The sequence below is a fragment of the Triturus cristatus genome, chromosome 3_2 (genome assembly GCF_964204655.1).
Source record: "Triturus cristatus chromosome 3_2, aTriCri1.1, whole genome shotgun sequence".
Lineage (NCBI taxonomy): Eukaryota > Metazoa > Chordata > Amphibia > Caudata > Salamandridae > Triturus > Triturus cristatus.
In genome coordinates, this window is record NC_140584.1 from 1,209,503,219 (window position 1) to 1,210,656,651 (window position 1,153,433).

The 1,153,433-nt window shown below is 49.0% G+C and overlaps 2 protein-coding genes across 4 annotated transcripts; one reads left to right on the top strand and one right to left on the bottom strand.

Moving 5' to 3' along the window:
* Positions 1-216,288: 216,288 nt before the first annotated feature.
* On the top strand, positions 216,289-912,685 carry SLC4A3 (solute carrier family 4 member 3). Of its 3 annotated transcripts, XM_085650187.1 has the most exons (23): positions 216,289-216,408; positions 271,330-271,495; positions 344,668-344,821; positions 405,380-405,654; positions 413,137-413,258; positions 439,235-439,419; positions 508,737-508,888; positions 528,572-528,752; positions 581,238-581,373; positions 601,676-601,856; positions 613,483-613,582; positions 654,953-655,137; positions 669,231-669,447; positions 679,942-680,166; positions 683,219-683,367; positions 738,294-738,488; positions 768,475-768,681; positions 782,415-782,504; positions 787,503-787,669; positions 827,453-827,706; positions 832,319-832,488; positions 834,077-834,250; positions 908,150-912,685. In XM_085650187.1, exons 2-23 carry the CDS (start codon positions 271,439-271,441, stop codon positions 908,225-908,227), a joined length of 3,654 nt encoding a protein of 1,217 aa, XP_085506313.1. In that variant the 5' UTR covers positions 216,289-216,408; positions 271,330-271,438; the 3' UTR covers positions 908,228-912,685. The 3 variants fall into 3 exon arrangements, with proteins under 3 accessions (XP_085506313.1, XP_085506315.1, XP_085506314.1); XM_085650189.1 differs by lacking the exons at positions 216,289-216,408; positions 271,330-271,495; positions 344,668-344,821; positions 405,380-405,654 and having other exon boundaries at positions 413,208-413,258; positions 439,240-439,419; XM_085650188.1 differs by lacking the exons at positions 216,289-216,408; positions 271,330-271,495; positions 344,668-344,821; ... (1 more) ...; positions 413,137-413,258; positions 439,235-439,419 and adding an exon at positions 487,017-487,340.
* A 20,610-nt stretch (positions 912,686-933,295) lies between these two features.
* On the bottom strand, positions 933,296-1,005,824 carry LOC146859467 (uncharacterized). Its single transcript, XM_085646987.1, has 3 exons — positions 1,005,729-1,005,824; positions 983,165-984,418; positions 933,296-934,180 (listed from the first exon to the last, which is right to left on the bottom strand). The coding sequence occupies exons 2-3, from the start codon at positions 984,401-984,403 to the stop codon at positions 934,022-934,024; spliced, it is 1,398 nt and encodes a 465-aa protein (XP_085503113.1). The 5' UTR covers positions 984,404-984,418; positions 1,005,729-1,005,824; the 3' UTR covers positions 933,296-934,021.
* Between the last annotated feature and the right edge of the window lie 147,609 nt (positions 1,005,825-1,153,433).

Sequence of the window (1,153,433 nt, forward strand, 5' to 3'; positions counted from 1 at the left end):
CAGCACTTTCTGCCAGGAAGGAGGCCCTGCACCCCTGGGGACATGGGGCACCCCTGGACACTGCTCCAGCACCAACCCTGGCCTGCAGACAGTGAGCACAGAGGGCCACAGCACCCTCTGCCAGGAAGGAGGCCCTGCACCCCTGGGGACATGGGGCACCCCTGGACACTGCTTCAGCCCTGGCCTGCAGACTGAACACAGCGGGCCACAGCACTCTCTGCCAGGAAGGAGACCCTGCTGACAACCTACCCCGGAGGACATGGGGCACCCCTGGAAAATACCCCAACACCAACTCTGGCCTGCAGACAGTGAGCACAGAGGGCCACAGCACCCTCTGCCAGGAATAGGAGACCCTGCACCCCTGGGGACATTGGGCACCCCTGGACACTACTCCAGCACCAGCCCTGGCATGAAGACTAAGCACAGAGGGCCACAGCACCCTCTGCCAGGAAGGAGGCCCTGCTGACAACCTATCCCGGGGGACATAGGGCACCGCTGGAAAATACCCCAGCACCAACCCTGGCCTGCAGACAGTGAGCACAGAGGGCCACAGCACCCTCTGCCAGGAAGGAGGCCCTGCACCCCTGGGGACATGGGGCACCCCTGGACACTGCTCCAGCCCTGGCCTGCAGACAGTGAGCACAGAGGGACACAGCACTCTCTGCCAGGAAGGAGGCCCTGCTGACAACCTACCCCGGAGGACATGGGGCGCCCCTGGACACTGCTCCAGCAACAGCCCTGGCCTGCAGACAGTGAGCACAGAGGGCCACAGCACCCTCTGCCAGGAAGGAGGCCCTGCACCCCTGGGGACATGGGGCACCCCTGGACACTGTTCCAGCCCTGGCCTACAGACTGAACACAGCGGGCCACAGCACTCTCTGCAAGGAAGAAGGCCCCTCTTATACCACAACGAGGACACTTAGATCCTCATCGGCTAACCTCCTTAAACTCCCCGATTTCAGGCTTAAAACCCTCGGAGGGAAGTCTGCAACGGTGTTAGGAACCAAAGCCTGGAACCTTATGCCAAACAAATTGAGGACCCTAAAATCAGAAGCACAGTTTAGGAAGGCCCTAAAAACCTGGATTTTCGGAGCATCAGATGCATTCTACCATGCCCTTATTTAGGTCCCTGTTTCATTCTGTTAAGCTAGTCCTCAATTGTTCAGCGCGAGGATGCTCCTTTCGGAGTGACAGATTGCGCTCTAAGTCCCATATTCAATTCAATTCAATGTACATGTTGAAGGGAGGGAGACTGATCAATGAACTTTGAAGCACTCCACAGATGAGTTTGCAGACTTCCAAAGAGTAGGGTGCCAGGCTGCATGCTTGTGTTCTATCCAATTAGAAAGAGCAGATCGAGCGGAGAGCGGGTCCTTGGATGGGAATTTCATGCAGACGCCTGATGAGGATGGGATCTGAGACCGTGTCACATGCTGCAGAGTGGTCCAGGAGAATGAGGGCTGCTGTGTCTCCTCTGTCATGGATCATGCTGATGCAGTTTGTGGTGGTGATGAGTAACCTCACCCCTAGTCACTCTCCCCCTATCCTCCTCTAATGCTTCCAGGCCCCCTCCTTTGCCCCTCTCGCCTTCACGGCGGTGGGTTATGAGTTGTATCACCCAGAATGAGGTCTTACAGAACACTGCTCCCCTCCTCACCACACTGTACCTCCAATCACCCTGCGTTAGCACTGGCCTTTCTGACCCTTTGGTCTACCCTCCCTTCCCCTTGGCCAGAGAGAGGTCTTTCCTGAATCCAGATTCCTCTCCTATGATCTACCCCAACACCATGGCGTCTCTAGAGAATCTAGATGACCAGCTTTACAGTTCTCCCCAGCCCCCCTGCCACCTTAATTACCCTTCCGTGTTAACCAACCCCTACCTGTAGCTCGCGGGCCTTCAACCCACGACTGCCCCCACCAGTATTCCGGCTCAGCCTACGGGTTCCCTGACACACTCTACGGAGTCTCATCTACTCTATGTACCTCTTCCGCTTTGGACATTATCTCGCTTGATACTCAACAACTTAAGGCTGACTTACAAAAGCTCATACGCATCACTACTAAACTGGCCAATGATAGATGGACTGACAGGTCTTCAAGGAGCTACAGACACAATCTTACTCCTCATACTCCCCCCTACTCCAAGCTACCTTTCCCCCCTTCTACCACTGATTGTTCTCAAATATGTGGAAATATGGATTTTTATGATCAGTTATGTCCCCTATCTTGGACCCCAACGGTTTCATGTATAAATTACAAGTACATGTATGTTTCCTCCAGTTCCAGTTATGAAGACGCAAACACATGTGCGTCCACCGTCAACATGTCCTCTTTCAGATCCGCCATGAATGGGCCGGATATTCTATTCCTAAGTATGAAAGGCCACCGGCTTTATATGGTTCATTTATCCCATTTTACAGTCCAGGCGAGTAGGCCCTGATTCTGCCATTAAGCCTTTTCCTGCCTTCTGCCTCTGAAAGCTCCAGTCTGAGCTCGCATCTGTATCCATGAACTTTGTCCTACTCCCTGCGCGGCTAACGGTGCCTGACTCGACCTGTCTGCCTGCCAAAACCTGTATTTCACCTTCAAGATTATCTGCTCTGCTCCGCTCCTCATCCAATGCATTCCTGTCTAGTAGTTTAAGTAAACATTCTTCCAGCTACCGAGCAAAGGGCCCGGCTTCTCTGTCTTTATGCAAGTAATTCATAGCCCTGTTACTATGGAAGATTTCTGCCCTCGCATCTAGTGTAGACACTTAGACGCTTGTACACGCACTCACAGTCAGTATAGTCAGTATAGAATAAGATTCTATCCTAAGAGACCTCTCTTTTTGGATAACACAGTTCTTTAAACATAGGATGTTAGATATGATTTGGGATTAGGTTGACATAACCCCAGACTTCTGTCTCCACATGTAGAGCTAAATGTCAAGTCCCCTTCACCCCCTAGTTGCACGTCAATCACACGTCATGCTGCTGCGCGCGCATCTCTGCCAAGTATTTCTGCTGACATTGCGAAATTCTTTCATGGAACCACCCATTTGTGACATCATACCTAATGACGTTCTTTAATTACGCCTAGTTACACCCATTTTAGTTACGCATGTATGTTTTTATCTCTGTTATCAACTGTTACGCCTCCTGCATCTGTTTCACTATAATGCCTCTTCTATAAATATGATTATCTGTCAATAAAGTATGGTCCTTCACTTCCTGAACCTTCGTGGTGATGGAATATGGAGTCCTCAATTCGAATTGATTTTGGAATAAAGCCCGTTCCGAACCTCTAATACCACGGATTCTGCCTCTTATTTTATTGAGCTATTCTTATTAATGTTCCGCATCAAATTAAGTTCCGGTAATTAAATTATTTACCACATATATGGCGCCCGAACAGGGACACTTTCTCATCTCACGCGCCGGAGGTGCGTTGCAGGCCCGGTCTCCTGTCACAGCTGGACGGACAACAACGCGTACCCACAGGATTTCCTGTATCTCCCTCCTGCCGAGCGGGGGTAACTGAGGCTGCGATCAACACCCAGACGAGGCGGTGAGAAGTGCGAAGTATCCCGACCAGAGCCTAGCTGAGAGAGCAAGATCCGAGGTATACAGAGGCCCACCAGTTTCCGAGGTTCCGAAGTTTCGAGTCGAGTCCAGTCTGGTCCGAGTCCAGTTCAGTTCAGTTCCGAGGCCTTCCGTTCCGAGATACCCGGTGAGTACCATTGCCGGGGAGGCGTTCTGACGTGCACATAGGTTGTGCCGGTCAAGACGGGTTTGGGTACACAAATCCGGTCTGCACTGTTTCAGCAGTGTATCTGTACTGTTTAGCAGTATATCAAGTATGTCTAATATATAATTCAGAATTACCTAGTTAGTGCCGAGTATTATGCTTAGTGACTAGTTCCCTAAATGGCCATCATTGTTGTTCATTAAATGTTAAAATGTTTTAAATACGTTCTGCATATTGTGGTGTGAATGACTGTCCATTATTGTGTTTTGTTGTATTAAGCGTGTTCAAAATTAGGTATCAGATCAGTTCTCAATATGCCGCTCTTTTCGAAATTAAGACAGATAAAAACTAGAAAAGGGGTACTCGAAGAAGCTGTTCCCATTCCTCCTAGGGACACTCCAGGGTACTTCATGTATCATAAACATGGCCTAGACGCCATATTATTTCTTGATTTATGGGTAGACTACACCAAGGAATTACCAGAAAGTCAGAAGTGGCCCGCAGCTGGGACCTGGGATGCAGATTGCATCATGAAAGTAGAGGAAGAATTATGGAAAAAGAAAGCTAGACAGTCACAGAAAGATGCCATTGAATTATGGCGTAAAGAATCATATAGACGTACAGAAAAAGCACTCAGACAGGAAGAGAAAAGTAAGGAGAATTCAAATAAAGTCCGAGAAAATCTATTAATTGAAGAAGGTACTCGAGTAAAATCAGAACAAGTAGACAGACAAAGAAATGCCCTTATGAATGGTATGTATCCTCTTCTGGCCGAAGGGTTACCTAAGGCTACTCCGGAGATACCAAAAGACTTGCCACCCCCATTGTTTCCGATAAAAGCACATCCCAAAGGGCATCCCAGAACCGCAGAAGATGTTTTCCTTTCTTCTTATTTAGACGACGCAGCTCCCGAGTGCTAATACTGCGCCACATAGACCGCCTGCCGAGGGGGTTCAACGCCAAGACCCTCCTCCGTCTGTACCTCCGCAACAACAGACTCCGACACAAGTTCCGGCAAGCACATCTGTTTCTACAGCTGTATCCACACCTATGGTTGCTATATCACGTTCAACGAATCCTTTCACATCCAGCACCCCAGGCGGTGCTACAGGAGGTACAGCAAACATTTTTTCCACGCCACCCAGAGTAAATAAACTTTCCTTTCAAGAATTAGCCCACCAACGTACGCCCAAACTAGTAACTCCCGACATGCTTAAGGAACTTCTAATAGATTGTAGATATGACCCTGTGCCCGGCAAGGAGGACGAAATGCTGCTGGCATCATTACGTATCCGACGAGCTGCAATATATTTAGGGAGGCTACCAGGAATGACTACACATTTAGAAAATATATATCACTTTGTCCAGTCAGGGCGAGATTCTGAGAGTATTAATAGAGCCATGGAATACCAGAAAGTGGAGATACAGGGGGAACTGTTACGTTTCCTCATAAATTGTGTGATCAGAAATCAAGACCGACCAGGGGTAAATCCGGAAGAAATGCAAATTCTTACCACATGGAGTCGGAATATATCAGAGGGGAGACATGATAAACGATTAAGTATAATAGCTATGTGCCGAAAAATCCGCAAAGAAGTAGAACGAATACACGAAGAAAGATTAGCAGTAGACCAGCCTGAACAAACCGAAGAGGAGGAAGAATTAGAACTGCCCACAGGACAGTTAGAAACAATGGCCTATGTAGGTAGAGGAAGATCTTGCAATAATACTAGATGCTTTACTGATCCGATACGCCCGATACGTCCAGATAATAACAGAAATTTCCAAACACCAATAATAAATATAAGGTCCCCCGAACATTCGTTCCAAGCCGCTGACAAATTACTCAGAGAACGAAGGGGTTATCATATACTCGATTCTATGGACGAACAAGAATTAGCCAGGTCAGCCGTTCACTGGGTTGACAGTCCCGGAAAATATAGTGATGATACCCTAGCACATACGTTTTTGAACCTCACCCCAGATGAACAGCGTTTAGCTGGTATCTACATGATTCAACAACTCCTTATATTATATAAAAGCCAACACTCCGATCCTGGTCCCTTACCTGATATATTGACTGAATTACTCACGAATAAATGGAGAGGTTCAGGTACTGAGTTAATTAGAGAAATACTGGAATCCAGAAAACAGTACATTCTTTTTGTATGCCCCGAACATGTCTCACTGCCCATCAAGGAAAGAACGACGTATTACATGGATAGACAGAATCCCTTACGCGAAGTACACCCGATAAAAGGTGATGACAATCAGTTTAAACGTGTGTTTGTATACACACCCATATCTAAAATAGAACTATTAGAAATGAAGAAAGTGGTAGCCAGTCATGACAAAGACCCAGCGGGTTTCCACCGTGAAATTAAAGACATGTTGCTCATGGGAGAGTATACCTATCCCGACATTATGAAAATATTGAAGGTATTAATGCCTGCGGGCATTTACGAAAAACTCAAGGAAAAGGATTGGGAGGTGGGAGACCAAAAGATAGATTGGACAGCATTAGAAAACGAAGAAAAAGCTCGAGGTCCAGGTTCAGGGCTTGGGGACAAGACCAAAATACTACCAGGTTTACTAGTACAGGTACTGCCACGTTTATTAACTACGAAAAAGGAAGACTGGGGTGCAATCTCAGCCTGTAAACAAAAGCAAGATGAGGACACTAGTGATTTCTATGCCCGATTCGAAAAATGTTTTGGTGTAAATAGTGGAATAAAAGCAAGTAGCGAATCGTATCCACATCTGTTTGTGACAAAATTAGTTGAAAATTCCTTGCCCCAAGTTAAGAATAGAGTATTGAAATTCGAGAGTACCTGGCAAGGTAACACTCCGTCACAAATGTTACAAATGCTACAGTACCATCACAATAGAATTAGAGAGGAACAAGAACATGAACAAAGACGCATGAAAGACACGAAAATGAAAATGCTAGTTTCCCAGACAGTTCCAGCTGACGGTCATAAAAAGGGTATGACACAGTCCAGTGTTTCAGCAGGTCCTGTAAAAGGGACATGCAACTATTGTAAACAGCCAGGTCATTATGTACACGATTGTCCAGTTTTAAAACATAATATCGCCATAGGTAATACAAAAGAAAGACCACGGCCACTTAGACAGGATCAGAACCAACAAGGAGCCCCGCAGCATGCACAGTCCATGCCAGCTCCGCAACAGTCTATGCCAGCTCCACCACCGCAGCCTATTGCTGCCACACAAACAACGACACAACAGATGTACCAGACCGCACAGTATGACTATCCTGATTATCAACGATACTCATGAAACAGCCTAGAGAGGGAAGTTGGCTTACCCCTTATCGAGGTCCCTGTAGATCAAGAAGGACCTTATGTACACAGTGAACTATTAGGCCAAGATAGAAATTTTTTACTTGATACAGGGGCAAGCCGAACAACCATAAAACGTAGTGAAGTTCCAGGGGCACCCCTCTCAGGCTCACAGAATATTTCCCTTGGTTTTTCAGGAAAACCTATCATTAACGAAGTATCACAGCCTCTTCCCCTTACGATTGGTCCTTTGACACGAACTACAGATTTATTGCTTACTAAATCATGTCCAGAAAACCTGTTAGGTATAAAAACATTGAAAGCTCTAGGAGCTATAATATGTTGTTCTCCGGAAGGAGTAAGATTGTTTTTACGTGATTTCAAAGGGCACTATGTGTCCCGAGACATGGATCATCGACTGCAGACTTTACCCACACATTTATGGGCACAAGGCCCTACAGATGTTGGTTGCATGAACATTACACCATATCGAGTCACACTAAAGACAGGAGTGGTACTACCACGAATGCGACAATACAAGTTACCCCCAGATGCTGTAGTGGCTTTACTGCAAATCATTGACGAGCTTATTACCCAAGGAGTGGTTGTGGAAACCGACTCCAATGTATGTAATTCCCCGATAATTCCGATTCTTAAACGAACTGATCCAAAGGCCCCGCCAGTATATCGATTGGTTATTGATCTGCGCGAATTAAATAAATGTATTGTACCACAATACCCCGTAGTCCCAGACATTTCTTCGTTACTGACAGCCATTGATTCCGAAGCAACATTCTTTACTGTAATTGATCTCAAGAATGCCTTTTTCAGCGTCCCAATAGATCCGGAAAGCCAATACTTGTTCGGATTTAGTTTAAATGGACGAAGCTTTAAATTCACACGCGCACCTCAAGGATTCACAGAAAGCCCCAGCATCTATAGCCAAGCACTGAAACGAGAACTTGACAGTATCCACATGCCAGTCAACACTGCCCTGCTTCAATATGTTGATGATCTGCTGATCACCGCTAGAAGCGAACCTGAATGTGAAAAAGCCTCACTGACGGTTTTACAATTCTTGGCCGAAAAGGGGCACAAGGTGTCCCCTTCTAAGCTGCAATTCTGTGTCCAGCGAGTTGTTTACCTTGGGCACTCGCTGTCCAAGGAGGGAAGGCAGCTTACACCCGATCGCATCCAGTTAATTGCTAACATGCCAATACCCAAGACACAAAAGGAGGTGCGGGCTTTTATAGGCCTCACTTCATATTGTAGGCAGTGGATCCCTCAGTATGCATTTCTAGCAAAACCACTCATTCAGTTGACAACACAGGAGGCAGCCACATCGACTGTTCTCCCTTGGACTCAGGAACATACACAAGCTTTTGAAAGCCTAAAGAAAGCTTTATGTCAAGCACCTGTTTTAGCAACACCATGTTACAATAAACAGTTTACACTCTTTGTTACAGAACGCGAAGGTACTGCCTTGTCAGTACTCACTCAGGAACAAGCAGGATCACACAAACCATGTGCTTATTTTTCTAGTACATTAGATCCAGTAGCTCAGGCTCTGCCTGCGTGCCTGAAATCAGTGGCAGCGACAGCTTTAGCAATCAGACAAAGCGATGCCATAGTGTTAGGACATCCATTGACAGTACAAGTACCACATGCAGTAGAGGTTCTCTTGAACCGAACGCAAACACAACACTTGACTATAACAAGACTCACCGGTTACGAATTAACATTGTTTCAGCCACACATAGAAATCAGACGTTGTAGTACATTGAATCCTGCCACACTGTTACCAGTAAACGGAACAGACCCACTAGCACATGATTGTATTGAAGTTATCACTATCACGACGAAACCCAGACAAGACTTGACGGACGTCCCATTGTCAGATCCAGACCTGACATTGTATGTAGATGGTTCATGTATGAGAACAAGTACAGGAGAGTTAGTGGCCGCTTACGCAGTCACAACAGACACTGAAGTCATTGAAACAAATTGCATAAATACCTTGTCCGCTCAAGCAGCAGAGCTCATCGCTCTGACACAAGCCTGTATCCAAGCCACAAATAAAAAAGTCAACATATACACTGATTCACGTTATGCATTCGGAGTTGTACATGACTTCGGCGTGCTGTGGCGAGAGAGAAGTTATTTAACTTCTCACGGTGCCCACATTCAGCACGGACCCCTCATTCAGGCCTTATTAGATGCAATACATCTACCCACTGCAATATCAATTATGAAATGTAAAGCTCATACGAAAGTTACTGATATTATTTCCCAAGGCAATGATCTAGCTGACAGAACAGCTAAACAGACTGCTCAAACTCACACATCTGACATGACAAAGACAATAGTTCCGACACCAACACATTGCATGATGGTTAAGGATCCCGCTCTTGACGTAATTGACATACAGACACATGCTACACCAGATGAAATAAAGAAATGGACTGAATTAGGAGGGATCCAAACGGATCAAGGATGGATGACGAAGGAAAAATCTGTATGGTTTCTTCCCGACTCAATGGTCCAAGTCATCATTAACACTATACATAGTCCACCTAGGAGAAAAAGCTATGCTAGACAGCATTCAACACATTTGGTTTAACAAACATTTACGAGCAGCAGCTAAACAAAAAGTTCGTACCTGTATGATCTGTTGTCAGTTTAACCCAGGTAAAAGCATTCCCGTAGAACAGGGTGGATTTCAGCCTCCTGAGCACCCTTTTGAAGTCCTCCAGATGGATTATATCCAGATGGAACGATGTCGAGGATTCAAATATGTTCTTGTAGTTGTCTGTGCTCTTTCCCGTTGGACAGAAGCATACCCGGTCTCAGATTACACTGCCCCGACTACTGCCAAACAGTTGGTTCGAGAATTCTTCCCACGGTACGGTTTACCACGTGTTGTCTACTCAGATAACGGCCAGCCGTTCTCATCCGAACTAATGAAACACGTTTCACTTTTGTTAGGCTATCAATGGAGATTTCACTGTGTCCGACACCCCGAGGCAGCAGGTCTCGTGGAACGACATAATCAAACTCTGAAAATTAGATTGTCCAAAATATGTAGGGAGAAAGGTGTCGATTGGGTAGTAGCCTTACCAGTCGCACTCTTTTACATGAGAATGGTAGCACACTCTCGAACAGGGCTATCCCCTTATGAGGTGATCTTTGGCAGACCACCAAATATGTGGGGGACGCCTATACCACGCAAAATAACTGATGTTGACTGTAATATGCTGACAGATTACTTGGCTTCCTTGATGTCTGCACTACAATCTTGTCGTTCACAGGTAGCTGCAGCCTTTCCCGACAACACCGAGGTGAAACCCCATGACGTAGTTCCCGGGGGCCTGGTGTTAGTGAGGAATTTTGACCGGAAGACTCAGCTGGATCCTAGGTGGAAATCGCCTCAACTTGTACTGCTCACCACGAGGACAGCCGTGAAGATCGAAGGTTGCAAAGGTTGGATACATTCAAGTCACATCAAGAAATTTCATGGACTACCGTCTGATGTAAACGATACACCTCGCGTGTCTTCACCGATTGACTCAAAGCTTCCTTTGGTTGAACCGAGTGATTAGGAACTATATAAACTAAAACTACGGTCTAACAAGTCAGACAATTTGATTGTTTAAGTCCTCTCCAAGGTGAATCGGTCGAATTTGTCTCTGACATGTATCCCCTAGACCTGAATAGAGAAAGAAACCGAAGGATGCAGTTGAAACAACATGCGTACTGTAAATCACTGCGTAGTCATTGCACAGTGACGTTATTAATTTTGTTTTTCTTAAGTCTTTTAATAATCGCTGCAAGTATATTGTTGCACATATATTATCCTATTTCTAAACATGTTTACAATGTTACTGCTGAACATTCTTTTAGTGAATTACCCCCGCATGAGTTGTCCTATAGATTTGCGCTGCGCAATAACACTTTTATTAGTATGTTACATCATTCCCATCAGGCTAGCAATGCTACAAATTGTTGGATATGTGGCCGACTCCCTCCCTATCAGAACTATAAGGGAATTCTGCCTCTCTTTCCATATCCGTTCACACACAATGGCTCCTGTGGAGCATGGTTTAGTTTAATTAATTCCCTAGATTCGAATTCCGCAGTTTATCAAGACAACTGGGTATGGGGAAACCTGAACTTAGTTTTGCTTAAAGTCTGCTACCCTAACAAGGAGGGACTTCCCAAAAGAACAGGAACTGATCTAGAAAATGAAGTATATGGATTAGGGAATTTCACGCTTAATCTCATGATCCTGAATGTTGAATCCGAAGCTGCACCAATTTTGCCCGCTATGTCAGTATTTCCAGTTAAAGGTGAATTGTGTGTAAGAAAGAATGGTTCCATACATATGGGCCATAGTAGATGCACCACTGTAATAGAGTTCAGTGATCAAGGCAAGTCTACATTTAGAGCTTCTCGCCATTCCTACTTTGTATGTGGTCAGACTGCATATACACGTTTGCCTCTAGATTGGGATGGTACCTGCTACATCGGATTCCTTTTGCCACCTGTTTTCCTAGCTCCTCCTGATTATCACAGAAATACTCATTTAGTACACAATAGAGAACGGAGAGATCTCCCAATAGTCGATTACACTGAAACAGCATGGGAAAAATACACAGATTTCAATAAAGGTCTCTTTCCCTATATAGGTACAGTTACCAATAGTAAGCTGATACGTAGATTAACCAGAACCCTTGAAGCAGTAGTGAACGAAACTATTTCCGCCTTAGGCAATTTAACAGAAGAGCAGTCTGCTATGCGGATTGTTGTGCTTCAAAATCGTCTTGTCCTTGACGTCATCCTGGCCGATAGGGGCGGAGCTTGTAGGGTCATCGGATCAAGTTGTTGCATTTTCATACCAGAAAATTCGCCATCTGTATATAAAGCCATAACTCGCCTTCATAAGATTGTAAGCCAGATACACCAGAATCCAGGCACCTGGACTTGGTCCGGTTGGTTTTGGGGTGTATTGTCAGCCTGGGGATGGAGGGTCCTATCCTTCCTAGGTATTGGCTTTCTCATATTATTCAGTTGCTGCTTATGCCTACAATGTGGACCAGCGATTTGTGGTCTGTGTGCCACATCGTGTATTCCACCACCAAGATTTCATTCATCCCGGAAGAAGAAAGAAGAACAAATGATGCTATATGAACAGATCGACGGATTGATGAAGATTGATATCTCTTAAGGGCAAGTAGGGGACAAGGAGGGAATGTGGAAATATGGATTTTTATGATCAGTTATGTCCCCTATCTTGGACCCCAACGGTTTCATGTATAAATTACAAGTACATGTATGTTTCCTCCAGTTCCAGTTATGAAGACGCAAACACATGTGCGTCCACCGTCAACATGTCCTCTTTCAGATCCGCCATGAATGGGCCGGATATTCTATTCCTAAGTATGAAAGGCCACCGGCTTTATATGGTTCATTTATCCCATTTTACAGTCCAGGCGAGTAGGCCCTGATTCTGCCATTAAGCCTTTTCCTGCCTTCTGCCTCTGAAAGCTCCAGTCTGAGCTCGCATCTGTATCCATGAACTTTGTCCTACTCCCTGCGCGGCTAACGGTGCCTGACTCGACCTGTCTGCCTGCCAAAAACTGTATTTCACCTTCAAGATTATCTGCTCTGCTCCGCTCCTCATCCAATGCATTCCTGTCTAGTAGTTTAAGTAAACATTCTTCCAGCTACCGAGCAAAGGGCCCGGCTTCTCTGTCTTTATGCAAGTAATTCATAGCCCTGTTACTATGGAAGATTTCTGCCCTCGCATCTAGTGTAGACACTTAGACGCTTGTACACGCACTCACAGTCAGTATAGTCAGTATAGAATAAGATTCTATCCTAAGAGACCTCTCTTTTTGGATAACACAGTTCTTTAAACATAGGATGTTAGATATGATTTGGGATTAGGTTGACATAACCCCAGACTTCTGTCTCCACATGTAGAGCTAAATGTCAAGTCCCCTTCACCCCCTAGTTGCACGTCAATCACACGTCATGCTGCTGCGCGCGCATCTCTTCCAAGTATTTCTGCTGACATTGCGAAATTCTTTCATGGAACCACCCATTTGTGACATCATACTTAATGACGTTCTTTAGTTACACCTAGTTACACCCATTTTAGTTACGCATGTATGTTTTTATCTCTGTTATCAACTGTTACGCCTCCTGCATCTGTTTCACTATAATGCCTCTTCTATAAATATGATTATCTGTCAATAAAGTATGGTCCTTCACTTCCTGAACCTTCGTGGTGATGGAATATGGAGTCCTCAATTCGAATTGATTTTGGAATAAAGCCCGTTCCGAACCTCTAATACCACGGATTCTGCCTCTTATTTTATTGAGCTATTCTTACTAATGTTCCGCATCAAATTAAGTTCCGGTAATTAAATTATTTACCACAATATGCATCCGCTCGTCGGAGAACCATACCATTCCCGAAGGCTCCCTCTAGACCCTCAAGATCCATGAACTCCTTCACAGGGAATGATATCGACACCCTCCTGCGCTCCTATAATCCCTCTCTCAAGGACAAGTCAGATAATCATGAACACATTCTAGCCATCCCTCCGAACCCTCTCAGAAAACCCAATCATAACACTAATGCTATAAATTTCTCCAACCTCATGCCAGTTCCCATGTCTCATCCCGCTTCCTCTTTCATCACTCCACAGCTGAAGTGCATACTTATCAATTGTAGATCAGCCGTGAAACATGCCACAGACATTGCTGAACTCTTCTTGGCTCAGGATCTGGACATACTCATACTTACGGAAATCTGGCTAAAGGACTCCTCGGGTCCGATCCTTGACATACTAGTCCCCGCGAACCATGACATCATCAGGCTGGACAGATTGGACAGACCTGATGGTGGGATCGCTTGTATATACCATAATAGTATCATTGTTAAACAATACCACATAGATGCTGTCTCCTTCTGCGAATACCTCTGCATTGACATCACCAGCAACAGCAGGCCGCTCTGCAAATTGCACATTCTCTACCATCCGCCGGGTGACAACCTCCCCTTCGTGGAAGATATCATAGAAAGTATTTCTTCCAATTAGCGACATCATTATCAACCAAATCTTCCTTGGAGACTTCAACCTGCATTGGAATGAATTGAAAGATTTGGTAGCCACCCCTCATAAAACCTTCCTGGCGGACCTCAATCTCGTTCAAGTATGTGATAGCCCTACACACACTCTTGGCTCGAACCTGGACCTTATTATAGCTAAACCCACTGCTATTCAATTGGTATCGATAGCCCCGTGTGACTGACCTGATCACTATTATATCTCCTTCCACATCATCGAATCCTGATCCAAGAAAAGATCACAAGACAAGAATCCCAGGCTTTGGAAACGATCCCTCCGAAACTCAAACATGACTGACCGGATCTCCCTCGGCAAGAACACCTGGTTACCTCCTACTGACACGTCCGAGGTATAGGACCTCACGGAACATTACAACAGCTCTTTACTGAGTATTCTAAGACTCTGTCGTTCCCTTACAACTACAAAGAAACTCCTCAAAAATTTCCAAACCTTGGTCCGACGAGAGCCTCAATTCTGAGAGACACAATCTGAGACTGGCTGAACGATCCTGGAGAGGAGCCCCATTCCCATAACACCTCCTGCTCCGGAGATCTAGGAAAAGCTCCTACAGTAAACCTATCGGAAGGGCAAAATCGAACTTCTGCAGAAGCCAACCAGATAATGCCAGAAACAGACCAAAAAAACTTTCAAACTCCAATCCAACTATCTTCCCACCCTTCCACCATCTCAGGCACCTACACTGAAGTGAAGTGTTTGCCTCGTTCTTCCAGGGAAAGACTATTAAAATTGAAAATGAGCTACGAGCTCTACTAGACAAACAGGACCCAACTCTCCTCTGCCCGACTAATCCGACTTCCCCGCCTCTACCTCATCCCCTGCCTGCTATTGTCCCCCCACTCAAAAATATCTCCTGCTGGAACCAACTCATTCCACCTCAGCCTCTACCTGACTTAGGTCTCTTACCCAAAAATAATGCTTGCTGGAGCCAATTTACTCTCTATGATGAAATCTCTATTCTCAACTAGTTTTCTTCTCTGAAACCCTCTAACCACTTCACTGACCCTCTGCCTGCTAGTCTCTTCAATGACATGATAGGGACCTTAGTCCTCCTCTAGACCAAAATAGTAAATGCCTCCCTTCGTCAAGGCGTGATTCCTGACTGTCTGAAGGCAGGTCAGATCACGCCCATACGCAAAAAACCCACAGCGGACCAAGAGGATCTTAATACCTTTTGTCCTATCACTAGCATTCCAACTCTTGCAAAGCTTCTTGAGAAATGTGTTCTTGTCCAACTTTGTAACCACATTGCCCAATTACAGCTTTTAGATCAATTCCAATCGGGTTTTCGCCAGGGACACAGTACTGAAACAGCTATTACTCAGATAGTCATTGACGCCCTAAAAATGAATGAAGCATGCCTGCTAATCCTTCTTGACTTATCTTCAGCGTTTGATCCGGTCATGCATGATAACCTCCTGGACTTACTGGAACGGAGAATGGGTCCCTCTGACCCTGTACTAAACTGGTTTGCCTCATTTCTCATCAACGGAACGCAAAGATTTAAAGTCAATCATTCCCTCTCTAACTCCTTGCCATCCACTCTTGGGGTCCCTCAGGGATCTACACGTTCTCCCATGCTTTTCAACTTGTTCATGGAGCCTCTTACGGATTTACTCAATTCATCCAACATTCACTATCACATGTATGCTGATGACACTCGACCTTGCCTGAAAATCTCCTTCTCTGACGACATCATATCACTCAACTCTACCCTTCTCAAATCTCAACACTGGCTGACTTCCCAACATCTTAAGCTCAACTCCTCCAAAACGGAATTCCTCCTGATAGCACCATCCAAACAGACAGCCATCATCGCTGAGTACCTGAACCACCAAACAGCTCTCAAACTGTACCCCATAAATCATTGACTCTGCTAGGTCTCTGGGAATTACACTTGACAAGTCATTGAGCATGCAGGAACAGATTAGCTCAGCCACCAAAGGGGCTAACTTCCACTTGAGTATTCTAAGAAAGATAAAACCCTTCCTCCCCCCAGACAACTTCAAGTCTGCGGTTCAAGCGCTAGTAATATCCAGGCTAGACTATGGCTGCACAACACTCTGTGGGCTACGCAGATACACGTTGGCTCCGCTTAGGGCTTCCCTGAACTCAGCGGCAAGGCTCATCACAGGTTCCAGAAGAAATAGCCACATCACGCCAGTACCGAAATCCTTAAACTGGCTGCCTTTAGAGGCTAGGATTCATCTCAAGATTTTGTGCATGACGCACAAGGCCCTCCACTTCGACACCCCACTGTACCTAGCCCGAAAACTGGAGCTCTCTGGTGGGAGCAGATCTTCTAGGAGTTCTAGCACTCTGCTGCTGAAACCCCAAAAATTCCAGAAAAAGAAAACCTACAATTGGGCGTTCTCTGGGATTGCCCCGAGAATCTGGAACACCTTGCCTCTGCACATCAGACTGATTTCCTCTACGGCTTCATTCAAAAAAGAACTGAAAGCCCTATGGATGAATGACCTTGTTTGACATCACCTACTGTCAGGATGGGGCCGATGCTTTTGACTATGTCTGGGATGCTGGTTTGTGCTTTACCCCTCGATTTGTCTGGTGAATTTATTTGCTATACTATCTCCTCTTGCCTGGGCATATTTTACTGCTCCGTTACTTGCCTATCACTGTTATTGTTTTTTTTTTACTTGCAACACTGTTTGTACTTCTATACTTCTGTGAAGCGCTCTGATACCCACTCGGGTCATGTCCGCACTATATAAAACTTTTAATAAATAAATAAAAATGATGAGTGCTCTTTCTGTACTATGGTATTGCCTGAAACCGGCATCGAGGAGGTGATGGTCGCTGAGGTGGTCAGTAAAAATACATTGGTTGATCAGTTTCTTTCATACCTTTGCTGGGTATGAGAGGGATGGGTCCGTAGTTGGAGAGAATGGCTGGGTCAGTGAATTGATTCTAGAGCAGAAGCGTGATGTGGCAGGTGGGCAGGAATGTGGCTTAGTCAATGGAGGCATCGAGGACGGCTGATCTGTAGTAGTCCTATGGTGAAGTTGTGCTGGGGGCACAGGGTCAGATAGAGCCGAAAGTAATGGTCTTCATGGTAATTATGGATTCAATGGATTCTGAATTCTGAGAGGTTGTTGCAAAGGCCTTGTGAGGGGCTGATGTTGCTGGAGGCTGCAGGAGGGTTGGTGAAATCTTTGATGATAGCAATGATTTTCTCGCTGCTGTTTTTATGGTGTCTGCAAGATCTTATGTGCTTTGTGTGTAGTGTCTGCTGCTGGTAGCGTCTTAGGGCGAATTTGAAGATGTGTTTATCTGTGGTGTCTTGAGTTGTTCTCCATTTGTGCTCCTGTTGTTTGCCGTGCTATTTCGTCGGCATGAGTTCCTCTGTGTACCTGCTGCCCTGAGGTCAGGCTCTTGCCATTGGGATGTGCTTGAGGGGAGTCAGTGATCCAGGTGTCAAGGTTCTTGGTGGCTTTGGGAAGGTTGCTGGTGTGCTTGCGCCGGTGCGTGTAGAGGGCTGAAGCCCAGCCCTCTTCTGTGATGCTTTTCTAGCTGTGGCAGACGATTCCGGTGGTGGTGGGTTTGCGGTGATGTGGGATAAGTATGCTGAAATTGACATGGGCATGGTCTGGTCATAGTTGCTGGCTTTTCAACTGTGATGTTGTTGATTGAGGAGAAAATCGGGTCCAATAGGTGTCAGGCAGTGTTGATATTGGGGGTTTGGCAACTTGCAGGGTGAGGCCGAGGTTTTCTAGAAGTGTCGTAGAGTTTGGGTCGGGCGGTATACTAAGTGAAAGGTAATGTCTCAGAGAAGGATGAATGTGCTGGCTTTGATGATGAGGGTTCTAACAACGTTTGTGATGTTGCTGGCGAAAGTGTGCACAACCCTGGTGGTCTGTATACGAGGGTTCTGCCCCGGGAGAAGTTGACTGTGATATGTATCTTGAACGTGAGGTGTTTCATGTTGCTGGGGGGGAGCCCGTGTAGGTGGTGCAGCTGATACTGTCTTTGAATATGATGGGGACTCTGCTTCTGGCCTTGTGCTGAAGGCCTTGCTTGGTGATCTTCTAGATGGCGGGGACGGCTGTAGCATTGTCTGGTGCAGAGGCTGGGGTCAGCATTGTTTCTCTGAGAAAGAGCAGGTCTGGCGTGTGGTTGTGCATTAGGTCCCATATCTCTGTGGTGTATTTGGTGAGTGAACACGTGTTGAGGAGCATGCATGTGTTATGTTATGTTAAAATGAATTTATAGAGCGCACGTACACCGTGAAGGTTTCATGGCGCTGTTAGTGTGGGTGATGGTTCGTCTGTGTGACTGTGGTTTGTTTGATTGTGAGCGAGTGGTGTGCTGTGTGCGGTTGGAGCGGGAGTGCTGGATGTAGGGTGTGGGAGAGTGCTTAAGAACTTGCAGGATGCGCATACGAATGCCCTCTCTGTGTTGTGTGGTGCAGTGTAGCAGCTGCGGCCAGGGTTGAGACCACAGAGGAGTGCGGTAGAGCAGCAGTGGTTAGGGAGGTGGCCAGGGTTCCTGGTGGGGGACCTGGGTCAGGCATGGACGCGTGCTGACGAGCTTGCCTTTGGCATACCAGTGGCTCATCTGCGCTGCTGCCTCCATGAAGTAGGTCCAAGTCTTGGGTGGTGGTCGCTAGAGTGGGTGGTTGATCCAGTGGCAAGTCTGGGTGGTGGTTGCTAGAGTGGGTGGTTGATCTAGTGGCAAGTCTTGGGTGGTGGTCGCTAGAGTGGGTGGTTGATCCAGTGGCAAGTCTCCAGCTGCACATTCAAGTAGATCGCTTCATAACGAGCTCATGCACCAGAAATCACATCTCACTTAAGGCGCTTAAAATTATACTGCAGGTGAACTTCACTCTTTAAACCATGCGACATGCAATGCCTGCCTGCATACAATTGAGCCAAGCAACCCTCACCTGACCTGTGGGGCTTCTAAATCCATTGTGGAGAACTCCCAATCATGTCATATTTAGCATACACCAGAGGAAAAGAATCTAGATGACCAACAGTGTCAGATGTACCTACTTCATTGTAGGCCACTACCTGAACAGAGCCTCGAGCTGCTTCCTTTCCTGGAGTACAAGGAACCCATAGCCATGCTCCTCACGGAAACCTGGCTCCAAGAGGACTCCATGCCTGACGTTTCTATGACCCTCCCGCAGGGCGATGCAACTGCTGGGTGTGACCACGAAGAGAAAGAGGAGGAGAAGCCATCACTTACAAAGAGCAGCTGAAAGGAAATGTGTCATTCTTTCCCTCCTTGAGTGTGAATGTCTGCTGTTCGTCATGGAACCTCAACCATCACAAATTAACATCGAGAATCAAAACTGCGAGACTGACAAACCTTTACTAGACCTGGCGGCGATACAACTGCTACGACTCACATTCCCCACTTATCATAAGTCAGGCCTATATTCTAATGACCACAGATGACCCTATAGATATTTACTGGTCTGACCATAAGTTGCTGGGCAAAGCAGCATGGGAGAGTATACTGACCAACCTAGAAATGGTGGGGGATGTTGCCGAAAGGTACACTAGATTTGAGGCCTGAATGCACAACGCTCTGGACAATCTAGCCTCTTTAAGACAACCATAGGCCAAACGTTCCGGAGGTCAGGAGCCATGGCTCTCAACAGAAATTAGAGAAGTAAAAAACGGATACCAAAAAATAGAAGAGCATGGATAACATGTTTTTATTAAATCTGTAAGGATAACTACAAGCGAGCAGTCAAAAAATATAATTACGCAATTAGGAAAACTAGAGTTAGCTATTTTGCAACTAAGGGGCATATTATCAAGGAACCGGGAAAATTAACGCCTAGGGCGCTTAGCGTTAATTTTTTTAACGCCCGCTATCGCTGGATAATATCGCCTGGTTATCAGGTTATTAACAACGCTAACCGCCTAGGCGATAAAAAATCCAGTGATAGCGGCATTTTCGGAGGTTATCGCTGGTAATGCAGCGCTAAAACTACAAGGATAGGGATATCCTTGCTGATAGCCCATGGTGGATTTAGCCATGTAATCCACCTCCCATTGGATTACATGGCAAAGTCTGAAAATTAGCAAACGTAAAAAAGCAGCGTTAACCGTGGTTAGCGCTGCTTTTTTTGTCTCTAACAGAGTTAGCGTGAAGCTTGATGATAGGAGAAATGTCGCTTAGCGACATTTCTCCTATTATTTTGCTCTGGAACGCCCACTTTGCATCTCATTAGAGATGCAAAGGGAAGCGTAGTGAAAAAGGGTGCTAACATGCGATTTTGCATGTTAGCACCCTGTTGTTGATAGGGCGATATTTTTATCTCCGCTTCTTTGGCTTTTAAAGCTAAAAAAAGCGGAGATAAAGCCCTTGTTAATAGGCCCCTGAGTTTGATAATGCTTCAAATTCTTATAAAGAAGAGTTCAATTTGGCGAGCAGCGTGATGAAACCAGTCAAAAGTAAAGCTGCCCCTCCATCAGCGGCTCTGATTCGCCTGGATCTCACTGCCGCATTTGACACTGTTACACATCATGTTTTGGTTCAAAGGCTGAAAGAAGCAGGCATTGCTGGGACTGAGCTAAAATAGCTTGCCTCCCTCCTTGAAAACAAACCTTTATAAGTGCGTGAAAAAGCCATTTTGTCCAAAATCCACCTCCTAGAATGTGGTGTACCCCAGGGCTCATCTCTAAGTCCCACTCTGTTTAACCTATATGTTCCGCCATTGGCAGAGATTGTGAAGACGTGTGGCTTCTCTACTATATCTTAAGCCGATGACACACAAATTGTCATCGCCCTCTCCCCCCACACCGAAAAGACCTTGAATCAACTCAACAACTGCTTGACGCTGGTGGTACACTAAGGGCCTGGTGCACAAAGATAAACGTACATGTTTGTGTCAGTTTACGTTTGTTTTGGAATTCACAAAACTGTTTTTTTTTATTCTAAGTTTACGTGTGTATAGACTCAACTGTCGGTGTAAGAACTCTGCACATAAAAAGATGCAACATGCCTATCTTTTTATGTACGGAGGTCTCCACACGACTGCAGTCTCCACACTCATAAACTTAGTATTAAAATACAGTTTTGTGAATTCCAAAACAAACGTAAACTTACACAAACTTGTAAGTTTACCTTTGTGAATTGGGTCTCGATGTCTGCAAGCTGTTTGAAATGCTAGGAAATAATCCAGCTAGTGGGTGGAGTTAAGTTTGCCAGACTTTCTCGCCACTCGGCCCAACCCTAAATCTGAGGTCAAGAATTTGGGCCTTTGGGTCGACAGCAAGCTCTCCATGGAGGTACAGGACAAGAATTTGGCCTCAAACTGTTTCAGCCCACTCAGAACACTAAGAAAACGTTTAAGATTGCTGCCTAAAGCACAAGTTACTGCTTGTGTAACAATATATCTGTAAGAGACATTAGTTAGTGATAGATCCCTTACCTTAGAATATTCCCAGGCGTCAGACTGGATCCGGAAAGTTTTGCTAGCAGTACCCCTGCGCGTCAGTAGGTGGCGTCCTGCGGCTCCGCAACCGTCGCTGGTGTCGTAAGCGCCGAGATGACATCACGGAGACTACATAGGTGCCACCCATGCGCACTGACGTCAGTTCTGTAAATGACTTTCCGCGCCAGGAACGCAGAGCCATGCAAGAAACTGACCGCTGGTGCCAAGAAACTAGGGCCCTGAAAGGGATGCCCTTAACCCTAGAAATCAGTTCGCAGAACGGGGAGGATGGGTGGGGCGGTAAGGAATCTATCACTAACTAATGTCTCTTACAGATATATCATTACACAAGTAGTAACTTGTGCATCTGAAAGAGACATGTTAGTGATAGATTCCTTACCTTAGAATAGATACCCCAGCAATACCAATCCCGGAGGTGGGTCTGCGAAAAGATTACACCAGAAAGTCACGGAGAACAGAACGGCCAAAGAAGCCGTCTCTCCGGACCTGACTGTCAAGGCAGTAATGCTTAGTAAACGTGTGCAGCAAAGCCCACGTAGCTGCCTGACAAATGTCCTGCAAGGAGACGCCGCTTCCCAAGGCAGTAGTGGCTGCAGTTGCCCTGGTCAAATGGGCACGCAGCCCCACAGGAGGCTCCTTCTTAGCCAAGGAGTAACATGCTTTGATGCACAGAACGACCCACCGCAAAATGGTCCGTTTGTGCACAGTCCGACCTTTTTTGGCGCCGACGTAGCCAACAAAGAGCTGATCATCCACCCGGAACTGCTGTGTATGCTTTAGATAGAATGCGAGCGCACGTTTTGGGTCCAGACGGTGGAGCCTCTCTTCCTCCCTCGAAGGATGCGGAAAGAAGGTAGGCAAAGTGATGGTCTGCCCGATGTGGAAGGGCGTGACCACCTTTGGCAAAAAAGAAGGACGGGTCCTTAACACCACCTTGTCCGGATGAACAGAAAGGAAAGGAGGTTTGGAAGAAAGAGCCTGGAGCTCACTCACTCTTCTGGCAGAGGTGATAGCGACCAGGAAAGCCGTCTTAAGAGTAAGAAGATGCAGAGGACAGGTATGAAGGGGCTCGAAAGGAGCGCACATCAGATAGGTCAAAACGAGATTCAAGTCCCATTGAGGCACGATGAACGGCACAGGAGGAAACATGTGCGTAATGCCTTTAAAGAAACGGTTAACAACCGGGGACTTAAAGAGAGAAGGCTGATCTGGAAGCCTCAAAAAGGCAGAGATGGCCAAAAGATATACTTTGATAGTGCCCAGAGCAGAGTCCTGCTGGGCCAAAGAAAGAAGAAACAGAAGAACTTCAGAAAGGGAATACACAGCCCTTGCTGTGCAGCATGCCACAAACTTGTTCCACTTGCAGGCGTATACCGTTTTAGTGGAGGGACGCCTGGCTGCCAGAATGACATCACAGACTTCGGGAGGAAGATCGAAAGCCGTCAACTGCCGCCGCTCAATCTCCACGCATGGAGGTGGAGGCTGGACAGGGTCGGGTGGAGGACCGTCCCCTGCTGCTGCAACAGAAGATCCTCCCGCAGAGGCAGTCAGATCTGGGGATCGATCGCCATGCTGAGTAGCTCGGGATACCAGTATCTTCGTGCCCAATCCAGAGACACATGGATGACTTGGGCCCGGTTGCGCCGAATCTTCTTCAGCACTCTGGGCAGAAGTGGTATAGGCGGAAAGGTGTACAACAGACCGCAGCTCCACTCGCGACGAAAAGCGTCGCCGAGCGAGTGCCGCCTTGGAAATTCCAATGCGCAGAACTGATGACATTGCGTGTTCTATTTGGTGGTGAATAGATCTAACCAAGGCTCTCCCCACTGCAGAAAGAGACATTGCGCCACGTCCGAGTGCAGACGCCATTCGTGATCCATCAAGCACCAGCGGCTGAGTTCATCCGCCCTGGCGTTCGGAGAACCTGCCAGGTGTTGAACCACCAAGGTAATGCCTTGATGTTCCAGCCATGTCCAGAGGCGCAGAGCCTCCTGACATAGGGTCCAGAACCCCCCCCCCCCCCACCCTGTTTGTTGCAGTACCACATGGCGGTGGTGTTGTCCGTGAACTCCTGCACCACACTACCCCGGACAGAGGGAAAGAATGCTTTCAGTGCAAGCCAGATCGCCCGAAGCTCCAAAAGGTTGATATGGAGCCGGGACTCCGCCGGAGACCAGAGTCTTCTGATCTCTGCCTCTCCCAAGTGGCCCCCATCCCAGGAGGGACGCATCCGTCACCAATGTGTGCTCCGATTGGGAAAGGGAGAGGGATCTGCCACTGACCCAATCGCGATTCATGATCCACCACTGCAATTGCCGTGCAGTGTCCTCCGAGATCTGGACATGATCGGACAGGTTGCCCTGATGCTGCGCCCACTGGAACTTCAGGTCCCACTGCAGAGCCTGCATATGCCATCTGGCATGTTGCACTAGCAGGATGCAGGAGGCCATCAGGCCCAGGAGCCGGAGGGTCATCCTGACTGAAACCCGGGACAGAGACTGAAAGATCGGAATCATAGCCTGAATATCCCGGACTCGCTGCTCGGGAGGATAAACCCGAAACAGCGTCAAATCCAGAACTGCTCCGATGAAGGGGAGTGTCTGAGAGGGACTCAGGTGCGACTTCAGCACGTTGATGGAGAACCCCAGCAAATGCAGGAGGTCGGCCGTAGTCTGAAGGTGGGTGACGACTGTCTGGGGCGAGCCCGCCTTCAACAACCAGTCGTCGAGGTAGGGGAAGACTGACACCCCTGACCTGCACAGGTGAGCTGCGACCACCGCTATCACTTTTGTGAACACCCACTTGTCCGATATGATATCGCACCAGTGGTGGAGGTGGTGGCGGATCCTGCCACCCACCGGCGTGGGGTGCTCCACAAAGCACGGATTAGGAAGGTTAGAGGTAGAAGCAGCGGGGGCGGAGGTGGACTGCCCCCCACGCTGATTCCCAGAGCCGCCCCTGCGGAAGCCGCAGCCGCGCTGAGGCTGGTTCTGCACAGGCTTGTTGAAGGAACGTGCCTGGGTGCCCCTGCCTTGGCCACGAAAGGGACGAAACCCAGGAGTGGCTGGGCTCTTAGTGGAAAGACCCAAGGACTTGGCCATGGCCCGCGAGTCCTTAAAGTGATCCAGCGCACTGTCGGCCTTATCGCCAAACAGGCGAGTGCCATTAAAGGGCATGTCCATGAGCGAGCTCTGGAAGTCAGGCAAAACCCAGTGGATCACAACCAGCCGTGGCGACGCAGTGCCACAGTCGTAGAAATCGCCCTGCCCAACGAGTCAGCGGTGTCCAAACCACACCGAATGACGAACTTAGCCGCATCCTTACCCTCAGCAACCGCCTGGAAAGGCACAGCATGGACCTCCTCAGGACACTGAGGTAACACCTGAGCAACCGTGTCCCACACTGCATGGAAACAGCGGCCCAACAAGCAGGCGGTGTTCACCGACCGCAGCCCCAAACTGGCCGACAAGAACCACCGCTTACCAAACTGCTCCAGCTTCTGAGAGTCCTTATCCAGTGGAGCCGTGGGAAAGGCACTCTGCGACATCGAGGCCTGGATGACCAGACTCTCAGGCGTGGGATGAGTGGTCAGAAACGTGGGGTCAGCAGGCGCCGGGCGTGATGCCTGGCGACATTCTTATCCACAGGGGCCCCCGTGGCCGGCCGCGACCAAGTGCCCTACAAGACGTCCGTGAGGGCGTCGTTGAAGGGAAGCAGTGGCTCCGACAAAGTCGACGCCGTCTGGAGCACCTCAGTAAGGAGGTTAGTTTTGAGGGCCACCATGGGAAGATCAAGGTTGAGGACCACAGCAGCCCGACGGAGCACCATTGTGTAGGAAGCGCCCTCCTCCATTGTAGGTGGGGGAGAGGCAAACCCTGGGTCAGAAGAGACACCGAGGTCACCGGCGTCCTCCAGATTGTCCACCCAGTCCTGCTCAGAGTCACATTGACGGGCAAGAGGGTCCTCGGACCCCTCCCAGTCATCCTCCACCTCCGTTGCAGAAGGAACCGGTCACGGCGGCAGAGCCGGAGAAGTGACATACGGCGGGTGTGTCGTCCCTACACCTCCTCGGGGGTCTTCCGCAATGATCTTGCCCTCACTCTCTGTATCTAATTCCTCACCTTCTATTTCTATGAATTCGGGCGGAATTTCTCTTGTGCTTGTACTTGGTGCTTCTCTACCAAAGATTTCTTGTTCAATTTCTCCAGTACTTTCATTTATTCCTTCTTGTATTCCCACTTGTTCTGTCTCAGATTCAGAGCTGGTATCCGAAATTTCAAGCCGTCTTCTTAGCGGTATATTCTCCTGCCCCACTACTGGGCTCAAATCCGCTTCTCCTGCTCTTGGGGTTTGTCTTGATCTTGTTTCTTCTGATTCTGATTCAGAACTGGTATCTGACACTTCCAGATGCTCTTCTTCAGACCGATTTTCAGGGCCAGGGACTTGAAGAGTGTGACTAGCATGAATCCAGTTATTTACCTTTGCACACTTCACAGCAGTCGTCGTGGTCAGAATCACTTGACGTGGTTTCCCCCAGCGTGGAATCAGACAATTTCTTATTCGGTGTACTTTTGTGCGGACCCAATCTCTCGGACTTAAGTCATGAGCTGGCTTCTTTTCAAGAGTGGTCGCATCTGGTCCAACCTGATGAAACACAGAATGAACTGCATCAGCCAGGCCTTTGCAATAATCCAAGACGAAGTCATCAGATATAGGCAGTAGTTTGTTGACAGGAATGAAAACATGTCTCATTGCCCTACCCATAACAATTTCATGGGGTTCAGGCCAGTGCTCCTATCAGGAATTGACCTAATAGTCATAAGCACCAGTGGCAAGACATCTGTCCATTTGAGACCTGTGGCCAAACACATTTTTCCCAATCTGTTCTTTATGGTGCCATTCATTTGTTCCACCACTCCAGAAGCTTCTGGTCGGTAGGCACAATGCAGTTTCTGTTGTACATTCAATGCTTCACAAATCAGTTTTATAATCTCATTCTGAAAATGCTTTCCCCTATCTGATTCAATCGTTACTGGGAAACCAAACCTAGGAATAAACTTTCTCAATAGGAGTTTCGCTACAGTAACTCCATCACTCCTTCTGGTCGGGTAAGCCTCCACCCAACGTGAAAACAGGCACACACTCACCAGTACATATCTTAGCCTTACATGGGGGCATCTCAATGAAATCAATCTGCATTCTAGTAAAAGGACCTCCCTCCCGTCCTATGGTACCCAAACTCACCACTGTTTTCCTTCCTGGATTATACTGCTGGCATATAAGGCATCTCTGACAAAGGCTCTCTGCTATAAGCCGAAACTTTGCATTATACCAGGTCTGTTTGAAAAGTCTAATCATGGCATCCCTGCCTATGTGAGCCTGCCCATGGTACATCCGTGCCATAGTAGAGATCATGCTATCAGGCAATACTGGTCTTCCATCAGGATAAACCCAAACTCTGTCTACCTCTCGTGGTGCACATCCTGATTTTATCCATTGTTTCTTTTCCTCCTCTCCTGCCTCTTCCTGCAACTGCCTCACCTCATCCCATGTACTCACAGTGTTAGTAAAAAGCAAGGACATGACTCCAATTCCTTCTCCCTGTTACGATTTAATGAATTTTGATTTTGCGCACAATATTGCGCTATGTCATTGGCAAACTCGTTTCCCGCTGACACATAGTCAGTCCCCTTGGTATGCGCTGCACATTTTATAACTGCTATGTTTAGGCAGCTGTATCGCCTCAAGTAATTTTCCAACCATCTCTGCATTTCTGATTGGAGTTCCACTCGACGTCAAGAAACCTCTTTGGGACCAAATCTGCCCAAAGTCATGCACCACTCCAAACCCATACTGACTGTCAGTGACCACAGTGACTCGCAGATTCTTTCCTAACTTGCATGCTCTAATCAGTGCAAATAACTCAGCAACTTGAGCAGATCGTGCTCCTCTCACGCAAGATGCTTCCAATACAGCCGCTACAGTACATACAGCATATGCAGCACTCAAAATCCCTTCTCCAGTACGCAGACATGACCCATCCACAAACATCACATAGTCACTCTCTTTCAGGATTCCATGATCAATCAGTCTGTCAATTACAGGCGTTACTCCTGCAATTATTTCTGGTGTCAGTTTATACTGAGGAATATTCGGGTAATTTGCTCCTTCCTTTACAATTATTTTCACAGGATCTACTCTTTTCATCAATCCAATATCTTCTCCTGTGAAATCCCATACTTCGGGTTTTACGGTTTTCTTCAACTCTTGAGGCAACTCCTCTGGATCAAATACAACAAATTCCTCAGTGATTTCAGGTTCTAAGTTTGCCATTGTCATTCTATACAGTACATCCTCATCAGGAGTTTCAAACGCTATGCCATCCGGGGTACAGAAAATAGTGCAGTTTATTTTGCACAACAAATCTCTCCCCAACAGATTTACGGGGCTATTGTCACACACGACAAATCGATGCATGTCGGTGAACTTCCCTATTTTAACCTTAACAGGATCCGTAAGATACGTTTTTATCTGTCTGTTCGAGACTCCGACTACTTGGATTGTTTCACCCGAGAGAGGAAGATTTTTTAACGTCAGCTGATCTAACAGTTGAACGAGTAGCACCAGTATCTACTAGGAAAGTGATGTTCTCTTCATTCACCTTTCCATCCACAAAAGGTCCTGTCTGGTCTACCTCTAGAGTTGCGCCAAGTATGCACTCCGCTTCCTCTCCAAGGCACCGTCAATAACTCTCTTCAGACTCACTCTCATCGCGTTGCGAAACAGCACTAGCGCGCAGTAGCTTTGTTACCTGTTTCTCGGTGTAGAAACCTGTCTCATTACTGTATCTCTGAGTATTTACGTGCTGTGGAAAAGGTGGCTTTGGCACCTGACACTGTTGGGTAACAACCTGCTGCTGTTGCGGCGGTTGGCAACTCACCTCATTCTGCACCTGTGGATTCAATGATGCATTATCACCATTAGCCCTCGGTGGCAGATTTCCAATGCCCTAGTTTTTCGCAATTATGACATGGCCACTTCTTTTTAGCTTCTTCTATGCTGACCTGTCCTTTTCCCTTTCCAATATTAGGTTTTAGTTTAACTTGGCCCATGCCATTAGCCTGTTCGATCAACTGGGCTTCTTGCTGCTCCGCTATTTTAACCTGTGCCCACATCGCCTTTTCTTTCAGTTTACGTTGTTTTGCTTCAATTTCATCACTAAAATATTTTGCATGTCGTAACACCTCATCTATCTTTTTATTCTGCCAATCTACAGTATGTTGTTTGATCATTTCACTAACCTCAGGCTCTAAACCATAAACAAATCTGTACACAAAATGACTCAGATCCTTTTCGCTTAATTTCTCATCTCCATTGTATTGCTTAAATGCTAACAACAACCTTTCATAGTAAGCATGAACAGATTCTTTAGCCTCTTGGTGAGTCCTTTCAATTTTGTACCCAGTCAGTTTCGTTTGGAGGTACTTTATTTTTCAAAAAAGTAAGTACCTGATCATATTTTTTCATTACTTCTGGATCAGGGGCTCCCGTCTTAGGGTCCCTAGGATACTCTTGCATTGGCCAATCTATTGTAATTTTACATTCCGCCCATAAATCTGCAGGTACAATTATATCAAAAAGACCATTCAGATCTATCCACAACACTTTCGACAGTTTGACAAACCTTTCCACCTGCCGATACCATTCAACTGGTTTTTCTCTTAACCTCGGGAAATCATTGGTAAATGACAAAATATCCTGTCTAGTCCAAGGAACATGTACATAACCCCCTCCTGGGATTTCCCTCATAGGACATTCGGTTACCACTGGCTCTTTTTCTCTCACCGGAAATGCTGAAAAAGCCTCATCCGTAGTTTCCTCTCTCTTTCGGAACCATCTACTCTTCCACCGATCTACATCACCCCATTTTCTTAGCAAGGCAATTAGCTCTTTAATTTGGGTCACTCTCCCTGTAGTATTCAAATTTTCAATATCCTTTTCGGAAAAATCTACCCTATACAGTTTCTGTAATGATCTTATTTTCTCAAAATCAATCCCCATTTCACTCGCTGTCTCTTCTAATTTTCCATGTAAAGTTCTCGCTCCCCAAATTATACTTTTGCAGAGGAACATTAGCTCCTCATCCTGATATGCTTTTAACTTTTCAGTTGGAATGGTTCCTACGATTAATTCTTCTAACGTTATCTTTAATTTTGCTACATCTAAAGGTTGTGGTTCTGTATCTTTTCTCTGTACACTTCTTAACCAATCACTTAATTCTTCAGAAGTGGGTCCTACAGGGGTTGTCTCGCTTCTTATTTCATCTGTATTTCTCTCCGGGGTTTCTGTTGCAGATTCCGTTGTCATAAGGGTCTTACTTGCTGGGCTTTGATTTACAGTCACATTTTTAGGAGTACTCAAACCTGATGTTCCTGCCACAATGTTCCATTCATTTCCTCCAGAACCGCTTCTTTCTGTCTCCTTTTGCCTACCACAATTGTAGGGAACTGTTAAACAATGCTCACCATCTTTCTGTTAATCAAAGACAGGCATTACCGGTCCTATAGTTACAGGTGCGGTCACTGCTTCCATATTCTTAGTTAATTCTCTAATTTTCTCAGTCAATTCCAGGGTACTTCTAGCTAACGCGGCTGAATGCTCATTTTCCAGTTCTAACGAGTAGTGGCATCTCAGACTCTTTAAATGGATTCATTTTTCCCAAATTAGGTGGCGTTGGCTCAAATTCTTCATTCCTCATAGCTTCTTTAACCAGCGCACTCGGCGTCAGTAAAGTGGAATTTGGTTGATCTGGGGGTGGATTTTTATAAAACATGTCCTCCAGCACTTCATCTTCTGATTCACTCACTCCATATCTGTAACCTTCTGACCCTGTGTTATTTCTTTTTTCTGTACATTTCCTGCCACTCGTCTCTTCAGCATTTCTCAGTGGAAACAAACCATCAGTCATATTCGCATTCCGCCATCTCCTCATTCTGTCATCCTGACTTTCCTGACCACAATGTCTACCAAACATGTAATTGTACCTTCTTCCACTCCGATGCCGTTCCCTTTCATACATCTCTTCTTCCCACTCCGTCAAAGCCTCGAATTGGGTAGGTCTGGGTTTCGGTTCTAACCTCATCATTCTTTCTCTCAAATATCGTAATACCGCCAAACTAAACGAACCACTTTCTGGAAACGCTAGTACTCCATCATCTTTGGTATACTTTGCCCAATTCCCCAACCAGATACATGTATGGTACCCATATTTCGCTACCATAAAAGATGCAGGCGATTTCGGTGGAGGAAGTGTCTGACCTTTCCTAGTCACAATCAGCTTATCCTTCTTAAATAAATTTTAAATGTTCCCAAACCATGATTTCTTCTCTTTTTCAGGTGGATCGTAGTACATCATTTTCAACTTTTCAACGTTCTTAATCACTAGGCTTTGTAAATCACTTCTTTTCTCAACTTCTCCGTATTCTGCCCAATCCCAGCGCGACTCACACTAACGCACCAATCCTGGGCGTCTACGTCACTCCTGAAGCTCTCCAATCCTAGCGCGACTCACACTAATACACCAATGCTGGGCATCTCCGTCACACCGGCAATTCTCCAATCCCAGCGCGACTCACACTAACACACCAATCAGTGAAAGCTTCGCCTATCTACAGCTGACCAATCCCTGCGCGGTCTTTCTGACGTCAGCCTTTCTCGCTACTCCTGCTTCTGCTGACCCCTCGTTTACAAAATGTTATCGTCAAACGTTTTCCTTACTCAAAATCTGTTAGTAACAACATAAAACATCTCCACTGCCTGTTTCGCTAAACCAAAGAGATAGTTTTGTCCATTCACACAAGAATTCTGTATTTCCAGTAGGCAGCACTTACCTCTACCCTACCACAGAATTATTCCTGTTTCGCCGATAAAGTAGCACTTCCCTCTACCTTACCCTTCTAACGAGCAAAAGGCAAACTGTTTCTCTGGGGATAAAACACATGTGGAGACTACAATGCTCCTGAGAATTAAGGCCAGAGTTTCACAAGAAAACCTATTGCTATTTCACTCACACACATTCATACAGAGAATGTCCCTAAAGATAACACACAACGATGTTACCACTTTGAAACCAGACAGTGCACTGTGCGACTTCACTTGCCACACATTTCCCTGCCTGCATACAGGGCAACCAACTTCCTACTTCCCAGAAGTCTTTAAAACCATTGACACCATAAAACGCAACACAACTCAACATAAAGTGTTAAGCATAAATCAATAATCACCAAACCAATGCAATAAAACCATAACTCTGCTATCAAGAAAACTGCTCCAGCGGAAAAGACAAATTTACATATTCTCCGTGTGTCACAGACTCGTCATCACACTAACGCATTCATACATTTATTCATTGGTGGGGCCCATAACACCAACACTCATACGTCTCACTCGAATCTGTGCACAAGAGAAAAAGAGCTGGACTTGTGGGTACCTTATTACCTATCAGGATTACATTTCTTTACATTATATACATTTGCGCCTATAGAAACCTGACTTTAATATTAAGGCACTCCACCACTTGGTTGACGGACCAATTAGTTGGACTGATTGATGGTGATTTAGAACCCGCTAAACACAATTAAAGCCTAGGAAACCCTTGATTAATCCTCAGTACCTAATTAAAGAACAACAAACTCATTTCTTATCAATCCAAATCTTGTTTATCTAATATTACTTTAGCATTCAGGAAATATAGAATAAAACATGATTCAATTTATTTCACAGTGACATCAAATCTTTAGAGCATAATCATCGATTTGACCTTTCATTATATTTATCAAAATCTCAAGTTGGTGACCCTCAGATCACAGGGATACAATATCCAAAATCACGACTGCACTCTCCCGCACTGACTGTCCAACCCACGGCAAAAATCAAGCATCAAATGGAAGAGCTTTCCCGAATTTCAAAATAACCCAAGGTGAACCAGGGAAATCTTCGTCAGTTCAACGCGGGCCCAACGCCATAGACGATCAGCCCAACGAACCAACCCCCTTTCGCGGATGAGGGTTTTTATACCCTTTTACCCCCTACTTTAGGTCCATGTGCAACAATGTTTGGGGTAGCCAGTGTTCTGATTGGCTAATTCAATTCAATTGGTAAGTTCTTGGAGTCTTCTCATGTTTGCCTGTTTTCCCATGAGACCGGGCATGGCAGAGAACAACTGTATATCCTTTAATGCGGGTCACAGGCGAAAGTTCCGAAGTATCAATAAGCAAGCCTCCTCGTACAGGTCCCTCATTGTCCCCTTGGTAGTTCACACTGTTCGTCATGTGGCAGTCTTCCATGCTCCTATCCTTGACAAGGAACACACTGGTTCTGGGCTGAGGTCACTTGGAGATCTCCAGAGCCATCCGATTCTGCGCAGTAGCTATCGTGCTCACATGACGGCGGCACCACAGGAGCTCCATCTTAAGTATTGCGGCCTAGCAGGCCCGAATGCCAACTTAAGCAAAAACAGACATAACAGTAATTAGAATATAAAAAATAAAGATTCTAGGGGCATATGTATGAAACTAATTTTTTATTCGCAAACGTTGCGAATCGCAAAAAACAGCGTTTGCGAATAAAAAATCGCTATTTGAGATGTATGAGACACATTCGCAGTGCAGACTAAGAAATCGCAAAAATTGCGATTTCTAAATCTGCGGAACCAAAATTCTGCGAATATCCTTGCAAATTCCTAAATAGCGATTTTCTCAGTTTGCGAAATTCGCAAACAGGGTATTGCAATCTAAGAAATCGCAAATCCATGTATGAAAAATTAGCAAATTGCGTAATTGATAAATTCGCAAATTAAGAAATCGCAATTAACACCAAGTGCATGCAGGTGGTAAACAGGTGCAAGGTACTTAAACAACCCCAAAATGCAACAAAACCTTCCACAATGGCAGCACTGTTTGTGATAGCCAGGAGGCTGCGTATTCGGGCTCTTGCACAGAGGAGAATGAGACAGGAACGTATCTTCAGGCTGCGCATCACTCTGTTCCAGCACACTGAAGAGGACATCCATGACAAGTACAGGCTGCACCCACTGACCATACTGGACCTGATTGAGGAGCTGAAACCCTACTTGGAACACCCTACACGCAGGACACAAACAATTCCCACACATGTGCAGGTCCTGTGCTCCCTGCACCTCCTGGCCTCAGGGAGCTTTCAAGGGGTCATAGCAGAGGTTGGCGGGGTGTCACAGACTGCCCTGTCGCGCTTTTTCCATGCCTTTCTAGATGTAATGCTACAGAGGCTATCACATCACATATACGTCCCAAGCACCCAACAGGCATTACAGCAAACAAAACTTGACTTCTACCAGATTGTACGTTTCCCCCACATCATTGACTGCATCGATGGGACCCATGTGGCCATCACACCCCCATCAGCAACTGAATATGTCTACAGAAACCGGAAATGCTACCATTCCCTGAATATACAGATTGTGTGCAATGCTACGTATATCATCAATGACATTGTACCCAAATACCCTGGCAGTACACATGACTCTTTCATCTTTAGACATAGGGGATACACAGACGTCTGAGTGCTGGAGAGTTTGGCGAGGGATACCTACTAGGTAAATACATGGCACACATCCATACATCCACTACATCACTGGAGGGTGGGGACATTGACTTACCTATTGTGTCTATCCCTGCAGGTGACAGTGCCTATGCAGTGCGGGACTTCGTCCTGACCCCGTACCTGGATCCAGCCAATGCAAGTGAGAGGAGCTACAACAGGACACACAGATCTACACGCTGCGTCATTGAGCGTACGTTTGGAATCCTAAAGAGCCGGTTCCGGTGCCTGCATAAAAGTGGAGGCGCACTGCAATACAGCCCGGAGACCTGCTGTAAAATCGTGGCAAGCTATGCAATGCTCCATAACATGGCTATGAGGAGAGGCACCACAACTGATGTGACCGATACAGACACATCGGATGACGATTGCCCTGCTCCCCCTGGCAGACCAGCGTCAGGAGTCGGGGCAGCTGCTGGACGCCAGAGACGGACTGAGATCACACAAAACTACATCTAGGTGAGTAATGATGACATGAGCCAAAAAAATTATTGTAATCTGTGCTGTGTTTATTCACACTTCAAAAGCATTCACTGTTGCTGTACCCAGTACATGTTATGCACACAGTGCAGGTAGTTCACAAGAAAGTGTTCAATATGCATTTCTGGGTTGCATCACCCATTGACGCAAATGTTTCACTGTACAGTTCACCTCCTCCGGTGACGGATTGGTGCTGTTTGGGAGTGCCCTCCGTGGGGTTCCTAGGTACTGCACCCTGTCTGGCACAGCGCCTTCTTGCTCCAGGCAATGTAGGTGTGATGCTACTCCTACTTGAGGTCTCCTCACTCTCGCCAGAGACCATGAGAGCGGTGCCACCTGAGTTGGCCGTCTGCATTTGCTCAACTGCACTGGTGACCTGTTCCAGCCCTCTTGCTGTGTCCTGACAGCAGTGTGACATTTCCAACTGCATGGTAATGCTGCAACATGTCAAATTGCTGGTGGTGGTGCAGAGGCGGTTCACCGCCTTTGTGTAGTTATGCAGCCGTGCGTTAGCACGTTGGGCAGCCCTGTCACTGGCGTCTTGGTTTTGCTTCAGGGTGTCACAGAGGTCACGTATGGCACCTGCCATGGCCATGATGTCCTCCCCCATGTAGCGCTGATTCCTGTTGAGTGTGCTGAGCTGCCTATTAATGGAGCGCAATGATTTATGTGGCAGGCGCTGTACCTGCAGCATGCTGTTTTCAAGACCTGCAAATACTGTGTGCTCCTCATCTGTGGCAGTGCTGCTCCTGGGCCTTGACCTGCGTGTTTCCATTGCTGCCACACTCATTCGTGGGGTTTCCTGCCTCCGCATGTGTGACACACCCTGCCTTGCCTCTCTTTGATCACTCTCCTCCCCTGTGGGCTCTATGTCATCCTCCAATGGAGGCAGTGGGGGCACATGTGTGCGCTTCCTGCGTATGATTGTTGTGTGCTCTGTGTCCTCACTTGAGTCCCCATCATCCAGCTGGTCCTCAGGATTTGCAAGGTCATCTCCCTCTGCACTGTCATCAAGTGCCCTGGATTGTGCTGTGGATGTAAAAGGGAGTACATGAGTTTGTGTCATTGCCTGCATTTTTCACTCAATAAAGTTTCTACAGTTTGTCTTGGGTAACTTCTGACACTTAGTGTCTTATTCCCTTATCACTGAACCACATGTTGCATTTGATTTCCTATGTGTCATGGACACACTGTCATACATCTTACTACAACTCCCATGATGCATTGTTGGGTGTGCTGTAAGAATTGGACCGGAGTGACATGTGTTGTGTATATTTTGCGCATTTGTGAAAGTGTGCATGGGATGGGGATCAGGGCAGATATATTTGGCATGCATCTTACCTTGGCTGCTGGATGCAGGGCCGGAGCTGTCAATGTCAGCCACACCACTGATGCTCTCAGGCAGGAGGGTGGACTCCACAAGCTCCTCGTCGGGTGTTGGCTCTGCTGATGTGGATGACCCTCCCCCGGTCTTGTTGGCCTCCTTGAGTCTGGCTGCCACCCTCTCCTTAGATCTTTGCCGCATGTCGTACCATCGCTTGCGCAATTCTTCGACAGTGCGATGAGTAACACCCACAGCATTGACTTTCTCTTGAATGTCCAGCCAAATCTTTCTTTTCCTTGATTCTGGGACTCTCAGTGCCTTTTTACCAAAGAGGAGCTCATGACTGCAAACCATCTCCTCTATGAGGACCTCCTGCTCCTTGTCAGAGAATTTGTGTTTTCTCTTCCTCTTTTCACCCTCCTTGCCCTCATGTTGCTTCTGGGACTCCATTGGGGTTTTTTCTTTGCTGTGATGACTCCTCACACTCTCCAAACAGCCTCTGACTGTGACTCAGGCAATCAGGTGCAGCAAATCACTCCCACTTCCTGGTTGTGATGTCATCAGGCTGCACCTGTATAGCAGATTCCCGCTTCTGCGATTTCTTAATTTGTGAATTTCGCTATTAAGTAATCGCAAACCATGTTTCTGAGAATTTTTTTGCGAATTTAGGTAATCGCTAAACATTAGCGATTTTTTAAATACATCCCGATTTGCGAATCTCAAACTGAAAATCGCAAAATATCGCAATTTGAGATTCGCTAAACGGGATGTTCATACATATGCCCCCTAATGTTTAATCCCACATTTATTCCAGTATATATTAGTATTTTCTAGCTTGTAGCAACATTTAAAGCAATAATACTCCCCATTCTGCAGCACTGGAAGCACAAACCATCACAAAAGCAACATAAATCACGTAGTTTTCTATTTCACCACGTTCTAAAGTTAATTCGCGTACCACAGTTAATAATTTTAATTGTTTTGCCATGCAATTAACATTTTAGTCCCATGTGTATCTCGTGTTTATCAAGGTGCAAATGTTGATTAGTCGTTCCACTCCACACTGGTTAGTACGAGTTAATGCTTAATATGGTTAAGAAATTAATTTCATGCAAAATAGAGGAGGTATACAAAATTTTGCTTTACCTGCTCCATCCATGCAATCACCAGATTGAAGTGAGGTAATACATGATGTCTAAAAGAAGATAAAATGATAAAATATGGAAGACAACCCTGGTAGCAGCAAGGTAATACAGCAATTGACAAATAACCTATTAAAATCACTATTACTAACAAGAGTGATGATCAGATCTTAATATCCGGACAGTACAGTGACTGTGTGTTCCCGACTGACTGCAAAGAGGTGCCATCCAATTATCGTGCTTGGATATCATCAGGGCAGACACATAAAACATGTGCAGGAGTTCCCTTCAAACAACATGGGCAGGAAGGAGACTCCAGCGCCGCCCATGTGCAAGTGAAGGATTTCAGAGAGAATTAACCAACCCTAAACTAAATATGCAACTTCCTGTCCAACGGGACAATGATAAGTTCCCAGAATTGCTCCTAAACATGAGTGGTCTTGAAATCCAGGAATTGCTCAGACAAAGTGGCACTGGCGGCTTTTTGGGCCTCAGTCTGCTGCATTGTTTGGGACCAATGCTGTTTCTTTAGGAGCTCGTCAGAGGGAATGTGGTTACTAGACAGAGGCTGCCGAAGGTGAGAGAGACCCAAAGAAAGCAAAAGCTTCTTGATGGTAGAAAGCCAAGCGATTGTATTAGATCTGTCTGCCTTGAGGCCTGCTTACGAGTTTGATGATGCAGGAGTGGGACCGCCCTGCCACCGCACTGACAAAACTCTGTACGCACCGCCTGCCATATAATGACTTTTTTAGGCCCTGGCGGGTAGTTCTATGAAATAGGCATCGCAATGGGAACGTCAAAGGCAGTACATGCAAGGCAGTCCATGACGTGCAGGTACTTGGGTGCATGTACACAGGGGGGGCATAATATGTGCCCCGCTGCATGCACCCATTGTCCGGAGGCAACCGGGGGCCCTGTAGGGCCCCCCTCATTGATTCCTTTCCACCACGGTTTTCATGGAGGAGGAACCTCCATGAAAACCGTGGCCGAGAGGAAACTCGTAATATGCTTGGCGAGACCACTGCGGTCCTACCAAGCATTTTGCGGCCTCAAGACCGCGGCGCCACTGCCAAAGATCCCTGGCTGTTGCAGTTGTGAAATGGCGGTCTGACCACCCTGGTTGTAATAGGGCGGTCAGAAGACCGCCTTGTCCCCAGGAGTCAGGCTGTTCGTAGACCCCTAGACTTGTGATCAGGCCCGTAATAACATCCTGCGGGGCAGCTGTGCAGCGGGGGGGGGGGGCGGGGGGGGGGGGCTCAGGAGTGGACCAGATTCTCCTTCAAAACAGTAAAGGTTGCAGCCGAGCTTCGCATTCATTGGTTTGATACCCAAGACTGATGACAAAGGGTAAAGAGGGGTATAGGAGGGAAAGAGGCCAAAGATCTTAAAAATGTGTTCTCTGATCGTATTATGTCATTAATGTTAGAAAACCCCCAGAGCTCCGTGTTACATCCCCATCATCCCCTCCCCTCTCGTCTTCCTCTCCCTTCCCCTCGCGCACTGTCCCATGCTTGGAACATGGAACCACGTACCTGCGTTGTACAACTTTGGCTCCATGCACCAGAGCCTGTGTATGGCAGTTATCACCCCTGCTGTGCTGTGTACAGATGTCCTGTGCCGCACTTCTAATAAACTGGAATGTTACTCGCCGCCCCGGAGCCTCTCGCCTTTACACTCCGTTCCATGGAGAGCCGAGTCCAGGGCATTGGCTGCATCGATCTGAAGAGTGGACACTATGGGGCAGATTTATGAGCCCCTTGCGCCACTTTTGCGTCACTTTTAACATGGGAAAAAGGACGCAAAAGTGGCGCAAGGGCCTCATAAATCTGCCCCTATGGGTTTACCAAAAGATGCGCAATGATCCTTTAAAATTACACCTACCATCTGCGTCATCAGCATAGTGTCGCCATCTCATGTCAGACACAAGCTTTACACCAAGAGGATCAGACCAATCCGCCCTCTAGCGGCATTTCGACGAATACCAGCTTCCCTTCATATGTTTTATGCTGGTTAAGTGACATGAATTGTGTTTTTGCGGCATTATTCTCTAATCCTCTATCATGGCAGAACTCAGAGGAGCCGTGTAAGAGCTTTTGAAGTCCGCTTGGGGTTTTAGCAATCAATATGGTGTCGTCCGCACAAAGGAGAACAGGGGATTTCATGTGAGCAAGAGGAGAGTCGGCAGAAGTCTAGGAAAGAAAGTGCACAATGTCATTTAAATACAATGTAAACAGAGTGGGGGCCACGGCACAGCCCTCGGGGTCCCCTTTGGAAACGGGGATCCTCTCAGAGAGCTGGCCCTGTGCTCCCCAAGGTATCTGTGTATACTTGTTTTCATGTAAATGTATCACTAGGGTCAAATGTCAGGCGGTACCCCATGTTACGAAGGATGTACCAAAGCCTGAATCTGGGCACCAGATCGAATGCAGATTTTAGGTCGACAAAGGCAACATAGAGATCTCCTCTGCTGATAAAAACTGTCTTCCAGTAACCAGAATGAAATGAAATACTCGCCCAATGGTAGACGCTGTTTCTCTGAAGCCAGCTTGGAAGAGGCTTAGTATATCGTTCTCAGCAATTCAATCGTGCATGTTTACGAGGCAGCTGAAGGCATTTTGAATGTAGTCAACTAGGTTGATAGGCCAATAGTTGGCCAGAGAGCTTCTGTCGCCCTTTTTATGATGTGTACCTCTTCAGCACGCCTCCAATAGTCTGGGATTGGAACTCTCTGTGCAATGGGGTTGGCAACAGTAAGAATATATTTAGACCAAAGCATCTGGATTGTGCATAAAAACATCAACTGGGGCACTTTCTGTTCCAGGAGCTCTGCTACTAGCACCGGTAGTCAGGGCGGCTGCGGCATCAGAAAGGTCGAACAATAGAGAAGAATCACTGAGAAGACTCACTGCAAAATGTGATCCCTCAGAGGGAACCAGGGCACCATCCTGTTATAGGGACCTATACTGCTTCGACTATTCCGTTGGTGTTGCACGGTTAGTGGGTTCAGGAACTGCAACATTATCACCTCTAGAAACCAACAACCAGAATCTGGGGGAGTCTTTAGCAGAACCAGCTTCATTTAAATCATAGTAGTCCAAGCATCCTTGAAATCTTACAGAGCAAGCATCCTTTAAATCTTACAAAGGAGCAAGCATCCTTTAAATCCTACAGAGCAAGCATCCTTGAAATCTTACAGAGCAAGCATCCTTTAAATCTTACAGAGCAAGCATCCTTTAAATCTTACAGAGGAGCAAGCATCCTATAAATCTTACAGAGCAAGTATCCTATAAATCTTAGCAGTGCAAGCATCATTTAAATCTTACAGAGCAAGCATCCTTTAAATCTTACAGTGCAAGCATCCTTTAAATCTTACAGAGCAAGCATCCATTAAATCTTAGCAGTGCAGGCATCCTTTAAATCTTAGCAGAGCAAAAGCATCCTTTAAATCTTACAGAGCAAGCATCCTTCTTACAGAGCAAGCATCCTTTAAATCTTAGCAGAGCAAGCATCCTTTAAATCTTAGCAGTGCAATCATCATTTAAATCTTACAGAGCAAGCATCCTTTTAATCTTAGCAGTGCAAGCATCCTTTAAATCTTACAGAGCAAGCATCCTTTGAATCTTAGCAGTGCAAGCATCCTTTAACTCTTACAGTGCAAGCACCCTTTAAATCTTACTGAGCAAGCATCCTTTAAATCTTACAGAGCAAGCATCCTTTAAATCTTAGCAGTGTAAGCATCATTTAAATCTTACAGAGCAAGCATCCTTTATATCTTAGCAGTGCAAGCATCCTTGAAATCTTAGCAGTGCAAGCATCCTTGAAATCTTACAGAGGAGCAAGCATCCTTTAAATCTTAGCAGTGCAAGCATCCATTAAATCTTACAGAGGAGCAAGCATCCTTTAAATCTTACAGAGCAAGCACCCTTTAAATCTTACTGAGCAAGCATCCTTTAAATCTTACAGAGCAAGCATCCTTTAAATCTTAGCAGTGCAAGCATCCATTAAATCTTACAGAGGAGCAAGCATCCTTTAAATCTTACAGAGCAAGCACCCTTTAAATCTTACAGAGCAAGCATCCTTTAAATCTTAGCAGAGCAGACATCCTTTAGATCTTACAGAGCAAGCATCCTTTAGATCTTACAGAGCAAGCATCCTTTAAATCTTACAAAGCAAGCATCCTTTAGATCTTACAGAGCAAGCATCCTTTAAATCTTACAGAGCAAGCATCCTTAAAATCCTACAGAGCAAGCATCCTTTAAATCGTACAGAGCAAGCATCCTTTAAATCTCACAGTGCAGGCATCCTTCAAATCTTAGCAGTGCAAGCACCCTTTAAATCTTACAGAGCAAGCATCCTTTATATCTTACAGAGCAAGCATCCTTTAAATCTTACAGAGCAGGCATCATTTATATCTTACAAAGCAAGCATCCTTTAAATCTTACAGTGCAAGCATCCTTTAACTCTTACAGAGCAGGCATCCTTTAGATCTTACAGAGCAGGCATCCTTTAAATCTTACCGAGCAAGCATCCTTTAAATCTTACAGTGCAAGCATCCTTTAAATCTTGCAGAGAAAGCATCCTTTAAATCTTACAGAGAAAGCATCCTTTAAATCTTAGAAGTGCAAGCATGCTTTAAATCTTAGCAGAGCAAGCATCCTTTAAATCTTACAGCGCAAGCATCCTTTAAATCTTACAGTGCAAGCATGCTTTAAATCTTACAGAGCAAGCATCCTTTAAATCTTACAGCGCAAGCATCCTATAAATCTTATAGAGCAGCAAGCATCCTTTAAATCTTACAGAGCAAGCATCCTTGAAATCTTACAGAGGAGCAAGCATCCTATAAATCTTATAGAGCAGCAAGCATCCTTTAAATCTTACAGAGCAAGCATCCTTGACATCTTACAGAGGAGCAAGCATCCTTTAAATCTTACAGAGCAAGCATCCTTGAAATCTTACAGAGGAGCAAGCATCCTTTAATTCTTACAGAGCAAGCATCGTTTAAATCTTACAGAGCAAGCATGCTTTAAATCTTACAGAGCAAGCATTCTTGAAATCTTACAGAGCAAGCACCCTTTAAACCTTTCAGAGCAAGCATTCTTTAAATCTTACAGAGCAAGCATCCTTTATATCTTAGCAGAGCAAGCATCCATTAAATCTTACAGACGAGCAAACATCCTTTAAATCTTAGCAGAGCAAGCATCCTTTAAATCTTACAGAGCAGGCATCCTTTAGATCTTATAGAGCAGGTATCCTTTATATCTCACAGAGCAAGCATCCTTTAAATCTTACAGAGGAGCAAGCATCCTTTAAATCTTACAGACCCCCATCCTTTAAATCTTACAGTGCAAGCATCCTTTAAATCTTAGCAGAACAAGCATCCTTTAAATCTTACAGAGCAAGCATCCTTTAAATCGTACAGAGCAGGCATCCTTCAAATCTTAGCAGTGCAAGCATCCTTTAAATCTTACAGAGCAAGCATCCTTTAAATCTTGGCAGTGCAAGCATTCTTGAAATCTTACAAAGCAAGCATCCTTTATATCTTACAGAGCAAGCATCCTTTAGATCTTACAGAGCAGGAATCCTTTATATCTGACAGAGTAAGCATCCTTTAAATCTTACCGAGGAGCAAGCATCCTATAAATCTTACAGAGCAAACATCCTGTAAATCTTATAGAGGAGCAAGCGTCCTTTAAATCTTACAGAGCAAGCATCCTTGAAATCTTACAGAGGAGCAGGCATCCTTTAAATCTTACAGTGCAAGCATGCTTGAAATCTTACAGAGCAAGCATGCTTTAAATCTTGGCAGTGCAAGCATCCTTTAAATCTTATCAGTGCAGGCATCCTTTAAATCTTACAGTGCAAGCATCCTTTAAATCTTACAGAGCAGACATCCTTTATATCTTACAGAGCAAGCATCCTTTAAATCTTACAGAGCAGGCATCCTTTATATCTTACAAAGCAAGCATCCTTTAAATCTTACAGTGCAAGCATCCTTTAATTCTTACAGAGCAGGCATCCTTTAGATCTTACAGAGCAGGCATCCTTTAAATCTTACCGAGCAAGCATCCTTTAAATCTTACAGTGCAAGCATCCTTTAAATCTTGCAGAGAAAGCATCCTTTAAATCTTACAGAGAAAGCATCCTTTAAATCTTAGAAGTGCAAGCATGCTTTAAATCTTAGCAGAGCAAGCATCCTTTAAATCTTACAGCGCAAGCATCCTTTAAATCTTAGCAGAACAAGCATCCTTTAAATCTTACAGAGCAAGCTTCCTTGGAATCTTAGCAGTGCAAGCACCTTTAAATCTTGCAGAGCAAGCATCCTTTAAATCTTACAGAGCAAGCATCCTTTAAATCTTACAAGTGCAAGCATGCTTTAAATATTAGCAGAGCAAGCTTCCTTGGAATCTTAGCTGTGCAAGCATCCATTAAATCTTACAGAGCAAGCATCCTTTAAATCTTACAGAACAAGCATCCTTTATATCTAAGCAGAGCAAGCATCCATTAAATTTTACAGAGCAAGCATCCTTTAAATCCTAGCAGAACAAGCATCCTTTAAATCTTACAGTGCAAGCATCCTTTAAATCTTACAGATCCCCATCCTTTAAATGTTACAGAGCCAGCATCCTTTAAATCTTACATTGCAAGCATCCTTTACATCTTACAGAACAAGCATCCTTTAAATCTTACAGAGCAAGCATCCTTGAAATCTTACAGTGCAAGCATCCTTGAAATCTTACAGAGCAAGCATCCTTTAAATCTTAGCAGTGCAGGCATCCTTTAAATCTTAGCAGTGCAAGCATCCTTTAAATCGTACAGAGAAAGCATCCTTGAAATCTTAGCAGAGCAAGCATCCATTAAATCTTATAGAGCAAGCATGCTTTATATCTTAGCAGTGCAGGCATCCTTTAAATCTTACAGTGCAAGCATCCTTTAAATCTTACAGTGCAAGCATCCTTTAAATCTTATCAGTGCAGGCATCCTTTAAATCTTACTGAGCAAGCATCCTTTAAATCTTACAGAGCAAGCATCCTTGAAATCTTAGCAGTGCAAGCATCCTTTAAATCTTAGCAGTGCAAGCATCCTTTAAATCTTACAGACCCCCATCCTTTACATCTTACAGAGCAAGCATCCTTTAAATCTTACAGTGCAAGCATCCTTTATATCTTAGCAGAGCAAGCACCCTTTAAATCTTAGCAGTGCAAGCATCCTTTAAATCTTACAGACCCCCATCATTTACATCTTACAGAGCAAGCACCCTTTAAATCTTACAGTGCAAGCACCCTTTAAATCTTACAGACCAAGCATGCTTTCAACCTTAGCAGAGCAAGCATCCTTTACATCTTACATAGCAAGCATCCTTCAAATCTCACAGAGCAGGCATCCTTTAAATCTTACAGAGCAAGCATCCTTTAAATCTTGGCAGTGCAAGCATTCTTGAAATCTTACAAAGCAAGCATCCTTTATATCTTACAGAGCACGCATCCTTTAGATCTTACAGAGCAGGAATCCTTTATACCTGACAGAGCAAGCATCCTTTAAATCTTACAGAGGAGCAAGCATCCTTTAAATCTTACCGAGGAGCAAGCATCCTATAAATCTTACAGAGCAAACATCCTTTAAATCTTATAGAGGAGCAAGCATCCTTTAAATCTTACAGAGCAAGCATCCTTGAAATCTTACAGAGGAGCAGGCATCCTTTAAATCTTACAGTGCAAGCATGCTTTAAATCTTAGCAGAACAGGCATCCTTTAAATCTTACAGAGCAAGCATCCTTGAAATCTTACAGAGCAAGCATGCTTTAAATCTTGGCAGTGCAAGCATCCTTTAAATCTTACAGTGCAAGCATCCTTTAAATCTTACAGAGCAGACATCCTTTATATCTTACAGAGCAAGCATCCTTTAAATCTTACAGAGCAGGCATCCTTTATATCTTACAAAGCAAGCATCCTTTAAATCTTACAGTGCAAGCATCCTTTAAATCTTACAGAGCAGGCATCCTTTAGATCTTACAGAGCAGGCATCCTTTAAATCTTACCGAGCAAGCATCCTTTAAATCTTACAGTGCAAGCATCCTTTAAATCTTGCAGAGAAAGCATCCTTTAAATCTTACAGAGAAAGCATCCTTTAAATCTTAGAAGTGCAAGCATGCTTTAAATCTTAGCAGAGCAAGCATCCTTTAAATCTTACAGTGCAAGCATCCTTTAAATCTTACAGTGCAAGCATGCTTTAAATCTTACAGAGCAAGCATCCTTTAAATCTTACAGCGCAAGCATCCTATAAATCTTATAGAGCAGCAAGCATCCTTTAAATCTTACAGAGCAAGCATCCTTGAAATCTTACAGAGGAGCAAGCATCTTATAAATCTTATAGAGCAGCAAGCATCCTTTAAATCTTACAGAGCAAGCATCCTTGAAATCTTACAGAGGAGCAAGCATCCTTTAAATCTTACAGAGCAAGCATCCTTGAAATCTTACAGAGGAGCAAGCATTCTTTAATTCTTACAGAGCAAGCATCCTTTAAATCTTACAGAGCAAGCATGCTTTAAATCTTACAGAGCAAGCATTCTTGAAATCTTACAGAGCAAGCACCCTTTAACCCCTTGTGTGCCCATGACGAGCTGGACTCGTCATGGGCCGTGGTTGCGCTGTGCCCATGACGAGTCCAGCTCGTCATGAACCCCGCCCGCTAATGCAACGCCCGGCACAGGGCGGGGAAAGGGCGTGGCACACAAGGGGTTAAACCTTTCAGAGCAAGCATTCTTTAAATCTTACAGAGCAAGCATCCTTTATATCTTAGCAGAGCAAGCATCCATTAAATCTTACAGAGGAGCAAACATCCTTTAAATCTTAGCAGAGCAAGCATCCTTTAAATCTTACAGAGCAGGCATCCTTTAGATCTTACAGAGCAGGTATCCTTTATATCTCACAGAGCAAGCATCCTTTAAATCTTACAGAGGAGCAAGCATCCTTTAAATCTTACAGACCCCTATCCTTTAAATCTTACAGTGCAAACATCCTTTAAATCTTAGCAGAACAAGCATCCTTTAAATCTTACAGAGCAAGCTTCCTTGGAATCTTAGCAGTGCAAGCACCTTTAAATCTTGCAGAGCAAGCATCCTTTAAATCTTACAGAGCAAGCATCCTTTAAATCTTAGAAGTGCAAGCATGCTTTAAATATTAGCAGAGCAAGCTTCCTTGGAATCTTAGCTGTGCAAGCATCCATTAAATCTTACAGAGCAAGCATCCTTTAAATCTTACAGAGCAAGCATCCTTTATATCTAAGCAGAGCAAGCATCCATTAAATTTTACAGAGCAAGCATCCTTTAAATCCTAGCAGAACAAGCATCCTTTAAATCTTACAGTGCAAGCATCCTTTAAATCTTACAGAGCAAGCATCCTTTAAATCTTACAGATCCCCATCCTTTAAATGTTACAGAGCCAGCATCCTTTAAATCTTACAGTGCAAGCATCCTTTACATCTTACAGAACAAGCATCCTTTAAATCTTACAGAGCAAGCATCCTTGAAATCTTACAGTGCAAGCATCCTTGAAATCTTACAGAGCAAGCATCCTTTAAATCTTAGCAGTGCAGGCATCCTTTAATTCTTAGCAGTGCAAGCATCCTTTAAATCGTACAGAGAAAGCATCCTTGAAATCTTAGCAGAGCAAGCATCCATTAAATCTTATAGAGCAAGCATGCTTTATATCTTAGCAGTGCAGGCATCCTTTAAATCTTACAGTGCAAGCATCCTTTAAATCTTACAGTGCAAGCATCCTTTAAATCTTATCAGTGCAGGCATCCTTTAAATCTTACTGAGCAAGCATCCTTTAAATCTTACAGAGCAAGCATCCTTGAAATCTTAGCAGTGCAAGCATCCTTTAAATCTTAGCAGTGCAAGCATCCTTTAAATCTTACAGACCCCCATCCTTTACATCTTACAGAACAAGCATCCTTTAAATCTTACAGTGCAAGCATCCTTTATCTTAGCAGAGCAAGCACCCTTTAAATCTTAGCAGTGCAAGCATCCTTTAAATCTTACAGACCCCCATCCTTTACATCTTACAGAGCAAGCACCCTTTAAATCTTACAGTGCAAGCACCCTTTAAATCTTACAGACCAAGCATGCTTTCAACCTTAGCAGAGCAAGCATGCTTTACATCTTACATAGCAAGCATCCTTCAAATCTTACAGACCCCATCCTTTACATCTTACAGACCAGGCATCGTTTAAATCTTACAGAGCAAGCATCCGTTATATCTTAGCAGAGCAAGCATCCTTTAAATCTTACAGAGCAAGCATCCTTTAAATATTACAGTGCAAGCATCCTTTATATCTTAGCAGTGCAAGCATCCTTTAAATCTCACAGAGCAGTCATCTTTTAAATCTTACAGATCAAGCATCCTTTAAATCTTACAGAGCACGCATCCTTTAGATCTCACAGAGCAAGCATCCTTTAAATCTTACAGAGCAAGCATCCTTTAAATCTTACAGAGCAAGCATCCTTTAGATCTTAGCAGAGCAAGCATCCTTTAAATCTTAGCAGAGCAAGCATCCTTTAAATCGTAGCAGTGCAAGCATCCTTTAAATCTTACAGAGGAGCAAGCATCCTTTAAATCTTACAGAACAAGCATCCTTGAAATCTTAGCAGTGCAAGCATCCTTTAAATCTTACAGTGCAAGCATCCTTTAAATCTTACAGAGCAAGCATCCTTTAAATCTTACAGACCCCCATCCTTTACATCTTACAGAGCAAGCATCCTTTAAATCTTACAGTGCAAGCATCCTTTATATCTTAGCAGAGCAAGCATCCTTTAAATCTTACAGACCCCCATCTTTTACATCTTACGGTGCAAGCATCCTTTAAATCTTACAGAGCAAGCATCCTTTATATCTTAGCAGACCAGGCATCCTTTAAATCTTACAGTGCAAGCATCCTTTATATCTTAGCAGTGCAAGCATCCTTTAAATCTCACAGAGCGGGCATCCTTTAAATCTTACAGATCAAGCATCCTTTAGATCTTAGCAGAGCAATCATCCTTTAAATCTTACAGAGGAGCAAGCATCCTTTAGATCTTACAGAGAAAGCATCCTTTAAATCTTACAGAGCAAGCATCCTTTAAATCTTACAGAGCAGGCATCCTTTAGATCTTACAGAGAAAGCATTCTTTAAATCTTACAGAGCAAGCATCCTTTAAATCTTAGCAGAGCAAGCATCCTTTAAATCTTAGCAGAGCAAGCATCCTTTAAATTGTAGCAGTGCAAGCATCCTTTAAATCTTACAGAGGAGCAAGCATCCTTTAAATCTTACAGAGCAAGCATCCTTTAAATCTCACAGAGCAACTGTAGGGAACCAGAGAAATGCTTTTTTTCAAGATTAAACACTTTCTAGTGCTCAGAAACCAATAGTGCTCCTTCTGGACATTTGTTCGCCAGTGACCGGGACAAATTCAAAGTTTGAGGCCGACCACGATTGAGCCCTGGTTGGACACACTGAGCGGGAGGCCCAGGTCAAGATTTTACCTTCATACTTAGAATTTTTTCCGGAGAATTTCTCACCAGACGTCGTGCAGCCTTCTCTAGCAATCTGGAATAAGGGAAGGTTCGCCGGATTACCTTTCTGTGACAGTCAGGTCACCCTCTTGATCTTCTTTGCAAAGGTTTACCAAACATTCCCAAACTTCTGGAACTTCTTCCTCTTGAGGGTCCAAAGTGTCCAAAACACAATCCAAGGGTCTGGAATCTCCAAGATAGTCCATGAAAGGTTGGGACCACAAGTCCCACTAATCACCTGGACAATACCCTTAAAAGTCCACTGCATACACTCCAGGCAGGGGACTCTTGGTGGAGGTGATGCAGGTGACCTTTGCTGACCTGAAGCTTGCAGGGACCCCACACTTTATTCCTCTTGAAACAAGGGGCATCCAAATGGCTGTAGTTCCAAATAATGCAGCAGGCGCAGTCAGTCAGAATGCAGGGCCTGATGGTGCAAATCAATTTTCCAGCTCACCAATTATTCTTCTTCTCTCAGTTTCAAGCAGCAGAGCTAAGAGGCATTTCCCTTCTCAGATACTTATTCAGTGCTCTCTGGGCTCACACAGGAGGATGCTCCTGTCCAATGAAGGTGCAGGGCAACGAATCTCTGACAGAATATCGAGGAGCTAAATATCGACCTACAAAAATACCGGTGACAAAATATTGACTACCAGAATATCGAATTCCTATCTCCAAACAGATAAGTAAAAAAAAATCGAATACTAAATATCGTTGTAAATAATATAGTTTGCTAAAATATGTCTTAAAAGTGATGTAAAATTAATGAAATAATAAATATAATTAAGCAAAACATACTTAAATAACCTTAAAATTAATAAATGTAAGTTAAAAAAAATGTATTTTTATTTTTTAATACATATATATTAACTTAATAATATTAAAAAACCAATCAATATTTTTAATAATTAAATGTTAAAAACTGAATTTTAAATGTAATTACATATATATAGATATAAATAAACCTATAATATAAATATAAAAACAAATTATATATAAGTTAAAACATAAAAAATTAATTAAATATTATTTTACACTATATTAAATATAACAATACTGAAAAGATTGGATAGCGTAAAAGATAAAATTACTATTTCCACTCCAACAAGTGGTATAGTAGGGAACATGTTGGATAGTGGGAGGGTAAAAATTACTATTCCCACTCTAGTGAGTGCAACACTAGGGAAAGCGTTGGATAGCAGGTGGGTAAAAATGAATATTCCCACTCCAGTGAGTGCAACAATAAGGAAAGGGTTGGATAGCTGGTGGGTAAAAATTACTATTCCCACTCCAGTGAGTGCAACAGAGGGGAAAGTGTCGGATAGCGGGAGGGTAAAAATTACTATTCCCACTTCAGTGAGTGCAACAGAGGGGAAAGTGTCGGATAGCGGGAGGGTAAAAATTACTATTCCCACTCCAGTAACTGCAACAGTAGGGCAAGTGTTGGATAGCGGGAGGGTAAAAATTACTATTCCCACTCCAGTGAGTGCAACAGTAGGGAAAGTATTGGATAGCGGGATGGTAAACATTACTAATCCCACTCCAGTGAGTGCAACAGTAGGGAAAGTGTTGGATAGCGGGTGGGTAAAAATTACTATTCCCACTCCAGTGAGTGAAACAGTAGGAAAGTGTTGGATAGCGGGAGGGTAAAAATTACCATTCCCACTCCAGTGAGTGCAACAGTAAGGAAAGTGTTGGATAGCGTAGGGGAATAATTTAATATACCCACTCCTGCAATATAATTAACATTGATAAACAATTCATATTTTTTTTTAAATTAATTTACGTCCCACCATTTTCCCCTATAAACATTACCTACAATATTGTAACATATTAATAAATTAACATAAATAATTAACAATTATTTAATTAACTAATTACAATTAACAATATAATTATTAACAATCAAATCTCAATTAATTCACACAATTAACACTATAAAATAACTTTCAAAAGTATAATATAACAAATAATAAAAATTACATTAAATAGAAATCACTTCCTACCCTACTCCCATATCAACCCTCAACCCACTGATAAAAAAGTACACAATTAACATATTTACAAATTAATTGTTAATAATTATTATCTAATTAATTACTAATTAATACAAATACACAATTAACATAATTACCAATTAATTATTATTTGTTATTAATCAATTTATAATTAAATAGTAATACATTTATTAACTTAATTAATAATATAAATTATTAACTATTACATTATTAAGCAATAACATAATTGATTACTTAATTTCAATTAAATTACTTCTCACCCTATTCCCCTATGAACCCACAACCCGCTACAGACTTAAATTACGCAAAGAATATTTAACATATTGTTAACAAATTTTAAAATAATGCTAAAAATATATATTATAATTAAATTACTTCCCACCCTATTCCCCTATAAACCCACAATCAGCTACGGAATTAAATTACACAAAAATTAATTAACATAAAATTCATTACTTTTACAAAATTCAAACATACATTACAAAAATAATACAAACTTTTAACACACATACTAACAGTTAAAACACTAAAAAAAAATCGATATTACTAACTTCGATATTGTGGAAATCGATATTTCTTACCTGCATTTCAATATTCTGCACCGCTATATTTTTGCAATTCGATATTCTGTCCATTCAAAATAAAAAACTGAATATTTTGTCCGGTCAATATTTTCTTTTCAATATTATGACTAGTTACCCAGGGCAATACCCCAGAGCACGACCATTTCGTCCAAGGTGTAGCACAATGTTCTCCCAGAAAGCACTATTTCTCAAAAATGTAATATGGCTGAAGTTTCAGCAGAGAGGCAAGAGCTGGCTAAACCAACCTCCAGCATGGCTCATCTCCATAGACACCCTCCCCCTGGAATCTACACATTCTTTCCTTACACCTGCCATCTTGCTGGGTTCAGAGGGTAGGGCTGTAAATGAAATGTGTTTCTTCTGCCTGGCCCCTCCTTCATTTGAAGGTCATGGGTTACTACCCCTCCCCCTTACTCTGGCATTTAAATGCAGCAGAATCCTCTCCCCCCAGAATTGCTCTTCACTCCAGGGCTACTTATCACCTCATCAAAGCAGCCCGGCTAATCCACCTAATTCTGACCATTCAGGACAGATCACTGGAAGGCTGAATTGTGGGTTACATACAAGAAAGTCTTATAACGTCATGTCTGATACAGGGACTCACCTCAGGCAATACACCAGGGGACGACGGCTTCTCTGCTGATTTCTACAAAGCTTTTGCCCCTAGCCTTACTCCACTGCTTACCCGTCTTTTTAACGTGTTTAAAGACACAGGGTCCCTGGCCCCCACTATGCACATGGCAGCAGTGATACCCAAACCGGGCAAGGACCTACCTCCCTATATCGCTTTTGAATGTTGATCTGAAAATATTCACAAGCATCCTCGCAGCTCGCGTGGCTCCAGACATGCAAGGCCTGGTAGACCCAGACCAATCTGGCTTCATACCGGAGCGCAGCTGCAGTGACAAGACACGGCAAATGTGTCACCTTCAAGATAAGAGCCAATGCACCCAGCAGCCCGCCCTGCTCCTGTCAGTGGATGCCGAGAAGGCTTTCGACAAAGTTAACTGCCCATATTTGCAGCAGGTATTTGTTGGACTTGGCCCTTCCTGCAGGGTCATCCCTAAACTTTTTGCCTTCCTCCTGCATTTTTTCTGACCTGTTGTTGGCTGTTTTATGACTCTGGGCACTTTACCACTGCTGTTCAGTGCTAAAGTGCATATGCTCTCCCCATTGTAAAATGTATATGTTGGTTGGATTCCATGATTGGCTTATTTGGTTTACTGTCAGACCCCAGTAAAGTGCACCAGGAGTGCCAGGGCGTGTAAATACAAATGCCGCTGGTGGGCTTGCAGCACTGGTTGTGCCACCCACAGAAGCGGCCTGGTAAAATGTGTCTAGGTCTGCCATTGCAGAACCTGCGTGCAGTCTGGTACTGTCATGCTGACTGGGCAAGTGCACCCACTTGCCAGTCCCTAAACCTTCCCTTTACTTCATATGAGTCACCCCTATGGTAGGTCCAAGGGCAGGGTGCATTGTAAGCGTAAGGTAGGACAAGCCCTGATGTGTGTGGCATGTCCTAATAGTGAATTACACCCATTTTCGTTGTTCACTATTGTAAGGCTACCTGCTCTCATAGGCCAGAATGGGCTGCTGGAATTATTACACTCTATAATCCCAACAGACTCAGTGAGCATGGTAGAAAGTCAAGTTTAGTATGCCTGAACTCATTTTATAAAATACTTCTTTCAGTAAAGTTTATTTTAATATCCTGAGTTTGTAAATGCTACTTTTAGAAAGTTAGTATTTACTTGCCTAACTATTTCAGTCCGCCTCTGCTTGAGTGTGTATGTGCTGTCTGGTTTCAGTGAGGGGCAGGGCTGGGGAATTCCAGGAGACAGGCTGGCTGCCAGGTGGTGAATAGAGAGATTACACCAGGATGGGCGGGAGGAGTACACCTTGACTCTGAATAGGGCAGTGCTGTGCCACCACAATGCTGGCTCCACCCCCTGCGGAGCGGCTGATGTCTCTGCCCTGCACCCTGAATGAAGAAGCCAGGGTCCTGTCAACAAAGTGCTCCAGATCCGGACTGAACCAGGCGCAGGCCCCCTGGCCTGGAAGAACAAAAGAACAAAAGAAATGGTGTATAAAAGAAGGAGCCCTGCTCCTAAGAAATCAGATTTGCTTTGAACCAAGAAGAATCTCTGCCTGAGGAGGAGGCACCAGGAAAGCTGTACGGAGGAAGACTGTCCCTATCCTGGGGGACTGGCCTGCAGTGGTGACCTTGCTGCCAAAGGAGAGAAGAAGAACCCTTTACTAAGACTTGCTCCATTTTTTTATTTCAAAAACCTTGTGCTTTCAAAACAATCTCCAAGGGCCTGGAAGCGAGCTTGCCCCCTGAACTGAGCCCCAGGACCATTGGGCTCATCCTGACCTTCGCCCGCCTACTTCTGGACTGTGGTGTTCCTTCCCTCGCTTGACTCTGGTGCTCTTCAGCCCCTCCTTGGGCCGTGACCGGGCTGCTTGGCCGCCCCTGCCTTGAGAGGAGCCTCGCTCGACCCGAGCCGCTCTCTCTACGCCGTGCTGGGCTGCCCCCGTCACCTCGCCTGCTGTGCACGTTCACCCCTCCCGCCGGAATCTGCGCTTTGAGCACTCCAAAAGCCTCGGACGGCCCGGATGTGGAAAATGTACCCGGCTGCCCCGCTCTGCTCACCTGCCCACCTGGACACACCACTCCCCCTGTAATCAATCAATCAATCAAAACATTTGTATAGCGCACTACTCACCCGTAGGGTCTCAAGGCGCTGGGGGGGGGGGTGCCGTTACTGCTCGAACAGCCAGGTCTTCAGCTTCTTCCTGAAGGAGAGGTGGTCCTTGGTCAGGCGTAGGATGGTCGGGAGGGAGTTCCAGGTCTTGGCGGCCAGGTAGGAGAAGGACCTCCCTCCTGTTGTCGCTCTTCGGATGCGCGGGACGGCGGCGAGGGCGTGGCTGGCTGATCGGAGGTGGCGTTTGGGAGCGTAGAAGTTGATTCGGTTGTTGAGGTAGATCGGTCCTTGGTCGTGGAGGGCTTTGTGTGCGTGGGTGAGGAGACGGAAGATGATTCTTTTGTTGACGGGGAGCCAATGCAGGTCTCTCAGGTGTCCGGAGATGTGGCAGTTGCGTGGGATGTCGAGGATGAGTCTGGCTGAGGCGTTCTGGATCCGCTGGAGTCTCTTCTGGAGCTTGGCGGTGGCACCGGCGTAGAGGGCGTTGCCGTAGTCCAGTCAGCTGGTGACGAGGGCCTGGGTGACTGTCTTCCTGGTCTCGGTGGGGATCCACCAGAAGATCTTCCGTAGCATGCGTAGGATGTTGAAGCATGTCGAGGAGACGGCGTTGACTTGCCTGGTCATGGAGAGGGAGGAGTCCAGGATGAAGCCCAGGTTGCGTGCGTGGTCCGTCGGTTTGGGTGCGGTGCCCAGGGCGGGGGGCCACCAGGAGTCGTCCCAGGCGGAGGGTGAGGGGCCCAGGATGAGGACCTCCGTCTTGTCCGAGTTCAGTTTCAGGCGGCTGGTCGTCATCCACTCGGCTACATCTTTCATCCCATCGTGCAGGTTGGCTCTGGCGGCGGCGGGGTCGTTGGTCAGGGAGAGGATCAGCTGGGTGTCATCGGCGTAGGAGATTATGTTGAGGTTGTGTTGGCGTGCGATGGCCGCGAGGGGGCTCATGTAGACGTTGAAGAGGGTGGGGCTCAGCGAGGATCCTTGAGGGACGCCGCAGATGACTTCGGTGGCCTCTGACTTGTACGGTGGTAGGCGGACTCTCTGCGTTCTTCCGTCGAGGAAGGAAATGATCCAATCCAGTGCCTTCTCCTGGATTCCGATGTTGCTGAGGCGCTGCACTAGGGTGCGGTGGCAGACCGTGTCGAAAGCCGCGGAGAGGTCTAGGAGGATGAGGGCAGCTGTTTCTCCGTTGTCCATCAGGGCTCGGATGTCGTTGGTGGCGGCGATGAGGGCGGTCTCTGTGCTGTGGTTGGCTCGAAAGCCAGACTGTGAGGGGTCTAGGGACCCATTCGTCTCGAGGAAGGCGGCTAGCTGTTTGTTGACGGTTTTCTCGATGACTTTGGCTGGAAACGGGAGGAGCGAGATGGGGCGGTAGTTCTTGAGATCGGTGGGGTCCGCTGTAGGTTTCTTGAGTAGAGCGCTGAGTTCGGCGTGCTTCCAGCTCTCAGGGAAGGTGGCGGTGTTGAAGGAGGTGTTGATAATGTCCCGCTGGTGGGGTGCGATGACAGCGTCTGCCTTGTTGAAGACGTGGTGAGGGCAGGGGTCAGTCGGGGATCCGGAGTGGACGGAGTTCATCATGCGGACGGTGTCTTCGGTGCTGATCGGAGTCCAGGCGCGGAGGGTGGTGGTGGGCGGCGTTGCTGTGGTCGTGGTGTGCGTCGGTTGACAGCTGAAGCTGTTGTGTATGTCCGCGATCTTGTTGTGGAAGTAGGATGCGAGGGAGTTGCAGAGGTCTTGCGATGGGGTGATGTCGTTGTTTCCTGCATTGGGGTTGGAGAGCTCTTGCACGATGTTGAAGAGTTCTTTGCAGTTGTGTGCGTTGTTGTCCAGCCGGTCTTTGAATGCAGTTTTCTTGGCGGCGCGGATCAGTTGGTGGTGCTTCCCGGTGGCGAGCTTGAGGGTGGTCATGTTGTCCGGTGTTGGTTCCCTTCTCCAGCCTTTCTCGAGGGCTCGGCAGTTCTTCTTGGAGCTCTTGAGTTCGTCGGTGAACCATGCGGCCTTCTTGCTGCCAGGTCTGCTGGGCGGGGTCCTCAGAGGGGCGAGTTCGTCCGCGCAGTTGCTGATCCACTTCGTGAGGTTTTCGGCGGCCTGGCTGGGGTTCGCTGAGCTGGCAGGAGGGTGCTGGCTCAGGGAGGCGGCGAGCTGGTCGGCTGTGATCTTGTTCCATCTTCTACGGGCAACCTGAGGCTGGTGGTGGTGGATCGCCGTTCTTTTGAAGGTGAAGTGGACACGGCTGTGGTCCGTCCAGTGGAGTTCTGTGGCGTGGCTGAAGGCGATGTCTGTGCTGGATGAGAAGACGGCGTCGAGTGTGTGTCCGGCGAGGTGGGTGGGGGTGGACACCAGTTGCTTGAGACCAAGGTTGGCGAGGTTGTCGAGCAGGGTGCTGGTGTTGCGGTCGTTGTTGTTCTCCAGGTGGAAGTTGAGGTCCCCCAGGAGGATGTAGTCAGCGGAGGGGAGGGCATGCGGGCTGACGAAGTCGGCGATGTCCTCGCTGAATTGGGTGCGTGGTCCCGGGGGTCGGTAGATCAGGGTGCCTCTGAGGGTGGTCTTCGGGTCGGTGTGGATCTGGAAGTGCAGGTGTTCGGCGGTGGTTAGGGAGTTGTCGGTGCTGGTCGTGATACGGATGGTGTTCCTGTGGATGATGGCGATGCCTCCTCCCATCTGGTTGGCGGTGCGGTCCCTCCGGGTGATCTTGTAGCCCTCAGGGATGGCGATGGCGATGTCGGGCGCTGAAGAGGCGTTCATCCAGGTCTCCGTGAGGAAGGCAACGTCCGGGGCTGTGGTGTCGAGGAGGTTCCAGAGTTCGATGGCGTGTCTGTGGACGGAGCGGGTGTTGAGGAGGATGCACTTGAGGTGGTTGCTGCTGGTGTTCGGCTTGCCAGGTGCTGGTGGCGGGCAGGTCCGGATGCAGGTGAACTTGCAGGTGAGGCAGCTGAAGGGTCCGTGGGTGCGTCTCGGGGTGGCTTGGTGGCATCCCGGGGTTCGGCCGGTGTTGAGTGCGATGAGGGTGGCGGAGTCGTACGGGGCCGCGGATACCAGAAACGCTGGGGACTGGTGGGTACACGTACCGTTTTTACCCCCTCTTGTCCCCCCCCAGCAGGAAGAATGGCTCCCGTCACCGGACCGGGAGAGACGACTCAACCCAAACGACGAGGAGCCCTTTAACTGGACTCCTGACGACATCAAGGACACGCCCCGGAATGACGTCACGACGCGAGCGACGTCAAAAGGAAGGGAATCCCAGCAATGGACGGACGGCGATCCCCGGAGGAGCATTGGTGACGAGCGGAGAGGAAGCGAAGAGGCGAGCGGCGGACGGGAGGATAGAAACGATCAGGAGGAAGGCGGATGTGAGAGCAGAGAAGCCGGCAGCAGAAGGCCAGGAGGCTTGGGATACCGCGAAGCGCCCCGACACACTCCCAGGGGAGGAGTGTGGCTAGAACAGGTACGGGATCGTGTGGCGGGATACAGAGCAAGCATTCTTGAAATCTTACAGAGCAAGCACCCTTTAACCCCTTGTGTGCCCATGACGAGCTGGACTCGTCATGGGCCGTGGTTGCGCTGTGCCCATGACGAGTCCAGCTCGTCATGAACCCCGCCCACTAATGCAACGCCCGGCACAGGGCGGGGAAAGGGCGTGGCACACAAGGGGTTAAACCTTTCAGAGCAAGCATTCTTTAAATCTTACAGAGCAAGCATCCTTTATATCTTAGCAGAGCAAGCATCCATTAAATCTTACAGAGGAGCAAACATCCTTTAAATCTTAGCAGAGCAAGCATCCTTTAAATCTTACAGAGCAGGCATCCTTTAGATCTTACAGAGCAGGTATCCTTTATATCTCACAGAGCAAGCATCCTTTAAATCTTACAGAGGAGCAAGCATCCTTTAAATCTTACAGACCCCTATCCTTTAAATCTTACAGTGCAAACATCCTTTAAATCTTAGCAGAACAAGCATCCTTTAAATCTTACAGAGCAAGCTTCCTTGGAATCTTAGCAGTGCAAGCACCTTTAAATCTTGCAGAGCAAGCATCCTTTAAATCTTACAGAGCAAGCATCCTTTAAATCTTAGAAGTGCAAGCATGCTTTAAATATTAGCAGAGCAAGCTTCCTTGGAATCTTAGCTGTGCAAGCATCCATTAAATCTTACAGAGCAAGCATCCTTTAAATCTTACAGAGCAAGCATCCTTTATATCTAAGCAGAGCAAGCATCCATTAAATTTTACAGAGCAAGCATCCTTTAAATCCTAGCAGAACAAGCATCCTTTAAATCTTACAGTGCAAGCATCCTTTAAATCTTACAGAGCAAGCATCCTTTAAATCTTACAGATCCCCATCCTTTAAATGTTACAGAGCCAGCATCCTTTAAATCTTACAGTGCAAGCATCCTTTACATCTTACAGAACAAGCATCCTTTAAATCTTACAGAGCAAGCATCCTTGAAATCTTACAGTGCAAGCATCCTTGAAATCTTACAGAGCAAGCATCCTTTAAATCTTAGCAGTGCAGGCATCCTTTAATTCGTAGCAGTGCAAGCATCCTTTAAATCGTACAGAGAAAGCATCCTTGAAATCTTAGCAGAGCAAGCATCCATTAAATCTTATAGAGCAAGCATGCTTTATATCTTAGCAGTGCAGGCATCCTTTAAATCTTACAGTGCAAGCATCCTTTAAATCTTACAGTGCAAGCATCCTTTAAATCTTATCAGTGCAGGCATCCTTTAAATCTTACTGAGCAAGCATCCTTTAAATCTTACAGAGCAAGCATCCTTGAAATCTTAGCAGTGCAAGCATCCTTTAAATCTTAGCAGTGCAAGCATCCTTTAAATCTTACAGACCCCCATCCTTTACATCTTACAGAACAAGCATCCTTTAAATCTTACAGTGCAAGCATCCTTTATCTTAGCAGAGCAAGCACCCTTTAAATCTTAGCAGTGCAAGCATCCTTTAAATCTTACAGACCCCCATCCTTTACATCTTACAGAGCAAGCACCCTTTAAATCTTACAGTGCAAGCACCCTTTAAATCTTACAGACCAAGCATGCTTTCAACCTTAGCAGAGCAAGCATGCTTTACATCTTACATAGCAAGCATCCTTCAAATCTTACAGACCCCATCCTTTACATCTTACAGAACAAGCATCCTTTAAATCTTACAGTGCAAGCATCCTTTATCTTAGCAGAGCAAGCACCCTTTAAATCTTAGCAGTGCAAGCATCCTTTAAATCTTACAGACCCCCATCCTTTACATCTTACAGAGCAAGCACCCTTTAAATCTTACAGTGCAAGCACCCTTTAAATCTTACAGACCAAGCATGCTTTCAACCTTAGCAGAGCAAGCATGCTTTACATCTTACATAGCAAGCATCCTTCAAATCTTACAGACCCCATCCTTTACATCTTACAGACCAGGCATCGTTTAAATCTTACAGAGCAAGCATCCTTTATATCTTAGCAGAGCAAGCATCCTTTAAATCTTACAGAGCAAGCATCCTTTAAATATTACAGTGCAAGCATCCTTTATATCTTAGCAGTGCAAGCATCCTTTAAATCTCACAGAGCAGTCATCTTTTAAATCTTACAGATCAAGCATCCTTTAAATCTTACAGAGCACGCATCCTTTAGATCTCACAGAGCAAGCATCCTTTAAATCTTACAGAGCAAGCATCCTTTAAATCTTACAGAGCAAGCATCCTTTAGATCTTAGCAGAGCAAGCATCCTTTAAATCTTAGCAGAGCAAGCATCCTTTAAATCGTAGCAGTGCAAGCATCCTTTAAATCTTACAGAGGAGCAAGCATCCTTTAAATCTTACAGAACAAGCATCCTTGAAATCTTAGCAGTGCAAGCATCCTTTAAATCTTACAGTGCAAGCATCCTTTAAATCTTACAGAGCAAGCATCCTTTAAATCTTACAGACCCCCATCCTTTACATCTTACAGAGCAAGCATCCTTTAAATCTTACAGTGCAAGCATCCTTTATATCTTAGCAGAGCAAGCATCCTTTAAATCTTACAGACCCCCATCTTTTACATCTTACGGTGCAAGCATCCTTTAAATCTTACAGAGCAAGCATCCTTTATATCTTAGCAGACCAGGCATCCTTTAAATCTTACAGTGCAAGCATCCTTTATATCTTAGCAGTGCAAGCATCCTTTAAATCTCACAGAGCGGGCATCCTTTAAATCTTACAGATCAAGCATCCTTTAGATCTTAGCAGAGCAATCATCCTTTAAATCTTACAGAGGAGCAAGCATCCTTTAGATCTTACAGAGAAAGCATCCTTTAAATCTTACAGAGCAAGCATCCTTTAAATCTTACAGAGCAGGCATCCTTTAGATCTTACAGAGAAAGCATTCTTTAAATCTTACAGAGCAAGCATCCTTTAAATCTTAGCAGAGCAAGCATCCTTTAAATCTTAGCAGAGCAAGCATCCTTTAAATTGTAGCAGTGCAAGCATCCTTTAAATCTTACAGAGGAGCAAGCATCCTTTAAATCTTACAGAGCAAGCATCCTTTAAATCTCACAGAGCAACTGTAGGGAACCAGAGAAATGCTTTTTTTCAAGATTAAACACTTTCTAGTGCTCAGAAACCAATAGTGCTCCTTCTGGACATTTGTTCGCCACTGACCGGGACAAATTCAAAGTTTGAGGCCGACCACGATTGAGCCCTGGTTGGACACACTGAGCGGGAGGCCCAGGTCAAGATTTTACCTTCATACTTAGAATTTTTTCTGGAGAATTTCTCACCAGACGTCGTGCAGCCTTCTCTAGCAATCTGGAATAAGGGAAGGTTCGCCGGATTACCTTTCTGTGACAGTCAGGTCACCCTCTTGATCTTCTTTGCAAAGGTTTACCAAACATTCCCAAACTTCTGGAACTTCTTCCTCTTGAGGGTCCAAAGTGTCCAAAACACAATCCAAGGGTCTGGAATCTCCAAGATAGTCCATGAAAGGTTGGGACCACAAGTCCCACTAATCACCTGGACAATACCCTTAAAAGTCCACTGCATACACTCCAGGCAGGGGACTCTTGGTGGAGGTGATGCAGGTGACCTTTGCTGACCTGAAGCTTGCAGGGACCCCACACTTTATTCCTCTTGAAACAAGGGGCATCCAAATGGCTGTAGTTCCAAATAATGCAGCAGGCGCAGTCAGTCAGAATGCAGGGCCTGATGGTGCAAATCAATTTTCCAGCTCACCAATTATTCTTCTTCTCTCAGTTTCAAGCAGCAGAGCTAAGAGGCATTTCCCTTCTCAGATACTTATTCAGTGCTCTCTGGGCTCACACAGGGGGATGCTCCTGTCCAATGAAGGTGCAGGGCAACGAATCTCTGACAGAATATCGAGGAGCTAAATATCGACCTACAAAAATACCGGTGACAAAATATTGACTACCAGAATATCGAATTCCTATCTCCAAACAGATAAGTAAAAAAAAATCGAATACTAAATATCGTTGTAAATAATATAGTTTGCTAAAATATGTCTTAAAAGTGATGTAAAATTAATGAAATAATAAATATAATTAAGCAAAACATACTTAAATAACCTTAAAATTAATAAATAATAAATGTAAGTTAAAAAAAATGTATTTTTATTTTTTAATACATATATATTAACTTAATAATATTAAAAAACCAATCAATATTTTTAATAATTAAATGTTAAAAACTGAATTTTAAATGTAATTACATATATATAGATATAAATAAACCTATAATATAAATATAAAAACAAATTATATATAAGTTAAAACATAAAAAATTAATTAAATATTATTTTACACTATATTAAATATAACAATACTGAAAAGATTGGATAGCGTAAAAGATAAAATTACTATTTCCACTCCAACAAGTGGTATAGTAGGGAACATGTTGGATAGTGGGAGGGTAAAAATTACTATTCCCACTCTAGTGAGTGCAACACTAGGGAAAGCGTTGGATAGCAGGTGGGTAAAAATGAATATTCCCACTCCAGTGAGTGCAACAATAAGGAAAGGGTTGGATAGCTGGTGGGTAAAAATTACTATTCCCACTCCAGTGAGTGCAACAGAGGGGAAAGTGTCGGATAGCGGGAGGGTAAAAATTACTATTCCCACTTCAGTGAGTGCAACAGAGGGGAAAGTGTCGGATAGCGGGAGGGTAAAAATTACTATTCCCACTCCAGTAACTGCAACAGTAGGGCAAGTGTTGGATAGCGGGAGGGTAAAAATTACTATTCCCACTCCAGTGAGTGCAACAGTAGGGAAAGTATTGGATAGCGGGATGGTAAACATTACTAATCCCACTCCAGTGAGTGCAACAGTAGGGAAAGTGTTGGATAGCGGGTGGGTAAAAATTACTATTCCCACTCCAGTGAGTGAAACAGTAGGAAAGTGTTGGATAGCGGGAGGGTAAAAATTACCATTCCCACTCCAGTGAGTGCAACAGTAAGGAAAGTGTTGGATAGCGTAGGGGAATAATTTAATATACCCACTCCTGCAATATAATTAACATTGATAAACAATTCATATTTTTTTTTAAATTAATTTACGTCCCACCATTTTCCCCTATAAACATTACCTACAATATTGTAACATATTAATAAATTAACATAAATAATTAACAATTATTTAATTAACTAATTACAATTAACAATATAATTATTAACAATCAAATCTCAATTAATTCACACAATTAACACTATAAAATAACTTTCAAAAGTATAATATAACAAATAATAAAAATTACATTAAATAGAAATCACTTCCTACCCTACTCCCATATCAACCCTCAACCCACTGATAAAAAAGTACACAATTAACATATTTACAAATTAATTGTTAATAATTATTATCTAATTAATTACTAATTAATACAAATACACAATTAACATAATTACCAATTAATTATTATTTGTTATTAATCAATTTATAATTAAATAGTAATACATTTATTAACTTAATTAATAATATAAATTATTAACTATTACATTATTAAGCAATAACATAATTGATTACTTAATTTCAATTAAATTACTTCTCACCCTATTCCCCTATGAACCCACAACCCGCTACAGACTTAAATTACGCAAAGAATATTTAACATATTGTTAACAAATTTTAAAATAATGCTAAAAATATATATTATAATTAAATTACTTCCCACCCTATTCCCCTATAAACCCACAATCAGCTACGGAATTAAATTACACAAAAATTAATTAACATAAAATTCATTACTTTTACAAAATTCAAACATACATTACAAAAATAATACAAACTTTTAACACACATACTAACAGTTAAAACACTAAAAAAAAATCGATATTACTAACTTCGATATTGTGGAAATCGATATTTCTTACCTGCATTTCAATATTCTGCACCGCTATATTTTTGCAATTCGATATTCTGTCCATTCAATATAAAAAACTGAATATTCTGTCCAGTCAATATTTTCTTTTCAATATTATGACTAGTTACCCAGGGCAATACCCCAGAGCACGACCATTTCGTCCAAGGTGTAGCACAATGTTCTCCCAGAAAGCACTATTTCTCAAAAATGTAATATGGCTGAAGTTTCAGCAGAGAGGCAAGAGCTGGCTAAACCAACCTCCAGCATGGCTCATCTCCATAGACACCCTCCCCCTGGAATCTACACATTCTTTCCTTACACCTGCCATCTTGCTGGGTTCAGAGGGTAGGGCTGTAAATGAAATGTGTTTCTTCTGCCTGGCCCCTCCTTCATTTGAAGGTCATGGGTTACTACCCCTCCCCCTTACTCTGGCATTTAAATGCAGCAGAATCCTCTCCCCCCAGAATTGCTCTTCACTCCAGGGCTACTTATCACCTCATCAAAGCAGCCCGGCTAATCCACCTAATTCTGACCATTCAGGACAGATCACTGGAAGGCTGAATTGTGGGTTACATACAAGAAAGTCTTATAACGTCATGTCTGATACAGGGACTCACCTCAGGCAATACACCAGGGGACGACGGCTTCTCTGCTGATTTCTACAAAGCTTTTGCCCCTAGCCTTACTCCACTGCTTACCCGTCTTTTTAACGTGTTTAAAGACACAGGGTCCCTGGCCCCCACTATGCACATGGCAGCAGTGATACCCAAACCGGGCAAGGACCTACCTCCCTATATCGCTTTTGAATGTTGATCTGAAAATATTCACAAGCATCCTCGCAGCTCGCGTGGCTCCAGACATGCAAGGCCTGGTAGACCCAGACCAATCTGGCTTCATACCGGAGCGCAGCTGCAGTGACAAGACACGGCAAATGTGTCACCTTCAAGATAAGAGCCAATGCACCCAGCAGCCCGCCCTGCTCCTGTCAGTGGATGCCGAGAAGGCTTTCGACAAAGTTAACTGCCCATATTTGCAGCAGGTATTTGTTGGACTTGGCCCTTCCTGCAGGGTCATCCCTAAACTTTTTGCCTTCCTCCTGCATTTTTTCTGACCTGTTGTTGGCTGTTTTATGACTCTGGGCACTTTACCACTGCTGTTCAGTGCTAAAGTGCATATGCTCTCCCCATTGTAAAATGTATATGTTGGTTGGATTCCATGATTGGCTTATTTGGTTTACTGTCAGACCCCAGTAAAGTGCACCAGGAGTGCCAGGGCGTGTAAATACAAATGCCGCTGGTGGGCTTGCAGCACTGGTTGTGCCACCCACAGAAGCGGCCTGGTAAAATGTGTCTAGGTCTGCCATTGCAGAACCTGCGTGCAGTCTGGTACTGTCATGCTGACTGGGCAAGTGCACCCACTTGCCAGTCCCTAAACCTTCCCTTTACTTCATATGAGTCACCCCTATGGTAGGTCCAAGGGCAGGGTGCATTGTAAGCGTAAGGTAGGACAAGCCCTGATGTGTGTGGCATGTCCTAATAGTGAATTATACCCATTTTCGTTTTTCACTATTGTAAGGCTACCTGCTCTCATAGGCCAGAATGGGCTGCTGGAATTATTACACTCTATAATCCCAACAGACTCAGTGAGCATGGTAGAAAGTCAAGTTTAGTATGCCTGAACTCATTTTATAAAATACTTCTTTCAGTAAAGTTTATTTTAATATCCTGAGTTTGTAAATGCTACTTTTAGAAAGTTAGTATTTACTTGCCTAACTATTTCAGTCCGCCTCTGCTTGAGTGTGTATGTGCTGTCTGGTTTCAGTGAGGGGCAGGGCTGGGGAATTCCAGGAGACAGGCTGGCTGCCAGGTGGTGAATAGAGAGATTACACCAGGATGGGCGGGAGGAGTACACCTTGACTCTGAATAGGGCAGTGCTGTGCCACCACAATGCTGGCTCCACCCCCTGCGGAGCGGCTGATGTCTCTGCCCTGCACCCTGAATGGAGAAGCCAGGGTCCTGTCAACAAAGTGCTCCAGATCCGGACTGAACCAGGCGCAGGCCCCCTGGCCTGGAAGAACAAAAGAACAAAAGAAATGGTGTATAAAAGAAGGAGCCCTGCTCCTAAGAAATCAGATTTGCTTTGAACCAAGAAGAATCTCTGCCTGAGGAGGAGGCACCAGGAAAGCTGTACGGAGGAAGACTGTCCCTATCCTGGGGGACTGGCCTGCAGTGGTGACCTTGCTGCCAAAGGAGAGAAGAAGAACCCTTTACTAAGACTTGCTCCATTTTTTTATTTCAAAAACCTTGTGCTTTCAAAACAATCTCCAAGGGCCTGGAAGCGAGCTTGCCCCCTGAACTGAGCCCCAGGACCATTGGGCTCATCCTGACCTTCGCCCGCCTACTTCTGGACTGTGGTGTTCCTTCCCTCGCTTGACTCTGGTGCTCTTCAGCCCCTCCTTGGGCCGTGACCGGGCTGCTTGGCCGCCCCTGCCTTGAGAGGAGCCTCGCTCGACCCGAGCCGCTCTCTCTACGCCGTGCTGGGCTGCCCCCGTCACCTCGCCTGCTGTGCACGTTCACCCCTCCCGCCGGAATCTGCGCTTTGAGCACTCCAAAAGCCTCGGACGGCCCGGATGTGGAAAATGTACCCGGCTGCCCCGCTCTGCTCACCTGCCCACCTGGACACACCACTCCCCCTGTAATCAATCAATCAATCAAAACATTTGTATAGCGCACTACTCACCCGTAGGGTCTCAAGGCGCTGGGGGGGGGGGTGCCGTTACTGCTCGAACAGCCAGGTCTTCAGCTTCTTCCTGAAGGAGAGGTGGTCCTTGGTCAGGCGTAGGATGGTCGGGAGGGAGTTCCAGGTCTTGGCGGCCAGGTAGGAGAAGGACCTCCCTCCTGTTGTCGCTCTTCGGATGCGCGGGACGGCGGCGAGGGCGTGGCTGGCTGATCGGAGGTGGCGTTTGGGAGCGTAGAAGTTGATTCGGTTGTTGAGGTAGATCGGTCCTTGGTCGTGGAGGGCTTTGTGTGCGTGGGTGAGGAGACGGAAGATGATTCTTTTGTTGACGGGGAGCCAATGCAGGTCTCTCAGGTGTCCGGAGATGTGGCAGTTGCGTGGGATGTCGAGGATGAGTCTGGCTGAGGCGTTCTGGATCCGCTGGAGTCTCTTCTGGAGCTTGGCGGTGGCACCGGCGTAGAGGGCGTTGCCGTAGTCCAGTCAGCTGGTGACGAGGGCCTGGGTGACTGTCTTCCTGGTCTCGGTGGGGATCCACCAGAAGATCTTCCGTAGCATGCGTAGGATGTTGAAGCATGTCGAGGAGACGGCGTTGACTTGCCTGGTCATGGAGAGGGAGGAGTCCAGGATGAAGCCCAGGTTGCGTGCGTGGTCCGTCGGTTTGGGTGCGGTGCCCAGGGCGGGGGGCCACCAGGAGTCGTCCCAGGCGGAGGGTGAGGGGCCCAGGATGAGGACCTCCGTCTTGTCCGAGTTCAGTTTCAGGCGGCTGGTCGTCATCCACTCGGCTACATCTTTCATCCCATCGTGCAGGTTGGCTCTGGCGGCGGCGGGGTCGTTGGTCAGGGAGAGGATCAGCTGGGTGTCATCGGCGTAGGAGATTATGTTGAGGTTGTGTTGGCGTACGATGGCCGCGAGGGGGCTCATGTAGACGTTGAAGAGGGTGGGGCTCAGCGAGGATCCTTGAGGGACGCCGCAGATGACTTCGGTGGCCTCTGACTTGTACGGTGGTAGGCGGACTCTCTGCGTTCTTCCGTCGAGGAAGGAAATGATCCAATCCAGTGCCTTCTCCTGGATTCCGATGTTGCTGAGGCGCTGCACTAGGGTGCGGTGGCAGACCGTGTCGAAAGCCGCGGAGAGGTCTAGGAGGATGAGGGCAGCTGTTTCTCCGTTGTCCATCAGGGCTCGGATGTCGTTGGTGGCGGCGATGAGGGCGGTCTCTGTGCTGTGGTTGGCTCGAAAGCCAGACTGTGAGGGGTCTAGGGACCCATTCGTCTCGAGGAAGGCGGCTAGCTGTTTGTTGACGGTTTTCTCGATGACTTTGGCTGGAAACGGGAGGAGCGAGATGGGGCGGTAGTTCTTGAGATCGGTGGGGTCCGCTGTAGGTTTCTTGAGTAGAGCGCTGAGTTCGGCGTGCTTCCAGCTCTCAGGGAAGGTGGCGGTGTTGAAGGAGGTGTTGATAATGTCCCGCAGGTGGGGTGCGATGACAGCGTCTGCCTTGTTGAAGACGTGGTGAGGGCAGGGGTCGGTCGGGGATCCGGAGTGGACGGAGTTCATCATGCGGACGGTGTCTTCGGTGCTGATCGGAGTCCAGGCGCGGAGGGTGGTGGTGGGCGGCGTTGCTGTGGTCGTGGTGTGCGTCGGTTGACAGCTGAAGCTGTTGTGTATGTCCGCGATCTTGTTGTGGAAGTAGGATGCGAGGGAGTTGCAGAGGTCTTGCGATGGGGTGATGTCGTTGTTTCCTGCATTGGGGTTGGAGAGCTCTTGCACGATGTTGAAGAGTTCTTTGCAGTTGTGTGCGTTGTTGTCCAGCCGGTCTTTGAATGCAGTTTTCTTGGCGGCGCGGATCAGTTGGTGGTGCTTCCGGGTGGCGAGCTTGAGGGTGGTCATGTTGTCCGGTGTTGGTTCCCTTCTCCAGCCTTTCTCGAGGGCTCGGCAGTTCTTCTTGGAGCTCTTGAGTTCGTCGGTGAACCATGCGGCCTTCTTGCTGCCAGGTCTGCTGGGCGGGGTCCTCAGAGGGACGAGTTCGTCCGCGCAGTTGCTGATCCACTTCGTGAGGTTTTCGGCGGCCTGGCTGGGGTTCGCTGAGCTGGCAGGAGGGTGCTGGCTCAGGGAGGCGGCGAGCTGGTCGGCTGTGATCTTGTTCCATCTTCTACGGGCAACCTGAGGCTGGTGGTGGTGGATCGCCGTTCTTTTGAAGGTGAAGTGGACACGGCTGTGGTCCGTCCAGTGGAGTTCTGTGGCGTGGCTGAAGGCGATGTCTGTGCTGGATGAGAAGACGGCGTCGAGTGTGTGTCCGGCGAGGTGGGTGGGGGTGGACACCAGTTGCTTGAGACCAAGGTTGGCGAGGTTTTCGAGCAGGGTGCTGGTGTTGCGGTCGTTGTTGTTCTCCAGGTGGAAGTTGAGGTCCCCCAGGAGGATGTAGTCAGCGGAGGGGAGGGCATGCGGGCTGACGAAGTCGGCGATGTCCTCGCTGAATTGGGTGCGTGGTCCCGGGGGTCGGTAGATCAGGGTGCCTCTGAGGGTGGTCTTCGGGTCGGTGTGGATCTGGAAGTGCAGGTGTTCGGCGGTGGTTAGGGAGTTGTCGGTGCTGGTCGTGATACGGATGGTGTTCCTGTGGATGATGGCGATGCCTCCTCCCATCTGGTTGGCGGTGCGGTCCCTCCGGGTGATCTTGTAGCCCTCAGGGATGGCGATGGCGATGTCGGGCGCTGAAGAGGCGTTCATCCAGGTCTCCGTGAGGAAGGCAACGTCCGGGGCTGTGGTGTCGAGGAGGTTCCAGAGTTCGATGGCGTGTCTGTGGACGGAGCGGGTGTTGAGGAGGATGCACTTGAGGTGGTTGCTGCTGGTGTTCGGCTTGCCAGGTGCTGGTGGCGGGCAGGTCCGGATGCAGGTGAACTTGCAGGTGAGGCAGCTAAAGGGTCCGTGGGTGCGTCTCGGGGTGGCTTGGTGGCATCCCGGGGTTCGGCCGGTGTTGAGTGCGATGAGGGTGGCGGAGTCGTACGGGGCCGCGGATACCAGAAACGCTGGGGACTGGTGGGTACACGTACCGTTTTTACCCCCTCTTGTCCCCCCCCAGCAGGAAGAATGGCTCCCGTCACCGGACCGGGAGAGACGACTCAACCCAAACGACGAGGAGCCCTTTAACTGGACTCCTGACGACATCAAGGACACGCCCCGGAATGACGTCACAACGCGAGCGACGTCAAAAGGAAGGGAATCCCAGCAATGGACGGACGGCGATCCCCGGAGGAGCATTGGTGATGAGCGGAGAGGAAGCGAAGAGGCGAGCGGCGGACGGGAGGATAGAAACGATCAGGAGGAAGGCGGATGTGAGAGCAGAGAAGCCGGCAGCAGAAGGCCAGGAGGCTTGGGATACCGCGAAGCGCCCCGACACACTCCCAGGGGAGGAGTGTGGCTAGAACAGGTACGGGATCGTGTGGCGGGATACAGAGCAAGCATTCTTGAAATCTTACAGAGCAAGCACCCTTTAACCCCTTGTGTGCCCATGACGAGCTGGACTCGTCATGGGCCGTGGTTGCGCTGTGCCCATGACGAGTCCAGCTCGTCATGAACCCCGCCCGCTAATGCAACGCCCGGCACAGGGCGGGGAAAGGGCGTGGCACACAAGGGGTTAAACCTTTCAGAGCAAGCATTCTTTAAATCTTACAGAGCAAGCATCCTTTATATCTTAGCAGAGCAAGCATCCATTAAATCTTACAGAGGAGCAAACATCCTTTAAATCTTAGCAGAGCAAGCATCCTTTAAATCTTACAGAGCAGGCATCCTTTAGATCTTACAGAGCAGGTATCCTTTATATCTCACAGAGCAAGCATCCTTTAAATCTTACAGAGGAGCAAGCATCCTTTAAATCTTACAGACCCCTATCCTTTAAATCTTACAGTGCAAACATCCTTTAAATCTTAGCAGAACAAGCATCCTTTAAATCTTACAGAGCAAGCTTCCTTGGAATCTTAGCAGTGCAAGCACCTTTAAATCTTGCAGAGCAAGCATCCTTTAAATCTTACAGAGCAAGCATCCTTTAAATCTTAGAAGTGCAAGCATGCTTTAAATATTAGCAGATCAAGCTTCCTTGGAATCTTAGCTGTGCAAGCATCCATTAAATCTTACAGAGCAAGCATCCTTTAAATCTTACAGAGCAAGCATCCTTTATATCTAAGCAGAGCAAGCATCCATTAAATTTTACAGAGCAAGCATCCTTTAAATCCTAGCAGAACAAGCATCCTTTAAATCTTACAGTGCAAGCATCCTTTAAATCTTACAGAGCAAGCATCCTTTAAATCTTACAGATCCCCATCCTTTAAATGTTACAGAGCCAGCATCCTTTAAATCTTACAGTGCAAGCATCCTTTACATCTTACAGAACAAGCATCCTTTAAATCTTACAGAGCAAGCATCCTTGAAATCTTACAGTGCAAGCATCCTTGAAATCTTACAGAGCAAGCATCCTTTAAATCTTAGCAGTGCAGGCATCCTTTAATTCTTAGCAGTGCAAGCATCCTTTAAATCGTACAGAGAAAGCATCCTTGAAATCTTAGCAGAGCAAGCATCCATTAAATCTTATAGAGCAAGCATGCTTTATATCTTAGCAGTGCAGGCATCCTTTAAATCTTACAGTGCAAGCATCCTTTAAATCTTACAGTGCAAGCATCCTTTAAATCTTATCAGTGCAGGCATCCTTTAAATCTTACTGAGCAAGCATCCTTTAAATCTTACAGAGCAAGCATCCTTGAAATCTTAGCAGTGCAAGCATCCTTTAAATCTTAGCAGTGCAAGCATCCTTTAAATCTTACAGACCCCCATCCTTTACATCTTACAGAACAAGCATCCTTTAAATCTTACAGTGCAAGCATCCTTTATCTTAGCAGAGCAAGCACCCTTTAAATCTTAGCAGTGCAAGCATCCTTTAAATCTTACAGACCCCCATCCTTTACATCTTACAGAGCAAGCACCCTTTAAATCTTACAGTGCAAGCACCCTTTAAATCTTACAGACCAAGCATGCTTTCAACCTTAGCAGAGCAAGCATGCTTTACATCTTACATAGCAAGCATCCTTCAAATCTTACAGACCCCATCCTTTACATCTTACAGACCAGGCATCGTTTAAATCTTACAGAGCAAGCATCCTTTATATCTTAGCAGAGCAAGCATCCTTTAAATCTTACAGAGCAAGCATCCTTTAAATATTACAGTGCAAGCATCCTTTATATCTTAGCAGTGCAAGCATCCTTTAAATCTCACAGAGCAGTCATCTTTTAAATCTTACAGATCAAGCATCCTTTAAATCTTACAGAGCACGCATCCTTTAGATCTCACAGAGCAAGCATCCTTTAAATCTTACAGAGCAAGCATCCTTTAAATCTTACAGAGCAAGCATCCTTTAGATCTTAGCAGAGCAAGCATCCTTTAAATCTTAGCAGAGCAAGCATCCTTTAAATCGTAGCAGTGCAAGCATCCTTTAAATCTTACAGAGGAGCAAGCATCCTTTAAATCTTACAGAACAAGCATCCTTGAAATCTTAGCAGTGCAAGCATCCTTTAAATCTTACAGTGCAAGCATCCTTTAAATCGTACAGAGCAAGCATCCTTTAAATCTTACAGACCCCCATCCTTTACATCTTACAGAGCAAGCATCCTTTAAATCTTACAGTGCAAGCATCCTTTATATCTTAGCAGAGCAAGCATCCTTTAAATCTTACAGACCCCCATCTTTTACATCTTACGGTGCAAGCATCCTTTAAATCTTACAGAGCAAGCATCCTTTATATCTTAGCAGACCAGGCATCCTTTAAATCTTACAGTGCAAGCATCCTTTATATCTTAGCAGTGCAAGCATCCTTTAAATCTCACAGAGCGGGCATCCTTTAAATCTTACAGATCAAGCATCCTTTAGATCTTAGCAGAGCAATCATCCTTTAAATCTTACAGAGGAGCAAGCATCCTTTAGATCTTACAGAGAAAGCATCCTTTAAATCTTACAGAGCAAGCATCCTTTAAATCTTACAGAGCAGGCATCCTTTAGATCTTACAGAGAAAGCATTCTTTAAATCTTACAGAGCAAGCATCCTTTAAATCTTAGCAGAGCAAGCATCCTTTAAATCTTAGCAGAGCAAGCATCCTTTAAATTGTAGCAGTGCAAGCATCCTTTAAATCTTACAGAGGGCAAGCATCCTTTAAATCTTACAGAGCAAGCATCCTTTAAATCTCACAGAGCAACTGTAGGGAACCAGAGAAATGCTTTTTTTCAAGATTAAACACTTTCTAGTGCTCAGAAACCAATAGTGCTCCTTCTGGACATTTGTTCGCCACTGACCGGGACAAATTCAAAGTTTGAGGCCGACCACGATTGAGCCCTGGTTGGACACACTGAGCGGGAGGCCCAGGTCAAGATTTTACCTTCATACTTAGAATTTTTTCTGGAGAATTTCTCACCAGACGTCGTGCAGCCTTCTCTAGCAATCTGGAATAAGGGAAGGTTCGCCGGATTACCTTTCTGTGACAGTCAGGTCACCCTCTTGATCTTCTTTGCAAAGGTTTACCAAACATTCCCAAACTTCTGGAACTTCTTCCTCTTGAGGGTCCAAAGTGTCCAAAACACAATCCAAGGGTCTGGAATCTCCAAGATAGTCCATGAAAGGTTGGGACCACAAGTCCCACTAATCACCTGGACAATACCCTTAAAAGTCCACTGCATACACTCCAGGCAGGGGACTCTTGGTGGAGGTGATGCAGGTGACCTTTGCTGACCTGAAGCTTGCAGGGACCCCACACTTTATTCCTCTTGAAACAAGGGGCATCCAAATGGCTGTAGTTCCAAATAATGCAGCAGGCGCAGTCAGTCAGAATGCAGGGCCTGATGGTGCAAATCAATTTTCCAGCTCACCAATTATTCTTCTTCTCTCAGTTTCAAGCAGCAGAGCTAAGAGGCATTTCCCTTCTCAGATACTTATTCAGTGCTCTCTGGGCTCACACAGGGGGATGCTCCTGTCCAATGAAGGTGCAGGGCAACGAATCTCTGACAGAATATCGAGGAGCTAAATATCGACCTACAAAAATACCGGTGACAAAATATTGACTACCAGAATATCGAATTCCTATCTCCAAACAGATAAGTAAAAAAAAATCGAATACTAAATATCGTTGTAAATAATATAGTTTGCTAAAATATGTCTTAAAAGTGATGTAAAATTAATGAAATAATAAATATAATTAAGCAAAACATACTTAAATAACCTTAAAATTAATAAATAATAAATGTAAGTTAAAAAAAATGTATTTTTATTTTTTAATACATATATATTAACTTAATAATATTAAAAAACCAATCAATATTTTTAATAATTAAATGTTAAAAACTGAATTTTAAATGTAATTACATATATATAGATATAAATAAACCTATAATATAAATATAAAAACAAATTATATATAAGTTAAAACATAAAAAATTAATTAAATATTATTTTACACTATATTAAATATAACAATACTGAAAAGATTGGATAGCGTAAAAGATAAAATTACTATTTCCACTCCAACAAGTGGTATAGTAGGGAACATGTTGGATAGTGGGAGGGTAAAAATTACTATTCCCACTCTAGTGAGTGCAACACTAGGGAAAGCGTTGGATAGCAGGTGGGTAAAAATGAATATTCCCACTCCAGTGAGTGCAACAATAAGGAAAGGGTTGGATAGCTGGTGGGTAAAAATTACTATTCCCACTCCAGTGAGTGCAACAGAGGGGAAAGTGTCGGATAGCGGGAGGGTAAAAATTACTATTCCCACTTCAGTGAGTGCAACAGAGGGGAAAGTGTCGGATAGCGGGAGGGTAAAAATTACTATTCCCACTCCAGTAACTGCAACAGTAGGGCAAGTGTTGGATAGCGGGAGGGTAAAAATTACTATTCCCACTCCAGTGAGTGCAACAGTAGGGAAAGTATTGGATAGCGGGATGGTAAACATTACTAATCCCACTCCAGTGAGTGCAACAGTAGGGAAAGTGTTGGATAGCGGGTGGGTAAAAATTACTATTCCCACTCCAGTGAGTGAAACAGTAGGAAAGTGTTGGATAGCGGGAGGGTAAAAATTACCATTCCCACTCCAGTGAGTGCAACAGTAAGGAAAGTGTTGGATAGCGTAGGGGAATAATTTAATATACCCACTCCTGCAATATAATTAACATTGATAAACAATTCATATTTTTTTTTAAATTAATTTACGTCCCACCATTTTCCCCTATAAACATTACCTACAATATTGTAACATATTAATAAATTAACATAAATAATTAACAATTATTTAATTAACTAATTACAATTAACAATATAATTATTAACAATCAAATCTCAATTAATTCACACAATTAACACTATAAAATAACTTTCAAAAGTATAATATAACAAATAATAAAAATTACATTAAATAGAAATCACTTCCTACCCTACTCCCATATCAACCCTCAACCCACTGATAAAAAAGTACACAATTAACATATTTACAAATTAATTGTTAATAATTATTATCTAATTAATTACTAATTAATACAAATACACAATTAACATAATTACCAATTAATTATTATTTGTTATTAATCAATTTATAATTAAATAGTAATACATTTATTAACTTAATTAATAATATAAATTATTAACTATTACATTATTAAGCAATAACATAATTGATTACTTAATTTCAATTAAATTACTTCTCACCCTATTCCCCTATGAACCCACAACCCGCTACAGACTTAAATTACGCAAAGAATATTTAACATATTGTTAACAAATTTTAAAATAATGCTAAAAATATATATTATAATTAAATTACTTCCCACCCTATTCCCCTATAAACCCACAATCAGCTACGGAATTAAATTACACAAAAATTAATTAACATAAAATTCATTACTTTTACAAAATTCAAACATACATTACAAAAATAATACAAACTTTTAACACACATACTAACAGTTAAAACACTAAAAAAAATCGATATTACTAACTTCGATATTGTGGAAATCGATATTTCTTACCTGCATTTCAATATTCTGCACCGCTATATTTTTGCAATTCGATATTCTGTCCATTCAATATAAAAAACTGAATATTCTGTCCAGTCAATATTTTCTTTTCAATATTATGACTAGTTACCCAGGGCAATACCCCAGAGCACGACCATTTCGTCCAAGGTGTAGCACAATGTTCTCCCAGAAAGCACTATTTCTCAAAAATGTAATATGGCTGAAGTTTCAGCAGAGAGGCAAGAGCTGGCTAAACCAACCTCCAGCATGGCTCATCTCCATAGACACCCTCCCCCTGGAATCTACACATTCTTTCCTTACACCTGCCATCTTGCTGGGTTCAGAGGGTAGGGCTGTAAATGAAATGTGTTTCTTCTGCCTGGCCCCTCCTTCATTTGAAGGTCATGGGTTACTACCCCTCCCCCTTACTCTGGCATTTAAATGCAGCAGAATCCTCTCCCCCCAGAATTGCTCTTCACTCCAGGGCTACTTATCACCTCATCAAAGCAGCCCGGCTAATCCACCTAATTCTGACCATTCAGGACAGATCACTGGAAGGCTGAATTGTGGGTTACATACAAGAAAGTCTTATAACGTCATGTCTGATACAGGGACTCACCTCAGGCAATACACCAGGGGACGACGGCTTCTCTGCTGATTTCTACAAAGCTTTTGCCCCTAGCCTTACTCCACTGCTTACCCGTCTTTTTAACGTGTTTAAAGACACAGGGTCCCTGGCCCCCACTATGCACATGGCAGCAGTGATACCCAAACCGGGCAAGGACCTACCTCCCTATATCGCTTTTGAATGTTGATCTGAAAATATTCACAAGCATCCTCGCAGCTCGCGTGGCTCCAGACATGCAAGGCCTGGTAGACCCAGACCAATCTGGCTTCATACCGGAGCGCAGCTGCAGTGACAAGACACGGCAAATGTGTCACCTTCAAGATAAGAGCCAATGCACCCAGCAGCCCGCCCTGCTCCTGTCAGTGGATGCCGAGAAGGCTTTCGACAAAGTTAACTGCCCATATTTGCAGCAGGTATTTGTTGGACTTGGCCCTTCCTGCAGGGTCATCCCTAAACTTTTTGCCTTCCTCCTGCATTTTTTCTGACCTGTTGTTGGCTGTTTTATGACTCTGGGCACTTTACCACTGCTGTTCAGTGCTAAAGTGCATATGCTCTCCCCATTGTAAAATGTATATGTTGGTTGGATTCCATGATTGGCTTATTTGGTTTACTGTCAGACCCCAGTAAAGTGCACCAGGAGTGCCAGGGCGTGTAAATACAAATGCCGCTGGTGGGCTTGCAGCACTGGTTGTGCCACCCACAGAAGCGGCCTGGTAAAATGTGTCTAGGTCTGCCATCGCAGAACCTGCGTGCAGTCTGGTACTGTCATGCTGACTGGGCAAGTGCACCCACTTGCCAGTCCCTAAACCTTCCCTTTACTTCATATGAGTCACCCCTATGGTAGGTCCAAGGGCAGGGTGCATTGTAAGCGTAAGGTAGGACAAGCCCTGATGTGTGTGGCATGTCCTAATAGTGAATTACACCCATTTTCGTTTTTCACTATTGTAAGGCTACCTGCTCTCATAGGCCAGAATGGGCTGCTGGAATTATTACACTCTATAATCCCAACAGACTCAGTGAGCATGGTAGAAAGTCAAGTTTAGTATGCCTGAACTCATTTTATAAAATACTTCTTTCAGTAAAGTTTATTTTAATATCCTGAGTTTGTAAATGCTACTTTTAGAAAGTTAGTATTTACTTGCCTAACTATTTCAGTCCGCCTCTGCTTGAGTGTGTATGTGCTGTCTGGTTTCAGTGAGGGGCAGGGCTGGGGAATTCCAGGAGACAGGCTGGCTGCCAGGTGGTGAATAGAGAGATTACACCAGGATGGGCGGGAGGAGTACACCTTGACTCTGAATAGGGCAGTGCTGTGCCACCACAATGCTGGCTCCACCCCCTGCGGAGCGGCTGATGTCTCTGCCCTGCACCCTGAATGGAGAAGCCAGGGTCCTGTCAACAAAGTGCTCCAGATCCGGACTGAACCAGGCGCAGGCCCCCTGGCCTGGAAGAACAAAAGAACAAAAGAAATGGTGTATAAAAGAAGGAGCCCTGCTCCTAAGAAATCAGATTTGCTTTGAACCAAGAAGAATCTCTGCCTGAGGAGGAGGCACCAGGAAAGCTGTACGGAGGAAGACTGTCCCTATCCTGGGGGACTGGCCTGCAGTGGTGACCTTGCTGCCAAAGGAGAGAAGAAGAACCCTTTACTAAGACTTGCTCCATTTTTTTATTTCAAAAACCTTGTGCTTTCAAAACAATCTCCAAGGGCCTGGAAGCGAGCTTGCCCCCTGAACTGAGCCCCAGGACCATTGGGCTCATCCTGACCTTCGCCCGCCTACTTCTGGACTGTGGTGTTCCTTCCCTCGCTTGACTCTGGTGCTCTTCAGCCCCTCCTTGGGCCGTGACCGGGCTGCTTGGCCGCCCCTGCCTTGAGAGGAGCCTCGCTCGACCCGAGCCGCTCTCTCTACGCCGTGCTGGGCTGCCCCCGTCACCTCGCCTGCTGTGCACGTTCACCCCTCCCGCCGGAATCTGCGCTTTGAGCACTCCAAAAGCCTCGGACGGCCCGGATGTGGAAAATGTACCCGGCTGCCCCGCTCTGCTCACCTGCCCACCTGGACACACCACTCCCCCTGTAATCAATCAATCAATCAAAACATTTGTATAGCGCACTACTCACCCGTAGGGTCTCAAGGCGCTGGGGGGGGGGTGCCGTTACTGCTCGAACAGCCAGGTCTTCAGCTTCTTCCTGAAGGAGAGGTGGTCCTTGGTCAGGCGTAGGATGGTCGGGAGGGAGTTCCAGGTCTTGGCGGCCAGGTAGGAGAAGGACCTCCCTCCTGTTGTCGCTCTTCGGATGCGCGGGACGGCGGCGAGGGCGTGGCTGGCTGATCGGAGGTGGCGTTTGGGAGCGTAGAAGTTGATTCGGTTGTTGCGGTAGATCGGTCCTTGGTCGTGGAGGGCTTTGTGTGCGTGGGTGAGGAGACGGAAGATGATTCTTTTGTTGACGGGGAGCCAATGCAGGTCTCTCAGGTGTCCGGAGATGTGGCAGTTGCGTGGGATGTCGAGGATGAGTCTGGCTGAGGCGTTCTGGATCCGCTGGAGTCTCTTCTGGAGCTTGGCGGTGGCACCGGCGTAGAGGGCGTTGCCGTAGTCCAGTCAGCTGGTGACGAGGGCCTGGGTGACTGTCTTCCTGGTCTCGGTGGGGATCCACCAGAAGATCTTCCGTAGCATGCGTAGGATGTTGAAGCATGTCGAGGAGACGGCGTTGACTTGCCTGGTCATGGAGAGGGAGGAGTCCAGGATGAAGCCCAGGTTGCGTGCGTGGTCCGTCGGTTTGGGTGCGGTGCCCAGGGCGGGGGGCCACCAGGAGTCGTCCCAGGCGGAGGGTGAGGGGCCCAGGATGAGGACCTCCGTCTTGTCCGAGTTCAGTTTCAGGCGGCTGGTCGTCATCCACTCGGCTACATCTTTCATCCCATCGTGCAGGTTGGCTCTGGCGGCGGCGGGGTCGTTGGTCAGGGAGAGGATCAGCTGGGTGTCATCGGCGTAGGAGATTATGTTGAGGTTGTGTTGGCGTGCGATGGCCGCGAGGGGGCTCATGTAGACGTTGAAGAGGGTGGGGCTCAGCGAGGATCCTTGAGGGACGCCGCAGATGACTTCGGTGGCCTCTGACTTGTACGGTGGTAGGCGGACTCTCTGCGTTCTTCCGTCGAGGAAGGAAATGATCCAATCCAGTGCCTTCTCCTGGATTCCGATGTTGCTGAGGCGCTGCACTAGGGTGCGGTGGCAGACCGTGTCGAAAGCCGCGGAGAGGTCTAGGAGGATGAGGGCAGCTGTTTCTCCGTTGTCCATCAGGGCTCGGATGTCGTTGGTGGCGGCGATGAGGGCGGTCTCTGTGCTGTGGTTGGCTCGAAAGCCAGACTGTGAGGGGTCTAGGGACCCATTCGTCTCGAGGAAGGCGGCTAGCTGTTTGTTGACGGTTTTCTCGATGACTTTGGCTGGAAACGGGAGGAGCGAGATGGGGCGGTAGTTCTTGAGATCGGTGGGGTCCGCTGTAGGTTTCTTGAGTAGAGCGCTGAGTTCGGCGTGCTTCCAGCTCTCAGGGAAGGTGGCGGTGTTGAAGGAGGTGTTGATAATGTCCCGCAGGTGGGGTGCGATGACAGCGTCTGCCTTGTTGAAGACGTGGTGAGGGCAGGGGTCGGTCGGGGATCCGGAGTGGACGGAGTTCATCATGCGGACGGTGTCTTCGGTGCTGATCGGAGTCCAGGCGCGGAGGGTGGTGGTGGGCGGCGTTGCTGTGGTCGTGGTGTGCGTCGGTTGACAGCTGAAGCTGTTGTGTATGTCCGCGATCTTGTTGTGGAAGTAGGATGCGAGGGAGTTGCAGAGGTCTTGCGATGGGGTGATGTCGTTGTTTCCTGCATTGGGGTTGGAGAGCTCTTGCACGATGTTGAAGAGTTCTTTGCAGTTGTGTGCGTTGTTGTCCAGCCGGTCTTTGAATGCAGTTTTCTTGGCGGCGCGGATCAGTTGGTGGTGCTTCCGGGTGGCGAGCTTGAGGGTGGTCATGTTGTCCGGTGTTGGTTCCCTTCTCCAGCCTTTCTCGAGGGCTCGGCAGTTCTTCTTGGAGCTCTTGAGTTCGTCGGTGAACCATGCGGCCTTCTTGCTGCCAGGTCTGCTGGGCGGGGTCCTCAGAGGGGCGAGTTCGTCCGCGCAGTTGCTGATCCACTTCGTGAGGTTTTCGGCGGCCTGGCTGGGGTTCGCTGAGCTGGCAGGAGGGTGCTGGCTCAGGGAGGCGGCGAGCTGGTCGGCTGTGATCTTGTTCCATCTTCTACGGGCAACCTGAGGCTGGTGGTGGTGGATCGCCGTTCTTTTGAAGGTGAAGTGGACACGGCTGTGGTCCGTCCAGTGGAGTTCTGTGGCGTGGCTGAAGGCGATGTCTGTGCTGGATGAGAAGACGGCGTCGAGTGTGTGTCCGGCGAGGTGGGTGGGGGTGGACACCAGTTGCTTGAGACCAAGGTTGGCGAGGTTTTCGAGCAGGGTGCTGGTGTTGCGGTCGTTGTTGTTCTCCAGGTGGAAGTTGAGGTCCCCCAGGAGGATGTAGTCAGCGGAGGGGAGGGCATGCGGGCTGACGAAGTCGGCGATGTCCTCGCTGAATTGGGTGCGTGGTCCCGGGGGTCGGTAGATCAGGGTGCCTCTGAGGGTGGTCTTCGGGTCGGTGTGGATCTGGAAGTGCAGGTGTTCGGCGGTGGTTAGGGAGTTGTCGGTGTTGGTCGTGATACGGATGGTGTTCCTGTGGATGATGGCGATGCCTCCTCCCATCTGGTTGGCGGTGCGGTCCCTCCGGGTGATCTTGTAGCCCTCAGGGATGGCGATGGCGATGTCGGGCGCTGAAGAGGCGTTCATCCAGGTCTCCGTGAGGAAGGCAACGTCCGGGGCTGTGGTGTCGAGGAGGTTCCAGAGTTCGATGGCGTGTCTGTGGACGGAGCGGGTGTTGAGGAGGATGCACTTGAGGTGGTTGCTGCTGGTGTTCGGCTTGCCAGGTGCTGGTGGCGGGCAGGTCCGGATGCAGGTGAACTTGCAGGTGAGGCAGCTGAAGGGTCCGTGGGTGCGTCTCGGGGTGGCTTGGTGGCATCCCGGGGTTCGGCCGGTGTTGAGTGCGATGAGGGTGGCGGAGTCGTACGGGGCCGCGGATACCAGAAACGCTGGGGACTGGTGGGTACACGTACCGTTTTTACCCCCTCTTGTCCCCCCCCAGCAGGAAGAATGGCTCCCGTCACCGGACCGGGAGAGACGACTCAACCCAAACGACGAGGAGCCCTTTAACTGGACTCCTGACGACATCAAGGACACGCCCCGGAATGACGTCACGACGCGAGCGACGTCAAAAGGAAGGGAATCCCAGCAATGGACGGACGGCGATCCCCGGAGGAGCATTGGTGACGAGCGGAGAGGAAGCGAAGAGGCGAGCGGCGGACGGGAGGATAGAAACGATCAGGAGGAAGGCGGATGTGAGAGCAGAGAAGCCGGCAGCAGAAGGCCAGGAGGCTTGGGATACCGCGAAGCGCCCCGACACACTCCCAGGGGAGGAGTGTGGCTAGAACAGGTACGGGATCGTGTGGTGGGATGGATGGGTCGAGGGGAGAAGCCGACTAACCCCCCTGTGTGAACCTTGCTCCCGCCCCTACCTTCCCCGTGCTTACACCCTTTACCCCCTTCACACCCTTGTTATTATCACAAATGCGGTGCATGCCCTCACCCAATTAGGGGAGTCCCTCACACCCGGTCCTGGTCTTAGGATACGATCCTGTCAACACTCGCCTGACACCTCCCTTTTGTTTATCTCCTTGCTTTTTGGGGCCACAACCTTCCCGAGAGGAGATACCTGACGGTGAAGAACCACGACACGGCAAGAAGTCCTGAGAGAGGGAGTGAACCAGGGCGAAAACCCGGAGAAGACACATACAGGGACACAAAGACACTGGAAGTTACCAAGAGAAAAACATATCTGTCAATAAAACCCCGCTTACAAACAATTCGAGTCTCGTCTATCCCTGGCCAGTCGCCACAACTGGTGTCAGAAGTGGGATATTCACCAACTCAATCCATCTGCCACAAGATAGAGGCCCTTATACAACACCTGGTGCAATGTCAAGAAAAGCTCCGCTGGGCCGTCGAACGTCAGATGACCTCCGCCCAAGCCGACCGGGAGTCCTTCCACAACACAATGGCGGCACACATGGAGGCCCTTCAGAAAGCCCCCGCTGAGCCAGGGATGCCCGCAACGAGACCCCACAGTCCACACCCTTCAGGCATTGCCCTGCAAAAGTATATCACGGGAGAAGACCCTGATGCCTTTTTGACGAACTTTGAGAGGGCGGCCAGAGCCTGTGGCTGGCCCGAAGACAAGTGGCCCTTCTTCCTCACCCCCCTGTTGTCGGCAGAAGCCCAAGCGGCTTATCAAGCGGCCAACCCGACTGGGGCCACTCCCTATGCTGTGATCAAAGAAGTTATCCTTGAGCACCTCGGACTGGACGCCGAGGCCTATAGAGTGAGGTTTAGAAAAGAGAGAGGTATGGTGGGGGAGAACCCTAAAACCCTGTATTTCCGCCTCAAAATGGCCGCGGAAAAGTGGTTACAACCGGACTCAAGTACAAAAGAAGAGATGATGGCCCGAATTTGTTTGGAACAATTCCTGGAAGCCTTGCCATATGGGACTCAGAGGTGGCTAAGGCAGCACCCCAACTTGTCGGTGGCACAAACGATAGAAATGGCTACCCAGTTCAGCAGGGCCCAACCCCGCAACAACCCCGGGGAGTATGAGAAACCCCATAAATCGGGTCCGCCAAACCGCACCGAAAAGAAAGGCAAAGTCCTCCCGGAGATAGGGCGACCAAGACCCAGCAAACTGGACTTTTTCAGTTACAAGGGGACCGCAATGTTACGATTGCGGAGAGTGGGGACATATCGCCCGCCTTTGTCCTAGGAAGAGGAGTGAAGAGCCCATGGAGGTTGGATATTTGCCAAAAGCAGTGATGTATTCCGCCGGGTTTGGACACTCCTATTATGTACGTGTTAACATAAATCAGACATTGGTAAAGGCCCTATTAGATTCAGGCTGTAGGCAGTCAGTAGTGAGGAAAGCCCTAGTACTACTCAACCAGTACCTGCCCCACCAAACAGTTCAAATCAAATGCATCCATGGGGACGTTAGGCCCTACCCTTTGGCCCGGGTCCCGATAGCACCCCTCAACCATTCTACTCAGGTGGTACAAGTCGGGGTGGTAGAGACGTTGCCAGAGGACGTCATTCTTGGGGTGGACAATCCCGGGTTCATGTAATTGTTTAGGGACAAGTTAAGGGGACAGGAAGGAGGTAGGAAACCCCCCGCTTCGGCTTTGGTAACAGCAGACCCCTGGATTATAGACCGGAGTTTTCGTTTTTCCCAGTCCAACGATAGAACCCTGTTCAACGCGTGGGAGCAAGCCCATCAGAACCAAACTAGCATGAGTGACGTATTCCCCCGCTTCATTATTCAGAACGACTTGTTATATAGGGAAGGGAAGAAGGGTGACCCTCTGCAGTTGCTGGTCCCTCAGCCGGTTAGAGAACAGGTCCTGTTTTTTTCCCACACTCATTTAACGGCCGGGCATGCTGGTAGGGAGAAAACCACCTCAAGCGTCTTACGGCACTTCTATTGGCCCGGTATCTATCGGGACATTGAACAACACTGCCACTCCTGTGAGACATGCCAAAAGAAGAACACTTATCGACCTCCCCCAGCACCCCTACACCCGTTGCCTATCATAGGAGTCCCATTTGAGAGGGTAGGTATGGACTTGATAGGGCCCCTTCCCCGTACGCAAAAAGGATACCTACACGCCCTGGTGATAGTGGATTACGCCACCCGGTTTGTAGAGGCGTTCCCCCTCAGGACGGCGAACACCAAAAACGTGGCCGAAAAATTGATAGAGCTATTCTCCCGGGTGGGGTTTCCTAAAGAAGTCATAACCGACCAGGGCACTCCGTTTACTTCCCGGTTAATGAGAGAGGTATGTCATACCGTAGATATCCACCAGTTGAGAACGTCGGTGTACCATCCTCAAACCGACGGATTAGTCGAGAGATACAACCGTACCCTCAAGAGCACCTTAAAGAAAATGTTGGCCGTGGAGGGAAGAGAATGGGACAGGCTCCTTCCTTTAGCCTTATACGTTCTGCGATCCCAGGTACAGAGCAGTTTAGGCTGCTCTGCTTTCGAGCTCTTGTACGGACGACAACCTCGTTCCTTATTGGAAATGACGAAGGACGCCTGGGAATCCGAAGAGAGACAGGATCACTGCACCCTACTCGACTACACGAACCAGTTGAAGTCCAAGATCGGCAAGTTACGGCAACTGGCCTACGCTAATTTGGAGAGAAGCCAAGAAAAACAAAAAAAATACTACGACCAGGGAACCAAATTGCGAACCTTACAGAAGGGAGACTGGGCCCTGGTCCTGCTACCATCTACCAGTAGCAAATTCACGAAAGAGTGGCAGGGCCCCTTTCAAGTGGAGAAAGTGATAGGTGACACTACGTATGGGATAAGAATGTCGAGCACCAAAACCCAGAGTTACCACATCAACCTGCTAAAGAAGTGGGTGGGACCACTACCCAAAATAGCCCATTTTGTAGTACCCACACACTACCCTAGGGAATCGACGCTCCCGGAACTGGTAGTCAATCCCGAACTCACAGAGTCCCAGAGGCAGGACCTGGCGGAGGTCTTGAAACCCTTTGAGGGGATGTTCTCCAATAAACCAGGAAGGACACAATTGATAGAACACGGAATCCAAACCATCCCCGGAAAAATTGTCCGGCAAAAACCCTACCGCATACCGGCGGCCCAGTGAGAAGCCAACCGGAAGGAAGTAACAGACATCTAGGCGTGATCAGGCCCTCTACCAGTGAATGGATGTCACCAATAGTGATGATCCCAAAGCCGGATGGGTCCACGCGCTTCTGTATGGATTTCCGCGCGTTAAACGAGATTTCCACCTTCGACGCGTACCCGACACCCAGGGTAGACGAACTCATAGAGAGAATAGTGGATGCCAGCTACATCACTACCTTCGACCTAACTAAAGGCTACTGGCAAGTGCCTTTGAAAGAAGAGGACCGAAAGAAAACAGCCTTCGCTACGGATCAAGGTTTATTTGAGTTTACGGTGCTACCGTTCGGCCTTCATGGGGCCCCGGCCACGTTTCAACGGTTGATGAACACCCTCCTCCAGCCCTATCTCTCCTTTAGTTCTGCAAACCTCGACGACATTGTGGTGTACAGCACAACCTGGGATCAGCATCTCCACCATTTGACGGTCATCCTAAACGCCCTAAGACAGGCCGGTCTTCATGTTAATGCCAAAAAGTCAAAAGCAGCCTTCCAGAGGGTCACATGCCTGGGGTATGTACTAGGAGACGGTGTTATAGCACCACAGGCCGAAAAGGTGAAAGCCATCACCGAGACCCCCTTTCCAACCACAAAAAAACAGCTCAGAGGGTTCTTGGGTCTAATAGGATACTACCGTCGGTTCATTCCCCAGTTCGCCGAGGTAGCATCACCCCTGACCGATCTCCTCCAAAAAAACAGCCCAAACAGCAGGTTAACACACCCTAGTGAGAGTGCTCTGCGGGCCTTTCAGGACCTAAAAAAAGCCATCACTACCACTCCCGTACTAATTTCCCCAGACTTCAACAAACCTTTTATTGTTGCCACTGACGCCTCCAACACAGGGATTGGGGCGGTTTTATCCCAGATCGGGGTGGATGGGCTGGAACACCCATTGCTATACGTGAGCAGAAAGCTGTTTCCCCGGGAAGTCAAGTACCCCACAATTGAGCGTGAATGCCTGGCCATTAAGTGGGCTATAGAAAAACTGCAGTACTACCTAGAAGGTAAACCATTCATTCTGTACACCGACCACGCTCCGCTGAAATGGATGTACAGAACTAAAAGCCAGAATCAGCGGGTCCTTCGATGGTTTTTGTCATTACAGCCATTTGCCTTTGAAGTACGACACCGTAAGGGGAGGGACAATGACAATGCGGACTTCCTATCCCGTTCTTACCCTCTCCCCAAACGGGAGAATCCAGGGGGGGAGGTGTGTGACGGAGCGGGGGCCGCGGATACCAGAAACGCTGGGGAATGGTGGGTACACGTACCGTTTTTACCCCCTCTTGTCCCCCCCCCAGCAGGAAGAATGGCTCCCGTCACTGGACCGGGAGAGACGACTCAACCCAAACGATGAGGAGCCCTTTAACTGGACTCCTGACGACATCAAGGACACGCCCCGGAATGACGTCACGACGCGAGTGACGTCAAAAGGAAGGGAATCCCAGCAATGGACGGACAGCGATCCCCGGAGGAGCATTGGTGACGAGCGGAGAGGAAGCGGAGAGGCGAGCCGCGGACGGGAGGATAGAAACGATCAGGAGGAAGGCGGACGTGAGAGCAGAGAAGCCGGCAGCAGAAGGCCAGGAGGCTTGGGATACTGCGAAGCGCCCCGCCACACTCCCAGGGGAGGAGTGTGGCTAGAACAGGTACGGGATCGTGTGGCGGGATGGATGGGTCGAGGGGAGAAGCCGACTAACCCCCCTGTGTGAACCTTGCTCCCGCCCCTACCTTCCCCGTGCTTACACCCTTTACCCCCTTCACACCCTTGTTATTATTACGAGTGCGGTGCATGCCCTCACCCAATTAGGGCAGTCCCTCACACCCGGTCCTGGTCTTAGGATACGATCCTGTCAACACTCGCCTGACACCTCCCTTTTGTTTATCTCCTTGCTTCTTGGGGCCACAACCTTCCCGAGAGGAGATACCTGGCGGCGAAGAACCACGACACGGCAAGAAGTCCTGAGAGAGGGAGTGAACCAGGGCGAAAACCCGGAGAAGACACATACAGGGACACAAAGACACTGGAAGTTACCAAGAGAAAAACATATCTGTCAATAAAACCCCGCTTACAAACAATTCGAGTCTCGTCTATCCCTGGCCAGTCGCCACAGCCACATAGTGAGTTCAGACCAATAACGTAGCCACATACTTTTTAATTTTCGTTTTTCTGGAAATCGCCAGTTGTTAAAGAAATCATGCCTGGTTCAGTTGTTGTGGAAAGGGCAGCATCCCTCATCTCTAAAACTGAAGGCGTGGAATGGGAAGGAGAGAGACTAGAGAGCTACACCAAGGCCCAGCTGCTGGGCTTCTGCAGGAAGTTCAAAGTCCCCACTGTTGGATGTAAGCTCAAAGTAGATCTTTGCAAGGCGCTGAGGGCCTGGATGGAGTCAAGAAAAGACTCTGATCAGGTGGAGGAAATTGAGCGGGCAGAGAGTGTTATATCCTGAGTATTACATTTATTTGTAATTAGCCTAGGTCTTCCTAGCTGCTCAGCCAGAGTGAGAGATGGCAACGGAATGTTGGTGTGCCTGCGATGCGTGGAATGCCTGGGTGCCTGTGTGGATGAGTGATGACAGTTGGAGATGGGCTGAGCAGCTAGGCAGGCTGCTCCTGGTGGGGCTGGTGTAGGAGCTGGTACATGGCTGAACTAAGACTGATACTGTTTGGAACTGGAACCAATAAAGAAGACTTAGAAACTTACAACATGGCTAGCAGTGGCTTCATGTACAGAGCACAACATAATTTTGGCGACGAGCGGACCTGGACCCAAGCATACTTAAGGATTGTACAGAAACCCAGAGACTACAAAGAAACCATTGTAACCAGCGCAACTACAAAGAAAAAAGAAAGGAAAATACATGAAACAGAATGGAGTAAAAGGCAAGCCGGCCCCACCAGTGTCCTGTCATCGGACGGCCCCAACCTGTGTACTGCCTGATCTTGCTCCATGGACTTGACCACAGGTATGGTCTATGTTAGGGTATGAATTGACTGTCTTTCACCCTACCACTTCCTTTTGTATCTGCCGTATGGATGTATCCACTGCGCAAAGGAATTGTGGCTGTTCAAGATGTGAGTTGTGGTCCAACTCAGTGAAGTAAATTTACATGCACCACATTGGAGTGGTGTGGTTCTGCCAAGATTGGTGTCAGGTGTCACATGGGAAGCACGATCAAGGTTTTCTTGTCTGCTGCAGTAAGGAGGTGTACAAGTACTGTGTTTGCCCTGGACTGTGAGGTTTTCACTTCGTTGAGTTGTACTATGCCACGACCAAATGGATCAACACGTCTGAGGTTTGTGCTGTGCAATCTTATGAGCTTAGGGTCTTGCTTGTTACAACCTCGAGTGAAATTTACAAGGAGTAGCATCTTCGTACCTGGGCATACTTATACAGGTTGTCTTTACACACAAGACGGGAAAAACATATTTGATGCGTTGTTTGCTGTTACTCTGCATCGAGTTGATGTCTGAGGCAAAATGGTTTCGCTTAATGTCTGGTAACGTGAAATGTTCACACCTGTCACCTGTCTTTACGTTGTGGGAAACTGCAGGTTTCCGTGGATCGTGTACTTGATGTGTACACACTTGGAGTCAACGCAAACGCAATTCTGTGTACTTTGTTTGGGTTTTTATTTTCAGAAGTTTTATTTAATTTTGGCTTCAAATTGTATTTAATTTTGGGCTTCAAGATGATTTTGGCAGTTTAACCGCCATTGCGGTTTGAAAACCGGCGCATGCTATCGCGCTCAATCTTACCGGCATCTCTGGTCGCGTGCTCTCTTTGCCACTAATGCTACGCGGCGATCTGGTGCAACTTTGGGACCTTTGGGGAGCTCCAGCGTGCCGTGAGCCATCCGGCATGACGGCAAAAGCGTGCTGCCATCTTGGGGTTTGACGCGCTCCACCTCGCGCTCCACCTTGAGGGTGCATTTTCTTCGTGGCTGTCAAACACACTTAATAAAGTTCCCTCATGACGCCTTGCAGTCTGGGGACAACGTGATATATACGTGATGGATGCATCGGTGTTTGAAGAAGGACTGTCAAACTCACGTCGACTCTTCAAGGAGGTCTGACAGTCTCACGGAACTTTGTTTTTGCCGGTAAGCTTCCAAAGCAGAAGACTCATTTCAAAGCCATATAACGTTGACGAAGAGGAAACGTGATTATACGTTGTTTATTGATGCGCATTATAAGGAGCCCAGCCGCTATTGTATTACACTGGCCTGTTTGACATTGGTTTAAGGAGAGTCAAAACAGCAAGGTTACAATTTCTGTGTCAGTGCATATTTTGGCCTTATTTGGATCTTCAACATGTTATTTAAAAAATTTAAGTTGCAGCTGTTTTGCATTTGTGAAAATCTCGTTGCTGTGGAACATATACATTATTAATGTGTCTTGATTAGTACTCGGGTGAGAGGTCGCTCACCGGCGTAGGGCACAGTCATCTGGTGTTCTACAGTGTTCAATTTATGTCGTGATGCCACAGTTGTTTTACGCTGTTATGTGTTGGGACGACCTAGTCTCCGAGTGGGTGGTTATCACAGTTTATCCCTTAGGTGAGGGGTGAGGTTGGGTTTTAGTCCCAGTTAGTGACCCCTACATGGGGGTAGGTATATGGATTAACTCCCTTATACCAGTGGGTGTAATTCCCGATTTATGTACAAGGGTACATAGGGTTTGTATGTCACAGCTTTTGTCTTACATGATTGTTGTTCTGGTCTTGGTGGGTGGTTTCCCGCCTCTATGTATTGTGGTGACATTACAATTGTGGTTATATGTTGTGTTCAATGTGTGTAAGTCGCTTTGTGCTGCACGTGTTCGTCTGTGTAAGTCGTCCTGCGCTTCAGATGTTGTATGTGTGTAAGTCATCCTGCGCTTCACGTGTTGTCCTGTGTAAGTCGCCCTGCGCTTCAGATGTTGTTGTGTGTAATCCGCCTTGTGCATCACGTGCTGTCCTGTGTAAGTCGCCCCGCGCTTCAGTTGTGGTCGTGTGTAAGTCGCCCTGCGCCTCACTGTGTGTACCCTCTATGTGGTCCATATTGTGGTACACGTGTATTTGTAGTGTCGGTTCACCTTTGTTGTCTGTTTCTGGCCTCGGGTGTTTGTCGTGGGGTGTGTTGTTCACCTTTCACTACATGGTTTTCAAATGTTCAGGGGGAAGGATGGGGTTACTGTTAGTATGTAATTTTAGTTGTTTGACAATCTATACTCCTTCCCAAAGGTACGCAGTGTTAGTCTGTTTCTCTGCTATGCAGTGTTAGTCTGTTTCTCTGCGTTAACTTGGATTGTGATTTAATAACTATTTGAATTAATAATCTTCTTGAGGGAGGATGGGGAATTTAGATGCATGTTTTTTATATATGTCGTATTTTGCCCATCTTTTCTTTATTTGCATTGTTCTCTCTTTTGTGATGTTTTATTTTTAGTTGCATCCTTGAGTTATGAACATCACGGCTTATCTTGTGTGTAGTTATCTGCTTCAGTATTGTAATCTTTGTTTTCTTTTTAAAAGGAAAGGGATAATGTTATATCCTGAGTATTACATTTAATTGTAATTAGCCTAGGTCTTCCTAGCTGCTCAGCCAGAGTGAGAGATGGTAACGGAGTGTTGGTGTGACTGTGATGCATGGAATGCCTGGGTGCCTATGTGGATGAGTGATGACAGTTGGAGATGGGCTGAGCAGCTAGGCAGGCTGCTCCTGGTGGGGCTGGTGTAGGAGCTGGTACATGGCTGAACTATGACTGATACTGTTTGGAACTGGAACCAATAAAGAAGACTTAGAAACTTACAACATGGCTACCAGTGTCTTCATGTAAATCTTTGCAAGGCGCTGAGGGCCTGGATGGAGTCAAGAAAAGACTCTGATGAGGTGGAGGAAATTGAGCGGGCAGAGAGCATCGCTCGCTTGGGCAGAGGCCTGCCGCCAGAGGAGTTGGCGGACAGGAAGGAAACCAGAGCTCATGAGATAGAGATGGCGAAACTAAATGGACAACGGGAGCTGGAAAGCAAAAAGCTGGCTCTGGAAGAAAAGAAAATGCAAATGGAGCATGACTTGATAATGAGGAAGTTTGATATGGAGCTCGAGAGGCTTGAGGCCATGAGTGTCTCAGCCCAGCAGCAAGAAATGTGTGTAGCTCAGAGATTGAGCTTTGCTGAGTGGGAGGAGGAATCCAGCTCAGATGGTGGCAGCAATATTGAATTTTTTAGTGCTGAGAGAGTAGTACACACACCCAGAGACTTGGCACCTGACTTGAAGGAGGAGGTTAACATACACCAGGAGGTTCAAGGACATGAGGTAGCTCCAGTAGTGTGCAGTGTCCCTGAGAGGAATAGGGTAACTGGCGCAGGGGTTCATGGTCCTAGTGGTGGGAGGGACACTCTCCTGACTCTAGATGAGAGGTGCAGGGAGAGGGGTTCCCCCAAAATTGAAGTCCTGGTATGTGAGTGTGAAGACCGCCCAGAAGAGTGTGGGTTGTGTGACAGAGACAGTCAGATACTGTCTTGCCAGTCTCAGGAGAGTGGTGTGGAGTACGTGTGCGAGGCACTGGATGGTGAGGTGAAGGATAGTTTGGTTAACCTTGCTAGGAGGCTGTGGGATCCAATTGTGGGAGAGCATATTGTAAGTCCCTGTTTTCCAGAGCTATGCCAACACCTGTGGGAGAGTGAGTTCTCTGACCGCATGGAGCTCACATTGGAGGCAGACCTTTTGGTGGAGTCCAGAGGGTCTGGAAAGGCATTGGGGAGTGATCCCCAGAGGAGTGGTTCAGGTATCTTCAAACCCAGTGTGGTGGAAGTGGCTCAGAGTAGCCCAACTAGGTCCTGTAGTAGTTAGAGGGGTGTAGGGCCTCAAGTCCTGTCTGTAAGGGGAAGGAGTGAGAATGGGTTATGTCCCGGTAGTGCCCAACCCCAGTCTCAGAACTTGGATGGTTCTTTAAGGGAACACCAGGTGGGGAGCCTAGTCTGTTCTGAGGGTCTGCCCGTTGTGCGGGATCCCCTAGTGTCTGGTGAACGGGGAGTGTCTGTAAGCAGGCCTCCCTCAGTTCTGGTGTCTGGCAGTACCGCTCCAGTTGGGAGGGTGCAGAAGTCCAGATTGAGGGGTGAGAGTGGGAAAGAGTCCCCAGTGGAAGAACCAGTGGGTCAGGGGTCAGCCAGATGGGCTGCAGCACCAGTGAATGACCATGGTGACACCACTTCTGTCCTGGGGGATCTTCGTGCACTGTCAGATGGACAGGGGTCGGGAGATCTGCGCCAGGCAGACTGTCACACGACACATGAGTTATGTGTCACCCTCAGGGGGGGCATGCGTGCTCCCCGGGAAGTCCTGGTGCGCCAGACGAGCGTTCAACCGCATGGGTTGGTCCCAGGGTTGGGAAGCCAGGTTCAGGTGTTATCTGACCTGGAGGGTGGGACAACTGTAATCTGTGTCCTGACCCATGTTGCTTCTAGGGGTACCACTGCAGTTGGGAGGGTACAGCCATCTGGAAGGGGGTGCAGAGGGAGGGTGTCCTCGCCTCTGACCCCGGCTCAACTGAAGGGTTTAGACCCTAGGTTAGAGGGCCAGGTTCAGGGTGTCCCCCCTGACCTGGAAGCCCAGTTGCAGGATAGAACCCCTGAACTGGTGGGCGAATTGCACAGGACACCTGCCACAGGTGCCCTGGCAATTCTTGAAGGGGGTACCACTCCAAGTGGGAGGGTACAGAGCCCCAAGGAGGAGGACCGGGTGTGGGAGAGGCCACCCCAGTCTTTGGTCCAGCCGCCGTGTACAGGCCTGGGGCTGGTGGGTCGGTGCCAGGATGTCATACCTGACCTGACAGGAGGGAGAATGGACAAAGGTTGCCAAGCACCTGGGGCTCCTGCCCCCCGCTCCCTGGCGCCACATAGGTTTGAGAGCCCTGAGAGGCATAAGGCCTGGGTTTCATCACTGACTACTGTCAGTGGCCACTGTGGCATTTTGCTGTCTGTCTGTTGGGACACACCTGTGAGCCAGTTAAGATTAGGTGCTGCACAGGTGGCGTCCACAGGTGAGGAGAAGGGTTCCCCATGGATTGGCTTGGTGGGCCCTGAGAGTATGGACAGAGGGATTCCAATAGGTTCAGATTGGCATAGAACTGGTGTCTGCCCCTGCAGTTGCGGGCCCGGTCCTCGTTCTATCGCCCCAAGCAGGGAAGACCATCACGGTGGTGATTGGTCTGCCCTGCGTTTTGGCTGGAAGGGTTTAGTGTTGGACTTGGCCCTTTTTGCAGGGTCATCCCTAAACGTTTTGCCTTCCTCCTGCATTTTTTCTGACCTGTTGTTGGCTGTTTTATGACTCTGGGCACTTTACCACTGCTGTTCAGTGCTAAAGTGCATATGCTCTCCCCATTGTAAAATGTATATGTTGGTTGGATTCCATGATTGGCTTATTTGGTTTACTGTCAGACCCAAGTAAAGTGCACCAGGAGTGCCAGGGCGTGTAAATACAAATGCCGCTGGTGGGCTCGCAGCACTGGTTGTGCCACCCACAGAAGCGGCCTCGTAAAATGTGTCTAGGGTCTGCCATCGCAGAACCTGCGTGCAGTCTGGTACTGTCATGCTGACTGGGCAAGTGCACCCACTTGCCAGTCCCTAAACCTTCCCTTTACTTCATATGAGTCACCCCTATGGTAGGTCCAAGGGCAGGGTGCATTGTAAGCATAAGGCAGGACAAGCCCTGATGTGTGTGGCATGTCCTAATAGTGAATTACACCCATTTTCGTTTTTCACTATTGTAAGGCTACCTGCTCTCATAGGCCAGAATGGGCTGCTGGAATTATTACACTCTATAATCCCAACAGACTCAGTGAGCATGGTAGAAAGTCAAGTTTAGTATGCCTGAACTCATTTTATAAAATACTTCTTTCAGTAAAGTTTATTTTAATATCCTGAGTTTGTAAATGCTACTTTTAGAAAGTTAGTATTTACTTGCCTAACTATTTCAGTCCGCCTCTGCTTGAGTGTGTATGTGCTGTCTGGTTTCAGTGAGGGGCAGGGCTGGGGAATTCCAGGAGACAGGCTGGCTGCCAGGTGGTGAATAGAGAGATTACACCAGGATGGGTGGGAGGAGTACACCTTGACTCTGAATAGGGCAGTGCTGTGCCACCACAATGCTGGCTCCACCCCCTGCGGAGCGGCTGATGTCTCTGCCCTGCACCCTGAACGGAGAAGCCAGAGTCCTGTCAACAAAGTGCTCCAGATCCGGACTTAACCAGGCGCAGGCCCCATGGCCTGGAAGAACAAAAGAAATGGTGTATAAAAGAAGGAGCCCTGCTCCTAAGAAATCAGATCTGCTTTGAACCAAGAAGAATCTCTGCCTGAGGAGGAGGCACCAGGAAAGCTGCAAGGAGGAAGACTGTCCCTATCCTGGGGGACTGGCCTGCAGTGGTGACCTTGCTTCCAAAGGAGAGAAGAAGAACCCTTTACTAAGACTTGCTCCATTTTTTTATTTAAAAAACCTTGTACTTTCAAAACCATCTGCAAGGTCCTGGAAGCGAGCTTTCCCCCTGAACTGAGCCCTAGGACCATTGGGCTCATCCTGACCTTCGCCCGCCTACTGCTGGACTGTGGTGTTTCTTCCCTCGCCGGAGCCTTGACTCTGGTGCTGTTCAGCCCCTCCTTGGGCCGTGACCGGGCTGCTTGGCCGACCCTGCCTTGAGAAGAGCCTCGCTCGACCTGAGCCGCTCTCTCTACGCCGTGCTGGGCTGCCCTCGTCACCTCGCCTGCTGGAGGCCCGCTGTGCACGTTCACCCCTCCCGTCGGAATCTGCGCTTTGAGCACTCCAAAAGCCTCGGACGGCCCGGATGTGGAAAACGTACCCGGCTGCCCCGCTCTGCTCACCTGCCCACCTGGACACACCACTCCCCCTGTAAGCCTGAAGGACCAGATCTCCCCGTAAAGCGTGGGAGCCCCGGACGCCGCTTCGCCCTTCTGAAGAGCCGCTGGACGCCCCGCACCCGCCTTTACAAAGAAACAAGGTACTGTGACACACAAACTCGACCACGAGCTCGCATCGGATCCAGGGTCCGCAACGTTTGTTTTCCCTGTCGTCCTACACGTTCCACCATGTCGCCTCACCAGCGCGAAGCGCGCCAAGTCCCACAGTTCATCTTGTTGCCCCGCACTAAAGAACTTTCCGCAGTATTAGATATTGTGGTCCAACCTTTCAAACATTACAGGGTCGTGTAATAAGTCTGCATAAAAGATATATATATAAAAGCCTTATTTTTATATAAAACCTGCCTAGTGTTGGTTTGTGGTGCATGCAATGTATTTGCTGTGTGTATGATTGCAAATGCTTAACCGTGTACGCCCTGAAGTTTATCCTTGATTGCTCACGCCACGCACCTTGAGGGTGAGCAGGGGTTATTCTAAAGAGTCATCCTTCACGCTGACTAGAAGTGAAGGGTCCCTGCTTGTTGCTGGTACTTACCTGCGCCAACCAGAGCCCCCTCATTTCTAACAGTATTAAAAAGATTTGGAGTCGGCGAGCGGTTCTTGAGATGGGTGGACTGTATATGCAGCAGCCCAGAAGCAAGCATCAGAGTGAATGGGGTTGCCTCTCAACCCTTCCGGATCACAAAGGGTACCGGTCAAGGATGCCGAATTATCGCCTTTATTATCTGCTGTCAACATGGAGCCCTTCGCAGACCAAATTCGCCAACATTCCACAATAACTGGGATCCGGATGGGAGACAGGGAACACAAAGTCTCTCTCTATGCGGACGATGTGATGCTCATCCTCACACAGCCTCTGCTACAAGAGATAGAGGATTTTGGCCAGGTGTCCATTTTCAAAATTAATAATCAAAAAAACGCGAGCCCTTAGCATAAGCATCCCCAAAGCTGACCAAACACGGCTAGTAGAAAAGTTCCCATTTATATGAGACTTGAGAGGAGTTTCTGTCTAGGGTTGCAGATATTCCGTAGGGTTGAAAGGACAGCCCAGATGAATTATGCGACTCTTCTGTCCGAAACTCGGGAAAATCTTCTGACCTGAAAGAGACACATGATGTCATGGCTGGGTAGACTAGCTGCCATTAAAATTACCCTACTACCTTGCATCCTATATGTGATGCAGATCCTTCTCCTGCAGCCCCTGCCACTGATGCTGTCCAAACTGCAGCACCTCATTGGGGGCTTTATCTGGTGAGGGAAAAAAGTGCAAATGGCATGCCGCCAAACATATCTGAAACAAGAGGATGGAGGGCTGGGTGTTCCACACTTGGTGCGCTATTTTCAAGCTGCCCACCTACATTATGCGATTGAATGGTATAGGCATATGTCAGAGAAACACTGGTGCTTTATTAATCGTGCAATCGCGGGCATACATATCTGGAAGGTACCTTGGTTCCCTAAACAGCACCACCCGCGCTCTACATCTCCCAAATTTTAAGGGCCACACTCAACGTCTAGGACAGGGTGCAGGAACTCTATGGCCTATCAACCCCCACGTCACTGCTAAGTCTTTTAATAGGGCACCCGGAGTTCGGCCCGGCCACAGACAGGAGCAGCTACATCAAGTGGCAGGAATCCAATTCGAAGAGAATAGGCAATCTCTTTGACAAGAAGGGAATTATGGAATTCTCCCAACTTGTCTCCGACTTCGGAGTTCCCAGTGATGCACATTGGCAGGACCTTGCCTTGCAACACTGGGTAACTCAGGCACATGTTTGCCCCCATGCCAGCTGCCCACACACCAAATTTGAAAAAATGGTACATAACCCGTAGCTCCGACAAACGCCTACTCTCAGATATTTACACCTTCCTGATCACACCTCAATGTTTCACTAAATCCCCTGCGCAGTGCCGCTGGGAAACCAAATTAGAGCACAAATTCTCTCTCAAAGAATGGCAAGACATAATCCACAGGGCCAGAGCCTCCTCCTGTAGTACAGCCGGGAAGGAAATGTTCCTCAAAATAGAGCATTTTTCATATTATACTCTGTCCAGAGTAGCACAGTGGAAGCCGGGAGGGGACAAACTTTGCTGGCATTGCTGTGGACAGATAGGCGCCCTCTCATACATGTTATGGCAATGCGCGAAGATACAAGCCTTTCGGGATTCAATACTACTGGACATTGATGCCATCCATCACACAGGTATTCCCAGATTCCCTAGCTACATTATACTGGGTCTCCCCAACGCATTGACCTACCCCCTTAAATCGTATCGGGGGAGAGCGATCATTCTAACAAGTGTTGCTTTCTAAATGGGGAATGGATGGAGTCCCAGAGTGGAGTGGCTACATAGGGTGTGGGAGGTGGTAGGCATGGAGAAAATCATGGCAGGTCTCTCACGCACACTACCTCGCTTTGATAAAACCTGGGACACCCCCATACAATTTTTGTCCAGAGAGTTCACAGAACTTGCATGCCCAAAATACCTTCGGGTCCTCCGACTCGCCAAAGCACGCCCTACCGCGGAAGACCCTACTCACCCGAGATAACTCGACTCTCCCAAGAGCATAGATCCCCATCACTGGAACAAGGACTACTATTGGTACCACAATCTCCCCCTCCTCTATCTCCTTCCTCCCTTTAGTTCTATCTTCTTTCACATCACCTATGAATAATTGACCTCTCGATATCATCTCCCCACCGGCCAGTGGATGTAGGTGGCGGCTGTTGTTATGTTTACAAATCTCAAATAAAAAGATTTAAACCATAAATTTTTGTCTGTACATTTTAGATTAAATTAAACAATGGCATATTGTTGGATTTATCAATATCATTCTACCAAGTTCTTGAATGATGGTTTCTGTGTTTCCTTGCGGGAATTATTAATTATTAACTTCTTGCCATGTTAACCTATGTGGCTGGGGATCTGCAATGGAGAAAATGAACTGGGCAATTTCTCTAACACCAGGGCTCATAAAACATCTTTTGTAAGGCCCTTGCCCATATCTACAGGACCCCCTGCCACCCCACCCCTGGAACACCTAGGGGAGACGGTAGGGGTTCAGACTATGCAAAAATATTGCAGATCCTCACTTCACGGTGCTCCTAGCACAAAAGTCGATTTTGGGAAGCACTTTACTACAATGTGGGAAGTCAAATGTCACTAAAGCCAAGGCACATATAAGGGTCCTCCTCATAAGTACCTGAACCCCTCCGCCCCCCTCTCTGGGATACCTCGGGGAGACCCTATGGGTCCCTAATATGCTAAAATATTGTAATTTATTGATTTTTAAGTACTCCACCAAAGTCAAGTTTGGCCACAATTTACTTGTTAAAAGTAGTCCTGCAACACAGGGTGGCTTTTAAACTGACCTCAGGCTCCAGCAGTGCACACATGCAAGTGCAGAAAGGGCTGCCGGCCTCTAATCTGCCATGCCTTCTTATTTATAGTGGGACTTAAAGGTAGTTTTGATCCCCCTGCCCTATTATGTACTAGGGCCTTGTAGGGGAGGTCATGCCAATCATACGGGTACCCTAACACATAGTGTATGTTTTCACTGTATTCTAAGTGTGTTTTCAGCTTAGCACTGTCTCTGGGCCTGGTTAGGCAGAGCCCAGGGATAGTCAGAGTGAGTTACCACCAGTACCAGTAAGCATAAAATGGGGGTGCCCAGGGAACAGGATGACTTTGCAACACGTATGCTTCTGGAATCATGGGGGCTAGAAAATTCCTACCACCCAGTGTTCCCCCACTTATCCTTGTGTGGCTGGGCCTAGTGCCTGCGAGAAGAATGGATCAAATTGAGGTCAAAGGTAGTCCTTGCAGAAGACTCCTATTGACCGTGGTGAGGAAATGTGAATTTTGTGATCAGTTATGTCCCCTATCGTAGACCCCAACAGCTCCATGTGCATGCTATAAGTACATGTATGTTCCCTCCTGTTCCAGTTTTGAAGACGCAAATATATGTGCGTCCACCGTCAACATGTCCTCTTTCAGATCCGCCATGAATGGGTCAGATATTCCATTCCTAAGTATGAAAGGCCACCGACTTTATGTGGTTCACTTTCCACATTTTACAGATTCAGGCGAGTAGGCCCGAATTCTGTCATCAAGCCTTTTCCTGCCTTCTGCCTCTGAAAGCTCCAGTCTGAGCCTGCATCTGTGTCCATGAACTTTGTCCTACTCCTTGCGCGGCTAACGGTGCCTGATCCAGCCTGTCGCCTGCCAAAAACTGTATTTCACCTTCGAGATTATCTCCCCCGCTCCTCATCCGATGCATTCCTGTCTAGTAGTTTAGGTAAACATTCCTCCAGCTACCGTGCAAAGGGGCCAGGCCTCGCTGTCCTCATGCAAGTAATTCATAGCCCCGTTACCATGGAATATTCCTACCCCCTCGCATCTCATGTAGACACTTAGACGCTTGTACACGCACTAACAGTCAGTATAGAATAGATTCTATCCTAGAGACCTTTCCTTTTGGATAACACAGTTCTTTAAACATAGGATATTAGATATGATTTGGGATTAGGTTGACATGACCCCCAGACTTCTGTCTCCACATGTAGAGCTAAATGTCAAGTCCCCTTCACCCTCTAGTTGCACGTCAATCACACGTCATGCGGCTGCGCGCGCATCTCTGCCAAATATTTCTGCTGACATTGCAGGATTCTTCTATGGATCCACCCACTTTTGACATCATGTTTAATGACGTATTTTAGTGACACCCATGTATACGCCTCTATTAGCTACGTATGTACCTTTTATCTATACTATCAGCTGTTACGCCTCTTGCATCTGTTTCACTGTAATGCATTTTTCTATAAAACTGCTTATCTGTCAATAAAATATGCCCTTCCTTCCTGAACTTTCGTGGTGATGGAATAGAATGCCCACAATTCGAATTGTATTCCTTTGTATAGGAATAAAGCCCTTTAAAACCTCTAATACCACGGATTCTGCCTCTTATATTTACTGAGTTATTCTTAATAGACTTTACCGCATAAAAAATAGTACCGGTAACGAAATATTTACCACATAAATTGGCGCCCGAATAGGGACACTTTCTCATCTCACGCGCCGGCGGTGCGTTGCAGGCCCGGTCTCCTGCCACAGCTGAACGGACAAAAACGCGTACCTGCAGGATTTCCTGTATCTCCCTCCGGCCAAGCGGGAGCGACTGAGGCTGCGATCAACACCCAGACGAGGCGGTGAGAAGTGCGAAGTATCCCGACCAGAGCCTAGCTGAGAGAGCAAGATCCGAGGTATACAGAGGCCCACCAGGTTCCGAAGTTCCGAGTCCAGTCGAGTCGAGTCCAGTCCGGTCCAGTTTCAGTTCCGTTCCGAGGCCTTCCGTTCCGAGCTACCCGGTGAGTACCATTACCGGGGAGGCACTTAACGTGCACATAGTCTGTGCCGGTCAAGACGGGTTTGGGTACACAAATCCGGTCTGCACTGTTTCAGCAGTGTATCTGTACTGTTTAGCAGTATATATAGTATGTCTTGCATATAATTAAGTATTATCTAGTGTCAGTATTATGTCAGTAACTAGTTTTCTATTAGTTATCATTGTTCGTTAAAACTGTTAAATGTTAAATGTTTTAATACGTTCTATATATTGTGGTGTGAATGACTGTTCATTATTTACGTTTATTTGTATAAAGTGTGTTTAAGATTAAGTAACCAGATCTAAAAATGCCGCTCTTTTCGAAACTAAGACAGATCAAAACTAGAAAAGGTGTACTCGAAGAAGCTGTTCCCATTCCACCTAGGGACACTCCAGGATACTTTATGTATCATAAGCATGGTCTAGATGCCGTATTATTTCTTGATTTATGGGTGGACTACACCAAAGAATTACCAGAGAGTCAGAGATGGCCCGCAGCAGGGACCTGGGATGCAGATTGCATCATGAGAGTAGAAGAAGAATTATGGAAAAAGAAAGCCAGACAGTCACAGAAAGATGCCATTGAATTATGGCGTAAAGAATCATACAGACGTACAGGAAAAGCACTCAGACAGGAAGAGAAAGGTAGAGAGAGTTCAAATAAAACCCGAGAAAACCTATTACTTGAGGAAGGTACCCGAGTAAACTCAGAACAAGTAGATAGACAAAGAAACACTCTTATGAATGGTATGTATCCTCTTCTGGCCGAAGGGTTACCTAAGGCTACCCCGGAAATACCAAAAGATTTAACTCCTCCATTGCTCCCGATAAAAGCACATCCCAAAACACATCCCAAAACAGCAAAGGACGTTTTCCTTTCCTCCTACTTAGATGACGTAGCTCCCGAGTATGCTAATGCCATACCACACATACCGCTTGCCGATGGTGTTCAACACCAAGAGCATTCGTCTGTATCCCCGCAACTACAAATTCCTACACAAGTTCCCACAGGTCCGTCCGTTTCTACAGTTTTTCCTGCATCTACAATCTCTATCCTACGTCCAACGAATCCTTTCGTGCCTAGCACCTCAGACGGTGCTACAGGAGGTACGACAGATATGTTTGCCACCCCGCCGCGAAATAAACAGACCCTTAGAGATTTAGCACTCCAACGTACACCCCAATTAGCGACCTCCGACATGTTTAAAGAACAGCTTGTGGATTGTAGATACGACCCAGTACCAGGTAGACAGGATAAATTGCTCATATCATCACTACGTATAAGACGAGCTACATTATATTTAATGACAATACCAGGAATGGGTGAACACCTAGACGAAATATATCGCTTTGTCCAAATAGGGCGAGGTCCAGAAAGTATTAACGAAGCTATGGAATATCAGAAAGTGGATGTCCAAAGGCAACTACTACGTTTTTTCATAAATTGTGTAATTAGGAATCAAGACAGGCCCGGGGCAGATCACGATACCATGCAAAGACTTGTCAAATGGGGTCAGAACATATCAGAAGAGAAACATGATAGACAGGCGTGTATAATCGCCATGAGTCGAAAGATCCGCAAGGAAGTAGAACGAATACATAAAGAAAGACGAGAAACAGACAGAGTAGAATCAGAAGAGGAGGAGGAGCAAGAATCAGAACAAGTCGAAACAATAGCTTATGTAGGTAGAGGAAGACCCCATAATAATACTAGAGGCTTTAACGACCCGATACGTCCAATACGTCCAGAATATAATAGACATTTTCCAAATCCTATGTTAAATACAAAATCCCCCGAAAACCTATTCCAAGCCGTTGATAAATTACTCCGAGATCGAAGAGGGTACCATATGCTCGATTCCATGGACGAACAAGAATTAGCTAGGTCAGCAGTACAATGGGCTGACAGTCCCAGCGAATACAATGATGATGTACTTGCACACACGTTTCTGAATCTTGACCCATACGAACAGCGTTTAGCTAGTATATACATGATTCAACACCTCCTTATATTATATAAAAGCCAACACTCCGATCCAGGACCCTTACCTGACATATTGACAGAACTACTAACGAACACATGGAGAGGGTCAAGTACTGATTTGATCAAGGAAATTCTAGAATTCCGAAACCAATATTTAAATTTCGTATGCCCAGAACACGTTCCAGTTCCCATCATGGGAAGAAAAATGTATCACATAGATAGACAGAATCCGTTACGCGAAGTACACCCAATCAGAGGTGACGGTAATAACTTTACACGCGTGTTTGTGTACACGCCTATAACTAAACTAGAATTATTGGAAATGAAGAAAGTAGTACCCAGCCATGACAAGGACCCAGCAGGTTTCCACCGCGAGATAAAAGACATGTTACTCATGGGAGAGTATACCTACCCCGATATTATGAAAATATTAAAAGTCCTATTACCCGCCGGTGTTTATGAGAAACTCAAAGAAAAGGAATGGGAGGTGGGAGACCAAAAGATAGATTGGACAGCATTAGAAAACGAAGAGAAGGCCCGAGCTGCAGGATCAGGACTTGGGGAAAAGACTACAGCACTAGCAGGACTACTAGTGCAGGTACTGCCACGTTTATTAACTACGAAAAAGGAAGACTGGGGTGCAATCTCAGCCTGTAAACAAAAACCAGACGAAGACACTAGTGATTTCTATTCCCGATTTGAAAAATGTTTTGGTATAAATAGTGGTATAAAAGCCAGTAGCGAGTCATATCCACATCTGTTTGTGACAAAATTAGTTGAAAATTCTCTGCTACAAGTTAAGAATAGAGTATTGAAATTCGAAAGTACCTGGCAAGGTAATACCCCATCACAGATGTTACAGATGTTACAATATCATCACAATAGAATTAGAGAAGAACAAGAACACGAACAAAGACGTATGAAAGATACAAAAATGAAAATGCTTGTTGCGCAGTCAGTTCCAGCCGATGGTCATCAAAAGGGTGATTCCGCAGGTCCTACGAAAGGGACATGTAACTATTGTAAACAACAAGGTCATTATATACACGATTGTCCCGTCCTGAAACATAATATTGCTACAGGTAGAACTCAGGAGAGACCACGTCCACCTAGACAGGATCAGAATCAACAACAAATTCCTCAGCATGCACAACCTAGGTTAGCTCCGCAACAATTAGCTCCGCAAAAGGGAGCTCCACAACAGACCGTAGCACCACCACAAGCGCAGCCTATTGCTGCAACACAAGCAACAACACAACAGATGTATCAGTATGCACAAGCAGACTATCCCGATTATCAGCGATACTCATGAAATAGCCTAGAGAGGGAAGTTGGCTTACCCCTTATAGAGGTTCCTGTAGACCAAAAGGGACCTTATGTACATAGTGAACTATTAGGGGAAGACAGAAAGTTTTTACTTGATACGGGGGCAAGCAGAACAACTATAAGACGCAGTGAAGTTCCAGGGGCACCCCTCTCAGGCTCACAAAATATTTCTCTTGGATTCTCAGGAAAACCTATAATAAATGACGTAACGCAACCTCTTCCACTTACGATTGGTCCATTGACACGTACTACAGATTTATTGCTTACTAAATCATGTCCAGAAAACTTGTTAGGAATAAAAACATTGAAAGCTCTAGGAGCTATAATATGTTGTTCCCCGGAAGGAGTACGACTATTTTTACGTGACTTTAAAGGTCACTATGTGTCCAGAGACATGGATCACCGACTGCAGAATTTACCTACACATTTATGGGCACAAGGCCCCACTGATGTTGGTTGCATGAATATTACACCATATCGTGTCACACTAAAAACAGGAGTAATACTACCACGAATGCGACAATATAAGTTACCACCCGATGCTGTTGTGGCTTTACTGCAAATCATTGACGAGCTCATTGCACAAGGAGTGGTTGTCGAAACTGACTCCAATGTATGTAATTCCCCGATAATTCCGATTCTTAAAAGAACGGATCCAAAAGCACCACCAGTATATCGATTAGTTATTGATCTGCGCGAATTAAATAAATGTATTGTACCACAATACCCTGTGGTCCCAGATATCTCTTCCTTACTAACAGCTATTGACTCAGAAGCAACGTTCTTCACTGTAATTGATCTCAAGAATGCTTTCTTTAGTGTCCCAATCGATCCGGAAAGTCAATATTTGTTCGGATTCAGTTTAAATGGACGAAGTTTTAAATTCACACGCGCACCTCAAGGATTTACAGAAAGCCCCAGCATCTATAGCCAAGCACTGAAACGAGAACTTGACAGTATCCACATGCCAGTTAACACTGCCTTGCTTCAATATGTCGATGATCTGCTGATCACCGCCCGAAGCGAACCTGAATGTGAAACAGCGTCACTGACGGTTCTGAAATTTCTGGCCGACAAGGGGCACAAGGTGTCCCCTTCTAAGCTGCAATTCTGTGTCCAGCGAGTTGTTTACCTTGGGCACTCGCTGTCCAAGGAGGGAAGGCAGCTTACACCCGACCGCATCCAGTTAATCGCTAACATGCCACCACCCAAGACACAAAAGGAGGTGCGGGCTTTTATAGGCCTCACTTCATACTGTAGGCAGTGGATCCCTCAATATGCATTTCTAGCAAAACCACTCATCCAGTTGACAACACAGGAGGCAGCCACATCGACTGTCCTCCCTTGGACTCAAGAACATACACACGCCTTTGAAAGTTTAAAGAAAGCTTTATGCCAAGCACCTGTTTTAGCAACACCATGTTACAGTAAACAGTTTACACTCTTTATTACAGAACGCGAAGGTACTGCTTTGTCAGTACTCACTCAGGAAGAAGCAGGATCACACAAACCATGTGCTTATTTCTCTAGTACATTAGATCCAGTAGCTCAGGCTCTTCCTGCGTGCCTGAAATCGGTGGCAGCAACAGCTTTAGCAATCAGACAAAGCGATGCCATAGTGTTAGGACATCAATTGACAGTACAAGTACCACATGCAGTAGAGGTTCTCTTGAACCGCACACAAACACAACACTTGACTATAGCGAGACTCACCGGTTACGAACTGACATTGTTTCAGCCACACATAGAAATCAGACGTTGCAATACGTTAAACCCTGCCACACTGTTACCAGTGGGCGGAACAGATCCATTGGCACATGATTGTGTCGAAATTATTACTATCACGACGAAACCCAGACAAGACTTGACAGATATCCCTTTGTCAGATCCAGACTTGACATTGTACGTAGATGGGTCATGTATGAGAACAAGTACAGGAGAGTTAGTGGCTGCTTACGCAGTCACAACAGACACTGAAGTCATTGAAACAAATCGTATTAACACTTTGTCAGCTCAAGCAGCAGAGCTCATCGCTCTGACACAAGCCTGTATTCAAGCCAAAAATAAGAAAGTCAACATATACACAGATTCACGTTATGCATTCGGAGTCGTCCATGACTTCGGCGTACTGTGGCGAGAGAGAGGTTATTTAACTTCTCACGGTGCCCACATCCAGCACGGACCCCTCATTCAAACCCTATTAGACGCGATTCATCTACCCACTGCAATATCGATTATGAAATGCAAAGCCCATACAAAAGTTACCGATATCATTTCTCAGGGTAATGACCTAGCTGACAGAACAGCTAAACAGACTGCTCAGAATCAGACTCTCACAACTGACATGACAAAGACAATAGTTCCGACACTAACACATTGCATGACAGTTAAGGATCCCGCCCTTGATGTAATTGACATACAGACACATGCTACACCAGAAGAAATAAAGAAATGGACTGAATTAGGAGGGATCCAAACGGATCAAGGATGGATGACGAAGGAAAAATCTATATGGTTTCTTCCCGACTCTATGGTTCAAGTCATCATTAACACAATACATAGTCCAGCGCACCTAGGAGAGAAAGCTATGCTAGACAGCATTCAACACATTTGGTTCAACAAACACTTGCGAGCAGCAGCTAAACAAAAAGTTCGTACCTGTATGATATGTTGTCAGTTTAATCCAGGTAAAAGCATCCCCGTAGAACAGGGTGGATTTCAAACTCCCGATCATGCTTTTGAAGTCCTCCAGATGGATTATATCCAGATGGAACGATGTCGAGGATTCAAATATGTTCTCGTAGTTGTCTGTGCTCTTTCCCGTTGGACAGAAGCATACCCGGTTTCAGATTACACTGCTCCGACTACTGCCAAACAGTTAGTTCGAGAATTCTTCCCACGGTACGGTTTACCACGTGTTGTCTACTCAGATAACGGCCAGCCGTTCTCATCCGAACTAATGAAACACGTTTCCCTTCTATTAGGCTACCAATGGAAATTCCACTGTGTCCGACATCCCGAGGCAGCAGGTCTCGTGGAACGCCATAATCAAACTCTGAAAATCAGATTGTCCAAAATATGTAGAGAAAAAGGAGTCGATTGGATAGTAGCCTTACCAGTTGCGCTCTTTTACATGAGAATGGTAGCACATTCTCGAACTGGGCTATCCCCGTACGAGGTGATCTTCGGTAGACCACTAAATATGTGGGGGACGCCTATACCTCGCAAAATAACTGATGTTGACTGTAATATGCTGACAGATTACCTGGCTTCCTTGATGTCTGCACTACAATCTTGTCGTTCACAGGTAACCGCAGCTTTTCCCGATAATACTGAGGTGAAGCCCCATGACGTGGTTCCTGGTGACCTGGTTTTGGTCAGGAATTTCGACCGGAAGACCCAACTGGATCCTAGGTGGAAGTCGCCTAAGTTGGTTCTACTGACTACAAGGACTGCCGTGAAGATTGAGGGTCGCAAAGGGTGGTTGCACTCGAGTCATATCAAGAAATTTTATGGACTACCATCCAGTATAAATACTCAACCCTGTATTCCCTCAAAGACAGACTCAAAGCTCCCCTTGGTTGAATTAACAAAACCAGAACTTTATAAACTAAAATTGAGGTCTAGCAAGTCAGACAATTTGATTATTTAAGTCCTCTCCAAGGTGAATCGGTTGAATTTGTCTCTGACATGTATCCTCTAGACCGGAATAGAGAAAGAAATAAGCGAATGCAGCTGAAAAAGCATGCGTATTGTAAATCACTTCGTAGTCACTGCACAGTAACATTATTAATTTTGTTTTTTCTAAGTCTTCTGATCATTATTTTCAGCATACTATTGCATATGTATTACCCTATTCTTAAACATGTTTACAATATAACTGCAGAACATTCTTTTAGCGAATTTCCTCCGCATGAGTTGTCCTATAGATTTGCGCTGCGTAACAACACATTCATTAGTATGTTACATCATTCCCATCAAACCAGCAATGCCACAAATTGTTGGATATGTGGCCGACTCCCTCCCTATCAGAACTATAAGGGAGTTTTGCCCCTCTTTCCATATCCGTTCACACACAATGGCTCCTGTGGAGCATGGTTTAGTTTGATTAATTCCGTAGATTCAAATTCCGCAGTTTATCAAGACAACTGGGTTTGGGGAAACCTGAACCTAGTTTTGCTTAAAGTCTGCTACCCTAACAAGGAGGGACTTCCTAAAAGAACAGGAACTGATCTAGAAAATGAAGTATATGGATTAGGTAATTTTACACTTAACCTCATGATCCTGAACGTTGAATCTGAAGCTACACCAATCTTGCCCGCCATGTCAGTATTGCCAGTAAAAGGGGAATTATGTATAAGAAAGAATGGTTCCATACACATGGGCCACAGTAAATGCACCACTGTAATAAAATTCAGTGATCAAGGCAAGTCTACATTTAGAGCTTCCCATCATTCCTACTTCATATGTGGCCAGACCGCATATATATGTCTACCCCTAGATTGGGATGGTACCTGTTACATAGCATTTCTTCTGCCACCTGTTTTCCTAGCTCCTCCTGATTATCATAGAAATACCCATTTAGTACACAATAGACAGCAGAGAGATCTCCCAATTGTCGATTACACTGAAACAGCATGGGAAAAATACACAGATTTCAATAAAGGATTCTTTCCCTATATAGGTACAGTCACTAATAGTAAGCTGATACGTAGATTAACCAGAACCCTTGAAGCAGTAGTGAACGAGACTATTTCCGCCTTAGGCAATTTAACAGAAGAGCAGTCTGCTATGCGGATTGTTGTGCTTCAAAATCGTCTTGTCCTTGACGTCATCCTGGCCGATAGGGGCGGAGCTTGTAGGGTCATCGGATCAAGTTGCTGCATTTTCATACCAGAAAATTCGCCGTCAGTATATAAAGCCATAACTCGCCTTCATAAGATTGTAAGCCAGATACACCAGAGTCCAGGCACCTGGACTTGGTCCGGTTGGTTCTGGGGCGTGTTGTCAGCCTGGGGATGGAGAATACTATCATTCCTAGGTATTGGCTTTCTCATACTATTCAGTTGCTGCTTATGTCTACAATGTGGGCCAGCGATTTGTGGTCTGTGTGCTACCTCGTGTATCCCACATCCAAGTTCTCATTCACGATCCCGGAAGAAGAAAGAAGAACAAATGATGCTATATGAACAGATCGATGAAGATCGATATCTCCTGAGGGTCCGTAGGGGACAAGGAGGGAATGAGGAAATGTGAATTTTGTGATCAGTTATGTCCCCTATCGTAGACCCCAACGGCTCCATGTGCATGCTATAAGTACATGTATGTTCCCTCCTGTTCCAGTTTTGAAGACGCAAATATATGTGTGTCCACCGTCAAAATGTCCTCTTTCAGATCCGCCATGAATGGGTCAGATATTCCATTCCTAAGTATGAAAGGCCACCGACTTTATGTGGTTCACTTTCCACATTTTACAGATTCAGGCGAGTAGGCCCGAATTCTGTCATCAAGCCTTTTCCTGCCTTCTGCCTCTGAAAGCTCCAGTCTGAGCCTGCATCTGTGTCCATGAACTTTGTCCTACTCCTTGCGCGGCTAACGGTGCCTGATCCAGCCTGTCGCCTGCCAAAAACTGTATTTCACCTTCGAGATTATCTCCCCCGCTCCTCATCCGATGCATTCCTGTCTAGTAGTTTAGGTAAACATTCCTCCAGCTACCGTGCAAAGGGGCCAGGCCTCGCTGTCCTCATGCAAGTAATTCATAGCCCCGTTACCATGGAATATTCCTACCCCCTCGCATCTCATGTAGACACTTAGACGCTTGTACACGCACTAACAGTCAGTATAGAATAGATTCTATCCTAGAGACCTTTCCTTTTGGATAACACAGTTCTTTAAACATAGGATATTAGATATGATTTGGGATTAGGTTGACATGACCCCCAGACTTCTGTCTCCACATGTAGAGCTAAATGTCAAGTCCCCTTCACCCTCTAGTTGCACGTCAATCACACGTCATGCGGCTGCGCGCGCATCTCTGCCAAATATTTCTGCTGACATTGCAGGATTCTTCTATGGATCCACCCACTTTTGACATCATGTTTAATGACGTATTTTAGTGACACCCATGTATACGCCTCTATTAGCTACGTATGTACCTTTTATCTATACTATCAGCTGTTACGCCTCTTGCATCTGTTTCACTGTAATGCATTTTTCTATAAAACTGCTTATCTGTCAATAAAATATGCCCTTCCTTCCTGAACTTTCGTGGTGATGGAATAGAATGCCCACAATTCGAATTGTATTCCTTTGTATAGGAATAAAGCCCTTTAAAACCTCTAATACCACGGATTCTGCCTCTTATATTTACTGAGTTATTCTTAATAGACTTTACCGCATAAAAAATAGTACCGGTAACGAAATATTTACCACAGTGGTTTGATCCGTTTCTGTCGAGGGCACTCGGCCCAGCGTCACAAGTGGGGCAGAGTTTTTATCAGGATAACTGGTGTGAATTTTATGGATTCCTGCTGATTCCAGAACTTTCCATCACAGAAATGTAATGAAAATGTCTGACTGTAGGCAAAGTTTGAGGTTTGCAGAATATTGTGGGTTTGAAAACCTTGTGGAATCCACATGGGGCACGTCTACCTGGAATCCCCTGGGTCCTAGTTTTCAAAAACAACTGTGGTTGTAGGTTTCCATCATCGGCAGCCAAGCACTCCTCCAAATACAGCAGCTACCCCCATTGCTGATCTCTCTTTGTAGCGCTCTTGGGTCTTTCGTGTCACTTGGCCTTCCCACACAAGTGGGGTCCCCATGTTAGCCGGAAGTATGTGGAAACTCTGGATGGAACAAAACGTTTGGATCCCCACAGATTCTGTAACATTTCCACACAGATATGTGATTAAAATGTGTGTTTTTAGTCAAAGTTTGAGGATTGCAAGTGTTCTACGTAACAAAACCTAGTGAGAGCCACGCAAATCACAGCAGCCTGGAATCCCCCGGGTGTCTTGTTATCAAAAATGTGCTGGTGTGCTAGATTTCCCTAGGTGCCGGCTAAGCTAGTGCCCAAAATCCAGAACAACTCATATTGCAATAAAGTGTCAGTTTTCAGGGAAAAAATGTGGTGTGTCGACGTTGCGTTTTGGGCCCTTTCCTGTCCCAGGCACTAGGCCTACCCACACGAGTGTGTAGGAAAGGAGACATATTGAAAAACACCTTCTGAATTACATGCTTGTAGGTCTAGCAGCCGTAATGGTAAATTGCTTTTGTAAATCAGTCATCAGGACAAGAAGTTGCAGATGAAACTGTTGTCACAAATGGCATTTTTTTCCTACTAATTTTTAATGTTTTTTTTTATTTCAACAGTTAGTTTGTTTGGGTAAACCTTGAGGGACCTACACAAAGGACCCCTTCCTGAATTTAAAGATTTATATACTTTTCAGAAATGTATAGCTTTCCAAGTTTACCCATGGGTTTCACACCTGTTTCCCCGACAAACTACAAGTAGGTTGAAAGCACAAAAATATGGAAAAATGTGCTACCACTTAGAAAAATTACCAAACTATGGGTAAACAAATTGTTTTTTTTGATTCAGCTCTGCTTATTCACGAAAGCTGGGTAGAGGGTGATTTTAGCACAGTAATCCTTTTGTAGTTGTCATTATGAGGGAAAAAACTAACATATTTTGCGGGGGACTTATTTCCTATTTTTCCCCAAAAACCTAAAAGATAGCTATATTTTGGCTATTCTCTCAGTCTCTGCCAGGGGAACCCACAAACTCCGGGCACCTTCAGGATCCCTAGGATATTAGAAAAAAAGACACAAACTCGGTATGGATACCTTATGTGTAAAAGGTCTAAGCCTGAAGTGCCCCAAATAGCAAAAAAAGGGTCAGCACTTCACTGGTTGTGCGGCACCTCTTCAGTTGTTAGGGCTAAGATGTGTTTTCAGACACTGCATGAGGTATAGGTAAGTCACCCCTACTGCAGGCCTTAAATCCCTGAGGCACAGTGCACTATGTCCCATGTGTGGACATATCCACGTGAACAGATATGACCCTGCAATATTGAGTCCATTCTTGGATACTGTAAGTGTGCAGGGAAGCCATAGAGAGTCCATGGGCAGACACCCGTCATTACGAGTTCTCCAGCACCATGATGGCTTTACTGTACCCAGGGAAGTTTGGTACCAAACATCTTGTCTAAATAAAATTACACTTCATCATCTGGGACATTTCTGGCCAGTAGAAGTGATTGACTAATGTACTGTAGGTTTTTGTCTGGCCGAGATGCCCAGCAAGGAGAATGCCATGGGCCAATGTTAGGAGAAACTCTCTAAACTGCTGAGGCACGATCACTCTCCTATTGGCACCATGTTGGGGTCTCTGGCCTCAGTGTATAGGAATCTCTCCTCCCAATAGGTCATATGGGAACCACTGACACTTCCCTTTTCCTGATCAGCATCTTGCTGCCTCAGGCTTCCAAGAGTGGGACAGGCTCTCTGCCCCTGGCACAGATCCTCCCTAGATGGTCCCCGTGGTCCTAAGTGCTCTGCCGTGTAAGGCCCAAGCTCCTGGGGCTCAGTTCCCTCTGGGGCTGACTAGTCTTCTCCCTGAGGGGAGGGGACTTGGTCTGGTATCTGTTTTGAAGCTGGTTTTCTAGACTTCCTGGCCTTTCTCTAGGAAGGTTGGTCCATCGTTTCAGGCTCCAACACTTCCTGTGGGCAGTAGGTGTGACTTACCTAGATCTTATGCAGAGCCTGGCGAGCATGGCACACAGGGCTCTATGCCATGTCGACTCTGGATTTCCCTGTACCAAGACATGTAGCCTGCAATGGCAGCGTGCATAGCCTTGGTGACGGGGCCCCCGGGTGCCCAACCAGTGTTCCAGCCCCAGAGGACCATCTCCAGTACCCATGCTCTAGGGACCAGGGGTTCCACCTACTGGGGACTTACAGGGGTAGCTGTAATTTTACCAATTGTGGTACAGTGTTTTGAGAAAGAAAGAGATCTGGCACGGGGAACCTGGTTAGCCGGAGCCTAGTGCACTCGCAGGCAAACAAGTGGGGGCTTACCATGAAAAAAGAGGCACTGTCCTACAGGGTGGTCATGCAAAAAGAGGCCTTTACTTACAATAGCCTGTGTAGAAAGCTGCCCTGATGATTGGGGAGTTAAAGAAGAAAGGTAATGATAAGACAGGGGTCAAGAAGTGGGGATGGTGTTTAGTGGTAGAAAACCTTTCTAAGTCAGGCAACTTTTATGATGGGCATTGAAGCGTGAGTCTTGAGGTGATGACTGAGGAAGAAGAGTCTACCAGAAGAACAGGTGTGAGCACAATAAGGGGTTCTGTGTGGAGTTCTTGGATGTCTTGGGGTACAGAGTGAAAGATGGGGTGAGGTAGGGTGGTTGTTTGCATTTGCAGTCAAAGAATGAGAGTGCTGGTGCTTCAATAGTAAGCAGAGATTACATCTGATGAAAGGGTTTTGGAGCGAGAGAGTGAAAGTAATCTGGAGGGCACATGGAGCGCTTGAGCTTCGAGGGAAGAAGGGTGATGGAACCAAGTACACCAGCTAGATTACGGGACGGGGGGAAAGAGGCACTATGCAGGCAAAGAAGGGTGGAGTGAGGAAGGCTTTAGCAATAAAGGGAGGACTGGATAGAGGGTGAACGTACAGTGATGGTATAAGTAGGACTTGTAGGTGGAGCCATTGTTGGCCAAGATGACACTCCTGTTGGGAGACAGCCAATGACTGTCCTTGGATAGTGATGTCTTTGGCCTTGTATGATCCTCTGGTAGAACAAGTGGTAACTGACAGGTTGGATAGTTCTCTAATTTTGGATCTTTGAGTTTCTTGTTGTGGGTCCATTTCGTTGTTCTCTTGAAGTGTGGTGTTTTAGTTCTGTACTGGCTGATGTGTCGATCCTAGAGCTGCTTGAATACTTAGAGGTTTGTAACCTGTTGTAATTTCTGGGTTTTGTTATGGGATTTCACTCAAAGTGCATAGCAGCCCCACTCTTAGAGTGGCCCTCTGTTTGTTCTTTGCCGTTAGCCCTGTCTAGCGCTTCGTTGTCTGTGGTAGTGATTGGTGTACCCCTGCCGACTCCCAGATACTACAGTAAGGAACACTTGGGACCGTTGCTGAGCACATGTGCCTGGTTTTCCTACTTAAGATGAGGAGTTATAGCCCTACAATGGAAGCTTATCAAGGAAACTTGGGGAGTTAGGGGGTTACTTTAAGTTTGGAAGATGTGTGACATCATGTAGTCTCCTCTCCTTGACAGGCACGGGAAATAGAAATTCAGACCTTAGCTTTTGTCAGTCCTTGTTCTTACAGTATCTGGAACAGCAGAGAGGAGCTGTGAAGCCCCATACATCAATGGTCTCCTCAGGTTTCTTATTTAAGCACGCCTTTTTAGGTCTGGCATTAGCCAACACGGTGTGATTTTACAAATATTATAGGTATATTATACTTACTTATAGGGGCTTTCAGCCAGCTCCCTTCATCCATTAGTCGGTTGCCGTGCCATTCACATTTTTCTTCAGCCCACTATAGCTACAGCTTGGGGCATTGGGTCAGCCCTCTTCAACGGCATGGTGAGCAAAAAAATGATGGATTTAGGCCCAGATCTCTGTACTGGAGTGAATGTATGACATTGTTCTGCATTCTGTCCATCAACTGTTGTTGTTTGCTTCAGCCATTGGCTGACTTCACTGTCTATGACGGCATTCGTCCTTTTCACAAGGAACTTCCACTCACAAAGTAGTTCCCTTCAGTGCCAAGGACTACTACTGTAATATGTGTTTTTTGAGACAAAAAAACATATTTAGCCATTAACCAATGTATTTGGTTAGTTAGATTATCGATGGCCACCGCAGCTTTCCCCACAATAGAGTTTTACAAATAATTTACGGCCTTATTTGGCGGATGGGTTACTCCAACACAACGGTAACGGATATACTATCGGCGAAAAATATAAATCCCATAGATTTATATTTCAGCGGATGGGATGCCCGTCGCCATTCTGACAGAGTAACCCGTCCACCGAGATCGAAATCAGGCCCTTAAAATAACTTAATTTATTACCCAGCGGCAGCAGCCACTGGGTAGTTATAGTTAGGTCTGCATTTCCATAGGAAGTGCCCTTTTACTTTGCTAATAACGTTGGCGCCCTTTGACGAATCTTCATGAAACTTCGCCAAAATGTCCTCTTTTGCCTAGTTTGTGCATTAAAGGTTTTGGGGTAATCGTCAGGCAAGGCGATAAAAAGAGGGGATCATAAAATGCAAAAATCCCCTTACATTTTCATAGACTTTTATGAAATGGTATTACACATTAAATTTGACAGGAAGCTAGGTCTTTGTCCAGAAAGCGGGCTTTTTGTGACTCGCTGTAAATCCGTTCGGTAGTTTTTGAGAAATGAATGTACAAAAATATTTGTATAACTGGATCGTTGGGTTCAGAGGACTCTTGTGAGAGTCCTACAACTCAACTAAAAAAAATAGGGCATTCTGATTAGCCCTGGGGGCCTTTTTTCCTTGGGCCTCCTCACTCCTGTGGAAGGGATCTTCTGTGGCAGCAAGAACTCTGATTGGCTAGCTGCAACACGAAAGAAAATGTTGCAGCAGACAATAACTTACTCCTCAGTTATAAAAATATTGAAATAAAAAGATATAAGGAGGCAGGGAACATTGTTTGTTTTTCCTCGCGATCCCTAAAATAACTTGAGCCCTCGCCAGGCGCAGCTAATTACCTAACATATTACATCACTTATGACAAGTTCTATGACATCATTGAAAGCATGACTGCAAAATTTGCAACGAATGACATTATTGACGCCAACACTTTGCATGGCGGGCGCGATCTATAGTTACTTGAGATAACTCTAAATGGTGAATTTCAGTTTTTTGGTTTAAAGTGTTACATGATCGCAGAAGTCTCACATAACGAACACACACTATTCTAGGAGCTTTCAGCAGCCCTCTTCAGCCATTGGCTAACTTCACTGTGAGTGACAGCATTCAGCCCTTTCACAAGGAGCACATGCACACTGAAAGCAGCCCTCTTCAGCCATTGGCTAACTTCACTGTGAGTGACAGCATTCAGCCCTTTCACAAGGAGCACATGCACACTGAAAGCAGCTCCCTTCAGTGTGTGGTCTTTGAGACCAAAAAAACATCTCAGTTTCAGCCATTACCTTTATTTGACTTTATCAGTGAGGGTCCGGCAGCTTCCTCAACGGTGACGTTTTACAGAACCCATAACAAGACAAAAGAGGCACAGACCTATCTGTTTTGCCAATGCTTGTTGAAGAGATATCTCTGATGACTAGTACTACACAGGGCGACAATGAAGCGATATGTGTGGCCAGCTTGGACAGGTAAGGCCTGTTCTGTTGTGACAAGGGACCTTAGGGCTAGGCCCTGTGCAGGTCACCCCAGGCCTCGTCTACGTGGAATCTGTGTGTAATGTCGGGATTGCCGCTGTGATGTGAGGCCCACACCGGGACCCTGCTCCCCTAATCTCCACTCATAGCAGTCCATGACCACACAGAGCCTCTCAGCTTTGGCAGCTGTTCCTTCCAAGCCAGGCTATTTTTAGCACCACCACAAATTGCCCGGTCACATAAATATCTCCAAAAAGGAGTTTATGACACAGCAGTCAGACATGGAGTGAGTGAGTGCACAGACCAGGGCAGGCTACCACAGATCCACACAGGGAGTCAGAGATTGTGGGGTGCAGCCATGCTGTCAGACATGGCATGATTGAGTGCACAGGCCAGGGCAGGCTGCCACAGATCCATACAGGGAGTCAGAGTTTGTGGGAGGCAGCCATGCTGCCAGACATAGTGCGAGTGAGTCCACAGGACAGGGTAGGGTGCCACAGAACCAACATATAAACCACAGGAGTCAGAGCTTGTTGTAGGCAGATGTGCTGTCTGACATGGCATGAGTAAGTGCTCAGTCCAGGGCAGGCTGCCATAGATCCACACAGTAGAGTCAGAGGTTGTGGGGGGCATCCATGCTGTTAGACATGGCATGAGTGAGAGCACAGGCCGGGGGGAGGCCGCCACATATCCGCACATGGTCCACAGGAGTCAGAGGTTGTGGGGGGCAGTCATGCTTTCAGACATGGCATGAGTGAGTGCACAGGCCGAGGCAAGCTGCCAAAGACCTGTACATAAAGTTGGAACTTGAGGAAGGAAGCCGTGCTGTCAGACATGGCATGAGTGAGTCCTCAGGCCGGGTCAGGCTACCAGAGACCCGCAGATCGACCACAGAAGTCAGAAGTTATGGGAGGCCACCATGGGCACATATCCCTGCACAAACCTCCTGTAGTACCCATTCAAGCCAAGGAATGCCCTGACTTGGATATGGGTAGTTGGAGCTTCCCAATCCAGAATGGTCTGGATTTTGGGCTGTAGGGCCTGAACTTGGCGTCCACCCACAATGTGACACAAGTATACAACCTTGCCCTATGTTTGCTTGACTTGATAGTGAGGCCTCCATTTCCCAGAGCCTCAAGGACCTTTTGGAGGTTGTTAGACCTAGCACCATTGTCGTGGGTCTCCCTTCTATTTTTTGCTGTTGCCTCAGGTGTTTTTGCTGGTTATAGATGCTTTGGGCACTGTGCCACTGCTGTTCAGTGCCACAGTGCAAGTGCTCCCTATGGTAAATTGATGTGTGGATTAGTGACTCCATGATTGGCTTGATTGGTTTACTTGTCAGACCCTAGTACAGTGCACTGCGTGTGCCCAGGGCTTGTAACCAATGGTGCTGGTGGGCTTGCAGCACTGATTGTGCCACCCACCGGAGCAGCTTGTAAAGTGTGTCTGAGGTCTGCCATTGCAGAGCCTGTGTGCAGTCTGGTACTGACATGTTGACTGGGCAAGTGCACCTACTTGCCAGTCCCTTTTATACATATTAGTCACCCCTATGGTAGGCCCAAGGACAGGGTGCATTGTAGGTAAAAGGTAGGACATGCCCTGATGTGTGTGGCATGTCCTGATAGTGAATCACAGCCATTTTCGTTTCTCACTATTGCAAGGCTACCTGTTCTCCATAGGCCAGAATGGGCAGTTTGATTATTACATTTTATAATCCTAACTGACTCAGGGAACATGGTAGAAATTTGAGTTTAGTATGCCTCAACTCAGAATGATAAAATACATCTTTTAGTGAAGTTGGTTTTAACATTCTGTGTTTGAAAATGCCACTTTTAGAAAGTAGGCATTTTCTTGTCTAACCATCCAAACCTGCCTCTGCTAGGTTGTGTATTCCTTGTCTGGCGATTGAGTGACAGGGGCTGGGGGATTCCAGGAGACAGGGTGAGTCAGCACAAAGCTGAATAGAGAGATCTGCATCTAGATGGGTGGGAGGGGTTGCACCTGGGACCTGAATAGGGCTGGGCCTTTCCTCCACAATGCTGGCTCCACCTCCTATGGTGTGTCTGATGTCCCTGCCCTGCACTGTGAAAGGAAAGTAGGAGACATGTCAACAAAGTGCTCCAGGACTGACCAGAACTAGTTTGGACTTGGCAAAGGCCTCTCTGCCTTCAGAGAACAAAGGGAAAAGGAGTATAAATATTGGGACCCAGACCCAAGAACTTTAGATCACTTCTGGGAATCAAGATGAACCTTTGCTGAGGAGGAGAACCAGGAAGCTGAAGAAGGAGACTACCCCTGTTCTGTGTGTTTGGGGGTTGGCCTGCAGTGGTTGCTTCATTGCCAAAGAGAGGAGAAAAGGACTGAGTGTGCTTTCTATCAACTTGAAGAAGAATCTCTAAGAGCTTGAACTAGAGCTTGCCTCCTGCCTGAAGTCTCAGGGATACAAGACTTCACCAACCAGTGCTGGAGCAGAGTTTTCTGTTGAAAATTTATCGGGTTTTAAGCTCCGGTTTTGTCTATATGTCGAGCATTAAAATACTAATTTGTAATCAGTAATTATTTGTTTTGTGTGAAAATTCTGATTAACCAACATGATTAACAAGATAAATTACACGTGGGAATGCATATATGTTGCTTAATAATAATGTGCAGGTTTTATTAAATGAATGTTGCTAAGTGCTGTTTGTTTTAAAGCACAAAACGCTTTTGAAATAACGTGTATTAATGCTTAAATATGTTGCAGATGGCTAGTTAATTACATACACATAAGGGGATTAGTGGGAATTAACACTGTTTAATCATTGCGATGATGTAGTAACGTTGTTTGTATTTCTTTCGATTAAGATGGTTCGTTTTGGCCTAAGAGAAAATGGCTGTCGTTTACAGCCTGTGCTCGAGTGAAATGGATGACGAGAGGCCTTGTTGAAAGTCATCTGACTATGGCTTCTGCTGGAGTTTTGAAAGTTTCCGTGATGACAGCGACTCCAGGCATTCGTCCAAGTAACCTTGGAGGAAAAGAAAGCCACAATGAACTTTGTGATTACAGTAGTGGTTTCGCGATGGTTCCGAAGAAGAACATTTGTAAAAGTTACATTTGCAAACTCGAGTTTCCTTCTTTTTTATTTTTGTGATTTTTCTGAGCGGAGATTTTCCAAATGTAGCGATGCTACATCCTTTCCTGCTTGCTCTGCTCAGCGGCTCAACGGAAATTCAGAACATTTTATGTTGCGTTATTTTGAAAGATTTCCTATAAGTATTATTAGACTAGAGAGGGTCTAGGGCCACTTCTTCCCAAACTTGCGTTGGTGAGGATCGATGCTGTGAGGACGGCGACTTAGGAGACTTCTACTGAGAGACCTGTCCTGACCCATTTATGACATTTAGCTAGAATAGGTAACTATGAGAATAATGATTTTATTTTGATTGCCTTTTCATTTGAACTAATTTAAGATAAAGTACCATTATTTTAAATACAGTGTTGGTGGTTATTTCTTGTTCTTTATTGAGTACTCTATTGTGATTATTGTTGTTTAAATCATGACTCAAGACAGTGTCAATTTGGTCTCATTGACCTCACTGTAGATGCAGGGTGTTTAGGAGGTTTTCTCTCCCATGGTTGGTACTGATAGAGTAATCTGAGTGTATGTTAGTGAAATGGGCCCAAGCGTATGGTGAGTGTATGTGCGTGTATCTGTGAAATTACTCTATCCGTGGAAGTAGAGAGAATTTATATGCCCTGACCTGGAACAATTTCCTGGTAGCAGAATTTGATGGTTTTGATTATTGTCTTGATCTGATTAGATTGCTTGTACATTGGCTTTTGATTTATTGATTATTGATTGATGTTGGTATATGTACTAATACTATATGTTGGAGTCGTCGTGTTGAGTTTTATGTAGTGCTTCTGGAATTTGGGAGCTGGTAGCAGTTCCGTAGTAGGGCAGAGGGAAGTATATACTGCTCTCGGGAAAGACGGGATTGTTGGTCCTGTACGTATGCAGGAAAAACGTGTGACAATTGAAGTTGCGCGTCACATTGTCTGGGTTCGGAATCAGTGACATCGTCGTGTGTTACTATTAGGGATATATTTCTAGTATAAAAGGAGTGTGTATGATAGCGAAGGTTATCTGTGAAACTCTGGTCTTAAGTCCCAGGGATCCGTAAGGTTCGCCGTTAAAGCTTATCGCGGGAGAAGTAATAGGTATTCTCTGAGCTTGTCTGAAGGACTGGGCAAAGGAAAACACTGCTTGGTTAGTGCGTGAATGTATGAGCATTTAGTTGATTGTAAGACTCTTTGGAGCAGTCCTAGAGGAAACAGTTAATGGATGCATGTTAGAAGGGCAGAGTAGAGGGATGTACTACTGTGTCAACGAGAGTATTAATTCCGTAGTGGAACAGAAGTGAGTGCTGTTTCAGGGAAAAGACGGGATTCTTGTGAAATAGATTTTCTTTACTATTCTATGGTTAGCGAAGCAGACAATGGAGATGTTTATATGTTGTAACTAATAGATTTTGTAAAATTTGACACAAAGTCTACTGAGAAGATTTTGTAAAGGAGGGGTAGACGAGTGACAGGAGACAGGAGCAGGAGCGACTGCAGCGACTGCTGACGTCATACAGACCGCGCTCTGATTGGGTAGTAGATCAGAACAGTGCTCGCGCCGGGATTGGTGCGTTGGTGTGAGCCGCGCAAGGATTGGAAGGGGTACAAGGTGACGTAGACGCTCCAGGATTGGTGCGTTGGTGTGAGTCGCGCTGTTATTGGATAAAATATCGTACTGTACAGTTGTATTACGGAAGGGATTAGAAAGTTTTGGTAAACGCAGAAATGTATTACCAAGAAGAGAAAAAGAAGAAATCCTTGTTCGGAAAAATTAAAGGATGGTTTGACAAGGATAAAGATGTTAAAACAAGAGAAGGTGAATTGTTACCTCCAACAAAAACGCCTGCATCCTTTATGGTTGCGAGATATGGGTATCATACCTGTATATGGTTGGAGAATTGGGCTAGGTATACTAAGGAAGATGGTGTCTTAGCATTCCCAGAACATGGTTCATTTAATTTGGCCGTGTTGAGAAATTTGCGGGAGAAAATTATGGGTCTAGAGCCTAGACCAAGGCCGACACAGTTTGAGGCTTTGGTGGAATGGGAAGAGGAAGTACATGAGCGAGAAAAACAGAGGTCTGGAGGCAACTATAGATACATGTTTGGGAGGAAACATGATCGTGAAACTCATCATGACCGAATGAGGAGATGGCGAGATGCTAGTATGTCAGAGGGATTATATCCTATGAGAAAAGTTGACGAGAAGGAAGAAAGGAAGGGTACGGAGAGGGTTCCTGAGGCAGAAGTGAGAAGATATGGAGTTAGCGATTATGAGGATGAGGTCTTGAATGACATGATTTACAAGAGACCACCTCCATATAGACCAGAACCAGAAGAGAGCACACCAGTTGCTTCTCCGATAAGAGATACATTGCGTATCATTGAGACAGAAGTTGTGACACCTGAATTAAGAAGTGGTAACCCTTTCAGAGAAAAAGAGAGAGAGAAAAGATGTGGTGATGAGAATACGAGAGAATTAGCTAGAACTACATCAGAACTGACTGAAAAGATTAGAGAACTGACGAAGAATCTAGAAGCTGTTACGGTGCCTGTAACCATAGGTCCGGTTATGCCTGTTTTTGATAAACAGAGGACGGGTGAAAATGGTTTGGTAGTTCCATATGTTGGGAATAAGATAACAAGTTTGGCTGGTCCCTCAGGAGACTCAGGAAAAAGGACAGAAAGTAATGATGATGTGAGACAATCCAGACGTGACACATGCAGTGGAGGATTAGAGGTACAGTCTAATTCGAGATTGGATACTAGTGATGCTAGTTGTTCAGGGATGCCAATTTTAGAACCACAGAGGATGCCAGAAAAGGTGGTTCCAGTAAAAAGAACTACTGAAATAACAGCTGAAGATTTGAATGATTGGATGAGAGTCCTTCAAAAGAGGGATAAAGATTCCCAGGCAATTGATGTGGCCAGGTTACGCATAGAATTAGAGGAGCTTGTTGTAGGGACAATTCCTACAGACATTCTAAAAAATCATCATGATGGAGAATTGTTATTCATGTGCAAAAACATTACCTGGAGAGCTAAAAATACGCATGACAGGTTAAGAGCAATAGCGAGTGAGCAAGGAGTTGACATTGATAAGGTGAAAGCATTGCAGAGGTCTTACAGGATGGATTTTACGGACAAAGATATTGAAAATCTGAATGGTGCTGGTAGAACAGGACAGATTAAGGAAATGATTGCATTATTGCGAAAATGGGGTGATGTAGAAAAATGGAAGGATAGGTGGTACAAGAAAAGGGAAGATTCAGTGGACAGGACTTATTCAGCATTTCCTGTGAGAGAAAAAGAGAAAACAGTGGATGCTTATCCTATGAGAGAAATACCTGGAGGAGGATATGTACATGTTCCATGGACCAGACAGGATATTTTATCATTTACGAATGATTTCCCTCGACTGAGAGAAAAGCCCGTCGAGTGGTACAGGCAGGTAGACAGGTTTGTGAAATTGTCAAAGGTGCTGTGGATTGACCTGAATAGTCTGTTTGATATAATTGTTCCAGAAGACTTGTGGACTGAGTGTAAAATAGTTGTGAGTTGGCCTACTGAAGAATATCCAAGAGATCAGAGAACAGGAGCACCAGATCCAGAGGTAATGAGGAAGTATGATCAGGTGATTGTATACCTGAAAAGTAAAGTACCTCCAAAAGAGACAGACTGGGTTAAGATAGATCGAACACATCAGGAAGCAAAATAATCAGTTCATGCTTTTTATGAGAGGCTGATACTGACTTTTAAACAATTCAGTGGGGATGAACACCTGGGTGACAAGGATTTGAGTCATTTTGTATACAGATTTGTATATGGCCTGAGACCTGAGATTATTGAGAGAATTCGTGAGCATACAGTGGACTGGCAGAGTAAGAAAATAGATGAGATTCTGAGACATGCAAAGTACTTCAGTGATGAAATTGAAGCAAAACAGAGAAAGCTGAAAGAAAAGGCAATGTGGGCACAAGTGAAGGTTGCGGAGAGACAAGAAGCACAGTTGGTGGAACAGGCAAATAATTCAGGGAATAGGCCCAGATATGCAGGGAAAGGAAAGGGGAATCTTGAGGAAGCGAAGAAAAAGTTCCCTTGTCACAACTGTGGCCAACTGGGACATTGGAGATCTGAATGTACCAATCCACCATTAGCGAATAATGAGAGTAAAACCTTAAATCAACAGGTGCAGAATGAGGGGAATAATCAACAGCAGCAACAACAGAAGGTTGTGAGACAGCAGAGCCAAGAGCTCAAACCGCCCATGCCGCAGAGTAGAGGGTCACAAAAGTACAATCAGGATTCGGGATTCTACAATGAGGAGCAGGTAAACAAACCAAGGCGTTCTAACCAGGTACAACAGTATTTGTTAAAGAATGAAGGGAGTGAGTCTGAAGGTGATTATTGACGGTGCCGAAGAGAGGAGGAAGAGTGCATACTTGGTGCAACTCTAGAAATAGACCAGGCAGGACCATTTGTAGATGGGAAAATAAATGAAGAAAGTGTTACTTTTTTAGTAGACACAGGTGCGACAAGATCAACTGTCAGGTCAGCAGATATTAGAAATCTTCCTCTCTCGGATGAAGCAATCCAAGTAGTTGGTGTAGCCAATACACAAATCAAGACACGTCTTACTGAACCAGTAAGGGTACAAATAGGGAAATTTTCGGACATGCACAGATTTGTGGTCTGTGACACTAGTCCAGTGAACTTGTTGGGCAGGGACCTGCTATGCAAGATGAATTGTACAATTTTTTGTACTCCGGATGGAATAGCTTTTGAAACACAAGATGAAGATGTTTTGTACCGAATGACTCTAGATAATAGAGAAAGTGAGATGGTTGGTACATATGCTGTGTTTAATCCAGAGGATTTGCCTCAAGAGCTGAGAGACACAGTGAAAAAGACAGTTTGGGATTTTACTGGAGAGGATGTGGGATTGATGAATAATGTAGATCCTGTGAAAATTTCAGTGAAAGAGGGAATTATTTATCCTAACATTCCCCAGTACAAAATGACACCAGAAATAATTGAAGGAATAACTCCAATAATTGAGAAAATGATTCAGCAAGGAGTTTTGAGAGAACTACTGAGTAGTCCGTGTAATTCACCGATAATGGGGCTAAAGAAACCTAATGGGAAGTTCAGGATTGTGCAGGATTTGAGAAAAGTTAACAAAATTGTGGTGGCATGTTGTCCCATTGTGCCAAATCCGTCAGTGATTTTGTATCAGATTCCACATGATGCTGAGTGGTACACAGTGATTGATTTGTGTCATGCTTTCTTTTCAATTCCATTGCATCATGACAGCCAGCCGATTTTTGCATTTAGGTTTGGCCAGCATATTTTAGCATGGTGTCGAATCCCACAGGGGTACACGGAGAGTCCTTCGATATTCAATCAGTTATTGAAAAAGTCATTGGAGAGTTTGATCATGCCTGAAAACTCAGTACTAGTGCAGTATATTGATGACCTACTTGTGGCATCAAAGACACGTGAAGCTTGTGAAGTAGATACCATAGCTTTACTGAATCATCTGGCAGATGGAGGGTTAAAGGTATCTCCAGCCAAATTGCAATTTTGCAAGAAAGAGGTGCATTATCTTGGACACAATATTGAAAAGGGTCTGAGAAAGGTGACTGATGACAGGATCAAAATTATCAGGGGAATGAGAGCCCCAAAGACCCAGAGAGAAGTGAGGATGTTTCTGGGGATGGTGGGTTATTGTCGTCAGTGGATAATTAATTTCTCCCTGATAGCAAAGCCACTGATTAAGCTGACAAAGAGTGAGATGAAAGACCCATTGGAACTAGATGGAGAACAAATGGCAGCATTTGAGGAATTGAAAAGCAGAATGTGTGAAGCCCCTGCTTTAGGAATGCCAGACTATGAAAAAGAGTTTGAGTTGTACTGCAGTGAGAGAAATGGATGTGCATTTTCAGTGTTAATCCAGAAGCATGGACTACTGAGAAGGCCTATTGCGTACTTCTCATCGACACTTGACCCTGTAGCTGTGGGTTTACCAGGTTGTCTGAAATCTGTAGCTGCAACATGCAGAAGTCTGGAACAAAGTGAGGGAATCATAATGGGATATCATGTAAGGGTATTCGTACCTCATAATGTGGCAATTCTTTTGACAAGAAGCAGAACGCAGTATATGTCACATAGTCGGCTGACTAAATATGAGAAAGTCATTCTGGGAGCATCAAATGTGACTCTCGAGAGATGTGTGAATGTGAATCCAGCAACATTATTGCCAGATAATGAAGGTGTGGGTATAAAGACAGAAGATGATCACAATTGTTTGGATGTGCTGGATTACTGTACAAAACCGAGACCAGACATAAGAGATCTTCCATTGCCTGAGAGTGATCATGTGCTGTTTGTGGATGGATCATGTCTGAGAAATGATGATGGTGTGCTGAGTGCAGCATATGCAGTGTGCAAAGTTTCGGGAGTTATGGAAGCTTCACCATTGAAAGGAGTGAAATCTGCACAAGTTGCTGAATTGGTGGCATTGACGAAAGCTTGCGAAATTGGGAAAGATCTGAGAGTGACTGTAATGACTGATAGTCAGTATGGATTTGGAGTTGTGCATGATTTTGGCCAGCTTTGGCTACAGAGAGGTTTCTTGACGTCGAGTGGGACTCCAATAAAGTATGCTGAAGTGATTGGAAAATTACTTGAGGCGATACAGCTGCCTAAAGAATTAGCAGTTGTAAAATGTGCTGCTCATGGACAAGGAGATGATTTTGTAACAATTGGAAATCGTTTCGCAAACGATATAGCACAGTATTGTGCTAAAAATAATCACTCGATTAATAGAGAACGAGAAGGGGAAATGTCTTTTTGTTCTGTGATGTTTACTAATGTCCTAGAGACGTGGGATGAAGTGAAACAGTTGCAGGATGAGGCAGGAAAGGAAGAAAAGAAAGACTGGATCAAGGCAGGTTGTGCCCCAAGAGAAACAGATCATGTCTGGATCTATAGAGAAGGTAGACCAGTCATGCCAAACTCTATGTTGTCGACAATGGCAAGGATGTATCATGGCCAGGGACATTTGGGAAGGGATGCGATGATCAGGTCTTTTAAACAGACTTGGTATAATGCAAAGTTCAGGATGATTGCAGAAAGCATTTGTCAAAGATGTTTGATTTGCCAGCAATTTAACACTGGGAAAAAGACAGTGGTGAGTCTAGGAACAATAGGCAGAGAAGGAGGTCCTTTTACGAGAATGCAGATTGATTTCATTGAAATGCCACAAGTGAACAGATTGAGGTATGTTCTAGTGGTAGTCTGTTTGTTCTCGAGGTGGGTGGAGGCCTATCCGACTAGGAGAAATGATGGAATAACAGTGGCAAAGTTACTGTTAAGAGAGTTGATTCCTAGGTACGGGTTTCCAGTAACGATTGAGTCTGATAGAGGTGGACACTTCTATAATGAGCTCATGAGTTTGATTTGTGAAGCATTGAGCATACAGCAGAAGCTACATTGTGCTTACAGACCAGAGGCTTCTGGTGTTGTGGAGCAGATAAATGGCACAATCAAGAACAGGATTGGTAAGATGTGTTTAGCCACTGGAATGATATGGCCTGATGTCTTGCCTCTAGTGCTAATGACTATTAGATCTACTCCAGATAGAACTACTGGTTTGAGTCCACATGAGATCTTGATGGGACGTGCAATGCGACATGCATTTGTGCCTGTCAATAAGTTGATGACAATAACTGATGACATGATTTTGGATTACTGTAAAGGCCTGGCTGACGCAGTTCATTCTGTGTTTCACCAGGTTGGAGAAGACGCTACTACACTTGAGAAGAAGCAAGCTCATGATCTGAGTCCAGGGGACTGGGTGAGGATTAAAGTGCACAGAAGAAGAAATTGCTTGGTTCCAAGGTGGGGAAGGCCAAGACAAGTCATTCTGACTACGACAACTGCAGTGAAGTGTGCTGGTGTGAAAAACTGGGTACATGCAAGTCATACTCTGAGAGTTCCAAACCCAAAAGATGGGACTGGTAAGGAGTATTTTGAAGAGTCAGATTCCAGTGATGATGAAGACACAGAACCAGTGAGAAGGAATTGGAATTTTGAAAGAGCTGAAGGAGAAAGAGAGTCAGGTGATTCTTTCTTTCCAGGAGAAGCTTCAAGAGAAACATTGAGAGTTTCAAAAGGGAGATCAGATTCTGTGAGAGAGCCTGAAGTTCCAACAAGCAGTGGAGAAGAAAGAAGAGAAAAGAGCAGTTCCACAGAGACTACTCCTGAATCAGATGAGGAGGTTGAAAATCCACTTGAGATTACATCTGAAGAAGTAGGGTCAGAAGAAGATAGAGAGGGACAGATTGCGGAAAATCCCCGAGGAGGTGTAGGGAATATTCCTGATAAGCTAGGTGAAGGGACAAGTAGACAGCAAGAAGATTGCGTGTTGGAGACCCGAGGAGGGACAGAAATAGGGAAGTCTCAAACAGTGGTGAAAAAGACTGTGGAGCGAAAGAAAACTGCTGAAGAACAAGAGGCATATGAAACAGAATCGGATGAAAGTGAGAATGAAAAATCAGAGGGTCGAGTTCTGAGGAAAAGAACTTGGATTGGAGAAAGAAATAATAAAGAAACAAGACCAAAAAAGGTTGTAAGAGGAGATCTTTGGCCTAACAACAGAGTAAAGAGGCTGAGATACAGACTGATAAGAGCAAATACCTCGAAATCTGAGCAAGTGAATGAGGTGTCGAGTCAAAATCCAGCAAAAGGTGAAAAGCGAAAAGAATTGAAAGAATCAGAGGAGATCAAAAGAATAAGAAAACCTAACCAGAAGTATAGGTCGCCGGAATGGACGTACGTGGCACTGTCTGAAGGAGAAGAGGCAGAAAGTCAGGGAAATCCAGAGGAGACCTTAAGAGAAGTGGTTGAGGAAGATACAGGTGAAATCCTGAAAGTAATCTTGACTGACATTGGAGAAAAGTCGGATATTGAAGATGATGTTGGAGATCTAATACAATTTGATGTTGAAAAAGATGAAGTGAAGAGTGATGAGTATCCAAATTGAGTGAACTGAAGAAATCACTTGCAGAAAAGTGAAAGAAGAAAGTCTGAAATTTAGCTGTCTGAAGTAATCCAGAGAAAAATAGAAACTGCAGTAGTGGAGTGGTAGAGGCTAAGTCAAAAGACACGGTCAAAGTAGTAAAATGGCTCACATAGAAAATAATCAAAGTAGATGTGTCTTCTTGAAAAGATGGTGTAGAATGTGCTGTTGCTGTATTGGATTATTAATGCTATTATGGGGAGTTTTAGCTTTATTAGTTACATTTAGAGTTACAATAGGTACATTTGAGATACATACTGAGAATGAGACTAATGTAGAGAAGAATTCACAGAAAGTGGTTCCAACTAGAATTAGTAATACTTACATGCATAAAGATAGGTCTATTAATGATTTTTCTAGTAATGTTTTTTCAAAATTGTTATATGAATATGTGAAGACAATGGAAGTAAGGGATTGTTACGTATGTATGCAATTACCTGCATCCGTTTCAGAGGGTGTTACTTATCACCATTTACCAGCTACGTATGGAATTTCATGTAGTGTGTTGAGTAGTGTTTTCTATTTGTTAGGGAAAATAGATTATGTGATGTCTAACAAAGATAATATTTTTGGGCAGTTGTCTATGAACAAAAGGCTGAATCCAGCTAAAGAAGCTAACATTTTTGGTGAGATTTTTATTGAAAAAGAAGAATTAACATTAGATTACATTTTTAAGAACAATTTAACTTGCAGCTTGAAAGAAGAGGAGAAGGCTTTCCTAAACATGGTAGAGGAAAGGAGAATGAGTATGTATGAAAAGGTAGGGAAATACAAAGTGAGTGAGACAATTTGGGACATTGAGATGGAGAAAGAATTGAGAAATGGGGCTAGTCCAACTTTAGCTCTAGATGCACCACAGAAGGGTAAACTATGCATTACAAGGAGGAAATCCCAATATGATACATATTTTGTTGGGACTGGTGAGTGTCATGATACATACTTCATTGCAACAGGATGGGGTTTCAAAGGAGGAGAGGATCCAGTTTTCCCAGGAGTGTATTATGTTTGTGGGAACAAGGCTTATTACAGGTTGCCTGACCATTGGTATGGCACGTGTTACGTGGGCCTGGTCTTTCCAAAGATCTTTCATATAGATAGAATAGAAGATGTAGAACATATTAATTTACTAACACGTTTTAAGAGAGAAACTTGGTCTGAAATTGTAGGTGATATTTTTGGAGCTTTAATTCCAGCAGTGGGAATTTCTTTAAATGCATATGGGATTCGGAAACTGTCAACAGTGGTGGATCGCTTATCGGCAAATACCGCTGGAGGGTTTCTTTTGGTGAATACGGAGATGATTGCCGTACGTGCCATGTCTATGCAAAATCGACTTGCCCTTGATATTTTATTGGCCAAGGAGGGTGGGGTTTGTGGAATGCTGAAAGTTCAACATTGTTGTACTTACATTCCTGACGAAAGCAAGGACCTGAAGGTCTATATCAAAAATATTACTGATTTGCATGAAGAATTAGTACCACTGGAAGCTGAAAGTATCTGGACTAAAATAGCTAATAAAATAGTTGCTGTTAAGAGTTTTATTGCAAAAATAGGTAGTACTATTATAGATAAGATATTGTTTCCTTTGACCTGTGTAATTGTTGCTTTATTAATACTAAGATTGGGGTGTTTGTGTTGTAAAAACAGGGTAGGGAAAAAGAAATTAATCAAAAGAAATCTTGAAAAGAGAAATAAAAGGTCAAAAAGAGATCCACAAGAAATAGAATTAGAAGAATTGAGGGAGAGTGTTTACTTGGAAACGAAGAGGGATGATGAAAGGGAGTCTGGTGTGTAGTGTTGTGAAAAAGAAAAAATACATTTTCAATTTCTCCTAAAATGGGACTAAATTTTTTTTTTTGGGTTGTTTATTTGGTGATAATATCACCAAAGGGGGGATTGCTGGAGCAGAGTTTTCTGTTGAAAATTTATCGGGTTTTAAGCTCCGGTTTTGTCTATATGTCGAGAATTAAAATACTAATTTGTAATCAGTAATTATTTGTTTTGTGTGAAAATTCTGATTAACCAACATGATTAACAAGAGAAATTACACGTGGGAATGCATATATGTTGCTTAATAATAATGTGCAGGTTTTATTAAATGAATGTTGCTAAGTGCTGTTTGTTTTAAAGCACAAAACGCTTTTGAAATAACGTGTATTAATGCTTAAATATGTTGCAGATGGCTAGTTAATTACATACTCATAAGGGTATTAGTGGGAATTAACACTGTTTAATCATTGCGATGATGTAGTAACGTTGTTTGTATTTCTTTCGATTAAGATGGTTCGTTTTGGCCTAAGAGAAAATGGCTGTCGTTTACAGCCTGTGCTCGAGTGAAATGGATGACGAGAGGCCTTGTTGAAAGTCATCTGACTATGGCTTCTGCTGGAGTTTTGAAAGTTTCCGTGATGACAGCGACTCCAGGCAATCGTCCAAGTAACCTTGGAGGAAAAGAGAGCCACAATGAACTTTGTGATTACAGTAGTGGTTTCGCGATGGTTCCGAGGAAGAACATTTGTAAAAGTTACATTTGCAAACTCGAGTTTCCTTCTTCCGTCTTTTTTATTTTTGTGATTTTTCTGAGCGGAGATTTTCCAAATGTAGCGATGCTACATCCTTTCCTGCTCGCTCTGCTCAGCGGCTCAACGGAAATTCAGAACATTTTATGTTGCGTTATTTTGAAAGATTTCCTATAAGTATTATTAGACTAGAGAGGGTCTAGGGCCACTTCTTCCCAAACTTGCGTTGGTGAGGATCGATGCTGTGAGGACGACTTAGGAGACTTCTACTGAGAGACCTGTCCTGACCCATTTATGACATTTAGCTAGAATAGGTAACTATGAGAATAATGATTTTATTTTGATTGCCTTTTCATTTGAACTAATTTAAGATAAAGTACCATTATTTTAAATACAGTGTTGGTGGTTATTTCTTGTTCTTTATTGAGTACTCTATTGTGATTATTGTTGTTTAAATCATGACTCAAGACAGTGTCAATTTGGTCTCATTGACCTCACTGTAGATGCAGGGTGTTTAGGAGGTTTTCTCTCCCATGGTTGGTACTGATAGAGTAATCTGAGTGTATGTTAGTGAAATGAGCCCAAGCGTATGGTGAGTGTATGTGCGTGTATCTGTGAAATTACTCTATCCGTGGAAGTAGAGAGAATTTATATGCCCTGATCTGGAACACCAGCACCCCCCTGAATTCCCTCGCTGGGAATTTAAGTGCCTGCTGCTCTGCTGGGCCTTCTGAGAGACTGCGTGTCGCTGGGAGCTGGAAGCGCGACGCAACAATGAGAAGCGTGTCGCCACCGCAGCCGCTGTCATCGCATCGCCGAGGAAGCGAGCCGCCACTGCCATCATCGCATCGCTGAAGCACGGCGCAACGCCGGAGAAGCGGGACGCTGCCACAGAGGTCATCGTCGCATCACCGGAGAAGCACGTCGCAGGGCCTGTCTCGGCTCCAAAGATAATCGAGTCACCGCACGGCCATTGGGCGTGTCGCATCACACCAACGTTTTCGCATCGCAACCAAGACGCCATTTTTGTCGCATCGCACCGGAGAAGAGTATCGCATCGAGGTGCCAGCGTGTCGCATCGCACCGGAGAGCAGTAAGAAACCAACGCATCAACTCACCACACAGTAAGGAAGCGAGCATCAACTCCCCTGCGTGTAAGGAACCGACGCATCACCTTCCCTGCAACCCTTTTTTTTCTTCTTTGCGCTACGTATCTAGGGTACATTGAGAGTGAAGTGTCGCATTTACAACCTAAGAGAACTGAGCTATTTTATAACATTTGAGAGACTATTTTTGAGTACAGTATTATGGGTTTTTGTCGTTTGGTCTTGAGTTAAGTCTTTATAAAAATACTTCTTTTTATAAGACAACCTGTGTGGTGTCCATTTGTAGTGTTGTCACTGTATTACTGTATGTGTTCACAAATGCTTCACACACTGCCGCCGAGATAAGCCTACTAAGGGGGTGAGCGGGGGTTATTTTGGGAGTGTAGCCCCTTACCCTGACTAGACGCAAGGGTCCATATTTGTCACAGGTACCTACAGGTAAAAGCAGATAATACTAATGCTCTTTTTGTGGTAGTGTGGGAGAGCAGTTAGGCTTATCAGAGAGTAGTGCTAAGCATTTGTTATCACACACAGAGGCAATAAATGAGACACATACTCAAGAATAAATCTTTATGTATTTTTAGAGACTATGAACACAATTCTAAAGTAAGTACTTTTTGAGTTACGATTTTTAAAGAGTTCGGAAAATTTATCACATTTGTGCGCAATAACGCACCATAAGAATCAATGGGAGGAAATAGAACATTCCATTGAAAACCAGGCAATGCTTTCACAAAGTCACTTTGTCGTTTAGGTCGATGGCAGGACCAGGTCCAAAGTTCCAGCAGGAGAGGTTTGGGAATGTCCCGGAACGGGCGGGAGCAGAGGGCTGAGGATCTTAGAAACTTGTGCACAAGACGAAAGGAGGCGCTTGAAAATGCACAGCACAGGTGGACTTACAGGTAAGTCCAGGAGGTCTCCTTAGAGAGAGGAGGTGGCAAGGGCTTAGGGACCACGGTAGCAGGGTTGGTTAGTCAGTGCTAGGGCTGGTGGGGCTGGGTGCAAAGCGAACAGGCCAGCCGGGCATCGTGTGTCTTCAGGGTCCTCGCAGGCAGGAGCAAGCAACTTGGATAGGCGATGTGGGAACAGCTGGGCCACTCAGGAAGTAGGTCTCGGGTGTCTGAAGGCCCCTCGACAGGTGCTCTATTCTCATGCTATAGGACTCTTCTTCTTGGTTTTCACCATTGGGGGTCCGGTACCCAGGCTATTGGTACGCCACGGCTACTGTAGGTCTTGGTGCCTCCAAACTTGGGGGAGAGCAGATTTGACCCTCTGGAGCTGTTGTACCTCTTCTTGCTTTGGAGCTGCATCAAGGTTGTGGGGTGCAGCAAGTTGACAAACCAGACTTCACAGGATCTGTGCCTTTGGTATGTAGGGGAGTGATACCTTCACTCCAAGGGAGCTTATTGGCGATTTCTTGAAGGCTGGAGGTGCTCCGGGCTTCTTGGAGTCCTTTCAGGTTTCAGGACAGTACAGCAGCAGCGTCTGTCGAGTCCTGCTTGAGGCAGTCAGTGTTTGGCGCCTTTTCTTTCCGCCTCAGGGCTTCTGTTCTTGCATAGGAGGTCTTCTTTTGTCCTGGTCTTCTTTGTCCAGATGAATCTGAGGTTCAGGTCTCAAGTGGATACCTAAAATACTGAATTTAGGGGTGTTACAAGGGGAGACAGGTAATAGCCAAGGGCTGTCTACCTTTAGGGTATCTACACCCTCTAGTTACAACTTCCTGTGGGAAGAGGTGCTATCCTAGCCCTGATTGGAGGTTTTCTCACCATCTCAAGATGCCCTAGGGGTGCTGCAGGCTGAGGGGGATCCTCCTCCTCTTCTAACTAATTGTCCTGCCTTTCCTCCTGCCAAAAGTGGAGCAGGAAAGGGGGCTTGGCCTCCCCCCACTATCTGGGGATTGCTGGGTTGGATTTCAAAGGCATCATTGCCTTTGAAGCTTCCCGCCCGGGAAGGCCATCCTGTCCTGGAGGAGGTGTGAAGCACCTCCGCCCAGAACAGGAATTGTTTCTGTCCTCTGAGAGCCCTGGCTCTCACCCCGTGAGGTCAGAATCATGTCTGGTGGTGGCAGGATGGTGAAAACCTGCCATAGACCCCACTAGTGTTTGATTAAGTTTCAGGGGACCCTCTAAAAGGGTCTCCTGTGTGAATTTATTAATAAATCGAACACTGGTATCAGTAAGAATTTATTAAGACAAGATGTTTGGTACCAAACATCTTAGAAATCAGTGAAGCCATCATGGAGCTAGGAGACTTGTGCTGACGAGTATCCATCGCATATACTCTTCATGGCTTCCCTGTGCACTTACAACATCGCAGAATGGACTGGGCATTCTAGGGGCATATCTGCTCATGCTGATATACCCACACATAGAATATAGTGCACCCTGCCTTAGGGCTAAAGGCCTGCAGTAGGAGTGACTTACCTATATCTTATGCATTGTAGGGGTGTGCTATGTCGACTCTTCAGATTTTCCTGCACCAAGACACGCAGATTTCAATGCCAGAGTGCACAGCCAGTGCTGCAGGGCCAGAGGACACTTTTCAGTACATATGCCCTGGGTACCAGGGGCACCGCTTATTAGGGACTTACAAGGGTAGCTGAAGTGGTGCCAATCGTGGTAGAGTGATTTGAGAAAGAGACCTGGCACTGGAATCCTGATTAGCAGGGACCCAGTGCACTTACATTTCAAAATCACATCAGGCAAAAAGTGGGGGCTAACCATGCAAAACGTTGCACTTTCCTACACCTATGAAGAATACCATTACAAGATGGTGCCACGGTTTTGAAACTTGCAGCAGAGTTGTCTGGCACATAAGAATGTTGCGGTCCAGTAGCTATGGCACACGACGCGCTAGTACTCTTATTAGTCAAATAGGACTACTCTGCAGTCGCAGATGAGCTGCTGGGGGATAAACTAGAGGAAATATTTCCTGTGGTTGAATTCTTCTAGATGCAAAGTAACACATAGTTACTCAAAGTACGAAGGCAAAACGCTGTCACTTACATTACATGACATCCTAAAGAACAGGAGTTGTCTACTGGGTAGAGCCAGACATTGGCAACAAAACCAATGGCTGAAGAGGGCTGATCCACTGCCGCGGAGTATAAATGCTTTTCTGAAGGCCTGAACCAATATGTATATATAACACTCTGTCTGATGAATAACTCGAGTGGGATTACCTAAAGCCACTTTTCTCTAAGCACAATTATGTATCACGAGGCTGGAGAGCCAGCTAAACCAGTCTTTCGGTCAGAGCTAAAACACACAGAAATAGACAGAGCACAGGGAGCTGGAGCGCAGGGGTTCCTTCACCCACACACATAGGACATAAAGCACTGGTCAAGAGTTTCGTAGTCTTCCCTGAAAAAACCACAAATTCCTGGAACAAGAGTAGTACTACAGGACCAGTGCAAGCTTCCTTTATAGACATGGAACAAGTGCAGCACTGCAGGGCCGCTGCAAGCCTCCTTCAAAGACATGGAACAAGTGTGATACTGCAGGCCCAGTCAATGCAAGCAGCCTTTGAAGATATGGAACAAGTGCAGCACTACAGGGCCACTGCAAGCCTCCTTCAAAACATGGAACTGCTGCGGCACTGCAGAGCCAGTGCAAGCTTCCTTCAAAGACATGGAATAAGTGTGGCACTGCAGGGTCAGTCTGTGGAAGCCTCCTTCAAAGACATGGAGCCGTGTGGCACTACAGGGCCACTGCAAGCTTCCTTCAAAGACATGGAAAAAGTGTGGCATTACAGGGCCACTGCAAGCTTCCTTCAAAGAGATGGAACAAGTGTGGCATTACAGGGCCACTGCAAGCTTCCTCCAAAGACATGGAACAACTGTGGTACTGTAGGACCAGTGCAAGCTTCATTAAAGGACATGGAACAAGTGTTATACTACAGGCCCAGTCTATGCAAGCCTCCTTCAAAGATATGGAACAAGTGTAGCACTGCAGGGCTACCGCAAGCTTCCTTCCAGACACGGAACACTCTGTCTGATGAATAACTCGAGTGGGATTACCTAAAGCCACTTTTCTCTAAGCACAATTATGTATCACGAGGCTGGAGAGACAGCTAAACCAGTCTTTCGGTCAGAGCTAAAACACACAGAAATAGACAGAGCACAGGGAGCAGGAGCGCAGGAGTTCCTTCACCCACACACATAGGACATAAAGCACTGGTCAAGAGTTTCGTAGTCTTCCCTGAAAAAAACACAAATTCCTGGAACAAGAGTAGTACTACAGGACCAGTGCAAGCTTCCTTTAAAGACATGGAACAAGTGCGGCACTGCAGGGCCGCGGCAAGCCTCCTTCAAAGACATGGAACAAGTGTGATACTGCAGGCCCAGTCTATGCAAGCAGCCTTTGAAGATATGGAACAAGTGCAGCACTACAGGGCCACCGCAAGCCTCCTTCAAAAACATGGAACTGCTGCGGCACTGCAGAGCCAGTGCAAGCTTCCTTCAAAGACATGGAATAAGTGTGGCACTGCAGGGTCAGTTTGTGGAAGCCTCCTTCAAAGACATGGAGCCGTTTGGCACTACAGGGCCACTGCAAGCTTCCTTCAAAGACATGGAACAAGTGTGGCATTACAGGGCCACTGCAAGCTTCCTTCAAAGAGATGGAACAAGTGTGGCATTACAGGGCCACTGCAAGCTTCCTCCAAAGACATGGAACAACTGTGGTACTGTAGGATCAGTGCAAGCTTTATTAAAGGACATGGAACAAGTGTTATACTACAGGCGCAGTCTATGCAAGCCTCCTTCAAAGATATGGAACAAGTGTAGCACTGCAGGGCTACCGCAAGCTTCCTTCCAGACACGGAACAATTGTGGCACTGCAGGGCTAGCCCGGCAAGTGTCCTTAAAAGACATGGAACAAGTGTGGTACTACAGTGCCAGCCAGCAGAAGCTTCATATAATGACATAGAACAAGTGAGCTACTGCAGTGCCAGCCAGGCAAGCGTCTTACAAAGACATGAACAGGTGTGATACTGCAGTGTCAGCCAGTGCAAGCTTCCTTCAAAGACATGGATCAAGCTCGCTACTGCAGTGCCAGCAAGAGCAAGTTTACTTCAAAGACATGGACCAAGTGTGCTACTGCAGGACCAGGGCAAGCTTCCTTCAAAGCACTGGAACAAACGTCATACCGTAGGGCCAGTGCAAACTTAAAAGGCCTGGAACAAATGGGGCACTGGAGGGCCAGTGCAAGTTTGTCAAAGCCCTGGAGCAAGTGTGTACATGGAGGGCCAGTGCCAGCTGCCTTCAAAGACATGGAACAAGTGTAGCATTGCAGTGCCAGCCAGTACATGCTTCCTTTAAAGAAATAGAACAAGTGAGCTACTGCAGTGCCAGCCAGGCAAGCGTCCTTCAAAGACATGGAACAAGCGTGGTACTGCAGTGGCAACCAGTGCAAGCTTCTTTCAAAGTCATGGAAAAGGTGTGGTACTGTAGGGTCAGTGCAAGCTTCCTCCAAAGACATAGAACAAGTGTGGCACTGTAAGGCCAGCACAAGCTTTCTTCAGACATGGAACAAGTGAGCTACTGAAGTGCCAGCCAGTGTAAGCTTCCTTTAAAGATGTAGAAGACGTGTGGTACTGCTGGGCCACTGTAAGCTTCCTTCAAAAAAGTTATGTAACAGCTCTCCTGTTTACATAACCTCTCAACCGCTAAGCATCCTGGGAGATGTAGTCCGTTTTCGCTGGTTACCGTTTTCCTCCCCTCGCATGACAGGAATTCTTGACAGTTCCACAGCGGTATGAGTATCAGCGCCAGGAAACCGCAAAAGGCGACACCGCAAGGTGGCCGTCTGGTGACAGTGCGCTCTATAAGTACCTGGACATTTGACATTTGACATTTAAAGACATGGAACAATAGTGGCACTGAAGGGCCAACCAGGCATGCTTCTTTAAAAGACACGGAACAAGTGTGGTACTGCTGTGCCAGCCAGGCAAGCGTCCTTCAAAGACATATGAACGGGTTTAATAATAGATTGAAGCACCACTCTATGTTGGCCTGTGTTAGACCTGGCACCATTGGCGTGAGTCTCCCTTCCATTTTTTCGCTGTGCCTCCTCTGTTTTTTCTGGTGATAGATGCTCTGGGCGCTGCGCCATTGCCATTCAGTGCCGCAGCGCAGATGCTCCCTGTATAAAGATGACATATGAATTGATGTATCCATGATTGGCTTATTTGGTTTACCTGTTAGTCCCTAGTAATGTGGCCTGTGTGTGCCCAGGGCTAGTGAACCAAAGTGCTGCTGGTGGGCCTGCAGCACTGGGTTGTGCCACCCACAGAAGCAGCTTGTAAATTGTGTCTCAGACCTGCCACTGCAGAGTCTGTGTGCAGTCCATAACTGCCATCTTGGCTGTGAAGTGCACCCACTTCCCAGCCCCTGAACCTTCCCTTGGCATCATGTAAGTCCCCCCTTATGGTAGGGTGCATTGTATGTGTAAGGTAGGACATGCCCTGGTGAATGTAGCATGTCCTGGTAGTGAATTACACCCAATTTCGTTTTTCACTTCTGTAAGGCTACCTGTTTTCCGTAGGCCAGAATGGGCGGTTTGACTATTACACCCTATAGTCCTAACTGAGCCCAGGAACATGGTAGAAAGACGAATTTAGTATGCCTGAGCTCAGAATATTAAAATACATCTTTTAGTGGAATTGTATTCTGTGTTTGAAAATACTACTTTTAGAAAGTGAGTATTTTCTTGCCTAAGCCTTCCAGTGTGCTCTGCTGTCTTGTGTATTGACTGTCTGGTTTTGGAGGGGCAGGGCGGGCTGAGTCAGACCTGAGTTGAATAGAGAGGTCTCCTTCCTGAGTGAGGGGAGGGGCAGCTGCTTGACCTGAATAGGGCTGTGCCTGGCAAGGTGAAGGCTGGCTCCACCTCCTACTGTGTGTCTGATAGCAGGCCCCCTTTTCTGAAAGAAAAGATGCAGAACTGGTTCTGACTGGGTTCACTGCCTGGTAGCTTGGAAGAACAAAGACTTTTTGGGGTATAAATATTTCTGCCCAAACCCCTACAAATGGTATTGCCCCTGGATCTCAAGACCAACCTCTGTCCATGGAACTGAAGGAAACTGCAGGAGAGGACTGTCCTTGTGTTGTGTGCTGTTCCCTGGATTGGCCTGCAGTAGTTGTCATTGGACTGGAAAGGAGAGGGAAAAGGAGCTGTAAGAGAACTTTTTAATCTTGAACCTGCAATCACCCAAGGGCTAGAAAGAGAACTAGCCTCCTGACTGAAGTTTCAGGCCCAGTAGCCTTCATTTTGTCGCTAAAGCCTGTTAGCGAGTCGCCGCAGCCGAGGAGCGGCAAGAAATCCATCGCACTGCTGCTGCTGAGTGCTCGCTGACCAAATCATCGCACCGCCCGCTTACAGATCGCCGTCTTGTCGCTAACGCCCGTTAGCAGGCTGCCGCGGCCAAAGAGCGCTCAGAAATCCATCGCGCTGCTGCCGTTGAGTGCTCGCTGACCTGATCATCGCCCCGCACGTTTGCGGGCCTCGAAACCATCGCTATCGCCCGTTTGCGAGCCGCCGCAGCCGAAGAGCGCTCGGAAATCCATCTCGCTGCTGCCACTGAGTGCTCGCTGACCTGATCATCGCCCCGCACGTTTGCGGGCCTCGAAACCATCGCTAAGGTCCGTTTGCGAGCCGCCGCAACCAAGAGCGTGACGAAAAACATCGCTATCATGCCGTAGCGGCATTTTGTGGATTATTTACATCAACATCCAGGAACTGTGAGTAAAAGGGTCGCAGAGACCCCTGCCCTGAACTGAACTTTGCATTCCCCATTTGAACTATTTTTGCAGCATCAAGAGAGTATTCTTTTTTTACAGTATTGTGGCTTTCTCGTTATTTGGTCTTGTGATAAGCCTATATATAAAGATAACTATTTTTGATACCTACCTGTGTTGTGTCCCTTTGCAGTGTTCCTCACTGTATTACTGTGCATGGTCATAGATGCTTAACACACTGCCTCTGAGATTAGCCTAACTGCTCGTGAACGTTAGGGTGGAGCAGGGGTTGTCAAAAGGGGTGCAGCCCTTCACTATGACTTAGAAAGAAGGGTCCCTGCTTGGACAGTGGCCATCCACTGCCAACCAGAGACCCCCATTTCTAACAACCTGGTTTAAAACCTTCCAATCGGATATCATTTTTTTACAGGAGACTCCTTACAAGGAGGGCGCGCCTAGGGATAAAACTCCTGCCTTTGTTCAATATGAATTCTTTGTCTCTGCAAATGCGGCTGTTAGAGGGGTTGCTATTTTAGTTAGCAAAAAGATACAGGGGGAGATTATAATGGTACAGAAGGACAATAATGCAAGACGGCTCTGGCTGCCAATGAAGATCTGCAACCAAATAATTAATTTTGTTAGTTTTTATGGTCCAATGGAAGACTTGATAGAGTCGCTTCAGTCATTAGATGACTTTGCTGCTGCTCATATGGGATATTTGGTCATTGCAGGAGACTTCAATTTGTTAATTAATCCAGCTACTGACCCCAGAAATCTCAGTCTAAACCTAAATCTATCAGGTTATACAGAGATCTACTATGTGATTTGAGGTTGGTTGACTGCTGGCGCGATGAATTTCCCAGTGAGAGGAAGTATACTTGCCACTCAAAGAGATATCATTCGTCCTCACAAATCGATTTTTTCTTGTCTCACATGCTCTCTTAAGTACCAAACCAGAGATCATTGAAAATCCTTTTTCTGACCATGCATTAATTTCGGTTCAATATTTAATTCAAACTCAAGCCCAAACCGAGTTTAGATGGTCATTAGACAAGTCTCTTTTAGTTGACGAGAATTGGGTGGCAAATACGCGTCCGCTCTTGGAGGATTTCAGGAAATGAAATAGAAACACAGCTTCAATTTTTGCAGTTTCGGGGGCTTTGAAGGCTTTTTTTCGAGGGGAAGTAACTAATTATACTGCATACAAGGGAAGGAAGGAGGAGGAAGAGCTCGAGAATCAGTTTTCTAGATTGATGGCCCAATATCTAGCAGCACCCTCTAGGGAAAATAAAATCAAGCTCCATCAGTCTAAGTATAAACTACAAGAATTTTTTCTTCTCCAAAGAAATTTTAGCACATGACGCAGTTTTACAGAAAAGATACGAGGAGAATGACCACATAGGCAAATATCTAGCCTAGTCAGCAAAACGCAGGATTAATCGAAATACTATTAAATTAATAAAGGACCCGGTTACTGGAAGCTCCACTCTGATCCTTATAATAGCCCAGTAGAAGCAGCGGATACCAGGCTTAACGGTATTAATTGCCCCTCATTGTCGCAGGCAAATAGAGATAGCTTAATCGCAGAAATTACAGAAGAAGAAATAAAAAACTTTGTGATGTCTTCACCCTCCGGGAAAGCACGCGGATGCGATGGGATCCCTTTAGATTTTTATACGCTTTTTTTACCTCAGCTCAGCCCGGTTTTGGAACTTCTATTCAATGGAATTTTGGAAGGCGAAATGCTCCCAGCTTCATTTACGCAAGCCTTGGAAGTTAGCTTCGTTAAAAAAGGCAAAGTAGGTTGACTCTTATCGTCCAATAAGCCTGCTAAACAACGCCTATAAGATTGTTTCAAAGATTCTGGAGAACCCTCTGTCTCTAGTCTCTACCTTTCTCGTACATCATGACCAGAATGGGTTTATCCCAGGGAGACTTTTAGCTACTAACTCTCATTATTTGTGCCAAACGATTGATTATTTTAATACCACTAAGACAAAGGCAGTCATTATGATGCTGGACGCAGAGAAAGCGTTCGACAGAGTTCAGTGGAGCGTTCTTTTTGCAATCTTAAATCAACTGGCGGTTCCATCTGACCTCTGTCGAGCGATAAGTAACCTATATTTAGATGCTCAGGCGTCCATAGTGATAAATGGCAAAAGAGCGGGCATGATTGCCATCAGCCGGGGGACGCGGCAAGGCTGGCCCCGCTCTCCAATATTGCTTTCCCTGTTTTTGGAGCCGCTAGCCTGTGCAATAAGGCAAGATCGCTCTATTCTACCCCCTATTCCAGGGGCTGCCAAGTTGAAGCTGTTCACAGATGATGTGGCTTTGTACTTGGCAGCAGAGGAAGATAATATCAGACTTGCCTCGGCCAAAATAAGTGAATTCACAGTTATCGGGGGCTATAAAATCAATCAAGCAAAATCAGAGGCACTTCTTTTCAACTGCTCACCAGCTGTCTTACCCCTTTCAACGCAGGCAGAACATCTCAGGTCCCGCTCTATGAGGTACCTGGGAATATTTGTTTCATCACACTTGGAAGATCTGTTTTCGCTTAATTATATTCCTACATTTAATAAAATGCGTAACCTGCTCTCTCAATGGAAGGATCTCCCTCTGACTATTATGGGCAGAGAAGCCCCTATTAAAATGAATACACTCCCCCTGTTATTATTCTTGTTTTCTAATTTGATGGTTAGAGTACCTCAGTCTTTTTTTGAGCAAATTAATTCAGAATTGAGATCGTTTATTTGTTAGGGTAAAAAACCCAGATTAAAGTTAGAAACTTTGCAATTAGAAGTCATAGACGGGGGAATTGCATTTCCCAACATACATTTATACTACCAAGCTTCGTCAATCAACGGGCTCAATTATAACAACTTGGTTGAAATGTCTCCCACAAATTTCTTTCTTGAGGTATTGTTGGGTGAAATGGAGATTGCTTTAGCACCTTTTTTACGAATTCCAAAGCTTCCAAAGAGATCACGATATACATTTTCTAAATTAGTGGCTGTTCAATTCCAGAGGATTTGGGAAACATTTAATATTCCTTGGTTACATCCATAGTTGAGATTAGTGGAATGCCTCCCGCTCGGTCTACATGTGTCCACTCGAACTTGTGATCTGTGGGCTAAATTTGGCTTCTCCAAGCTGCAGGATTTTTTTTTAAATGATAGATTTAGAACTTGGCAGGAAATTAGATCGCTCAATATCAAATTCAGGACGTCTCTTTTTTTAGCCACTTTCAGATAAATAAGTTTTGTGTGGGTCTGAGCAATTTGGATAGTTCGAAAGGGTTGCTATTAAGTAAAGGCCACTTTAAACTGAAAATTTGGGGTATTGGGAATTGGTACAGGCTGCTCAAATCTATGCAGAACGATCAAATAGTGATAACCCATTTGGAAAAAAATTCTCAATCAATTGATCATCGTCTCAATTTTCAGCAATGGCGTTCTTTTAATAAAATGAGCTGTAAAGCAGTGAGAGCAGCTAACTTAAGGAGGATGGCCTTTTTTAGTAAATGGCAGATTTATTTGACTCCGGCCAAACATAATAAAATCTACCCTGCAGTTAATCCTCGCTGCTTTAGAGTCTGCCAGGTTCTAGGAGATTGGCTACATGTGGATAGACTTGTTCTACAATTGCAAGCTTCTGGGAAAATGTTTTTTCAGAAGTAAGAAGATTATTGGCAATAGGTCTCCCCTTTAAGGCTTCCACAGCTCTCTGAGGTCTAATTGAAGCTCAGAGCCTCTTAACATTATCTCAATGTCAATTTACTTTTATGACCGTTTTGGTAGCAAGATCACTGATTCTGGCAAATTGGAAATCACCAATAATCCGAACTCTCTCCCAATTGATACATAAAATGAATAAAAATGTTAATCGGTAAACCATGTATGCACGGAGAGTCGGCTCTATGATCAAAGTAAACTGAATATGGAAATAATGGAATGTCTCTAGCTCGATGAGATGTGCAATTTTTAAGAGTTTTCCATGTCTATTATATTCATTATGTATTGCATGTATCTTGATTCTTGTAATTTATTGGTGTACTTTATGGAAGAAGTATTATTTAATGTTTGGTATGCTACATTTCAAATAAAAAATATTAAAAAAAATAAAGAACAGGTGTGATACTGCAGTGTCAGCCAGTGCAAGCTTCCTTTACTGCCAACAAGAGCAAGTTTGCTTCAAAGACATGGAACAAGTGTGCGATAGCAGGACCAGGGCAAGCATCCTTCCATCCATGGAACTAGAGTGCTGCTGCAGGCCCGGTCTGTGCAGGCATGCTTCAAAAACATGAAACAAGTGCGGCACTGCAGGGTCAGTGCAAGCCTCCTTCAAAGACAAGGAACTAGTGTGGCACTGCAGGGTGAGAGCAAGCTTCCTTTAAAAGACAGGGAACTATGTGGTACTGTAAATTTCGGAACCATGTTGTAGCATGGTCCTACCATGCCGATTTTGGTATCAGCGGACCGCAAATGACTAATGCGGTATGTATGAGTGTTTTTGTCACGTTTCCCCGATGCACTCACCGTGTATGCAATACTACATATTAAACCCTCAGGTTCCATTTTAAAACGGTAACCATTTTGTGGTTGCCCTCACATAGGCTGCGCACTGAGGCCATGCCTAGGCTTAAAGGACACGCAATCTTTCTGTGACTTCTTTGTGACCTGTGCAAACTGACTCCGCTGCCCGAGGTCAGTCCTGCCCGGCCGGTTCCTTTTACTGCGGCCAAATGGGATTAGCATCAGGGCCCGACACATCATAAAGTCGTGCATCCCACACGAACCCTGACTAATCTCTTTCACATCTGACTCTGTTTCCTACTTTATGGCTTGTTTTACGAGGAGGAGGTGTCCGTTTTATTGGGGTCTACTGATATCTGATGAGGGTTCTGAGCCTCGCTGGGTAAATAATTATGGGCTGACCGAGCTGAAATGTGGGATTATCATCATGACTTTAATCTTTCTTTGAAGCGAAAATATGTGAACGACCACTTGTAAAATAGGGGCGGTGTTGACCAGAGCGTAATATTCTGTATATAAGAAAAGACTGGTTTTTGGTTGGGAGCAGTCTCCTGAGAACATACACCGTGCTGTACTTCTCGGATACCTGTGATTGGTCTGCAGCTAATAAATACGATCTTTGACTTCACCTAGAAGACTCTGTGTTTCTGTAGTCTGAAACAGGAAGAACTCGAAGTCTTCGGGTGTGTCCCCTGGCACTGCTGGGTTGGTTCTGAAAAACCCAGTACTTCAGTTGGCGCCCCCGTAGGGCGATTTCAGCGGTACCGGTCCAAGCCAGAGGTTCGTGAGGAGCTTCGTGTGAAAATTCTGGAGGAAGGCCGCCACTTCATCGACCCCTGCATGTCGACGTGGTCCGAAAGTCTATACTGCGAGGTTCTCCGCGTCCTGACGGCTACGAAGGACTGCTGCCCTGACTATCGCCCTGAAACGATTTAACGAGTCTTCTGGTGATGTCATCGATACCTCAGTTAAGTATAAGTGGAGCGTCTCCCAGTCCTTAGTTTGGTTCTTAGTTTGGTATCCCTTTGGGATCGCTTTGATTTGTAACTTGCAAGTGCCAAAGCCAAGGGACTCGTGCATTCACGAGATTATCGTATTCGATAATCCTTTGACGTTTGAAACTAGACTAGTGAGCGAAGATGCCTGGTTCTAGTATATTTGGAAATTTGTTTTGTCTGGGTTGTAATAAGGACTCCCGATTAGAGGATTTGTGTCCGGTTCCTCCAATTGGAACTCCAACTTATGAGCTTTATGTAAAACATGGCGTGGGCCCCATTACGTACAATAAAGTATGGATCCGATACACCAGGAAGGATGGTGATTTAAAATGATCCCAATATGGTAGTTTTGACACAGAGATTTTGGATAATCTAGAGGTTAAGTTATTTAAAAAGAAAGCCCGGCCGGCGATGTTTGATTCTTTCCGCCTATGGCGAAAGGAAGCCAAACAGAACGAAATCAAATTAGCGAAGAAAAATAAAAGAGAGAAAGGTATGTCGATAATGCAAGCAGCATTACAGTTTAAAGATAATGAAGAAGAACAAATGAATGAGCAGCTGCGCAGGCAACGTAAACTAGTGATTGATAAATGTTACCCAGTTTTGCCGCCCCTTCAGCAAGATGTGTCAAAAGAAAAGGAGAAAGATCCCCTAATGTCACATTTGTTGAGTTCACCACCCCCGTATGCGCAGAGTGCTACAGCACCTCCGCAACCCTTAAATGTACAGCCTCTAGTTAATTTGCCGCAAGCCTTCCCGCAGCCGCCAGCTCCTCCTCAGCCGGCTCCTATCCCTACGGCGCAGCCCTCTCAAGGGCCGCCAGTTTCGCTACCTATCTCTTCTGCGCTTCCTGCGACTCTACCTAGTACATCAGCTGCCTCTCTCGGCGCTATTCCTGATACGATCCCTGTACCTGTCTCCGCACCCGTTTTACTTCCCTCTGTCTTTCCCCCTGTTCTTGCCTCAACTTCACCTTCTACACGACAACGAATAGCTAGTGCGGTCACTAGTTTTGTATCGCCTCTCTTCGGGTCATCTAGTACGACCCCTGGTTCACAACGTAAGCAGTTGCGTAGTCAACTGCCTGGTTCTGAAGAGAAAGTATTAGACCGCATGGCACATAAATGGATTGTTTATCCTTCAAGATATGATGTGGAATCTGTTGTAAATGTTTTTCATCAATGGAAAGCACCAAAACAGAGATACGTTTTCGAGAAAATGTGTGAATTCCTGTGTGAGGAATTGGAAGATCATGGTCTAGACTCAAGCCCGCAGGAGTTGTGTCATGTACGGTTCGATTTTGAGAAAGGCACGATTGTGGGCCCCGATGTTGATAGAGCAATTACGACATTGTTGTCCTTCAGGAATGGGGATTGTCATCAGTCTTTGTTCGAACAGGAGTTCCCTGTAGGGAAAAAGGTAAAAGCGCGCCAATATCCGATGCGTGAGGTTCCTCCAGTTTGGAGACCTGGTGATTTAAATGCTAACCCACCTGTTCAGCCACATTTTCAGCGTGTTTGGGTACACGTGCCATGGAAGCGAGCTGAAGTAATTGCGCTTAAGCAGACATTGCCTGACCCCCGTAAAAACCCTGCAGGATATTATAAGGAGTTATCACAGACCGCAGAATCGTGTGTCATGAATTTAGCTGACATTGATATGTTGTTCGGGAATGTTGTTCCGCAGCCTTTGTGGGGATTGATTCGTAATGCAGATCATGCTGCAAAACTAGGTGACACATGGGCTAATATCATTGCTGCAGACACTAGACAAGTTGGTGGTGCCAAGCCTGAGCCCGCGGTAGCAGAACTCCCTGGTAGAATAATTAATTATATGAAAACTTTAATGCCCGCGATGCGGGTGAATTGGGATAAATTATCGGCATGCAAGCAGAAGAAAGATGAGTCAGTGTCCGATTTCTTCACCAGGTTCGAAGAAACTTTTATCGACCATAGTGGACAAGATATGAGTACGGAAGGTGGTCAACGATTATTTGTTGACAAATTTGTGCATAATTTGCTTCCCGAGTTGTGTAATAAATTGAAAGATTCTGAGAGTTCTTGGGCTGTTTCCTCTTCAGCACAAATACTGGCTACTGCACAGTATTACGAAAATAGGGATAAAGATGAGAAGGATAGAGCAGACAAGAAAACAAAGGAATTAAAAACGAAGGTTCTGTTACAGCAGACCTACCCACCACGCGGTAGTCAGAGTAACTATCAGCAACCTCAGCAGTTTCAAAGAAACATGCAAAGGTTCGAATATTCCCAACCGCGTGTTCCTGTGGGTCCCAATCAATGTTCGTATTGCAAAGAAGAAGGTCATTTTAAGTATAGTTGTCCTATATTGTTGCAGCGCACGAATAATGCTTATGGCACGAGAGGTAGAGGTGGTCAGCAAGCTCCTAGAGGTAGAGGGCGTGGGAATGTTCCCCAGAACGCGCGTCCTCTTCCGCCTCAAAATACGATGAATAGTTTTGATCAGCAAGCCAATGCAACTGGTAGGACAGCTCAGTACTATAACGATGACTATTATGCGGAAGATGAAAATGCGGAAGGTAATGATTACTAGGACAGCCATAGACAGAGAGAGGGAGTTGTTTCAGTGCCAGTGGACCAGAGTGGACCGTATGTCAAGGTGACTACAGCGGGTGTATCAGAGCCTTTTCTATTGGATACTGGTGCTGCAAAGAGTTCTATTATGCACTCAAAACTCCCTGGCGCGCCTTTGTCTGGCGAAATGAAGTTTCAGTAGGTTTTTCTGGCGCCCCGGTTAGGAACCCGATCTCTAGTCCTATCCCCCTTTCTGTTGGACCTTGTGAGCTGAAAGCACCCCTCATCCTAAAGACAGGATGTGGTGAAAACCTGTTAGGATTGGATTTGTTAAAGAGATTACATGCGACATTATATTGTTCCCCCTCTGGAGTACAACTTACACTGGGTAGGGAAGTGATTTCTCCAATGTATTTGTCAAGGAATAAACTGCCAGCTGAATTGTCGTCTCTTCCGGATGTCCTTTGGGCTTCTGGTCTTAATGATGTGGGTCTCTTAGAAATACCGCCATACGTGGTCACTTTGAAAGCCAATGTTAAATTGCCACGCATTCCCCAGTACAAGATCTCTAATGAAGGTGAGAAAGCGTTGTTAGCGATCATCTATGACTTGATTGAAAAGGATGTAATTGAAGAGACAAGAGGCAACGTTTGAAATAGTCCGGTTCTGCCTGTTTTAAAACGTACTGACCCTTCTCAGCCACCTGCTTACAGATTTGTGATCGATCTTAGAGAGGTCAATAAGATAGTTGTGCCACAGTTTCCAGTTGTCCCTGATATAACTGCCTTGTTAACTATGATTCCAGCTTCCGCTGCTTGGTTCTCAGTGATCGATTTAAAGAATGCTTTCTTTAGCATCCCGATTGCAGAGGAGAGCAGGGATATTTTTGGTTTTAGTCAAGGAGGTCGAAGCTTCCGTTTTAAACGCGCTCCACAGGGCTACTCTGAAAGTCCATCAATATACAGTCAGGCTTTAAAAGCGCAGCTTGATACAATTGTTCTACCTGGTGGTGCTACCCTTATTCAGTATGTTGACGATTTACTAATCGCCGCGGATACTGAGGAGATTTGTAAAGAAGCTACATTGTCGTTGTTGCGTCATTTGTCTACTTTTCATCACAAAGTGTCTCACTCAAAACTGCAATATTGTCGACAAGAAGTGACCTACTTAGGCCATCTCTTATCGAAAGAGGGAAGGAAACTGACCCCAGAAAGAATTCAGGCCATTGCTCAATTGAGCGTGCCAAGAACACAGAGAGAAGTGCGTGCTTTCTTGGGTATTACTTCATACTGTAGGCAGTGGATCCCGAGTTTTTCTTTGCTGGCAAAACCTTTGATAGCATTATCATGTAAAGATACCCCGAATCCCGTCCCGTGGTCTGAAGAGTGTCAGAAAAGTTTTCCGGAATTGCGTAATGCATTATGTTCAGCTCCTGTGTTGGGTACCCCCGACTACAGTAAGCCCTTTACGTTGTATGTGCACGAGAAAGAAGGTTGTGCATTGTCAGTGCTGACACAGTCTTTTGGAGACAAACAGCGTCCGTGCGCGTATTTTTCGTCAATTTTGGATCCGGTAGCCAAGGCATTGCCAAGTTGTTTGAGAGCCACAGCGGCAGCAGCTGTTTCTATTCGACAGTCTGCTGGGTTAGTAATGAACAACACGTTGATTGTGATGGTTCCACACGCAGTGGACACGTTATTAAACAGGACCAAGACACAGCACTTAACTAGTGCTCGATTGTCAGGTTATGAGTTAACACTATTAGCGAGTCATGTGCACATAAAGAGGTGCAACACGTTGAATCCAGCTACTTTATTGCCGATTTCAGCAGACACAGATGAGATTGAACAACATGATTGTCTGTTCAGAACAGAAGAAGAAACAAAAGGGAGAGTGGATCTTAAAGATACTGCCTTGGTTGAGTGTGATGGTACCTTATGGGTGGATGGCTCGTGCTTCAAGCTTTCGAATGGTGAAACGACTGCTGCATATGCTATCACGACTTTGAAACTGCACGTATACCACATAATTCGGCTCAAGCAGCAGAATTAATTGCCCTTACAAGAGCATGCGTGTTGTCGAAAGGAATGAAAGTGAACATATATACTGACAGTCAGTATTCCTTTGGCGTGGCCCATAGTTGTGGGCGCTTGTGGAAAGAACGTGGGTTCTTGACTTCGCATGGAACTAAGATTCAGAATGGTCAGTTGGTGAATGATCTCCTTGAGTCGTTGACCTTGCCATTACAAGTTGCGATTGTGAAATGCAGTGCACACAAGAAAGTTACCGATGATGTTGGTCGTGGTAATGCATTTGCTGACGAAGTTGCGAAAGAAACAGCAAAAGATGTTACAACTCGAATGTATGTTGCAGGCCCTGCAAGATGGGTTGGTGATGTTGGAATGTGTGAAGACACGATAGAGAGTGTGAAGTCCCTTCAAGCTGAAGCCACAGAGAACGAATTGAGTATGTGGAAAGAAAGTAAGGGTAAATTGGATGAAAATGGTTGTTGGGTTGATTTGTCAGAGCACCGGCGATGGTTGTTACCTGATGCATATGTGCTTCCAGTGGTCACGATGGCACATGGAATGGCGCATATCAGTGTGAAAGGGATTTGTAAGTTGGTAGGTCCAGCATGGCAGAATGCTGGAATTCCCAAGTGTGCAGAGAATGTGGTCAAAAATTGCATGGTATGTTTGAAATACAATCCTGGTAGGGGAACCCCAACTCCAGCTGGTCATTTTGCGCCTCCAACGTATCCGTTTGAGGTTTTGCAGCTAGATTTCATCCACATGGAAAGGTGCAACAATTAGAAATATGTACTTGTTGTTGTCTGCGCTTTTTCAAGGTGGATAGAAGCCTATCCCCTAAAAGACAATACTGCCTTATCCACAGCTAAAGCCCTTTTCAAGGAATTTTTCCCTAGGTTTGGAATGCCGAGAATGGTATGGAGTGATAATGGGAGTGAATTTGTGGGTCGAGTGATGAAGAATGTATGTGAGGGACTAGGTATTAAGCAGAAATTCCACGCTGAAAATCACCCCCAATCAGCTGGACTAGTAGAGTGTTACAATGGCACTTTGAAACTCAAGTTGGCTAAGATTCAAGCAAGTTCTGGTCTTAAATGGCCAGATGCTCTGCCCTTAGCACTCCTATCAACAAGAATGACTGTGCATTCGCGAGTGGGACTTAGTCCCTATGAAATCGTGTTTGGCCGCCCGGCCAATATATGGGGAGTGCCAAGGCCTACAAAATTCAGTGAGATCGAACAACCAGTACTGCTTGATTATTTGTATAAGTTGACGGCTAAATTGCGTGTTTTACACCAACAGGTGCATGATACTCTGCCTCAGGTCTCTGAAGCTCCAGGACATCCTATCAATCCTGGATCATGGGTGCTGGTCAAAAACTTCAAGAGGACAAAGAATGATGAGCTCCGTTGGACTGGCCCCCATCTCGTCCTTCTTTCAACGAGATTGGCTGTTCGAGTAAAAGGGAAAAAGAACTGGATACACGGCATTCACTGCAAGAGGGTCCCTTTGCCTTTGCCTTTGCCTTATGACCAGTGGGTCCAGAAAGGGATCGCTGACTCAGAGACTGAGACTGTGCCTCGTTTTCTGCCCTTTAGCGATGCACAAGTAAAAGGAACGCTTTCTGAGAAGGAAAGCGATGACATCTTGCAAGAAGCTGTGCCACCGTCAATTCGATTGGACACTACAGAGCCTGAACTCTTGTTTCAAGACCAAACAGTACCTACAAGAAGCTGTTACAATTTGAGGCCGAGAACTATGGACAAATAAAAATTCTTTTTCCTTGATATTTTTTTGAGAAGTGCAGCTCTCTCTTCCATCTGAGAAACTTTCTTATTTTTGCTTTTTCGAACCGCCATCCGGGTTCAGCTGCTGGGTCGCGGTGCCAAGACTTTGGGGTACAAGCCGGAGACGTTAGGTCAACGGTCTGGTTGGTCTAGGGCGTTCCCTGGACTGACAGGTGTACTCCTTAGCAGAAGACACTCATCCGCCGCGAACAGCACGATTAGAGGATGGAGTTTTTCGAGATGGAGAGACCCGCTGAGGAAATACATTTTAAGAGCAGAATATGTAAAGTAATGAATAGCAAACATTTTGTAATATTATGTCTGTTTGTACTATTTAGCATGATGATGTTTTCTGTAGGTTATGTATTATTGTCTTTTCAAGTGCCGTTTGCACCCACTATACAGCCCATACCTCCTCCTACTGTTCCCTCACACTCTTTCCACCCTCTGCCTGAACACGAACAAGCTAGACGTTCTGAGTTCGTAAACAATTAGTTTATTCAACTCCTGCACCAGCACCAACTAGTTATGAACACAACAAATTGCTGGGTGTGTGGTTTGATGCCGCATACCATTGATAAGGGTATCCCGTATCTAGTGCTGCCGTTTAGCTATAATGGGTCATCATGGGCATTCCAGACTATGTTTCTTTTTGCGCTTGAAACCTACTCCCCGCGACCACCGCGTTCCACTAGACCTAGCACGAACAATAAAGCCTTGATGAGAGGAGTTGCTGATATGAGTAGAGATATCGATGCATATTCATCTATTCCCAAGGATGAGTTGCGAGCTTATGTGGGTTGGAGCGCGACGGGGTATAGCATTAGTCTGGGCGAGAAACAGCGTAAAAGTTCATCTCCGATTTGGGTCGTACCCCACATAGGTCGGTTCTGTTTACGAGGTAATGGTCAGAATCCAAGAGCTCAATTAGGGAAGAGTGACTGTGCTGAAACGTACATTTTTCCATCACAGTTTTCCCCTGCGGTTTTGGCTGCCAAGGGTACATACTTTGTTTGTAATGACCGAGCATATACATGGTTGCCCTCTGATTTCTCGGGCACGTGTTATGTTGCATATTTGCTACCGCCGACATTTACTGCCGCCTCTGATTATCACAAGACCAGAGTTGTGAGAGGCGTTGTTAGTAAGGAGGATACTGCCGGTCAGGAAGCGGGAGACTTTTTCCTGGGTTTCCTGCCGTTTTGGGGACAAATGGTCAATAGTAGGAACCTGAGACAACTGACTCGTGTAGTTGAAACCACTGTTAATGTAACGGCTGGTGCCCTTGGTAACTTGACAGCTGAGCTCCAAGCGGATCGCCTCATGACGTTGCAGAACCGTATGGTTCTAGATGTCATACTTGCAGACCGTGGTGGGGTATGTAAGGTTATCCAATCAAGCTGCTGCATTTTCATACCAGATAATGCTCCGACAGTCTATCAGGCCATTTCCAAACTGCATAAGATTTCCGAATCCATTCATGTGGATAAAGGAGACTGGTCGATGATGGGGTGGTTCTGGGGACTGATATCAGCTTGGGGATGGAAGATTCTAATAGTCACTGGGACGATCTTAGCCATTCTTTTCCTGTTCTGTCTATGTATACAGTGTGCTCCTGCAATGTGTAGCCTCTGTGTTGCATCATGTGTAAGGAACCCTGTATCAAGGGACGAGCTAAGCAATAGGATGATGCTACAGCAACATCTTCATGACTTTATGAATATGGACCTGGACTCAGATTAGTATGAGTATAGTTATTGCCTATGTAAGGGCAAAAGGAGGTTCTGTGGTACTGTAAATTTCGGAACCATGTTGGTAGCATGGTCCTACCATGCCGATTTTGGTATCAGCGGACCGCAAATGACTAATGCGGTATGTATGAGTGTTTTTGTCACGTTTCCCCGATGCACTCACCGTGTATGCAATACTACATATTAAACCCTCAGCTTCCATTTTAAAACGGTAACCATTTTGTGGTTGCCCTCACATAGGCTGCGCACTGAGGCCATGCCTAGGCTTAAAGGACACGCAATCTTTCTGTGACTTCTTTGTGACCTGTGCAAACTGACTCCGCTGCCCGAGGTCAGTCCTGCCCAGCCGGTTCCTTTTACTGCGGCCAAATGGGATTAGCATCAGGGCCCGACACATCATAAAGTCGTGCATCCCACACGAACCCTGACTAATCTCTTTCACATCTGACTCTATTTCCTACTTTATGGCTTGTTTTACGAGAAGGAGGTGTCCGTTTTATTGGGGTCTGCTGATATCTGATGAGGGTTCTGAGCCTCGCTGGGTAAATAATTATGGGCTGACCGAGCTGAAATGTGGGATTATCATCATGACTTTGCTCTTTCTTTGAAGCGAAAATATGTGAACGACCACTTGTAAAATAGGGGCGGTGTTGCCCAGAGCGTAATATTCTGTATATAAGAAAAGACTGGTTTTTGGTTGGGAGCAGTCTCCTGAGAACATACACCGTGCTGTACTTCTCGGATACCTGTGATTGGTCTGCAGCCAATAAATACGATCTTTGACTTCACCTAGAAGACTCTGGTGCCGATCACGATCCGGCAAAAACCGGGTACGAACCGTCGGACGGAGCATAATCTCCGTCCGACGCGTACCCGGTCGTCAATTTTTACAAACAAGGAATTACGATTCGCACGGGTACACCAGTACCGTACGAATCGTAAAAAAGCCCGACCGACCAAAAAAAACCTACCAATGCGATCCGGAAAAGCGCCGACCTGACGTCAGGACGCTCGCAGCCAGCCATTCACGACCCAGGAATCATGATTCGCACCGACGTCACCCCGCACGGTGAATATTTTGCGGCAGCCAAAAACTGCCGGGAAATCAGGACGACGCGAACAAGGACCACCAGTACGCGACGGACAGACGACGACGCGAACAAGGAGGACCAGTACGCGACGGACACACAGGACCACGCGACCAAGGAGGACCCGTACGCGACAGGACGACGCGATCAAGGAGGACCCGTACGCGACAGGACGACGCGATCAAGGAGTACCAGTACGCGACGGACAGACATGGACCCGAACCTACGAGTCATCCCTGCCCTCATAGCAGTCCACCTCCTCTACAGGTTACGACGCAGACGCCGCAGAAGGTCAGAATAACTAAGGGAAGGGGGAAAGTGGGGTGGGGTGGGGGTGGCAGGACCAGGGCAGGCCACAAAACAACCACATAAGTCACACACCACACATGGCCTGGACATACCTGACTCCCATGCCCTGGTCACCACGAGGGGGTGGGGGCGTGTCCTGATAAGCCAGCGACCGCCACAACGGAAGTCCGTCACCACGCGAACCGGCAACACAACCAGACAGGTACGTCCCGTACCCACGCCTGAAGAGCGTGGGTACGAGTCGGACCACGCCCACACACGTCACCCCAACAATGGCGGGACGGATCGCACCCACGTGGCAAAGGCCTGGGTACGGGCCGCACAAGCATCACATAGCGTGGGGACGGATATGTACGGACCCTACCCCCACCCCGTATGCAAGGAGTGCACCCCCCACCCCAACAGTGAAAGTACGACCCGTACCCCCACCCGCGTATGCATGGAGCGTACCCCCACCCCAACAGTGTAAGTACGACCCGTACCCTCACCCGCGTATGCATGGAGCGTACCCCCCACCCCAACAGTGTAAGTACGACCCGTACCCTCACCCGCGTATGCAAGGAGCGTACCCCCCACCCCAACAGTGTAAGTACGACCCGTACCCCCACCCGCGTATGCATGGAGCGTACCCCCCAGCCCAACAGTGTAAGTACAACCCGTACCCCCACCCGCGTATGCAAGGAGCGTACCCCCCACCCCAACAGTGTAAGTACGACCCGTACCCCCACCCGCGTATGCATGGAGCGTACCCCCCAGCCCAACAGTGTAAGTATGACCCTTACCCTCACCCGCGTATGCAAGGAGCGTACCCCCCAGCCCAACAGTGTAAGTACGACCCGTACCCCCACCCGCGTATGCATGGAGCGTACCCCCAGCCCAACAGTGTAAGTACGACCCGTACCCCCACCCGCGTATGCATGGAGCGTACCCCCCAGCCCAACAGTGTAAGTACGACCCGTACACCCACCCGCGTATGCATGGAGCGTACCCCCCAGCCCAACAGTGTAAGTACGACCCGTACCCCCACCCGCGTATGCATGGAGCGTACCCTCCATGCCAACAGTGTAAGTACGACTCGAACCCTCACCCGCGGACGTACGGACCGTACCCCCACCCCCACCAGTGTAAGTACGACTCCTACCCCCACCCGCGGACTCACGGACCGTACCCCCACCCCAACAGTGTAAGTACGACCCGTACCCTCACCCGCGTATGCATGGAGCATACCCCCACCACACCAGTGTAAGTACGACCCGTACCCCCACCCGCGTATGCATGGAGCGTACCCCCCAGCCCAACAGTGTAAGTACGACCCGTACCCCCACCCGCGTATGCATGGAGCGTACCCTCCATGCCAACAGTGTAAGTACGACTCGAACCCTCACCCGCGGACGTACGGACCGTACCCCCACCCCCACCAGTGTAAGTACGACTCCTACCCCCACCGGCGGACTCACGGACCGTACCCCCACCCCAACAGTGTAAGTACGACCCGTACCCTCACCCGCGTATGCATGGAGCGTACCCCCACCACACCAGTGTAAGTAGACTCGTACCCTCACCTCGAATGCATTGAGCGTACCCCCACCGTGTATGTTCCAAGCGTACATATCCTGAAATCGGAGGTGTGTGTGCAGAGTCCACCCAGCAGTGCCCTGAGACAGGAGGGGTGGGTGTGGAGTCCTCCCAGCAGTGCCCTGAGACAGGAGGGGTGGGTGCCTATCACTAACAGCAGTGCCCTGAGACAGGAGGGGTGGGTGCCTATCACTCCCAGCAGTGCCCTGAGACAGGAGGGGTGGGTGCCTATCACTAACAGCAGTGCCCTGAGACAGGAGGGGTGGGTGCCTATCACTCCCAGCAGTGCCCTGAGACAGGAGGGGTGGGTGTGGAGTCCTCCCAGCAGTGCCCTGAGACAGGAGGGGTGGGTGTGGAGTCCTCCCAGCAGTGCCCTGAGACAGGAGGGGTGTGTGCAGAGTCCTCCCAGCAGTGCCCTGAGACAGGAGGGGTGGGTGCCTATCACTCCCAGCAGTGCCCTGAGACAGGAGGGGTGTAACACATGTGTGTGAGGCCAGAATTATCCACATGCATACTGGCTACAAGGGAACATGTCCCCATGAACTCATGTCAACAGACTCCACACACAAGTACAGTGATCACCAAGGATGCCACGATTGTTGCAGGTGGAGACATGGCCCTTCATGCATGGCCAAAGTAGAAGGGCTCCGTCACACACACAGCTCATGTAGACACAGCTCTGCGGTAAACATTGGGAACACCCTGCAGGGAAGAAAGCTGGGTACACAGAGGAAGGAATACACCCTGGGACAAGTGCACCATGCAGTAACTGCTTACATGAACAAAGAAAGTTAGCCAACACCTTGTGATGGCACACAGATCCCAGGGTCCCACCAATGAGCAGTACACTACTACATATCCCACACACCCAAACCCTTACACACCACCCAAAACCATATAGCAGCTCCACCAACACCAAAACCAGCATAGCAGTAGTGTGATAATGAAAACAAAATTAAGCTTTATTCAGCATGAGCACAATGTCCGTGGATCGCAGGCAGTTCAATCTTCACAAAGCCCATAGGGCAGTCAATGATTCTCAGCTGGATGGGGGACACAGTGGGATGCGTGTCCCCTACCTTGCCTGCACAGTCAAATGGCATCGTCTTCCACACTGGTGAGGGCATCAGGGGGGGGGGAAGCAACAGGCACCGCAGGGACATCAGGGCAAAGGGGCGGCGTTGTGGGTGCAGGGATGGAGGACTCCACCACAGGGGGTGGGTCAGTGCCAAAGGCGGAGGCCAGGATGGTACTACACACCTTTGCAAGGTCCTCCAGGGAGTCCCCTGCACCCGAAGGGACCTCAGGCCCCAAGGAGGGGGGGGGGTCAGAGGGATGGGTCGCAGCGCCACCGGGGGAGGGTGGAGACAGGGGGGGAGACTCAACCACCCTGACCGGGGACCTCCTTGACCGCTTGCGTGGTGGTGTAACTGTGGGGCTCAGGGACAGAGCGACCATGAAGGAGTCCTTGGGGGAGATGTGGCCAGGAGAGCTGAGGGGAGGGGATTTGGAGGGAGTGGACTGGGTGGAATGCGGACTCCCACTATGGCTGCGTGTCACACGTTTGCCCCCCGACCCAGTGGGTGTGCCTACCTCACCCTGTGTGTGCGTGTCAGGAGGAGTGCGGTGGACCTTCCCTGCTGGTGTGGTGCCCGTGTCCGTTGATGTGGGTGCATGCCGACGTCTGGGTGTACGTGGGACAGGCATGGGAGTGGGAAGTGTGGATGGGGCAGGGGTAGGTGGGGGGAGGTCGCGCTGCAGGAGACCCACTGCTGCAGTCAGTGTGGAGTCTATGGACCTCAGCAAGTTGCGTTGGTCAGCCTGCGATGAATGAATGCCCTCCAAGAAAGCCTCGATGTTGGTGAGGGTTTTGCCGTGGGCATGGAGGACATTAAGGATCGCAGCCTGACCAACCTGCAGTTGCCGCTGGATGTCCACAGACTCTGCATTGGCGGCAGCAGTGGAGACAGGGGCAGGGGGTGCGGTGCCTGGCAGGAAGGAGACATGCTGTGACCGGGCACGCTGGGAAGGGACACGAGCAAGTGGGAGGCGGCTGGTGGGAACTGAGGGGGCGGTGCGAGGTGTTGTTCCGCTGTCAGCTGCTGGTGCAGCCACCGCCCACTCGGAGACATCCTCCTCGGACCTGTCAGCTTCGTATTCTGACGTGCCAGTCGACAGGTCCTCGGCCGCACTATCCTCCACCTCTGTCCCACTCGATATGCCAGCCCCGATGTCACGGCTGGCACTGGTGCTCGGTCCCTCCGCCTTGCCTGTGTCCATGTCTCCCTCTGTGTCCCCCGACGATGCTGTGGGCAGGGTGGAGAGACAGAAATTAATCAGACAGCTGTACACATCAGTCACATGAGTCCAATCGACATAGGTAACACTGCATAGCCTGAAAAGGAAGATCCCTAACATCTACTAAACAAGGTACCGATGTAGGGCATGAAACACACAGTTGGTTGAGCCACCATGCCACTGAAATACCATGGAGAGCATGAGACAATAGCTAAACACAGGAAACGGAGTCTGACATAGCACCCAGGCCCTGGGGACAATCCAGCACTGCATCTGCACCACACAGCGTTGGTGAAAATACCAATGACCAGGGACCATATCCATGAACTTGAGACACATGCTGCATAGGTAATGCTGAAAACATGCACAACATGACTCGGTCACTGCACATTGCGTGTGTGTCCAGACACATCACACACTGCCCAGACCCAGCAAGTAGAAATCAGGATTTGACACATAGGCATTGCCCGCCCCAACAAGACCCTACACGAGGCAAATTGTTGAGACACAGGTGGCACCAACATCTCATAGTCTGGGTGATACACACAGGGGCAGGCAAAAAGCAAGATTGGACGCCAAACAGCCAAGGTGCGCCTGTACAAATAATGAGGTACCAGTGCCCATCCTCAGATGAGTATAACAAGACACACAGGCACTGCCAACTGTGAGTATGAAGAAGGACAATCAGGTCAGGCTGCACAGTGGACACCTGTACAAAATAGCACGTCTATATACATGGTGACAGGGGACAATGGCACAGAGCACAACCTACGCTGTAGACACTGAGATTGTCCACGTTTATGATGACACATACACCACTGAGGAAAAGGTGCCCCAGGGGACAGTAGTGGGCACGCAACTACATGCTACTGAATGGTAATGACTGCAACACACGTCACCATCCCTGCACTATGTGTATCGCACACTCATGCACATCATGTCACAGGCCACTACATAGGACATGCGCGCTGTAAGGCATGACACATGAGAGACCAACTCCCATGTCTGGAGTCAGCATCAGTGCCAACTGACATGGAACCCACATGCAGTGAACTTGACAGTGCACAGGCAAGGTCCCACAACCTGTTACACACCACCCCCACACATGATGCTACAGTCATTGTTCTCGTGGACAAAGCGCCAGCCTACATTACCTTGTGAAGGAGTGACTACACACAGACCAGGGAACACATTGCAAGGAGGGGAAGGGTGGCAGGGGCGCAGCGCTATACTGGGGCAAACAGGATCTGCACAGCACCTTTAAACCCTGCCAGTGAATTCATGCTACTGTGCCCTTACAAATGCCGGTGACACACAACAAACACACATGTACCTACCCCCTTCCGGCTGCTGCATCGCCTGTAAGCGCCTCTCCAGGTCTGGAAAGACCACCGGCAGCACACGCCTGTGGAGGTGGCTCAGACGGCGGCGGCCGCGGTTCTTGTGGCTCTCAGGTGAGTCCCCCAGCAGGAGCCGTGCAATCCTCCGCGTCCAGCACCGGATATCCTGCCAGCGTTTCCTCACCTGGGGCAGGCTCCGCCTCCGACCATCCACACCCCTCACGGCACTGACGGCGGTCAGCCAGATCTGCTCCTTGGCAGTGGCGCCTACCTGTGAGGAGGAGCAAGTGACACCACATCAATACACCAGCCACATGTCACAGAGAGACATATGGGTACAAATTAGCTGGTTACAACAAGGCATGTCATGCAGCCAACGCATTGCACCTTTGTCATAGGGACATCATCCCCTGGTGAGGGAAAAAGCAGTACGTGCCACAGAGGGTACACAGGTGGAATGATGGCAATGTCACAATCAATGATCAAGGCTCACACTGTGCATCACACCCACCCCTCCTGTCTCAGGGCACTGCTGTGAGTGATAGGCCCCCACCCCTCCTGTCTCAGGGCACTGCTGGGAGACATCAGGCACCACCCCCCTGGGACCCCCCCGACAGTACATGGCATGTGTGTTACACCTGGACACAATGGCAGAAGTCACAGTCACAACATAGGGACAGTCTGTGGCAGTGGCCTATGCACTCACCTGATACCCTGGTCGCCCATACAGCATGGAGTACTGTGGGAGGATCACATCCATCCTCCAGGGTGAATGGCTGTGTCCTCTCCACAGCCCTTGACATGGTTCCAGGGAATCAGTAGCAGCAGCTGGGTCGACGAATGCAAAGATGTGCAGGCAAGTACTCCCTCATGGGACCTGGCTGCCTTATATGTGCCCTTCTGCCCAGTCTCATGCACAGGAGTACAGAGTGATTGGTCACTCACATTTGCATCCTATGTTTCCACCAATCCCTTCAAACCTAGCAGTCTGTGGGTTCTCTATCGGTTTCATTCTCCTGCATGATGTCAGCCCCACAAACACATTGCAACAAAGTAGAATAATTCCAACTGACTTCTGCTGTGCACCTTCCAGAACAATTTCGAAATTTGAACTTGGTCTCCATGACAACCAGCATGCATGTAGGCCTTAATACTTGTCCCCTATGTAATTTGGAGCATCACACACAGGTACGGTGCGTTTCGGGGCCCTAGGGCACCCCAAATGCATGGCAACGGCCCGTACATGCATGCCTACGTTCACTATCACTATGGGTCTGCACGCGTATGCGTACTCGTAGTGGTACGGGCCGTACACTCGCATGTACGCTCACTATCACTACGGGTACGCATACGCGTGCAGACCCATAGTGATAGTGAGCGTAGATGCGTGTGTACGGTCCGTACCACTACGGGTACGCATACGCGTGCAGACCCATAGTGATAGTGAGCGTAGATGCGTGTGTACGGTCCGTACCACTACGGGTACGCATACGCGTGCAGACCCATAGTGATAGTGAGCGTAGATGCGTGTGTACGGTCCGTACCACTACGGGTACGCATACGCGTGCAGACCCATAGTGATAGTGAGCGTAGATGCGTGTGTACGGTCCGTACCACTACGGGTACGCATACGCGTGCAGACCCATAGTGATAGGGCCGTACACACGCATCTACGCTCACTATCACTATGGGTCTGCACGCGTATGCGTACCCGTAGTGGTACGGACCGTACAAATGCCTGTACGCTCACCATCACGATGGGTACACATACGGCAGCACTCCCACAGTGATTTGGGAACATACACAGGCCCTCTTAGCAGCAGTACGGCGGTTTTTACACATCACAGTGGTGATAGGCGACACACAGGTAGGAATAGGGCGGACATACTTGTCCATGGATGGACATACTTGTCCAGGAATGGACATCAAGGCATCGTCTGTGCATTACTACATGTGTGGGGCACAGGTGTGACAGGCTGTGATGTGGAACATGCCTCCTGAGTGGAGAAGGCACCAGATGTATGATGAGATGTGCATAGGTGTACTGTGTGACGGTGCAATGTGTGCCAGGCATGCCCTTGACTCCTTTGACATGTGTGCATGTCGTACTGCGCACTTGGGGTGAGCGTCACTGGCATGGCACGGACACCAACACACGGAAGTGTCCCATGATGCCCGGTACAGGGGTCATGACACATGACTTGTCACTACCCACAGTGCACAATGTGACTATGTCATTTATGTGTCCGGGATTTTCATCAGGTTGATGTTGTAGCACCCTCAAAAGCTGCAGCCGTTGCAGCAACCAACATGTGTCTGTGTGTAGATTGTCATTGCACACTGTTCCGCACACCATGCCACATGTGGTATCGGATGTGAGGTGCACATGTATGCATGGGACACGGAGTAGCGTGACAAGGCCATGTCAGCATCCTCACAAGGAATGTGTGGTGAGTCATGACATGTGTACCTTCATGGCAAGGTGTGTGGGCAGGCCTAGTGTAATGTCATGTGACCTGTGGCTCCGGTGTTCCGCAACCAGTCTCTGCAATCGGCATCCCACTTCTGCTGATGTGTGGGTGTAGGTCACTCCTGTCTTGCGTCGGGCTGTTCACTTGCACTGGGACACAGCTATTCCCATGGCGTGGCATGGGGAGGTTCTCAATCTCCGTGTGTAGCTGGGTCTTGGAAGGAGTGTCACCTTGCATCCATACGTGTCCTGGGCATGTAGCACATACCTGACTCCCTATGTAGCATGTGTGTATTGCCAGATTTACATGTGCTCAGTAGACATGAGTTGTTGTCGTAGTGCACTCACTCTTCCTTGTCACTTCCAAATTACTGCAGAGCGCCGCCTCTTGCCCGACCAATTCCAGACTTGGCTGCCATGCAGGAGAATGACAGGATCCGGCTCTACCGCTTCACCCAACCGTTGATCCTGGAGCTGACGGCGAGACTGGCACCACACCTGCAACCGCAGCACAGGTATCCTACGGCACTGACACCCCAGCTGAAGGTAATGGCTGCCCTACATTTTCTTGCCACGGGTACCTTCCAAAATACCATAGCTCATGTTGGTGGCATGTCCCAGAGCATGTTCAGCGGTGTGCTGCATGATTTCTTGGAGGCCATGTTGATTCACCTGGATGACTTCATCAAGTTCCCAACCCCTGAACAGATGACTGAGGTCAAGCGTGGATTCTATGCCCTGGGAGGGATGCCCCATGTCATTGGGTCCATAGATGGGACACATGTAGGTTTGGTACCACCACACGCACGGGAGGTGGCGTACCGCAATCGGAAGCACTACCACTCCATCAATGCCCTTGTGGTGTGTCTGTCCAATATGGTGATTTCACATGTCTGTGCTCGTTTCCCAGGATCAGCACACGATGCCTACATCATGAGGCGTAGCGGGATGCCTGATATGATGATGCAGCTGCGCAACGAACGGGCATGTGTTGTTGGTGGGTACAGTCTGTCTGTCCTGTATTCTGTATAGCCGACCAGCACGACCGCTTCACCAGTTCTAACGATGTCCATGTGCTTCCCATGTAGGGGACGCTGGCTATCCCAACATGACTTGGCTGCTGACACCTCTCCGCAACTAGGGGTGGGCGGAATTTGCGGAATTAACCTTCGCAAATTATCGCGAGAATGTTTAAAATTATCGCAAACAAGCAGAAATATCGCGAAGATGCGGAAGTTTTTTTCCGGCATGTTCGCGAGATTTTCTGCATGGTTGCGGGTCGCCAACTTACCCATGTGGTTGCTTGCGGGCGCGGCCATCTTGTTTTGAGTTGTTCTCGCGGTGCATGATCGCGAGAAGAAAGACGTGATCGCGCGACGCATGACGTCACTGCGGGCGCGAACTGTCGCGAGACAGCGCAAATGGCTAAAAACAATACAACATCTCATGGAGAACGCGACCGGATCAAGAAAACTTGTCGGCGAACGCAGGGATTCAGGTAAGGCGATCGCGCGCGCGCGAGAATGTATTATTTTACAGCGCGAGCAAGAAACAAATTATCGCCAAGCTGCGGAAACCGGAATTTTTGACATTTTCGCGCTCTCCGCGGAACGCAAAAATGTCAAATTATCGCAATTTCCGCGAACGGAACGAAATTTTTGTCCAGGCCTATCCGCAACCCCATCACGCCGGCCCAGCTCCGCTATAACACCGCCCATGGCCGGACAAGGCGAGTGATAGAGAGGACGTTTGGCATGCTGAAGAGCCGATTCAGGTGCCTCCACAAGACCGGCGGCGCACTCCCATATGCCCCGGCGAAGGTCTGCAAGATCTTCATGGTCTGCTGCATGCTGCACAACATGGCAGTTGAAAGAGCTGTGCCACTCATCCTGAATCAACATGACGAGGACCATCCACCCGTGGAGGACGAAGGGCTTGGCAATGGGGCTAGTGATGTGGAGGATGTGGAGCCGCAAGAGGACATCCGGACTCGGCTCATACGCAACTTCTTTGCTTAGTGGTGAGTACCAGTGTCTGAGTGTGCACGCATTGGTCCCCGTGTGGCATGCGTTGTGATGTGTGTCTCCACCTGCATGTATGGCACGTGGGTCAGAGGTGTGTGTGGGTGTGTCACTGGAGTGATGGTGGCAGTGATGGTAGTATTTCCCCAGTCATAATTGTGACCTAGCATGTTGTCATCCATACATGTGTCGAGTAAATGCACATGCAAGTGGCTGTGCTTTTTGTGGCTGACTTCTTGTGTGTCTCTCTTCCCCAGGTACCTGCGCATGCCGTTTGCTGGTTGCATTGTTGTGGCACTGCTATTCCTCATGGACATGACATCGTGGGCTGACTCAGCGTTACAGGCACGGACACGTTTGGAAGTCTCCATGGGGTAAGGGATGCATCTGGGGTGTATTGGGTGTGGCAGTTGTTCACGATGTGTGCACACTGCCCCTGTCGGGGTTTGGTTCCTCTGCAGCCATGTCGCATCCCCATGGGACACGACATGCAGCTGTGTACACCTGAATAGATGGTCTGCCTGGTTGACAGTCATCAGTGATGGGATAGTGGATTGTGATGATGGCATCAATGTGTGTGACACTGCCCTCGGACACATACGGTTAGCATTGGCTTGACATGGTGTGGGACTTCCACATCAGCGGATCTATGGTGTATGGCAGGCTCTCCGTGTGCAGCTGTGGGTATTTAGCTGTTAGCCGACGCTTGTGTGCCAGTACCATGGCTATCACGCATTTGTGCTGCAGAAGTGTTCATGTGTACTTCGAGTTGCCTCTGCAAACCCGAATACATGACTAATAAAGGTGTCCCTATGCCTCCAAGGTGCCTCTTCTCAGTCAATGCTGGTGTGTTGGCACGGTGCATCCTGCATGTCTGGCATGGTATTCCCTGATTGTGGCTATGTGTCAATGTGTCGATTCGCAAGATGCAAGCTGTGTGTGTGGGCTGTGACTGTGTATTGGGCATGATGTCCATGACTGCGTGGGTATTGTGACATGTGCCATCCCCATGCATCCAACGTTGTCCAGGCCCCCATTCTCTGCATCCACCGGACTCAAGCTTGCAGGACATGGTTCTGCCACCTGTCTACACATACCTGGGTGCCACCCAGGACACTGGACTGGATCCCTGACCTCTGCGCATGACTGTTGGTGTACTCAATGTGTGTGTCAGCACGGTTGTTCGGCCACCCCCTCAGCTGGTTGTGCCCATCACGGGTGTGTATGGTGCTCCATGTCTGTCTTGCCTAATAAACTGTGACCCATGTGTCCTGTGCCAGACTCAGGCCCCAGGGTGTTTATGGTTGAAGAGAAAAGATGACTCAGGCATGTTTAGACTTTACAAGACACATGTTAGGTAATAATGCTACCAGCAGGCATATACTCTTCATAGTGTGATTTATTATTGGGGGGGGGGGGGGACAAAGTGAGGGGCTTTCCGGGATTAGGGAATCCAAAGTTCAGTAGGGGAGTTGGTGTCCTTGCCATGGTAAATCCTCAGAGTCCATGCCACAGTCTTTGTCAACATTGGTCAGCCAGTGACCAGCAGGGCCATGTGGCAGAGAATGTCTCTTGATGCTGTGATGCTGTTGCTCCAGTGGGCCAGGTGCCAGGCCAGGTGTCCTGGGAGATGGTGATGTAGCAGCCACCCTCACGGTCCTTTCCGTGGACGACCCGGCCTCCTGCGGGGAAGCTCACCAGCAGGCCGTGACGACGTCTGGGATGCTCCGTCGGATGTTTCCTCCTCCTCCTCCTGATCCCTCCCTGTGGGTGGTGATGTTCTCCGCCTTCTGGCACAGGGAGGGTCGGCCATGGTGTCGGCCATCCGACGGAGTGTAGCGTGAATCCCCTGGAATGCCGTCACTTGCTCAGCCTGTCTGTCCTCCATCCTCCGTTGGTGTACCAGTAGACAGGCAATTAGCTCCGCATGTTGCTGGGCCTGCTGGGCCTTGATCCCCTCGAGGACGGACACAACCTGGGCCATGCCCGTGGTGTCCTGCCGGTATGAGTCCAGGATGTTACGGACATGGGAAAATACCGGATCCCCAGCCAACTGGTCAGGCTCGCGCCTCCGCCGTCCTCCACTCCCACCACCCCTGCCCACTTGCGCCTGGCCTGCACTTGTGGGCACATGGGGTCTCCGGGACCCCTGAGGGGTGGCATTGGCGTTGTCGCCTGCCTCCTCCTGGGTGCCCGGGACACCGTGTCCCTCCTGGCGAGCCTGGCTGCATTGTGGTGTTGGGGCAGGGATCCTGGGTGTCTCCTGGGATGTGGCAGGAGTGGGGGTGGTGGTTGGCACAGTTGTACCTGACGCAGGTGCTGCAGGTGGTTGGACACCAGAGGGGCCAGGTCGGTCGGGGTCGTCCGCAGAGTGATGAGAGTGGTCGCTGCCGGTGGGATCGGGCTCCTGCAGATCCTGGTCCTGTGAGTGTTCCCCCCCAGTGTTGGGGGGTGCACCACGACGTTGACCTGTGTGTGAGAGAGACAATGTTAATTTTGGTCCATGCAACATCCATGTTTCATCCGTTTCAAAGTTGGCACATTTTCTCTTGGAATTAGGATCTGTCTTGCATTCCACTCACAGTGCACTTGTGCATGGGTGTGTCCCTTGGCCACCACTTTGGCCCCTTTAACTATGTGTGGCACAGTCTTACTTGCTGCGTCAAGTGTGACTGCAGTCAGCAGTGGAGTGGGCAGGTGTGGCGAGCCATGCATTGGCGCCTTCCGTGTAGCACTGTACATGCGCACATGGAGTGGATCCACACACTTATATGATCCAGGTAGCTTTCCTTGTGCTCGTGTACAGGTTGTGACATGGCCCTGTGTTTTGCCATAGTGAAGAGGGGGGGTTCTGGCACTGGCCACCCTTGTCTACATGCACGTAGTCTACCTGCTGACGAGCAGACATTCACACACGCAACACGGCTGATTAGCTCTCCCTGTGTCTAGCTCCCTCTGTGTCCCCCTCTCCCTCCCTCCGTGTGTCAGCCTCCTCCCTCTGTCCGTCTCCCTCCCTCTCTGTCCCCCTCTCCCTCCCTCTGTCCCCCTCTCCCTCCCTCTCTGTCCCCCTCTCCCTCCCTCCGTGTGTCACCCTCTGTCACCTCGGCCCAGCTTCCTGGGCACACACTGTTAGCAGATCTTTGAGTGGCCCTTGGCTTGTTGATGTGAGTTTGTTTCTGATCTCCAGGCACCCATTGGGTGTGATGTGTGTCTGTGCGCTGCTGCTGTGGTGGTGTGTGCTGCCACTCTTTCACAATGTTGGCTGTTCATTAGCTGCTGTCATGTGCTAAACAGTGCCTTCACCCCCATGTGTTGATGCAAGGCGTCCGCCATTTGCTGGCAAGTCATTCCTGTGTTGGGACACACTGTTTGTCTGGCTGTGACCTAGGCCATATGGGTAGAGTGAATTGTTGTCTGCTTCTGAGTTGCACTATGTGCTTTTTTGGGCCCAGCCTCCCGCCATCCGGGTTACCGTGTCATGTGTTGTTGTCTTCTGTGGCCTGTGACTTGACATTGTCCAGCTGGGTGCATGGGGCATGGTGGCAGCAGTGGCATGTGCGTGCTCATGGAGTGTGGTTGAGTCATGCGATGGCTTGTGGTGGTTGCGTGCCTGTTAGTGATGTTGGTTGTGGATGCCGTTCCCCCCATGTGAGGTGCGTTGTTTGTGTACTCACCCGGGTCTCGGAGTCCTTCTAATCCTTCTACTGCCTCCACCGGCAGTATGGCCATCACCCTCTCCTCCCAGGGATGGTAGTGTACGGGTCTGCGGGAGGGCCCTCCTCCGGTGGCGTTGGCCTGGTCGTGTTCATCCTGCCTCTTGGCTCGGACCCTCCTCCGCAGATCGTACCACCTGTTCTGGCATTCCTGCCTGGTCCGTCTGGTGTCCGCAACAGCATTCACAGCATCGACGATGGTCTGCCACATGGCTGTTTTTGCTGCCTGGCTGGTGTTTCTGACCAATGTTCCAAAGATCTGTGGCTCGACTCTGAGGATTTGATCAACAAGAACCTCCAACTCTCGGTTACTGAACTTTGGATTCTTGGTAGTGGCCATGATGAGGGGTGTGGATGGTGGGGGGGGTGTGGATGGTAGGGGTGGTGTGTGGATGGTTGTGGGTGTGTGGGTGTGGTTGTGCAGGTGCGTGTGTGTGTGAATGTGATGAGGGTGTGTTTGTGAAGGTGGTTGTGTGAAGGTGTGCAAGTGTAAGGTGTAGTAAAGGTTGAGGTCTGGTGCTGTGGGTTGTCTGTGGGGTCTGGCAGCAGTGGGTCTGTTGCAAAGGCTCATGGTTTGGGTGTGTGGGCCCTTTTTATTGGTCCATTGGTGGGTGTGGCTGTGTTTGAATTGTGGGTGGGTTGGTTATAAGGAGTGGTGGTGTATTGGGCCTCTGTTTGTTTTTGGCAGTTGCAGGTCAGTGAAGGTGTTGTTTTGGTGTTTTTTGGCCATGTTTAGTGGCTTTGTGCCATTCGAATTGTGTATTGTTGTGTTGTTTTGTTTTGTCCTGGTTGTGTCCGTGCGTTTTGAGCGTGTGTACGGTGTGTACATGGGCCATTTGGTTGTACGGTGCTGTCCTTGTGTGTGGCTTGGTACGACTCGTACATGCGGTTGTGATGTTGGGGCCTGGGGTGCGCTCCATAGTTAGGAGGTTGTGTTGGGGGTAGGACTCGAACGTACTGGGATGTACATACACGGTGGTTCGACACGTACAGGGGTGGGGGTAGGACTCGAACGTACTGGGTACACGGTGGTACGACACGTACTGGGGTGGGGGTACGACTGGAACGTACTGGGGTGTAGGTTCACGGTGGTACGACACGTACTGGGGTGGGGGTACGACTGGAACGTACTGGGGTGTAGGTACACGGGGGTATGACACGTACTGGGGTGGGGGTGGGGCTCGAACGTACTGGGATGTACATACACGGTGGTTCGACACGTACAGGGGTGGGGGTAGGACTCGAACGTACTGGGTACACGGTGGTTCGACACGTACAGGGGTGGGGGTAGGACTCGAACGTACTGGGTACACGGTGGTACGACACGTACTGGGGTGGGGGTACGACTGGAACGTACTGGGGTGTAGGTTCACGGTGGTACGACACGTACTGGGGTGGGGGTACGACTGGAACGTACTGGGGTGTAGGTACACGGGGGTATGACACGTACTGGGGTGGGGGTGGGGCTCGAACGTACTGGGATGTACATACACGGTGGTTCGACACGTACAGGGGTGGGGGTAGGACTCGAACGTACTGGGTACACGGTGGTACGACACGTACTGGGGTGGGGGTACGACTGGAACGTACTGGGGTGTAGGTTCACGGTGGTACGACACGTACTGGGGTGGGGGTACGACTGGAACGTACTGGGGTGTAGGTACACGGGGGTATGACACGTACTGGGGTGGGGGTGGGGCTCGAACGTACTGGGATGTACATACACGGTGGTTCGACACGTACAGGGGTGGGGGTAGGAGTAGGACTCGAACGTACTGGGTACACGGTGGTACGACACGTACTGGGGTGGGGGTACGACTGGAACGTACTGGGGTGTAGGTTCACGGTGGTACGACACGTACTGGGGTGGGGGTACGACTGGAACGTACTGGGGTGTAGGTACACGGGGGTATGACACGTACTGGGGTGGGGGTGGGGCTCGAACGTACTGGGATGTACATACACGGTGGTTCGACACGTACAGGGGTGGGGTTAGGACTCGAACGTACTGGGTACACGGTGGTACGACACGTACTGGGGTTGGGGTACGACTGGAACGTACTGGGGTGTAGGTTCACGGTGGTACGACACGTACTGGGGTGGGGGTACGACTGGAACGTACTGGGGTGTAGGTACACAGGGGTATGACACGTACTGGGTGGGGTGGGGCTCGAACGTACTGGGATGTACATACACGGTGGTTCGACACGTACAGGGGTGGGGGTAGGACTCGAACGTACTGGGTACACGGTGGTACGACACGTACTGGGGTGGGGGTACGACTGGAACGTACTGGGGTGTAGGTTCACGGTGGTACGACACGTACTGGGGTGGGGGTACGACTGGAACGTACTGGGGTGTAGGTACACGGGGGTATGACACGTACTGGGGTGGGGGTGGGGCTCGAACGTACTGGGATGTACATACACGGTGGTTTGACACGTACAGGGGTGGGGGTAGGACTCGAACGTACTGGGTACACGGTGGTACGACACGTACTGGGGTGGGGGTACGACTGGAACGTACTGGGGTGTAGGTTCACGGTGGTACGACACGTACTGGGGTGGGGGTACGACTGGAACGTACTGGGGTGTAGGTACACGGGGGTATGACACGTACTGGGGTGGGGGTGGGGCTCGAACGTACTGGGATGTACATACACGGTGGTTCGACACGTACAGGGGTGGGGGTAGGACTCGAACGTACTGGGTACACGGTGGTACGACACATACTGGGGTGGGGGTACGACTGGAACGTACTGGGGTGTAGGTTCACGGTGGTACGACACGTACTGGGGTGGGGGTACGACTGGAACGTACTGGGGTGTAGGTACACGGGGGGTATGACACGTACTGGGGTGGGGGTGGGGCTCGAACGTACTGGGGTGTAGGTTCACGGTGGTACGACACGTACTGGGGTGGGGGTACGACTGGAACGTACTGGGGTGTAGGTTCACGGTGGTACGACACGTACTGGGGTGGGGGTACGACTGGAACGTACTGGGGTGTACATGGACGGTGGTTTGACACGTACTGGGGTGGGGGTTCGACTGGAACGTACTGGGGTGTAGGTACACGGGGGTATGACACGTACTGGGGTGGGGGTGGAGCTCGAACGTACTGGGGTGTACATAGACGGTGGTACGACACGTACTGGGGTGGGGGTACGACTTGAACGTACTGGGGTGTACCTAGACGGGTGGGGGTATACATACACGGGGGGTACGTGTCGGACGTACGGGGGCTGGGGGGAGTGATGGGCGCGTATGCGGGCACATGTCTCCATGGTTGCTATAGGAGTTCGGTGCGGATGGTGTTTTTTCCATACGGTTGTACGCTCGGACGCACGGGATGGATCGTGATTCCTCGGTCGGACTTGGCTTTTCACGTTTGTAAGGTAAATCGTCCGAGGACGTGTCGGACACATTTTCCGACCCGAGGACGTGTGGGGAATGATTCCCAGTGCGGTTCGTATGGACTTTTTACCATGCGAATCGTGATTGCCAGTTCGTACGGCACTTGTACGATTCGTACGGTAAAAAGACCCGATACGAGTCGCACGGGGACATTTTTTACCGGATCGTGATCGGCACCTCTGTGTTTCTGTAGTCTGCAACAGGAAGAACTCGAAGTCTTCGGGTGTGTCCCCTGGCACCGCTGGGTTGGTTCTGAAAAACCCAGTACTTCAACTAGTGCGGCACTGCAGCGTCAGTGCAAGCCTCCTTGAAAGACAAGGAACTAGTGCGGCACTGCAGGGTGAGAGCAAGCTTCCTTTAAAAGACATGGAACTAGTGCGGCACTGCAGCATCAGTGCAAGCCTCCTTCAAAGACAAGGAACTAGTGCGGCACTGCAGGGTGAAAGCAAGCTTCCTTTAAAAGACATGGAACTAGTGTGGCACTGCATGGTCAGTTCAAGCCTTCTTCAAAGACAAGGAACTAGTGCGGCACTGCAGAGCCAGTGCAAGCTTCCTTCAAAGACATAGAAAAAATGTGGCACTGCAGCTTCAGTGCAAGCCTCCTACAAAGAGATAGAACAAGTGCGGCACTGCAGGGTCAGTACAAGTCTCCTTCAAAGACAAGGAACTAGTGCGGCACTGCAGGGTGAGTGCAAGCTTCCTTTAAAAGATATAGAACAAATGTAGCACTGCAGGGTCAGTGCAAGCCTCCTTCAAAGACGTGGAACTAGTGCTGCAATGCAGGGTGAGTGCAAGCTTCCTTCAAAGACGTGGAACTAGTGCTGCAATGCAGGGCCAGTGCAAGCTTCCTTCAAAGGTGTGGAACTAGTGCTGCAATGCAGGGCCAGTGCAAGCTTCCTTCAAAGACGTGGAACTAGTGCTGCAATGCAGGGCGAGTGCAAGATTCCTTCAAAGACTTGGAACTAGTGCTGCAATGCATGGTGAGTGCAAGCCTCCTTCAAAGATGTGGAACTCGTGCTGCAATGCAGGGTGAGTGCAAGCCTCCTTCAAAGATGTGGAACTCGTGCTGCAATGCAGGGTGAGTGCAAGCCTCCTTCAAAGATGTGGAACTCGTGCTGCAATGCAGGGTGAGTGCAAGCTTCCTTCAAAGACGTGGAACTAGTGTTGCAATGCAGGGCCAGTGCAAGCTTCCTTCAAAGACGTGAAACTAGTGCTGCAATGCAGTGCCAGTGCAAGCTTCCTTCAAAGGCGTGGAACTACTGCTGCAATGCAGGGCCAGTGCAAGCTTCCTTCAAAGACGTGGAACTAGTGCTGCAATGCAGGGCGAGTGCAAGCTTCCTTCAAAGACTTGGAACTAGTGCTGCAATGCAGGGTGAGTGCAAGCCTCCTTCAAAGATGTGTAACTCGTGCTGCAATGCAGGGTGAGTGCAAGCCTCCTTCAAAGATGTGGAACTCGTGCTGCAATGCAGGGTGAGTGCAAGCTTCCTTCAAAGACGTGGAACTAGTGCTGCAATGCAGGGTGAGTGCAAGCTTCCTTCAAAGACGTGAAACTAGTGCTGCAATGCAGGTCCAGTGCAAGCTTCCTTCAAAGACGTGGCACTAGTGCTGCAATGCAGGGCCAGTGCAAGCTTCCTAAAAAAGACGTGGAACTAGTGCTGAAATGAAGGGCCAGTGCAAGCTTCCTTCAAAGACATGAAACAAGTGTGGCACAGGGCAGCACCATTTAAGGCCTCTGTTAAATACAACGAACAAGCAGCATTTCAGAGATGGTACAAGAGTAAGCAATAACACTGGGGTGTATAGTGTAAGCTTGACTCGCATGCATATCAAGATTTTCACACACGAAACAGGTACAGCGCCAGGCATGAATATTCCCCCACACCCACAGGTAGACATCACCCACATCGATCAGGCCAGAAGCATTGCAAGCTTCCTGTGCATGTACATAATATGGACACCATTTAAAGTAGTAGGCCAAGTCTGTGTGTAAGCACGCACACACACTATCTTTAGCATTTCGCAGCAGTGTAAGTTCCTCTCACACACAGCCTGGGTACAAGGCGGTCAGCAGCAATGCAAGATAATATGTCCTTACATGTAAGACGGGTATCACACTGGCAGCAGCATCCAAGCTTATGAGCAAAGATACCCAGAGTAAAGTATGGAGGCGTTTGAGCCACCGAAGGCTCGCGGCAGATGCCAGACTCTGGTTCAGCTCAAGGTCCTCTTGAGCCCAAAATGAGCGTTCCTGTGGCTTCTGCCTGCTTCTTCCCCCCCACCCCCCACAGTTTAAACTCAGGCACCAAGAAAGAAAGACAAAGCATTACACTTTGATGCCAAATAGGAATAGGAAAAGGATACCAATCTAATGCCCGAATTACACAGTGTGAAACCAGAAAACCTGAGGTTAATCCCGCCTTGGCCACCTGACAGCACTGTGTGATCCTATGCAGTTGTTTCATTTTATTTTACCCTGCCTCTCAATTGTTTTATTTTATTTTACCCTGCCTCTCATTTGTTTCATTTAATTTTACCCTGCCTCTCATTTGTTTCATTTTATTTTACCCTGCCTCTCATTTGTTTCATTTTATTTTACCCTGCCTCTCATTTGTTTCATTTTATTTTACCCTGCCTCTCAATTGTTTCATCTTATTTTACCCTGCCTCTCATTTGTTTCATTTTATTTTACCCTGCCTCTCAATTGTTTCATCTTATTTTACCCTGCCTCTCATTTGTTTCATTTTATTTTACCATGCCTCTCATTTGTGTCATTTTATTTTACCCTGCCTCTCATTTGTTTCATTTTATTTTACCCTGCCTCTCATTTGTTTCATTTTATTTTACCCTGCCTCTCAATTGTTTCATTTTATTTTACCCTGCCTCTAAATTCTTTCATTTTATTTTACCGTGCCTCTCATTTGTTTCATTTTATTTTACCCTGCCTCTCATTTGTCTCATTTGTTTCATTTTATTTTACCCTGCCTCTCATTTGTTTCATTGTATTTTACCCTGCCTCTCATTTGTGTCGTTTTATTTTACCCTGCCTCTCATTTGTTTCATTTTATTTTACCCTGCCTCTCATTTGTTTAATTTTGGATATGAGTAAACATTGAAAGAGTTGAGGATGTGTGCTCTCATTTGTTTCATTTTATTTTACCCTGCCTCTCATTTGTCTCATTTGTTTCATTTTATTTTACCCTGCCTCTCATTTGTTTCATTGTATTTTACCCTGCCTCTCATTTGTGTCGTTTTATTTTACCCTGCCTCTCATTTGTTTCATTTTATTTTACCCTGCCTCTCATTTGTTTAATTTTGGATATGAGTAAACATTGAAAGACTTGAGGATGTGTGCTCTACAAAAATGTTTCTTGTGTTAGGTAGTGGACTATATTGTGGCTCCTTATAAAATAAGAATATAACTCACATATAGGGTGGACATGACCCCTGAGTTATGTCTTACTCCACTGATGATTGTGTCATAGGGGCGGGAGTGGGGGCATGAACGCCTCTATGTACATGTTTAGAAACTGTAAATTCATCTCAATGCAGTGATATAATCGGATGTACTGTGGTGAAAAACTTGTTAAATAAATATATATTTTTGAATTTTGAAGGCACATTAGCATATTTTTACATACTATTCGTTCCATGATTTCCGCGTCAAATGTTCCCACGGCTCGGCTCGTCCTGGGCTGTTCGAGCCGAGCCGGGATGCTGACTCCAGGAGAGCCCTTCACTCGGCTCTCCCTGTGAATTACTTGTCTCGCCCACCTTTACTACTCTACTGTGTACAACAGTGACTTCAGTTCCCACAGCCTCGGTATCTCCCTCTGTACAGAAGCCTCTTGTTTCCTGAGATTCTGGCTGGTTTCTAGAGGTCTCGGGATAACTCTTCCCATTGCTGCTTTTAATAAGAAAGAATTGTGCATTAGTAACCCCAAGAGGTTGTTTTAAAGTTACCTCTTTATAAAATCAAGTTCTTACACTGAACAAGTACGTTCGGGAGGGGAGGGTGTTTCTCTTTCCCACAACTTCTCCTTACCTTACACTTCACAGGCTCTTTAAAAGCCTTTGCTATATGTCCTCTCACCTCTTGCACTCGTGGGCTCTTTACTGAAATGCTCGGCTCTGTCGTTGCGTTGGTTTCTAGGGTTAGGGGGTTTTGACCTGTATTTGGCGGTGTCCCAAATAAAAGATTCCCGCCCTCTGTTTAATCAAATGACATATCGTGTGCATTAACGTAATATCTAGGGCGACGTATGTTATCGGACTATGCTACTTACATACTCAACGCTTTAAACTGTATCTGAAACAGGTTGGGGGGTATGATGCGTTTGTAAATTGAAATGGCATTTATGTTGGAACAGTAGACTTACGTTATGATTTCACGCTACTATGTGTCCTTTAGAAAGAACTATGGCACTATAGGTGATGCCTCCGTATGTTTAGGCACACGCCCTACATGAAAGATTGAGCCATTGGCCACACTCTTGTCTAACCTGTTAGTATATATTAATAGAACGCACCTTTTAAGTGTATCTAGGACCTTTGGCCAGAATCTCGGGGTGCCATGACATGTAGTCTTTCATTTTAGGACACACTTTCAAATATGGCCTTTTTTTGCTCGAATTAGGGAGATCTATTCACATGTTTATAGACTTTCGTCCGCTTGAGAACCTGTAAACAACCCTGTTTCTCTTATATTTTTGTTTGTTTTAGAGGAGCGCAGGGGCTAAGAAACCCGTGTCCACAGCGACATGACCCACTAGAAATAGCTCTATAAAAAAAAGTAATTGAAACAGAAAATATTTACTGTGCTGGTGTTTAACAACATAAGAGGTATGTTTCACCTATCTATTCCCTTTTTGCTTAGAGATGGCTTGGACATTACTGTATTTGAACTGTCCATTACTTTTTTGCCTGTACTTAGGTCCGAGTGGTAATCTAGATAGAGTGAGGAACCGGATTACATTTCGGAGAAGGATCTTAATGATTTGTCATAAGAACATTGCTATCACTATTGGTAAGCTCGTTTTGTTGGATATCAAAGTGCCTCTATACATTAGTTGTTTGTTAAAACTTCATCATCTCTCCACGTAGGCCAAAAAACCTTTGTTTTAGACATACAAAAGTTATGTTGAATATATATAAGAAAATCCCCTATAGGATTCATTTGTATTTTCTTGTAAAAGTTTATCAGCAGGTTGTAAATGTGAAACATTGGGTAAAAAAACAGAAATTATATGGGTTTTTTGTTAATATTTGTATTTATTTTACTTGGTTAAGGAAAAACAAAGGTGGTGGTGTTCCACAAGGGAAATATCCGCACTTTCAGTTTACAGTTAGATTATTATTCATTTAAGGCGTGAAAAAATATACAACAACGGGTGCCCCACCCTAAGAGAGCCTACCACCAAACTGCTCTAATAGCACAGAAAACAGAAATTTTCCGAGCAACAACTTACAAACATAATATTAGGGTTACTGTGGCACACCTGCAAGTATTACATAAATCTCAAAAAATGTGTGGAGATCTGGTTCCTAAGCAACGTAGGGTACAGTATTCCCTTAGCTTCTATCCTACTCAACAAGATCAATTGACAAGGATTTCAAAAACATAGATTTGACACCATCCAGTTCAAGTATGGGACTGTGATTCTTTATTCTTTCTTTTGTTTGAGTCCATGAAGATTATTCATTAATTTTTTCATAAAATATTCTCGCACATTTTTGCCAACACGTGTTTCGTCTTTCCAAAGACTTTATCAAGGCCATTAACATAAACGGGAGAATATCCAATGACACTACAAACTTATGGCCGTTACGATCTGTAAGGCTATATAAATAAACAGAAGGCTGGTTCCTGAATAACAAATCTGAAACTATCACTAGACGAACAGTTGAAATCATGAAACGCCAAAATGCGGCTTCCTATGTGCTATGGGATTTCTAGGTGCAAATCAGGTAAAGAGCCCCCCAGAGAACGATAATAACCGCAAACGCCAATCCGCGTGTCAAAGTATCCACAAAGTACTTTGTGGATACTTTGACAGCCTTCTGTTTATTCTGTAATACTTGCAGGTGTGCCACAGTAACCCCAATATTATGTTTGTAAATATTTTACTTGGTGATGAACTGAGAAAATAGAGATCGTGTTTTTTCTTCATCCTTATGGATTAATTAGTTAGGATAATTGTTTTAAATTGTAAATATTTATATGCTTGTCATAATTTTAATGTAAATATCATATATTTGCTTGTAGCCCTGAAGAAGACCCTTTCGGGTCGAAACGCGTTGGCTATGGTCATTTTAAAGAAGACATTTTCACAATAAAGAAACAAAGAAAAAAAGAACCTGCTGAGTTGATGTGTTTCTCTTCACTCTTGTTAGTGGAAAATATTAATTCATATACTTATTGGAGTGCTGAATCATTGTCTTTTCTGTAAATGTGTATCCTTGGAGGTTTAAGGGGTATTGAGTCTCTGATTCTTTGCACCCACATACATTGAAAAAGACAAAATATTACTTTTGTGGACATTGAGATAGGTGCATTTGTAATTACCCCATACCCCTTGCTTTGTGTCCTTTGTAATAAAATGAAACAAACAACGCTCCCTTTCCCAGTTCCAGCACTCTGTCCTAAGTAAATCAATGTCCCTTTATGAGCCGCCTGACTGTGACTGTCCTGTCTTCAGAAGCCGCACAGCAGCATGTGCATAACTTCAGTTTTGACCTCTGCTGGTGGCAGGCAGCCAGGGCCGAATGACTCACTCGGCATTTACAGAAGTGAGCCCGGCAGGCCTGCAGTGGACGCTGTTGCTTGGAGTATGATTCCGCCCCGCAGGCTGCAGTGGACGCTGTTGCTTGGAGTCTGATTCCGCCCCGCAGGCTGCAGTGGATACTGTTGCTTGGAGTCTGATTCCGCCCCGCAGGCCTGTAGTGGACGCTGATGCTTGGAGTCTGATTCCGCCCGCAGGCTGAAGTGGACGCTGTTGCTTGGAGTCTGATTCCGCCCCGCTGGCTGCAGTGGATGCTGTTGCTTGGAGTCTGATTCCCCCCCGCAGGCCTGCAGAGGACTCTCTTGCTTGGAGTCTGATTCCGCCCCGCAGGCTGCAGTGGACGCTGTTGCTTAGAGTCTGATTCCGCCCCGCAGGCCTGCAGTGGACGCTGTTGCTTGGAGTCTGATTCCGCCCCGCAGGCTGCAGTGGACGCTGTTGCTTGGAGTCTGATTCCGCCCCGCAGGCTGCCGTGGACGCTGATGCTTGGAGTCTGATTCCGCCCCGTAGGCTGCAGTGGACGCTGATGCCTGGAGTCTGATTCCGCCCTGCAGGCTGCAGTGGACGCTGTTGCTTGGAGTCTGATTCCGCCCCGCAGGCTGCAGTGGACGCTGTTGCTTGGAGTCTGATTCCGCCCCGGAGGCTGCAGTGGACGCTGTTGCTTGGAGTCTGATTCCGCCCCGCAGGCTGCAGTGGACGCTGTTGCTTGGAGTCTGATTCTGCCCGCAGGCTGCAGTGGACGCTGTTGCTTGGAGTCTGATTCCACCCCGCAGGTGGCAGTGGACGCTGTTGCTTGGAGTCTGATTCCGCCCCGCAGGCTGCAGTGGACGCTGTTGCTTGAAGTCTTATTCCGCCCCGCGGGCTGCAGTGGACACTGTTGCTTGGAGTCTGAATCCACCCGCAGGCTGCAGTGGACGCTGTTGCTTGGAGTCTGATTCCGCCCCGCAGGCCTACAGTGAACGCTGTTGCTTGGAGTCTGATTCCGCCCCGCAAGCTGCAGTGGACGTCGTTGCTTGAAGTCTGATTCCGCCCCGCAGGCTGCAGTGGACGCTGTTGCTTGGAGTCTGATTCCGCCCCGCAGGCCTGCAGTGGACGCTGTTGCTTGGAGTCTGATTCCGCCCCGCAGGCTGCAGTGGACGCTGTTGCTTCGAGTCTGATTCTGCCCGCAGGCTGCAGTGGACGCTGTTGCTTGGAGTCTGATTCCGCCCCGCAGGCTGCAGTGGATGCTGTTGCTTGAAGTCTGATTCCGCACCGCAGGCTGCAGTGGACACTGATGCTTGGAGTCTCATTCCGCCCCGCAGGCCTGCAGTGGACGCTGTTGCTTGGAGTCTGATTCCGCCCCGCAGGCTGCAGTGGACGCTGTTGCTTGGAGTCTGATTCCGCCCCGCAGGCTGCAGTGGACGCTGTTGCTTGGAGTCTGATTCCGCCCCGCAGGCTGCAGTGGACGCTGTTGCTTGGAGTCTGATTGCGCCCCGCAGGCCTGCAGTGGACGCTGTTGCTTGGAGTCTGATTCCGACCCGCAGGCCTGCAGTGGACACAGTTGCTTAGAGTCTGATTCCGCCCCGCAGGCTGCAGTGGACGCTGTTGCTTGGAGTCTGATTCCGCCCCGCAGACTGCAGTGGACGCTGTTGCTTGGAGTCTGATTCCGCCCCGCAGGCTGCAGTGGACGCTGATGCTTGGAGTCTGATTCCGCCCCGCAGGCTGCAGTGGACGCTGATGCTTGGAGTCTGACTCCTGCAGCTGAGGGAACCGTAGGAAGTCAGCAGCCTGCTCCCAGCTCTCCCTGTAAGAGCTCCTGTGGACACTGAACTCACAGGGACTGTGAAAAACCCAAGCATCACCCAAAGAACACGTGTTCAAAGGAGCCACGCCCACTCAGCAGGGTGTCGTATGTCGCTGGGGTGTACCCAGGAGCCCACTGTCAGGAATATATATATTACTACAGCAAGGCGTGGGAGCCAATGTCATCCACAGGCAGCTCAGTTTCCATTGATACAGCCACTACATCACGCAGACAGACAGTTTTACTGATGAACTCTGTAGCACACAAGTTGCAATTTGTGGAAATCGGGGTTCAGTGAATATTTGTCATTTGCGCATGACCAAGTAAAGTGCAGGGAAAGAAAGAAAAGTAGACACCAATCTCCATGTTAAAAGAATAAGATGAATGTGTTTGAAGTAGAGTGACATTTGACCGCTGTCTGAACGGCCAGCAAATGGTTCAAGATAAAAATGAAATGTAACATCTGATTTAATGCTCCTTCCTTTTCAGAACTCCAGCTGGTTATTTTGAGGGGTGCTGCAGAACCCCCCCGCCCCCACCCTCCCTCCGCACACCTACTTCCAGCATCGAAGGGCCCTTTCAGGGCTCAATAGGCTGTTGTAGCCGGGTCCTCTCCCACGTCTGTGCCCCGGTGCACTGCACCGGCTGCACCGTTGGTAGCTGAGCACCTGAGCGTTCGGTGCAACAATTCTCTCTGATCCCCCCCCCCCCACCCGCCCCCAACCTCGATCCACCCCTGCAGATCTCTCCCAGCAGCACCCAAGCCCTCCTTCTTCAAGTGACCCGGCCCCACACACTCCCCTAAATAGCCGCACTCAGCCTCCGGCGCAGGCCGCCCTCTTACACGCACTCACATTCTTTGGATACTTTCCTGCTGCGCAAGGCTCTTGCAGTCGAAGGCCTCACGGAGGGGGGGAGGGGGATCCTCTATGGGCGTCGATTCACCAAAATGGCTGGGGTAACGGAAATGACATCATATACCCTTTGACTTTAAGGACATCACAGGAAGTGACATCAAAAGATACTTGACCGTGATTTTTCCAGGAAGGCATGTCACTGACATCATCAATAATTGACACTGGTGAAGTTCCATGAGGACTGCATGATTAGTACGAAAGAGTGAAACAGACACACGTCTCTGTCAGACACCACCTATGCTACGCTGCAGACCGGATCTTTGAAGGTTCTAGTGCATGTCAGACACTCCCCTGAATTGTAGTGGCGAACACAGCGAGCGCGCCAGGCCCCTTCTCTGTGGTTCTCCTCTTGTGAGTGAGTGAACACAGCGAGCGCGCCAGGCCCCTTCTCAGTGGTTCTCCTCTTGTGAGTGAGTGAACACAGCGAGCGCGCCAGGCCCCTTCTCAGTGGTTCTCCTCTTGTGAGTGAGTGAACACAGCGAGCGCGCCAGGCCCCTTCTCAGTGGTTCTCCTCTTGTGAGTGAGTGAACACAGCGAGCGCGCCAGGCCCCTTCTCAGTGACTCTCCTCTTGTGAGTGAGTGAACACAGCGAGCGCGCCAGGTCTCTTCTCAGTGGTTCTCCTCTTGTGAGTGCGTGAACACAGCAAGCGCGCCAGGCCTCTTCTCAGTGGTTCTCCTCTTGTGAGTGCGTGAACACAGCGAGCGCGGCAGGCCTCTTCTCAGTGGTTCTCCTCTTGTGAGTGAGTGAACACAGCGAGCGCACCAGGCCCCCTCTCAGTGGTTCTCCTCTTGTGAGTGAGTGAACACAGCGAGTGCGCCAGGCCTCTTCTCAGTGGTTCTCCTCTTGTGAGTGAGTGAACACAGCGAGGGCGCCAGGCCCCTTCTCAGCGGTTCTCCTCTTGTGAGTGAGTGAACACAGCGAGCGCGCCAGGCCCCTTCTCAGTGGTTCTCCTCTTGTGAGTGAGTGAACACAGCGAGCGTGCCAGGCCTCTTCTCAGTGGTTCTCCTCTTATGAGTGCGTGAACACAGCGAGCGCGCCATGCCTCTTCTCAGTGGTTCTCCTCTTGTGAGTGCGTGAACACAGCGAGCGCGCCAGGCCTCTTCTCAGTGGTTCTCCTCTTGTGAGTGAGTGAACACAGCGAGGGCGCCAGGCCCCTTCTCAGTGGTTCTCCTCTTGTGAGTGCGTGAACACAGCGAGCGCGCCAGGCCTCTTCTCAGTGGTTCTCCTCTTGTGAGTGCGTGAACACAGCGAGCGCGCCAGGCCTCTTCTCAGTGGTTCTCCTCTTGTGAGTGAGTGAACACAGCGAGGGCGCCAGGCCCCTTCTCAGTGGTTCTCCTCTTGTGAGTGAGTGACCACAGCGAGCGCGCCAGGCCTCTTCTCAATGGTTCTCCTCTTGTGAGAGAGTGAACACAGCGAGGGCGCCAGGCCTCTTCTCAGTGGTTCTCCTCTTGTGAGTGCGTGAACACAGCGAGGGCGCCAGGCCTCTTCTCAGTGGTTCTCCTCTTGTGAGTGAGTAAACACAGCGAGGGCTCCAGGCCCCTTCTCAGTGGTTCTCCTCTTGTGAGTGAGTGAACACAGCAAGCGCGCCAGGCCCCTTCTCAGTGGTTCTCCTCTTGTGAGTGAGTGAACACAGCGAGGGCGCCAGGCCCCTTCTCAGTGGTTCTCCTCTTGTGAGTGAGTGAACACAGCGAGGGCTCCAGGCCTCTTCTCAGTGGGTCTCCTCTTGTGAGTGAGTGAACACAGCGAGGGCTCCAGGCCCCTTATTAGTGGTTCTCCTCTTGTAAGTGAGTGAACACAGCGAGGGCGCCAGGCCCCTTCTCAGTGGTTCTCCTCTTGTGAGTGCGTGAACACAGCGAGCGCGCCAGGCCTCTTCTCAGTGGTTCTCCTCTTGTGAGTGAGTGAACACAGCGACCGCGCCAGGCCCCTTCTCAGTGATTCGCCTCTTGTGAGTAAGTGAACACAGCGAGGGCGCCAGGCCTCTTCTCAGTGGTTCTCCTCTTGTGAGTGCGTGAACACACCGAGCGCGCCAGGCCCCTTCTCAGTGATTCGCCTCTTGTGAGTAAGTGAACACAGCGAGGGCGCCAGGCCTCTTCTCAGTGGTTCTCCTCTTGTGAGTGAGTGAACACAGCGAGGGCGCCAGGCCCCTTCTCAGTGGTTCTCCTCTTGTGAGTGAGTGAACACAGCGAGCGCGCCAGGCCTCTTCTCAATGGTTCTCCTCTTGTGAGAGAGTGAACACAGCGAGCGCGCCAGGCCTCTTCTCAGTGGTTCTCCTCTTGTGAGTGAGTGAACACAGCGAGGGCTCCAGGCCCCTTCTCAGTGGTTCTCCTCTTGTGAGTGAGTGAACACAGCAAGCGCGCCAGGCCCCTTCTCAGTGGTTCTCCTCTTGTGAGTGAGTGAACACAGCGAGGGCGCCAGGCCCCTTCTCAGTGGTTCTCCTCTTGTGAGTGCGTGAACACAGCGAGCGCGCCAGGCCCCTTCTCACTGGTTCTCCTCTTGTGAGTGAGTGAACACAGCGAGCGCGCCAGGCCCCTTCTCAGTGATTCGCCTCTTGTGAGTAAGTGAACACAGCGAGCGTGCCAGGCCCCTTCTCAGTGGTTCTCCTCTTGTGAGTGAGTGAACACAGCAAGCGCGCCAGGCCTCTTCTCATTGGTTCTCCTCTTGTGAGTGAGTGAACACAGCGAGCGCGCCAGGCCCCTTCTCACTGGTTCTCCTCTTGTGAGTGAGTGAACACAGCGAGCGTGCCAGGCCTCTTCTCAGTGGTTCTCCTCTTGTGAGTGAGTGAACACAGCGAGCGCACCAGGCCTCTTCTCAGTGGTTCTCCTCTTGTGAGTGAGTGAACACACCGAGGGCTCTAGGCCCCTTCTCAGTGGTTCTCCTCTTGTGAGTGAGTGAACACAGTGAGGGCGCCAGGCCTCTTCTCAGTGGTTCTCCTCTTGTGAGTGAGTGAACACAGCGAGCACGCCAGGCCTCTTCTCAGTGGTTCTCCTCTTGTGAGAGAGTGAACACATCGAGCGTGCCAGGCCTCTTCTCAGTGGTTCTCCTCTTATGAGTGCGTGAACACAGCGAGCGCGCCATGCCTCTTCTCAGTGGTTCTCCTCTTGTGAGTACGTGAACACAGCGAGCGCGGCCGGCCTCTTCTCAGTGGTTCTCCTCTTGTGAGTGAGTGAACACAGCGAGCGTGCCAGGCCGCTTCTCAGTGGTTCTCCTCTTGTGAGTGAGTGAACACAGCGAGCGCGCCAGGCCTCTTCTTAGTGGTTCTCCTCTTGTGCGTGAGTGAACACAGCGAGCGCGCCAGGCCACTTCTCAGTGGTTCTCCTCTTGTGAGTGAGTGAACACTGTGAGCGCGCCAGGCCTCTACTCAGTGGTTCTCCTCTTGTGAGTGAGTGAACACAGCGAGGGCGCCAGGCTCCTTCTGCTCATGTGAGAAATCTGAATACGAAATGGGATGAAATTGTGGATTTTAAAACATACTTTTCACATACATTTACTAAAATGGTATAGGCTCTGAAAGGGCGCTTATTGAATACTGGAATCCTTTCATGGTGAGCCAAGACAATAAACCGTTCGTTTTCTAAGAGTTTCACCCATTTATTCTAAACGTGATCTATGAATGAGCAAGAGCGAGTGCCTCCTTATGGCTAAAATTACCTCCATTGTGCCAGGCCAGTATTTTGTCATGGGTACCCCCTTATTCCATGAGTATCCCTTGCATTAAATATTACATAAAATATGCCTGCCGTTTAGAATGTATGCTGTCCATACACACACGGACACACTTGGTTACACATACAAATACCCTCTCTCACACAGTACATGTCCCTGACTCTCTCTCAATTTCACTCACACACACGCATGCTTACACACGCGGACACACTTGGTTACACATACAAATACTCTCTCTTACACATTACATGTCCCTGACTCTCACTCACTTTCACTCACACACACGCATGCTTACACACTTGGTTACACATACAAGTACTCTTACACATTACATGTCCCTGAATCTCACTCACTTTCACTCACACACACGCATGCTTACACATACGGACACACTTGGTTACACATACAAATACTCTCACACATCACATGTCCCTGACTGTAGGAGAGTAGGGTCTGCTATCCTATGGTCACCCCAAATTTTTGCTTTTTGCTTCACTGGTTTTTGACATATTGAGGCTGTGGGCCTGCCAATCAGACCCCCAGCCTGCTGTTCTCTCTACTAAATTTACACTATGCACCCTAGGTGCATAACCAATTGGAAGTGGATCACCCTGTCAGCCCCTGTACCAGTGTACACTAGGTACCCAGGGCATTGGTGTACCCAAGGCCTGCCAGGGGCTGAAGCATGTATTATGCCACCCCAGGCTTGGCCTAACAATTTGACACAACCGGCTGATCACTCAGCTGGGGTAAGTTGGTGTAACCACCTCTTACTTAGGTGTAGTATACCTATACCTAACCTTAAATGGGACACATGTTAACCTATAAGTCACTCCTATGGCAGGCCTTAACAATCCTGAAGGCAGAGTGCTTGGTTCCATGTGAGATGGTGCTCTGGCATGAGCTGAGCCTGTCTGCAGTGGTCGGAACAACTTCCTTCTACTGTTTCCAGATATCGTCATACCATATACTCTTAAGTGCATTATGAACCTCGCGGTTAAATGCTTACTTTGGTTTGGCTTTATCAAAACATGCCGAGTAAGGTGTCATACGAATTGGAATACTAACCCCTCGCCAATTCTGGCGACGGGGTTAGCATTCCACCCTTCTAGAGGGACACGACATGTACAGTACCTGAATCCCGGGTAAAATCAGACATAGCCTCAGCTCCACAAAATGGATGCTGCCACCACAGACACAAGTCTGCCCTCCTGCTGCTGGGAGTCCTTCCAGCTTGGGAGGTGTGGATAAAGGGTTTCCTGCCAGGGGAGGTGCGTGCACCACCCCAGACAGGATTTTGTGTATTGGTCAGGTAGGGCTTGAAAGAAACCAGACATGCCTGTGGCTCACAAGGAGCCTCGGTGCATATGCCAGTTCAAACCGGTCCTGGGGCACACCAGTCCCGGGCCTGGGGCGAGCTGGACAAAGGATTGGGGGTGTAACCACCCCCCTTCCTGGTCCCACCCATAGGGAGGGACCTAGCAGGTAGTCCGGCCCCTAGAATCCGCTTAAAGGTAGGAGCTGTGTCCTAAGACTTCAGACATCCTGGAATCAACTTGAAACTAAGAAGAAGACGGGAACTTCGACATTCTGCTGCACAGAAGACTGAAGGAAATCTCCCCTGTGGTCAGGGAGTGACCACCTTGCTAACGCAAGCACCATCCAGCGAATCAACGTCTGCTTTGCCGCCGCCTCCCGCCGGAGCCCGAGCCCAGAGACTGACAAGACCTGGACCTCCAGACCTCTCACCGCCCGATCCACAGTCCCTGAAAAGAGGAGACCCGTGGAGGCAACGAGACACGTGGAGCCAGCCATCTTGAAATGACCACGACAAGCTGCAAGTGCAACAACCGAGGCTCCCTCCAAGTTGTGCTTTGGGATCTGAGAAGCCCAACACCCGAGCAGCATCTGCACCAAAGGTGAGCCCTCCAGCATCTCCACGATCTGCGTGGGGCCCTTCTGCATTTTGCCACTCGACGCGCCTAATCGGTTGCTGGCCCATTGGCTAGTGGCCATCTTGGTGACGAACTTCAAGAACTACACCACTGGTCTGGTTGCTCCAGACTGGCCCTTGCTCCCCTCCAAAGGAGCAGTCCCTCTGACCTTGCTGGTCAGAACAATCAGCTTATCTTGTTCTCCACAACAATTGCTTTTGCCAAGGCTTGTTTGCTTCGATCAAGTCGCCGACACCGCCGACAGCGAGAACCTGCGTGGGACAGCTGATGAACTGACTCCTGGGCGTCGTCGACCTCCAGGGACCACGTGGCTGCAGAGACAAGCTACACCTTTCTTCCTGTTTGCACCCGACATTGCCTGGTACCCACCTGGTGCCACGCTGGTCACTGGCTAGTGACTGTGAACACTGTCCCCTCTGCTTACAGGTCTTCAACATCTCCGATCCACTCTTGGATCCACCGCATCTCTCCCGGACCGACCGCCTGCAGCATCTTTGTCCACAGGCTCCACGGAACAGATAGAAGAAACCCGACGCACTTCGACACCTAGCACCCGCTTCCTGTGGGTGAGGTAAAGTTGGCACTCCGGTGCCCAAGTGTAGAGTATCATCTCTAGTGTCTGTGTTTCCAATATTGAGTTCCTAGTCCATCCGGAAGATCCTTTTTGCAGTAACTTTGTACTTTTTACGCACCCATTGAAACCTATGGGAGCACGCGTATGACTATTTGCTCTGCACACGCCACCCGTGGACCTCCTGGTCACTAACTGAAGTTAGCTCCTTGTAGGCCCAGCGATTCTAGAGGCCCTAGGCCTTTTCCCTTTTCTGTTTGTGGTACTTATACCACTATTTTAGTATATGGTTTGAGCGGCCACCAGGGCCTATCCATATAAAGTGCAACCTCTGTGTATTCCACTGTAATCTTGTTTGACGATTTGTGCTCCTGTGCTCATAAAGAGACTAGGGGTTACTTTGAGAAATAAATACATATATATTTTGAATATATATCTGTGTGGTGTCCTTTCATTGGTATAAAAGGGGGTTGCATTTGGAAAAACAGCTGGCTTAACACGCTTCACGAGTTTAGCCTCAAAGACTGCTTAGCCTACGCTACCACTAGGGCAGCTAGTCCGAAAAGGTTGACTTACAACCACACCATAAGGTTTGCTTGGCATGGTACAAGGTGATCACTTTAACTAGTGAGCATCATATACCAGGCCAACTCCTCACATTGGTGAGCAGCGGTTGGATTTGAGCTTGCTGTGTTTTACCATTGTAATCTCTTGGTTACCAATTGAAAGATCACATAGGTACCTGTAGGTACATATAAAACAAGATTAGATATACTTAAGTTCTACTGAACTTAGTTGTTGTAGAGCAAAGGGAGTAGCACACCCTGACTACAACTACTAGATAGGTTTAGTAGGTAAACCCAAGTGTAGGTAGATTGCAACACATCCACCCACACTTAAGAGCAATGGCTGGGGCAGAGGGGTCCAATGTACCTATCTCTGTTGAGAGTGACCCCCAGAGGGCACCATCCATCTTTGCTACCCTTAACCAGAATGAGCTCAGGCATTTGGCAACTCTTAGAGGCCTTAAACAGCCCAAGAACCCTACCTCTGCTGAGCTCAGAGAACTCTTGCAAAATGATGAAAATCAGAGAGAGCTCAAGAAAGCTTCCCAGTTAGCCCCCTTAGGGACAGGAACAGGAGGCCCCCCTTCTGAAGATGCTACAGAAGTACCCCTTTCCAATAGCCATCCCTTAGATATGAATCATACTACAGAGGAGGAAAGTGGTGAGGATACAGAAAGTAGTGAGGATGAAGAGAGAAATAGCCCAGTGCCAAGTGTTATACTTGGCCCAGCTAAACTAAGGCTATTGGGGACTGACAATGGGATCATCCCATTGGATCTCCCCAGTGGACTTAACCAGGGGCTTGGGAGGCAAAGGAATCGCTCAGGTGACTCTAATGCTTCTCATGCCTCTAGAGGCTCTCAAGGTCACTCCAGGAAAAGGATGACCACCCCTCAGAGGAGGGAACATGAGGCCAGAATGCAGGAAGCCCAGCTGAGGATCAGGAAGCAAGAGCTAGAAGTAGCCCTGATGGAAGAGAAACTGAACAAAGCTAGGCAACCTAGAGAGAGTGGGTCTATACCCACTGGTGGCAGCATTGTCCCTAAGGACAAAGATAGGGTCTTTGATAATAGGAACCTGTCTAAGGTTGTGCCCCCCTACAAAAGTGGGGACGACATCCACAAATGGATGACTGCTCTTGAGAGAGCCTGCAAAGTGCAGCAGGTTCCTGAAGACCAGTGGGCAGCAATCCTCTGGCTCTCCTTTGAAGGAAGAGGCAGAGACCGACTCCTCACTGTTAGAGAAGAGGATGTCAGAAATTACAGAGTCCTGAAGAGTGTCCTAGTTGATGGGTTAGGCTTAACCACTGAACAGTACAGGTTAATGTTCAGAGACACCCAAAAGACACAGACTCAGGACTGGTCTGAATATGTTGAATGTGCCACTAAGGCTTTGGAGGGTTGGTTGCTGGGAAGTAAGGTATCTGATTTTACAGGATTGTATAATTTGATGATGAGAGAACAGATTTGAAATAACTGTCAAAACCAGCAACTGCATCAACACTTGGTTGACTCTGATCTGACCTCTCCCCAAGAATTGGGAAAGAAGGCAGACAAATGGGTCAGAACCAGGGTTAAGCAAAAGAACCAGAACCAGGGCCAAGGGGGTGATCAGAAGAAAACAGACCAAAAGGGTGGAGATCAGAAATCTAAAGACGAGAAGTCTTCAAAAGGGCCCCAAACTACTGCTAAGGAGGGTGGGTCCCCACAACAAACTAAGGGAAAGAAGAAAGAAGGTCAAAAGAAACCCTGGTGCAATCATTGCAAGAATACAACTCACTGGACCAGTGATTGTAAGAAGGGTGGAGCCCCCAACACTGTTGCCCCTAAGGCACCTGCTCCCAGTACTACTGTTAGCAGTGTTGGTCCCCAGACAAAGGGTGTAGTGGGAATCACTATGGGAACTGAAGGAGATTCTGACTTAGACAGAACCCTGACACAGGCAGTCTTGATCTGTGATGGGGACATTGATTTGTCCCTGACTGTGAGCCCCAGTAACCTGGGCAAGTACAGACAGACTCCTTTAATTAACGAAAAAGTGGCTCAAGCCTACAGGGACACATGTGCCAGTGTCACTATGGTGACACCAGGCTTTGTGGACCCTGGACAGTACATACCAGGTGAGAATTACCTGGTGACCAATGCCAGCAATGCCACTACTTCACATAGTGTGGCAGTTGTTAACTTCTCATGGGGAGGGGTAACTGGCCTCAAAAGGGTTGTGGTTAGTGCAGACCTCCCAGTAGAATGTTTGTTGGGCAATGACCTAGAGAGTTCTCTATGGTCAGAAGTGGAGTACAGGACTCATGCAGAGATGTTAGGTATATCATCACATGTCCTTGCTGTGACCAGGTCACAGGCCAAAAAGTGCCTCACTGAACCTCAGGTCTTGGATCCTGGAACAATGGACCAAGCACCTACCAAGAAGAAGAACAGGAGGGTCAAGGCTGTGCCTTCCTCCCTGCCTCAGAGTGATGATCAGCCTTCCCAGGAAGCTGATCTAGAGGACCCTGAAGGAACTGTCCCTGAAGAGCTTGAACCTGATCAGGTTGAGTTTCTGGGGACAGGGGGACCTTCAAGGGCTGACTTGAGGCAGGCTCAGTTATCATGTCCCTCTCTTGAACCCCTCAGACAGGTGGCTGCTGCTGAGGCTGCTGGGAATGCTCAAGGTACCCATAAAGTGTATTGGGATGAAGGGCTCCTTTATTCAGAGGCTAGAGACCCCAAGCCTGGTGCTACCAGGAGGTTGTTATACCTCTGCAATTTAGGGGCTTCCTTCTTACCTTGGCCCATGATATTCCTTTAGCAGGACACTTAGGCCAGAACAAGACTTGGGACAGGCTTGTCCCTCACTTTCACTGGCCTCACATGAATGAAGATACAAAGGAGTTTTGTCGCTCCTGTGTGACCTGCCAAGCCAGTGGCAAATCAGGTGGCACAACAAAGGCCCCCCTAATACCACTACCTGTGGTGGGGGTCCCCTTTGAAAGAGTGGGAATAGATATAGTGGGTCCCATGGATCCTCCCACTGCATCTGGGCACAGATTTATACTGGTGGTAGTGGATCATGCCACCAGGTATCCAGAGGCAATTCCCCTTAGGACCACTACAGCACCTGTTGTGGCCAGGGCCCTGCTGGGAGTATTCTCCAGAGTGGGGTTTCCTAAGGAGGTAGTTTCTGACAGAGGTACCAACTTCATGTCAGGATACTTGACAGCTATGTGGACGGAATGTGGTGTCAACTACAAGTTCACCACTCCTTATCACCCACAATGCAATGGGCTTGTTGAGAGATTCAACAAGACCCTAAAGGGTATGATCAAAGGATTACCTGAAAAGCTCAGGCGAAGATGGGACATCCTTCTACCCTGCCTTCTGTTTGCTTACAGAGAGGTCCCACAAAAGGGGGTTGGCTACAGCCCCTTTGAATTGTTGTTTGGGCACCCTGTAAGAGGCCCACTGTGTTTAGTGAAGGAAGGATGGGAGTTACCTCTCAAAAAGCCTAAACAAGACATAGTGGACTATGTACTTGGTCTCCGTTCCAGGATGGCTGAGTATATGGAGAAGGCATCCAAAAACCTTGAGGCAAGCCTAGGCCTTACAGAAAGCTTGGCATGACCAAAAGGCTGTCTTGGTTGAGTTTCAGCCAGGACAGAAGGTATGGGTGTTGGAGCCAGTGGCCCCAGCAGCACTCCAAGACAAATGGTCTGGACCCCATACAATCCTGGAAAAGAAGGGAGAGGTTACCTACTTGGTGGACCTAGGAACTCCCAGGAGTCCCCACAGGGTACTCCATGTTAACAGGTTAAAAGCATATGTTGACAGGGCAGACATGGGCTTGCTCATGGCTACAGATGAGGGACAGGAGGAAGAGAGTGACCCTCTCCCAGACCTGTTGTCTCAGAACCCTGAAGATGGCTCAGTTGAAGGAGTGACCCTTGGAGGCAACCTCACTGCCCATCAGCAGACTGAATGTAGACAAGTTCTACAATCATTTCAACATCTGTTTTCCTTAATACCTAGCCAAACTGACTAGTGTACCCATGTGGTGGACACTGGTGACAGTCTGCCTGTAAAGAACAAGCTCTACAGACAACCTGACCACGTCAGGGACTGTATAAAGGCTGAGCTACACAAAATGCTGGAATTAGGTGTCATTGAACCCTCAGAGAGCCCCTGGGCTAGCCCAGTGGTTCTGGTCCCCAAACCTCACACCAAAGATGGCAAGAGAGAGATGAGGTTCTGTGTGGATTACAGAGGACTCAATGCTGTCACCAGGACAGATGCACACCCTATTCCAAGGGCAGATGAGCTCATAGACAAACTAGCTTCTGCAAAGTTTTTGAGCACATTTGACTTGACAGCTGGCTATTGGCAAATCAGATTAGCTGAGGAGTCTAAGGCCAAAACAGCATTCTCAACCCCAGGTGGGCACTACCAATTTGTGGTGATGCCCTTTGGTCTGAAGAATGCACCTGCCACCTTCCAAAGGCTGGTGAACCAAGTCCTTACTGGGTTGGATGACTTTTGCGCAGCATATCTTGATGACATTGCTGTCTTTAGCTCCACCTGGGAGGATCACCTGATCCACCTGAAGAAGGTTCTTGAGGCTCTGCAAAGGGCAGGCCTCACTATCAAGGCTACTAAGTGCCAGATAGGGCAGAGTAAGGTTGTATATTTGGGCCACCTTGTAGGTGGAGGCCAAGTTCAACCACTGGAGAGTAAGATACAATCCATCAAGGACTGGTCCCCTCCAACCACCCAGACTCAAGTTCGAGCTTTCTTGGGCTTGACTGGGTACTACAGGAAGTTTGTTAAGAACTATGGGCCCATTGTGACTCCTCTTAATGATCTGACATCCAAGAAGATGCCCAAAAAGGTTCAGTGGACAGTAAGCTGTCAAAAGGCATTTGATGACCTGAAGGAGGCCATGTGCTCTGCACCTATCCTGAAAAGTCCTGACTACTCCAAAGAGTTTATTGTCCAGACAGATGCTTCTGAGTTGGGTGTGGGAGCTGTGCTGTCACAACTTAATGTAGATGGTCAAGACCAACCCATTGCTTTTATTAGCAGAAGGTTGACCCCCAGAGAGAAGAATTGGTCAGCTATTGAGAGGGAGGCCTTTGCTGTGGTGTGGGCCCTGAAGAAGCTGAGGCCATACTTGTTTGGCACTCACTTCAAGATTCAGACCGACCATAAGCCCCTCTTGTGGCTAAATCAGATGAAGGGTGAAAACCCCAAACTGCTTAGGTGGTCCATTTCCCTACAGGGGATGGACTTTACAGTGGAGCACCGGCCAGGTACTGACCATGGGAATGCAGATGGTCTCTCCAGGTACTTCCACTTAGGACATGAAGACGAGACTGGTCAAGGCTAGTTTAATGTCCCTGCGTTTGGGGGGGGGGTTGTGTAGGAGAGTAGGGTCTGCTATCCTATGGTCACCCCAAATTTTTGCTTTTTGCTTCACTGGTTTTTGACATATTGAGGCTGTGGGCCTGCCAATCACACCCCCAGCCTGCTGTTCTCTCTACTAAATTTACACTATGCACCCTAGGTGCATAACCAATTGGAAGTGGATCACCCTGTCAGCCCCTGTACCAGTGTACACTAGGTACCCAGGGCATTGGTGTACCCAAGGCCTGCCAGGGGCTGAATCATGTATTATGCCACCCCAGGCTTGGCCTAACAATTTGACACAACTGGCTGATCACTCAGCTGGGGTAAGTTGGTGTAACCACCTCTTACTTAGGTGTAGTATACCTACACCTAACCTTAAATGGGACACATGTTAACCTATAAGTCACTCCTATGGCAGGCCTTAACAATCCTGAAGGCAGAGTGCTTGGTTCCATGTGAGATGGTGATCTGGCATGAGCTGAGCCTGTCTGCAGTGGTCGGAACAACTTCCTTCTACTGTTTCCAGATATCGTCATACCATATACTCTTAAGTGCATTATGAACCTCGCGGTTAAATGCTAACTTTGGTTTGGCTTTATCAAAACATGTCGAGTAAGGTGTCATACGAATTGGAATACTAACCCCTCGCCAATTCTGGCGACGGGGTTAGCATTCCACCCTTCTAGAGGGACACGACATGTACAGTACCTGAATCCCGGGTAAAATCAGACATAGCCTCAGCTCCACAAAATGGATGCTGCCACCACAGACACAAGTCTGCCCTCCTGCTGCTGGGAGTCCTTCCAGCTTGGGAGGTGTGGACAAAGGGTTTCCTGCCAGGGGAGGTGCGTGCACCACCCCAGACAGGATTTTGTGTATTGGTCAGGTAGGGCTTGAAAGAAACCAGACATGCCTGTGGCTCACAAGGAGCCTCGGTGCATATGCCAGTTCAAACCGGTCCTGGGGCACACCAGTCCCGGGCCTGGGGCGAGCTGGACAAAGGATTGGGGGTGTAACCACCCCCCTTCCTGGTCCCACCCATAGGGAGGGACCTAGCAGGTAGTCCGGCCCCTAGAATCCGCTTAAAGGTAGGAGCTGTGTCCTAAGACTTCAGACATCCTGGAATCAACTTGAAACTAAGAAGAAGACGGGAACTTCGACATTCTGCTGCACAGAAGACTGAAGGAAATCTCCCCTGTGGTCAGGGAGTGACCACCTTGCTAACGCAAGCACCATCCAGTGAATCAACGTCTGCTTTGCCGCCGCCTCCCGCCGGAGCCCGAGCCCAGAGACTGACAAGACCTGGACCTCCAGACTTCTCACCGCCCGATCCACAGTCCCTGAAAAGAGGAGACCCGTGGAGGCAACGAGACACGTGGAGCCAGCCATCTTGAAACGACCACGACAAGCTGCAAGTGCAACAACCGAGGATCCTTCCAAGTTGTGCTTTGGGATCTTAGAAGCCCAACACCCGAGCAGCATCTGCACCAAAGATGAGCCCTCCAGCATCTCCACGATCTGCGTGGGGCCCTTCTGCATTTTGCCACTTGACGCGCCTAACCGGTTGCTGGCCCGTTGGCTAGTGGCCATCTTGGCGACGAACTTCAAGAACTACACTGCTGGTCTGGTTGCTCCAGACTGGCCCTTGCTCCCCTCCAAAGGAGCAGTCCCTCTGACCTTGCTGGTCAGAACAATCAGCTTATCTTGTTCTCCACAACAATTGCTTTTGCCAAGGCTTGTTCACTTCGATCAAGTCGCCGACATCGCCGCCAGCGAGAGCCTGCATGGGACAGCTCGTGAACCGACTCCTGGGCGTCGTCGACCTCCAGGGACCACGTGGCTGCAGAGACAAGCTACACCTTTCTTCCTGTTTGCACCCGACATTGCCTGGTACCCACCTGGTGCCACGCTGGTCACTGGCTAGTGACTGTGAACACTGTCCCCTCTGCTTACAGGTCTTCAACATCTCCGATCCACTCTTGGATCCACCGCATCTCTCCCGGACCGACCGCCTGCAGCATCTTTGTCCACAGGCTCCACGGAACAGATAGAAGAAACCCGACGCACTTCGACACCTAGCACCCGCTTCCTGTGGGTGAGGTAAAGTTGGCACTCCGGTGCCCAAGTGTAGAGTATCATCTCTAGTGTCTGTGTTTCCAATATTGAGTTCCTAGTCCATCCGGAAGATCCTTTTTGCAGTAACTTTGTACTTTTTACGCACCCATTGAAACCTATGGGAGCATGCGTGTGACTATTTGCTCTGCACACGCCACCCGTGGACCTCCTGGTCACTAACTGAAGTTAGCTCCTTGTAGGCCCAGCGATTCTAGAGGCCCTAGGCCTTTTCCCTTTTCTGTTCGTGGTACTTATACCACTATTTTAGTATATGGTTTGAGCGGCCACCAGGGCCTATCCATATAAAGTGCAACTTCTGTGTATTCCACTGTAATCTTGTTTGACGATTTGTGCTCCTGTGCTCATAAAGAGACTAGGGGTTACTTTGAGAAATAAATACATATATATTTTGAATATATATCTGTGTGGTGTCCTTTCATTGGTATAAAAGGGGGTTGCATTTGGAAAAACAGCTGGCTTAACACGCTTCACGAGTTTAGCCTCAAAGACTGCTTAGCCTACGCTACCACTAGGGCAGCTAGTCCGAAAAGGTTGACTTACAACCACACCATAAGGGTTGCTTGGCATGGTACAAGGTGATCACTTTAACTAGTGAGCATCATATACCAGGCCAACTTCTCACACTGACTCTCACTCACTTTCACTCACACACACGCATGCTTACATATTCAGACACACTTGGTTACACATACAAATACTCTCTCTCACTTAAACATACGGTCACCCTCAAGCACACCCACACATACATTTTAAAACATTTTAATTTACCACAGCTGCCTCCAAAGGTCTCATTCCAGATACGCGTGTTCCATTTTTAGGTCTCGCGACCTGCGTTGCACTGCACAGCAGTGCTCGCGCAGGCGAGAGTACTTTTGTCCGGGGTTCAGAAATCGACCCTGGAATCGCACACGCTCGTGCGTGTGCGATTCCTTTTCAGGTCCTCCGTTGGCCTTTGTGTGCGCCTTCTTTTAAAAGACTGCACGCAATTGGCCCGAGGCGCGTGCAGAGCTCCTCCCATGGCCTATTGGTGTCTATTACACGCACCAAGTGCGTAATAGACACCAATAGGCCGTGGGAGGAGCTATGATCGTGCCCAGACACAGGCGTGCCACACGCGCCACTTGTTTGTCTTTACTTTTGGTATAAGCGCGGCACTCGCACTTCACTTTTGATGTTATAAGTAAAGCACGGGTGCCGTGATTATACCAAAGGTAAAGAAGTAGAAAAAAACATCTATTTTGGTAGTTTGGGTATAATCGTGGCACCTGCGCTTTACTTATAACATTAAAGTAAAGTGCAGGTGCCGCAATTATATCAAATGAAGTGGAGCTCCTTCACAGAAATCCTCTGCATGCACAAAACGAGGTCATGCCATCACATTTTAAAAATAAGCATGATTAAGGCACGTAGAAGCAGAGCGGGCCACGAACAATTAGCAGAAAAGAAACCAATCAATCAAACCGCATGAGCAGTCACAGCGAAAAAAACCACCGCAAATTAGAAACCTGCCAGATATAAAGATACAGCTTCAGGCACTTTCAAGAGGGTGTAGATGCCAACTCCTCTGTCTTCCAATTTTTCCAGAAAGAAAACAACGAGACAAATACAAAGCAAGTCATTCTCCATCAGTCGGCAGTACACAGAACAAGGCATCATATAGAAGACAAGCCATCTCATCTCGGAGTGAGCGTAAGTTGACACAGAACGATCCCTAGATTATCCACAATCTTCAAATATGACACAAGTAGTAATTAGATACCATTACAATTGAATTACAGGAACAGAAGTCCGATTCCATCTTTACATCCGCCCTGAAGACGACCTCACAAACATCACACAGGTCCCTATCCACACAGGTCGAAACGCGTTGGCGCACAAGCAGAGATCGCGAACACCTTTTGTAGAAGACCAAGCGAGAACCAGCTCCTCTACACAAGCAAACGCCAAATGCATAGAAAGACCACAACTTGCATTGTTTGTTTAAATCAATTATAGACATAAGTACCCGACTCTGCTTAGGACCGCAATAACAGCTATAACTATAGGAGCCAACCGCTCAAGTTTCACAAATCAAATAGTTTCGGACAATTGACTATGGTTATGAAAAATAATTCTATTTGATAGACTTTATGTTGCATATATTTTTTGTCACATTTTGAAGTCACTGTACAAATGTAAATATATATGTCACTGTCTTTTGTATATAATAAGTGTTTGTCTAACGAGTAGTGTTCATCGAACCAAAAAGTCAATAAGCAAAAAATTGTTTTGCAGATCGCAGTCATTAAACAGACCAGCTGATAAAATAAATGTTGTAATTAATGGTGTCAGAGGCAAAATGTATGTTGTAAACAGTTAGTCCAGATTCCAGCCTCTGATACACCATATTGAATCTCCCCCCACTTTCTTATCCGCAATTATATCAAAGGTAAAGAAATAGCTTTTTTTTCTATTTCTTTACGTTTGGTATAATCGCGGCACCAGCGCTTTACTTTTAATGTTATAAGTAAAGCGCAGGTGTCGCGATTATACCAAAAGTAAAGGAATAGAAAAAACCATCTATTTCTTTACTTTTGGTATAATTGCGGTACCGTGCTTTACTTATAACATTAAAAGTAAAGCGCGGGTGCCGCGATTATACCAAGGGTGAAGAAATAGATGTTTTTTGGTTTTAACAAGCATTGCCATACAAATAGAACACGGTGACCAGTACGGGGTTGTTTGCTCTACCCCACGCCCCAGAGACACACTCAGAAATGACACATCCAGTAATGACACACCCGGTAGTGATACATCCATGAGTGATAACCTCAGGAGAGACACACAGGACTGACAAACTAATAGTGACACACCCAGGAGTAACACAATCTGGAGTGTAAGTACAGGGGACCCTGTCTCTGCCGGCTGGACTCATTAAGATGTGGCCTAACTGTTAGAGCGAATTACCTCGAAGCTGGGTTACCAGGTTCGAGTCTCTGCGGCTCAACCTCTTGTGATTCTGGGCAAATCACTTCATCTCCCCATGCCTAACAAAACATGGATGTGCCCATCTGGAACAGCTGGTGCTCGTGTAAAGCGCCATGATACCTCCGGATCGAGCTCGAGCTATATAAAACTGCAAGACAAACAAGCAATGCAATAGGTCTCGCAGTTACGCGAGTTTAAGCTATTGGCATTGTAAATGACAATGCTTTTTATTTATGTTTTTAAAATGATAACAAAAATAAAAGGCATTGTTATTTGCAATGTCAATAGCTCAAACTCACGTAAATGCGAGACCTATTGCATTGCAAATGCTTGTTTATTTTACTGAAAGTGAATAATGGAATGTCATTCACTATAACTATCATGAAAAACAAGCATTTGTAAGGAATGCGGAGCCGGCCATGTGTCCTTGCCACTGGTTTTACCACCTCTGAGTCTAGGGCTCGCAAGGACAGTGACAGGGGTCGCAAGGGGCAAGCTAGGGGATGGCGTCCATGGGTCCCTCCTCCCAAGGCCAGTGCAGCACACGGGCAGTGTCCTGTGCAGAGCTGACAGCCCAGCATTAGGGCTGTATCCCCAGCACTGACCCACAGCTCTCACCAGCACCTTATCCGAGCATCCAGGGCGCCTACAGGTCAATCAGTTGGCAGCGGGATCTTTATGAGGGAAGCCTCTCTCCCTGCCCTCCTCTCTCCCCGCCCTGGACCGGTTGACCTGGTGCCCCTTCGGGCCCTATCTCTGGCATAGGTGCCTGTTTCTGCCCCTATGGTGAGTCACAGCCCTGCGCCCATGAAAACTGGGTGTGTCCTGTTCCTGCCTCTAAACAGCCCATCTCTGCTCTTGGATGTTCCACAAAAGTGATGTGTGAATCCAGAATGAATATACCTGGGCCATGTCTGGGCATACCTGTATCTGTGTCTGAGCACACCTCGACCCATGACTGCGTATACCCATACCTATGTCTGGGCAAACCTCGACCCATGACTATGCATACCCATACCCATGTCTTGGCACACCCTGACCCATGACTGGGCATACCTGGACCCATATCTGGGCATACCCAGACCCATGGCTGGGCATACCCATGTCTTGGCATACCTGTACCTGTGTCTCAGCAGACCCATACCCATGTCCGTGCACACCCTGACCCATGACTGGGCATACCTGGACCCATGTCTGGGCCTACCCATACCCATGTCTGGGCATACACATACCCATGACTGGGCATAAATGTACATGTGTCTTAGAATTCCAATACCCATGTCTGGGCACACCCTGACCCATGACTAGGCATACCTGGACCCATGTCTGGGCATACCCATACCCATGTCTGGGCATACACATACCCATGTCTGAGCACACCCTGACCCATGACTGGACATACCTGTATCTGTGTCTGAACATACCCATACCCATGTCTGGGCAAACCTCGACCCAAGACTGGGCATACCCATGTCTGGGCACACCCTGACCCATGACTGGGCAAACCTGTATCTGTGTCTGACCATACCCACACCCATGTCTAGGCAAACCTCGACCAATGACTGGGCATACCCATGTCTGGGCTGTGCACACCCTGACCCATGACTGGGCATACCTGGAACCATTTCTGGGCATACCCAGATCTATGGCTGGACATACCTGTACCTGTGTTTCAGCAGAATCATACCCATGTCTGGGTGCAACCTGACCCATGACTGGGCATACCTGTATCTCTGTCTGAGCATTCCAATAGCCATATCTGGGCACCGCCTGACCCATGACTGGGCATACCTGAACCGATATCTGAGCATACCTGTATCTGTGTCTGAGCATACACATACCCATGTCTGTGCACACCCTGACCCATGCCTGGGCATACCTGTATCTGTGTCTGAGCATAACCATACCCATGTCTGGGCACACACTGACCCATGACTGGGCTTACCTGTATCTGTGTCTGAGCATTCCAATAGCCATATCTGGGCGCACCCTGACCCATGACTGGGCATACCTGGATCCATATCTGAGCATACCTGTATCTATCTGTGTCTGAGCATACACATACCCATGTCTGGGCATACCCAGGCCGTGTCTTGGCATACTGTTGTACTGGCACACCCGGGCCCGTGTTACGACATACATGGAGCCGTGTGTGGGTATACCCAGGCGCATATCTGGGCGTATCTGCACCCATGTCTATCCATACCCGTACCTGTCTGAGCTTTGACCCATGACTGGGCATGCCGTGTCTGGCATACCCGTTGAACTTAGAAATCTAAATATGTAGCCCCCGCAGACGCTTGAATGAATCTTAGTCACTGCATATTTCTCTGGGACGCATTCCATTCCATCATTCTTTAGCTCTTCTGTGTCGTTACAGGAAGGACAAAGCACATGCTAATCAGTCTTGGCCCCACCTGACAAGGGACAGTCCAGACGGAACTGTCCGTTCAGGGTAGGGTGACCAGGAACTGTCCCTGCTTTTCTCACCCCCTGGCAATGGGCACTAAGTACAGCACGTCTCGGTTTTGATACAGAGTCAACTGAATGCAGGGGGAGCCAAGTTTAATCAAAAACCCAAAGCAGCAATCAATTTAGGTAAGGCTATGTTTTTAAATAGTGCATTTAATTCCCTTCGTGCCTCGCTGTCTGTGTTATCGAGCTCTGTCTGGGAGGTCATTCTGTGCCGCAGTCGCATTCTAGCCATGTTCCGTGAGGGAGCTTCTGAATGACAACAGGAGTAACCCAGACTGACCTCCACCTCGGATGTCGTCATCAGTAGGGTGCACCCTGAGTCCTGTGGCATGAGAGCCGGGAAGCAAGGCTCAGATACCGATGAACGTAGGGTGTCTCGCTGAGAAAAACGTGTGCTGGGCGGAGGCTTGAATACATCTTAGCCATTGCTTATTTAGCTGGGCTGCATTCCATTCCATTGTTTTAGCTCTTCTGTGCAATTACAGAAAGGGACCAACCACAAGCTAAAAGATTGTAGCCGATCGCACCTCGAATGGCCCAGACAGAGCTGCTCTAGTTAGGGTCTCTCTGAATAGGTACATAATAAACCTCAGACTAAGTCTCCCCTTGTATGGTCTCAACAGTGGGGTGGGGCTCAAGATCCTGGGCATGGTGAGCTCAGGCCCAGCCCCCCAACTTACCAGAGTAATCACAACAGGCTGAGGTTAACACTTGGATGTGCCAAACCTGTTCCCGTCACTGTCTGTTGCTCTTTAGAAGAGGTACCCCTGGTGTTGGATGTGCCAAACCTGTTCCCGTCACTGTCTATCACTCTTTAGAAGAGGTACCCCTGGTGTTGGATGTGTCAAACCTGTTCCCGTCACTGTCTATCGCTCTTTAGAAGAGGTACCCCTGGTGTTGGATGTGCCAAACCTGTTCCCGTCACTGTCTGTTGCTCTTTAGAAGAGGTACCCCTGGTGTTGGATGTGCCACACCTGTTCCCGTCACTGTCTATTGCTCTTTAGAAGAGGTACCCCTGGTGTTGGATGTGTCAAACCTGTTCCCGTCACTGTCTATCGCTCTTTAGAAGAGGTACCCCTGGTGTTGGATGTGCCAAACCTGTTCCCGTCACTGTCTATCGCTCTTTAGAAGAGGTACCCCTGGTGTTGGATGTGCCAAACCTGTTCCCGTCACTGTCTATCGCTCTTTAGAAGAGGTATCCCTGGTGTTGGATGTGCAAAAGTCTGTTCCTATCACTGTCTATCGCTCTTTAGAAGTGGTACCCCTTGTGTTGGATGTGCCAAGTCAGTTCCTATCAATGTCTGTCTCTATAGAGGAGACACCCCTGAACCCCTGGTGTTGGATGTGCCAAACTTGTTCCCGTCACTGTCTATCACTCTTTAGAAGAGGTACCCCTGGTGTTGGATGTGCCAAACCTGTTCCTATCATTGTCTATCACTCTTTAGAAGAGGTACCCCTTGTCTTGGATGTGCCAACTCAGTTCCTATCATTGTCTATCACTCTTTAGAAGAGGTATCCCTGGTGTTGGATGTGTCAAACCTGTTCCCGTCACTGTCTATCGCTCTTTAGAAGAGGTACCCCTGGTGTTGGATGTGCCAAACCTGTTCCCGTCACTGTCTATCACTCTTTAGAAGAGATACCCCTGGTGTTGAATGTGCAAAAGTCTGTTCCTATCACGGTCTATCGCTCTTTATCAGTGGTACCCCTTGTGTTGGATGTGCCAAGTCTGTTCCTATTATTGTCTATCACTCTTTAGAAGAGATACCCCTGGTGTTGGATGTGCAAAAGTCTGTTCCTATCACTGTCTATCGCTCTTTAGAAGTGGTACCCCTTGTGTTGGATGTGCCAAGTCAGTTCCTATCACCGTCTGTCTCTATAGAGGAGACACCCCTGTACCCCTGATGCTGGATGTGCCAAACCTGTTCCCGTCACTGTCTATCACGCTACAAAGGAAGCACCCCTGGTGTTGGATGTGCCAAGTCTGTTCCTATCACTATCACTCTTTAGAAGAGGTACCCCTGATGCTGGATGTGCCAAACCTGTTCCCATCACTGTCTATCACTCTTTAGAAGAGGTACCCCTGGTGTTGGATGTGCCAAGACTGTTCCTATCACTGTCTATTGCTCTTTAGAAGAGGTACCCCTGGTGTTGGATGTGTCAAACCTGTTCCCATCACTGTCTGTCGCTCTTTAGAAGAGGTACCCCTGGTGTTCGATGTGCCAAACCTGTTCCCCTCACCGTCTGTTGCTCTTTAGAAGAGGTACCCCTGGTGTTGGATGTGCCAAGTCTGTTCCTGTCACTGTCTGTCGCTCTTTAGAAGAGGTACCCCTGGTGTTGGATGTGCCAAGTCTGTTCCTGTGTCTGTCTATCGCTCTTTAGAAGAGGTACCCCTGATGCTGGATGTGCCAAACCTGTTCCCATCACTGTCTATCACTCTTTAGAAGAGGTACCCCTGGTGTTGGATGTGTCAAACCTGTTCCCATCACTGTCTATCACTCTTTAGGAGAGGTACCCCTGGTGTTGGATGTGCCAAACCTGTTCCCCTCACCGTCTGTTGCTCTTTAGAAGAGGTACCCCTGGTGTTGGATGTGCCAAGACTGTTCCTATCACTGTCTATTGCTCTTTAGAAGAGGTACCCCTGGTGTTGGATGTGTCAAACCTGTTCCCATCACTGTCTGTCGCTCTTTAGAAGAGGTACCCCTGGTGTTGGATGTGCCAAGTCTGTTCCTGTCACTGTCTGTCGCTCTTTAGAAGAGGTACCCCTGGTGTGGGATGTGCCAAGTCTGTTCCTATCACTGTCTATCACTCTTTAGAAGAGGTACCCCTGGTGTTGGATGTGCCAAGACTGTTCCTACCACTGTCTATTGCTCTTTAGAAGAGGTATCCCTGGTGTTGGATGTGCCAAACCTGTTCCCCTCACCGTCTGTTGCTCTTTAGAAGAGGTACCCCTGGTGTTGGATGTGCCAAGACTGTTCCTATCACTGTCTATTGCTCTTTAGAAGAGGTACCCCTGGTGCTGGATGTGCCAAGTCTGTTCCTGTCACTGTCTGTCGCTCTTTAGAAGAGGTACCCCTGGTGTTGGATGTGCCAAGTCTGTTCCTGTGTCTGTCTATCGCTCTTTAGAAGAGGTACCCCTGGTGTTGGATGTGTCAAACCTGTTCCCATCACTGTCTATCGCTCTTTAGAAGAGGTACCCCTGGTGTTGGATGTGTCAAACCTGTTCCCATCACTGTCTATCACTCTTTAGGAGAGGTACCCCTGGTGTTGGATGTGCCAAGACTGTTCCTATCACTGTCTATTGCTCTTTAGAAGAGGTTTCCCTGGTGTTGGATGTGCCAAACCTGTTCCCCTCACCGTCTGTTGCTCTTTAGAAGAGGTACCCCTGGTGTTGGATGTGCCAAGTCTTTTCCTGTCACTGTCTGTCGCTCTTTAGAAGAGGTACCCCTGGTGTTGGATGTGCCAAGTCTGTTCCTGTGTCTGTCTATCACTCTTTAGAAGAGGTACCCCTGATGCTGGATGTGCCAAACCTGTTCCCATCACTGTCTATCACTCTTTAGAAGAGGTACCCCTGGTGTTGGATGTGTCAAACCTGTTCCCATCACTGTCTATCACTCTTTAGAAGAGGTACCCCTGGTGTTGGATGTGCCAAGACTGTTCCTATCACTGTCTATTGCTCTTTAGAAGAGGTATCCCTGGTGTTGGATGTGCCAAACCTGTTCCCCTCACCGTCTGTTGCTCTTTAGAAGAGGTACCCCTGGTGTTGGATGTGCCAAGTCTGTTCCTGTCACTGTCTGTCACTCTTTAGAAGAGGTACCCCTGGTGTTGGATGTGCCAAACCTGTTCCCGTCACTGTCTGTTGCTCTTTAGAAGAGGTACCCCTGGTGTTGGATGTGCCAAACCTGTTCCCATCACTGTCTGTTGCTCTTTAGAAGAGGTATCCCTGGTGTTGGATGTGCCAAACCTGTTCCCCTCACTGTCTGTGGCTCTTTAGAAGAGGTACCCTTGGTGTTGGATGTGCCAAGTCTGTTCCTGTCACTGTCTGTCGCTCTTTAGAAGAGGTACCCCTGGTGTTGGATGTGCCAGGTCTGTTCCTGTGTCTGTCTATCGCTCTTTAGAAGAGGTACCCCTGATGCTGGATGTGCCAAACCTGTTCCCATCACTGTCTATCGCTCTTTAGAAGAGGTACCCCTGGTGTTGGATGTGTCAAACCTGTTCCCATCACTGTCTATCACTCTTTAGAAGAGGTACCCCTGGTGTTGGATGTGCCAAGACTGTTCCTATCACTGTCTATTGCTCTTTAGAAGAGGTATCCCTGGTGTTGGATGTGCCAAACCTGTTCCCCTCACCGTCTGTTGCTCTTTAGAAGAGGTACCCCTGGTGTTGGATGTGCCAAGTCTGTTACTGTCACTGTCTGTTGCTCTTTAGAAGAGGTACCCCTGATGCTGGATGTGCCAAGTCTGTTCCCATCACTGTCTATCACTCTTTAGAAGAGGTACCCCTGGTGTTGGATGTGTCAAAACTGTTCCCATCACTGTCTATCACTCTTTAGAAGAGGTACCCCTGGTGTTGGATGTGCCAAGACTGTTCCTATCACTGTCTATTGCTCTTTAGAAGAGGTATCCCTGGTGTTGGATGTGCCAAACCTGTTCCCCTCACCGTCTGTTGCTCTTTAGAAGAGGTATCCCTGGTGTTGGATGTGCCAAACCTGTTCCCCTCACCGTCTGTTGCTCTTTAGAAGAGGTACCCCTGGTGTTGGATGTGCCAAGTCTGTTCCTGTCACTGTCTGTCGCTCTTTAGAAGAGGTACCCCTGGTGTTGGATGTGCCAAGTCTGTTCCTGTCACTGTCTGTCGCTCTTTAGAAGAGGTACCCCTGGTGTTGGATGTGCCAAGTCTGTTCCTGTCACTGTCTGTCGCTCTTTGGAAGAGGTACCCCTGGTGTTGGATGTGCCAAACCTGTTCCCGTCACTGTCTGTTGCTCTTTAGAAGAGGTACCCCTGGTGTTGGATGTGCCAAACCTGTTCCCCTCACTGTCTGTCGCTCTTTAGAAGAGGTACCCCTGGTGTTGGATGTGCCAAGTCTGTTCCTGTCACTGTCTGTCGCTCTTTGGAAGAGGTACCCCTGGTGTTGGATGTGCCAAACCTGTTCCCCTCACAGTCTGTCGCTCTTTAGAAGAGGTACCCCTGGTGTTGGATGTGCCAAGTCTGTTCCTGTCACTGTCTGTCGCTCTTTAGAAGAGGTACCCCTGGTGTTGGATGTGCCAAGTCTGTTCCTGTCACTGTCTGTCGCTCTTTAGAAGAGGTACCCCTGGTGTTGGATGTGCCAAGTCTGTTCCTGTCACTGTCTGTCGCTCTTTGGAAGAGGTACCCCTGGTGTTGGATGTGCCAAACCTGTTCCCGTCACTGTCTGTCGCTCTTTAGAAGAGGTACCCCTGGTGTTGGATGTGCCAAGTCTGTTCCTGTCACTGTCTATCGCTCTTTAGAAGAGGTACCCCTGGTGTTGGATGTGCCAAGTCTGTTCCTGTCACTGTCTGTCACTCTTTAGAAGAGGTACTCCTGGTGCTGGGTGGGCCAAACCTGTTCCCGTCACTGTCTGCTGCTCTTTAGAAGAGGTACCCCTGGTGTTGGATGTGCCAAGACTGTTCCTATCACTGTCTGTTGCTCTTTAGAAGAGGTACCCCTGGTGTTGGATGTGCCAAACCTGTTCCCCTTACCGTCTGTCGCTCTTTAGAAGAGGTACCCCTGGTGTTGGATGTGCCAAGTCTGTTCCTGTCACTGTCTGTCGTTCTTTAGAAGAGGTACCCCTGGTGTTGGATGTGCCGGGTCTGTTCCTGTCACTGTCTGTTGCTCTTTAGAAGAGGTACCCCTGGTGTTGGATGTGCCAAACCTGTTCCCGTCACTGTCTGTCGCTCTTTAGAAGAGGTACCCCTGGTGTTGGATGTGCCAAACCTGTTCCCGTCACTGTCTGTCACTCTTTAGAAGAGGTACTCCTGGTGTTGGATGTGCCAAACCTGTTCCCGTCACCGTCTGTTGCTCTTTAGAAGAGGTACCCCTGATGCTGGATGTGCCAAACCTGTTCCTATCACTGTCTATCGCTCTTTAAAAGAGGTACCCCTGGTGCTGGATGTGCCAAACCTGTTCCCGTCACCGTCTGTTGCTCTTTAGAAGAGGTACCCCTGGTGTTGGATGTGCCAGGTCTGTTCCTAGCACTGTCCATCACTCTTTAGAAGAGGTACCCCTGGTGCTGGATGTGCCAAACCTGTTCTGATGCAGAAGAGCATTTCTTTGCAACTGTTTTGTAAAAAGGACTCCGATGGAATGTGGGGAGACAAAGAAGTGATGGTGGGCGCTCCAAAGCTGCTGCTTCCATTGCTTGCCCAACTGTACCACAGTGCGCCCATGTGCCCAGAGACAGTATGAATCATGTCACTTGACACACTGGATTCCCCCTCTTTTCTCTCTATTGCCCAACAGCATTGCCTGTTCTGTGCAAGTATCCAAGCCCACAATATTGAGAAGGGTGTCAAAATAGCACCCTCTGTCTTTCCACCGCCCTGGGGACCATTTTTTCACATTCAATTAGATTTTATCTAAATGTTTCAATGTTGCCCTTAAGAATATGTTCTGGTTTTAGTGTCCATGTTCTCTAGATGGTTTGAAGCTTAATGTGCCCAACCTGGTCTTATCACTGTAGCCAAGAAACAACTGTTAAAAGATTCCCTTAAAAAAGCAAATGTCACACAAGCAACACAGTCCTAAGGCCACATCCTTAACATTGTCTTCTCAACATCACCAACAATCCACTGCAGACCACCCTCACCCCTGCACTAGACTGACCTCTTCACCACCCCTATCTCCCTGCTCCGTGCCCTACCAGCAAACCATGGTGAACAAAATCTGGAAGATCAAACTTTCAGACCCTTCATAGATTTCTCTCACTCCCTGCTGCCCTCTGTCACCTCACCCGGCTCTCACTCCCTGCTGCCCTCTGTCACCTCACCCGGTTCTCAATCCCTGCTGCCTTCTGTCACCCTCTGTCACCTCACCCAGCTCTCCCTCCCTGCTGCCCTCTGTCACCCTCTGTCACCTCACCCGACTCTCAATCCATGCTGCCCTCTGTCACCCTCTGTCACCTCACCTGGCTCTCACTTCATGCTACCCTCTGTCACCTCACCCGGCTTTCAATCCCTGCTGCCCTCTGTCACCTCACCTGGCTTTCACTTCCTGCAGACCTCTGTCACCTCACCCGGCTCTCACTCCCTGCTGCCCTCTGTCACCTCACCCGGCTCTCACTCCCTGCTGCCCTCTGTCACCTCACCTGGCTTTCACTTCCTGCAGACCTCTGTCACCTCACCGCGCTCTCACTCCCTGCTGCCCTCTGTCACCTCACCCGGCTCTCACTCCCTGCTGCCCTCTGTCACCTCACCTGGCTTTCACTTCCTGCAGACCTCTGTCACCTCACCCGGCTCTCACTCCCTGCTGCCCTCTGTCACCTCACCTGGCTTTCACTCCCTGCTGCCCTCTGTCACCTCACCCGGCTCTCACTCCCTGCTGCCCTCTGTCACCTCACCCGGCTCTCACTCCCTGCTGCCCTCTGTCACCTCACCCGGCTCTCACTCCCTGCTGCCCTCTGTCACCTCACCCTACTCTTACTCACTGCTACCCTCTGTCACCCGCTGCTCTCTCCGTGTACCCCTTCGCCCATCAGCTGTCTCTCTTCTACCCTCTCTCTTCCTGGCTCTGTCTCTCCTTGAAGCTAGCTGTCTCTCTTCCTCCCTCTGTGCCCACCTGGCTGTCTCCCTTTCCTCTGTGTCCTCCTGGCTGTCTGTCTTCCTTCAGTGTCCTGGCTGTCTCTCCTCCTCTCTGTGTGTCCCTCTTCCTCCCTCTATGTCCTCCTCCTGGTTGTCTCTACCACCCTCTGCGTCCTCCTTCTGGCTCTCTCTATCCCCTCTGTGTCCTCCTGGCTGTCTCTCTACCCTCTGTGTCCTCCTGACTGTCTCTCTCCCCTTTATGTCCTGGCTGTCTCTCTTCCTCCCTCTGCGTCCTCCTCCTGGCTGGCTGTCTTCCCTCTGTGTCCTCCTCTCCCTCCTTCTCTTCACTGTGCCTCTCCCTCCATCCTTCTCTGAGATATTCTGAGCAGAAGTAGATCCCTGTCATAGTCCAAGATCCAATAGTTGTGGAATTAATCATTAGTAAGCATGGTATAATAGCCACGGTGAGTTACCGTCCGGTTGTGGCCCCGAATTGACACTGCCCTGAAGAAGTCTTATGTTGTAGGACGAAACACGTTGGCTGTTGCTTTTTATGAATGAAAAAATAAAGAAGAAAATACCTCATTCTGCTCTTCACTGAGCAATGATTATCTATATGGACTTGTTCATTCATAGTGGTGCAGCTCTGATCTAGTTTGTTTGTCTAATTCCCCCTAGGGAAGGGGAGTGCTCTTGGACAGGAGGCACTTTTGGAAGCCTGCACACAGGATAGTTCAATACTCCAAATACATTGGGGACGCGCTTCACAAGGTGATCAACGGTTTGCTGTCCACCGGAGGCTATCGAGGGGGACTTCATTGCCCACAACTCTGTGCTCCCAGGAGGGAGGAGCCCAAATCAACATTGCGCTTAAAAAGCGCCGAGGAGTACCGCAGCGCGGGACGCGCTTCACAAGGTGATCAACGGTTTGCTGTCCACCGGAGGCTATCGAGGGGGACTTCATTGCCCACAACTCTGTGCTCCCAGGAGGGAGGAGCCCAAATCAACATCGCGCTTAAAAAGCGCCGAGGAGTACCGCAGCGCGGGATGCGCGCGGGCTGTGCCCGGGCGAAGCCCGGGCCAAGGGCGGGCCCGTCCTTACCCGTCACTGACCGGAGCGGACTGGACTGGGCTTACCCTCTTATGTTTGCGGTGGGGTCGTGATCTCGCTACTGTACCACACGACGCTGCCGTGAGGGGAAGTCACTCAGGAGGCCATAGACCAGGAACTGTGAGTTGGTTGAGTGGGAAACGGTTGCTGGCGATCTATCCCACCCTTCCTACTGTCCTAACCTTGGATTGGTGATTCACCCCTGCATCGTGTTATCACAGGGGAGGGTTGGTCCTTCACTGCCCCGTAATATGTCTAAAAAGAGGGTGGGTGTTAAAGTTGCGGGGGGTACCCTTGATGACTACTTAATACGAGCTGAGTCAGCATTGAATCTAGAAATTTTAGCGGTGGAGCGTAGACTCTCTCTTGACCCTGTTTCTTCTTCCCTCCCTTGTGCTCAGATACAGATGGCTTCTCCTGGCTCGGGCCATCTTAGTATAGTTGATGGTCCCATCATTTCTCCTATGCCTATTTTGGTCACTCTTACTGCTCAGAAGTCTTTGGTCCCGGATCAGGCACATGATGATAACCAGAGTCCTGTTAGTCCTGTTAGGGTCACTACAAGAGGGAGGTTGGCACATAAAGGGAAAAAAAAAAAGAAACTATCAGCAATACTAAAAAAGGACAAGGATTCAGTAAGCCTGCCGCTGAGTTATCTCATCCCGTGGCTAGTGGGACCATGGTTGATGGTCGTAATTCTGACCACAACATCACTCCCTTGAACCAGGTTCAGTTCCAGCCCTTTTTTGACTCACTTCTCGTAGGTCTTAAGGACCATTTTGCAGGTCTCCTTGCCCCCGTCCTCCATAAATTGGATCTGGTAGCCGGTAGGTTGGAGTCTCTGGAAGCCAGACTTGCCGGCGACAAGCTCCAAGCTGCTGGGCCTCATATACGATCAAATGGGGCGTCATTAGTGGGTACGTCCAATGAGGCTGGAAGTGTTAGTTCAACCCGGCCAGTAGGAGCCTTGCCACCTCTACCATGTATGGGGGAAGCGAGGGGCTATGATTCAGGCCTGGATGTGGATGTTGCCAGGGGTACTACTATTAATTGTGTTGAGCAAAGCTGCCCTCCCCAGAGAAATAGGGTTGGTATCGAGGGGGGGGTAGTTGGGGTCTCTACATTGCCCATTTCCACATTACCCGTAAATCTACATCTTCCTCCGCAAGCTACCCCATATTCTGTTGTTTTGGCTAATGTTCCACCACTTTTGAAAGGAACATTTGAACATTGGTCAAATCTTAAGAATAAATCTCTCCATTTCCTGAGCTCTAAAATTGGGAACAGTAAGGCCCTGTTTGAAGATTTTAATATGGTTAGGCGTATTAACTGGATTGGCCAGTCTAATAAGTCCCTACCGGGGGACTGTGTGGTGCTGAGCTTTAAGTCCCCTGCTTTGGTAAGTTATATATTGGAATCTACTCATCACCTACCCTCAGCACCTAACTCGATTAAAATCTTACCTTTGGGCTTTTTTTATAGGCCAGGCTTTCTACAGCCTATGCGGGATAATTGCGTTTTTCCAACCCTTCCTGCAAGGCCCAATTTGCCCATTGTGACTTCCAATCGCTTTGATATTCTCTCATCATTGGAGGATAACGATTGACGTATGGCTGGTGTCTTATGTTCTCCCTCGCTGGCCATCGGGTCCCAGGGGCCTACCCGCCACCAATTTCTGGATACTACTACTGGGTCTCCCCCCTCTACTGGTATTCCTTCCATGCGTATTGTAGATGGTACCAACTTATCATCCCCTGTCGCAACACATACCCCCCTGGTTGCTTTAGGACCAGTAGTGGGCTCGGGGGTTGTTAATTCTTTTCTAAAAATTGGCTCATGGAACATTGCAGGATTGGGATCTAGGCTTGATATTCCTGACTGGGCTAACTTTATAGATGAGTCTGGGATTTGGGCATTTCAAGAGACCTGGGCAGTGACCCCCCAATTCCGCACAGGTTTTTTGAATTTCTTTAAGCCTGCTGTTAAGGGTCTTAGAGGCAGACCCATGGGTGGTTTAACCACTTGGGTCCGTCAATGTGAAGGTGTCACGGCGACAGAGGTCCCAATTGACAGCCCGGACATCTTGATCATTAGGCTTCAATCTCGCAATGGTCTTAACCTTCTTTTAATAAACATCTATGCAAGGGGCCTCCCGGGAGGCAAATGTTCCCCCACCTGTCAACTTTTGGATAATTTTTTGGGGTCAGAATCAAAATCTATTAACAAAGTTGTGGCTGGTGACTTTAATGTTTGTTTTGAGCCCTTGGGGGTTGACAGTGGGGACTTTACCGAAGACGAAGATTCCTCATGGGGTGTTCCCCTGTTGGAATTGGAACCTATAAGTAAATGGTCCCAAGCTGCACTGTTTATGAAGGGACTGTGTTTAAACCAGGGCATGAGAGCAGCCAATGGGCATACTAAATCAGATAGGTTGGGGAGGATGACTTTTGATAATGGCAGAACAGGGAGCCGAATTGACTATATTTTAGTCAATTTGGAATTTTGGTCGCTCATTGATGATATGGTGGTAGTATGTAGAGTAGAGAGCGATCATAATCCTCTTGTGTTGTGTATTAATGATAACAGCTTTGTAATCCCTCAATCTACCCTTGAGGGTAGCACCTCCATCAATGTTATCCCCACAAATGATTTAAGAAGGGTGAGATGGCCGAAAATCGCCACGTGTGAAACGACACGGGTCGCTATTAGGAATCTAATATCTAGCACCATGGAAACTCTTAATCAGATGAAGTCTCAATGTGTGAGTATGAATAACATTCGGGATATTCATAACGCGCTCTTTGCCGAATTGAAAACTTTTTTTGTTAAGTTCCACTCATCTTCCGGCAAAGGTAATGCACCGAGACCACGCACCTGGTTTAATAAGGATTGTAGGCAGGCCCAAAGTTCCCTGTTACAGGCCATTAAAACTGGCTCTCCCCTCCCCATACGTAAGTCCAGATCTGTATATAAAACTGCCCAACTTAAGGCCAAACAAATCTGGGATGAGGTTCGCTGGAGGGATTTATATCAGGCTTGCCACGACCGTAATATGGTCCAATTCTGGAACCTACTTAAATGGGGTAACAGCCCTTCGGACATTCGTCCTACTAACCATGTGGAGCCGCAACAGTGGGTTGCGTACTTCGAGGAGCAATTTAAGGTTGGTGATAGGTTGGTTAATCATTTTTCGTGTTCTTTTGGAGCCGATAACCCCTTAGAATTTTCTCCGGGTGAAGTGAAGTTGGTGTTAAGATCCATCAAGAATGGTAAGGCTCCGGGTCCAGATTGCAGCCCCGCTGACCTATTTTTTCAGGAGCAGGATGTTTGGATCCCGTACCTGACTTTGTTGGCTAATGCTTTGGCGGGTGGTGCTGCTGTCCCAGACTCGTGGCTTGGGGCGGAGATATTGCCGATCTATAAGAAAGGCGATCTCTCTGCCCCTGGCAATTATAGACCCATTAGTCTTATTGACGCAGTACAAAAAATTATAGCTCGCCTTGTATTGGGCCGTATTCAAACCTGGATGTCTGACTTTGATGTGCTGTCTCCCCTCCAGGCGGGGTTTCGCTCACATATTGGGACCCTGGACCAAGTTTTTAGGGTTGTACTCCTTTATTGGAAGGAAGTTGTTTTGGGCGGCGGCAAGCTTTATGCGGCCTTCGTGGACCTTAGGTCCGCGTTTGACCTTGTGCCGAGGGACAAGTTATGGGAAGCTCTTTTGGGGATGGGCATGCCTAAAGAACTGGTATCCCTCCTGGCTACTATTCATGAAAACACGTATGCCCGGGTTCGTTGGGGCAAACCAGGGGAGGTGACGGACAAATTTAATGTGTCTAAAGGTGTCCGTCAGGGGTGCGTGCTCGCCCCAACATTGTTCTCTCTATTTATCAACAGGGTTACAAATTATTTTGCTAACACCCCTACTGATGCCCCTTCTTTGGCCGGTGTGAAGATTCCCCTCCTCATGTTCGCTGACGATACTCTTTGATCTCGAAGACGAGGCAGGGCTTGCAGTTAGCCCTGTCTCGCTTTGAGACCTTTTGTCGCGAACATGAGTTGGAAATTAATGTGGGGAAAACAAAGTTTATGGTCTTCCGTGGATCTCGTCGTATCAAGGCGCAGGTGTGCCTGGATGGAGTCAGTCTGGATCAAACGGCTGTGTTTTCTTATTTAGGGGTTACCTTCAGCGAGACATGCAGCTGGTCCCACCAGCTGGATCTTCTCGCTCTCAAACATGCCCAATTAGGTGGAGCCCTGTTGAAAGAGCATAAACTTTCTCTCACCAAACCCTTAGCCCCCCTAATGAAGATCTATGGCTCTAAGATTCTGCCTGCCATCTTGTATGGCGCTGAGATCTGGGGTTTCAGTAACCTATCTAAGTTGACAACAGCCCAGAATAAATTTCTGCGGCTAGCTATTGGTCTCCCACAATCCACTCCGCGGATCCCCTTATTATATGATTTGGGAATCCAGCCTATAGAGGATTTGGCAGGTTATAGACCCCTGGCATTTTGGCGTCGTTTGTGGACCACACCTGAATTATCAATCTATGCTAATGCCCTCCTGGAGGACAAAGGGTTGGTGGGTTTGCATAGGATTCCCTGGTTGTCAGGCATTAAATCCCTGTTGATAGATCTTGGGATGGGTGACTTATGGGCCCACCCTGATACTGCGGCATTTCCGTCAAAAAATGCCCTAAAGGTGGCCTATTGGGGTTTTATCAAGAATAAGAGATATGCTTCCCCCCGAGGGTCTTCAATGACTGCTTCATTTTTATCCTTCAAGGATGAGTCTGTCTATGAAAGCTACTGGGATACCATCATGAAGCACTTTGATCGCAAATTGTATCACCAGTTTAGAGTGGGTGCCCTACCACTGCGAGGTCTCACTAAAAGCTGGAGCCCTCTTGGTAGTGACAAGTGCCCCTTTTGCGTAGATATGATTGAATCCTTGGATCATTTTCTTTTTTGTTGTCCTACCTATTTTCTCCCTCGTCGTGTTTGGCTTCGACCTGTTTGCAGACTAATGAGCACTCGTTCTGCACAGGTCGCTGGTAGGATCTTGAAAACTGACACAACAGAACCCATAGTAATAGGAGTTGCCAAATGTATTAGTTGGGCATGGGTTCTTAGGGCACGGAAACTTAAATCAGGACTTGTGGTATAAGACCTTACTTGTTATCAATAAGCACTTTATTTGGTTTATGATGTTAAACGGTGTGTCCCTTATTGAATTTTATTATGTTGTGATTATTTTAATCCATTAACTCACACTATTTTGACCCAAGTTTTTAGAAGTTTTACCTTGTATTGTAAAATGAATTCTTTTATACATGAATTGTCTTTTTAATATGTGTACTATGTCTTTTATGATGTGAATCGAATAAAGACTTATTGACTGACTGACTGACTGACTGACTGACATTGGTGATTTTTTTTAGATTGGTGCTGCATTTGTTTGAGTTTGGTCCATTGTCCATTTTTTGTGTTCCTCCATCCTTCTTTCTTAGTGTCTCACCCCTCTGTGTCCTCCTAACTGTCTCTCCCCTCTCTGTGTCCTCTTGGCTGTCTCTCACCCCTCTGTATCCTCCTGCCTGTCTCTCTTCCTCCCTCTGTGTCCTCCTCTCCTTCCCATTCTTCACTGTGCCTCTCCCTTCATCCTTCTCTCTTAGTGTCTCACCCCTCTGTGTCCTCCTGACTGTCTCTCCCCTCTCTGTGTCCACCTGTCTCTCCCCTCTCTGTGTCCTCTTGCCTGTCTCTCTCCACTCTGTATCCTCCTGTCTGTCTCTCTTCCTCCCTCTGTGTCCTCCTCCTGACTGGCTCTCTTCCTCCCTCTGTGTCCTCCTCTCCTTCCCATTCTTCACTGTGCCTCTCCCTTCATCCTTCTTAGTGTCTCACCCCTCTGAGTCCTCCTGACTGTCTCTCCCCTCTCTGTGTCCACCTGTCTCTCTCCCCTCTGTATCCTCCTGTCTGTCTCTCTTCCTCCCTCTATGTCCCCCTCCTGACTGTCTGTCTCCCCTCTGTGTCCTCCTCTCCTTCCCATTCTTCACTGTGCCTCTCCCTTCATCCTTCTCAGTGTCTCACCCCTCTGTGTCCTCCTGACTGTCTCTCTCCTCTCTGTGTCTACTTGGCTGTCTCTCTCCCCTCTGTATCCTCCTGTCTGTCTCTCTTCCTCCCTCTATGTCCCCCTCCTGACTGTCTGTCTCCCCTCTGTGTCCTCCTCTCCTTCCCATTCTTCACCGTGCCTCTCCCTTCATCCTTCTTAGTGTCTCACCCCTCTGTGTCCACCTGTCTCTCCCTCTCTGTGTCCACCTGTCTCTCCCCTCTCTGTGTCCTCCTGGCTGTCTCTCCCCTCTCTGTGTCCACCTGTCTCTCCCCTCTCTGTGTCCACCTATCTCTCCCCTCTCTGTGTTCTCCTGACTGTCTCTCTCTCTCCACTGTCTTCCTAGCCTAGTTGCTTCACCCCATTGTCCTCCTGGATGGCTGTCTTTCTCCTTCTGTTTACTCCTGGCTGCCTCTCTCTTCCTCTCTCTCCATCCTTCTCTCTTAGTGTCTCTCCCCTCTGTCCCATTCCTGTTCCATGAAACTCAGATAGAGGAACTTGAAGTGGGGGCGCGGTGCGCAAGGTCACGGCGGGAGAGGGGTGCAGCCGGGAGGGAGCAGCGGAAGTGAGAAGAATCTGAGCTAAGGGTGGGGAAGGGGAGGGCTGCGGACAGGAGGGGCAGGTAATTCGGACAGGAGTGGCAGTGACAAGAGACTGATATGACTGTGGGACGGGGGAGGGGGGAGTGAGACGGGAAGTGAGAGGAGGGCTAAGGAGGAGGGAGGTGAGTGGGAGCAGATGCGGGTGGGGGAGATAGGTGAGAGTGTAGGGGTGTGTTGGGGGCAGTGCCGTGGGGGGGGGCGGTATGTGGGCAGTGCGTGGGTGTCAGTGTGTGCGTGTGCAGGATGCGGGGGTGCACGTGCAGGGTGTAGTCTGGCAGTGTGGGGGGGGTGAAGGGGTGAGGGTGCAGGTGCACGGGGGTAGGTGGGCAGCGTGTGCGTGCCTAGGGGTGAACCCGCGCACGTGCAGGGGGCAGGTGGGTGGGAAGACCGTGGGGGTGGGGGCGCAGTGACTGATGACGCATGGGCAGGGTGGGGGCCTGGCATCTGCTGTTCTCAGCCCAGCAGACAGACACCAGCAGCAGCTGCGTCCCGGAGCCCCCACCCCGGGGCTGTCTGCCGCCTACTGCCCGCACCCTGCTCCGGACCAACCCCCCCTGCGGCGCCCTAAGCCAGCCTCCGGTAAGGGTCGGGTGGGGGTGGGGGGTGCTGGGGACCAAAGGCGTCTTTGCGTGACACGGCCGAGCGTGTGTCCTGCAGGGTGACCGCAATCACTACACACGCTGTGTGTCCGTGGATGTGACAGCAATCACCGTGTGTGTCTGCGAGTGAGACCCGATGTCTGAAGCCGGTGTGTGTCTGTGAGTGAGACCCGATGTCAGTAGCCGGTGTGTGTCTGTGAGTGTGACCCACCGCCTGAAGCCTGTGTGGGTCTGTGAGTGTGACTCGATGTCTGACGCCGGTGTGCGTCTGTGAGTGTGACTCAATGTCTGACGCCGGTGTGTGTCTGTGAGTGTAACCCAACGCCTGAAGCCTGTGTGGGTCTGTGAGTGTGACCCACCGCCTGAAGCCTGTGTGGGTCTGTGAGTGTGAGCCGATGTCTAAAGCCGTGGGTGTCTGTGAGTGTGACCCGATGTCTGAAGCCGGTGAGACAGCAATCACTAACCACCATGCGTGTGTAGTAGCATTGTCTATGCGTGTGTCGGCGGTGTCTGAAACTGGTGTTTGTCCGTGGATGTGCCAGCAATCACTAAAACGTCGTGTGCGTTGCAGCAGTGTCTGAGAGTGTGACAGTGGTGTCTGAACTTGAAGCTGTTTGTGTCCGTGACTGTGACCCCATGTCTGAAGCCGGAGTGTGTCTGCGGGTGTGACATCAATCTCTAAACATGGTGTGTGTCCGTGACCCCATGTCTGAAGCCGGTGACACAGCAAGCACTAAACACCATGCGTGTGTATACCTCCAGTGTCTGAGTGTGACGGCGGTGTGTGAAGCTGGTGTTTGGCTGTGGATGTGACAGCAATCATTAAACACCATGTGTGTATAGCAGCAGTGTCTGCGAGTGTGATGGGGTGTCTGAAGCTGGTGTGTGTGAGGATCAGACAGCCATGCCTGAAGCCAGAGTGTCTGCGGATGTGACAGAAATCACTAAACAGAATGTGTGTTTATTCCTGCAATTTGTGTGAGTGTGACAGTGGTGTCTGAAGCTGGTGTTTGTGGGTGTGACAGCAACCACTAAACACGGAGTGCCTATGATAGCAGTCTATATGAGTCTAGGTGTCCGAAACCAGTGTGTCTGGGCTTGTGACGGCAATCATTAAACACTATAGAGCCGATTCCGATGTCGGACGGACTCTGGTCCATCCGACATCGGTCAGGAGCCGTAACCGACCCACCTGCTGTCGTGGGTTACGGCCCTGCAAGTACGATGCGACCCTGTTCGGTCGCACTCCTATGCTTCACAATGGGAGCGTGCATTCTGAGCGGAATGCATGCTTGCACTGTGAAAAGCAGCGGTGCAGTTCATCCCTGCACCCTGTGGCCGGCACCCCAAGGTGCCCGCCACCGGGTGCAGGGATCAACAGAGGGGCACCATAGGTGCCCATGGCGGCCTCGCACCCATTGGGGCCCTACTGGGGGCCCCTAAAGACAGTTTCTGACTGGCTTTTCGTGCAGGAAAGACCGGCACGAAAAGGCAGTGAAAAACTGCCATCGTACTCCCTCGGCCGTGAAGAGGCGGCCGGGGGAGTACTGAAGGATTTCCGGACAGCAGACGGTCTCTCTGAGCCCGTCGGAAGGCATCCGGAAATCCGAGTCGGATTCCTTTCTGACCGAGCCGATCGGAATGGCTCGGTGGGAAAGGAATCCGGCCGGCACGTTCCGATTCGGTCGGAAGGGCTCCGACCGTCGTTCGGAGCCCTTCTGGCCGAAATCAGAATCGGCCCCTATATGTTTGTACTGCCGCAGTGTGTGAGTGTGACAGCGGTGCCTGAAACCAATGTGTGTGTGTGTGGATGTGAGAGCAATCACTAAACACAATGTGTTTGTACAGCTGCAGTGTGTGAGTGTGACAGCAGTGCCTGAAACCAGTGTGTGTGTGTGTGTGTGTGACAGCAATCACTAAACACAATGTGTTTGTTCAGCTGCAGTGTGTGTGAGTGTGACAGCAGTGCCTGAAACCAGTGTGTGTGTGTGTGTGTGTGTGTGTGTGTGTGACAGCGATCACTAAACACAATGTTTTTGTATAGCTGCAGTGTGTGTGAGTGTGACAGCAGTGCCTGAAACCAGTGTGTATGTGTGTGACAGCGATCACTAAACACAATGTTTTTGTATAGCTGCAGTGTGTGTGTGAGTGTGATGGCGGTGCCTGAAACCAGTGTGTGTGTGTGTGTGTGTGTGTGTGACAGCGATCACTGAACACGAAGTGCCCGTAGCAGCATTGTCTAGGAGTGTGATGATGGCATCTGAAACCAGTGTCTGTGGATGTGACAGCAACCACTAAACACGGAGTGTGTATATCAGCAGTGTCTGAAGCTGGTGTGTGTCTTTGGATGTGTTGCTCAAATGTGAATTTACCTTGAAGAAACAAACGACAAGAGGCATTTGGCAAAAACAGGAAAAGTTGGTTTAATTGAACTCTTCCACAGGGAGACAGTCAGGGTTATGTGGACTTTCTTAAAGTACAATTGATCTGAGCACCATGATAATCAGTTCTCGCAGCATCAATTCAGAGATCCTTTTTTAGGATAAGAAGCGTGAGCCTTGTCTTGGAGTTATAAATTACTCCCACCTGATAACAAATGTAGGTGGGCCTCATCCTTGCGTGGACACAATGAGGACCAATGGGTAACATGTCCAGATGTCCAGCATGGGCAGCGCATGATGACTGCTTGTGCTGTGCTCAGATTTGCTGAGTGCACCTAACTTCATGTGGCATCTAACTTTATGGTGTTTTGGGAATGCTCGAACCCCTCTGGCCATATGTGCTTTATTAGGGCCGATCTCCCTGAACCATTGTGGGGTCGCTGCCTATTTGTAGGATCGATCTGCGTTTGATCTGTTTGTGCGTTTGTTCTGCTGGCTATGTGTCACCCCACCTGTGATCTGTCAATCAGTTGCCTCTGGCTTAGGTCGCCAGGCCTGCCTGACCACGTATTTCTAACTCAGAGTTGATGGAGGAGTCATGTTGAATGAATTCGACAACAGTGATGCAATTTCGTTTTTATATACACAAGTACCTTTGCGTACATTGACATTGATTTTTTCAGTATCGTTCCCCGCTCTAGTTGATTTTTCAGGTACATCTTTTAACCCATACTTCATGACAGTCACATTATTAGGGGCTTGTTGTGCTTCAGTTTTAACTATTACTACTTCCCTAGTTACTTGCATACTACCATATTGGAGGACTGCCTTTTTACATCAGGAAACCCCCACTTGTACGAAACCACCAAAAAACTATATGAAGGTGAGAACAGGCAGCAATGATGTACACAGACCAGTCAACCACCGGGAGAGCCAGGAAAACAAATTTGCATACCATTCCTGCTCAGGGGCACCTCCTCCTTACGCGTGTCTGTTTGTAAATGGTGCAGTGCTTGTATGGCAAGTGTCAGAGTCCCATTGTCCATGTCGTCACCTGGGATAAGAATGCAGCAGGTCACACAGACCTTGGCACACACCCCTCCCTCCATTTCGGTCATCAAGTCCAACACATATCGATGTTGTATCACCACGAAGCGAATGGCTCTTAGTTCTTCCTTGAGCACATTAAGGCCGAACTCTGTACTGTTCATCATCGGCATCATTTCCAATCTGGTTATTTGCAACTAGTGGCCATTGGCTTTTGTCTGCATGGTGAAGCAGGGTATGGACCCTCCTGCATTTACTTGTGTGTCGGAAAACAGTCTGAATTCTTTCGGAATGTCCTTGTACTGAACCCAGTCAAAATAATCAGCAGTTTTTTTCCCCGAGCCTGATGCAGCAGAGTTGTCTTCTTCTGTAGCGGCTGTTGGTACAACTCTGACCGATCTTCTCCAGAAATGACAAGGGTTGGGTGTGTATGGTGAGAATGGAGCAGAGGACAGCCATCCTGGCACAAGCTGGATGTAGGCAAATCAGCCGAACTGCCAGTAGGTATCCATTAGCGTGGTGATACCCCATTGCATGTCTGGTATGTGTAGTATTGTCCCACAGTTCTCATTCGCGCCGAGTGGTATTCTTCCTTTACCGCTGAAACACAAGGAATACTGTGTAAGTTTCTGTACAATTAGGGGTTCCTCCTTCCTTTCTAACCATGTGTACCTATCTATCTCAGTATTCCAGATTTCCTGACATGGGGTGTGTATGCTGGTGTTCACCCTTCCCCTACGAGACTCATTTCCCATCGTATCATCGAGGTGGATGGCTCTACACTGGAACTCCGTGTCTGGGGTGGGAAACATCCATTACCACACGGGCATTGAATCGCAATGCCTTTACATTACAGGTAATACAACGCAAGTCATTACAACGACTTGCGCAGGATGGCGCTCTAACCTTAGAAATAGTATGATTTACTATTCCAACACCTTCCCTACTGTACGTAGACTGGTATTGGAATAGTAAATCATACTATTCCTAAGTCCAGCGCCCTCCAACGCAAGTCGTTGTAACAACTTGCGTTGTAAAAACTGTGATGTAACGTTTTGCGATCATTTTGATCGCATTGAAATGTCACATATTAGTCTGGGGTCCATTTGTTATTAAAAAAGACTGCCCCAGACACGCCAAGGTCCTCCCTGGGAACACAGATGAAAGCGGGAGCAGACGTGTTTGTGCACTTGTGCTGTGGGTTTGCTACCGCCAAAAATCTAATTTCTGGAAAGTCTCAGGGCCAAACAGTATCCTCCCCAATGGTGCCCCTCCTGCTCATCCTGTCTAAGTCTGTTTGAATATCACTCGGCTCGATAAAAAGGTACAGTGCTGTGGGATTGGTCTTGTATCAGGTCACATTCACTACTACTCTATGGGGTTCTACTCTGTTGGGTTGGATTTTTTTTTTTTTTATTATTTTTTAAAAAATATTTTTATTGGCATTTTTGGTATATAACCACACACAAAATAAAACATCCTAATAGACAGGTCAATATCGAGCACCATCCCCACCTCGTCCGCCCTCCACCCCCACCCCTCTCTCAGCACACCAGAAGTCCGTTTCGGGCCTATGCCGCGGCTGACATCAGCGTCTTCAAAACATGCAATTGTCTGTGCCCTAGGGCTGTGGATGTCCTCCATGTACCATGTCGGCCCCCTCCAGTGCCCCACCCCACTAAAGTCCCCCCTCCAGGCCGTGATATCTCCGCCATTTGGACCACACCTTGGTGAATTTCTTGGGGCAGCCTCTCGCCTTATACGTGACCCTTTCCGCCGCCATGTAGATGTCAAGACCCCTCCTCCACTCCTCCAGGCGGGGAGGCGAGGGCGCCCCCCAGTATTTTGCTACGTCCCTCTTTGCCACCACCAGAGCCAGCACAAGGAAAATCAGCAGCGGGCGGGGGAGGTCCACATCATTTGTCATACCCAGTAACACTAATTTGGGGTCCTCCTGTAGTTGCACCCCAAGCACCTTACTCAGCTCCCCTAGGATCCCCCGCCAGTACCCCTGAATCTGCGGGCAGAGCCAAAGTATATAAAAGAAAGTCCCTCCCTCCCGCCCGCATCGCAGACACGACGTGTCCCCCACTCGTCCCATCTTGAACAGTCGTCGTCTATCAAAGTACGTTCTATGCAGAATATTGAATTGGATCAACCGTAGCCGGGACTTAATCGCCACCTCTCGCGGGTGCATGAGAACTGTATCCCAGTCCACTTCGTCCATCTTACCCACGTCCGCCTCCCAGGTTGCCCTAAGCGCCCCCATACTATCAGGCATATTGTTCATGAGGGTCCGATATGTGAGGGACACCGCCCTTTCCACCATGTGTTCCTGCAGCAGTCTTCCCTCCAGAGGTGCATATTCGGGAAGAGAAGCCGTCTGTATCTCTCCTGCCTGCCAAGCATGCTTCAGTTGCGCGTACTTATAGTACTGCGTGGGGAGCAGTCCAAATTCCCTGCGGAGCACCGAGAAGGATTTCAATTCCCCCCTCACTAGCACGTCTCCCAGTGTCGACACCCCGATATTATCCCATTGCTTGAACCCCCTCAATTTGTTTAACTCTGGTAGCCATGCGCAGTGCCATAAGGGCGTCTGTCTACTCAGTTTCCTATCCCAGCCAATCTCCCGGTTCGCCCTTTTCCAAATCCCCAGGGTGATTTTAGTGGCCTGCAGTAGCCTTCCCGTACCCTTGCCACCATATAGGTAATAATGACACGAGTGAGCGCCCATGACATGTCGTTCCAAGGCAAACGTCGGGTGCATTGCCGGGGCGTGAAGCCAGTCGTTAATGTATACCAGGTGTTCCGCCCAGTAGTAGGCCTCAATGTTGGGAAGCGAGATCCCTCCGCTATACTGATGCCTCTGCAGGGTCTTCATCGCTACCCTGGGTTGTCTCCCAAGCCATAGAAAGCTCCGGAGTTCCGAGTCAATTTCTCGAAAGACCCGCCGACAGACCGGATAATATTCGTTCTGTAACGCGTACAGAAACCTGGGCAGCGTTATCATCTTAAACATGGCGGCACACCCCAGCAACGTAAGCGGCAGCCGGCGCCATCTCAGCGCATCCTCCACAAAATTGGACAGAACCCTTCCCACATTCCTGTCGTAGGAGACAGTCCGGTCCAGCGTTATATACACTCCCAGATATTGGAACCCCTCCGTCGTCGCCTGGAGCCGGTCTGGGAGACTCGGCCAGTCCCCCTTTCCCCCCGGTGCATATAGCACTGACTTATGCCAGTTCACCCTGTATCCCGAGCGGGCACCATAGCGCTCTAGCTCGGAGAAGATAACCGGGACTGTCGTAGCGGGTTGCGTAACATATAGAAGGACATCGTCCGCATAGAGAGAATTTTTTTCCTCCAGGTCATCCAGCGGGCCCTTTCGAAAACCACGAATCTCTGGGTGTTGTCTGACCCGCGCCGCCAGCACTTCTATCGTCAGCGTGAAGAGCAGGGGGGACAACGGACATCCCTGCCGCGTACCTCTGCAAATAGGGAATTCCCTCGACGTAGCCCCATTGACCCTCACCCGCGCCCTCGGGCCCGTATATAATAATCTCACCCATTGGCGGAAGATAGGTCCAAATCCCAGACGCCCCAGGACGCCCTCCAAGAAGGGCCAATGCACCGCATCGAACGCCTTTTCCGCATCCAAGGAGAGAAACCAATGAGGGTCCCGTCGGCCCCTCACCACCTGTAGCCAGTTGTGCGAGCGCCTCAGATTCAGTCTCGTCGCCCTACTGGGGAGAAACCCCGTCTGGTCCAAGTGGACTATGTCCGGCCAGCACCGTCGCCAGCAACTTCGCCTCAGTGTTAAGCAGCAAAATCGGGCGGTACGACGTGCACTCCTCCGGCGGCTTTCCCTCCTTGAAAATCGGGACAATCGTGGCCAGTCTAAGATCTGGGGGGAGACACCCCTCCTCTCGTGCCCCCTCAAATAACGCCAGCATATGGCGGGCCAGAAGATCTGCCGTTTTTTTAAAGAATTCCGCGGGAAACCCATTCGGGCCCGGCGCCTTCCCCACCCGCAACCTGGTCAACGCCTTTGTAACTTCGTCTAGCGTAAGGGGGGCCTCCAACTCCTTGATGTCGCCACCGGCGAGCGCCGGTAGATCCAGATCCGCCATGTACTGTAGCGCGTCCTCTTGCGAGCCCAGGTCTTGAGCAGCATAGAATGCCCGGAAGTGCTCCGCAAAGGCTTCCGCAATCTGTGCGTCTGAATTCACTAAATTCCCCTTATCATCTCGTATCCGTTCTACCCACCTGGCATCCCTCTCTTTTCTATTAAGCCACGCCAGGAGCTTGCCTGACTTGTCACCGACGTCATATAAACGGTGGAGTGTGGCCAACGCCTGCTGTTTGGCTACTCCCGTAGCCTGATCCCGGTACTGCCGCTGAGCGTCAAGCAACCGACGCAGCGTCTCCCGTGCCGGGTCCGCAAGGTACTCCCTATCCAACTGGAGAACCCGTCTCTCCAGCGCCTGCAACTCTCTAAGCCGTTCCCTGTTGTCCTCGGCAATCCTATCCTGGACTCTACCCCGCATGACCGCCTTCATAGATTCCCAGAGGGTCACCGGCGACGTCACCGAGCCCACGTTGTCAGCTAGGCAGACTCTAACATCTGCCCGGATGCCCTTCAGCACCTTTGAATTCTGGAGGTCCCACGCTGTGACTCGCCACTGCCCCCTCCCCGGTACCCGGGGAGCCACTGTCACCAAAAGGGGAGAGTGATCCGACAGGCCCCGTGCTTGATATTCAGCTCGCACCCCCTCGTGCAACGTGTGTCGCGCCATGAAGAGATAGTCCAACCGGGAATACACCCTGTGGGCCCCTGAGAAAAAGGAGTACTCCCGCCGTGTAGGGTGTAACCAGCGCCATACGTCCGTCAGGCCTAGAGTCTCAATCGTGGTGGCGAGTGCCGTCTGATGCCGGTCTCTTACCCTATCTCCCGTCCTGTCCACTGCCGTCGCCATTACATCATTGAAGTCGCCCCCGAGCACTTGCACTGTGTCGGACGTGGCAAGCAATATTTCCGCCAGGCCTTTTAATGTGGACGCCTGCAGTTTAGGTGGAGCATAGACCGAAACTAACGTGTACTCCCTGCGGCACCACATTCCCCGGACCCCAACGTAAGTTCCCAGCGGGTCTGTCCATGTCTGCGTCACTTGAAACGGGTTAGTTTTCCGGATCAGTATCGCCACCCCTCTTGAACCCTGAGTAAAGCCCGCATGTGCTAGAACTGTGTAGCGTCCCCGGGCGAGGAATCCACATTTAGTCCCCAGAAGGTGTGTTTCCTGTAATAACGCTACGTCGGGGCCGGCCCTCCTAATGTACGCGTTTATCAATCCTCTCTTAATTTTGCTCCCAAGCCCATTGACATTCCACGTTAGGACTGAGAGCCCTCCCTCTGCTGCACCTGTTGTTATCGTCGCGGTAGGCATTGCAATTCAAACCGTGCGTGCTGTCTCGGGGGTACCGTGCTGTCGGGCAAGCCCCGTGGTGCTGCGTGTGTGCCTGAAGTGACCTGTCTCCCACCCCTCTGTGCCCAACCGTCCCCAACTGTCCCATCCCCCCCCCTCCCATCCCCAAGCAAACCACAACTGGAAATCCTCAACACTCTCCCACTCCCGCCCCCTCCCCACCTCCCCCCCCCATCAGTCCCATCTCCCACAGACACAGGACTGCTGGCGGAGTAGGCCTGTCGCCCTCCCTCGCTATCCCACCCGTCGCTAACCTATCTCGTGCCCACTATGGGAACCGCACTAGACCGTCTCAGTCTACCCGATCCAAGAGCACCAAACCTCAGCGACCAAATGGGAAGACTATCAAACGATATACCCAAACAAGAAAGAACAACCAAAAAACAAAAAGGGAAAAAGGGGGTGTGTGACCACTTGCGTGCTCCATCTGGCCAGAGCTGCAATCAAGATTGTCCGGACCAGTCTCTCTCAGGAGTGGGAGTCTTGGGTGTCCGGCCTCCGCTCCTCCGCAGGATCGGGTACATCCCGCTCTAGATGTCGGATCGCTACTTCCAGCGGGTGTATGGAACTCTGCGCCGTCCCCTCTCGCCTCGGCCCGTGGGCCGTGTCCTCAGGGTCTTCCTCCGAGCTACCACTGTCTGCCAGGCAGCTAAAGCGGGATCCCGGCACTCCAGCCCTTCCGGAGGACGGGGAGTCCCGCTGGTGGCGACGCGGCGAGCCATCCGCTGAGTAGGGCGTTTTACGCATCCTCTTCCCAGTTCTCCGCCCCGACTGTCCCCGGGATCGCCGGAGTGTCAGTTCCTTGGGGCGTGCTCCACTGCTACTCGGCCGCACTCTGCCCTCCTCCCCGTCGGCGGGGCGGTCGCCCGTCGGCGGTCGTGTCGCCAACCACTGCCAAGCCTCTTCCGGGTGGGTGAAGAAATGCGTACCACCATCATAGATCACCTTTAGCTTCGCCGGGAAAAGCAGCATGTATTGGAGGCGGCGGTCTCTGAGCTGCGCCTTGACCGCGTCAAAGGCCCTCCTCTGTTTTTGCACCTCCTGGCTGTAGTCTGGGAAGATCATAATGTTCGTATTTTCGATCCGGAGCGCCCCTTTCTTCCGGGCCTCTCGCAGGATCAGATCCCTGTCTGCAAAGTTGAGGAACCGGGCAATGACTGGACGCGGCCTCGCCCCCACCGGCGGCCTTGCCAGGAGCGCCCTATGAGCCCTTTCGATTATAAAGCAGTTCGAGAACGGAGCCAGCGGGAACGTGTCCTTCAGCCAGGTGCGGAGGAATAGCGCCATGTCCGACCCTTCAATGCCTTCCCTAAAGCCCACAAAGCGAAGGTTATTGCGTCTCGCCCTGTTTTCCGCGTCGTCCACTTTCCATAATAGTTGTCGGTGCGAGGCATGTAGTTCCGCCACGTCTCTGCGGAGATGGGTGATGGTGTCTTCAGCCTCACTGATCCGAGTTTCGGCCGTCTGCACCCTCTCTGACAGGTTGCGAAAGTCCTGTCTCAGCAGCGTGACTTCGGAGCCCACCTCGCCGATCTTAACCTCCAGCGCCGCCCTGGATTCCTGAATGTCTGTCCTGGAAGCTTGTATGGCCTCCATCAGCAGCTCCGTGTCCGAACGCGCCGCCGGGAGGGGAGGCGGTGCCCCCGTTTGCGTCCGGGTGCGGGTAAAGTCGTCCATCGGCCCCTGCCGGGCAGGCTTCTCTGACGGGGCCTTCTTCCCCATTCCCGACCCTGGGCTCCAGTTCCCAACGGGTCCCCTCCCGGTCAGTAATGTGCCTCGTGATCTCTGTTGGGGGGCCCGCGGCTGCCTCCTTCACCCCCTCCGTGCTCCCGGGTGGGCCTCTGTTACAAGTTCAGGCGCGGCCGCCGCTCGTGCCTCGGGCAGGGGGGGAGGGGAGGGGGGAGCAGGAACCAGGGTCCAGCCGCGCCGCTCAGGGCCGTTGAAAGATGGGTTCCGGGTCCACCAGTGTCCCGGGCCTTCGTCTCGCCGGGGCCTCAAGTGGTCGTCAGGCCTGATGACTGATCGGGCGTCCCTCGTCGTCTGTCCTCAGCGGCTCCGCACCCGGAGCAGCCGGCGCAAGACAGTGGCGCGCCTAGCGGAGCAGGTGCCGCGCTCCTCGCCTCAGAGGCCTGCCGAGGCTCTCCGCGGAAGCAGTCCGATGCGGGCGCTGTCCCCGGAGCGTCGGAGCACCGAGGGGAGGCGACACGCGTCCCAGCCCCCCCGCTCCAGCCTGTCTCGTCTCACTTGTGCAATCGGGGCCCCCACCTGTTCATTCGAGGCAATCAGTCCGCCTCTGGTCTACCAGCGCCTCCGTCCGTCCGGCCGCGGCCGCGGCTCCGTCTCCCGGGTCGCGACGGCCGCCGCCATCTTGCTGCCTCCAGGCCTCGGTCACCCCTCGAGCAGCACCACGCGGGATCTAGCAACCAGGCGCTCCGTGAGTCGTTCCTCCGCCACCGTGAATGCCTCCGGTCTCGGGGCATGAGATTCCCGGGTCCTGCGGACAGCCAGATGCATGGAAATCGCCGGATTTAGAGCAGCGCTGCCGGAGCTCTCGCGGAGCACGTCTTACTCGGCCCTTGCGCTGGCCACGCCCCTGTTGGGTTGGATTTTGACCCTAATCTTACGCAGGTACAGATGAAGGAGGCATTTTGGTTTTCCAGGGGCTACTTCTTGGGACAAATAAAGCCTGTCTGCACCTACTGTATGTTGTATCAGCGAACAAATGTAACATGACCTGGCCGATGTCTGGGTGCCTACAGCTGTCATGTGCTGCTAACATGTGTTGTGTAAGAGGGCACTGTGTAGTTCGTGTGGGATGCTGGTGTTACGTCCAGTGTAATTATAAGTGACATGGGAGAGGTTCCTACGCAAGTGCTGTGAAAATGTCGGGGTGGACTCCATTTGACTAGGCAGATCTTTGGCAACATATGGATGTGGCCACACCCATAATAAACAGAGGGTATACAATTGTACAACAATACATAACTTATTGATTATTGCAGATCTTGGGATGACTTCCAGGGGAGCCGCCTGTAGTCCTTTGGTGATCAGGGATTTCTTTACTTTGGAAGAGTTCTAAACCAGTTTGTGGAAAAAGTTCATGGTCTTTGACTCACACTCTTGGGCCTTGTTGTGGTCAGTAGCGGTCTGTGGAGGGAGTTCCGTGGGGCGGTGAGGCAGGGAAATGTAAACAGGATGAACGGAGGTAAGTACACATTTAAATAAATAAAACTAATTCCTTTGCGCGCGCTGCATCGCAAAATGCGATGCAGCGTGCGCAACGAAATTCGTTTTATTCATTTAAATGTGTACTTACCTCCGTTCATCCATATTCCGGTGTTTACATTTCCCCACCCTCCCCCGCCCCGCCTCACCGCCCCACGGAACTCTCTCCACGGACCGCTACTGGTTGTGGTTACGGAAGCGTTCAGCGGAGCTGGGGGCAGCTGTAAAGGTGGTGCTCTTTGGTGGATCCATTGCACACTCGGTGGATAAGAGCTGTTTGTTTGTTGGTTAGTTCAGAAAACATTTGCATGCTTAATTTTGTCACCAGACATTCTTGGGGGTTCCTGTGCCTTTCTTTATGAGTGTGTTTTTACATTAATTTGTGCAATTTTAGTGGGGCACTGGAAGGTGGCCCCAATCAGGGTATCTATTTTGTTTTTTTAAAACAGCGGATGATTATTCGTTGGTCACCTTAATTTTTATTTCTGGGTCATTGGTTCTCCTCGCTCACCATGACAGAAAAGGCCAGTCAGTCATAATAACTTTATTATGTTAATTAAAACTATAACAGTTTGCTACAAAAATCTTATCAAAACAACATTAAAACGTATACAAAATGAATTCAGCGTATTCTTATAGACCATAATATATCAAATAGAATCATCCCCATCATTATAATAGGAAAAATGAACCTTGTGCCTATTCCTTTAAAAATGAATCACATGCAAAAAAATATCCAGATAAAACAACCATTTCATTACAGTTATAGAAGAATTAAAATATATCAAATCGTAAGATCCCTTCTTTTCCTTTCCCTGACCGCCGCAACTAGAAAACTAGCGATCTTAAAACTTTCCCATGTATTATTCAATGTCTGTAGCTATACTAGCGCAGGCCACACCTGCATAAAGCCTCTACCCTTTAGGATAGGTACTAAAAAACATTTGCAAATATGAAGATAATGGTCCCAGAACATAGTAAAATGCAAAGTGTCTTGTGTAGAAAATTATCACAGGAGCAGGGGCCCAAATCTTTCACCTTTCACCACCTTGAGGATCTACCAATAAAAGATGCAAGTAGTTAAATCTAAATCTTGTTAAAAGTAAGTGGTGGTAGGGCTTTGTTGTTTCATTTAGATACGGTTCTGTTGCTGGGTTTGTTTTCATGAGTAAGTGGGCTCGAACCATTGGTTTCATTATCTCTCTGGCCTCTTTTTCTATTTGCATCATATATAATAAGTGTTTTTGACCCACAATAACTCTTCCTTCAACAACTTGTTTGGAAAATCAAATCACTCTGGCGCCCTAATTTCTTTGTTAAATTCTTAACATAACCTAGCCACGAAATACTACTTGCTCTGTCCAGGGATAAACAATACCGGGCAATCTCACGATTGAGCTTTAATTCTGGCTTAGTCCAGAGCATTATCCATCTCTGAAGTTGGGCCACTCCAATCAGATCTGACACAAAACCAATACCTAATTCTTGATGAATGATATAGGAAGGTGTTCATTGCGGGACTGGAAGCAAATTTCTCAGAAACGTATTCTCTTCTATTTGAAGTTCCTCAGCCTTCTTATATCCCCAAATTTTAGACGCGTAATTAGAGATAGCAATACATTTGGCTCTGTATATGTTTAACATGGCTTGAACCTGCTTGGAAGGCTAAAACAGAAAATGCGCACTCCTGTTTATTCCGGTTAACAATTTAAGCGAGTTAATTGGTGCAAACGAATAAGTCCCCCTGAGTAGGGAATTCAAATTCACAAAAGTAGGCACGTTCCTGAATGGGAAAATGTCATTCGTGATGCACTCAGTCTCAGAGATGAAATCTCTTTTTGTAGATTAAACTGATGACTCAAAGTTGGTTCAAACGTAAGTTCGGTTTATTGAAGACTTTCTTCAGTGTAATCTCATAGAATTGCATTCATTCTTATGTGACGTGTCATTAATCCAACTGCCCAATGCATTTCAGGCTTTCTAAGCCCTTCTTCAGGGGCGGCGCTCTGAAAGGACAAGTTAAGGAATCAGTCTAAGTATGTGAAGTTGAATGGATTTAAATAAAGTTTGATAAATCGAAAAAATGAAAGGTAGTCAGAAACCAAAAGTACCCGTCGAACCTTAGAGTGAAATTACTGGCGGTTATATCAATCGTGTCTGGTAAGAGCGTGAGCAGTGCATTCACCATAAATGTGAAATCGATCTCCTCGGAGTGATACAAAGAAAGACCCGTTTCCAAATTATATCGTAACAAGAAATCAAACGCATATTTGAATTTCACAACGGTGTCAATGGCAATTTCCAAGAGTGTGTAACAGAAGAAACAGTGTAGCGAGTGCGTGTGACATGAAGATTAAAAGGACTGTGTGGTTTTAAGCAATTCCCAAATGATAAAAGTCAAACTTACGGTTTGTAATGACAGTTAACGGACCCTCAGTGGAACCGGGAGAACCGTTACAGTGTACTCCGGAGGGTGTAAAAGCTCGTGATCATGTGGTGTCAGACCACGTGATTAAGTGGAAACGCGGGTTAATTGGAACTACATAGAAGACAGACTAGTAGTTCCAAGGTGTGTGAAGTAGGGTGAGGTATGTATATACGATAGATAAAACGTGGATACATAGGTGTGCAAGTTAATTACAATGTAGAAAAACTGGTAGTTCTAAAGGTCAAACAAGATGATTCAAGTAAAACGAAAATTAAGAAATACGGGGTGATGCGCGGGTACTGAATTAGGGAATAAAATGACAAGTGGCATTTTTACAAAATAAATGTAAGATGGACAGTATTACAATTCAACAGCGATAAATTGTCTTACGTGAAGCAAACATATTAGAAACAAGTCTGGCAAGGTGAATAACGCATTCAACATGGAAATTCTAGATAGCACAAGGTGCTGAGGAGTTCAAAAGGGGGTAATGGTACAATATAGTGTATCTGTGTGTGAAGAAGACCTGATTACAGAAAACAGCCTAGGTCATAACGTTCATTGAGACCTTTTGGGTGTGTGGAATTAAGCTTGTGAATCCAAAATATTTCTCTTTGCAGTAGATGTTTACTGTTATCTCGTCCCCTGAGAACAAGGAATCGTAGTTGACAAATGTTGTGTTGATGCTGATGAAAATGAGTTGCGATTGGAGATTTGACCTGTTGTGTCCGTATGTTACTGGATGCTTTTGAGACTATCGTCAACAAAGAACTCAAGAAAATTAGTTACCACAATATAAAGACATACAACAACATAACCAAAAAAGAACAACATGCTTTAAAAGAATTAGCCAACAAACAAGAAATTACCATACGTCAAGCCGACAAAGGAGGGGCATTGGTGATCATGGATACAGTTTTTTACACTGAAAATGTTAATGACCATGTTAAAAATCTACAAACGTACATGCCAATACCAACGGATCCCACCAACGAATTTCTTAATGTGCTGAAAGTCATTGTAAATACAGCGTTAGAACAGGGAGCCATCAATGAGGAAGACAAAAAATACCTGATCAAAACCAATCCATCTACACCCTATATTTACATGCTCCCCAAAATGCATAAAGATGCAACAAAACCACCATTCAGACCCATTGTGTCCACTGTGAACTCATTACATGAACCTGTTGGGAAATATCTTGATAAACACCTTCAAGCTTCGGTTCAATCTATGACCACCTACATTAAGGATACTACTGATTTTCTTAACATCTTGGAGTCTGTTCGTGACCTGATAACCATGGATACCATCTTATGCACCATTGACGTTAAATCACTTTATACTTCTATACCGCACGACAAAGGTATTGTGGCAATTGAGTCATTCTTAATGATCACAGACAAACCAGAGAATCTCAAAGTATTCATTATGGAACTTATGTATTTCACCCTCTACCATAGCTACTTTGAATGGGCAGGAACTTTTTACATCCAATGCTCAGGTACTTCCATGGGCAATTGTGCCGCCCCGACGTACGCAAACATCTACATGCATCGTTTTGAATTGGACAACATTCTATCCAAACAGGATTGGACCAGACACCTTATTCTTTACAAAAGGTACATTGATGACATTTTTATCCTATGGAACGGGCCAATTAACCACCTTGAATCTTTGATTGAATCTCTTAACACAGTAGATCAACGCATTCAATTCACTCACTGTATAAGCAAAGAATCAATAACATTTTTGGATACTCATATTACCATCAATCGAGGATACCTTACAACTCACGTATACACAAAACCTACTGACCGAAACAATCTTCTTCATTTCTACAGTTTTCACCAACCATCACTTAAGCAACATCTACCTTACTCTCAACTATTGAGATTAAAAAGAATCTCAAGCACCAATGATCTTTTTGAAGCGAGTAAGCTCACCTGCATGTCTAAGTTCGAACAACGTAAGTACCCAACAAAAGTTCTGGATAATGCCATTCTGAAGGCAGATAAATCCTCCCGACAAATGTTACTTTCACCTAAATCTACTAAAAAACCAGACCAGAGAATGACATTTGTATCCAAATTTTCAACACAAAGTTTCAACATAAAAAAAACCATTCTCAGATACTGGCCTATGCTAAGCACGGAAGCGGAATTTAACAATATCTTTGAAGCACCTCCAAGATTCGCTTACCAAAGATCACATAACCTGAAACAAACATTATCCAAAGCGGAAGAATCGACCACAAGTATTTTCAAAGGCACTCTACCCTGCCTTAACCGTGGCAACTGTAATTCTATTATCAAGGGTACCACCATTTAACATCCCTCACAAGGTCACTCAATTAAACTCAGAGTTACAGCCACATGTAATAGCCAGAATCTTATTTACATGTTGAAATGTCCATGCGGCCTTGTGTATGTGGGCAAGACGGAGAGAAAGATTCGTGTAAGAATTAACGAACACAAAAGCAACATACGGACACAACAGGCCAAATCTCCAATCGCAACTCATTTTCATCAGCATCAACACAACATTTGTCAACTACGATTCCTTGTTCTTGAACTGATCCCCTATCTCAGGGGACGAGATAACAGTAAACATCTACTGCAAAGAGAAATATTTTGGATTCACAAGCTTAATTCCACACACCCAAAAGGTCTTTCTTTGTATCACTCCGAGGAGATCGATTTCACATTCATGGTGAATGCACTGTTCACGCTCTTACCAGACACGATTGATATAACCGCCAGTAATTTCACTCTAAGGTTCGACGGGTACTTTTGGTTTCTGACTACCTTTCATTTTTTCGATTTATCAAACTTTATTTAAATCTATTCAACTTCACATACTTAGACTGATTCCTTAACTTGTCCTTTCAGACCGCCGCCCCTGAAGAAGGGCTTAGAAAGCCCGAAATGCATTGGGCAGTTGGATTAATGACTCGTCACATAAGAATGAATGCAATTCTATGAGATTACACTGAAGAAAGTGTTCAATAAACCGAACTTACGTTTGAACCAACTTTGAGTCATCAGTTTAATCTACAAAAAGAGATTTCATCTCTGAGACTGAGTGCATCACGAATGACATTTTCCCATTCAGGAACGTGCCTACTTTTGAACCTGCTTGGCCCATAACCTAAGCGCAAAATCAAGAACCGCTACTGGTGATCTTGCCATAGCGTTTCTTTTCGCTTTCTTTTGCGGTGCCCATGTGCCCCTTTCATCAAACAATACCCCATAGGTACAAAAATGTGGTCACCCTTGATATTTCAATTCCTTCACAGAGATACATTTGAATTTTTTGGGGTCTAAGGCCCATAATCATAGTGTGAGTTTTAGAACAATAAACACCTAAATCCAATGATCTCATAAAATATGCAAAGCAGCTTAGGAGACGCTGGAGCCCAACCGCTGTTCCGGCCAATAAAACCCCATCATCTGCGTATAAGAGAGCCGGAATTAACTGGTCCCCCACTTGAGGGATAATCTTACAGACTGTACGCAAGAACGAGTCTGGATTATGATATTTAAAGTAAACAATAGGGGGAGTAGAATGCATCCCTGTCTGACTGCTCTTGTGATATGAGTACACTGTGTATGGTTACCCATTGATAGTATCTCACCGTAGCAGAGAGGTCCATATGCAATTAGACAACAAAATAATAATGTTCCAGGCCATTCCCATTTCAAGTAATAAAGCCCATAATCTGGATCTGTTTACTCGGTCAAAAGCCGAGGACAGATCCATAAAGGCCAGCTGTAGTGCCCCCTTCTTGGCAATGGTGTATTTCCCAGCCAGCAAATGCAAGTTTAGGCACTGATCCGTGGTACCCCTGCCTTTCCTGAAACCATACGACAGGTTGGATAGCACGTTACACTCTTCCAATCAATCTGTTTATTTTCCAAGGATCAATCCCCCTATTACTTTAACTGCTGAATCAATCAGCGATATAGGCCTATAACATCGTGGGTCTCCTCTCTGCCCCTTCTTAGAAACTGGTATAATGGTGGATTAAGACCAAGACCTGGGCAGACCATACAGACAGGCCACATTAAACACACGTGTTAATGTTTTGGACCAAAGTGACACATTTGACTTAGAAACGTCGGCCGGGACACCATCCGGTCCGGGAGCTTTGTTACTTGTCATTTGTGTTATTGCCTCGCCTACTTCCTCTTCATTAGAAACCAGACTATATATATCCATGTCTGAAGATGGGGCACACAATGTTCTCACATCGTCCTGATCACCATATGCGTGTTTAAAAAGGCTAAACCACTGCTCCTCGGGTATATTACATTCCAGTGAACAGTTACTAATACCAGAAAAAAAGGTTTATTGACAATCTCCCAAAACCTAGCACTATTCTTAATGACATCCACAGACAGTAGATCATTCCAAGCCTCTTGATGAAATTCTGCTTTACGTGTTCCTACAGCGTGCTTATCGTTTTCCTACGTACAGCTATTAGAGCTTTATCTTGGGGTACTTGCTTTAAAGCAAAAAGTAGTTTTTGGTTGGCATCAGTGCAATTATGATTAAACCACCTCCCTCCCGCCTCCTTCCATAATGTTCCTTGTTGGTTGTGCGAGAGGCCTGGCCGCCTGTTTGCAGATCCTTTCAGAGGCTGCGAGGGTTTCCACCCCCTTCTTCCTGCTGTCTAGGCAGAATTCAATCTCTTCCCCAGAGGTTTCAAATAAACCATTTATAAAGTGTTTCTGGACTACCTTGCTCCATTGGAGCCTACGGCCCTGATCTTTTACCTTTACATTTGCGCCAATAAGGGCTTCCTCCAGCTTTGGAATTATCCTGGTCCCCCGCCAAACATCAGGCGTATGGGATTATGATCACTAAATGTGACCATTGGGCAGCATAGGATACCATATCGGTTAACAGGCCTGTAGTGATAAAAATATAGTCAAGTGTAGAGTTCAGGTCTCTTCCCCTACAGGAGGGGATGACATCTCCACCTTTATTGATACTTAGAAGCGATAGGCCGAACTCAGCCAAGATATCCTCTAGAAGCCCTCCTTGCTGCGTGCGCTCAAAGTGCAAACTTGAGCAATTTTCAGGGCCAAGATTATCAGTAACATGGCAATTCCTTGTGCACAAGTGTATATTAAAATCCCCTAAAATAATCACCGAATATTGCTGCTCCCTGTATGAATCTAAAAAGCATTTTAAACTACATAGATGTTCGTTCACAGAGTTTCTCTCATAGGAGTTATAAAAATTAACAATAAGAAATTTCAGTGCATTTATAGGCGTTATTTGGACCACTAAACATCTTGATAAACACCTTCAAGCTTCGGTTCAATCTATGACCACCTACATTAAGGATACTACTGATTTTCTTAACATCTTGGAGTCTGTTCGTGACCTGATAACCATGGATACCATCTTATGCACCATTGACGTTAAATCACTTTATACTTCTATACCGCACGACAAAGGTATTGTGGCAATTGAGTCATTCTTAATGATCACAGACAAACCAGAGAATCTCAAAGTATTCATTATGGAACTTATGTATTTCACCCTCTACCATAGCTACTTTGAATGGGCAGGAACTTTTTACATCCAATGCTCAGGTACTTCCATGGGCAATTGTGCCGCCCCGACGTACGCAAACATCTACATGCATCGTTTTGAATTGGACAACATTCTATCCAAACAGGATTGGACCAGACACCTTATTCTTTACAAAAGGTACATTGATGACATTTTTATCCTATGGAACGGGCCAATTAACCACCTTGAATCTTTGATTGAATCTCTTAACACAGTAGATCAACGCATTCAATTCACTCACTGTATAAGCAAAGAATCAATAACATTTTTGGATACTCATATTACCATCAATCGAGGATACCTTACAACTCACGTATACACAAAACCTACTGACCGAAACAATCTTCTTCATTTCTACAGTTTTCACCAACCATCACTTAAGCAACATCTACCTTACTCTCAACTATTGAGATTAAAAAGAATCTCAAGCACCAATGATCTTTTTGAAGCGAGTAAGCTCACCTGCATGTCTAAGTTCGAACAACGTAAGTACCCAACAAAAGTTCTGGATAATGCCATTCTGAAGGCAGATAAATCCACCCGACAAATGTTACTTTCACCTAAATCTACTAAAAAACCAGACCAGAGAATGACATTTGTATCCAAATTTTCAACACAAAGTTTCAACATAAAAAAAACCATTCTCAGATACTGGCCTATGCTAAGCACGGAAGTGGAATTTAACAATATCTTTGAAGCACCTCCAAGATTCGCTTACCAAAGATCACATAACCTGAAACAAACATTATCCAAAGCGGAAGAATCGACCACAAGTATTTTCAAAGGCACTCTACCCTGCCTTAACCGTGGCAACTGTAATTCTATTATCAAGGGTACCACCATTCAACATCCCTCACAAGGTCACTCAATTAAACTCAGAGTTACAGCCACATGTAATAGCCAGAATCTTATTTACATGTTGAAATGTCCATGCGGCCTTGTGTATGTGGGCAAGACGGAGAGAAAGATTCGTGTAAGAATTAACGAACACAAAAGCAACATACGGACACAACAGGCCAAATCTCCAATCGCAACTCATTTTCATCAGCATCAACACAACATTTGTCAACTACGATTCCTTGTACTTGAACTGATCCCCTATCTCAGGGGACGAGATAACAGTAAACATCTACTGCAAAGAGAAATATTTTGGATTCACAAGCTTAATTCCACACACCCAAAAGGTCTTTCTTTGTATCACTCCGAGGAGATCGATTTCACATTCATGGTGAATGCACTGCTCACGCTCTTACCAGACACGATTGATATAACCGCCAGTAATTTCACTCTAAGGTTCGACGGGTACTTTTGGTTTCTGACTACCTTTCATTTTTTCGATTTATCAAACTTTATTTAAATCTATTCATCTTCACATACTTAGACTGATTCCTTAACTTGTCCTTTCAGAGCGCCGCCCCTGAAGAAGGGCTTAGAAAGCCCGAAATGCATTGGGCAGTTGGATTAATGACACGTCACATAAGAATGAATGCAATTCTATGAGATTACACTGAATAAAGTGTTCAATAAACCGAACTTACGTTTGAACCAACTTTGAGTCATCAGTTTACTCTACAAAAAGAGATTTCATCTCTGAGACTGAGTGCATCACGAATGACATTTTCCCATTCAGGAACGTGCCTACTTTTGAACCTGCTTGGCCCATAACCTAAGCGCAAAATCAAGAACCGCTACTGGTGATCTTGCCATAGCGTTTCTTTTCGCTTTCTTTTGCGGTGCCCATGTGCCCCTTTCATCAAACAATACCCCATAGGTACAAAAATGAGGTCACCCTTGATATTTCAATTCCTTCACAGAGATACATTTGAATTTTTTGGGGTCTAAGGCCCATAATCATAGTGTGAGTTTTAGAACAATAAACACCTAAATCCAATGATCTCATAAAATCTGCAAAGGAGCTTAGGAGACGCTGGAGCCCAACCGCTGTTCCGGCCAATAAAACCCCATCATCTGCGTATAAGAGAGCCGGAATTAACTGGTCCCCCACTCGAGGGATAATCTTACAGACTGTACGCAAGAACGAGTCTGGATTATGATATTTAAAGTAAACAATAGGGGGAGTAGAATGCATTCCTGTCTGACTGCTCTTGTGATATGAGTACACTGTATATGGTTACCCATTGATAGTATCTCACCGTAGCAGAGAGGTCCATATGCAATTAGACAACAAAATAATAATGTTCCAGGCCATTCCCATTTCAAGTAATAAAGCCCATAATCTGTATCTGTTTACTCGGTCAAAAGCCGAGGACAGATCCATAAAGGCCAGCTGTAGTGCCCCCTTCTTGGCAATGGTGTATTTCCCAGCCAGCAAATGCAAGTTTAGGCACTGATCCGTGGTACCCCTGCCTTTCCTGAAACCATCCGACAGGTTGGATAGCACGTTACACTCTTCCAATCAATCTGTTTATTTTCCAAGGATCAATCCCCCTATTACTTTAACTGCTGAATCAATCAGCGATATAGGCCTATAACATCGTGGGTCTCCTCTCTGCCCCTTCTTAGAAACTGGTATAATGGTGGATTAAGACCAAGACCTGGGCAGACCATACAGACAGGCCACATTAAACACACGTGTTAATGTTTTGGACCAAAGTGACACATTTGTCTTAGAAACGTCGGCCGGGACACCATCCGGTCCGGGAGCTTTGTTACTTGTCATTTGTGTTATTGCCTCGCCTACTTCCTCTTCATTAGAAACCAGACTATATATATCCATGTCCGAAGATGGGGCACACAATGTTCCCACATCGTCCTGATCACCATATGCGTGTTTAAAAAGGCTAAACCACTGCTCCTCGGGTATATTACATTCCAGTAAACAGTTACTAATACCAGAAAAAAAGGTTTATTGACAATCTCCCAAAACCTAGCACTATTCTTAATGACATCCACAGACAGTAGATCATTCCAAGCCTCTTGATGAAATTCTGCTTTACGTGTTCCTACAGCGTGCTTATCGTTTTCCTACGTACAGCTATTAGAGCTTTATCTTGGGGTACTTGCTTTAAAGCAAAAAGTAGTTTTTGGTTGGCATCAGTGCAATTATGATTAAACCACCTCCCTCCCGCCTCCTTCCATAATGTTCCTTGTTGGTTGTGCGAGAGGCCTGGCCGCCTGTTTGCAGATCCTTTCAGAGGCTGCGAGGGTTTCCACCCCCTTCTTCCTGCTGTCTAGGCAGAATTCAATCTCTTCCCCAGAGGTTTCAAATAAACCATTTATAAAGTGTTTCTGGACTACCTTGCTCCATTGGAGCCTACGGCCCTGATCTTTTACCTTTACATTTGCGCCAATAAGGGCTTCCTCCAGCTTTGGAATTATCCTGGTCCCCCGCCAAACATCAGGCGTATGGGATTATGATCACTAAATGTGACCATTGGGCAGCATAGGATACCATATCGGTTAACAGGCCTGTAGTGATAAAAATATAGTCAAGTGTAGAGTTCAGGTCTCTTCCCCTAAAGGAGGGGGTGCCGTCTCCACCTTTATTGATACTTAGAAGCGATAGGCCGAACTCAGCCACGATATCCTCTAGAAGCCCTCCTTGCTGCGTGCGCTCAAAGTGCAAACTTGAGCAATTGTCAGGGCCAAGATTATCAGTAACATGGCAATTCCTTGTGCACAAGTGTATATTAAAATCCCCTAAAATAATCACCGAATATTGCTGCTCCCTGTATGAATCTAAAAAGCATTTTAAACTACATAGATGTTCGTTCACAGAGTTTCTCTCATAGGAGTTATAAAAATTAACAATAGCAAATTTCAGTGCATTTATAGGCGTTATTTGGACCACTAAACAGTTACAGGAGCCAGAATCCAGTTTACAATGGGTGCCTAAGATATTTAGGGAAATGAGAGTTATTAAGCCACCCTTTGCTCTACCCGCTGGGGACGGCCGTGCGGGTTCAGAGTAGGTTGTATATCTGTCCACCCAGAGAGTATTATCCGTTTCCCAAGTCTCTTGTAGGCCCCCCACATCCTACTCCCTTAGGATATCGAGCCACCCGGAATCCTTTCTTTTATGTCTCAAACCCACTATATTCCAACTAAGGACCTTTAGGTAAATATTTGTTCTATCTGCCGTCCCTTTAGTAGAGCATGGAGTGATGGCTCTTCGGTTAACCTTGCTCTGTCTTAGGTGGGAGGGGGGGGGGGGGGTTACGAGTCAGTCGTTGGTATCCAGCGGGCTCAGTGGAAAGAATCTATTAGTAGTTTTGATTCTGTTATCATCAGCCCAGCCCCCATTTGCCTCTGCAGATCTTGGGAGAGATATAGCAAAGGTTGAGGGTCCAAACACGTGAGGAAGCCCAGCCTTATTTCCTGATCTGTTAACGGACCGCCCCCTACTGGTACAGAAATTGATCTCCTTATATCCCAAGGGTCTTGTATCCTCTATAGGGGGATACAAAAACCAAGAGACAGCGATATAATACCCCCGGGCCTTGATTCTGACCATCTTGGAACACCACCCTGCAGTATTAATCTGATCAATTGATGATAACACAGCCCCCCGCTCCTGGTTTAGTTCTCCAACCTACCCATCCCACCCGTCCGGCCATAACGAATGCACGGACACTTGAGTCCCACGATCTGATCGCTTTTTGCACCAAAAGTTTGTTTTACGAATGAGCTCTGTGGTAGATTCAGTAGTTTTGTCTTTAAGCGGGGGTACCCCTGTTAAAATTCAGGGGAGTAGCCTCTGGGGGTAAATGTACCCTACATCTATTGGCAATCCTATCGATAGGTGTTTTTCTATCCCTAAGCGGGGTTGGATTCTCTAGCACCGGGTGCGCTCCCAATATTTGGGTTCGTTTCGGCCAATCTGGCATCTGCAGCTTTCCTAGATCTATCCTTATCAGGATTGGGTGCGCCCGGGGGTGGAGCGCCGTGTCACCCCCCTCTCAGATCCCGCCCTTTGCCTGCTCTGGGTGACATTTGACAGATTATGCACAAAATTAGTATTGCTGTCCACAACCCTAGAGTTCAGTTCCACGAGCTGTCTCTCTATTCGTGACATGTTCCCCGCCAGCCCTTCTACCATGGTCTTGACATACGATTAATTCCTCCCGGAGCGTTGCAGTAAGAGGTTCCACGCGTGGCTGTGTAAGGTCACCCACACATCCTCTCATGGAAGGAGGCAGCGGATAATCACGAACAAGAGGCCTCCAGATTCCTGCTGGGATCAGGGTGCGGCCCTGACAGCTCCGGTTTTTGTACCTCTTTTCCTCCCTTTCTTTTTGGGGGCCATTTTTAAGTGAGAAAAAGTGTTCCTGACTGGTTTGCCCCCTACTACCGTCGATGGACCCTGTAATAAGTCCTGGGATCCTAATGGGGCAAAACCCTGCACATCCTGTATGAGAGCGCCCATCTGGGTCAGCTCCCTCGCCCGGGGTAGCCCCAAAAGGTACATTGTTCTAGACTGCTGTGTCGCCCCCAGGCCTCACTGTTCCGCTACGCTTTGTATCTCACCCGTCAGTGCTCCCACAGCTGTTGTTAAATATGATGGATAGAAGCGCAATTCCGAGGTACCTTTGTTTACTTTATCCAAGACAGAAAAGCGTATTTTTAGGGGAGGGCGGAACACGCGCAGTTGCACTATGCAGAGTTCAGCGTGGCATAAAACCTCAGTGGAATTCCGCAGGGCTCTGCAAGCGGGCAGAGTTGCTCTACCTGCCCACTCCTACTCATAATGCGAACGGTAATCTCATGTAGAAATCGGTAATTGCGCAGAACGGATTTTAGTCTCACTATACAGCAAGTTTAGGGGTCTTCACTATCCCGGGCGTATGGGAAATCTGGCTCCCAACACTGGAACTTCACTTTGTTTTTTAACTGAAAGGGGGTATCCATAGGCCAGGAGGCTGCTGGCTTTTTGGGGGTGCTGTTGGAACTGCACGCCATGAAGGAATTTAGGTCGCGGGCCCGAGAAAAGTGTCCTTTTGATTAGGTTATAGCCACCCGTCCCAATTGACTTGTGGTACGAGGACCTGGGTGCCTGTTTTTAAGGACTGGTTGGGAGCCGCCCTGCCCCTTCGTCAGACTGCCCTCTACCCGGGGTGTGGACAGCCAACCCGCCCTGTGGGATCAGCAGCAGAGTGGGGCCTCGGCTACCATAGACACCCCGAATGGTGGACTCTAGTGCGGATTCCGATCGATAAAACAGACAACAGCCTTGAGTTTTTCCCGAATGCATGTCAAGGCTTGAATTCCTAATGTTCTCTCATTGGTCCTTACTTTTACATTAATTTTGAGGTGTGACATGAAGTGAATGTTTCACATCGGGGTTTTTAACTTACTGCAGATTTGGATTCTGTGTTTGTGCAAAGGCATTGCCTCCGTAGACAGTTACCCCTCCCTGCAGCTGTAGTGACCCCAGTCCCTGTTGGGCTGGGTTTGTCTGTTGCTGCTGTTGCCACATGTTTGACCAACCACTTGCTGTTGCGGGAGTGCGGTGGCCGTCTGACTTCCCCGGAGCTTGCTGTGAGGCGCAGTCGGGTTACCCGGGGCTTGGTTTTGGGGATGGGTGTTTTGCGGGGACTGGCCCACGCTCTTCGTTCTTTGTTCATGATTTGCTTTTAGCCGGCATCGGTCGGCCATGTTGCTCATCATGTGGCAATAGTAACAGTAGTGGCTAGCAGGGAATGAGGGTGGAGGGGACAAGGAAAGTGGGGGTAATGGGGGAAGGGGGGACATAATAATAAAAATACACTTATCTATTCCGCCGGCCGACTGCAATGCAGCGCTGTGATTGGTCTGAGCGCCGTGGATCAGTGCTCGGTTTGGGACTGGGGGCCTGGGCATGTTCCCCAACAGGCTGTGTAATGCAGCCTGGATGGAGAACATGTGAAGTGCGCATGACTGTTTGGCCGGTCCCAGACAGCCAACCAAGCAGTCATGTGCACTTAGTCTGCATAAACCACTCCTCCCCCTCGGCCTCTAGCCCCGCCCCTCCCTGACCCGCCCCAAAACCTGCAAAAAATTAAATGATAATAACTGCGTTGTTATCATTTTATTTTTCCTGATCAAAGAGCAGAGGGTCGGGCTCCTCCGCCTCAGCAGAGGAGCCGCCCCTGAATAGTAACACTCTGTCGGGTTTGATGGCTGCCACCCTCCCTACCTCTGCCGCTATAGCTAGGGTGAGACCCTCTGGGTTTTGCGGTGCAGCCTCTACAAGACTGGTGGCATTTGTGCGCTTGCGGTCAATGTGGCCCTCTCAGGGATGGCCCTTTCCAATTTTTGTTGGACCAGCTTAGCGGTGTCTCTCTGGGCTGGATCCTGTGTTTCCCCGTGTAGGAAAGTCGCTCTTTTGACATGGTGAGCCCCCACTTTTTGCCTGATGTGATTTCAAACTGTAAGTGCACTGGGCCCTGCCAACCCGGCTCCCGGTGCCAGATCTCTTTCCCAAACCTATACCACGATTGGCACAACTTCAGTCACCCCTTTACTTCCACAGTAAGTGTACCCCTGGTACCGAGGGGATGGGTATTGAAGAGGGTCCTCTGGGGTACCCCTGGTACCCAGGGCATGGGTACTGAAGAGGGTCCTCTGGGGCTGCAGCCCTGGTGGTGCCACCCCAGGGACTCCTCACCAAGGGTATGCCCTCTGCCATTGCAGGCTGTGTGTCTTGGTGCAGGGCAATGCGAGGAGTCGATATGGCACACAACCCTCTGTGCCGTGCCTCCCACACACTACATAGGATGTAGGTAAGTCACCCAGACTGCAAGGTGCACACTTTCCTATGTGTGGGCATATCAGCATGATCAGATATGTCCATACAATGTCCAGTCTATTCTGAGAAGTTGTAAGTGAACAGGGAAGCCATTAGGAGTACGTATCATTATAAAATAATGAGGTAACCCACAATAAGCCAAAGAACCTGGGTCTAACGTGATACAAAACAAAGAGTGGTCCTAATGTCACTTCCCAAATACCAACAAATATTAAGAACCCAAAACACTTTAGGTCTGTTATTACAACAAATTAAACAAATTAATCGTAATGCGAGAGAGAAGAGAGCAAATGCATAATTTCAGATACACCTGAGTGCAAACACTTTTTTAACGGAAGGAATCACCTTTATCTTTTCTTTTTACAGTAAATCAATAATACATGCAGAATACAAACAGCATTTCAATCGACGTTGCTCAAGAAGGGTGCATAGAGGAGTGCTCATGTGCAACGTGAATAATAGAAAGAAAAATCTAAAGAAAATAGGGCGTGAACAGTTTTATCTTTTTCAAAGACACTGGCTAATGTACCCTTAAGATAATAGAGCTGTGTGCAGTGGCCTGTACACAAGACACTTTCTCTTCTTTAGCGTCCGTATTGGAGGATAATGATCAAGAAATCTAGATCCACAATCCAAATGGGGACAAATAAATTATAATCCAGGCCAAAAATTAGGTGGTGTCAAGGTTTTGACCCGACTGTCACACAGAGGGCTAGTTTAGACCCCCGCTTTCGGGTCTTCTTCAGGACAATGGAATGTATGTGAGGCAACGGCTTGTTGCCCACAGGGGGTCAAAGTCGCTTAAAAGCCAGCTTTCACGACGAGAAAGTCACCGCAGTGGTGTGGATTGAATCAGGTCTCTCAGTGGGTCCATTAAAATACAGTGTTCAGGGAGGTCACCATGCTGATTTTGACGACCCTCCCCGTAGGATGCAAAGCGACTAAATCGCCACGATCCTCTATTTGACAAGCATCTCCGCTCAGAAAAAAACACAAAAATAAAAAGACGGAAGACGGAACTAAATCTTGAAATGTTTCTTTTTCATGTTCATATTTCCTCGGAACCAGCATGGTGATCACAATTTCATTGTGGCTCCTTTGTCTTCCAAGGACATTTGGATGTCCGCCCAAAGCTGCTGTCCTCACGGAAAACTTTTAACCAGGCGAAGACTGTGGTCAGATGACTCTCGACCATGTTCAGCAAGGCCTTCTCATCAAAGTTCGACTACTCGAATGCAGGCTTTAAACGGCAGCCATTTTTAACTAGGCCAAAACGTACCATCTTAATTAAAAGAGACAAAAACAACGTTACCACATCATAGTGATTAAACAGTGTTAACCCCACTAATACCCTTATGTGTATGTAATTATCTAGCCTTTGCAACACAAGAAAAGCATTAGTACACGACATTTCAAAAGCGTTTTGTGCTTTAAAATAAACAGCACTCAGCAACATTTATTTAATAAAACATGCACATTATTAGTAAGCAACACAAATGCATCCCCATGTATAGTTTTCTCTTGTTAATTCGTATTGGTTAATCAGAACATTTACACAAAACAAATAATTAATAATTAAAAAATCATATTTTATTTTTGACAAATAGACAAACCAGAGCTTAAAACCCCATAGATTTTCAACAGAAAACTCTGCTCCAGCACCTGTGCCAACCAGAGAACCCGGATTCTAACATTGGTGGTCAGTGGTGAGGATTCTGGACTTGTAATTGTGACTCATGTACAGTGATTGGTGAACACTACTTAGTGAGTGCAGACCTTAATGCAACCAATACTTGTTGGTAGATTTCTTTTTGGGACTGTCTATTTTTGAGTACTGCCAAGCTTTACCATGGTGGAGAAAGCAGCATCCATAGTCTCTGTGAATACTGAATTTGAATGGGAAGAAGAGAAATTGGATAGCTACACTGCCAAGCAGCTGAAATTCTTCTGCAGGAAATTTAAAGTTTCTACAACTGGATGCAAACATAAGGCAGAGTTCTACAAGGCGCTGAGGGCCTGGGTAGAAGCAAGGAATGCCACTGATAATGATAATGCAGAGGAGCAGCTGGAAGGGCCAGTGGGCCCAAGAGGAAGGAGAACCCCTTCCCCTGCCGGTAGCAGTGTTTCTGTTAAAAGTCTGTCTCCAGAAGAGTTGGCAGATAGAAAAGAGTGTAGGATGCATGAATTGGAGCTGACCAAGCTCAAGTTAAGTGGGCAGTTAGAATTTGAGATGCAAAGTAGAAAGTTAGCCCTAGAAGAAAAAAAGCTACAGTATGAACATGAAAAGGTTTTGAGGGAGTTGGAGCTGAAAGCCCAGAGTTTAGAAAATGCTCCCTCTGGTGGCAGCACACCGTCAGTGCAAGTAGAATCTAGAGTTTACATACCAAAAGATGTAGTAAAATAATTTTTTTTAAATGATGACATAGGGCAGTGGTTCAAAGCCTATGAAGTAGCCATGTCTTCCCACCGGGTCCCTGAGGATTGGGGAGGATTGGGGAGCAGGGTTGTGGGGACGGTTCCTTAGTGAGGGGCGGGACACACTGCTAGACTTGCCTTCAGATGATTATAATTCTTATCCCCATATGAAGGCAGCTTTGATGGCTAGGTATGGGTTGACCCCTGAGTTGTATAGGCAAAGTTTCAGGGGTTGCACCAAGATTCCAAACAGTACGTATGTTGTGTATGTTACTTTTTTGCAGAGCACTGGATGGTTGGGTGAAGGGTAGTAAGGTTAATGATTTTCAAGGGCTTCTTGATTTAATGGCATGGGAGCACTTGTCCAGTAATTGTTTTCCTGAGCTACGCCAGCACCTGATTGATAGTAGGTTGACTAACCCTAGGAAGCTTGCTGAGGAGGCGGACCGCTGGGTCAGTACCAGGGTCCACAAGGGTCCAGTGGGAGACTCCGCTAAAGGTGGGCAGGGTCTCCAGCAGAAGAGTGGGGGGGACAAGGGTAAACAGAGGGAGTTCCCAAGAAGGCCCCAAAGTAATCTCCAAGGGAACCAAGGGAAAGGTTCTCAGCCTCCCCCACCACAGAAACCGACCGGGGCCCCGACACGTCCACCTGTTCAAAAGGGGCCCATAAAATGTTACAAGTGTAGTAACATGGGGCATTTTGTCTCTGATTTAAAGTGTCCTTTGTATGGTAAACCAGCACCCACTGGTGCTCCACCCCGGCAGGTGGCTAGTGTAGCCTTGGGGGAGGAGATGGCTGTCCAAGGTGGGTGGGGTCCTGCAGAGATGTCCCTTGTCTCATTAGGAGACTGTGAGATGGTCCCCCAAACCCAGCTGCCTGATAACACTAAGAAATACAGGCAGTGGGTGACCATCAATGGCCGTAGGGTGGAAGCTCTCAGAGATACAGGAGCTAGTGTGACTGCTGTCAAGTGTCACCTGGTGTCTCAAGAGCAGGTTGTCCCAGGAGCATTCTATCCAGTTGTTGCCGCTGACAACACAGAGAGTCACTGCAAGGTGGCTCAGGTTCCCTTTGAGTGGGGGTGGGGGGGGGTCTCTGGTACTCTTCAGGTAGCTGTGAGGCCCGCCATGCCTGTAGACTGTCTGTTAGTGAACGACTTGGAGAGCTCGCCTTGGGCTAAGGTGGAGCGGAGTGCTCACCTGGAGATGTTGGGTATGCCGGATTGTGCGTGTGTCACCACACGGTTCATGGCAATAAGTAGAGGTGCTCAAGAGGTCCTGGAGCCTGAGAGGGAGGCCCAGGGACCGGCCTTAGAGAGAAGAGGCAGGGGACGCGGGAAACCGGCCCCTGAAGTTCCCGCGGCCCAGGAGGAAGCAGACCTTGAAGGGGATGCCCTGGAGCCTAGCGGGGAACAGATAGCTGAACTGGGGGACCTGCCTGAGCTGACCCATTGGCATCAGGAAGGAGGCCCCTCCAGGGAGGACTTTTGTAAGGCACAGAAAGAATGCCCTTCTCTCGTGGGTATGCGGCAGCAGGCTGCAGACCAGGCCGCAGGTGATCAGTCTGGGTCCCATTTCATTTACTGGGAGAGCGACCTCCTATATACAGAGCCTAAGGTTGCTGAGCCTGGGTCAGCCCATGCGCTGGTGATACCCCAGGACTTCAGAGCCTTCCTACTGGGGCTGGCTGACGATGTGCCATTGGCAGGACATTTGGGGCAGGACAAGACCTTTGAAAGGCTTGTCACCCACTTTTATTGGCCACAAATGCGCAGGAGTTCAGACACTCACTGCAGGACCTGCAGGACCTGTCAGACTTACCAGGCAAGTGGAAAGAGTGGGAGGAAGCAGAAGGCTCCACTCCAGCCATTCCCTGTGGTCGGTACCCCATTCCAGCTAGTGGGGATTCACATTGTGTGGCCACTGGACCCCAGGACAGCCATGGGCAACAGGTTTATCCTGGTCCTGGTGGACCATGCCACCCAGTACCCGGAAGCCATCCCTCTGAGGACAGTGACGGCCCCCGTGGTGGGACGTGCACTGATGGGAATTTTCTCCAGAGTGGGATTCCCTCTAGAGGTGGTGTCTGACCGGGGTACCAATTTCATATCCAAATATATGAAATCCCTTTGGCAAGAGTGTGGTGTAACCTTCAAGTTCACCACACCTTACCACCCCCAAGGAAACGGGTTGGTTGAGAGATTCAACCGTATTCTCAAGGGAATGATAATGGGTCTGGAAGAACCCATGAGGCGTAAGTGGGACGTCCTCTTGCCATGCCTTCTCTTTGCGTACCGTGAGGTGCCACAGAAGTCTCTAGGGTTCAGCCCCTTTGAGCTCCTGTATGGCCACCCAGTGAGAGGACCTCTAAGTCTGGTCAAGGAAGGCTGGGAGCAATCTCCCAGGAAACCTCCCCAGAATGTATATAGCTACATGCTGGCCTTCAGGAATCAGACTAGGCGATTCAGGCAACTTGCTGAGGAAAATCTGGAAGCCATCCAGGAGGAGATGAAGCAGTGGTACAACCAGAATGCCACTCTGGTAGAGCTTCAGCCTGGACAAAAGGTGTGGGTCTTGGTCCCCGTGGAGCCTTGTGCGCTCCAGGATAAGTGGACCGGTCCCTTTGAGGTTGTGGAGCGCAAGAGTCCAGTTACCTATTTGGTGGACTTGCGGTCTCCAAGGAACCCCTTGAGGGTCCTTCATGTCAACCGCCTACAAACAACAACAAAGAGGAAGGGGCAGATTCAATCGTTTCAATAGTTACAGGGGACATCCTATGCCTCAATTTCAACAGTGGTGGCCACCAACGCCGTGGGGTTATCCTACACACCCTTTCCAACCACCCATGGCACCATTTCAAGGTTTCCCAACCGATCACAATTCTCATTCTTTTTTAGGATCAGGCCCTCCCAGATCAAGAGGCAGAAGAAGAAACCAACGATCCCATGTACATTGGGACCCGCAAACGGGACCACATACTGGAACTCGCAGCCAGACACAGAGGAACATTCCTCCGACAGACAGCCCCCACCAGATTTGATTGTAAATCTTAGCACTAAGATACTCACGAAAGATGAGGAATCAGTCCTTAATAGAGGTCTTGGGTTTGTCACCACTTTTGATGGGGATCCATTTCAGACACAGTGCGAATTAGCACAATTTTTTCGCAAACTCAGACTGCATTATTTTTTCAAAGACAAGGAGTTGACCGAAGATGATCAAACTGATATCAACACCGGCCTCAAGAAACGCTCGGTGTTCAATCCTCCAACTCATGCAGTACCGTGCAGTCCTAACATTTGAAAAAGCAGTCCAGAAGGATGTTTCCAGGCTATGTAGTAATCATAAATCTACATATAACAATCTGCCTTTGGCTGAACAGAGAGCTCTTCAAGATCTTTCCTCAGATTCTCTGGTTACTATCAAACCAGCGGATAAGGGTGGGGCCATTGTTATTCTAGACACAGTGGATTACAGGACTGAGTGCCTCAGACAATTGGAGGACCGTCGCTTCTATTTACCACTGGAAGAAGACCCCACCAATAGACTCCAGAGAATCATTAGTGATATGTCAGAGGAAGCACTCTGTGAAGGTTGGATAACCACAAAAGAGTCTCAATTTTTACAGACCAAACACCTCATCATGCCGTATTTTTACATTTTACCCAAAATACATAAAGCCCAAAGACCTCCTCCGGGCAGACCAATCATCTCGGGACAAGGAGCGATTCTGGAACCTCTGTCCACATTTGTAGATTTCTTTTTGAGACCCATTGTGAGTAAGATGCCTACGTATCTACAAGATACTAAAGACGTACTGCGTTTGCTACCCGCCATTGATTTTGACATGAATAGAGACCTGTTAGTCTCTTTTGATGTGGAAGCATTATATACCTCGATTCCCCAAGATGAGACTTTGGACACAGTGTCTGCAATCCTATATGAAACTGAACTGAATTCCATCACTCCTATTCATTTCATTATGGCACTGGCAAAACTTGCCATGAAGGACAATTTCTTTAGATTCGAAGATCGGATCTATTTGCAAGTCTCCGGTACCAGCATGGGCAGCATTTTTGCGCCGAGTCTGGCCAACCTCTATGTACATTCTTATGAACAACAGCACATCTTCAATTCTACTAATCCGTTTCTTTCATCTATCCGATTATGGAAACGGTATATAGATGATGTGTTGGTGGTGTGGCGAGGCGATCGTGAGTCGATCCATCACTTTCATCATTGGCTCAATACCAGAAATCAGTTCTTGAAATTCACGGTTGTAATTGATGACAAAAGGTTAGCTTTCTTAGACCTGTCGATTTTTGTCACACCCACAGGTCTAGAGAGTGAACTTTACCGAAAACCAATGGCACGAAATTCCCTACTACGATATGATAGTCAACACCCCAAATCACTAAGGGACAATTTGCCTTTTGGTCAGTTCCTACGAGTCCGTAGGAATTGTTCCACTGACGACACCTTCAATAAACACGCTGATGTTTTAACGGAACAATTGGTTTCTAGACAATACCCTCGCAGATTGGTTAAGCGTTCACTCAAGCGGGCTACTAACAACCATCGCCAAGCACTTTTGGAACCCGCCTTTGAGAAACCAACACTTGAACGGATTTCTTTTGTCACTACTTTTAGTACCATGGCCAATGAGATACAAAAGAGTGTCCGTAAACATTGGCGCATTTTGAACTCTTGTGATGGTATGCTGGCACTTCCTCTGTTTTCATTTAAGAGATCTGGGAACATACAAGATCGTCTAGTACACACACGCCCGAAATCAATTCCTCAGAGAGCTGTAGGCACTTTATGGGATCTCCCCGCAGTGACAGGCCACTGTCCATGTGGCAATTGCTCCATCTGTCCACAAACTACACATACTACTTCCATCGATATAGGTACTAACAGACCTTGGATCCAAAAGAAGTTTACTAACTGTAACAGCGACAACCTCATTTACCTACTTACTTGTACATGTCAATGTAAATATGTAGGGATGACAACTCGCAAAGTCAGGACTCGCATGCTAGAATACAAGAGTTCCTTTAGATGCAAGAAATCGATCACAAGATTAACCCCTTCAGTGCCCATGACGAGATAGTCTCGTCATGGAGCGCGGTTGCGCTGTGCCCAGGACGAGACTATCTCGTCATGAACCCCGCCCGCTAATGAAACGCCCGGCACAGGGCATGGAAAGGGTGGGGCACTGAAGAGGTTAACTAGACATTTCATTGAAAACAATCACAAGGCAGATGATTTCACTTGGACAGTGCTTGAAAAGCCCATTATACCGTCCCACATCAGTGATATCTCTAAATACCTATTTATCAAGGAACAGAAATGGGTGTTCAAATTACAAAGTGATGTCAGGGGCCTCAATGATGACATCCCGTGGACCGCCCTTTAACTGTTTTCTGAAATATACGGTGTTTATATCCATCTTCACGCTATAATGGCATTTTGGATTATACCTCTTTTATTCCTGCCTTTGGAATGTCTTGATACCATGGTGTCTTCATCAGTTTTACAACCTTCCACCTTGCACTAATGTTACAGGTCATACGACATCCAGATACCTATACATGATGCTAGGCAGAGCACCTACATACCTCATGAACTACAGACGGCATTTTTCTGACGTCATTCTGTAGTCCTCTGACGCTTTTACTACCCATCAGGGATCACGCGCTGATGCTCCCTCTTTTGCTTTTGTAGTTGACATTTACGAGGTTTCCAGCGCTTTGACATTGTCTTCACCTCCGTAGTGAGTGAGATGTACACAGTTACATAGAGACGATACTAGGCAGAGTGCCTACACGTTCTATGAACTACAGACGTCATTGCACTGACGTCATTTTGTAGTCCTCTGACGTTTTTCCATCATCCACCAGGGGACAGGCGATGACGCGCATTGCACGCGCTCGCGTTTGAAATTGACGAGTTTTCTTAGCTTTATAAACACCCTTTGCAGAATGCTCCGGTTACCTCCTTTCTCCTGACTCGGTAGCCACAACGGGGCAACGACGGATAGGTGAGCACTTTTCTTCTAGAAATATCGGTTACTTTCGAGGCAGCTTATCTTGTAGCGCCCTCGATTGACATCCTAATGACAGGCTTTGACATTACCACTGCGCCCCCCTGTCCATCCGCAGTGATTCATATCCCGGGGGAATTACTACCTATGTGGTTAAGGTCTTTTGGCTCTCTGTGCCATCCTTTTGGTGTGTATTTTAAACCATAGCGTGTCTGAACGATATGTATTGGCATTACCAATGCGTTTCTGGCACTTTACAGAACCCCTCTCCATCCGCAGTGATTTATAATATGGGCAATTACCACCTGCTATTTTGAATATGCCGTAGGTGCTTTCACAGTGCCTCTCCAAACATGGCATTGATCACAATGATGAAGTAGTAAGCCACGGCCTTTCTATACTGAATAACACTGGCTATTCCACATTCTACGGTCATTTGTCACAGATCATGGACTAGGGATTCTTCACTTAGGCTTACATAGATGTGAATTTTGCGTATATACACACTTGGTATACAGTTGCTAGTAGTAATTTTCACTAGCACCCCTTCAAAGATGCATAATCTTTTCCGATTACGTTTTGTTTTCTGGTAGTTTACTTTTTCTCTTTAATACAGAGCGGGCCTCCCAGTCCTGAGCCAGGTTCCAGGCGAGGTGAGGTCCGTTCCTAGATCATTACGGGTAAGCGCTCTTTGACATGAGGTTTGGTATAAATGCACATTTGGGAGTACTATTTTGAAGACTGAGACGTTGTTCATATGTTTTCTTGACAGATGCTCACTGCATCCTTTTGAAGCGGAGGATCTACTTAAGGTTGTATAAAGTGCTACCTTCAGATGATAGTGAGACAAGCACTTTTTCTTTTTTTCACTATACACTGTGTTTATACATTATTGCAGTAGCGTAAATCTAACAACAAGGGTCCTGAAGAAAGCTGCAGGGAGAAATGGTTCCGACTGGGCTGAAACATGTCGACCTTCTTACATAGCAGTTATTTGTTGAACACTGCTTTTTGCACTGTTGTTTTATTTAGAGTGTGAGATACATATTAAACTAGTAGCGTTTTCTCACAATTCTATTTTAATACACCACTTTAATCTTCCTTTTTTCAGCACTGCACTCCTCTCAATTGTTCTATCACTTTGCAATTGCTGGTCTCCTCGCTCCAATCCTTTGACGATCTTGGGCCTTTTTTGAGTGAAATCACTCCAAATTAGATGCTCTCTATGATCAAGAGAAGCATCTTATCCTGGATTGGATGACCAGATGATTGGATTGATCACTCAGACAATTGATGGGTATTCAAGCTTCGCTCTGAGGTCCTTTTAGATTGCATTTGGATGTCTCTTTCTTCTTTTCTTACTCCCTCTTTTGCTATGTGGGACTAGTTAGCCTTCTATCTACACTTCTGCTCACACTGCAGGATTTTGCTAGACCCCCAGTTCCTTTCGTTTGTTTTGCAAGAGTGTGGTGTAACCTACAAGTTTACCACACCTTACCACCCCCAAGGAAACGGGTTGGTTGAGAGATTCAACCGTACTCTCAAGGGAATGATAATGGGTCTGGAAGAACCCATGAGGCGTAAGTGGGACGTCCTCTTGCCATGCCTTCTCTTTGCGTACCGTGAGGTGCCACAGAAGTCTCTAGGGTTCAGCCCCTTTGAGCTCCTGTATGGCCACCCAGTGAGAGGACCTCTAAGTCTGGTCAAGCAAGGCTGGGAGCAATCTCCCAGGAAACCTCCCCAGAATGTATATAGCTACATGCTGGCCTTCAGGAATCAGACTAGGTGATTCAGGCAACTTGCTGGGGCAAATCTGGAAGCCAGCCAGGAGGAGATGAAGCGGTGGTACAACCAGAATGCCACTCTGGTAGAGCTTCAGCCTGGACAAAAGGTGTGGGTCTTGGTCCCCGTGGAGCCTTGTGCGCTCCAGGATAAGTGGACCAGTCCCTTTGAGGTTGTGGAGCGCAAGAGTCCACTTACCTATTTGGTGGACTTGCGGTCTCCAAGGAACCCCTTGAGGGTCCTTCATGTCAACCGCCTCAAGCCCCACAGAGGTCCCAAGTGGGCATGCTCTTGGCAACAGATGCTGGGATGGAAGAGGAGACCGAGCCTCTTCCTGACCTCCTGTCAGCCCAGGAGCAAGATGGGTCAGTGGATGGTGTCATCCTCTCTTCCGCCCTGACCCCTGAGCAACAGAATGATTGTCGCCAGCTGCTGGGCCAATTTTCTGATCTGTTTTCCCTGGTTCCCGGTGTCACTGGTTGGTGCGTCCATGATGTGGACACTGGGGATAGTACACCTGTGAGGCACAAGGCCTACAGGGTGACTGACAGGATGAGGGCCTGCATCAAGGAGGAGCTCTCCAAGATGTTTGCACTCGGGGTAATTGAGTCCTCCAGCAGTCCTTGGGCCAGCCCAGTGGTCTTGGTTCCAAAGGCTGCAGCGCCGGGAGCCACACCCGAACTCCGGTTCTGTGTGGACTACAGAGGACTCAATTCAGTCACCAGGACTGACGCACATCCCATCCCCAGAGCTGATGAGCTCATAGATTGGCTAGGGGCTGCCAACTACCTCGTTTGATTTAACGTCTGGGTACTGGCAGATCGCCTTGACCGAGGGGGCCAAAGAGAGGTCAGCATTTTCCACCCTAGATGGGCACTACCAGTTCCCAGTTATGCCCTTTGGGATGAAGAATGCCCCTGCCACCTTCCAGAGGTTGGTCAACCAGGTGCTGGTTGGACTGGATTCGTTCAGTGCACCCTACCTGGATGACATCGCAGTGTTCAGCTCCACTTGGGAAGAACACCTGCGCCACCTCTGGGAAGTGTTGATGGCGCTGCGGAGGGCAGGCCTCACGATCGAGGCGAGTAAGTGCCAGATCGGGCAGGGTTCCGTGGTGTACTTGGGGCACCAGGTTGGGAGCGGCCAGGTGGCGCCCCTTCAACCCAAGATAGAAACCATCCTGAATTGGGAGTCGCCCAAAACCCAGACAGAGGGGAGAGCCTTCCTAGGTCTCAACGGGTACTACAGGAGGTTTGTCAAGGGGTATGGCAACATTGTTGCCACCTTGACAGCGCTGACTTCTAGGAAGCAGCCCAGGAAAGTGATTTGGACTGACACCTGTCAGAAAGCTTTTGAGGCCCTGAAAGCTGCTATGTGCACGGCACCCGTGCTCTTGGCTCCCAACTTCTCCAAAGAGTTTATCGTTCAGATAGACGCTTCAGAGCATGGTGTGGGGTTGTTCTTTCACAGATTAATGAAGAGGGCCTAGATCAACCTGTTGCCTTCCTTAGCCGGAGGTTACTTCCACGGGAACAGAGATGGAGTGCTATTGAGCGTGAGGCATTTGCTGTGGTCTGGGCACTGAAGAAGCTAAGACCCTACCTGTTTGGGTCTCACTTCCGGGTTCAGACAGACCACAGGCCCCTCAGATGGTTGATGCATATGAGAGGTGACAATCCAAACCTGTTGAGGTGGTCCATTTTCCCTACAGGGTATGGATTTCACGGTGGAACATCGCCCTGGTACAGATCACGCCAATGCTGACGGTCTGTCCAGATTTTTCCACCTTAGTGATGAGGAACTCCCTGGGGTAGGGTAGTTCTCCCCACTTTTCAGCTGGAGGGTGTTAGACCTGGCACCTTGGCATGAGTCTCCCTTCCACTTTTTGTCGCTGTGCCTCATGTGTTTTGCTGGTGTTAGCTGCTCAGAACACTGTGCCCCTGCCAACCAGTGCCACAGTGCAAGTGCTCCCTATTTAAAATGTATATGTTGGTTGGATTCCATGATTGGCTTATTTGGTTTACTGTCAGACCCCAGTAAAGTGCACCAGGAGGGCCCAGGGCTTGTAAATACAAATGCTGCTGGTGGGCTTGCAGCACTGGTTGTGCCACCCAAAGAAGCGGCCTAGTAAGATGTGTCTAAGGTCTGCCTTTGCAGAACCTGCGTGCAGTCTGGTACTGTCATGCTGACTGGGCAAGTGCACCCACTTCCCAGTCCCTAAACCTTCCCTTAACTTCATATTAGTCACCCCTATGGTAGGCCCAAGGGCAGGGTGCATTGTAAGCATAAGGTAGGACAAGCCCTGATGTGTGTGGCATGTCCTAATAGTGAATTACAGCCATTTTCGTTTTTCACTATTGCAAGGCTACCTGTTCCAATAGGCCAGAATGGGCTGTCAGAATTGTTACATCCTATGATCCTAACAGACCCAAGGAACATGGTATAAATTCGAGTTTAGTATGCCTGAACTCAGAATAATAAAATATATCTTTTAGTAAAGTTTATTTTAATATTCTGTGTTTGCAAATACCACTTTTAGAAAGTTGGTATTTGCTTGCCTAACCATTTCAGCCCGCCTCTGCTATGATGTGTATCTGCCTGTCTGGTTTGTGTGAGTGACAGGGCTGGGGAAACCCAGAGGGGCAGGGCTAGGTAGCCTGGTGGTGAATAGAGAGATTGACATCCAGATGGGTGGGAGGAGTGCACCTGGACTCTGAATAGGGCTGTGCTCTGCCACCACAATGCTGGCTCCACCTCCTGTGGAGCGGCTGATGTCTCTGCCCTGCACCCTGAATAGAAAGTCAGAGTCATGTCAACAAAGTGCTCAGGAACTGGTTTGGACTGGGCAAAGGCCCCTCTACCCCAGAGGAACAAAGGAATTAGGGGTATAAGTATTGGGACCCTGCTCCCAAGAAATTAGATCCTGCTTGACAAGAAGAACCTCTGTCTGAGGAGAAGGAACTGGGAAAGCTGTAAGGAGGAGTACTGTCCCTGACCTGGGGGATTGGCCTGCAGTGGTTGCCTTGCTGCTGAAGGAGAGGAGAAAGACTACAAAGACTTTATTTCAACTTGTGCTTAAAAAGATCTCCAAGGGCTTGGAATAGAGCTTGCTCCTGCTGAAGTCTCAGGAACAACAGACATCACCCCCCAGCTCCCCAAAGTTCTTTGGAAGTGCCTGCTGCTGTTGTTGGGCCTTCTGAGGGACTGCGTGTTGCAAGGAGCTGGAAGCGCGACTCAAGAAGGAGAAGTGTGCCGCCGTCGGAGCTGTTGTCGTCGCATCTCGTAAAGTGTGTCGCCACTGCAGCATCGCATCGAGCGGAAGCGTCTCGCATCATCCAAGAAGCGTGTCGCCATCGCAGCCATCGTAGCTGTCGCATTGCACCGCATCAAGAAAAGCGCCTCGCATCCACGGAGAAGCGTGCCGGCGTCGGAGCTGCTGTCGTCGCATCGCGTAAAGGGGTGTCGCTGCTGCAACATCGCGTCGAGCAGAAGCGTCTCGCAAACGTCGGGGAAGAGTGCCGCTGCCAAGGCCGCTGTCGTCGCATCGCGTAAAGGGTGACGCCGCTGTAGCTAACGCATCGAGTCGAGCCTTCTCGCAACATCGGAGAAGCGTAATGCATCTGGAAGATCCCGTCTTTATTTCTTTGCACCAAAAACTTCATCGCATCAACATCGTTGCAACACTTTTGTTGCCCTGCGTGTCGCATCTAAAAGGTACATTGACTTAAAGTGTCGCATTTAAGAACTTAAGAGAACTAAGCAAACTTCTACCAACTAAAGTAACCATATTGTGTATTTTTTGTTGTTTAATGGTCTTGTGGTAATCCTATATAAAGAATCCTTATTTTTAATATAAAACCTGTGTGGTGTCCATTTGTAGTGTTGTCACTTGGTTACTGTATGTGTTCACAAATGCTTAACCTATAACGCTCTGAGATAAGCCTTGTCTGCTCGCGCCAAGCTACCTAGAGGGTGAGCAGGGGTTATTTTAGGAGTGTAACCCCTTATCCTGACTAGAGGAAAGGTTCCCTGCTTGACACAAGTACCTACCTGTGCCAACCAGAGAACCCGGATTATAACACTCACCTATCACTGCACATAGAAACCTATCAGTCACCCCTATGGCAGGCCTTATCAATCCTGAAGGCAGGGTGCTTGGTTATATGTGGGAGGGTGCCAAGGCATGAGCTGGGCCCCTCTGCAGCCTTCGTAATCTATCCTCCGAGGTTGTCAGTAGCGCAGCATGACCATATACTCTTAAGTGCATTGTAACTAAAATGGTTAATGCTAACTTTGGACTGACTGCATGGAAACATGTTGTGTCTCGTGTCAAACACCTTGGAATCATACCCCCACATCAATTCCTGAAATCACGTGACATCGGTGGGCATTCGCCTATCGTGCTCCTGGTCACTGGCTAGTGACCCAGACTCTGTACCCTCTGCTTTCAGGTTCTTCTTGACTTCGATCCAGGCCTGGATCTCTTCGGACACTTCGCATCTTCCAGACAGCAGCCCTTCTTTGCCAGCTCCCATTGAAAACGACGACGCGACCTGACACCATTTGACACCTATGCACCCGGCTTCCCTGGGTCGAGTACTCCGGTGCTCTTGTGGGTGTTGACCCTTGAACTTCCTAAATCCAAAAGGGTTTGGTCCTAGCTCATCTCTAAGTGTCCCTAATCTTTAAAAATCGAACCGCGACTTTCCCCATAGAAGCTAACAGGAGCTCGTGGCTGTGTTCTCACACTGTGTCACTACCTTGGGTAGTTCCTTGGGGTCCCAGGGACTCTACAGGCTCTAGGCCTTGTGTCTAGTTAAGTCGTGATTCTTATACCACTATTTTAGTATATGGTTTGGCTCGCCCCTAGGGCCTGACGTGTTTTTGTGCTATTTTTCTGTAATATTTGAAGTGTAACTTATGTGTTTGGACCTCTAGCCTCATAAAGAGACTAGAAGGGTGTGTTTAGAAATAAATACCAGGGCTCAAAATGATTTAAAGAAGGCAGTACACACAAACCCACGAGATAAAGCCTTAATTAAGAGCGCAAGGCAGCGCTATAAGACCATAGTTGCGCAGAGGAAACAGGATCTGAGAAAGCTGCACTCAAAGATTCTAAAAGCTTCTGGGAGGTAATAAACCGCCCATTGTTCTCAAAGGATTCAAGGGGTATGGATTCATTAATACCAGGGGATGTGTGGGAATCACACTACACCAAGATATTCAACCCAAATGGTATCACAACCCAGGAAACAAACAAGGATGTCCCACTAAATTTAACATCTGCACTTCACTTGAGCAAGTGAGTGAGGTGGAAGAGGCCCTTAAAAAAGGGATACACCTAAAAGCTGCAGGGCCGGATGGGGTCCCTCTCAACCTATTTAAAAGTAACCTCCAACTTTGGGTACCCCTTTTGACAAATGTTTTCGGAGCAGCCATAATTGGCCCCATACCAACATCATGGAAAGAGGCCATAGTGGTCCCTGTGTATAAAAGGGACAAGAAGGAAGATCCGGCCTGTTATAGGCACATTTCCCTAAATGACGCTACGGTCAAGGTTCAAAGAGGGTGATTTTAGCCCGCCTTGACACCTGGGCAGACTCTAAAATGCTGATATCCCATACCCAATACGGCTTTCGAAGAGGAATGGGGACAAATGAACAGTGCCTAAACCTGGCATTGATTATGGGCAAGTACATGAAGGCAAGGAAGGGGTCGTTACACCTTGCCTTGTCTAGTGCTTTTGATATGATTAATAGAGGCAAACTGTGGGCAATGATGGGGGAAATGGGCTTCGAGGAACTTCTTGTCAGTCTATTGTGTCGGTTGCACGCATCCACCACGGTAGCCATACGCTTTGGCCCAGGTGGAGAAAGGACGAGGCCCATTGTGTCAACAGAAGGAGTCCGTCAGGGCTGCATACTGGCCCCCTTTCTCTTCCTCCTGTATACACATGGTCTTGAATCTGCCTTGAAAGGAGCTAGATTTTCCAAGAATTGGGGGAAAGCCGATCCCGTTGTTGTCATATGCGGACGACACAGTCTTAATGGCTTTAGCCCCTAACAGTTTACAGAAGTCTTTAAATGTTTTTACTAATTTTATGTTAGCCCTGGATCTAAAGGTCAATTCCACCAAATCTTATATCATGGTTTGTGGACCCAATAACACCAAATCAAGAAAGTTTACGGTAAATGCCAAGACAATCGATAAGGTCTCAAACTTTAGCTACCTGGGGAATGTTTTTAATAAAAATTAAATTGAGAAAATCTTATCACATTCAGAGTTCAGAATACTAGTCGTGCTGTAGAAGGTCTCTTCCACTTTGCGTGCAAATTGGGCCATAAGCCAATAGTGGAATTGTTAATCTTATACAGAACAAAATGTTTATCTACTGCCACTTATGGGGCGGGAGTATGGGGATATCATAAAAGCACGCAATTACAAACGTTAGAAAATAAGTTTTTAAAAAGATTGCAAATGCTCCCAAATAGCGCACCTACAGCATTCTGTCACTCAGAGGTAGGGGTGGACTTTATCACTGATCGGATTAATATTGCCCCACTAAACCTCTGGGACAAAGTTTGGTTGTCAGAGGACCTACAGCTAACAAGAGAAATTCCCAAGGATTGCATGACGCTGGACAATTCTGAGGCCATCCCATGGCTAAGTTATGTAAAAAGAAAATGTAATGAAATAGACCTTGGGCATTACTACGAAAATCCAACCAGTATAGATACAAATATGAAATCGACCATAAAAAATGCATACTGTGGTGAGCGTGATAATTGCCGGCAGTTATCGGGGTTGCAACCTTTAGTTGATCACCCATTTTTACATCCCCAATTTTATTTATCTTTTACCACGAACGTGCAGTTTAGATTTTTCCTGACTAGATTCCGGCTTTGCACACTGCACTTTTTAGTGGCCTTTCCTAAACAGGCCGGAAGGTGCAAGTGAGAAGCTGCTTTACATTCCTTCAAGACTTAGCCTGAAGGCTGCTCTCCATAGCTACCACTAGGATAGCTTTCAATAAAGGTTGTCTTTAACCTATTCACCATAAGGGGTTGTTTGGACTGATACAAGGTGCCCACTAGAACTAGTGGACAGCATATATCAGGCCAACTTCTCTCAATTTTGGGTTATTCTAAGATTTAATTCACAAAATCAAACTTAACCCTGGAGCCAAAGCTGTGGCACACAAAGTCCGTCCGGTGCCATTACTTATGAGACAAACCCTCTTAAAAGGTTGGCTCCCATTGTTATTGCTTCACATGAAGGGGGAATGAGTTTTCACCGATGTGTGGACCTCAGGGTACTCAATTCTAATATTTGGATTGACAAGCACATCTACCAAACATTAATGAAATGTTGAGTGTCTTGCAGGGTGCATGCCACTTTAGTGTGTTGGATCTCTCATCCGCCTACCACCAGGTGGCACTGCACCCTGAGTCTAAGGCTTTAGCATCCCTCATAACACCCTTTGGAGCATACCAATCCTGCAGAATGCCGTTCGGTTTGGCCTCTGCTGCTGCTGTGTTCGAAAGGGAAAAGATGGTTCTATGCTTCCAAGACGATATCATGATCTATGGCAGTTCCGACGCAGAGTATAACAATTCTTTAGAAAAGGTGCTTAACAAGGTTGAAGAAGCAGGACTATCAGAAAGGATGCATGCACAATTGGAGTCAAGTCAGTTGAATACCTGGGACATACAATCTCTGAAGATGGTATTAACCCTAAAGTCAGTCTAATAGATTCTGTTAAATTTGCACCTGCCCCTACCAGCAAAGAGGAACTTAAGTCGTTTTTGGGTCTTGTGGAGTGCATGGCCAAATATGTACACACTTTTGCAGAACAAGTCCATTCCCTTAGGAACCTACTCATGAAAACTGTCACATTCGAGTGGACAGAACATCGCCAAACTGATTTCATTCTGACAAAAGGTGCTCTCATCAATGCACCTTGCTTGGGTATGTTTGACACCAGGGCAAGAGCCATCCTGACCACTGATGCTGGTATGAAAGGGTTAGGTGCGTCCCTTACTCAAATCACAGGAGACACGGAAAGAGTAATTGCTTTTGCCTCTAGGACACTCCGGGAGGCAGAATAAAATTACTCTACTATCGAAAAGGAAGCCTTGGCATGTTTCTGGGCCATAAACCATTTCAAATTTTACTTGTGGGATATCCCATTTACTCTCAAAACCGACCACAAGCCCCTTATTCCTATGTTTTCTACTAAAAGCATTGATAAGACCATACCTCGCATTGTTAAATAGGTTTTATGCTTGCAAGGGTACAATTTCAGTATAGTATATGTCCCAAGAACAAGAAACCAGGTGGCTGATTGCCTGTCTCGTTTACCTATGGAGGGGAAGACCCCTTGGAAGAAACCACTGCTGATTCGATGTTGTCCATTGACATACCTGCCGTTTACAAAGAAGAATGGGAACAATCTAATAAGAATGATGACACCCTTCGTGCTGTCAAAGGAATGATCACAAAAGGATGGCCTAAGGTTGTTAGGTCCCAAAAGATTGTACCCCCTTGTAAGATCTGCGACCGCATTACTGAGATTGCTCATGAGGGTCATTTGGGAGGAGAATGACCAGGAACAAAATCCGCAGTGAATATTGGACCTCATGCTCGGATCCCATGGTGGAGGAAAGAGTAAAGGATTGCCTCGATTGTAGGGCCAGCGATAAAACCAAAATCACCCGGAAGATTCCCCTTCTTCCTGTACAGGTTCCTAATAAACCGTGGGACAAGTTAGATCTGGACATAATTGGACCCATGAACTTGCACTTTGTATATAATAGGTACATGTTTGTAAATAATACTAATACTGCCACCTTAATTGAGTTTCTATCTGATACCTTCTCTAAAGAAGGGCTACCCAGTGTCATCGTGACTGACAGTGGTGTACAGTTCACGCCTGATGAAATGGTGCTGTTCCTGAAAATTCTATCCCTCAGTCACATAAGAACTCCTCTTTATTGCCCTAAAACTAATGGTCTGGTGAAAAGGACCAACAGAATGATTGAAGAAGCCACACAGTCAGCTCAAATCTCTGGAGAGCAAATTGATTGATACTGTCTCAGAAGCTTCAATATATAGGGCCAATAGTCTATCTAGGGAAGGTCTTTCTCCCCTTCCCCCTATGTCAGCAGAAGCTAATGAGGTGTCTGTAGAATCTATTTGACTGACAGTAAGCGCTGGTGTGGCAGTGGCTGGTTCCTTGGGCTAGAATTCCTCTGTTTTCATCGGCTCTGCCACCTTGTATCATTCTGGGATCCAAGCTCCCAGGGCTGTGAGACATTGGTTTCCATCCTTCCTTCAGTTGCCCAGTAGTGATAGTGGTGGCTGCATCCCTTGAACCTGAGCAAGGGGTGGTGTTGTCACCTCCGCTCCCTCTTCCAACCAAACAGATGCCAGGATGGGGTGCAACAATGGGTCTCTTTGAGCCTGGAGTCTTTGGTCTCTGACGGGACAGAACAGCTCCTCGAACTGGCAGCAGTTCTCAGATCCCTACTACCTTGAATCAAGTACAAGTTTGTTCAGATTCGTATGGGCAATCAACCCACAAGGGCTTATATCAATAACCTGCGAGATACCAGGGTTTCTCTCCTTGTCTGACTAGCAGAGCAGATTGGAGTGTGGGAAGAATTTTTCTGACACTGTTGAGGTCGCACCATGCCTTAATTCCAGCCCAGTTGATTCCTGTTTACCTCCTGAGAAGGACTGTGCCCAGGTCTACATTGAGACAGGCTCCCAGATGAAATATCCACAGAATCTGTAACCTATCTTCCGAAGAAGAAGAGAATGAGCATGCATGTTGTTTAAGCAGAACATTCCACTCCTTGCTGGCTACGTCATGCTGCCATCTAGTTCTTCGGAAGACTGCGAGGAGGTTCGCAGCCCCTTGGTTGGATATCTTCACAACCCCCCAAGGTGCCGTCCTTTCCGGACTCTGCTCCCTTCTTCCATGTGGGGAGGGTGGTTGGAATGAGCTTCCATTGGCCCAGGCCTCGCCTCTATGTGTTACCTCCACTTCCTCTCATAGACAGACTGTCACTCAAGACTAGAGAGCAACAGGTGGAGGTGCTAGATGTTGTTTTTTCCTGAACCAATTGTCCCTAGTTTCAGTTTGTTCAACAACTAGCTGTGTGTCCTCCATGGATCTCACAGATAGCTCCCTCCCTGCTCAGATTTACGCTGTTGGCAGAGAAGTCTCCGCTCCACCTCACCTTGGGAGTTCAGAGTTTGAAAAGCTGAGATCAGAGGCTTTGGAATGTTCAGTTCATTGGACAAAGCTCTTTGCATTCAAAACTCTAAGAAAGAAAGTTTGTTGAACATCTATGAGAGACGCTGGAAGGATGTCTCTATCTGTCGTCTTCTAAGAAATGTTCTTAATTTGATAAGAAATGTTCTAAATTTGACCCGTGAAGGTGGGTAAGTTTTTGAATTTATAACGTTTTTTTGTCGGGACTGGCAGTCTTGATATTATGCATTCAGTGGGCAGCCTTCAACTCCATCAGAGGTCCTTCCTGGCATCCTGGCTTCTAAGGAGTTATCGCCTGAAGAGCCAGTAATTAATTCCCCTGTCCCTTCTTGGGACGTGCCTCTGGTTCTGCTTGGTCTGCAGAAGTCTCCTTTTGAACCCTTTTCTTCTATTTCCATGAGATATTTGACGCCGAACATGGTCTTCATAGTAGCAATAATGTTCTGGTGGAAATTCAGGGAAACTGGAGCTCTTTTGTGCGATGACCCATTCATACATTTTTTTCAATTCAAGGTCGTTTTACGACCTGATGAAACCTATGTACCAAGGATTCCCTCCACTTTCCATCCGTCACAGGATCTTGTTCTCCCTAAATACATTTCATTGTGGTGTTGCATTTATTGTCTCTGTCTTTTTCATTCTGGGATCTTCTCATTATTGACTCGGGTATACGCTCATTCTGTTAGGACGGGCACGAAGAAGATGGAGAAGGAAGGTAATGCCTCGATTACTTTCAAGTAAATCTTCATTACTCAGAGTCATAGTCTTCCTTCTCATAGTCCTAGGTTTCCTCCCTTCCCTCCCTCTTAAGAAGAAGAAAACATGCATTTATAATTGGACCATTTGGTAAGCTCAGGCAGTGCAAGCCTCTTGGCCTTTTAGTCTTCTTGTGGCGGCCATGTTGGAAGGGTCAAAATATAGAGCAGTTCAGTGCAGCTGAGAACATCTACTAGAAAAGCAATTGTGTAGCAATTAAAAACGTATATGAAAATCTAGGCAATGATTGAAAAATGGGCCACATTCAGCTGATTGTCCCTGGAGCACAGCAGGGGTTTGAACTCATTCTTACACGCCTAGGATCATTGCTATTATCGAAGGGAAACGGTTTGCATGGCCCATTCTTCTTGAATATCAGAGCCGTAAAGTGGGGGTTCACTCGTGGAAACTGGTAAGTAATCCCATAACTGCATGACCAAAAGCCTTATTTGAATGCTGTCGGGATGTATATTCCATCGCGATGGCGACGGAGTATACACACCGCCAACATTAATGGTCACCCACCGATTCGAATCCAGGAGGATCTACATCAGCACCAGAGCCAAACCTCTCAGACGGCCCAGCGGAGTCAGGGTCGTCGGAGAAATGGCTATATGTACACCCGCCCAATCGAGATGGGCAGACATGTAGCCAAATCTTTACTGTCCCTCACTGGCGCTGAGGGACAGTAAAAACCAAATAATGCTGCCCGTCATGGGAAATGCGCCCCATAGCGAGGGGTGCACTACTTTTTCTTATTTCAAAAATCAAATTAATTTTCAGGATTTTCTTTTTGAAAATAAAAAATGAATACTGTTTGGTGCAGGGTCGCGTCATGCTGATGCATTCCTGCATCACACAGTGAACTGGATCAGCAGGAACCCCTGTGATGGCCGCTTACGCCAATGCTTTGAGGTATACATGAGGGACGGAGTAATAGCAGCGGTGCAGGCTCTGGAGGGAGATTCTGGCTCTGGGTCACCCAGGGGCATCTAAGTCATTCGCATAGCCCCAGGACACCCAGTGAGATGGAGCTCGAAGGGGGACCCCTGCGGAGACAGCGTGAGGGCCTGGATAGAGGACACCCTGCACCCTGTGAGATGGAGCAGGGAGAGGGACCCCTATGGAGACAGTGTGAGGGCCTGGATAGAGGACACCCTGCACCCTGTGAGATGGAGCAGGGAGAGGGACCCCTATGGAGACAGTGTGAGGGCCTGGATAGAGGACACCCTGCACCCTGTGAGATGGAGCTGCGAGAGGGACCCCTGCGGAGAGTAAGAGTGTCTGTGCAGGTGACACCCTGCACCCTATGAGATGGAGCTGGGAGAGGGACCCCTATGGAGACAGTGTGAGGGCCTGGATAGAGGACACCCTGCACCCTGTGAGATGAAGCTGTGAGAGGGTCCCCTGCGGAGACAGTGTGAGTGCCTGGACAGGTGACACCCATGCAGCCTGTGAGATGGAGCTGGTAGAGGGACCCCTGCAAGGACAGTGTGAGTGCCTGCATAGAGGACACCCTGTGAGATGGAGCTCGGAGGGGGACCCCTGCGGAGACAGTGTGAGGGCCTGGATAGAGGACACCCTGCACCCTGTGAGATGGAGCAGGGAGAGGGACCCCTATGGAGACAGTGTGAGGGCCTGGATAGAGGACACCCTGCACCCTGTGAGATGAAGCTGTGAGAGGGTCCCCTGCGGAGACAGTGTGAGTGCCTGGACAGGTGACACCCATGCAGCCTGTGAGATGGAGCTGGTAGAGGGACCCCTGCAAGGACAGTGTGAGTGCCTGCATAGAGGACACCCTGTGAGATGGAGCTCGGAGGGGGACCCCTGCGGAGACAGTGTGAGGGCCTGGATAGAGGACACCCTGCACCCTGTGAGATGGAGCAGGGAGAGGGACCCCTATGGAGACAGTGTGAGGGCCTGGATAGAGGACACCCTGCACCCTGTGAGATGGAGCAGGGAGAGGGACCCCTATGGAGACAGTGTGAGGGCCTGGATAGAGGACACCCTGCACCCTGTGAGATGGAGCTGCGAGAGGGACCCCTGCGGAGAGTAAGAGTGTCTGTGCAGGTGACACCCTGCACCCTATGAGATGGAGCTGGGAGAGGGACCCCTATGGAGACAGTGTGAGGGCCTGGATAGAGGACACCCTGCACCCTGTGAGATGAAGCTGTGAGAGGGTCCCCTGCGGAGACAGTGTGAGTGCCTGGACAGGTGACACCCATGCAGCCTGTGAGATGGAGCTGGTAGAGGGACCCCTGCAAGGACAGTGTGAGTGCCTGCATAGAGGACACCCTGTGAGATGGAGCTCGGAGGGGGACCCCTGCGGAGACAGTGTGAGGGCCTGGATAGAGGACACCCTGCACCCTGTGAGATGGAGCAGGGAGAGGGACCCCTATGGAGACAGTGTGAGGGCCTGGATAGAGGACACCCTGCACCCTGTGAGATGGAGCAGGGAGAGGGACCCCTATGGAGACAGTGTGAGGGCCTGGATAGAGGACACCCTGCACCCTGTGAGATGGAGCAGGGAGAGGGACCCCTATGGAGACAGTGTGAGGGCCTGGATAGAGGACACCCTGCACCCTGTGAGATGGAGCTGCGAGAGGGACCCCTGCGGAGAGTAAGAGTGTCTGTGCAGGTGACACCCTGCACCCTATGAGATGGAGCTGGGAGAGGGACCCCTATGGAGACAGTGTGAGGGCCTGGATAGAGGACACCCTGCACCCTGTGAGATGAAGCTGTGAGAGGGTCCCCTGCGGAGACAGTGTGAGTGCCTGGACAGGTGACACCCATGCAGCCTGTGAGATGGAGCTGGTAGAGGGACCCCTGCAAGGACAGTGTGAGTGCCTGCATAGAGGACACCCTGTGAGATGGAGCTCGGAGGGGGACCCCTGCGGAGACAGTGTGAGGGCCTGGATAGAGGACACCCTGCACCCTGTGAGATAGAGCAGGGAGAGGGACCCCTATGGAGACAGTGTGGGTGCCTGTATAGAGGACACACTGCACTCTTGGAGACGGACCACTGCAGAAAGTGTGAGTGCATGTACAGGAGTCACTCTGAACCCTGTGAGATGGAGCAGGGAGAGGGACCCCTGCAGAGACAGTGTGAGTGCTTGGAAAGGTGACACCCTGCACCCTGTGAGATGGAGCTCGGAGTTGGACCTGTGCGGACAGTGTGAGTGCCTGTACAGAGGACACCCTGCAGCCTTTGAGATGGACCTCGAGGAGGGACTCCAATGGAGGCAGTTTGAGTGCCTGTATAGAGGACACCCTGCACCCTTAGAGATGGAGCAGGGAGAGGGACCCCTGCGGAGACAGTGTGAGTGTTTGGAAAGGTGACACCCTGCACCCTGTGAGATAGAGCTCGGAGGGGGACCCCTGCGGAGACAGTGTGAGGGCCTGGATAGAGGACACCCTTCACCCTGTGAGATGGAGCTGCGAGAGGGACCCCTGTGGAGAGTAAGAGTGTCTGTGCAGGTGACACCCTGCACCCTATGAGATGGAGCTGCGAGAGGGACCCCTGTGGAGAGTAAGAGTGTCTGTGCAGGTGGCACCCTGCACCCTATGAGATGGAGCTGGGAGAGGGACCCCTGTGGAGAGTAAGAGTGTCTGTTCAGATGACACCCTGCACACTGTGAGATGGAGCTGGGAGAGGGCCCCTGCGGAGAGTGTGAGTGTCTGTTCAGATGACACCCTGCACACTGTGAGATGGAACAGGGAGAGGGACCCCTGCAGAGACAGCGTGAGTGCCTGGACAGGTGACACCCTGCACCCTGTGAGATGGAGCAGGGAGAGGGACCCCTATGGAGACAGCGTGAGTGCCTGGATAGAGGACACCCTGCACCTTATGAGATGGAGCAGGGAGAGGGACCCATGCGGAGATAGTGTGAGTGCCTGTACAGGTGACACCCTGCACCCTGTAAGACAGAGCTGGGAGAGGGGCCTCTGCAGAGACAGTGTGAGTGTCTGGACAGGTGACACCCTGCACCCTGTAAGACAGAGCTGAAAGAGGGGCCTCTGCAGAGACAGTGTGAGGGCCTGGATAGAGGACACCCTGCACCCTGTGAGATGGAGCTGGGAGAGGGGCCTCTGCAGAGACAGTGTGAGGGCCTGGATAGAGGACACCCTGCACCCTGTGAGATGGCGCTGGGAGAGGGGCTTCTGCAGAGACAGTGTGAGTGCCTGTACAGGTGACACCCTGCACCCTGTAAGACAGAGCTGGGAGAGGGGCCTCTGCAGAGACAGTGTGAGTGCCTGTACAGGTGACACCCTGCACCCTGTAAGACAGAGCTGGGAGAGGGGCCTCTGTAGAGACAGTGTGAGTGCCTGGACAGGTGACACCCATGCAGCCTATGAGACGGAACTGGGTGAGGGACCACTGCGGAGACATTGTGAGTGCCTGTACATGTGACACCCTGCACCCCTGTGAGATGGAGCTGGTAGAGGGACCCCTGCAGGGACAGTGTGAGTGCCTGTATAGAGGATACCCTGCACCCTTTGAGATGGAGCTCGGAGAGGGACCCCTACGGAGACAGTGTGAGTGCCTGTATAGAGGACACACTGCACTCTTGGAGACGGACCACTGCAGAAAGTGTGAGTGCATGTACAGGTGACACCCTGAACCCTGTGAGACAGAGCTGGGAGGGGGACCCCTGCAGAAAGTGTGAGTGCATGTACAGGAGTCACTCTGAACCCTGTGAGATGGAGCTGGGAGAGGGACCCAAACAGAGACAGTGTGAGTGCTTGTACAAGTGACATCCTGCACCCCTGTGAGATGGAGCTCGGAGTTGCACCTGTGCGGACAGTGTGAGTGCCTGTACAGAGGACACCCTGCAGCCTTTGAGATGGACCTCGAGGAGGGACTCCAATGGAGGCAGTTTGAGTGCCTGTATAGAGGACACCCTGCACCCTTAGAGATGGAGCTGGTAGAGGGACCCCTACAGAGACTGTGTGAGTGCCTTTATAGAGGACACCCTGCACCCTGTTTCAATATGTACAACAAACACACTTTTCTGCACTTGCAAGTTCTTTTCTCCCTACGTCCTCCCTTTGTCACTGTTCTCTTTTCTATCTCTTCTTACTTCTCTGCGCCTTTCTCCATTTATCTCTGGGTCAGCGACGTAGATGTAGAGAGCCATCCGGGCTCTCTCAGACAATGTTGCAGTTCACTCACGCACTCATACACCCCTCGGGGCGGGCTCGCCCCGAGGGTATAAATAAATGGGTCGAAGACCGCTCGGGGTCTTCCGCCCACGAGGTCTTAGTGGTGTCCCTGTGTCCTTTCTTGCAAGCTGCTGCCGAACTGCGACGCAGGCCCCGCCGCGCTACAGTAATTACAAATAATCGCTGGTCCCCAGAAATGGCTGTCACCTCCCACACCTGCAGCCCTCGCAGAAATGAGTCACTGGCCCCCACCCTTCCAATGTTTAACCCTGACTACTGAAGCGATTGCACTGCCTGTCCACCTCACACATTTCTCACAGTGTCTCAATATTGACTTTATCATTCGTAATCAGGTCTATTTTCATTTTCTCATGCAATGTTTTTACTCTTTGCTTTAAAATGCTGTCCTGGTTGGACAGCTGTAAAATATCAACACATTTTTTTTTCAGTAATACTGCTTTGTTCATTACTGTCATCCACAGGCCTGCACTGTACCATGTAACAAAAAATATATAAATAAAAAAAGTAACTTTCTATTTTTCCATCTTCGTCCCTCTCTCTAGGTTTTATGCTGCTCTACACATTTCCTGGCTCAATGCCGGTTAAAGAGAAGGGCTGACAGCGCCCCCTGGCTGTGTGGGCTGGTTCAACAGCCAGCCATCCCATCCCATCATGGCCGCCAGAGACGCCCCCCTTCACTTAGGCAGTGTCTTCATCAACATGGAACAGGTATGTAGATCTGTTTCTTAAGTTGTGGGAACAGCTCAAACCCCACATTAGTTTCCGCACAGGTCGCTTTTTCAGAGGCTCAGAATCTGCTGGGAAATCAATCAAATAATCAATCACTGCATTTGTAAAGCGCGCTACATACCCGAGAGGGTCTCAAGGCGCTGGGGAGGGGGGGTGCTACTGGTCGAAGAGCCAGGTCTTGAGGAGTCTTCTGAAGGCCAGCAGGTCCTGGGTCTGTCGTAGGATGGTGGGGAGAGTGTTCCAGGTCTTGGCGGCGAGGTAGGAGAAGGATCTGCCGCCGGTGGTGGTTTTTCGGATGCGAGGGAATGTGGCGAGGGCGAGGTTGGCTGAGCGGAGGCTTCGGGTGGGGGTGTGGAAGCTGAGTCGGTTGTTGAGGTAGGTGGGTCCGGTGTTGTGCAGTGCTTTGTGTGCGTGGATCAGGAGCTTGAAGGTGATCCTTTTGTTGACGGGGAGCCAGTGCAGGCCTCTCAGGTGGAGTGTGATGTGGCTGCGGCGGGGGACGTCGAGGATGAGTCGGGCCGAGGCGTTCTGTTTGCGTTGTAGTTGTCTCAGAAGCTTGTTTGTAGTTCCTGAGTAGAGGGCGTTCCCGTAGTCGAGTCTGTTGGTGATGAGGGCCTGGGTAACGGTTTTTCTCGTGTCGAGGGGGATCCATTTGAAGATCCTGCGGAGCATACGGAGGGTGTTGAAGCAGGACGGCGTTGACTTGCCTGGTCATGGAGAGAGTTGAGTCGAGGATGACCCCCAGGTTGCGTGCGTGGTCCGTGGGTTCCGGGGCTGTGCCTAGTGACGTGGGCCACCAAGAGTCGTGCCGGGGTGGGTCTGAGAATAAGGACCTCTGTCTTGTCTGAGTTCAGCTTCAGTCTGCTGTACTTCATCCAGTCGGCTACGGCCTTCATTCCTCTGTGGAGGTTAGCTTTGGCGGTGTGGGGATCTTCGGTGAGGGATATGATCAGCTGGGTGTCATCGGCGTAGGAGATGATGTTGAGGTTGTGTTGTCGTGCGACGTGGGCGAAGGGGGCCATGTAGATATTGAACAGTGTCGGGCTGAGGGAGGATCCCTGTGGGACGCCGCAGATGATCTCGGTGCTTTTGGAGCGGAAGGGTGGGAGGTGGAAGCTCTGGGTTCTGCCGGAGAGGAAGGATGTGGTCCAGGCCAGGGCCTTCTCTTGGATACCGGCGTCATGGAGGCGTGCTGATAGGGTGCGGTGGCAGACCGTGTCAAAGGCTGCTGATAGGTCCAGGAGGATGAGGGCGGCTGTTTCTCCTTTGTCCATCAGGGTCCGGATGTCGTCAGTGGCGGCGATGAGGGCGGTCTCGGTGCTGTGGTTGCTGCGAAAACCGGATTGGGAAGGGTCCAGGATGTTGTTAACTTCGAGGTAGCGGGTCAGCTGTTTGTTGACAATCTTCTCGGTCACTTTTGCCGGGAAAGGGAGCAGGGAGATGGGCCGGAAGTTCTTGAGGTCCTTGGGGTCCGCCTTGGGTTTCTTCAGAAGGGCGTTGATCTCGGCGTGCTTCCAGCTTTCTGGGAAGGTTGCTGTCTGGAAGGAACAGTTGATTGTTTTCCGGAGGTGGGGCGCGATGGTTGCGCTGGCTTTGTTGAAGACGTGGTGAGGGTAGGGGTCCGATGGGGATCCAGAGTGGATGGAGTTCATGGTTTTGATAGTATCTTCGTCGCTGACGCTGGACCAGACGGTCAGGTGACTGGTGCGAGTGGTAGTCGCAGGGGTGGTGGACTAGGTGGTGGGTGCGGGGGGGTCGGAGTTGAAGTCTTGAGATGGCGGGATGTCGTTGGTGTTGGAGCTGGGGTTAGAGAGGTCTTTCACGATGCTGAAGAGCTCTTTGGTGTTGTGTGCGTTGTTGTTTAGGCGGTCCTTGAAGGCGGTTTTCTTGGCGGTCCTGATGAGTTGGTGGTGTCTGCGGGTGGCGCTCTTGAGGGCTGTGTGGTTGTCTGGTGTTCGGTCGTGGAGCCATTTCTTCTCCAGTTGAGGAGGATGCAGCGGAGGTGGTTGGGTTCTCTGGCTGGTGGTGTGGAGGGTTGGATGCTGGTGAATCTGCAGTTCCGGCAGGTGAAAGGCCCCTGGGTGCGTTTCTGGGTGGCCCGATAACAGGGGTGGTCTCGTCTGGTGTTGAGTGCGTGGAGGGTGCTTGCGTCGTAGTGCAGTCTGGAGTTGCGGGAGGTGCGGGGTCCAGGGATTCTGGCGCTGGGTGCGGTCCAGGCACGGATGGGCGCAGACGGGCTTGCCTTAGGCGAGGCTTCGGCGCGCCCGCTGCGTGCGTCCGCTGCGGGGCCGCCTCGCGGCCTCCATATGAGGGCAGAGGGAGGGAGGAGCAGCTGGGAGGTGGGAGCAGGGCGGCCAATGGGACTGAAGGGGGCGGGGCCGCAGGGGCTCAGCGGCGGGGAAAAACCCGGGGAAAAAACGGCGGGAAAAGACGGCGGGAGAGGGACAACAGATCATAGGGGTACAGAAAGCAAAACACAGGGGCACAGAATGAAAAAACAAAGTGGCACAGAAAGCCAAGCGCAGGGGTACAGAATAAAAAAGGGAGCAAGCAGTCAGGCGGCAAAAGCGGCAACGGAGGTTCAACCCACAGGGGGCTGCGTGGCGGATGGGGGGAGCGACCTGCCTGGTGACAGGGTCAAAGGTCACAGGCCCCAGGCATTGTATTGTATCGTAATTGTATTCGTATAGTGCTTACTAATCTGGACAAGGCATTCAAGCTCTTCATGCTAAGCAGGAGACTGCATTAGGACCCAGGATTAGTAGTTCATTCAGTGATTATTGGTTATTGGGATCAGTCGTGTGTGCTCAGGAGACCGCCCATGCCTTTGCTCCCGTTTCTGTGGGTAGATTGAAATGACAGGGTTAGATGTGATCGTTAGCGAGGGCCTGGGGAGGGCAAATGCTTCTGATTTAAAAGGGTGTTAACTAGGCCTGGGCGGAATTCGCTGAGTTTTGTGTTGCTCGCACTGATTTTTAGCGCCGAGTTTTTCCCTCGCTTTAAAATAAGCGTGAATGGCACCACGTGTCGCGCCAGAGGATGCTGTCGCTTTCTGCCCGCTCGAGTAGACATTCAACGGGAATGGCAGATTTCTCAATGCCAGCAGTCTAGACCTGCTGCGACCGCCAGCGATGAGAAATCTCACCAGGAGGAGGTCTGGAGCATGATTATTTCACACAAGCGCTCGCCAACTTACCGATGGCGAGCCTCTCAAGAGAAAAAACTCCACTCCGCGTCACTTTGTGGAGTTTTTCAGAACTCCGTGCTCTGCGCGGATTGGGCAAAACTGCTCGAACTCTGACGGCAGAGCGGAATTCTTTGCCCACCCCTAGTGTTATGTTTTAGGGTACAGGCGATCTTCTTGCAAGTATAATAACTCCATGGAATAGTTCTCGAGTTACCAAAACAAAGAGGTGTAGGGAGTCACCTTCTTGGAGTTCTGAGTGGTAAGGCATGGCTCTGTAACATTGGCGAAGCAATGCTTCATCAATAATGCAAAAATGGCAAACATTGAGTTAATAAGGTGGCATTTCACAATTTTGAAATTATTTTTGTGCAGGAACTTTTTTTGTTTAAATATTTTTATGGGGATGCAAAAACACCTCTCGCACGTGACCCCTTGATTCAAGAATTGCCTCACATGGACAGTGCACTGCGCCTCTGCATTCGTTTTGCATTTATCGCTCGTTTACTAAACTCAGGGAGCAGGGGAATCCAAGAGCTAGGCCTTTACAGAATGGCCACAACCCCCTCTTGCTAATCCCTACAGGGCAGCCTGGCTGCCAGACCCTTGCGTTAGAAGTGTCAGTTGTCCTCGTCAGACTCCCCCTAAGACACCCCTGTGCTCCATGCCAGCACTGGTGAAACCTCCCTGCACTCCCTCCTACAGCTCTCCCATCCCTCACACTCCCTCGCACCTCTCCTCCAACCATGGCCTGCTCCCCTTGCTCCCCAGGTCACCTTCCTACCAGTGCTTAATGGCAGGGATGGGGTCTTTGTTTCAAGCAAATTCTGGTGCAGATTCAGGCTCTACAGCGCCCTCTGATGAATCTTTGGTTTCGACTGCGACTAGACGTCAAAATCAATACATTTCAATAACGTGAAGCATACTTGGCTCAAAAAGGAAGACAGAGAGTGATTGTAAGAGAGTAGGATCTGCACTTATGTTGCCCCCACTTTTTTTCTGATGTATACACTGGTTACTGGCTATAGTCTGGCTGGATCCCTGCTAATCAGGGCCCCAGTCTCTCTGTTCTCTCTAAACGACTTGGTGTGCATATTAGATGCACTAGTGATTGGATACTGTGGTACCTTATGAGCCCCTAGTATATGGTACCTTAGGTACCTAGGGCATTGGTACTTCACAAGCCTACCAGGGGCTGAAGCATGTATTATGCCACCCCTGGGAAGCAGACTCAATCTGACACCACAGGTCTGCTAATGCAGCCTGTGTGAGGTAGTGTTAGCACTCCTCACAGAGGTATAGGTTCCTATATCTCACCATACACACACATATAAACTTATCAGTCACCCTATGGCAGGCCCCATCAATCCTGAGGGCAGGGTGCTTGGTTTACTATGTGAGGGGGTGCCTCTGCATGAACAGGACCCCTCTGCAGCTACTAGAGTCTATTCTCTTTGGCTGTTTGTGGATGCGGTTAAACCATATACTCTTAAGTGCATTATAACCTTGCGGTAAATGCTAACTTTGGAATTACTGCATCAAAACATGTCGTGTTTGGTGTCAAACAACTTGGAATCATACCCCCACACCAGTAACTGGTGTGGGAGTATGATCCCACCCTTCTAGAGGGATAGACATGCACCCACTGTACTAAACGACAGAAATCTGAAAGAGCCCTGGCATCACAAAATGGATGCCACCAGCACAGACACTGGGCTGCCCTCCTGCTGCTGACTGAAACTCGCAGTGGAGGAAGCCCAACAAAAGGCATCCTGTCACAGGGAGGTGTCACCACCTTCCAGACAGGATTTAGTGTATTGGGGCTGGGTGGGTGCACTCCCAGAGTGCTTTGAAGCACTGGGGGAGCAGTAGGCTCCTTTGTGCATATGCCAGCTCAAACCGGTTCAGGGACTACCTGTCCCTGCTCTGGCGCGAAACTGGACAAAGGGAAGTGGGTGTAACCACCCCCTACGCTGACCCTCCTAGAGTAGTGGTCATAGAGCTAGTCCCTCCCCTATCTTCACTATAAGATAGCAAGCATTGCCATTGCAAGACAGATAACCCTGGACGACGCTCTAAAAAGAAGAATCCTAGCCCTTCGATGTTCCACTACCTTTGGAAGACAGAAGAATCTCCCTTGGAGTCAAGGAGTGACTCCCCTGCTTGGCAGGCACCAAAAACCTTAATCAACAGTTGCAAACTTTCCCGCTCCTGCCGGAGTTCGAAGTCCCTGCTGCCCCGGAAGTGGATTTCCTGACTTCTCGACGGCCATTGTGAGTCCCCAGCAAAGCTGTGGTGAATGGACCCCACGAGTGACGAGGAACAGCAATACCCAGGGACCGTGCACTATTGTCCAGTGCAAACCCTAAACAATGTTCAACGAACTTGTGCATTGGATCATTTGTGGCCCAAGCCTCCAGCAGGTCTTGCACCATAACTCAGCAGCCTACACCATCCCGAGTGACCGTGGGCTCCTGTGAAGCATTTTCTGAAGAGGCGTCTTCGCGATCACTTGCCCGTTGGCTAGTGGGTCCCCCGAAGACTTTTCTATCAACTCAAAGGACTCCTCTGGTTGCTCCAAGCCTGCCCTCACTTACCGTTGCTGGGTGAGTCCCTCAGACCTTGCTGGTCTGCACCATCGACTTTCTTCTGTCTACACAAGACTTGCAGTTACCAAGGCTTGTTGGCTCCAATCCGGTTGCCGACACCGCCATCAGCCGCAGACGTTGTGGGACACTCCGAATCCAGCCATTGGTCATCGTCGAATACTCCTGGACCTCGTGAGCGAAGAGTCAAAACACCATTGACGACCTGAAATCACCCGACATCCGTGGTCATCCATCTTCCTGGTCACCGGTCACTGGCAAGTGACTTTGAACACTGTCCCTTCAATTTTCTGGTCTTCTCCATCTTGAATCCAGGCTTGGATTCTACCGGACACGTCTTCAGTCGACGCATGCAGCAAGTCTTCTTTGGTCTCCATAGAAAACAGCGACGCGACCCAACACCAAAAGACAGCTATGCACCCGGCTTCCCTGGGTGAGGTAACTCGTGCACTCCGGTGCCCTAGTGTGTGTTGGCCCTCGAAGTACTTACCTTGTAAGTGGCTTGCTTGTAGTCTTCCTCGAAGTACCCTAGAACTTTAAAAAACAAACCGCGACTTGCGCCATTGTAATCAATAGGGAACCCGCGGCTGTGTTCACACACTGCACGCGTCTCCCGTGGGCCTGTTACTTACCTGCTAACACTGCAGTAGTGAAGCCCCAGCGATTCCCCAGGCCCTAGGCCGTGTCATTTTGCAACTCGACATCCTTATACCACTTTCTTAGTATATGGTCTGGTACGCCCCTAGGGCTCCAACCATATTTGTGCTTAATTTATTGTGAAACGTTGACATTTGAATGTGTACCTGGTTTCTAATCTCATAAAGAGATTAGTAGAGTGTTTCTAGTAATACATACATATATATTTGATATATATACCTGTGTGGTGTCCTTTCATTTGGTAATTCAAGAGATTATAAAGTAAAACAATCTGCTTTACATTCCTCTGAGACTTAGCCTGAAGGCTGCTCTCCACAGCTACCACTAGGATAGCTTTCTTTAAAAGGTTGTCTTAAACCTATCTACCATAAGAGTCGAATTGGACTGGTGCAAAGTGGCCACTATAACTAGTGACCAGCATATGCAGGCCAACTTCTCACATTGGTAGGCAGCGTGTGGGATTCCAACTTGCCATTGTTTTACCAGAAAATCTCAATTTGAATTACTAACTGAAAACCACTAAAGGTACTCAAGGTACATATAAAGTCAAGCTTAGTATCAATAAGTTCTACTGAACTTAGAGCTGTTTGTGAAGGGATAAGCACACCCTTGCTACAGCTCAAGTTAGGTTCAGTAGGCCACAAACTAGTGTAGGTAGTACAACACTGCACAACACTAGAATGTCCTTAAAAGGTGGAGCCAGTGGGTCCACCCAGCCTCAGTACAAGGACATGACCTACTTTGACTTGAAGGCCATGTGTGTTGAAAGACACCTGAAGCAAGGACAGAGTCCCTCCACACAACACCTGATAAATCTACTAGTAGCAGATGATCTTAGACTGGCTCTAGAAGCTGGTGGATCTGGATCAGGGGGTGGGTCAGCCATAGTCTCTGGGTCTGATGATGAAAATCAAGATGACCTGGAGACTGTGATTGAAGGGCCAGACCCAGAAAGGTCTGAACAGGACAGAGGAATTCTCCCTAAGAGGACTGATAGAGTGGAAGAGAGGCCTAGGTTCCCTTCAAGGGAATCTGACCATTCATATCACTCTAAAAGAGAATCTGTCCACCAGAGGAACTCATACTTACATAGAGAGACCTCCTCTGAAAGAAGGTACAAGATGCTCCAGTATGAGGAAGCGAGGCTTGCCCTCAGAACCAAGCAATTGGCCTTAGATAGAGAAGCCTTTGAGCTCTAGGGAGCTTCTAGAAAAGAGGGGTTAGATACCCCTGGTGGCAGCAACAGTGTCCCTAGAGGTAGAGAATATATTCCAGACCATAGGAACCTGTCCAAGGTTGTTCCTCCCTACCAGAATGGGGATGATATCCACAAATGGATAACTGCTATGGAGAGGGCCTGTAAAGTTCAACAGGTCCCCCAGAAACAGGTGGCAGCAATCTTGTGGCTCTCCTTTTCAGATAAAGGTAGAGACAAGCTCCTCACTGTTAGAGAGGAGGATGCTAATGACTATGAATCCCTGAAGAGTGCATTAATAGTTGGGTTTGGCTTAACCACTGAACAGTGCAGGTTGAAGTTCAGAGACACCCAGAAAGCACAGACTCAGGACTTGACTGACTTTGTTGATTGTGCAACCAAGGTTCTAGAAGGTTGGCTGGTTGGTAGTAGAGTTACTGATTTTAAGGGATTGAATAATCTTATAATGAGAGAACAGATCCTTAATAATTGCCAAAACCAGTTGTTGCATCAGTACCTGGTGGACTCTGATCTGACCTCTCCCCAAGAATTGGGAAAGAAGGCAGACAAATGGGTCAGAACCAGGGTGAGGCAGAAAACCCAGAACCAAGGGGGTGACACCAAGAAGCAACATCCTAAAGGCTCAGATAAAGGTGGGGATAAGTCAAAAGACCAGAAGTCTTCACAAGGGACCCACAAATCTGCAACTGGTGGGGATTCAGTCTACAAATGGAAAAGTCCAACAGAAGCCCTGGTGCAAATTCTGTAAACAGAAAGGGCACTGGACTTCTGATTGTACCAAGTCCAAAGACCAAACCACCACCACTCCAGCCCCTAAGGCAACTGTTCCCCCTAGTGCAGTCATTGGTGGAGGTAATAATCAGAATAAGGGTGTAGTAGGGTTGACCCTGGGTTCTGATGTGGACTCTGGCCTAGTCAGAGTACCAACACAGGCATTGCTAGTTTGTGAGGGAGACCTTGATATATCCTTCCTAGTGAGACCCAGTAATCTGGGCAAGTACAAACAGCAGCCTATCATAAATGGCAAATAGGCTTTGGCATTCAGGGACACAGGTGCTAGTGTCACCATGGTGGCAGAAGATCTAGTGGACCCTGCACAGATCATCCTGGGTGAAATGTACCAGGTGACCAATGCAAGCAATGTCAGGACCAACCATAGTCTGGCAGATGTGAACTTCTCCTGGGGAGGAGTAACTGGCCTCAAGAAGGTAGTAGTCAGTGCAGACCTCCCTGTCGAATGTTTGTTGGGCAATGATCTGGAGACTTCAGCCTGGTCTGAAGTAGAATTATGGACTCATGCTGAGATGTTGGGCATCCCTGCAGAGGTATTTGCTGTGACCAGGTCACAGGCCAAAATGCATAAAGCTGAACCAGCTCTGGATCCTGAAACTATGGACCAGATGCTACCCAAGAGGAGGAGCAGTAGGGTTAAGGCTGTGCCTTCCCCTCTGTCTCAGATCTCAGATTCCCCTCCTGAGGGAGGAGAAGCAGATCCTGAAGAAGGAACTGCCCCAGAGGGACTTGAGCCTGATCAAGTTGAGTTCTTGGGGGCAGGGGGACCTTCCAGGGAAGATCTGAGTAAGGAGCAACAGTGCTGCCCCTCTCTTGAACCCCTCAGACAGCAAGCTGCTGCTGAGGCTGCTGGGAGTGCTAGTGGGTCCCATAAAGTTTATTGGGATGAGGGGCTCCTATATTCTGAGGCTAGAGATCCTACCCCTGGAGACACCAGGAGGTTGGTAATACCTCAGAAGTTTAGCTGGTTCCTCTTGACCCTAGCACATGACATCCCATTGGCAGGACACTTGGGCCAAAACAAGACCTGGGACAGGCTTGTCCCTCATTTTCATTGGCCACACATGTCTGAGGACACCAAGGAGTTTTGTCGCTCCTGTGTCACTTGCCAAGCCAGTGGCAAGTCAGGTGGCACAACAAAGGCCCCCCTGATACCACTACCTGTGGTGGGGGTTCCCTTTGAAAGGGTAGGGATTGACATTGTTGGTCCCCTTGACCCTCCAACTGCATCTGGGCACAGATTTATACTGGTGGTAGTGGATCATGCCACCAGGTATTCAGGACTACCACAGCCCCTGTGGTAGCAAGAGCCCTCATTGGAGTTTTCTCCAGAGTAGGTTTCCCTAAGGAGGTCATCTCTAACAGAGATACAAACTTTATGTCAGGATATTTAAAAGCAATGTGGAAGGAGTGTGGTGTCAACTACAAGTTCACTACTCCCTATCACCCACAATGCAATGGGTTAGTTGAAAGGTTCAACAAAACCCTAAAGGGGATGATTAGAGGCCTCCCAGAAAAGCTTAGGCGAAAATGGGACCTTTTACTCCCCTGCCTTCTGTTTGCATACAGGGAGGTCCCACAGAAGGGGGTTGGCTACAGCCCTTTTGAACTTCTGTTTGGGCACCCTATAAGGGGACCCGTATGTCTGGTGAAGGAGGGATGGGAGTTACCTCTCAAACCTCCCAAACAGGATGTGATGGACTATGTACTTGGTCTCCGCTCCCGGATGGGAGAGTACATGAAGAAGGCAACTAAAAACCTTGAGGCTAGCCAAGAATTACAAAAAGCTTGGCATGACCAAAAGGCTGTCCTGACTGTCTATCAGCCAGGCCAGAAAGTGTGGGTGTTGGAGCCTGTGGCCCCAGCAACTCTCCAGGACAAATGGAGTGGCCCCCATACAATTGTTGAGAAAAAGGGAGAAGTCACCTACTTGGTGGATCTTGGAACTCCCAGGAGCCCCCTTAGGGTGCTCCTTGTCAACAGACTTAAGCCATATGTGGATAGGGCTGACATGGGCTTGCTCATGGCAACTGATGAGGACCAGGAGGAGGAGAGTGACCCTCTCCCTGACCTGCTCTCACAGAACCCTGATGATGGGTCAGTTGATGGTGTTGCTTTGGCAAGCAGCCTCACTGAGCATCAGCAAACTGAATGTAGACAAGTGCTACAACAGTTTAGACATATGTTTAGCCTGACCCCAAGTCCGACTTCCTGGTGCACCCATGAGGTGGACACTGGAGACAGTCTGCCTGTAAAGAGTAAAATCTACAGGCAACCTGACCATGTCAGGGATTGTATCAGGACTGAAGTCCAGAAAATGTTGGAACTAGGTGTTATTGAGCCCTCAGATAGCCCTTGGGCTAGCCCAGTAGTCCTTGTGCCAAAACCTCATACCCAGGGTGGTAAGAAAGAAATGAGGTTTTGTGTTCACTACAGAGGCCTCAATGCAGTCACCAGGACAGATGCCTATCCAATTCCCAGGGCAGATGAACTTATAGACACTTTGGCCTCAGCCAAGTATCTTAGTACATTTGACCTAACAGCTAGCTACTGGCAAATCAAGTTAGCTGATGATGCAAAGGCCAAAACAGCATTTTCAACCCCTGGTGGGCACTATCACTTTGTGGTAATGCCCTTTGGTTTGAAAAATGCACCTGCCACTTTTCAGAGTTTGGTGAATAAAGTTCTGACTGGTATGGAAACTTATTTCTCAGCTTATCTTGATGATATTGCTGTCTTTAGTTCCACCTGGCAGGATCACCTGGTCCACCTCAGAAATGTTTTGGAGGCCCTGCAGAAAGCAGGCCTCACTATCAAGGCCACTAAGTGCCAGATAGGGCAGAGTCAGGTTGTGTACCTGGGCCACCTTGTTGGTGGAGGCCAGGTTCAACCACTGCAGAGCAAAATCCAAACCATAATGGAATGGATTGCTCCAACCACCCAGACTCAGGTGAGAGCCTTTTTAGGCCTAACTGGGTACTATAGGAGGTTTGTGAAGGAATAGGGATCTATAGTGACCCCCTTAAATGACCAGACCTCCAAGAAAATGCCAAAAAAGGTTCAGTGGACAGCTAGCTGTCAAAAGGCATTTGATTACCTCAAGCAGGCAATGTGCACTGCCCCCATCTTACAGAGCCCAGATTACCAAAAGAAGTTCATTGTTCAAACAGATGCTTCAGAGCTGGGTGTGGGAGCTGTACTGTCTCAACTTAATGATGAAGGTCAAGACCAGCCAGTAGCTTTCATAAGCAGAAGGCTGACCCCTAGAGAGAAACGTTGGTCAGCTATAGAGAGGGAGGCCTTTGCTGTGGTGTGGGCCCTGAAGAAGCTGAGGCCATACTTGTTTGGCACACACTTCATAGTTCAGACTGACCACAAGCCCCTCCGATGGCTCAAACAGATGAAAGGCAAAAATCCTAAATTGCTCAGGTGGTCCATTTCCCTACAGGGGATGGACTATACAGTGGAACATAGACCTGGGACCCAACATGCCAATGCAGATGGACTCTCAAGGTATTTCCACATAGAACATGAAGACTCAACTGGTCAAGGTTAGTTTAATGTCCCTGCGTTTGGGGGTGGGGGGGTTGTGTAGGAGAGTAGGATCTGCACTTATGTTGCCCCCACTTTTTTCTGATGTATACACTGGTTTCTGGCTATAGTCTGGCTGGGTCCCTGCTAATCAGGGCCCCAGTCTCTCTGTTCTCTCTAAACAACTTGGTGTGCATATTAGATGCACTAGTGATTGGATACTGTGGTACCTTATGAGACCCTAGTATATGGTACCTTAGTTACCTAGGGCATTGGTACTTCACAGGCCTATCAGGGGCTCAAGCATGTATTATGCCACCCCTGGGAAGCAGACTCAATCTGACACCACAGGCCTGCTACTGCAGCCTGTGTGAGGTAGTGTTCGCACTCCTCACAGAGGTATAAGTTCCTATAACTCACCATACACACACATATAAACCTATCAGCCACCCCTATGGCAGGCCCTATCAATCCTGAGGGCAGGGTGCTTGGTTTACTATGTGAGGGGGTGCCTCTGCATGAGCAGGCCCCTCTGCAGCTACTAGAGTGTATTCTCTATGGCTGTTTGTGGATGCGGTTAAACCATATACTCTTATGTGCATTATAACCTTGAGGTAAATGCTAACTTTGGAATGACTGCATCAAAACATGTCGTGTTTGGTGTCAAACAACTTGGAATCATACCCCCACACCAGTATCTGGTGTGGGAGTATGATCCCACCCTTCTAGAGGGGATGACATGTACCCACTGTACTAAACGACAGAAATCTGAAAGAGCCCTGGCATCACAAAATGGATTCCACCAGCACAGAAACTGGGCTGCCCTCCTGCTGCTGACTGAAACTCGCAGTGGAGGGAGCCCAACAAAAGGCATCCTGTCACAGGGAGGTGTCACCGCCTTCCAGACAGGATTTAGTGTATTGGGGCTGGGTGGGTGCACTCCTAGAGTGCTTTGAAGTCCTGCACTTGGGGAGCAGTAGGCTCCTCTGTGCATATGCCAGCTCAAACCGGTTCAGGGGCTACCTGTCCCTGCTCTAGTGCAAAACTGGACAAACGGAAGTGGGTGTAACCACCCCCTACCCTGACCCTCCTAGAGGAGTGGTCATAGAGCTAGTCCCTCCCCTATCTTCACTATAAGATAGCAAGCGTTGCCATTGCAATTCAGATAACCCTGGACGACGCTCTACAAAGAAGAATCCTAGCCCTTCGACGTTCCACTACCTTTGGAAGACAGAAGAATCTCCCTTGGAGTCAAGGAGTTACTCCCCTGCTTGGCAAGCACCAAAAACCTTAATCAACGGTTGCAAACTTTCCCGCTCCTGCCGGAGTTCGAAGTCCCTGCTACCTCGGTAGTGGATTTCCTGACTTCTCGACGGCCATTGTGAGTCCCCAGCGAACCTGTGGCAAGTGGACCCCACCATGAGTGACGAGGAACAGCAATACCCGGGGACCGTGCACTATTGTCGAGTGCAAACCCTAAACAACATTCTACGAACTTGTGCATTGGACCATTTGTGGCCCAAGCCTCCAGCAGGTCTTGCACCAAAAATCAGCGGCCTACCCCGTCCCGAGTGACTGTGGGCTCCTGTGAAGCATTTCCTGAAGTGGCGTCTACGCGATCACTTGCCCGTTGGCTAGTGGGTCCCCCGAAGACTTTTCTATCAACTCAAAGGGCTCCCCTGGTTGCTCCAGGCCTGCCCTCACTTACCCTTGCTGGGTGAGTCCCTCAGACCTTGCTGGTCTGCACCATCGACTTTCTTAAGTCTACACGAGACTTGCAGTTGCCAAGGCTTGTTGGCTCCAATCCGGTTGCCAACGCCGCCATCAGCCGCAGACGCCGTGGGACACTCCGAATCGAGTCGTTGGTCATCGTCGAACACTCCTGGACCTCGTGAGCGAAGAGTCAAAACACCATCGACGACCTGAAATCACACGACATCCATGGTCATCCATCTTCCTGGCCACCGGTCACTGGCAAGTGACTTTGAACACTGTCCCTTCAATTTTCAGGTCTTCTCCATCTTGAATCCAGGCTTGGATTCCACCGGACACTTCTTCAATCAACGCAAGCAGCAAGTCTTCTTCGGTCTCCATAGAAAACAGCGACGCAACGCGACCCGACACCAAAAGACAGCTATGTAGCCGGCTTCCCTGAGTGAGGTAACTCGTGCACTCCGGTGCCCTAGTGTGTGTTGGCCCTCGAAGTACTTACTTTGTAAGTGGCTTGCTTGTAGTCTTCCTCGAAGTACCCTAGAACTTTAAAAAACAAACCGCGACTTGCGCCATTGTAATCAATAGGGAACCCGCGGCTGTGTTCACGCACTGCACGCGTCTCCCGTGGGCCTGTTACTTACCTGCTAACACTGCAGTACTGAAGCCCCAGCGATTCCCCAGGCCCTAGACCTTGTCATTTTGCAAGTCGACATCCTTATACCACTTTCTTAGTATATGGTCTGGTACGCCCCTAGGGCTCCAGCCATATTTGTGTTTGATTTATTGTGAAACGTTGACATTTGAATGTGTACCTGGTTTCTAATCTCATAAAGAGATTAGTAGAGTGTGTCTAGTAATAAATACAGATATATATTTGATATATAAACCTGTGTGGTGTCCTTTCATTTGGTAATTCAAGAGATTATAAGATAAAACAAGCTGCTTTGCATTCCTCTGAGACTTAGCCTGAAGGCTGCTCTCCACAGCTACCACTAGGATAGCTTTCCTTAAAAGGTTGTCTTAAACCTATCTACCATAAGAGTCTAATTGGACTGGTGCAAGGTGGCTACTATAACTAGTGACCAGCATATGTCAGGCCAACTTCTCACCATAAAAATGTATTAAAAGATTCGAAAAATCACAAACCCAATTCAATCAGGATTTCAATCAATCAATCAGGATTTTTAAAACGCGGCTAATCACCCTTTAGGGTGTCCAGGCGCTTGCATGTCCCAGAGGCTTATTCGAACAGCCGGATCTTGAGGGACATTCGGAATTCTGGAAGTGAGTTGATGGTCCGAGGGCCATCTTTGCTGTGATGTGGGGAAGGAGCCTCCTCCACTTCTGCTTCGGTGGATGCGGGGAATATGGGCTTTTCCAGGTCTTTTCTGTGATGTGGGAGAAGGAGCCTCCCCCACTTCTGCTTCGGTAGATGCAGGGAGTATGGGCAGTTCCACGTCTTTGCTGTGATGTGGGAGAAGGAGCATCCTCCACTTCTGCTTCGGTGGATGCGGGGAGTATGGGCAGTTCCACGTCTTTGCTGTTATGTGGGAGAAGGAGCATCCTCCACTTCTGCTTCGGTGGATGCGGGGAGTATGGGCAGTTCCAGGTCTTTGCTGTGATGTGGGAGAAGGAGCCTCCCCCACTTCTGCTTCGGTGGATGCGGGGAGTATGGGCTGTTCAAGGTCTTTGCTGCGATGTGGGAGAAGGAGCATCCTCCACTTCTGCTTCGGTGGATGCGGGGAGTATGGGCTGTTCCAGGTCTTTGCTGTGATGTGGGAGAAGGAGCCTCCCCCACTTCTGCTTCGGTGGATGCGGGGAGTATGGGCTGGTCCAGGTCTTTTCTGTGATGTGGGAGAAGTAGTGTCCCCCACTTCTGCTTCGGTGGATGCGGGGAGTATGGGCAGTTCCAGGTCTTTGCTGTGATTTGGGAGAAGGAGCGTCCTCCACTTCTGCTTCGGTGGATGCGGGGAGTGTGGGCAGTTCCAGGTCTTTGCTGTGATTTGGGAGAAGGAGCGTCCTCCACTTCTGCTTCGGTAGATGCGGAAAGTATGGGCTGCTCCAGGTCTTTTCTGTGATGTGGGAGTAGTAGTGTCCCCCACTTCTGCTTCGGTGGATGCGGGGAGTATGGGCAGTTCCAGGTCTTTGCTGTGATGTGGGAGAAGGAGCCTCCCCCACTTCTGCTTCGGTAGATGCAGGGAGTATGGGATACTCCAGGTCTTTTCTGTGATGTGGGAGAAGGAGCATCCTCCACTTCTGCTTCGGTGGATGCGGGGAGTATGGGCAGTTCCAGGTCTTTTCTGTGATGTGGGAGAAGGAGCATCCTCCACTTCTGCTTCGGTGGATGCGGGGAGTATGGGCAGTTCCAGGTCTTTTCTGTGATGTGGGAGAAGGAGCATCCTCCACTTCTGCTTCGGTAGATGCGGGGAGTGTGGGCTGTTCCAGGTCTTTGCTGCGATGTGGGAGAAGGAGCATCCTCCACTTCTGCTTCGGTGGATGCGGGGAGTATGGGCAGTTCCAGGTCTTTTCTGTGATGTGGAAGAAAGAGCCTCCTCCACTTCTGCTTCAGTAGATGCGGGGAGTGTGGGCTGTTCCAGGTCTTTGCTGTGATGTGGGAGAAGGAGCCTCCTCCACTTCTGCTTCGGTGGATGCGGGGAGTATGGGCAGTTCCAGGTCTTTGCTGTGATGTGGGAGTAGTAGTGTCCCCCACTTCTGCTTCGGTGGATGCGGGGAGTATGGGCAGTTCCAGGTCTTTTCTGTGATGTGGGAGAAGGAGCCTCCTCCACTTCTGCTTTGGTGGATGCGGGGAGTATGGGCTGCTCCAGGTCTTTGCTGTGATTTGGGCGAAGGAGCCTCCTCCACTTCTGCTTCGGTGGATGCAGGGAGTATGGGCTGCTCCAGGTCTTTGCTGTGATTTGGGAGAAGGAGCGTCCTCCACTTCTGCTTCGGTGGATGCAGGGAGTAAGGGCTGCTCCAGGTCTTTTCTGTGATGTGGGAGAAGTAGTGTCCCCCACTTCTGCTTCGGTAGATGCGGGGAGTATGGGCAGTTCCAGGTCTTTGCTGTGATTTGGGAAAAGAAGTGTCACCCACTTCTGCTTCGGTGGATGCGGGGAGTATGGGCTGTTCTACATCTTTGCTGTGATGTGGGAGAAGGAGCATCCTCCACTTCTGCTTCGGTAGATGCGGGGAGTATGGGCTGTTCCAGGTCTTTGCTGTGATGTGGGAGAAGGAGCCTCCCCCACTTCTGCCTCGGTGGATGCAGGGTGTATGGGCAAGTGAAAGGAAGGTGGAGCGTAGTCTTCCCGATGGTTGATGGAAGTTCAGATGGTGTTTAATGTAGGCCGGTCCTTGGTTGTGTAGAGCCTTGTGTGCATGGGTCAGCAGCTTAAACTGGCATCTCTTCTGTATTGGGAGCCAGTGGAGTTGCCTGAGGTGGGGTGTGATGTGGGTTCAACGGGGGAGGCTGAGGAAGAGTCTGGCTGCGATGTTCTTTATAGTCTGAAGACTCTGTAGGAAGTGTAAAGCGATTCCAATGTAGAGGGCATTGCCGTAGTCCAGTCACCTGGTGATGAAAGCTTGTGTCATGGTGCATCTCGTGTGGACAGGTAGCCACTTGAAGATCTTACGTAGTATGCGAAGAGTGAGGAAGCAGGTAGAGGAGACAGAGTTGATCTGGGATTTCATGGTGAGTTTGTTGTCGATGTTGATTCCAAAGTTTCTGGCATGTTTGGAAGGAGTGGATGCGGGTTGCCACCAGACATTGTTTCATGTGTTGCTGTTGTTGTCAAAGATCAGTACTTCCGTCTTGACTGTCTTCAACTGTAGACAGTTGTTCTTTATCCAGTTGGCAACATTTCATGTATCTGTGGAAGTTAGTTCTGGTGGTGATGGGGTCATTGGTGAGTGTGAAGATGAGTTGGGTGTCATCTGCGTCAGAAACTATGTTGAGATCATGGGATCTGACGATGTTGGCCAGTGGGTCATATATGTGTTGAAGAGCATGGGGTTGAGAGATGAGCCCTGGGAGACACAGCAGGAGATCTCCTTGGGTTCAGAGGTGAAAGGTGGGAGGTGGATCCTCTGGGTTCTTCCGGTGATGGAGGGGATCCATGTGTTGGAGTCTTTCGATCAGTATGTGGTGGGATAAGGTGTAGTCTGCCAAGAGGGTGTGGATGATCAAAGCTGCAGTTTCTCTTCGGTTGAGAGGTTTCAGATGTCGTTGGCGGCTGCGGTCAGGGCGGTTTCAGCACTGTGTTTGCTGTGGGAGAGGGATTGGGAGGCGTCGAGTATCTGGTTCTGCTACAGGTGTGTCATGAGTTGATTGTTGATGATCTTTCCCGGTACCTTCGCTGGGAGTGGGAACAGGGAGATTGGCCGGTAGTTTTTGAGTTTGCTGGGGTGAGCAGAGGGTTTTTTGAGTAGTCGTCTGACTTTGGCGTGTTTCCAGGCATCGAGAAATGTTGCGATGGTGACAGAGGTGTTGAGCAGGGTGGTGAGTTCCTGGACGATCCTTTGGCTTCTGAGGCTGAAGATGTGGAGCGGGCATAGGTCTGAGGGAGCTCCTGAGTAGATGGATTTTATGGTGTAGGTCGTGTCCTGGGTATGGGGAATTTCCAGGTGGTCAGTGTGTGGTTCGTGTTGGCTACAGTGGCAGCGTATCTGCTGAGGAAGTCTGTAGTGTGGGTTGGGGCTCGAAGTTTCTATATATGATTGCGATCTTGTCGCGGAAGAAGTGGGCAAGGTTGTCGCACAGCTCCTGTAAGGGTGTGATGCTATTTTCACTGGCAGCCAGCTTGGAGAATTCCTCAACAATGTTGAAACATTCCTTGGTGTTGTTGGAGCTGGTGTTGATGCGTGTAGCTAGAGCTGTTGTTGCCTTCAGCAGGTGGTGGTAGAGGTTGAGGGAGGTCTTGAAGGCTGCCCTGTCGGTGGTGTCCTTGCTGGTGCGTCATCTCCTCTCCAACTATTTGTTGTCTCGTTTTGCTGTTCTGAGTTTCTCGGTGTACCAGCTAGCCTTTTTAGAGCATTTTCTCTGGATGTTGCTCTTGATGGGGGCGATGCTGTTTACGCAATTTGTGATGCAGGCATTGAATTTTTTCACTCCCCGTTTGAGGTTGGTGGCGGTAGCAGGGTTGGAGGTGTTAAAGGCATTCGCTCAGCTGGCCTCTGAGATTTTGTTCCACCTCTGATGGGGGGCGTTGCTGATCTTGGGGTTAGTGGTGTGGGGGACAGGGATGCTAAAGCGGACGATGGAGTGAAGGATCCATGTGAGTTCTGTGACTGGTTGTTTTCTACGCAGTCGCTGGAGGTGAAATTTGGGTCCACCGTGTGTCCTGCGGTGTGTGTAGAGGGCCGTGGATGATCTGGCTCAATCCGGGGCTGCTCATACTGTCGAGGTGTGCGGTGTTTTTGTCGCGTGGGTTATCGATGTGGAAATTTAGGTCACCAAGAACGTGTAGTCCTTGGAGTCGAAGGCTAGGAGCACAATGAAGTCTACGACGGTGTTGCAGAAGCCGGAACGCGGGCCTCAATATTAGTCTTAATTCAATATTTAATACATGAATGCACGTGTCAATAGATTCAAAGCAATTCAAAATCATAACGGGAAAGACAAACTGTTATAAATGGTCTCAAGTAGAATACAGCAAATCAGTTCCCCCGTAAAGCGGGCACCCGACTAATAGGTGAAATTGGGGAAGTTTGGGGAGAAGCGCGGACAGGGGAGATTCTGTTAGAAATAAACTGAAAGGCAATAGCGAGCAGACGCTCATTAGCAATGGACAACTGAGTTTGAGGAGAACCAATCAGGATGAGATACAAACAAATAAAGCAAAGGCATTGGTTCCCTCAGCCGAGGCTCAGGGAGGTCTCTCCAAGCCTTCTTTAGACTTCCAGTATCCGCAGCATGAGGTACATTCGGTCCCGGCTGACCTCTACAAGTGCTTGTTGCTGCGCGCTGCGAGGATTGTGTGCGAGTAAACATCCACACGAGAACCGAAAGAACAGGTACAACATTCGAAACTGATGGTTCCCCTCCTCCTGGAATGAAGAGAGACACCACAAGTCAAAAGTCATAATATGTATTGCATAGTTGATTAAAACCTTCGCAGTATCGCGAGTAAGCAAAAGACATTACACAATACAAGTTTAAAAGCTACAACCAGTGGGACCAACGTCTCATAAAAACACAGAATTCACTTGAAACAAAAAAAGGTGCTTAAAAGTGGCCAAGCGACAACACAATTGTAAACATGTGCAATTCTATTCAAAATGCCAATGTGCCAAGGCTGTCGGGAAATGGAACCGATAAAGCCTGCCCATTCAGATGAGAGGCCAATGCATTGGCCTCTCTCGGCAAATCAAATGAATGAATGTCTTAGTTAATTGAAACCATACGTACAAAACGATCCAGCATTCAGCATATACCAATCAGGGTTTGGTAAACAGATAATAAAAGGAGTAAAACCATTCTCTCCGAACTTCCACACAGGCTAAGAATAATTCCTCAAGTCTTCATGAAAAAATCTAATACACCTTACTGACAATCAAAAATGCCTCAAAACCAGTCACCTCAGTCTTCTGGGCACAGATTGATTTGAGTGATCCGATTGTCACTGGTGATGTGAAGAAACCATAAAGTGCACTGCGCCTTTCATCCTTCTGAGGTCGATAAAAAGAGTACCATTGAGTTTGGTAACAATAACGCCCGTTAAACAGTGCCAAGATACCCCAAGGGGTATGCGTGTGCTTTACAAATAGACATGTTCAGTTCAATTTCGTGCCACAGTCTGTGAGTACCCAAGAGTGAGGCTCGCCTCCAGCCAGGCTCTGCTGTACCCCCATTTCTACTTCCCACGGGTCCCACTGGTTCCAAGCAGCCGTGCTAGCCTTGGAGGTATGGGGCACCCCTGGGCTCAGTTCTGGGTTGGTGGTCAGTATTGGATGCCTCCAGGCTCCGCCCTCTATTCAGGGAGCCCCAGAAGGAGCGCGTTCTCGCGAGAGGCCGCCGGGCTGTACCGATGTTCTTATGTCTTCCCCGCCTCGCTCCACCTCCGAGCTCTGTGTGGGTCCAGCCTCCTCCGCCCTTACCCGCAGCCCGGGTATTGCCATAGCACAGTGACAGGCTGTACCGGCCCTTTGGGGTCGCACAGTCTGGGGTACATCTCAGACCCCTTATCCATCCTCCCACACTAATCCCTTGACTATCCTATCCGCACAGATCTGTATGTTTCCGTGGAAATCATTATATTTATAAGGGGTATTATACTTATGCACGCCCTGTCGCCCTCTAATGGGGGCTGGGGGGAGGAGAGGGGAGGGGGGGGGAGGGGGGGGGGCGCTCTCAGGACGTCTGCCAGCTTCTTGCTGTATAGAGACGAGGATTGTCTTAAGTGAGAGTGAGACCCCCAGTCCGACCAGGGAGTCACCCCACATGACCGTGATTATTTATTTATTTAATTTAATGCGTTTTTATATAGCGCGGACTTTACACGAAGGTGTCAGAGCGCTTCACAATAGGAACAGTAATGATACATAAGGAGAAAAATTACAAGTGAGCATAGTACAAGAGCAAACGTTACGTTACATGAGGCAAAAGTGACAATTGTGCAAGAATCAAGAGCAAACAGAATACAAGAGGGAGCAAACGATACGTTACAAAAGGAAAAAGTGACGGGTGCAGGGTACAAGAGCATACAAAGTACACGTAGAGGTAAAAAACTGCAATAAATGGCAGACACTCAAAACACTAAAACAAACGTTCTGTTACATGAGGCAATGGTGGCCATTGTACATGTATCAAAAGCAAACAAAATACAAGAGGTAGCAAACGATACGTTACAAAAGGAAAGGTGACATGTGTGCATGTTACAAAAGAGTACCAAGTACAAGTAGAGGTATAATACCGCACTAAATGGCAGATACTCAAAACATTAGAAAACACTGGGAAGGCACTTCTATAGGCATGGAGAACAGAATTTCCTATAATGGAAGGACTTCCTTCAGAAAATAGAGGGCGTGAATTAAATTTGGAAGTGTCTTTGAAGGAGGAGAGCTTTGAGGTCAGTTGTGAAGGCCTGAGAAGAGCTGGTGGTCCGGAGCTGAAGCCCACAGAACCCATGATTCACCAACAGAACCCATGATTCACCCACAGAACCCATGATTCATCCCACCGAACCATGATTCACCCCACACAACCCATGATTCACCCACAGAACCCACGATTCACCCGCAGAACCCATGATTCACCCCACAGAACCCATGACTCACCCCACAGAACCCATGATTCACCCCAGAACCCACGATTTACCCCACAGAACCCATGATTCATCCCACAGAACCCATGATTCATCCCACAGAACCCATGATTCACCCTCAGAACCCACGATTCACCCACAGAACCCAAGATTCACCCTCAGAACCCATGACTCACCCCCACAGAACCCATAATTCACCCACAGAACCCATGATTCAACCACAGAACCCATGATTCACCCACAGAACCCACGATTCACCCCACAGAACCCATGATTCATCCCACAGAACCCATGATTCACCCTCAGAACCCACGATTCACCCACAGAACCCATGATTCACCCCACAGAACCCATGATTCCCCCACAGAACCCATGATTCAACCCACAGAACTCACGATTCACCCCACAGGACCCATGACTCACCCCCACAGAACCCATGATTCACTCTCAGAACCCATGACTCACCCCCACAGAACAATGACTCACCCAGAGAACCCATGATTCACCTCACCAAACCCATGGTTCACCCACTGAACCCATGATTCACCCACAGAACCATGACTCACCCACAGAACCCATGATTCACTCACCGAACCCATGATTCACCCCACAGAACCCATGGTTCACCCACTGAACCCATGATTCACCCCACACAACCCATTATTCACCCACAGAACCATGACTCACCCACAGAACCCATGATTCACCCACAGAATCTATGATTCACCCACAAGACCCATGATTCACCCCACAGACCACATGATTCACCCACAGAACCCATGATTCACCCACAGAACCCACGATTCACCCCACAGAACCCATGGTTCACCCACTGAACCCATGATTCACCCACAGAACCCATGATTCACCCCAAAGAACCTATGATTCACCCTCAGAAACCATGATTCACGCTCAGAAACCATGATTCACCCCCACAGAGCCTATGATTCACCCTCAGAAATCATGATTCACCCCACAGAACCCATGATTCACCCTCAGAAACCATGATTCAGAAACCATGAATTAACCCCCACAGAACCCATGAGTCACCCTCAGAAGCCATGATTCACCATCAGAAACAATGATTCACCCCCCAGAACCAATGATTAGCCATCAGAAACCATGATTCACCCTCAGAACCCATGATTCACCCTCAGAAACCATGATTCTCCCACACAGAACCTATGATTCACCCTCAGAAACCATGATTCACCGTCAGAAACCATGATTCACCCCCACAGAACCTATGATTCACCGTCAGAAACCATGATTCACCCCACAGAACCTATGATTCACTCTCAGAACCCATGATTCACCCCAGAGAACCGATGAGTCACCCTCAGAACCCATGATTCCCCTCAGAAACTATGATTCACCCCCACAGAACCTACGATTCACCCTCAGAAACCATGATTCACCCCCACAGAACCCATGATTCGCCCACAGAAACCATGTTTCACCCACAGAACCCAATTATTCACCCCCAGAAACCATGATTTACCCCCACAGAACCTATGATTCACCCTCAGAAACCATGATTCATCCCACAGAACCCATGATTCACCCACAGAAACAATGATTCACCCACAGAACCCATGATGCACCCTCAGAAACCATGATTCACCCACATAAACCATTATTCAGCTGCAGAACCCATGCTTCACCCTCACAGAACCCATGGTTCACCCCACAGAACCCATGATTCACCCACGATTCACCCACAGAACCTATGATACACCCCACAGAACCCATGATTCACCCAGAGAACCCATGATTCACCCCACAGAACCCACGATTCACCCCACAGAACCCATGATTCAGCTGCAGAACCCATGATTCACCCACAGAACCCCTGATTCACCCCACAGAACTCATGATTCACCCACAGAACCCATGATTCACCCCACAGAACCCATGATTCACCTGCAGAACCCATGATTCACCCCATAGAACCCATGATTCACCCCACAGAACCCATGATTCACCCACAGAACCCATGATTCACCCCACAGAACCCATGATTCACCTGCAGAACCTGTCATCACCCACAGTGACCACACCAACCGACCAGGAGGAGGCATCGACATTGTCCACAAGAAAACCCTCTGACTAACCACACGCTCAAACGACCCAATGACGATCATCGAACATCTCCACTTCCAGATCCAGACCGTCCCCAAGACCTACCTCCATGGCACGTGCGTCTATAGGCCTCCCAGTCCCCGCCCGACGTTCACCGATGCCATTGTAGACCTCATTGTTATGTTATGTTATGTTATTTATACATTTCTATAGCGCACGGCTACTCAAAAAGAGTGTCCCGGCGCTTTAATGGAGAAAGAGATAAAACTGCAACATAAAAAACATAACACCAAATAGAACTAACAGAAGAATGGGCCAGAGATTCACACCGAACCAGCTACTGACTAAACAACCAAGTTTTAAGGCCTTTCCTAAAAGCTAATAGGCTGCTGGCTCCCCGCAGGGCCAGTGGTAAAGAATTCCACAGCTGAGAAGCCAGCAATCCAAACGAGCGGCCTCCGAGGCGTGCTTTCTTTACCCGGGGGACAACAGAAAAATGCAGGGCTTCCGACCTCAGAGACCTGGTTGGATGGTAAAAAACCAGTCTCTTTTGGAGGTACTTGGCTCCCTCCTTATGAAGAGCCTTATAGGCCAAGGTCAACGCCTTAAAAGCGATCCTCTTGCGAATAGGAAGCCAGTGTAAAGTTGCCAGCAGGCCCGAGGCCCTGGATCGCCTGCTAAGGCCAAAAATTGCCCTTGCAGCGGCATTCTGTACCACTTGAAGCCGCTGCAACAAGTACTCCGGGAGGCCCAGGTAGAGAGCGTTGGAATAATCCAACCTGGACCCGATCAGAGCCTGGACAGTCAGCGTCCTGTGTTCCACGGATAACAGAGGAAGAAACCTCCGCAGCATCCTGAGGACGCCAAAGCAAATGCCCGACACCCCCAGGATCTGGGATTTCAAGGTAAGCCTGTTATCCATCTTCACCCCCAGATTCTTAGCAACCTGAGAGGAACAGGACGGAGGGAACATATCCCGTGGCCACCAGGTCTGCCAGTCTGGTTCTGTATCACACCCAAAGAAAAGTACTTCGGACTTGTCGGAATTGCACTTAAGGCTGTTTAGATGGAACCAATGAAAAACAGCCCCAAGGCAATCCCGAATGCTCTCCCCATCAAAGTCGCCTCCTCTCTTACAAGAGAAGAGGAGCTGGGTGTCGTCCGCATAGGATACGATCTGGGCACCATGCGACTCCACAAACGCCGCCAATGGGGTCATAATGATGTTAAAGAGGGTCGGGCTTAAGATAGAGCCCTGAGGGACCCCGACTCCCAGAGGCGGCATCACGGCGGAGTCCGGCGGGGCCCAGATCGACTGCCGGCAGCCGGCTAGAAAAGAAGAAAACCAGTCGAACACCGTCCCCCGTAGGCCTATCTCGGAAAGTCTAGCGAGAAGACCAACATGGGGAACGGTGTCGAATGCCGCCGACAGATCTAACATCACCAGCATGACTTTGCCCCCGGAGTCCAGAACCCCTTTAATGGTTTCCGAGACCTCCAGGAGCGCAGTCTCAGTACTGTGATGGGGACGAAAGCCCGATTGGGTGGCGTGCAGAATCCCATTAGATTCAAGAAAGTTGGAAAGCACGCCTTGGACGTGCTTTTCCAGAATCTTCGTAAGGGCCGGCAGCAAAGAGATGGGCCTATAATTAACCGGGGCCTTCGGATCCAAACCAGATTTTTTGAGCAATGGAATCGCCATCGCCTGCTTCCAGGACTGCGGGACCACACCGAGCCTCAGCGAAAGATTTAAAAGCGGATTAGCCAACGGGTTGATCACCTCCGCCACTTTCGCCAAAAATTTGGCAGGGCATGGGTCAAGAGGAGAACCCGATTTTAAATTGCCCATAAGAGCCAGGGAGTCCGGAGCAGAGATGGAGGGAAACACACTCAACGTCGCCCCTGGCCCGGCCTGTGGCAGTATGGTGATGTCAGGTTCAGTCTGGCCGGCAGACACTGGTGCCAGGAATGACTCCTGAATGCGTAGGATCTTGCTCGTAAAAAAATCAGCAAGGTCCGTGGCCCAGGTGCCAGATGGTTTTTGGTCCGAGGCGTTAGACCAAGATGAGGTGAATTCTCTCACAATAGAGAAAATCTCTTTGCAAGAGTTTGAAGCCGCATCGATTCTCCTGGCTAAATAAGCTTTTTTTTCTAAACGGATGTCCCGGTGGTAAGCCTTAACCACCGTTTTGTATGCCAACTTGGCAACAGTGTCATATTGTGCACCTCAGGCTCTCGCTTCCACTTAATATATCCTACTCGGGGACCTCAACTTCCTCGTAGACAACTCCAGCGACCAGAACATTGTCTCCCTACTGGAGGACCTCGCCAATATTGGACTCAAGCAGCGAGTGACTGCACTGGCCCACAAGACCAGACACACGCTCAACCCTGTTTTCTCTGCCAGCGGGAACATCTCCTACAGCCACACCACCAAGCTCCTATGGACTGACCACCACTGCGCACCTCTCACCACCCCCATTGCACCTCTGCCCTCATCACCCCCTTCCTGTCCCAGCTGGAACAAGGCCATTGAAGAACGTCTTGTCAACCTCCATGGCAAAATACCCCCCTAACACCTACGGATGCCAACACCACCGTTTGCAACCTTCACCGATGGATCTCCAACTGCGCTGACATTCTGGCACCCCTCAAGAAGACACCAGGTAAGCAACACTCCAGGAAAGCCAGCTAGTTCACTCCCGCCCTCTATGTGTCCAGACGCACCTGCCGACAACTCTAGAAGAGATGGAAGAACTACAAAACCCTGGAAACCCATGCAACCTTCAACCGTCAACGCACACCGCCATCTCCTCAACACCACAAAGAAAATGAACTTCCAAGACAGAATAAACACCAACGCACACAACAGCAAATAACTCTTCACCATGGTCAAGGAGTTCACCAGGCCCAACAGCAAAACCACAGACATCCCACCCACCCAAGACCTCTGCAACAAACCCAGCACCTTCTTCCAACAGAAGATCAGGCAGATCTACGATGTCTTCAACACCCAAGACCCCGTCACCACCACCATACATAACCACGCCGCACCCCAACAGATCATGCTCAATTGGACCACACACACCAAAGATGACACATTCAAGACCATAAAGAGCATCCACTCAGGAGCCCCATCAGATCCCTGCCCGTACCACATGTTGCACAGAGGAGCCGCCTCCATCGCCCCCTAGCTTTGCAGCACCATCTACTGCTCCATCGAAACCGCCACCCACCCAGGCGACTGGAAATATGCCGAGATCAACCCCCTGCTGAAGAGCCTGTCCGCTGTCCTGACTGATCTCAAGAACTTCAGACTTATCTACCTCCTACTCTTCCCAGCCAAGGTCATTGAGAAGGCCATCAATGCCCAACACTCTGTGTTCATTGAAGAGAACCACGTCCTGGGCACATCCCAATCGGACTTCCGATGCAACCACTGCACAGAGACCACACTCCTCACCGCCACCGACGACATCCGCTACCTCCTCGACCGGGGTGAAACCGCTGTACTCATCCTACTGGACCTCCCGGCCACCTTCAACACCGTCTCCCAGTGCACCCTAACCACGAGACTCCACGACGCCGGCATCCGCAACTGATCATTAGAAGACCTTGTGGATAGAGTGTTTAGCTGGTTGTAGAGATCAGTCGGAAATAAGAGTTTAACGGGGGGTGAATTGCTGCAGCCTCATGCTCATACTTGCACTTTAAAAACAAGTTTTTTGCACATCGGAAAGGGCTTTCCTTTCTCTCTTTTTTAAATTGAATATTTTAAATTGAATCGAATAGTTTAAAACTGTATTGCTATTCGCTGCTCAAGAATTTGGGGTGTTCTGTAAACCTTACCTGTTTACTCTCGCGTCACCATACCGCGCTGCCTCTCTTGCTTCCAGCGCCATTTTGAAGGTTAGCGCTCTAGCCTTTTCGCGCCTTTGTCTATTTTAGGCTGGAGAGGCAAGCCCGTCTGCGCCTGTCCGCGAACGGATCGCGACTAGCGCTAGCCACGCTGCTCAATCTGCACCAAACGGGGGAATCTCCTGGACGAGAGAGGAAATTTGGGCCCTCTCGGTGGGCAACTGTCCAATGCGCCACAATTTGAATGTTGAGACTGGAAAAAAGGGGAAAGGTAAAGGGGGGGAAAAAAACTGCAAGTATTGCAACTTTGTTATTATGCCTTTATTGAAGCCTTCTGAGTCAGCTGTACCCACTCAACAGCCGGAACAGAGAGTTGGGGACAGTATTAAGGCGGGTTATATTAACTGTAGGTCCCTTCCCAAACATGCTGACGATATATGGTTAAGTATGAAATGTGAAGCTTGGGACATAGTCTTTCTGACGGAAACTTGGCTGAGAGAAAGTTCTCAGCCGGATATTGGGCTGGCAGTTCCTTTTGGCTACAGACTAGTGGCTGCGAATCGAGCTATGGATCGAGTGGGAGGCGGGGTAGCGATCATAGTACGGGATAAGTGGGACGTCTCCTTCAAGAAGTTGGAGGAGTTTGGTCCCGTCGAGGCCTTATCCTTCAACATCTCCTGCCCTTCCTACCCCATAATGGCAGGCCTACTTATATATAGGCCACCCTCATCCCCTGTTAGGTACTTAACAGATATGTATGAGTGGATTAGTAGCTCAGTTTTGAATTTCCCTTTACCATTCACGGTCTTAGGGGATTTTAATCTCCATGTGGATGATAGTGAAAATGTGGAAGCCAGTAAACTTATTGATACGCTCCAGGGGCTGAATCTCTTACAGAAGGTGCAGAGTGCCACCCATAGAGGAGGTCATACGTTGGACCTGGTTTTTACAAATAACCAGACCTTGGCAATGAGCTCTCCTCAACAAGTTACTTGGTCTGACCATTATCTTGTTCCTTTTACTCTTAAAAGAAACTATAAACCCAAGACAGGTCCCCACTCTATGATAGAGACTAGAGATTGGTGGAAGGTTTCTCTAACTACCTTCACTAATAACTGGGGAATGTTTCCTTCCCATCTTACGGGAGACGTTAATCAGGATGCTCTAGCTTTTAAGATGCAAGTAATCCAAACTCTAGATAGTATTGCTCCGGGGGTGTTGAGGAATACTGTTCGAAATCGTCCTTCCGCCCCATGGTTTACGGATGATCTTAAAGCTAGAAAGAGTGCCTGTAAGAAGCTGGAAAGAGTCTGGCGACGGAACTATTCCCTGGAAGCCAAACTCATCTATAAAAACGCCCTTAGGATTTTTCATCGCATTAAGCGGTCAGCCATGAGAAACCATTTCGCTAATCAGATTCGAGCGGCTAACAATTCAAAAAAAGAAATCTTCAAGATTGTAGAAGGTTTCACTAATCCTCTGGCCTCCCTAAGTCCCATACCTGTGTCTCAAATTTTGTGTGCGAATCTGGCAACCTTTTTTTATGAGAAAATTGCAGAAATATATTCTTCGTTTCCTCCTTGCAAAGAACCAGATCCGTCCATGAGCAATGGGTATGGAAACCAGTCCTGGACTAATTTTGCTGTCTTTGAAGACACTCAATCCCTGGTTGACCTTGAACTCGTAAAATCGGGTTCCCCGGCAGACCCTTTGCCTGCCAGGTTCTACAAGACTCTTGCTCAGGGGCTAAATCCGGTCCTGAATATTATCTGGAACCAGTCGCTGAAAACTGGAAACTATCCAGCTGAGTGGAGGAAAGCCTTGGTTAGACCCGTCTTAAAAAAAGAAGGAGTTGATCCCTTGGTATTAAAAAACTATCGCCCTATCTCTCTACTCTCAGCTCCAGCTAAAGTTTTGGAGAAGGAAGTTCAGAGGCAACTTTCGAGGTTCCTGGATTCCAACAACCTGTTGCATGACTCCCAGTCTGGTTTTAGAGCTACATTTAGCACTGAGACCGCGCTCCTGGAGGCTACGGAGATTCTGAGAGAAACTGTGGACAAAGGACACTGTGCAATGCTTGTGTTATTAGATCTTTCTGCGGCATTTGATACTGTGTCCCATAAAATCCTACTGCATAGATTAGAGAACGTTGGTCTATCAGGAGCAGTTTTGTCGTGGTTTCAGACTTTTTTGGAGGGACGCTCGCAACAGGTGGTGTTGGGTCCGCATTCCTCACAAATAAAATTGCTGTCATGCGGAGTTCCTCAGGGCTCTGCATGGAGCCCGACACTTTTTAATGTTTACTGGCTCCCCTGGCCCCTATAATTGAGAAACACAGCCTACGTGTTGTCAACTATGCTGACGACACCCAGCTCCTTTTCTCGTTTGATGAAAAGGATGGAGGAAGGATGTTGAGTGTTAAGAGCTGTATGTTGGATATAGTTTCTTGGATGTCGGACAACTGTCTAAAGTTGAACACAGAAAAGACAGAGGTTTTATTTTTTAATAACAAATCTCCATTGTCCTCAGAATGTTGGTGGCCTACCACCTTAAATCCTGCACCGGCTCCAGTCAGGGTGGCTCGGAACCTAGGCGTTAAGATGGATACAGAGCTTTCTGGAAAGGATCACATTGCGCAGCTCTCCGCAGTTTGTTTTTGGAAGCTTAGAATGCTGCGCCGTTTTCTTCACTTCCTGCCTGTAGACTGTCGTCAAACGGTGGTGCATGCCACCATCACTTCACGCCTGGATTACGCAAACAGTCTATTCATTGGACTTCCAGACTATCTGATAGCCAGGCTTCAGCTAATTCAAAACGCAGCAGCTAGATTAATCAGAAATATCCCTGTCCGCCATAGAATCTCCCCTCATCTGGCCAGTTTACACTGGCTACCTATAAAGAAAAGAGTGCTTTTTAAGGCTATGGTACTAACCCATCGTGCCTTGCATAATATCGGCCCTCTATATCTTAGAGCTAGAATTCAAAGGTACTCGCAAAATAGACTTTTAAGATCTAATAATCTGAATCTTCTTAAGGTACCTAAATTTAGAAAGGTCAGAATGGGCGGTCGGTCATTTTCTGTCCGGGCACCCACTATCTGGAATTCTATGCCGAAGGATCTTAGAGCGCTTGAGAAAGAAAATGTCTTCAGAAAGGCCCTGAAAACCTGTTTTTTTCTTTTGCATTGATTCATCTCCTCACTGGTCACAGCTCCTTTCCGTTCAAGTCCACATGATTAGTAACAGCGCCGGGACACCTCCGTTGGAGGTAGCTGCGCGCTATATAAGGTTCCATAACATAACATAACATAACAACAAGGCACTGGACTGGATCCACTCCTTCCTGACCGGCCAAACACAGCGAGTCAGACTACCCCGTTCCTCTCAGAACCTACAGAGATCAGATGCGGAGTGCGCCAGGGCTCCTCCCTGAGCCCCACTCTCTTCAACGTCTACATGGTCCCACTCGCAGCCATCATCATGAACAACGGACTCAACATCGTGTCCTATGCCGACGACACCCAGCTGATCATCTCCCTCACCAAAGAACCCTCCACCACCAGAATCAACTTTCCCAATGGAATGAAGGGCGTCCCTACCAGGATGCAAGGCAGCTGCCTCAAGCTCAACTCAGACAAGACCGAGGTATCATCATGGGACCCTCCCCCTCAGCCTGGGAAGACGCCTGGTGGCATGCCGTACTAGGAACCTCTCCCACCCCTACGGACCAGGTACGCAACCTTGGATCATACTGGACTCCTCGCTTCCTATGAACCACCAAATCAACACAATAGCCTCGTCCTGTCTCCACACGCTGCGCCTGCTTTGAAAGACATTCAGATGGATCACCACAGAATCCAGAACTCATCTCCAGTACTGGACTATGGCAACGCACTCAACTCTGGCGTCACCCAGAAACAGCTCAGGAAACTACAGAACGTCCAAAACGCCGCAGCCAGTCTGGTCCTCGACCATCCCCCACAGAGCCAAATAACACAACACCTCTGACTCCTCCACTAGTTCCCAGTCAAGAAGAGAATCAGCTTCAAGCTCCTCACACATGCTTACAAAGATCTTCACAAGACACGACCAGAATATATGAACTCCCACCTCTCCTTCCACAGACCTGCCAGACCCACCCGCTCCGCCCAACTCGCCCTGGCCTCCATCCCACGGGTCCAGAAGGCCAGAACCGGAGGAAGATCCTTCTCCTACCTCGCCGCCAAGACCTGGAACACCCTGCCCCTCCTCAGGTAATCCACGTCGTTGATATAGTTCAGGAAGGATCTCAAGACCCGGGTCTTCCTCGTCACCTATATGAATCAGCACCCCCCGCCCCCTCCCACTCAGCACCTTGAGACCCTCACTGGTGAGTAGCCGCGGTTTACAAATCCCTGATTTGTTAATTGATTGGCGAGCCGGGCAGGAGCCAAGCCAGGTGTTTGGGCCAGGCGTGTGGCTCGGCTCTGAGCCCAATCCACGAGCCGTGATGGCAGATTTGGCTTAGATGGTGCAGCAGTGATCACTTGGAGTATCACAAAAACTCAGAGTAGGAAGGTGTCTTTGTGACACTCGTAGTAGATCTGAATATGTCTTTGGACTGAAATCTTTTTATTGTAAGAGTGTTTAAATGTGCACTTGCCCCACCCACTGGTAACGCTGCACGAGTGCACCGTGTGACGTCAGCTTGTCTGTGCCCTGAAACACGGCTCATAGTGTTGGATGTGGGGCACCGAGGTTGTCTATTAACCCACCTAAGAGCTGTTTTATGCAGTGCACAGCCTGGACTGAATTCCTTCAAGGTGGTCTCAGATGTGACACTACGTGTTCAGGAACACACAATCCGATCGAGTGGAGAGGCTGGGATTTAAAGTTAGGTATACTGATGACACATTCTGTAATTCAGCCACTGGATGTGTGTGTGGCTCCTGGTTGTGTTTAATCATTTCCTGACCTCATTTGTAAACCATGTTCAATAAATGCAAGAATGTACGGGCATATTACCAACAACGGGCGCTAAATATCGCTATGCGCAAGTAGCGCGATTTTGTCTTATCGCCGGCTATCGCTGGATTTTATCGCCCGGGAAGCGCGTTATCAAAAACGCTTATCACCCAGGCGATAAAAATCAAGCGATAGCCGGTGAAATGCGGGAATATCACTGGAAATCCAGCGATATTCCTGCAGCGATAGGGAATTACTTGTAAATAGCCCCTGGTGGTTGTAGCCTGAGACTCCACCCCCCATTATACATATAGCTAAGTCTGAATTTCTGCAGACGTTAGCTATCAGCGATAACCGCGGTTAGTGCGGGTTTTGACATCGCTATGGGCGTCAGGGCAGGCCTTGTAAATACCGCGATGTGCGGTTAGCGACTTATTCCCTGTGGTTTTGCTCGGGAACGCCTACTTTTTATCTTATTAGAGATGCGATGCAAGGCGTAAGCAAAACCGGTGCTACGACAAGGAAACACGCGCTAGCGTGTCCTTGCTGATACTGCGATGCCATTATCGCTGCTTTTCGGCAAAAAACGGCCGCTAAAGAGGCGATAATGGGCTTGTTAATATGTCCCCAAACACGTTAATTCAACCACATGGGATATAGATGTATACAATGTCTTTCTTGAACAATGTAGGGGCATATTATCAACAACGGGCGCTAAATATCGCTATGCACGAGTAGCGCGATTTTACTTATCGCCGGCTATTGCTGGATTTTTTCGCCCGGGTAGCGCATTATCAACAACGCTTATCACCCAGGCGATAAAAATCAAGCGATAGCCGGCGATATGCGGGAATATCACTGGAAATCCAGCGATATTCCGGCAGCGATAGGGAATTACTTGTAAATAGCCCCTGGTGGTTGTAGCCTGAGATTCCACCCCCCATTACACATATAGCTCAGTCTGAATTTCTGCAGACGTTAGGGTTTTGACATCGCTATGGGTGTCAGGGCAGGCCATGTAAATACCGCGATGTGCGGTTAGCGACTTCTTCCCTGTGGTTTTGCTCGGGAACGCTGTTAGACCTGGCACCATTGGCGTAAGTCTCCCTTCCATTTTTTGCTGTGTCTCCTCTGTTTTTGCTGGTTATAGATGCTCTGGGCGCTGTGCCACTGCCATTCAGTGCCACAGCGCGAATGCTCCCTGTGTAAATATGACATGTGAATTGGTATATCCACTATTGGCTTATTTGGTTTACCTGTTAGTCCCCAGTAGCGTGGCCTGTGTGTGCCCAAGGCTGGTAAATCAAATGCTGCTGGTGGGCCTGCAGCACTGGTTTGTGCCACCCACAGAAGCAGGTTGTAAAGTGTGTCTCAGGCCTGCCACCGCAGTGTCTGCGTGCAGTCCAGAACTGCCATCTTGGCTGTGAAGTGCACCCACTTCCCAGCCCCTGAACCTTCCCTTGGCATCATGTAAGCCACCCCTAAGGTAGGGGGCATTGTATGTGTAAGGTAGGACATGCTCTGAGGTGTGTAGCATGTCCTAGTAGTGAATTACACCCAATTTCGTTTTTTTACTACTGTAAGGCTACCTGTTCTCCATAGGCCAGAATGGGAGGTTTTGGCTATTACATTCTATAGTCCTAACTGACCCACAGAACATGGTAGAAAAACAAATTTAGTATGCCTGGGCTTAGAATTTTAAAATACATCTTTTAGTGAAGTTTACTTTTATATTCTATGTTTGAAACTACCACTTTTAGAGTATAGGTACTTTCTTGCCTAAGCCTTCCATTGTGCTCTGCTATTACGTGTATTGGCTGTCTGGTTTTGGAGGGACAGGGCAGGCTGGGTTAGACCTGGGTTGAATAGAGAGATCTGCCTTGGAGTGAGGGGAGGGGTAGCTCCTGCACTTGAATAGGGCTGTGCCTGGCAAGGTGAATGCTGGCTCCAGCTCCCACTGTGCGTCTGAGGGCAGACCCCCTCTTTCTGTGGTAAATAATTTAATTACCGGAACTTAATTTGATGCGGAAAATCTATAATAATAGCTCAGTAAAATAAGAGGCAGAATCCGTGGTATTAGAGGTTCGGAACGGGCTTTATTCCAAAATCAATTTAAATTGAGGAGCTCCATATTCCATCACCACGAAGGTTCAGGAAGTGAAGACGCTACTTTATTGACAAGTAATCATTTTTATACAATAGGCATTACAGTGAAGCAAATGCAGGAGGCGTAACAATTGATAGTAAAGATAAAACATACATGCGTAGCAAAAGTGGGTGTAACTGGGTGTAACTAGAGAACGTCATCAGGTATGATGTCATAATAGGGTGGTTCCATGAAAGAATTTCGCAATGTCAGCAGAAATACTTGGCAGAAATGCGCGCGCAGCGGCATGACGTGTGATTGACGTGCAACTAGGGGGTGAAGGGGACTTGACATTTAGCTCTACATGTGGCGACAGAAGTCTAGAGGGTCAAGTCAACCTAATCCCAAATCATATCTAACATCCTATGTTTAAAGAACTGTGTTATCCAAAAGAGAAGTCTCTTAGAGTAGAATCTTATTCTGTACTGACTATACTGACTATTAGTGCGTGTACAAGCGTCTAAGTGTCTACACTAGATGCGGGGGCAGAAATCTTCCATAGTAACAGGGCTATGAATTACTTGCATAAAGACAGAGAAGCCGGGCCTTTTGCTCGGTAGCTGGAAGAATGTTTACTTAAACTACTAGACAGGAATGCATTGGATAGGGAGCGGAGCAGATAATTTCGAAGGTGAAATACAGTTTTTGGCAGGCAACAGGCTGATGTCAGGCACCGTTAGCCGCGCAGAGAATGAGACAAAGTTCATGGTCACAGATGCAGGCTCAGACTGGAGCTCTCAGAGGTAGAAGGCAAGAAAAGCTTGATGGCAGAATCAGGGCCTACTCGCCTGGACTGTAAAATAGGATGAATGAACCATATAAAGCCGGTGGCCTTTCATACTTAGGAATGGAATATCCGGCCCATTCATGGTGGATCTGAAAGAGGACATGTTGACGGTGGACGCACATGTGTTTGCGTCTTCATAACTGGAACTGGAGGGAACATACATGTACTTGTGATTTATACATGAAACCGTTGGGGTCCAAGATAGGGGACATAACTGATTAGAAAAATCCATATTTCCACATTCCCTCCTTGTCCCCTACTTGCCCGTTAAGAGATATCAATCTTCATCAATCCGTTGATCTGTTCATATAGCATCATTTGTTCTTCTTTTTTCTTCTGGGATGAACGAAATCTTGGTGATGGAATACACGATGTGGCACACAGACCACAGATCGCTGGTCCACATTGTAGGCATAGACAGCAACTGAATAGTATGAGAAAGCCAATACCGAGGAAGGATAGGACCTTCCATCCAAAGGTAGATAATACACTCCAAAACCAACCGGACCAAGTCCAGGTGCCTGGATTCTGGTGTATCTGGCTTACAATCTTATGAAGGCGAGTTATGGCTTTATATACAGATGGCGAATTTTCTGGATATTAAAATGCAACAGCTTGATCCGATGACTCTACAAGCTCCGCCCCTATCGGCCAGGATGACGTCAAGGACAAGACGATTTTGAAGCACAACAATCCGCATAGCAGACTGCTCTTCTGTTAAATTGCCTAAGGCGGAAATAGTTTCGTTCACTACTGCTTCAAGGGTTCTAGTTAATCTACGTATCAGCTTACTATTAGTAACTGTACCTATATAGGGAAAGAGACCTTTATTGAAATCTGTGTATTTTTCCCATGCTGTCTCAGTGTAATCGACTATTGGGAGATCTCTCCTTTCTCTATTGTGTACTAAATGAGTATTTCTATGATAATCAGGAGGAGCTAGAAAAACAGGTGGCAAAAGGAATCCGATTTAGCAGGTACCATCCCAATCTAGAGGTAAACGTATGTATGCCGTCTGACCACATATGAAATAGGAATGGCGGGAAGCTCTAAATGTAGACTTGCCTTGATCACTAAATTCTATTACAGTGGTGCATTTACTATGGCCCATATGTATGGAACCATTCTTTCTTACACATAATTCACCTTTAACTGGAAACACTGACATGGCGGGTAAAATTGGAGTAGCTTCGGATTCGACATTTAGGATCATGAGATTAAGCGTAAAATTACCTAATCCATACACTTCATTTTCTAGATCAGTTCCTGTTCTTTTGGGAAGTCCCTCCTTGTTAGGGTAGCAGACTTTTAGTAAACCTAAGTTCAGATTTCCCCATACCCAGTTGTCTTGATAAACTGCAGAATTCAAATCTAGGGAATTAATTAAACTAAACCATGCTCCACAGGAGCCATTGTGTGTGAACGGGTATGGAAAGAGAGGTAGAATTCCTTTATAGTTCTGATAGGGAGGGAGTCGACCACATATCCAACAATTTGTAGCATTGCTAACCTGATGGGAATGATGTAACATACTAATAAACGTGTTATTGCGCAGCGCAAATCTGTAGGACAACTCATGCGGAGGTAATTCACTAAAAGAATGTTCAGCAGTAACATTATAAACATGTCTAGAAATAGGATAATATATGTGCAACAATATACTTGCAGTAATTATTAAAAGACTTAAGAAAAACAAAATTAATAACGTCACTGTGCAATGACTACGCAGTGATTTACAGTACGCATGTCGTTTCAACTTTATCCTTCTGTTTCTTTCTCTATACAGGTCTAAGGGGTACATGTCAGAGACAAATTCGACCGATTCACCTTGGAGAGGACTTAAACAATCAAATTGCCTGACTTGTTAGACCGAAGTTTTAGTTTATATCGTTCATGGTTATTCAGTTCAACCAAAGGAAGTTTTGAGTCAATCGGTGAAGACACGCAAGGTGTGTCGTTTACGTCTGACGGTAGTCCATGAAATTTCTTGATATGACTTGAATGTATCCAGCCTTTTCGACCTTCGATCTTCACGGCTGCCCTCGTCGTTAGCAATACGAGTTGAGGCGATTTCCACCTAGGATCCAGCTGAGACTTCCGATCAAAGTTCCTCACTAACACCAAGTCTCCTGGAATTACGTCATGGGGTTTCACCTCGGTGTTGTCGGGAAAGGCTGCAGCTACCTGTGAACGACAAGATTGTAGTGCAGACATCAAGGAAGCCAAGTAATCTGTCAGCATATTACAGTCAATATCAGTTATTTTGCGTGGTATAGGCGTCCCCCACATATTTGGTGGTCTGCCAAAGATCACCTCATACGGGGATAGCCCTGTTCGAGAGTGTGCTACCATTCTCATGTAAAAGAGTGCAACGGGTAAGGCTACTACCCAGTCGACACCTTTCTCTCTACAAATTTTGGACAATCTAATTTTCAGGGTTTGGTTATGTCGTTCCACGAGACCTGCTGCCTCGGGGTGTCGGACACAGTGAAATTTCCACTGATAGCCTAACAAAAGTGAAACGTATTTCATTAGTTCGGATGAGAACGGCTGGCCGTTATCTGAGTAGACAACACGTGGTAAACCGTATCGTGGGAAGAATTCTCGAACCAACTGTTTGGCAGTAGTCGGGGCAGTGTAATCTGAAACCGGGTATGCCTCTGTCCAACGGGAAAGAGCACAGACAACTACGAGAACATATTTGAATCCTCGACATCGTTCCATCTGGATATAATCCATCTGGAGAACTTCAAAAGGGTGATCAGGAGGCTGAAATCCACCCTGTTCTACGGGAATGCTTTTTCCTGGGTTAAACTGACAACAGATCATACAGGTACGAACTTTTTGTTTAGCTGCTGCTCGTAAATGTTTGTTGAACCAAATGTGTTGAATGCTGTCTAGCATAGCTTTTTCTCCTAGATGCGCTGGACTATGTACAGTGTTAATAACGACTTGGACCATTGAATCAGGAAGGAACCACACAGATTTTTCCTTCGTCATCCATCCTTGATCCGTTTGGATCCCTCCTAATTCAGTCCATTTCTTTATTTCGTCTGGTGTAGCATGTGTCTGTATGTCAATTACGTCAAGAGCGGGATCCTTAACCGTCATACAATGTGTTGGCGTCGGGACTATTGTCTTTGTCATGTCGGATGTTCGAGTTTGAGCAGTCTGTTTAGCTGTTCTGTCAGCTAGATCATTGCCTTGAGAAATGGTATCAGTAACTTTCGTATGAGCTTTACATTTCATAATTGATATTGCAGTGGGTAGATGTATTGCATCTAATAAGGCATGAATGAGGGGTCCGTGCTGAATGTGGGCACCGTGAGAAGTTAAATAACCTCTCTCTCGCCACAGCACGCCGAAGTCATGTACAACTCCGAATGCATAACGTGAATCAGTGTATATGTTGACTTTTTTATTTGTGGCTTGAATACAGGCTTGTGTCAGAGCGATGAGCTCTGCGGCTTGAGCTGACAAGGTATTTATGCAATTTGTTTCAACGATTTCAGTGTCTGTTGTGACTGCGTAAGCGGCCACTAGCTCTCCTGTACCTGTTCTCATACATGAACCATCTACATACAACGTCAGGTCTGGGTCTGACAATGGGACGTCTGTCAAATCTTGTCTGGGTTTCGTCGTGATAGTGATAACTTCAATACAATCATGTGCTAGTGGGTCTGTTCCATTTACAGGTAACAGTGTGGCAGGATTCAATGTACTACAACGTCTGATTTCTATATGTGGCTGAAACAATGTTAATTCGTAACCAGTGAGTCGCGCTATAGTCAAGTGTTGTGTTTGTGTGCGGTTCAAGAGAACCTCTACTGCATGTGGTACTTGTACTGTCAATGGATGTCCTAATACTATGGCATCGCTTTGTCTGATTGCTAAAGCTGTTGCTGCCACTGATTTCAGGCACGCAGGCAAAGCCTGAGCTACGGGATCTAATGTACTAGAAAAATAAGCACATGGTTTGTGTGATCCTGCTTGTTCCTGGGTGAGTACTGACAAGGCAGTACCTTCGCGTTCTGTAACGAAGAGTGTAAACTGTTTATTGTAACATGGTGTTGCTAAAACAGGTGCTTGGCATAAGGTTTTCTTTAGGCTTTCAAAAGCTTGTGTATGTTCCTGAGTCCAAGGGAGAACAGTCGATGTGGCTGCCTCCTGTGTTGTCAATTGAATGAGTGGTTTTGCTAGAAATGCATACTGAGGGATCCACTGCCTACAATATGAAGTGAGGCCTATGAAAGCCCGCACCTCCTTTTGTGTCTTGGGTATTGACATATTAGCAATTAGCTGGATGCGGTCTGATGTAAGCTGCCTTCCCTCCTTGGACAGCGAGTGACCAAGGTAAACAACTCGCTGGACACAGAATTGCAGCTTAGAAGGGGACACCTTGTGCCCCTTTTCGGCCAAAAATTGTAAAACCGTCAGTGAGGCTTTTTCACATTCAGGTTCGCTTCTAGCGGTGATCAGCAGATCATCGACATATTGAAGCAGGGCAGTGTTGACTGGCATGTGGATACTGTCGAGTTCTCGTTTCAGTGCTTGGCTATAAATGCTGGGGCTTTCTGTAAATCCTTGAGGTGCGCGTGTGAATTTAAAGCTTCGTCCATTTAAACTAAATCCGAACAAATATTGGCTTTCCGGATCTATTGGGACGCTGAAGAAGGCATTCTTGAGATCAATTACAGTAAAGAATGTTGCTTCGGAATCAATAGCTGTCAGTAATGAAGAAATGTCTGGGACTACGGGGTATTGTGGTACTATGCATTTATTTAATTCGCGCAGATCAATAACCAATCGATATACTGGTGGGGCTGTTGGATCGGTTCGTTTAAGAATCGGAATTATCGGTGAATTACATACATTGGAGTCAGTTTCCACAACCACTCCTTGGGTAATAAGCTCGTCAATGATTTGCAGTAAAGCCACTACAGCATCTGGGGGTAACTTGTATTGTCGCATTCGTGGAAGTACCACTCCTGCCTTTAGTGTGACTCGATATGGTGTAATGTTCATGCAACCAACATCTGTAGGGCCTTGTGCCCATAAATGTGTCGGTAAAGTCTGCAGTCGGTGATCCATGTCTCGGGACACGTAGTGCCCTTTGAAATCACGTAAAAACAATCTTACTCCTTCCGGAGAACAACATATTATAGCTCCTAGAGCTTTCAAAGTTTTTATGCCTAACAAGTTTTCTGGACATGATTTAGTAAGTAATAAATCTGTAGTTCGTGTCAAGGGACCGATCGTAAGTGGAAGAGGCTGTGTTACTTCGTTAATGATAGGTTTTCCTGAAAAGCCAAGGGAAATATTCTGTGAGCCTGAGAGGGGTGCCCCTGGAACTTCACTACGTTTTATTGTTGTTCGGCTTGCCCCTGTATCAAGTAAGAATTTTCTATCTTGGCCTAATAGTTCACTGTGTACATAAGGTCCTTCTTGATCTACAGGGACCTCAATAAGGGGTAAGCCAACTTCCCTCTCTAGGCTGTTTCATGAGTATCGTTGATAATCAGGATAGTCATACTGTGCGGTCTGATACATCTGTCGGGTCGTTGTTTGTGTGGCAGCAATAGGCTGCGGTGGCGGAGCTGGCATAGACTGTTGCGGAGCTGGCATGGACTGTGCATGCTGCAGTGCTCCTTGTTGGTTCTGATCCTGTCTAAGTGGTCGTGGTCTTTCTTTTGTATTACCTATGGCGATATTATGTTTTAAGACTGGACAATCGTGTACATAATGACCTGGCTGTTTACAATAGTTACATGTCCCTTTTACAGGACCTGTTGAAACACTGGACTGTGTTATACCCTTCTTATGACCGTCAGCTGGCACTGTCTGGGAAACTAGCATTTTCATTTTCGTGTCTTTCATGCGTCTATGTTCATGTTCTTGTTCTTCTCTAATTCTATTGTGATGGTACTGTAGCATTTGTAGCATTTGTGACGGAGTGTTACCTTGCCAGGTACTCTCGAACTTCAATACTCTATTCTTAACTTGGGGCAAGGCATTTTCAACCAATTTTGTCACAAACAGATGTGGATACGACTCGCTACTTGCTTTTATTCCACTATTTATACCAAAACATTTCTCAAATCGGGAATAGAAATCACTAGTGTCTTCATCTGATTTTTGTTTACAGGCTGAGATTGCACCCCAGTCTTCCTTTTTCGTAGTTAATAAACGTGGCATTAACTGTACTAGTAGACCTGGTAGTGCTTTGGTCTTGTCCCCGAGCCCTGAACCTGGACCTCGAGCTTTTTCTTCGTTCTCTAATCCTGTCCAATCTATCTTCTGGTCTCCCACCTCCCAATCCTTTTCCTTGAGTTTTTCGTAAATGCCCGCAGGCATTAATACCTTCAATATTGTCATAATGTCGGGGTAGGTATATTCTCCCATGAGTATCATATCTTTAATTTCACGATGGAAACCCGCTGGGTCTTTGTCATGACTGGGTACCACTTTCTTCATTTCTAATAGTTCTATTTTGGATATGGGTGTGTATACAAACACACGTTTAAACTCATTGTCATCACCCCTTATCGGGTGCACTTCGCGTAAGGGATTTTGTCTATCCATGTAATACGTCGTTCTTTCCTTGATGGGCAGTGAGACATGTTCAGGACATACAAAAAGAATGTACTGCTTTCTAGATTCTAGTATTTCTCTAATTAACTTAGTACCGGAACCTCTCCATTTATTCGTGAGTAATTCAGTCAATATATCAGGTAAGGGGCCAGGATCGGAGTGTTGGCTTTTATATAATATAAGGAGTTGTTGAATCATATAGATACCAGCTAAACGCTGTTCATCTGGGGCGAGGTTCAAAAACGTATGCGCTAGTGTATCATCACCATATTTTCCAGGACTATCAACCCAGTGTACGGCTGACCTGTCTAATTCTTGTTCGTCCATAGAATCGAGTATATGATAACCCCTTCGTTCTCGGAGTAATTTGTCAGCGGCTTGGAATGAATGTTCGGGGGACCTTATATTTATTATAGGAGTTTGGAATTTTCTGTTATTATCTGGACGTATCGGACATATCGGATCAGTAAAGCATCTAGTATTATTGCAAGATCTTCCTCTACCTACATAGGCCATGGTTTCTAACTGTCCTGTGGGCAGTTCTAATTCTTCCTCGTCCTCAGTTTGTTCAGGTTCGTCTACTGCTAATCTTTCTTCGTGTATTCGTTCTATTTCTTTGCGGATCTTTCGGCTCATAGCTACTATACATGATCGTTTATCGTGTCTCCCCTCTGATATATTTTTACCCCATGTGGTAAGAATCTGCATTTCTTCCGGATTTACCCCTGGTTGATCTTGATTTCTGATCACACAGTTTATGAGGAAACGTAACAGTTCCCCCTGTATTTCCACCTTTTGGTACTCCATGGCTCTGTTAATACTCTCAGGGTCTCGCCCTGACTGAACAAAATGATATATATTTTCTAAATGTGCAGTCATTCCTGGTAGCTTCCCTAAGTATATTGCAGCTCGTCGGATACGTAATGATGCCAGCATCATTTCGTCCCCTTTTCCGGGCACAGGGTCATATCTACAATCTATTAGAAGTTCCTTGAGCGTGTTGGGAGTTACTAGTTTGGGTGTACGTTGGTGGGCTAATTCTTGAAAGGAAAGTTTATTTGTTCTGGGTGGCGTAGAAAAAATGCTTGATGTACCTCCGGTAGCACCACCTGGGGTGCTGGATGTGAAAGGATTCGTTGAACGGGATATAGCAACCATAGGTGTGGATGCAGATGTAGAAACAGATGTGCTTGCCGGAACTTGTGTCGGGGTTTGCTGTTGCAGAGGTACAGACGGAGGAGGGTCTTGGCGTTGAACCCCCTCGGCAGACGGTCTATGTGGCGCAGCGTTAGCATACTCGGGAGCTGCGTCGTCTAAATAAGAGGAAAGAAAAACATCTTCTGCGGATCTGGGATGCCCTTTGGGATGTACTTTTATCGGAAACAATGGGGGTGGCAAGTCTTTTGGTATTTCCGGAGTAGCCTTAGGTAATCCTTCGGCCAGAAGAGGATACATACCATTCACAAGGGCATTTCTTTGTCTGTCTGTTTGTTCTGACTTTACTCGAGTACCTTCTTCAATCAATACACTTTCTCGAACTTTATTTGAATTCTCCTTACTTTTTTCTTCCTGTCTGAGCGCTTTTTCTGTGCGTCTATGTGATTCTTTACGCCATAATTCAATGGCATCTTTCTGTGACTGTCTAGCTTTCTTTTTCCATAATTCTTCTTCTACTTTCATGATGCAATCTGCATCCCAGGTCCCCGCTACGGGCCACCTCTGACTTTCTGGTAATTCCTTGGTGTAGTCTACCCATAGATCAAGAAATAATATGGCGTCTAGCCCATGTTTATGATACATGAAGTACCCTGGAGTGTCCCTAGGAGGAATGGGAACAGCTTCTTCGAGTACCCCTTTTCTAGTTTTGATCTGTCTTAATTTCGAAAAGAGCGGCATATTGAGAACTGATCTGATACCTAATTTTGAACACGTTTAATACCATAAAACACAATAATGGACAGTCATTCACACCACAATATACAGAACGTATTTAAAACATTTTAACATTTAACATTTAATGAATAAACAATGATGGTCATTTAGGGAACCAGTCACTAAGCATAATACTCGATACTAACTAGATAATTCTGAATTATATACTAGACATACTTGATATACTGCTAAACAGTACAGATACACTGCTGAAACAGTGCAGACCGGATTTGTGTACCCAAACCCGTCTTGACCGGCACAACCTATGTGCACGTCAGAACGCCTCCCCGATAATGGTACTCACCGGGTAGCTCGGAACGGAAGGCCTCGGAACTGAACTGAACTTGAACCGGACTGGACTCGACTCGGAACTTCGGAAATTTCGGAAACTGGTGGGCCTCTGTATACCTCGGATCTTGCTCTCTCAGCTAGGCTCTGGTCGGGATACTTCGCACTTCTCACCGCCTCGTCTGGGTGTTGATCGCAGCCTCAGTTACCCCCGCTCGGCAGGAGGGAGATACAGGAAATCCTGTGGGTACGCGTTGTTGTCCGTCCAGCTGTGACAGGAGACCGGGCCTGCAACGCACCGCCGGCGCGTGAGATGAGAAAGTGTCCCTGTTCGGGCGCCATATATGTGGTAAATAATTTAATTACCGGAACTTAATTTGATGCGGAAAATCTATAATAATAGCTCAGTAAAATAAGAGGCAGAATCCGTGGTATTAGAGGTTCGGAACGGGCTTTATTCCAAAATCAATTTAAATTGAGGAGCTCCATATTCCATCACCACGAAGGTTCAGGAAGTGAAGACGCTACTTTATTGACAAGTAATCATTTTTATACAATAGGCATTACAGTGAAGCAAATGCAGGAGGCGTAACAATTGATAGTAAAGATAAAACATACATGCGTAGCAAAAGTGGGTGTAACTGGGTGTAACTAGAGAACGTCATCAGGTATGATGTCATAATAGGGTGGTTCCATGAAAGAATTTCGCAATGTCAGCAGAAATACTTGGCAGAAATGCGCGCGCAGCGGCATGACGTGTGATTGACGTGCAACTAGGGGGTGAAGGGGACTTGACATTTAGCTCTACATGTGGCGACAGAAGTCTAGAGGGTCAAGTCAACCTAATCCCAAATCATATCTAACATCCTATGTTTAAAGAACTGTGTTATCCAAAAGAGAAGTCTCTTAGAGTAGAATCTTATTCTGTACTGACTATACTGACTATTAGTGCGTGTACAAGCGTCTAAGTGTCTACACTAGATGCGGGGGCAGAAATCTTCCATAGTAACAGGGCTATGAATTACTTGCATAAAGACAGAGAAGCCGGGCCTTTTGCTCGGTAGCTGGAAGAATGTTTACTTAAACTACTAGACAGGAATGCATTGGATAGGGAGCGGAGCAGATAATTTCGAAGGTGAAATACAGTTTTTGGCAGGCAACAGGCTGATGTCAGGCACCGTTAGCCGCGCAGAGAATGAGACAAAGTTCATGGTCACAGATGCAGGCTCAGACTGGAGCTCTCAGAGGTAGAAGGCAAGAAAAGCTTGATGGCAGAATCAGGGCCTACTCGCCTGGACTGTAAAATAGGATGAATGAACCATATAAAGCCGGTGGCCTTTCATACTTAGGAATGGAATATCCGGCCCATTCATGGTGGATCTGAAAGAGGACATGTTGACGGTGGACGCACATGTGTTTGCGTCTTCATAACTGGAACTGGAGGGAACATACATGTACTTGTGATTTATACATGAAACCGTTGGGGTCCAAGATAGGGGACATAACTGATTAGAAAAATCCATATTTCCACAGGAAGAATGCAGCCTGGTAAACAAAGTGCTCCAGGGCTGGGCAGAACTGGTTCTGGCTGGGTTCAGAGACTTGTGACTCCTAAGAACAAAGACTTTGGGGGTATAAATATCTGTGCTGAAACCCCTACAATTTGTATTGCTCCTGGACAACAAGAAGAACCTCTGTCCATGTAACTACAGGAATCTGCAGGAGAAGGACTGTCCTTGTGCTTGTGTGCGGTTTCTTGGACTGGCCTGCAGTGGTTACTACTGGACTTGGAAGAAGAGGAAAAGGACTTTGAAGGAACTTTTATTTTTGGCTACAGCAATCACCCAAGGGCTAGAAGAGAGCTAACCTCCTGCAGGAGTCTCAGGCACATCAGACTCACCCACCAGCCTCCTGTTCCCTCCCAGCGAGGATTTCTATCTGCAGGTGAGGCTCCTGTGAGTTCCAGGGCCTCTAGTTCTATTGCTGAGAAAAGAGTGCTGAAAATCGTCGCTAACCCCGTTAGCGAGCCGCTGCAGCTGGAGAGCGTGAGGAAAATCGTCGCTCTTCTGCCGCCGAGCGCTCGCTACCGGAGATCGTCGCATCGCCTGTCGGCGGGCCTGAAACTGCTCGCTAACCCTGAAGATTATCGCCTTACCTGTCAGCAGGCCCCAAAACGCCCGCTAACCCAAGTGCATCGCATCATCTGTCTGCGGGTCTAAGAGTGCTCGCTATCCCGAAGATTACCGCATTGCCTGTCAGCGGGCCCCAAAACGCCCGCTAACCCAAGTTATTGTATCGCCTGACTGCGGGCCTGAGAACGCTCGCTAACCCCAAGATAGTCGCATTGTTTGTTAGCGTGCCCCAAAACGCTCGCTAATCAAAAATCATCGCACCAAGCTCATCGCAGCGCTGATGCCGTGCGTTTGCCATTTTCCCCGCATCGCATCAGGATCATCGCTCCCTCGCGGAGCGCCATTTTCTTTGATCGCAGCAAGATCGCATACGCAACAGGCTTGGCGCATCATCCTCCCTCAGCGGCAAGGATTTTATCGCATTGCCGGCTTAGCGTGCAGAAGTTTGTTGCTTTGTCCTGCCCGCAACCCAGCGCAACATCCTCCCTTGCGGTAAGGATTCAACGCATCGCTGGATAGCGTGAGGAAATTTATAGCTACAACTCCTTAGCGACATTTTTGTTACTTTGGTACAGAATCCAGATACCTTGTGAGTAAAAGGGTCGCAGAGACCACTGCATTGAACTGAACATCATTTTGTGCACCTTGAACTATTCTTTGCAGCATTTTTAAAGTAACCCTATGGTCTTAGTATTGCGGATTTTTACTGATATTGGTCTTGTGTTAAGTCTATATAAATATACTTATTTTTTATAAGTACTTGTGTGGCGTCCCTTTGTAGTGTTCTTCACTGTGTTACTGTGTATGGTCATAAATGCTTCACACACTGCCTCTGAGATAAGCCTAGCTGCTCGTGCTACGTTACCACAGGGTTGAGCAGGGGTTCTCAAAGGGTGTAGTCTGCTTACTCTGACCTAGGAAGAAGGGTCCCTACTTGGACAGTGGCCAGCCATTGCCAACTAGAAACCCCCATTTCTAACATTGGTGGTCAGAGGTGAGGATCTGGACTTGCATTTATGATTGCATACAGTAAGTATAGTGAACACTACTAGTGAGTGCAGACCATAACATAACCACGTACGTTTTTGAGGTTTTTATTCTATTTTTGATTGTTATTGCCAGTTATTGCTACAATGGACAAGCCCAGATCCAATGCCTCTGAGGATCTCTCCTGGGAAGAAGAGAGATTAGAAACCTACAATGCCAAGCAGCTCAATATTTTTGCAAACGCTTCACAGTCCCTATCACAGGTCTCGCTAGAAGGGAAGAGTATTACAAGGCACTGAAGGCCTGGTTAGAAGCCAGGGATGCCCCTAGGAATATGGAAGAGCCTGTGGAGGGAGGAGAGAATGCAGGAGAGCAGCAGGATGAAGTGGTAGATCTGGTAGGGGATAAAGCAGTTTCCAGCCCGGGCACTAGTGTGTCCTCAAGGGGTCTGACTCCAGAAGAGATGGAGGACAGGGAGAGAGATAGGCGGCATAATATGGAGATGGCTAAGCTTAAATTGGATGGTCAGAGAGACCTAGAGAATAAGAAGTTAGAATTTGAGATGATGAAAGTGAAACTTGAACATGAGAGAATTTTGAGGGAGTTGGAGATTAAAGCAAAGAGTATTGAGATCTCCCCCTCTGGTGGCAGCATACCAGTAGTGCATACTGAGAGTAGAGCACATATACCTAAAAAGGTTATTAAGGATTTCCATAAAAGTGAAGATATTGGGCAATGGTTTGCCGCTTATGAATTAGCTATGATGTCCCACCAGGTCCCTGAGAAGGATTGGGGAGCTGGGTTGTGGGGACGCTTTGTGAGTGAGGGGAGGGATACCTTGTTGGAAAGTAGGATGGTTTATGCCCACATGAAGGAAGCTTTGATTACCCGCTATGGTTTGACCCCTGAGATGTACAGGCAGAGATTTAGAACACGCAAGAAGTTAGAGGGTACCACGTGGGCTGAATATGTGTCTTTTTTTTGCAGAGCAATGGAGCGCTGGGTAAAAGGTAGTAAAGTAGTAACTTTTGAGCAACTGTATGATTTGATTGCATGGGAGCATTTCTCTAGTAATTGTTTTCCTGAGCTACGCCAGCACCTGATAGATTGCAAGCTAACTAACCCTAGGAAGCTTGCTGAGGAGGCGGACCGCTGGTTGAGCACCCGGGTTCGCAAGGGTCCAGTGGGAGACTTTGCCAAAGGTGGGCAGGGTCCCCAGCAGAGAGGTGGGGGGACAGGGGTAAACTAAGGGAGTTCCACAGAGGGCCCCAAAATAATTCCCCCGGGAACCAGGCAGTGGTGTCCCAGCCTCCCCAGGATAAGAAGCCAATGCCCCCAACAGGTAGGCCTGTTCAGAGGGGGCCCCCTACTTATTTTAAGTGTGGCCAGGTGGGCCACAGGTACTTTGATCCCCAGTGTCCCCAAAGGGATACTACTGCACCACCCCGTGCACCACCCCGCCAGCTTGCTAGTGTAGCCCTGGGGGAGGAGGAGATGGATGCCCAAGGTGGGTGGGACGCCGTAGAATTGACCCTTGTCTCACTAGGAGACTTTGAAATGGTTCCTAAGCCTGCACTGCCTGATAACACTAAGAAATACCGGCAGTGGGTGACCATGAATGGCCATAGAGTGGAGGCTCTGAGGGACACAGGAGCCTGTGTAACTGCTGTCAACTCCTCGTTGGTGTCCAAAGAGCAGGTTGTTCCCCATGCATTCTACCCAGTAGTGTCTGCAGACAACACAGAGAGCCAATGTGAGGTGGCTCAGGTTCCCTTTGAGTGAGGGGGGGTCTCAGGAACTCTTCAGGTGGCTGTGAGGCCCGCCATGACTGTAGACTGTCAGTTGGGCAATGATTTAGAGAACTCACTGTGGTCTACGGTGGAGAGGAAATCTCACTTGGAAATGTTGGGTCTGCCTGAGTGGGCGTGTGCTACCACTCGGTCCATGGCAGCCAAAGAGGGTGTTGAGAAAGACCTAGAGCCTGACAGTATGGCCCAGGTCCCTGCCTTAGAGAGAAGGGGCAGGGGGCGTGGGAAGCCAGCCCCCTTGGTTCCCACTGCCCAGGAGGGAGCAGACCCTGAGGGGGATGCCCTGTAGCCTACCGGGGAGCAGAGTACCGACCTGGGGGACCTGCCTGAGCTGACCCAGTGGCAGCAGGAAGGAGGGCCCACCAGGGAGGAGTTTTGTGAGCAGCAGAGAACTTGCCCTTCTCTTGAGGGTATGCGGCAACAGGCTGCAGCCCAGGCAGCAGGTGATATGTCTGGTTCACATCTGATTTATTGGGAGAACAGTCTCCTGTATAGCGAGCCTAAGGCTGCTGAGCCGGGGTCAGCCCGTGTGCTGGTGGTACCCGAGTGCTTCAGAGCCTTCCTACTGGGGTTGGCTCATGACATTCCATTAGCAGGACATCTGGGGCAGACCAAGACCTTTGAGAGGCTGGTCACCCACTTTTATTGGCCCCAGATGCGCAAGAGTTCAGATACGTATTGTAGGACCTGTGAGACTTGCCAGGCAAGTGGGAAGAGTGGGGGGGAAGATCAAAGCCCCACTCCAGCCCTTTCCAGTTGTTAGCACCCCATTCGAGCGAGTGGGCATTGACATTGAGGGGCTCTGGACCCCAAGACAGCCATGGGCAACAGGTATTTCCTGGTCTTGGTGGACCATGCCACCCGGTACCCTGAAGCCATCCCGCTCAGGACAGTGACAGCTCCCGTGGTGGAACGTGCACTGATGGGGATCTTCTCCAGTGTGGGGTTCCCCAGAGAAGTGGTGAGCGACAGGGGGACCAACTTCATCTCCCAGTATATGAAGTCTCTGTGAAAGGAGTGTGGGGTAACTTACAAGTTCACCACTCCTTACCACCCCCAAGGTAACGGTCTGGTTGAAAGGTTCAACCGGACCTTGAAGGGCATGATCATGGGCCTAGTAGAGCCCCTGAGGCGTAAGTGGGACGTCCTCTTGTCATGCCTGTTGTTTGCATACCGTGAGGTGCCACAGAAGTCCTTAGGGTTCAGCCCCTTTGAACTGATCTATGGCCATCCGGTAAGAGGGCCTCTGAGTCTGGTCAAGGAAGGCTGGGAGCAATCTCCCAGGAAATCTCCCCAAGATGTATTTAGCTACACCTTGGCCTTCAGGAACCAGACTCGGCGTTTCAGAAAAATTGCTGAGGCAAATCTGGAAGCCAGCCAGGAGGAGATGAAACGTTGGCACGAACAGAATGCCACTCTGGTCGAATTTCAACCTGGTCAGAAGGTTTGGGTACTGGCCCCAGTGGAGCCTTGTGCGCTCCAAGATAGGTGGACTGGTCCCTTTGAGGAGGTGGAGTGCAAAAGTCCAGTTACCTATTTGGTGGACTTTAAATCTCCCAGGAACCCCCTGCGGGTCCTGCATGTGAATCGCCTAAAGCCCCACTTTGAGAGGTCTGAAGTGGGCATGCTTCTTGCCACAGATGCAGGGATGGAGGAGGAGAGTGAGCCTTTTCCTGACCTCCTGTGCGCAGGAGAGAAGGATGGGTCAGTGGAGGGTGTGGTCCTCTCCACCACACTGACCCCTGAGCAGCAGAGAGATTGCCACCAGCTGTTGGGGCAATTCTCTGATTTATTTACCCTGGTGCCTGGTGTCACTGATTGGTGCGTCCATGAGGTAGACACCGGGGACAGTCCTCCTGTTAAGCACAAGGCTTACAGAGTGACTGACAGGGTAAGGGCCTGCATTAAGGAGGAGGTCTCCAAAATGTTTGCCCTAGGGGTGATTGAGTCCTCTAGCAGCCCTTGGTCCAGCCCGTGGTCTTGGTACCAAAAGCTGCAGCGCCTGGTGACACGCCAGAACTTAGGTTCTGTGTGGCCTACCGAGGTCTCAATTCGGTCATGAGGACCGACGCGCACCCCATCCCCAGAGCTGATGAGCTTATAGATCGGTTAGGGGCTGCCCGGTACCTCAGCACGTTTGATCTAACGTCTGGGTACTGGCAGATCGCCTTGACTGATGGGGAAAAGGAGAGGTAAGCATTCTCCACACCAGATGGGCACTACCAGTTCTGTGTGATGCCCTTTGGAATGAAGAATGCCCCTGCCACCTTTCAGAGGTTGGTCAACCAGGTGTTGGCTGGGCTGGAGGATTTCAGTGCCGCCTACTTGGATGACATTGCAGTGTTTAGTTCCTCATGGCAGGACCACTTGCGCCACCTCTGGGAGGTGTTGATGGCGCTGCGCAGAGCAGGCCTCACAATCAAGGCTAGTAAGTGCCAGATTGGGCAGGGTTCTGTGGAGTACTTAGGACACCAGGTAGGGAGTGGCCAGGTGGCACTCCTACAGCCCAAGATTGAAACCATCCTTGCTTGGGAGCCCCCAAGGACCCAGACCCAGGTGAGGGCCTTCTTAGGACTCACAGGTTTTTACAGGAGGTTTGTCAAGGGGTATGGTAACATTGTTGCCCCCTTGACTGAGCTGACATCAAATAAGCGGCCAAAGATTGTGAACTGGACTGACACCTGTCAGAAAGCTTTTGATGCCCTCAAGACTGCCATGTGTACTGCACCCGTACTCCAGACGCCCAACTTTGCTAAGGAATTTATTGTCCAGACAGACGCTTCAGAGCATGGGGTGGGGGCTGTTCTGTCACAGATGAATGAGGAGGGACTAGACCAACCTGTGGCCTTCATCCGTAGGAGGTTACTTCCACGGGAACAGAGGTGGAGTGTAATTGAGCGTGAGGCATTTGCTGTGGTCTGGGCACTGAAGAAGCTGAGACCATACCCGTTTGGGACTCACTTCCAGGTTCACACAGACCACAGGCCCCTCAGATGGTTGATGCAGATGAGGGGTGAGAATCCAAAGTTGTTCAGGTGGTCCATTTCCCTACAGGGTATGGACTTCACGGTGGAACATCGCCCTGGTACAGAACACGCCAATGCTGATGGTCTGTCCAGATTTTTCCGCCTTAGTGATGAGAACTTCCAAGGGGATGGGTAGTTCTCTCCACATTTCAGCTGGAGGGGACGTGTGTTAGACCTGGCATCTTTGGCGTAAGTCTCCCTTCCATTTTTCGCTGTGTCTCCTCTGTTTTTGCTGGTTATAGATGCTCTGGGCACTGTGCTACTGCCATTCAATGCAACAGCGCGAATGCTCCCTGTGTAAATATGACATGTGAATTGGTATATCCATGATTGGCTTATTTGGTTTACCTGTTAGTCCCTAGTAGCGTGGCCTGTGTGTGCCCAAGGCTGGTAAATCAAATGCTGCTGGTGGGCCTGCAGCACTGGTTTGTGCCACCCACAGAAGCAGCTTGTAAAGTGTGTCTCAGGCCTGCCACCGCAGTGTCTGCGTGCAGTCCAGAACTGCCATCTTGGCTGTGAAGTGCACCCACTTCCCAGCCCCTGAACCTTCTCTTGGCATCATGTAAGCCACCCCTATGGTAGGGTGCATTGTATGTGTAAGGCAGGACATGCTCTGATGTGTGTAGCATGTCCTAGTAGTGAATTACACTCAATTTCGTTTTTCACTACTGTAAGGCTACCTGTTCTCCATAGGCCAGAATGGGAGGTTTTGGCTATTACATTCTATAGTCCTAACTGACCCACAGAAAATGGAAGAAAAACGAATTTAGTATGCCTGAGCTCAGAATATTAAAATACATCTTTTAGTGAAGTTTATTTTTATATTCTATGTTTGAAACTACCACTTTTAGAGTATAGGTACTTTCTTGCCTAAGCCTTCCAGTGCGCTCTGCTATTATGTGTATTGGCTGTCTGGTTTTGGAGGGACAGGGCAGGCTGAGTCAGACCTGGGTTGAATAGAGAGATCTGCCTTGGAGTGAGGGGAGGGGAGCTCCTGCACTTGAATAGGGCTGTGCCTTGCAAGGTGAATGCTGGCTCCAGCTCCCACTGTGCGTCTGAAGGCTGAACCCCGCTTTCTGAAAGGTAGGATGCAGCCTGGTAAACAAAGTGCTCCAGGGCTGGGCAGAACTGGTTCTGGCTGGGTTTAGAGACTTGTGACTCCTAAGAACAAAGATTTTAGGGGTATAAATATTTGTGCCCAAACCCCTACAATTTGTATTGCTCCTGGACAACAAGAAGAACCTCTGTCCATGTGACTACAGGAATCTGCAGGAGAAGGACTGTCCTTGTGCTTGTGTGCTGTTTCTTGGACTGGCCTGCAGTGGTTACTACTGGACTTGGAAGAAGAGGAAAAGGACTTTGAAGGAACTTTTATTTTTGGCTACAGCAATCACCCAAGGGCTAGAAGAGAGCTAGCCTCCTGCAGGAGTCTCAGGCACATCAGACTCTCCCACCAGCCTCCTGTTTCCTCCCAGCGAGGATTTCTATCTGCAGGTGAGGCTCCTGTGAGTTCCAGGGCCTCTAGTTCTACTGCTGAGAAAAGAGTGCTGAAAATCGTCGCTAACCCCCGTTAGCGAGCTGCTGCAGCTGGAGAGCGTGAGGAAAATCGTCGCTCTGGTGCCGCCGAGCGCTCGCTACCGGAGATCGTCTCATCACCTGTCGGCGGGCCTGAAAACGCTCGCTAACCCCGAAGATTATCGCCTTACCTGTCAGCGGGCCCCAAAACGCCCGCTAATCCAAGTGCATCCAATCATCTGTCTGCAGGCCTAAGAGTGCTCGCTATCCCGAAGATTACCGCCTGTCAGCGGGCCCCAAAACGCTCGCTAACCCAAGTTATTGTATCGCCTGACTGCGGGCCTGAAAACGCTCGCTAACCTGAAGATTGTTGCATTGTCTGTTAGCTTGCCCCAAAACGCTCACTAACCAAAAATCATCGCACCAAGTCCATCGCAGTGCGGCGCGGTGCGTTCGCCATTTTCCCCGCATCGCATCAGGATCATCGCTCCCTCGCGGAGCGCCATTTTCTTTGATCGCAGCAAGATCGCACACGCAACAGGCTCGGCGCATCATCCTCCCTCAGCGGCAAGGATTTTATCGCATCGCCGGCTTAGCGTGCAGAAGTTTGTCAATTTGTCCTGCCCGCAACCCAGCGCAACATCCTCCCTTGCGGTAAGGATTCAACGCAACGCTGGATAGCGTGAGGAAATTTATCGCTACAACTCCTTAGCGAAATTTTTGTTGCTTTGCTACAGAATCCAGATACCTTGTGAGTAAAAGGGTCGCAGAGACCACTGCATTGAACTGAACATCATTTTGTGCACCTTGAACTATTCTTTGCAGCATTTTTAAAGTAACCCTATGGTCTTAGTGGTTGTATGACATAATTTCGACAGACAGAAAATCGACCTACAAATATATCGCAACAAAAATATCGATGTCAAGAATATCGACATCCTATCTACAACATGGTAAGTACAAAAATATCGAAAATTAAATATCGATGTCAAAAATATCGTTATTAAAAATATCGTTTTTCTTTTACTTTAAAAATATATGTAAAATAAACCAAATTATACTTAGAAATTAAATAAACATAATTAAATATATTGTATAATATTTAAAATGTATAATTAATATATATAATTTAATAAAACGTTAATTAAACATTTACATATAATATATAATATATATACTTACTTAATAATTAATTTTAATAATAATTTCTGTAACGTATAAATTATTAAATGTTTTTAAAAATTACCAATACATCTATACACATAAAACAATAACATTAATAAATATTTAATAATTACATATAGCAAATAATAATCAATATTTTTAATGTGAATAATTATTATTATTAATGATATATTACAATAGCAAAAATAATACAAAACATATTAAATATCAGACACAATAAAAGTACTAGTCCAACTCCAACAAAAACAACAGTAATGAAAATGTTGGATACTGTAGGGGTAAAAATTACTATTCCAACTCCAAAGAGTGCAACAGTAGGGAAAGCGTTGGATAGCATAGGGTTAAAATTACTATTCCAACTCCAGAGAGTGCAATAGTAGGGAAAGCGTTGGATAGCGCAAAGGTAAAAATTACTATTCCCACTCCAGAGAGTGCAACAGTAGGGAAAACGTTGGATAGCGTAGGGGTAAAAATTACTATTCCAACTCCAAAGAGTGCAACAGTAGGGAAAGCGTTGGATAGCGTAGGGGTAAAAATTACTATTCCAACTCCAGAGAGTGCAATAGTAGGGAAAGCATTGGATAGCGTAAGGGTAAAAATTACTATTCCCATTCCAGAGAGTGCAACAGTAGGGAAAGTGTTGGATAGCGTAGGGAAAAAAATTACTATTCCAACTACAGAGAATGCAACAGTAGGGAAACCAGTGGATAGCATAGTGGTAAAAATTACTATTCCCACTCCAGTGAGTCCAACAGTAGGGAAAGCGTTGGATAGCGTAGGGGTAAAAATTACTATTCCCACTCCAGAGAGTGCAACAGTAGTGAAAACGCTGGATAGCTTAGGAGTAAAAATTACTATTCCCACTCCAATGAGTGCAACAGTAGGGAAAACATTGCATAGCATAGGGGTAAAAATTACTATTCCCACACCAGAGAGTGCAACAGCAGTGAAAACGCTGGATAGCGTAGGGGTACAAATAACTATTCCAACTCCAGAGAGTGCAACAGTAGGAAAAGCGCTGGATAGCGTAGGGGTAAAAATTACTATTCCAACTCCAGAGAGTGCAACAGTAGGAAAAGCGCTGGATAGCGTAGGGGTAAAAATTACTATTCCCACACCAGAGAGTGCAACAGCAGTGAAAACGCTGGATAGCGTAGGGGTACAAATAACTATTCCAACTCCAGAGAGTGCAACAGTAGGAAAAGCGCTGGATAGCGTAGGGGTAAAAATTACTATTCCAACTCCAGAGAGTGCAACAGTAGGAAAAGCGCTGGATAGCGTAGGGGTAAAAATTACTATTCCAACTCCAGAGAGGGCAACAGTAGGGAAAGCGTTGGATAGCGTAGGGGTACAAATTACCATTCCCACTCCAGTAAGTGAAACAGTAGGGAAAGCGCTGGATAGCGAAGGGGTAAAAATTACTATTCCAACTTCAAAGAGTGCAACAGTAGGGAAAGCGTTGGATAGCGTAGGGGGAAAAATTACTATTCCCACTCCAGAGAGTGCAACAGTAGGGAAAGTGTTGGATAGCGTAGGGAAAAAAATTACTATTCCAACTCCAGAGAGTGCAATAGTAGGGAAAACGTTGGATAGCGTAGGAGTAAAAATTACTATTCCCACTCCAGTGAGTCCAACAGTAGGGAAAGCGTTGGATAGCGTAGGGGTAAAAATTACTATTCCCACTCCAGAGAGTGCAACAGTAGTGAAAACGCTGGATAGCGTAGGGGTACAAATTACTATTCCCACTCCAGTAAGTGAAACAGTAGGGAAAGCGCTGGATAGCGTAAGGGTAAAAATTACTATTCCCACTCCAGAGAGTGCAACAGTAGGGAAAGTGTTGGATAGCGTAGGGAAAAAAATTACTATTCCAACTCCAGAGAGTGCAATAGTAGGGAAAACGTTGGATAGCGTAGGAGTAAAAATTACTATTCCCACTCCAGTGAGTCCAACAGTAGGGAAAGCGTTGGATAGCGTAGGGGTAAAAATTACTATTCCAACTCCAGAGAGTGCAACAGTAGGGAAAGCGTTGGATAGCGTAGGGGTACAAATTACTATTCCCACTCCAGTAAGTGAAACAGTAGGGAAAGCGCTGGATAGCGTAGGGGTAAAAATTACTATTCCAACTCCAAAGAGTGCAACAGTAGGGAAAGCGTTGGATAGCGTAGGGGTACAAATTACTATTCCAACTCCCGAGAGTGCAATAGTAGGGAAAGCGTTGGATAGCGTAAGGGTAAAAATTACTATTCCCACTCCAGAGAGTGCAACAGTAGGGAAAGTGTTGGATAGCGTAGGGAAAAAAATTACTATTCCAACTCCAGAGAGTGCAATAGTAGGGAAAACGTTGGATAGCGTAGGAGTAAAAATTACTATTCCCACTCCAGTGAGTCCAACAGTTGGGAAAGCGTTGGATAGCGTAGGGGTAAAAATTACTATTCCCACTCCAGAGAGTGCAACAGTAGTGAAAACGTTGGATAGCGTAGGGGTACAAATTACTATTCCCACTCCAGTAAGTGAAACAGTAGGGAAAGCGCTGGATAGCGTAGGGGTAAAAATTACTATTCCAACTCCAGAGAGTGCAACAGTAGGAAAAGCGCTGGATAGCGTAGGGGTAAAAATTACTATTCCTACTCCAGATAGTAAAACAATAGGGAAAGCACTGGATAGCGTAGGGATTCTATAAACATAATAACCAATTAAATAATTAGTCATAAAAAAATAGCATATTAATAATTAATTTACAAAATATGTATTCTTAAATACCAATTATTTAAAATAAATATTTATATAAATAACTTTAAATTACATCCCACACTATTCCCCCTTTAACACACAACACACTACACATACAAAATACACAATACATTTAAATATCAGTTTATCTATTATTTACAATTAATAATACAGTCTTTATAATTAATATACTTATTATTTACTAATTTATACATATTAACTACCAAATTACAATTATTCACAAATTAATTATTAATTAACAATACATTAATTAGCAATAACAACAAATAACATGAAATAATAAATTATTTATATTTACTATATTTAACGTACTAATACCAATTAATTACCAATTAATAATTAATTAACAATTAATTATTATTAAATACAAATAAATAAAAATTATCAGTAATTATTTGAATTTAATTACATCCCACCCTATTCCCCTATAAACCCACAACCCACTGCACATAAAAATTCACATAATTAATTTAATCATCTATTAATCACTTAATAAAATTAAATCACCAATTAATTAGTAATTAACAATTAATTAATTAACAATACCAATACATAAATATTAATTATAACTTATATAATTAACCAATGAATAAAATTAATTTACAATTAATAATTAATTAACAATTAATTAATCAATTAATATATTTAATTTACAATTAGTAATTAATTAACAATTAATTAATCATAAATACCAATTAAACAATACATATTAATTAATTAATTATAATTAAATTACTTCCCACCCTATTCCCCTATAAACCAACAACCCGCTCTGATACTAAAACGCTAAATAATATTTTAAATAATTATTAATCTCTAAACATTTATTTTTAAATGTATTAAAATACATTACAATAATCTTTAACATACAAATAAAATACATATTAAAATACATTACACTAATAAAATATCGATATTATTGACATCGAAATTTTTCATTACGATATTACTTACATCTATATTAATGACTTCGATATTATTAACTTCGATAATACTTACCTTGGGGTCGATATTCTGTCCATTGATATTCTTGACTTCGATATTCTTTACCTACGATATTAACAACTCGATATACTTGTAGGTCGACATTTAAAACTCGATATTTAGACTAACCACCGGTCTTAGTATTGTGGATTTTTACTGTTATTGGTCTTGTGTTAAGTCTATATAAAAATATTTATTTTTTATAATTACTTGAGTGGTGTCCCTTTGTAGTGTTCTTCACTGTGTTACTGTGTATGGTCATAAATGCTTCACACACTGCCTCTGAGATAAGCCTAGCTGCTCGTGCTACGTTACCACAGGGTTGAGCAGGGGTTGTCAAAGGGTGTAGCCCGCTTACTCTGACTTAGGAAGAAGGGTCCCTACTTGGACAGTGGCCAGCCATTGCCAACTAGAGACCCCCATTTCTAACAAATGCCTACTTAGAGATGCGATGCAAGGCGTAAGCAAAACCGGTGCTACGTCCTTGCTGATACTGCGATGGCATTATCGCTGCTTTTCGGCAAAAAAAGGCCGCTAAAGCGGCGATAACGGGCTTGTTAATATGTCCCATATAACCTTAACCTTAAGGAAAGTTAGGAAACTAATTTTATGTTACAGTAACTGCCTTCCCCCCGCTAGACAAAAACAAAGCGGGGATTGAAGGCAATTCCATTGATCGCCAAAGCCAAGGAGCCCCTCGCTGCCTCCAGAGTCTGACCACCTTTGCAGGGGCCCCTCGCTGCCTGCAGAGTCTGGCCTCTATTGCAGGGGCCCCTCGCTGCCTGCAGAGTCTGGCCTCTATTGCAGGGGCCCCACGCTGCCTGCAGAGTCTGGGCTCTATTGCAGGGGCCCCTCGCTGCCTGCAGAGTCTGGCCTCTATTGCAGGGGCCTCTCGCTGCCTGCAGAGTCTGGCCTCTATTGCAGGGGCCCCACGCTGCCTGCAGAGTCTGGGCTCTATTGCAGGGGCCCCTCGCTGCCTGCAGAGTCTGGCCTCTATTGCAGGGGCCTCTCGCTGCCTGCAGAGTCTGGCCTCTATTGCAGGGGCCCCTCGCTGCCTGCAGAGTCTGGCCTCTATTGCGGGGGCCCCTCGCTGCCTGCAAAGTCTGGCCACCGTTGCGGGGGCCCCTCGCTGCCTGCAGAGTCTGGCCTCTATTGCAGGGGCCCCTCACTGCCTGCAGAGTCTGGCCTCTATTGCAGGGGCCCCTCGCTGCCTGCAGAGTCTGGCCACCGTTGCGGGGGCCCCTCGCTGCCTGCAGAGTCTGGCCTCTATTGCAGGTGCCCCTTGCTGCCTGTAGAGTCTGGCCACCTTTGCAGGGGCCCCTCGCTGCCTGCAGAGTCTGGCCTCTATTGCAGGGGCCCCTCGCTGCCTGCAGAGTCTGGCCACCGTTGCGGGGGCCCCTCGCTGCCTGCAGAGTCTGGCCTCTATTGCAGGGGCCCCTCGCTGCCTGCAGAGTCTGGCCACCGTTGCGGGGGCCCCTCGCTGCCTGCAGAGTCTGGCCTCTATTGCAGGGGCCCCTCGCTGCCTGCAGAGTCTGGCCACCGTTGCGGGGGCCCCTCGCTGCCTGCAGAGTCTGGCCTCTATTGCAGGGGCCTCTCGCTGCCTGCAGAGTCTGGCCACCGTTGCGGGGGCCCCTCGCTGCCTGCAGAGTCTGGCCTCTATTGCAGGGGCCCCTCGCTGCCTGCAGAGTCTGGCCACCGTTGCAGGGGCCCCTCGCTGCCTGCAGAGTCTGGCCTCTCTTGCAGGGGCCTCTCGCTGCCTGCAGAGTCTGGCCTCTATTGCAGGGGCCTCTCGCTGCCTGCAGAGTCTGGCCTCCAAATCAGGGGCCCCTCGCTGCCTGCAGAGTCTGGCCTCTATTGCAGGGGCCTCTCGCTGCCTGCAGAGTCTGGCCTCTATTGCAGGGGCCCCTCGCTGCCTGCAGAGTTTGGCCCCCAATGCAGGTACTCTCTGTGACACACGTGCACCGACGCTCAGCTGCCTTTAGGCACACAGCAGAAAAGCGCATTTAATAATTCTGTGCGCCCAGCTAGACAGCTTACAGGGCTTTTGTCTTTTGAAGCTGCATTGGGAGGGACAGGATAGGTTTGGGCTCGCTTGCCTTGTCCAGGCTTGAGCATCGCATGCCTTGCCCAGGTTGAAGCCTCGCTTTGCTTGTCCAGGCTCGAGCCTCCCTTGGCTGGTCCAGGTTTGAGTCTCTCTTGGTTTGTCCAGGTCTGAGCCTCCCTTGGCTTGTCCAGATTTGAGCCTCTCTTGGCTTGTCCAGGTCTGAGCCTCCCTTGGCTTGTCCCGGTTTGAGCCTCTCTTGGCTTGTCCAGGTCTGAGCCTCCCTTGGCTGGTCCAGATTTGAGTCTCTCTTGGTTTGTCCAGGTCTGAGCCTCCCTTGGCTTGTCCAGATTTGAGCCTCTCTTGGCTTGTCCAGGTCTGAGCCTCCCTTGGCTTGTCCCGGTTTGAGCCTCTCTTGGCTTGTCCAGGTCTGAGCCTCCCTTGGCTGGTCCAGGGTTGAGTCTCTCTTGGCTTGTACAGGTCTGAGCCTCGCTTAGCTTGGCCAGGCTAGAGCCTTGCTTGGCTTCTCCAGATTCAAGCCTCGCTTGGCTTGTCCAGTCTCAAGCCTCACTTGACTTGTCCAGGTTTGAGCATCACTTGGCTTGTCCAGCCTCGAGCCTCGCTTGGCTTGTCCAGGATCGAGCCACTCTGCTGTGTGGAAGTATCCGGGACTGTCCGTCTGTGGATAAGTGTGCACCTTCACTCTGCAAGGTGAACGTTTTGGGGACTGTCCGTTTGTGGACAGGTGTGCACCTACACTCTGCCCTGTGAAATAGCCTGGGACTGTCCGTCTGTGGACAGGTATGCACCTTCGCTCTGCCCTGTGAAAGAGTCCGGGACTGTCCGTCTGTGGACAGGTGTGCACCTTCACTCTGCGGGTGGAAGTGTCCGGGACTGTCCGTCTGTGGACAGATGTGCACCTTCGCTCTGCCCTGTGAAAGAGTCCAGGACTGTCCATCTGTGGACAGGTGTGCACCGTCGCTCTGCCCTGTGAAAGAGACGGGACTGTCCATCTGTAGACATGTGCGGACCTTCACTCTGCCCTGTAAAAGAGTCTGGGACTGTCCGTCTGTTGATAGGTGTGCACCTTCACTCTGCAAGGTGAAAGTTTTGGGGACTGTCCGTCTGTGGACAGGTGCGCACCTTCACTCTGCACAGTGAAAGAGTCCGGGACTGTCCGTCTGTGGATAGGTGTGCTCCTTCACTCTGCCGGGTGGAAGTATCCGGGACTATCCGTTTGTGGACAGGTGTGCATCTTCACTCTGCCGGGTGGAAGTGTCAGGGACTGTCCATCTGTGGACAGGTGTGCACCTTCACTCTGCTAGGTGGAAGTATCTGGGACTGTCCGTCTGTGGACAGGTGTGCACCTTCGCTCTGCCCTGTGAAAGAGTCCAGGACTGTCCGTCTGTGGACAGGTGTGCACCTTCACTCTGCCGGGTGGAAGTATCTGGGACTGTCCGTCTGTGGACAGGTGTGCACCTTCACTCTGCCGGGTGGAAGTGTCCGGGACTGTCCATCTGTGGACAGGTGTGCACCTTCACTATGCTAGGTGGAAGTATCTGGGACTGTCCGTCTGTGGACAGGTGTGCACCTTCGCTCTGCCCTGTGAAAGAGTCTGGGACTGTCCGTCTGTGGACAGGTGTGCACCTTCGCTTTGCCCTGTGAAAGAGTGCGGGTCTGTCCGTCTGTGGACAGGTGTGCACCTTCGCTCTGCCCTGTGAAAGAGTCTGGGACTGTCCGTCTGTGGACAGGTGTGCACCTTCACTCTGCCGGGTGGAAGTGACCTGGACTGTCCATCTGTGGACAGGTGTGCACCTTCACTCTGCTAGGTTGAAGTATCTGGGACTTGTTTGTCTGTAGACAGGTGTGAACCTTCACTCTGTCCTTTGAAAGAGTCTGGGACTGTCCGTCTGTGGACAGGTGTGCACCTTCGCTCTTCCCTGTGAAAGAGTCCGGGACTGTCCATTTGTGGCCAGGTGTGCACCTTCGCTCTGCTAGGTGGAAGTATCTGGGACTGTTCTTCTGTGGACAGGTGTGCACCTTCACTCTGCCCTGTGAAATAGCCTGGGACTGTCCGTCTGTGGACAGGTGTGCACCTTTGCTCTGCCCTGTGAAAGAGTCCGGGATTGTCCGTCTGGGGACATGTGTGTACCTTCACTCTGCCGGGTGGAAGTGTCTGGGACTGTGCGTCTGTGGACAGATGTGCACCTTCGCTCTGCCCTGTGAAAGAGTCCAGGACTGTCCGTCTGTGGACAGGTGTGCACCTTCGCTCTGCCCTGTGAAAGAGTCTGGGACTGTCCGTCTGTGGACAGGTGTCCACCTTCGCTCTGCCCTGTGAAAGAGTCCGGGACTGTCTGTCTTTAGACAGGTGTGCACCTTCACTCTGCCGGGTGGAAGTGTCCTGGACTGTCCATCTGTAGACAGGTGTGCACCTTCACTCTGCTAGGTGGAAGTATCTGGGACTGTTCGTCTGTGGATAGGTGTGCACCTTCACTCTGCCCTGTGAAAGAGTCTGGGACTGTCCGTCTGTAGACAGGTGTGCACCTTCGCTCTGCCCTGTGAAAGAGTCTGGGACTGTCCGTCTGTGGACAGGTGTGCACCTTCGCTCTGCCCTGTGAAAGAGTCCGGGACTGTCCATTTGTGCATATTACCAGGAGGACAAAGTTCCTGCGGGCAGGTGCAAAAAGTCACCTGAGCCCTTAAAAATAAATAAGGAGTGAAAGAGTTCCTAGTTTGAAGAACCACTCAGGTAAGTGGAGGACCACTCTATGTCCTCTGTTGCCCTCACACACCCCGAAAGGTGTCATGCTTCATCATCGGGCGGTTGCTCCTCGTAGGGCCGGCGCTGCAATTCCCTACGGGCCCCCGAAGTGTCACTTTTTCGGAGATCTTTTAGGAACCGCCGGATGGTGCATGTGGGTATGTGGAAAGTGTGTTCTGTATGGAGGGTAAAAAAGGTGCGTGCAAGTGAGTGAAAAACATGGTGGGTCATCATGCAGCAACTTGTATAGATGTACCCTGAGCAGAATTAAACTGCTAAAAAATTGTGACCCTGAAGGCACAATCTGCCCATGGATCAGGGATCAAAGGCCAACATGTTTCGCGCCTCTATCGCCTGAGAGGTCGGTGGCGCTTCGTCAGGACCAAATTCTTAACAATAAGTGCACGTGAAAAATAAGTAAATCGAGTTAAATGAACCAGTTAGATATTGACCTGGAGCGATTTCTTCATCGTTGACCTGTTACCACACTGAGGGTGTACCGGCGTTTGCCCAGACCGATATTGAGGATATTGACCTGGAGCGATTTCTTCATCGTTGACCTGTTACCACACTGAGGGTGTACAGGCGTTTGCCCAGACCGATATTGAGGATATTGACCTGGAGCGATTTCTTCATCGTTGACCTGTTACCACACTGAGGGTGTACAGGCGTTTGCCCAGACCGATATTGAGGGTATTTTAACTCGATTTACTTATTTTTCACGTGCACTTATTGTTAAGAATTTGGTCCTGACGAAGCGCCACCGACCTCTCAGGCGATAGAGGCGCGAAACATGTTGGCCTTTGATCCCTGATCCATGGGCAGATTGTGCCTTCAGGGTCACAATTTTTTAGCAGTTTAATTCTGCTCAGGGTACATCTATACAAGTTGCTGCATGATGACCCACCATGTTTTTCACTCACTTGCACGCACCTTTTTTACCCTCCATACAGAACCCACTTTCCACATACCCACATGCACCATCCGGCGGTTCCTAAAAGATCTCCGAAAAAGTGACCCTTCGGGGGCCCGTAGGGAATTGCAGCGCCGGCCCTACGAGGAGCAACCGCCCGATGATGAAGCATGACACCTTTCGGGGTGTGTGAGGGCAACAGAGGACATAGAGTGGTCCTCCACTTACCTGAGTGGTTCTTCAAACTAGGAACTCTTTCACTCCTTATTTATTTTTAAGGGCTCGGGTGACTTTTTGCACCTGCCCGCAGGAACTTTGTCCTCCTGGTAATATGTACCTAGTCTTGGGAGCATGGACACTGGACCTTTTTTTAGCTCCTAGATCCCCCCCTCTTTTTGTGTTTGATATACTGTCCATTTGTGGCCAGGTGTGCACCTTCGCTCTGCCCTGTGAAAGAGTCCAGGACTGTCCGTCTGTGGACAAGTGTGCACCTTCGCTCTGCCCTGGGAAAGAGTCCAGAACTGTCCGTCTGTGAACAGGTGTGCACCTTCACTCTGCCCTGTGAAAGAGTCGGGGACTGTGCATCGAAGAATCCCAGCAGAGACGGAACTGGACATGCAGTCAGCCCATATATGGAAATCCATCCTAGGAATGACTCAGAGTGACCAGGATCAGACGGTCAGCTCTCGGGGTGTCCACTGTAGGACAGGCGGACAGGGGGAGCAACAGAGCAGGCCGCGAAGAGAGATGGTGGGGAGGAGGATAGGAGAACTGAGCAGTTGGGGATGATGGAAAGGCATAAGGGCGGAAGTTGACATCTTCAGGGTATCTCTAAAAATCATTCACAATCCACCACACATTTTACTAGTGTGTGGGGGCCTTGAACTCCCTGAAACAAAGAGCTGTGGGGTGCAAGGTCAGGAAGGGGTATGCAAGGTCAGGCAGGAGGATACAAACTCAGGCAGGGGGATACATTGTCAGGCAGGGTGTTCCAAGCTCAGGCAGGGGATACAAGCGCAGGCAGGTGGATACAAGCTCAGGCAGGGGGATACAATGTCAGACAGGGGGATACAATGTCAGACAGGGGGATACGAGGTTAGGCAGGGGGATACAATCTCAGGCAGGGTGTTACAAGCTCAGGCAGGGGGATACAAGCTCAGGCAGGGGGGTACAAGGTCAGGCAGGTGGATACAAGCTCAGACAGGGTGTTACAAGCTCAGTCAGGGGGATACAAGGTTAGGCAGGGGGATACAAGCTCAGGCAGGGGGATACAAGGTCAGGCAGGGGGATACAAGGTCAAGAAGGGGGATACCAGCCCAGGTAGGGGGATACAAGGCCAGGCAGAGGAATACAAGGTCAGGCAGGGGGATACAAGGTCAGGCAGGGGAATGCAAGCTCAGGCAGTGGGTACAAGGTCAAGCATGGGGATACAAGGTCAGGCAGGGGGATACAAGCCCAGGCAGGGTGTTACAAGCTCAGGCAGGGGATACAAGCTCAGGCAGTGGGATACAAGGTCAGGCAGGGGGATACATGGTCAAGCAGGGGGATACCAGCCCAGGCAGGGGTCTACAAGGCCAGGCAGGGGATACAAGGCCAGGCAGGGGGATACAAGTTCAGGGGAAACAAGGTTAGGCAGTGGGTACAAGGTCAAGTGGGGGGATACAAGGTCAGGCAGGGGGATACAAGGTCAGGCAGTGGGTACAAGGTCAGGCAGGGGGATACAAGGCTAGGCAGGGGGATACAAGGTCAGGGGATGCAAGGTCAGGCAGGGGGATACAAAGCCAGACAGGGGGATACAAGGTCAGGAGCAGAAGCCTCTGTAGTCAAGTATTCCAGGACAAATTCCAAGTCAGTCTTGTCCTGGAGTGTAAGACGCTAAATTACCAAAGCGTAGTTGACAAAAGACTGACCTTAAGCAGACCCCAGGTGACAAAATCTGCATTTGAAAGGGGGGGACCCTTCGGTTGTGCGCAGGTATTATCTTGAGGCGCGGGGGTTCGAATGGCCCCACCCTCATGCAACCGCTAGTCCCTGTCTACAGGAAGTAACTATATAGTTGCAGTCATGCTGGTGTTTCTGCCTTAGCTTCATCCTTGAGCGTGCTTACTCTCGATTTAGAGACAAGATTTCCAATGGAATGGATCGGTGTTAGAAAAATCTCTCAAATTCTAAATTTGGGTGAGTAGTCACCTAAAAACTCTCTATTCATGTCACGGGATAGTTAAACAGCTTTTAAAAACTGGTAAATGTTGAACATGCCATCACCACCTAGGTCAATATGTTTCAGCACCCGCAGCATCACCAGGTGCTTTCATCAGGACCAAATTATGAGGTGGACCCCCAAAACCATAGCTTCTGCACTCATTGATGTCATGTCACTAGACAAGTGACTCTGTGCCCACTGACCTAACATAGGCCAGCAGTCTAGCTGATCATCAAACCTCACTTCCTGTGAGGATGGGGGACAGGAAGTGGGTGGGGACAGGAGGGAAAAGGGGAGGAACAAGAGCAGACACATGTCTCAGACAGTAGCTCCACACCAGCAGGCCATGTGTCCCCCGAGGGAATCCGCAATAAATTATTGGGAAGCCCCATGTGTCATCTGATTCCATCGCCGTCACAACCACCAATATTGGTCCCTATCCCTTGTGCACCAGGCTTTGCTGTAAATGTCCTGGATCACAACATCATTCGTCATCGCCTGTAAGATATATGTATCAATATAAAAATACACAAAATTGGACCTTTATTCACTGCACTGCCAGAAAACACACCCGGCACCTTAATGTGTCGGTATCCTCACTCATAAGCCTCACTAACTCTGACATGTGTCAAGAGTCACTCTCAGCATGAATGAACCGTCTGTGCCTTCAATCACAATCGCTGATAAGACTCACCTCTGGTTGGTGGGGCATGTTTCATGGCCCGGCTCGCTGCTTACTTCTGGATCATGTGAGTCACATGTGTGCCAATGCAACATCCATGTCGCACGACCAAGGGTAGTCTGACGCGTTCACGAATGTCACTTTGTTTGTATTTTGTTTTTAGAGATAATATTCTTTTACTTTTACATTTTAATATATATATACTTACATATAGATATTTATAGTTTTTAACTTTGATTCTATGTCATTTGTTTGTTTATTTAAGTTTGGCATTAGCAAATGATATTTTTTTACAGGTATAATCTTTTTGAAATGCTGCTTATGTGGGAGTGAAAATAGTGAGTTAGACCTCAACAAAGTCCACACTTTCTCTACCGTTATTTAAATTGGAGTGGGAATTGCAAATCTAACCCCTTCAAAGGCAGACACTTCCACCAATGCTGTATTGTAATTGCATTTATATGCGCTTACTACCATTTTATGGTGAGTAGCACACTACTCTGTAACCCAAAGTTAGTGGTTAATCACGTGGTGATTAATTAGTGCTCTAAGGGCCAGATGTAGGTGCCTAAATACCGGTCGGTAACCCCGAAATTCGGTAACTTTCAGGGTTACCGACCGGTATTTAGCCATTCCTAATGTAGGTGATGATTCGGTAAATGCTGAATCAGTATTTACCGAATCTGTATTTACCGAATCGGTATTTACCAATTCGGTAAATGCAATGTAGAAAGCACTTAAAAGAGTGCCTACCTCTGTTCCTAAATGTCTTACTTAACGAGTTACTTCTGCGCGAAACTGAAGCTTTTCCTCAAGTTTCTAGTCGTGAATTAGGGTAACAGTAGCTGGTTGCAATCATTAAAGGGAGTTCACACCAGTGGAGTTTGAAGTAGGACTAATAAGTTTGACTTCTCCAAAGTCCAGCACTGTAACTACTGTTGCTTACATTGGAGTGAGAATAGTAAATCTGACAACTCCAAAGTGAAATACTTTCCCTACTATTGCCTGGGTGTAGTTATAATGGAATGCTTGGTTTCTTAATTGTGTATTAAATTAGTATTCGACTTGTAAAAACTTTTCCGTGGGTTTTGAAGTTGTATGTATTTTTATTTATGGCTTTAGGATTCATTTATACCACTATTTGTGATTATTTTTAAGTATTTTTCTTTGAATATTTAACAAAAAATGTATTTCTCTAAGTATCTTTGTAGGTATAGTTGTGTGAGTTAATTTTAAATTGTCTATAGAAGCTCTTATTTGAAGATTATTATCTCTTTAATTTCTTTGTGTTTTATATTGTAAATTTTTTCATTTTAAAATTTCATTTTTATATTTCATTTTAATTTATTATATTAAATAATGTAAATGTTCTTAATTGTGTTAACTGTATATATGTATCTACATATAGTAAGTATATTCTTAATGAATGCATTTTTATCATTAATAATTTTTTTTTGTATTCTTTTTATTTTCCTTTTAATTGAAGTTACATATTTTTTTCTTAAGTTATTATATTCATGTTTACTTTTTTTGCATTATATAGTTTTTACAATATACCTTTGCAAGTAATTTTTTTAAGTTATATTAATGTTAAATACTTTTAAATATAAATACTTACCTATATATTTCCAATATGTTTTTCTACGATATTCTTTTGGTCAATATTATTATATTCTATATAGTAAGTATGTAATGTTGATATTCAATCAATTAGGGGTTTGTAAAGCGCACAACTCACCCGTGAGGGTCTCAAGACGCTGGGGGGCGGGGGGGGACGGGCTGGGGAGCTCCGGATCCGTCGAAGAGCCAGGCCTTGAGGTCCTTCCTGAAAGTTTGCAGGTTGGGGAGCATCTGATGTTCACGGGGAGCTCATTCCAGGTCTTGGCTGCAATGTGGGAGAAAGCTCTCCCGCCTGTTCTGTTCTTGCGGTTCCGGGGGACCTCTGCCAGGGCGAGGTCGGCGGAGAGGAGGTTCCTCTTGGGTCCATGGAAGGATAGTCTCTCGTTGAGGTATTTGGGTCTGATGTTGTAGAGGGATTTGTAGGCGTGGGTTAGGAGCTTGAATGTGACCCTCTTCTCGACAGGGAGCCAGTGAAGATCTCGTAGGTGTTGAGTCATGTGTTCATGGCGTGGAGTCCCAAGGACGAGTCTGGCAGCGGCATTCTGGATGGTCTGGAGTCTGTGAAGGAGAGATCTGTTGATTCCAGCGTATAGGGTGTTGCCATAGTCCAGTCGGCTGGTTATGAGCGCGTGGGTGGTGGTCTTTCTGCAGTCAGGGGGGATCCCTTTGAAGGTCTTGCGGAGGATGCACAGGCATTTGAAGCTAGTGGAAGCGACGGCGTTGACCTGGCGCTTCATGGAGAGGGAAGAGTTGAGGATGATGCCGAGGTTGTGTGTGTGGTCTGTAGGAGTGGGTGGGTTCCCGAGGGCGGAGGGCCACCAGGAGTTGTCCCAGGCTGAGTTGCAGGATCCGAGGATGAGGACCTCGGTCTTCTCCGAGTTAAGCTTGAGGCAGCTGTCCTTCATCCAGGTTGCCACATTCTTCATTCCCTCCTGGAAGCAGAGTCTGGTGTCTTCGGGATTCTTCGTGAGTGAGCGGATGAGCTGGGTGTCGTTGGCGTGGGATACGATGCTGAGCCCATGCTGTCTGACGATGGCGGCGAGGGGTGCCATGTAGACGTTAAAGAGCGTGGGGCTGAGTGATGAGCCCTGGGGCACTCCGCAGTTGATGTCAGTGGGTTTGGAGAGGAGGGGAGGGAGTCTGATCCTCTGGGTTCTGCTGGAGAGAAAGGATCGGATCCAGTCGAGGGCGGCTCCTTGTATCCCAGCGTCGTGAAGTCTGGCTGCAAGGGTGCGATGAGAGACGGTGTTGAAGGCAGCAAAGAGGTCAAGAAGGATGAGGGCCACGGTGTGTCCCTTGTCGAGTAGCATGCGGATGTTGTCTGTGGCGGCGAGGAGAGCAGTCTCGGTGCTGTGGTTATTGCGGAATCCGGACTGGAAGGCGTCTAGGATGGAGTTCTCTTCGATGAAGGGTGTCAGTTGAGTGTTCACGAGTCTTTCGGCAACTTTGGCTGTGAACGGGAGGAGAGAGAGATGCCGGTAGCTCTTCAGGTCCGTGGGCTTCTTGAGGAGGGGTTTAGCCTCCGCCTGCTTCCAGTCATTTGGGAAGATGCCGGACGGGAAGGAGATGTTGAGGGTCCGTCCAAGTTCGGGTGCGATGGTGGCTGCGGCCCTGTAGAATATGTGCGGTGGGCAGGGGTCCGGGGGGCTCCTGAGTGGGTTTTATGCATGGCCGCGGTGATGTGTTCAACGGTCGCGGGCTTCCAGGTCAAAATCGTTGGCTGATCGGCTGCGATGGGGGGGAGGGTGCTGTCCATCGTCAGTTTGCTGAAGTTGTCGTAAAGGTCCTTGATCTTACAGGTTGCGGTTGTCCAGGTGGAAGTTGAGGTCCCCGAGGGGGATGTAGTCCATAGAGGTGATTGCGTGGGGTGCAGCGAGCTCAGCGATGGTGGTTGTGGACTGGGTGCAGAGGCCTGGGGGTCTGTAGATCAGGGTGCCGCGTAGCGTGGTCCTGGGGCTGGTCTGGATCTGGAAGTGGAGGTGTTCTTTGTTGGAGTGGGGGTCGCTCGTGCTGGATGTGGAAAGTCAAAGGGGTGTCTTGTGTGCGATGGCGAGTCCTCCTCCAGGGCGGTGGAGGCCGTCTTTTCTCTGGATCTTGTAGCCGTCTGGGATGGCAGTGGCGATGTCGGGCCGGAGGTGGTGTTGGTCCAGGTTTCTGTGAAGAAGGCCACATCGAGCGAGAGGGTGTCCATCAGGTCCCAGATCTCTATGGCGTGTCGGTGCAGGGAGCGCATGTTGAGAAGGACGTAGGTCAGTGTGTTAGTGGTACGTGCGTCGGGCAGGCCAGCGGTGGTGGTGGCCTTGTCGATGCTGAAGGACCTGTGGCATGCTCTGCACGAGAACTCTCCCTGGGTGGTGTTTGGTGCAGTTCTTACGCTGCCGGTGTGTCTTCAGGGGTTGAGTGCGTTGAGGGTGGTAGAATCGTAGCGGTGGGTCAGGGGAGAGCCAGGGTACCTGGCGCTGGTCGCGTCCGGGCGCAGACGGGCTTGCCTGCACCAGTGGCGTTACCACACAGCGGTCTGCATTATGTAGGGGAGAGGAGGGACGCTCAGCTGGGAGGTGGGAAAACGGGCATGGGGAGAGGGGAGGGGCCGTGTAGCAGTGGCGGGAAGCATGGGATGGGGACGACCAGAGGGGGAGTGAAGGCAGAAAATATGATGGAGTCAAGATAAACAGAGCAGGTGAAAGCAGGAAAAAAGCAGAAATCAAATGGACACAATATTTAACAATATTGACAGAGGAATACAGGAAAACAGGCGCAAATAAAAAAAACAGAGAGCAGTACTTAGGCGGCAGCAGGCTCGAACACACGAGTCAGGGGCCCAGAGGCAGCAGCGGGTCGCAGGAGCTGTCGGGGAGAGTGGAGGCAGGGGACCGAGGTCACATTGTTGTCCTCTGCTCGCTTGCTGTGATATATTTGTACTGTATTATTTTTAACCTCAATATTATCTCAAAGGAGAGTACACTACAAGAGGTTTCATGAATGAAATAATCTTATTTGTTATTCTTTGGAATATACTTTAAACAGGCCTGTCACAGGCATAGCTTTCGATAGACAGAGAGACGGATAACAGCAACCAAAAATACACCTGTGTTTTAACTTTTCTGAACCCCCTTGTGAATGGAGTGTCCATGACTAGACACGAGGTTCCCTAGTGGTTCCATGCAAGATTGCACGTATGCTATTTGTAAGATTGCTGCGGGACATTGACAAAAGCTTGTGGATAAAAAGAGAACACCTAGACAAGAGACACAAAACTGTCACTGACGGCCCCCCGGTGCCGGCCCACCCCTCAAAGTTGGGTGGAAGGGACCTGTGGATGATTGCATCTAAGGCCACTGAGGAGCTGATTGGGACCCCTCCATTCAGTATGGGGAACCCATCACCCCCTCTTCTGGGGTAACTGTATGTCCTACAAGGTATAAGTATACTAAACGCATGACACAACAGCACAGACATGGAGTCCTGCCTCAACACACGACCAAGTGAACACGAAAGTGACTTTTAGCATTACCGGAGAATTATTCTAAAAGCAATCCATACTTGTGATGAACAATTTAAAACACCCTCCAGGTGAGTGAAGCTAACACGTCAATGGATGGGGGTTTCATTTAAATGTAACAGCAGGGGCAGTACTGCCAACGAGAGGCTACTCATAGGCTCAGATATTGGACTCTGGATAGTCCTAGCATGACTCTTCTGACATGTACTACTACATGCCTGAACTGTGTGTGTGTGTGTCTTCTGTCCACAATCCATGCCAGTGGTTAAGGAGTTGTGGACTGGGACAGATACTCACATGTGGAGAAGCAAGTCTGGGGACCACAGTCTGTGTTACCTCCAAGCCCTGAAGACCCCGGGGGGACCTTGCCTAGTAGAAGTGGGTGTCATTGGAGCGGTGGGACCTTCTGACTCCTCACCAAGATACGTTGGAGCTGACATATGCACAATCCTCTTTCTAGGTGGCCCTTGGTGCGGAGGAATGTTCTCCGGAGCCGGAGGAAGACGACCTGGATAAGACCCTGTCCATCAGCACGTTCGGGGAGCTGATAAGCAAGTCGTCTTCACGAGAGCTCGAGCAGCAGCGACGCAGCTACAGTGAGAAGGACTTTGAATGTAAGTTGCATGAACGTTTCAAAGGATTGCGGGCGATAAGTACTGTAACGTAACATTCAGAGCCCAGGGGTAAGTCATCACAAACTGCTGCTAAGTCCACAGTGTTGATCTATGCCTCACAAACTGCCCACCAACTGCCCACCAAGTGCTATGAAAGAACAAACGTCCAGCCACAACTGGACACCACTTTGTACAGCTCCCAACCATTTAAGAACAAACCCCAACAGCCACAACTAGTCACTAACTCATACATCAGTCACAAACAATCCATCACTTATCAACCGCAGACACAAATTTATGGCTTATAACACAAATGTCGCAACTCCATCACAACAGTCACAATTGCACTGCACAACTGCAATCAGTACATGACTTCTAGCACCAGACACACAACTCAATCACAGCAGCGGCATTCAATCCCCCACTCATTATACAACCACCATTTCAAACATATTAGATTTGTATCGACGACTGAGGGCAAATTCACAAAGACTTAATGATACTTTAAAAGAGCGGCAACTAAATCTGTACCTCGTATACTTGTTCATGGGGTATTTGAGTACGGTAGAGATTGGATCTCATCAGGGGAGATCTTGGAGACATTCTCAGACATGTCCTGTTGAAAAGGGAAGGTCTCCTTCATCACACACAGGCATGTACACCTACTGTGAGAGCCGACCTGTATCTAAAACTGGCTTCCTGCCTTTTACTTCGACCCTGGCATCATGATAGTCAAGCATGTGTACAGAGGAGCAGGCCTGTGCCTAGTAATAAGAGGTACCAAAGGTATTCTGTGACCTGGGACGGGTGTGGACCAAATGTTCCCTTACAGTAGGCAGTGAACTACTGTCAAGGAAGGGAGAGTCTACTAACACCTACAAGACTCACACGGCAGCTGATTTTCTCACCGATGCTCTTGCACCTACTCAAACTGGCAAATCCTTTTGCAGCATAATCCATCAGTCACAGAGAAAACTTCCTCAAGTTAACCCCGATCCAGGGGTGTTCAGAAACACTGCGAGCAAACCTCTTATCTTACCTTCACACTGCAGGCTGCAAATGGCTGACTCATATGGACCCCATGGGTTCCCTCTTCAAAATCCTAGACCAGTCTTGAACCACAACTGACAGCTAAGACCAGACTTTTATCCCCTCTAATTTATAGGTTGATCCAATCAGAGGATTTGCTACTTTTGAATCCGGGATGGCCCTCCAATCACAAGGCACATTGTCCAAAGCAATGGATGGCCTGCTGTCTTCCCTTGTGTCAGCCGGGGCTATTCCCCAAAGTTGAATTTTAAGTAACTCCAGACCGCAGGGGCTGACCATCACCCAACAGAAAGGGTCCCTCCTAGCAGAGTTAGTGCAGCTAAACACAGATAAGAGCGAGTGTCTACCCCCAGCCCACCAGACTTCACCAAGTAATAGTGAGGGGCGCGGGGGAGCTGGAATGTCCAGCAGAACAGCTCACAAAACACACAATGGCTCAACTCACCATCCTTCCCCAGTATCCCCACCGGCTCTCAAGCACACACCAGGTAGACAAAGGCAACAGGACCACAGGCATGAGAGACTGCACAGGCTTGATCAGGAGGGGGACTAGTAGCCCACCCTTCTTAGAATACAGAGATAAAGTATCCATAACTATAGATTTATTTCTGCCACCACTGTAAGTCTGCCCCCACCTGGGAAGAGAAGGCATCTGCATGCCACCCCTCGGCCTCAGAGCTAAGCTCAAGGGACTCAATCCATGTCAGCAGAGAGACCCTCAGTGGACATGTATGATGTATGATTGTCATGATGAAGGAACATCACCTGAAGTCTGCGCTGCTGGCTGAAGGTCTGTCTTGCACATAGAAGCCGAGCTGCCTGCTCAGAGAGATAAGAGTGCCTGGCGCTGCAGGAGCGCAGACTGTCCAGGAAGAGACGACAGCTGGGTTCAAAGAGTGCACAACATTCAGAGTTGCCTACTACCTTTGGAAGTGAAGGCTGGGCCATACCTTGTCATTGCGGCCCGCAGAGGACCATGTAGATAAATCAAACCTGAGAGCCAATCACCTCCTGACCAGCCCCTCTACAATGCCCAAAGGCCTGTTACTGCTGCTGGACGACTCAAAGTGAATTCAGTGGAGGAGCTGCTGTGACCGCTGAAGCAGAAGCCCTCTCGCGGCCCTGAGGCTCCATCTTCCAGAGGATCACCCCATGGGATCCCAACCCACAGGCCATAATTGATCCCAAAGAGTACCCATTGGATCCTGGCCCGAGGCCGCATCTGGCAGGATGGGCATCCACAGAGCTGGCTTGCCGTGCTGCTCACCTGTCATAGGCCAAGCCCTGAGTGAAGCTGTCGCTGAGATCCTGTATCAGAGGAGTGACCACTGAAAGCACCGGCCAGGAGAGTGACTGCCAGCACTGCACAACTGCAACGCGAGCAGGACCTGGCTTCACACACGAAAGACTGAGCTGGACAAGCAGATCACGTCCTGCAGCTGGACACTGATGGACAGTGAAACAATCCCACTGTGATTGCGAACAGCTGAAATGAACACAGAGGTGCTGCGCATGAGCAGAGACCCAGTGAACTGCACCTTTGGCTAACCTATGCCTCCACTTCAATAGAAGCCCCTGGACACCAGAGAAACTTCTAGAATCGGAAGAGTGGCAATGAAGGGTGTAAACACTTACCTGGGAATTGTAGTTGAATTCACAACTCCGGAGCTGAACCCATTGAATTGTGTAGTATTGCATTTTGCTGTGTTATTAAATTACTTTCTTTTTTCTAAGATAATCAATACGCTTGACAGTTCATCACTGCATCTGTTTCACTGTTGAGTTCTCAGCTTGTGCCCCCCACATTACATCCCTGAGAAGTCTGTGAGTGCTCGACCCGGCTATCCTGAGAGTCAAGTATGGAACGGGTTGTGCCCGACCTTGTCTGCAGAGCCACAGAAGGGCCCGAGGACACCAGTGGCAAACAACCTCCAACACCACCGTAAGGGCCAGTGGGCCCCGTCTCCAGAGACAGAGAAGGGCCAGAGGACACTAGTGGCAAACAACCTCAACGTCCACAGTAGGGACCAGTGGGCCCCGTTTGCAGAGCCACAGAAGGGCCCGAAGACACCAGTGGCAAACAACCTCAACATCCACAGTAGGGACCAGTGGGCCCCATCTTCAAAGCCACAGAAGGGCCCGAGGACACCAGAGGCAAACAACCTCAACGTCCACAGTAGGGACCAGTGGGCCCCGTCTGCAGAGTCAGACAAGGCCCGAAGACACCTGTGGCAAAAAACCTCAACGTCCACGGTAGGGACCAGTGGGCCCCATCTGCAGAGCCACAGAAGGGCTTAAAAAGCTAAGTTGGGACTCAGTGGCCCCTGTCTGCTCTTTGACCCCCTGAATGTGGGCTGACACGTCCCAATCGGGCCTCGATGGGCTGGAATCTTCTAGCATTTTACGTAAATGACACAGCCCAGACTGATCTACACCAGCCCCCCTTGTGTTGTTGAATGGTTGAACATCTGCAGAGCTCCCTTGTCCTCCAGGCCACGCTCTCAAAGCCCTCTTTTGTCGCCACACCCTACAGTGGTCCTGGTATCTCGACAGTAGAGTCGTGTGCCTAGGTGAAGCCTCACGTGCAGTCCAGCCCCTCTGTCATGAAGGCCTGCCACTTTTTAGGTCTCGCTGAGTCAGCACATGCGCTGCTCTGCGAGATATTTAGTAGGTGAGTTTTCAAAGTGCTACTGGCCGGCCTAGCATGCGTGCAGCCGCCATCTGTCTTTCATTGGTCATTAGCAGTCATTAGCACCACTCGGCCGCACGTCTTGTTTGTATTCATTGTATGCCTCAAACTGCAGGTTTGGTGCATGCCATGGTGCATCTCTCTCCCCCCAAAAGCTTAACTTGAAGGAATCTCCATGCTCCATACACACATGTCATTGTGGACAGACCAGAACTATTAGTTTAATCAATCAACGGCATTTGTATAGCGCACTACTCACCCAGAGGGTCTCAAGGCGCTGGGAGGGGGGAATGTTACTGCTCGAACAGCCAGGTCTTGAGTTGCGTCCTGAAGGCGAGATGGTCCTGGGTTGTCCGGAGGTGGATGGGGAGGGAGTTCCATGTCTTGGCCGCCAGGTAGGAGAAGGATCTTCCTCCGGCGGTGGCTCTGTGGATGCGTGGGATGGTGGCGAGAGCGAGGCTGGCGGAGCGGAGCTGGTGGGTGGGCTGGTGGAAGGTCAGGCGGTTGTTGAGGTACTTGGGGCCCAGGTCGTGGAGGGCCTTGTGTGCGTGGGTGAGGCATCTGAACGTGATCCTTTTGTTGACGGGGAGCCAGTGGAGGTCTCGCAGATGTCCGGAGATGTGGCTGTGACGGGGGATGTCCAGGACGAGTCGAGCTGAGGCGTTCTGGATCCGTTGGAGTTTCTTCTGGAGTTTGGTGGTGGTGCCGGCGTAGAGGGTGTTCCCGTAGTCCAGCCAGCTGGTGACGAGGGCCTGGGTGACCGTCTTCCTGGTCTCGGTGGGGATCCACCGGAAGATCTTTCGAAGCATGCGCAGGGTGTTGAAGCACGAAGACGAGATGGCGTTGACTTGTCTGGACATTGAGAGGGAGGAGTCCAGGATGAAGCCCAGGTTGCGTGCGTGGTCCGTTGGCTTGGGGGTGGTGCCCAGGGCAGGGGGCCACCAGGAGTCGTCCCAGGCGGAGGTTGATGACCCCAGGATGAGAACCTCCGTCTTGTCTGAGTTCAGTTTCAGGCGGCTGTTCTTCATCCATTCGGAGACGTCTTTCATCCCTTCGTGTAGGCTGGCTCTGGCGGTGTCCGGGTCGTTGGTGAGGGAGAGGATCAGCTGGGTGTCGTCGGCGTAGGTGATGATCTTGAGGTTGTGTTGGCGTGCGATGGCTGCGAGGGGGCTCATGTAGACATTGAAGAGGGTGGGGCTAAGCGATGACCCCTGGGGAACGCCGCAGACGACTTCAGTGGCCGTTGACCGGAACGGGGGGAGGCGGACTCTCTGGCTTCTTCCGGCGAGGAATGAGGTGATCCACTCTAGGGCCTTCCCCTGGATTCCGGTGTTGTTCAGGCGTTGTACCAGGGTGCGGTGCAGTTTAGTCAGTCTGTGAGTCTCCAAGGACACCTAAACAACGTTCTACCGCTGCTCACAAAATAAGAAAACAATGACATCACTGCGAGTGCTTTCGGCGCGTGTTCGGCGGAGCTTCGCCCCCTGGGATTTGTACTGCGTGAGCCTCTGGGTGAGGTCGCTTTGTCCTTTTCGGAAGTTAGCGACCAAGGACTCGGCTTGCACAGATAAATCCAGCCATCAGTGACATCATTGGTGGGTACAAGGCTATTTTAGTTGACCCAGAGTCTTCCTGTGTTAGTTTCACTCTTAAGCATTGCGTGCTGTTTGCAAACACATTCTGGTGGTTTGTTGTGGAGGGGACAAAGCGTACTAGCCATCGTGCTGTTATTAATCCCATGGTTGTATTTCCGGAGCCCGGTGTATTTAAGTAATGAACATTTGCAGTGTGAGGTTCTTTTTGGAGCAGGAGGCCTCCCTTAAATGCATACCAGAGGCATTGTCAGTTTCTGTGCTCGTCGGGAGATTACGGGCCCTGCTGTAGAGAGAGGTTTGCGTATATTAGTAGTTGAGCTATCATTTCCCTAAAACATATTGCAGTAAAAAATAGAAATCAGTTGAAAAGTGCATACTGGGCCGTAATTTGACAGCATAATATAGACTTTGGTAGGAGAGAAATGTGCATGTCCCTTCAGGCTGGAGATTCCTCTATTTATCAGGGACATTTTAGAAAACGGTGCACTGTAAAGCAAGGCTGAGCTCCACGCAGTTCCTTCACTCTGACCTGTCACTGACTCTCCGCTCCATCTCTTCCACTCTCACTTCTCGGCTCTTCAGTTTGTGCCCCTCTCTGCCATCTATGTGCATACTTCATTTGCTAACGTTTTCTGACAATTTTCCAAATTAATAATTAGCGTGACAATGATGTCACCATAAATACCATCATGTGTTGCCTGTCCCTTTGATATAATCACAGGAATTGACATCGTTACTCAGGAGGGAGCCGCTCCCCCTAGAGGTCTGGTACCTGCTTCGGCCTAGAGGCTGTAACAGAGGCATTTCCTGGAACAGTTATCCTGGTCTTTTTCATGGAGATGACAGTAAATCATCAGATAGGGGAATACAGCTTGGGAGGGGCACAGATGTTTCAGCTGCAGTCAGTCTCATACTGTCTCCTTTCACATGGACATTAGTAGTCCCGGTGCCTTCCTGCACAGATACAGGAGACTGCCCCTTTAACTGATGCAGGACACGGCCCCTTTGACAGATGCAGGACACTGCCCTTTGACAGATGCAGGACACTGCCCCATCACAGATGCAGGACACTGCCCCTTTCACAGATGCAGGACACTGCCCCTTTCACAGATGCAGGAGACTGCCCCTTTCACAGATGCAGGAGACTGCCCCTTTCACAGATGGAGGAGACTGCCCTTTCACAGATGCAGGAGACTGCTCCTTTCACAGATGCAGGACACGGCCCCTTTCACAGATGCGGGACATGGCCCCTTTCACATAATCAGGAGACGGCCCCTTTGACGGATGCAGGAGATGGCCCCTTTGACGGATGCAGGAGATGGCTCCTTTCACGGATGCAGGACACTGCCCCTTTGATGGATGCAGGACACTGCCCCTTTCACAGATGCAGTACACCGCCCCCTTTCACAGATGTAGGATACCACCCCTTTCACAGATGCAAAAGACTGCCCCTTTCACGGATGCAGGACACTGCCCCTTTCACGGATACAGGACACTGCCCCCTTTCACGGATGCAGGACACTGCCCCCTTTCACGGATGCAGGACACTGCCCCCTTTCACGGATGCAGGACACTGTCCCCTTTCAGGGTTGCAGGACTGCCCCTTTCACGGATGCAGGACACTGCCCCTTTCACGGTTGCAGGACACTGCCCCCTTTCAGGGTTGCAGGACTGCCCCTTTCACGGATGCAGGACACTGCCCCTTTCACAGATGGAGGAGACTCCCCCTTTCACAAATGCAGGACACTGCCCCTTTCACAGATGCAGGAGATTGCCCCTTTCACAGATGCAGGACACGGCCCCTTTCACAGATGCGGGACATGGCCCCTTTCACATATTCAGGAGACGGCCCCTTTGACGGATGCAGGAGATGGCTCCTTTGACGGATGCAGGAGATGGCCCCTTTAACGGATACAGGACACTGCCCCTTTGATGGATGCAGGATACTGCCCCCTTTCACGGATGCAGGACACTGCCCCCTTTCACGGATGCTGGACACTGTCATCTTTCAGGGTTGCGGGACTGCCCCTTTCACGGATGCAGGACACTGCCCCCTTTCACGGATGCTGGACACTGTCATCTTTCAGGGTTGCAGGACTGCCCCTTTCACGGATGCAGGACACTGCCCCTTTCACGGATGCAGGACACTGCCCCTTTCACAGATGCAGGACACTGCCCCTTTCACAGATGCAGGACACGGTCCCTTTCACAGATGCAGGACACTGCCCCTTTCACAGATGCAGGATACTGCCCCTTTCACAGATGGAGGAGACTGCCCTTTCACGGGGAACAACCTTTACAACGCAACTTTTACAACGCACTACCATTACAACGCATTTTTTACAACGCATAATCCATTACAACGCATGATATTACAACGCATGACACTACAACGCATTTTTAAAAACTACCTTTACAACGCATTCCATTACAACGCATACTACCATTACAACGCATACCATTACAACGCATAATATTACACTATACTATCCAACACTTACCCTACTGATGCACCCCCTGGAGTTAGAATAGTAATTTTTACCCCTATACTATCCAACACTTACCCTACTGATGCACCCCCTGGAGTTAGAATAGTAATTTTTACCCCTATACTATCCAACACTTACCCTACTGATGCACCCCCTGGAGTTAGAATAGTAATTTTTACCCCTATACTATCCAACACTTACCCTACTGATGCACCTCCTGGAGTTAGAATAGTAATTTTTACCCCTATACTATCCAACACTTACCCTACTGATGCACCCCCTGGAGTTAGAATAGTAATTTTTACCCCTATACTATCCAACACTTACCCTACTGATGCACCCCCTGGAGTTAGAATAGTAATTTTTACCCCTATACTATCCAACACTTACCCTACTGATGCACCCCCTGGAGTTAGAATAGTAATTTTTACCCCTATACTATCCAACACTTTCCCTACTGATGCACCCCCTGGAGTTAGAATAGTAATTTTTACCCCTATACTATCCAACACTTACCCTACTGATGCACCCCCTGGAGTTAGAATAGTAATTTTTACCCCTATACTATCCAACACTTTCCCTACTGTTGCACCCCCTGGAGTTAGAATAGTAATTTTTACCCCTACACTATCCAACACTTACCCTACTGTTGCACCCCCTGGAGTTAGAATAGTAATTTTTACCCCTACACTATCCAACACTTACCCTACTGTTGCACCCCCTGGAGTTAGAATAGTAATTTTTACCCCTACACTATCCAACACTTACCCTACTGTTGCACCCCCTGGAGTTAGAATAGTAATTTTTACCCCTATACTATCTAATACTTACCTTAAATGTAATTTAATATTATGCGTTGTAATGGTATGCGTTGTAAAGGTAGTATGCGTTGTAATGGTAGTGCGTTGTAAAGGTATTTTTTAAAAATGCGTTGTAGTGTCATGCGTTGTAATGTCATGCGTTGTAATGGATTATGCGTTGTAAAAAATGCGTTGTAAGTGCATGCGTTGTAATAGTGTGCGTTGTAACGTCATACATCCCCCTTTCACAGATGCAGGAGACTGCCCCTTTCACAGATGCAGGACACGGCCCCTTTCACAGATGGAGGTGACTGTCCCTTTCACAGATGCAGGGCACGGCAACTTTCACAGATGCAGGACACTGCCCCTTTCACAGATGCAGGACACGGCCCCTTTCACAGATGCAGGACACTGCCCCTTTCACAGATGCAGTAGAATTTGCAAACCTTGTGTATAGGTCTTTATGTTCAGTGTCCATTGCTACCTCAATCTTGGAAAGGCATTGGAAGGGCTTTGACCCGGACTAACAACTCCAATGTTGACCCAGTTTACTGGCTTCTTGCCCACAGACATGGGTTTATCGCTGCATTGCCACGAACGCCAGGCCAAACTCTCACATGTGCTGCCTGCTGCCATGGGTGTATCGCTGCGTTGCCACGAACGCCAGGCCGACCTCTCACATGTGCTGCCTGCTGCCATGGGTGTATCGCTGCATTGCCACGACCGCCAGGCCGACCTCTCACATGTGCTGCTGGCTGCCATGGGTGTATCGCTGCGTTGCCACGAACGCCAGGCCGACCTCTCACATGTGCTGCCTGCTGCCATGGGTGTATCGCTGCGTTGCCACGAACGCCAGGCCGACCTCTCACATGTGCTGCCTGCTGCCATGGGTGTATCGCTGCATTGCCACGACCGCCAGGCCGACCTCTCACATGTGCTGCCGGCTGCCATGGGTTTATCGCTGCATTGCCACGAATTCCAGGCCGACCTCTCACATGTGCTGCCGGCTGCCATAGGTTTATTGCTGCATTGACACTAACGCCAGGCCGCCCTCTCACATGTGCTGCCGGCTGCCATGGGTTTATCGCTGCGTTGCCACGAACGCCAGACCGACCTCTCACATGTGCTGCCTGCTGCCATGGGTGTATCGCTGCGTTGCCACGAACGCCAGGCTGACCTCTCACATGTGCTGCCTGCTGCCGTGGGTGTATCGCTGCATTGCCACGACCGCCAGGCCGACCTCTCACATGTGCTGCCGGCTGCCATGGGTTTATCGCTGCATTGCCACGAATTCCAGGCCGACCTCTCACATGTGCTGCCGGCTGCCATAGGTTTATCGCTGCATTGACACTAACGCCAGGCCAACCTCTCACATGTGCTGCCGGCTGCCATGGGTTTATCGCTGCGTTGCCACGAACGCCAGACCGACCTCTCACATGTGCTGCCTGCTGCCATGGGTGTATCGCTGCGTTGCCACGAACGCCAGGCTGACCTCTCACATGTGCTGCCTGCTGCCGTGGGTGTATCGCTGCATTGCCACGACCGCCAGGCCGACCTCTCACATGTGCTGCCGGCTGCCATGGGTTTATCGCTGCATTGCCACGAATGCCAGGCCAACCTCTCACATGTGCTGCCGGCTGCCAGGGGTTTATCGCTGCATTGCCACGAATGCCAGGCCGACCTCTCACATGTGCTGCCGGCTGCCATGGGTTTATCGCTGCATTGACACTAACGCCAGGCCAACCTCTCACATGTGCTGCCGGCTGGCATGGGTTTATCGCTGCATTGCCACGAACGCCAGGCCAACCTCTCACATGTGCTGCCGGCTGCCATGGGTTTATCGCTGCATTGCCACGAACGCCAGGCCGACCTCTCACATGTGCTGCCGGCTGCCATGGGTTTATCGCTGCATTGCCACGAATGCCAGGCTGACTTCTCACATGTGCTGCCTGCTGCCATGGGTTTATCGCTGCATTGCCACTAACGCCAGGCCGACCTCTCACATGTGCTGCCTGCTGCCATGGGTTTATCGCTGCATCGCCACGAACGCCAGGCCGACCTCTCACATGTGCTGCCTGCTGCCATGGGTTTATCGCTGCATTGCCACGAATGCCAGGCTGACTTCTCACATGTGCTGCCGACTGCCATGGGTGTATCGCTGCATTGCCACGAACGCCAGGCCGACCTCTCACATGTGCTGCCGGCTGCCATGGGTGTATCGCTGGATTGCCACGGACGCCAGGCCTACTTGGCTCCAGACATTCCTTCTCCTTCCTTTCTACTGACTTTGAATTTTTTTAGTTGTTTTTAAAGGCAAAATCAAGAAGCACGTCATATCTATATCTGCTTATGGCCTTCTAGTCCGATTCCAAGTACCCTGTGACCTTTAACCCAGACAGTCCGTACGCAAGGAAAAAGCTGCTCTCCCGCCAGTTGGATAGTAAAGGACAGAAAGAATCAGGGTGCACTGCCACCTCACGCTCTGGGGGCGCAACGCCACTGCTGACAGTAGCCTAGCGCCTTTACACCACGTGGTACGTCTGGAGTGCCCTCAAATCGGAACCCTCTTTCTGCTTGCAATTTGATGTTAGTGTTACAGACTGTTGTATTCGTCCTGGGCAACAGTAAACACAAATTTCAGCAGCATTTCAGCCCAGAACGTTATATCCTAGGTGACGGGGTGTCATGTCTTGTTCCCAACATTTGTACAGCAAACTGCTATCATTCTTACTCTCATGGGATGGGTGCCAACATGAATGTGGGGCAGGCGCCAAGAGGAGTCAAGTTGCCCACTCATTGGCAATGGGTGGCTTAACGGCTACAGCGGCCGACTTTTAAGCTAGGGGACCAGGTTCGAGTCAGGCTGGAGACTCAAAACATCCTGTGATTCTGGACAAATAACAATCTCCCCACGCCTAAAAATGAATGCGTCCGTCTGTAATGCAACTGGTGCTCATGTAAAGCGCTCTGATATCTTCGTGTCGAGTTTGCGCTTTATAAAACTGCTAAAAAATGTCTGCAGTGCGCTGCACAGTCCTGGTTGGCGCTGCACAGCTGCTGGGTGGAATATATTAGTTTAGTGCATTATCTGTATTAATTTAGCGCAAAATCACTTGCTGTTTATTGCATTCTGCCTAATAAGGCTGCCTCGTTGAGCCGCATTATTACCAATTACGCGGCTGCATGCAGTGTTGTGTGGGTGGCGACGTGGCATGTTTAATCGCCTTGCTCTAAATGGTTTGTGGGGTGCTGTGGATGTGCTGTTCAGGATAAAAAGGGGCAATTGGTGTTTAAAGGGGCAGTAGCTACGTCAGCCCATTACAGGGTTTGGGAACTTGAACTAAAAACACACATTACTTACTTCATTGCCAGCACCTCACGTGAATAAATCTTTGCCATGCCGCCTGCGAGGGGGCCATGAGAATTGAATTGTTTATTAAACTGCGGCCTTTTACTCCCAACACAGTGTGTATTGGTTTTGTTAAAGGTATGATCAGGGTCTGGGTGTTAAACTGGTACTAAGTAGGTGCAACCTATGTCCAGACAGCGTTAACAAGTGTAAAAAAAAGACAGAAATATGAACTAATCCTATAAGAAAATGTGCCGGATGATGCCACATAATTTGCCATTTCTTGCCACTTAATTTAGTCAACCCTGCCGCATAATTAGGCCGTACCCTGCCGCACAGCTCCAGAGGCCCTGAATATGATGGTTTGGCACACACCTAGATCAGTAGCTGAGCCGAGTGTGTTCCATTAGTGCTTGTCAGCTCATTAAGCAATGGGGGAAGCTCTTGACAGGTCCCTGGTGGGGGATTCTTCTAGAATACTGCACATGTTCCGCCTGGTGTATTTACAGTATAATCTGTTGCCACCATTTGCACACGCCTGCATTTTACCACTTGAGTGGAAGATATGTTTTTTTGACAGACATCTCCACTGGTCGCACTGCATAGACGGAGAGTCTGCCCTGACTTCTGCAGCCCAGTGCATTACAAAGCATGTCTCTGTCCAAGACACACAGGGATCGCGTCCTTAAACATCATAGGGCGTAAACTTGTGTGGCCAGATTATTAACAGGATAATGTGCTGCATGGTAAACACTTATAAGGCCCCGAAGGCGAGACCTATTGGCTATGCCAATGCTTGTTACTCTCTGCTGCCTAGGGTCGTGTAACCTGTGGACCTGTGCTCACACACCTGTCTCTGCCCCCACATGCCCTCCCCTGGGCTCCAATCCTACAGACCGCCCCAGCCATGGCTATCATCTGGGCTCACACTGTGACCAGTGCAGGGCCAAGTATCCGACCACCAGCGAAGTCCCCTCCAGCCCTTCTGAGCTCAGCACACTGGATTCAATTGTACAAACACAATCTGATTAGGAGCAGCCATAATGGATGTGTTAATTACTTTCCTGCAAAGGCCAACAGCAGACGCTGTATCTTGTGGAAACTCTGCTCTAATGAGGAGGTCTGTGCTTGCTGCCCTGGGCGCCATCGCCTTCAGACAATCCAGATTCACTCATTAATACATAGCCAGAGATGTGCTGTGCCCTCCTCCTCTCGGGTATGACTCCGCCTCCTGGGACACCCGATCCTTCTCTCCTGATGACTGCAGGAGCGTGCTGCCAACCAGTCCTTAGGCCTCCCCGCGAGTCCTGCCTCGCCTGTGCTGTCCCTGCTATTCATCCTTCACTTCCTCTAACTGCCTGTCTGTATCTGCTGTTCATCCTTCACTTCCTGTAACTGCCTGTCCTGTATCTGCTGTTCATCCTTCACTTCCTCTAACTGCCTGTCTGTATCTGCTGTTCATCCTTCACTTCCTGTAACTGCCTGCCCTGTCCCTGCTGTTCATCCTTCACTTCCTGTAACTGCCTGTCCTGTATCTGCTGTTCATCCTTCACTTCCTGTAACTGCCTGTCTGTATCTGCTGTTCATCCTTCACTTCCTGTAACTGCCTGCCCTGTCCCTGCTCTTCATCCTTCACTTCCTGTAACTGCCTGTAGGTATCTGCTGTTCATCCTTCACTTCCTGTATCTGCTGTTCATCCTTCACTTCCTGTGCCTGCCTGTCCTGCGCCTGCCTGTCATCTACCTGCCTGTCCTGTACGTACCTGCTGTTCACCCCTCACTTCCTGTACCTGCTGTTCATCCTTCACTTCCTGTAACTGCCTGCCCTGTCCCTGCTGTTCATCCTTCACTTCCTGTGCCTGCCTGTCCTGTCCCTGCTGTTCATTCTTCACTTCTTGCACATTCCTGTATCTGCTGTTCATACTTCACTTCCTGCACCTTTCTGTACCTGCTGTTCATCCTTCACTTCCTGTGCCTGCCTTCCCTGCACCTGCCTGTCATGTACCTGTCTGTCCAGTACCTGCTGTTCATCCTTCACTTCCTGCACCTTCCTGTACCTGCTGTTAATCCTTCACTTCCTGTACCTACTGTTCACCCTTCACTTCCTGCACCTTCCTGTATCTGCTGTTCATTCTTCACTTCCTGTATCTGCTTCTCATCCTTCACTTCGTGTATCTAATGTTCATCCCTCACTTCCTGTATCTGCTGCTCATCCTTCACTTCTTGTATCTGCTGCTCATCCTTCACTTCCTGTACCTGTTCATCCCTCACTTCCTGTACCTGCTGTTCATCCTTCACTTCCTGTATCTGCTGTTCATCCCTCACTTCCTGTACCTGCTGTTCATCCTTCACTTCCTGTGCCTGCCTGTCCTGCGCCTGCCTGTCATGTACCTGCCTGTCCTGTACTACTACGTACCTGCTGTTCGTCCTTCACTTCCTGTATCTGCTGTTCATCAATCACTTCCTGTATCTGCTGCTCAACCTTCACTTCCTGTATCTGCTGTTCACCCTTCACTTCCTGTACCCGCCCACCTGTGCGTTTCCTCTTCCTGGACCCACTCGTCTGTCCTTTATGCCCCTGGCCACCCCAGCAGCCTCCTTTTACCTATCTCCCAACATTGTGGCCCTCAAGGGACTTACTGTGTCATTGTATCCCCATTACCCACAGGGTGACCAGTCCACGCAATCACTAAAGATAAACCAGTTATAATGACCCACCCACGAAACCCCCTCTTTTACTCTGCAGTTAATAACCCTGAGCCCAGGAGCGCCCCCTGCAGGTGGTGTTTATTTGCCCCACCCTTCCAGGTCACTTCCCTTTGGGTCTCAGCAACACTGCTCGTGTGACAGGTCCCATCACAGCCACGGTGCTGCCCTGCACTCAACATACACATGAAGGGTCTCACAACCCCCCTTAAGAGGCCCCCCACAATAGTAGAACCCCCTCCCCCCCATGCAATCCTGCTGGTTCTCGATTGATGAGGAAAAACTTTGCAAAACTTGGGCAGCAAGACACCACAATTACACCGAGAAAAACTAAAACAGTCTCCCCGGGCTGGAGAATCCAAAAGGGAAAAACAGCGGCAGGAAATGGTGCAAAAAACAGGAATTAAAAGTATCTAAAGTGGGTGAGAATGTGACAAATAAAAGGGCAATCAAAAGCAATGTTCTGCATTCTTTTCGAGCACAAGCACAATTATATATGAGAGTACAGGAAATGACTTCACTGAGAAGGGTGCAGACGCCATCTTGGACAGGGATGCTCTGGCAGCAGATACTGGCAAGATGCTCATCTTGGTTGGGAATGAGTATAACTCTAACCACACCCGTTGTTACAGGAGAGAGGTGTTCTCCTAGTATGGCAGGTGCAAGACGCGGGATTGAATGCCTGACTTCGGCCTCCACCCATTGGGCATCTCTAATCCTCCTTACCGCTGTACTCCTCCCTCTCCTCCCACTCAGCTTGACATCCTGGGCCTGGTGCAGAGAACCCGGATACACCTGGAACTGCTCAGGCCACCGCATCCGTGAGCACACCAGAGCCTGTCATTGGTCCTAGGGCGAAGCAGACAGGGATCCCTTCTTGCTTGTCCAGGGCGCTGCCATGTCTGATGCAAAGCCATTTAATCACGTCCACGTCCTGTGGACCAGGGCAGGTCTCTGGTGAGTTCTCTCTGTGGATGCCACAATTATTCATCGACACCCCTTTTGTCCCTGGCAGGATTCACTTCCCTCAAATCTCTCTCATAGGTCTTCATCCAATCCAGCCTAGTGGCCTATGTTATGTTCCCCACTCGGCCTTTATGTTAAGGGCACGCGCGTGCTGAGTCGCGGCGTGGAGAAAACGGGGACCACACACGCTGGTACTTGGGGAAGTGACCCGCCCCCGAGCGGGCGGTCCCTTTTATTCTTTTCCCTGCAGGCCACGCCTGGCCTGCGGATGTGGTGTCGCGGTCGGGTTACACTAGACCGCTAACTGTTACATCCCTATCCAACTTGGTCAAAGGACCAAACAACTTAACACTTTAGACAATCAACTTAAACAGTTCAGATAGTTCACACCCAGAGGTGTAAATACTTGCGTGGACTTCCTGGGCGGTGGCCGGATGTCCTCAGCAGGCAAAGTCTTTCAGGCGCTGACTCGGGCGAGGGTTCGGTCTCAGGCTGTACCTTTGGGGGCAACCCCGCAGCCGCGGGGTGCTGGGAGCCTCGCTCTCTGGCGCTGAGCCGGACAGCATCCCGGTGTCTGTCTCGGTGGTCTCTGGGGCTGAGGTGTTGGTACCATCCGGTTGTTGGTCAGCGGGCCTCCCAGAGTGTGCTGTCGGGACCTCCTTGAACCATGACACATTCCTGGACACCTACTCACCTCCTCTTTGAGCGGTTACCATGGTTCCCCGGTTTGCGGTGACTGTCCAGGTCCCCGGTTCGTAGTTTGTTTTGAACTTTCCTCCAGGGCGACGGTCTCGCAGAAGGACGGTTGTCCCTGTGCAGAGGGTTCTTGGTGTGGCCCCGCGACGGATACTTGCTTGTCGGTTCCGGCGGGCTCTCCGGTCTTGCGTGTTCTCGGCCTCAAAAGGTGGGGGTGACCACCCCGGGCATGTAGGAAGTAGATCTCTTCTTGGCCCATGGAGAATCAGTGACCACAGGCTTCTCTGGGTGGTGCAGTGGGGTGTGCTCCGGTATTCCCGCAAGAATTCATGGAGCCTCTTTTCCGGGTCTGCTTGCTCGACTCCTGCTATTCGAAACATCTTGTTGAGTGTGCGCATAAAGCGTTCAACATCGCCATTGGCTTGTGGCCATTGAGGGGTCACTCGTCGGTGACGTATTCCCCACTGTCTTAGGAATTTGGCAAACTCAGCACCATGGAATGGTGGTCCATTGTCACTGTGGACCTCGTGGGGGAGCCCGAAAATCGCAAACACCTTTTCTAGGATGGGTCCCACATGGTTAAATGCCATGGAGGCAATTGGCTCTACTACGGGGTATTTCGAAAAAGCGTCTACAAGTACAAGCGTGTGCTTCCCACCAGGGAAACTCCCGAAGTCTATGCTCACTCTGGACCAGGGGACAGTGCAGGCGTCTTCGGTGATCACCGGAGCTGGTTTTTCTGGGCCACTGGTCACTTGGCACAGCGGACAGTGCCGGACATATGCTTCCACCATCTTGTCCAGTTCGGGGAACCAAACCTTCTCCCTCATTCGTGCTTTCATTTTGGTTATTCCTTGATGCCCTCCGTGGGCCAGTTGAGTCGCTCTGTGTTTCAGGGCTTGCGGTATTACTAGCCTGGATCCTCTTAGCAGGATCCCGTCCCTGGTGGTGCTGAGTTCACTTCGTATCTGCCACATCTTCGTCAGGTGTTCATGCTCTTCTTGGCTCCAGGAGTTGGCTTGCCGCAGGAAGTTTGCCCACGATCCTTCTTGGGCCGCTTGAAGAGTCCTGGTGTACACTGCGTCAGTGGAGGCCGCTTCTTTGACGTCTTCCAGAGTCATGTTCTGGGGACAGGCTGCCGTAGATACCAGTTGAACGTAGTGTTCCATGTCTTCTGTGTCGTCCTGTGCTTTGGCAGGAATGGGGTGTCTGGACAAGAAGTCTGCCGGATTCTTGGCTCCCGGCCGGTATACTACTTCCATTTCGTACGGCTGTAGCTGCACTGCCCACCTCCAAGCCTGGGCGTAGTGGGGCTACGTGGAGCAGCGCGTAGTGTGCCCAAATCTACACACACTCGCGTGCTCCGCGTAGCCCCACTATGCGCCGCCCACCTCCCGCCCGCCCTCCTTTTAAAATTATGTAAACTATGATAAAAACATTAAATATAATGCCTTACCTGCAGCGCGGCGTCTCCGTGGCTCCCTCTTCCTAGTTGACAACTTCTTTTCACAAATGCGCATGCGCGGACGCCCGCATTTCTTATATATGTGTATATTGGACTACCTCTTATTCGGATTGCCTGAAAATCTTTGTTTGTGTTTAGCAACCGTCTTTTAGAAAGAATGGGTAGGATGGAATTATGAATGTATAGATTTATATATATTCTGTGTACATGGTTGTTATCTTTGTGTTGAAAAAACTATAAAGAATTCCTCTATATCCTATTTGGAGTGGGTATGTGACTGCAGAAATAAGTATAAATAGTAATGAGGGACTGAGTCCCACGCGTGGAAACTAATTTGTGTTTTTCCCACAGGAACTTGTGCGTTATTTATTCCTCTGCATCCTCTTGTTCTTTGCCGGATGGTATTGCCCAGAACAATAGGTATCCTGTCACAGGGAGGTGTGACCACCTCCCAGAGAGAGTTTAGTGTATTGGGGCTGGGTAGGAGAGCTTGCCAGTGCTACTCAGTCTGCTTGAGAGGCACATTAGGTGCCCTCCTTGCATAGTCCAGGTCATACCAGCTCAGGGAGCTGTTGCCTCCTGCTCTAGCGCAAAACTGGACAAAGGACATGGGAATATCCTTCCCACTGTCCAATTCCTCCCCTGGGATGGAACCCTGAATCTTCCCAACCCGTATCCATAGGGTAGTAAAGGGCTTACCTGTAGGTGGTTTCCTAGATATGTTGTGGGACAAAATTCATATCAAGACACCACTTCTTCGACCGTCTGGGAAATCTGGACTTCACTGGGCTTCGCTCTGGGCATCAAGATTGCAACTGGGAAGACTCCTGCTGCTCCTGGGCTTGTTGCCCTTCTCGTCTGCTGCAAAGTCAGTACCTGTGCTCCATACAGGAACCTTCCAAGACCTGTGGGCATCCAAGACACCTTAAGGAATTTCTCTAGAAGTGGAGTCACTTCCCTCCATCTGTAGGCACCGCAACATAGCTGACCAGTCTGCTGGGCTCCCACGGACTCCGAAAGGCTCAGCAACACCGGTGGTGGTTCTTCACATCCCTAAATGCCTGGCCTGTCCACTCACCAAGTTTAAGGCCAGTATCCCTCGTCGGAGCCGCAGGAACCATACCCCTGTACCATGATCTTTGTCCTCACTGCATCACTTGCACCGTGGGCCTGCATCTTTGGTGAGCTTCTTGAGGTCCTCTAGCGACTCCAGTGGCCCCGGCCTGTCGGTCCTTTTGAGGGTCTTCTTTGATTTCAGTGTGCTCTCCTGATTACTAAGGGCCTGCTCTGACTCCTCTGCTTGTGGCGAGTCACCTGGACCTAGCTGGTTCCAACACTGCACCCTTTTCACTTTCCACGTTGGTTGCAGTTCCCAAGGCTTGTTGGTGCTCCTGATGGACACCCATTCCTCAACTCTTGACATTTAACGTGGGACAGCTTGTGAATGACTCTTGGTCTTCCACAGCATTGCGTGGTCCGCACAGTTGCAGCTCCAAGGTCACAGTCAACTCTCCTGCAACACCCGACATCGGTGGGCATTCGTCTTCTGTGCCTCCTGGTCACTCCTGAGTGGCATAGACTCTGACTCCTCTGCTTGCAGGTACTTCTCATCTTGAATCCACCTTTGGGTTCCACCGGACATTTCACCTTATCCAGCAGTGGCATCTTCCTGAAGTCCTCCATTGAGTTTGACAGTGGTTTCCGACACCAATTCATACCTATGCACCAGGCTTTCCTGGTGTATTTATACTGGTTCCTAGGGGATCCACAGGTGGGGTGGTTCTCCAACCTTCCGTCTTCCATGGGGTTTCTTCAGGATCCACTGAAACGGGTCCTTCTTCTTTAAAATTTCAACGGTGACTTTCCCAATGACTTGCATAATACCACAGTCGTTTTCCCACTCTGCACACGGCCTCTGTGGGGTTCCTGGTTACTTACCTCGGGTGGTTCCTTGGGTCCCCGGCACTTCTACGTCTTCTGGGTATAGTCTTGACTTGAGTCGTGGTTCGCATACCACTATTTTAGTATATGATTTGGTCTCCCCCTGGCAAACACTGTGTATCCGTGCTACTTACCTGTTTTATTTGCAAAGTATTGTGTGTATTGTGTATATCTCTGGGCAGTCGATATTTGTATGTGTTAGTGAGTGCCTTATAATAGATGCATATTTTTATAAATACACTGTGTGGTTCTTTTTCACTTAAATGTTTACCAATAAGATTATGCTCTGGTAAAACAAGCTGCTTTACACTCCTTCTGTACTAAGCCTGAATGCTGCTCTCCACAGCTATCACTTAGAGAGCTTTCTAAGGTTGTCTTAAGACTACTAAAATCACCACAACGCTTGTCTGGATTAGTGCATGGTGACCACTTACATAAGTGTGCACCATTTACTAAGCCACCTCCTCACAGATATCCTTATGTCACGGTTCAGATACTGTGATTACATCAACTTCTGAACCTCTGTATTTGATAAGACTTTGGGGGGGGGGGCAGTGTGTGAGGGGCTGATTCACAGAACTAACTTAAGACAAAATCCTAAATTTACTACTTTTGGTATTCACAGAAGTTAGGACTTTGTCTTAAGTTTGTCTTAAGACAGACTTAAGACAGACTTAAGACAGACTTAAGACAAACTTAAGACAAACTTAAGACAGACTTAAGACAGACTTAAGACAGACTTAAGACAGACTTAAGACAGACTTAAGACAGACTTAAGACAAACTTAAGACAAAATCCTAACTTAAGTAAATGTGTTTGTACTTATATAGCGCACTTGTACCCAGGGGTCTCGTAGCGCTGTATTCATACCGTTGTGGAACCCTTCCTGGTTTTCCTGTGAGATGTCCACTCCTGGGCACCCCCAAGGTGAAGCCAGGCATCCTAGAGCTGTGGGGGCCGTTGTGGATATTAAGCAAGCTATTGCCCAGAGTTGCACCCATGATTAGAATAGGCACCAAGGCGAGAATTATCAGGTACGGGGAAATTGAATCCAAGAGCCGCTGAGGTGGGAATTGAAGCCTGGTCCCGGGCCAGACCTCTGCATCAGGGTCTGCCGCTCTAACCATTGAGCCACACTTCTCCACAAGTCTGTCTTAAGTCTGTCTTAAGTCTGTCTTAAGTTTGTCTTAAGTCTATCTTAAGTCTGTCTTAAGTCTGTCTTAAGTTTGTCTTAAGACAAGCTTAAGACAAAATCCTAACTTCTGTGAATACCAAAAGTAGTAAGTTTAGGATTTTGTCTTAAGTTATTTCTGTGAATCGGGCCCTGAGTGTGTGTGCATGTGTGGTTTTGTGCTACTATCCTTTCTGGGGACTGAGGTGCGATTCTGTGCATGAGATTAAATAATTGCATATTTGCCAGACCATCCAGAACACAACAGCCAGACTCATCCTCGACCTCCCCAGACAGATGCACATCACCCCTCACCTCAGGAAAGTCCATTGGCTACCAGTCGCCAAGAGATGCCAGTTCAAGCTGCTCACCCACGTCTGCAAGGCACTACGCCACGAAGGACCGGCGTACCTCAGCTAACAAGTGAATTTCCACCAACCTACCAGGAAACTCGGTTCCGGATCCCTCTCCCTAGATACCACCCAACGCATCTGCCGATCAAACAGCAGAGGAAACACTTTCTCCCACCTGGTAGCTAGGACCTAGAACACCCTCCCCCTACACTGCAGAGTGTTACCATGGCTCCAACAGTTCAAGAAGGACCTCAAGTCCTGGACGTTCAACCAGTAGGTACAGGGAGCATGATCCAGCAGCAGGACCCCACAGCGCCTTGAGATGCTCTCGGGTGAAGTAGCGACACTTGACATTTTTACTCATATATTTTGGCTTATGGGCCAATTTTATGTGCCAGTCCTACGCTGATGTCCAGTACCTACCTAGTATCCCATGCCTTCTGACTATTTACCTAGTGCCCCTTACCTACCTTGTGCCTAGTGCCAAGTGCCTACCTCGTGTCCAGTGCCTACCTAGTGCCCAGTGCCTACCTTGTGCCCAGTGCCTACCTAGTATTCAGTGCCTATCTTGTGCCCAGTGCCTAGCTAGTGTCCAATACCTACCTAGTATCCCATGCCTTCTGACTATCTACCTAGTGCCCAGTGCCCAACTTGTTTCCAGTTCCTACCCAGTGCCCCATATCTACCTTGTGATTAGTGCCAAATACCTACCTCGTGTCCAATGCCCACCTTGTGCCCTGTGCTTTCCTAGTGCCCAGTGCCTACCTAGTGTCCAGCGCCTACCTTGTGCCCAGTGCCTACCTTGTGCCAAGTGCCCATCTAGTGCTCAGTGCCTACCTAGTGCCCAGTGCCTACTTAGTGTTCAGTGCCTACCTGATACACAGTGCCTACCTAAAGTCCAGTGTCTACCTAGTGCCTACCTAGTGTCCAGTGCCTACCTTGTACCCAGTGCCCAGTTCCTACCTAGTGTCCAGTTCCTACCTAGTGCCAAGTGTCCAGTGCCTAACTAGTGTCCATTGCCCAGTGCCTACCAAGTGCCTAGTGCCTACCTAGTGCCCAGTACCTACCTTGTGCCCAGTGCCTACCTAGTGACCAGTGCCTAACTTGTGCTTAGTGCCCTATCTAATGCCCAGTGTCTAACTTGTGCCCATTGCCTACCCAGTGCCCAGTGCCTGCCTAGTGTCCAGTTTTCTGCAGTGACATTGGTTTTGCCAGGTTTTGTGATTGTGTGCTATGAGGATCTGTGCTATAAAGGACGGCTGGGGGATAACACTGCTTGGTCATGGATGGAAGAGCCATTCTAAGGCATGGGCAAAGCGGGAATTTGCAAACCAACAAGACGATGGATGGAATGTTTGAAATAATCTCAGCCACTGGCAACCGCTCGGGACCACATTCCATCCAAAGTGGGCAATTACCTGGAAGCACGCCTCCTAGAGGGCCCCTGATAAGGTGATCCAGGCAGTTCGAATTTTCTCTCTCTCTCACGCAAACAAGTTCAGTCTCCCTCCTCTTCTTATTTCTCATTTCAACCTATCTCCCTCTCTCTACTGATCTTTACCACCAACTCGGCCTCTCTCTTCCTATGTCTATATCACTACTCTCTGCCTTTCTAGTTACCTATTTCTCTACTTCTCCTATCACTTGCTTTGTCAGCACAATCTCTTCCTACCTTACTATAGTACTCAACTTACACCACAAACATAAGTTGAATGTTGAAGCATTTATTCGTTCGTTCGTTTAACTTTATTTCGGCTGGGTAGCCATAAAAGCAGAATACAAGAAAATATATAACAACACATTTATATATACCTAACCATAATCCAGCAATTAGTTAATTTAGCATGTAGCGTGGCGAGCAGAATATAATCATATACAAGAGCTTTAAAGCATTTAAGATCATAAATACAATTATTAAATTAGCTAAAATCCAGGCACTAAACATATTTTAAAACTACGAGGATCAGTGCATCTGAGATTCTATACAGGATAAGGCTAGTCGGAAATGTGCGACCTATCATTACAATTTATGACCAGACCGTTTCCGAATAAGGTACACATTGAATAAAAATCTACTTGTACCAAATACCACAAGTTGCGAGGTATTAGACTTGATTATGCGTTCTGCCTCTTTATAGGATCTAACCCCCATATTTTTACATAGAGGTTTGATCCAACGGTTTCTCGGTTTTTTATAGGCCGGGCAGAAGAAGAGTAGATGGACATCGTCTTCTTTTGCCCCCAGAGCGCAGAGAGTGCATAAATCAGAACCATTTTTCTCCCCCCACCTACATGTGGTTGCTGAGGTCTGTAAGATCCCATATCTAAATTGCAAATACAATGTTTTTGCTAAGGGTGGGCCTATCTCGTCCATAAATTGCTCAAAGGAAGGGATATCTTTTATGTTCAAAAATTTTTGGGTCAGTGGGCCAATCGAAGAGCTATATAGTACGTCAAAATTGACATAAGACCAGAATGAGTCCTTTACAAGTTTTTTAGAGGAACAAGTCATATTTTGGGGAGCGTCCCATAAGTGGGAGAGCCCTAACCTCTCATACCACTTGAAGATGTGTTTTAACCAGGCTATTTTCATATGACCATCAAGCTGGAATATTTCAATCAAACCACTCTTGTAGTCACCCAACTCCGAGGTTGTCCATAACCTGACCCAATACAACAAGGGTCTTAGTATAGCTTGATAATCAGTCCTTTTAAGCTTAATATCAAGAAACACTGGTACTAAGGGGGTTCTATTCGGAATTTTAAGCAGCCTACGTATGAAATGGTTTTCTACCTTTTCAAAATTGTTTTTACAGCTGCATCCCCAGAGCTCGGCTCCATAGAGGGCCGCCGATTGCGCCTTTGCTTTAAAAACCTCAATTGCCGGCGTGATTGCTTTAGAGTGGCTTGCACCGTGCACTTTTAATATGGGCAGGGAATTCTGTTTAAAGGTCATATTGCTTTTTTCCAACTGGCCTTTCCATGTAAGGTTGTTGTCCAGCATTAACCCAAGTAATTAAAACTATCCACATGTTCCAATTTTTGGTTTTCTAAGAACAGGTTTTTCCTAAATGACTTTTGGGGTTTGATGGACATATATTTAGTTTTAGTTGGGTTTATTTCTAGGCCCTTCTCCACACAATAGCTTTGAAAGGAATCCACCAGTTTTTGCAAACCCCTCGGCATTTGTGAAATAAGAATGGTGTCATCAGCAAACAATAAAGATGTAATCGCCTCACCACCTAGCTTTGGGGAGTCATGGTCACTATTACTTAAATAACTGGGAATGTCATTAACATATAGCGAGAAGAGTGTGGGTGCTAACACACACCCTTGTCGCACACCACGTTCCACAGGTATGGGCTTTGAAGTTTCTCCACCCTTTCCCCATCTAATTTTTGCATAATTCCCTGTATGTAGTTTGATAAGTTCCTTGAGAAGCTCGCCCGGGACCGCCATATTCTTAAGTGTACTCCACAACAAATTGCGAGGGACAAGGTCGAAGGTGGCTCTCAAATCAACAAATGCTACATACAGGCTGCCCTTCCTTATGTTTATGTATTTCCAACAGATGCACATAAAGCTAAACACCTGATCAACCGTACTCGTTTTAAATCTAAATCCTGCTTGATATTTGGTTAAAATCTTCATATCCTCGATCCAATCTAAAAGCCTATTTAAAATATGTCTGTCAAAATTTTTTTGTAAAATATCAATTAAACCTATTGGGCGATAATTGCTCGGATCGTAACGATCACCTTTTTTAAAAATAGTTATGATTTCCGCCCCTTTCCAGGATTCGGGGATTGGTGTTCCTACCACTATCGAATTACATAGAAAATTTATATACGGCCCCCACACTTCTTCATCGTGCTTTAAAAGATCACCGGGGATTTTATCAAGACCAGGAGCTTTACCCATCTTAACAGCCTGCAAAGCCAGAATAGTTTCATCTAGACTAAATCGTAAGGGAACAGTACTCTCTTCTGGGTTAATCTCTGGATCCCCTGAAATTAATCTCTCTTTATCATTGGAATACAGCTTAGAAAAATGATCACACCAAGTTTTCTCATCTATGTAAGTATCCTTTGGTGATCTGCCTTTTTTGTTTCCCTTTGCAATTAAATTCCAGAATGTACTCTGGTCTCTTGTCTTGGCCGCACTTAGAAGATCGTCCCAGAATCTACCATCCCAATCTTTTTTCGCTTCAACCAGGGTTTTATTGTATATCTGTCTACCATATCTTATGTCCAGTTGATTCTTAGATTTTACTGCCTGTATTAACTTGGACTTTGCTATCCAACACTCTTTGTTATACCATGGGTTCGTTTGTTCATAATGGTTCCCTTTTGAGTTTGCACCCTTATTGTATAGTTTACTTAAAAAGGGAGATAGCGCATCTACCAATTTGGTGTGCAGATCTAAGACGTCCTTAGAGCCCATCAGGGGCTTCTGTGAGGCTTCAACGGTGTCAGAAAATGTGTTGTAAATGTCTTGTAAAGATTTTTCATTTCCCAAGATATGTGGCCATCTTAGAGCATGCCTATTGTTTGTTATCCGCGGCTCCTCATCAATAGCATTTAATAATGCTTCTCCAGCTAGTCTAGAAAAAAAAGGCTGAGGATCTAGCCATAATTGGAGTGGGAGATGGTCACTCTCTGACCTAAAATCTATCTTAAAATCAATGATTAAATACCATAAGCACATTGAGACCAAAACAAAATCTATGTGTGATCTACAGTTGCCTTTCGAGAAGGTTGGGGCCGGAGGTCTGTCAGAACTAAAACGACCATTACATGCCCTTAGGTCATGAGACACGGTCAACTGTAGAATCTGGGTAACAGCTACACTATTTTTAACTGACCCCATAGGCTCTAAAGGCATAATTTCATTGGCAACATCTTGTTCGTCAAATATAGTTTCCAACCCCATGACAGGTTCAAACTTACAATTAAAATCCCCGCCAATTACTACATGAGCAGTGGGGCCCAATGAGTCTAAAAGGGAATCCAGGAGTTCTACCACCTTAGATTCCTTATTTGCTGGGTGCGGTCTATTATATATATTTATTAAATACATAACTACATTCCCTCTCGTCACAATTTTTAAACCTAATATATCCGGAGAGGGGATAGACAATCGGGTAACAACTATATCCAAATTAATTTTAACCCATATAACCAATCCCCCTGATGCTCTACCTCTTACTGAAGGGATTGCATTCACGCTAAATGATTTATACCCTAGCAAGTGGGGGGTTTCAATCGCCCAAGTCTCCTGTAAAAGAATGATGTCATAATCTTCTATATAGGAGCACCATACCACGTCCTTTAAATTCCTAACTAACCCTGCTATATTCCAGGATATCAGTCTTGTACTTAGATTATCTTCTACAAGAGGTAGGGGTATAGCTGGTAGAGTATCAACCACGGATGTAGATGGGGTATTTAATACTTCAATTTGAATTTTATTTGCAATGGTTCCCTTTTCCTTGTCCTCTATGTTCTTATTATGACCACAGTTGACTTCATTTTCCCTGGGTACATCGCCCTCCCTGTCACCCTCTCCCAGATTAATCTTATAGGGTCCACCACTATAAGGCAACTCGTCTGGGACCATAACTTTAGATGTTGATTCCATTAAAATGTTAAGAATAAGTTCGTCATTATTCAATGATTGACCTTGCACCTGGGTATCTACAGATATCTCTGCAATGGATTTCCCATCCTGTGGGAGTCAGTCATTTTGGTCGAGTGTGCTCAGTGCCTGATATCTATTTCTAGTGGAGATTTGAAAAACTGGGCATCTAGTAGTATTTTGGTTCCCTTTTGTAATAGTCCTAAATTGACATGTTTTGTCTAGGTGACTATAAAAATAACCCAATGGATGTACAGTCACATCATTCTCCCCCGGAGCGAGGGAGGCTGCTCTAAGTAGAACGGTCATGACATGTTAAGGGTGTCTAAAGTTTATAATCACACAATCCCCCTTACATCTTTTCCTTGAATTACCAATCCAGGAAACCCGTCTGGTAGACAGTATATGATCAGAAAAATTAGGGGGGAATCCACAATTTTTATTCAACCATGCAATTGATTTCCTTTTTAGTGAATCGTGTGATTCCTCCCGAAAATTAGATACCATGTGGTCTACTGGAGGCACATTTGAAAGAACAATAACATAAGGTTCGCAGTCGGGAGGGAGGTCGGTGTGTCGCAAACTTCCCTCTTCAACAATATGCCTCCCAGCTCTAGGTATATTTTCTTTCGTCTGGGTAATACTAATATCCATACAAGGTAACACCTTTAGCTCAGGATTAAGTTTGGGGAATTTTTCTTCCCCTAGCACACTAGCCTTTACAGTAGAACCTGATTGGACCAGTGGCTCTGGTGATTTATTACTCTGTTCCTTATCTATTTTAATTAGAAGGTCACTTAACCTTAGGACTTCAGCAGTTAGAAAATCAATTTTTTCCACTAATGGTTTCACAGTATTGTTTAATTTTTCTTCAAACATTTTAGGTATATGACTCGGAGAAACTAGGTTCATATCATCGCTGTTCGAATGGATTTCCTTAGTTTTTTTAGTTCTTTTCTGTCCTACTTCCAGCGTTGATTTAAGATGTACATTCCCATCCTTATTCTGGGTTTTCCTGCATTTCCTTACTACTCTCTTAACAGGAGAGTGTGGTATTACTATCCCTCCAGGGGCAGTTAGTGGATCCTGACCAGAATCATTTTGTGTCACGTCTACAGTTACTACCCTCTCCTCAATTGAGGGTTCAATATTAAAAGATTCAACCATAGGGGCGCTACTACTATCATCTGAATATGGGAGTATAGATTCTGGGGGGGTTTCTCTACCCAGCGATTTCCTTCTGTCATTATTGATCTTGCTTACCATTTTGACCAGATAATTATCCATGGTCGATTTAGTTTTGGCCATGATAGACAAGGAAGTGTATAATAAGGATAACCTTTTAATGTGGGCGGAGATGCCTGTGGACGTAGCCAACAGTGCTAACTAACAACCACTTAAAAAAACGATACAGCACGTTACAATCGAGAGCAACAACATCAAAACACAGACAGGTATACAGTGGTTTACAGCGGCGAAATGGCAGCCTTATCAATGGGCTAAGAGTGGTGTCCCGACCCGACCTCTACCGGCCCCCTAACGGCCACACAACGGCCCGCCCTTTGCCCGGGCTTAGCCCGGCGCCGCCCGCGCGTGTCCCGCGACGCGGAGGAAGCAGTTTGAATTTGGCGCCTCCAGGCGTGGAGGTGGGACTGTGTGGGGGCGGTGCCAGTGGCGGGGCTTCTGGGGAGCGTAGTCCTGCTCTCCCACGATGTACACCTCTGCCACCAGCGAGCACCGGCGAGACCAGGGGAAACGCCAACTCCAGCAAGCCTGCCAGCCAACACCCGTCAACACCCCGGCTCTACCTCTCGGGTAAGTAAGCTCCGCTTGTTGTCCGACCAAGGAAAGCATTTATTGAAGTCTGTACACGAACAGCACCAGAAGGCAACTGCCGTGCTGGCGAAGCGCATTCTTATGGCAGAACATGGAACACAGAACATCATGTGTTCCACCACTGCCTTACATCATATCTTAGATTACCACACTTACACCTCTTTACCGCTCCTTCTACTGCTCTGTCTACCTACCTCTAACCTACTCTTACCTACCTCTATCTAATTTGCACTGGCTCCTCTCTCTATCCACATCACCGTTCCCTTCTTCAGCTCTCTCTCACTCACTCCACCTCTCTATCATGTTGTATCCTGTCTCTCTACCGCAACAACGTCTATGTATCTTTGTGGTATTCCTACAGCGCAAACTGAGCTGAAAGGCAGCGAAGTGTCGTACTTGCTCAAAGGCGAGAATAGAGTCAATGATGAAGAGGCGAGGAGGTTGAGCTGTGGATGGTGAATGCATCATGGTGTAGTGGTCTTTAAAGAGAGGAGTCTTCAACTCTTTCCTAAATCGGAGCAGCGTCGGAGGGTCCTCAAGGAGGCCGGATGCTGTTCCAGATCCTGGGAGCTTGGATGAAAAAGGCCTGTTGTCTGTTTGATAAACGGGGGCATTGGCCATAATAGCTTTTTAAATGGTGCCGCTGGCTTTCAAGATGGTGCAGGCCGGCACGGGGACCTCCACAGGTGACAGGGACCTTTTATGATTATGAGCTGGAAGTGCCTATGTGAACAAACTGGTGCTGGGTGGAAAGGTAACAAGAGAACCAGTGAAGGACAACACCGGTGAATTCCATTTAAAGACTCCAGGGTGCGCAAAAGGGTGGGAGGGTCGAATGTGTTGAAGGCAGCTGAGATGACCAGCAATATCAGAAAGCAGAGATCAACATTTATGGTCAAGAAAGCATCATTTATGAAGTGTCAGGCAGTGGTTTCCATCAACAGCATGCTCTGAAGCCAGACGGGGAGTCGTGCAAGAGAAGAAAGGTATTGATGTGGTCTTGGAGTTGAACATAGACTGCATTTCCAGTGATCTTGTAGATGAATAGTAGATGAACTATGGGCCGGGAGTTGGAGAGGTCATCAGGAACTAATGTGTAGGATTTTTAGCAGTGGGAGGATCTGGCCTGTCTTGAGAGCTTCTGGGAAGATTCCTTGACTGGGGAAGGCATTGGCAATGGTAAGAAGGGGCAAAAGAGCATCTCCAGGGACAGCGTTGATTAAGGACGATGGTAAGACATCATCTTCATAATAAGTGGCTTGGAGGGACTTGAGTATGTCCACACGATCTGGGAGAGATAGGGCTTTGAAGGCTGGCCATTGAGGGGTTCCATGGAAGGGGGGGTGAAACAATTGAAGCAGGCATTGTGTTGTCGATGTGCAGTCGGATCTTCTGTGAAGTTGACAGCATTGCACTATTCTGTACTCTGAGGAATAGGTGGGTCCGAAGGGAGGTTGATGCAGTACTTGAGTATCTGGAACAGCATTCTGCTTCTGTTAAGTGGCGTCGTTGATGGTACTGTGTCGAATTTCGCTTTGGCTGGTGTGATGAGCGGACCGTGTATTGAGAGGAGGGACTTCAGTATCTCTAAGAGGTTCTCTTTAGTTCTGTATTTCTTCCATTTTCTTTTCTGTCTGCAGATTGTTTGTTTATTGTCAGCAAGGTATTTGGAATACCAGGTTCCAGAAGGCTTTGCCCTTACATGTTGTAATTGGGGCATGGATAGTCAGAAAGCTTTCCGAAAATTGTTCAACGTGTTTAGCAGGGTGTTGGCGTTAAACGTAGAGTAGATAGTGCGAGAGATGAGTTCAAGCATTAAGTTGTCTAGGGAGAAGTCTTTGAAAGGTCTGAAGGTTTGATCTTCTCTTTTGTGTTGACGTTGGTTTGTTGGTAGGATGCTGAACATGGAGATCAGCGCTGATCGATTTGCTCGGCGATCGGCAGGCAGGCAAACAAGCAAGCGGCAGGAGGAGATGAGGGCAATAGACGGCAGCGGCTCAGAGGTGCAGCGGCGGTGGTACGGAGACCCTGGAGGGTGAGAGCCGTGTGCCGTGAGCCCGTGGTGAGGGAGCCAAGGTGAGCCGAGATGCGGGACAGGAGCCGCGTTTAGACGCGATTAACCTCGCAGAGAAAACTGCCTGGGCCGGCAACGTGACAGCGGCTCGGCCCGGCTCCCGCTCCACCTTGCTCCACATTACCCCGCATTACCCCCGTCCCGCTCTGCATCGCCCTGCATCACCCCGCATCGCCCCGCATTGCCCCGCATTGCCGCATAGCCCTGATTCAAGGTGCAGAGACAGAGTGGTTGGCGGTAAGAGCGGCAGTGCGGGCTGCTCAAGCACATCGGGCACATCGGGCACATTGTGACAGAGACAGTGACAGTGGTGTACAGCTTAGACCCCCAGTGGGTCCTGGCAGGTCTCAGCACAGCTCCATACAGCTCAGTACAGCTGCGCAGTGGTTCCGGTAGTGGGAGTGGCAGGAGTTGTCGGCTTGTCCTGGGTCAATGATTTTTAAGGATGTTCACAGGACAGCAGTAACAGCAACAACAACAGACACAGCAGAACCACAACAGCCACAGCAGAGTGCAAGCACCGACAATAGAGTGGGCAGCCAATAGCGGCTGCCGCAAAGTGAGGCCCGGTGAGTCCGCGGAAGCAGTCCAACTAGGTTGGGCATAGCTTGCGGCCCACCAGCGTGCCCTGCTCTCAGCGCCTTCAAGGGCAGATAACCCCAGACAACTCAACAACCCAATAACAAACATGAGATCGGGGAAAGTGCGTCAGGTGGCAACTGGAAAGAATAAAACCAAAAATAAAAAATCAATAGAACAAGGTTCTCCATCAAGCCAAAAAAGAAAGGCGCCAGACCAAGAAAGAAAAGAGGCTAGTTTCAGCGCCAACACCAGAATCATCACTCCTTAGTCTTGGCAGTAACACTGGGATCCAGAAATGTTTCTTTTTAAAGGACCCAATGGCCGCTATTTACGCACCAACAGTAGAGTCAGCCGGGCTGCCCAACCCAATAATTCCCTACACAAGGGTAAAAAAAGGAGACTCCAATTCAGGAGCATCAGACCAACAAGAAAAGTACACTTCTATGTCCATTAAAACAGGTTCCCCTCTTACACAGCCACAGTTACGGTCAAATATCAATAAAGCTCTAGAAGAGAACTCAACACTACAGAAATAGATTATAGAAATCCCAGAAAGTAGGTTGGTAACTGTAACCGCCCAGGTGCATCAGATCAGCCCCCCAACAAACTATAATACAGCAATCGGAAAAGGTTCAAATGAGGGCAAAAACAATGTTCACACGGAAGATAAAATAAACACCTTAGCTGAACAGGAAGTCCCTCTAGATGAAGCATGGTCAAGCTCTTTCTCCCCATCCAAAGATGCTGATCTTTTACAAATTTTGGAAATCAACACACAGAAACAGGTGACAACAAAAGAAGGAATTCAAGGGAAAAGTTTGTCACCCATTACGGGAAGAGCACAGGGCGGAGAGGGAATGGTGGCATCCATTCCATCAAACCCGACACACAGAAACGACCAACAGGAGATTGCACCAGAAGAAGGAAGCTTTTCAACGACAATAAATCAATTAAGTCTGTCACCTCCAATAACAATTTCATCAGTTAGTAGGATCGATCATGGGTCAGGGGCTTCAGGAAAGTCCCCTGAAGATTTTCCAAACGCTCTGTGGAGCACATTGGAACAAGCTATTAGGGTACTGAACTTTCAATCTGAGAAAATGGAGGTCCAAATAGAGCTTATAAACATAATTGCCGGGCATATCTCAGGTATAAACACCAAGCTGGACGTAATTACGTCCCTTTTAACACGCAGGGGAAACGCAGAGCCACAAACAACCAATCTCCAACAGCAGCTCAACTGTGGCTGCGGTAAAATAATCAATAGATTGGCAAACCTGCCCAAAATACTAACGGATATTTTGGGGGCAGTTCAATCAACAAGCAAGACCAAAGCAACAATAGGAACCAAAAAGGACGTAGAGAAAAAGAACCCATCAAATAAAAAAAAAACAATAAAAGAGACAAGCAGCAATGATAAGGGGGAAGCAGAGCAAAAGGAAACAGAGGAACAGTCTGACATAAGGGTCCACCAAATTGAAGTAACACAGACCATTATTAATATCTCGCCAATTGTGAAACCCACTAAAAGGCAAAGAAAACGTGAAAGAAAGGCGAGGTGTAAAAAAAAACAACCAATCCTCCTCAGGTTCAGAGAAAATCTTCTCAATATTCACAAACCAAATCACGCAAAGAAAAAACATAAAAATCATTGAAAAAAGTCACTCTGGCTGTTTCAATAACAGCTTCAGACCAATCAAACCATATAATAGATTCTGATGGATCTAAAATAAAGCAAGAAGCCCTGAATCCCCTAACCCCCATTTTTCATGAGTCCACGAATCAGGTTCTCCATATAACAACAAGCCACCCGGCAGCAAATGCAGTTGCACACATTTTCAGAGTAGAAAAGAGGCGATTAGACCAAATTCAACCAATTGAGAATGGAGAAGGGGCAGAAAAAAACAACGCAGGCCCAGGCAAGAAACGTTCCCCAGGGCAACAGAGCCATAAGACCAGATAAAGGGGTGCAAACACCTAGTTGGAAAGAGGAGGTCCAAATACAGAACAAATATGGAAGCATGGAAGAAACACTGGGCAACAAGATGCACGACAAAACAAATAATGAAGTACAAAGTATCAAAAATCCAGTAAATGTCACAATAAATAGAAAGGGATGAACCTGCAGGCTATCCCCCACCGAACCACACACTGAAGTACCCAGTTGGAAAGAGGAGGTCCAAATACAGAACAAACCAGGATGGACGGAAGAAACACCAGTCAACAAGGTGCACGATAAAATAAATAACGAAGTTCAAAGTATTAAAAATCTGATAAACGTCACATTAAATAGAATGGGTAGAACCTGCAGGCTTTCCCTCACTGAACCACAAATTGAAGTAACACAGCCATCAATACTTAAAAAATCAAGAAAATCAGAGCAAGTTACAAAGGAAGTAAGCATTCCGCCTATATCACAGGAAAAGGCCGTCAAAGAACTAATGGGCCAAGAAACCCACGCTGACCATGAAGCATCTTTATTAGGTAAAAAACGAAACTTTAAAAATTGTCATTAGCTCTCAAAACAATACCGTGGAGAATACATCAAAACTGACATTTGTGCCAGAATATTCCACCAAAGGAAGGCAAGACATATTGAACTGAGGCAACCTGCTAAGGCTATTTAAAGAAGTTCCAGAACTAAAGGGAATATCCACACAAGATCTATTAGCCGTGGAATTCCAACATATAACATCCACTCCAGATATTGAAGAGACCCTAACAACTTGGTCCTCAAAGGAACTAGAGGATAAGATATAAGCAACAAGATCAACTTTTGAAGCGTGGGGAATCGCGTAACGGCCCCAGAAACGTTCAAAGTACCCCTACCCCCTGCCTAGGAAGCCACAAAAATCAAAAAAGGGAAGACACACCAGGGAAAAGCTAAACATCATGACTATGCGGTGCCAAACCAAGCTCTCCACCAAGGCCAACCAATTGTATTGAGGGCATAGAAACAGCGAGTCCAAAATCATGTCTACGCGGCACCCGAACAAGTACTCCACCAAGGCCAACCAATTATATAGAGGCCAATGTAACAGCGAGCCCATTAAACCTCGAAGGCCAAACATGTGACAGCATGGACTGGTCTTGGGTGCCCAAGGCACTAAGTAACAAGCATACCTAACGAACAGTTAAGGCTGAGCCCGGACAACAAAATACGCCAGGCCGGACCAATGGGCATGATTTAAAGGAAGGCACAAGGCATGACCGCAACCTTGGAGACGTGAGACAGAATATGATTAGGATCTGCTCATGGAACGTCCACGGCTTTAATGCCCTGGGTCATGACCATGAAACTCAGTCTTTTTTTCAGCAACAAGACCTAATCATGCTCCAAGAAACATGGAATATGAACCCAGTTTCAATTGCGGGCTACATAGAACATCATACCCTTGCGGAAAGATTTTCAATCTTTGGTCATCCGAGAGGAGGTCTATTAATATACGAAGCACAAAAACACGGTTGGCAAACAGAAGAACTAGACATCGGGACGAACTGGTTGCAAGCTATAAAATTTACCGGTAAGCTTCATCTTAAAAAGTTAAGCTGGCAACTAATATTAGTCAATGTCTATATCCACCCCGAGAAAAAGAATCAGAAGGAAAAATGTGCAATTTTAATGAAACTGATTAGGGCGCTGCAAAGATCACATGAACGATGTCCTTTGATCGTCTCAGGAGACTTTAATAGTAATCTTATAAATAACAAATTGAACAAGAAACAGAGGCAGGAGGACTGGGGATTTCGTACAATAACGTGCAAGTTGGAAAGCCACGGCCTGACAATCCTGAACGGTAATATAACTGGTGATACACCAGCGGCCATAACATATCAGAGTGGAAAATGTAGATCAACAATAGACTTCACCATAACCAGTAGTATTTTCGTCCCAAGTATAGACCCATTTCAAGTGTTCCCACGCAAAGAAAGCGATCATTCCACGCAAATCACGAACATCAACATTACTCTCGCTCAGGCCAAAAACTATAAACTATCTAGCACAACACGCAGAAAAGTTTAACCTGCAGAAATTAAAATGGCGAGGATTGGACATAAAGAATATTGGACACACTTAAGGAGCACATGAGCCAAACTGGAACCCCGATAGAGGAGGAGCGAGTAAAAAACTGGGAACACCTGGGCCTCGCTCTTATCCGAAAATTTCCAACCAATCACGGAAGCCAAAAAGGAAGAGACACTAGGAGAGAGCCATGGTTCAACATAGAATTAAGAAAGCAAAAGAAAAGGATTGCAAGAGAGGTGCGTCTACAAGCCGTGGCAGGAAAAACGGGCAGGAAAACAGACAATGGCAAACTGAAGGATATGCGGAACAATTACAAAAAGATACTGAGGGAAGCAAAAACAACATATAAAGAAGCTATCTGGACAAGAATCTTGGGGGTAAGTAAATTACCAAACAGCAGGGAATTCTGGGGCATCATAAATAACCTCACAAATGGCTTAAGACTGCAACAAGAAGCAGGAATCGGAGACGAAATATGGATTCAACATGTGCAAAACATGTACAGCAACCCGAAGTACGAAAAGCGAGCTACGGCGACAACGGACGTAGAATTATCACAAAGCAACGACTCGATGAAGAAAAAATTACAACGAGACTCGGGCAGAATATAAAGAACCAGGACAAGAGATAAGCAGTAACAAATGTAATAACCTGATTGACACCAAACAACTAAGAGGAATAATAAAACAACTAAAAACGGAGGGGGCAGCTGGTCCTAACGGGCTCCTCAATGCGCTCTTTAAATACGCCCCAGATTTTTGGGCAGATTATCTCACGCCTCTTTTTAATCAGATTTATAGGCAGAACAACGTCCCCAAATCTTGGTAAGGGAATATAATTCACCCAATATTCAAACAAGGAGACCACAGCAAGCCTGGAAACTACAGATTGATCTCCTTGATGGACGTAGAGGCCAAACTCTACACATCATTTCTCCTAGGTCAGCTGCAAGATTGGATGAATGAAATTAAAATAATCCCTACATTCCAAATGGGTTTTAGGTCAGGGATGGGCACCACAACAAATCTGGCTATGTTAGCACTCTTAACTGAAAAAGCGGCAAAAAAGAAAACTCGGTTGTATGCATGTTTCGTCGAGATGAAATCAGCATTCCACAGAGTGAGCAGATATCGCCTCTGGGAAAAATTAAAAGCATGGGGGTGACCCAGTAAATTGTTGGACGCAATAATTGCCCTATAGAGTGAAACCTGGGTAAGAGTGAAATAAGGCGATGGGAGAAGTGCAACGGCCAGCATTCATACGCAGCAAGGCCTAAAACAAGGCTGCGTCCTGGCTCCGATCCTATTTAACTTGTTCCTCTCAGACATCATTTAAAACATGCATGCAGCCGATTGTCATCCACCAAATTTGGCCAAAGAGCCAATTCCCTTTTTACCAGTACGCAGACAATATTGTGGTGCTGAGCCAAAGCCCAATCGATTTACAAAGAGCTATAAACAACTTAGTAACTTATTTGGACCAGGAAAACCTGGAACTAAATAAAGAGAAAACCAAGGTGGTACGCCTAGTGGACACTAAAAAACACAAAGTTCAAATGGCTCGTAAAATGGGCAAACCTTAGAAGAGCAAGCTTCCTACAAATACCTCGGCATAAAACTGGGACGGGGTTCAACATATAAGGAACACAAAACGGACCTAAAATCTTCGCACACAGACTACTGTACAAAAAACTGGGCTGCCTGAATCATAACCATCTCTTAAAAGTGATGGCAGTCCAAATTCTTCCCACATTGTCATATGGCCTAGTCATTTGGTGCGGCAAGGAGGCTGACCTGTTAAATAAACTTCAGACGAAGGTTTATAAGGCCGTCTTCAATCTGCCAAAGTGTGCCTCCCCAACAGGTTCGGTTGGAGTTCGGCCTCCAGAATCAGGAATTCAGGAGCATGAATTGCTTCGTGAAGCCATGTCAAAAGTTTCGCTCAGCCGAGCCTGGCTCATTGACTAGTCTTTTCTGGGAAGAAATTAAAAACCAGATGGATCAAGAAACACCAAACTCATGGGGAACGCACCTGAGAAAATGTCTGTCTGAGCTTGAGATACAATTAGCATGGGACAGCACGACAGACCGGGCACATTTCAGTAAAATGGTAAATGATGCAACAAAGAAGAAATCTTTTTTGGAAGATAAAAAAGCAATTTCCAAACGTCGGCATGGGTGGACTGTGAGTAACTCTTGCACGTCTTTAAAGCCACAAGTTTACTAGCGTTGTGCTGAAAAAGAGCTTTATTGATTTCCGGTTGGGCATGCACGATTCGAAAGACATACAGCGATCTTGTAAAAACAACCAATAAACAGCGCACTGTTGATTATGTGGCTTCCTTAACCCCTTCTGTGCCCATGACGAGCTGGACTCGTCATGGGCCGTGGTTGCGCTGTGCCCATGACGAGTCCAGCTCGTCATGAACCCCGCCCGCTAATGCAATGCCCGGCACAGGGCGGGGAAAGGGCGTGGCACACAAGGGGTTAATGAAACATTAGCTCATCTGCTATGCGCATGCTCTGCAGTTTTGGACTTGAGGAGACTGCTTTTAAAACCCATTTTTAACGAATTGAACATACGCACTTGCAGGCAAGCCGTAACACCCTGGATGGAAAGGTCTTCCATAATCTTGTCCTGCAGGGGCGTAACATTTTTGGCAGAAGTAAGGAACTTTTACGGCAAGTTGGTCCAGTGTAAATCAAAAATACATGACCAATGCTGACATGAGTTCAGGCGAATAACTGCATCAGCTCACAGCCCCACGTAACAAGCGGACTAAATGCCTAACCAATGGAAGGACAATTTGTACAGTAGAATTTTTTACTTCAATAGGGCCAGGTAATTTAACATGACTAACTCAGCTGTGTCAGCTCTTTTGTAACAGCGAACGCAGATGGTCTTTGCTTTGAACCCATATTATGGTATTTTGCCACTCGGAGGATCCATCCAGGAAAAGTAACTTTCATTTAAATTATAACATCGCATGCCGGTGGCCCAGCACTCACACTTTAGTCAACAACCTATGTGTATTTTTAATCATGTTTAGATTTTAAAAATTGCATTCGTCTGTTATAGGGATCTGACTAAGTTGGAGGTTTTTTAATTATTTGTGTAGGACAAGAATATTTTTATGTATTGTAAATTGTAACGATTTTAAGTAATCATATACAATAAACTATGATGGATTGATTGATTGATTGAGTGACAAAGTGGGCAGTCCAGTCCAAAGGTAAGGGTGGTTTGCATTTGATTTTTGGTGATGTTGAGAAGACAAGATCGAGGATATGATCTTTGGATTGTGTTGGGTGTGTGACATGCTGTCAATGAGGTTCAAGAGGATGTCTCTTGTGCTTTTTTTTTAAAGCTTGTGTTGTCTGGGAGGTTGAAGTAGATGATGTGGGCGTGTTGGATGGACGAGGTGTTAAGGACATCTGAGAACTCATCAGTATAGATCTTCTTCTGCCTGTAGATGAGGTGGGGCTTGGAGGTCTGAGCTGCCGAGAGCAGGAGATGGCATGTCAGCAGCTCTATGGAGTTGAGTGTTAACTTGCTTGCCTAGGGGGCACGGCCAGGAGGACTTCTAGATGACAGCAATGCCTCATCCCACACAGCATAACCAGTGGGAAGGACATCTAGGATGTGCGAAGATGTGGGAGTGAACCATGTTTCTGTGATGGTCATGGCATCACGCTGGTGATAGGTGATGAAGTCTGTGATATCCGATCCATAGAGTACCTCAGAGCAAGTGTTGATGAGCATACGTTCGAATGTGTGTTCTGTAGTTTGAGGGTGTTTGGTATTTAGTGGGATGTGTATAAAAGGGTCTGTGTTGTGTGAATGCGATGTGAGTGTCGGGGTTGCCTATATCGGGGGGTAATTGTGGGGATTGGCCATATATGGTACTGGACAAGACACATGATTAAATTGTGCCTTGTAAGTTTCAGTGGAACAGAGGATCTGGCCCAAGGACCTTCCTGGTGCTACGAGGGTCAAACAGGCAATACCCTTGTGTGTGTCTGCCCTTTGCTGGAGACGCCTGGAGCTGGGACAGCCTGAAGAGTTGATTAAAGTAGGGAGAAGGCAGGAAGTGAAGTAATGTCATTTACTGTGCAGATGGATGGTGGGAAATCAAGTGACAACACTTCCTGCTCTGTTGTAAAATGGAAAATAAATTGGAGTCACTTTGGGCCCGATTCACAGAACAAACTTCCGGCCCCGGAGGCGGGGCCGGAAGCCCCGCCTCCGGGCCGGAATTTCCGGCCTGAGTGTGGACGTAACGTTAGTAGTCGTAAATCCATTCTGTGAATAGCAAAAGTAGTAACTTTAATCTGTGAATCGCAGAAGTAGTAAGTGCATTCTGTGAATACCAAAATGGTACTAAGTTTAGGATTTTGTCTTAAGTTTGTTCTGTGAATTGGGCCCTTTGTGTGCAGACGGATGAAGTGTAATGCAGTGGTGTCACTTCCTGTGCAGAAGGTGAAGTTCAAATGGCTAATGGAAAAATGCAGTGATGTCACTTCCTGTGGAGATGAATGATGGGGAACAAACACTAGTTTTCTCAACTCCCTTCTCCATATACCCCTCTTTACAACTACCACCACGTCATGTTTTTCAACCACCATCAACCACTATTTCTTAGCCTCAAATATCATCCTGTCTTATGCATCTCTCCTTATTTCATCTTGTTTCAAACAATTCACATCTGTCTCTCTGCTGTCTCTTTTCGTGGCTTTGTTTTCTGAACCTCTTGTCTCATTTTGACCCTCTCTGCACCTCATCCCGCTCTCTCGACCTTGCACCTCTCCATACTACTCTCACTACCGCAACTCTCTGTGTGTTTACCTCTAGCTCCCTTTGCTTCTATGTCTAACAGCTGTCTTCCTACCTTACCTCTCTCTCCCTCACCCCTTAATGGAGCCCACCCTTCTCCCTCTGCTTACATTGCTCTACTTCTAGATTGACCTACTTCAGTAACACACTTTATAATCACCTATTTCTATTTCTCTTTCTCTATCTACCGCGTCCTCTGTGTCTTTCTATTGGACATGGCCTCCTTAGGAGAAATTACCCCCACACATTTAGCTTTTTCCACCTAGTCTTTGTCGATTCTCTCTGGATAGCCTTAGTAAACTGGGCACCTTGCCCCTGTATGACAGAGAGAAGGTGAATAAGCCCGTCTCGCCTATAGTGGGCTTGGGTGCATATACAAAGGGTTTTAGTTGGTGGGTATGGCACTGGCTAGTAGTAGGACACAGCACTGGGTGTGCCACCCACCGGATAGCCGTTAACCCTATCTCAGGTCCGCCGTAACAGGACTCTGGGGCTCCATTGCACCACTACCTGTGCGAGCATCTCTTACACCTCAGCCAATCTTGAATGGGTTGTCCCAGACCATGAGGGCACCCCCCGGGGAATCCTGGACGGGCACTGGGGGTGGGGGTGGTAGGCTGGAGGCTGGGTGGGCACATATGGATGTTGCCTGCCCAGGTAGTGAGGAACCATTTTGGGTAGAGGCCCAGGCCTGCCATCTTGGGCTGATGAGTGTATACCTGCAACTCCGGTGTTCTAACCTACGGATTATGCATGCCGGTGCAGGCCTGTGTCTGCACCCTTGTATCCATGGTCCTATCGGCAAGGTGCTTGGTGTGCCGTCACTGGCCAGGAGTGCACAATCGCACCCGAAAGAGGATCCACCCATATCTGGTGGATCTGAGCAGGGTGGTGTTTGTGCCCCTGCACCAAAGGTGCTATGGTCTGGGTAAGTGATGTGGCTGGCCTGTCCATCCCACATGAAAGTGTGTGCGCCCTTCCTACCCGTGTTGGGAACTGGTGTTGATTCTGTGTTCTGAAACATCGGCGGATCTGTAATTGCAGACCGGTGGGTGCACACTGGTATCTATTGTGAGTATACTCATCGGGAGCGTGCCATTGTAGGCGTCTGTTGAGTATGAACCCGTACCCACGGTGCCCATGATTGCGTGTTCCAATGCAGGCTGGTGCGTGCACACACACACATATTAGTTAAACCAGTCTCCAGTCTGCTGTGCAGACTTGTGCAGGCACAAATGCACCACTGGTGCTGGGAACTATGTATCCCTCCTGCCATTACAGGTCGGTGTGCACAATAGTGCACATTATCCCAGTTGGTAAGGGATACCTCTGTGTGTTTTATTACCTATGAGGTCTTTTCTGCCCATAGGTTAACATGGGGAAGTGGTTGACATTACTTCAGACTGCAATATTGCATTGCAGTGAAGCGGCCTCATAATGTTTCATATCAATGGACTTGCAGCGACAAACCTTTTCCATTGCTAAAAGGGGTTTTGGCATGACTTGCTTAGAAGTGCCACAAACAGGGGGTTGGGCCAATTTTATGTCAGCAAGCCAAGACCGCCTTACAGAGAGACTCTGAGGAGGTGACCCTTTCTCCTGCCTGACCCTCTGAAAGCTTCTGAAAAGATGATTGGAGACATCAACAGGCTCGGTAATGAAATGAAACAGCTTTAACATGTAATTGTTCTCTGCCTGCTTCATGCTTATTTCGAAACAACCACAACAAATTCCTGCAGAATAGATTTGCATCAAAAAGATGTCCGACCACATGTGATTGAAGCCCATTTGTTAGCAATTCTCAGTCCTGCGGAGAACCCATAGCTTGGTCCGGGTTCAAAACTAATTGACAGCAGATTACGCCATGGGGATTATGGCCGTAAAGCAAAAAGCGTTGCATGGCACAGGGCACAATTTATAGCAACAATTTGCAGTTTCATGGCCCCTGTTGTCCGTCTTTGGGGAAACTTTGCTGCTTCAATCCCAGCGTTTGTTCATTAAATAGGGGCCCCATTGTTTTTAAAATCATCCATAGGCTCCTTTTTGCCGTTAAAATTGAGAACTGTGATACATTTTGTTCATGTTTATTTCAAGTGCATATGACACAATTTGTGTTCATTCACTGTTTTGTTTTAAATCTGTATTTATTTTAAAGGAAAAACCAGGGGGAGGGTCTATCTGCAGACAGCTCGTCGCCTACAACCCGTTACAGGGCCGGCTGCATAGGTTCGGATAGGCATATAAAGTGCAGGCGTTGATCAGCAAGGCCGGCCGCGTAGTTTAGGATAGGCATATGAAGTGCAGGTGTTGATCATTAAGGCCGGCCGCGTAGTTTAGGATAGGCATATAAAGTGCAGGCGTTGATCATCAAGGCCGACCGCGTAGTTTAGGATAGGCATATAAAGTGCAGGCATTGATTATCAAGGCCGGCCGCGTAGTTTAGGATAGGCATATGAAGTGCAGGCGTTGATCATCAAGGCCGGCCGCGTAGTTTAGGATAGGCATATGAAGTGCAGGCGTTGATCATCAAGGCCGGCCGCGTAGTTTAGGATAGGCATATAAAGTGCAGGTGTTGATCATCAAGGCCGGCTGCGTAGTTTAGGATAGGCATATAAAGTGCAGGCATTGATCATCAAGGCCGGCCGCGTAGTTTAGGATAGGCATATGAAGTGCAGGTGTTGATCATCAAGGCCGGCCTCGTAGTTTAGGATAGGCATATGAAGTGCAGGCGTTGATAATCAAGGCCGGCCGCGTAGTTTAGGATAGGCATATAAAGTGCAGGTGTTGATCATCAAGGCCGGCTGCGTAGTTAAGGATAGGCATATAAAGTGCAGGTGTTGATCATCAAGGCCGGCCTCGTAGTTTAGGATAGGCATATGAAGTGCAGGCGTTGATCATCAAGGCCGACCGCGTAGTTTAGGATAGGCATATAAAGTGCAGGCGTTGATTATCAAGGCCGGCCGCGTAGTTTAGGATAGGCATATGAAGTGCAGGCATTGAGCATCAAGACCGGCCGCGTAGTTTAGGATAGGCATATGAAGTGCAGGCGTTGATCATCAAGGCCGGCCGCGTAGTTTAGGATAGGCATATGAAGTGCAGGCGTTGATCATCAAGGCCGGCTGCGTAGTTAAGGATAGGCATATAAAGTGCAGGTGTTGATCATCAAGGCCGGCTGCGTAGTTTATGATAGGCATATAAAGTGCAGGCGTTGATCATCAAGGCCGGCTGCATAGTTTAGGATAGGCATATAAAGTGCAGGTGTTGATCATCAAGGCCGGCCGCGTAGTTTAGGATAGGCATATAAAGTGCAGGCGTTGACCATCAAGGCAGATATCACATAGTCGCCTACAACCCTTGATGGGCCGGCCACGTTTGACAAGAGGCACTGCCTAGAATTGCAATGCTGAGAGGTCTCTAGGCAAAGAGAGCATGGAGACCAAATTCAACGTGGATAAGAAAGAAAAAGGGATAAAGTAGAAGAATGAGAGAAAAGAGATAGTTGGTAGGGAGACGTGTAGGGGGGGCGTATAGAATAGAGAGTGAAGAAGAGCTATTACAAGAGGGTCCGACATGTAAGCATGATATCCAAGAAGTGTGATCCAGAACAGTAGCTAAGAGAGATAGGGCGGCGCGATGGGGGGAGGGGCAGGATCAGACTGGTTTTGTAGAGGCTCCGTCAAAATCAGGTGGGTACACAGCGTCTTCAAAGAGATGCAGAGCCTGGAGCTTTGGGGGCAGAAAACGTGCGTGTTCCATGTTACAGAGGTAGGTGACCAGGGGTTGCCATATTTTGGTGAAGTGAGTGTCACGAGACTGCAAGCGCGCGGTAAGTAACTCGATGGTTACTATGTGCCACAGACGCAAGAACCAAAGGTTAATGGGAGGGGGTTCAGTTTTTTTCCAATACAAGGCTATGAGCTGTTTAGCAGCACCTAACATGTGGAGGGCGATGTGCCAGTCTCTACGGGTAAGTGCGCACAGATTATCGGGCTTGAGGCCTGGGAGAATTGTAGCTGGAGTATCAGGCAGGGGGAAACCAAGTACCACCTTAATGTGACTAAGAACCTCTTTCCAGAATAGAGTCAAGAGCGGGCAGGCCCACCATATATGGATAAAATCTCCTGGGGACCTCGAGCATCTCCAGCACAACGGACAGGAGGTGGGAAACATCTTGTGCATTCGACAGGGAGTGTAGTACCAGTGCGTCATAATCTTATACACCGTTTCCCGCTGAGAGACACTGCGGTACACCTTCGGGATATCCCGCCACAGGCGGTTCCATTGAGCAGGGGTGATGTCAGAGGAAGCTATCGATTGCCATTAACGTTGTTAGGAATGAATATTCACGAGTGGGGGGTGTTGGAGAATCTGAGAGATGAGCCCCTTAGAATCGTCAAAGGAGCATACTAAGCGTTCAAAAGGAGTGAACGCGCGGGTGGCGGCCTGTGTTAAAGAATACGTGCACACCCAGTGACGGAGCTGCAGGTATTGGAGTCTTGCTCCTTCCGTGAGTCGGAACTCGTCCTTACTTTGCGCAAATGTTTTGAAAGCCTCACCTATGAACAGATCCCGAATCGTTCTGCAGCCACCCTCAAGCCAGGCAGAGAATATTTGGGGGTTAACAGCCGGTGGGAAGAGCAAGTTCCCTGCAATGTGGGTATGGGGGGATGGAAAGGTAGTGAGTCCCCTAGAGACAGCCACTTTGTCCCAGATGTCCAGTACCGTCTTGATGGGAAGGGCAATATAGGCACTACGGGAGTGTGACGCCCGAGGGAGCCATGGGAGGTCCCAGATGGCTTGTCCGGTTACCTCACTGTCCATGTGGAACCATACCTTTTCACTCTCCCTCGCCACCCATTCAGAGACAAAACAAAGATGGGACGCCCAATAGGGGTGGGCGGGATTTGCATAATCGCGTTACGCAAATCTCCGCGAAACGGTAAAAAATCTCCGCGAACACGCAGAAATTCCGCAAACACGCGGAATTGCTTGTTCGCGATGCTTTTTTCCTGTTCACAATCGCTGTTTGCATGCCCAGGGAGAAATATCTCGCGAACACGCATTTTGAGAACGCGAACAAGCAAAAATTTCGCGAAGTCGCGGAAAGCAGAATTTTGGGCAATTTCGCGTTCTCCGCAGAACGTGAAATTACCAAAATTCCGCAAATTCCGCGAGCGGAACGGAATTTACCGCCCAGGCCTAACGCCCAATAGTATCCTAATAGGTTGGGGCACACAAGCCCGCCTCTGTCCCTTGGGAGCCTAAGAATTTTGTTAGAGAATCGCGGCCTACGTCCGCCCCATATGAAGTTAGTGATGTCGCGCTGAAGATTTTGAATCTGGTGCTGCTGGATGGGGAGACATTGGAATAGTTATAAGATTTTTAGAAGTACTGACATTTTGATGGCGTTCAGACGGCCCAACCAAGAGAGGGTGAGGGGCTTCCTGGTGCGCATGTCTTCCAGGACTGGCCACCTGCATTCCCGCCAGTTGACTTGGAGCCACGTGTCGAGCGAGGGAGTCAATTGGAGTCCCAGGTTGCAAATGGAGTTAGTGGCCCACTTGTAAGGGACAAGGGATTGAAGCGTGGGGAGCTCCTCCCTTGGAATCATAAGGTTCAATGCACAGGACTTCTCGTGGTTAATTTTAAGGCCAGATGCCAGTTCAAAGGACCGCAACAAAGAGAGTAGCGCCGGGAGAGAGGTATGTGGGTGGGACAGAGTAAGAATCAGGCCATCAGCAAAGAGAGCCACTTTGTGTTGTTGACCCCCAAGGGGAATGCCATGAATGTCGGTAGCTTCCGGATCATCATGGCTAGCGGTTCCACCACGAGGGCGAAAAACAGGGGGAAGAGGGGGCAGCCCTGTCACGTACCCCTGTGTATGGTGATGGGGTTTGCAAGTTGGCCATTAACCCGCACTCGGGCCAGCGAGGAAAAATAGGGAGCCATGATCCAAGCTATCATGAGCGGGCCCAGCCCGATTTTGTGCAGCATAGCTTGAAGGAAGGTCCAGTCGACGCGGTCCAACGCTTTTTCCATGTTGAGAGATAGTAAACAAGCAGGTATGTCCCAGTGGCGTCCCTTCCCTACAAGATGCGCAATACGGTGCACGTTGTCCGCTCCCTGGCGGTGGCGGATGAAGCCAACTTGATCAGACTCAATACGGCCGGGTAAGAGTGGGTCAAGTCTAACAGTCAATAGCTTAGTGTACAGTTTAAGGTTCGTATTAAGAAGGGCTAGACAAAACGATGAACAGAGTGAGGGGTCCTTGCCTGGTTTGGGTATAAGGGCAATCTCTGCTAGCCCCATCGAGAGGGATGGTCCATTATTGTCCGTAAAAAAGGCGCAATAAGTGCGTTTGGAGCTGCGGTTGGAAGAGTCGGTAGAAGGACAGGGGAAGACCATCCGGACCCGGTGTCTTCCTAATGGGAAGATCCTTTAGTGCACTTGAAAGTTCCTCTTGGGTAAGGGACTCCTCCAGTAGCTGAGCATGTTATCGATTGATCGGCGTCCAGGGGCAGTTGTCCAAAACGGCTTGCACCCTGCCCGGAGACAGCGTGTCCTTGGCATATAGTGCTGAATAATATGAATGAAAGGCGTTGCGTTTAGCTGCTTCCGTGGTGGCCCGCGTTCCATTGCCTGTCTGATCATTGGCAATGTGCGCTTTAGCAGACTGTACCCGCAGGCGCCTAGCTAAGATCCTGCCCACTTTGTCCCCCCCTCAAAATAACGCTGCTTTAGCGCTAAGAGAGCCTGTTCAGCTTTATTAGTTCGAAGAGAGCGTAGTTTGCCCCTAAGATTCGCCAGGCGCCTTTTATGTGCAAGTGAAGGGCGTTCCTGATCTTGCCTTTCAAGGGCCTTAATGTTCCTAGATAGGTTGGTTTCTAAGAGGCGCGCTTCTCGTGCCCGTGCAATAGGAAGAGATGTGATGTGGCCTCGGATCGTGGCCTTAAGTGCCTCCCACACTATAGGAAAAGAGATTTCGGGGGTGTCGTTAGTTGCGAAGTAGGAATCAATGGCATTTCGCAAGCTCTCCATATCCACTGTATCCCGAAGGATATGCGGAGGTAGATGCCACTGCGGGGCTCGAGGAGTGTAGGCAGCCGGGTCTCGCAGGAGAAGTTCAAGATGGGCATGATCTGAGACAGATATGTCGGACATGGAGGCTGAAAGCGACTCGCCGATCAAAGCATGGGGAATAAAAATGTGGTCGATACGCGAGTATGAGCGGTGCACATGTGAGTAGTACGAATAGTCGCAGATGTCAGGGGAGTGGTAGCGCCAAGAGTCTAATAAGCCAAGATCTGAGATCTGTCTCTTAAGGGCCGAGGACATAGCCCCTATCCCATGGAATGAAGCATCGCTGCGGTCCAATGCGGTGTCCCACACCATGATAAAGTCGCCCCCCATGATTAACGAAGGATCCGACTGTGGTATATGTTCCTGCAAGAGCGTCCGCAGATACAGATCCTGCGCCTGATTGGGCGCATAGATATTGCATATCGTAAGAGCGCTGCCCGATCCTGACCCCGACCTTGATAAAGCCACCATCATGGCCTCGAAATATTTTGGGTTCCCCCTTGCTGATGCCAGGTCTACAGAGTATGGCCACTCCAGCCGTTTTTGTGGGGGCTGTAGCCCAAAATTGGAGAGGGTAGCGCGGGTGAGCCATTCGGTGGGTATCAGCCTCCAGCAGGTGAGTCTCCTGCAGGAGGATGACGTTCGGATTTTGCTGCAGGAGATAGCGCCAAATCTGGTGTCGCTTGTTAGGGGAGTTAAACATTAAGGGTAGGGGTGGGCGGAATTTGCGAAATTCACTTTCGCAAATTATCGCGATAATGTTAAAAATCTCCGCAAACACGCGGAAATATCGCGAAGATGCGGAAGTTTTTTTCACGCCCGTTCACGGTATTTTCTGCGTGGTCGCGGCTCGCCAACTTACCCATGCGGTTGCTCGCGGGCGCGGCCATCTTGTTTTCACTTGTCTCGCGGTGCATGATTCTCGAGAAGAAAGACGTGATTGCGCAACGCATGATGTTACTGCAGGCGCGAACTGTCGCGAGACAGCGCAAATGGCTACCAACAATCCAACATCTCGTGGAGAACGCGACCGGATCGGGAAAACTTGTCGGCGAACGCGGGGATTCAGGTAAGGCGATGGCGCGCACGCGAGAATGTATTATTTTACAGCGCGAGCAAGAAACAAATTATCGCTAAGCTGCGGAATGCGGAAATTTTGACATTTTCGCGCTTTCCGCGGAACGCGAAAATGCCAAATTATCGCAATTTCCGCAAACGGAACGGAATTTTGGCCCAGGCATAATTAAGGGACAGTATCTTCAGGCAGGGAACAGTAGTCATACTTATGTCAGGGACTGAGGCAAGCCGTTACGCCAGCGCGGGGAGCAGTGTGTTACAATAGGTGGGAAGGGCAGAGAGGTGTAGCCCTCACTGAATGAGGGGGACCATTGTGCGGGGAACCCCCACCCGCCATGAAGAGAGATAGAGAGGAAAGAGGGGGGGAAGAGCGAAAATAGAGTAGAAGATCAAAAAATACAAAAAGTACAACACTGGCCAACCGGGCCATAAGGTCCTGTTCCAGTTCAGGGGTGAGCGCGGCCCAAAGGCACGGGTCATCCCGGAGAAGTCACTCTCCCAGGAGCAGGGGGAGGCGGGTCCTCCAAATGTAGAGCGTATCAGCAGGGAAGGCAGCCCTGCGCCGCCAAACCCGAATGTGTGGAGCTGGGGTGTCAGAGTGGGGCAACAACCCATTAATTCAGGTTATTTCAGATGTGGGCGGCATGTCAGGGTGACATAGGCACAAGAGCAGTTCAGTTTTGTCAGGGTGTGGAAGATTGGGGGCTAGTTGGAGAACGACTCTCCTCCATAGAGCCGATGTGTTGAATGATGTCTTGTTTAGCGTTTCAGGCAGACTGCTCTCCCGGGTGTGAGGCTTTCCTGGAGCGGTGTATCCTAGACCATGATGGTTTTACAGGCTCCCAGGAGTGAGAGGGTAGGCGCATTGGGCTAGAGGGTGGCGTGATGGATAGGTGTAAGAGTTGCGTCGCTTCTTTGAATGACCGCACCATCCGGCGCTTAGATTCCCAATGAAATATAAGGGCGAAGGGATGGCCCCATTGATACTGGATGTTCAAACTTCGCAGTTTGTCGGTGATGGGTTTAAAGCCCCGTTTTATGCGCAACGTAGTGGGGGTTAGGTCCTGGAAGATCTGCTCCGCTTTGAGGATTGCCTCCTTCTCAGTAAAAAAGTGCACCCGGGTCAGGATGTCTGGTATGAGGCCCTTTAGGCTGGTGGGGCCCGACACTCGATGTGCCCGATCCAGGGCCACGGGGGGAGGCGTCGTCGTCACCCTAGATTTCATGCAGCAGCTGCGCAACAAATGTCATGATGTCTGAGCCCTCAGCCCCAACTGGAAATCCCCCGAATGCAGAGGGTGTTGCGGAGGCTCCGGTTTTCCATATCTTCTTGCTTTAGTAGCAGGTCGATATGCTGTTCTTCTAGGATGGCTAGTCGCTGCCAGAGGTGCTCTTGGTCTTCCGTACGGGTGTCCACGGTCCTTTCGAGGCCATCTACCCTCTCTCCGAGGTCAGTGACCTCCTTTCTTAGCTCCCGGACACAGGAGTGGACCTCCGATCGCAAGGAGCCAATTTCGGACTTAAGCTACTTCATGAAATTGGCCATGAAAGACTGCGTAACGAGCGTTGAGTCCTCTCCAGTCGACGACGCCATCGCTCCGGGAGCAGTGGGGCCTGGCTTATTCCAAAGCGCAGCAACTGGATTATCCTTCTATGACGCCTCTGTGTCCTTTCCTGGTTTAGTGCTCGTCATCTCCTCCCGGAGCCGAGCACCCTCCAATCCCGAAGAAGGCATTCAGTGCAGGCAAGAGGATGTTGGGCGCCGTTCAGGGGTGTCTGGAGCCCCCGGGCGAAAAGGCGCAGGCGATCACGAGAGGCACCTCATGCAGCAATCCGCAGGCTACATAAGGGGGGTGGGGATGGGACCAGCAGTGCGACAGCGGTCGATGAGGCCTCAGAGGTCCCGTTGCCGGGGAGGTCAACCTTTGTATGGTCCGGTTTTTGGAGGCCAAAACTGTCGTGGGCTGCGCTGCAAACGGGTGGTATAGGAGTCGTGTAGAAGTCCGGAATTAACACCGCATCACAGTGGTTAAGGCCGCAGAACAAGTAACAGCGTCGGGCCACTAGATGATAGAGCGCGAATGTGTGGTCCACTCTCGGCGCATGCTGGTCCCAAGGAGAGGAGAGGGAAGGGTGCTTAGAGCGGCGACCCTCACAGGGCAATCTCCTGCGGATAAATCCCGCAGCCCAGACCTCATCCACTTGAAACGAGGGGCTCTGCGGTGCAATTGCCCAGCCAGCCAGGTGTTTGCGCGTCAACCCAGGAGGGGTCCAACTCCGGAGGCCTGAGGGAAACGAGGGGCCCACTAACAGCGGGAGGTGCAGTCACCAATAGTCCCTCATCGACAAGGTCCACTGAGCACTCTGGAGTCCAAAGAGCAGCCCACAGGGGAGGCCGGGATGCAGCTTAATTAGACCACAGGTGTTGCCACTACGCTAGCAAGGTGTGCAGCAATGCAGTTAGAGAAGGTCTGGTGCAGGGGGGACGCAGGGCCCAGGCCAAGCAGGGCAGGAGATCAGGGCCAAAACATGCAGAACAGCCCCCGCCCCCACACCTCACCTGTCCATGAAGTCAACGCCTCAAAAGTCCAGCCAGAAGCGCCATATGTGTAGCAGGGGGGAAAGCAGACTCGTGCCCAGCCACAGGCCCGCCAGGCTGAAGGGCCGCCGTTCAGAGGCCGGGTCTCCACGGGGGCAAAGTCAGCCTCTCCAAGAGCCAGCATGCATCAGGTGCCCCCGGGAACACAGCCTGCCGCTTGGCCTCACCACCCGACTCAGGAAGAAGCCGTCATGTAGGGAGACCGCGGCGGCTGCTCTTTGTGCCAAATCAGCTCCAGGGGGTGAGGAAGCAGGCCTAAGATGGCGGCCGCCGCAGGCAGCGAAGTTGGGACTCTCTCTGATCCTGAGCGCAGGGCCGGGCGCTCCTCTCTCGTCAGTAGGTCCACCCGCTGAGCTCACGAGGGACGGCAGCGGCAGGTGGTGGTAGCTAGGGCCCGGGGTCGCCAGGGACAAGATGGCGGCGGTGGCCGCCGAGCCCAGCCGTCGTACCCAGTCCGTATCACCCAGTCCGTCGTCTGTTCTCCAGGGGGTGCTCCTTGCGTTCCGCCACCCGTGCGCCCCGAGTTGCGGCACCGATGGGTACCCAGTGTGAGAAGGTGGCCTGATATATGCTGTCCACTAGTTCTAGTGGGCACCTTGTATCAGTCCAAACAACCCCTTATGGTGAATGGTTAAAGACAACCTTATATGAAAGCTATCCTAGTGGTAGCTATGGAGAGCAGCCTTCAGGCTAAGTCTTGAAGGAATGTAAAACAGCTTGTTTTACCAGTCTATAATCTCTTGAATGATCAAATGAAAGGACAACCACAACAGGTATATATTTAAAATATATGTATTTAGGTTACCACACACCCCTCTAGTCTCTTTATGAGACTGGAGTTTGAAGTACTTAAGTTACAAGACAGCAATCATCGGTAAAAGCAGAAATACACGTTTGGACCCTAGGGGGCGTACCAAACCATATACCAAAAAAGTGGTATAAGAACCACGACTGGAACAGACACTAGGCCTATTGCCTCTAGAATCACTGGGACCCCAAGGAACCACCCAAAGTAGTGACACAGGGGACCTACGGGAGCTGTATGCAGTGTGAAAACACAACCGCGGGTTCTGATTATCTTCTATGGGCAATGTCACGGTTGGAAATTTAAAGATTAGGGACACTTCTAATCGAGTCTGGACCAAACCCTTTTGAACTTAAGAAGTTCTAGGGCTAGCACCCACGAGAGCACCGGAGTACTCGAGTTACCTCACCCAGGGAAGCCGGTTGCATATGTGTCTTTTGGTGTTGGGCGCGTCGTCGATTTCAACGGAAGCCTGCAAAGCACTGCGGCTGCCGTGAAGAGGAGAAGTGTCCGAAGAGATCCAAGCCTGGATCTAGGATGTAAGGAACCTGAAAGCAGAGGGGACAGAGTCTGGGTCACTAGCCAGTGACCAGGGGCAGGATGGACCAATGCCCACAGATGTCGGGTGCTTCAGGTGAGTTGATGGGTGTCTCAGCCACGGGGTCCAGGAGTCGCCGACGAAGTCCACGAGCCAGATTCGAGCTGTACCACAAAGTCTGTCGAGTGCTGGGGTATCGGCGACCAGAATGGGCCCAACAAGCCGTGGCAACGGCAAGTCATTGGAATTCAGAGAAAGCACTGCGGTGCAGACCAGCAAGGTCTGAGGGACTCACCCAGCGAGGGTAAGTCAGGGCACGTCTGAGGCAACCAGGTAAGCCCAATCAGAAAAGGAGTCACCTTCTTGGGGACCTGCTAGCCAACAGGCTAGTTATCGCGAAGGAGCCTCGAGCGGTCGCACTTGAAGCTGGCCCATGGGTCACTCGTGGAGTGGAGGCCAACAATCTTTGGTGCAGGAGGTGCTCTTGGCTGGGGCTACTCGAAGCCCAAAGCAAAACTTCGAGGACGACCAGGAAGATGGTGTTTCTGCAAAAGTTCACGGTGTCCAGAGGTCACGGTTGCATGTCACCCACAATAGCCACGGGCCTTAGCTTTGCTGTGGACTCAGGGTACCCTCAGGGAAGTCTGTAAATCCACCTCTGGGGATGCAGAGACTTCGGTGTCCGGCGGGAGCTTCAGAATTGCAGACCGGTCAGCTGCTTCTTTGGTGCCTGCCAAGCAGGGGAGTCACTCCTTGACCCCAAGGGAGATCTCTTCAGTCTTCTAGTCAGGATAGAACATCGAAGGTCCAGGATGTACGTTGCAGAGTTTCGTCCAGGGTAATCTGAAGTCCTAGGGACTGGTTTCCTATACTTATAGTAAGTTTAGGAGATGGACTAACTCTAAGGCCCCACCTATGGGTGGGCCAGGAAAGAGGGGTGGTTACACCCATTTCCTTTGTCCAGTTTCGCGCTAGAGCAGGGGCAGGTAGGCCCTGCAACCGGTTTGAACTGGAGTATGCACAGAGACACCAAGTGTGCTCCCAGTGCAGGACTTCAAAGCACCAGAGAGTGCTCCCGCCCAGCCCCAATACACATCAGCCTGTCTGGGGAGGTGGTCACACCTCCCTTCGACAGGAAACCTATTGTCCAGGCCTCCCCTGCCGGAGTTTTGGTCAGCAGCAGGAGGCCAGACCCGTGTCTGTGGCAGAGGCATCCGTTTTGTGATGCCAGGGCTCAGGAAAGTCCTACCGGGTTTAGCCAGTGTGAACATGTCTCTCCCTCTAGAAGGGTGGAATGCTATCTCCGCCGCCAGAATTGGCAGGGGGGGGGGGGTAGTATTCCAAAGCATTTGACACCAAACACAACATGTTTTGATGCAGCCATCCCAAAGTTAGCATTTACCGCAAGGTTATAATGCACTTAAGAGTATATGGTATAGCTGTATCACAAAACAGCCATAAGGAAGTATTTCCGAAAGCTGCAGAGGGGCTCAGCTCATGCTTGGGCACCCTCTCACATAAAACCAAGCACTCTGCCTTCAGTATTGTCAAGGCCTGCCATAGGAGTGGCTTATAGGTTTATATGTGTCTGTATAGGGTAGTGCTAAAGGTAGCCTATATCACAGTAAGGGGTGCAAGCACACCCTTACCCAGGCTGCAGTAGCAGACCTGTGGTGCCATTTTGGAGTGCTTCCCAGGGGTGGCATAATATATGCTGCAGCCCCTGGTAGGCCTCTGAGGTACCTATGCCCTAGGTATATAGTATACCATATACTAGGGGCTTATAAGGCACTCTAGGAATCCAATTAGAAATGTACCTAATGTACATGGAAACCAATTTAGAGAGGAAGCAGCTAGGCTGGGGTCCTGATTAGCAGGGCCACAGCCAGACTAAGGTCGAAAAACAGTGAAACACCAGCAAGAAGTGGGGGTACCCATGTGAAGCAGATCCTACTCTCCTACATGCAGCTCTGCTTTTAGAGGCTGCTAGAGGTGGCGGCTTGCGGGAGCTCCCTCAGTGCACGTCTCACGCCAGTCGCGGCGAGACCACGCCCCCCTTCATTTACTGTTTAATGTAGTGTGTTGTTTGCTTTTATGTCACATAAGCTACACCTAGTATTCTTTTAAACTAAATATTGTTGTTTGTTCGTTCCTACGTCTATTACAGATACCAAATCCATGAATAAGGATCTGGCGTAAAAAGAATTCTGCAATAAATGATGACTAAGCTAATTGAGTTCCATGGTTACAAACATAAAGTAATGTTTGTGTGAAGCAATGTTAGAACTGACTCTTATTTTGTACTTATAGAATATGGACATTTCTATGCTCCAATGGTCTCGGGACCATGCTGTCTGGCTCCAGTGGACACCAGGGGTCAGAGGGAGCACCTCTGTGCAGTCCCCAATCGACAGCCATAAAACATGGGCATCCCACAGGAAGGACAGGCCTCTGCCATTTGAGCGCCGAATGGGATAGAGTAAAGATAGAGGTTATGACACTTAAACTCTAGGGGCCGGATCATGATACTACTAAAGATTAGGATCTGCATTCCACGGCCCCATGGCAGACAGGCCTACAATTTAGGAGAGACATCTGTGGTTCAAAGGGAGAACCCCTAATTCAACCCGAACTTCAAAGACAATCTAACCACAGGTGCCATCCTTCAGCAGAATGTGAGATACACTTGTGGGGATGTGGGATTGGAGAATCGGGACCGCATGGTGAACATTGTCAGAGGACTCTGTTGTGCACAGGCAGGATGACTATCCGAACAGAGGCTGGCTTAGGTCGAGGACCTGCTGAAGTGTGGCGCCCTGAAATGTGCTCTCCAAGGGCCCGACCGCGGGTCTCCTATTCTCTTGGAGACTCACAAGTGCCCGTCTCAGCTACTGATGCTGACCTGGTAGAGTGGTATGAGCGTGGAACTCAGACGGGTGTCTGGAGATTTTCTAGTGCGGAGCCCAGGAATATCAACCGCATCAAAGACATGAGGTTTCTCTACTGTGGGGACCCCGACACTTATAAGCATATAGTTGGTGGTGAGCAGATTCACCAGTTGCGGGACACTGCGTGGCCCGTTTTGTTGATTCTGCCATATTTCTCTTGTGCGACACGCCGACTGCATGCTCATTGCGTGCGGTGTCAGATTCACAGGGTGCGAGTCTCAGAGGTGGGGGTGTACCCAGAGTATTGCCTAATTCTACATCATGAGGCTCTGCTGAACATTTGTCTGTGGGTGGTTGGCCAGGCTGGTCTGGTGGAGCTGTATCATCGTGCACTGGATGTGGTGCCTCCTTTCTACGTAGGTACCAAATCGCATCTCTCGCTCTGTCTGACCAGAATTGCCCGGTGCTATCCACCTCGACGTGCACAAGTCACTGTGCCTCCTTTCCCAGAAGGCACGGAATTTACAACTCATCATGTTTAAAATCTGAAGTGCTTGGTGCAACTTGAACAAATGCACACCAAATACTGTGCTCGAATTGCCTGGGTATGACCCGGATCATCACGTACTCATAGGGGCGCCTCATCCTATAGAGAAGCTCCCCTGTGTTACTCCTCATTCATCGGTTGTTCCCTTGTTGACCCTCATCGCAGCTGACTAACTGTCCTCTCCACACCTGGCCCCTCCCAAAGACGTCTTGGCGCCAGGTAGTAGCAAGAGAGATTGACTGGGTTGAAAGAATGCCTAAGAAACTGTTCGAAAGTGGGTAAATAATAATCCACATGCACATTTGTAAAGTGCGAACAATCACCCGTAAGGGTCTCTAGGCGCTGGGGGCCGTCTGGAAGATTAAGCAAGCTATTGCCCAGAGTCACATGGTGCTGGGCTAATCTGCCGCCGGCGCCGGGGATCAAACCGTGATCCCCAGATTCCGGAGTCAGTCGCCTTGGCCGCAGCGCCACACCTCTTCCAGAGACTGCATGACTCCTTTGTGTTTTGAGACCTACTGATGAACATCCCGAGTAGCTGCTAAAACTCTCCCTTGTTTACAACTGCCTCCTAATTAAAACTGCTGTATATTCCCACCTGCTTCCTGTGGACTCAGAGTAAGCGTGCCTTTGGCCGCGTGCTGCCCAGTGTCTGGGAGGCGGGTCTTATTATCTTCCATCCGGGGGAATAGGACAATTGATGTGAAGTAGAGGGTGAAGGGAGGCTTGGGCCTCGGAGTCTGTAGAGGGTGCACCATTGACCTGCTGGGTACCAGTGGCACTGCATTAGGGTGCTGTAGGAAAGTAGGATCTGCTTCTATTGTTACCCCCACTTTTTGCCTGGTGCTAAACTGTATTATGACTAGTCTGACTGGGATCCTGCTAATCAGGACCCCAGTCTATCTGCTGTTTCCCTAAATTGTTGTGTTGAGTACTTAGGTACACTCCAGATTGGATACTGGGGTACCCTTATCATTCCTTAGTATATGGTACTCAGGTACCCAGGGCATAGGTACCCCAGAGGTCTCACATGGGCTGAAGCATTCATAATGCCACCCCGGGAAACCCTGTAAAATAGAACTACAGGCCTGCCATTGCAGCCTATGTACGTTGGTGCATGCACAACTTACACAAGATATAGGTTTACTATATCTAAGGGTCACTGCACTTAAAACCTATACGTTACCCCTATAGCAGGCCTTTGCATTCCTGAAGGCAGGGTGCTTGGTTCTAGGTGAGAGGGTGCCCCTGCATGAGCAGGACACCCCTGCACCCTACGGAGTCCATTCTCCCGCTTTCTCAGTGAAGCAGCCATATACTGTATAGAGGGGCACCACGTAATCGCGCGATGCCCATCTCAAAAATGGCTGCAACGAATCCTATCATGTTAATCACTGGAAGAGCCCTCCGTTAGGCTCTCAGTGTTCCTGGTACCAGCCTTCTAGTCCCGGACAGCACAAAAAGGTTGCTGCCGACCAGAGACACACTTCTGGCCTCCTGCCGAGGAGCCAAGCTCGAGCAGAGGAAGGTAGAACAATATGCATCCTGTCACAGGGAGGTGTGACCACCTCCCAGACAGGGTTTAGTGTATTAGGGCTGGGTGGGAGCGCTTGTCAGCGCCAGAAAGTCTGCATGAGGAGCACATTTGGTGTCCCTGTGCATAGTCCAGTTCAAACCAGTTTTAGGAGCCGTTGGCTTCCGCTCTGGCACAAAACTGGACAAAGGACATGGGAGTAACTTCCCCCCCGTCCAGACCCTCCCCTGGGAGGGTCCCCTGAATCTTCCCAACCCTTTCCCTAGGGTACTAAAGGGCATCCCTGGGTGTCGGTCTTTAGATTCGCCGTGAGATAAGATTCAGATCAGACACAATTGCACTTTTACAGTCTGGACACTCTGGACTTTGTTGGACATCGTTTGGGCCTGACTTTGTCTCCCTTCCAGTCTGCTGCATCGTCTGCACCTGCGCATCATACAGGAACCTTCCAAGATCTGTGAAGCATCAAGGACAACCAAAGTAATATCCCTTGGAGTGAAGGAATCCCTCTCCTGCATACTCAGGCACCGCACCTAAGTCGACCGATCTGCAGAGCCTGAGCTCCTCCAGACTCTGTGGGATCTTCAAAACAGGTGGTGGTTTTCCACAGCTCCCGAGGCCTGCGCAATCAATCAATCAGGGAATTGTACGCATGCTACTCACCCGTGAAGGTCTCAAGGTGCTGGGGGGCGAGGGCAGATCTGTTTAACTGAAGAGACATGTCTTGAGAGTCTTCCTGGGCATTCGTCTTCCAAGTCTCCTGGTCACTTCTGAGTGATATAGACTCTATCTCCTCTGCTTACAGGTCCCTTTCATCAAGAATCCATCCTCGGATTCCACCAGACACTTCTTCCTTCTTCCGCAGCAGCACTTTCCTGCGGTCCTCCATTGTGTTTGACAGCGGTTTCCGACACCACTTCACACGTATGCACCCGGCTTCCCTGGTGTAGGTAACATGGTTACTAGGTTATCTACAGGTGGGGTGGCTCTCCAACCTTCTGTCTTACATTGGGTTTCTTCTGGGTCCACTGGGGGGGTCCCTAATCTTAAAAAATCCAACCACGACTTGCACATAGAGTTGTACGGAGCACGAGGTCGTGTTTCCACACTGCACACGCTCTCCGTGGGGTCCCTAACTACTTTCCTTGGGTGGTTCCTTGGGTTCCCAGCACTTCTATATCCTCTCGACACTGTCTTGACCCGAGTCCTGGTTCTTATTACACTTTCTTAGTGTTTGGTGCATGGCGTCCTGTACCGTGGGGATTGGTGCTGCACGGCTCCGGTGGGTCCTGGTGTCTTCACACTCTGTGGGGAGACAGGTCTGACCCTCCAGAGCACTTGCACCTCTTCCTGGTCATCTGCGGCGTCGGTCGGTGGGGCTGGGGAGCTGCAAGGCGATGGACTGGACTCTGCTCTTCGGTGTCTGTGGACTTCAGGGGAGTAGCTACTATATTCCAAGGGAGACTGTACATGATTTCTGAACTGCTGGTAGTGCTGCCCAAGGCTGTGGTAGTTCTCCAGCTTGCAGGACAAGTCACTCTGTTACAGTTGTCGGGAGAGTTGCGGGCACGCAGGATTTCACACAAAAAAGTCCACAGCTCTTCTGCTGTTCTCGCCAGGCAGTGACTCTTCTTCATCCTTCTTCTCTTGATCTGTGAATCTGAGTTCCTGGGTTAAGGGACCTCGTAAAGACTCAGTTTAGGGGGGCTAAGGGGAGTGAAAGGGAGTAGCCAATGGGCTGACTACCTTTACAGTGTCTACACCCTCAATGTTACCACTTCCTGTGGGAAGTGGGCATAACCCTGACCCTATGAGGCTAATTGCATCCAAAACAAGGTGGAGAATTTTGAAATAGTGGTGTCCACAACAGCTGGTCCACCTTAGGGATGGTGGTGGCCGAATGTGGGCCTCCTAATCTTACTAATGTTGCTACCAAAAAGTGGGGACATTTCCACTATCTGGAGAGGCCAGGTTCACATAACAAATGCGGCGAGGCCTTTGAAGCTTCCCGCCCTGGAAAGCAAATCCTGCATGGAGGAGGTGTAAACCCCTCCATCCCGAGCAGGCTTTGTTCCTGGCCTCCGAGAACGAAGGCTCTCACCTCAGTGGAGCAGAAACTCGACTGTGGTGGCTAGCTGGTCCAGACCAGCCAGTCAACATACTAGTAGTCAGTAGGTTTTGAGAGGAAGCTGCTAAGGTATCTTCTGGGTGCATTTATTAATAAATCCAGCACTGGCATCAGTGTGGGTTTATTAAGGCGAGGTGTTTGGTACCAAACATCTGGAGGCACAGTGAAGCCATCATGTAGCTGGGGCACTCGTAATCACGAGTGTCCAGCCCATGTACTTGGTATGTGTTCCCTTTTCGCTTGTGATACCTAAAAAGTGGCTTGGATATCACTGGGACACATCCACTCACGCAGAAATGCCCGCACATGAGGTATAGTGCCTCCTGCCTTAGGGCTGTAAGGCCAGCTGTAGAGGTGACAAACTTATATCACATGTAGTATTTTTTATGCATAGCACCAGGGTGTGTTCCATGTCGACTCTTCATTTTTCTCTGCACCAAGACCCACAGGCTGCATTGGCAGTTTGCACGAGCTTGGTGAGAGGTCCTTTAGGGTGGCACAGTTCATGCTGCAGCCCTTAGGGTCCCTCTTTAGTTCCAATTATCTAGGTAACAGGGGTACTATTCACTGGGGACTGGCATGGAGCCTAAAGGGGTTCCATTTGTGCAACAAGGGTACAGTTTAGGGAAACTGATGCTGGGGAACTAATGATGGGGGGAGGGAGGGTACTGCAACGAAACACAGTTTCCTGCAATTTCCAACTTCTATCCCTCGTCTGTGAAGAATTATTTTAATGTTTCTTGTGTTCTGCACCCTCTGCTGATTTTCTCTGGATGATGTTCCCTCCTCACTGCATTTATGGACTTCTGCATTTAACACCCACTGTGTCTTTTGTGTTTAAACCTGAGTTATTCAAATGCTTAACAGTAACTTTCTTTCCTCTTCTTCTGTGTTTCTAAGTCTAAAGTAAATTAATTGTTTGTACAAAATCTCTCTTGTGGTTACCATCCGCACTGTACTAAAATCCATTGGGTCTTTAAATGCCACCACCCTTACTCCCCCCATATAGATGATGTAACTTCCTGTTTGTGCCAGTGCTTCCGAAGATGTACCTAGTATGGGCCTTCATCTCTCGTGCTTCACCTGCCCCCTCTTCTTCTTCAGGTCACCGAAACACCTCCCACCACATCCACCACCCCCTGTCCTCCCACCTGCCAGCCTCCATGAAGTTCAGGAGGAAAGTGCCTCAACGCGAGGAGACCCGTAAGAAGAAGAAGAGAAAGAAAGACAAGAGCACTCTGCAGTCTTTGGGCTCCACACCAAGCATCCGCGAAGAGAATGAGGAGGATGAGGATGAGGATGAGGAAGATGGAGTCTCTGAAGCTGAGACACCAGAATATGTTGCGACCCCAGAGGAAGAAGTTCCAGCTAAACCAATGGTGGGTCCAATTTGGATACAGGGGAGTCAGTAGACCAGAGGAATCATACGTATCCCACCAGTGTGTAGGGGGGGGGCAGTTTGTTCACCGGATGAAGAGACCATGAGGGGAGAGGGGACGGGATGCACAAGTGGGGTCCAAGTGAAGAAATAAAAACCTTATAAGGGGTTCACTGATACACCTGGTCCTTTAAACGAACAAAGAAGAGATTGGCACAGAAGCTGCAATATAAAAACAATGCATTTATTAACCTCAGATGAGGGAGACTACGTCACACAGTACCATCAGGCAACTGTAGGAGGCATTCTAAGGAGTACAGAGAACAGGGGGCTTATATATGCATAGGTTATATAGTCAGCATAAAACCAAGGGGAGGTCCTGGCACATACAAGAAAACTTACTGCCTAATATGGCTATACAAAATTTGCTTGCTCAACAGTGGGAGGAGAGATATTTCTCCTTACATCAACAAGAATAGCCTGACAGTTACATACTAGGAGCGGGTGCATTCTACGAGCTAGGCCTTTTCTGAGCATGTGCAAGGCTCTGGAAGAGGGAGAAAGCACATGGCTAACTAAAATGGCTGCCAGGAACAAAATGGCTTTTAGCTCATGCTAACAGCAATTCCTGCAATCTTTAACACAAGAGTGGAGCTTGACTGCGTTTACCATTAGAGATTTTGGGGCACAGAGATGCTAGTGAGGTAACAAGAGCATTGGTGCATGATCAGAGCTCACGATGAAGGTGTGCCTTAAGCACTGCTAGGATATGACCCCACCAGTACTTTCAAGACATCTCAAAAGGTCATGTAGCCTCTCATACGAGAAGTTAATGGGGACAAGGGCAAGGAGGTTGTGAGTACCAACCTTGAGAGCTATTGCTTCATGATCATAAATGTTAATTGCTTGTGGGTTTGGCAGGTGGTATGTGGACCCTGGAGGGGCAGCGGTGGCAGGTACTGTGCTGAAGAAGTTTGGTTGCAGGATTGCAGGCGTTAAGTGGTTGGTGGGTGTGACATTTCACACTGAGGGCCTTCCAGATGTTGCAAATGTTGGGTAAGAGATGGGGGAAGGATGTACAGGAAGAGGTTTGTTGGACTCCCTACAGAACCTGCCATATGGAGGTTGTGTTCCTGAACCACAACATATCCTTGTGTGTACTCCTTACTGTGAAAGGGCAACTACACAATTTACCCCCAAAAATAATTAATTCCCTACCGTATTTAATAATCATGTAGAGTTGTGCTAGAGCAGTTGGACAACGTTATCCACCAAAAATCCCACCTATTCTGCCATAGTGTCAACAACACAACTTCTAAAAAGCATTGAAATTTGCCAGCTAAGGAAGTTACGCAGTCCCCGGTTCTGCCCTTACCATAGACTGCTCATGACGTCACAACTTGCTATTAGTTGGGAATCGGGTTACTGGTTGAGGGGGGTGAAACCTTACTCAAGCAGCAACCACAAATCTTGTCAGGGTGAAGTCACAAGCAAACCCAAATTAACCTGTGTATAACTGACTGTCAGTTTGCCTCGAAGCAGTCAGGCGTAACTCAAAGGTAGTGTGTAAAGTTTTTATGCAGCACTTCAAACAGTAATTAAGTGAAAACACAACACCTCAAAACAACACAAATCAAATCAGCGGAACAGGAGATATGCAATTTTAAGTGTTAAAGTGCCTAGAAGCACAAAGCGCCAACTGCAGTTATCTGGTTGCGCTGAACGGGGAACAAGTTCAGGCCGACCGCGATGGAGCATGAGCCAGATACAGGGACCAAGTTAGGCCCGCTGAACATAGTGCTTTAAATCCTGGTTGCGGAGCATTGTAAGATCTTGGTAAGGGCCGGTGTGCGCTATATCTGAGAGTAGGGCTTGGTATTGAGCCTTACCAAGGCGGCCTGTGTAGCCCGGACTACCACCCTACACTACTGTTTTCCTCAACCAGGAATGAAAACTCATGCCCTGAAGAAGTTCATTTTCATGAACGAAACGCGTTGGCTGGCAATTTTTTGAAAATAAAGAATTATTCAAGACTCATTGACTAATTGACTACCACTTTTCTCAATAACGAGCGGTGCACCACTCGACAAGTCTGACTCCAACAGTAGGGAAAATGTTGGATAGCGGAAGGGTAAAAAATACTATTCCCACTCCAGTGAGTGCAACAATAGGGAAAGTGTTGGCTAGCGGAGGGGTAAAAATTAATATTTCCTCTCAAGTGAGTACAACAGTAGAGAAAGTGTTGGATAGTGGAGGGGTAAAAAGTACTATTCCCACTCCAGTGAGTGCAATAGTGGTGAAAGTGTTGGATAGCAGAGAAATAAAAATGACCATTCCCACTCCAGCTAGTGTAACAGTAGGGAAAGTGTTGGATAGCGGAGGGTAAAAATTACTATTTCCACTCCAGTTAGTGCAACAGTAGAGAAGGTGTTGGATAGTGGAGGGGTAGAAAATTCTATTCCCACTACAGTGGGTGTAACGCTACAGAAAGTGTTGGATAGTGGAGGGGTAAAAAATACTGTTCCCACTCCAGTTAGTGCAACAATAGGGAAAGTGTTGGATATCGGAGGGATAAAAATTAATGTTCCCATTCCAGGTAGTTCAAAATTAAAAACAAACAAAATATAACCAACACAAAATATAAAAAAAATTAAAATATATAAAAGTATTTAAAAAATCTAAAAAATAAAACATTTTATAATGTTAAATAGTTATGACAAATACCTATGAATATTATATTAAATACATTTTAAAATATTTTTCAAACAAATAACAATTTTTGATTAGAAATGATTTAATCGTTTTTTCCCCTGCCCTATAACACTGCACAATTCGCAACACACATCTAAATTTAAAAAAAAATGTGTACCTCCATAATTAACATAATTAACTATCAATTAGAGAATTATTTTTTATTGAAAAAACAAATGAAAACAGATAAAAATGTATTTACTCCTCAAACGTTACCACTATTAAACCAAAACTCACACACAAATAAATGAACAATTACCCTAATTAATTATCAATTGATGAATTAATATTAATGATCAACTAATTACTAATTAATTGAACATAAATTACTTTCTTCCCTCTACCCATATGAACCCCACAACCCACACCTAAAAATCATTACACAATTGCCATAATGAATTTTAAAATATAATTTACTTTCCACCTTTTCCCAATATAAACCCCCCAACTCACATCTAAAATTAATTACACAATTGCCATATTTACATTTTGAATAATTAATTAGCATTAATGAACATATAATTATTAATTAATTCAAAATAATTTACTTCCCAACCTTTACCTCTATAAAACCCACAAATCGCTCCTAAAAAAAGTCACAATTAAGATAATTAATTACCAATTAATTATTAACAATTAAAAAACAATTAATAATTACGCAATAATAAATTACTTCCTACAATTAACACTATAAAATCTAAATTAAATAAATATTAATACATATATATATTTTTTAAATTTAGGATAATTAAATTACTTCCCAACCTTTACCCCTATAAACCCCACAACCCGCTCCTAAAAAAATAATACGAATACCATAATTAATTACCAATTCATTATTTTATATTATTAACAACCAATTAATAATTAAGTAATAATAAATGGCTTCCCACAATTAACAATATAAAATCTAAATTAAATAAATATTGCTAAATAAAAAAAAAATATTAATTTATTATAATGAAATTACTTCCCACCCTATTCTCCTATAAACCCACAACCCGCAACGGAACTAAAAAACTCAAAATTTAATTAAGATACAATTGATAACTACAAAAAATTTGACACATATATTGAAAAACAAAAACAATGCTTATACAAAAAAAATAGATCACATGCATTTAAAATACATAGTAAAATACATAACACTAGTTAAAAAAAATCGATATTTTAAACAATTATATTTTTGTAAACAATATTAATGACTTTGATATTTTAAAAAATGATATTTCTAACTTAAAGTTGGTATTCTTGAACACGATATTCTTGCTGTCGATATTTCTGTGTCACAATATTTCCAACTCGATATTTGTGTTAAGTCGACATTTCCAATTCGATATTCTCGCGTCATACAGGCCTGCTCATCAGCCATGCCCTAAATCCAGTCCCCACTGTGCATGGGTTAGGTCCATGGCTTGTACCCTGCTTTTTCATCCCCCCCGGCTGATTTATCAAGCACCGACCCGACTGTGCAGGGTCGCAGCCATGCACAACACACTAGATACGTGCCCAGATCCCAGACCCTATGACCCCTACCCCACTGTGCACGGTCTCAACCATGATGGGGGTGCCCTTTGGCCATTCCTTGGTCCCAGTTTCTATGGCCCCTACCCCATCGTACATGGTATAAACCATGATGGATGTGCCTTTTTGCCAAGCCCTGGTCCCAGTCCCTTTGGACCCTACCCGACTATGCTTGGTCTCAGTCATGATGCACATGCCCTCTGGTGGTGTCCAGATCCCAGTCTCTATGGCCTCTACCCCACTTTGCACCATCCTCAGCTTTGAAGAGAGGGCATTGGACAGAGGGAAACACTTTAACTATTGTGAGTTTAGCTTATGGGCAGATCCTGAGGCCTTTGGTCAGTCTTTGTCCCCTGGACCCGACAGTAGGACTGCGAATCGCCACAATATATTTTCCAATACCCCTATTACTATCAAACAGCTGCTGCGTCCCCAGCTCTCTGGAGCTGCTACTATTGTCCCGTCATTGAACATCTTGAAGCTCTCAGTTGCTCTGGTGTCCCCAGCCTGGAGCTGCTGTTCTCCGGTCCTAGGGTGGTGGGAGCAAGGAGGGGAGGCCTTGTGCTTCCTGTGTCCTTGAGAGTGGCCATAAATTGAGATTTGAAGGTCCTTTCGGATTCTTGGGTAAAGCTGAGCTGGGAAAGGTTCAAAATGACTTTGATGTGGTGGCCACCGTGAACAGTGACCTATGCGCAGTGTGAGAGGCTGCCTGTCTATTTAGGGTTATGAGCGTGTACTTGTGGTGGCCACCGTGAGTGGTGACCTGTGGGTGGTGTGAGAGGCTGCCAGTTTATGTAGGGTCATGAGAATGTACTTGTGGTGGCCACCGTGAGCGGTGACCTGTATGTGGTGTGAGAGCCTGCCAACCTTTGTAGGGTCATAAGCATGTCCTTGTGGTGGCCACCATGAGCGATGACTTGTATGTGGTGTGAGAGCCTGCCAACCTTTGTAGGGTCATAAGCATGTCCTTGTGGTGGCCACCATGAGCGATGACTTGTATGTGGTGTGAGAGGCTGCCAACCTTTGTAGGGTCATGAGCATATCCTTGTGGTGGCCACCCTGAGGGATGACCTGTATGTGGTGTGAAAGGCTGCCAACCTTTGTAAGGTCAAGAGTGTGTCCTTGTGGTGGTCATCGTAAGTTGTGACCTGTGTGTGGTATGAGAGGCTGCCAACGTTTTGGGTCATGAGCTTGTCCTTGGGGTGGCCACCGTCAGCAGAGACCTGTACGTGATGTGAGAGCCTGCCAACCTTTGTAGGGTCAAGAGCGTGTCCTTGTGGTGGCCACCATGAGTGTCGACCTATGTGTGGTGTGAGAGGCTGCCAACCTTTGTAGGGTCAAGAGCGTGTCCTTGTGGTGGTCATCATAAGTTGTGACCTGTATGTGTTGTGAGAGGCTGCCAACCTTTGTAGGGTCATGAGCATGTCCTTGTGGTTGCCACCATGAGCGATGACCTGTATGTGGTGTGAGAGGCTGCCAACTTTTGTAGGGTCATGAGCATGTCCTTGTGGTGGTCATCATAAGTTGTGACCTGTGTGTGGTATGAGAGGCTGCCAACGTTTTTGGTCATGAGCTTGTCCTTGGGGTGGCCACCGTCAGCAGAGACCTGTACGTGATGTGAGAGCCTGCCAACCTTTGTAGGGTCAAGAGCGTGTCCTTGTGGTGGCCACCATGAGTGTCGACCTATGTGTGGTGTGAGAGGCTGCCAACCTTTGTAGGGTCAAGAGCGTGTCCTTGTGGTGGTCATCATAAGTTGTGACCTGTATGTGTTGTGAGAGGCTGCCAACCTTTGTAGGGTCATGAGCATGTCCTTGTGGTTGCCACCATGAGCGATGACCTGTATGTGGTGTGAGAGGCTGCCAACTTTTGTAGGGTCATGAGCATGTCCTTGTGGTGGTCATCATAAGTTGTGACCTGTGTGTGGTATGAGAGGCTGCCAACGTTTTTGGTCATGAGCTTGTCCTTGGGGTGGCCACCGTCAGCAGGAACCTGTACGTGATGTGAGAGCCTGCCAACCTTTGTAGGGTCAAGAGCGTGTCCTTGTGGTGGCCACCATGAGTGTCGACTTATGTGCGGTGTGAGAGTCTACCAACCTTTGTAGGGTCATGAGCATGTCCTTGTGGTGGCAACTGTGAGCGTCGACCTATGTGCGGTGTGAGAGGCTGTCAACCTTTGTAGGGTCAAGAGCATGTCCTTGTGGTAGTCATCGTAAGTTGTGACCTGTATTTGGTGTGAGAGGCTGCCAGCCTTTGTAGGGTCATGAGCATGTTCTTGCCGTGGCCACCATGAACAGTGACCTGTATGTAGTGTGAGAGGCTGCCAACCTTTGTAGGGTCATGAGCATGTCCATGTGGTAGCCACCATAAGCAGTGACCTGTGGGTGGTGTGAGAGGCAGCCAACCTTTGTAGGGTCATGAGCGTGTACTTGTGGTGGCCACCATGAGTGGCGACCTATGTGTGGTGTGAGAGGCTGCCAACCTTTGAAGGGTCATGAGCATGTCCTTGTGGTGGCCACCGTGAGCAGTGACCTATGTGCGGTGTGAGAGGCTGCCAACCTTTGTATGGTCAAGAATGTATCCTTGTGGTGGTCATCGTAAGTTGTGACCTGTGTTTGGTATGAAAGGCTGCCAACATTTTGGGTCATGAGCTTGTCCTTGGGGTGGCCAACGTCAGCAGGGACCTGTACGTGATGTGAGAGCCTGCATACCTTTGCAGGGTCATGAGCGTGTCTCTGTGGTGGCCACTATGAGCTGTGACCTGTGTGCGGTGTCAAAGGCTGACAACTTTTGTAGAGTCATGAGCCTTTCCTTGTTGTGCCCACCGTGAGCGGTGACCTGTGTCCGGTGTGAGAGGCTGCCAATGTTTGTGGGGTCATGAGTATGTCCTGGTGGTGGCCACCGTGAGCGGTGACCTGTGCGGGGTGTTAGAGGTTGCCAACCTTTGTAGGGTCATGAGTGTGTTCTTGTGGTGAGCATTATTGGGTTGCACTCACACATACTGATGTGACATTCATGAGTGCAGATGATGCTGGGCGATCTGTATGGTGTAGGTTTAGGTAAATGACATGACGTCATGTGCAGTGGATGGGGAAGTCTTGGTTTCTCAATGAAGTGACTCTTGTGTACTCAAAGTGCTAGGCTGGGAACAGGAGGGGTGGGCTTTACAGCAGACTGGCTTTTGTCTAACTGGTTCTTCTTGGATCCTCTAGTTTTCCATTGGAGGTGATGAAGAGTCGTTGATGTTTCCACCTTCGGAGAGTCTTCATCGGCCAGAATGTGAGACTCCAGACTATCCACCAGTTGATTCCAGTCCTCAGGACCCTGAAAGAAGGTATGTTCTTCAGCTCTCTCCCACCCGCAGCCCGTTGCTGGTCTGCAGTCATACTAGTCAAGCATTGAGTGAGTGGGTGAGTGAGTGAGTGAGGATCTAACATCTGAAGACGGTGATCAGCACACAACAGTGCCAGCCGCCTGTGCGCAGGAGCCCGGTGTTTATCCTAGGTGATCTGGGAATGGTCATTTGATTTAAAACAATTAAAAAAAAAGTGTCCTTATCAGCAAAACATTTCAAAGTTGAGATCCCCTAGAAATGTAAAACCAACCAGTTCCACAATGTTGATATAAAATGTTCTAAGGCTGTGTTCACTGCAATGACTCTTGAGCTATAGCTGGGTTTGCGCTCTACAAATATCATTGTATACATGCACACATACATACATGCATACATACATGCACACATGCACACATACACACATACATGCACAAATACATACACATACACACATGCATGCATACATGCACATATACCTACATGCATACTTACACATACATGCATACATGTTAGACCTGGCACCTTGGCGTGAGTCTCCCTTCCACTTTTTTGTCGCTGTGCCTCATGTGTTTTTATGGTGTTGGCTGCTCAGAGCACTGTGCCACTGCCAACCAGTGCCACAGTGCAAGTGCTCCCTATTTAAAATGTATATGTTAGTTGGATTCCATGATTGGCTTATTTGGTTTACTGTCAGACCCCAGTAAAGTGCACCAGGAGTGCCCAGGGCTTGTAAATACAAATGCTGCTGGTGGGCTTGCAGCACTGGTTGTGCCACCCACAGAACCGGCCTAGTAAAATGTGCCTAAGGTCTGCCATTGCAGAACCTGCGTGCAGTCTGGTACTGTCATGCTGACTGGGCAAGTGCACCCACTTCCCAGTACCTAAACCTTCCCTTAACTTCATATTAGTCACCCCTATGGTAGGCCCAAGGGCAGGGTGCATTGTAAGCATAAGGTAGGACAAGCCCTGATGTGTGTGGCATGTCCTAATAGTGAATTACAGCCCTTTTCGTTTTTCACTATTGTAGGTCTACCTGTTCCCATAGGCCAGAATGGGCTGTCAGAATTGTTACATCCTATGATCCTAACAGACCCAGGGAACATGGTAGAAATTCGAGTTTAGTATGCCTGAACTCAGAATAATAAAATACATCTTTTAGTAAAGTTTATTTTATTATTCTGTGTTTGCAAATACCACTTTTAGAAAGTTGGTATTTGCTTGCTTAACCATTTCAGCCCGCCTCTGCTATGATGTGTATCTGCCTGTCTGGTTTGTGTGAGTGACAGGGCTGGGGAAACCCAGAGGGGCAGGGCTAGGTAGCCTGGTGGTGAATAGAGAGATTGACATCCAGATGGGTGGGAGGAGTGCACCTGGACTCTGAATAGGGCTGTGCTCTGCCACCACAATGCTGACTCCACCTCCTGTGGAGCGGCTGATGTCTCTGCCCTGCACCCTGAATAGAAAGTCAGAGTCATGTCAACAAAGTGCTCAGGAACTGGTTTGGACTGGGCAAAGACCACTCTACCCCAGAGGAACAAAGGAATTAGGGGTATAAGTATTGGGACCCTGCTCCGAAGAAATTAGATCCTGCTTGACAAGAAGAACCTCTGCCTGAGGAGAAGGAACTGGGAAAGCTGTAAGGAGGAGTACTGTCCCTGACCAGGGGCATTGGCCTGCAGTGGTTGCCTTGCTGCTGAAGGAGAGGAGAAAGACTGCAAAAGACTTTATTTAAACTTGTACTTAAAAGATCTCCAAGGGCTTGGAATAGAGCTTGCCTCCTGCTGAAGTCTCAGGAACAACAGACTTCACCCCCAGCTCCCCAAAGTTCTTTGGAAGTGTCATGATCGCGCAGGCGGGCTGGAGAAGCCACGCACAATCCGGCAACCACCAAGAGCGGAACACACTACGGTTCCCAGAAGGCACCGCGACCAGGTTCCCACCGAGTGCCAGGAGCTGCCGACATAAAAGACGAACACAAGCCGGGGGCGGTGCCAATGATTACGAAACTGACTTGTTGACGATCAACGGCTCCCTGGCTGCTCTGCGAAGTCCTCCGCGGAGATATTCCTTGAACCTTTGCCTAGCGATTTATGCCCGTGCTCCCTGCCGAGGATACCTGCACGAATCACCACGGAATCGGAAGACGATTGATACCACGTCCACAGCTGACGGCGGCGAACCGGGAGAGTGAAGCTACGAATACCCCACTCCCTGCCAGAGGCGCCCGTGGTGTGCCGGGTTCCAGCCACCGGAGGGTCCGCCCTCATTCTCCGACTGCCTCGCTCTCTACCCCTCGCTGCTGCGGAGAGGTAGCTACACCGTACCCGGTTACGGAAAGGAACACGCCTCCCCCAGGTTTCCTTCCGTTCTGCTCGCCCTCAAGACCCGCTACAGCAACGCTCCTCAGCCCCACGGATGCCTGGGCTTGACGGAGAAGCGCTGTAAGCGGCCCAAGAACCCCTCACTAAGTTACCTTACCTGCCTCTGTGCGACAGCTGCAACTCCTGCGCTCCTCAGCCCCACGGATACCTGGGCTTGAGTAGAAGCGCCGTGGGCTGTCACTGGAACCCCGGATCCTGCTCCATACTAGTGAACCGCCTCCCAGCTTGGTGCTCTCCGGCCCCACGGATTCCTGGGCCTAGAGCAGCACTAACGCGAACAAGGCTCGTCAGGAGTATTGGGGCGAAAAACACTGGAAACGGGATATCGCCGCTTCTGCAACCCCTGCGCGACGAGGCAAAGTGGCAGATCCTTCTTTGGGCTAAGACTCAACTAAGACTCAACTGAACCCCATTCCACCGTCAAGGGAAGAGAGAGACAGGTATATTCGGAAGGCAACGCAGCACCTTCATTCAGCCAAAAGAAAGAAGGAATCGTCCCTAATCTTTCTCCTTCTTTCATTTCAGGTATCTCTCCCAGCTGTCTCCTCCCTTCCTTCCCTCGCCCACCTGTCTCCCGAGCCCGAGGGTCTGTTATACGAATCCGGGTTGGGGACGGATGGGAGGGGGACCCCTCTATAGCATCAGCGTCATCCCGAGGAGTCAAACCGAGGTGAATCATGACAGGAAGTGCCTGCTGCTGTTGTTGGGCCTTCTGAGGGACTGCGTGTCGCAAGGAGCTGGAAGCGCGACTCAAGTAGGAGAAGTGTGCCGCCGTCGGAGCTGTTGTCGTCGCATCTCGCAAAGTGTGTCGCCGCTGCAGCATCGCATCGAGCGGAAGCGTCTCGCATCATCCAAGAAGTGTCTCGCAACGCCGAAGAAGCGTGTCGCCTTCGCAGCCCTCGTAGCTGACGCATCGCACCACATCAAGAGAAGAGTCTCGCATCGAAGAAGAAGTGTGTCGCCATCGCAGCCATCGTAGCTGTCACATTGCACCGCATCAAGAAAAGCGCCTCGCATCCACGGAGAAGCGTGCCGCCATCGGAGCTGCTGTCATCGCATCGCGTAAAGGGGTGTCGCCGCTGCAACATCGCATCGAGCGGAAACGTCTCGCAAACATCGGAGAAGAGTGCCGCTGCCAAGGCCGCTGTCGTTGCATCGCATAAAGGGTGACGCCGCTGCAGCCGACGCATTGAGTCGAGTCTTCTCGCAACATCGGAGAAGCGTAACGCATCTGGAAGATGTTCACGTCTTTATTTCTTTGCACCAAAAACTTCATCGCATCAACATCATTGCAACACTTTTGTTGCCCTGCGTGTCAAATCTAAAAGGTACATTGACTTAAAGTGTTGCATTTAAGAACTTAAGAGAACTAAGCAAACTTCTACCAACTAAAGTAACCGTATTGTGTAATTTTGTCGTTTAATGGTCTTGTGGTAACTCTATATAAAGAATCCTTATTTTTAATATAAAACTTGTGTGGTGTCCATTTGTAGTGTTGTCACTTGGTTACTGTATGTGTTTACAAATGCTTAACCTATAACGCTCTGAGATAAGCCTTGTCTGCTCGCGCCAAGCTACCTAGAGGGTGAGCAGGGGTTATTTTAGGTGTGTACCCCCTTATCCTGACTAGAGGAAAGGTTCCCTGCTTGTTACAAGTACCTACCTGTGCCAACCAGAGAACCCGGATTCTAACATTGGTGGTCAGCGGTGAGGATTCTGGACTTGCATTTGTGACTCATGTACAGTGATTAGTGAACAATACTTAGTGAGTGCAGACCTTAACGCAACCAATACTTGTTGATAGATTTCTTTTTGGGACTTTCTATTTTTGAGTACTGCCAAGCTTAACCATGGTGGAGAAAGCAGCATCCATAGTCTCTGTTAATACTGAATTTGAATGGGAAGAAGAGAAATTGGATAGCTACACTGCCAAGCAGCTGAAATTCTTCTGCAAGAAATTTAATGTTTCTACTACTGGATGCAAACATAAGGCAGAGTTCTACAAGGCGCTGAGGGCCTGGGTAGAAGCAAGGAATGCCACTGATGATGATAATGCAGAGGAGCAGTTAGATGGGCCAGTGGGTCCAAGAGGAAGGAGAACCCCTTCCCCTGCCGGTAGCAGTGTTTCTGGTAAAAGTCTATCTCCAGAGGAGTTGGCAGACAGGAAGGAAACCAGAGCTCATGAGATAGAGATGGCGAAACTAAATGGACAACTGACAATGGAACAAAAAAGGCTGGAAATGGAAGAGAGAAAAAGCCAAATGGAGCATGAAATGAAAATGAGGGAGCTGGAGTTGAAAGCCCAGGGCTTGGGAAGCACTCCCTCTGGTGGCAGCACACCCCCAGTGCAGGTAGAGTCCAGAGTGTACATACCCAAAGATGTAGTGAAGGAATTTTTCAAAAATGATGACATAGGGCAGTGGTTCAAAGCCTACGAAGTAGCCATGTCCTCCCACCGGGTCCCTGAGAAGGATTGGGGAGCGGGGTTGTGGGGGCGGTTCTTGAGTGAAGGGCGGGACACACTGCTAGATTTTCCCTCAGATTCGCATAACTCTTACCCCCATATGAAGGATGCTTTAATGGCTAGGTATTGGTTAACTCCTGAAATGTATAGGCAGAGGTTCAGGGGTTGCACTAAGATTCCCAACAGTATGTATGTGGAGTATGTGACTTTTTTTTGCAGAGCACTGGATGGTTGGGTGAAGGGTAGCAAGGTTGATAATTTTCAAGGGCTTCTTGATTTAATTGCATGGGAGCACTTGTCCAGTAATTGTTTTCCTGAGCTACGCCAGCACCTGATAGATAGTAGGCTGACTAACCCTAGGAAGCTTGCTGAGGAGGCGGACCGCTGGGTCAGTACCAGGTTCCACAAGGGTCCCGTGGGAGACTCCGCCAAAAGTGGGCAGGGTCCCCAGCAGAAGAGCGGGGGGGACAAGGGTAAACAGAGGGAGTTCCAGAGGAGGCCCCAAAGAAATCCCCCAAGGGAACCAAGGGAAAGGTTCTCAGCCTCCCCCACCCCAGAAACCGACTGGGGCCCCGACAGGTACCCCTGTTCAAAGAGGGCCCCCGACCTGTTTCAGATGTGGTGAGCTGGGTCATTTTGCCAATGATCCCAAGTGTCGCCAGTTTGGTAAATCAGCACCCACTGGTGCAACCCCCCGGCAGACGGCTAGTGTAGCCCTGGGTGGAGAGATGGGTGTCCAAGGTGGGTGGGGTTCTGTACAAATGTCCCTGGTCTCACTAGGAGACTGTGAAGTGGTCCCCAAAACCCAGCTGCCTGAGAACACTGAGAAATACAGGCAGTGGGTGACCATAAATGGCCATAGGGTGGAAGCTCTGAGAGATACAGGAGCCAGTGTGACGGCTGTCAAGCGCCACCTGGTGTCTCAGGAGCAGGTTGTCCCAGGAGCATTCTATCCGATTGTTGCCGCTGACAACACCGAGAGTCACTGCCCTGTGGCTCACGTTCCCTTTGAGTGGGGGGGAGGGCGGGGTCTCTGGTACTCTTCAGGTAGCTGTGAGGCCCGCCATGCCTGTAGACTAGACTGTCTGTTAGGGAACGATCTGGAGAGCTCACCTTGGGCTAAGGTGGAGCGGAGTGCTCACCTGGAGATGTTGGGTATGCCAGATTGGGCGTGTGTCACCACACGGTCCATGACAGTGAGTAGAGGTGCTCAAGAGGACCTGGAGCCTGAGAGGGAGGCCCAGGAACCGGCCTTAGGGAGAAGAGACAGGGGTGGCGGGAAACCGGCCCCTGAAGTTCCCACGGTCCAGGAGGAAGCAGACCTTGAGGGGGATGCCCTGGAACCTACAGGGGAACAGATAGCTGAACTGGGGGACCTGCCTGAGCTGACCCATTGGCAGCAAGAAGGAGGACCCTCCAGGGAAGAGTTCTGCAGGGAGCAAAAAGAATGCCCTTCTCTCGTGGGTATGCGGCAGCAGGCTGCAGACCAGGCCAACGGTGATCAGTCTGGAACACATTTTATTTACTGGGAGAACGACCTCCTGTATTCTGAGCCTAAGGTTGCTGAGCCTGGGTCAGCCCATGTGCTGGTGGTACCCCAGCGCTTCAGAGCCTTCCTACTGGGGCTGGCTCACGATGTGCCATTGGCAGGACATTTGGGGCAGGACAAGACCTTTGAAAGGCTTGTCACCCATTTCTTTTGGCCCCAAATGCGCAGTAGTTCAGACACTCACTGCAGGACCTGCCAGACTTGCCAGGCAAGTGGAAAGAGTGGAAGGAAGCAGAAGGCTCCACTCCAGCCATTCCCTGTGGTCGGTACCCCATTCCAGCGAGTGGGGATTGACATTGTAGGGCCACTGGACCCCAGGACAGCCATGGGCAATAGGTTCATCCTGGTCCTGGTGGACCATGCCACCCGGAACCCGGAAGCCATCCCTCTGAGGACAGTGACGGCCCCCGTGGTGGGACGTGCGCTGAAGGGGATTTTCTCCTGAGTGGGATTCCCTCTAGAGGTGGTGTCTGACCGGCGTACCAATTTCATATCCAAGTATATGAAATCCCTTTGGCAAGAGTGTGGTGTAACCTACAAATTCACCACACCTTACCACCCCCAAGGCAACGGGTTGGTTGAGAGATTCAACCGAACCCTGAAGGGCATGATAATGGGTCTGGAAGAACCCATGAGGCGTAAGTGGGACGTCCTCTTGCCATGCCTTCTCTTTGCGTACCGTGAGGTGCCACAGAAGTCTCTAGGGTTAAGCCCCTTTGAGCTTCTGTACTGCCACCCCGTGAGAGGACCTCTAAGTCTGGTCAAGGAAGGCTGGGAGCAATCTCCCAGGAAACCTCCCCATAGCTACATGCTGGCCTTCAGGAACCAGACTAGGCGTTTCAGGGAACTTGCTGAGGCAAATCTGGAAGCCAGCCAGGAGGAGATGAAGCGGTGGTATGACCAGAATGCCACTCTGGTAGAGCTTCAGCCTGGACAGAAGGTGTGGGTCTTGGCCCCCGTGGAGCCTTGTGCGCTCCAGGATAAGTGGACTGGTCCCTTTGAGGTTGTGGAGCGCAAGAGTCCTGTTACCTATTTGGTGGACCTGCGGTCTCCAAGGAACCCCTTAAGGGTCCTTCATGTCAACCGCCTCAAGCCCCACTTGGAGAGGTCCCAAGTGGGCATGCTCTTAGCGACAGATGCTGGGATGGAGGAGGAGACCGAGCCTCTTCCTGACCTCCTGTCAGCCAAGGAGCAAGATGGGTCAGTGGATGGTGTCATCCTCTCTTCCACCTTGACCCCGGAGCAACAGAACGATTGTCGCCAGCTGCTGGGACAATTTTCTGACCTGTTTTCCCTGATTCCCGGTGTCACTAATTGGTGTGTCCATGATGTGGACACTGGGTATAGCACACCTGTGCGGCACAAGACCTACAGGGTGACTGACAGGGTAAGGGCCTGCATCAAGGAGGAGGTCTCCAAGATGTTTGCCCTTGGGGTAATTGAGTCCTCAAGCAGTCCTTGGGCCAGCCCAGTGGTCTTGGTCCCAAAAGCTGCAGCGCCGGGAGCCACACCCGAACTCCGGGTCTGTGTGGACTACAGAGGACTCAATTCGGTCACCAGGACTGACGCACACCCCATCCCCAGAGCTGATGAGCTCATAGATCGGCTAGGGGCTGCCAACTACCTCAGCACGTTTGATTTAACGTCTGGGTATTGGCAGATCGCCTTGACCGATGGGGCCAAAGAGAGGTCAGCATTTTCCACCCCTGATGGGCATTACCAGTTCCGGGTTATGTCCTTTGGGATGAAGAATGCCCCTGCCACCTTCCAGAGGTTGGTCAACCAGGTGTTGGCTGGGCTGGATTTGTTCTGTGCAGCCTACCTGGATGACATTGCAGTGTTCAGCTCCACTTGGGAGGAACACCTGCGCCACCTCTGGGAAGTGTTGATGGCGCTGCGGAGGGCAGGCCTCACGATCAAGTCGAGTAAGGGCCAGATCGGGCAGGGTTCAGTGGTGTATTTGAGGCACCAGGTTGGGAGCGGTCAGGTGGCGCCCCTTCAACCCAAGATAGAAACCATCCTGAATTGGGAGTCGCCCAAAACCCAGACAGAGGTGGGGGCCTTCCTAGGTCTCACCAGGTACTACAGGAGGTTTGTCAAGGGGTATGGCAACATTGCAGGAAGCAGCCCAGGAAAGTGATTTGGACTGACACCTGTCAAGAAAGCTTTTCAGGCCCTGAAAGCTGCCATGTGCACGGCGCCCGTGCTCTTGGCTCCCAACTTCTTCAAAGAGTTTATCATTCAGACAGACACTTCAGAGCATGGTGTGGGGGCTGTTCTTTCACAGATTAATGAGGAGGGCCTAGATCAACCTGTAGCCTTCCTTAGAAGGAGGTTACCTCCACGGGAACAAAGGTGGAGTGCTATTGAGCGTGAGGCATTTGCTGTGGTCTGGGCGCTGAAGAAGCTAAGACCATACCTGTTTGGGTCTCACTTCCGGGTTCAGACAGACCACAGGCCCCTCAGATGGTTGATGCATATGAGGGGTGAGAATCCAAAGCTGTTGAGGTGGTCCATTTCCCTACAGGGTATGGATTTCACGGTGGAACATCGCCCTGGTACAGATCACGCCAACGCTGACGGTCTGTCCAGATTTTTCCGCCTTAGTGATGAGGAACTCCCTGGGGTAGGGTAGTTCTCCCCACCCTTCATCTGGAGGGGACACGTGTTAGACCTGGCACCTTGGCGTGAGTCTCCCTTCCACTTTTTTGTTGCTGTGCCTCATGTGTTTTGCTGGTGTTAGCTGCTCAGAGCACTGTGCCACTGCCAACCAGTGCCACAGTGCAAGTGCTCCCTATTTAAAATGTATATGTTAGTTGGGTTCCATGATTGGCTTATTTGGTTTACTGTCAGACCCCAGTAAAGTGCACCAGGAGTGACCAGGGCTTGTAAATACAAATGCTGCTGGTGGGCTTGCAGCACTGGTTGTGCCACCCACAGAAGCGGCCTAGTAAAATGTGCCTAAGGTCTGCTATTGCAGAACCTGCGTGCAGTCTGGTTCTGTCATGCTGACTGGGCAAGTGCACCCACTTCCCAGTCCCTAAACCTTCCCTTAACTTCATATTAGTCACCCCTATGGTAGGCCCAAGGGCAGGGTGCATTGTAAGCATAAGGTAGGACAAGCCCTGATGTGTGTGGCATGTCCTAATAGTGAATTACAGCCCTTTTCGTTTTTCACTATTGTAAGGCTACCTGTTCCCGTAGGCCAGAAAGGGCTGTCAGAATTGTTACATCCTATGATCCTAACAGACCCAGGGAACATGGTAGAAATTCGAGTTTAGTATGCCTGAACTCAGAATAATAAAATACATCTCCCTGTGTCTCCCTCTGTGAGCTCTGACCCAGGTCCCCCAGCGCCAGGAAGCCGCTTGGCAGCAGTGCGCTTTATTAAATATTGTTTTCATTTCATTTCATCTTTTAGTAAAGTTTATTTTAATATTCTGTGTTTGCAAATACCGCTTTTAGAAAGTTGGTATTTGCTTGCCTAACAATTTCAGCCCGCCTCTGCTATGATGTGTATCTGCCTGTCTGGTTTGTGTGAGTGACAGGGCTGGGGAAACCCAGAGGGGCAGGGCTAGGTAGCCTGGTGGTGAATAGAGAGATTGACATCCAGATGGGTGGGAGGAGTGCACCTGGACTCTGAATAGGGCTGTGCTCTGCCACCACAATGCTGGCTCCACCTCCTGTGGAGCAGCTGATGTCTCTGCCCTGCACCCTGAATAGAAAGTCAGAGTCATGTCAACAAAGTGCTCAGGAACTGGTTTGGACTGGGCAAAGGCCCCTCTACCCCAGAGGAAAAAAGGAATTAGGGGTATAAGTATTGGGACCCTGCTCCCAAGAAATTAGATCCTGCTTGACAAGACGAACCTCTGCCTGTGGAGAAGGAACTGGGAAAGCTGTAAGGAGGAGTACTGTCCCTGACCAAGGGGATTGGGATGCAGTGGTTGCCTTGATGCTGAAGGAGAGGAGAAAGACTGCAAAAGACTTTATTTCAACTTGTGCTTAAAAGATCTCCAAGGGCTTGGAATAGAGCTTGCCTCCTGCTGAAGTCTCAGGAACAACAGACTTCACCCCCCAGCTCCCCAAAGTTCTTTGGAAGTGCCTGCTGCTGTTGTTGGGCCTTCTGTGGGACTGCGTGTCGCAAGGAGCTGGAAGCGCGACTCAAGAAGGAGAAGCGTGCCGCAGTCGGAGCTGTTGTCGTCGCATCTCGCAAAGTGTGTCGCCGCTGCAGCATCGCATCGAGCGGAAGCGTCTCGCATCATCCAAGAAGTGTCTCGCAACGCCGAAGAAGCGTGTCGCCATCGCAGCCCTCGTAGCTGACGCACCGCACCGCATCAAGAGAAGAGTCTCGCATCGAAGAAGAAGCGTGTCGCCATCACAGCCATCGTAGCTGTCGCATTGCACCGCATCAAGAAAAGCGCCTCGCATCCATGGAGAAGCGTGCCGCCGTCGGAGCTGCTGTCGTCGCATCGCGTAAAAGAGTGTCACCGCTGCAACATCACATCGAGCGGAAACGTCTCGCAAACATCGGAGAAGAGTGCCGCTGCCAAGGCCGCTGTCGTTGCATCGCGTAAAGGGTGACGCCGCTGCAGCCGACGCATCGAGTCGAGTCTTCTCGCAACATCGGAGAAGCGTAACGCATCTGGAAGATCTTCACGTCTTTATTTCTTTACACCAAAAACTTCCTCGCATCAACATCATTGCAACACTTTCGTTGCCCTGCGTGTCGCATCTAAAAGGTACATTGACTTAAAGTGTTGCATTTAAGAACTTAAGAGAACTAAGCAAACTTCTACCAACTAAAGTAACCGTATTGTGTAATTTTGTCGGTTAATGGTCTTGTGGTAACTCTATAAGAATCCTTATTTTTAATATAAAACCTGTGTGGTGTCCATTTGTAGTGTTGTCACTTGGTTACTGTATGTGTTCACAAATGCTTAACCTATAACGCTCTGAGATAAGCCTTGTCTGCTCGTGCCAAGCTACCTAGAGGGTGAGCAGGGGTTATTTTAGGTGTGTACCCCCTTATCCTGACTAGAGGAAAGGTTCCCTGCTTGTCACAAGTACCTACCTGTGCCAACCAGAGAACCCGGATTCTAACAATACACATATACACACATATACATACATATATACATACATGCAAGCATACCTACACATATACATACATACAAACATGCTTGCATACATGTACACATGCATGCATACATGTACACATACATGCATGCATACATGCACACAAACTTGCAAATATATACATACACACATCATGCATACATACACACATGCATATATACATATACACATACATACATAAATACATACCATGCACACATACATATGTGCATACATACATACACACATACATGCTGTTGGACCTGATACTCGTCAGTTGGCATTTCCTAAATTTGTTTGCCTTTTCCGCTTGGGCTTTGCTGATTCTCTTGTGTGGCCTCTGGGCACTTTCCCACTGTGAAGGCAGTGTGATAGTGCAAGCACCCTTCCTACCCATGTTGGGAAGTGACTCTGACTGAATGTTCTGAAACATGGGGCACTCTTGCCGACCAGTGGATGCGCACTGGCATCTATTGTGATTAAGCTCCTGAGCGGCCTGGCTTTTCGGGCAGCCATAGGTGCACACCCATAACGATGGCGCACGCGATTGCATGTGTTGCCTGCCATCGCAGGCCTGTGCGTGCACATTGACACCGTATTACTAAACAACTCTCTAGTCTGCTGTTACAGACTTGAGTGGGTGTACTTTCACCCCTGGTGCTGGGGACTATGTGTCCAACCTTCCATCGAAAGGGTTGGGGGAGCACATCTGTGCATTCCCCAAGGGACAGCCATGAACCATGGGCAGCCCAATTTAGTCCTCAGGGAGCACTCTCTCGTGGCCTGTTTCACCGACCTGTGCCAACACCTGCTCGACAGCAAGCTGATTGATTGTCAGAAACCTGCTGAGGAAGCAGACCTCCCGGCCTGCCCCAGAGTATCTAGGAAGATTGCTGGAGGCAACTCCCAAAAGTGGGGCCAGAGTCCCCTTCAAAAGAAGAAGGGGGCGACAAAAAAAGGAGTCTTCTGCTCACCCTCGGAAACACTCCCTGGGAAAAGGGTCAAGACTGAGTTCCGAGTCCGGTACCCTGAAAACAACTTCCCAGGCCTGAGTTCACCACTGAAGACCCCTAGGTGATATGAATGTTATGGGTATGGACACTACAAGGGAAGATCCCAAGTGTCCAAAATGTTGTGGCTCCACCTGCTGGAGGAAAGGCTCCAGGGGTGGCAAGCAGAGCCATGATGGAAGAGGTGGTTCCGGGTAATGGAGGGGAGTTTAGAAGTGTTACTCTAATGTTCCTGGGTGACAGTAAGATGGTTCCCTGTATCCAAGTGCCTGAGAATACAGCAAGGTATAGGCCACAGGTCACCACCAATGGGCAGGGGGTAGAGGCTCAGAGAGTAAGGGGTCAGTATTACTATTGTAAGGAGTCCACTGTGTTTCCCGGAGCAGATATTCCCTCAGGCCACCCACTCGGTGGTGGTGGCTGACAAAAGAGAGGGTTGTTTCCCAGTGGCCAAGGTGCCGTTTGGATAGGGGTGGGGGTGTCGGGCCTGTTAAATGTCGCCGTGGCTGGTCTCTTGGGTAATGGCCTGGAGCACACCATCTGGAAGGAAGTGGAGCTCCGGGCTCATGTGGCGATGTTGGGGTTACCTGACTGGATCTCTGCTACCACAAGGCTCATAGCTATCCGAGGTGGGAGCCAGATGGGGCTGGAGTCTGGAAATATGGCCCAGCCCCCTGCTGCTAAGAAGGGGAGAGGACAAGGACAGGGGAGGCCCACCTCGGAACATATCTCTGGTTTAATGAATGGGGAACTGGCTGAGGCCACCCTTAAGTCCACCAAAGAGGGCATTCCTTGCCCTGGTGTCCCGCTTGAGCTTGCTGGTTGGCAAGTGGAATGAGGCCCCACCAGGGAAACGTTCTGTAGAGCACACAGAGAGTGTCCCACCCTCAAGGGCCTTTGGCAACAAGCTGAGGCCTAAGCAGCTGCTGATGAATCCAGGACTCATCACCTATAGTGGTAGAACCGCCTTCTGTACGCTGAGTCTAAGGCTTCTGGGCAGGGGACTCTCAGGGCCCTAGTGGTCCCCAGTGTTATCGGCCCTTTCTATTGGAATTGGCCCATGACATCCCCTTGGCAAGACATTTGGGCCGGGACAAGACCTTTGCCCGGCTTGCTCCTCACTTTTATTGGCCCAGACTCAGGGTGTCTTTGGATGCATTCTGGAGGACCTGCGTGGCCTGCCAGGCCAGTGGCAAGACGAGGCAGAAGATTAAAGCTCCCCTGAATACCTTGCCAATTGTTGACTCCCCATTTGAGCAGGTGGGCGTCGATATAGTTGGGCCTATGGACCCACAAACAGCTGCATTGCATGGCACAGATACATCTTGGTGCTGGTGGATCATGCCACACGGTACCCAGAGGTAATATCTTTGAGGACCACAACCGCATCAGCGGTAGCGTAGGCCCTTATGGAGATTTTTACCCCAGTGGTTTTCCCCAAGGAAGTGATGTTTGACAGGGGCACGAACTTCATGTCTGTATACATTCAAGCTATGTGGAGGGAGTGGCATATACGTTCTCCACTCCATATCACACCCCAAACTAACAGACTTGGGAAAGATTGACAATATTCTAAAAGGCATGATCTGAGGCCTACCAGAGGCTCTGAGGAAATAGTGGGATGTCCTCCTCCCATGTCTGTTGTTTGCCTATCAGGAGATCTCTCAGAAGAGAGTAGGGTCTAGCCCCTTTGAACTGTTTGGGCAACCAGTCAGGGGAACTCTGCGTTTGCTCAAGGAAAGCTGGGAGCATTCTCCCAAGAGAACTCCCTGGGATGTACTAAGCTACATGCTGACCTTCCGGAGCCAAATGGCCGGGCTGTGGAAGCAAGCCACCCACAATGTCATGAAGGAGTGGTATGACAAGAACTCCACTTCTGTGGAATTGACACCGGGACAGAAAGTGTGGGTGATGGAGGATCTAGAGCCGGGGTTCCTTCAGGATTGATGGGCCATGCGCTATGAGGTGACTGAGAGGAAGGGGGAGACCACCTACTTGGTGGATCTCCAGACCCCAAGATAGCCCCTCTGGGTAGTGCACTTCAATCGCCTCAAACCTCACTTTTTGAGAGGTCTGAGGCTACCATGCTACTGGTGACAGATGGAGAGGATAAAGAGGAGGGTGACCCTCCCTGATCTCCTTGACTCCAAGCAGATAGATTGGTCGTATGAAGGAGTATCCCTGTCCCCCACCCTAACTCTTGACCAGCCGAGGGACTGTCACCGAGTGTTTGGACAGTTTCCCTCTCTGTTCTCCCTTATCCTGGGGATACCTGTGCACCCATGAGGTGGATCCGGGCGACAACCTCCCTATCAAGCGCAAATCTTACTGGTTTTCGAATAAGGTAAGAGCTAGCATCAAGGTGGAAGTGTCTACAATGCTTGAATTGGGGGTCATAGAGCCCCCCAGCAGACCCTGGCCCAGTCCGCTGGTACTGGCGCCTAAAGCCACCTCGATACGCACCACTGCTGAACAAAGGTTCTCTGTGGACTTTAGAGGGCTGAACTCGGTGACCCGGATGGATGCCCATCAAAGTCTGCAGGCAGATGAGTTGATCAACAGTCTTTAAGTACCTACAGCCTCACCTCTGGGTATTGGTAGATCAGCCTCACTGAGGGAGCCAGGGAGAAACCTGTCCACTTCACTGCGGAAGGGAATTACCAATTCAGGGTCATGCCCTTTGGGTTCAAGAATGCCCCCAACCACCTTTAAGAGCCTGGTAAACCAGGTCCTTGCTGGTATGGGGACCTTCTCAGATGTGTATCTGAACAACGTTGCTGTCTTCAGTAACAGTTGGGACGATCATCTCTTTCACCTCCAGGAAGTACTTCAGGTCCTGCAGCAAGCAGGCCTAACTCTCAAGGCCAGTAAGCGCCATATAGGGCAAGGATCGGTGGTGTAAGTGGGACACCTGTTGGGCCAGGGTAAGGTGCAACCTCTGCAGGCCAAGGTTGAAGCTATCCTGGCCTAGGAGTTCCCCAAAACCGAAACGTGGTCTTCATGGGCCTTGCTGGGAACTACCGGAGGTTTATCAAGGGATATGTTATCATCATGATCCTCTTGACGGAGCTGACTTCAAAGAAGCAACCCAGAAATGTAATCTGGACCCAGGCCTGCCAAACGGCATTTGACTTCCTCAAACAGTTTATATGTACAGTGCCTGTGCTCCAGGCCCCGGACATCCCCCGGGAGTTCATTGTTCAGACGGACACCACTGAGCATGGTATTGGGGTGGTAATGTCTCAACCGAATGAGGAGGGCTTAGACCAGCCGGTAGCCTTCATCTCCTGGAGGTTACTCCCACAGGAGCCGTGGTAAAGCACAGACGCCTTCATCGTTCTCTGGGCTGTGAAAAAGTTGCTGTATTTGTTTGCCACTCACTTCTTGGTTCAAACGGACCATCGACCCCTCAGGTGGATAATGGAGATGAGGGATGAGAATCAAAAACAGTTGAGGTGGTCGACCACTCCAATGCAGATTGCCTTTATAGGTTCGTTTGCCTTAGTGAGAAGGATTACCGGGATGCCGGATAGAACCTTTTCACTTTCGGCTGGGGGGAACCATGTTGGACCTGATACTCGTCAGGTAGCAGTTCCTGGAATGTTTTTGCTTTTCCACCTGGGTTTTGCTGATTCTCTCATGTGGCGTCCGGGCTTTGGGCCCTTTCCCACCGCAATAATGGTGTGAAAGTGCGTGCGCCTTTCCTATCCATGTTGAAAAATGGTGTTGATTCCATGTTCTGAAACATGGGCGTATCTGTCATTGCAGAAAGGTGGGTGTGCATTGGTATCTACGGAGGGTAAACTCATGAGCTGCTTGCCCGTGTAGGCCGCTGTGAGTGCGCATCCACACCTGTGTTGCCTGTGATTGACAATACTGTGCACTATATTGGTGGACTGCAGTGGAGCGGCCTCATGATGTTAAATATCAATGGATACGTCATGCCAAACCCTTTTCATTGGTAAAGGGCTTTTTGGCATAACTCGCTTAGGAATGCCACTTATAGAATACTTGCGTGTATCTTACAGGGGAGTGACGCAGTTAGGGACTGTGGAGACTGGAATCAATACATGGAGAATCAAAAAAGGGGTGCCTCCCAGACCATCAATCAAATGTCTCTTTAAGAGAAGAAAACAAAGTATTGTTCCTTCTGTTCTCTTTGATTTGACGTGTTATTATTTGATTTTTCAACAAGGGTATACACTCAGGTATATCCAGCCGATGTATATTGTTTTTTGTAATTTTCCATAGAATAAATCAGTAATCCTTTTTCTTAAATGATAGCATTTTTTGTGCTTTTTTTAATAAAAGATTTTTTAAGGGAACATACTATACACTTACAGACATAATGAGAAGGGACAAGACTTGTGCAAAGCAAAAGTATATGACAACACTTCTTAAATACTTGGAAAGAATGAATCCAAAAACATACAACAAAACACATGAAGTTGCATGTCTAGTGTCCTACAGTATATTATCATTGGGACCTTTGCCGCTTCTGTCCTCTTATATGTAGTGCTAGACACTGCTACTTGGCCCTATTGTGGTGGGGGTCAGGGCATGAGCTAATAACAGGATGAGATCCTAGATTCCATCTCTCAATTCAATTAAGCTTTATTCGGTTCAAATTAATGACCATAAAAGCACGAAAGAATACACATTATAGAAGTACAAAAGGGGGAGTTACAGTAAACATTGGCAATATTATAAAAATCACAATAAATTGGTTAAAACACAAAAACACAGTTTGTTAAAAACACATACTTTTCCTGGAATTGATGCATTTGTTTAAAAAAAGTTGCAGTATAAAAACAGATGTCCGCAGATTGCAAATTAAATATTAATTTCATTGCATGCTCGACTGTACGTATTCCATTTTTAACAAACAGTGGTTTAAGAAAAGCAATACGAAAATTAGTGTACAGTTTACAGAACAAGATAAAGTGCAGTGTGCTTTGTGTGGAGGTCCCATCACATCTACAGGGCCCAAATGGATGTTTCCTCGCAGTCGGATGGGCCACCAAGTGGTGTGCCGTTCCAAATCTGAGTCTTGTTAACACAAATTTATGCGAGGGCCTTGTAACCAAGGTTAGATAGACAGGAAATCCTTCCATAGATAGGTACCTGTTGTAAAACACAACAGTGGACAAAGTTCAGTCTGCAACTGCCCTCTTTCTCCCTGCAAAATCCAGAAAAGCCCTTTTTAATTCAGCTTTAGGGATCGATAAAACTGCTTTAGGATCTTTTACAATATTCAGGTTAAAAATATCTGAAAAGCATACAATAATGTATTTGATCCAGGGTATTGCTACAAATTTATCTAATCGCAGACAGTCCTGAATAATAGATCTAGTAAAAGACTTCTCATCCTTCAGCCAGATGGACCGCCAGGTCATCAAAGGCCTAAGGGATAAAAAGTCAAGTAGGTAATTAACAGATAATTCACGGTGACTCAGAGCATTAGAGGCCGAGGTAGGCAAGCATAGAAGTTTTTTGAGAAAAAGATTTTCTTCCAGCTGTAAATTGTGGGCACAACAGTAGCCCCAAACTCCTGCCCCGTACAGTGCAATAGTTACACATCTGGCCTGATAAATCTTAAGCATGTCCCCGGTCCTGCGTTCCCCGATTGTAGCGGCAAATCTGAAGATGCCGTGGGCATTTCTAGCCATTTTATTACGTATATTATTAAATTCATAGATCCACTTCTTATCACAAGAAAAGGTAATACCTAGGTAGCAGAACTTATCCACTTGTTGCACCTTTTCATTATCAATAAAATAACCTTTACTAGTATGTTTTAAATTCTTTGAACCACAGGTCATGGTATATGTTTTTCCTTTGTTAATAACTAGTTTCCTATCTTTAATAAAGGATGAAAAACTATCCATCAGCCGCTGCAGTCCCACAGAAGTTCTAGATAACAAAACAGCGTCATCGGCGTATAGTAACACCGGCACTGGAACACCATTGATCACAGGAGCATCTGCGTTAACATTCTTTAAAATAGCATCAATTCCATTAATAAATAAAATGAATAAAAGAGGAGCTAAAACACAGCCCTGCCTAATACCACGTTTGACGCTAAAGTTTGGGGTACATTCTCCCTTATTACCAAAGCGCACACAAGTTTTTAATTTCTCGTACATTCTGGCAAGAAAGAATATTATACCCTCTGGTGCTCCCATTTTCAGCAAGGTTGGCCACAGAATCGAGTGGTCTACCATGTCGAATGCGCTGCTCAGGTCTGCGAAGCACAGGTACACAAGGCCTGGTTTTGCATCAGTGTACTTCCCGATCAGCAGTTCTAAATTGAAACACTGATCAAGCGTACCCCTGCCTTTCCTAAATCCGTACTGGCTGTCTGCCAGAATACAATCCTGTTCCACCCATTCCTCCAATCTTACAAGCATGACTCTACTCATGACCTTTATAGAGGAGTCCAATAGAGAAACAGGGCGATAATTCTTTGCATCAGACCTGCTTCCCTTTTTTTAAATTGGGACAATAATAGACTCCCCCCAGGTTGGAGGGGGCTCAGTACAGACAGCAGCATTAAAAACGATGGCCAACAAGGGTCCCCAGACTTCAGGTGCAGCTTTATAAACGTCAATCGGTACCCCATCCGGGCCTTGGGCTTTCCCTCCATTACTCGCCCGAATGCCACTTTCGACCTCCCTAACAGAGATATCAAGTGGCAAAATAGGCCAACTGGAGGAACAAGCATCAATAATTTTACCAGAGTCAAATATAATCGAAAAGTGGGTAATCCACCCTTCGCTGGAGACATTTGCAGTTAACATTGGCCTCTCTAAGAAATGGTGAGTTAACCGTCGCCCAGAACAATGTGCAATTAGATAATTCTGCAGCTTGGTTAAGTGAGTCCCAGGCTTGCTGCTGCAATTCCCCCTTCCTATGTTTAAGAGCGTTTTTATAGTCTGTCCTCAAATTTATTATTAAGTTTTTATCACTGGGCTTCTTCGCTAAAGCCTGCTTGAGGCTGGTTAGAGCTGCCGAACAACAGTGGTCAAACCAACCAGGTCCGATCCTTGAACGGCCCCTATTGCGACCGGTAAACTTAGCATCAATGGCAGTGTTGATTCCTTTAAAAGAAGATAAGACCCGCTCATGGTCCAATCTATTTTCCAAAATAAAAACAATGTCTACCAAATTCCCCTTTATTATAGAGATAATCGATTCCGAGGCTTTTTCCCCTACCCACCTAAGCCTTACCCCATTGGCCCTGTGAGCTTCTACATTATCAATTGTAATTCCCATCTCTATAGCACTATCTTCCCACAAAGTGGTGGCCATAATAATAATATTGTGGTCACTTATAGCTGATATTTCAATTTCCGGAGGTGCAAAGCAATCGATAATACTGGAAGATACTATCACATGATCAATCACAGAATCAGTACGCCAGTTTTTGAATGTTGGAACGGGCAAGCCATTTCCATCCTTACAGCATTCCAATATTTCCAGGTCATGACAACCCATTAGTTTATGCAAGGTTTCCTCGTAGGTATCATGACCAAAGTGCAGTACATCCCATCCAGCATTATTTGTAACCCCACAAGCCTTTAACGGTGACAATTCGCACAACGTGGTGTTAAAGTCCCCACACCAGATAATATCAAATACAACATTGGATTCCAAACTCAGAGTATCAATGGTACTGGCCAGGTCTGTTACTATCTTACTCCTGGTGCCGTCGAAGATATTATTGTAATAGTTGATCAAAAGGATATTGCGGCCTTTACCTTCAGAAATCCAAAGCATCTGTACAAGATCACCTACTGGTATGTGTTTTTTTACCACTATCCGGCGGAGGACCGATGTAAGTATAAGTAGACCCCCTTTGGCTCTACCAGGTCCCTCTCCCCGTGCAGGTAAGTTATAGGACACAAATCCCTCATAATTAACATCGCCTTTGCACCAGGTTTCTTGGAAACATAAAATATCATACTTGCTAATAAAAGTTTTCCAGCCTGGATCTCTGCCCTTCGATTTTAAGCCAGCCACGTTCCAGCAGACCACTGTGGTACATGTGCCTCTTCTGCTAACATTCGTAGTTACAGGTCCAGTGACAGAGGCCCCCCCGATAGGCTGCCCCATATTACACAGATCCTCATGTCCCTCAACAACAGTCTCTCCCTCGGCCAATGAGGGCATAGGTCGTGTAGCCATGACTATAGTTTTATTAACACAGTCATCTACACCAATACTTAGCCTTCTCTGGGTACATCTCTCCCCCTGCATAAGTCAATCATTAGAGTCCAGAGAACTAAAGGCATGAAATCTATTTTGAGTTGGAATACCAGGGTAAGGTCTATAGGTAGCCGGGTAGGTAATATTACCTCTGTTCTCACAATGATTAGTATTAAGGTAACTGTAAAAGAAACCCAACGATCGAGCACATACGTTAGCATCAGAGGTTGGGAGAGACGCTGCTCTTAGGAGAACAGTGGCAACATGTTGTGGATGTTTGAAGTTTACAATCACACAATCCCCCCTTCAGCTTTTCCTAGAACTCCCTATCCATTTAACTCTCCTGGTAGTCAGGATTTAGTCAGAAAAATTTAACGGGAAAGCGCATTGCCTGTTCAACCAGGATATACTTTTGTTTTTTAAGGAGGCATGTGTTTCCTGGTGACCCCCATTTTCTAGTGGCGGTACATTCGTTAGTACTACCACATATGGTGCACATTCAGGCGGGAGGTTAGTAACATGCCCTTTCCTTATTTCTTTTCAGCCCTCGCTACTTTTAGTAATAGTGGCATTCTGACTGTCACTACAGGTTGACGCTTGGGGGGCTGTGGAGTTAGGTATAACAATCTCCCCACTGCCTGTAGTCTTCATAGAGGGAACGTCCTGGGTATTGCATTTACTACTAATTGTGGTGGTAGTTACTCTTCCTGGTTCTTCAATGGCCTTTTTAAGAAGTCCGCCCAGTCTAACGACTTCTGCAGTTAGTTGTTCGATTTTTGACACAAGTGGGTGTATAATACCTCTGATCTTTAGGTCAATAATGTCCGCTAAGTTCGTCATTAAATCAGCATCTATTTTGACATCATTAGGTTTGGCAACCTCATCTATGTCAAAATGTTTTAATGGTGAGGCTGCCCGTTTCCTTACCGTGCGTGTTCCCCCCCTTTTATTTTGAGTTTTCCTACATGCTCTAACTAGCCGCGCTACTGGGGCCGGAGAGTGTTGTACTACATTATCATTGGAATCATCTGAATCCGCTAAAATGGGGGGAATCTGCTCAGGCTTGGGCAGTTCCCCATCTGAAACATCCATATTGTTAGTATTAATGCAACTATTATCATCCAATAGTGAAAGGGCTAACAGAGACTGGGTGGGGGCTGCCGGCGGTGGAGATATGCTTATACCCAGTGACTGCCGCCTTTCAGTATTTATTTTGCTCACCACCTGCACCAAATAATTATCCAAGGTACGCGGCCCAGGGGGGGCCTTCTGCTTCGGCATGCTAACAAAAGTAGTTAGAATACAATAATACCAAAATAAAGCTTACAGAATTATACTAGATTTTACACACCATCAACTGGTGAAATAGCAAATTTCAAATACAAGCCAATAAACAGAGTTCCAACGCGATATAGTGTAAAGGGTCTCACTGTGCAAGGCTACGTTAAGTCCGGCAGCTTAGTAGGAACAGAGTCTCAGGCCCAGCCCAGCCTCATCAGGCCTCTGAGGGCCACAGAGGGCCCGCCCTTAGCCCGGCGCTTGCCCCGCGCGCTCCCGCGACGCGGGGGCTTCCCTTGATTTTTAAACGCCTCAGGGCGCTTAATTGGCGGTGACGACTTCCGCCTGCAGGGTATCCTGGGGACTCCAAGGTGAGTGGCTCGGTCCCCCACTGCAGCACAGGCGATTTTACAGAGCCCCATCTCTCATAGTGCACAGCTTTTGTGCACAGAATGAACCAGTTTATGGTAGCTCTTGGCCCCGTTTATGAGTGTTCCTACATGTTTCGACCTTGAGTTTGGGCCTGTGCTGTATTTCGGGGAAGGTCTTCTTCAGGGCTGTTGACTTTATGGACACTGTATGGATGTTAAGAAAAACAGTTACTGTCTGTTGTATGTCCTTATATGTCCTAACCTGAAACTGTGTGGCCTGAGTTCCACATGCTTTTGTGACTTTATCAGAGGACGTAACATTGAGCCAGCTGCTTCGTAAATGCCTTGTTAGATGTGTCTGACTGGTTTCTTGTTGCAGACTCCTGTTTTATCATGGGGTCCTGCGTGAAGGTTGGACCTTGGTGTGTATTTGGCGGGGACCATCCAACTGTTTTGATCTGTAGTCCTTAAGTCAGGTCACCGGCTGCCTCCTCGGGGGTCTGTTCTCGTGAAGGTGACTGTATACAGCTAGGAACCTTCTTCTTTATTTACTCGCCTGTACAGAAAACTGACATTTTCTATGCTCCAAAAGTCTTGGGACTGTGGTGTCTGGCTTCAGTGGATACCACGGATCGGGAGAGCACATATGCGCAGTCCCTAGTCAACAGTGATGAAACATGGGCATCTCACATGAATGGCGACCTTTGCCATTTGAGGCCTGAAAGGTATAGATTGAAAATAGATGCTGTGACACTTAGCCTCTAGGGGCCGGATCATGGCCCCACTAAAAATTAAGATCTGCATCCAAGACCCATGGCAGACAGACCTACAATTTAGGGAAGACATCTGTGGCTCAAAGGGTAAACCCTCTAAAACATCCCAACTTCAAGGATGCACAACAGTATATTTACGAGTGCCATACTCCAGTAAAGGGTGGGATATGCTTGTGGGGACATGGGACCGGAGAACCGGGACTGCGTGGTGCACATTGTCAGAGGACTCGGGTGTGCACATGGAGGATAACTGTCTAAATAGAGACTGGCCTGGGCCGAGGACCTTCTTAAAGTGTGGCACCATGAAGTGTGATCTCCAAGGGCCCATCAGCAGGCCTACTGTACTTCCGGAGATCTCAGGAACAAACATTATCTCACCTGAGGTACCTACACCATCTACCAATGCCATCTGGAGAGTGGTGCCCTCTCAAGTGCACACTTCGGCTACTAGATCCAAACTGGTACCATGGTGTGAACATGGACTTAAGACTTGTGTCTGGAGACCGGATTGCCTAGTATGTAGCCCCAGAAATCTTGCCCGCATCTGAGGCGTGTGGTTCCCGTACTGCAAGGACAGTGGCACTCTTACGCATCTAGTGGTAGTAAACTGAGGCCCCTTTCGTCAATTGTGCAGCATTTCTATTGTGCGACATGCCAACTGCATGCTCATTGCGTGTGTTGTCCGATTCACAGGTTGCGGATGTCAGGGTGTACCCAGAGTATTGCCTAACTCTCCCTCATGTGGCTCTGTTGAACTTGCGCCTGTGTATGTGTGACCGGACTGGACTGGTGCAACCTGTATCATTGAGCACCGTACTTTGTGCCTCATTTACATGGAGGTACGGAATTTGCAACTCTTTGCTGTGTATGACCAGAATTGCCTGGTGCAACCCATCTCAATGTGAAATGGTCATTGTGCCTCATTTCCAGGGAGCTACGGAATTTGCAGCTCTTTATGTTGGAGACCGGAAGGGTCTGGTGTGACCCATTCCAACACGCACCAGAAGCTGTGTCCGGATTGCCTGGGTACTACCCTGAACGATGTGGACCAGTCGGGATGCCTCCTCCCATGGAGAGGCTCCCCTGTGCTACTCCTCATTCACCAGTTGTTTCCTTTTGACCCTCATCGCAGTGGACCAGCTACCCTTTCCACACCTGACCCCTCCCGTAGACATCTTGGCACTACGTAGTAGCAAGAGAGATTAACTGAGTTGAAGGAGCGCTTCTGAGACAGTTCAGAAGCCGGTCAACAGACTGCGTGACTCCATTGTGTTTTGAAGCCAGAGGGACTACTAAACTCCTCTTGTTTACTTCTACCCCCGAATTAAAACTTGTTACATATTCATGGCTGCTTTCCGAGGACCCACACTAAGTGTACCTTTGGCTGTGTGCGGCTTAGTATCAGGAGGTGTGGCTGGTTGTCTTCCATCCGGGGTATTGAACCATCGGGGTGAACTAGAGGGTGGAGGGAAGTTGGGGCCATGGAGTCGGCAGAGTGCTACCTATTGACCTTCTGGGTACAAGTGGCACCGAAAAGCCATAGTTCCTTCTTTTGAATGTGCGTCGTCCCTCCTTCTGTGGACCACAAGCTCACTGGGTACCAGTTCGATGACCTGGTGTCTGTGTGGTTTACGTCCACACAGGTCTCCATTGTATTTAAAGACTGTTGGGAGTGTTGGTTCACCAGCTTTGGTCATAAAGTAACATCTGCTCTGGATTCCGCTCTCTGGTCTTTGAGGAAGAGAACCATAGTTTAAATTCTGAAAATTCTGGCAATGACCTACGTAACACGGTGGAATATTATACAGAATTATACAATACATGTATAAACCTTAATTGCATGTACTCTATTTTCGTACTTAGAATGTGTTGCATACACGCTTAGAGCGTATCAGAGGCAGTGAGTCCTCGAACGAAGGTGGTCACTAATCCCACAGGCAGGAAGTGTGCTCAGGACACCGACCCTACTGGGGTCTTCACCTACTAGACCATCTGTGATTGAGTCATCCGAGGGGGCGCACTCTTCTCACAGTCTAGCAGTGTGCTTCAGGACTCTGCTCTGTCTATGGAGTACCACTGGTGGTCCACACCCCAGAAACATGCTATAGGGGGACCGTAGAGGGTGCACACCCCATGCAGACACCATTGGGGGGCTGCTGGGGGTGCACATCCCGTGCACACACTATGGCAGAACTACTGAGGGTGCACATCCCGTGCACACACTATGGGAGAACTGCTGAGGGTGCCCACCCACTGCATACACTAGGGGGGGGGGGGAGTATAGAGGGTGCACACTCCGTGCTATCACTATGGGTGAACCGCTGGGGTGCACACCATGTGCAGACACTATGGGGCCGATTCACAGAACGAATCTGAGACAAAATCCTAAACTTACTACTTTTGGTATTCACAGAAGGCATTCAGTAGTAGTAGAGTTAGGAGTCCTAACTTTACTACTACTAAATGCCTTCTGTGAATACCAAAAGCAGTAAGTTTAGGATTTTGTCTCAGATTAGTTCTGTGAATCGGCCCCCATGGGAGGACCACTAGGAGTGCCCACCCAATACCGATACTATGGGAGACGGCTGGAGGTGCCCTACCCAGGTAGACACTATGGGAGAACTGCTGAGGGTGCCCACCCTATACAAACACTCCGCAAGCAGAAGGCACTGGGTGCAGAGGATAAGGCTTTAAGAGTGTGATTGTGGTGGCAAATGTGTTCCTTCACTGCACACATGTAGGTATGATTTGAAGACTTGCATGTGATCAGCATGTGTGTTAGTATGTTGTGTACAATGCCTCTCATGCGCTGCATCTTTGTCTCCAGTCCAGATGACACCCCAGGAGGCTGGGACCAGCGGAAGACCTCGAGCCGCGTGGTCAGGTATGACCTGAAGGAGAGGGTCTGCATGGGCAGCATGCTGGCCCTGGAGAGCCCGGTGTACCAACGCGTGCCCACCGACGAAGCCGAGGCGCAGATGCTGGCCAGTGCCGACCTGGACGACATGAAAAGTAAGAGACCGCCCAAAGTCATGTGTGCTTAAACACACACACACACACACACACTCAAACTCCCTTAACATGCATGCACACATACATATACAAAACACATGCACTGCAGTGGGCGAAGTGCATTGAAAAAAGTATGGGAACTGTGAAACTAGGCTCAATGGAGGCGAGGTGAGTGAGCGTGGGCGCGGGATCAAAGGCGTGGCTAAAAAAACTAAATATTCTGTAACTTTTTTGGGGCTTTTACCTTCATGTAAGTACATATCAAAGAACACACAGCTTAAGTGAAAAATACATGCAAGTTATGTTCATCAGTGGGAAATATACTATTGTACATTATGTAACCTCTATTAGTTAATACACTGCACCAGAGAACCATAGAACGGAATCCTATTGGGGCAGTGGAGAACAGTGGCTTGTGTATCTTTAGTGCTACAAGGTCCCAGTCTGGGACAGAAAGCACTGTGAATATGCAAGTCATTATTTTAAATTTCCATTACACACATTATAATTCATAAGATAGGTTTCTGCAAAAAACACAACATGTTTCAAGATAAAACAAGCATTGGCAAAGCCAATAGGTCTTGCCTTAGGGAACTTATAAGTATTTTGCCAGAGCCATTGGCTTTGCTAATGTATTTAAGCTATTTTGTGTAGTAGTGTGTCTTGTGTGCAGAATGTTGCACAGTTTTAATAAAAAATGTTGGTGGGGAGTGGCCCTGCAGAAGAATGAATGTGGAAAGGATGCAGCTACAGAAGAACGTTTGTTTATGGATTTTCCCATAGGAGGACGTTCATTTAGGATAAATTGTCTTATGGGTGTTGTAGGGATAGAAGGACTGTTTAAGGGTGGTGTGCTCTAAGAGGGTCGATTCTAAAGGGAGCTTTATTATGTTATGTTATGTTAGAGAAACTTATACAGCGCACGGTTACCCTAAGGTGTCCTTAAGTTACCCTAAGGTTTGTTTTATAGGGTAGGATATTCTTACTGTAGGGTGTTTTTCAGTGAATGTTAGGGAAAGTGTTTTGCAAGGGGAACTTTTCCCATAGGAAAAATAGTCGGGTGTGGGGGATTGCTCTTGTGAAGGTAAATTTTAAGAGAGATGTAGCAAAACATGAAATGTGAACTTTAATGACTTTAATAACTGAAAACATCCTCCAAAAAGGCAAGGGGAAGGCGACGTGCGTGCTGCGGCGCAGTGCTGATTTACGAACATATTAGCCGTTGAGGTCAAAAGTTCACATACCTGTGAGCCATCGAAGCATAACCATCTCGGGCAGCAGGCCCAACGCAGGCAACCTTGCAAGAGATTCCAGAGTGGAGGCTTAACTGTATAGATTGTAGGAATACTTAATTTAATGTGTGTGCTTTTGGTTTGTAACACGCTTACACCAGCAGGAGTGTAGCATCTGTGAACACGGCTTTAAATCCGATTATCTAAAAACCGTGGCAACAATGCTGTATTTCTTTTCTGTACGCCTGTGGCATACTTACTTATTATTACATATCAACAATAATATTAATAATGACATGCGTCTGCTGGAGCCTCCTCGCAGCACCCCTTGCGTTTATAAGCGCTGTTTAGAACAGGTGCTAACCGTACCAATTTAATGGTGCAGCTTTACCCACCTTGGAAGAGTGAAGGCCGAGTTAGTGTTTCTTGGATTCAAACTCCCGACCTCTAGATACAATCTGAAATCATTAACGAGCGTTTAACTTGCTGTTGTAACTTGCCTTCTTAAAAACTTTGACATTATTCAGAGAGGTTAAAATATTGCCACAATAATATTGACTATTCATAAAACCCTGCAGGTTAAGGAGGAGCGAATAGGTCTCGAGCCAGCGCCGACCTTTGAAACAAGCGCGGTCGCGAAAGTGAAAGTGATCGCGCTGTGTTAATTAGTGGACAAAGGTACAGGAAGGGCATGATTTGACCATAATCAAAAAGTTTTAGCGGAGAAGAAAACACACACCATGGAGTGGGACTCCTTATTTCAAGGTCCACAGCTATCTTTTTTCACCATATTTTAGTCAGCAAATTAGAATCCTGGATATTCTGTTCCCCATGGGTAAAAGAAATTGATGTTTGGGTTACAGTCCTATGCCTGGCTTCACGATTTGACTACATTGTGTGATTAGCGTTAAATCACTTATCTGCAAAAATTGGTATCACTTAAAAGCGTGTATAGTTACTTAGAAAAACACTTTACGTACAAAAAAGGCTGCTTCAGCTTTGGGTGGAAAGGGGAAAACGTTTCTGTTTTACTTCAGACAGCCGAAGGCCGTGGAGATTTCGGTGACGTCTGAAACTACACGGGCACGCAACCAAGAAACTTTTTGGGCCACTGCCAAAAATGTAACACGTTGACATGCAAGAGATTAGTCACTGTTTACAAACTTGATGGGAACGGGCTGTTGACACGGCTATGTGGAAGTGCGTTCGCTGCCGTCCGGCCAGATCCACTGAAATCAAGCGCAGTCGCGAAAGTGAAAGCGACCGCGCTGGGTTAATGAATAACATGATCCAGGATGCAGGAATGCAGCGGGTACCCGGCGCGCTGCTGCTCGCTCCCGAGACCCAAAGACCATGGGAGTGAACGCTAAGGGAAAAGGCGGGACATGCACCCGCCTATGGCCATTTGCGTGCTTTCATTTTTGAAAGCCACACGCAAAGGCCAATGGAATGTGACAACCACACGCACAAGCTTTAAGAAAGTCTGGAGTGATTCCAAGAGGCACTCTCCTAGGGCAGCGCATGTGCGCTGCGCTCGGCTCGACCTAAAAACGGATTTCAAAATTTAGATTTTAGGAATACCCAGACTGTATGTAATGAATGTTTTTTAGACCTGTCCCTTGAAAGCACACACTACATAGCTCAGCTGGTAACACCCTTGCACTACCTCTGAAAGATAATAGATCTATTTCATAAGGAAGCTTCAAATGAATCCATCAATTAAAGGCAATACCAGCTTCCAAGCGCCTTTTACATTTGCAGATTGACCAGTCGAGCAAATTTACATTTCTTTCAGGCAGCTTGCACTTGTTTAGCTGTTAGCCCAAGCCTCTGTTTCACAGCACAGGGGACTCCCTGCCTTACACTGCAGCTGAACCATTTCAACTCTTCGAATTAACCATCCTGGGATGGTTGTCTTTTCCTGAAAAGTAGGGGAACTATTTTACGAACACTTAAAAAGTATGGTCATGTTGTGCCCCTCAGATCCTGTCCACTAAAATCACTGATGCACACACATACACCCACACTTACACACACATCCACACATGCATATACATACTCAAGCACCCACACTCTCTTACACACACACATACTCTCACACACAAAAACACATGCACACACAGATAAACATACATGCCCCCATACTCTCTCTCACGGACAAAACACATGCACACACAGATAACACACACATGCACCCACACATACACACACACGCATACACAAATACAACACACATATGCACACTCACACATGCACACACACACACACACCCACACTCACTCTCTCTCACACGCACACACCTGCACACACACACACACATGCACACACATAGAGGTGGGCAAGTCAATAGATTTACAGGGAGTGCAGAGCCGAGCCAAGAGTCAGGTTCTGATCTTAAACCCTCTACATGAGCTGAGCCCTGAAAATATTTGCTGTGTATATCACACAACAAACATCACATAAAACCTGAAAAACCACTACAAAACGTAAGAAAGTGTATTTCCCTCATATGTGAAGCCTTGACATTGATAGATCACATTACAGCGCTGCACCGAGAGGTACTTATTTCAAATGATAGTTTTTAAACATGAACCATTCGTGCACTAAAAGGTAAGACAATGATCCTGCAAGAACTGTACATGGCCCAGATCATTAAAGAGCAAAATGACAGACTATTAAATCAAGCGCAATAGGTGTTTGCACAACTGGTATGCTGCACTCATATTGTTGAAAGGGCTTTCATACGCAACACTGAAGAAAAAAGAATTTGGTTGAAATAAAACATTTGCCTAAGATCACAGAATTTAAGCGGGAAATTTATAATTTATCAGAGTTTCCTGATTTCACTTTTTTCAGATCAGCCAGGCAATGGGTATTTATTTGTCTTTCCTTATGGAACAGCTGTTGTCTTTGTGCATTTTTCTGCAGTTTTTATATAGGAGGAAATCGACCCAAAGGTATTGGAGCACTTTACATGAGCATTAGTCATATTACACTTTCACATCCATTGGTGTTAGGCAGAGGGAGTGTGAAACATTGGGTGGGTGGTTGACTAGGATGTAAGCTCTGGTCAAGCAGTTATCACAATCCTTGTCAGGGTAAGGCACAAGCGACCCCACATTTCTCAACTCCACCTTCCTGGAGGTGTCCTTTGCAGGAAGTCCCATCTCCTTGCAGATCTTATTGGCCAGCTCGGGTTCTATCTTTGCAGGTGTGGCTTTAGACACAACAGTCAGGGGAAGAATTTTAAAGGAACATAAAGAAGGCAATCAAGGAAAATGTAAACTTGAATTGGTCATAGATATGGGATGGTAGTGTACATCAAATCACAGTGTGGCCAGGCAGCAACCACAGTCCTTGTCAGGGTGAGGCACAATAACACCCCAAATTAACCTGTGCAGAACTCCCTGGTCCCTTGGCACAGAGCTGTCAGGCTTAACTTAGAGGCAATGTGTGAAGTGTAAAGTTCTTGTTGAACACTTCAAAAAGGAAAACAGTGGAAATACCACACAAAAAAAATCCCACACCAGAGTTATGAATCTTTAAAGAATAAAGTGTAAAATAGTGCCAAAAATCACAAAGTGCCAACGGCGGCTATCTGGTTGTGCTGGTCCTGGTCACAGTCAAAACTCCAGGCTAACCACAATGGAGCACAGGTGAGGGACAGTCCTAGATTAAACCTGCTGAAGTTTTACATTCACAAGTTTTTTGCTAAGAGTCCCGTTAGCGTTGGAGAGGGCTACGGGGAGCAAGGAGAGCATCACAGGAGGCTGTCGGTGTGGCGTGAATAGCAGGGCAGGCAACGTGGAATGGCTGGCTGGAGCTTTGCACTGGCTGTCCCCCGAGAACGGTCATTGCTGCAGTATGAAGAGACGGGTTGACAGAGCCTTGCACTGGTTTGCGGTGGGAGCGCTTTGGTCTTGATGTGAACGTGTTCATTTGCAGTCGCTACATGCCCAAAAGCTTGATTTGAGCACCCTTGAGCCACACCATGGGTCCAGGACCTGAGAGGTATCACTTAGGGGTCAAAAAGAAAAACTCACTGCAGCTGGGTCCAGGAGCTGTTTGGGGAGCCTTTTATGTCTCTGAGGCTCAGACCAATAGGACAGCAGACTAGCCCTTGGAGTAACTCTGGGTCCTGGGTTCAAGATGAAGTTGTCAGTCCAGTTCTTCTTCCCCAGGCAAGATGGCAGCAGGTCAGCACAGCAGGGCAGCAGTTACTTCAGGGCAGCAGTTCAGCAGAGTGGCAGTCCTTATAGCAGCCCCGCAGCCCTTCATCCTTGCAGAGTATCCACAGGGCCAGAAGTGTACTGAAGGAGTGGTGTCTGGAGTCCAGCATTTATACACAGTTGTTCCTTTGAAGTGGGGAGAAGCTTCTAGAGGCATGCCTTTGAAGTGAATAGATGCCCTGTCTGCCTGACCCTGGCTCCAGACTAACTACAGGGGTTACAAGACACAGCCTCTTGTGTGGAGAAAAGATACAGGCTTTTCAAGTGTACGTGGGACTGTGCCCAACTCCTCCCTCACATCCTGCAAGTGATGGCCCATCCAGTCAAACCTAATGTCTCCATTGTGTGTGGCTGTTCAGGAGGAATACACAAATCTCAACTGTCGTCTACACCAAATCATGTGACCCAGAGACGAGCTGCACGCACCAAACGGGTAAGGCTCGAAATTGTCAACTTTCTAAAAGTGGCATTTTCAAAATTCTAATTTAAAACCTGTCTTTACCATAAGTTAGGATTTTATATTCCAATTCCAGAGACACCAATGGACTGGTGACGTGTTCCCATTTGAAAATAACACTTATAAAATGAAATAAGGTAATTCTAATGTTATCCTATAGAAGAAGTAGGCCTAACAGTAGTGAAAAAAGAATATAAGAGTTTTTCATAACCAGGACATATCAAACTCCCTGCATACTGTGCTCCCCATGCCCTGCCCTACGGGTGACTTATTTGCATTAAAAAGGAAGGTTTGGCCTGGCCAAAGGTGTATTTTGCCAGGTCAAAATGGCAGTTTAAAACTGCACTCACAGGGTCCGATTCACAGAACTAACTTAAGACAAAATCCTAAACTTACTACTTGTGGTATTCACATAAGGCATTTAGTAGTAGTAAAGTTAGGATTTTGTCTTAAGTCTGTCTTAAGTCTGTCCTAAGTTTGTCTTAAGTCTGTCTTAAGTCTGTCCTAAGTTTGTCTTAAAACTGTCTTAATTCTGTGAATACCAAAAGTAGTAGGACAGACTTAAGACAGACTTAGGACAAACTTAGGACAGACTTAGGACAGACTTAAGACAGTCTTAAGACAGACTTAAGACAAAATCCTAACTTTACTACTACTAAATGCCTTCTGTTAATACCAAAAGTAATAAGTTTAGGATATTGTCTTAAGTTAGTTCTGTGAATCGGGCCCAATGAGGCTGCAATGGCAGGCCTAAGACATGTTTAAAGTGCTACTTAAGTGAATGGCAAAATCAGTGCAGCAGACCCACTAGTAGCATTTAATTTACAGGCCCTGGGCACATGTAGTCCACTTCACTAGGGACATAAATGTAAATTAAGTATGCCAATTGGGTGTAAATCAATGTTATCATGTTTTAAGGAAAGAGCACAAGCACTTTAGCACTGATTAGCAGTGGTAAAGTGCGCAGAATTCTAAGGCCAGCAAAGACGAAGTCAACAAAAACTGTAGGGCTGAAGGCAAAAAGTTAGGAGAAGACCACGCCAAGGATGCAAGGTCTAACAGGGAGATTAAGTGATTTGCCTGGAAACACAGGATGTTGAGCCGACACCGGAATTAGAACCTGGTTTGCTGCTCTGGCTGTAATGCCACATCCTGGGTAGAGGAAGGCAGGTAGGCAGAAGCCATGTGAAAGCTCAGCTCGTTCTAGGTTCGAGGTTACAAGAGGACCTAGAGCTGAGCCAGAGCCAGGTGTCAGGCTTGAATCTTGCTCAAGATTTCAGTGGCTCACCCACTTCTACACCCACACATACACACACACTCTCTCGCACACACTTACACAACATAACACACTCATGAACACACACACGTGCTTTCTCTCTCACACACTCATATAAACGCACACATTCTTTCTCACACATGCACACACACACATACACAGACGCCCACTCTACCTCTCTCGCTCTCTCCTCTCACACACACAATCCCCACACACACAAGCACACTCACACATACACACACACATACAAACACATACACACTCACACACACACACTCACATTCTCTCCCTTTCTTCTATCTTCTCTCTTCTATATCTCTGTCTAGCTCTGTTTCTGTCTCTCTCTTCTGTTTCTTCTCTTTCTCTTCTCTCTTTCTCTTCTCTGTCTCTCTGTCTCTCTCCCTCTTTAACTCTTCTCTCTCCTCTCTCTCTATGTATCCCAGTCTTACTCTCTCTTTTACCAGATGTAGAAACTGGCCTGAGGCTGGGAAATGTCATTGTGATTAGTACCAGTAACGTGCATGTCAAAGTCTCCCTGACATATTTTCCATATGCTGTCACTCTACTCTCTTTCTCACGCTCTCTCTCTCTCTCCCTATTTCCCTTTCTCCCCTGCAAGTTACATTCTCTCTGATGTATGTTCCACTCTCTCTCTAACTCTCTCTCTCTTGCTTTCACTGCTCTGGCCCTCTCTCTCACTTCTCTACCCCTTTCTCTCTCTCTTCTGTCTATCGCTCTCTCTCTCTGCCTCTCTCTCTGTCTCTCTCTATCCATCTCTATCTCCATATCTCATTGTTTCTCTAACTCTCTCTCACTTCTCTCGCCCACTCTATTACTTCTCTCTTCCTCCCTCACACTTCTCTATCTCACCTTCCATCTCTCAGTCTGTCTCTCCCTCTGGCTCCCCATCTCTCGCTTGCTCTCTCTTCATCTCTCACTTCTCTCTCCCTGTCTCTCTGCCTCACTCTCTCTCTAGCTCTCTCTCTGTCTTTCTCCCGCCTCACTCTCTCTTACCCTGCCTCTCTCTTCCCGTCTTTCTCTCTAACTCTGTCTTGCTCTCTGCCTCTCTCTCTCTCTTCTCTCTATCCTTGTCTTTGTCTCTCTCTCTCGTACAGCCCCTCTCTCTCTCTCCCTCTCGCTCTAGCTCGCTCTCCCTCTCTATCTCTCTCCATCTCTCTCCCACCTCAATCTCTCTCTCTTTCTTTCCCTCTGCCTCTCTCTCCTCTCTCCCTCCCTCTCTCTTTTCTTTCTCTCTCTCCCTCTCTATCTGTCTCTCTATCTCTCTCTCCATCTCTCTCTGTTTCTCTGACTCACTCTCTCTTTCTCACTTCTCTCTCCTGCTCTCTTGCTTCTCTCTTCCTCCCTCTCACATCTATATCCCTCTCTCTCTCACTCTGTCTGTTTCTCTCCCTCTCTCTCTCTCTCTCTCTCTCTCTCTCTCTCTCTCCCTCTGTCTCACTCTCTTTCTTCCTCTCTCTTTCTCTCTCTCTGTCTTCTCTCTCTGTCTTCTCTCTGTCTTTCCCCTACTCTCTCTCTCTCCATCTCTCTCTTTCTGGACTTCTCTCTCCATCTCTCTCTCTCTCCGGACTTCTCTCTCTCTCGATCTCTCTCTAGCTCTCTCTCCCTCTCTCGTCCTATCACTTCCTCTCTCTCTCCCTCCCTCTCTCTCTTCTTTCTCTCACTCCCTCTCTATCTGTATCTCTAGCTCTCTCTCCATCTCTCTCTGTTTCTCTGACTCACTCTCTCTTTCTCACTTCTCTCTCCTGCTCTCTTGCTTCTCTCTTCCTCCCTCTCACATCTATATCCCTCTCTCTCTCACTCTGTCTGTTTCTCTCCCTCTCTCTCTCTCTCTCTCTCTCTCTCTCTCTCTCTCCCTCTGTCTCACTCTCTTTCTTCCTCTCTCTTTCTCTCTCTCTGTCTTCTCTCTCTGTCTTCTCTCTGTCTTTCCCCTACTCTCTCTCTCTCCATCTCTCTCTTTCTGGACTTCTCTCTCCATCTCTCTCTCTCTCCGGACTTCTCTCTCTCTCTCGATCTCTCTCTAGCTCTCTCTCCCTCTCTCGTCCTATCACTTCCTCTCTCTCTCCCTCCCTCTCTCTCTTCTTTCTCTCACTCCCTCTCTATCTGTATCTCTAGCTCTCTCTCCATCTCGCTCTGTTTCTCTGACTCACTCTCTCTTTCTCACTTCTCTCTCCTGCTCCTTGCTGCTCTCTTCCTCCCTCTCACTTCTATCTCCCTCTCTCTCTCACTCTCTGTCTGTTTCTCTCTCTCTCTGTCTGTCTCACTCTCTCTCTTCCTCACTCTCTGTCTTCTCTCTGTCTTTCCCCTACTCTCTCTCTCTCCATCTCCGGACTTCTCTCTCCATGTCTCTCTCTTCTGACTTCTCTCCCCCCCCCTCTCTCTCTCTATCTCTTTCTCTCTGTCTCTCTCTGCCACTCTATCTAGCTCTCTCTCTCTCTGTCTCTCTCCTCTCTCTGTCTCTCTCCTTCTCTCTCCCTCTCTCGCTCTCTCTCTGTCTCTCTCTCTCTCCCCATCTTTCTCTTTCTCCATCTTTCTCTCTCCCTCTTGCTTCTCTCGGCTCTCTTCTTTCTCTCTCCCTCTCTCTCCTCTCTCTGTCTCTCTCTCTCTCCATCCCTCTCTTTCTCTGTCTCGCTTCTCTCTTCTATCCCTCCCTCCCTCTATCTCTTTTTCTTTCTCTTTCTCTCTCGCTTCTCTCTTCTCTCTTCTCTCTCCCCTCTCTCACTGTCTCTCTCTCTGTCTCTCTCTCCCCCTCTCTCCTCTCTCACTCTCCTCTCTCTATTTCTCTCTCTCCCTCTCACCTTAGCCCTTGCTCCCTCTCTCTCTCCCTCTCTCTCTCCCTCTCTCTCTCTCGCTCTCTCCCTCTCTCACTTCTCCTCTCTCCTATCTTCTCTCTCTCTCCCTCTTTCTCCTCTCTCTGTCTCTCCCTCTCTCTCCTTCTCTCTCTCTCGCTTCTCTCTTCTCTCTCTCTCTCTCTCTCTCTCTCTTCTCTCTCTCTCTCCCTCTCTCTTCTCTCTCTCTCTCTCTTCTCTCTCTCTCTCTCTCTCTCTCTTCTCTCTCTCTCTCTCTCTCTCTCTCTCTCTCTCTCTCTCCCCTGTATGATGAATTCTTGCCAGCTTTTCTCAGGCTCTTTTCATACAACACAGAGCCCTCCACGCTTGGATGATTTTGAAGGGGTTGTTTACCTTTATCTATGCAGTGCTTGTGCAGATAAAACAAGACACTGTTTGCACAACACATTCAAAGTGCTTTATGTAAATACCAAAACAAAAAATCATTCAAGTGGCTAATGAAAAGAGTTAAGATTAAACTTCATGAGCCCCGTACTAGCTACACTGGAACCTGACCTCTGTGACCTCGGAGCTGCGACCCATAGGCTGAGCACATCTCTGCAGCAGATTTGTCAACCCATAAACTATTGTTTTATTTAATTCATTGTATTTTGTTTTATTTTCTGAGTTTTATATAGTGCGAACGTGACCCTTCAGGGTATCAGAGCGCTGTACATATAGTGAACAGATCATACAAGCATGAGATAAGGCAAAGGAATATAAAGGAAGAAATAACGGTACAGATACACAGGATGTGGCCTCATGGCTAGGGTGGTCGACCTCAAATCTGGGGAACCAGGTTTGAGTCTTGGCAACGATGCTCAACATCCTGTGATTCTGGGCAAATCACTTAATCTCCCTGTGCCTCACAAAAATGAATGTGTGTCCTCATGTAACGCAACTGGTGCTCATGTAAAGCCCTCCGATACCTGATACCTTCGGGTCAAGTTTGTGCTGTATACAACTCAGAAAAAAAAGATATAGAAACAATATCCCAATGGTCCTGGTAGAACGGGGGAACAGGGGTAGAACAACATGCACACAGACAGGCAGAGCGACTTTATGGCCACTCGTAGCTGGATCTGTTCATCAGAGTAGTTTTTGAAGGCGGCACTAGAGGGGTTTGTCCTAGTTTCAGGTGTCAAAGTGTTCCGGTTTCTTGGGGCTACTTGTAAGTTGTCTGTTTCTTAACTTCTGAGCTTCCAACAACAAGGAGTTATTTCTTCTCAGGGACCTCGTCCCACCAGAAATTTGAGTTTTTTGGCCAAGTGGACAGGAGTGTTATGTTGAAGGGCCTTATGTGCCATGCAAGCTATCTTCAACTGGATTCCTGCTTCAAACAGGAGCTAATTTAGATGGTTTAGATTTGGACTAATGTGGTTGGATCTTCTAGATCCCACAATGAGCCTCGCCGCTGAGTTCAGTGTGGCCCTTAGCTGAGCCGGTTTCACCTTGGGTAAGCCTCCGAGAGTAGTCTGTGGCTGCTTCACTGAATGGACTCCGTAGGCTGCAGGGGTGTTCTGCTCATGCAGGGGCACCCACTCACTTAGAACCAAGCACGCTGCCTTCAGGATTGCAAAGGCCTGCTGTAGGGGGACTTATAGTTTTTAAGTGCAGTGTCCCTTAGATATATTAAACCTATATCTTTAGTAAGTGGTGCATGCATAACTTACACAGGCTGGAATGGCAGGCCTGTAGTTCCATTTGGCATGGTCTCTCATGGGTGGCATAATACATGCTTCAGCCCATGTGAGACCCCTGGGGTTCCTTCGCCCTGAGTACACAACAATTTAGGGAGAAAGCAGATACACGGGGTCTTGATTAGCAGGATCCCAGTCAGACTCGTCATAATACAGCTTAGCACCATGCAAAAAGTGGGGGTACCCATAAAAGCAGATTCATCTTTCCTGCATACACAAATTGTGATATCGGTAGTCTGCAATCCTGATGACACTGCCTTGCACTTTCAGGACTGTGTGCTCCAAGTGGTAAAATCAATGGCCTCAAATAGTTTAAAGCTTAATCTAGCAAAACCGATGTCATACTTTTTGGAAGAAACACCACTTTCTGGTCCCCTGCCTGGTAGCCACAGGAATTGGCAACATTTCCTACTCCAGTTGATAAAGTAAGGAATCTTGGAGTGGTCTTTGACAATTACCTATCCTTCGAGGGACAGGTAATTGCTGTTACATCGGCCTCCTTTTCACATTAAAACTCCTTAGAAAAATATTTAATTTTATTCCTCCTGAGGTTCGAAAAATGGTGACGTTTGCCTTAGTACTTTCAAGGCACGATTACTGCAATGCCATGTTTATAATCATCAGGAAGAAATCCTTGAACAAAATGTTAATTGTACAGAATGCGGCTGTTCGCCCTCTCTTAGGCATCCCTAAATACAAATCCGCGCCTTCTGCACTCAGTCATCTACACTGGCTTCCAGTTCGGAAGCGTAGAGACTTTAAAGCACCGTGGATTGGTTGAAATCTCTTCAGGGCAATGGCCCCCAATATCTAAGGAACTGCTTTCAATGGTATGTTCCACCTAGATCAATCAGCCAAGCAGCGGCTTGTATAGCACGGCTGCTCACCTGTGAGGGTCTCAAGCAGCTGGGGGGTGCGCCGCTGACCCCCTTGTGGGGGGAATCATTCGAAGAGACAGGTCTTGAGGTCCTTCTTGAGCTGGGTCAGTGATGCTGATTGCCTAAGGTGGAGGGCCAGGTTGTTCCATGTCTGGGTGGCGAGGTAGGAGAATGAACTTCCACCGGCTCTGGTCTTGTGGAACCTGGGGCGGACACTAGGGTGAGTTGGGCAGAACAGATTTATCCGGTGGGTACATGGAATGCTGGTCTTTCTTCATGGAGAGCTGTGTAGGCATATGTGAGGTGCTTGAAGGTGATTCTCTTGTTGACTGGGAGCCAGTGGATTTGTCGAAGGTGATTTGTGATGTGGCTGCGGCGGGGGATGTCGAGGATCAATCTGGCTGCGGCGTTTTGGACGTTCTGTAGTCTCTTGAGCTGTTTCTGGGTGACGCCGGCGTCGAGTACGCTGGTGATCATGAGTGAGTGGGTAACCGCCTTTCTGGATTCTGTGGGAATCCATCTGAATGGCTTTCACAGCAGACTGAGTATGTGGACGCAGGCTGAGGATTTGGCAGTTTATTGTGAGCAATGAGCCCAGTATGATGCTGAGGTTGTGAGCGTGGTCCCTCGGGGCTGGGGGGGTCCCAGAGAGGCTGGCCACCAAGAGTCATCCCAGGCTGAAGGGGAGGGTCTCAGGATAAGTACGTCAGTCTTGTCCGAGTTGAGCTTGAGGCAGCTGTCTTTCATCCAGGTGGCTACAGCTTTCATTCCGCTGTGAGAGTTGAGTCTGGTGGTTGTGGGTTTGTTGGTGAGGGAGAGGATCAGGTGGGTGTCATTGGCATAGGAGACAATGAGGAGTCCGTGGCTTCTGACTATGGCTGCAAGGGGTGCTATGTAGGCGTTTGTGAGAGGCTGGCCTGGTATATGATGTACACTTATGCAAATGGCCACCCTGCACCAGTCCAGACAACCCTTATGGTGATTTAGGAGGTCTTGGACAGCCTTAGAAATCTTTCTAAGTGGTAGCTGGGGAGAGCAGCCTTCAGCCTTAGTCCAAAAGGAGTGTAAAGCAGCTTGTTTTTACCAGAATGTAATCTTATAGGTATAGATTAAATGAAAAAGAACCACACAAGGAATTTATAAACATATGTATTTATTATATAATTCTCAATAATATGTTTAGATAACTCCTACTCGGACACATGCACAATGCACACAAATCTTTGCATAGAAATTATGTAAATAGCACAGAACACTCAGTAAACCCTGGGGGGGACAAAATCATATATAAAGAAAGTGGTATAAGAACCATGACTCATGTCGAGACAATGCCCAGAGTATGTAGAAGTGCCGGGGACCCAAGGTGAGTGACTAGGATTCCCACGGAGATCGTGTGCAGTGAGGGATCACGACTGAGTTCTCCATACAAATCAACCTGTAAGTCGTGGATGCAATTATAAAGAAAAAGGACCCTTCCCAGTGGACCCTAAAGAAACCCGGTGACAGAAAGTTGGAAAGCCAGGCAACCTGGGAATACCCTAGTACCCACGCTACCTACACCTGGGAAGCCGGGTGCATAGGTGTGAAGTGGTGTCAGGATCAGCCGTCGAACCCAATGGAGGACTTCAGGAAAGTGCCACTGCTGAGGAAGGAGAAAGTGTCCCGTGAAATCCAAAGGTGGATTCAAGTTGAGAGGTACCTGCAAGCAGAGGGGATTGAGTCTATGTCACTTGCAAGTGTCCAGGAGACTTGGAAGACGAATGCCCTCCGATGTCGTGTGTTGCAGGAAAGGTGAAGTGACCTTCACACTGCAACTGTGAGGACCAGGCAATGCTGAGGAAGACCAGGAGCCTTTCACGAGCTGTACCACATTGGTTGTTGAGAGTTGAGGGGTCGGTGTCCGTCATAACCATCAACAAGCCTTGGCAACAGCAAACAACGTGGAAGTCAAAGAAGGTGCAATGTCTGGACCAGCAAGGTCCAGGGAACTCACCTCAATCAGGGAAGTCAGGGCAGGCCCCAAGCAATCAGGGGAGCCCAAAAGAAACAAAGGTGACCCTCAACAGGACCAACAGGTCGGAGGCACTGGAGTCTCAAGAGGACCTCGAGCAGCTCACCAAAAGATGACGGCTACAATGCAAACGATGAGTTGAGAACAAATATTCTGGTCACTGGAGATGCTTGAGGTTGGGGCTACCTGGAGCCCAAATATCTTGGTGGAAGGAAGCCAACAAACCTTTGCATTGTTACGCCGCCTCAATCAAGGGCAATTCTCATTTGGATGTTCTTTCGTTCTGACATTTTCCAGTGGCCGCTCACCGAAAGTATTTACCTCGCGTAAGTCTGCCCGGCTCAGACCCACGAGCCTCCGCAGCTGCCCCCGTCAATGTACGGCTTTCCTTAATGAGTACAGGCAATTTCGTTCAAAATCAGGCATGTACACATCTTAGTCCTGATGATGATCCTGTTATTCTCTTAAAAGGATCGAAACGTCGTCGACCCCTTTAAATAGCATGCACGTTATTCCATTGTGTTAAGAAAGTGCATTCGCTGTTTCGAAAAAGCTTTTGACACTGAATAATCTAAAAAAGCTCCATTTTTTTGTCTTGCCTGAAATGCCTTGTTTGTTTTGTTAATGTCAAATGTTCTCTCTGGACACAGGACTGTGTCCCACACGTATTGAAATTTGAAGATTGTATATGTATTTTCAATTTGAATAATTAAATCGGTTGTCCGGCTGTACTTCCAGAATATAGTTTCGATTGTGAACTATATTTATCTGTACATCATTCTACTCTTTTGAGGATCATTGTTGCTTGTATTATTGTTTTATAATGCATCCGTTTATAATGTTTCATTTTGAAGCACCATCGATTATTTTTGGCTCTATTTCTTGCAGGAAATGCTCCTACCCCCCTGTGCACCAAACTCACAACATTTAACATTAGATAGGATAATTGTGGAAAAGATTTCGTGAGGGCTTCTCACTATTTTTTGTACAAATAATTGTTTCTTTATACATTATTTTATGTGAGGTGTGGCCCCTCGTGAAAGTGTAGAGATAGACGAGTCGCTGAAAGCCTGAAGCCTGAATCCTGGCTCTGGCTCTGACTCAGCTTGTGGTCCTGGTGATCCTCGAGCCCATAGCGAGCCGGGCTTTCATGTGGCTTGTGGCTGCCAACCTCGCTCTATCATCAAGTCCAAAGAGTTAAACCCGAGCACTAGCATTCGAGGTCAAAAGCTGAGAAAACTAGATTATCATTCAGTGACTGAAATGACATTAAAAAACCTGCCTTAGTTTCTGTTTTCCTGCTCCATAGGAGCTGTAAATGAGGGGCCTATAGGGGAAAACAGCCTTTAAATCGCATGCGATACATTGCATGCCATTACAACGCGGTCGTTACAACGACTGCGTTGTTACATTGCAAACCATTACAGCCCAAGTCGTCACAACGACTTGCTGTACGGGGCGGAAGGTGTTGGATTTACAATCCAACACCTTCCCTGCTGTTGCACAAACTGGAGTGGGAATAGTAAATTATACTATTCCTAAAACCAACATGCACGCATGCATACATACATATATATACATACGAGTCGTGAGGTCTGAGGGAAGCCTTCGCTACTAACAACTTGCCTATTAAAGGGGAACTTCTGCAGCTGCAATCTCAGAAGTGGCCACACGGTGGCGGACGCTGCCCATTGTTCGCGGATCTTCCATCTGCCTCAATGTTCCATTAGTGATGTTTTATCTAACTTCTTTGTTAAGTACAACGTGAAACAGAAGCAATGACCGCAAATTGTATTGTGAAATTTTGTACAAATCAAAGAAGCCGTGAAACGAACACAACCTCTGGGAGCAGAATAATAACCATAGACTAACAGTATTTGCAACATGTTTATAAAACAGTGAAAACGAGTTTAATCACATCTATGACTGTAGCAATAAAAAAATCACTGCTTAAACTAGAACATGAATGTTGTGTGACACCCATCTGCAGCGCTGTGAATATTTATTGCCGGACGATATCTGCGCAGGAGCACACAGCAGCAGCGCGGGGCAGGCGCAGGGCCGCGTCCAGTGTGGGCCTTCCAGAGACCGGCGGTTTCTAGGCATCAACATCCGATCAGTGCTTACCAGAGTCCGTGTTTCGGCCAATCGGCCAGAGGCTCGTGGGTCTTCACCAGGACACGGCCGCTGGGGAGCTATTGTGGTCCCAGTCTGGATGACGTCACTTGCATGATGGCACTCCATGTTTACTGCGCTTCTTGGGTAGTGTTCGCCCCTCTTCCTGCTTCCAGTCCCTGCTACACGTGCAGCATTAGGAAGGGCACATTGTCTTCAGACTTCTCTCCATAAGGTTTCTGTTCTCTGTACATTATGGGTCTCATGGGGCTTTTTTTTATTTCACGACCCCACATTACCCATGTGAGTGAAGATGTGAGGGAAGCGTGAGCCGTGTGTGTGAAAGGAGTGCCTATGTGAGTGCACAGTGAGCGACGTGACAGTGTGAGAGTAGGGCGACAGGAGTGACTGTAGGGTGAGTGAGAGTGATATGTTTGTGTACCCTTCAATTTTTAGTCTCTTGTTTTTCATTGTAATGTTCTATTTTGTACCACTTTTCTCTTGTAACGTAACTAGCTCTATTGCACAGCGCTCTGACACCTTCGGGTAATGTCCACGCTTTATAAAAATGCACTAAATAAATAAAAATAAAAATAAATAAATTACATAAATGTTCTGGTACAGGTGAAAGTGCATAGTGGGAGGAATGAATGCCTTGTGAATTATGTGCTTTTTTGAGTGAAATTAAAAAGTGAGCAGTGAGAGTGACAGGTGAGTGAAGTGTCACCTGAGTGCAGGGTGAGCAGTGTGCTCGTTTAAGGGCAGGGTTAAAAAAAACATGAGTGCATGGTGAGTGCAGTGTGATCACTGTGAGTGCAGGGTGAGCGGTCTGCTCTTGTGAACACAGGGTAAGTGGAGGGAGAAAGGCGTGAGTTCATGCCGCGGGGCATGAGTGCAGTACGGTTTCTGGGAGTGCAAGGTGAGCGGTGTGCTCATGTGAGTGCAGGGTAAGAGAAGGGAGAATGGCGTGAGTGCACGGTGAGCAGTGTGAGTGCAGTGTGATCACTGTGAGTGCAGGGTGAGCGGTCTGCTCTTGTGACCACAGGGTAAGTGGAGGGAGAAAGGAGTGAGTTCATGCTGCGGGGCATGAGTGCAGTACAGTTGCTGGGAGTGCAAGGTGGGCGGTGTGCTTATGTGAGTGCAGGGTAAGAGAAGGGAGAATGGCGTGAGTGCAGAGTGAGCAGTGTGCTCTTGTGACCACAGGGTAAGTGGAGGGAGAAAGGAGTGAGTTCATGCCGCGGGGCATGAGTGCAGTACAGTTACTGGGAGTACAAGGTGGGCGGGGTGCTCATGTGAGTGCAGGGTATGAAAAGGGAGAATGGCGTGAGTGCAGAGTGAGCAGTGTGCTCTTGTGACCACAGGGTAAGTGGAGGGAGAAAGGCATGAGTTCATGGCGAGGGGCATGAGTGCAGTACGGTTGCTGGGAGTGCAAGGTGGGCGGTGTGCTCATGTAAGTGCAGGGTAAGAGAAGGGAGAATGGCTTGAGTGCATGGTGAGTGCAGTGTGATCACTGTGAGTGCAGGGTGAGGGTGTGAGACCGGCCTCGTGGCGTGGGCCCTCCCGACCAGCCAGCCACCCTGCAACCGCACCTGATCCCCGATGTCACAGACTTCCGGCCACCATGGCCCAACAACCCGATGGCCGGCCCGGGCCCCAGCAACACCCAAGACCCTACCACGCATGCCCGGCCGAGAGAGCGAGAAGCCCCCAAGCCAGACCAGGAGACACCGTCCCTGTCACACCTCTGGTCTCCTCCCCAAGGAGGGTTTCGATCGGCAACCAGGCCCCCGGTGAGCGGGCGCCTCGCCTGCTGGGCGTCTGGAGTCCCTCCCAGACCCACCTGAACAGATCAAAGGGCCGAGCGACAGGAAATCCCGACACCCCGGCCCCAGGCACCAAGACCCCTCTCAGCGAGGACTCCGGACTTCAAAGAGGAGGGGGAGTATAACAAGGGGTGCTGAAGGGACGGGAGGGAGAGAAGACCTGGACCTACGAGAGCCCTGCTGACCTGGTCGCGGCTCCATCGACCCCTGAACCGAAGAACGCTCCCCGAACTCTGAACCATCTGAGCCCTGCTGACGCTGTCGCGGCTCCCCGAACTCTGAACCATCTGAGCCCTGCTGACGCTGTCGCGGCTCCCCGACTCCGAAACCACCTGTGCCTGCTGAGTGACTCGCGGCACTCCCCTCCAGGAGAATCGGCAGCGATTGCCGAAAGAAACAACATCCCCCAGCTCGAGGATTGAGAGCTGTGCGTAGGATACTCCGCAGAGACACTGAACTCAAAGACTGTCCCGCTACCCCCATACCCCCATCACGAGTTCGCCGCCGCTTGTGGCACTGATTCCATACCTGCATTTCGGATCATAAAGATCCCTTGAAACTATCGATAAAGTATACTGTCTTACGAAAGAACTACTGTGTGGTGTCCCTCTGTCAGATAGTGCAAGCTCAGCGTGTGCGATCCTAGGAACGAGACCCTTCCAGGAAGGGCCTCCCCGCCCTTGCTCGGCCTAACTCTGGGAGAGGTGGGTCAAAGGGTGGTCCGGAACGCATTCCGAAGCCCCCCGGAGAACGCCTTTCCAACATTTGGTGGCAGACGACGGGATCCGAGCCGACACCTAGAGATCGTGCAGTAAACGGCTGACGCACTACCGAAAAGAGATGGAAGGAGAAACCTCCCTAGGTGCCGCAGGTACCAACACAAGCTCGACATTCCGAGAGGACCAGTTGGAATATTATACGCACAGAGAATTAAAACAATTCTGCAAAGACCTTGGAATCGCTACCGCCGGATTAAGCACGAAAGAAGATTTCCAGGGAGCATTGAAGACCTGGGTCGAGGCAGGAGCTTCCCTGGCACAAACGGGAGAGCCACCAAATGAACCACGAAGCATCCCGGTAAGGAGCAGCGCCCCAGAAGGAGGCCTATCCCCGGAGGAACTAGCAGACAGAGAAAGGGGCCGCAACCACGAACTAGAACTAGCAAAACTGAAAATCGAGGGAGAGCTAAAACTGGCCGAGAAAAAGTTGGCGGTAGAACAATTACGCCTACAAGGAGAACTTGAGGAAAAGAAACGCCAGAGAGAACACGAAGAAAGAAAACTCCAACTAGAACACGAACGCAGCCTGAAGGAGATCGAGCTCAAGGCTAAAAGTGAGGAGTCCAGACCCTCGGGAAATCAACCACCCTCCTCCACCGTGGAACCAAAGGTCCACATCCCCAAGGATGTGGTGAAGGAATATTACAAAAACGACAACATCCAGCAATGGTTCAAGGCCTACGAAGTTGCCATGACCTCCCACCGAGGTCCGCAGAAAGACTGGGGGGCTGGTTTGTGTGGCCGGTTCCTGAGCGAGGGGAGAGATACCCTGCTGGACCTGCCCTCCACGGTGCTGAACTCCTACAGCCACATGAAAGAGGCCCTAGTAGCCAGATATGGGCTCACCCCCGAAATGTACCGGCAACGGTTTCGAGACTGCAAGAAGATACCCGGTACCACATGGGTAGAGTACGTGAACTTTTACAGCCGGGCCTTGGACGGGTGGATCAAGGGCAGCAAGGTCTCCACCTTTGAGGAATTGTTCGACCTAATCGCGTGGCAACACTTGTCTGCCAATTGCTTTGTGGAGTTACGCCAGCACCTCCTGGACAGCAAGCTCACTGACCAGCGAAAACTGGCTGTCGAAGCTGACCGATGGGTGAACACTCGGGCCTCCCGGGGTCCTGTGGGAGACTACGGTCGCCACAGTCAAGGACCCCCCCGCCAAAGGGGCGGAGGGAACCAAGGCCGACCGAGGGAATTCCCGGGGGGCTCCCAGCACAGTCCCCCCAGAGGTCAACCTCCGCACTTTCCAGCCCCACCTCCAGTCAGCACCGGGCCACCGGGGAGGTCGGGACCCCGAGTCAAGATCACCTGTTTCCGCTGCCAACAGACCAGACACTATGCCAGTGACCCCCAGTGTCCCATGTACCAACGACCCGCAACGACAACCCCTCCAGCTCGACAAATGGCCTCCGTAGCCCTAGGAGAAGAGATGGAAGACTCCGAAGAGTGGGAACCAGCCGCCATGGCCCTGGTCTCCCTAGGGGACCGAGAGATTGTCCCCGGAACACCCCTACCCGCCAACACGAAGAAGTACCGACAGCAGGTGACGGTCAACGGTCACCGCGTCGAGGGCCTCCGCGACACCGGGGCGAGTGTCACAGCGGTCCACTGCCACCTGGTCTCCGAAGACCAGATCCTGCCCGACGCCTTCTGTCCAGTCATATCTTCGGACAATTCCGAGAGCCTATGCCGGATGGCCCTGGTACCCTTCGAATGGGGGGGAGTCACCGGTAAATTGAGGGTGGCAGTCCGAACCTCCCAACCTGTAGACTGCCTCCTGGGCAACGACCTCGAGAGTTCCCTGTGGGGACAAGTGGAACGAAGAGCTCATCTAGAGATGATGGGCCTACCCGAATGGGTATGCGCCACCACGCGCTCTATGACTGCCCGATTGCCTTCCTCCGAGGGAGTTGAGGCCATGCCGCTGAACACAGTCGCCGTCCCCGAGGTCCGGGACGCGCTACCCGAGCCTGACGACCCTCTTCCGGAAGAAGAAACCGTTCACGATGACGGGTCAGTGCATCCAGATCCCGAGCCCCTGACCGAGCTCGGGGACCTGCCCGAGATGGCCCAGTGGAACTGCGAGGGAGGTCCCTCCCGAGAAGAATTCTGCCTGGAACAAGCCACCTGCCCTTCCCTCATTGGACCCTGACAGCAGGCCGAAGCCCAGGCAGCAGGCGACCAGTCCGGAACACACTGGATATATTGGGAAAACGGCCTCCTGTACAGCGAACAGAAGTCGGCCGAGCTGGGATCGGCCCGAGTACTGGTGGTACCCCTGCGCTTCCGAAGTCTCCTCCTGGGCCTAGCCCATGATGTACCCCTGGCAGGACACTTAGGCCAAGACAAGACCTACCAGCGACTAGTTACCCACTTCTATTGGCCCAAGATGCGAGCGAATGTAGAGACCCACTGCAAGTCATGCCTCATGTGCCAGGCCAGCGGAAAGAGTGGGGGGAAGCGCAAGGCTCCGCTACAATCCTTCCCCATTGTTAGTACCCCTTTTGAGCGGGTGGGAATCGACATCGTGGGACCCCTGGATCCCAAGACCGCCCAGGGCCACCGATTCATCCTCGTCCTGGTGGACCATGCCACCCGCTACCCCGAGGCCATTCCCCTCCGCACCGTGACGGACCCCGTGGTAGGCCGGGCCTTAATGGGGATCTTCTCCCGCGTGGGGTTCCCTCGCGAAGTCGTGAGTGATCGTGGCACGAACTTTATCTCCAAATACATGAGGTCCCTATGGCAGCAGTGCGGGGTATCATACAAGTTCACCACCCAATACCACCCCCAAGGGAATGGCCTAGTCGAGCGATTTAACAGGACCCTGAAGGGGATGATCATGGGCCTCAAAGAACCCCTACGCTGGAGATGGGACGTCCTCCTCCCGTGCCTCCTGTTCGCCTACCGAGAGGTTCCCCAAAAATCTCTGGGGTTCAGCCCATTCGAATTACTGTACGGACACCCCGTCCGGGGGCCCCTGAGCCTGGTCAAGGAGGGCTGGGAAACGACTCTCCGGGGGACCCCTCCTCACGTGTTCCGCTATATCCTGGCGCATCTCAACCAGACCCGGAAATTCCGAGAACTCGCCAAGGCAAACCTCGAGGCTAGCCAAGAAGAGATGAAGCGCTGGTATGACCAGAATGCCACGCTGGTCGAGTTTCAGCCGGGCCAACAGGTCTGGGTCATGGCCCCGGTGAAACCCTGCGCCCTCCAAGACAAATGGACTGGTCCCTTCAAGGTGGTCGAGCGGAAGAGTCAAGTCACATATCTAGTTGATGTGCAGTCCCCGCGGAACCCCCTCCGGGTCCTCCACGTGAACCGCCTCAAACCCCACTTTGTGAGGACGGAGTTGAGTTTGCTCCTGGCTACCGACGATGGGACTGCAGAAGACACAGAGCCCCTTCCAGACCCCCTGTGTGCTAAAGAGACAGATGGCTCCGTAGAGGGGGTGAGACTGTCAACCACCCTCACCCCCCAAAAGACCGACGACTGTCACCGGCTACTAAGACAATTCACAGACCTCTTCTCCCTAACCCCTAGGGTCACCGACTGGTGTGTCCACGACGTAGACACCGGCGACAGCCCGCCAGTGAGACACCGAGCCTACCGGGTCCCTGATCGGGTCCGAACCTGCATCCAGACCGAAGTAACCAAGATGTTGGCCCTCGGGGTGATTGAACCCTCCGACAGCCCCTGGGCCAGCCCAGTAGTCCTGGTCCCGAAAGCGGCTGCCCCTGGTGTCGCCCCCGAGCTGAGATTCTGTGTGGACTACCGGGGACTCAATGCGGTCACCCGAGCGGACGCTCACCCTATCCCCCGCGCAGACGAGCTCATCGACCGCCTCGGGGCCGCTCGCTACCTCAGCACCTTCGACCTAACCTGCGGATACTGGCAGATTGCGCTCACTGAGGGAGCCAAGGAGCGCTCCGCCTTCTCCACCCCGGATGGGCACTACCGCTTTAGGGTGATGCCGTTTGGAATGAAGAATGCCCCGGCCACCTTCCAGCGGCTGGTGAACAGGGTCCTGGCCGGACTAGAGGGGTTCAGCGCAGCGTACCTAGACGACATAGCAGTATTCAGCTCCCAATGGACCGAACACCTCCAGCACCTCCGGCAAGTACTGCTGGCCCTGCGCCAGGCTGGCCTAACCATCAAAGCCAGTAAATGCCAAATTGGACAAGGCTCAGTGATCTATCTGGGGCACCAGGTGGGAAGCGGGCAGGTCGCCCCCCTCCAGCTGAAGATCGACGCCATCTTGTCCTGGGAACCCCCAACAACCCAAACGGAAGTCCGGGCCTTCCTGGGCCTCACCGGTTACTACCGGAGGTTTATTAAGAACTATGGCAGCATCGCAGGCCCCCTCACAGAGTTCACCTCTGTTGGAAAGGCGTCCGCCGGAGGGGGGTTCGATACACGTCTTGCCCACCCCTTTGACCCACCTCTCCCAAGTAGGCCGAACCAGGCGCGCACACCCTGAGCTTACACTACGAACAGAGTGACACCACACGTATTCTTTGTAGGACGACAGGTTCTTTTATCGAAGGTTTCAAGGGATCTTTATGATCCAAGGTGTAAGTAGTACATCAGCGGCACAAGAGACTACAAATCGGTGGTAGGGGAATGGGGGTAGCGGGACAGTCTTTGAAGGTAGTGTCTCTGCAAAGTACCCTGCGGATAGCTCACAATCCTCGAGCTGGAGGGTGTTGTTTCTCTGGGCGATCTCTTGCCAATTCGTCATCGAGGGGAGAGCCGCGAGTCACTCAGCAGGCACAGGTAGTCGGAGTTCGGGAGCCGCGATCTCATCAGCAGGGCTCAGGTGGTTCGAGGGTCGGGGCCGCGAGTCACTCAGCAGGCCCAGGTGGTTCGGAGTTCGGGAGCCGCGATCTCGTCAGCAGGGCTCAGATGGTTCAATGGCTGGGGGCCGCGAGTCACTCAGCAGGCCCAGGTGGTTCGGTATTCGGGAGCGGCGACAGCGTCAGCAGGCTTCGATGGTTCCAGGTCTTCTCTCCATTCGTTCCTCCGGCACCCCTTATTATACTCCCCCTGCCCTTTGAAGTCCGGAGTCCTCGCAGAGAGGGGCCTTGGGTGACTGAGGGGGTTCGGCGGGATTTCCTGCCGCTCGTTTCTTTGGTCTTTTCAGGTGGGTCTGGGAGGGACCCCAGACGCTCGGCAGGCGAGGCGCCTGCTCCCCAGGGGCCTGGTGGCCGATCGTGTCCTCCCGGGGGAAGGCGACCCGAGGTGTGACTGGGCTGGCGCCTCTTGGTCTGGCTCGGAGGTTCCCGCTCCCTCGGTCGGACATGCGTGGTAGGGTGTCGAGTCTGTCGGGGGCTCTGGCCGGCCCTCGGGTCTGTGTGGCTGGGGTGGCCGGAGTCGGAGATGCCGTGTCTTGGGGGTGGTTGCAGGTTGGCTGGATGATCGGGAGGGCATACGCCGTGAGGCCGGTCTCACAACCTCCAAAAAACACCCGAAGAAAATACAATGGACTCCCCCGTGCCAAAAAGCGTTCGACGCCTTGAAAGCCGCTATATGTACCGCTCCGGTACTCAAAGCCCCCGACTACTCTCAGGAGTTTGTGGTCCAGAGAGACGCCTCGGAGCACGGCATCGGGGCAGTCCTCTCACAGTTCAACGACAAGGGCATAGATCAGCCCATTGCCTTCATCAGCTGAAGGTTGCTACCTCGAGAACAGCGGTGGAGCACCATTGAAAGAGAGACCTTCGCAGTAATCTGGGCCCTCAAAAAGCTACGGCCCTACTTGTTCGGAACCCACTTCCGGGTTCAAACGGATCATCGACCCTTGCGGTGGCTGATGCAAATGAGAGGAGAAAACCCCAAGCTGCTACGATGGTCAATCTCCCTCCAGGGGATGGACTTCACTGTGGAGCATCGCCCCGGGACTGACCACGCCAACGCGGACGGCCTGTCCCGATTCTTCCGCTTCAGCGAGGAGAACCCCCAAGTGGATGGGTAGTTCTCCCTGCCTTTCAGCTGGGGGGGGCACGTGTGAGACCGGCCTCGTGGCGTGGGCCCTCCCGACCAGCCAGCCACCCTGCAACCGCACCTGATCCCCGATGTCACAGACTTCCGGCCACCATGGCCCAACAACCCGATGGCCGGCCCGGGCCCCAGCAACACCCAAGACCCTACCACGCATGCCTGGCCGAGAGAGCGAGAAGCCCCCAAGCCAGACCAGGAGACACCGTCCCTGTCACACCTCTGGTCTCCTCCCCAAGGAGGGTTTCGATCGGCCAGCAGGCCCCCGTTGAGCGGGCGCCTCACCTGCTGGGCGTCTGGAGTCCCTCCCAGACCCACCTGAACAGATCAAAGGGCCGAGCGACAGGAAATCCCGACACCCCGGCCCCAGGCACCAAGACCCCTCTCAGCGAGGACTCCGGACTTCAAAGAGGAGGGGAGTATAACAAGGGGTACTGAAGGGACGGGAGGCAGAGAAGACCTGGACCTACGAGAGCCCTGCTGACGCTGTCGCGGCTCCCCGAACTCTGAACCATCTGAGCCCTGCTGACGCTGTCGCGGCTCCCCGAACTCTGAACCATCTGAGCCCTGCTGACGCTGTCGCGGCTCCCCGACTCCGAAACCACCTGTGCCTGCTGAGTGACTCGCGGCACTCCCCTCCAGGAGAATCGGCAGCGATTGCCGAAAGAAACAACATCCCCCAGCTCGAGGATTGAGAGCTGTGCGTAGGATACTCCGCAGAGACACTGAACTCAAAGACTGTCCCGCTACCCCCATACCCCCATCACGAGTTCGCCGCCGCTTGTGGCACTGATTCCATACCTGCATTTCGGATCATAAAGATCCCTTGAAACTATCGATAAAGTATACTGTCTTACGAAAGAACTACTGTGTGGTGTCCCTCCGTCAGATAGTGCAAGCTCAGCGTGTGCGATCCTAGGAACGAGACCCTTCCAGGAAGGGCCTCCCCGCCCTTGCTCGGCCTAACTCTGGGAGAGGTGGGTCAAAGGGTGGTCCGGAACGTATTCCGAAGCCCCCCGGAGAACGCCTTTCCAACAGAGGGGTGTGCTCTTGTGACTACAGAGTAAGTGGAGGAAGAAAGGAGTGAGTTCATGCTGAGGGGCATGAGTGGAGTACGGTTGCTGGGAGTGCAAGGTGGGTGGGGTGCTCATGTGAGTGCATGGTGAGTGCAGTGTGATCACTGTGAGTGCAGGGTGAGCGGTCTGCTCTTCTGACCACAGGGTAAGTGGAGGGAGAAAGGCGTGAGTTCATGGCGAGGGGCATGAGTGCAGTACGGTTGCTGGGAGTGCAAGGTGGGCGGGGTGCTCATGTGAGCGCAGGGTAAGAGAAGGGAGAATGGCGTGAGTGTATGGTGAGGGCAGTGTGATCACTGTGAGTGCAGACTGAGCAGTGTGCTCTTGTGACCACAGGGTAAGTGGAGGGAGAAAGGCGTGAGTTAATGACAAGGGGCATGAGTGCAGTACGGTTGCTGGGAGTGCAAGGTGGGCGGTGTGGTCATGTGAGTGCAGGGTATGAGAAGGGAGAATGGCGTGAGTGCAGAGTGAGCAGTGTGCTCTTGTGACCACAGGGTAAGTGGAGGGAGAAAGGCGTGAGTTCATGGCAAGAGGCATGAGTGCAGTACGGTTGCTGGGAGTGCAAGGTGGGCGGTGTGCTCATGTGAGTGCAGGGTAAGAGGAGGGTGAATGGTGTGAGTGCACGGTGAGCAGTGTGAGTGCAGTGTGATCACTGTGAGTGCAGAGTGAGGGGTGTGCTCTTGTGACCACAGAGTAAGTGGAGGGAGAAAGGAGTGAGTTCATGCTGAGGGGCATGAGTGCAGTACGGTTGCTGGGAGTGCAAGGTGGGCGGTGTGCTTATGTGAGCGCAGGGTATGAGAAGGGAGAATGGCGTGAGTGCAGAGTGAGGGGTGTGCTCTTGTGACCACAGAGTAAGTGGAGGGAGAAAGAAGTGAGTTCATGCTGAGGGGCATGAGTGCAGTACGGTTGCTTGGAGTGCAAGGTGGGCGGTGTGCTTATGTGAGCGCAGGGTATGAGAAGGGAGAATGGCGTGAGTGCAGAGTGAGCAGTGTGCTCTTGTGACCACAGAGTAAGTGGAGGGAGAAAGGAGTGAGTTCATGCTGAGGGGCATGAGTGCAGTATGGTTGCTGTGAGTGCAAGATGGGCGGGGTGCTCATGTGAGCGCAGGGTATGAGAAGGGAGAATGGCGTGAGTGCAGAGTGAGCAGTGTGCACTTGTGACCACAGAGTAAGTGGAGGGAGAAAGGCGTGAGTTCATGGCAAGGGGCATGAGTGCAGTACGGTTGCTGGGAGTGCAAGGTGAACGATTTTCTCATGTGAGCGCAGGGTAAGAGAAGGGATAATGGCGTGAGTGTATGGTGAGTGCAGTGTGATCACTGTGAGTGCAGAGTGAGCAGTGTGCTCTTGTGACCACAGGGTAAGTGGAGGGAGAAAGGCGTGAGTTCATGGCAAGAGGCATGAGTGCAGTATGGTTGCTGGGAGTACAAGGTGGGCGGTGTGCTCATGTGAGTGCAGGTTAAGAGGAGGGTGAATGGCGTGAGTGCATGGTGAGTGCAGTGTGATCACTGTGAGTGCAGGGTGAGCGGTGTGCTCTTGTGAGCACAGGGTAAGTGGAGGGAGAAAGGCATGAGTTCATGCTGAGGGGCATGAGTGCAGTACGTTTGCTGGGAGTGCAAGGTGGGCGGTGTGCTCATGTGAGTGCAGGTTAAGAGGAGGGTGAATGGCGTGAGTGCATGGTGAGTGCAGTGTGATCACTGTGAGTGCAGAGTGAGCAGTGTGCTCTTGTGACCACAGGGTAAGTGGAGGGAGAAAGGAGTGAGTTCATGCCGCGGGGCATGAGTGCAGTACAGTTGCTGGGAGTGCAAGGTGGGCGGTGTGCTCATGTGAGTGCAGGGTATGAGAAGGGAGAATGGCGTGAGTGCAGAGTGAGCAGTGTGCTCTTGTGACCACAGGGTAAGTGGAGGGAGAAAGGCGTGAGTTCATGCCACGGGGCATGAGTGCAGTACGGTTTCTGGGAGTGCAAGGTGGGCGGTGTGCTTATGTGAGTGCAGGGTAAGAGAAGGGAGAATGGCGTAATTTCATGGTGAGTGCAGTGTGATCACTGTGAGTGCAGAGTGAGCAGTGTGCTCTTGTGACCACAGGGTAAGTGGAGGGAGAAAGGCGTGAGTTCATGCCGAGGGGCATGAATGCAGTACGGTTGCTGGGAGTGCAAGGTGGGTGGTGTGCTCATGTGAGTGCAGGGTAAGAGAAGGGAGAATGGCTTGAGTGTATGGTGAGTGCAGTGTGATCACTGTGAGTGCAGGGTGAGGGGTGTGCTCTTGTGACCACAGGGTAAGTGGAGGGAGAAAGGCGTGGGTTCATGCCGAGGGGCATGAGTGCAGTATGGTTGCTGGGAGTGCTAGGTGGGCGGGGTGCTCATGTGAGCGCAGGGTAAGAGAAGGGAGAATGGCGTGAGTGCACGGTGAGCAGTGTGAGTGCAGTGTGATCACTGTGAGTGCAGAGTGAGCAGTTTGCTCTTGTGACTACAGAGTAAGTGGAGGAAGAAAGGAGTGAGTTCATGCTGAGGGGCATGAGTGCAGTACGGCTGCTGGGAGTGCAAGGTGGGCGGGGTGCTCATGTGAGCGCAGGGTAAGAGAAGGGAGAATGGTGTGAGTGCAGAGTGAGCAGTGTGCTCTTGTGACCACAGGGTAAGTGGAGGGCGAAAGGCATGAGTTCATGGCGAGGGGCATGAGTGCAGTACGGTTGCTGGGAGTGCAAGGTGGGCGGGGTGCTTATGTGAGTGCAGGGTAAGAGAAGGGAGAATGGCGTGAGTGCACGGTGAGCAGTGTGAGTGCAGTGTGATTGCTGTCAGTGCAGTTTGAACATGAAAGTGAATGGTGAGCGGTTAGAATGAGGAGGGGGTTGTCTGAATGCAGGGTGCATTCCCAGACACCTGAAGTAACTCTGCATGCTATTGACGGCGGCGTAGGGTTTCAGTTGTAAGTTAAACTATTGCTATTATGGCATCAATAAGGGATCGAGGGTGGAGGAATCAAATAATGTGCTGATCGTGCAACAAACTTTCGGTCTCCGGATCAGAGCTGCCAGCTGTCAGATTTCTATCAGCACCACCGGTATTTATTTTGATGTCCCAGCCGGTAAAAAATAACCAAAATCACCTCAAACCTGTATCTTTAGCAGGTATTTGTGCAACAGCAAATATAAATAGCACTTAGGATCCATGACTGTTGGACTAGGCCTTTTTGGCTAAAGTTCACTTAAACTTTTTGCTTTTCCTCTAGACCGTTTTCCTGGCAGATCGTTGCGAAGTTAGATGCTGTAGGTACTTGCCACTGCTAATCAGTGTGCACGTACAGTTAGTCCCTGTATAAATTGTAGTGCTGAATGGTTGTCTCTGATTGGTACGTTTGCCTTACTAGCAAGATCCCTAAGTGATGAGCACTGTGTGTGCCAAGGCTAGTACTATAGAAATGCACAGAGAGGTAACATAGGTCTTCAGTGTAGGGCCTGCGCGCATTATGCTAAATTAGCCTGTTGTCCTGACAAGTGCTACCACTTGTCAGGCCTTACTTTCCCTTTTGCATACACATAGGCCACCCCTGTAGGACGTCCTGGGTAACCCCTAGGCAGGGTGCAGTGTACGTAAAAGGCAGGACCAGTGACAGTGTGGATGCTAGGCCCAGCACCTGCAACGGGGTGGCTTTGCGAGGTGAAGAGGCCTGGTTTAGAGCCATAAAACAATAGACCCATCTCCCTCTGAGTGATTAAAGATCCAGGTCCCGAGTATCAAAGAGGGGACGGTGACACTGGGGGGGAGATATGCAAGACTGATCTAGGAAGGGGTCAGGGACCCTGAAGCACAAGGAAGCTTCAAAGACAATAAGGGGTATAACTAGAAGAACTGTAACCCCAAGACTTTGGTTATGTTGATGATGTTCGTCGAGAACGGTCTCGGTATCGTTCAGAGAAGTGCTGGGAGCGCTTTGAAGACGCGGTGGACTGGTCGAGTCTCTGGCGGCTTTGACCTGTCCACGATCGGGAAGAAAACCTCTGCCTCAGGAAGAGTTGCTGAATAGGCTGCGGGAGACACTTGACCCTTGCCTCGTGATCTGGGGCTTGTGGGCAGTTTGTAGCTCTTGACCGAGGAGAGACTGAAGGGGCACTGCAGTGGGTCGTGCCCCCCTTCTTCCTGAGCAGGACATTGCTGTGTGCTGCGTCCTGTACCCCAAGGGACCAAAGTGAGCTGGCTCCCTGTTCGAAAATACAAGAACATAAATGTTTCCAGGAAGTCTCAAGTGGCGCGGTGGTGGGACCGTGTCATGGCAGCCTGAGACCTCCAAAGGGGTGCCTAAGATGATCGTGGGCACCCGAAGCGAATCAAGACTCTGACCCGCAGGGTACGTGTTTTGGTGCGGCTACAGGTGTTGGAGTGCCTGTGAATTGTGGGCATCGTGGAAGAGAGCCGAGATTCAGGGCGCGCAGGGAGTGCGTGTCGCAGTGCAGTCAAGGTGCTAGTGAAGAGTGCCGGGACATCGTGGGCACTAAGAAGGAGTGAGTCTCCGACACGTGGGTCGTCGTGTGGTGGTGCAGCCAGGGCGTTAATGGAGAGCGCCTGGTACCTCATGTGCACCAGGAGGAGAGATGAGACACAGACGTGCAGAGTGCATGTCGTGCTGCGACCAGGGCTTTAGTGGAGAGCGCCTGGGTCATCGTGTGCACCATGAAACGAGGTGGGTCTCCAGCACGCATGGTGCGTGTGGGGGTGCAGTCGCAGTGCTAGAGGAGAGTGCCTGAAGATCGTGTGCGCCAGGAGACGGAGCGAGACTCAGACGTGCAGGGTGCGTGTCAAGGTGCCAGCCGAGGCGTATTGAGGTGCGTCTGGTCATCGGAGGCCGGAGGAGCAGTGAGTTTCGGACGTGCCGGGGGTGCGTGTCGAAGGTGCCACCGGAGGTGCTGGTGAGGAGTACTGGGGAGCGGTGAGCACCGGGGAGCGAAGAGGTCCTAACAGTGCTGGAGAGGAGGGCCAAGTGATCGGGCCCTCGAAGGCAACGTGGGGTGGCACCAGCGTTGTGTGGAAGGCTCCGTGGAAGGAGTTTGTGCTGAACGTTGGCGGCCCGGACCGGCAGCCCCGCAGGAGCTGAACTACCAGCCCGAGCACGCCTTGCCAGTGGTGACAAGGTTCTGGAGTGAGGCCAAGCCACTGCTGCAGGAGAGGAGAGTGGGGTCGCGCCCCCCTAGGTAAAGTGGATCATCGCCTGGGGCGGGGTGCGGGCTTGGAGGGACACTCTCTCAGCCTCTCGCTGCTGGCAGCTGTGTGCGCCTGTTGCTTCGGACCAGATCTCAGTCCGTGCTGGTCTCGTATGGGGCAGTACAGGGCATGCTATGTTTCTTTTATCATCAACATTAAGTTCAACAAGGGCTCAACAATCTGTTAAATCATTTCAATGACGTTAACCTGCTGATTTCACCATCACTGTTTATTTAATTTCTTTATTTATTTCATCACAGTTCCTTTTCTTTCTATTTCATTTTAAAGCTTTTTTTTTCTTTTCTTTTTTTATACATATGATACAATAAAATTAGACAGTGTTTATACATAGAATGCAACAAATATTTACACTGTACTATTCACAAGAAAAATCCCCGGAAAATATCACATGCATGTCAAAAATACAAAACTCATCCAAACTCATACAACATTCACACAAAGTGCATCTGTGAGGAAGGGGAGACTACAGATTATAAAGTCTCCATGACCGAAGTTGATGTAAATGTTCAAAAAAGGCTGAACATGGGGTCTGGGTTGACGCGCGTTTCGGAGGCTTGTGAAGAATAGATTAACCACCTTCTTCAGGACCTTTCCAGATACCCACAAAAGTAACACAATATCCAGAGGACAAACAATGTGGTTGGTCGGAAGGCTGCTGTAAAAAATCATACAGCTACGTCTTTTGAGAATGATATATGATCAAAAATATTATAATAGCTTAATGGCCATTTGCCGAAAACGGGCTTGACTTTTGTCCAAACTGTGTCGCAACGTAGATTCAAGTGTCTAAATTAATTTCATATGTAGATAAAGCGGTGAGAAAGGTTTTATTTTCGCAAAAGCAGCGTCCTATCACGGCCTCAGATTTCCAGTTTAATAGCCAAAGGACAAATATATTCAATCGCTTAGTACTGTTGATACATGATGCTCAGAGTTTATGACATCCAACACTCTACGACTGTGTGGCATGTAAGGCGATATCCTCATACCACTGAGTTTGTAGTGTATATCGTCAATATCTGTCCTGCTTAAATTCACGGGCCAACGTTCTTCACACCGAGTGGGGCCGTACGGGGGCCAGGGCCCAGAGTGGAACTTGGGTGTCATTGTTGATCTGTGTTGGGGCAACCGGTCGCACAACTCCTGAAAACAGTCGTATAACACTTTGCATATTTGCTGCTAACGAACTATCGAACTATTTGACAACGTCTGACACTAGTGGTGCTTAAGGGGTTAGTGCGCCACGCACTACGTTATGTTTCTCTTGCAGGATACAGGATCATAGCGTGGCGCACTGGATTGGTTGTGTACTGCACTGTACTGAATTGCACGGTGACGCATTGCCTTATTCCTTCCTTGCACAGGGCATGCTGGTGGTGATATGCATTGCATTGTTTCACCGTGGCATTGTATAGGAACCCATCGTTAAGTAGGCAGTATTCCTTTTATTATGCAACGTGTGTGATTCTAGTGAAACGACGCACCTAACCTGTTGAGAACGGTTAAAAGTCAGCGTAACTGTTGGTTAGAAGCGGTGGCTGGGGATTAGGATCGTCCAACCCACCGGAAACAATATTACCCATTGTGTATATGTTGGATTTGTATCGTGTGGTCATTTCGTATATCTTTCTATATAAAGTATACTTGTTTTATACAAACACGTGTGGAGTCCATTTGTGGTGACATCATTGGGATTGCCGTGGGCATGGTTGTACATACTGAACACTCGTGCCTTGGGGATAAGCCTGGCTGCTCGTGTCAAGCTACTAAGGGAGTGAGCAGGGCTGTCTCGGACGGTGTCCGTTCTTGGCCTAACGTGGAAGCTGGGGGGGGTCCGGGTCGCGCACTTGACAACAACGGTGCGTGCGGGATCTCTGGCTTCTAACAATGACTAATAATTAAAGGAAACAAAGACAGAAGAGTCCGCTATTTACAGCCCTTTTCAGTGTCAAGCGGAGGCCTTTTTAGGCTCCTTAGACAACACCTGGAGTGGGGATAAATAAACAAAGCCTCATTAACCAGTTCCAAAGAGATGTAAATGATCTTTTAAAAACCTGTGAAAGACTGGGGTGTGGTGGACATAAGACTCCAGAGACTGTCCAGCCGAGCCCACAGCAGCTCAAGTCGCAGCCGACCGGCCTGAGACGCACGAAGGGAGGGGGCCAAAAGCCCTGTTAGCCCTACGGACGTTGCGCGTCTGACGGAAGCAAGACCTGCCCCAGCAGTCACTCTCATACCTCACACTGTCCACTCTTGAGAGTCCAAAACACGGGCCCACAGCCTCGAGACTGCATGAGTGAGAATCCCTCTGACCGTCGGCCACAAACACTGAAACTCAACAGACACCAGCCAGAGGCTCAACTCTGCACCGACTGCTTCACACCTGGGAGCCAGCAGAGGAACATCATCCATGGACCTGGAAGCGACAGTCCAGGAAGCACAGCCCACCCTCTGAGACGGACATAGACTCCACCCACAGACCACATCTGGCACTCACCATCCTGGACCATAGGCAGAGAGCAGGGCTATAACTGGAACAAATCCCAAAACTGCCCCCCTGTGCACCAAACTGAGCACAGATGTATGCAACCTTTGAAGGGTGAGTTCTTTCATTCAAGAGCATCGCCTCTCGCCAGTTCAGCACCTACAGCATGGAGCATTGTGCACGAGGGACGGTGGCACATGTGGACTGGCCACAAACTACACAGTGCATAAAACTGCAACTCACCAGATAACCTCTGGTCCAGGGTGATATTTCTTTTACATAGCCGCAGTGCTGCATACTTTCTGCCGTTTTACCCTCCAACATTATGCCATGTCGCATATTTGAAATGCTGCTCAATTTGGCTAAAGAAAACCTATGACAGGAGCAGGGGGACAACACGAACAAGCAGAGCGCTTGTACTGCTAATGAGAGTGAGAAGAAAGATGAAGGGTCTGACTTTGACGTTGGTGGATGGGTTACTTTGTCACAACGGTGATGGATAACCTTTCTGCTGAAATATAAATTCTTTTATGTTCTGTGGGATTTATATTTCGATGGACGGGATATCTGTCACCGTTGTGACAAATTGACCCGTCCGCCGAGATCTAAATCAGGGCCTAAGTGGGGCATTCCTGAACCTCGTCTTCGAAAGACTCGTGAGAGAGTAGGTGTGGTGGGCGTGTGAATGGATAGTAGTGTGGAGACTAGTTATGGGATACGCACTTTAGGGATAAGCTGTTGGGGCCTTACACAGCCCTTGTAGCAACAGTAGAGGGACACAGAACCAGAGGTGGGGTAGTGAATGAAGCTCAAAGTATTAAACGTGGAACAAATGCATTGAACAACTCTTGAAAGGCGGAAGGTGGCTTTCGGGAATTCATACTTGGTGCGTAACAAAAAGAGGAGGGATGGGATACTGAGGCGGTAAGTCATGCACAATAACTGGGTAAGAGAGACGACTCGCGCCAAGGGCATGAGATGCCGCTGTCGAGCGTGGTTGTCAATTGAAGGCTCCTCTATGGATAGGGTGTTCTATGGTTCCCACTTGAAAATGTAGGACTGAGTATGAGAATGCAGGGACTCAGTCCATCTACCCCTTCTATGGTTCCCACTTGAAAATTTAGGACTGAGTATGAGAATGCAGGGACTGAGTCCATCTACCCCTTCTATGGTTCCCACTTGAAAATTTAGGACTGAGTATGAGAATGCAGGGACTGAGTCCATCTACCCCTTCTATGGTTCCCACTTGAAAATGTCGGACTGAGTATGAGAATGCAGGGACTGAGTCCATCTACCCCATCAGAGACTGTTGGCCCAATTCTTAGCTAGTTTACAGTTCTTCACCCAAACCCCTAACCCTTCTGGGGCAGCAAGTGATTAAGGCAACCTCGAACACGACACTCTGATCCCTTAGGGAATCATGGATATGGATCTTACCCCTTTCGTCGTTTACTCGTGCACTCCCTCAATAAACATAAGAGAGATACCGAGGACGCTTTCAATGCATTTATTGAAACAATCGTAATCTTGCATAGAAAGTATGAGCTGTGGCTATTAGGGAGATAAAACAAAGCAAAGTAACCAGCATGATGAGCATGGTGAAAAGAATAAACAGTCCGACCATGGCAGTCTGATTGTTAAATATATTTATATATTCCTACCTAGCACTGCCCGACTCTGAGAGCATAGTGGGTGTACCCTCTGCCCGATCTCTTAGGTTAGCTACAGACCCCATACCTGGATGACTTGGTCTGCAATAGGATTGTCAATCCTTTCTCTGCAGGATCCGGATGGAAGATCCTTGTCAGCAGAGCTGCATTCCAAACACGGCATTCGTACCAGGACCATCGTGGCTGGAGTGCCCCTCTGACCCATTAAGAGACAGGGCACTGTTTATAGAATAATACTACAGTGTTAGAGGTACAGCTCTGATGCAATGATGTGTCTACATGCAAGAAGCGGTCTCCGAGCAGGCAACACAAACACAAGGATATCTTTTTCTGCTCCTTAGCCTTGAAGGAAGTGTATGGATTTTGTTGCAAGAAAGGCTTTTCAAAAACCAGCAGCATGTACAGCGTTTCTTAGAATAATATTGTGTGAGTAAAGTATGTAAAAAGTAACTGGACTAAAACGAAGTCTGCTAAAAAGTGTAAAATGTAAAACTAAAAAGGAGAACCAAAGCTGGTCTGAGAGGGCCCCACAACAACGGTCACAGGAGTTTGGGATTTGTTGGGCATGATTTTCTAGAGTGGGTGGTGGGAGAGATCTGGAAGGGACGGTTGATGTGTGGCACTCGGTGGAGAGTGGCAGGAGAGATCTGGAAGAGTCTGTTGATGGGTGGCGGGAAAGATCTGGAATGGGCAGTTGATTAGTGGCACTTAAAGCAGGTGGTGGGAGAGATCTGGAAGGGGCAGTTAATGGGTGCCACTCGGTGGAGGGTGGGGGAGAGATCTGCAAGGGGCAGTTGATGGGTGGCACTCAGACGAGGGTGGCAGGAGAGATTTGTAAGAGGCAGTTGATGGGTCGCACTTGGTGGAGGGTGGCAGCAGTGATCTGGAAGGGGCAGTTGATCGGTGGACCTCGTGGAAGGTGGTTTGAGATATCTGCAAGGGGCAGTTGATGGGTAGAACTCAGAGGAGGGTGGTAGGAGAGCTCTGGAAGGGGCAGTTGATGGGTGGCACTCAGAGAAGGGTGGCAGCAGAGATCTGGAAGGGGCAGTTGATGGGTGGACCTCGTGGAAGGTGGTTTGAGATATCTGCAAGGGGCAGTTGATGGGTAGAACTCAGAGGAGGGTGGTAGGAGAGCTCTGGAAGGGGCAGTTGATGGGTGGCTATCTCAGTGTACGTTGGCAAGAGTGATCTGGCACCCTGCCAGCAGTCAGTGCAGCATCTCTCTTCTCTATCTATCATATACTGTTGTGAACAGCTCAGTGGCACCCTCTCAGTCCACACCCAGCCCCCTTCCTCCTGACTTTGACCAGGGTGCTCACACCCTCTCAGTCCACCCCATAGACCCCCCCCCTCCTGACTTTGACCAGGGTGCTCACACCTTCTCAGCCCACCCCACAGCCCCCCCTCCCTCCTGACTTTGACCAGGGTGCTCACACCTTCTCAGTCCACCCCACAGCCCCCCCCCCCCTCCTGACTTTGACCAGGGTGCTCATGCCCTCTCAGTCCACCCCACAGCCTCCTCCCTCCTGACTTTGGGCAGGGTGCTCACGCCCTCTTAGTCCACCCCACAGCCCCCTCCCTCCTGACTTTGACCAGGGTGCTCACACCTTCTCAGTCCACCCCACAGCCCCCCCCTCCTGACTTTGACCAGGGTGCTCATGCCCTCTCAGTCCACCCCACAGCCTCCTCCCTCCTGACTTTGGGCAGGGTGCTCACGCCCTCTTAGTCCACCCCACAGCCCCCTCCCTCCTGACTTTGACCAGGGTGCTCACACCCTCTCAGTCCACCCCACAGCCCCCCCCCCCGACTTTGGGCAGGGTGTTGACGCCCTCTCAGTCCACCCCACAGCCCCCCCTCCTGAGTTTGACCAGGGTGCTCACACCCTCTCAGTCCACCCCACAGCCCCCCCCCCCGACTTTGGGCAGGGTGCTCAAACCCTCTCAGTCCACCCCACAGCCCCCTCCCTCCTGACTTTGGGCAGGGTGCTGCTCACGCACTCTCAGGTCACAGAGTAAGCGAGTGTCCGCATCGCCGCTTCCGATTACACAGGACGGGCCTTAAATCGATAAGTGCCCGCCGAGGCCTGGAGCCCCTCCCCTGGGATCAATGGTGGCCATTCACCGGGGACAGTGAGGGCTAAATATAGAGCGGGCAGGAGGAGGCCTGCTGTGAGGAGGGAGCCGTGGGTGGGGGGCTGGGTGACACTGGGGTGGGGGGGATGACCTTCTCTTACCTCCAAACATCTGGCGACGAAATATCTAAAAGAGGAAAAAACAACCTCCTGCTCGAACCCCCTAAATCAAGGAAAGAAGAACCCCCAGCAAGCCTCCTCCTGCCGTCCCCAGAGTGTGGCCTCCATCCCTGTCCCCTCAGACTGGACTCACGCCTGCTTTGCTTCAGGAGAGACCTCAGGGTTCGTCTCTTCAAAGAGCGCCTCCGGTCCTGTCTTCCATCCCTGGGATCCGCTGCGCGGCGCTCTCTTTCAGCCCTGTGATCCTCTGCGCTTCCCTGATCACTCCAACATGTGAAGCGCGGCGCTGCCCTTGCGGCCGGGTCTCCCCGCTATAAACACCAGCCGTGGGGAAAGGTAACTTCTTGAAAGTATGCCATTACACCACGTCATGTAATGTCTCCTCGTACACAGCCCGAGGCAGGAGCGACGTGGAGCGCCTGTTCTTTGTGGAAATTGTGGGGGAGATTTATGTTCCCTGGCGCATCCCTGCAAATCAGCATGGATGCGCCAGGGAAGATGCGTCACGCAAGTTTGCCCTTGCGCCACCGCAGATGCGCCGCATTGGTGCATCGTGGCGCAAGGACAAGCAGATGCGTGACACATCTGCCGGCGTAAGGTCGGCGCAGTGCTGAAGTTGTGTCGCAAGCGCGACGCAACTCCAGCACTGTTCCAACCTACCCTATCCCTAACATGGTGCGTCAAGCCTTACGCCTGCTTGAAGCAGGCGCAGGGTTTTGACACATCAGCGTTGGGAAAGTGACTCAGTGAAATCTTATAGATTTCACTGAGTCACTTTTCAGAGGCGTTCCTGCGATGGAATGCCCCCCCCCCCCCTGTGTCGAAACGCCCACATGAAACCTGACGCAGGTATCACGTGGCGCAGGGCTTTACACCGTGACGCATCTATGGAGATGCAAATGGGGCGCAATGTGGCGCAGGGTTTACGCGGCCGCTGCGTCACAAAAGTGACGCAACGGCGGCGTAAAAGGGGCGCAAGTCCCTCATAAATCTGCCCCTGTGTTTTTGGCGTTCTTTTTGCGCAAAACGTGTCCTTGCGCCCAAAATTGACGCGAGGACTCATTTTGTGGTAAAATATACCACTGACAGATTTTCATTTTGGATAATTATGCATAGTTTCACGTCATTTCCATCACATTTCATATAATTACGAAAAAGTAAATTACGCAAATTTCACACCCGATAATAAATACTTAAAAAGGTCCATTCATAAAAATAATGCACTAGTTGTCACTCATAAACTTTCAAATAGACAAGGCAGTGCCAGGCCCTACCAGAGATGTCCAATAGGAGTGTAAGGAGGCACTTTGTACCACATCAGTCAGTGGCAACAACTAGTCATTTGGCTAAGATATGTTGAAACACGTCATCCATGGGCATCCATGGGCATCCATGGCCCACTGGTTTCCTGCATCTAAGCTCATGGTGATTGATGTTGGTTGGAATGGTTGCTCCTGGTCAAGAGGGTTTTTGTAATTTTTTGTCTGAGTTGAAGAATAGTGTAATGGTTAAGGTTTTATTTTTTAAACTCAAGATGTTCCCTCAACTTTAGGACCGGAGCTGAGGTTGAAGTGGTTTCTACTATCTTGGAGCAATCGCTGAAGATTGAAGTGGTTTGTGGGAGGCTGGAGCAGTTTCTGAGGAGCTATAGTGGTTTCTGAGAGGAGAGGCTGGAGTGGTTCCTGAGAGGAGAGGCTGGAGTGGTTTCTGAGAGGAGAGGCTGGAGTGGTTTCTGAGAGGAGAGGCTGGAGTGGTTTCTGAGAGTAGAGGCTGGAGTGGTTTCTGAGGGCCTGGAGTGGTTTCTGAGATCTCTGAGCAATTGCAGATGGTTGAACCGGTTTCCGAGAGTCCAGAGTGGATTTTGAGAGGATGGGGTGGCTTCTCAGAGGCTAGAGTGGTTTCTGAGAGGAGAGGCTGGAGTGGTTTCTGAGAGGCTGGAGTGGCCTCTCAGAGACTAGAGTGGTTTCTGAGAGGCCGGGTGGTTGCTAAGAAGCTGCAGTGGTTTTTGAGAGGCTGGAGTCGTTTATGAGAGACTGGAGTGGTTTTTGAGAGGCTGCAGTGATTTCTGAGGGGCTGGAGCGATTTCTGAGATCTTGGAGCAATTGCAGATGGTTGAGCTGGTTTCTGAGAGTCTGGAGTGGTTTTTGAGAGGATGGAGTGGCTTCTCAGAATCTAGAGTGGTTTCTGAGATGAGAGGCTTCAGTGATTTCTGAGAGGAGAGGCTGGAGTGATTTCTGAGAGACTTGGTGGTTTCGAAGAAGCTGGAGTGGTTTCTGGGAGGCTGGAGTGGTTTCTGAGAGGCTGGAGTGGTTTTTGAGAGGCTGGAGTTGTTTCTGAGATGCTGGAGTGGTTTCTGAGAGACTGGAGTTGTTTGTGAGAGGCTGGAGTGTTTTCTGAGAGGATGGAGTGGTTTCTGAGAGGCAGGAGTAGTTTCTGAGAGGCTGGAGTAGTTTCTGAGATCATGGAGCAATCACTGAATACTGGAGTGGTTTCTGAGATCTTGGAGCAATCTCTGAAGGTTGAAATGGTTTCTGCGAGTCTGGAGTGTTTTTGAGAGGATAGAGTGGCTTCTGAGAGACTGTAGTGGTTTCTGAGAGGAGAGGCTGGAGTGGTTTCTAAGTGGCTGGAGTGGTTGCTGAGAGGCTGGAGCGGTTTGTAGGAGGCTGGGGTGTTTTCCGAGAGGCTGGAGTAGTTTCTGAGAGGCAGGAATGGTTTCTGTGATCTTGGAGCAATCGCTAAAGACTGAAGTGGTTTCTGAGATCTTAGAGAAATCGCTGATGAGTGAAGTGGTTTGTGAGATCTTGGAGCAATCACTGAAGGTTGAAGTGGTTTGTCTGATCTTAGAGAAATCGCTGAAGACTGAAGTGGTTTCTGAGATCTTATAGCAATCACTGAAGACTGAAGTGGTTTCTGAGATCTTATAGCAATTGCTGAGGAGTGAATTGTTTTCTGAGAGTCTGGAGTGATTTCTGAGAGGAGGCTGGAGTGGTTTCTAAGAGGCTGGAGTGGTTTCCGAGAGGCTGGAGTAGTTTCTGAGATCTTGGCGCCATCACCAAAGACTGAAGTGGTTTCTGAGATTTTAGAGCACTCGCTGAGGAGTGAAGTGGTTTCTGAGATCTTGGACCAATCGCTGAAGGTTGAAGTGGTTTGTGAGATCTTGGAGTAATTGCAGATGGTTGAACTGGTTTCTTCGAGTCTGGAGTGGTTTCTAAGAGGCTGGAGTGGTTTCCGTGAGGCTGGAGTAGTTTCTGAGATCTTGGCGCCATCACCAAAGACTGAAGTGGTTTCTGAGATCTTAGAGCAATCGCTGAGGAGTGAAGTGGTTTCTGAGATCTTGGACCAATCGCTGAAGGTTGAAGTGGTTTGTGAGATCTTGGAGTAATTGCAGATGGTTGAACTGGTTTCTTCAAGTCTGGAGTTGTTTTTGAGAGGATGGAGTGGCTTCTGAGAGTCTGGAGTTGTTTTTTAGAGAAGAGTCTGGAGTGGTTTCTAAGAGGTTTGAGAGGTTTATGAGAGGCGGGAGTGGTTTCTGAGATGCCGGGTGGTCTGTAAGAACCTGTAGTGGTTTTTGAGAGGCTGAAGTGGTTTCTGAGAGGCTGGAGTGGTTTCTGAGAGGAGTGGTTTCTGAGAGGATGCAGTGGATTCCGAGGGACTGGAGTGGTGTATATGGGGCTGGAGTGGTTTTTGAGAGGCTGGGCGGTTTCTAAGAAGCTGAAGTGGTTTCTGAGAAGAGAGGCTGGAGTAGTTTCTAAGAAGCTGGAGTGGTTTCCGAGAGAAGTGGTTTATGAGAGGCTGGGTGGTTCCTAAGAGGCTGTAGTGATTTCTGAGAAGCTGGAGTGGTTTCTGAGAAGCTGGAGTGGTTTATGGGGGGCTGGAGTGGTGTATGTGTGGCTGGAGTGGTTTCTGAGAGGCTTGGTGGTTTCAAAGAAGCTGGAGTTGTTTCTGAGAAGAGAGGCTGGAGTGGTTTCTGAGAGGCTGACGTGATTTCGTAGAGGCTGGAGTGGTTTTTGGGAGGCTGGAGTGGTTTCTGAGAGGATGGACTGCTTTATGAGAGGCTGGAGTGGTTTCTGATATCTTGGAGCAATCGCTGAAGGTTGAAGTGGTTTGCGAGATCTTGGAGCAATCGCAGATGATTGAACTGGTTTCTGAGTCTGGAATGATTTCTGAGAGGATGGAGTGGCTTCTCAGAGGCTAGAGTGGTTTCTAAAAGGAGAGGCTAGAGTGGTTTATGAGAGGCTGGGGTTGTTTCTGAGAGGCTGGAGTGGTTTCTGAGAGGCTGGGGTGGTTTCTGAGAGGCTGAGGTGGTTTCTGAGAGTCTGTAGTGATTTCTGGTATATAAGGGTTTAAGGGTACCCAGCAGGTGTCTGGGCACTGCTTTGGGTTTCTTGAGCTCTCTAAGAGTTTTTGACGATTTGGAGGGCTGTAGGATGATTTCTGTGGGGCCGAGGCTGGACTTAGGTTGATTTTAGAGGCACTCGACTGCTTTAATGATTAGAAGTTGCGGTGTCGGTTGATGGTATTTGTGATGTAGGGCTGTTGCTGAATATTGTGAATTATGGCAGGGTATTTCAAGCAGATGGGAGCATTGTTAAAAGCAGCCAGTGCAAAAACGTAAGGAATAGAATGCCTGAATTAATCTCAGCCACTGGTAGTTGCTCTGGGTTGCATTCTAGTCCATCGTTTTAGCTTGTCTGTGCTATTACAGAGAAGGACTAACCACATGAATATCAGTTATGGCCCTGGCCACAAGAGGAGGCTAGGACCAAACTGCCAGACCAGGCCCTTTCTGAACGAGAACCCATCCAAGACCCCTTTCTGTGTGGCGCCTCCTCAGTGAGGGTGAACTTGAGTATTGTGGCACAGCAGCTCTCCACCAGAGTCTGGGCTTTCTGTTCCTACCTAGGGCAGCCCACTTTGCACAAAACGTGATGATAGAAGGCTTGAAATAATCTCAACCATTGAGGGCCACATTCCGGTCCATTATTTTTCAGCCTCCCTTTGCAGAGCGCAACCCTTTGCAAACCAGATGTGAGTCACCCTCAAGGGGTTGTTCAGCGAGAACTGGCAGGCTAAGCTCCCTCTCAAAGGAAGCACAAGGACCTCCTGGCTTGACAGTTCTTGCTGGACTGATCCTATTGGAGCACTGACAAGAAAGATTAGAATAAAATCAGTGCCTTTCTGTGGTGGCACAGCGAGCAAAGGTACATGGCTATGAGTATGCCAATGGAGTAGATTAATTCAAGCATTCCACCCATCACATTTTTCTTTTTCTTTCTTGTGAAAGGTTTCTCAACAGCATTTTCATGTGGGAGTTGGGCTGAGCACTGGGTGCTGGTTTGAGCTTCTTAACATGAGGCTGTCGGTCGCTGAAGGGGGGCCTTAGTTGATTGCTGTGCTGTGGTTTCTGACTATCGTGGCTCTCTCTTGAAATGAAGTGGGTGGCCTGTGAAGATAAGGTGAGTTATAAGCTGAGCTTGTAGTTGGGTGGCATTGGTGCCTGGAGCTGATGCAGCTGGGTTAAATGACTGTTGTGGGGGTGGTATTTGTATTTGGGTGGCTGTTGTTGGGTAGGATTGGTGTTGGAGTGGCTGTAGTCCAGTGATAGTGGTGCTGGAGTCTCTGTAGTTTGCTGGGATTGGTGCTGGAGTGACTGTAGTTCGGTGAGATTGATGTTGGAGTGGGTGTATTTCAGTTGTATTGGTGCTGGACTGGCTGTAGTTTGGTGGGAATGGTGTTGGGGTGGCTGTAGTCGGTGGGATTGGTACTAGAGTGGCTGTAGTTCAGTGGGATTGCTGTTGGAGTGGATGTAGTTTGGTATTATTGGTGCTGGAGTGACTGTACTTTGGTGGGATTGGTGCTGGAGTGGCCGTAGTTCGGTGGGATTGATGTTGGAGTGGCTGTAGTTTGGTGGGAATGGTGCTGGAGTGGCTATAGTCGGGTGGGATTGGTACTAGTGTGACCGTAGTTCAGTGGGATTGGTGCTGGAGTGGCTGAAGTTTTGTGGGATTTGTGCTGGAGTGTCTCTCTTTGGGTGGCATTTGTGTTGGCAGAGCTGCTGTTGGGTGGTATTGGTATTGGAGTGTACCAACTGTAGTTGGGTAGAGTGGCTGTTCTTGGGTGAAATTGGTGTTAGAGTGGCTTTGGTTGGGTATAAGTGGTGCTGGAGTGGTTGTCTTTGGGTGGGATTGCTATTGGAGTGGCTGTAGTCCTGTGGTAGTGGTGGTGGATTGGCTGTAGTTTGATGGTATTGGTGCTGGAGTGTCTGGAGTTCAGTGGGATTAGCGCGGGAGTGGCTGTAGTTTGGTTGGATTGGTGCTGGAGTGGCGGCAGTTTGGTGGGATTGATGTTGGAGTGGCTGTAGTTCAGTAGGAATGGCGCTGGAGTGGCTGTAGTCAGGTGGGATTGGTACTAGAGTGGCTATAGTACGGTGGGATTGGTGCTGGGGTGGCTGTAGTTTGGTGGGATTGGTGCTGGAGTGGCGGTCTTTGGGTGGTATTTGTGTTGGAGGGGCTGACGTTCAGTAGTATTGGTATTGAAGTGTACCAACTGTAGTTGGGTGGAGTGGCTGTTGTTGGTTGGGATTAGTGTTAGAGTGGCTGTGGTTGGGTGACAGTGGTACTGGAGTGAATGTCTTTGGGTGGGATTGCTGTCGGAGTGGCTGTAGTGTGGTGGCATTGGTGCTAGAGTGGCTGTAGTCGGGTGGTATTGGTGCAGGAGTGGCTGCAGTTTGGTGGTATTGGTACTGGATGTCTGCCATTGGGTGGTATTGGTACTGGAGTGGCTGTAGTTGGGTGGATTGCTGTTGTTGGGTGGGTGGTGCTAGACGGGCTGTAGTTCGGTGGTATTGGTGTTGTAGTGGCTGAGAACTGGGTGGAGTAGTTAATTGGAGTGGCTGCAGTTGGGTGCAGTGGCTGTTGTTGGGTGTGATTGATGTTGGAGGGGTCGTAGGTGGGTGGTAGTGGTGCTAGAGTGGCTGAGAACTGGGTGGAGTGGCTAATTAGTGTAGCAGCAGTTGGGTGGAGTTGCGGTTGTTGGTGGGATTGGTGTTGGAGCGGCCGAGAACTGGATGGAGTGGCCGAATGGAATAGCTTCAGTTGGGTGGAGTGGCTGTTTGTAGTGTCCGGTTCTTGGCTGGTCCTATATCCGTAAGAGAGGTCACTCTGTTTCATCAGTGTGTGCTGAGTTTACAGTCATTTGTGCATGGATGTGGTGGGCAGACATGGACAGCCAGCCCTGGGGCATCCCATCCTGAAGTGAGGGGGGTGTCAGGGGGTAATAGAAGCGCTATGGGTTTGTTTCCATCCCATTACTCTGCTGTGCCTCCATCTATGTCTCCATAAGATGCACGTCGACGTCATGGAAACCCAGGATGGCACCCCAGGGCACAGAGGAGTCAATACCAACTGGAGAGCAGGGGTAGCGGCGGGTGGAGAATCAGAGGCTGACTGGCAGCCAGAGAGACAGCACTGAGGAGAAGCACAGAGAGCCAGAGAGACAGCACAGAGGAGAACCAGAGACAGCCAGAGAGACAGCACAGAGGAGAAGAGAGAGCCAGAGAGAAAGCACAGAGAAGAAGAGAGAGCCAGAGAGAAAGCACAGAGGATAAGCAGAGAGGGAGCCATAGAGACAGCACCGACGAGAAGCAGAGACAGCCAGAGAGACAGCACAGTGGAGAGTCAGAGACAGCCAGAGAGACAGCACAGAAAGAAAGAGAAAAAGGGAGCACAAGACACAGCACAGAGAGGAAGAGAGAGAAAGAGAAGGAGAGTTTATCAGGAACCAGTGAGACAGTATAGGGAGAAAGAGGGACAGGGGGCAGAGAGACAGCAAAGAGAGAAAGAGAGAGAGGTAGTAGAGAAAGCACAGAGGAGCCAGAGATACAGCACAGAGAAAAATAAATAGAGGGAGCAGAGTAGCAGTACAGAGGAAAAGAAAGAGAGGGAGTCCAATAGGAAATACAGAGAGGAAGAGAGAGAGAGCCTGGCAGAGACCAGAGAGACAGCACAGAAGGAAAGAGAAAGACGGTGCTAGAGAGAGACAGCTCAGAGGGGAGGAGAGAGAGTGAGAAAGCGATAGAGAGACAGCACAGACGGGAACTGACAGGAGGGGTCCCTCTCTTCAGACTGTGTTCTTGAGTTGCCCGTTGGGTGGTTGGTGTCGGTCTTGGTTGGATGTGGGTGGTCTCTGACCACAATCTTCATCTGCCATTTTGTGTGCTGTTCCCGAAGTTTCTCCCGATGGACGCCTGGCTGACTCCCACATCCTCCTGTGACTGCTTGCCCAGCTGTCATCAGACAAGGGCGATGGATGCAGACTTCTGACCAGCGGCGTGGCCTCTCCAGGACCTCGGAGGCCACCAATCTTCAGAACTCTTCCTTGTGGCTGCAGGTCCGCTCGGAATTGCCCCGGGCCTGACTTGAGGTGGCAGAGTCCTCCTGTAGCACCCTTGGAGCATCTCTCTCTACACGACCCCTGGTCAGCCGCTGCCTACTCCAGGTCAGTCTGCTCCCCAGGTGCCTGCGCTGATCCATCCCCTGGGTGTGTGTCTCTACGCGACTCCTGGTCAGCCGCCGCCTGCTCCAGGTCACTCTTAACCACTGAGGGTCTGCCCTGATCCATCCCCTGGGTGTGTGTCTCTACGCGACTCCTGGTCAGCCGCTGCCTGCTCCTGGTCACTCTGCACCACTGAGGGTCTGCCCTGATCCATCCCCTGGGTGTGTGTCTCTACGCGACTCCTGGTCAGCCGCCGCCTGCTCCAGGTCACTCTTCACCACTGAGGGTCTGCCCTGATCCATCCCCTGGGTGTGTGTCTCTACGCGACTCCTGGTCAGCCGCCGCCTGCTCCAGGTCACTCTTAACCACTGAGGGTCTGCCCTGATCCATCCCCTGGGTGTGTGTCTCTACGCGACTCCTGGTCAGCCGCTGCCTGCTCCAGGTCACTCTGCACCACTGAGGGTCTGCCCTGATCCATCCCCTGGGTGTGTGTCTCTACGCGACTCCTGGTCAGCCGCTGCCTGCTCCTGGTCACTCTGCACCACTGAGGGTCTGCCCTGATCCATCCCCTGGGTGTGTGTCTCTACGCGACTCCTGGTCAGCCGCCGCCTGCTCCAGGTCACTCTTAACCACTGAGGGTCTGCCCTGATCCATCCCCTGGGTGTGTGTCTCTACGCGACTCCTGGTCAGCCGCTGCCTGCTCCTGGTCACTCTGCACGACTGAGGGTCTGCCCTGATCCATCCCCTGGGTGTGTGTCTCTACACGACCCCTGGTCAGCCGCTGCCTGCTCCTGGTCACACTGCACCACTGAGGGTCTGCCCTGATCCATCCCCTGGGTGTGTGTCTCTACGCGACTCCTGGTCAGCCGCCGCCTGCTCCAGGTCACTCTTAACCACTGAGGGTCTGCCCTGATCCAGCCCCTGGGTGTGTGTCTCTACGCAACTCCTGGTCAGCCTTCACCATCGCCTGGTCAGTCTGCCCCCCCAGGTGCCTGCCCTGAACCATCCCCGGGGCGTGTGTGTCTACACGACTCCTGGACAGCCTCCACCGTCTCCTGGTCACGCAGCGTCATCTGGTGCCTGCCCCGAGGTGGGTCTCTTTACGCTATACCAGCGCTCCCTTCACCTACCTGTGACACGTGCTCTCACAAAGTGCCATGAAGACTATTCAGGAAGGTGACGAGAGTGCCGAAAGAGGAAACTGTCCTGAGAGTGCCAATGGATGGGATAGTGCAGAGAATGCCAGAACAGAACTTCAGAACTCCCACATGCGCGATATCCGGGACTCTTTGGGCCATGAAGACTTTGAGGAGTTCGTGCTTGACTTCGAAGACTACGACCTTTGGGAGACCATCGAGAGCCACCTGCAGTGCCAGAGCGACGACCCCTCTCGTGAGTACCAGAAGTCTTCCTCACAAGTATTTATTCATATATTTTACTTTATTAGTATGGTACTGGGACATCCTTACCTTCAGAGTGTGTCCAGGGGTTCAGTTCTGTAGGATGCTGCAAGGAAATCAGTTACCACTGGTCAGAGACAGATGTTGGCTCCAAAGCTGGAGTATCACTAGTGGCGCCACTGAGGTGTCTCGTTGGATGGGATGGTAGCAGCATCTGACCGTAGGCATGTAATTGTTGGTATGGTAGCACCAACTGACTTTATGAGTTCTCATTAGTGGGTGTGGTAGGCTCAGTTGACCATAGGTTTATGGTCGGTCGGTACGGTAGCAAAATCTGACCTTGTGCGTCTTCTTTGTTGGTGTGGTAGCCCCAGCTCACCTTAGATTGTCTTGTTGGATAGCATGGTAGCAGCATCTGACCTTAGGAATGCCCTTGTTGGTATGGTAACACCATCTGGCTTTAGGAGTTCTCATTGGCTGGTATGGTAGCACAAACTGGCTTTAGGGTTCTCATTGACTGGTATGGTAACACCAACTGGCTTTAGGGGTTCTCGTTGGCTGGTATGGTAACACCAACTGGTTTTAGGGCTTCTCGTTGCCTGGTATGGCAACCCCAGCTGACCCTAGGCCTCCGGTCAGTCAGTACAGTAACAGGAGCTGACCATAAGCACCACGTTGGTCCGTATGGTAGCCACAAAAGATCAAAGGCCAATGGTCGATCCCTTTGGAGGTAGCAGATTGGTGAGGTGGATGGAAGCTTGGCCAAGATGGCCTGGAGCTCAAGGCTTCGGCTCTTGAGATCAGTTGGAGAAGCCTCATGAAAGTGGACGTGACGTGGTCAATGAGCATCAGACTGCGGATGCGAGCAGCATTGTTCCAGACTCCGTGGTGTGACCAAGGCTTCATAAGTCCATCGATACTATGACCTATCTCTAGATGGTCACTGCAGCTACTGGACGGTGCCTGTGAGGTCGAAGCAGTTTGGGTAGGATGGGTTGAAGTACTCAAAGGCGGTGGAAAGGGTTTGTAGAGACATTCGCTCCAGAGGTCAGTGGCTTCCTAGCATCAAGGACAGCACGGAGGTTCGTGGGGGACTCAAGGGTGGAGTCTTGTGAAGGAGGATGGAGCGCTGATCACCTGCCCAAGAAGCAGAATCTCAGTCATAGAAGGGCGAAGACAGGGCCAGGTCTGGTGCCCCCAGGTGGGCACTCTCACAAGAGCTTTAGGCAAATACCTGGATCATTGGAGACTTCTGGGCGCTGTCTTGGTCCAGGGATGCAGGTGGTCCCTTCCACTGTGCATGATGGAGGAGAAGTGACCTTACTGGACTAGGATGCAAGGTACCCCACAACCCATAGACAGTAAGGCTGCGCGCTAGTGTGCACGGACTAGATAGGCCACCAAGGTGAGAGAAGCCAGAGGAAGAGACAGGCTAAGAGCAAAGACTTCTGGGCGCTCTCTTGGTCCGGGGATACAAGGGATCCCCTGTACTTGTATGATGGGGAGAAGTAGTCAGGGTGCCCTGGGAAGCATGGCTCTGCGTTACCTGTGAACAGCATTGCTGCACGCTAGTGTGCACGGATGGGATATGCCCACCATGGTGAGGGAAGCCAAAGGAAGAGACAAGTTAAGAGCAAAGACAAGTGAGTGTCTCAAAGTAAGTGGTAGGAAGTGTTATTGATAGACACATTGGTGTGACCCGCTCGAGGGTCCTGAACATGGTGTGTGCGGTGCTCAGCTGAGTCCAGAGGAACAGAGCTTCAGCCTGAATCTAGAGTCACTCTACACCTGGGCGGTGCAGCTGGGGTCTGGTGAATACCTACACGATCCTACAACCTTCTGCTCTTGGGGTGTGTACTGTGAACTAGCACTGGGGTGTGTCATACTACCCAGGGACTGTATGCGCTCGCCTAGTACTGGGGAGCGCAAAGAGGCAGTGGCGGCTGGTGACCTTTGAAAGTGGGATGAGGGCATAAAAGTGGGGTATGACTTTTATGTAGCGACAAATGAGGGCTCCAGGGTGGGTCCTTCTCCTGAGAAAAAAATGAAGAAAGTTTGTCAAATGGTGTATTTGAAAGCAGATGAATTTAGTGAGAAAGAAAGGTTTATAAAGCAGTGGGAATGTATAGTCTTGAAATATTAAACACGTTAAAACTGCCCCATATCTCACTGCATGTTCAACAGTTACTTTAATGTGCAAATTATACAGCTTGGCAACTCCAAGCCCTTTAAAAAGTGGGCATACCCAGTATGTGCCCAGCTAATGTGCCATCAACTTTGGAAGAAAATGCTCTAACCAGGCTCCGGGACGCACCCACAGCTGCTGGCTGCAACCAGTCATAAAGGAATAGGTGCAGACGGGTCTGTAAAGCGGGGGCTCTATAAAAGGGAATATGTCGAAATACATTCCTTTGATTCCCATAGCGTGCCACCGACTGGTGTTTTGGTTCCTTTCTGGGATGTAATTGCATCTAGATATATAATTCAACAGCTGACATACACCTAAAACCTGCCAGTACGATTGGCTTTATCAATGGATCTTAGCTGTTTATTATAAATGAGTAACAAGGATTTGTTATAAATAATTAACATTGAGAATGTTTCAATTCTGAGTGTGAACGACATATTATTGAGGCCAGCGGAAGGAGTATCGGCCTTCAGGTCTGTGCGCCATATGTTAGATATCTCTGTTATGTATCTCGGCATATTTCAACGTCTGTACATCTTGAACCCCCTCTGTTTCTGCTTCAGCGCCCTCTTTCACTCTCCACTAGAATACACTTTCTCTCATCTCCTTCATTTCACCCCCCCAAGCATACACTGCACTCAGCCAGGGCCTGGGGGGTCACCATGGGAGGAGGGGTCTCCGCACAATATACATAAGACACGATTAGCCTTATAACACTAAGCATCCATTACCAAGGACAAGGCACCAAATCACACGTGCTTTCACCCACTCCTATGAGTGACGGATCGGTAGGGGCGGGATCTCTGCCTGTGAATGACAGACGTCTGGCATCACGCAGGGATGAAGACTCCGGTGGCGGTGACAGCCTCACTGGACTACAGTGGCTACCACCATAGGCCACATTGGCAACGAAAGGCGGTAGAAAGGAAAGCCCTGCGGCGTGCGTCACAGTTCAGAAAGTTGATTTACTGCCAGGCTCCCATCTCATGCGTCAGAGTTCGGTGGGGAAGGCAGCCAGGGACAGACAGCCTAGACTAAAATACATTGATGAGTTTAGAGGTGTGATCGATCAAATCACTAAATAAATCAATCTATTTCATATTTTTTATGTAATCGTGTAGGAATTTCAGAGGGGCCCAACCCCAGAGCCCTGATGGAGAACCCACCCCTGACTGGCATTTAAGTGCCAAGCAACCCCAAGGTAACTGGTTCCCTATAGCTAATGCCCGTCGCAAATGAAATACATTGAGTAAAACAATGCAAGCAGCTTGTACCAGGAGTGTTTCCAGGTACATGAACCATGGTGCCCGGCTGCCGCCTTCCGGTAATGTGTGACCCTGCGAACAGAGCCAGCTGCACAGAGCGTGGCATCAGGCTCTGGATTACAGAAAGTGCCCGGGGGTGCAACGGGTTTTGGACCTCTTTATTACACCCCAGACGCCCCTTTATATAATATTACATGTTAGTGTGACAGAAGGGGCCGCCGGCACTTGTGTGTCCGTTCTATGTATGCGTCGGAATGCGATCGCCCCTGCACCCCTCCACCCCTGCACCCCTGCACCCCTGCCATATTACAGCTGTGAACCGATTGCAACAAAAGAGAAGGGGGGTGGGACATGGGGTTCCCAGGCATCCCCCTGTAGGCCGGTGCTGTATTCTCCTGTGGGGGTGGGTGGAATGCCTGTTCATTTTATTTAATGAGGCCGAGTCCGCAAGAAGTAAACATGGAACCCCGACTTCATACCACGGCTCTGTTCCTCTCTAATGCGCTGTCCCCTGTGCAGGTGTGAGCTGTCAGAGTTAGCGCCTGCGATGGGAAGTGTGTGTTTTATCCCATAATAATGTGTACCGTTCGTATAGCGCCAGGCTTCACGACGGATAGCGCCAGGCACGGAGACGGACAGTGCCAGGCACAAAGTCGGATAGCGCCAGGCACCGCAATGGATAGCGCCAGGTACTGCGACAGACAGCGCAAGCCATGTAGATGGATAGTGTCAGGCACCGAGACAGATAGATAGCGCCAGGCATGAAGACAGATAGTGCCAGGCACTGAGACGGATATCGCCAGGCACCGCTACTGATAGCACCAGGCACCGTGTCGGATAGCGCCACGCATCGCTACTGATAGCGCTAGGCACCATGTCGGATAGCGCCAGGCACCGCAACGGATAGCGCCAGGCACCGCTACTGATAGCGCCAGGCACCGCGTCGGATAGCGCCCGGCACTGCAACGGATGGCGCCAGGCACCGCTACTGTTTGCGCCAGGCACCGCGTCGGATAGCGCCCGGCACTGCAACGGATGGCGCCAGGCACCGCTACTGATAGCGCCAGGCACCGCGTCGGATAGCGCCAGGCACTGCAACGGATGGCGCTAGCCACCACGATGGATAGAACTAGGATCAGAGATCTTACCTATCCTACGCCAGCTGTGTGGACAGTCTCTCAGTAGCGGAGTGGTGCCACCCGGCTGGAAGCAGGCAATTATAACACCGCTCTTGGAAAAACCCACACTGGACCCAGGTTGCCATAAGAACTATAGGCCAGTCTCCCTCTTACCATACCAAAAATTGTGGAATGTTTGGTAAGCAGGTCATTGTCCCTTTTTTGGAGACAGAAATTGGAAGATGAGCAATTCGGGCTTAGGCCTGGCCACGGAACAAAGACAGCCTTGGGGACCGTCCTGGATAATCTTCGAATGCATTCGATACGGTCAATCGTACCACTCTTCTTACCAGGCGGAAAGCTCTGGGGGTGGCAGGTGTGGCGCCGAGCCGGATGCGCTCCTATCTATCTGAGAGATGGCAGGCAATAGCGCTCCCAGCTCATGGTGTCTCTGGACGGCGACCACGCGGACTCACAGGAAAGTTTTCATGCGTGCATGCAAGAAATGGTGAATGGCTGAGGGACAACTCGCTTCAATTTAACAGCGAGAAAACAGAGATTCTGCACTGTAAGGTGGGTGGCGTCCCATCAGTACTACCAGCTGACTTCTGGCCCATACCTACAGACGTCCCTCTGGTACCAGTGAGCACAGTACGCAATCCGGGGGTCAGTTTCAATGAGAAGCTGAATTTGGAATCCCATGTCAACAAACTGGTGGGAGGCGGACCCGGAAAGTGCTACCATTACTGCCAACCCAGGCAAGAATGACGGTAGTTCGGAGCATTATTCTGGGTCGCCTGGATTACTGCAGCGCCCGGCTCTTGGAGTCTCCGGGATATCTGATTGCCCGACTCCAGAGTATCCAGGCGGCAGCAGCAAAGCTCGCTCTGACTCGGGCACGCCGCACCTCGACGACCCAAGCGCTGGCAGAGCTGCACTGGCTCCCGGTGACTCAAAGGACTCTGTTCAAATCCTTATGTATAGTGTCTACGGCACTTCATGGTCAGGGACCCAAACTGCTTCAAGGCAGATTCAAATGGCATGAGCCTGCACGCAGTCTGCGTTCGTCAACTGCTAATCTCGCTCGGATTCCCAGGATAAAGAAAGTAACTCTGGGGGAAGACATTCGCCGTGGCAGCGGCTCGCCTTTGGAACCGTCTTCCTCTGGAAATTAGGAGAATACAGGATCTAATGACGTTCCGCAAGAAAGTCAAGACGTGGCTCTTCCCCAACGCACGATCCTCTGCTCTAGCTCTGTAACTTCTCATATTAGTCTCCTTTCCCAATGTCGCAGCGCCAGGGTGCCCGTAGGGTTACAGTGCGCTCTATAAATGTAAAAAATAAATAAATAAATTGAACCAGGCACTGCGACGGATAGCGCCAGGCACTGTGACGGATAGCGCCAGGCACCTCGATGGATAGCACCAGGCGCTGCGATGGATAGCACCAGGCGCTGCGATGGATAGCACCAGGCGCTGCGATGGATAGCGCCAGGTACCGCGATGGATAGCACCAGGCGCTGCGATGGATAGCGTTAGGCACTGCGACGGATAGCGCCAGGCACCGCGATGGATAGCGCCAGGCACCGCGATGGATAGCACCAGGCGCTGCGATGGATAGCGTCAGGCACTGCGACGGATAGCGCCAGGCACCGCAATGGATAGCACCAGGCGCTGCGATGGATAGCGTCAGGCACTGCGACGGATAGCGCCAGGCACCGCGATGGATAGCACCAGGCGCTGCGATGGATAGCGTCAGGCACTGCGACGGATAGCGCCAGGCACCGCGATAGATAGCACCAGGCGCTGCGACGGATAGCGCCAGGCACCGCGATGGATAGCACCGGGCACCGCGACACGACAGATCGTGCCAGGGACCGCAACGGATATCGCTAGGCACAGAGTTGGATAGTGCCAGGAACCGAGACAGATAGGGCGCCATGGTGGGGGCAAGGACAGTGTGCCCAGGGACTGATGCCATGTTCAAAACCAAAAGTTCCTGAAAATAATAGATAGAGTGCTCCTATGAGTATGTGCAGGGCAAGTAAAGAAACGGAGAGTAATGGATACCCAGACAGTGCATGGTGATGTCAGAGGGTAAGTAAACAGACATGTTGATGTCAGAGGTATAAGTGAACACAGTACGGTGACCTCAGAGGTTTAGTAAATGGAGCACGGGGATGTCGGAGGGTTAAGTGAACACAGCACGGTGATGTCAGAGGATTAGTAAACAAAGAACAGGTATGTCAGAAGGTTAAGTACACAGAGCACGGTGGTCACTGTTAGAATGGGGAACCTCTGGTTGGCACAGGTAGGTACTTGTGACAAGCAGCGGTCCCTTCTTCTATTCAGGGCGAGGGAATTACCCCTTCAGAACAACCCCTGCTCACCCTATAGGTAGTGTGGCGCGAGCAGTCAGGGCTAAACTTCAGGGCGCTAGTCAGTTAAGCATTTATGATCACACACAGTAAACCACAATGATCCCCCACAAACGGACACCAGGCGTAAGTTGTATCAAAAATACGGATGCTTTATATAAAAGATTCTTTGTTACGCAGGCATGTACAAGACCATCAATAACGGTTACGAAATGGAAGCCACAAGATGATAATTAGGCACTGTTCTGGTCTTTGGTAACTTATTCGATCACGAGCGCTTCACAGGGCTCGGTTGAGTCGGTCCAGTCACGATGATGCGCAGGGCACCCAGGGTACAGTGATACGGGGAAATCAGAACGTTGCGGACCCCGAGTCCGATAGAGAGTTCACTGTACCTGGGAACGTGCGATGTGCTTGGACGAGTCTTCAGGAGAGATGCAGGTTCTGCACCTCGTGGGTCTTCCGGATCAAGAATTCAGCGGGCGGCTTTCGGTAGACAGGTGCGGCCCAGGGCCTCCGACACGGACTGTGCGGGAGGTCACTGCGGAGGGCGGCACGGTCAGACTCAGGCTGGGAGGTGAAGCGGGGCGGCCGGATACGTTACGACGTACGGGCGGCCGTCCGAGGCTGGATTTCACTTCCCCACTAGAAATCCGGCGGGAGGGCGAAAGGGCACCAAGCGCGCTCCAGTAGCAGGCAGGTGACAGGGAAGCGGGACGGCCAGACTCGTGGGTCCAGAGCGACTCAGGTAGAGCGGGGCTCTCGGCGAGTGGAGGCGGCCAGGCTTCTGGGTGTCACGGCCCTAGGAGGGATGCGAAGGTGCGCCGGGCACTCCGGCGGGAGAAAGCACACGGCTCGAATTCTCAGACGAGCGGAGACACGGTGAACCCACTGGTCCTGGGGTTCAGTTCAGGGGGCAAGCTCTTCTTCCAAGCCCTTGGAGATAGTTGAAGAACAAAGTGCAAAAGTCTCTTTCAGTCTTTTTCCTCTCCTTCCTTAGCAAGGCACCTACTGCAGGCCAGTCCCTCAGGTCAGGGAAAGTTACTCCTCCTTCAGCTTCTTCCAGGTCCTTCTAGTCGGGCAGAGTTCCTTCGTGGTTCAATCTGGATCTGATTTCTTAGGAGCCAGGCTCCTACTTTTATACAGGGATTCTTTTGTTCTTTAGCGCCAGGGGGCCTGGGCCTGGCTCAGTCCAGTTTTGGAGCACTCTGTGGTGGTGACTCGGCTTGTTCCTTTCAGCAGCAGGGCAGAGACATCAGCCGCTCCACAGGGGGCGGCGCCGGCTTTGTGGTGGCAGAGCACAGGTCTATTCAAGAGTCAGGGTGCACTCCTCCCACCCATCCTGGTGTAATCTCTCTACCCACCACCTGGCAGCCAACCTGTCTCCTGGAATCCCCCAGCCCTGCTCCTGTACTGTTGCTAGGCAGAACACACACACACAGCAGAGGCGGACTGAGATGGTTAGGCACGCAAAGGCTAACTTTCTAAAAGTAGCATTTGCAAACCCAGGATATTAAAATAACCTTTACTGAAAGATGTACTTTATTATCCCGAGTTCAGGCATACTAAACATGACCTTCTACCATGCTCTCTGAGTCCACTGGGGTCACAGCGTGTAGCGATCCCAGCAGCCCATTCTGGCCTTTGGAGAGCAGGTAGCCTTCAATAGTGAAAAACGAAAATGGCTGTAATTCACTATTAAGACATGCCACACACATCAGGGCATGTCCTACCTTATACCTACAATGCACCCTGCGCTCAGGCCTACCAGAGGGGTGACTAACATGTAGTTAAGGGAAGGTTTAGGGACTGGTAAGTGGGGACACTTGCTCAGTCAGCGCGACGGTACCAGACCGCGCGCAGGTTCTGCAGTGGCAGACCCTAGACACATTTTACCCCGCTGCTTCGGTGGGTGGCACAACCCGTGCTGCAAGCCCACTCGCAGCATTTGGATATACAAGCCCTTGGCACCCCTGGTGCACTCTACTAGGGGCTGATAGTAAACCAAATAAACCAAACGTGGAAGTCAATTCACATAATACATTTTACCATAGGGAGCACTTGCACTGTGGCACTGGATGGCAGTGGCACAGTGCCCTGAGCAGCTAACACCAACACAAAAACACATTGAGGCACAGACAAAAATGGAAGGGTGACCCACGCCAATGGTGCCAGGTCTAACACGTGTCCCCTCCAGCTGAAAAGTGGGGAGAACTACCCTACCCCAGGGAGTTCTGCATCACTAAGGCGGAAAAACCTGGACAGACCGTCAGCATTGGCGTGATCTGTGCCAGGGCGATGCTCCACCGTAAAGTCCATACCCTGTAGGGAGATGGACCACCTCAACAGTTTTGGGTTCTCACCCCTCATTTGCATCAACCATCTGAGGGGCCTGTGGTCGGTCTGAACCCGGAAGTGAGACCCAAACAAGTAGGGTCTTAGCTTCTTCAGCGCCCAGACCACAGCAAATGCTTCTCGTTCTATCGCACTCCACCTTTGTTCCCGGGGAAGTAGCCTCCTGCTAATAAAGGCTACGGGTTGGTCAAAGCCCTCCTCAGTGATCTGTGAGAGAACAGCCCCTACACCATGCTCTGATGCATCCGTCTGCACCAGGAACTCTTTGGAGAAGTCAGGAGCCAAGAGCACGGGCGCCGTGCACATGGCAGTTTTCAGGGTGTCGAAGGCTTTCTGACAGGTGTCAGTCCATATCACTTTTCTGGGCTGCTTCTTCGAAGTCAGCTCTGTCAAGGGGGCAACGATGCTGCCATACCCCTTGACAAACCTCCTGTAGTACCCGGTGAGTCCTAAGAAGGCCCTCACCTCCGTCTGGGTCTTTGGGGGCTCCCAAGCCAGGATGGTTTCAACTTTGGGTTGGAGGGGCGCCACCTGGCCGCTCCCCACTTGGTGTCCCAAGTACACCACTGAACCCTGCCCGATCTGACACTTGCTTGCCTTGATCGTGAGGCCTGCCTTGCGCAGCGCCATCAACACTTCCCAGAGATGTTGCAGGTGTCCTTCCCATGTGCCGCTGAACACTGCGATGTCATCCAGGTAGGCGGCGCTGAACTCGGCCAGCCCAGCCAACACCTGGTTGACCAACCTCTGGAAGGTGGCAGGGGCATTCTTCATCCCAAAGGGCATCACCCGGAACTGGTAATGCCCATCTGGCGTAGAGAATGCGGACCTCTCTTTGGCCCCATCAGTCAAGGCGATCTGCCAGTACCCAGACGTTAAGTCAAACGTGCTGAGGTACCGTGCAGCCCCTAACCGATCGATGAGCTCATCAGCTCTGGGGATGGGGTGCGCGTCAGTCTTCGTGACTGAGTTGAGTCCTCGGTAGTCCACACAGAACCGGGGTTCGGGCGTGGCACCCGGCGCTGCAGCCTTTGGGACCAAGACCACTGGGCTGGCCCAAGGACTGCTGGAGGACTCAACCACCCCTAGAGCAAGCATCTTCGAGACCTCCTCTTTGATGCAGGCCCTGACCCTGTCAGTTACCCGGTAGGCCTTGTGCTTCACAGGTAAGCTGTCTCCCGTATCCACATCATGGACGCACCAATTTGTGATACCGGGAACCAGGGAGAACAGGTCGGGAAACTGCCCCAGCAGCTGGCGGCAGTCCCCCTGTTGCTCAGGGGTCAGGGTGGGTGAGAGGTTAACTCCATCCACTGACCCGTCTCGCTCCGAGGCTACCAAGAGGTCAGGAAGAGGCTCGGACTCCTCTTCCATCCCATCATCGGTGGCCAAGAGCATGCCCACTTCGGACCTCTCCAAGTGGGGCTTCAGTCGATTGACATGTAGGACCCTTAAGGGGTTCCTAGGAGACCGCAAGTCCACCAAGTAGGTGACAGAACTCTTGCGCTCCACAATCTCAAAGGGTCCTGTCCACTTGTCCTGGAGTGCACAAGGCTCCACAGGGGCCAGGACCCACACTTTTTGGCCAGGTTGAAGCTCAACCAGAGTGGCATTCTGGTCGTACCACCGCTTCATTTCCTCCTGGCTGGCTTCCAGGTTTGCCTCAGCAAGTTGCCTGAAACGCCTAGTCTGGTTCCGGAAAGCCAGCATGTAACTGTATACATTCTGGGGAGGTTTCCTGGGAGATTGCTCCCAGCCTTCCTTGACCAGACTAAGAGGTCCTCGTACTGGGTGGCCATACAAAAGCTCAAAGGGACTGAACCCTAGAGACTTTTGTGGCACCTCGCGGTACGCAAAGAGAAGGCATGGTAAGAGGACGTCCCACTTACGCCTCATGGGTTCCTCGAGACCCATAATCATGCCCTTCAGGGTTCGGTTGAAGCGCTCAACCAACCCGTTTCCTTGGGGATGGTAAGGTGTGGTGAACTTGTAGGTTACACCACACTCTTGCCAAAGGGACTTCATATATTTCGATGTGAAGTTGGTCCCCCTGTCAGACACCACCTCTAGAGGGAATCCTACTCGTGAGAAAATTCCCATCAGTGCCCGTCCCACCACGGGGGCCGTCACTGTCCTCAGAGGGATGGCTTCAGGGTACCGGGTGGCATGGTCCACCAAGACCAGGATAAACCTGTTGCCCATGGCTGTCTTGGGGTCCAGTGGCCCCACAATGTCAATCCCCACTCGCTGGAATGGGGTACTGACCACAGGGAAAGGTTGGAGTGGAGCTCTCAGCTTCCTTCCACTCTTGCCACTGGCCTGGCAAGTCTGGCATGTCCTGCAGTGAGTGTCAGAACTCCTGCGCATTTGGGGCCAATAAAAGTGGGTGACAAGCCTTTCAAAGGTCTTGTCCTGCCCCAAATGTCCGGCTAACGGTACGTCGTGAGCCAGCCCCAGTAGGAAGGCTCTGAACTTCTGGGGTACCACCAGCGCACGGGCTGACCCAGGTTCAGCAACCTTAGGCTCGGAGTATAGGAGGTCGTTCTCCCAGTAGATCAAGTGAGTTCCGGACTGATCACCATTGGCCTGGGCTGCAGCCTGCTGCCGCATACCCTCTAGAGAGGGGCACTCTTTCTGCTCCCTGCAGAATTCCTCCCTGGTGGGGCCTCCTTCTTGCTGCCAATGGGTCAGCTCAGGCAGGTCCCCCAGTTCGGCTATCTGTTCCCCGGTAGGCTCCAGGGCATCCCCCTCAAGGTCTGCTTCCTCCTGGGCCGTGGGAACGTCAGGAGCCGGATTCCCGTGCCTCCCTTGCCCTCTCTCTAAGGCCGGTTCCTGGGCCTCTCCCTCAGGCTCCAGGGTTCCTTCAACACCCCTACCGGCTGCCATCGACCGGGTGGTCACACACGCCCAATCAGGCAAGCCCACCATCCGCAGGTGAGTCGTCTTCTCCACCTTTTCCCAAGGGGAGCTCTCCAAATCGTTACCTAGGAGACAATCAACAGGCATGGCCTCTCTCACAGCCACTTGCAGAGTACCAGAGACCCCCCCCCACTCAAAGGGAACCTGAGCCATTGGACACTGACTCTCTGTGTTGTCAGCGTTGACAACACGGCAGAATGCGTGCGGGACAACCTGCTCTTGAGACACCAGGTGTTGCTTGACAGCAGTCACACTGGCTCCAGTATCTCTAAGAGCCCCCACCCTCTTGCCATTTATGGTCACCCACTGCCCATACTTTTGAGTATTGGGGGGCAGCTGGGCCTCAGCGACCATCTCACGGTCTCCTAATGAGACTAGGGTCATCTGTACGGGATCCCCCGCCCCTTGGACGTCTATCTCCCTCCCCAAGGCTACACTATTCACCTGCTTGGGGGGTGGAGCACCAGAGGGTGCTGGTTTACCATACAGGGGGCACTTGGGATCCACGGAAATGTGCCCCAGGTTGTTACACTTGTAACATCTGAGGGGCCCTCTTTGAACAGGGTTACCTGTCGGGGCCCCGGTCTGCTTCGGGGGTGGGGGTGGCTGAGAACCTTTCCCTTGGTTCCCTTGGGAATTACGTTGGGGCCCTTGGTAGAACTCCCTCTGTTTACCCTTGTCCCCCCCACTCTTCTGCTGGGGACCCTGAACACCCTTGGCGGGGCCTCCCACGGGACCCTTGTGGACCCTGGTGCTGATCCAGCGGTCCGCCTCCTCAGCAAGCTTCCTCGGGTTGGACAGCTTGCTATCGATCAGGTGTTGGCGTAGCTCAGGAAAACAATTATCCGACAAGTGCTCCCATGCGATTAAATCAAACAGCCCTTGGTAATCATCCACCTTGCTACCCTTCACCCAACCATCCAGCGCTCTGCAAAAAAAGGTCACATATTCTACATAAGTGGTACCAGGTTTCTTGGTGCAATCCCTAAATCTCTGTCTGTACAATTCAGGAGTCAACCCATACCTTGTCATAAGAGCCTCCTTCATGTGTGGATAGGATGTGTGGACATCAGAGGGGAGGTCTAGCAGTGTGTCCCGCCCCTCACTCAGGAACCTTCCCCACAACCCCGCTCCCCAATCCTTCTCAGGGACCCGGTGGGAGGACATGGCTACTTCATAGGCCCTAAACCACTGCCCAATATCATCCTGCTTATAATATTCTTTGACTACATCTTTAGGAATGTGCACCCTTGACTCGGTTGAATTGCTGCCACCAGAGGGTGAGTTGTCTAAACTCCTGGCCTTGAGATCCAACTCCCTCATTTTTACCTCATGCTCCATGGCCAGTTTCTGCCTTTCTCTCTCCATTTGCAGTTTTGCCATCTCCACCTCGTGTGCTCGGGCGGCACTCCTGTCGGCCAACTCCTCTGGCGACAGGCCTCTGCTAGGCTCAAACACACCTTCGGGGGGTATCACCTCCCGGGCATTCTCTGGGAACTTTGATTCGTGCCAGGCTCTCAGTGCTGTCACGTACTGATCCTTGTTGCTTAGTCCACTTTGCTTGATTCTGTACTTGGAGAGATATCCCTTCAGGACATCATTTGTGCACTTCCTCAGTGCCTCGGGCTCCCAATCGATGTCATCTACTCCAGAGAATACAGAGGGCGCTCCGCCTCCGTTGACTGAGCTAGGCATGGTTTCTTAAGGTGGAGATTTTTCTTTAGCAACAACTGTCACTCAATCTGTGGCTGCGTTATAGGTCTGCTCTACGTGGTGATCAATAATTCACTGTATGTAAATCATAAATGCAAATTCGAAATCCCACCGCTGCCACCAATGTTAGAATGGGGAACCTCTGGTTGGCACAGGTAGGTACTTGTGACAAGCAGCGGTCCCTTCTTCTATTCAGGGCGAGGGAATTACCCCTTCAGAACAACCCCTGCTCACCCTATAGGTAGTGTGGCGCGAGCAGTCAGGGCTAAACTTCAGGGCGCTAGTCAGTTAAGCATTTATGATCACACACAGTAAACCACAATGATCCCCCACAAACGGACACCAGGCGTAAGTTGTATCAAAAATACGGATGCTTTATATAAAAGATTCTTTGTTACGCAGGCATGTACAAGACCATCAATAACGGTTACGAAATGGAAGCCACAAGATGATAATTAGGCACTGTTCTTGTCTTTGGTAACTTATTCGATCACGAGCGCTTCACAGGGCTCGGTTGAGTCGGTCCAGTCACGATGATGCGCAGGGCACCCAGGGTACAGTGATACGGGGAAATCAGAACGTTGCGGACCCCGAGTCCGATAGAGAGTTCACTGTACCTGGGAACGTGCGATGTGCTTGGACGAGTCTTCAGGAGAGATGCAGGTTCTGCACCTCGTGGGTCTTCCGGATCAAGAATTCAGCGGGCGGCTTTCGGTAGACAGGTGCGGCCCAGGGCCTCCGACACGGACTGTGCGGGAGGTCACTGCGGAGGGCGGCACGGTCAGACTCAGGCTGGGAGGTGAAGCGGGGCGGCCGGATACGTTACGACGTACGGGCGGCCGTCCGAGGCTGGATTTCACTTCCCCACTAGAAATCCGGCGGGAGGGCGAAAGGGCACCAAGCGCGCTCCAGTAGCAGGCAGGTGACAGGGAAGCGGGACGGCCAGACTCGTGGGTCCAGAGCGACTCAGGTAGAGCGGGGCTCTCGGCGAGTGGAGGCGGCCAGGCTTCTGGGTGTCACGGCCCTAGGAGGGATGCGAAGGTGCGCCGGGCACTCCGGCGGGAGAAAGCACACGGCTCGAATTCTCAGACGAGCGGAGACACGGTGAACCCACTGGTCCTGGGGTTCAGTTCAGGGGGCAAGCTCTTCTTCCAAGCCCTTGGAGATAGTTGAAGAACAAAGTGCAAAAGTCTCTTTCAGTCTTTTTCCTCTCCTTCCTTAGCAAGGCACCTACTGCAGGCCAGTCCCTCAGGTCAGGGAAAGTTACTCCTCCTTCAGCTTCTTCCAGGTCCTTCTAGTCGGGCAGAGTTCCTTCGTGGTTCAATCTGGATCTGATTTCTTAGGAGCCAGGCTCCTACTTTTATACAGGGATTCTTTTGTTCTTTAGCGCCAGGGGGCCTGGGCCTGGCTCAGTCCAGTTTTGGAGCACTCTGTGGTGGTGACTCGGCTTGTTCCTTTCAGCAGCAGGGCAGAGACATCAGCCGCTCCACAGGGGGCGGCGCCGGCTTTGTGGTGGCAGAGCACAGGTCTATTCAAGAGTCAGGGTGCACTCCTCCCACCCATCCTGGTGTAATCTCTCTACCCACCACCTGGCAGCCAACCTGTCTCCTGGAATCCCCCAGCCCTGCTCCTGTACTGTTGCTAGGCAGAACACACACACACAGCAGAGGCGGACTGAGATGGTTAGGCACGCAAAGGCTAACTTTCTAAAAGTAGCATTTGCAAACCCAGGATATTAAAATAACCTTTACTGAAAGATGTACTTTATTATCCCGAGTTCAGGCATACTAAACATGACCTTCTACCATGCTCTCTGAGTCCACTGGGGTCACAGCGTGTAGCGATCCCAGCAGCCCATTCTGGCCTTTGGAGAGCAGGTAGCCTTCAATAGTGAAAAACGAAAATGGCTGTAATTCACTATTAAGACATGCCACACACATCAGGGCATGTCCTACCTTATACCTACAATGCACCCTGCGCTCAGGCCTACCAGAGGGGTGACTAACATGTAGTTAAGGGAAGGTTTAGGGACTGGTAAGTGGGGACACTTGCTCAGTCAGCGCGACGGTACCAGACCGCGCGCAGGTTCTGCAGTGGCAGACCCTAGACACATTTTACCCCGCTGCTTCGGTGGGTGGCACAACCCGTGCTGCAAGCCCACTCGCAGCATTTGGATATACAAGCCCTTGGCACCCCTGGTGCACTCTACTAGGGGCTGATAGTAAACCAAATAAACCAAACGTGGAAGTCAATTCACATAATACATTTTACCATAGGGAGCACTTGCACTGTGGCACTGGATGGCAGTGGCACAGTGCCCTGAGCAGCTAACACCAACACAAAAACACATTGAGGCACAGACAAAAATGGAAGGGTGACCCACGCCAATGGTGCCAGGTCTAACAGTCACGTTAGAGGATGAGTAAATAGAGCACGGTGATGTCAGAGGGTTAAGTAAACACAGCATGGTGATGTCAGAGGGATAAGTAAACACAGCACGGTGATGTCAGAGGGTTAAGTTAACACAGCACATTAATGTCAAAGGGTTAGTAAACGGAGCACGGTGATGTCAGAGGGTTAAGCAAACACAGCACAGTGATGTCAGAGGGTTAGTAAACGGAGCACGGTGATGTCAGAGGTTTAAGTAAACACAGCGCGGTTATATCAGAGGATTAGTAAACGGAGCACGGTGATGTCAGAGGTTTAAGTAAACACAGCGCGGTTATATCAGAGGATTAGTAAACGGAGCACGGTGATGTCACAGGTTTAAGTAAACCCAGCACGGTGATGTCGGAGGGTTAAGCAAACACAGCATGGTGATGTCAGAGGGTTAAGTAAACCCAGACCGTGATGTCAGAGGGTTAGTAAACGGAGCACAGTGATGTCAGAGGGTTAAGTAAACAGAGCACGGCTGAGGCAGAGGCGTAGTAAACGGAGCACGGTGATGTCAGAGGGTTAAGTAAACAGAGCACGTTGTGGCAGAGGGTTAGTACACACAGTACGGTGATATGAAAAGGTTAAGTAAACAGAGCACGTTGTGGCAGAGAGTGAGCACGGGACCCACGTCTGGGCATACCCTTCCCACATAGGGAGGACAGCAAAACACACAAGATGATGGACGGAATGTTGCACATTGGCAAAACATTCACCCCCAGTCACAGATCTGGGTTTAATCCATCGTTATTTTGCTCACCACGCCACCCCAGTTCAGACATGGCCATATGCAAATCAGTCTTGACCCTGTGCCTCATGGGAACAGTCCAGCCCGAACTTCCAAGCTATGTCTTTCCTGGACCGGAATCAAGCATCCTAGGACCGGTTTCGATGTTTCACCCTTCTTCAGCCAGATTGATTAAACCCAGAAACCGGTCCTAGGAAGCTTGTTTCTGGTCCAGGGAAGACATGGTTTGGCAGTTCGGGCTGCACTGTTCCCATGAACCACAGGGTCAGACTAATTTGCATATGGCTATGTCTGAAGTGGGGTGGCGTAGTGAGCTAAAGAATGATGATGGATTAAACCCAGATCAGTTGACTGGGGGTGTTTGCAATGTGTAACACCCCGCCCATCATCCCCTTTGGTTTTGCTCTGGTCGACCAGGGCCCCCAGTGCCAAGGGTGACCAGGGTGTGGTTGATAATGACCAGAGCCCCCAGTGCCAAGGGCGACCAGCATGTGGTCGATAATGACCAGGACCCACAGTGCCAAGGGTGACCCGTGTTTGATCTCTGATGACTTGGGCCCCCAGTGCCAAGGGTGAGCAGTGTGAGATCTCTAATGACCAGGGCCCCCAGTGCCAAGGGTGACCAGTGTGGGGTCGATAATGACCAGGTCCCCCAGTGCCAAGGGTGACCAGTGTGTGGTCGATAATAACCAGGGCACCCAGTGCCAAGGGTGACCAGTGTATGGTCGATAATGACCAGGGCCCCCAGTGCCAAGGGTGACCAGTGTGTGGTCGATAATGACCAGGGCGTCCCATTGCCAAGGGCAACCAGCATGTGATCGATAATGACCAGAGGCCCCAGTGCCAGGGGTCACCAGGGTGTGATCTCTGATGACCAGGGCCTCTAGTGCCAAGGGCGACCAACATGTGATCTCTGATGATTGGTGCCCTCAGTGCCAAGGGTGACCAGCGTTTGATCAATGATGACCAGGGCCGCGGTGCCAGGGACGACCAGTGTGTGATCTCTGATGACCAGGGTCCCGGTCCCAAGGGTGACAGGCGTGTGATCGATAATGACCAGGGCTCCCAGTGCCAGGGGTGACCAGCTTGTGATCTTCGATGACTGGGTCCTTGATGCCAAGGGCGACCAGCTTGTGCTCTCTGATGACCAGGGCTCCGGGCCAGGGGCGACCAGCATGTGATCTCTGATGACTGGGGCCCCCAGTGCGTCTGATATCTGATGACCAGGACCCCACTGCCAGGGGCGACCAGCATGTGGTCTCTGATGACTGGGGCCCTGATGCCTCAGCGTGCGCTGCCTGCTGGCCAGGACTCTTGGCACGGAGTCTGAGAGGTGCAGAGGTGACCTCGGTGGGTAGTCAAGGCCCAGGCGCATTTCTGGGGGCTGACTCAACAGATTACCACACAAAGTGCAGACTGCCCCCACTCAGAAGTATTACTTAAAGACATAGGACAGCCTTTCGGGGTATCCACAGAAGGTGAATTTGCATGCATCGAATGTGAATATTTACAGTCAGAGGTTATCCTAGAAGCTGCCTCCAGTAACATTCAAGTGAATCCCTTTATGATCAGGGCTGTAGGTTCGAGGACGCTCTTTGATTGAAAACTCTCATGGATAGGATCAGTCCTGGGCGGAATTTCATTTATGCCGGAGGAATCAAACACATTTCAGTAATTCTGCATTACCCTTTGACGTGGAATTACCGATAATTAAGTGACTCTTTCAGCTCGCCTAATTTGGGCGGAGAATCCTACAGCAGAAGCACAAGTAGTGAGTACGGGCGGCCGCTCGCGATCCGAGTTCTGCTGCAAATAGAGCTATTCTTAGGGAAATAATGCGTCCATCTTGGATGAGAAGGTGCATTTTGTGCTAAGAAAATAGCGCTAAATGCTGGGAGTAAATTGGAGGGAAATCCTACCACAAGAGCACATTTAGCGAGTGTGAGCACCTGCTCGCTACTCATGTTCTGTTATTTGCCCTACGACGTTGTCAGCCACTCACTTCAGATCTGTCGTGAACGCTTGTGATTAAAATATATTGTATGAATTCCGATGATTATTATATAATCCTTCAGAGATGTCGGTGAGATACTTATTACAGCGGGATGGGGTTTATCGGCTAAGACTTGTTCCAATCACATCAACATTGATTTTTGGAGATTTTCCTCATTGTTTAAGAGTACGCTATTGAACAGGTAGGAACTCATGGGAGGTCATCTGGGGATAGGACCCCATATTCAGGACAGAGGCAGCGAGGAGGGTCATGGGAGGTCACCTGGTGATAATACACCCTTCCCTAGGACAGAGGCAGTGGGGAGGGTCATGGGAGGTCACCTGGTGATAATACACCCTTCCCTAGGACAGAGGCAGTGGGGAGGGTCATGGGAGGTCACCTGGTGATAATACACCCTTCCCTAGGACAGAGGCAGCGGGGAGGGTCATGGGAGGTCATCTGGTGATAGTACACCCTTCCCTAGGACAGAGGCAGCGGGGAGGGTCATGGGAGGTCACCTGGTGATAATACACCCTTCCCTAGGACAGAGGCAGTGGGGAGGGTCATGGGAGGTCATCTGGTGATAGTACCCCATACTCAGGACAGAGACAGCGAGGAGGATCATGGGAGGTCATCTGGTGATAGTACATCCTTCCTTGGACAGAGGCAGCGGGGAGGGTCATGGGAGGTCATCTGGTGATAGTACACCCTTCCCTAGGACAGAGGCAGCGGGGAGGGTCATGGGAGGTCACCTGGTGATAATACACCCTTCCCTAGGACAGAGGCAGTGGGGAGGGTCATGGGAGGTCATCTGGTGATAGTACCCCATACTCAGGACAGAGACAGCGAGGAGGATCATGGGAGGTCATCTGGTGATAGTACATCCTTCCTTGGACAGAGGCAGCGGGGAGGGTCATGGGAGGTCATCTGGTGATAGTACATCCTTCCTTGGACAGAGGCAGCGGGGAGGGTCATGGGAGGTCATCTGGTGATAGTTTTTTTAAAATGGCAGGCGATAGAAGTGGTAACAGATGTGATGTGATGTGGTGATGATATAAGACGCATGTCCTGTACGTTAGATGATACAGCGATGGTAAATGATTGTAGTTGAGACAGTAGATGATGGTAGAGTATGGCAGGAGTTGAAGGCAGTTAATATGATGAGGATGATGATGATAGGTGAATGTCCTATACATTAGATGATACAGTGATGGTAAATGGTGATGGTGGTAGATGGTACGTGATATGGTCAATGATGAGAGTGGTAGACGGTATGTGATATAGTAAATGACAAGAGTAGTAGATGGTACATGATATGGTAAATGACGAGAGTGGTAGATGGTACGTGATATGGTAAATAACAAGAGTGGTAGAAGGTACGTGATATGGTAAATAACAAGAGTGGTAGAAGGTGCGTGATATGGTAAATGACGAGAGTGGTAGACGGCACGTGATATAGTAAATGATGAGAGGTGTAGACAGAACGTGATATGGTAAATGACGAGAGTGGTAGATGGTACGTGATATGGTAAATAACAAGAGTGGTAGAAGGTACGTGATATGGTAAATAACAAGAGTGGTAGAAGGTGCGTGATATGGTAAATGACGAGAGTGGTAGACGGCACGTGATATAGTAAATGATGAGAGGTGTAGACAGAACGTGATATGGTAAATGACGAGAGTGGTAGACGGCACGTGATATAGTAAATGATGAGAGGTGTAGACAGAACGTGATATGGTAAATGACAGGAGTGGTAGACGGTAGGTGATATGGTAAATGGCGAGAGTGTTAGACGGTAGATGATATGGTAAATGACAAGAAAAGTAAAAGGTACCCTATATAGTGATGGAGAGTGAGATAGGAGAGGTTGTTGAAGGTAGTTGATAAGATAACGGTGATGATAGGTGATGAGTGTCATGGACAGTAGCTGATACAGTGATGGTAAAGGATGGTAGTTGAGATAGGATGTGATGGTAGAGTATGGTAGGAGAGGTCGTTGAAGGCAGTTGATGAGACAGAAGATGATATAGTGAGAGTAGGCGATGTCAGTGATAGTTATTATAGGAAGTGAAGGTGGTTAGATGACGTGGAATGTCATACTCTCCGTGACTGATAGACGCTGATTCTGTGATTGGTGGTTAATGGTATGGGCTGGTGCGCAAAATTGGTGATAAATGATGAAGGTGGTAATCAACAGGGGTGGTATTTAGACAGACACCCCTTCCTCTTTGTGTCTAAGTGCTGGAGTAGGGTCTGACTCTCTTGGTTCCTGTTCCAGGTCACCGCTTTGAAGACAACCCTGGAATGAGGAGACACTTGGTGAAGAAGCCGTCCAGGAATCAGATCCTCACCGCCAGCAAGAAAATGTTAGTGACGACTTCGCTGAAGAAGAAAAAGAAGAAACAGAAGCTGGATAGAAGACCTCATGAGGTACACTATATCTGACTCCTCACCCATGGTTGTAGGTAATTGCAGCCTTTCTCCTGGGACCCTCACCCTGATAGGTACTGGATCACACAGAAGAACCGCTCCAGCGTTCCTTCAAAAACAGGAGCGTGTAAGGTCACTAATCACCCCATCTCTGCAGAAAGAGGAGAAAGGTTAATATGGGGGTATTTCTGAATAAAATGCATGAGCTCTGCGCATGTGTGGGTCTATGTACATGATACTTAAAAAGGCTCCTAGAATCAAGCACGGGGCAAAGGCTGATCCTGGACACAATCTAGCAGATGGTGTAAGGTTAGAGGCGCAGAGTTTGACTCCACGGCGGAGCTTGTTATGAGCAGGTGAACAAACAGAAGATTGAGTAATGTCTGGGAATGGGCAGGCGAGTCAGGTGCTGGGGGGATGGTAAGCAGCTCCATTCAGTCGAAGAGCAAGGTCTTGAGCGTCTTCCCGAAGATGTTCAGGGAAGGGGTGTGTCTGATGTTGAGCGGGAGCTCGTTCCAGGTCTTGGCTGGAATATGGGAGAAGGTTCTTCCACCTGTTCTGGCTCTGCGAATGCGCACGATTTCGGCGAGGGCGAGGTCGGCGGATCGGAGGTTTCTCTTGGGTATGTGGAGGGAGATTCTCTTGTTGAGGTATTGGGGTCCGGTGTTGTGGATGCATTTGTAGGCATGGTGGAGTATCTTGAAAGTGACTCTCTTCTCTATGGGGAGCCAGTGGGGGTCCCGAAGCTGTTGGGTGGTGTGCTTGTGTCGAGGAATGTCGAGGATGAGTCTGGCTGCAGTGTTCTGTATGGTCTGGAGCTTGCGGATCAGAGACTTGTTGATCCCGGCGTAGAGGGCGTTTCCGGTATCCAGTCTGCTGGTGAAGAGTGTGTGTGTGACGGCCTTCCTTGATTTGTGGGGATCCACTTGAAGGTCTTTTGGAGGATTCGGAGGGTGTTGAAGGAGCTGCAGGCGACGGCGTTGACCTGTCGGGTCATGGAGAGGGAGGAGTCAATTATGATGCCAAGGGTGCGGGCCTGGCTTGTGGGTGTGGGGGGGCTGCCAAGGGCGGTAGGCCACCAAGTGTTGTTCCATGCCAAGGGGAAGGGTCCGAGGACGAGGACTTCTGTCTTCTCCAAGTTGAGCTTCAGGCAGTATCTGCTCATCCATGATGCGACGTCCTTCATTCCTTCCTGGAAGTTGAATCTGGTGGTGATTGGGTCCTTGGTGAGGGAGAGGATGAGCTGGGTGTCATCGGCATAGAATACTATGCTGAGTCTGTGCTCTCTGACGATGGCGGCGAGGAGGGCCACGTAGATGTTGAAGAGCATGGGGCTGACCGATGATCCTTGGGGCACTCTGCCATTGATTTTCGTGGGTTCAGAGAGGAAGGGTGGTATTCTTTGGGTTCTCCCGGTGAGGAACAAGCGGATCCAGGCGAGGGTGATTCCTTGTATGCCGGCGTCGTGGAGTCTGGCGGTGAGTGTGCGATGGGAGACAGTGTTGAACGCTGCAGAGGGGTGGAGTAGGATCAGGGCCGTGGTGTGTCCTTGGTTGCAGAGGGTGCGGATGTCGTCTGTGGCGGCGAGTAGTGCTGTTATGGTGCTGTGGTTGCTGTGGAATCCGGATTGAGAGATGTCGAGGATGTCGTTTTCTTCGATGAATTTGGTTAGTTGTGCATTGACTGTCTTCTCTGTGACTTTGAACATGAAGGGGAGGAGGGAGATGGGTCGGTAGTTCTTGAGGTCGTGTGGTCTGCTGAGGGATTCTTGAGCAGGGGTCTAACTTGTGCACGTTTGCAATCATCGGGAAAGGTGCCGATCTTGAAGGTGGTGTTGATGGTGTGTCGTAGTTCGGCCAGCCATGGTGGTGGTGGCTCTGTGGAAGATGTGTAGGGGCAGGGGTCCATGGGAACTCCTGAATGGATGCCTTTCATGGTCGAAGTGGTGTCTTCGGTGGTGACTGGGGTCCAGGCAGATATGGTGGGCTGGATGGCGTTGCTGGAGCAGGAAGTGGATTCAGAGTTGGGTGTCTGGTCGTTGAAGTTGTCGTATAGTGCCTTGATTTTCCGATGGAAGTAGGATCCGAGCTTGTTGCAGAGGTCCTGGGAAGGGGTGATGTCTGTGGTTTCACTGGGGGGCTTGGTGAAATCCTGGATGACTCTGAAGAGTTGCTTGGAGTTGCCGGCATTGGTGACGATCTTGTTTTGAATGAAAGCCCTTTTGGTGGATCTGATGTGTTGGTGGTATTCCGTCATGGCGTTTGTGTGGGTGGTGTGGTCTTCTGGTGTTTTGCTGTTTCTCCAGTTCTTCTCAAGACGTCTACAGGTGCATCTGGATTCTTGGAGGTCGTCGGTGAACCAGGTGGCTTTTCTGGGGCGTGAATATTGGGGTTGCGTAGTGGTGCAAGCTTGTCTGCGCAGCTGGAGATCCATATGTGGAGTCCTTTGGCTGCGAGGTTGGTGTCAGTTGATGTGGTAGGGGCGTCGTTGTTGAGGGTGGAGTTGAGTTGTTCCTCAGTGACTCTGCTCCAGTTCCTTCTTGGGGGGCGCGGTGCAGGTTTGGGCAGCGTGAATTTGTTGACGTGGAAGCATACAGAGTGGTGTGGCTGAAGTGGATGTTGTTGCCTCCTGTGAAGATGGGGTCTAGGGAGTGTCCTGCCTTGAGGGTGGGCGTGGTGATGAGCTGTTTAAGTCAGATGTTGGTGAGGTTGTCCAGAAGGGTGGTGGAGTTAGGGTCCCTGGGGTTGTCGAGGTGGAAGTTGAGGTCTCCGATGAGTATGTAGTCAATGGAGGCGATGGCGTGAGGTGCAATGAGGTCGGTGATGGTAGTGGCGAACAAAGTGCGGGGTCCCGGGGGTCTGTAGGCAAGGGTGCCATGGACTGAGGTTCTGGGACTTGTCTAAATCTGGAAGTGGAGGTGTTCGGTGGTGAGGAAGGGGTCCTTCATGGTGGAGGTAGAGAGTTGGTGGGAGCTCTTGTGTATGATGGCGAGTCCTCCTCCTGGGCGATTGGGGCGGTCCTCCCTCTGGATCTTGTATCCGTTGGGATGGCGGTGGCGATGTCAGGCACGGAGGAGGCATTAGTCCAGGGTTCCTTAAAGAAGGTGACGTCTGGCGAGAAGGTGTCGAGGAGGTCTCAGATCTCTATGGTGTGTTTTTGTGCAGGGAGCACACGTTGAGGAGGATGCACTTCAGGGCTTCGGTGTTGTTGACGTTAGGTGCGGGGTCGTGGGGGTGCGGTCGGTGATGAAGGATTGGCGGCAGTGATGGCAGGAGAACTGGCAGTGGGTGGTGTTCGGCGTCGATTGCTGGCAGTTGTTGTTTCTTCCGGGGTTGAGTGTCCTGTAGCAGGGATAGTAAGCTTTTGGTGGCCTTGAGGTAAGTTGTAGTCGCTTGAATCAGTGGCTTCAGAAAAAAGTCACAGTAGCATGACAATGGTTCGAGGAGGGAACAGGTTCCCTCAACGATCGGCCATCCCGGAGGGGGCGTTTTGTTTTTGTGTGTGTTCGGCAGGGTGTAGAAATAAGGAATAACACCTGTGCCTGCTGTCAAGAAATCTGCTTCATGCTTGGTGATATGTTCATTGGCTTCTGCCTCATCCACAAGATTCCTGATCGTAGCTTTAAGATATGGGGTGGGATCTGTGTGGAGCCTGGTATAGTTAACCCGGTCACCTAATAGGCGTCTGCATTCTGTATCATAAGCTTCTGCGTCCTGTATCACAACACCGCCACCTTTATCGGCTGATTTTATGACAATTGCGGTGTTGGACTGTAGCGATTGGAGTGCTTGAAATTCTCCTGCACGCATATTCTTAAAGACACCTGTCTCCTGGGAGGATTCTACATCATTATACACAGCCTGTTCAAAGGCTGTGATTTCAGGTGGAACAGTATGTGGGGGAGGAGTGAAAGTAGATTTTACTCGTAAGCCTGAATCACTAGTGGTGAAAGGTGTGCCATCATTCGTTTGTTTTTCGAAAAAACACTTGAGTTTAAATTTTCGGAAGAATTCCGACAGTTCGCAATGTAATTTGAAATGGTCTAGACGTGCTGTAGGCACAACACCCAATCCCTTCTCCAGGACCGAGTTCTCCTCTTCATTGAGGATGACCTAAGAGAGGTTAGTAATTAAATTCTCTGGTTGCTGGGGCCCGCTTGCTGGTCCCGCGACTTGCTTCGTGTGTTGTCGCCCACCACCTCTTCGTGTTCCCAGTGGACCAGGTTGGTACCTCTTCTTTTCCCACGGCCTCTCCGGCCCCTCTCTAAAAAAGGGGGGCAGTACATGCTTTGTTGGTGTAGAGGGTGTGGCATATAGTTGGGGTTCCAGCCAATCATTGGGAACTCTGGGGGTTGGAAAGGATTGTGGAAACCCCCTCCCCCTGGTGTTGGAAAGGGTGGCCATGCTGTTGCCGCCTGTTCCTACCTCTGCCTTGTTGTCTTGGTCTAAAACTGTCCCCACTTGACCCACTTGTGGTGTTCTGTGATACAGCCTGACCATATACTCTTAAGTGCATTACAACCTCGCGGTAAATACTAACTTTGGAATGGCTGCATCAAAACATGTCGTGTTTGGTGTCAAACACTTTGGAATACTACCCCCCGCCAGGTCTGGCGGCGGGGGTAGCATTCCACCCTTCTAGAGGGAAAGACATGTTCACACTGGTCTAACCTGGTAGGACTTTCCTGAGCCCTGGCATCACAAAATGGATGCCTCTGCCACAGACACGGGTCTGGCCTCCTGCTGCTGACCGAAACTCCGGCAATGGGGGCCTGGACAATAGGTTTCCTGTCGAAGGGAGGTGTGACCACCTCCCCAGACAGGCAGATGTGTATTGGGGCTGGGCGGGAGCACTCTCTGGTGCTTTGAAGTCCTGCACTGGGTGCACGTTTGCTGTCCCTGTGCATAGCCCAGTTCAAACCGGTTGCAGGGGCTACCTGCCCCTGCTCTGGCGTGAAACTGGAAAAAGGAAATGGGTGTAACCACCCCTCTTTCCAGGCCGACCCACAGGTGGGGCCTTAGAGTTAGTCCATCCCCAAAACTTACTATAAGTATAGGAATCCAGTCCCTAGGACTTTAGATTACCCTGGACGAAACTCTGCTACATATATCCTGGACCTTCGACGTTCTATCCTTACAAGAAGACTGAACAAATCTCCCTTGGGGTCAAGGAGTGACTCCCCTGCTTGGCAGGCACCAAAGAAGCAACTGACCGGTCTACATCGCTGAAGCTCCCGCCGGACGCCGACGTCTTTGCATCATAAGACATAGATTTCCAGACTTCCCCGAAGCTACCCTGAGTCCACAGCAAAGCTGAGGCCCATGGCTATCGTGGGTGATGTGGAACCGTGACCCGTGGACAGCGTGAACTTTTGCAGCAACACTATTTTCCTGATCATCCTCGAAGTTTTGCTTTGGGCTCCGAGTAGCCCTAGCCCTGAGCAACATCTGCACCGAAGATTGTTGGCCTCCACTCCACGAGTGACCCGTGGGCCAGCTTCAAGTGCGACCGCTCAAGGTTCCTTCGCGATCATTAGCCCGTTGGTTAGCAGGTCCCCACGAAGGCAACTCCTTTTCTGCTTGGGCTTTCCTGGTTGCTCCAGACGTGCCCTGACTTACCCTCACTGGGTGAGTCCCTCAGACCATGCTGGTCTGCACCGCAGTCCTTTCTCTGAATTCCAGTGACTTGCCGTTGCCAAGGCTTGTTGGGTCCATTCTAGTCGGGACAGATCGAATCCGGCTCGTGGACTTTGTCGACGCCTCCTGGACCTCATGGCTGAAGAGTCAAGACACCCATCAACTCACCTGAAGCACCCGACATCTGTGGGCATTGGTCCATCCTGCCCTTGGTCACTGGCTAGTGACCCAGACTCTGTCCCCTCTGCTTTCAGGTTCCTTCCATCCCAGATCCAGGCTTGGATCTCTGCTGACACATCTCCTCTTCACGGCAGTAGCAGTTCTTTGCAGGTTCCCATTGAAATCGACGACGTGACCCGACACCAAAAGACACCTATGCACCCGGCTTCCCTGGGTGAGGTAACTCGAGTACTCCGGTGCTCTCGTGGGTGATAGCCCTAGAACTTCTTAAGTCCAAAAGGGTTTGGTCCTGACTCGATTAGAAGTGTCCCTAATCTTAAAATTTCCAACCTCGACATTGCCCATAGAAGATAACAGGTTGTGTTTACACACTGCATACAGTCCCCGTGGGTCCCCTGTGTCACTACCTTGGGTGGTTCCCTGGGGTCCCAGCAATTCTACAGGCTTTAGCCCTAGTGTCTATTCCAGTCGTGGTTCTTATACCACTTTTTTGATATATGGTTTGGTACGTCCCTATGGCCCAAACGTGTATTTGTGCTATTACTGATAATTGCTGACTTGTAAACTAAGTACTTCGAACTCCAGTCTCATAAAGAGACTAGAGGGGTGTGTCTTATCTTAAATACATATATTTTGAATATATACCTGGTGTGGTTGTCTTGTCATTTGATCATTCAAGAGATTATAGACTGGTAAAACAAGCTGCTTTAAATTCCTTCAAGACTTATCCTGAAGGCTGCTCTCCATAACTATCACTAGGATAGCTTTCAATAAAGGTTGTCTTTAACCTATCACCATAAGGGGTTGTTTGGACTGATACAAGGTGCCCACTAGAACTAGTGGACAGCATATATCAGGCCAACTTCTCACAGAGTGCAATTGAGTGTGAGGCATTTGCTGTGGTCTGGGCACCGAAGAAGTTGAGACCATACCTGTTTGGGACTCACTTCCAGGTTCAGACAGACCACAGGCCCCTCAGATGGTTGATGCAGATGATGGGTGATAACCCAAAGTTGTTGAGGTGGTCCATTTCCCTACAGGGGACTGACTTTACGGTGGAACACCGCCCTGGTGCAGAACACGCCAATGCGGATGGTCTGTCCAGATTTTTCCCCCTCAGTGAAGAGAACTCCCAAGGGGAAGGGTAGTTCTCCCCACATTTCAGCTGGAGGGGACACGTGTTAGACCTGGTACCATTGGTGTGAGTCTCCCTTTCATTTTTTCTGGTTGCCTCCTCTGTTTTTGATATGTTTTACTGGTTTAGATGCTTTGGGCACTGTGCCACTGCTATCCAGTGCCACAGTGCAAGTGCTCCCTATGTTAAATTGATGTATTAATTAGTGATTCCATGATTGGGTTATTTGATTTACTTGTTAGACCCTAGAACAGTGCACCATGATAGCCCAGGGTTTGTAAATCAAATGCTGCTGGTGGGCTTGCAGCACTGGTTGTGCCACCCACAGAAGCAGCTTGTAAAAGTGTGTCTCAGGTCTGCCACTGCAGAGCCTGTGTGCAGTTTCTGACTGCCATGTTGACTAGCCAAGTGCACCCACTTGCCAGTCCCTAAACCTTCCCTTTTCTTCATATCAGACACCCCTATGGTAGGCCCAAGGGCTGGGTGCATTGTAAGTATAAGGTAGGACATGATCTGGTGTGTGTGGCATGTCCTAATAGTGAATTACAGCCATTTTCGTTTTTTCACTATTGCAAGGCTTCCTGTTCCCCATAGGTCAGAATGGGCAGTTTGATTATTACATCCTATAATCCTAACTGACCCAGGGAACATGGTAGAAATTCGAGTTTAGTATGCCTGAACTCAGAATGGCAAAATACATCTTTTAGTGAAGTTGGTTTTAACATTCTGTGTTTAAAAATACCACTTTTAGAAAGTAGGTATTTTCTTGCTTAAGTGTCCAAGCCTGCCTCTGCTAGGTTGTGTATTGTGTGTCTGGTTCTGTGAGTGACAGGGGCTGGGGGATTCCAGGAGACAGGGTGAGTCAGCACAGGGCTGAATAGAGAGAGCTGCATGTAGATGGGTGGGAGGAGCTGCACCTGGGACCTGAATAGGGCTCTGCCTTCCCTCCACAATGCTGGCTCCACCTCCTGTGGTGTGTCTGATGTCCCTGGCCCGCACTGTGAAAGGAAAGAAGGAGTCTTGTCAACAAAGTGCTCCAGGACTGACCAGAACTGGTTTGGACTAGACAAAGACCTCTCTGCCTTCTGCCAGTGCGCTGTGTTGCTGGGTTGGCCTGCAGTGGTGTCTTCAGTGCCAAGGAGAGGAGAAGGAACTTTCAAAGGACTTTCATCATCTTGTAGAATATTACTCCAAGGGCTTGAACTTGTGCTTGCCTCCTGCTGAAGTCTCAGGGGCAAAATACTTCACCACCAGCTCCCCTCTGAATTTCCTTGGTGGGAATTCTATCTGCAGAAACCTGCTCGTCGCTGTGGGCTGGAAGCGCGACGCAACAAGAAGAAGCGTGTCGCCGCCGCAGCTGTAGTCGTCGCATCGCCGGAGAAGCGTGCCGCCGCCGCATCTCCCCAGAAGCGTGTCTTCGTCACAGTTGTCTGCCGACGCATCACCGGAGAAGCGTGTCGCAGGGCCTGTCGCGGCTTCAAAGTACAGAGTCGCCGCAAGGCTGCCAGGTCGTGCACGCATCGTCTTCACATCGTCGCATCAAGGGCGCCATCTTATCGCATCGCACCGGATTGTCGCATCGCATCGAGGTGCCATCTTGCCACATCACAACCGGGCCACAGTACGAGAACCTGTGCATCACCTTCTCTCCGGTAAGGATCAAGACGCATCCCCTACTCTGCGCAAGCATTGAGGCGCGACGCATCGTCTCCCCCGAAGCAAGGAACCAACGCATCTCCAACGCTGCGAGTCTTTTGTTTATTTTGCATTCCGCATCCAGGTACTTTTGTGAGAACTGTGTCGCATTTACCATCAACTTGAACTAAGTTAATTCTACCATTTTTAAGTCAATTTTGAGCACAGTATTGTGGATTTTTGTCATTTGTGGACTTGTTTTAAGTCTATATTCACTGAAAAAAAACAAGATTACAGTGATGTTATAGTTAGACTCAGGTTTCACTCGTACAAAACCCGTGAAATTCAGAAGTTGTAGTTAATTGAGCTAACTGTAACTTGTGCCCCCGCAATGCACAGCTTATGAACTCACTTATTACATCACTCATGACATGGTCAGTGACATCACTCATGACATCACTGATGACACCTGAAAGACATCACTCATGACGTCTCAAATGACAGACAGCCCACCGCCCCTCCCCAAAACACCAGACAGAGCCCTAGACTGAGAGCAGTGCCTGGGGCTGCATGCATCTCCCTCTGCCCAGAGACATAGCCCCTGGCCAGTAGTGGAGCCGGGGACTGACTGCTTTTTAATTGGTTTTAACATTTATTTAAAGCTACAAGCATATTGCCTCCATTTCTAGGCTGTGGCATGCTTTCTTTTTTTCCCTTCTTTTAGTTTTTGTGGCATATGCTTTGCATAAAAATAAAAATATATAAACATTGCTTGAGCTTAGCATCTCAGGCCTACTGGCTTTGTCAATGCCCATTTCCATATTAATTGTATCAACAACAGGATATTCAACCCACCTGAGCCTGAGCCTGAGCCTGGGCCTGAACTAATGAATGATCAATTGCATGTTTGCCAGTCACATTCAAGTTTCCTTCCTTTGTCTTTTGACCGGTAGTGCTCAATATGATGACATCAGTGAGTCCATGCTGGGCCCATGAGCACATTGTTATGCATTTAAACTCTCTACACTGGAGACACCGTCTAGCCTCTCCTTCAGGGCAGTAGACCCCAGAAAGGAAATAAAAGGGTGAAAATATGCTTCAGGAAATGTAAGAAAGCAGAAAGTCAATCAGAAATAGAAGTTGTAGAGGGGATCTGGCAATACAGATGAGGGCATCCTCGAATATACGCGTGATGTGTGAGGAGATCGTTGAGTGTATGTGGGAGCCGGCCTCGTGGCGTGGTCCTGTTTCCCCGTGCTAAGTCGCCCGAGGTCCCATGCACATCGGGACTCCTCCATCTTGGATTGCACGTCACTCCACGTGACCATCTGTATGACCCTGCTCTACCCGGCCTCGGTCCCAGCGAGGCCCGACATCGAGACGCCAACCCCTGGCCCGGGGGATAGCACGTGAGCCCTTCCCACTCCCGGCGGAGGGCAGTATCGATGGGACCCCCAACCGTCTCTCCACACCTGGGTGTGACCGCCCCACAGCTCTCTGGGGCCTGGCGCCTCTCCTGCAGGGCGTCTGGCCGCTCCCTACCCGGCCTCTCCGCCCCCTCCGGGCGCAAGGGTCCGGACATCAAAGGGCTCCCGTCCTATATCTGGGGCGACCCGACAACAGGGCAGTAGTGGTATCCTGAATTCAAGAGCCCTGCTGATCGGATCGCGGCTGACCCTACGGAAGAAGACTCACCCGGAACCACCACTTGAGCCCTGCTGACGACGTCGCGGCTCCACCGTGCTTAAAGACCTTCACGAACCTTTGGGGCCCTGCTGACGCTGTCGCGGCCCGACCTTGTTGAACCTTACCACCTGAGCCCAGCTGACCTCGTCGCGGCTCGACCGAAGCGGACCTACCACCAGAGCCCTGCTGACCGTGTCGCGGCTCGACCTAAGCGGAACTACCATCCGAGCCCTGCAGACGCCGTCGCGGCTCTCCACGTCCGAGCCGCTCTGAGACCAGCATCCAAGGTCTGGCACAGAGCCCTCCCGTACCTGGTTGGTACCAAGACTGTCCCGCTACCCTATCCTCTTAACGAACATTGAGACTCTGACAGGATCCCTCGATCCCTCTGTAAATATTGCCCATATTACTGCCGATAAAGAATCCAATCTTGCAACTGCTATTGAGTCCTGTGTGGTGGTGTTACTGGGCCTAGTACGATCATAGGAGAAGGACCTCCCCGAGGGGGCTTCTCAGCGGCGCTCGGCTATACCTTGGCGGTAGGAAGGTGCCCGGAATAGTCTCCCCGACTACCCGGTAGCCCTCCCTCCAACATTTGGTGGCCAGCGACGGGATCCGAGCCAGACGCAATCGTACAAGCAAGTAACGCAACCACTGCCGGACCAGACGGGAAAAGAAAACCATGGATGGCCAAGAAGCAACCGTGGCCGCAACCTTCCAGGTGGAGAAACTGGAGGAATACACCCACAAAGAACTCAAACAGTTCTGCAAGGACAAAGGGATCCCAACCACAGGATTGGGCACCAAGGAAGATATGCAGAGAGCCCTGAAAGCCTGGGCAGAACTCGAGACCCCTCCACCCCGAGCCGAAGGGACCTCGGCCCGGGACGGAAACCTGCCGACCACGACCCCGACAAACGGGGAGCGAACCGTCCCGGACACCAGCCTTTTCCACGAAGAGATACGAGAACGGGAAAGGGCACGGACACACGAAATGGACCTTGCCCGACTCCGGCTGGACGGTGAGCTCCTACTGGCGGAGAAAAAGATAGCCCTGGAGCAACTACGGCTGCAAGAAGAAATCGAGGAGAAGAAAAGGCATCGGGAGCTAGAGGAGAGACGGCTAACCCTCGAGCACGAGAGGAGCCTTAGAGAACTTGAACTAAAAGCTAAAACTGGGGAGACCAGCAACCCCGGAGCCCGGGACGCTCTGCCCCTGACCGAGCCAAAGGTCCACATCCTCAAGGATGTCGTCAAGGAGTACTATAAAAATGACGACATCCAGCAATGGTTCCGAGCGTACGAGGTAGCCATGACCTCCCATCGGGTACCCCGGAAGGATTGGGGCGCCGGCCTATAGGGGAGGTTCCTCAGCGAGGGGCGGGATACCCTGCTGCAACTCCCCGACGCCGTGATGACCTCGTACGACCACATGAAGGAAGCCCTACTCACACGCTACGGACTATCGGCCGAGATGTACCGGCAACGCTTCCGGGACTGCAAGAAGATCCCCGGTACCACGTGGGTCGAATACGTTGACTTCTTCAGCCGAGCGTTGGAAGGATGGATAAAAGGGAGCAAGGTCACCTCATATAATGAACTGTTTGACCTCATTGTCTGGGAGCACCTCGCCAACAACTGCTTTGTGGAACTAAGGCAACACCTCCTGGACAGTAAACTGACCGAGCCCCGGAAGCTCGCCGCCGAAGCGGACCGATGGGTCAACACCCGGGTCCCCCGGAGCCCTGTGGGGGACTACACCCGGAGTACCACGGGACCTTCCCGCCAGCGAGGCGGAGGAGGGGGGTCCCACCGCAGTCGAGAATTCCCAGCCGGGCCGCCCAGAAGTCCGCCACGAGGGCAAGCAACCAACCCCGCTACCCCGACCCAGGGCCGAAGAGGGACCCCTATCGCTCGGTCTGGACCTCGACCGACAGTGACCTGCTTCGGATGTCAGCAGACCGGCCATTATGCAAGCGACCCGGCTTGCCCCGTGAACCGACGGAACGGGACCACGGGGCCACCTCCCCGACACATAGCCGCCGCAGCCCTGGGGGAGAGAGAGGACGAGGAGGAAAACCACGACGACGGGTCCCCCGAGTGGGAACCAGCCGCCATGTCGCTTGTATGCCTAGGCTCCCGAGAAATGGTGCCCCGAGCCACCATCCCAAGCAACACCCAGAAGTACCAACAGTGGGTCACCATCAACGGGCGATGGGTCGAGGCCCTCCGGGACACTGGGGCCAGTGTGACCGCTGTCCGCTGCCATCTGGTGACCCCCGAACAGATCCTGCCACATGTCCTCTGCCCTGTCCGGACCGCAGACAACACCGAGAGCATGTGCCGGATGGCCCGAATCCCCTTCGAGTGGGGAGGAGTGTCCGGCACCCTAAAAGTAACTGTCCGCGACGACGCCCCGGTGGACTGCCTCCTGGGGAACGACCTAGAGAGCTCCCCCTGGGCCCAGGTGGAGCGCCGAGAGCATCTGGGGATGCTAGGACTACCTGAGTGGGCCTGCGCCACCACTCGGTCCATGACCGCCCAGCCAGCCGCGGCCCCGGCCCCCGACCAGCCGGCTGGCCCCGAACAATCCACCTCCTCCGGCCCGGAGGAACCTGACGAGGAGGCCGGGCCGTCCGAACTTTCTTCCAACGAGGCCGCTCCCCTCAGCGGGATCCCCGAGCTGGCCCAGTGGCGCCACGACGGGGGCCCCACCCGCGAACAATTCCAGCAAGAGCAGAAGGGCTGCCCGTCCCTCGAGGGGGCCCGACAGCAGGCGGCCGCATAGGCTGCGGGGGACCCTACGGGAACCCACTGGGTCTATTGGGACAATGACTTATTGTATAGCGAGCAGAAAGTCGCCGAACTAGGGGCCGGCCGGGTGCTGGTGGTCCCCCTCCGATTTCGAGAGTTCCTCTTGAACCTGGCACATGACGTGCCCCTCGCCGGACATCTAGGGCGGGACAAGACTTACAGCCGCCTCGTGACCCATTTCTATTGGCCCCGAATGAGACGAGACGTGGACCAGCACTGCCGGTCCTGCCCGACCTGCCAAGCTAGCGGGAAGACTGGGGGACGGGTAAAAGCCCCCCTACAACCGTTTCCAGCCGTCCACACCCCGTTCGAACGAGTGGGGATCGACATCGTGGGGACCCTCGACCCCCGAACCGCCCTGGGCCACCGCTTCATCCTGGTACTGGTCGACCACGCCACCCGATACCCAGAAGCTGTCCCCCTCCGAACTGTGACAGCTCCAGTGGTGGGCCGGGCCCTGATGGGCATCTTCTCCAGGGTGGGGTTCCCCCGAGAAGTAGTGAGCGACAGGGGGACGAACTTTATCTCGAAGTACATGAGATCCCTCTGGCAACAATGTGGGGTCACCTATAAATTCACTACCCCTTACCACCCCCAGGGGAACGGACTGGTCGAGCGGTTCAACCGAACCCTGAAGGGGATGATCAAGGGCCTGGAAGAGCCCCTCAGGAGGAGATGGGATGTCCTGTTGCCCTGCCTCCTGTTCGCCTACCGGGAGGTACCACAGAAGTCCCTGGGCTTCAGCCCCTTCGAACTGTTGTATGGGCACCCCGTCCGAGGGCCCCTCAGCCTGGTCAAGGAGGGTTGGGAGGCGAACGTCCAAAGTGCCCCGCCCGACGTCTACCGGTACCTCCTGACCCTGCGGAACCAGACTCGGAAGTTCCGGGCCCTGGCAGAAGCCAACCTTGAAGCCAGCCAAGAAGACATGAAACGCTGGTATGACGAGAATGCCTCCGCCGTCGAGTTTGAGCCGGGCCAGCAGGTCTGGGTCATGTCCCCCGTGGACCCCTGCGCCCTGCAGGACAAGTGGACCGGGCCCTTCAAGGTAGTTGAGAGGAAGAGCCCCGTCACATACCTGGTCGACATGGAGTCTCCGAGGAACCCCCTCCGGGTCCTGCACGCCAACCGGCTCAAGCCCCACTTTGCCCGAACTGAACTAAGCTTACTGCTGGCTACTGACGATGGGGGTGAAAGTGACTCCGAGCCCCTACCAGACCTCCTGGGGTCCTCGAGCCAAGACGGCTCCTTGGAGGGCGTCCGCCTCTCCGCCACCCTGACACCAGAACAGCGCCACGACTGCCAGAAGCTGCTGCAACACTTCGCTGCCCTCTTCTCTCTCACGCCCGGGGTGACCCCCTGGTGCGTCCACGACGTGGACACGGGGGATAGCCCCCCTGTACGACACCGCGCTTATAGAGTGCCTGACCGAGTCCGAGCCTGCATAAAGACCGAGGTCGCCAAGATGCTCGCCCTCGGAGTCATCGAGCCTTCCGACAGCCCGTGGGCCAGCCCGGTAGTCTTGGTACCAAAGGCCGCCGCCCCCGGCACGGCCCCCGAACTCAGATTTTGTGTCGACTACCGGGGCCTGAACGCAGTTACCAAGACCGATGCCCACCCTTTGCCACGAGCCGACGAGCTGATTGATCGCTTAGGGGCCGCCCGCTACCTAAGCACCTTTGATCTCACCGCTGGGTACTGGCAGATCAAGCTCACTCCCGGCGCACAAGAACGATCAGCTTTCTCTACCCCCGATGGCCACTACCACTTCCGGGTGATGCCCTTCGGCATGAAGAACGCCCCAGCGACCTTTCAGAGGCTAGTAAACAAGGTCCTGGCCGGTCTCGAAGCTTTCAGCGCGGCCTACCTCGATGACATTGCTATCTTCAGCGACCACTGGGCCGCGCACCTAGGACACCTTGGGGAGGTCCTGGCCGCTCTCCAAAGAGCCGGGCTCACCATTAAAGCCAGTAAATGCCAGATCGGTCAAGGCTCTGTGACCTATCTGGGCCACCAGGTGGGGAGTGGCCAGGTGGCCCCCCTCCAGTTAAAAGTCGACGCCATCCAGGCGTGGGAGCCTCACGCCACCCAAACCGCTGTCCGGGCCTTCTTAGGCCTCACCGGTTACTACCGACGCTTCATAAAGGATTATGGCAGCATTGTGGGCCCCCTTACGGAACTCACTTCGAAGAAGCGGCCCAAGACGGTGCACTGGACGCCCCGCTGCCAGACCGTGTTTGATGCTCTCAAGGCGGCCATGTGCGCTGCCCCTGTGCTACAGGCCCCCGACTACAGCAGGGAATTTGTAGTCCAGACCGATGCATCGGAGTACGGGGTCGGGGCAGTCCTCTCCCAGCTGGACGCCAAGGGCCTCGACCGACCGGTGGCCTTTATCAGCCGCCGACTGCTGCCGCGAGAACAGAGGTGGAGCACCATCGAGCGGGAGGCCTTCGCTGTGGTATGGGCTCTCAAGAAGCTCCGGCCCTACCTTTTCGGTACCCACTTCAGGGTCCAGACTGACCACCGGCCCTTGCGGTGGCTCATGCAAATGCGGGGCGAGAACCCCAAGCTGTTGCGCTGGTCCATCTCCCTGCAAGGGATGGACTTCACTGTAGAACACCGGCCCGGCAACGACCACGCCAATGCTGACGGCCTGTCCCGATTCTTCCGCCTCGGCGAGGAGAACCCCCAAGAAGATGGGTGACTCTCCCTGCCTTCAGCTGGGGGGGACGCGTGTGGGAGCCGGCCTCGTGGCGTGGTCCTGTGTCCCCGCGCTAAGTCGCACAAGGTCCCATGCACATCGGGACTCCTCCATCTTGGATTGCACGTCACTCCACGTGACCATCTGTATGACCCTGCTCTACCCGGCCTCGGTCCCAGCGAGGCCCGACATCGAGACGCCAACCCCTGGCCCGGGGGATACCACGTGAGCCCTTCCCACTCCCGGCGGAGGGCAGTATCGATGGGACCCCCAACCGTCTCTCCACACCTGGGTGTGACCGCCCCACAGCTCTCTGGGGCCTGGCGCCTCTCCTGCTGGGCGTCTGGCCGCTCCCTACCCGGCCTCTCCGCCCCCTCCGGGCGCAAGGGTCCGGACATCAAAGGGCTCCCGTCCTATATCTGGGGCGACCCGACAACAGGGCAGTAGTTGTATCCTGGAGTCAAGAGCCCTGCTGATCGGATCGCGGCTGACCCTACGGAAGAAGACTCACCCGGAACCACCACTTGAGCCCTGCTGACGACGTCACGGCTCCACCGTGCTTAAAGACCTTCACGAACCTTTGGGGCCCTGCTGACGCTGTCGCGGCCCGACCTTGTTGAACCTTACCACCTGAGCGCAGCTGACCTCGTCGCGGCTCGACCGAAGCGGACCTACCACCAGAGCCCTGCTGACCGTGTCGCGGCTCGACCTAAGCGGAACTACCATCCGAGCCCTGCAGACGCCGTCGCGGCTCTCCACGTCTGAGCCGCTCTGAGACCAGCATCCAAGGTCTGGCACAGAGCCCTCCCGTACCTGGTTGGTACCAAGACTGTCCCGCTACCCTATCCTCTTAACGAACATTGAGACTCTGACAGGATCCCTCGATCCCTCTGTAAATATTGCCCGTATTACTGCCGATAAAGAATCCAATCTTGCAACTGCTATTGAGTCCTGTGTGGTGGTGTTACTGGGCCTAGTACGATCATAGGAGAAGGACCTCCCCGAGGGGGCTTCTCAGCGGCGCTCGGCTATACCTTGGCGGTAGGAAGGTGCCCGGAATAGTCTCCCCGACTACCCGGTGGCCCTCCCTCCAACAGTGTAGAACTAGGGGGTGCATGAAGTTGAAGTGAAGAAAGGGATGTTGTATGAGGGAGTCAAAAAGTGGGATGGTATCTGTGAACGTAAGAGTATGGAAGGATGTTTTGTATGAGGGAAACTAAGAGTATAGGATTAGGGGCTAGACGAAGCATTGCAACAGTGTAGAACGCTTGTTTGTTTAAAAGGATCTGAGGGTTTGAGGAGATAGTTTGTATGAGGGCTTCTAAGAGGACTGTGTACGGTATCTTAGAGGGTAGAAAAAGGTGTTGTATATGGCTATTGGAGAATGGAAAGAAGGGTGTTCTCTGATATCTGATAGTGTGGAAAGAAAGATAATAAGATGGGATAGCAGAGTACAAAAGAGGTGTCATAAGAGGTGATACTGGAGTATAGACAGGCGGGTTGTACTAGTGTGTCTGGGAGTCTAGAAAGATGCGTTGTATAAGGGGATCTTGGAGTACAGAATCTGGCGTTTTATAAAAGGATCTAAGGATGTGGGAAGAGTGATTGTATGGGGATGCCATACTATAGAAAAAAGTCATATAAGTAGTCAAAATATTGAACTATGTATTTAATGAGGGTATGAGAAAAACAGAAATAGGGGTTTTGTGACTGATTTTGAATAAAGAAAGAAGTATTGTATTGTGTGATTGGATTAAACAGTAATGAAATATTCTGTATGAGGCAATATGAGAGTAAAAAATATATGTATGAAGGTGTTTCAGAGTACAGAAAGTGGGGTTGTGTAAAGATATGTGCGCTTAGTAAAAACCTAATAATAATAATAGTAAATAATAAAATGCATTTAATAGGAGGGGTCTAAAATATACAAAAATATGCAAGAGGAGGCTAACATTTTATAGTATCGAAATATGGGTTGCAGGAGTGGAATTCGAGAGTAGAGAAAGAGGGGGTTCTACAAGAGCATCTAATAGTATGAAAAGAGGGTGCGTATATATGGTGATAGGGGCTTTGAAAGAGGTTTTAGGAGGGAATATTAGAGGATTGAAACAGCGACTGTATGGGTGGATCTTAAGAGTAAAGAAAGAGAAGACATATGAGGAGATCTGAGAGTAGAGAAAGGCACATTGCAAAATTGAATTCTAAGAGAACAGAAAGATGGTTGTATGAGGAAAGTTGAGAGTTTACAAAGAGGAAGTATATGAGTGGGTCTGACAGTATAAAAATAGGGTTGATTGAGAAGATCGGACACAGAAAGAGGACGTGTATGAGGAGACTTGAGACTTTATGAAGCGTATGAGTGGGTCTTACAGTATAAAAAGAGCTGTGTGAGGGGATAGGATAGTATTGAAAGAATTGATGAGATAACATCAGAAAGAATAAGAAAGTTGGGTTGTAAAATGGATCTGGGAGTATAGATTGATGGCTGTATGAAATGATCTGGCAGGATACAAAAAGGGTTTGAATGAGGAGGTCTAAGTGTAAAGAAACACGCAACGTATGAGGGGATCTGTATAGACAGAGGTGCTGTATGAGAGGGTTTGAGAGTGCAGAAAGTGTTCTCCAGTGAATCTGTGACTACAGAAAGAGCTTTGTAATTATTTGTAAGCACAATTTCTGTTTGAAGGTCTTTTCTATTGAGAATCTCCAAATAAGCCCCAGAAGGCGAGTGTGGTAACAGCAGGCTCACTTGATTGCTGGATTGTAAAAAGCAAAATAAAGGGATTATACCAGCCCTCAAAAACAAACAAGACGTGGGTGCAGATTGCTGCCTGCGTAAGCCCTGTGTCTAATATCTCATTGACAAGCCATACTGCGCTCTAATATGAAATTTTTCGTATATGTAGTTTTTAGTGCTCTTGTAAACACTGCATATTACAAGAGTTCATTGTCTCTATATTTATGAACTGTAGAAGAGTGAGCCAGCTTGGGTGGGTTCAAACACAGACAAGCTGATCACCACAGATCGCAGTGGCGAGCGATCAGCTCGCTGAGCCATCCTGTCCTGTGAGGCCATGAGGTTTGAGACCGGATCTCCTCACACCGACAGAGCACCTTGTGCTAGCAGTTTCTTATATAACGTATTCAAATGGGAACCTAAGTAGCTTACGTTTGTATTTCATATTTATTCCCTGGGAGTAGGTGGGGGTCTCATGCTGAGCAGCTCTGTATGTTGCAATGTTCATTACAGGTGAGTGTCACCAGCCCTCTCTCTTCCTCTGGATGTGCAGCCAATCAGGGTAAATGCCAGAGATGGGGCCTGAAGCTCATCTTCCTTATTTATACCCCTTGGCGTCACACCGTCCAGTCAGCCAATTAGACAGAGTTTCTTTTGTGAGGGTGGATGTATATACAGTGACCACCCCTACCCCCCGGTTGTACTGCACTTGCTTACTTACCTGTCAATGTCATCGAACTACATCATGCCTAAAAAAATGTAAAACAATTAAAAAGGTGATTTTGCTAAACATATTCATTCTACATTAGGTGGTTATGTGAAGTTTGATCCCAGGTGTGAATGGTGGAAGGTGGGGAGGAACAGGGGTGCTGTCCATTCCACTGTGTGGGTCTGTGACAGTTCATGTATGCCATGGAATGTTTTCTTGTATCCGTGAAGGTGACTTGGTTTGTGGGTGGTGGGAGTTATAGAGAGTAAGCGTGAGCCCACGTGGGGATGCCCAGGTTGATGAGGGCCCACGTGGAGATGCTCAGGTTGGTGAGGGGTTCAGTTAGGTGCAGAGGCTGGCAGGAAGTGGTTTGGAGATGGAGGATGCTGGGCTCACGCATGAAGGTCGCGTAGAAGCCTCAGAGGTACTCAACGCTCTCTACGTCTCCCCCAGGTGTTCGTAGAGCTGAACGAGCTGATCTACGATAAGAACCAGGAGATGCAATGGAGGGAGACGGCGAGGTGGATCAAGTTTGAAGAAGATGTGGAGGAAGACACGTCCCGCTGGGGCAAACCTCATGTGGCCTCATTGTCCTTCCGCAGTCTGCTGGAGCTGCGGAAAACCATCACCCATGGTGAGTGATTCTAACAGGTACCTGGGATGTAAGGTACAGCTTCTGTTCTGCAGGACAGGTCTGATCCAGCCTCACAGGCCCCTGCATGTCTTGAGGAGGCTTCCACTGTTTAGTTCTGCCAGTCTGTGTTTTCCTTTAGTTCTATAATCCAGAGACACTGAATCGACATTGCGTGTCATGCAACCTTTTTCAGATTGCTGATTGTAAACGTTGTTGGGCATCCATTCCAGATGGATGGCACTGCCAGTCAGAGCTTGGGCATGAACCGGGATTCCTCTAACACCATCCCCAATGAGTTATGAACTCCGTGCAGCTAGTCCTTGTATGACACATCCATTCATCGACTCCTCGAGGCAGGCCCTGTCCTCCAGGCTAGACTGAAGGGATTGCAGGCTTGAAGTGAAATGGTTATGTTGGTTCAAGTCAAAAACAGGGAACAGTGTAGTTGTGAGCTCTCTGGAGTTTTGAAAAGGTTACATTAGAGAGGCCCGCTTATAAACTCGTGCGGTATTGCAGGCTGGGCACAACCAGAGCAGGATGAGAGTTAGTTTGTAGATAGCTGTAGATGAAGAGGGCAGGTTTAGAGACCACATTTTATTGGAGGTAAATCACTGTTAAAGAGCATTCCTAATTTATTATTTGCAATCCCGAATGTGACAGCTAATATAAATGCGAAAATTGTATGAAAAGAATTAAAAAGAGAAAGAAAAAGAAAGAGCATTCCTAATTTATAAACTCTCTGAGCAGGGATTTGAGGAGACGTAGGTTCCTAAGGCCAGAGGTAAGGAAGACTGCATTGTGTTGCAATCACATTTCTTCAGCAAGTGGTCTGCAGAGTGTGTAGGATCTGGGGTACCCTGCACTCCCTGGTCCGCCCTCAGTGAGGTTTCCCTTGCCGCAGGCATTGATAGTTAACCCCAGGCTTTTTTTACCCCTCAGAGGGTAGACTGAAGGCTGGTCTGAGGTTTACAGGTGGAGAACAGCACAGACTCTCCCAGATACAGTCCATCTCACTAAGTACAAGCCGATGGTCACAAAACTCCTTCATTTCATTTTATTTCCACTGTCCGATTGTCGCAAAACAACCCATCCATGGACAGGGCTGTAACTTGAGGGGTCCCCGTGCAAGTATATGGAGGGGTCCCCATGCTCTGGGTCCAGTCAGGAGCTCTCAGGCCAGGGCTTGCAGCCCATGCACAGTGCTGGAGGGGGCCCTGGAGCTTGGGGCCCCCCACACTGTAGGACTCTTGTTACGCCAATGTCCCCCAAGACCAAGGGTAGCTCTGAGTGATGGGCACCACGTCCACCACCAATAGCGCTGTCCCCGCCAGCTGGCCAGAAGACTCAATGAGGGCACAAGAACTGACTCATGTTCTCATTCCATGTGTGAAAAGCTGATACGAACACTGCCAGGCCCTTACCTGGAGGGGCAATCTTTGATGTTGTGGGTCGGGTGAGCAGCACTGCCCTGTTCTGTAGGCCACACTTCCCTACTTGCGCTGCACAGGAGATGTGAGAAGCCGTTTACGCACTAATCCCCAGAACTCGCCTTCACTCAGCGAGGAGTTGTTGGAGGTCTGGCATGGTGAACAAAATGGCTTCTGATACCAGTGTTCAGTGCTCATCCTCTGCTGGGTATGGCTGATGTGGAAACGCTGTGGTACCTCCAGACTCCACTGGTCATCAACATACTGTGGGACCCTGAAGACAGAGGCCTCTCCCTCGCCCGTCAGACCTTGTCCTGAGCACCTTAGCCAGAGGAGAGCGGGTCCGAACGCACTAAAAGTGATGGCCATCATCGGCTCCAGCCCTACTGCGGCACAATGGAAAAGCTGGAACCCAAGATGCAGACCGGCTCTGTCCCCCGGCAAAGGACGAAAGAGCTCACACAGATGTCAGCTGCCAAGGCCCCTCTGTCCTTTGTGTAGTGTTCTCCCTATAGCGTGCCTGCAACAATCTTTGTGCTAAATGCCTTCTTCTCCATCAGAATGCTGCCAAAATGTTGAAAGGGGGTTGTTGAGAAAAATCATCTCAAAATAAAAGTCTTGCACCTCTGGATGACGATAAACAGCGCCTCTCCTCTCGCTACACTTTGTTGCCAAAATGATAGGAACGCGTTTAGCGGTCCATGCAGAGCCAGGGTCCATCCCACAGGAGGTTTCACCCTTCACCAGCAGTGGGACCTGCCTTGGTGTCTATCTAGGAGGACAGGAGTTAGAGCCTGGATGCTGCCACCACAGGGTCTCATGTTAATGATCTCTCTGCTGCTTCTGACACATTCCAACATAGCATCTGTCCTTGTCGTTTAGTGACCGTAGGACACCAGGGAGCAGGCGTCTTCTGGTTTGTGTCCAGAGGGAGTCCCTTCTTGACTCTTTAACCCTTCCATTCAAGCCAGAGATCGGCCACAGTCACCCATCCTTTCCAGTGTTGTCAAGCCCTTGCTGGCCTTCATCGTGAGACCCTCTGGTGTGGAATCCATCTCTTGTGCAGAGGTACCCGCACACCCAGCCGTTTGTCCGTCCTCCTTCCGCGCTTCAGATCCCCACCTCCTGCTGATCGGCCATTCATTCCCTGGTGGATGAGAAGGACCCTGCTGCAGCTCGGTGCTAGTCAGACTCCAGTTCTTGGTTTTGTCCAGGACCCTCTGCGGCTCCATGCTTGGTGGTCGTACGAGGTGGCTTCTCCACCTGTGCAGGCTGCGAAGGTTGATACATCAGCTTTTGCTTTATCATAGACCTGCCACTTTTAGAGCAGATTAAGAAACATCCAAAGGGCCCCTGGTTCTTCTCTGGGCAATGGAGGCACATATATGAGTCCCAGTGAGATGCTGGCCACAGTTTGGATATTATCTTAAGGAAAAAATCCAAAGGGCGTCTGGCTCCTGATTGGGGCACATCTGGCCCTAGCCAGGAGATGGACCGCATTTGGATTTTTTCTCACACATTTCTGAACGTTAGGCGCCTGGAGTCTTTGGGTGGCTTGGCTGGCATGGGCGGCACCAGGTTTTGTTACCCAGAATTCCCTGCACAGCTTAAACATTGATCAAAGAAATAGGATTTCCTCACTATTCTGAGACTTGAACTGCAAGAATGTATGGGAAACAGAGAAACTACCACCACCGTGTGTTCCCACGCTTCTTCCAATATGAACAGTACCTCACTGTGAGAGTTGACTTATCATACCTGTCAGGAACAGGCCCAATATCGGATCATCAAAACAGGAATAGATAGTGGTGGATGTGAGAAGTTGGCCTGGTATAGTGGGCACCTTGCACCAGTCCAAACAACCCTTATTGATGATTAGGTTAAAGACAACCTTTATTGAAAGCTATCCTAGTGGTAGCTATGGAGAGCAGCCTTCAGGCTAAGTCTCGAAGGAATGTAAAGCAGCTGGGTTTACCAGTCTATAATCTCTTGAATAACCAAATGAAAGGAGAACCACACAAGGTATATATATATACAATATATGTATTTATTACTTAACACTCTCTACTAACCTCTTTATGAGATTAGAGCACAAAGCACACAATATTAAATTAATAGAACAATAATAAATAGCACAATACACAGCGGGCTCCAGGGGGAGACCGAACTATAAACTAAAAAAATGGTATAAGAACCACGACTTCAATAGACACAGTGCCTAGAGCGCGTAGAATCGCTGGGACCCCAAGGAACCACCCAAAGTAGTGACACAGGGGACCCATGGAGGACGGGTGCAGTGTGAGAACACAGACGTGAGCTCTGTACAACTCTATGGGAAAGTTGCGGTTGGAAAATTACAGTTTGGAGACACTTTGGAGAGGACTTCAAGCAAACCCTTTGGAACATAGAAGGTTCGAAGGCCAGCACCCTAGTGAGTACCAAGGTACCCGTGTTACCTATCCCAGGGAAGCCGGGTGCATAGGGGTCAAGTGATGTCGGAAACCTTAGTCGTTTTCAATGGCGTGATGAGAAGAAAGTGCTGCTGCCGGGAAGATGAAAAGTGTCCGGTGGAATCCAAGCTTGGATCCGAGGTGGGTAGAACCTGAAAGCAGAGGGGACAGAGTCTGGGTCACTTCAGGGTGACCAGGGGCTAAGTAGATGAATGCTCACTGATGTCGGGTGCTTCAGGTGAGAAGATAGGATGTTTGACTCTGCAGTCACGGAAACCAGGAGACGTCAACGATGACCAAAGTCCAGAGGTGAGCTGTCCCACAAAGGATGTTGAGTCCTGGGGGGTCAGTGTCCGGATCAAACACCAACATGCCTTGGCAACTGCAACCCACGCGGGCAGAGGAAACAAGCTACGGTGAGGACCAGCAAGGTCCTGGGGACTCTCCAAGCAATGGAGAGTCAGGGCACGTCTGGAGCAACCAGGAAAGCCCAAGGAAAGTCAAAATTACCTTCACAGGGACCCACAGGGCAACAGACCAGGGATCGCGAAGGGACCTCGAGCTGAATCACGAAAACCAGCCCACTGAACACTCGTGGAGTGTAGGCCGGAAATCTTCAGTGGAAATACTGCTCGGCGTCAGGACTACACGTAGCTCAAAGAACAGCATCAGGTATCGCTAAAAATCATATCCTGCTCAAAAGTACACGGTGCACAGGGGTTCGGGTTGCGCAGTCCCCACAAGGGATACTGGTCTCAGAAATGCTGAGACATCAGATCAACCTCAGGGACGCTCGTGAACCCACCTCCTGTGCTGCAAAAATCTTCGGAGTCACCAGGAGCTTGGGAGATGCAAACCAGTCAGATGCGTTAAGGTGCCAGCTGCTGCAGGGGAGTAACTCCTGTACTCCAAGGGAGATTATTCATTCGTCCAGCGAAGTGTAGATCATCGAAGTACTTGGTTTCTGCTTGCAGAGTTTAATCCAGGTAAAATCTAAAGACCTGTAGTCAGTGTTCCTAATCTATACCCAAGGAAGGGGTTGAACAAACTCTGGGGACCCACCTATGGGAGGGTCAGGACAGAGGGGTGGCTACACCCATGTCCTTTGTCCAGTTTTGCACCAGAGCAGGAGCAAATGGCTCCTGCAACCAGTTTGAACTGGACTATGCACAGGGACACCAAATGTGCCCCCAGTGCAGACTTTCAAACACTCTTAGAGTGCACCCACCCAGCCCCAATGCACTAAATCCTGTCTGGGAGGTGGTCACACCTCCCTGTGACAGGAAACCTATTGTCAAGCCTTCCCCTGCTCGAGCTCAGCTCAGCAGCAGGAGGATAGACTCGGGTCTGTGGCTGGCAGCATCCATTTTGTGATGCCATGGTCGAGAAAGCTGGTACCAGGTGTACCGGTGTTTCACATAAGGCCCTCTAGAAGGGTGGAATCATACCTCCCACGCCAGTTACTGGTGGGGAGGTATGATTCCAAGGTGTTTGACACCAAACACAACATATTTCTATGCAGCCATTTCAAAGTTAGCATTTACTGCAAGGTTATAATGCACATACATATATATGGCTGGCTGCATCACAAACAACCCCCGAAAATAGGTTCTGAAGGCCACAGAGGGACCCTGCTCATCCAGGGGTACCCTCTCACATAAAACCCAGCACCCTGCCTTCAGGATTGATAAGGCCTGCCCTAGGGGCGACTGATAGGTTTGTATGTGCAGTGATTTAGAATAGATATAGTGAACCTTTATCTAAGTAAGGGGTGCATGCACCACATTACAAAGGCTGCAGTAGCAGACCTGTGGTGTCAGTTTAAATGGTCTCTCGGGGGTGGCATTATACATGCTGCAGCCCCTGGGAGGCCTCTGGGGTACCTAGGCCCTGGGTACATAGTATACCACATATTAGGGAGATAGTTTATGGTAGAACTTTTGCTGTTTTCCTGAATTTCTGAAGTTTTCTGTCACAGAACGTTGAAGTAATTGTGATTTTTTTGTATCGATAATTTGAATTGTATAAAGGATTCCTGGTGAAATAAAGGTATATTAGGATTCATGTAAGCCACATGATCATGGATTCCACTTCATCTACAGTTGTCGGGGTGGTAGTGTTCTCTTGGTACCAGCCGATCACAGGCCCAAATACTACAGATTATTCCAGCGGACTCCATCTCCATCACATACATTCCCTGGTGTCTCATGTGTGGATCCCTGCTCAAATCCATATCTGATAGCCTTAAATTTGGAAGACGTAGGGTAAGAAAGATTAGGGTCACGCCTTGACACGGGTACGTTTCTATGTGAAGATGACTGAGGGAAACTAGCATGTTTTTTGGAAAAAAACTTCTGAAATCTAACACGCGCATTTTGCTGCTGCCAACCAATCAGGGTTCAGTGACAAAGGTTTAGGTGTTGAAAGTATATGGTTGGGGTACCTTTCCATACAGTTGGGGGTTATACCTCTGACCAAAAGACATGTACCCTAAGTTGTGATTTCTCTTTCCCTTGCTTTCTAAATGTTCCAAATGTTCTGCACCCAGTTAAATGCTTAAGGGGCACACATAAGCCTTAGAAAACCCATACAATCAATCAATCAATCAGGAAATTGTGAAGCGCGCTACTCACCCATAAGGGTCTCAAGACGCTGGGGGAGAGGGGGTGGGGAGGTGCTGCTCCGAGTCTGTCAAAGAGCCAGGTCTTGAGGCTCTTCCTGAACGTGTGCAGAGTGGGGGAGCGTCTGATGTCGATCGGGAGCTCGTTCCAGGTCTTTGCCGCAATGTAGGAGAAGGCTCTTCCACCCACTCTGTGGATGTGTGGGGTTTCAGCGAGGGCGTGGTCGGCAGAGCGGATATTTCTCTTAGGTACGTGGAAGGAGACTCTTTCATTGAGGTATTGGGGTCCAGTGTTGTGGAGGGATTTGTAGACGTGGGTGAGTAGCTTGAAGGCTACTCTCTTTTCGATGGGGAGTCAGTGGCGGTCTCGCAGGTGTTGGGTGATGTGTTCCTGTCGTGGGATGCCAAGGACGAGTCTGGCTGCAGTGTTCTGGATGGTCTGGAGTTTGTGGAGCAGGGATTTGTTGATTCAGGCGTAGAGGGCATTTCTGTAGTCCTATCTGCTTGTTATGTGTGAATGGGTGACGATCTTTCTGGATTTGGGGGAGAATCCATTTGATGGTCTTGCGAAGGATGCAGAGGGTGTTGAAGCAGGTGGAGGCAACAGTGTTGATCTGTTGGGTCATGCTGAGGGAGGAGTCGAGTATGATGCTGAGGTTTTGGGCGTGGACTGTGGGAGTGGGGGGTGCAGAGGGCGGTGCGCCACCAGGTGTTGTCCCATGCAGAGGGGGTGGATCCGAGGATGAGGACTTCTTTCTTCTCCGAGTTGATCTTCAGGCAGTTGCTGCTCATCCAGGATGCGATGTCGTTTATTCCTTCCTGAAAGCGGAGTCCGGTGGTGTGGGGATCCTCTGTGAGGGAGAGGATGAGCTTGGTGTCATCAGCGTGGGATACCATGCTGAGTCCATGCTGTCTGACGATGGCGGCGAGGGCGGCCATGTAGATGTTGAAGAGCGTGGGGCTGTGGGTGTTCCTAGCAACACCCATGGCTTTTTGACATTGCCCCAGATTTATGAGGAATCGGAACTCTGCGGCAGCGCCAAACACCTATGCCTCTTGTGATTGTTTTTGTGCAGGAAGGTTTCCCTTCCTGCACAAAAACAATCATCCCTGCAACACAGGCACCCTTGCACCATGGCGCAAGGGTCTCTATGTTGGCCCACGGCAGCCCATTGTGCACCAGCACAGAGAAAAAGGACAGGAATGCTCTGTATCTGATAGATATGGCTCATTCCTGCCATTTTCTTTGGCCAAAGGGCAGCGCAGCAGGAAGGCCTGCGGTGCTGCCCTACGGCAATATCTTGTAACTAAGCCCATTAGTGTCATGTGTGAGTGAACATAGAGAAGCCCAGAGGCAGGTTCTAGACTGAATGTTCAAGGACTGAAGATAGGTTAGTTACCTGTGCCCTTCCTTTAGAAGCTATGCTGTGTCACCGACATAGTCTACAGCTGACCAAACCCTGCTGGGTACAGTGCATGCAGTGCCCTTCACTGCCCTTCTAGACTGGAGAGGCTAAGGTGCCTAAGGAAATAGGCACCAGTACTGCAGTGACACCTAGTGACCGATTAGAGTATGGCACTGCACGGGCCTGTCCCTAGAGCCGCAGTGACAACATGTATCTTATAATAATAATAAATAATAATAATGTTATTTATAAAGGTCTTGGTTACCTCACCTGAGTCGTGCAATACCCACTCCACGCTGTATGTTAGCGTAAAAGGCCATTTTATTAGGACAAGGTTAACAACAATGCTTAACCAAAACATAAATAAACATATCACAATCCCCAAACTCATGTCTTTCATCCATCATCCATTCCCACTCTGCAGTTACTCTCTCCCAATTCACTCAGCGACCTCTTCCCTTATTGCATTCGCTTCCTCGCTTATCTTTCACCCTCCTCCAGCATCTCCAGCCATCGCCCTCTTGCCTGCCGCACCCCCATCATGCACCCGTATCCCCCTCCCCGGAGGGGTGAGTATGCCCGTCATAGACTCCCCACCCCTCCAACGTACTGCTCACCCCCTCGCAACCTGTCCTAAACTGGCACGCTATTCCGGGCAAATACCGGTTCCCTACTCTTGAAAAACATGTAGGGTGGGAGGGTGGTCCAACTTTCTAAACCCTTCCCTGATGGCGCTGAGGGCAGGAAGAGGATGAAACTTCCTCTCCTGCCCCCTATAAAACCTTAACACTAACCCCACCACTAAACCTACCCCTTAACCTCAACCAAACACCCTGTCCCAATATTGTGCGAACACCCCGGGGGAAGACTGGTCTGCCGACCTTACCTACCCCGGGGGCTGCATCGCGCAATAACCACTCCACGCTGTATGTTAGCGTAAAAGGCCATTTTATTAGGACAAGGTTAACAACAATGCTTAACCAAAACATAAATAAACATATCACAATCCCCAAACTCATGTCTTTCATCCATCATCCATTCTCACACTCAAGTTACTCTCTGCCAATTCACTCAGCGACCTCTTCCGTTATTGCATTTGCTTCCTCACTTATCGTTCAACCTCCTCCAGCATCTCCAGCCATCGCCCTCTTGCCTGCCACACCCCCATCATGCACCCGTATCCCCCTCCCCGGAGGGGTGAGTATGCCTGTCATAGACTCCCCACCCCTCCAACGTACTGCCAGCCAGGAAACCCCCGAAGGACGGTTAACTGCCCCACCCTGCTCAAGTGCACCTTTCGCTCTCTCAAACCAGATGGCACCAAATGGACTCATTCCACAATTTACTAATGAGATCCCTCATTTCCATCATGTAAAACGCATTACCCATGTGCGAAAGGAGCACTCCATCACGAAAATGCAATGGCTCTTCAAGCCGCAAACCCGCATGAGCGATCACTTTGATACCGTTGTTCCCACAAAAAACTCTCTAGCGCGATTCAATTTTCGCCGCGCTTTCTCAACTGCAGCAGGCTTCAGAGCCCCCCTCCAAATTCTTCTTGGTAGAAACTCAGTCCAGACAATACATGCGCCTGCAAGATTGCTCCTCATGGCTTCCAGATCCCGTTGCATCAAATGTAGCAGGGACATGCCGGATTGCTTAATCAAGTCATTCTCCCCTAGATGTATGACCAACATGTCTGAGCAGCCTCTTTGAGCCACCTTTTTCGTCAGCCAGGGTAACAAAGCTCCCCAGCGCATCCCACTCTTTCCCCACCAATGCACCTCATGGTGGCTGCTGCGCAGGCCCAGGCTATGGCCGTATATCTGCCTGTCCGCGTATTTGGATGCCCAGTGTACAAACGAGTGTCCGACAATCCAGGTAACCGTCTTGGCTCCCGGACCCCCAATGCAACCTACGAAGAGAAACCCATATTAATACAACTGAACAAAAAACACAACTATCCCTCCAGCACCCCTACAGCCTTCCCCACACATCTCCCACCTGACTCATTTGCGCACTATGCGTTCGCAGCAGCAAGACTTCCACCGCCCAATTTGACGGATCTTATCCCAAGACCAACCCAAACGCGCTGCTGCCGTCGCTGCGTCAATGAGGAAGGAATGTGTCCCAAACCTAGCGGGGTCCCTGCCCAGACGCCTCAAAGCCATTCACAACACCGCCAGTAACTGAAAAGCTGACACCCGCTTCTGGGAAGCATGCCAAAAAATGTCACCAAACACCCTCTGCATCCGTTGACAAAAATCACGCAACTCCCGCACCGGGCATGCCCCCACACAGCTAAACTTACTGATGAAGGGTAAATCTAACCCCTCCTGGTGTGGTCTACCGCAGCTCAAAAACAGTTTCTCTAAAAATAATGAAGACGGGTGTGAAACAAAGACCTTGCGTTGAAGTGGCACTTTTATTCATTAAGTCATTAACACAGCGAAAGAAATATATTCATCAATTCATTAGCTCAGAAATAACATAAAAATCATAATTTCAATCCGTCAGAAATTGCAACACAAAATACATTTTAATGAACGTTCAAGTGCCTAGAAGGCAAACCTAACATGAGAAAACTTAACCATCAAGAGTCATAGGTATTAAGGTAAATTAATTGCAATGAATTGGGTGAGGATTAGAAACCTAGCATTAGAGAAGAGGCTAAAAAAAGGTAAAAATTGTGATCTAGATTGGGCTCTACCACCTAAGAGTAGGCTTCCTAAGCCCAATGAAGATATACGGCCAGCCGGGAACCCACGGCCTGCATGGCACTGCAGAAGAGTTCTGGCTCAAAACTAGGGTGCAAGTCTTATATACCTGTTTAATGTGGAACTGTTAAACCACATTGACGTAGGTGCTTGGCCGCTCACCTACAGTTATGTTGCTAAAACCCTGAAAACACAGAAGTGGTATCATAAGAACACAGAAGTGGCATCACAGTGGGCCAGGTGTTTAATCGGGTGGTCAGCCATGCTTGACCGCAACTTATAAACAAATAATATTTTTATCATACATTTCTCGTAAAATGTATATGAAAGCGTAACTTGAAACAGGTGTTGTCAAGGCAAGGTGCTGTCTTGGTTCCGTTTGAGCAAGCTTGGAAAGTTTCATAATATGAAAAATGAAGCAAACAATACTTATGACATACTGAGGATGTACCAGCTGGTCCTGTCTATGTGTGATATAGGCTATTCTTGTAACTGTGGAAAGTTTTTGTGGTTGGCCAGGCTGCCTCGCCGTGCTGGGCACAAGAGAAATTCATATTTGAGATCATTGAGGCCTAGTAGATTTTATTATTGAGGAGGATAAAAATGAGGCACTGGCCTTGGGCCTATATGTGGATGTGTCAAGGGAGGTGTGAGCTCCTAAGGCACTAGTGACTGTGTAAGATAAAATGGTCAAGATAACGCATCTCCCAGGTTTAAACTGGTGGGGCCTATATAGGGGGCTTTATCCTGCCTGGGTAGAGCAGAATGTCATGTTGGGAATTTATATGGTAAAACGTGACCCTCCTTCATTTCCCTCCTCTTGTTCATTTTTGAACAAACTTTTCATAGAGTATCTTGGTGATCCTTCCCCTAGCGGGGGCATCCAGGGTGTGTCATTAACGTAGCACTTGTATTTGCCCCGGTGTTGTACCCTTATTTCAGCATATTCTCCATCTGACCTGTTATTTAGAATTTCATATTGAACAACGGCAAGGCCCTCTCTCATGGTGTGTCTACCTGGAGGAAGTGGGGGAGCTGTGGGTATGTTGTAGTGAACGTCAGGTGTTGTGAGCTCACTCATTTCTAATTGTGTCCCATTCCCGTCCCCTGGGGCACGGTCCATGTCCTCATACTGTGTTTTCTGGTAAATCCCTGTGCTAGCGTAATTCATTCCTACTACCTTGGTGCTGAACTTTTTGACACACTTAAGTACGACCTGTACACCGCTACACACCAGCATCAACACGCAAAAAATAGGTAGACACATTTTCAAGATAGCCGACAGCTATGAAGGCATCCAGTCAAAGTTAAACCAATTACTAAAGACGTCTGCTGCGGCACCTCCCTCCTCACGCATCTTCTTTCCCAAATTGTCCAAATCCTCAATCACCTTGGAGAGCGTTCCGTTGTCTGCATCATTTGATGGAATGAATGTGCAGCAGCTTTTTCCTATTTTAGCACAGACTCCACCGTCCATAGCAGTCAGCTGATCTAGATCATATCGATGTTCTAGGACCATGAGTCTCAATGAGTCTTCTTTTATTGCATTGAATTCGTCTCGGGTGCTGTTGACGAGCTTCATAAGCTCGTAGCGGGTTACCTGCAGCCATCGGGCATTAGCTGATGTTTGACATATTGGCCACAGGCCCCCGAAAAATTCTTGGGTGTCATTGAAGAGACGAAAGTCCTGAGGAACTTCGCAAAAGGCGGTGTTAGCGAAGTATTGGGCACTTCTTTGGTGCCGGTGGAGCAGTGTGACATCACCTGTCATCGGGTGGGTACATACGTGGGAAATATTGGATGCCGGGACAACCAGATGCAGTTCATGCACAGTGGCCATGGTGCATACGCCACTCCATTGAGGAGGTAACTGGAGATAAAGGCGTTCTCTGCATGCCCAATAGATGTCCATGAGGCTGGAGGTGTCGCCTTAGAGGTCCCAATTAAAGATGGTGCTGTTGCAACCGGTGTTACGGCCCACAGGTATTGTACCATTGCCTAGGAAGCAAAGGAGAGGAGATTTTAGCTTGTATGCTCTTTTCCATTTGTACTTTGGGCCTTTACCAAAGGTATACCTTCTAGTTTCCTGTGCCCAAACCCCCCCCACACTCTTCCTCAGTATCCCAATCGGTGTTCCCTATCCAATCCGTCTTTATAAAAGGTGCTCCTAAGGAGGCTGCCCTACATGTCAGGTTATGGGGTCCCTGCCATTCGTTGTTGAAATAAATATGGGTCTGTACAATTAACACAGTCCTGTACTGACAGGGGCATTGATCATCGTGTGAGCTGCCGTTTTGCATTTGTCTGTCTAATTGTTCATCTAACTCTTCATCGCATATTGCCAAAGGTGATCAGAACGTTGAATACCAAAATGCCTTAAAAATACGTTCCCTCCACTGTACTTCCTGGAGCACGTCAAAAACCATTACTCCCCTATGTACTTTCTCCACCTCCCTCTCATATTCTGCTGCGTCAGTCACAACTACGGGTGGGCGGAATTTGTGTAATCGCGCTACGCAAATCTCCGCGAAACGGTAAAAAATCTCCGCGAATACGCAGAAATTCCGCGAACACGCGGAATTGCTTGTTCGCGATACTTGTTTCCTGTTCGCGATCACTGTTTGCGTGCTCGGGGTGAAATATCTCGCGAACACGCATATTGAGAACGCGAACAAGCAAAAAATTTCGCGAAGTCGCGGAACGCAGATTTTTGGCCAATTTCGCGTTCTCCGCGGAACGCGAAATTACCCAAATTCCGCAAATTCCGCGAACGGAACGGAATTTACCGCCCAGGCCTAGTCACAACCCTGTGCGTTACATGACTATAATCCCATTCTGTGGTGTTTACAAGCACAGTGCCAAGATTTGCTGACAGGAGCTGAATTTGACCGTGTATACGGCAAAGAAACAGGTGGAGGAGACATTTGGCGGTCGGTGGTGGAATTTCTTGGGGAAAAAACAATTTGTCTGTGCCTACAGCATGTGGGATGTGTGCACACACGTAACACGACTCCTGTGTGACCTTCTTCCCTACTGCTGTCATGTCCCAGTACCACATGTTATCTAGCAAGGTGTTATGGGCCACATGGTCGGTTGCCGTGTGGTCAGAATTATCAGAATTTTGGGAATGGAAAGCAGGCATGGGGTGCTGGTCAGCAATGTAAACAACTGTGTCATGGAGGGCGGTGGCCCAACTTGTTGCTGTCTGTTTAGATCTTGTAGGGGGGCGCCGTTTTGGCGTATAGAACCAGAGGACTGCAAAAGCGAATCGACTTGTTCTGTTGTGGTAAATATTTCATTACCGGTACTTTTTTTTATGCGGTAAAGTCTAGTAAGAATAACTCAGTAAAAATAAGAGGCAGAATCCGTGGTATTAGAGGTTCTAAAAGGCTTTATTCCTATACAAAGGAATACAATTCGAATTGCAGGCTTCTATTCCATCACCACGAAAGTTCAGGAAGGAAGGGCATACATTATTGACAGATAATCAGTTTTATAGAAAATACACTACAGTGAAACAGATGCAAGAGGCGTAACAGCTGATAATACAGATAAAATGTGCATACGTAACTAATAAAGGCGGACATATGGGCGTAATTTAATAAACGTCATTATACATGATGTCACAAGTGGGTGGATCCATAAAAGAATCCTGCAATGTCAGCAGAAATATTTGGCAGAGATGCGCGCGCAGCCGCATGACGTGTGATTGACGTGCAACTAGAGGGTGAAGGGGACTTGACATTTAGCTCTACATGTGGAGACAGAAGTCTGGGGGTCATGTCAACCTAATCCCAAATCATATCTAATATCCTATGTTTAAAGAACTGTGTTATCCAAAAGGAAAGGTCTCTAGGATAGAATCTATTCTATACTGACTGTTAGTGCGTGTACAAGCGTCTAAGTGTCTACATGAGATGCGAGGGGGTAGGAATATTCCATGGTAACGGGGGCTATGAATTACTTGCATGAGGACAGCGAGGCCTGGCCCTTTGCACGGTAGCTGGAGGAATGTTTACCTAAACCACTAGACAGGAATGCATCGGATGAGGAGCGAAGCAGATAATCTTGAAGGTGAAATACAGTTTTTGGCAGGCAACAGGCTGTATCAGGCACCGTTAGCCGCGCAGGGAGTAGGACAAAGTTCATGGATACAGATGCAGGCTCAGACTGGAGCTTTCAGAGGCAGAAGGCAGGAAAAGGCTTGATGACAGAATTCAGGGCCTACTCGCCTGAATCTGTAAAATGTGGAAAGTGAACCACATAAAGTCGGTGGCCTTTCATACTTAGGAATAGAATATCTGACCCATTCATGGCGGATCTGAAAGAGGACATGTTGACGGTGGACGCACATATATTTGCGTCTTCAAAACTGGAACTGGAGGGAACATACATGTACTTATAGCATGCACATGGAGCCGTTGGGGTCTACGATAGGGGACATAACTGATCACAAAATTCATATTTCCTCATTCCCTCCTTGTCCCCTACGGACCCTTAGGAGATATCGATCTTCATCAATCCATCGATCTGTTCATATAGCATCATTTGTTCTTCTTTCTTCTTCCGGGATCTCGAACGAAAACTTGGATGTGGGATACACGATGTGGCACACAGACCACAAATCGCTGGCCCACATTGTAGACATAAGCAGCAACTGAATAGTATGAGAAAGCCAATACCTAGGAAGGATAGGATTCTCCATCCCCAGGCTGACAACACGCTCCAAAACCAACCGGACCAAGTCCAGGTGCCTGGACTCTGGTGTATCTGGCTCACAATCTTATGAAGGCGAGTTATGGCTTTATATACTGACGGCGAATTTTCTGGTATGAAAATGCAGCAACTTGATCCGATGACCCTACAAGCTCCGCCCCTATCGGCCAGGATGACGTCAAGGACAAGACGATTTTGAAGCACAACAATCCGCATAGCAGACTGCTCTTCTGTTAAATTGCCTAAGGCGGAAATAGTTTCGTTCACTACTGCTTCAAGGGTTCTAGTTAATCTACGTATCAGCTTACTATTAGTGACTGTACCTATATAGGGAAAGAAACCTTTATTGAAATCTGTGTATTGTTCCCATGCTGTTTCAGTGTAATCGACAATTGGGAGATCTCTCTGCTGTCTATTGTGTACTAAATGGGTATTTCTATGATAATCAGGAGGAGCTAGGAAAACAGGTGGCAGAAGGAATGCTATGTAACAGGTACCATCCCAGTCTAGAGGTAGACGTATATATGCGGTCTGGCCACATATGAAGTAGGAATGACGGGAAGCTCTAAATGTAGACTTGCCTTGATCACTGAATTTTATTACAGTGGTGCATTTACTATGGCCCATGTGTATGGAACCATTCTTTCTTACACATAATTCCCCTTTTACTGGGAATACTGACATGGCGGGCAAGATTGGTGTAGCTTCAGATTCAACGTTCAGGATCATGAGGTTAAGTGTAAAATTACCTAATCCATATACTTCATTTTCTAGATCGGTTCCTGTTCTTTTGGGAAGTCCCTCCTTGTTAGGGTAGCAGACTTTAAGCAAAACTAGGTTCAGGTTTCCCCATACCCAGTTGTCTTGGTAAACTGCGGAATTTGAATCTAGGGAATTAATCAAACTAAACCATGCTCCACAGGAGCCATTGTGTGTGAACGGATAGGGAAAGAGGGGCAAAACTCCCTTATAGTTCTGATAGGGAGGGAGTCGGCCACATATCCAACAATTTGTGGCATTGCTGGTCTGATGGGAATGATGTAACATACTAATGAATGTGTTATTGCGCAGCGCAAATCTATAGGACAATTCATGCGGAGGTAATTCGCTAAAAGAATGTTCTGCAGTTACATTGTAAGTACGCTTAAGAATAGGGTAATACATGTGCAATAGTATGCTGGAAATAATGATCAGAAGACTTAGAAAAAACAAAATTAATAATGTTACTATGCAGTGACTACGAAGTGATTTACAATACGCATGCTTTTTAAGCTGCATCTGTTGATTTCTTTCTCTATTCCGGTCTAGAGGATACATGTCAGAGACAAATTCAACCGATTCACCTTGGAGAGGACTTAAACAATCAAATTGTCTGACTTGCTAGACCTTAACTTCAGTTTATAAAGTTCAGAGTTTGTTAATTCAGCCAAGGGGAGCTTTGAGTCTGTCTGTGAGGGAATGCAGGGCTGAGAGTTCACACTAGATGGTAGTCCATAAAATTTCTTGATATGACTCGAGTGCAACCACCCTTTACGTCCCTCGATCTTCACGGCTGTCCTTGTAGTTAGTAGAACCAATTTTGGCGATGTCCATCTAGGCTCCAATTGGGTCTTTCGGTCAAAATTCCTGACCAGAACCAGGTCACCAGGAACCACGTCATGGGGCTTCACCTCAGTATTATCGGGAAAAGCTGCAGCTACCTGTGAACGACAAGATTGTAGTGCAGACATCAAGGAAGCCAGGTAATCTGTCAGCATATTACAGTCAACATCAGTGATTTTGCGAGGTATAGGCGTCCCCCACATATTTGGTGGTCTACCGAAGATCACCTCGTATGGGGATAGCCCTGTTCGAGAATGTGCTACCATTCTCATGTAAAAGAGCGCAACTGGTAAGGCTACTATCCAATCGACACCTTTTTCCCTACATATTTTGGACAATCTAATTTTCAGAGTTTGATTATGGCGTTCCACAAGACCTGCTGCCTCGGGATGTCGGACACAGTGGAATTTCCATTGGTAGCCTAACAAAAGGGAAACGTGTTTCATTAGTTCGGATGAGAACGGCTGGCCGTTATCTGAGTAGACAACACGTGGTAAACCGTACCGTGGGAAGAATTCTCGAACTAACTGTTTGGCAGTAGTCGGGGCAGTGTAATCTGAAACCGGGTAGGCTTCTGTCCAACGGGAAAGAGCACAGACAACTACGAGAACATATTTGAATCCTCGACATCGTTCCATCTGGATATAATCCATCTGGAGGACTTCAAAAGCATGATCGGGAGATTGAAATCCACCCTGCTCTACGGGGATGCTTTTACCTGGATTCAACTGACAACATATCATACAGGTACGAACTTTTTGCTTAGCTGCTGCTCGCAAGTGTTTGTTGAACCAAATGTGCTGAATGCTGTCTAGCATAGCTTTTTCTCCTAGGTGCGCTGGACTATGTATTGTGTTAATGATGACTTGAACCATGGAGTCGGGAAGAAACCATATAGATTTTTCCTTCGTCATCCATCCTTGATCTGTTTGGATCCCTCCTAATTCAGTCCATTTCTTTATTTCTTCTGGTGTAGCATGTGTCTGTATGTCAATTACATCAAGGGCGGGATCCTTAACTGTCATGCAATGTGTTGGTGTCGGAACTATTGTCTTTGTCGCGTCAGTTGTATGAGTCTGATTCTGAGCAGTCTGTTTAGCTGTTCTGTCAGCTAGGTCATTACCCTGAGAAATGATATCGGTAACTTTTGTATGGGCTTTGCATTTCATAATCGATATTGCAGTAGGTAGATGAATCGCGTCTAATAGGGCTTGAATGAGGGGTCCGTGTTGGATGTGGGCACCGTGAGAAGTTAAATAACCTCTCTCTCGCCACAGTACGCCGAAGTCATGGACGACTCCGAATGCATAACGTGAATCTGTGTATATGTTGACTTTCTTATCTTTGGCTTGAGTACAGGCTTGTGTCAGAGCGATGAGCTCTGCTGCTTGAGCTGACAAAGTATTAATACAATTTGTTTCAATGACTTCAGTGTCTGTTGTGACTGCGTAAGCGGCCACTAACTCTCCTGTACTTGTTCTCATACATGACCCATCTACATACAATGTCAAGTCTGGATCTGACAAAGGGATATCTGTCAAGTCTTGTCTGGGTTTCGTCGTGATAGTAATGACTTCGACACAATCATGTGCCAATGGATCTGTTCCGCCCACTGGTAACAGTGTGGCAGGATTTAACGTATTACAACGTCTGATTTCTATGTGTGGCTGAAACAATGTTAATTCGTAACCCGTGAGTCTCGCTATAGTCAAGTGTTGTGTTTGTGTGCGGTTCAAGAGAACCTCTACTGCGTGTGGTACTTGTACTGTCAATTGGTGTCCTAACACTATGGCATCGCTTTGTCTGATTGCTAAAGCTGTTGCTGCCACCGATTTCAGGCACGCAGGAAGAGCCTGAGCTACCGGATCTAATGTACTAGAGAAATAAGCACATGGTTTGTGTGATCCTGCTTGTTCCTGAGTGAGTACTGACAAGGCAGTACCTTTGCGTTCTGTAACAAAGAGTGTAAACTGTTTACTGTAACATGGTGTTGCTAAAACAGGTGCTTGGCATAAAGCTTTCTTTAAGCTTTCAAAGGCATGTGTATGTTCTGGAGTCCAAGGGAGGACAGTCGATGTGGCTGCCTCCTGTGTTGTCAACTGGATGAGTGGTTTTGCTAGAAATGCATATTGAGGGATCCACTGCCTACAGTATGAAGTGAGGCCTATAAAAGCCCGCACCTCCTTTTGTGTCTTGGGTGGTGACATGTTAGCAATTAACTGGATGCGGTCGGGTGTAAGCTGCCTTCCCTCCTTGGACAGCGAGTGCCCAAGGTAAACAACTCGCTGGACACAGAATTGCAGCTTAGAAGGGGACACCTTGTGCCCCTTGTCGGCCAGAAATTTTAAAACCGTCAGTGACGCTTTTTCACATTCATGTTCACTTCGGGCGGTGATCAGCAGATCATCGACATATTGAAGCAAGGCAGTGTTAACGGGCATGTGGATACTGTCAAGTTCTCGTTTCAGTGCTTGGCTATAGATGCTGGGGCTTTCTGTAAATCCTTGAGGTGCGCGTGTGAATTTAAAACTTCGTCCATTTAAACTGAATCCGAACAGATATTGACTTTCCGGATCGATTGGGACGCTAAAGAAAGCATTCTTGAGATCAATTACAGTGAAAAACGTTGCTTCTGAGTCAATAGCGGTGAGTAATGAAGAGATATCTGGGACCACAGGGTATTGTGGTACAATGCATTTATTTAATTCGCGCAGATCAATAACTAATCGATATACTGGTGGTGCCTTTGGATCCGTTCTTTTAAGAATCGGAATTATCGGGGAATTACATACATTGGAGTCGGTTTCGACAACCACTCTTTGTGCAATGAGCTCGTCAATGATTTGCAGTAAAGCCACAACAGCATCTGGTGGTAACTTGTATTGTCGCATTCGTGGTAGTACTACTCCTGTTTTCAGTGTGACACGATATGGTGTAATATTCATGCAACCAACATCAGTGGGGCCTTGTGCCCATAAATGTGTAGGTAAATTCTGCAGTCGGTGATCCATGTCTCTGGACACGTAGTGACCTTTAAAGTCACGTAAAAATAGTCGTACTCCTTCCGGAGAACAACATATTATGGCTCCTAGAGCTTTCAATGTTTTTATACCTAACAAGTTTTCTGGACATGATTTAGTAAGCAATAAATCTGTAGTACGTGTCAATGGACCAACCGTAAGTGGAAGAGGTTGTGTTACGTCATTGATTATAGGTTTTCCTGAGAATCCAAGGGAAATATTTTGTGAGCCTGAGAGGGGTGCCCCTGGAACTTCACTGCGTCTTATAGTTGTTCTGCTTGCCCCTGTATCAAGTAAAAACTTTCTGTCTTCCCCTAATAGTTCACTATGTACATAAGGTCCCTCTTGGTCTACAGGAACCTCAATAAGGGGTAAGCCAACTTCCCTCTCTAGGCTATTTCATGTATATCGCTGATAATCGGGATAATCTGCTTGTGCATACTGATACATCTGTTGTGTCGTTGCTTGTGTTGCAGCAATAGGCTGCGCTTGTGGTGGTGCTACGATCTGTTGTGGAGCTGCCTGTTGCGGAGCTAATTGTTGCGGAGCTAACCTAGGTTGTGCATGCTGAGGGATTTGTTGTTGATTCTGATCCTGTCTAGGTGGTCGTGATCTCTCCTGGGTTCTACCTGTGGCAATATTATGTTTCAGGACTGGACAATCGTGTATATAATGACCTTGTTGTTTACAATAGTTGCATGTCCCTTTCGTTGGACCTGCGGAATCACCCTTTTGATGACCATCAGCTGGAACTGACTGGGCAACAAGCATTTTCATTTTTGTATCTTTCATACGTCTTTGTTCGTGTTCTTGTTCTTCTCTAATTCTATTGTGGTGATATTGTAACATCTGTAACATCTGTGATGGGGTATTACCTTGCCAAGTACTTTCAAATTTCAATACTCTATTTTTGACTTGCAGCAGAGAATTTTCAACTAATTTTGTCACAAACAGATGTGGATATGACTCACTACTGGTTTTTATGCCACTATTTATACCAAAACATTTTTCAAATCGGGAATAGAAATCACTAGTGTCTTCATCTGGCTTTTGTTTACAGGCTGATATTGCACCCCAGTCTTCCTTTTTCGTAGTTAATAAACGTGGCAGTACCTGCACTAGTAATCCTGGTAGTGCTGTAGTCTTTTCCCCAAGCCCTGCTCCTGCAGCTCGGGCCCTTTCTTCGTTTTCTAATGCTATCCAATCTATCTTTTGGTCTCCCACCTCCCATTCCTTTTCTTTGAGTTTCTCATAAACACCGGCGGGTAATAGGACTTTTAATATTTTCATAATGTCGGGGTAGGTATACTCTCCCATGAGTAACATGTCTTTTATCTCACGGTGGAAACCTGCTGGATCCTTGTCATGGCTGGGTACTACTTTCTTCATTTCTAATAATTCCAATTTAGTTATAGGCGTGTACACAAACACGCGTGTAAAGTTATTACCGTCACCTCTGATTGGGTGTACTTCGCGTAACGGGTTCTGTCTATCTATGTGATACATTTTTCTTCCCATGATGGGAACTGGAACGTGTTCTGGGCATACGAAAGTTAAATATTGGTTTCGAAATTCTAGAATTTCTTTAATCAAATCAGTACCTGACCCTCTCCATATATTCGTGAGTAGTTCTGTCAATATGTCAGGTAAGGGTCCTGGATCGGAGTGTTGGCTTCTATATAATATAAGGAGGTGTTGAATCATGTATATACTATCTAAACGCTGTTCGTATGGGTCAAGATTCAGAAACGTGTGTGCAAGTACATCATCATTGTATTCGCTGGGACTGTCAGCCCATTGTACTGCTGACCTGGCTAATTCTTGTTCGTCCATGGAATCGAGCATGTGGTACCCCCTTCGATCTCGGAGTAATTTATCAGCGGCTTGGAATAGGTGTTCGGGGGATCTTGTATTTAACATAGGGGTTTGAAAATGTCTATTATATTCTGGACGTATCGGACGTATCGGATCATTGAAACCTCTGGTATTATTATGGGGTCTTCCTCTACCTACATAAGCTATCGTTTCTAATTGTTCTGATTCTTGCTCCTCGTCTTCTTCTGATTCTACTCTGTCTGTTTCTCGTCTTTCTTTATGTATTCGTTCTACTTCCTTGCGGATCTTTCGACACATGGCGATTATACACGCCTGTCTATCATGTTTCTCTTCTGATATGTTCTGACCCCATTTGGCAAGTCTTTGCATGGTATCGTGATCTGCCCCAGGCCTGTCTTGATTCCTAATTACGCAATTTATGAAAAAACGTAGTAGTTGTCTTTGGACATCCACTTTCTGGTATTCCATAGCTTCGTTAATACTTTCTGGACCTCGCCCTGTTTGGACAAAGCGATATATATCGTCTAGGTGTTCAACCATTCCTGGTATCGTCATTAAATATAATGTAGCTCATCGTATACGTAACGATGATATGAGCAATTTGTCCTGTCTACCTGGCACTGGGTCGTATCTACAATCCACAAGCTGTTCTTTAAACATGTCGGATGTCGCTAGTTGGGGTGTACGTTGGAGTGCTAAATCTCTAAGGGTCTGTTTATTTCGCGGCGGTGTGGCAAACATGTCTGTCGTACCTCCTGTAGCACCATCTGAGGTGCTAGGCACGAAAGGATTCGTTGGACGTAGGATAGAGATTGTAGATGCGGGAAAAACTGTAGAAACGGACGGACCTGTGGGAACTTGTGTAGGAGTTTGTAGTTGCGGGGATACAGACGGATGCTCTTGGTGTTGAACACCATCGGCAAGCGGTGTGGGTGGTATGGCATTAGCATACTCGGGAGCTACGTCATCTAAATAGGAGGAAAGGAAAACGTCCTTTGCTGTTTTGGGATGTGTTTTGGGATGTGCTTTTATCGGGAGCAATGGAGGAGTTAAGTCTTTTGGTATTTCCGGGGTAGCCTTAGGTAACCCTTCGGCCAGAAGAGGATACATACCATTCATAAGAGTGTTTCTTTGTCTATCTACTTGTTCTGAGTTTACTCGGGTACCTTCCTCAATTAATAGATTTTCTCGAGTTTTATTTGAATTCTCTCTACCTTTCTCTTCCTGTCTGAGTGCTTTTTCTGTACGTCTATATGATTCTTTACGCCATAATTCAATGGCATCTTTCTGTGACTGTCTGGCTTTCTTTTTCCATAATTCTTCTTCTACTCTCATGATGCAATCTGCATCCCAGGTCCCCGCTGCGGGCCATCTCTGACTCTCTGGTAATTCTTTGGTGTAGTCCACCCATAAATCAAGAAATAATACGGCATCTAGGCCATGCTTATGATACATAAAGTACCCTGGAGTGTCCCTAGGTGGGATGGGAACAGCTTCTTCGAGTACACCTTTTCTAGTTTTGATCTGTCTTAGTTTCGAAAAGAGCGGCATTTTTAGACCTTATTACTAGAACACACTTTATACAAAGAACACAATAATGAACAGTCATTCACACCACAATATATAGAACGTATTAAAACATTTAACACTTAACAGTTTTAACGAACGATGATAACTAATAGAAAACTAGTTACTGACATAATACTGACATTAGATAATACTTATTTATATGCAAGACATACTAGATATACTGCTAAACAGTACAGATACACTGCTAAAACAGTGCAGACCGGATTTGTGTACCCAAACCCGTCTTGACCGGCACAGACTATGTGCACGTTAAATGCCTCCCCGGTAATGGTACTCACCGGGTAGCTCGGAAGGGAAGGCCTCGGAACGGAACTGAAACTGGACCGGACTGGAATCGACTCGACTGGGCTCGGAACTTCGGAACCTGGCGGGCCTCTGTATACCTCGGATCTTGCTCTCTCAGCTAGGCTCTGGTCGGGATACTTCGCACTTCTCACCGCCTCGTCTGGGTGTTGATCGCAGCCTCAGTCGCCTCCGCTTGGCCGGAGGGAGATACAGGAAATCCTGCAGGTACGCGTTTTTGTCCGTTCAGCTGTGGCAGGAGACCGGGCCTGCAACGCACCGCCGGCGCGTGAGATGAGAAAGTGTCCCTGTTCGGGCGCCAATTTATGTGGTAAATATTTCATTACCGGTACTATTTTTTTATGCGGTAAAGTCTAGTAAGAATAACTCAGTAAAAATAAGAGGCAGAATCCGTGGTATTAGAGGTTCTAAAAGGCTTTATTCCTATACAAAGGAATACAATTCGAATTGCAGGCTTCTATTCCATCACCACGAAAGTTCAGGAAGGAAGGGCATACATTATTGGCAGATAATCAGTTTTATAGAAAATACACTACAGTGAAACAGATGCAAGAGGCGTAACAGCTGATAATACAGATAAAATGTGCATACGTAACTAATAAAGGCGGACATATGGGCGTAATTTAATAAACGTCATTATACATGATGTCACAAGTGGGTGGATCCATAAAAGAATCCTGCAATGTCAGCAGAAATATTTGGCAGAGATGCGCGCGCAGCCGCATGACGTGTGATTGACGTGCAACTAGAGGGTGAAGGGGACTTGACATTTAGCTCTACATGTGGAGACAGAAGTCTGGGGGTCATGTCAACCTAATCCCAAATCATATCTAATATCCTATGTTTAAAGAACTGTGTTATCCAAAAGGAAAGGTCTCTAGGATAGAATCTATTCTATACTGACTGTTAGTGCGTGTACAAGCGTCTAAGTGTCTACATGAGATGCGAGGGGGTAGGAATATTCCATGGTAACGGGGGCTATGAATTACTTGCATGAGGACAGCGAGGCCTGGCCCTTTGCACGGTAGCTGGAGGAATGTTTACCTAAACCACTAGACAGGAATGCATCGGATGAGGAGCGAAGCAGATAATCTTGAAGGTGAAATACAGTTTTTGGCAGGCAACAGGCTGGATCAGGCACCGTTAGCCGCGCAGGGAGTAGGACAAAGTTCATGGATACAGATGCAGGCTCAAACTGGAGCTTTCAGAGGCAGAAGGCAGGAAAAGGTTTGATGACAGAATTCTGGGCCTACTCGCCTGAATCTGTAAAATGTGGAAAGTGAACCACATAAAGTCGGTGGCCTTTCATACTTAGGAATGGAATATCTGACCCATTCATGGCGGATCTGAAAGAGGACATGTTGACGGTGGACGCACATATATTTGCGTCTTCAAAACTGGAACTGGAGGGAACATACATGTACTTATAGCATGCACATGGAGCCGTTGTGGTCTATGATAGGAGACATAACTGATCACAAAATTCATATTTCCTCACTGTGTAGGGCCATTCTACGTCTGCGGGAGTTGTGGAGGTGGGTATTGTGTTGGTGACCTGAGAGCAGGGGGCCTATTGTTAGATCCAGGGTATCGTCCCATGTGGTATCTCTGCCGCCTGGGATGGAAGTTGGGTGTTCGGGATGCATACTAGTGTGTGTGCTGCTAGTGTTACTGTCAGGGTATTTTGGACCTAGTGTGTTGTGTGGCACGTTCTTCTGGCTATGGGTGACCGCTGGTACAGGGGGAGTTTTTGTAGATGTCATGGCAGTGTTTCTAACTGCGTTTTGTGGAAAGTAACCTTTCACAGCGATGTAAAAAATGTACCAATTCAATGTTGCTAGTGCGACTCCAACAATGATACACAATATTAATATAGAAGCAATACATATCTTTGCTTCGCGGCTGGCGTACTCATAGAGCAGCACATGAGTGTCATCTTCGTCCTCTTCGACAGTGGAAGGGAAGCCACTGTCCTCATTCAGGGGGACCAAGGGCATGTTATTTCCTTCTTTTAGTCCATTGTCTGGTGCTGCTGAGGTGCAGGGTCGAGTCTGACATCGCGGCTATGGATCCATGCCTTTTTTCCAGCTATCCGGACGGCAGTTGGTGAAGAATCTACCATCTTAAATGGGCCTTCAAATTTTAGGTCTTTCCAGTATTGGACGTGTTTCTTGACAAATATAAATGTTCCAGGACGGATTGGTGGGAGCTCAGGATTGATGGGGCCCTTCTCCTTCCTCTTGGATACCTGGGAAGAAAGGAACTGCGCAGCGCGGGTTAGTGTACACAAATAATCGTAAAGCTCTGCTTTAACAATCTCAGAGGATGACTCACCATCTGTTTTGAGCCTACTAGAAGGGAAAGTTACGTTTATGGATCGTCCGGTGACAAGCTGATGTGGTGTGAGGTGATGATCCAAACATGGGGAATTTCTTAGTGAAAAGAGGGCAATTGGGAGGCAGTGGAGCTATTTCTTACCAATTGTGCCGCTTATTTTGCTCATTTTACTTTTGAGCAAGCCGTTGAGGCGCTCACAAACGCCATTGCTTTGTGGGTGATAGGCTGATGTTAGTTTGTGTTTGATGCCTAGCATTGTTGTCAGGGAGGAAAAAATTGCGTTTGAGAAGTGACTTCCGTTGTCGGTCTGGATGGCGTTGGGCACGCCCCATTGTGAAATGACCTCACGGAGTAGGAATGTGGCTGCTGCTTTGGCATCACAGTGGACACATGGTCCAGCTTCGATTAAGCATGAAAATGGGCACACTACTACAATGAGGTATCAATACTTTTGACATCGTTCAATCATGTCGACATAGTCGATGTGGAGTTCTTTGAAGGGGCCAGAGGGTTTAGGAATGGTGGAGGCGACTGTTTTGAGAGTTGGGTTTGGTGAATATTGTTGACAGATGAGGCATTTATTAACAAAGAGTTGTATCTGCTCCTGGGCATTGGGAATGAACCAGTCTGTTTGTAACGTTGTAGACATATTATCTCGGGAGATATGTGTGGGAAGGTGTAGTTGATCCAGTGCTACTTGCAGTAAGGCCAGTGGCATGACAGGCTTTCCTGTCATGGTCTGCCTGTAAATCAAATCAGCAGAGTCCTGCTGTACTCCCCTCTTCTTCCATAACTCTTTTTCTTGATCTGGTGCACTTTCTTGTATTTCTCTGAGATGTAGATGGGCGATGTGATCATATTGTTGCGTATTGTCGATAGGGTAATGGGTGTTCGTGTCGGGTGTTCCTTCATTCATGTCTGTGTGCTCTGTTGGAGGTACCGTTTGTGCAAGTAGGATAGGGGCGTACTGAGCGTCTGGTGTAGCTACAGGTGGGGAGCCTCGGGCTTCAGCTTTTGCTGCCCAGTCTGCCAAAGCGTTACCTCTGTAGACAAAATCCTGACCATTAGTGTGTGCTGCACATTTGACTACAGCTACCTCAGCTGGCAGTGTGAGGACCTCTGTTAGTTCTTCTAATAACTGTTTGTGAACCACAGGCGTCCCATCTGATTTAAGAAAACCACGCCTTTTCCAGCGCATAATGCTGGAGTGTGTCGTTGTGGTGACGTATGCTGAGTCTGAATAAACGGTGATGCGGTCGTCAGCCCCATAGTTTAAAGCGGCAATGAGTGCCACTAATTCGGCTGCTTGGGCTGAATAATGTGGAGGTAATGCAATCTGCCGTACAATGTCTAGGAAATCAGAGGACTCATGCTGTTGGGCCCTAACCACTGCAGCACCTGTGTACCTGACCCCTGTTTCTTGGTTAAAGGGTGGAGGACCCGTCGACAAAATATAGAGGTGCTGTGTGGCAAAGGGTCCTCTTTTGCTGCTCCTGACTCATCTGGAGAGTATGTGGCACAGTCATGAGTGTCATCATCTGAGGCTGCAATGGGATGGGCAAAGAACGTGGCAGGATTGACTGTGTGACATTTGACAGTTTTCAGGGAAGGCAATGATAGTATGACTTCGCAACCTGACACCCTTTGTGTTGTTAATGTTGTCTTGGCATTCTGAATTATGGCAAAGGCGGCGTGTTCAGTGTACAGTGTTAATGGGGATCCCGTGACAACAGGGGTGCTTTTCTCTGCAGGGGTGCTTTTCTCTACAGCGAATGCTGCTGCGGCAAGAGCTTGTTCCCAAGGGTAATGGCCTCTCATGGCAGAGGCCAACATGCCACTGAAGTAGGCGATGGGCTTATGGCCCATGGGGTATTTTAGCGTAAGCACTGCAGTCATGACTTGGCCGTCGCAGTGAGTGAATAGGTAGAATTCTTTTGTGTGGTCAGGTGAGCCTAACACTGGTGCGTTTGTTATTTCATCTTCTAACTGCGTGAAGGATGCCCTCATCTCAGGTGTCCAGTCTATTTTGTTGTGTCTGTCTTTGGCCATTTTAACTGATTTCAGCAAAGGGGCTGTTATTGTTGAGAAATCAAAGACCCACTGGCGGACATAATTCACCAGTCCGAGGAATTTCTGCATGTCCTTGACTGTTTGTGGTTCGGAGGTGCTTTTTATTGCCTCAACTCTATCTGGCGTGACTCGTCTTCCTGATGCTGACAGTAATTGGCCAAGATAGCGTACCTCTTTTGGCAGTGCTGAAGTTTATTTTTGTCCACTTTGTAGCCTCTTTGTGCTAAGGTAGTAAGTAGAGAAATGGTGTCCTTCCTGTATTGCTGTTCTGTGGGACTGCAGAGCAAGATGTCGTCGACATATTGCAGCAATGTGCTGTCACATTGGAAATTTGATAAATCGGCTTTGACAACTCTGTTAAAGACGCTGGGAGACTCACAATACCCTTGTGCCAAACGTGTGTACGTCATTTGCACATTTCTGAATGTAAAGGCCAATAGGTACTGGCTGTCTGGGTGTAGGGGTACACTGAAAAACTCATTTTTCAGATCAGTGACGGAAAAGTACTGTGCATCCGGGGGACATTTGTGAGGATGACAGAGGGGTCTGGGACGATGGGAAACTCTGGTATGACTATGTTGTTAACGGCGAAGATCATGTACTAGTCCCCATTGGTTGGTCTTGCCCTTGCGTACCGGAAAAAGACATGTGTTACAAGTAGAAATACAAGGGTATATGACTCCCTGGTCCAGCAGGGCTTGTATGGTGGGGGAAATACCCTCCTCTGCTTCCTTAGATCGTGGATACTGTTTTATTCTGGGTAGGATGGCACCTTGTTTCAGCGTTATCTTGAATGGTGCGGCAGAGTGAATAAGACGTTCGTCATTTGGGCCTGTAGTACACAGTTGTGCCGGGACCTGAGCCAAGTCTGCTGCACGTACAGAGTCATATTTTGTTACGGCAGTGGGTGTTCTCATTTCTACTGTCACTGAAGGGGGCACTTCATTCAGATAGACGATCTCACTCTTTGAATAGTATTCGGGGGGTGCAAAGAGTTGGTCATCTGAGATATCCCTGACTAAGCCTCCTGGCTCAATGAAGATGACACAAGCCCAAGTATGAGCATCATCGCCAAACGCTTGGAATGCTCCCTATGTAGGTGTTATTTCAAGGATGCATATGTGTAGGATCAGGTGCTTGTCAGATATTTGCAAACCTGATGCTTGGGGCCTGAAAAGGAACTCTTTTGGTAGCTGAACAGTGCGACCTTTTAGTTCTGGGGTGGTGGCAATGATTGTGTGGACTGCCACAGAAAAGGCGTGCTCATCCACTGGGCGTGCCCTTACCTGACTGCTCAAGGAGGAGTCTACTGTGACTGCCATCATTCTAGCCAGTGGTGTACCTGGTATTGAACAGATCATTGTTCCGTTCTCATCTAAGTGGATGGTCATGTTTAATTTTGCCATGAGGTCATGTCCTAAGAGATTCACTGGAGACCGTGGTGAGTAGAGCAGTCGTTGTTCCACCACATGGCCTCATATCTCTATGGATACTGGCTTAGTGAAAGGGACCCTTGCTATTGCCCCAGAGAATCCCTGTGTGTCCGCTATCTGATCTGAAATGTGCAGTGGTCCGCCTGTAATACAGGAGTAAGTGGCGCTTGTGTCAATGAGAAAGCTGTATGTTTTATTGTTTATCGTGACCAGGATGGTGGGGTCGTCTTCACCGTCCATGGTGCATGATAAAACTGGGCACAAAAGAGTTATCTGTGAGCTATACTAACTAGTGTAACAAGTGTATCCTCCTGCTTGGTATTGCTGGATGGTGCCTTGTGTGAACGGATTGCTGGGGGTGCTCACCGTGCCTCCTTGGGGCACAGAATTTTGTGTTTGGGGCATCACTTGGTACGTAGGTGCATGCTGTTGTATTGGAACTGGCATCTGCAGGAGTGGTGGCTGGGCTTGGGCCATCATAGGTGCTTGAAGCTGTGCTTGCTGCATGTTTTGCTACTGGACTGGTTGGACGTAGGAGTATGGCATTTGGGGTTGTGGATGCATCTGCTGTTGCTGGAATTGTGGCGGTGTTTGTTGGGCGGGACCCATGGACTGTTGATTTAGATCTCCAAGTCTAGTATGGCAATCCCTTTGCATGTGGCCTATTTTGTGGCAATAGATACAGGTATGTTGTCCTGGCTGTAGTTGGAACCTGTGTTGTCCCATTCCACTACCTCTTCCCTGCATGCCTGTGTTTCTATTGATATTGTTTCTGTTATTGTAATAACGTTGTTGGCCAAAGCTGTAGGCAGGTTGTGTTGGCATGTAAGCAGGTTGTGCTGGCATGTATTGTACGAGGGGCTGTGGCTGTACGTACTGTACGGCAGGCTGTGGCTGGATCTGTGCCTCTTGTACGGCAGGCTGTGGCTGGGTCTGTGCGTATTGTACGGCAGGCTGTGGCCAGGTCTTTGCATATTGTAGGGCAGGCTGTGGCTGCATCTGTGGTGAGACAGGCTGTATGTTGCCTGCGAGTGCATTCATGGCAGCCTGGGGAAATTTGGTGACTGCCGTCATCTGACTGACAGGTGCAGCTAACATGAGTGTGTCTGGCGTTTCCTTTTTCTTATTAAGATTCTGTTGCACCAATTTTTCAGCTGCATTCTCTGTGGATAGCTGTCTATTCTTTTGCTGTTCTTGCCTCCTTTTGCAGAAATGTATAATGTGATCCTGTATCTCAGGCCATGGTTTTGCTTCCATTGCTACAATTCCATCCAACTTGTCCTGTACATCAGCGGGCAGTCCTTTCTTGACCATGTGGTAGAAAAGCCTACTATTCCCTCCTGTTGCGTTCCACTTGTCTCCTAGCTCCTGATACCATTCTTCCTTAATCCTTGAGATAAGGTCCGTCGGATCCTCGCTCGCCTGCATTGTCAGTGACATGAGGGACCCAACATCCGGGACATCCGGAAATTTTATACATAATTTGGCCCAGACCTGTGCTCTTATTTTGTTAAATATTTCCCCATCATACTGTGTTTCAGTCATAGTAATTTTGTTATCACTGACGCTTTTGAATATGTCCTCCGCTTCTTCCCCCATAATGGATATGAGCACTCTTCATATCACCTATCCCTAAGTTGACACCTGCAGTGTTTTTTTCTAGGGCCGCTATCCATTTTCCAGCACCCTCCATGAGGGGTGGGAGAAGCTTTTTGAGGTTCTCTTTGTCCATTTGAGACCATGGGACATATAGGGGCGGGTCAGTGGTATTTTTATACAACAGCAGCATCTGGAGTGTCGTTCCTAGGCCTTTTTCCTTTGGCTGCGTGTGGTCATGTTGTCTGGGGTATTTCTGCCAAATCCTTAGACTGGCCTGCATATAGTTATAGTCCCAATCTTCATCTCCTGCACCTATTAGGATGCATTCCACTGCTGTTGCCATATGCTGTGGTTCAAAAGACCCCTCTCTTGGCCATGGAAGCATCTGTGGTGCCAGGGACTCTGTCCAACCTGCCAAATTGTCCGTGAAAGGATTGATGGCATAGTCTGAGCCTTTCCCTAGTGTCACAATTTCATTGGGCATAAGACGGTTGTTTTGGGGGGCTCACGGTCTGCTGAGACACATGTTGCGACTGTTTCTCGCTCTAATGGTGCGCATAGAGGCAGAGCCGGAAACGTCATATATTATGTTGTCCGGGGTCACGTGCAACCCTAATATCCTGAGTGTCTCTAGCTCTGTTGGCTTAGTCTTCCTTCTCTCGCCTGTGTCACCTGCACTTTGGAATTCCTCGTGTAACGGGCGGGACGGGTCTGTCACAGTTGTGTCAAGTAGTGGGGTGAGTTGGTCTGTCACAGTTGCGGCCTGTAGTGAGGCGAATGGGTCTATCACAGTTGTGGCCTTTTATAATGATGGTGCTTGTTGAGTGGTGTGGGCCTGAGCAGCGGTGGCAGCTGCGTGCGCTTGTCCTGTCGCAGCGGCCTCATACCGATGGGGACGTTCACTATTGTGCCATTCTGCATTCCCCTCAGTTTTCCCAGAAATGTATGTCTGTAATGTTTGTCGGCGTGGTGTATTTATTGCTGTCTGGTGAGCCGATGGTCCGATGCTCGTCCTTCTAAAGGAGTCAGTGAACTGGTCATGTAATTGTTCTAGTTTAAATGACGCACGTCGGAGTGCGTGAAGTGGATCACTGATGTCGGGGCTGGGTGATGCATTTCAATCGAATGCGTCCGTGTTGGTGTCTGCATTTGGGCTGCTCTCCGGCCTTTTGCTAACATGGATGGACGTTCTCCAATCGTTGTAATGGGCTTGGTTGAATGCCGGAGGGGGCTGGCTCGTGTCCTTATACTGCTGTTGGATGCTTGAGAATGTCAACGGTGGGTTGTTAGTGTTTGTATGGCCGAATGGCAGCTGGTCTTGGGGACCGGGGTGCTGCTCAGGGAATAGTGACATGTCTGTATCACGAAAGGTATTGGCATTAGTGCGTGAATGGTAAGATGATGCGTGAGAGTCTGTGTCAGAGTCTTCATTGTCCTCTCCGGGTGGTGGTGTAGTCATTAAGGCTGGAGAAGCTGGAGTGAGCTTCAGTGTAAATTGCGTCTCTATCTGTCCTGATATTCCTGGTACTGTGGCATGTATCGTTGGACTGCTGTTGGTGATGGATGGTGCAGGTGGGGATGTGTTACATGCAGCAGTGTGTGGAGGGGGGTCTGTATCATCTGGGAGTTGTTGGGACCCGGCAGCTGGTAGGTTGTTGGTGGTGCGTTGTAAATCGGCATGGCTTATTGGAGTGTTGGTATCTGATGACAGCTCTACATCTGAACCTGCATTAAGGCCAGGGTACATTCCTCCTTTATGATACGCAGGTGGAGGGGCAATGGGTATGGCCACGTGCAGCATGGTAGAGTGCTCCTGCGCATTGTCTTTGAAAATACGCCAGAGATCTAGGGTAGCTTTCCTCTTCTGTAGCTTGGTGCCGGAGTACTTAGTGTCTAGGAAGGTGTTAGCATGATCTATTATAATTTTATCGAAACTACCTTCTGACGGCCATGGGTGGCTCATATTTTTAGTGAGTTTGTGAAGTTCCCTACAGTGCTTAAGTATGCATTGTTCCTGCCCACCGAAAGTTTTCAATACATGCTGTAATAGTGTGGCCATGATGGCGTAGTTTGATGCATAAACACAATATAAGTGCTTTTGATGGAACAAGGGTGTTGCTGTACGAATACACTCTACCTATGCTTTCCTTCCTCAGTGGCTGGTGTTGAGATCTCTTACAAGTTCTTCTCCTACAGCCTGAAGGACAAGGAGGTATACACCATCCTGTAATTCGTACTCCTGTGCTGGAGTGCAACCAGGGAAGCGGAGCTGGCCTCCAAAACAGGCCTCCCAGCCTGGGAGTCGTAAAATAAAATATATGTGTTGTTTTATATGATGTAGAGCTCAATATCCTACTCATGGGGATACTAGTGTGAGGGTGACACGGAGTGTGCCTAAGGGGAGCAGTGTTGTTACTGCGGGGGAGGGGAAGCGCACCCTATTTATACTTTCCTGTTTAATTGTTGGGATTGTGGGGGTGCAGGTCTTTCACAAGGTCGTCTCCTATGGCGTCAATAACAATAAGGTAAATTATTTCTCTTCAGTCCAGGTCCTGTGGTTGGGTATATAATCCCTCAGGGGAGAAATCATCGAATTGGAGCTGACTGCGGGAAAGGGCGGCAATGACCTTACTTTGTAGTGGTTTCCATGGCCACGAAGTGGTCAATGTGGTCGGTATTTCTAAGCCTGGAGATATCAGGTGAATACACACGTAAATGTAATCCGGTGTTTTATGCACAGAAGTGGCCAATATTTTGTTCATGGGACCTTCTGCGTGGGGGCGTCTAACAGGAGATGTTATTTTTTCCTGCACAGGTTTTTGATGCAATGGGGTAAGCAAATGTCGGAGCTATAATGAGCTTGACCTGCCGTGTGTGAGTGTAGTCAATACCTATTGCTTGGAATATAGTGAGAAGGACAGTACTTGTTAAGGGTGTTACGTGGATAAAGCAAGATGGGTGACCATCTGAGAGGCCCACGACGTTATTGTTAAACAGGTATACCGTGAGTTGGGGTGGTATATCGTCAAGGGAGTTGTCGGTCATTCCCTTATATTGAGTTGGTGCAAGGGGGTGGACTGGGAAGGGCAGGCAGGGGTGCAGACTCTTGTGAGTAGTCCTGCAGGAGTGCCCTTAAGAGGGGTGACGGGTTGTCTAGAGAGTGTGCGTGGTACAGGAGGGGTGACGAGTTATCTAGAGAGTGTGCATGGTACAGGAGGGGTGACTAGTTGTCTAGAGAGTGAGCGTGGTACAAGAGGGGTGACGAGTCGTCTAAAGAGTGTGCGTGGTACAGGAGGGGTGACTAGTTGTCTAGAGAGTGAGCGTGGTACAGGAGGGGTGATGTGTCGTATAGAGAGTGTGCATGGTACAGGAGGGGTGACGAGTTGTCTAGAGAGTGTGTGTGGTACAGGAGGGGTGACGTGTTGTCTAGAGAGTGTGCATGGTACAGGAGGGGTGACGAGTTGTCTAGAGAGTGTGCGTGGTACAGGAGGGGTGACGAGTTGTCTAGAGAGTGTGCGTGGTACAGGAGGGGCGCCGAGTTGTCTAGAGAGTGTGCGTGGTCGGATGAAATGTAAGAGGCAGAGGCAGAGGCGGAGAGTGTGGGAGAGGCAGGGGCGTTAGGATGTGGGAGAGTGGCTGCTTCGGATGAAGCCACAGAATATGTGGAGTCTAGTGAAGACTCCCCGTCAGTGATAACCACAATTGGGGACGTAGCAGAGAGGTCAGAAGGAGCGGAGTCGGGGGTGGACGTGGTGGAAGAATTAGATATGTGGTCAGGCCAGAGCAGGTCAGGGCGAGTGGTGTCTGGGGATGGTGAGGGAGACATACGTGCGTGGGCGGGAAGTAAGTCAGTCAAGGAGAGTATAGAGAAGTGAACTTGGGTGGTAGGGGTGAAGGTCACCCCCAGGATATCCCACATGGCAGCGAGGATGTCACTATGGTGTTGTGTAAGGGGGATTATTTCATCAGTAGTGGAGTTATAGATGGCGGTGGCAGTGCCGTGCACAAGATGGATAGCGAAATAAATTATACGTGGAGGGTCATTGGACATAACGGTCAAGGAGGGTGCGGTGAAGGCGGCAAGAGTGAAGGAGGAATAGTGCCACCCCCCCTTTTTGGCTAGCAGTTGCAGAAGCAAATGGTAGAAAAAATGTTCGTGATGGGGGTGGTGAACCAAGGTTAAGTGATGCGGGAGAGGAGGCAGGATGAAAAGAGCAGGAGGCAGGAAACGCTGTCTAACGGGACTGCAGGCTACCTAGCGGGGCTGCAGGTTAAGGTGCGGAGAGGTGTTGTACTGCAACCCAGACAACCTCTAACTGGCAGCCTTGACACCCGACCATTGGGTGTGGAAGTGTCCGAAGCACCAACAGGTAGATCAGCTAAGTAGCAGCCATGACACTCGACAATTGGGCGTGTGGAAGCGTCAAGGCAACAACAGGACTGGCGGGGCGTAAGATATGAAAGGTGCATCTAAGCACTGTGTTAATAAAAGACCAACAGGCAGGCACAAGACAATGAAACATGAAAAACAAAGACAGAAAACGTTAAACAGAACACATTAATGTAAAATAAACGATGAAGCAACAATAAGGATGCAGAATGAAGAAATATTGTAAAGGCACAGACCTGGCTATGAATTCTCACTACGAAAAAAAAAAAACGAGATCAGAAAGCAAGAAAGAGAGAGATATACCCAAACGAGAGAGTCCAGAAGAGAGAGAGGGAGAGAGAGAGAGACAAAGAAGGAAACAAGAAGAGAAAAAAAGAAGGGAATGAACGAGTCAGATCAACGGTGGGAGCCGAGCTGGAACCCACAGAAGAGAAAGGCGGGTGGACGCTGCAAAGTAACCACAAGAGTGCTGCAGAGATCAAAGAAATACTTCCCCTTTTTGTGCCAGTGAACTGCGCAGTTAAAAAAATGATTGTCAGAGAAAGAAACGACGTTTACAGATAAAAAATAAATTCATGGAAGAAAAGAATAGTACACCCAATCCATGCAGAACACAGTCAGGAAGAGAGGATGCAGGGTCAGGACTACACGTAACCCAAAGCACAGCCTCAGGAAGTTGCAAAAAAGCATATGCTGCTGAAAAAGTACACGGTGCACAGAGGTTTGGGTTTGGGTTGCATGGTCCTCACGAGGGATACTGGTCTCAGAATTTCTGAGAGGTCAGATCAACCTCAGGGACGCTCGGGAACCCACCTCCTGTGTTGCAGAAATCTTCGGAGTCCTCAGGAGCTCGGGAGATGCAAACCGGTCAGATGCGTTAAGGTGCCTTCCGCTGCAGGGGAGTAACTACTCCAAGGGAGATTCTTCAGTCGTCCAGCGAAGTGTAGATCGTCGAAGTACTTGGTTTCTGCTTACAGAAAGTTAGTCCAGGTAAAATCTAAAGTCCTGTAGTCAGGGTTCCTACTTTATACCCAAGGATGGGGTTAGACAAACTCTGGGGACCAACCTATAGGAGGGCCAGGACAGAGGGGTGGCTACACCCATGTCCTTTTTTCCTGTTTCGCGTCAGAGCAGGAGCAAATGGCTCCTGCAACCGGTTTGAACTGGACTATGCACAGGGACACCAAATGTGCCCCCAGTGCAAACTTTCAAACACTCTAAGAGTGCACCCACCAAGCCCCAATACACTAAATCTTGTCTGGGAGGTGGTCACATCTCCCTGTGACAGGAAACCTATTGTCAAGCCTTCCCATGCTCGAGCTCCGCACAGCAGCAGGAGGGCAGACTCGTGTCTGTGGCTGGCAGCATCCATTTTGTGATGCCCAGGGCGAGAAAGCTGGTACCGGTGTTTCACATAAGTCCCTCTAGTAGGGTGGAATCATACGGGGAGGTATGATTCCAAGGTGCTTGACACCAAACACAACATGTTTCTAAGCAGCCATTTTAAAGTTAGCTTTTACCGCGAGGTTATAATGCACTTAAATGTAGATGGTTGGCTGCATCACAGACAACCCCGGAAAATAGGTTTCGAAGGCTGCAGATGGGCTCTGCTCATGCATGGGCACCCTCTCACATAACACCCAGCACCCTGCCTTCAGGATTGATAAGGCCTGCCGTAGGGGTGACTGATAGGTTTGTATGTGCAGTGATTTAAAATAGATATAGGTAACCTATATATAAGTAAAGGGTGAATGCACCATCTTACACAGGCGGCTGTAGCAGACCTGTGGTGTCAGTTTGAATAGTCTCTCAGGGGTGGCATAATACATGCTGCAGCCCCTGGGAGGCCTCTGGGGTACCTATGCCCTGGGTACATAGTATACCACATACTAGGGACTGATAAGGGTACCCCAGTCTCCAATATGGAGTGTACCTAAAGTACATGCAAGCAATTTAGAGGAGAAAGCAGCTAGACTGGGGTCCTGGATAGCAGAATCCGAGTCAATCGAAGTCGAAAACAGTGATACATCAGCAAAAACTGGGGGTAACTATGAGAAGCAGATCCTACTCTCCTACAGTGGATACAAGGATCACACCTCAAAACTACTGTACATACGGGCTACAGAGTATGTTAAAATAGCAACCCAGCATGAAAGAATAGACTTGGTGCCACTCTGGGTAAGGAACACCCCACTACATAAAGTGTAGGAAACACAAGAAACATCAGTGACTTGTGAAATAGCTTACAACAAAAGAAACCCCCGCGCTCACAATATTTCAGATTATATTGAGGACATACTCTGTCCAACCAAGCAAAAAGAAAGAAAAAGGAGAAATCCTCTTAACACAGGAAACACAGGAAGTGCATTTATCAAGACATTCATTAGTTTATTTGATAGATTTCAAAGTACCAACATTAATACAAGAAATTGCAAGGACTCAGACACCTCAGTCTGGATAATACAGTCAAAAATCTCTACAAAGATGGAGATAGTGATCCAGCCCTTGTTGCGAAGAATATGAAACAGCCAACACACATTTCGTCACCACCATGACTTCATCAAGGCTTAGAGATATACCAATTGTTCAAAGAAGTTAGAAGGCTCAACGGTAGCGGTAAGCAGAGGTAATGGGAGTAAATCTGTAATATCCTCATACAAAGTCTATAATTGTATTTAGGCCATTTTCGGATTCCGTTGCCGTAGCTAAAACATTATCTGGCACATGCATCAACAAAGACTTTTGCGATTCCTTAATAGCGATTTTTAAGGAATCGCAATTAAGGAATTGCAAAAGCCTATGCATGTAGGTATCGCTATAAAAATAGCGATTCCTTAAAATTCCTTAAGTGCTAGTCGCAAATAGCGAGTAGCAATTAAGGAAAGCCGTCCCATTCATTCCTATGGGCCTCCAGGCCCATAGGAATGACTTGGAGATTGCATGAGCAAATTGCGAGTACCAGTAGGTACTCGCAAATTGCTCATGCAATTTCAAGGGTGCAAGGGTGCCCAAATGACACCCTATTGCACCCCTGAAATTGTTCTGTGCACATATGTTGCACACACACATGCTCTAAGGGCAATAGTACACCCAATCCATGCAGAACACAGTCATGAAGAGAGGAGAGGGATGCAGTAGAAAAGGACGTGAAACAAAAAGAGCAGAGAGGAAAAAAAGGTCAGGAAAAGAATTAAAGGAATGCACGCATTGAAAAGGGACCCTGATCAGGAAACCACAACCACAATATACTAAAAATAAACGTGAATAAAGCAACAGAGTACAACCGTGAATGTCGTCGGACTCAAAAATCACAAATATGACTTGAACCTGGGCACGGAGGCAATTTCGGACTTAAACCAAGAACAGAATCTGAGGACTTGAACCTGGCACGGCGCGACCCCACTCTCCTGAAGCAGCGGCTTGGCCTCACTCCAGAACCTTGTCACCACGGGCAAGGCACGCTCGGGCTGGTAGTACAGCTCCTGCGGGGCTGCCGGTCCGGGCCGCCAACGTTCACCACAAACTCCTTCCACGAAGCCTTCCACACAATGCTGGTGCCACCCCACGTTGCCTTAGAGGGCCCGATCACTTGGCCCTCCTCTCCAGCGCTGTTAGGACTTCTTCGCTCCCCGGTGCTCACCACTCCCCGGTACTCCTCACCAGCACCTCCGGTGCACTTTCGACACGCACCCCCGGCGCGTCCGAGACTAACTCCTCCTCCGGCCTCCGATGACCAGGCGCACCTCACTACGCCTCAGCTGGCACCTTGACACGCACCCTGCGCGTCCGAGTCTCGCTCCGTACTCCTGGTGCACATGATCTTCAGGCACTCTCCTCTAGCACCGCAACTGCACCCCCACAAGCACCCTGCGTGCTGGAGACCCATCTCGTTTCTTGGTGCACACGATGAGCCAGGTGCTCTCCACTTACGCCCTGGTCGCACCACGACAGGCACACTGCATGTCTGAGTCTCACCTCTCCTCCTGGTGCACACGAGGTACCAGGTGCTCTTTACTAACGCCCTGGCTGCACCACATCATTAATCACTCAGAGGGAAATGGGTCTATTGTTTCATGGCTCTAAACCAGGCCTCTTCACCTCCACCCCTCCCCTGGGGCACGACCTCCCTCAACCTTTCTCGCCTCTCCCAGATCCAGGCAGGCAACTCACATTCTGCTGAGACACACAAAAAGGTCTACAGCACAAACTCAGCCATTTTCTCAAATAGCGGCTTCTGGACACACAGCGACAAAACTATCTACCCAAAAAGATGCGTTATGACGCTGTGAGCTCAGACATACCAAACTTCACTGTTCCATTTCCAATTCTTGGGAAACTAGGCTAACAATACTACACCCAGCCTCCCCCATTCTGTCCTATGGGCAGGATGGCCTTTCACCAGGGAAAATGAAATGGAGTACTTTCCACTGTCAGGGCCTAGCACCCACACTGCCACAGGTCCTGCCTTTTACCTACACTGCATCCTGCCTAGGGGTTACCCAGGACGTCCTACAGGGGTGTCCCATGTGTATGCAAAAGGGAAAGTAAGGCCTGACAAGTGGTAGCACTTGTCAGGACAACACGCTAATTTAGCATAATGCGCACAGGCCCTACACTGAAGACCTATGTTCCCTCTCTGTGTATTTCTTTAGTACTCGCCCGGCACACTCAGTGCAGATCACTTCGGGATCTTGCTAGTAAGGCAAACCTACCAATCAGAGACAACCAATCACCACTACAATTTATACAGGGACTATCTGTACGTGCACACTGATTAGCAGTGGCAAGTACCTACAGCATCTAGCTTCGCAACGCTCTGTCTAGAGGAAAAGCAAAAGGTTTAAGTGAACTTTAGCCAAAAAGGCTAAGTCCAACACCAACGGACCAGGGATGGCGAAGGGACCTCGAGCTGAATCACAAAATACCAGCCCACGGAACACTCGTGGAGTGTAGGCCGGAACTCTTTGGTGGAAATACTGCTCAGGGTCAGGACTACACGTAACCCAAAGCACAGCCTCAGGAAGTTGCAAAAAAGCATATGCTGCTGAAAAAGTACACGGTGCACAGAGGTTTGGGTTTGGGTTGCATGGTCCTCACGAGGGATACTGGTCTCAGAATTTCTGAGAGGTCAGATCAACCTCAGGGACGCTCGGGAACCCACCTCCTGTGTTGCAGAAATCTTCGGAGTCCTCAGGAGCTCGGGAGATGCAAACCGGTCAGATGCGTTAAGGTGCCTTCCGCTGCAGGGGAGTAACTACTCCAAGGGAGATTCTTCAGTCGTCCAGCGAAGTGTAGATCGTCGAAGTACTTGGTTTCTGCTTGCAGAAAGTTAGTCCAGGTAAAATCTAAAGTCCTTTAGTCAGGGTTCCTACTTTATACCCAAGGATGGGGTTAGACAAACTCTGGGGACCAACCTATAGGAGGGCCAGGACAGAGGGGTGGCTACACCCATGTCCTTTTTTCCTGTTTCGCGTCAGAGCAGGAGCAAATGGCTCCTGCAACCGGTTTGAACTGGACTATGCACAGGGACACCAAATGTGCCCCCAGTGCAAACTTTCAAACACTCTAAGAGTGCACCCACCAAGCCCCAATACACTAAATCTTGTCTGGGAGGTGGTCACATCTCCCTGTGACAGGAAACCTATTGTCAAGCCTTCCCATGCTCGAGCTCCGCACAGCAGCAGGAGGGCAGACTCGTGTCTGTGGCTGGCAGCATCCATTTTGTGATGCCCAGGTCGAGAAAGCTGGTACCGGTGTTTCACATAAGTCCCTCTAGTAGGGTGGAATCATACGGGGAGGTATGATTCCAAGGTGCTTGACACCAAACACAACATGTTTCTAAGCAGCCATTTTAAAGTTAGCTTTTACCGCGAGGTTATAATGCACTTAAATGTAGATGGTTGGCTGCATCACAGACAACCCCGGAAAATAGGTTTCGAAGGCTGCAGATGGGCTCTGCTCATGCATGGGCACCCTCTCACATAACACCCAGCACCCTGCCTTCAGGATTGATAAGGCCTGCCGTAGGGGTGACTGATAGGTTTGTATGTGCAGTGATTTAAAATAGATATAGGTAACCTATATATAAGTAAAGGGTGAATGCACCATCTTACACAGGCGGCTGTAGCAGACCTGTGGTGTCAGTTTGAATAGTCTCTCAGGGGTGGCATAATACATGCTGCAGCCCCTGGGAGGCCTCTGGGGTACCTATGCCCTGGGTACATAGTATACCACATACTAGGGACTGATAAGGGTACCCCAGTCTCCAATATGGAGTGTACCTAAAGTACATGCAAGCAATTTAGAGGAGAAAGCAGCTAGACTGGGGTCCTGGATAGCAGAATCCGAGTCAATCGAAGTCGAAAACAGTGATACATCAGCAAAAACTGGGGGTAACTATGAGAAGCAGATCCTACTCTCCTACAGTGGATACAAGGATCACACCTCAAAACTGCTGTACATACGGGCTACAGAGTATGTTAAAATAGCAACCCAGCATGAAAGAATAGACTTGGTGCCACTCTGGGTAAGGAACACCCCACTACATAAAGTGTAGGAAACACAAGAAACATCAGTGACTTGTGAAATAGCTTACAACAAAAGAAACCCCCGCGCTCACAATATTTCAGATTATATTGAGGACATACTCTGTCCAACCAAGCAAAAAGAAAGAAAAAGGAGAAATCCTCTTAACACAGGAAACACAGGAAGTGCATTTATCAAGACATTCATTAGTTTATTTGATAGATTTCAAAGTACCAACATTAATACAAGAAATTGCAAGGACTCAGACACCTCAGTCTGGATAATACAGTCAAAAATCTCTACAAAGATGGAGATAGTGATCCAGCCCTTGTTGCGAAGAATATGAAACAGCCAACACACATTTCGTCACCACCATGACTTCATCAAGGCTTAGAGATATACCAATTGTTCAAAGAAGTTAGAAGGCTCAACGGTAGCGGTAAGCAGAGGTAATGGGAGTAAATCTGTAATATCCTCATACAAAGTCTATAATTGTATTTAGGCCATTTTCGGATTCCGTTGCCGTAGCTAAAACATTATCTGGCACATGCATCAACAAAGACTTTTGCGATTCCTTAATAGCGATTTTTAAGGAATCGCAATTAAGGAATTGCAAAAGCCTATGCATGTAGGTATCGCTATAAAAATAGCGATTCCTTAAAATTCCTTAAGTGCTAGTCGCAAATAGCGAGTAGCAATTAAGGAAAGCCGTCCCATTCATTCCTATGGGCCTCCAGGCCCATAGGAATGACTTGGAGATTGCATGAGCAAATTGCGAGTACCAGTAGGTACTCGCAAATTGCTCATGCAATTTCAAGGGTGCAAGGGTGTCCAAATGACACCCTATTGCACCCCTGAAATTGTTCTGTGCACATATGTTGCACACACACATGCTCTAAGGGCATGTGTGTGCGCAACATGAAACTTTGAAAAATGCACAAAAGTGCATTTTTCAAAGTTTTTGCAAATTACCATGAAGTTCAACTTCATGGTAATTTGCTCCCCTTATTAGCGAAATCGCTAATTTTTTCACTTTCATGAATTGCATTTAAGGAATCTCTATTTGGGATTCGTTAAATGCAATCGCTATTTAAGGAATCGCTATTTACTGATTCCTTAAATTCCGATTTTTGCATTTGGTTGATGTATTGGGATTCGTTTTTTTTTACTCGCTCACGGGTGTTATTAGCGATTCTGTATTTTACCAACTGGATTTTGGCTTGATGCATGAGGCTGTTAGTCGTGTCCTGAAAGACTCATATTCAAAATCAATATGTCACAGTATTCTTTGTAGAAAGTATGGCTGATGATTTAATACGGCATCTAGGGCGCTATGATAAGTCCCTCATTGCTTCGCCGACCCCTTGTGAAAGCAGTCTCCTCACGTCTGTACCGTAGTGAATATCTGATCATTTAAGATCCATGTAGTGTCAGTGTGGCCTTCAGATGGTCACAAATTTGAACTAGTTTTGTTCCCTGCACCAGGACCACCAACACATATTGGGTATCATTTTTATTGAGGGAAATACGGAGATAGTTTATGGTAGAACTTTTGCTGTTTTCCTGAAGTTCTGGAGTTTTCTGTCACAGAACGTTGAAGTAATTGTGATTTTTTTGTATTCGTAATTTGAATTGTATAAAGGATTCCAGGTGAAATAAAGGTATATTAGGATCCATGTAAGCCACATCATCACGGATTCCACTGCATCTACAGTTGTTAGAAATGTCGGGTTGGTAGTGTTCTCTTGGTACCAGCCGATCACAGGCCCAAAACCCACAGATTATTCCAGCGGACTCCATCTCCATCACATACATTCCCTGGTGTCTCATGTGTGGATCCCTGCTCAAATCCATATCTGATAGCCTTGAATTTGGAAGACGTAGGGTAAGAAAGATTAGGGTCACGCCTTGACACGGGGACGTTTCTATGTGAAGATGACTGAGGGAAACTAGCGTGTTTTTTGGAAAAATAACTTCTGAAATCTAACACACGCATTTTGCTGCTGCCAACCAATCAGGGTTCAGTGACAAAGGTTTAGGTGTTGAAAGTATATGGTTGGGGTACCTTTCCATACAGTTGGTGGTTATACCCCTGACCAAAAGACAGGTACCCTAAGTTGTAATTTCTCTTTCCCTTGCTTTCTAAATGTTCCAAATGTTCTGCACCCAGTTAAACGCTTAATGTCACATATAAGCCTTAGAAAACCCATACAGTCAATCAATCAATCAGGAAATTGTGAAGCGCGCTACTCACCCATAAGGGTCTCAAGACCCTGGGAGGAGAGGGGGTGGGGAGGTGCAGCTCCGAGTCTGCCAAAGAGCCAGGTCTTGAGGCTCTTCCTGAACGTGTGCAGAGTGGGGGAGCGTCTGATGTCAATCGGGAGCTCGTTCCAGGTCTTTGCCGCAATGTAGGAGAAGGCTCTTCCACCCACTCTGTGGATGTGTGGGGTTTCAGCGAGGGCGTGGTCGGCAGAGTGGATATTTCTCTTAGGTACGTGGAAGGAGACTCTTTCGTTGAGGTATTGGGGTCCGGTGTTGTGGAGGGATTTGTAGACGTGGGTGAGTAGCTTGAAGGTTACTCTCTTTTCAATGGGGAGTCAGTGGCGGTCTCGCAGGTGTTGGGTGATGTGTTAATGTCGTGGGATGCCAAGGACGAGTCTGGCCGCAGTGTTCTGGATGGTCTGGAGTTTGTGGAGCAGGGATTTGTTGATTCAGGCGTAGAGGGCATTTCCGTAGTCCTATCTGCTTGTTATGTGTGCGTGGGTGACAATCTTTCTGGATTTAGGGGAGAATCCATTTGATGGTCTTGCGAAGGATGCAGAGGGTGTTGAAGCAGGTGGAGGCAACGGTGTTGATCTGTTGGGTCATGGTGAGGGAGGAGTCGAGTATGATGCTGAGGTTTTGGGCGTGGATTGTGGGAGCGGGGGGTGCAGAGAGCGGTGGGCCACCAGGTGTTGTCCCATGCAGAGGGGGTGGATCCGAGGATGAGGACTTCTTTCTTCTCCGAGTTGATCTTCAGGCAGTTGCTGCTCATCCAGGATGCGATGTCTTTTATTCCTTCCTGGAAGTGGAGTCCGGTGGTGTGGGGATCCTCTGTGAGGGAGAGGATGAGCTTGGTGTCATCAGCGTGGGATACTATGCTGAGTCCATTCTGTTTGACGATGGCGGCGAGGAGGGCCATGTAGATGTTGAAGAGTGTGGGGCTGTGGGTGTTCCCAGAAACACCCATGGCTTTTTGACATTGCTCCAGATTTATGAGAAATTAGAACTCTGCGGCAGCGCCAAACACCTATGCCTCCTGTGATTGTTTTTGTGCAGGAAGGTTTCCCTTCCTGCACAAAAACAATCATCCCTGCAACACAGGCACCCTTGCACCATGGCGCAAGGCTCTCTGTGTTGGCCCACGGCATCCCATTGTGCACCAGTGCAGAGAAAAAGGACAGGAATGCTCTGTATCTGATAGATATGGCTCATTCCTGCTATTTTCTTTGGCCAAAGGGCAGCGCAGCAGGAAGGCCTGCGGTGCTGCCCTACGGCAATATCTTGTAACTAAGCCCCATAGTGTCATGTGTGAGTGAACATAGAGAAGCCCAGAGGCAGGTTCTAGACTGAATGTTCAAGGACTGAAGATAGGTTAGTTACCTGTGCCCTTCCTTTAGAAGCTATGCTGTGTCACCGACATAGTCTACAGCTGACCAAACCCTGCTGGGTACAGTTCATGCAGTGCCCTTCACTGCCCTTCTAGACTGGAGAGGCCCATTATGGTGGTGCCGTGAACCAGTGAACACTGGCTAAGGTGCCTAAGGGAATAGGCACCAGTACTGCAGTGACACCTAGTGACCGATTTGAGTATGGCACTGCACGTTGCTGTCCCTAGAGCCGCAGTGACAACCTGTGACTTATAACAATAATAAATAATAGTATTTTATTTATAAAGGGCTTGGTTACCTCACATGAGGTGTCCCAGCGCTAGGAAGCGGAGTTCAGAAAGTAGAGCACAACGAGGAAGCCTAGCTGGATTAAACAAACACTTCTTCAGTTGCTTTCTGAATATCACTTTAGGGGGTGCCAGCCGAAGGTGGAGCGGTAACGAGTTCCAGATCCTGGCAGCCAAGTAACTTAAGGCGCCACCTCCCACTCTCGCCTTCTTGAATCACACTGGACACAGCCGACCTAAGGACTCCGGTCGGAGCGTGAGGAGTGGCCATGTCCTGTAGATAGGCAGGCCCTTGATGGTCAAGTGCGAGAGCAGAAGCAGAGAGCCCTGAAGGAGATCCTCTGTCTCCGGGGTGCACCTTCTTCAGTGCACGCTGATAAGGGCTGGCCCCGGGAGTCCGAGCACTGTCCGAGCCGCCGCATTCTGCAGCGTTGACGCATCTTCTGTCGTGATTGGGAGACCCCCAGGTCAGGTGTTGCAGTCATCCCAATCTGGGTAGAACCAGCCCCTGGATGACTGTTTTCAGGGCAGACTCAATAAGAAGGTAAATGTTTTTTTTTTAAAGATCTCAAAAACCCAAAGCACTTTCCGGCATTGTGAGAGAGGAGCCCCGGGGCACTCACTCCTTGACGCAAGGGGAGACTGATGGCCAAAGCGTTTTTTGTGATACTTGAAAAGTACATCCCTGCAGGAAAGAGGCCGGCCAACGCAAAGCCTTGCCGCTAATGCCTTTATTACAGAGTCGCCTGATCAAGATATTCTGGGACACAGTGTAAAGGGCGGCACTGAGATCGAGCATAAGAACGGCCGTGGCTTTCACTCATCCATAATCCCCCTGACTGATTCAGAGGCGAGCAGCACGGCAGACTCTGCGCTAAAGGAAGGGCGAAACCTGACCGCGCTGCGTGTGGTAGCCCATTAGCCTTCAAAAAGTCAGAAAGCAGTTTTTAGGTCTCGCCTGAGCCAGCGAATGCGCAGCACTGGTGAGATATTTAGTGAGTGGGCTTTAAAAAGCCAACCACAGCATTTTGTCTGGCATAGAGTGTGTGGTTACACACACAGGCACGAGCAGAGGCGCCATCTGGCTTTCCTCTCTCGTCATGGTGCGCGCACATCGCACACCACTCGCCAGATGTGCTGCTGCAGCTGCTTTCACTTTTGTCGTAGCGCGCGCGTGTGGACGTTTTTTAAAAAACATTTCTGTTTAGCACGCGCACACAACTCCCTGGCTTATTCCTCTGTGCTCACCGCGTGAATACTCAAGGCTTTCAGAACAGAACGATCAAGGCGTCTTTTTCCCCTCACAAGCGGGCCACGGACTTGGGAGAGCCCTGCAAGCAGCCCTGCAGATGCATAGCTGTTTACTTCATCAACAACAGAGGGCCTGTACTTGGACTCTGCAGTCACCCAAACTCCCTCCCGATGCTGCTGTAGAAAACGGGGCTTTCAGCGTTTGCTGCGCACACGGTTAAACTCCTTGGCAAAGTGTTCAGTAGCAGAATGCTCTTAAGCCTGCCTTCTCTTCTACTCACTTCACCTCTCTCCTCGGTTTTCCAGTTTCTCTGTCTCTTCAGAAAAGGTCTTTTCTTTTTTCCTCAGTCCCGCCAGGCTCTCTCGTCCCATCGAGTTCCCTCTGTGTGTCTCCTGAGTTCCCTGTCTTGCCCTTCCTCCATTTCTTCCCTGCACCTCTCCTCATCCTAAAGTCTCTCCCTTCTAAGTAGCTGCGCAGTACTCCCCACCCTCCCCTCTCCCGCTCTCCCCTTTCCCCCTCTTCAATCGCACCGTCTCCCTCCCCCCGTGTGCTTTTAAGCTCTTCCAGACTCTTTCCTCCGTGTCTGCCTGAATGTTCCTTTTTTGAACCACCATGGAATGTTCCCATGCAGCAGCCCGGGAGACAGGCAGCTCCTCCGGTGCAAACGGCCCACCTCCCCAACACAAGGCTGAAGAAAGAGGCTGCACAATGTGAGACCAGGGCTTCAGCCCCAAGGCCTACGCTGGTAAACTGTGAGCCTAACCCTCCGACCAGCATGAATACATTTGCAGAATAAGGATTACTTCCCATAAAGTCAGTGCTGGTCTAGAAATGTAATAATAGGGAGTACATCGGTTCTTGAAATTGGGTGATCATGCGTCCCGGATTTGCCGGGACAGACCCAGGTCTTCACTAGCTGTACCTGCAGATTTCGGCAATTTTGGCTCATGTCCCAGTTTTTAGAGAGGGTGGACTGAAACCATCGAGAGGCACTTTTTGGGTGTCCTAAAGCTGTGCTAGTTAGCAGCTGTTATAAGTAAGAATTTTAATGAACAGGTGTGGTGCTAATTTTAGAAATTACATTTTAATTCTTGTCTTCGTGCCTCTTCTGTGTTCCTATGTTGATAAGAGCTGCCACTCTGCGCCGCTCCGTTGATGTCAAATTGCAGTCCTTCTTCTATTTTTTAAAAATGTCCTGGTTTGGGTTCTCAAGATCTGTTGCTTGCCACTATCCCAGCTGCATCTTGTGAAACTTAAGAATAAGGGGCTGAGGGGGCGGGATTTTTGCGCAGTTGAGTTGTGACCCGATGTGCTGTGCCTCACTCCGGTCCTGATGTCACCGTGGCCACTCCAAAGTTGGAGCACAGGTCGCGGCCAGGTGTCATTGCGGCACTCAGACCGGCGGTGACAGGCACGTCAATCGCTTCTTCTCGCTCCCGTCACGCGACTTGCGAGACGAGGGCAGGGAAGTTGTGCCTGAGCTGCCACCGCCTGCTGCCTCCGGCCATGGGATCAGGGAAGCAGGGAAGGGGCAAGAGTCGCTGTGGGGGGCTAGCGCCACACACCCCTACTTGATGCCCTTAAGCACAGGTCATTGGCGCCATCCCTACCAGCCTCTAGACAATCTTTCTTACAAGAAGCAACAGTGAAGCGTTCATTATATTTTAAGACTTTTTAAACGGACGGCAAACAGTTTTAGAACCGTGGAGGTAAGTGTCACCTTTGCCTTCTGCTAAGGAAGACAAATTGAACAACAACCTTTCGCCTCACCTTCCATTGGAAGTCAAACCCAAAAACCTAAGAAATAGAAACGGAGCAGGTTCAACAGTCAGAAAAAGCTCCCACGGACTCCTCGAGCATCATACCAGGCATGTGCCAAGCAGGGACCTGAGCCCAGTTTCAAGACCCCTGCCCTATGTAGATAGGAGACAGACCGCCACCCTAACACTACCCACTGTTTCAAGGGGCCGCTCTCCATCTTGCTGTTTGCATTATATTATGGTGTTGTTGGTGTGGTCGTATTTAATGGTGGTACCAGAGGTGGTGGTGTTATTGCCTCACATTTGAGTCCCAATAAAAACATTATTGGAGTAAAAAATGATTGCTTTTTCTATAAAATACATGCAAGAAAGAATTGATGATTGTTGAGTGATGACTGAGAGCATTTTTCTGAGGTATAATAGTCCTTCGTGTAAGGCAAAGCAAGACATCTATAGGATGGAGAACGATACATCAAACAGCTAATAGTGTGAGATGAGAAAGTAATATTCCTAAGGGAGGATCCAAAGCACCGCTATCTATATTTTAAAGAATTGATAACAATATCTCTTGCAAACAGTTGTGCTGCCAAAACAAAACAAGCATTGGCATAGCCAATAGGTCTCGCCTTTGGGACCTTATAAGTGTTTAGCCATGCAACAGTTGATGTGGTTGCACCAAGGATATTGTGCAGCATAACTAAATACTTATAAGGTCCCAAAAGCGAGACCTATTGGCTATGCCAATGCTTGTTTTACATGTTTTTACGCCAATCTACCAAAAAGGGGCAGAAATTAAACGGGCCTGTACCTTTCAGGTCTTGATGGATCCGATAGTGGCTTTTTTAACAAGGGGACCACCATGGCATGTTTGCAGTGTTGAGGTCCGCAGCTGGAGGTCAGGGAGAGATTGATTGCTTTACCAACTGCAGGTTGGATAACCTCACAGCCCGGCTCCAAGATGGTGGGGAGGTAAAATCAGAAGTGGAAATTGGTCCGAATTGTTGTAGCTTGACTGTGGTAATCTTAGAGTCAAACCCCATCTCCGAGTGTGACTGACACTTTGCTTCTTTTGGGAAGGTACGGATGATTCTCTCTACTTTCTCACCAAAAATGGACGCCAGTGCATTGCAGCTATCTGAGGAGGATGCAAACCTGGGTGAGACCTAAGGTAGTGACGTGAGACTCTTAATAATTTGGAAAGTTTCACGTGAGGAGTTATTAGCAGCTGCTTTTCTCTGAGTTAAATATGTACGCTTAGATTAAGAGATAGCCATTACAAAAATGGGGTAGCCCAATAGTAGTCTCGGACCTGGGTACACTACGATACAAAAAACACGATGGTCCTAGACCTTCATTTGAAGAGACACAAATCCAATTCCCTGGTTAGTATATTCAGCAAATAATTTCATGAGCAATCTTAAAAAACGATGTATCAGCCACAGTACTTAATACATTATTCAAAATTAAACAAAAAAGTGCAACAACCCATAATCTATTTCACCAAGCATTTTATTCTCAGGTCAATTGGTGAAAAATCAAGAACATTTGACTGTATGATATTAATACTGTTTAGCAAGGAAGGTTGCGCCAGAGGGAAAGTGCAAAAAGGAAAGGTGCTCAAGTGCAAAGGTGGTGAAGGAAAATATTCAAAGTAGTGACATAAGGGAAGAGACTTAATACATTCAACAGTTGGACTGGTTGGGATTCACCGTCCTTTAGAGCCTGACCACGTTTACAGTAAACAATCTCATTCTTTTTACAATTTCAATTTACACAGAAATCTATTCTTATGTGGCACGGTGGGGATGGGCTCGGGGTCCGGGCTAATTACAGGGGCGTCGACGTTTCGACCCGTCTTATGACCTTGTGTTTTTTGTATAGATTAAGAGATAAGCTGGTGATCAGCTTTGAGCGCCATTTTATAATTCATTTTACCTGAGGGGTCATCGGTTTTTTGCCGGAGGCGCTCAATCCTCTTGCACTGCTTTTTCACAAACCAAAGTTCGTCTTTAAACCACTCCGCTGAGGACTTTTGCCACTGCGCAGCTTGTTTGATCAAAGGAGCAATTTGGTCAAGAGTTCCTCTTAGCCTTGTATCCAATTGGATGCTGGCTTTGTTTACATTGTGGACCAAAGACAGATTACCATTTATCGAAGCGTAACTGAGCCTCTCCGGTGTCACTGTAGACCATTTCTGGACCCAAAAGGGTGCAGGAGTCGAGAACACAGAAGTCCTGTCACTGGTGAGGTTAGAAGGAATGGCTCAATGGTCTGGCCATCTCAGTATACCAGTGGAATAGGAGGACAGACTCCAACATTCGCCATAATAGAAAACACAGGGCTGAGTACATGACCCAATCTGTGCATGGGGGTGGAATCTAGCTGGTGAAGCTGTAGGCTTTCTAGGTCGCCAATGCGTGTGTTTGCAACCTGACCATCATCGAAGTGTGGATTGAAATCACCCAGGACCAGCAAACTAGCATAGCGCAGAGCTAGCGGAGGGAATGTATCTGCTAAGGAGATGGAAACATTCAATGCTGGCATTGGGGCGATAGAGAGAGTCAGGGAGAAAAAGGAGGTCTGAAAGCATTCAATGAGGAGAGCAAAGAAGGAGCTTGAAAGATCTGTCTTAAGAATTATAGGACTTCCTCCTCCTCTCTCTCTGAATCCCTTTCTTACCTCATGATTGAATCGTCTTGTAGTATGTCAGGGGAGGAGTCTTCCCGCAACCATGTTTCTGTTAGAAAAAGTGCATCTGGCCTGTGTTTCTCAATGAAGACACAAATTCAATGTAATGATTCACCCATGACCAACAGTTAAGCAAGAAAAATTTAAACTTAAGGAGGTCTCCGGACTCCAGCTGATACTGTGTGGCCAATTCAGGTTCCCAAGAGTGTTGGAGATGGGAGTGGAAAACCTCAGATAAGTGCTGCTCAGAGTCCATCACATGCCCACAAGACTGACATGTGACAATCACTTGTCTTTAGAGGCCTGAACTAGCTGGAATGCTAGCATTTGCCATGCAGGGCAGTGTGCATTGGATACGGGTCTTGTGGCTTAGTGGACTAATGCATCCATCCATCTGCGTTTGACCTCATGGTCACAGATTCAAATCCCGGTGGGTCTACTCAGTCTCTCATCCTTCTGAGGCCAGTAAAATGAGGACCATTGAGTTGGGTAACGATAACCATCTGTTATTCGATAGCAAGATGCCCACGGGTGAACATGTGCTTTACAAACGCAAATGTTTTGTTAGGAAGCGGTATTAGTAACTGTGATGGGTAGCAGGAAGTGAATGCACTAGCCCACACATGATGATGCACAGCTCTAGGCAATGCCCCTGCTTGAAAGATGAGCCTAGTGTGTGTGTGGTTACAAGCACAGGCCAGGGGAACATACACTGTGCTCACAACTGCTCCGGGTCTACTTGTCACATGTCGGTCTCCCAATCACCCTCTATTTCAGCCTTCTGTCCCTCTCTCTTCTCCTCCACAGGGGCCGTTCTTCTGGACCTGGAGCAGACCACCTTGCAAGGGATCCTTCATCTGGTGGTGGAGACAATGGTGATCTCAGACCAGATCCAAGCTGAGGACAGGGCCAACGTCCTGCGAGCCCTGCTGCTGAAGCACAGGTGAGGCAGTCCATGGTTCACGGCGCGCCCACCACTGGCCAGCTGTGGGAACGAGGGGTGACTCTAGATGGAGGGCTTTCTAACTAGAATGTTAACCTCCCAGAACTCTCAGCATGCTGCTCTCTCTCTTGCGTGTGTCACCCTACGCTTCTGTGGTTTTAGTTTCTCTAGTTCTGGGAGTGCTTCCCTCTCCCGGGCTGCGCTTATTACCCATTGTTGCATTTAATTCTGATGCTCTTCCTTGAATTTAGGAGTCTACAAAGCCCCAAAAGAGTCTTTTTGTGTTTTCATAATTTATATAGTCTGTACCACCACGTCTGAGCATTGTGAGTGGCTCAGTATCTCTGTGTTCCTGGTAAAATCCCTTGAATGTAAGACTTTGTGTGTTTGTGGAGATCAGGCTTTCTTCCAGTTTGTGCAAGTGTCATTACTCCTTGTGTGTATGTGAGAGAACTACTGTTCACCACGTTTGAGAGGCTGACTGCGTCTGAGCTTCTTATGAGATACTCGCTACTTGCCCTTTTGGTGTGAGAGACGCACTGCTGCCCTGATCCATGAGAGAGACTCAGCGCTCTACATATCTCTGTGAGAGACTCAGTGCTCTACGTATCTCTGTGAGAGACTCAGTGCTCTAAGTATCTCTGCAAGAGACTCAGTGCTCTACGTATCTCTGTGAGAGACTCAGTGCTCTACGTATCTCTGTGAGAGACTCAGTGCTCTACATATCTCTGTGAGAGACTCAGTGCTCTACATATCTCTGTGAGAGACTCAGTGCTCTACGTATCTGTGAGAGACTCAGTGCTCTACGTATCTCTGTGAGAGACTCAGTGCTCTACGTATCTCTGTGAGAGATTCAGTGCTCTACGTATCTCTGTGAGAGACTCAGTGCTCTACGTATCTCTGTGAGAGACTCAGTTCTCTACGTATCTCTGTGAGAGACTCAGTGCTCTACGTATCTCTGTGAGAGACTCAGTGCTCTATGTATCTCTGTGAGAGACTCAGTGCTCTAAGTATCTATTTGAGAGACTCAGTGCTCTACGTATCTCTGTGAGAGACTCAGTCCTCTAAGTATCTATTTGAGAGACTCAGTGCTCTACGTATCTCTGTGAGAGACTCAGTGCTCTACCTATCTTTGTGAGAGACTCAGTGCTCTACATATCTCTGTGAGAGACTCAGTGCTCTACATATCTCTGTGAGAAAATCAGTGCTCTACATATCTCTGTGAGAGACTCAGTGCTCTACGTATCTCTGTGAGAGACTCAGTGCTCTACGTATCTCTGTGAAAGACTCAGTGCTCTAAGTATCTCTGTGAGAGACTCAGTGCTCAACATATCTCTGTGAGAAACTCAGTGCTCTATGTATCTCTGTGAGAGACTCAGTGCTCTACGTATCTCTGTGAGAGACTCAGTGCTCTACGTATCTCTGTGAGAGACTCAGTGCTCTACGTATCTCTGTGAGAGACTCAGTGCTCTACGTATCTCTGTGAGAAACTCAATGCTCTAAGTATCTATTTGAGAGAGTCAGTGCTCTACGTATCTCTGTGAGAGACTCAGTGCTCTACCTATCTTTGTGTTAGACTCAGTGCTCTACATATCTCTGTGAGAGACTCAGTGCTCTACATATCTCTGTGAGAAACTCAGTGCTCTACGTATGTATGTGAGAAACTCAGTGCTCTACGTATCTCTATGATAGACTCAGTGCTCTACGTATCTCTGTGAGAGACTCAGTGCTCTACGTATCTCTGTGAGAGACTCAGTGCTCTACGTATCTCTGTGAGAGACTCAGTGCTCTATGTATCTCTGTGAGAGACTCAGTGCTCTACATATCTCTGTGAGAGACTCAGTGCTCTACGTATCTCTGTGAGAGACTCAGTGCTCTACGTATCTCTGTGAGAGACTCAGTTCTCTACGTATCTCTGTGAGAGACTCAGTGCTCTACGTATCTCTGTGAGAGACTCAGTGCTCTATGTATCTCTGTGAGAGACTCAGTGCTCTAAGTATCTATTTGAGAGACTCAGTGCTCTACGTATCTCTGTGAGAGACTCAGTCCTCTAAGTATCTATTTGAGAGACTCAGTGCTCTACGTATCTCTGTGAGAGACTCAGTGCTCTACCTATCTTTGTGAGAGACTCAGTGCTCTACATATCTCTGTGAGAGACTCAGTGCTCTACATATCTCTGTGAGAAAATCAGTGCTCTACATATCTCTGTGAGAGACTCAGTGCTCTACGTATCTCTGTGAGAGACTCAGTGCTCTACGTATCTCTGTGAGAGACTCAGTGCTCTACATATCTCTGTGAGAAACTCAGTGCTCTACGTATGTATGTGAGAAACTCAGTGCTCTACGTATCTCTATGAGAGGCTCAGTGCTCTACGTATCTCTGTGAGAGACTCAGTGCTCTACATATCTGTGAGAGACTCAGTGCTCTACGTATCTTTGTGAGAGACTCACTGATGCCCTGGTCCATGTGAGAGACGCACTGCTGCCCTGGTCCATGTGAGAGACTCAGTGCTCTACATATCTCTGTGAGAGGCTCAGTGCTCTACGTATCTGTGAGAGACTCAGTGCTCTACGTATCTTTGTGAGAGACTCACTGATGCCCTGGTCCATGTGAGAGACGCACTGCTGCCCTGGTCCATGTGAGAGACTCAGTGCTCTACATATCTCTGTGAGAGGCTCAGTGCTCTACGTATCTCTGTGAGAGACTCAGTGCTCTACGCATCTCTGTGAGAGACTCAGTGCTCTATGTATCTTTGTGAGAGACTTAGTGCTCTAAGTATCTATTTGAGAGACTCAGTGCTCTACGTATCTCTGTGAGAGACTCAGTCCTCTAAGTATCTATTTGAGAGACTCAGTGCTCTACGTATCTCTGTGAGGGCGGTGCAGGTGATGTGAACCCTCTCCTGAGATTCTACCATTTTGAGATGGAGAGAAAACCTCCTATCAGGGCTAGGGTAGTGCCTCTTTCCACAGGAAGTGGTCACTAGAGGAAGTAGACACCCTAAAGGTAAGTAGCCCTTTGGCTACTACCTGTCTCCACTTGTAAGACCCCTAAACTCAGTATTTAGGTGGCACCCCGAGACCTGAACATCAGATTCGATGAACAAGAGAAGACCTGGAAAAGAAGACCCACTGCTTGAGAACTGAAGCCCCGCTGCAGAAGAAAAAGTCACCAAACCCTGCCACCTGCTCCCAGGACTCGATCATCACTGCTGCTGTGTCATCCTGAAACCGGTAAGGACTCCAAGAACCCCGGAGCACCTCTAGCCTTCGAGAAATCGCTGTGAAGCTCATTAGGAGTGGAGGCATCACTCCCCTGAACACCACGAGCATCGATCCTGGGAAGTCCAGTTTGTTGACTTGCTGCTCCCCAATGACCTCAATTCAGCACCGAAGCAATGAAAAGGTACAACAGCTCCGGATGGTCCGATCTGTCTCCTCATCAAGTTTGGAGACACCAGGACCTACCGGAGTAGCGGCTTACCAATTTCGGGGGTACCGCACCCCCAACGGCAAACACAGAGAAGAAGAGTCCACAACGGACTCCTGAAGCACCAGTAGCAAGCACCCATCGAGGGACATAGAGACACCCGAGACCCATTTCTTGAGTGGTCCAGCTGTCCTGAGATCACTTCTCCAAGTTGCCTGCTCCTGACCACGAGGTACTTAAGACGCATGACGCCTGGCTGACCTGTTCGCTCTGCACCCGGCCCCACTGGCCTCCGCACCGACCAACCAGCTCTGCTGTCATGGCCCCCAGGCCCTTGCTACCTCCTTCCCCTAAGGTGACCCACAGGACTTACCTGTAAGTCCCTCTGTGCAGTATTTTTTCAAGTGGCCAACTCTTCCAAGACCTCAGCACCTCTGCTCCCAGCTGATCTGGGATGCCCCAGAACTTCTCCAGCTGGAACTTTGACCCTGGTCCGAATATCGAACTAAAACAAGACGTCAAACTTCATGAAAGCATTGCCTGAATTTCTATGCATTTTTTTGCTTTTTCCCCAATGTTTCCCTTGGTGAGTAATTGCGCGTAGAAGTAATATATTTATCAGACATTGCAAAATCGTATCTTCAAAAGTATGTACCTTAGAACTGTATTCTTGTCTTAAAAATTCTATGAAAATTGATAGGGTCTTAAAAATTATATTAAAATTGATTTTAATTTTTACAAATTGGTCTCGGATTTATTATTCAGTGTGTGTGTCTCATTTATTGCCACTGTGAGTACCACAAATGCTTAACACTATCCTCTGATAAGCCTAACTGCTCTTCCACGCAGTAGGAGAGTAGGATCTGCTTCACATGGGTACCCCCACTTTTTGCTGGTGTTTCACTGTTTTTCGACCTTAGTCTGGCTGTGGCCCTGCTAATCAGGACCCCAGCCTAGCTGCTTCCTCTATAAAATGGTTTCCATGTACATTAGGTACATATCTAATTGGATTCTGGAGTGCCTTATAAGTCCCTAGTATATGGTATACTATGTACCTAGGGCATAGGTACCACAGAGGCCTACCAGGGGCTGAAGCATGTATTATGCCACCCCTGGGAAGCACTCCCAAATGGCACCACAGGTTTGCTACTGCAGCCTGGGTAAGGGTGTGCTTGCACCCCTTACAGTAGTATAGGCTACCTATATCACTACCATTGCACACACATATAAAACCTATAAGTCACACCTATGGCAGGACTTAACAATCCTGAAGGCAGAGTGTTTGGTTTTATGTGAGAGGCTGCCCCTGCATAAGCAGAGCCCCTCTGCAGCGTTCGGAGTACCTCCTCTGATGCTGTTTGTGGTGCAACCTGACCATATACTCTTTAAGTGCATTATAACCTCGCGGTAAATGCTAACTTTGGGATGGCTGCACGGAAACATGTCGTGTTTGGTGTCAAACACTTTGGAATACTACCCCCTGCCAGTTCTGGTGGCGGGGGTAGCATTCCACCCTTCTAGAGGGAGAGACTTGTTCACACTGGTCTAACCCGGTAGGACTTTCTAGAGCACTGGCATCACAAAATGGATGCCTCTGCCACAGACACGGGTCTGGCCTCGTGCTGCTGACCAAAACTCTGGCAGGGGAGGTCTGGACAATAGGTTCCCAGGGAAGTGTAACCACCTCCCCAGACAGGCAGATGTGTATTGGGTCTGGGCGGTAGCACTCTCTGGTACTTTGAAGTCCTGCACTGGGGGCATACTTGGTGTCCCTGTGCATAGTCCAGTTCAAACCGGTTGCAGGGGCTACCTGCCCCTGCTCTGGCGTGAAACTGGACAAAGGAAATAGGTGTAACCACCCCTCTTTCCAAACACTCCAATAGGTGGGTCCCTAGAGTATGCCCAACCCCCAAACTTAGTATAAGTATGGGAACCCAGTCCTTGCGACTTTAGATTACCCTGGACGAAACTCTGCAACATATATCCTGGACCTTAGACATTCTATCCTGACTAGAAGACTGAAGAAATCTCCCTTGGAGTCAAAGAGTGACTCCCCTGCTTGGCAGGCACCAAAGAAGCAACTGACCGGTCTGTAATTCCGAAGCTCCCGCTAGACGGCGAGGTCTCTGCATCACCAGAAGTAGATTTCCTGACTTCCCCGAGGCAACCCTGAGTCCACAGCAAAGCTGAGGCCCGTGGCTATCGCGGGTGACGAGGAACCGTGACCCCTGGACACCGCGTACTATTGCTGGTACATCGACTTCCTGTTTATCCTTGAAGTTTTGCTTGGGGCTCCGAGTAGCCCCAGCCTTGAGCATTGACTGCACCGAAGATCTCTTCGCGATCGCTAGCCCGTTGGCTAGTGGGTCCCCACGAAGGCAACTCCTCTTCTGCTTGGGCTTCCCTGGTTGCTCCAGACGTGCCCTGACTTACCCTCGCTGGGTGGGTCCCTCAGACCTTGCTGGTCTGCACCGACGTCATTCTTCTCTTTCCACAAGACTTGCCGTTGCCAAGGCTTGTTGGGTCCAATCTGGTCGCCGACACTGCAGCACTTGACAGACTTCAAGGGACAGCTCGAATCCGGCTCGTGGACTTCGTCGACGCCTCCTGGACCTCGTGGCTGAAGAGTCAAGACACCCGTCAACTCACATGCAGCACCTGACATCTGTGGGCATTGGTCCATCCTGCCCTCGGTCACTGGCAAGTGACCCAGACTTTGTCCCCTCTGCTTTCAGGTTCCTTCCATCCTAGATCCAGGCTTGGATCTCTTTGGACACTTCTCCTCTTCACGACAGCAGCAGTTCTTCGCCAGCTTCCATTGTAATCGACGACGCGACCCGACACCAAAAGACACCCATGCACCCGGCTTCCCTGGGTGAGGTAACTCGAGTACTCCGGTGCTCCCGTGGGTGCTAGCCCTAGAACTTCTTAAGTCCAAAAGGGTTTGGTCCTGACTCGATTCTAAGTGTCCCTAATCTTTAAATTTCCAACCGTGACATTGCCCATAAAAGCTAACGGGAACCCGCGGTTATGTTTACACACTGCACATAGTCCCTGTGGGTCCCCTGTGTCACTACCTTGGGTGGTTCCTTGGGGTCCCAGCAATTCTACAGGCTCTAGGCCTTGTGTCTAGTTCAGTCATGGTTCTTATACCATTTTTTTGGTATATGGTTTGGTACGCCCCTAGGGCCCAAACGTGTATTTGTGCTTTTACTGATGCTTAAACACTTGTAACTAAAGTACTTCGAACTCCAGTCTCATAAAGAGACTAGAGGGGAGTGTTTTATCTTAAATACATATATTTTAAATATATACCTGGTGTGGTTGTCCTTTCATTTGGTCATTCAAGAGATTATAGACTGGTAAAACAAGCTGCTTTACATTCCTTCAAGACTTAGCCTTAAGGCTGCTCTCCAGAGCTACCACTAGGATAGCTTTCATATAAGGTTGTCTTTAACCATTCACCATAAGGGGTTGTTTGGACTGATACAAGGTGCCCGTAACAGGCCACCTTCTCACACACGCTACTACAAAAAGAAAGTTAGGAATATCTACTTCTACCTCGACCTGCCTGCTGGGGATTTCTCGCTCTCTTTACATAGTGTGCTTCATTCTAGACTATAGAGAGAGGTGGTTTCCTACAGTTATGTTATTTTGTGCTACATAGCATTAGGTTGTGTTACTTTATGTTGTGTAGCTTTGTGTTATGTTACGTTATGTTATGCTGTGCTAGGTGATGTCAGGTTATGTTACGTTATGCTATGTTAGGTTATTTTAGGGTATGTTCTGTTATGTCATGATATGTTACAATTTGTCATGGTATGTTATGTTATGTTTCCTATACAGTTCTGTATATTAATAATTTGAAGAGTGTGCTCTCCATTCATAAGGTGGTGTAGGACCTCATTTATGAAAAGTGACGCATCGCTGCGTGAAAACAGCGATGCTTCACTTTTCATTGCGCCCTCCTTGCGACACCAAGGATGCGTAATATTTACTGTATGATGCATCATGTCGTAATGAGTTACAGATACGTCAGTATTTCTGACGTATCTGTAGGCGCAAAAATGAAACTTTCTGGAGTGTGTCACAAAAGTAACGCAACTCCAACAATGGGTCATTACACATGGGCAAATCCCATGTGAAATGTGCCTGTATCATTTTTACGCCTGCCATGAGGCAGGCGTAAGATATTGACACATTTGCATCCTTGAAGTGCCGCAGTGAAATCTCATAGATTTCACTGCGTCACTTCTACGATGCTTACTTGCACCGGAACGCCCCCCTGCATACATGATACCTGGTGCATCACACAAAGTGACGCACCTGTGACGCAAAAGGGACGCAAGGGCTCATAAATAAGCCCCTGAATATTTGTGGTAAACGTAAACTCAAGGCAGGCGCACCGTGTGCTTTCCTGAGCAAATTCCCTTCCTTTCAGTTTTCAGCAATGAAAGCCAAGTCACTTCATCTTCAAACTAAAAGACCTGTTAGCTGCTTCCTTCGACTTCTTGGCTAAGAATGCTTTGAAGACAGTAAGACCAAACTCTTCTGAGAAAACTCAAACTCATTAGAGTAATGCCTCTTAGGGCTCAACCTCACACTACTTTATAGCACCTAGTGCTAAGAGGCTACTGTAGTGTTTGGAATTAGTTGTAAAACTTTGTCTGTACATTAAAGTTATAAAGGGTTACAAAAGTGTCATAACCCACACCACCTCTGGAAGTAATCCTTGACTCTTCGGCCCTACTATTCTGCGTGAGTCATACTCGACAATGGCTCCTCACCTCAACGTTCCTACATACAAGGAAAAAAACATGGGTGGAACTTTGTTCTCTGTTCAAGCAGCCAAAGTATGAATTCACTACCCACACACATTAGGCCACTACCCACACACACGAGATCCACTGAGAACCATCTTAGATCTGGGAGATTATTCAACAGTTGGCTTTTACCCACATAACAACTGTATTCACAACACAACAGTGCGCCACAGCGGTATACTCAGACATGACAATCTGTTCTTCTCACGGTGTGGAGATAAAGTTGTCATTATAAAAGTGTCATTCCATATTGACTTATGATTTCTGTTATAAGTAGGTACATTTATGGGAGGGAAAATGTATATTACAGCACAAGATATATGTGTAAATAAGATAAAGTCATAATTGCTCCTTCTATGTACCTATAGGTGCACATAAAGAGGACTTTAAGACTGCTATCAAAACTTTCAGAAGTATCGTAAAAACACTTGCATATTTCACCATAAGATAAATGTGCTCATCCGACCATGCAAATGTTGCTGCTTCCATGGACATTTGGATATTTATATAGAGGGGTTTTCTCCAGCCAATAAGACCTGCCAAGTGTCATATGCATATATGTATGTTCAAGATAATGTCCTTATTTTTGCTGTTACATAAGAAATCGTCCTCTCTATGACTCATCTCAAACCTTTTGGGCTAATAGGAACCCCCAAACTTTCCCAGGCTTTTTTAGGTCGAGCCTAGCGCAGTGTGCATGCGCTGCTCTATGGGAGGCTTCTTGTGAGCACTCCAAACTTCTCAGTGTGGGTCGGACTCCTCCCACACATTGGATTAGCCTTTGTGTGTGTCTTTCAATAATGAAAGCACGCAAATGGCCAAAGTCGGGTGCATGTCCCACCTCTTCTTCAAAGGTTCACTCCCACGGTGTTTTGCTCTCTGGAGCGAGCAGCGGCGCGCAGGGTGCCAGCTGTATTCCTTGTCGTGGATCAGGTTACTAAGTAAACACAGCGCGGTCGCTTTCACTCTAGCAGCCGCACTTTTTGTTTTGTGTTTTTGTTGTGTTTTAGGTGCACAGACCCTCTCACAATTCTGGTGAGGAAAGGGGAGTCATAACAGACGCCACCCGCCTCCACTCAAGGGTAACGAAGACATGCTAGGTACAGGTCAGCGCGGTCGCTTTCACTTTAGCGGCCGTGCTTGATGTTTTGTGAGTTTTTGTTGTTTTTTTATTCGTACCGAACCTCTCACAATTCTGGTGAGGAAAGGGGAGTCAGAACAGACGCCACCCTGCTCCACTCGAGGGTAACGAAGACATGCGAGGTACAGAACACCCCGCTAATATTTTCGAGGTGTGCAACAGTGCAAGAAACCCCTCCTTCGCGTGCAATATAGTAGTCACAATGTACCGCTGTTCGCACTCTCCCATGCAAACACTATTTACTGTGCATTCCGTTGTCTGTGTAAAGCACCACATGCAGCTAAAAGCACTTTTAGGCACTCCGGTGTGTGTAGAAAAGGTAGGGCCGGCATCGGACATGCCGAGAATATGGCGGTCCTGCCGGCCCCTGACGACCTGGGAGGCGGGCCAGTCGCACACAGCAGTGACGCAACAGGAGCGCCTCTACCATCATTGGTCGGGAATCATGGGTCGTGACCCGGAAGTGAAGCGAATCACTTCCAGGTCACGCAAGTGGCCGGCACCAGGCCGTCTAGAACCGGTCTGGTGTAAAGTGGCCATAACAGGCTGGGGAGCAGAGGAATCTTCCTCTTTGCCTTCTGCGCTCCCCAGCTTGTAAACCAGCCTCGCTAGGAGGCTGCTCATTAATTTCCCCACCCACCATACCCTAAAGCAGAGGTTGTGTAGTGTATGATTTGTTCCCGTTTGAGGTTGTGTTATGTTCCAGTAACATGTTTTTTCCCTTTTTAAGGTAATATATTGTCGTATTTTTGGTGCGATTCCTTGGTCAGGCGGTAAGGTCGTGATTGGTGAGCAGTAAATTTAAGGTCCTTAGAGGGCGGCGCCATTCTTGAATGGGGTCGCCCAAGGGAGAGGGACAAGTGGTCCCTCCTAGAACTCCAGGGGCAGTTACACCTTTTTTGGCTGGATGAGTGCGGGGGAGGGGGGAGTTATGCTTATCCTAGGCTGGTTGGCCAACCCGCACGTGCACAATGGCGACAGTAAAGGGCGAAGAACTGCAAGGGCCCCTTATGGAGATAGTATACAGAGAGTACGGGGGTAACCGGGGGGGAAGTACCCTCACGGTGAACGGGCCCTCTGCGCATGCACACTCCAGCGGGAGGGCGGGCTTAATTAATAAGGATCTGACACCAGTTATTGACCTTGCCGTAGGCTCAAATATGGATATGCAGAAAAATAATTGCCATTATGATTATTGATGATGCTATGTTTAGATTCGGATAGGAATGACTTGTATTAGAGTTATGTTAAGGATAGCCATCTGACATCTGTACATATCAAATGTAATCAATGTCAATTGTATGTTTTCTGCATAATTTTGCAAATATTGTTATTATTAATTGTTTAATTGTTTGTTAATAAATACGGCCGGGGGGTTATCTACAACCCCCTTTTCCAAAGAAACTCTTGTTCTTGATAATATGTGGGTCTTGACAAGGGAAGAGGGGGTATAGGTAGTACCAGGCCATATCACCAACCACCACAAAGTCGTCACGTGCCCATTGTGCGTGCGCGTTCTTCTTTTCCAATCAGCAAAAACGAATAAACTACACACACACAAATGTCATTTTTCAAACATATTTGCTTATTTGTTTAAATGAATTGTTACCTCTGAACCAACCATTCATCATTTGTCTAAAAGTGAGTGCGACTTCAGCACTTCAGACGCAGGCTAGAAATAACGCCAGTGCCTTGGTTAAGGAGACAAAATGACTCCTGTTTGCACGTGCACTGCTATGTGCTTCTTCTGCAATAAGTTAGACTACTCCCTGTCATATACAGGAAACCCAGCGACATCATTATATTCCAATATATGTCCTAATAGACTACAAAAAAGGTTTAGAAAGACGTCACTTCAAGCGTGACTGGTGTTAACATGCAATCAGGGCTTTAAAACCTTCACTAATTACTATGAGGAGTAAATCTGTTGTTTCTGGTAATATCGCTTGTCCCTTCATTTATGTAAAATCACCTTCAGCAGCTACACCCCCGCCCTCGCCGTCCGAAAGTGAGGGGCCACGGAGGCTCCCAGGTAATTCATTGTCCTTGAGCTGAATGGGGGCCGCCCTCCACCCGCACCGCCCTACCTCTACCCCTCCTCCCCTTCCCACTCTCCCTCCCGCGCTGCAGAAGCTGCTGGACCTGCCTTACTCCCCTGTTGCTACATCCTCAAGGCTGCTGTCACAAAATCGCTTCTGCATATGGGCATCGCCTGTTGCAACTGAAGACACTATACAGCGCACACTGTACTGGTTATATTTTCCGAAAAGATTTCCAGTCACATTGATTGCACTGGTGCCCATGTACATCAGTCACATGGATTGCACTGGTGCCCATGTACATCAGTCACATGGATTGCACTGGTGCCCATGTACATCAGTCACATGGATTGCACTGGAGCCCATGTACATCAGTCACATGGATTGCACTGGTGCCCATGTACATCAGTCACATGGATTTCACTGGAGGCCATGTACATCAGTCACATGGATTGCACTGGTGCCCATGTACATTAGTGCACATGGGTTGCACTGGTGCCCATGTACATTAGTCACATGGGTTGCACTGGTGCCCATGTACATTAGTCACATGGATTGCACTGGAGCCCGTGTACATCAGTCATATGGGTTGCACTGGTGTCCATGTACATCAGTCACATGGGTTGCACTGGTGCCCATGTACATCAGTCACATGGATTGCAATGGTGCCCATGTACATTAGTCACATGGGTTGCACTGGTGCCCATGTACATCAGTCATATGGGTTGCACTGGTGTCCATGTACATCAGTCACATGGGTTGCACTGGTGCCCATGTACATCAGTCACATGGATTGCAATGGTGCCCATGTACATCAGTCACATGGATTGCACTGGTGCCCATGTACATCAGTCACATGGATTGCACTGGTGCCCATGTACATCAGTCACATGGATTGTACTGGTGCCCATGTGCATCAGTCAAATGGGTTGCAATGGTGCCCATGTACATCAGTCACATGGGTTGCACTGGAGCCCATGTGCATCAATCACATGGATTGCACTGGTGCCCATGTACATCAGTCACATGGGTTGCACTGGTGCCCGTGTACATCAGTCACATGGATTGCACTGGTGCCCATGTACATCAGTCACATGGGTTGCACAGGTGCCCATGTACATCAGTCACATGGGTTGCACTGGTGCCCATGTACATCAGTCACATGGGTTGCACTGGTGCCCATGTACATCAGTCACATGGATTGCACTGGTGCCCATGTACATCAGTCACATGGGTTGCACTGGTGCCCATGTACATCAGTCACATGGGTTGCACTGGTGCCCATGTACATCAGTCACATGGATTGCACTGGTGCCCATGTACATCAGTCACATGGGTTGCACTGGTGCCCATGTACATCAGTCACATGGGTTGCACTGGTGCCCATGTACATCAGTCACATGGATTGCACTGGTGCCCATGTACATCAGTCACATGGATTGCACTGGTGCCCATGTACATCAGTCACATGGGTTGCACTGGTGCCCGTGTACATCAGTCACATGGGTTGCACTGGTGCCCGTGTACATCAGTCACATGGGTTGCACTGGTGCCCGTGTACATCAGTCACATGGGTTGCACTGGAGCCCGTGTACATCAGTCACATGGATTGCACTGGTGCCCGTGTACATCAGTCACATGTGTTGCACTGGTGCCCGTGTACATCAGTCACATGGGTTGCACTGGTGCCCGTGTACATCAGTCACATGGATTGCACTGGAGCCCGTGTACATCAGTCACATGGATTGCACTGGTGCCCATGTACATCAGTCACATGGATTGCACTGGTGCCCGTGTACATCAGTCACATGGGTTGCACTGGTGTCCATGTACATCAGTCACATGGGTTGCACTGGTGCCCATGTACATCAGTCACATGGATTGCACTGGTGCCCGTGTACATCAGTCACATGGGTTGCACTGGTGCCCGTGTACATCAGTCACATGGATTGCACTGGAGCCCATGTACATCAGTCACATGGATTGCACTGGTGCCCGTGTACATCAGTCACATGGATTGCACTGGAGCCCGTGTACATCAGTCACATGGATTGCACTGGTGCCCATGTACATCAGTCACATGGATTGCACTGGTGCCCGTGTACATCAGTCACATGGATTGCACTGGTGCCCGTGTACATCAGTCACATGGGTTGCACTGGTGCCCGTGTACATCAGTCACATGGATTGCACTGGAGCCCGTGTACATCAGTCACATGGATTGCACTGGTGCCCATGTACATCAGTCACATGGATTGCACTGGTGCCCGTGTACATCAGTCACATGGGTTGCACTGGTGTCCATGTACATCAGTCACATGGGTTGCACTGGAGCCCATGTACATCAGTCACATGGGTCACATGGGTTGCACTGGTGCCCATGTACATCAGTCACATGGATTGCACTGGTGCCCGTGTACATCAGTCACATGGATTGCACTGGAGCCCGTGTACATCAGTCACATGGATTGCACTGGTGCCCATGTACATCAGTCACATGGATTGCACTGGTGCCCGTGTACATCAGTCACATGGGTTGCACTGGTGTCCATGTACATCAGTCACATGGGTTGCACTGGAGCCCATGTACATCAGTCACATGGGTCACATGGGTTGCACTGGTGCCCATGTACATCAGTCACATGGATTGCACTGGTGCCCATGTACATCAATTACATGGATTGCACTGGTGCCCATGTACATCAGCATGTACATCTATCACATGGATTGCACTGGTGCCCATGTACATTAGTCACATGGGTTGCACTGGTGTCCATGTACATCAGTCACATGGGTTGCACTGGTGCCCATGTACATCAGTCACATGGATTGCACTGGAGCCCGTGTACATCAGTCACATGGATTGCACTGGAGCCCGTGTACATCAGTCACATGGATTGCACTGGTGCCCGTGTACATCAGTCACATGGATTGCACTGGTGCCCATGTACATCAGTCACATGGATTGCACTGGTGCCCATGTACATCAGTCACATGGGTTGCACTGGTGCCCATGTACATCAGTCACATGGATTGCACTGGTGCCCATGTACATCAGGTGCCCATGTACATCAGTCACATGGATTGTACTGGTGTCCATGTACATCACATGGATTGCACTGGTGACCATGTACATCAGTCACATGGTTGCAATGGTGCCCATGTACATCAGTAACATGGATTGCACTGGTGCCCATGTACATCAGTCACATGGATTGCACTGGTGCCCATGTACATCAGTCACATGGGTTGCACTGGTGCCCATGTACATCAGTCACATGGATTGCACTGGTGCCCATGTACATCAATCACATGGATTGCACTGGTGCCCATGTACATCAGCATGTACATCAATCAAATGGATTGCACTGGTGCCCATGTACATCAGTCACATGGGTTGCACTGGTGCCCATGTACATCAGTCACATGGATTGCACTGGTGCCCATGTACATCAGTCACATGGATTGCACTGGTGCCCATGTACATCAATCACATGGATTGCACTGGTGCCCATGTACATCAGCATGTACATCAATCACATGGATTACACTGGTGCCCATGTACATTAGTCACATGGGTTGCACTGGTGTCCATGTACATCAGTCACATGGGTTGCACTGGTGCCCATGTACATCAGTCACATGGATTGCACTGGTGCCCATGTACATTAGTCACATGGGTTGCACTGGTGTCCATGTACATTAGTCACATGGGTTGCACTGGTGTCCATGTACATCAGTCACATGGGTTGCACTGGTGTCCATGTACATCAGTCACATGGGTTGCACTGGTGTCCATGTACATCAGTCACATGGGTTGCACTGGTGCCCATGTACATCAGCATGTACATCAATCCCATGGATTGCACTGGTGCCCATGTACATCTGCACCAACGTTTGGATGGATATGCACAGTCTCATTCTTGCACTGGGCTCTTGCTTCTTTGTAGCACAGTGCCAGTTCCAGATCTTCGAAATGAGCCCGGCCGCTCTCGTTCATTCACATTGTTTTCATCTGGCGGTGGGTGTATGAATAGAAAGCTGGGGTTAAAACCCTTCATATGTGTGTGTGGGGTGGACAGGGCTGCAGGTCGTGGACTGCCTCAGGAGGCCTATTTTCACATAGGAGTAGGGATCGCCATGAGCTCCATGGCTGCCAGGGTCTCTTGAGTGCTGTAGGGTGGGACAGGCCCCCAGAGCATGCCTCTCCATGTGCTCCGCTGGAGGAGTTGCCTTTCTTTCCCGACGCTTAGAGAAGAGATCTTTTTCCGTTCCACTGATGGCAGAGCTGCGGTCCATAGCAGCGGCGAGTCACAGCTGTGCTGTGGGGGGAGGGGCGGGGGGGGGGGCAATAACAGCTCACGCGAGGATGAGAACTGGAAAGGAAAACTTGGTAAACGCCATGTTTCTGGTCTCGGCGGTAAAGGTATTCCATGTGAGCGATGCAATCCCCGATTACAATTGACATGTTTCACTTTCTCTTTCTTTCTCTGAGAGAATATTGTTTTTCTGTAGTTTGCTACTGTAGTGAATTATCACGTGTAACTGTAAATGTAAACTTGCTTTAAATAGGGTCGCTCAGCTGCACATAATGTCTTCTTGGGTATATATAAGGTAGAAAAAATGCTTTTAACACTTTTTTATTATAACTTTTCAATATGCTGCACTGCAGCCTAATGCTCTACAACATAGCTTAAAGACACTGCCAAAGTCAATAGCTCTGGCTCAACACTTATAAGGTCAAAAAGGCGAGACCTATTGGCTATGCCAATGCTTGTTTAGCTATGTCACCCAACTAACAGGCACACACAACCACTACTTACAACAAGCATTGGCATAGCCAATAGGTCTCGCCTTTGGGGCCTTATAAGTGTTTAGGCAGAGCTATTGACTTTGCCAATGTGTTTAAGCTGTGCTGTAGAGAAGTGTGGCTGCTGTGCAGCTTGCTGAAAAGTTATAATAAAAAAGTGTCAGAAGCATTTTGTTACCTTATATATGACCAAGAAGGCATTATGTACAACTGAACGACCGTATTAAAAAAAGTATTTACAATAAAAAATGTCCTCTGTTTTCTTTTGTTCTTGCAATGCTGGCAACTTGTTTCTGCCTATTCCAATGGTTGTTTGTTAAAGCTTTTTTTTGAGGGGGCATAAACAATCGGAGGGTGAAGGTTTGGAACTATTACTTGTATAACGCTAGCAGCGGCCAGACGCTAGGGGAGAATCAATAGATGCCAGATTCTGAGGTGGCTGAGGTGGTGCTGAGGTATTGTATTGTATTGTATTGTATATGGTTTTTATCAAGCGCAACTATCACCCGATGGGTATCTTGGCACTGTAGTACATGACTCATCATCAAAAGGTCGGGGGAAAAACGAGAATAAGTCAAATGGGACAGTTCCAAGACCGTCAAGCTCTAGGGAACAGCCAAGTTTTAATCTTCTTTCTAAACTACATAAGATCATGAGACTGTCTAAGTTCCAAAGGAAGGCTGTTCCAGAGCTTGGCTGCAGCAAAGCTGAATGCCCTGCCCCCTGACCTCACTCTCCGAATCTTTGGAACTTTCACCAGACAGGCAGTGGCAGAACGGAGACACCTTGTTGGTGTATACCACGCAAAGGTCTCTTGAAGAGGTATAGGTCCAAGGCCATGCAGGGCCTTAAAAACCAAGCATAAGGACTTAAACTGGACCCTCGGCATTAGAGGCAACCAATGAAGCTCTGCAAGGGCCAGCGAGCCTGATGAACGTCGTGGTTTCATCAGAGCCAGCTTAGCCACCACAGTTTGAACTCTTTGAAGACGTTCAATCAAGCATTTAGGGGCTTCCAACAGTAGGGCGTTACAATAGTCTAATCTACTAAGGATGATACTACCAACGACCAGCGCTCTGGCCGTCACTGGTAGTACCGGGAGAATCCTCCTCAGAGCTCTGATCAGAGAAAAACAGTTCCCTACCACCTTGTTTACATGCATTTCCAAAGTTAAGGTAGCATCGAGCATAACTTCAAAATTACGTACAGCTTTGACCGGAACCACAGTAGACGTGGATGAAGGGGGACAAAAATTTCCAGGAAAAGGGGGAGGAACCCACCCTGTAGTACAGTACACAACTTCAGTCTTATCTGAGTTAAATTGAAGTGAGTTAGCTCTTAGCCAACATGCAGTATCCTGCAGTGGTAGTGGTGGTGGTGGTGGTGGTGGTGACTGGTGCGGAGATGATGCTGAGGTGATGCTGAATGATACTCAGGTCTTGCTGAGAGATGATGATGTGGTGGTGTACTATTGCAAAGGCGATGCTGAGGGATACTGATGTGGTGCTGAGTGATGCGGTGGTGGCGCTGATTGATGCTGTGGTGGCCCTGAGTGATGCTGTGGTGGTACTGAGTGATGCTGTGGTGGTGCTGAGTGATGCTGTGGTGGTGCTGAGTGGCGCTGAGTGATGCTGTTGGGGCGCTAAGTGATGCTGTTGTGGCGCTGAGTGATGCTATTGTGGCGCTGAGTGATGCTGTGGTGACATTGAGTGATGCTGTGGTGATGCTGAGTGATGCTGTGGTGATGCTGAGTGATGCTGTGGTGGCGCTGAGTGATGCTGGGATGGTGCTGAGTGATGCTGAGTGATATTGTTGTGGCTCTGAGTGATGCTGTGGTGGCCCTGAGTGATGCTGTGGTGGCGCTCAGTGATGTGCTGTGGCCCTGAGTGATGCTGTGGCGGCGCTGAGTGATGCTGTGGTGGTGCTGAGTGAGGCTGTGGTGGCCCTGAGTAATGCTGTGGTGGCCCTGAGTAATGCTGTGGTGGCCCTGAGTGATGCTGTGGTGGTGCTGAGTGAGGCTGTGGTGGCCCTGAGTAATGCTGTGGTGGCCCTGAGTGATGCTGTTGTGGCACTGAGTGATGCTGTTGTGACCCTGAGTGATGCTGTTGTGGCACTGAGTGATGCTGTTGTGACCCTGAGTGATGCTGTTGTGACCCTGAGTGATGCTGTGGTGGCACTGAGTGATGCTGTGGTGGCACTGAGTGATGCTGTGGTGGCCCTGAGTGATGCTGTGGTGGCCCTGAGTGATGCTGTGGTGGCGCTGACTGATGCTGTGGTGGCGCTGACTGATGCTGTGGTGGCGCTGAGTGATGCAGTGGTGACCCTGAGTGATGCTGTGGTGGCGCTTAGTGATGCTGTTGTGGCGCTGAGTGATGCTGTGGTGGCCCTGAGTGATGCTGTGGTGGCCCTGAGTGATGCTGTGGTGGCACTGAGTGATGCTGTGGTGGCCCTGAGTGATGCTGTGGTGGCCCTGAGTGATGCTGTGGTGGCGCTGACTGATGCTGTGGTGGCGCTGAGTGATGCAGTGGTGACCCTGAGTGATGCTGTGGTGGCGCTTAGTGATGCTGTTGTGGCGCTGAGTGATGCTGTGGTGGCCCTGAGTGATGCTGTTGTGGCCCTGAGTGATGCTGTGGTGACCCTGAGTGATGCTGTGGTGGCCCTGACTGATGGTGTGGTGGCGCTGAGTGATGCTGTGGTGGCCCTGAGTGATGCTGTGGTGGCCCTGAGTGATGCTGTGGTGGTGCTGAGTGATGCTGTGGTGGCGCTGAGTGATGTTGTGGTTCCAACTTCTTAAATTGACAAGAGTCCCCTGTGCTGAAACCCCTGCTGTCTTCAACAATAATAGCTGCACTTTGAGGCAGTGTTTTGCTAAATATGTCACAAAGGTTATGATTCTTGCACCGTGTAAAATGCATGCAAATTAGAAACAATCCCTTTGCAAAACAAAAGAGTGATGAACCGGACAGCCCACTGGCTAGCTTCCCTGTGAGTGACATCATTTCCCTCTTGCACAGAGCGCACAGCCTCACAAACGTTCCCATTAGTACCTGTGACGTCTAAGGCACTTGTGCTTTTTTAAACCAAAAAGTATTTTTGCTTTCAGTGAACGTTTTATTTATTTTATTATATTGAGATTGCCAGGCCAGCAGCTCCCTTGACAAAGTTTTACAAAAACCCATCATAAGATACAAAACAAGCATAAAAGAAGCGATCAGACTGACAGCCTGCACCAGACCTATTGGATTTGCCAAGGCTTGTTCTTCTAGAGGTTGCCTTTTCCACCTAACATCACATATGGAAACGTTCTGTGACTATCCTTAAGATAAGACAAGCGCGCGCGCCTCGTGCTAAAAGTTTAAAAAATTTGTCTCACTCTCGGCGTAGCCCGCTGATGCTTGGTAAACAAATGGGAGGGGTGGGGGGGTGGAGTGCAGCCGAGAGCAGGATACGCAGCATTTACCTTGCGGGAGCGAGTGCAATAATTGCTAACACATGGTGCCGCTCTCTCCCACAAGGGAATCACCAAACGTGCACGCGTTGCCATTCAAAGCAATGCAACGCGTGCACTTAGTTGCCTGCAAAGCTGAAGCGATTACTAAAGGTCTTTTTCCTAGACAGCGCAAGCGCGCTGCAAAAGCGAGACCTAAAAACAACTACTACTTCCCGTTTCAAACCCATTTCCATCTTCCTATACCTACCCTAAACTTTACTAAACTCAAACCTAACACAACTAACAAAAACAAAACGAAAATAAAGTATTACTACTCTAGTAGCTATTAACTTCAAATCTTAGCTCCTGGAGTGCCATGCTACTCACCCTAAAGCACTTTAACCTCGTCTGGGGTAGTAGCGCTATTTAAATACCATTTACAATTAAAATTGTATGCTAAAACGGATCCCTTGGTAGTTCAGTTTAAGTGCAAGACTTCTGTGGCCTCGAGGCATCAGTGCTAAACCCAAACAATGCTTGCAGGAGTGTCTGAGTATCCACAGACCCCAAGGAAGGACCCAGGAGTTGTCCCTCTCTTTTCTAATGCATTCTCACTGTGTCCCCTCTTAGCCACCCCAATGACGAGAAGGACGGCTTCTTCCCACGGAACCACTCCAGCAACAGCATGAACTCTGTGGTAGGGAACCACGTCCTGAATCATAACCACGCTGTGGACACGTGCATCCCCCTGATGGGAGAGGAGGCCTTTGAGATCTTTGACACCAAACTTCATGAACTTGAAAACAAAGAGGTGAGAGAATCAGCAGGTATGGTGGGGCTCAGGTGAGAGCCAGCAGGTATAGTGGGGTTCAGATGAGTGCCAGCAGGTGTGGTGGGGTTCAGGTGAGAGCCAACAGGTGTGGCAGGGTTCAGGTGAGAGCCAGAAGGTGTGGTGAGATTCAAATGAGAGCCAGTAGGTGTGGTGGGGTTCAGGTGAGAGCCAGAAGGTGTGCTGGGATTCAGGTGAGAGCCAGCAGGTGTGGTGGGGTTCAGGTGAGAGAGCCAGCAGGTGTGGTGGGGTTCAGGTGAGAGAGCCAGCAGGTGTGGTGGGGATTAGGTGAGAGCCAGAAGGTGTGGTGGGATACATGTGAGAAAGCCAGCAGTTGTAGTAGGGATCAGGTGAGAGCCAGCAGGTCTGGTGGAGTTCAGGTGAGAGCCAGCAGGTGTGGTGGGATTCAGATGAGAGCCAGCAGGTGAGGTGGGGTTCAGATGAGAGCCAGCAGGTGTGGTGGGGCTCAGGTGAGAGCCAGCAGGTGTAGTAGGGATCAGGAGGGAGAGCCAGCAGGTGTGGTGGGGTTCAGGTGATAGAGCCAGCAGGTGTAGTGGGGTTCCGGTGAGAGAACCAGCAGGTGTGGTGGGGATTAGGTGAGAGCAAGAAGGTGTAGTGGGATTCAGGTGAGAAAGCCAGTAGGTGTGGTGGGATACAGGTGAGAGGGCCAGTAGGTGTGGTGGGATACAGGTGAGAGTCAGCAGGTGAGGTTGGGTTCAGATGAGAGCCAGCTGGTGAACCACTCCAGCAACAGCATGAACTCTGTGGTAGGGAACCACGTCCTGAATCATAACCACGCTGTGGACACATGCATCCCCCTGATGGGAGAGGAGGCCTTTGAGATCTTTGACAACAAACTTCATGATCTTGAAAACAAAGAGATGAGAGAATCATCAGGTATGGTGGGGCTCAGGTGAGAGCCAGCAGGTATGGTGAGGTTCAGATGAGTGCCAGCAGGTGTGGTGAGGTTCAGGTGAGAGCCAACAGGTGTGGCGGGGTTCAGGTGAAAGCCTGAAGGTGTGGTGAGATTCAGATGAGAGTCAGCAGGTGTGGTGGGGTTCAGGTGAGAGCCAGAAGGTGTGCTGGGATTCAGGTGAGAGCCAGCAGGTGTGGTGGGGTTCAGGTGAGAGAGCCAGCAGGTGTGGTGGGGTTCAGGTGAGAGAGCCAGCAGGTGTGGTGGGGATTAGGTGAGAGCCAGAAGGTGTGGTGGGATACAGGTGAGAAAGCCAGCAGTTGTAGTAGGGATCAGGTGAGAGCCAGCAGGTGAGGTGGGGCTCAGATGAGAGCCAGCAGGTGTGGCGGGGCTCAGGTGAGAGCCAGCAGGTGTAGTAGGGATCAGGAGGGAGAGCCAGCAGGTGTGGTGGGGTTCAGGTGATAGAGCCAGCAGGTGAGGTTGGGTTCAGATGACAGCCAGCAGGTGAGGTGGAGTTCAGGTGAGAGCCAGCAGTTGTGGTGGGGTTTAGGTGAGAGCCAGCAGGTGTGGTGGGATACAGGTGAGAAAGCCAGCAGGTGTAGTAGGGATCAGGTGGGAGAGCCAGCAGGTGTGGTGGGATTCAGATGAAAGCCAGCAGGTGAGGTGGGGTTTAGGTGAGAGCCAGCAGGTGAGGTTGGGTTCAGATGAGAGCCAGCAGGTGTAGTAGGGATCAGGAGGGAGAGCCAGCAGGTGTGGTGGGGTTCAGGTGATAGAGCCAGCAGGTGTAGTGGGGTTCCGGTGAGATAACCAGCAGGTGTGGTGGGCATTAGGTGAGAGCCAGAAGGTGTAGTGGGATTCAGGTGAGAGGGCCAGTAGGTGTGGTGGGATACAGGTGAGAAAGCCAGCAGGTGTGGTGGGATTCAGATGAGAGCCAGCAGGTGAGGTTGGGTTCAGATGAGAGCCAGCAGTTGTGGTGGTGTTTAGGTTAGAGCCAGCAGGTGTGGTGGGATACAGGTGAGAAAGTCAGCAGGTGTAGTAGGGATCAGGTGGGAGAGCCAGCAGGTGTGGTGGGGTTCAGGTGAGAGCCAGCAGGTGTGGTGGGATTCAGATGAGAGCCAGCAGGTGAGGTGGGGTTTAGGTGAGAGCCAGCAGGTGAGGTTGGGTTCAGATGAGAGCCAGCAGGTGAGGTGGGGTTTAGGTGAGAGCCAGCAGGTGAGGTGGGGTTTAGGTGAGAGCCAGCAGGTGAGGTTGGGTTCAGGTGAGAGCCAGCAGGTGTAGTAGGGATCAGGAGGGAGAGCCAGCAGGTGTGGTGGGGTTCAGGTGATAGAGCCAGCAGGTGTAGTGGGGTTCAGGTGAGAGAACCAGCAGGTGTGGTGGGGATTAGGTGAGAGCCAGAAGGTGTAGTGGGATTCAGGTGAGAGAGCCAGCAGGTGTGGTGGGATACAGGTGAGAAAGCCAGCAGGTGTAGTAGGGATCAGGTGTGAGAGTCAGCAGGTGTGGTGGGGTTCAGGTGAGAGACAGCAGGTGTGGTGTAATTCAGACGAGAGCCAGCAGGTGTGGTGGGGTTCAGGTGAGATAGCCAGCTTGTGTGTTGGGGTTCAGGTGACAGCCACTAGGTGAGTTTGGGTTACAGGACAGAGAACCTGCAGGTGTGATGAGGTGCAGGTGAGGGAACCAGCAGCTGTAGTGGTGTTCAGGTGAGAGCTAGCAGGTGTTGTGAGGTTCAGGTGAGAGCTAGCAGGTGCAGTGGGGTTCAAGTGAGAGAGTCAGAAGGTGTGGTTCAGATGAGAGCCAGCGGGTGTGTTAGGGTTCAGGTGGAAGTGCCAGCAGGCATGGTGGGGCTCAGATGAGAAAGCCAGCAGGTGCATGTGTGGTTCAGGTGAGATCCAGCAGGTGTGGTAGGGTACAGGTGAGAGAGCCAGCAGGTGTGGTGAGGTGCAGGCAAGAGCAATCAGGTGTTGTTGGGTACAGGTGTGACCCAGCAGGTGTGGTGGGGCTTAGGTGAGAGAGCCAGCAGGTGTGGTGGTTTTCAGATGAGAGATCCAGCAAGTGTGGTGGGGTTCATGTGAGAGCCACTAGGTGTTTTTGGGTTAGAGGTCAGAGAGCCTGCAAGTGTGATGGGGTTGAGGTGAGAGAGCCAGCTTGTGTGTTGGGGTTCAGGTGAGAGCCAGCAGGTGCGTTTGGGTTCAGGTGACAGAACCAGCACGTGTGTTGTGGTTCAGATGAGAGAACTAGTAGGCATGGTAGGGTTCAGATGAGATAGCCAGCAGATGTGGTGAGGTTTAGTTAAGAGCCAGAAGGTGAGTTTGGGTACAAGTGAGAGAGTCAGCGGGTGTGATGAGGTTCAGATGAGGGAGCCAGCAGCTGTGGTGGTGTTCAGGTGAGAGCCAGTAGGTGTGGTGGAGTTTAAGTGAGAGAGAACCAGCAAGTGTGTTGGGGTTTAGGTGAGAGAGCAAGCAGGCATTATGAGGTTCAGATGAGAGCGTCAGCAAGTGTGGTGGGGTTCAGGTGAGAGAGCCAGCTGGTGTGTTTAGGTACAGGTGAGAGAGGCAGTAGGTGTGGTTCCGGTGAAAGTCAGCCGGTGTGGTGGGGTTTTATGTGAGAGAGGCAGCAGGCACAGTAGGGTTCAGGTGAGAGAGCCAGCAGGTGTGGTGGGGTTCAGGTGAGAGAGCCAGCAGGTGTGGTGGGATTCAGATGAGAGCCAGCAGGTGAGGTTGGGTTCAGATGACAGCCAGTAGGTGAGGTGGGGTTCAGGTGAGAGAGCCAGCAGTTGTGGTGGGGTTTAGGTGAGAGCCAGCAGGTGTGGTGGGATACAGGTGAGAAAGCCAGCAGGTGTAGTAGGGATCAGGTGGGAGATTCAGCAGGTGTGGTGGGGTTCAGGTGAGAGCCAGCAGGTGAGGTTGGGTTCAGATGAGAGCCAGCAGGTGAGGTGGGGTTTAGGTGAGAGCCAACAGGTGAGGTGGGGTTTAGGTGAGAGCCAGCAGGTGAGGTTGGGTTCAGGTGAGAGCCAGCAGGTGTAGTAGGGATCAGGAGGGAGAGCCAGCAGGTGTGGTGGGGTTCAGGTGATAGAGCCAGCAGGTGTAGTGGGGTTTAGGTGAGAGAACCTGCAGGTGTGGTGGGGATTAGGTGAGAGCCAGAAGGTGTAGTGGGATTCAGGTGAGAGAGCCAGCAGGTGTGGTGGGATACAGGTGAGAAAGCCAGCAGGTGTAGTAGGGATCAGGTGGGAGAGTCAGCAGGTGTGGTGGGGTTCAGGTGAGAGCCAGCAGGTGAGGTTGGGTTCAGGTGAGAGAGCCAGCAGTTGTGGTGGGGTTTAGGTGAGAGCCAGCAGGTGTAGTAGGGATCAGGAGGGAGAGCCAGCAGGTGTGGTGGGGTTCAGGTGAGAGAGCCAGCAGGTGTAGTGGGGTTCAGGTGAGAGAACCAGCAGGTGTGGTGGGGATTAGGTGAGAGCCAGAAGGTGTAGTTGGATTCAGGTGAGAGAGCCAGCAGGTGTGGTGGGGTTCAGGTGATAGAGCCAGCAGGTGTAGTGGGGTTCAGGTGAGAGCCAGCAGTTGTGGTGGGATACAGGTGAGAAAGCCAGCAGGTGTAGTAGGGATCAGGTGGGAGAGTCAGCAGGTGTGGTGGGGTTCAGGTGAGAGCCAGCAGGTGTGGTGGGATTCAGATGAGAGCCAGCAGGTGAGTTTGGGTTCAGATGAGAACCAGCAGGTGAGGCGGGGTTCAGGTGAGAGAGCCAGCAGTTGTGGTGGGGTTTAGGTGAGAACCAGCAGGTGAGGCGGGGTTCAGGTGAGAGAGCCAGCAGTTGTGGTGGGGTTTAGGTGAGAGCCAGCAGGTGTGGTGGGGTTCAGGTGAGAGCCAACAGTGGTGGCGGGGTTCAGGTGAGAGCCAGAAGGTGTGGTAGGATTCAGATGAGAGCCAGCAGGTGTGGTGGGGTTTAGATTAGAGCCAGCAGGTGAGGTGGGTTTTAGGTGAGAGCCAGCAGGTGAGGTTGGGTTCAGGTGATAGCCAGCAGGTGCAGTAGGGATCAGGAGGGAGAGCCAGCAGGTGTAGTGGGGTTCAGGCGATAGAGCCAGCAGGTGTAGTGGGGTTCAGGTGAGAGAACCAGCATGTGTGGTGGGATACAGGTGAGAAAGCCAGCAGGTGTAGTAGGGATCAGGAGGGAGAGCCAGCAGTTGTGGTGGGATTCAGGTGAGAGCCAGCAGGTGTGGTGGGATTCAGGTGAGAGCCAGCAGGTGTGGTGGTTTCAGGTGAGAGAGTTGGCAGGTGTGGTGGGGTTCAGGTGAGAGCCAGAAGGTGTGGTTGGGTTCAGGTGAGAGCGAGCAGGTGTGGTGGTTTCAGGTGAGAGAGTTGGCGGGTGTGGCGTTGTTCGGGTGAGAGAGCCAGCAGTTGTGGTGGGGTTCAGATTAGATATCCAGAAAGTGTGGTAGGGTTCAGGTGAGAGCCACTAGGTAGGTTTGGGTTACAGGTCAGAGAACCTGCAGGTGTGATGAGGTTCAGGTGAGGGAACCAGCAGCTGTAGTGGTGTTCAAGTGAGAGCCAGCAGGTGTTGTGAGGTTCAGGTGAGCGAGCTAGCAGGTGCAGTGGGGTTCAAGTGAGAGAGTCAGGAGGTGTGGTTCAGATGACAGCCAGCGGGCGTGTTGGGGTTTAGGTGGAAGAGCCAGCAGGCATGGTGGGGCTCAGATGAGAAAGCCAGCAGGTGCATGTGTGGTTCAGGTGAGAGCCAGCAGGTGTAGTAGGGATCAGGTGGGAGAGTCAGCAGGTGTGCTAGAATTCAGGTGAGAGCCAGCAGGTGTGGTGGGGTTCAGGTGAGATAGCCAGCTTGTGTGTTGGGATTCAGGTGAGAGCCACTAGGTGAGTTTGGGTTACAGGACAGAAAACCTGCAGGTGTGATGAGGTTCAGGTGAGGGAACCAGCAGCTGTAGTGGTGTTCAGGTACGAGCCAGCAGGTGTTGTGAGGTTCAGGTGAGAGAGCTAGCAGGTGCAGTGGGGTTCAAGTGAGAGTCAGGAGGTGTGGTTCAGATGAGAGTCAGCGGGTGTGTTGGGGTTCAGGTGAAAGTGCCAGCAGGTATGGTGGGCCTCAGATGAGAAAGCCAGCAGGTGCATGTGTGGTTCAGGTGAGATCCAGCAGGTGTGGTAGGGTACAGGTGAGAGAGCCAGCAGGTGTGGTGAGGTGCAGGCAAGAGCAATCAGGTGTTGTTGGGTACAGGTGTGACCCAGCAGGTGTGGTGGGGCTTAGGTGAGAGAGCCAGCAGGTGTGGTGGTTTTCAGATGAGAGATCCAGCAAGTGTGGTGGGGTTCATGTGAGAGCCACTAGGTGTTTTTGGGTTAGAGGTCAGGTGACAGAACCAGCATGTGTGGTGTGGTTCAGATGAGAGAACCAGTAGGCATGGTAGGGTTCAGATGAGATAGCCAGCAGATGTGGTGAGGTTTAGTTGAGAGCCAGAACGTGAGTTTGGGTACAAGTGAGAGAGTCAGCGTGTGTGATGAGGTTCAGATGAGGGAGCCAGCAGCTGTGGTGGTGTTCAGGTGAGAGCCAGTAGGTGTGGTGGAGTTTAAGTGAGAGAGAACCAGCAAGTGTGTTGGGTTTTAGGTGAGAGAGCAAGCAGGCATTATGAGGTTCAGATGAGAGCGTCAGCAGGTGTGGTGGGGTTCAGGTGAGAGAGCCAGCTGGTGTTTTTAGGTACAGGTGAGAGAGGCAGTAGGTGTGGTTCCGGTGAAAGTCAGCCGGTGTGGTGGGGTGTTATGTGAGAGAGGCAGCAGGCACAGTAGGGTTCAGGTGAGAGAGCCAGCAGGTGTGATGGGGTTCAGGTGAGAGAGCCAGCAGGTGTGGTGGGATTCAGATGAGAGCCAGCAGGTGAGGTTGGGTTCAGGTGAGAGAGCCAGCAGGTGTTGTGAGGTTGAGGTGATAGAGCCAGCAGGTGTGATAGGTTCCTGGTGAGGGAGCCGGCAGCTGTGCTGGTGTTCAGGTGAGAGTTATGTATCAATGGGGTAACCCGGTAGACCACTGGACTCGGGTATAGCTAGGTACACAAAGAATTGTCACAGTGGAAACAAATTTGGAAATGTAAAAGAACATACATTTGTTAGCAATTCAAACAAATTTAGCGACAACACCTATTACTTGCATGTATGATCATCATTTAATTGATTATCCAAGTTTTCAGTCAAACAGAAGATCAGCAATTTAAATCAAAGCCAAAAACATCACAATATCAACATTTTCAAAGATATATAGGTGTAAGGTACGTGATAGGTGCAAGATTTTGGGATTAGTGCAGGGCGTTGTGAGGGAGGGAGGTTGCGAAAAATTTAGGAACATCCACAATTCGTTGAAGAACCTAACCTGCCAGTTAAATGGCCACAAAATTTAAATCAGACAACACAGAATAAGACAGCAGTTGTACATTCACTGACAATCTCCTGTGTGGATTGAAGATAGAAGTAAGTCGACGTTTCGACCCCTATTAGAGCCAGCAAATTGGTTTGCTTGGGGTTGGGGTCTTCATCAGGACCAGGGAAAGGGCTTACACCTAGGAGCAAGGGTCAAAGATGAAAAAAACGTGAGGTGTGTCTATGGTAAACCATTATAATTAAGAGAGAAACAATGATAAAAATTACCAGCATCAGCAGCAAGCATCAAGCTGGAAAATTGGGAAGGGGCCAGTCAGTGCTCCTGGGAAAAAGGGAAAAGAGACGAGGAATACTAAAACCATACTTAAAAACACAACGAGTCTCAGTTAAACCTGAGTCACCAGAAATACTCACCCAAGGTGTAGTATTCCAATACTCGATAAGTGAGACAAGGGAAGGCTGAGTAAATCAGCACAGACACTGATCCATTGGTGTCCAAAGCTGGAAAGAAAGGGGGGGGGGGGTTATTAATCTCCCACACTCGGATCCTGTCCGAGAACATAGCGCATATAAGGTTGATTAACTTAATATATTACGCGGGAAAAGGTGAGTGCGCGAAACAGAATTAAATCGCAGCGCATGTCAGGTGCGTCAATGGCCATTAACAGAACATACAGGAGTGTGGGGAAGACCATCTCCACATAGTGTGTGGCAAAACTCACTTATATAGTAACAGAACGGAGAGAGCCACTGAGTCCGTAGACTGCAACATACCTCGAGGGCCGCGCCGAGTGAACTGACAGCTAACCCAATCAGGGCACAATCTCACCGGGTGCACGCGCGTCTGTTGGGCATATAAATGATCATGTGACGCAGCTCAGGGTTAGCTGTCAGACCGACTCACGCGGCCCTTGAGGTATGTTACTGCCTGCAGCCTCTGTGGTTTCGCTTCCCTCCTTCTCTCTTCTACGCAATCTTGCGGCTATAAGACTCCCGGCCCGGTTCCGATGTGTAATCACATACGAACACGTGACCACACACACCCCTGAGTCTCCACCAATCAAGGCGCAACCATTCTGGTTGTGCGCGCGACTAGTCCGTATTTTTATAGTCATGTGACGAAGCCCAGGGTTAGCTGTCAGTTCACTCGGCGCGGCCCTCGAGGTATGTTGCAGTCTACGGACTCAGTGGCTCTCTCCGTTCTGTTACTATATAAGTGAGTTTTGCCACACACTATGTGGAGATGGTCTTCCCCACACTCCTGTATGTTCTGTTAATGGCCATTGACGCACCTGACATGCGCTGCGATTTAATTCTGTTTCGCGCACTCACCTTTTCCCGCGTAATATATTAAGTTAATCAACCTTATATGCGCTATGTTCTCGGACAGGATCCGAGTGTGGGAGATTAATAACCCCCCCCCCCCTTTCTTTCCAGCTTTGGACACCAATGGATCAGTGTCTGTGCTGATTTACTCAGCCTTCCCTTGTCTCACTTATCGAGTATTGGAATACTACACCTTGGGTGAGTATTTCTGGTGACTCAGGTTTAACTGACACTCGTTGTGTTTTTAAGTATGGTTTTAGTATTCCTCGTCTCTTTTCCCTTTTTCCCAGGAGCACTGACTGGCCCCTTCCCAATTTTCCAGCTTGATGCTTGCTGCTGATGCTGGTAATTTTTATCATTGTTTCTCTCTTAATTATAATGGTTTACCATAGACACACCTCACGTTTTTTTCATCTTTGACCCTTGCTCCTAGGTGTAAGCCCTTTCCCTGGTCCTGATGAAGACCCCAACCCCAAGCAAACCAATTTGCTGGCTCTAATAGGGGTCGAAACGTCGACTTACTTCTATCTTCAATCCACACAGGAGATTGTCAGTGAATGTACAACTGCTGTCTTATTCTGTGTTGTCTGATTTAAATTTTGTGGCCATTTAACTGGCAGGTTAGGTTCTTCAACGAATTGTGGATGTTCCTAAATTTTTCGCAACCTCCCTCCCTCACAACGCCCTGCACTAATCCCAAAATCTTGCACCTATCACGTACCTTACACCTATATATCTTTGAAAATGTTGATATTGTGATGTTTTTGGCTTTGATTTAAATTGCTGATCTTCTGTTTGACTGAAAACTTGGATAATCAATTAAATGATGATCATACATGCAAGTAATAGGTGTTGTCGCTAAATTTGTTTGAATTGCTAACAAATGTATGTTCTTTTACATTTCCAAATTTGTTTCCACTGTGACAATTCTTGGTGTTCAGGTGAGAGTCAGCAGGTGTGGTGGAGTTTAGGTGAGGGCCAGCAGGTGTGGTGGGTTTCAGGTGAGAGCCAAAAGGTGAGTTTGGGTTCAGGTGAGAGAATCGGCATGTGTAGTGAAGTTCAAGTGAGAGACAGCAGGTGTTATGGGGTTCAGGTGAGAGAGCCAGCAGGTGTGGTGGGGTTCAGGTGAGAGAGCCAGCAGGTGTGGTGGGGTTCAGGTGAGAGAGCCAGCAGGTGTGGTGGGGTTCCGGTGAGAGAGCCAACAGGCTTGGTGAGGTTTAGGTGAGAGCCAGCAGGCGTGGTGGGGTTCAGATGAGAGAACCACCAGGTGTGGTTCAGGTGAGAGCCAGCTGGAGTGTTAGGGTTTATGTGAGAGAGCCAGCAAGCGTGGTGGGGTTCCGGTGAGAGAGCCAACAGGCTTGGTGAGGTTTAGGTGAGAGCCAGCAGGCGTGGTGGGGTTCGGGTGAGAAACCCAGCAGGTGTTTTGGGGTTCAGTTGAGAGAGCCAGCAGGTATGGTGGGGTTTAGGTGAGATCCAGCAGGTGTGGTGGGGTTCAGGTGAGAGCCAGAAGGTGTGGTGGGGTTCAGGTGAGAGAGCCAGCAGGTGTGGTTCAGGTGATAGCCAGCCTGTGTGTTAGGGTTTATGTGAGAGAGCCAGCAGGCGTGGTTGGGTTCAGGTGAGAGCCAGCAGGTGTGGTGGGGTTTAGGTGAGAGCCAGAAGGTGTGCTGGGATTCAAGTGAGAGCCAGAAAGTGTGCTGGGATTCAGGTGGGAGCCAGCAGGTGTGGTGGGGTTTAGGTGAGAGAGCCAGCAGGCGTGGTTGGGTTCAGGTGAGAGTCAGCAGGTGTGGTGGGGTTTAGGTGAGAGCCAGAAGGTGTGGTGGGGTTCAGGTGAGAGAGCCAGCAGGTGTGGTTCAGGTGATAGCCAGCCTGTGTGTTAGGGTTTATGTGAGAGAGCCAGCAGGTGTGATGGGGTTTAGGGGAGAGCCAGCAGGTGAGGTGGGGTTCGGGTGAGAAGCCCAGCAGCTGTTTTGAGGTTCAGTTGAGAGAGCCAGCAGGTATGGTGGGGTTTAGGTGAGAGCCAGCAGGTGTGGTGGGGTTCGGGTGAGAAGCCCAGCAGCTGTATTGGGGTTCAGTTGAGAGAGCCAGCAGGTATGGTGGGGTTTAGGTGAGAGCCAGCATGTGTGGTGGGGTTCAGGTGAGAGAACCAGCAGGTGTGGTTCAAGTGAGAGTCAGCTGGTGTGTTAGGGTTTAGGTGAGAGAGTTAGCAGGCAAGGTGGGGTTCAGGTGGGAGAGCCATCAGGTGTGGTGGGGTTCAGGTGAGAGCACCCCAGAATATTCTGTGAGAACTTTCAGCCATTCATGAGCTGACGTCATCATTATGTGTCAATGAGAAGTACCTGCTCTCCCCCATCTCATTCTTTTGTTTTAGACCCTGCACCTCCACCTTCCATGTGAAACAAAATGCCTTCCTACCCCCTTGGACTAAGACACTTTGTATAAGTGTTCAAGTTATACTCAGAAGTGTCTGAATTTACAAGTGCAGGATATGTACAAAAGGAGGCCCTGCGCTCCTAAACCCATCCACTCTTTTGTAATATTACTCCACTATGGTGTAACGATGGTGTAACCTAGTGCATCCATCAGTCCCAGTCCGGAGGCAGGCACTGAGTGTCCCAGGGTTACTCCAAGAAATCTGGCACCATCTCAGGGTTCTAGGTGTATTTCAGGAAACATTTTTGTATTCCGTAAAGTCGCTAGCCTACATCCACCAGAGCGCTAACACTGTCTCTGTAGTGGGAAACAGTGACCAAAACCGCCCTCCGCCCCGTTGTCTTCTCTAGTTATTGTCCATTTAGCATCCAGAAGCCTCAATCATTTTCTTAAATAACTGTTTATTGATCACTTATATGTTGTCATTTTACTATACACCAAGCTGTGTGAGTTATTGGTAGTGCAGAACATAACAATAATGTCTTACACCTTGAAATACCACTAAATCTGTGGTTGTAGGTAGACATGGCATTCCCGTGAGGTATAAAATTGATGCGAGATGAACACTAACCACGTGGATTCTCATTTTACCAGAAGACACTTCATTTCCACGGGGTGGACGGACACCGGAACAAGTCAAGCAAACTGCTGGAGAAGATCCCCGATGACGCCGAAGCCGCGGTGGTCCTCGTGGGTGAGTGAAGAGACCCCACAAACCCTTGAGAGCCCTTCGACTTGTCGGGCCCGTACCTAGGTGTGTGGCCTTCATGTGGCTTACCTGATCCCTGAAACAGATGTCATTCCTAATCATCAGGACGTTTGTGCAGGTGTGTGACGTCACTTCTTGGATGCAACAGAATATGCTGCCTCCTCTTTCAATGTAATCATTTTATACACTTCATCTTAGACCTGGAATTAGGAACACTTCTTCATCCTGCTTTCACTCCCAGAAATACGAAGATAGGCAAGAGGGCGCACAAAATTACTAGGGGTGGGCGGAACTCCTAGGATTTCACTCTGTGGAATTCTGCGGAGTTACATAAAAGCGCTGTGAGATTCCGCTGAGATCTGCCAATGGTTGATTGAGAAACAAGGAGACCCTACCCACAAGGAGCCTGGGTATTATGTGTTGTGAGGAAACAATAGCTCGTGTGGATTAATATTTATCAATACAGTATATACTCTATAATAATGATCAAAGAAAGGGGGTTAAGAGAGATGTCAGAAGAAAAGGCAAAGCCATACACATTAGGTCTTTTTGTGAAGAATGTTTTTCTTTTATATTACAAGAATATTTACATAGGAAATGAACATAAATGCACAATACAAATTGACATTATACATACGATTTACAAAATAGTGTCCCAATGAAAAAAACCTAAACAGACAAATAACATAAAGTGCAACATACAAACAAGGTTTCCATTTTTCTTTATACAGGCAATCACAAACAATTAATAATTCAAATTAGCAACACTCAAGCATTCTAAGTGTTGATTTAATGATTTGCCTTTCACGTGAATTTGGCTGGAATTTCGCATTACAAGGGTACTGCAGAGTCGCCAAATTCTGCCAATTCCTTGAGCGGAATGTCATTTTCTGCCTGGGCCTAGAAATGACCTCATTAATATTATTTCTTGTATCAGCTGCTATATGTGCTTATTTTCTTTTGTGTACATAATGCAACATCTGGTCCCAGGGTTCACCAATAAAAAAACAGTCATGTTCTTTTTAATGGCCAACAACTGTGGAGCACAAAAAGGACCCTCCGGCAGCCAATAAGAGGCCAAAATACTATATCTTTACATTCATAACATCCTTATCCATGACATAAAATTATAAATACATAAAAGTTAAAAGAAGAGCAGCAATAGAACAGTGCTGGTAAACTACGCACTCTACAATGGAGAAATAGGAGGGACATTTAGGCAAATTTTAGATAATGAAAACGGTCCATATATCCACGTGAATCAGCTTTAGTATAGCATCCGGTTTAAAGGTAATGCCAGGTCAGTTTGACCATGTTGGCGCAGGCCTGCTTTAACCTTGTTGCCCACAGTACCTGAACCATTCTTTAAGCCAGTATCAGAATCTTTAGGTTCTTTAAGTCAGTCGACGTCAGAACTCTCTTCGGCCGTGGAGAAACTATGGCCCTTATCCTCCTCAACCTCTCCGCAGCGTTCAGCACTGTCTCCCACAACACCCTCATCAACAGACTCCGCAGCACAGGCACAGAGCAGGACGCCCTCAAGTGGATCGCCTCCGTCCTCACAGGACTCATGCAGAGCATCCGACGGCCTCTCTTCACCTCCACACCCAAAGACATCATGTGTGGCGTACCACAAGGATCAGCCCTCAGCACCACCCTGTTCAAGATCTACATGACCCCCCTCGCAGACGCCGTCAGATCTCACGGACTCAACATAATCTTCTACACAAATGACACTCAACTGATGCTCTCGCTCACCAAGGACCCCTCCAACCCAAAACCAACTTCTGTAGTGCCATGACCAACGTAGCCGAATGGATGAGAGACACTGCCTCAAACTCAACTCTGACAAAACTGAAGTACTGAACTTTGGGAAGAACATCTCCGCATGGTACTACAGCTGGTGGCCTGCAGAACTGGGCCCTACACCCACACTGTCAGCCACGCACGCAACCTCTGCATCATCCTCCACAGACAAATGACCATAAAATAACTTGTCAACACAGTCGCCTCCTCCTGCTTGCACACTCTTCGCCTGCTGCACAGAATCTTCAGGTGGATCCCAACCAACACCAGAAAGACCATCGCTCAAGCCCTCATTACCAGCCACCTTGACTACGGCAATGCCCTCTGCACTGGCATCTCCACCCAGCTCCTCAAAATACTCCAGAACTTACAGAACGCTGCAGCCAGACTCATCAAGGACCTCCCCAAATGATCCCACATCACCCCCACTTTAGAGACCTTTACTGGCTCCCCATCCGGAAGAGATGCCAGTTCAAGATCTTCAAGCACGCCTACAGAGCCCTCCATGACCTCAGACCCACATCCATCAACCATTGACTGAACTATCACTAACCCTCCAGACACCTGCGCTCCACTTCACTCGCCTTCGCACCCCCCCACATGTCTCACAGCCGCAGCGGTGGCTGCTCCTTGTCCTCTCCTACATCGCTGCCAAGGCCAGGCACGACCCCCTCCTCCAGCTCTGTACGGCCACCTCGCTGGCAGACTTCAGAAAGAGACTCAAGACCTGGCTCATCGACAGACACAGCGCCCAGATACCACTAGGGACAGTGTTGCGCTTTACAAATGCTGTTTGATTGATTGAGTATCACAACCATACTCTTTAAAGAACCTAAACTCTTTCTTGATTTCATCTGGTAGGAAACTCTTGTAAAATCCACTTTTGGGAAGGCATTTGTCTTATCCAGTATGAATATATTCTGAGGTTAGTTGAGTTCAGTAATACACTTAAATGGAATCTTGAAAACTCTTTAAAGTGACGCACAGTCTCAATGCAGCGTTGAATTTCTTCTTTACAACTATGGGTCGAAGCAGCTACTCAGAGGATTCAGTCTGATGGTGCTGGGTCGCTCTATACATTCGTGGTAACCTCACATTTTATGGTGTGTTGAGTGGCATCTGCTTACAGAAACATACCTTCAATTACTTCAACAAAGCCTTGAAGAAGCTTTGACGGTGGTCTCATCAGTCGAGGAGGCAGTGGTGTGGGGGGCTAGATTTGAATCCTAGCCTTCTCATCAGTCGAGGGTGGGTATGTCCAATTATTGGTCACTCTTTCCCGTTGCACCCAGCTCCCCTTCGGTTCCCTCACCCTGATTCCTGTAGCGCCCATCTCCCCAGCGGTCCTGCACCCTGAATCCTGTAGCACCCATCTCCCCTTTGGTTCCTGCACCCTGGTTCCTGTTTTTAAATGTTGTTTCTAGCTCAAAAAGTATTAAAAGTGCAGCAATAATTATCGCTGCACGCTGGCAGGCCCTTTGCAAAGCTGGACTGGTCACATTTCTGTTGCTTATAGCTATATTTGAGTGTTAAACTGGTATTAATAAGCCCGATTTTATTTAATATATATCTGCGTCCACTCATCCCCATCATTACATCTTATGGCATTGAATTAATAAACTACACAGATGACACACAACTAGTGTTCTCGCTAGAGGGGAGCCAGGCAGTTATGATGGACGAATTCCAGGATTGTATGCAAATCACTACAAATTGGCTCAGAAACAATCAGTTACAATTCAATGGAGACAAGACGGAAATTGTGTACTGTGCTACAAATAAAATTGCTCGTCCCCTACCTATTGACTTTTGGCTCACCCCTTCAGACAAACCACTAATTCCAGCAAAAACAGTGCGTAATCTGGGGGTATTAATGGATGACGAGCTTCAGCTGGACTCTCAAGTCACTAAAGTAGTCGGCACATGTTTCTCCTTGATCAGAGCCTTACGGAAGATCCTCCACTACTACCAGATTCCATCTTTGCTCAGCGACAACAAATCTGGTGAATAGCACGAGGTTCAAAAGATCCAGGACAGGAGGCAGAGCTTTCAGGCCTGGAGCCTCGCGGCTGTGGAGTGCTCGCCCCCTCCATATCAGACAAACTCAGGATCTGCATCAATTTACGAAGAAGGTGAAAACGTGGCTGTTCCCTAGGGAGGAATAACACAAAAATGCTGATGTGATATGGATTTCTTCAGACACCTTCTTTGTTCTTTCGTTGCTCTTCTTTCGTTGCCCTTTTCTAGTCTTGGGGATCGCCGTCTTTCATTCTGGCACTTTAACATCCCGGTAACTCGCAGGGCCAGGATTCCCGTTGGGTGACAGTTTGCGCTATATAAATAGAGCTTACATTACATTACATACATTACATTACATTACATTACATTAATGAGGTGTAACCAAGGCCCAGACAGTGTAACCAGGTTTAAAAATGACTAAATAATGAAATAATGCTATTACAAAATGTGCCGCATTATGCCTCATATTTTGCCTTTTCTTGTTGCGTAATTTACTCAAACCTGCCGTATAATTTGGCCCTCTCCCGCCGCATAATGCTAGTAGCCCTGCTTCGAACTCTCCGAGTCGGTGCAGCCAACGTCTGGTTCAGGTGTGAGAAGCTTGAAAGGTCTTTGACCCGTTGGCTCTTGACATCTGTGAGCTTCCGGTCTACAGCGAGCAGGGACCAGCTGCAGACTGAGGTTTTGTTAAACTGTTTAAAATAAGCATTGTTGGGGCTAAGCTGGATGACGTTTCTGACCCGGGCCATACATTAGACAGAATAATACATATAGTCACAATATTTAGTCGCTATTCGGGTTACAGTATTACCTGGGGTAAACCCCTGATCTATCTCCTACATGGTCCCGCACCAAAATTGCCTAACAACTCATCACCTTGCATTGCCACCGATGGATTCCGCCATCTAAGGATCTACATTACTAGAGACCCTGGCGCCTTTGACACTCACAATTCGGAGCCGCCGCTTTCCCGCGTTTGGACAGACGTTCAGCATTGGAGGGCCTGGTCACTGTCACTACTGATGGCGCTGCCCCGTTTTCTCCATGTGCTCCAATATACGCCCCACATAGTCCCGCCTTCCTGCTTTCGGGCGATTGAAAGGGAAAGCTGTCGCCTGCTTTGGGATGGGGGACCTGCTAGAAGAGCGTTCAAAATACTGACGAGAGGCTGGCACGAGGGCGGGACCGCTCGAACTGACAAGTAAAAGTATTACTGGGCAGCACAGCTCGTCACCATCAACCAGTGGGTGCCCCCCCTGGAGGAGGAAGCGCCTATCGAGGGGAGAGACTGAAGATGCCACCAGGAGGCTCAAGTTCAGTTCAAAGAATCTTTATTCGAATTGTAACAACTCATAAAAGCACATCTTATAACACATGAGAAAAATCAAATTTCCCAGTAAAAAGCATGCAGATTAAAACACATCATTATTTACATTTCCATCGTTCTGCGCGCATGGACAGCAATCTTTAAAAAACTACAAACACGTAAAACTATTTCCTCATTTCCTAGTGTTAACAGTGCCTGATAAGATTTGACCAAACTAATTGGTCTTAATTTTTTAAAATAGGGAATTAAAAACCGTTTTGTGTACATTGAGTAGAAATTACAGAGAAAAAAGAAGTGCAAATCACTTTGTTTGCTTTGCCCGTTGCAGGGACAGCTCAACATAGTCGCACTTTCCTGATAGCCCAGAGAGAAATTGAACAGATACCTAATAGTTCCAGCCCTCAAACGACATAGAAGACTTCTTTCCCAATTTGTCAGTTGTAGTGTTAAATATAGTGCAAGGGGATATCTGGGTACTGCTATATCCATGTACCTCGTAACTGTTGGTTTCTCTAGTTCCCTCCTGAGTCTCTTCTGGGAGTACAGTGCACTTAATGCCTCTTTTAATTCAGATTTCTTAATTTTGCTGGCATGGATAGGATTAATAAAAATATTTTCCATGCCTGTTTCTCGCAAATTTGTATATATATAAGAAATCCACGGGATCTTCAACCCCCTATCACAACTTAGACAATCGGTTAATATCTCTTGCGTAAGTGACGCTGATTTGTTCATCCAGACCGAGTGCCAGAATAATACTGGTCGGGAACTAACAAAATCTGAGATAAAATTTAAGTTTAATTCATAATGTGTGATCAAATTAGATGTAAAAATTGGCACATTTAGTAATCTCCTACAAAACCGATTCTCTACTCGCTGAATAGAGATGCTGTTCCCAATGCCCCAAACTTCTGCTCCATAAGTTGCCACTGGGACACATTGAAGTTTAAAAATCTTAGCAATTGCCTTAATAACTCCTGACCTCTTTGGTTTAGGGATGCTTAAAATCGAATTTGTGGCCTTTGAGAATTTGCTCGTGGCCTGGGCCAAATGCCCAGACCATGAGCCATTCGCAGCAAAGGTCACAGCCAAATACGGGAAGATATTAGTTGCAATAAGTTTTTCTCCCCCGACTTGTATGGGACTCAGTCGTCGTTTACCTGGACCACACGCCATTATAAAAGATTTTTTAAAATTAACTTGTAAGTCTAAATCATCCATGAATGTAGTAAAGTTAAGAACCAGAGAACGAAGCAAGTTCGGCGTAAGACCCATTAACACCGCATCATCTGCGTACAGAAGAGTGGGTATGGCTTTGCCATTTATTAAGGGTACGTCTGGTTTCAACTTTACGAGGTAATTACTAAGCCCATTTATGTAAATAATAAAGAGCAGGGGTGCTAAAACGCACCCATGTCTAACTCCTCTTCCAATTTCAATGGGTCCAGACAGTTCCCTGCCTACGCCTATTCTCACTCTGGACTTTAGGTCCGTGTGTAAAAAAGCTAAAAAGTGGACCAGGGAGATATCCAATCCGTACTCTACTAAAATAGTCCAGAGTTTGGACCGGTTAACCAAATCAAAGGCGGATGACAAATCCATAAAAGCTAAGTAAATAGGTGCAGAGCGGGCAGTGTTATATTTATCAATAATTAATTTAAGATTAAGGCATTGTTCCACTGTGCCGACCCTTGATCTGAATCCTAATTGACAGGGGGATAATATCCCAGTTTCCTCTGTCCATGTAATTAATCTATTGTAAATGACACGGCCTAATATTTTCAGTGTATTGTCTAGCAGTGAGATTGGCCTGTAATTTATAGGATCAGACCTATCCCCTTTCTTCTAGATTGGGACTATTATGCTAGTACTCCATGTATCAGGCATTAATGATTTGGGCAGACTATTAAAAACATTCACCAATATGGGTGCCCAAAAATCAGGTTGCCATTTAATAAGATCTATCGGAAGCCCATCTGGGCCAGGGGCCTTATTGCCAAGGCTCTGGGCGATTGCCTCCTCCACTTCTCCCATAGTTATCTTTAAATTGGCAGAGGTTTCAGGGATGTTAGTAATTGGACCTTTTACCGGGGCGGTGTAAATTTTAGAGAAATGTAGTTCCCAGGAGCTAGCGGAGATGGTACAGCTAATTGGGGTAAATTGTTGGCCCATGTTCCGGAGTTCTTTTACTGCTGGCCAGAATAAATTACTCGATTTCCTTCCTGCGGTCAGGGCCAATGCTTCCCATCGTTCGCCCAGGAGCGTAGATCTCCTTTTCTCTAGGGCTAGTTTATAAGCCTTCCTTGCCGCACTTACTTTAGCTCCAACTCTAGGAATTTCTGTGAGTCTCTTGCGTAGGTTCCTGTTTGCCACGGAACAGCTGTGGTCAAACCACCTGGGATCTTTAGGGCTCTGAGGGGCTTGGACCATCAGCATAGTCCTAACTGTGGCACATATTTTACTAAAATGTGTTATGATTAGCTGGCCACTAGTTGTTTGATCTAGGCAGAGATCTATACACTGCTGATTTACCCCTAACAAAGATCCCATAATTCCTGCTTTGTCTATGCCTTTCCATTTTAACCGTAATTTATCAGTGGTTACACTTAGATCTTTAGCTCCCTGCATTGAACTGTAGACCGGTTTTGGTGCTAGTTTAAATGTTACAGTTACAGGGTTGTGATCCCCAAAGTCAGTAGCTACCGTGTCAGTTTCCATTATGCGATCAGCCATACCCGGGGAGACAAAGATGAAATCAATAGTGGAGGTACTAGCTAGTCCTCTGTGTGTGGGTACCTGCTGCTGCGATGATTTTGGTCCATAATTCATTATATTACTGAGGGTATGGTCATCTAAGAGAGCTCTCAGTTCCTGACCCCTTTGATTGGCAAGGTGTCCATTTCGCTGTTCTGCCTGCCATATATTTCTTGGGAGCTGGGCATTAAAATCCCCAGCCACAACAATTTCAGGCCCAACAATTTTCCCCCATCTATCAACTAATTTGGAAATGAAATTAGACAGTGCTATAAAGTTCTTATTTGGAACTGTTATGAAATCATTGTTGTAAAAATTCATTAAAACAAAGGGGTCTTTCCGCTTATACTCAATGGCCTGTTTGTTAACATTGTCAGTCTCAATGGCCCTATGATTTCCCCCGGCCATTATACTAAGACCAATAAACAACCCACCAACAGCCCGGCCATGTTGCATTTTACGCGCTGGTGTGTTATAGCAATGGAACCCATTGATGTGCAGATTATGTGGTGCCCAAGTTTCTTGGAACATAATTATGTCGTACCTTGTAATTAACTCCACCCAGTCTTTATCCTTTAGTCTGGGTTCAAGGCCGGCAACGTTCCAACTAAGTATTTTTAAATCATAGTCTTTATTCTGGTTTGTTTTTGGGAGTCTTATAGGTTCACATATATATGGGGGTAAATCTTTGGGTGGTTTTTTATGGGTCGATGATTCATTGGCGGCTGCCAGTTGCTCTGGGTGTTTCTTAATCTCGTCCTGGTCTCCAGAAGTATTTATGAATAATGAATTGGGGCTGGCTAGCCACTCATCTACTGAGTTCAAGGTTACCTGGGCCTGTTCTTTGATTATTGCACTACCTTTTAGTTTAGGTGGGTTAGAAATTGGTAGTGTCATAATCTCTTAAAAGGGTCAATCCACGCCCTCTAAACCTTGGTAATTGAAGGCATCAAAGCGATTATAGATGGGTACCCTGTATTGATTATCATAATAGTCAAAATGCTCATCTTCGTATATGGGTACGAGGCGTGGGTGGCTTTGAGCCATATGGCGATTATCGTAATAATCGAAATACCTGTTTCCTTGAATAAAATTTCGCGACAGGTTTCTTTGGGCAAGCGGGCAGGGTGGGTAAAAATAGGTAAGGTCCACTGTTTGAATTCTACTCTCCAAACCACCCTCCCTCCACCCACTAATATAGTTTACTAAACGTCTGTCTTTGAAATTTATAATAATACAGTCACCTTCATAGTCCTTTTGTCTCTGTCCCACCCAGTTTAGTCTTCTGACATGAAGTATTTGACCGTTTAAATATGGGGGAATGGGCCTATGTTGAGATTGTATTGTATTGTATTGTATAAGCTTTTATAAAGCGCTTTCTGCCACCCATAGGGTATCCTGGCGCTACGAGACTACGATAGCATAAAACAGCGCAGAACGACTAGCCAATGGTCAGGGTCGATGCCCAACTATTCCTGACGAAATAGCCATGTCTTGAGAACTTTCCTAAAGCCCAGCAGCGTTTTGGCCTGCCGCAGTTCTAGGGGGATCTGATTCCAGAGGCGAGCTGCCGCCGTACTGAAAGCCCTGCCTCCCATCCTGACACGCTTTACTCTAGCAACAGCTGCCAAACTTTGACTGGTAGATCGAAGGAGTCTTTCTGGTTTATACCAAGAGAATCGTTCCCGCAAAGGGCCGAAGTTATGTAGGGCCTTATAGACCATAACTAACGACTTGAACTCAATCCTCTTTTTGACAGGCAGCCAGTGGAGGTCCCTTAGTGCCAGCGTCCCAGATGATTCGCGCTGTCTCCTGAGGGCCAGTTTGGCTGCAGTAGACTGAACCCTTTGCAATGCCTGTACAATATAGAGGGGAGCACCTAGGTACAGTGAATTACAATAGTCCAGTCTACTCAGGATCGTACTCTGGACCACCAGAGACCTTGCCTCATTAGGAAGCAACGGGAGGATTTGACGAAGAGCTCTCAGTAAAGCAATAGAGGTACCAATTGTTTTATTGGCCTGACATTGCAACTGAAGGTCTCCGTCCATCATGACCCCCAGGTTACGGACTGATTTTGCTGCAGATATAGGGGCGTCCTCTGGCCAGAGCTGAAACTCGGCCAAAGGAAGTTTGGATATTTTGGCTGCGCAGCAGTGTAATAGCTCCGTTTTCCCGGCGTTCAGGATAGCCAATGGCTAACCTTATTCTTCAGTTGAATATAATTTTCTAACTTGCCCTCTCTTAAAGTAGGTACTCCTATCATGACCACGGTGAAAGGGTGCGATTCTGGTGGTAGATCGACACATGTGCTCTTACTAGGTGGCCTTAATCTCTCGGGTTGTTCCGGGGTGACATTGGTGTTGTTACTGTTGTTACCACATGATCCCTTGGCTGCCCGCTTACTCCCATCCTTCCCAATGGTGCGCTCAATACCTAGATCTCCGATCTGTACACTAGGGAGAGGTGGCGCCTCTTTAGCCCCAGCCAAGCTCCTTTGAGGGGCTATTAGCGACTCCTTATGCCCGTTGTTTAAAGATGTGAGTCGCTGGGGTAATTGGGTATGCTTGCTAGAGCCCGACGCATCTCTCAGACTGTTCTCGTTACTCCATGAGTGCCCTGGCTTATCATTGATATTATTTTGGCTCTGTGTTTGAAAGGACTTGGCAAATTTCAACATGATTTCATTATTTTGTTGTTGAGCTTTTTCAATTTTCTCCAGCCTTTCCCCTATTATTTTTACCCTTTCATGTACAGGGAGCATGAGCGACTTCATTAACTGTTCCATTCTAGACATTAAGTTCTCCATACAAAAATTATTAGTACTTTCCTGGTTACGAAGAACAGTATCAACAGTTTCCTGGCATATGTTTCCCTGAGTAACTGTTTTCTGTGGTTGGTCTGTGTGTATTGTAGGTTGTGCTGCCCTGTTGGTGATTCGTAGCGCAGGGCTCACATTTCTACCCTGCCCCGATCCATGTTTGGGCCTTGCAGTTTTTGATTTTACCCTAGATTGGTTAGCAGCCCTCACCTTTCTTTTGGATTCCAGCTTGTCTATACGCCCTTCCTCACCTTCCGAGATGTTGATAAGTGGTGAAGATTCTATGTTCATCTGAGTGTTTGGAGTCGCTGACAGCCTACTTTCCCGACTTATGAACTCAGGGGGGGGGAATTTGTTGTGGGGGTATTGTTTGGTTTGTCGCTGTTACCAGGAAGTCAGCAAATGAGCCCATAAGAATGGAATCCTGTGAGTATGCGGTAACAATGGAGGTATTTGCACCAATGTTTGTGCCCTCAGTTGGTTGGGTCGATAGACACATACTTGGAGGAGGTAATGAGAGGCGCCTTTCGGTATGCTCAATCGCATTGACCACAACTCCTATGGTCCTTTGGAGCATCCTGTCTATAGCAGTAATGCTAGGGAGTGGTGTGTTGACCTGGGCCTTTTTCCTGGAGTTTGAGCGAGTTGCCATTGGTGTACACTTGATCTTACTCATATTGATCCCACTTAATACCTTTATGGGTTTTAGGATGGTGCTATTCCACTATAAGATCTAAACTTCGTATATGTGGAGTATGATGGTTTACAGATGAATTATGTGAACAATATAGTCACCCCTTAAATAGTACAGGTAAGACAGTAAGAAGTCAAAGAATTTATAGTTCTGATGTCTATAGTGGGCAGACAACTAGGGACCCTGGCCCAGTCCGGTCTAATTGGGCCACAGGGGGCCCGCCCTTTGCCCGCTACCCACGCGTTGTTTCCGCAACGCGGGAGACAAGCAAGGATTTAGCGAGCTTCCAAGTACATCAACAAAAGTCTCAGGGACCGGCTTCCGGTGCTTCGATGCCTAAAAGATGGAATCCTCCACACAGCGGCCGCAATATGTTTGAAAAGCGGCGGCGGGAGGAAAGTGCGGCAACAGCACACAGGGCGGTTGGGGAGGAACACAGGTAGGATAGTTCAAAAGGTCCCAATATGAGCCACAGACCCACAACAGGCTTATCTGCGACCCCTATCAGCCCACAGGTAGTAACAGCTTATATCCTGTGGGGCAATGCCAGGTGATATGACCAGGCCTAAATGGGTCAGGTAGCACAGAGGCAGGAATATTGCAAGAGCGCCTAGGAGTTTATGGAGGAGAAATGAACAATGCTGCATCGAGGATAAATAGATGCATGAAGATAAATAGCATAGCCATACAGCCACACCACTAGCAGCACTTACAAGTCAGGTGTTCTGCGACAGATGTCAGAGAGGGTGCCCAGCCCGGCCTCGAACGGTCCTCGACGGGCAAGGACGGGCCCGCCCTTGGCCCGGGCTTTGCCCGCGCGCGTCCTGCGCTGCGGGGCAACAGCTGATCTTAAGTATCCCCGCGGCGCTGCCTGATGATGTCGTCGCAAGCGCCCACTGCAGGGGATGCTGGGAGCTGTAGTTGTGCAGACCAACAGAAAGCCGTTCCCCTCACGGCTATTGCGGGATTCGCTATGTTGAGCCGGTGGCCGTTCCCGTCACGGCAGGCGGACAAGCCTCTGAGAAGTGAGTTGGGCAAGATTAAATCTGAATGCGCGTCCCGCGCTGCGGGGCAACAGCTGATCTTAAGTATCCCCGCGGCGCTGCCTGATGATGTCATCGCAAGCGCCCACTGCAGGGGATGCTGGGAGCTGTAGTTGTGCAAACCAACAGAAAGCCGTTCCCAGGAGGCTGTCTACAGGAAGGCACGATCGGACTTTTCCCAAAGTCCACTCCAGCTGCACTCACCCTCTCGGACGCATCCCTGGGGGCTCTGGGCTGGGGGGTAGGAGCACGAGGGCCACGCCTTTGTGGGGCACTGCTCAGTTGGGCACACGAGCTGCACAAAGAGGTTTTGGTAAATGGGACCTAATAGGATTATCCAGGGTGGGAGACATGTGGGGGCGGAGAGGACTGTTCCCGCGCACCGCCCTACAGTGCGAAGCCCCTGCCGAAACCAAGCAGTACTTGCAAATGAAACATGCGCTGCAGAGGGCACTGCAGAGGGCACGGATGAAGGGCAGGGAGTCACCCGACCCAAAGATAGGTTGCTGGATGAGCATATGCCCAAAGAAACATGTCCCTCACCTGTCGGAAATGGTTGAATAATTCTCCAGAGGGGAGACAGAGAGCGAGACCCGGGGGTTCAAAGAGGATGAAAGGCCTCGTGCCCTGGTGTCCCTTAGCCAGGTGGCTGTAAGATCCGGGCCCCACCTGCTCCAGCTAAAGACATTGCACTGTTGTTCCTATGCATGGCGCTGATGGTCCGGATGAGCAGGGCGGAGTCGGTGCCATGCACTGGCAATTGTGCCCCGGTAGGGTCGTTTCTATGCGTGCCATAGAACTGCCCGGTGCTTCAAAGCTTCCGATGATGAGTGGTACCCTGCTTGAATGACATTTGCGGAAGCCGCACGGACGCTTCTGCCCAGTGGTGTCTGTGGTGTATATGGGGCGGGACTGACCTCACCAGAATGGACCAGATACGGGCGGCGCTGGGACTGATGGCGGCAGAGCGCAGCCTCGCGAGCACGCGGCGGGCTGAGACGCCGCCTGCGCTAAGTGCCTGGCAGCGTGACAAGGATTGGGGCATGCTGGCAGAGAGAGGGGTTTATGAATGCAATACGATATGGGGAAATAGAGACGAGTACCTACTGAGGTGAACTGTGCACCCCTCTGTAGTGGCCTGGCATGGCTTCCGGAGCCATGAACGCCTGGGGTCAAAGGTTGCACTGTGAATTATTGGGGTGTGGGCTGGAGACCAGAAGCCTGGAAACGGTTGGACCCCCCGCAAAGGTTAATGCCACCTGTCATTGTTACATCACCTGACATATGAAATAAAAAAGATCTATAAAACAAAACAAGCACTGTTCCACACAAGTGGTTATGATGCCTCCTACTGGGTTGCTCCGAGCAACGGGGAATGCATACTCAATGAACAAGCGTCCTTGTGCGGGGCTGGGGTGTTGCAGGATGTTTGCACAAGTACAGCCAGGGCCCTCGGTGCTTCACTGGAATGTGAGCTATGGAAGCCGGAGTCCTCGGGTCACTGAGATACTCAAAGGTTGGATTGTTTTCTATTCACTGTGAGGTATTCACGAGCTCACTTTTTATTGTATATTTTATTTTATATAGCGCTGGCCTCGCGCATACAGGTTTCAAGCGCTGTACAACACATGGGATCAAGGAGCAATAGACATGGAATAAAGATTGATGTACGGTGAAAAAACACAAAGACATTGAGAACATTAAATGAACATCTGTAAGAGACGTGAAAGGCGATTCATCAATTAAAGTCACATTTAAAAACACACGAGGGCACAGCTGGAAGTCTGATGAAATATGGCGAGGTCTCCCCTGCAAGGGGACAGCTGAGAAGGTTAATCACCAGCTGCTGGGAAGAGAGCTGACCTGGTGGGAGTCTGAGGACTTAAACTAGGGAGGCCTGGGTTTAAACCCCGGCCTTCTCACTTGACTTCAAGCTGTGCGATCCTGTTCAAATCCCTTGATTTCTCTGTGCTTTGAAATGTAAGTGTTGGTGATGAAATTAGGTAAGTATATATCCTCACTTGGTGTACATAAGGCTAGATGTACTCTCAGGCCCATGCATCACCATTTTTGCAAGCGCAAACGGTGCGATTCGCAAAAACCGTCCATTTGCGCCCGCAAAACGGTCATTTGCGATGCATCAAGGTTCAAGGCACTCGCAATTTGAGAATTTGCAATTATTTGCGATTTCTCAAATTGCAATTGCATTTAAGGAATCGCAATTTGCGATTCCTTAAATGCAATGCAAGAACCACTTTAGAATAGCGATTTCGCTAATAGGGGGCGCAAATTACCATGAAGTTGACTTGATGGTAATTTGCAAAAATTTTGAAAAATGCACTAAAGTGCATTTTTCAAAGTTTCATGTTGCGCACACACATGCCCCTAGGGCATGTGTGTGCGAAACATGTGTGCACTGACCAATTTCAGGGGTGCAACAGGGTGTCCTTTTGGCACCCTTGCATCCTTGAAATTGCATGCGCAATTTGCGAGGACCTATTGTTACTCACAAATTGCGCATGCAATCTTCCATTTATTCCTATGGGCCTGGAGGCCCATAGGAATGAATGAGGAGCCATCCCTTAATTGCGACTCGCAATTTCGAGGCGCAATTAAGGAATGTTTACGAATCGCTATTTTCTGAGCGATTCCTACATGCATAGGCATTTGCGCTTCCTTATTAGCGAATCCTTATTTTTCGCTAATAAGGAATCGCAAATGGCATGTTTGATGCATGTGCCTTTACGCCTTTTTGCAGTCTCAAACGGTCCGAATGCAAAAACGCTTTTTCTAATGTATCAAACTCAACTTGCGTTTTGGTAACACATTAGCAAATCACAGTCTAGGTTTGCAAGCTAATAGCGATTTGTTTTTTGGACAGGGCATGTTGAGGGCACCCCTTCCGATGGTGCGTTGGTACAGGGCGTGTTGAGGGCACCCCTTCCGATGGTGCGTTGGTACAGGGCGTGTTGAGGGCACCCCTTCTGATGGTGCGTTGGTACTTACACCTTATTCTTTTTGCAACACGCTCAGATATAATCCCCATTGGTTGTATGGACCTTTGTTAGTAGACGTGAAACGTTCGGAGGGAGATAACATTAGAAATGCATTTCCGACTTGTGAAACCAATGTGACTCCACAATGAGATGAAGAATCAATAATTCTGACCCAATGGATATACTTTAGAACAGAGTATCCAAATTGAATTTTCAACCAGGGAGCATAAAAGATGTCACCATAGAATCAAACTTCAGTAGAAGTGCAGGAAGAAATGAAAACGTGTCCAGCATAAAGCTTTACACTGAGTTGAGAGCCCAGCAAGAGAGATCCGTTCCCTCTCAGAGTTGGGGCAAGTCTGCCTAGCGATGGAAACACCAGTTAGATATAACAGTAGTGTCAAAAACACCCTCATCTCTCCTTGCATCATCGGGAACCAACTGAATCGTCTCGGGTGTACAGCAGCACACTCGCCTTTAGGTCCCATCTCATCGAAACTGGAACTGCAGCGGTCAGCCTTTAACATCCGACCATCCTGGTGCGCCATAAAGAAAAGGCCTCCTCTTATGATACGTCACAACCAGAAGGCCTCCTCTGATGGTACGCCATAACCAGAAGGCCTCCACCTCCTCTTATGATACGCTATAAACAGAAGGCCTCCTTTGATGGTACGCCATAAACAAAAGGCCATCTCTCAGGTACGCCATAACCAGAAGGCCTCCACCTCCTCTTATGGTACGCTATAAACAGAAGGCCTCCTTTGATGGTTAGCCATACACAGAAGGCCTCCTCCGATTGTAAGCTATAACCAGAAGGCCTCCTCTGATGTTACCCCGTAAACAGAAGGCCTCCTCTTATGGTAGGTCACAACCAGAAAGCTTCCTCTGATGGTAAGCCATAACGAGAAGGCCTCCTCTGATGGTACGCCATAACCAGAAGGCCTCCTCTGATGGTACACCATAACCAGAAGGCCTCCACCTCATCTTATGATACGCTATAAACTGAAGGCCTCCTTTGATAGTACGCCATAAACAGAAGGCCACCTCCGATGGTAAGCTATAACCAGAAGGCCTCCTCTGATGTTACCCCATAAACAGAAGGCCTCCTCTCAGGTACACCATAGCCAGAAGGCCTCCACCTCCTCTGATGGTACGCTATAAACAGAAGGTCTCCTTTGATGGTACGCCATAAACAGAAGGCCTCCTCCGATGGTAAGCTATTACCAGAAGGCCTCCTCTGATGATACCCCTTAAACAGAAGGCCTCCTCTGACGGTACGCCATAAACAGAAGGCCTCCTCTCAGGTACGCCATAACCAGAAGGCCTCCACCTCCTCTGATGGTACGCTATAAACAGAAGGCCGCCATAAACAGAAGGCCTCCTCCAATGGTAAGCTATTACCAGAAGGCCTCCTCTGATGATACCCCATAAACAGAAGGCCTCCTCCGACGGTACGCCTTAAACAGAAGGCCTCCTCTCAGGTACGCCATAACCAGAAGGCCTCCACCTCCTCTGATGGTACGCCATAACCAGAAGGCCTCCTCTGATGTTACCCCTGTTGGAATTGGCCCTTTTTGCAGGGTCATCCCTAAACTTTTTGCCTTCCTCCTGTATTTTTTCTGACCTGGTGTTGGCTGTTTTATGACTCTGGGCACCTTACCACTGCTGATCAGTGCTAAGGTGCATATGCTCTCCCTATGGTAAAATGTATACATTGATTGGTGTCCATGTTTGGCTTATTTGGTTTACTATCAGCCCCTAGTAAAGTGCACCAGGAGTGCCAGGGCTTGTAAATGCGAATGCTGCTGGTGGGCCTGCAGCACTGGTTGTGCCACCCACAGAAGCGGCCTAGTAAAATGTGTCTAGGATCTGCCACCGCAGATCCTGCGCGCAGTCTGGTACCGTTGCACTGACTGCGCAAGTGCCCCCACTTGCCAGTCCCTAAACCTTCCCTTAACTACATGTTAGCCACCCCTCTGGTAGGTACAAGGGCAGGGTGCATTGTAGGCATAAGGTAGGACATTCCCTGATGTGTGTGGCATGTCTTAATAGTGAATTACAGCCATTTTCGTTTTTCACTATTGAAGGCTACCTGCTCTCCATAGGCCAGAATGGGCTGCTGGAATTACTACACGCTGTAATCCCAGTGGACTCATAGAGCATGGTAGAAAATCAAGATTAGTATGCCTGAACTCAGAATAATAAAATACTTCTTTTAGTAAAGTTTATTTTAATATCCTGCGTTTGTAAATACTACTTAGAAAGTTAGTATTTACTGACCTGGCCATTTCAGTCCGGCTCTGCTGTGAGTGTGTGTTCTGCCTAGCAACAGTAAGGAGCAGGGTTGGGGAATCCCCAGAGACAGGCTGGCTGCCAGGTGGTGGGTAGAGAGATTACACCAGGATGAGTGGGAGGAGTACACCTTGACTCTTGAATAGACCTGTGCTCTGCCACCACAAAGCCGGCTCCGCCCCCTGTGGAGCGCCTGATGTCTCTGCCCTGCTGCTGAAAGGAAAGAGCAGAGTCACCACAACAAAGTGCTCCAGAACTGGACTGAGCCAGGCCCAGGCCCCCTGGCGACAAAGAACAAAAGAATTGCACTATAAAAGTAGGAGCCCTGCTCCTAAGAAATCAGATCCTGTTTACGCAACGACGAACCTCTGCCTGAAGGAGAAGGACCTGGAGAAGCAGAAGGAGGAATACTGTCTCCCTGCCTTAGAGACTGGCCTGCAGTGGATGCCTGTCTGCTGGAAGGAGAAGAAAAGACTACAGAAAAAGTCTTTGAATCAACTTGTGCTAAACAATCTCCAAGGGCTTGCTTGTGAACTTGCCCCCTGATCTGCGCCCCAGGAACAGTGGGCGCAACCTATCCCCCAGAAGAGGAGAAGTAGCTGGACGCAATCCTGTGACGCTGATCCCAAGGGAACCTGTGTGCCTCTCCACCTTTCTCTACACCGTGACATCTGCCACCTGGGACTACCACGAGCACCGCAAGGACCTGCCTACCTGGCCCAAGCACCGCAAGTACCAGCCCCTCCGAGCCGTAGCTCGCAACGCGGAGAAAGGCACCTGAAGGCCTGCGCACCGAGCCCTGGCGACCCTGTGCCGTCAAGATCACCGCGAGGCCCTGTGCACACTTGTGATCCACTGAAAAGCTGATCGCGCTGCAACGCGCTGTGGATTACCCCGGAGCTGCTTCCCCCTCCTCTGCCCTTGGTTGTGTGGCTAAGACCTTCTTCGGGTGCCCCACGAAGCACCGCCGCCCTCTGACTGCGAGGGACGACACCGCAATGTGGGACACCGCTCCGTCGAAACCCGAGGCCGCCGGGACCATCCCGTACAAGAACAAAGGTATTTTGGACGATCGCGTTGAAAATACGGCCCGTACTTGCCTATGTACGAGCCGTACCTGCTTGAGACCTGCTGGGAGCTGTGCGCATAATTACGGTCCGTACTTGTCTTTGTACGGACCGTCCTTGTCCCCAAAAGTGCCGTGGTTTGAACCGTGCTGCCTTTGGAAATAGTCTGAATTTTCACCGTACTGTGTGCACCGTACTGCTTCTAAAATACTCTGGGTTCGCCACCGTACTTACATCTGAAGGGTTTGGAAACATATTGCCCGGGTGCTCACTTTGGAAGCAGCTTGTTTGATCCGTACTCCCACCTGAAGTATTTGTGCTTCGCACCGTACTGTTTGCACGCACTGTTTGCACCGTACTACGTCCGTACTGCACCGTACTACCTTTGAAATCCTCTGGGTTCGCCCCCGGACTGCCTCCTGTTCGCACCGTACTGCCTTGCAACCAACTCGTGTTCGCACCGTAAGGGTGCCCCAGTCAATGTACGGCGCGTCCCTGGCTGTCCGGACCGTACCGCATTGAAAGTCATTGCCGGTGCTCACGGGAGAAGCGTGGGACTCGGCAAGCGTACTCCGGCTCAGGCGGGAAGCGTGAGAAACGGCAAGGCACTGCAAAAACCTTGCCCAGAGCATCACAAAGGCGCTACGAAGTGCGCAGAACCCCTAAGGAACTGATTTTAAGTAGAACTGTGCCATTTTGAAACCTGTGGCTGGCCTTAAACCTTTACAAGTAACTGGAACCCTAATTTACCAAGAGAACTGTATTTATTCAACCTGCCTGAAAGAAAACCTTTTATATAAAGAATTATATTTTGGATATAAATACAGCCTTGTGTCTTTGTGTGGTGGGGTGGTGATTATTGTGTGGGACAACTTGAACGCTTAACCTATATGCCCTCTGGAAACTTAGCCTGACTGCTCGCACCACGTTACCTAGAGGGTGAGCAGGGGTTATTTTTAAAGAGGTGATCCTTTGCCCTGATTTAGAGGAAAGGGTCCCTGCTTGTCGCAAGTGCATACGTGTGCCAACCAGAGACCCCGGATTCTAACATTGGTGGCAGCGGTGGGATTACGGATTTGCGTTCTTGATGTCTGCGCAGTGATTACTAACCATTGCACAGTGGACAGTCCAGTAGCTTAAGCCACAGAACTTTTAAAGTTTTAATTTTCACTTGCCAAGAAAGAAGATCCTTTGTGTTTGGAGTCATGCCTGGCCCAAACAGCATTGAGAAATCAATCTCTGAAACCTCTGAAATCCTAGGACTGGAATGGGAGGTGTCAAAACTGGACAGCTACAAGAGAACTGAACTCAAGTACTTCTGCAGGAAGCTCAAGGTTCCACATGCAGGATGCAAAAACAGATCAGATCTCTACAAGGCGCTGAAAGCCTGGATTGAATCAAGGGGTGCAACTAAGGAAGTTACACCATTGAAACCAGCGGAAAGCGTTCGCAGTTTTGGCAGAGACCTGTCGCCAGAGGAGCTGGCAGACAGACAGGCCGCCAGGGATCACGAAGTATTGTTGGCAGAGCTGGAAGTAAAAAGCCAATTGAAGCAAGAGGTCACTTTGGCGAAACTGGAACTGGCTCTGGAAGAAAAGAAGCTGGCTCTTGAAGAAAAGAAAATGCAAATGGATCTTGACTTCAGAATGAAGAAATATGATATGGAGCTCGAGAGGCTTGAGGCCATGAGTGTCTCAGCCCAGCAACCAGAAAGGTGCGTAGCTCAGAGATTGAGCTTTTCTGAGTGGGAGGAGGAATCCAGCTCAGATGGTGGCAGCAGTATTGAATTCTCTAGTGCTGAAAGAGTAGTACGCACACCCAGAGATGTGGCGCCTGACTTGAAGGAGGGGGTTAACATACACCAGGAGGTTCAAGGGCATGAGGTAGCTCCAGTAGTGCGCAGTATCCCTGAAGGGAATAGGGTAACTGGGGCAGGGGTTCATAGTCCTAGTGGAGGGAGGGACACTCTACTGACCCTAGCTGAGAGGTGCAGGGAGAGGGGTTCCCCCAAAACTGAAGTCCAGGTGGGTGAGTGTGAAGACCGCCCAGAAGAGTGTGGGTTGTGTGACAGAGACAGTCAGATACTGTCTTGCCAGTCTCAGGAGAGTGGTGTGGAGTACGTGTGTGAGGCACTGGATGGTAAGGTGAGGGCTAGTTTGGTTAACCCTGCTAGGGGGCTGTGTGATCCAATTGTGGGAGAGCATATTTTAAGTCCCTGTTTTCCAGAGCTATGTCAACACCTGTTGGAGACCGAGTTCTCTGACCGCAGAGAGCTCACATTGGAGGTAGACCTTTTGGTGGATTCCCGAGGGTCTGGAGAGGCATTGGGGAGTGACCCTGTGGGGAGTGGCTCAGGTATCTTCCAACCCAGAGTGGTGGAAGTGGTGCAGAGTAGCCCAGCTAGGTCCCATGGTAGTGGGAGGGGTGTAGGGGCTCACGTCCTGTCTCAGTGGAGAAGGCGTGAGTGTGGGGCTGCGTGCCCCCAAGTGCCCGAAACCCAGTCTCAGAGCCTGGATGGTTCTTTAAGGGAACACCAGGTGGGGAGCCTAGGCTGTCCTGATGGGCCGCCCGTTGAGGGGGATCTCCTAGTGTCTGGTGAGCTGGGAGTGTCTGTAATCGGACCTCCATCAGTTCTGGTGTCTGGCAGTACCGCTCCAGTTGGGAGGGTGCAGAAGTCCAGATTGAGGGGTGAGAGGGGGAAAGAGTCCCCAGTGGAAAAACCAGTGGGTCAGGGTCAGCCAGAAGGGCTGCGTCACCAGTGAATGACCATGGTGACACCACTTCTGTCCTGGGGGATCTTCAGGCACTGTCAGATGGACAGGGGTCGGGAGATCTGCGCCAGGCAGACTGTCACACGACACATGAGTTATGTGTCACCCTCAGGGGGGGCATGCGTGCTCCCCGGGAAGTCCTGGTGCGCCAGGCGAGCGTTCAACCGCATGGGTTGGTCCCAGGGTTGGGAAGCTAGGTTCAGGTGTTGTCTGACCTGGAGGGTGGGACCACTGTAATCAGTGTCCTGACCCATGTTGCTTCTAGGGGTACCATGCCAGTTGGGAGTGGGCAGTACTCTGGACGGGGGTGCAGAGGGAGGGAGTCCTCGCCTCTGACCCCGGCTCAACTGAAGGGTTTAGACCCTGGGTTGAAGGGCCAGGTTCAGGGTGTCCCCCCTGACCTGGACACCCAGTTGCAGGATAGAACCCCTGAACTGGTGGGCGAATTGCGCAGGACACCTGCCCCAGGTGCCCTGGCAATTCTGGAAGGGGGTACCACTCCAGGTGGGAGGGTACAGAGCCCCAAGGAGGAGGACCGGGTGTGGGGGAGGCCACCCCAGTCTTTGGTCCAGCCGTCGGGTACAGGCCTGGGGCTGGTGGGTCAGTGCCAGGATGTCATACCTGACCTGACAGGAGGGAGAATGGACAACGGGTGCCACGCACCTGGGGCTACTGCCCCCTGCTCCCTGGGGCCACAAAGGTTTGAGAGCCCTGAGAGGCATACGGCCTGGGTCTCATCCCTGACTACTGTCATTGGCCACTGTAGCATTTTTTTGTCTGCCTGTTGGGACACACCTGTGGGCCAGTTAAGGGTAGGTGCTGCACAGGTGGTGTCCACAGGTGAGGAGAAGGGTTCCCCATGGATTGGCTTGGTGGGCCCTGAGAGTATGGACAGAGGGAGTCCAATAGGTTCAGATTGGCATAGAACTGGAGTCTGCCCCTGCAGTTGCGGGCCAGGTCCTTGTTCTATCGCCCCAAGCAGGGAAGACCATCACGGTGGTGATTGGTCTACCCTGCGTTTTGGCTGGAAGGGGGTTGTGTTGGACTTGGCCCTTTTTGCAGGGTCATCCCTAAACTTTTTGCCTTCCTCCTGTATTTTTTCTGACCTGGTGTTGGCTGTTTTATGACTCTGGACACCTTACCACTGCTGGTCAGTGCTAAGGTGCATATGCTCTCCCTATGGTAAAATGTATACATTGATTGGTGTCCATGTTTGGCTTATTTGGATTACTTTCAGCCCCTAGTAAAGTGCACCAGGAGTGCCAGGGCTTGTAAATGCGAATGCTGCTGGTGGGCCTGCAGCACTGGTTGTGCCACCCACAGAAGCGGCCTAGTAAAATGTGTCTAGGATCTGCCACCTCAGACCATGCGCGCGGTCTGGTACCGTTGCGCTGACTGCGCAAGTGCCCCCACTTGCCAGTCCCTAAACCTTCCCTTAACTACATGTTAGCCACCCCTCTGGTAGGCCCAAGGGCAGGGTGCATTGTAGGCATAAGGTAGGACATGCCCTGATGTGTGTGGCATGTCTTAATAGTGAATTACAGCCATTTTCGTTTTTCACTATTGAAGGCTACCTGCTCTCCACAGGCCAGAATGGGCTGCTGGAATTACTACACGCTGTAATCCCAGTGGACTCATAGAGCAAGGTAGAAAATCAAGTTTAGTATGCCTGAACTTAGAATAATAAAATACTTCTTTTAGTAAAGTTTATTTTAATATCCTGCGTTTGTAAATACTACTTTTAGAAAGTTAGTTTTTACTGACCTGGCCATTTCAGTCCGCCTCTGCTGTGTGTGTGTGTTCTGCCTAGCAACAGTAAAGGAGCAGGGCTGGGGAATTCCAGGAGACAGGCTGGCTGCCAGGTGGTGGGTAGAGAGATTACACCAGGATGGGTGGGAGGAGTACACCTTTGACTCTGAATAGACCTGTGCTCTGCCAGCACAAAGCCGGCTCCGCCCCCTGTGGAGCGGCTGATGTCTCTGCCCTGCTGCTGAAAGGAAAGAGCAGAGTCACCACAACAAAGTGCTCCAGAACTGTACTGAGCCAGGCCCAGGCCCTCTGGCGACAAAGAACAAAAGAATTGCACTATAAAAGTAGGAGCCTGGCTCCTAAGAAATCAGATCCTGTTTACGCAACGACAAACCTCTGCCTGAAGGAGAAGGACCTGGAGAAGCTGAAGGAGGAATACTGTCTCCCTGCCTGAGAGACTGGCCTGCAGTGGGTGCCTGTCTGCTGGAAGGAGAGGAAAAGACTACAGAAAAAGACTTTGAATCAACTTGTGCTAAACTATCTCCAAGGGCTTGCTTGTGAACTTGCCCCCTGATCTGCGCCCCAGGAACAGTGGGCGCAACCTATCCCCCAGAAGAGGAGAAGTAGCTGGACGCAATCCTGTGACGCTGATCCCCAGAGAACCTGTGTGCCTCTCCCCCTTTCTCTACACCGCGACATCTGCCACCTGGGACTACCACGAGCACCGCAAGGACCTGCCTACCTGGTCCAAGCACCGCAAGTACCAGCCCCTCCGAGCCGTAGCTCGCAACGCGGAGAAAGGCACCTGAAGGCCTGCGCACCGAGCCCTGGCGACCCTGTGCCGTCAAGATCACCGCGAGGCCCTGTGCACACTTGTGATCCACTGAAAAGCTGATCGCGCTGCAACGCGCTGTGGATTACCCCGGAGCTGCTTCCCCCTCCTCTGCCCTTGGTTGTGTGGCTAAGACCTTCTTCGGGTGCCCCACGAAGCACCGCCGCCCTCTGACTGCGAGGGACGACACCGCGATGTGGGACACCGCTCCGTCGAAACCCGAGGCCGCCGGGACCATCCCGTACAAGAACAAAGGTATTTTGGACGATCTCGCTGAAAATACAGCTCGTACTTGCCTATGTACGAGCCGTACCTGCTTGAGACCTGCTGGGAGCTGTGCGCGTAATTACGGTCCGTACTTGCCTTTGTACGGACCGTTCTTGTCCCCAAAAGTGCCGTGGTTTGAACCGTGCTACCTTTGGAAATAGTCTGAATTTTCACCGTACTGTGTGCACCGTACTGCTTCTAAAATACTCTGGGTTCGCCACCGTACTTACATCTGAAGGGTTTGGAAACATATTGCCCGGGTGCTCACTTTGGAAGCAGCTTGTTTGATCCGTACTCCCACCTGAAGTATTTGTGCTTCGCACCGTACTGTTTGCACGCACTGTTTGCACCGTACTACGTCCGTACTGCACCGTACTACCTTTGAAATCCTCTGGGTTCGCCCCCGGACTGCCTCCTGTTCGCACCGTACTGCCTTGCAACCAACTCGTGTTCGCACCGTAAGGGTGCCCCAGTCAATGTACGGCGCGTCCCTGGCTGTCTGGACCGTACCGCATTGAAAGTCATTGCCGGTGCTCACGCGAGAAGCGTGGGACTCGGCAAGCGTACTCCGGCTCACGCGGGAAGCGTGAGAAACGGCAAGGCACTGCAAAAACCTTGCCCAGAGCATCACAAAGGCGCTACGAAGTGCGCAGAACCCCTAAGGAACTGATTTTAAGTAGAACTGTGCCATTTTGAAACCTGTGGCTGGCCTTAAACCTTTACAAGTAACTGGAACCCTAATTTACCAAGAGAACTGTATTTATGCAACCTGCCTGAAAGAAAACCTTTTATATAAAGAATTATATTTTGGATATAAATACAGCCTTGTGTCTTTGTGTGGTGGGGTGGTGATTATTGTGTGGGACAACTTGAACGCTTAACCTATATGCCCTCTGGAAACTTAGCCTGACTGCTCGCGCCACGTTACCTAGAGGGTGAGCAGGGGTTATTTTTAAAGAGGTGATCCTTTGCCCTGACTTAGAGGAAAGGGTCTCTGCTTGTCGCAAGTGCATACGTGCGCCAACCAGAGACCCCGGATTCTAACAACCCCGTAAACAGAAGGCCTCCTCTTATGGTACGTCACAACCAGAAGGCTTCCTCTGATGGTAAGCCATAACGAGAAGGCCTCCTCTGATGGTACGCCATAACCAGAAGACCTCATCTGATGGTACACCATAACCAGAAGGCCTCCACCTCCTCTTATGATACGCTATAAACTGAAGGCCTCCTTTGATTGTACGCCATAAACAGAAGGCCTCCTCCGATGGTAAGCTATAACCAGAAGGCCTCCTCTGATGTTAAGCCATAAACAGAAGGCCTCCTCTCAGGTACGCCATAACCAGAAGGCCTCCACCTCCTCTGATGGTACGCTATAAACAGACGGCCTCCTCTGATGGTACGCCATAAACAGAAGGCCTCCTCTAAGGTATGCCATAACCAGAAGTCCTCCTCTGATGGTAAGCCATAACCAGAAGGCATCCTCCTCTTCTTATGATATGCTATAAACAGAAGGCCTCCTTTGATGGTACGCCATAAACAGAAGGCCTACTCCGATGGTGAGCTATAACCAGAAGGCCTCCTTTGATGGTGCGCCATAACCAGAATGCCTCCTCTGATGTTACCCCATAAACAGAAGGCCTCCTCTGATAGTACGCCATAACCAGAAGGAATCCTCTGATGGTACGCCATAACCAGAAGGCCTCCTCTGATGGTACGCCATAACCAGAAGGCCTCCTCTGATGGTAAGCCATAACCAGAAGGCCTCCTTTGATGGTAAGCATTAACCAGAAGGCCTCCTCTGATGGTTAACCAAATAGTAAATATGAACTTAGGTTATGCGATTATGCATGAATTCATGAAGACTACCATGCTTATATTTCATTAGCTGGGTTAAATGCATCACGCATGCTAATTAAATTATTTCAAACACTGAATACAAATGTATTGCAAACCATTTGTACTTTATCATCAACTGAAAGTTGGTGTTAACCCATTTGCAAATGGGAAGGGTTCCCTTGAGACCCCTTTCCCTTTGAGAATGTTGGAAAGAAATTAAGATCAGGCAGTGGTCCCACGGGCCTCTGCCTACTCTCAAAAAATAAAAATTCAACATTTCATTTTTATTTTTAATTTCATCCCATTTTCCTTTAAGGAAACTAGGCTACATTTAAAACAATATATGATTGTTTTATTTAAAAGCAATCACAGACACGGTGGTCTGCTGTTCCTAGCAGGCCACCATCCTGGTAGTGGCAGCAAATCCTAGTGGGTCACACATTGCGACCTGCCTCATTAATATTCATGAGCTAGGCTGAATTGCGACCCGCTGTGAATCAGTTATCTGCAAAATGACCTATTAGTCCATAGGTTACTACTTGTAAGTTACCAGACTGTTCCCAAAAAAATACTGTTTGCAAATTGCGAGCAGTATTTTGTGACCAGTTGTACGTACATCTAGGCCATAGAATTGTATCACTTCACAAACATTCCATAATGCACAGTGGTTCTTTGCTCTCCAGTGAGGTTTGTGTTAAGTGAACACAAAGGGCCCGATTCAAGGTAAACTGAGACAAAGTCTAACTTTACGACTTTCTAAATGCACAAAGGGCATTTACGAGAGGTAAAGTTAGACTTTTGTCTCAGATGAACGTAAGTTTTGCTCTTAGGTTTAACTGAGACCAAGATTGGGACAAAAGTCTTAACTGTACTTCTTGTAAATGTCCTTTGTGGAACCGAAAGTCGTAAAATTAGACTTTTGTCTCAGTTTACCTTTGTGAATCGAACCCTAAGAGAGGAGCGGATGCAGCGCACATCTGCAGAGAGCGGTAGATGCAGTGCATGTATGGCTGCACGTATGGCATAGAATGACGGCTGCCATGCACATAAGGCAGGGAGCGGTGGATGCAGTGCATGTATGGCTGCACGTATGGCACAGAATGATGGCTGCCGTGCACATAAGGCAGGGAGTGGTGGATGCAGTGCACCTGTTCAGACGGGTGTGGATGCAGTGTATGTATGCAGTGAGCAGTAGATGCAGTGCATGTGTGGCAGTAGATATAGCACAGAATGATGGCTGCCGTGCACATAAGGCAGAGAGCAGCCACTGCCGCTGCAGGCAAAAAGTGGTGGGGCCAGGTGGAGGGGGATTTCGAGATACGACCACAAGGGAAAATTAATTTTTTATTTGATTTTCCCTTGTGGTTGTCTCTCAAAATCCCCCCCACCCGGCCCCACAGCCCACCGCTCTTACCTGCAGTGGCCGCTGCCGGCAGACAGCAGTGGATGAGGTGCACCTGTTCAGATGGGAGTGGAGGCACTGCATGTATTCAGAGAGCAGTAGATACAGTGCATGTGTGGCAGTACATATAGAACAGACTGATGGAGGCAGTGCTAATAAACCAACCAATCAATCAATCAATCAGGGAACTGTGAAACAGGCTACCCACCTGTGAGGGTCTCAAGGCGCTGGGGGGGGGGGGGTTGCAGCTCCAGGTCAGAAGAAGGTCTTCAGGCTCTTCCTGAATGTGTGCAGAGTGGAGGACCATCTGATGTTGATCGGTAGCTTGTTCCAGGCCTTTGCCGCGATGTAGGAGACAGCCCTACCACCCGCTCTGGTTCTGCGGATGCGCAGGGTTTCTGCCAGGGCAAGGTCGGAGGAGCGGAGCACAGTGGTAGTTTTCTGGATTCCCCAGTGAGGGTGGAGTCCAGTGGTGGCAGCGATATAGAGTGCAGTACAGAGAGTCCCATTCCCAGTTCCCCGAGTATGGTACCTGTTTCCCAAGAGGAGGAGTATAGGTTGAAATTCAGGGGCAGTAGGAAACTGTCTCACCAGTCTTGGGAGGAGTTTTTGGAGGGATGTAATGAGGCACTGTCCGATTGGGTGGAGCAGAACTCGGAACGTACTTATAACGGCCTGTATGATCTGGTTCTCAAAGAACACCTGCTCAGTTGTTGTGTGCCGGGGTTGCGCCAACACCTGTTGGGGTGTGGATTGTCTGAGCCATTTGAGCTTGCAGAAAAGGCAGACCATTGGGAAGGTGCTAGAGGTCCTCTAGAGTCATTAGTGAGTGATTCCCACAATAGTGGGTCAGAGATCCTCCAGCCCAGCGTGGTGGAGGAGGCTCAGTGTAGCCCAGCTAGGTCCCAGGATAGCGAGGAGGGTGTAGGGGCTCACTGCCTGGCTCAGTGGAGCAGGAGTGAGAGGGTGACCGAGGGTCCCCGGACGTACGAAACCCTGCCTCAGGACTTGGATGGTTCCATGAGGGAACACCAAGTTGGGGACCTAGGCTGTCCTGTTAGCCCATTTGAGGAAGATCTCCTGGTGAGTAGAGGACCTAGAGCACCTGTAACCAGGGCTCCTGTGGTTCTGGAGTCTGGCAGTACCGCTCCGGTAGGGAGGGTACAGGAGTCCAGCGTGAGTGATTGGGGGATGAGTTCCCCAGTGGAAGAGCCTGTGGGTCAGGGACTACCCAGTTGGGCTAGGATCCCGTGTAGTGACCAGGGTGGCACCACTTCTGTTCTGGGGGATCTCCGCGCACTGTCAGGTGGACAGGGGACGGGAGATCAGCGCCAGACAGACAGTCGCTCGACATATGTGTCATTTGATAGCCTCAGGGGGATGGAGTGGAAATCCCCAGAAGTCCTGGAGTGCCAGGCAATTATTCCACCAGTTGGTAGGGAGCAGGGCTCTGGAAGGGGGTGCAGAGGGTGGGAGAGCCCACCTCTGGCCCCGGTACAACCTGAGGGGTTAAACCCTGGGTTGGAATGGCGTTCTAGGTGTACCCCTCGCCGGAGGAGGAGGAACCCTAAGAGAAGAGGTAAGGGGAGGAGAGCCTTCCCTGAGACTCCTGGTCCGCCTGAGGGTGTAGACCCTAGGCTGGAGAACCAGTGGCAGTCTAGTCCTGTCTTTCAGAGAGGAAGAGTGGAGAATGGCCGCTATGTGCCAGGGGTTACTACCCCCCACTCTGTGATTAGGCAAAGACCGGTGGCACCTGGGTGGCCTAGGGCCTGGTCTTGGCCGCGGACAGCTTGGGAGTACCAGTGGGGTAGCCCAGTTGGTCCAGACAGTGGTGTTAGAAAGAATTCCATGGGTTCACCGTGGCGTAGAACCGGAGGGTGTCCCTGCAGTTGCGGGCCCGCGTCCGTGTTCTATCGCCCCAAGCAGGGAAGTCCATCACGGTGGTGATTGGTCTGCCCTGCGTTTTGGCTGGAAGGGGGTTGTGTTGGACTTGGCCCTTCTGGCAGGTTCACCCCTGAACTTTTTTGCTTTTTATTGGTGACTTGGTGTGGTGATCTGTTTGGTTTCTGCGCACTTTCCCTGTGTCCCAGGGTAAAGTGCGTGCGCGCTCTGAGTGCATGTGGTGAGATAGGCCTGCCCTCCCATAGGAATGCATGGGGAATGTATGTGTCCCTAGTAGTTCCTGATGCGTGGGGTGTGCAGGCCCAAGTTTGGTATGTGCGGACTCGTGGGAGTGAATGCTGCGCGATGATGTGTGCGGCGTGCATGTACCTAGTGTGGAAGTGCCACTTCTAGAAGTGGGCACTTCTGTGTGCAGTGTGTCTGTCGCGTGATTGGCTGGTCGTGTCATGTGACGGGCTAGGGATTCCCCAGTGTCAGGATGAGTCACCCAGTGGTGAATGGGGAGATCAGCAGCTAGATGGGTGGGAGGAGTCCACCTGGGTCCTGAATAGGACAGGGTTTTCCAAACACAATGCTGGCCCCGCCCCCTGTGGTGCGACTGACGACCCTAGCCCTGCCAGTGAATAGAGTGAGGGGCTGAGCACATCAAGGGTGCTCCCCAACCAGCTGCGACTGGTTTTCCCCCTCACCCTGAACCCAGAACAAAGGGTTTGCCTGTATAAAAATGGGGCTGTGTCCCCACAGAAACTGTTCTCTGCCAGGATCTTACCTGAGGGGGGCTGCTGCTGCTGCCGCTGGACCAGAGGACCGCCACTTGGACTACCTCCCTGCCTGGAGGCCCAGTGAGCTGGCTCTGGGTCCAGCCTTGCCCCCCACCCCTGCCCTGCTGCATGCAGGGGAGAACTTGCTGGACTTTGTGGTGCTTTTGATGCTTTAGCGCTGAGAGCGCTTTCACTTTGGATCCCTAGCGCTAGGAGCGCTTTATTTCTGCTAGCCGGTGCCCACCCGGCGTTTGCCCCGTTTTCTGCCGATTCTAGGGTCTCCTGGCAGGTGCCCACCCTGCCAGGGACATTGCTGAGGCTGTAAGCGGGTGCCCACCCCGCTTATTTGCTTATCGCTGCGGCGGGTGCCTACCCCGCCGAGGATTGCATGTACGAGGGAGCCTACCCCTCTTATTGCGGAGGGTTCCGATCACCGCTGCAGCCCGGGCCGAGGAAACCCGGAAGTCAGGCAGCCTTCGTGGGGGCGGAACTTGGAAACAGGAAGCGGACGGGAGCCTACCCCGCGCTCCTGTGCAGCGAGGAGAAGTGCCCGGGAAGAGTGAAGGTCCAGGCGGGAGCCCACCCTGCGCTGGACTGTGAGAGGAGCACGGCCGGAGCTTGTGCGGAGGGGGCGCGAGGCACGTTGTCGGTGCCTGCCCCTTCCGCGGTGTCAAGAAGCCTCGGAGCCTTCCCCGGAGAGCGGAGACGACGCGGGAGTCCCCCGAGCAGCCGGTGAGTGCCTAGAGGGCTGGGGGACTCCGCGCATCTGCTGGGGGGTGCAGGGGGCTGTGCTCACGAGCCCCGTGAGGCTCCAACAACGGGGGCTGGGAGTAGTAGAGCCTGTGAGGCTCCCAGAAGGCATTGTTCGTTCAGAGCCGGTTGAGGCTCCAACGAGGGGCGCTATATTTCCTCAGAGTCCAGTGTGACTCCAACGTTACGGGGGCAATTATTTGTCAATCGCGAGTCCCCCGAGAGGGACTCCAACGACGGCGCATTTGTTTGGCTGAGCCCACGAGGCGCCCCTATTGTTGTGGTCCAGAGGGGGCTCCACAGGCACAGCAGTGCCCACGCTCATTTCTCTCCAGCTGCCCAGCACTTAGTGGGCAGCTGCATCGTTTAGGTTGGGGCCCTCGGAGCTTTGGACTGCGCCTCCTGCGCAGCCTTGCCCCTGACTTGTTGAACGCAGGGCGTCCTAGCCCCTTCCAGGCCAGTTGGCCCAGGGACTGCCACAGGTGGTGGCATAGGAGTTTTGCGCAATTGGGTTCCTACTTGCACCTCTGAATGTGTGTTGATGCATCATGTGCCATTGCTTTTACACCTCTGAATGTTTTATGCATCATGTGTGTTCCTTCCATGCACCTCTGAATGTGTGTTTATGCGTCATGTGCTTTGCTTTACACCTCTGAATGTTATGCATCATGTGTTTATGTGCTTAGACCCCTACAGGTATTGTGATACTTAGGTGGTTGTTTTCTCCCTAGTACAGGTGGTGCTAGTGAGGTCCTGATTCCCTGCGCAATATTTTCCTAAGGTGGTTAGGGTTGCGTAGGTGGTGCTTACCTGATACCAGTAATTACTGGTTGTGTGCTACATATGTTATTTTGTACTACAGTATTATTCCTATGTTCTAAAAAGTGCTAATTCCGGACAGCGGTCCATGTGGCCCTGTCCCCTGTACATATAATCCCTTGTAAATTCTGCCCGTGCCTGTTGGCACATTGTAGAGTGTGTGTTTTTATCTAATGTGTTGTGTAATACAAAGGTTATTTTTATAGAATACCTTGTGTGGAGTTTCCTTTGTGGTGGGCCTGGGGTGTTGTTGCTGGGTGCGCGCGCAAACGCTTTACACATCGCCTCAGGGATAAGCCTGACTGCTCGTGCCAAGCTACCAAGGGGGTGAGCAGGGGTTATCTTTGGCGTGTAACTCCCCAGCCCTGACTAGAGTGGTGGTTTCTGCCTGACTTTGGCGCAAGCCTTAGCCAACCAGAAATCGCCATTTCTAACAGCCACCAGGTGTTGTCCCAAGCTGGGGGGGTGGGTCTGAGGACGAGGACTTCTGTCTTCTCTGAGTTGAGCTTCAGACAGCTGCTGCTCATCCAGAATACAACGTCTTTCATTCCATCCTAGAAGCTGAGTCTGGTGGCGTCGGGTTCCTTCGTGAGGGAGAGGATGAGCTGGGTGTCGTCGGCGTAGGATACTATGCTGAGTCCATGCTGTCTGACGAAGCAGAGAGTGGTGGATGCAGAGCATGTATGCCGAGAGCGGTACATGCAATGTAGGTATGGCAGTACTTATGGCACAGTGTTGTAAAATGGAGTGCATGTATGGCAGAGAACGGTGGTGCCAAGATAGTGTCATATGCTGATGACACACAGCTGACTTTTTCATGCGACAGAGGCACAGGCTTCGATGGGGACTCAATCAGATCCTGCCGCCCAAAGATTTTTAAATGGCTGAAGGAGAACCAGCTCAACTGTAACCCTCATATATCAGAGATTGTTTTCTTTGTCCCGCCTTCTGTGAGCAATTGGAACCAATGGTGGCCGTAGGAACGATCCCCCCGCTAGCGTGGCCCGAACCACAGTTAAAGATTTGGGCATCTACATTGATAACGCTCTTTCTATGAGCTCCCAAGTTCAGGCCCTGGTGGGAACCTGTTTTGGTTTACTCCGTATGCTGAAAAAATTCCTCCCACTCCTCCCACCGGACTCCAGGAAGACAGTGGTTCAGGCACTGGTTACGTCTAGATTAGACTGTGCCAATGTCCTGTACTTGGGCCTACTGGACTACCTCCTTCAGCGCCTTCAGGCCGTGCAAAACACGGCGGCTAGGGCGATTCTCAGACTGAAACTCAGGTGTCATATGGCCCCGCATCTCAAGGCCTTACACTGCCTTCCAGTGGAGAAGCGGATAAACTTCAGGGCCATGGTAATTTACTTTAAAGCCCTCCATGGTAAGGACATCTCAGTAGGCATGCTTGTTGCTATGCACCTACTAGAGCACTTAGATCATTCGCTTCTGACTTCGCCTGCGTCCCTAAAATCTTTCAGCCTTCTGGGTGCTCAAGCATGGAACAAACTTCTGGCGGCTCTGAGAGCATCCACTGATCTGACTACCTTTAAGAAACACCTGAAAACATGGCTTTTTAAGAGTTAAGTCGTCCTCGGGTGCAGCCATGTGTGAAACTTTATCACCGGGACACTCCTGATGGAGTAACTGTGCGCTTTACAAGTTCCGTTCATTCATTTGCCAGTACCTATTACAGAGCGTTGTGAATGGAAAGAACATATGGGAAAGAGCAGTGGATGCAGTACTCGCATGGCAGTACATATGGCACAAAATAGAGGATGGAATATATATATAGTAGTACGTATGGTAGAGAGCAGTGGAAGCAGTACACATGTGGTAGAGAGCGAAGGATGCATTTCAGGTATGGCAGAGAGCAGTATATGAAGTGTTTGCCTGGCATTACACATGGCAAAGAGCAGTAGACGCACATGCACCGCACATATGGCAGAGATAGTGGATGCAGTGTATGTATGGCCAAGAGCAGTCTTTGCAGGGTATGCATAGCATTACACATGGCAGAGCCCAGTAGATGCACATGCACCGCATGCATGGCAGAGAGCATTGGATGCAGTGCATGTATGGCATTACACATGGCAGAGCCCAGTAGATGCACATGCAGCGCATGCATAGCAGAGAGCATTGGATGCAGTGCATATATGGCATTACACATGGCAGAGCCCAGTAGATGCACATGCAGCGCATGCATGGCAGAGAGCATTGGATGCAGTGCATATATGGCATTACACATGGCAGAGCCCAGTAGATGCACATGCAGCGCATGCATGGCAGAGAGCATTGGATGCAGTGCATGTATGGCATTACATATGGCAGAGCCCAGTAGATGCACATGCAGCGCATGCATGGCAGAGAGCATTGGATGCAGTGCATGCATGCCATTACACATGGCAGAGCGCAGTAGATGCACATGCAGCGCATGCATGGCAGAGAGCATTGGATGCAGTGCATGCATGACATTACACATGGCAGAGCGCAGTAGATGCACATGCAGCGCATTCATGGCAGAGAGCAGTGGAAGCAGTGCACATGTGGCAGCGAGTGATGGATGCAGTGCATGTATGGCAAAGAGCAGTAGATGTAGTGTATGCATGGCATTACACATGGCAGAGAGAGGTGGACGCACATGCAGCGCATGCTTTGCAGAGAGCAGTAGACACACATGCAGCGCATGCATGGCAGAGAGCAGTGGAAGCAGTGCACATGTAGCAGAGAGCGATGGATGCAGGGTATGCATGGCATTACAGATCTCAAAGAGCAGTAGATGTAGTGTATGCATGGCATTACACATGGCAGAGAGAGGTGGACGCACATGCAGCGCATGCTTTGCAGAGAGCAGTAGATGCACATGCAGCGCATGCATGGCAGAGAGCAGTGGAAGCAGTGCATGTATGGCATTACACATGGCAGAGCCCAGTAGATGCACATGCAGCGCATGCATGGCAGAGAGCAGTGGAAGCAGTGCACATGTAGCAGAGAGCGATGGATGCAGGATATGCATGGCATTACAGATCTCAAAGAGCAGTAGATGTAGTGTATGCATGGCATTACACATGGCAGAGAGAGGTGGACGCACATGCAGCGCATGCTTTGCAGAGAGCAGTAGACGCACATGCAGCGCATGCATGGCAGAGAGCAGTGGAAGCAGTGCACATGTAGCAGAGAGCGATGGATGCAGGGTATGCATGGCATTACAGATCTCAGAGAGCAGTAGATGCAGTGTATGCATGGCATTACACATGGCAGAGAGCAGTAGATGCACATGCAATTGACGGATGGCAAAGAGCAGAGGATACGGGGCACGTGTGGCAGAGAGCAGTAGATGCAGTGTACATGTGGCAGAGACGGTGGATGCAGGGCACATATGGCAGAGAGCAGGGGAAGTAGTGCATGTGTGGCAGAGAGTGGTGGATGCATTGCCTAATTTGTAAAACATTAAGTGCCAGGGCTCTAACCAGGAGGCCACTGCAGCTTGCACCACCCATCGCCCCTGTCATCGCTGCCAAAACAACTACTAACCATCTCTCCTGCATGTAAATGCGACAGTTCAGATTATTCCTGGTCCCCAAAGCTAAAGGAATGGCTGGGGAGGCAGGTACAAGCAATTTTAATGTATCTTGTATTCCTAACAACCGTTTTTCTGCTCATCTCTAAATTAGATGAGCAGCTCCACCATGTGGGACTGTTCTAAGAATGGTGTTGACAATTAGGTGTCGGTGCCGAGCACCGGAAACCATTTAAGTGCCAGTGCTGAGCACTGGAAAGCACCGGCACAAATTAAGCACTGGGTGGATGTGATGCATGCGCGCCATAGAGCAGTGGATGTGGTCACATGTGCCAGAGAGCAGTGGATGTAGTCATGTGTGCCAGAGAGCAGTGGACGCAGCACACATGCGCCACAGAGCAGTGGATGTGGTGCAAGTGTGCCAGAGAGCAGTGGAGGCGGCACACGTGCACCAGGGAGCAGTGGATACGGCACAGGTGCACCAGAGAGCAGTGGATGCAGTGCAAGTGCACCAGAGAGCAGTGGATATGGTACTCCTGCGCCAGAGAGCAGTGGATGCAGAACACATTCGAACTGTGAGTCTGCCAAATCAAATGACCCAAAGAATTGCTGTATCCCAAATACTATTATAAAGTGTTCGTGTAAAAAAATTATATCACAGTGGATACATATGCATTGGAGATCTATATATGCATAAAAAGGTTCCCATCACCCACTGAAAGTGGCTCGCTTCATCATTTGGGAAACCAGGGATTTCTCGAAAAACCATCCATCACTAGATGAATATTGATAGAGGTTCAGAGACAATGAACATCTTAATTTTTTGATACGATGTTTTCACTAATATGTGTTTTTGCAAAACTGAATAATAATTCATGTGCATTTTTCGCGACCCACTATACTTTGATAAGGTTTTGCTGTACTACTTGTTTTACTATTCATTGTGTTCTGTTTTCACCTCAACAGGTAATTTCTCCTAGAACTAATAAGGGTTCAGGTTGTATGATTTACCTTTCTTCACTTTAAATGCAGTAGCTTGTCGTGGTCCTGACGAAAGCTGTGGTATAAATTACCTATAAGCTGAAACATGTAGACCAGATCCAACACAGTTATTTGTTTAAAACTGTCACAGCACTGTTTTTAATTTGGCATCAAGGCAGCACCCAAATAAAAATCTTTTTGTGCCTTGTTTTCCAATTTTACTCATCACATTTATCACTTGCACTGCACACATCACCTCATATCATTTTGAAGGTCGGTTCCTTTCATTGGAGCAACACATCTATGGTTGCATCTGGGAGAATCTCTGAACCTCTATCAATATTCATCTAGTGATGGATGGTTTTTCGAGAAATCCCTGGTTTCCCAAATGATGAAGCGAGCCACTTTCAGTGGGTGATGGGAACCTTTTTATGCATATATAGATCTCCAATGCATATGTATCCACTGTGATATAATTTTTTTACACGAACACTTTATAATAGTATTTGGGATACAGCAATTCTTTGGGTCATTTGATTTGGCAGACTCACAGTTCTTTTTTGGTCAGATATGTAGAATTGGGGATTATGTACTGTTTGAGTCTTTAAACCTTTATCCCTTAGACCCTCACTCTTGTTAGAGATACTGTATTATTATTGCAGCACACATTCGCCATAGAGCAGTGGATGCGGCACACGTGCGCCAGCGAGCAGTGGATATGACACATGTGCATCAGAGAGCAGTGGATACGGCACAGGTGCACCAGAGAGCAGTGGATGTGGTGCTCCTGCACCAGACAGCAGTGGATGCAGCACACATGCGCCAGCGAGCAGTGGCTATGACACTTGTGCATCAGAGAGCAGTGGATACGGCACAGGTGCACCAGAGAGCAGTGGATGTGGTGCTCCTGCGCCAGAGAGCAGTGGATGCAGCACACATGCGCCATAGAGCAGTGGATGTAGTCATGTGTGCCAGAGAGCAGTGGACGCAGCACACATGCGCCACAGAGCAGTGGATGTGGTCATGTGTGCCAGAGAGCAGTGGACGCAGCACACATGCGCCACAGAGCAGTGGATGTGGTGCAAGTGCGCCAGAGAGCAGTGGAGGCGGCACACGTGCACCAGAGAGCAGTGGATGCAGTGCAAGTGCACCAGAGAGCAGTGGAGATGGTACTCCTGCGCCAGAGAGCAGTGGATGCAGCACACATTCGCCATAGAGCAGTGGATGCGGCACACGTGCGCCAGCGAGCAGTGGATATGACACATGTGCATCAGAGAGCAGTGGATACGGCACAGGTGCACCAGAGAGCAGTGGAGGCGGCACACGTGCACCAGAGAGCAGTGGATGCAGTGCAAGTGCACCAGAGAGCAGTGGAGATGGTACTCCTGCGCCAGAGAGCAGTGGATGCAGCACACATTCACCATAGAGCAGTGGATGCGGCACACGTGCGCCAGCGAGCAGTGGATATGACACATGTGCATCAGAGAGCAGTGGATACGGCACAGGTGCACCAGAGAGCAGTGGATGTGGTGCTCCTGCACCAGACAGCAGTGGATGCAGCACACATGCGCCAGCGAGCAGTGGCTATGACACTTGTGCATCAGAGAGCAGTGGATACGGCACAGGTGCACCAGAGAGCAGTGGATGTGGTGCTCCTGCGCCAGAGAGCAGTGGATGCAGCACACATGCGCCATAGAGCAGTGTATGTAGTCATGTGTGCCAGAGAGCAGTGGACGCAGCACACATGTGCCACAGAGCAGTGGATGTGGTGCAAGTGTGCCAGAGAGCAGTGGAGGCGGCACACATGTGCCAGAGAGCAGTGGATGTGGAATACTTGTGCCAGAGAGCAGTGGAGGCGGCACACATGCGCCAGAGAGCAGTGGATGTGGAATACTTGTGCCAGTGAGCAGTGGCTATGGCACATGTGCACCAGAGAGCAATGGATGCGGTGCAAGTGCACCAGAGAGCAGTGGATGCGGCACACATGTGCGAGAGAGCAGTGGATGTGGTCACTTGTGCCATAGAGCAGTGGATGGGGCACATATGTGCCAGAGAGCAGTGGATGCATTGCACATATAGATGCATGCATTATGAGATTGCGGATGCTGTTCATGTATGGCAAAAAGCATTAGCTGCATTGTAAGCCTGGTATTACACACGGCAGAGAGCAGTAGATGCACATGCAATTCACGTATGACAGAGAGCAGAGGATGCGGTGCATGTGTAGCAAAGAGCAGTAGTTGCAGTGTATGCTTAGCATTACACATGGCAGAGCGCAATAGATGCACATGCAGCGCATGCATGGCAGAGAGCAGTGGAAGCAGTGCACATGTGCCAGAGAGCAGTGGATGTGGCACACATGCGCCAGAAAGCAGTGGATGTGTTGCACATATAGATGCATTATGAGAATCTTGGGTGAGACTGTAGCTGAGCGACATTAATTCGAAGTGGCTGAAAGTTCCCCTCTGCCATGCCTTCAGTCTTGTGCACCAATCAGTCTCTGCCATGCTTAATATGCCGACGACACCCATCTCATCCTTTCCCTCACCAAGGAACCCGACATCATCAGGTGTAGTTTCCAAGAAGGGATGAAGGACGTTGCAACCTGGATGAGCAGCAGCTTCCTAAAGCTCAACTCGGAGAAAAGAGAAGTCCTCATCCTCGTCTCCACCCCCTCCGCATGGCACAACACCTGGTGTGCCCCCAACTTCAGAAACCCACCCACCCCTATGGACCATGCTCGCAACCTCGGCATCATACTCGACTCTTCACTCACCATGAACCACCAGATCAACGCCGTGTCTTCCACTTGCTTCAACACCCTCCGCATACTTCACAAGACCTTCAAATGGATCCCCCGACACCAGGAAGACTATCACCCACTCGCTCATCACCAACACACTGTACACCAGAAATGCCCTGTATGCCGAGATCAACAAAAAACTCCTTCATGAACACCAGACGGTCCAGAACGCCGCAGCCAGACTCATCCTCGACATCCCATGACACGACCACATCATCCAAAACCTCCGGGACCTCCACTGGTTCTCCGTCGGAAAAAGATAAACCTTCAAACTGCTCACACACGCCTATGAAGCCTTCCATAACACCGGACCCCAATACCTCAACGAACAAATCTCCTTCCACGCTCCCAAGAGAAACCTCCGCCCTGCCGTCCTACCCTGGCCACGGTCCCCCGCATCCACAGGGGCAGAACGGGTGGCAGATCCTTCTCCTACGTTGCAGCCAAGACCTGGAATAAACTCCCCCTCCACATCAGACGAAGCCCGACTCTGCACCAGTTCAGAAAGGATCTCAAGACCTGGCTCGTCGAATGACCTACGGAGCTGCTCGTACCCCCCGCCTCCCAGCACCGGGAGACACTCATGGGTGAGTAGCGCGTTTAAAAAATCCCTGATTGATTGCCTGGAGTGAACGTGTCTGCTGTATTTGGTGGATTTATGCGTGCTGAGCCTCCTGTAGTCACTGTGCTGTTTTGTTACTGATGCTTTCTGCAGCACAACATGCTTCAGGATCCTGACATGTCCCCTTGCCAGGGATAAAGCGAACCGGCTAAGGAGAGCTTATTCAAAGGGAACTGGACCACATCTGGAGAATTAGGCATGGAGGAAATGTAATTTACACTGGCATAATTCGCTCAATTTCATGAAACGTATGGCATTACAGCACTTTGCGTAATTATGCACCATTTGTGTAAAAATGTACCGCGAGCAAGTAATTCACTGTATAAATGTACCACAAACCCACAAGAACAACAGAATGCGAGCAGCTGTTCGCGGTGTATCCTTGCGCCAAATATTGCCACAAGGGCGTATTGCGCTCTAAAATATAGGGCGAAATTACAGATTTGCATTTCAAGTAATAAGTGGAATTTTGCGTAATTTTGCTGCCATTTTGCCTAATTACGCCAAAGCAAATGTTGTGAATTTTGCACACCCCAGTACACATGGCACATGTAGGTGGCGGCGACAGCACACCTCCAGTTCACGGTCTCCTCGTGTTTCCTTTCTCCTTGCTCTGCTGAGTCCCTTCCATTTACTGCTAAGACCCCAGTGTTCCTGCCATGTTTGTGTTGTGTCCCTCTGTGTGACATCAGAGGCTTCCTCGCCCCTGTTGTAGCGCCGTCTGCCTTCTGTACAACTATCTGTTTGTCTAGCATAAAAAAACAATGTCCTGGATGCATTAAAAACGACTGAAATTATATCATTCAAGGAATAAATATGAAAATGTGTCACATTTAGGGGCATATTATAGTTTTCTGCCGCTAAAGTTGCGATAATTTTATCGCCTGTCTTGATAATATGCCCCATAGCTTCTTAGAGTCACCATTGATACATGAAAGAGAAGAAGGACTACAGTAACGCTTGATGGGTTTCCCTCCTGACACAGCTTGTAGAAATCTAGATTTGGGATTGTGACTGTGGGTCTCTGGCCCCCTCGCCCTTGTAGTCATGTGCATAATCATGTTAAGCAACACGTCCTAATCCGGCTAACCATTAACTCCTAGCCAGGCTCATCAATAACTCCTATTACCATAAGGATATTGCAGTAACCTTTTGATGTTGTTTATTAATCACATACAAAGTTAAACTCAAGGGGACCCAATGTCGGTGTACTTTCATGGAAGTCAGAGTTAGCGCAGTGAAAAGTTGTAATAGGGATGCGCGGCTCTTGTTCACAAAGTAGCGTCCTACGTCACAACCCAGCCATTGAATGATCGAAGTTCTCCAGTGTGAATTAAGCAGTCTATAGCCATCTGATAGTTCAATTATGATCATTTGTTGTGTGAATATTGTAAAGTTTTTAATTGAAACTAAACATAATATGTCTTCTCTGTAGGAAACACTAGGTCCAGTGCGTTGCTCAAGCGGGGCACGCTTTGCACCAGACCAACGCGTCACGCGTTTCTTTTGCCTCTTGTGCAGGTTGCGTGGAGTTCCTGGAGCAGCCCACCATGGCGTTTGTCCGGCTCAACGAGTCGGTGTTCTTGGAGTCTGTCCTGGAGGTTCCCATCCCAGTGCGATTCCTCTTCATCCTGCTGGGACCAAGACAGAGCAACATGGACTACCATGAGATAGGCCGCTCCATCGCCACCCTCATGTCCGACAAGGTAAGGCTTTTCAGGGTCCACTGGGCGGGCGTCTTCGATGGATCCACCAAGAGTAAGAAACGTATTGAGGTTCACACAACTGAATCAGGCCATGCTGATTGTACATAAGGAGCCGTACCGGGTGATTCTGATTGTACACAAGGAGCTGTACCTGCTGATTCTGATTGTACACAAGGAGCTGTACCTGCTGATTCTGATTGTACACAAGGAGCTGTACCTGCTGATTCTGATTGTACACAAGGAGCTGTACCTGCTGATTCTGATTGTACACAAGGAGATGTACCTGGTGATTCTGAGTGTACACAAGGAGTTGTACCTGGTGATTGTACACATGGAGCTGTAGCAAGTGATTATGATTGTGCAAATGGAGCTGTAGCTAGTGATTACGATTTCTTGTGAGGAGCTGCACCAGGTGATTCTGATTGTGAACATGGAGCTGTAGCAAGTGATTATGATTTCTTGTGAGGAGCTGCACCAGGTGATTCTGATTGTGAACATGGAGCTGTAGCAAGTGATTATTATTTCTTATGAGATGCTGCACCAGGTGATTCTGATTGTGAACATGGAGCTGTAGCAAGTGATTATGATTTGTTGTGAGGAGCTGCACCAGGTGATTCTGATTGTGAACATGGAGCTGTAGCAAGTGATTATTATTTCTTATGAGGAGCTGCACCAGGTGATTCTGATTGTGAACATGGAGCTGTAGCAAGTGATTATGATTTCTTGTGAGGAGCTGCACCAGGTGATTCTGATTGTGAACATGGAGCTGTAGCAAGTGTTTATGATTTCTTATGAGGAGCTGCACCAGGTGATTCTCATTGTGAACATGGAGCTGTAGCAAGTGATTATGATGTCTTGTGAGGAGCTGCACCAGGTGATTATGATTGTACACATGGAGCTGTAGCAAGTGATTATGATTTCTTGTGAGGAGCTGCACCAGGTGATTCTGATTGTACACATGGAGCTGTAGCAAGTGATTATGATTTCTTGTGAGGAGCTGCACTAGGTGATTATGATTGTGAACATGGAGCTGTAGCAAGTGATTATGATTTCTTGTGAGGAGCTGCACCAGGTGATTATGATTGTACACATGGAGCTGTAGCAAGTGATTATGATTTCTTGTGAGGAGCTGCACCAGGTGATTATGATTGTACACATGGAGCTGTAGCAAGTGATTATGATTTCTTGTGAGGAGCTGCACCAGGTGATTCTGATTGTGAAAATGGAGCTGTAGCAAGTGATTATCATTTCTTGTGAGGAGCTGCACCAGGTGATTATGATTGTACACATGGAGCTGTAGCAAGTGATTATGACTTCTTGTGAGGAGCTGCACCAGGTGATTCCGATTGTGAACATGGAGCTGTAGCAAGTGATTATGATTTCTTGTGAGGAGCTGCACCAGGTGATTCTGATTGGGAACATGGAGCTGTAGCAAGTGATTATGATGTCTTGTGAGGAGCTGCACCAGGTGATTCTGATTGTGAACATGGAGCTGTAGCAAGTGATTATGATTTCTTATGAGGAGCTGCACCAGGTGATTCTCATTGTGAACATGGAGCTGTAGCAAGTGATTATGATGTCTTGTGAGGAGCTGCACCAGGTGATTATGATTGTACACATGGAGCTGTAGCAAGTGATTATGATTTCTTGTGAGGAGCTGCACCAGGTGATTCTGATTGTACACATGGAGCTGTAGCAAGTGATTATGATTTCTTGTGAGGAGCTGCACAAGGTGATTATGATTGTGAACATGGAGCTGTAGCAAGTGATTATGATTTCTTGTGAGGAGCTGCACCAGGTGATTATGATTGTACACATGGAGCTGTAGCAAGTGATTATGATTTCTTGTGAGGAGCTGCACCAGGTGATTATGATTGTACACATGGAGCTGTAGCAAGTGATTATGATTTCTTGTGAGGAGCTGCACCAGGTGATTCTGATTGTGAACATGGAGCTGTAGCAAGTGATTATCATTTCTTGTGAGGAGCTGCACCAGGTGATTATGATTGTACACATGGAGCTGTAGCAAGTGATTATGACTTCTTGTGAGGAGCTGCACCAGGTGATTCCGATTGTGAACATGGAGCTGTAGCAAGTGATTATGATTTCTTGTGAGGAGCTGCACCAGGTGATTCTGATTGGGAACATGGAGCTGTAGCAAGTGATTATGATTTCTTGTGAGGAGCTGCACCAGGTGATTCTGATTGTGAACATGGAGCTGTTGCAAGTGATTATGATTTCTTGTGAAGAGCTGCACCAGGTGATTCTGATTGTACACTTGGAGCTGTAGCAAGTGATTATGATTTCTTGTGAGGAGCTGCACCAGGTGATTCTGATTGTGAACATGGAGCTGTAGCAAGTGATTATGATGTCTTGTGAGGAGCTGCACCATGTGATTTTGATTGTGAACATGGAGCTGTAGCAAGTGATTATGATTTCTTGTGAGGAGCTGCACCAGGTGATTATGATTGTACACATGGAGCTGTAGCAAGTGATTATGATTTCTTGTGATGACCAGCACCAGGTGATTCTGATTGTGAACATGGAGCTGTAGCAAGTGATTATGATTTCTTGTCAAGAGCTGCACCAGGTGATTCTGATTGTACACTTGGAGCTGTAGCAAGTGATTATGATTTCTTGTGAGGAGCTGCACCAGGTGATTCTGATTGTGAACATGGAGCTGTAGCAAGTAATTATGATTTCTTGTGAGGAGCTGCACCAGGTGATTCTGATTGTGAACATGGAGCTGTAGCAAGTGATTATGATTTCTTGTGAGGAGCTGCACCAGGTGATTCTGATTGTGAACATGAGCTGCACCAGGTGATTATGATTGTACACATGGAGCTGTAGCAAGTGATTATGATTTCTTGTGAGGAGCTGCACCAGGTGATTATGATTGTACACATGGAGCTGTAGCAAGTGATTATGATTTCTTGTGAGGAGCTGCACCAGGTGATTATCAGAATCACCTGCTTGTTCTGCTTTTCATGTGCAATCAGAATCACCTGTGCAATCAGAATCACCTGCTAGTTCTGCTTTCCATGCGCAATCAGAATCACCTGCTAATACTGCTTTTCATGCGCAAATCAGAATCACCTGCTAGTACTGCTTTTCAAGCGTAATCAGAATCACCTGCTAATTCTGCTTTTCATGCGCAATCAGAATCACCTGCTAGTACTGCTTTTCATGCGCAATCAGAATCACCTGCTAATACTGCTTTTCATGCGCAATCAGGATCACCTGCTAGTACTGCTTTTCATGCGCAATCAGAATCACTTGTTAGAACTGCTTTCCATGTGCAATCTGAATCCCCTGTTAGTACTGCTTTTCATGTGCAATTAGAATTCCCTGCTAGTACTGCTTCATGAGCAATCAGAATCCCCTGCTAGTACTGCTTTTCATGCGCAATCTGAATCACCTGCTAGTTCTGCGATTCTGATTGTACGGAGCGAGTTGTAGCAGGTGATTCCGATTGTACTCAAGGTGCGGTACCAGGTAATTCTGATTGTACATAGTTAGCTGTGGCATGTGGTTTTAGTTGTACACTAGGAGCTGTACCAAGTGATTATGATCTCTTATGAGGAGCTGTGCCAGGCGATTCTGACTGTGCACATGGATCTGTACCAAGTTATTATGATTTCTTGTTAGCAGGTGATTCTGGTTGTGACCAAGGAACTGTAGGTAGTGCATTTTGATTGTACACAAGAAGCTACAGCAATTGATTCTGATTGCAGAGAAGGAGAAGTACCAGGTGATTCTGATTGGACACAAGGATCTGTACCAGGTGATTCTGATTGTACACAAGGAGCTGCAGCTGGTGATTCTCATTGTACACAAGGATCTGTAGCAATTGAATAAGATTTCTTGTGAGGAGCTTTAGCAGGTGGTTCTGATTTTGCACAAGGAGCTATAGCAAGTGATTATGATGGCTTATGAGCAGCAGTACCAGGTGATTCTGATTGTACATAACGAGGTGTAGCGGGTGATTCCAATGGTACACAAGGAGCTGTACCAAGTCATTCCGATTGTACACAAGGAGCTGTACCACGTAATTCTGATTGTACACAGTTAGCTGTGCCATGTGGTTCTGATTGCACACAAGGAACTGTACCAGTTGATTCTGATTGTACACAAGGAGCTGTACCGGGTGATTCTGATTGTATATGAGCTGTACCTGCTGATTCTGATTGTACACAAGGAGCTGTACCGGGTGATTCTGATTGTCCACAAGGAGCTGTACCACGTAATTTTGATTGTACACAGTTAGCTGTGCCATGTGGTTCTGATTGCACACAAGGAGCTGTACCAGTTGCTTCTGATTGTACACAAGGAGCTGTACCGGGTGATTCTGATTGTAAATGAGTGTCAAGGACTGGAAACTTCAACAGTCTTTTGAGTCGTCTTCTATATTGCACAAGGAAACTGCAATGTCTCCCAATTCACAGAATGCTACCCTACACAGACCAGTATACATGAAACATTTTATATGCCTGTAAGAGGGTCCTAAATAGGAGGAAAAACACCACAAAGGGGACAAAGGACCTCTTTGGAAATGGTATGAATATTGATTAGCGATGGAGATTATTTATAAAGGGAATGAAAAAGGCCCCCATCTCCGCCCGAGGAGCAGGAAGGAGAAAAAAGCCAGGCCAGATTCCAGAAGTAGAATCCAGTAGAAGGGTTCAGCCGAAAGATCAAATATTGCAGACAATAATGGTAGCAAGGTGATGACGAACGCTATGGAAACTATGGGAACAATTGCATTGCGATATATCCTTCATCCTTCATCAGTTGTTTGCTAAGAGGAGCTGACATATTGCATAGTCCCATTCATTATTCCACTGCTGCCATTCTCGCTCTGTACTGCAAACAGCTTGCAGAAGATCTCTCTGGGCAGCTGTGATTGCAAAGACACCAAGGCAGTCGCAGCAGCAAGGGTGCTCAGCTACGCACAGAGTACGGCATCTCTCAACTCCAATCCCAGCATAGGTACAGCCATACTACCCCCTCCAGGAGCTCCGGGCCTATTGGGTGATATCAAAAGTATAGCAAACAAAAGAACAGGAGTATGGGCTGAGGAAGCATCTTCCTCAGAGCACTCACTCATCTTTCTAGTGGATCCAGAATTGAATTTGACCTTGACGTGGCTTCAATTGTGATAAATGAAACACGAGGGGAGTCTTCCAAGTATGAAGCAACTTCCGCCCAAGGGCACAGGACTGATCTGATGAGTTATCACAAATGGACCAAAATACTGCAATCAAAACCTGACTGGCAAAGTATGGGCCGGCGGAAAACAAGAAGATAAACAGACTTCTCTTAAGGAACAAAATAAACAGTGGTTTCTTGATTTATAAGTATATTTATACATTCTGACCTTTCAATGAACAAACTGTGGCAAACAGGTGGTATTTGCTTTTATAAAGGAAAAATAATCAGCAATCGCTGAAACCAAAGGATGGAAACATTTTTGGATGAAATCCTTGCATTTACAAAACAGGTGAAACCTTAATAGCACTTTGAGCTGTATTGTTATAAGTGAATTACGCAATTGGCTTAGTTATCTATAGTAGCATTACAGCAACAGCATGAACATTTCTCTAGAGTTTGATTTGTTCACTCAGCTTGCCTATTTGACTGAGAATAGTAACTGAAAGAAAGAGCTTGTTCAACACTGGATGCCTTGCACAAGGTTCTCAAAAAGCATTAAACATCTTCAGTACCTCTATCAGAATTGATCACATGAGGCAACCCCTGAAGTCAAACATACAATTGAAGGCACGTTGGGCCAATTCTTCAGTTGTTGGTAAGCTGGGCAAAGAGTAACATGGGCCATCTTTGAACCTCTGTAGCCATTCTGACACACCATCCTTCTGAAGATGCAAGATGCAATATAAAGGCCGTAGAGATTGGTTGCCAAGGTTCAGGAGCCACATTTAACGGTTGGAAATATCCAAATGGCTTTTGAACATAAAAAGATTTATGTAGAGGAGCAATAGGCCAAGCACGGCATATTGCTGAACATCGATCCAACCGTTGGCCACAAACAAATGTCAGACATAAATTGAGACCAGACTTTACTGAATCAGGACCCATCTTCATTACATCCATTTGCCATTATTTTGTAGGAACAATGAAAGCCTGTGGAGTAACATGAAGTCCATTTCTGTGAACTAAAGGAGCCTTTACACGAAGTTCTTCGAATTCTTTTTGGTCCCTCTGTTCTGGAGCTATCTTGACCTTGTCTAAAACAGATTGTACAATTCCAACCATATGCTGAACTGTCCAGGAGACGCAGCACCCGGTGATTCTGATTGTACAATACAAGGTGGAACCAGTCATTCTAAGTGTACATTATAAGCCATACCTGATGATTTTGAATGTACATAAGGAGCTGTACCCAATCAGTAGTTATATACATCAGAATCTACTGGTTGTTTCTGATTGAACTTGGTATGCTTTACCGGGTGATTCTGAGTTTCTGATTGTGCATGAGAACCTGCACCAGATGATTCTAATTGCACATGAAAAGCAGAACTAGCAGGTGATTGTGATTGTACATGAAAAGCAGAACTAGCAGGGGATTCTGATTGTGATTGTACATAAAAAGCAGAACTAGCAGGTGATTGTGATTGTACATGAAAAAGCAGAGCTAGCAGGTGATTGTGATTGTACATAAAAAGCAGAACTATCAGGTGATTGTGATTGTACATGAAAAGCAGAACTAGCAGGTGATTCTGATTGTGATTGTACATGAAAAACAGAACTAGCAAGTGATTGTGATTGTACATGAAAAGCAGTACTAACACGTGATTCTGATTGTACATGAAAAGCAGTACTAACACGTGATTCTGATTGTACATGAAAAGCAGTACTAACACGTGATTCTGATTGTACATGAAAAGCAGAACTAGCAGGTGATTGTGATTGTGATTGTACATGAAAAGCAGAACTAGCAGGTGATGGTGATGGTGATTGTGATTGTGATTGAACATGAAAAGCAGAACTAGCATGTGATTGTACATGAAAAGCAGAACTAGCAGGTGATTGTGATTGTACATGAAAAGCAGAACTAGCAGGTGATTGTGATTGTGATTGTACATGAAAAGCAGAACTAACAGGTGATTCTGATTGTACATGAAAAGCAGAACTAGCAGGTGATTGTGATTGTGATTGTACATTAAAAGCAGAACTAACAGGTGATTCTGATTGTACATGAAAAGCAGAACTAGCAGGTGATTGTGATTGTACATGAACAGCAGAACTAGCAGGTGATTGTGATTGTACATGAAAAGCAGAACTAGCAGGTGATTGTGATTGCGCATGAAAAGCAGCACTAACAAGTGATTCTGATTGCGCATGAAAAGCAGAACCAGCAGGGGATTCTGATTGTGCATGAAAAGCAGTACTAACACGTGATTCTGATTGCGCATGAAAAGCAGAAATAGCAGGTGAATCTGATTACACATGAAAAGCAGAACTAGCAGGTGATTCTGATTGCGCATGAAAAGCAGTACTAACAAGTGATTGCGATTGCACATGAAAAGCAATACTAGCAGGGAATTCTTATTGCGCATGAAAAGCAGAACTAGCAGGTGATTCTGATTGCGCATGACAAGCAGAACTAGCAGGTGATTCTGATTGCACATCAAAAGCAGAACTAGCAGGTGATTCTGATTGCACATGAAAAGCAGTATTAACAAGTGATTCTGAATGCACATGAAAAGGAGAACTAGCAGGTGATTCTGATTGCACATGAAAAGCAGTACTAACAAGTGATTCTGATTGCACATGAAAAGCAGTATTAACAAGTGATTCTGGTGGGGCATGAAGAGCAGAACTAGCAGGTGATTCTGATTGGGCATGAAAAGCAGAACTAGCATGTGATTCTGATTGCGCATGAAAAGCAGTACCAGCAGGTGATTCTGATTGCGCATCAAAAGCAGTACTAGCAGGGGATTCTGATTGAGTATGAAAATCAGAGCTAGCAGGGGATTCTGATTGCGCATGAAAAGCAGAACCAGCAGGTGATTCTGATTGCGCATGAAAAGCAGTACTAACATGTGATTCTGATTGCGCATGAAAAGCAGAACTAGCAGGTGATTCTGATTGCACATGAAAAGCAGAACTAGCAGGTGATTCTGATTGCACACGAAAGGCAGAACTAGCAGGTGATTCTGATTGCACATGAAAAGCAGAACTAGCAGGGAATTCTGATTGCGCATGAAAAGCAGTACTAACACATGATTTTGATTGTGCATGAAAAGCAGAACTAGCAGGTGATTCTGATTGCACATCAAAAGCAGAACTAGCAGGTGATTCTGATTGCACATGAAAAGCAGTATTAACAAGTGATTCTGAATGCACATGAAAAGGAGAACTAGCAGGTGATTCTGATTGCACATGAAAAGCAGTACTAACAAGTGATTCTGATTGCACATGAAAAGCAGTATTAACAAGTGATTCTGATGGGGCATGAAGAGCAGAACTAGCAGGTGATTCTGATTGGGCATGAAAAGCAGAACTAGCATGTGATTCTGATTGCGCATGAAAAGCAGAACTAACAGGTGATTCAGATTGCGCAGGTGATTCAGATTGCGCATGAAAAGCAGAACAAGCAGGTGATTCTGATTGCGCATGAAAAGCAGTACTAGCATGGAATTCTGATTGCACATGGAAAGCAGTACTAACAAGTGATTCTGATTGCGCATGAAAAACAGTACTAGCAGGTGATTCTGATTGCGCATAAAAAGCAGTACCAGCAGGGGATTCTGATTACGCAGGTGATTCTGATTGCGCATGAAAAGCAGAACAAGCAGGTGATTCTGATTGCGCATGAAAAGCAGTACTAGCAGGTGAATCTGATTGCACATGGAAAGCAGTACTAAGAAGTGATTCTGATTGCGCATGAAAAGCAGTACTAGCAGGTGATTCTGATTGCGCATGAAAAGCAGTACTAGCAGGGGATTCTGATTGCGCATAAAAAGCAGTACTAGCAGGTGATTCTGATTGCGCATGGAAAGCAGTACTAGCAGGGGATTCTGATTGCGCATGAAAAGCAGAACGAGCAAGTGATTCTGATTGCGCATGAAAAGCAGTACTAGCAGGGGATTCTGATTGCACATGGAAAGCAGTACTAACATTTGATTCTGATTGCACATGAAAAGCAGTACTAGCAGGTGATTCTGATTGTGCATGAAAAGCAGAACTAGCAGGTGATTCTGATTGCGCATGAAAAGCAGAACTAGCAGGTGATTCTGATTGCGCAGGTGATTCTGATTGCGCATGAAAAGCAGAACAAGCAGGTGATTCTGATTGCGCATGAAAAGCAGTACTAGCAGGGGAATCTGATTGCACATGGAAAGCAGTACTAACAAGTGATTCTGATTGCACATGAAAAGCAGTACTAGCAGGTGATTCTGATTGCGCATGAAAAGCAGCACTAGCGGGGGATTCTGATTGCACTTGGAAAGCAGTACTAACAAGTGATTCTGATTGCACATGAAAAGCAGTACTAGCAGGGGGTTCTGATTGCACATGAAAAGCAGTACTAGCAGGGGATTCTGATTGCGCATGAAAAGCAGTACTATCAGGGGATTCTGCTTGCACATGGAAAGCTGTACCAGGTGATTTTGATTGTGTATGAGGAGGTGTAACCAGTGATTCTCATTTTGATTGTACAGAAGGAGCTGTACCACTTGAGTCTGATGGTACATGAGGGGGTGTTACAGGTGACTCTGATTGAACATGAGCTCTAACAAGTAATTCCGATAGTCTGTGACAACCTGTGACCGGTGATTATGAGTGTGCATGAAAAGCTGTATTAGCCCAACAATCTCTTGAAGAGTCACTGGCATAGTGTAACTGCTCTTCACCTGACTAGCAGGCTGGTCGGTGGGAGTTACGACTAGTTGTTCTTTTTCTCACTGAGGCAAGTGCACCGGGCAATAGGGAATGTGCTCTCTTCCTGTTGGTTAGTTCGTCGATATCAAGGGTAGAGAACCTGTAGGACTGGTCTAATCGGGGATGTGAGTGGCCTGCTCAAGATGCATGGAGATGTTCAACAAATCCCTCTGTAGATATTACTGTCTTTTTAACAACTGATATGTGATTGGTAATTGATTGTCTTGTCAGGAGGGCTTCCGGGGTTGGGTGGCAGAGGTGAAGGATACATTTCTGGAGGTAGCTCCGCTAACCCTGGTAATAGGAGTGCAGGTACATTTGGAACAAAGTCTGGGAAAGGTTGAAGAAGCGGCAGAATCCTGTCTGCGATGCTGTTCAAGAGGAGACCAAGGTTGAAAGTAGAATACATGTTTGGAAAGATAGGCTGCAGCCAGTGGGGATCACTCATTCGACCCTCACCTCTCCTCACCTCTCTTATCCTCACTTCTTCTCTTCTCTCCTCTCCTCTCTCTTTTCTTCTCTTCTGCTCTCCTCTCCTCTCCTCCCCTTCCCTTGCGTCCCCTCTCCTCTCTCCTCCCTTCCCCTCCCCTTTCCTTCCCTCTACCCTCCTTTCCACTTCTTTTCTCCCATTCCCTTCCTTTCCTTTCCCTTCCCTTCCCTCCCTTCCTTCCCCTCTCCTCTCCTGTCCTCTCCCGCCCACTACCCTATACTCCCCTCTCCTCTCCCGCCCACTACCCTATACTCTCCTCTCTTGTCTTCTCTTGTCTTCTCTTGTCTTCTCTTGTCTTCTCTTGTCTTCCCTCTCCTTTCCTCTCCTCTCTTGCCCTTTCCACTATCTTTGTGTTAAGTGTGTTTGTGCCGCATCCTCTATTCAAGCTTGCAATGTGTATGTGTAAAGTGTGTTTGTGGCTTGCCCCCTATTCTAGCCTACATTTGTTCTGTGTAAAGTGTGTTTGTGCCTCACTCTCAAGTGGAGCCTGCACAATTGTTGTGTAAACTGTGACTGTGCTTCACCTTCTTTTCTAGTCTACAATGTCTTCGTGTAACGTGTTTGTGCCTCACCTTCTTTTCTATTCTGCACTATTGTTGTGTACAGTATGTTTGCGTCTCACCCGTTATTGCAGCATGCACTATCTTTGAGTAAAGTGTTTGTACCTCACCCTCTAGTCGAGCCTACATGATCTTTGGGTAAAGTGTGATTGTGCGTCACTCTCTACCCTAGCCTGCACTATCAATGTGTAAAGTGTGTTTGTGCCTCGCTCCGTCCTCTAGACTGCACTATAATTGTGTAATGTGTCGCTGTGCCACAACTTCTAACATAGCGTGCACAATCATTGTGTAGTGTGTTTGTGCCTCACCCTCTAACAGAGCTTACACTATCATTGTGTGAAGTATGTTTGTGCCTCGCTCTCTATTCTAGCATGCAGTATCATTGTGTAAAGTGCGTTTGTGCCTCACAATATATTCTAGCATGCACTATTATTGTGTAAAGTGTGATTGGGCCTCACTCTCTATTTTAGCATGCACTATCATTGTGTGTGTTTGTGCCTCACTCTCTATTCTAGCATGCACTATTATTGTGTAAAGTGTGATTGGGCCTCACTCTATTCTAGCATGCACTATTATTGTGTAAAGTGTGTTTGTGCCTCATCCGTTAACAGAGCGTGCACTATCATTGTGTGATTGTGCCTCCCCCTCTAACAGAGCTAGTACTGCCATTGTGTGTAGTGTGTTTGTTCCTCATTCTCTATTCTAGCATGCACTATCATTGTGTAAAGTGCGTTTGTGCCTCACTCTCTATTTTAGCATGCACTATTATTGTGTAAAGTGTGTTTGTGTCTCACTCTCTATTCTAGCATGCACTATCATTGTGTAAAGTGTGTTTGGGCCTCACTCTCTATTCTAGCATGCACTATCATTGTGTGAATTATGTTTGTGCCTCACTCTCTATTCTAGCGTCCACTATCATTGTGCAAAGTGCGTTTGTGCCTCACTCTCTATTATAGCTTGCACTATCATTGTATAAAGTTTGTTTGTACCTCACTCTCTATTCTAGCATGCACTATTATTGTGTAAAGTGTGATTGTGCCTCACCCACTAAGAGAGCATGCACTATCAGTGTTTAAAGTGTGTTTGTGCCTCACTCTCTAGTCTAGCAAGCACTATTATTGTGTAAAGTGCGATTGGACCTCACTCTCTATTTTAGCATGCACTATCATTGTGTACAGTGCATTTGTGCCTCACTCTCTATTCTAGCATGCACTATTATTGTGTAAAGTGTGATTGGACCTCACTCTTTATTTTAGCATGCACTATCATTGTGTAAAGTGCATTTGTGCCTCACTCTCTATTCTGGCATGCATTATTATTGTGTAAAGTGTGATTGGACCTCACTTTCTATTCTAGCATGCATTATCATTGTGTAAAATGTGATTGTGCCTCATTCTCTATTCTAGCATGTACTATTATTGTGTAAAGTGTGTTTTTGCCTCACTCTCTATTCTAGCATGCACAATTATTGCGAAAAGTGTGATGGTGCCTCACCCTTTAACAGAGCGTGCACTATCAGTGTGTAAAGTGTGTTTTTGCCTCACTCTCTATTCTAGCATGCACAATTATTGCGAAAAGTGTGATGGTGCCTCACCCTTTAACAGAGCGTGCACTATCAGTGTGTAAAGTGTGTTTGTGCCTCACTCTGTATTCTAGAATGCACTATTATTGTGTAAAGTGTGATTGGGCCTCACTCTCTATTCTAGCATGCACTATTATTGTGTAAAGCGTGATTGTGCTGCACCCACTAACAGAGCATGCACTAACAGTGTGTAAAGTGTGTTTGTGCCTCACTCTCTATTCTAGCAAGCACTATTATTGTGTAAAGTGTGATTGTGCCTCACTCTCTATTCTAGCATGCACTATTATTGTGTAAAGTGTGTTTGTGCCTCACTCTCTATTGTAGCAAACACAATTATTATGTAAAGTGTGATTGTGCCTCACTCTCTATTCTAGCATGCACTATTATTGTGTAAAGTGTGTTTGTGCCTCTCTCTATTCTAGCATGCACTATCATTGTGTAAAGTGTGATTGTGCCTCACTCTTTATTCTAACTTGCACGATCATCATTGTGTAAAGTGTGATTGTGCCTCACTCTCTATTCTACCTTGCACTATCATCATTGTGTAAAGTGTGATTGGGCCTCACTCTCTATTCTAGCATGCAGTATCATTGTGTAAAGTGTGTTTGTGCCTCACTCTCTATTCTAGCATGCACTATCATTGTGTAAAGTATGATTGGGCCTTATTCTCTATTCTAGCATGCACTATTATTGTGTAAAGTGTGTTGGTGCCTCACTCTCTATTCTAGCTTGCACTATTATTGTGTAAAGTGTGGTTGTGCCTCACTCTCTATTCTAGCATGCACTATCATTGCGTAAAGTGTGATTGTGCCTCACTCTCTATTCTAACTTGCACTGTCATCATTGTGTAAAGTGTGTTTGTGCCTCACTCTCTATTCTAGCTTGCACTATTATTGTGTAAAGTGTGATTGGGCCTCACTCTCTATTCTAGCATGCACTATCATTGTGTAAAGTGTGTTTGTGCCTCACTCTCTATTCTAGCATGCACTTTCATTGTGTAAAGTGTGATTGGGCCTCGCCCACTAACAGAGCGTGCACTATCAGTGTGTAAAGTGTGTTTGTGCCTCACTCTCTATTCTTGCATGCACTATCATTTTGTAAAGTGTGTTTGTGCCTCACTCTCTATTCTAGCATGCACTATCATTGTGTAAAGTGTGATTGGGCCTCACTCTCTATTCTAGCTTGCACTATTATTGTGTAAAGTGTGATTGGGCCTCACTCTCTATTCTAGCTTGCACTATTATTGTGTAAAGTGTGTTGGTGCCTCACTCTCTATTCTAGCTTGCACTAACATTGTTTAAAGTGTGATTGGGCCTCACTCTCTGTTCTAGCATGCACTTTCATTGTGTAAAGTGTGATTAGGCCTCACTCTCTATTCTAGCATGCACTATTATTGTGTAAAGTGTGATTGTGCCTCACTCTCTATTCTAACTTGCACTATCGTTGTGTAAAGTGTGTTTGTGCCTCACTCTCTATTCTAACTTGCACTATCGTTGTGTAAAGTGTGTTTGTGCATGAGCCTCACCCTTTCTCTAACCTGAGCGTCCTTCCCTCCCAGCTCTTCCACGAGGTCGCCTACATGGCCGATGACCGCCAGGACCTGCTGAACGCCATCAATGAGTTCCTGGACTGCAGCATCGTCATCCCGCCCTCCGAGGTGGAGGGAAAGGACCTTCTGAAGTCCATCGCTTCCTTCCAGAAGGATCTGCTGCGGAAGCGGAAAGAGCGGGAGACGCGGAGGTCCGTGAAGATGGGCATCTTACCGGAAGCCAAAGGTAGGGAGAAGGGCACGGACTACTCATGACGCGCCCACCGCACCTTGAATCGGTTCTAGGCGCTTCAGTGACAGGTGCTCATAAAACCCTCTGCTTCCTTCTGTTAGGTGCTGCTTATAACTCTCATGCACTGGGGCCCTCTGCATGTTGGGGGGGTCTCTTAAGCCCTTCACAACACAAGCATCAATGCACATTCTCTTGACGCCCCGCCTATTTCATATACAAGGATTTTAAACCCTACTGTGAGTGAAGCTGGTGTATACGCTGCTCTTCGAGGTGAGCTTAGACCTGCAGCGAGAGTCTGGCTCGGCCGGAGGCCCTCAGAAAGACCTCTAGGCGTTACACCATGAGTGCGTCACAATCCGCCGTAATCGTGTTTCCTAAAAATGTAAAACATTTCTAAGTTATAAATAGAGAGCAAGGTAGGTCTCCTTTATAGGCGTTTTGGATTTTTAGTTCCAATTTTTCTGCATTTTTCAACTTATTTTAGTTTCTGAGCATTGCATTACTAAAGGAGTTCATTTTCAGCTTGTGTATATATTTTTTTTGTAGCACTCGTGTTAAGTTTTAGGGTGTGATACCATGCCTAATACACGTTTTATTTCTCTCTTTCCTCTCTCTTTTTAACTCGTTTTATTCATACAGTTAGGGGCAGATTTACAAGAAACTGACGCATCTGTAAAGATGCGTCAGTTTCAGTGGGTCAGCCTGCGCCACCCTTGCGCCACGATGTTATGTTATGTTATATTGGTACTTATAGAGCGCACAGCTACTCAAGAGACTGTCCCGGCGCCAAAAGACCTCAGGGCAGAATTGTCTCTATTACTGAAGGCTGGAGGAGGCCATTGGCTGGTGTTGACATAGCCAGGTTCTCAGCTGCTTCCTAAAGGTAAGTGAGTCATGCACCTGTCTGAGTGACACTGGCAGACAGTTCCACAGACGGGCAGTCTGAACTTGGAAGGAGCGGCCGCCCATACGGGCGCGGGAGAACATGGGGTCAATCGCCTGGTGCCGAAAGGAAGACCCCAGGATTCTACCAAGGATATTGTGCCGAACTCTCCTTTTGATACATGCCTGTATCATGTAGAGCTTTAAAAGCCAAGACCAAAGCTTTGAAGCAAATTCTCTTTCACGCAGGAAGCATGTGTAGAGCTTTCATGTGAGTGGAGACCCGCGCTCTGCGCCTAACATGAGAAACGTCCTGGCCGCCGCATTCGGGACCACCTGAGGCTGATTCAGGAGGTACAAGACGTTTACATAATCCAGCCTAGAACTAATGAGAGCTTGGACTACAATCTTCCTGTGAGTGATCGATAGTAAGGGAAGAACGTTCTTTAGCACTCTTAGGTGTGGCCAAAGCAGGACCCGTCAATTCTCTGAATCTGACCTTTCATAGATAGAGTGTCATCAAGCTTGACCCCCAGGTTCCTAACTGTATTGACTGATGTTACAGGGGGTGACATGTCTAAAGGCCACCACTGACGCCATACGCCGCAGGATGAAGAACCGAAGAAGTTTAGCTCGGAGTTCCCTGGGTTGCACTTTAATTGGTTCAGCCTTAGCCAGGTGAACACCCCTGACAAGCACTTGTTAATCTCCTCTCCTCTGAATTCCTCACCCTGGTCACATGGAAACAAGAGTCGAGTATCATCAGCGTACGAAATTATTGTTGTGTCGTATGACTCAGCCAAGGGAGCAAGCGGAGCCATATATGAATTAAAAAGTGCCGGGCTCAAACTCGAACCCTGGGAACATCCACCTTCATGGGGGAAATGGGGGCAGCAAAAGGAGGAAACCAAATCACTTAATGCCTGTCCTCCAGAAAGGAGGAGAACCACTAGAGTACTGTGCCACCCAGGCTGCGCTCCTGAAGTCTCTGCAGGAGCCGGTCATGGGGTACGGTGTCAAAAGCCGTGGAGAGGTCCAGCACTATCAGCACTGCTGTGCCTCCTTTATCTAGTTTCTCCTTAATCACCTCAGAGATTTCAAGCAAGGCCGTCTCTGTGCTAAAATTAGTTCTAAAACCGGACTGGCTGTGATGGAGCAAATGGTTAGTTTCCACGTATTCTGTGGTAACTCTATTCACATATTTCTCAAGGACTTTGGAGAAAAAAGGCACTAGTGATATTGGCCTATAGTTCGATGCCACCAAGAGGTCTGCAGATGTTTTTTTTAATAGTAGGAGAATTTTTGCATTTTTCCAACTGCCGGCACCTGGCCATTATTCAGCGGGGCATTGGGGATCATGTTGGCGGTTGGATTAATGATCGCTGCTACAGATGACAGCTGGACAGGGGTCAGAGGGAGAGCCAGAATAGGGCGAAACTGTGTGAGAGCTGGTCCTGTCCCGGGGGACGGAAGGGCGAGGGCCTATGTTCACGCCTATGGCCAGGGTGGAATCCTCAAAGGAATCTTGAATGGTTTTGATTTTATCGTAAAAATATGAGGCAAGATGACTTGTCCATTCACAGGTGGGAGTAAAAGATCTGTCGGCTGCCCTCTGGGTGGAAAGTCTTTCACTATTTTAAAGATTTCTTTACTTTTATTCCCCGTTGTCTCAATTTTAGATGAGAATGTTTTCTTTTCCTCACGAATTTTACTGTAGTGGACCTTAAGGGCATGTTTGTAAATTTCTTTATCTTCAGGATAAAAAAAATTCTGCTATGCCCTCGCCAGTCGTTTACAGGCACATTTGCTCTCCCTGAAAGCTTTCGTAAACCATAGGGCTGAAGCACTATCGGATTTAGCTGGGCGAGAGGCAAGAGGTGCAAGCTACGAGGAGTGTAGACAATTCTCCAGGCAGAGTACATCACTCTCGAGGTTGCCACTGAGGGAAATCGGATGGTGACTAAGAGCTTCACTCAGGGCTGCTGGGGTGATCTGATGGAAAGGTCTGGAAGTGGTGGGACGAAGCTTCGCATAGGATTCAAGGCAACTCATCCCTTTACATACTCTAAAGCCTAAAATGTGATGTCAGACCATCCTAGGGGAGAGGCATGTCTGTTTCGATCTCTACATTGGAGAAAATCTGATCCAATGTATGTCCCTTCTCATGTGTAGGATGATGGACATAAGGGAGCAGATTAAAAATAGCCAATGACTCCCGCAGCATGATGGACTCCTGTTCTGCTGGTTTGTCCATATGGATATTAAAGTCACCTAGAGCCAAGCAGTGCTTGTATTTGGAGACAAGGGGTGAAATTGAGTCACTAATAGACTCGAGGAACTTCCCGGCAGGGCCAGGGAGGCGGGCCAAGGATTAATGTGCAGAGAGACCAGAATGAAATCCGAGGCATTCAGCCCCGTCTAATTCTTCTGTGGGGACTATAGCGCAGGCAGTGCCCTTTTTAAAAATAATTGCGACGCCGCCACCCTTACCCACTGCATGATCCCTCCTTATGAACTGGTATCCAGCGGAAATAGCGCTCGCAGGATTGGAGCATTCATTGAGTCATGTTTCTGTTAAAAACATTATATGAGGATTTGATTCTAGCAGCAAGTCAAAAATATACAAATCATGTTTTTTTAAGGAGCTGGTATTGAGAAGAAGCGGCTTTAGATAACCGTAATTTATAATACGGTGTACCATGGCGCACAGATTCACAGATGCTTCCGAAATTCTGATGCATCTGTCCGCGCAAAACTTACCCATTGCTGGAGTTGTGTCACAAGCACTATGCAACTCCAGCAATGCACGGGAAGGCCGATTCTCAAAACACTGCGTCACTCCTTACACCTGCTTGAAGCAGGCGTAGGGTTTTGACACAGTGTAGTCCTAGATGTGGCACAGTGAAATCTTGCAGATTTTATTGAGTCACTTCTGCGAGGCTTTCCTGCGTGGGAAATGGCCATCCTGCATGCATTATACCTGATGCAGGTATAATGTGACGCAGGGCTTTACAAGGTGACGCATCTCCCTAGACACCTCACATTGTAAATTGGATGCATTTTTTACGCCGCCGCTGCGTCACAAAAGTGACGCAACGGCGGCTCAAAAGTGCTGCAAGGGGCTTGTAAAACTGCTCCTTCGTATTCACTTGTTCTTGTCTTATTACATGCAGCTAAAGCTCTCTGGCATAGACAGCATTGTATCAGACCGTGGTTAGGTTTGGATGGTTTGCTTGTCGATCTCACGTCCTTGCTCTTTATTGGGTGGCTTTCCTCCCCCTCTGTATTTGTCCCACCCCTGGGGCCTAGCCTTTATACATTTGTTTAAATCGGGATAAGGTGTATCCTTCTGCTGCTGACGTCATGGTGCAACATTTTCTTACTGTCGTTTAACACATGGGAGGTCATGGCCTGCTCTTCCGAGTGCACTCACATTCTCTCCCTTGCTCCCCTTCACACACCCAGTCTCTCCCTTCCCACTGTTCAGACGTCGTGATGTCCTGGATGTTTTCTCACTTCACTTTCTTGGGCCTCTCTCCTGCTCCATGGCGGTATCCGCTAGTAGCTTTGTCAATGCTGTATGCTTTTAAAATGTGTCAGAATTTGTAAAGCCTGTGGCTATGCCCGGCAATGCCAGGAAGAAGGACTGCTGTGTTGGTGAGAGGACTGTCCCTCTGCTGGACTGCCGCTCCAGAAGAACTGCTGCCTGCTGTGCTGACCTTCTGCCTCCCAGCCAGGATGAACATGCAGCCTGTACCCAGGACCACCAGAGGGGCTCCAAGGGCTAGTCTCTTGTAACCAGCACCTGAACTCTGCAGTTGTGAGCCCTATCCTGCCAAGGAGGGCTACACCAGTCCTGGACCTTCGCAAGTTGGCCTGAAGGTGCTCTGCCATCCCATCTGTGGATCCAGCAGAAGTGACGCATTTCCTCTGCTGTGTGGCGCAACTCCAAGCAGAACCAATACATTGCCTCTGCTATGCAGATTCTCTCTGTGCAAGGACTCCACATCGACCTCGCAGCCCCCCTCAGGACCACTGCTGCCCTACACATCCCCCACACAGACCCTCACATTTCAAACCTCTCGTCAATAGCAGCCTTGATGATGACGCAGATTCTTACATCACAGCCACGCAGTTCCTCAGAACTGACGCATCGCCTTGGCTGCGCGATCCATCCTCGATGCCGGACTTTTCATGGCATGCCCTCGGCAACGGAATCCTCGACGATGAATTTGCATCACCAGTTCACAGCTCCTCTGAACTGATACATCGCCTCAGCTGTGTGTTTCACCCTTGGTGTGGGACCTCGCAATGCTCTGCAACCAGGATTTAAGGTACTCTTGTTCAGCAGGCCGAACTGGTTCCCTGTAGCCGGCCCACGCTCCATCGTGGTCAACAAGAACGTGTGACTTTCTCCCGGTCCAGTGCAACCAGATATCCACAGTTGATGCTATGTACTTTGTGGTGCTAATTGCAATCAAATCTTTAAACTTGCATATATTTGATTCCACTGATTGGATTTTCGAAATTTCAAGACTATTCAGACTTGCAAAAGTAAAAGGTGACTCTTCTTCTACATTGTGGGAAGGCAACATTTTATTGGAATGTAGGTCTCTGTATCTGGCTCTTCTTCCTTCTCGTCAGACACAGATGCAAGCAGTGCCGGCCTGGCCATAGCGGGTGGGTGCCGGTTTTGGGCCCCTGGGGGACCGTTTTTGTTTGTGGGTGGCAATATCGGCCCCCTGTACCAAAATCGGCCAAAACCGGTGCTTGCAAATAGCTCGGCCCACCCCCCCTTCCTCCAGGCGGGCCAGCCGAGCAGTGCTGAAATGCATTGGATTTAACAAGAAACAATTTACATTTTGTGATTTCTTTAGATCTGTTTCTTGCATTGCAGTCTGCTTATTTATTCTCACAGTTTTATTCTCAAGTGTGCAGTATTTTGCCACCTGGCAGCATATTTGTTACCTGGCGTACCCAAATCATTGCCAGCCTAGTGTGCAGCACACTGGACAGCTGCAAGCTCCCAACAAATCAAGAATATAGGATCCATTCCTGATGGGTGCACAAGAGGATGTCATACACCCGCGTTATCACCACAAATGCCCTAAATCATGGACCACTCCAAAACCAAAGTGGCTGCCTGTATGAATCGTCACATTCAGAGTACTTGCAAGGCAACAAGCTCTTACCAGTGCAATTTGTGCCACTTGTGCTGAACGTATATTATGCAGATATGATGCCTCAACAATCTCTGAAATGAAACTGACTGCATAGGTATCTTTTAATGCTCCATAATGATACCTTAAGCAAGAGGCATCTACAAACATAATCAGATCAGCCATTTCGAGAGGAATTTCTTTGATGTCTGGTCTTGTTTTAGTGCACAATTCTGTGACATTCACACATTCATGTTCCGGATCTTTATTATCATCATGTTTGTACCCATCATTCTACCCCGGTCTTCTTTGCTGTCTGAGACAGGAAGCAGCGTTGCATTATTCAGAAAATGACATCTTCTGATAGAGTTGTTTTTAGATGCCAATATGACTTGGTCATCCCTAGTCAGGTGACTGTTTGTCATGTGCTGAGTCCTATTATGGGTCAACAAGATGTCAACGAAATGAGGAACATAAACAACTAGTGTGTGTCCCATCACAATCCATTCCCTTTGTTGAATGGCAATGCAAAGAGCTGCGACGGCTTACAGGCAACCAGGAAGAGTTACGGCTACTGGATCCAACACAGTCGATAAGTACAAAACTAGTCACATGATCCCCAATGTTTTTGGATAACATGGACAGAGGACACCTGCCTTTTTCATGACAGAAAACATAGAATTCTTCATCCTAATCAGGCAGTCTGACCGCCAGTGCATTACATAATTAATCTCTTAAATCCTGGAAGACGTTTGTACACTCATCATCAAATGGTACAAGATTATTGATGTCACTGTGAGGTATCTTTATGAAAGGCTTCGCAGTCATGGAAAAGTTTGGAATCCTCTGACGACAGAAGTTAGCAATTCCCAGGAACATCCTCACCTCCCTTTGGGTAGTTGTAAGACCCATCTTCTGAATTCCAGAAACTTGGTCTTTTGAGCTATATTGCATCTGGACTCAGTTACATGACAACTGTAAGTTCTCTAAATCCTTCTTTAGAATCTGACTAAACATTAAAGGATTTTTTGTATACCCCTGTGGAATTTGGCACCGAACAAATACTTTTTGGGGATGTGGAATGCAAAAAGATATTGACTCTTCATGCAGAGGAATGGAGAAGAATGCTTAGCATACGTCAATGACTGTATACCGTTCTGCATCTTAATGAATCTGGACTAATATTAATGCAGAATTTGATACCACTGGACAACATGGCATCTCTGTTTTATTTATTCTCTTTTGGTCGTGAACAATTCTCCACTGAACACTCAGTTTTTTGATGGCCATTATCGAAGAGTTGAAAGGATGACCAAGCATCTCTTGCAGAATGCCTCGTTATATTATTTGTCCTATAACGGGCTTCATTCCCTCCTCTGTTTGTTTCGAAAGTGTGAAGTGCCTGATTCGAGGGAAGACTGAATTGGGTTTGACATTGATCCCGACAGATTGGGCACTTTTTATCAACCTTCACTCTTTACCTGTGAAATCGGATACCTCTTCCTTGACAGCAAGTCTTAAAGCAAGAGGCAAATCCAGATCCTCTTTAGTAAGAACTTGGAACAACTGAACTCTTGAATCATCTCAAGAACTTTGATTCCAACGAATCTGAATAGAAAACCAACCGATAATAAGACCAAAATTTCTTCAATAGAAATCACAAATAAGACAAATACATCAAAAACACAGTCATTGAGCCACCAATTGAACAAAAAGTCAACATTGCATAAACAAAAACCTCACATGCAGCAAAACAATCTATTCTGCAACACAAACCACAATAAAACACCACAATACTCTGAAACACAAGAATCATTCTGCCCTACTCATACTTCAAATCCTTTTTGTTCAGGAAAAGCACTACAGTTCAGGAGCTCAGCAAGTAATCCAGCAAGAAAATCCACTCTTGAAAATCCACTAAGAGGTCCCTACAGCAGAAAGGAGGCCATCCTCTGCTATCACAGATTTGTGGGTGCGGGCAACCTCTGAATTTGCACACCCCAAAACATTACCTCAACGACTCGCTCACAGATTCGTAGATCGGAGGCAGCGCTAAACCTCAGTTTCATGAGTCAATGTGTCCCAGAGATAAGGCACCGTACAAGACATCAAAAATACAGTCAAAAAGGACGGACCGACGGAATGATTGAGTTCTAGATCAGGAATACATTTAAAGGAAATATTACAAAATTCAAAAACGTGTGGTACAGAGATCATTGATGCAAATGCATGAAGTCAATGCCATGAAGTCTCTTGGAAGAGGGCGTTACAGAATAATATGCAGATCAGGAAAAAAGTAAAGTCCCAAAATGAGCAGCAGAAACATTAAGAAATGGGGCAGCATCCTTGGTAGCCTCAGAGAGTCCTCAGCAAAGTTCTGGTCCATCCCCTAATCAGGGGTTTATATGCAATTCTCTTTCACAGAAAATCATTAGTTCTTTAAAATCATTATCGTGTGAGCTAAAGAATTATTTTTTCAGCAAATCAGAGGACAGCTCCATAAAACATCGCATCGCCTTAGCATCGAAGCACCATCCCACTGCATGAATATTGATTCTTCCCGCTCTATGCGGGCGTCATCTGGAGGTGGCAGGACAAACTAGTTACATGAACAACAGCAAACCATTATTAATGTGCAAGGGGATTGGAAAATGCAAACTGTGTATGTGATTGGAAGTTTTCATCAAAAACAACAAGAACAGCGTCAATAGAAATAAACAAACATGAGTCTGCTTAACTGTGTGCTGCAGAAATAATGAAGAGTCTACATACAGAGGAGACATCCATTGTAAACACGATGGCATCCAGGCCTCAACTGAGGCCAAGTTAACAAGAGCCAGGACAACAGACCTCTATATGTCACAGGAAATATGTTTTAAGTGCAATAGCAAAATGCCAGTGGGCACATGTAAATTCAAGAGTTAACCCCCATTCTACACTTTGTTAATAAAGCACAGAATATGAACTATACAAAAATCTTCACAGTGAGACAGTGAATGCTTGAGTGTAAAGATGTGAGTGCAAGAGTGAGACTCAAGTAAGAACTACCAATGTATGAGTGAGAGTCTTGGGCCAGGGGCTGTGAGAATGAGTGCATGAGTAGCGCTGTGAGTGGCGGTCTTGGTTGAGCTGGTGTCAATGAGTGCCTGAGTGGTTATGTGAGTGATAGTCTTGAGTGAACTGCTGTCAATGAGTGCATGAGTGATGCTGTGGGTGATGGTCTTGGGTGAGCAGGTATCAATGAGTGCCTGAGTGGTGATGTGAGTGACAGTCTTGAGTGAGCTGGTGTCAATGAGTGCATGAGTGGTGCTGTGAGCGACGGTCTTGGGTGAGCAGGTGTCAATGATTCCCTTAATGGTTATGTGAGTGATAGTCTTGAGTGAACTGCTGTCAATGAGTGCATGAGTGGTGCTGTGGGTGATGGTCTTGGTTGAGCTGGTGTCAATGAGTGCCTGAGTGGTTATGTGACTGATAGTCTTGAGTGAACTGCTGTCAATGAGTGTATGAGTGATGCTGTGGGTGATGGTCTTGGGTGAGCTGGTGTCAATGAGTGCCTGAGTGTTGCTGTGAGTGACAGTCTTGAGTGAGCTAGTGTCAATGAGTGCATGAGGGGCGCTGTGAGTGACGTTCTTGGGTGAGCAGGTGTCAATGTGTGCATGAGGGTTGCTGTCAGTGACGCTATTGTGTGAGCTGGTGAGAGTGAATGCATAAGTGGGGATGGATCGTTATGGAGTTAGTGTGAGTGAGGGCTAGGTGAGCTGGGATGGCTGGGTACGTGGTGAGAGACTGAGTGCATGAGTGCATTGTGGTGAGTGAGAATTGGTAAGTGGCAGGACAGATCCTGGGTAAATACTGCACACATACACATACATGGTCGTTGCATGTGCTGCTTGTAAATTGGCAATCAAAAAGCTCTCCCTTTACAACTCTTGCACCCCTTTTTTTGATTTCACCAATTCATGCTGCCCCTGGCCCCCGAAGGAGCAGGAATGATAGAGCAAGAGGGACTGGCTTTGGCAAAAACCAATTGCTGTGGCTGATAACTGAACATGCAAGTTAGACCTATTGTCTATGCTAATGCTTGCTGGGTCTGGCTGCCAATAACATCTCCTCCCTCCCCATCAAATGATGATGTTTACACTGTCGGGGTAACATTCTCACGTCTCCAGTTGACTAATCTCAGCAATCAAGATCTAAAGATAACCAGTTAACTTGAGTGGAGCACCTGGCATGGCACTCTGCCCTTTGAGGAGCAATTTAACTTCCATTTGAGCCATTGTATTGATTTTGGTAACTTTGCAAATGTTTATACAAAAGGTGGATTATCTGGTAAATGTGGCAAATTCCTGTGAATGCTGAATAACACCTTGGATGAGCACTTGTCTATCCAGTGACCTGCTGATGAGGGATACTAAACGAGCTGCGCCCCCTCCATTCTCCCCCCCAGAGACGTCCACAGTGAAGGCCGAGGAAGAGGAGGAGCGCGAGGCTGAAGGGGACCCTCTCAAGCGAACGGGCATCATCTTTGGGGGTCTGGTGAAGGACATCAGGCGACGATATCCGAAATACCTGAGTGACATCACAGACGCCCTGAACAGCCAGTGCCTAGCAGCTGTGTGCTTCATCTACTTCGCAGCGCTGTCTCCCGCCATCACCTTTGGGGGGCTGCTGGGTAAGCCAGGCAGACTGATGGTGCCCCTAGATTGTGGCGTGTGAGGACATGTGACAGAAAACCTTGTCCTGATCATCTTCTCTCTGCTCTTTGCTCACAAAGTACTATCCTGTGAGAGCTGCCTGCTGAGTTCCAGGATCCAAGTTGTCTGCTGAATGCCAGGAGCCAGGCTGTCTGCTGAGTGCCAGGAGCCAGGCTGTTTGATGAGTGCCAGGAGCCAGGCTGTCTGCTGAGTGCCAGGAGCCAGGCTGCCTGCTGAGTTCCAGGCTGTCTGCTAAGTGCCAGGAGCCAGGCTGTCTGCTGAGTGCCAGGAGCCAGGCTGTCTGATAGGAGCCAGGCTTTATGTGGAGTGCCAGGAGAAAGGCTGTCTGCTGAGTGCCAGGAGCCCGTCCATCTGCTGAGTGCCAGGAGCCAGGCTGTCTGATAGGAGCCACGCTGTATGCGGAGTGCCAGGAGCAAGGCTGTCTGCTGAGTGCCAGGAGCCAGACTGTCTGATAGGAGCCAGGCTGTTTGCAGAGTGCCAGGAGCAAGGCTGTCTGCTGAGTGCCAGGAGCCAGGCTGTCTGATAGGAGCCAGGCTTTATGTGGAGTGCCAGGAGCAAGGCTGTCTGCTGAGTGCCAGGAGCCAGTCCATCTGCTGAGTGCCAGGAGCCAGGCTGTCTGATAGGAGCCACGCTGTATGCGGAGTGCCAGGAGCAAGGCTGTCTGCTGAGTGCCAGGAGCCAGACTGTCTGATAGGAGCCAGGCTGTATGCAGAGGGCCAGGAGCAAGGCTGTCTGCTGAGTGCCAGGAGCAAGGCTGTCTGATAGGAGCCAGGCTGTATGTGGAGTGCTAGGAGCAAGGCTGTCTGCTGAGTGCCAGGAGCCAGACTGTCTGATAGGAGCCATGCTGTATGCGGAGTGCCAGGAGCAAGGCTGTCTGCTGAGTGCTAGGCTGTCTGCCAAGTGCCAGGAGCCAGTCTGTCGCATGAGTGTCAGTAGCCAGGCTGTGTGCCAAGAGCCAGGCTGTCTGCTGAGTGCCAGGAGCCAAGCTGTCTGCTGAGTGCCAGGAGCCAGACTGTCTGATAGGAGCCAGGCAGTCTGCTGGGTGCCAGGAGCCAGGCTGTCTACTAAATGCCAGGAGCCAGGCTGTCTGCTGAGTGACAGGAGCCAGGCTGTCTACTAACTGCAAGGATACATTCTGTCTGCTGAGTGCCAGTGAGTCAGGCTGTCTGCTGAGTGCCAGGCTGTCTGCTAAGTGCCAAGGGCCAACCTGTCTGCTGAGTGGCAGGCTATCTACTGACTGCCAGGAACCGGACAGTCTGCTGACTGTCAGGAGCCAGGCTGTCTGCTGAGTGCCAGGAGCCAGACTGTCTGCCAGGAGCCAGGTTGTCTGCTGAGTGCCAGGAGCCAGGCTTTCTGCTGAGTGCCAGGAGCCAGGCTGTCTGTTGAGTGCCAGTGAGCCTGGGTGTCTGCTGAGTGCCAGGCTGTCTGCCAAATGCCAGGAGCCACACTGTCTGCTGAGTGTCCAGAGCCAGGCTGTCTGCTATGTTCCAACAGTGAGTCTGTCTGTTGAGTATCAGGAGCCAGGCTGTCTGCCAGGAGCCAGGCTGTCTGCTGAGTGCCAGGAGCTAGGCTGTCTGCTGAGTGCCCAAAGCCAGGCTGTCTGCTGAGTGCCAAGAGTGAGGATGTCGGATGAGTGCAAGGATTGAGAATGTCTGCTGAGTGTCAGGAGCGAGGATATCTGCTGAGTGTCAGGAGCCAGGCTGTCTGTTGAGTACCAGGACCCAGGCCATCTGCTGAGTGCTAGGAGCCAGGCTGCCTGCTGCGTGCCAGGAGCAGACTGTCTGCTGAGTGCCAGGAGCCAGACTGTCTGCTGAGTGCCAGGCTGTGTGCTGAGTGCCAGGAGCAAGGCTGTGTGCTGAGTGCCAGGAACCAGGCTGCCTGCTGAGAGCCAGGCTGTCTGTGGAGTACCAGGAACTACGCTTCCTGATGATTGTCAGGAGCTAGGCTGTCTGCTGAGTGCCAGAAGCCAGACTGTCTGCTGAGTGTCAAGATACAGGCTGTATGATGTCTGCCAAACCAAGAGCCACACTGTCTGCTGGGAGCCAGGAGTGAGGATGTCTGATGAGTGTCAGGTGGGAGGATATTTGCTCAGCGCCAGGCTGTCTACAGACGGCCAGGAGCCAGGCTGTGTGCGGAGTGCCAGGAGCCCAGCTATCTGCTGAGCGCCAGGATGTCTGTTGAGTGCCAGGAGCCAGGGCATCTGCTGAGTGCTAGGAGCCAGGCTGCCTGCTGTGTGCCAGGAGCAGACTGTCTGCTGAGCGCCAGGAGCCAGACTGTCTGCTGAGTGCTAGGCTGTGTGCTGAGTGCCAGGAGCAAGGCTGTGTGCTGAGTGCCAGGAACCAGGCTGCCTGCTGAGAGCCAGGCTGTCTGTGGAGTACCAGGAACTACGCTTCCTGATGATTGTCAGGAGCTAGGCTGTCTGCTGAGTGCCAGAAGCCAGACTGTCTGCTGAGTGTCAAGATACAAGCTGTATGCTGACTGCCAAACCAAGAGCCACACTGTCTGCTGGGAGCCAGGAGTGAGGATGTCTGATGAGTGTCAGGAGGGAGGATATTTGCTCAGTGCCAGGCGCCAGGCTGTCTACAGATGGCCAGGAGCCAGACTGTGTGTGGAGTGCCAGGAGCCCAGCTATCTGCTGAGTGCCAGGCTGTCTGCTGAGTGCCAGGAGCCAGGCTGTCTGTTGAGTGGCAGGAGCCATGCTGTCTTCTGAGAGCCAGGAGCCAGGCTGTCCGCTGGGTGCCAGGGGCGACAATGGCTGCTGAGTGTCTTTATCCAGACTTGTGCTATTGTTGTTGGAGTGGTTTGTTTGTGAATCCAGGCAGAGCCTGGTGGGCCTGGTAAGCAGGCCAGAACTGATCACTTCTGTGTTGTGTGGTAGGAGGGTCCTCAGTGTGCAAGTGGGGTCTGGTAGGTCACAGAGGCACAAGCGGTTGCGTTCATCGGGGTGTTCATTGGTTATGGTTGGAAGCTGTGTGATGTCACTCTGAAACTTGTTGTCGCCCTACATAGGAGAGAAGACGGAGGGTCTTATGGGGGTCTCGGAGCTCATTATCTCCACCTCTGCGCTGGGAATCATCTTCTCGCTCCTGGCAGCGCAGCCCTTGCTGGTCATCGGCTTCTCAGGCCCTCTCCTGGTCTTTGAAGAGGCGTTCTACAAGGTAAAATCTGCCAGGTGATCATTCTGGAGTCGCTAGATTTTTTAAACATTTTTTATTGTCTTTATTGGTTTTTCACAGTTTAAGCATAGTACAAGTTGCCATCTTTAGTATACAATATCATACAGTGACATTTACCAACTTGACACTTGGTGGGGAACCAGGCTGCATTGCATGCTGGTTACAGGAAAAGAAACACACTTTTTGTATATATCTTTGTATATTATCCACTTTATGCTCAGCAAATAAAGGAACAGACTTTTTTGTCCCCATATTTTCACACCAACCAGTACTCTATAAACACTAAACAAAAACTATACAATCTCTAATATTCCACATGTACATAGTAATGCGGGTCGTGCATAAGCTAGGGTACTTGCATATGTGTATGCTTCCTAATGTTAATGGGTGAAGCGAGAGGAGGGGCGGGGAGGAGCTAGAACGCCGCATGCACCACCCCCCTGCCTGTTCGCGGGGGCTGGAGGGCCCATCTATTTACGTTAGGCCCTACCTGAGATGGGGTCCAAATTACGCGCGTCTGTATGCTATTGCGCTGTTAACGGAGCCAAGGGTGAGGGAGCATCTCAGCCCTGCGTGGAACTGCATGTATTCAGTCTTCCTTCCACAAATGACAAGTATTCTTGCCTGTTAGAAGGGCGCCCTCCGGGGAGTTAGATGGTGTCGGACTGACCACCCCGAGAGCCACCGTTCCGTAGGCAAGTAGCCGAGCGCTGCTGAGAAGCCTCCTGGGCGAGGTCCTTCTCCTATGATCGTACCAGCCAAGCAACCCCACCACCACAAAGGGACACAACCAGGGTATCAATTCTCACAAGTCTTTATCGGTAATCAAGGCAGATTTCTGTGGTAATAAGAGTCTCAAAGTCTTGTAGGGATGTGGTAGCGGGACAGTCTCAGTACCAGCCTGGTACGGGAACACCCTGCGCCCAGCTCTCAATCCTCGAGCTGGGGGGTTTCCGGGAGCCGGGACGTCGTCCACAGGGCTCGGGGGATTGCCTCGATGAGGTCGAGCCGCGACGAGGTCAGCAGGGCTCCGATGGTTACTTCTGCGAGGTCGAGCCACGACGTGGTCAGCAGGGCTCCGATGGTTACTTCTGCGAGGTCGAGCCGCGACGAGGTCAGCAGGGCTCCGATGTTCCGTGAGGGTCTTCTTCTCAGCAAGGGGGAGCCGCGACGCAGTCAGCAGGGCTCGAGTTCCAAGCTCCAGGTAATGAGTCTCTCTCCGTAGGGTCAGCCGCGATCCGATCAGCAGGGCTCTTGACTCCAGGATACAACTGCCGTCCTGGTTTTGGGCTGCCCCAGATATAGGGCTGGAGCCCTTTGATGTCCGGACCCTCGTGCCTGGGGGGGTCGGAGGGGCCGGGATTAGGGGTGGGCGGAATTTGCGCAATTGCGTTACGCAAATCTCCGCGAAACGGTAAAAAATCTCCGCGAACACGCAGAAATTCCGCGAACACGCGGAATTGCTTGTTCGCGATGCTTTTTTCCTGTTCGCAATTGCTGTTTGCGTGCTCGAGGAGAAATATCTCGCGAACATGCATTTTGAGAACGCGAACAAGCAAAAATTTCGCGAAATCGCGGAAAGCAGACTTTTGAGCAATTTCGCGTCCTCCGCGGAACGCGAAATTACGCAAATTCCGCAAATTCCGCGAGCGGAACGGAATTTGCCGCCCAGGCCTAGCCGGGATGAGAGAGTCCAGACACCCAGCGGGGGGTGGAGCCAGCGCCTAGGGAGGCCGGAGGGCGATCTGAGCCAGGCGTCGGGGGACGGCTGGGGGCCCCATCGAAACTCTCCTCCTCCGGGATCTGTGGAGTGGCCACTCGACCCCCCTTGGTCGGGTCTTGGCGCCCCGATGTCGGGGCTTCACTGGGACGGAGGCCGGGGCGGGCCGCGTCGCGAAGGCTGGTGCGGGTAGCGGGGTACAATCCAGGGGACCCCGAAGGGTGGGGGCTGCCCCCGTCGGGTTGGGTAGGAGGGTTCGGGACCACGCCACGAGGCCGGGTCCAACAGGCGCCCCCCCAGCTTAAGGCAGGGAGAGTCACCCATCGTCTTGGGGGTTCTCCTCGCCGAGGCGGAAGAAGCGGGACAGGCCGTCGGCGTTGGCGTGGTCGTTGCCGGGCCGATGGTCTACAGTGAAGTCCATCCCCTGCAGAGAGATGGACCATCGCAACAACTTCGGGTTCTCGCCTCTCATCTGCATTAACCACCGCAAAGGTCGGTGGTCGGTTTGGACCCGAAAGTGGGTGCCAAAGAGGTAGGGCCGGAGCTTCTTGAGGGCCCACACCACGGCGAAGGCCTCCCGTTCAATGGTGCTCCATCTCTGCTTCCAGGGCAGCAGGCGCCGGCTGATGAAGGCCACCGGCTGGTCAACCCCCTCAGAGTTCACTTGGGACAAGACAGCCCGACTCCGTACTCCGAGGCATCCGTCTGCACCACAAACTCTTTGCTGTAGTCGGGGGCTTGTAGCACGGGAGCGGTACACATCGCTGTCTTGAGGGTCTCGAAGGCTGCCTGACAGCGGGGCGTCCAGTGCACCCTCTTTGGCTGCTTCTTTGATGTGAGCCCCGTGAGGGGTCCCACAATGTTTCCATAGTTCTGAATGAACCGCCTGTAATAGCCTGTGAGTCCCAGGAAGGCCCTCACAGCGGTTTGGGTGGTTGGGGGCTCCCAGGCCACGATGGCGTCGATCTTTGGCTGGAGGGGAGCCACATGGGCGCTCCCCACTTGATGTCCCAGATAGGTTACTGATCCTTGGCCTATCTGACACTTGCTGGCTTTTACGGTAAGTCCTCAGGTGCTCGGCCCAGTGGCTGCTGAACACCGCAATATCGTCCAGGTAGGCGGCGCTGAACGCTTCTAGGCCGGCCAGTACCTTATTTACCAGTCTCTGGAAGGTCGCCGGGGCATTCTTCATGCCGAAGGGCATCACGCAGAAGTGGTAATGGCCATCGGGGGTGGAGAAAGCGGAACGCTCTTGGGCGCCGGGGTGAGCCCGATCTGCCAGTATCCGGCGGTGAGGTCGAAGGTGCTAAGGTAGCGGGCTGCTCCTAGGCGGTCGATCAGTTCATCTGCCCGAGGAATGGGATGGGCATCGGTTTTGGTGACGGCATTCAATCCCCGATAGTCCACGCAAAACCGGAGCTCCGGGGTGGTGCCGGGGGCGGCAGCTTTCGGCACCAGGACCACAGGGCTGGCCCATGGACTGTCGGAGGGTTCGATGACCCCCAGGGCCAGTATGGTTTTAGGAAAGGCAGGGGTACGCCTGATCAATGTGTCAATTTAGAACTGTTGATCGGGAAGTACAGTGATGCAAAACCCGGCCTTATGTACCTATGCTTCGCTGACTTAAGCAGCGCTTTCGACATGGTTGACAACTCAATTTTGTGGCCAACCTTGTTGAATATGGGAGCACCGGAGGGTATAATATTTTTTCTTGCCAGGATGTATGAGAAATTAAAAACTTGTGTGCGTTTTGGTAGGAAGGGAGAATGTACCCCAAACTTTAGTGTCAAACGTGGCATAAGGCAGGGTTGAGTTTTAGCTCCTCTTTTATTCATTTTATTTATTAATGGAATCGATGCTATTTTAAAGGAAGTTAACGCAGATGCTCCTATGATCAATGGTGTCTCAGTGCCGGTGTTATTATACGCCGATTACGCTGTTTTGTTATCCAGAACTCCTGTAGGATTGCAGCGGTTGATGGATAGCTTTGCATCCTTTGTTAAAGATAGGAAATTAGTTATTAACAAAGGAAAAACGTACACCATGATCTGTGGTCCCAAGAATCCAAAACAGACTATGAAAGGGTATTATTGACAATGTAAAGGTGCAACAAGTGGATAAATTCTGTTATTTAGGTATTACCTTTTCTAGTGATAAGAAGTGGACTTATGAATTCAATAATATACGCAACAAAATGGCTAGAAATGCCCACGGCATCTTTAGATTTGCCGCTAAAATTGGGGACCGTAGGACTGAGGACATGCTTAAAATTTACCAGGCCAGATGTGTAACAATTGCACTGTATGGGGCAGGAATTTGGGGTTATCGTTGCGCCCATAACTTGCAGCTGGAAGAAAAAAATTTCCTTAAAAAACTTCTATGCTTGCCAGCATCGGCCTCCAATGTTTTGAGTCATCAGGAATTATCGGTTAATTACCTACTTGACTTTTTATCCCTTAGGCCTTTGATGACCTGGCGGTCTATTTGGCTGAAGGATGAGAAGTCTTTTACTAGGTCTATTATCCAGGACTGTTTGCGATTAGACAAATTTGTAGCAATACCCTGGATAAAATACATCATTGTATGTTTTTCAGATATTTTTAACCTGAACATTGTAAATGATCCCAAAGCAGTTTTACTGATCCCCAAAGTCGAGCTAAAAAGGATTTTTCTGGCCTTTGGTGAGAGAAAGAGGGCTGTTGCCGCCGGAACTCTGTCCACTGTCACGTTTTATAACAGATATTTATCTACGGATGGATTTCCTGTCTACTTAACCTTGGTCACAAGACCGTCGCATAAATTTGTGTTAACAAGACTCAGATTTGGAATGGTGCACCATCTGGTAGCCCATCCAACAATGAAAAAACATCCATATGGGCCTTGTAGATGTGACGGGATTTCCACGCAAAGTACATTGCACTTTATGCTGTTTTGTAAATTGTATTCTAATTTTCGCATTGCCCTTCTCAAACCGATGTTTGTTAAATATGAAACAAGGACAGTTGAGCATGCAATGAAACTGATTTTTAACTTGCAATCTGCGGATATTTGTTTTTATACTGCAACCTTTTTAAACAAATACATCAATTCCAGGAAAAGTATGTGTTTTTAATCAAGGGTGCAAATACTCCTAATTTTTAATTAGTATTAATTAATTTATTTTATGTCTACTATAACTTGCCCTTGTATTTTCTTATCATGTTTGTGTATTGTGCTTTTATGGTCATTAATTTGTACCGAATAAAGCTTAATTGAATTGAATTGACCCCCAGGGCCAACATCTTAGCGACCTCGGCGTGGATGCAGGCCCGCACTCGCTCGGGGACCCGGTAGGCTCGGTGTCGCATGGGGGGGGCTGTCCCCGGTGTCGACGTCATGGACGCACCATCGGGTGACTCCGGGAGTGAGGGAGAAGAGAGCAGCGAAGCGATGCAGCAGTCCTTGACAATCTCGGCGCTGATCTGGAGTCAGGGTGGCGGAGAGGATGACTCCCTCCACGGAGCCGTCCTTTTCGGAGGTTTTCAGGAGGTCGGGTAGGGGTTCGGAGTCGTCCTCGGCCCCATTGTCCGTAGCCATCAACAGGCTAAGTTCTGTTTGGGCAAAGTGGGGTTTGAGCCTGTTGGTGTGGAGGACCCGGAGGGGGTTCCTGGGGGACTCCAGGTCGACCAGGTAGGTGACGGGGCTCTTCTTCTCGACCACCTTGAAGGGCCCGGTCCACTTGTCTTGGAGGGCACAGGGGTCGACGGGCGACATGACCCAGACCTGCTGGCCTGGCTCGAACTCGATGGAGGAGGCGTTCTGGTCATACCAGCGTTTCATTTCCTCCTGGCTGGCCTCGAGGTGTGCTTCGGCCAGTTCCCTGAATTTCCGGGTTTGGTTTCGCAGGGTCAGGAGGTACCGGTAGACGTCGGGGGGAGCATCTTGGATGGTGGTCTCCCAGCCTTCCTTGACCAGGCTGAGAGGGCCTCGGACAGGGTGTCCGTAGAAGAGTTCGAAGGAGCTGAACCCCAGAGACTTTTGCGGGACCTCCCGATAGGCAAACAGGAGGCAGGGAAGCAGGACGTCCCATTTGCGTCTCAGGGGCTCCTCCAGGCCTTTGATCATTCCTTTCAACATCCGGTTAAATCGTTTGACTAGTCCGTTCCCCTGGGGGTGGTACGGGGTGGTGAACTTGTAGGTGACCCCGTATTGTTGCCACAGGGACCGCATATACTTCGAGATAAAGTTGGTGCCTCGGTCGCTCACAACCTCCCGGGGGAAACCTACTCTGGAGAAGATTACCATCAAGGCCCGGCCCACCACAGGGGCCGTCACTGTTGGGAGAGGGATGGCCTCGGGGTATCGGGTGGCATGATCGACCAGGACGAGGATGAAGCGATGTCCTTGGGAGGTTCGGGGGTCCAGGGGCCCCACGATTTCGATCCCCACTCGCTCGAACGGGGTGTTTACTATTGGAAAGGGCTAGAGAGGGGCTTTGACCCTTCCCCCGCTCTTCCCGCTGGCTTGGCAGGTCGGGCAGGTTCGGCAATGATTGTCCACGTCCTTCCGCATTCGGGGCCAGTAGAAGTGAGTCACTAGGCGGCTGTATGTTTTGTCCTGCCCCAGGTGCCCGGCGAGGGGCACATCATGTGCCAGATTGAGGAGGAAGTCCCGGAATCTGAGGGGGACCACCAGCACGCGGCTGGCCCCCAATTCTGCGGTCTTCTGCTCGCTGTAGAGGAGGTCATTGTCCCAATAGACCCAGTGGGTCCCCGTCTGGTCTCCGGCGGCCTGGGCGGCTGCTTGCTGTCGGGTCCCTTCGAGGGAGGGGCAGGTCTTCTGTTCTTGGCGGAACTGCTCCCTTGTGGGGCCACCTTCCTAGCGCCATTGGGCGAGTTCGGGGAGGTCGCCGAGCGCGGCGACCTCGTCCGGGGCGAGTTCTGGCGGCCCGGCCTCGGCGTCGGCTTCTTCTTCGACGGAGGGAGGTGGTGGCTCGGGCCACTCCGGCTCTTTGGGGGGAGCATCTATGCTCGATCGGATGGCCCGGGCGGTCATGGACCGGGTGGTTGCGCAGACCCATTCGGGCAGTCCCAGCATCCCCAGATGCTCTCGGCGCTCGACGTGGGCCCAGGGGGAACTTTCCAGGTCGTTCCTGAGGAGGCAGTCCACGGGGGCGTCGTCGCGGACGGTTACCTTCAGCATGCCCGACACTCCCCCCCACTCGAAGGGGATCCGGGCCATCTGGCACAAGCTCTCGGTGTTGTCTGCCGACCGGACGGGGCACAGTACATTAGGCAAGATCTGTTCGGGGGTCACCAAGTGGCAGCGGACGGCTGTCACGCTGGCTCCGGTGTCTCGGAGGGCTTCGGCCCGGCGTCCATTAATGGTGACCCACTGTTGGTACTTCTGGGTGTTGCTCGGGATGGGAGCCCGGGGTACCATTTCCCGGCTGCCCAGGCATACCAAGGTCATGGCGGCGGGTTCCCACTCGTAGTTCTCTTCCTCTTCTCCCCCTTCCCCCAGGGCAGCGGCCGCCAACTGGCGGGGGGGTGGCCCGGTGGTCCCCGCTCGTCGGTTCACGGGGCAGGTAGGGTCACTGGCATAGTGCCCTGGCTGTTGGCAGTTGTAGCACGTTACCGTCGGTCGAGGCCCTGGTCGGGCTGGGGGGGCCCCTCTTCGGCGAGGGACGGGGACGTGCGGTTCGAGGGCGGTCCCCGGGGAGGACTCCGGGGTGGCCCCGCTGGAAAGTCTCTGTTCTTGTTCGATCCCCCTCCTCCGCCCCGCTGGCGGGGGGGCCCCGTGGTGTTCCGTTGGTATTCCCCCATCGAGTTCCGATGGACCCGGGTGTTCACCCATCGATCGGCCTCGGCAGCGAGCTTCCGCGGCTCGGTCAGCTTGCTGTCGAGGAGGTGCTGTCTCAGCTCGATGAAGCAGTTGTTGGAGAGGTGCTCCCATACAATGAGGTCGAACAGTTGTTCGTAGGAGGTGACCTTGCTGCCCTTGATCCAACCTTCCAGGGCTCTGCTAAAAAAGTCTACGTATTCCACCCAGGTGGTACCGGGGAGCTTCTTGCAGTCCCGGAAGCGCTGGCGGTACATCTCTGAGGTGAGACCATAGCGGGTGAGCAGGGCCTCCTTCATATGGTCATAAGAGGTCATCACCTCGTCTGGGAGTTGTAGCAGGGTGTCTCTGCCTTCGCTGAGGAACCCTCCCCATAGGCCGGCACCCCAATCTTTTCGGGGTACCCGATGGGCGGTCATGGCTACTTCGTAGGCCTTGAACCATCGTTGGATGTCGTCGTTCTTGTAGTACTCTTTGACGACATCCTTGGGGATATGTACTTTCGCCTCGGCTGGCGGAGGGGTGTCTCGGTTTCCGGGGGTGCCGGTCTCTCCATTTCTGGACTTCTAATAATAAACTTTATTGCGTGATTTAAAAGTAAACCATTGCAAATACAAACATTTAAAATTCAAAGTTAATTTGAGACGATGATTTCATTAAAAAATTGATGTGTATAGATAATAAAAAACTTCAGTTTAAAAGTCATATTCAAGGGAGCCGGAAGCAGCAAGTAAGGATTTGGCAGCATTATTCCAATGGGGGGTCGCAGACTCTGGACAGCTCAGTATGTTTTTTTGCAGCGCACTCCATAAATCTTACTAGGGCACAAATTAGTTTAGTGTTCCTAGGATCGAAACAGGCCAAGACTGCTGCTCTACAGCTTCTAATCATGTTTCTATTCCAGTGATGCTTGAGTAAAGCCCGTCTCTCTGTCAGTAGTAGAGGACACAGGCATATGATGTGTGTAATGTCTTCTTTGGGGGACCCACAAAGTCAGCACTGTACTTTTCCATGTTCTCTTTTCCATTTTGGCCGGTGTATTAACAGATTAATGACTCCCAGTCTCTGTTTTAAAAAACTTAGTTTCGTCCGAGCACTAAACAATGTAGTAAGGTACGGCTGTGGGATTAGTAAGGCATAGGATTGAAGAGTCATCCACCCATGACTTCTTTTGGCAAGACTGGCTTTGTCTTCCACTCTTGATAGTCGTTTGGTGCTGATTTTCGCTAGCCTTTTGAATTCCTTCTGACTGGCATGCAGGATCCAGAGGTCATTTAGGCACAGAGTTTTTAAGCCTTTTGACCAATATTCGTGTCCTGCTTGCCATAAGTTGTTATCAATGCAGGCCCACAGATGGTAACCTAAACTTCCCTCCTTTAATAACCTCAACTTGTGACAGCACACGAGGAAGGACATGGCTCTGGCCAGTCGTTGTTTGCAGATGCCAAATTCCAGCCTGATTTGTGCAGCAGTGGCGTAACGAAACTTGAGGGGGCCCCCTGCAAAGCACATGGAGGGGGCCCCCCCTCCCCCAGCGGCACGGCCCACCATCTACCACTTTGCCCTACCACACAGAAATCCAGAATATTTTGATTTAAAACCTCCAACATTTAAATGAAATGCCTCTATATTGTCTTTCTCTAAGTTCTAATGAGAAAGTGGGAAACACTCTTAACATACAAGCTACGCCATTTGGAACAATACTGTAAAAAGCAGATTATTTAACTGAGGCAGCAATTAGAACAATGCCAAGGAGCGATCCTATTGTCTCAGGATCTGCCTATGGCTGAAGAACAAAGAACAACTATGAAAGGTCTGAAATAGAATTGACATTAATGGACAATACCTTGAAACTTTGAAAGACAAACCCAAACCTGCAATTCCATAAAAACTCGACTGACAATATACACGAGAAGTACACAAGATATATCTCAGTATCCTGCGAAAGTCAAGAGAAATAGACTGGTGAATTATCTGCATGCAACACACTAGCGACTGTCAAGGGTTGTGCATGATAATAACGTGAACTGAGGAAGCAATTTCAATCATAATGTCTTCATTAGTAAGCAATGCAAAACAGGCAGGCATAGGAACAAAACTGTTTGAATGCCAACAGCCACCCTCTTCTTATTCATAGTTGGTATAGTTCCAGCAGCATGGGGAGGAAGGAGGTTCTTGTTTGCGCCTTGAAATGCTGGAAAGCGCTTCCGCTGCACATTCCAAATGCCCCCAACACACGGGCCTTTCGGAAACTGCTGAAAACCTGCCTCTTTAACTCTCCTGACCCCTCCCTCTGTGTATGTCAAGGACTTGTGAGCTAGAGCCAAGACACCTCTGGGTATTCGTTGTGCTTTAGAAGTCCTAACATAACACAATACATCACAACCTATCACTCATTACACAACACATCATAGCACATTACTCATAACATAACACATCACAACACATCACTCATAACACATCACTCTTATCACAACACATCACTCTTATCACAACACATCACTCTTATCACAACACATCACTCTTATCACAACACATCACTCTTATCACAAAACATCACTCTTATCACAAAACATCGTTCTTATCACAAAACATCAATCATATCACAAAACAACACTCATAACACAACATATCACAACACATCACTCATAACACATCACAATACATCACATAAAGCAAAACATCACTCATAACACAACACATCACAACACATCACTCATAACACAACACATCATAACACATCACTCATATCACAACACATCACATCATTCATAACACATCAGTCGTTTCTTCCCCTCCTGAGGCGACAAGCCGGGAGGTTCTCTCTCGCACTCTTGCCCTGAAAACTTTTTAAAATTGTTATTTTTATGTTACCTGTTTTAACAGGATTTTAACCTTGTGCCCTGTTCAAAAGCTTTGTAGCAGCATTGTGCATTGTGCTTGGCGCTCACATTCCCCACAGAGCCCTCATTTGTAGTCCGTCCTACCTTGGAAGGTGCCTCATTGCTCCCGCGACCAGTCGCTTTCGGGCGGCTCTCAGCTGAGCATCGACGCTGAGAGCTCACTCCCGGAGAGGCGACACAGGTTTTTGGCGGCCATTTTGGGGGTATTGGAGCGCGCGGACGCGCTCTAGTCTTCTACTTAAGGGGATGATGTCTCCTCCGCGCAGCGGACACGCATTGCGGACGGGCCGGACTCAGGCCGGAGTCATGCCAGAGTCCTGCCCGTCTGCGCTCGTCAGCGCGAAGGAAGCGCTAGGGGCTAGGGATGCTGCCCGGCGTCCTCGCTCCCCATCCTGTACCCGAAGGTACTCAAAAAACTTTCTCACCTCTCTCAGACCTCCTATGTTAAAATGTCATCACAAGTGCACTCCTGTACACTTGTGTTGTGGTGTGCATTGCAGATGTCTGAAAGAGTCGGGGCAAGCCATCCAGGTTCCAGACACTAACACCCGCTTGAAATTAGGGATACAAGAGCCCCCATCCCCCCCGAAAGAATCAGGTTACCTTATTAATGCCCGTTCCCTGGTCAAAAATAATATAGCCTTTAGAGACTTCGTATCCCAAAGAAAACCCTCTTGGGTCTTCGTAACGGAAACGTGGGGTTCGGACTCAGCTAGCCCTGATTTGCTTAATGCTCTCCCTGACGGCTACATTATGGTAAGACAGGACAGAGAGGGCCGAAAAGGGGGCGGAATTGGCATTATATATAAGACTGCTTTTACCTGCCGTATGGAGTCTCTTCCCTCTCCTCATAATTCTTTTCAGGCTATGTTTTTCTCTCTCAGTTCCTCTCCCTCAGAAAATTTTTCAGGGATTCTTATCTATAGACCTCCAGGCCCCAGATCCTCGTTTTGTTCTGATCTTTTGGAAGTTATAGAGCCTTTTCTTAACAGGCCCTCCCTTACTATTCTTGGGGATTTTAATTTCCACCTGGAAAATAGTAATTCCAGTGATACGTCATCTCTTGTGGATCCATTGGCCTCTTTCAATCTACTTCAAAACGTTTCTTCCCCCACTCACATTGCCGGTCACACATTGGATGGGGTGTTTACGAATGACTCTAGGTTAGAGGTGGGTCCACTTCTTCCTCTCTCCTGGACTGATCACCATGCAGTCTCCATGGAATTCTCTTACTGTACCTCTTTTGCTCTCAGAAAAGACACAAACTGCTGGGTGCAGAAGAGAAATTTCCGGAGCCTGACTGACCAATCCATGGCCCCTTTATTGTTAATTTTGAGTCTTTTCCCTCACAGGATATCGACTCATCAGCACGGGAACTTGCGAATACCATCGCGAAGGCAGTGGACTCCCTGGCCCCCCTTAAATCAGTATACTGTGCTAGGAAACGTTCTACGGCCCCTTGGTATTCTGACTCCCTTAGAACTCAGAGGCAGGTATGCAGGAGGCAAGAAAGGCTTTGGAGATCCCAGCCCGATGCCGAAGGTCGGACCAAACATAGAAAGCTTCTTAAAATCTACAAAGCGGCGGTGCTGGACGAAAAACAATCTTATTTCTCCAACCTCACCTCCTCTCTTATCTCCCCTGGAGACTTGTTTAAAATTGTGGACACCTTATCTCTTATTCATCACCCTGACCCTATAGTCCCCTCACAAGAACTCTGTGATCAAATCTCCTCCTTTTTTCACACAAAAATTTTAAATATTCACACAGCCCTCCAGGCAGATAATCTTACACAGCCTTTCCCCTCGGTTTTGGGGAATCCTGTTCCCCCTGCGGAAACTTATTCCAGTTTCCCTCCTCTTACAGCCCTGGACCTAGAGAGACTTTTGGACTCCCTTAAGTCAGGTTCGCCTCTTGACCCCTGCCCGCTTAAAATCTTAAAAACTTGTAAGGCTACCTTAATGCCCCCCATGCTGGCAGTCATGAATAGGGCCATATCCAGTGGGACTTTTCCATCCTCCTGGAAAACAGCCATTGTAAAGCCCCTTCTGAAGAAGACCACCCTGGACCCTGAGGCCTTAAAAAACTTTCGCCCCATTTCTCTGCTTCCTGCCCCGGCCAAGATGTTGGAGGCCCACCTGAATTTCCATCTTAGCTCCTTTCTGGATAAAACCTGCCAGCTTGATCCATCTCAGCATGGTTTCAGAAGGGAGCACAGCACTGAGTCAGCCCTTACGGTGGTGGTTAACAACATCCGCGCCAAGGTCGATAGGGGTCAGACTACGCTGCTGATCCTACTCGACCTCACCGCGGCGTTTGACACCCTGTCCCCCTCCATCTTGGCCTCCCGTCTCAGTGACATGGGGGTGGAAGGTCTGGCCCTCAGCCTGCTTACATCCTTCCTCAATAACAGGGAGCAAAGGGTCAAATTGGGTGACTTCCTCTCCGCTGCCAAGCCTTTGCATTGTGGGGTCCCGCAGGGCTCTTCCCTGAGCCCAACTCTTTTCAACGTTTATGTGGCCCCACTTGCTAGGCTTGTTAGATCTTTTGGTCTGGAAGTACTCTCGTACGCCGATGACACCCAAATTATGGTCTCCCTGTCACAATCCATTGGATCTACAACCCTAAATTTTAGGAACTGTATGGAGGCCGTGGCAGGCTGGAAAGAAACAAACAACAGGAGTGTACCCGTTATCCCAGCAGAGACCGGGCGATAATGTTTAACAAAACAACAATGTCTCAACTGGAAGTCATTCAAAGGCAAATTTCAAAACAATAATGAAATCACAAGGGAAAGGACGGGAGACCACCAAGAGAGTAGAAAAAGGTTTGTATTGCAGGTAGTTATAACAGCACTACGGTACAATAAAGGTACAGATGACCAAAAACACACAAGTGAGCACTGGGCGTGCTAGTGATAGTGAACGGCGCAGTGAGCACAATAGGTGAAGACAGCGTGAACGGCGATAAAATGATAATGACAATATGGTCAAGATATGATTATGTACAATCAAATTTGAACGAATTTATAAGTGACCACAGAAAAAAAGCCAAAGTTCTTTGCTGAGGGTTGTCGACGGCGTTGTCACAATCCATTGGATCTACAACCCTAAATTTTAGGAACTGTATGGAGGCCGTGGCAGGCTGGATGACATCTAGCTTCTTAAAATTGAATGGGGAAAAAACGCCGGTTCTGGTGTTCGGGAGTAATAAGAAGGTGTGGTCAGCCGACTGGTGGCCATCGACTCTGGGAATCTGCCCCCAGCCCTCCCTGGCTGCCCGTAACCTGGGAGTCCTATTTGACACCTCTCTTACCTTTGACAAACAGGTAAATAGGACTGTTTCCACCTGCTGTGGGGTTTTAAGGGTGTTGAGAAAGCTCACCCACTACCTCACGCCCGACGCCCGGAAACTAGTCTCGGTTGCTCTTTTATCTTCGCACCTGGACTATTGTTATGCCCTCTACCTCGGGATGAACAACAAACTGGTCCACCGGCTGCAAGTGGTTCAGAACGCGGCAGCAATGTTCATTGTTAATGCCCCTAGGCGTTCCTCGGGAACCACGATCAGGAAACATCTTCACTGGCTACCGGTGTATGCCAGGATAAAATTCAAAACTCTGATCCTTATTCATCGGGCTCTCCATGACGCAGGGGCCGAGGGCATCAGGTCTCTCTTGTCCTACTACACCCCAGGCAGGGCTCTGCGATCCACTAGTCTAAAGTTGTTTACCGTCCCCCGGGTTGTGAAGGCAAGGTGGGGAGGCAGGGCCTTTTTCGCCCTTGCCCCCAGACTTTGGAATGAGCTTCCCCTTGACCTTAGGATTCAGGAATCCCCTATTTTGTTTAGTCGAGCACTTAAAACTCTGCTCTTCTCTGAGGCCTATCCCTAATGTTTCTTTCCTGCTACTTGACTGATTGTTTTTCCATCTTCTGCGCCTTGACGCCCTTGGGCAAAGTAGCGCAATACAAATCCCCTATCAATCAATCAATCAATCAATCAATCGATCATATAACAACACATCATAACACATCACACATAACACAACACACCACTCATATCACATCACGTCACTCCACAACATAACACATCACTCGTATTAAAAACATCACTCATAACACAGCACACCACAACACATTGCTCATAACACAACACATCACTCATATCACAACACATCACTCCACATCATAACACATCACTCATACCACAACACTACACTCATATCACAACACATCACAACACATCACAACACATCACTGATATCACAACACATCACAACACATCACTCATATCGCAACACATCATAACACATCACTCATATTACAACACATCACTAATGCAACACATCACTCATAACACAACACATCACTCATAACACATCACAATACATCACATAAAGCAACACATCACTCATAACACAACACATCACAACACATCACTCATAACACAACACATCATAACACATCACTCATATCAAAACACATCACATCATTCATATCACAACACATCATAACACATCACTCATAACACAACACACCACATCACGTCACTCCACAACATAACACATCACTCGTATTAAAAACATCACTCATAACACAGCACACCACAACACATCGCTCATAACACAACACATCACTCATATCACAACACATCATAACACATCACTCATACCACAACACTACACTCATATCACAACACATCACACCACATCACTGACATCACAACACATCACTGATACCACAACACATCGCAACACATCACTCATATCACAACACATCATAACACATCACTCATATTACAACACATCACTAATGCAACACATCACTCATAACACAACACATCACTCATTTCACAACACATCATAACACATCACTCCACATCATAACACTTCACTTCACATCACTCCACATCACTCCACATCACAACATATCACTCCACATCATAACACATCACTTCAATTCACTCCACATCACAACACATCTTAATATATCACTCACATCATAACATATCACTCCACAGCATAACACATCACAACTCATCACTCCACATCACTCCACATCACTCCACATCATACCACATCATATTACATCACTCCGCATCATAACACATCACTCATATCACAACACATCACTGCACATCATAACACATAACACTTTTGCCAACTTCTGTGAAGAGGTTTGAAAAGTAGGGTGCATACACAGGCCCTGAGATCAACAGCTTATTACAATCTTACTTTCATGAAAGTCTAACAACCATTCAAATCCTGTCCAGGTTTTAACATCTTTCCCACAAAGATGTTTTCTGAAAAGAACGCCCACCACAGGGTTTTGTTAGATTAAAGATAGTTGACAGAGTGTCTCTTTTCATGGTCGCTGCCACTGACCGACACCAAGTCACCGTTCAGTTTTTCCATTTCCAATACCATTAATTTTGTGCCCAGGAGGATTGCAGTATCTGTACAAGTAAAGTGAATGAATGAATGAAAAAAAATGAATGAATGGATGGATGAATGAATGGATAGCCACATTTCTAAAGCAGAATAGCTGCACAAAAGCCCATCCCAGCACGTATGTAAAGCAGCGACTTACATAACACACTATTAATTAAATCTCATTTAAAAGGCAAGTTCTCAGCTGCTTTCTGAAGCAAGTCTCACTCTTAGGAAAATGAACCTATGAAGATGGGATACTATCCCAGGTGTTTGCGGACAGGTGGGTAAATGCCCCCTTTAACTAGTCTAAACCCAGGAATCTTTAGTAACACATCACTCTTATCACAACACATCACTCATATCACAAAACATCATTCATAACACAACATATCACAACACATCATTCTTATCACAACACATCATAACACATCACTCACAACACACCACTCATATCACATCACGTCACGTCACTCCACAACGTAACACATCACTCATAACACAGCACACCACAACACATTGCTCATATCACAACACATCACTCATATCACAACACATCACTCATAACACAACACATCACTCATTTCACAATACATCATAACACATCACTCCACATCATAAACACATCACAATATATCACTCACATCATAACATATCACTCCACAACATAACACATCACCTCATCACTCCACATCACTACACATCAATACACATCATACTACATCACTCCACAACATAACACATCACTCCACATCACTCCACATCACACTACATCACTCCGCATCATAACACATCACTCATATCACAACACATCACTGCACATCATAACACATAACACTTTTGCCAACTTCTGTGAGGAGGCTTGAAAAGTAGGGTTCATACACAGGCCCTGAGATCAACAGCTCATCTACAATCTTAACTTTCATGAAAGTCTAGCAACCATTCAAATCCTGTCCAGGTTTTAATATCTTTCCCACAAAGATGTTTCCTGAAAAGAACGCCCACCACAGGGTTTGCGGACAGGTGGGTAAATGCCCCCTTTAACTAGTCTAAACCCAGGAATCTTTAGTAGAGAGGATTTAGACGATCTAAAAGTCCACGACGGACAGTGACACATGAACCTTTCTCTGAGGTGACTAGTCTTAGTGCTGCTTTGTGAAAATGTAAGTGTGCGAAACAAGGAAGCGTGCGTGCAGAGGACCGTCTCACACATTCCTAAAGTGCTGGATGGAACCATCTTCATAATGACGGGTACTGTACATTTCCACAAATCGTAAGGTGCTGTTTGGGATGGTGGCGGCATACATGTTAAATTATTCCTCCCTCTCAACCTTACCGTGCATGAGAAAGAGCAACAAGGCACAAAAAAAAAAAGCAGACTGTTGGCCTTTTCGTGAATATTAATAGGTGAGCGCTCCTGCTATTTCAGACCCTGAACCTGTGCCCCCCTCAAAGAAAGAGCCCCAAATGACGATACTAAAATCCCTGGGAACGGTCTGCGCCGAGGCTCCAAAGAGTGGCGGCCTGTCTCCTGCCCGACCTGACTCATCTCGGACAGACAGACTGAGACTCACTCACCTGAGGCCTGGCCTTCAGCGGCAGACGCGAGGGGGCAGCAGGACAGGGCAAGGCTAGCCGCTAGCCTAGCCAGGCAGGGGCTAGCACTATAATAATGAAATCATGCTCGGCGGCCCGACTGCACGGAGATGACGGTCCACTCCTTCAATAATGGTCTCGGGCTGGGCTGTGTCCGTGTCGGGTCCTCTGGGATGCCTGCCTCACCTCCCCACGAGTCCTCAGTCACGCTCACGCACGCACTTTTAGGTGCCATCCACATGATAATAGCAGTGTGCCCCACCCGCGCACACGTGTCGTTTCGGCGGTGACAACTGCGCGCCGCCGCGCATGCGCACCATTTAATTTAATTATGAAAGCGAGAGGCGAGCCTCAGAGGCCCGGCCGGGGCCCTGCGTGCGCACGGCACTATTTAAATAATTAATGAAGAGCAGTGCGCACCATTTATTTTAGTTCATGGGGACTGCAGCCCGAGGCCGTGCGCAACTGATCGCACCATTAAAATTGGACTAGTCCTGAAGAGTAGAGGTCGAGGCTTGCTTGCTCCCTCCGCTGAGTGAGGGGGCCCCTGGAGCGCGGGGGGCCCCCCGCACCGCGGGGGCTGCGGGGGCCTGTGTTACGCCCCTGTTGTGCAGGTGATGTGTGGTTTGGTAATTTGAACACGGACCTGTAGATATTAGTGATTATTTTGTCCAGATGGTCACTGTCCAGTCCTTTTAGAGCTTCACTGCCATAAGTTAGAGTGGGAATGATTTTTGCCTGAGCCACCTGAAGTGTGGGTGCAAGAGTAGGCCCTTGAAATTTCTTTTGGATTAGTCCGATTGCAAAGGCAAGTGCCGTACCCTTCCTTTTTTGCTCTTCTAGTTGGGATTTGTATTTTCCGTTGTTGTTAAAAGTGACTCCAAGGTACTTTTGGCAGTTGGATTCGACAATGCTTTCGTTATTCAAAGCCCAAGACAGCTTCTTTGCTTTCCTTGAATGCACCGCTAGAATTTTCGTCTTCCTGTTATTAATGCGAAGCTCATTATTGTTTGAGTAGTCGGAAATGGCATCCAGAAGTCTTTGCATTCCGATCTTTGTTTTGCTTAACAGTACCACGTCATCAGCATATAATAGGTTTGTCAGCGGCAAACCAGATAATTTAGGAGCGTGGGAATTTACCTTATTGAGAACTTCGGGAAGGTCGGCTAGGAATAGATTGAAAAGTATTGGGGCCAAGACACATCCCTGTTTGAGGCCTTTTTCCGTCTAAATCTGGCGAGACAGTCTTGAGCCATCCCCGATCTTAATTCTAACCCATGTGTCCTGGTGCAGGAGTTGTATGGCTCTTAGAAGGGCCGCTGGAATGTTGAAACTGGACAGCTTCTGCCATAATTTGCTTCTGTTGACATTGTCAAAGGCTGCTTGGTAGTCGATAAACCCCACATAAAGTGGACAAGAGCAGGATTTAGCTTGGTCAATTAGGCATGAGAGGGACATGAGATTGACTGAGGTTCCGGTGTTTATTGTAAAACCTGTTTGATTCGGAGGAATTATGGAGTTTTCCTCAGCCCATGACCTAAGTGAGTGTAGCAGCACTCCCGCAAAATACTTTGCTTCGTTGTCAATGAGTGCAATGAGGCTGTAATTCCCAGGAGATTTTTTATCCCCGCCTTTAAAGATTGGTGCAAGGATAGATCCACGCCAGGAGGGCGGTATGATGTTGTTTTGGAGACAAGTATTAAAAAGGGGGCTTAGTTCCGCAGCCCAAAAAATAGGATCTTCCTTGAACAAGGCTTGAGGAATTCCCCCTGGGCCAGGCACGCCGTCATGACGTCCCTCTTTTATTATTTTTTCAATTTCTCCCTTCTGGACTGTCACAAAATTGGCGCAGCTTAGGATCGAATGAGTTACTTTTGTTGGTGTCATTTTGTGACTGAGCTTTTTTGAGGAGTTTGAAGTGTTCAGATGAGATTCTGAGGCGATCTCTAATTGTGATAGTGTGTGCCTGAGAGGTGGATATTGGTCATTACTGAGCAATTCCTGGTCGTTAAAGTGGGAAGAAAGATATTCAACCCACTCTATTTCAAGAATGCTCGAAGAAGCGACTTTGGAAGAGCGCCCAGATGCACTATTAATTGTGCGCCAGAACCTGGCAGAGTTGTTTGTTTTAATGTCATACTGTAATTTGGCCCAAAACAGGTTCCATTGGTTTTTGCGTAGTTCACGTTTTGCTTTCTTAAGATGATTACGTACCTCTCTCAGTTTTTTTTATTTTGCTGGGATCCGATGGATTGGTTTTTAATGCCCGCCATGAGCGATTCATTGCTCTTTTTGCAGATAGTATCTCACCGTTCGAGCGTGGCATATTCTTTTGATCAATTTGGTTTACGTATTTTGTTGGTTTCGCAAATCTATCCGTAAGTTCGGTAGCAAATGTTGACCAGTTGGCACATATATTGTCCGGGCAAGTTTAGCGCTCAATTATTTGTTTAGCCTCGGCTGATATGGATTGAAGATTCTTGAGGGAACATTTGATGCGTTTAAGGTTGGTTGTGAGGCTCTCAGATGGCAAGTCCCTTGCCTTTTTATGTTGTGTTAAGCCAGTACTCAAAGTGATTTCTTGCGGGCAATGATCACTTTCTATTCTGTTTCCAAGACAGTATCCTGCTACTTGATGGAGCAAAGAGATGCTGACGAAGGTATAGTCGATTAATGAAGTGCCTTTTTTCGATAAGTAGGAAAATCGAGGTGGCTTGTCAGCATGATAACGTCCGTTTAAGGCTCTTAGACCCAGATTTTCAATGTTGCCTTGTAGAGAACTTCCATGAGAATCCTCCTTATGCCAACCAGGCTTGGCTTGCGGTGGGATCACCCAGATGCTGTCGTGTGATTTGGTGACCTCATTTTTGTGAAGGACTGACATTAGCCACATGTTAAAGTCACCAGTGAGTAAGATTTCTGAGTTTGGGAAGCCTGTTTGCGCTCTTACTACTGATGCCGATACTTCATCTGCAAAGGATTTCCTGGATGCTGTGTTTGGGCGAACGTAGACGTTCATGAGTGTTAACCTCCATTTTTGGCCATTGTTCAAGATAAGAGAGATTCCCACACATTGGAGGCAATTTGATGAGTCCGGCAAGTCCCAGGAAGTGACTGCGTTTTTTGTTGCTATATAGACTGCTAGACCGCCACTCCCCCTTCCCGGACGTTTCAGTTTTTGCGCTGGGATGTGGTGGATTTTGAAGCCTTCTAGGTGATGCGGTGCCATAAGCCATGTCTCTTGTAATAAGAGTATGTCAAAACCCCGAAGGTAGGGAATGGTAGTGTTGTCCTCGAGTTTGTTCGTGAGGCCATTTATGTTCCATGAACAGATTTTTAAAGGAATCTTGTCCTTACAGACCACCCTACTAGGATGTCAGCGTAAAAGACGAGTTGTATTCAGGGCGCCGGCCAGCCATGACCATGAGCCCACCCCGTCCAGATTCCTGTTTGTTAGGCACCCATCTTCTTTTGCTTTCCTCGTTGGGTGGGCAGAAGTGGGAGTTTTATTACATGCTCCCCTGAGGACGGAGTAAACTGTACCCCTCCCTGTACTTCTATTTACAACACCGCAACTTCCCTGTAAAACGTGTGGATAACCCTCTTCCCTTCCCGGTTGTATCAGTATTCCCCATTGTTTGAAGGTGTCAATTGACCCTAGAATTTTGTTCATTGCTTCGGCAGTTCTCCAGGTGATTTTTGTAGAATCATTTGATTGACCTTGACATGGTGCAATGAATTCTACCGAGACTATGTCTTGAGAGGTAATTTCATCAGACAGACCTAGCGCTTGTGTCAGCTTTAAAATGTTACCCCGATTTAGGATATCGTGGCTGCCTTTAGACTTATATTCTGGATAGAAAAGGGTAGAGTAGTTGTCCCCACTCCGAACTATGCTATTTGGCCTGGGCATTGCCTCTGTTTTGTCCATAATTGGTAATTGCGCTATTTTTATCAGAGGACCCGTGAAGGGGATCTCATTGCGCATAGTGTCAAGCCTTTCATTATTTACATGACCAGAGTTCCAGTTTTTATTTACTGGGAATGAGTCCTGTTGGTGGTTGGCACAGGTTGCTGCATCTTCCAGCTTGGAGATGGGGTCTCCAAGCGGCCTTGTCGCAAGACTCGGAGCATGATTCACATCTATTTCATTCTGCTTGATGTGTGTGTTGGGGGGAGCCAAGTTGGTGGTGGTTTTTTGTTCTTTTGCATCAATGGGCAAGTATTTACCCGAAGGGACCGTTGGTTGTTCCTTTGCTGTTGGCGGGCTGGAAGTGAGACTCTTCCTTTCGTCACAAACTTGATTGATTGGTTGTGCTTCCGTAGTTGTTCCTGGGACAGAGGGAGTTACTTGCTCGACATCTCCGGAGACACCAGGTGGTCCGAGGCTGTTAAACATCGGGTAAAGGTTGAGAACTTGTTTGCCCCTTCTCATTTTATTGCGTCCTTTCCGCTTTCTCTGTCTCTTAACTTTCCCCGCAGGGTTTTCCTCTTCTTGTTCAATTGGGGAGAGAGGGGTGGAACTGGCTCTGCTGGTAAGCTGCTTCCCTCTCGTGCCACCACTTTGCGCCGTGTTCTCTTCGGGTGGTAGGGAGTTATTAATTTCTTCCTCGCTTGGTCTTAAGTTAAAGACTGTTTTAGATTGACGAGCTTCACTTGGATTTCCTGGGTCTGTGTCGCTGCCATTCCCAGAGGTAGGTGTAGCTTTTGCTATTTCTTTTAGGTCTGCTACCAGCTTTTCCATTATGTCTGGAAGCGAACTGAGTTTCTCCACAATAGGTGAGCAGTCGCATCCTTGCTGCGGGCGATCTGCAGTTTCCTGGGCCCGTCTGATCAGGCTGTTTAGATTTGAAATCCTTTAATCAATTTTGGCGACATATACGGCAAGTGTGTTTAAGAGGCTGATTTGTATATCCATTTTATCAGCCTGATAGAGCATAGCGTCCGCTGACTTTTGAAGGATATCAAGGGCAGTGGCCCATGCGTTTTCTTGCGAGGGATTCTCACTTTTATCCTGCCTTGGATTTGCTGGTGGCTTGGGAGAGCCAAGATTTGAATTCCCATATGAATTCAACATTTTTGCCCATTCCGTCGATTCGAGGTAGGAAAGCTCCTTCATGACACCCTCAGCGTCTTCTGTGTTCGTTACAGCTTCATTGTGCACTGATTCAGATTTACATGCACGGTCAAAAACCTGTTGGTTGCAACCACCCCCCCCCCCGAGGAGGTGCATAGATTTTCCGTCATAGGGGAGGTGTAATAAAGTGAAGCGCAGATTCTCTGTTTTGACTGCACGGGATGCTTAAGCTAACTTCAGGAAGCGTACGATTGAGATTTCCCGAGATCCTGTTTTTTTCCGCCGCTGATTCAGTGTCAGTTTCCTTTGTGTTGAGGTCAACACTCCTTGACCCCCCGTTAGCTGAGCGGTCCTTGGAAATAATCACCAGTGGGCTTAGGGGGGTTGGGAGCCCGGTGATGTTCTTGTTGCTAGAAAAAACCGCTGACCCAGCGTCCTTTAAGTAGTTAAATTTTGTTGTTATCTTCGGTTGGTTTCCAATAGATTTACAGGCCCTTGTATCAGAATGCTTCTTTAAGGCCTGGTACTCGATATCAGTTGTGGTGTCAGTGTCGCTCAGCAACAGCATATGTGACCGTTCTGGGTCAGAGACTGACCTCTCGTTTCTCCTTTTGCTTTTCTTTTTCCTTTGGGGAGCCGTCATCCTCACCCTGCCAGATCTCATCTCAAGGCAAGAAGGTAGATGGGGAACTTGACTGAAGAGAGGCTCACAGGACTAAAGCCGGACTTCTGCAGCGGCGGGGTTTTGATCAGATACTACCGGCCACCAGACGCTGGACACAGAACACAGGACCCTTTTCACGAGGCCCAAGATCACTGGTCTCTTTCGCCTCCACGGCTCAGGTCTCAGGAGTTTCACTAGCGTTCGGACATAAAATTGAGGTTTTTTTTTTTTGTTTTGTTTTTGGTCAGACGACCGGATTCCCCCAGCAAGTACACTCCGCAAGCCTGGGTTGGCTCGACACAGCGAGTCGACGCCACTTGCACTGACTCTCTAGCACTGTCTCTAGCGCTGTCTCTCCCCCCGCCGTGAAACTGGAGGCACAGGGCAGCAACACAGGGCAGCAACAGCGGCAGCTTCGAAGGGTAAGACCCAAACGGGGAGGGCCAAGGAGGGCCAAATATGACACAGCCAACCCGCTCCAGGTGATACTCGGAACTTAAATGCCCAAAGATCCCCAAAGGTGCCGGAGACGTCGGACTCCCACCAAGACTGCCTTTTGCTACTTACAGCCAGTCCACTCTTTCGCTCCGGCTCCTTGCGGCGGCAGGACACCTCCCGGTCCGAAAAGCCTTGGACCTGATCCGGCTCCGGCTCCTTGCGACGGCAGGACACCTCCCGGTCCGAAGGGCCTCGGACCTGCTCGGACCTGCTCCGGCGCCGGCTCCTTGCACAGCGCGGCGGTACAACACAGTGGCCTCCCAGTCCAAAGGGCTTTGGGCTCGCTCACGCTTTTCCTCAGCTTTTCCTCCGGCCCCCGCCAAAGCTGCACCCCTGCTGCTCCGATCGCTCTGTTGCTGTTACTCCGCTGCTCTGAGGCTGCTCCGGGAACCGCGCACGCGATCACCACCTGGGTAAAATGGCGCTGACAGATATCCCTTCGCCCTCAACTCTCTAATTGGACTGCACTTCCCGGAACTTACTTTGCGTCGAGCTCGACACATTTCTGGACTTGATTTCAAGTTCTTTAAGGCCCCGCTCATGCTCGAGGGTTAGCCTCCTCTCTTCCAGTTCTCGGTGCCGCTTTTTCTCCTCTATTTCTTCTTGCAGCCGCAGTTGCTCTAGGGCCAATTTCTTTTCGGCTAGTAGGAGTTCGCCTTCCAGGCGGAGTCAGGCGAGCTCCAACTCGTGGGTCCTGACCCTCTCCCGTTCTCGTATCTCTTCCGGGGAGAGGCGGGTCTCTATGCTGGTTGTTCTCCCCTCTGCCGGGGCTGCGGTTGGTTGCCGGTGCACGTTTGGCACCGGGTTTTCTTCGGTTTGGGGGGAGGCCGCTTCGGACTCTACCCAGGCCTTTAGGGCTTTTTGCAGGTCCTCTTTTGTGTTTAATCCGGTGGTCGCGATGCCTTTGTCTTTACAAAACTGTTTTAGTTCCTTATGGGTATATTCCTCCAACCGTTCTTGTTGGAACTCCGCGGTTGGGGTGGTCTCTTGGTTGTTCATGGTTACTCTGTGTCTAGGTAGTGGGTGAATTACTCGCTGTACGATCTGCGTCGGGCTCGGATCGCACCGCTGACCACCAATGTTAGAAGGGCGCCCTCCGGGGAGTCAGATGGTGTCGGACTGACCACCCCGAGAGCCACCGTTCCGTAGGCAAGTAGCCGAGCGCCGCTGAGAAGCCTCCTGGGCGAGGTCCTTCTCCTATGATCGTACCAGCCAAGCAACCCCACCACCACAAAGGGACACAACCAGGGTATCAATTCTCACAAGTCTTTATCGCTAATCAAGGCAGATTTCTGTGGTAATATTTACAGGTGGATCGAGGGATCCAAAAGAGTCTCAAAGTCTTGTAGGGATGGGGTAGCGGGACAGTCTCAGTACCAGCCTGGTCCGGGAACACCCTGCGCCCAGCTCTCAATCCTCGAGCTGGGGGGTTTCCGGAAGCCGGGACGTCGTCCACAGGGCTCGGGGGATTGCCTCGATGAGGTCGAGCCGCAACGAGGTCAGCAGGGCTCCGATGGTTACTTCTGCGAGGTCGAGCCACGACGTGGTCAGCAGGGCTCCGATGGTTACTTCTGCGAGGTCGAGCCACGACGGGGTCAGCAGGGCTCCGATGTTCCGTGAGGGTCTTCTTCTCAGCAAGGGGGGAGCCGCGACGCAGTCAGCAGGGCTCGAGTTCCAAGCTCCAGGTAATGAGTCTCTCTCCGTAGGGTCATCCGCGATCCGATCAGCAGGGCTCTTAACTCCAGGATACAACTGCCGTCCTGGTTTTGGGCTGCCCAGATATAGGGCTGGAGCCCTTTGATGTCCGGACCCTCGCGCCTGGGGGGGTCGGAGGGGCCGGGATGAGAGAGTCCAGACACCCAGCGGGGGGTGGAGCCAGCGCCTAGGGAGGCCGGAGGGCGATCGGAGCCAGGCGTCGGGGGACGGCTGGGGGCCCCATCGAAACTCTCCTCCTCCGGGATCTGTGGAGTGGCCACTCGACCCCCCTTGGTCGGGTCTTGGCGCCCCGATGTTGGGGCTTCACTGGGACGGAGGCCGAGCGCCCCGATGTCGGGGCTTCGCTGGGACGGAGGCTGGGGCGGGCCGCGTCGCGAAGGCTGGTGCGGGTAGCGGAGTACAATCCAGGGGGACCCCGAAGGGTGGGGGCTGCCCCCGTCGGGTCGGGTAGGAGGGTTCGGGACCACGCTACGAGGCCGGGTCCAACATTGCCCATGCATGGGGTTAGTTTGAGGAGGGTTAAGGGTGCCATATGTGTGTATGTCGTGTGTTTCGCCACCAGGGCCTTGCGGAGATCCAGCATCCAGCTGCGCACATCAGGCGCTGCGCTCGATTTCCAAGACATGGCTTTTCTCCTTTTTGCCAGCGCCAGTGCTAGGTCTAGGAATTTATTCATATTTTTCCACTTTGCTTTGCGCTTGGTGATGCCAAGTAGAAAGCGTAGTCCTTGCGCCGGTACCAGTGTGTCAGTTGCTCCCCCCAGTGTTACTGCGATCTCACTCCAATATGCACCAAGGCGAGGGCATGCCCAGACCATGTGGAAGAATGTTGCATCCGTCCCATGACAGCGAGGGCATATGTCGACTGACGTGGGGGTACATACGGGCTAGTCTGTGTGGTTTAAATATGTATGATGTAAGTAATTACACTGTGTATATTTCAGTCCAGCGTCCATGGATATTATTTTGGGGTACCCTATGCACGGCGTCCACTGTTTATCAGTTATGGTGACTCCAGCTCAGAGTCCCAGTATGCCTGAAGTGGCGCCAGTAGGGAAGTAGAGCCGGAGTTTGGAGAACGGTATAGTGCAGTCACCGCATGTCTGCCCTTTCAATGCGTGAGCAGAGTCTGCAGCACCTACGAAGTGTCCGGCTCCTTCACCGCACTCCCCACGTTTGGAGCAATTGTTGTGTTAATAGCAGATACAGCAGAAAAGTGCCTTGTGCGATACCAAAGTTCTCTTATCCGCCCATCTAGGCTCTGCAGCTGTGCATTTGTGAATAGATCCCCCCAGGTATCCAATCCCACCGCTGCCCAGGCCTCCAGCTCCAGTCGGTTGTGGCAAGTGAATGAGCCCCGTAAAATCTCGAATGGTAGCATGGGCGCACATGGCTTTGCCAGGCTCTTAGGTGTCACATAGCGCAGCCAGCTGCATCTAGCTGCCGTCATTAGCGGGTTACCCTGCTTCCTTTGCCTCGGGGTAGTGGCGCGTGACAGTCATTCTATTATGGCTGTATGTCTTAATGGCATATTAGTGGCCACTGGGGCTGTGACGCAGCATAGCAATACTCATGATGGGGTGCCCCCCATCCCCCGTCTGTAAGTGGTGGTACAGTTTACAGTTACAGTTTTCAGCCTCCCCATATCAACGCAACTCGGATCGGCTCCAGAGCCTTAAACATAGACTTTTGTAGCCTCTGCAGGAGGACGGCAAAAAAGTACAGGAGCCTCGGGAGTGCCGCTGCCCGCGTCCCACGCAGAGGGACATCAGCAGGGCAGCCCTCTAGTGGCCGCCCGTCGGAGCCCCCCCCCCCCTGCTCCGCCGCTCTAGCGAGGCCACGCCTCGGGGAGGGGAGGCCCCAATGGGTTTGTCTTGGGGAGGCGTGCCGCGAGGCTAGACCCCCCTCTTAAGCGCCTCACCCCCTCAGATCTTGTCCAGGGTAGGGATGGACATGTTCTTGCTGGACGTGCAAGAGGCGCTCGCAGGGGCAGGGCATCAGTAGCAGCAATAGAGGGAAGGGGGGGCTCTGGCATCGACGGGAGCCTCCCCAGAGCTGTGGCGGAGTTACAGGGCGATCTGGAGGCAGAAGGGTACAGTAAGGGTACCTCTGCGACAGGCGGTACAGTAAGGGTACCCCTGTCTGGCACAGTAAGGGTGCCCGAGCCAAGGTCCGGGAGCCGAAGGAGGTTCTGGGAAGACCGCGACGGCGCCCCGTTAGTCCTTCGGGCGGTTGGGGGGCCTGACCAACCGGGGGTGTGCCACAACACGCTCTGCCCCCGTTAAAAGGGGCGGGAGTATTAGACAGATCACGTGATCCAAAGGAGGATCTGGAAAAATGTGCCGCACTGCAGGGCGGGGCTGCTTGCCCTGGATCGCCCGTAAGATAACCTACTTATCGTCATACTTATGTTGTATGAAATAAACCTGTGACAGTTCTTCACCCACAATGAAAGTGTCAGTGTAATCTTTGGGTGACGTCTGTGCATGCGTGTTGTGTGGAGCGGATGACGGTGTGGTCACTATAAAAGCCTTTTAGCTATGGCCACTCTGCCCATCGGAGACAAGGTAAGGCCGCACCAGACCGGCATCGCTGCGCGTGCTCTGGATACTGCCCTACCCAGGTTCCCTTCTACGATATCTGCATTCATTCCAGCAGGGTTCGGGGCAAACCCTGCCTTTGATCCAGCGGGACCACTTCCATGGGAAAAACTGCTGACTTAGGCCATTTAACTCGAAGGCCTGGGGCCTGAGGTGGGCATCCAAGAGTGCCGTCAAGTCCTGTAACGGCGCTATCCTCGAAGGTACCCCAGTGCATCATCTGCATATAACCAAATGATGTGCCGTTGCCAGTCCGCGTGGATACCCCAGCCCAACGCTCGCTGGCGGAGTTTCATGCTAACGGCTCTATGGCGAACGCGAATAAGATAGGTGGTAAGGGGCAGCCCTGTCTGGTGCCCCGCACAATGGTGAACTGTGGAGAGATGTCCCGCCCTGTCCGTACTCGTGCCTGCGGATTTGTATATCACGTGCGCACCCAGCATAAATCCACAGGACTGATGCCCAATTTGCCTGGCACTTCTATCAGGTATTGCCACCTAGGGTATCGAACCCCTTTTTGATACCCAGTGCTGCTTGCCAGCGGGTGCCGATTTCTGTACGGGCCCAGTCCAGCAGCCTGAGCAAACGGCGCAAATTCAATCCAGGATTTCTCCCCGGGATAAAGCCGTTTTTACCCTCACAGATCAAGAGGAATGCCAGTTTCATTCGTCTATTGGCCAGCACGTTTCCAAGTATTTTATAATCGCATTGAATAATGACAGGGGCCGATGTGATGCCATTTGCAGCGGGTCCCTTCTGGGTTTAGGCAGTACCGCCAACAGCGCCTCTCGCAGGAAGCCGGGAGCTCTCTCCTTTCATAGGCATCCTCGCACATCTTCGATCACTGGGGCACTAGTTGTCCAGCATAGGTGGAGAACAGCTCCGAAGGCCAGCCCTCGGTGCCCGGGGACTTACTGTTTAATGGCATCCAGTATTTGGTCCGTTGTAATAGGTTCCTCTGAGGAATCATGCTGAGGGTTTGTGACCTGCGGGAGCTGCACTGTTGTTAACAAACTATGAATGTGAGGGAGATGATCTGCGACAGGCGCACTGTATAGCGCACTGTATAGCGCTGCATAGTATTTGTAAAAAGTCATTAATTGCCGCTTGTGTGTTTACTAGTACCCCTTTGTTGTTGTATATCGCGGTGATGGGGGGTTGAGAAGCTTCGGATTCTAGGAGCCAAGTTAACATTTTGCCTGCTTTATCACCCTCTGCGTGTTTCCGGGCTATATAATGCTTGTAGTCTAGTGCATTTTGACTGTCTGAGGTCTCTTTGTGTGCTACCGTGACTTGGCCAGCAGTGGAATCACTTGGGGGTCTGTGGGCGCCAGGCTTTCACATCTCTGGATCTCTGCCTCGTGTCTTTGCAAGTCTGCCAACATCGCCATGTGTGAGCCATATGTCGTCTTGATGGCCTGTCCTTGGGCGACCATTTTAAACGTGTCCCATTCTATGCCTCTATTAGAAGCGGTTCCTGTATTTCCTTGTAATATGTGGTGTTTGTGAAATAGCAGAGCGAAAGGTCGTGTCCCTAAGCGCGGCTACAGAGAGCACCATGCGGGGATCCGAGCCCTCCGAGCGCCCCATGGGAGGTGCAGCTGCAGTAGATTGTGATCAGATATCGGCCGTGCTAAATATTCCGTGTGTGTAACCCTAGCTAAGGCGTCCATGGAGCAATATACTGCATCGATCCGCGTGTGGAGATCATGCAACGTGGAGTAATGGGAGTATATGCGCGCTTCAGGCGGCTGACTACGCCCTGCGTCCTTTAGCTGCATATGGCCCGCCCAGTCCCTCAGGTGTCTTGATATTTGAATGGATTGTGCTCCCAAAAGCGGCGGCCATGAGCGCTCCAGATCTCGATCATATGTACAGTTATAGTCCCCTCCCCATAGTGTTCGTGCTGTAGGGTCAAATAGCTGGGATGGCGTGAGTGTCTGTATGAATTGTGCCTGTCCAGTGTTCAGGGCATTCAGAGCGACCAGCGCTAGCGGGACCGTCCAGCAGACCCTCCAACACTACGTATCAGCTCTGAGGATGAATGCGAGTGCGTTCCAGCTTCAACGGTGTGCCTGGTGCGACCCATGTAAGGGCGCCTCTGGCGTATCCAGAGAATGAGGTGCCTATTACTGTGCCCCTTCAGCGCTTGCGCAGTGAAGCCAATGTTTGTGCAGTGAGATGCGTCTCCTGTAGTAACGCGATTGCGATCTTATGTGAATGCTTGATATATGTTGTCTTTTGATGGATCCTGCCTACCCACGTACATTCCAGGTTACAAGTGTGTAATCGTTATTAGCCATTCGATCCCAATTACATGGAGAGTGGAAGGTGCCCTACACTCAGTCTCCCCTCCCAAGCATCCGGCCTGTACGCACGTTCCGTCACCTCCCAACCACCCCGCCGCATACCCTGTTGCTCAACTGCTTTACAGGCCCGCACAATAAAGAATAGAGATCGCATTAATCAAAGGTAACTTTCCCCGAACTCCCCACCCAAGGCTGGCTTGCCAACGACCAATTGGCCACGTGCACTGAAATGATATCAAACTTGTTGTAAAACAATTGCTATCTCACCTACTGAACTGGGGGCACAGCTGAATTCTGTTCTAGCCTGACCTTGACTGCCATCTAATAATCAACCAACACTAGGGTATCACATAGCTCAGTCCCCCCTGTTTGAGAAAGAAAACAGTATACATCCAAGTAAGGGAGCCCCCAAACTGAGATTTGTACAGTTTACCACATGCTAATGATACTAGAAACAAGCATTTGCAATGCAATAGGTCTCGCATTATAAAAGTGTGAGCAGTTGGTATTGTTAATAATAATGCAACACTAGCTATTGGCATTGTAAATGATAATGGCATTTATTTATGTGTTTGTTTTATAAAATAGATAAAGGCATTGTCATGAACAATGCCAATAGCTTACACTTTTGCAAATGCGAGACCTATTGCATTGAAAATGCTTGTTTTTGTTTTGATGCCAGTCGGTTGATCCTGTCAATTGTTGCGTTCTTTCATCTAGTTTTGTATGTTAATTTAGGTGGCGCCAGTGACCTACAGACAGCTAGGTGGATGTTAGTGAAATGTAGATGTTTGAGTGTGAATTCGTCTGTGGGCGTTTTCATCAAAGAAATCGCTCTGCAGGATACGGCGACCTGTTGCTAAAATAAGGTATGCTGTTTGAGGGGGGATGTGGTAGCAGTAACAGTAATGCACAATGTAAGGATTTGTGCTATAGTTGGGAAAATCTAATGCTACGATAAAAAAAAAAGGCTGTAATAAAGTTTTGTAAGGTTGTTTCAGCAAAAGACCGAAAGCGCATGTAATTTTAATTAATGCTTTGCATACAGTTATTTCTAATAAGGTAATGCATTTTTACAGCTGGTAGGATATGTTAGGGAGTAGAGTGTTTATTGTTGTTATTTTTTGTGTAATATACACGCTGTACAGTGGTGTACCCTCCAAATAATTTAAAACTTTTGTTTGCACACTTACTTAACTGGCGAGTGTGCATTTTAAGCATGTTGGCATGTACCAACATTTCGGTTTTTTTAACGCCGCATTTTTTAAGTTGGATAATCTTTAGTTAAAAGGCCACATGTTCTAAACTATATTTGACCTAGCTGTACATTTAACAGTTTTACTAAAACATATCGTCTGCATACTGACTTAATTGGCCTTCATACAAGATTTCTTTGTGAACTACGTGACAATGTGAGGCAAACAAGGGGGGTGGAGAGCAAAGGAAGGGCAGGCAGTAACACTATGTATATGGGTGCACACAGCGTGTGCTTTACTGAAATAAATATGTGCACAAGCACTACATGTTAACAGCGCATGTGTTAGGCCCCAAACAAAAAAAACATGTCCCAGACGCAAAATACAAAGCGAATGCGCACCTATCCTAAAATGAATTCGGACAATCCCGTCCCTCCTTACAGGCACAAACATTAGGGCCTTGTATATATCTCCATGCCAAAGAACCTTAAAATTAAAAATATTTGCATGCCTACAATGTTTACAGGAGAAAAGCTAAAATAAAATGCTAAGTGTTCCACACACACCACCCTAAATTAAGCTCCTTCCAAGTACTAATATTACGGCCCTAATATGACTACAGCCCAACAGATTTGCCTAACACACCGCAAAATAATAATAAAAATGGTAAAAAGAATAGGATTACGGAGGAGTAGGCCACAGCACGTGATAACACGTGATAACATATACGCCCTACTACAAGATTTCTTTGAGAACTACGTAATGATGAGGCAAGGGGGGGGGAGGGGGAGAGCAGAGGAAGAGGGAGCAGCGAGAAGCACTATGTAAATGGGTGCACACAGCGTGTGCTTTAGTGAAGTAAATATGTGCACAGGCTTTGGATGTTAACGACGCATGTGTTTAGGCCCCAAAAAATATATATGTCCCGGTCTGGAAATACAAAGCGACTGCAGGCCTATTCCCCAAAGAATTTCTAACAAACCTATCCCTGCTTGGCGGCGCTAACATTACGGGCTTGTATAAATTTCCATGCTTAAGCACCTTAAAAATATAAGTCCTTTTGTGACTACAATGTTTAAAGGAAAAAAGCTTAAAACAGTGCTAAGCGTCCCAGCACACACCACCCTAAACTAAGCTCCTTGCACGTACTAATATTACGCACCTAATTTGACTACGACCCAACAGTTTAGCCTAATACAACGCAAACTTGGCAAAAAAAATAGGATTACAAAGGAGTATGCAGTGTTTACCTCAAGGATGGAGAAGAAGCAGCCTTGTTTACAAACACCTCGTCTGACTGCCTAGAAACAGCCTAAGGCTAAGTGGGTGGGGGGTTTGTGGTGAAACTAAGTAGACACTGTCTTGGAGCCATTCCACAGCCTTATCTGTTGTTCTAACAAGTCTGGAGACTACAAACATGTGTCGACAAGTTAAAAGGTGGTCGTAAAAACATCCTAAGGGAGGACAGCAGTAAACAAGCACCGGAAAATGTAGGAAGAGGATAACAGTTTAAGCAATGGCAGCAGCTTTTGTAAAGGCAATTCTTTTATCACAATGTTTAGGCTTTTCCCATCATAAGAACATCTCCGGGTTCTCAGTTCTAACATATGTATTCAAAGTATTGGTTTATAAACGCATTTAATTTTTGCTAAAAACAAAACTTAATCGGCCATTTAAATACTAAAAACAAAACTTAAAGAAATGAGTCTCGACATGCACCGCCCTAAATTAAGCTCCTTGCATGTACTAATATTACGCAGCTAATTTGACTACGACCCAACAGTTTTGCCTAATACAACGCAAAATCGGCATAAAACTGCTAAACAAAATAGGATTACGGAGAAGTAGGCAATGTTTAGCACTAGCTTAATATAATGCCACAGCACATGATAACATGTAAGGCTCCAGAGCGCGATAAAATTATGGCCTCATTAGAAGATTTTTTTGATTACTATGTAATAATGTGAGGCAAGTGGGAGGGGGAGGAGAAAAGGAAGAAGGGGCGGGCAGTAGCACTATGTATATGGGTGCACACAGCGTGTGCTTTAGTGAAGTAAATATGTGCACAAGCACTAGATGTTAACAGCGCATGTGTTTAGGCCCCAAACCCCAAACAAGGAATCTCAGAAAAGAGGAGATGGTGAATATGATTTAAGAGGGGGTCTTCGATTTTAGCAAGTGATTTCGTTTAAAATGCACGATTATCATGACTTGATCCTGCAAAGTTGGAAAATCATTCTGTAAAATGTAAAATAAAAATAAAAAGTCAAGTGATTTGACTGAGGCAAGACTCGAAGTGCACCAATGAGTTCTCGTGTCCGCAAAGAAGAGCCGAATTTAGATGTTAGTCAGTCATTAGGAGGTGGAGGGTGCATTTCGATTCGGACCAAACAACCCATGGGAACATTTTGAAAGTGGGTAATGCCAAACAAAACAAGCGGCGAAAGTGAAAGCAAATGGTGTGCAGGCTGCCTAATGGTGGGGGATCTGGAAGTGCAAACGAGTGCTTTCAGGCTGCCAAATGGTGCGCGCGCCCGGAGCACATGCACTGTATTTGGAGGCCTGAAAGCACTCGTTTGCACTTCCAAAACTCGCTTACTACTGGAAGTGCAAACGAGTGCTTTCAGGCTGCCAAATGGTGCGCACGCCCGGAGCACATGCACTGTATTTGGAGGCCTGAAAGCACTCGTTTGCACTTCCAAAACTCGCTTACTATAAGTCTCGCCAGAGCAGCGCTAAAGCGCTGTCTCAGCGAGACCTAAAAAGGATATGCAGGGCATCCCCCCAGCTCTTCTGCCCCAAGACTCTGCACACTTCAGGGAATCACTCCAGCTCGTTCGCAGTCTGTGGGGTTGCCTCCGGACCTTCTTGCAGCTCTACACACTGTGAGTCTGTTAGGGATACTAGGCGGTCCTGTCCATCTTCCGAGTCAGTTCTATTTGACCCCGCAGCGTTGTTAAGATGTTCTGCCGTCTTTATGGCCTGCGCTCGCTCAGCTGCCACCTGCTTCTTGGTAGGCCGTTGTATCCTGTTCCTCATACGCCTTCTATTTGCTCCCAGTAGTTTCCAGGCTGGTTGTGGGTCTCCCTTAACAGTAGGCGGAGGGTGTGAAAGTCCATTTTGCTCTAACCAAGACCATGCTTCTTGCGGTGTAGAGCAGTATATGTTGGAGTCTTTGTGGGTAATATGCAGCTTGGCTGGGTAATGCAGTGTATATTGTATCTGGTGCTCTCTATATAAGAGGATCTATGACGTTGTACAGCCAGGGTATAATCAGGATATATATGCACAGTTGCGTCTCCACCTGCCAGGGGCCCCTAGATCTAGTTATTTGAAGGATGTGGTCTCTGTCCCTGTAATCAGTGCTTTAAGTGGAAAAAAAAAACTGGGGGTGCTCTAAAAGGGGCGTGGTTAATGTCTTGAAGGGGCATGGCCTATCCGAGTAGGGGGCGTGGTCTAAATCAAAATAACTAGCACTGTGTGCTTAAGAAAATCATGAGTACCGGCACTTCTCCGTGTTCTCCCATTGAGTACCGGGACTTCTCCTTGTGTTAAGAGAGTACTGGTACTCCTAGTGGCATGCTGTGGTCAGTCTCTAGGTTATGGGTGCTTGACAGTTAATGTTGAGTGGATTCCGGCGCTAGGTTGCGGCTGCAGCCCTACACTCTGAGCCGGCATTTGATAAGATAGCGCCTTAGGCGGAGAGAAATTTGGCGCCCTTGCTAATAGAGACTGAAATGCGGCAGCAGGGGGTCCTTTTTGAGTTGAGCTAAGCAGTGACTGCCCCCTGAACCCAAACGCCTCGAGACCTCCCCAGCTCACCTAAATCACCGATAGTTTAGCTGCCTCACGGTGATGGGTCTGTTGGTGTGTGTATCAGCAGGGGTGAAACGGTGAAAGGAGCGCGAAGAAAGGGACAATGAGGTGTTAAAACAGGCCGGCCCTGCTCACACCCTGACAGCGCAACAGGACAGGAAGACACCTGTGTTTTTCTAAGCTAGAGGTTTCGACATTGGAACTGTCGCGCTGTGAGTTATAGGGAAAGTTTGCAGATCCGTTGTCTGTCAGAGTGCCTTGAAAAAAAAAAAAGTCTGCTTTTGCGTAAAACTTCTGCTTCTCATGTTAATGCCCTTGGGCTAAGTTCACGCTATATATAGTTACAACAAACGCTAATTACACCCTGCAGCTATGGGCAGAACTTGGCCAAAGGCACTTTGAACAGTGAAGAAGAAAATGCTGATAGTGTACAAGGCTGCCTTGAAGCCACGCCCCCAGACACGCACCTCCCAGGCTCACCCCTATCAATTTGGTGAGTACCGGCACTTCTCTTTTTCCATTTAAAGCACTGCCTAACAGTGCAGCAACAGTGGGCAGAGTCTGAGCACCGGCAGTTTTTTTTTGGGCCCTCAAAACGGGTCCGAAAAAAAAAAAATAAAGAACGGACTACCTTTAGTAGCCACGAAAATAGAGCCCGATAGAGACCCGTTTCGAGGGCCCCAAAAAAAAACTGCCGGTGCTCAGACCCGGACAGACCCGGACCACTTAAAGCCCTGCATATGCCGCTACACAACAGCGTTGGGGAATGTCCCTCAGGAGTGGCACCAACAACAAGGTGATATGTTTCACAAGACATGTGTCACGCCACTGCTAGTCAGCCTGTATAACAAACGTGCAGTGACAGCATAGCAGTGCAGTGAGTGTTATGGGAGCTACACCGCAGCATTATCATGTGTCGTGTGTAGCGTTGCAGGGCAACACTTAATACAAAAGATGGACCACAGCTTCACAGAGCAATGTGTTTTGTAGGGGGTTTGTCTCAGTTGGGCAGTGTGTACTATGGGAGCAACACTGCAGCATGGCAATAGCAGAACAATGTGTATTGTGTAGCGTTGAGGGGTAAGAGTCACACAAAAGACAAACATCACCACTGCAGAGGTTCTGTCACAGCAGGATAATGTTAATTATTGCACATGCAACAGCAAAGCAGAACAATTTGTGTAGTAAAAAATAAAATCAAAATGAAAATTAGTTTTATAAAGCGATTAAACGAACAATGATGGCCAGGGGAACATACTATAGCACCGACTTGTGTAGTTTTAAATCTTCAAAAAAGGCACAAAATGGTTACAATTGCCCACCTCAGAGTATGGTTTGCCACCAATAAACCACAAATATTAAGCTATTAATAATATTAATATCTTCTGCTATGCTACCAGCGCCAAGATGCCCTAGGGTATTCAAGCGCTTTATAAAACTCTGAACAGAGAGCTTTGAGAGGCAACATAGACATGCAATCAGAATATATACAGCACAAATGCCAAGCGCAAACACTTAGAACGAGAGGAGATCTTTAGATTTCTGATCCTATATTTCAAATATTTAGATCTAAATATTTGAAATAAAAGTGTTTGCGCTTGGCATTTGTGCTGTATATATTCTGATTGCATGTTTAAATTGACTCTCAGAGCTCTCTGTTCAGAGTCTTATAAAGCGTTTAAATACCCTAGGGCATCTTGGCGCTGGTAGCATAGCAGAAGATATTAATGTCCATAAAAAGCAGAGACTATAGATTGAAAAGCCGGGTCTTAAGGTTCCTCCTAAAGATTAACAGGGAAGAGCTGGTCTTTAAGTTGAAGGGTGGAGCATTCCATCGTTTGGTTCTGCCGTATGTGAAGTTTCTGCACCCTCCTCCCCCTACCCCTGCGATCTTCTGACCTTGGGCACTGTAAAGCTACCTGCTGAGGACGATCGAAGTGTCCTGATAGTAGTGCACAGGCGCGCAACACCCATTGGACTCACAGGGCTTCAGCCCCCCCCCCCTTCCTCCCCACCCCCCGTCGTGTGTGGCAGCCCGGGATGAGACACCTTCCCGGGCAAAAAAGCAGCCGCACCCGAGCACTTCACAGGTCTTTAAAAGACCATTTGCATGTTAATGAGGCCTCGCTGTTGTTTCACCCCTTCTAAGAGCCCCTGCAGCTCCAATCTGCCTATTGCTTAAAGTTCAGCCCCCCCCGAAATTTGGCTCTAGTTGCGCCTCTGGTAGTGCATCTAGTTAGTTTATGTTTAAAATAAACAGGGTCATCGCCATGAAGAGCCTTATCGGCGATACACAGCATCTTGAAGTCTATCCTTTTATTAACTGGCATAGTATGTGTAGCGCTGCAATGCAAAGTGCTCTAGAAAGTAAACTACATCACTGCAGAGAAATGCCTATCTAAGGTTTTGTGTCATTGCGGGACAATGTGTATTACAAGCGATACAACGTAGTATCCAACACAAGGTGTATTAAAAGAGATGCATTGCAGCACAATGGGATTATAATTGCTTTTTCAGAGCACAATAGTGCGATCTTCATCAGAAGAACACAGCAGTGCAATGTGTACTATTACAGTGCTGCGTCACAACACCTCAGGGACTTTTTCCATTTAAAGCACTGCCTAACAGTGCAGCAACAGTGGGCAGAGTCTGAGCACCGGCAGTTTTTTTGGGGCCCTCAAAACGGGTCCGAAAAAAAAAAAAATAAAGAACGGACTACCTTTAGTAGCCACGAAAATAAAGCCCGATAGAGACCCGTTTCGAGGGCCCCAAAAAAAAACTGCCGGTGCTCAGACCCGGACAGACCCGGCCCACTTAAAGCCCTGCCTGTAATTAAACAGTCTTGCCACAACTGGACATGGTGGATTCCCTGGGCGTGGAGGACCACTGTGTGCCCTCTCTATGGAAAAAAATTTCGAGGTATTGCCTTGTAGGATTTCGTTGAAGAACCATTTTTCCAGATACAGGTCCATGTCTGGTCCCTCGATTCGTTCCAGCAGCCCTACAATGCGTACTTGTTCCTTCGGGAACAACCTTGCTGGTCTTCGAAACGTCCCGCTAAGTATTCCACCTCCTGTTGCAGGGCTTTAAGTTGGTCTTTGGCTGTGGACACTGTGGGGCACAGGGCCACCAGTGCCGATTCCGTCTCCTCCACTCTGGCTTTGAGTTTTTTGTCGTCGTTCCTCAGAAATCCCATATCGACTATCGATTTTGGGCCCCAATGTGGTCTTGATGTCCAGTATTGTAGCCATCAACTCATTGAAGGGATGTGAGTGATCTGGGGGGCATTGTCAGTAGGTGCACCTTGTTGCGCTGCGCGTCCTCCATCTGCTGCAGATGTCGTTATTTCAGCTTCTGAGGACTGGGCTTTGCCGTAATGTAGCTTTTCCGTAGCGTATGTGAGTACTAGCTGGGCCCTTCAACGATAAGTCACAGCCACGTCCTACCCGTGGCGGGCCCGAATGGGCTGTCTAGTGACCGACCACTCTCATATGAAGTAACTGAGGGCCTCACTCTGCCCAGCGGGCCGCTCTATGTGGCAGATGTCAGATCGCCTAGGATGTCTCCGCAGTAAGTATACGGCAGGGTAGTGCTCCGCGTGGCTTGAATCCCCGGCCCCCTTTAACTTCAAGATGGCGTCACTCTCACCCCCTTCAGGTGCCCCCGTGATGATCCCTATTTCGCCTCTGGGGTCGCGGCTGGCCCAAGAGCTTCATGACAACTCGTCACCACACAGTGCAAGGCTTGTCCCAGGCAGCATAACTGTCTCACATGCGTTCCCCAAGGTACAGCGCAAAATGTTGAGTCCCTGGTGCATGTATTACTTCGAGCATGGGGGAGGAAAGAACACAGCTACGCTGCGGGTGGGGCCTTGGACAAGAGCGCGCGGGTCCTCCGGCAGTTCCCTTCTACTTGGTGTCACAGTAATGCATCCGGTGTTCGCCACCTAGCTCCCAACGAGTAGTCCGGCCCCAGGTCCTTTTCACAGATGGAGGGAGAGTCTCTGTTCGCTTACGGTGCACCCCAGTCCTCTGGCTGCTGGATCTTTAGGAAATGACGTGGTTGGGGGAGGACAGTATAGCGCACAGGCAGTGAGTTCGGCCCGTGCACCACCCGCTGCAGCCCACATAAGGTGTCTCGAGGTCTTTATTCCCAGGGCGCTCGCCATGACGGGAATACAGAACTCCATGGAGGGGAGACGTCGCCACCTGCGCTGCCTCTAACGATGTCCCTCTTTATCTCCCCTTCTTCCTGATGGTGCCGAGCGGCACAGCCTCAGCCGAGATCCGCCGATGCAGGTGAGCTAAGCGCCGTTCCTGAGTCGTCAGGCTCCGTCTTTCTCTGTGTCACCAAGCATTCAGGGGACTTTCGCTGCTATTTACTTCCCTGATAGACGTCTCTAGGCAGCATGTTTCAGGATAATGTGGCAAGCCAGGCATGGAGCTTAACAAAGCGCGTCTGTGCTCGCCGTTATGTTGGCCACACCCCTGAGTCTCTAGATATTTTACATGCATCAAAATGACTTCCAGTTCATGATATTACAAAAACAACATTGGTTCTCAGGCAGATAGCCATGACCCTGTCAGTCTCTGCCCTATGGGAGGTACATGTCCTACCCAGGACAACCTCTTCACCGTACCTTGTGATGGGCACTGCACCGTCACTGTCAGCCCCTGCCCTACTGGAGGTACGTGTCCTACCCAGGACAACCTCCTCACCGTACCTTGTGATGGACACTGCACCGTCACTGTCAGCCCCTGCCCTACTGGAGGTACGTGTCCTGCCCAGGACAACCTCCTCACTATATACCTTCTGCTGGGCGCTGCACTGTCCCTGCCAGCTTCTGCCCTATGGGAGGTACGTGTCCTGCCCAGGGAAACCTCCTCACTGTATACCTTCTGCTGGGCGCTGCACCGTCACTGTCAGCCCCTGCCCTACTGGAGGTACGTGTCCTGCCCAGGGCAACCTCCTCACTGTATACATTTTGCTGGGCACTGTACTGTCCCTGCCAGCTTCTGCCCTATGGGAGGTACGTGTCCTGCCCAGGACAACCTCCTCACTGTATACCTTGTGCTGGGCGCTGCACTGTCCCTGTCAGCCCCTGCCCTACTGGAGGTACGTGTCCTGCCCAGGACAACCTCCTCACTGTATACCTTGTGATGGGCGCTGCACTGTCCCTGCCAGTGTCTGCCCTATGGGAGGTACTTGTCCTGCCCAGAACATCCTCCTCACTGTACCTTGACCTAGGTGTTGCACCATTGTGTACACTTGTTACCATCAGAAGATTCCAGCAGGCCCTTCCCATGGGCACTGGGCAGACAGTGGTTACTGGACTGAGAGCCTTTTACCACTGATGTCCTGGGGCTTGGCCTCGCTGTTCCACCCAGAACTGAGCACTGACTACTTGTTCGCACTTGACTCTCAGGGTCCAAGGCTGCATTAGGGCGGCAATGAGGGATTAGAGAATCAGAACTCAATGACACATTTAATCTCACTCACCAGGGAGTCAGGGCCCCACCAGTACTTTTAATCAAAAAGAAAAACTACTTCTGACACACAACTCAGGGCTTTCCATATAACTCAGAGGACAGTCACATGGTGCACAGTCACCAATGCAATAATCACTTGAGTGACGAGACAGCGAGTTTTAGCTTAAGTCTACTCCTCCTGGTAAAGTAGAGCAAGGTTATCCATTGCATGTTATGGCACAGGTACTCCTGAGATACCTAGTGGGTAATGTTCTTCTATTACATCTGTGGGCCCCATGCACCCCTCCTCATGAAATAACGGTTTGGTAGACCATCAATAGTAACAAGCGATTGAATCTCGATTTGCTAGAACTTGGATAGTCACAAATGATAGTGATTAGCCACAGCGTAGCTAGTCACGAGCTATAGTGATCGTGCGTAGGTGGACCATGGATGGTCACAAGCAATAGTGATCAATGTTTGGTAGAGCACAGATAGTCACAAACGTTGGTGATCATGGTTAGGTAGAGCGTGGATAGTCACAAGCGATAGGAATCGTGGTTTGGATGAGGTTGGATAGTAACAAGCAATAGTGATAATGGTTTATTAGACCACGAATAATCACAAGTGATATTGATCATGGTTGAGCAGAGTATGGATAGTCACAAGCGATAGTGATCGTAGTTAAGTAGAGTGTAGATGTCGCAAGCAATAGTGATCGTGGTTTGGTGGAGTATGGATAGTCACAAGCGATAGTGATCGTAGTTAGGTAGAGCATGGATGTCGCAAGCAATAGTGATCGTGGTTTGGTAGAGTATGGATAGTCACAAGCGATAGTGATCGTAGTTAGGTAGAGCATGGATGTCGCAAGCGATAGTGATCGTGGTTTGGTAGAGTATGGATAGTCACAAGCGATAGTGATCGTAGTTAGGTAGAGAATGGATGTCGCAAGCAATAGTGATCGTGGTTTGGTAGAGTATGGATAGTCACAAGCGATAGTGATCGTAGTTAGGTAGAGCATGGATGTCGCAAGCGATAGTGATCGTAGTTAGGTAGAGCATGGATGTCGCAAGCGATAGTGATCGTGGTTTGGTAGAGTATGGATAGTCACAAGCGTTAGTGATCGTAGTTAGGTAGAGCATGGATGTCGCAAGCGATAGTGATCGTGGTTTGGTAGAGTATGGATAGTCACAAGCGTTAGTTATCGTAGTTAGGTAGAGCATGGATGTCGCAAGCGATAGTGATCGTAGTTAGGTAGAGCATGGATGTCGCAAGCGATAGTGATCGTAGTTAGGTAGAGCATGGATGTCGCAAGCGATAGTGATCGTAGTTAGGTAGAGCATGGATGTCGCAAGCAATAGTGATCGTGGTTTGGTAGAGTATGGATAGTCACAAGCGATAGTGATCATGGTTTAGTAGAGCACAGATAGTCACAAGCAATAGTGATCATGGTTTTGTAGAGCACAGATAGTCACAAGTGATGGTGATCATGGTTTTGTAGAGCATGGATAGTCACAAGCGATAGTGATCGTAGTTAGGTAGAGAATGGATGTCGCAAGCAATAGTGATCGTGGTTTGGTAGAGTATGGATAGTCACAAGCGATAGTGATCGTAGTTAGGTAGAGCATGGATGTCGCAAGCGATAGTGATCGTAGTTAGGTAGAGCATGGATGTCGCAAGCGATAGTGATCGTGGTTTGGTAGAGTATGGATAGTCACAAGCGTTAGTGATCGTAGTTAGGTAGAGCATGGATGTCGCAAGCGATAGTGATCGTGGTTTGGTAGAGTATGGATAGTCACAAGCGTTAGTTATCGTAGTTAGGTAGAGCATGGATGTCGCAAGCGATAGTGATCGTAGTTAGGTAGAGCATGGATGTCGCAAGCGATAGTGATCGTAGTTAGGTAGAGCATGGATGTCGCAAGCAATAGTGATCGTGGTTTGGTAGAGTATGGATAGTCACAAGCGATAGTGATCGTAGTTAGGTAGAGCATGGATGTCGCAAGCGATAGTGATCGTAGTTAGGTAGAGCATGGATGTCGCAAGCGATAGTGATCGTGGTTTGGTAGAGTATGGATAGTCACAAGCGTTAGTGATCGTAGTTAGGTAGAGCATGGATGTCGCAAGCGATAGTGATCGTAGTTAGGTAGAGCATGGATGTCGCAAGCGATAGTGATCGTAGTTAGGTAGAGCATGGATGTCGCAAGCGATAGTGATCGTGGTTTGGTAGAGTATGGATAGTCACAAGCGTTAGTGATCGTAGTTAGGTAGAGCATGGATGTCGCAAGCGATAGTGATCGTAGTTAGGTAGAGCATGGATGTCGCAAGCGATAGTGATCGTAGTTAGGTAGAGCATGGATGTCGCAAGCGATAGTGATCGTAGTTAGGTAGAGCATGGATGTCGCAAGCGATAGTGATCGTGGTTTGGTAGAGTATGGATGTCGCAAGCAATAGTGATCGTGGTTTGGTAGAGCATGGATAGTCACAAGCGATAGTGATCATGGTTTTGTAGAGCACAGATAGTCACAAGCGACAGTGACCATTGTTAGGTAGAGGACGGATAGTCACAAGCAATATAGATCAGGGTTATGTAGAGCATGGATAGTCACGAGTTATGGGTAGGCAGAGTGTGGAAAGTCACAAGCGATTGTTCTCCCTAGTTTTTCCACCTTTGGGAAGTATCTTAATGCATTTGTTGATCTCGGGGAGGCTCGGCCCGCCAATGTCATTGGGAGGTGGGGCTGAGCCCCTCTGTGCGGTGCATCTCCCTACACGACCCATGAGCATGGACATGCTGAGTCTGCCCCGCCCCTGTGAGCATTGCTTTGGTCTTTGCAGTACATGTCTGGTGCTTGTGCCATGACTTGATGAAGGTAGGCAGTACCATCACTCACTCGCAGTCCTGTGGTTCTTCACTAGTGGAATCTTCCAAGGGCCCAAGCACAAACCCACCACCCAGACAAAGCAACAAGCCCACCTCATTAACAGCACTGACCATCGGCACAGCCTGAAGCCACCACTGACTGGTGAATGTCAGTCAGTCAAAGAAACTTTATTTCAGCACTATCAGAACAGGTCATAAAAGCAGCTCTTCTTCTGTTACACCCCTTCCTTCAAGGCACACTCCGTGCAGCTCTTCTATTACGTTCCTTCCTTCAAGGCACTCTTCCTTCAAAGCACTCTCCATGCAGCTCTCCTTCTGTTACACTCCTTCCTTCAAGGAACTCCCCATGCCGCTCTTCTGTTACACTCCTTGCTTCAAGACACTCTCCATGCAGCTCTTCTATTACATTCCTTCCTTCAAGGCATACTCCATGCAGCTCTTCTTCTGTTACACTCCTGCCTTCAAGGCACACTCCATGCAGCTCTTCTATTACGTTCCTTCCTTTAAGGCACTCTCCATGCAGCTCTCCTTCTGTTACACTCCTTGCTTCAAGACACTCTCCATACAGCTCTCCTTCTGTTACACTCCTTCCTTCAAGGCACACTCCATGCCGCGATTCTTCTGTTACACTCCTTGCTTCAAGACACTCTCCATGCAGCTCTTCAGTTACGCTCCTTCCTTCAATACACTCCCCAGGCAGCTCTTCTTCTTGTACCTCCCTTCCTTCAAGGCACTCTCCCTGCAGCTCGCCTACTGATACACTCCTTCCTTCAAGGCACTCTCTATGCAGCTCTTCGGTAACACTCATTCCTTCAAAGCACTCTCCATGCAGCTCTTCTATTATGTTCCTTCCTCCAAGGCATTCTCCATGCAGCTCTTCTTCTGTGACACTCCTTCCTTCAAGGAACTCTCCATGCAGCTCTTATTCTGTTACAGCCCTTCCTTCAAGGCACTCTCTAAACAGCTCTTCTTCTGTAACACTCCTTCCTTCAAGACACTCACTAAACAGCTCTTCTTCTGTAACACTCCTTCCTTCAAAGCACTCTCTATGCTGCTCTTCTTCTGTTACACTCCTTCCTTCAAGGCACTCTCCATGCAGCTCTTCTTCTTTTACACTCCTTCCTTCAAGGCACTCTCTATGCAGCTCTTCTTCTGTTACACTCCTTCCTTCAAGACACGCTTAATGCAGCTCTTCTTCTTTTACACTCCTTCCTTCAAGGCACTCTCTATGCAGCTCTTCTGTAACACTCCTTCCTTCAAGGAACTCTCTTTGCAGCTCTTCCTTAACACTCCATCCTTCAAGGCACTCTCCATGCAGCTCTTCTATTACATTCCTTCTTTCAAGGCATACCCCATGCAGCTCTTCTGTAACACTCCTTCCTTCAAGGAACTCTCTTTGCAGCTCTCCTTCTGTTACACTCATTGCTTCAAGACACTCTCCATGCAGCTCTTCTATTACATTCCTTCCTTCAAGGCATACTCCATGCAGCTCTTCTTCTGTTACACTCCTTCCTTCAAGAAACGCTTAATGCAGCTCTTCTTCTGTTACAGTCCTTCCTTCAAGGAACTCTCCATGCAGCTCTTATTCTGTTACAGCCCTTCCTTTAAGGCACTCTCTAAACAGCTCTTCTTCTGTAACACTCCTTCCTTCAAGGCACTCACTAAACAGCTCTTCTTCTGTAACACTCCTTCCTTCAAGGCACTCTCTATGCTGCTCTTCTTCTGTTACACTCCTTCCTTCAAGGCACTCTCCATGCAGCTCTTCTGGAACACTCCTTCCTTCAAGAAACTCTCTTTGCAGCTCTTCCTTAACACTCCATCCTTCAAGGCACTCCCCATGCCGCTCTTCTATTACATTCCTTCTTTCAAGGCATACCCCATGCAGCTCTTGTGTAACACTCCTTCCTTCAAGGAACTCTCTTTGCAGCTCTCCTTCTGTTACACTCATTGCTTCAAGACACTCTCCATGCAGCTCTTATTCTGTTACAGCCCTTCCTTTAAGGCACTCTCTAAACAGCTCTTCTTCTGTTACACTCCTTGCTTCAAGACACTCTCCATGCAGCTCTTCTATTACATTCCTTCCTTCAAGGCATACTCCATGCAGCTCTTCTTCTGTTACACTCCTTCCTTCAAGACACGCTTAATGCAGCTCTTCTTCTGTTACACTCCTTCCTTCAAGGAACTCTCCATGCAGCTCTTATTCTGATACACTCCTTCCTTCAAGGCACTCTCTATGCAGCTCTTCGGTAACACTCATTCCTTCACGGCACTCTCTATGCAGCTCTTCTATTATGTTCCTTCCTCCAAGACATTCTCCATGCAGCTCTTCTTCTGTGACACTCCTTCCTTCAAGGAACTCTCTTTGCAGCTCTTCTTCTGTGACACTCCTTCCTTCAAGGAACTCTCCATGCAGCTCTTATTCTGTTACAGCCCTTCCTTCAAGGCACTCACTAAACAGCTCTTTTTCTGTAACACTCCTTCCTTCAAAGCACTCTCTATGCTGCTCTTCTTCTGTTACACTCCTTCCTTCAAGACACGCTTAATGCAGCTCTTCTGTAACACCCCTTCCTTCAAGGCACTCTCTATGCAGCTCTTCTTCTGTAACACTCCTTCCTTCAAGGCACTCTCTATGCAGCTCTTCTGTTACACTCCTTCCTTCAAGGCACTCTCTATGCAGCTCTTCTGTTACACTCCTTCCTTCAAGGCACTCTCCATGCAGCTCTTCTGTAACACTCCTTCCTTCAAGGCACTCTCCATGCAGCTCTTCTTCTGTAACACTCCTTCCTTCAAGGCACTCTCTATGCAGCTCTTCTTCTGTAACACTCCTTCCTTCAAGGCACTCTCTATGCAGCTCTTCTGTTACACTCCTTCCTTCAAGGCACTCTCTATGCAGCTCTTCTGTTACACTCCTTCCTTCAAGGCACTCTCCATGCAGCTCTTCTGTAACACTCCTTCCTTCAAGGAACTCTCTTTGCAGCTCTTCCTTAACACTCCATCTTTCAAGGCACTCTCCATGCAGCTCTTCTATTACATTCCTTCTTTCAAGGCATACCCCATGCAGCTCTTCTGTAACACTCCTTCCTTCAAGGAACTCTCTTTGCAGCTCTCCTTCTGTTACACTCCTTGCTTCAAGACACTCTCCATGCAGCTCTTCTATTACATTCCTTCCTTCAAGGCATACTCCATGCAGCTCTTCTTCTGTTACACTCCTTCCTTCAAGACACGCTTAATGCAGCTCTTCTTCTGTTACACTCCTTCCTTCAAGGCACTCTCTATGCAGCTCTTCTGTAACACTCCTTCCTTCAAAGCACTCTCTATGCTGCTCTTCTTCTGTAACACTCCATCCATCAAGGCACTCTCTATGCAGCTCTTCTATTACATTCCTTCCATCAAGGCATACTCCATGCAGTGCTTCTTCTGTTACACTCCTGCCTTCAAGGCACACTCCATGCAGCTTTTCTATTACGTTCCTTCCTTCAAGGCAGTCTCCATGCAGCTCTCCTTCTGTTACACTCCTTGCTTCAAGGCACTCTCCATACAGCTCTCCATCTGTAACACTCCTTCTTTCAAGGCACTCTCCATGCAGCTCTCCTTCTGTTACACTCCTCCGTTCAAGACACTCTCCATGCAGCTCTTCTGTTACACTCCTTCCTTCAAGGCACTCTCCATGCACCTCTCCTTCTGTTACACTCCTCCCTTCAAGGCACTCACCATGCAGCTCTTCTGTTACACTCCTTGCTTCAAGGCACTCTCCATGCAGCTCTTCTTCTGTAACACTCCATCTTTCAAGGCACTCTCCATGCAGCTCTTTTTCTGTTACACTCCTTGATTCAAGACACTCTCCATGCAGCTCTTCTTCTTTAACACTCCATCTTTCAAGACACTCTCCATGCAGCTCTTCTATTACATTCCTTCCTTCAAGGCATACTCCATGCAGCTCTTCTTCTGTTACACTCCTGCCTTCAAGGCACACTCCATGCAGCTCTTCTATTACGTTCCTTCCTTCAAGGCAGTCTCCATGCAGCTCTCCTTCTGTTACACTCTTTGCTTCAAGGCACTCTCCATACAGCTCTCCATCTGTTACACTCCTTCTTTCAAGGCACTCTCCATGCAGCTCTCCTTCTGTTACACCCCTCCCTTCGAAGCACTCTCCATGCAGCTCTTCTGTTACACTCCTTCCTTCAAGGCACTCTCCATGCTGCTCTCCTGTCTCACTCCATCCTTCAAGGAGCTCTCCATGCAGCTCTCCTTCTGTCTCACTCCTTCCTTCAAGGAGCTCTCCATGCAGCTACCCTTCTGTCTCACTCCTTCCTTCAAGGAGCTCTCCATGCAGCTCTCCTTCTGTTACACTCAATCCTTCAAGGAGCTCTCCATGCAGCTCCCCTTCTGTCTCACTCATTCCTTCAAGGAGCTCTCCATGCAGCTCTCCTTCTGTCTCACTCCTTCCGTCAAGGCACTCTCCATGCCGCTCTCCTTCTGTCTCACTCCTTCCTTCAAGGAGCTCTCCATGCAGCTCTCCTTCTGTTACACTCCATCCTTCAAGGCACTCTCCATGCTGCTCTTCTTCTGTTACACTCCTTTCCTATAAGTATAGGAATCCAGTCCCTAGGACTTTAGATTACCCTGGACGAAACTCTGCAACATATATCCTGGACCTTCGACTTTCTATCACGACTAGAAGACGGAAGAAATCTCCCTTGGGGTCAAGGAGCGACTCTCCTGCCTGGCAGGCACCAAAGAAGCAACTGATCGGTCTACATCGCTGAAGCTCCCACCGGAAGCCGAAGTCTTTGTATCACCAGAGGTGGATTTCCAGACTTCCCCGAGGCTACCCTGAGTCCACAGCAAAGCTGAGGCCTGTGGCTATCGTGGGTGACGTGGAACCATGACCCCTGGACACCGTGATCTTTTGCAGCAACAGCATCTTCTTGGTCCTCCTTGAAGTTGTGCTTTGGGCTCCGAGTAGCCCCAGCCTTGAGCACATCTTGCACCGAAGATTGCTGGCCTCCACTCCACGAGTGACCTGTGGGCCAGTTTCAAGTGCGACCGCTCGAGGCTCCTTCGCGATCACTAGCCCGTTGGCTAGCAGGTCCCCATGAAGGCAACTCCTTTTCTACTTGGGCTTTCCTGGTTGCTCCAGATGTGCCGTGACTTGCCCTCGCTGGGTGAGTCCCTCAGACCTTGCTGGTCTGCACCGCAGTCCTTTCTCTGAATTCCTGTGACTTGCCGTTTCCAAGGCTTGTTGGGTCCAATCTGGCCGCCGACACTGCAGCACTCGACAGACTTCGAGAGACAGCTCGAATTCGGCTCATGGACTTCGTCGACGCCTCCTGGACCTCATGGCTGAAGAGTCAAGACACCCATCAACTCACCTGAAGCACCCGACATCTGTGGGCATTGGTCCATCCTGCCCTCGGTCCCTGGCTTGTGACCCAGACTCTGTCCCCTCTGTTTTCAGGTTCCTTCCATTCTAGATCCAGGCTTGGATCTCTTCGGACACTTCTCCTCTTCACAGCAGCAGCAGTTCTTTGCAGGTTTCCATTGCAATCGACGACGCGACCCGACACCAAAAGACACCTATGCACCCAGCTTCCCTGGGTGAGGTAACTCGAGTTCTCCGGTGCTCCCGTGGGTGCTAGCCCGAGAACTTCTTAAGTCCAAAAGGGTTTGGTCCTGACTGGATTAGAAGTGTCCCTAATCTTTAAATTTCCAACCGCGACATTGCCCATAGAAGATAACGGGAACCCGCGGTTGTGTTCTCACACTGCATACAGTCCCCGTGGGTCCCTTGTGTCACTACCTTGGGTGGTTCCTTGGGGTCTCAGCGATACTACAGGCTCTAGGCCTTGTGTCTAGTTCAGTCGTGGGTCTTATACCACTTTTTTGGTATATGGTTTGGTACGCCCCTAGGGCTCAAACGTGTATTTGTGCTATTACTGATGATTGCTATCTTGTAACTTAAGTACTTCGAACTCCAGTCTCATAAAGAGACTAGAGGGGTGTGTGTTAACTTAAATACATATATTTTAAATATATACCTGGTGTGATTGTCCTTTCATTTGATCATTCAAGAGATTATAGACTGGTAAAACAAGCTGCTTTACATTCCTTCAAGACTTAGCTTGAAGGCTGCTCTCCATAACTACCACTAGGATAGCTTTCAATAAAGATTGTCTTTTACCAATTCACCATAAGGGGTTGTTTGGACTGATACAAGGTGCCCACTAGAACTAGTGGACAGCATATATCAGGCCAACTTCTCACAGTGTGGATCTGGAAGTGCAGGTGTTTGGCGGAGAGGAAGGTTTCGCTGGAGGTGGTGAGGCAGAGGGTGTTCTGGTGGGCGATGGTGAGGCCCCCTCCTGGGTGGTTGGGGCAGTCTTTCCCCTGGATCTTGTATCCGTCCGGGATGGCGGTGTTGATGTCGGGGCAGAGGATGTGTTGGTCAGGTCTCTGTGAAGAAGGCGATGTTGGGCGAGAGAGGGTCAAGTAGGTTCCAGATTTCCATGGCGTGTTTGTGTACATAGCGTATGTTGAGGAGGATGCATTTTAGGGTGTCGCCGGTGCTGGCGTCGTCAGGTTTGGAGGTCGGGATGGTGGTGAGGGTCTGGCGGCAGTGGAGGCAGGAGAACTGGCCGTGGGTCATGTTCAGCGAGGCCTGTTGACATTCCCTCGATCTTCCGGGGTTGATTGCGAGGAGGGTGGTGGTGTCGTAGCGATGGATGGTCAAAGATCCAGGGTTCCTGGCGCTGGCCGCGGTTGGGTCGTGGACGGGCGCAGATGGGCTGAAAACCCCATCCTATTTTCCAGTAGGTCAAGTAAACAGTCATGTTGACTGTGTCAAAAGCTGAAGAGAGTTCGAGGAGGATCAGAAGGCAAGAGTCGTTCTGATCCAGCAATTGGAGCGCATCATCAGCAATGTGGGTGATAGCGGATTCTGCACTATGACCATGACGAAAGCCAGATTGGAATTGGTCCAGTAGTTTGAAGCGTTCCATGCAATTGCAAAGCTGAAGGTGGACAATTCTCAATGAGCTCGGCCAAGGTCGAAATGTTGAAGATTGGGCGGAAGTTGTTAAGGTCGGCTTGGTCTGCCGTCGGTTTTTTAAAAATGGGGGTAACCTGTCCAGCTTTAGGACAATCTGGGATAGAGCTTTGAATTAGTGAGGCATTGACTATCTTGGCCCAAAGAGGGAGTAGTGATCATTTGATCTCCTTGAAGAAATTCAATGGGAGTGGGTCGTTGAAGTGGTTGGATGGTGTCAATGCTGAGAGTGTTTGGAGAATGATGTCATCGTCCAAGATTTCGCAAGCACTCCAAGATGCATTGTTCTAGAGCTAGAGTGAGCGACGGTGCCAAACATTGAGGGGGGTATGAACTGATAGGAGGTGAGATTGGCAAGAGCTCCAAAGCAGTCTGCAGCTCAAATTCCAACTTAGATGTCTTTCCAATGAAGAAAGAGGAGAAATTTTCACAATTCGTCAAAGGGCGTGATCCGATCGGCAGATGTTGTATTGCTGTTCGATTGAGATTTGGCAATTTTAAACACTTTTTTTGGTAGAATTTTTGCTAGGTTCGAGTGGTCTGTGAAAAAGTTAGCTTTGCAGAGCCTTATGCATTTGCTATAGATATCAGATGTTTGAGATGATCAAGGGACGGCGAGGATCTCCAAATTCTTTCCGCTTGTCTCAGGTTCCCTCTCTCATCGTTTAGACTGCCGTTGTACTAGGGTTTGGAGACTTTAGAAGGTATTCTTTTTAACTGTAAAGGGGCGACTATGTCTAGAATGCTTCTCATGGACTCATTGTAGTATTCAGTGAGAGCGTGGACATCGGTTATAGCACGGGGGGAGTTGTATGTTATTACTGAGGGTTGTAAAGTCATCAAGGTTAATGCATCGTAATGATCTTTGCCAATGTTTTTTTGGTTGAGTTTTGCTCGTGCTAACATATTCTGAGATGCGGAAGGTGATGCAGTGGTGATCAGTCTAGTCATAAGGGATGATAAAATCAAGTTGAACGGGTTTCGGATTGCCAATGATTAGGTCTAGGGTAGCTCCTTTGACGTGTGTGGGGCTATCACATATCTGGGTTAGATCGAATTCACTAAGGAAAGATTTGAGACTCAAGTCATTCCAGTGGAGGTTAAAATCTCCAAGGAAGATCTGAGTGCCATAATGATTTGTGTTGGTAGAGATAATTTCCATTATCTGTTCAATAAAGGAAAGATTGTCTCTATAAGGATGATAGAACAAGTGGAATTTGCAGACTTGTCTGGTTTTGCTTGTGATCTCGATGCACTGGTATTCATAATTTCATGTGCAGGGAAAGCTGCAGAATGAAGTTGTTTTACCACAAGATTGCGCAATAGATGCAAGCAATATCCCCCTTGCCCTCAAGATCTCTCTAGCCTAATAATGTCATAGCTAGGTGGGACGAGTAAGTCAAGGATAGGAGCAGAGGAGACATAAAGCCAGGTGTACGTCAGCATTACGAGATCTGGCTCTTGTTCGAGAAGGAGGGCAGTGATATGTGCTGTGTGTTTTACAGCCGATCTGCAATTTAGGAGGATGCATTTGAGCTTCAAATTGGTATTGACCGGGGGGTTGTGTGAAGTGGAGACTAGTGTGAGGTTGTTGTTATTTAAGGCTCTAGGATTAGTCCTAGGTTCTCTATGCGGGTCAGCCTTAATTGCCTTGATTTGACAGTGATAGGGTGTATTGTCTGTGAGTGTTGGGTCATAGGAGCGAGAGAATATCTTTGTCAGTCAGAGGGTGAGTTAATCTAATGGTTCGGGTAGGGTCATTGGGGAGGGGAAAGGTTTTCCATTTGAAGTGAGGGGGGTTGAGATTTCTAGGGAGGTTTGAGAGGGGGTGACGTGCTGGAGGCCTAGTGTTGAAGTATGTGGGAAAGGCCACCTGAGGCTGTGCTTAGACACCCCTTTTTGCCAAATCAGAGGTGAGGAGTAGAATGCTTTTACCATCAGACTTCAGTTGTTGGATGGCCCGGGTGATCTCCTCCAGCTTGGAGCCGAGTGAGGAGTTGGAGTGGGGATCAGAGACTTGAGGCTGGAAATTGTGTGGGAGGGGGGTATTCAGGGAAATAGTCCTGGAAAGAGGTAGGCCAGTGAGAGCCACCTGAGGAGAGGAAGGGTTATGGGTGGAGCAAGTTTTGACGCGCAATAAAAGAGAGCACATTAAGTGGCTATATGGGGACTCTGGAGTGTGAGGGGTTTGTCTGATATCAGGAGTTGGTGGTTCTGTTCCAGATTGTGAGGAAGATGAGTCTATGATGAGGGTTTTGGGCCCATTGTAGGGTTGTGATAGGTCAAGGGTAAGGAAGGGGTGATTATGAGATTCTTAGATGTGTGTGTCTCAGGGCTGGCTACTCTGGGAGAGCGGTGGGTTTGAGGGCAGGTTTGGCGCATGATGGGGGGCTGCTCGGACCCTGTAGATGGAGATGATGGTTTAGTGTCAAGTAAGCAGATATCATTGGAGGTGTGATGGAAGTGGCCCTTAGGGGCCTCCCGGGTTACTTACAACCACCTGCTCTGCCTTCCCAAGCAATGAAGAGTCGGTCAGACAGTAGAGAATATAAACAGGCTTTTATTAACAGTACTCTGCAGAGGAGTCCAATCTGACCTGCACCCTAAGATGTCTGCCGAGGTACTGACCCCGCAACAGCCCACAACCATAATCATTCCTCCCAGAAGCCTCCAACCACGCCCACAGTGGAAAGTTACCGGCCTGGGCTGAACATGAAAAAAGGAGGCACAGAAGGATGGGCTAGCAACTGCCAGATGGGTACATGTTATCTGTAACTCAAGGTTACCACGCTGAGTCTCAGCGTCTCCTAATGTGGAAGCAGAACTACACACTCGGATAGGTATGAGAGGGTAGAATGGCCTATTAATTTGTAAGTCAGGAAGTAGCCTTGAACAGAAGAGAAAATAATAACGAAATACAGTGTTCTGCTGAGGCAAGCAATACGAGTAACGAGGCCTAGTTCAGGCACAGCCTACCCAGCATAATAGGGATTATGAAATACAAAATGGAGTCACACTTGCTAACTAAAGCTTGCATGTTACAGGGATAACTCAGTGGGTTGCATAACGTGTGTACATATGGTGTCTATTTAGCCACACACTGCTAACCTAATGTAACATGTAACAAGATCATAGCGGTAATGGGGTTTTCAAACCTAACAGGTGTGAGGGGTGGAGAGGGAAGGGTCAATGAGGCCATCTAGGTTGGGAATCGACGTGGGGTGAGGGACCATGAGATTGGCAGAAGGGGAAGGATGGTTTAGGGAGGGGGCAGATTTCGTGTTGTTCACCAAGTTTTTTATAGTGGGGAAAAAAGTCATCGAACAAATCAAGTTTGCGAGCAAAGGATTGGATAAGGATAGGTCCATTATTGTAAAGGGAGATCGTAGCTTCAAACTTATAAACTGGTGAGGGAGCAACCGTGATTCTTACACTATGGGGAGTTTTTGGGATGTGGTGATTGTGAGTAATGAGTATAGAGCGTTTCTCCATTGGGCACGTCTTTTGGTAAAGAAGATAAGATCACAGAATAAAGCTCCTCTTTTTATGCAGAAGAAATGATCCGAGATAAGGGTTTCTGGGTGGGATCTAAGGAGTCGATGTTTAAAGTTTTTTGATGCGTTCTTAGACAAGTTGGGAGGATGCATGATTTTATAAGCATTAAGGGCTGAAGGCTCCAAGTGAGAAAGTAAGGCTGTAGATAAATTTGTATCCATATTGAGCTTGATGGAGCTGGAGGAAGGTGGAAATAAAGATGTGACTGCTAAGTTACTTGTGAGTGCAGTGTAACCGGAAAGGTGTTACATAAAGGAGGAGTGCAAGAAGATGGTCCCAGAGGTGCCGGGAAGTTAACAGGCCATGGATGACCCTAAAGGAACTACGGTAAAGGATGGGGAAGCACCCAACTAACCAGGCACTGACTGAGCATTTCGTTTTCTTTCTTCTACAGCCTGTTTTCTACTTTCTCCCTTCTCTGTCCTGTCTTCTCCTTCCCCTCATCTCTTACCTTCTCCCATCCCTCCCTTCTCTCTCATCTTGTCTCATTTCCTTTCCCCTCTCCTACCTCCTCCCTTCTGTTTTCTCCTATTCTATTGATGTCCTACAATCTCAATGGCTTCTCTTTCATGTCTGATAATTACTTTTCTCTCTTCTTTGTTTCTTCTCTCCTGTAGTTCTGCCAAACTCAGGGCATTGAGTACTTGACAGGTCGAGTCTGGATTGGCTTTTGGCTCATCTTCTTCATCTTCATCATGGTGGCAGCTGAAGGCAGCTTCTTGGTGCGGTACATCTCGCCTTTCACTCAGGAGATCTTTGCCTTCCTCATCTCCTTCATCTTCATCTACGAGACCTTCTATAAGCTCTACAAGGTGTGTGCCACAGGCAGGGTGGAGGGGATTGTGGACATGCGCCTCTTAATTTGGATGGCCCATATCTTCTCCAAGCGCTTTTGTATACCCAGGCCTTCTTGTGGCAACATTGGTTTGGAGAACCTGTCTATGGTTTGTGGCACCTCATGGGGTCACATGGTGCCAACACACACTGTGCACGATAGAGATGTGCCTGGAGCCCCTTCTGCTGCTTGAAGCTGCCCGGGGTCTTGGAGTGCCTTCTGTCTTGTAACTCTCTGCAGGTGTTCATGGCGCAGTAACACAATGCACGCCATATATATGTTGATAAAGCTCCTTCCATGCTTGATCCTCTATTTGTTCTAGTGAGGTATTCAAGAACACAGTTATTCACTCTCAACCATAGAGTGAGACTCCTGTGTGAGAGGACTCGTCTAAGCCTCCATATGCCTCACATTCACAGTCAGGGAAGGTTCATCTAAGTATCTGCTGTGTGTGTGAGAGTCGAGGTCCCCTTTCTGTGGCAGGCACTGACGGGTTTAGGGTCTTTCTTACCAGTCTTGAGGCATTGGGAAGGTTTCGGGCTTCGGTTCTTGTAAGTCCTGGTTTGGCTGACATAGGGGCGACCCCTTCCGGTAGCCACGGTGCTGCCGACAATGAAAGCCTAAGCAGCCAGTGACATACAGGAACAGGAAGTGGCATACAGGAACAGGAAGTGACAAAACAGGAAGGAGAGGTGTCACCATCTTGGATAGGGAAAAGAGTGGAGTGCAATAATATGGCCCCCAAGGAAGGGGGATCACCAGACGCCCACACCAGGTGAGTGTAATGGCCCAAGGTGCCTCGGGAAGTAGATGGGCCGCCTTGCAAGAATGCGGCGTGCCCAAAAACCAACAGGCATTGCGGGTGCTTTCCGCAACACAGTTGAAATGGGCACAGCGGGCTGCGATGCTGTACCGCGGCCCCCCCGAAGTGGAGGGAGGGGCGCCACAGGCTACGCCAAGGCAGGCGAAGAGGAAACGGGTAGTGTCGCGGGTCGTGAGTCGGCCCGCGGCGTAACAGGCACTTGCACTGAGCATCACAACACACAATTCAGCTGGAACAGTAGTGCATGTGACCCTTGCTGCGAGAGCATGATCTCACGATCCAGTCCCCGGATTTGGAGGCAAATAATGCAACAAGCAAGAGGTCAGGTAGAGTTTTTGTTTAGCATTGTTTCGATTAATTTGATGTTTCACAGGGTGGTGCTAGTCCTGGACTGCACAAAGGGATTAAATGAATACATTGTTAGCTGCTCTTTGCTGGAATGGTAACTCATTCTACCTATTGTGGTATTAGACTAACTGTAGATACTTGGCAATTGCCAGGGCTAGAGATGTTCATGGAGGACTGCATGTCACTCTAAATGAAAGAGAAATTCATGCAAGAGAAGATTGCTAAACCGTAGTGATATCCTTAGAGCACTGTCTCTCACACTAAAGCATAGGTTGGCTTATTGATTACAGTCTCTCATTCAAACCATAGCGATGTCCTTGGAGCGCAATCTCTAACTCTAAACCATAGAGACTTTGATGGCTTACAGTCTCTCACTCTATACTATAGAGATGTTGATGAAACACAGTCCCTAACTCTAAAATCCAGAGAGGTTCATGGAGCATCATCTCTCACTCTAAACCATAGAAATACACATTGAGTACAGTCTCTAATTCAAACCATAGAGATGCTTGTGGAGCATCGGTTCTCACTCGATACCATAGAGATGCTCATTGAGTACAGTCTCTCATTCAAACCATAGAGATGTTGTGTAGCACCAGTTCTCACTCATCTCATAGAGATGCTCATTGAGTACAGTCTCTCAATCAAACCAAAGAGATGCTCGTGAAGCACCATCTCTTACTGTACACCAAAGAGATGTTGATGGAGCATTGGGTCTCACCCTAAACCGTAGAGATGTTCATGGAGTGTTGGTTCTCACTCTAAACCATAGAGATGTTCATGGAGCATTGGTTCTCACTCTAAACCATAGAGATGTTCATAGAGCATTAGTTCTCACTCTAATCTATTGTGATGCTCATGGAGAATTGGTCCTCACTCTAAACCATAGAGATGTTCATGAAGCACTGTCTCTCACTCAAAGCCATAGATGTGCAGATAGTTTCCAGTCTCTCACTCTAAACCATAAAGATGTTGGTGGAGCCTCAAATCTGCCTGTAAACCATAGACATGCTCTAGGTGCACTGCCTTTCACTCAAAAATATAGAACGGTCCATGGAGCACTCTCTCTAACTCTGTAGGGAGGCTGATGGTTTACAGTCTCCCACTCTAAATAGGTCTTCTAATGGGTATAGCCCCCCACCTCGAAGGGCCTCAATTGATTTAAGGGAGGCACCAATGCAGGCCAAGAGGAGTATCATGTTGAAAGCAATCCTCTGTGACCAATTCTAGTATCCATGCAGAATTCTCTGAGACTCTTAATGCTCGAAATATCCATCAAGCATCCTCTGCACCTCTTGTTTGTCCACGGGTTCATGCAGTAGTCTCTGTGACTCTTGCCTGTTCGTGGGTTCATGCAGTAGTCTCTGTGACTCTTGCCTGTTCGTGGGTTCATGCAGTAGTCTCTGTGGCTCTTGTGTCCTCGGGTTCATGCAGTAGTCTGTGTGACTCTTGCCTGTCCTCAGGTTCATGCAGTAGTCTCTGTGGGTCTTGCCTGTCCTCATGTTCATGCAGTAGTCTCTATGACTCTTGCCTGTTCTCAGGTTCATGCAGTAGTCCCTGTGGCTCTTGCCTGTCCTCATGTTCCTGCAGTAGTCCCTGTGGCTCTTGCCTGTCCTCAGGTTCCTGCAGTAGTCTGTGTGGCTCTTGTGTCCTCTGGTGCATGCAGTAGTCTGTGTGGCTCCTGCCTGTCCTCAGGTTCATGCAGTAGTCTCTGTGTCTCTTGCCTGTCCTCAGGTTCATGCAGTAGTCTCTGTGTCTCTTGCCTGTCCTCGGGTTCATGCAGTAGTCTGTGTGGCTCTTGTGTCCTCTGGTGCATGCAGTAGTCTGTGTGGCTCCTGCCTGTCCCCAGGTTCATGCAGTAGTCTCTGTGACTCGTACCTGTCAGCAGGTTCATGCAGTAGTCTGTGTGGCTCCTGCCTGTTCTCATGTTCATGCAGTAGTCTCTGTGGCTCTTGCCTGTTCGTGGGTTCATGCAGTAGTCTCTGTGGCTCTTGCCTGTCCTCAGGTTCATGCAGTAGTCTCTGTGACTCTTGCCTGTCCTCAGGTTCATGCAGTAGTCTCTGTGGCTCTTGCCTGTCCTCAGGTTCATGCAGTAGTCTCTGTGGCTCTTGCCTGTTCTCATGTTCATGCAGTAGTCTCTGTGGCTCTTGCCTGTCCTCGGGTTCATGCAGTGGTCTCTGTGGCTCTTGTGTCCTCAGGTTCATGAAGTGGTCTATGTGACTCTTGCCTGTCCTCAGGTTCATGCAGTAGTCTCTGTGGCTCTTGCCTGTTCGTGGGTTCATGCAGTAGTCTCTGTGGCTCTTGCCTGTCCTCAGGTTCATGCAGTAGTCTCTGTGGCTCTTGCCTGTCCTCAGGTTCCTGCAGTAGTCTCTGTGGCTCTTGCCCGTCCTCAGGTTCATGCGGTAGTCTCTGTGGCTTTTACCTGTCCCCAAGTTCATGCAGTAGTCTGTGTGGCTCTTGTGTCCTCTGGTGCATGCAGCAGTCTGTGTGGCTCCTGCCTGTCCTCAGGTTCATGCAGGAGTCTCTGTGGCTCTTGCCTGTCCTCAGGTTCATGCAGGAGTCTCTGTGGCTCTTGCCTGTCCTCGGGTTCATGCAGTAGTCTCTGTGGCTCTTGCCTGTCCACAGGTTCATGCAGTAGTCTCTGTGGCTCTTGCCTGTCCTCAGGTTCCTGCAGTAGTCTCTGTAGCTCTTGCCTGTCCTCAGGTTCATGCAGTAGTCCCTGTGGCCCTTGCCTGTCCTCCGGTTCATGCAGTAGTTCCTGTGGCTCTTGCCTGTCTCCAGGTTCATGCAGTAGTCTCTATGGTTCTTGCCTGTCCTCACATTCATGCAGTGGTCTCTGTGACTCTTGCCTGTCCTCAGGTTCCTGCAGTAGTCTCTGTGGCTCTTGCCTGTCCTCGGGTTCATGCAGTAGTCTCTTTGACTCGTATCTGTCAGCAGGTTCATGCAGTGGTCTCTGTGGCTCTTGCTTGTCCTCAGGTTCATGCAGTAGTCCCATCTCTGTGTCCTTAGGTTCATGCTGTAGTCTGTGTGGCTCTTCCCTGTCCTCAGGTTCATGCAGTAGTCTCTGTGGCTCTTTCCTGTCCTCAGGTTCATGCAGTGGTCTCTGTGGCTCTTCCCTGTCCTCAGGTTCATGCAGTAGTCTCTGTGGCTCTTGCCTGTCCCCAGGTTCATGCAGTGGTCTCTGTGGCTCTTCCCTGTCCTCAGGTTCATGCAGTAGTCTCTGTGGCTCTTGCCTGTCCCCAGGTTCATGCAGTAGTCTCTGTGACTCGTATCTGTCAGCAGGTTCATGCAGTGGTCTCTGTGGCTCTTGCTTGTCCTCAGGTTCATGCAGTCGTCTGTGTGTCTCTTGCGTATCCTCGTGTTCATACAGTAGTCTCTGTGACTCTTGCCTGTCCCCTGGTTAATGCAGTAGTCCCATCTCTGTGTCCTTAGGTTCATGCTGTAGTCTGTGTGGCTCTTCCCTGTCCTCAGGTTCATGCAGTAGTCTCTCTGGCTCTTGCCTGTCCTCAGGTTCATACAGTAGTCTGTGTGGCTCTTCCCTGTCCTCTGGTTCATGCAGTAGTCTCTGTGGCTCTTCCCTGTCCCCAGGTTCATGCAGTAGTCTCTGTGGCTCTTGCCTGTCCTCAGGTTCATGCAGTGGTCTCTGTGGCTCTTTCCTGTCCTCAGGTTCATGCAGTCGTCTCTGTGGCTCTTTCCTGTCCTCAGGTTCATGCAGTAGTCTCTGTGGCTCTTGCCTGTCCTCAGGTTCATGCAGTGGTCTCTGTGGCTCTTCCCTGTCCTCAGGTTCATGCAGTAGTCTCTGTGGCTCTTCCCTGTCCTCAGGTTCATGCAGTAGTCTCTCTGGCTCTTGCCTGTCCTCAGGTTCATGCAGTAGTCTCTGTGTCTCTTCCCTGTCCCCAGGTTCATGCAGTAGTCTCTACGGTTCTTGCCTGTCCTCACATTCATGCAGTGGTCTCTGTGACTCTTGCCTGTCCTCAGGTTCATGCAGTGGTCTCTGTGACTCTTGCCTGTCCTCAGGTCTGTGCTGTAGTCTCTGTGTCTCTTCCCTGTCCCCAGGTTCATGCAGTAGTCTCTGTGGCTCTTGCCTGTTCTCAGGTTCATGCAGTAGTCTCTGTGGCTCTTGCCTGTTCTCAGGTTCATGCAGTAGTCTATGTGACTCTTGCCTGTCCTCAGGTTCATGCCGTACTCTCTGTGGTTCTTGCCTGTCCTCAGGTTTATGCAATACTTTCATTGGATCTTGCCTGTCCTCAGGTTCATGCCGTACTCTCTGTGGCTCTGGCCTGTCCTCAGGTTCATGCATTACTCCCTTTGGGTCTTGCCTGTCCTCAGGTTCATGCAGTAGTATCTGCGGTTCTTGCCTGTCCTCACATTCATGCAGTGGTCTCTGTGACTCTTGCCTGTCCTCAGGTTTGTGCTGTAGTCTCTGTGTCTCTTCCCTGTCCCCAGGTTCATGCAGTAGTCTCTGTGGCTCTTGCCTGTTCTCAGGTTCATGCAGTAGTCTCTGTGGCTCTTGCCTGTTCTCAGGTTCATGCAGTAGTCTATGTGACTCTTGCCTGTCCTCAGGTTCATGCTGTACTCTCTGTGGTTCTTGCCTGTCCTCAGGTTTATGCAATACTCTCATCGGGTCTTGCCTGTCCTCAGGTTCATGCAGTACTCTCTGTGGCTCTGGCCTGTCCTCAGGTTCATGCATTACTCCCTTTGGGTCTTGCCTGTCCTCAGGTTCATGCAGTGGTCTCTGTGACTCTTCCCTGTCCCCAGGTTCATGCAGTAATCTCTGTGGGTCATGCTTTTTCTCAGGTTCATGCAGTACCCTCTGTGGGTCTTGCCTGTCCTCAGGTTCATGCAGTAGTCTCTGCGGCCCTTGCCTGTCCTCAGGTTCATGTAGTGGTATCTGTGGCTCTTGCCTGTCACCTGGTTCCTGCAGTAGTCTCTGTGACTCTTGCCTGTTCTTGGGTTCATGCAGTAGTCTCTGTGTCTCTTGCCTGTCCTCAGGTTCATGCAGAGGTCTCTGTCTCTTGCCTGTCAGCAGGTTCATGCAGTGGTCACTGTGGCTCTTCCTTATCCTCAGGTTTATCCAGTAGTCTCTGACTCTTTCCTGTTTTTGAGTTCATGCCGTAGTCTGTGTGGCTTTTCCCTGTCCTCAGGTTCATGCAGTAGTCTCTCTGGGTCTTGTCTGTCCTCAGGTTCACGCAGTGGTCTCTTTGGTTCTTGCCTGTCCTCAAGAACATGCTGTACTCTCTGTGACTCTTGCCTTTTCCCCAGGTCCATGCAGTAGTCTCTGTGACTCTTGCCTGTCCTCAGGTTCATGCAGTAGTCTCTGTAATTCTTGCCTATCCTCAGGTTCATGCAGTGGTCTCTGTGGCTCTTGCCTATCACCAGGTTCATGCGGTAGTCTCTGTGACTCTTGCCTATCCTCAGGTGCATGCAGTAGTCTCTGTGACTCTTGCCTGTCCTCAGGTTCATGAAGTGGTCTATGTGACTCTTGCCTGTCCTCAGGTTCATGCAGTGGTCTCTGTGGCTCTTGCCTGTCCTCAGGTACATGCAGTAGTCTCTGTGGCTCTTGCCTGTCCTCAGGTTCGTGCAGTGGTCTCTTCTCTGTGTCCTCAGGTTCATGCCGTAGTCTCTGTGACGCTTGCCTGTCCTCAGGGTACATGCAGTAGTCTCTGTGACTCTTGCCTGTCCTCAGGTTCATGCTGGAGTCTCTGTGACTCTTGCCTGTCGTCAGGTTCATGCAGTAGTGTCTGTGACTCTTGCCTGTCCTCGGGTTCATACAGTAGTCTTTGTGACTCTTGCCTGTCCTCAGGTTCATGCAGTAGTTTCTGTGACTCTTGCCTGTCCTTGGGTTCATGCAGTAGTCTTTTCTCTGTGTCCTCAGGTTCATGCAGTAGTGTCTGTGACTCTTGCCTGTCCTCGGGTTCATACAGTAGTCTTTGTGACTCTTGCCTGTCCTCAGGTTCATGCAGTAGTTTCTGTGACTCTTGCCTGTCCTTGGGTTCATGCAGTAGTCTTTTCTCTGTGTCCTCAGGTTCATGCAATAGTCTCTGTGACTCTTGCCTGTCCTCGGGTTCATACAGTAGTCTTTGTGACTCTTGCCTGTCCTCTGGTTCATGCAGTAGTCTATGTGACTCTTGCCTGTTCTTGGGTTCATGCAGTAGTCTATGTGGCTCTTGCCTGTTCTCGGGTTCATACAGTCGTCTCTGTGGCTCTTGCCTGTCCTCGGGCTCGTACAGTAGTCTCTCTGGCTCTTGCCTGTTCTTGGGTTCATTTGTTACTCTCTTTGACCTGTACTGGTGTCCGTGCAGTATTCTTTGTCTTGGGGTCTGTAAGTGAGTGTGCATCTCACCCTTTAGTTTCTTTGATTTCCGTGCATGAATGGAGTCTCCTTTTTCCTTCTCCGTGTATTGAGGAGCTGCATCATGGTCCAATCTTCGGATCCTCATATACCTCACTCATGTGTCTTCTCTTTGCCCATGCTCATAGTCTGTCTATTCACACCTGTGATCAAGTCATTCCTTATGTCGCTCACTTTTAGTTGGAGGTGGATGAGACGGGGGATGTAGACTTTATTCTGCGGTGTGCAATTGTTTTTCAGATTCCATAGCAGACATACATCAGATCGTGTGATAGGCGCACCATGGGGGATTCCCTCGCTGTGTGAGAGTTGAGATGAGGAAGTGGGGTGAGGACATCCGTGAATGAATACTTATTACTCTGATTGTTCCTTTCTTGCCTCATACCCTCTCCGTGCATCCCACTCCTTGAGATCTTGTACCCGAATCCTGTTACCTGGTCTTTCTTACTAGAGTGTTGTTGGTTGGGCCCACCCTTGGTGGTGTCTCCCATAGGAGAAGGCCAGGCAGAGGGCCTGCAGGAGGGTAGACGTAAAGGGCATTGATTTGTGTTCCATGTTGTTGGTATTAGAGAGGTGGATGCTCCCTTGCAGGTGCGGTCTGGGGTGAGGAAGGGTAAGTGAATTAATGGGCCTATCATTGGGGCATTTTATCAAGTTTTGCCACTGTGTTGTTTTTTTTTTTTTTTACAGAGTTTTATATAACGCGAACTTGACCCGAATCAGGTATCGGAGTGCTTTACATAGCACCAGTTGCATTACATGAGGACACATTCATTTTTTTTTAGGCACGGGGATATTAAGTGATTTGCCCAGAATCACAGGATGTTCAGCGTCATTGCCGAGACTCGAACCCAGTCCCCCAGATTTGAGGTCGACCACCCTAGCCGTTAGGCCAACTCCTCTCCTTACTGTGTCACTGCAAGGACTCGGTATGATAAGTAGAAGATCCTTTATTGAGTATATAGATAACAGGACAAGTCCTACGGAAACAAACCCTCAAATCCCAACCGACCCAGTCCCACATTCTTTTCCCATGGCAACTCAAAGGTTGCACAACAAAAGAACCCAACACATCTTCCCCCTTACATATACAACAAAAAACAAAATTATAATAATGGGTAAAGAAACAGAAGAAAAACAATGCTTTGCAATGCATCGCAAGATGTGTATATAGATATAGACATATGAAGAACAATGACCATCAATAATTTAAGACATAAAATCATGCAGCTTGGAAGATGGAAACTAGGGGTGGGCGGAATTTGCGTAGTCGCGCTACGCAAAGCTCCAAGAAATGGTAAAAAATCTCCACGAGCACTCACAGAGTTCCGCGAACACGCGTAATTGCTTGTTCCGCCCGTTTGAGATGCTTGTTTCCTTTTTGCAAATGCTGTTTGCGTGCTCGGGCGGAAATATCTCGCAAACACGCATTTTGAAAGCGCGAACAAGCAAAAATTTCCGCAAAGCAGCGGATCGCGAAATGTTTGGCAATTCCGTGTTCTCCGCAAAATGCGAAATTACCCAAATTCCGCATATTCCGCGAGCGGAACGGAATTTAACGCCCAGGCCTAATGGAAACCTTGTACTGGTGGACACTCTCCTCCTCCCACCTTCACCCATAACATTGTTTCCTCTTCCAACACAAGAATCAATTTTGGTCCTGGGAACATCATGTGCAATGGAAACTTTACATTTGTTCCACCATTTTCCATTTTGTAATCTCACTACATTCTTCCTCACATCCACAACTTTTTGTGGAGAAGAAAACTTGGAATCCTTCATAGCGATGATCCTGGCTATTTTGACTCTGACTAAATCACCAATGGCTACTTTGGACTCTCTTCCCGGAACACTCACAAACTTATTCTGAGTATGCTGTCTTTTCCTGCCCACATCTTCCAATTTCTGCTTGGAAATGGTGGAAGGCCCCAACCACTGTCTTGTCAACTTAGATGCAGGTAACCTTCCTCATAGTGAGGCAAAAGTGGATAAGTCAGTGTTTGCATTGGGGGTGGTGCGAAGTGCCCACAACAACTTGCGTAACTCCTCCTCACAATTCAGACCACTGGACCTGGCTAACTCTATATTATCTTTGATAACTCTGTTAAAATGTTCTTCCAGGCCATTGCTTCTTGGATGGTACGAAGAGGTCTTGATACGTTTAATGCCCAAAAAGGTTAAAAAATCAAAAATTGAGTGGATGTGAATTGACAACCATTATCTGACAAAATTCATCAGGAATGCCTTCCCTAAGAAAAATGGATTCCAAAAATTCGATGAAGTTGGAGACCGCATCAACACCCGCCCCATTCGGTCCCTTGCAGTCGCCTGGTCCCCCTCATCCAGTCCACGCACCAGCGTTCCAACTCTCAACACGATCAGGAAGAGGAGATATGTGGAGGGCACAATAGTCGAAGAGTCAGGCACCAGAGTTACCAATGACTGTGTTGTAGGTGTAAGCGATGGAGAGAGGGAAGAAGTTGGATCAATAAGCGTAGCAGGGAGACATGTAGTCGCTGTGGGCGCTACAGGTAGGTGAAGCCGAAGAAGAAACAGGACGCGCCTAGCCAAGGCAGACAGGTGAATAGCAGGGGAACCAGAAGCAGGGGCAGGAGAGGCAGAAGACTGGAGCTGTGGGACAGCAGGATATATCCTCTGCGGAGCATATGGAGGCAGGAGGTGGGTATCTAACAGATCCTCCTCAAATGTATTGCCTTCTTCTCTGGTAACATAGAGTTTGTCACATTGCAACCTAAACTTTTGAGCAGCATACTCTATACCCTTCTCTATTTTCCCTCTATCATACGCTACTGCTTTATGTGTCACTGTCTGCATTCTCCCTTTTCGGTCCTCTCTTTTTGCCTTCATTCGCCTCTGCTTAGTTTCCTTCTACCATACCTGGAGGTAATCAAACATCGACTGCGTACTTTGTTTTGCAAATAACTTACCCTGTAGAAAATTCAGTTTTATTCATCAAAGGTACCTGTTAGTGGCCACTGCAACTCAGTGTTGTCCCTCGTATATGTTTGCCATAGTGTACTAAACATAACAGGGCCAAGGCCATGCTTAACGTACATGTCAAAGTTTGGGGTAACCTCCGGAGGCGCAGGCTGCCTCTCTTCCAATCGAGCATCAGTGGAACAACAACGGCACCCAAAACAACACAGCTTGCTCCAGCAGGGCATCTTAAATGGAAGCAAGGTCACTATTCGTACCAGACAAATAGTTCGCTGATATCTTTAGAAAGATCGCGCCTCAGACCGTATCATACAAGGAAACCCAAAGGTCAGTCCTCAGACCGCATAAAGAAACAATTCAAAGTCTGCACCATAAAAACAAAAACTAGCCAAATCTCAGGCGTTTTCAAAAGCAGGCCAAATCCATTATGTTGCCTGGCAGAGCATCCGCAGACACTCTGTACCTAAACCAGTCCGTAGTCCTACCAAGTGCAATCAAATGGTCCGCAGACCCACCGAACACAAACCAAAAGTGGTCCTCAGACCACATCAAAAAATCACTCAAAATGGCGCCATATTCCCAAAGAACCAAAAGAAGCTCACCTGTTGCACAAAGGTCAAACAAACGTATTCTCCACTGCCAACTCTTCGGACCAAATGGCTATATCCAAGGTTTTTGCCTTCTCAGGACCCCAGACGGGACGACCACTAGGCGAGGCACCGCCCGATCAGACAGGTGGGCAGCTGTGAGTGCAAGGCTCTATCGTGCAGGGATCCCCAATCTGCCCATCTGACCCGGCGTGGCCCCGTCCTCCTCACCCGTCCGCAGGCGAGCATGGGTCACCCGATGGAGTCCCTGTACGGGTACCAACTGAAGGAAGTGGCCCAAATAGGGACACCTGGGTCACTCGTGACCACCTCTCGGCCTTCCCGACTAATGAAGAGTCGGTCAGACAGTAGAGAATATGAACCAAAGTTATTTATTAGTATTGTACTGCAGCGAAGCCCAGTCTGACCAGCCTAACGAGATGGCTGCCGAGGGACTGACTTCCCCCAACATAACATTCAGAATTATACATTTACAATTCCCTAAGAACAAGCCCAGGCTGGATATCTCCAGCCCAGGCACTAGCAAACAAAGGAGACACAGAAGGATGAGCTACAGTCCTGAGACAGGGTACATGTTATCTCTGACCCAAGGTTACTCTGCTCGTGCCCGCCATTCTTGAAGGTGGGAACGAGCCTATCTAACAGCAAAGTATGCCATAATAGAAAGTACATTCATTAGCGCAGCTGAACTTGGCCTTGGAGAAGCACAAAGTAAGATGCATGGAGGCAGTTTTCTGCTGAGGCAAGCCGTATGAGACAGGAGCTTGACTTCGACCATAGAACAGAATGGCGGCTACTAATAAACTGGCGCCATGAATACTAACTTAACACAGGATGAAATACGGGCAATGGGACATTAGCATTTTAGAATCTTACAACTTAACAAACGTAATTTACGGCCAATGACTATAAAAATCCACAATAACATATTCCCGCAAACCTCCAGAGATAATCATGGGACCAAAGATGTCCCCCATGGCTTATTGGGAACCTCAATGGCTTCAACAGGACTGGGAACGGTAACCTGACACTTCTCGCTGTCAGCACATTTGATACAATCAATAACAAAATACTAAACACTCCTGTCCAACCCTGGCCACCAAAAGCATTCCCTGATCCTCCTCTTCATTGCACGCATACCGATGTGCCCCTCATTAGCTAAAATAGGGACTCTGTTCCTCATACTTTCAGGAACAACCAACAACCGTACTGGTAAAGGAGGTCGTTGATAATAGACTACTCCCCAAAACATGTTTGTAAACGTCACATTTTACCCCATCAGACTTCCATCCAGACCAACGTTGACGGATACCGTTCTTCACCTCAGCACTCTGTACATTGGTATCGCAAGCCGTGATCCACTCACCTTCTAATATGGCACCATCACATCTCTGTTCAAGCGCACACACCAAATCCGTGTCAATATTCTCTGATGTTTCCCACTCATCAACCACATTGCAACTTGGAAGATGAAACATACAATCAGCCAAGATATTTTTACATATTCAACAGTGCATTTATATTCTTGAAGTCTATATTGCCATTGGGTAATCCTGGGTGTAGCTCGTTCCATGCCTTTGGTAGTTAATAACTGCACCAAGGGCTTGTGATCAACTCAAACAGTGAAATGAGAACCCCACAAGTACATTTTGAAGTGGACAATGCCCACCAGCATGCTAAGGCTTCTCGCTCTATCACCCAATAGGATGATACTGCGCCTTTCAAGCTTCTTGAAGCGAAGACTACCACCTCATCTTTGCCCTCTCTGCGCTGCATAAGAACGGCACCCAGTCCCATCTGGCTGCCACCAGTCATGACAACGGTTTCATCGCAAGTATTGAATGGTTCCAAGGGCGTGGCATGAACGAGGTCTTTTTTGATGAGCCTGAATTCTGGATCACACAAGTTACTCCAAACAAATGTTACTTTTTTTTTTAGTAGATTTCTCATGTGATAAGACTTTTCCGTAAATTTAGGAATAAATCTTGAATAGAATTCAATTAGACTCAGGAAAGATCTTAATTGTTCCTTGTTCTTGGGAGGATCGAAATCACCAAAAGCCCTGACAAGGTCAAGCTTAGGTTCTAGACCCTTGGCAGATCATTAAAAAATATATTTTTTTATTGGTATTTCTGAAACAAAATACAAACATGAATGCATTTCCCATAACAAATGTTTCATATATGCATCATCGGTTCCATATACAGTAAAAGTTGGAACTGCCCTGTATTGTACGTATGCAAATTCCACATTTAGCTTTATACATCAGCATTTCTTCATCATTATACTATTCTATGTTCTTCAGACCCATTAATCCCCAACAATCAGAACAAATGACATAAAGCAATTTAGATCACACATTTTGAATTAGTCACCATCTTATCGCTCACTTGTCTCATCCATTCAATCAGTTATATATCCTTCCTTCCTCCCCTCCCTCGCACTAGTCTTTACCGACTTCCAACGGGTGCGATAGCAAATATGACTTTAAGGGCTCCCATATGTCTCGTGGGCGTGACGACGGTGGTAGTAATTCTGCATATATCAATGTTTGTTCTTGCCAGAATCGTAAGTCCGGAATCCAGTCTTTGAATTTGGGAGCTCTACCTCGTCCCCATCTGCAAACTACTTTTCTTTTGGCTAATATTAGCCCAAGTGCTGCATATTTCCTGCGACCTACAGGTATCTGTGCCATGTATCCCAAGAGAGCCAACATGGGGGAGGCGCTTATTCGGATTGTTGTCATCTGTGTCAATGCTTCAAAGACCTGCTGCCGGTACTGATCAACTGAACTACACTCCCAGGCCAGGTGTAGAAAGTCCGCTCCTTCCATGCCACATCTATGACATCGACTATTGTTTCTAATGTGAAATTTGTGCATTTTAACCGGTGTATAATATATGCCATGTATAAACTTGAAATGAATAATCCGGAAACGGCTGCTGGCAGTTATCTGCCCAGTTTGTGTACAGCAGTATTCCCATTGTTCATCTGTCAATTAAATTCCTAGCTCTTGCTCCCATTAAGAATGCTATGATACAGAACAGAGACCAAATGTCGAGGTGTTTCTAACTGCAAAAGCTTATGCAGTGGGGTCAGTATTAGGGGTTCCAGAGGAAAGGATGTTATGTTCGCTTTAATGCCTTGTCTTACACATAAAACACTTCCATCGATGTAGGTTCTACTTCTCCAAAAAATTGTTCTCTAGAGCAGAAACTTCCGTCAGTATATAGATCCCCCCAAGTTTTTATATTAAGCTGAAGTATCATTTGTCTGAAGCCAATTTCTTGTAATAACGGAATCTGTGGGTGATAGTTCAGTGGCAGTAAGGGAAAATAGGGCATGGGCACCTCAAGCCTCTCGGCGATGCCCTGCCATGCATCCACGGTGCAAGCCACCGTAGTGGGGTCTTACTCCCTGCCACTGGGATTCATGGTGATGGCACCTGCAAGTGGGATCGGTTCCATGTAAGCTTGTTCCACCGCAATATGTGGCATATATGGCGGCGGGAAGAACCAATACGTTGCATAATGCGCCTGAGCACAGAAATAATAAAGCTCTAGATTTGGGACTTCGAAGCCAGCCTGTGTATATGTCTTAGGAAGTGTGCCCCCTTTAATTCTCGGTTGCTTGCCTCCCCAGGTTAGATGTAACATCTCTGTTTTTAACGCTGCAAAAAAATGTTTACCAGGGTATTAGGAGATATTCATAAATAGGTACAATAATTTTGGGAGAATTATCATGTTAATCAACTATGTTCTCCCTGCCAGTGATAGGGGGAGCGAGATCCATCGTGTAAACCATGCAGTGATTTTGGTAAGTGCTGTACCATAATTAAAGTGCATGAGTTTAGCACGGTCAGCTGTAATGCGAATTCCTGAGTATTTTATCTCCGATTCACACCATTGTTTCGGATAGTCTATTGGAAAAGATGACCTGCCGGTTGTCAATGGATAAATTTGTGATTTTCCCCAATTAATGCGCACGCCGGAGAGTTCTCTAAATATAATGAACTCCCCAAGTATAGGGTTTAAGTATTGTGTGGTTCTTTGATATATAGGGTAATGTCATCAGAATATAAGGAGATGGGCACTTCCCTCATAGGGCATCTCAAAGCTTTTTCTCGGTGATGTTGTCTTAATTTCGCCGCTAGGGGTTCAATAGCGAGGGCAAATAAAAGGGGGGACAATGGGCAACCTTTTCTTGCCCCTCTAGTAATATTGAACGGAGGCAAGCATTGTCCATTGATCAATATCTTGGCTGTGGGCAATGTATAAAGTAATTTGATCCATGTAAGAAAGCCAGGCGGTACACCCATGTGTTGTAGTATCCCAAATAAATATTCCCACTCCACTGAATCAAATGCTTTGGTAGCGTCAAGGAAAACCGCTATTGCTTCTATGTCATGGTCTGTCTTATCTGATGGACAGTAATGTGCGAAGATTATGGGATGTTGCCCTCCCTGGAATAAAACCTGCTTCATCTGGAAGAACTAATTTTTCAATTAAGAGGGTAAGCCTGTTAGCTCGGACTTTGGCCAAGAATTTATTGTCATTATTGATAAGGGACAGCGGCCTGTATGAATCACATTGGTCAGTTGGTTTCCCTGGTTTTAAGAGTGATGTTATCAACGCCTCACTCATAGTACGTGGGAGAACCTCGCTTTCATATGCCCCTCATATACTTCCTTTAATATGGGTACAATTTGATCTATATATGTTTTATAAAAATCCATTGGGAGGCCATCTAGCCCAGGAGCTTTGCCTGATTTCATCTGCATTATCGCAGCGCAAATTTCATCCTCCTCTAATGGGGCGGCTAGAAACTCCCTCTGTGCCTTGCCTATTCAGGCCAGTGCTACATCATTGAAGTGTGAGTCCAAGTCTATCTGTGTCTGGTGCTTACTAGTATAGAAGGTTGACTAATGGGTTTTGAACTCTCAGAGTATTGCAGAATTGTCCCTGTGGATGTTACCCTCGCGGTCTGTGACTTCTAGCACAGAGCTGGAGAAACGAGGTTTTCTGATCTCCTCAGCTAGAGCTTTCCCAGGTCATTCGCCTTCATCATATTTATGGGCCTTAAAATATTTACTACGAAATCCACATTCTCTGTCTGCCGTCTCTCTGTAATCTGTCAGCTTGTCCCTCCTTTCTTTTTAAAGATTACCATCTACTCTACGATTCAGATCTCGTTCCATACGTTTTAGTTCTAGGTCAAGTGTGTGAAGCGTTTTTTGTATGTCTCGAAGGACTCCAAATCCCTTGACTATACAAAACCCTCTAATAGTGACCTTAAAAGCGTCCCATACTGTTGCTAGCTGGGACACTGTGCCTTTAATTCGCTGAAAGAAGTCAGTATTTCTTGCCCAAGTTCAGCATGAAATGCGGTACCTAGTAACATCTGTGGCATTCGCCTCCAATTCACATGGGGCACGGTGCACTGAGGAGGGGCTAAAGTGAGTTGAACTGGCGAGTGGTCCGAATGTGTCCTGGCTAAATGAATCGTCTTGGTAATCCAAGGTCCCACTCCTTTAGACATTATCCAATAATCTATCCTGGACCAGGACGAGTGAAACGTAGAGAAGTGTGTTCCATCCCTTTTCTCCGGATGTATATTTCTCCATGCATCTGAGAGGATATTATACATCAGTATACTTTGCATTAAGTTTTGTGTTTTGGAGTAATGCTGGGGGCGTGGATTAGATCTGTCCCACTGGGGGTTAAGTGTTACATTGAAATCCCCTCCCCAGGTCAGATGTGTGGAGCCTATTTCCCGTATCTTTCCCCACAGTGATGCATAAAACTCTTGGATATCGGCATTTGGTCCGTAACAATTAATCAGAGTGACTGATTCGAAACATAATTTACCCCATATCATCGCATATTGCCCTTCCTGATCTCGAGTCATCCCCGATGCAGTAAATGGCACATTTTTGTTTATCAGAAGAACTGTTCGCCTAGAATATGTGGAGTAGGAGGAAAAAAGACGATGATCGGCCCATTTTTCACCAAATGAGGATATTTTGTGGGGATCAAAATGAGTCTCCTCAAGCATTGCAATATGAATGTGATGGCGATCTAAATAAGCTAAAATCTGCCTTCGCTTACGTGGGTCACCAAGCCCTCTTACGTTCCATGTGATGAAATGTGTTTCCTGTAGTTTTTTTAACCTGTGCCATTTCTCATTAAAAAAGGACAATGATGTGGGGATTGGGCGTCCCTATCAATGGTACTAGGTGCAGTATGCATATATAGTCTTATCTCTAGTAAATCTGGGATTATGCCAACATAAACATTAGTTCCCCATCCCTCCCCCACAATGGCCCCCCAACATTGCCGGAATCCCATTCCCCCCACCCACCCAAACAAGCCCATGACAAAAACAACAGGTACAGCTCTAAATTCAGGGGGTTTTCCCTTTGGGGTGTGCCAGGGGCTGACACAGGTACCTTTGCCCTACCGTTGGTATGTCCCCTGCATATACAGAAATAGGAGAGAAGGGTAAAGGAGTGCTCGGGTCGTATTTATTAACCCATCCCTGTATGCCACTTATCTGCTGGCCACAGTCTGAAATGGCCATATTGTCCATTTCCGGCGGCTTCTCTCTTTCAGCTGTATTTTTTGTCTAATTCGTCGGCGTGTCACACCAGCACAAGCACCATGGCCAATTTTGCCCATAGTAGTATGTAGTAAGGGTGCGGCATCATTCTCGCTTAGTGGATTTCACTCCGATGTATGTGATGGCGCTCTCTGGGACGAAGCTTCTTGTTGCCGTCGTCTGTCTTTCCCAGAGCACCGCTTGAGAAATTCTTCCACCTTATGTGCCTGAACATAGAAATGTTGTTTTTTGTGATGAGCAATCTGGAGACGTACTGGGTACATAAGAGCATAGTCTATTTGTGCTTCCCTCAGTTTACGTTTTACTGGAATACATTTTCTACGGGCTTCCTGCCCAGCAAGTGTAAAATCTGGGTATATTGTAAAGTCCTGTCCTTCAAAATTAAGGTTTCTTTTCTCTCTGGCTAATCACAACGTCACATCTCTATTACTGAAATTCAGTAGTCCTGCAATAATTGGGTGCAGTGGTGCACCTGGAGGTGGCCGAGGAGCCAGCGAGCGGTGTGCCCTCTACATCACCATAAGTGGAGAGAAAGTCTCCGTGCTGAAAACTGTACATAACATACGTTCAATGAAATTTTCCATTCGATCTGTATTTGTGCTCTCTCATATTCCCACGACTCGTATGTTATTGTGCCGGGATGGCGCTTCTAAATCCTCGTTTTTTGCCGCTATCACCCTCGGCACTTTGTCCATCTGCGACATTGTTTATAGGTTTCATTCGCTTTGTCTTCTGTATCGTTCTGCTTCAGTGATGTGCACATCATCCTTGTCCAGTCTAATTACTATAGAGTCCATTCAGGCATTCATTGAGTCCATCTTGGTCTCTATGGATGTACGGTTCTGTTGCATAGCCAGTAATAACATTTTTAATTCATCCTCCTGAGGAGGTATTGCGCCGCGTGGGGGTGCCATGTCTAAGCGCTCAGCTTCTTCCTGTAGTGAGTGCGTTCCTTTTTTGGCCTCAAAATTTATTTTAGCTTGTTTGCCAACAGTTTTGCCCATGATCCAGAATGATATGGGCATTTGCCGTGCGCTGGTCTATGTTGCTGCCCACTGCTGTGATTCGGATAAGCAACTGTAGCAGGCTATTATGGCCACGATGCCTAATTGTTTATGCAGCCTTCCGTGTAAAATACCCCTTTATAGCTCTTTGTAACTTGTAAGCTATTACGTGATTATTTGCAAGCCCTTTTGCCTGTCAGTTCATAGAGTTTCCAGCAATTTTGTATATTTGGGCCACGCTCCAGCAAATGTTATGCCATCACACGTGGGATCTTGTGTATGGCAGCTTGCACCCCGGCTGTTCTGTCGATTTACGTTCTCTCCCAGCCAGGGCCGGACTGGCCATAGCGGGCACCGGGCAATCCCCCGGTTGGCCGCAATGGTGGGGGCTGGTTTTGGGCACCTGGGGGCCGTTTTTGTTACAGGGCCATTTTTGCAGCATAGCTGCAAAATCGGCCCTGTAACAAAATCGGCTGAAAACCGGCCCTGGCAAAGAGCTCGGTGAAAACTTTACTTCATTACATAAATACATTAAGCTTGTAATTTAGAGAGGTTTATTTATAAACACCTTATCCATCAGCTACTAGGGAGCAACTGACTCAAAGAACCTTTCATAACCAAGGTTCCACATTCCACAGAACTAGTACAGTAGAGAGAGACATATGTAAACACCACACATCTCCTTTCTTTTAACAAAAGAGAATACCTTACAGTCTATAAAAACATAAAGTAACATATGTCAAGAATATTATACAGAATCAAAGAAAAATAATATTTATCAATGAATTTGCAATACATATTTACTTTACATAGTCTTTCAGATGCATAGGTTGATTTTTCTTTCGAGTACTATACCTCAAATGAGAATTGTTAGGTTCACTTGAATTAGTAGCCATTTTATGCTCACTTATATCTTTTGAAAAACTATCTTTAAGAATAGAAACACGATTTAAATTCCAGAATTTGCCATTCTCTAATTTCACTGAATTCTTAAAACATTTAATGACTCGCATGGGAGCAGAATATTTAGACCAGGATGTTGCTCCTAAAGGAGCTTTCACCCGCACCATATCGCCTATATTGACTCTTTTTCTTTCATCAAAAATTTTTCTTCTCTAAGTCTCCATGTACCTATGCTGTTATCTTTGACACCTTTACCCCATAAACTGGTATTTGGTGCTCTTGCCTTAAACAATTCAAAAGGTGTCTTCCCTGTGGACATGTGAGGAGAGTATCAATGTGCCAAAATACATTTCTGTAATTCCTCCTTTCAATTCAGAGAATTAAATCTAGAGTTGAATATTCTCCTTAATCACTCTATTAAACCTTTCCACTGCTCCATTGGTTTCAGGATGATAAACCGAATATCTTTTGTGTATAATTCCACAAGCTGACAAAAATTCTGACATCATTAAAGAACAAAATTGTGGGCCATTATCCGATAAAAGTGTTTTAGGAAACCCTTCTCTCTTAAATATCTCTTGTAGAAAAGAAATCACACAAGAAGATGTAACATCCGAAACTGAAGATATCTCCACCCATCTTGAATATAAATCAATCAAAACTATGAGATAGGGAGTACGATGCTCACCATTAATTGGACCCACAATATCAATTGCAATATCTTCCCATGGTCCTTTAGGAAGATTACGACATACCATGGGAGGAGTACGAGAAGTGAGAATTTTATCAATTATTTTGCATTGTAAACATTCTCTCACTTCGCGTTCAATTTCAAGATCCATGCCAAGCCACCAAAATGAAGTTCTAAGTCTTTCTTTAGTTTTTACAATACCTAGATGTCCCTGATGAGCTTCCTTGATCAACCTTTTCCTAAGAGTATTAGAAGGAATTAGTTTAGTACCTCTTAACAAAATCTCATTCTCAACCGACAATTCATCTGCTACCAAATGCCAAACCTTAGATAAAGAATGATCAAAACTGGATCCATTTAAAATCATATCAATGACTTTACTAATCTCACTGTCTTTATTAAGACAATCTTTGCACTCTTCTTCTTGTATAACACCTGATGTGACTTCACACACACTAACCTCATCCTCCAAAATCTCATCCTCAAATTTCTCCTCTGAAACATCACAAACCACACGTGAAAGACAATCTGCAGTTAAATTATCAACACCAGGAATATGTTCCACAGCAAAATTAAAGTCTTGCAAACCAATAACCTTATCCTGGAGGAAATGCAATCTAAGCCTTTCTTAGTAAAGATTTCCTTTAACGGTTTATGATCTGAACAGACTTTGAAACGTAAACCCCATAGAAAATTTTTTCAAGTACCGAATAATTGATTTCTGCATCCCTTAAACTTCTAGATGCACACGCAATCAATTTTTCCTGTCCTCCTCTTGTTTGTTTCAACAATGCACCTAATCCTTTTGAGCTTGCATCAGTTACCACAAAAGTTTCATCATCTGCGATAAAAGCTTGTAAATTAGGTGCAGTCACAAGATCCTTCTTGATCTCAACAAATTCATTCTGACAATCATTTGACCAGATAAATTCCTTTTTTTCCCAGTAAATTTCTCATATTACTAGACTTACTTGCTAAATTTTGTTCAAATTTCCCATAATACTCAACCATTCCTAAAAAAGAAACTACTTCCTCTTTATTTTTAGGAGAAACTAAATTTTGAATAGTATTTACCAAATCTTTTTTAGGAAAAACTCCTTAGGCCGAGATACAATGCCCCAAATAATTTACCCCATGTACAGAAAATTTACATTTCTCATATTTTAATGTAAGACCAGCAGACTCTAATTTCTTTAATACTGATCTTAACGTTTTGTCATGTTCCTCTTGATTAACACCAAAAATCAAAAGATCATCTTGATAAAATTTCACAGATTTTATTCCTTTTAAAATTGAGGCCATCACCCTTTGAAAAACCGACGCAGCAGACCCAAGACCAAAAGGCATTCTTTTAAATTTAAATGCACCCATAGGAGTGATGAAAGCAGTCAGGTCTTGAGACTCCTGCGTCAGTTCAATTTGATGATATGCTTGCGTTAGATCTAATGTCGTAAAAACTTTAGCATCACCTAAAGAGGATAACAATTCATCAATATTTGGAAGAGGAAACTTATCAACAATTACCTCCTTGTTTAGAGATCTCAAATCACAACAGAGTCTAATATCCCCATTCGGTTTGTTAGGAACGACAACTGGCGCCAACCACTCTGATGCTTCAACTGATGTAATAATATCCTGTTTATGTAGTTTCTCCAGTTCTTTTTCAACTTTTTTCCTGTATAGCAATCGGAATCCTTCTTACTTTTGCTGTGACTGGTACTGCATTTGTTTTTTAATGTAATGCAATGCTTATAACCCTTAAGACACCCAAGCTCTGCTCTAAATAGTTTAGGAAATTCATTTTCAAAATCACTATTCTCAGCTCCAATTTCTTGAATTTGTACCTGAGGATCTGAATTTGGATTTAACATGACCCCCAATAGTCGTTGATGAGGCCAACCAATTAAACTATCTCCAACTTTAGAAACATTAATTTTTCCAACAATTAGTTTTTTTTCCATCTCAATGCATGCGTTAAAATATTCTTTTGAAAAAAACAGGCAAAAATGTATTTTGAAATAATTGAAATATGCGAACAGAAGTCAAATTTCATATCTAACTCTGTTCCATCTATTTTTACCTTACCTACAGGATGATCATTACATTTTTTATCTTTAACTTGACAAATAACTTCTTTTATGTCTTTATTAACCATTTTCTTTCCTTTAGATTGGTAATATTTTATAAAATGACCTTTTTTTCCACAACCATGACATACAAAATTCAAAGCAGGAAAAATATTAGAATTTGCTTTATGTCCTGATTTTCCACATCTAAAACACACAAAAGTTACATTAGTTGAATCATCTTGACTTGACTCCTTTAAAGAAGTCTTAACATTTTTAACTTGACATACTGAATCCTGTACTTCCTCTACTACAGGTTGACTTTTAACTTTGTCATCTTTAAGTTCATTTACACATTTCAACATATGTTCAACTTTTTTTCGCAATTCCTACTACTTCTTCTAATGGTGGCTCATCCTTGAGCCAAAGCTCTTCTCTAATTTTGTCTTCCCTACATTTTAAAACAAACTGATCACAAATCCTTTCCTCAATAGCAACTCCAAATTTACAACTTGCAGCTAATTTTCTCAAAGCTGTTAAATACTCTTCTACAGATTCCTCTTTACCTTGTTCTCTTTTTCCAAAATGGTACCTCTCCATTATTGTACTGATCCGGGGTGAATAATGTTTGTCCAATTGTAAAAGACAAATTTCATATTCATCTAAACCCCTTTGTACCTGTGCAGATAAGGCTGGCAAACTATCCAATACTTCTTGCCCTTCACCTCCTAAACAATGAAGTAACAGAGAACATTTCCTCTCTCCACTCAGATTTGTACCACAAGCTTTCGCATAATGTGCAAAAAATTTCTTCCACTTACTCCATTTAACCGAGGGTTCACCTGGATCACACACACAAAATGGAGGTGCAGTAACATTCTGCATACTGAGAGTATATTCTAATTTCTAGACTCAACTTAAAATTATTATATAAGATACAAAGAAAAAAATATATATATAGACCACAATCAGTGTTTTTGGTACTATCAATAAAGTTACCTTGAAAAATAATACAAAACAATACTATTATACTGATGAACTTTGACTTGTGCTGACTCTACTTTTGTATCCACCAATCCTATTTACTTCCTGATGTGTGTGTCATCGATGACATATTACTTAAAATCATGACACACAGAATGGGCCAATGAAAATACACGTTATATGAGAAGACAAAATCCCATGAGCAGACTGTAAGCTTCCAAACAATCCGGTATTGTAACACTCCACTTATATTATATTCTTTTATATATTTTTTTATAATACTGATCACAGTCTTGACTGGAGAAAGTGAAGTCTTTTTCACTCTTAATTCCCTTCTCTCAATCCGTGTTCATTGGTGATTGGCCAGGTCACATTGTTAACAGAAAACTATTTTTAAAAGATTCTTCTCGTTGTCAAAATTGCGCAACACTAATTATTGAAGTTATCCGTGTTAACGCAAACTGTAACTTCTTTTCCGCATACGAACACATTATCAAGTCGCTAGTCACAGCGCGTTTCCATGGAGATGAAGTTGCTAGCGCGTGTCACTCCCTCTTCCAATGACGCAGTCGTATCACGCTCAAAATTGAAACATTAAATCTTGCCTTCTGAATTGTAACCTTACACCTGCCAATTCTTTTATGACAATAAAATGACATATACGCATTAGTGTCATACAAATTCAAAGCTCCGATTTTTAGAGATTTCACTCTATTTCGTTATGTTCATTCGATGCCATCCGTCGAGGCAAATCACAATTACTGCTCTCTCAACGAGACAAAGAGCCTTTAATACTTCACACCTGTAACCAACACAGTGCCTTTAAAATCTTCGTTCAACGTCATGAACACCACAACTCTCAAACAGTACCTCGCGGGTTCGATCCACCCGCAGTTTCTTTGAGCAAAATCTCTTTTCTTATTTTTTTTTTAACTTCTCTGCGCACTTTCCCTTCTTTTCTCTTGACCCAATGTTAAGGTGTTGAGACTATCCTTCTTCAAAAATCCCTCGCTCGTCGCCAGTAAAAAGTTTACTTCATTACATAAATACATTAAGCTTGTAATTTAGAGAGGTTTATTTATAAACACCTTATCCATCAGCTACTAGGGAGCAACTGACTCAAAGAACCTTTCATAACCAAGATTCCACATTCCATAGAACTAGTACAGTAGAGAGAGACATATGTAAACACCACACTCGGCCTAACCCCCAATCCCCCAGGGGGGGGGGGTGGCCGAGCACTTTGCCAGGGCCGGTTTTGGTTCCCAGTCCGGCCCTGCTCCCAGCCGCCTTTGAAGCGCGCCGCCACCTTTCTTACTGGGACATTCCTCTCATGTATGCCGCCCTTTTGTGTCCGAGAATCATCCTTGCATCCTGTTTCAATCTCATTAATTGCGTGAAGCGTGTCGTTAAGTGGCCGCATCAATATGCTGTGCTTGCTGGAATGCTGCAGTTGAAATATCTCTATTTCTGCCTCTTCATTGAGCGTGCTTAATCCTGCAGCAGTTCAAGCGATAGTATGCCCACTTCTGCCACCATTTGGCCTCCTTACTTGATCCTTGTGATCCGTTTGCATTCACCACTTCGCGGTCGTAAGGAATAAAGAGAAGCCAAGAGGTCTCTGCCGCACTCCTCCACTCGCGCTTTTCACCGTCACAGCGCTTGGAAATTCCCGATCTGGCTTGCTGGCTTCTGTCGGGCCTCAGCCGGATATAAAAGCCTTGGCCTCTAGTAATAATGTGTACGGAGTCTGGAAGCCAGCTGTCCCAGATCGGGGCTCCGCCTTTAACCTCCAAGCAGCATAGATGCAACGTCTCCGATCAGTTTTCTGTTCCAAAAACAGCACTTGTTTGTGGCGACAATTAATCTTTCAATATTTCTCACGTTGTTTATTTCTATATGTGGGCATTTGGGGCAGAATAATTGCGGATAAAGTTCCCTGAGCCGCAGGAGCCTCACTCAGGTGCAGCCATTCCGCTCTCGCGCCACCTAGCGCCCCACCCTTGGCAGATAATTTATAACCTAAGGGCCCGATTCACAGAACTAACTTAAGACAAAATCCTAAACTTACTACCATTTCGGTATTCACAGAAGGCATTTAGGAGTCCTAAAGTTAGGACTACTAACTTCTGTGAATACCGAAATGAGTAAGTGCCTTCTGTGAATACCGAAATGAGTAAGTGCCTTCTGTGAATACCGAAATGAGTAAGTGTCTTCTGTGAATACCGAAATGAGTAAGTGTCTTCTGTGAATACCGAAATGAGTAAGTGCCTTCTGTGAATACCGAAATGAGTAAGTGCCTTCTGTGAATACCGAAATGAGTAAGTGCCTTCTGTGAATACCGAAATGAGTAAGTGCCTTCTGTGAATACCGAAATGAGTAAGTGCCTTCCGTGAATACCAAAATGGTAGTAAGTTTAGGATTTTGTCTTAAGTTAGTTCTGTGAATCGGGCCCTAAGTAATCAATGTTGGAAACACTACATTTACATTTCTCCATGCTGAGAGTTACACCTCTCGCCTTCAAAACTGATAAAACTTGATCCATGCTGATCTTGATCATTGCCAAACACTAAAACATCATCTTGAAATGCAACAACACCCTTAATATCCTTAAACATGCCATCTACCACCCGTTGAAATACGACGGACGCCAAAGCCAACCCAAAAGGCATTCGCTCGATTTGAAATAAACCCTCAGGGGTGATAAAAGATCTTAAACGTCTACAATCAGGATGAAGGTTGATCTGATGGTCGCTGCGGTCACATCCAACGAGCTGAAAATCTTACCACCCTCCAAAGTAGAAAGCATGTCAGTGATGTTTGGCAAGGGGTGGCGATTGATCCAGATTTGTTTGTTAAGATCGCGTAAATCCACACATTAAAACATTCAACAGGTTCAATAACACCAAGTTCACACAGTTTCTGTAGATTAGATTTTAATTCAGCACGCAAGGCTAACGGAACTCTTCTAACTTTGTGTGCCACTGGGTAAGATTCATCAATAAACCTGAACTTGTGGGTATAACCCTTCGGGTACCTAGACCCTTTTGGAAAACTTCAGGAAACTGCATTTCCCACTTGTTTATATGTTTAACAGGCATAATGGGTAGATAGCTGTTCCTCAACACAACCTGTGCAGGATATTAGGGTCAAGTAATATGCCTAGGTTCTTCTGATCATGCCAACCTAACAAACTCAAGTCATCCTTGGCAACATATACAACCCCATCAAAGCTATTAGTTTGAAACTTCAAAGTGGCAGAGAATTCACCCACTACATCAATGATCTTGCCATCATATCCCACAGGACACAGTTTGGAATCAATCAAATGAGTACTTTGAAAATGGTTGTGCCAAACTTTCCCACTCAACAAGGTATAAGGTGAACCAGAGTCCGCCATTACCTTCACATCAATGCCATTGATGCTCACTGTGCAAAACGGTCTAGCAAAATCATTCCAACCAATGCGACAGACAGAAGCGTCCTTGGCCATGAGCACGTCATCATCTTCACTGGTAAAATGCTTATCCTCATCACCATTACTGGGGCTCACTCTATCATTGTTTTCTGATGTTGGACCCTTTTGGAAGATCTACAAACGTTGGCAAAATGACCCTTACGCATACACTTGGTACATGTGCGGTCCTTGGCAGGACAAACAATGGCATTTCCTAAATGAGAAGGACTCTAACTGTTTGAATGGAAGTCTTTTGAGTGACTTGTCCGATGCTTTACCAGCCTCAGATGTATCTACAGAGGTCTCCTTGATCTTGGCCTTGATATACTTGGATGTCATCGCTAAGACATCGGAAGAGTGAGCTTTTTCGTCGTGAGACAGCCTTTACAACGAAACTATTACAACGCATGCCTTTACATCGCATGTCGTTGCAACGCAAAAGGTGTGCAGCAGTGGGTAGAAGGTGTTGGATTGAACTCCAACACCTTCCCTACTGTTGCACACACTGGAGTTGGGATAGAAAATTAATCTATTACAACTTCCAGCGCCCCCCCGACAGAAAGTCGGAGTAAAAGTTTGCGTTGCAACGGTATGCGATGTAAAAGCATGCGTTGTAACGTCACCTATTCTTTTTCGTCTGACACAGTCAATTGACTCATGAAGGATGTGGTGCTCTCAATCCTAGAAGCTGTTTCTACAGCCTTCTCCAACGTAAGATTAGGTTTGGATAATAGAGCCTCTTGAATTTTCTTGTTGTTAGTTTTCTCTACCAGCTGATCTCGGATCATTTCGTTCTCAAAATCCCTATATTCACATGAAATAGCCACAATTCTTAAAGCTCCAACATAACTGGCAGCTGATTCACCTGAAATTTGAACTCTTCTATTAAATGTATGTCTTTCCATTCTAACATTCTTCCTTGCTTTAAATCTCAAATCCCGTGCTCTTAAAGCCGTGGCTTCCTCATCAATAACACTGTCACCCTCTCCTTCACCTTCTCAAGCCAAAATAGGATCAGAAGGAATGTGCTTGAGGATTTTGCGTCCTCCCGCACCTAAACAATGACGAAGGATGGCAAACTTCTCTCTATGAGTAAAAGAGTCTCCTTCGAATGCATCAAAAGCCTCCTCCCATTGCGCCCAATCAGATTCGGGATTGGTATGACTAGGAGAGAAGGCAGGTGGGGGAATTAGTGAGTGTTGCATTTTGGAAAGGAAACAGCACTGTAGACAAGAGAGGAATGTTGCAAAAATACAGTTCTAAGGAAAGGCGAATGGAGTTCTTATATCTTTATATGCAACAAATAATTAAGGTTAAATCATAACGACAAGGACTGAAGGCATTGACGATGGAAGACCTAGAACAGTACGTTCATGTGACGTAAGAAGCTACCTGCATGGTGTAAAAAGCTGTGCATCAGCAAAGACATCTTCCAGTGCACACCTCGTAGAAGTGACGTCATGAACGTGAAAAATAAGAACAAAAAGAACCCAGCTGTGCGTATCAGCAAATAATGACCCCTGTCCGCAGTACTCAAGAATGGTGAGTGAATACAGGAAGCAAATGGATTTGTGCGTATCAGTTATTAAAGTAACTCTCAAGAATAGCTCAGTGCATCAGCGTAAGACTCCTTAATTCATATAACAATACAACACAGCTGTGCATATCAGCGACAGAAAATGATGCTGTACGCTGCACGTGAGAACAGCTGAGTGTATCACCTTGAAGGACTCTGGTTGCTATGGACTCAAACCGATGGCCAGAAAATGGCTGCACGTGGCGTGATGACGCTAAGGGGGTGACTTCAGCCAACAGCGAAGGAAGGAGTCGGGCGGAGAAGGCACTCGCAGGGGCCGGCTCGAGGCAACGCGCTGTGCCCAAGGCTGTCAAAATCCACCCAGTACTCATGGCTGCCTTATGCCAAAACCATTCCACCCAGTACTCATGGTCGCCTTATGCCAAAACCATCAAAATCCACCCAGTACCCATGGCCGGCCTTATGCCAAAACCATCAAAATCTACCCAGTACTCATGGTCACCTTATGCCAAAACCATCAAAACCCAGTACTCATGTCCTCCTTATGCCAAAACCATCAAAATCCACCCAGTACTCATGGCCTGCCTTATGCTAAAACCATCAAAATCCACCCAGTACCCATGGCCGCCTTATGCCAAAACCATCAAAATCCACCCAGTACTCATGGCCGCCTTATGCCAAAACCATCAAAATCCACCCAGTACTCATGGCCGCCTTATGCCAAAACCATCAAAATCCACCCAGTACTCATGGCCTGCCTTATGCCAAAACCATCAAAATCCTCCCAGTACTCATGGCCTGCCTTATGCTAAAACCATCAAAATCCACCCAGTACTCATGGTCGCCTTATGCCAAAACCATCAAAATCCACCAAGTGGCCAGTATGCGGTCGGAAACGCTCCCAGCTCAGTAGCGGCTTCCCTCAAGAAGACGCCAGACACATAAGTCGAAGAGGACAGGGATGTCTGAATATCAGGAACACCACGTGGGGGACTCTTCCTGTCCCGGTCAACTCGTCGCCACTGCAAGGACTCGGTATGGCAAGTAGAAGGTCCTTTATTGAGTATATAGATAACAGGACGAGTCGGTACGTCTGACTCTCACGGAAACAAACCCCAACTCCCAACCGACACAATCCCACATTCCCATGGCAACTCAAAGGTTCCACAACGGAGGAACCCAAAAGCAACCTCTTGGTGGAGAAAGCGGCATCTTACCCATTATTCAAGGGCTTCATATACATCTTAGGAACCGTCCTGCATGCCCTGCATCAGCAGGTAGTACAGGATATGTCTTCAAGCGGCTAAAATACAAGCGCACAATAAGCAAGCCACTCCAGCAGGAAACAACACAATAGAATGTCTTTGTGTGGGATCACCCAGATGGATCTGATGTTTGCAGTCCTTCCTCCTCTGCATCCTCTGATCTCAAAGCTTTGCAGTGATGACTCGCAGCCTATCAGGAACATGTTGCATTCTGGAGGTTCTGGGTGTGGCCCCTGGGGGCCCTCCACTTTAAAGTTATTGTGTCTGAGTGACTCTGCCCCTATTATCATGGCTCTCTGCACCTCTGCATGTGTTGACTGAATATCCTCTGCATTTATCCCCCGCTCAGGTGTTTACGGAGCACCCCCTCCTGAGGTCGTATCCCCCGAACCTAAGGCACAGCCGGAACTCGAGCACGCCAGGACTGAGCCTCTCCTCGGCGGACACACGGATGCAGCCAAACACGGCGCTGCTCTCCCTCATCCTTATGCTTGGCACCTTCTTCATCGCCTTCTTCATGCGCAAGTTCAGGAACAGCCGCTTCCTAGGAGGGAAGGTGAGAAAATGGCGGCGGGGTGTGAAGGGCAGCGACACAGGGAGGGGGCGACACAGGGTGAGGGGGCAGTGAAACAGGGCGAGGGTGGGGACCAGCGACACAAGGCGAGAGCAGGGGCCAGCGATACAGGGCAAGAGTGGGGGCCAGCAACACGGTGCGGGGACCAGCAACACAGGGGGGGGTACCAGTGACATAGGGCGAGGGCAGGGACCAGAGACACAGAATAGGGGGGCAGGGACACAGGGCGGGGGTGGGGGCCAGCGACACAGGGCGAGGGCGTGGACCAGCGACACAGGCTGAGGGTGGGGACCAGTGACACAAGGCGAGAGTGGGGGCCAGCAATACAGGGTAAGAGTGGGGGCCAGCAACACAGGGCAAGAGTGGAGGCCAGCAAAACAGGATAGGGACCAGCAACACAGGGTGGGTACCAGTGACACCGGGTGAGGGCAGGGACCAGTGACACAGAATGGGGGGCAGGGACACAGGGTGGGGGTGTGGGCCAGCGACACAGGGCGAGGGCCAGCGACACAGGGTGAGGGGGGGATCAGCGACACAGGGTGGGGGGGCAGTGGCATAGGGCAAAGGCGGGGCCAGCGACACAGGGCGAGGGTGGGGCCAGCGACATAGGGTGAGGGAGAGACCAGCAACACTGGTGGGGGGCAGTGACACAGTATGAGGGTGTGGCCAGTGACACAGGATGAGGGTGCAACCAGCGACACAGGGCGAGGGTGGTGGCCAGCAGATTAGAAAGACAGCAAACTGGGAACTGGGACCAAGGAAATGGGAAGAAAGGCAGGGACTGGAAAGGGATATACTGAAGGGGAGGCTACACGGGCATACTAGAATAGTGCTGGTTAGGGAATCAAGGGAACAAAGTAGCACTGAAGGTAGTACTGGGGCAGGAACAAGAATTGAGCTAAGGCTCAGGAGTGAAGGTAGCACTGCAGGCAGTGCTAGTTCAAGGAAACAGAAAATAGCTACAGCTCAGGAGACAAGGAGTCAAGAGAGCACTGCAAGCAGTGCAAATCAGGAACAAGAAATAGCTCAAGCCCAGGAACAGGAACAAAGAAAAACTATAGCTCAAGAACTCAGGAAACAAGGGAGCACTGCAGGCAGTGCTAATTCAGGCGCAAGGAATAACTATAGCTCAGGAACTCAGGAAACAAGGGAGCACTGCAGGCAGTGCTAATTCAGGCGCAAGGAATAACTATAGCTCAGGAACTCAGGAAACAAGGGAGCACTGCAGGCAGTGCTAATTCAGGCGCAAGGAATAACTATAGCTCAGGAACTCGGGAAACAAGGTAACACTGCAGGCAGTGCTAATTCAGGCGCAAGTAATAACTATACCTCAGGAACTCAGGAAACAAGGTAACACTGCCGGCAGTGCTAATTCAGGCGCAAGGAATAACTATAGCTCAGGAACTCAGGAAACAAGGGAGCACTGCAGGCAGTGCTAATTCAGGCGCAAGTAATAACTATACCTCAGGAACTCAGGAAACAAGGTAACACTGCCGGCAGTGCTAATTCAGGCGCAAGGAATAACTTTAGCTCAGGAACTCAGGAAACAAGGGAGCACTGCAGGCAGTGCTAATTCAGGCGCAAGGAATAACTATAGCTCAGGAACTCAGGAAACAAGGGAGCACTGCAGGCAGTGCTAATTCAGGCGCAAGGAATAACTATAGCTCAGGAACTCAGGAAACAAGGGAGCACTGCAGGCAGTGCTAATTCAGGCGCAAGGAATAACTATACCTCAGGAACTCAGGAAACAAGGGAGCACTGCAGGCAGTGCTAATTCAGGCGCAAGGAATAACTATACCTCAGGAACTCAGGAAACAAGGGAGCACTGCAGGCAGTGCTAATTCAGGCGCAAGTAATAACTATACCTCAGGAACTCAGGAAACAAGGTAACACTGCCGGCAGTGCTAATTCAGGCGCAAGGAATAACTATAGCTCAGGAACTCAGGAAACAAGGGAGCACTGCAGGCAGTGCTAATTCAGGCGCAAGGAATAACTATAGCTCAGGAACTCAGGAAACAAGGGAGCACTGCAGGCAGTGCTAATTCAGGCGCAAGGAATAACTATACCTCAGGAACTCAGGAAACAAGGGAGCACTGCAGGCAGTGCTAATTCAGGCGCAAGGAATAACTATAGCTCAAGAACTCAGGAAACAAGGGAGCACTGCAGGCAGTGCTAATTCAGGCGCAAGTAATAACTATACCTCAGGAACTCAGGAAACAAGGTAACACTGCCGGCAGTGCTAATTCAGGCGCAAGGAATAACTATAGCTCAGGAACTCAGGAAACAAGGGAGCACTGCAGGCAGTGCTAATTCAGGCGCAAGGAATAACTATAGCTCAGGAACTCAGGAAACAAGGGAGCACTGCAGGCAGTGCTAATTCAGGCACAAGGAATAACTATACCTCAGGAACTCAGGAAACAAGGGAGCACTGCAGGCAGTGCTAATTCAGGCGCAAGGAATAACTATAGCTCAGGAACTCAGGAAACAAGGGAGCACTGCAGGCAGTGCTAATTCAGGCGCAAGTAATAACTATACCTCAGGAACTCAGGAAACAAGGTAACACTGCCGGCAGTGCTAATTCAGGCGCAAGGAATAACTTTAGCTCAGGAACTCAGGAAACAAGAGAGCACTGCAGGCAGTGCTAATTCAGGCGCAAGGAATAACTATATCTCAGGAACTCAGGAAACAAGGGAGCACTGCAGGCAGTGCTAATTCAGGCGCAAGGAATAACTATAGCTCAGGAACTCAGGAAACAAGGGAGCACTGCAGGCAGTGCTAATTCAGGCACAAGGAATAACTATACCTCAGGAACTCAGGAAACAAGGGAGCACTGCAGGCAGTGCTAATTCAGGCGCAAGGAATAACTATAGCTCAGGAACTCAGGAAACAAGGGAGCACTGCAGGCAGTGCTAATTCAGGCGCAAGTAATAACTATACCTCAGGAACTCAGGAAACAAGGTAACACTGCCGGCAGTGCTAATTCAGGCGCAAGGAATAACTATAGCTCAGGAACTCAGGAAACAAGGGAGCACTGCAGGCAGTGCTAATTCAGGCGCAAGGAATAACTATAGCTCAGGAACTCAGGAAACAAGGGAGCACTGCAGGCAGTGCTAATTCAGGCGCAAGGAATAACTATACCTCAGGAACTCAGGAAACAAGGGAGCACTGCAGGCAGTGCTAATTCAGGCGCAAGGAATAACTATAGCTCAAGAACTCAGGAAACAAGGGAGCACTGCAGGCAGTGCTAATTCAGGCGCAAGTAATAACTATACCTCAGGAACTCAGGAAACAAGGTAACACTGCCGGCAGTGCTAATTCAGGCGCAAGGAATAACTATAGCTCAGGAACTCAGGAAACAAGGGAGCACTGCAGGCAGTGCTAATTCAGGCGCAAGGAATAACTATAGCTCAGGAACTCAGGAAACAAGGGAGCACTGCAGGCAGTGCTAATTCAGGCGCAAGGAATAACTATAGCTCAGGAACTCGGGAAACAAGGTAACACTGCAGGCAGTGCTAATTCAGGCGCAAGTAATAACTATACCTCAGGAACTCAGGAAACAAGGTAACACTGCCGGCAGTGCTAATTCAGGCGCAAGGAATAACTATAGCTCAGGAACTCAGGAAACAAGGGAGCACTGCAGGCAGTGCTAATTCAGGCGCAAGGAATAACTATAGCTCAAGAACTCAGGAAACAAGGGAGCACTGCAGGCAGTGCTAATTCAGGCGCAAGTAATAACTATACCTCAGGAACTCAGGAAACAAGGTAACACTGCCGGCAGTGCTAATTCAGGCGCAAGGAATAACTATAGCTCAGGAACTCAGGAAACAAGGGAGCACTGCAGGCAGTGCTAATTCAGGCGCAAGGAATAACTATAGCTCAGGAACTCAGGAAACAAGGGAGCACTGCAGGCAGTGCTAATTCAGGCACAAGGAATAACTATACCTCAGGAACTCAGGAAACAAGGGAGCACTGCAGGCAATGCTAATTCAGGCGCAAGGAATAACTATAGCTCAGGAACTCAGGAAACAAGGGAGCACTGCAGGCAGTGCTAATTCAGGCGCAAGTAATAACTATACCTCAGGAACTCAGGAAACAAGGTAACACTGCCGGCAGTGCTAATTCAGGCGCAAGGAATAACTTTAGCTCAGGAACTCAGGAAACAAGAGAGCACTGCAGGCAGTGCTAATTCAGGCGCAAGGAATAACTATATCTCAGGAACTCAGGAAACAAGGGAGCACTGCAGGCAGTGCTAATTCAGGCGCAAGGAATAACTATAGCTCAGGAACTCAGGAAACAAGGGAGCACTGCAGGCAGTGCTAATTCAGGCACAAGGAATAACTATACCTCAGGAACTCAGGAAACAAGGGAGCACTGCAGGCAGTGCTAATTCAGGCGCAAGGAATAACTATAGCTCAGGAACTCAGGAAACAAGGGAGCACTGCAGGCAGTGCTAATTCAGGCGCAAGTAATAACTATACCTCAGGAACTCAGGAAACAAGGTAACACTGCCGGCAGTGCTAATTCAGGCGCAAGGAATAACTATAGCTCAGGAACTCAGGAAACAAGGGAGCACTGCAGGCAGTGCTAATTCAGGCGCAAGGAATAACTATAGCTCAGGAACTCAGGAAACAAGGGAGCACTGCAGGCAGTGCTAATTCAGGCGCAAGGAATAACTATACCTCAGGAACTCAGGAAACAAGGGAGCACTGCAGGCAGTGCTAATTCAGGCGCAAGGAATAACTATAGCTCAAGAACTCAGGAAACAAGGGAGCACTGCAGGCAGTGCTAATTCAGGCGCAAGTAATAACTATACCTCAGGAACTCAGGAAACAAGGTAACACTGCCGGCAGTGCTAATTCAGGCGCAAGGAATAACTATAGCTCAGGAACTCAGGAAACAAGGGAGCACTGCAGGCAGTGCTAATTCAGGCGCAAGGAATAACTATAGCTCAGGAACTCAGGAAACAAGGGAGCACTGCAGGCAGTGCTAATTCAGGCGCAAGGAATAACTATAGCTCAGGAACTCGGGAAACAAGGTAACACTGCAGGCAGTGCTAATTCAGGCGCAAGTAATAACTATACCTCAGGAACTCAGGAAACAAGGTAACACTGCCGGCAGTGCTAATTCAGGCGCAAGGAATAACTATAGCTCAGGAACTCAGGAAACAAGGGAGCACTGCAGGCAGTGCTAATTCAGGCGCAAGGAATAACTATAGCTCAGGAACTCAGGAAACAAGGGAGCACTGCAGGCAGTGCTAATTCAGGCACAAGGAATAACTATACCTCAGGAACTCAGGAAACAAGGGAGCACTGCAGGCAGTGCTAATTCAGGCGCAAGGAATAACTATAGCTCAGGAATTCGGGAAACAAGGTAACACTGCAGGCAGTGCTAATTCAGGCGCAAGTAATAACTATACCTCAGGAACTCAGGAAACAAGGTAACACTGCCGGCAGTGCTAATTCAGGCGCAAGGAATAACTATAGCTCAGGAACTCAGGAAACAAGGGAGCACTGCAGGCAGTGCTAATTCAGGCGCAAGTAATAACTATACCTCAGGAACTCAGGAAACAAGGTAACACTGCCGGCAGTGCTAATTCAGGCGCAAGGAATAACTTTACCTCAGGAACTCAGGAAACAAGGGAGCACTGCAGGCAGTGCTAATTCAGGCGCAAGGAATAACTATAGCTCAGGAACTCAGGAAACAAGGGAGCACTGCAGGCAGTGCTAATTCAGGCGCAAGGAATAACTATAGCTCAGGAACTCAGGAAACAAGGGAGCACTGCAGGCAGTGCTAATTCAGGCACAAGGAATAACTATACCTCAGGAACTCAGGAAACAAGGGAGCACTGCAGGCAGTGCTAATTCAGGCGCAAGGAATAACTATACCTCAGGAACTCAGGAAACAAGGGAGCACTGCAGGCAGTGCTAATTCAGGCGCAAGTAATAACTATACCTCAGGAACTCAGGAAACAAGGTAACACTGCCGGCAGTGCTAATTCAGGCGCAAGGAATAACTATAGCTCAGGAACTCAGGAAACAAGGGAGCACTGCAGGCAGTGCTAATTCAGGCGCAAGGAATAACTATAGCTCAGGAACTCAGGAAACAAGGGAGCACTGCAGGCAGTGCTAATTCAGGCGCAAGGAATAACTATACCTCAGGAACTCAGGAAACAAGGGAGCACTGCAGGCAGTGCTAATTCAGGCGCAAGGAATAACTATAGCTCAAGAACTCAGGAAACAAGGGAGCACTGCAGGCAGTGCTAATTCAGGCGCAAGTAATAACTATACCTCAGGAACTCAGGAAACAAGGTAACACTGCCGGCAGTGCTAATTCAGGCGCAAGGAATAACTATAGCTCAGGAACTCAGGAAACAAGGGAGCACTGCAGGCAGTGCTAATTCAGGCGCAAGGAATAACTATAGCTCAGGAACTCAGGAAACAAGGGAGCACTGCAGGCAGTGCTAATTCAGGCACAAGGAATAACTATACCTCAGGAACTCAGGAAACAAGGGAGCACTGCAGGCAGTGCTAATTCAGGCGCAAGGAATAACTATAGCTCAGGAACTCAGGAAACAAGGGAGCACTGCAGGCAGTGCTAATTCAGGCGCAAGTAATAACTATACCTCAGGAACTCAGGAAACAAGGTAACACTGCCGGCAGTGCTAATTCAGGCGCAAGGAATAACTTTAGCTCAGGAACTCAGGAAACAAGAGAGCACTGCAGGCAGTGCTAATTCAGGCGCAAGGAATAACTATATCTCAGGAACTCAGGAAACAAGGGAGCACTGCAGGCAGTGCTAATTCAGGCGCAAGGAATAACTATAGCTCAGGAACTCAGGAAACAAGGGAGCACTGCAGGCAGTGCTAATTCAGGCACAAGGAATAACTATACCTCAGGAACTCAGGAAACAAGGGAGCACTGCAGGCAGTGCTAATTCAGGCGCAAGGAATAACTATAGCTCAGGAACTCAGGAAACAAGGGAGCACTGCAGGCAGTGCTAATTCAGGCGCAAGTAATAACTATACCTCAGGAACTCAGGAAACAAGGTAACACTGCCGGCAGTGCTAATTCAGGCGCAAGGAATAACTATAGCTCAGGAACTCAGGAAACAAGGGAGCACTGCAGGCAGTGCTAATTCAGGCGCAAGGAATAACTATAGCTCAGGAACTCAGGAAACAAGGGAGCACTGCAGGCAGTGCTAATTCAGGCGCAAGGAATAACTATACCTCAGGAACTCAGGAAACAAGGGAGCACTGCAGGCAGTGCTAATTCAGGCGCAAGGAATAACTATAGCTCAAGAACTCAGGAAACAAGGGAGCACTGCAGGCAGTGCTAATTCAGGCGCAAGTAATAACTATACCTCAGGAACTCAGGAAACAAGGTAACACTGCCGGCAGTGCTAATTCAGGCGCAAGGAATAACTATAGCTCAGGAACTCAGGAAACAAGGGAGCACTGCAGGCAGTGCTAATTCAGGCGCAAGGAATAACTATAGCTCAGGAACTCAGGAAACAAGGGAGCACTGCAGGCAGTGCTAATTCAGGCGCAAGGAATAACTATAGCTCAGGAACTCGGGAAACAAGGTAACACTGCAGGCAGTGCTAATTCAGGCGCAAGTAATAACTATACCTCAGGAACTCAGGAAACAAGGTAACACTGCCGGCAGTGCTAATTCAGGCGCAAGGAATAACTATAGCTCAGGAACTCAGGAAACAAGGGAGCACTGCAGGCAGTGCTAATTCAGGCGCAAGGAATAACTATAGCTCAGGAACTCAGGAAACAAGGGAGCACTGCAGGCAGTGCTAATTCAGGCACAAGGAATAACTATACCTCAGGAACTCAGGAAACAAGGGAGCACTGCAGGCAGTGCTAATTCAGGCGCAAGGAATAACTATAGCTCAGGAACTCAGGAAACAAGGGAGCACTGCAGGCAGTGCTAATTCAGGCGCAAGTAATAACTATACCTCAGGAACTCAGGAAACAAGGTAACACTGCCGGCAGTGCTAATTCAGGCGCAAGGAATAACTATAGCTCAGGAACTCAGGAAACAAGGGAGCACTGCAGGCAGTGCTAATTCAGGCGCAAGGAATAACTATAGCTCAGGAACTCAGGAAACAAGGGAGCACTGCAGGCAGTGCTAATTCAGGCACAAGGAATAACTATACCTCAGGAACTCAGGAAACAAGGGAGCACTGCAGGCAGTGCTAATTCAGGCGCAAGGAATAACTATAGCTCAGGAACTCAGGAAACAAGGGAGCACTGCAGGCAGTGCTAATTCAGGCGCAAGTAATAACTATAGCTCAGGAACTCAGGAAACAAGGGAGCCCTGCAGGCAGTGCTAATTCAGGCACGAGGAATAACTATAGCTCAGGAACTCAGGAAACAAGGGAGCACTGCAGGCAGTGCTAATTCAGGCACAAGGAATAACTATACCTCAGGAACTCAGGAAACAAGGGAGCACTGCAGGCAGTGCTAATTCAGGCACAAGGAATAACTATAGCTCAGGAACTCAGGAAACAAGGGAGCACTGCAGGCAGTGCTAATTCAGGCGCAAGGAATAACTATAGCTCAGGAACTCAGGAAACAAGGGAGCACTGCAGGCAGTGCTAATTCAGGCACAAGGAATAACTATAGCTCAGGAACTCAGGACACAAGGTAACACTGCAGGCAGAGCTAATTCAGGCACAAGGAATAACTATACCTCAGGAACTCAGGAAACAAGGGAGCACTGCAGGCAGTGCTAATTCAGGCGCAAGGAATAACTATAGCTCAGGAACTCAGGAAACAAGGGAGCACTGCAGGCAGTGCTAATTCAGGCGCAAGTAATAACTATAGCTCAGGAACTCAGGAAACAAGGGAGCACTGCAGGCAGTGCCAATTCAGGCACAAGGAATAACTATAGCTCAGGAACTCAGGAAACAAGGGAGCACTGCAGGCAGTGCTAATTCAGGCACAAGGAATAACTATACCTCAGGAACTCAGGAAACAAGGGAGCACTGCAGGCAGAGCTAATTCAGGCACAAGGAATAACTTAGCTCAGGAACTCAGGACACAAGGGAGCACTGCAGGCAGAGCTAATTCAGGCACAGGGAACGGCTATAACTCAGGAATCAAGGAACCAGGATTAACTATAGCTCAGGAATCAAGGATTATCAAAAACTCAGGAACCAATGACTGCTCTCACCGGAACACAGCTACAATGACCAACACTGGAATGAAGGGAGCTAGGACTTAAAAAAGCTCACGGTAATCACATGCATGAGGTGTGAGCAGGCTAGCAGCAGCCAGCCACAGGTGAGCTGAATTCCTCCACCCATACTGGACCTGCAGGGGTGGAGACAAAGCAGTGAGCAGGGAATTCAAGCATGAGCTGGCTGGCATGAGCTGGCTGGCTTCAAGCATGAGCTGGCTGGCTCTCACAATCCCCAGCATGGGTTGGAAATGGATGACAATTTGCAAGTATAATCCAAATGACTGGAAATCAGTATATGCATGAAGGGGATGGTCTGGAAGCTTATTAGAACACTGGAGAGCCCCACAATTCAGCCCCCTGGTCGGAATCACGAGAATGCAGGGAGCGTATCATGACACAGGAACACAAGGTGAGAGCGGGGCCAGCAACAAAGGGCGAGGGTGGGGGCCAGTGACACAGGGCGAGGGCGGGAACCAGTGACACAGAGTGAGGGAGAAATCAGCGACACAGGGTGCGGGGGCAGTGACACGGTGAGGGCGGGGCCAACGACACAGGGTGGGGGGAAGTGACACAGCATGAGGGGTGGCCAGCGACCCAGGGTGAAGATGGGGCCAGCGACACAGGGTGGGAGTGACACAGGGCGAGGTTGGTGGCCAGCAACACAGAGCGGGCCAGTGACACAGGGTGGGGGGACCAATGACACAGGGTTGGGGGGGAAGTGACACAGCATGAGGGGTGACCAGCGATACAGGGTGAAGGCGGGGGCCAGCGACTCAGGGTGGGAGTGACACAGGGTGAGGGGGGACCAGCGGCACAGGGTGGGGGGCAGTGAAACAGGGCAAGGGTGGTGGCCACCAACATAGGGCGAGGGCGGAGGCCAGTGACACAGGGCGAGAGCGGGAGCCAGCACAACAGGGCCAAGGTGGGGACCATTGACACAAGGCGAGAGCGGGGGCCAGCAACACAGGGTGAGGGGGACCAGCTACACAGTGTGGGGTCCAGGAACACAGGGTGAGGGTGGGGGCCAGCGACACAGGGTGATGGTGGGGACCATTCACACAGGGCGAGGGCAGGGGCCAGGAACACAGGGCGGGTGCCAGGAACATGGGGTGAGGGCGATACAAGTTGAGGTGGGACAAGCGACACAGGGTGGTGGGACCGGCGGCACAGGGTGGGGGGGCAGTGACATAGGGTGAGGGGGGACCAGTGACATAGGGTGAGGGTGGGGCCAGCGACACAGGATGAGGGCGGGGCCAGGGACAGAGGGAGAGGGTGTGGTGACACAAGGTGAGGGCAGGGGCCATCGACACAGGGTGAGGGTGGGGTCTAGCAACACAGTGCGATTGCGGGGGCCAGCGACACAGGGTGAGTGCTGGGGTGACACCAGGCGAGGGTGGGGCCAGTGACACAGGTTGAGGGGGGACCAGCGACATAGGTTGGGGGACAGTGACACAAGGTGAGGGGGACACCAGCGACACAGGGTGAGATGGGCGCTAGCGACACGGAGTGAGGGTGGGGGTCAGCGGCACAGGGTGAGGGCAGGGGTCAGCAGTACAGGGTGAGGGTGAGGCCCAGTGACACAGGTTGAGTGGGGGACCAGCAACACAGGGTGAGGGTAGGGCCAGGAACACAGGGCAAGGACTTGGATCAGTGGCACAGGGCAAGGAAAGGGGCCAGTGACACAGGGTGAGGGCAGAGGACAGGAACACAGGGGGAGGGCAGGGACCAGTGACACAGGGGGAGGGCTGGGCCGGCGCTGCAGGGTGAGGGCGTGTGCCAGCGACACAGGGTGAGGGCGCCTCCGAACAACACAGGATGAGGGCGCGAGCCAGCAAAACAAGGCTCACAGAATGTGTTAATCAGTGGTCTAAGTGCATTAGAAATGTATAGGAACTGTGATGCTGCGTGCAATCGGGCGGGGTCAGTAAGTGTGGGTGCGGGGTCAAAGATTTGGCTAAAAAAAATAATATTCTGTACTTTTTTTTGTCATTTACCTTAGGGTAGCTACATGTGAAATAGAGCACGGCTTAAATGAGAAACAAAGGAAAACAAAAATACGTTAGTCAATGGCAAATGCACTATATAACATTATAAAACCTCTATAAGTCAATGCACTGCAGGGGTGCAGGTGTAACCAGAGAGACGCAGACTTAATTCTTGGTTGGTACAGTGGAGAATAGAGACTTGTGTATTTTTAGTGCTATGAGGTCCCAGCATCTGACAGCATTGTGCACACGTAAGCCATTATTTTAAACCTGCATAATTACACACACTAAAAGATAGACGGATACAAAATGCTCAAAAAGACCGCATGATGCTTCCAAAATATGGATTTTAGTAATACCCAGACTGTTCATGATGCATTTTTTTATGTAGCTGTCCCTTAAATGCAAGCACTTCACAGCTCAGCTGGTAACTCCCTTGCCCTTACCGCCCTGGACTGGAAGCAATCATCCTAGGACCGGTTTCGGGGTTTCACCCCTCTTCAGCCAGGATAGCTTGATTCCAGTGGCATGGAGAGCACGGGACCTACGTCTAGGCATACCCGTCCCACTCGGGGTGACAAATGCAAAAACTACAGTTGATGGACAGAATGCAGGACAAAGTCATACATTCACCCCAGTACAGAGATCTGGGCCTAAATCCATCTGTTTTTTGCTCACCATGCCATTCCAGTTTGAACCAAGCCATATGCAAATCAGTCTTGACCCTGTGCCTCATGGGTACAGTCCAGCCCGAACTGCCAAGTCAGGTCCTCCCTTGACTAGAAACAAGCATCCTAGGACCGGTTTCTGGCATTTCAGCCGTCTTCAGCCAGGCTTGCTTGATTTCCAGTGGCATGGAGTGCATGGGACCCACGTCTGGGCATACCCATCCCGCTCAGGGTGACAAATGCAAAAACAACAGTTGATGGACAGAATGCAGAACAATGTCATACATTCACCCCAGTACAGAGATCTGGGCCTAAATCCATCTTTTTTTGCTCACCATGCCATTCCAGTTTGAACCCAGCCATATGCAAATCAGTCTTGACCCTGTGCCTCATGGCAACAGTCCAGCCCGAACTGCCAAGTCAGGTCCTCCCTTGACTGGAAACAAGCATCCTAGGACCAGTTTCGGGGTTTCACCCCTCTTCAGCCAGGATAGCTTGATTCCAGTGGCATGGAGAGCACGGGACCCACGTCTGGGCATACCTGGCGCAATTAGGGCAAGAAAGCAAAAGACACACATTTGATGGACGGAAAGCAGATCAAATCAAAACATTCACACCCAGTCATGAGATCTGGGTTAAATCCATCATTCTTTTGCTCACCATGCCACCCGAATTTAGATATGGCCATATGCAAATCAGTCTTGACCCTGCGCCTCATGGTAAAGGTCCAGCCCGAACTGCCAAGCCAGGTCCTCCCTGGACCAGAAACAAGCATCCTAGGACCGGTTTGAAAGAAGTATGGGCATGTGGTGCCCCTTCGATCCCCCCCCCACCTCCACCACTGGTGTTAATACTATCTGTGTCGAATGACGGGCGAGGCTTGAGTGCATGAGAAGGAAAGGGCTCGAGTGACGTTGGCTGACATAGGAGAGGTGGTCAGTGTGCCCTACAGTGAAGCAGTTGCCTGTGTGGGGGACATACTTTCACTTTCACTAGTGTCCCTACCCGTGACGCACCCTGCTCAGCAAGAGTGCCTTGAGCCTCACTGCAAGCAAGGGTGCTTTGGGCCCCATCAGCTAGAATGGTAGTGAAAGGCAGCTCTACATGTGGCCCTGTGGGCACCTCCCATCCCTGGGGTGGGGGGGGTGGGAGATGATCCATAAGATTGTGTACTTCAAGTGAGGATTACACAAATGCATTTCGAGGCACAGGGAGGGTAAGTGGGTTGCCATAAATCACGCAATGTTGAGCCAGATGCAGAGGCCGCACTTCAAGTCTGGGTCCCGAGGTTCCAAATATCGTCAGCTCTAGCCACTAAGCCACATCTCCCCCCATACCTGTGAATAGTTGTCTGGCTGCTCTGGTGCCAGTGGTTTTTGGTGCTCCGCACCAGTGCTTAATTGTCAGCACCGGCTCTAGTGAGAGTCCACCACGTGGTGGCGCTGTCTGCTGGATTTTGAGAGGAGCAGACCAGGATTTAATAAGTCAATGTACATTAAAGAAGAAGCTTACCTGCCACTCAGACCATTCTTATAGCTTTGGATGGCCTGGAATGAGCTGAATTTTCACACTTGTAGGAGTGTGATGGTTAGTAGTAGCTCAATGGAGACTGCTTTTGGTAGGGCTGGCGGGGCAGTGGGTGGTGCAGGCAGCAGTGGCCTCCTGGGAAGGACCCAGGCACTTACTCTTTTACAAATTAAACACTGCTTTGAACTGATCCATGAACAGAAGTCTGAATAGCCCTGAGACATGGATATATCTGTGAGCAGACGTCTGAATAGTTCTGTAATACTGGATATGTGTGCGAATAACCTAATGGCAAAGGCCAGCTCTCAAAATAAATTCATACTCTTCACGTGTTGCTTTTACAGGCGCGACGAATAATTGGAGATTTTGGGATCCCAATATCCATTCTGCTGATGGTTCTTGTTGACTATGCAATCACTGACACGTATACCCAGGTATGTGCAATCACTGACACGTATACCCAGGTATGTGCAATCACTGACACGTATACCCAGGTATGTGCAATCACTGACACGTATACCCAGGTATGTGCAATCACTGACACGTATACCCAGGTATGTGAAATCACTGACAAATATACACATGTATGTGCAATCACTGACACATTTACACATGTATGTGCAATCACACACATATACACACGTTTGTGCAATCACTGACACGTATACCCAGGTAGGGGCAATCACTGACAAATATACACATATATCTGCTATCACTGACACATTAAAACACGTATGTGCAATCACTGACACGTATACCCAGGTATGTGCAATCACTGACAAATATACACCTGTATGTGCAATCACTGACAAATATACACATGTATGTGCAATCACTGACACATTTACACATGTATGTACAATCACACACATATATACAGGTATGTGCAATCATTGACACATATACACATGTATGTGCAATCACATACATATATACAGGTATGTGCTATCACTGACACATACAAATGTATGTGCAATCACTGACACATATACACACGTATGTGCAATCACTGACACGTATACCCAGGTATGGGCAATCACTGACAAATATACACATGTATCTGCAATCACTGACACATTAAAACACGTATGTGCAATCACTGACACGTATACCCAGGTATGTGCAATCACTGACAAATATACACCTGTATGTGCAATCACTGACACATATACACATGTATGTACAATCACTGACACGTATTCCCAGGTATGTGAAATCACTGACAAATATACACATGTATGTGCAATCACTGACACATATACACATGTATGTACAATCACTGACACGTATACCCAGGTATGTGCAATCACTGACAAATATATACATGTATGTGCAATCACTGACACATATACACATGTATGTGCAATCACTGACACATATACCCAGGTATGTAAAATCACCGGCAAATATACACATGTATGTGCAATCACTGACACATGTACACACGTATGTGCAACCACACACATATATATACAGGTATGTAAAATCACCGGCAAATATACACATGTATGGCCAATCTTTGACACTTATACACACGTATGTGAAATCACTGACACATATACACATGTATGTGCAATCACTGACACAAACACAAATGTGTGAACACTGACTAATATACACATGTATGTGGGTCATAAGCCTATATTTAGGGTGTGCACACTCAGACTAAAGCACTTAAAGCTGTGAATTTGACATAATTCTTCAAAACTGTTGTCACTTTAGCTAGTCCTTTTCTGAGAAACAATGCCCCCCTGTGTTGGAAGGCTATATCTGGCCGTCTTAAGCAGGGGTTTATCTTTCCTGCATTATTCCTGCTGAGGAAGCCTGAAAAGAGACTCTGATAGAGATCTTCTGCTGCAGATTCCACACCTTTTGAATATTCCCCAGTTGTAAGACTGGATCCGGAAACTTTTCCTCAGTACATCTGCACTCTGGAAGGTGACACTGTGCGGTCCGGCACTGAAGCTGTTCCACTCCGGCAGACATGCACGGGTCCTATATAGGTGCCAGTCCTGCACACTAATGTCAGTTCCTGTCTTTCCGTGCCACCAGACGCAGATCTGGAGCTTCTCTCATCTCTGAGACCCTTTCTTCATGATTTCTCTTCAACAGTGTATCCAGTCAGGCTGCTGCTCCAAGACCTTCAGCGATGAACCTGAAGGCTATCAAAGAACCCGTTCCAAGTCCCACTTCAAAGCTCGGTCCCACTCTTGGAGTCACTCTAGAGGCTGGTCTTCAGCAAGCTCCAAATCCTCCAATGAGCACAAAACTCTCCAGGAGCTCGTACTTTTGCACCATCTTCACTCCTCTGAGGAAGCACGTGGGTGGCCTCAACTGTCTCGCTCTCAAAGGTGGCCAACTTCTGCGCAGATTCTGCAGGCGGTTACAGCACAACTTCAGTTTCCGAGGCCTTCAACCACAATGCGCCAGATCACAGAGTCCTGCACAACTACGCTCCAGCTCTTCGATTCTCTACTGACTTCCTCTGGTTCGCCTTCGGGCCCCATTGAGCTGTGACTGGACTGCTGTCGGCGGGTTCACCCTCGACAGAAGTTGGACCCATTGAGCTGCTTCCGCCCTCCGCTCCAGTTCTGCTGATGCCCCAGACCCATTCCAGACCAAGATACTTTGACACCGATGCTGACCTTGCCTCCTGAAGATGTGGCCCCATTGTCCTCTCCGATGCCAATTCGACGCTGGTCCGACTTCAACCGACGTCGCGCCTCAATCCGACGGAGCATCCATTTCTTTCTGCACTCACATTACCACAAGTCAGGCAACATTCTCTGCAGAGTTGGTCCCTTTTTGAGACCAACTCTGACAACGACAATGACCAGGCGATAAGTTCACTCAGCCCTATACCAAGGGCAACTGGTATCAGAACTTGGGGGAGGCTAGAAGCTCAGTGACAGCCCTTTTCTTCACTCCCAGTCCATCCACTGAAGAATTGCCCTCCTACAAAGTCCTTGACCTTCGGTTCCCCACCATGGAGGTGAAAACAAACACAAATATATTGACTAAGGTCCTGCATTCGAGCCAGGCTGCTTTTGAGCCCCCTATGCGCTCCTTGGAGCTTGGGCTAAACCTTACACTGGTCCGCCAGTTAACAGGTAAATGTCCAGGCATCATTGCCCTGCTCCATGCGACCTGGCCTTTTTTTTTGCAGCACCCTTCTCCAGAGCACTTTGTGATGCAGGTCTCCAAGAGCCAGATCACCCTCAACATTTTTCCCTACTGCTTACCCTGATAGGGAATCAAAGTGACTGTAGACATTTGGAAAGTACCTCTTCTCATGAGCCAGTTTGGCCTAAGATGGATCAATGCTTCCTGTTTGTTAGGCTTTTAGATTCGTGCTCTCTTGGACTCTGTGTCACAAGTCCTCCCTGGTGTATACCAGAAGGCCTTCACCCTGTCCTTTCGCAGGCTATTCAAGATGATCATGATACGGCCAGGTTCACAGATGACGTCTGGTCCTATCTGATGGACATGCTCTTTGATGGGACATGCCTGTTTGGAGACAAGACTGACTCTGCCCTTCAACATTTCAAGGAGAGTTGGGCTACATCATGTTCTCTAGGTCGCTCTGTTTGGCTGAGGCATCCCTTACCACCAGTCTGTCCCGCCCCAGCAGGGATTCCAGAAGTTTCACAGGAGGTACCCACCATGGCGGCAGACAAGGTCAGCATGACATTCAATCGACCTCCCCCGCACAGCTCACCTGTCAAAGCTCTTAAGTCTGTCCTTGCAGAGTCACCGCCAGGCGGTGGGAGGCAGAATCCACCAATTCTATTTAGGTTGGCGTGTGATCACCTCATACAGGTAGGTCCTGCAGATCTACCTCCAAGGTTATGCCTTACCGTTCCTTTCTTCTCCACTGCACCTTCCCCCTTCAACCCAGTGACTGACAGAAAATAAGCATTCCATTTTGCGGCAGGAAGTGCAAACCCTTTGTGCCGAAGGGGCTGTTGTGAGAGTGCTGGCTCCAGAAGTAGGGCGTGGATGTTATTCCTGTTACTTTCTGGTTCCCAGAAGGATGGAGCTCTTTGACCAATTCTAGATTCGCGCTGCCTCTGTCTCTTCCCAGGAAGGAGAAATTTAGAATTTTCACCCTGGCTGAAGTCTGTCTGCTTTTAGCCCTGGAGACTGGATGGTGGCGTTGGACCTGCTTGACACCTATTTCCATATCCCTGTCCTGGCGGCCAATCGTTGCCACCTGCAGTTTGGGAGAGAAGAGCATTTTCAGTTCACTGTGCTCACCCTTGGTTTCACCAGTGCCACCCGGGTGTTCCCGAAACTGATGGCCGTGGTGGAAGCACACCTTCGGGATCAGGGGTACCAGTCGTCCCCCCACCTCAATGACTGGCTGTCAGAGGCGGGCCGAAACGGGAAACGTCGGCTCTTTTACCCAAAAAGGGCCCAAAAAAATAGACTTTGGGGCTTGTGGCGTCTGATCTAGAGGTTTTGGGGAAGCCCATGAGGGAGGCATTGCAGTAGTCAGACTCGGAACCTGCATTGACTGAGGCTCCCAGTAGCGGGGATCTTCAAAAGAGAGGAGAGAAAGAGGGGGTTTGAGCCTGTTGATGTGGAAGGAACAGTTTTTGTTCATGATGAACACTTGGGGCTTACGGTCGGTTTCAGCATCAAATAAAAACCCTAGGTTTGTTACCTTATCTGATGGGTTGGTTGTGAGCAAAGATCTCCAGTAACCCTAGGATGGCTAGGAAAGTCCTACCCTTGATACCCATCATAACCAGTTAAGTCTTCGACTGAGTGAGCTGAGGTTCTTCTGTTCTTGAGTGAACAGACGCAACCGTTGCAAATCCATACCAGGTTGTTCTTCACGAGGAAAGCTGATATAGACCTGGGTATCATCTGTGTGTGATTGGAGGGAAGCCTGATGTTTACTAGTCAGCGCAAACATAGGAAGTGGATATGCATTAAACAGTGAAGCAGGAAAGGGCAGGCCCCTGGGATGGTCCGTATTCAGTAGACGAAGGATCCACTTTAATCTGGTGGGATCTGCGAATGAAGAAAAAGTGAAACCATTTAATTGTTTTGCTGATGCCGTCAAGGCAGTGACTGAGCCTCTCGGAAGAATTCTGTGCTTTACTGTGCATAAGGCTGCGAACGCATCCTGAATGTCGTTCCCTCTCCAGTGAAGTTCACTGTATTTTCCCAGCTCCCCATAGGATTGATCCAGCTTTGTAAAATGCTCTAAACTCAGATTGTACAAGGAATAGGATTGCATTTGGTTCTTACTCAGCGTTATGCAGATCAGGCACACTCCACTGACAGCAAAGAGCTATACAGATATCATATACAATGCAACAGAACACATAAACCCTTCATTCAGTCTCCCCAATGGACACCATCACAGGTATAGCCCTACATCCGTTTCACTTTCTTTTATGTTTTCTGGGCTTGTTCCACAGAAGCTGAACGTCCCATCAGGACTGTCGGTTACATCTCCACACAAGCGTGGCTGGTTCATCCCACCTATGGGCAGCAGGCAGCCTTTCCCCATGTGGATGATGTTTGGTTCATCTGTTCCAGCCCTCCTGGTCTTCATCCTCATCTTCATGGAGACCCAGATCACAACGTGAGTATAGTGTGCACGCCATGATCATGTGGATGAACAGATTCAACATCAGAACTCCAGGCAACAGAACATTTGTCATCTCCTAGTGCATTCGCATTCTAATTATATTCTAGTTACATCATTATCCTAATCCGGCTTCCAAACCTTCAAACCATCCTGACCCAGAAACCTATTTACTTCCTTATCACAATATCCCATCTAGAACCTCGTCGTGACACCAGTACCTTGTCAACATCCTCTCTGACATTGCTCACCATCCACATAGTCTCCTGACTCCAGTACCTCATCGACATCCTGCTCTGACATGATACCCCATCCATACGCTATCCTTACCCCAGTACCTTATCGACATCTTGCTCCAACATGGTACTCAACCCATACACTATTCTGACTCCAGTGCTCCATCAACATCCTTAGTCTGATAGTGGTACATCAGACGCCATTCTTATTCTGGCTCTGTTACCCCATTCTTATCCTGACTGGTACCCCTTACTTATCCTGACTGCAGTACCCCCTCCAAATCCTGGTGCTGACTTCAGTACCCCATCTACACACCTGTACTGACCGCAGTACTCCATTCTTATCCTGACTTTGGTCCCCCATTGACAATCTGATGATGACTCCAATAGCCCATCCGCATCCTAATCCTGTTTCCTATTCCCTATTCTAATCCTGTCTCCGGTACCCCATCCTAATCCTGTCTCCATATCCCATCCTAATCCTGTCTCCGTATCCCATCCTAATCCTGTCTCCATATCCCATCCTAATCCTGTCTCCTGTACCCCATCCTAATCCTGTCTCCATATCCCATCCTCATCCTGTATTCGTATCCCATCCTTATCCTGTATCCGTATCCCATCCTAATCCTGTATCCGTATCTCATCCTAATCCTGTATCTGTATCTCATCCTAATCCTGTTTCCGTATCCCATCCTAATCCTGTATCTGTATCCCATCCTAATCTTGTCTCCATAATCCCATCCTAATCCTGCTTCCCATACCCCATCCTAATCCTGTCTCCGTATCTCATCCTAATCCTGTATCCGTATCCCATTTTAGGGGGTCATTAGTATGGCGGGCGGACTTTTTCCACCCGCCATACCCCCGGGAAACGGTCCCGCACCTACAATTAGGATGCACCCACCACACTGGCGGGCGCATCCCGCATTTGTAACATTGCGGCGGGCAGTGCTGAAAGCACCGCCCACCGCAATGCCACAAAAACAAGTTTTGCCTTTCAATGCACAACGTGACAGGCACCGCGCGGTGCCTGCCACGTTGAACATTGAAATGCAGGGGGGTACCATAGGTACCCCCCATATGCACCCCCACCCCGCTATGGGCCCTCAATTTTGAAGACCGCATGTCTTTCTGTGGTGGCGTTGCCACCACAGAAAGGCATGTCCACGCCTGCATACTAATATGGATGGTGGTGTCTACCAGACACCGCCACCCTATTAACAGCTTTTCCGCCCAGTAGGCAATCGGGCAGATTGCCTACCGGGGTAAAACCGGCGGACGGTCTTTCTCTCTGCCGGGGTCCCTCCCCGCCATAGTAATATGGCGGGGGGAATCGGCATTCGGGCGGGCACAAATGTCGAGTCGATTGCCACTGCCATTCGGGCAGTGGCGATCTGTCCAACATGCTAATTGGCCCCCACGAGGCCCATTAGAATATTGGGCGGATCGCCACTGCCCCATGGCGGTGGCGATCCGCCCGACATTCTTTCCCACCTGCATGCCAATTCCTCCCCGCCATATTACTATGACCGTCTGCCCGATTGCCTACCGGGCAGAAAAGCTGTTTACATGCTGGCGGTGTCTGGTAGACACCGCCATCCATATTAATATGCAGGCGGGGACATGCCTTTGTTGCCGCCACAGAAAGGCATACCGACTTCGACATTGGGGGCCCGTAGCAGGCCCCCAGGGATTCTGAGGGTGTGGGGGTGCACATGGGGGTACCTATGGTACCCCCCTGCATTTCAATGTACAATGTGGTAGGCACCGCACGGTGCCTGTCAAGTTGTGCATTGAAAGGCAGAACTTGCTTTTGTGATCATCCTGTCTCCCATACCCCATCCTAGTCCTGTCTCTGTACCCCATCTTAATCCTGTCTCCTGTACCCCATACTAATCCTGTATCCGTATCTCATCCTTATCCTGTCTCCTATTCCCCATCCAAATCCTTTCTCCGTATCCCATCCTAATCCTGTCTCGGTATCTCATCCTAATCCTGTTTCCCGTACCGCATCCTAATCCTGTCTCCCTTACCCCATCCCAATGCTTTCTCCGTATCCCATCCTAATCCTGTCTCCGTATCCAATCCTAATCCTGTCTCCCGTAACCCATCCTAATCCTGTATCCGTATCCCATCTAACCCTGTCTCCATATCCCATCCTAATCCTGTCTCTGTTTCCCATCCTAATCCTGTCTCCATATCCCATCCTAATCCTGTCTCCGTATCCCATCCTAATCCTGTCTCCGTATCCCATCCTAATCCTGTCTCCGTACCCCATCCTAATCCTGTATCCGTATCCCATCCTAATCCTGTCTCCATATCCCATCCTAATCCTGTCTCCGTATCCCATCCTAATCCTGTCTCCGTATCCCATCCTAATCCTGCCTCCCGTACCCCATCCTAATCCTGTATCTGTATCCCATCCTAATCCTATCTTCAGTATCCCATCCACTTACTGATTCTGACTTTAGTACCCCAATCATCATCCTAATTTTGACTCTGATGCACCCTCCTCATCCTGACTCCTCCAATATCACCTCCACTACCTGGTAGTGACTCCAGTACCCCATCCTTATCCTGTCTCCAGTACCCCATCCTTATCCTGCCTCCAGTACCCCATCCTTACCCTGACTTCTGTACCCCATCCTTATCCTGTCTCCTGTACCCCATCCTTACCCTGACTTCTGTACCTCATCCTTATCCTGTCTCCAGTACCCCATCCTTACCCTGACTCCAGTACCCCATCCTTACCCTGACTTCTGTACCCCATCCTTATCCTGTCTCCTGCACCCCATCCTTACCCTGACTTCTGTACCTCATCCTTATCCTGTCTCCAGTACCCCATCCTTACCCTGACTTCTGTACCCCATCCTTATCCTGTCTCCTGTACCCCATCCTTACCCTGACTTCTGTACCTCATCCTTATCCTGTCTCCCAAACCCCATCTTTAGCCTGACTCCAGTATCCCATCCACCCGAATCATCATCCTAATTCTGATTCTGATACACCCTCCTTATCCTGACTCCACTACCCCAGCCTTATCCTGACTCCTCCAATACCAGCTCCACTACCTTCTAGTGACTCCAGTAACCCATCCATACCCTCATCCTGACTCTGGGCCCCTTCCTTATTCTGACTGGGTACCTGCTCCACATTCTGACCCGGTCTCCTGTACCCTATTCTCATTCTGACTGCAGGATCCTAGTAACACTTTCATTCTGACTCCAGTACCCCATCCATATCCTGACTTCTCCAGCTTCATATCCTGGTACTGACTGCAGTACCACATCCCCATCCCTATCCTGTCTTGCTACATCATCCAAATATTATCCTGACTCTAGTACCCCACCCACAGCCCTATTCTGGTTGTAGCACCCCAATTGTTATCCTAATCGTGGCTCTGGTACTCCACCCTTATCTTACCTCCGATGCCCCCTCTATGTCTTTGTTCCAGCTTTGGCACTCTATTCTTATCCAGACTTGGTACCATAACATCCTTTCTGGACACAAGTGGCTTATCAGCATCTATCCAATGCATCATCAGGACAAACAATAATCTTTAAGAACCACCATCAATTCAATTTGAAGCAAAGTCACCAATCAAATCAAAAATAGTATTCACCTAAGTGAAGAGTTTCCATCAATATATCCATAAACTCAAGGAGCCGTACCATGTGTAGTCACAGTTGCACTGGTACATAAGAATGATATTTCGAGTGTCCATATTATGGGGGCCACTTCCCAAGCACTGAACAATTTGCAAGTGGAAGGCACGCCGATTAAATCCACCCCAAGTATGTACTGCAAAGCTCTAAAACTGTTGAAACACAAGGAGGGCTGGAGCAGTGGTTGCATCGCTGCAAAAGTGCTGTGAAGTCACTAAAACACTTCTAGAGCCCTGAACAGGTGCTTATAACACAAGAGGGTCTGGAACACTGCTTGCACCACTGCAAGAGTGCTGTGAAGGTACTTAAACACTGCTAGAGCCCTGAACAGGTGCTTAGAACACAAGAGGGGCTGGAGCACTGCTTGCACCACTGCAAGAGTGCTGTGAAGTCACTTAAACACTTCTAGAGCCCTGAACAGGTGCTTATAACACAAGAGGGGTGGAGCAGTGCTGGAGTGCTGGGGATGTACTTAAGCACTTCTAGAGTCCTGAACAGGTGCTTATAACACAAGAGGGGTGGAGCAGTGCTGGAGTGCTGGGGATGTACTTAAGCACTTCTAGAGTCCTGAACAGGTGCTTATAACACAAGAGGGGTGGAGCAGTGCTGGAGTGCTGGGGATGTACTTAAGCACTTCTAGAGTCCTGAACAGGTGCTTATAACACAAGAGGGTCTGGAGCACTGCTTGCACCACTGCAGGATTGCTGTGAAGTCACTTAAAACACTTCTAGAGCCCTGAACAGGTGCTTATAACACAAGAGGGGTGGAGCAGTGCTGGAGTGCTGGGGATGTACTTAAGCACTTCTAGAGTCCTGAACAGGTGCTTATAACACAAGAGGGTCTGGAGCACTGCTTGCACCACTGCAGGATTGCTGTGAAGTCACTTAAAACACTTCAAGAGCCCTGAACAGGTGCTTAGAACACAAGAGGGTCTGGAGCAGTGATTGCAGCAGTGCAGGAGTACTGGAGATGTACATAAAACACTGTTAGAGCCCCACACAAGTGCTTAGAACACAAGAGTGGCTGGAGCAATGCTTGAAGCCCTCAAGAGTGCTGTGAAGGCCCTTAAAACACTGCTAGAGCCCTGAACAGGTGCTTAGAACACAAGAGTGGCTGGAGCAGTGCTTGAAGCACTGCAAGGGTGCTCTGAAGGCCCTTAAAACACGTCTAGAGCCCTGAACAAGTGCTTAGAATATAACAGGGGCGGGAGCAGTGCTTGCGGCACTGCAGGAGTGCTGTGAAGACACCCAAAACAATGCTAGAGCCCCAAACAGGTGCTTAGAGCACAAGAGTGGCTGGAGCAATGCTTGAAGCCCTCAAGAGTGCTGTGAAGGCCCTTAAAACACTGCTAGAGCCCTGAACAAGTGCTTAGAACTCAAAAGAAGCGGGAGCACTGCTAGCAGCACTGCAGGAGGGCTAGTAATGTACTTAAACACTGCTGGAGCCCTGAACAGGTGCTTAAAACACAAGGGAGACTGGAGCAGTGCGTGCACCACTGCAAGAGTGCTGTGAAGGCTTAGAACACAAGAGGGGCTGGAGCAGTGCGTGCACCACTGCAAGAGTGCTGTGAAGGCTTAGAACACAAGGGAGACTGGAGCAGTGCGTGCACCACTGCAAGAGTGCTGTGAAGGCTTAGAACACAAGGGAGACTGGAGCAGTGCGTGCACCACTGCAAGAGTGCTGTGAAGGCTTAGAACACAAGAGGGGCTGGAGCACTGCTTGCAGCACTGCTGGAGTGCTGGGAATGTACCTAAACACTGCTAGAGCTCTGCAGAAGTGCTTACTACTCAAGAGGGGCTGGAGCAGTATTTGCACCACTGCAAGAGTGCTGTGAAGGCACTTAAAACACTGCTAGAGCTGTGAACAAGTGCTTGAACACAACAGAAGCCGGAACACAGCTAGCAGCACTGCAGGAATGCTGAGAAGTTACTTAAAGCACTTCTAGAGGCCTGAACAGGTGCTTAGAACACAATGGGGAGGACTACAGGAGTGCTGAGCAGGTTCCAACCCATCTCAACCAGGTGAGTCTTTTATGTGAATGACTCTGCCCCAGCCCTATTCACTTTTCAGAGTACTAATCTGAGAGGAAAACCTCAACGTTTAGGCCAGTAACTCCCTAATTACACTAGGACGTAATATTTTGTTTTCCTTAAGCACAACCAACATCATGAGTGAACAATGGATGCTGCTTTTCAAACAATCCACATTCCTTTCAAATAAGATGAGTCCATGCATGTGAACATAACATGATATGGTTGCAGGCCTATCTATGACAAATTATTTCTAAAAATGAAACCTAGTTGCCTCTTTTCGATGTTTGTTTGTTCCTCAAACAAAAGGTCACAGAGTTATTGAAGAACAAGTTACTTACCTTCGGTAATGCTATATCTGTAAGAAACATATGTTAGTTATAGATTCCTTACCTTAGAATTTCCCCCAGGTGTCAGACTGGATTGGGAAAGTTTTTCGTCAGCAGTACCCCTGCTCGTCGGAAGGTGGCGTTGGTCGACTCTGCGTTCATCATCGGCATCGTGGTCGCCGGGATGACATCGCGGTAGCTACATAGACGCCGCCCTCACTCGCTGACGTCAGTTCTGTACACGACTTTCGACGCCAGAAGCGCAGAGCAAAGCAAGACACTGACCACTGGTGCACAAAACTAGGGCCCTGAAAGGAAGTCCTTAACCGTAGAAGTCAGTTCGCAGAACGGGGAGGATGGGTGGGGCGGTAAGGAATCTACAACTAACCTATATCTCTTACAGATATATCGTTACTGAAGGTAAGTAACTTATTCATCTGAAAGAAACAGTTAGTTATAGATTCCTTACCTTAGAATAGATAGCCAAGCAATACCAACCCCGGAGGTAGGTCTGCGAACTAAGTTCACAGTCACACCAGAAAGTCCTGGAGAACAGAATAGCCAAAGAAGTCGACTTGGCTGTCCAGGCAGTAGTGTTTGGTGAACGTGTGCAGCGACGCACACGTAGCTGCCTGACAGATGTCATTAAGGGGGACTCCCCATCCCAAAGCAGTGGTGGCTGCCTTCGCCCTGGTGGAATGGGCGTGCAGTCCCATTGGAGGCTCCTTTGCCAAAGAATAGCAAGCTTTAATGCACAAAACAACCCACTTGGAGATGGTCCGTTTGTGCACGGCCCGACCTTTCTTAGTGCCCACGTAACCAACAAAGAACTGGTCGTTCACCCGGAATTGTTTGGTGCGATCCAAGTAGAAGGAAAGCGCACATTTTGGATCCAGACGGTGGAGCCTCTCTTCCTCTTTTGAAGGATGCAGAGGTGGAAAGAAGGTTGAAAAAGTGATGGTCTGACCAATGTAGAAAGAAGTAAACACTTTTGGAAGAAAGGAAGGTCTAGTTCTTAGGACGACCTTGTCCGGATGAACAGCTTGGAAGAAAGAGCTTGTAGCTCACTCACCCTGCATGCAAAGGCGATGGCCACCAGAAAGGCAGTTTTCAAAGTGAGAAGTCTCGGTTGACAGTTATGTAGTGGCTCAAAGGGAGTGCACATAAGGTAAGTAAGAACCAATTTCAAGTCCCACTGAGGCATTACAAAGGGAACAGGAGGAAACAGATGAGTAATGCCCTTAAGGAATCTATTTACAACAGGGGACTTGAAAAGAGAAGGCTGATCTGGAAGCCTAAGGAAGGCAGAAATGGCTTAGAGGGAACCTTTGAGAGTGCCCAGAGCAGAGCCCTGCTGGGCCAAAGAAAGGAGGATCAAGAGAACCTCAGAAAGAGGGGCAGAAAGGGGATCTACAGCCTTTGCTGTGCACCATGCCACAAATTTGTTCCATTTGCAGGCATTTACCGTCTTAGTGGAGGGACGCCTGGCTGCCAAGATAACATCACAGACTTCAGGAGGCAGGTCAAACGACGCCAACTGCCGCCGCTCAATCTCCACAAGAGGAGGTGGAGGCTGGACAGGTTTGGGTGGAGGACCATCCCCTGCTGCTGAGACAGAATATCCTCTGGAAGAGGCAGACTGATTGGAGGATCGATGGCCATGTTGAGCAACTCGGAATACAAGACTCTTTGTGCCAAATCTGGAGGCACAAGAATTAGGCCTGGGCGTAGTTCGCGAAGTAGCACTTCGTGAAGCTACGCAAAGTGAAGTTCGCACTACGCGAGCTACGCGTAGCACTTCGCGAACTGCGTAGTACCTTGTTCGCACTGTGCCAGATGTCGTTTTCAATGATTGCACAGTGCGGACAAGCAACCGGCCCTGTGCGATCATTGAAAATGTCATCTTGCACAGTGCGAGCTGTAGTTTTCTGCTGCTCGAGTAGATTTTTACTCGAGCTTCAGCTTTCTCAACGCGAACTGGTAGTTTCTCATGGCGAGCGGTCGCGAGCATACGCGACCACTCGCAATGAGAAACCTGACCTCCTCGCGTTGGGAATCTCGCCGGGAGGTTTATTTTCCATGCTCGCGATCGCCAACTGGAAGTTGCTGATCGCGAACAAGTAAAAAGTCTCGCCGGGATGTCATTTTGCTTGCTCGCGGTCGCCAACTTGACGTTGAGGACCGCGAGCAAGCATAAAATGACCGCAGCACTACGCAACACTACGCTACGCGTGTTCGCACTGTGCTACGTGCAGTTCGCGTAGTGCGAAATAGCGCGAACTTTGCAAACTACGCGAGCGTAGCGTAGTGCTTCGCCCAGGCTTAACAAGAATGACTTGGGCCCGGTCGCGCTTGATCTTCTTCAGCACTCTGGGCAGAAGTGGTATAGGTGAACAGGCGTATAGTAGAGCGCAACTCCACTCACGACGAAAAGCGTAGCCTAGCGAGTGCTGCCTTGAAAATTCCAACGTGCAGAACTGCTGAAAATGCGCGTTCTCTTCAGTGGCGAATAGATCTAACCAAGGCACTCCCCACTGCTGAAAGAAACCTTGCACCACCTCCGAATGAGGCCGCCATTTGTGATCCATCATGCACCTGCAGCTCAGTTCGTCTGCCCTGGCGTTCAGGGAACCTGACAGGTGTTGAACAACCAGGGATATGCCCTGATGTTCCAGCCATGTCCAGAGGCGGAGGGCCTCCTGACATAGGGTCCACGACCCCACCCCGCCTTGTTTGTTGCAGTACCACATGGTGGTGGTGTTGTCTGTGAACACCTGCACCACTCTTTGCCGGACAGAGGGAAGGAATGCTTTGAGTTCAAGACGAATCACCCAAAGCTCCAGAAGGTTCATGTGGAGCCCGGACTTTGCCGGAGACCAGAGGCCTCTGATCTCTGCCTCCCCTAAGAGGCCGCCCCATCCCAGAAGTGGTGCATCGGTCACCACTGTGAACTCTGGTTGGGGAAGGGAGAAGGATCTGCCGCCCACCCAATCCTGGTTTGTGAGCCACCACTGCAATTGGTGTGCAGTGGCCCTCGAGATGTGGATGCAATCAGACAGATTCCCCTGATGTTGTGCCCACTGGAACTTCAGGTCTCAATGCAGAGCCCGCATATGCCACCTGGCATGGTCCACCAGCAGGATGAAGGAGGCCATCAGACCCAGCAGGCTGAGGATCATCCTGACCGAAACTGGGGATAGAGGCTGAAAGATCGGAATCATAGCCCAAATATCTCGGATTCGCTGTTTGGGAGAATAAACCCGACACTGCGTCGTGTCCAGAAGCGCGCCGATGAAGAGGCACTTCTGAGAGTGGGTCAGGTGTGACTTCGGCATGTTGATGGAGAACCCCAGCGAATGCAGGAGGTAAGCCGTAGTCTGGAGGTGGATGACGACAGCCTGGGGCGAGCCCGCCTTCAACAGCCAGTCGTCGAGATATGGGAAGACGGAAACCCCTGATCTGTGCAGGTGAGCTGCGATCGCTGCCATCACTTTTGTGAACACCCAAGGGGCGCTGGTAAGGCCAAAGGGGAGCACGGTGAACTGAAAGTTCTTATGGCCTACCATGAACCGCAGGTAACGCCGGTGGCCCGGCAGGACGGGTATGTGAAAGTAAGCATCCTGCAAGTCCAACGCTACCATCCAGTCTCCAGGGTCGAAGGCAGACAAGACCTGAGCGAGCCTCACCATTTTGAACTTCTCCTTACAGAGGAAGGGGCTGACGTTCCTGAGATCCAAGATAGGACGCAGGCCTTTGTCCTTCTTGGGCACCAGAAAGTAGTGGGAATAGCAACCACGACCTAATTCTCGGGGAGGAACGCGCTCAATGGCTCCCTCGGCTAAGAGTGCCAAAACTTCCTGTTGCAGAAGGGCCAGATGATCCTCCGACATACTATGGTACTGAAGTGGCATGGATGAGGGGTAGTCTCAAAGGGAAGGGAGTAGCCGCTTCGGACTATTTGCAAAACCCACTTGTCTGACATGATGGTGCGCCAGTGGGGGAGGTGATGGCGAATCCTGCTGCCCACTGGTGTTTGGTGGCCCTGAAAGGTCGGACTAGGAGGGTTTGGAGGCTACTGCAGAGGGGGCTGTGTTGGACTGGCCCACCCACTGCCGCACAGAGACTGAACAGCTTGCGCCGGCCTGTGGCTCTGGGCGGGACGTGGCGGGGCGCCCCTTCCATAGCCACAAAAGGGGTGAAAGGCAGACTGCACAGGGCAGGTGGTAGAGAGGCCCAAGGACCTGGCCGTAGCCCGATAGTCCTTAAAGCACTCCAGCGCGTTGTCTGCCTTGTCACTGAAAAGGCGACGGTCATCAAAGGGCATGTTCATAAGAGTGGATTGGACATCCCTGGAAAAACCAGTCGACCGCAAACAGGTGTAGCATCGAGGGGCTACTGACGTGGAAATCGTCCTGCCTAGTGAGTCAGCGGTATCCAGCCCACAGCGGATGGTAAATTTCGCTGCATCTCTTCCCTCGGCGGCTGCACGGGAGAGCACGGCCTGGGCCTCCTACAGGCACTGGGGCAACACCTGCGCTACTGTATCCCACACAGAGTGGGTGTAATGGCCCAACAGACATGCGGTGTTTACCAACCACAGTCCCAAGCTGGATGAAGAAAACATTTTCTTCCCAATGTGGTCCAGCTTTTTGGATTCCCTATCGGGTGGTGTGTTAGAAAATGTGCCTTGAGGGTGGAGACTTGGACCACCAAGCTCTCAGGGGTGAGGTGTTGGGAGAGGAAAATGGGGTCACCCGGGGTCGGGCGGTGGTGTTGTGCAATCATCCTGTCCACAAGCCCCTGTCTTGGGCCTGGACCAGGTGCCCAAAAGGATGTCCGTGAGGGCTTCATTAAACGGCAGTAGGGGCTCCGAAGAGCTCGCTGCCGGTTGAAGCACCTCTTTCAGGAGGTTAGTCCTGACTGCCACCGTAGGTAGCTCGAGGTGGGGACCCTCAGCCACCCTATGCAACACCACTGCGTATGACTCTCCCTCCTACATAGCCACAGTAGGAGGAGACAACATGCCAAGGTCTGGTGAAGTATCCAGGCCACTGGCTTCCCCATTTCCTCTCTCCAGTCCTGTTCATATACTAACCGGCCAATTAAAGGGTCCTCAGACCCCTCCCAGTCCTCCTCACCCTCCTCTGGCTGCCAATCTGGCCTTGTAGAACAGGAGCACAAAAGTATCTGTTGGCGCGCCGGATCACGGACCGACTCCGTGTCTAACTTGAGGTGGAGGCCTGGGTCGATGTCGGCTGGGGACACAGCCGATGCCGGTTGCGGATATGGTGCCAGTGGAATTGGCGCCGGGGGAGGTGTAACAAGGTCGACTGGCGCCGATCCAGATCCAAGCCTGGATCCAAGGGGACCCTGCAGCACCGAGGCCGAAGCTGCCGGCGCCGAAGTCCGCGGGGCCCGAAGGCACGCCGGCAGAGTCAGGCTGCTCAAAGATGGCGTGTTGTAAAACTGATGAAGCTGAGCAGGGGTCGCTTCCGGTCAACGAAAGGGGGGAAGCCCGGAGTCAACCCTAAAGGGCACCACCCACATCCCTTGTCGCGTCGGCCAATGGACGGGGAGAAGTCAAGGAGCGATGATGCTTCTTTAACTTCTTCTTGTGCTTCGACTTACCTGACCCCAAATGCGAAGACTTAGATGAAGAATGGTGTTGGCTCTGCGACCAGTCCCTGGACTTCTTACGCGACCGGGACTTCGAGCGACGCTGAGCCGACTGCCTGGACTCGAGTAGCTTTCGGGACTGCTGCCGCAAAGACTTCGGGCCATGGTTCAGCAGTCAGACACGACTTGGGGTCGTGGTCAGGCTTCAGGCAGTAGATACACAAGCGATGCGGATCCGTCACCGACATCAGTCGGTGACAGGAACCGCAAGCTTTGAAGCCAGGCATCCCTCGTGCACCAGGAGTCGATGGACTCAGAAAAAGAAGTCGACAAATGTTGAGAAAAGTCAGTCAAAAAGTGACTGGAGGTACTGCACTCTTCGGATCTGCGCTTGCTGGCGTGGAAAAAGAAAGAACTGACAGACGACGAACGCGGAGTCGACCGACGCCACCTTCCAACGCGCAGGGGTACTGCTGACGAAATCTTTCCGGATCCAGTCTGATGCCTGTGGGTAATTCTAAGGTAAGGAATCTATAAATAACTGTTTCTTTCAGATATTTTTTTAACTTTTTGGAACATGTACCATATAGTCACATTCTCTGTATTCTCATATTACAAGAACAATACATTTTACATAATTTTTGCGTTTATATTCAAATAATTAAATTATTATCTAGAACAGTGGTGCTTAACATTTTTACTTCGGTGAAGCCCCACTTAATCCTTGCTGCAACCCGGGGACCCCCACTGAATCTTTATTGGAATCCGGGGACCACCAGTGAGTCATTACTAGAAGCTGGAAACCAACGATGAGCCATTACTGGAAGCCGGGGACCACCTAAGAGTCATTACTGAAAGTCGGGGACCACCTCTGAGTCATTACTGGAAACCAGGGACCCCCCTGTGAGTTTTTACTAGAAGCAGGGGACCACCAGGGAGTCATTACTGGAAGCCAGGGACCACCTGTGCATCATTACTGGAAGCCGGGGACTTCCTGTGAGTTATTATTGGAAGGCGGGGACCCCGGCCTAATCATTTTTGATGATTTGAATAACAAACCAATGCACAAAATATACAGAACATTCATCAAACAAATACACAATGATTACATATTTTACCTAATTCACAAGTAAAATTATTTAAAACATATTTGAATATGCAGGTTGGAGCAGTTCTAAATTCCATTGAGGACACACACTGCTGGTACTATACTCTGAGGGTGCACTTGCTACTATCCCACAAGGACACTAACTTCATTTTTCCCTCCAGTTTCACATCTCCACATTTACAGAACATTCTAAAATTTGTATTTGTACATTTTGCTTCATCATTTATCTACACTGTATTTACCTGTTAATATTATTTAATTTTCTAAGCAGTCACAAATCTCCTGAGTAGGTTCTACTCCAGGGGTCCCCAGAGCACAGGTTCAGAACCCCTGATCTAGAATAATATTAATATACCCCCACAAACCCAGCAACCCACGCCTTTTATATAAGTTCAAAAATACAATAATTTCACAATTTCCATAATTATTCATTTTTAACTAATTGATAAATTACAAATTAATTGTTAATTAACTACCCACCCTACACCACTTCAAACCCAGCAACCTGTTACAACACTATAAATTACTATTAGCAATTAAATTAAATATTATAAATCACTTAAATTGCAAACTATATTTAAAAATTTCATTAACAACTATTCAAACAATAATATCACATTAAATTAATATATGATCTCACACACATTAAGATAATTAAAAAATTATATTCTTGTGAGCTACAATTAGGGCTCCCGGTTTATTGGTATTTATTTTTTCAACATTTCCGTCTGTGTTTATCCATATTTATTTTTTGGCCAGCTTTTTGGTATTTATCTATATTTATTTTGTATTTTAAGAATAAATGGAGTTATAAAATGGTATATTTCCAAATTTATTTCACTGATAAATATACATTCACTTTTCTTCCTGTCACGTTTTAGCAAATTACGCAGTCAAATGTAGCCAAACACTACCCCTACAGGTAAATATCAGCATTATAATACAAATACATGTTAACGTATGCCTGTATTTACGGAAATCTTACCCTGCTGTTTAACTTTCCATTCTATCTGCCCAGCTATTGTCCTGGAAATCACGCAGAAGCCTGGAGAGTCACCCACATGAAACACAATTTCTGCATTTTTCCACTTTTCAAAATAAATACAGACAGGAACCACATTGGTTTCTGTCTGTATTTATCTGTAAAAATCAGAAAAAATGGAAAACTGGAGGCCTTAATTATAATATTAAAACCAAATTAACATCAAAGATATTAAAAACGACATTGTTTAGCTAAACAATTGATATTCTTGACAACTCCATTTCTGCATTATGATATTTTTGTCTTACAATATTAGTTTGCGATATTTCTGCAACTCGATATTTTGTCTAAAAACCTCCATAAAAATGTCTTAAAAGGTCTCTGTAGCTTGTGTACATTAAACTTTCTTTAAAGGTATCCGTAGCTTGAGTCCATTAAGATGTCTTTAAAGGCCTCTGTAGATTACGTTCATTAAGATGTCTTTAAAGGCCTCCGTAGCTTGAGTTTTTAAGGTGTCTTTAAAGGCCTCCGTAGATTACGTTCATTAAGATGTCTTTAAAGGCCTCCGTAGCTTGAGTCCATTAAACTTTCTTTAAAGGTCTCCGTAGCTTGAGTCCATTAAGATGTCTTTAAAGACCTCCGTAGCTTGAGTCCGTTAAGATGTCTTTGAAGACCTTCGTAGCTTGAGTTTTTAAGGTGTCTTTAAAGGTCCCATAGCTTGAGTTTTTAAGGTGTCTTTAAAGGCCTCCGCAGCTTGAGTCCATTGAACTTGTTTTAAAGGCCTCCGTAGCTTAAGTTCCTTAAGATGTCTTCAAAGGCCTCCATAGCTGAAATTCATTAAGATGTCTTGAAAGGCCTCCGCAGCTTGAGTCCATTAAGACGTCTTCAAAGGCCTCCATAGCTTGAGTCCATTAAGACGTCTTCAAAGGCCTCTGTGGCAGAAATTCATTAGGATATCTTCAAAGGCCTCCGTAGCTTTAGTCCATTAGGATGTCTTTAAAGGCATCCATAGCTTAAGTTCATTAACATGTCTTCAAAAGCCTTCATAGCTTAAGTTCATTACGATGTCTTTAAAAGTGTCCATAGCTTAAGTGTACTAAGAAGTCTTTAAAGGCCGCCGTAGCTTGAGTACATTAAGATGTCTTCAAAGGACTCTGTAGCTTAAGTTCATCAAGATGTCTTTAAAGGTGTCCGTAGCTTAGGTTTATTAAGAAGTCTTTAAAGGCCTCCGTAGCTTGAGTCAATTAAGATGTCTTTAAAGGTCTCTGTAGCTTAAGTTCATTAAGATGTCTTCAAAGACCTCCGAACCTTGAGTCCATTAAGATGTTTTCAAAGGCCTCCATAGCTTAAGTTCATTAAGATATCTTTAAAGGTCTCCGTAGCTTGAGTCCATTAAGATGTCTTCAAAGGCCTCTGTAGCTTAAGTTCATTAAGGTGTCTTTAAAGTCCTCTGGAGCTTAAGTTAATTAAGAAGTCTTTAAAGGCCTCTGTAGCTTAAGTTCGTTAAGATGTCTTTAACGGCCTCCCTGGCTTAAGTTCATTAAGATGTCTTCAAAGGTCTCTGTAGCTTAAGTTAATTAAGAAGTCTTTCAAGGCCGCCGTAGCTTGAGTACATTAAGATGTCTTCAAATGCCTTCATAGCTTAAGTTCATTAAGATGTCTTTAAAGGCCTCCCTCCATAGCTTGAGTCCATTAAGATGTCTTCAAAGGCCTCTGTAGCGTAAGTTCATTAAGGTGTCTTTAAAGTCCTCAGGAGCTTAAGTTAATTAAGAAGTCTTTAAAGGCCTCTGTAGGAGAGTAGGATCTGCACTTATGTTGCCCCCACTTTGTTTCTGATGTTTACACTGGTTTCTGGCTATAGTCTGGCTGGGACCCTGCTAATCAGGGCCCCAGCCTCTCTGTTCTCTCTGAACAACTTGAAGTGCATATTAGATGCACTAGTGATTGGATACTGTGGTTCCTTATGAGCCCCTAGTATATGGTGCCTTAGGTACCAAGGGCATAGGTACTTCACAGGCCTACCAGGGGCTGAAGCATGTATTATGCCACCCCTGGGAAGCAGACTAAATCTGACACCACAGGCCTGCTACTGCAGCCTTGGTGAGGTAGTGTTAGCACTCCTCACTGAGATATAGGTTTCCTATATCTCTCCTTACACACACATGTAAACCTATCAATCACCCCTAAGGCAGGCCCTAACAATCCTGATGGCATGGTGCTTGGTTTCCATGTGAAGGGGGGCCTCTGCCTGAGCAGGGCCCCTCTGCAGCTCTCAGAGTCCATTCTCTGTGGCTGTTTGTGGATATGGTTAAACCATATGCTCTTAAGTGCATTATAACTTAGCAGTAAATGCTAACTTTGGAATGGATGCATCAAAACATGTTGTGTTTGGTGTGTGACGCTTTGGAATCATACCCCCACACCAGAAACTGGTGTGGGAGTATGATCCCTCCCTTCTAGAGGGATAGACATGTACCCACTGTAGAAACACGGTAGAATCCTGAAGAGCCCTGGCATCACAAAATGGATGCCACCAATCACAGACACTGGGCTGCCCTCCTGCTGCTGACTGAAACTCGCAGTGGAGGAGGCCCAACAATAGGCATCCTGAGGGAGGTGTGGTCATCCCTGCAGAGGTATTTGCTGTGACCAGGTCATAGGCCAAAATGCATCAAACTGAACCAGCTCTGGATCCTGAAACTATGGACCAGATGTTATCCAAGAAGAGGAGCAGTAGGGTTAAGGCAGTGCCTTCCCCTCTGTCTCAGATCACAGATTCGCCTCTTGAGGGAGGAGAAGCAAATCCTGAAGAAGGAACTGCACCAGAGGGACTTGAGCCTGATCAGGTTGAGTTCTAGGAGGCAGGGGGCCATTCTAGGGAAGATCTGAGTAAGGAGCAACAGTGCTGCCCCTCTCTTGAACCCCTCAGACAGCAGGCTGCTGCTGAGGCTGCTGGGAGTGCTAGTGGGTCCCATAAAGTTTATTGGGATGAAGGACTCCTATATTATGAGGCTAGAGAGCCAACCCCTGGAGCCACCAGGAGGTTGGTAATACCTCAGACGTTTAGGGGATTCCTCTTGACCCTAGCACATGACATCCCTTTAGCAGGACACTTGGGCCAAAACAAGACCTGGGATAGGCTTGTTCCACATTTTCATTGGCCACATATGTCAGAGGACACCAAGGAGTTTTGTCGCTCCTGTGTCACTTGCAAAGCCAGTGGCAGGTCAGGTGCCACAACAAAGGCCCCCCTGATACCACTACCTGTGGTGGGGGTACCCTTTGAAAGGGTAGGGATTGACATTGTTGGTCCCCTTGACCCACCAACAGCATCTGGGCACAGATTTATCCTGGTGGTAGTGGATCATGCCACCAGGTACCCAGAGGCAATTCCCCTGAGGATCACTACAGACCCTGTGGTGGCAAGAGCCCTCATTGGAGTTTTCTCCAGAGTAGGTTTCCCAAAGGAGGTCATATCTGACAGAGGTATCAACTTAATGTCAGGATATCTAAAAGCAATGTGGAAGGAGTGTGGTGTAACTTATAAGTTCACTACTCCCTATCACCCACAATGCAATGGGTTAGTTGAACGTTTCAACAAAACCCTAAAGGGAATGATTAAAGACCTCCCAGAAAAGCTATGGGGACAATGGGACCTTTTACTTCCCTGCCTTCTGTTTGCATACAGAGAGGTTCCACAGAAGGGGGTTGGTTACAGCCCATTTGAACTTCTGTTTGGGCATCCTGTAAGAGGTCCATTATGTTTGGTGCAGGAGGACTGGGCGTTACCTTTCAAACCTCATAAACAGGATGTGATGGACTATGTACTTGGTCTCCGCTCCAGGATGGCCGAATACATGAAGAAGGCAACTAAAAATCCGGAGGCCAGCCAAGAACTACAGAAAACTTGGCATGACCAAAAGGCTGTGCTGACTGTGTACCAGCCAGGACAGAAAGTGTGGGTGTTGGAGCCTGTGGCCCCAGCAGCTCTCCAAGACAAGTGGAGTGGCCCCCATACAATTGTTGAGCAAAGGGGAGAAGTCATCTATCTGGTGAATCTTGGAACTCCCAGGAGCCCCCTTAGGGTGCTCCATGTCAACAGATTGAAACCATATGTTGACAGGGCTGACATGGGCATGCTCGTGGCAACTGATGAGGAACAGGAGGAGGAGAGTGACCCTCTCCCTGACCTGCTCTCACAGAACCCTGATGATGGGTCAGTAGATGGTGTTGCTTTGGCAAGCAGCCTCACTGACCATCAACAAACTGAATGCAGACAAGTTCTGCAGTAGTATAGACATATGTTTAGCCTGACCCCTAGTCAGACTTCCTAGTGCACCCATGAGGTGGACACTGGAGACAGTCTGCCTGTCAAGAGTAAAATCTACAGGCAACCTGACCATGTCAGGCACTGTATCAGGACTGAAGTCCAGAAAATGTTGGAGTTAGGTGTGATTGAGCCTTCAGATAGCCCTTGGGCTAGTCCAGTAGTCCTAGTACCCAAACCTCATAACCAAGGTGGTAAGAAAGAAATGAGGTTTTGTGTAGACTACAGAGGCCTCAATGCAGTCACCAAGACTGATGCCTATCCCATACCAAGGGCAGATGAGCTGATTGATACTTTGGCCTCAGCCAAGTATCTTAGTACATTTGACCTAACAGCTGGCTACTGGCAGATCAGGTTAGCTGATGATGCAAAAGCCAAAACAGCATTCTCAACCCCTGGTGGGCACTACCACTTTGTGGTGATGCCCTTTGGATTGAAAAATGCACCTGCCACTTTTCAGAGGTTGGTGAACAAAGTTCTGACAGGGATGGAAACTTATTGCTCAGCTTATCTTGATGATATTGCTGTCTTTAGTTCCTCCTGGCAGGATCACCTGGTCCACCTCAGAAATGTTTTGGAGGCCCTACAAAAAGCCGGCCTCATTATCAAGGCCACTAAGTGCCAGATAGGACAGAGTCAGGTTGTATACCTGGGCCACCTTGTAGGTGGAGGTCAGGTTCAGCCTTTACAGAGTAAAATTCAAACCATCATGCAATGGGTTGCTCCAACCACCCAGACACAGGTGAGAGTCTTCTTAGGCCTGACTGGGTACTATAGGAGGTTTGTTAAGGGATATGGACCTATAGTGACCCCCTTAAATGATCTTACCTCAAAGAAAATGCCAAAAAAGGTTCAGTGGACAGCTAGCTGTCAGAAGGCATTTGAAGACCTAAAGCAGGCCATGTGCACTGCCCCCATCTTACAGAGTCCAGACTACACCAAAAGGTCCATTGTCCAAACAGATGCTTCTGAGCTGGGTGTGGGATCTGTACTGTCTCAACTGAATGATGAAGGTCAAGACCAGCCAGTAGCTTTTATTAGCAGAAGGCTGACCCCTAGAGAGAAACGTTGGTCAGCTATAGAGAGGGAGGTCTTTGCTGTGGTGTGGGCCCTGAAGAAACTGAGGCCATATATGTTTGGCACTCACTTCATAGTTCAGACTGACCATAAGCCCCTCCTATGGCTGAAACAGATGAAAGATGAAATCCCAAAACTTTTAAGGTGGTCCATTTCCCTACAGGGGATGGACTATACAGTGGAACATAGACCTGGGACCCAACATGCCAATGCAGATGGACTCTCAAGGTATTCCCACTTAGAACACGAAGACTCAACTGGTCAAGTTTAGTTTAGTGTCCCTGCGTTTGGGGGGGGGGGGGTTGTGTAGGAGAGTAGGATCTGCACTTATGTTGCTTCCACTTTTTTTCTGATGTTTACACTGGTTTCTGGCTATAGTCTGGCTGGGGCCCTGCTAATCAGGGCCCCTGCCTCTCTGTTCTCTCTAAACAACTTGGAGTGCATGTTAGATGCACTAGTGATTGGATACTGTGGTACCTTATGAGCTCCTAGTATATGGTACCTTAGGTACCAAGGGCATGGGTACTTCACAGGCCTACCAGGGGCTGAAGTATGTATTATGCCACCCCTGGGAAGCAGACTAAATCTGACACCACAGGTCTGCTACTACAGCCTGGGTGAGGTAGTGTTAGCACACCTCACTGAGATATAGGTTTCCTATATCTCACCTTACTCACACATATAAACCTATCAGTCACCCTAAGGCAGGCCCTAACAATCCTGAGGGCAGGGTGCTTGGTTTCCATGTGAGGGGGTGCCTCTGCCTGAGCAGGGCCCCTCTGCAGCTCTCAGAGTCCATTCTCTGTAGCTGTTTGTGGATGTGGTTAAACCATATACTCTTAAGTGCATTATAACCTAGCGGTAAATGCTAACTTTGGGATGGCTGCATCAAAACATGTCGTGTTTGGTGTCAAACGCTTTGGAATCATACCCCCACACCAGTAACTGGTGTGGGAGTATGATTCCACCCTTCTAGAGGGGTAGACATGTACCCACTGTGGAAACACGGTAGATTCCTGAAAGAGCCCTGGCATCACAAATTGGATGCCACCAGCACAGACACTGGGCGGCCCTCCTGCTGCTGACCGAAATTCGCAGTGGAGGAGGCCCAACAATAGGCATCCTGTCACAGGGAGGTGTGGTCACCTCCCAGACAGGGTTTAGTGTATTGGGGCTGGGTGGGTGCACTCCTAGAGTGCTTTGCAGTCCTGCACTGGGGGAGCAGTAGGCTCCTCTGTGCATATGCCAGCTCAAACCGGTTCAGGGGCTACCAGCCCCTGCTCTGGCGCATAACTCGAGAAAGGGAAGTGAGTGTAGCCACCCACTCCCCTGACCCTCCCATAGGAGTGGTCATAGAGCTAGTCCCTCCCTTCCTTGTAGTATAAGTTAGGGAACCCTTGCCATTGCAAACTAGATATCCCTGAACAATGCTCTGAAGAAGATTCCTGGACCTTTGACGTTCCACTACCTCTGGAAGACTGAAGAATCTCCCTTGGAGTCAAGGAGTGACTATCCTGCTTGGCAGGCACCAAAACTTTTAATCAATGGTCGCAAACTTTCCCGCTCCCGCGGAGTCCGAAGTCCCTGCAGCCCCGTAAATGGATTTCCTGACTTCTCCAAGGCCATCTTGAGTCCCCAGCGACGCTGAGGCAAGTGGATCCCACGAGTGACGAGGAACTGCAATACCTGGGTACCGGGCACTATTTTCGAGTGCAACCCCTTCACGACGTTCTACGAACTTGTGCATTGGACCACGTGTGGTCCAAGCCTCCAACAGGATTTCCTCCGAAGATCAGAGGCCTACCTTGTCCCGAGTGACCGTGGGCTCCTGGTGAGTGAATCCTCCCGAGGCGTCTTTGTGATCCCTTGCCTGTTGGCTTGTGGGTCCCCAGAAGACTTTTCTACAGAACCAAAGGGCTCCACTGATTGCTCCAGGCCTGCCCTGACTTACCCTTGCTGGGTGAGTCCCTCAGACCTTGCTGGTCTGCACCGCTGACTTTTTACACTTTCCATGAGACTTGCTGTTGCCAAGGCTTGTTGGCTCCAATCTGGTTGCTGACACCTCAGTAAGCTGCAGACTTTGTGGGACACGCTGAATCCAGCTCCTGGTCATCGTTGACACCTCCTGGACCTCGTGGCTGAAGAGTCAAGACACCCGTGATTACCTGAAATCACCCGATGACTGTGGGCATCCAGCTTCCTTGCCCCGGGTCACTGCCAAGTGACTTTGAACACTGGCCCTTCTGCTTTCAGGTCTTCTTTCTTCTGAATCCAGCCTTGGATTCCACCGGACACTTCTCCTGTCTTCACAAGCAGCAAGTCTTCTTTGGCTCCCATTGAAAACGACGCCGCGACCTGACACCAAAAGACACCTATGCACCCGGCTTCCCTGGGTGAGGTAACTCCAGCACTATGGTGCTTATGTGGGTGTTGGCTCTAGAACTACTTACCCTGCAAGTGACTTGCTTGTAGACTCTCCCGAAGTACCCTAAAACTTTAAAATTCCAACCGCGACTTGCTCCATTGAAGTCTATTGGGATCCGTGGCTGTGTTCTCACACTGCATGTGTCTCCCGTGGGTCCTTTACTTACCTGCCTTGGGTGGATTAGTGAGGCCCCAGCGCTTCTACAGGCCCTAGGCCTTGTCCCTTCGCAAGCCGATCTTCCTAAGTCCCTTTTTTAGTATATGGTCTGGTACGCCCCTAGGGCCCCAGCCATATTTGTGCTTAACTTGTTGTGAATTGTTGATTTTTGCATATGTCGTTGACTTCTAATCTCATAAAGAGTTTAGTAGGGTGTGTTAGAAATAAATACATATATATTTTATATATATACCTGTGTGGTGTCCTTTCATTTGGTAATTCAAGAGATTATAAGGTAAAACAAGCTGCTTTACATTCCTCTAAAGACTTAGGGCCCGATTCACAGAACTAACTTAAGACAAAATCCTAAACTTACTACCATTTTCGTATTCACAGAAGGCACTTACTCACTTCGGTATTCACAGAAGTTAGGAGTCCTAACTTTGGGACTCCTAAATGCCTTCTGTGAATACCGAAAGTCTTAAAATTAGGATTTTTCTCAGTTTAGGAGTCCTAAAGTTAGGAGTCCTAACTATACTACTACTAAACTGAGAAAAATCCTAATTTAAAAGCTTTCGGTATTCACAGAAGGCATTTAGGAGTCCTAAAGTTAGGAGTCTATACTACTACTACTTAACTGAGAAAAATCCTAATTTTAAGGCTTTCAGTATTCACAAAAGGCATTTAGGAGTCCTAAAGTTAGGACTCCTAACTTCTGTGAATACCGAAATGAGTAAGTGCATTCTGTGAATACCAAAATGAGTAAGTGCCTTCTGTGAATACCAAAATGGTAGTAAGTTTAGGATTTTGTCTTAAGTTAGTTCTGTGAATCGGGCCCCTTGCCTGAAGGCTGCTCTCCACAGCTACCACTTGGATAGCTTTCTTTAAGGTTGTCTTAAACCTATCTACCATAAGAGTCGAATTGGTGCATGGTGGCCACTTTAACTAGTGACCAGCATATACCAGGCCAACTTCTCACAGCCTCTGTAGCCTAAATTCGTTAAGATGTCTTTAAAGGCCTCCCAGGCTTAAGTTCATTAAGATGTCTTCAAAGGTCTCTGTAGCTTAAGTTCATTAAGATGTCTTTAAAGTCCTCTGGAGCTTAAGTTAATTAAAAAGTTTTTAAAGGCCTCTGTAGCTTAAGCTCGTTAGGATGTCTTCAAAGGCCTCCCTGGGTTCAGTTCATTAAGATGTCTTCAAAGGTCTCTGTAGCTTAAGTTCATTAAGATGTCTTCAAAGGCCTCCGTAGCTTGAGTCCATTGAAGTTTCTTTAAAGGGCCCCATAGCTTACGTTCATTAACATGTCTTTAAAGGCATCCATAGCTTAAGTTCCTTAAGATATCTTTAAAGGCCTCCGTAGCTTGAGTCCATTAAGATGTCTTCAAAGGCCTCTGGAGCTTAAGTTCATTAAGATTTCTTCAAAGACCTCTGGAGCTTAAGTTCATTAAGGAGTTTTTAAAGGCCTTTGTAGCTTAAGCCCATTAAGGCATCTTAAAGGCATCTGTAGATTGAGTCCATTAAACATTAGTTAAAGGCCTCCATAGCATGAGTTCTTTAAATTGTCTTTAATGGGCTCTGTAGCTTGAGTCCAATAAAATGTCTTTAAAGGGCCCCATAGCTTGAGTTTTTAAGGTGTCTTTAAAGGCCTCTGTAGCTTGAGGTCTTTGAGGTGTCTTTAAAGGCCTCTGTACCTTGAGATCTTTGAAGTGGCTTTAAAGGCCTCCGTAGCTTGAGGTCTTTGAGGTGTCTATAAAGGCCTATGTAGCTTGAGGTCTTTGAGATGTGTTTAAAGGCCTCCATAGGTTGAGGTCTTTGAGGTGTTTTTAAATACCTCTGTAGCTTGAGGTCTTTGATGCATTGATGAAGGTCTTCGTAGCTTGAGGTCTTTGAGGTGGCCGTAAAGGCCTCCCTAGCTTGAGTTCTTGAATCTTCATGGAGGACCGTAAACCCTCGTCCCTCATAAATATTCATAGAGGACTGTAAACCCTCCCTCCTCATGGATATTAAGGAGGCAAAGCGAATTGTGCGCATCTTTGCGGATGGCTTCAAGCACCGCAGCGCAGCAGCAGAGGTCATCTGGGGAGCGTGAGCCACTGTCTGCATCCACCGTGGCTGTCTCTGGGACAGTTCTCTGTAGCGGTTATGGAAGGACACACCACGCAAGTTGAAGATGTGTCCCCCACCGGTAACTGCCACTCTCTCCCATGAATCATCCCCCGCGTTCCATGTTCTCAGTTCCATGGAGCTAGTTACATCAGTGTTTTCTTTAGCCAGATATCACACTTCTCCCCTCTTACATAGAACATATATATTTTAAATGCATAGATACCATTACACACTCTCCAAATGATGAACTATTGAAATGAATGACAAATTTGTCCTACGGGATCTACACAGAATAAATATATCATTACAAATTACAATTTTCTCAAAGAAGTAAATATTATTTAACATAGTGTTTCAGATAGGATGGAGTCATTATTTTGCACATACTTCTTCTCTGTATTGATCTGATAGATTCTCACTAGAAATCTGATCATTCTTTTTACACTGAATTCTGTTCTTCACAGTAATACTTTCACTTTCTTCCATATTTGGTCTGAGTACCACAACCAAACTCTTAGTCCAAATCCTTCCATCCTTCACCTTAATGGTATTCTTAAACCATTTTATCACTTGTGTAGGTCCCGAATAATTTGACCAAGACATGTCACCCACCAGAGCTTTCACTCATATCCAATCTCCTACACCTACTTCAACCTGCTTGGTTCTTGTCCTTTCATCAAAATGTTTTTTATTCTTTTGCTGCGACTTCTGCTCTTGATTTCTCCAAACTCCAATATCATTATATTTAATGCCTTTATCCCAATTCATCCAGCCCAGACATAACACAGTATTAGGTGCTCTACCCTTGAACAGTTCAAAGAGTGAATTACGAGTTGTGGAATGTGGTATCATGTGATATATTTCTGCAACTCCTCTTTCCAATCTAAGACGTTTACTCTGGATAGTTGTATATTCTCTTTTATTACTGTATTAAATCTTTCTACTGCTCCATTTGTCTCAGGGTGATAAATAGAACTCTTCCTGTGTTCTATACTACATGATGTTAAAAAATCCGTAATTTTTTAAACAAAACTGTGGACCATTATCGGATTAAATAGATTTGGGAAAACTTTGTCTTTTAAACACTTCTTGTAAGTATTTTATCACACTATCCGTAGTAACATCCCTTACACAAGAGAACTCCACCCACCTGGAGTATAAGTCTAATATGACAATCAAATATGGAGTATTGTCCTTACCTCTCAAAGGACCAACAGTATCAATGGCCACCTGTGAGAGGCTGGCCTGGTAGATGATGTCCACTAATGTAAGTGGGCACCTTGCACCAGTCCAGATAACCCTTATGGTGATTTAATAGGTCTCAGACAACCTTAGAAAGCTATCCAGGTGGCAGCTGTGGAGAGCAGCCTTCAGGCTTAGTCTTGAAGGAGTGTAAAGCAGCTTGTTTTACCAGAAAGCAATCTTATAGCATAGATTAAATGAAAGAGAACCACACAAGGTCTTTATAAAAATATGTATTTTTTATATAATACTCTCTAGTACGTTCCAGTATCTCCTACATGGAGATATACACAAAGCACACAATAGTAAAGCAAAGAAATAACAGTAAATAGCACTAATACAAAGCGGGCCCCAGGGGGAACTGAACCATATCCTAAAAACGTGGTATAAGAACCACGACTCAAGTCAGGACAATGTCGAGAGGATGTAGTATTGCTGGGACCACAAGGAACCACCCAAGGTGAGTAGATAGGGACCCCACGGAGTGCGTTTGCAGTGTGGGAACATGACCGCATGCTTCATACAAGTCTTTGTGTAAGTTGTGGTTGGATTTTTAAAGATTAAGGACCCTTCTCAGTGGACTACGAAGAAACCCCAAGTTACCTAACCCAGAGAAACCGGGTGCATAGGTGTGAAGTGGCATCGGAAACCTCAGTCGAACCCAATGGTGGACTTCGAAGAAGGGGCGCTGCTGGAAGAGGAGAAAGTGTCAGTTGGAATCCAAAATTGGATTCTTGTCGAAGAGTACCTGAAGCAGAGGGGAAAGAGTCTTGGTCACTTGAGAGTGAGCAGGGGTTCAGTAGACGAATGTCCACCGATGTCGGATGCTACACGATAGATGATGGTGACCTTGACCCTGCAGCTGCGGGGACCAGGCGATGTTGAGGATGACCAGGAGCCGGATGCAAGCTGTCCCACGAAGGATGTCAAGTGCTGAGGGATTGGTGTCTGGCGGGAGCACCAACACGCCTTGGCAAAAGCAACCCACACAGGAAGTCAGGGCAGGCCACGCGCAATCAGGGGAGCCCAAGAAAATTAAAAATGACCCTTCATTGGACCCACAGGCTGGAGGCACAGGAGTCGCTAGTGGACCTCGGGCAGCTTCACAAAACAACAGACCACGGGCGACACGGTGCGAAGATCTTTGTAGGAAAAGTTGCCAGAGGTTGGGGCTACCTTGAGCCCAATGCACATGTCGCAGGATTGCCAACAAGCACATGCACTTTCAAAAGTACGTGGTGCACAGGGCTTCGGGTATTGCAGCATCCACAAGGAATTCTGACCTCAAACTTGGTGAGAAGGCAACTCTGACCTTGAGGGACATATAAACCCACCTCCTGTGTTGCTGAGCCTTTTGGAGTCCATAGGAGCTCTGGATCAGCAGACCGGTCAGGAGTGTTGCAGTGCCTGCGAATAAAGGGGAGTGACTCCTGCACTCCAAGGGAGATTATCTTCAGGTGTCTTGGATTTTCCACAGCTCCTACATGGATCCTGTATAGTGCACAGGCACAGATGATGCAACAGACTGAGAGGTCGATGAAGTCAGGCCCAAAAGAAGTCCTGCGAAGTCCAGAGTGCCCAGACAGTCAAAGTGCAGTGGTTTCAGTTCTGAATCTTGTCCACAACAAATCTAAGGTCCAACTGCCAGGTAAGCCCTTAAGTACCCATGGGAGAGGGTTGGAAAGATTCAGGGGATCCTCCCAGGGGAGGGTCAGGAAAGGGGGGAGGTTACTCCCATGTACTTTGTCCAGTTTCGCACCAGAGCGGGAGCCAAAGGCTCCCAGGACTGGTTTGAACTGGACTATGCACAGGGACACCAAATGTGCCCTTCATGCAGACTTTCAGTCGCTGTCAAGCGCACCCACCTAACCCTAATACACTAAATCCTGTCTAGGGGGTGGTCACACCTCCCTGTGACAGGATGCCTATTGTGCTGTCTTCCCCTGCTCGAGTTTGGCTCATCAGCAGGAGAGCTGAAATGTGTCTCCGGTCGGCAGCAACCATTTTGTGCTGTCCAGAGTTAGAAGGCTGGTGCCGGGAACACCAGGAGCCCCACGAAGCACGCTTCTGAGGGGTGGAATCATACCTTCCACACCGGTTACTGGTGTGGGGTATTATTCAAACTTGTTTGACACCAAACACTATAGGGTTTGTTTCAGCCATTTTTGAGTTGGTCATCACACGGTCACATAATGCCCCTCTATAGTAGTATATGGCTGCTTCACCCAAAACCCGTGAGAATGCACTCCGTAGGCTGTAGTGGTGCCCTGCCCATGCAGGGGCACTCTCTCACTTAGAACCAAGCACCCTGCCCTCAGGGTTGTAAAGGCCTGACTTATAGGTTTTAAGTGCAGTGACCCTTAGATATAGTAAACCTCTATCTTAAGTAAGTGGTGTATGCACCAACGTACTCAGGCTGCAATGGGAGGCCTGTAGTTCTTTTTTGCATGGCTGGCAAAATACATGCTTCAGCCCATGGGAGGCCTCTGGGCTACCCATGCCCTGGGTACATGTGTACCATATACTAGGGACTGACAAGGGTACCCCAGTATCCAATCTGGAGTGTACCTAAGTACATAACATAATAGTTTGGGGAGAAAGCAGATAGACTGGGGTCCTGATTAGCAGGATCCCAGTCAGACTTGTCAAAAACAGCATCACATCCAGAAAAAAAGGGGGGGGGGGTAAGCATAAGAAGCAGATCCTACTTTCCTACACCACCTCTTGGCATGGGCTATCTGGTAACTTACGACAAACCATAGGCCTGTGTGGTGTCGACATTTTTTCACTGTTCCTGCATTGTACACATTCTCTAACTACTCGTTCAATTCCTAAATCCATCCCTGGCCACTTAAAACTGGCTCTTAATTTCTCCTTAGTTTGAACAATTCCCAAATGCTCCTGATGAGCATCATCCAACAACTTACTCCCCAACGCGATGGGTGGAATTAATTCGGTCCCTCTCAGCATTATGCCTCTGGCAACTGCTAATTCATCAGATATTATCTGCCAAATCTTAGACAAAGTCTTCATCTGAGCCAATTTAGCCAGATATCACACCTTCCCTTTGCACATCAGTCAATTACCAGCTCCAGAGATCAGAGATGTATATTGGAAGAGAAAGGACTGAAGTCTTTGTAACCCCACAGACTCACATATGTGTAGTTTAGGTTGAGCTCTCACTCACAACCAGCTGTCACAATTGGGGAGAAGAGTTACGGCATTCATTTTAATGCATCTGGGAGTTATAGGCACATCAGCAAGCAGTCCCTCCACAGGTAAGGTCTTCGCTCACAGCCCTCCAGTTAACGCAAAGAGCTGCCAAGGACCCCTCAGAAATGTAGGAGAGTAGGATCTGCTTCACATGGGTACCCCCGCTTTTTGCTGGTGTTTCACTGTTTTTCGACCTTAGTCTAGCTGTGGCCCTGCTAATCAGGACCCCAGCCTAGCTGCTTCCTCTCTAAAATGGTTTGCATGTACATTAGGTACATATCTAATTGGATTCTGGAGTGCCTTATAAGCCCCTAGTATATGGTATACTATGTACCTAGGGCATAGGTACCTCAGAGGCCTACCAGGGGCTGAAGCATGCATTATGTCACCCCTGGGAAGCACTCCAAAATGGCACCACAGGTCTGCTACTGCAGCCTGGGTAAGGGTGTGCTTGCACCCCTTACAGTGGTATAGGCTACCTATATCACTATCATTGCACACACATATATAACCTATAAGTCACTCCTATGGCAGGCCTGAACAATCCTGAAGGCAGAGTGCTTGGTTTTTATGTGAGAGGGTGCCCCTGCATGAGCAGAGCCCCTCTACAGCGTTCGGAGTACCTCCTCTGATGCTGTTTGTGGTGCAGCCTGACCATATACTCTTAAGTGCATTATAACCTCGCGGTAAATGCTAACTTTGGGATGGCTGCACGGAAACATGTCGTGTTTGGTGTCAAACGCTTTGGAATACTACCCCCCCACCCCCCCCCCCCGCCACTTCTGGCGGCGGGGGTAGCATTCCACCCTTCTAGCGAGAGAGACATGTTCACACTGGTCTAACCCGGTAGAAATGGATGCCTCTGCCACAGACACGGGTCTGGCCTCCTGCTGCTGACCGAAACTCCGGCAGGGGAGGCCTGGACAATAGGTTTCCTGTCCCAGGGAGGTGTAACCACCTCCCCAGACAGGCAGATATGTATTGGAGCTGGGCGGGAGCACTCTCTGGTGTTTTGAAGTCCTGTACTGGGGGCACACTTGGTGTCCCTGTGCATAGTCCAGTTCAAACCAGTTGCAGGGGCTACCTGCCCCTGCTCTGGCGTGAAACTGTACAAAGGAAATGGGTGTAACCACCCCTTTTTCCAAACCTTCCCAAAGGTGGGTCCCTAGAGTATGTCCAACCCCCAAACTTTGTATAAGTATGGGAACCCAGTCCTTGTGACTTTAGATTACCCTGGACGAAACTCTGCAACATATATCCTGGACCTTCGACTTTCTATTTCGACTAGAAGACGGAAGAAATCTTCCTTGGGGTCAAGGAGTGACTCCCCTGCTTGGCAGGCACCAAAGAAGCAACTGTCCGGTCTGCAATTCTGAAGCTCCCGTTGGACGCCGAAGTCTCTGCATCACCAGAGGAAGATTTCCTGACTTCCCCGAGGCTACCCTGAGTCCACAGCAAAGCTGAGGCCCGTGGCTATCGTGGGTGACGAGGAACCGTGACCCCTGGTCACCACGTACTATTGCTGGTACATCGACTTTCTGTTTATCCTTGAAGTTCTGCTTTGGGCTCCGAGTAGCCCCAGCCTTGAGCACTGACTGCACCGAAGATCTCTGACTTCTACTCCACGAGTGATCCGTGGGCCGGGTTCCAGTGCCACCTCTCGAGGCTCCTTCGCGATCCCTAGCCCATCGGCTAGTGGGTCCCCACGAAGGCAACTCCTCTTCTGCTTGGTCTTCCCTGGTTGCTCCAGACGTGCCCTGACTTACCCTTGCTAGGTGAGTACCTCAGACCTTGCTGGTCTGCACCGACGCCCTTCTTCTCTTTCCACGAGACTTGCCGTTGCCAAGGCTTGTTGGGTCCAATCTGGTCGCTGACACCGCAGCACTCGACAGACTTCGTGGGACAGCTCGAATCCGGCCTGTGGACTTTGTCGACGCCTCCTGGACCTCGTGGCAGAAGAGTCAAGACACCCGTCAACTCACCTGAAGCACCCAACATCTGTGGGCATTGGTCCATCCTGCCCTCGGTCACTGACAAGTGACCCAGACTCTGTCCCCTCTGCTTTCAGGTTCCTTCCTTCCTAGATCCAGGCTTGGATCTCTTCGAACACTTCTCCTCTTCATGGCAGTAGCAGTTCTTCGCCATCTCCCATTGTAATCGACGACGCCACCTGACACCAAAAGACACCTATGCACCCGGCTTCCCTGGTTGAGGTAACACAAGTACTCTGGTGCTCCCGTGGGTGCTAGCCCTAGAACTTCCTAAGTCCAAAAGGGTTTGGTCCTGACTCGATTCTAAGTGTCCCTAATCTTTAATTTTCCAACCGCGACATTGCCCATAGAAGCTAACCGGAACCCGCGGTTGTGTTTAACCCCTTCAGCGCGGCGCGGATTACTGCGCCGTGCTGAAGGTTCGTTGCGCGAGCGGGCCATGACGGAGCGGTTCCGTCATCTGCACAGCGCGACCGATGCGCATGACGGAACCGCTCCGTCATGCACATCGAAAGGGTTAAACACTGCACACGGCCCCCGTGGGTCCCCTGTGTCACTACCTTGGGTGGTTCCTTTGGGGTCCCAGCGATTCTACAGGCTCTAGGCCTTGTGTCTAGTTCAGCCGTGGTTCTTAAACCACTTTATTGGTATATGGCTTGGTACGCCCCTAGGGCCCAAACGTGTATTTGTGCTATTACTGTTGATTGCTAACTTGTAAATGAAGTACTTCAAACTCCAGCCTCATAAGGAGACTAGAGGGGTATGTTTTATCTTAAATACATATATTTTAAATATGTACCTGGTGTGGTTGTCCTTTCATTTGATCATTCAAGAGATTATAGACTGGTAAAACAAGCTGCTTTACATTCCTTCAAGACTTAGCCTGAAGGCTGCTCTCCATCGCTACCACTAGGATAGCTTTCAATAAAGGTTGTCTTTAACCAATTCACCATAAGGGGTTGGTTGGACTGATACAAGGTGCCCACTAGAACTAGTGGACAGCATATATCAGGCCACCTTCTCACAAGAGCTCCCCTACATTTGTGAACTATGAGTCTACGTTAAGAAGTTGTGATGTTATTGTATTCTTTTTACATTTACTTTTAATGTTTTACCATTTCACTGAAGTCACTTCTCATGTTGTCCTTCATTTCAAAGATTGTGTAACACCTATTCCTGTGACGTCATCAAACGTGCTAATCAGTTTTCACTCCTAGGAGTTCAGGTTTTCTATTCCTGGAAGTTTGGCTGCTCGTAAAATGGCCATTAGTGTCTGTTTTGGCTTCAAGGCTTGGCAATACCTGCATATGAGGCCTTCCTGTGTCACACCCACTGCTGGAGGTTTACAAACTGGAACATACATCTTTGTGTTAACATACATCTCTAGCACCACAACCAACCACTCTTACCCTTCTTGGACATATTCACTGCCGGGGTGACACTTAGATGGAATATTAAGCGCATAGAATACATGTTTCCAGGGATGCTCGATGGCAGTGATGGGGCAGTGAATTGTCCATTAATTAACCCCCCCCCAATCAATACTATAACAAGCTCCTTCTCCCAGGGCAGGGTGGTGGCGCTGGTCACTGTTCCCAGATCACATACTGCGACGTAAAAGTATTGAGTTCATGTCAATACTCATCTGCCCAGCTAACCAGTGTGAAGAGCCTGCAGGTAATCAATAGATAACTGGGGCATGTTTGACACAAGGACAGCTCTTCAGGACAGTGGAAGAAGCTCTAACTATAGATTGCACCACGAAACGGGGCAGTTAAAACAGTTTCACCTCCCAGTCCAGTCCAGCCTGCCCATCCCTAGACTTAAGGGTTACTGGGTCTCGGCCTAGTGCCTGTTCATTTTGTAACATATGTCTGAGTGTGTGTGTCTGTCTGTGCCTGTCTCTGTGGGTGTCGGTGTCCCATGGACCACTGCCTACTCTTAAAAAATGAAAAGGTAGCTTTTATTTTTTTTTAATTAATCCTGTTTGTCTTTAAGGAAAATGGGCTGCATTACAAAAAACAAATTGCTTTATTTAAAACGCAATCACAGACATGGTGGTCTGATGACCCCTTATTGTAGCCATTGACAATGGGTCTCAAATTGCGACCCGCCTCATGAATATTGATGAGGCCGGACCATTTACAACGCACTGTGAATTGCTAACCGTGTCAAACACATTGTTGTGCATTGCAGTTCGCAATTTCCTAATAGTGAATCGCTAATACAGGGAGAAACCCCAGCACTTTTATATCTTGAATTAAGCTAGTAGGGAACTCAGACAAGGTCAACCTTCGAACAGACTACAGCCACATCAGAACCAGTGACACTGCCGGCTGACTACAGCTGACACTACCAGAGGACTACAGTCTCCGTTGACACTGCCAGCAGACTACAGGCATTCATGAAACTGCCACAGACCACAGCCATCGCTGAAAGTTCCTGATGACTACAGCCATCACTTGCACTGCCACATGCTACAACCACCACTGATGCTGCTGGCAGACTACAGCCACCGCTGATGCTGGTGGTCCCCTGAAACCTAACCAAGCACTAGCAGGGTGTCCGGCCAGTTTGCACCAGCCAGGACTCTCAGAGGGCAGAAACAATACCTGCTCTTGGCGTGGGTGATCACACCTCCTCCAGGACTGGATGGTCTTACCACATGGGAACCTTCAAAGGCGCCTTTGAAATACAACCCAGGAACCCCCAGATATTGGGGAGGCCAAGCCCCCTTTCCTGCTCCACTTTTGGCTGGAGCAATGCAGAAAAATTATTTAGATGAGGAGAAGGGTCCCCCCCTTAGCCTACACCACTGCTACGGCAGGGCAGGCAAGGTGTACTCCTCTCCTGAAATTCCACCATCGTGAGATGGCGAGAAAATCTCCAATCAGGGCTAGGGTAGTGCCTCTTCCGATCGGAATTAGTCACTAGCGAGTGTAGACAGCCTAAAGGTAAGTACCTATTGGCTACTACCTGTCTCCTATTGTAACACCCCTACATTCAGTATTTAGATGACTTCCCGAGACCTTGACTTCACATTCCACAGACCTAAAGAAGACAAAGGAAAAAGATGTCCTGCTAATCCAGGAACTGAGCTCTGCTGCAGAAGAAACCCTGCCAACTGCAAAAAGACTCTGCCATCCCTACCTGAGACTTGTGCAGCCTCCAAGAACCCTGCATCCCTGCCAGCCTTCGCAAATTGCCTGGGACCTCCCTTTGGTCTAGTGGTACCAGTCTCTGGCCTCCCGCTGGTAAAGACCACTGGGGTGAAGACTAGCACGGACTGTATTGACGCAATTGACCTTGTCACACAAAAGTTGGAGCAGCCAAGGCCTGTTGCTCACCAGTAACTGACCCCTTCAAAGCATCCCCTAGCCAAAGGGATTCTCACATTACCTGCGACCGATGCTGGAAACAGCCCCGCTCCTTTGAGCCTGTACCTGCTTTCTGGTAGCGTCAACATTGTGAAAGCAGCAACTTGGGCACGACCACGACGGACTGCCCTCACCAAACCTGTAGTTGAATGCCACCAGTGAAGTCACAATTCTGCATTCCAAGACATCCTGCACCTCCGATCCGGGTAACCCAGAACTGCCTGCTGTACCCAAGTCCACGGACTTCCGAAACTCTGACTCCCAAGGCGTAAATTACCCCTGAACTCTGGGTGACCGTTATGCTCCAAAACTTCATAGTGGAGTGTTGAATCCATCGACTGCAAAAGTAAATGTGTTGCCAGCATTCCTCTATCTAACCCCGATGCTTTTCTTCCCCTTGACTGCAACGGTCTCTGCCTGACGATATTGACCACTATTGCTTAAAATCTATAAACATTTGTGTGTTCAACTGCATTTGGCTAAAAATCAACATACAAAGCATTTATTATTCAATCAGGGAGATGTAAGTGCGCTACTCACCCGTGAGGGTATCAAGGCGCTGGGGAGGGGAGTTGCAGCTACGTTCAGTCGAAGAGCCAGGTCTTCGGTGTCTTCCTGAAGATGTTCAGGTAGGGGGCGCATCTGATGTCGATCGGAGCTCGTTTCAGGTCTTGGCCGCGATGCAGGAGAAGGCTCTTCCAAGTGTCCTGGCTTTGCAGATCCGTGGGGTTTCGGCGAGGGTGAGGTCGTTGGATCGGACGTTACTCTTGAATACGTGGAAGGAGATCCTCTCGTTGAGGTATTGGGGTCCGGTGTTGTGGAGGCATTTGTAGGCGTGGGTGAGTATCTTGAAAGAGACTCTCTTCTCTACGGGGAGCCAGTGGTTGTTGTGCAGGTGTTGGGTGACGTGTTTGTGTCGAGGGATGCCGAGGATGAGTCTGGCTGCGGTGTTCTGTATGGTCTGGGGTTTGTGGACCAGAGATTTGTTCTTGGATTCTAAAAATAAATCTAAAGATACGATTCTATTTTTCCTAATTAGTATTGGATTTATTCTTGAGGTGTCTCTTATATATTGACTCTGTGAGTGACAACAAATGCTTATTACTACCCTCTAATATGCTTAACTGCTCGCCCACTGAAGTAAGTGGCCCATGAGGGCCACCCAGCTTATTTACAATCACCTGCTATGCCTTCCCAAGTAATGAAGAGTCGGTCAGACAGTAGAGAATACAAACAGGCTTTTATTAGCAATACTCTGCAGAGGAGTCCAATCTGACCTGCACCCTAAGATGTCTGCCGAGGGACTGACTCCCCAACAGTCTGCAACACATAATGATTCTTCCCAAGAGTCTCCAACCACGCCCACAGTGGAAAGTTACCGGCCTGGGCCGAACATGAACAAAGGAGGCACAGAAGGATACACTACTACCTACCAGATGGGTACATGCTATCTGTAACTCAAGGTTACCGCGCTGAGTCTCAGCGTCTCCTAATGTGGGAGCAGAACTGCACACTCGGGTAGGTATACGAGGGCAGAATGGCCTATTCATTAGTAAGTTGGGAAGCAGCCTTCAGCAGAAGAGAAAATAATAACGAAATACAGTGTTCTGCTGAGGCAAGCAAAACGATTAATGAGGCCTAGTTCAGGCAAATCCTAAGCAGCCTAATCAGGATTACGAAATACAAAATGGAGTCACATTCGCTAACTAAAGCTTGCACATTACAGGGATAACTCAGTGGGTTGCATAATGTGAATACAAATGGTGTCTATTTAGCCACACACTGCTAACCTAATATAACATGTAACGAGTGCATAGCAGGAAAGGGGTTTTCAAACCTAACACCACACTACCACAAAAGAGCATTAAAATGATCTGCTTTTACCTCTGCACACCGACAGGGAATCCACTGGACTCTGCACGGTGTACTTCATTTTTATGCACTATATAGAGAGCCAACGTCCTACATGGTGGTTGCTTCCCTTGTCGTGAGGGGAATCAACACTTTAGGACACCTACCTCCTTGTGGATGCGATACAGTTTCAGCAGGGTGGAGATGGCCATGGCTCCACAGCCTGATGTTTGAAGGCTTGCAGCTGCGGCTGGTTGGTGGGTGCTCAGAGAACCCCAACCTGCCTTTCTCACATGCTGGAGTATAGACCATCAGGTTTATCTCACCGGTGTGTGGTGAGCCTGACCCTGTAATAGCTCTGTGTATGTTCAGTACCCCTCCTGGTGCTGATCCTTCACACGTCATTGTTGGTGGTGGCACCCCTTGGAGTCCATCTTTGAACCCTTTGCGCGTATAGATTGAAGGCGGCCATTGGCAAGCCGCATAGACTACTGTTGCGGCAAGACACTGTGAGGGGTAACTGGACGGGGGTGGCCTGCTGTACGGTACAGTCGCTGGGGCCTTTGTTTCCCATCATTCTTTGTAGTTCTTTTCAGCGTCATCTAATCAGCCCTATGTAAGACATCCATTGCCCAGTGCATGAGAGTCAAAGACAGAAAGAGACAGTCCTGGGTCACCCCTGTTGCATTAGCTAATTTCCAATCGGCTCAACTAGGGGATTTTGCATAGTAAGGATTATTAAATGTCGCGTTTCTATATGTGTGTATACGGTACTGCGAAGAAGAAGGCATCTCATATAGGGAACGAGATTGCTGCAGAGTATTTTTTCTTCTTAACATTGATTGCAGTTTGTTGAGGTGCCGAGGATGGGAAACGGAAGCCCTCCTGCCACATTTGGTAAAGCTGCGATTTCGACTGACACTCGTACACCTATACTGACACACATCACATGTGCTCTGGGGGCGATCGATAAGCAAATAACAATGGTGAAAGTCTGTTAACGCGTGGGGTGGGATTGTTGTTGTCTGACACACAAATCCAGTCTCAACTCAATAATTCAGCTCCTGGGGTTGTACCTCACAGTGATGGACTCAATTTAATTGACAACGCTTGTAATGGGTGTGAACAAAAAGTGTCAGATTCCCACTCCTCATGCGACACTGATTCCCAACCACCAAATCAATGCTCCAGAAAGCCTGGGTCTCATATTGTGTACTTTGCTTCAAACTTAGAGAATGTCCAGTCCATGAATGCAAACACTATTGGAAAAGTGACCTCCAGGCCTGCTACCAAACTGGCTGTTCCCAAAGCCTGGAGTGATACCTTAAGAACCCAGGTGATGTGGTTAAATCACTGGAGTCATTCGTTCGATCGACTCTAGAATGTATGGCTAATAAGCTAAAGTAAGTCGGAAGCCTTACTACTTCCTGTCTGGATGTACTAAAGATAAGACTGTCTGTGTCTACAATAACACCCCGCTGTGAAACATGTCTGCCTCCTACTTGGCCATCCGCTGAACACAGTCATGAGACACCACCTTCCCCTCGTGTTTTACCTGCTCGCGAGCCCTTGGTCACCATGGTCAGTAATGTAACAAGCCCAAGATGTTCTCAAGGGTCATCGAACCATCTATCTACACAGACACATAATTTAATTTAAATTGTGGGTTTATATAGTGCTAGAATCGACTCCCGGAGGAGTATCTCCGCGCTTCAACCGCTGGGGAACCCGTCCTGGCTCACCCTGAGAGATGGTCCCTAATGGGTATCTCTAAGGTGCAACCAAGCATCCCCGGCAGTCTGGGGGGGCCGTTGTGAAGATGAGGCAAGCTAATGCCCAGAGTTGCCGAGTGTGGTCCCTGACTAGAGTAGGCACCGAGGCGAGAATTATCGAGCCCGCTGACCCTGGTCCACGACCCTGCCGCGTTGGGAATCGAACCCTGGTCCCGGGCCATCCTCTGCTTACGGGTCTGCCGCCTCTAACCAGTGAGCCACACCTCTCCACCTAGACCCTCGATGAGAGTTGGTGCATCTCACAGTGAGAGTGTTACTCGCCCAGTGATTGGTTCTCTTGGCCATAGTGATCCACCTTTGGGTCCTCCAAACTAGATCAATTGAAATTTTGGCGCTCCCTCCTGCCGCCACACCGTAGGTGATAGCACTGCCCAAGGTTCCCGTTTTATCACCACGAGAGAATGAGACCTGGATCTCATTGAGGAACGATGTATTACATTTAGAAGGCACTAGAACAGGCACTAGAACTAGCACTAGAACGGGCACTAGAACAGGCACTAGAACAGCCACAAGAACAGTTACTAGAATAGGTACTAGAACAGGCACTAGAACAGCCACTAGAACAGGCACTAAAATGGGCACTGGAACGGTCATTAGAACAGGCACAAGAACAGCCACTAGAACAGCCACTAGAACAGGCACTAGAACGGACACTAGAACAGGCACTAGAACAGAGTTGACAATGGCTGGTTTTGATGACATAAAAATGGTCCGAAGGGTTAAATTGATAGGATGTGGCACAAGACATATTACCTACATGGACCAGTCTATCGAGGCCCCCCCCTGTGCCCCCATCTCAAATCATTCAGCCCATTTTGCATGAAGAAACTGACCTGCTTTCAAAAAGTAAAATTAGGTAATCGCTGTTAGGTAATACTATTCCTTTTGGTCCTATGGGCCCATTGGTGCAAATGGTTTTGCATTACCTAGTTTGCGATTACCTAGTTGGTAATCGCAAATTAGGTTATGCAAAAACAAGGCTGTCCCGGGTCCTAAGTCCAACCTGAAGAACCCCAGAAAAATGTGCACATGTAAAGCGCACACATACCCTAGGGCATGTGTGCGCTATATGACTCTTTGAATAATGCATTGTTGTGCATTTTTCAAAAATTACATATGGTTACCATTGACCTGGAGTCAATAATATTAAAATTTCCTAAATGTACAGTGTGCATTTAGAAAATGCTTGGTACATGTGCTATGGGAATAGCAAATTACGGTTTCCTATTTGTAGTCACGATTTTAGGTAATCGCAATTTTTGCGATTACCTAAATTGCAACCACAAAGCCTTTCATACATCTGGAAAGGCTATTCTACATTCAGAAACTTGTGAAATTACTGATTTGCACCGTTTGCAAATGCAAAATTGTTTGACACATGAGGGGCTAGATGTACAACCATTTTTAGTGGTCGCAAACAGGCAATCATCCCGTTTGAGACCGCTAAAAGGGTTGTGGTATTTACAAACCATATTTTGTAAGTCAGTAACCAATTACCAACTCGAAAAATAGGATTTGTGAGTCACTATTAGGAAGGGGCGTGCCAAGGGGCATCCCTTCCTAATAGAGAGTCACACCGGTATGTACAATTGTTTTCCGACTGCAAATGCTCTCTCAGATGCTGTAACTCAGTCACTGTATCAATGCTCCTACGTGAGCCTGCCTCACATGTCCTCCCAGAATCACCCTCACTCCCTCAAGTGCTCTGACAAGAAATGTCACAGACCCTTCCTCATTAACTCGTGCACTGCAGTTTAGTATATTTTTTCTCACAGGACTCTCACAACTTCTCACAGCCACCTTTACTCTCTCTCAAGTGACCTTCCTTGGGCTCTAAAAGAGCATTCCTTACGTGCTTCTTGAAGCACTTTAGCATACTGCTTTCACAGAAGCCCTCCCATGGTTGCTGTCACACGTGGTTTGTGAAAGCCTCGTCTACAAAGTCACTCTCACATTCACTCTTCTTCTCACAGCTTCTCTTTCCTCATGGCCATCTCTTACATAGTCTCCTCTTGTGATCCCACACTCTTGCAGAGGTGCTGTTTTACTGGCACTGTCTCATACGCTGTCTTTCACTGACCTTCACATAAACTCTGCCACAAGTGCTTTCACGTAAGCAATCACAAACTGACTCTTTCGCAGTTGCTCCCACTACTGGTGATCTCTCACACCCTCAAGGCACATTCTCTCGTGACTCTCTACTGTGCTCTCTCACAAGCACTCTCTTCCTCTCTTTTCCTCTCTCTTTCTCCACAGTCTGATAGTGAGTAAGAAGGAGCGGAAGCTGGTGAAGGGGTCTGGATTCCACCTGGACCTGCTCCTCATCGGCACTTTGGGGGGCATCTGTGCCCTCTTTGGTCTCCCTTGGCTAACAGCTGCCACTGTCCGCTCCGTCACTCATGTGAACTCTTTAACAGTCATGAGCAAAGCCATTGCTCCGGGCGAGAAGCCGAAGATAGAGGAAGTGAAGGAGCAACGACTCACAGGAGTACTGATCGCTCTTCTCGTAGGTGAGAATTCCCTCAGTCCTCGTCTGCATCTCCCTCCTCATTCATGTTCCACATGTTAAAATTCCTCCATTTATTTTTTGGTCCATAAGTCGGAGTTACTGCTTTATTCATAGTCCATAGGTAATAACTAACCCTGGGCGGGTAACTTCGGAGACTTGCCTACTCCGCACTCCGTGGTAAACGTGAAGTAGGCAAAAAGTCAGCCTTTGTGGCGGAGCGGAGTTAGCCGCTCCCTCCCCCCTCCCAAATGCTGTAAAAGGATTTTTTTAAAAGGCACTTATCTGTGTTTCTGCTGCCTCCCCTGCCTGGCTGTTCTCCTTCCTGCACCTCCTCTTGCGTCCTCCATTGAAAAAAACACTACGTTGTACGTCTTGCGAGTGCCCATGTGTTGTGTCATGGGCCCTAGGCCCACATACTACTGATTGACTGACGCTGACACAGCATTCTGGGTTACTCAACTGGCCACGAGCACGTGCACTCGGGCCTCTTTATTAACCGGGTCACGTCACTCGTGACGCTGGTAATGGATGGGTGTGGGGTGTGTGTGTGTCCACTCCCATAGGGGAGTGGCCACTAAAGCAGTGCCTGTCGAGACACTAGAACGTGTCTCGCAGGACACAACACCCATGCCCACTCGCAAAACGTCCAACGTAGTGTTTTTTTCAATGGAGAAGGAGTCAAGAGGTCGCGAAGCGGGGAGGAGCAGGGAGGAGAACGTGGCCAGGCAGGGGAGGCGGCAGAAACACAGGTAAGTGCCTTCTTTTTATAAATTTAAAGCATTTGGGAGTGGGTGGGAGTGGAGCGGAGCAATGCGTAGCTCCAGGGAGTTTTTTTCAAACTCTGTGGAGCTACGCATAGAGGCACTACACCAGCTCCGCCCACCCTTAGTAATAACTTCTCTGTTATTCATGATTGACGAGGGAGATCTCACATCAATCATGGTAAACAAATTAAACCTTCCCCTGCATTGATAATCCATAGGTGAGTCTTTCTCCTTAATTTGTGGTATATCGTGGCCCTGTCCAGCATTCGTAGATCATAGGTGATATCTTATCCGTAGGTCATGGCCCATGAGTGAGATCTACTCCATTTTGCATGGTCCACTGGTTAGACAATCCCCATGTTTCATGGTGAAGAAGTGAGACATCCCTCATAATTTCAGCACTACAGGTGGATCTTCCACCTTTGCCCATGGCATATTATGGTCCTCACCCATCATCCATGCTTCATAGATGATGTCTTCTACATTATTTATGTCCATAGGCTAGGCCAACTTCATTACTCATGGTCCAGAGGAAGTCTTTCTCCATTATTCATGGTCCAGAAGGAAGTCTTTCTCCATTATTCATGGTCCAGAAGGAATCCTTCCTCCATTATTCATTGTCCAGAAGGAAGCCTTCCTCCATTATTCATGGTTCGGAAGGAATCCTCCGACATTATTTATGGTCCAAAAGGAAGCTTTCCATTATTCATGGTCCAGAAGGATGCCTTCCTCCCTTATTTAATGGTCCAGAAGGAATCCTTCCTCCCTTATTCATTGTCCAGAAGGAAGCCTTCTTCCATTATTCATGGTCCAGAAGGAAGTCTTCCTCCATTATTCATGGTCCAGAAGGAAGCCTTCCTCCATTATTCATGATCCAGAAAGAAGCCTTCCTCCATTATTCATGGTCCAGAAGGACATCTTCCTCCATTATTCATGGTCCAGAAGGAAGCCTTCCTCCATTATTCATGATCCAGAAAGAAGCCTTCCTCCATTATTCATGGTCCAGAAGGAAGTCTTTCTCCATTATTCATGGTCCAGAAGGAATCCTTCCTCCATTATTCATTGTCCAGAAGGAAGCCTTCCTCCATTATTCATGGTTCGGAAGGAATCCTCCGACATTATTTATGGTCCAAAAGGAAGCTTTCCATTATTCATGGTCCAGAAGGATGCCTTCCTCCCTTATTTAATGGTCCAGAAGGAATCCTTCCTCCCTTATTCATTGTCCAGAAGGAAGCCTTCTTCCATTATTCATGGTCCAGAAGGAAGTCTTCCTCCATTATTCATGGTCCAGAAGGAAGCCTTCCTCCATTATTCATGATCCAGAAAGAAGCCTTCCTCCATTATTCATGGTCCAGAAGGACATCTTCCTCCATTATTCATGGTCCAGAAGGAAGCCTTCCTCCATTATTCATGATCCAGAAAGAAGCCTTCCTCCATTATTCATGGTCCAGAAGGACATCTTCCTCCATTACTCATGGTCCAGAAGAAAGCCTTCTTCCATTATTCATGGTCCATAAGTAAGAATACCCTTCCATCAGGTTTCTATGGAAACAAGTGAGACCTCCCTCAGCATTTGTGATCAGTAGGTGTACCTTTCCCTTCATTTATGGAACAATTTGTCCCTCTCATCATTCATGATTGAAAGAGGAAGGAAAGCAATCCCCTACGACAAAAACGTCCATCTGTCTTGGTTGGGAGATCTTCTGGCTGTTCTGTGCAGTTACCAGTAAAGAGAGATCTATATTTCACTGAAGGAGGAAGTTTAACTTGAAATTAAGTTTATTAAGTGTTATTTAATGTGTCATTCTGTGTCTGAATTCCTAACCCCTACTAGCTCCTAGCGTTCTATTATGTTATATTGATTTGTATAGCACACTAATCACCCAAAAACATATCCAGGCGTCTGAAGGGGTGTGTAGGTTTATGGTGCCCTAGGTGCTTAGATGAAAAGCCAGGCCTTCAGTTTCTTGCAGAACTAAAGAAGTGAAGAGGAGGCTCTGAAGTGTTGAGGTAGGTCGTTATATGTCTTGGGTGCGATTTTGGAGAATGAGCGACCTCAATTTTTGCAGAGTGAGTTGATGAAAGTGTATCTGGCTGTTCAGGTATTCTGATCCTGTGATGCATAGGGCTTTGTGTGTGTGCGTGAGAAGTTTGAATTGGCTGTGCTTGTGAATGGGGAGCCAGTTAAGCTCCCTGAGGTGCAGTGTGATGTGGGTGCTGCATGGAAGGTTGAGTGTGAGTCTTGCAATGGAGTTCTGAATGTTCTGGAGTCTATGTGGGCGTTGTTTGAACATTCTGGTGTAGAGTGTTGTCGTACCCCAGCCTAGTGGTGATGAGTGCTTGCGTGATTGTCCATATTGTGTTGTGAGGCAACCATTTGAAGATTTTTTGCAGCATGCATAAGGTGTGGAAGCAGAAGAAGCACATTGCATTGCCTTGAGCTGTCATGTTGAGTCTGTACATTCATTGTGTCGGAGTTGAGCTGCAGGCAGATGGTTGGCATCTAGTCTGCTACCGTGGTCATGCAGTTGGTGAAGTTGGTTCTGGCAGTGTTTGTCTTATTCATCAGGGAGAGGATGAGTTGGATGCCATTGGCGTAGGAGATAATGGTGATGTCTTGTGATCCGATGATGTTGGTGAGCAGTGTCATGAATATGTTGAAAACAGTGGGGCTGAGGGACGATCCCTTTAAGACTCATCATAACATTTTTTTTGGTCTCTGATGTGAATGGTGGCTGCCTGACCCTTTAAGTTTTTTCCAGTGAGGAAGGAACAGATCCATTTGAGAGCAGATCTTTGTATGCAAATCTTGTGGAGTCTTCTGATGAGGTTTTATGGGAGACAGTGGCAACGGTTGCAGAGGGGTTGAGCAGACTGAGGACTGCTTTTTCTCCTTGTTGGAGGATTATGTGAATGTTATTGGTGGCCCCGATGAGTGCTGTTTCAGTGCTGTGGTTCTTTCTAAATCCTGATTGAGAGCTATCTAGAAGATGGTGAAGTTAGAGGTGAGTTGTTAGTAGCTTGTTGATGGCCTTCTCAATCGCTTTGGTTGGATAGGGAAGCAGGGTTCGGAAGTGGCTCCGTTGATTCAGGTTTGCTGTGGGCTTCTTGATTTCTACACATTTATATTCATTCTGGAAAATGGCAGTTGTGACAGATGTATTAATGATGTGTGCCTGCTTGTTGCTGATTGGTGATGTTCCCAGGTTGTAGATGTTGTGGTTGCCATGGGTCCATTAGGACCCCTGAGTGGATGGTACGCATGATCGCCCCTGTTTTGCTTCAGGTGAAGGTTGTCTATTCGGTCAATGGCCGACTTGGTTGGTGGTGGGTAGGTTAGTAATTAGTTCTGTGGGATTGGATTGGTGTGCAAAGTTGTAGAGTAATAATGAGTGATTGATTGTGCTACCCATGTGAGTCAAGTGCCCAATGTAGCAATTTGGCTATCCTTTGGAAGTGCACAAGTATTATGACCCTGGGACATCAGTGGTAAACCAAAGTACCCACGACAAACATGGCCCAGTAACCACTGACTGCCCCAGACATACAGACCTCAAATACTCATTTTAATTTATGTAACCTCTCACCTGCCTTTTTGCATGCACTCTGTGTACCCAACTGTGTGTGTATATATGGCACAGATACCCTCTTTATGGTATAAAAGATCTCTTTTGACTTTCCCACGACTGTCCTCTCATCCTTCAGACTCCACATTCTTATGTCTGCTGCACCTCTTTAGCCCCTGCACATCCTTGTATGTACTGACTGTGCTCTCAGAGACTTGCTCTGGCTGGTCCCTTCTCTTGTTAGGAGCACACACTGATAACTCCCTTCTCTGTTGCCACTCAGGTATGTCCATTGTGATGCGGAACGTGCTCCGCCAGATCCCGCTTGCTGTGCTTTTTGGTATTTTCCTCTACATGGGCGTCACCTCTATGACTGGAATCCAGCTGTATGAACGGATCCTCCTGGTGCTGATGCCTTCGAAACATCACCCGGACCACACCTACGTGGTGAAGGTAAGCTGAGGACCTGTCTGATCTCACCGTGGCGGGATCAGTGTTGGAAGGTGGCCTTATTTCATGTGCGACATCTTCAAGCATCCCTTGCTTAATGGTCTACCGCACTTTGCTGTTGTTTGTTTTACTGCAATTTTTAAAGTCAAGACTGATAATGGTAAAAGGGATGCTGCGAGTTCTGGAATGCCAAGTTCTCTTGGATTGGTTTTAAGTATCCCTGGGCTATGAACTCCGCTCCGCTACCGGAGTTTGCAGAGAACTACGCATTTCATGAAAAACACGGAATTCAGGCACAAATTCCATTCTTCCAGGTAGCAGAGTCAGCTACTAAGCTGCACCCACAAATGCTTTGATAAAGCAACTTTACATGCTAAAAATCATATAACCAATTCACAAAAGTGAACTTTTAAGATAAAAAATTTAGGCAATGAGAGATGTGATGGTTTTGGGATCCCTACCTAACCTAGGGGGAGGACCAAGCAGATGCCTTCAACACAAAGAGCATATCATGCTGAACGATTCGGTGGTGGTCCCATCCTCTTAGGACCACCCCAAGCACAGTTATGGGCAAAAATGCAATCCCAACCAAAGGCTCTGCAAAGCATTATGGGACGAGATTAGCAGTGGGCAGTGAATATTATAGTATCCAATATCAAAATAATTCTACAAAGAGCTGCAGTTCAACTAGTCATTACTAGGTGTTCCTCACGAGTCAAATGCAAAAGCATTGAACCCCTTTCATGAAGCTGCAGTTCAACTAGTCGTTGCTGGGTGTCCCTCGAGTCAAATGTTTTTGAATTTGACTCATGAGGGACACCTAGTAACGACTAGTGGAACTGCAGCTTTATGAAAGGGGTTCAATGCTTTTGCATTTGACTTGTGAGGAACACCTAGTAACGACTAGTTGAACTGCAGCTCTTTGTAGAATTATTTTGATATTGGATACTATAATATTCACTGCCCACTGCTAATCTCGTCCCATAATGCTTTGCAGATCCTGTGGTTGGGATTGTATTTTTGCCTATAACTGTGCTTGGGGTGGTCCTAAGAGGATGGGACCACCACCGAATCGTTCAGCAATATATGCTCTTTGTTTTCAAGGCATCTGCTTGGTTCTCCCCCTAGGATATGGAGGATCCCAAAATCATCACCTCTCTCACTGCTTGCTAAATGTTCATTTTTACTTTTGTGAAATGACTATATGCATTTTAGCATGTGAAGACAGAGATACTTGTTATTTTGGCAAAAGTATATGAGGTTTCTGTTTAATTGGGAGTCCAAGGGAGCGTCCGCAGTAGTAGTACTCCACCAATTACACCCATCCTAAGTTTAAGGTTATTGGTTTTATGACATTTATCTTTTTGACATTTCGGGGAGTATTTATGTATATTCTAGTTATTTCTCATTCTATCAGTGTTCATCCATATTACTGATTTCAGAATATTGTATTGCATTGTCATATTTTAATTTTATGCTACAATGATAGTTGCAGATCTTGACCTTGGACAGTGTTCCCATGTTTAAATTACAAATGATTATGTGATGATCCTTGATGAGTGAAGGTAACCCTCACCTCCTGCCCACCTAGGTGAAGACCTGGAAGATGAACCTCTTCACCGGGATCCAGCTCGCTTGCATTGTGGTCTTGTGGGTAGTTAAATCCACGGTTGCCTCGCTGGCCTTTCCTTTTGTCCTGATCCTGACTGTGCCTCTACGCCGCTTTCTTCTGCCACACATCTTCCAAGAGAAGGAGCTCAAAGCTGTAAGATTGTTTTTTCAAATTCTCAACTGTTCTATATTTATATTCAAATACTGCACCTGCCCTGATCTATAGTACAAGATCATAGCTTAAGTTTGAAGTTTGAACTCTGACGGTGTGGCTGGAGAATTACATTAGGTTGAGAAGTTGAGAACCAGCATAGCGGACTGAGAATCCTTGAACTGGTGAAGTTAAAGTTAGGACCACGTCTCTATAGGAAATTGAGTTCTTGATTTATTTGGTTTGCTTAGAACTTTGGCATGTTAGAAGAATTTCCACAAACCTTTCTCAAAAATGTCTTAGCCACCTTAGATCCTGGAAAGTTTTGAAGTGATCTGTCAAGTTGGAGCTGAGCAAAGGGGGCGGGGCAAAATGAGTTTTCCCCATGCAATTTTCCACTGGAAAATTAAACAGCGAGACATCAAAAAACGTTGAATAGGATTACACTAAATTTGTTAAAAAGAAAGGTCTTAGTCCAGAAAGTATTCTTTGTGTGATTTAGTTTACAAGCCGCTCAGTATTTTTTGAGAAATTAAGGTTCAAAATATATGTATATATCATGTCATGGAGGACCTGCAGCTCCAACCAATAAAAAGCTTAGATCAGATTGACTGCCACCTGCAACCACATCAATAAAGAAGTGTCAGGTGCCATTTTAGAACTTGGAACTCAGTATGCTGTCCTGTTAAAAAAAATATCTAGTTGGACAGGGTAGGGTTTCTCTACCCCCCTCGGCCTGGTGGGTGCCCTGTGAACCCAAATACATTTTTTTCAATTGTTGCAGTAGATCAACACCTCCGATAAAAAAAATACAAAAAACTGGCTCCTGCCCATTTTAATTCTTAGTCCAAAGGGGGTCATTACTTTTATCTTCCTTGGAAGAAGGACAGCATACGCTCCCCTCTCTGAGCCTTTATGAGGCCCCAGGTACCACATCCCCTGGTGCCGCTTTTTAATAAATGGGAGGACCTCCTCTCTGACCCTTTTTAGGACTTCTTGGCCCTATCCCCAGGGTTGATTTTTATTTTTAGACGAGGGGGTATGCGGTCCCCCTCCACAATCCACTTTAAGGCCCTGGAGAATCAATCACAGCTGCCAGTGTTTTCTTTGGGGAAAGGGACATCCTACTCACTTCTTGGTCACAGATTGTTCCAGGGGTCACCATCCTCTGGAGCCTGATGATGGCACAGTTCCTGGGGCCCCATCCCATGGGAACTGGTGGTCCCTGCCTGGGAGAATGCAGGCAGGGAATATAATCTTTATTCCCTGCCCAGACACTCCTGGCCAGGGAACTAAGGGCCATATTATCAAGAACAGGCGATAAATTATCGCCGCTTTAGCGGCAGGAAACTGCCGCTAAAGCGGCGATAAGGAGCTTGATAATGATCCTTTAGAATTCCAATAGAAGCCCAGGTTTGATGTCCTTTACACCAGAACATGGGCTTCTATTGGAATTCTACAGGGCATATTATCTGCCCCTTATCGCCAATTTAGCGGCAGTTTCCTGCCACTAAAGCGGCGATAATGTTATCGCCCGTTCTTGATAATATGGCCCTCAGATTTGTGTACATATTTATATGACACGCTGATGGCGCGTCTGTGGGTTACCTTGTTAATATGTGGTTGGACTTTCTTAGATGAAGAATTTCACCTTTTAAGAAAATTACCTATTTTCTTCCTTTCTTTGGGCTTTTAGTTGGACTGTTCTAGTTTCATTTCCCAGCTGACTTGATAAGTCCACTCCATTTAAGGTCCATTGGGGTTCCCTCTTCTGAAGTTGACGTTCTTTGAATATCTGGACCCTTTTTGTAGGATTATTCCTGTTAGTCCTCCGTCCCCTTAATCCACGGGTTAGGGTCCTGGAGTTCCCAATTTTGTTGAGCTTCACTTTTATTGAGATGGGTTTGGTTACCCATTATTCTGTATATCAAATACTGGGAGGTTAGTCCGACAACCTTTTGGCTCTCCTGAAGAAGGCTGTTTTTTTTTTGCCAAAACGCACGTGATGATAAACTTCTGGAATATACCATCTAGAACCATACTTACATAGTTCATCTTACTGAAATAGTGATGTTGATTTATTGTATATTTTTTGTTAGAAAATGTGTATTTCTGTTCTAATATGTAAATATTGGAAATTGTTCCTATGGTATTGATGTGAGCTTGATTAGTGGTTTGTAAGTACGAATGCTTTGTTGAATCATGGTATTATCACACTTTGGGGCATATTCTCAAGAACGTGTGATAAACGTAGCAAAATTAGCTTAACACAACTTTGCATCTCGCAGTTTATCTTGGGAAAACAACGCCGTGTTAACGTTGTATTCTCAACCTGGCGGCACCATGTGATAGTCCCATGATAACGCTTCAAATGACCGCGCTAAAACCAATGCGACGCCGCAAAAATGCAAAACACCAACGCGAAAAAAGTTTCGAAGAGGCCAATCGCAATACAAAAATCAGTGACAACCAGCGCTAGGCCTGCAATTCCCATGGGGCATGCGGGAAAATGCACCATAAAAGCAGAGTAAAAAAACGGTGAGATGACAATGTACGAGCACAACCCCACAGCTGTGATGCAGAACAAATGACCATTGTACCGCATCAAATAGGCATCTCCTTACAGTCACAATGTACATTCACATGCATGTAAACTGCACCAAGGCTGAAACATGCAAGGAACACACAGTGAAACCGCATCTCCCCTTCACATTGCAGAGGGACAAGCAACCCCTCCTGCACACAGACGTGTCATGACCATGATCAATCAATCATGAAAGCGTGGATGAATGTAGGGCCAGTGACTCCCACTTACGTACATGTTGCCCATGTTGTGGGACTTGAGTCACAGGGGGCATCCTTGCATCATGGTGGTACATATAACTGACCCCAAAAGGTGCCCTCTTGTCACCTGCAGGTCACAAATGGCAGCCAAAATGGAATGATTTTGGAGACATGTGAAACGCCGAAGAGTGGGCTTCCCTACTAACTGTGACACACAGAACTGGTATTTCGAATACATGACACCCTAAACAGCCTCTCTGCACAGAGGTGACACACCCACCGTCCATGAACAAATCATAACATTGTCAGCACTACATGTCGCACTCACATTTGTCTGAGTGATGTGCCTGTACAGATGAGTGACATGCACTCAAGGAATGTATCATTGGAATGCATTTATTTGCACATGCTGTGCCTGTGGTCATTGTGTACTGTCCCATGATTGCTAAGGACTGTCACAATGTGACGTGCTTATGTGCAGAAATTGTCAATGATGATGTTCCTACGGGCTATTTCTGCTGCAGCAGCATTGGGGTGTGGTCCACCTGCCTCATCTTCCTCATCATCGTCCGGTGCATCTGGCACTTGTAGCCATGGGGCATTGGTGCGTACACATATGTTGTGCAACACACAACACGCAACGATCACCTTGCACACGATGTCTGGGCTGTACAGGAGCCTTCCACCTGTGACATCCAGGCACCTGAAACCTGACTTCAACACGCAAAATGTGCATTCCACGATGCCCCTGGTGCGTTTGTGGGCTGCATTGTACTGCCTCTGGGCCTGTGTGTTCGGGCTCGGAGGGGCGTCATCATCCAAGCGCAGAGTGCATATCCTTGGTCACCTGTGACAGTGCAGAGAGACATGAGTCAATAGTTGGTTCTGCATGATGTGTTGGACAGGTTCACTGATTCATTGGTGTGTGATATGTGTGACTTGGTGATTACTGATTGGCAAGTACTGCTTGTAGCAAATGAGCGGCATCAATGTGTATTCCGTAGCCTCACTGCTCCTCCTCCCTCCCCCTGAGCCTATTTACTAGTGTGCGCAGCGCGGTTGCATCACTTGCACTCCTACGGCACATCATTGTCATGCCTCTCTGCGCATGTCCACAAGCCTGACAACAACACTGTGATGTTGTGCGATGAAGGTCGGCGGCCACGTGTGTGTAGGCCTATGGTAAGGACAGGGCGGACACAGATGAAGATTTCATGCCTGGCTGAACTCGCCATGCAGTTGAGGGTAGACCTTTGGCTTATGCTGCGAAAATAGCGACACACACAACAGTTGGCATGTATAATCGCTGACCCCGAATGGGCTTGCGCACCCTCATGTACCCCTCTACAGAGCCTGCACTCCGGGGACATGCTACATAGCAACATTATATACTGTGTGACGGGTGGCGCTGAAACTACACCAGAGACACACGCATCAGTAACTTTCTTGGCAAGGCCTAAAGTCAACCACTCCAGAGCCAAGTGTTGAATGACCACACCCCTACGCCGTACTGCCGTACGCTGGTCCTCCCCCTTACGCTCACAGGGGGGGCTCGACACAGCTACATGTCCCGGGTCTACCCCACTGCCTGAGGTGACAAGGTTGCGCCCTTTGTACACAGCACAATGTAATGTGGTATGGCCCGAGGCCCTCATGCATACATAATGACCACATGGATACACTGAGATAATTTGTGGAACTGGCTACGGGCACGTGCACTCGGCACCTTTTATTGCCAGGGTCACACGTCCAGTGACACCTGTGCTGGATGGGTGTTGGGTAGTGTAAGCCACCCCTCAGGTGTTGGTTGGTGCTGGCAACAACTACAACAGTGATCAGACAATCAGAAGTTCAAAGTAAAAACAGCGAGGGTCCATGACTTGAGCTGCACAGAGTTAGTGGCCCCGGATGCACTTCGGCCGGAGCAAGCACACCCACAAGGGACGGTGACTTGCGGTGCACTGAGATAGGGCCACAGGAGCTGAGCGGGTCCTCGTTGATGTCCAAGGAGAATGTCACAGAATGTTACAGGGGACAATGGATGGTGTCCATCCAGGGCATGATGCTGAGGTCAGAATCAAGCAGAAACAGGCAACATGGAGGAGTTGAATGCTACAGACTCCTTTTTCCCACCATGTCAGTATCAGCTACATGATGATGAAGACAACCCCCAGGCCATAGACTCAGCCACCACCAAAGTTCAACCAGAGAGTGTCCCTGACTCCCGTGGCACAGAGTCAGTGGCACCCGAGCTGGAAGGGGATGCAGTCTGCGATGAGGCCTGTACAATGATATCAACTCTGCCATAAATAAATCAAGGCTCAGTTCCAAATGTGTGACCTACACGACCGCAGTATGGGCCGGAGGCAGCCATCAGCAGGGGCCCACAGCCATGTGTCGTTGGCTTGCGATGCACAGAGTTAGTGGCACCAGAGCAGTTGTTGGTATTGTTCGATCACCTCCGTAACGAGGATCCTTTATTTCCTCAGGGCTGACCCACGTCTTCCTATTCCTCCTCTCCTTGCGTACAATGATATGAACTCATTCAAACAGGAATCAAGACTCAGTTCCAAATGTGTGACCTACTCGACCGCAGTTTAGGCCTGAGGCAGCGGTCAGCAAGAGCCCACCGACATGTGCGGTCGGAATGCTATGCACAGAGTTGGTGGGACCACATCGAAGGGAGAATAGTGCCATAAACCCAGCCATAAAATATGTACTCTGCCATTGTGTAAACAAGACTCAGTTCCAAATGTGTGACCTACTTGTCCGCTGTGTATGCCCTTTGAGTACGTCAACGAGAAAGGAGTAGTGTGGGCCTGTGTCGCGGAGGCCAAGTTGGTCTGAGGAGGCTGCCAAGGTCGCAGGGCTCGGCCTTGGAGCTTGCACCGGCATGTGGTGGGCCCTCTTATAGACACGCCGGCGTCGGCAGGTGAGCAGTGAGGCCTGGATTCGCAGGGACGGGCAAGACGAGGTCTGGGGACTAGCGGCCTGGGGTGCAGCAGTCACACAGGAACGCAGGCAACACCGCTCACGGCATCGGCCTTGTGGCAGGGTGAGGAGCGCTGCGCTGGCAGGCACGTTGGCCATTCCGGAAGAGAACCACGCCCAGGGCTAAGTGCTTTTTATTCACACCCCTACGCTAGCCCACCCAACACACGATTACAGGGGGGACGTAACAAGCTACATTTCTTGAGATCTTTCCCACTGGCTGAGGTGACATGGTTGCGTCCACTGTCTACAACACTACCACCACTAGCAGTATATGTCGACATGGATATGTCTGTGGTCTGCATACTGCAGTCTGTCCAGCACATCCACACCACACTTGGCATTGTGTGCATTCTCAATCATGGGTCACTTGCCTCCTTCGCACATGCCTGGTTCGAACCTCTTCCCACATTCTGCTATTGTGTGGCTGAGGTGCCATGCCGTTGATGGCTCATGTGCATGGCTAGCCCAGGTTACCGCAGTACGTTGTGCTGTCGTGTATGGTGGGTGGGCATGTTGGTTGGCATGTTGTATGTGAGTTTGTGACGTGTGCATTCCCAGAGTTGTGAGTTGCATGATTGTGGAGTTGAGGTGTGTGGTGTGTTGATTTGGTACTTACCAATGAGCACTGCATTTCTGTAGGTGCCATTCTGGAAGCGACAGTTGATGATATACTGTCGGAAGATATATGAGTCATGCACACTACCTGGGTAGTTGGCGACGACATTGGTGAAGAGTCCCCGGTGGTCCACTATTGCCTGCACATTGATGGAATGCGTGTGCTTTCTGTTACTGTAATTGCGTGCAGTGTCGGCAGGGGGCACAAGTAGGACATGTGTGCAGTCAATTGCCCCCAACACGTCCGGAAATCCAGCTATGGTGTAGCTGTAGAAGCCTTGCTTGGTCTCCAGCTGTTCCTGCGCATGTGGGGGAAGTATAGGTACTGGGGTACCAAGCTAATTATGGCATCCAGGACTGGTGTGAGGAACTTGGATAGGGCTGGCTGTGAGACTCCTCGGACTCTGGCGGTTGTTGGTTGGAATGTCCCAGATGCCAACAGGTGCAGCACAGCCAGCAGCTTTGTCTGCGGAGGGATGTTGGTTGTCCGCTGTGTTGGTACCGTCAGCCTGTGGGCAATGATGTTCAGGATGTGGAGGATGGTTGTCCTTTTGAGTCAGTAGTGGGCAATGACATTCTCTGGGGTTAAGTCTGTGAGGCTGGTGTGTTTCCTGACGGTCCGCTGTCTATGTCTGCGCTGCCTCTGTAGTGGTCTGGGGGGGTGGGGTGGCAGGCCTGGGGGTGGTTGCAGTGGGTGTTTTGGGCATGTTGGGGCTCCAAGCTGCATGATCATTAGCTCCATGGCATCTGTTGCCCTTCAGATGTGGCTCTGGGCTGGGCTCCCTTTTCTGGTGCAGGTTGTCGTCCGACTTTACACCAGGTCAGAGCAGGTGTTCATTTCCTGCTGCTAACGCAACTTATCACCTGTTTTGTGATCTTATCGCCGATCTGGCTGATTGTTGAGAATGTTGCGCTGTGGTGTTTTTGTGAGCTTTTGCACAGGCGCGCCTACTCTGCATCTCATTAGCGATAGTTGCCGGGGTCATCTGTGGCGATGTTTTTTGCGGCTGCTATAGCGGGTAAACTGGTGAGATGGGCTGTTAGCACCAGCTTGTGAATGGGGCGATAAATTTATCGCAACTTTGCCAGCGATAAAGTGCTGATAACTCGGCGATAGATCCTTGAGAATATGCCCCTTTATGTTTCATTCTGTTCCATTGTTTGTATTTATGCTATACAGCAGATAATTTAATGGCTATATATTGCAAGTATTTTTTGTTCTTAACAATAAATATTATATTTAACTGAATTCATTCATGTTTGCTTGGCCTTCTCATGTTCATTGTTAAGGTTAAATCTTAGTTGCTGAGGGCTGATCCTCACGCTAACAAAAAGAAGATCCAAAGACATGGTTAATATTTTATTTTAAATAATGCTTTATTGAAAATATAATCATTAAACATTGCAGTGTGTCAATTTAAGAAATGTACATTTGATTACAGTTATTGATGACTTGACAAAGACAAATGGCCAGTTTTATATATGTTGATGTGCCCACCCCTTGATAAATCTAGCCCTGGGCGGAGCTCGCGGACTTTCACTCCGCGAAGTTCCACGCAGTTAAAGTAAAACTCCTCCATGCATCCCGATAGCTTGAGCTGCAGTTGGTATTCTTACAACATTCTTGGCAGCGCCCGAGCATTGCACACACTACGCAGTGAAAACAATCAGTCCTCTGATACCGGTTTCAGACAGTTTGAACGTGAAGAAACCCCCTCATGGAACGGCGACTTCACTAAGTTTATCTGCCTGTCGAGTTTAACTGTTTGACCACTCACTCTGGCCAAACATCTCCATTTTAAAAGTTCCCCACCGTCTGGCGAAAACCCTTTCCTTTATTCCCCTGAACTCCGACATACGGCCTTTTCCGTAGCTCTGCCGCCGCCTCTGTGTTGGCGTAGACACTGGAGTCCATCCTCACCAGCCTTTTGCAGCACAGCAACATTCCAGTAACAGTACTGCCCACCGCTTTTATCTGTTACTTCTACAATACGTTTGCACACCTGGAGGCCTCTTTGTAGCCGTTCGGTGCTTGCTTTGGTTGCCAGTGCACAAACCTATACTATAAAGCGCTCTCCTACGCTCCTACCTAGAGTCAAAGGTGCCGCTGTAGAGTGACTTGAAGGCCCCGCTGTAGTGGTAGTGAATTAAGTCCCCGATCTTCTTCCGCGGGCAGACTTGGTGCACGTCGAAGCGGTCAATGATAACATTCTCCAGGGGTCCAGGGTCCCCCCCCACTGCATGCAGGGCTGGCATTCTGAGAAGCAGCAGGGTGCCAAGCATGGCAGCAGTGCTGGGTGACAGTTGGGACAGAGCCTGAGGCCTGTGAGGTACTGTGCTCCGGGGTTGACCCACACACAATGCAAGACGATCTCGTCAAACACCAAGGCCGGGTGGAAACCAATGAATTTGCGATCAAACCACCACAGTGAAGCCGCCAGCAGTGCAAACTACAGAGTAGAGCACATGCAAATGGGGGCCAGCGAGACTTGAAAGAGCCAGAGATGCCAGAGAACATCACCGTCACTATGCCAACTCCAGGAGAGGAGGGCGCACCGCATGCAACTGCACATGAGTTGCACTTGACCCTTCTCCACCCCTCAGAACCCAGCGACATTCTCCTGTTAAGTGCAGCACATTACCTGTTTCTTCTACCATTTTATGGCACACTGGGGCCATTAAGCTCTTTTAGTAGCTGACTTTGCCTTGGGCCGTGGGGTCTGCACTTTGAAAACACGTCTGTAGCACCACCAGAATCATATTTTAGTGGTGGCTGCTGGTAAACTCCACCACGCGGCGTGTGCAGAGTTTTTGCCAAATTCCATGCTTCAAGCACAGCACTGAGTGGCAAAACGCTACGAACTCGGCTGGAGGGGAGTTTACTGCCTACGCCTAGATACATCCAAATGCCTTACTTAAAATGACACCACTTGTGTTGTTTAATGGTGTAGTCAGCCATGAGCGACGATGCAGTTGAGCGCCCACAAGGGTTTGGGTCCTCGTCATACACTGCTAATTAACTCCCATATTAGATCAATTATGGCATGTTCTATGACATCATTGATGATATGACTACAACATCTGAAAAGATACAATTGATGACAACAATGTGCATGATGGGGGGCAAGTTATAGTTACTTGCAATAACAATAACTGTTTTTTTCAGAGTTTTATATAGCGCGAACTTGACCCGAATCGGGTATTAGAACGCTTTACACGAGCACCAGTTACATTACATGAGGACAAATTAATTTTTTTTGTTTTTTGTTACGCACGGGTGAATTTAAGTGATTTGCCCAGAATCACAGGCTGTTCAGCGTCATTGCCGTGACTCGAACCCAGTTCCCCAGATTCTGGGTCGACCGCCCTAGCCGTTAGGCCAACTCCTCTCCCATGGTTAATTTCACTTGTTTGGTTAATTTATAATTGTAAGTTTTAAATTACATTTTCAGCTAAATGTGACATCCCTTTTTAACCTTTGTTTTTTTTCAGTGATTGATATATATATATTGCCCAATGGCTGTCTCCACTGAGTACTTATTGTTAGGTCAACATTTCCATAGGAAATGCTTTTTTTATCTTGCTTAAATCTTTGGAACCATATGGCAAACCTTCACAAAACTTTACCAAAAAGTCCTCTCCTTTAGCCTAGTTTTTACATGAAAGGTTTTGGGGTGACCTGTCATGCGGGGGCCGAAAAGAAAAAAGGGGGGTCTAAAATGCAAAATCCCCCATGCATTTTCCATAGACTTTTGTCAAAAGTGATTTCGGAAAAACTGCTTAATGGAATTACACAACATTTTGCAGAAAGCTAGATCCTGGTCTGCAGATTATACTTTTTGCGATTCTGTGTAAATCTGTTCAGTAGTTTTTGAGATATTAAGGTTTCTAATAATGTTCTTCTGGACAATTGAATTCGAGGGTCTCTAACCAGAGTCCCTCAAACCAATTTTTTTTTTTAAATGGAGCGTTCTTATTGGCCCAGGGAGCTTTTTATCTCCTTGGACCATCTCACGTCTGAATCTGACTCCTGCTGGAGCGAGGGCTCTGATCGGCTGCCAGCAATAGGAGAAAAATGTTGCTGGCAGTTATTACAGGACTCGGGGACTTAGTTCCCTGTGTTGAATTTGAAAAACAAAAAGATATAATGGGGCATGATAGGGATCCACTGCCCCCTTAGGCCCCTTGGGGAGGACCAAGGGGGACCCCCCCAGGTCAAAATAGAAAAAAACCTGTAGATATTTGCTGTAGTCTTCTAGGACTACAGCAGGTTTGTAAAAACAAAAAGACAGGCCGCAGCTGTATGCATTTAATTAAGGGGAGGGAGTGCGTGTCCCCTCCCCGAGCTGTTTATAGGCCCCGGGGACTCACTCCCGGGGTTGCATTTTTATAAGGGGAGGGGAGCCATGCAATCCTGAGCCATTATAGCCCCCACAGAGCCCACTCCTGGGGCCAAAAAACTATCAAAGGGTAGGGGAGATGCACGGCCCCCAATCCTAAGGGGTATATTCACAAGAACGTGTGCTAAACATCACCAAAGAATGCTAACGCAACTTTGCACATCGCAGCCCATCGCTGAAAAATAACCCCTTGTTAACGTGGAATTCACAACACGGCGGTAGGATGCGATAGTCTGCTGATAACACGGCCAATGTCCGTGATACAACCATCCCGATGGAGATAAAAACACAAACCACAACACCAGAAAACTTGCGATGAGCCCATCCGCGATAAGGAAAGCAGGGATAAGCACCACCAGGACCGCGAGACACACGGCAGGCGGGAATAAGCACAAGAAAAGCCTGAAAAAGTAAGACACACCAAACAGAAATCAACAGCAAACCACAATGGAGGCAACCTGAGCCAGCAGACAACCCCACCAAACCCATTGGCAACAAAACATTGTACATGGCAGGTCAACTTGGACAAGATGAATGCAGCCTGAGAGCGGAGGAGGACAATGGCAGAAAACCAGAACTCCAGCAATGATGCGAAAGGCACAAACAAGCAGAAACATGCCAACAACAAGAAGGCAGCAATGCACACCGGAGGTGGGAGGCCAACGTCACACCAGGAGCTGGATGACATTTAGGAATTTGATGTCCACCACATCAGTCTGGAGATAGTGGCAGGACTCGGGGACCGGAAACTGCACCAAACAACAGACACAACAGCAACAGTGAGAGGAACCAACAGGGACTGGGTGGCGGAGGGAGATGGGCACAATGGCACACATGCACAACTGAGCACTGCACAACTGCAGACAAACCATACCCAAGAGTAACAACACCAACCAGGAGCACAAGTCACACAACCCGGCAATGTCACACCACTGAACAAGCACAGAAGTGAAGACAACACCACCCGAAAGGGAGAAGGGTGAGCCAAATCAGAGCTGAAGAGACATCTCACACATAATGCAGCACACACACATAGGAAGCAGAGCACCCCAACATCCAACACAATCTGGTACAAACACCAACTTGTGCACAACCAAACACAGGACACAAGTGCACATCTGGCAAAGCACGAAACAGGGACATGATAATGCACAAGTACAAACAAACAGTCCTGATGGGGTAGCATAGCAGGGATGGCAGGGACAGGGAACCAGTGAGTCCTTGACACACACATTGGCATACAAATCAAGACACAACACAGTTGGAGACAAGTGAAAGTGCGGAATCTTTATCAACATGTGCGAGTCAGTATGGCCAAGAGAAGTGCCACGATATGCAGACAAATGCAGCAGCATGTCTGAATGAGGAACGTAGGAAAGTGCTCACGTCCACCTCGGGGGAGTCCCTCACCAACACAAGTCAGTGCCAACCCACGTTGGTTGTCCACGCCTGGAAGATGAGTCCTGGCCAATGCAGCCATGTCCACTGTCGTCTCGGGACCTGTGACCAGATCCACAACATGCAACCATGTGTCGTGACAAGTGCAATGGCTCACATCCAGTTGTGGCTGCAGGTACCTTGTCACTCGTTCATGAACGGGAGTGCAGCTGCGTATGCCAACATCTCCAATGAGGGATCGTCGTCCACCACATCTGACATGTCGTCGACGTACTCCATCAGCTGACACGGACAGAAGTACTGACTCCAACCACTGGACCCAATGTGCACCATAGCCCAATCGGGTAGTGGCTCAGTGTGCTCACTGCACACGACGACTCTTGCAATCTCCCAGGTCCAGTTTCCAGCCTGCATGCCAAACATCCATGCATGCCATAAGTGGTCATCCTGGTGAGACTCCTGGTCGTGAGCCAACAGGGGGTGCACACACACATCGAAATCCAGGTCAGCTACCGTTACGTTGGAGAGGCAGACATCCATGGACCACTCGAATATGCACGAGCGACAATGCAACACAGGCTGCACGCAGGTGACGTGCGCAAGGCAGAAGCTCAGCCGGTAACTGAACCGCAGCACTGCCAACGGCAGTGCCCCCAGTACATGCAGCAGACATGCATGGTACAGCTCCACGTGACTGGAGTAGACCATGTGTCCGGGATAGTCTGTCATTGTGTCAGTGGCTCTGCTTGAAGCGGCACTGGCTTGCCCTGAGACAGTCCTGTGGATGAAATGGCACAGCTTGGTGCAATGAGCAGTGTCTGTGTGCAACGGGTGCAGGCCTTGGGTGGGGTGGGAGTACGTGTGAAGGCCATATCACGCACGCCAACTATGACCAAGGACCACTGCGTGCAGGATGTGTACACATTGTTCTCACGCCGGGCAGTGCGTAGTGTGGGAGTCGCAAGCAAATGCTATCGTATCTGTCAGGGGGCGCTGGGCACATGCAAGTTCCTGCTCAGAGCTGCAGATGTGCTGCCGCCTCATAGTACAGACAAAGGACCTTTCATCCCTACAGTAACTTCACCAGCTGCATGCATACAGGAGATGTACAGAGGCCAGTCGTGGGTGGGGTGGGACGTCTGCGACCCTGGGAATCTTGGATGATATGCCCAGCACGATGCACATGAGCGGACTCACTGTGTGTTACGTTGCCACACAGCTGCTCCTCCCTGCCACGGGCACCCACACTTGTGTGCACTGCACGGTTGCATCACGTGCACTCCTACGGGACACCATTCTAATTCCTGTCCGCGCATGTCCAGCACCATGCCCAACAATGCTGCGACGCTGGCTGTGAGAAGGTGGCCTGATATATGCTGTCCACTAGTTCTAGTGGGTACCTTGCATCAGTCCAAACAACCCCTTAAGGTGATAGGTTAAAGACAACCTTTATTGAAAGCTATCCTAGTGGTAGCTATGGAGAGCAGCCTTCAAGCTAAGTCTTGAAGGAATGTAAAGCAGCTTGTTTTAGAAGTCTATAATCTCTTGAATGATCAAATGAAAGGACACCCACACCAGGTATATATTTAAAATATATGTATTTAGGTTAACACACACCCCTCTAGTCTCTTTATGAGACTGGAGTTCAAAGTACTTAAGTTACAAGTCAGCAATTATCAGTAATGGCACAAATACACGTTTGGGCCCTGGGGTGTACCAAACCATATACCAAAAAAATGGTATAAGAACCACGACTGAACTAGACACAAGGCCTAGAGCCTGTAGAATCGCTGGGACCCCAAGGAACCACCCAAGGTAGGGACACAGGGGACCCACGGGGACTGTATGCAGTGTGTAAACACAACCGCGGCGTTCCCGTTATCATCTATGGGCAATGTCGCGGTTGGAAATTTAAAGATTATGGACACTTCTAATCGAGTCAGGATCAAACCCTTTTGGACTTAAGAAGTTCTAGGGCTAGCACCCACGGGAGCACCGGAGTACTCGAGTTACCTCACCCAGGGAAGTCGGGTGCATAGGTGTCTTTTGGTGCCGGGTCGCGTCGTCGATTGCAATGGAAGCCTGCAAAGAACTGCTGCTGCCGTGAAGAGGAGAAGTGTCCGAAGAGATCCAAGCCTGGATCTAGGATGGAAGGAACCTGAAAGCAGAGGGGACAGAGTCTTGGTCACTAGCCAGTGAACAAGGGCAGGATGGACCAATGCCCACAGATGTCGGGTGCTTCAGGTGAGTTGATGGGTGTCTTGACTCTTCAGCCACGATGTCCAGGAGGCGTCGACGAAGTCCATGAGCTGGATTCGAGCTGTCCCACGAAGTCTGTCGAGTGCTGCGGTGTCAGCGACCAGAATGGACCCAACAAGCCTTGGCAACAGCAAGTCACAGGAATTCAGAGAAAGGACTGTGGTGCAGATCAGCAAGTTCTGAGGGACTCACCCAGCGGGGGTAAGTCAGGGCACATCTGGAGCAACCAGGAAAGCCCAAGCAGAAAAGGAGTTGCCTTCGTGGGGACCTGCTAGCCAATGGGCTAGTGATCCCAAAGGAGCCTCGAGCAGTCGCACTTGAAACTGGCCCACGGGTCACTCGTGGAGTGGAGGCTAGCAATCTTTGGTGCAGGAGGTGCTCAAGGCTGGGGCTACTCAGAGCCCAAAGCACAACTTCGAGGAGGACCAGGAAGATACTGTTGCTGCAAAAGATCACGGTGTCCAGGGGTCACGGTTCCACGTCGCCCACGATAGCCACAGGCCTCAGCTTCGCTGTGGACTCAGGGTAGCCTCGGGGAAGTCTGGAAATCCATCTCTGGTGATGCAAAGACTTTGGCGTCTGGCAGGAGCTTCAGCGATGCAGTCCAGTCAGTTGCTTCTTTGGTGCCTGCCAAGCAGGGGAGTCACTCCTTAACCCCAAGGCAGATTTCTTCCATCTTCTAGTCGTGATAGAAATCGAAGGTCCAGGATATATGTTGCAGAGTTTCATCCAGGGTAATCTAAAGTCCTAGGGACTGGATTCCTATACTTATACTAAGTTTAGGGGATGGACTAACTCTAAGGCCCCACCTATGGGTGGGCTTGGAAAGAGGGGTGGTTACACCCATTTCCTTTGTCCAGTTTTGCGCCAGAGCAGGGGAAGGTAGCCCCTGCAACCGGTTTGAACTGGAACCATGCACCGGGACACCAAGTGTGCCCCCAGTGCAGGACTTCAAAGCACCAGAGAGTGCTCCCGCCCAGCCCCAATACACATCTGCCTGTCTGGGGAGGTGGTTATACCTCCCTTCGACAGGAAACCTATTGTCCAGGCCTCCCCTGCCGGAGTTTCGGTCATCAGCAGGTGGCCAGACCGTGTTTGTGGCAGAGGCATCCATTTTGTGATGCCAGGGGTCAGGAAAGTCCTACCGGTTTAGACCAGTGTGAACATGTCTCTCCCTCTAGAAGGGTGGAATGCTACCCCCGCCGCCAGAATTGGTGGGGGGAGTAGTATTCCAAAGCGTTTGACACCAAACACATCATGTTTTGATGCAGCCATTCCAAAGTTAGCATTTACCGCGAGGTTGTAATGCACTTAAGAGTATATGGTATAGCTGTATCACAGAACAGCCATAAGGAAGGATTTCCGAAAGCTGCAGAGGGGCTCAGCTCATGCTTGGGCACCCTCTCACACAAAACCAAGCACTCTGCCTTCAGGATTGTTAAGGCCTGCCATAGGAGTGACTTATAGGTTTATATGTGTCTGTATATATATGTGGATATAGGTAGCCTATACCACGGTAAGGGGTGCAGCACACCCTTACCCAGGCTGCAGTAACAGACCTGTGGAGCCATTTTGAAGTGCTTCCCAGGGGTGGCATAATACATGCTTCAGCCCCTGGTAGGCCTCTGAGGTACCTATGCCCTAGGTACATAGTATACCATATACTAGGGGCTTATAAGGCACTCCAGAATCCAATTAGATATGTACCTAATGTACATGCAAACCATTTTAGAGAGGACGCAGCTAGGCTGTGGTCCTGGTTAGCAGGGCCACAGCCAGACTAGGGTCGAAAAACAGTGAAACACCAACAAAACGTGGGGGTACCCATGTGAAGCAGATCCTACTCTCCTACACAAGCCCCCCCAAACGCAGGGACATTAAACTAACCGTGACCAGTTGAGTTTTCATGTTCTAAGAGGAAATACCTAGAGAGTTCATCTGCATATGGATACTCCCAGGTCTATGTTCCACTGTAAAGTCCATCCCCTGTAGGGAAATGGACCACCTAAGCAGTTTGGGGTTTTCACCCTTCATTTGTTTTAGCCATAAGAGGGGCTTATGATCTGTCTGAACAAGTAAGTGAGTACCAAACAAGTATGGCCTCAACTTCTTCAGAGCCCAAACCACAGCAAAGGCCTCCCTCTCAATGGTTGACCAACGTTTCTCTCTAGGGGTTAGCCTTCTGCTTATGAAAGCTACTGTCTAATCCTGACCTTCATCATTTAATTGTGACAGTACAGCCCCTACCCCCAATTCAGATGCACCTGTTTGGACAATGAACTTCTTGGAGTAGTCAGGACTCTGCAGAATGGGAGCAGTACACATGGCCTCCTTCAGGTCATCAAATGCCTTTTGACAGCTAGCTGTCCACTGAACCTTTGTGGGCATCTTTTTAGAAGTTAAGTCATTCATGGCTGTCACTATTGATCCATACCCTTTGACAAATCTCCTATAGTACCCAGTCAGGCCTACGAAAGCTCTCACTTGAGTCTGGGTAGTTGGAGCCACCCATTCCATTATGGTCTGGATTTTGCTCTGCAATGGTTGAACCTGGCCTCTACCTACAAGGTGACCCAGGTACACAACCTGACTCTGCCCTATCTGGCACTTATTAGCCTTGATAGTGAGGCCTGCCCTTTGCAGGGCCTCCAAAACATTTCTTAGGTGGACCAGGTGATCCTCCCAGGTGGAGCTAAAGACAGCAATATTATCTAGATATGCTGCACTAAAGTTTTCCAGGCCTGTAAGGACTTGATTCACCAACCTTTGGAAAGTGGCAGGTGCATTCTTCAAACCAAAGAGTATTACCACAAATTGATAGTGCCCACTAGGGGTATAAAATGCTGTCTTTGGCTTTGCATCATCAGCTAGTCTGATCTGCCAGTAGCCAGCTGTTAGGTCAAATGTGCTTAGAAACTTGGCTGAGGCCAAAGTATCTATCAGCTCATCTGCCCTGGGGATGAGATGGGCATCAGTCCTAGTGACTGCATTGAGACCCCTGTAGTCTACCCAAACCTCATCTCTCTTTTCCCACCACTGGTGTGAGGTTTTGGTACCAGAACTACTGGATTAGCCCAAGGGCTAACTGAGGGTTCAATCACACCCAAATCCAACATCTTTTGGACTTCTGTCCTTATACAGTCCCTGACATGGTCAGGTTGCCTGTAGATCTTATTCTTCACAGGCAGACTGTCCCCAGTGTCCACTTCATGAGTGCATCAGGTGGTCTGACTTGGAGTCAGAGAAAACATATGTCTAAACTGGCTGAGAAGGTTTCTGCAGTCAGTTTGCTGCTGGGCAGTGAGGCTGCCTGTCAAGGCTACACCATCAACTGACCCATCATCAAGGTTCTGAGAAAGCAGGTCAGGGAGTGGGTCACTCTCTTCCTCCTGTCCTTCATCAGTAGCCATGAGCAAGCCCATGTCTGCCCTGTCAACATATGGTTTTATTCTGTTGACATGAAGTACCCTATGGGGACTCCTAGGGGTTCCAAGGTCTACCAAGTAGGTAACCTCCCCTTTCTGTTCAGCAATAGTGTGGGGTCCACTCCACTTGTCCTGGAGAGCTACTGGGGCCACAGGCTCCAACACCCACACCTTCTGTCCTGGCTGGTAAGCAGTCAGTACAGCCTTTTGGTCATGCCAGGCTTTTTGTAGTTCCTGGCTAGCCTCAAGGTTTTTGTTTGCCTTTTTCATGTACTCAGCCATCCTGGAGCGGAGACCAAGTACATAGTCCACTATGTCTTGCTTTGGGGGCCTGAGAGGTAACTCCCATCCTTCCTTCACCAAACACAATGGACCCCTGACAGGGTGACCAAACAAAAGTTCAAATGGGCTGTAACCAACCCCCTTTTGAGGCACCTCCCTGTATGCAAATAAAAGGCAGGGCAAGAGCAGGTCCCATTTTCGCCTAAGCTTCTCTAGGAGACCTTTGATCATGCCCTTTAAGGTTTTGTTGAATCTTTCAACTAAACCATTGCATTGTGGGTGATAGGGTGTGGTGAACTAGTAGTTCACTCCACACTCCTTCCACATAGCAGTCGAGTAACTAGACATGAAGTTTGCAGCCCTGTCAGATACTACCTCCTTAGGAAAGCCTACTCTTGAGAACACACTCAAGAGAGCTCTTGCCACTACAGGTGTTGTAGTGGTCCTTAGGGGAATTGCCTCTGGGTACCTGGTGGCATGATCCACCAACACCAGTATAAATCTGTGCCCAGATGCTGTTTGGGGATCCATGGGACCAACAGTGTCATCCCTACCCTTTTATAGGGCACCCCCACCACAGGTAGTGGTATCAGGGGGGCCTTAGTAGTGCCACTTTGTGTCTTCAGACATGTGGGGCCAGTGAAAGTGATGAACAATTCTGTCCCAAGTCTTGTTCTGGCCTAGGTGTCCTGCTAGGTTTTCTGCTCCTGGCTCAGATCAGACCGGGAAGGGCCCCCTGTCCCCAAGAACTAAACCTGGTCAGGTTCAAGCTCATCTGGGACAGTTCCTTCTTCAGGCTCAAGATCATCTCCCTGAGGAGACTGATCAGTATCCTGAGACAGGTGGGAAGGCTCTGCCTTACCCTACTGCTCCTCCTCTTGTGAGGCACCTGGTCCATTATTCCAGAATCCAGGGCCTGTCCAGTTTTAGACATATTAGCCTGTGGCCTGGTCACAGCAAAGACATATGCAGGGATCCCTAAAATTTCTGCATGTGTCCTGAGCTCCACTCTCTAGATAATTGCCAAGCAAACACTGTACTGGTAGGTCTGCACTTACCACAACCTTCTTAAGGCCAGTTACCCCTCCCCAGGAGAAGTTAACAACTGCCAGAGAATGGTCTGTTCTGACATTTGCTACCATTGGTCACATGGTACATTTCACCAAGTATAATCTGCCCAGGATCCACAAGATCTTTTGTCACCATTGTGACACTTGATCCTGTGTCCCTGAATGCCCAAGCTTCTACTCCATTTATTAAAGGCTGCTGTCTGTATTTGCCCAAGTTATTGAGACTCACAAAGGGGGACATATCCATGCCCCCATCACTGACAAGCACAGCCTGAGTTGGTACTCTGACTTGGCCAGAGTCCATCTCAGAACCCAGGGTCTACCCTACTACACCCTTATTCTGTGTATTCCCACCACCAATTGTAACTGCACTAGGGGGAGCAGGTGCCTTAGGGGCATTGGTGGGGGCTGAAATATTTTCTTTGGCCTTGGTGCAGTCACTAGTCCAGTGAGTTTTCTGTTTACAGATTTTTCACCAAGGTTTCTTTTGGCCTTTACCCTTTCCTTACTGTGAATCCCCACTTGAAGAAGATTTTTGGGGCCCTTGAGAAGACTTCTGGTCTTTACCCTTGTCCCCACCCTTGTCAGAGTTTTGGGAATCTTTCTTCTTTGAGTCACCACCTTGGTTTTGTACCCCCTGCCTCACCCTGGTTCTGACCCATTTGTCTGCCTTCTTTCCCAATTCCAGGTACTGGTGCAACAGCTGATTTTGACAGTTATTAAGAATCTGCTCCCTCATTATCAGATTGTACAATCCTTTGAAGTCACACACTTTACTGCACAATAACCAACCTTCCAGAGCCTTAGCAGCACAGTCAACAAAGTCAACCCAGTCCTGATTTTGTGCGTTTTGGGTATCTCTGAACTTTAACCTGTATTGTTCAGTGGTTAGGCCAAACCCATCGATCAGTGCACTTTTCAAGACTTTGTAATCATCAGCATCCTCTTCTCATACAGTGAGGAGCTTGTCTCCACCTTTGTCTGCAAAGGAGAGCCATAGGATTGCTGCCCACTGACCTTGAGGGACCTTTTGTACTTTACAGGCCCTCTCCAAGGCAGTTATCCATTTGTGGATGTCATCCCCACTCTGGTAGGGAGAGACAATCTTACTTAGGTTTCTATGGTCATAAGACCTCTCCCTATCTCTAGGGAAATTGCTGCCACCAAGGGACTCTAGTCCCTCCTTTTTACTAGCTCTGTAGAGCTCTGGGGCTTCCCAATCTAAGGACATCTGCTGCTTTCTGAGGTTAAACTTGTCTTGCTCATACTTCAGCAGTCTCTCTCTCCTCTCCTGGATGGTTTCCCTCCCTCTATGAAAAGAGACAGAGGTCCCTATAGAGGAGTTAGACTGGATAGATCCCCTTGACAGAGATCTATCACTTCTAGCCCTGTTGTCAGGTCTACTTGAAGGGATAAAGGAAGGAGCATTATTGTCATCCTCCTCATCCTCATCCAGGAGATCTGGGTTCACCAGAGTCTGGTCATTGTCACCAATCTGGTCAGCATCAGAGGTAGGGTCAGGGGAGTTTCCACCCCTAGGCCCACCCTCAGGTGCTGCCCCACCCACACCGTCTATCCTATCAGGCCCACTAGGCCCTGTGATATCATCCAGCTTAAGTATCTTTATGAGATGCTTGGTGGATGGACTTTTGCCTGTCTTCAGCTTCCTAATGGAACATAAGGCCCTAAGCTGAGCAAAGGAGAGATCCTTATATTTATAGGGAAGTAGCTCACTGGCTCCTGGTAGGGACCGACTGGTTCCTGGCTGGATAGACATTACTAATGTGGTGTGGTGGATTGCACTACCTACACTAGTGTGGGCTACTAAACTCTCTTGAGTTGTAGAAAGGGTGTGCTATCCCTTAACACACAACTCTAAGTTCAGTAGAACTTACTGTAGCTAAACTTGATATTATATGTACCTCAGGTACCTTTAGTGGTTTTCAGTTGATCAATTCAATTGAGATTATCTGGTAAAACAATAGCAAGCTGGAATCCCACACGCTGCACACCAATGTGAGAAGGTGGCCTGATGTGTAAATGTAAAGCTATCCTAGTGGTAGCTATGGAGAGCAGCCTTTAGGCTAAGTCTTGAAGGAATGTAAAGCAGCTTGTTTTACCAGTCTATAATCTCTTGAATGATCAAATGAAAGGACACCCACACCAGGTATGTATTTAAAATATATGTATTTAGGTTAACACACACCCCTTTAGTCTCTTTATGAGACTGGAGTTCGAAGTACTTAAGTTACAAGTCAGCAATTATCAGTAATAGCACAAATACACGTTTGGGCCCTAGAGGTTAGGCCAAACCCATCGATCAGTGCCCTAGTGGCGTACCAAACCATATACCAAAAAAATAATATAAGAACCACGACTGAACTAGACACAAGGCCTAGAGCCTGTAGAATCGCTGGGACCCCAAGGAACCACCCAAGGTAGGGATATAGGGGACCCACGGGGACTGTATGCAGTGTGTAAACACAACAGCGGGTTCCCTTTATCTTCTTTGGGCAATGTCGCGGTTGGAAATTTAAAGATTAGGGACACTTCTAATCGAGTCGGGACCAAACCCTTTTGGACTTAAAAAGTTCTAGGGCTAGCACCCACGGGAGCACCGGAGTACTCGATTTACCTCACCCAGGGAAGCCGGGTGCATAGGTGTCTTATGGTGTCGGGTTGCGTCATCGATTGCAATGGAAGCCTGCAAAGAACTGCTGCTGCCGTGAAGAGGAGAAGTGTCCGAAGAGATCCAAGCCTGGATCTACGATGGAAGGAACCTGAAAGAAGAGGGGACAGAGTCTGGGTCACTAGCCAGTGATCAAGGGCAGGATGGACCAATGCCCACAGATGTTGGGAGCTTCAGGTTAGTTGGTGGGTGTCTTGACTCTTCAGCCACGAGGTCCAGGAGGCGTCGAAGAAGTCCACGAGCCAGATTCGAGCTGTCCCACGAAGTCTGTCGAGTGCTGCTGTGTCGGCGACCAGAATGGACCCGACAAGCCTTGGCAACGGCAAGTCACAGAAATTCAGAGAAAGGACTGCTGTGCAGACCAGCAAGGTCTGAGGGACTCACCCAGCGAGGGTAAGTCAGGGCACGTCTGGAGCAACTAGGAAAGCCCAAGCAGAAAAGGAGTTGCCTTCGTGGGGACCTGCTAGCCAACGGGCTAGTGATCGCAAAGAAGCCTCGAGCGGTCGCACTTGAAACTGGCCCACGGGTCGCTCGTGGAGTGGAGGCCAGCAATCTTCGGTGCAGGAGGTGCTCAAGGCTGGGGCTACTCGGAGCCTAAAGCACAACTTCGAGGAGGACCAGGAAGATACTGTTGCTGCAAAAGATCACGGTGTCCAGGGGTCATGGTTCCACGTCACCCACGATAGCCACGGGCCTCAGCTTTGCTGTGGACTCAGGGTAGCCTCGGCGAAGTCTGGAAATCCACCTATGATAATGCAAGGACTTCGGCGTCTGGCGGGAGCTTCAGCGATGCAGACTGGTCAGTTGCTTCTTTGTTGCCTGCCCTGCAGGGGAGTCACTCATTGACCCCAAGGGAGATTTCTTCCATGTTCTAGTTGTGATAGAAAGTCGAAGGTCCAGGATATATAGTGCAGAGTTTCGTCCAGGGATTCCTATACTTATACTAAGTTTAGGGGATGGATTAACTCTAAGGCTCCACCTATGGGTGGGCTTGGAAAGAGGGGGGGTTACACCCATTTCCTTTGTCCAGTTTCCCGCCAGAGCAGGGGCAGGTAGCCCCTGCAACCGGTTTGAACTGGACTATGCACAGGGACACCAAGGGTACCCCCAGTGCAGGACTTCAAAGCACCAGGGAGTGCTCCGGCCCAGCACCAATACACATCTGCCTGTCTGGGGAGGTGGTTACATCTCCCTTCGACAGGAAACCTATTGTCCAGGCCTCCCCTACCGGAGTTTCGGTCAGCAGCAGGAGGCCAGACCCATGTCTGTGGCAGAGGCATCCATTTTGTGATGCCAGGGCTCAGGAAAGTCCTACCGGGTTTGACCAGTGTGAACATGTCTCTCCCTCTAGAAGGGTGGAATGCTACCCCTCCCACCAAAATTGGCGGGGGGTAGTATTCCAAAGCGTTTGAAACCAAACACGACATGTTTTGATGCAGCCATTACAAAGTTAGCATTTACCGCGAGGTTGTAATGCACTTAAGAGTATATGGTATGGCTGTATCACAGAACAGCCATAAGGAAGGATTAACAAAAGCTGCAGAGGGGCTCAGCTCATGCTTGGGCACCCTCTCACACAAAACCAAGCACTCTGCCTTCAGGATTGTTAAGGCCTGCCATAGGAGTGACTTATAGTTTATATGTGTCTGTATATATATGTGGATATAGGTAGCCTTTACCACGGTAAGGGGTGCAAGCACACCCTTACCCAGGCTGCAGTAGCAGACCTGTGGTGCCATTTTGGAGTGCTTCCCAGGGGTGGCATAATACATGCTTCAGCCCTTGGTAGGCCTCTGAGGTACCTATGTCCTAGGTACATAGTATACCATATACTAGGGGCTTATAAGGCACTCCAGATTCCAATTAGATATGTACCTAATGTACATGCAAACCATTTTAGAGAGGAAGCAGCTAGGCTGTGGTCCTGATTAGCAGGGCCACAGCCAGACTAAGGTCGAAAAACAGTGAAACACCAGCAACAAGTGGGGGGTACCCATGTAAAGCAGATCCTACTCTCCTACACTGGCCTTCGAAGGTGTGCTCCCACTTGGGTGTAGGCCAATGGTCCGGACATGGCTGGCTGGGATCGCGCTGCGAATGAGGCCATTACAAAAATGGGGTAACCCAATAGTCAAGGACCTGGGTGTAATTATGATACAAAAAACAATGGTCCTGGAACTTTATTACCAGAAGGGGCTATAGGTCCTTACTCAGTGATATCATTCACTTAATTATGAGCTAAAGAGAATAAATTTGATAGCTCTTGGTATTAAATACAGTATTCAACGTAAACCAAAGAATGCAACAAAACAAAAATCAAAATCACCATGCATTTATTATCTTATAGGGCCATATGTAGGTAGCATACAAGTTACCACTTCTTAAATACCGAACTTTACCGATTCGGTATTTAAGAAGTGGTAACTCGTATGTAGGTAATCATTCGGTAAATATTACCGAATCGGAGAAATTCGGTAATTACCGAATCGGTATTTACCGATTCGGTAATGAGGCATACCTTCCCATTGATTGAATCAATGGGAAGGTATGCCTCATTACCGAATCGGTAAATACCGATTCGGTAATGGGGGGAGCACATTCAAGGGTGGCAGGGTGTCACATTGACACCCTGTTGCACCCCTGATTCCTGCATGTGTGCACATGTGGCGCACATACATGCCCTAAGGGCATGTATGTCTGCCACATGGCACTGTTAGTCCAGCAAAATATTGCTTTTTGCAATGAATTCGGTATTTAGCACCAACATATATTTGGTGCTAAATACCGAATTATTTTCCCTACACATCACTCATTTGAGTGTCACCTACATCTCATTTCAGGATTCGGTATTTACCGAATTGGTAAAATTACCGATTCGGTAATTTTACCGATTCGGTAAATTACCGAATCCTGAAATGTTCCCCCTACATAGCAAAAGCCTAAATACCGGTCGGTAACGGTATAATTACCGAAAATCGGCCGTTACCGACCGGTATTAGGCTACCTACATATGGCCCATAGTCTTTACTTTGACACTTGTTGTCGTCAAGGTTGCTCCAGAGGGAACGTGCATATAGCAAGGGTGCTTAAGGGTGAATGAGTGAAGAAAGAAAGAATTCAGAGGGTAGTGACATAAGGAAATTCAGGCAAAATTCAATACTGGACTGGTTAAGAATCACCGTCCTATAGAGCCTGGTCACGTTTCAAAGTATGCAAACTGAATTATACATTTACAAATCAAACTAGAAGACAATTCTAGTATAGCACGTGAGGGAGTGGCGTGTCCCAGGCTAAAGAAATGGGGGCGTCGACGTTTCGACCCGTCTATATTCCTTAAGGGGGGTTTGAACCTTGGCCGTGCGGATCTTCATCAGGACAGAAGGGGCAACCTGGATAGGTGCTGGACCTGTTTGTGTGTCCGCTGCCGTTCGTAGGGCGGGATTCCTTTAATGAAGGACATGAAGGGTCATGGTTCCTGTGTCCAAGCGTGATAATCCGCTTAAGGGTACATATTTATTCAGTGGCTTCAATTTAGAAGACCGCGTCCACTTAAGGACGTGTGCGTGTCTCTTGGAGCTGGAAGTCAAGCCAAGCTGGAACCGCTCTATTTCGGCATCCGTGTGGTGTCTCTGTTCGCTAGTAGCAGGAAATGAGGCCAGGCAACAGACTCATGCATCCACAAGACTGATACACATCACACCTGGCATGCATGTGCCAAGACCCCGAGCGTTCTTGCGCTCCTACATGGCCCCGTACCTGCGGGCCCGCCCTCCTGGTACATGCCACATTGCAACATCGTGTACTCTGGCCCTGGTGGTGACAACACCCCAAAACAGAGACACACTTACCGCACTTCCTGCACCTGGCCAGGTCCGGACCATGCCCTGCCCCCCTGCCGAACCAGCACACGCAGCCTGTGCATGCAGGGGGGCAGGTGCGGGGCTACATGTCCAGGGTCACTGCAAACGCTGAGGTGACATGGCAACGTCTGCAGAAGACAGCACACTGTGATGTTGCAGGGCCCGTTCCCATCAAGCTGACACAATGAACACACGGACACACTTGCTCAGATGGTGTGAATGGCTACGGGCATGTGCGCATGGCCACATTTATTATCAGGCACACTTACCGATTGACACCTGTGTTGGATGTGTGTGGGGTGTGTGCACACCAGCCGGCAAGGGCTGCCTGGTGCAGTCAGAAATCAACAACAGTGTAGATCGTAAAGGACACAACCATTCAACCATAAAAAGGCCCCATGATTTGTGCTGCTCAGAGTTAGTAGCCCCAGATGCACAGCATCCTGCATGGGCGTGCCGCCACGGGCCGCTGACTTGCGGTGCACTGGGGCAAGGTCAGAGCAGGTTCACGGGATGACAAGGGACCTTGTCGCGGAGTGTCTCGATGCACAGGGCAGGATTCAGAGGGCAGGCCCACGCTGATACAGTCACTATGTTGGAGATGAATGGAACAGACACATGTCGGACACTGTTATACCTGTCAGACCTAGGGTGGTCTTAGCCCGCATTTTTTTCCCTTTCTGCCTCCATTTTTACCACCATCTTTTGTTGGACATAGGACTCTGGGCGCCTGACCGCTGTTGAATAGTGCTGAGGTGCAGGTGCTCTCTCCTACCAATATGGTTGCCATAGGCCCCTGCTACTGTGGAGTGGCCACTGTCATATCTGCGCGCTAGTAGTTGGGATCAGGCTGGGACATAATGTTACTGTATTCCTGATCGTCCCGCCCCTGTCACCAGAGAAGCCACCACAGAGTCCCCAGAGCCTTTGGAATCTTCCAACCCCCCAGGCTGGCGCCAGATCTTGTCGCCTTTTGAAGGGTCACCTGACCTAGGGGTATAAAGGTCAAGGAGGGAAATCTGACAGTCAGTTGGGGCACTACTGGACCTGGGGACCCTCCGCTGGAGTATAGGCTGCTGAGCTAGGGGGAGGCTACACTACTGGGGCTGACTGACATTAGGCCTGCTGCCACAAGATAGCTGAGTGCTCCTGCCAGTCTGCTGACCTTACCCAGTGTGAGGGGGACCCAGGGTGCCAACTCCAATGTGCCTACTCAAGACTGAGGAACAGCCAACTGAAGCTGAACTCAGACAAGACGGAGGTCCTCATCCTCGGATCCACCCCCTCGGACGACTCCTGGTGGCCGACTGCACTAAGAACACCCCCAACACCCACCGACCATGCACGCAACCTAGGGGTCATCCTCGACTCCACCCTCTCCATGACGAAGCAGGTCAACGCCGTCTCCTTCTCCTGCTTCAACACCCTCCGCATGCATCGCAGGATCTTCAAGTGGATCGCCACCGAAACAAAAGGACAGTCACCCAGGCCCTCGTCAGCAGTAGAATGGACTACGGAAATGCACTCTTGCAGGAGCCCCGGCCAAACTCCTAAAACGGCTTCAACGCATCCAGAACGCCTCCGCACGCCATATCCTCGACACCCCTTGCCGCAGCCACATCACACCCCACCTGAGAAACCTGCACTGGCTCCCTGTCAACAAGAGGATAACCTTCAAACTCCGCACCCACGCACACAAGGCACTCCACAACACAGGACCAACGTACCTCAAGAGCCGACTCAGCCTCTACACCCCCACCCGCCAGCTCCGCTCCGCAGACCGCGCCCTCACCACCGTCCCCCGCATCCGAAGAGGCAGCAGATCATTCTCCCACCTCGCCGCCAAGACATGGAACACCCTCCCCATTCGCCTATGGCAGACCGAAGACCTTCTGACCTTCATAAGACTCCTAAAGACCTGGCTCTTCCAACAGTAGCAGCTCCCCTCCCCCCGGCGCCTTGAGACCCTCGCGGGAATGTAGTGCGCTTTACAAATGCCATGATTGATTGATTGATTGTTTGACTACCATCCTTCATCCTACTACTACATGTTTGCTGTCACCTGCCTGGATCATTCTGTAAGTGAAAATAACATGCATTTATATGCAAGCCATGTTGAAGCAACAGGAGTGGCGCCACCTTTCATCATATGGCAAAACTCTGAGTTGAGTAGAGGTATTGCACAAAACGGTGGCATCTTCTTGAATAAATATGCAGGGCAGGATTCATTCTGGCACGATGCTCCTGTCACAAAAATTAAACCCCAACAGGAAGCACTTATAGTATTTGTCTGACCTTCAACTCGGGCACCTGCTTTATTTATATCTGTAAGTCTTACAGATATAAATAAAGCAGGTGCCCGAGTTGAAGGTCACTTTCAGTAACGCATTAATCAGCACACAGTGGAGGCTAGGCAGGTGTGCTTTCTCCCCATATCTACCGTCAGCAATTTGCTGTAATCATTGATGGAGGTCTGTGCACCCATGAGTTTCCTGAGCACAATCCCCGTGTAGTTCCTGACACCAGGAGGTTCTGTCTCCTCATCTGCTTCTCTGATCGGTCTCTGGCCCTTTATAAACAAGAGGCATGTGAACTGCATGGAAGCCCTACTCGTTTGGCACCGGCCCACACACCAGCGGTGTGCAACGTCTTTCCGCCCTTTTCCCCACTATGATGGACAGCTCACTCGAGGGACCCCGGCACCCGTCGGCGCTGTGGCAACGTTACAGACACACATGGTCGCTGTAGACAACTCTTCTGGCCCTTTACGTAGCTGTAGTGTAGGAAAAGCACTATACATTTACCCAACGAGGTAGCGTAGCACTTACTGATTAGCCAGTAGAAAGTACTCCAGTTGAGTAGAGGTATTGCACAAAACAGTGGCATCTTCTTGGATAAATAATTATGCAGGGCAGGATTCATTCTGGCACGATGCTCCTGTCACAACAATTAAACCCCAACAGGAAGCACTTATAGTATTTGACCTTCAACTTGGGCAGCTGCTTTATTTATATCTGTAAGTCTTACAGATATAAATCAAGCAGGTGCCCGAGTTGAAGGTCAAATTCAGTAACGCATTAATCAGCACACAAAAATCTCCGCGATCACGTGAAATTTCGCGTGATCGCGGAGATTTTTTGCCGCTTCGCGATATTTTGCGAACGCCACTATAGCAAATTCCGCCCACCCTTAGTAGTGGGAGTGTTACTTGTGGAGGCCTGCTGTTATAAAAACTGGTTATCCTGTCTAAAGTGCAAACCTTGCGTTACCTACCTTCACCAGAAGTAGATAAAGATACTTGTTTTTGCCAATGAACCTGGAGTGGTGTCTTTTCATTGCGTGTACATTACTGGGTCAGTGTGCGTGTGTGCTGCACAACTACTTAACACATAGCCCCTGGAGTGCCTTCCCGCCTCGCGCAAAGCTACCGCATCGGAGTCGGTGGTCCCTGGGACCTTCCTGGTCTAACACTGGTGTTCAGCGGTGGGATTAGGACTTGTGCTTGTGCAGCACCCTACAGTGACTCAATGTGCGCCGCAATCAGACACCTATTTTAATGCAAGCTTGAAATTCTCTGATTGCCTGATTGTGACTGCTCTTGTATTAAGCCTGTTACCTACGTCTTAGTGGTTTTCCCTGAAATTGTCCGAGGCCCTACCTAGCAGGATGGAGTTCGAGCTGGCCAATCTAGAAACGTACACGGTGGCGCAGCTTAGGGAGTTCTGCCAGAGGAAGGGGGTGTTCCTCAAGGGAGACACCAAGAGAGAGGAGCTTCAGAAGACCTTGAGAGCATGGGCATTGGCCCACCTGGGAGGGAGGGGGACGAGGGGCAGGGAGAGCAGGACGCTCCAGGAGAGCTGGACCTACTGCACATAGATGTTAGTGAGAATGTGCTGCCAGGAAGACGTTAGTGGTTAGTGTGTCAGTGAGGAGCTGGGCTGCGGAGGAGTTCGAAGACAGGAGGGAGGAGAGACAACTTAAGCTAGAGCTTGCTAGACTAGAGAAGGAGAGGGAAGAGAAGAGGCTGGCTATCGAGGAAAGGAAGCTTCTCCATGAGCTTAGCCTCAAGGAGTTGGAAATTAAAGCCCTACAGATAGGAGCTAACAACAGTGCAAATGGTGGCAGCGTACCTATCGAAGCTCCATGGGAATCTAGATTCTACATGCCTAAGGATGTGGTGGCCAGTTTCAGTGTAGGGGATGACAGCGATAAGTGGCTAGCGGCCTATGAGGTGTCCTTAGTAGCCCATGGGGTCCCCAAGAGTTATTGGGTGGGTGGCCTGTATAGGTACATGCCTCCGTTGGGGAGGGACACGCTCTTGACCTTAGAAAAGGCAGACCAGACCAATTACTCTGTTATGAAGGAAGTGTTGCTTAAGAAATTTGGCCAGACCCCAGAGAAATACTGACAGAAATTCAGAAATAGCCACAAGCTTCCCACCCAGAACTGCATAGATTTTCAAGAATATGCCCGCAAAGCATTAGAAGGTTGGGTGCGGGGCAGTGAGGTGACCGACTACGAAGGGCTGTACGATCTGTTTTTAAGAGAGCACCTTCTTGATAAGTGTTTTCCAGAGCTGCGCCAACACCTGGTGGACCTCAAGTTGACCGCCCCGAGGGAGCTTGCGGAGGAGGCGGATACCTGGGTCAGTACCCGGGTGTCCCACAATGGATCCGGGGGGACTCCCAAAAGGGTGGCCAGGGTTTCCCCCAGAAGAGAGAGGGGGAGATAAAAAGAAGGAGTTCTCCAAAGGCCCCAAAAATAGACCACAAGGGAGAGGGGTAGGATCCCAGCCCCAATCTGGTTCTCCAAAGCCTACTTATCCTGACCAAAGTCAGCAGCCCAAAACTGTCCGGTGCTATGAGTGCGGGGAGGTGGGACACTATAAGGGGGATCCCCAATGTCGGAAAAGGTCCCCAGCCCCTACTGGAGGTAAGAGCCCTGGGGTGACTAGTGTAGCGCTGGGGGAGGATTCGTCCCTAGATAAGGGGGGTAAGTGGGCAGGCTTGACCCTAGTATCCCTGGGGGACTGGGAGATGGTCCCACAGATGCAGGTACCCTCAAATACTGCCAAGTACCGGCAGAGGGTCCTGGTTAGGCCTGGGCTAAATTTCCGTTCCGCTCGCGGAAATTGCGATAATTTGACATTTTCGCATTCCGCAGCTTAGCGATAATTTGTTTCTTGCTCGCGCTGTAAAATAATACATTCTCGCGCGCGAGTGATCGCCTTACCTGAATCCCCGCGTTCGCCGACAAGTTTTCCCGATCCGGTCGCGTTCTCCACGAGATGTTGGATTGTTGGTAGCCATTTGCGCTGTCTCGCGACAGTTCACGCCCGCAGTAATGTCATTGGTCGCGCGATCACGTCTTTCTTCTCGCGATCATGCACCGCGAGAAAAGTGAAAACAAGATGGCCACGCCCGTGAGCAACCGCATGGGTAAGTTGGCGAGCCGCGACCACGCAGAAAATACAGCGAACGGGCGGGAAAAAAACTTCCGCATCTTCGCGATATTTCCGCGTGTTTGTGGAGATTTTTAACATTTTCGCGATAATTTGCGAAAGTCACTTTCGCAAATTCCGCCCACCCCTAGTCCTGGTTAACGGGCAGGAGGTGGAAGCTCTGAGGGAAACAGGTGCCAGCATGACGATGATAAGGAGACAGCGGGTGTCCCCGGAGCAGGTGGTTCCTGACGTATTCCACCCGGTTGTGATGGCTGACAACAGTGTGGGTCACTACCTTGTGGCCCAGGTTTCCTTTGAGTGGGGAGGGGTCTCTGGCCTGTTGAGAGCCGTGGTGAGCCCTGCCATGCCAGTGGATTGTTTGTTAGGAAACGACCTGGAGCATACCGCCTGGAGGATGTGGAGTTTCAAGCACACACCGAAATGCTGGGATTACCTGGATGGACCAGTGCGGTCCCATGGTCCATGGCTGCCCGACAAGGGGAGCAACCAGGGCTGGAGCCTGGAACAATGGCCCAGCCCACCGCTGATCAGGACGATGCCTTGGAAGATGCACCCCGTGAGATGGATGGGGCACCCGCTGCGGTGGCCCCGGAGTCCACGGAGGATGACGTTGGTCCCGTGGGGGACTTGCCAACCCCTGCAGAGTGGCAGGTGGAAGGAGGGCCTACCCGGGAGGAATTCTGTTGGGCGCAGAGGGAGTGCCCCACCCTTGAAGGCATGCGGCGACAGGCCAAAGCCCAAGCAGCTGGAAATGCTGCTGTAAACTATCACATCTACTGGGAGGACGGCCTTCTTTACAGTGAGCCCAAGGCTCAGGTGCATGGGTCCTCGAGGGCCTTAGAGGTCACCCAATGCTACCTAGCCTTTCTAATGGAGTTGGCACATGAGATCCCCCTGGTGGGACACCTGGGCCAAGATAAAACGTTTGCTCGTTTGGTCCCACACTTTTATTGGCCCAGGATGAGAGTCGCCTCTGACACCTTCTGCAAGTTGTGCGTGACTTGCCAGGCGAGTGGGAAGACCAGGACCAAGTTGAAGGTCCCCCTGGAACCACTACCGGTCGTCAGAACCCCATTTGATTGCGTAGGTATCGACATTGTTGGGCCTCTGGATCTGCCGACCACCTCTGGACATCGGTTCATCCTAGTCCTGGTGGACCACGCCACCCGGTACCCGGAGGCCATCCCTCTGAGGACCATTACTGCACCTGTGGTGGCGCGGGCCCTGATGGGGATTTTTACCCGGGTGGATTTCCCCAAGGTTGTGGTGTCGGACAGGGGCACCAAGTTCATGTTTGCCTACATGCAGGCCATGTAGAAGGAGTGTGGGGTGGCCTATAAGTTCTCCACTCCTTACCACCCCCAGACCAACGGGCTTGTGGAACGTTTCAATAAGACGCTAAAAGGAATGATCCAGAGTTTGCCTGAGGACTTGAGGAGGAAGTGGGACGTCCTCTTGCCCTGTCTGTTGTTCTCCTACAGGGAGGTGCCACAGAAGGGGGTAGGCTTTAGCCCCTTCGAACTTCTGTATGGACACCCTGTCAGGAGACCCCTCAGTCTCGTTAAGGAGGGGTGGGAGAAGACTCCTAGGAGGCTTCCCCAGGATGTGGTAAGTTACATGCTGGCATTCCACAGCCAGATGTCCAAGCTGTGGAAGAAGGCATCTGACAACCTGGAGGCCAGTCAAGCCGTCATGAAGGAGTGGTACGACCGGAGTGCCCATCCAGTGGAATTGGAAGCTGGACCAAAGGTGTGGGTCATGGAGCCCGGAGAGCTTAGCGCCCTCCAGCACGGGTGGACTGGCCCGTACGAGATACTGGAGAAGAAGGGCCCAGCCACGTACCTGGTGGATCTTAAGACCCCGCGGAGACCCCACCAGGTGTTGCATGTTAACCACCTCAAGCCGCACCGCGAGAGATCGAAACTTACCCTCCTGATGGTGAATGATTGAAGCGAGGAGGAAGAGAGTGAGTCTCTTCCGGACCTTCTGGCGTCCCAAGAGAAAGATGGATCGTTGGAGGGAGTGGTCCTCTCCCCGTCCCTGACGCCGGAGCAACAGGGGGACTGCCGCCAGGTATTGGAGCAGTTCGCCTCCTTGTTTTCCCTCACTCCTAGGATCACCCACCTGTGTACCCATGACGTGGACACAGGAGACAGCCCCTCTGTCAAGACCAAGTCGTACCGGCTGTCCGACAAAGTGAAGACCACATCCAGCGTGAAGTCACCAAGATGCTGGAGCTGGGTGTGATCGAGCCGTCCAGCAGCCCCTGGGCTAGTCCGGTGGTGTTGGTGCCGAAAGCGGCCCCACCGGGCACCACACCTGAACTTCGGTTCTGTGTAGACTATCGAGGCCTCAACTCCGTGACTAAGATGGATGCTCACACGATCCCTAGGGCGGATGAGCTCATTGACCGGCTAAGGGCAGCTCGGTACTTAAGCACTTTCGATCTTACGTCAGGGTACTGGCAGATCGCCATGGCGGATGGAGCCATGGAGAAGACTGCATTCTCCACCCCAGAGGGCCACTTCCAATTTCGAGTGATGTCCTTTGGACTGAAAAATGCTCCTGCTACTTTCCAGTGGTTGGTAAACCAGGTACTTTCTGGCTTAGAGGCCTTCTCTGCTGCCTACCTGGATGACATAGCTGTCTTCAGCAGCAGCTGGATGGACCATCTGGAGCATCCTCAGGAGGTGCTGCAGGCCCTGCAGCGGGCTGGCCTCGCCATCAAGGCCAGAAAATGCCAGATCGGACAGGTATCTGTTGTCTACCTGGGGCACCTGGTGGGCAGGGGTAAGGTGCAGCCCCTACAGGCCAAAATCGAGACCATCCTGGCCTGGGAGCCCCCCAAAACCCAGACGGAGGTCAGGGCTTTCCTGGGCCTCATGGGTTATTGCCGCCGGTTTGTCAAGGGCTATGGTACCATGGTGGCCCCCCTGACCAAACTCATGTCAAAAAAGCAACCCCGGAAAGTAATTTGGACAGACGCTTGCCAAAAAGCCTTCGACACCCTCAAACAGGCTGTGTGCACTGCTCCGGTGCTGAAAGCTCCAGACTTCTCCAAGGAATTTATCATTCAAACGGACGCCTCAGGGCATGGCATTGGGGCAGTTCTCTCACAACTTAATGAGGAGGCCCTAGACCAACCTGTGGCCTTCATATCAAGGAGGCTACTTCCCCGGGAACAGCGGTAGAGTACGATCGAACGGGAAGTGTTTGCTGTGGTTTGGGCCTTGAAGAAGCTGAGGCCATATCTCTTTGACTCTCACTTTCTGATTCAGACCGACCACTGACCCCTTTGCTGGCTCATGCAGATGAGGGGTGAAAAAACCCTAAATTGCTGAGGTGGTCCATTTCCCTCCAGGGTATGGACTTTCGGGTGGAACACCGACCCGGAGTAGACCACGCCAATGCTGACGGTCTCTCTCGGTTCTTCCGCCTTAGTGTTGAGAACACCCTAGAGGTTGGGTAGCTCTCCCCACTTTCAGCTGGGGGGGACGCGTGTTAAACCTGTCATCCCTAGGGTGGTCTTACCCCACATTTATTTCCCTTTCTGCCTCCATCTTTACCACCATCTTTTGTTGGACATAGGACTCTGGGCGCCTGACCGCTGCTGAGCTGTGCTGAGGTGCAGGTGCTCTCTCCTACCAATATGGTTGCCATAGGCCCCTGCTACTGCGGAGTGGCCACTGTCATATCTGCGCGCTAGTAGTTGGGATCAGGCTGGGACATTATGATACTGTAACCCTGAGCCTCTTGTCACCAGACAAGCCACCACAGAGTCCACAGAGCCTTCTGGAATCTTCCAACCCCCCAGGCTGGCGCCAGAACTTGCCGCCTTTTTGTAGGGTCACCTGGCCTAGGGGTATAAAGGTAAGGGAGGGAAAACCTGACAGGCAGTTGGAGCACTACTGGACCTGGGGACCCTCCACCGGAGTATAGGCTGCTGAGCTAAGGGGAGACTACACTACTGGGGCTGACTGACCTTAGGCCTGCTGCCACAAGATAGCTGAGTGATCCTGCCAGTCTGCTGACCTTACCCAGTGTGAGGAGAACCCGGGGTGCCAACTCCAGTGTGCCTACTCAATACTACCATCCTTCATCCTACTACTACCAACTCCCTCTGCAACTCAACCCTGCCACTAACCCCTGGAAATCCTGCCTGTTCTCTGCTGCCGGCACCAGGTCTGGGAAGCACTGGGAACTCCCAAGGTAAGTGCTGTGCTCAACAAGCGCTAAGCTCCAAGAACTGGCCTCCACCTGCCTGCGCTGTGCTCAATAAGCGCTAAATGCAAAAACAACAGTTGATGGACAGAATGCAGAACAATGTCATACATTCATCCCAGTACAGAGATCTGGGCCTAAATCTATCGGGCCCGATTCACAGAACTAATTTAAGACAAAATCCTAAACTTACTACCATTTTGGTATTCACAGAAGGCACTTACTCATTTGGGTATTCACAGAAGGCACTTACTCATTACGGTATTCACAGAAGTTAGGAGTCCTAACTTTAGGACTCCTAAATGTCTTCTGTGAATACCGAAAGTCTTAAAATTAGGATTTTTCTCAGTTTAGTAGTAGTATAGTTAGGACTCCTAACTTCAGGACTCCTAAATGCCTTCTGTGAATACCGAAAGTCTTAAAATTAGGATTTTTCTCAATTTAGTAGTAGTAAAGTTAGGACTCCTAACTTTAGGACTCCTAAATGCCTTCTGTGAATACCGAAAGTCTTAAAATTAGGATTTTTCTCAATTTAGTAGTAGTAAAGTTAGGACTCCTAACTTTAGGACTCCTAAATGCCTTCTGTGAATACCGAAAGCCTTTAAATTAGGATTTTTCTCAGTTTAGTAGTAGTATAGTTAGGACTCCTAACTTTAGGACTCCTAAACTGAGAAAAATCCTAATTTTAAGACTTTCGGTATTCACAGAAGGCATTTAGGAGTCCTAAAGTTAAGACTCCTAACTTCTGTGAATACCGAAGTGAGTCAGTGTCTTCTGTGAATACCAAAATGAGTAAGTGCCTTCTCTGAATACCAAAATGGTAGTAAGTTTAGGATTTTGTCTTAAGTTAGTTCTGTGAATTTGGGCCCATCGTTTTGTTGCTCACCATGCCGTTCCAGTGTGAACCCAGCCATATGCAAATCAGTCTTGACCCTGTGCCTCATGGGTACAGTCCAGCCCGAACTGCCAAGCCAGGTCCTCCCTGGACTGGAAACAAGCATCCTAGGACCGGTTTCGGGGTTTCACCCCTCTTCAGCCAGGATAGCTTGATTCCAGTGGCATGGAGAGCACGGGACCCACGTCTGGGCATACCCTTCCCACTCGGGGTGACAAATGCAAAAACAACAGTTGATGGACAGAATGCAGAACAATGTCATACATTCACCCCAGTACAGAGATCTGGGCCTAAATCCATTGTTTTTTTGCTCACCATGCCGTTCCAGTTTGAACCCAGCCATATGCAAATCAGTCTTGACCCTGTGCCTCATGGGTACAGTCCAGCCCGAACTGCCAAGCCAGGTCCTCCCTGGACTGGAAACAAGCATCCTAGGACCAGTTTCGGGGTTTCACCCCTCTTCAGCCAGGATAGCTTGATTTCAGTGGCATGGAGAGCACGGGAACCACGTCTGGGCATACCCTTCCCACTCGGGGTGACAAATGCAAAAACAACTGTTGATGAACAGAATGCAGAGCAATGTCATACATTCACCCCAGTACAGAGATCTGGGCCTCAATCCATCGTTTTTTTGCTCACCATGCCGTTCCAGTTTGAACCCAGTTATATCAAATCAGTCTTGACCCTGTGCCTCATGGGTAAAGTCCAGCCCGAACTGCCAAGCCAGGTCCTCCCTGGACTGGAAACAAGCATCCTAGGACCGGTTTCGGGGTTTCACCCCTCTTCAGCCAGGATAGCTTGATTCCAGTGGCATGGAGAGCACGGGACCCACATCTGGGCATACCGTTCCCACTCGGGGTGGCAAATGCAAAAACAACAGTTGATGGACAGAATGCCGAACAAAACAATGTGATTCATTGTGAGAAGTTGGCCTGGTATATGATGTTCACTAGTTAAAGTGACCACCTTGTACCATGCCAAGCAACCCTTATGGTGTGGTTGTAAGTCAACCTTTTCGGACTAGCTGCCCTAGTGGTAGCGTAGGCTAAGCAGTCTTTGAGGCTAAACTCGTTAAAGCGTGTTAAGCAGGCTGTTTTACCAAATTTAACCCCCTTTTATACCAATGAAAGGACACCACACAGATATATATTCAAAATATATATGTATTTATTTCTCAAAGTAACCCCTAGACTCTTTATGAGCACAGGAGCACAAATCGTTAAACAAGACAAGGTTATAATACACAGAAGTTGCACTTTATATGGATGGGCCCTGGTGGCCACTCAAACCATATACTAAAATAGTGGTATAAGTACCACGAACAGGAAAGGGAAAAGGCCTAGGGCCTCTAGAATCGCTGGGCCTACAAGGAGCTAACTTTAGTTAGTGACCAGGAGGTCCACGGGTTGCGTGTGCAGTGCGGAAAGTCACACGCGTGCTCCCATAGGATTTCAATGGGTGCGTAAAAGTTACAAAGTTACTGCAGAAAGGTTCTTCTGGTTAGACTACGATCTCAAGATTCGAAACACGGACACTAGAGATGATTCTCTACACTTGGGCACCGGAGTGCCAGCTTTACCTCACCCACAGGAAGCGGGTGCATAGGTCTCGAAGTGCGTCGGGTTTCTTCTATCGATTCAATGGAGCCTGTCGACAAAGATGCTGCAGGCGGTCGGTCCAGAAGAGATGCGGTGGATCCAAGGGTGGATCGGAGTTGTAGAAGACCTGAAAGCAGAGGGGACAGTGTTCACAGTCACTAGCCAGTGACCGGCGTGGCACCAGGTAGGTACCAGGCGATGTCGGGTGCAAACAGGTGAAGAGGTGTAGCTTGTCTCCACAGCCACGTGGTCCCTGAAGGTCGACGACGTCCAGGAGTTGAGTCACGAGCTGTCCCACGCAGGCTCTCGCTGTCGGCGGTGTCGGCGACTCGAAAGAAGCAAACAAGCCTTGGAAAAGGCAGGAGTCGTGGAAGTTCAAGAAAGCTGATTGTTCTGACCAGCAAGGTCAGAGGGGCTGCTCTTTTGGAGAGCAGCTAGGGCCAGTCTGGAGCAACCAGACCAGCGTCGTTGATTTTCAAATAGGTCGCCAAAATGGCCACTAGCCAACGGGCCAGGGACCGGGCAGGTGCGTCGAGATGCAAAGTGCAGAGGGGCCCCACGCAGATCGTGGAGATGCTGGAGGGCTCACCTTTGGTGCAGATGCTGCTCGGTGGTTGGGCTTCTCAGGACCCAAAGCACAACTTGGAGGGAGCCTCTGTTGCTGCGCTTGCAGCTTGTCGTCGGTCTTTCAAGATGGCTGGCTCCACGTGTCTCGGTGCCTCCACGGGTTCCTTCTTTGCAGGGACTGTGGATCGGGCGGTGAGAGGTCTGGAGGTCCAGGTCTTGTCGGGCTCTGGGCTCGGGCTCCGGCAGGAGGCGGCGGCAAAGCAGACGTTCAATAGCTGGTTGGTGCTTGCATTAGCAAGATGGTCACTCCCTGACCATAGGGGAGATTTCCTTCAGTCCTCTGTGCAGCAGAGCGTCGAAGTTCCCGTCTTCTTCTTGTGGTTAAGTTGATTCCAGGATGTTAGGACACAGCTCCTACCTTTAAGCGGATTCTAGGGGCCGGACTACCTGCTAGGTCCCTCCCTAAGGGTGGGACAAGGAACGGGGGTGGTTACACCCCCGATTCTTTGTCCAGCTCGCCCCAGGTCCGGGGCTGGTGTGCCCCAGGACCGGATTGAACTGGCATATGCACCGAGGCTCCTTGTGAGCCTCAGGCATGTCTGGTTTCTTTCAAGCCCTACCTGACCAATACACAAAATCCTGTCTGGGGTGGTGCTCGCACCTCCCCTGGCAGGAAACCCTTTGTCCACGTCTCCCAAGCTGGAAGGACTCCCAGCAGCAGGAGGGCAGACTTGTGTCTGTGGTGGCAGCATCCATTTTGTGGAGCTGAGGCTATGTCTGATTTTACCCGGGTTTCAGGTACTGTACATGTCGTGTCCCCCTAGAAGGGTGGAATGCTAACCCCGTCGCCAGAATTGGCGAGGGGTTAGTATTCCAATTCGTATGACACCTTACTCGACATGTTTTGATAAAGCCAAACCAAAGATAGCATTTAACCACGAGGTTCATAATGCACTTAAGAGTATATGGTATGACGATATCTGGAAACAGTAGAAGGAAATGGTTCCGACCACTGCAGACAGGCTCAGCTCATGCCAGAGCACCATCTCACATGGAACCAAGCACTCTGCCTTCAGGATTGTTAAGGCCTGCCATAGGAGTGACTGATAGGTTAACATGTGTCCCATTTAAGGTTAGGTATAGGTATACTACACCTAAGTAAGAGGTGGTTACACCAACTTACCCCAGCTGAGTGATCAGCCAGTTGTGTCAAATTTGTTAGGCCAAGCCTGGGGTGGCATAATACATGCTTCAGCCCCTGGTAGGCCTTAGATACACCAATGCCCTGGGTACCTAGTGTACACTGGTACAGGGGCTCACAGGGTGATCCACTTCCAATTGGTTATGCACCTAGGGTGCAAAGTGTCAATTTAGTTAGAGAGAACAGCAGGCTGGGGGTCTGATTAGCAGGCCCACAGCCTCAATATGTCAAAAACCAGTGAAGCAAAAAGCAAAAATTTGGGGTGACCATAGGATAGCATACCCTACTCTCCTACACAACCCCCCCCCCCCAAACGCAGGGACATTAAACTAGCCTTGACCAGTCTCGTCTTCATGTCCTAAGTGGAAGTACCTGGAGAGACCATCTGCATTCCCATGGTCTGTACCTGGCCGGTGCTCCACTGTAAAGTCCATACCCTGTAGGGAAATGGACCACCTAAGCAGTTTGGGGTTTTCACCCTTCATCTGATTTAGCCACAAGAGGGGCTTATGGTCGGTCTGAATCTTGAAGTGAGTGCCAAACAAGTATGGCCTCAGCTTCTTCAGGGCCCACACCACAGCAAAGGCCTCCCTCTCAATAGCTGACCAATTCTTCTCTCTTGGGGTCAACCTTCTGCTAATAAAAGAAATGGGTTGGTCTTGACCATCTACATTAAGTTGTGACAGCACAGCTCCCACACCCAACTCAGAAGCATCTGTTTGGACAATAAACTCTTTGGAGTAGTCAGGACTTTTCAGGATAGGTGCAGAGCACATGGCCTTCTTCAGGTCATCAAATGCCTTTTGACAGCTTACTGTCCACTGAACCTTTTTGGGCATCTTCTTGGATGTCAGATCATTAAGAGGAGTCACAATGGACCCATAGCTCTTAACAAACTTCCTGTAGTACCCAGTCAAGCCCAAGAAAGCTCGAACTTGAGTCTGGGTGGTTGGAGGGGACCAGTCCTTGATGGATTGTATCTTACTCTCCAGTGGTTGAACTTGGCCTCCACCTACAAGGTGGCCCAAATACACAACCTTACTCTGCCCTATCTGGCACTTAGTAGCCTTGATAGTGAGGCCTGCCTTTTGCAGAGCCTCAAGTACCTTCTTCAGGTGGATCAGGTGATCCTCCCAGGTGGAGCTAAAGACAGCAATGTCATCAAGATATGCTGCACAAAAGTCATCCAACCCAGTAAGGACTTGATTCACCAACCTTTGGAAGGTGGCAGGTGCATTCTTCAGACCAAAGGGCATCACCAAATATTGATAATGCCCACCTGGGGTTGAGAATGCTGTTTTGGCCTCAGACTCCTCAGCTAATCTGATTTGCCAATAGCCAGCTGTCAAGTCAAATGTGCTCAAAAACTTAGCAGAAGCTAGTTTGTCTATGAGCTCATCTGCCCTTGGAATAGGATGTGCATCTGTCCTAGTGACAGCATTGAGTCCTCTGTAATCCATATAAAACCTCATCTCTCTCTTGCCATCTTTGGTGTGAGGTTTGGGGACCAGAACCACTGGGCTAGCCCAGGGGCTCTCTGAGAGTTCAATGACACCCAGTTCCAGCATTTTGTGTACCTCAGCCTTTATACAGTCCCTGACGTGGTCAGGTTGTCTGTAAAGTTTGTTCTTTACAGGCAAACTGTCACCAGTGTCCACCACATGGGTACACCAGTCAGTTTGACTAGGTATCAAGGAAAACATGTCTTGAAATGTTTGTAGAACCTGTCTACATTCCATCTGCTGATGACCAGTGAGGTTGCCTCCAAGGGTCACTCCTTCAACTGAGCCATCCTCAGGGTTCTGAGACAACAGGTCTGGGAGAGGGTCACTCTCTTCCTCCTGTCCCTCATCTGTAGCCATGAGCAAGCCCATGTCTGCCCTGTCAACATATGCTTTTAACCTGTTAACATGGAGTACCCTGTGGGGGCTCCTGGGAGTTCCTAGGTCTACCAAGTAGGTAACCTCTCCCCTCTTTTCCAGGATTGTATGGGGTCCAGACCATTTGTCTTGGAGTGCTGATGGGGCCACTGGCTCCAACACCCATACCTTCTGTCCTGGCTGAAACTCAACCAAGACAGCCTTTTGGTCATGCCAAGCTTTCTGTAAGGCCTGGCTTGCCTCAAGGTTTATGGATGCCTTCTCCATATACTCAGCCATCCTGGAGCGGAGACCAAGTACATAGTCCACTATGTCTTGTTTAGGCTTTTTGAGAGGTAACTCCCATCCTTCCTTCACTAAACACAGTGGGCCTCTTACAGGGTGCCCAAACAACAATTCAAAGGGGCTGTAGCCAACTCCTTTTTGTGGGACCTCTCTGTAAGCAAACAGAAGGCAGGGTAGAAGGATGTCCCATCTTCGCCTGAGCTTTTCAGGTAATCCTTTGATCATACCCTTTAGGGTCTTGTTGAATCTCTCAACAAGCCCATTGCATTGTGGGTGATAAGGAGTGGTGAATTTGTAGTTGACACCACATTCCTTCCACATAGCTGTCAAGTATCCTGACATGAAGTTGGTACCTCTGTCAGAAACCACCTCCTTAGGAAACCCCACTCTGGAGAATACTCCCAGCAGGGCCCTGGTCACAACAGGAGCTGTAGTGGTCCTAAGGGGAATTGCCTCTGGATACCTGGTGGCATGATCCACTACCACCAGTATAAATCTGTGCCCAGATGCAGTGGGAGGATCCATGGGACCCACTATATCTATTCCCACTCTTTCAAAGCGGACCCCCACCACAGGTAGTTGTATTAGGGGAGCCTTTGTTGTGCACCTGATTTGCCACTGGCTTGGCAGGTCACACAGGAGCGACAAAACTCCTTTGTATCTTCATTCATGTGAGGCCAGTGAAAGTGAGGGACAAGCCTGTCCCAAGTCTTGTTCCGGCCTAAGTGTCCTGCTAGAGGATTATCATGGGCCAAGGTAAGAAGGAAGCCCCTAAATTGCAGAGGTATAACCAACCTCCTGGTTGCACCAGGTTTTGGGTCTCTAGCCTCTGAATAAAGGAGCCCTTCATCCCAATACACTTTATGGGTACCTTGAGCATTCCCAGCAGCCTCAGCAGCAGCCAGCTGTCTGAGGGGTTCAAGAGAGGGACAGGATAACTGAGCCTGCCCCAGGTCAGCCCTGGAAGGTCCCCCTGTCCCCAGAAACTCAACCTGATCAGGTTCAAGCTCTTCAGGGACAGTTCCTTCAGGGTCCTCTAGATCATCTTCCTGGGAAGGCTGATCATCACCTTGAGGCAGGGGGGAAGGCACAGCCTTTCCCCTCCTGTTCTTCTTCTTGGTAGGTGCTTGGTGCATTGTTCCAGGATCCAAGACCTGTGGTTCAGTAAGGCACTTTTTGGCCTGTGACCTGGTCACAGCAAGGACATGTGGTGATATACCTAACATCTCTGCATGTGTCCTGTACTCCACTTCTGACCATAGAGAACTCTCTAGGTCATTGCCCAACACACATTCTACTGGGAGGTCTGCACTAACCACAACCCTTTTGAGGCCAGTTACCCCTCCCCATGAGAAGTTAACAACTGCCACACTATGTGAAGTAGTGGCATTGCTGGCATTGGTCACCAGGTAATTCTCACCTGGTATGTACTGTCCAGGGTCCACAAAGCCTGGTGTCACCATAGTGACACTGGCACATGTGTCCCTGTAGGCTTGAGACACTTTTTCATTAATTAAAGGAGTCTGTCTGTACTTGCCCAGGTTACTGGGGCTCACAGTCAGGGACAAATGTCCCCATCACAGATCAAGACTGCCTGTTTCAGGGTTCTGTCTAAGTCAGAATCTCCTTCAGTTCCCATAGTGATTCCCACTACACCCTTTGTTTGGGGACCAACACTGCTAACAGTAGTACTGGGAGCAGGTGCCTTAGGGGCAACAGTGTTGGGGGTTCCACCCTTCCTACAATCACTAGTCCAGTGAGTTGTATTCTTGCAATGTTTGCACCAGGGTTTCTTTGGACCTTCTTTCTTCTTCCCTTTAGGCTGGGACCCACCCTCGTTAGTACTAGTTTGGGGCCCTGTTGAAGACTTCTGGTCTTTAGATTTCTGATCTCAACCCTTTTGGTCTGTTTTCTTCTGATCACCCCCTTGGCCCTGGTTCTGGTTCTTTTGCTTAACCCTGGTTCTGACCCATTTGTCTGCCTTCTTTCCCAATTCTTGGGGAGAGGTCAGATCTGAGTCAACCAAGTGTTGATGCAGTTGCTGGTTCTGACAGTTATTTAAAATCTGTTCTCTCATCATCAAATTGTACAATCCTGTATAATCAGATACCTTACTTCCCAGCAACCAACCCTCCAAAGCCTTAGTGGCACATTCAATGTATTCAGACCAGTCCTGAGTCTGTGTCTTCTGGGTGTCTCTGAACATTAACCTGTACTGTTCAGTGGTTAAGCCTAACCCATCAACTAGGACACTCTTCAGGACTCTGTAATTTCTGACATCCTCCTCTCTAACAGTGAGGAGTCTATCTCTGCCTCTCCCTTCAAAGGAGAGCCATAAGATTGCTGCCCACTGGTCTTCAGGAACCTGCTGCACTTTGCAGGCTCTCTCAAGAGCAGTCATCCATTTGTGGATGTCATCCCCACTTTTGTAGGGGGGCACAACCTTGGACAGGTTCCTATTATCAAAGACCCTATCTTTGTCCTTAGGGACAATGCTGCCACCAGTGGGTATAGACCCACTCTCTTTAGGTTACCTAGCCTTACTCAGTTTCTCTTCCATCAGAGCTACTTCTAACTCCTGTTTCCTGATTCTCAGCTGGGCTTCCTGCATTCTGGCCTTATGCTCCCTCCTCTGAGGGGTGGTCATCCTTCTCCTGGAGTGACCTCGAGAGCCTCTAGAGGCATGAGAAGCATTAGATTCACCTGAGTGATTCCTTTGCCTCCCAAGCCCCTGGTTAAGTCCACTGGGGAGATCCAATGGGATGATCCCATTGTCAGTCCCCAATAGCCTTAGGTTAGCTGGGCCACGTATAACACTTGGCACTGGGCTAGTTCTCCCTTCATCCTCACTACCTTCTGTATCAGTACCCTTCTCACTTTCATCCTCTGTAGTATGAATCTCATCTAAGGGGTGACTATTGGAAAGGGGTACCTCAGTAGCATCTTCAGAAGGGGGGCCTCCTGTTCCAGTCCCTGAGGGGCCTAACTGGGGGGCTTTCTTGAGAGCTCTCTGATCTTCATCAGCTTGCAAAAGCTCTCTGAGTTCAGCAGAAGTAGGGTTCTTGGGCTGTTTAAGGCCCCTGATATTTGCCAACTGCCTGAGCTCATTTTGATTTAGGGTAGCAAAGAGAGTTGGTGCCCTCTGGGGGTCACTCTCGACAGAGATGGGTACCTTGGACCCCTCTGCCCCCTCCATTGCTCTTAAGTGTGGGTGGATGTGTTGCAATCTACCTACACTTGGGTTTACCTACTAAACCTATCTAGTAGTTGTAGTCAGGGTGTGCTACTCCCTTTGCTCTACAACAACTAAGTTCAGTAGAACTTAAGTATATCTATCTTGTTTTATATGTACCTACAGGTACCTATGTGATCTTTCAATTGGTAACCGAGAGATTACAATGGTAAAACACAGCAAGCTCAAATCCAACCGCTGCTCACCAATGTGAGAAGTTGGCCTGGTATATGATGTTCACTAGTTAAAGTGACCACCTTGTACCATGCCAAGCAACCCTTATGGTGTGGTTGTAAGTCAACCTTTTCGGACTAGCTGCCCTAGTGGTAGCGTAGGCTAAGCAGTCTTTGAGGCTAAACTCGTTAAAGCGTGTTAAGCAGGCTTTTTTACCAAATGTAACCCCCTTTTATACCAATGAAAGGACACCACACAGATATATATTCAAAATATATATGTATTTATTTCTCAAAGTAACCCCTAGACTCTTTATGAGCACAGGAGCACAAATCGTTAAACAAGACAAGGTTATAATACACAGAAGTTGCACTTTATATGGATGGGCCCTGGTGGCCACTCAAACCATATACTAAAATAGTGGTATAAGTACCACGAACAGGAAAGGGAAAAGGCCTAGGGCCTCTAGAATCACTGGGCCTACAAGGAGCTAACTTTAGTTAGTGACCAGGAGGTCCACGGGTTGCGTGTGCAGTGCGGAAAGTCACACGCGTGCTCCCATAGGATTTCAATGGGTGCGTAAAAGTTACAAAGTTACTGCAGAAAGGTTCTTCTGGTTAGACTACGATCTCAAGATTCGAAACACAGACACTAGAGATGATTCTCTACACTTGGGCACCGGAGTGCCAGCTTTACCTCACCCACAGGAAGCGGGTGCATAGGTCTCGAAGTGCGTCGGGTTTCTTCTATCGATTCAATGGAGCCTGTCGAAAAAAAGATGCTGCAGGCGGTCGGTCCAGAAGAGATGCGGTGGATCCAAGGGTGGATCGGAGTTGTAGAAGACCTGAAAGCAGAGGGGACAGTGTTCACAGTCACTAGCCAGTGACCGGCGTGGCACCAGGTAGGTACCAGGCGATGTCGGGTGCAAACAGGTGAAGAGGTGTAGCTTGTCTCCGCAGCCACGTGGTCCCTGAAGGTCGACGACGTCCAGGAGTCGAGTCACGAGCTGTCCCACGCAGGCTCTCGCTGTCGGCGGTGTCGGCGACTCGAAAGAAGCAAACAAGCCTTGGCAAAGGCAGGAGTCGTGGAAGTTCAAGAAAGCTGATTGTTCTGACCAGCAAGGTCAGAGGGGCTGCTCTTTTGGAGAGCAGCTAGGGCCAGTCTGGAGCAACCAGACCAGCATCGTTGATTTTCAAATAGGTCGCCAAAATGGCCACTAGCCAACGGGCCAGGGACCGGGCAGGTGCGTCGAGATGCAAAGTGCAGAGGGGCCCCACGCAGATCGTGGAGATGCTGGAGGGCTCACCTTTGGTGCAGATGCTGCTCGGTGATTGGGCTTCTCAGGACCCAAAGCACAACTTGGAGGGAGCCTCTGTTGCTGCGCTTGCAGCTTGTCGTCGGTCTTTCAAGATGGTTGGCTCCACGTGTCTCGGTGCCTCCACGGGTTCCTTCTTTGCAGGGACTGTGGATCGGGCGGTGAGAGGTCTGGAGGTCCAGGTCTTGTCGGGCTCTGGGCTCGGGCTCTGGCAGGAGGCGGCGGCAAAGCAGACGTTCAATAGCTGGTTGGTGCTTGCGTTAGCAAGATGGTCACTCCCTGACCATAGGGAAGATTTCCTTCAGTCCTCTGTGCAGCAGAGCGTCGAAGTTCCCGTCTTCTTCTTGTGGTTAACTTGATTCCAGGATGTCTGAAGTCTTAGGACACAGCTCCTACCTTTAAGCGGATTCTAGGGGCCGGACTACCTGCTAGGTCCCTCCCTAAGGGTGGGACCAGGAAGGGGGTGGTTACACCCCCGATCCTTTGTCCAGCTCGCCCCAGGTCCGAGGCTGGTGTGTCCCAGGACCGGATTGAACTGGCATATGCACCGAGGCTCCTTGTGAGCCTCAGGCATGTCTGGTTTCTTTCAAGCCCTACCTGACCAATACACAAACTCCTGTCTGGGGTGGTGCTCGCACCTCCCCTGGCAGGAAACCCTTTGTCCACGTCTCCCAAGCTGGAAGGACTCCCAGCAGCAGGAGGGCAGACTTGTGTCTGTGGTGGCAGCATCCATTTTGTGGAGCTGAGGCTATGTCTGATTTTACCCGGGTTTCAGGTACTGTACATGTCGTGTCCCCCTAGAAGGGTGGAATGCTAACCCCGTCGCCAGAATTGGCGAGGGGTTAGTATTCCAATTCGTATGACACCTTACTCGACATGTTTTGATAAAGCCAAACCAAAGATAGCATTTAACCGCGAGGTTCATAATGCACTTAAGAGTATATGGTATGACGATATCTGGAAACAGTAGAAGGAAATGGTTCCGACCACTGCAGACAGGCTCAGCTCATGCCTGAGCACCATCTCACATGGAACCAAGCACTCTGCCTTCAGGATTGTTAAGGCCTGCCATAGGAGTGACTGATAGGTTAACATGTGTCCCATTTAAGGTTAGGTATAGGTATACTACACCTAAGTAAGAGGTGGTTACACCAACTTACCCCAGCTGAGTGATCAGCCAGTTATGTCAAATTTGTTAGGCCAAGCCTGGGGTGGCATAATACATGCTTCAGCCCCTGGTAGGCCTTAGATACACCAATGCCCTGGGTACCTAGTGTACACTGGTACAGGGGCTCACAGGGTGATCCACTTCCAATTGGTTATGCACCTAGGGTGCATAGTGTCAATTTAGTTAGAGAGAACAGCAGGCTGGGGGTCTGATTAGCAGGCCCACAGCCTCAATATGTCAAAAACCAGTGAAGCAAAAAGCAAAAATTTGGGGTGACCATAGGATAGCAGACCCTACTCTCCTACATTCATTCACCCCAGTACAGAGATCTGGGCCTAAATCCATCGTTTTTTGCTCACCATGCCGTTCCAGTTTGAACCCAGCCATATGCAAATCAGTCTTGATCCTGTGCCTCATGGGTACAGTCCAGCCCGAACTGCCAAGCCAGGTCCTCCCTGGACTGGAAACAAGCATCCTAGGACCGGTTTCGGGGTTTCACACCTCTTCAGCCAGGATAGCTTGATTCCAGTGGCATGGAGAGCACGGGACCCACGTCTGGGCATACCCTTCCCACTCGGGATGACAAATGCAAAAACAACAGTTGATGGACAGAATGCAGAACAATGTCATACATTCACCCCAGTACAGAGATCTGGGCCTAAATACATCGTTCTTTTGCTCACCATGCCGTTCCAGTTTGAACCCAGCCATATGCAAATCAGTCTTGACCCTGTGCCTCATGGGTACAGTCCAGCCCGAACTGCCAAGCCAGGTCCTCCCTGTACTGGAAACAAGCATCCTAGGACCGGTTTCGGGGTTTCACCCCTCTTCAGCCAGGATAGCTTGATTCCAGTGGCATGGAGAGCATGGGACCCACGTCTGGGCATACCCTTCCCACTCGGGGTGACAAATGCAAAAACAACAGTTGATGAACAGAATACAGAACAATGTCATACATTCACCCCAGTACAGAGATCTGGGCCTAAATCCATCGTTTTTTGCTCACCATGCCGTTCCAGTTTGAACCCAGCCATATGCAAATCAGTCTTGACCCTGTGCCTCATGGGTACAGTCCAGCCCGAACTGCCAAGCCAGGTCCTCCCTGGACTGGAAAAAAGCATCCTAGGAACGGTTTCGGGGTTTCACCCCTCTTCAGCCAGGATAGCTTGATTCTAGTGGCATGGAGAGCACGGGACCCACGTCTGGGCATTCCCTTCCCACTCGGGGTGACAAATGCAAAAACAACAGTTGATGGACAGAATGCAGAACAATGTCATACATTCACCCCAGTACAGAGATCTGGGCCTATATCCATCGTTTTTTTGCTCACCATGCCGTTACAGTTTGAACCCAGCCATATGCAAATCAGTCTTGACCCTGTGCCTCATGGGTACAGTCCAGCCCGAACTGCCAAGTCAGGTCCTCCCTGGACTGGAAACAAGCATCCTAGGACCGGTTTCGGGGTTTCACCCCTCTTCAGCCAGGATAGCTTGATTCCAGTGGCATGGAGAGCACGGGACCCACGTCTGGGCATACCCTTCCCACTCGGGGTGACAAATGCAAAAACAACAGTTGATGGACAGAATGCAGAACAATGTCATACATTCACCCCAGTACAGAGATCTGGGCCTAAATCCATCGTTTTTTTGCTCACCATGCCGTTCCAGTTTGAACCCAGCCATATGCAAATCAGTCTTGACCCTGTGCCTCATGGGAACAGTCCAGCCCGAACTGCCAAGCCAGGTCTCCCTGGACAGGAAACAAGCACCCTAGGACCGGTTTCGGGGTTTCACCCCTCTTCAGCCAGGATAGCTTGATTCCAGTGCCATGGAGAGCAAGGGACCCACGTCTGGGCATACCCTTCCCACTCGGGGTGACAAATGCAAACAAAACAGTTGATGGACAGAATGCAGAACAATGTCATACATTCACCCCAGTACAGAGATCTGGGCCGGAATCCATCGTTTTTTTGCTCACCATGCCGTTCCAGTTTGAACCCAGCCATATGCAAATCAGTCTTGACCCTGTGCCTCATGGGTACAGTCCAGCCCGAACTGCCATAACTTCAATAAGCGCTACACTGAAGGAACTTGCCACCTGCTGCTAGCGCTGCCCCCTCAAGAGTCTGCGGCTCTCTGCTGGTGCGCTGCTACGGGGTGGTGTCCAGGGCCTGTTTGCGCCTTTCCTACCAAGCGCTGTGCTGGCGCGCTCAGGCTGTGCCCACCTTCTGCGCTGTGACCAGAAGCGCTGCCTGCCAAGCTCACCGCTGCTGCCCAAACTCACCGCCGCCCGCGGGGCACAAGAAGATCCGCCGCTGCTGCCCAAACTCACCGCCACCGCCCGGGCACCAAGGGAGGGAGAAGCGCTCGGGCGAAGGATGCCGCCGCTGCCCCTGAAGTCCAGGAAGGGCCACCGCAGCTTCAGCAAGGGCTGCGCTAGGCCCGGGAGCGCGAGAGGAGCGTTACCAAGCGACTTTCTAGAAGTTGCACCCCCCATTGGCTCCTGCGGCCGCGTCCCCTGCGAGCCGCGCCCTCATTGGCTCCCAGGTCTCCAAGTGGAAGGGAGGCCGGAGCTCGCACAGGCCGGGAGGAGAGGGCTCAGAGGAGCGCGGGAGCCCCTGACCTCCCCTGGCCAAGGCTTAGGACGCACTTCCCGAAGGAGCCTCGCCTCTTCCCCCTCTACGCCAGGTAATAACCCTGGGAGGTAGGCGAGTCCATTTCCAGCAACGGGGCTGCCGGGGAGCAGATCTCAAGCAAAGTGGAAGCCCCGTGATTTCCCCAGGGCTAAGAGAGGATTAGGCCAAGCAGTGGGGGCATAGTAACCCCCCTGCTGGCCAGAGCTGACTTTTTGAGCCCCCGTCTCACACCTAAAAAGGGGGGCTCGCAACCCCACACTGTAGAAGTGGCCCCAGGGGCCTGAGAACTTTGAGTACTAACTGCCTGGGGCGTGCTCCTGGCAGGAAGGACTTTTGTGAGCCTGAATAGAGCCCGAACTGGCCATATAAGGGTTATCCGCATTTCCCAGTTATTAGAGAATGTTCAATTGCATGAATATGTGCATCAGTGAGCCGGTTGTCTTTAATGAGCATATTCCTAAGAGAGGTTGCCTTTGTTGATGGTTCCATAGGAAATGTTACTGGTCTTCATTACGCACATAGGAAGTGTTGCCCTTATTGAATATGTGCAAGAGCGATGTTGCCCTTAGTGAATGTGTACATAAGAAATGTTGCCTATGCTGACCAGGAATATAAGAACTGTTACTTTTAGTGAACATGTGTAGTGGGAGTGTTACTTGTGGAGGCCTGCTGTTATGAAAACTGGTTATCCTAAAGTGCGAACCTTGCGTTACCTACCTTGACCAGAAGTAGATAAAGATACTTGTTTTTGCCAATGAACCTGGGGTGGTGTCTTTTCATTGTGTGTACATTACTGGGTCAGTGTGAGTGTGTGCTGCACAACTACTTAACACATAGCCCCTGAAGTGCCTTCCCGCCTCGCGCCAAGCTACCGCGTCGGAGTCAGTGGTCCCTGGGACCTTCCGGGTCTAACAGACACCAAGTCAGGTCCAGCCAGAAGAAGATGCAGAAAACCACCAGGCCATGGACTCTGACGCCACCCAGGTCCAACAAGATGGTGCCCATGACTCATTGCGCAGAGAGTTAGTGGCACCAGTGCAGTTAGGGGATGCCGCCTGCGATGAGGCGTTTTCCAATGGTGTGGATTCCTCCACATCTTACCCAAAACACAGTTCCACATGTGTGACCTACTGGACCGCAGTGTAGGCCTGAGGCAGCGGTCAGCATGGGCCATTCACCGAGTGTCGCCGGCATAGGTTGGAAGGCCCCACCGGCCTGCGTAGTTCAGGTTCAGTGGCACCACGGGACACGGACTTGCGATGAACAGGGTTGATGGCACCAGGTCAGTTGTTGATAGTATTCGGTCACCTCCATGACTGTGACCCGGCTTTCGCCCGGACTGAGCCGCATCTTCCTCTTACTCCTCTGCGTGCAACCACTGGTGTGGACTCTTCCATTTGTGATTCGCGACTAGGTACTGGATGTAGGACCTACTGGTCTGCAGGGTAGTCCTGGTCCCTCATCCACATGTCGCCGGCTGGCGTTGAACAGGGTTAGTGGCACCACACGTCGCTGGCTGGCGTTGAACTAGGTAAGTGGCACTACGTGCCGCCGGCTGGCGTTGGACAGGGTTAGTGGCACCACGTGTCGCTGGCTGCCGTTGAACAGGGTTAGTGGCACCACGTGTCTCCGGCTGGCGTTGAACAGGGTTAGTGGTGCCACGTGTCTCAAGTTGCCCATATGGAAATATGCCTCACTGATCGAAGGGAGTCTGGTGCTGTGGCTGCTGCCCCGATTTGGGGTCACTACCATTCAGGACTCACGACACAGTTTCACATATGGGACCTACTGGGCCGAAGAGGACGCCGGTGTAGTATGTGAATGAGGAAGGAGTAATGTGGGCCAGCGTCGGGGGCCAGCTATTGTCTGCGGAGGCTGCAGGGGTCACGGAACTGGTGCCTGGAACTTGCACCGGCACGTGGTGGACCCTCCTTGACACATGCCGGTGTCGGAAGGGGATCAGTGTGACGGGTTTGGGGTCCAGCAGGCTGGGGTATGGCAGGCACACAGGATCTCAGGCAACTCTGCTCACGAGGACTGCGTAGGCCTCGTGGCGTGGTGAGAGGCGCCACACTGACAGAGATGTGCTTTTTATTCACACCCCTATGCTGGCCTGGCGTACGCTGGGCCATCCCACTCCGTTCACGCTTACGGGGGGGACGTAACAGGCAACATTTCCGCGAACTCCCCCACTGGCCGGGGTGACATGGTTGCATCCACTGTCCACTACACTCCATACACCAGAGGTTTATGTTGCCATGTATTTGGGTGTGTTCTGCATACTGCGGTCTGTCCAGCACATAACCGCCACTCTTGGCATTGTGTGCTTTCCCAGTCATGGTTCTCCTGCCTCCTTCACACATGCCTGGTTGCCACCTCTCCACACATTGGGCTAGTGTGTGGCTGAGGTGCCATGCAGTTGATGGCACATGTTCACAGCTTGCCCAGGTTACCATTGTGAGTTGTTCTGTCGTGTCTGGTGGGTGTGCATGTTGTTTAGCATGTTGGTTTTGATTTTGTGACATGTGCATTGCCAGAGTTGTGAGTTGCATGGTTGTGGAGTTGAGGTGAGTGGGGTGTTCATTTGGAACTTGCCAAGGGGCTGTGCATTTCCCTTCGTTCCATCCTGGGGACGCTAGTTGCGGATGGAGTGTCGGAGGATGGAGGAATCGTGCACAGTGGCTGGGTATTGGAGGCGAGATTGGTGGAGGTTCCACTGTGTTCGGTTGTTGCCTGCACATTGATGTGAGACGTGTGCTTTTTGTTGCGGTGATTGTGTGCTGTGTCGGCAGGGCTTCAAACACGCAGTGGTTCAGATCATATTAGGAAAACAATACGGCGATCTTGTTTTCCCCACATCATGAACATTAATTGATTTGTTGTCTCATATTAGTTATGTAAATATTTTCTGACCCTGCCTAGGACCACAAGAAACGGACAGCCTTGAGGACCAAGACAGTTATGGTCCCAAGAGTCAAACTAGTAGGACATATAAAGGAATATCGATTCTAGCAAGTGATAAGACTAATTGTCTTAAAAATATGTTTATTATAGTGTGTACTGTAATGTAATTTAATGTCTACAGCACTAAGTTTAAGTCTTTTTTTTGTGTATAATATGTTTGGAGTTTGTTTAAATAGCACTACAAAGTGTATAAGCTACATGTGTGTTTTATATATAGAAGAGAGGTGAAAGTCTATATGATGAAGTGATTCTCTTTTAAAAATAAGTGTTGAAAAAGAAAAATTAAAAATTGAAAATCATAGTCAATGAAAAGGACTAGTGAGAAAAGAAACACTGTGATTAATGGTGTCAGAGGCATTCGTTTGTTTATAATGTGTCGGCAGGGGGCACAGGTATGACATGTGGGCTGTGGATTGCCCCCGACACGTGCGTGCATCCAGCTATGGCGTATGGGCCTTGCTTGGTGTCCAGCGGATCCTGTGCATTGTGTTGGACGTATAGGGACTGGGGTAACAGGCTGATGGTGATGTCCAGGTCAGGTGTGAAGGACTTGGATGTGGCTGGCTGTGTGACTCCTCTGACTGTGGCGGGTGGGGGTTACCAGGGGCCAACAGGTGCAGCACAGCCAGCAGCTTTGTGTGGGGTGGGATGTTGGTTGTCCGCTGTGTTAGTGCTGTTGGCCTGTTCGGCTGTTGGTCAGGATGCGTACAATGGTTGCCCTTTTGAGCCTGCGGTGGGCAATGACATTGTCAGGTGTTGGGTCTGTGTGGCTGGTGCGTTTTCTGGGGGTCCGCTGTCTTTGTCTGCGCTGCCTCTGTGGTGGTCTGGGGGGGGGGGGGGGTGTTCTGGGTGGGTGTTGTGTTCCTGGGGTGGTGGCAGTGTGTGTTGTGGCCCTCTTGGGTGTCCGGCCCGCATGACCGGTGGCTCCATGGTATCTGTTGGCCTTCCGATGTGGCTGTGGGCTGTGCTCTCTTTTGTGGTGCAGGCTGTGGTCTGACATTGCACCAGGTCAGAGCAGGTGCTATTTTCCTGCTGCTAACGTGCCTTATCTCCTGTTTTGTATTCTTATCGCAGTGAATGTTGTCGAGTGGTGTTGTCGTGGCTATGGGCACGGGAACGCCTACTCTGCATCTCATTAGCGATAGTTGCGGGGGTCTTCTGTGGTGATGTTTTTTGGGGCTGCTATCGCGAGTAAACTGGTACTGTGGGCTGTTAACACCAGCTTGCGAATGGGGCGCTTGATTTAGCACAACTTTGGCTGCGATAAAGTGCCGTTAACTCGGCGATGGCTCCTTGTGAATATCCCCCCAAGTCTTTAAAATCTCCTGGGTACCCCATCCCACAGGGTCACTATTTACACTTCTTTTGTCCTGGGGTTCCAACCCCCCAGGGACACAGCAATTTCCCTGCCTGCACCAGCACGGGCAGCAAAACTTGTGTTTGCTTCCACCAGATAGGAGCATTTTCAAAACATCTGTCAAACAGGAGCAAACACAAAGTCTTCTCCCTGTGAGCGGCAGCTTTAAAAATGCTCCTTCTAGCTGGGAGCAGAATTTTGATCAGTTGCCCTGCCTGCACTGATGTGGACAGGGAAACAGATCAACAGATTGCTCCTGCCAGAGAGAGCAGCATAATAGCTTCTCCTTCTGGAAGGGAGCAATACTCACTCCTGCAACATGTGAGCAGCTGGGAGGGGCTGTGGGTGCCCTGGGGGTACCCCAGCAACCCCTGCATTGTGTATGGTGGGTGCCCTGGGTTGTCACCAAGGCACCTACCTATATTAAACACAGGCCTGAGGTATGGGGGTCACCGTAGCCAGAATAGACTCAAGGAGGGGGGACAGAGGGGGTCCCTAGGATGGGGTCCTCAGGGCCATTTAAAGGCTTGTGGGTACACGGACCCTGTCCCCTTTAACAAAAAGTCACCAAATCACGTGTAGCTGACCCTGTTTTGCCCCATCCCTTCCATGTTAGTATAATACAACAGTGTTCCCACCATTTTGCAGGCTGATGGATAGTGAGTTTTCTCTACAATTGCACATTGAGAAACGATCTGAAATCCTTGATGAACATGAATGCATCATTGATTTATTGGAGTGCAATCTCTTTTGTAGTGATTGCTCAAGACAAGTGGGTTCTTTCTTGTCATCTCCTAGTCTGAGGGCAGAGTCCACACTTCTCCCTTTTTTATTGCTACTGAGTATGAAAAGGTGCCAAATCACCTACCAGCTCCACCCATTTGGCCCTGCCACTTCCACGTTAGTAGTATGTGAAGTGATTACGCTGAGACAGGTTGCTAAGGAGACTTCATGTTTAATGACCGTTTGCCTCCACAGCTCCCAGGAACTGACCGGTTACTAACATTCAAACATGTACATTCTATTGTCATGACAATGACATCACAGATGCCACTGAAGAGACAGAAGAGATTACTACATCATCCCCTCTCTTCCCAATAACAACATAACTAAGTGCAAAAGAAAGAAAAAGCAGGCAAAGATAAAAACAAGAGAAACAGATCAGCAAGGAAGAAGACTAGAAAGAAGTAAATAACGTGATGAAGAAGATAAAAGATATAAATAAAGATAATAGGATACCAACAATTAGAACCTAATTACATTGGACAAAACATTTCGTTTACAAATCCATGCGATTAGGCGGAAGAATAATCCTACCACTTCTACGTGGCGGAACATATTTCATAGACAACTCAGCAAAACAAGAACTCACTTTCTGAGTTTGTTTGCACGGCATTGTTAAAGTGTCTGCCACATCTCCCGGCTCAAGGTCTTGTTGCAAAACTACTTTTTTAGGAATCTTGTAGATCCTAGATAAGTTCCACCAATTCTTCCCATTATCCCGAACAGCAAAGCGTGAAACAGCATCAACCTTAACAGGAGGACCAAACTTTGAAAGTCCTTTAGGGACATTTAAAGGGGATTTAACTCTCACCCAATCTCCATCAGAAACATTAGATTCAAAATTCTTACACTTTTGAAGAACACACTGATCAAGTGATCCACCCTTATCGTGAGATTCTCCACACTTGGACAGGGAGCCCCATTTCTTCATCCAAGCAGGGCACATGTGAAAAGAAGCTTCTCTACCTCTGAGAAGTTTGAAAGTACTGAAAACTGTGATGGAGCTGGGAGTGGCCCAGAGCATACTTTGAACAGCTTCTTTAATATCAGTCCTAGAAGAGACATCCCATTGAACAAATTCAACTAGAATACGGTTGGTACGCTCAATAAAACCATTAGCCTGTGGGTGATAGAGTGCCACACGCTTATGAGCAATACCAGACTGGCTCAAAAAATCAGACATTTCTTTTGAAGTAAATTGTACTCCATTGTCGGAGACAATCTCTTTGGGAAAACCCTCTTGCAAAGAGTCTCTGAAGAAACTTGATGACTTCCTGTGAATTGGGATCAGTCTTAAATTGCACCTCCCACCAGCCACTAAAATAATCAGCCTCAACTAAAGCAAATTTATACTTTTTTGGTAGAATGTTAAATGGCCCCACAAAATCAATGGCAAGCTTCAACCAAGGACCATTGGGAACCATAACCTCTTGTACAGGAGGAGAGACAATCTGTATAACTTTATCTCCGGACCAACATGTCACACAACCTTCAACAACATCAGTAATTTGCCGGTCCATGGAAGGCCGCCAATAGACAGCTCGGATCCTTTTTTTTTGTATTGGTTTGACCAAGATGGCCCACATGGCCATAGTCAATAATGCGACTGCTCAAAGACTCTGGATGCATACATTTTTCCCCCCGCATGATCATTTCTCCACCCTCCAAAGTAAGTTCATCTGCAATTTCCTGACACGACTGACACGCTCAGTCGTCTCAAATCGGTGAACCACGAGTGCGAATTAGACCAACACACTCTGGACAGGATTTTCAATCTCTGGGGCACTCCACCCATAGATCTCTTTGCCACTCCAGGCAACAATAAATGCCGATTCTACGCAAGCAGGGAACACCATCCGGGATCATTGGGGAATGCACTTTCGATGGCCTGGTCAGGCGCCTTTGTTTACGCTTTTCCTCCGATCCCACTAATTCCCAGCCTTCTAAGGAAACTCAAAGCGGAGCCCTGCAGAATGATTCTGGTGGCCCCGGCATGGCCCCGCCAGTTTTGGTTTATGGAGATTCTCCTGCTCTCCCTGGATCATCCAATTCATCTACGCCCAATTCAATCTCTGTTGACGATGTCCCAGGGCCAAGTGGTACATCCGGATCCGGGGTCACTTCAATTACCAGCGTGGCTCCTGAGCACCGAGAATTTCAGAATCTAGATATCTCGCCAGAGTGTAGAGAGGTGCTGGCTCAAGCCCGGGCACCAAGTTTGAACAAGACATATATAACAGCAAGCAAATGAAGTGGCGGAAGCACTAGGTTGGCATATCGAGGCAAAAAGATAACAGGATCAACACACGTGGGTGGAGGTACTCAACGGTCAGCCAGATCATCGCCAAATTGAAGTGATTACGCTGAGACAGGTAGATAAGGAGACTTCATGTTTAATGACCGTTCGCCTCCACAGCTCCCAGGAACTGACCGGTTCCTAACATTCAAACATGTACATTCTATTGTCATGACAATGACATCACAGATGCCACTGATGAGATAGAAGAGATTACTACAGTATGCTACAACGTTACTGCCATTTTCCAGGCTAATGGATAGTGTGTTTTTTTTATAATTGCATGTTGAAAAAGTATCTGAAATCATGACATCTCAAATGACATCATTGATGACATCAGTGATGTCAATAATGATGTCAAACAACATGTCATGAGTGATGTCATATGTGAGGTTATAAACAGTGCAGAGCTGGGGTGCAAGTTATAGTTAGCACTGCTAAATATAACATATGGTTTTTTTTTTCTTCCAAATGTTAATGTTGTCGCTAGGTCTCACCTATACAAAAGCTATTGTCTTCACCAATATGTTTTAGCCATGTTGTACACCAGCAAGGCTGCTCTTCAACATGTCTAAAACTTAGCGGGGTAAAGGAGACTGGCGAGGAGTGGAGTGTCATAAAGTGGAGTAGAGTGTAGTGTTATGAAATGGGGTAGTATAGAGTAGAGTTGAAAGAGGTGGAGTGTCATGGAGTGCCGTGGAATGTTGTGGAGTGTCATGGAGGGAGTAGACTGCCATAGAGTGGAAGGGCATAGAGTGGAGTAGAGTTGAGTGGCTTAGAGTGGAGTTGTGTGGAGTGACATAGAATGTTGTGGAGTGGTGTAGAGAAGAGTGGAGTGACATAGAGGGTAGTGCAAAGAGTGTTCAAGAGTAGAGTGGGGCAGATTAGATTGTCGTATACTGGCACAGAGTGAAGTAATGTAGGACAGTGGAGTAGCATAGAGTAGAGTAGAGTCTTGTAGAGTGGAGTGGCATAGAGTAGAGTGGAGTGGCATAGAGTGTTATAGAGTGGAGTGGAGTAGAGTGGAGTAATGTGTTTTAGAATAGAGTGGAGAAACGTGGCATGGATTGACAGAGGGAGTTGCCTAGAGTGGCAGAGAATGGAGTAGTGTTGTTGATTAGCATGGAGTGGAGTGAAGTAGAGTTTAATGGAGTAGACTGTCATTGTAGAGAGTAGTGCCATAGAGGGGCCTAGAGTAAAGTTGTGTAAAGTACAGTGGTGCAGAGTAGATTGGCATAGAGTTCATTGGTTTTAAGTAAAGTGGTGTTGAGTGCAGTGGCGTTGAATGCAGTGATCTAGAGTAGAGCGGCGTAGAGTGCAGTGGCGTAAAGTGCAGTTGCATAGATTGTAGAGTGGCATAGAGTGGAGTGGTTCAGGGTAGAGTGCAGTAATGCAGGGTAGAGTGCTATGGTGAAGAGTAGAGTGGTGTAGAGTGCAGTGGCATAGAGTAGATGGATGAAGAGTTCAGTGGCGTGGAGTCCAGTGATGCATAATAAATTAGGGTGGCGTGGCATGGAGTGACACAGACTGTAGTGGTGTTGATTGCATTGGCATAGAGTCCAGTAGAAGTGTTGAGTAGTGCAGAATAGAGTGAAGTGGTGTAGAGTGCAGTGGCATAGAGTAGAGCGGGGCAAAGTAGATTGGTGCAGAGTAGAGTGGTCAGAGAGCAGTAGCATAGAGTACAGTGGTGCAGAGTAGAATAGAGTGGCGTGGGGTAGAGTGACGTAGAGCATAATGGTGTAGAGTGGCATAGCATGCAGTGACACTGAGTGCAGTGGTGCAGGGTAGAATAGTTATGAGTTGAGTAGTGGAGAGGGCAGTCTTGCAGAAGAGAGTGCAGTGACAGAGTGCAATGGTGTAGAGTGGCGTAGGGTGCAGTGGCATAGCGGTCAGTGGGTTAGAATGTAGTGATGCAGATTAGCGTGGAGAAGAGTAGAGTGGTACAGAGTAGAATGACATAGAGTGGCACAGCATAGAATGCAGTATCATAGAGCTGAGTGGCAGAGAGGGCAGTGTTGCAGAGTAGACTGTCGTAGAGTGCAGTGGTTTGTAGTAGAGTGCCGTAGAGGTCATTGGGATGGAGTGCAGAGGTGTAGAGTGATGCAGACTAGAGTGGTGTTGATAGCAGTGACGTAGAGTACAGTGGTGTAGAATAGAAAGGCTTGGAGCCAGATGTATGACAGTTTTTTGCCGTCGCAAACAGGAAATCGGCCAGTTTGCGACCGCAAAATAGATCTGAACCATGTAGAAACCCTATTTTGCAAAGCGGTAACCTATTACCGCCTCGCAAAATAGGGTTTGCGACTTGCGATTAGGAAGAGGCTTGCCAAGGGCATCCCTTCCTTATGAATATATACTTTTACTTCGCATGTGTTACATCGCATGCCTTTGCAACGCGATCGTTACAACGACCGCGTTGTTACAATGCAAACTATTACATCGCAAGTCATTTTAACGACTTGCTGTAGGGGATGTGCTGGACTTAGGAATAGTATTATTTACTATTCCTACTCCAGTTTGTGCAACGGCAGGGAAGGGGTTGGATTCTAAATCCAACACCAGTGCACCCCCTACAGCAAGTTGTTGAAACGACTTGTAATGTAATGGTTCGCGTTGTAACAATGCGGTCATTGTAATGACCGCGTTGTAAAGGCATGCAATGTAAGGTATGCATTGTTATGGCTGTTTCCCCTTCCTAATACCAAGTCCCAATGGTATGTACCATTGTTTTGCAACCTCAATTGCGATCGCATAACACTCACAGTTTATCACCTACTTAAAGTAGGTGATAAGCCACTCGCAGATAGGAAGGGGTCCCCAGGGGACCCCTTCCCCTTTGTGACTGGCATTCAAAAAAAAAATGAAGAGCAGGCAGTGGTCCACTGCCTAATCTTAAAAAATGAAAGAGTAACATTTAATTTTTCTTTTTTTAAATGCATCTTATTTTCCTTAAAGGAAAACGGACTGCATTATTAAAAAACAACATGGAGACATGGTGATCTGCTAACCCACCATCCCTGGGAGTGCTATCAATTCCTGATGGGGTTGCAAATTGCACCTGCCTCATGAATATTAATAAGGCAGGCAATTTGCGACCCCATTAGGAATTGCAAACAGTGACTCAATTTGTGACTCGCAAATTGTAAGGGTCGTACATCTGGTCCATAGAGTGGGTGACATAGCAAATAATGGCATAGAACGCAGTGGCATTAAGTGTTTTAGAGTAGTGTATAGTGGCATGAAGTGCAGGGGTGCAGGGTAGATTTGCACAGAGTGCAGTGGCGTAGTGCACTGGTCTTTGAGAAAAGTGGTGTAAAGTGCATTGGCAGTGATACAGAGTAGAGTGCAGTGGCGCTGAGTGCAATAAGTAGTGCAGATTGAAGTAGGGTAGCACAGAGTGCAGTGGTGCTGAGTGCAATGGAATAGAGTGGATTGTTTCACAATAGAGGGGAGTGGTGTACAGTGGTGTAGAGCGCAGAGTAGATTACAGTGGCGTAGAGTAGATTGGCATAGAGTGAATTGGCATAGAGTGCACTGGCATAGAGTGGAGTGGAACAGAATAGAGTGCATTGGTGTGGAGTACACTGGCATAGAATGCTGTGTTGCAGAGTAGAGTGGCATAAAGTGGAGTGGTGTAGAGTGCTGTTGCAAAGAGGGCAGTGATGCATAGTAGAGTAGTGTGGGTAGAGTGCATTGGCCTGAAATACAATGGTGCACAGTAGAAAGGCGTAGTATGGACTGGTGCAGAGTAGAGTGCAGTGACAGTGTGGAGTGGTGTGGAGTGGAGTGGCTTAGTGTGGAGTGGTGCAGTGTAGAGTGCAGTGATACAGTGATGAGTGGTGTGGACTGGAGTGGTGTAGTGTGGAGTGATGCAGAGTAGAGTGCATTGATGGAGTGATAAGAGGTGTGGAGTGGAGTGGCATAGTGTGGAGTGGTGCAGAGTAGAGTGCATTGACCTAGTGATGAGTGGTGTGGAGTGGAGTGGCATAGTGAGGAGTGGTGCACAGTAGAGTGCAGTGATACAGTGATGAGTGGTGTGGACTGGAGTGGTGTAGTGTGGAGTGATGCAGAGGAGAGTGCAGTGATGGAGTAATTAGTGGTGTGGAGTGGAGTGGCATAGTGTGGAGTGGTGCAGAGTAGAGTGCAGTGACAGTGAGGAGTGATGCAGAGTAGAGTGCAGTGATGGAGTTATAAGAGGTGTGGAGTGGAGTGGCATAGTGTGGAGTGGTGCAGAGTAGAGTGCAGTGACCTAGTGATGAGTGGTGTGGAGTGGAGTGGCATGGTGAGGAGTGGTGCACAGTAGAGTGCAGTGAAACAGTGATAAGTGGTGTGGACTGGAGTGGTGTAGTGTGGAGTGATGCAGAGTAGAGTTCAGTGATGGAGTGATAAGAGAAGAGGTGTGGAGTGGAGTGGCATAGTGTGGAGTGGTACAGAGTAGAGTGCAGTGACAGTGTGGAGTGGAGTGGCTTAGTGTGGAGTGGTGCACAGTAGAGTGCAGTGATACAGTGACGAGTGGTGTGGACTGAAGTGGTGTAGTGTGGACTGATGCAGAGTAGAGTGCAGTGATGGAGTGATAAGTGGTGTGGAGTGGAGTGGCATAGTGTGGAGTGGTGCAGAGTAGAGTGCAGTGACAGTGAGGAGTGATGCACAGTAGAGTGCAGTGATACAGTGATGAGTGGTGTGGACTGGAGTGGTGTAGTGTGGAGTGATGCAGAGTAGAGTGCAGTCATGGAGTGATAAGAGGTGTGGAGTGGCATAGTGTGGAGTGGTGCAGAGTAGAGTGCAGTGAATTAGTGATGAGTGGTGTGGAGTGGAGTGGCATAGTGAGGAGTGGTGCACAGTAGAGTACAGTGATACAGTGATGAGTGGCGTGGACTGGAGTGGTGTAGTGTAGAGTGATGCAGAGTAGAGTGCAGTGATGGAGTGATAAGAGGTGTGGAGTGGAGTGGCATAGTGTGGAGTGGTGCAGAGTAGAGTGCAGTGACAGTGAGGAGTGGTGCACAGTAGAGTGCAGTGATACTGTGATGAGTGGTGTGAACTGGAGTGGTGTAGTGTGGAGTGATGCAGAGTAGAGTGCAGTGATGGAGTGATAAGAGGTGTGGAGTGGAGTGGCATAGTGTGGAGTGGTGCAGAGTAGAGTGCAGTGACCTAGTAATGAGTTGTGTGGAGTGGAGTGGCATAGTGAGGAGTGGTGCACAGTAGAGTGCAGTGATACAGTGTTGAGTGGTGTGGACTGGAGTGGTGTAGTGTGGAGTGATGCATACTAGAGTGCAGTGATGGAGTGATAAGAGGTGTGGAGTGGAGTGGCATAGTGTAGAGTGGTGCAGGTTAGAGTGCAGTGACCTAGTGATGAGTGGTGTAGCACAGTGTGGAGTGGTGCACAGTAGACTACAGTGATGAATGGTGTGGAGTGGAGTGAATAGTGTGCAGTGGTGCAGATTATAGTGGCATTTAGTTCAGTGGTGGGGAATGCAATCTCACTGAGTAGAAGGTCATAGAGTGCAGAGGTGTAGAATAGAGTGGCACAAAGTAGAATGGTGCAGAGAGCAGTGGCGCAGAGTACAGTTGTGAAGAGTGGGATAGAGTGACTTAGCGTGCAGTGGTGCAGAGTAGAATAGAGTGATGGAGAGTGTAGTGATATAGAGCGCAATGGTGTAGAGTGGCCTAGCATGCAGTGACATACATTTCAGTGGTGTAGAGTGGAATGTTGTTGAGTTGAGTAGTGGAGAGTGTAGTCTTGCAGAGTAGCGTGTCATACAGTGCAGGGGCATAGAGTGCAGTGACAGAGCACAATGGCGTAGAGTGTCGTAGGTGCAGTGGCACAGTGTGCAGTTGTTTAGAGTGCAAAGGTGCAGAGTAGAGTAGCACAGAGTAGAGTGGTGCCGAGTGCAGTGGCTCAGAGTACATTGGTGAAAGTAGAATGGAGTAAATTAGCGTGTAGTGGTGCAGTGCAGAGTAGTTGACATAGAGTGCATTGTTTTGAGTGAAGTGGTGTTTAGTGCATTGACATAGAGTGCAATGGTTTAGAGTAGAGTGGTGTAGAGGGCAGTGGAGTAGAGTAGAGTGGCATAGAGTGGTGCAACATAGAGTGCCGTGCCATAGAGCTTAGTGGCAGGGAGTGGAGTGTTGCAGAGTAGATTTTCATAGAGTGCAGTGGTGTATAGTGAAATGGCATAGAGGGCATTGGGGTGGAGTGCAGTGGCATAGATCAATGCAGAGTAGAGTGGTAAAGAGACCAGTGGCATAGAGTACAGTGGTGCAGAGTAAAATAGAGTGGCATAGACTGCAGTGATGTTGCATATAATGGCGTCGAGTGCAGTCTTCTAAAGTGTTGCAGAGTAGAGTGAAGTGGGGTAGAGTGCAGTGGTACAGAGTAGACTGGCGTAGAGTGCAGTGGCATAGAGTGCATTGGTTTTGAGAAACGTGGTGTAAAGTGCACTGCTGTAGAATGCAGTGGTGCAGAATTGAGTTCAGTGGCCCTGAGTGAAGTAGAGTAGCGCAGAGTTGAGTGGCTTGAGTGCAGTGGCACTGATTCCAATGGCATAGAGTAGATTGTTTCAGAGTAGAGCGGCGCACAGTAGAGTACAGTGGTGTGGAGTAGAGTGGTGCAGGGTGTAGAGCAGATTAGAGTGGCGTAGAGTGAATTGGCATTTAATGCATTGGTGTAGAGTGCATTGGCATAGAGTGTACTGGTACAGAAAAGAGTGCATTGGTGTATAGTACAGTGGCATAGAATGCAATGTTGCAAAGTAGAGTGGCATAGAGTGGAGTGGTACAGAGTGGAGAACATGTAGTGGTGCATAGTAGAGCAGTGTGTGGAAGAGTGCATAAGCAGAGAGTAGAGTGGTGTAGAGTAGAGAGGCGTGGATTGGAGTGGTGCAGAGTAGAGTGCAGTGACACAGTGGTGAGTGGTGTGGAGTGGAGTGGCTTAGTGTGGAGTGGTGCAGTGTAGAGTGCAGTGACCTAGTGGTGCATGGTGTGGAGTGGAGTGGAGTGACATAGTGTGGAGTGGTGCAGAGTAGAATGCGGTGATGCAGTGGTGAGTGGTGTGCAGTTGAGTGGTGTGGTGTTGTTGGACCTGGCCTCGTGGCGTGGTCCTTAACCCCCTGGATTGTGGCCGTTCCCCGCCCCGGCCGTCACGGGCCACCCGTCTGGACTGCACCAAGGCCCTTCACCCGGAGCTACACGTGGTCGCCTACTCCTCGTGGCTCCGCCATCTTGTTGGCATTCACGTCACACCGTGCCCCAGCCGGCGCGACCCCGCTCAACCCAGCCTCGACCCCAACGAAGCCCCGACATCGAGGCACCACGAACTGGCCAGGGGGTGCCGCAGGAACCATTCATCGCCCCGGCGGAGGACAGTATCGATGGGACCCCCAACTGTCCTCCCCTCTCGAGGTGTGATCACCCTGCAAACTCCCATGGGCCTGGCGCCTCTCCTGCTGGGCGTCTGGCCACCTCCACCCGGCCACTCCGCCCCCTCGGGCGCATAGGTCCGGACATCAAAGGGCTCCAGACCTATATCTGGGGCGACCCCACCACAGCTCGGCAGTTGTATCCCGGAGTCGAGAGCCCTGCTGATTGAATCGCGGCTGACCCTACGGAGAAGAACTCTTGTCGGAACCATCACGAGCCCTGCTGACTGCGTCGCGGCTCCTTCCTGTGAACCCTTTCTGAACCACCTGGAACATCGGAGCCCTGCTGACGCCGTCGCGGCCCAACCTCGCTGAAACCTCCCTCGGAGCCCTGCTGACGACGTCGCGGCTCGAGCTGAGCAGAAACCATCTTGAGAGCCCTGCTGATTGGATCGCGGCTCTCCACGAACTGTACGCCAGAGCCCTGCTGACGCCGTCGCGGCTCAACCCCTCCGAGATCCGGAGGTCCTCCAGCTTGAGGATAAGAACTGGGCCCCAGGTACCCTCGTACCGCATTCCTGCCAAAGACTGTCCCGCTACCCCTACCCTTCCAAAGAGACATTGAGACTTTTGGTGGATCCCTCGATCCCTTCGTGTAAATATTGAACTCGTAACCTTTTATTGATGATAAAGAATTGCTTGTCTTGAGACAACCTCCTTGAGTCCGGTGTGGTGGTGTTACTGTGCTAGTACGGGATAGGAGAAGGATCTCTCAGGAGACTTCTCGGCAGCGCTCGGCTACTTCGTGCAGTGAGAGGGCCCCCCTTGGTGGTCTCACCGACTCCTCGGGGTCCGCCTTCCAACATTTGGTGGCCAGCGACGGGATCCGAGCCGAACGCAGTACGTACCAGCCAGTACCCACTAGCTACCCATCCAAACGAATAGCATCATGAGCAGCCAGGAAAACAACGCGACAATGGAGTTCCAGCCCGAACGGCTGGAAGAATATACGCACAAAGAATTAAAACAGTTCTGCAGAGACAAAGGCATTGCAACCACCAGCCTCGGTACCAAGGAAGAGATGCAGAAAGCTCTGAGGGCATGGTTGGAGGCTGGGGCAGGCCCCTCCCAGGAAGAAGGGCCCTTGCCCCTGACGGAGACCACAGCAACCGCGCTGACCCCGGCAACCGGAGGAAGAAAGAGCCTAGAAACCGGCCTCTCCGAGGAAGAAATACGAGAGCGGGAAAAGGTCCGGAGCCACGAACTAGAGCTCGCCCGACTGCGGCTGGACGGCGAACTCCAGCTGGCAGAAAAGAAACTGGCCCTCGAGCAGCTACGCCTTCAAGAAGAAATAGAAGAGAAGAGACGACACCGGGAGTTGGAGGAAAAGAAACTAACTCTTGAGCACGAGCGCAGTCTCAAGGAGCTCGAGATCAAGGCCAAGAACGGAGGGACCAACACCCCCAGTACCAGAGACACTCTACCGCCCCCCGAGGCCAAGGTGCATATCCCGAAGGAGGTCGTCAAGGAATATTACAAGAATGACGATATCCAACAATGGTTCAAGGCCTACGAGGTGGCCATGACCTCCCATCGGGTGCCCCGAAAAGACTGGGGCGATTCATGAGTGAAGGGCAGGACACGCTGCTCCAGCTACCGGAAGAGGTGATGACCTCCTACGATCACATGAAGGAGGCCCTGCTCACCCGATACGGGCTAACAGCGGAGATGTACCGCCAGCGGTTCCGAGACTGCAAGAAAATCCCGGGTACCACATGGGTGGAATATGTGGACTTTTTCAGTCGGGCCCTAGAAGGGTGGATCAAAGGCAGCAAAGTAACCACCTACGGACAACTGGTCGACCTCATCGTCTGGGAACACCTTTCCAATAATTGCTTCGTGGAACTGAGACAGCACCTCCTCGACAGCAAAATGACCGACCCGCGAAAACTTGCCGTCGAGGCCGATCGATGGGTCAACTCCCGGGTCCCCCGGAGCTCAATGGGGGAGTACCAGAGGAACCCCAACGGACCCCCACGCCAGCGCGGTGGGGGGGGAGGGCCGAACAGGAACCGAGACCCTCCCGCTGGGGCCCCCAGGAGCCCCCCTCGAGGGCCACCGCAGCCACATCTCTCCCCGAGCCTAGCGCGAAGGGTGGGCCCGGCCCGACCCGGACCACGGCCACCAGTGACCTGCTATGGCTGCCAACAAACCGGACACTTTGCCAGTGACCCGGCCTGCCCCCTGAACCGAAGAAACGGGGCCGGCGGGCCCCCGCCCCGGCAGCTGACAGCCGCCGCCTTGGGGGGAGAGGAGGAAGAAGAGGCCCTCGACCGAGAAAACACTGAGTGGGAGCCGGCAGCCATGTCCCTGGTCTGCCTGGGTAGCCGAGAGATGGTACCCTGCACCCCCATCCCAACCAACACCCAGAAGTACCGGCAGCAGGTCACGGTCAACGGACAACGGGCCGAAGCCCTTCGCGACACCGGCGCCAGTATCACCGCTGTCCGCTGCCACCTGGTGACCCCTGAACAGATTCTACCGAATGTGCTGTGCCCTGTGCGGATGGCCGACAACAGTGAAAGCCTATGCCAGATGGCCCTGGTCCCCTTCGAGTGGGGAGGGGTGACGGGCCTGCTGAAGGTGACGGTGCGCGACGACGCCCCGGTCGACTGCCTCCTGGGGAACGACTTGGAGAGTTCCCCCTGGGCTCAAGTAGAACGACGAGAGCACCTCCGAATGTTGGGACTGGCTGATTGGGCCTGCGCCATCACCCGGTCCATGACCGCCCAGGCCCCCCGCTCCTCCTCGACCTCCGGGACGGCCCGACCCGAGGGGCTCACACCCCCTCCCGCCAGCAGCGAGGAGGAGGCGGACACCGACCCCGGGCCCAGCGAATCCTCCCCCGAAGAGGTGGCTTCTCCGAGCGCCCTACCAGAACTGACGCAATGGCAACATGAAGGGGGCCCCACCCGAGAGCAGTTCCAGCAAGAGCAACAGTCCTGTCCCTCTCTCGAAGGGGTCCGACAGCAGGCGACCGCGCAAGCCAACGGTGACCAGACCGGCACCCACTGGATCTACTGGGCCGAGGGCCTGTTGTACAGTGAACAGAAAGTGGCAGAACTCGGGGCCGGCCGCGTGTTGGTGGTCCCCCTCCGCTTCCGGGAGTTCCTTCTCCACCTGGCCCATGATGTGCCCCTCGCCGGACACTTGGGGCAAGACAAAACGTACAGTCGTCTGGTGACCCACTTCTACTGGCCTCGGATGCGGAGAGATGTGGACAACCACTGCCGGTCCTGCCAGACCTGCCAAGCCAGCGGAAAGACGGGGGGTCGGGTCAAGGCCCCCCTCCAGCCCTTTCCCGCCGTCAGCACCCCGTTTGAACGAGTCGGAATCGACATTGTGGGACCCCTGGACCCCCAAACCGCCCTGGGCCACCGCTTCATCCTGGTCCTCGTGGACCACGCCACCAGGTACCCGGAGGCGGTCCCGCTCAGAACTATAACGGCCCCTGTGGTAGGCCGGGCCTTGATGGGGATCTTCTCCCGAGTGGGATTCCCCAGCGAAGTGGTGAGCGACCGTGGCACGAACTTTATCTCCAGGTACATGCGGTCCCTGTGGCAACAATGCGGGGTCACATACAAGTTCACGACCCCATATCACCCTCAGGGGAACGGGCTGGTTGAGCGGTTCAACCGAACATTGAAAGGGATGATCCAGGGCCTGGAAGAACCCCTCAGGCGGAAATGGGATGTCCTGCTGCCCTGCCTCCTGTTTGCCTATCGGGAGGTCCCGCAGAAGTCCCTGGGGTTCAGCCCGTTTGAACTATTGTATGGGCACCCGGTCCGCGGACCACTCAGCCTGGTCAAGGAGGGCTGGGAGATGAAGCCCCGAGGCGCCCCTCCTGACGTCTACCGATACCTCCTGACCCTCCGAAACCAGACCCGCAAGTTCCGAGCCATAGCCGAAGCCAACCTCGAGGCCAGCCAGGAGGACATGAAGCGGTGGTACGATCGCAACACTTCTACGGTAGAATTCGAGCCAGGTCAGAAAGTATGGGTCATGGCCCCGGTCGAACCCGGCGCCCTCCAGGACAAGTGGACCGGGCCCTTCAAGGTGGTGGAGAAGAAAAGTCCCGTCACCTACCTGGTCGATCTGGAGTCCCCCCGGAACCCCCTCCGGGTCCTACATGCGAACAGGCTAAAACCCCACTTCGCCCGGACCGAACTGAGCCTGCTGCTGGCGACCGACGAGGGGAGCGAGGAGGACTCCGAGCCCTTGCCCGACCTCTTGCAATCCGACAGTCACGATGGATCGATCGAAGGGGTCCAACTCGCCTCGTCCCTGACCCCGGAGCAGCGCAACGACTGCCAGCGATTACTGCGGGACTACGCAGCCCTCTTCTCTCTCACCCCGGGGGTGACCCACTGGTGCGTCCACGACGTCGACACCGGGGAGAACCCCCCCATACGACACAGAGCCTACCGGGTGCCTGACCGAGTGCGGGCCTGCATCCAGGCCGAAGTAGCGAAGATGCTGGCCCTGGGGGTCATCGAGCCTTCCGACAGCCCGTGGGCCAGCCCTGTCGTCCTGGTGCCCAAGGCCGCAGCTCCCGGTCGCCCCCCGGAGTTGCGATTCTGCGTGGACTACCGAGCCCTGAATGTAGTAACCAAGACGGACGCACACCCGATACCCCGGGCCGACGAACTGATCGACCGCCTAGGGGCCGCTCGCTACTTGAGCACGCTGGACCTCACCGCCGGGTACTGGCAAATCCAGCTCACCCCCGGCGCCCAAGAAAGATCCGCCTTTTCGACTCCGGATGGGCATTACCACTTTCAGGTGATGCCCTTCGGAATGAAGAACGCCCCGGCCACCTTCCAAAGACTGGTGAACAAGGTTTTGGCCGGGCTTGAGGCCTTCAGCGCGGCCTACTTAGATGACATTGCCGTGTACAGCAACCACTGGGCCGAGCACCTCCTCCACCTGGAGGCCGTCCTGGCCGCCCTCCAGCGGGCCGGGCTCACAATCAAGGCCAGCAAATGCCAAATCGGCCACGGATCCGTGACCTACCTGGGCCATCAAGTGGGGAGCGGGCAGGTGGCCCCCCTCCAAGCGAAGATAGATGCCATCCAGACCTGGGAACCCCCCACTACCCAGACCGCTGTCCGGGCCTTCCTGGGCCTCACCGGATACTACCGGCGGTTTATCCGGGACTATGGGAGCATTGTTGGCCCCCTCACAGAGTTAACGTCCAAAAAACAGCCCAAGAAGGTACACTGGACACCCCGCTGCCAAACAGCCTTCGACACCCTCAAAACGGCCATGTGTACTGCCCCGGTGCTGCAAGCCCCGGACTACCAGAAGGAGTTCGTGGTACAGACGGACGCCTCCGAGTATGGGATCGGGGCCGTCCTCTCCCAAACTGACGAAAGGGGGCTCGACAGACCAGTGGCCTTCATCAGCCGGCGACTACTGCCCCGGGAGCAACGCTGGTGCACTATTGAGCGCGAGGCCTTCGCTGTGGTGTGGATCCCTCAAGAAGCTCCGGCCCTACCTCTTTGGCGCCCACTTCCGGGTCCAGACCGACCACCGGCCCTTGCAATGGTTAATGCGAATGCGGGGCGAGAACCCCAAGCTGCTGCGATGGTCCATCTCGCTACAAGGGATGGACTTTGACGTCGAACACCGGCCCGGCAATGACCACGCCAACGCCGACGGCCTGTCCCGCGTCTTCCGCCTTGACGAGGAGAATCCCCAAGGAGATGGGTGACTCTCCATGCCTTCGGCTGGGGGGGACGCCTGTTGGACCTGGCCTCGTGGCGTGGTCTTTAACCCCCTGGATTGTGGCCGTTCCCCGCCCCGGCCGTCACGGGCCACCCGTCTGGATTGCACCAAGGCCCTTCACCCGGAGCTACACGTGGTCGCCTACTCCTCGTGGCTCCGCCATCTTGTTGGCATTCACGTCACACCGTGCCCCAGCCGGCGCGACCCCGCTCAACCCAGCCTCGACCCCAACGAAGCCCCGACATCGAGGCACCACGAACTGGCCAGGGGGTGCCGCAGGAACCATTCATCGCCCCGGCGGAGGACAGTATCGATGGGACCCCCAACTGTCCTCCCCTCTCGAGGTGTGATCACCCTGCAAACTCCCATGGGCCTGGCGCCTCTCCTGCTGGGCGTCTGGCCACCTCCACCCGGCCACTCCGCCCCCTCGGGCGCATAGGTCCGGACATCAAAGGGCTCCAGACCTATATCTGGGGCGACCCCACCACAGCTCGGCAGTTGTATCCCGGAGTCGAGAGCCCTGCTGATTGAATCGCGGCTGACCCTACGGAGAAGAACTCTTGTCGGAACCATCACGAGCCCTGCTGACTGCGTCGCGGCTCCTTCCTGTGAACCCTTTCTGAACCACCTGGAACATCGGAGCCCTGCTGACGCCGTCGCGGCCCAACCTCGCTGAAACCTCCCTCGGAGCCCTGCTGACGACGTCGCGGCTCGAGCTGAGCAGAAACCATCTTGAGAGCCCTGCTGATTGGATCGCGGCTCTCCACGAACTGTACGCCAGAGCCCTGCTGACGCCGTCGCGGCTCAACCCCTCCGAGATCCGGAGGTCCTCCAGCTTGAGGATAAGAACTGGGCCCCAGGTACCCTCGTACCGCATTCCTGCCAAAGACTGTCCCGCTACCCCTACCCTTCCAAAGAGACATTGAGACTTTTGGTGGATCCCTCGATCCCTTCGTGTAAATATTGAACTCGTAACCTTTTATTGATGATAAAGAATTGCTTGTCTTGAGACAACCTCCTTGAGTCCGGTGTGGTGGTGTTACTGTGCTAGTACGGGATAGGAGAAGGATCTCTCAGGAGACTTCTCGGCAGCGCTCGGCTACTTCGTGCAGTGAGAGGGCCCCCCTTGGTGGTCTCACCGACTCCTCGGGGTCCGCCTTCCAACAGGTGTGGTCCAGAGTAGAGTGCAGTGACACACTGCTGAGTGGTGTGGAGTGGAGTAGCACAGTGTGGAGTGAAGCAGAGTAGAGTGCAGTGTTCCAGTGATGAGTGGAGTGGAGTGGCATTGTGTGGAATGGGGCAGAGTAGAGTGAAGTGATGTGGAGTAGAGTGGAGTAGTACATAGTGGTGCAGAGTAGAGTGCAGTGACACAGTGATAAGTAGTGTGGAGTAGCATAGTGAGGAGTGGTGCAGAGTAGAGTGCAGTGATTCGATGTGGAGTGGTGTAGCATAATGTGGAGTGGTGCAGAGTAGAGTGCAGTGATTCAGTTATGAGTGGTGTGGAGTGGAGTGGCATAGTGTGGAGTGGTGCAGAGTAGAGTGAAGTGATGCAGTGATGAGTGGCGTGGAATGGAGTGGCATAGTGTGGAGTGGTGCAGAGTAGAGTGCATTGATGCAGTGATGAGTAGTGAGTGGAGTGGAGTGGAGTGGAGTGGCATAGTGTGGAGTGGTGCAGAGTAGAGTGCATTGATGCAGTGATGAGTAGTGAGTGGAGTGGAGTGGCATAGTGTGGAGTGGTGCAGAGTAGAGTGAAGTGATGCAGTGATGAGTGGCGTGGAATGGAGTGGCATAGTGTGGAGTGGTGCAGAGTAGAGTGCATTGATGCAGTGATGAGTAGTGAGTGGAGTGGAGTGGAGTGGCATAGTGTGGAGTGGTGCAGAGTAGAGTGCATTGATGCAGTGATGAGTAGTGAGTGGAGTGGAGTGGCATAGTGTGGAGTGGTGCAGAGTAGAGTGCATTGATGCAGTGATGAGTAGTGAGTGGAGTGGAGTGGCATAGTGTGGAGTGGTGCAGAGTAGAGTGAAGTGATGCAGTGATGAGTGGCGTGGAATGGAGTGGCATAGTGTGGAGTGGTGCAGAGTAGAGTGCATTGATGCAGTGATGAGTAGTGAGTGGTTTGGAGTGGAGTGGCATAGTGTTGAGTGGTGCAGAGTAGAGTGCAGTGGCGCAGTGGTTAATGGTGTAGAGTGGAGTGGCATAGTGTGGAGTGGTGCAGAGTAGAGTGTAGTGATGCAGTGATGAGTGGTGTGGAGTGGAGTGGCATAGTGTGGAGTGGTGCAGAGTAGAGTGAAGTGATGCAGTGATGAGTGGTGTGGAATGGAGTGGCATAGTGTGGAGTGGTGCAGAGTAGAGTTTATTGATGCAGTGATAAGTAGTGAGTGGTGTGGAGTGGAGTGGCATAGTGTTGAGTGGTACAGAGTAGAGTGCAGTGATGCGGTTATGAGTGGTGTGGAGTGGAGTGGCATAGTGTGGAGTGGTGCAGAGTAGAGTGCAGGGATACAGTTATGAGTGGTGTGGAGTGGAGTGGCATAGTGTGGAGTGGTGTAGAGTAGAGTGCAGGGATACAGTTATGAGTGGTGTGGAGTGGAGTGGCATAGTGTGGAGTGGTGCAGAGTAGATTGAAGTGATGCAGTGATGAGTGGCGTGGAATGGAGTGGCATAGTGTGGGGTGGTGCAGAGTAGAGTGCATTAATGCAGTGATGAGTAGTGAGTGGTGTGGAGTGGAGTGGCATAGTGTTGAGTGGTGCAGAGTAGAGTGCAGTGGTGAATGGTGTAGAGTGGAGTGGAGTGGCGCAGTGTGGAGTGGTGCAGAGCGGAGTGGAGTGGCGTGGAGTGGAGTATGTGCGGTGTGGTAACGCACCCTAGACTAGAAGCCAGTCAAGTAACATGCCACTGTGGTCTCGTGTGCTGTTCAGTGTCATGACTCCCCTCTGTCTCTTTTCTCTCCAGCTGGACGCAGAAGACGGGGCCCCAAACTTTGACGAAGACGGACGAGATGAGTACAATGAGCTGCACATGCCCGTGTGAGGCCCTTCACCGCTGAGTGCACGTGTGCGATGCCTGGACACGTGGACATGGACACATGTATGGACAGACAGGGTCAAAGGCCATATACATTACATTATAGTCACCACCTTCTGTCAAGAAAGAACACATATGTAACGGGCAGATGGCGCCACAGACATACCACAGATACCACACCATACCGACACACAGCCTTCTGTAGCAAAGGAACATGTACATATGTACAGATAGACGCACACACATGACCAGTGCTTTGAGCGTACTGGTGGACTCTCCCAGGTTTCAATACCTCTCCTCCCGTGCAGGAGCTCAGTACACTCTGCTGTCAAAGCAGACAGGTGTGTGGAGCTGCGAGCGCCGCGAGGCAGTGTGCAGCAGGCACGAGGCGCTTGAAATGATGTGTGTCTGCGAGTACATCGACAGAGATATTCATATACACACACGAGACAGTCACACCGACAGAGACTGTCATATACAAATGAGACAATTACACCAACAGAAGAAGTCGCATACACACACAAGACGATCACATCGACAGAGACAGTCATATACACCTGAGGCTGTCACATCGACAGAGACAGTCATGTACACTTGAGGCAGACACACTGATAGAGGCAGTTATATACATCTGAGGCAGGCACACTAACAGAGACAATCATATACACACATAAGACAATCACTTCGACATAGACAGTCAAATACACTTGAGGCAGACACACTGACCGAGACAGTCGTATATATCTGAGGCAGGCACACTAACTAAGACAATTGTATACACATGTCAGACAGTCACATTGATAGAGCCAGTCATATACACAAATGAGACAGTCACATCGACAGAGACACTCATATCCAAACAAGACAGTCACACCAACAGGGACAGTCATAGAAACACACAAGACAGTCACAGCAACAAAGACAGTCATATACACCTGACGCAGGCACACAGACACAATCATATACACTTGAAGCAGGTACACTAATAGAGACAGTCATTCACAAACACGAAACAGTCATAGCAGAAGTCATAACGACAGAGATTGTCATATACACCTGAGGCATGCACACCGACAGAGACAGTCATGTACACCAGAGGCAGGCACACCGACAGAGTCAGTCATGTACACCAGAGGCAGGCACACCGACAGAGACAGTCATGTACACCAGAGGCAGGCACACCGACAGAGACAGTCATGTACACCAGAGGCAGGCACACCGACAGAGTCAGTCATGTACACCAGAGGCAGGCACACCGACAGAGACAGTCATGTACACCAGAGGCAGGCACACCGACAGAGACAGTCATGTACACCAGAGGCAGGCACACCGACAGAGACAGTCATGTACACCAGAGGCAGGCACACCGAAAGAGACAGTCATGTACACCAGAGGCAGGCACAGCGACAGAGACAGTCATGTACACCAGAGGCAGGCACACCGACAGAGACAGTCATTTACACCAGAGGCAGGCACACCGACAGAGACAGTCATGTACACCAGAGGCAGGCACACTGACAGAGACAGTCATGTACACCAGACGCAGGCACACCAACAGAGACAGTCATATGCACGTGAGGCAGACACACCAACAGAGACAGTCATATGCACGTGAGGCAGACACACCAACAGAGACAGTCATATGCACGTGAGGCAGGCACACCAACAGAGACAGTCATGTGCACTTGAGGCAGGTACACCAACAGAGACAGTCATGTACACCAGAGGCAGGCACACCGACAGAGATAGTCATATGCACGTGAGGCAGACACACCGACAGAGACAGTCATATGCACATGAGGCAGGCACACCGACAGAGACAGTCATGTACACCAGAGGCAGGCACACTGACAGAGACAGTCATGTACACCAGACGCAGGCACACCAACAGAGACAGTCATATGCACGTGAGGCAGGCACACCAACAGAGACAGTCATGTGCACTTGAGGCAGGTACACCAACAGAGACAGTCATGTACACCAGAGACAGGCACACCGACAGAGATAGTCATATGCACCTGAGGCAGACACACCAACAGAGACAGTCATATGCATGTGAGGCAGGCACACCGACAGAGACAGTCATGTACACCAGAGGCAGGCACACTGACAGAGACAGTCATGTACACCAGACGCAGGCACACCAACAGAGACAGTCATATGCACGTGAGGCAGACACACCGACAGAGACAGTCATATGCACATGAGGCAGGCACACCGACAGAGACAGTCATGTACACCAGAGGCAGGCACACCGACAGAGACATTCATGTACACCAGAGGCAGGTACACCAACAGAGACAGTGATATGCACATGAGGCAGGCACACCAACAGAGACAGTCATGTACACCAGAGGCAGGCACACCGACAGAGACATTCATGTACACCAGAGGCAGGTACACCGACAGAGACAGTCATGTACACCAGACGCAGGCACACCAACAGAGACAGTCATGTACACCAGAGGTAGGCACACCGACAGAGACAGTCATGTACACCAGAGGCAGGCACACCGATAGAGACAGTCATATGCACGTGAGGCAGGCACACCAACAGAGAGTGTCATATGCACATGAGGCAGGCACACCAACAGAGACAGTCATATGCACATGAGGCAGGCACACCGACAGAGACAGTCATATTCACAGACCACGCAAGAAAGCTAGGGATCATCCAAGATGACAAGCTCAACATGTCGGCTCAAGTCAACGCAGTGTGCACCCCCTGCTTCCACATCCTACGCTCGCTCCGAAGGACCTTCAAATGGTTGCCACAGAACACTAGGCGGACAGTCACACAAGCACTCATCACTCGGAGGCTGGACTATGGCAACACTCTCTACTCTGGAATCTCCAAACAGCTCCTACACAGACTCCAGACTATCCAGAACACCACCGCGCGACTCATACTTGACGTCCCATGCTGCGCCCACATCATATCACACCTCATGAAGCTTTACTGGCTACCCATTCACACGTGTAGTCAATTCAAACGTCTCACGCACACATACAAAGCCCTACACCAGACAGAAGCAGAATGACTGAACAGACACCTACGCTCTACTTCACTCTCACTCACACCCATTCCCCACATCTGCAAAAGCAAAACCGGAGGTGGCTCATTCTCCTACATTGCACCTAAGACATTGAGCGACCTCCCTCAGCACGTCAGAGCCTCCTCCTCACTTCTTAAGTTCAACAAGAAGCTGAAGACCCGGCTTTCACTCACACTAACATAGACAGTCTAGACACCTGAGGCAGGCACACTGACAGAGACAGGCACATGCACCTGAAGCAGCCACAGAGACAGTCATATACACACAAGGCATTCACACCGCCAGGAACAGTCAAACCGACTGACACAGTCAAATGCACACGGGAGACAATCACATCCACAGATAGTCATATACACTTGAGACAGTCACAGAGACAGTCATTTACACCTGAGACTGTCACACCAACAGAGACAGGCACATGCACCTGAAACAATCACATAGATAGTTATGTACGCCTAAAGCAGGCATATCAACAGAGACAGTCATAATCACACAAGAGACAGTCATATCAATATATACAGTCATATACACACAAGACAGGGACACCAATAGAGACAGTCATATACACATGAGACAGTCACATGAGACAGTCATATAGACATGAGACAATCACACTAAGGGAGACAGTCATATACACCTGAGGCAGGAACTCCAACACAGACAATCATACACACACACAAGATTGGCATATACACACAAGAGACAGTCACACCGATAGTCATATACACATATACACATGACACCAAAAGAGAGAGGCGCGTACACATGAGACTGCCACACCAACAGAGATAGGCTCATGCATATACACATGAGACAGCCACACCCTCAGAGATAGGCTCATGCATTTACACATGAAACTGCCACAACAACAGACATAGGCATGTACACATGAGACTGCCACAACGACAGAGATCAGCATATACACCTGAAACACTCACACCAAAAGATAGAGTCACATACACACGAGGCAGTCACAACTACAGAGACAGTCATATGCACCTGAAGCACCCGAAGCAGTCACACCAACAGCAATAGGAACATGTACATGAGACACGCACAATGACAGAGATAGATACATATATGCAACAGTCACAAAATTATGCACTGTCCCTATGTCACTTGCGCCTGGAGGGAGAATGCTCTATAAAGGGTCTCCCCCACACTTCCTTTTTCCGGAGATGCCTCTTGAGTGGAAGTGCTTCTGCGAGACCCAAAGAAAATGTGACTGTCTCACCTAGAGGTTCTTTGGAAGCAGTGCCCTAACCCCCTGCAGTCACTCAAGGGGTATACTCTCAGTCTGTGACCCATCACTGCCGCTGTACTACCCCCTGCACTCCTTGCATGTGGCACCATCGGTAAACAACGTTTACCACAAATCTTTTTCCCCGCAGGGAATCACAACGCGGTCGTTACAACGACCGCATTGTGATTCCGCATACCATTACTCCGCAAGTCGGAACAACGACTTGCGGAGGGGGGGAAGTGTTGGATTTAAAATCCAACACCTTCCCTATTGTCCGCACAGACTGGAGTTGGAATAGTAAATTATACTATTCCAACATCCAGCGCCCCCCCTCCGCAAGTCGTTGTTCCGATTTGCGGAGTAATGGTATGCGGAATCACAACGCGGTCGTTGTAACGACCACGTTGTGATTCCCTGCGGGGAAAAAGAATGCGTCATAAGAACATACATTTGGCACCATCTCCTCCAGACATCCACCGGACATGGGGGGCTCTTCCACTGACTCCCATGAGTGCCTGATGGATCCTGTGGGGATTCCCCAGAAAATCTAGTTTGCTGCGTAGCAGTCTTCAGTGTAGAGCTTAGTGTGCACCGGAGGAGGCTGCTCCCCCCCACCAATGATGTGACACTCACTTGAGACGGTGGGGTCCACCAGACATGATGTAACATCGAGCTAGGAGTACACAAGTGCAGTCTGCCGTGCCCCTTCCCCAGATGTGACATATTGTAGTGGGGATTCACCAGAAGATCTAGTTTGCTGCGTCGAATTGTTCGTTGGAGAGTCTAGAGCACTGGAGGAGGTTGCTTTACCCCCTCCCAATGACGTGACACTTGCCTTGAGATTGTAGGGTCCACCAAACTTGATATAAACATTGACTTAAGGGTACAGAAGCATGGTCTGCAGCACTCGCCTTGAGACACGTAGGGTCCACCAAAGATGATGTAACATTGAGCTAGGGGTACACAAGCGCGGTCTGCCCTGCCCCCACCCCAATGATGTGACACTCTCCTTGAGATCGTAGAGTCCACCAAACATGATGTACCATCGAGCTAGGGGTACACAAGCACAGCCTGCCCTTCCCCAGATGTGGCACTCCCCTTGAGACACGTAGGGCGCACCAAAGATGATGTAACATTGACCTAGGGGGCACAAGCACTGCCTGCCCTTCCCAGATGTGGCACTCGCCTTGAGACACGCAGGGTCCACCAAAGATGATGTAACATTGAGCTAAGGGTACACAAGCACGGTCTGCCCTGCCCCACCCCCAATGGTGTGACACTCTCCTTGAGATCGTAGGGTCCACCAAACATAATATATTATTGAGCTAGGGGTACAGAACCACTGCCTGTCCTTGCACTCGCCTTGAGACATGTAGGGTCCAGCAAAGATGATGTAGCATCGAGCTAGGGGTACACACAAGTGCTGTTTGCCCTGACTAGTGTGTGGAACTGAATTGCGAATGTCAAAGGAAAAACACAAGTAATTCTATTGATTCAATTTAAATAGCAGCTGACAACAACAAGCACTGTCCTGCAGAAATACCTACAATGAATGGCATTGTAGATCAGTTCATCAGATGATTAAAAAACACGCATCAGCGACTGGAACCGGCTGGCTGGTTCTTCCATCAGCGTGGAAGAGAAGGACGTAGACTCTCTTGGAAACATAAACTGTGGCATCTTCTCCTTCAAGACTGATTAGACATGGTGCTAAATCCCTGTATATTGATTTTGAGTGTTGTGGGACTTCTTTCAACAAGACCCAATAGACGTGCTGTCATCTTCTACAGAACTTCGTCAGACCTAAACTTTTCTCTAATGTTGACTTGAGACCTATGTCATCTTCTGCAAAAAGCAACTTGTAATTTGTCTTCTCCTCCCTTCACCCATTGGGTATTTTGTTGTTGCCTGTCTGATTGTGTTGTCTCCTCCGGCACCCACCTAGTATGTACGTATCACCTTCGGACATCTATGAAAAGTTATTTTCTCCTCCACCGCTCCCAAAGTACATTTTTATCACCTTAGGGCATTTGTCAGATGTTGTTGTCTCCTCTAAGCCGCATCCAGTATGGTGTTATCACCTTTGTACATCTGTCAGAAGTTATCTCCTCTAGCACCCGTTGATTATGTTGCTATTACCTCAAAAGTTATTCTCCTTGTGGGATTCTACGCCTTTCCCTGAATTCTTTGGAAGGGCCATGCATCACTTGCGATGTGTGCTGGTGGGATAGCCTCCAGGCTTATGCAAAGACATTTTGACTCGAGCGAGCCTCCACCTTCGCCACATTCCCACTCTTCCTAGGTGAGGAAATCCACGTAGAGATTTATCCATTCAATGGGAATGATGGATTTGTGGGGTCTTGACGGCACATTATCTGCCTCTTGTGTGTATAAATCTGCTTTTCTCGATTGTTTCTTCTCATGGACCTGCTTCCAAAGCCATTGATCACCAGCAGATTCTGATGTTTACCCAGAGATTGACCATAGAGCAGAACCATGCCACAGCTTTCAATATTGCCTCTGTGGCCAGTGGTGAGTCAGGTCTAACAAAGGCCAGTTGGGATTAATGAACTGATGCTTTTCACGATCGGCGTCACCAGAAGAGGCTTGCCAGAAAAAAGCCTCTGCACTGGCTTTAGACATTGTCAGGAGCTGACGGGGCACAGTTTCTTCCATGCTCTGGCCCCCACTTGGATACAGTCCTGGTTGCACCCAAGTTTCCATGGTAATACCAGAGGCAATCTCAGTCATAGCTTTAAGCACCCAGTAAGTGGTGCCTGCTCCCTCTACTTGAATCATTTTTAAAGGTCAGAAGAAACACGAGCACCTCACATGCTTGATTTGCACTCTTTTGCATATTTAAATTATTCTGGTGTAGGTGGTACATGTCTCCCAGTGGTAGGGGTGGCAACCATCAAGGGCATTTGCACTGATAGATTATTCAAGCCCAAAGTGTTTATACCAGCTTTGCAAGCATGAATAAAACCTTCTTAGGGTCTTCTCCAAGAAGGGTGTGGCATCAAGGCCTGTGCCTCAGATATTTGCACACAGTAGCACCTGCTGTCCTTTCTGGGAGCTTGTCTTCTCACCCCAAAGTACCAGGTGTGCCAATCTTCTGTACATCATAATGTATACACTTGTTTGCTGCCTTAGCCGCTGCCTGAGGAGGTATCACTGAACAGGACATGGAGTCTATCGCTCTGAGAGGTCAAGCTATCCTAGAGACCAGCATGTTGTGCCCATCCTTCTGTAGCTTACGACGCCTCTTCCGGCAGCATGCGGGGACCTACCATTTGTACCTTACGTCTACTCATCTAGTTGCACTAGGGGTGGAAACTTAGAGCACCTCACCTGCCCAGGGTGGAGTCATGCCCAATGTGGAAGGAGGTCTTGGCTCTTTGGCTGGTCGGACAGGGGCCCGGCAGCTAAGGTGAGGGGTAGCATCTCTTCCAAGGATCGCTGTAAGCTGATTGATGGTCCCTGTATAGGCACCTGTTGGATCCCTCACCCTCTGCCTACAGCAAAGACGATTTACAGATCACTGTGTGCAATGATTTTATGTTTTGAAGGTGTTGCTTTTCATACATTTCCTGATTAACACCCCTGAATTTTGATATTTTTATCACTGTAATTGACCTTTTGAAAGAATCATTGTAGCATTGCTCAGTATTTATTTTTTTAGAGTACCAAATAAATGTGCTGTTTAAATTTCCCAAAATATGCCAACCTTTATTGAAAAGAGCGAGAAATGGTTGAATTTAATGGTTTGCGGTCCCTTGACCCGCACCAGGGAAGTGTTTTGGAATTCAAAAAATCTCAGTGAGGTAAGGATAAACACCACCAGCAGGGGGCATTCATGGTAAGGTAACGCTAGACAACAACAGAAGGAAGCAATCATGGTAAGGAAACTCTGGACCCCACCAACAGGGGGCAATCATGGCAAGATGTGGCTAAACACCACCAGCAGGGGGTGATCATGGTAACGTAACACTAGACAACAACAGAAGGAAGCAATCATGGTAAGGTGTGGCTAGACCCCACCAACAGGGGGCAATCATGGTAAGATGTGGCTAAACACCACCAGCAGGGGGGGATCATGGTAACGTAAGGCTAGACAACAACAGAAGAAAGCAATCATGGTGAGGTGTGGCTAGACCCCACCAACAGGGGGCAATCATGGTAAGGTGTGGCTAAACACCACCAGCAGGGGGGGATCATGGTAACGTAAGGCTAGACAACAACAGAAGAAAGAAATCATGGTGAGGTGTGGCTAGACCCCACCAACAGGGGGCAATCATGGTAAGATGTGGCTAGACACCACCAGCAGGGGGGATCATGGTAACGTAAGGCTAGACAACAACAGAAGAAAGCAACCATGGTAAGGTGTGGCTAGACCCCATCAACAGGGGGCAATCATGGTAAGATGTGGCTAAACACCACCAGCAGGGGGGGATCATGGTAACGTAAGGCTAGACAACAATAGAAGGAAGCCATCATGGTGAGGTGTGGCTAGACCCCACAAGCAGGGGGGGATCATGGTAACGTAAGGCTAGAAAACAACAGACGGAAGCAATCATGGTAAAGTATGGCTAGACCCCACCAACAGGGGGCAAACATGGTAAGGTGTGGCTAAACACCACCAGCAGGGGGGGATCATGGTAACGTAAGGCTAGACAACAATAGAAGGAAGCCATCATGGTGAGGTGTGGCTAGACCCCACAAGCAGGGGGGGATCATGGTAACGTAAGGCTAGACAACAACAGAAGGAAGCAATCATGGTAAGGTATGGCTAGACCCCACCAACAGGGGGCAATCATGGTAAGATGTGGCTAAAGACCACCAGCACGGGGGATCATGGTAAGGTAAGCCTAGACACCACCAACAGGGGGCAATCATGGTAAGGTAAGGCTAGACCCCACCAACGGGGCAATCATGGTAAGGTGTGGCTAGACCCCACCAACAGGGGGCACTCATGGTAAGGTGTGGCTAGACCCCACCAACAGGGGGCAATCATTGTAAGGTGTGGCTAAACTCCACCAGTAGGGGGCGATCATGGAAACGTAAGGCTAGACAACAACAGAAGGAAGCAATCATGGTAAGGTGTGGCTAGACACCACCAACGGGACAATCATGGTAAGATGTGGCTAAACACCACCAGCAGGGGGGGATCATGGTAACGTAAGGCTAGACAACAACAGAAGAAAGCAATCATGGTGAGGTGTGGCTAGACCCCACCAACAGGGGGCAATCATGGTAAGATGTGGCTAAACACCACCAGCAGGGGGGGATCATGGTAACGTAAGGCTAGACAACAACAGAAGAAAGCAATCATGGTGAGGTGTGGCTAGACCCCACCAACAGGGGGCAATCATGGTAAGATGTGGCTAAACACCACCAGCAGGGGGGGATCATGGTAACGTAAGGCTAGACAACAACAGAAGAAAGCAACCATGGTAAGGTGTGGCTAGACCCCACCAACAGGGGGCAATCATGGTAAGATGTGGCTAAACACCACCAGCAGGGGGGGATCATGGTAATGTAAGGCTAGACAACAACAGAAGGAAGCAATCATGGTAAGGTGTGGCTAGACACCACCAACGGGGCAATCATGGTAAGGTAAGGCTAGACACCAAAAGCAATCATAGTCAAGTACTGCTAAACAGGTAAGGCTAAACACCATTAGTAGGGGGCAATCTTAGTAAGGCTAGACTGCAGCTGTGGGGGACTTTCATGGTAAGGTAAGGATAGTCACCAATTGGGGGGCCATCATGGGAAGATAAGGCAAGATATCAATAACTGGGCATCAGATTACCTCCACAGACATTGAGATTTACAGCTGTGGTTGGAGCTGACAAAGAGTGGTAGAAATGTTTCTTTATTTAGAAGAATAAGAAGTTCTTCTAAACAAGAACACAGGAAACTGTTGACTTTTGTGCAATCGATGTTCTTTAAATCTGTCCACTTGAAGTCTGAATTCAATGGAGTTGGGATCATGTGACGAGATTGGCCTCAGTTATTAGTTGCCAGATGTGTCAGCTGGTACCCCCGGGAGGTCCTCCCTCACCCAGGTCTGAGTGATCATGACATCAGGGGAAGGAAATGAAGAAAGCAGGCTTGTAAGAGAGATGTTCTGTTGAGGAGCATGGTTTGGCACGAGGCATTAAATATGTCAAGTTATATGAGGTCAAAGAGCACGCGTTGCACTACAGCTGACTAGCATTTTGGTGAATCATCGTCCAGCGACCAAATACATTTTTATGCATTTTTCAGCCTTCCAATGGTCTTGGACAACCTCACTCTCAGCTCAAAGAAAACCCAGTCAATAATTTCCAATTGGCACTGTCCAATGTATTTGATAGAGACTTCTAGCTGTATATTCCTTACCTTAGAATTATCCTCAGGCATCAGACTAGATCCAAATGTTTTTCCTGAAAAGTACCCCTGTGCCAGCAGGTGTCGTTCTTCAGTTCCCCGTTGGGTCGTCAGTGCCAGAAGTGACATGCGTGGTGCCTATATAGGTGACTCCCCAGCACTCTAACATCAGTTATTTTCTTTCCATACTAGTCAGTGTACATCTGCAGATCGCTACCCCCAATACATTTTTGACTGACTTTTTTTGACTTTTTGTTTTGAATTATCTCCCAGTGTGGCAGGATGTCAACTAAAAAGGCCAAAAAAAATCCCAGTGGCTACTGTCACCGGCAGATGTCGGTGACAGACTAGCACCTTGTTTGCTTCTAGTGCCTTGAGCGCAAACACGACGGGAGGACCTGCATCAACTGTCGCACCATGCACCCCAAAGCCTTGGGGGAGCGCTCCCTCAAGCTCCTTGCCACCCAGTGTGCGATGCCACAATGGTCTCGATCCCGGTCAAGTGGAAGGTCCTGGAATCAGTCACGGAGCCCAAGATCCTCATCGCACTCTAAGTGATCTCAGGTAAGTCTCCCAGGTGCAGTTTTTCAGGCCTATCTGCCTGAATGGCGAGTCCAAGACGTTCAGGCAATGAATCCGATATTTCAGCCTCTATCCTGGATTTCGGTGAGACTGACTCTGAGGAAACTTCATCCATCGGCCATTTTAAAAAGGGGACAATCCGAAATGATGTGCGGAAGCCTGGTATGATGATTGAAGTCAGGATGGGGACTCCCACACTGACATCTCTGCTCTCTCGGACATATGAGGAGAGGCTGCCACAGTGTGTTAATTGTACTCATAAAAGCAATATCACAAACCATGATTATTTATTAAATATACCAGCAACTGCATATAAAGTTGGCAGTCGATGGTGGATATATGTCGACCTACTGGCAAAGCTGATCAGGTCTGTTGGCCTCCAGGTGTCGTCCTATGCGGCTGACACCCAGGGGCATATTTACAAGGGCCTCGAGCCCCCCGAGCACCACTTTTTGCAATGCTCTGGTGACGCTGTGCCCAGCTACATATTTACAAGGTAGCGCTAAGCCACTGCGTGTCTTAAGGACACATTGTACATATAGTCCTCCTCAACAAGTTTTTCTGTGTCAAAGGGGATTGAACTGAGTGTTGCTGTGGGAGTTTCCAAGCAACATCCATTGCTTTTTGTCACTGCTCAAGATTTACAAGGATCCGTAAATCTGAGGCAGCGCCCAAAACATACGCTTTCTCAGGGGAGGCGTAAGAGTGGCACAACGAGGAGAAATACTTTTATTTCTCCTCATCTGTTGCCCTTATTATGTGTGCTCAATTCTGCAGCGCACATAGAAGAAGCAAATCACCACTGATGATTGTATTTGTGCAGGAAGGTGTCCCTTCGTGCAAAACTACAATTATCCCTGCATCACAGACACCCTTGCACCATGGTGCAAGGGTGCCTGCACTGACACTAGATTGCTTTTTTACACGAGCACAGGGGCAAGTACAGAAATGTGGCATATTGGTGTAGATACGGCACATTCCTTTACTTAGAAAATGACACAGCTCAGCTCAGCAAAATAGCTTGTAGCACAGCACTGCACCAATTTCTTGTAAATAAGTACCCCAGATCGCTGTTTCCGTCTCCAATGACTGGAAAGGGGTGGCTGACAAGTTTAGGGCTTGCATGACGGAAATCGGCAGATAGATGAGGGAGAACTGGCTCAAAATGAACAGGGAGCAAACTGAGATCATAGGGGCATATTAGCAAGTAACGGTGATAATTATCGCCTGCTGCAAGTATCACAAAATTTTGTATCGCTAACTTTTCTTGCTAATTTTCGCAATATTATCGTCGTATTATCAACACGTAGATAACATGTGAGAGGGGCTCTGAAAGGACGCGAAAAGTACCGGTAACGCGCGATAGCTATTCATGCGATAGCATGGGGTCAGCGCGTTAGTGGGGATAATATTTCACCTAACATCTCATGATGCCTATAAACCCCCTAAACCCCCTGTATGAGACGATAAGTGGCCCAATGGCCTCGCATGACAAACAGTTGGAAAAGTGTGATAATGTGACATGCCGGATGGTGTCATCTGATGTTGTAGTGCACACAACAACACAATGGCACCTTTGGACATGGGAAGGGTCTACTAATATGACATTACCTGCGCCGCCAAGCCTCCCCAGTGACAACGTTTTATAGATATGAAACGACCCCTGCGCACAGGTCGTTGTTAAAGAGCTTTCTTACCCCTACATCTGCGGGACCTCTTGCTGCCTGGACCTTCTGCTACACGGACCTTTGCCTTTTGGAATCCTGTACTGGGCTGTTGTTTAGTTTGCTGCCCCACTGCTCGCCGGACCCGCTTGGCTGGTCGCGCATCGCAGAGGAAGTCGGCGGGGGACTTGTGCTTGTGCAGTGGCTGTGACGACTGGGGAGTCTTGGGGTATCGCTGCAGGGCTGCGAGCGTCTCTGCAGGGACTCCATCTCCCAGGAGTCCCTGCCTGGCCAATCTGCATCACCTGGCCCGCTCTCCCGGCTAGCCCCGCCCCCTGTGCACAGGTCGTTGTTAAAGAGCTTTCTTACCCCTACATCTGCGGGACCTCTTGCTGCCTGGACCTTCTGCTACACGGACCTTTGCCTTTTGGAATCCTGTACTGGGCTGTTGTTTAGTTTGCTGCCCCACTGCTCGCCGGACCCGCTTCGCGGGTCCCGCATCGCAGAGGAAGTCGGCGGGGGACTTGTGCTTGTGCAGTGGCTGTGACGACTGGGGAGTCTTGGGGCATCGCTGCAGGGCTGCGAGCGTCTCTGCAGGGACTCCATCTCCCAGGAGTCCCTGCCTGGCCAATCTGCATCACCTGGCCTGCTCTCCCGGCTAGCCCTGCCCCCTGTGCACAGGTCGTTGTTAAAGAGCTTTCTTACCCCTACATCTGCGGGACCTCTTCCTGCCTGGACCTTCTGCTACACTGACCTTTGCCTTTTGGAATCCTGTACTGGGCTGTTGTTTAGTTTGCTGTCCCACTGCTCGCCGGACCTGCTTCGCGGGTCCCGCATCGCTGAGGAAGTCGGCGGGGAACTTGTGCTTGTGCAGTGGCTGTGACGACTGGGGAGTCTTGGGGCATCGCTGCAGGGCTGCGAGCGTCTCTGCAGGGACTCCATCTCCCAGGAGTCCCTGCCTGGCCAATCTGCATCACCTGGCCTGCTCTCCCGGCTAGCCCTGCCCCCTGCGCACAGGTCGTTATTAAAGAGCTTTCTGACCCCTACATCTGCGGGACCTCTTGCTGCCTGGTCCTTCTGCTACACGGACCTTTGCCTTTTGGAATCCTGTACTGGGCTGTTGTTTAGTTGTTTAGTTTGCTGCCCCACTGCTCGCCGGACCCGCTTCACGGGTCCCGCATCGCAGAGGAAGTCGGCGGGGGACTTGTGCTTGTGCAGTGGCTGTGACGACTGGGGAGTCTTGGGGCATCGCTGCAGGGCTGCGAGCGTCTCTGCAGGAACTCCATCTCCCAGGAGTCCCTGCCTGACCAATCTGCATCACCTGGCCCGCTCTTCCGGCTATCCCCGCCCCCTGCGCGTCAAATACTTTCTATATTAGTGGCATCTGCTTCCGCTGTGCGGGAGCGCGCGGGAGCATCCCGGGGGAAGCCTGGGACAAGGGCAGGACCGTCTGTGGCCGTCCGTGGTCAGCTGTGGTTGGGTTGGCCCACCCCCCTCGATCTGTTTTGTTGTGTTTGTACCATAGCCTCATTTTGTCTATAGGGTGGTATTGTGGATTTTTGCTGGTTTTGTTTGTATTTTACCATCCTTGGGTGTCTTAGCCCCCCTATAAAACATGCCCTTACGTTCAGGGAAAGAACGTTCTGTGAATTTGCAGACATCTAGTGGGGTGGTATCTGGCCCTCTTGATGCCTTTCTAATTAGAGCAACGAGCATTTTGGAAAAGGAGATAGCCTTTGCGGAGAAACGGCTTTCTCTAGATCTTATTACTGGGAAACGCTCATCTCTAGGTCGCATTGCCTTAGCGCCAAGCACCCGCTATGAGCGCCACCCAGTTATCGGTTCCCGTTCTGGTGGATGTTCATCCCGTGGTGGAGGGGGAGTTTTTGAATTCATCAGTTAGCAACTCCCACACCAGTGTTTCGCCTGGTAGTGGGGGAGGGGATAGTGTGCTATCAGCAAGCCCAGCCTTACTGGACTCTACTAACGGGGACTCACAGATGAACATACCTGGAAAGAGAAAGAGAAGGAAGGGCCGCCAGAGGGGGGGTGCAACTAAAAAAATCCCGAAAGTAGATAGTACACACCAGTGCTCCGGAAACTATTACCTGACATCAGTCCCCTATGATCATAAGCAATTTTCCTATTTCCCCCTATGAATCTACCAGTTCCAGTAACAATTGTAAAGAGGATGGCCTTATAAGCAAAATAGAAATATTATTAAAAACACTTATGCTTCCACTATTAGAGCGCACTAGACTTATGAACTCGAAACTGGACGCTCTTGAGAACCTGGTTAATGGTAATATGGGCATGTTAAACAAGCTAATAAATGCACAAAAGGTATCATCCACTTTATCTGATATTCTAAACCCCCAAGGAGCCGTAGGTACTATCAAGCAGTCCCTTCCAGCTACTGCTAAACAATCTAATACCCGAATTGTTTTAACCAACTTTGCAGGCGTGGCCCCTAGGGGAGGGAGCTCAAATACTAATATAACATCTAATAGCAAAGCAGGTGTTGCTGCACAAGTCTTGCCCACCACGAAGGTTAGCTCCAAACCTACCACATTGCCCAAACCAAGCACCTCCAAATCCACTGCTGCTGCCCCTGCTTTGAATTCTTCAAGGGGTGGTCCCAAGTCGATTTCACATACTAAGTCAAGCAATAGAGTACAGGGGAGTCATCATAACAATCAAACTAATCCCGCTGTGGCCCCACAGAAGTTTAACAAACAGGGCCCCCCCTGCACTGATTTACCCCCTGAGGCCACTCCTTATACGATTGTCCTAACAGGCGTCTCAATCCTAAGGGAAGATACAACTGAATCCTATAGGGATCTTAAAAACAAGGTGGTATTTTGGTTAAATAAAAACAGACCCCTCTCCCCGTCCTCTGGCACAGAAATATTGAGTGTGAGGAGAGTACACTGGGTGGGGCACTGCCTGAAGGACCTGGAGGGGGATTGCATTGTGATAAATTTCAGGGACCCTTGGGTGGTGGACCATATACGTACGGATGCTAGATTTGGGAGGATGGGCAATGTGCAGTCTTTAGGCCTCAGTTATTTTTATCCCAAAAAAAACACAGTGCCCTTTTTCAACCCCCTAATGTCCAGAAGAAATGTTGGGAGTGTACCGGTTGTTAGGCTTCCATACTCACCTTTTCTCCCTCAATTACACAACCGTTTCAAACCACTCTCTGGCCTGGAGGGTATCGATTGACTTAGTCCCGAACCTGGCAGAGGGAGTCATTGTAGCATCCCCATTATTGGGGTTGCATGCCTATCCAGTGAGGGTGATGGGCTTTATGAGCCGGTCAAGGTCCCCGAGCGAGTGCTAGGGGGTAGTCCGTCGGTTGGTTTTCCACCACCCGAGGGTGGGGAGACAATATCAGAGCATGGGGACATGAATCGAGCTGCTCCAACCATGCTGGACTCTTCACTTAAAATAGCCTCATGGAATATCGCTGGCCTAAAGGGACGAATTTGCTCAGAAGACTGGACAGATTTCATAGACAACTATGATATCTTATTATTTCAAGAGAGTTGGGCCCCTGAACCGATATTTCGGGAAGGCTTTCTTAATTTTTTTAAACCAGCAATCAAGGGTACTAAGGGTAGAGCTTCCGGGGGCCTGGTAATCTGGGCTAAGCAGTCCATTAGTTATAGACCAGTGGAAATTTTGGTTAATAACCCCGATCTTCTGGGAATTAAGTTAATCAAGGAGAAACATTGGGAAATCATTGTTATTAATATATACGCTCTAGGACATCCCGGTGGGCGATGTCCGGTCATCTTAGAGGAGCTGGATTCTTACCTTGAACTTATTGGGAGGGATAAATTAATACTTATTGGGGGGGATCTAAACTGTACTTTCGAACCCCTGTTAAGCGATGATGAGGATTTGGGGTCTGAGGAGGATGCTGTGTGGAATATCCCATCCCTGTCATTAAATAATATCAAAAAGGCCACAGAAGCGGCTCTGCATTGGGCAGGGCTGTGTTTGGAGTGGGGTCTGAGAGCGGCTAATGGTCGCATGATATCTGACAAGGCTGGTAAATCCACATTTGACAATGGGGTTAGCCAAAGTAGAATTGATTACATTCTGGTTAAAATAGAGTAGTGGTCTCTCTTGGAAGACATGGCTGTCATTGACCGTCCCGAGAGTGATCATAACCCCTTGTGTCCTTAAGTATAAAGCTCCCTGGTGGACTTGTTAGATCCCCTGTAGCCTCGTGCATCACTGCCGAGGCTATTCTAACCAATGATAGAAGAAGGGTTAAATGGAGCAGGGTTGTGGAGGACCCCACCCTGCTTAACGGCATATCATTGGAAGTATCATCTACCTTGAATGCCATAGCGAACCTATCTCCGAATGAGGGTGTTATCCACCGGATTAGTGATTTGCACGAGCAGTGTTTTATTAAACTCAAGGCCCTCCTTACCTTACCACCTAAGCTAGGGAAAATAAAAACTCCCAGTTCTAGTAGGAAATGGTATAATAAAAAATGCAGGGAAGCTCATAGTGGGCTAATAAAAGCCATCAAGTCTAGTGTGACCACCGATATTAAAATGGCTCGCCAACGGTACAAAAAGGTCCAGTGGGAGGCGAAGAGGGAGTGGGACGAAGCCCACTGGACAAACTTGCTTGAGGCTTGCCTTTCGTCTAACCAGACTAAGTTTTGGGAAGTCGTGAAATGGGGCAGGAACCCCGACTCCCAAACCCCTGCAAATCATGTACCAGTAGAAGCATGGGTGGACTTTTATTCAACCCAGTTTAGGGACCCAGACTATAAACCTCTTGTTGACCCGGGGATCTGCGCGCCTTTGCCGCCCCCCCCCCCTGTCATCCCCTGGTGTTTACGAATGATGACTCTAAGACTGCACTTTGTTCGGTTCAAGCGGGAAAAGCCCCTGGGATGGATTGCATCCCGGCAGACTTACTTAAAATCGACCCCCACCTTTGGGTTCCCTACGTTACTCAGCTTGCAAATGCCATTGCTAAGGGGGCTAGGATCCCTAAGTCCTGAAAGGGGGCAGAAATTCTTCCTATATTTAAAAAGGGGGACCGCTCGGCTCCCGGAAACTACCGCCCATTCAGTCTCATTGACTCCCTCCAAAAAATTGTTGCCAGGATGGTCCTCGCCAGGGTTCAGGGGTGGATGGAGTCGGAGAGCATCCTTTCTCCGATGCAGGCTGGCTTTAGATCAGGTACCAGCACCATTGACCAGGTCTTCAGATTTATTCTGATATACTGGAAGGTGGTGCTGTTGGGCGGCGGGTCTATTTACGCCGCCTTTGTGGACCTAAAGTCCGCCTTCGATCTGGTGCCCAGGGCAAAATTGTGGGCTGTTCTGGGCACCTTAGGAATGCCACAAGAACTCCTTGAACTCCTGGTAAGATTACACGAGGGCAATTTTGCTAGGGTGAGGTGGGGAGGTCAAGGGCAGGTGACGGATAGTTTCCCCGTAACACGGGGTGTCCGCCAGCGGTGCGTTTTAGCACCTACCCTCTTTTTACTGTTTATTGACCAGGTGGTGAAGTTCTTTGCAGACACTCCTACTGATGCACCGACCCTGGGTGGGACTAAATTTCCCTTGCTTATCTTTGCAGATGACACTTTAATCCTATCAAAGACGCGTAAGGGCCTCCAAACGGCCTTAAACAGATTTGAGGATTTTTGTAAATTAAATGATCTGCAAATAAATGTGAGCAAGACTAAATTTATGGTTCTAACAAAAAATCACCCCATAAAGAGTTGTGTAAGCATGAATGGTGTGGGTCTGGAACAGGTGGAGGTTATGACTTATTTAGGAGTAACTCTAGACTCTCGGCTACGTTGGAAGCCCCAGGTTGATGTTCTTCGCTTAAAATTTGCACGCCTCACGGGCTGTTTGATCCAGGAGCAAAAAATGTCTCTTATCAAAAGGGTAATACCGGCACTTAAGATCTATGATGCAAAGATTAGTTCAGCTATACTGTATGGGGCTGACCTGTGGGGTTTTTTGGACCTATCCCCTTTGGTAACAGTCCAAAACAAATTTTTGCGTAATTTGGTAGGACTACCTCAATCCACCCAAATCAAACCTCTCTTGTTGGACATGGGCTGTAAGTCTATCAAAGAGATGGCACGATATCACTTGGTTGCGTTGTGGAGACGGATTTGGATATCGCCGGATCTAAGTCTCTTTGCTACTGAACTTGCGGAAGTAAGATCTATCCTGGGTTCTAGCAACATCCCTTGGTTCCGTGAAGTGAAAAAAATCCTGGATGAAATGGGTCTTATCCAACTGTGGGATTCCCCGGGGAGTTCTGTTTTCCCTTCCAAGCAAGCCTTCAAGTCACTGTACTGGGCATCAGTTAGACATCAATCCGTTGTGTGTTCCGATGGCGCTTCCCTTTCTGGCAGATTTCTGGTGCATAAATTAGATCCCTCCCTGGAGAATTACTGGGATGTTATCACCAAGAGTCTGGACAAAAAATTATACCACCAGTTTAGAGTAGGTTGTTTGCCAGGAGGTCTTTTTCCAAAAAATGGGCTGGTAGTTTCGAATGAATACTGCCCCTGGTGTAACGATCAAAAGGAGAGTGTGGGCCACTTCTTCTTTGCTTGTCCCGCTTATTATGCCCCAAGGTACAAATGGATTAGGCCCATCTTCCAACGGATGAACATCAGTAGATGCATAGAGGCATTGTGGGCCCTAAGAACTAACACCTCAGAATTCGTTGTAATTGGGGTAGCAAAGTACCTAGGGTGGGCTTGGGTTATTAGAGCAAGACATTCTTAAATTATCCTGGTTTTTCAATTTTAACATTGGGTTTACTCCACTTTATACTGCGTCTTTAAATACTGTTTAATTATTTCTTAAATCGTGCATTGCTATGCACTAATACGGTGTTTTAAATAATTTGCTTGTATGATTGATTGATCTTAATATCTTTTTATGCAATTGTCTTTTATGATATAACAATCGAAATAAAGACGTATGAAACCTGACATGACCTCTACCTCTGTGGCTCCTGAGATGGTGATCTGGCCTACTGTCCCTCACATTACACCATGTATCACCATGTTTAGTCAGTATTTTATCAAGTGTTAGAATCGTGCGTTCATCGGGCCTTAGCAAGACTTTTTCTATCGCGGGACAACCTTGGTAAAACAGGGAAGTTGTGTTAGCGACTTTTAGCGTGTTATTTTGGTTGGGAACGCCTACCTTGCATGCCATTAGCGATAAATATCGCTGGCATGCAAGGCGATAGAAAAAGCGACAGCTATCGCCGAGAAGCTGGCGCTAATGCATGTTAACGCAGGCTTGCTGATAGGGCTATAAAAATATCGCCGCTTTCTCGGCAAAAAGTGCCACCAAAGCGGCAATATGGCCCTTGATAATATGCCCCATGGTTTTTGGAACGAATAACTCAATCTGGAACGGATTATTAACACCCTGAAGAAAAGTTTAGGGTGTCAGTAGTCATCACGTTCATTATGTGGCGCTCGGACTACTGCACTGTCCTTTATCTAGAGGCTAATAAGTATTCACTAAACCAGCTACAAATTATCCAAAACAAAAGAGTACGGCGGGGCCTTGGTTTGCCAAAACACAGCTCTGTTGGGGAGGGATTGGAACTCACCACTGGCTGCCCAGTGGACGCGGGTGTCCTTCAAAGCCCTGCGCTTGGTTGATAAGGGTCTCCATCTGCAGGGGTCACGTCATCTTAGGGCTGCCTTTCAATGGTATGTCCCCAGCAGACCTCTGAGGTTGCAGGTCCAAGCAGGGTGATAGCCCCCAGGTATAGGAAAGCTAGGGGGGGACGCGATTCACAGTGGCAGCAGCCAGGCTGTGGTACTCCCTCCCGGAACATATTAGGAGTATAAACTCATACTTCGCCCTCCTTCAGAGCAGCTTGGTTGTTTATGTTGTCTCTGGTTAGAGTCCTCCTTCACTCAGTTCTTATCATGCTTAGCACTTTGATGCCTCTTGGTTTAACTTTCTATACTAATTATTTACAGTTATTTCAATTTGCAGCCACGATGACACATAACTTTGGCAAGAACAATTGCACTAGACTGGCATGACCCTCTCCTTTTTAAAGTTTTATTCGTTTTTGTTGAACAAAAATTGTAAATGCTAGCACAGAGCCCCAGTGTTCCCTGCACCCGGAAGGCTGGAGTGTTTTCCAAGTGGCCAGTGGGCTTGAGATCTGTTCTCAGATCTGGTTGAGCTGCCAGCGTGCCCATAAATACACCCCTGGCCCGGTTCTAGTCCAGTCTCCAACAGTCTGGGACTGCTTTGAATACTTCTGCAGGCTGGTTTTGTTTTTCCTAGTTCTGCCTGGCATACTCCAGGCCCACCTGACTCGACAACCTGTGCAATGTGCCCATTACAAGGGCAGCATTCTCTTCGTCTGTGGTCTGCTGCTCCCTCCTAATATATGCTCTCTGCACTTCCTCTCAGCATCCCCCCAGTGTAAAGATTAGAGCACCTGAGCCTTCATGGACTTGTGGCCTCTGCAGTCCATGATGCCCTGAGCAGAGGTTCACAGGTGTCCTGATGAAACACATCATCGCCTCAACCTTTGAAGTCCTGGAAGGTCCTTCCCTTTCATTGGCCTGTCCAGTAGAGTTGGATGGGAAGTCTGTTTTCATATATAAATACTTCACATCTCTTAGCCTCCCCTAATCTAACAATAGATTCCTCCCCACTTTGGTCATTTCCTATGGATATGAATGTCTTATTTCTATCATTCCATGCCCTCCCTCAATGAGAACCTTTCAGTACATTCAGTGTCTCCTTTCAGAGCATCTTCCATGTTAGCCCTGGCCATAAGAGTGGGAGCATGAAAGCCTCTAACCCTTAGGCCTCTACCACCTACCTGGCGTCTCCATGGATACAGGCGTAGCCCCTATCCCTCTACCACCTACCTGGCGTCTCCAAGGATACAGGCATAGCCCCTATCCCTCTACCACTTACCTGATGTCTCCATGTATACCGTTGTAGCCCATATCCCTCTATCACCTACCTGGCGTCTCCATGTATACATGGGTAGCGCATATCCCTCTACCACCTACTTGGTGTCTCCATGGATACAGGTGTAGCCCCTATCCCTCTACCACCTACTTGGTGTCTCCATGGATACAGGTGTAGCCCCTATCCCTCTACCACCTACCTGGCGTCTCCATGGATACAGGCATAGCCCCTATCCCTCTACCACCTACCTGATGTCTCCATGGATACAGTTGTAGCCCATATCCCTCTACTACCTACCTGGCGTCTCCATGGATACATGGGTAGCCCATATACCTCTACCACCTACCTGGTGTCTCCATGGACACAGGCGTAGGCCCTATCCCTCTACCACCTACCTGGCGTCTCCAAGGATACAGGCATAGCCCCTATCCCTCTACCACTTACCTGATGTCTCCATGTATACCGTTGTAGCCCATATCCCTCTACCACCTACCTGGCGTCTCCATGGATACAGGCGTAGCCCCTATCCCTCTACCACCTACCTGGCGTCTCCATGGACACAGGCGTAGCCCCTATCCCTCTACCACCTACCTGGCATCTCCATGGATACAGGCATAGCCCCTATCCCTCTACCACCTACCTGGCGTCCCCATGGATACAGGCGTAGCCCATATCCCTCTACCACTTACCTGGCATCTCCATGGATACATGGGTAGCCCCTATCCCCCTACCACCTACCTGGCGTCTCCATGGATACAGGCATAGCCCCTATCCCTCTACCACCTACCTGATGTCTCCATGGATACAGTTGTAGCCCATATCCCTCTACTACCTACCTGGCGTCTCCATGGATACATGGGTAGCCCATATACCTCTACCACCTACCTGGTGTCTCCATGGACACAGGCGTAGGCCCTATCCCTCTACCACCTACCTGGCATCTCCATGGATACAGGCATAGCCCCTATCCCTCTACCACCTACCTGGCGTCCCCATGGATACAGGCGTAGCCCATATCCCTCTACCACTTACCTGGCATCTCCATGGATACATGGGTAGCCCCTATCCCCCTACCACCTACCTGGCGTCTCCATGGATACAGGCATAGCCCCTATCCCTCTACCACTTACCTGATGTCTCCATGGATACCGTTGTAGCCCATATCCCTCTACCACCTACCTGGTGTCTCCATGGATACAGGTGTAGGTATGCCGCTTCACCAGACTGAGGTACCACCCTGTCAGAATCGATGAATTCTTCTAGCTGGGATGTGCATCAGTGAATGGCTTGGACAACTGCCTCAACAGCACCTGCAGCTGACTACCCGTGGATGAAACCCGTCAGCCCTCTCATGCACCGGCCCACAAGGAGCAAATCCTTGGCCTGCCCTGGCGTGAACTGTTTGATAACCCAGACCACATTGTAATGTGGAGGGAGTGAGCAAGGCCTTTTATTAACACTGTGTTGTTCCATATGTCCTTTGCAGCACCACAATGGCTTTGTAACATTAGCTGTCCAGCCTTATGGCACCCCACTACCTACTTCCTGCTGACCCCTGATCCCTCTCAGCTTCATGTTACCCTCTGGTGCAGGTGGTGGAAGGGTACTTGTTTCTTGGCCTCAGCAGGGACAGGACACGATCCACGGCTAACAACGGTCTCTAAGACGCCCTTGCGGCCATGTGCGAAGTGTTGAGGGCTACAAGGCGAGGCCAGCACTGACAGGCCAGGGGCAGCTGGGCGCAAGGGGAGACCAGCAGCAACTATGACTATGGGGGCCTCACTCTGCCCTTCTGAGATCCCACTCCTTCTCATTGGCTGAGCAGCTGAAGGTTTAGCCAATGAGAGAAGACAGAGACCTGCCCAAATCCTTTGCCCAAGACCTCAAAGAGCCATTCTTCTGGCTAGTATCCAAACTTACCGGTCATCCAGGCTCCTCAGCTTACAATGTCTTTTGCTTATCCAGGTACAGATGAGATTTTAACAGGTCCAAAATTCTCCACTCTGGAATCCTCTCAGCGCATCTCACTCTGGAGGGCAAATTACTCACATTTACTAAATACTGCCTTCTGCTCTTCTTAATACTAAGGGGTGGACCCGCCACTCTCCACTATAGCCTAGGGTCTCATTAATGAGGAATTGGCGCAGGGCAGCGCTGCAAGGTTTCTTGCTGCGCTGTGCCAATGTGAAAGGGCAGGAATGAACAGTATTTATGAAACACGGTGCATTCCTATCCTTTCCCCCTGCGCTCGCGCCTTTTCAGCAGGCTAGCGCCAACGCATGCCCCCATGTACCTCGTTGCAAGGGCGCCTCCAGTGCAGGCAGGATTGTTTTTATACAAGAAGGGGCACATTCCTGCACAAAAACATTCAAGAGAGGTATTTTCCTCCTTCTATGTGTGGTTTAGAATGCAGCACACTTGGAAAGAGGAACAAATGAGGAGAAATAAAATACTTTTCCTTGCCTTGTCTGCTCTGGGTAAGCGTTAGGCTTTGGCGCTGCCCCAGGTTTATGTGATTAGGTAAATCTGGGGCAGCATCAAATGCCATGTTCGTTGCGGGGAAAACCCACCACAATGCCCATGGAGCGCCTCCTTGATGCAGAGCAAGGCACGGCAGCGCCTTGTGCTGCTCTGTCTTACTCCAGATCTATGAGTCCATTCAAAGCCAGGCAGAGTGACTGCTTCACCTCATGGATATGATTCAGAGGCCTTGCCCCATCAGAGCATCCAAAAAAGTGACGCGGGGCGACGCAAGTCTCTTATAAATACCCCCCTGCAGCTTCTTGACGTCCATGTCACCCACTTCCTGCCGTTTTAACTCCTACATGTAACTTGCGGGCTCCAGACTCAAGCCTGGACTTAGCTCCACTTCTCCGGAGACCTGAAGGATGGACAGCAGGGCTCCACCTGCCATGGCTTCACCACCATCTCTGCCCTCCATGGGGTTTCCATGGGTCTTGGTATGGACCCCTCCCCCGTTCATGAGGCAATCTGCTACTGTGTATCAATCCAGATCCTCATAACTCATCTCCATGAAGCGCTCCGAAGCACTTCTATTCGTACCATGAAGCGCTGCACTACATAGTGATTTATAAATAGGTCAAAAAGATCTCCCCGACTCTTGGTCTAAGGGCTGGCCAGTCGGTATTTCAATTCCAATTCACGTTTATTGAATCTAGCTGGACAGTCTAGTGTGGGATAAATATATTTTACCAACACAGATCAGAAGTGAATAGCAGAACGTAGCATGTCAATATCACTCCATAGATATTAGATGGAGAGAGGAGTCTTGTCATCATGTCATCTCTGCTAATGGGCCAGGGCTACCACCAAGGCTACTCCTTTCAATCTTTTGGTTGCCTTGGCATCCTTTCTAGCCAGATTGTTTTCTCACGGGTCCACTGTGTGTTTCCTGCAAGCTCACATTGTTTAAAAGCAATTGCGTGGTGGAAGAAACCGTTCACTCACCAGAAGCAACTAACAGCTGCACCCACCTCTCTTTGGAGTACCTTCAGAGACGCTGATGGACTCCAGAGAGCCCCCATGCAGGCTTCCACTGTAAACAAATACTATTCAAGGTATGCAGAATTATCTCATGGATATCCATTGTGAAATGCACAAGGCCTGCCCAGATTCCACCTCTGAGGTTTGACAGAGGGAAGCCATGTTCTAGCTGGCGGTGGGACATGCTGCAAGGCCACCGGGCGGATGAGTGTGTGGACAATTCATGACTGCAGACCGCGCTCCGGCTTGCACCGGTAGAGTCGTCCTGTTGTTGGTCCCCGGTTCTAGTGAGAGTCAGCTCTACTTTCTTTTGGATTCATCTGTCCTACAGGTGTCTAGTTTTCAGCAAAGGTAACCTCCACTGTGATAATATATTGGTAATCCTGCAGGGCTCCAGGGAAACAGACACTAGACCTTGGTAAAGATGTTGGACATGCCACGGGAGGGCTCCGAGAAGAGAGAGAGTGTCTCTGAGTCGGTCTCACTTGATGGCCGAAGACTGTCTTCTGATGGCTCAGTGTCACGCTGCTTCAGCACCATCTCTAGCCGGCAGCATCTCTCTCGAACCTGAGGGTGAGAAGCACAAGACACCTCAGACACTTCACATGTTGGCATCACTCATTGCACTGTATCCTGTCCCTAAAAAACTACTCACTTAGGCTCAGAGAATCTTCTGACACTAGGTGGGCCTTTGCAGATACTCTGCAAATCAATCATCTTTCATTGCAACCTTTGGGATAGGTGACCCCAACCCTAAGCAGTTCAGTAGCCCATGCCACTGCACTCTACAGCAACAGATCGTTCTCTTCCAAATATTTTAAAAACAGACAAGAGCTTCCCTTCCTCTGCTTCTCTGGTGATATCAGATGCCTGACTCTGTGAGAGCAACTCATCTTCTAATGCAAATAATGTGTTACTGAAGAGAGAAGACAGATTCATCTCAGGGCAAGACGCATCTATCTCAACACACACTAGACTAGGCATCTTCTAAGCCAAACAATGCTTTATGGCAGAGGCGAGACGCATCCATCTCAAGACACACTAGACTAGGTATCTTCTAAGGCACAGAGTGTGTTACTGCAGAGACGAGACACATCCATCTCAACACATACTAGAATAGGCATCTTCTGAGGCACAGAGTGTGTTACTACAGAGAAGAGACGCATCCATCTCAAGACACTCTAGACTAGGCATCTTCTAAGGCACAGAGTGTGTTACTGCAGAGAAGAGACACATCCATCTCAACACATACTAGACTAGGCATCTTCTAAGGCACAGAGTGTGTTACTACAGAGAAGAGACGCATCCATCTCAAGACACTCTAGACTAGGCATCTTCTAAGGCACAGAGTGTGTTACTGCAGAGACAAGACGCATCCATCTCAACACACACTAGACTAGGCCTCTTCTGAGGCACAGAGTGTGTTACTGCAGAGACAAGACGCATCCATCTCAAGACACACCAGACTAGGCATCTTCAAAGCCAAACAATGCTTTATGGCAGAGGCGAGACGCATCCATCTCAACACACACTAGAATAGGCATCTTCTGAGGCACAGAGTGTGTTACTACAGAGAAGAGACGCATCCATCTCAAGACACTCTAGACTAGGCATCTTCTAAGGCACAGAGTGTGTTACTGCAGAGAAAAGACACATCCATCTCAAGACACACCAGACTAGGCATCTTCTAGGGCACAGAGTGTGTTACTGCAGAGACGAGACATGTCCATCTCAACACACACTAGACTAGGCATCTTTTAAGGCACATAATGTGTTACTGCAGAGACGACACGCATCATCTCAAGACACACAAGACTAGGCATCTTCTAAGGCACAGACTGTGTTACTGCAGAGGCGAGACGTGTCCATCTCAACACACACTAGACTAGGCATCTTCTAAGGCTCAGAATGTGTTACTGAAGAGACGAGACACATCCATTTCAACACACACTAGACTTGGCATCTTCAAAGCCAAACAATGCCTTACGGCAGAGGTGAGACACATCCATCTCAACACACTCTAGACTAGACATCTTCTAAGGCACAGAGTGTGTTACTGAAGAGAAGAGACACATCCACCTCAAGACACACTAGACTAGGCATCTTCTAAGGCACAGAGTGTGTTACTGCAGAGAAGAGACACATCCATCTCAACACACACTAAACTAGGCATCTTCTAAGGCACAGAGTGTGTTACTGCAGAGACAAGACGCATCCATCTCAACACACACTAGACTAGGCATCTTCAACGCCAAACAATGCTTTATGGCAGAGGTGAGACGCATCCATCTCAAGACACACTAGACTAGGCATCTTCTAAGGCACAGAGTGTGTTACTGCAGAGACAAGACGCATCCATCTCAACACACACTAGACTAGGCATCTTCTGAGGCACAGAGTGTGTTACTGCAGAGAAGAGACACATCCATCTCAAGACACACCAGACTAGGCATCTTCTAGGGCACAGAGTGTGTTACTATGCATCCATCTCAACACACACTTGACTAGGCATCTTCTAAGGCACAGAGTGTGTTACTGCAGAAAAGATACACATCCATCTCAAGACACACTAGACTAGGCATCTTCTAAGGCACAGAGTGTGTTACTGCAGAGACAAGACACGTCCATCTCAACACACACTAGACTAGGCATCTTCTAAGGCACAGAGTGTGTTACTACAGAGAAGAGACGCATCCATCTCAAGACACTCTAGACTAGGCATCTTCTAAGGCACAGAGTGTGTTACTGCAGAGACGAGACACGTCCATCTCAACACACACTAGACTAGGCATCTTCTAAGCCACAGAGTTTGTTACTGCAGAGACAAGACGCATCCATCTCAACACATATTAGACTAGGCATCTTCAAAGCCAAACAATGCTTTACGGCAGAGACGAGACACATCCATCTCAACACACACTAGAATAGGCATCTTCTGAGGCACAGAGTGTGTTACTACAGAGAAGAGACGCATCCATCTCAAGACACTCTAGACTAGGCATCTTCTAGGGCACAGAGTGTGTTACTGCAGAGACGAGACATGTCCATCTCAACACACACTAGACTAGGCATCTTTTAAGGCACATAATGTGTTACTGCAGAGACGACACGCATCATCTCAAGACACACAAGGCTAGGCATCTTCTAAGGCACAGACTGTGTTACTGCAGAGGCGAGACGTGTCCATCTCAACACACACTAGACTAGGCATCTTCTAAGGCTCAGAATGTGTTACTGAAGAGACGAGACACATCCATTTCAACACACACTAGACTAGACATCTTCTAAGGCACAGAGTGTGTTACTGAAGAGAAGAGACACATCCATCTCAAGACACACTAGACTAGGCATCTTCTAAGGCACAGAGTGTGTTACTGCAGAGAAGAGACACATCCATCTCAACACACACTAAACTAGGCATCTTCTAAGGCACAGAGTGTGTTACTGCAGAGACAAGACGCATCCATCTCAACACACACTAGACTAGGCATCTTCAACGCCAAACAATGCTTTATGGCAGAGGTGAGACGCATCCATCTCAAGACACACTAGACTAGGCATCTTCTAAGGCACAGAGTGTGTTACTGCAGAGACAAGACGCATCCATCTCAACACACACTAGACTAGGCATCTTCTGAGGCACAGAGTGTGTTACTACAGAGAACAGACGCATCCATCTCAAGACACTCTAGACTAGGCATCTTCTAAGGCACAGAGTGTGTTACTATGCATCCATCTCAACACACACTTGACTAGGCATCTTCTAAGGCACAGAGTGTGTTACTGCAGAAAAGATACACATCCATCTCAAGACACACTAGACTAGGCATCTTCTAAGGCACAGAGTGTGTTACTGCAGAGACAAGATGCATCCATCTCAAGACATACTAGACTAGGCATCTACTAAGGCACAGAGTGTGTTACTACAGAGACATGACACATCCATCTCAACACACACTAGACTAGGCATCTTCAAAGCCACAGAGTTTGTTACTGCAGAGACAAGACGCATCCATCTCAACACATATTAGACTAGGCATCTTCAAAGCCAAACAATGCTTTACGGCAGAGGCGAGATGCATCCATCTCAACACACACTAGACTAGGCATCTTCTGAGGCACAGAGTGTGTTACTACAGAGAAGAGACGCATCCATCTCAAGACACTCTAGACTAGGCATCTTCTAAGGCACAGAGTGTGTTACTATGCATCCATCTCAACACACACTTGACTAGGCATCTTCTAAGGCACAGAGTGTGTTACTGCAGAAAAGATACACATCCATCTCAAGACACACTAGACTAGGCATCTTCTAAGGCACAGAGTGTGTTACTGCAGAGACGAGATGCATCCAGCTCAAGACACACTAGACTAGGCATCTACTAAGGCACAGAGTGTGTTACTACAGAGACATGACACATCTATCTCAACACACACTAGACTAGGCATCTTCTAAGCCACAGAGTTTGTTACTGCAGAGACAAGACGCATCCATCTCAACACATATTAGACTAGGCATCTTCAAAGCCAAACAATGCTTTACGGCAGAGGCGAGATGCATCCATCTCAACACACACTAGACTAGGCATCTTCTAAGGCACAGAGTGTGTTACTGCAGAGACGAGACACGTCCATCTCAACACACACTAGACTAGGCATCTTTTAAAGCACAGAATGTGTTACTTTAGAGACTAGACACATCCATCTCAACACACACTAGACTAGGCATCTTCTAAGGCACAGAGTGTGTTATTGCATAGTAGGGTGACCCGTATCGATAGAGCAGGAGTACCATCTCTAGGAGTCACCTCTGCATAGTAGGGTGATCCGTATAGGTAGAGCAGGAGTACTAGCACTAGGATTGAACTCTGCATAGTATGGTGACTTGTATAGGTGGGGCAGGAGCACCGGCTCTAGGAGTGACCTTTGCACATAGCAGTGTGTGACCCGTATATGTAGTGTCAGAGTACCAGCTCTAGGAGTCACCTCTGCATAGTAGTGTGAACCATATAGGTAGGGCAAGAGCCTTTGTGAATGCAAATCGACACATGAGCCAGATTGCGAATTGATATTTGGGAGAGGCGTGCACAGGGCATCCATTCCATATTCTGACTCCTTTATTTATGTATTAATGTTTTACAATCGAATCCCAGTCATAAAAAATTAATATTTCAATCACAAATTGAATGAGGTGGTAGCCATTTGCAAATGGGCAGGGGTACACAGGGACCCTATCTCCTTTGTGAATGTGGACAATACCATGTTTAGGCGCAGGCAGTGGTCCCTGGGGCTTCTGTCTACTCCTGGTTGTCCTGCTTCTTATCTTTTTAAAGCGCAGTCAATCCATGGACCATCAGAGTTTGGATTCAGGGTAGGGATGAATCGGCCACTCTCCAATCCCCATCCACAGAAGGAGGTGTGGGGGGTGACCAGAACACCCTCCTCCCTATATTGATCTAATCATGCAAGCTTCGACACAATGTGCTGGAAGCCAGGGCGATTTATTGAAGCCTCCTCATTCTTTACAGGTGCGGAACCTGTGATACCATTCAATGCTGGCCAACTGGCCATACAGTCCATGAGTCCAGGCAGGTGGCTGCACAGGAGAAGGATCAGACAGCCATTGCACAGCTCGCTGATGCTGTAGCAGTAACACAGGTCCATCGTAATGTACCGGCCACCCTCTTACAAAGCTTAGTCAGGGATGAGTCAGCCTTTTTTTTACAATATTTGAGCAGGTAGGTAGTATAGTAAAGCACTTTGACCTGTGGAGCGATGGGGACGCTACAGTGCGTTTATACTAATTGGTGGAGAGGCTGTTCAGGTCTTTGCTGCGATGTAGGAGGAGGAGTGTCCTCCACTTCTGCTTCAGTCAATGCAGGGAGTATGGGCAAGTGAGAGGGAGGCAGAGCGTAGTCTTCAGGAAGAGCATCAAGACCTGGCTCTTTGGATGAGGCGAAGCTGCACGTAACCCGCAACCCCCCCCCCCCCAGCACCGTGAGACCCTTGCAGGTGTGTAGTGGGCTTCACAAATCCCTGTTTAATTGAATGGTTGGAGAAAGTTCAGGCGGTGGTTAATGTAGGTGCGTCCTTGGTTGTTTAGAGCCTTGTATGAGCGTGTCAACATCTAGAATTTGCATCCCTTCAGTACGGGGAGCCAGTCAAGTTTCCTGAGGTGAGGTGTGATTTGGGTTCATCGAGGAAGGCTGAGGATGAGTCTGGCTGTGGTGTACTGGATGGTCTGAAGTCTCTCTTGAAGGTGTGCTGCGATTCCTACATAGAGGCATTTCCGTAGTCCAGTCACATGGTTATGAGGGCTTGTGTCACGGTGAGTCTCATGTGTACAGGTAGCCACTTGAAGATCTTATATAGCATGCGCAGAAGGGGGAAACAGGTGGAGGAGACAGCGTTGATCTGTGGTTTCATGGTGAGCTTGTAAATGATTATTCCACGGTTCCTGGCATGGTTGGAGGGAGTGGGTGCAGGTCCTAGTTCTGATGGCCACCAGGAGTCGTTCCAAGTGTTGCTGCTGTTGCCAAAGATCAGTAGTTCCGTCTTGTCTGTGTTCAGCTGCAGACAGATTTTCTTCATCCAGCTGGCTATGTTTGTCATGCATCTGTGGAAGTTGGTTCTGGTGGTGGTGTGATCTTTGGTGAGTGAGAGGATGAGTTAGGTGTCCTCTGCATAGGAAGTTATGTTGAAACCGTGGGATCTGACGATGTTGGCCAGCGGGGAGTTGAAGAGTCTGTGGCTGAGGGGTTAGCCCTGGGGGACTCCAGAGGTGATCTCCTTGGGTTCAGAGGTGAAATATGGCAAGTGGAACGAACCTCTGGGTTCTTCACGTGAGAAAGGAGGTTATCCATCTGAGAGCATCCCCTTCGATGCCGATGTGGTGGAGTCTTTCGATCAGTGTGTAGTGGGATATGGTGCCAAAGGCTTCTGAGAGGTCAAGGAGAATCAAAGCTGTGGATTCGCCTCAGCCAAGGAGGTTTCGGAGGTCGTCAGTGGCTGCGATCAGGGCAGTTTTGGTGCTGTGATTGCTGCATAAGCTGGATTGGGAGGCGTTGAGTAGCTGGTTCTACTCCAGGTGTGTCATAAGTTGATTGTAGATGATCTTTTCCAGTGCCTTCGCTGGGAGTGGGAGCAGAAGATCTAGGACTGTACATAGTAATTACGCTTAAAATAAAACAACAGATACTACCGCCGGCGTAGTAGTGACAGAGATTTACAAAGAATACAGACAATAGTATTTCATGAGTACAGTCATTGCACCTTCTAAGCCAAGTTATAAGAAGTGGTTAAAACAAGGTACAAGTTAGATCAATTGAGTTTAGCACCTCGGAGCATGAGGAGAAGTGACCGTAAATGAGGAAAAAGGGGAATAAAGTGCAGGGTGCAAACTAGTTAGGCCTCATGCTGCTTGGGCTCAAGCTACTTAGAAACTCAGGATGTTTTAATCTGGACGTCCGGTCTGCCGCTAGTTGAGCATCGCCAATGATGGTGCCAGAGGATGGTGTTTTCAAGGCTGGTGATCTGCAGACTTGGGTGGCTGCATGGCCATGGAGAACGCTACATGTAGCCCTTGATGTTGTCAATGCTGGTTGACAGTTCTCCCGAAAGCTGAATGCTAAATGCTGAGCCTGTGGTGAGCGGCCAGGAGCTATTGTCATCCTGAAGTGACTTCAGTGAGTGAGAGGCGAATAAGGCATGCAAATTTCCCCAGTCTGACTAGGGTGCTTGGCGTGTTTGCAGAGAAGCACGGATCCGACGCCTTCCTGCAGCACCTGACACCTTTAGAGTGAAACAAGGGGAGAAGCAGGCGGCGTCTCTCCTCGGCCAGTTTGGGGCAGCAGCACAGCAGGTTGAGCCTAGATTATCTGCGAGGGTTGCATAGCCCACATGAGATTGCGTCCTCTTGACAGGCACAGGCAGGATTGAATGCTGAGACAGCTAAAGCGATGATCCTCATGTAGAGGACTTTCCTGTGAGCCTGGGGCTGAAAGTGCATGTTGAAAATAAGACTGCCTACCCCAGGATGTAAGAATCATCCAACGTCTCAGTCATGGGGCGTGCACGAAGACTTTCAATATCCCATTCAAAGGAGGTTCAGGGCTATGTCCAGGCTGAGAAAGGAATGTATGCCGGCTGTCTGCCCTCATCTTCAAAGTGCTAGTTGCCTTTGCTAACCATGTTTGCCAGGGGAGACCTCGTTGTCAACAATTGTTTTCAGATTTTGTTTGAGCGAGGTCGCTGGGGCTCGCAGGACCCTAAGATATTACTTCATTAGATCCCCCTGACACCCAAGGTCTGGGCTCCCCAGGCCCAGCTCCAGCCTCAGCCTCGTTCTTACGGCTTGCGGGAGGGCGAATAGAACCTTCTTATACATATTGATCTGGGAGTTCATTAGAAACTTGTTGAGGGCACCAGGAAATACCAAGTGGCCGTAGTTGAGAGCCGGGATCAGTTTTGCTCTCAAAACTGTCAGCATAAGCTTGGCGGTTGAGCTTTGTAAGCGACTGCTTATGCACTTCAATGTATGGATGACACTGTTAGACTTGGTTCTGAGGTGCCTTATTTGGACGGCCGGCTTGGCCCTCTCTGAGAGTCAGACTCCGAGGTAGTTATAAGCTGGGGCTCGGTATTTGTAGGACTCCCAGCTAACAATGTATTTATTTTTTATGGGGATATTTGCTGAAAATGATACATTTAGTTTTGCTCCGATTTACCTGCAGTTTGTTCTCCCGATTGTACCGGTGGACTGCAGTGAGGGCTCTCTGCGGGCTGACTCTGGTTGGGTCCATGATTGCAGTGTCATCTACATACTGCAAGATGGAGAGACGCACTCTTCCCAGCCTCGGTGTAACTGAACTGGCTCCTTCCAAGGCTGCTCCCAAACCTCGGGTATAGAGATTGAGAAGGAGGGGGCCAACACGCAGCCTATTTAAGCCCGTTGTTGGTGGGCGCTCTGGGGGGCCTTGTTTTTACCTGGACCCATGTCCCCTGTTGTAATGATGTGCTCGCCCTAAGGAGCAGGGGCGTGATCCCCCATGGGACCAGCTACCCCCATAGCCTGCCTTGGTCCACCCTGTTGAAGACCGTACTATAAACGATGAAACAGCAGAACAAAGGGGGTTGCGTCCTCCTTATGGCTTGTGTGGGTAAATGCGCCAGTGCTAAGATGTTGTCCATTGTTGAGCTATCTGGCCTGAATCCAGATTGATGCATGGAAGATTCCTTTTTCCGTTGCCCATATATCCAGCTCCTTTAGATGGATGGTGGCATAGGCCTTGGCTTCAAGGTTGTGAAGGGCGACAAGCCTATAATTTGGCGAGTTAGAGTGGTCTCCCTTTTTGTGAATGGGGAAGAGGGTTGAGCCCCTCCAGGAGGCCGATATTCTGGCCACGGCGAAAGCGTGTGTGAAGAGTGGCGTTGGAACTCTCATCCAGAAGTCTTGCACGGTTTTGAACACAGCAGCAGAAATCCCATTCAGCCCTGGGGCACCGTCATTCCTCATTTTCTCAATAGTGGCTATTACTGTGCTTTCCATAATGGTGTGCCATGTTGGACCCAAGGGTCTGGAGCAGGGAGGGGTGAGGAAGGACCTACGCCACCACCAGGTCGCTCGTGGATAACTGGTCCACATACATGACTGATCCAGTCCCTTTCCATCAAAGCAATCCTCTTTGGTCTGCCCTGAATTGTTGAGGCATTTTATGTGCCTCCACAGGTGGGAGTTATTCTTGTCTTCTAGTAGCGTAAAGATTCTGAGCCACAATGCTTCGAGGTGCGTCATTTTTGTGCTGCCAAACTTTCTGCTTGTAGGCTGCCCTGAGAGCAGTGATGGCATGGCTGTCTCCTGTTTTGTTGCCTCTTCTCCTGGTCGCCAGGGCCCTGTGGAGAGTGTGCTTGAAAGCAGCTAGCTTCTCGAAGTGAAGGACGGTGTGTGTTGAGATTAAGGAGCTGTTGCTCGGAGGTTTTCATTGGCCATTGCCAAGCTCCTCTCCGGCGTCCACCACGAGACCCCCCAGTACGCTAGTGCTGTTCTTAGGCTGTATGGGTTGTTGCCTGACTGTCTTTCCTCCCTCCGGGCTAGGCTTTTGTCTCCTAGTTTCTTTCACCATTTGCTTCTATGTAGGGCCTTGTAATGCGTATCCCCTGTTGATTCCCCAAGCAAAGGTATGGATAGTGAGTCAGGAGAGACTAGTTGCATTGATATGGGCAGGGCTCTGGGATCGCTTTCGTCCCTGTGGTTGCCTCCAAAATCTTGGCGCACGGTAGCCAGCCCATCGCTAGCAAAGATGTATTCCTAAAAGGGGGATTAGGACACCAGAGGGGAGAGCAGGCCTCTTCAGGCACTGGGATGAACTGAGAATGAGAGCATGTATTAATAAAGAAAGGGGTCGTGTAATGGCGAGTGCCCATCCCAGTCGTTCTATCAGTTATCAGCTTTTAGTTTAGTCCCAGCCTCCTTACCGGGGTCAATAGTTGAAGGAGAAACTCAACAGGCCCTCTTATATTATGCATTCTTCTGGTTAGGGATGTATGCCGAAACTACCCAAAACTGTGAGTAGTGCCTTGAGCGTCAGATGCAAACCCCTGGACATACTATCACTGGATCCATTTCCAATCTTGATGGAGTATTTTCAGAGAATAATCCTAAATATAATCGGGCCACTGGAACTAGGCCTGGGAGGAGTTAACGGAGTTCCTGATAGACCTGTCAGCCCTAGGGTGGTCTTACCCCATTTTTTTGCCCTTGTCACCTCATTTTTGCCACCGTATTTTCCTGAACCTAGGGCTCTGGGCACCTTACCACTGCCAAACAGTGCTGAGGTGCAGGTGCTCTCTCCTAATAACATGGCTGCCACAGGCCCCTGCTACTGCAGAGTCGCCATTGAATACACGCACTAGTAGTCAGGAGCAGGCTGGGACAGCCTGATACTGTATCTCCGCCGTCCCGCCTTTTAGTCCCATAGACAGACATGTAGAACCTCCTGGAACCTTCCAGCCCTGGGATGGGTTATGTTTTGCCACCTTTACAGGAGGGTTGTTAGAATCCGGGTTCTCTGGTTGGCACAGGTAGGTACTTGTGTCAAGCAGGGAACCTTTCCTCTAGTCAGGGTAAGGGGGTACACTCCTAAAATAACCCCTGCTCACCCCCTTGGTAGCTTGGCACGAGCAGACAGGCTTATCTCAGAGGCAGTGTGTAAAACATTTGTGAACACATACAGAAACCCAGTGACAACACTACAAATGGACACCACACAGGTTTTATATTAAAAATAAGGATTCTTTATATAGAGTTACCACAAGACCATTAAACGACAAAAATACACAATACTGTTACTTTAGATGGTAGAATTTTTCTTAGTTCTCTTAAGTTCTTAAATGCGACACTTTAAGTCAATGTACCTTTTAGATGCGACACGCAGGGCAACGAAAGTGTTGCAACGATGTTGATGCGATGAAGTTTTTGGTGCAAAGAAATAAAGACGTGAAGATCTTCCAGATGGGTTACGCTTCTCCGATTTTGCGAGAAGACTCGTCTCGATGCGTTAGCTGCAGCGGCGTCACCCTTTACGCGATGCGACGACAGCGGCCTTGGCAGCGGCACTCTTCTCTGACGTTTGCGAGACGCTTCCGCTCGATGCGATGTTGCAGCGGCGACACCCCTTTACGCGATGCGACGACAGCAGCTCCGACGGCGGCACGCTTCTCCGTGGATGCGAGGCGCTTTTCTTGATGCGGTGCAATGCGACAGCTACGATGGCTGCGATGGCGACACGCTTCTTCCTCGATGCGAGACTCTTCTCTTGATGCGGTGCAATGCGTCAGCTACGATGGCTGCGATGGCGACACGCTTCTTCGGTGTTGCGAGACACTTCCAGGACGATGCGAGACACTTCCGCTCGATGCGATGCTGCAGCGGCGACACACTTTACGAGATGCGACGACAACAGCTCCGACGGCGGCACGCTTCTCCTCCTTGAGTCGCGCTTCCAGCTCCTTGCGACACGCAGTTCCTCAGAAGGCCCAACAACAGCAGCAGGCACTTCCAAAGAACTCTGGGGAGCTGAGGGGTGAAGTCTGTTGTTCCTGAGACTTCAGCAGGAGGCTAGCTCTATTCCAAGCCCTTGGAGATCTTTTTAAGCACAAGTTGAAATAAAGTCTTTGTAGTCTTTCTCCTCTCCTTCAGCAGCAAGGCAACCACTGCAGGCCAATCCCCCTGGTCAGGGACAGTACTCCTCCTTACAGCTTTTCCAGTTCCTTCTCCTCAGGCAGAGGTTCTTCTTGTCAAGCAGGATCTAATTTCTTGGGAGCAGGGTCCCAATAATTATACCCCTAATTCCTTTGTTCTTCTGGGGTAGAGGGGCCTTTGCCCAGTCCAAACCAGTTCTTGAGCACTTTGTTGACATGACTCTGACTTCCTATTCAGGGTGCAGGGCAGAGACATCAGCCGCTCCACAGGAGGTGGAGCCAGCATTGTGGTGGCAGAGCACAGCCCTATTCAGAGTCCAGGTGCACTCCTCCCACCCATCTGGATGTCAATCTCTCTATTCACCACCAGGCTACCTAGCCCTGCCCCTCTGGGTTTCCCCAGCCCTGTCACTCACACAAACCAGACAGGCAGATACACATCATAGCAGAGGCGGGCTGAAATGGTTAGGCAAGCAAATATCAACTTTCTAAAAGTGGTATTTGCAAACACAGAATATAAAAATAAACTTTACTAAAAGATGTATTTTATTATTCTAAGTTCAGGCATACTAAACTCGAATTTCTACCATGTTCCCTGGGTCTGTTAGGATCATAGGATGTAACAATTCTGACAGCCCATTCTGGCCTATGGGAACAGGTTGCCTTACAATAGTGAAAAACGAAAATGGCTGTTATTCACTATTAGTACATGCCACACACATCAGGGCTTGTCCTACCTCATGCTTACAATGCACCCTGCCCTTGGGCCTACCATAGGGGTGACTAATAGGAAGTTAAGGGAAGGTTTAGGGACTGGCAAGTGGGTGCACTTGCCCACTCAGCATGACAGTACCAGACTGCACACAGGTTCTGCAATGGCAGACCTTAGACACATTTTACCAGGCCGCTTCTTTGGGTGGCACAACCACTGCTGCAAGCCCACCAGCGGCATTTGTATTTACACGCCCTGGCACTCCTGGTGCACTCTACTGGGGTCTGACAGTAAACCAAATAAGCCAATCAGGGAATCCAACCAACATATACATTTTAAATAAGGAGCACTTGCACTGTGGCACTGGTTGGCAGTGGCACAGTGCTCTGAGCAGCTAACACCAGCAAAACACATGAGGCACAGCGACAAAAAGTGGAAGGGAGACTCACGCCAAGGTGCCAGGTCTAACAAGGGTCATCTGACCTAGGGGTGTAAGAGGAAAGGAGGGAAACAGAACTAGTCAGTTGGGGCACCAGTGGAACTGGAGGAACCTCTGCCGGAGTATAGGCGGTTGGGCCTAGGGGAGGAACCTACACTACTGGGACTGACTGAGCTTAGGCCCTACTGCACCCAAGTTAGATGAGGGACTCTGCCAGCCTGCTGATCTTGCCCAGTGAGGGGGAACCCAGGGTACCAACTCCAGTGTGCTGCAGGGAACCATCCTGCCTTTTTATGCCTGCCAACTCAACCCCTACTCTCCCCCCAAGAACCTGCAACCAAGCCTTGCCCACAACTAGTGCTGGGACTGAAGCGCTGGGAACCCTGAGAGAACTGCTGCTGCTGGGGGATCACCAGGTAAAGCGCTATACTGCCAGAACTGTGCCTACCTAGCACCATATTGCTGGAACTGTTGCCCCTGCGCTGTGGTGAAGTAATCTGCCCATGCTTCCAAGCGCTGTGAACTCTAAGCGCTGCAAGCCATCACCGCCGCAGCCCAGGATTTGGCTGAACTACTGCCGTGCCCCCCCCTGCCTGTTGTGACTCTCAAGCGCTGAGAACGCTAAGCGCTGCAAGCCCCAGATCACCACCGCAGCCCAGGTACCTGCAATCTAGCGCTGTGCTTGTGAGAATGCTATCTGCTGGAGATCGCCCCCGCGGTCCCGGCGCCGCGATAACCGAATCGCTGTGTGCCCAAAATTACCGCTGCGGGCCCCTGCGCTGGTGAAGGAGAAGCGCGCGTCTGATGTCACCGCCGCGGCCTAGGCCCCACGAGGTCGGAGGCGCCCAACACCGCTGAGGCCCCGTCGACCCCAGGAGAAGGTTGTGCGACCGGAACCCCGCCGCGGCCCCCAAAGTGAGGAGAGGGCGCTGCGGGCGATGTGCAGGGCGCGCTAGGCCTCGGGGTGTCTACTGCGCGTTGCGGGGCAACCGGGGCACCGGCAGCGTCATACGCCGCGCCCCCCGGTGAGCCGCGCTCCCAATGGTTCCCGGGCCGGTACAGGCATCGGAAGGCCCAGAGCCGATCCTGAGCGTCAGCGAGGGGGCTCTGAGAGAAGCGAGAGCCCCTGGCCTCCCCCAGGCTGGGACCGGAGTAGCGTGGAGGCCCGGGGAGGAGTGCAGGATCAGCGCTGGCCGAACCAGGGCCCTCACCCCAGGTAACACCCTGGAAGGGAGGCGATTTGCATACTGATAGCAGGGCTGCCGAGGAGCTAGATTAGGATGGGATGGCAGCCCCGTGACCGCCCCTCACCTCAAGGGAGGCCTCGAACAAGCAGCAGTGGCCTGTTAACCCCCTGTTGGCCAGAACTGACGTGGGCTGCCCCGACTGTTACCTGTGAGGGGGGCAGCCTTGAACAGTAATGAGGCCTTCCCCTTTCACCACGGAGGGAGCCACAGGGGATTCTGGGGCCTGAAAGAACCTGTGCAAGCCCCCCAGGCCTATAAAGCGTCGCATCTCCTGAATGTGTCAGTGACTCAGCAAATATTCTTTAGAAATGTGCCCTGTAGTTACCCTCGCATAGGGACTGTTGCTTGTAGGGTGCACACGCATAGGAATGGTCACTGGCCCTGAGTCTGTGTACAGTAAGTGTTGCCTTATTGAAGATGCACAAAAGTGATGTTGCCTGGATTGATGAAATATAAGGAATGTTGCATTTATTATCTCCCTACCTAGGAAATGTTCTGAATTTATAGTTGCCCTGAGACTATCTGCTCTATTTACTGAAATGAATTCCTTTGCCATGACCTGAATGAGATAAAGAGTCCTGTTTTATGCAACGGTCTGGTGTGGTGTCTCTTCATTGTGTGCGCATTACTGAGTCCGTGCGAGAGTGTGCTGCACAACTGCTTTACACATTGCCTTCGGGTGCCTTCCTGCCTTGCGCCAAGCTACTGTGTTGGAATTGGTTACCCCAGTTCTAACAGTTCGACTATGTGAAACTCAAAAAAGTGAGAAAAAACTCTGGCAAACTACGCGGAGATCCACGAACAGGGGGGTGCTTTATCTCTAGCTGTTTGCGCTGATTTTTAGCGCCGTGTGTTTGTCCCACGCTGTAAAATGAGCGGGAACAGCATCACGCTCAGCAGAAGAGGACGCTGTTTCCTTCTGCCACTTGAGTAGAAGTTCTACTTGAGCAGCAGCGTCCTCAATGCAAACGGAAGGTTTCTCACCACGAGCGGTAGCGACCATCCGCGACCACCCGCACTGAGAAATCTCACTGGGAAGCGGTTTAACGCTGCATTTTCCTCGCTTGCCCTCCCAACTTTCCATTGGCGAGTCAGAGCGAGGAAAAAACTCTGTTTCGCTACGCGGAGCAAAGTTTTTGGGAACTCTCCGAGCTCCGTGGAGCCGGAGTACAAAATACTCTGCAAACTCCATGAATGGAGCGGAGTTCACAGCCCGGGCCTAATGGAAACCATCAGAGTGCAAACATAGACACATCTCAGTTCTGGCACATTTTGTTACTGGTTTGTCCTGAGACATTTGCCTCACAGGAAAAATATGCAGCCCATATCTGTGAAGCCCCTATTCCATATTTTACTCTAGTGAGCTGAGCCAACAAAATATTTATTGATCAGGGCACTAAGTTTGTGCCAACCCTTATTGCCCAAATCTGCTAAGGATTACAGCTTCACCATTGTCAGACCTGGCACCTTGGTGTGGGTCTCCCTTTCATTTTTCGCTGTTGCCTCATGTGTTTTTGCTGGTGTTAGTTGCTCTGGGCACCGTGCCACTGCTGTCCAGTGCCAGAGTGCAAGTGCTCCCTATTGTAAATTGATGTATGATTTGTGATTCCATGATTGGTTGGTTTGGTTTACCTGTCAGACCCTAGTACGGTGCACCAGGAGTGCCCAGGGCTTGTAATCCAAATGCTGCTGGTGGGCTTGCAGCACTGGTTGTGCCACCCACAGAAGCAGCCTGTAAAAGTGTGTCTAAGGTCTGCCATTGCAGAGCCTGCGTGCAGTCTGGTACTGTCATGCTGAATGGGCAAGTGCACCCACTTGCCAGTCCCTAAACCTTCCCTTTTCTTCATATCAGTCACCCCATGGTAGTCGCAAGGGCAGGGTGCATTGTAAGGATAAGGTAGGACATGCCCTGGTGTGTGTGGCATGTTCTAATAGTGAATTACAGCCATTTTCGTTGTTCACTATTGCAAGGCTACCTGTTCTCCATAGGCCCGAATGGGCAGTTTGGTTATTACATTTTACAATCCTAACTGACTCAGGGAACATGGTAGAAATTCGAATTTAGTATGCCTGAACTCAGAATGATAAAATACATCTTTTAGTGAAGTTGATTTTAACATTCTGTGTTTGAAAATGCCACTTTTAGAAAGTAGGCATTTTCTTGTCTAACCATTCAAACCTGCCTCTGTTAGGCTGTGTATTCCCTGTCTGGAGTTTGAGTGACAGGGCTGGGGAATTCCAGGAGACAGGGTGAGGTGTCCCAGTGGTGAATAGAGAGATCTGCATCTAGATGGGTGGGAGGATTTGCACCTGGGACCTGAATAGGGCTGTGCCTTCCCTCCACAGTGCTTGCTCCACCTCCTTTGGTGCGTCTGATGTCTCTGCCCTGCACTCTGAAAAGAAAGGAGTCAGGTAAACAAAGTGCTCCAGGACTGACCAGAACCGGTTTGAACAAAGCAAAGGCCCCTCTGCCCTCAGAGGGCAAAGGATTTTGGGGTATAAGTATTGGGACCCTGATTCCAAGAATTTAGATCACTTTGGGAAAACAAGAAGAACACTCTGCTGAGGAGAGGAACCAAGAAGAAGCTGAGGAGGAACTATCCCTGAAACTGGGGGATTGGCCTGCAGTGGTTGCCTACTGCCAAAGAGAGGAGAAAGGAACTGTCTGTGTACTTTTGCTCAACTTGTGAAGGATCTCCAAGGGTTTGGAAAAGAGCTTGCCTCCTGCTGGAGTCTCAGGAACAACAAACTTCACCCCCCAGCTCCCCAGAGTTTTTTGGAAGTGCCTGCTGCTGTTGTTGGGCCTTCTGAGGGACTGCGTGTCGCAAGGAGCTGGAAGCGAGTCTCAAGAAGGAGAAGCGTGCCGCCGTCGGAGCTGTTGTCGTCGCATTGCGTAAAGTGTGTCGCCGCTGCAGGTGTCGCATCGGGCGGAAGCGTCTCGCATCATCCAGGAAGTGTCTAACGACGCCGAAGAAGCGTGTCGCCATCGCAACCATCGTAGTTGTCGCATTGCACCGCATCAAGAAAAGCGCCTCGCATCCACGGAGAAGCGTGCCGCCGTCGGAGCTGTTGTCGTTGTATCGCGCAAAGGGGTGTCGTCACTGCAGCATCGCATCGAGCGGAAGCGTCTCGCAACGTCAGAGAAGAGTATCGCCGCCAAGGCCGCTGTCGTCGCTTCGCGTGAAGGGATGTCGCCGCTGTAGCCGACGCATCAAGTCGAGTCTTCTCACAACATCAGCGAAGCGTGACGCATCTGGAAGATCTTCACCTCTTTATTTCTTTGCATCAAAATCTTCAACGCATCAACATCGTTGCAACACTTTCGTTGCCCTGCGTGTCGCATCTAAAAGGTACATTGACTTGAAGTGTCGCATTAAAAAACTTAAGAGAACTAAGCTAAATTCTACCATCTTAAAGTAACAGTATTGTGTATTTTTGTCATTTATGGTCTTGTGGTAAATCTATATAAAGAATACTTATTTTTTATATGAAACCTGTGTGGTGTCCATCTGTAGTGTTGTCACTTGATTACGGTATGTGTTCACAAGTGCTTTACACACTTCCTCTGAGATAAGCCTGTCTGCTCGTGCCAAGCTACCAAGGGGGTGAGCAGGGGTTATTTTAGGAGTGTACCCCCTTACCCTGACTAGAGGTGAGTGTCCCTATTTGTCACAAGTGCATACCTGTGCCAACTAGAGACCCCCAAGTCTAACAACCATATTAAAACATTGGCACATCACTTGCAGACCGATGGGCTGGTAGAAGGGTTTAATAAATAAACTCTAAAGGTCATGTTAAGAAAAGCGGCCAGGTGGGAGAGATTGGGACACGGTGTTACTGTTAGTACTGTTTACTTCATCGGGGGGCTTCTACAGGGGTCTAGAGATTTCTCTCCTTTAAAATGTGTTTTGGGACACAACCCTCAATGGTATCATACCTGGATTGAGAGAGCTGGGCAGAGGAGGAAGGACAGACTATTCCTTTATTGGAATATGTTTTGTCCTTGAATAACTGGTTTTGGAAGTTACATCAGAGAGCAGCAGAACATCTTCAGAAAGCTCAAAATACACATCAAGAGTAGTGAAACAGAGACCCTCCTCCTGTCTTTAGAAGTAGGCGATAAGGCAGTACTGTTACTTAGCTCATGTAATAATAAGCTGTTGGCCAATTGGCATTGTCCTTGAAAAGTCATTGAGAAGACAGGATCTGCAAAGCATCGAGTAGAACATTCAGACTGCACGCATGCCTCCCAAGTATATCACATCAATGTTTGTAAAGAGTAGGAAGAACCCCCAAACACTAAGATGGTGAGAACACTACAAACAACTCCAGGAGCAGAAGAGCTCATGGTTTTGTTAGCAAAACTAGTACTTAGCGGCACCTCTTAGGGTACACCCCTAACAGAGAGAAAGAGCAAACAGATTTCATGGAATTGAAGGGGAGACCAGGTGATGTGTTTCCCAACCTGCCAGTAAGTTCTACCCTGGTGAAGAATAAAACTGTGACACCTTTAGGATGGGAGTATAGAGTAAAAGGGGTTGTGAATAAAGCAGAAACTCGGTTTGTACTTGGATTGCAAATCATTGAAACATCTGAAACCGAGTGAGCAAATCTGAAACTGAGTGAGCCACAGTTTTTATTGGCTTCAAAGTATGATGGTTCCATGTGTTCCGGTTCAGGGAGGACCTGGCCGGGCAGTTCAGGCCGGGCTGTTCCCATTGGAGCAGGGTGAAGGCTGATGTGCATAGGGCTGGGTCCAAACTGAGGTGGCATGGTGCGCAAAAAACACAATGGACTGTAAGGAGGCCCCTTGTAATTACCAGGGGCAGAGATTAATTCAAGCCTTCCACCTATCACTTATTTGTATACTTTAGCACCCTAAGGGGAGCAGGTATGGCCAGAGCTGGTGCTAGAGGGGCCGTGAAAGAAGGACAGAGGTGAAATCTAAATGTTACCTGTAAACAGGTAGGTTTTGAGATGCTTTCTGAAGGGTATGAAGTAGGTTTCCTGACTCAATTGAGCAGGAGGTGCCTTCCATCTTGTGATGGCATGCAAGTAGAAAGTGCGACCTTTGCAACGACCTGTCGAATACAAGGGGCAACGAAGAGATTGGCCGAGGCTGAGTGCAGACAGCAGCGGGGCACGTGCCTGTGGTTGTATCATGTGAAATACTTTGGTCAAAGCCCTCTACCGACTTACAAGTCAGACAAACGCTTTCAAAGATTGCTCTCTTCTTGATTGGAAGCCGGTGAAAAGCCTCAAGATATAGAGACATGTGGACGTGGGCGGGAGACGGAGGAAATTGCAGCAGCATTTTGGACCTTCTGCAATCAGGATGCGAGCCTGGCGGAAGTGCCCAGACGCGGTGCATTCCCATGGTCCAGTTTGATTAAATTAAAACTTGAACTATGGCTCTGCATGATGACTCAAGGAGACATTTGAAGAATTTCTCTTCCATTTTAGGAGTGGCAAAGCAAGAGGTAGTACCAGATTTCCGCAGGGGCCCATGGAATGGTCCTGACCAAACTCACTGAGGCCCCAGACACTGAGGCACCACTCAGAGGACCATGGATGGGACTGAGGTCCTAAGGGTAACTTCTGACTTGTTGAATTTAAGCTTCAGAAAGCTTGAATGCATCCAGTCTACTCCTTGCACACGTAGAACTAAGCTGTAGGAATGGTTGGGCCACTGGGTGCTGCGAGCTGAGTATCCGCTGCGTTAGGGGGATGTCGAAGTCAAAAGACCAGACTGAGGCTGCCAGGGAAGCCATTGCACACTCAAGAGAGTCGGGTTTAAGATCGAGCCCTGAGGCACACGGTGTTTGATGGTGGCTGTGGTGACTAAGGAAGAAGTAGTGCAGATGGAATAAACTTAGTCCATCAAAAGTATTCGATCCGGGCTCAGACATCTACTCCAGTTGTCTTGAGTCTATCAGTAGACTGGTGTGGTCTATTGTATCGAGAGTGGCCGGTGGGTCACAAAGGATTCTGTTGGAAGGCAGACCCCGAGGAGTCGGCGAGACCACCAAGGGGGGCCCTCACACTGTATGAAGTAGCCGAGCGCTGCCGAGAAGTCTCCTGAGAGATCCTTCTCCTATCACGTACTGGCACAGTAACACCACCACACCGGACTCAATGAGGTTGTCTCAAGACAAGCAATTCTTTATCAGCAATAAAAAGGTTACGAGGTCAATATTTACACGAAGGGATCGAGGGATCCACCAAAAGTCTCAGTGTCTCTTTGGAAGGGTAGGGGTAGCGGGACAGTCTTTGGCAGGAGTGCGGTACGAGGGTACCTGGGGCCCAGTTCTTATCCTCAAGCTGGAGGACCTCCGGATCTCGGAGGGGTCGAGCCGCGACGGCGTCAGCAGGGCTCTGGCGTACAGTTCGTGGAGAGCCGCGATCCAATCAGCAGGGCTCTCAAGATGGTTTCTGCTCAGCTCGAGCCGCGACGTCATCAGCAGGGCTCCGAGGGAGGTTTCAGCGAGGTTGGGCCGCGACAGCGTCAGCAGGGCTCCGATGTTCCAGGTGGCTTCAAAGTGTTCACAAGAAGGGCCCGCGACGCAGTCAGCAGGGCTCGTGATGGTTCCGACAAGAGTTCTTCTCCGTAGGGTCAGCCGCGATTCAATCAGCAGGGCTCTCGACTCCGGGATACAACTGCCGATCTGTGGCGGGGTCGCCCCAGATATAGGTCTGGAGCCCTTTGATGTCCGGACCCAGGCGCCCGGTGGGGGCGGAGAGGCCGGGTGGAGGTGGCCAGACGCCCAGCAGGAGAGGCGCCAGGCCCAAGGGAGTTGCAGGGCGATCACACCTCGAGAGGGGAGGACAGTTGGGGGTCCCATCGATACTGTCCTCCGCCGGGGGCGATGAATGGTTCCTGCGGCACCCCCTGGCCAGTTTGTGGTGCCTCGATGTCGGGGCTTCGCTGGGGTTGAGGCCGGGTTGAGCGGGGTCGTGCTGGCTGGTGCACAGAGTCACGTGGGTGCCAACAAGATGGCGGAGCCACGAGGGGTACGCGACCTCGTGCAGCCCAGGATGAAGGGCCTCGGTGCAGTTCAGAAGGGTGGCCCGTGAAGGCCGGGGCGGGGAACGGGCACAATCCACGGGGGTAAGGACCATGCCCCGCGGCCGGGTCCAACAGGCGTCCCCCCCAGCCGAAGGCATGGAGAGTCACCCATCTCCTTGGGGATTCTCCTCGTCAAGGCGGAAGAAGCGGGACAGGCCGTCGGCGTTGGCATGGTCATTGCCGGGCCGGTGTTCAACGTCAAAGTCCATCCCTTGTAGCGAGATGGACCACAGCAGCAGCTTGGGGTTCTCGCCCCGCATTTGCATTAACCACCGCAGGGGCCGGTGGTCGGTCTGGACCCGGAAGTGGGTACCGAAGAGGTAGGGCCGGAGTTTCTTGAGGGCCCACACCACAGCGAAGGCCTCACGCTCGATGGTGCTCCATCGTTGCTCCCGGGGCAGTAGCCGTCGGCTGATGAAGGCCACTGGTTGGTCGAGCCCCTTTTCATCGGCCTGGGTCAGGACGGCCCCGATCCCATACTCGGAGGCGTCCGTCTGCACCACGAACTCCTTATTGTAGTCAGGGGCCTGTAGCACCGGGGCAGTACACATTGCGGTCTTTAGGGTGTCGAAGGCTGCTTGGCAGCGGGGTGTCCAGTGCACCTTTTTGGGCTGCTTTTTGGACGTTAGCTCTGTGAGGGGGCCAACAATGCTCCCATAGTCCCGGATAAACCGCCGGTAGTATCCGGTGAGACCCAGGAAGGCCCGGACAGCGGTCTGGGTAGTGGGGGGTTCCCAGGCCTGGATGGCATCTATTTTCGGTTGGAGAGGGGCCACCTGCCCGCTCCCCACTTGATGGCCCAGGTAGGTCACGGATCCGTGGCCGATCTGGCATTTGCTGGCCTTGATTGTGAGCCCGGCCCGCTGGAGGGCGGCCAGGACGGCTTTAATGTGAAGGAGGTGCTCTGCCCAGTGGTTGCTGTACACGGCAATGTCATCTAGGTAGGCCACGCTGAAGGCCTCAAGCCCGGCCAAAACCTTGTTCACCAGTCTTTGAAAAGTGACCGGGCGTTCTTCATTCCGAAGGGCATCACCCGAAAGTGGTAATGCCCATCCGGGGTTGAAAAGGCGGATCTTTCTTGGGCGCCGGGGGTGAGCTGGATCTGCCAGTACCCGGCGGTGAGGTCCAGCGTGCTCAAGTAGCGAGCGGCCCCTAAGCGGTCGATGAGTTCGTCGGCCCTGGGTATAGGGTGGGCGTCCGTCTTGGTCACTGCATTCAGGGCTCGGTAGTCCACGCAGAATCGCAACTCCGGGGGGCGGCCGGGAGCTGCGGCCTTTGGCACCAGGACGACAGGACTGGCCCACGGGCTGTCGGAGGGTTCGATGACCCCCAGGGCCAGCATCTTCGTTACTTCGGCCTGGATGCATGCCCGCACTCGGTCGGGTACCCGGTAGGCTCTGTGTCGCACGGGGGGGCTCTCCCCGGTGTCGACGTCGTGGACGCACCAGTGGGTCACCCCCGGGGTGAGGGAGAAGAGGGCTGCGTAGTCCTGCAGCAGTTGCTGGCAGTCGTTGCGCTGTTCCGGAGTCAGGGAAGAGGCGAGTTGGACACCCTCGATTGTTCCGTCATGGACGTTGGACTGCAAGAGGTCGGGCAGGGGCTCGGAGTCGTCCTCGCCCCCCTCGTCGGTCGCCAGTAGCAGGCTCAGTTCGGTCCGGGCAAAGTGAGGTTTTAGCCTGTTAGCATGTAGGACCCGGAGGGGGTTCCGGGGGGACTCCAGGTCGACCAGGTAGGTGACGGGACTTTTCTTCTCCACCACCTTGAAGGGCCCTGTCCATTTGTCCTGGAGGGTGCCGGGTTCAACCGGGGCCATGACCCATACCTTCTGACCTGGCTCGAATTCTATGGTGGAGGAGTTCCGATCGTACCACCGCTTCATGTCCTCCTGGCTGGCCTCGAGGTTGGCTTCGGCCATGGCTCGGAACTTGCGGGTCTGGTTTCGGAGGGTCAGGAGGTATCGGTAGACGTCAGGAGGGGCGCCTTGGGGCTTCGTCTCCCAGCTCTCTTTGACCAGGCTGAGCGGTCCGCGGACCGGGTGTCCGTACAATAGTTCAAACGGGCTGAACCCCAGGGACTTCTGCGGGACCTCCCGATAGGCAAACAGGAGGCACGGCAGCAGGACATCCCATCTCCGCCTAAGGGGCTCTTCTAGGCCCCGGATCATTCCCTTTAATGTTCTGTTGAACCGCTCAACCAGTCCGTTCCCCTGAGGGTGATAGGGGGTCGTGAACTTGTATGTGACCCCGCACTGCTGCCACAGGGACCGCATGTATCTGGAAATAAAGTTCGTGCCTCCGTCGCTCACCACTTCGCGGGGAAATCCCACTCGGGAGAAGATCCCCATTAAGGCCCGGCCTACCACGGGGGCCGTTATAGTTCTTAGCGGGACCGCCTCCGGGTACCTGGTGGCGTGGTCCACGAGGACCAGGATGAAGCGGTGGCCCAGGGCGGTCTGGGGGTCCAGGGGCCCCACGATATCGATTCCGACCCTTTCGAACGGGGTGCTGACGGCTGGAAAGGGTTGGAGGGGGGCCTTGACCCGACCCCCCGTCTTCCCGCTGGCTTGGCAGGTCTGGCAGGACCGGCAGTGGTTGTCCACGTCTCTCCGCATCCGGGGCCAGTAAAAGTGGGTCACCAGACGGCTGTACGTTTTGTCTTGCCCCAAGTGTCCGGCGAGGGGCACATCATGTGCCAGGTTGAGCAGGGACTCCCGGAAGCGGAGGGGGACCACCAACACTCGGCTGGCCCCGAGTTCTGCCGCTTTCTGCTCACTGTATAGCAGGCCCTCGGCCCAGTAGACCCAGTGGGTGCCGGTCTGGTCCCCGTTGGTTTGGGCGGATGCTTGTTGGCGGACCCCTTCGAGAGTGGGGCAGGACTGCTGCTCTTGTTGGAACTGCTCCCGGGTGGGGCCCCCTTCGTGTCGCCATTGTGTCAGCTCTGGTAGGGCGCACGGGGAAGCCATCTCTTCGGGGGAGGATTCACTAGGTCCAGGGTCGGCGTCCGCCTCCCCCTCGCTGCTGGCGGGAGGTGGTGCGAGCCCCTCGGGCTGGGCGGCCCCGGAGGCCGAGGATGAGCGGGGGGCCCGGGCGGTCATGGACCGGGTGATGGCACAGGCCCAGTCAGATAGTCCCAGCATTCGGAGGTGCTCTCGTCGCTCTACTTGAGCCCAGGGGGAACTCTCCAAGTCGTTCCCCAGGAGGCAGTCGACGGGGGCGTCGTCGCGTACCGTCACCTTCAGCAGGCCCGTCACCCCTCCCCACTCGAAGGGGACCAGGGCCATCTGGCACAGGCTTTCGCTATTGTCGGCCGTCCGGACGGGACACAGCACATTCGGTATGATCTGTTCGGGGGTCACCAGGTGGCAGCGGACAGCGGTGACACTGGCGCCGGTGTCACGAAGGGCTTCGGCCCGTTGTCCATTGACCGTGACCTGCTGCCGGTACTTCTGGGTGTTGCTTGGGATGGGGGTGCAGGGTACCATTTCTCGGCTACCCAGGCAGACCAGGGACATGGCTGCCGGCTCCCATTCAGTGGTCCCTCGGTCGAGGGTCTCCTCTTCCTCTTCTCCTTCTCCCAGGGCGGCGGCCGCCAGCTGTCGGGGCGGGGGCCCGCCGGCCCCGTTTCTTCGGTTCAGGGGGCAGACCGGATCGCTGGCATAGTGTCCGGTTTGTTGGCAGCCGTAGCACGTTACTGGTGGTCGTGGTCCGGGCCTGGCCGGGGGCGCCCCCCTTCGGGCTAGGCTCGGGGAGAGTTGTTGCTGCGGTGGCCCTCGGGGGGGGCTCCTGGGGGCCCCGGCGGGAGGGTCTCGGTTCCTGTTCGGCCCTCCCCCTCCACCGCATTGGCGGGGGGGTCCGGTGGGGTTCCTCTGGTACTCCCCCATTGAGTTCCGGGGGACCCGGGAGTTGACCCATCGATCGGCCTCGACGGCGAGTTTTCGCGGGTCGGTCATTTTGCTGTCGAGGAGGTGCTGTCTCAGTTCCACGAAGCAATTGTTGGAGAGATGTTCCCACACGATGAGGTCGACCAGCTGCCCGTAGGTGGTTACTTTGCTACCTCTGATCCACCCTTCTAGGGCCCGACTGAAAAAGTCCACATATTCCACCCAGGTGGTGCCCGGGATTTTCTTGCAGTCTCTGAACCGCTGGCGGTACATTTCTGCGGTTAGCCCGTAGCGGGTGAGCAGAGCCTCCTTCATGTGATCGTAGGAGGTCATCACCTCCTCCGGCAGCTGGAGCAGTGTGTCTGGACCCTCACTCAGGAACCGCCCCCACAGGCCCGCGCCCCAGTCTTTTCGGGGCACCCGATGAGAGGTCATGGCCACCTCATAGGCCTTGAACCATTGTTGGATGTCGTCATTCTTGTAGTACTCCTTGACGACCTCTTTCGGGATATGTACCTTGGTCTCGGCAGGCGGTAAGGTGTCTCTAGTACTGGGGGCGTTGGTCCCTCCGTTCTTGGCCTTGATTTCGAGCTCCTTGAGACTGCGCTCGTGCTCAAGGGTCAGTTTCTTTTCCTCCAACTCCCGGTGTCGCCTCTTCTCCTCTATCTCCTCTTGAAGCCGTAGCTGCTCTAGGGCCAGTTTCTTTTCCGCCAGCTGGAGTTCGCCGTCCAGCCGTAGTCGTGCGAGCTCTAGCTCATGGTTCCGGACCTTCTCCCGCTCTCGTATTTCTTCTTCGGAGAGGCCGGTTTCTAGGCTCTTTCTTCCTCCGGTTGCCGGAGTCAGTGCGGTTGATGGGGTCTCAGTCAGGGGCAAGTGACCTTCTTCCTGGGAGGGGCCTGCCCCGGCCTCCAGCCATGTCCTCAGAGCTTTCTGCATGTCCTCTTTGGTACCTAGGCCGGTGGTTGCAATGCCTTTGTCTCTGCAGAACTGTTTTAACTCTTTGTGCGTATATTCTTCCAGCCGTTCGGGCTGGAACTCCATTGTTGCGTTGTTTTCCTGGCTGCTCATGATTACTGTACGTTTGGACGGGAAGCTAGTGGGTACTGGCTGGTACGTACTGCGTTCGGCTCGGATCCCGTCGCTGGCCACCAAATTTTGGAAGGCGGACCCCGAGGAGTCGGCGAGACCACCAAAGGGGGCCCTCACACTGTATGAAGTAGCCGAGCGCTGCCGAGAAGTCTCCTGAGAGATCCTTCTCCTATCACGTACTGGCACAGTAACACCACCACACCGGACTCAATGAGGTTGTCTCAAGACAAGCAATTCTTTATCAGCAATAAAAAGGTTACGAGGTCAATATTTACACGAAGGGATCGAGGGATCCACCAAAAGTCTCAGTGTCTCTTTGGAAGGGTAGGGGTAGCGGGACAGTCTTTGGCAGGAGTGCGGTACGAGGGTACCTGGGGCCCAGTTCTTATCCTCAAGCTGGAGGACCTCTGGATCTCGGAGGGGTCGAGCCGCGACGGCGTCAGCAGGGCTCTGGCGTACAGTTCGTGGAGAGCCGCGATCCAATCAGCAGGGCTCTCAAGATGGTTTCTGCTCAGCTCGAGCCGCGACATCGTCAGCAGGGCTCCGAGGGAGGTTTCAGCGAGGTTGGGCCGCGACAGCGTCAGCAGGGCTCCGATGTTCCAGGTGGCTTCAAAGTGTTCACAAGAAGGGCCCGCGACGCAGTCAGCAGGGCTCGTGATGGTTCCGACAAGAGTTCTTCTCCGTAGGGTCAGCCGCGATTCAATCAGCAGGGCTCTCGACTCCGGGATACAACTGCCGATCTGTGGCGGGGTCGCCCCAGATATAGGTCTGGAGCCCTTTGATGTCCGGACCCAGGCGCCCGGTGGGGGCGGAGAGGCCGGGTGGAGGTGGCCAGACGCCCAGCAGGAGAGGCGCCAGGCCCAAGGGAGTTGCAGGGCGATCACACCTCGAGAGGGGAGGACAGTTGGGGGTCCCATCGATACTGTCCTCCGCCGGGGGCGATGAATGGTTCCATCGGCACCCCCTGGCCAGTTTGTGGTGCCTCGATGTCGGGGCTTCGCTGGGGTCGAGGCCGGGTTGAGCGGGGTCGCGCTGGCTGGTGCACAGAGTCACGTGGGTGCCAACAAGATGGCGGAGCCACGAGGGGTACGCGACCTCGTGCAGCCCAGGATGAAGGGCCTCGGTGCAGTTCAGAAGGGTGGCCCGTGAAGGCCGGGGCGGGGAACGGGCACAATCCACGGGGGTAAGGACCATGCCCCGCGGCCGGGTCCAACAGATTCCCATCATCAGTTTTGAATTTGATAAAATACACTGCACTACATTGAAAAGCTGGGATGGCATTTTAGCTATGATAACACTGTGAACGATGCCACCAGATCTCATGATGGCCTCTGAATATTGTTTTGAAAGAAGCATCTTTTTACTGCTCTTTGATAGTCTTTCGAGGCAGTGGTAGGGGCTTGGAGTCTTTTCTCTATTGAACAACGCATATGTCCCCTCTGTAACAATGGAATACTTCGTTGTGCATATACTCAGCTTGGGCATTATGGTGGAAAAGTTCAGATCCATGTTTCAACAATTTGAATGTGTCTAGCGAAAGAGATGCTTTAGACCACTAGAGTCTCTGTAAAGCAGCTTTCACCCATGGTCAGGAGTGTCCTTTCGGAGGGTTCAGACCCCTAGAGTCTCTGTAAAGCAGCTGTCCCCCGTGGTCAGGAGTGTCCTTTTGGAGGGTTCAGACCCCTAGAGTCTCTGTAAAGCAGCTTTCACCCATGGTCAGGAGTGTCCTTTCGGAGGGTTCGGACCCCTAGAGTCTCTGTAAAGCAGCTGTCGCCCGTGCTCAGGAGTGTCCTTTTGGAGGGTTCGGACCCCTAGAGTCTCTGTAAAGCAGCTTTCGCCCATGGTCAGGAGTGTCCTTTCGGAGGGTTCGGACCCCTAGAGTCTCTGTAAAGCAGCTGTCGCCCGTGGTCAGGAGTGTCATTTTGGAGGGTTCGGACCCCTAGAGTCTCTGTAAAGCAGCTTTCGCCCATGGTCAGGAGTGTCCTTTCGGAGGGTTCGGACCCCTAGAGTCTCTGTAAAGCAGCTTTCGCCCATGGTCAGGAGTGTCCTTTCGTAGGGTTCAGACCCCTAGAGTCTCTGTAAAGCAGCTGTCACCCATGGTCAGGAGTGTCCTTTCGGAGGGTTCGGACCCCTAGAGTCTCTGTAAAGCAGCTTTCGCCCATGGTCAGGAGTGTCCTTTCGGAGGGTTCGGACCCCTAGAGTCAATGTAAAGCAGCTGTCGCCCGTGGTCAGGAGTGTCCTTTCGGAAGATTTGGACCCCTAGAGTCTCTGTAGAGCAGCTGTCGCCAGTGGTCAGGAGTGTGCTTTCGGAGGGATCGGACCCCTAGAGTCTCTGTAAAGCAGATGTCGCCCGTGGTCAGGAGAGTCCTTTCGGAGGGTTCGGACCTCTAGAGTCTCTGTAAAGCAGCTGTCGCCCGTGGTCAGGAGTGTCCTTTCGGAGGGTTCGGACCCCTAGAGTCTCTGTAAAGCAGCTGTCGCCCATGGTCAGGAGTGTCCTTTCGGAGGGTTCGGACTCCTAGAGTCTCTGTAAAGCAGCTGTCGCCCGTGGTCAGGAGTGTCCTTTCGGAGGGTTCGGACCCCTAGAGTCTCTGTAAAGCAGCTGTTGCCCATGGTCAGGAGTGTCCCTTTGGAAGGTTCGGACCCCTAGAGTCTCTGTAAAGCAGCTGTCGCCCGTGGTCAGGAGTGTCCCTTCGGAGGGTTCAGACCCCTAGAGTCTCTGTAGAGCAGCTGTCGCCCGTGGTCAGGAGTGTGCTTTCGGAGGGTTCGGACCCCTAGAGTCTCTGTAAAGCAGATGTCGCCCGAGGTCAGGAGTGTCCTTTCGGAGGGTTCGGACCCCTAGAGTCTCTGTAAAGCAGCTGTCGCCTGTGGTCAGGAGTGTCCTTTTGGAGGGTTCGGACCCCTAGAGTCTCTGTAAAGCAGCTGTCGCCCGTGGTCAGGAGTGTCCTTCTGAGGGTTTGGACCCCTAGAGTCTCTGTAGAGCAGCTGTCGCCTGTGGTCAGGAGTGTCCTTTCGGAGGGTTCGGACCCCTAGAGTCTCTGTAAAGCAGCTGTCGCCCGTGGTCAGGAGTGTCCTTCTGAGGGTTCGGACCCTTAGAGTCTCTGTAAAGCAGCTGTCGCCCGTGGTCAGGAGTGTCCTTCTGAGAGTTCGGACCCCTAGAGTCTCTGTAGAGCAGCTGTCGCCCGTGGTCAGGAGTGTCCTTTCGGAGGGTTCGGACCCCTAGACTCTCTGTAAAGCAGCTGTCGCCCGTGGTCAGAAGTGTCCTTTCGGAGGGTTTGGACCCCTAGAGTTTCTGTAAAACAGCTGTTGCCCGTGGTCAGGAGTGTACTTTCGGAGGGTTCGGACCCCTAGAGTCTCTGTAAAGCAGCTGTCGCCCGTGGTCAGGAGTGTCCTTCTGAGGGTTCGGACCCTTAGAGTCTCTGTAAAGCAGCTGTCGCCCGTGGTCAGGAGTGTCCTTCTGAGGGTTCGGACCCCTAGAGTCTCTGTGAAGCAGCTGTCGCCCGTGCTCAGGAGTGTCCTTTTGGAGGGTTCGGACCCCTAGAGTCTCTGTAAAGCAGCTTTCGCCCATGGTCAGGAGTGTCCTTTCGGAGGGTTTGGACCCCTAGAGTCTCTGTAAAGCAGCTGTCGCCCGTGCTCAGGAGTGTCCTTTTGGAGGGTTCTGACCCCTAGAGTCTCTGTAAAGCAGCTTTCGCCCATGGTCAGGAGTGTCCTTTCGGAGGGTTCGGACCCCTAGATTCTCTGTAAAGCAGCTTTCGCCCATGGTCAGGAGTGTCCTTTCGGAGGGTTCAGACCCCTAGAGTCTCTGTAAAGCAGCTGTCGCCCGTGGTCAGGAGTGTCCTTTCGGAGGGTTCAGACCCCTAGAGTCTCTGTAAAGCAGCTGTCACCCATGGTCAGGAGTGTCCTTTCGGAGGGTTCGGACCCCTAGAGTCTCTGTAAAGCAGCTTTCGCCCATGGTCAGGAGTGTCCTTTCGGAAGGTTCGGACCCCTAGAGTCTCTGTAGAGCAGCTGTCGCCAGTGGTCAGGAGTGTGCTTTCGGAGGGATCGGACCCCTAGAGTCTCTGTAAAGCAGATGTCGCCCGTGGTCAGGAGTGTCCTTTCGGAGGGTTCGGACCTCTAGAGTCTCTGTAAAGCAGCTGTCGCCCGTGGTCAGGAGTGTCCTTTCGGAGGGTTCGGACCCCTAGAGTCTCTGTAAAGCAGCTGTCGCCCATGGTCAGGAGTGTCCTTTCGGAGGGTTCGGACTCCTAGAGTCTCTGTAAAGCAGCTGTCGCCCGTGGTCAGGAGTGTCCTTTCGGAGGGTTCGGACCCCTAGAGTCTCTGTAAAGCAGCTGTTGCCCATGGTCAGGAGTGTCCCTTTGGAAGGTTCGGACCCCTAGAGTCTCTGTAAAGCAGCTGTCGCCCGTGGTCAGGAGTGTCCCTTCGGAGGGTTCAGACCCCTAGAGTCTCTGTAGAGCAGCTGTCGCCTGTGGTCAGGAGTGTGCTTTCGGAGGGTTCGGACCCCTAGAGTCTCTGTAAAGCAGATGTCGCCCGAGGTCAGGAGTGTCCTTTCGGAGGGTTCGGACCCCTAGAGTCTCTGTAAAGCAGCTGTCGCCCGTGGTCAGGAGTGTCCTTTTGGAGGGTTCGGACCCCTAGAGTCTCTGTAAAGCAGCTGTCGCCCGTGGTCAGGAGTGTCCTTCTGAGGGTTTGGACCCCTAGAGTCTCTGTAGAGCAGCTGTCGCCCGTGGCCAGGAGTGTCCTTTCGGAGGGTTCGGACCCCTAGAGTCTCTGTAAAGCAGCTGTCGCCCGTGGTCAGGAGTGTCCTTCTGAGGGTTCGGACCCTTAGAGTCTCTGTAAAGCAGCTGTCGCTCGTGGTCAGGAGTGTCCTTCTGAGGGTTCGGACCCCTAGAGTCTCTGTAGAGAAGCTGTCGCCCGTGGTCAGGAGTGTCCTTTCGGAGGGTTCGGACCCCTAGACTCTCTGTAAAGCAGCTGTCGCCCGTGGTCAGAAGTGTCCTTTCGGAGGGTTTGGACCCCTAGAGTTTCTGTAAAACAGCTGCTGCCCGTGGTCAGGAGTGTACTTTCGGAGGGTTCGGACCCCTAGAGTCTCTGTAAAGCAGCTGTCGCCCGTGGTCAGGAGTGTCCTTCTGAGGGTTCGGACCCTTAGAGTCTCTGTAAAGCAGCTGTCGCCCGTGGTCAGGAGTGTCCTTCTGAGGGTTTGGACCCCTAGAGTCTCTGTAAAGCAACTGTCGCCCGTGGTCAGGAGTGTCCTTTCGGAGGGTTCGGACCCGTAGAGTCTCTGTAAAGCAGCTGTCGCCCGTGGTCAGGAGTGTCCTTTCGGACGGTTCGGACCCCTAGATTCTCTGTAAAGCAGCTGTCGCCCGTGGTCAGGACAGTCTTTTCGGAGGGTTCGGACCCCTAGAGTCTCTGTAGAGCAGCTGCCGCCCGTGGTCAGGAGTGTCCTTTCGGAGGGTTCGGACCCCTAGAGTCTCTGTAAAGCAGATGTCGCCCGTGGTCAGGAGTGTCCTTTTGGAGGGTTCGGACCCCTAGAGTCTCTGTAGAGCAGCTGTCGCCCGTGGTCAGGAGTGTCCTTTCGGAGGGTTCGGACCCGTAGAGTCTCTGTAAAGCAGCATTCGTCCGTGGTTAGGAGTGTGCTTTCGGAGAGTTCGGACCCCTAGAGTCTCTGTAAAGCAGCTGTCGCCCGAGGTCAGGAGTGTCCTTTCGGAGGGTTCGGACCCCTAGAGTCTCTGTAAAGCAGCTGTCGCCCGTGGTCAGGAGTGTCCTTTCGGAGGGTTCGGACCCCTAGAGTCTCTGTAGAGCAGCTGTCGCCCGTAGTCAGGAGTGTCCTTTCGGAGGGTTCGGACTCCTAGAGTCTCTGTAAAGCAGCTGTCGCCCATGGTCAGGAGTGTCCTTTCGGAGGGTTCGGACCCCTAGAGTCTCTGTAAAGCAGCTGTTGCCTGTGGTCAGGAGTGTCCTTTCGGAGGGTTTGGACCCCTAGAGTCTCTGTAAAGCAGATGTCACCCGTGGTCAGGAGTGTCCTTTCGGAGGGTTCGGACCCCTAGAGTCTCTGTAAAGCAGAGTTCACCCGTGGTCAGGAGTGTCCTTTCAGAGGGATCGGACCCCTAGAGTCTCTGTAAAGCGGCGTTCGACCGTGGTTAGGAGTGTCCTTTCGGAGGGTTCGGACCCCTAGGGTCTCAGTAAAGCAGCTGTCGCCCGTGGTCAGGAGTGTCCTTTTGGAGGGTTCGGACCCCTAGAGTCTCTGTAAAGCAGCTGTCGCCCATGGTCAGTAGTGTCCTTTCGGAGGGTTCGGACTCCTAGAGTCTCTGTAAAGCAGCTGTCGCCCGTGGTCAGGAGTGTCCTTTCGGATGGTTCGGACTCGTAGAGTCTCTGTAAAGCAGCTGTCGACCGTGGTCAGGAGTGTCCTTTCGGAGGGTTCGGACCCCTAGAGTCTCTGTAAAGCAGCTGTTGCCCATGGTCAGGAGTGTCCTTTTGGAAGGTTCGGACGCCTAGAGTCAATGTAAAGCAGCTGTCGCCTGTGGTCAGGAGTGTCCTTTCGGAGGGTTCAGACCCCTAGAGTCTCTGTAGAGCAGCTGTCGCCCGTGGTCAGGAGTGTGCTTTCGGAGGGTTCGGACCCCTAGAGTCTCTGTAAAGCAGATGTCGCCCGAGGTCAGGAGTGTCCTTTCGGAGGGTTCGGACCCCTAGAGTCTCTGTAAAGCAGCTGTCGCCCGTGGTCAGGAGTGTCCTTTCGGAGGGTTCGGACCCCTAGAGTCTCTGTAAAGCAGCTGTCGCCCGTGGTCAGGAGTGTCCTTCTGAGGGTTTGGACCCCTAGAGTCTCTGTAGAGCAGCTGTCGCCCGTGGTCAGGAGTGTCCTTTCGGAGGGTTCGGACCCCTAGACTCTCTGTAAAGCAGCTGTCGCCCGTGGTCAGAAGTGTCCTTTCGGAGGGTTTGGACCCCTAGAGTTTCTGTAAAGCAGCTGTTGCCCGTGGTCAGGAGTGTCCTTTCGGAGGGTTCGCACCCCTAGAGTCTCTGTAAAGCAGCTGTCGCCCGTGGTCAGGAGTGTCCTTCTGAGGGTTCGGACCCCTAGAGTCTCTGTAAAGCAGCTGTCGCCCGTGGTCAGGAGTGTCCTTCTGAGGGTTCGGACCCCTAGAGTCTCTGTAAAGCAACTGTCGCCCGTGGTCAGGAGTGTCCTTTCGGAGGGTTCGGACCCACAGAGTCTCTGTAAAGCAGCTGTCGCCCGTGGTCAGGAGTGTCCTTTCGGAGGGTTCGGACCCCTAGAGTCTCTGTAAAGCAGCTGTCGCCCGTGGTCAGGACAGTCTTTTCGGAGGGTTCGGACCCCTAGAGTCTCTGTAAAGCAGATGTCGCCCGTGGTCAGGAATGTCCCATCTGATGGTTTGGACCACTAGAGTCTCTGTAGAGCAGCTGTCAACCGTGGTCAGGAGTGTCCTTTCGGAGGGATCGGACCCCTAGAGTCTCTGTAAAGCAGCTGTCGCCCGTGGTCAGGAGTGTCCTTCTGAGGGTTCGGACCCCTAGAGTCTCTGTAAAGCAGCTGTCGCCCGTGGTCAGGAGTGTCCTTCTGAGGGTTCGGACCCCTAGAGTCTCTGTAAAGCAGCTGTCGCCCGTGGTCAGGAATGTCCCATCTGATGGTTTGGACCACTAGAGTCTCTGTAGAGCAGCTGTCACCCGTGGTCAGGAGTGTGCTTTCGGAGGGTTCGGACCCCTAGAGTCTCTGTAAAGCAGAGTTCACCCGTGGTCAGGAGTGTCCTTTCAGAGGGATCGGATCCCTGGAGTCTCTGTAAAGCAGCTGTCGCCCGTGGTCAGGAGTGTCCTTTCGGAGGATTCGGACCCCTAGAGTCTCTGTAGAGCAGCTGTCGCCAGTGGTCATGAGTGTCCTTTCGGAGGGTTCGGACCCCTAGAGTCTTTGTAAAGCAGCTGTCGCCCGAGGTCAGGAGTGTCCTTTCGGAGGGTTCGGACCCCTAGAGTCTCTGTAAAGCAGCTGTCGCCCGTGGTCAGGAGTGTCCTTTCGGAGGGTTTGGACCCCTAGAGTCTCTGTAGAGCAGCTGTCGCCCGTGGTCAGGAGTGTGCTTTCGGAGGGTTCGGACCCCTAGAGTCTCTGTAGAGCAGCTGTCGCCCGTGGTCAGGAGTGTCCTTTCGGAGGGTTCGGACCCCTAGAGTCTCTGTAGAGCAGCTGTCGCCCGTGGTCAGGAGTGTCCCATCTGATGGTTCAGACCCCTGGAGCCATTGGAAAACAGTTATTGATTTGATGCATCTCAGCACATCTCGGGATCTCCAGATTTACCACACTGTACCCTAATCCTCCGCACTGCTGTGATGCCCATGTCATGACTGGCACAATGACCAGTTACATATGGATCGGGTTACTTCAGCTGCCAAATACATAAGAACTAAACCCTATTTTTACTAAGTCTGGGCGGTGAACTCCGCTCAGCTCGCGGAGTTTGTGGAGATTTCCTCAGTCCGCACTACGCAGAGCTGGCGAAGTTCTGAAAAACTCCTCTCCGCGCAGTGGAGCAGAGTTTTTTCCTTAGCTCGTCTTGATCAATGTCAAGTTGGTGAGCGTGGAAAATCCACCTCCCGGTGGGGCCAAGATCAAGTTGGCGAGTGCGAGTGTGGAAAACAACTTCCTGGTGATATTTCTCAACACAGGTGGTTCAATTTCTCATTGCGAGTGGTTACGTATGATCGCGATTGCTCGCGTTGAGAAACTGTCTGCTCATGTTGAGAAAGCTGCTGATCAGTAAAAATCTACGCGAGAGGCAGAAAGAAAGCAGCGTCCACTTACGCTGTGCATGGTGCTGTTCACGATGATTGCACAGTGCGGACAAAGATCTGGTGCTGAAAATCACCGTGAACAGGATATATCCAACGCACCACGTCGCTTGCAGAGCTCGGCATAGTTCGGCAGAGGTTCTTTTGCACTTCGTGGAGTTCCGCATTGCAGAACTCCGCGGACTCCACCGATGCTTAATTTTCACCACAGCCGTGTCATTATGTCGTAACTTAATGCAAGTATTCATTTCGCGCTAAAACATTGCACTAAATAACGCATTTGGATTTTGCGTAATTTTCCTGATATTTCACATAAATATGCGAAGGTAAATGACACACATTTCGCACAGCCCTCGCCACTTGATGATTCCAGATGAGAGAGGGAAGGATGGAGGGGTTCAGCTGCCCTTCCACAGCAGTCTTGATGGCTGAAACAACGGACAGAGCCCCCCCCCGTGAGTCCAGCCCACCTGCTCCGCTGCTGGAGCCTCGGACTGCCCTCCTGGGAGGGGCCTCTTACATCCCAGAGTTTAGACCCCGTAGAGGGACCTCTTGAGACCAAAGAAGGGCTTTCCTGGCTGTGGTTGGAATCCACTGCAGTGACCCTTCAGGGAGGGAGGTAATATTTGCTCACAATAAACAGCCCGGGCCTTCGTGAGTGGGCAGAGGAGATGTTTGTGGCATCTCTCGTCCCCTCTTCTCTTTCCAATTACGTGAGGAATGTATGATTGTTGACATTAAACTTCTTTTTAAACGGTATGTCATGATAAAGGAGTGCGCGTGTCTGTTTCTATATAAACGAGTACATTGAAAGTCAGTCAAACGGAGCAGCGCCTTGCCTCGTGTCGCAGGTCCAGCTGGGGCGTTCATGCTTGGCTGTACATTCTGCAGGACAGGCACAGGTGTGGGCGCATAAACAACCTATAATCCAGGCTCTGAGTGCCTCGGCTCATGTACACAAAGGCGCTCCGCGGTCTGCCGGCTCTCCAAGTCCACCTGTCACACTGGCACCCTGGCCCAGAGGCCATGAGTCACTGGCACCCTCACAATGTGCCAGAGGGCCAGAACAGATCTTTAAAACCACAATCTGCGCCTCCGTGTGCTTGTGGAAGTGACAGAGGCTTCCAGGCACTCCTGTCTACACGCAATAAAAACACATTAAGGGGCGTATTCACTAGTAAAGTGGAAAAGCGTATGGTTAAACCATGAAGGCTCACAGCACGCTCCATCACTTTAGAAACGCAGGGCTGCATCATATTTACTGGAATGTGGTACATCCCTGCGTTACCCCTGCACTGGGGCTACATATAGCAGCCTAGCACCAACGCAGGCGCCATTGAGGGGAAGATTGTTTATGTGCAGGAAGGTGTCACTTCCTGCACAAAAACAATCTGAAATGACGATTTGAGTCTACTATGTGCATAGCTAAATGCAGCACAAATAGAAGTTGCAAAACATCATTTTTTTTAATGATTGTTTATGTGCAGAAAGGGAGCTCTTCCTGCACATAAACAATCAAAGGCATTTTGCTGTTTCCATGCGTGCTGCACAACGCAGAACACGTAGAAACAGCAAAAACGAGGAGAAATTAAGCATTTCTCCTCGTTGCACCTGTTTAAGACAACTGGTATTATTTTTGGCGTGCCCCATATTTCTGCCACACTTGTGAATATGGGGCAGCGTCAAAATCAATGGGTGTTGCGGTGGAATGCCAGAAACTCCCATTGCACGCCCCTTTCACGCTAAGCATAGCGTGCAAGGGGGCCTTATTTACAAGGTGGCGTTAAGACACGTTAAGTTTGAATAACTCTCTGCTGCTCGGCGTGGTCCCCAGCTAATTCAAGAACGCCGAAGTTATCCCCATATTAAAAAAACCCTTCACTTCAGGTCACTCCTAAAAACCCACATTTTTCTCGGTATCTATTCATAAATCTCTTTCTCCTCGTTTTTGCTTCTGCCTCTCGCTGATTAAAGTGAATAGCGCCAAGAAACCGTCCGGTGAATGCCGCGCTTTATAAATAATTTTTACATTACATTACATTACATTACATAAGTGGCTTAACGCTGCCTTGTGAATAAGATGAAGCCCCTCTTGCCACCAAGTCATGAAAAGTGGCTTTGTAGTGGTGATTTTGGTGATCGCTGTACTTTAGATCATGAAGATGCCATGAATCAAGACGTGTTCCAGCTACCCTGCCCAATTCAAAGTATAGAGTGAAGCTTCCTCCGACCAGGAAAATAAGCACGTAGATGAAAGTAATGACTGGAGCCACCTGCTCTCCGCGACCAAACTCAAAAGGCCAGAGCTTAGACTGAAGCCTCTCCTCAACTTAACTCAAAAAGACAATAGCAAAGACTGAATACTCTCCACAATCCAACTCAAGAAGACGAGAGCAAAGACTGAAGACTCTCCACAATCCATTTCAAGAAGATGAGAGCATAGAGTGAAGCTTCTCCGTGACCCAACTCGGGAGATTAGAGTATAGATTGTAGCCTCTCTGCGACCCAACTCAAGAAGACAAGAGCATAGAGTGTAGCCTTTCCATGACCCAACTTCAGAAGTCGAAAACATAAAGTGAAGCCTCTCCGCTACCGAACTCAAGAAGACAAGAGCATAGAGTGAAGCCTAACCTCGACTCAACTCTTAAAGATGAGAGCATAGAATGAAGCTTCTCCGCAACCCAACTCAAGAAGACTAGAGCATAGGGAAGCCTCTCCATGACCCAACTCAATAAGACAAGAGCATAGAGTGAAGCTTCTCTGTGACCCAACTCAAGAAGATGAGAGCAAAGACTGAAGACTCTCCACGATCCAACTCAAGAAGACGAGAGCATAGTGAAGCTTCTCCTCGATCATGCTGAGGAGATTAGAGCATAGATTGAAGCCTCTCTGCAACCCAACTCAAGAAGACAAGAGCATAGAGTGAAGCCTCTTCATGACCCATCTCAAGAAGAGAGCAAAGAGTGAAGCCTCTCCTCAACTCAACTCTTGCGGACGAGAGCACAGAGTGAAGCCTCTCTATGACCCAACTCAAGAAGAGAAAAGTATAGCCTCTCCTCAACACAACTCAGAAAGCCTAGAGCATTTAGTGAAGCCTCTCCTCAACTCAACTTAAGAAGATAAGAGCATAGAGTGAACTCTCTTTGTGACCCAACTAAAGACGAAGAGAGCATAGAGTGAAGCCTCTACGTGACACAATACAAGAAGACGAGAGCAAAGACTGAAGACTCTTCATGAACCAACTCAAGAAGACGAGAGGATAGTGTGAAGCCTCTCCACGACCCAACTCAAGAAGACAAGAGAATAGAGTGAAGCCTAACCTCGACTCAACTCTTAAAGAGGAGAACATATAGTGAAGTTCTCTGCGACCCAACTCAAGAAAATGAGAGCACAGTGTGAAGCCTCTCCACGACCCAACTCAAGAAGACAAGAAAATACAGTGAAGCCTAACCTCAACTCAACTCCTTAAGATGAGAGCTTAGAGTGAAGCGTCACCGCAACCCAGCTCAAGAAGACAAGAGCATAGTGAAGCCTCTCCATGACCCAACTCAAGAAGACGAGAGCAAAGAGTGAAGTCTCTCCATGACCCAACTCAAGAAGATGAGAGAAAAAGAGTGAAGCCTCTCCATGACCCAACTCAAGAAGATGAGAGCAAAGAGTAAAGCTCTCTGCGACTCAACTCAATAAGACGAGAGCATCGAGTGAAGCTTCTCCACGACCCAACTCAAGAAGACAAGAAAATACAGTGAAGCCTAACCTCAACTCAACTCCTTAAGATGAGAGCTTAGAGTGAAGCGTCACCGCAACCCAGCTCAAGAAGACAAGAGCATAGTGAAGGCTCTCCATGACCCAACTCGAGAAGACAAGAGCAAAGAGTGAAGTCTCTCCATGACCCAACTCAAGAAGACGAGAGCAAAGAGTGAAGCCTCTCCATGACCCAACTCAAGAAGATGAGAGCAAAGAGCAAAGCCTCTCCATGACCCAACTCAAGAAGATGAGAGCAAAGAGTAAAGCTCTCTGCGACTCAACTCAATAAGACGAGAGCATCGAGTGAAGCTTCTCCACGACCCAACTCAAGAAGATGAAAGCATAGATTGAAGCCTCTCTACGACCCAACTCAGGAAGACAAGATCATAGAGTGAAGCTTTCTCCACTCACTGAAGAGAAGGACAAAGATAGTCAAAGACCCTCAGAAGAATGTCCCCATCAGCCCCTTGTGTCTGAGTCGCTGAGGATGGCTGACTGCACCGCTGGTGACCGCGCTCAGCCCGAGCATCTGCTATGCATACGTTGCTCTGTCGGCAGAGCATGATTCATGTTTTCTAGAAGAAGCAGTGAGATTCCATAAGTTATTACACCTCTTTCTCAATGTAAATAAAGTTGTAGTTTCTGGTATAAAAGAGCCTGGATATTCTATTTGCTGTAAGTGCTATTTGTGCCGGCTGACACCTGGCGTTCTCTCCCACGGGGTCTCCAAGAGTAATCCTGGACGCTCAACCTCGGTACCCTCTGAAAAGGCAAGGGCCAGGAAGAGGAGGAACTGGGCATTCTAAGGAGCTCAGTAGGATCTATTTCCAGGGCCAGTGGCGAAACGTTTGTTAGAAGTATTTCCTCCTTTCCCTTGAGTCTAAATGGCACCAAAGAACTGATATTACCCAGTAGGGCATGGTATCGTGTGGTATGATATGTAGAGTAGGGTGCGGTATGGTATGGTATAGTGTGGTATAGTATAGTATGGTATGGTACGGTATGGTATACGGTATGGTATATGGTATGGTACTGTATGGTAGTGGAGAAGTGTGGCTCAATGGTTAGAGTGGCAGACCCTGATGCAGAGGTCTGGCCCGGACCAGGGTTCAATTCCCGCCTCGGCGGGTCTTGGGCTCAATTTCCTCGGACCTGATAATTCTCGTCTCGGTGCCTACTCTAATCATGGGTCCCACTCTGCAACTCTGGGCAATAGCTTGCTTAATCTCCACAACGGCCCCAAAAGCGCTAGGATGCCTGGCTTCACCTTGGGGGTGCCCAGGAGTGGGCACTTCACAGGGAAAGGCCAGGAAGGGTTCCAAAGCGGTATGTGCACAGCGCCTGAGAGGCCCTTTCGGGGGTGTGCGGAGCGCTATATAAATGCACTACATTTACATTTACGGTATGGTATAGTGCGGTATGGTACGGTATAGTATAGTATAGTATGGTATGGTATGTCATGTCTCGACTCCATTCAAAATCGATGTTTCTGAGGCTCGTCCATGGACAGTGGTACCTACTGCTGGCACCTTCTATGGGGAGTAAGAACCCCTACTTCCCCTCAGGAATCCGTGGAAGGACAGGAGCAGACCCTATTTAATTTACCCTGTGATCATGGAAATAAATGAAGGACTAACAATTTAATGTACTCTGAATGGACGAGGCTATTGGCTTCTTCTACTTTTAAGGCCACAGTGAAATACAACAGAGACTCGTTGCCTCTGCATGGAGTGGACACCATGTGACTCACAGGCAATGTGTGGCATGCAGTACAGTGATCTACCACCAGAGCTATGCCCCTGAGTATCACACCATCAATGCTCTCCTCATGTCGTGCAGCCCCCTCACAGCCTTCTCCTAACCCCTCACCTCCTCTATCCTCAAGTATCCTAGTAGCGAGGCATGGTAAGTATGTTTCCGTGCTGTGGACAAGGCAACCTCTGGATACAGTCTGCCTTCTGCATTCATACTGCAATGAAGGACCGAGTTATGAGGCACGGTTACCTGAATTTACTAGTTATAACCACATTATGTGGCACATTCTCAAACATCTGTTATACTACCTGATAATTGAACACTCTGATACTGACGAAGATCGATCGAAAGACCATAGGAAATATAGAGATGCCCTTCTGGATGGGAAGACGGACATCTTCAGAGACTCATAAACAATGTTATCGACCGACAACTTCAACAACAGAGGTGCTCCCATACTGCCATGGTTTTTACATCTGCTGCATTTCTTTCTCTCGTCCTCTTATTAACTTTTTGTTAGCATTCCAAGCCTCCATTTTAGAACTCAACATCAACGCGTGCATCTGGAATTAATTGACTAGGGGGGCGAAATTTGCTCAATGTGCTTTTTTGTGTTGCAATTGTTTATTTAGCAAGCATGAAGAATGTACAACATGGATACTCGCAAAAACAACAGTTGATGGACAGAATGCAGAACAATGTCATACATTCACCCCAGTACAAAGATCTGGGCCTAAATCCATCTTTTGTTTGCTCACCAGGCCATTCCAGTTGGAACCCAGCCATATGCAAATCAGTCTTGACCCTGTGCCTCAAAGGAACAGTCCAGCACAAACTGCCAAGCCAGGTCCTCCCTGGACTGGAAACAAGCATCCTAGGACTGGTTTCGGGGTTTCACCCCTCTTCAGCCAGGATAGCATGACTCCAGTGGCATGGAGAGCAAGGGACCCACGTCTGGGCATACCCTTCCCACTCGGGGTGACAAATGCAACAAGCAGACTTAAGACAGACTTAAGACAAACTTAAGACAGGCTTGAGACAGACTTAAGTCAGACTTAAGACAGACTTAAGAAAGACTTAAGACAAACTTAAGACAGACTTGAGATAGACTTAAGACAAACTTAAGACAGACTTGAGACAGACTTAAGTTGGGATTTTGTCTTAAGTTTGTCTTAAGTCTGTCTTAAGTTTGTCTTAAGTTTGTCTTAAGTCTGTCTTAAGTCTGTCTTAAGTTTGTCTTAAGACAAACTTAAGACAAAATCCTAACTTCTGTGAATACCAAAAGTAGTAAGTTTAGGATTTTGTCAAAAGTTAGTTCTGTGAATCGGCCCCTGGGAAAAGAGTGCAGCTCTACCAATCTCAGCCTGCACCAATAAAGAGGCTTTATACGGCTACTCTTTCCACTGCCACCCTTTCCGCCTTAAGTACTTTTGGGGTCCCAGGCAACATGGACCCACTACTAGCCCAGATGAAACACGACTTCGAAAAATGGTCTGCTCTGGGTCTCTTCATGAGGGGCAGAGTGCAGGCAGTCCGGACGGTAACACTACCACCCTTCATGTACATGCTCAGGATGCTCTCAGTTCAAGTACCTCTCTCATTGACTCACAAATGTGGTCCTCTGTGTGGGGATCTTCGAAACCCAGATAAGCTGTGGCCAAGCTAATGGTGCATCGCTCCTGTGGAGGCTTGGGCCTTCCATCGGTGGAACACTACGCCCTTGCTCTTCAGCTGTCCCAACTAGCACGCGTTACCTAGCGTTCCAAACCCACCGCAATGGGTTCACATTGAACGGACCATACTATCTGCCGACAGGGGCCTTTCAATCCTATATGGGGCCTGCACTGGCAGCCATGACCCTACTCATCCAGTGCTGCACCCCATGCCTAATGTCTTGCAACACGCACATTACTTACTCGGGACGGATCTACGATTTCAGGAAAAAGACCCCTTGTTGGACAATGCCAGTATACGTATTGACAGACAGGCCCTGCACTGGGCGTGCTTGAGGAAAGCCGGTACCCACACCCCAGACCAACTCCTACTAAATATAGATCTCCAATCATTTGCCCAACTGAGAGAGGAATTTGGCCTTCATCTGTAATAAACATGGCGCTCCTTACAACTACAACATTGCAGAAGGAGCTGCCTGGAACCTCGCCTGTGGTCCCTACCGTCCTCACCTGTGGTATCTTATCTGAATGCATGGGGCACGAATAAAGGGGTGATGTCAGGAATATATGGCATACTTGCATCCCACCTTTTCTCACAGCCCCTTTCGCGAGCTCTGCGTGTCAAATGGCTGCACGGTTATTAGCCAGATATGGCAGTGAATAGGCGGACACCCTAGAGGCTCAGGAGAATGGTACGAGGGAGGCTCGTCTGAAGTTCTGTGTTTTTTAAAACACTACACAACTGGCACTGGACACCGACGAATCTAAACAGATCAGGTCTCCTCCGGCACGCAATGCTTCAGATGCACGCATATTATCTGCGAATGCCCCTCGATTCAATCTTTTTCGTCATATGTTGGATCAGTCCTGAGCACCCTATGCCTCTGCAACTACCACTCACCTCCTCAGCCATTCTCCTCCACGATACACCAAACTCACCAGAGCTCTCTCGTTCACACCATCATCTCTTTTATACGGCTCTGGCCACGGCCAAGATATGATTTGTCCGCCAATGGAGTTCGCCAGCGCCCCCATCACAGGAGGCCTGGCTTGTGGCCATGTTTCAAACGGCTTCACACGAACGAGTCATTTACAATGTACAGGAACAGACAGACCTGTTCCTTCAGACATGGGCACCCTTCCTACAGGATGGAAGCAAAGGCAGGCACTCTGCCCCAAAGACCCCAGATTTCTTGCCCAAATGATCTATACAGGGCCACACTGAACCGCACACCTGGCTATCACTGTTACAACACAGAATATTTACTTCCCATATCATATGCCTCTTCCCCCTACCTCTCCTACCCTTACCGTCACTAGCATAACATCAGAACATCATTCCCTGCCCCGTCCTCTTTATCCCCCCACCACTACTACTCCCTGTCCCGCGATGCCCTGCCCCTCCCTGCCCCCTCCCCTTCACCCTCCCCATCTCTCCTCCCCTCCCTTCGCCCACAATCCTCTATCCTCCCTCCCCTCTAATGAATGAAAATGAATGAAAAAGTATTTATATAGCGCGATGGCTACCGTAAGGCATCCCAGCGCTGGGGTTGGACGAGTACAGAGAGAGACCAGGATTAAGTGGGATTTTGGAAGAACCACATTTTGGGGAGTTTCCAGAAGGGCAGCAGGTTGGATTCCTTATGTATGTAAACCCGGGTCGGTGTCGGCCCTGCTAGATGCGTCTCCTGAACCCCAATCCAACGTTGGCGACAGGGGCTCTCCCCCTCACGGACTATGATCCTTCACTCTCGAGTCCCAGCACCACGTAAGAGCAATGTTCCCACCTCCCCAGCAGCCGTGAGGCCCTGTCCCTTACCCCACTTTGTACGACTCCCTGAGGCGCTGTCCCTTACCCCAGTTTTTACGACTCCTTACCCCACTTTGTACAACTCCCTGAGGCGCTGTCCCTTACCCCACTTTGTACGACTCCCTGAGGTGCTGTCCCTTACCCCCACTTTGTACGACTCCCTTAGGCGCTGTCCCTTACCCCACTTTGTACGACTCCCTGAGGCGCTGTCCCTTACCCCACATTGTACGACTCCCTGAGGCGCTGTCCCTTACCCCACTTTGTATGACTCCCTGAGGGGCTGTCCCTTACCCCACATTGTAAGACTCCCTGAGGCGCTGTCCCTTACCCCACTTTGTACGACTCCCTGAGGCGCTGTCCCTTACCCCACTTTGTACGACTCCCTGAGGCACTGTCTCTTACCCCACTTTGTACGACTCCCTGAGGCGCTGTCCCTTACCCCACACTGTACGACTCCTTGAGGCGCTGTCCCTTACCCCACTTTGTACGACTCCCTGAGGCGCTGTCCCTTACCCCACTTTGTACGACTCCCTGAGGCGCTGTCTCTTACCCCACTTTGTACGACTCCCTGAGGCGCTGTCCCTTACCCCACATTGTACAACTCCCTGAGGCGCTGTCCCTTACCCCACTTTGTACGACTCCCTGAGGCGCTGTCCCTTACCCCACTTTGTACAACTCCCTGAGGCACTGTCCCTTACCCCACTTTGTACGACTCCCTGAGGCGCTGTCCCTTACCCCACTTTGTACGACTCCCTGAGGCACTGTCCCTTACCCCACTTTGTACAACTCCCTGAGGCGCTGTCCCTTACACCACTTTGTACGACTCCCTGAGGTGCTGTCCCTTACCCCACTTTGTACGACTCCCTGAGGCGCTGTCCCATACCCCACTTTGTACGACCCCATCCCCCTCACCTCCCCTCCCCCATGTTGTTAAGGACCAACTCATCCTGTTTTTTCCAATTATACAACGTTATCACATCTGAGTGCTGGATGACGAGTATCCATGTTGAGCAAAACCAAAGGGGATGATGGACGGAGTGTTGAACATTGCAAGCACTCACCCCCAGTCAACTGATCTGGGTTTAATCCATCATCATTCTTTAGCTCACTCTGCCACCCCAGTTCAGACATGGCCACATGCAAATCAGTCTGACCCTGTGCCTCATGGGAACAGTCAGCCCGAAGTGCGAAGCCATGTCTTCCCTGGACCGGAAACAAGCATCCTAGGACCGGTTTCGGGTTCATAATCCTCATCAGCCAGGCTTGCTTGAATCCAGTGGCAAAGTGAGCAAGGGATCCATGTCTGGGCATACCCTGCCAACTTAGGGCAAACAAAGCAAAAACAAAGGGGATGATGGACGGAGTCTTGAACATTGCAAGCACTCACCCCCAGTCAACTGATCTGGGTTTAATCCATCATCGTTCTTTAGCCCACTCTGCCACCCCAGTTCAGACATGTTGATGGATTTAGGCCCAGATCTCTGCACTGGGGTGAATGTATGACATTGTTCTGCATTCTGTCCATCAACTGTTGTTTTTAGGTCTCGCCTGACCCAGCGCATGCGCTGGTCTGGCGAGACTTATTGAGAGGGCTCCAAAAAGTGCTACCAGGCCAGCCTAGAGCTACAGTGCATGTGCGCGGGCACGTGTGCCGCGCTTTATCGCGAATACTTTCACTGTCGCAGCCGCTTTGATGTTTGATCGCGATCACTTTGTTATCTTTGTTACAGTGGCAGGCAAGGATTTACGGAGAAGGATTGCAGCTCCGTATTTGCGGAGGGGACCTCTGTCGGGACCTGTGTCTGTGGTTGCGCTGCTGCGGATCACTTTCCCTGCCCAGTCCCGTCATAGCTTGTCAGACTCCAGGGCATCTAAGGGCCTTTCCTGTCACAAGGCCACATCAGCCCTTTTGAGCTGGCAATAAGAGAGCACTTTTCTCCTTTTGATATAATGTGTGAGGCCATTAACATTCCATGAGAGGACGCGCAGCGGGTGAGAGGGGCACATATTAAAGACAGGTACCTATAGCTGTCTCAGCCCCCGTGCATTGCGACCAGGTGCAGTTTTAAGGTCAACAGGTATAACAAGGGACGGTTCTAGAAACAATGCTATGGGGGTGATACGATGAGTGGGGGGGTGGCGTCGGTGGGGGGGGGTGGCGTCGGTGGGAGCAGGCGGGTGTAATAGGACCATATTAAGGATGGGGGCAGTACTCTCAAAGAGGCGGGGGGAGTTTGAGGAAAGTGTGAGCAGCGGGTGTCGGGAGGAAAAGGGAGGATCGAGGATACACTGGTAGGGAGAAGGATAGGAGAGAAGAAAGGGTGGGGAAGAGAGGAAGGGGGAGAAGGGGGGAAGTGTGTGACCCCGTGCATGCAGAATAGGGGCGTGCAAGGACAGTAGCCGATTTTAAGCTGAGCAGGAACTAGGAGCTAGAACGCAGGTGTCAAGTGGGGCAGGTGGGGGTAGAGAGGGGGGAATGCAAGGGGATAGAGCAGGAGTAACTGCTGCAGGAGTGCACACCGGAACTCGGATCTGTCCGCTGGGGGGTCGAAGCCTGGGGGGGGGGGGGGGGCGCGCATCGAGTGGGCCCCCTCAGGACGGCAGGGTACTGATTACGATGAAATCATAAGCTGGTAAAGGGTAGGCGGGGTGGACGGGGGCTCATAAGAACTGCATGGTGTCCGCAAATGGGGAGGTGCAGGCAGTGGTGTAACGAAAGTTGAGGGGGCCCCCCTGCCACGCACACCGAGGGGCCCCCGCTCCGGATTTAATCCAAGCTATTGGGCCTGAGTACTGTGCTGAGCCCCCCCCCCCCCCCGCACCGCGTTGTTATTGCTGGGGGAGGGGTGAGCGTAATATGCTTTTGTGTAATTATGCAAACATTCGGGAAACTTAGTTGTAATTAGGCAAAAAGAAATCTTGCATTTAGTATTAGATTATATTTAGTATTAGATATTCTATCCTCAGGTCCATTCATATGCAAGGATGCATTCACACAAAAAACATATCGCTCAAAACACAGGATCTTTGAATGACGCCACTCACATTCTGGTTGGTTGCAATGCACCCACGCTACACATGTCCAGATAGTGTGGTGTAATTAAGCAATGTGGGGGAAATTCAGGAATTTCAAGTAACTAACATACACCTAAAGTCTCAAAACTGCATGAATTACGCTGCGTAATTGAAATTGCGCCTAGGCCAACACGTGACATCTGAGGAGAACAGAAAATACACACTAAAGACATTTCAGCTAGGGAAGGTGCAGTGAAAGCTTCACCCGACACGTTTAGCTCCAGGTGACGATAAAACCTGGGCTCTTTCAGTGCTTGATTTGTGGCAATGTTTGTCTAGAAGAGCAACACATTTCAGCATTAAAAATATTGCGGACAAAATTTCATGATCATAGCAGGGTCTGTATCACGGTGTGTCCTGCTATCCTTAATGCCTTGTTCTGCACCAAAGTGACACAGGAGTGTGTCGGATAAAGCTTCAGTCTGTTGGAAGCACAAGAAACCTGACATTGAAGAAAATTGCACAAACTACATCAATCACATGCAAAAAATGCAATATCTGATATCCACCTGCTCTCGTGAATATCTAATGTCTACTTCTCACCAATATCTGATGTCCTGATCTCATGAATATCTGATTTCTTGATCTCATGAATATCTAAAGTCCTCATCTCACGATTATCTAACATATTGATCCCATGAATACATAATGTCATTATCTCATGAATATCTCATCTCTTGATCTCATGAATATCTCAAGTCCTGATCTCATGAATATCTAAAGTCCTCATCTCACAAATATCTAATGTCTTGATCCAGTGAATACCTAATGTCTTGATCTCATGAATATCCAATCTCTTAATTTCATGTAAATCTCATGTTCTGATCTCATGAATATCTCATGTCTTGATCTAATGAATATCTCATGTCCTGACCTCATCAATATCTCATGTCCTGCTCTCAGAAATATTTGATGTCTTGATCTCATGAATATATAATGTCCTGATATGATGAATATCTAATGTCTTCCTCTCATGAATAGCTGATGTCCAGATTTCATGAATATCTGATGTCCTCATCTCACAAATATATAACATATTGATCCCATGAATACATAATGTCATGATCTCATGAATATCTCATCTCTTGATCTCATGAATATCTCAAGTCCTGATCTCATGAATATCTAAAGTCCTCATCTCACAAATATCTAATGTCTTGATCCAGTGAATACCTAATGTCTTGATCTCATGAATATCCAATCTCTTAATTTCATGAATATCTCATGTCCTGATCTCATGAATGTCCCATGTCCTGCTCTCATGAATGTTTGATGGTTTGATCTCATGAATATCTAATGTCCTGATCTCATAAATATCTACCATCCTCATATCATGAATATCTAATGTCTTGATCCTGTGAATACCTAATTTACTGATCTCATGAATGTGTCATCTCTTGATCTCATGAATATCTTATGTCCTGATCTCATGAATATCTCATGCCCTGCTCTCATAAATATTTGATGTCTTGATCTTATGAATATCTAATGTCCTGGTAATGAATATCTAAAGTCGACCTCTCATGAATATCTGATGTCCTGATATCATGAATATCTAATGTCCTGATCTCATGAATATCTAATGTCCTGTTATCATGAACATCTAATTTCAATCTCTCATGAACAGCTGATGTCCTGATCTCATGGATATCTGATGTCTTCATCTCATGATTATTAAATGTCCTGATCTCATGAATATCTAACGTCCTCATTTCAGGAATATCTAGCGTCTTGATCCAGTGAATACCTAATGTCCTGAGCTCCTGAATATCTCATCTCTTGAGCTCATGAATTTCTCATGCTCTGCTCTCATGAATGTTTGATGCCTTGATCTCATGAATATATAATGACCTGATATCATGTATATCTAATTTCTACCTCTCATGAATTTCTGATGTACCACTACCAGGTGATTTCCATGAGGAGATCTAGCAGTAGTGTTAGTACTTGGTGTATTACTACTACCTCTACTGTTACTAGAAATAGTAATGTTACTGGTAGTGATAGTTCTGGTACCAGAAATAGCAGTAGTAGATTTTGCCTTCTTTGTCCCAATACTCACAGTTCCCATCATGAGCTGTAAACATTTATGAGCATTTGATTTACCGTGTCAATTTGTCGGATGAGAAATGGACGGACAGCGAGCTCCAACAGCCAATCGCTTTGCAGGATCTTCTTCTGAAAGCGCTCCAGCTTAAGTTGCCGGTCCAGGGTGTTGATCAACCGCAGCAGTTCCTGGCGCTGGCTGTTGATGGTCTTTGCCTGTGCGGTGTCCTGGCCTTCCTGCTCTAGTCTCTGCTGGAGATTGTCCAAGGCCTTCCTCCTGTCTTCCAGCTGCTGCTCCAAGCTGAGAACCCTTTGATTTGTCTCTTGAACCTGCATTTCCAAAGCCTCTGCTCTCTCTGCCCTCCAGAGGAGAAACATCAACTCCTCGCGCCTCTCTCTCAACTTGGCCCTGAGATCACCAATATTGTCCGACCACCCATCAGCCTCACTGCTGTGGTCGCCATTCACAAAGGAGTTCAGGTGAGACCCAGAGAGGGTCAATTGACTTCCCTTTGAAGGGCGAGGAGGGCTTCTTGGTCGCTGCTCTATACTAACTTCAGACTGACCGCTTCCATGGATGTGTTTGGACAATCGTTGAATGGACTGGCTCCGGCGCTCATGCAGGTCTATCCATTGCCTCGCGAGGCTGGCGGTGGTAAGGCTCTTGTAGAAAATATCTGGGACCAGCCTGAGGACTTTGGCGAATGAGGCAACATTTCCAAAAGCATGGATGTCCAGCAGGCTCTCGTAGGCGAAGCTTTTCTCACTGATTGTCCCTCCCTTGAGCAGCAGGGCCCACTTCCTCCTATGGTTGAACAGCTCCTTGGCGGTCTCGGTGATGGAGGTCATGGAATGAGGTCTCTTCATGTCAAACTGCCCCGATTCGGATGAGCTCATGGAATTCAGGGACTCGCTTAGAGAAAGGGCAGGTGCATCAACAGACTCCATGTCCTCGTTGACATAGAGGTTCTCACAGAGCGGAAACACAATCTTGTTATCAAACATCTCCTTCGAAGACCTCAGGTAGCCCACATATGACATGAACCAGGAGACGTAGCCTTGAATGTTAGACTTGCTGTTGTTAAAGGTGGTCTTTACCTCATCACTTCTGGGCACGTCCTTCGTACTCTCCGCAAGCTTCACCAGCTGCTCCATGCTGTCCACTTCCCTTGTGGAGTTTTCTGTCAGTAGCACTAGCAAGTTGTACAGAGTATGAAGCTCAAACTTGGCTTGACAGCTGTGGACATGTTCCTCAAAGGTTCGGATCTCGCTGCGCAGGGAAGCATAGAGCGGCTCCATGGCTGCTGGAAAAGCCTGTAAAATATCAAAGGCAAAATCAATGGTGACCTCAGCGAAGTAAACTTATCTGTTCATGCCCAACCGGTTACTGTCTTCAAAAAGCATTTCTCTAACCAGTTTTCCTGTGAGAACACCTCAACTTCAACCCATAAACCACTTTCATGTATGAGAGAATCAGTTTTGTTTTCTGCAGGGAACAAGGATTGTCTTGTATTTAAGAATGATCATCAGGCGGTACCCCATATACTCATTCTGAAGAGTTTACCACCGTCAGACGATGCTTTGTGCGTAGGCTACCGCACTCAGAGCCTGTGCGGCTTATGCCATTGGAACCTTCCTCCTTCGGGGGATCCACACGCACACACAGGGCCTGGCCCTCCCTTTCGACTGTCCTTCCCCTAGAGTCTCATAACCCCCCCTTTCTCTAAGGGGACCTCTCGCATCCCCAGATAATGGCGTTGACGTCGTCTCTCCATCATAGGGTGTAGGGGTGGAAGCAGTAGGGTTCTCTGCGCTGTTAGCTAACTGTGGTACTCAAGGGAATGGGACTGCTGTTGCGTTCGAGTTCAGCGCGATGTAAGTGCCCGTGGATGTAGAAGGGTTTTGTAAGATGCTGGGAGACCCGTTGCCGGGATCTGTAGGTGTCTGAAGCTGTGAGTAATAAACACAATTGTGTGTAGGGCATATTTTGCCTTTCTGGATCCCCTTTACCTACTGAGGAATTCAGGACTTTCTCACTAACGCTGGTCAGACTCCTCAGAGGACTTTTGGGGTGGCAGGGGTGGGAAATGAGGCTCCACACCGAGTACTGAAGGTTGGGTTGTGGACGACACAAGAGTTCACTTGACACGCATGTGGGCGCAGCTTACGGGGAAGTTCCCTTTATAAATGGCAGATATGATTAGCAGCCAGCAGGGATAGCACGGAGAGACAGAAGAGACACACAAATGTGAAGCCATTATGAAGCCTCGAAGCTACAGGCCCAGAAATATGTTGTTTTGGTTGCAGCAGCCATCATGAAGTCAGGCTGTGACAGGGACAGAAATATGTAATTCTGCAGGCAGCAGCCATTATGAACACAGGGAGTGACTGGTCCAGAAATATGCATTTCTGCTGCAGCAGCTATTATGAAGACAGGCAGCTGTAGGCCCAGAAATATTCTGTTCTGCAAGCAGCAGCCATTATGAAGACAGGCAGCTGCAGGCCCAGAAATATTCTGTTCTGCAAGCAGCAGCCATTATGAAGACAGGCAGCAAGCAGCTGTCTCACAGACAAAGATCAGACAAATGCCAAGTGAGTCCTTCTTCTGTGGACCCTAGGTCGCAGCTGTTATTTAAGGTCAGTTGTCCAAAGTCAGCTACCAGTCAGAGGCAATCCTGAGAGCGAGGGGGCACAAATGACTGGCAGAGAGGCAAGAGTTCCTCAAAGGGGGTGGATAAATGCCCACCCGTCAAGGGGCTGCATCATATCACTGCATCCTGATGCTGTTTGATGAAAGTTCAGAATAACTGTTGTCCCTTATATTATTGTAGCAACTCATTATCATTACTCCAAACTTTGAGGATTTTTCACAGCGTTTTGTTTCTGAGGGTCGCCATTAGCTCACGGTAAAGGGAAAGGGGTTAAGACCCCTCTGCTCTTCTGCGCTCTGCTCCCATCCCACGAGGATGGACTGATTCTGTGTTACTTGTATCATGTGGTACTGGTAGGGTAGCTCTAGCAATCTGCCTCTTCAGTCTCCCGGGAATGTCTTAGTGCCTTGTCTGGTTTCATGCAGCCTCAAGGAGCTGACAGCTCCACTGATGTCTGTGGTGCACTGATAGGTCCAAGACTGATAACGATTCTCTCAACTGAATGACTTCCTCGCTTCCTAAGATTTCTACTCTGGGTGAGGATCACAAACACAAGATGATGGGCGAATGCTGGAACTTTTCAAACACTCACCCCCAGTCAAGAGATCTGGGTTTAATCCATTGTTTTTTATCACTCCACCGCCCCAGTTTGGACCCAGCCATATGCAAATCAGTCTTGACCCTACTCCTCATGGGAACAGTGCAGCCCGAACTGCCAGGCCATGTCTTCACTGGACCGGAAACAAGCATCCTGGGACCGGTTTCGACATATCGCCCCTCATCAGCCAGGCTAGCTTGAATCCAGTGGTGCAGCGGGCAAGGGACCCCAGGAGGCCACAAATCCTGTGATGGCTGTGATTGCTAATGGGTCACAAATTGCAACCTACCTCATTAATATTCATGAGGTAACTCTATTTGTGACCCACTAGGAATCGCTAATGAAACTCAAAAGAGTTCCATACATTAGGATTACTGATTTCCTAACTGCAAAATCGGTATTCCTAATATTTGTCCACCTAGCGCCCTGGTTCTAAGTCAGCAGTTCTAGGCACTAGTGTACAAGGAGAAGAGAGCAGAGCCCTCGTGTGGGCTGTATCTTGTGCCTCCACTTCTGATGGTTCTAAGGTCAGTATTGTCATTCCTCGCAGGGGATGCCTCCGCCCCTGGTTTTCATGGAGGTCTTTTCACAGCTCCTGGCGGTGAAGGCCGAGACCACCTCTGCTATGTAGAGCTTCACGTGGCCGATCCCGTGCATTAAATCAGTCCGTAAAGTGACTAGTAGTAACTTCACAGTCGTATTTTGAGTCACACGTGTCCCCCCCCTCTAGTTTGAAGGGGCAGGACATGTATTCCTACCACTAAGAGCAAATCTGCTCTCATTGCTTCAGTGCATCGCGGCTGAGATTTACGTCCAAGTGGAGGAGTCAATGCTGTGTGCGGAGGTCTCCGTGCATGGAGTTACCTCTCTGTAGTGCCTCTAATGTCTTGACACTTTAGAAAGATCCTTGTTCCATAATGAATACTGCATCCCTGCCCCCTCCCCCTCCCCCTCCGCCACCCCCACTGCACAGACAACATAAAGGATTCTCAGACATGATCCTGGCCAAAGGTCGGGGTGTTCATAGGACTCAGGGCCTCATTTATAGGAATTAGGGCAGGGCAGCGCCGCGAGCCACCTTGCTGCGCTGCCTTACGCCAATGTGAAAGGTCCGGAAAGCACTGTATGTATCCAATACGCTGCATGCCTGTCCTTTTCCCCTGCGCTAGCGCCGTTTGAGCCGCCTAGCCACAACACAGGCACCCGTGTCCCATGGTGCAAGGGTGCCTCTGTTGCAGGCAGGATTGTTTTTGTGCAGGAAGGGGCACATTCCTGCACAAAAACAATCAATTGTTGTGCTTTCATCATACACATGGAAAGAGGAACAAGCATTTGCAATGCAATAGGTCTCGCATTTCCCAGAGTTTGAGCTATTGGCATTGTAAATGCCAACAACTTAAACTCTCACAAATGCGAGACCTATAGCATTTCAAGTATTTTTTTGTTGTTAAAGGCCCCATGCCACACTTTCATGTGCATGAAGGCTGTGCCCCTTTTTTTACATAAGCGGTGTCTAACAAACGGTGCACGGCCGCTATTAAAGTGAAACCGCGGCATGGGGACTTTTAAAAAAAAAGCATCTGTTTGTTAAACAAATGTTTTTTTTCTGTAAAAGCCCCCATGCCGAGGTAACACTTTAATAGCGGCCGCGCACCTTTCCTTAGACAGGGCTCTTCTTAAGAAAGGGGCGCGGCCTTCATGCACGAGAAAGTGCGGCATGGGGGCTTTCACGATAAAAAAAAATATTTACAATGCCAATAGCTCAAACTCTGTAAATGTGAGACCTATGGCGTTGCAAACAAGCGCCCGACATTGTCCCGGCTGCTCTGAAAGTGAAAGTGCGCATACCATGCTGAATGTAAGGAAAGCACCTTGGGACTGCAGTAGGACAAAACCCATTAAAGAAAATAGTGCTTAAAGACGAATTAAAACATACCGTGTCGCAACAGAAGTAAAAGGGCCAGTCGCCATGGGAGGTTTCGAATGAAGACAAGGCTGTGTTGAGGAGGGACTAACAAGGCAATTAAGGAATCAGAAGCCAGCATTTCCAAAGGACAACAACACAAGCTAATGTGTTGCATGGGAAAGCCCACAGCAACGCCCATGGCGTGCCTCCTAAACGCAGAGTAAGGTGACACGACCGGCGCTACTTTGTCTCACTCCACGGCCCAGATTCACAAAGGTTTAGCATGAGGTTAGTGTAACTTTTATAACACTATCCCGACACTACACCTATTTGGGGATTAACAAACCAAAGCTCATTAGTCGTAGCGCTGGTTTGTATGGGAAAGTGATGCAAACCAGCGCAAATCACGGCTGTGCATTACTTGATCTCGAGGGGCGTTACACGGGTGGTACATGGCTGTTCCCATGCAATCACCGATGCTTTCTGACGCTAAACCCTATATATTGACTTTAGTAGACCGGGCTTAGAGCCAAAAATGAATGCTGCTGAAACGCAGGCGTTAGAAGGAGAGATGTTTTCATTTCTCCTTTCCTTTCTGGCTTTGCTTGCGCGCTGCACTGTTGCATGTGTGCTGCACTTTACAGCACACATACAAAGTACGAAAAGGTTTCAAACTTGTCTAGCCACAGTATTTTGTACAAGACAGGTACCTTTCCTGTACCAAACCTATGGTAGACTCAGGCACACCCCCTCGCACTATGGCTCCAAGGTGTGTGCATGGCGCACGGCTGCACATATCAGTTTCGGCACTCGGGAGAGGGGAGGAGAGCCATATCTCTGTGAATATGGCGCTCTCATGCGCTCTCCCTGTCACGCTACGCAGCACAGCCTCTTTGGGTGCTGCGCTACATTGTTTGACACCTTTGTGAATCCGGCCCATGTCTAGGAGGCCTTACAACGCCATGCAGGCTGGCTTTGCGTTGGCTCATAGATATGATCAAGTGAGTAGCGCCGCTGGAGCCTCAAAAAAAATGACACTGAGGCGGCGCAAGCCTCTCGTACATAAGGCTCCATGGGGCATATTTATAATAACTGACGCATCCCTGCATATCAGCAGGGATGCGCCAGTTATTTTGCGCCCCAGCTCCGCCACCATGGATGCGCCGCATTTATAATGCGGCGCACCATGGGGCAAAAACGGCACAGATGCGTCACGCATCTGTGCCGTAAAAGTGGTGCATTGCTGGAGTTGCGTCACAAGCGCGACACAGCTCCAGCAATGCTCTGGGGGGCCCTAAGTGCACAATGCTGCGTCAATCCTTACGCCTGCTTCAAGCAGGCGCAGGGTTTTGACCCAGCATGGGCTCAAAAGTGACTGAGTGAAATCTTGTAGATTTCACTCAGCCACTTTTAGGAGGCGTTCCTGCGCCGGAACGCCCCCACCTGCCCTGGAACGCATACATGTGGCGCAGGGCTTTACAACGTGACGCATCTCCCACATGCGTCACGTTGTAAATACCCCGCACCATGGCGTAGGATTTGCGCTGCTGCTGCGTCACAAAAGTGACGCAACGGCGGCGTAAATGAGGCGCAAGTCAAACATAAATCGGCCCCCTAGTGTACACCGCTTCTTGGCTAGGTTTGTGTTAGACACGTACACATAGCAGCATGTAGGCTGATTGTAAGAACTAGCAAACCGGTTAGGGTTCCTGGGAAGTATAATTGCCCAAGATCACACAGTGTGGCCATGTGAGCTCGTTAATGCAGCGCATGCAGTCCACACGATGGGTTTTCCCCAGTCTCGGAGTGAAATCCACTGATGTTCTCCCTTCTCAGAGCAGGTGGAAGAGTTCAGAGGTTGGGTCGGTTAGCGGGTGAGGGAGGTGTCAGGGCAGGTCATGGCAGGGCTGGTCATGGCAGGGCTGGTCTAGGCCGGCAGTTTCACTAGGTTGAGATCTACACCCGGGCAAACCGATCCGGTGGCCCGAGGCCTTAATTACCGGCGAGAGACAAGGGCCCAGGGCACCCTCTCACAGGGCTTGACGTGGGCCGGGTCCTGCCGGGTCTATGCCCCACAGTAATGTCAACTGACATTGAAACGGTGCCCCTCGGGCGCGACATTAATTTCCACAACTTTACTGGCAAAAGATGGATCGAGTTCTCGCTAATGACTTTAAATGTCGTTAAGTTATTGATCTCAGTGTTGAAGTTTTATTTCATCTTGCATTCTCTTTTTTCAAGATGTTTTGTTTCTGTGTTTTTTTCTTGCAACACATGACCGTTGAATAGCGCCTATTTTGAACTGAGCAGCCTCCAGGCGTCTCCGTGAGTTCAGGAAACTCACAGAGTGACCGGATACTGGGCAGCCTGCACGCGCTGTGAAGCACAGGAGTTTAGTTTTAAAAGTTGTATGCCACGCCCCTAACCACATTGGCCACGCCTCTTGAAAAGGATTCCTAGTTACACTTTCTGGCCACGCCTCTTTCCTCATCTCCCTTAAAGCACCGCCCCCCAGGGCGAGCCCCACCTCTCACAATGAGGCCCGAGGGGGGCTTCAACAGTCTCTTCAAATAAAGAGGCGTCTTTCAGTGCATTCAGAGCTGTTGACTGACACATTTGACTGACTCATGGGCCGCCTCCTCATTAGACACCCTGCTTTAGAGTCCCTCAGTGTGCAGTCTCCATCAAACACTCCAGAGTTAGAATGTCACAAGGGAGGGACTGATCTCCATTAGACTGACCCCCCTGAATACACTGGAGAGACTCGGTGTCTATTTCCCATTAAACACTTGTGCATTAAAAGCACTTTAAGTGTCTCATTTCCATTACAGAGTTACCTCGGTGTCTCTCTAATGGAGGCGAGACGCTTAAGACATTTTAATACGCAGGTGTTTAATAGTAAATAGACGGCAGTGTGTCTAATGCAGTTGTGACTGTCACGAGAGATGAGACCCTTGCAGCACTCTAACGCAGGAGTGTTTAATGGAGACTAAACAATGAGATACTGTGATTGTCTACTCCCCATTAGACACCCATGCACTGGGGTGTCTCATCTCTCTTGTCTCCATTAGACACCCATGCACAGGGGTGTCTCAGCTGTCTTGTCTCCATTAGACACCCATGCACTGGGGTGTCTCAGTCGTCTTGTCTCCATTAGAAACCAATGCACTAGGGTGTCTCAGCTGTCTTGTCTCCATTAGACACCCATGCACTGGGGTGTCTCAGCTGTCTTGTCTCCATTAGACACCCATGCACAGGGGTGTCTCATCTCTCTTGTCTCATTAGACACCCATGCACTAGGGTGTCTCAGCCGTCTTGTCTCCATTAGAGACCCATGCACTGGGGTGTCTCAGCCGTCTTGTCTCCATTAGAGACCCATGCACTGGGGTGTCTCAGCCGTCTTGTCTCCATTAGAAACCCATGCACAGGGGTGTCTCAGCTGTCTTGTCTCCATTAGACACCCATGCACTGGGGTGTCTCAGCCGTCTTGTCTCCATTAGAGACCCATGCACTGGGGTGTCTCAGCCGTCTTGTCTCCATTAGAAACCCATGCACAGGGGTATCTCAGCTGTCTTGTCTCCATTAGACACCCATGCACAGGGGTATCTCAGCTGTCTTGTCTCCATCAGAGACCCATGCACTGGGGTGTCACAGCCGTCTTGTTTCCATTAGACACCCATGCACTGGGGTGTCTCAGCTGTCTTGTCTCCATCAGAGACCCATGCACTGGGGTGTCACAGCCGTCTTGTTTCCATTAGACACCCATGCACTGGGGTGTCTCAGCTGTCTTGTCTCCATTAAAAACCCATGCAGTGGGGTGTCTCATCTCTCTTGTCTCCATTAGACACCCATGCACTGGGGTGTTGCAGCCGTCTTGTCTCCATTAGACACCCATGCACAGGGGTGTTGCAGCCGTCTTGTCTCCATTAGACACCCCTGCATCTGGCTCTCATGTTTATCCATTCCATTAGTGTCTGTTCTCCATCAGGCAGCCCAGAATTAGAGTGTGCCACGTGTCTTTTCGTCATGAGACAGAGACTGCTGCAGTAGAGACCCTCAACTGTCTCCATTACACCCCTGCATAAGGGTATCTAGTGACTCCTCACGACTAAACAGACGCCGCAGAAGCAGAGTGTCTCAGATGGTTCCTCTCCATTAGACAGACACCCAGAAGCACAGTGTCTCAGATGGCTCCTCTCCATTAGACAGACACCCAGAAGCACAGTGTCTCAGATGGCTCCTCTCTATTAGACAGACGTCCCATACGCACAGTGTCTCACATGGCTCCTCTCTATTAGACAGATGCCCCAGAAGCACAGTGTCTGAGATGACTCCTCTCCATTAGACAGACGTCCCAGAAGCACAGTGTCTGAGATGGCTCCTCTCTTTTAGACAGCCACCCAGACGCACAGTGTCTCAGATGGCTCCTCTCTTTTAGACAGCCACCCATACGCACAGTGTCTCAGATGGCTCCTCTCTATTAGACAGACGTCCCAGAAGCACAGTGTCTCAGATGGCTCCTCTCCATTAGACAGACACCCAGAAGCACAGTGTCTCAGATGGCTCCTCTCTTTTAGACAGCCACCCGGACGCACATTGTCTCAGATGGCTCCTCTCTATTAGACAGACGCCTCAGAAGCACAGTGTCTCAGATGGCTCCTCTCTTTTAGCCAGACGCCCCAGAAGCACAGTGTCTCAAATGGTTCCTCTCCATTAGACAGACACCCAGAAGCACAGTGTCTCAGATGGTTCCTCTCCATTAGACAGACACCCAGAAGCACAGTGTCTCAGATGGCTCCTCTCTATTAGACAGACACCCCAGAAGCACAGAGTCTCAGATGGCTCCTCTCCATTAGAAAGACGCCCAGAAGCACAGTGTCTAAGATGGCTCCTCTCCATTAGACAGACACCCAGAAGCACAGTGTCTCAGATGGCTCCTCTCTTTTAGACAGCCACCCAGACGCACAGTGTCTCAGATGGCTCCTCTCTATTAGACAGACACCCAGAAGCACAGTGTCTCAGATGGCTCCTCTCTTTTAGACAGCCACCCAGGCGCACAGAGTCTCAGATGGCTCCTCTCCATTAGAAAAACGCCCAGAAGCACAGTGTCTAAGATGGCTCCTCTCTATTAGACAGACACCCAGAAGCACAGTGTCTCAGATGGCTCCTCTCTTTTAGACAGCCACCCAGACGCACAGTGTCTCAGATGGCTCCTCTCTATTAGACAGACACCCAGAAGCACAGTGTCTCAGATGGCTCCTCTCTATTAGACATACGCCCCAGAAGCACAGAGTCTCAGATGGCTCCTCTCCATTAGAAAGACGCCCAGAAGCACAGTGTCTAAGATGGCTCCTCTCCATTAGACAGACACCCAGAAGCACAGTGTCTCAGATGGCTCCTCTCTTTTAGACAGCCACCCAGACGCACAGTGTCTCAGATGGCTCCTCTCTATTAGACAGACACCCAGAAGCACAGTGTCTCAGATGGCTCCTCTCTTTTAGACAGCCACCCAGGCGCACAGGGGTGTCTCAGCCGTCTTGTCTCCATTAGAGACCCATGCACTGGGGTGTCTCAGCTGTCTTGTCTCCATTAGACACCCATGCACTGGGGTGTCTCAGCTGTCTTGTCTCCATTAGACACCCATGCACAGGGGTGTCTCATCTCTCTTGTCTCATTAGACACCCATGCACTAGGGTGTCTCAGCCGTCTTGTCTCCATTAGAGACCCATGCACTGGGGTGTCTCAGCCGTCTTGTCTCCATTAGAGACCCATGCACTGGGGTGTCTCAGCCGTCTTGTCTCCATTAGAAACCCATGCACAGGGGTGTCTCAGCTGTCTTGTCTCCATTAGACACCCATGCACTGGGGTGTCTCAGCCGTCTTGTCTCCATTAGAGACCCATGCACTGGGGTGTCTCAGCCGTCTTGTCTCCATTAGAAACCCATGCACAGGGGTATCTCAGCTGTCTTGTCTCCATTAGACACCCATGCACTGGGGTGTCTCAGCTGTCTTGTCTCCATCAGAGACCCATGCACTGGGGTGTCACAGCCGTCTTGTTTCCATTAGACACCCATGCACTGGGGTGTCTCAGCTGTCTTGTCTCCATTAAAAACCCATGCAGTGGGGTGTCTCATCTCTCTTGTCTCCATTAGACACCCATGCACTGGGGTGTTGCAGCCGTCTTGTCTCCATTAGACACCCCTGCATCTGGCTCTCATGTTTATCCATTCCATTAGTGTCTGTTCTCCATCAGGCAGCCCAGAATTAGAGTGTGCCACGTGTCTTTTCGTCATGAGACAGAGACTGCTGCAGTAGAGACCCTCAACTGTCTCCATTACACCCCTGCATAAGGGTATCTAGTGACTCCTCACGACTAAACAGACGCCGCAGAAGCAGAGTGTCTCAGATGGTTCCTCTCCATTAGACAGACACCCAGAAGCACAGTGTCTCAGATGGCTCCTCTCCATTAGACAGACACCCAGAAGCACAGTGTCTCAGATGGCTCCTCTCTATTAGACAGACGTCCCATACGCACAGTGTCTCACATGGCTCCTCTCTATTAGACAGATGCCCCAGAAGCACAGTGTCTGAGATGACTCCTCTCCATTAGACAGACGTCCCAGAAGCACAGTGTCTGAGATGGCTCCTCTCTTTTAGACAGCCACCCAGACGCACAGTGTCTCAGATGGCTCCTCTCTTTTAGACAGCCACCCATACGCACAGTGTCTCAGATGGCTCCTCTCTATTAGACAGACGTCCCAGAAGCACAGTGTCTCAGATGGCTCCTCTCCATTAGACAGACACCCAGAAGCACAGTGTCTCAGATGGCTCCTCTCTTTTAGACAGCCACCCGGACGCACATTGTCTCAGATGGCTCCTCTCTATTAGACAGACGCCCCAGAAGCACAGTGTCTCAGATGGCTCCTCTCTTTTAGCCAGACGCCCCAGAAGCACAGTGTCTCAGATGGCTCCTCTCCATTAGAAAGACGCCCAGAAGCACAGTGTCTCAGATGGGTCCTCTCCGTTAGACAGACACCCAGAAGCACAGTGTCTCAGATGGCTCCTCTCTATTAGACAGACGCCCCAGAAGCACAGTGTCTCAAATGGTTCCTCTCCATTAGACAGACACCCAGAAGCACAGTGTCTCAGATGGTTCCTCTCCATTAGACAGACACCCAGAAGCACAGTGTCTCAGATGGCTCCTCTCTATTAGACAGACACCCAGAAGCACAGTGTCTCAGATGGCTCCTCTCTTTTAGACAGCCACCCAGTCGCACAGTGTCTCAGATGGCTTCTCTCTATTAGACAGACGCCCCAGAAGCACAGTGTCTCAGATGGCTCCTCTCCATTAGAAAGACGCCCAGACGCACAGTGTCTCAGATGGCTCCTCTCCGTTAGACAGACACCCAGAAGCACAGTGTCTCAGATGGCTCCTCTCCATTAGACAGACACCCAGAAGCACAGTGTCTCAGATGGCTCCTCTCCATTAGACAGACACCCAGAAGCACAGTGTCTCAGATGGCTCCTCTCCATTAGACAGACACCCAGAAGCACAGTGTCTCAGATGGCTCCTCTCCATTAGACAGACGCCCCAGAAGCACAGTGTCATAGATGGCTCCTCTCCATTAGACAGACACCCAGAAGCACAGTGTCCCAGATGGCTCCTCTCCATTAGACAGACACCCAGAAGCACAGTGTCTCAGATGGCTCCTCTCCATTAGACAGACGCCTCAGAAGCACAGTGTCTCAGATGGCTCCTCTCTATTAAACAGACGCCCCAGAAGCACAGTGTCTCAGATGGCTCCTCTCCGTTAGACAGACGCCGCAGAAGGAGAGTGTCTCAGATGGCTCCTCTCTATTCGACAGACGCCCCAGAAGCACAGTGTCTCAGATGGCTCCTCTCTATTAGAAAGACGCCCAGAAGCACAGTGTCTCAGATGGCTCCTCTCCATTAGACAGACGCCGCAGAAGGAGAGTGTCTCAGATGGCTCCTCTCTATTAGAAAGACGCCCAGAAGCACAGTGTCTCACATGATTCCTCTCCATTAGACAGACACCCAGACGTACAGTGTCTCAGATGGCTCCTCTCCATTAGAAAGACGCCCAGAAGCACAGTGTCTCAGATGGCTCCTCTCCATTAGACAGACACCCAGAAGCACAGTGTCTCAGATGGCTCCTCTCTTTTAGACAGCCACCCAGACACACAGTGTCTCAGATGGCTTCTCTCCATTAGACAGACACCCAGAAGCACAGTGTCTCAGATCGCTCCTCTCCATTAGACAGACACCTAGACGCACAGTGCCTCAGATGGCTCCTCTCTATTAGACAGAAGTCCCATACGCACAGTGTCTCAGATGGCTCCTCTCCATTAGACAGACGCCCCAGAAGCACAGTGACTCAGATGGCTCCTCTCAATTAGACAGATGCCTATGTATTAGAGAGCCCTGAGTGTCTCCTCTCTATTAGACATCTCTTCTTGTACATGTCTGAAGTGGTTCCCCTCCCTTAGAGACTACTTCATTTGAGTGTCTCAAGTATCTCAAATAGACATCATTTGGGGGTCACCGGGGATCACAGCTGAGACCCCTGGTTTACCCCTAGCAACTCCTGGCACTGCCTTTGAGATCCCTGGCCTCAGAAATGGCAAAATCAGTCCCAAGAAGACAGTGGTGGCTCATCCTTTTGGGTGTCAAGACTCAAGACCCCTCCCGCCCTGGTTTCTCTTCTCTTTTTGTTTCATTAATAGTGAACAATACTTTTCTAGTATTTATTATTGTGAGACAGACTAGAGCGTCTAAGGTGCTCACACTTGGTGAGCCAAGTGCAGACTCGGGAGTGGGCCCTAGTAGAGTCGATGGCTGGTTCAAGGCCAGCCGGGGGCTCCGGGCCACCTCGGGCTGGAGAAAGGTGGAGCGGCTCTTTGAAGCAGGCAGCACTAGTTCTGCACTGCAGAGGGTGGCAGAGAGCCCCCTGTAGGTGGGTGCAGTGAGTTACTGCATCTGCCAGTGGGGGATTATCTAAGGGGGGCCATGAGACACTTTCCCCCTTGCAGGGATCGATTTTCGGTGGGGGCACACTGACCGTGAGCCACCTTTTTGTAGAACACAGCAGGTGCGCCTCCTCAAAACCTCTTTACTCAGCGAGTATGAGCATGAGTGAGTGAATGTAAGTGAGTATACAGAGTTATGCTTGCAGCCTGCCATGTGCTCTTGCATACTGGTGGTAATTCTTGGCTTATAGGAGCACTCGTGGAAAAATGCTGGCATTGGCGTAACAGAGGTAGATCTTGGCATGCTGGGCAACCATGGTAAATGCTGTTGCTGTCTTTAGTCGGTGTCGGCATTAGACAGGCACCCCCATGTTAGAGTGTCTCAGTCACCCGTCTGTTAGAGTGTCACTAGTGTTCTCTTAGCTTAAGACAGGCACCTCGTTCCAAGTGTCCCCCAAATGCCTTCTCTGCATTAGACATGCACCCTGTGTTAGAGTGTTTCAGGTGTCTTCTTGGCATTAGACAGGCACCCCTGTGTTAGAGAGTCTCATGAGTCTTCTTGGCATTAGGCAGACTACCGAGTTTTAGAGTGTTTGTAATGTCTTCTCTGCACTAGACAGGCACAACCATGGAAGAGTGCCTCAAGTGTCATCTCAGCATTGGATATGCACCCCTGTTTTCTCTGTATTAGACAGGCACTCCTTTTAGAGTGTCTCAGGTGTCTTCTCTGCATTGGACATGCCCCCCTGTGTAAGAGTGTTTTAGGTGTCTTCTCAGTATTAGACACCCCCGTGTTAGAGTGTCTCAGGTGTATTCTCAGCATTAGACAGGCACACTGTATTAGAGCCTCTCAATTGTCTTCTCGACATTAGACAGGTCCCCATGTTGAAGAGGGCCTCAAGTGTCTTCTTGGCATTAGACAGGCGCCCCTGTGTTAGAGTGTCTCAGGTGTCTTCTCTGCATTAGGTAGACTACCGTATTTTAGAGTGTTTGTTGTGTCTTCTCTGAATGTATGAATTCACAGAGCATACGTTAACAATGCATGCCTTTGCAACACAGTTTTTACATCGCCAACATCCTTTACAACGCATACATTTGCATCGCATGCCACTACAATACATTTTTTTAAAAATACGTTTACAACGCATTCAATTACATCGCATTATACATTTACAACGCATTCCATTACAACGCATACTTTTGTATTGCATTTAAGGTAAGTGTTGGATAGTGTAGGTGTAAAAATTACTATTCTAACTCCAGGGGGTGCAACAGTAGGCTAAGTGTTGGATAGTGTAGGGGTAAAAAATACTATTCTAACTCCAGGGGGTGCAACAGTAGGGTAAGTGTTGGATAGGGTAGGGGTAAAAATTACTATTCTAACTCCAGGGGGTGCAACAGTAGGGTAAGTGTTGGATAGTGTAGGGGTACTATGCGTTGTTATGGTATGCATTGTAATGACATGCGATGTAATACCTGCATTGTAGTGACATGCGTTGTAGTGTCATGCGTTGTAGGGACATGCAATGGCATGGCTGCGTTGTAGTGACATGCGTTGTAAAGGCTGTTGCGATGTAATGACTGCGTTGTAAATGTAGTGCGATGTAATGACTGCGTTGTAAAGGTTGTTTCCCGTCTTCTCTGCATTAGACAGGCACACCTGTGGAAGAGTGCCTCAAGTGTCTTCTCTGCATTAGACAGGCACCCCTGTCTAAGAGTGCCTCAAGTGTCTTCTCGACATTAGACATGCACCTCTTGTTAAGAGTTTCTTAACTGTCTTCTCTGCATTAGACAGGCACCCCTTTGTTAGAGTGGCTCAGGCGTCTTCTCGGAATTATTTAGACTACTGTGTTTTAGAATGTTTGTTGTGTCTTCTCTGCATTAGACAGGCACACCTGTCTTAGAGTGTATCTAGTGTCTTTTTGGCTTTAGACATGTACTTCCTTTAGAGTGTTGCTAGTGTCTTCTCTGCTTTAGACAGGCACCCCTGTGTAAGAGTGTCTCAAGTGTCTTCTCAGCATTAAGACACGCACCTCGGTGTCAGAGTGGCTCAGGTGTCTTCTTGGCATTACAAAGGCCTCCCTGCGTTAGAGAGTCTCATTTGTCTTCTTGGCATTAGACAGGCCCCCCTGTGTAAGAGTGTCTCATGTGTCTTCTCGGCGCTAGACTCCCCTGTGTTAGAGTGTCTAAAATGTCTTCTTGGCGTTAGACATGCACCCTCTGTTAGAGTGTCTCAAGTGTCTTCTCAGTTTTAGACAGGCACCCTGTCTTAGAGTGCCTCTAGTGTGTTCTCTGCATTAGACAGGCACTCCTTTTAGAGTGTCTCTATTGTGTTCTCGGCATTAGACAGGCACTCCTTCTAGAGTGTCTCTAGTATCTTCTCAGCATTAGACATTCACTCCTTTTAGAGTGCCTCTAGTGTCTCCTTGGCATTTGACAGGCATCCCTGCGTTAGTCTGTCTCGGGTGTCTTCTCAGCATTAGGTAGACTACCGTGTTTTAGAGTGTTTGTTGTGTCTTCTCGGCATTAGACATGCACAACTGTCTTAGAGTGTCTCTAGTGTCTTCTCAGCATTAGACAGGCACTCCCTTTAGAGTGTCTCTAGTGTCTTCTCGGCATTAGACTGGTGCTTCTTTTTCAGTGTCTCAAGTGTCTTCTCGGCATTAGACAGGCAGCCTGTATTAGACTTTCTCAAGTGTCTTCTCTGCATTATATAGGCCCCCCTGTTAGAGCATCTCAGGTGTCTTCTCGGCATTAGACACCCCCGAGTTTGAGTGTCTAAAGTGTATTCTCAGCATTCGACAGGCACTCCTTCTAGAGTGTCTCAAGTGTCTTCTCAGCATTAGACATGCACCCCTGTGTAAGAGTGTTTCAAGTGTCTTCTATTCATTATACAGGCACCCCTGTGTTAGAGTGTCTCAAGTGTTTTCTCAGCATTAGACAGGCACCCCTGTGTAAGCGTGTCTCAGGTGTCTTCTTGGCATTAGACACCCCCTATGTTTGAGTGTCTAAAGTGTCTTCTCAGCATTCAGCAGGCACTCCTTTTAGAGTGTCTCAAGTGTCTTCTTAGCATTAGACATGCACCCGATATTAGAGTTTCTCAAGTGTCTTCTCAGCATTAGACAGGCACCCCTGTATTAGAGTGTCTCAAGTGTCTTCTCGGCATTAAGACATGCACCCCTGTGTAAGAGTGTCTCAGGTGTCTTCTTGGTATTAGACAGACCTCCCTGCGTTAGAGTGTTTCAGGTGTCTTCTTAGCATTAAACAGGCTTCCCTGTGTAAGAATGTCTCCTGTGTCTTCTCAGCATTAGACCCCATGTTAGAGTGTCTAAAATGTCTTCTCTGTGTTGGACATGCACCCTGTGCTAGAGCGTCTCAAGTGTCTTTCACAGTATTAGACAGGCAACCCGTGTTAGAGTGTCTCTAGTGTCTTCTCGGCATTAGACTGTCGCTCCTTTTAGAGTGTCTCTAGTGTGTTCTCGGCATTAGACAGGCACTGCTTTTAGAGTGTCTCTAGTGTCTTCTCAGCATTAGACAGGCACTCATTTTAGAGTGTCTCTAGTGTGTCCTCAGCATTAAACAGGCACTGCTTTTAGAGTGTCTCTAGTGTCTTTGTAAAACACACAAGATGATGGACGGAATGTTGCACATTGGCAAACATTCACCCCCAGTCACAGATCTGGGTTTAATCCATCGTTATTTTGCTCACCACGCCACCCCAGTTCAGACATGACCATATGCAAATCAGTCTTGACCCTGTGCCTCATGGGTACAGTCCAGCCCAAACTGCCAAGCCATGTCTTCCCTGGACCGGAATAAAGCATCCTAGGACCGGTTTCGGGGTTTCACCCCTCTTCAGCCAGGATAGCTTGACTCCAGTGGCGTAGTGAGCACGGGACCCACGTCTGGGCATACCCTTCCCACATAGGGCGAACAGCAAAACACACAAGATGATGGACGGAACTTTGCACATTGGCAAACATTCACCCCCAGTCACAGATCTGGGTTTAATCCATCGTTATTTTGCTCACCACGCCACCCCAGTTCAGACATGGCCATATGCAAATCAGTCTTGACCCTGTGCCTCATGGGAACAGTCCAGCCCGAACTGACAAGCCATGTCTTCCCTGGACCGGAATCAAGCATCCTAGGACCGGTTTCGAGGTTTCACCCCTCTTCAGCCAGGATAGCTTGACTCCAGTGGCGTAGTGAGCACGGGACCCACGTCTGGGCATACCCTTCCCACATAGGCCGAACAGCAAAGCACACAAGATGATGGACGGAATGTTGCACATTGGCAAACATTCACCCGCAGTCATAGGATTTAGGCCCATATCTCTGTACTGGGGTGAATGTATAACACTGTTCTGCATTCTGTACATCAATAGTTCTTTTTGCAATTGTCACCCCGAGTGGGACGGGTATGCTCAGACGTAAGTCCCGTGCTCTCCATGCCACTGGAATCAAGCTATCCTGGCTGAAGAGGGGTGATAGCCTGAAACCGGTCCTAGGATGCTTGTTTCCAGTTCAAGGAGGACCTAGCCTGGCAGTTCGGGCTGGACTGTTCCCATTGGGCACAGGGTCAAGACTGATTTGCATATGGCTGGGTCCAAACTGGAATGGCATGGTGAGCAATAAAACGATGGATTTAGGCCCAGATCTCTGTACTGGGGTGAATGTATGACATTGTTCTGAATTCTGTCCATCAATTGTTATTTTTGCTCTAGTGTCTTTGTGGCATTACACAGGCACACCTGTGTTAGAGTGTCTCAAGTGTCTTCTTCGCATTAGGTAGACTACTGTGTTTTAGAGTGTTTGTGGTGTCTTCTCTGCATTAGACAGGCACACCTGTGCAAGAGTGCCTCAAATGTCATCTCAGTATTGGACATGCACCCCTGTTTTGGAGTGTTTCTAGTGTCTTCTCGGCATTAGACAGGGACTCCTGTAAGAGTGTCTCTAGAGTCTTCTCTGCATCAGACAGGCACTCATTTTAGAGTGTCTCAAGTGTCTCTTCTGGATTAGAGATCCCCCCACCCCTGTTAGAGTGTCTCAAGTGTCTTCTCGGTATTAGACACCTCTGTGTTAGAGTATCTCTAGTGTCTTCTCGGCATTAGACAGGCCCTCTTTTTAGAGTGTCTCTAGTGTGTTCTTGGTACTCGACATGCACTCCTTTTAGAGTGTCTCCAGTGTCTTCGTGGCATTACACAGGCCCCCCTGTGTTAGAGTGTCTCATTGGTCTTCTCCGCATTAGGTAGACTACTGTGTTTGTATTGTCTTCTCTGCATTAGACAGGCACCCCTGTCTTAGATTGTTTCTAGTATCTTCTCAGCATTATACAGGGACTCCTTTTAGAGTGTCTCAAGTGTCTCCTCGACATGAGACAGGGAGCCTGTATTAGAGTTTCTCAAGTGTCTTCTCAGCATTAGATAGGCCCCCCTGTTAGAGCGTCATAAGTGTCTTCTTGGCATCAGACACCCCTGTGTTGGAGTGTGTAAAGTGTCTTCTCAGCATTAGACAGGCACTCATTTTGGAGTGTCTCAAGTGTCTTCTTAGCATTAGACATGCACCCCATATTATAGTTTCTCATGAGTCTTCTCAGCATTAGACACGCACCCCTGTGTATTAGTGTCTCAAGTGTCTTCTCTTCATTAGACAGGCACCCCTCTGTTAAAGTGTCTCAAGTGTCTTCTCTTCATTAGACAGGCTCCCCTGTGTTAGAATATCTCAAGAATCTTCGCGGCATTAGACATGCACCTCTCTTTTAGAGTGTCTCAAGTGTCTTCTCAGCAATAGACAGGCCCCCCTGTGTTAGAGTGTTTGTAGTGTATTCTCTGCATTAGACAAGCACACTTTTGTAAGAGTGCCTCAAGTGTCTTCTCGACATTAAACATACACTCATGTTAGTGTTTCTTAACTGTGTTCTCAGCATTAGACATGCACCCCTGTGCTAGAGTGTCTCAGTATCTTCTCAGCATTAGACATGCACCCCTGTGCTAGAGTGTCTCTGTAGCTTCTTGGCATTAGACTTGCACCCTGTGTTAAAGTATCTCAAGTGTCTTCTTGGAGTTAGACAGGCCCCCCTGTGTAAGAGTGGCTCAAGTGTCTTCTCTTTATTAGAAAGGCACCCCTGTGTTAGAGTGTCTCGTGTGTCTTCTCAGCATTAGACAGGCACCCCTGTGTTAGATCGTCTCAAGTGTCTTCACAGCCTTAGACAGGCACCTCGTGTTAGATTGTCTCAAGTGTCTTCTCGGCATTAGACCGGCACCCTGTGTTAGAGTGTCTCAAGTGTCTTCTTGGCATTAGACAGGCACCCTTTTGTAAAATTGTCTCAAGTGTCTTTATTTCATTGGACAGGCACCTCTGTGTTAGAGTGTCTCAAGAATCTTCACGGCATTAGACATGCACCCCTCTTTTAGAGTGTCTCAAGTGTCTTCTCAGCATTAGACAGGTCCCTCTGTGTTAGAGTATTTGTAGGGTCTTATCTGCATTCGACAGGCACCCCTTTGTAAGAGAGCCTCAATTGTCTTGTCGACATTACACATGCACCCAGTGTTAGAGTTTCTTAACTGTCTTCTCAGCATTAGACATGCACCCCTGTGTTAGAGCGTCTCAAGTGTCTTCACAGCCTTAGACAGGCACCTCGTGTTAGATTGTCTCAAGTGTCTTCTCGGCATTAGACCGGCACCCTGTGTTAGAGTGTCTCAAGTGTCTTCTTGGCATTAGACAGGCACCCTTGTGTAAAAGTGTCTCAAGTGTCTTTATTTCATTAGACAGGCACCTCTGTGTTAGAGTTTCTCAAGAATCATGCACCCCTCTTTTAGAGTGTCTCAAGTGTCTTCTCAGCATTAGACAGGTCCCTCTGTGTTAGAGTATTTGTAGTGTCTTATCTGCATTCGACAGGTACCCCTTTGTTAGAGAGCCTCAATTGTCTTGTCGACATTGCACCCCGTGTTAGAGTTTCTTAACTGTCTTCTCAGCATTAGACATGCACCCCTGTGTTAGAGTGTCTTAAGTGTATTCTCGACAATAGACAGGAACCCCTGTGTGTTTCGGTGTCTATTCTCCTTGAGACAGCCCAGCATTAGAGCGTCCCAATCGTCGCATCTTCCTTGGACAGACACCCTTGCATTGAGCGCCTCTTCTGTCTCCACCTACCCTTTAGACATCCCAGCTTTAGAGTGCCTCTCGTGTGCGGGTTTACTGTGCTCTGCAGAGGTTCACGACTTCTAGGCGCCTCGAGTCTCTCGAGCGTCTCACGCAGGGCGAGGCGCATTCAGTCTTAGTTCATGGCTGTCAAGAGAGATGTAAATTGATCCCTCGGATTACAATGTGTGATCCTGGGACGTTGCCGCACCTCCCCGGGTCTGAGCTCAATCTGTGCCAATCTAGAAAATTTAGTTACACAATGCTGGGCGCTAAATACAAAAATAGATTTTTTTTTTTTAAACGAACAGAAAGACTTCCTCGCACTCAGATCTCAAACACTTTAGTGTCATAAATGTAGAAAAGGCCGTTTTTGTAAAGTAACCTTTAAATGTTTGCCGCAGTCTTTGGTTCAAGGGGTACGGACCAAACATGCCTTGTTTGTCGCCCACCAGCTCATCTCACTCACCTGCAGTCCGTCACTCATGAGCGTTACTCACTCACCTGCAGTCCGTCACCCATTAGCGTTACTCACTCACCTGCACTCTCTCACTCATTAGCGATACTTATTCACCTGCACTCGCTCATGACCTCTCCTCACCTACAATTACCTACATACAGTCTTTCACGGAGGTGCTCGCGTCCCTCCACTGCAGTCTGTCACCTACAGCGTCTCCCTCACCTGCAGTCGGTCACTCATGAGCTCTAGTCACTCACCTGCAGTCTGTCACTCATGAGCTCTAGTCACTCACTCGCAGTTTGTCTTTTAGTGGTTTCACCCTTAAGCTGGAGTCTGTCACTGGCATCACCTCCCTCACTCGTGAGCGCTACTCAGTCACCTGCAGTCTGTCACACACTCGCCGGTTGTCGTTTTGGTGTTTCCCCCTTGAGTTGGGGTATGTCACTCGCCTGCAGTCTGCCATTCACAGACTCTCGCTGATCTGTTTCTGACTGTCAGTCACGGTCTCCCAGCCTCACTCACCTGCAGTCTGTCACTGACGGCCTCCCAGCCTCACTCATCTTCAGTCTGTCACTCACTGTCTGGCCTCACTCACCTACAGTCTGACACTCACGGCTTCCCTGCCTCACTCACCTGCAGTATGTCACTCAGTCGCAGTTTGTGGTTTATGGTTTTTCCCCTTAAGCTTGAGTCTGTCACTCCCGTGTAGTCTGCCATTCACAGTCTCTCACTCACCTGCACTCACGGCCTCTCAGACTCACTCACCTGCAGTCTGTCACTCACGGCCTCTCAGACTCACTCACCTGCAGTCTGTCACTCACGGCCTCCCAGCCTCACTCACTTGCAGTCTGTCACTCAAGGCCTCCCAGCCTTACTCACCTGCAGTCACTCTCGCCTCTCACTCCTGGTGTCCGGCTGTCTTTGCAGACTTCCCTCCTCCTGGTGGCTCAGGCACCTGTGTGTGCTGCGGCGTTGTACACTCCCCTCGCCACAGCAACTGTTGCTAACAGCGTGTGGGCGACTGCAAAGCACACACACAAACCGCCCGCAGACAGACAGACAGACACTGCCTCTGCACAGTACACTCTTCCTACACACAAACACACACACACACCTGCACACACACACAAACCGACCAAAGACAGACATTCAGACACACACACACACACTGCCTCTCCGCTTTCCCCTCGGTCCACTCCACACACACACACCGTCCTCGGCCGCCTGTGAACTACACACACACCTCCCGCAGACAAACAGACACACCCTGCCTCTGCACTGCCCCCTCTGTTCACACACACACCGTCCCCGGCCGCCTGTGAACTACACACTCCACTTATACAGAAACCCGCCACAGCCTCCTCTGCACAACTCCTCTCTCCACACACAGAACACAACCACGGCTGCCTCTGCACTACACACCTCTCCACAGACACACACGTACCAACAACAGCCTCCCGTGCACTACACACCTCTTCACACACAGAAAATACAGACACCTCAGTACGACTCCTCTCTATAGACACAGAAAAACACAACCACAGCCTCCTATGTACTTCCCCTCTCTCCACACACAGAAAAACACAACCACAACTGCCTGTGTACTACTCCTCTCTATACATACAGAAAAACACAACCACAGCCCCCTGTGTACTACTCCTCTTTCCACACACAGACACCAGCCACAGCTACCTGTGGACTACTCATCTCTTCAAACACCGAGACACAACCACAGCCCCCTGTGTAATACTCCTCTCTCCACACACAGAAAAACACAACCACAGCCCCCTGTGTAATACTCCTCTCTCCACACACAGAAATCGGCCACAGCTGTGTGTGTACTGCATGCACACCTCTTCACACACAGATAAAAAACACACAACTACACCCACCTGTCTACTACTCCTCTCTACACACACAGAAAACCACAACCACAGCCACCTGTGTACTACGCATTCATTGACAGATGCAAAAAATACCAGCCACAACCTCCTGTGTACTACTCCTCTCTCCACACACACAAAAGCACAACCCCAGCCGCCTGTATTAAAACATCTCTTCACACACAGACACCAGCCACAGCTACCTGTGTACTACTCCTCTCTCCACACACATGAAATCACAGCCTTCACACACACAAAAAAAACCACAGCCGCCTGTGTACTATACGCCTCTTCATACGCAGAAACCAGCCACAGGTGCCTGCACTACATGCCCCTTCACACACAAAAAACAGCCACAGCCACAGCCACTTGTGTACTTCCGATCTCTCCATCCACACAAAAATGCAACTACAACTGCCTGTGTACTACATGTCTCTTCACACACACACACGCACACACACACACACAGACACACACAGAAATCAGCCATATACACCTTTGCCCTTCACACCTCTTCACACAGAGAAACCAGCCACAGTCGCCTGTGAACTACACACCTCTTCACACACACAAAAACACAGCTACAGCTGCTTGTGTACTGTCCCTCTCTCCACACACACATACAAAAACACAACTACAGCTGCCTGTGCACTACATTTCTCTATATACACACAGAAGCCTGCTACAGCCACCTGTGTACTACTCCTCTCTCCAACACACAGAAACCAGCCACAGCCGCCTGTATACTACTCCTCACTCCACAAACACAAAAACACAACCACAGCCTCATGTGTACTACTCATTTCTCCACACACACACAAAAACACAACCACAGTCGTCTGTGCACAACACATCTCTCCGCAGGCACACAAATGCCAACCACAGTCTCCTGTGTACTACACACCTCTTCACAAACCATTAATAGTCACCTGTGTACTACTCCTCTCTCCACACAGACAAAAACACAACCACAGCCACCGGTGTACTACTCCTGTCTCCACACACAAAAACACAACCACAGCAGTCTGTGTACTACTCCTCTCTCCACACACATAAAAACATAACCATGGCTGCCTGTTCACTACACATCTCTCCACAGACACAAACATACCAACCACAGCCTCCTGTGCACTTCATGTCTCTCCATACACAGAAACCAGCCAAAGCCTCCTGTATACTACTCCTTTCTCCACACACACAAAAACACAACCACAGCCGCCTATGTACTACACAACTCTCCACAGATACACAAATATGAACCACAGCCTCCTTTGCACTACACACCTTTTCCCACACAAACCAGCCAAAGCCACCTGCACTACACATCTCTTCACACACACACAAACACAACCACAGCCTCCTGTACACTACATGCCTCTTCACACATAGAAACCAGCCACAGCCACCTGTATACTTCTCTCTCCACACACACAAAAACACAACCACAACTGCCTGTGTACTACGTGTCTTTTTACACAAACACATAGAAACCAGCCACAGACACATGTGCACTACACAACTCTTCACACGATGAAAACAGCCACAGTCGCCTGTGTACCATACGCCTCTTCACACACAGAAACCAGCCACAGATGCCTCTGCCCTACACACCTCTTCACACAGAGAAACCAGCCACAGCAGCCTGTGAACTACATACCTCTTCACACACACAAAAACACAACTACAGCTGCCTGTGCACTACGCGTCTCTACATGCATACAGAAACCAGCTACAGCTGCCTGTGCACTGCAAGCCTCTACACACACAGAAACCAGCCACAGCCGGCCGTGCACTACACACCTCTACTCACACAAAAATCCAGCCACAGCTGCCTGTGTACTACACACCTTTTGACACACACAAAAACACAACTACATCTGCCTATATACTACTTCTCTCTCCACACACATACATAAACACAACTACATTCGCCTGTACACTACACATCTATACGCACACACAGACACCAGCCACAGCCACCTGTTTTCTACTCCTCTCTCCACACACACAAAAACATAACCACAGCCTCCTGTGTACTACTCCTCTCTCCACACACACACACAAAAAGACAACCACAGCCACCTGTGCACCACACATTTCTCCACAGACATACACAAATATCAACCATAGCCTCCTGTGCAGTACACACCTCTTCACACACAGAAACCAGCCACAGTTGCCTGTTTACTACTCCCCTCTCCACATTCACAAAAACAGAACCACAGTCGTATGTGTACTACTTTTCTTTCCACACACACTGAAACACAACCACAGCCGTATGTGTACTACTCTTCTCTCCACACACAGAAACCTCCCAAAGCCACCCGTTTACTACTTCTCTCTCCACATGTAGTAGACAGCTGCCTGTCTAAAGCAGGTGAGACTGTAGTCCCCATTTGTGCTTGGGCCCACGGAGGCCACTATGGGTAGCAAAGACCCCACACACACATCAACCAAAACTGCAGCCGGAAAAATTCAACCCACTTCTCAAACGACAACGCCAGAATGGCCTGATCAAACACCCAGGAACAACTGCACGGCCAATCCCTGGAAGGCACTGCACAAGTCCAAGCAAAAAAATACAAGGGCCACACACTCCAGCAACTCAGGAAACTGAACCAGAGTCATTTTACCTCACACCAGAGGAATGGGAAGAACTGGTAGCCTCATACTCCCTTGCCCCTCAAGTTGAACCTCAAGGAAGAAATAGCTCTCCAAGGTTTATTACCAAACAGGACAAACTGCAGGAAAAAAAAGACATTTGGACCACACTGCTGCACACAATGCAAATGACTGTAAATGCCATGCAATACCAATCAGACAAGATGGATATCCAACTGTCAGTCCTGAATTTGCTTTCGATCTTCGTCGCAAACATCGACGACAAACTGGCAGATCTCAACAACTCGATCAGAAGGGCACAATTGGAGACACAATTTACACAGGCTAGCTGCACCTGTGTAACAATGGTAGACAAGCTGGCAACTCTACCAACAGCACTGGACAATCCCTTTTCTGACATAAGGCACGCTGTGACACGCAAACCAGCGAAAAGATCAGCTCCCATGAGAAATGTCGAGCAACAAGCAACAAACTTAACAACTCATGATCTAACCCAGTCTTCTCTGGATCTGACATCAGAAGAAAGGCCGCCAGAGGAGGCCGTGGACCCGAAAAGAATAGACTCAAATAACCTAATAAGTCAAAGATCCCCAACATCCTCAAAGAGCAATACAGTACTCAAAAGCAAATCCCCTGAATAAAGTGTCCCAACAACTAGTGTGCAATCCTCCAAACAGCAGAGGAGGTGATGTGATAGAGCCCGACCAAGAGTCATTAGAATGCCTGACTCGGAAAGAGGGGACAGAAGCAACAGGAAGCATTTCCTCTAACATATCTACAAGTGGCGGTGCTTACCCCAAGAGCGAAGTCTGGAAAGGCAGAGGTCACACACAAGGGGGTACAATCATAACAGGCCCTCGTACCAAGACAGATCCAGCATGTGAAAAGTGCCCACACGGTCCAGCAATAACAACATCAAGCGAATCCACAGAGTCAGCGGATGAATTATTAGCTAAACAGGGCACATCAACCAAACAAAAAGCGCATCTGGGCTCTACAATTGTGTTCCATCCCGAGTACAAATCAAAGGGATGGGTCGACTGTTAGAATCCGGGTTCTCTGGTTGGCACAGGTAGGTACTTGTGACAAGCAGGGGACCTTTCCTTTAGTTAGGGTAAGGGGTTACACTCCTAAAATAACCCCTGCTCACCCTCTAGGTTGCTTGGCGCGAGCAGACAAGGCTCATCTCAGAGCGTTATAGGTTAAGCATTTGTGAACACATACAGTAACCAAGTGACAACACTACAAATGGACACCACACAGGTTTTATATTAAAAATAAGGATTCTTTATATAGAGTTACCACAAGAGCATTAAACGACAAAAATACACAATACTGTTACTTTAGATGGTAGAAGTTTGCTTAGTTCTCTTAAGTTCTTAAATGCAACACTTTAAGTCAATGTACCTTTTAGATGCGACACGCAGGGCAACTAAAGTGTTGCAACGTTGTTGATGCGATGAAGTTTTTGGTGCAAAGAAATAAAGACGTGAAGATCTTCCAGATGCGTTACGCTTCTCCGATGTTGCGAGAAGACTCGACTCGATGCGTCAGCTGCAGCGGCGTCACTCTTTACGCGATGTGACTACAGCGGCCTTGGCAGCGGCACTCTTCTCCGACGTTTGCGAGACGCTTCCGCTCGATGCGATGTTGCAGCGGCGACACCCCTTTACGTGATGCGACGACAGCAGCTCCGACGGCGGCACGCTTCTCCGTGGATGCAAGGCGCTTTTCTTGATGCGGTGCAATGCGACAGCTACGATGGCTGCGATGGCGACACGCTTCTTCTTCGATGCGAGACTCATCTCTGGATGCGGTGCGATGCGTCAGCTACAATGGCTGCGATGGCGACACGCTTCTTCGGCGTTGCAAGACACTTCTTGGCTGATGCGAGATGCTGCAGCGGCGACACCCTTTACGTGATGCGACAACAGCAGTTCTGACGGCGGCACGCATCTCCTCCTTGAGTCGCGCTTCCAGCTCCTTGCGACACGCAGTCCCTCAGAAGGCCCAACCACAGCAGCAGGCACTTCCAAAGAACTTTGGGGAGCTGGGGGGTGAAGTCTGTTGTTCCTGAGACTTCAGCAGGAGGCAAGCTCTATTCCAAGCCCTTGGAGATCTTCTTAAGCACAAGTTGAAATAAAGTCTTTGTAGTCTTTCTCCTCTCCTTCAGCAGCAAGGCAACCACTGCAGGCCAATCCCCCAGGTCAGGGACAGTACTCCTCCTTACAGCTTTCCCGGTTCCTTCTCCTCAGGCAGAGGTTCTTCTTGTCAAGCAAGATCTAATTTCTTGGGAGCAGGGTCCCAATACGAATACCCCTAATTCCTTTGTTCCTCTGGGGTAGAGGGGCCTTTGCCCAGTCCAAACCAGTTCCTGAGCACTTTGTTGACATGACTCTGACTTTCTATTCAGGGTGCAGGGCAGAGACATCAGCCGCTCCACAGGAGGTGGAGCCAGCATTGTGGTGGAAGAGCACAGCCCTATTCAGAGTCCAGGTGCACTCCTCCCACCCATCTGGATGTCAATCTCTCTATTCACCACCAGGCTACCTAGCCCTGCCCCTCTGGGTTTCCCCAGCCCTGTCACTCACACAAACCAGACAGGCAGATACACATCATAGCAGAGGCGGGCTGAAATGGTTAGGCAAGCAAACACCAACTTTTTAAAAGTGGTATTTGCAAACACAGAATATTAAAATAAACTTTACTAAAAGATTTATTTTATTATTCTGAGTTCAGGCATACTAAACTCGATTCTCTACCATGTTCCCTGGGTCTGTTAGGATCATAGGATGTAACAATTCTGACAGCCCATTCTGGCCTATGGGAACAGGTAGCCTTGCAATAGTGAAAAACGAAAAATGGCTGTAATTCACTATTAGGACATGCCACACACATCAGGGCTTGTCCTACCTTATGCTTACAATGCACCCTGCCCTTGGGCCTATCATCGGGGTGAATAATATGAAGTTAAGGGAAGGTTTAGTGACTGGGAAGTGGGTGCACTTGCCCAGTCAGCATGACAGTACCAGACTGCACGCAGGTTCTGGAATGGCAGACCTGGTTGGCACAACCAGTGCTGCAAGCCCACCAGCAGCATTTGTATTTACAAGCCCTGGGCACTCCTGGTGCACTTTACTGGGGTCTGACAGTAAACCAAATAAGCCAATCATGGAATCCAACCAACATATACATTTTTACAGTGGGGAGAGCATATGGACTTTAGCTCTGATCAGCAGTGGTAAAGTGCCCAGAGTCATAAAACAGCCAACAACAGGTCAGAAAAAATGCAGGAGGAAGGCAAAAAGTTTAGGGATGACCCTGCAAAAAGGGCCAAGTCCAACATCGACATATTAAATAGAGGAAACATCTTACACCTACAATGGTCCTTCAGCAGTTTTTAGAACCTAAAAATCAACGACCTGGAGTCAATTGAATTTGTTGAGTCTCCAGACCAACCGGGAGTGGAAGCGACTAAAACAGTTTGGGCCACACCAGGCCTAGCCGATAAAGTTCTAAAAGAACATTAAACTCAATGCCTGGGGCATTAAGCTATGGCCCTTTACCAAACCAAGATACCCGGAGCCCCTAACTGCCAACACAGAAAACCAAAAAGAAACTGGGCAGGCCCAACCGAGCACACGGTCATACTCAGTGCTGAGAGGAGCCCGCAGCAAAAGTCCCGAGAGCAAAGATCTCAGAGTGCAGCAGACTCACAGGACAAATATAACCAAAAGTACAGTCCCACAAGAGTGGAGTTGGTTATCTAAGACCAAAAACAGTAAAAGTCCAAATCCGTGACATACTAATCTCACCGCACCTAAAAAATAAAAAATAAATTATTCTTTTCACCTGGAACATCAACGGCATGGGAGGTAAGACTCTGGACCCAGAACTACAATCTTACCTCCAAAATTGTGATTTAGTCTCACTCCAAGAGTCTTGGTACGAATCACCAACAGCCCCACAGGGATTCAACTTGCACTTCCTACCGGCTATAAAGAGCGCCGAATTTGGCCATAGTAAGGGAGGCCTTGTCACATACAGCTCTATAAAGAATATTTACGCAATGGAGCCAATGACGCACAATTTAGCACCCCAAATACTATGCAAGCACTTTGAATCACCTCACAGGGGATGGATAAAAATGAGCAGCTAATCCTTATAAACCTCTATTTACACCCGTGTGACAGAACTAAAGGCAGCCAGCAGCTGAAGGAGGAACTAGTGAAAATTCTAACAGAAGAGCAAACTAACAGCCTGATCGTCACTGGGGACTTCAATTTAAACATGTTCAGGAACACAGCTGAGACACCCACATGGAGGAGGACCAGTTCGTATGGGATGCAGCAACACAAGACAACAACTCAGGCGGAAGACGCACGAAAACAGCTCAGAAGCTTCTAGTGACCCTGGAGCAGCTGGGCTTTCGAGCACTAAATGGAAGATTTCCAGGAGACCGCCCAGAGACAGCAACATTCCATAATGCAGTAGTAAGTACAACAATGTATTATACATTTACCTCCCACTGTATGTTCCCAAAAGTAATGGATTACCATATCGGAACCTCAGACTACAGCGATCATCTACCGCAGGAAAAAACATCATCCACACCCCAATCATTGTCCGTAAACGCACACTGCCTGGAATATACATCTAACGAGAAAAGAGTAAAATGCAAAACAGGTGACCCCGAAGGCCTCCTCTCCTTCGCAAGGCAACTTCTTGAAGAAGCACACGCGGCAGAGCCTGATGAAATGGGAAGCTGGGAGGCGTTTACAAAAAACCTAGGAAATAAATATGGGGTAAAAAAGGGGAACCATCAGAACAAGAGATCAGTTTACCCTCAAAACAAACGCCCCTATTCCAACATTGGAAATAATACACAACTGAAAAAGCTCAAGGCTCTGATAAATCACGCCCTTCGGAGATTGGAGAAAGGCGGCCTGGACCCCACAGCCTGGCAAGAATTGAGGCAATTAAAAGCTAATCGCAAGAAACTAACCTGGTGCCTCAAAAAAGAAGCTGACGAGGGTCTCTGGGCTAAACCTTTGCATGACATCCAAAACAATAACAGCTCACAATTTTGGCAAAAGGTCAACACTCTTGCCAACCCGTTGAACCAAGGCATCAACTCGCACATAACAGAAGAGGCATGGACAATCTTCCTTCACACCCATTTCAACAAATATCGAGGAACCAACCCTGTATAAACAACCTCTCGCCCGAATTGGAAGTATCAACATCTCAAATTGATTCCAATATAACACTGGAACAGCTCTTTACAATCACAACCACATACATTTGTAAAAGAATTTCCGAAGGTAGGCGCGAGGGAGCTCCAGGACCAAATGGGATCCCGCCTATATTGTTCAAACAAGACCCGGAATTCTGGGCCTCAGTACAAAAACCAACTTTCAAAACAATCCTGCAAACATCAACAATACCATCATCACGGAGGAGCTCGATCATTCCACCTATTTGCAAAAAATGCAATAGGAATAACCCAAAAAGGTACCGGTGGGTAGCTTTATTGGATAATGAAGCTAAATATTAAGCAGGATTACTCCAACAAGAACTAACGACCTGGGTGCAAGTAAAACTGGGCGCAGGAGACCACCTGTGAGAAGTTGGCCTGGTATATGATGCTCACTAGTTAAAGTGATCACCTTGTACCATGCCAAGCAACCCTTACGGTGTGGTTGTAAGTCAACCTTTTCGGACCAGCTGCCCTAGTGGTAGCGTAGGCTAAGCAGTCTTTGAGGCTAAACTCGTGAAACGTGTTAAGCAGGCTGTTTTACCAAATGTAACCCCCCTTTATACCAATGAAAGGACACCACACAGATATATATTGAAAATATATATGTATTTATTTCTCAAAGTATCCCCTAGACTCTTTATGAGCACAGGAGCACAAATCGTTAAACAAGAATACGTTAGAATACACAGAAGTTGCACTTTATATGGATAGGCCCTGGTGGCCGCTCGAACCATATACTAAAATAGTGGTATAAGTACCACGAACAGAAAAGGGAAAAGGCCTAGGGCCTCTAGAATCGCTGGGCCTACAAGGAGCTAACTTTAGTTAGTGACCAGGAGGTCCACGGGTTGCGTGTGCAGAGCAAATAGTCACACGCAAGCTCCCATAGGTTTTCAATGGGAGCGTAAAAGTTACAAAGTTACTGCAAAAAGGATCTTCCGGATGGACTATGAACTCAAGATTGGAAACACAGACACTAGAGATGTTACTCTACACCTGGGCACCGGAGTGCCAGCTTTACCTCACCCACAGGAAGCGGGTGCATAGGTCTCGAAGTGCGTCGGGTTTCTTCTCTCTGTTCAATGGAGCCTGAAGACAAAGATGCTGCAGGCGGTCGGTCCGGAAGAGATGCGGTGGATCCAAGAGTGGATCGGAGTTGTAGAAGACCTGTAAGCAGAGGGGACAGTGTTCACAGTCACTAGCCAGTGACCAGCGTGGCACCAGGTGGGTACCAGGCGATGTTGGGTGCAAACAGGAAGAAAGGTGCAGCTTGTCTCTGCAGCCACGTGGTCCCTGAAGGTCGACGACGTCCAGGAGTCGGTTCACGAGCTGTCCCACGCAAATTCTCGCTGTCAGCGCTGTCGGCGACTTGATCGAAGCAAACAAGCCTTGGCAAAAGCAATTGTTGTGGAAAACAAAATAAGCTGATGGTTCTGACCAGCAAGGTCAGAGGGACTGCTCCTTTGGAGGGGAGCAAGGGCCAGTCAGGAGCAACCAGACCAGCGGTGTATTTTTTGAAGTTTGTCGCCAAGATGGCCACTAGCCAGTGGGCCAGCAACCGGTTAGGCGCGTAGAGTGGCAAAATGCAGAAGGGCCCCACGCAGATCGTGGAGATGCTGGAGGGCTCACCTTTAGTGCAGATGCTGCTCGAGGGTTGGGCTTCTCAGATCCCAAAGCACAACTTGGAGGGAGCCTCGGTTGTTGCACTTGCAGCTTGTCGTGGTCGTTTCAAGATGGCTGGCTCCACGTGTCTCGTTCCCTCCACGGGTCTCTCTTTTTCAGGGACTGTGGATCGGGCGGTGAGAGGTCTGGAGGTCCAGGTCTTGTCAGTCTCTGGGCTCGGGCTCCAGCGGGAGGCGGCGGCAAAGCAGACGTTCATTCGCTGGATGGTGCTTGCATTAGCAAGTTGGTCACTCCCTGACCACAGGGGAGATTGGCTTCAGTCCTCTGTGCGGCAGAGCGTCGAAGTTCCCGTCTTCTTCTTAGTTTCAAGTTGATTCCAGGATGTCTGAAGTCTTAGGACACAGCTCCTACCTTTATTCGGATTCTAGGGGCCGGACTACCTGCTAGGTCCCTCCCTAAGGGTGGGACCAGGAAGGGGGGTGGTTACACCCCCAATCCTTTGTCCAGCTCACCCCAGGTCCAGGGCTGGTGTGCCCCAGGACCGGTTTGAACTGGCATATGCACCGAGGCTCCTTGTGAGCCTCAGGCATGTCTGGTTCCTTTCAAGCCCTACCTGACCAATACACAAAATCCTGTCTGGGGTGGTGCACGCACCTCCCCTGGCAGGAAACCCTTTGTCCACACCGCCCAAGCTGGAAGGACTCCCAGCAGCAGGAGGGCAGACTTGTGTCTGTGGTGGCAGCATCCATTTTGTGGAGCTGAGGCTATGTCTGATTTTACCCGGGTTTCAGGTACTGTACATGTCGTGTCCCTCTAGAAGGATGGAATGCTAACCCCGTCGCCAGAATTGGCGAGGGGTTAGTATTCCAATTCGTATGACACCTTACTCGACATGTTTTGATAAAGCCAAACCAAAGTTAGCATTTAACCGCAGGGTCCATAATGCACTTAAGAGTATATGGTATGACGATATCTGGAAACAGTAGAAGGAAGTGGTTCCGACCACTGCAGACAGGCTCAGCTCATGCCAGAGCACCATCTCACATGGAACCAAGCACTCTGCCTTCAGGATTGTTAAGGCCTGCCATAGGAGTGACTTATAGGTTAACATGTGTCCCATTTAAGGTTAGGTATAGGCATACTACACCTAAGTAAGAGGTGGTTACACCAACTTACCCCAGCTGAGTGATCAGCCAGTTGTGTCAAATTTGTTAGGCCAAGCCTGGGGTGGCATAATACATGCTTCAGCCCCTGGCAGGCCTTAGATACACCAATGCCCTGGGTACCTAGTGTACACTGGTACAGGGGCTCACAGGGTGATCCACTTCCAATTGGTTATGCACCTAGGGTGCATAGTGTAAATTTAGTAGAGAGAACAGCAGGCTGGGGGTCTGATTGGCAGGCCCACAGCCTCAATATGTCAAAAACCAGTGAAGCAAAAAGCAAAAATTTGGGGTGACCATAGGATAGCAGACCCTACTCTCCTACACAACCCCCCCCCAAACGCAGGGACATTAAACTAGCCTTGACCAGTCTCGTCTTCATGTCCTAAGTGGAAGTACCTGGAGAGACCATCTGCATTCCCATGGTCAGTACCTGGCCGGTGCTCCACTGTAAAGTCCATCCCCTGTAGGGAAATGGACCACCTAAGCAGTTTGGGGTTTTCACCCTTCATCTGATTTAGCCACAAGAGGGGCTTATGGTCGGTCTGAATCTTGAAGTGAGTGCCAAACAAGTATGGCCTCAGCTTCTTCAGGGCCCACACCACAGCAAAGGCCTCCCTCTCAATAGCTGACCAATTCTTCTCTCTGGGGGTCAACCTTCTGCTAATAAAAGCAATGGGTTGGTCTTGACCATCTACATTAAGTTGTGACAGCACAGCTCCCACACCCAACTCAGAGGCATCTGTTTGGACAATAAACTCTTTGGAGTAGTCAGGACTTTTCAGGATAGGTGCAGAGCACATGGCCTCCTTCAGGTCATCAAATGCCTTTTGACAGCTTACTGTCCACTGAACCTTTTTGGGCATCTTCTTGGATGTCAGATCATTAAGAGGAGTCACAATGGACCCATAGTTCTTAACAAACTTCCTGTAGTACCCAGTCAAGCCCAAGAAAGCTCGAACTTGAGTCTGGGTGGTTGGAGGAGACCAGTCCTTGATGGATTGTATCTTACTCTCCAGTGGTTGAACTTGGCCTCCACCTACAAGGTGGCCCAAATACACAACCTTACTCTGCCCTATCTGGCACTTAGTGGCCTTGATAGTGAGGCCTGCCCTTTGCAGAGCCTCAAGAGCCTTCTTCAGGTGGATCAGGTGATCCTCCCAGGTGGAGCTAAAGACAGCAATGTCATCAAGATATGCTGCGCAAAAGTCATCCAACCCAGTAAGGACTTGATTCACCAACCTTTGGAAGGTGGCAGGTGCATTCTTCAGACCAAAGGGCATCACCACAAATTGGTAGTGCCCACCTGGGGTTGAGAATACTGTTTTGGCCATAGACTCCTCAGCTAATCTGATTTGCCAATAGCCAGCTGTCAAGTCAAATGTGCTCAAAAACTTAGCAGAAGCTAGTTTGTCTATGAGCTCATCTGCCCTTGGAATAGGATGTGCATCTGTCCTGGTGACAGCATTGAGTCCTCTGTAATCCACACAGAACCTCATCTCTCTCTTGCCATCTTTGGTGTGAGGTTTGGGGACCAGAACCACTGGGCTAGCCCAGGGGCTCTCTGAGGGTTCAATGACACCCAATTCCAGCATTTTGTGTACCTCAGCCTTTATACAGTCCCTGACGTGGTCAGGTTGTCTGTAAAGCTTGTTCTTTACAGGCAGACTGTCACCAGTGTCCACCACATGGGTACACCAGTCAGTTTGGCTAGGTATCAAGGAAAACAGATGTTGAAATGATTGTAGAACTTGTCTACATTCAGTCTGCTGATGGGCAGTGAGGTTGCCTCCAAGGGTCACTCCTTCAACTGAGCCATCTTCAGGGTTCTGAGACAACAGGTCTGGGAGAGGGTCACTCTCTTCCTCCTGTCCCTCATCTGTAGCCATGAGCAAGCCCATGTCTGCCCTGTCAACGTATGCTTTTAACCTGTTAACATGGAGTACCCTATGGGGACTCCTGGGAGTTCCTAGGTCCACCAAGTAGGTGACCTCTCCCTTCTTTTCCAGGATTGTATGGGGTCCAGACCATTTGTCTTGGAGTGCTGCTGGGGCCACTGGCTCCAACACCCATGCCTTCTGTCCTGGCTGAAACTCAACCAAGACAGCCTTTTGGTCATGCCAAGCTTTCTGTAAGGCCTGGCTTGCCTCAAGGTTTTTGGATGCCTTCTCCATATACTCAGCCATCCTGGAGCGGAGACCAAGTACATAGTCCACTATGTCTTGTTTAGGCTTTTTGAGAGGTAACTCCCATCCTTCCTTCACTAAACACAGTGGGCCTCTTACAGGGTGCCCAAACAACAATTCAAAGGGGCTGTAGCCAACCCCCTTTTGTGGGACCTCTCTGTAAGCAAACAGAAGGCAGGGTAGAAGGATGTCCCATCTTCGCCTGAGCTTTTCAGGTAATCCTTTGATCATACCCTTTAGGGTCTTGTTGAATCTCTCAACAAGCCCATTGTATTGTGGGTGAAAAGGGGTGGTGAACTTGTAGTTGACACCACATTCCTTCCACATAGCTGTCAAGTATCCTGACATGAAGTTGGTACCTCTGTCAGAAACCACCTCCTTAGGAAACCCCACTCTGGAGAATACTCCCAGCAGGGCCCTAGCCACAACAAGTGCTGTAGTGGTCCTAAGGGGAATTGCCTCTGGATACCTGGTGGCATGATCCACTACCACCAGTATAAATCTGTGCTCAGATGCAGTGGGAGGATCCATGGGACCCACTATATCTATTCCCACTCTTTCAAAGGGGACCCCCACCACAGGTAGTGGTATTAGGGGGGCCTTTGTTGTGCCACCTGATTTGCCACTGGCTTGGCAGGTCACACAGGAGCGACAAAACTCCTTTGTATCTTCATTCATGTGAGGCCAGTGAAAGTGAGGGACAAGCCTGTCCCAAGTCTTGTTCTGGCCTAAGTGTCCTGCTAAAGGAATATCATGGGCCAAGGTAAGAAGGAAGCCCCTAAATTGCAGAGGTATAACCAACCTCCTGGTTGCACCATGCTTGGGGTCTCTAGCCTCTGAATAAAGGAGCCCTTCATCCCAATACACTTTATGGGTACCTTGAGCATTCCCAGCAGCCTCAGCAGCAGCCAGCTGTCTGAGGGGTTCAAGAGAGGGACAGGATAACTGAGCCTGCCTCAAGTCAGCCCTTGAAGGACCCCCTGTCCCCAGAAACTCAACCTGATCAGGTTCAAGCTCTTCAGGGACAGTTCCTTCAGGGTCCTCTAGATCAGCTTCCTGGGAAGGTTGATCATCACTCTGAGGCAGGGGGGAAGGCACAGCCTTGACCCTCCTGTTCTTCTTCTTGGTAGGTGCTTGGTCCATTGTTCCAGGATCCAAGACCTGAGGTTCAGTAAGGCACTTTTTGGCCTGTAACCTGGTCACAGCAAGGACATGTGGTGATATACCTAACATCTCTGCATGTGTCCTGTACTCCACTTCAGACCATAGAGAACTCTCTAGGTCATTGCCCAACAAACATTCTACTGGGAGGTCTGCACTAACCACAACCCTTTTGAGGCCAGTTACCCCTCCCCATGAGAAGTTAACAACTGCCACACTATGTGAAGTAGTGGCATTGCTGGCATTGGTCACCAGGTAATTCTCACCTGGTATGTACTGTCCAGGGTCCACAAAGCCTGGTGTCACCATAGTGACACAGGCACATGTGTCCCTGTAGGCTTGAGCCACTTTTTCATTAATTAAAGGAGTCTGTCTGTACTTGCCCAGGTTACTGGGGCTCACAGTCAGGGACAAATCCATGTCCCCATCGCAGATCAAGACTGCCTGTGTCAGGGTTCTGTCTAAGTCAGAATCTCCTTCAGTTCCCATAGTGATTCCCACTACACCCTTTGTCTGGGGACCAACACTGCTAACAGTAGTACTGGGAGCAGGTGCCTTAGGGGCAACAGTGTTGGGGGCTCCACCCTTTTTGCAATCACTAGTCCAGTGAGTTGTATTCTTGCAATGATTGCACCAGGGTTTCTTTTGACCTTCTTTCTTCTTTTTGGACTGTTGTTGGGACCCACCCTCCTTAGCAGTAGTTTGGGGCCCTGTTGAAGACTTCTGGTCTTTAGATTTCTGATCTCCACCCTTTTGGTCTGTTTTCTTCTGATCACCCCCTTGGCCCTGGTTCTGGTTCTTTTGCTTAACCCTGATTCTGACCCATTTGTCTGCCTTCTTTCCCAATTCTTGGGGAGAGGTCAGATCAGAGTCAACCAAGTGTTGATGCAGTTGCTGGTTTTGACAGTTATTTAAAAACTGTTCTCTCATCATCAAATTGTACAATCCTGTATAATCAGATACCTTACTTCCCAGCAACCAACCCTCCAAAGCCTTAGTGGCACATTCAATGTATTCAGACCAGTCCTGAGTCTGTGTCTTCTGGGTGTCTCTGAACATTAACCTGTACTGTTCAGTGGTTAAGCCTAACCCATCAACTAGGACACTCTTCAGGACTCTGTAATTTCTGACATCCTCTTCTCTAGTAGTGAGGAGTCTGTCTCTGCCTCTTCCTTCAAAGGAGAGCCAGAGGATTGCTGCCCACTGGTCTTCAGGAACCTGCTGCACTTTGCAGGCTCTCTCAAGAGCAGTCATCCATTTGTGGATGTCATCCCCACTTTTGTAGGGGGGCACAACCTTAGACAGGTTCCTATTATCAAAGACCCTATCTTTGTCCTTAGGGACAATGCTGCCACCAGTGGGTATAGACCCACTCTCTTTATGCTGCCTAGCCTTGCTCAGTTTCTCTTCCATCAGAGCAACTTCTAGCTCCTGTTTCCTGATCCTCAGCTGGGCTTCTTGCATTCTGGCCTCATGTTCCCTCCTCTGAGGGGTGGTCATCCTTCTCCTGGAGTGACCTTGAGAGCCTCTAGAGGTATGAGAAGCATTAGATTCACCTGAGTGATTCCTTTGCCTCCCAAGCCCCTGGTTAAGTCCACTAGGGAGATCCAATGGGGTGATCCCATTGTCAGTCCCCAGTAGCCTTAAGTTAGCTGGGCCACGTATAACACTTGGCACTGGGCTAGTTCTCCCTTCATCCTCACTCTCTTCTGTATCCCCACCACTTTCCTCCCCTGTAGTATGATTCTCATCTAAGGGATGACTATTGGAAAGGGGTACTTCAGTAGCATCTTCAGAAGGGGGGCCTCCTGTTCCTGTCCCTAAGGGGCCTAACTGGGAGGCTTTCCTGAGAGCTTTCTGATCTTCATCAGCCTGTAAAAGCTCCCTGAGTTCAGCAGAAGTAGGATTCTTGGGCTGTTTAAGGCCCCTGATATTTGCCAACTGCCTGAGCTCATTTTGATTAAGGGTAGCAAAGATGGATGGTGCCCTCTGGGGGTCACTCTCAACAGAGATGGGTACTGTGGACCCCTCTGCCCCAGCCATTGATCTTAAGTGTGGGTGGATGTGTTGCAATCTACCTACACTTGGGTTTACCTACTAAACCTATCTAGTAGTTGTAGTCAGGGCGTGCTACTCCCTTTGCTCTACAACACTAAGTTCAGTAGAACTTAAGTATATCTAATCTTGTTTTATATGTACCTAGAGGTACCTATGTGATCTTTCAATTGGTAACCAAGAGATTACAATGGTAAAACACAGCAAGCTCAAATCCAACCGCTGCTCACCAATGTGAGAAGTTGGCCTGGTATATGATGCTCACTAGTTAAAGTGATCACCTTGTACCATGCCAAGCAACCCTTATGGTGTGGTTGTAAGTCAACCTTTTCGGACTAGCTGCCCTAGTGGTAGCGTAGGCTAAGCAGTCTTTGAGGCTAAACTCGTGAAACGTGTTAAGCAGGCTGTTTTACCAAATGTAACCCCCCTTTATACCAATGAAAGGACACCACACAGATATATATTGAAAATATATATGTATTTATTTCTCAAAGTATCCCCTAGACTCTTTATGAGCACAGGAGCACAAATCGTTAAATAAGAATACGTTAGAATACACAGAAGTTGCACTTTATATGGATAGGCCCTGGTGGCCGCTCGAACCATATACTAAAATAGTGGTATAAGTACCACAAACAGAAAAGGGAAAAGGCCTAGGGCCTCTAGAATCGCTGGGCCTACAAGGAGCTAACTTTAGTTAGTGACCAGGAGGTCCACGGGTTGCGTGTGCAGAGCAAATAGTCCCACGCGAGCTCCCATAGGTTTTCAACGGGTGCGTAAAAGTTACAAAGTTACTGCAAAAAGGATCTTCCGGATGGACTATGAACTCAAGATTGGAAACACAGACACTAGAGATGTTACTCTACACTTGGGCACCGGAGTGCCAGCTTTACCTCACCCACAGGAAGCGGGTGCATAGGTCTCGAAGTGCGTCGGGTTTCTTCTCTCTGTTCAATGGAGCCTGAAGACAAAGATGCTGCAGGCGGTCGGTCCGGAAGAGATGCGGTGGATCCAAGAGTGGATCGGAGTTGTAGAAGACCTGTAAGCAGAGGGGACAGTGTTCACAGTCACTAGCCAGTGACCAGCGTGGCACCAGGTGGGTACCAGGCGATGTCGGGTGCAAACAGGAAGAAAGGTGCAGCTTGTCTCTGCAGCCACATGGTCCCTGAAGGTCGACGACATCCAGGAGTCGGTTCACGAGCTGTCCCACGCAGGCTCTCGCTGTCGGTGCTGTCGGCGACTTGATCGAAGCAAACAAGCCTTGGCAAAAGCAATTGTTGTGGAAAACAAAATAAGCTGATGGTTCTGACCAGCAAGATCAGAGGGACTGCTCCTTTGGAGGAGAGCAAGGGCCAGTCTGGAGCAGCCAGACCAGTGGTGTATTTCTTGAAGTTCGTCGCCAAGATGGCCACTAGCCAGCGGGCCAGCAACCGGTTAGGCGCGTCAAGTGGCAAAATGCAGAAGGGCCCCACGCAGATCATGGAGATGCTGGAGGGCTCACCTTTGGTGCAGATGCTGCTCGAGGGTTGGGCTTCTCAGATCCCAAAGCACAACTTGGAGGGAGCCTCGGTTGTTGCACTTGCAGCTTGTCGTGGTCGTTTCAAGATGGCTGGCTCCACGTGTCTCGTTGCCTCCATGGGTCTCTCTTTTTCAGGGACTGTGGATCGGGCGGTGAGAGGTCTGGAGGTCCAGGTCTTGTCAGTCTCTGGGCTCGGGCTCCGGCGGGAGGCGGCGGCAAAGCAGATGTTGATTCGCTGGATGGTGCTTGCGTTAGCAAGGTGGTCACTCCCTGACCACAGGGGAGATTGGCTTCAGTCCTCTGTGCGGCAGAGCGTCGAAGTTCCCTTCTTCTTCTTAGTTTCAAGTTGATTCCAGGATGTCTGAAGTCTTAGGACACAGCTCCTACCTTTAAGCGGATTCTAGGAGCCGGACTACCTGCTAGGTCCCTCCCTATGGGTGGGACCAGGAAGGGGGGTGGTTACACCCCCAATCCTTTGTCCAGCTCACCCCAGGTCCAGGGCTGGTGTGCCCCAGGACCGGTTTGAACTGGCATATGCACCGAGGCTCCTTGTGAGCCTCAGGCATGTCTGGTTCCTTTCAAGCCCTACCTGACCAATACACAAAATCCTGTCTGGGGTGGTGCACGCACCTCCCCTGGCAGGAAACCCTTTGTCCACACCGCCCAAGCTGGAAGGACTCCCAGCAGCAGGAGGGCAGACTTGTGTCTGTGGTGGCAGCATCCATTTTGTGGAGCTGAGGCTATGTCTGATTTTACCCGGGTTTCAGGTATTGTACATGTCGTGTCCCTCTAGAAGGGTGGAATGCTAACCCCGTCGCCAGAATTGGCGAGGGGTTAGTATTCCAATTCGTATGACACCTTACTCGACATGTTTTGATAAAGCCAAACCAAAGTTAGCATTTAACCGCGAGGTCCATAATGCACTTAAGAGTATATGGTATGACGATATCTGGAAACAGTAGAAGGAAGTGGTTCCGACCACTGCAGACAGGCTCAGCTCATGCCAGAGCACCATCTCACATGGAACCAAGCACTCTGCCTTCAGGATTGTTAAGGCCTGCCATAGGAGTGACTTATAGGTTAACATGTGTCCCATTTAAGGTTAGGTATAGGCATACTACACCTAAGTAAGAGGTGGTTACACCAACTTACCCCAGCTGAGTGATCAGCCAGTTGTGTCAAATTTGTTAGGCCAAGCCTGGGGTGGCATAATACATGCTTCAGCCCCTGGCAGGCCTTAGATACACCAATGCCCTGGGTACCTAGTGTACACTGGTACAGGGGCTCACAGGGTGATCCACTTCCAATTGGTTATGCACCTAGGGTGCATAGTGTAAATTTAGTAGAGAGAACAGCAGGCTGGGGGTCTGATTGGCAGGCCCACAGCCTCAATATGTCAAAAACCAGTGAAGCAAAAAGCAAAAATTTGGGGTGACCATAGGATAGCAGACCCTACTCTCCTACACCACCTAACAAAGAAGATCCCAACAACCTCTGGACTGAAACAAGGCTGCGTGCTTACCCTAATACTTTTTAATCTCTTTATGGCGGAGCTATCGACCACTCTCAACGGAAGCAACTCACATGCTCCTCAGCTAGGGGGCCTCCAGCTATCTAACTTACTCTACGCAGACGACTTGGTGCTTATTAGCTGGACACCAGTAGGTCTACAGTGCCTGCTCGACATTACATCTTGGTACTTGGAAGAACTCGGCATCAACCAAGAAAAAACAAATACCATGAGCGTGAACATTGGCAAAATAAAGTCAAATCACCACTGGCATCTGGTATCATGCAAACTGGAAGCCGTCAAAACTATAAATAAATGACAAAGGGAACTACGTAGCACAACACAAGGCCATAAAAAGGGGGAATAATGACTGCTATGGCATTAAGAAACCTAAAAAATAATATCTCTGGCCCAAATGTTCTTCCCTTAACTAGAGTGATCCAGGCAAAACGTATACCATCCATCACTTACGGAAGTGAAGCCATGAGAGGGAGGGACGCTGAAACACTGGATCGCACTATAGCAAGAGCAATCCAAATGATTTATGGGTTACCAGGCTATACATCCCCGCACAATTGAGGCTGGAGTTCAGGATACAAAGACGAGAGCTCGCCCATAAAGGAGCATTCATCAAAAGCTGGTACAAAATCAAAAGGGGGCTGCCAGATTGGCTAAATGCCTACTTGGGGAAAGAACTGCAAGCCGAGGAGGCATGCCCAGCTGGACGCTACTTCGACAGCCACTTGATCAACTGCGGCTGCAGCTCCTTTGGGAGGTATCAGGGACCTTCGCAAGCTTCAAAAACATAGTAAACAACACTGTTCAAAAATAATCATTCATACAGGACAAAGCTACTCTGACAAAGCGCGCTCATGGCGGGTTCACCATACTGTCCTACAGCAAAGTGTCACCTCAAGCTCATCTCCACACTAGCTCCCTAGAACCATCAAAGAGAAGCTCTTCAAACTCCACCAAGGCATATTACCACCCGCATGCTATATGCCACCGTGGCTACGCCCTCCGAAGACAGAAATCTGCTGACTCTGCGGGGAGGGAGAGGAGGGCATAGTGCACCTGCTTACTATATGCAGGATTCTAGAAGGGGAACGTCAGACCCTTCTTAGACCACCACTCTTCAATGAGAAACACATTCGGACCTGCAGACAAGCGGTGTTAGCAAGCTTCTCCGGCGAGGAGGTCCAATTAAGCTGCCGCTTGGTAAACTTCCTAACCGCCGCAGAACTGAGTATTAAAAGACAAGCCAACCAGTTAGTAGATGGTAATGCAGCCGAGCGGAACTTGGTACCCTGACCCCCTCTGCACAAGATGCTGACCGCACTGCCGCCTTACTGAGAACTTTAGGATAGCTAAACATCGGTACACCACGCACTTTAAATGGATGAATCATTCCTGAGGGGAGGGCCGCCCCACGCTCTAACAGCCCCCCAGACCGGGCTTGGAGCTCCATGTTGTGGAACTCTAGCACGGCACTCAAAAAAAACACCCGCTCTGGATTGATTGCTCCTTAGAAGCTATTTTTATCCAGAACAATTAGTCTCTTCCAAGCATTTAACGATTTTAAATGAATGCATTTGCTTTACTTTAACGTGAGATCTTATGCAACCATGCACTCGATGAAGGCAGACGGCTTGATGCAGACCAGGACTAACGTCCGACGCAACAGTGGGTCAATCCACTGCGGCCTCGCACTTAGCACTTTCCTTCTGTTGAAAGTCGGGCGCAACATTTACGACATTTATCAGAATCTTTGCAGAGGCTGCTGTTCTTGCACTTTGCACTTTCCCTTGCACACCCTGGCACTTTGTTTTCTGTTACTTTATCTTCTCTGCTGCTAAGTGTCTGATTAATAAGGACAGTTTCTCCCGCTCTGTTGCTGAGCTTATGCCCATAGGAAACCGATCGTCTGTTTATAAATGCATGCCATGTGGAACATGTACAATCCCTGTACAGGCTAAAATGTGCTGCACTTTGCACGTTCCCTTGCACGCCCCAGCACTTTGTCCTTCGCTGCTTCATCTTTCCTGTTGTCAAGCATCGCACTAATGAGGGTCTCTCTTTCTGCTGTGCCGCTAAGCTCATGACTGTGAACAACAGACTCTCTGCACTTTTTCTATCGAAAGCTTTAGTCACCTCCCCTGGGAGTACGGGGGCTTTATTTTATTTCATTTTTAACGTGTTTTTAACAGTGACTCACATTTTGTTCAAACTGTTCTTATGAAAATAGGACATGAGATGCGCGTTTGTAAAGGTTTTAATGAACTGTACGATAAATTCAATTTCAATTACATTTGCTGTGCAGACGCTGTTTTCACAGGGCGCCTGTTCCGTGCCCCAGCCCCTCCAGCTTCGCTGATTGCTTTCTTTGATCACTGTACTCCATGCACAATTAATGGTCGGCCATGTTGAAGTCAAGAACTTCCTATTTATTCCCACCCAGGGAGCTATGTTTCCATGATGGCGATGTAGGGTGTGGCACGCTTCACTTCGTCATGTGTCAATCCTCGTCGTGTGGAGTAGCTGGGAGTTGGAGGTTTCATACCTAGCACACTTGTTTTAAGCGAAAGCATTTGTTATAAACCCTTCTCTACGAAATGTCTTCGGTTGAACCCTGTGTTTTTGATGAGAATAGTCCACGTTGAAATGACAGCTTGTGTTCGTATGAGCTCACGGTGTGTTTGAAGTAGGCCTGGGCGGTAAATTTCGTTCCGTTAGCAGCATTTGCGATATTTTGACATATTCGCGTTCCGTGGCGAGCGTGAAAATGTAAAAAATTGCGCAACTTGCCACAAAACGGAAGTATTTTTCTTGTTCGCGCTTTAGAAATGCATTCTCTCGCGTGCAGTCGTGACTTACTGGGTCCCTGCGTTCGCCGACGAGTTTTCCTATCCGTTCGCGCGCGCCACAAGATGTTGGATTGTTGGTAGCCGGTCGCGCTATCCCACGAGAGTTTGCGATCGCGAACACGTCATTGCGATCGCAAACATGAAATAAGCATCACGAGCAAGATGGCCGCGCCTATTAGCGACCGCATGGGCAAGTTGGAGATATATTTCCCCGCAAGCACGCAAAAACACATCGCGAACTGGCGGGAAAAGCAATCTCCACATCTACGTGAAATTTTCGAATGCTCGTGGAGATTTTGTGCAATTTCGCGATAATTTGCGAAAGTCAATTTCGCAAATTTCGCCCACCCTTAGTTTGAAGTCTCATGGTGTGTTTTACACGCTCTTCCTGCGCGCAGGAGACTCTCGTAGGACAAAAAGACCGAATCACACACAGGGTGACCCGAAGAAGGTGTTACATTTGCATGTTGTATGTTTATTTTTACTACTGCTCGCCGTACCCATGTACCTGTCTCCAGCCCACTGTGCCCAGCTTCAAGGGTGCAGCCTTGAAGCGGCCATCTTTAAACAGCTGGCACTGCCATCAAAAAAAGGCTGCAGGGACCAGCCAGTGCCATCTGAATACAAGCCATGCTGTTTGTTGCAGTTTGTACTTGTACAAACTACTATAAATTCAGGAAATGACTTAAAGCCCATCTATTTTAATAACTCTTTTCTCCCCTTCACTGATACTTGAGTCCATTACAGCGCCGAGAGGCTCCCAGGTGAGTTGAGCGCTATATTAAATATAAATAACATAACATAACATTGTACTCACCCCTGCGTGCTCTTCGGAACCGGGAGGCCGTGACAAGCGCTGTTCTTGTTATTTTAATGAAACATGCCTGGCTGAATTGTTGCACCTGTGATGGTTTAGTCTGAGTCTGAAACAATGAGACAAACCCACCAAGGCTGTTGGTATTACTCATTGTTAGTGTCCGGCAGACGACATCGGGTGCAACCTGCAGGCCAGTTTCAAATGCAAGTGGGGATCGAGCCTGCGTAATGCCACACTTGTCTATTCAAAGCACTTTAAATAAAAGCTTTCCTTTTAACCAGTTGTAATGGTCCTAAGGTTAGTAACTGAGGGAGGATGAAAGTCTGGGTCAGCCCTGCCTGAGTTTGAAATTGTGACCTAATGACACTTGATTTTTCAGCGGCGAGCACGATTAACTCACTGAGCCATCCTGCAGCCCATCAAGACTTCCTTGGGCTGTGTCTCTTCCAGCGTTCGCCCCTCGTCGGCTCCTGTGAGTCGCTGCAGCTGCATGGAGAGGATATGAGGGCATCTACAAACAACTCTCTTAAATCCCTGCTTATTTGATGTTCCCTCAGCGAGGAATCCTGCGGAAAGGGGTAGAGAGGAGTCCCGAAGGGGAAGAAGGTGTAGGGAGGTTCCCCTTATGGACGTACATGATGGATGAATGTGCACTCCGAGTCTGACCCTAAAGCACTCTTTTCGAGTACAACATGAAGCATTTTAAGCCTTTAGTAGCAGTGAGTCCATCCTTAGGAGCTGGCCTCTGTGTGGTCTGAGAACGAGGCGCGTGCACGTCAGGTTGCGTTGTTTCGGGCCTTCACTGGGAGCCTGTCCTAGCTTTGGTTCCGTGATTTCTGCCCCGAGGCCTCCTGCCATACGCACCACAGCTTTTTGTCCCAATTGCAGTGTTAAATACTTTTTTAGCCATGCCTATAGACTGTGCGTTTGTGTCATCTAATATGGAATTCACGGCGGAGCCAGTAATCATAGTGAATGCACCAAACCAGTCACCTGCCTCGGCGAGGGTTATGGAACATGGCTTTAAAAACAAGAGTTTATCTTGGTGAGGTGAGAGCTAAAAGTCTCATCAAAATCCAGCTACAAGAAACCGCTTCATAAAACGTTTTCTTGCGTAAGTCTGTTTTGCGCACAACATAGGCTTAGAGTTCTGCGGAAGTTCCAGAAGTCAGGCTCACTGAATGACAGGAGATCTTTGTTCTAAGTTTCCGAGCTTGTGGACTGATGGACAGGGCTTCAGCCTTGGGTCATTCAGGCCCGGCTCGCTGATTGCTCCAGCACCTAGGGAACAGGCAGTTCTAAAGTCTGAGCCCCTTTTTAGGTCGAGCCTAGCGTTGCAGCGCATGCGTTGCTCGCTCTGCGAGGCGTGCTGTAGTAAGGTATGATGTGGAAGTGCTGTGGAAGCCTTGCCTACTCTCCTCGCATATTTTTCATTGGCTGGTGGCATTGTCTGTGGTAAACGCTGGCTTCCGATTCAATATGAGGCTTCTTAGTCCATCCTTGTTACCGCCCTGTCTCCTTTTGTGACCGCCCATCAGGACTGGATCGTCCTTCGTCTGTAAGCACTATTTTGTTTTCATTCTGCTTTGGCAATGGCGACAGCTTGTTATTATCAGACAATGGTTTTGGTACGCCACTAAAGTAGCAATACAAAACTTCAGCAAATGCTCCCAGCTAATATTTAACAGACTTTAAAGAATGTTTGAACCCCGGACTTCCGGGAGGGCTGGAGAGCGCCTGTGGTGGTCTTGTGCAGAGGCGCAACTATAGCCAAATTTCGGGGGCTGGGGCTAATAAAAATTTCGGGGTGGGGGCCAAGTCTACCTGCAATGGCAGAGGGGAACTGCAGGAGCTCTAAGAATGGGTGAAAACACAACAAAGCCTCATTAACAAGTAAATGGTCTTTTAAAGACCTGGGAAGCACTCAGGTGCAGCTGCAATAAGATGGTCGCCAGCTGGGGAAGCTGTCTCAGCCCTGGCTGACACACACAACGGGAGAGTTTGAGGCCCTGTGAGCCCAATGGGTGTTGCGCGTCTGGTCTTGCGTGCCTGCTCTGTGTGACGATCTCTCAGTTAATAAACATGCCTTCAGTGCTGGCAGCACGGCGACTCGTTTGTAGAACAGTATTTGTACACTGGCTTCTATGTGAAATTCATATATCGGCAACGCAGTAAGGCTCGTAAAATGCCCAGTTATCACTACCGCCGTGTTATGGTTCAGGCTCCACACGTTTTCCGTAAAAAGGACAATGGTTGTGAGCACAAAAGACTGCGTTTTGGCTCTGATTTTTAGAGGAAGGGGCCCATTTTCAAGAACATCAATTATATCGACACCGATTCCAATTACGTGTCATTTTAACCTAGAAACAGAACAGTGCTTAATTTGTGCCAGTGCTTTCCGGTGCTTAGCACCGGCACTTATTCAACAGGGCCGGATCTATTGAATTTTCCCCTTGATCTTGATCTCCGTCTGTTTGGATGTCTGCCAGGCATGTCTCCGGAGGATGGCCCACCCATCTCCAGGCTCGACTGCATCACGCTAGTGATGTCAGCAGTGCACGCCTGCCTTTTACTAAGGAGCATGTTACTCCTGTTGGATAATTGCGGTTAAGGGGCGGGCTGGGGGGTGAGGCAGGCTGGGAAAGTCCATGTCTCTGCACAAAGTCAATGTGAGGTCGGAGTAAATTAAAAGTGCGTGCCATACTTTTTAAACAGCTCGCACGCACTGAACTGAATTCAGCTGAAGCCGGCCACACATAATTAATTCAACCTTTTCTATGCTCGTGGCCTGTGCCCACCACCAAGTTCAGTCCTATTCAGAATAAACCTGTAGCAGTTTTATGTGCCTCATTTGAAAAAATGTGTGTTATGAACCAGAGCATGTTTACGGGACCCTTTTGGTTCCCTCCCACATGTTCTCCAGCAGCTTTGCCTTCTTCGCCCTCGCTGTGGACTTATAGGGGCAAATTTACAAGCCCCTTACACCAGATTTGCGCCTCCGTTGTGACGCAGTGGCGGTGCAAAGCCAGCGCCATGCTGTGGGCTATTTACAACGTGACGCATCTAGAGAGATGCATCACGTTGTAAAACCCTGCGCCACATGTGGGCGTTCCTGCACAGGGGGGGGGGGGCGTTCTGGCACAGGAACACCTCCGAAAAGTGGCTGAGTGAAATCTACAAGATTTCACTCAGTCAGTTTTACGGCCATTCTGCGTCAAAACCCTGCGCCTGCTTGAAGCAGGCGTAAGGATTGACGCAGCATGTTAGGGATAGGGGCACCCTGAGCCTTGCTGGAGCTGCGTCACGCTTGCAACGCAACTCCAGCAATGCGCCGCCTTTCCACGGGGGGGGATGCGACACACACTTGCCCATCCGTGTGCCACTGTGTGCCGCATTGTAAATGCGGCGCATCAGTGGTGGCGCACGGGTGGGCAGATGCGTCGCAACTCTTCTGGCGCATCCCTGCTGATTAGCAGAGATGCACCAGAAGTAGTAAATCTGCCCCTTAGAATTTCGGCGCTGGTATTGATCTGGTGCAGGTGATCTGCGGAGCAGTGGAGATCCCATTGCGGGGGTTGGGTTTCATCACCATGAGCTCCCTGTGCCACCGCTTCACCCAGGTGTTCGCCCTCATTTTAGCCGGTCTGCTGGTCTCTTTTAGTTCGGCTGTTTCTAAAGGTAAGCTTATTTGTATAAATTATTTGAAAGTCATCCTCCAGACGTTTTTCCTCCTTCCCAACTCCTACAGGATATAGTGTTTATTAACCTTCATCTGATAAAAAATTAGAGTCAGGGCCTCCGAGTTTTCTCATTACTTCTGTGTACCATATCGATGTTTGCGTGTGAAGTATAAACAAAAATACAAGTCATTGCTCCCTTCGTGAATGGCATATTCTGTGAATCTGTGGTGTTATGTGGAGAAAGTGAGGGGCATATTATCAAGACAGGCGATAAAATTATCGATGCTTTAGCGGCAGAAAACTGCTGCTAAAACGGCGATAATTGGCTTGATAATATGCTCTATGGAATTCCAATCGAAGATCAGGTTAGAGGTCCTTCACATCTAACATGGGCTTCAATTGGAATTCTCTGCGGCATATTATCAAGCCCATTACCGCCGTTTTAGCAGAAGTTTTCTGCCGCTAAAGCGGCAATAATTGTATCGCCTGGCTTGTTAATATGCCCCTCAGTCTGTAAAAAGAACGAGAACATTAGCAAGGCTTGTGATGAGGTCATATGCTTGCGAGTGCCTCCTCTGCTCGGCCTGAAGTGCAGATGAATCCGCAGCCTGGCAGTGCCTTTACATTGAAGCGTCTTTTTGCTGTTTGTGATCTGACATTAGTGGGTGGATTCCAGCAATCTTTAAGGCACTGCCGTATGCCGCGTCTGGGTGCCTTTCGTTCCCTTGTGATTGAGAAGTGCTCCAGCGCCTACAAGTGCCGTCAGTTGGTTAAGTGAGACTGCACTTAGCTCTGGCGCCTTTGTGCAGCACTTCTAATATACCTGGAAGTGCAGCTATGCTAGGGAGTTCCTGAAACTGCTCCCGTCTTTAATGTATTACTGCCATATCTACTGTATGGCAAAGTTTGGCTTTTCACACGCTTCTCCATTTCATTAAAGCCGACTGTTACTGAGTTTATATGTGCTAACCCTATGAGCGCTGGCACATTCTGGGCATGTATGAATATAAGTACTGAGGAGTGTGGAGCCTAAACATAGCTGGGAGGTTGGTGAACGTGACCGCGACAAAAAGGTAGATTACATGTGCTTTCTCAGTGCTTAATTTGAACTGGCCGATGCAGGTGGGGCCCAGCAGCACTTATTTTTTTGGGACTGTTACCTATTTTTCTTATTCAGACTTTCACCCAAAGCAGAGAGACAAAAACATAAAAAGAGGAAAGAAATAGGAAGAGAAATATGGAAAAACAGTGACACAGGAAGAAAGCAGAAACGAAAAAAGAATGTGCACAAGTTAAGGGAAAGGGGTGACCGGTGCTGGATGAAATAGGCATGATGTGTAATCAAGAATACGCTATGCGCCATCCCCAATATTCATACTGCCACCTACAGGATTTGAGCAACACGTTGGGCACCAGCACTTACTGTTTTACAAACTAAACACTGCGTCAAACTGCATCACGTATCACTTTCGCGCGCCCAGGAGTGGGGAGTCAGTGGGCGAGGCTGTGACGAGGAGTTGCTGTGTCTGTGAGAGGTGTTCCGCCCTGGGGAGCTGACCAGACCGGCAGCATCAGCACTCTCCGGCGTGTGGTCCGGATGAGTTCATTTTGTCGCTCTGCCGGCAGCTGCAGGGAGCAGAGCAGGTCTGCACTATGAGCGGGACCGTGAAACCACCACAGGCCTGCACCGTGCGTGTTCCTGGTCAAAGCTCTGAGCTACAGTCGCTAAAACACATTATCATCTCTCATCCACGTGCAAAATGCTCTCAGCGACGTGCATCTCTCGTAGACCAGTGAACTGCAGCTTCGTGCATTGAACACATGCAGAGCTCCGAACCACGTGCTCTAAGGCTGCCTCCCCAACACACATGCTTTGGAAGGTGGTTTGCACTGTTTTGAATCCGGAGGCCTAGTCACAAAGTGTTCCTGGATGTCTTTCAAAATGATGACCGAAAGATGCTGTGAAAAGGGAGTGCCTCACAGTAGAGGGGAGGTAAGGGAGCTCAGGGCCTCCAAGCACGATGTTACTAAGTGCAATGTCTCTTTTTGAATATTATAGACTGATAATAACACAATAGTCAAACTGAACTGCATATGTTTATTTAATTATTTGAATTTGGATTTGCACCGCTCTCATTCCTTTTTCTACTGTTCTTGTTCAATCACATTCCTCCTCCGTCTCTAGCGCGTGAATGCACACTTTTTGTTAATAGAACGCTTTAAAAATCTGTATTTACTAAATTTTTTGGTTCTTCCATCTCTTTCACTCTTCTTGCTCAAATAAGAAGCAATTCAGATGTGCCTGTTGATTTGTTGAACCCTGCTCGTGCTTGCAATTATAGACCCCATGCCGCCCACAAAGCTGTGAACACCAATACCCCACTTGACTTCATTCAGTGAACTGCGACAGACTGGACTTTCCACATCATGTAGGACAAAAGAGCAGCTGACTAGAATGGTCTTAAATGAGGTGCAAACCCATGGGGACCCATGGTGCTTACCGAGCAGCGAGCAGCTCAACGGAGATCCACGCGAAGTGCTGACATTCCGTGAAACAAAGAGAGAGACCTTCCAAGTGGGGACGGCGTGCAATCCTGACCTAAAACAGTAAAAAGACATCTCCTTCAACATTTCCTCTCTTACATTCCTTTGGGATAGGGACTGTAGAACACCCAATACTTGCTACGGTCATGCTGCTTCACTTCAGCCACCATCTGGCATGGAAGCTCCCATATTGCAACTGTCCAAAGTCTACTAAATGAACCTTTGCCACCATGTGCTAGTTTTCTGGTGCTTGACAGTCAGCAGTGCCAGTTGAGGATGTGGGTGGAGCAACTGGAGTAAGTAGGTGGAGCCACTGCTAGAAGAGGGTGGGGCCGAGGGAAGTAGGTTTGGCCTCCTAAAAAGATTTGAGCACCTGCACTTTATATTTTACAAATTAAGCACTGAAACAGAATGGTTGTTTGTGTGTGTGCTGTGACTGCCATCTGGTGGTCAAATGAAGCAAAAGCCTTTGCAATGCATTAGGTCTCGCATTTATGCGAGTTTGAGCTATTAACATGCAAATAGCAATGCCTTTAATGTTTGTTTTCGTTTAAAAAAAATAAAAGGCATTGTCATTTACAATGCCAAAAGCGTAACCCTTTGCGCGCTGTGCAAATTCCCCCACTGTGCGGGTGAATTAATAAGTGGGCGGGATTCGGACGGCCCCTGACCGTCCTCTGCACATGCCCACTGTGACGTTGGACGGCCGGGAGCCGATCTCAGCATGGAAGGTGTTAAACTTGTGTAAATGTGGGACCTATTGCATCGCAAATGCTTGTATTTTTAAGCACTTGTGTTTCTGAATGACGTGATGTGGTCTCGTGTACATTGAGCATGTAAGGGGCAAAGGTTTTTGAGCAGCAGCACGTTTTCAAGTTTGGATGTGGGGGCTATTGTAGCCCTTTGTAGCCTGTTTTCTGAAAAGGTGAATAAAATGTTCATCTGTGGTCTGTATTGTTAGCGGGCCCTAGGCCTGCATGTTAGAATAAATGACCACGCAGACACAGATGGTTGCTGTGTGGAACTGGCCCAGGGCACTTGAATCCGGCCCCTTTTATAAGCAGGGTCACCTGACCGAGACGCCTGTGGTGGGTGGGTGTAAAGTGTAGGGTACAACAGGCAGAACACTAGAACGTGTCCAGCCGGACACTACATCCCTACCAAACTTTAATGAATAGAAACATACAAAAGTCCAACCTGTAAGAAAACAAACAACGCATAGCAGTTAGCACCGAAAGAGTCTCTTCAGGTCATCAGCCAGGCAGCGCTGGAGCTTTGGACCGCATGGTCAGGATGCTTTAGTCCACCTTGGTGATGTACTTTAGACCGGCCTGGTCTCGGGGTGTTGGAGTCTATGTACAAAATTCAAGTATGGCTACATCTGGACCGGTGGTGGTGTCCAATCTGGAGATCTCTCAGGCACTCAGGTTCGATAGATGACAAACCTAGAGCTGTTGGAGATGATCTCGGTGTGGGAGGCCTTTCCTTGGAGGCGACATGCTTGGTGGTCTTCCTGGATCCTGACAGCCGAGCAACTTCAGACTTACCTCGCTCGCCTGGACTCCTCTCTCACTGGAGCTCCCTAGAGGGCCTTTTTTCCGAGCTGCCATGGGTGGAGGGCCTTTTTTCCGAGCTGCCATGGGACCGTGTGGACTGTGCGGGCTTCGAGTAAGCCGCGCGAAGGCGTCGCTGAGGAACTGCCAACAGGACTCACAGCCAAGTCGGTCATGTAGCTGCAGAGGGTGGTGTCGCCATCTAGATGTTCTCGCCATCAGGACTCAGGTTCTGTGCCTTCCTCTGATGGTCTTTGTGCGACCAGTCTTTGACTTTGACCTCCATGCTTCCCATGCCTGTCACGGAGCTGCCACCGACGCATCTCTACTATTCGGATTCCCCTCTCACAGGAACTCCATCGAGGCCCTTGCCCCTGGATTGCTACATGACCAGATGGGCTGTGCAGGCCTTTACGCAGGCTGCGCTGAGGGGTCACTGCGGAACTCCCAACAGGGCCACGGTAAGTCTTGTGTAACCCCAAGGGTGGATATTCCAATGGTTGGGTCTGCTCTATTTCGGCAGGCTTCAGGTTGACGGGGGCACACAGAAGGTTCATGGGTGGCTCACCTCATTGAACTCTGGTTGTCTGGAGTGTGGGAATCCACTCTGGTGGTGCGATGCTCCTTGGTGATGATGCACCTGGATGACGATGTCAAAACAGTGATTTTCCTTCAGTTGGGCAACAGGCGGGGATCTATTGTCTTGGCTGACCTTGTGGAGTGAGGAAGACCAGAGGGACTTAGCAGCCCGTGTCTTCATCCTGCTGAGGCTGTTCTTCACCCGTGGCATTTGTGGTGAGGGGCAGGGATTCTGTTTGACTTGGACTGCCGATGCTTGGGACTGGACGGTCGCATTGGAAAGCGTTGGAGAGAGACGCGGTTCGCACTGGCTACGGCTTACATTTGGTTCTCCCATTGGGCTGTCTCCAGGGACGTCGGTCTAGCTTGAAGGCTGTCTGGTGTCTCTGGGTGCGCTCATCTTGTGGTGGTACGAGTACTCTGTCCTGTCGCTCTGCTCCCTTTTCTCCTGTGCGCCTGTGGTGGTGGTTGTCTGCCCTGTGGCGTTGTGCCATTGTTCTTTCTTCTTTCGTGGAGTGGCGCCCTGTCACTCTCTTTTCCTCCTTCCAACCAGGTCTTGGATGTGGCGTCCTGCCACATGTCTCATGTTTGCACCACATGGACATCTCGCTGGTTGCTTCCAGTTCTTGGGACGGTCTTCACTTTTCTGCGTACTTGTCGCAGGCCTGTCCTGGCAATAGGACTTGCTTCTTCCTCTTGGGGACTTTTCATGGGCACCATCCCCTCCTCAGGAATTTCGCGGTGCTCCTCTTCGCGTCACTCAAGGGCGTTGTGTTTGCGCCTTGAGGCTGCTCCGTTGTGGCACTTGATCCTGCCTCCCTTCTGGCATGCTTGGCGGAGTTGGTCACTTCGAGTGAAGTGCTCCATGCTTGCGATGCGGCTGCGGCGTCCATCGGAACACACGTTGTGGTGGTGGCTTGCCACGTGGGGTGTGTGACTCTCTCTTGCCTGTCTTGGGCTTCTGGTGACTCCGTCTTGAGGCAGTGTGAGGGAGGACACTCTGTACTGTCTTCTGCCCATGACTGGGCTTTGCTGGTGCGGTGGAGATGTGGAGGCTCTCCCTGTTGCCTTCAACATTGTGTCTTCTCTGTGGAGAGGTCTCTCTCTCTCTCCTGGGTGCCTGTCTTTGTTTTCAGGTTTCTGGGTGCATGCGTCGCGCATCTCGGACTTGGCGCTCTTAGTCCTTCTTCAAGGTGCTCTCTTCTGGCACCTGGTGTGCCCATTCTGTAGCTTGCGGGGGTGTCCGTTCACCACTGGGCGCGCCTGCTGCGCACTTTCTCCGGTCCCTTCGGATAGTTGCTGCTTGGGGTATAAGTCTCTCTCGCCCTGGTTCGCCTGCTGATGGGTACTTGTTTACTGCTTTCTTGCAATAGCACAACAAAGTCTTGGGGTTGTCGGTCACAGCACAGAAATCGTTTGTGCTCTCCTCCCCTCCCTTGTTGGGCTCTAGCAGCTGTCCTGGTGCCGCATTCCTATTGTCCCGGCACACAATGACCTTCCAGTCCCATGGCTCTGTGGTAACATGGGGTTGCAAACTGTTCTCTTTTCTTTTATTTATTGGGAAGGCTGCAATGCGTATGTCCATATTTGTTTTGTTACTTTTCTCTAGTAAGAGCCTGGACTTAGCTTCTTCTGTCCTTGGCACTGCTTGTAGGCTGCAGCAACCGGGTAGACTTTGCTGCAGGCTTGTCCTGACACTATGAACCTTTTCGTGTCTAACTGCAGTGGCGCGAAAAGGCCACTAGATGGCACTCTTGCGTTTCTTCAGCGCCCCGGCAGCTGCCTTCATGCTGCTGCTTCGTGCACTCTCTCTCGGAGGTTTTCCTTGTCGTGCCGGCGTCGGCAGCTCTGTCCGACGGCTGCAACCACCTCTGGGGCAAACCTTCTAGTTGCAGCCACTGTCAGCGAGCGGACTGCAACGGGCCTTCAGCCACAACGGGGCCTTCACTCCTTGGCTGTGCTGGGCCTCGCAGCTGTTGGCGTGGCCTCTACCCCGTCCCCAGCCTTTCTCTTCCCTTTTGCTGGCCTCTCCTCAGCCTTTCTCTTCCCTTTTGCTGGCCTCTCCTCAGCCTTTCTCTTCCCTTTTGCTAGCCTCTCCTCAGCCTTTCTGTTCCCTTTTGCTGGCCTCTCCTCATCCTTTCTCTTCCCTTTCTCTTCCCTTTTGCTGGCCTCTCCTCAGCCTTTCTCTTCCCTTTTGCTGGCCTCTCCTCATCCTTTCTCTTCACTTTCTCTTCCCTTTTGCTGGCCTCTCCTCAGCCTTTCTCTTCCCTTTTGCTGGCCTCTCCTCCAGCCTTTCTCTTCCCTTTTGCTGGCCTCTCCTCCAGCCTTTCTCTTCCCTTTTGCTGGGCTCTCCTCAGCCTCTCTCTTCCCTTTTGCTGGGCTCTCCTCCAGTCTTTCTCTTCTTCCCTTTTGCTGGCCTCTCCTCAGCCTTTCTCTTCCCTTTTGCTGGCCTGTCCTCAGCCTTTCTGTTCCCTTTTGCTAGCCTCTCCTCAGCCTTTCTGTTCCCTTTTGCTGGCCTCTCCTCATCCTTTCTCTTCCCTTTCTCTTCCCTTTTGCTGGCCTCTCCTCCAGCCTTTCTCTTCCCTTTTTCTGGCCTCTCCCCATCCTTTCTCTTCCCTTTTGCTGGCCTCTCCTCCAGCCTTTCTCTTCCCTTTTGCTGGCCTCTCCTCATCCTTTCTCTTCCCTTTTGCTGGCCTCTCCTCAGCCTTTCTCTTCCCTTTCTCTTCCCTTTTTCTGGCCTCTCCCCATCCTTTCTCTTCCCTTTTGCTGGCCTCTCCTCCAGCCTTTCTCTTCCCTTTTGCTGGCCTCTCCTCCAGCCTTTCTCTTCCCTTTTGCTGGCCTCTCCTCATCCTTTCTCTTCCCTTTTGCTGGCCTCTCCTCCAGCCTTTCTCTTCACTTTTGCTGGCCTCTCCTCATCCTTTCTCTTCCCTTTTGCTGGCCTCTCCTCAGCCTTTCTCTTCCCTTTCTCTTCCCTTTTTCTGGCCTCTCCCCATCCTTTCTCTTCCCTTTTGCTGGCCTCTCCTCATCCTTTCTCTTCCCTTTTGCTGGCCTCTCCTCAGCCTTTCTCTTCCCTTTCTCTTCCCTTTTGCTGGCCTCTCCTCAGCCTTTCTCTTCCCTTTCTCTTCCCTTTTGCTGGCCTCTCCTCATCCTTTCTCTTCACTTTTGCTGGCCTCTCCTCATCCTTTCTCTTCCCTTTTGCTGGCCTCTCCTCAGCCTTTCTCTTCCCTTTCTCTTCCCTTTTGCTGGCCTCTCCTCAGCCTTTCTCTTCCCTTTCTCTTCCCTTTTGCTGGCCTCTCCTCAGCCTTTCTCTTCCCTTTCTCTTCCCTTTTGCTGGCCTCTCCTCATCCTTTCTCTTCCCTTTTGCTAGCCTCTCCTCCAGCCTTTCTCTTCCCTTTTGCTGGGACATGACAGCCAGCACCGGGTTCACTTCGCTGGCCGCACTCACCTCCTAGGATGGCTCCTCTCCGGACGCACACGCCGCCGGACTCCACGGGAGGACTTCCCCTTCGCCTCGGTGACTGTGTCTTTTCTTGTCTCTTTGGGGGGCAGGCCGTCGTGCCGAGTGCACTGTCCCTGTTCTGGGGGGTTTCTTTCGGTAGCGCTGGGCGCCCCGCACAGCAGGCCCTCTCGCCTCGTGGGCTGAGCGGGAGGGGCATCGGGACAGTCTTGAAGGCTCTCCTCCCCTGAAGCTCTTCTCTTCTGCGGGGCTTTCTTACACCGCAGCTGGTGGCCACTCATCGGTGCCGGGTGTGGTCCGCCACACTGCGGTCATTCGGGCAGTATCTCTCCCTGGCACAGGGTGGGCTCCCGCTTCAGATTCGGGCCTCAGCAGGCCGGTGGCGGAGGCATGCCACGGCTCCCTTTTCACGCCCGCAGTGGCTCACCTTCTGCCCACTCCTGGTCAGGCACCACTCGGCCTCACAGCAGTCCAGCAATGGCTCACCTTCTGCCCACTCCTGGTCGGGCGTCACTGGCCTCATGGCAGTCTGTGGCGCCGGCCGGCGTCTCAGCAGTCCAGCAGGGGCTCACCTTCTGCCCACTCCTGGTCGGGCGTCACTGGCCTCATGGCAGTCTGTGGCGCCGGCCGGCGTCTCAGCAGTCCAGCAGGGGCTCACCTTCTGCCCACTCCTGGTCAGGCGTCACTCGGCCTCACAGCAGTCTGCGGCACCAGCCGGTGTCTCAGCAGTCCAGCAGTGACTCACCTTCTGCCCACTCCTGATCGGGCATTACTCAGCCTCACGTTTGTCTGCGGCACCAGCCGGTGTCTCAGCAGTCGCAGGGGCTCACCTTCTGCCCACTCCTGATCGGGCATTACTCAGCCTCACGTTTGTCTGCGGCACCAGCCGGTGTCTCAGCAGTCCAGCAGTGACTCACCTTCTGCCCACTCCTGATCGGGCATTACTCGGCCTCACAACAGTCTGCGTCACCGGCCGCCGTCTCAGCAGTCGCAGGGGCTCACCTTCTGCCCACTCCTGGTCGGGCATCACTCGGCCTCACAACAGTCTGCGTCACCGGCCGCCATCTCAGCAGTCGCAGTGGCTCACCTTCTGCCCACTCCTGGTCGGGCGTCACTTGGCCTCACGACAGTCTGTGGCGCCGGCCGGCGTCTCAGCAGTCCAGCAGTGGCTCACCTTCTGCCCACTCCTGGTCGGGCATCACTCGGCCGTCGTCTCAGCAGTCCGGCCCCACACGACTTTTCTTCTGCCCTCACAGGGCCTTACGACGCCGGATACATGGGCAGCAGGCTCCTCCGATGCGGGGTGGGCTGCCGTTCGGCTTCAGTTGGGCCTCAGCAGCCTGCTTGTAGGGGCATGCCACCGGCTCCTTTACACGCCGCATGGGGCTCTTACTTTCCTCACTGTGGCCGGATCGGATGCCGCCATAATTTCTCAGGCGTCGCAGGTGCGGGGTGGGCTCCCGATCAGCTCTTTCACCCCCAGGGCTCTTCTCAAGCCCCGTGGGCTATCGCACAGGAGCGTGCCCTAGACACGGGCAACACCCTTCCCTTTTTCCAATCTGCTGGGCTGCTGGATGCACTGGCACAGCCCCCTCGTCGCCAATGTAATGTTAGCGGGCCCTAGGCCCGCATGTTATAATAAATGACCACGCAGACACAGATTGTTGCTGTGTAGAACTGGCCCAGGGCACCTGCTCCCGGCCCCTTTTATTTGCAGGGTCACCTGACCGGTGACGCCTATGGTGGGTGGGTGTAAAGTGTGGGGTACAACAGGCAGAACACTAGAACGTGCCCAGCCGGACACTACAGTCTGTTATTGTCTCATCCGTGTAAATATTACCTGTTTCAGTTGTGTGCATGTGATCTTTGCCCAGCTGAAGCATGGTACCACAGCAGGTGACCTGCGCATGAGTGCATTACTCTCACTCTTTTAGCAGAAAGATGCAAAAGGCTCCGACCCCTCTTCATAAAGAAGCATTGGCAAAACCAATAGGTCTTGCCTATTTGAAATCTATTGTCTTTGGCAATGTATATTAGCCATTATGTACACCAGTGTGAGTACTATTCAGCATAGCTAAATGTCAGTGGCGTTTACTGGGGCGGGATCATTTGGGATAGAGTGGAGTGGGAGTAGAGCGGGTAAATTGGAGTGGGGTAGATTTGGGTACATTGTAGTGGGGTGGAGTGGGGTAGAGTGGAGTGGGATTAATATTGGTAGATTAGATTGGGGTAGATTGGAGTGGGGGTGGGGTAGGTTGAATTGGGGTATATTGGGATGAAGAGGAGTAGATTAGCTGGAGTGGGGTAGGTGGTAGGAAAGAGTAGGGCAGTGTATTGTGGTAGATTTGAGTGGAGTGAGGTAGATTTGGATAGGGTGGGGTTGATTACAGTGGAGTGGAGTAGATTGGAGTGGTGTGGAATTGTGTAGAGTGAAGTGGGATTCATTTTGGTAGATTAGAGTGAGTAGATTGGAGTGGGGGTGCAGTAGATTGAATTGGGGTAGGTTGGGATGAAGAGGAGTATATTGGGGTAGATTAGAGTGGGGTAGATTGGAGTGGGGTAGATTGGGGTAAGGTGGAGCAAGATATATTGGGGTAGATTGGAGTGGAGTGGGGTAGGTTTTAGGAAAGAGGAGTGTAGTGGATTGGGGTAGACTGGGGTGGAGTGGGGTAGATTGAAGTGGGGTACATTGGAGAGGAGTAAGGTAGATAGGAGTGCAGAGGAGTAGATTGGAATGAGTGGGGTAGATTAGGGTGGAGTGGTGTAGATTAGAATGGGATAGCTTGGGTGGGTTATGGCCGGGTAGATTGGATTGGAGTGAGGTAGATTGGAGTGAGATTGATAGTGGTGTAGTTTGGAGTGGGGTAGGTTGAAGTGGGGTAAACTGGCGTGGAGTAGATTGGAGTGGAGTTAGATAGAGTGGCATGTGGTAGATTGACATGGGGTGTGATATAGTGGAGTGGGGTAGATTGGGTTAGGGTGGGGTTGATTGGAGTGGGGTAGATTTGGGTACATTGTAGTGGGGTGGAGTGGGGTAGAGTGGAGTGGGGTAGACTGGAGTAGGAGAGTTCGATAAATTAGCCTGGTAAATTGAAATGGGATAGTTTGGGAAGGAGTGGGGTAGATTGGAGTGGAGTAGATTGGGGTAGATTGGAGAGGGGTAGATTGGAGTGGTGTCGATAAGAGTGGGGTAGATTGGAGTAGAGTGGAATGCAGTCGCGGCCGGTGTCAGGGAAAGGTGGTGGGCAGCACAGGGGAAGGGCAGCACGGGGGGAACAGCACAGAAGGGGCAGCGCATTGGGGTGGACAATAACAACACAAACAAAAAAAAATTACCAACCACCCCCGACTCAACACTCTTGTGGCTCCACTGCAGCACATGGTGAGGCTCCCAGACTCTTCTACGGCCAATCCAGACGCTGCCCTAATGCTGCAGGCAGCATGAGAGAAGCACCGGGATTGGCCCGAGCACCTTGGATTTGCACTCCCAGGGAGACTGGGAGCCTGTGCCTGCTGTTTCCAACCCAGCAACACAGCTTGGGCTGGAGACAGCTTCAGAGTTCATGTCTGTTTGACTGTCCTAAGATGGCCGGCCAAACTGACATGCTCACTGACAGCAGTGCCTACCACTCCTCCTCCATGATAATAAATCTGTTTTATTCATTTATATTCTTCCCAGGTGTTCATCTGCTGGTGGGGAGAGTGAGGGTGGCACTCCTCCTCCATAATAAAAAAAACAGCCCCCGGTGGAGTGGGATATATTGGGGTAGATTGGAGTGGAGTGGGCGAGATTGGGGAACAGTGGATTAGGGTAGACCTTGGTGGAGTGGAGTGCGATAGAAGGTGTTGGGTAGATTGGGTGAATGATTGTAGGGCACAATTGAATGGAGTGGCGGTAGACTGAGGTAGTTTGGAGTGGGATAGATTGGCATAGAATGGGGGAGTGCGGTAGATTGGAGTGGTGTGGGATAGATTGGGGTAGATTGGAGTGGGGGTGGGGTAGATTGAATTGGGGTATATTGGGATGAAGAGGAGTAGATCAGCTGGAGTGGGGTAGGTGGTAGGAAAGAGTAGGGCAGTGTATTGTGGTAGATTTGAGTGGAGTGAGGTAGATTTGGATAGGGTGGGGTTGATTACAGTGGAGTGGAGTAGATTGGAGTGGTGTGGAATTGTGTAGAGTGAAGTGGGATTAATTTTGGTAGATTAGAGTGAGTAGATTGGAGTGGGGGTGCAGTAGATTGAATTGGGGTAGGTTGGGATGAAGAGGAGTATATTGGGGTAGATTAGACTGGGGTAGATTGGAGTGGGGTAGATTGGGGTAAGGTGGAGCAAGATATATTGGGGTAGGTTGGAGTGGGGTAGGTTTTAGGAAAGAAGAGTGTAGTGGATTGGGGTAGATTGGGGTGGAGTGGGGTAGATTGAAGTGGGGTACATTGGAGAGGAGTAAGGTAGATAGGAGTGCAGAGGAGTAGATTGGAATGAGTGGGGTAGATTAGGGTGGAGTGGTGTAGATTAGAATGGGATAGCTTGGGTGGGTTATGGCAGGGTAGATTGGATTGGAGTGAGGTAGATTGGAGTGAGATTGATAGTGGTGTAGTTTGGAGTGGGGTAGGTTGGAGTGGGGTAAACTGGCGTGGAGTAGATTGGAGTGGAGTTGGATAGAGTGGCATGTGGTAGATTGGCATGGGGTGTGGTAGAGTGGAGTGGGGTAGATTGGGTTAGGGTGGGGTAGATTGGAGTGGGGTAGATTGGAGTGGAGTAGATTGGATTAGGTGGATTGGAGTAGGGTAGTTTGGGGTGGAGTAGGGTAAAGTAGACTGGAGTGGGTTAGATAGGAGCGGAGAGTGGAGTGTCATGTTGTGTCGTAGAGTGAGTGACGTGTATTGGATTACGTGAAATCACATGGTTTAGAGTGTCTTAGAGAGGAGGGGAATAGAGTGGAGTGGCATGTTGTAGTGTGGAGTGGAGTGTTGCAGAATGGAGTAGCGTGGCATGGAGTAGAAGGGCATAGAGTGGAGTGGCATACCTGCTAATCCGAACAAAAATCTGACTGCGTGAGGAGGGGGCAGGGCTTTGGAGGGGTGGGGTACCCCTGCTGAGAAGTACTTGAGAGGCACTTTTGCTCCCCCCTGTCCCCAAGCCCCTTCCTTCAAAAACAAAAAATCTTGCTAAGGCTGGTGCCACAGCAGCAGTTCAAAGCCTTGGAAAATTAACTGGAAATCCACAGCTCATTCTCCTGTGTGATGGGAGCCAATATCATGTGTCACCCGGTGGCACCGAGTGAGTTGGCAGGTCTTGAGTGGCGTAGTGTGGAGTATGCATGGTGTGGTAGCAAACTTCCACATTTTCAATTGAAATGACCATTACATTTGCATCGACATACAGTTTTACTGCACTCAAACTGTAATGTGTACAAATGTCATGTTTTTGAACGTTTTGAAATATTTGTTTCCACCACTCTTCAGAATTCTAAAAGAATGCGCTTCATTTTTGCTAATTCTTTATATATGCTGAAAGATCAGCACATCTCATTTCGTGTGTTGTGCTCTAGAAAACAAAAACATCCTTTACCCTCTCCTCTTACATAGATACTCGGCAGGATTGCCACATAAATTCTCTCACTTTGCTGTCACAGAAAGAACCATAAACACCATGCTCCCTATAGAGATAGCTTGACATTTGACCGCTGTCTTTGAATGCACAGTAATTGTGAAAAGATAAGAACTATATTTAAAGGCCTATTTACTGAAAGCAAGTTCGTGGAAGAATACAGTAAACAAAGTTTGGGCAACGGGAGGGAAAAACTCAACCTGGATAGCCTAAAGTAAATAAAGCCAGCAAATAGAAAGGCAGAAAATGCGAGTTACAAACCACAATGTCAATGGTAAGCAAATGGCAGAATGCATTCCTGGCTCAATTTTCTGAATGTCCCCAAGATGTATTTTGACAGCTGTGCCTATAAAGGGCTATTGCCAAGTCAAAGTCGGCCTGAAATTTGCAACGAGTAGTGAAAACACTCAAATGTCTTTCAAAATAGTGAACTCATGAATGCAGCGCCGTCACAGCCTCATGCTTCCATACCCTGAAGATGTTGGGAAAGATTTTTAAATGTGTCCCAATCAGCACCCGGAGAACTGTCACGCACGCCCTGGTCACAAACAAGCGTGACCACGGAAACACCCTCTATGCTGGGATCAACAAAAACTCCCCATAAGTCTGCAGACAGAATCACTCTCAAACTCCCACACCACACTCACATCAGGGCACACCTGAAAGAAGCTCTTTTACCCTTTTCCACTGTGTCACTTACGTCAGAGAGGTCACATGGACCCAGCTGGGGTGTGAGCAGCTCATCCATTCCTCTGTACTTTGCATGCTGGTACTAGGAGTTTTGTAGCTATAATTAAAAATGTAAAACTAAAAATACCAGAGTGCACCCCTTAAAGTGGACGAGGAGTTTCGGGCGCTTTCCCCTCTCGCCCCTGAGCTCTGAGTGTTTTCTGGGTTTTTCTCTGTGATCCTCACACTCTTCTCTCAATGTATGTCTCTCCTCTCACCTCTGGCCAGTATCCCACCACGTGGAAAACTGCAGTGGTTAATCCTCTTTTAAAGAAGCCTTCTCTGGACACTGCGGAACTAAAGATCTACCGACCCATTTCCCTATTGCCTGTCCCGGCTAAAATCTTGGAGAAGCATCTGAACCTCCATCTTAGAACCTACTTGGAGGATCATCAGCTACTCGATGGCTCGGGTTCAGAAGTGAGCACAGTACCGAGACGGCGTTAACAGTTGTTTTCAACAACATTCGACAACAGGTTGACGCTGGTCATACCACCATACTGATCCTTCTGCACCTGACGGCAGCCTTGCATACCATCCCTCCCCTTAGATTGGCTGGGAGGTTCCGGGAAATAGGGATTGAGGGCCTTGCCCTTAATCTGCTTACATCCTTCCTCATGGAACGGTCACAAAGAGTTAAGATGGGCCAATTCCTCTCTGCTCCCAAACAGTTGTTCTGTGGAGTCCCCCAGGGATCCTCATTGAGTCCACCCTTTTTAATATTTATGTAACCCCGCTTGCCAGGGTTGTAAGATCTATCGGCCTAGAAGTGCTATCCTACGCTGATGACACTCAAATCATGATTACCATCACTGAGAGTGTCGAAGCATGAGCAGCAAACTCTAAAAGCTGCACGCAGGCGGTGGCTTCATGGATGGTGGAAAACTATCTAAGACTCAATGGGGATAAAACTGAGATCTTAATATTTGGAGACAAACAGGAGATTTGGTCTGAGGCCTAGTGGCCAGATATGCTTGGATCTTGCCCTCGCCCTGGCCTCAGTGCCAAAAATCTAGGCATCATAGTGAACACCTCCCTCTCTCTGGGCCCCCAAAATAAATAGAACAGTTTCTACCTGCTTCGGGATGATAAGGACTCTCAAAAAGATCTTTCAATTCCTCTCCCTCCCCTCGCGGGAACAGGCAGTGGTGGCCCTTGTGCTGTCTAGATTAGATTACTGCAATGCCCTTTATGTAGGGATAAATAAGGGGCTATAACATCGACTCAACTAGTGCAGAATGCCGCTGCCAGGCTGGTGATGGGCCTTCCTAAATTCCACTCTGTATCGGCTACTATCAGAAGCCTGCACTGGCTTCCATTGGGTCGTAGAATTGTGTTTAAAGCCCTGTGCCTGATGCGCAAGGCCTTTTACAATATGGGGTCAGAAGGCATTAAAAAACTGTTCCGGAGATATGTCCCCGGCAAGCAGCTAAGATCTTCCAGCAATAATCTGGTAACAGTTCCCAGGTTCAGGAAATCCAGATGGGGGGGGGAGGGCCTTTTCGCTGGCTGCAGCTAATTTGTGGAATTCCCTCTCTCCTTCAATTTCGGTTCTGGAAATTCATTCCTCATTCCGTAAGGCCTTGAAGACCTGGCTCTTTACCAGCTTGAATGTGTAGGCCCTTTTACCTATGGACATCTCTGATCCTGATCCCTTTCCGTAGCGCCTTGAGGCCCCTGGGCTAAGTTTGTGCTTTATAAAGCTTGTATTCATTCATTCATTCATTCCTCTCTCATCCTGTGGTGTCTTCCTTCATTACATCGGTGCCATGAGAGTTCTAAGGAACATAGAACATAGAATGTACTTGTTTGAGTGCCTCATCGGGCAGTTTCTGACCAGCTGCTGCTGGATGAGGTGTTAATAATAAAGCTCCACTGAGAATCGATGACGTGTGTATTGTATCTATTTGATCGAAGATCTTTTACATCCTCTGCTGCCACCTTGTTTCCCGCCTCAGATCTTTAGCTCCCACTTCTCTCTCTCCAGGGCTTCCTTCCTGATGAGGCGCTGTACCTGAAGCTGCTGTGGGAAGGTGACGTGATGAAGCTCAGCTCCCAGAGCTGCTCGTTGTTTCGCCCGCCCCTTTCCTCCTGTTTGTCACATGTGTTCATAATAAAAAACCTGTCTTGTGTTATTTTAGTTCCTGTAACTGCTGGGATTAAGCAGCAACAGCTTCAGGTGTGGCCCTGCCTGACAGAGGGAAGAGCAAAGCAAGGAATAGAAAAGATAAACACACGCTATAGAGCACAGCAGAGACAGCCGGAGCACAGCAGAGATTACAGGAGCACAGAAGAGACTACAGGAGCACATCAGAGACTACAGGAGCACACAAGACAGCAGGAGCACAGCAGAGATTACAGGAGCACAGAAGAGACTACAGGAGCACATCAGAGACTACAGGAGCACATCAGAGACTACAGGAGCACAGCAGAGATTACAGGAGCACACAAGACAGCAGGAGCACATCAGAGACTACAGGAGCACAGCAGAGACAGCAGGAGCACAGCAGAGATTACAGGAGCACATCAGAGACTACAGGAGCACACAAGACAGCAGGAGCACAGCAGAGATTACAGGAGCACATCAGAGACTACAGGAGCACAGCAGAGACAGCAGGAGCACAGCAGAGATTACAGGAGCACATCAGAGACTACAGGAGCACACAAGACAGCAGGAGCACAGCAGAGATTACAGGAGCACATCAGAGACTACAGGAGCACACAAGACAGCAGGAGCACAGCAGAGATTACAGGAGCACATCAGAGACTACAGGAGCACTCCTGAGACCGAGGAAGCACAGCTGGGACTGCAGGAGCACAGCAGAGACAGTGGGAGCACAGCAGAGATTACAGGAGCACAGCAGAGACAGCAGGAGCACAGCAGAGATTACAGGAGTACATCAGAGACTATAGGAGCACTCCTGAGACCGAGGAAGCACAGCTGAGACTGCAGGAGCACAGCAGAGACAGTAGGAGCACAGCAGAGATTACAGGAGCACAGAAGAGACTGCAGGAGCGCAGCCAAGATAGCAGGAGCGCAGCATTGACTGCGGGAGCACAGCATTGACTGCAGGAGCACAGCAGAGACTACAGGAGCACAGCAGAGACAGAAGGAGCACAACAGAGACTGCAGGAGCACAGCAGAGACTGCGGGAGCACAGCAGAGACTGCGGGAGCACAGCAGAGACTGCGGGAGCACAGCAGAGACTGCAGGAGCACAGCAGAGACTGCATGAGCATAGCAGAGATTGCGGAAGCACAGCAGAGACTGCGGGAGCACAGCGGAGAGTGTAGGAGCACAGCAGAGCCAGCAGGAGCACAGCAGAGACTGCAGGAGCATAGCCGAGACTACAGGAGCACAGTAGAGACAGCAGGAGCACAGCAGAGACAGCAGGAGAACAGCAGAGACAGCAGGAGCACAGCAGAGACTTCAGGAGCACGGCAGAGACTGCAGTAGCACAGCAGATACTGCAGGGGCACAACAGAGATAGCAGGAGCAGAGTACAAACTTCAGGAGCACAGCAGAGACAGTAGGAGCACAGCAGAGATTACAGGAGCACAGAAGAGACTGCAGGAGCGCAGCCAAGACAGCAGGAGCACAGCATTGACTGCGGGAGCACAGCATTGACTGCAGGAGCACAGCAGAGACTACAGGAGCACAGCAGAGACAGCAGGAGCACAACAGAGACTGCAGGAGCACAGCAGAGACTGCGGGAGCACAGCAGAGACTGCGGGAGCACAGCAGAGACAGCCGGAGCACAGCAGAGACTGCAGGAGCACAGCAGAGACTGCATGAGCATAGCAGAGATTGCGGAAGCACAGCAGAGACAGCCGGAGCACAGCAGAGACTGCAGGAGCACAGCAGAGACTGCATGAGCATAGCAGAGATTGCGGAAGCACAGCGGAGACTGCGGGAGCACAGCGGAGAGTGTAGGAGCACAGCAGAGCCAGCAGGAGCACAGCAGAGACTGCAGGAGCATAGCCAAGACTACGGGAGCACAGTAGAGACAGCAGGAGCACAGCAGAGACAGCAGGAGAACAGCAGAGACAGCAGGAGCACAGCAGAGTCTTCAGGAGCACGGCAGAGACTGCAGTAGCACAGCAGATAATGCAGGGGCACAACAGAGATAGCAGGAGCAGAGTACAAACTTCAGGAGCACAGCAGAGACTGCATGGTTTAGCCATGCGTGGTTTTGTCAAACAACCACGTAAAACACACAGAGGGAAAGAAGGAGCAAGAGAAAGACGGTGACAAAGAGAATCAAAGATGAAAAAGAAGAAGCAGGAGTGAGATAAAGGGCCAGGAAGTGTCTGGTGGTAGAAGAAAGAGGCATGAGGTGGCAGAGACGAAGGTCAAATGCCAACCAGTGATCATCTTATTTTGGGTCTGATAGGACCTGGTTGGCTGGGGTGTGAACCTTAGTCAAACAGCAGCCACAATCCTAACCAGGGTAAGTGTCAGGCAAACCCTAACTTAACCGTTGCTCACCCTCCGGTAGCTTGGCACAGAGCAGTCAGGCTTAACTTATATGAAATGTGTAAAGTATGTGTGCAACACTTCAAACAGTAACACAGTGAAAACACCACACAAAACAATACCACAGCTGGTTAGAAAAATAGAACTTAATCTAATAAATAAAACAAAACCAAAACAACAAAAATCCAATCCTGATATATGCCGTTTTAAAAATGTAGGAGAAAATAGCTCATAAAACCGCAGAGTGCCAACTGTGGTTCTCTGTTTGCGCCGGACTGGGACAAAGCCAGAAGCTCAAGCTGGCTGTGAATAAGCGCAGGCCGGCTGGAGGGACCCACCTGGGCTTAATGAACACAGTACCTTGAATCCTGGTGCACAGTCTGACCGACTTTGCTTTGGGAGGCCTCGTGTTGTCCGACATCCGTTCTGGGAAGTTGTTCAGCGAGATTTTGCAGAGCTTGGCATCACATTACGTCCGTTCTGATTATCTGGCAGCTGTGTGGCGAGGCTTTGCGGAGCTTTGCGTCATGTTACGTGAATTCTGATTAGGCAGCTGTGTAGCGGGGCTTTGCACGGCCTGGCGTCACTTTACGTCAATTCTGATTAGCTGGCAGCTGTGTGGCGAGACTTTGCAGGGCTTGGCGTCACGTTACGTCAATTCTGATTAGCTGGCAGCTGTGTGGGGAGGCTTTGTGGGGTTTGGCATCACGTTACGTCCCTTCTGATTATCTGGCAGCTGCGTGGCGAGGCTTTGTGGGGCTTGGCGTCACGTTACGTCAATTCTGATTAGCTGGCAGCTGTGGGACGAGGCTTTGTGGGGCTTGGCGTCATGTTACGTGAATTCTGATTAGGCAGCTGTGTAGCGGGGCTTTGCACGGCCTGGCGTAATTTTACGTCAATTCTGATTAGCTGGCAGCTGTGTGGCGAGACTTTGCAGGGCTTGGCGTCACGTTACGTCAATTCTGATTAGCTGGCAGCTGTGTGGGGAGGCTTTGCAGGGCTTGGCGTCACGTTACGTCCGTTCTGATTATCTGGCAGCTGTGTAGCGGGGCTTGGCGTCACGTTACGTCAATTCTGATTATCTGGCAGCTGGTGGGCGAGGCCTTGCGGAGCTTGGCGTCACGTTACGTCAAATCTGATGCACTGGCAGCCACGTGGCGTGGCTTTGTGGGGCTTGGTGTCAAGTTATGTCAATTTTGATTAGCTGGCAGCTGTGCGGCGAGGCTTTGAGGGGCTTTGAGTTTCTATGCATTGGTTCTGAAGAGGACTGCAGAAGGCAGAGCACCTTAGGCCCACTTCCAAGGGTCCAAGACTGGGGTAGCACCACTTGGTAGGAAAGACTCATAGATGGCAGAGTCTAGGTGCAGAAACAGGGTGATTGGAAGTCTGTTATGCCCCTGAGACTTCAGATCAGGAGGCCAGCCAACTAGTCTTTGGAGGTACCCTGGGTACTAGGTTAAAGAGAGATGCAGGTCCAGACCATCTCACCCAGGCAAGAGCTCAGCAGGCCAGTGCAGCAAAGCTAGAGTCCAGCAGAGTGCATTCCTTTAACAGCACAGCAATCCTCCTTCCTGGCAGAGTATCAACAGGTCCAGAAGTGTACTGAAGTCAAGGTGTCAGAGGTTGAGTAGGTATAGCGAGTTGGGCCTTAGAAGTGGGGGAGACTTCAAAGAGGTCCTGCCCTGGCTCCAGACGTACTACAGGGGTGTATTCAGCCCTTTGTGTGGGGACAGGACACAGCCTATTCAGGTGTAAGTGAGTCTGGGTCCAGCTTCTCCCTCCCATCTGCCCAGGATGGCCCATCAAGTCACACCTAAGCTCCCATTGTGTGTGGCTCTCTAGGGGGGATTACACAAATCCCAGCTGTCACCCACCCAGACTGGTCAGAGACAGACTGTGAGGCACTGTCCTGTCTGTGAGTCACTGTACTGTCTGTGAGACACTGTACTGTTTGTCCGTCAGGCTTTGTGTCATCTGTCTTCTGTTCTAAATAGCTGCACGGCAAAGCTTTTCAGGGTTTGGCCTCGCGTTACATTGGTTCTGATGAGCTGGCGGCTGTGCGCCGAGGCTTTACGGGACTTTGCACAACTCAGTGTCGAGTCTGGCGAGGCTGGCAGCTGTGCAGCGAGGCTTTGAGGGGCTTCGTACCGCTCAAGGTCGAGTCTGGTGAGGATGGCAGCAGTGCAGCGAGGCTTTGAGGGGCTTCGCGTTTCTCCGCATCAGTTCCAATGAGGACCACAGACACTGTACTGTCTGTGAGAGACTGTATTGTCTGTCTGTGAGACACTGTGCTGTCCATTTGTGAGACACTGTACTGTCTGTCTGCCAGGCTTCGTGTCATCTGGCTTCTGTTCTGAGAAGCTGTACGTCAAGGCTTTGCAGGGTTTGGCGTTGTGTTGGTTCTGATGAGCTGGCAGCTGTCCGGCGATGCTTTACGGGGCTTCGCACAACTCAGTGTCGAGTCTGGTGAGGCTGGCAGCTGTGCAGCGAGGCTTTAAGGGGCTTCATACTGCTCAAGGTCGAGTCTGGTGAGGATGGCAGCTGTGCAGGGAGGCTTTGAGGGGCTTTGTGTTTCCATGCATCAGTTCCAAGGAGGATCACAGACACTGTACTGTCTGTGAGACACTGTACTGTCCATCTGTGAGTCACTGTACTGTCCATTTGTGAGACACTGCACTGTCTGTGAAACACTGTACTGTCCATCTGTTTGACACTGCCCTGTCCATTTGTGAGACACTGTACTGTCTATGAGACACTGTACTGTCCATCCGTGAGACACTGTCCTGTCTGTGAAACACTGACTGAAGACCTTCGCCAGACAAAACTCTGCGTGAATCAGACCAGGGTCGGCTTGAGAACAAGTGGAGTCCTGTAAACAAGTCACAAGACAGCACTCCAAGATGCTAAAAGATGAATGCATCACAATACACTGAAACCACAAGCTGTGATGTATAAATAGGTTTCATTCTTAAAATGTTGGATGGTAAGGAATGTGTTTCAAAGGCACACCGCAGCCTTTGCAACGACTCACAATTGCATATTATCAAAGATAGAGTTCACCTGGTCAGAAAAGGGCTTTAAGAACACTGTTTTACATAAAAGATTTTTCTGTTTGTTTTTACTTTGCAGAACTAAAAATTATATCCTTACACCAGAAGTGCATATTTATTAAAAGTAAGCCCTGAGGCCTGAAAGTATAAAGTGTCAAGTGCTCACCCCGAGCAATGAGTCCATATATGTAGCACTCATGGGTTAGATGGCTAAGTCTGGGTTATGTTACAATTGAGGTAAAATTCTGCTTTAAGAATTAAATCAGTTATTTGTTAGTTGGAGACTGGAATCTTGATGGTGTGTGCCAATAGGTAAACTCAAAGCAAATACAAAGAGAACATGTTGCATTTCTATGTATTTTCCTTTACGAATGAAGTATTAGAACCCAGACAATAACACATCTGTGTTTAAAGGATGCACAGTCGGTGCTCGAAAGAAGGGGAATTCCAGGGGATCCCGGTTCCGGCAGCTGTTTCTGGCCGGATCTAGGATCTGTTCGAACCAGGGAAGTATGCTGAATTTGTTAAAGGTGTCATTAGTGGTACAATGACACAACTCAGCAGCGCCCACAGATTGTCTGCTCCCCATTTCTTGGAAGCAGTAACCTGCACTCATCCCAGTGTAGGGTGTCAGAGCGCTTTACGTCACACACAGACACAGTGAGTCGCACAAGTATGTAAACCAATGTACAGGAAATGCTACATAAAACAATGAGCCTTACAAGGGGAGGATTCACATATCATCCATACTTGTAGACATTATGTTCAGAGTGAACGGTGAGAACACAAAGTCAGCATTTGAAACGTAACTCAGTATATGTGACTTTCTTTCTTTCCAGAAGAAGCCTTGTTTGCAATCTTAGAATAACAACAGATTGAGGAAACTATGGGACAGATTTACAAGAACTGGCGCATCTCTGCATTTTTGCAGAGATGCGGCAGTTAATTTACGACACGTAAAAAAAAACCTGCGCCACCATGGATGTGTCGCATTTTACAATGCGGCGCACCATGGCGCAAGGATAGCCAGATGCATGATGCATCTTTTGGCGGAAGGGCCAGTGGCATAGCAAAAGTTGAGGCCCCCCCCTGCCACGCACACAGATGGGCCCCCGCTCCGGATTTAATGCGGAGCTATTGGGCCTGAGTACTCTGCTGAGGGGGCCCCCTGCAGCTCAGGGCCCCCCACACCGCGAGAGCTGCAGGGGCCTGTGTTACACCCCTGGTAAGGGCAGCGCATTGCTGGAGTCGTGTCTCAAGCACGAGGCAGCTCCAACAGTGGTCAGCAATGCCCATTCCTATCATGCTGCATCACTCCTTACGCCTGCTTCAAGCAGGCTCAAGGTTTTGACTCAGTGTCGTCGTAAAAGTGAATCAGTAAAATCTTGAAGATTTCACTGCGTCACTTTTACAAGGCTTTCTCACGTCGCAACGCCCACCCTGCACACATTATACGTGACGCATCTCCCTAGATGCGTCACATTGTAAATATGTTGCAACATGGTGCATTGTTTACGACACTGCTGCGTCACAAAAGTCACACAACGGCGGCGTAAAGTTGTCGCAAGGGGCTTGTAAATCTGCCTCTACGTCAGTAACTAGGTCACTGCACGTGATGTCCGTGTTAAAAGCAGTAGTCCACTTATGTATCTACATAAAATACAAACCTGTGATCTGCGTTTTACACAGTATGCTTCGCAGCAGACACATTAACCCTCTATGCTGCTTTATGACTCAAAACTGTGACTGGACAAAACAGAACTGGTTAACCGCCAGAGTTATCTTACCGCTATCATAATTCCCACAACATTGCGAAGACCTCTGCAGCAGGTGTCTTAACCACATAAGAAATTATAAAATGCAGCTCCTGTGTGATCAGTAAAGTAATCTAGAACAGATTTACTGTCACATTTGTCCTTGTTGCCAATTTCTTTACAATAGTTTCAAAGAAGATAGATGTATGCATTGGCTGACGAACTTTGCATTTGAAGCTCCACCCTTTTTCCAATGCCACACTTTGATCCCCAATGTATGGGTTCCCGGAATCCATTTTTCATTCATATTCCAGCAGTGTCGCCATTAAATGTGCACCTTTGGGACGCAGCACTCATCTCTACAAGGTCTGCACTTCGGTTTAATTCCAGCAGGTGGCGCTGCTCAACCGTACCTCATCTGGGACACATGCGGCTTTGATTTTCACTCCTCACTTCCTTACACTGCCTGCAGGCGGCAGCACAGGACAGCGTTAGGGATTATACAAGTTTTTAGCAAGGCTCACTTTGGAAGGAGCGCACCTGTATGCCCAAGGCACCAGTGAAAGGGGGGAGCAGGCGGCAGCATCTAGGGTGCCCCAGACTTTCATATTTTAATGTTTAGTGATTATAAGCAAACGTGTCATATAATGATCTGTGTTAAGTGAAAAGAAGCGATGCTAGTGCGACCAGGCGTACGAAAGTTGAGAGGGCCCCCCCCCCCCCTCAGGGGCGTAACACAGGCTCCTGCATCCCCCGCAGTGCAGGGGGGGATCTGGAGGGGGCACCTTCACATACCTTGCAGGGGGGCCCCCTCAATTATCGTTATGCCACTGGCCCCCCTGCAAGGTACACGGAGGGGCCACTGGCCCCCTCAGCACAGGCCCGAGTACTGTGCTGAGGGGGACCCCTGCAGCTCTGGGCCGGGGCGGCAGCGGGGGCCTGTGTTACACCCCTGCTCCCTCCCCTGGGAGTGGCACTCTCTGGGCACAGATGCTCACTGGTTCTACCCTGTGTCTCTCTGGGGCTCTGCTCCCACCCCCTCCGTGTACCCCTGAGGCAGGTACCCCTGAGGCAGGTCCAAATAGGGTCCTTTCCTGGAGACCGCTGCTGCTGTGTCTGTACACACTGTACCGCACTGCCCCAGGTGCGTCACTGTCCCTCGTGTTCCTCCTCTGTCCCACCTGCCCTGAGCTCTCTCACTGGTCATCCGGACACCACTGCTACCCATGGCACCTCCGACAGCCGCCCCCGCTTCCTTCGTGTTTCCTACTCTCCTGCCCCTACTGTCCTCCCTACACTCACTGTCCCCCCTGCCACACACTGCCCTCCTCGACCCCACTGCACTCCTTGTCACTCACAACCCTCCTTGCCTCCCACTGTTCTCCATGCCCACTGCGGTGTTGTGGGCCCCAGGCCCACATACTGCTAAAATAAGTGACAGGGACACTGGGAGTGTAGTGGTTAACTGGCCACGAGCACCCGGCCCTTATTAGCAGGGCCACGTCGCTCGTGAGGCCTGTGATGGCTGGGTGTCGGTGCATGTGTGTCCAGCCCTCGAGGGAGTGGCTGGTAAACTCAGTGCCTGCTGAGACACTAGAACGTGTGCAGCAGGACACTACACACCACTGTCCTCCATGCCCCCTCTGTCCTCCGAGACACTCACTGCCCTCCCCGCCCCCACTGCCCTCCTTACCACACACTGTCCTCCGAGACACTCACTGCCCTCCCTGCCCCCCACTGCCCTACCAGCCTCCCACTGTCCTCCCTACCCCCCACTGTACTCCCTGCCACACTCTGTCCTCCGAGACACTCACTGCCCTCCCTGCCCCCCGCTGTCCTCCCCACCCCCCACTGTCCTCCCTGCTACTCTCTGTCCTTTCTGTGCTCTCCTAATGGCCTTCCTGCTTCCCACCTCTCAACTCTTCCGTGGTGTCCATCCTGCACCCTCACTCCCATTGCCCCCTGGCTCTCCAGCCCTGCCCCACTTCCCCTCCTGTCCCTTCTCTCACTGTCCATCCTACTGTTCCTCTGCGACCTCCTGCCTTCCAGCGGCTTCAGGTTATACTTCACTGTCTTCTCTGCTTTCCAAAGACCCCTTAGGACTTCACCCTCCCCTCCTCCCCCCTCTTCCTCACCACAGTAATAACTGCCCCCGGACACGCCCCTGTGGGTAGAAAATCACCGGGCAAGAGACACGCGTGTGTCTCCTCCCTCCAATATGGCCGCTTCCTGGTCTGTCAGATCATTTACACACAAAGCAAGTCACCCCTCCCCCCCACACTTATCGATCTTTTACTTTTGTACAGGTAAAGTCACAAGGCACAGGTAAGTATATATTTTTATTTCTATATTAGTTCGTTAATTAACAATGCAAGAATCAGCTTCAGTGACATCCATGTAAAAAGAGGTTACTCTGCGCACCCAGGTACGGTCCATTATACAAGGCCCCGCTCAAGCGGACCTGAGGGCACCATGTAAAACAAGGCCCCGCTCAAGCAGAACCTGAGGGCGCCATGTAAAACAAGGCTCGCTCTAGAGGACCTGAGGGCACCATGTAAAACAAGGCACCGCTCAAGCGGACCTGAGGGCACCATGTAAAACAAGGCCCCGCTCTAGAGGACCTGAGTGCACCATGTAAAACAAGGCCCCGCTCTAGAGGACCTGAGGGCACCATGTAAAACAAGGCCCCGCTCAAGCAGAACCTGAGGGCGCCATGTAAAACAAGGCTCGCTCTAGAGGACCTGAGGGCACCTTGCAAAACAAGGCACCGCTCTAGCGGACCTGAGGGCACCATGTAAAACAAGGCACCGCTCAAGCGGACCTGAGGGCACCATGTAAAACAAGGCCCCGCTCTAGAGGACCTGAGTGCACCATGTAAAACAAGGCCCCGCTCTAGAGGACCTGAGGGCACCATGTAAAACAAGGCACCGCTCAAGCGGACCTGAGGGCACCTTATAAAACAAGGCCCCGCTCTAGAGGACCTGAGGGCACCATGTAAAACAAGGCCCCGCTCTAGAGGACCTGAGTGCACCATGTAAAACAAGGCCCCGCTCTAGAGGACCTGAGGGCACCATGTAAAACAAGGCACTGCTCTAGAGGACCTGAGTGCACCATGTAAAACAAGGCCCCGCTCTGGCGGACCTGAGGGCACCATGCAAAACAAGGCCCCGCTCTAGAGGACCTGAGTGCACCATGTAAAACAAGGCCCCGCTCTAGCGGACCTGAGGGCACCATGCAAAACAAGGCCCCGCTCTAGAGGACCTGAGTGCACCATGTAAAACAAGGCCCCGCTCTAGCGGACCTGAGGGCACCATGTAAAACAAGGCCCCGCTAGAGTGGACATGAGGGCACCATGTAAAACAAGGCCCGCTCAAGCGGACCTGAGGGCACCATGTAAAACAAGGCTCGCTCTAGAGGACCTGAGTGCACTGTGTAAAACAAGGCCCCGCTCAAGCGTACCTGAGGGCACCATGTAAAACAAGGCCCCGCTCTAGAGGACCTGAGGGTACCATGTAAAACAAGGCCCCGCTCAAGCGTACCTGAGTGCACCATGTAAAACAAGGCCCCGCTCTAGAGGACCTGAGGGCACCTTGCAAAACAAGGCCTCGCTCTAGCAGACCTGAGTGCACCATGTAAAACAAGGCCCCGCTCTAGAGGACCTGAGTGCACCATGTAAAACAAGGCCCCGCTCTAGAGGACCTGAGGGCACCTTGCAAAACAAGGCTCACTCTAGAGGACCTGAGGGCACCTTGTAAAACAAGGCCCCGCTCTAGAGGACCTGAGGGCACCTTGTAAAACAAGGCCCCGCTCTAGAGGACCTGAGTGCACCATGCAAAACAAGGCCCCGCTCTAGCGGACCTGAGGGCACCATGTAAATCAAGGCCCCGCTCTAGAGGACCTGAGTGCACCTTGCAAAACAAGGCCCCGCTCTAGCGGACCTGAGGGCACCATGTAAAACAAGGCCCCGCGTTAGAGGACCTGAGTGCACCATGTAAAACAAGGCCTCGCTCTAGAGGACCTGAGTGCACCATGTAAAACAAGGCCCCGCTCTAGAGGACCTGAGTGCACCATGTAAAACAAGGCCTCGCTCTAGAGGACCTGAGGGCACCATGTAAAACAAGGCTCCGCTCTAGAGGACCTGAGTGCACATTGCAAAATAAGGCCCCGCTCTAGAGGACCTGAGTGCACCATGCAAAACAAGGCCCCGCTCTGGCGGACCTGAGGGCACCATGCAAAACAAGGCCCCGCTCTAGAGGACCTGAGTGCACCATGTAAAACAAGGCCCCGCTCTAGCGGACCTGAGGGCACCATGCAAAACAAGGCCCCGCTCTAGAGGACCTGAGTGCACCATGTAAAACAAGGCCCCGCTCTAGCGGACCTGAGGGCACCATGTAAAACAAGGCCCCGCTAGAGTGGACATGAGGGCACCATGTAAAACAAGGCCCGCTCAAGCGGACCTGAGGGCACCATGTAAAACAAGGCTCGCTCTAGAGGACCTGAGTGCACTGTGTAAAACAAGGCCCCGCTCAAGCGTACCTGAGGGCACCATGTAAAACAAGGCCCCGCTCTAGAGGACCTGAGGGCACCATGTAAAACAAGGCCCCGCTCAAGCGTACCTGAGTGCACCATGTAAAACAAGGCCCCGCTCTAGAGGACGTGAGGGCACCTTGCAAAACAAGGCCCCGCTCTAGCAGACCTGAGTGCACCATGTAAAACAAGGCCCCGCTCTAGAGGACCTGAGTGCACCATGTAAAACAAGGCCCCGCTCTAGAGGACCTGAGGGCACCTTGCAAAACAAGGCTCGCTCTAGAGGACCTGAGGGCACCTTGTAAAACAAGGCCCCGCTCTAGAGGACCTGAGGGCACCTTGTAAAACAAGGCCCCGCTCTAGAGGACCTGAGTGCACCATGCAAAACAAGGCCCCGCTCTAGCGGACCTGAGGGCACCATGTAAATCAAGGCCCCGCTCTAGAGGACCTGAGTGCACCTTGCAAAACAAGGCCCCGCTCTAGAGGACCTGAGGGCACCATGTAAAACAAGGCCCCGCGTTAGAGGACCTGAGTGCACCATGTAAAACAAGGCCTCGCTCTAGAGGACCTGAGTGCACCATGTAAAACAAGGCCCCGCTCTAGAGGACCTGAGTGCACCATGTAAAACAAGGCCTCGCTCTAGAGGACCTGAGGGCACCATGTAAAACAAGGCCCCGCTCTGGAGGACCTGTTTGCACATTGCAAAACAAGGCCCCGCTCTAGAGGACCTGAGGGCACCATGTAAATCAAGGCCCTGCTCTAGAGGACCTGAGTGCACCTTGCAAAACAAAGCCCCGCTCTAGCGGACCTAAGGGCACCATGTAAAACAAGGCCTCGCTCTAGAGGACCTGAGTGCACCTTGCAAAACAAGGCCCCGCGTTAGAGGACCTGAGTGCACCATGCAAAACAAGGCCCCGCTCTAGAGGACCTGAGTGCACCATGTAAAACAAGGCCCCGCTCTAGAGGACCTGAGTGCACCATGTAAAACAAGGCCACGCTCTAGCGGACCTAAGGGCACCATGTAAAACAAGGCCTCGCTCTAGAGGACCTGAGGGCACCATGTAAATCAAGGCCCTGCTCTAGAAGACCTGAGTGCACCTTGCAAAACAAGGCCCCGCTCTAGAGGACCTGAGTGCACCATGCAAAACAAGGCCCCGCTCTAGCGGACCTGAGGGCACCATGTAAAACAAGGCCTCGCTCTAGAGGACCTGAGTGCACCTTGCAAAACAAGGCCCCGCGTTAGAGGACCTGAGTGCACCATGCAAAACAAGGCCCGCTCTAGAGGACCTGAGTGCACCATGTAAAACAAGGCCCCGCTCTAGAGGACCTGAGTGCACCATGTAAAACAAGGCCACGCTCTAGCGGACCTAAGGGCACCATGTAAAACAAGGCCTCGCTCTAGAGGACCGGAGTGCACCTTGCAAAACAAGGCCCCGCGTTAGAGGACCTGAGTGCACCATGCAAAACAAGGCCCCGCTCTAGAGGACCTGAGTGCACCATGCAAAACAAGGCCCCGCTCTAGAGGAACTGAGTGCACCATGCAAAACAAGGCCCAGCTCTAGAGGACCTGAGTGCACCATGTAAAACAAGGCCCCGCTCTAGAGGACCTGAGATACAGTTTCTCCTGAGGCGGAAGCCGGGAGACCGATCGCAGGAAACTTTTAATGATTGTTGTGAAAAATTTGTGTTTTTAAATCTAAATTGCACTCCCTGGGCACTTAAAAACTGTACTGTGCACTCACCCTCTTCTTTCCCGCGCAGCGGATTTATCGCTGCCGCGGCATACAATCTACCCCTGACGCCATTCACGGGGATTCCCAAGGCCACGCCCACTAAGGTCGGCCACGCCCCCCTCTTTTTCCCGTCACTTCCCCTATGAAATATGTGCTTTTACCGGACGCGCAGCGGACGGGCGCAGCGGGCGCGCCGTTTGGGCACCGAAGGCGCGCCTAAGGCAAGCCCGTCTGCGCCCGTCCGCGCCGGACCCGCGCCTAGTGCCAGAAGCTATGCCCGTTTTCACGGCTTGCGATACTCTAAATTTGATCTATGCAGGCTGGACCAGCGCTGCTGCAATCACCCGATAAGCGTTGACTTCGGCGACACTTGTATGACCCCCACATGTCCCTCCTGTGGCTTTCAAGTAATAACCAACCCTCCGACCTTTTCACCTAATCTGGCTGGCCCACCTCCAGCTATAAAAGTGCATACTGCTTTAACCAACCAGCCACAGGCTACTAATCAGGACAACTGCTCAAAAACGATGATAAATAACAACAGATCTCTCAAATGTATACTACTGAACGTAAGGTCCAAGCCGAAGCATAAACATGAAATTGAAGCGTTGATCACTGATCACAACGCTGACCTGATGTTCCTTACAGAAACCTGGGCATCAAATGCCTCTGGTCCTGATTGGAGCACCGCCACTCCCGAAGGTTACTCTGTGGAATGCACAAATAGAACTGGATCTATGGGTGGAGGTATTGCGATAATTTATAGATCGCACCTCAAATTACGTATATGCCCCCAACAAGACCTAGAGGCCGAAGCTATGACATTTAAGATTAAAGAGAATAACTGCCTGATCTTCGAGGGACTGCTTGTGTATCGCCCCCCCGGCCCGAGAGGTCCTTTCACCAAAGCATTACACACCTTTTTAGAAACAACGTTTGACTCAGTTACCTGTACTATTCTGGGTGATTTTAACTATCATCTTGAGGAGAATAACGACTCGGACTCAGCCACTCTTCTTGATAATCTCCTCAGCTTCGACATGAAGCAGCTAGTTGACAGGCCTACTCACTCAGCAGGACATACCCTTGACGGGATCTTTACCAACAGTAACCACATTAAGATTACGTCTATTCTCTCTGTACCATGGTCGGACCATAACGCTATCTTTTTTAACTTGCAACTGAAAAACCTTGTAAATCAGCGTAGAAATTACATGCCTCCCGAAATAACCCGTCCCTGGAAAAAGCTTGAATCTAACGCCTTAGCCAAAACACTGGCCAGAAATCCCCCGAACTTTGAATGTGGAAATAGCGAGGACTGGGCAACTAACTTCAGCAATTGGATCACTGAGGCAGTCAATGAACTGGTCCCAATCGAAGCAAAAAAAAAACATAAACGGTCCGCCACCGCTCAATGGTACACGGCAGAGGTGAAAGCAATCAAGATTAAATGTCGACGAGTGGAGCGGATATGGCGCTCAGACTACAGTCAGGAAAACAAACTGGAATACATAAAAGTCCTACAGGAGTATAAACAAATAATTGTACAGGCCAAAGCTACCTATTTTACAGATAAAATTCAAAACTCCTCTAACTCTTCCAGGGAACTATTCAAAACTGTAGCCCATTTAGTCAAAAGCCCCCGGGACACAGTCTTCAGTCCAGATCAGAGCTTTGTTACTGGAACTGCCACTTTTTTCAAACTAAAGTACAAATGGTATATGATGATCTCAGCACCATGGTATCCGACATATCCACCAGTGATGTCGGACAGTCCACTCCGACCACCGCCTGCTTCTCTAGTTTTTCTTTACTAGAGAAGAAGCAAGTATCCGATCTAATCATTCAGATGAAATCTGGCTCCCCCTTGGATCCCTGCCCCCCCTATGTACTGCATTCGATCCCTGACAGCATCGCAAATGTCCTGACTTCCCTGCTTGATAAAATTATTCATCAAGGTGAATTCCCCAAAAAGCTGGAAGATGGCCTGCATCAGACCTATTCTTAAGAAGGACACCCTTGATCCCTCTAAACCCAAACACTACCGTCCCATTTCCTGCCTGCCCCTACCTGCTAAAATCCTGGAAAAAGCCATGAATCAGGAAATTATGAGACATGTGGATGAAAAGAAGCTGCTGGATCCGTCACAGCACGGTTTTAGACCCCTTCATTCCACTGAATCAGCTCTTATCATGGCCACCGAAAAAATACGTAAGACCATGGACGAGGGTGGTCGGTCGGCCCTGATATTATTAGACCTCACAGCGGCCTTCGACACTGTAAACCACTCTGTCCTGCTAAAAAGACTAACCACCCTAGGATTCACCGGCACTGCTCTGGCCCTTATCACCTCTTTTCTGGGCGCCCAAACTCACCAAGTGATCTGGAATGGATTGCAATCTACAGAATTTTCCCTTCCGGGTGGGGTCCCGCAAGGATCGGCATTGTCGCCTACATTATTCAATCTATATGTCACCCCTTTAGCAGCCTTGATCAGATCCTATGACCTACAACTGGTGTCTTACGCCGATGACACTCAAATCATAGTGTCAATCTCACAGTCAATCGAAGCCACGGCGGAACGCTTTAGAAACTGCCTTACCGGGGTGAAGAACTGGATGAGCCACAATTTTCTTAGACTGAACACGGATAAAACCGAAATCATAGAGTTCGGTCATAAACCATCTATTTGGAGTGATCTATGGTGGCCTCCCGAAGCAGGATCCTGCCCTCTCCCTGTAGACAAGGTCGGGAACCTTGGTTTCCTATTAGATAAAGATCTTTCGTGTAAAGCCCAGGTCAATCAGGTGACATCGACCTGTTTCTACAGTATCAAGGTGCTCAGAAAAGTTTTACCCTACAACCCGATCATGTTAAGAAAGACGGTGATGGGAGCCCTTGTAACGTCCCGGATTGATTACTGTAACACTCTCTATTTGGGAGTAGGAGAAAAACAACTGTCCAAACTGCAGGCAATCCAGAATGCGGCGGCCAGGGCGCTGCTGAACCTCCCCAAACGCTACCCCACATCCAAAGCCATTCGGGAGCTTCACTGGCTCCCGGTCAGGCGCCGTATTCAATTCAAGGCTCTTTGCTTGGTACATAGGTCCCTACTTGGTAAGGGACCCGACGATTTCACCAATCTACTGCCCCGCTATGTACCCTCTCGAACGCTGAGGTCAGCCAAGCATGACCTAGTCTGCCAGCCGAGAATAAACAGAGCCCGATGGGGAGGAAAGTTATTCTCCTACCAGGCGGCTAAAATATGGAACTCGCTACCTCCAGTATTACGCGCCCAAAAATCTAAAATGAGCTTCACGAAGGGCCTAAAGACCCGGCTTTTTACCCAAACTTAACTGCTCCACTGCTTTCCTTCTCCTCTGTATCTCACAGCGCCAAGACGCCGCGGCATTCGTGCGCTTTATAAGCATTTCAGCCAGTCAGTCAGTCACCATGCAAAACAAGGCCCCGCTCTAGAGGACCTGAGTGCACCATGTAAAACAAGGCCCCGCTCTAGAGGACCTGAGTGCACCATGTAAAACAAGGCCCCGCTCTAGAGGACCTGAGTGCACCATGTACAACAAGGCCCGCTCAAGCGGACCTGAGTGCACCATGTAAAACAAGGCCCCGCTCTAGAGGACCTGAGTGCACCATGTAAAACAAGTCCCCGCTCTAGAGGACCTGCGTGCACCATGTAAAACAAGGCCCGCTCAAGCGGACCTGAGTGCACCATGTAAAACAAGGCCCCGCTCTAGAGGACCTGAGTGCACCATGCAAAACAAGGCCCCGCTCTAGAGGATCTGAGTGCACCATGCAAAACAAGGCCCCGCTCTAGAGGAACTGAGTGCACCATGTAAAACAAGGCCCCGCTCTAGAGGACCTGCGTGCACCATGTAAAACAAGGCCCCGCTCTAGAGGACCTGTGTGCTCCATGTAAAACAAGGCCCCGCTCTAGAGTACCTGAGTGCACCATGTAAAACAAAGCCCCGCTCTAGAGGACCTGAGTGCACAATGTAAAACAAGGCTCCGCTCTAGCAGGCCTGAGTGCACCATGTAAAGCAAGGCCCCGCTCTATAGGATCTGAGGGCACCATGTACAACAAGGCCATGCTCTAGCGGACCTGTGAGCACCATGTAAAACAAGGCCCCGCTCTAGAGGCCCTGAGGGCACCTTGTAAAACAAGTCCGTGCTCTAGAGGACCTGAGGGCAACTTGTAAAACAAGGCCCCGCTCTAGAGGACCTGAGGGCACCTTGTAAAACAAGTCCGTGCTCTAGAGGACCTGAGGGCACCCTGTAAAACAAGGCCCCGCTCTAGAGGACCTGAGGGCACCTTGTAAAACAAGTCCGTGCTCTAGAGGAGCTGAGGGCACCTTGTAAAACAAGGCCCCGCTCTAGAGGACCTGAGGGCACCTTGAAAAACAAGCCCCGCTCTAGAGTACCTGAGTGCACCATGTAAAACAAGGCCCCGCTCTAGAAAATCTGAGTGCACCATGTAAAACAAGGCCCACTCTAGTGGACCTGAGTGCACCATGTAAAACAAGGCCCGCTCTAGAGGACCTGAGTGCATCATATAAAACAAGATCCCGCTCTATGTAAAACGAGGCCCGGCTCTAGAGGACCTGAGTGCACCATGCAAAACAAGGCACCGCTCTAGAGGACCTGAGCGCACCATGTAAAACAAGGCACCGCTCTAGAGGACCTGAGTGCACCATGTAAAACTTGGTCCCGCTCTAGCGGAACTGAGTGCACAATGTGAAACAAGGCTCCGCTCTAGCAGGCCTGAATGCACCATGTAAAACAAGGCCCCGCTCTATAGGATCTGACGGCACCATGTACAACAAGGCCATGCTCTAGCGGACCTGTGAGCACCATGTAAAACAAGGCCCGCACTAGTGGACGTGAGTGCACCATGTAAAACAAGGCCCGCTCTAGTGGACCTGAGTGCACCATGCAAAACAAGGCCCCGCTCTAGAGGACCTGAGTGCAACATGTAAAACAAGGCCCCGCTCTAGAGGACCTGAGGACACCATGTAAAACAAGGCCCCGCTCTAGAGGACCTGAGTGCACCATGTACAATAAGACCCTGCACTAGAGGACTGAGGGCATCATGTAAAACAAGGCCCGCTCTAGTGGACCTGAGTGCATCATATAAAACAAGGCCCCGCTCTAGAGGACCTTTGTGCACCATGTAAAACAAGGCCCGCTCTAGCAGACCTGAGTGCACCATGTAAAACAAGGCCCCGCTCTAGCGGACCTTAGTGCACCATGTAAAACAAGGCCTGCTCTAGAGGACCTGAGCGCATCATGTAAAACAAGGCCCCGCTCTAGCGGACCTGAGTGCACCATGTAAAACAAGGCCCGCTCTAGCAGACCTGAGTGCACCATGTAAAACAAGGCCTCGCTCTAGAAGATCTGAGTGCACCATGTAAAATAAGGCCCGCTCTAGAGGACCTGAGTGCACCATGTAAAACAAGGCCCGCTCTAGCAGACCTGAGTGCACCATGTAAAACAAGGCCTCGCTCTAGCGGACCTGAGTGCACCATGTAAAACAAGGCCCGCTCTAGAGGACCTGAGTGCATCATATAAAACAAGAGCCTGCTCTAGTGCACCTTAGTGCACCCTGTAAAACAAGGCCCGCACTAGTGGACCTGTGTGCACCAAGTAAAACAAGTCCCTGCTCTAGTGGACCTGAGTGCACCATGTAAAACAAGGCCCCGCTCTATAGGACCTGAGGGCACCATGTAAAACAAGGCCCCGCTCTAGAGGACCTGAGTGATCCATGTAAAACAAGGCCCGCTCTAGAGGACCTGAGGGCACCATGTAAAACAAGGCCCCCTCTAGAGGACCTGATGGCACCATGTAAAATAAGGCCCCGCTCAAGAGGACCTGAGGGCACCATGTAAAACAAGGCCCCGCTCTAGAGGACCTGAGTGCACCATGTACAACAAGGCCCCGCTCTAGAGGACCTGAGGGCACCATGTAAAACAAGGCCCCGCTCTAGAGGACCTGAGTGCTCCATGTAAAACAAGGCCCCAATATAGAGGACCTGAGTGCACCATGTGAAACATGACCCTGCTCTAGACGACCTGTGTGCACCATGTACAACAAGGCCCCGCTCTAGACGACCTGTGTACGCCATGTAAAACAAGGCCTGCTCTAGTGGACGTGAATGCACCATGTAAAACAAGGCCCGCTCTAGTGGACCTGAGTGCACCATGCAAAACAAGGCCCCGCTCTAGAGGACCTGAGTGCACCATGTACAACAAGGCCCCGCTCTAGAGGACCTGAGTGCACCATGTACAACAAGGCCCCGCTCTAGAGGACCTGAGTGCACCATGTACAACAAGGCCCCGCTCTAGAGGACCTGAGTGTTCCATGTAAAACAAGGCCCCACTATAGAGGACCTGAGTGCACCATGTGAAACATGACCCTGCTCTAGACGACCTGTGTGCACCATGTACAACAAGGCCCCGCTCTAGACGACCTGTGTACGCCATGTAAAACAAGGCCCGCTCTAGTGGACGTGAGTGCACCATGTAAAACAAGGCCCGCTCTAGAGGACCTGAGTCCACCATGTAAAACAAGGCCCGTCTCTGGAGGACCTGAGGGCACCATGTAAAACAAGGCTCCGCTATAGCGTAACCTAAGTTGTTAGAATAGAAATATTTGTGTTTGTGCATTGCCTGTGTAAAGTTAGCATTCACTGCACCATTTTGTATTTGGACGCCATTTTGAACAACGAACGAAACTAATCCTTTGCTATTTCTGATAAAAAGGCCTTTTTGTTACATTTCATCTCTGCAATGTTAGGTTTTGCTTCACTAATGAATAGGCTGTTCATATTAGTGCATTCCTTTCTCACTAGATAGAGGCTCTCTCCCACTTGTCTACTGCTGGATACAGAGTAAAACGACCTTGGGTTTTATTAGGTGGTGTGGGGTATGAGCATAGAAACTTTATTTTTTTCTATTTCTCTGTCCTGCTGCATCTGCTTGGAAAATGTCACTGTGGCTGTGTTGCGAGATGTATGAAATGTATCTTTTTGCTTGTCGATGTTAGTCCCTCTGCAGCTCTCCTAGCGACTGGGCAGACTGGGCTCTGCTCTGAGTGTACTTTGAATAAACAGTTATTGGTTTGTATTCTCCACTGTCTGACCGACTCTTCATTTGTATGGTAGGCTGAGAGGTGGTCATTAGTGACCCGGGTGTCCCTAATCAGGCCACTTCCTTCAGTTGACACCATGTAAAACAAGGCCCGCTCTACTGGAGAGGACCAGGTGTTAGCGTTCTTTCTTCAGGTGCTCATAAGTACCTCTCTTTGCAGTGTAATTGTTAGAGTCGGGGATCTCTGATTGGCGCAAGGATGTCCTTGTGTCAAGCAGGGACCCTCTCCTCCACGTCAGGGCAAAGGATAACCCCTTTTGGAATGACCCTTGCTCACCCTCTAGGTGCGTGGCGTGAGCAGCCAAGGCGATTCTTCAGGCGTTGTTGGTTAAGCACTTACAATCACACACACAGTAAATACATCAATCCCCCCAGAAACGGACACCAGGTTTAGATATGGAAAAATACGTTTCTTTATATAAAAATAGTTATCTCAATATGCAGATTTATCACAAGACTAGTAACGTTGTTTCGATGCCACCAGATTATGAAGCAGGCAAGCAGTTCTTTAAGCGGGTACTTCTTTTAGTCTTTTACCAATGTCACCTGAGGGATTCCAGTCTTGACTTACTTCAGGCCTACCGCGGCTCACGCATCTGTCGTGGGCGCGCCTGTGCCGTGCACAACTCTTCCCGGCAGCTCCGGGGCAGCGGGAGGTGAGATGGGCGTGCAGTGCGGTGAGGATAACGGGGAAATAAGGCGGTGCGGGCCCCGAGCCCGATACTGGAACTCCTTTAGTGATGAGGAGAGTCGGCACAGGTCGGTGCGACTCTCAGCTTGGGAAGTGTTCTTGGGTCCTCAAACAGCGGGTGTGGGCAGGCAGGCAGGTGCAGCCAGCGACCCTTAGCACGGCGGTGCAGGGGGGGTCTCCCCAGCGGGGGCGGCGAGGCCTGAGATGTCCGGGGATAGCGAAGCGGGGTCGCAGGGCACGGACAGTGCGGCTGGGGACCCGGCGGGGATCACGATCGTCGGACGGGTTCCGGCGGGAGGGGGGACAGCGCTTTCAGCGCACTCCAGTGGCAGGCGGTGACAGGGGCGCAGGCAACCTAGCCCGGGGGCAGAGAGCGGCTCCAGACGGAGCGGGGCTCTCACGGGGTTACGGCAGGCAAGCTCCTGAGTGTCACGGCCCTAGGAGGGGGCGATGAGGGGCGCAGTCTCTTTCCAGCGGGATGCACACACGGCTCGAATTGGAGGACGAGCAAAAGCACAGAGAACCCACTGGTCCTGGGGTTCAGTTCAGGGGGCAAGCTCAGATCAAGCCCTTGGAGAATGTTCAAGCACAAAGCAGCAAAGTCTTTTCAGCAAGTCTTTTCCTCTCCTTTCTCAGCAAGGCAAGCAGCAGGCCAGTCCTTCCAGCGTCTTCTTCTTCTTCTAGTCGGGCAGAGGTTCTTTGTGGTAAAACAGGATTCTGATTTCTTAGGAGCAAGGCTCCTACTTTTATACCACATTTCTTTTGTTCTCTCAGGCCAGGGGGGCCTTCGCATAACCGTTCTCAGTCCTGAGCACTTTGTTGGGGGGTACTCTGACTTCTGCTTTCAGTGTGAGGGGCAGGCACATCAGCCGCTCCACAGGAGGTGGACCCGGCATTCAGGGGACAAGTACTTTCAGGAGCACCTTGTGGACAGCGCTTCGCCCGTCCTGGCCAGGTGCAGGCTGAGTCATCAGTCGCTCCCCAGGGGGCGGAGCCAGCATTGTGGTAGTGGAGCACTGCCCTATTCAGAGTCCAAGGGGCACTCCCACCTCCCACCAAGGTGTCCTCCTGCCATTCGCTACCTGTCATCCCCCCAGCCCTGTCACTCACATGGCCCAGACAGTCAGATACACGCACAGCAGAGGCGGCTGAAATGATCAAGCGAGTAAATACGGACTTTCTAAAAGTCGTATTTACAAACCCAGGATAGTAAAATAAACTTGGCTACAAGAAGTATTTTATCATTCCGAGTTCAGGCATACTAAACATATCTCTCTACCATGTTCCCCGAGCCTGCTGGGATTATAGGATGTAATAATTCCAGCAGCTCATCTGGCCTAAGGGGAGCAGGCAGCCTTGCAATAGTGAACTACGAATATGGCGGTAATTCACTACTAGGACAGGCCACACAACCAGGGCCTGTCCTACCTTACACCTACAACGCACCCTGCCCGTGGGCCTACCATAGGGGTGACTAACATGAGGCTAAGGGAAGGTTCTGGAGGCTGGCAAGTGTGGGCACTTGCCCAGCCGGCGGGACAGTACGGGACTGCACGCGGGGTCTGCAGTGGCAGACCAAGGACACATTTTACATGGCCGCTGTTGTGGGTGGCGCAACCAGCGCTGCAGCCCACTAGCGGCATTGGCATTCACAAGCCCTGGAACTCCGGGTGCACTTTACTGGGGACTGGCAGTGAATCCAATCAACCAATTATGTATATCAATTATGAACACTTTATCTAGGGAGCACTTGCGCTGCGGCACGGATTAGCCGTGGCGCGGCGCCCTGAGCGGACAACACCAGCAAAACAATCGAGGCACACCATCAAAAAGTGGAAGGGAAACTCACGCCAAGGTGCCAGGTCTAACACGTGTCCCCTCCAGCTGAAATGTGGGGAGAACTACCCTTGCCCAGGGGGTTCCTCGTCACTAAGGCGGAAATACCTGGACAGACCGTCAGCGTTGGCGTGATCTGTACCAGGACGGTGTTCCACCGTAAAGTCCATACCCTGTAGGGAGATGGACCACCTCAACAGCTTTGGGTTCTCACCCCTCATTTTCATCAACCATCTGAGGGGCCTGTGGTCCGTCTGAACCCGGAAGTGAGACCCAAACAAGTAGGGTCTTAGCTTCTTCAGCGCCCAGACCACAGCAAATGCTTCTCGCTCAATTGCACTCCACCTACTTTCCCGTGGAAGTAACCTCCTACTGATGAAGGCTGCGGGTTGGTCCCAGCCCTCCTCAGTCATCTGTGAGAGAACAGCCCCTACACCATGCTCTGAAGCGTCTGTCTGCACTAGGAATTCCTTGGAGAAGTCAGGGGCCAAGAGCACGGGTGCCGTGCACATGGCAGTCTTCAGGGTGTCGAAAGCTTTCTGACAGGTGTCAGTCCAGATTACGTTCCTGGGCTGCTTCTTGGAAGTCAGCTCTGTCAAGGGGGCAACAATCGTCCCATAGCCCTTGACAAACCTCCTGTAGTACCCCGTGAGCCCCAGGAAGGCCCTCACTGCGGTTTGCGTCTTGGGGGGTTCCCAAGCCAGGATGGTCTCAATTTTGGGTTGCAAGGGTGCCACCTTGCCACTCCCCACTTGGTGTCCCAAGTACACCACGGAACCCTGCCCGATCTGGCACTTGCCTTGATCGTGAGGCCTGCTCGGCGCAGAGCCATCAACACTTCCCAGAGGTGGCACAGGTGTTCGGGCCAGGTGGCACTGAACACTGCGATGTCATCCAGGTAGGCGGCACTGAACTCATCCAGCCCAACCAGTACCTGGTTGACCAACCTCTGAAAGGTGGCAGGGGCATTCTTCATTCCAAATGGCATGACCCGGAACTGGAAGTGCCCATCTGGTGTAGAGAATGCTGACCTCTCTTTGGCCCCATCGGTCAAGGCGATCTGCCAGTACCCAGACGTTAAATCAAACGTGCTGAGGAACCGGGCAGCTCCCAGCCGATCAATGAGCTCATCAGCTCTGGGGATGGGGTGCGCGTCAGTCTTAGTTACTGAATTGAGTCCTCTGTAGTCCACACAGAACCGGAGTTCAGGTGTGGCTCCCGGCGCAGCAGCTTTGGGGACCAAGACCACGGGGCTGGACCAAGGACTGCTGGAGGACTCAACCACCCCTAAGGCAAGCATTTTGGAGACCTCCTCCTTGATGCAAGCTCTGACCCTGTCAGTTACCCTGTAAGCCTTGTGCTTCACAGGTAAGCTGTCTCCTGTGTCCACATCATGGACGCACCAATCTGTGACACCAGGAACCAGGGAGAACCTATCTGGAAACTGCCCCAGCAAGTGGCGGCAATCTTCCTGTTGTTCGGGCGTCAGGGTGGGTGAGAGGTTAACTCCATCCACTGACCCATCTTTCTCAGAGGCTACTAAGAGGTCAGGAAGAGGATCAGTCTCCTCTTCCATTCCATCATCAGTGGCCAGCAGCATGCCCACTTCGGTCCTCTCTAAGTGGGGCTTAAGGCGGTTAACATGTAGGACCCTCAAAGGGTTCCTGGGAGACTGCATGTCCACCAAGTAGGTGATAGGACTTTTGCGCTCCACAACCTCAAATGGACCTGTCCACTTATCCTGAAGTGCACAAGGCTCCACTGGGGCCAAGACCCACACCTTTTGTCCAGGTTGAAGCTCTACCAAAGTGGCATTCCGGTCGTACCACCGCTTCATCTCCTCCTGGCTGGCTTCCAGATTTGCCTCAGCAAGTTGCCTGAAACGCCTAGTCTGGTTCCTGAAGGCCAGCATGTAACTGTATACATTCTGGGGAGGTTTCCTGGGAGATTGCTCCCAGCCTTCCTTGACCAAACTCAGAGGCCCTCTTACCGGGTGACCATACAGAAGCTCAAAGGGGCTGAACCCTAGAGACTTCTGGGGCACCTCTCGGTAAGCAAAGAGCAGGCATGGCAAGAGGACGTCCCACTTACGCCTCATTGGACCGTCTAGGCCCATGATCATGCCTTTGAGGGTTCGGTTGAATCTCTCAACCAACCCATTTCCTTGGGGGTGGTAAGGAGTGGTGAACTTGTAAGTTACCCCACACTCCTTCCACAGGGACTTCATATATGTGGATATGAAATTGGTCCCCCTGTCGCTCACCACCTCTAGAGGGAATCCCACTCTGGAGAAAATTCCCATCAGTGCCCGTCCCACCACGGGGGCCGTCACTGTCCTCAGAGGGATGGCTTCAGGGTACCGGGTGGCATGATCCACCAAGACCAGGATGAACCTGTTGCCCAGGGCTGTCTTGAGGTCCAGAGGCCCAACAATATCAATACCCACTCGCTGGAATGGCGTACCGACCACGGGGAAGGGTTGCAGAGGAGCCTTGTGTTTCCCTCCACTCTTACCACTTGCCTGGCAAGTCTGACAGGTTCTGCAGTAGGAATCTGAATTCTTGTGCATTTGGGGCCAGTAGAAGTGGGTGACAAGCCTGTCATAGGTCTTGTCCATCCCCAAATGTCCTGCTAAAGGCACATCATGAGCCAGCCCCAGTAGGAAGGTTCTGAACTTCTGGGGTACCACCAGCACACGGGCTGACCCAGGTTCAGCAGCCTTAGGCTCTGAATACAGGAGGTCACTCTCCCAGTACACGTAGTGTGTTTTGGCCTGAACACCATTGGCCTGGTCTGCAGCCTGCTGCCGCATACCCACGAGAGAAGGGCATTCTTTCTGCTCCCTGCAGAATTCCTCCCTGGAGGGGCCTCCTTCTTGCTGCCAATGGGTCAGCTCAGGCAGGTCTCCCAGTTCGGCAATCTGTTCCCCGGTAGGCTCCAGAGCATCCCCCTCAGGGTCTGCTTCCTCCTGGGCCGTGGGAACTTCAGGGGCCGGTTTCCCGCGCCTCCTGCGCCTTCTCCCTAAGGCCGGTTCCTGGACCTCTCCCTCAGGCTCCAGGTCCCTTTTAACACCCCTACTGGCTGCCATTGACCGGGTGGTCACGCACGCCCAGTCGGGTAGACCCATCATCCTCAGATGCGTGGTCTTCTCCACCTTTTCCCAAGGGGAGCTCTCCAGGTCGTTCCCTAGCAGACAGTCTACAGGCATGTCAGTTCTCACAGTGACTTGTAAAGTACCAGAGACCTCCCCCCACTCAAAGGGAACTTGAGCCATTGGACAACGACTCTCTATGTTGTCAGCATTGACAACCCTACAGTAGGCATTGGGTACAATCTGCTCTTGAGACACCAGGTGTTGCCTCACCGAGGTCACGCTGGCTCCTGTATCTCTAAGAGCCTCAACCTTCTTTCCATTGATGGCCACTACTTGCCCATATTTCTTAGTGTTAGAGGGTAAGTAGCTTTCAGGGACCATCTCACTGTCTCCTAGCGAGACTAGGGTCATATGCGCAGGACCCCCACCCCCCTGGACTGCTACCTCCTCCCCAAAATTAACATGAGCTACTTGCCGGGGTGGAGCACCAGTGGGTGCTGTCTTACCAAACAGGCGACACTTAGGATCAGAGGCAATGTGACCCGGGTCACCACACCTGTAACAATTGAAGGACCCCTTTGGAACAGGCCTACCTGTCGGGGCCCCGTTCTGCTGCGGGGGTGGGGGAGGCTGAGAACCCTTCTGCTGGTTCCCTTGGGGATTACTTTGGGGGCCTTTTTGGAACCCCTTCTGTTTACCCTTGGGTCCCCCACTCTTCTGCTGGGGACCCTGCCCACCTTTGGCGGAGTCTCCCACTTGACCCTTGTGGACCCTGGTCCTGAGCCAGCGGTCCGCCTCCTCAGCAAGCTTCCTCGGGTTGGACAGCTTGCTATCAATCAGGTGCTGGCGTAGCTCAGGAAAACATTGACTGGACAAGTGCTCCCATGCAATTAAATCAAGCAGCCCTTGATAATCATTCACTTTGCTACCCTTCACCCAACCATCCAGTGCTCTGCAGAAAAAAGTTACATACTCCACATACGTACTCTCAGGGATCTTCTTAGTCTCCCTGAACCTCTGTCTATATAGCTCAGGAGTTAACCCATACCTGGTCATTAAAGCTTCCTTCATATGGGGGTATGAGGTCTGGATTTCTAGGGGCAAATCTAACAGTGTGTCACGCCCCTCAGCAAGGAACCTTCCCCACAACACCGCTCCCCAGTCTTTCTCAGGGACCCGGTGTGAAGACATGGCCACCTCATAGGCCCTAAACCACTGCCCTATGTCATCCTTTCTAAAATACTCCTTAACTACATCTTTGGGGATGTACACCTTGGACTCTACCTGCACCGGCGGAGTGCTGCCACCAGAAGGAGCGGTGTCCAAACTTTTCGCCTTCAGCTCCAACTCCTTCAATCTTATATCATGATCCATTTGGCGTTGTTGTGCCTCCAAGGCCAACTTCTGCTTTTCCATTTCCATTTGTCCTGCCAACTTTGCCATCTCCATTTCATGCGCCCTGTCTGCTGCCCTGTCTGCCAGCTCCTCTGGCGACAGGACTCTGCTGGGCTCCCCAAGGTTGTCGGGTGGAACGATGTCCCCCGCATTCTGTGTGTCTCTTGACTCCTTCCAGGCTCTCAACGCCTTGGTGTACTGGATCTTCCTCTTGAATCCAGCATGGGGAACTCGGAGTTTTACACTGTAGCCTTTCAATTGCTCTACTGTGTATCCTTCCAGCTCCTCCCAATCCACCTCATCTATTCCAGAAATCACAGAGAGTGCTCTTCCAGCAGGGAGTGAGCCAGGCATGGTTGCAATAATGGCAGATGTCTCAACAAAGTTCAGAAAATGAAAACCTGTGGCTGCGTTACTTGGTCTGCTCTCACTATCTGGTGATTAACAATTCACTGTATGCAAATTACAAATGCAAATCCGAAATCCCACCGCTGCCACCAATGTTAGAGTCGGGGATCTCTGATTGGCGCAAGGATGTCCTTGTGTCAAGCAGGGACCCTCTCCTCCACGTCAGGGCAAAGGATAACCCCTTTTGGAATGACCCTTGCTCACCCTCTAGGTGCGTGGCGTGAGCAGCCAAGGCGATTCTTCAGGCGTTGTTGGTTAAGCACTTACAATCACACACACAGTAAATACATCAATCCCCCCAGAAACGGACACCAGGCTTAGATATGGGAAAATACGGTTCTTTATATAAAAATAGTTATCTCAATATGCAGATTTATCACAAGACTAGTAACGTTGTTTCGATGCCACCAGATTATGAAGCAGGCAAGCAGTTCTTTAAGCGGGTACTTCTTTTAGTCTTTTACCAATGTCACCTGAGGGATTCCAGTCTTGACTTACTTCAGGCCTACCGCGGCTCACGCATCTGTCGTGGGCGCGCCTGTGCCGTGCACAACTCTTCCCGGCAGCTCCGGGGCGGCGGGAAGTGAGACGGGCGTGCAGTGCGGTGAGGATAACGGGGAAATAAGGCGGTGCGGGCCCCGAGCCCGATACTGGAACTCCTTTAGTGATGTGGAGAGTCGGCACAGGTCGGTGCGACTCTCAGCTTGGGAAGTGTTCTTGGGTCCTCAAACAGCGGGTGTGGGCAGGCAGGCAGGCGCAGCCAGCGACCCTTAGCACGGCGGTGCAGGGGGGGTCTCCCCAGCAGGGGCGGCGCGGCCTGAGATGTCCGGGGATAGCGAAGCGGGGTCGCAGGGCACGGACAGTGCGGCTGGGGACCCGGCGGGGATCACGATCGTCGGACGGGTTCCGGCGGCAGGGGGGACAGCGCTTTCAGCGCACTCCAGTGGCAGGCGGTGACAGGGGCCCAGGCAACCTAGCCCGGGGGCAGAGAGCGACTCCGGACGGAGCGGGGCTCTCACGGGGTTACGGCAGGCAAGCTCCTGAGTGTCACGGCCCTAGGAGGGGGCGATGAGGGGCGCAGTCTCTTTCCAGCGGGATGCACACACGGCTCGAATTGGAGGACGAGCAAAAGCACAGAGAACCCACTGGTCCTGGGGTTCAGTTCAGGGGGCAAGCTCAGATCAAGCCCTTGGAGAATGTTCAAGCACAAAGCAGCAAAGTCTTTTCAGCAAGTCTTTTCCTCTCCTTTCTCAGCAAGGCAAGCAGCAGGCCAGTCCTTCCAGCGTCTTCTTCTCCTTCTAGTCGGGCAGAGGTTCTTTGTGGTAAAACAGGATTCTGATTTCTTAGGAGCTAGGCTCCTAATTTTATACCACATTTCTTTTGTTCTCTCAGGGCATGGGGGCCTTCGCATAACCGTTCTCAGTCCTGAGCACTTTGTTGGGGGTACTCTGACTTCTGCTTTCAGTGTGAGGGGCAGGTACATCAGCCGCTCCACAGGAGGTGGAGCCGGCATTCAGGGGACAAGTACTTTCAGGAGCACCTTGTGGACAGCACCTCGCCCGTCCTGGCCAGGTGCAGGCTGAGTCATCAGTCGCTCCCCAGGGGGCGGAGCCAGCATTGTGGTAGTGGAGCACTGCCCGATTCAGAGTCCAAGGGGCACTCCCACCTCCCACCAAGGTGTCCTCCTGCCATTCGCTACCTGTCATCCCCCCAGCCCTGTCACTCACATGGCCCAGACAGTCAGATACACGCACAGCAGAGGCGGCTGAAATGATCAAGCGAGTAAATACGGACTTTCTAAAAGTCGTATTTACAAACCCAGGATAGTAAAATAAACTTGGCTACAAGAAGTATTTTATCATCCCGAGTTCAGGCATACTAAACATATCTTTCTACCATGTTCCCCGAGCCTGCTGGGATTATAGGATGTAATAATTCCAGCAGCTCATCTGGCCTATGGGGAGCAGGTAGCCTTGCAATAGTGAACTACGAATATGGCGGTAATTCACTACTAGGACAGGCCACACAACAAGGGCCTGTCCTACCTTACACCTACAACGCACCCTGCCCGTGGGCCTACCATAGGGGTGACTAACATGAGGCTAAGGGAAGGTTCTGGAGGCTGGCAAGTGTGGGCACTTTCCCAGCCGGCGGGACAGTACGGGACTGCACGCGGGGTCGGCAGTGGCAGACCAAGGACACATTTTACATGGCCGCTGTTGTGGGTGGCGCAACCAGCGCTGCAGCCCACTAGCGGCATTGGCATTCACAAGCCCTGGCACTCCGGGTGCACTTTACTGGGGACTGGCAGTGAATCCAATCAACCAATTATGTATATCAATTATGAACACTTTATCTAGGGAGCACTTGCGCTGTGGCACGGATTAGCCGTGGCGCGGCGCCCTGAGCGCACAACACCAGCAAAACAATCGAGGCACACCATCAAAAAGTGGAAGGGAAACTCACGCCCAGGTGCCAGGTCTAACAGTAATATTACCTTTTTCTCTCTTATTAAGCGAGTGCTGTCTTCTCCCCCCTCTTTTGTAAAGTTCTGGTGTTGTGAGAAATGCACATCCTGCCTGAATGACCTCTGTTTTGGGTGAGGACAGGCACATGTTACTGGCCCTGAACGTTGGTGTTTGAGGTCAGCTGCCTCTATTGTCCCGGGCTCATCCTTCTGTGGCTCTGGAACTGGGCCATGTACAACCCCTTTGCACCTGACTCCCAGGGTATCAAGTGAGAGCAGTCACCGTCTTCTCAGGGAAGGAGTGCGGGGGTGCTTCGCCTCAGAGCTCACAATCTACCGACAGAGGCCATCATCTGAATGTTCATCCCTGTGCTTGTCTTTTCAAGATAGAAAGTGCTTAAATCACACAGGTGCACCACATACTACACACATCCAATGATTTCACAAGTCAGTGTCTCTGAGTGTGAGTCTCTTCAGTTGCTTGACCCTCTTTAGTGACTTCTTCTACTTCTTCTTGGGTATCCCCCCCACACCTCCCCGTAAATGTTCCCCTACCCAGGGAGCACACGGTTGTGTGAATGAAGCTCAGCTGCAGTATAATGTGGGCTCAGTCTCTTAGTCCGCCCCCCTTCCCAGAATGCAGCACCTCCTTTCCGATTGGAACTGTGGCCAAGTCGGTGGGTTGGGTCTCACTTTTATGCAAAGGTCTACACAGAGTTTGTGGATCTCCTGCCTCAAACTGTGGACCTGGCTTGGGTTTGCTTCTTCTTCTGTGTCCTCCTCAGGCCGCTCTCCAGACACAGTCAGACTTCTCGCACGAGGTCCCCTGGGCAGTCTCTCACCTGGAGCACCTACAACAAGACACAAGCGGGGTGAGGTTTCTCTACCTGGCTGTCATCAGCCTGACTAAAAAGCAGGGATACTTTCAAGCCTCACCTAAAACATCCCCCTCACCTCTGACACAGAGTCCGCAGTCCCACCTCAGCGCCCCCCACCAGATGCCACTGCTCAAGAAGCATCAGCAGCTCCCAGCTAACAAAAGGCCTCCTGGGGGTTCATCAGGTCTCCTTGTCTCCAATTTTCTCACTTCAGTGTCTGGATCTCTTCCCACCTGCTCCTGGAACACGGGCAATGCCTTCCACTGTCCGGGAGCTCATCCTCATCTCCATCTTGTGCTAGGCCTTTTCTGGAGCACCCTCTGACCTGCATCACTCATACACAGGACACATGTACACACACTTGAGACACAAGAGATGTCAATGCAAGGCTATGGGCATACACATACCAGTGGACCTTTACACAGGTGGGACAGTGGCCTTCAATCCCCAGAGGGTCAGGTAGAGGTCTGGTCACACCTTGGATTCCTCTAAAAACATGGTACACTGCCACCACCGATGTATGAGCTACACCGGGGACAGGGACAGCCGTCCACTGCCCAGGATGGGCAATCTTGGTGCCCCTCAAGGTCACAGAGCAGGTCCATGGCCTCACAGAGTCAGGGACAGGCCCAGGCCTCTACGCACATGTTTAGATCAGCATGACCTCAGGGCCAAAATAAATGTCAGGAGACCAGGTAAACATGCATTGGGCCACTGATGGCTGGGGAACACACCAATGTATCATCCAGGGGACATTCCCGTGCTGACGCTAGCTCTGACATCTTATGTGCATGTCAAGTGTGAATGCATGACACATGTATGATAGCAGGGCCATGGGAGTCTGAGTGCTGATGCCAGGGGTCCATTCTGGATGTTCTGGTTGTAGCATGAAGGACGATGGAGCAAGGGGTGAGGATAGCTTTCCCATAAAGGAAGTGCATTGTCTGTATTACCTGTAGGAGAAGGGAAGAGGCCCAGACACTGAAGTGGGAGGACGAAGACAGGCTTACCAGGCAGGGGCGTAGCTTGGTCAGTAAGATTTGGGGGTGTAAGCTTCAGACTCCCCAACACTCACACTGGCATATCTTGCTACAATACATCATGAGAAGCAGGACACTAGGTGAGCTTGGAGGTAGTGGAAAGAAAGAGGAGTAAAGATTGTTAGGGGGACTTAAAACACAATCGTTTTCAAACTAAGCAAGAATAAGGCAGAGAAAAAAGAAAACTCTAGAAAAAAGGGGGTAGTGCGCGCACTCCCCCCTTTTTTCTAGTATTATTGATTCCAAAACCAGTACGCAGCACACAGACAAGAAATTTCTCATCTAACGGAAACAAGAGCGGAAACCTTCGCTTTTGGACAAGATGAAGCCTCCAGAATTTAGGCTCTCATACACGAGGATACAACAACGTTCTCTAGCAGTAACACGAAAGAACAGAACATCCGTCAACTATTATATCTCTCCAAGAAGGAAATAAACCAACGTTTACACGCAAGTACCATGATCAGGTACGATAAGGCCCAAAGAATTCCAAGGGGTCTTAGAATACCACTAAAACCCTCGCTATGTAAAAATCAACAGAAATTCAAAGACAGGTGGTTCGCCATTTTGAACAAATGCTCTCTAGACCTGATACTCTTAATCATAGAAGAACTGTCAAACATCCTGGAAGAACTCACTAAGGAGATCCATAACATCAAAACTGAACTGGAAAAATCTTTAACATCCGAGGAGCTCAACAACATACTTGAGGACATTAATAACCAGTTGGCCAAACATACAGCGGAGGTCAACGAACGAAAAATCCGCATGTTCCGTAGAGATACGATCGATTATAAAATGGGAGAGGTATACTCCTGGGCTGAGATTTACGCTAAACGTAGACAAAACAAACCTTATACCATAAATACCGACACCTCTTCTTCAGACAGTGATCTAACTCAACAACAAAGCAGGCATATGGCTAAAAACAAAACACCAACAGTAATTCCAGCCAACATACCTTCAACATCGACGACCAACTTAACCACCGAAGATACTTCTTCTTCCTCTTCTTTTTTAGAGGTAGGCCACACAGACCAAGACGACCCCGGAGGAGTCGCAGGAAAAACCAAAGAAAAGGACAAGGATCAGCCACAAACACGTACAACTACGGACAGGAAGGACCGTCTAAAGAAAGGGAACTAACAGAAATTCTCGTCATCAACATTTCAAACCACCACTTCAATAATATCGAACTAAAAACCCTACAAAAAGGTACTTCCTTTGTGCCAACTTCGGGTAGCAATACCCTTGAGCTTGATATTAGTTTTTTTAAACTAATGAGAAAACTTAGATTACGCCATTTCTTTGACAACGTTCTAAAGCTTACAAAAGAACAAGAAGAAGACCCCCTATTGGGCTTACACCTAAAAAGTACCTTCATGGCACCAGTCAGCCATAAAAGCCTTGACCTGTTTGAATCAGCAGTAAAGAGCGACATAGCCAAACTCACAAACAAAAAAAGATCAAAACACAACAACCTTACGAACAAGGAATTAAACATACTAAAAAACATCGCACGAAAAACAGACATCATCTGCACTAAAGCAGATAAAGGAGGTGCACCAGTCATTCTTAACACCTGTTATTATAACTCACAAGTATTGGCTCACCTACAGGATTCAAACACATATTTGAAGTTGGAAATGAACCCTACGACACAATATAAGGAGATTTTACAAGTCATAGTTCAAACAGCAGTTGACAATGGTACCATCACTGAAAAAGTTAAGAAATATCTTCTACAACCCAATCCAAAAAGTCCAACTTTATTTATGGTACCAAAGATCCACAAGAACCCCATTGAACCACCGTGTCGACCAATTGTCTCCACCCGAGGAAGTTTACACGAACCCGTGGGCAAATACTTAGATCGTCATCTTCAACCTAGTGTTAGCACCATGAGATCCTTCATCAAAGACACCACTGACTTTCTCGTCAATCTCAACCAAATCACCATCACAGATGAAGAAGACATTACCCTATGCACCGTGGACGTCAATTCATTATACACTTCCATTCCTCATCAACTAGGTCTGGAATCTATTGAACAAACCCTAGTACATTCCAGTCTTTCACACAATCTACAAGTTTTGTTAATGGAACTAATGCAATTTACCCTTCTACACAGCTATTTTCAATACAATGATGAATGGTTCCAACAACTCACAGGTACATCAATGGGAAATTGTGCTGCCCCAGCATATGCCAATATCTTTATGAATCATTTCGAAGAGGACAATATCCTCACTGTACAATCATGGGCAAGCCATCTAAAATTATATCTAAGATTCATTGATGACATATTCATCATATGGAAGGGTCCAGTCCACATCCTCAAAAATAACCTTGACAAACTCAATCAAATTGACCAACGTCTACAATTCACCTCGAACATCCATCCACACACCATCACATTCCTGGACGTCAACATCACTAAAACATCCACAGGATTTGAGACTGACCTATATAGGAAGACCACGGACAGAAACAACACTCTCCATTACCAAAGTTTTCATCCTTTACCACTGAAACAACATCTTCCATATTCTCAAATGCTTAGGGTAAAAAGAATAGTATCCAATCCCAATAAAGCCACAAATCAACTTGACATCGTAACACAAAGATTCAGGTCTCGTGGATACCCTGACCAGGTACTACAAGAAGCCAAGACACGTGCAATTACTAAGAGCCGCAATGAACTTCTCACAATTCAAACTAGACCCGCCAAGAACCAAATAACAGCAGTTTCCAAATATTCCACCATGAGTGTCAACTACAAACGCATCATTAAGAAACATTGGCAACTTCTTAAGTTGGAACCGGACTTCAACCACATTTTTGATGATGAACCAATTTTCGCCTACACCAGGAACAAAAACATTGGGGAAATACTCAAACAACCAATTTTACCATCTATTCACCCCACGTTTAAGGGAACCATTCCATGCCTAAATTGCAATAATTGTAACAACATTATAAAAGGCGAATACATCACACACCCTATGAAAGGGCACAAAGTCAAAATCAAAACAACCGCAACATGCGACACCTCTAATGTCGTTTATATGCTCAAATGCCCCTGTGGCAAGATCTACATCGGACAAACTGAGAGGAAAATTAAAACTAGACTTAATGAGCACAAATCTAACATAAGAACTAAACAGATGAAATCATCTGTCGCTCAACACTTTGTGGAAGCCGGACACAATGTAAGTCAGCTGAAATTTTGCATTTTGGGAACCATCACTAAAAAAGAAGGACGGGACAATCACAACTTTTTACTACAACGAGAAAATCATTGGATTTATTTTCTAAACTCAATGAAACCGCTGGGAATGAATGATCGTACAGAATTTGTTTGTTACCTGTAATTGTATTAATAGTTTTTCATGAACCTGTATGATTTTTATGATTTTTTCGACTTATTCCCAGATTTATCAATACGTCAACCTTTATTTACAGTTTAATTATTGATGTTCTTGTTCCTACGTGTGACACTACTCACTTTTATCTTTGTGGTTTTCAAAATATTTTTTTCCCCTGTTACACTTATTTATTACGCCACACCTATTAGCTTCATATACTTTTCATTTATAAACATTGATTTTACATGGATCACGCATCGTTCAATATCACGTTAGTCTGTTTTTACACTATCACCTACGCTATCATAGTCTTTCTTTGATTTTCTACATTCCCATTTACGTCACGTGGTTACCCGATATTAACTTCCGCATTCAAAGAACCGACCACAAACCTCCCGCGTACCATTAGTTTTACACGGGGATACATCTTATACTCGGTAAGTGCAATACTAACTTTTAGACTCACGCTGAATTTGTTTTAACCTCCCACTCGATTTAACTCGTTTATATAACCTATTAGCACTTTTGGCATAGTGAACATCATGCACTTGTTGATAACCACGCTAAACTTTCCAAATCGTCTACTCCCTTACTCAATATAGCGTTTCGCGTATATTAAACACCATGTATTCGACGATAATAACATCACGTCTTAAGATTCACGTTTAAAATTTACACTGCGACGCTCGTACCGTCTTCACCAAAACTTTACCATCATTCCAATCACCAATAGATTTTACACTATTTTACACCCGCAGTCTAATATTTTTCATTTTGGGAACATTTAATCACAGCTTTCTCTTATGTCACTGCGTTGTTTTACTATGTTCATCACGATCCTTTTTTCACACCACAATGCATGGGTGAGTACAAATCCTCATACATCGTATTCATTATAACTCTATCATTTTTAGATTTCCCCTGATGAAGGCACAAGTGCCGAAATGCATTGGGAACATACGATAAATCAGTCATTCACATCTATATGACATCTGTAATGGATTACAAAATGCAATCCTTATCATCGATAAAGAATTTGAATGTTCAATAAAGTTTTTTTGAAAATCAAAAACCTATAACGATTCCATCTACAACATCGGAAACCTCTTCTGAGGACTATAGTCAGTGCCTGGGGGACACACCCCAAGGTTTGGGGGTGCACCTTGTAGTGTAAAAAAGAAAACTCTCACACAACCCATGTTTATTATAATAAATAAGGTAATTCTCACACAACCGATACTTGTTATACTAGGTAAGGTAACTCTCACAAAACCCATATTTGTTATACTAGGTAAGGTATCTCTCACAAAACCCATACTTAATATATTAGATAACTCTCACACAACTACTAGATAAGGTAACTCTCACACACACAACGGAATGAGAGGCAATAGAGTCACAAAAATTAAAAAGTATGAGTTCCAACAATTTCATGTCATCTTTATGCTTTCAATTCAGTCATCCTTCAAAGACTGTAGATACGTTCACAAAGTAGCCAAATCCTGATTCCGTTTGATACAATCAAGAGTTCAGAAGTCCCCAATCGGCATAGATGAGGGAGCAGACATAATTTAGGTGGCCAATAACAAGTTTCTTTAAACAAGTTCGCAACTTCTTCAAACTGTCCGAGACATCCTGCACTTCTCATTAAAAATCTATTTCTAGATAAACTTTAAAAACGAAGGAAATTTAAGCCCTGAAGAAGCGACAACTTAACTGTTAGTGTTGCGAAACATGTTTGCATTTTCTGTTTGTCCCGAGATTCAGACATTTTCTGTTATTAATGAACTTTGTGCAAATCTATTTTTTGTGCTTATTGATTATTTTAACTTTATGATTAAATAAAGCCTTCAATGTTTAATTGACGTAAAATGCCATCTTTGTAAAGATCTCTGGCCTGTCTTCCAAAGCCGCTGCTGGCTTGAACAGGAGGTGGTTTATTGAGGTGCAGAGAGTGCTGTCCCAGCTTCCGGCAGCAAGTATTTATTCACTTCCACATAATCTTTTGGGTATGTAAATCTTTATCATAAAACATGGATTCCACAGTCGCCATGATTATGAAGATAAAGCCAATGGTTTGTTTCTTGTTCTTGACCTGCGTCGCGGCAGATTTGAGATCTAAGGCTCACACGGTGAGTTCTCTTGTATTGACCGTGTGAGCCTAATGCGGACAGGGAGCTATTTTACATCATGTAGGAACATTATCATCAGAAGAGGAGGCTTAGTTTAACTTTGAACTTTAGTGTTTCTAGCAACTCCAAGGATGACCGCTTCCTCGCTCACAGAAACTGGATGAACTTGGCTCGGACACGAGTTTCCTGCATGCTATAAAGTATGGGAAGCACAGCACACCCCTTGATGCTCCCTGTGTCCTTCGCTGGGCCTTGGGGCGCCTCCTGCCCCTTGTTCTCAATCCAGTTCCCTGAGGCTGTGGGAGGATCTACCATCCTCTCAGCTTCTTGGCACTTCTTTCCTCACTGGCAGGGCACTTGGGGAGAACCTGCCCCCCCGAAAGCCAATCAGGGTCCTTTTCTGCGACACAAGTGCCGAAAGCTGTTCTCCTCACCTACCAGTGGGTTAGTGCTATGAGGCCCTTGTGTGTATGTTATGCCCCCTAGGACAGCATGTCCTGAGCACAAAGGTGACCACTGTTTTTCACCATCACAGCAAAATGCACGGTGGTGCCCAGCTGTGTGCCAGGCCCCTCACCCACAGGGTCTGGGCTGCTCCATAGCCCTTCTTATCTACCTGTGTCTGATCTAAGCTTGTGAGCCTGTCCACCACCCCTGTGTACAACAACAGTGTATTTATGGCACAGTTTGAGGAAATTAACAAGGGACTCACACTGACTGCCTCTTCAGGGGTGTATAGGAGTGAACTGCCCATACATTTATGCCCTCAAAACATGGAGTGAAGTCCTGGCGGGCGCACCAGTCCTTGGAGGCCGAGGTTAATGTACCAGACGACTCAAAAGACAACACTGCTGTGGTGGCGCTCGAAAGAGCCTTGGAGCAGTTACCCTTCTGCCCTGCTGAGTTGGGGCTTGAAAGAGCCCTGAGCACTGAACCTTCCCCCCGCTGAGGTGGGGACTGAAACAGCCCTGAGGCAGTGACCCTTCCTCCTGCTAAGGTGGTGCTCGAAAGAGCCCTGGGGCACTGACCCGTTCCCTTGCTGAGGTGGGGCCAGAAAGAATATTTGGGCAGTGCCCCTTCCCCCTGCTGAGGTGGTGACTTAACTAGCCCTGGGGCACTGACCCATCCCCCTGCTGAGGTGGGGACTGAAAGAACCCTTGGGCACTGACCCTTCCCCCTGATGAGGTGGGGACTGAAAACGCCCTTGGGCACTGACACTTCCCCCAGATGAGGTGGGGACTGAAAGAGCTCTGGGGTACTGACCCTTCCCCCTGATGAGGTGGGGAATGAAAGAGCCATGGGGCACTGACCCTTCCCCCTGATGAGGTGGGGAATGAAAGAGCCATGGGGCACTGACCTTCATCCTGCTGAGGTGGGGACTGAAAGAGCCCTGGGGCACTGACCCTTTCCCCTGATGTGGTGGGGACTGAAAGAGCCCTGGGGCACTGGCCTTCACCTTGCTGAGGTGGGAACTGAAAGAGCCCTGGGGCACTGACCTTTTCCCCTGCTGAGGTGGGGACTGAAAGAGCCCTGGGGCACTGCCCCTTCCCCCTGATGAGGTGGGGAATGAAAAAGCCATGGGGCACTGCCCCTTCGCCTGATGAGGTGGGGACTGAAAGAGCCCTGGGGTACCGATCCTTCCCCCTGATATGGTAGGGATTGAAAGAGCCCTGGGGCACTGACCCTTCGCCCTGATGAGGTGGGGACTGAAAGAGCCCTGGGGCACTGACCCTTCCCCTGATGAGGTGGGTACTGAAAGAGCCCTGGGGCACTGACCCTTCCCCCTGATGAGGTGGGGACTGAAAGAGCCCTGGGTCACTGACCTTCACCCTGCTGAGGTGGGGAGTGGAAGAGCCCTTGGGCACTGACATTTTCCCCTGCTGAGGTGGTGACTTAACTAGCCCTGGGGCACTGACCCTTCGCCCTGATGAGGTGGGGACTGAAAGAGCCCTGGGGCACTGACCCTTCCCCCTGATGAGGTGGGTACTGAAAGAGCCCTGGGGCACTGACCCTTCCCCCTAATGAGGTGGGGACTGAAAGAGCCCTGGGGCACTGACCTTCACCCTGCTGAGGTGGGGAGTGGAAGAGCCCTTGGGCACTGACATTTTCCCCTGCTGAGGTGGTGACTTAACTAGCCCTGGGGCACTGACCCTTCCTCCTGATGAGGTGGGGACTGAAAGAGCCCTTGGGCACTGACCCTTCCCCCTGATGAGGTGGGGACTGAAAGAGCCCGGGGGCAGTGACCCATCCCCCTGCTGTGGTGGAGCCAGAAAGGACCTTGGGACAGTGCCCCTTCCCCCTGCTGAGTTAGGGCTTGTAAGAGCCTTGGGGCACTTCCCTTCCCCCTGCTGAAGTGGGGACTGAAAGAGCCTTCGGACAGTGACCCTTCCCCCTGCTGAGTTGGGGTCTGAAAGAGGGCTGGGGCACTGACCTCTACCCCTGATGTGATGGGGACTGAAAGAGCCCTGGGGCACTGACCCTTCCCCCCGATGAGGTGGGGACTGAAAGAGCCCTGGGGCTCTGACCCTTCCCCCTGATGAGGTGGGTACTGAAAGAGCCCTGGGGCACTGACCTTCACCCTGCTGAGGTGGTGACTTAACTAGCCCTGGGGCACTGACCTTCACCCTGTTGAGGTGGGGACTGAAAGTGCCCTTGGGCACTGACCCTTCTCCATGCTGAGGTGGGGCTCGAAAAAACCCTTGGGCACTGATCCTACCCCCTGCTGAGGTGGGGACTGAACTAGCCTTGGGGCATTGACCTTCACCCTGATGAGGTGGGGACGGAAAGCGCCCTGGGGCACTGACCCTTCCCCCTGATGAGGTGGGGACTGAAAGAGCCCTGGGGCTCTGACCCTTCCCCCTGCTGTGGTGGGGCCAGAAAGACACCTTGGGGCAGTGCCCCTTCCCCCTGCTGAGTTAGGGCTTGTAAGAGCCTTGGGGCACTCCCCCTTCCCCCTGCTGAGGTGGGGACTGAAAGAAGGCTTGGGCACTGACCTCTACTCCTGCTGTGGTGGGGACTGAAAGAGCCCTAGGGCACTGACCCTTCCCAATGCTGAGCTGGGGACTAAATGAACCCTGTGGTACTGACCCTTCCCCCTTCCTTACAGCAACATCAAAGGGGTGGATGTACAAGAATGAGAGATGGTGCCAAAACGAGGAAGACAGCAGAGCACCAAACGGTCGGCTGCTCTCTTCCCACCAAAAGCGCGAAAACATTCCTCCGACGGGACTGGACAATGCCATTTAAACATGCTAATAAGGGTGGTGGGTGACCAAACTCGAGTGGCCAAAAAAGACACAGGAGGAAAAGGCCTCACTGTTCCCGAAGCTGTCCCACCCATGCACACCTGAGGAACAAGGTTTGCGGGTGTCGCAGTCTCAAACCCTCCTGGTGTTGAGTGGGTTGGAGGCAGCACCCCTGTTAGATTTGGGGGTCTCTAATTGGCATCGGTAGGTACCTTTAACGAAATAGGGACCCTTGCGTCTAGTCAGGGTATGGAGCTACACTCCTAAAATAACCCCTACTCACCCCCTTGGTAGCTTGGCATGAGCAGGCTGGCTTATCTCAGAGGCAGTGTGTAAAGCATTTGTGAACACATACAGTAATAGATTGACAACACTACAGATGGACATCACACAGGTTGTCTTATAAAAATACGTATTTTTTATAAAGACTTAACACAAGACTCAAACGACAAAATTCCACAATACAGTACTAAATGGTAGGAAATAGCTCAGTCTCTTAAGTTGTAAATGCAACACTTTACTCTCAAAGTACCTTGTATGTGTAACGCAAAAAAAACAAAAGGGTCGCAGGGAAGGTGATGCGTCGGTTCCTTACACTCAGGGGAGTGGATGCGTCGGTTTCTTACTGCTGGGCAGGGGAGTTGATGATCGCTTCCTTACTGTGTGGGGAGGTGATGCGTCGGTTTCTTACTGCTCTCCAGTACGATGCGACAAGATGGCGCCTCAATGCGATACTTCTCCCTGGTGCGATGAGACAAAATGGCGTCTTGGTTACTATGCGACAATGTTGATGTGGTGCGTGCACGCCCAACAGCTGTGCGGTGACTCGATGATCTTTTGAGCCTTGGCAGGCCCTGTGACATGCTTCTCCAGTGATGTGACGGCGACCTCTGTGGCGGCGGCACGCTTCTCCGGTGATGCGATGCGCTTCGGTATTGCGATGGCGGCAGCGGTGGCACGCTTTCTCGGCGATGCGACGGCAACTGCTGCGGCGGCAACACACTTCTCATCGTTGAGTCGCGCTTCCAGCTCCCAAGGACACACAGTCTCTCAGAAGGCCCAACACAACAGGCACTTCAATTCCCAGCAAAGAAATTCAGGGGGGAGCTGGTTGATGAAGTCTTGTATCCTTGCAATAGTGACAAAACGAAAATGGCTGTAATTCACAATTAGGACATGCCACACACACCAGGGCATGTCCTACCTTTTACCTACAATGCACCCTGCCCGTGGGCCTACCTTAGGGGTGTCTGTTATGCAGAAAAGGGAAGGTTTGGGGACTGGCAAATGCGTGCCCTTGCCAAGTCAACAGGCGGTACCAGACTGCACACAGGCTCTGCAATGGCAGGCCTGAGACACACTTTACAAGCTGCTCCAGTGGGTGGCACAATGAGTGCTGCAAGCCCACCAGCAGCATTTGATTTAGAAGCCCTGGGCACACGCAGTGCACTGTACTAGCTTCTGACAAGTAAACCAAATAAGCTAATCATGGAGTCACTAATCTATACATCAATCTATAATAGTGAGCATATGCACTTTAGCACTGATCAGCAGTGGTAAAGTGCCCAGAGTCATAAAACCACCAACAACAGGTCAGAAAAAATACAGGAGGAAGGCAAAAAGTTCAGGGATGACCCTGCAAAAAGGGCCAAGTCCAACAACCCCTAAATGGTATCAAGAACACCCTTGAGTGGCCCGAAGCCCCAAGGAATGGTAGGGTTGCCGGCCAGTGGTCCTTGGGAAGCTTAATGGCAGAGAACTGGGGGAGCAATAGAGCAGGCGATGGGGCAGTCACAAAGCAGACAGGCACTTTCAGCTGGCTGCGGCCTGAGGAGCCTACAAGATCTGAGAAGACTACCAGGCTTGAGGAGCCTGCGAGGTCTGAGGAGCCTATGAGGGTTGAGGAGCATACGATGCCTGAGGAGCATGCAAGGCCTGAGGAGCCTATGTGGTCTGAAGAGCCTACGAGGCTTGAGGAGCATATGAGGCCTGAGGAGCCTGCGAGGTCTGAGGAGCATACGGGGCCTGAGGAGCCAATGAGGCTCCAGGAGCCTATGGTGCCTGAGGGGCCTAGGAGGCTTGAGGAGCCTATGAGGTCTGAGGAGCCTAGAAGGCCTGAAGAGCCTACAAGGCCTGAGGAGTCTACGGGGTCTGAGGAGCCTAGTAGGTCTGAGGAGCCTATGAGCCCTGAGGAGCCTATGAGGTCTGAGGAGTCTACGTGCCCTGAGGAGCCTATGAGGTCTGAGGAGCCTATGAGGCCTGAGGAGCCTACAAGGCCTGAGGAGCCTATGAGGTCTTAGGAGCCTACGAGGCCTGAGGAATCACCGAGGCCTGAGGAGCCTACAACGTCTGAGGAGCCTACAAGGTCTGAAGAGTCTAGGAGGCATGAGAAGCCTATGGGACCTGAGGAGCCTATGAGGCCTGAGGAGTCTATGAGGCCAGAGGAGTCTACGAAGTCTTATGAGCCTATGAGGTCTGAAGAGCCTACAAGGCCTGAGGGGCCTATGAGTTCTGAGGAGCCTACGAGGTCAGAGGATATTATGAGGCCTGCGGAGCCTACGAGGCCTGAGGAGCCAATGAGGCTACAAGGCCTGAGAAGCTTAGGAGGCCTAAGTAGCCTACGAGGCCTGAGGAGCCTATGGGACCTGAGGAGCCTTTGAGGCCAGAGGAGTCTACAAAGTCTTATGAGCCTATGAGCTCTGAATTGTCTACAAGGCCTGAAGAGCCTATGAGTTCTGAGGAGCCTATGAGGTCTGAGGAGCCTACAAGGTCAGAGGATATTACGAGGCCTGAGGAGCCTACGAGGCCTGAGGAGCCAATGAGGCTACAAGGCCTGAGGAGCTTAGGAGGCCTAAAGAGCCTACGAGGTCTGAGGATCCTGTGAGGTCTGAGGAGCCTATGAGGTCTGAGGAGCCTACTAGGCCTGAGAACCGTATGAGGTCTGAGGAGCATACGAGGCCTGGGGAGCCTACGATATCTGAGGAGCCTACGAGGTCTGAGGAGCCTACAAGGTCTGAGGAGGATACGAGGCCTGAGGGGCCGACAAGGTCTAAAGAGTCTATGAGGTCTGAGAATCCTATCAGGTCTGAGGATCCCACGAGGGCAGAGGAAACAAGTTACGGTGAGGACCAGCAAGGTCCTGGGGACTCTCCAAGCAATGGAGAGTCAGGGCATGTCTGGAGCAATCAGGGAAGCCCATGGGAAATCAAAGTTACCTTCACAGGGACCCACAGGCCAATGGACCAGGGATTGCGAAGGGACCTCAAGCTGAATCACAAAATACCAGCCCACGGGACACTCTTGGAGTGAGGGACGGAACTCTTACGTGGAAATACTGCTCAGGGTCAGGACTACACGTAGTCCAAAGCACAGCCTCAAGGATTGATAAAAAGCATACGCTGCTGCAAAAGTACACGGTGCACAGGGGTTCCGGTTGCACGGTCCCCATGAGGGATACTGGTCTCAGAATTGCTGAGAGGTCAGATCAACCTCAGGGATGCTCGGTAACCCACCTCCTGTGTTGCAGAAATCTTCGGAGTCCTCAGAAACTTGGGAGATGCAAACCGGTCAGATGTGTTAAGGTGCCTGCTGCTGCAGGGTAGTAGTCGTCCAGCAAAGTGTAGATCGTCGAAGTACTTGGTTTCTGCTTGCAGAGTTTAATCCATGCAAAATCTAAAGTCCTGTAGTCAGGGTTCCTACTTTATACCCAAGGAAGGGGTTGGACAAACTCTGGGGACCCACCTATTGGAGGGTCAGGACAGAGGGGTGGCTACACCCATGTCCTTTGTCCAGTTTTTCGCCAGAGCAGGAACAATGGCTCCTGCAACTGGTTTGAGCCGGACTATGCATGAGGACACCAAATGTGCCCTAAGGGCAGACTTTCTGGCAGTCTCAGAGTGCACCCACCCAGCCCCAGTACACTAAAGCCTGTCTGGAAGGTGGTCACACCTCCCTGTGACAGGAAACCTATTGTCAGGCCTTTCCCTGCTCGAGCTTGGCTGAGCAGCAGGAGGGCAGACACATGTCTGTGGCTGGCAGCATCCATTTTGTGATGCCCGGGTCGAGAAAGCTGGTATCGGGCATACCGGTGTTCCACATAAGTCCCTCTAGGAGGGTGGAATCGTACCTCCCCCGCCAGTTATTGGTGGGGGGGTATGATTCCAAGGTGTTTGACACCAAACACGAAATGTTTCTAAGCAGCCGTTTTAAAGTCAGCATTTACCACGATGTTATAATGCACCTAAATATATATGATTGGCTGCATCACAGACAACCCCGGAGAAAACGTTCGGAAGGCTGCAGAGGGGCTCTGCTCATGCAGGGGCATCCTCTCACACAAAATCCAGTACCCTGCATTCAGGATTGATAAGGCCTGCCATAAGGGTGTCATTTTGAATGGCCTCTCAGGGGTGGCACAATACATACTCCAGCCCCTGGGAGGCAACTGGGGTACCCATGCCCTGGTGTACCATATACTAGGGACTGTGAAGGGTACCCCAGAATCTAATCTGGAGTGTACCTAAAGTACATGCAATCAATTTACAGGAGAAAGCAGGTAGACTGGGGTCCTGAATAGCAGGATCCCAGTCAGTTTAAGTCTAAGTGGGGGTAAACGTAAGAGGCAGATCCTACTCTCCTGCAAGGAGGAGTTTCAATCCTTCCTGCCCACCTCACCCTCTCTGCATGCCATTTCCTGCAGAGATCAGAGCCTGCCTGCAGTGGGGGCAGGGTCAAGGGCTACCCCTGAAGGGTGGGGGCAGGGGGTACCTCTGAAGGGCATGGTAAGGGGGTGTTGCAAGCTGCCGCACTTTCTTGTTTCCAGAAGGCGCAGACATCTTCCTTCCTCGTCGCCCTCTTTGTGCTCATACATAGTAATGTGGAGACTTTCTGCTGCTGTAACTTATTCACAATCAATCTGATGTCTTGTCACGAGTCAATAGATGTCTCCTTGCGATACAAGGTTAATTCCCAATATTTGTCATTTTGCTGTTCAAGCGTTCCTCACCTGTTCTTGTATTCTCACTGCATAGTGCTGATATAGGCAACCTCCCCCCGCAAGATGAACATAGCATGCACTGCAATAAATAATCACACAAGACAGGATTGGTGGAAAACAGTTTACTGCAGGTTTATTTCAGACATGGAGTATGCCAACATGGTGGGTTAACTTACGGGCGATCCAAGGGCAGGCACTGGTGACTAAGCTAAGCTGCCCTGCCAGCCTGATGAGCCAACTGCACTGCGGCCAACTCTATAGGTGCTTCCATTTAGTGGGGATTATCCCCCTTACATACTATGGACCACCAGTCCATCGCTTTACTCACGCCTTTTTAGTGGCAGAGCGTAGCATGGCCAGCCCCCGGTTGCTCAGGCTTACAACTGCCCGAAGGACTAGCGGGCGCAAACTTTTTCATCCAGGGTCCTGCTGTAAAGACTCCTGGGATTTGGCATAAGGCACCACTCTGTGCTCCTGAAAGGGTACCCCTTTGTACCAATCAGCCTCCGGATTGCCCTGTACCTCCGCCTGCAACACAAAATTAACAAGTTAACATGTTCCATACCTGGCCACAGCCAACACACCAGGTATGTGGTAGGGATGGAGACGGCGTGACCAGAAGAGACAAAGAGGAAAGCCCCTAGACTTGCGCCCCAGTTGAGCCGCCCCTCTACACTAGAGCCCCCAGCTGAGCCATCCCTCTAGACTAGCGCCTCCAGGTGAGCCATCCCTCTAGACTAGGGCCCCTAGGTGAGCCATCCCTCTAGACTAGCGCCCCCAGCTAGCTATCCCTTTAGACTGGTGCCCCCAGGTGAGCCATCCCTCTACACTAGCGCCCCCAGGTAGCTATCCCTCTAGACTAGCGCCTCCAGGTGAGCCATCCCTCTAGACTAGCGCCCCCTTGTGAGCCATCCCCCTAGACTAGAGCCTCCAGCTAGCTATCCCTCTAGACTTAGCCCAGGCGCAGCGATCCCTCTAGATGTGTGCCCCAAGTTAGACATCTCTCTAGACTAGCGCCCCCAGCTAGCTATCCCTTTAGACGGGTGCCCCCAGGTGAGCCAGCTCCCAAAACTAGCACCCCAGCTGAGCCATCCCTCTACACTAGCGCCCCTAGGTGAGCCATCCCTCTAGACTAGCGCCACCAGCTAGCTATCCCTTTAGACTGGTGCCCCCAGGTGAGCCATCTCCCAAAACTAGCACCCCAGCTGAACCCTCCCTCTAGACTACCACCCCCAGGTGAGCCATCCCTCTAGACTAGTGCCCCCAGATGAGCCGTCTCTCTAGACTAGCACCCCCAGGTGATCCATCCCTCTAGATGAGCGCCCCCAGCTAGCTATCCCTTTAGACTGGTGCCCCCAGTTGAGCCATCTCCCAACACTAGCGCCCCAGCTGAACCTTCCCTCTAGACTAGCACCCCCAGGTGAGCCATCCCTCTAGACTAGTGCCCCCAGCTGAGCCGTCTCTCTAGACTAGCGCCTCCAGCTGAGCCGTCCCTCTAGACTAGTGCCTCCAGCTGATCCGTCCCTCTACACTAGCGCCCCCAGCTGAGCACCCCCTCTAGACTAGCGCCCCCAGCTAGCTATCCCTTTAGACTGGTGGCCCCAGGTGAGCCATCTCTCAACACTAGCGCTCCAGCTGAACCTTCCTTCTAGACAAGCGCCCCCAGCTGAGCCATCCCTCTAGACTAGCACCCCCAGCTGAGCCATCCCTCTAGACTAGCACCCCCCGGTGAGCCACCCTCCAGACTACAAACTAGTGCCCCCAGCTGAGCCATCCCTCTAGACTGGTGCCCCCAGCTGAGCCATCCCTCTAGACTAGCTCCCCTGGTGAGCCATCGCCCTAGACTAGAGCCCCCAGCTAGGTATCCCTCTAGACTTAGCCCAGGCGTAGCCATCCCTCTAGATGTGTGCCCCAAGTTATACATCTCTCTAGACTAGCACCCCTAGGTTAGCCATCCCTATAGACTAGCGCCCCCAGCTGAATTATCCCTCTAGATAAGTTCCCCTGGTGAGCCTTTCCTCTAGACTAGCTCCCCCTTCTGCGTCATCCCTCTTGAATAGCACCCCCAGGTGACCCATCTCTCTAGACTAGCCCCCCATCTGAGTCATCCCTCCAGAATAAGGCCTCCAGCTGAACAATCCCTCTATAATAGCATCCCCAGCTGACCAAAACCTCGGGTTTACTGCTTCCAGTTGAGCTATCTCTCTAGACTGGCACCCCAGTTGAGCCATCCCTCTAGGCTAGTGCCCCCTGCTGTGCCATCCCTCTAAAATAGCACACCCAGCAGAGCCGTCCCTCTAGACTAGCACCCCAGGGTGACCCATCCCTCTAGGACTAGCCCCCCAAGGTAAGCCATCCCTCTAGACTAGCGCCCCAAGGTAAGCCGTCCCTCTAGACTAGCACCCCAGGGTGACCCATCCCTCTAGGACTAGCGTCCCAAGGTAAGCCATCCCTCTAGGACTAGCGCCACAAGGTAAGCCATTCCTTTAGACTAGCGCCCCAAGGTAATCCATCGCTCTAGGACCGGCACCTCAAGGTAAGTCATCCCTCTAGACTAGCGCCCTAAGGTAAGCCATCACTCCAGACTAGCACAACCAGAGAAGATATCCTTCCAGGCTAGTGCCCCCTGCTGAGCCATCTCTCCAGACTAGCGCCCCCTGCTCAGCCATCCCTCTAGACTAGCGCCCCCAGCTGAGCCGTCTCTCTAGACTAGCTCCCCCAGGTGAGCCATCCCTCTGGACTAGTGCCACCAGCTGAGCTATCCCTCTACACTAGAGCCCCCAGCTGAGCCATCCCTCTAGCGCCCGAGGGTGACCTATCCATCTAGGACTAGCACCCCAAGGTAAGCCATCCCTCTAGGCTAGCGTCCCAAGATAAGCCATTCCTCTAGGACTAGCACCCCAAGGTAAGCCATCCCTCTAGACTAGCACCCCAAGGTGAGCCATCCCTCTAGGACTAGCACCCCAAGGTAAGCCATCCCTCTAGACTAGCGCCCTAAGGTAAGCCATCCCTCTAGACTAGCGCCCAAGGGTGACCTATCCATCTAGGACTAGCACCCCAAGGTAAGCCATCCCTCTAGACTAGCGCCCCTGAGGAAATTCGATTTTCTATCACGATCGCATTGACCCGCCATTTTGTAAACCGCCGCCATTTTGTGTTGCCCTCACTCAGGCAGCACAACGGACGAATTCTTTTCTGCTTTTCCTGCAATATTGTGTCAAATAGCCTTCTGCCTCTGTTTACGAAGCTGGTGGTAGAGACTGGCCGAGTACAATAATCCCTGTCTGGTTCTTCTAATCCCCGTCTCGACTATCTGTTGGTTCACACTATTCTCTCCTGACTTTATCTTATCTTCTGGCCTTCGCTGTCCTCTGCTCGTATTCTCTCGTTTCACAACTGTCCTCCAGAACACACAAACGTATCTCGCCACCTGCAAGTCAGTTGCGGACACGTTAATACATTAACCCGTAAGGAAGGGTGGCAAACACAGTTGAAGGAGAGGCTTCTTCGAGTTACACAATACTTTGTTTTCCAATCTTCTCTATTGGCTCTGTCCTATCTAAAACTTCCCTTATTGGCTCTCGTTGTGTGTAAGAGGTGTGTATTCTGGTTAATGTATATGTCTTCCACACCAATATAAGATTGTACGCCACGCAGTGAAGTGGCAGTCTCCTGAGAACATACCATGTGTACTTCTAGGACAACTGTACTAGCTGCAGCTAATAAAATCTGATCTTTTACGCCAACAGAGTGTCCCCGTGTCTCTGTTAGCTGAAGCAGGAGAACCCAGGAGATTAAGGCGTACCCTGCGCCGCCGGACCCAAGAGGTTCTGGTTCTTCACCCCAAGTTAAGCCATCCCTCTAGGACTAGCACCCCAAGGTAAGCCATCCCTCTATACTAGCACCCCAAGGTGAGCCATCCCTCTAGGACTAGCACCCCAAGGTAAGCCATCCCTCTAGACTAGCACCCCAAGGTGAGCCATCCCTCTAGGACTAGCACCCCAAGGTAAGCCATCCCTCTAGAGTAGCGCCCCAAGGTAAGCTATCCCTCTAAACTGGCACCCCCAGGTGCGCCATTCCTCTAGTCTAGTTCCCCAGGCTGCGCCATCCCTTTAGACTAGCGCCCTCAGGTAAGTATTCCCTCCAGACTAGCATCCCCATAGAAGCTATCCTACCAGGCTTCTGCCTCCTGCTGAGCCATCACTCCAGACTACACCCCAGCTGAGCCATCCCTCTATACTAGCACCCCAGGGTGACCCATTCCTTTAGACTGGCGCCCCCAGCTGAGCCATCCCACTAGACTAGCGCCCCTAGCAGAGCCATCCCTCCAGACTAGCACACTCTCAGCTGATCCATCCCTCTAGACTAGCACCTCTAGGTGAACCATCCCTCTAGACTAGGGCCCAAAGCAGAGCCTCTAGACTAGCACCTCTAGGTGAACCATCCCTCTAGACTAGGGCCCAAAGCAGAGCCATCCCTCTAGACTAGCACCCCCAGCTGAGACATCCCTCTAGACTAGGTTCTCCATGTGAGCCATCCTTCTAGACAAGCGCCCCCAGCTGAGCCATCCCTCTAGACTAGCAGCCATAGGTGAGCCATCCCTCTAGACTAGGACCCCTAGGTGAGCCATCCCTCTAGACTAGCGCCCCCCAGCTAGCTATCCCTTTAGACTGGTGCCCCTAGGTAAGCTGTCCCTCCAGACTAGTGCCTCTAACTCAGCCATCCCTCTAGACTAGCGCCCCCAGATGAGCCATGCCTCCAGGTTAGCACCCCCAGCTAAATTATCCCTCTACAGAATTATCCCCTGGTGGCCCATCCCTCTACACCAGCGCCCCCAGCTGAATTATCCCTCTAGAGAAGTTCCCCTGGTGAGCCTTTCCTCTAGACTAGCTCCCCCTTCTTTGTCATCCCCCTTGAATAGCGCCCCCAGGTGACCCATCTCTCTAGACTAGCGCCCCATCTGAGACATCCCTCCAGAATAAGGCCTCCAGCTGAACCATCCCTCTAAAATAGCATCCCCAACTGACCAAAACCTCTGGTTTAGTGCTTCCAGATGAGCTATCTTTGTAGACTGGCACCCCAGTTGAGCCATCCCTCTAGGCTAGTGCCCCCTGCGGAGGCATCCCTCTAGACTGGCACCCCAAGTGAGCCATCCCTCAAGACTAGCGCCCCCAGCTGAACTATCCCTCTAGACTAATGCCCAAAGCTGAGCTATCCCTCTAGGCCAGTGCCCCCTGCTGAACCGTCCCTCTAGACTAGCTCTCCCATGTGAGCCATCCCTCTAGACTCGCGGTCCCAGCTGAACTATCCCTCTAGACTAACAACCGAAGGTGAGCCATCCCTCTAGACTAGAGTCCTCAGCTTGCTATCCATTTAGACTGGTGCCCCCAGGAGAACCTTCCCTCAAGGCTAGTGCCACCTGATGAGCCATCCCTCTAGACTAGCCCTCCTGGCTGAGCCATCCCTCTAGACTGGTGCCCCCAGATGAGCCATCCCTGCAGACTAGCGCCACCAGCTGACCAAAACCTCTAGTTTAGCGCTTCCTGATGAGCTATCTCTCTAGACTGGCACCCCTGTTGATCCAGACCTCTAGACTAGCGCCCCCAGCTGAGCCATCCTTCTAGGCTAGTGCCCCCTGCTGAGCCATCCCTCTAGACTAGCGCTCCCGGGTGAGCCATCCCTCTAGACTAGTGACTCATTCCTTCGTAGAAGGAATGCACCAGCGTAACCTCCTCCTCGGTAGAAGAAAAGACAAGACCCATTCAAGGCACCTCCCTTGACAGGGAGCCTTGGGCTTTCACAAGATGTTCCCTGGGCGAGGGGAGGCGAGGAGGACACACAGCTCAGGCTCACACCCACACAAAGCTAGATGAAACTATCCTAGGAGTGAGGGTCACAACCACAGGAGCAGCTGCCTCTCACTGTTTGTGCGTAACCGCAGCTACACGCTCGCAGGATCACCACATCAGCCGTCTTCAGCATGCACATGTGACACCAACGCACTTCCCCAGTTCACCACACTACATTACCTCCTCGTTAGTCTTCCTCGCCACATGACTAACAAAGTGAGCTTCAGCTCCACACCAGAACCCTCCAAAGCAAAAGTTAACCTCCCATCCCTTCCCAATATGGCCGATCCATACACTCCATGACCACTATAAGAGGCGGGCTGGCCCAACCCCAAAGCCTGTTTTTTTAGTTTTGCTCACCTCTCTTCAGATGCGTCAGGTAAGTGGTGCCTGCAATAGCAGGTACATGGGTCTCGGGTTGGAGGTCCTGCCCTAGTGGACCCTAGGATCTTGAACTCTTTATTCCCCCCTTTCCCCCTTGCCTTGCCTCCTCTGTTTTTCTATGTCTCTTCCGCTCATGTTGTAGGCATTTGTGTTTATGTTCCTTTCCTCTGTGCCCGGTTGTCACCGCCCTTTCATGGCACTGAGGCGGGCGGCGGCTGTGCGTGTTGTTTCACCGCCTGCCTGCCCCTCGTGGCTCTGCGGCTGGCGGTGGCTCGGCTTTCTTTTTCCCTTTCAAAGGGAGTCCGGCCGTAGGCACCGTGTGTTGCGTGCTGGCTGGGGAACCTTTGTGCTGCATGTTCAATTTGTGGCTGTTTGTGTAATGCACCGCCCGCCTTCCCTTCGATGCGCTATGGCGGGCGGCGGCAGTTGTACATGGTTAGATGTTCCCCGCTAGCGTCGCCTGCCCTTAATGCGCTGCAACAGGCGTCGGCTCAGTGTTTCCTACCTTTGGGGTTGGGCCACCACTGGTTTTCCCGCTCATGCTGCTCTCGCCTCCTGCCTGCACTTCGAAGCACTACGGCGGGCGGTGGCGGTGCTGCATAGCTCTTGCTGTCTTCGCAGCGTGGGGCTCTCTCTGCTCGGAGGTGGACGGATCCTGTCGGGCTTGTCCTCCCAGAGGCGGGGTCGGAATGTGCTTGTTCCCGCGCCGGTGTTGCCGGTCAGTTTCATACGGCTGGCCCGCCTTTTCCTGCCTGCTTTTAGGGGCCACTGTTTCCTTCTCCTGTTGTGGTCTCCAGTGGGCTGCTGCTGTCCTTTGTGGATGTGTTCCTGCACTTTTGCTGTCCTCCACACTGCATTGACAGACATTATATCATACCCAAGCGCTCTTACAGGCCAACACATTCTCTTACTCTTTTTGTTTCACTACAAGCCTGTGACATAGAGACTTTGGGAGCCAAGCGGAGATAAGTAAAGCATTTATTTAGTGAAGTACAATTTATAAATAAAGAGTTGACAAGCAGCGTGTCCTCGTGCATCAGACACTCAACGAAGACTGTGGAACCGATGCAGGCCAGCAGCGCGGGCCACAGAACAGTAATTGGAAGGAAACAGAGCAACCGGGATGTATTTACTTTTGACAAGTGAGCTCACTCCACAAAGCAGGAGCTCACTCCAAAAAACAGGAGCTCGCTCCACAAAGCAGAAGCTCGCTCCACAAAGCAGGAGCTCACTCCGCAAAGCAGAAGCTCAGTCCACAAAGCAGGAGCTCGCTCCACAAAGCAGGAGCTCGCTCCACAAAGCAGGAGCTCACTCCACAAAGCAGAAGCTATGTCCACAAAGCAGGAGCTCGCTCCACAAAGCAGGTGCTTGCGCCACAAAGCAGGAGCTCACTCCACAAAGCAGAAGCTATGTCCACAAAGCAGGAGCTCGCTCCACAAAGCAGGAGCTGACTCCACAAAGCAGAAGCTATGTCCACAAAGCAGGAGCTATGTCCACAAAGCAGGAGCTCGCTCCACAAAGCAGGAGCTGACTCCACAAAGCAGAAGCTATGTCCACAAAGCAGGAGCTCGCTCCACAAAGCAGGAGCTCGCTCGCTTGCTCATAACAAGTCTTTAGAGGGACCGCACACTCCATACATTACTGCAATGTCTTATGGTACAACAAAGTCAGAGTGCAGCAATAAACTCACAACAAGAGCGCAACTCTAGTCCTTACTACAACATCAAAACACTGACACCAGATGACATCACCTGCACCCCAGCAGGCCCATGGAGTAGTGTCCTGCCATCCGGCAAAGCGCCTTAGGCTTCGGCAGAGATCCGCAGAGAGGTATAAATGTAACTACAAGACATATGATAGTACCTTACTGGCGTGACGTCAGATTCGTATCACCACCAGAAGTACCTGGGTCACAGGAAGTGATGTGTACATCAGATTGTTTAATATTGCATTTCTCAGTTTATTCCTGTGAGATGATTATTTTGTGTTTGTTTAGTCTCCTCATGTGCGTTCATTCACCTCAGCAGGACTGGACATTGAATGAGTCCTCTGATGGCTCTGTGGGAAGAGATTCAATCACAAAAGGAGCTAGAGAGGGAAAACGTGCCAGAACGCCCTCCAATCAACAATAGTTTCAACAAAAAAGTACTGGCACACTGTAGCAAAAACTTCCTTGTTACTCTGGACTAGGTAGGAGGAAGTGTACTTTATCACAGACCTCCAATACTCATTTATAATGTCTGGAGACAGCCCATCCAGAATGCTACAAATTTAACAATTAAAATGGATAGAAAAGTGAGAAAAGAAGAATGTGCAGTCAGTCCACAAACGGATACACTCTACAAAGACCCTCAATAATAACGAGGTGAAAAAATATGTAGAGAGAGAGAGAGTACCTCACGTGCGCACCACCAGAGGAGCTACTGGTTGGTTCTCACCAGCTTGCCCACGTTTATTTCATCATCGGTCACTCTCTCTCAAGAAAAAAGTGTGCAGTGTCCAGTGGAAAAACACAAAACACAAGACAGTGTAGTGTGAAAAACACAAAAACAGATAAATTGTGCAGACAACGACAAATAAAAATAGTGAAGGTGTATAGACTCACAAATGATTGTTTTATTCTGGTTAGGAGTCTATCACCCTGTTTAAAACCACAGCATGTTGCATACCTTAATAATGACGGCCAACATGTTTCATTGCCAGTAAAATTTGTGGCAAATTCATCAGGGCAAGAAGGGGTCAAGAATCCCCTTCTCTGGACACACACCTTTAAAAGGACTGACAAACACAAACAAACAAACATACAGCATAATCAGTACGGAGAGGGATGAGTTCACTGACCAACCCAAGGATGGTGATGGTGACAACATTTAGTTCATTACCTAGTTGGAGCTATGGGCCCACATACCAGCCACCAACCAGTCGCAGGGGCGTACTAAATTTTGAACTATCGCCTTCCTGCTCGGCAAAGCACGACCGTCGTTGGTGCCTGCACCTGTGGAAACAAGTATAGACCGTCTATACCTGACTTAATCTAGAAAACACACTGTGTATTTACTCTTCCTCAATCTACAAATGATCAGTCACCTCGCTTGTTTGGAAGTTCTACTCCGTCATTGGTCATTACAACACAATAACCCTTTGAAATCTGATGTATCACATCAGCACAACCCAGTACCGATATCGTTTTCACAGCTCAGCTGACTTCAACAGTCACATCCGTCTTGTTCATACCAAAATTCAATAATGTGTAAAAAGTAAAACCCTGGTCTATTCGTACCGCAACAGTCACGCAACACCCAGAAATGAAAACGGCGTTTTTCAGTAGCTCATCCGCCCCCGGCTTACCCTGTCCCTTGTACAACCAGGCGGTACCTCAGCACTGGAGCAACTCAACGCGCGACTGTGTTCAATTTCAACGAGTAGCTATGGCAACATCTCGCGAGACTACGCGAGTCGTAAGGTTGTATCAGTCAATACTGGAGAATGCCGCAGCCATTTTGGAGTGGTCAAGGTCCCCGATTTAAAACCATTAAGACCTCAGCTGGAAAGAACTACTCTGACTACAGAGTGGGTGATTATGCCATCTTGTTTAAAAACATAAGCCCGCATCAAGTAGGGTAAGACCCCATAAGTGGCGGACGTGATCGTAATCCAAACCGGTATGCAGGCAAATTTCTACAGCACAAGGACCCGTATAGCAGCCATCTTACCAGAGATCGATATCATGTGTAATAACAGGGGAGTCAGTCCGCGATTAATAACGGTAGGGATAGATATTAACCAGCCTCCAGAATGCATCATGGAGCGCATATGTGCACCATAAACATATTTCATACAGCGCCCGAACCAATAGCGCCAGGGATAAACTAAACCAATGGCCTGTATGTCACCTGATGTGCACCCCGGGGAGCAGAAAAATCTCAAACAAATTGTTGCGGAACATGCGGAACCACTTTACCAGGGTTATACTATGTATAAGATGTTATGAACGGTTCATCAGGGGTGAGTGGAGGTAGTATATTAATAATATGATGAAGTACTCAGCTTATCAATAACCACCTATCTGCTTACTTTATTCCACTCGATTTGGTCATTGAGACCAATGGTGTCCCCCTTCTCAGTGAAAATCCAACGGGCCTCCTTCACGGCTAGTCTCTTATCAATATCACCCATATCGCCCCAGACTTTCTCCAGGACAACCCACTTTAAAGATCTAAATTGATGTTGCTGGTCTTTGTAGTGTTGGACTAATCGAGTGGTGAGCTTACCAGCCCTAATAGTGCTCAGATGTTCCTGAATGCGTACCTTGACCTTTCTAGATGTAAGACCAATGTAATGTAGTCCACAGGGACATGTCAATCCACACATTGCATGACAAAGGACTGGGGAGTGTCATAAAACCACTCCTGGGCTCCCAGGGCGCGAGCTGCTGCCACCAGCGTCGCGTCCTGGGGGATGCTAGTGTACAAGGACTCGATGTCAATGGTCACATCGAGTCTTGTCTGATAAAAACTCCCTTTTACACTACCAGTCGTACCACCCCAGAGCTCTGAGGGACAACCTCCCAGTTGGTCAGTTTCTAAGATACCGCAGAAACTGTTCCTCTACATCTGATTATTTACATCAATCAGAGGTGCTGAGCATGAAATTGGAACAACGTGCTTACCCTAAGAGGATTATCACCAGAGCCCGTAAAAGGGCGCACAATACACCCAGGGAGGCTTTGCTGGAGAGGAACAAGAAGGAATCCAAGGAGAGTTTGCCAGTGGTTCTTACATTCGACCCGTTGTCTAATAAGATCAGACAAATAATCAAGCGGCATTGGTCATTGTTATCCACCAGTGACTTTCAGATGCCCCAGCCTAGATTCACATTTAAAAGGACCCAAAACCTGAAGGATAGACTGGTGCATACAAGACCTGCCCATGTTCAGAAGAACATAAATCTACCTCCAGGACACCATCCCTGCGGGAGCTGTTCAGTGTGCGAACTGACGGAGAAAACAACTGAGATCACACTAGGTAGTGGGAGGACCTGGTTTCTCCGTCAGTTTACCAACTGTAATACGTGCCATGTAATCTACAGATTGACATGTCCCTGTGGACTACATTACATTGGTCTTACCTCTAGAAAGGTCAAGGTACGCATTCAGGAACATCTGAGCACTATTAGGGCTGCTAAGCTCACCACTCGATTAGTCCAACACTACAAAGACCAGCAACATCAATTTAGATCTTTAAAGTGGGTTGTCCTGGAGAAAGTCTGGGGCGATATGGGTGATATTGATAAGAGACTAGCCGCGAAGGAGGCCCGTTGGATTTTCACTGAGAAGGGGGACACCATTGGTCTCAATGACCAAATCGAGTGGAATAAAGTAAGCAGATAGGTGGTTATTGATAGGCTGAGTACTTCATCATATTATTAATATACTACCTCCACTCACCCCTGATGAACCGTTCATAACATCTTATACATAGTATAACCCTGGTAAAGTGGTTCCGCATGTTCCGCAACAATTTGTTTGAGATTTTTCTGCTCCCCGGGGTGCACATCAGGTGACATACAGGCCATTGGTTTAGTTTATCCCTGGCGCTATTGGTTCGGGCGCTGTATGAAATATGTTTATGGTGCACATATGCGCTAGGCCTGGGCAAAAATTTCGTTCCGTTCGCGGAAATTGCGATAATTTGACATTTTTGCGTTCCGCGGAGAGCGCGAAAATGTCAAAAATTCCGGTTTCCGCAGCTTGGCGATAATTTGTTTCTTGCTCGCGCTGTAAAATGATACATTCTCGCGCGCGCGCGATCGCCTTACCTGAATCCCTGCGTTCGCCGACAAGTTTTCTTGATCCGGTCGCGTTCTCCATGAGATGTTGTATTGTTTTTAGCCATTTGCGCTGTCTCGCGACAGTTCGCGCCCGCAGTGACGTCATGCGTCGCGCGATCACGTCTTTCTTCTCGCGATCATGCACCGCGAGAACAACTCAAAACAAGATGGCCGCGCCCGCAAGCAGCCACATGGGTAAGTTGGCGACCCGCAACCATGCAGAAAATCGCGCGAACATGCCGGAAAAAAACTTCCGCATCTTCGCGATATTTCTGCTTGTTTGCGATAATTTTAAACATTCTCGCGATAATTTGCGAAGGTTAATTCCGCAAATTCCGCCCACCCCTAATATGCGCTCCATGATGCATTCTGGAGGCTGGTTAATATCTATCCCTACCGTTATTAATCGCGGACTGACTCCCCTGTTATTACACATGATATCGATCTCTGGTAAGATGGCTGCTATACGGGTCCTTGTGCTGTAGAAATTTGCCTGCATACCGGTTTGGATTACGATCACGTCCGCCACTTATGGGGTCTTACCCTACTTGATGCGGGCTTATGTTTTTAAACAAGATGGCATAATCACCCACTCTGTAGTCAGAGTAGTTCTTTCCAGCTGAGGTCTTAATGGTTTTAAATCGGGGTCCTTGACCACTCCAAAATGGCTGCGGCATTCTCCAGTATTGACTGATACAACCTTACGACTCGCGTAGTCTCGCGAGATGTTGCCATAGCTACTCGTTGAAATTGAACACAGTCGCGCGTTGAGTTGCTCCAGTGCTGAGGTACCGCCTGGTTGTACAAGGGACAGGGTAAGCCGGGGGCGGATGAGCTACTGAAAAACGCCGTTTTCATTTCTGGGTGTTGCGTGACTGTTGCGGTGCGAATAGACCAGGGTTTTACTTTTTACACATTATTGAATTTTGGTATGAACAAGACGGATGTGACTGTTGAAGTCAGCTGAGCTGTGAAAACGATATCGGTACTGGGTTGTGCTGATGTGATACATCAGATTTCAAAGGGTTATTGTGTTGTAATGACCAATGACGGAGTAGAACTTCCAAACAAGCGAGGTGACTGATCATTTGTAGATTGAGGAAGAGTAAATACACAGTGTGTTTTCTAGATTAAGTCAGGTATAGACGGTCTATACTTGTTTCCACAGGTGCAGGCACCAACGACGATCGTGCTTTGTCGAGCAGGAAGGCGATAGTTAAAAATTTAGTACGCCCCTGCGACTGGTTGGTGGCTGGTATGTGGGCCCATAGCTCCAACTAGGTAATGAACTAAATGTTGTCACCATCACCATCCTTGGGTTGGTCAGTGAACTCATCCCTCTCCGTACTGATTATGCTGTATGTTTGTTTGTTTGTGTTTGTCAGTCCTTTTAAAGGTGTGTGTCCAGAGAAGGTGATTCTTGACCCCTTCTTGCCCTGATGAATTTGCCACAAATTTTACTGGCAATGAAACATGTTGGCCGTCATTATTAAGGTATGCAACATGCTGTGTTTTTAACAGGGTGATAGACTCCTAACCAGAATAAAACAATCATTTGTGAGTCTATACACCTTCACTATTTTTATTTGTCGTTGTCTGCACAATTTATCTGTTTTTGTGTTTTTCACACTACACTGTCTTGTGTTATGTGTTTTTTCACTGGACACTGCACACTTTTTTCTTGAGAGAGAGTGACCGATGATGAAATAAACGTGGGCAAGCTGGTGAGAACCAACCAGTAGCTCCTCTGGTGGTGCGCACGTGAGGTACTCTCTCTCTCTCTACATATTTTTTCACCTCGTTATTATTGAGGGTCTTTGTAGAGTGTATCCGTTTGTGGACTGACTGCACATTCTTCTTTTCTCACTTTTCTATCCATTTTAATTGTTAAATTTGTAGCATTCTGGATGGGCTGTCTCCAGACATTATAAATGAGTATTGGAGGTCTGTGATAAAGTACACTTACTCCTACCTAGTCCAGAGTAACAAGGAAGTTTTTGCTACAGTGTGCCAGTACTTTTCTGTGGGAAGAGATGCCTGCGCCTCAAACTTCAAACCACAGCAGACTGTGGGAGCTGGGACAGAGAGTCCTGTCCATGGGAGAAAGTATCGCCCAGGGGATACCTCTGCTGTGTGCCCATTATACATGGAGGACCCCTGAGATGAAAGGCATTGTGGGAGAGGCACAATCCTTTGATGTGTTTGTAGCTCATGGGAGAGGCAGTGGAGCGCATGAAGCACGGCAGGAAGTGGTCACACTTTGTGGATCCCTCGAGACACTGAGCTCCTGCGCACACAAAGAGCATGGGGATGTACTGAGATGCTGTGGCAGCCACAGGGACAGTGAGTTTGAGTTAACATTGTCCAATCAGGCGGAGGTTGGTGCAGTTCCTTCTGAAACAGAATTGAAAGAGAAGAGACATGGAAGGACCTTGCTACGGCATGTTGTTTGGGAGAGGTAATAACTTGCCATAGTGATGCCCTGGGGTGCAAGTGACAGAGATAAATGAAGATTAAAATACAAACTCCAGACACACAGAGAAGGATTAAAGCTCTGGGTTCCAGGCTATGGTGATCCATGGATGGGAGTCAGCACCACCAGGCAAGCAGGGAAGAAGTCCCAGGGCTCGCTGCAGCCAGCAGCCAACATCCCATCCATCCCTTCAGTGTCTTAAGGTGACCAATGAAAGGCCGTCGACTCACTGATGGCCACTGGGCAGTTCTTGGAGGTACTATCTAACACTCCCAGGTCCGCGTCTGTGCGGTTGTAATTATTACCGTCAATACCTCAAGACCAAGTGAGAAGCTGCGTAAAGGTATGGTGAGAAGGTTAGAGAGGATTGGCTCACAGAGCCCTGGTCACCCCCAAGTCTGAAATACTGCACTAGAGAAGCGAAGGCAGTGATACTGCCCGAGTGAGTTTCCCAGGAATGAAGCACCGTGCCAGTACTGTGCCACCTACAAAGATGGCTGGGCATGGTGGCATGACCAAGACTGTCAGTTGCCGCAGACGGGGCAATTACCCCTCCTGTCACTGACCAACACAACTCAGTTTCGGCTCACTTTCAGGATGACGCCAAGGCTGCTGCAGGTCAAGAAATGCCGAAGCCATTACAGGGTCTTGGAGCTGTATATCCATTGCTTTTGCCAACCAACTGGCACCCCAGGGAGTTGGCAAAGGGGTCTATAATAGCCCGAGCCACAAGAGCCAATGATGTATTTATAAAGCAAGCGGACACTGCACCTCTGTCCTGCTGGAGTAGCCTTGAGTGTAGTGATGTGTTTGTAACTGAGGTCACAGCTGGAAAGATGCAGTGTGGAGCTGTTAGTGCAGCTTGTCTAGACATAGGTCCAAGAGAGAGCCTCTTTTATGTTCACCAGCAACACTATCATCAGGACCTAGAAGTGCCTACAAGTGCCCTTAGATAGTACTTATGGTCATGGACGGGTGTGAATTTTATCCTTTGTTCTGCATTTAAAATAAATATATAAAATAAATGTACATTAGTCTCTACCATGAACATATTTTAAATAATTTATTATAAAGTTTCACAAACTTTTTAAAATGTCCCTATAACTTACTCTAAGGAGATCTCCATCAGACAGGAGTCTCCCAATGGTAAACTAAAGGGAAACTATTTATATGACCCATAAAATATGCTTATGTTAAATATTAGAGTAAATTACGATAATATATTCATTTTAAATGTAGAACAAAATAAAATGCTACAGTACATTTAACTTAATTTTGAGTTAACTCTTAATTAGTTTAAATATTTTAAGAAATGTAAAAATATTTTTCTGAAGTTTAATTTAAAAATACATTCCAATCTAAAATATGCATTAATATTTATTGAAAGTGATGTCTAGAATTACTCAAAAGTAAGCTAATTATAATTTAACAAAATGTATATTAGATTCATTTATTTTCAAATAATGTTGCTAAAATATTTCTCCTATTAAATATTCAATAGGCGGAGTAAGTTAAACCCTCGGGGGCAGAGGCGTGGAGAGGTCGTATATGGGACGCAGCCCTACAGATTCAAAGGGGAAAAACACCAAATACTCGAGTCTTAAGAGCGTTGGTCAACATGCTGCAAAAGAAAAACAATGTTCTGGGTAACACGAGCAAGATTCAATGGAGTGCAATGAGAGAAAGTTATCATTTCAAGGACACGGAAAACATGGATGAACATGGGCTTAGTGAGGGAAGGGCAGACGGTCCCAGCACTGAATCGACCCCTCACCCGCCAAGTGTCAGTACTCCAGGGTGACTCTGGGCGCTCGGGCAGATATGGAAGCCTGCAGATATGGATAGCCCGAAAACCCGCATGGGCCAAGTCAATTCTGAGCCGAGGTGGAGATGTGTGTGCTCCCTACAGAAACAAGCATTGGCATAGCCAATAGGTCTCACCTTTGGAGCGTTATAAGTGTTTTGACAGAGCTATGGGCTTTGTTAACGTTTTTAATATATGTTGTATAGCATTGTGAATGTTGTGCAGCATGTTTAAAAGTTATAAGTTATAATCAAAAAGTGTTATAATCATTTCTGGCACCTTATACATAACCTAAAAAAACATTATATACAACTGAAGTATCGTTGGTTAGGTTTGCTCTATAAGCGTCGGTATTAATAATTAAGTGCCTTGGGGAGTCCCGGAAACAACCAGCTCAAATTAAGCATTGTAGGTTACAAAATGCAAAAAGCATATTAAACGGCAGGCACAATAACAGCATCGCAGTCTATAAATAAAAAATATATATCAGAAATGATTTTTACTTGTGCATATTATAATGTGTTTTAATATATCTTTAAATGGTGCTTATAAAAAGCACTCCAAAACCTTTGGATCCAGTTTGCACTATAAGCGCCGGTGTTGACAATTAAATGCGGTGGGGAGTGCAGGAAAACACCGGCTCAAATTAGCCCTGCTATAAAAAAAAAAAGGACCAGATTAGGAGAAGCAAATGTCATTGGGGAAAGCTATTGTGTAACAGGCAAAGATGCCGGCTTTAGAGCTGGGGAACAAAGCTCGAGTCTTGACGTAGGATCAACATCTTGTGATCCTGAGCCAATCACTTAATTTCCATGTTTGTACCAAAAATTCCTATGCCCTTAAGTGGTATTTATAAAAATACCAGTGTTTGTTCCATAAAGTAATATGTCCTTAAGTAATGCTTATAAAAAGCACTCCAAAAACCCTGGGTCCAGTTTATGCTACAAGTGCCAGTGTTTATAATTAAGTGCTGTGGTGAGTTCCGGAAAGCACCAGCTCAAATTAAGCACTACTATAGAAAAAGTAACAGATTAGGAGAGGCAAATGCCATTAGGAAAAAGCTAAACCATAGCACTGAAAGGGTGCCGACTTCAGAGCTGGGGAACAAAGTTTGAGTTTTGGCATTGGCCCAACATGCTGTGATCCTGGGCAAATCACTAAGGGCCTCATGTACGTAGCCGAATACCGGTCGGTAACGGCCGATTTTCGGTAATTATACCGTTACCGACCGGTATTTAGGCTTGTGACATGTAGGGGGCTCATTTCTGTATTCGGTAATTTACCGAATCGGTAAAATTACCGAATCGGTAATTTTACCGATTCGGTAAATTCCGAATACAGAAATGAGATGTAGGGGGAGTGTGTGGGTGTTGTTTGGAGTCGGTATTTACCACCAACTAATAGTTGGTGGTAAATAAAGTATGGATGTGTAAAAGCATTTTATAGCGCTTAGAAGTGTGCACATGTGGCAGACATACATGCCCTTAGGGCATGTATGTGTGCCACATGTGCACACATGGCCGAATCAGGGGTGCAACAGGGTGTCAATGTGACACCCTGCCACCCTTGCATGTGCTCCCCCATTACCGAATCGGTATTTACCAATTCGGTAATGAGGCATACCTTCCCATCAATGGGAAGGTATGCCTCATTACCGAATCGGTAAATACCGATTCGGTAATTACCGACTCACTCCGATTCGGTAACATTTACCGAATTTGTACCTACATACACTTTACCGATTCTTAAATACCGAATCGGTATGATTCGGTATTTTAGAATCGGTAAAGTGTATGCCACCTACATGAGGCCCTAAGTCTCCACTTTTGTACCAGAACATAATATGCCCTTAAATTATGCTCATAAAAAGCATTCCAATATTTGTAGGTCCAGTTTGCTGTATAAGTGCCAGTGTTGTTATTTAAATGCTGTGGTGAGTCCTGGAATCCACCGGCTCAAAAAAAGCACTGGCAGTTACAAAATCAAAGCACCATATTAAACACTGTAAAAAATAAGACTATAAATATCTAAAGAGAATAAGTATCTCAAAACCCCGAACTCTGACTTGCTCTGCCTCAGCCCCGTCGGCTTTTCGGAAGCAATGTCCTGTCCTGATTTGCCTAGAGCCCCTGTATCCACTGACAACTTTCACTGTGGTTTCAAGAGCCAGCAGGAAATCGTTGGGCTTATTAAGAAATAGAAAATTTGAGAGACAGGGAGAGCGAAGGGGGAGGAAAGGTGATTTCAGAGGATGAAGACTTGAGATTTTATGCGGAAAGGAAAGGAGTAACATAAACTGAGTGGTAATATAAGCAAGGATAGGAGAAGCTACAGCATCATTACCGAGCATAGACAGAGGAGAGCGCAACTGACCTATCATGGCCAAAGACCAGATGAAGAACAGGGAACACTGGATGGTTATTACTGCGGAGTGATTAAGGACAGAGTAAGATTGACCGCAAATGGAAGGGAGTGAGACTGACTGCTTATTACTGCAGACTGAACAAAGGAAACTGAGCACAAGTGACTGGTGAGCACTACAGATTGCATGAAGGAGGAGTAAGAGAGTGTCACATCATTCATGCACGCGAGACAAGCAGCGGGAGTGACTGATCACTACTCCAGAGTGCACAAAAAACAGACTGAGCACCAGACTGCAGACTGCGAATAATACTGATGGGGGGAAAGTGACCGATAATTAGCAAGTAAGAACTTCCAAAGTAATTTCAATGGCATGCGGATCAGGGTAGCGCACACTGTACAAACACCAAACACAGTGCAGCAAGGTGGGAACAAAAGTGTTTGAGACAAACCCGATCGAGCGGCTGCGCGGCCATGAAACTGAAAGCGACGTAACATGATCCAAAACAGATGGCACCCGGCGCGCCCCTGCTCTCTCCCGCAAGCTGGATGTCATGGGAGGAAACATTTACTGGAAAAGGTGGGACATGCACCCGCCTTTGGTCAATTGCGTGCTTTCATTTTTTAAAGCCACAAGCAAAGGCCAATACAATGTGTGGAAAATCGAAACACACACGTACGAGTTTTCAGAAAAGCGCACGCTGTGCTAGGCTCGACCTAAAAAGGCTTTGTCCGCCTCTCTCCTTACCAGAACGGACCAGCCATACAAAGCGACGATCTATTGAGAAGCTGCCAACGACTGTGGAGGCCTCAGAAGGGTTTAATGAGACAGGACGCCAATTTAAAAGGAACCGGTCATGTGTTGCGTCGATTAGAAAGGTGAGACCAAAAGAACCTACAAAATAGAGAGTAGAATTAAACAGAGGACAATGCCCTCCACTGAGACTAGTGCATCGCCATCTTGGAATGGTATAGACATTAAAAACATCAGAACCAGAGGAGCTGACTTCCTAGAATATTTCAATAATCTGAGGAGATACAAACTAGACGTCTGTAGGAGGCTGGCTTAGCATATGGTGACTTTAGTGGTCTTAAACAACTTTAGAAAACTCTCCAAGTGGTAGCTGTGGAGAGCAGCCTTCAGGCTTAGTCCAGATGAAGTGTAAAGCAGCTTATTTCACCAGTACCTAATCTTATAGTGCAGATTCAGTGAAAAAGAACCACACGGTGTAGTTTTAAAATATGTATTTATTATAAACACTCATTAACACATTGCAGTATCTTCTACCCAGAGTTAAAACAATACATTTATATATTTTTTTTTAATAAGTCTTCATATTATCTCCAATTATTGGAATAAGCACCATTACGGTATCTGGGGTCCACGTGCTCCAAATATTGGATTTTCTTCTTTAATCATATTAGGTGTGCTTCCTGGAATCTATCTTACTGACATTGCCAAGCTGCTTTATGAAGATGGACAAATGCATTTGCTTCAAATCTCAGCATATCCCAAAAGTCACCACCTTCCTTTCCCTCATCTTGCCATCTATCCATCTTCTCAAAAAAGGCCACAGAGTTTCTCCACGCTTGCCATGAAGGTGGCGACGAGGCTTCAGTCCATAATTTGCATATTTCTCTTCTCGCAATTAAGATTAAGTAGAATGTTAGATTTCTTTGCTTTGTGTTTCAAAATATGCCCCCCACATCCTGTTGGCTTATCCCAAACATGATTAGGAACCTCAATAGTAGTACCCACTGAGCGGGGGATCGTGTTACCCACGGAAAGGCAGAACTCTTCTAACGTTGGACAGGTGGCGAGCATGTGCATGTCGTCCGACTCGTTGCTTCCACAACGTTTACATTTAGGGTCACTATTACCCCTTATTTTCGCCAGCCCTTCCGGGGTCCAGTATATTCTATAAAGAGTAAAGAAGTGGTTCTTCCTTAACGCATCAGGCTTAACAATTGAGTAAAGTGTAGATAAAGATACTTGCCATGATTCTTCCAGCTCGACGTCCAGAAAGTATCCATCTCATACCGAAAATGGAGCTCTCATCTTGTCTTTAGCCGCTGTAAGTAGATGTTGGTACCACTGCGCCACTTCCTTTTTCTGAGACCGGCGGTCTTCGAGGTCCCCTTCCATTTGACCTGGTTGCATTCCTGTCCAATCTTGGCTCCTCGGCCATGAGTTCACTTCATAGATTTAGAACCTCGAGATTCCCCCCTCAGTCCTCTTACTCCAGTATTCCCAGGGTGGGTGCTGCCCCTCGTCTAACAGTGGCTCCCATCTGCTAATCCCGCTCTGTTTAACGGGGGCCGAAAGAGTATCCAGCATGCACTCCGGGGTGCCTGGGGAATCCAACATGGGAGGCAACTTACTGTAATAGGCACTTCCCAAAAGCGATCTAATCTCAAACCAGATTTTTGCTGCTGCTTGAAGACACGTTAGTCTGACCTTTTTAAAGTATTTGGGCGCCCCAAACTTATAAGTAAAGCCCTCCTTGGGCAGACCCAATAGCATTGCTCTATACATGGCGCCAATTAAGGTCTTGTCTGCGCCGAAAAGTAACATTCTATTATTCTTGAGCTGAAAGGCCCAGCAATAGAGTTGGAAGTCTGGAAGCCCCAAACCCCCGGCTCCAGCCTTTCTCATTAATTTCTTGCAAGAGAGACGTATACCTTTGGTGCCCCCAAATAAAGGATGTCATTTTCCCCTGTAGGGCCTGAATGCCCTTTTTTATCAACGTTTAGGGGGACATTGTCAAACAGAAAAGTGTTTGACTAAAGGAAGGATGAACATCTTTGCCAAATTTATCCACCCATAGATAGATAACGGTAGGTTCCGCCATCTCGTTAATTTCCTCTCTCCTGACTCACTTTTCCAAAGTTAGCTGCTGCAATTTTCCCAATATCTTTAATTAATTTTAGCTCCAGCTGCCTTGTCTATGTAACACGTACAAAATCCTGCTCAGAGAGATTCCACACCATAACTTCTGTTTTATCCTCTTATATCCTGAGAGTTCCCCGAAAATCCTTGCCTCTGTCATGAGCTGTGGTAAAGCTGAGTGTACGTCTGAAGTGAAGACCATCAAGTCGTCGGCAGATAATGCTATCTTTCTTGAAAAGGACTCCACGTCGAAAGCCTTTGATGGAGCAAGGTTTCGTGGAAAAGAGACTTGCTTGGATACAATCCACTTGTTCAACTTATTAACGAAGTTATTAACCAAGTATCGTGACTAACTAATACACACCACATGAACACACTGGTTAGTGAAGCTTGCGTATGTGGGTACTAATGTGGATAACCATGAAGACAGACTAATTCCGTTTTAAACGGGGAACTTTTGTGCACATGCGTCAACTGCATCTACGCAGTATGACGAACTAACGCTTGGAGGGAAATTCTGGTGCATGAGCAGAAGATACTAAAATGGAGTCTTGAAGACTCGCATGCATGGCATCTGCTTATTTGAAATGAAAACATGCTATTTTGCTAATACTAATGCGGGAAAAGTATTAATAAGAAAAGGGGAGTAGACTAGAGGTGGGTGGTATACAGTGCGACCACTTTATTTGTCAATCAATCAATCAGTAATTTGTAGAGCGTGCTACTCACTTGCGAGGGTCTCAAGGCACTGGGGGAGGTAGGAGCAGCTCCGGGTCAGTCGAAGAGCCACATCTTGAGGTCCTTCCTGAATGTGTGGAGGGTTGGGGAGCGTCTGATGTTGACCGGGAGCTCATTCCAGGATTTGGCTGCCATGTAGGAGAACGCTCTCCTGCCGGCTCTGTTTCTGCAAATGTGGGGGACCTCTGCTAGGGCGAGGTCAGCGGAGCGGAGGTTCCTCCTGGGTGAGTGGAAACAAACTTGGCTGTTGAGGTATTTGGGTCCGATGTTGTTGAGGGATTTGTAGGCGTGGGTGAGGAGTTTGAAAGTGATTCTCTTCTCAACGGGGAGCCAGTGGAGGCTTCGGAGGTGTTGGGTCATATGTTCGTGGCATGGCGTGGCATCCCTAGGATGAGCCTGGCAGCGGCGTTCTGGATGGTTTCGAGTTTGTGTAGAAGAGCTTTGTTGATTTCGGCATAGAGGGTGTTACCGTAGTCCAGTCTGCTGGTTATGAGAGCGTGGGTGACGGTCTTTCTGCAGTCGGTGGGGTCCATTTGAAGGTCTTGCGGAGGATGCAGAGGCAGTTGTAGCTGGTGATGCGACGGCCATGATCTGGCGGTTCATGGAGAGGGAGGAGTCAAGGATTATGCCGAGGTTCAGAGCGCGGTCTGTAGGGGTTGGTGGGCTCCCGCGGGCAGAGGGTCACCAGGTGTTGTCCCTGGCGGAGGTGCAGGGTCTGAGGATAAGGACCTCGGTCTTCTTGGAGTTGAGTTTCAGGCAGCTGTCCTTCATCCAAGCGGCTATGTTTTTCATACCTTCTTGGAAGCGGAGCCTGGTGATTTTTGGGTTTTTGGTGAGGGAGAGGATGAGCTGTGTGTTGTCGGCGTAGGATAGGATGCTGAGCCCATGTTTTCTGACGATGGCGGTGATGGGGGCCATGCAGATGTTGAAGAGCGTTAGGGCTTAGTGAGGATCCCTGAGGTATTCTGCAGATTATGTCAGTGGTGTTGGAGAGGAAAGGGCAGAGTCTGATCCTCTAGGTTCTGCCAAAGAGAAAGGATTGGATCCAGTCGAGGGTGGCCCCCTGGATTCCTGCGTTGTGGAGTCTGTCAGCTAGCGTGCGATGTGAGACTGTGTCAAAGACTGCGGAGAGATCTAGGAGGATGAGGGCTGCGGTGTGTCCCTGGTCAAGCAGCATGCGGATGTCGTCGGTGGCGGCAAGGAGGGTGGTCTTGGTGCTGTAGTTGTTGCGGATGCCAGACTGGGATGCGTCTAGGATGGAGTTTTCTTCGATGAAGGCGATCAGCTGGGCGTTCACGAGTCTTTCAGTTACCTTGGCTGTGAATGGGAGGAAAGAGATGGGTCGGTAGTTCTTCAGGTCAGTTTGGTCGTCCGTTGGTTTCTTGAGGGGGGGTTTAACCTCCGCACGCTTCCAGTCATCTCGGCAGATGCCGGATAAGAGGATAAGAGGGAGGAGTTCATTGTTTGTCCTAGTTCGGGTGCGATGACTGTGGCGGCCCTGTGGAAGATGTGAGGGGGGCAGGGATCCGTTGGGGCTCCTGAGTGCGTCTTCTTCATGGTAGAGGAGATGAGTTCAGTGGACGCGGGTGCCCAGGAGGAGAGGATCGGTTTCTCGGCGGTGGTGGGTGATGTGGTGATGATTTCTGCTGGCTCGCTGAAGTTGTCGTAAAGGGCCTTGATCTTCAGATGGAATTAGGAGCTGAGTTTGTCGCAGAGTTCCTGGGAGGGTGTATTGTCAGTGGCTTCGCAGGTGGGTTTTGCGAACTGCTGAATGACGTTGAACAGTTCCTTGACGTTTGATGAGTTGGTTATGACTTTGTCTCTGATGAAGGTCCTTTTAGTGTCCCTTATACGCTGGTGATAGTCTTTCAAGGCGCTCTTGTGGCTGTTCTGTGCTTCCGTGGTCTTCTGGCTCCTCCAGGTTTTCTCCAGGCATCTGCTTCTTGGAGTTCGGTGGTGAACCAGGCGGCCCTCAAAGGGTGTAGTTTGGCAGTGCGGTGAAGAGGTGCCAGCTTGTCGGCGCACCCAATGACCCAGCAGTGGAATTCCCTGGCTAAGGAACTACTGTCGGTCACGGCCTTGGGGGGGTCTTGGAGGAGGGCAGCGTTCAGGTGCTATTCGGTGACCTTTCTACAGTTCCGTTGCAGCTGACGTAGGGCTGGCTTGGCTGCGGTGGTGGTGTTGAAAGTGAAATGGACGCAGTGGTGGTCCATCCAGGGTAGCTGGGTGGTGTGACTGAAGCGGATGTTTGATCCTCCCGTGAAGATAGGGTCAAGGGTGTGGCCTGCTCTGTGGGTGGGAGTACTGACGCGCTGTTTCAGCCCTAGGATGGCGAGGTTCTCGAGGAGTGTGGTGGAGTCGGGGTCCTGGCTGTTTTCGAGGTGGAAATTCAGGTCCCCGGGCAGGATGTAGTCCGTGGAGGTGATGGCGTGGGGTGCGGTGAGTTCGGCGATGGTGTTTGCGGGCTGTGCGCGGGGTCCTGGTGGTCTGTAGATGAGGGTGCCGTGTAGTGTGGTGCTGGGGCAGGTCTGGATCTGGAAGTGGAGGTGTTCTGTGTTGGAGTGGGGTTTGCTCGTGCTGGATGTGGAGAGTCGGAGGGGGGTTTTGTGCGCGATGGCGATTCCTCCACCCGGAGGTGGCGTTGGTCCAGGTTTCCATGAAGAATGCGACGTCGGGCGAGAGGGTGTCGATCAGGTCCCAAATCTCTACGGCATGTGTAGGGAGCGCATATTGAGGAGGATGCAAGTCAGGGTTTCAGGGGGTTGTTCAGTCGGTGGTCCTTCGGTGGTTGTGGGCATCTTGTCGACGGTGAAAGATCTTTGGCAGTGTCTGCACTAGAACTCTCCATGGGCCGTGTTGGGTGAGGATCTAACGCAGCCGTTGTGGCCTCCGGGGTTGTGGGCGAGGAGGGTGTTGGAGTCGTAATGGTGGGTTCCCGGAGGACCAGGGTCCCTGGGGCGGGTCGCGGTCGGGTCATGGACGGGCGCAGACGGGCTTGCCTTAAGCGTGCCTTTGGCGCACCAGTGGCGCGACCGTGCAGCAGTTGCCATTATGCAGGGGAGGGGGCGGGAGTAGAGGTGGAGGCGGGAGTGGGGCTGGGTCAGGGGACGGGGCGAGTGTTAGAGCAGGACCTGCGGAAGCGGGAAGCGCTGAGGCACTATAAACAGTAATGCCCCTGAGCAGAACACGCAATTGCAGTGAATACAGTGATGCCCCTGAAATAGAATAGAATTTGTGAAATTAATATTTGTTTTTCTGACTTTATCACTAGTGTGCATTTGGGCCTCTCTCGTATAACTGAATTAAGCTGAGTCACGTGAAGATTGCGCATGTCCACTGAAAGTTAACCCGGAATGATGACTGAGAGATTGAATGGGATCCAAGGACAAGTGTTACACCCTCGGAACGGATGGGAAGAGTTCAACGATGAAGACTCTTATTCAAAATGTTATTATATTGTTTCAAAGTGAAATGTGAATGCGTGTGGGAATCAAATTTATGAATAAAAATTAAGGGGATGGGTTTGCGAACAGTAGTTGAACTGATTTTAATGACATGTAAGCATGGTGGGATGGAGCTTCCCCCCTTGCCTGACCAATCATATTTCGTATTTTACGATATTGAAACTTTAGTGGGTGGAACATGGAGAAAACGAAGGTATAATTAAGATAGTTTTAGTTAGTTAGTCAGAACAGAGGCCGCTGAGAGCGGAGGTCTGAGAATGCTGTCGGGGAGAGAAGCTGATGCTGTGAGATGCTGAGTTGCTGATGAAGAGCTGATTGCAGAACCTGAAGCAGAACTTTCTATCCTAATTTAATTGGGTTAGATCTGAAGATTGCGGAAGAATCTCGACGAGGAAGAGAGTGTCAGAGAGGGCTGCGGCGCAATTGTAGGTATTCTAGAGAGGTCAACTATCCTGTCCTGGAGTCTTTGTCTCCTGACCTCTTCCCGGGGGACCCTTACCAGCCCTTTGGCCAGGGGGGTTGGTCTTTCACACCATCCTTGGTAAATTTAATATCTCAATATATGCTGATGTTCTTTTCCCTCTGTCCTCTCCCTTTCTGAGCATTGATTATTGTATGAGTCCGGGGTAAATGTTTTGGAGTTGATGAATTGAGTTTTCTCTCCTATGAATGTTGGTGACTGCACTGTATTTTTGAGATGGTTCACATACATTTATTTATATAAAGAAACTTTCCTGAGTCTGTGGTTATTTTCTTTGAATAAAAGAACAGTTAGTTTTATGTTATTCTCACCATCAACTAGTTCAACTAACCTGAGGAAAGAACTTCTTGATCAGTGAAAGGTTAGTTAGGAGTATTAGATAACTAATCCTAAACACTGTGGAAATTACAAACTTGACGCCAGGGGTTTTACGCACTGTGAGTTTATGGGCCCAGGTGAGTATATGGTAGTGGAGTATCTGTTGTTGTTGAACCGCTGGATCACCTTCATTTCCACGTTCAATCTTAAGCTTTGAGCAAATAGCTCGATATAAAGGGGGAAGAGAATGGGAGAGAGAGGACACCCCGTCTGGTCCCCGTCTCTATTTTCACTGGTGCTGGCAAGGAATCGTTCACTAAGACTCGAGCAGTAGGAGTGTAATAAATCTTACCTAATGTAGTTAACAAAGACTTACTCATGCCAAAATGATCTAAAACTGCCACAAGATACTTCCAATTAATGCAATCAAACGCTTTGGCTGCGTCCATGGTAACGACCGCTAACGGGGTGCCTGAGGTTATAGCTAGGTCTCTTGAGACTCTCAGCAAGCGGTTCAGCTCTCTGAGGTTTCTCCCTGGCAAGAAACCCCTTTTGATCCTCATGTATTAAGTGTCCCCCTACTTCATTTAAACGCGCTGCCAAGATACTGGTAAAGACTTTATAATCACTATTGAGTAATGAAATTGGACGATACGATTGGCACTGAAGAAGGTTCTTACCCGGCTTTGGGATTAAAAGCATTATTGCTTTGTTCCATGATTCCGGGATGGGATTACCTTTGACTAGTGTAGAGTTAAACAGTTTAATACTAATTGGAATAATCCCATCAGTATTTACAGCATAAAACTCGCTAGGAATCGTATCGGGACCAGCAGCCTTTCCTCTTTTTGCTTTTTAAATTTCTGCCAGAATTTCCCCACCTGTTATTTCCTGACAGAGAAACTGCTGTTGTTCATGTGATAGCTTAGGGGGTGTTTCCCTTGTAACGATGCCTCTATGTCTGCTTTGTTTGTTAAGAGGTCTTCCGTGTATAAATCCTGAAAATACTCATTAAAGGCTTGTTTTATCTCGCAGCTCTTGTCCACCATACTATCTGTGCTATCTATAATCTTCTTAATATAATTCTGAGTCCTTTCCAGCCTTGCTTTCCATGCCAACAGTCTCCCACAGCATTCTCCATTCACTATACTCCTGGCTCTGCTAACTTCCCACTGCTGCAACACCTTCTCTTCTGACTTTACTCTAAATTTCATTTGCAATTCCTCAAGGTTTATCTCTGTCCCCATTCTCTCCTCTTTGCTCAGTACATCCATTTTTAATAGATTTTCTATTTTTACCATACCTTCCTCTAGTCCAGAGAATTCCGCTTTTCCTTCCCTGGCCCAGTTGATTGATAGACTTTTGAGAATCCCCCTAAACCAAGCCTTATACGCAATGCATCCCAAACTATATGCAGGGGGCTGATGTAATATTCCAAGAGAAGAACTCCTCTGTTCCCAGAGCTAACTTAGCCACTATCCCTTCCCGTAGTAAGATCCTTCTGTTGACCGTCCACCTCCTTTCCCCTGTTGAATCTGCCAATTCCACTTTTACCAGCAGAGCGGCGTGATCTGAGGCGAAGAGGGAGATGTTCCATCCATGCCACTTTCTCTACCTCTCTCCTGTCCATAAAAAAGTAATCTAGTCTGAAAGAGTGGCTGTTCTTTTTACTATGGGAGGTAAAGTCCCTGCCGTCCCCATTTACTTTACGAAAGACATTGCATAGATTATAATTTTCGAGCAGATCCACTAAGGGAGCTCTCATTTTTGGAAAGTTCATCTGAATCCATACTGAGGATCTATGAAGGTTGTTGTCTAAAAGAATGTTCAAGACCACCTGCTAAGTTAATAGGTGCATTAAAATCTACCAGGCTGGGAAAAAGGTGTGCCAAATGAGAAGTGTTGTCCTAATTCGGGACATAGTAGCTCACTAGCGTGTACAGACTTTGGTCTACACTAAACTCGGCTATAATACAGCGGCCGCCCTTATCCGCTCTATACCTTGTCAGCCCTACTCCAGATCTCGTTTTAAATATCAGGGCTATACCTTTAGTACATCGCGGTTGATAAGTGACTAAAACCGTCTCACCCACTTTTGCTTCAACAATAAATCGCTACATTCCTGTATTCTTAAGTGGGTTTCTTGTAACGTGATCATATATGATTTGTGTTTGTTCAAGTCCTACAGTATAATACGTTTACTTTTCTTTATCCGCAGCCCATTACTATTCCAACAAAGTATCTCGAGAACCCTTTTCGTTTTTAGATTACCTTCACCTTTATACTTATCACTTTGTTTTTTGTTTTCCCTTTTCCAGTTGTTACTCCTATATGGTGCTACCCTTCTACCCTGACTTGAGGATTGGAATTTTTTTTGCTTTTTTCCCCATGACCCCCACCACATGTGATCATCCCCTGGTAACGCTCCCATTCTTATGTTTAGGCCTTAACAGAGCCTATTCGAGCTCAACTCTGATGGAGGGTTGCTATCTCGTTTCCTAGCTCATTCATTTCCCAGAAGTCCCTGCCCTCTTGACCTGCGTCATGAAGCGTCTACTTCCTCAGCGGCCAGGAAATTATACATTTTATTTTGCCACATGACCTTGAGGATAGCTGGAAATCTTAGTTGCACATTAGCCCCCAGCCACCTCAGTTCTTCCATTCTTTTTCCCAGCTGCCACTGCCTGTCTGTTGTCTCCCCGGTGATATCAGACCTAATTTTAAAAGTAGACCCCGAAGCTTGCAGTGACTTTTCCTTCAGAGCCAAACTTAACAATTTCTCCTTCACAGTGTGGGAATGAAAGTACACACAATACTTTGATAATAGAACACGTAAGTAGCACAAATACACAGTGGTCTCCAGGGGGAGACCAAACCACATACTAAAATAGTGGAATGCGAACCACGTCTTAAGTCGGGACTGGACCCAGAAGATGTAGAAGAGTCGGGGATCCAAGGAACCACACAAGGTAAGTACCCAGGAACCCCACGGAGGCCGTGTGCAGAGTGGGAACACGACCACAAGCTCAATACAAATCAACGGGTAAGTCGCGGTTGCAGTTTTAAAGAAGAAGGACCCTTCCCAGCGGACCCTGAAGAATTTCTATGGAAGATTGAAGAGTCACGCCACCCGTGGATACCCTGGGAGCCAGGATACCTACACCAGGGAAGCCGGGTGCATAGGTGTGAAGTGGAGTCAGAAACCACCGTCGAACCCAATGGAGGACTTCAGGAAGATGCCACTGGCAAAGAAGGTGAAAGTGTCCAGTGGAACCCAAAGGTGGATTCAGGATGAAAAGTACCTGCAAGCAGAGGGGATAGAGTCTATGCCACTCAGGAGTGACCAGGAGGCATGGAAGATGAATGCCCACCAATGTTGGAGATGCAGGAGAGTTGACGGTGCCCTTGAAGTTGCAGCTTTGCGGACCATGCTACACTGTGGAAGACCAGGAGCCATTCACGAGCTGCCCCAAGTTGGATATCAAAAGACAAGGGGTGAGTGTCCGACAGGGGCACCAACAAGCCTGGCAACGGCAACCAGCATAGTAGTCGCAAAAGGTGCAGTGTCGAGACCAGCAAGGTCCAAGTGACTCACCACGAGCAGGAAAGTCAGAGCAGGCCTGAGCAAGCAGTGGAGCCCACTGGAACCAAAGAAGACCCTCAAGAGGACCCACAGGTCAGAGGCACAGGAGACACAAGAAGACCTCGAGCAGCTCATCAAAGGATGAAGGCCCACAGTGCAAAGGATGCAATGCAGGCAAAGATATGGGCTGCAGGAGATGCTTGAGGCTGGAGCTTCTTGGAGCCCAAAGATCACTGGTGAAGAGAGTCAACAAGCCTTCGCAATGGCAAGTCAATGCAGTGCACAGGGGTAATGCTCCAACGGTTCCGACAAGGGATACTGGCTTCAAACGTGCTGTGAAGACAGAGTAGGCCTCGAGGGAGTTGCAAACCCACCACCTGTGTTGCTGCACCTATCAGAGTCTGCAAGAGCTCAGGAACAGCAGACCGGTCAGCTTTGTTGTGGTGCCTGCAGATGCAGGGAAGTGACTCCTTCACTTTAAGGGAGATTCCTTCAGGTCTTGGATGCCCACAGGTCTTGTGAAGAACCTGTATGGAGCAAAGCCACAGACAACGCAGAAGACTGGCAGGACAACAAGACCAGTAGCAGCAGGAGTCCACCGAGTTGCAGTCTCAGTTCCCAAAGCGAAGTCCAGAGTGCCCAGACGGTTGAAGTTGAAGTGGTTTCAGATCTGAATCTTGTCAAAGATAAATCTAGGGACCCACCCACAGGTAAGCCCTTAAGTACCCTAAGGAAAGGGTTGGGACGATTCAGGGGGACCTCCCACAGGAGTGGCTGAACTGTCAGGAGGATACTCCTATGTCCTTTGTCTAGTTTCAAGCCAAAGCATGAGCCAACGGCTCCCTGAACTAGTTTCAACTTGAGTATGCAAGGAGGGCACCAAAGGTGCCCTTCAAAGCAGACTAGAGGAGCTGGCAAGCGCCCCCTAAGTCCTGTCTAGGAGGTGGTCACACCTCTCTGTGACAGGAAACCTATTGTTCTACCTTCCCCTGCTTGAGCTTGGCTCTGCAGCAGGAGGGCAGAATCGTGTCTCTGTTTGGCAGCAGCCATAGTTTGCTGTCTTGGTCTAGAAGACTGGTACCGCAATCACTGAGGGCCTCCTGGAGGAGCTCTACAGTGCATGGAATCATACCCCCACACCGTATTATTCCAACATGTTTGATACCAAACACAGAAGTGTTCGTTACAGACAGTTTAGAGTTAGCCATTGTGTAATGACACATGGCCACTCCATGTATCGTAATGGCTGATGCACTTACAACCTGGGAGAATGCGCTCCGTGGATTGTAGGGGTGTCCTGCTCATGCAGGGGCACCCTCACACTTATAACCGAGCACCTAGCCTTCAGGATTGAAAGGCCTGCCTTATGGGTGACTTATAGGTTTTATGTGCAGTGACCTCTTATATAAGTAAACTTACATCTTTCATAAGTGGTGCTAGCACCAGATTACACAGGCTGCAATAACAGGCCTATAGTCTGAATTTGAGTGGTCTCTCATGGGTGGCATAGTACATGCTTCAGCCCATGGGGGACCCCTGGTGTTCTTATGCCCGGGGTACCTTAGTATTCTATACTAGGGACTTACAAGGGTACATCAGTAGCCAATCTGGGGCGGTACCTAAGTACTCACCATTGTCCAATTTAGGGAAGAAGCACAGAGACTGGGGTCCTGATGAGCAGTATCCCAGTCAGACTAGTCAGAAAAAGTGAGGGTGACTCTGAAAGCAGGTCCTACTTTCCAACAGCATCTAAAATAGATATAACAAAAGATAGAAAAGGAAAGACAAAAATCCCTAACTAGGGAGTAGTTTCAGTCCAAAAGGGAAGAGGTTACTAAAAATAACTGAAGGCAAGTTTTAAGATGGTCTCTCTTTTCCAGTACAAGAAAGCAATGCAGACAGGATAACTTCCAGACTCACAGTAGAGCATTTTCTAACGGGGTAGTCTTGCTGAGACCTCTTTTGTGGGAGTCAAGATGAAAAATCCAAAAGACTTCTCTGTTTTTTTTGCAGACAATTTTCTCAAGTATGGTCACTTAGTTCATTTTTCCAAGTATCCGAATTCATGCCTCCCTAATTCAACGTCCTCGAGGACTAGCATATGTTGGGCAAACCGGAAGAGAATGTCGCACTAGAATAGGGGAACACACATCCAACATCCACAATAAAAGGACTAATTCCCCTCTTGTGGAACATTGGCATGAATTGGCCACTTGGAAAAAGAACTCAGGTGACCATACTTGAGAAAATTGTCCCAATGAGGGGAAAGATGATATGACCTACCGCAAAAAAAGAGAAGTGTTTTGGATTTATGAGTGTGGAAGTTATACTGGCTGCATTGCTTTCTTGCCCTCAGGGATTTTTTTTATTTTGCCTTCTATCTTTTGTTATATTTATTTTTGATACCGAGGGGCTTATTTACAAGCCCCTTGCGCTGCTGGTACATCGATTTTTATGACAAATCGGCAGCGCATTTTGCTGCACTATATTACCTGCGTGGCTTTTCATGTCCTTGTAAATACAGCCCCTTTACACACAGCACTTTGCGTGAAAGGGGCCTTCCATGGCTGTTGCTGTGGGTGTTCCGACACAACACCCATGGAAACAGACACATTTCCAGATTTATGAAAAGTTGTAAACCTGGGAATGCATCATAATGCTACGCCTACCCAGGTTAAGCGTAGGGAGGCGCAACAAGGTGAAATGTTTTAATTTCTTCTCATTTATTCCTCTTTCTAGTCGTGTTGCAAGAGGGAATCACCTCTTGTAATTGTTTTTGTGCAGGAAGGTGTCTCAAAAACAATCTCCCTGCAACGCCTGCACCCTTGCACCAGGCGCAAGGTATCTGTATCGGCGCATGGCAGCCAATTGTGCGCCAGCGCAGGGGGAGCACAGGGATCTGTCATATCGTTTAAGATATGCTGCATCCCTGTGATTTGTAAGTGACTCAGTGTGGCGCAGCAAAAAGTCTTTGTTGTAAATTAGTCCCCAAATTTGTATCTCTTCGGATTATTTAAATATTCCGGGAAAACAGCTCCTCTGTTTTCCGATGTTGCGGTTTCATATCTATACCATTCCAAGATGTCGCCTGCACTTGTCTCAGTGGAGGGCATTGTCCTCTGTTTATTTTTACTTGCTATTTTGTATGTTTGTTTGGTCTCGCCTTTGTAATTGAATGCATGCCGGGTTCCTGTTAAATTGGCGTTCTCTCTCATTGAACCCTTCTGAGGACACTGGAATCAACAGTTGCTTCCCGATAGATTGGCGCTTTGTATGGCTTTTTCATTCATTTAAGGAGGGAGGCAGACTAAGCCTTTTTAGGTTGAGCATTTAAGACCTCTTGTATATACTTTAGTATATACTTATAAGTGTATGTACTTTGTGGGCTCTGGAGATGAGCCCTAGGACTTGTCTGCTTCCGCTTAGGGACTTTTTTTCTGTTCTACTGCCTCAACTTAACTGTCTTGATAGAAAACGACCACTAGAGGTCAGTAAAATACCAGAATTGCTTTCTGCTTAGGGACTTTGTTTTTTTAATTTTTCTGGCAACTGCCTCTATTTAACTTTCTTGATAGAAACTGTGGTAAATAAAATAAATATTACCGGACTGAATTTCATGCGGAATCTTAAATTAAAGTAAAATAGCTCAAAATAACAAGAGGCAGAATCCGTGGTATAAGAGGTTTTCTAATGGGCTTTATTCCATTCAAAATGGCCGACTCGAGTCGCGGCCCTCAGGTTCCGTCACCACGAAGGTTCAGGAAGTGAAGTACAATAATTCATTAACAGACATGTATTTTTATAATAAGTGCATTACAATGAAACGAATGTAGAAGGCGTAACATTTGATAAGAAAAGTGACAAAACAGTGACATAATCGAAACTAGGCGTAATAGGGAATAAAAGAAACATGATTGGTTAGAATTATCAGACATAGGTGGATCTATAAGATAATACTTGGCATAGATGCGCGCGCGGCAGCATGACGTGTAATTGACGTGCAACTAGGGGGTGAAGGGGACTTGACATTTAGCTCTACATGTGGAGACGAGAAGTCTGGGGTCAAGTCAACCTAATCCCAAATCATATCTAACATCCTATGTTTAAAGAACTATGTTATCCACAAGGAAGAACTCTCGGACAGAATCTATTCTATACTGACTGTGTGCGTGTACAAGCGTCTAAGTGTCTATATGAGATGCGAGGGATAGAAAACTTTCCATGGCAACAGGGCTATGAATCACTTGCAGGAGGACGGAAAGGCTGAGTCCTTTGCTTGTGAGCTAAAGGAAATGTTTACCTAAATCACTGGACAGGAATGCATCGGCTGAAGAGTAAAATAGATAATTCGAAGGTGAAATACAACTTCTTGGCAGACAGGCGAAAACTGGCCGAGGCAGTCACCGTTAGCTGCACAGGGAGTAGGACAAAGTTCATGGATACAGATGCGAGCTCAAGCTGAAGCTGTCAAAGACAGAGAGCAGGGAAAGGCTTTGAGGACAGAATCGGGCCTACTTGCCTGAACTGTAAAAATGGAGTAACTTAGCCATATAAAGTCGGTGGCTTTTCATACTTAGGAATCGAATATCCAGCCCATTGATGGCGGATCTGACAGAGAACATGTCAACGGTAGACACACATATGTTTGCGTCTTAGAAACTGGAACTGGAGGGAACATACATGTACTTGTAACATGCATATAGAACCGTTGGGGTCCAAGATAGGGGACATAACTGATCAGGAAAATCCACATTTCCACATTCCCTCCTTGTCCCCTTCTTGCCCTTCACGAGACATCAATCTTCATCATTCCATTGATTTGCTCATGGAGCATCATTTCTTCTTCCTTCTTCTTCCGGTATTCTGAACGGGACCTGTGATGTGGAATGCATGATGTGGCACACAGACCACAAATCGCTGGACCACATTGTAGGCATAAACAACAACTGAAGAGCATAAGAAGGCCAATACCTAGGAAGGATAGAACTCTCCATCCCCAGGCTGATATCACACTCCAAAACCACCCGGACCACGTCCAAGTGCCTGGATTCTCGTGTATCTGGCTTACAATCTTATGAAGGCGTGTTATAGCTTTATATACAGATGGCGAATTTTCTGGTATGAATATGCAGCAGCTGGATCCGATGACCCTGCAAGCTCCGCCCCTATCGGCCAGGATGACGTCAAGGACAAGACGATTCTGGAGAACAACAATTCTCATCACTGATTGTTCCTCTGTCAGATTGCCTAGGGCGGCTATAGTCTCGTTTACTACAGCTTCAAGAGTCTTGGTGAGTCTGCGTATCAGCTTACTATTTGATATTGTACCTATATAGGGAAAGATACCTTTATTGAAATCTACATACTTGTCCCATGCTGTTTCAGTATAATCGACAACTGGGAGATCTCTTTGCTCTCTATTGTGTACTAAATGAACATTTCGATAATAATCAGGGGGAGCTAGGAAAACAGGTGGCAAAAGGAATGCTATGTAACAGGTACCATCCCAATCTAGAGGCAGACGCATATATGCCGTCTGACCACATATAAAGTAAGAATGGCGAGAAGCTCTAAATGAAGATTTACCTTGATCACTATATTCTACTGTAGTAACGCATTGGCTATGGCCCATGTGTATGGAACCAACTTTTCTTACACATAATTCACCCTTAACTGGAAATACTGACATAGTGGGCAGAATTAGTTCAACTTCGGATTTGACATTCAAAATCATAAGATTAGGCGTAAAATTACCTAATTTATACACTTCATTTTCTAAATCAGTTCCTGTTCTACTGGGGTAACCCTCCTTATTAGGGTGACAGACTTTGAATAAAACTAGATTCAGATTTCCCCATATCCAATGTTGTTGATAAACTGCTGTGTCTGGGTCTATGGAATTTAATAAACTAAACCATGCTCCACAGGAGCCATTGTGTGTGAACGGATGTGGAAAGAAAGGCAGAACTCCTTTGTTATTCTGATAGGGAGGAAGTCGGCCACACACCCAACAATTGGTGGCATTACTAGTCTGATGGGAATGATGTAACATACTAATGAATGTGTTATTACGCAGCGCAAGTCTATAGGACAACTCATGTGGCGGTAGGTCACTAAAAGAGTGTTCATCAGTTATATTGAAAACACGTTTAGAATCAGGATAATACATATGCAACAATATACTTGCAGTAACTATTAAAAAACTCAAGAAAAACAAAATTAATAAAGTCACAATACAGTGGCTACGCAGTGATTTACAATACGCCTGTCGTTTCAACATTTCTCGGGTATTTTCTCTACTCAGGTCCAAGGGATACATGTCGGAGACAATTCAACCGCTTCACCTTGGAGAGGACTTAAACAATCAAATTGCTCGACTGTTTGGGCCTAAGCTTTAATTTATAGCACTGAGAGTCATTCTTTTCAACAAAAGGAAGTTTTGAATCAGTCTGTGAGGGAGTGCAGGGCACAGTGTCTATATCTGAAGGTAGTCCATGGAATTTTTTGACGTGACTTGAATGAATCCACCCTTTACGTCCCTCGATCTTCACGGCTGTTCTTGTGGTCAACAGGACCAACTTCGGTGCTTTCCACCTGGGCTCCAATTGACTTTTCCTGTCGAAATTTCTCACAAAGACAAGATTACCCGGAACAATGTCATGGGGTTTCGCCTCAGTGTTGTCGGGAAAGGCTGCAGCTACCTGTGAACGAGAAGATTGTAGTGCAGACATCAAGGAAGCCAAGTAATCTGTCAGCATGTTACAGTCAATGTCAGTTATTTTGCGTGGTATAGGCGTCCCCCACATATTCGGTGGTCTACCAAAGATCACCTCATACGGGGATAGCCCTGTTCTAGAGTGTGCTACCATTCTCATATAAAAGAGTGCAACTGGTAATGCTACTATCCAGTCGACACCTTTCTCTCTACATATTTTGGACAGTCTGATTTTCAGTGTCTGGTTATGTCTTTCTACGAGACCTGCTGCCTCGGGGTGTCGGACACAGTGGAATTTCCACTGATATCCCAACAAGAGTGAGACATGTTTCATTAATTCGGATGAGAAAGGCTGACCGTTATCTGAATATACAACACGTGGTAAACCGTACCGTGGGAAGAATTCTCGAACTAGCTGCTTGGCAGTAGTCGGGGCAGTGTAATCTGATACGGGATACGCCTCTGTCCAACGGGAGAGAGCGCAGACAACTACGAGGACATATTTGAATCCTCGACAACGTTCCATCTGAATATAATCCATCTGGAGGACTTCAAAAGGATGGTCAGGAGGCTGAAATCCACCCTGCTCTACGGGAACACTCTTTCCTGGATTAAACTGACAACATATCATACAGGTACGAACTTTTTGTTTAGCTGCTGCTCGTAAATGTTTGTTGAACCAAATGTGCTGAATGCTGTCTAGCATAGCCTTCTCTCCTAAATGTGCTGGACTGTGAACTGTAGCTATAATGGCTTGAACCATGGAATCAGGGAGAAACCATACAGATTTCTCCTTTGTCATCCACCCTTGATCTGTCTGGATCCCTCCTAGTTCAGTCCACTTCTTTATTTCTTCTGCTGTGGCATGTGTCTGTATGTCAATTACATCAAGTGCGGGATCCTTAATTGTCATACACTGTGTTGGTGTCTGAACTATTGGCTTTGTCATGTCTAATGTGCGATTCTGAGCAGTCTGTTTAGCTGTTCTGTCAGCTAAATCATTGCCTTGAGAAATGGTATCAGTAACCTTCGTGTGTGCTTTACATTTCATAATCGATATAGCAGTGGGTAGATGTATTGCGTCTAACAAAGCATGAATGAGGGGTCCGTGCTGAATGTGGGCACCATGGGACGTTAAATAACCTCTCTCTCGCCACAGCACGCCGAAGTCGTGTACAACTCCGAATGCATAACGTGAGTCAGTGTATACATTAACTTTCTTATTTGTGGCTTGAATACAGGCTTGCGTTAGAGCAATGAGTTCTGCTGCTTGGGCTGACAAAGTATCTATACAATTTGTTTCAATAACTTCAGTGTCTGTTGTGACTGCATACGCGGCCACTAAATCTCCTGTACTTGCTCTCATGCATGATCCGTCTACATACAACGTCAGGTCTGGATCTAACAATGGAACGTCTGTCAAGTCTTGTCTAGGTTTCGTCTTTATTTCAATGATTTCAACACAATCATGAGCTAGTGGGTCTGTTCCAATTACAGGTAATAGTGTAGCAGGATTCAATGTATTACACCGTCGGATCTCTATGTGTGGTTGAAACAATGTCAGTTCATAACCGGTAAGTCTTGCTATGGTCAAGTGTTGTGTTTGTGTTCGGTTCACAAGAACCTCTACTGCATGTGGTACTTGAACTGTCAATGGGTGTCCTAATACTATGGCATCGCTTTGTCTGATTGCTAAAGCTGTCGCTGCCACTGATTTCAGGCATGCAGGCAAAGCCTGAGCTACGGGATCTAATGTACTGGAAAAATAAGCACATGGCTTGCATGATCCTGCTTGATCCTGAGTGAGTACTGACAAGGCAGTACCTTCGCGTTCTGTAACAAAGAGTGTAAAATGTTTGCTATAACATGGCGTTGCTAAAACAGGTGCTTGACATAAAGCTTCCTTTAGGCTTTCAAAAGCTTGTGTATGTTCCTGAGTCCAAGGGAGAACAGTCGATGTGGCTGCCTCCTGTGTGGTTAACTGAATAAGTGGTTTTGCTAGAAATGCGTACTGAGGGATCCACTGCCTACAATATGAAGTGAGGCCTATGAAAGCTCGCACCTCCTTTTGTGTCTGGGGTATTGACATGTTAGCAATTAACTGAATGCGATCTGGTGTAAGCTGCCTTCCCTCCTTGGACAGCGAGTGACCAAGATAAATAACTCGCTGAACACAGAATTGCAGCTTAGAAGGGGACACCTTGTGCCCCTTGTCGGCTAGGAAATGTAAAACTGTCAGAGAAGCTTTTTCACATTCTGACTCGCTTCTTGCGGTGATCAGCAGATCATCGACATATTGAAGCAGTGCAGTATTGACTGGCATGTGGATACTGTCAAGTTCTCTTTTCAGTGCTTGGCTGTAGATGCTGGGGCTTTCTGTAAATCCTTGGGGAGCGCGTGAGAATTTAAAGCTGCGCCCATTTAAACTGAATCCGAACAAGTATTGGCTTTCCGGATCTATTGGGACGCTGAAAAAAGCATTCTTGAGATCGATTACAGTAAAAAATGTTGCTTCGGAATCAATCGCTGTCAACAATGATGATATATCAGGGACCACAGGGAATTGTGGTACAATACACTTGTTTAGTTCACGCAAATCAATAACCAATCGGTATACTGGCGGAGCAGTAGGATCAGTTCGTTTAAGAATCGGAATTATCGGTGAATTACATACATTGGAGTCTGTTTCTACAACTACTCCCTGGGCAATTAGCTCATCAATGATTTTCAACAAAGCCACTACAGCATCATGCGGTAACTTGTATTGTCGCATTCGTGGTAGTACCACTCCTGCTTTCAATGTAACTCGATAGGGTGTAATGTTCATGCAGCCAACATCCGTAGGGCCTTGTGCCCATAGATGTACTGGTAAAGTCTGTAGTCGGGGATCCATGTCTCTAGACACATAGTGACCTTTAAAATCACGTAAAAACAACCTTACTCCTTCCGGAGAACAACATATTATGGCTCCTAGTGCTTTCAGAGTCTTAATTCCTAACAGATTTTCTGGGCATGATTTAGTAAGCAATAAATCTGTAGTTCGTGTCAAAGGTCCTATTGTAAGTGGTAGAGGCTGTGATACTTCATTAACAATAGGTTTTCCTGAAAAACCAAGGGAAACATTTTGAGAGCCTGAGAGGGGTGCCCCTGGAACTTCACTACGTTTTATGGTTGTTCGACTTGCCCCTGTATCGAGTAAGAATTTTCTATCTTGACCTAATAATTCACTATGTACATAAGGTCCTTCTTGATCTACAGGAATCTCGATAAGCGGTAAGTCGACTTCCCTCTCTAGGCTGGTTCATGCGTAGCGCTGATACTCAGGGTATTCATACTGTGCAGTCTGATACATTTGTCGTGTTGTGGTTTGTGTGGCAGTAGCAGGCAACGGTGGTGCAGCTGGCACAAACTGTATGGGTTGCTGTGAGGCTGGCATAGACTGTTGCTGAACTGGCATGGACTGTCCATGCTGCATAGCTCCTTGTTCATTCTGATCTTGTCTAACTAATCGTGGTCTCTCTTTTGCAATACCTGTAGCTATATTACGTTTCAGGACTTGACAATCATGTACATAATGGCCTAGTTGTTTACAGTAATTGCAGGTTCCTTTTACAGGAACTGCAGAATCACCAGAATGTGTCACACCCTTTTTGTGACCATCTGCTGGTACTGTCTGAGAAACTAGCATTTTCATTTTTGTATCCTTCATGCGTCTATGCTCGTGTTCTTGTTCATCCCTAATTCTATTGTGATGATACTGTAACATTTGTAGCATTTGCGACGGAGTGTTACTTTGCCAGGTACTCTCGAATTTCAATATTCTATTCTTCACTGGAGGCAATGCATTTTCCACCAATTTTGTCACAAATAAATGTGGATATGAGTCACTACTTGCTTTTATACCACTATTTATACCAAAACATTTTTCAAATCGAGCATAATAATCGCTTGTGTCTTCATCTTGCTTTTGTTTGCAGGCTGTGATTGCACCCCAATCTTCCTTTTTTGTAGTTAATAAACGTGGCAGTACCTGTACTAGTAAACCTTGTAACAGTTTAACTTTATCCCCGAGCCCTGAACCTGCAGCTCGGCTCCTTTCTTCCTCTGCTAATGCTGTCCAGTCTATCTTTTGGTCTCCCACTTCCCACTCTTTTTCTTTCAGTTTTTCATATATGCCAGCAGGCAAAAGCACCTTTAATATCGTCATAATATCAGGAAAGGTGTACTCTCCCATCAGTAACATGTCTTTAATTTCTCGGTGGAAACCCGCTGGGTCTTTGTCATGACTAGGTACTACTTTCTTCATTTCTAATAATTCCATTTTTGATATGGGTGTGTAAACAAATACACGGTGAAACTCATTGTCTTCGCCTTTTATTGGGTGCACTTCTCGTAAAGGATTTTGTCTATCCATATAGTACGGCGTTCTTTCTCTGTGGGGCAGCGAGAGAGAATCCGGACTTACAAAAAGGACGTACTGCTTACGTGACACTAATATCTCTTTAATTAGCTTATTACTAGAACCTCTCCATCTGTTTGTGAGTAGTTCCGTTAATATATCAGGTAAAGGACCAGGGTCAGCATGTTGGCTCTTATATAATATGAGAAGTTGCTGAATCATATAGATTCCAGCTAAGTGTTGTTCATCTGTACTGAGGTTGAGAAACGTGTGTGCTACGGTCTCATCACCGTATTTTTCAGGACTGTCAATCCAGTGAACGGCTGATCTGGCTAATTCTTGCTCATCCATAGAATCGAGGAGGTGGTAACCTCTTCGTTCTCGTAGTATCTTATCTGCGGCTTGAAACGAATGTTCAGGAGACTTCAGATTTATTACAGGCGTCGGATACGTTCTGCTATTATTTGGACATACGGAGTGTATGGGATCAGAAAAACATCTAGTATTTTCACAAGATCTTCCTCTGCCTACATAAGCTATGGTCTCTGACTGTCTTGCGGAATTCCCTGATTCGGACACTTCATCTTGCTCAAACTCGTCTGTTCCCAATCTCTCTTCATGAATACGCTCTATTTCTTTACGTATTTTTCGGCACATGGCTATTATACAATTTTGCTTATCGTGTCTCCCTTCTGATATATTCTGACTCCATCTTGTAAGAATAAGCATTGCATTCGGGTCTACCCCCGGACGATCTTGATTTCTGATTACACAGTTTATGAGGAAACGTAACAGTTCCCCCTGTATCTCTACTTTCTGGAATTCCATAGCTCTGTTAATACATCCTGGATCTCGTCCTGTTTGAACAAAATGATATATGTTATCTAGATGCGTAGTCATCCCTGGTAACCTTGCTAAATATTCTGCGGCTCGCCTGATACGTAATGATGCCAGGACCATTTCGTCCTCTTTACCAACCACTGGGTCATATCTACAATTTACAAGGAGTTCTTTAAGCGTACGTTCACTTACGAATTTAGGTGTACGTGAATGCGCTGACTCTTGAAAGACAAGTTTATTTATTCTAGGTGGTGTAAAAGTACTGCTAGCACCTCCCGTGGCCCTATCTGGGGCGTCGGGTGTGAATGGGTTTGTTGAACGTGACACAGCAACTATGGGTGTCGATACCTCTGTAGAGTCGACTGCGGAGACAGATGCGGAAACAGATGTGCTTGCCGAAGCTTGTATCGGGACTTGCTGTTGCACGGGGACAGATACCTGATCCTGACGTTGGACCCCTCCGCCAGACGGTCTATGTGGTGTGGCGTTAGCATACTCGGGAGCTGCATCGTCTAGATATGAGGAAAGAAAAACATCTTCTGCGGTTCTGGGATGCCCCTTTTGATGTACCTTAATTGGAAATAATGGGGGTGGCAAGTCTTTTGGTATCTCTGGAGCAGCCTTAGGTAGTCCTTCGGCTAGAAGGGGATACATACCATTCATAAGAGCATTTCTTTGTCTATTCACTTGTTCTGATTTCACTCGGATACCTTCCTCAATTAATAGATTTTCTTGAACTTTATTTGAACTTTCTTTACTCCTCTCTTCTTGTCTACGTGCTTTTTCTGTTCGTCTATGAGATTCTTTACGCCATAACTCAACAGCGTCTTTCTGTGACTGTCTGACCTTTCTTTTCCATAACTCTTCCTCCACTTTCATGATGCACTCTGCATCCCAGGTTCCCGCTATGGGCCAGCTTTGACTTTCCGGTAATCCTTTGGTATAATCTACCCATAGATCAAGAAACAATATGGCATCTAAGCCATGTTTATGGTACATGAAATGCCCTGGAGTATCCCTAGGAGGAATAGGAACTGCTTCTTCAAGCACCCCTTTTCTGGTAGTAATCTGTCTTAACTTCGAGAAGAGCGGCATATTCACAACTGATCTGATACTTACTCTTGAACTTGCTTAATACGAGAAACACAATAATGAACAGTGAACAATGAACAGTCATTCATACCACAATATGCAAGACATTTCTGAATACTTTAAACTTTAAACATTAAACATTATAACAATGGTCGACAATGATGACAGTCTGCCTAACTAATCACCACGCTGAATTCTTGACAATAACTGAATACTTCGGAATACTTGATATACTGCTAAACAGTACATATACACTGCTAAACAGTGCAGACCGGATTTGTGTACCCAAATCCGTCTTGACCGGCACAACCTATGTGCGCGTCAACACGCCTCCCCGGCGATGGTACTCACCGAGTAGCTCCTTGAAACGGAAGGCCTCAGAGAATGGACAGGACTCGATAACTGCGGACATCGGACCCTCTGGACGTCGGGATTTCGGAAAACCTGGTGGGCCTCTGTATACCTCGGATCTTGCTCTCTCAGCTAGGCTCTGGTCGGGATACTTCGCACTTCTCACCGCCTCGTCTGGGTTGATCGCAGCCTCAGTCGCCCCCGCTTGACCGGAGGGAGCTTACAGGAAATCCTGCTGGTACGCGTTTATGGTCCGTCCAGCTGTGGCAGGAGACCGGGCCTGCAACGCACCGCCGGCGCGTGAGATGAGAAAGTGTCCCTGTTCGGGCGCCATTATGTGGTAAATAAAATAAATATTACCGGACTGAATTTCATGCGGAATCTTAAATTAAAGTAAAATAGCTCAAAATAACAAGAGGCAGAATCCGTGGTATAAGAGGTTTTCTAATGGGCTTTATTCCATTCAAAATGGCCGACTCGAGTCGCGGCCCTCAGGTTCCGTCACCACGAAGGTTCAGGAAGTGAAGTACAATAATTCATTAACAGACATGTATTTTTATAATAAGTGCATTACAATGAAACGAATGTAGAAGGCGTAACATTTGATAAGAAAAGTGACAAAACAGTGACATAATCGAAACTAGGCGTAATAGGGAATAAAAGAAACATGATTGGTTAGAATTATCAGACATAGGTGGATCTATAAGATAATACTTGGCATAGATGCGCGCGCGGCAGCATGACGTGTAATTGACGTGCAACTAGGGGGTGAAGGGGACTTGACATTTAGCTCTACATGTGGAGACGAGAAGTCTGGGGTCAAGTCAACCTAATCCCAAATCATATCTAACATCCTATGTTTAAAGAACTATGTTATCCACAAGGAAGAACTCTCGGACAGAATCTATTCTATACTGACTGTGTGCGTGTACAAGCGTCTAAGTGTCTATATGAGATGCGAGGGATAGAAAACTTTCCATGGCAACAGGGCTATGAATCACTTGCAGGAGGACGGAAAGGCTGAGTCCTTTGCTTGTGAGCTAAAGGAAATGTTTACCTAAATCACTGGACAGGAATGCATCGGCTGAAGAGTAAAATAGATAATTCGAAGGTGAAATACAACTTCTTGGCAGACAGGCGAAAACTGGCCGAGGCAGTCACCGTTAGCTGCACAGGGAGTAGGACAAAGTTCATGGATACAGATGCGAGCTCAAGCTGAAGCTGTCAAAGACAGAGAGCAGGGAAAGGCTTTGAGGACAGAATCGGGCCTACTTGCCTGAACTGTAAAAATGGAGTAACTTAGCCATATAAAGTCGGTGGCTTTTCATACTTAGGAATCGAATATCCAGCCCATTGATGGCGGATCTGACAGAGAACATGTCAACGGTAGACACACATATGTTTGCGTCTTAGAAACTGGAACTGGAGGGAACATACATGTACTTGTAACATGCATATAGAACCGTTGGGGTCCAAGATAGGGGACATAACTGATCAGGAAAATCCACATTTCCACACTTTGTGGGCTCTGGAGATGAGCCCTAGGACTTGTCTGCTTCCGCTTAGGGACTTTTTTTCTGTTCTACTGCCTCAACTTAACTGTCTTGATAGAAAACGACCACTAGAGGTCAGTAAAATACCAGAATTGCTTTCTGCTTAGGGACTTTGTTTTTTTAATTTTTCTGGCAACTGCCTCTATTTAACTTTCTTGATAGAAACGACCAGCAGAGGTCAGTAAAATACCAGAATCACTTTAGCATTCTCTAGATTCCAGTCCGTAGAAATTGTCTTCTACGAACACCCGTAGACAATCATAGACAATGAGACAATAATATATTTTTCAAATCTTATATAAATTTTCAGTGATATGACCACCGAAGGCCCTGATTTTATATTAAAATTAAAAACAGAGCTTTGGACTATACCATTTCCCGCTGAAAGGCAATACTTTCAGGACAGCAAGCAGCCCTGACAAGACTTCCATCGTGAAGGAACCCATCAAGCGCTCCCGGATCAGCTCCCCGTCGGACTCACAAGAACCCTCACAAGATCCTCAGACCTGACGAGTGCCCACTCCTGGGCAAGGACCTCAGGACCATAACCGAGTGAATTCTGCGCCGTACCTCCATGGAGCAGCGTCCCCCAGGTACGACGACTGTCCTTAAAATGGCTGCCACTGCTCAACCCACGGTCCCCTCCAACACCGATTGCTAGGGCTCGTCGAGCTCCGGGACCCCCAGCGATGCCGACCTAGGTCTCCTACTCCCACTAACAGATCAGAGAAGACCCGGGACTGCGGAAAAATAGCGCGCAAGTCCTACACGGAGCCCCGCTCCTTCATTTGAAGCTGCCTAGCCGCAAGATGGCCAATCCGTGACTCTCGACGATCTGCTTTTATTTAAAGATTGGATCTCTAAATACAACAAACGCTGCAGGTGCCATTATGTAAAAGGAATCCAATGACCTTCTGCCCATAATTAAAGAAGAATCAGAAAAACAGCGCGCAATCCCTACATGAGGTCCCACTCCTTCAGTCGAATCTACCTGGCCTCGAGATGGCCGATCCTTGACTCTCAGTGATCCGTGTCTATCTATAGATAGGATCTTTGAATTCAACCAACAGCTGCAAGGGTCATCAAGTAAGAGGATCCCAACGGCCACAGCAATCCCCTCCCAGGGTACCCTCGCCATCCAACTCCAACCACCCTAATCGCCCTACAAGGCCCGTAGCAACCCCCGTGACTCGGTTATAGAGACCCTCAAGAACGGACGCTGAGGCCCTGTCACAGAAAACCCCAGGAAACACAGCCCTTGCCACTAGGGTTCAGAGACGCATAAATACCGACACGAGCCCATGACTTCATGAGTAGGCCTGGGCAAAATTTCCGTTCCGTTCGCGGAATGTGCGATAATTTGGCATTTCCGCGTTCCGCGGAGAGCGCGGAAATGTCAAAATTTCCGCATTCCGCAGCTTTGCGATAATTTGGTTCTTGCTCGCGCTGTAAAATAATACATTCTCGCGCGCGCGCGATCGCCTTACCTGAATCCCCGCGTTCGCCGACAAGTTTTCCCGATCCGGTCGCGTTCTCCATGAGATGTTGTATTGTTTTAGCCATTTGCGCTGTCTCGCGACAGTTCGCGTCCGCAGTGACGTCATGCGTCGCGCGATCACGTCTTTTTTCTCGCGATCATGCACCGCGAGACAACTGAAAACAAGATGGCCGCGCCCGCAAGCAACCACATGGGTAAGTTGGCGACCCGCAACCATGCAGAAAATCTCGCGAATATGCCGGAAAAAAACTCCCGCATCTTCGCGATATTTCCGCTTGTTTGCGGAGATTTTTAACATTTTCGCGATAATTTGCGAAAGTCGCTTTCGCAAATTCCGCCCACCCATAGGACCGAAGCCGCAATGTCTGACGAAGAAGCGGCCGATCTAGCCTCTTCATTCGACGCACCTCCCACTGACTCCCCAAAATCCAAGATCCAAGTGATCACGGGTTTCCGAAGAGACCATCTCTGCACGAAACCCCCTAGACCGCCCTTCCTCACCACCCTACCTAGGGCGGCCAGGGGAAAGAACCCCAGCAAAAAAGAGCTTTTCACCAACTGCATGCTCATCAACTGCAGATCGGCGTCTAGGCATGCAACAGAACTAGCAGAAGCCATCCTCTCGCAGGACATTGACATTGCGTTCATCACAGAGACTTGGCTCAATGAGCTCTCCTCACCATGCTTAGACATGCTCGTGCCCCCAGGTTTTTCTATTATTAACAAAGACAGAAAAGACCAACGAGGGGGAGGGGTAGCTATTATTCATTAGGACAACATCGCCGTCATGGAAATGGACTCATGCAAGTACAACACCTTTGAATGTCTTACCGCCAACATAAAGACCAAAGATAATGGAGCACTACTCTGCCACCTTCTCTATCACCCATCAGGAAACACCTCCGCATTCGGGGAACATTTATCCGACCTGATTGCTCACTGCGCACTCGGAGACGCCAACAACCTAATTCTTGGTGATCTTAACCTGCACTGGAATGAAATAAACAACCCGCTAATTCAAATGCTATCCAATCTTCTCTGTGACAACAATTTAGCCCAACACTGCACAGAGGAAACACACTACAAAGGAGCTACCTTGGATGCCATTATCGCTCAACGAGACGCAATTACGATCGACCACATACTCCCCGTGGAGTGGTCGGACCACCACATGATCATATTTCATATCAACCAACAAATACTCTCTCAACCACCTATGCAAGACCCCCCAAATGGGCCAGAAACCTCACCCAGATTCCCATGGTAGTCCTTGAAGAAAGGATAAGCTCGCTCCTTCCCTGCACCAATGACCACCTCACCACAACCGAACTCACCGCGCTTTACAACTCAAATTTGGTGGCCATGCTTGACCAACTAGCTCCTCTAAAGCTAAAAAAAAGCTGAGCCATTCCGTCCAGGTCATGGTTCAAATCTGACATCAACTCCGAAAGGAGAAAATTAAGAGCCAAAGAAAGAAGCTGGAGGAATAACCCTACTTCCACCCTCCGCGAACAACTCAAAACAGCTCATAGGAAGTACAATAATCACATCAAAAACAAGAAATCCACTTTCTTCCGCTCTGCGCTGGACAGCGCAAAAAATAGACCCAAAGATCTCTAAAGCATCATCAGGCAACAAACCTCCAAGCCCGTGACCTCCTCAATACAGGCATCCAAAGAACTCTGCAATAACTTTACCAACTTCTTTAATGACAAGAGTACCAAGATCGAACTCTCACTGGACACTATCAATACTCGCCCCACAAAGAGCAGCACGTCCGGGGAGTATGATATCGCTCCTTGTCCCTCTTCCAAATCTTGGCTAAGCTTCTGCCCCATTCAGGAATCTGAGATATTCACTCTGATCTCCACCTCCAAACCCTCATCTAATGTCCTAGACACCATTCCTCCCCTACTGACCAAAAAACTGAAGCACTCCCTAACACCGCTTTGGTGCACAATCATAAACAGCTCCATGAAAAATGGAGTCGTTCCAGACTGCCTTAAAGTGGGACAAGTCACACCCTTGCTGAAAAACCCGGCCTTGACATAACTGATTTGAATAACTTTAGACCTGTATCTAACCTTCCCCTTCTGTCCAAAATCCTAGAAAGATGCGTACTCCACCAACTAACCCAACACCTGGACAACAGAAACCGCGATCCTCAACATCATCGACGATATCCACAAATCACTAGCCTCTGACCAATGCTGCCTCCTCATTCTCCCAGACTTATCAGCAGCTTTCGATACGCTAGACCACAATCTCCTCATTAGGGCTCTCCAAGAAAGAGCCGGTCTTGGTGAGGTGGTCGTCAATGGTTTTCTTCCTTCCTGCCCAATCGCACTCAAAAAATAAAAAATTTGCTTCCGACCTCCACCCAGTCAACAAGGGAGTCCCTCAAGGCTCAGTGCTCTCCCCACAACTCCTTAACATCTACATGGAACCTCTCAACAAACTACTCAAACAGCCGACATCCGCTTTCCATCTTTATGCTGACGATACTCAGATATATTTGGAAACCACCTTCTTCAGAAGTAAGGTAATAACAAGCATTGGCATAGCTAATAGGTCTCGCCTTTGGGACCTTTTAAGTGTTTAGCCATGCAACAGTTGGTGTTGTTGCACCAAGGATATTGTGCAGCATAACTAAATACTTATAAGGCCCCAAAGGGGAGACCTATTAGCTATGCCAATGCTTGTTATTACCTTACTTCCCCCTAGGGACCTTTCAAGGTATTCCCCTCTCTGGTTTTACGGTTATCTCGATTTGGACCCTGAAGAAGGTTTGACCTTCTTGTGAGCTATACACCGAAACGGGGGTTGGCACCTACTCTGGATTTGAAATTCAAAGACCAGGATTTTTAATTAATTTCAGCCCCTCTGAATGGAGTAATATAGGGTCTATCAACAGCAAAACACTGAATAAAGTTCATCTATGTATTAAATAAGGATTCGTTATTGACTATTCTCTCTGTTCCTGGTTTGCTACAAATAGATATATTTCCTCTATCCTATTAGCAGGCAGGTCATTGTTTGCTTTCTTAGTGGTCCTTTTCCCCTGCTTCCCTTCTGGTCTATCTGTTTCACTGGGGCCATCTTTCTCTTATAATAGCAGCCTCCTACAGAACTGGAGGACAGGTGGTGAACTGCACTGCTGCCAGCTGTCTGTGCCCAAAGCTTGTAGAGAATCCATCAGTGGCTCAGTACCACCCCCTGGAGGTCAGGTGGTGAACCGCACTGCTACCAGCTGTCTGTGTCCGAGGCACCCACAGAAGGCAGCAGTGGCTCTGTAGCACCCCCTGGAGGTCAAGTAGTGAACTGCACTGCTACCAGCTGTGTCTGTGTCTGCAGCTCCCACATAAGCCATTAGTGGCTCTGTAGCACCCCATGGAGGTCAGGGCGTATACTACACTGCTGCCAGATGTCTGTTTCTGAGGCTCCACAGAATCCATCGTTGACTTTGTAGTGCTCCCTAGGGGTCAGGTGGTGACCTGCACTTCTGCCAGCTCTGTGCTTGTGTCTGAGGCACCCACAGAAGCCATCAGTGGTTCTGTACGACCCCCTGGAGGTCACGTGGTGAACTGCAGTGCTACCAGCTGTCTGTGTTCGAGGCTCCCACAGGTCCTATCAGTGGCACTGTACCACCCCTAGGGGTCAGGCGGTGAACTACACTGCTGCCCGATGTTTGTGTCTAAGAAACCACAGAAGCCATATGTGGCTCTGTAGCACCCCCAGGCGGTCAGGTGGTGAACTGCACTGCTATCAGCTGTCTGTGTCTGGGGCTCCCACAGGAGCCATCAGTGGATCTGTACCATCCCCTGGAGGTTACGTGGTGAACTGCACTGTTATCAGATGTCTGTGTTCGAAGCTCCCACAGAAGCCATAGGTGCCTCTGTAGCACCCCCTGGAGGTCAGGTGGTGAACTGCACTGCTATCAGCTGTCTGTGTTCCTCGCCTCCACAGAAGCCATAGGTGGCTCTGTAGCACCCTCTGGAGGTCAGGGGGTGAACTACACTGCTATCAGCTGTCTGTGTTCGAGGCTCCCACAGAAGCCATAGGTGGCTCTGTAGCACCCCCTGAAGGTCAGGTGGTGAACTGCACGGCTATCAGCTGCCTGTGTCCGAGGCTCCCACAGAAGCCATCAGTGGCTCTGTACCATCCCCTGGAGGTCAGGTGGTGAACTGCACTGCTGCCAGCTGTCTGTGTTCGAGGCTCCCACAGAAGCCATAGGTGGCTCTGTAGCACCCCCTGAAGGTCAGGTGGTGAACTGCACGGCTATCAGCTGCCTGTGTCCGAGGCTCCCACAGAAGCCATCAGTGGCTCTGTAACGCCCTCTGGAGGTCAGGTTGTGAACTGCACTGCTGCCAGCTGTCTGTGTTCGAGGCTCCCACAGAATCCATGGTTGGCTCTGTAGCACCCCCTGAAGGTCAGGTGGTGAACTGCACTGCTGCCAGCTGTCTGTGTTCGAGGCTCCCACAGAAGCCATGGGTGGCTGCGTACCGGAAGAAGCACTGGTTTAGGGTTTCGTCGGACAGGCGGCCACAGGCGCCACCAATGGAGCTAGTCAAACTTTCGGCTGTGGTACAAGCGCCTAGAGACCTCAGCAGCTGCACCAGGATGCAGCGGTGAGCCATGTTGGGGCCAGAGAGTGCCTTTCACTTCTTCTTTCTGGTGTAATTTAGGAAGAAAGGGACAGCTGAAACCCTTTTCGACTCCTTGTTTCCCCTTTTTGGCACTGGTGATTTCTATCTGAGGGCGGGGGGGATGGGAGGGGGTGGTTGTTGCCCGCACCCCTGACCTACAAAGTGAGACCATTAAAATCGCAATAATTCGTTTCCTATTTTAGTTTGTGACTTCAGTGTCTGCCTAACCAGACGCGCTGTTTGGCATTGTATTGTTATTCATATAGCGCTTTGAATGTGAGGCCGAAAGCGCTTTATTAATATTATTCTCGAATGTTAGAATACTGCTGTGAAGGAAATGGTCCTGTACTGGCTGCGGAGTGCGCGCACCCCTGCTCAGAGCACCCCATACAGGGCCTGACCCCATAACACGTTTATTTTTGTTTTCGACATTCGCCTCAGCACACATGACACTCGTGTGTGCTGGACTCATGCGTCAGTTTTCTCTAAGCTTTTCTGCTCTGTTTATTCAGAGGAGTTAACATGACTTAACCAATTAAATGGAGTCAGATACTGACCTGTGGGGCTGGTATGCGGCCCCACAAACTCGCCTGACACGAGATACCACAAACTCGCCTGACACGAGACCCCAGAAACTCACCTGACACGAGGCCCCACAAACTCGCCTGACACGAGACACTACAAACTCGACTGACAAGAGGCCCCAGAAACTCGCCTAACACGAGGCCCCACAAACTCGCCTGACACGAGACACCACAAACTCGACACAAGGCCCCCACAAACTCGCCTGACACGAGGCCCCACAAACTCGCCTGACACGAGGCCCCACAAACTCGCCTGGCACGAGGCCCCACAAACTCGACACAAGGCCCCACAAACCTGCCTGACACGAGACCCCACAAACTCGCCTGACATGAGGCCCCACAAACTCGCCTGACACGAGACTCCACAAACTCACCTGACATGAGGCCCCACAAACTCGCCTGACAATCAATCAATCAATCATTGCATTTATAAAGCGCACTACTCACCCGTGAGGGTCTCAAGGCGCTGGGGGGAGAGGAATGCTGCTACTGCTCGAAAAGCCAGGTCTTGAGGAGTCTTCTGAAAGTCAGCAGGTCTAGGGTCTGCCGTAGGTGGATGGGGAGGGTGTTACAGGTCTTGGCGGCGAGGTGGGAGAACGATCTGCTGCCGGGGGTCGCTCTTCGGATGCGGGGGACTGTGGCGAGGACAAGCTCGTCGGCGGGGCGGAGCTGGCGGGTGGGGGTGTAGAAGCTGAGTCGTCTGTTGAGGTACGCTGGTCCGGTGTTGTGGCGTGCCTTGTGTGTGTGGGTGACGAGCTTGAAAGTTATCCTTTTGTTGACGGGAGCCAGTGCAGGTCTCTCAGGTGGGGTGTGATGTGGCTGCGGCGGGGGATGTCGAGGATCAGGCGTGCAGAGGCGTTCTGGATGCGTTGAAGCCGTTTCAGGTGTTTGGCCGAGGCTCCTGCGTTTCCGTAGTCCAGCCTGCTGCTGACAAGGGCTTGGGTGACCGTTCTTGCGGAGCATGCAGAGGGTGTTGAAGCGGGAGGAAGAGACGGCGTTGACCTGCTCAGTCATGGAGAGGGTGGAGTCGAGGATGATCCCTCGGTTGTGTGTGTGGTCGGTGGGTGTTGGAGCTGTTCCCAGTGCTGTCGGCCACCAGGAGTCATCCAAGGCCGAAGGGGTGGATCCGAGTATGAGGACCTCCGTCTTGTCCGAGTTCAGCTTCAGTCGGCTGTTCCTCATCCATTCGGCAACGGCCTTCATTCCTTCGTGGAGGTTGGTTTTGGTGGTGTGGGGGTCCTTGGTGAGGGAGAGGATCAGCTGGGTGTCATCGGTGTAAGAGATGATGTTGAGGTCGTGCAGTCGGGCGACGTGGGCGAGCGGTGCCATGTAGATGTTAAACAGCATTGGGATGAGGAATGAGCCCTGGGGAACGCTGCAGATGATCTCAGTGGCTTCGGAGTAGAAGGGGGGAAGGCGGACGCTCTGTGTTCTGCCGGAGAGGAAGGAGGTGGTACAGTCAAGGCCCTTCTCTTGGATCCCGGCGTCGTGGAGGCGTGTTCGTAGTGTGCGGTGGCAGACCGCATTGAAGGCGGCTGACAGGTCCAGGAGCATGAGGGCCGCGGTTTCTCCGTTGTCTAGCAGGGTCCTGATGTCATCGGTGGCGGCGAAGAGGGCAGTTTTGGTGCTGTGGTTGCTGCGGAACCCAGACTGGGATGGGTCCAGGATGCTCTTCTCCTCGAGCTACATTGTTTCCCGTTCGCCTTCAGCAGTGATTTCCTGATCGCGTTTCTTGTGCCTGTGTAGTAGTTATTTTCCCCAGTGAGCGCATATTAGCATTTTGGGCCCATATGTGTGCCGTACTTTCTAACCGCACTTCCGCTCAGCTGGATTTAATCGCTGAGGCGGATTAGCGCGGTCAATACCCCGAGGCTAATTTCACTTTCCCCGCCCGCAGCTCCTATTTTTACCGGCTGCAGAGTTCTAAGCCTCCCGGAGAGATTTCTCCCTTTCCTCTCCTGCGCTCTCCCATATTCGTTACAGCTGAGCACTCTGTTTCGTTTCTTGGGATCTCCTGTCAGACACTTGTGCCCACTTAACCTGTGTCCTGCCTTCACCTTTACGGAAGGACGCTCCTTTTTTTTATCTTTGACATTTCATGAAGAGGACTCTACTAATGCTGCTCAACCATTTGTGATACACCACTGTGAGACCCCCTCTTATCGTTTTGTGCTGAGTCGCCCTATTGTTATAGGACGGACTACCTTTATATTATTTTCGTGACTGTCAAAGTCGGGCACAAGAGTCCTGCTCCTGCAGCTTCAAGAGGAGTGACAGTAACTCCTTCATCTTTTCCTTAAGGTAGCCTTGGAAGCTCCTTTGGCTGGTAAGTGGATTTCCTTTCTTGAATGTGACATGTATTACCACTGCCTTATGGGATAATTAGCCCCCTGCTGTTTTAGACACTTCATTACAATCCGCTTTGCAGAGCCCATCCATAGAGGAGCTTGCGGTGGCTTTAGTAGATTTACAGGCTGAGGCAGGAAGATTGAGATCTGAGAATCAAGCCTTCATACAGAACTAATCCAGATTAAAACACAGAACCACCCAGACAATAGAGCTTCAGGAGCTACACAAAAGAAGCTACATATAACCTGCTCACTTTTCAGTGCCTTCTCATACTGCTAGTGCTCCCTCAAGAGGGGAAGGAAGCCTCCCTCCTGTTCACTTTACAGTACATCCACCTAGTCCTGTTCCCCTAGCTATGCCTGAGAGATTTAACGGGGACAGCTCTAAGTTCAGTGTCTTTATGAATCAGTGTCAACTCCAATTTCTATGTAAAGCCAATGCCTTCCCTGATGACGCAGCCAAAGTCACTTTTGTTATTTCGTATTTGGTAGGTAAAGCTGCCAACTAGGCTGTGCCTTTGGTCAAGAATAATGATCCCTTACTATATGACTTTACTTTGTTTCAAGAAAAGATGAGAAGCCTTTTCGCTAAATATACTTTCATGCAGGCTAGTGATAATGCTCTTCTAAACCTGCGACAAGGATCCAAGGATCTGCTCTCATTCATCACCTGCTTTAATAGGTTGGTAGCAGAGACACATTGGCTGGAAGAGAAAAGGACCACCTTGTTTTAGCATGGGTTGTGTGATGAGCTAAAGGATCTCTTGTCCCAAATCGTAGACCCTCCAGAAGACAGTCCTGCGTTTATTGATCTAGTGGTAAAGCTAGGTCATAGATTGAACGAAAGAAAAAGTGAGAATTCTCGCAGTGCCCCTTCTAGATTTCTAGCGGTCAGTAACCCTGGGCGTAGGACTACGCTACGCTCGCGTAGTTCGCGTCGTTTGCGCAACTGCACGCTACGCGAATTGCACGTAGCACAGTGCAAAAACACAAAGCGTAGCATAGCGGGCATTTTTTGCTTGCTCGCGGTCCTTAACGTCAAGTTGGCGACCGCGAGCAAGCAAAATAACATCCCGGCTAGACTTTTTCCTTGTTCGCGATCAGCAACATCAAGTTGCCGATTGTGAGCGTGGAAAATAAACCTCCCGGCGAGATTCTCAACGCAGGGAGGTCAGGTTTTTCATTGCGAGTGGTCGCGTATGCTCGCGACCGCTCGCGATGAGAAACTACCAGTCCGCGTTGAGAAAGCTGCCGCTCGAGTACACATCTACTCGAGCGGCAGAAAAAAACCGCTTGCACTGTGCAAGATGCGGTTTGCAATGATTTCACAGTGCGGACATGCATCCGGCACTGTGCAATCAGTGCGAACATCATTTTGCATAGTGCGCTACGAAGCTCGCGTAGCTATGCGTAGCTCGCGTAGTGCGAAGTGCACTTCGCATAGCTACGCGTAGCGCTACTACGCAAACTACACCCAGGGTTAGGTCAGGACACAGAAAAAAGGAGATGAAAGGCACTAAAGATGTTTGTGAACCTAAGCAGCTATGCGGAATCAAGGGTCCTCTATCAATGGAAGAAAAAGAAAAGAGAAGAAACCTTAACCTCTGCTTATATTGTGGAAAAGGAGGGCATTATGCCAGAGATTGTCCTGTAAGACCCTGCTCTGCTCCTAAGACCATAGCTAGCAATGAATACTATGCGCCCCGGCGGAAACCTAAAACGCTTGGAGAAAAAAGAGACCGGTTCTTCAAGTTTTGTGATCCCCCAGGTCTCAAAACAGATGGCTAATACCGTTACTCCAGTACCTAAACATTTTACCTTGTCTGTTACCTTGATTATTTCCTTTCAAAACACGAAGATCTTATCCATCCTATTGGATTCAGGCGCCACTAGGAATTTAGTTGATATCAGATTGGCCCGTGAATTCGGGATTCCGTTCTTGACGAAAGCTCATCCAGAACCGGTGAGGGAGGTAGATGGAATGGAGCTGTCCTCAGGGTTGATCACTTACCAAAATCCTCAGGTAGTTATGGTTTGTGGTAATGGACGGTCCGAATCCCTCAGTTTTGATTTAATAGACACACCTAATTTTGGGGCCATCCTTGGTGTTCCATGGTTGCAAACACACAATCCCCATATTGATTGGACCTCCCGTATCGTTACCTTGAGATCCCACTACTGTATGTTGCACTGTTACAGAGAAGCCAGTGAGTGGAACACCTCTTTCTGTTGTGCCATTAATACAGCGTCTGACACGCCCTGTCTTCCAGACATATATGGGGAATACAAAGAAGTCGTTGACGAAGTGAAAGCTACTGCTTTACCCCCCATCGCAGTTATGACTGCCGGATTGATCTCATACCAGGAGCAGAATTGCCGGTCAGACGGATATATGCCTTAACAGCACCTGAGACTGTGTACTTACAAAAATATATTGATGAAATGCTGGAGAATGATTGTATAAGACACTCCACCTCCCCTGTATACTCTCCATAATGTTTTGTCCCCAAAAGAGAAGGAGGTTTGCACGCTTGTTTGGATTACCGCGCCCTTAATAAGGTAACCATTAAGAACAAGTATCCCTTCCTCTTATTTCAGTCCTACTCGATCAAGGTGCGAGGAGCCTAAATATTTACTAAAATAGATCTTAGAGGGGCCTACCATCTGATCAGGATAAAAGAGGGAGACGAGTGGAAAACAGCGTTTCGTACCAAATTCGATGTTTATGAATATTGTGTGATGCCATTCGGCCTCTGCAATGCCCCTGCTGCATTTCAGTTTTTCGTCAATGAGATTCTGAGAGAAGACCTAGATGTATTCATTATCGTCTATTTTGACGATATACCGATTTACTCTCAATCAGAACAAGAACATGTCATACACGTAAAGAAGATCCTGCAAAAACGAAAGGAAAACCAGTTGTTTGCCAAGTCAGACAAAAGCCCCTTTCATACCACCTGGGTGGATTTTCTTGGATTTGTGATTTCCCCTGAAGGCATACACATGGATCCAAAGAAAATAGAAGCCTTAGTGAAATGGCCCAGTCCCAGCTCAGTAAAAAAGTGCAATCCTTTATAGGATTTGCCAACTTCGATCAAAGGTTCATTGACCATTTCTCTGAAATATTTTCTCCCATCACTCGACTACTTCTCAAAGGTGTCTCGTTTGTGTGGTCTAAAGAAGCAGAACAAGCTTTCATAACATTGAAAGAGCGATTCACTACAGCTCCCATCATTAAACACACGGATGAGACACAACCCTACTATGTAGAAGCAGAAGCTTCCCAATACGCGGTGGGAGGGATATTATCACAAAG

Excerpts from the sequence above, each read along its gene's own strand:
- SLC4A3 (XM_085650187.1), top strand. The coding sequence starts at position 271,439 with ATGGCCGCCAGAGACGCCCCCCTTCACTTAGGCAGTGTCTTCATCAAC. Across the intron at positions 271,496-344,667 it reads TCTTCATCAACATGGAACAG|GTGGCCCTTGGTGCGGAGGA; the intron begins GTATGTAGATCT and ends TCCTCTTTCTAG. Across the intron at positions 787,670-827,452 it reads ATGGAGACCCAGATCACAAC|TCTGATAGTGAGTAAGAAGG; the intron begins GTGAGTATAGTG and ends CTTTCTCCACAG.
- LOC146859467 (XM_085646987.1), bottom strand. The coding sequence starts at position 984,403 with ATGGAGCCGCTCTATGCTTCCCTGCGCAGCGAGATCCGAACCTTTGAG. Across the intron at positions 934,181-983,164 it reads TCATCCGACAAATTGACACG|GTTCGAGAGAGATGCTGCCG; the intron begins GTAAATCAAATG and ends TCTCACCCTCAG.